This window comes from Ahaetulla prasina, chromosome 1 (assembly GCF_028640845.1).
Source record: "Ahaetulla prasina isolate Xishuangbanna chromosome 1, ASM2864084v1, whole genome shotgun sequence".
NCBI classification, from domain to species: Eukaryota; Metazoa; Chordata; class Lepidosauria; order Squamata; family Colubridae; genus Ahaetulla; species Ahaetulla prasina.
Genome location: NC_080539.1, coordinates 282022721 through 283114934, shown reverse-complemented (window position 1 = coordinate 283114934; position 1092214 = coordinate 282022721). Strand labels below are relative to the sequence as shown.

The following is a 1092214-nucleotide window of genomic DNA, read 5'->3' as shown; positions in this document are numbered from 1 at the left end:
GAGTCACCATTCCAATTCCAATATCAAAGCTGTGTTGGTCTTTACCACTCACTTCTACAAATTATGTAGCCTGAAAAGAATACCAGTTGGAAGGGACCTTAGAGATCTTCTAGTCCAACCCCCTGCTTAGGCATGAAACCCTACACCACTTCAGACAATGGTTATCCAATATCTTCTTTAAAACTTTCAGTATTGGAGCATCCACAACTTCTGGAGGACGTTGTTCCACTGATTAATTGTTCTCACTATCGGGGAATTTCTCCTTAGTTCTAGGTTGCTTCTCTCCTTGATTAGTTTTCATCTGTTGCTTCTTGTCCTGCCCTCAGGTGCTTTGGAGAATAAAACTGAAATGCATAATCCACTTTAAATGACCTTAGGCCAGAGAAGACTTTTTTTTTTTAATTTGAATTTATACCCCGAAGAGACAGGGCGGCTTACATTGTGTAAGGCTTGGGGGATGATCAAGGTATGGATGACAACTACTGACCCTGAATTTAAAACTCGACAATCATTGAGAGGAAGGGGTATCCCAATTTGTCTCTTCACTTCTGTATTGTTGCTATTATTATTTAAGATTATTTTTCTGACAATATCATTATGAGTTAGGTAGATAGTTTGACAAAAAGATGGAATGGTCTTTTGCTGTTTATAGGTATTATATCTGCAAGGCTTATATATGCAAAAAAATAAGAGTTATATTTACATACAACACAAAAGATTAAAGCATAACATTCATTCTCAGGATTTATTGGACAAACTATGATAAGCAAGGTGAATCTTCTTGTGAATCTTGTTGATTTTTTAAAAATTCTTAGTATAACAAAGATAACTCAATATTGAGTTGACTTTCCAGCCAGAACCTACGGTAAATGGAATCCAAGCTAATGCATACAAGCAAATCTACAGTCCCCTTCTTCCTGTGTTCAAAGATTACATCAAGATTATTTTATGACCTATCTGTACAACAGTTAATCTTTAAATCTTAAAAATAAAGCCTCTGCCAGTAATTGTCTTGTTTCTGGTAACATGGTCAACAGTGCTGACTTTGTACTTTCTGTCCTACAGATCTTAAGAGTAATCATGAATCTATGTAAAAAGGACCATCCATTAGATCATGTAACAGACATAATATGCCAATTAGCAGGAGGATATTTAGTTCTGAGCTGAGATCTCTCTCTCTCTCTGCCAGAAAGCATGATGTGAAAACTCACCAAGAAGAAGACTATCCTAGGCAGCAAACAAATAGTGTTGGTCAGTTAGCAGGAGTAAAAGATTCTTGTTTTTGATCCCCCATCACAAGTGGCAAGGGATGATGCTTCAAACATGCTGAAGATCAGAGACAAGGACACACTTTCAGTGAAATAATAAAAAATACTCGTAGCTCGGGTTTTATATTTTGGCAGTGGTTTGCTCCAAGGGTGGGTTTCACTTTCCTTTGCTACCGGTTCGCACTCGCGCGCAGAAACTTCTGCGCGTGCGCAGATCATATTTGATGATGTCCAGGCAAGTGGGTGGAGCCTCCCGTAGCTGCTGCTGCTACTAATTCATCTGAACTGGGGCGAACCGGTAGCAACCCATTACTGGTTTGCCCTCTAAGCTAGGTTCAATTTAGTTTCTGAACGTTTCGTTAACGAGACTAGTTAACCTCATCAGTAGGATGAGAAAATCCTGCTGAGGATGTGACATAGTCTGGTAATGGGACGTTCAGAAACTAAATTGAAACAGGCTTGGAGAGGAAACCACTGCCAAAACACTTTTTCCGTCTCAATGCATAGACCTCAAACCTGAAGGGATCACAGATTCATTCATAGTTCGTAACCGCTCTCATTCAATTCTGTTTTTTTCCAAGATGATGAATATCTATCCTATAAAGTCAAGAAGGCAACAGATCTACCAAAAAAATGTTTCTGAGTATTTATTAGTTTATGAAATTTATTTGCTATCCATCTTGTATCCAGTTCTGGATGGCTTATTGCAGAATATGTAGGCATAGGTCCATACAAGCCAAAAAGGAGACAGCTCAGATTCCAAGCATAATAAAGAGTTAGATATACTTCATAATCCTTAGCTAGGACCTGGTCCTGAACCACCAGTCAGCTTTTAATAATAGTATTTTAATAATAAGCCTCACAATTTGTTCACATTTTTAAAAAGGCAGACTGGGGCAAAATGCTAGCTTATTCCTGGCTCCTTTCCAGTATTATTTGTTGTTAGTTGCGAAGTCATGTCTGACTCATCACGACCCCATGGACAACGTTCCTCCAGGCCTTCCTGTCCTCTATCATCCTCTGGAGTCCATTTAAGCTCACGCTGGCTGCTTCAGCGACTCCATCCAGCCACCTCATTCTCTGCATAGATTGGGACTATATTGACATGTTCCAGTCCTTGGGGATCTGGAGAGAGGGTTTAGTAAAAGTGTATAGAGAAGTGGGACTGAGATCCATTAATCAGTGTTTTGTCTAAGAGCTCATCTGGACTGACATCTCCCTTCATTGCTTCACTGTTTTTCAGGACACGTTTATGGATCTTAACAGGGGCCCCAGGTGGCTTCGCTGTTGGCTAAGGACAATCCATGAAAATTTGAATCACTTTGATCATAACTGAACAACACACAGACCTTGTGAAGAATCAGACTAGCTGACCAGCAGTGTATGTTGGAAAGAAATTAACTACTAGATGCCAAAATGCTAAAGAATTCTTATTTCTGATCATTCTGATCATCCTGCTGCAGTTATTCAAATGACTTTTTCAAATCGAACACTAGGTCCCACAGATGGTAGCCATTACTAGCTCTATAGGCCATGAACATTTTTATTGGCTTCACATTACCTATATCACATTTCAAATCAAACCAGTTGTCAACTCACAAAGCATCCCTGGCCTTTTCTCGAGTTGCCATAAGCAAGGAGGGATGGGAAACCAATGAAACAGCACAGCAGCCAAAGACAGATGCACATTCCAGACTTATCTCTCTCAAGGCTGTATTTCAGGGTTACCCACAGCGGCTGGAGGGGAGTGGTCTCTACAACCTGCAAAATTGCTCTGTTGGCAAATGTGACTGATGACACACCCTGGGGGAGGGGGAAAACAGGGTCATGATTGGGGTAAATTACGTAGGAGCTGGCTTCACTTGGGAACATGTCATATAACTGGATTTCTTTTGAAGCTTGGCTCAAGGCTCATGATTTAATTAGGGCATCCAGAACCCTGACACCAGGATTTGGAACTGGACTCATACGTCTTGGTGGATACATTAGCTTACAACAAGTGCAACACAAAATCAGCATATATACACTAGCTGCACATCCTTAAATTATCTGGTTTCTTATACAACAACATGCTCTATGACTCTGAGGAGGGTAGGATCATAGCTTCTTAATACCAAACATATATTTTAATATTATCATGAAAAACATGTGACGAATAGTTGGGCACTGTCATCATTGTACTTGAGGACCATTGTGCCAATTCCAAGTACAGCCAAGACATTTGGCAGTATAAAAGTGATCTACAAGAAAGATTGACTGATCTTGGGTTAGGTGCCTCCTGACTCAGAACAAAATTTGGGGGACTCATAACAGCAAGATAAAAATGCAATGCAAAACAGTGGGATTCAGCTGCTCAATATAAAAATGCATACAAAAACATTCAACAAGGGATTCCGGCCACTCTAACCCAAAGCCAGGACTTCAAGGCCATCTGGAATTTCATCAGGATGGGAGCCCCATGGATCTCAAAAGGGATCGGATCTCATTTCAGAAAGCAGGTGCCATGACAGAGAAGCACATTTCCTGCATGCTGATAGAAGGTATTGCCAGACCATGGTTTCAGTTGGCACTGACAGACCAGGCTGTCAGTTCATAATGGCCCCACAGACACCCATGGGAAGTGGGTGAGTCAGTTAGGTAACCAGAACTTGTGCCATGTAGGGATTTATGGTGATAATCGGCACCTTGAAACAAACTAATAGCCAGTGCAGCTTGTGGAGCGGGGAGGTCACATGGGCATTTGAAGGCATGCCCATCACTGCCCATACCATTGTATTCTAAATCAGTTGAGAACCTTCTTAGTGGTCATCAAGCCATATTTAATAATTTGAGCTATGAGGTGACTAGGGCCTAAGCAGTGGTGGGTTCTAAACGATTTTACCATCGGTTCACTTCACACACACTCTTTGCACACGTTCACTGTCACTTCAACATCTACTCTACCGGCTCTCTCGAACCGGGGAGAACCGGTAGCAACCCACCACTGGGCCTGAGTGACTATCTGAAGGGCCTCTCAGTCTTGGTAGGGACACAACTAGCAGAGCAGATGGAGCTGTACAAAGGTCTCCGCAGTTGTCATCTGATTTTTGAGTAGGAGCTGTAAATCCAAGAAGACCTCCAGATTGCACACCACTCTTGAATGTGGAAGTGCTACCCATCCGAGTTTAAAGACAGAAAACCCCAGATTTAGAAGATGATTGCTTTCCACAATGGCCAGTCTCTTTTGTTAATATTGTTATCCTTGACAAGAACATTAATGGGATAGCACTGAGTTCTGTTCTGTTGTCTTTGAAAAGAAATGTATTCTTCTTGATTATTCCACTGACTTCCTTTATTTGCATAAAGCTCAGGAGCATTTCTGATAGGAACCGTGAACTCCCCTGTTTTAAATGAGCAATTTAAGGCAGAGTTCCCCAACCCCTGGGTCAGTGATGGATTGCCCCTGGTTCAGACCAGTTCTTGTGAACCGGTAGTAAAACCAGGGGAAAGGCTCCAATCTTTCCGGCTTTTAGGACTGGAGGGCGGGGGGACTGGGGAAGGGGACAATTGCGCATGAGTGGTAGGTGTGCGTGTGCATCTCTATCTGAATAAACATAGGACCCACGCGCCCACCACTTATATAAATGGAGCTTTGCGTGTGTGCTCGCCCGCCTGCTGTACACGCAAGTGAAGCTGTGTGCACACCTATGCTTGCACACGCTTACCCAGTGCTTCCATGGCCCAGTTCTGACCAGGTCACAGCCCAGTTGTGCGGCATGGTCCAGGGCAAGGATGGGTTCTACTTACCTTCAGTACTAGTTTACAGAGGGATCACATGCGCAGAAGCTTCCTAATTTTTTGTTTTATTTTCCTTCTATTTCTTCTGGTATATAAACAATATTACCTGGCTTATTTGGAAGTGATTGTGTAAGTTAAACAGAATGTCATTGTACAAAACAAGATAACACAATAGGAAAATCACTAATGTTGACTATAGCAAACAAAATTTTACAAGTCAGTCAACATCATAGAATTTTAAACAAAGAGGCTTAAAGGAAACTGACCACCAGATGGCAGCAAACACAAATGAATTGAAATACCTGTACAGTACTATTCTGAGGTTCTATATTTGAACAAATCTATAGTTGTAAAAAAATATTTCCAACTCTGTATTCATGTTTTTAAAAAAGATTGGAATGGAATGCTGTGGTTGAGGTGAGCAGTTCTTCATAAGGCACTTCTCAGAATATTTATTTGATGTTCCTTGGAGGGAGGGTGCCCTCAAGTCCGTGTTGATTCCTACATTCTGCCTGCAGTTTTGTTTTTTTTTGGAAAGGTTTTCCAGAAGCTATTTGCTATTGCCTGCTTCATTGAGCTGAGAAACAGTGGCTAGTCCAAAGTCACCAAGCTGGCTTTGTGTCTAAAGTGGGATTAGCCTTCACAGGCTTCCCTTTACTCTTCAGGTGCTTCAATCACAGAGACTGGTTTGCCGATGTTCATATAGTGACGTAAATCCAGTTATATTTAAGGACTGGAAATCAATGGGGTTTTTTTAAAAAAAAAACAGAAATAACCAACTCATCTCACTGATTTCAGCAAGGCTTTCCTCAAATACTCTATGAGGAAGGTAAGGGTTGAATCATGTTGTTATAAGCTACTGTATGTAGCTTATTGATCTCACATGATGTGATTCTGGGCAAAAGCCAAACAGGCCATTAAAAAGAATTTGAAAAGGCATGCAAAAAGTGCAAAGGTTAATATTATGAAAAGGTTAAGAGAGACCATCAGATTTTGAACAATGGGACCCCCAGGTCTGATGCACAACTCCTTGGGACACATCTCCTTGGGACCCCCAGGTCTGATGCAACAATCAGATTTTAAGGGACTTATGGAAAGTCAGCAGAGGTAGGGCCAGTTTGATCTGGGGGAGGGCGGTAGGGGAGATGTTCCAGAACAGGGGTCCCCAACCTTTTGGACCTCAGGGACCATTAAATCCATAATTTTAAATTCTGCAGACCACTATTACGATCTGCTTAATGACCGGCTGGGTGGGCATGGCTAGGTGGTCATGTGACTGAGTGGGCATGACCAACTCAATGTCACTCACGTCAAGGGGCACCTCGCCAGGCTCTACTCACCCCTCCCACCCACTCCTCTCCTACTCACCCGAGTTCCTTAGTGTCCCAACAGGAAGCAGTTGTTTCCTAAGCAGCCACCATAAGAAAGAGTTGGCAAAACAGCTCAGTTCAAATTGGATCTAACCAAGGAGGCTCAGCAGAAGCACCTCACTGAGGACTAGGAGCATAGGCTTTCCAAGCAGACGGAAAACCTGCGGGAATGCAAGGCCAGGTACCGGCGCTTGGAGGCTCAGCGGGTTGAGATGGCTAGCCAGTTCCAGGCCATGATGCAGTCCCACTGGAATGAGGCCCCCCGGCTCTTCGCCACCAGCGGCACTTCCAGTCAGCAGACCCCAAGTCAGAATTTCTCCCCCTTTCTGACCCTCACAAAAAGACCCAAAGAGGGAGACTCTCTGCAGCAACACAAACATTCATTACACGTATCCATCCCAGGGACCATAGTTTGAGGACCCCTGATTTAGTGCAATATAAAAAATGCAAATAATTTTTCTGCGGACCACCAAAATTTTCTCGCGGACCACCAGTGCTCCATGGACCACCAGTTGGTGACCACGGTTCCAGAGGGTGGGCGCCAACGTAGGAAAGCCTCGTCTCCTGGGTCCCATCAGTTGGAACTCCTTAGCAGATGGGACTCATGGCAGACCTCTCCTGCTGGACCTAATGGGACAAGCAAATGTAATTTCTTTTATTTTTATTTTTTTTATTTGTCAAACAAAAATTACAAATTTGAACAGACAAAATAAGAAAATTAAAATGTAACAGGAAAAATAGGCAATTCAGTGCACTTACATATGTTCCTTTAGTCAGGGGTCTCCAACCTTGGTCCCTTTAAGACTTGTGGACTTCAACTCCCAGAGTGCCTCAGCCAGCTGCTGGCTGAGGGACTCTGGGAGTTGAAGTCCACAAGTCTTAAAGGGACCAAGGTTGGAGACCCCTGCTTTAGTGTGTGGTCCACAGAAGTTAAGTCAGGATTGAAACTGTGAATGTTGATGGCTGAGACAACTGAATCAGGTAAGCTGTTGAAGACTTTGACAATTCTGTTACAAAAATCGATTTTTTTTTTACAACCAAGAGGTTTACGTTAAGTTTAAAGCAATCGTTCACATGTGTACATTACAATTAAAGCTTAAAAGCAGTCATTTACAGGTAAAGCATTACTATGTACAATTTTGAAGGCAATACTTAAATCTGACTGCAAGCATCGCAATTCTAAACTATCCAAACTGAGAATGTCAACCTTAGCATAAGGTAGCATAAGGTATTCTATTATGGACGGAAGAATGCAAGATTTTTCTTGCAAAGTACTTCTGAACTCCTTCAGTTGTATTAACATTCAATATGCAGTAAGGATTCCAGACAATTGAGCAATATTCTAGGAGAATACAGGGGGAGACATAGTCCCTGAGATAACCCAGCCCCGCCGTAAAAGCACTGTGGACCCAGAAGCACACTGGCCACCAATAGCAATAGCAGTAAGCACTTAGACTTACATATACTGCTTCATAGTACTTTATAGCCCTCTCTAAGTGGCTTACAGAGTCAGCATATTACCCTCAACAATATGGGTCCTCATTTTACCAACCTTGGAAGGATTGCAGCAGTGGTGGGTTTCAAATTTTTTACTACCAGTTCTGTGGGTGTGGCTTGGTGGGCGTGGCACGACATGGCTTGGTGGGCGTGGCAGGGGAAGGATATTGTAAAATCGCCATTCCCTCCCCACTCCAGGGGAAGGATACTGTAAAATCCCCATTTCCTCCTGATCAGCTGGGACTTGGGAGGCAGAGAATAGATGTGGGTGGGTCCAGTCAGAATTTTTACTACCGATTCTCCGAACTACTCAAAATTTCCACTACCAGTTCTCCAGAACTGGTTAGAACCTGCTGAAACCCACCTCTGGATGGCAGCCTGAATCAACCATGAACTGGTCGGGATCAGATTCCCGGTAGTGAGCAGTGACTTAGCCTGCAATACTGCATTTTAACTACTATGCCACCATGGCTCTTTTGATGAAGCTTGTGAAGCAGAAGAGTTACACGTATCATTTAAGAGCACATATTGCTGCCTGCACCGGTACATTCTGCACCAGCTTGAAGCATCTGGATACTCTTCAAGGGCAAGGCCATGTGGAGGAGATTACGGTAATCCATTGTGGAGATGACCAAGACATGAATGACCATGAGCAGAGCCTCCTGGTCCAGGAATGGGAACAAACAGGGCACAACATCCAACAGTACTCTGAGCATCACTGCTACCTGCTGTTTGAGCAGAATTCATGAATCTAGGAAGACCCAAAGTTATTCTCCAGATCTCCTTGGGGCAGTGCCACCCCAATGACTACCATAGTCTCAGCAGAATCTTAGCATTGGCAAGCCCCCAAACCCAGAGCCACCCAGTCTTGCCTGGATTCAGTTGGCACATTGGAGTGCATTTTAATAAACCCCTCTGCATTCAAAATGCTTTTTAAAAAAAAAGGAGATGTGAAAGAGGCAGGGAGAATTACCTCAAAACTGATTAACTCTCTGCCAGGTTTAAGATAAGCTGTTGTCTCCCTGTCACATTTTCTGACGTGGGTTAGCAGGTTGCCCCAAATTTCCAAAGAAGTTATTTTAGGATTGTAAAAGACTGCAGAGAAAAGGGGATAAAACGTCATTGAACAAAGGAATAAACAAAAGACTAAATAAAGGAGAAATTTCTTGACAGTGAGAACAATTAATCAGTGGAATGGCTTGCCTTCAGAAGTTGTGGGCGCTCCCTCGCTGGAGGTTTTTAAGAAGGGGCTGGACAGCCTTTGTCTGGCATAGTATAGGGTTCCCTGCTTGAGCAGGGGGCTGGACTAAAAGACCTCCAAAGTCTCTTCCGACTCTTGTTATTCTGCATTCTGTAAAGTTCACTTAACTTTAGCCTATATTCCACACTCTTTTCTTGCTTTCCCGATTTCCCGAGATTGTAATGTTAACAAAAACACCACCATAATTATAGGTTAGAATTAGTCAGTAGTGGTATTCAACTAGTTCTATCCGGTTTGAGCTAACCAGTAGCGGCGGCTGCGGGAGGCTCCACCCACCCGCCCAAATATCATTGCGTCCTGTTTTTGACGCTCTGCGCATGCGCGTGCACTCATGTTTGTGAACTAGTAGCAAAGGTAAGTGAATAGCTGTTGTGACCCAAGCACAAGTAGGTAGTAGGAAACTCAGTCAGTGTAAAAACAAACTTTATTCGAACCGCTGAGAATTACTTCATTCTCAGCATAGTTCAACTAAATTAAAGTGAATTCCTCCCAACACAATTCCTCAGTCCTATCACCAACCTTGGTGCAATTAGGCAAACTACCAAAGGACTTTCTTGGCAAAAGTTCAGAAGACACAGATACAAAATAAATGCAACAAGATGAAACTATCAACGTTGTTTTCCGGCAAAGAGCCCAAACGCTGTTGCTGGTCTTTTAAGCCTTATGGGAGGGGCCAATAATAATATCGTCCTCTTTGCTTGAGCTGTTCTTCTCATGTGTGCATTAGGAATAGGCTCCTCCTGTTCCTCTGCCTCACTACTGTCAGTCTCTGGAGGGTCTGGAATCCACACCTCATGCCCTGATGGCCCTGGGCCCAGCTCAGCTTCTGACGCAGAACTCTCATCTGGGCCCTCCCCCAGCCTCCAGGACTGGCCCATGCTCTTCCTCAGCCTCATCCTCATCCTCATCAATAAAATTGATAAAATTGATAAAATAAAATTGATAAAATAAAATTTTATCAATAAAATTGATAAAATTGGCTCAGCCTCAGCCTCATCAATAAAATTCTATTCTATTCTATTCTATTCTATTCTATCACTGTCCGACTTCGTTGCCAGCTCCGCAGGCTGCTGGCAGACCACAACACTAGCACCCCTAGGATTAATATATTGTGTAGGTGGCATGAAAATGTCAGTCCTGCTGCCTAAACTCTCCTTACTGCATGCTATGCACACCACCATAATATATAACTTTGACGCTAATTTTAGTAAAATAAAATTTTGCTTTACTAATTTTATTTCTTTTACTGTATTGATAAAATAAAATTGCTACTCTGCATTTTTCTTAACTTATGTCCAAATAGGATTGAAAGGGCTGTTTTGGTGCTTTTTCCAAACCCCTTTCCTATGTGGTGTAATTTATGTGTGGGGAAAAAATACAGCCTTCAGAGCATGTGTAATCACCTCATAACCTTCTCGGCCCAGTATTAAAACTAAATGAATTGCTTCTTGCAATTCATCTGTACACTATATACTATAGCAGGGTTCTCCAACCTTGGCAGCTTTAAGACTTGTGGACTTCAACTCCCAGAGTTCCTCAGCCAGCAACTCTGAGAGTTGAAGTCCACAAATCTTAAAGTTGCCAAGGTTGGAGACCCCTGTACTATAATGACTATTTGTAGTGAAAAATAACCTGTTTTGTAATGATTAAAGAAACAATTTTTCTTCAAAATTTCAGGTAGTTCCTTTCAAATAGAACAGCACCACTTAACCTACGTCTGCCTCGGTGTATTTATGTGTGCAACCTCATGTATATCAAATTACAACTGTTCAATCCTACTCACAATATTTTGAGTAATATTAATTAGTTATATATTTTCCTGAGTCTAGTTAAATGGCAGGAATTGAAACCAAACCAAACATTGAGAATGTGTAGTTCAGCTAAGCTGAGGTGGGTCCTAGAACAGGGGTTTCCAACATTGGTAACTTTTAAGGCTTTTGGACTTCAACATCCAGAATTCCTCAACCAGCTGGCTGAGGAATTCTGGGAGTTGAAGTCCACAAGTCTTAAAGTTGCCAAGGTTGGAAACCCTGTCCTAGAAGGCAACTGGTCAACTCTAGGATTTACAACAAACAAACAAACAACAAACAAACAAAAACTTTATTAAAGTTGACAAAAAGGACACACACACAAAACATAGAGTAAAAAACAGATAAATATAAACAAAATTCCTACATTTCCAGCCTTCCTTGAGGTAAGTCCTACATCGGGGACTGTTAGCGACTCCCCCTCCAGACCTCAAAGCTCTTCCCATCTCAAATCTGACAGAACTTCCTTATCTTTATTGGCTCTCAGAGCTCAAGTGACTGTCTCCAGGCATATCTGGCTGGTATGTGATCTAAAGGGCCAGCTGCTCTCCACTCTCTCTGCCATTTCCTATTTTTCAAACCAATAAATGTTTGAGGTAGTGTCAACCTCTGCCTATGATGCTTGCTTTTGCTATCGGCTGCCATTGTAAGGGGAGGGGGGAGGGTTTGCTGGTATATGGGTGGTGGGGGAAGCAAGCTGTTGGAGATGTCTCAAGAAAAGAGGAAACTTCTCACAGGCTTCAAGCAGCTGTGAAAGGAACTGATAGCTGTCAAGGTCAACCATTCTGGCATGCCAGAGAGATGGGGCCCATCTTTTTTTAAATTTGAATTTATATCCCGCCCTTCTCCGAAGACTCAGGGCGGCTTACACTGTGTTAAGCAATAGTCTTCATCCATTTGTATATTATATACAAAGTCAACTTATTGCCCCCAACAATCTGGGTCCTCATTTTACCTACCTTATAAAGGATGGAAGGCTGAGTCAACCTTGGGCCTGGTGGGACTTGAACTTGCAGTGATTGCAGGCAGCTGTTAATAACAGACAGACTTAGTCTGCTGAGCCACCAGAGGCTCTGAAGAAGAGCCTCACATGACACCTTGGGGAGATGTGGATTGGACACTGAACTGGGTTCCTTGAGGGGAGGGATTTGGGATTGTTTTCAATATCTAATTTTTGCGCCTATTGCCTCAGACCTTGCTTTTCTTTCATTACATTCAGTTCATACTCAGTAAAAGTACCTTTCTCTATAAACATACAACTTTCTTGGGTTTTCAGCGGAGGCACACCTGACAGGTAGCAACTCTAAGCGTTTGCCAGCATCCCTTTATTCCTTGCTAAGATACTTCAACCTGCTCCAGGCAAAGAATCTCAAAAGAAGGTCTGACCCAAGAACCAGTATGAGAATGGCTGGTTTTGAACTCATAGTCAAGCTGCTACTGTCAAACTGAACTCCCAACTGGGTTGGTAAGAGCTGCACGGCAGTGTGGCACCCTATGACAATAATGCATGGGAGAAGCAAGTGAAGCTTCTTATTGGACATGGTCAAGAAGCTGGGACCGAATCCCAGAGTAGTGTAGCACATATATGAAACAGGGAGCCCTCCACAGACCTGTAACATCCTCACAGTGTATGGGATTCTGGACACGCATATATACACACACACACAGAGAGAGAAGCATCTGGGTAACTAAAAAAGTGTGCAAGAATTTCAAAAGGCACGAATTTATGAAGGCCACTGATCCCATATATTGCTTCAAAGGAGGATTCCTACTTTGGTTCACACATTTGCTTTCAGCTGAAGTTTGGTTGAATTCCACCATTGCCTCCAACCTTTGCACAGCCCTAGGTTTTAATCCAGTGATTCTCAACCTTTATAGTGCTGCGACCCCTTTAATACAATTCCCCACAATGCGGCTTCCCCAACCATGAAATTATTTCCGTTTTGAATTTATCGCGCCTGAAGCCGTATTGGCTAGCGATCTGAACTGCTTGCAATTGCCTTGAGGACGGAGGCATTAAAGCGGAGACTCCTCCCCTATTAAGTTTATCGCGCCTGAAGCCAGATTAGGCTAGCGATTGGGAGTGATTGCAGCTGGCTTGAGAGGGAGACATCAGCGCAAAGATTTCTCTCTTTTTTAATTTATCGCGCCTGAAGCCGAATTTGGCTAACGATTTGAAGAGCCTGCAGCTGGCTTGTGGAGTCAACCATTGGAGCGCGAGTCTTCAACTTGCAAGTATACTTCCCATATTTCCGATGGTCTTAGGCGACCCCTAACAAATCGTCATTCGACCCCCAACAGGGTCCCGACCCACAGGTTGAGAACCGCTGTTTTAATCAGAAAACTGAGATCCAATTAGGATTTGTTTGAATTAAAAACTTTTGACCCTGAAGTTTCTTTTGTTCCAGCACTGTAATTGACACTATCACGGAATAATGTTGACGGTATTGATTATTCATTTGATTAATGTCTTCGGCTTATTTGTTGCGTCATAGGACAGTGGTGGAAACTACTGTTTTGTAAAATCAATCTAATAGTAAACTAATATTTGACATTTCACATGCCACCAGCAATCTTCCTAACTGAGGCCCTCTTGCTGAAGCCGATTATCTCATAGAAAAGGATAGAAGTCCTCACATAGGTAAAGAGCAGACAATGATTTCACTTCTTAAATCTGTGGAATGGAATGTGTGCATATAAAAGGTAACAGCATCCTAGGAGTAACTACAGATAAACTACAGATAGTGGCATTTATGGACACAAGAATGTTGTGGCCTTCAAGCTTCTCATCCCTCCTTCTACTGTTTTCAGACAGTTTATTCAAAATTGAATAAAGTAGTCAATTTCCAGCTGACACCCAATAATTACTCAGTAACTTTCCTATGCTTGTAAAAGTAAATTGGCATTGGAGACACATAAGATAACTTTTACTGATTTGCAAAGTTTCAACACAGCAGACTCCAGTGGGTCGTGTCTGGAAACACCTTACTGCAAATTCTTCATAAATAACAGGATATAAATGCTTTCAAAAAAACACTCCAATGCAATAAAAACATTTCAGCCTTGCAGACTATTTAAAAGGTCCTTTGCTTCATTTGTAAAATATACATATTTAAATCTGTACACAATAAGAATACAAAATAACATTTTATATAAGTTACATAGCTAAAAATCTAAGCTCCCCTTAGGGTTTAAAAAAATTACAAAAACACACATATACATTCAACATCCTCCTTTCCCACCATATACAATCAAATATACAAAGCTTTCTTCTTAATCTGTAAACATACAATAGCCTTGCTATAAAATATCCCTACAACATGAATATACAAAATAGTGTACAGTTCATATCTGCTGTGCAAAGACAGCAAAATTTGACTAAAAAAAAAATCAAAGAGGCAAACCTGTGTCCTTATGCCCACATATACATGTTTAATAGCACAAAGATGGAAGACCTCAGGAAGAGGGGTGGAAAGTTTAATGGTAGAAATATCTGTGATATTTACAAATAAATGTTTATACTTGGGGAAAAAATTAAGGAAAATAGGTGGAAAAGGCTGGTGGATGAGAGAGACCAAAAGTATTGTCACGTGAACAGTATATTGTCAATAATTTATCCCTGGCGACACAGCAGTTTGGCATGGTAGTCAAGTCACTAAGTTAGTTTCTCCAACTTGATCCAGTCCAGAAATGTTGGATTCCTTTCCTTATTGTTCTCAGCCAACTTGGCCAACACCTACACATGTGCCTACACACACACACACACACACACACACACACACACTTCCTTACAAGGAAAATTGTTAATCAACCCAATCCTTCCTTGAAATAACAGTCCCTACTATTATTTGTAACACAAGCTACAATTGACATGTTTTTTCTATGCTGTAGCCATATAGACTTAAAAAACAAATAGATTTTTAAATAAGAACGCTGGCTGATTAGACGAAACCTAATTAGATTATAACAGCTAAGGCTTCACATCTTGGATAGCCATGCAGAAGTCTTGTAGATGAATGGTGAGTGTTGCATTTTTCCGTATGAAATGCATGGATGTGGAAAGGCATTACCTCTTCAATCAAATAGCCCTTAATTTATGTACAACCCCCTCAATGTCCTCTTTCTTTTTTTTTTTCATAAGGAGAAGGTCTCTACGAAACTGTGATTTCCTCTTCCTCCTCCTCCTCCTCCCCTTCTTCCTCTTCCTCTTCTTCCGAGTCTGAAAAGTCTGATGGTTTACTGGGACTGCTGGAATGTGTGGGGGAGGGGAGCATCTGGGAATCCAACCTGTCTCTCTGATGTGTGTGATCTGTGGACTGGTGGTAAGCTAAAGAATGTCTTGGGCTCACTGGGTACAATGGGGGAAGTGCTGCTGCTTCCTCCTCTTCTTCCCCAATGCCCTTCTTGCCCACATCACTGAGGTCTGGGTGAGGGTTGAACTTTGTGGGTAAGGTTTGTTCCCGGCAGCCACCGGATGACAGGAGTTCTCTCTCTTTGGAGTTTCTCCATTTCATTCTTCTGTTTTGGAACCAGATCTTTACCTAGAATTTTCAAATATACAAGAAAGTAGATCAAGATAACCACACACCTGACTTGCATCAACCTTGAAATGCTTTTCTTGAGGCTAAAAAAAACTTTCAAAAACTGCGTTCCTTCCCTTCTTTCAAAGCTCCAATAAGTCCATATACAATAGTGCAGTGTGGAAAATGGATACAAATGAATGCATTTGGGGAGATTTTAACTTCAAAACACGTCGAAGATAATTTTATAGTTTGGTCTAGTGGTTAAGGCACTAGACTAGAAATCAGGAGTCTGTGAGTTAGGCATGAAAGCCAGCTGGGTGACTTTGAGGCAGTCATTTTCAGCCTAACTTATCTCAGAGGATTGTTGTTATGAGAAAAACAGGAGGAGAAAGAAGTATTGGGTATGTTCCTCACTTTGAGGGATTTATAAAAATAATAAAAGCAGCATAAAAAGATCTGAATCTAATCTACAATATAAACAAAGTGCTGCAGAAATCTATAGAATTCCTCCAGAATCATCAGTGTGGTCTAAAAATTCACATCTCATTGTTAAATATAAGATTTTTATATTATAGATTTTTAATGGTACTCTGTAACAGGCCTGACCATTATTTGGCTCTCCAGGCATGTAGCCTTGCTAAAGGTGGCAGGAACTTGACATGTAATAAAATCTAGTTTCTCTTCTTTTCAATTAAAGAAACATATCACTTATAAGAAAATAATAAGTGAAGGAAAGTTATAAATATAGATAAATATAATGGGCAGAATATATATAAAATATGGGAATAGTGTTGTATAAGTACATTAATTTTTAAGAATTTTTAAAAAAATCCATATTCAAACACATTTGAAAAGATTAAAATAATTTATTGTAGAAAATGGATTGTAACAAAATTAAAAATGGAGATAAAAAGTGAAGAGAATATTTTGCCACACTTAAATAAAAATGTAAAATAAAGACAAGAAACTTATAGTAGAACTGATTAATAGATATAAAAGGTACCATGGCAATTTTTCTGATTTCCTCCAGATTGCCTAATTCAATGTACTTTCTCATCAGAGCTGACAAAGTAGACTAATTTGATTGTAACACCTCACTAATAGGTTATAATTTTAGACCGACATAAGAATTATTTTATGATCATGTCTCAATGACTTGTTGATAAAAATTGAATTTTACGTCATAAAAAGATCCAAGGTGATTCATGAAATTCTTATCCCATATCTTTTCCTCACATTACTTTGGGTTTTCAGGAGACTTTCTTGAAGTTATCATAATATTGAAGAAGTTCCTTGGATTTTAAATCTAATGGGAAGTAATTATTTGCCTGACCTTTTCTTACACAGAGGGAAGAATTTACCCACAGCTCCTCCACATTTACTGAAATATATTCTTTGCAGCTTTTTCCCCCTCCATCTTTATTTACTCTCTTATTTTTAATATTTTGAACATTAGCTGGGCTGAATTCTCAACCTTGTATGAAGATGAGGAACAATCTGAGCTGGCGACTTGATGCCCTGTAAATATTTTGGACTCATTTCCATAATTCCAAATCATCATCTACAACCAATATTCATCTGTAATATTCAGTAATAACTGTTGTCAACTAAAACTGGACATTAGAACATTCTCTAATTGAAATAGTCCCCTGCAATTCTGCTTTTATCTTTATCTCTGTGATTCTAATACCCATAGCCCCACCTTTTTCAGATAAGGATATGGAATGCTGGGACACTTAATTCATAAGATCTCAGGTTCTTGGCTCCTTTTTTTATCTAAATTCATCTTACAGTTCACCTTAGGGATAGGATCCACTTATAATGATCCCATTGATTTTCTAAAATAAGAAAGCAAGACCCCAAATCCAGGGTAGGAATCTGAGTGGAAAGAGAGAGGGCAAGCATCTTTTCTATGGCTCAATTATTTTTAAAACTATTTATTTAATTAGATAACTATTCTCATCCTAAATTCTCTGCTGTCCTCATTTGAAAAGTTTGATCATACTAGCCTTGCTTAAGGATTTTATGGGATTATATAAATACCTTCAATTTTCGGTATGCTACGGGCATGCTGCACTTGTATTGCTTAGTATTCCCCTGGATGCTTTATTTTACATTAATTTCAAATCCCAAGCTTTCAAGAAGCGACTGGACTGCCATCTATCAGAAATGGTGTTGCTTGGGCGGTAGGGTTGGACTAGATGACCTACAAGGTCCCTTCCAACTCTGTTAATCTCCATCTGTATTGGCAGCAGAGCTGTTGTTCCATTCACTCATTTCTGGTTTCACACAACACATCGAATAATAAACTAACTTCACCAGCTGGGTTTCCATCTTACCCCAGGCCAAATGTGATTGATTATTTGTTGCTTATTGTCATTGGGTGGTTTAGGCTGTAAATTAAGAAACAACTCACCAACTGCCTATAGATTATTAACCAGTTCATATGACTGGACAGCGGGATAAAGAATTACCTGGGAATCTTTCAGGCCCAGTTTAGCGGCCAGTTTTTTCCTGTCTGGTTTGCTGATGTATTTCTGTTTCTGAAACATTTTCTCCAGGGCTTTTCGTTGCACATCTGAGAAAACTGCCCTACGGAGCATCCCACGGCGAGGTTTCCCTCGAGCAGCCAGGGGCCAAGAGAATGTCCCAGGGATAGGCACCACCGAGGAGGCTGTGAGAAAAAAAAAAAAAAGCAGCAACATTATTGGCAAAATCAGCTGGAAAAAAAATGGAGTCAAGGCTATCCCTTTTCCCAAAGAGGGCATCTATATTCTATTCAAATTATCTCCCTGTGATTTGCATGCCTAAAGATATGGCCACTATCTTTAGTTTTTTCCTTGTCTCTTATTGTGACTTCCTTCTCTTTTTCTTTACACAGACTTAACTAGATCCAGGAGAGCACAACTACTAATCTGAATTCATGCAACAGACTTGCTCTTCCTTCAGTAAATGTAACTGGATTCCATTTCATAGACCCTGTCAATGAATTTACAGCTAGCTTGTTTTGTTACCAAATCCAAAGATATGAGGACAGGAAAGAAAACAAAAGAGCTAAAAAAAAGGGTATTTTTAAAAGTTACTTTTATTAGAAGATTTTTTTTTTAGAAGTATACCACACACATCATTACATCCAAAATAAAATAAGGGACTTCTTTTAAAGCTAGAACAAAGCCTTCGTTTTTACATAAAAGTTGTGGTCAATAGGTATTCATCCTCTTTTTTTAAAAAAAAATATGAATCTTTCCTCCCTCTTCCTTACAAAACTTGTAGAATTCATTCTGGAGACATGAAAAGTAACAGCTAATTAGCACATTGACTGGTTCCCAATGGGATTGGTATGATAAAAAGGGCAGAGTTTTGCCTTTAAGTGGAAAGAAAAACTCCCAAAGAGAAACAGAGATTCTAATGAAGCGTGAATAGTAATTGTGTAGTAATGAACTAACAGAAAAAGACTGAGGACAAGCAGCTAAAGCCATATATTATTTGAACAAAAGAGATTTACACTTTCAAACTAAACACAACTGCATGCCAAGCTGCTTGGGGAGAATACTGATGACACAGCCTTCTCTTTCCCCAAATCATTTTCATTAAATGAACATGAAAAGCTATATATAAAGCTCAAGTTGTTTTTGTTGGGCCATTCAAGGACTGGAGAAAGGAAGCACATTCTATTATCAAGAGAATGAATGGAAGAGCTCTTGGCTTTTGGAACAGAATATATGCAGTTGAAGCAATATTTATTAACGCTGTTATTTTTAGTTGTGATTTTACTCAGTTCCAAAACTAAGATCTGAAGTTTATTTGATTTAGCTATTTAACTAGTTTATTGTGAATACAGAATTTTCTGCAACTTTATGACCTCTTCTTGTAAGACTGAAGTGTAATATGGAACATATGAGAATGATCTGGTACTTCACCCTCCCTTTCTATTGCTCTCTTTATATGTGTGTCTCTAATTACAAATGAAGTTGGAAAATCCAAACAGGTTAGAATTCTTCAGAAAGGATGGTTATGTTTATATATCGCTTCTGGAACATCTCTCTAGACATTTCTTTGAGATATTCCAATCTTTAAAAAAAATCCTTGGGCGAGATGGCAAGGGACTTATTGGTGAATTCTCAATGACTTCCTTTCCAAGTACTGATTAGTTGCTTTGCTACAGTCTTAGCTGCTCTCTGTGTATATCCCCCCCCTTTTTTTTAATGAAAAAAATGAGCTGCATTGGTCCAGCAACATTAAGAATAGGGCAAATTGTTCAGTTCTCAGTTGAACGTATATAGATAATGTTTTGCTCTATTTCCTTTAGCCTTATTCTGCAGAGGCACAAACCCCTCCTCCATTCCAAGCCTTCTTTGATGTAACAATTCAGCCGAAGCAAACTTTTTGGAGAAGAGGGGGTTGAAGATGGTTGGCTTCGGCCACACCGAAGGGCCCAAACAAGGGAACTCCCCATGAGGTCTTGTGAAACCGTTGGCAAAGCGAATGACCCTTAATGAGAAATTAGCCCATGGCTGGTAAATGTCTATCAGCAGCACGGCAGAGTCAGCGCCAGGTCTGTGTGTGGCTGCCCGGAGGGAGCTGACCAAATTGGTCATGGTGCTGAAACTTTTGTTGACGACCGGGCGAAAAAGCCGCGACTCTGTGGGAAAACTGCCGCCCCAAAAGGAAGGCCGGCAGCAGCTCAGTCAGAAATCAAGCGCCTCACACTTGGACCGTGACCATCCCCGGCTAATTTGCAGTGCCGGAGAAAGGCGGGGGGGTAGGGAGCGGGAAGAATTGGGAAGGAAAATGTCACGCAGTCGCCGCTTGTGCTAAATAGGGCATCAAATTGGCGCGACTGATTCTTGAATGTTGTACCCCGTCCAACCTCTGAACCGAAGGCCCGTCCTCCCCTCTTCTCCTCTCCCCTCCCCATCCCCCCAAGGGAGAAAAGGGGGCGATTTCAAGAAATGCCCACAACGAAGGGAATAGCTTCAAGCCAAGACTTTGTGGCAGGAATCCAGGAGGTTCAAACGCAGCAGGGCCAGCTTACACCAGGTTGAAGCCCGACTAGGAAGACCCACTGCCATAAACTGGTATTTAAACTTTCCCCCCGCCCCCCAAGGCTACTAGATATGACAGTCGAAGAGAGCAGGGAAAGCAGGGATGGGCTGTTGAGGAAGCCTCTTCCGCCCGTCCCGAAACCTACCTGGGAAATAAGACGACCTAATAAAAGGTTGGAAGGAGCCTTCGAAGTAAGGGAAGGAAAAGGTCTTGACGGGGACGTTCTGGATCAGCGCAGGAGAAGACTCTGGGGAAAGAAAAGGAGGTTTAGCAAAGACTCGAAGAGCGTCTCAAGTGGGAAGCCCCACATTTTTTCGCTCTCCTGCAGAAGCGAGCGAAACACTAAGATCTAAACTGCTCTTCAGGTTCACCAACGGATTGGATCCCGCTTCCTTTACTGGCCAGCCCGCGAAGTTCTGGCGGGAACCAGGAGAGGAACGATTCGGGCGACTGGTTTTCGGGACCCTTGGCAGATTTTTATCTGGTCCTGGATTCTCTTCCCCTAATATTCACCCTGGGTCTGATTCATTTTGAGCGGGAGGACGCGCTTGCGGAGTCACAAACGCGCCTGCCCCCTTTGGTGGTACCGGGTTCTCGTTACGCGTCCCAGTCCCACCTGGTTGATGACGCGCCACTCTGCCAGTCCCTCCTTCTACCTCCCTCTTGGAGGAGGCGTCCGACGAGCAAGAGATCTTCGCCCTTCGGCTCCATTTACCACCCACCTGGTTTCTCCGTCCCTCCCCCCACCCCCACTTTCCCGACAATCTTTGCAAAGGGTAAGGGGAAAACCGGTTAGCGAGGAGGGCGCCGTTGACGAGGCACTGTCCGCTTACCTGTCCGCGGAGGGGAGGACAGGATGGCGTTGACTCCGAACTTCAGGAAAGTGGCGTCCCCGCTGGAAGAGATCGACGAGCGGGCGGAGCAGCCGGTCTTGGCGCCGGAGGGATCAGCAGTCGCCAGCTCGGCTGAGCTCGCAGCTTCGGTCCTGGCTGCCCCGACGCCGGCAACTGGGGGAGACAAGCTGGGCGTCGGGGTGCTTCCTCGGGGTGGATAACCTGCCGGCCGGCCGATCCTCAGGAGATCTTCCACCAAGAAGCCGGAGGGGCCGGAGAAGGCGGATTGCAGCGTCTGAGGCAACGTGAGAGTCGGAGTCGGTCGCAAGAGACTCGGGTAGACGGCGGGAGGCGCGAGCAGGCTTGGGAACATCATGGCCCGGGCAAGAGCGCGCGCCAAGAGCTGCAGGCAGGCAGGCAGGCAGGCGGGCGAGGGTGGAGAGAAGAGCGCTCTGTGCCGAGAAACGGAGGGAAGACCTGGCTTACAAATACTAATAATAGTCACGCGGTGCTTGGGTTCTCTGTCCCTCCCCCCCCCTTCTTCCTCCTATCCTTGCCTTCCCGACCGGCCACCCTCTTCGGCAGAGATCCACCTCGCGAGTCGGCCGGGGGTCTCCTGGCCCTTCCTCCGCTGCGGTGGGTTTTATAGTGGTCAGCGCCGGCGAGGCGCTTTCAAAAGTGACAGCTCTAACAATGGGGTGCTCCACTTGAGTTTCATTCATCGGGCGCTCGGGGCTCCCTCATTGGTCCGGGGGTGCAATTTATGATTGGATTAGCCTTCATAAGCAACCCGCGCACAATGGGCCGCCACAAAGAAGGTGCGGTCATCAATTTTGCATATTGACCGCCTCATTGGGAAAGCTGTCGCTCCAAAGGCGGCCGGCGGCAGGGTGTCGATCCGAAGCGCCGCGCGCGCGGACGCACCACACACACACACACACACAAACGGGGTGGAGGGAGGAAGGAGAAGAGAGGGGGGGATTAAATGCCTTTTTAAAAAGTTTCCAAAGACATCTCACCTCCAAAGGGAAAGGGGTGGGGGGGGGGTTATTCAAGAAAAGCAGAACACTACATTTATTTGCATTCAGTCGCTGTTTTCCTTTTCGCTTAGGCTAAGGAAATTAGACGATATATTCATATTATCTTATTCTGACACTTTCTAAAGGATGGAGAATACAAAAGAGGCAGGATGAAATCAGCTTTCTACTGTGGATAAAAAAGGAGGTTTGAAGTAGGAACTAGTGGTTTATCAGGTCTGTGTTCCTTTGTCTAGCTCTAGGGCCTAGGTTCCTGAGCTGCAACCAGTTGTTAAACTGAAAAGTGTTGTTGCAAAGACAGTGGTTGCAGCTCTAATATTACCATAGTTTTCCTAGCTTTGGGAAAAAATTCCAGAACATAAATCTGTTGTCATCTGAGTCAACTCCACAGTAACAATGGCTTAAAATATAATAAAAATTCTGAGCATGAGTAAAACCTCCAATAGCTTATTCCTATTTGAACTTTGAAAAGTGAAAATTCACCGTTTTTAAATGCTCAAAACATTATTTCATGATTCCTGTTTTTGTTATTGAATAAAGGCCAATAAAAATCAGGGCCTTCAAGTCAGTGTCAGCTGTGACATCAATAAATTTTCTTCTTGATGATTTGATCCTGATGATGTTCCAGTGGTGCCAATAACAATAATAGGCCTTAAAAAAAGAAAGAAAATAGGCTGCATTTAACTTTACCTCCAACATGTAACATTAAAAAATATGGAGCATAATTGTACTTAAATGGATTTGAGGCAAAAACAAAACTGAAAGAATATTTTTAGCTGGTTTGAACTCCACACCTACATAATTTACAATATTCTGTTATTTAAGGTAAGTTATTTCCAGTGACGTTCAAATCCCACTGCTTGAATTGCTTCAGATTAACTGGACCAAATTGGCTTAAATCCTTACACAGAGTGATGGTTTTCAACACTGGATGTTTTTAAGCACAGACAATCCCCACAAAAATATAGCTGGAACCTTGGCCCACACCTCCCTGGAATAAGCATTGAACAAACAGGGATGTTAGTTTTATGTCAAAATGCAACATGCATAGATTTGCAGCACACCTGTTACTCAAGTCTAAAAGTTAACTTGGCTTATCTCGGGTTTTAAATGACTTTTTAAAGCAAACTTTCTAAAAGCACCTTTTCTTTCTAACTAGCTAAAGAAGTCTCCTGCACAGCAGGGGATCATTCCCTTAAAACAAGGAGGAGGAGGAATTGGTGGTGATAAGAGGAGGAGAAAGGAGAAAAATGTGCAGAGCAAGGGAAAGGGAAAGTAATGAACATTGCATGGAATCACAGGCTTAAAAAACCCCTTCCTTTGCAAAAAAGTAACAGATGTGTTAAAAACTTTGTATTTTTTTAAAATCCCCCAATTCATCCTTTTCTGGGGTGAACTTTTAGCCAGCAGAAGCGTGCAGCCCAAGGCAAGCAGCCCTGATCCTATTAAGCATGAAGTAACTGTCACCTTCAGCTGTTCTCCCTTCGCCACACACACACACTTTTCCTCCCTTTTTTACTTGGGAACACAAAGCTTTCTCCCTCCCAAAAATCTTATTAACCAGCTTTATTTCTCCAATAGGAATTTTTTTTTAATGGTCATGATCTCCATGTCGGTGCTTTAACCATTCAAAGGAAAGAGAGAGAAAGGCATGGGCTGGGGGGGTGGGGGGGGGGAAGAAAACTGAAAGTGCATTGGCGATTTATATCACATTAGGAGGAGAAAGAACGCCTGTTCAACCTCTCCCTTGACTCAAATCAAAAAGTTATTTGAGAAAAGGCAAAGGGAATTAGTCAAGGAAAGACTATTCCACCCCTTGCTCTCTCCCCCCCCCCCACTCCAAATCAACTCCCCTTCTCCGGATGGGTGGCTGTAGAGCTTTAAAAAAATAGTGCAACCCGAAAGGAAACCATAGAATGATTTCCTATTTAAGGGATGCTTTCTGTGCATTAAATCTGTTGTCCCTTAGTTTAAAGAGAAAGGGAATTTAAATGTGCACAAAGAAAGCCAATGTGGATTGAACAGGCACATTGAAATTTGAACTGAATTTCTTGCAGAAGACCAGGGGTTGTGTTGGGATACTTTTCTTTGACTTGGAAGTTTGAAATAATTCTTACAAAATCACCAAGTGAAAAAGAAAAAGAAAAATTTTGCCTCAGTCTGATAGTGAGTTTATCCCACCAGGTCTCCCCCACCCAAAAAAAAATAATAAGGTGGAAAAGTTGTAGGCATTTGCTTGGGGGAAGCTTTACATTACTCTGTAAGTACTGAGCTGGTGATTTCAATGATCTGAAAATAGCAGCAGCAGAAGAAAGTGATACTGGGTATCTGCAGAGAGGTGTTCCAAGAGACATTCACATTCTGTCTTTAGGCTTTTCAGACCTCTATGGTTCTGAACTGAAGGCTTCTCTTCCCATGTAAATAAATTCCTAGCCCTCCAGTCATATGGAACCTTGTCCATTTAATCTGCAGGTAGGAAAGAAACACATCAAACTTGTTTTAGTATCACGGCTTGTTTCTGCATAGAACTGAAATCTGAGATTTTTAAGAAACTTAAAGGTGGGACTTTCTGGTTGCCTCTAAAAGCTGAGTTTCAAGATAGAAATGATAGTAGATTTTAGGAGAAGCCCTCCTATTCTACCATCTCTTACAAAACAAGACAACACAGTATCAACTGTAGAGACCTTCAAGTTTCTATAATATCTCAAAACTTAAAATGGAAACCTAACATAAAAATGTCATCAACAAAGGAAACACTTCCTGCGCCAACTCAGAAAGCTCAGACTGCCTGAAGAGCTGCTGATACAATTCTACAAAGGAATTATTGAGTCTGTCATTTGCCAAGACAGATACAGACTTCAGCAGATAGATAGAACTGCAGAAAAAGACAATTGCTACCAGCCTGCCTTCTCTTGTGGACCTGTATACTGCATGAGCCAGAAAGAAAGCTGTGAAAATATCTACAGACCCCTCACATCCTGGACATAAACTGTTTCAGCTTCTTTTCTCTAGGACTATAGGGCATTTCATGCCAAAACAATGAGACACAAGGATAGTTTCCCCCCCTCCCATGCCATCACTCTGCTAAACAACTAATTCCCACAACTGTCAAACTACCTAATAGGACTTCTCATCTTTCCTGTTACCTTATCTTCTTATGACTATAACTTTGTTGCTTATATCTTACAATTTATATTGTTTTATTTAGTATCCTAGTATAATTTATGCTGATTGCCTATTTACTATCCCATGACTATCACTAAATGTTGAATCTTATGATTTATGATGAATATGATTTATGATGAATATATTTTATGATGATAGTTATAATGATTTATCACTTGTTCCTTGTATGTACACTAAGAACTTATGCATCAGAGACAAATTTCTTGTATGTCCAATCACACTTTGCCAATAAAAAATTCTATTCTATTATATTAAAAAGGGAAGAGAAATTTCAGCCTTCATGTTTCCCCTCAATAGAAAAATTGAGAAAAGTACTGAGAGAACTGGGATCATACCAAGAAAGCAGCTATCTTTAACTGTAGGACATTAATCTGGAATCTCTCTAGGTAAGTGGTTGCAAATGTGCCTTGCTTTAACTCAATTCTAGGTACACAACCAAGGCTCTGTTGAGGCATGCTTTGGTAGGGAGTTGCAGTTTGGTGTATTGGCTAAGGCACCACAGGAGAAACCAGGAGGCCATGAGTATTAGTCCTGTTTTAGGCACAAAGACAACTGGGTCAGGGGTCTCCAACCTTGGTCCCTTTAAGACTTGTGGACTTCAACTCCCAGAGCAAAGCTGGCTGAAGAACTCTAGGAGTTGAAGTCCACAAGTCTTAAAGGGACCAAGGTTGGAGACCTCTGAACTGGGTGACTTTAGGCGAGTCACTTCCTCTCAGCCCTGAGAAAAAGGCAATGGCAAACCTTGCCAAGACTACCTTGAAGGGACTTGTCCAGGCAGTCACCAGGAGTCAAAACCTGACAGCAGGCACCCACAAAGTTGGAAGGCGAGTTCTGCTGGAACCCAGGAACTTCATTCAGCAAGTGAGGTAGACACTGTAGGATTTTTATTTTTTTAAAATAATAACTGGAGTCTAACAGGATTGTCTTTATGGGCACTAAGGTCAACTGCGATTTTGGCACCGAGGGTTTTATCCAGCGGCTCAACTTTAAATAATTCGCCCTTTAACCTCAGCTCCGGAGACAATTCGTGTTGTTTGCAAATGGACCATTTCTAATGGAGGAAGGTTGAGGTCCCGCGCTGGTTATGAAAGCCGTTTTGCTGACGCCGGTGATCTCTTCCAACGCGTTTGCTTAGGCGGAGCGCAGGTCCCAGCGGGCCAGGAGTTTACCCCACCGGGACCCGGCGACCCGCCGCTTTTCGTCCAAGGCCCCGAAGCCAAAGGCGGCGAAGGCGGCGGCGGCGGCAACGGGCTGCAATGCAAAGCCTGCTCCGCCCCCGTGGATTAAAGCGAGCGCGAGACGAAGCCGGACGCGCCGGCCCCAAACGGATGTTTTGCTCGGGTTGCTTCGAGGCAGCTTTCGGAGCACCGCTGGGCCGCTCGGAGACGCGGCCTTTATTCGCCTCTTGGCGGCCTGGGTCGAGCGCACGCTGCGTCACACCCGTGGCGCCCGTTTTGGGCCTTCGGTAAAGCGTCGAAGCGAAAAGGAGCTGCGGGGGAAGCCAGGCCGAAAAGCGCCCCCCCCCCCCAAAAAGGGTCTTATCCCCGCATCTCGCTCGCGGAACCTTTGAACGCCTCTTTCCAAGAAGTCACTTCAAGGAGGGGAATTTTTGCCCCTAAATCAGGAATGTCCAACCCTTGTCAACTTTAAGACTTGTGGACTTCAATTCCCAGAATTCCCCGGCCATATGGCTGGCTGAGGAATTTTGGGAGTTGAAGTCCGTAGGTCTGTGTCAGGTGGAGGAGGTATGCATCTCCACATTCATTCTGATGCCTTTACCGTCACATTTCTTTCTTGACAGCCATTCTCTGCTGCTTTTTGGGGGGCTTTATAGTTTAAAAAATTCAAGGCTGAGTGTGGGAGGGTTGAGAGCAAACCAAGTAACAAAAGCAGTGGCTCTTCATTTCAGATTGAATTTTTGACTAAAGTTGTTTTCCACTGCTAGTGATCTCATAGATTTTCTTCTCGACAATTAACATTTTCTTAACCGTAACATGTTATTTCACATGTCCCAATAGTGTGATCATCAACTCTGTATCTGAATCCACCCACTTTGCTACCGATTGTCCTCTTCTTATCTTCCACCTTTCCCAGCATTAGAGCATTTCCATAGTGATAATGGGTCCAAAGTAGGATAATTATGTTTGCTACACTTTTGCTGTGCTGTCCACTTTCCAAGGAATGCGTTGTTTTTTGTTCTTATTAGGGAACTTTTTAGTGTCTTTGCCCAAAGTAGAGAGCCTTTTTAACAGTTATTAATTGAGGAATGTATTACATGCCTTCCCTGTTTTATTCAGACTCTTCCAACCCTTCTCACATCATACTGCTGAAATATTATGACAAAATGACTAATTTTCGGTGGCACCATTTTTCTTACAAATTATAATTGAGAATAGGACCCCTTATTCCCCCCCCCAAGTAAAATCACAACTGAGGGACAGGACTGACTTTGGCCTATTTGGGTGAGAGGGCTGGAATGGGAATGGAAGCATTCTGAATTATGGTGATTATTTAACAATACAGTAACTACCGGTATTTAGAATGTAGAATAACAGAAGGGACTTTGGAGGTCTAGCAATGAATGCAGAGAGCCATATACTTGTGTGGTTCAAGTTACTGATGGTCCAAAAAAATCCCTGTCCTTAGCAAGGTTTAGAAAAATAGGAGAAGGGTAAGACAACCAAAAGGGCAATTCAGAAAATGAAAAGGATTACTAGAAGACATGATGAGCTGTAACTGGAGACAGGTCAAAATCAGTGGTGAAATCCAAATCTTTTTACTATCGTTTCTGTGGGTGTGGCTTGGTGGGCGTGGCTTGGTGGTGTGGCAGGGGAAGGATATTGCAAAATCTCCATTATTTTATTTATTTTATTTATTTTATTTTATTAAATTTTTATACCGCCCTTCTCCCGAAGGACTCAGGGCGATGTACAGCCAGAAATAAAATACAAGATATATACAATTAAAGAATTAAAATATAGCAATTACTAAACGGCTGATAGTTAAAAATGAATTTAAAATTTAAAATATTAATAAAACCCCATATAAAATCAAACTATTATGCCAGTCCCGCTTGAGTAAATAAATATGTTTTTAGCTCACCAGCTAGCTCACCAGCCAGCTCACCAGCCAGCTCACCAGCCAGAGGTGGTATTTGCTGGTTCTCTGAACTACTCAGAATTTCCGTTACCGCTTCTCCAGAACCTGTCAGAACCTGCTGGATTTCACCCCTGGTCAGAATAGTAAACATTTGCCCATAGAGTAAACATGGGTCGTGCCCAATTAGGCGGCATATTCTCCATACCCAGTTTCATGAAAATCTGCTCCTGAAGCTGGGGAATTGTAAAGGATACAGTGCAAAGCACATCAAATAGCGGTGAGGATGGGTTAAGAGCAACTAAGGGTCAAGATCATAGAATATTTGGTCCTCATTAAAGTAATGGACTATAAAGATTCTTCAAATGCATACACAGTAAATTCTTTTCTTTTATGAAAAAGCTTTCTGCAAGGCAATCCTATGAATGTTTATTCAGAGTTCCAAAGTACTTATTCCCAGATGAAACCTTTGCACACATGCTTGAAAGTCACAAGCAAGTAGGAGGGGCGAGGGGGAGCAGAATGTTCATTGCAGTTGGGTCAGACCTCTCTCTGGTACTTAATGCATGTAGAAGGCAAGGCTTCAATCCATAGATATCCTTTTGCTTGGGTTTGTGTGTGTGTAACCTCCTTTGTGGACCATCCCAGGTACAAGCTCATTCTTGTGACTGGAAAAAGATTTAATTCATACAAAATTATGGGTTCTATGGACTTTCAGAATATTTTTTAAAAATCACCTTACTGCTGAATGAAAATCTACATAAATAATTGTAAAAACAGAATTTTGGGGACTATGGAATACCACGTCTGGTATTCCTTGGTTCAGAGACTTCAGTAGTCTGAGATATATATAGCTCACAGTATTTCTAATAACACTTCCATTGCATAATCCGTTCCTTAACTTTGGTCGCAAACCAATTTGGTCCTCCTGACCCAAAACAATTTTGGAAATTTGGCACTTACAAAAAAAATGGCGGGGAAGGGGAAATCGGCTGTGGAAAAAAAATTGTGAATTTTTTGGTTGGAACCCGATTTGGTTGTGGTCAGAAGTGTTTGTGACCAGAGGTACTACTATATGTTTGTAATCTGTTAAAATGTGATAAACCATATGAGCTGGGATCACTGACCATCATAGGAATGAAATTTGGGGATGTATTGACCGTTTCAGTGCCACTGTACCTCCTGACTACATTTCTCAGAAAACTGTAAACTGTGTGGGAAGATAGGAGGGCCACATCCTCATCCTCTTTCCCACTTTCCTCTGGCTCCAGTTGGTTGGTAGCAAGACCATACAGGTAAGTAGCAATTGGCTCCTTTGGAACAGAGACTAAAATTTCAAATCTCTTAATGGCAGTGCGTGGCAAGGAAAGACAAGGGAGAAATTCAGATGCATTTTGGTGAAGTAAGATAGGCTGGTTCTGTGTGTGTGTTGTGTGTGCCAGCAATGGGTGAGCCTTCCTCCATGGTGGGATGGGGCCCTTGAGGATATGCCAGAACGGGGAGGAGGTTGCAGTTTTCCTTGAGGCCCATATCTCCCTTTGTTCCTCCTCTCCCCAGCAAAGTAGAAGGCAGTTCCTCAAGTGAGCCAGGATGGAAGAGGAGTTTCCAAAGCTTCCTGCCAGCTTCCCACAAGCAAAGTCAATGGGAAATTCAGCAACAAGTCAGAAGTTGCTCTAATTCCCAGTGCTTTTGCCTCTTTGTTTCCCTAAGTATGTCCAGTTATTCTTATTTGAGGGGGGGGATGGGCACATAGGTGAGCTACAGCTGAGATTTTTTTTTAAAAATCCACAGAAGTGTCCATTTAAACACACTTCAGAATATTTGCTTAGTTTCTCAACCTGCAGAATTGGATGCCATGAGGGAAGTCAGTTAAATATTTGAGTGTCTGTATATTTTGCAATTGGTGGCAAGCTTTTCTCTGGCGTGAATTTTTCTTTCTTTGCTTCTTTGAGTGGTTCAAGAGGTAAGTTCTCTATATGTTTTTAAGACCCTCAGAAGCACAATGCTGACATAGTTTGCTTAACGCTGCTGAATGGAACGTGTTATATTAAGACACGAAAGGCATTCACCTTTAGAATGCAGAGCAACCACAGTAACTCTTGGCTTGTTCAGAGCTTTGCTAGAGTCTCCCCCCCCTCCACCTTTTTTCCCCCTTGAAAATCCTTCTATTGTGCCAATCAAGCAGATGGTTTGCAGGAAATATAGCTTGGCCCCAATGACCGAAACTAATTTTAACTAGCTTTCCAAACCTGGCACGTTTGTTTTGCTCTTTCAAACTAGCTCTAAAAACAGCTGGCAAGGGTGAATTAAACCCATTAAAGACACATTTATAAGAAATTATATTCACATAGGTTGTCTGAATCTACTCCCTCCTTCTTCTATTCCCCAAGGGGAGTGGGGAGATGAGTGTATTGAAATGAAAATGGCTCGCATACACTACCCTCCTTAACACTGCCTGAAAGTCTCAAAACATTTTACTTAAATAGATTAACTTGACTATTGTTTTGCATCACATTTATCAGCTTCATTAAGTGAATAGCTGAACAAATATATTACGCATGCATGAAAAGCTCTTTTGGGGGCTGCCTTATTGTATCCTCAGCCCTGACAGGTGGTTAACTGTGTGGTGTGTTTTTTCTTCTTTCCCCTCCTGCTCTAAAGAAAGACAGGATCTTGGATAGAACAGTAAAGACGAGACTTGGCAAAGGAAACCTGGAGTGGAGAGTTACATGCTTCCACCCCTTCCATTCAGGCTGGCCAGCCCTGAACTACCATCTTCTCAAATACAGAGCAGAAGGACCTGATCAGGTCAAAAGTAATTCACTGGAGTTTTGTTCTTGTTTCTTTGCTAGACCAACTGCAAGGCTGGTTAATTTGCCTCTTCACTTCTTCACTTGTTTCTCTTGTCTTTGAGGGGTTTCCCTCCCCCACTTCATTTTCCATGGCCCTGGCTATTATTTTTCATTTATTTCATACAGTCTACAGCCAGTTTCTTTATGCACTTAAACCTCCTAGCAGAATCAGGCTAAACCTTTAGAACCAGCTAAACCTTTCTTTTATAAGAAATATCATTGCTGTAGCCCATAAATACCTTAAATGTTAGAAATGAGTAACTGTATATCAAATCCCAGCCCAGCCGTGGCCTCTTAGACAAATCTTGTACTAATTTTTCTAGCTTTCACATCTCAAAAGAAAAATCTAAAAAGAATCTACGTAGTATATACATTGATACTGTATGATACATGAATCAAGAATCAAAATTATTTAGCTTTAACTCATATTATTTCTTCTCTTCATCCTTGCTGCTAGCATCCTTGGCCTACTGATATTTCATTGGCAATCTGGCTACTTCTGCAACTTTCACTAGGGCTGCAATACTCTCTGAATTACTTGTTGTCTTAACTGGCCACCCTTTTCCAAAGAATCAAGGAATTTAAAATTTTAGTTTTTTCTAGTCTCTTGTGAATTTTACAAGAAAATGTAGGACAATTTTCTTAATTAGCAGATATGTTCAGTGGCAAATTACAGACCAACATAAATATCTAAAGACTATCAAACTAACAATAGAAATGTTGGGTTAGCTATTGAGACCTACCCAGGGTTACCTTAAAATATAGAACCTACATCATATTATAACATTGAGAAGTGGAGAAGATACAGTGTTGAGCTTCCTTGGATGAGGAAAAATGGAAATTAATTATGAGTTTCTTGAGAAAGTCCTACCTTCTAATTCTAGTCAAATTACATCTTCCAAACAGGTGCTGGGACACCAACCAACAGTAACTGAGATTCCTGATGTTTTGCATTGGAAATGTAACTGGAAGACTGATACATTTGATAAATAAAGTTATGTATTATTAAGGTTTATTGTTTTGATTAATATCTTTTTTTTTAAAAAAATAGAACTTTACACCAATTGTTGTAAAGATCGGCAATGGCCAACTCTCTGTTTAAAATCAAAGACTAGGACACATTTATGAATGAGAACCAAAAACTAGAAAATGGTTTTTATTTTATAGTTTTGTCTCTGCCACAACTGAAGAAAATCTCAGCAGTTTCCAAATTTTTAAAAAAGCGAATAATATAAAGAAAGAATGTTCAGCATCCCTGAAAATGTTCTCTTTTTAATAGCCTTTGGGAAGTCTAATATAAAAGCACAGGAGATGATCAAAATCTGGGGAGAGCCTATTTCAAAGTGCAGGCATACCAACAGAAAAAAAATGTGCTTGTGAGCCTTTATTTCCTCCTTTTTATATGTGTTAAAAGATTTAGAATGATTGAAGAAGATCTTGCAATTGCCAAGATGGGCAGGGTTTCAGAGGTTTAAACCAACATCTGGCATTGAACTTAGAAACAGATAGTCAGTGCAGATCCCAGAGGAAGATGTGACAGCCAGTACCTGAGCCATTTCAACTGCATCAAGTTTCTGGATGGTCCTGAAAGATAATCCCATGAACACTGCATAGCAGTAGTCCAAATAGATAGAGATGAAGGTTTTAGCATTACAAGGACCTCACACAGGTAAACGGCTGAATTTGGACAAAGAGCTCTCCTACCTGTCATGACCCCCACAGACCTGTCTCAACAGTAGCTGTGAATCTAAAAGGACCCTCAGCTCACCAGTCTGCTATTTCAGAGGCAATGCAATCCCATAAAGGGACCACACTGGAGATGTCAGAGAAGTCCAATGAGCTTAACTAATTTGGTTAAGTTCAATTTTAGCCTGCTTTGTTCTATCCAGACTTTCGCAGACTCCAGACACTGGGTCAAGACATTCTCAACCTCTCCTGTAAGGGTTTGGGGAGTAATGTCCATTTGAATGGTTTTGTACCTTGAACTGATGGATGACCTCCCCTGGTACTTTTGTAAAGCTATTTAGAAGCAGGGGAGAGAAACAAAATCTTGAAGCGTACCATAAGTGAACAATCACTAGCTGATTTCTCCTTTCCCCCATGACTGTCCTAGCACTGAGCCTGTGGAATCTCCAGCCAAACTACAGGGAGGTGTTAAGAAGGGCTGAGTTTAGAGCAGTGGTGAAATCCAATTTTTTTTACTACCATTTCTGTGGGCGTGGTGTGGCTTGGTGGGTGTGGCAAGGGAAGGATACTGCAAAATCTCCATTCCCACCCCACTCCAGGGGAAGGATCAGTGGTGGGATTCAGCCAGTTCACACCACTTTGGGAGAACTGGTTGTTAACTTTCTGAGCAGTTTGGCAAACTGGTTGTTGGAAGAAATCATTAGGGCAGAGAACCAGTTGTTAAATTGCTTGAATCCCACCACTGGGAAGGATATTGCAAAATCCACATTCCCTCCCCATTCCGGGGGGGGGGAAGGATATTGCAAAATCCCCATTCCCACCCCACTCTGGGGCCAGCCAGAGGTGGTATTTGCCAGTTCTCCGAACTGCTCAAAATTTCCGCTACCGGTTCTTTAGAACCTGCTGGGTTTCACTCCTGGTTTAGAGTCCTTGCACTGCAGACCTTGCCCAGAATCTCTGAAGCCTTTTTTTGAGCATTCCCAAGGAATGTAGTCTGGCGAGATTCTGATAACATAGGTGACTTCTGCTAAAGTTTCTGCTTGAAGCTGTTCACAAGTGATTCTGATTGCTTGCACCCGAAAGTTGTTGGACCAGAAATCTGGGATCCTAGATCTCAGGCTTCAATGAACCTGGTTTTTAGCAATATGGCACACACATGGTCTTCTATAAGTCATGACTGCCCATGGATCTGGTATTTATCAGCGCCAAACAGCTTACGTGGAAAAATGTTTTTCTTACACATGTTGAATAGCTCAGCCCTTTTTTTGGAGGGGGGGGAGTAGGTTTCCTGTGCAATGCAACTGAAATATTTTATTAGTTGTCAACATGAATTTAGTACAGTATCTGTATACCTATACTGTACATGTGTACAACAGGGGTTTAGTTTATGTTGATCTTTGCTTAGAACTTTTTTTCCCATAAAAACATTGGTTTAGAAAAGAGACGCTTTACAAAAATAGAATTCAAAATAAACCTGGGTGATTGGCTTAAATTTAAAAACAAAGCACCCATATGCCTTGTGTATGCATCTGGAGAGACCGAATGAAAGAGAGAAAGGGCTCAAGATAGTTGGCCGCTGTGAATGTGAACTTTTGAATGTTAGCCACAAGAAAAAGACTTTTTAAAAAGCTCAATTTTGCCCTCGATTCCTACCAACAGAATAAAGTACCTTGTCCAATAGGGCACATTGAGTTGGAATTATGGGTTAAGAGAAGGGGTACAAAGTGGTAGCATGGATGCTTGTTTATCAGGGTGGAATTGTCAGTTGTTAGCAAAGCCATTGAAACGCAGGATGTCAGAGTCTGATGGCTGGGAGAGCATTGAAGTGAAGCAACGGCATAATCGGATTGAAAGTTAGCCTTAGTATTTATGTCAGTTCACATTTCGTCAAATGAATAACATGGGGCTGTTATCTAGCCCAGGCCTTGGGCTAAGAGTTTGATAATAAAGCGTCTAGGCCTCATTTGATTCAAATATAAATTAACTCTCACTCAGGCACCAGCTGATTAATCCATTTGCATAATAGTAGATGGAAACGGCACCACAGTTATTTTAAGAGATTTAGACAAAAAAGAAAAAAAGGAGCTTTAAATTTATTTAATGAATATTGTGTGAGAAGTCATAGAAATTAGAATATCTCTAGGGACTCATGGAGTTATTTTTAGAAAGAGTTTGAAGAATTAATTTCTATAAGTATTAGAACTGGGGAGCGCCAAAAAAGAATAGTTTTCTATAGTGTAATATTCTTTGTTCTCATTCCCATTTTTATTTATTTATTTATTTATTTATTTAGTCACACAGTATATATAAGCATAAGCATGAAATAATTATACAATATATAAGCATATATATGAGTATGAGTATGTAATAACTATATTAATTGGATATAACGAAAGGAAACAATAGGACAGGAACGGTAGGCATGCTTGTGCTCTTATGCACGCCCCTTACAGATCTCTTAGGAATGGGGTGAGGTCAATAGTAGATAGTTTTTGGTTGAAGCTTTGAGGATTTTCAGAAGAGACCACAGAGTCAGGTAGTGTATTCCAAGCATTAACAACTCTGTTACTGAAGTCATATTTTCTGCAATCAAGATTGGAGCGGTTAACATTAAGCTTAAAACTATTGTGTGCATGTGTATTGTTGCAATTGAAGCTGAAGTAGTCTTCGACAGGAAGGACATTGTAATAGATGATTCTATGAGTTAAACTCAGGTCATGTCGAAGGCCGCTTAGTTCTTTGTTTTTAGAGACCATTTTCTGAGAGAGAGAAATGTTAAACCATTCAGCATACTATTTCTATCTATGTAGTAAGTTATTCCGTGATATAACTACAATTCGTATGCAATCTGGATGGTAGATGGTACCTTGGTTGAGGAATATGTTAAGTAATGTACTAAACATAAAAACAAGTGAAAGTCTTTCAGAATACCAGTTTAAATTATTTAATGAACTAAAATACTTGTGAGTTTCAGTTAATTTAACCAACCACTCCCACTTCGTGTTTCCAGAAGACTGGAGCAACAATTCCCAGCATATCAGAAGTGTCTTCAGGTATGGGATGGCCAAAATAGATCACCAACAAAAGAAGCTTATTTCTTGTGTCAAAATAAATTTTTTCCCCCATGTGCCATTGTTTTAATTCATCTTTTTGCTGTTGATATGATGTGGCTATTCTTATACATTGCAAAGCAGCAGAGTCTGCTTTTTACTGAATATTATCATTAATGTGACTCACCTTCTGCTCTCAAATTGATTTCTGAATTTCAGCTACATGCATGATTCAGATCATTTCTGTGTGTGAGGCTTCGAATTTGATTTAATTGTTCCCTACCAGCCATATTTCAGGGCCTAGCCTTCAGATTGGACTGGATTCCATTTCTGGTCCCTTTAATCCTTTTTACACAGGTTATCCCTGCCCCAGTGAAGTGTTGGGGGGTATGCTCTCAAATTCTATCATCAGTGTGCACAGTCAGGCATATATGTGCAAGATGCATTCAGTCAAATGCCTATTATCTCCTCCTTCATAGCAGCAACCTTCACCAAGTAAAGTACTTGGAAAAACATATTAGCTCCTGTGGGAACAATGTACTGATTGCCATCCCATTGGATTTTGCTAGGTTTTCTCTTCCCATCTGGATAAATTTTAATATTATCTTGCTCCTGTGTATGTTTATTTGGATGTTTTTAATGGTTTTACTGTTTTAAAATGTTTAAGTAATATATTTTATGAATTTTAAGCACCCCAGAGTCGTTGACTGAGATGGGTAGCCATAGAAATTGAATAAACAAACAAACAAACAAACAACAAACAAACAAACAAAAATATTAAGTAGGAATTGTGCTCCCTAAGAATCATCCAGGGGTTCAACATTTATTATTCATATTTGTATACCGCCCTATCTCCCGAAGGAGATAGGGCGGTATACAATTTATGTTTACATTGCATGAAATGTACTACTGCAACATTAATTGTAACATTTGTTATATTTATACACACACACACACACACACACACACACACACACACACAGAGTATACACATTTTTTTGAGTTTTATATACCAGTTTTTCACATTGAGAACCGTTCCTTGGGTATTTTAAGTTTAAAGTTTAAATATTACCATATTTATTTTTAACAATGCTTCGCAAAATCATATAATCCTGTAAGCATCAGAAAAAGTAATAATGGGAGATGATTGCAACTCACTGGATTTTTAAAAAGAAATTTTAAAAAATTTCTTTTTTCAGGAAAAGAATTAAACCATATGAATCTATCAAGTATGTGGATGGATGAAGGAAAGAAACAATTATAAGGTTACATGTATAGTATACATGAATACATAAAGTATACATGAAAATTTAAATGAATCCTATTCTGAAACGGTCACCCCAAAAATACACCCAGGAAGCCAGACAATATTTGATTTTAAGGCTATGTCTGCTAGACAGAAGATCTGAGGACAAAAAGGAGGACATGTTCTCCTTTTGCTGGACATCTGGGAACCAGATTACTTCTGGTTTTTTTTGTTTTTTTTTTTTGTTTTTTTTTTGTTTACATTTATACCCCGCCCTTCTCCGAAGACTCAGGGCGGCTTACAGTGTATAAGGCAATAGTCTCATTCTATTTGTATATTTTTACAAAGTCAACTTATTGCCCCCCCCAACAATCTGGGTCCTCATTTTACCTACCTTATAAAGGATGGAAGGCTGAGTCAACCTTGGGCCGGGCTTGAACCTGCAGTAATTGCAGGCTTTGTGTTCTTAATAACAGGCCTTACCAGCCTGAGCTATCCGGCCCCTGAACCAGCCTCTGACTTAAAATAACCCATAGAGAAGACTCTATGAGACAAAAAGAAAAGGACGACAGTTTTCAACTGATAGAACCCTTTGGGGAATAGCAAGTGGCTATAAACAAAAATAAGTAAACATGGAAATCATATTTGAGCGATGAGTATCATGGTTGATTGCATTTTAAAGTAACAAAACCAGAAGGGTAACATTAGCATTGTCTTCCAGACTACTTTGCAGCTATGTTATATGAATTGGAACTGCATGAAAGAAGAAGGAAATAAATGATAATAACAGTAGTGCAAATCAACATGATTTATAGAGCATGAAAATTTATTATTTCAAGATTATGCAATATAATTAAATTCTAATCTAATTTTGAGTAGTGTAACTGTTTAAATGGGTATATGTGATACCTTCTCAAAATGTTCTTATTTTAAATAGATGGCCAACACATACTCATCAGCTATTACTAAGACAAGAAAAACATTTATCACAAACAAAAGGAACACATTATCTGAATGACTTCTTTTATAGGAAATCCCTTATTCTGGATCACATTGCTTTACTGCTTCTTATGAATTAGAATAGAATAGAGTAGAGTAGAGTAGAGTAGTTGAAAGGGACCTTGGAGGCCTTCTAGACCAACCCCCTGCGTAGGCAGGAAACCCTACCATTTCAGACAAATGATTGTCCAAACTCTTCTTAAAATCTTTCAGTGTTGGAGCACTCACAACTTCTGGAGGCAAGTTGTTCCACTGATTAATTGTTGTAACTGTCAGGAAATTTCTTCCTAGTTCTAGGTTGCTTCTCTCCATGATTAGTTTCTACCTGTTGCTTCTTGTCCTGTACTCAGGTGCTTTGGAGCAGGGGTCTCCAACCTTGGCAACTTTAAGACTTGTGGACTTCAACTCCCAGAGTTCCTCAGCCAGCAAAGTATACTTTATTATTTTTATTATTTATTATTATTGACCATGCCCATTCAGTCACCTGACCACCAAGCCACACCCACCAATTAAGCCATGCCCACAGAACCGGTAGGGAAAATTTTTTAGATTTCACCCCTGGATAGCAGGTTCCTTTACATTTCTGAATAAGGCAGGACAATTCTCTCTGCAGTCTTGTACCCCATGAATCATCCTTGCTGTACCAGCTAATAAATGGATTAATTGATAGATTTATTGTGAGATCCATTGAGAGATTTAAAGAGAATAGTAGCTGGTAGTCTGAAGTATTATTAAATTTACACCAACTTAAACATTTTAAAAGCTCTTAACTTAGAGGGGAAAAAACCAACAGCCCATCTTTTAGGGTATGTTGATCTGATGATAGTTAAATCTTCGGTGGGGCAAACTAGTACCGTATTTTTCGGAATATAAGACACACCGGAGTATAAGAGTATAAGCAGCTTAGTTTTTGGGGTGGAAAATAGGAAAAAAAAAATCTGCCTACCAGGTATTCATCCGGCTAGCGTCCTTAGTCTGGTCAGCTTCAGCACATTAGTTTGCTGGTTTTTTGGGGGATAAAAAGCAGCTTCTAAAGTATAGCTGAGAGTCAGAGGGAGCAGGCAAACCACAGAGATGCTTCACTCGCTAGTGGCTTGTTAGGGCTGAAAAAAAAGCTTCAAAAAAGCTACGTTCGGAGTATAAAATACACCCAAATTTTCAGGCTCTTTGGGTGGGGTGGGGGAGTGCATCTTGTACTCTGAAAAATATGGCAGATTGGTAAAAATCATGACATATTATGAGTGGCAAAAGGGATGTGGTGGCTCAGGGGCTAGGATGTTGAGCTTGTCGATTGAAAGGTCGGCAGCTCACCAGTTCGAATCCCTAGTGCTGCCATGTAACGGGGTGAGCTCCTGTTACTTGTCCCAGCTTCTGCCAACCTAGCAGTTTCAAAAGCACGTAAAAATGCAAGTAGAAAAAATAGGGACCACCTTTGGTGGGAAGGTAACAGCATTCCATGTGCCTTTGGCGTTGAGTCATGCCGGCCACATGACCACGGAGACATCTTCGGACAGCGCTGGCTCTTCGGCTTTGAAACGGAGATGAGCACCGCCCCCTAGAGTCGTCAACAACTAGCACGTATGTGCGAGGGGAACCTTTACCTTTTTTATTATGAGTGGCTCAAAATGCCTGCAATAGTTGAGGGATGGTAGGAAGAAAGAGGAGGAACAGAAGAAGTTTATTCTTGTATCATGGGGAACAAAAGGAAAGTTTACCTTAGAAAGGGGTAGCCTAAAGAGATAAATAGAATAAGAGACAAAGCTTTAGGTTACAAGAGACAAACAAGAATTCTTATGGGTAAGCCAAGAGTACCAGGTGAAAAGTAGGAAATTTCCCTATAATACTTTACCCAACTTTATTCCATTGCTACAGCTAGTAAGGGGAGTGAGACAGCTTTAGGATGCAAGGGAATCATGATGGTGGTATCAGTTTACAATGGTTTGCCAATGTGGATATTGAAAGGAATCACCCATTGAATTAGTTGCAGGTGGATCACAGCACAAAGAACCAAGAAGATAAATGGATTGGGTTTAAGCAGGCCAGGATAGAAAAGGTCTAAACCAGAAGGGATCACAGAAAGACAAAGGGAATTATATGGATATAGTGTTCTTAAACTTCAGTAAGGAACTTGAGTGTACTTAGACTTCAGTAAGTAATTTGATTGTCCTTAATTGGACAAGTTGTCCTTAAGCTCTTACACAATGTAAGCTGCCCTGAGTCTTCGGAGAAGGGCGGAATATAAATGTAAATAATAAAAAAAGCTCATTTTTGATAAAATGGAATAATAGGGGATTCAATTGCCAGATGGATCTGTAGTTGATTGAGCAGGTAGTCCACAACTTACAATCACAATTGAGGCAAAATTGTTGGTCATGTCACCTGTCATGCAAGGCACCTATGTAATCACTTCACTTAACAACCACAGTCCCAACCCTCCCCATTGCACTTGTTAACTGACCTCATGGGCATTAAGCAGAGCATGGACTACCTCATGAGGTGGGAGAGGCTAGGATAGTTACACTTATATGACTGCATATTTTTGTTTTTATGCTGGGTGAGAGCCACCCAGTTTTGATTGGAGTTAGGTGATGCCAATCAAGCAAACAAGCAAATAAGAGAGAAGACAAAGCTGATCTCTGATAGTGGGTTAGATCAGAAGCTGTATTCAGGCAGAAGGATAAAGGTTTCCCTTGCTTTAACTGACCACAAGTAGTTCTATAAATTTCAGATAGTTCTATTTTTCAGAAATACCTGGAAATTCTAGAGCCGCAATGGTGAACCTATGGCACGTGTGGCACGTGTAGCCATATCGGTGGACATGCAAGCTCAGCGCTGGCCAGCTGATTTTCGAGCCTTCTGGGCCCATGAGAAGTAGGGAAACAGGCTGTTTCCTGCCTCCGGACGGCCTCAGTAGGTGGTGGAGAAGGCACATTTTTCTCTCTCCCCAGACTCCAGAGCCTTTCTAAGATTCTGGGGAGGGCAAAAACGGCCTTCCACATCCCTCTGGAGGCCCTCCGAAGGCCAGAAACAGCCCATTTCCCAATTTCCGGTGGGACCGGAAGGCCTGTTTTTTGCTCTCCCCAGGCTCCAGAGCCTTTCTAGGAATCTGGGGAGGCGAAAACGACCTCCCTCCCCCCCAGAAGCCCTCTGGAGGTCGAAAATGGCCCGTTTGTCAACTTCTGGTCCTACCTAGAAAGACTCTGGAGCCTGGGAAGAGAGAAAAACAGGCCCACTGGGCCATCGCATGCCAGGAGCAAGGAGAGTGGGGTGTGTGTGTCACGCATGCATGCGCAGGGGTGGGGTGCATAGAATTATGGCTGTGGGCACGTGCTCCTGGCACGCAATGGCAAAAAGGTTAGCCATGACTGTTCTAGAGACTGATCTTCCTCAAAAGCATACCAACTGACATTCAGTTATGGCCTTTTCATCGTTTTTTTGAGGAGGTTAAAATATAAGCACATTATTTCATTGTCTGTTCCTGCCTCTACAAATCTATTTTTAAACATATATTTGAAAACTAAGTCACAATGGATTTTTCAGACATGAAAAACCTAATATAGTTGATTTATTGTGAATAGAATATGTGGAAATATAAGGACTCCATAAAACTATGAGTGTCTTCACAGCCCAAGATTACCATAACAAACTGTATCTAACATAGAAATCGTATTCAAGATGCCCAATAAATTTTGTATCTTTGTGGAGAGAAGAATATAAAAATTAATTTTCTAAATAGGCTTTTAAAGAAGTGAATAATTACAATGATTCTAAGAATTTGATTTTGGTAAAACAAACCCCGATGCATAATGTAGAATGCGTTAACATTCTTTAGGATTTTGAACTCTGCTTCTTCTACAAAAACTTATTTAGAAAGACGCAAAGTCACTAGCCTGTTAGAATTAGGGGGTTTATGCTCAATTAATGCCCCACCCATATCCTGTTTGACTTAAGAATCTTTTGGGGAAGTATTAATTCCAATTGCTGCTGGTTTAACAATAGGCTCTATATTCAAATCCTTATTAGTCGTTTAATATGAAAGAAAAGCCACACATGGCTATTAATTATGGAAACAGCATTACCTTTTCATTGCCTGCTAAAAAGAGGAGGGGAAAGAGGGGGGATGATAGAAAGAAAAAGACCAGCCCTTTTTCCATTACGGTAGAGAATTTCAGCAGTATCATTTAATTACAACCTGAAATAGGCAAATCAAAGAAGTAGACCAAACATGGTAACATTTTTCTTCTCCCACTTAAAAAACAACAACCCACAACAATAATTCTCACATTAATTGCTTGGTTCTGTGAAGGAAAGGCCTCCAATCCTGGGCTTTGCACAAAACTCATCCAAGAGTGAAGAGGGCAAGCTGAACACTTTAGTCTGTCCAGCTGCCCTTTAAGTGAATGGTTTTTCTGGAGGGTTTGAATGCTTTTCTGTCTATACGGCATACAATGTAGGTGTTACTGCTCGGAGGAAAAGAAACAAAACAATAATCACTTGAAGGGAGCTGAGGCTGCTGAGGGAGGGAAACGTTCTCACTCACTCATAAAATCATGCCTCCTTCATATCAGGAAGAGGGAAGGGGTACAAAAGGTGACTTCGAATGGTACTTTCATGGGGTTTGGGAAGCCCTTTGAAAGCACAGGGCTATTCTCAGTGAAATTGGAAGAGCATCTGCCTTGGTTTTGTGAGTCAATCGGTGGGCATTTTAGAGTGAAATAGCCCTCAAAAAGACCAAACAGAGCTTTGAAAGATGCATTTAAATACAGAAATCCCCCATGCATGCTGCTTGCCTGCATGGATATTATCCACCATTAACATCTTTACAGATGCCTCTTGAGGTAGTGAATATTGCTGTAGGATTTGTTGGACAGTCTCTCTTTCTGCCACAATAAACTAAAAAAAAAAAAAAACAAGTCTTCATTGTACAGGAGAGTGTACTTCTTTCACAATAGGCCATATTGCTGCAGACACATTATGCTTTGTGTAACACTTCTGAGGTACGTTGCCATCTTTATTTAATTAGCTGTTTCTATTCCATCATTTAGAAAAATGTTGCAGAGCAGATCATGAGCACAACTAACAAGCAATATCAACACAACTATGGAGGAATTATTATCAGTTGAGCAAACAGTGCTACAGAATATATCACATTTGTTAAAAGGAAGCTCCAGACATTCATAAATGTATATGAAAACATAGTAATCTTATCTGATGATAAAATGAGTTCCAGGCACACTTGGGGAAAATATTTCACATTAGACAGACCATCATAAAACAAGGTCTTACCTTATATATACTTCTTGGATGTGTTTTTTCAGTAGCCAAATTAGCTAGATTAAGATCTCCTAAATTGCTATAGGAAAGATTATAGCTTCACATGTAGAAGTAGACCAAGTGTATTTGGTCTACATGTGTATTTTACAAAAAACTTGTGCATTTGAATATTTAGTATCTCGGATTATGAAAGATGAAATTGGGCTAAAGGGACTCGTTAGTAGGGTTTATAAGATTATAAATTCTGATGAAAAATTACAAAGAGTGATGAGGACAAATTGGGAAAAAGATCTTAATATTGAAATACCAGAGTCAGATTGGAATGTGAATTGGAAGAGTAGAATTATGAGAACTTTATCTATAAGGATTAAAGAGCACAATTATAAAGTTGTTTGGAAATGGTATTTGACTCCAGTAAGATTGTCACAAATGGATAAAAAAATTAGTAAAAATGTTGGAGATGTGAGATGGAATTGGGGACTTATGAACATATGTGGTATAATTGTGATAAGGTTAAAAAGTTTTGGCAACAATTGGAGAAAATGATATTTGAAATGATGGGGAAAGTAATAACATTGAGAGTGGAAACTATATTATTGTTGGTAATTAAGGAAATAGAATTAACAAAATATGAAAAAGAATTGATTAGAATTATGATTATAATAGGTAGAATTATAATAGCTAGATATTGGAAACTAGATGTGATTTTTAGAATAGAAGAGTGGAATTCTGAAATGTGGAAATTAGCTTTAAATGATAAAATGACATGTGATATTAAAATTAGAAGTGGTGTGTATAAAGAAGATATTTTCTGGAAGACTTGGAAACCATTTGTGGACTTTGCGCTTGCAACATTGGACGCTTCGGTACCTGTACCTCGAGAACGTGGATTTTGGCGATCGTGAGGATATATCCGAAGACCCAAATCTTCCTTTTTTTTATGTATAGCACAAGGGTGTAATAATGTATTTTCTTTTTGTTTGTTTGTTGCAAAAAAAGTAATAATAAAAAAAAACTTGTGCAAAAGTAAAGAAAAACAATGTGTTTGTCCTATACATAGATAGACGAGAATTTAATGAATATGTCTATAGATCTCAAACTACTAAAGATATTCCACCTCATTTGTTATTCTAGGCTAGATACAGAGAAAGATAGCATCATATAAGTCTTATTGAAATAGATCTAAAATTTAATTTTATAAGTGCTGTTGATCTCACTGGGAATTAAATCTGGATCTAATTTTGTCAGAGTCAGATTTCAAGCAGAAGTAATTGCTGCAATCATTAAGATTTAGGATTGGCTATATTTGCATAAAGTTATCATTAGATAATTCTCTCATTGTAACTGTTTATTGTTGCAACAACACATATTTTTTATTTTTTTCTGATGTTTTTTTTTGCTTTTTTAAAGTACTTTTTATGTATTTTCAACAATGTATGTATCATGGTGTTTTGTTCTTTTTGGTTTTTTTATTATTTTAAATGCAATAATAAATAACTAGAAGATTGTAGACTGGCTATTTAAATGAAGTTAGGTATTTTGATTAATGCTTGTAACTTTTCTGTTGAACCTAATGATTAACTTTTGTGTGCCTGGACATTATCCTTTGTCATAGGAATGCCAGGGTCAGTGATGACATTGTAAACTGTGTCAAAAGTTTGCAGTGTGGACAGCTTGAGGTTTGTTGGTTTTTTGTTTGCATTAGAGTAAACTTAACTTTTTGGGAATTTACCCATTGCTGTGTATATAATGTAGAGTGACATCTGCAGAATAAGATGTAAGCTCTGTCTCTTTTCAAAGAATTGTATATTTGCCATTTCTCTCAAATATAAATGTTAGTATTATATAGTATAGTATAGTATAAATGTTAGTATTATATAGTATAGTATTATTTCATGTCACCTAACATGTTGCCAAATTATATAATGCAGGTCATATAAAGGGGGACAAGCAGAAATGGGTAAATGAATCACAACATTTCTTTTTTTTCTTTTAAACTTGAAGCTTGCTCAGTTTGCATTTAAGCCCCTTTGCTTTAGATACTTTTAACCTGAGGAAATCTTCCCTCTGATTCAAGCATATAAGTTTTAGGTGCAGTAATTTCTATGCTCCGTTCACACATGCCCAAAAAAAAAAAAAAGGAAAAGAAAACAAAAAATCTCCCCCCTCTAGTTGGGTCAGAGTAAAACCTCATCTCCCCCACACACCAAAGCAGACTAACACAAAAGATTTAAGGGGAGAAATTATTAAAAGGGAAACCCTTTTCTCTTTGGGATGAATGCAGTGGGGAGATTAAAACTTTCGTTTGAGTTTTTGCTGTATTCATAGTAGCATGGCTATGAATAGAGCTAAGTCAGAGCCCACAGTGGTGGTGGTGTGCCCTTTTATACTCCGGCACATCTTCAGACGCAGGTTATTTTGCACTTGAAAGAGGGGGAATGTGGGATTTTGACAGCTGATATTGGCCTCTGAGGTCTTGATGGGGATTTTCTAATTAACCTCAAGAGCCCATCAGGTGGTCAAACTGGAATGATTTCTGTCAGAGAGGGCATAAGTTGGATTTTCCTATTCCCCTTTTCCTCCAGGTTCACTGGGAATGTCTTTTAACAGCACCTATTAAATGAAACCAATTTTGTCTCCCTTTAAAGAGGTTTGGGAATTGAAGGGCCAAAGCAACTCTGACAAGATGGGGATTGCACAAAGAACTTTTGAATGCGATGAAAGGGATCTCCAGCATAGATAGTTCCAATAATGCCATTAAAAACACTAACAATTACACTGTTGATGCTTTGACCCCAGAGAGTGATAGCCTACAAACAGTTTTTTTCCTGCTAAATTTCCAAGCAGTGGGAAAGAAAATTAAGAAACATATTTTTGCAAACGTTGTGACCCTGAAAACACGTTAGCCATGGTCTATTTGTCCTGTGAGTTGTGGGATTGTGTTTGGATCTGGAAATCCCATAGATTTTTAGCTCTATTATTATTTGTGACCTTCTGTGGAATCCCCCATTTACACTGTGCAGATGTTCCTGTACACAATACCAGCTACTTGGTTCTTCCATTCATTGTGTGTCTTCAACTTAACCCTGCCACTATGTGTTGGACTGTCTTTGAGGCTTATCTGAACAGTCTGCACTTCAGTCTTGTCTAGCGTGGTAGATCCTTGCTTCTATAACTCTGGTGCTTAGTGTATGCTGTTGTATTGCTTTGATCACTGCCTCAGTGCTGTCTTTTAGTCCAATCTACTCCAGCCAGGATTTCCCAATGTTTGCCACCTTAGCTGTCAAGGATACATGCTATGCAGTTATTATCTTGCCAGGCACTTGCTCTGCTTGATCATTCTCCCATGTCTGCTGCCTCAGGCATTTTCTCAGTAGCTCATCTTTGGGTGACATTTTACTGATGTACTCCTGGATATTCTGTGTCCATATTCATCCAGGAGAGGGGCTTTGGCACTCATTCCACCATTCTCTTTCTGGCTGGTGTACTGTACTGTCTCTGGGTGTTGGACTTGGGTTGGAAACCTCTATACATTGTGAGGCATTTCCGGGCTTTCATAGTGGCAGCTTCTATGTCATGCTTTGTCCAGCTGACTATACTGGCAAGGTATCTGAGGACTGGAAGGATATAAATGTCAATGGTATGGATCTTGTTCTTCCCACTGAGCTGACTCTTCAGAACGTAACCTTCGGTAGTCCTTGGATGTTACTGACTTTTTCCCCCCTCCTCATGATTCTCATGTGGGAGGTACTTATACAGTAGGTGGTCTGTGTGTCTGCTATGTGGTCCTATTGATATTCCACCCATTGGTTTTAACTACTTCCCGCTCTTTATTATTATCTGGCCACACTTCTCCAGTCCAAATCACATCCCAATGTCATCACTGTAAATTTGTATTAGGTGGATCAGTGAGTGATCAGTATCCATATCCAGTCCTTGTGATTGTCTAGCTGAAGGGTATCAAGTCTGTTCAGAATAGCAGCAGGGACAGTATATCACATTGGTATATGCTGTACTTGATTAACACTTATGTGAGCTGTTTTGAGTTGGCTTCCAGAACTGATTTCCTGAGTCCCATTGAATTCTTGAGGAAGTTCTTTAGTGTCCATTTGACTTTATACCTAGGACCTACCTAGTGGCAATGAGGGAGGCGAAGCGTTCCTACGTTTCCACCCTCATTGCATCGGCAGATAACCGCCCGGCCACCCTGTTTCGGGTGACCCGTTCCCTCCTCCATCAAGAGGGACGGGATGACCCCTTACAGGGACGAGCTGAGGAGTTTAATCGTTCAGCTTCGGGATAGTTTGGACCAAGATTGCGATGATCCAGCCGAGACGACAGAGACACGTCTTGTTGAGGTTATCTGGGATGAGTTTGATTCTGTGGCTCCCGAGGACATGGACAGGTTGCTGGGGAGATTACATGCAACTACATGTTTACTGGACCCGTGCCCTTCCTGGTTAGTGCTGGCTGCTCAGGAAGTGACACGAGGCTGGCTCCAGGGGATTATAAATGCTTCTTTGATGGAAGGGGTTTTCCCCGCCGCCTTGAAGGAGGCGGTGGTGAGACCTCTCCTCAAGAAGCCTTCCCTGGACCCAGCTATTTTGGGTAATTATCGTCCAGTCTCCAACCTTCGCTTTGTGGCGAAGGTTGTAGAAATGTGGTTGCATGGCAGCTCCCCGGCACCTGGAGGAAACTGTCTATCTGGACCCGTTACAGTCCGGCTTCCGACCCGGTTATAGCACGGAGACGGCTTTGGTCGCGTTGGTGGATGACCTCTGGAGGGCCAGGGACAGGGGTTGCTCCTCTGCCTTGGTCCTATTAGATCTCTCAGCGGCTTTCGATACCATCGACCATGGTATCCTGCTGCGCCGGTTGGAGGGATTGGGAGTGGGGGGCACCGTTTATCGGTGGTTCTCCTCCTATCTCTCTGACCGGTCGCAGACGGTGTTGACAGGGGGGCAGAGGTCACCCCGAGGCGCCTCACTTGTGGGGTGCCTCAGGGGTCGATTCTCTCGCCTTACCCTGTTCAACATCTATATGAAGCCGCTGGGTGAGGTCATCAGTGGTTTCGGGGTGAGTTATCATCTGTCGCTGATGATACTCAGCTGTACTTCTCCACCCGGACCACCCCAACGGCGGTGAAGTGCTGTCCCGGTGCCTGGAAGCTGTACGGGTCTGGATGGGGAGAAACAGACTCAAGCTCAATCCTCCAAGACGGAGTGGCTGTGGATGCCGGCATCGGTACAGTCAGCTGCATCCGCAGCTGACTGTTGAAGCAGTTAGTGGCCCCAAAGGAGGTGGTTCGCAACTTGGGCGTCCTCCTGGATGGACAGCTGTCTTTTGATGAACACCTGGCGGCCGTCGCCAGGAGGGCCTTTACCAGGTTCGCCTGGTTCGCCAGTTCGTCCCTTCCTTGATCGGGATGCCTTATGCACGGTCACTCACGCTCTGGTTACGTCTAGGCTGGATTATTGCAATGCTCTCTACATGGGGCTGCCCTTGAGGTGCACCGGAGGCTGCAGTTAGTCCAGAATGCGGCTGCCGAGTAGTAACGGGAGCCGAGGCTCCCACGTGACATCGCTGCTCCGTAGCTTGCACTGGCTTCCTGTGGTCTTCGGTGCGCTTCAAGATTTTGGTAACTATCTTTAAAGCGCCCATGGCTTAGGACCCGGTACTTACGAGACCGCCTGCTGTTACCTTTGCCTCCCACCGACCACGCTCGCACAGAGAGGGTCTCTCAGGGTGCCGTCCGCCAAACAGTGTCGGCTGGCGGCCCCAGGAGTAGGGCCTTCTGTGGGGGCAGTGACGCCTGAACGAACTTCCCCGGCCTCGTCAAGTGCCTGATCTTGGACCTTCCGTCGTGAGCTCAAAACATATTTATTCATTAAAGCGGACTGGCATAATTAGTGATGTATTTTAATTGGGTTTTTAATATTTTTAACTTTTAATTTAAATTTTAATAATCAGCCTTTAAAATTTGCTCTTTAATTGACTTGATTAACACTTATGTGAGTTGTTTTGAGTTGACTTCCAGAACTGATTTCCTGAGTCCCATTGAATTCTTGAGGAAGTTCTTTAGTGTCCGGTTGACTTTATATAATGCCAGATCTTCAGAAATCCAATCAATAAATCAATCAATCAGAATAGAGCTGGATGAAACCTTGGATGTCTTCTAGTCCAACCCTCTGCTCAAGCAGGAAACACTATACCATTTCAGACAAGTGGCCATCCAGTTTCTTCTTAAAAACCTCCAGTGATGAAGCATCCACAACTTCTGAAAGCAAACTGTTCCACTGGTTAATTGTTAGGAAGTTTTTCCTTAATTCCAGGTTGCTCTTGATTAGTTTCCAGCTATCTATTTATATTGAGGCACAGACTTTCCTATATTTAATCCAGACTGTGCTCAGATTGTTCTGTCTAGATGTTGAGTCTTGGGCAACTGCTCTATTTATGAGCAATAGGTGGTTTGAGCCTCTGGTGTTTTCCCCATGACCTTCTGAGCTATGCTCATGTACTCTGAGCTATGACCTTCCCAATGACCTTCTGAGCTATGCTCATGTACTAGCCCATATGCTCTTGTAGCTTGGCAGTTATGATGCCTGATAGCACTTTCCACATTGTGGGGGGAGGCAGATTATTGGCCAGTAGTTGGCCAGTGCTGTTTCCTTGTGGAGGTCTTTCATGATCCACACTCTCCTAGCCAGTCCAGATGGGAGAAAGCTGCTAGCAGCTGGTTCATTTGTACTTCTAAATATTCATGCGCTGACAGTATGTCTTAGGAACGTTTTTTAACAATAAAATTAACCTTTTTTTAATTAAAAAATAAAAACATCCAAAATCTCATGAAATTTCATATAACAACAGAGAATTTTTAAGAGATTAATTGGCCTGGAAAATAACATTTCGTTCTGTACAGGTGGAAGCCAAACCTTTGGGAGAAGTCAGAAAAAACATTAGGATATGCTGATTTGCAGAACTGGACTGAATTCCAGACTGAAGATTAGTCCCATGACAAGTGTGAGAACAATCAGATCAGTGTAAGAGAACTTGTGTGAATATATTATAACTATGACATGGCTTGAGGACCAAAGCTCCTTTGGGCAGAATCTAGATGGAAATAAACCAAAGAATTACTGAAGCCCTTACATTATAGAGAAACAGACAGAAGAATCCATCTACAACATCCATCCATACTAGGCTGTGCAAGCCTTTTTTTCAGCAGCCCAAGCAAGTTTCAATATACAATATATTTAATATGCAAAGAGCTTGCAATTGCTAACAAACTTGAATACACTTCATTTCTTTTAATCCCTTTCCCTTTTTTGTTTTGACTTACAACTAGGAAAAATATTTAATTCAAAACTGTGTTCCAAGAATCTTCTATGTAAAGGACAAATATTAAGTAAAGCCAAATTCTGGACTGCTACATAAACCCATACTTCCAGGCAGGGGTGAGATCTACTTACCTTCCCAACCGGTTCGGAAGTGCATGTGCCGTGTGCGGACCCTCCGCACATGCGCAAGCCCTTCTGCGCATGCGCAGAGGGTAAAAAACAGGGTACAAGTAATGATGACAGGGCGGGTGGGTGGAGCCTTGCGCTGCCATCGCTACTGGTTCTCCGAACCGCCAGTCGCCATCGCTACCAGTCCGGCCGAACCAGGAGCATTTCACACCTGCTTCCAGGTTGCTTTCTTGGTAACAATATTTTTGCCATTGCCTGCAGTCAGACCTCTATGTACAAATGATACAAATTATAATAGTGCATTATTATACATTATGTGCAAGGATAGAGGACATAAAAGTGTAAGAGTCCAAGTAAGAATCACAATTAATGCGCCTCTATTGAAGACTTATCTAGTTGTGTCTATGAAATTTGTACAATTTTATTTTCTCAAACCGTGCAGCTACACTGTATTGAGCATTCTAATGCATTGTAGAAAACTGAGTCCTGATTCCTAGACCCAGCCATGGCTGTCAGGTAAACAAAGCAAAAGACTGAAGCTGCATTATTCAGCAACTTTAAGTCATGGCTTGGTATTCTAACAATCTATTCATGTATCATTGTTTTTTTGAACAGTGTTGCAAGCAAGACTCTACTTTTACACCATATTCCCATGATGGCGAACCTGTGGCACGCATGCCAGAGGTGGTATGCAAAGCTCTCTCTGCTGGCATGCGTACCGTCGTCCCAGGTCAGATCTCCATGATGTTTCTTTCGTGAGCTTCTGTTTCCCTGCAAATGATGAAACAGAAGCTCACGAAAGAAAAAGGTCTTACCTCTTGCTGCACTGCCGGTGTTGGGATGCCCCATCTCCCACTGGCCAGCTGGTCTTCAGGTCTCTGTTGCGCATGCGCGCATGTAGGTGCATGTGCATGCGCATGTCCTTACATGCATGTCTGTGCTTGTGAGCATTTGCGCATGTTTGCACCTTTCAATTTGGGCATGCCTGCGCGCACAGTTTGGGCACTCACTGTCTAAAAGATTTGCCATGATTGCCATATTCTATTGAGTGAAACCCTCATAATGTCTCTGTGACCGAAATTAAACAGTAGATAAATTTTCTGTCTACACACTGTTGCGACGCTACTTATGTCTTGTCACTTTTATTACACTAACTCCACAAATATAGCATAAATCCGATCCATATGTATTCGGAAGCAAAGACAGCTGTGTATGATAAAATAGAATAGAATAGAATAGAATTTTATTGGCCAAGTGTGATTGAACACACAAGGAATTTGTCTTGGTGCATATGGGGCATATGTTCTCAGTGTACATAAAAGAAAAGATACCTTCATCAAGGTACAACATTTACCACACAAATGATGGTCATAGGGTACAAATTTCTATACATTTATTTATTAGCAAGTATTTCAGGATTCCAACCTTAAGAAATCTGCAAAAGTTGTAAGCTATAACTGCTCTCCTATCTAAATAGTTCAGGTAATATATCCAAAGCATCATCATAGGGGGACCATCGGCTGACTGTTCTTTGCATTTGGAGCCATCTGCAGGGCAAACAAGAGAGCACATATTGTGTGTCATGTTCTCATGATAGATAGCAAGTAGAATCTTTCAAAAACAATGTTTTAAAAAAAAAATCTGGAAAAAGAGTACAGAAGATTCAATTTACAATTCCAAAGCAGTAATAATCTCACTTTTTTCTACAAGAAGAAGTACATCCAGACGATACTTAGCTTGCTTGCTGTCCTAGCTGATGTGCTTTTTCTGGGATTGGGAAGAGGGGGATGGGATATTGAAAGAATGAGAAGTATTTTTAATATGGTTATTTCACTTGGAGGTAGAAGTAATGACAAAGTGACAATTACTAATCTAAGGGCATCCTCTTTGTTTACACAATAATGAGGAACAAGAGCAAATGTCATTTATTTATTTATTTATTTTTATTTATTTTATTTATTTTATTTTGTCACAGCAATATATGTAGGTATCATACAAAAAGATTATATAGTAAATAAACACATATATGGGTAAATATAAGGAGGTATAACCATATATATAGGAAGAAGAAAAGAAAAACAATAGGACAGGAACGGTAGGCACGTTTGTGCGCTTATGCATGCCCCTTGTGGTCCTCTTAGGAATGGGGTGAGGTCAATAGTAGAAAGTTTTTGGATAAAACTTTTAGGATTATGGAAAGAGACCACAGAGTCAGGTAAAGTATTCCAAGCACTGATGATTCTGTTACAGAAGTCATATTTTCTGCAATCTAGATTAAAGCGGTTGACATTAAGTTTAAATCTATTAGTTGCTCTAGTATTATTGCAATTAAAGCTGAAGTACTTTACTACCTCATGCTATTAACAGAAGCTACCAATGGTGCAATTACTTTATTTAAGACTCTACATAGAATATTCTTATGTCTCTACCTTCACCCATTTATTCATATATGATATGTTCCTTCATTTGTCCAAATGAATGTTCTTATGTCTCTACCTTCACCCATTTATTCATATATGATATGTTCCTTCATTGGTCCAAATCTGCTAAGCCACATTTGGACAACTCGCATGAGGTCCATTCTATTTCTTCTTTGGAGTGATATTCCCATAAAGAAGGGAAGAGCAGATACCCATAAAATATTCGTTGGATGGTTCCCATGTTAGCATCAACTTCACCTTGTTTCATATAAAAATTAACACAACTGTATCGTAATGTCCCAAGTTTGCTCACTTTAAAAGCACTTCATGCACTTGCAGCCTACATTGAAAAAGTTATATCTACACTGTCTGAATATAAAGGTCAGAACTGCTCAAGACAAATTTAAACACTAATATTAATGAGCCAGTGTGCTCCAATAGTTCTAAAGTCTTGTCAGCTGCACATCAGGTGGGAAATAGCATCTTCCTTAATTGTTGATAGTTGTTGAGCTTTTTAAAAAATTACCTTCTTTTTTCCATTGTGCATAATGGGTGATATATACCAGTTTGGGCTACATACTTCTCCAGGTTGAGAGCATGAATGTATGCAGGAACGCCATGTTTCGTAATCCTTCAGATCATTCATCACTATTATGCCTGTACCGAATCTATACTCGTATCATTGTTATTTTATTGCAAGATGAATTGGAGCTTTCTGACCTGCTGCCTGTCACAGAAGTACTTTCTATAACTCAAAATGTAACAGAGATATCTCTAGTTTTCCAGTGTTATTAGCTACGTTTTCTATCTGCAATCAGAGAGTATAGTCAGATCTCATTATGTCAAAGGTTTCATGTATCCTAAGATTTTGCCATTGCTTCTGGAGGAAAACTTTCAGACTATATGCTAAACAGCACATGTGCAAAAAAAATTTCCTGGCTTCTGCACTCACATAAATTCTGGGTTTTTGAAAAAGTTTTTAAAAAGTTTTCTTATATAGAATTGTTATGTTGAAATGGAGCACAGTAAATAACAAAGGTAACTTATGCTGTTCATTGTTACACTGTAATATCAGAATTGCAACACATACTGGTCATGATTCAAAAATACCTGTTACAGGAGAAAATATATTTGCAAATAACTCTACACTTATGGTTTCTGGGGAAGAAATTAATTTTGGGATTTTAATATTATAGCCCTGGTCATCTTATATGAAATTATCACCATATTTATTGTAAGGAAAGAGGAGGGGTAAAAGGGAGTATTCTGGAATGTTCAAATCACATTATAATGATTTAGAAACATTGAGTTTTTTGTCTTAATCTTATGTATTTGGGATTTCAATTCCCAGGTTTTGATATGAGAACAATATTAAAGGCAACAAAGATGTTCATTCTTTTTTGTAAAAGTGTAATGTCCTTGTTTTTTTTCTCCCCAAATCCTTATTTTTTTTAACCTACTGTTCATATTTTTTTTTTAATCAAGCTATATGACAGGGATATTTAGTTTGTGTCCAGAATGACACGTTAATGAAATGTGTCACCACACCAGTATTAGGATATGTTTCATTAATGCAAAGTACTTTTGTTCTGTGCTTTACATTTAGAAACAGATTTAAGTATTAAGTAGCTAATGTCTGCAGCTAGGGAATCCTTTCCGAATCTGTAACACTGACCAGAACAGACCGCATTACACTCTCCAAATGGTGCATTTTTGCATTTGAATGTCTGAATTATCTTGGTTTCTTAGAGACGACCACAACACCAACATCTTAAATCCCCAAAATAGTGTTCGCTTCATTGAATGCTCATGATCTAAGCATATGTGTAATTATTCTGTAATTCTCCCCAAAATGCAATTCCTTGGAAATGCATACTAGATTTCCCCTATTATAACGGCAATGACTATTTCTTTGTGTCTGTTTCTTTAAATACGGTCACAAGGAAGTTTGTATGCCTTGGTGCACTGCATGGGTAATGCTCATTCCCCTCCTCAAGTCATTAGAAGATAAAACGTCCTGTTTCAGTTGTTGGAGGTTACAGACTAAGGTCACAAAAAGATCATTTAAGATAGCAGACATACAACAAGCAGCATTTCTTGGAAGAAACAGGCCTAATGTCCAGGACAATAGAATTGTAGTCAAGTATGTATATAAAATAAGAATTGCAATTGTCAACTTGCCTATGGCAATTTTTGCCTATGGATACCCTGTAAAAGGAAGGAAGGAAGGATGGGAGGGACGGAGGGGGTAGGGGTTTTGCAACGTCTGTTGGATGGCAGTTTGTCTCACTTTCCTCTCTACAAAAGACACTTCCAAAATTAATAATATTTTCACAATTATTATATTGGCAGTATAATTTTCTGGTTTCAGTTTGGCATGCTTAAAAGGTTATAAAAGCAGTGCCTTACTGTCCCATGAGATTTAGAAATACAGTTGTGTGTTTCTAAATCTAGAAGCAAAATTGAAATAAGAAAGTTTTATTTATCTGTAAACCAATGATCCTAAAACTCTTGAGAGCAAAAACATGAAGGAAAAAAATCCTTCTGATTTTGCTATAGTTAATTGTTGAACTTTGTGGGGAAAAAATTAACACTGTAAATTTATTAATATTATAATGCCACCCAGTAAGTTTCCTAACCCTATTTCTGTTGCTGTTGTAGATTGTAGTATCTATTCCAAGGTCACTAGAATTATTGTTTTTTTGAAAAATAATTTTGCTTGACTGGCTTTAAAAAGGTGGCTGCTGCCTATACTGTACATGGATGGAAAATACTAAATACTGGCAGAAATATATATTTTAAATAATAAACTTCCCAATTCTACCTACTGAAAACATTTATATATTGTTTCCTATTAACATCTAAATATACTATGTAAATATGTATATTATAATATCACATATTAGGCTGAGTTTCAGTTTCTGTTTTCTAAATTCACTTCTGTTGCTTCTGCAGTCCCTAATATGTAATCCAATTGCTTTTTAAACCACTAGACTTGTGGTTTTTTTGTTTTTGTTTTTTAATTTTGCTTGACTGGCTTCAAAAAAAAAATGACATGAATGGAAAACACTAAATACACTCAGACATATGTTTTAAAAATATAAATTCTGGTTACTCTAGTTACTTAAAACATTTATATACTGATTCCTAGAGTTGAAAGAGTATAAATATAAACAATATTTGAAAGGTAAAAACAATATAACTGAACACAGTGTATTGTAAAAAACAATTTTGTAGGAAATGTGAGTGGTCCAGAGCCACCTTCTTCATGCTTATGTCATTCCATATGGATTGAACTTGAACTCCCATAAAATATCGCTATTCGGTCTTTATGTTGACTGGAAATGCCAACCTGTCTGGAGAACACTGTGACTTCAGTACCATAAATCATAACTTAAAAGTAGTTGATATTGAACAGTACGGAGCAAGGAGTCTGGCTGTTGGTAAAAGGGATATTCATGACTGACACTTTAAGTTACCATAGCTCATACCACCTGTCATCTCTCAAGAGGAAAAATGTTTCTATTTGTTTAGAGTTATAAAGGGTATTGTGGACTCTCTCCTAATATGGTTCTATTAAATGTTCCCCTCGCACATATGTGCCAGTCGTTCCTGACTCTAGGGGGCGGTGCTCATCTCCTTTTCAAAGCCAGTGCTGTCCGAAGATGTCTCTGTGGTCATGTGGCCAGCATGATTAAATGCCAAAGGCGCACGGAACGCTGTTACCTTCCCACCAAAGGCGGTCCCTATTTTTTCTACTTGCATTTTTGACGTGCTTTTAAACTGCTAGGTTGGCAGAAGCTGGGACAAGTAATGGGAACTCACCCCATTATGTGGCACTAGGGATTCAAACTGCTGAACTGCCAACTTTTCAATTGACAAGCTTAGCGTCTTAGTCACTGAGCCACCACATCCCTCTACGGTTTTATTACTGGCATGTTAAATCAACCCCAATAGGTAGATCAGGCCAGCAACTCAACTGCACAGGAAGGAGAAGACTTTTATTGAGATTGGCTATAATAAACAGAATATTGCACATTTGATGGTGCTATACCTCCTCTTTTTTCTTAGACTTCAATGAATCAGGATAGCATCTGCCTGAGTTGCTCCCAAATGTTGTCTTCTTTCTCAGAGCTTAAAACAGTTTGTAGCCCCCTTTGCCTATTTCAATCATATTCATTGTCCCTCCATCTCTACATCTTATCCGTATAGCTGCCACAACAATATACAGCTCTCTTGCCATCTCAGCAGCTTTATTAGGAAACACATGCCACATATTCCTTTATCCTATTAAATAAAAATGGTGAGGCCAACTTTTCAAGTAATCACCTTCCCATATGAATTCACCTCACTTCTCCCGACAATTTATTTATGCAAGACATTTGGAAGCCACCCAAGTCTGACTGCTTTTCTTTGAACTATAAGCTGCGTTTTAAAAAAAGCTAAATAACAAGCAAAAAGATTCATAAATGGCCTGAAAATAGACACATCCAAAAAAAAAATCTATCCAGCAGGGGCTGCCCTCTCAACCTCTTCCAAGTCTTTCCTACATCTTTCTTGTTTGGCTCCCTGAGCAGGATGAGAAAAGCCATGTTAGAAAACAAACATCAGCCCTAATTAGCTTTCTGAGTTGGAGAAGTGGACTGCATTTTTCTTTCTTGCTTTCTTTTTGATAATTGGTTCAGCTAGTATGTTTCTAATAGTCCTCTGAAATGCAAGTCCACATTATTATTGTAAACTAGGATCTCAATGTATGAGATACACCTATAGATTTCTCCACTTTAATTGATGAAATAAGGGCATATCATTTTCAAAGATATTTTCTTTCACTATTCCCAGCTGAAGACAATTTTTTTTCACTTCTCTCTTTTTTCTTTAGGTTTTTATTAAGGTTTATTAACAATATAAAATACAATAATAAAGATTAGAAAAAGGAGATGAAAACTAAAAGAAAGAGAAAAAAACCCATTGATTTCCAAGTCTTTACAGTAAAATATTAACTAAAATTACACCATCATTTTTTAAATATTACATTTAGTTAGTACAAGACATTTCTATAATTACATAATTAGCCAATCTTCAAACCAACTTAATTTTTCTTCTATTTCAAGCATGAAGTCTGAAGCAATTTCCCAATAGGAAACAAAAGTGAATGAAATCTTCTATTTTTTTTAAAACTAGAAAGTTAACAAAGCCATCTCAGCCAAATCCATTTTTTTCCATTGTAAGAGATAATATATCTTTCTATTTACACTTATTAAATTTCTGCATTGTCATCATCTATGATAGCAAAAGTTTCACATATTGTTTCAATTTTTTTTTGTCTAGCAACCCTAAAGGAAAAATCCATAATTCTGATTTTATATTTTTCCCCTTGTCTTTTTAAAGATAGCTAGACAACTCATGTCCCACTGAGTCATTGTTTCAGAGGTAGCTCCTTACCAGAATGACCATGGATGGGCAGAAAATTAGTGGGAGTGATTTCCAACTTCTTGGAACAATTGTGCAATTGGCTGGCATGGTGTAAGGACAGAGGGGCTGGCAAAGGGTGCACCATTTCTCCTTCTCACTGCAAGCTTCCCACAAGCAAATACTTTGCTAGTGGGAAGGTGGAAGGACTGTCAGTACTAATCGCTTCTGGGTTTCCCACTGACTTGTGAGAAGGGAATGCTGAAAATGAGGATCATATATATAACAACAACTCACTGCAGCAGTTTAGCAGTGGTACTGAACTGCAGCAGCACAGCGGTATAGAAGTGGCAAAAATAAAACAAAACAAAATAAAACTCCAAATTTAATTCCCTTGGGAGTAATGTGTCTCAGCACTCTGTATGGTAGCCCATTTGAAGTACCTCTGCTGACAAAGTGTTGTCCTATGATGCAATCTTTTGCCCAATTGAAGCTTAGGTAAAGGTAAAAGTTCCCCTTGCACATATGTGCTAGTTGTTCCCGACTTTAGGGGGCGGTGCTCATCTCCGTTTCAAAGCCGAAGAGCCAGCGCTGTTTGAAGACGTCTCCGGGATCATGTGGCTGGCATGATTAAATGCCATAAGCGCACGGAACGCTGTTACCTTCCCAGCAAAGGTGGCCCCTATTTTTCTACTTGCATTTTTTACGTGCTTTCGAATTGCTAGGTTGGCAGAAGCTGGGACAGTAACGGAAGCTCACCCTGTTATGCGGCACTAGGGATTCGAACCGCTGAACAGCCGACCTTTTCAATCAACAAGCTCAGCGTCTTAGCCACTGAGCCCTTACTTTGAAGCTTACAAAGTATCAAACAAAAATTGAAGCTTACAAAGTATCAAACAGATAGAGAGTTTTAATAGTTTATTAGATAACCTGTTGGGTCATGGTTTTAGAGGCATTTCCTTATCAGATTTCTCAATGCTGTCAACAGTGGCAGAGCTTCTAATGCACTGAAAAAGTTCTTTAAAATTTAGGGAAATATTCAGGGACGTAGCTCATGTTGAACAAAATAGCACAGTCAAACATTACCAGGAGACCTCAGAAAATGTTTTATGAGATTTTGTATGATGTCATAAAATGCTTTATGATAATTTTTATTTCATAAAGTGTTCTATAAAATTCCCCAAATTTTAATTCCACAGGATTTTGGATGCATTCTGTAAGTTAGCTCATTTGAGATATATCGTTGAAAAAGTTCACTGTTCACCCAATTAAACATTACAGAAACAAGTGTTTTAATAGTACATAGATAGCTAATTTTGTAAAAAGAAAAGAGGGATGCAGGAATAAATGAAGAAATATTTTTCTTCATGAAACAATATTTGCTTATTCATTCATGAAACAATGCTTATTTGTTTATGAGGGATTTATATTTCTGACATTACAGAAATGTAATGGAGGCATGTAATTTCCAAATGATTTTCATACATTTGTTAATTCTCTGAAAATGTACCTTAATTAATGACCGTGTTGAGTTTAAGTTTGACATGTCCATTCTATTTTCTAACTTTACTTTTATTTATATTTTTCTTTTGTTTGATTTGGTTACATAACTTTTGCCCAAAAAGAATGAACTATTATTTTAAAAAAGAAAAAAGTGAGCATTTAATTTATGAAGCATTTCTTTACCATGTTTTAAACAACACTTAAATGGTTGTTTATGTGAAATCTATCTATTTATCTATCTTTCTTTCTTTCTTTCTTTCTTTCTTTCTTTCTTTCTTTCTTTCTTTCTTTCTTTCTTTCCTTTCCTTTCCTTTCTTTCTTTCTTTCTTTCTTTCTTTCTGATTGTACACCAGCAAAATGCATTGGGCTTTGTATATTCCAACTTGGCAACAGCTTGTTGAGACTAAATCCCATCATGGAAGGGTTTACTAATCTGAATAAATTCAATTTCAAAATCCTTCCTTGATCTAAGCTTGCTTAAGCTCTCACCAAGGTCTAAGGATCCTGAGGGTCAACTCCAATAACAAAAGATAAGAAAAACCTGCCCTTTCTCATCTCTCTGCAAAACACTATAAGCTCTGTTACCTCACTGAAAAAAAAAACTCTCCATAAGTTTAATGAAGTTGCCTTTTCAGACTTTTTTTTAACAGATGAAGTTCAATGTTTCCCACTCTAATACTTATTTGCTTGGCATGCCACCCAAGAATGATGTCATAACACATTTCTGTACACATTATACATTTCTGTACACAGTATACCAGCACACAACAGATCTGTACCTCAGCTTTCCTGGGATAAAAGTGAAAACTGTGCAAATTCTCAGAACTTGCATAAGGCACAGAAGAATCTTTGCAGCATTAAGAATTCATATGCTAGACTTCTGCACTTCAGTTTTTAATTAGCTGCAACTGATTTAAGTGGTGAAGAAAGTCAAAACAGTGAATTGAATCAAAACCAACATAACAAAGATTCAGAAAACTGGATTTTGCTAGCTTATAAAACATCGAATTTGACAGAAAAGCACTGAGTTATGTAGAGAGCAAATTTACAGTTGAAGAAGCCTGGCAGGGTTAAACATTTTCATTTTCCTGAATTATGAAATAAACATATTTAGAGTAAGATTGAATTCTATTAATTTTGAAGCAATGGCACTGTTTCAAAGAAATGGAATAAAACAGAGTTGAAGCTCAAATTTTCAACTAAAGTATTTATCATATGTAACCCAGTATAGTTGATTTATTTAACTTTATATTGCCTTTTACATCTAGATAGTTTCTAAAAATATATTAAGGGATATACTCAAAGTTATGTTTGAAGTTATGATCTATGCCCGTGATGGCGAACCTATGACAAAGGTGGGGCTGGAAGTTGGCAAATGGGCCATTTTCGGCCCCCAGAGGGCCTCCGAGGGGGTGGGGAAGGCCATTTTTGCCCTCCCCAGACTCCTAGAAAGGCTCTGGAAGCTGGGGACAGCAAAAAATGGGCCTACCATGCCATCACGTGCCAGGAACCATGCCATCACGTGCCAGGGTGTGTGTGTGTGTGCATGCATGGAGGTAGGACACATAGAATTATGGGTGTGGGCACGCAGGTGTGTGACCCCTCCCCCCCGCTCCTGGCAGATGATGGCAAAAAGATTAGCCATCACTGATCTATGCAGTTTGTGACAGACACAAACACTCTGCTCATATCATTAGAAGGAAAGTTACCGTACATTAAATTAGCAGGACATCAAAAGAAAACAGTGTATCAGATAGAAATTACTTTTTAATTTATTATCCTGTACGTAACTGCATAAAATCTTATCTATGATAGTTTATTAAATTAAAATTAATTTTATAAATTGTGTGATACATAGGGATGCCCTTATCTGCTCTATTCACAATTCTGGGAATTAATACTATGTGTATTAATTATATATTTTCATAAGAATGTGAAACTATGCAAATTCTCATACAATATGAAATTTAATATCCTACAATTATTATTTTTGATTGAATTTCTTCAAGATTAAATTAACTTCAACTCCTTTGATCAACAGCTAGCAAGGCCAATAGCTGAAAATTATGGGTGCTTGTCCATGCCATATAGAGGGAAACAACAAGGTATATTTGAAGGCCTTAGTTACTACTCAGATTAATTTATGAAACATGCATTTGTGCAAATATTGTATTTGGATGGAAGGCTTTATTAAGAGGCAATAGCTGGTCATAGTTTGGTTGAATCATAGATAGTATAAGAACATAACTTTTAAACTTATTTTTCACATGATTCTACTCAGCAGCACATAGTCTGATTTATGACAAAAACCAAGTAGGTAGACTTACAAAGGGGCAAATGTAGACATTTACTAATCTTTCATAAGTATTTGTTTGGAACATGCTATATTCCTTGCAGACTGTCCATGCAAATAACTTCACTGAAAGTTAACATATACGAGAAGGAAAGAATTACATTTTCTCCTTAAGAAACCAATGTATTTCTGAAGATTTATATAAGAGAACATAAACCCCAATGAAATAAAAATAACCTGGAGGACCAGCGATGCAAGTTAAAACTGGAAAGTTGAAGAACATCTCTGAAGAAAACAGTACAAATCACTTCTATACAATTGCAAGGAAAACTTAACTTGAAGACTTTATTTATTTATTTATTTATTTATTTATTTATTTATTTATTTATTTATTTATTTATTTTGTCACACAGTATATATAAGCATAAGCATGAAATAACTATGATATATAAGCATATATATAACAATAAGTATGTAATAACTATATGAAATTGTATACAATCAAAGGGAACATTAGGACAGGAACGGTAGGCACGTTGGTGCTCTTATGCACGCCCCTTACAGACCTCTTAGGAATGGGGTGAGGTCAATAGTAGACAGTTTTTGGTTGAAGCTTTGGGGATTTTGGGAAGAGACCACAGAGTCAGGTAGTGTATTCCAAGCATTAACAACTCTGTTACTGAAGTCATGTTTTCTGCAATCAAGAATGGAGCGGTTAACATTAAGCTTAAATCTATTATGTGCTCGTGTATTGTTGCAATTGAAGCTGAAGTTCTTCTAGCTTCTGTCTAAAATCTTCTTTGAGATAGTGCTAACTTTTGAATTAGTCACACACTGTTCTTGGTAACAACATACTGTAGAGGTGGTTTGCTATGATCTTCTCCCCGGATTTTTTTTTCAACTTCCCAGTATAGCCTACAGACCTGATGTTCCTGCAGATCTTCTGTCTAACTACTATACAGGCCTGACCCTGCTTAGCTTCTAAGCTGAGACGGATATGACATATCTTATTTACCTCCAAATTTTAAATCAGCTTATACCAATGACCTCAACAATTTTAGTAAAACTAAAGGGAAGAATAGAAGAAGTCCTTTTACCCTCTTTCTGAATTGCACCAGTGACAACTTGCTGAAATTGAAAGCCCTTCTGCTTTTGAACTGTGGCCTTGGCACACACTGCATTCTGCATTGAATGAATGAAACAGCAAGCAGTCCTAAATGACCGGCTCTCCGGATTGCAGCTAAATGTGCTATGATATGTGAGGGCATGAAAGTGACAAATGCCATTATTTGGTAAACTTAATTTAGGCTTTCAGATCGAACTTTTTTTAAATGGACAAGTCAATTATTTTGCAGTTCCATGAAGCATGCACTTTTAATGTCTTCATTTTCACATCGTGAAGCTGTTTCATGTTATGCAGAGACACAAATAAACAGCGGTTATTAGCAGGAAGCTATCAGATTGTAAAATGTGACATTACTACAGTGAAACTTGTTTTAGGGTTTTGGCTTTTAAGAGAATTAATTCGAGAAAGGAACATTTTGCGGAATCTATTCAATATGTTCCAAAGTCTGTGCCAATTTTTTTTTTTGCTAAAATATTCCAGAAAATATCTCACAGGCAAAATTGTTAAAATTATTCAGTGCATGGATAAATTATGACATTATTTAATCCTGTATGGTGTACAAGTAATTCATTAGATTTAATTGGATTCATTACATTTAAAGTTAATTGGTTTTATTAATAGTTTATCATAGTTTAGGAAGAGAAAATAATCTAGGCTACCTCATGGTTATAGCCAAGTCTCTTTAAATTTTTGGCATGATTCTACTCAGCAGCATGTAATCTGATTTATGATAAAAATCAAATAGGTAGACTAATACAAGGGCAAATTTACTAATCTTTCATATATATCTATTTGAAACATGCTATATTCCTTGCAGACAGTCCTTGCAAATAACTTTGCTGAAAATTAGCATGCAGTATAGGAGAAAGAAAGAATATCTTTTTCCTCTTAAGAAACCAATTTCCAATTCTAAGCCAATTGAAGATTTATATTTACTTACAGAGAATATAAACCCAATGAACTAAAAATAACTGTATAACCAAAGCAATGATATAGTATGAGGGACATTAAACAAACCCAACCTTTTTCTACATAGTTGAACATTCTTTCTTACACAAACTTTCATTATTTGTAAACAGTAATAGTCATGAATTATTATATCTTTAATTAAGCTGAAACTGAAGGAATTTCTGATATTGTAGCTGATTCAGATTTTGGAATTTCCCTGTATTGTTCATTATAAAAAGCTGAACTGATGATCAATGCTTTTGAACAGAATTTTAGGGTTTGTAGACTTAGATACTGTGTTTTAAAACAACCTGAATATGCTGGCTAGAGAAAATTCTGATGCTTAAAATAAGCAAGGGAAATAAAAAAAGAAGCTGACAAAAGACAAGGTGGCTTGATATTATATCTGGTGATACAAACATGAGTTCATAAGAATTTAAATACGTTACCGACAGACAATTTTGGCTAATTGAGGTGCATTATGTCACAGAGAAGTGGAAGGAGCCAAGCATTTGAGAAAGATCGCACGTTCAATTTAATAACAAACCTCAATGGAATTAATATTTTGTTAGCTGGAATCATTGCTTTTCTCTCCATTTCTCCAGCAATAAGTATTTTACTTTATTTTATCTACATCATGAATTTATCTTCTTTACCTATATGGTTGTGTCGTTTGGTGGAAACGTATAAATTTAATGTAAAATAAATGTTTCAGCAAGTTAATAGAGTTGTACTCTTCTTGAATTATAAAACTAGCTGATGTCATTTTATTGCTTATTTTAATATCTGTGTACTGACCTAATATCTACAAGATGATAGTTAAATATGTTGAACTAATTAATAATAGAATGCAAATATATTTCTTCAAAATTACTGTCATTTACTTAAATATTTTTATCGGGTTATCATATCAATAAATTAGCAATAATTCATAATTCAAATCTTTATTTTCAGTGCACAACATATGTACGAGATTGGTTGAGCTCACTCAGTGCACACCCCAGAACACAATACAACTCACAGTGAAGACAAAAAATCCCTAACCCAATAAACCATATTAACAAAACACCCAGTCCTATTGCACCAGTGTGAACATGTTACATATTGCGCGTCCCTGCAGTCCATCATACTACATAGTTAATATGTTATTTCTCATTCAGGAGTCTGACAGCCCACGGATAAAAACTGTTCTTCAGCCTATTTGTGCAGCTGGCTATACTTCTATATCTCCTTCCTGATGGTAGGAAGGTAAAGAAGTGATGACCAGGGTGAGAGTCATCCTGAGAATTTTCCTCACTCACTCACTCATTCACAACATTCTTCACATTAAGATGGAATGTTTTATCTTTCAAGTACATTAAATAGGCAAATACGGCTATTCCTTGCTTAATGATTGTCCTGTTTAGTGTCCGTTCAAATTTACAATTGCATTCAAAAAACAACTTTATAGAAAAAGACAGTCATATGCTTAATGACCGTAGTTGATGTGCTTAACAACTGCAATGGAACTCACATTGTAAAACCTGGTGCAGTAACACCAGGCTTAACTGAAACAGCCTGGTGCTGTTTCAGTTAATGACCACATTGTTAGCCACAGCATTGCCTGTCCCAATTGTGATCGTTAAGTGAGGACTACCTATACTTTTTCCTGGTTCAAAGTCTTGCTAAGGTTTTGATATATGTAGGAGAACTGTACAGATATTATTTTAATAAATGAATAATCTTAAATCAGGATTGTATTTATAGGTATACAAAAACAGTTAATATTGGGCCAATTATTCTCTATTAGAAATAGCAAAGCACTTAGACTTATGTACTGCTCCAGAGTGCTTTACAGCACTCTCAGAACAGTTTACAGTTTACAGAGACAGCATATTGTCCCCAACAATCTGAATCATTTTACTCAGAAAGATGGAAGATGGAAAGCTGAAACAACCTTTAGCCTGTCAGGATCGAATTCCAGACTGTGGGCAGAGTTTGCCTGCAATACTGCATTCTAACCACTGAACCATGAAACCTAACCACTGAACCATCAAAAACAACCAGAGTTGTATTATGAAGAAAAATAAGAGAAGGGACTGCCATGTGGGCTGCCCTATGCTTTTGATCGAAAAGCAGGATTAACAAACAAAAGATGGAAATCAGAACTTTGGTTTATATGAAATTCCTGAATATTGCAAAAATGCTCCCATGTACTACCCGAATACCTACATATGGGAATTGTTTTGAAGACCTATAGCAAAAGAACATGATCATGGATGCACTGATTTATTTTATATTGTCTTTCTACTCTACAAGGTGCAATACACAACACTAATTTGCTAGTTGTAGTGCCCACAAAACGTCTTATCACATTCTTTTAGTTTGCCAGTGAAAAAGCCTATTTAATGATTTGCTAATACCCTCAAAAATTGTATGAAAGATTATTGAGATTGTTATATTGGTTTAATAGGCTCTTTATATTCTCCAATGCAATCTTCAGTAGGATGCTCATACATGACATACTTACAGTAATCACATTTTCTTTAATGTACTTCAAGCCTGATTTACATATCAATTTGTACTATATTTGTAAGTGTACTATAATTGTAAAATGAGAATGAAAATTTCAAATGTAACCAGAGGTGGGCCCCTTCTTATACATGACTTGAAATGAACAGGCTTGAGTTTTCCTAGTCCTTCTCCTCTACTTCAGTCATTACACAATCTGACTCTTATTATTTAACAGCCACGGTGGTGCAGTGGTTAGAATGCAGTACTGCAGGCTACTTCTGCTGACTGCTGGTTGCCTAATATTTGGCAGTTCGAATCTCACCAGGCTCAAGGTTGACTCAGCCTTCCATCCTTCTGAGATGGGTAAAATGAGGATCGAGACTGTTGGGGGCAATATGCTGACTCTGTAAACCACTTAGAAAGGGCTGTAAAAGCACTGTGAAGCAGTATATAAGTCTAAGTGCTATTGCTCTTTCATTTGGACTATGCAATGATTCAGATTCAATTCCAAAAGGATACTTTGGAGAACAGGGAGAGCAACTGCTTGAAATTGTACTCTGCTCATAGCACTGTGCCCCAAGCCAATTTTTCACAATGTTTAGTGATGCGATGGAAATGCTTAAAGTTTATGCTATAATTTTCACACATTTCCTATTATGAAATGGTGGGAAATTTAAAAATGTGATTTGGAATCGGCATGTGGAAATAATGTTTAAAACAAAGCTGAGCGATGCCAAAATGACAAGAAATGTGAGATGACACAATCATGCAAATGTTGACTTTATGTATTTGTGACTGGAATTTTGATGCAAAGAAGTCATGACATTTGCATTACAATGTCATGCACATTTCACTATTTGTCCCCACCCTTTGTCTCTGCATATAGTCCATCCATGTGAAGAGACCTAAGGCTGCATGTTGCCGATTTGTAGGATAAACAGTGGGTAATATCTATGTGACCTTAAGCAAGTCTAGCATACATACCACTATGATTTTATTTATTTTTGGGAATAAAGTTAATAGGCATGGGAAATTATAGCATAGTTCTGCAAATATTTAAATTATAAATTAGCAAAAATGTATACTACGAAATACTGGGTAAGGTTAAGTATTATTTTCATTCTTTCATTGATTGTTGTGTTTAAACCTAAGACAGGTTCTGTTCCTAAAAAGAAATATTTCACTTTTGGAAAAATAAGGATATTTAGCTCTAGAAAACTGGCTTTTTTACTATTGCAAAAATCAGTTGGTTGGAAAGATTACAATCAGATGTAAGCAGACGACCATTTCTGAGGTCTACAACACCCAAGCTGTTTACTTCTCTAATGAAAGCAATGCTTAGAAATGCAAATTAGCTTTGTCACAAAGCTTTATTGTGAACTGTGAATTAAATAATTTGTAGGTATTCACATGGTGCAAATTCAAAGGTTCAACAAATAAAAAGAATCACATCCATGGCTATGAAAACCTGCTCTACGTATTCATATGAAGATCTCAAGTAGCACATTACATAAAGTTCTTTAACAGGAGTGATCACATACTTAAAATCTGGAAAGTTACACTCTAAATGTTGCAGAAGTCATGTTATATGTAAAAACCAGACATTACCTGGAAAGTTTGAATTAGACAACATGTTGAGTCATAAACAGATACCACTACCAAATAATTAAGCTGATGTGAAGTGTATTTAGTTTTGCATTTGTTCAATAACTAAATGTTTACATAGATGTCATAAATGAGATTTTGTGAAAGAAAAAAAAATCTCTTACATAGCTGACTGCCCAACTTTGCATATGTGTGTTAACAGGAGAAGGCGTTATGTTTAGGATGAATACTAAAACGAGACTAAATGACTTTCAGATTAGCTGGAACAGATGGAAGGGTCACAGTTGAACAACTTTACACAGCAACATAAAGGCAATGTTCAAGTGGAGTTCATTGCCTCTGACAGATACTGTCAATCAAGCAGGGGACTCCTCAGTTAACCAGCAGCCCATCCCTTTAAAGATTAATAATAATTAAAAAAAAGTATTGTGAGGCAATGAGTAGAGTTTATCTAGTCAATGTTTGGCATAAGCTTCACCCTAAGAAAGGAGGTTTTTCACAGAAAGCACAAAAGCCTGTAGAAACTTTCAAGACAACCAAAGTACAAAGATTGCAGGAAGTACAAAGATGCTGCATAAACATCTTTCCCCTTATTTGATTCATCTTACTTACTATACCTTGCATAGTACAGTGGATAGGAGGACTATTTCAGGAAAATAAGTACTCTTATTTCACAGATAGGAAGTGGGAAACAAAATAATCACATGGTCTGGATTTAATAGCATTAAAGGTTAGCTGGCAAGGGAGTTAAAATGCATTTCAGCAGATTAGCTCCTCTTGCTATATTCTTGGTGTTATGAACTTCATTTATACTATGGAGTTTTTTAATTCAGGGTATATGTGAAAGTTAAGTAAGGTAAGTTTGCAATGATTTCTAATTCATAGAATCTTACAGCAGATGGTCAATGGTCTGTCTCAGGAGTGGGTTCTACTTACCTTTACTACTGGTTCACAATGGGACCGCGTGTGTGTGCTCTTGCTTCACTCTTGCGCGTGCTTCTGCGCATGCACAGACCATCCATGGTGATGTCTGGGCGTGTGGGCAGAGCCTCCAGCTGCTTTTACTACCCGTTGGCAAGAACCAGACTGAACCAGGAGCAACCCACCACTGGTCTGTCTGTATCCACATTAACCTGCATTATGTGCAGTCACATGAAAAAAGCAGTACATTCTCATGGAGTTCTGTGGTTTTACATATCAGGACACAGTAAAAATCATCTGGTCCTTAGCGGTTCTTAAAAGTAGGTAAACACAACCATGAAAAACAATGCATGACATATTACACCGTGTCATCATTTACTTTACGAACAAGGACATCTGGAAGGCCTTTAAAATTGCCCCAATTCCAGACAAAATGAGAGACGTGAGCATCCAGAATCTTGATAAGCTTTTCGAGGATACCTGCCATTCCTCCTCTCCTCTTTGTGTAATCTGCAAACCTGGTAATAAACGTTTCTAACCTCTCATCCACATTATTTATACGTGGGTTGAACAGCACAAGCCTAGAAAAGACCCTTCTAATTGGCATCTCAGTGTTTTCCCTTAGCTTGACCCAAAAACATTGATGTATACTTTATTTATTTTACATTTTTTATTTGATTTATATGGCTGCATGTCTTAAACCCAAATTTGTTGGGCATAACTGCTCCACTAACTCTGAACCCCTCCAATAATAACATAGTCCAGTCCACATTTTTCTGCCTTTTGTATGGGAATCTCATGGGATAACTTTTAAAAATGCTTTGCATTTAAAGATGCACCATGTCCACCACAATCCTGTGATCAACTAAATTGACAATTCAATCTCTTTTTCATAGTTTTGATACAAACTATTTATTCTTGATAAAGCCATGTTTGCTCTTGTCAGACAATCCATATTTTTTTATATGGTAACAAACTGCCTAATCTGTTCCAGAGTTTTGCCAGGAATCATTATTGACTGGTATGTAACCACCAAGGTCTTCTTTTTTACCTTTTTGAAGAAAAAAGCCAACATTCTCCTTTCTCCAGTCTTCTGGGACTATATGTATTGTCTGTGATTTGTCAGAAGGCACACAGAGATGCTTCAAGATGATTTCTGCAAGTTTCTTCAGATTTGTTAAACTGACGTCATTTGACGTGAACCAGGTAAGGAAATTAATGTTATGAATTCTATTACTACTTTTATTATAGGGTTACAAAAACAGAATCTTGCAAGTCTGAATGAGCGTCCCTCTTCCCTGCCTTTATTTTAAATAGAACTAGGAAGGGTTAAGCCTGAGATGTTTTCTCAAATTACATTTCCGTTTTAAACTCAGATTTCTTTTATCTGACCATTGCTTTAACAGAATAACTTAATTGGAAGGGACTATGGAGATCTTCTAATCCAACCCCCTGCTCAGACAGGAAACCCTTATTTGTGATGGCGGACCTATGGCATGTGTGCCACAGGTGGCACGCAGCACCATCTCTGTGGGCACACGAGCCGTTGCCCGAGTACAACTCTGCCACGCACGTGCGTGCATCTCCCACTGGCCAGTTGGTTGTCGGGTCTCTGCCACACATGCACAAGGGGGTGGGGCGCATGTGAGGGGCTGAGCATGCATGCCCAGGGGACGGAACGTGGGTGGGGTGTGTGCAGGGGTGCATACACAGGGCCGCATGTGCATTGCATTTTGGGGGTCTAGGTGCGCGTGAATTGGTCACTTGGTCCGGAAAAGGTTAGCCATAACTGCCCTATATCATTTCAGACAAAAGGTTATTCAATCTCTTCTTAAAAATCTCCAGTTCTGGAGCACCCACAACTTCTGAAGGCAAGTCGTTCCATTGTCAGAAAATTTAATTTCCATCTTGCTTCTTGTCCTGCCTTTAAGTTCTTTGGAGAATAGATTGATCCCCTATTCTATGGGGCAGCCCAAAGAGCTGGGGACACTGTTATGATAGAACACTGCTATCATGTCACCCCATCCTTCTTTTCATTAAACTAGAGATAGCCAATTCCTGCAACCATTCTTCCTATGTTTTAGTTTTCAGTCCCCTAATCATCTGTTCTTCTTCTCTGTACTCTTTCTGTGGCTCTCTCTCCTCCTCAAAGTTATTTTTACAGCCCTTGACACATACTGGCTAAAATGTGTTGAAACTGACCATTATTATCCTTGACCTTGTAATAACCCAGTCTATACCTTGTCTTATTAAAAACCATTAAGTGAAAGTCTCAAATAAGCAATATCATTGTAGATAATGAAGGACCATACCTGTGACACCCATTTGGTGGTACCATAGCAGAGAAATCTGCACAGCCTCCCAAGTAACACTGTCACTCATCCACCACTACCCCAGCACCCATGGTAATGGTTCATTTAACACATCTACTGTAGGAGATGCATCAGTTGGCAATTTAAGATGAGGGTGTCATTTTAAAGCCCTTCATAGTTGTGCACTTGAATATACCTGAGACCAGCTTCTCAATGTGGAAAGTGCCCGTTCAGTAAGATCCAAGGGGAAGAACTTGCTGTGGATCCCTAGGATGAAAAAGGTCAGCATCAGTGACCCAAGGGCAAGCTTCTGAGTGATGACTCTTCCCCCCACGACAGTTTATTTCAACAGTAAGGACTTGTCCAAAAGGGCCATAGAAAGTTGGCTATTTAGAACAGCCTATGGAGAATGAATTGATTATTTTCTCAAAGAAGTGGCATCATAGGCAAGAGTGGTTGAGATGATTGTTATTTATGGTTTTTATTATATTCTTTTAATCATAATTACCAAACTAAAGTTTTGTAACCACTCCGAATCAACAGCCTGGAGCAGCATAGAAGGATGTATAGTTCGGGAGAAAATCACGAATGTTTCCAAATTTCCAAAAAAAAATATTATGTTTCAATGAAATAACTGGATGGATAGGATTAAGACAAGACTACAGAAAAAAGTGAGCAGGCTACTTAAAAATTAAACCATATAACTGAATGCCAATTGTAAGTACAGGTAGTCTTCGACTTATGACCACAATTGAGCTCAACATTTCTACAGCAAAGCAACACAGTTGTTAAGTGAGTTGCAGCCCATTTTACAGTCTTTTTGCCACAGTTGTTAAATGAATCTGGCTTTCCCTATTGACTTTGCTTATCGGAAGCCAGCTGGGAACTTGGAAATGGTGAGCACATGACCCCGGGTCACTGCAACTGTCATAAATAGAAACCAGTTGCCAAGTGCCCAAATTTTGATCATATGACTGTGGGGATGCTGCAACAGTTGTAAGTGTAAAACTTGTCATAAGTCGAGGATACCTGTATCTGCTTTAAAAAGTTCTGCTCTTTAAAAACTATGGTTTAATTACAAACGTATCCATCTACATACATGCCAAAGGAATAAATATACATTTGTGAATGATTTTATTTATTGCACAAGACAGAGATAATGAATGAAGGATACTGTGGCACTGAAACATTCTGACCAAGGGGCAGAGCATTTTAGATTGTTTCTGGATATTGGAAATAATAAAATAAATAAAATATTTATAAATTAATAATTTTTTAAATAAAAAAATTGCAAAACAGCTATAAAAGTAAAATAACTGCAGGAGAAAAAGGGGGGACAGACTCATCTGCTAACAGAATGAATGAAACCAGAAATTTATTTATTTATTATTCAAATTTTTATACCGCCCTATATCCCGAAGGACTCAGGGCGGTTTACAGCCTTATAAAAACATAGAAAACATAAGAATAAATACAAGTTAAAACAACATTTAAAAAACTTATTACATTAGGCCAAATTTAAAACTATCATTAAAATAATACAAAACCCCATTTAAAACTAATTTTAAAACTAAACTCTAGGCCAGCCCCGCACAAATAAATAGATGTGTCTTAAGCTCGCGGCGGAAGGTTCGAAGATCAGGAAGTTGGCGCAGTCCTGGGGGGAGCTCGTTCCAGAGGGTGGGGGCCCCCACAGAGAAAGCCCTTCCCCTGGGTGTCGCCAGTCGGCACTGCCTGGCGGACGGCACCCTAAGGAGTCCCTCTCTGTGGGAGCGTACGGGTCGGTGGGAGGCAGTCGGTGGCAGCAGGCGGTCCCGTAAATAACCCGGCCCTATGCCATGGAGCGCTTTAAAGATGGTAACCAAAACCTTGAAGCGCACCCGAAAGGCCACAGGTAGCCAGTGCAGTCTGCGCAGGAGAGGTGTCACATGGGAGCCACGAGGGGCTCCCTCTATTACCCGCGCAGCTGCATTCTGAACCAACTGAAGCCTCCGGATGCTCTTCAAGGGGAGCCCCATGTAGAGAGCATTGCAGTAATCCAAGCGAGATGTGACGAGCGCATGAGTGACCGTGCATAGGGCACCCCGGTCTAGGAAGGGGCGCAACTGGCGAACCAGGCGAACCTGGTAAAAAGCTCTCCTGGAGACGGCCGTCAAATGATCTTCAAAAGACAGCCGTCCATCCAGGAGGACGCCCAAGTTGCGCACCCTTTCCATCGGGGCCAGTAACTCGCCCCCAACAGTCAGCTGCGGCTGCAACTGACTGTACCGGGGTGCTGGCATCCACAGCCGTCTTGGAGGGATTGAGTTTGAGCCTGTTTCTCCCCATCCAGACCCGTACGGCTTCCAGGCACCGGGACAGCACTTCGATAGCTTCATTGGGGTGGCCCGGGGTGGAAAAGTACAGCTGAGTATCATCAGCGTACAGATGGTACCTCACCCCAAAGCCACTGATGATCTCACCCAGCGGCTTCATATAGATGTTGAACAGGAGGGGCGAGAGAATCGACCCCTGCGGCACCCCACAAGTGAGGTGCCTCGGGGACGACCTCTGCCCCCCTGTCAACACCGTCTGCGACCGATCGGAGAGATAGGAGGAGAACCACCGATAGACGGTGCCTCCCACTCCCAATCCCTCCAATCGGTGCAGCAGGATACCATGGTCGATGGTATCAAAAGCCGCTGAGAGGTCTAATAGGACCAGGGCAGAGGAAAAACCCCTATCCCTGGCCCTCCAGAGATCATCAACCAACGCGACCAAAGCCGTCTCCGTGCTATAACCGGGCCGAAAGCCGGACTGGAACGGGTCCAGATAGACAGTTTCATCCAGGTACCGGGGTAATTGACATGCCACCACACTCTCTACAACCTTCACCACAAAGCGAAGGTTGGAGACGGCCGTCAAATGATCTTCAAAAGACAGCCATCCATCCAGGAGGACGCCCAAGTTGCGCACCCTTTCCATCGGGGCCAATAACTCGCCCCCAACAGTCAGCTGCGGCTGCAACGGACTGTACCGGGGTGCCGGCATCCACAGCCACTCCGTCTTGGAGGGATTGAGTTTGAGCCTGTTTCTCCCCATCCAGACCCGTACGGCTTCCAGGCACCGGGGCAGCACGTCGATAGCTTCATTGGGGTGGCCCAGGGTGGAAAAGTACAGCTGAGTATCATCAGCGTACAGATGGTACCTCACCCCAAAGTCACTGATGATCTCACCTAGCGGCTTCATATAGATGTTGAACAGGAGGGGCGAGAGAATCGACCCCTGTGGCACCCCACAAGTGAGGTCCCTCGCGATCGACCTCTGCCCCCCTGTCAACACCGTCTGCGACCGATCGGAGAGATAGGAGGAGAACCACCGATAAACGGTGCCTCCCACTCCCAATCCCTCCAATCGGTGCAGTAGGATACCATGGTTGATGGTATCAAAAGCCGCTGAGAGGTCTAATAGGACCGGGGCAGAAGAAAAACCCCTATCCCTGGCCCTCCAGAGATCATCAACCAACGCGACCAAAGCCGTCTCCGTGCTATAACCGAGCCGAAAGCCGAACTGGAACGGGTCCAGATAGACAGTTTCATCCAGGTACCGGGGTAATTGACATGCCACCACACTCTCTACAACCTTCGCCACAAAGCGAAGGTTGGAGACTGGACGATAATTTCCTAAAACAGCCGGATCCAAGGAAGGCTTCTTGAGGAGGGGTCTCACCACCGCCTCTTTCAAGGCGGCAGGGACGACCCCCTCCAACAAGGAAGCATTTATAATCCCCCGGAGCCAGCCTCGTGTCACCTCCTGTATGGCCAGCACCAACCAGGAGGGGCACGGATCCAGTAAACATGTGGTGGCATTCACACCACCCCAGTAACCTGTCCATATCCTCGGGAGCCACAGGATCAAATCCATCCCAAACAGTCTCGACAAGACAGGTCTCTGACATCTCACCTGGATCCACCCAATTTTGATCCAAACCATCCCGAAGCTGAGCGATTTTATCGTATAGATAACCACTAAACTCCTCGGCACGCCCTTGTAACGGGTCATCCCGCACCCCCTCTTGAAGTAGGGAGCGGGTCACCTGAAACAGGGCAGCCGGGCAGTTATCTGCCGACGCAATGAGGGAGGAGATGTAAGAACGCTTCACTTCCCTCAGTGCCACTAGGTAGGTCCTACTAAAAGACCTAACTAGTGTCCGATCAGCTTCCGAATGGCTGGATCTCCAGACACTCTCTAGGCGTCTTCTCTGGCGTTTCATCTCCCTCAGCTCCTCAGAGAACCAAGGAGCTGGTTGAGACCTACGCCGGGTCAGAGGCCGCAAAGGCACGACACGGTCTAAAGCCCCGGCCGCGGCCAGTTCCCAAGCCGCGACTAGTTCTTCAGCCGTGCCATGGGCAAGATCCTCAGGGAATGGCCCAAGCTCCGTCAGGAACCTCTCTGGGTCCATCAGGCGCCTGGGACGGAACCACCGTATTGGTCCCGTCTCCCTGCGGTGTTGGGTGGCGGTCTGAAAGTCCAGACGAAGGAGAAAGTGATCTGACCATGACAACGGCTCAGTGACTACATCTCCCAAAACCAGATCACTCATCCGCTGTCCAGAGATGAAAATCAAATCCAGTGTGCCTCCCCCGATATGGGTAGGGCCATCCACTACTTGCGTCAGGTCCATGGCCGTCATGGAGGCCATGAACTCCCGAGCCGACATTAATGACATGCCGGTAGATGGCAGGTTAAAATCCCCCATGACCATAAGTCTAGGGGTCTCAACCGCCACCCCAGCAAGCACCTCCAACAACTCGGGCAGGGCTGTTGTCACGCAGCAAGGAGCCAGGTATGTGACTAACAAGCCCAACTGACCCCTATGGCCCCACTTCACAAGGAGAGATTCACAACCGGCAATCTGAGGAACAGTGGTCTCCCTCAGCTCTACACTCTCTTTTATAACAACTGCCACCCCCCCACCCCTACCTTGGGCCCTCGGTTGATGAAATGCTCGGAAACCCAGTGGGCACATTTCCCCAAGGGGCACCCCCCCTTCTGTGCCCAGTCAGGTTTCCGTAATGCCCATAAGGTCCGCGGAGCCCCCCTGTATAAGATCACAGATGAGGGGGGCTTTGTTCACCACGGACCGTGCATTGCACAGCATCACCTGAAGGCCCAAGCTCTGAGGATCCTGACCATCCGGGGAACGGGAGAAGTCTGAGGGGTCGGAGCGTGTGATCACTTTCAGACATCGAGCATGCGCTCCCGGAAATCGATATGACCCCTCACTTCCGCCGTACCTGCCCCTCCCACTTACCGTATCAATAAAACCACCCTCACAAGTAGGAACATAATCCTCCCCCGTAACCTCCGAACCTAATAAAGAACCACCACGAGCACATGTAGGGACTGGCCCCCCCACCCGACGGGAAATGAACGATAGAAAAACCTATACATCAGAAAAAATACATATAACACAATGTTTGCTGCAATAATGATGACAAGTCCTATATAATATGGCTAGAAAGAAAAAGAAAAGCTGCAAGGAATGCAGAGTCAAGGAATGTCTGAGCTGAAAAGAGGTAAAGAAAATGCAGAGCATTTTGATGGGGAACAAAATGTTGCTTTTAAAGCAGCCAAGGGAACATGTTTAAGGAGCCCAGAATACAAAGAATGGGTTTAAAAATAAATGTGATGCAATGATTTGGGGAGAAATTGGAGAGATAAAATGCTGAATGGAATATTTTAGGATAAACTGAACAGTGCAATGATTTCTCTATGTATCAGAATATAAGAAAAAAAAAACACTTGATGAGAATCATAGATGTGAAATTATTATGAATGCAATTAAGAATGCAATTGCAGATGGTGGGACTGGATGTTATAATATAGACGCTGTTTCTTTATGGAATGTTATGAAAAAATTGATTAAGTCAAGAGGAACAAAAGAACAAGAAAATCCTAGCTTGATGGTGCTGATGAGATACTCAAAAAGAAAAAAAAAAGAAAAGAGAAGCTTAAAGAGGAAACATTAGAAGGAAAATTACACCAGATGATAAAGTATAGAAAAGTAAATGGAAGAGTTTTTCTTATATCATGTCTTTAATTGCTTTGGTTTACTTTCCTTCAGCAGTTTTCATAAGGCTGGCTATCCTGAAAGGAAATCGTATGATGCATATATATTTTAAACGAAACTAACCAGACGGTTTTAATTTCGGCCTAGTATTGAATAAGCTTTTTAATTGTTATTTTAATATGTATATTAACTGTTTTAAATGAAGGCTGTACACCGCCCTGAGTCCTTCGGGAGAAGGGCGGTATAGAAGTTTGATTAATAAAATAAATAAATAAATAAATAAAATCATGTGTAACAAGTTATTTTTTACTTCTTGCCAATATTGTCTGTCTGTCTGAATCAGCAAAAAGATGTATTTGAGTCAAAGTACATAAATGAGCTGCATATCTTTTAACCGAGGGAGATAATATAGGACTGTTATTTCTGACGATTGTTTTAGAAAGATCCTTTCTGTTTTTGAAGGGAAATAGGCATAATGCAAAGTGAACGATAAACCTGTAGAGTCATCTATAATGATTGGCTTGAGTGCTACTATGGGTTTTTGTGTGACATGTTAGGGGCTGCATGAAAAAAGAACTCAAGATCAGAACCCAAAGTGATGGCGCTCCTTCCCTTATTATTTTTAAAGAATATATGTTGTTACTTTTATTTTATTTTTAAATATTTATAGATTTTTTTCTTTGTAATAACAAAACAATAGTAATTGCAAAAGCTACAGCTTTTTTTTTAAGTACACAAATGTGTGACACTGAAATTGTTTTTTCAGTTTGATAGCTTCCTCTACTGATTTTTTTAAAAGCATTGTAGATTTATTTTTTTGCAGAAGATAGAATGCAAAGGCACCACAATTTTGGCAATGAGAGTCACACAAGTGTGATAGGCGGTATAGAAATTTGATAAATAAATAAATAAATAATGAATCCATTCTGCAAAGTGGGAAAAATCAGAATTTGGTGATTTCTAGGATCTTCTAAGGAAGGAAAGGAACATAAAGCACCAATTTCACCCCTTGAAATGCTCTTGAGCTTGTTTTACTATGCTCAACATGATAAAAAAAAATCAATTGAAATGTTTATTTCATTCATTTAGACTGGGGTTGGAGCTACAAGACCAGTCCACATAAGCTGTGTAACGCCTAAGTTGTAATTTTTGAATTCCTAATTTGCCTCTGGGCCCTATATAAATAGTGTAATGTAAAATAATGAAAAATGAAAAATAATGTTGTATACACCTTTATGAACCATGTATGATCAGTAATAACATAAGCATATAACAAAATACATCATAAAACATTTGTACTATATGTTTATTAAAATTTGATCATGGTAGAAAGGGGCTGATGTTTACGGATGATTCAAAAATTATTTGTTTCATTCATTTCTATCATGAGTGTACATTTAATTTGCGATTTAACTAGCAACTGTGTTGTGATATTAGTGTTTTGCTGAAATTACACCAGCAACAGACATTTTTATTGTTAATTTATGCTATCTGAAAAATGTTAAGTTTGCATTCCAAGCACAGCTTATCTGCTTGCATTGGACTTCAAAACAAACAGCAAAATCTTTTTGATGCCTATAAGTTAACATTGCTTCAGTAAATATATTTCTAAGAGATTTGCTTAAAGGTTCTATTTTTGTGCCTCAGATATTTGGCACCGATAATCGGTTATAGCACAAACGGAATCCTTCAGACCCTTTTGCTATAACAGCGGCAATGAAAGAAAGGCAACCTCCACATCTTCCAATGAATATCCCATATACTTCTTGAGTTTCATTGCGGCCGATCACCAAAGAATTGCAAAGCATCTTTCTGTCTGCGGAGGGCTTCAGGAAGGAAGGATACGCTGCAAAAAAGTCAAATCAGAAATATTAAAAGTGTGGAGCAGAGAGACTGCAACCAAAAAGCCCGAACCAAAACAAAAACCCTGCCACAAAAGTTACACAGTCTTGGTCTTCACCTGCCGAAGAAAGCAAATTCCTCCCAAAGGATGGCCCCATTTTCTTCTCTTGCTTTTATAAAGAGGCCGGGGGTCGTCCAACTTTGATTCAGAACAGGAGTCCATTCAGCAGCATCCTCAAGCTTGGCTGGGAGCTGCTCACATCCCCGGAAAATTCAGTGGGAGAAAAAGTTTATGGAAGCGAGTAGGAGTTTATTCAACAGTGTCTGAGGCCTTTCAGAATCATGAGTGAGTGTCTATAAGGGGGCAATCAAGCATAGGCTGGGAATTATCTCTGTTGGTTGCCTACCTGTGACAGGCCCTCAAGTGCAGCTAAGAGGCTCATTCACTGATGGAGAAACAATGGCTGAAGGGGAACAAACAATTCCAAGGAGTCTATCATTCTGTATGGTGTTATCTTTAGGACTGAATAAAACCGGAGTTCCCCTTTTCTGCCTCCTAGTCAGCGCTACTTTTCGGAGGCAGTGGTACTTTTCAACTCTCTTTCACTACTTTTCAACAGGTTCATAAGGGCACGAAGTGCAGTATATAAAAAAAAGAGAGGATAATAAAATTTACTTGGGTGCAGGAAAAGGCCCAACGGACAGAGCAGCCAAGCTTGCAGGACTGGAAAAGATGAAAGTTAGTGTTTTCGGTTTTGTTCTTTGGACAAGTGCCAAAATCTAAGATCATTATAAATAAAAAATATTCTTTAGCACTAAACAAGTTCTGCTGATGGATATGAGAATATTGTTTTCCTCTAAAAAAGTAAAACCTTTTCCAGGGTACATAAAATCCAACCCTATGTTGAATGTATAAAATGAGTAGAATTAAGAGTAGAGGGAATTCAGTTCAAAGATACTCTTCTTGTTGTATAAAACAAAGAAAGGGAGGTCAGGAAGGGGATCTGTCCTACCTCTATGCTAAAAGTTTGAATGTATAAATTTATGCACTGTTTTCCGAATGGAAGATCTTACATTGGAGGAGACTTATTGGGAAATCGTTTTCTGAAGGATGTCTCAGGCACAGCCTTGGAATTCAACTATTGTGAGCTGTAGGGAAAGAAAGAGAGAAAAAGAAGAGAAGCAGAAAATGTAATAGGAGATTAGCATTCTGCTATATAGGATTGGACAAGGCTGGGTTTTTTGGTGTTTTTTTTTTGGTTTAGGGACACACTGCCCACATCACATTGACTGATGTCTGCAGTTGGAAAACAGACATTTTTGCTTTTGCTTTTCTATTAACATGCCATAAAATACAAATATAAAGGGGGGTGGGGAAAGGAGAGGAGGAGAGAGAGAGAGAAAGAGTTGTTTTCATTTTTCAGCCAACAAACTATGATCCTGGTATCAAAGCAGTGGTAGGTTTCTGGTTCAGGTGAACTGGTAGCAGCGGCGGCGGGAGGCTTTGCCCCCCCGTCTGGACATCATTACATATGCTCTGTGCATGTGCAGAACAGAAGCGCTGCGTGTGAGTGAAGCAAGCACACCTGCGCACTCAGAGTTTCGAACAGGTAGCAAAGGTAAGTGAAATCCACTGCTGTATCAAAGATACAGAAGTCTCAAGTTTTTAAATGGAACTCTCTTAGGAGACCAAAATTAATATTTCATCGTAGCAAAGCAATCCATTTCACAATTGAAAAGTGCCTTGGAAAGACTACAGCTGCAAAATTCCTCCATAACTCATCCACATAGTCCTGGATATATTTCCTCTATGCCTCACACTACATGTAATTTAAACACAGGACAATACCACGTCATATTTCTTGCTCTTTTGAAATCATTTTGCCTCTACTATTTCAACTTTCTCAGGAGCACAAAAGTTCCTTGTGTTTTATAGATCTTTATAAAAATGACTTGTTCGTACTATTATGGAAAAGCAAAAAGCTGTCATCTGTTGTTAATGCCTTATTCTACTGTAACAGAGAGAGTCGGAAATCAATGCTCCTTTTCCTTCCCCTACCTTTCCTCACTTTTTTCCCCCTCCCGCCCATTGCTCTTCTATTTGCTTTTGTATTTTATAATACTTTATAACTTAATAAAAATTGAAAGATAAAAAGTTCCTTGTGTTTTCCAGAGATAAATGCTTTGTGTTTGTGAGTGGGTATGTATGTATGTATGTATTTTATATGCATATACAGTATACAAAAACAGATAAATAAAATGAAATGTATAATCAAAGTAAAATAAAATAACACCACAATGGTGAGGCACATCAGAATGGGCTTACAGAATGACAGGTAAGGTGATGCTGAACAGATCCCAGGGGAAAAGCATGTTTCAGAGCACAGGATCTACAACTAAAAATTGCTGCCACCTGGCCCCTGTTCCTGTTTCTTCTGGGAGGGATAGGAGCTCATATAGCAGATGAGGTAACATCAACATGTTCAGATCCACTGGGCAGAGTCAATCTCTGTCAAAGCAATTTCTGATATGTATGCTTTTTTCACTCAGTGTTGATTCCTAGCAATTGCTTAGACAAGTTCCTGAAGTTTTCCGTGAATGTTAGAAGCCTTAGCCGTCTTTCATAGCTAAGGCGGGACAAAACTTAGCCTCCCTGTTTCTAGCCTGCTGCCTTAACCACTACACCAAACTAGTTTCTGATATGTTCTGATGCTATTCTCTGTAGGATTTAATAGATGATAGCTTTAATAATGCAGCAACTTTAATACAGGTGTTATGATGTAGTAGATTATTTATCCTACTAACTGCCTCATTGCATAGTGACTGCAGTGTCTTGTTCACCACAATAGCCTTTGCTTAATTAATGTTCAATCCAGAACAGATATGAGTGACTTTATCTTCAAGGAAACCCACAAACATGCAGGCATCTTATTGTACTCATGATTCCCTGCAGGAAACTCAGCTGCTCCGAAAAGAGCTGCTGAGCTAGAATGCCCAGAGAAGAATCAACATCTCTTATAGACATTTCCTATGCTTAAATCTGACTTACCAATGCTCTATCATGTCCCCCTTTATTCTTCTGCCGTCATCACCTTACGTATATTTTCAATCACTTCATTTACTTTTCAGTAAACCAAGGAAATGCTTGGGAATAATGACAGGATAGGATCCTGCAGGATCAAACTCATCCCCAGAAGCTGGACCTTCGCCTGATGTTATGCAATGCCAGGTCCGTTATAAATAAAGCCCCCCTCATCTCCGATCTTATACAGGAGGGGGGTGCGGACCTGATTGGCATTTCGGAGACCTGGTTGGGCACGGAAGGGGGGGTTCCCCTGGTAGAGATGTGTCCACCGGGTTTCCGTGCGTTCCATCAGGCGAGGGCCCAGGGTAGGGGTGGGGGAGTGGCGGTTATTATCAACGAGAGTCTTGAGCCGAGGGAGATCACTGTGCCACAGATAACCGGATGTGAGTCCCTCCTTGTGAAGTGGGGCCGTGGGGTTCAGGTGGGTTTACTGATCACGTACCTGGCTCCTTGCTGCGTGACAGAAACCCTGCCTGAGCTGTTGGAGGTGGTCGCCGGGACGGCAGTGGAGATCCCCAGGCTTATGGTCATGGGTGATTTCAATCTGCCGTCGGTGGGGATAGCATCCACATCAGCTCGGGAGTTCATGGCTTCCATGACGGCCTTGAACCTGACCCAGTTAGTGAACGACCCCACTCACATCGGGGGAAACACTCTGGATTTGATTTTTGTCTCTGGACAGTGGTTGAATGATCTGGAATTAGGGGAGTTAGTTATTAGACCCCTGTCATGGTCAGATCATTCGCTCCTTCAGCTGGACTTTCGAACCGCCGACCCCCGCCGCAGGGAGACGGAACCGACTCGCTGGTTCCGTCCCAGGCGCCTGATGGACCCTGGAAGGTTCCAGACGGAGCTTGGGCCATTCCCTGAGGATTTAGCCCACGACTCGGCTGGAGCTCTGGTCGCCGCCTGGGATCGGGCGGCGGCTGGTGCTCTAGATCGAGTCGTGCCTTTGCGGCCTCTGACCCGGTGCCGATCTCGTTTAGCCCCTTGGTACTCCGAGGGGCTGAGGGAGATGAAGCGCCGGAAAAGACACCTAGAGAGTATCTGGAGGGCCAGCCGCTCCGAATCTGACCGGACACTAGTTAGGTCTCAAATTCGGACCTATCTAGTGGCGATGAGGCTGGCAAAATGGGAGTATTTTTCCAACCTCATTGCATCAGCAGATAACCGCCCAGCCGCCCTGTTTAGGGTGACCCGCTCGCTCCTCCATCAGGGAGCGGTAGAGGATCCCTTAAAGGGTCGAGCTGAGGAATTTGGACAATATCTGTTTGATAAAATCGCTCAGATTCGGGAAGGGTTGGACACAGATTGGGTAGATCCGGGCGGGGTGGGGGAGGCAGGTCTTGATGTTACTATCTGGGATGAGTTTGATTCTGTGGCTCCTGAGGACATGGACAGGTTAATGGGGGGATTGAATGCGACCACATGTTTATTGGACCCGTGTCCCTCCTGGTTGGTACTGGCCACCCGGGAGGTGACACGAGGCTGGCTCCAGAAAATTGTGAACGCTTCTTTGATGGAGGGTGTTTTCCCTGCCGCCTTGAAAGAGGCGGTGGTGAGGCCCCTCCTCAAGAAGCCTTCCCTGGACCCAGCTATTTTAGCAAATTATCGTCCTGTCTCCAACCTTCGCTTTGTGGCAAAGGTTGTCGAGAGTGTGGTTGCACGACAGTTGCCCCAGTACCTGGATGAAACTGTCTATCTTGATCCATTCCAGTCCGGTTTCCGGCCTGGTTACAGCACGGAAACAGCCTTGGTCGCGTTGGTTGATGATCTCTTGAGGGCTCGGGACAGAGGTTGTTCCTCTGTCCTGGTCCTATTAGATCTCTCAGCGGCTTTTGATACCATCGACCATGGTATCCTGCTGCGCCGGCTCGGGGGACTTGGAGTGGGGGGCACTGTTCATCGGTGGTTCTCCTCCTACCTCTCTGACCGGTCGCAGACGGTGTTGACAGGAGGGCAGAGATCGGCCCCGAGGTGCCTCTTATGTGGGGTGCCGCAAGGGTCGGTTCTCTCACCTCTTCTGTTCAACATCTATATGAAGCTGCTGGGTGAGATCATCCGTTGTTTTGGGGTGAGTTGTCATCTAAACGCTGATGATACTCAGCTCTATATTTCCACCCCTCCTGCGCAGTCTGCACTGGCTCCCGGTGGTCTTCCGGGTTCACTTCAAGGTACTTGTTATCACCTTTAAAGCGCTCCATGGCTTAGGGCCGGGATATTTACTGGACCGCCTACTGCCACCAGTAGCCTCTCACCAACCAGTGCGCTCTCACAGAGAGGGCCTCCTCCGGATACCGTCAGCTAAACAATGTCGGCTGGCGACCTCCACAGGGAGGGCCTTCTCTGTGGGGGCTCCTACCCTCTGGAACAAGCTCCCTCTGGGGCTTTGTCAACTCCCCGACCTCAGGACCTTCCGCCGCGAGCTGAAGACGTTGTTGTTTCGAAGAGCAGGACTAGCGTGAACATAGTTTTAAATTGGGGTTTTAAATCAGGGGTTTTAAACGGGGTTTTAAATTTGTATTTAAAAGTTAGGCCATCAATTGAATAAGTTTTCTATTCTTTTTTAGCTGTTTTATTATAAGTTTTCTGTTGTTTTTATTGGCTGTGAACCGCCCTGAGTCCTTCAGGAGAAGGGCGGTATACAAATATAATAAATAAATAAATAAATAAATAAATAAATAAATAAATAAATAAATATTGCCATCTCCATATTGAGTTATACGCCACAACTTTATCATAGTTATAATTAATTGTTTACTGGGGCTTATATGATACTTCAGTCCAGTGTGTCTCTGAGCAATTTGCAGTCCCATTCGACAATAAAAGGATTAAAATAGGAAAACAAATGATCAAAAACATAGTAGCAAAACAAAACAGAAACAAAAACAGAAGATGACTTTGACTATCAAGCAGTAATAACAGTGATACAAAACCTACAATACCCATCCTTCTTAAAACCTTACACTTCTATAGTTTTTTTTAAAGTGAACATGGTGGAGATTAATCTTATCTCAGAAAATAAATTGTCCCAAAGAGGAAACACTGCGGCTAAGGAGGCTTGGTTCCTTGACTTCTGCAGATGACTATTTCTTGAAAAGAAATCTACTTGATTAAATGTACTGGGTGTTTTTTCCCAAGCCTATTCTGACTCTGTTACATTAGATTCAGAAATTGCAACAGGAGGAAAGTTTTTCCCCCAATGTAAATTAAAAGGAGAATACAACTTGTAAGTCCTTGTCTTACAACTGTACTTGAGCCTGGAATTATAGTTGTAAGTTGTTGAGGTCATTAAGTGGGTCACCAAGTGACCAGACCCAATTTTACATTTCTTGCGAGGGTTATTAAGTAAACAAGGTTAAGTAAATCCAACAGCTTTTACGCAAATCCATTTTAGACCATGGGTGTTTTTTCTTTTCATTTATCATTTCTATAGAGAGCAATTTCATTAAAGGACAATTGAATACAATGATTAATCCCTTTTTACATCTCTCCTATCTATATATCATTTATTAGTTCCATCTCCTATGAGGGCCTTCTTCATATTGGCTTGTTTAAGTGCTCTTCCCTCAGCTGAACATTCAAACATGAATCCAATTCACAATCATGATTACAATCATTGAAACATAAATCCTATTCATGTATCTACTCAATGACATGCCTATCACATTTTTTTTTGGGGGGGGACCTCTATTTACAAACTATCCAGACTGTCTTCATATGACAATTGTACAATACCTGCTAAGTGGCTAGAATCTGAAAGTCTCTACGATTGTCGCCATATATTGTCCCATTGTTACGTCCGTTAGAAGCTTTTGAACTTGATTGTTTGTCTAGGTGTATCTTGCACAGGCATAAGTAACCTTTTTTTAACTGAATGGAGTACAATATATTTCTCAACTTCGGTACTTAGGGTTTACAAGGGGCCATAAATGAAATGTACAGCTCCTGCAACAAGCTATTTTTTTCCCCCAAAACAGATATGGCAAGACTACGCTTACTTGCAGGGTGGGTAAAAGTGTAAATGACAGCTCTCTAACCACCACAATTTTACATCACAGATGCAGAGCACAGTCTGTGGGAAAGAGGAAACCATGACTTATCTGAACATATGGTTTCTTAATTCAAGTTAAAATGTCTGAACCCTGTTGCATCTGGTGCCATTTTAGTTTGTTAAAAATACCACACAAGGCTGTGACTAAAGGAGAAGAAATGGAGAAAAATACAGTTATTACACACTCAAGAGCCGTTTTTTGCGGCTCATTAGCCAGTGGCCTCCGTGACTAATTAGGTTTTGTCATTGTTGCCGGGTCATTATGCCTTAATTTTTTTGCATAGTTATTCAGCCGTCACTTGAGGAAAAATGAAGGAGAAAAATACCTCTCTGAATCATTTCTTTTTCTTTCTTTTTTCTGAAACCCTTACTCTGAGCTTAGAACACCCCAAACTGATAAAATGATCATTTTGCCACAATGGGACAATGAAGTGTTAGTGGATTAAAGAGGTGCTTCTTTTTATACTACCAGAGCCCCTTATTGAGTAGCAGAGGGTAGAATTCAGCACGGAAGATCATTAACTTGAAGTCAGTCAGCCAAAGATAATGTTTTGCTCCTTTGCTTTCTTTGTTGCAAAGAGAGTCTCCGTAACTACTGTTCTTAACTTATTTTGAAAAAACGGGGGAAAAATACATTCTAAAAAATAAAGGCCTTAGGTCTTGCACAGGACTCAGGCCTAGCTTAATTTTTGCAGAGAAAGTTGAAGGTACTATTCAAAAATATAGCATTAGCACAGTGGGGCCTATGTTGGGCCAGTGCTACTAAAAGGACCCATGGTGAGAGGGGAAACATTGGTGTCAATCACAGAGTAGGACTTGACAAAGGGCCATAATTGGCGTAGGTCCACCTTATACTTCTGTCCCGCTGAGCTTGCAGCCTCAGACCCGTTCTTGAGCTCCATCGCTAACAAGTAAACAATTTATCAGGGTTAGAACTCCTGCAGACTGCCCCATCACACGCTCCATTCAGGACCATGATATCCCCCTCCCATGCCAGCACCGCCACACACTCAAATTTACGTATACCGTGCAATTTGTGGCAGACGCACCATGTAACAACAAATTTACAACAGGCATACCATGAAAATGGCTGTGTCAATATAATGACAAACAGTGGTAACACCACAGCTGTTGCAAGGCCCTGGACAGAAGAGGGGAGAGGGAATCCAAGGATCACGAAAGGTAGTCATATCTGTGCTTAACCTTGCTCAGTGGGTTTTCTCTGCACAGATGATCAATTCACAACTGATATTTTGACACCATGACCTCTTTAAAATATTCATGAAAAATTGCACCTAACGTGAAACTCAAGACATGGAAAGAAATGGCCATCGTGTAGACATTGCAACAGTTTGCTCACTTAAAGAGATCCCTCTAATGAATACTACTGAAAATCATTTTCAGTGAAGACAGGAAAATAATAATGAAAGGTTAAGGATCATAGACATTTCTCTTCAACAAGCCAATTATCATAAAATGGGCATTTAATTATCTTTTTTTTACTCTGAACAATATATACTACATGTTTTGTTTGCTAGCCCCCATAAATCGGCATTCGTATTTCTTGCAGTACCTCACATAATTCTTCTTAAATTAGAGCAATTATAATGATGTAAAGATTACAGTGATATTACTGCCCAACCTATTTTCTTTGTGTAGTGTTTTATGCATTTTGATTCTGCTTCATTCAAAGAATGAAGAAGGGAATGGAGGCTTGACGGTTAGCAATAATCCTTTATTAACAACAAACTAACAGCAAGTAAAAATAAGGCAATATTCCCGAACAAACCAACTTCACTCACAGCTGCTACTTATATAACAGCAATCATCTATTGGCCAATGACGACCACTCATTTCTGAGCCAATAGGCAATGATTCTCTGGCCGCATACACTGCACTCCTCCCCCCATGGATGGCACATGCATAATCCTGCAAATATGCAGGGCGCCGATGCAATCGTCCCGATCGACGCAGTTCAGGGCTTCCAGCAGGTTGAGCAGAAGGAGGTAGCTCTTGAACCACAGGAACAACCGGGACCAATGAAGGCGATACCTCAGGAGGGCTGGAGGGCGGCACCGCAGGAGGGCTGGAGGGCGACACCTCAGGAGGGCTAGCCGCGGAAGTGTTGAACCATCCGATAAAGTAGCCATCGGAAACTTTGGTTGTAATGAGACATCGAAATTGCCGACCGGCTGAAGAGTAGGAACCGAAAGTAATCCATCAGGAGTCCTGCCCGGCGAATCTTGGGGTATTGCAGGGGCAATAAATTTACATCCCCGAATCTGGTCCACATGACGCCGCCAAATCCGCCCATCCTCGAGCTCCACCCTGTAAGAACGAGGCTCCATTACTTGGACAATTCAGCCTGGCAACCACAAGGGATAACCCCCATGGTTCTGGACAAAAACCTGTTCCCCCTCAGTAAAGGTCCTGATACGGCTAGTCGAGGCCAATGGGGTATCAGAGACATAATTGGGATGTAAACTGTCTAGGGCCGTTCGCAGGCGCCAGCCCATAAGAAGCTCGGCTGGGCTGCGATTGGTCATTGGACACGGGGTAGTATGTTGCGCCAAGAGATATTTTGTTAATTTCTCCTGCCATGTTCCCGATCCGAACCAGGTCAGGGCATCCTTAACAGACCGGACAGCTTGTTCAGCCTGGCCATTACTGGCCCAATGGTAGGGCGCAATCTGGGCATGCCTGATGCCCAAACTAGCCATGAACATCTGAAAAACGGCCGAGGTGAACTGTGGCCCGTTATCTGAAACTACCACATCAGGCAAACCGTGGGTGGCAAACAATTTGATGGAGTTGGATGCAACCCATCAGCATCAATTAGGAACCCCAGGAACTCAACCCTAGGCACCCCGAATTTACACTTAGACTTTTTAAGCTTAAGGCCCGTCTGTTGGAAACGGGTAAGAACCTGTCGCAGGCGGCTAATGAGGGCATCCTGGCTGGTGGCAGAGACCAACACATCATCAAAATATGGAACGACTCCAGGTATGCCCTGCAAGAGCTGCTCCATAAGACTCTGAAACAACCCGGGGGCCACACTAATCCCAAACTGCAGGCGGCGGCATTTAAAAGCGCCCCTGTGAGTGACAATGGTTTGTGCAGCCGCCGTGGCATCATCCACAGGAAGCTGCTGATATGCTTGTGCCATATCTAACTTAGCAAAGATAGACCCCTGGCCTAAAGAGTGGAGAAGGTGTTGGACTACAGGAACTGGATAAGGGTGTGCCTGCAAAGCACGGTTCAATGTGCATTTAAAATCACCACAGATGCGTACCGAACCATCCGGCTTAATGGGGGTGACAACAGGAGTCTCCCACTTAGAGTGATCGGTGGGCTCCAGCACCCCTTGCACAATCAACTTATCCAGTTCCTTGTCCACCTTTGAACGCAGCGCAAAAGGCACCCGTCGAGGCTTAAGCCTAATAGGAGACACCTGGGGATCAAGGTTTAGGGAGATAGGGTTGCCCTTATATTGACCCAGGGTATCAGCAAATACCTCAGCAAACTCAGACATCAGGGCCTCGAACCCATCTGTGGTGGTAGAATGAATGCCTGTGATGTTAAGGCCCAATGCTGAGAACCAATCCAACCCCAATAAGCTGGGTAGGTCACCCTTAACTACAAGCAATGGGAGGCGACCGGAGAAAACACCTTTCTCCACCCGAAGGCGGGCACCTCCAAGAATGGGAATATCGTTCCCTTGATAGTCCTTCAGCCTGGTGGTACAGGCAGTCAATTGACTTTCAGTGAAGCTTGGAGCTATCTTCTGTAAGGTGTTCCAGGCAATAAAAGATTTAGAAGAGCCTGTGTCCACCTCCATTTTACAGGGCACCCCCTCCAACTTGATAGTAAGAAAAATTTTCTTGTTGGAGCCAGTCAAAGCCTGGCTGATCGACACTGCAGGGTTGGTGTTTCCTCGGTTCACGGTGAAGCAATCATCTTGGGACACAGGAGGACCTCTCTGGAACCGTCTAGCTGGACGAGGACCTGATGGAATATTGTCCAGTGGGGTGGAACGACAAACCCTAGCCAGATGTCCCCGTTTGCCGCATTTGCGGCAAACTGCAGTTTTGAAACGACACAACGAGCGAGGGTGATTCTCTCCGCATCCCAGGCAAGGCGCCGTCTGTGGTTTCCGCTCTGTTGGCCGCTTGGTTCCCGGGGCTACTCGGAGGCGACCCACCTCGTCTTCCTCACCCTCGAATTCATCGGAGAGAACATCGTCATGGTGAATGGAAGCAGAGTGGGCCACCGCATGCGTGGCCGGAGCCCTATGCATCTCCGCCGATGTCGTGTCCCACTCCTCCGCTGACGGCCGGGTCAGGGAAATCCAAATCAGGCTTGCCTCTGCAGCTCTGCCCAAAGTCCTAGCAAAGTCCTCAGAGCAGGCAGGAGACCAGAAAGTGACTTCAGCAAGATAAGTTCGACTTTGCCTGACTCAGAGACTGCCAGAAAGCAGATCCTTTATATAGGCCATGGGGTGTGGCTCCATGACTCAGCACTCATTAAGGCCTGCCCCTCCCTTCCTTCTGTTGCCTCCACCTATCCAATCTTCTGATGCGAGGGTCACTCCAATCAGCTGCTGGTAATAAACCCTCCTCAGGCTCACATGCTGTGGAGGAGGGGGAGGGGTCTAGCTGCTCCGTTTGCCTGGGCATGGAGCCAGGGCTGGGGCCGGGGGGTGCTCCCTCCTCTGCAGCCTGCTTGGGCATGGAGCCAGGGCTGGGACCGGGAGGTGCCCCCTCCTCTTCAGCTTGTCTGGGCATGGAGCCAGGACTGGGGCCGGGAGGCATACATTCCTCCGTGTTCGGGAGCAGATAAGAAGGCCCCGACTGCTGTGAGAGTGGGCAAGACACAACAGCCGATGACTTCTCTGACATTTCATAGGCACGTGCCTCATCCAAGGCAGACTGGAGGGTAATGTCCGTTCTAGATAAAAGACGGCGTTGCAATCTCAAACTCCTCACGCCGCACACCAGCTGCTCAAGAAGGGAGTCATCCAAGTTAGGGAACTCACACTCTATAGCAGCGGTTTGGAGAGAAGCCATATACGAGTTGATGGACTCCCCTTCCATTTGGACCCTCTGGCGAAAGGTAAACCGTCTGGAAATGCGCAAAGGAGCTGGCGCATAATGAGCTCGCAATGTGCCCATCAAGGTGGCCCAAGGCATCGCAGAAACCGATTGAGGAGCCAACAGAGCTCTGGCCGTTGCAAATATTTGTGGGCCACAGGCATTCAGGAAATGGGCGCGTTTCCTATCTCCTGAGAGCTCGGTGAAATCGTTGGCTAAGAGATAACAGTCAAATCGCTCAACATACGCATCCCACGTCTTGTAGCGAAAGATATCTTAGTCGCCATGGAGCAATGTGGATTGACAAGGATAGAGTATAAATAAACCCCCCTACCGTAACGAGTACTCAACCGTCGCCTCAGGTATCCCACCTTCGTCGCCAGTGCTTCATTCAAAGAATGAAGAAGGGAATGGAGGCTTGACGGTTAGCAATAATCCTTTATTAACAACAAACTAACAGCAAGTAAAAATAAGGCAATATTCCCGAACAAACCAACTTCACTCACAGCTGCTACTTATATAACAGCAATCACCTATTGGCCAATGACGGCCACTCATTTCTGAGCCAATAGGCAATGATTCTCTGGCCGCATACACTGTAGATTCCATGCGTGATGCCACTTTTAATAGCCAAAGTACATATTTATAATTAAAGCTCAATCAACAGACCCACATATACAACCGAAGTGTGTCTGTGTAGACAATGATACAACAGCAAAATTGACTTGTATATAGAAACTATTGCTTTCTTTATATTTTCACTATACTGTACTTAATCATAATTCAAAGTGAAATTGACACCAGGGAACAAATATTGGATAGTAAATTTGAAATCAAGAACATTATTAATGTGCTAAAATGTGTCTAACAGAATAACAGGATTAGAAGGGACTTTGGAGGTCTTTTCGTCTAACCTACTGCTGAAATGGGAAACCCTATATAACTTCAGACAAATGGTTCTTAAAAACTTCCAGTGTTGGAGTATTCACAACTTCTAGAGGCAAGTCTCATTTAAAGTTGTTACAGTCTCAATTTCAATCTGTCATGGAGGTTAAAACTTAATAGGTTTCATATAATGGCACCAAACCAAATATACTAATACAAAAAACCTTGTTAACAACAATCATTCAACTGATATGGAATGCTAAATGTAATGTGATGAGCAAAAATTACCCACTAACATTTAGGCCTGTAATCTTTAAACAAGTCACTATAGCTTGTCCAATCAACAGTTGTAAAACAGATCTTGATTTACATAGAATATAAATACAGCATCTGCATTCTCAATTTCAAGACATATATATACAGCACTGTAGTAATATCTGAACAAAGAGTTACAACCCACCATCTATTTCAATCAGAATATATAAATCTGTTATTCTTCCAATGAATTATTTTTCTCCCCCAAAAAGGTAGGAGAAAAAAACATTATAGTACTTTTCCGGAAACAGGTTATGATAGGTACTTTTGTAGATAGAATTCATTTGCTGATTTTATTTGTTTTTTTTCTCTATAATGAAGAATTTATAAGGAAATCTATTTATTTCGTATGGCTGGACTGGCCTGATTTTAAATTTTAAATTTTTAATTGAATTTCGGGTTTTAAATTTTTGTAATTCTTATGGGGTGTAATGTTATTTTAAATTTTTTGGCAAATTGGAATCAGTTTTTTAAGGGTTGTTTTAATTATTGTGTATGTTTCTGTTTGTATTTTATTTGCCTGTTCACCGCCCTGAGTCCTTCGGGAGAAGGGCGGTATACAAATTAAAACATTATTATTATTATTATTATTATTATTATTATTATTATTATTATTATTATTATTATTATTATTATTATTATTATTAAGTGTTTATAATGCTGTATTGTGACATGAAGCTTGTTCACTTATACATGTAATTCTGGCAAATGATACATAGATTAATGTTCATTTTTAAAATGCAATTCTGTGAAGATAGAATTAACCAATTTCATTGTCTATATGATGTACAATGACAATAAAGGCTATACTATACTGTATTAAGCAAATAAAGTAAATGAAGACCAGAAGGGAAATTATATTCTTCTTGTCCTCATGATTTGTAGCTTTGTATAAACAATTTCAGTTTAACAAATTTCTGTTCTGTATCTTTTCCATATATCATACAACCTCCTTTCCTACAATTCCTTAGCCAGTATGGCCTCATCAGGCCCAAAACAGAAAATCTTAAATTTGCCTCAGGCCATTCTTGAGGAAACTTCCACTTAACAATACATCAGGAATAGCATGCAAAATTAAAATGGCAGCTGTAAATTTTGCACTACTGAGAATAGAGTTGTTGTTGTCCAATATTGTCACTATTCCTGTTGTTACAATAAATAAATAAGCAAAACTGATATAATGGGAGCATAACAATTATCCAAGATTATCTCAGTCACATATATTGCCATAATGTGACAAAAGGTCTTCCCAAATAACATATTATTTATATAATCTGCAGATGACAGCTTTAATTATTGTAAAGAAAGCAATTTGGATTGGGACCATTATATACTACTTTGAACTAGTTAAATACCAACTTTCAAATACTACTTCAGATTTTTTTTCCTTTGCTTGTGGGATTTTTTTAAAAACAAAAACAAGAGAACCTTCATTGGTGTCAAGAGTAAATTGCTGGTTTTCCTTTAAATTTATGCTTGATGAGTGACCAGATTCTATGTGGCTGGAAGTAGTGGTAAGGGGTTTAATACTCCCCAATGCATATAAATATTCTTACTTTTATTTTTTTATTACGTTTGATAGATATTGAACAGTCCTTAACCAACATTCAAATACAGAAATGTTTTCAAATAGAAGGTTCTTCCTGGTTTACTTATATATTTAACCGCCTCAGTCTCCATTCTCCTTTACAAGATGGAAAATAAAATAAAAACTAACAGTTGAAAAAGTAGTCTTTGAACTGATATGAAAATCTGTTTTTCACTATCATAATCTTTTATGCATTCAACTTACCAACTCTACTTATCAAGTGATGAATAGGTAGGCCTGTGGGTTCAACATTCTTTTATTTTACAAAGAATTGGGATTAGGGATGTTGCAATCACTTGTTCCATGGTAGTTCCAAAAGCAAGTGATCTTGATCACACACTTGGAAGAAAAATCAAAACAAATAGCCTCCTATATTTGTTGTGATGCCTCAACTATTGTCCAGAAGGTCTCTCCAAAAATAGCTTCAGATGAGGATCCTATCAGAAATGGATTTTTCCATCTTTTATCTTACTGAGTACTTCGGATAGTAAAGGTGCAGATTAAGTTTGTACCATTCTTTGAATATAAGGAAAACAGTGAAAAAATGGGGCTCAAATTAAATACTGTATTAAAAAACCCAAATGACAACAGGTAGAACCGCCAAGTCTTATAACTAACCATGAGGAATATTGAGCTGGTGGATAGCATCTGCCTTTTAGATCAACCATCAAAAGCAAAAGATCCTTTTGTCAATAAATATGCCACAAAACCAGTACTTGGTGAAGCAGCTATGAATTATCCTACTTTGGATAACAGTATGTAAAAGACATAACGATCTGGAGAAGGCTGTAATGCTGGGAAAGGTGAAGGTGAAGGAACAAGGAAGTAAAAAAAGGATGTTCAACAGCAAAGCATCGTATGTATGTGGGGGTTGGGTGGGGGTGTAGTCATATATATGAGAGAGAATCATCACTGAGTACATACAAAGTTTGGTGTTTGTTCAGGTTGGGAACTATGCATTCATGTTTGTGCACACATGATATAGTAATGCTGAAGGAAAGCAACAAAACTTCCCTATCAGCATTACTACTTCCCTCCCATAAATAGCAGCAAGAGAACAATGATTTGTAGCAAAGTTGTTGTGAAGAGGGGGAAATTTTGTGCCCTGTGCCCCATGGTGTCTGATGACTGCTCTTCCTCTCCTAACACTAGCAGCAGGAAAGAAACAATTAGTTCCCCTTTGCTTAGTTAATAACTGAGCAGCTCTGCCTCAGAGAATAATGTGGGGTGCCCATTGATGCCCTAAACTATATAATCCCTTGTACTTTTGTTGCAGTAACAAAGCATATTATCAAGCCTTCCTGATACATACTCTGCAGTATTTTCAGATGGCACTTGCTCTGCACTATAGACATTCCAACCATAACATTGTTAAGAACAGGTTTTAGTTGAATTAAATGGATTAAGACACTCACTGCCTACAGTCTATATAGGAAGCTGAATGGATAGATGACTTATGCACAATTAAAAAAGAGGTTTAATATAAAAAATTAACAGGTCTTGAACAAATGGGAATTATGTACAGATAATGAATATTTGATTGCACATGTATAAATCTTTGCTGAGATTTTAAATGAAAGAAGAACAAGTTGAAAAGTATGTGATAAAATAAGCTAAGAATTTTGGTCATAATTCATCAACTGGAAATAATATGGTTAGTAGACATTTGAACCAATTGCTGTCATGGGTAAACTGCATCTTCAAAATTAATCCTGTAATATATTTTCAACATCATATGAAGTGGGAAACTTGCAACAGAGCTTAGCTTGTTTCTTGATTTGATAATGACACATAGGTAGAAAAAATATCTAAATATGGTCCAAAGGAGAGTCAGTTTAGTGCAAGTTGTTAAAGGCACAGGACTAGAAGGTATAAAACCATGAGTTCTAGTTCTGCTTTAGGCAAGAAAACCAGCTAGGAATTTTTGTACCAGACATACATACATAATCAGGTCAAAAAATTCTTAGATGGCTTTCTTGCCTATGCAGTATATATATATGGGGGGGGGAGGAAAAGAGATAGAGAGGGAAGGAGAAAGAGGGAGGGAGGGAGAGAGGGAGGGAGGGAGGAAGGAAGGAAGGAAGGAAGGAAGAACAAAATCACCATGAAAAGCTCGTCAGCACTATTTACTCTCTGGTTGCAAAAAAAAGGGCACATGTAGAAAGGTTTCCAATGAAAACCTTGAAGCACAAATGAGAAGCAATGTTCTACACTCTTAAAAGTTTTATTGATTAACATAACTGAAAACAATATGAGAATCAGTACAAGGGAGATTGGCTAGGCTAATACACTCAGGTTGTCTAGTCCAGATGTACACTTTGCAGCAAGGTTCGAGGAAAACAATAATTCCTATTGCCTCAATATTTTAAGGAACCTAAAGCTCATCTTCCAAAATACGCCATTTTGAATGTGATAAAAGTGGAAAGATTATTACACACGTGAGAATAATAACATGAACTGAATTTCATTATTTTCATTTTCGTTTAATTAAATATACATTTAGCTGTCCTGGTATTACATAGTTTTAGACATCTAGTTTTGTCATCTCTAAAAAGTGTACAACACGGGTTTTTTTAAAAAAGTATTTTGAAAATTAAAAAAAAAAACTGTGGCAAAATCTTTTTTCTTACTTGGTTAGAATTCCATATAAATAACTCCTCTACTACATAAAGCATAAAACTGTATTTTGTAAGTATATACAAATATATCTGAGTGCTTCATCACTTCTTATGAAACAGTTTTTGCCTCCTGTAAGAAATGCCACTTCTGCAGTCGAACCCAAGTAACATCTGCTCAGAGCAACCAATCAATACTGTCGAAAACAGTTCGAAGAATGAAGATCATTAGTAGTGTCAGTTTTACAAGCAGAAGGTAATGACATTAAAGTGAGCAAGGATAATACCCACAAATAGTGGCTTCATTAACCAGTGATTTATCATGATGAAAGACCTGTTTAACCTTTTGATCTCCACATGCTTTCTGATTTTAACAAAAAGCTCTATTATTTTGCATTGTCAAATGATAATTTGTGGGTTGTTAAAGAGATGTGTGTTCAATTATTCTGAAAAGGACTTATATCCATTTTAGATTTCACATACAATAATCTCAAACCTGCTACAAAATGAATTCAGTAGTTTGTTATTTATTTTGCCTCTTGCCCAAGGTGATTTATAAGCAGCAAAGCCAGTATACTTAATATCTTCTTCTAGTTGGTGAAATCAGAGAAAGATTTTTCAATAATGTGTGACAAAGTAATCTTCCACTTTAGGAGATCAAATTTTAGTCTAAACTTTAAGCATGAAAGCCATTATTTGTATAATGCTAAAAAAATTTTTAATCTATTTATCTTACTACATCTCTTTCTTTCTTAACAATTTATTTACTCTGAGAAATATCTTGCCTTTTCTCCGGGAGCGGAAAACAAAAATCTAATTTTTCAGAATGTTAAGTCTGCTTAAGAGACTTAATCATATCAATTTTTTTTACAATCTAAACTGAAATAATAACATAATAAGGATGGTCTATAAGTTAACAGACTTGACCCAATATGCTCAATCCTCGGAGTGCTTTTTCAGGACAGAAAAAAAGAGAGAAGCGGCATCTAAGATTGGCATATATGATGAAGTCTATGGATCAATTAGATCCACAATAAACACAGGAAACCTAGTAAATGGACTACTACTTTTTGGCTTTTTGTATTTTAGTTATTTGCTTTCAGTCACTGACCTCAGGGTCAAATTCCTGTTTAGCAGTCACATTAACAAGGAAAACAAAAATGTATTGAGAGGGGGTATTGTACAGTGATGAACAATTTAATCTTTCTTTTTGCAATTACAATCCCAATGAAAATGTTCTCTCTTTGTCACCAAAATGCTAAAGTGAGGGAGGGGGTGAAAACAGGTTGAAGGTTTGCCTGAAGCAATGTAGGACACAGATTTGCAAATTATTTAGAAATCCTACAGTATTTAAAATTGTGGGTTGATGGGATGCAATCACATGACACTTTGCCAGGATTAATCTGCAAAGTATATATTGCTCAGTATAATTCAATATAGTTTGAGGCTTCTCTATTCAGCTAATATCCACCTCACCACATCCCAGCAGGGGCTGAAGGGAAGGAGTAAAAGGGACATGGGAAACTGAAACAGAAAGGGAAAAACTGGGGGGAGGGTAAACATCATGCTTATATATAGATAGTATATATAGATAGCACCAATTTTTATTTATTAAGAAATTTTATGTCTGCCCAACTCACAGTGACTCCGGCAGTTTATCGAAAAGTACAAAACCCAATAAATCCCCATTCCCCTAGTGACAATAAAGCCAACCACTTGATGGGCTCCATACCACTCTGAAGCCTGTTGGCAGAACCATGTCTTCAGGGCCTTTCAAAAGAGTGTAACCGGGGCGGGAGGATCTTATTTCTGCAGGGATGATGTTCTATAGCAGGGGTCTCCAACCTTGGTCCCTTTAAGACTTGTGGACTTCAACACCCAGAGTCCCTCAGCCAGCAAAGCTGGCTGAGGAACTCTGGGAGTTGAAGTCCACAAGTCTTAAAGGGACCAAGTGTCGTGTCCCCCTCCCCCTCCGACGACCGGGTCTAGGAAGTCCGTATCAAGCGTGGCCACGAAGCCTCTGCAGCTTTGCCAAATTCCTTTCAGATTTCTCAGAGCAGGTAGGAATCCAAGTTGTGACTTCAGCAAACTAAATGAGACTTTGCTTGACTCAAAGTTGCTTGACTCAAGCTGGTCCTTTATATAGGCTGTGGGGTGTGGCTCCATGACTCAGCACTTATCCAGGCCTGCCCCTCCCTTCCTTCTGCTGACATCACCTCTCAGATCTCCGGAAGTGGGGATCCTCCCACTGTGAATTCTCTTCCGCTGGATCTGCTGCCGGTAATTCCAGCACGTGGCTGGCTCCCTGCTCACACGCTGTAGGAGTGAGGTTTGTTTGTTCATTCCTGACATCCTATCCGGCCATGGGGCCAGGGCTGAGGGCTGGAGGCATGACAGGCCATTCCTCTTCATTATCAGACTCCGAATCTGATAGCAGGCCTGGGAGGAGTCAGGAGGGGCCCGGCTGAGGAGAGGAGGGAGGACAAGGCACAACACCAAGGTTGGAGACCCCTGTTCTATAGAGATGGAGCCACCACAGAGAAGGCCCTCTTCTTTCAGGTAAGTCAGGTCGATATAACTAGGAAAAGATCATTCTTCAAATAACCTGGCCCCAGGCCTTGTAGGGCTTTAAAGTGCAGCAAAGGATTCTTTGGATGACAACAAAAGATGACTACCTGGTGAATCTCTTCACCACTGCTGCTCACTGACAAAGGAGTAGAACCACTGCAAAACAATGTCTCTAAGCATAAGCCCTCACAGATTGTCAAAAGCTGCTGAAAAATGTAAAAGGCCCTCGAGACCCACAATACCTCCAGCCCATCCCAACAGAGGTAATCTACAGGAGCATTTGTTTTCTCCAATACATCTCGGGCTCAAACACAGCCTGAACTACCCCTGCTTTGTGCTTTTTTCTATGAATCAGATTACTGTTCCATATGTTAAGCCAAAATATTATTTCATTGATCAGTTTAAAACAATAAAAAGGCTAAAAAATGGATTTGTTTCTCATAAAATATTGGGACACTACTAGAGCTACCATGTTTTGCTTTTATTTTGATTATTAGAATTTGGTAATCTGAACTGGTAGGAGGCACGAGATAAAATTAAACCTATCAAAACTTATGCCACGTAAAATTTTATTCTTTAAAAAAAAAAGAACTTAGAAGAGACTACTTCTATTTGTCACTTTTTTCACATTCATATGTACACTGGAATCTGCTTCTTCCAAACAGCGTATTTTGAATCACAAATGTGTATTATGTACACTAGTTTCTGTACCATGCAGTGTATTTGTGTGTGTGTGTGTGTGTGTACACACACACACACACTTTTAATAAACTGGAAAAAGAGAAGCCATGAAATAACAATGCCTACCCTCTCTCTTTTAAATCCCAACTATTTCATGTATCCATTTTTCTTCACCCCTCCTTTTTTCTATTAATTCTGAACGGCATATTTTGCCCACTAAAAGCATGTAAAAAACGAAGAGACGAACCCTTTGCTCACAACTGTCCCCAACTACAGGTCTAATTAAAGGCTACAAATAAAATCAAAGTGTTTAAAACATCTGTAAGATCACCAGATACTGGTAACATGTCAATTATTTTTTTACTGCATGCACTTTTTGAAATGCAGCATTAATTTAACAAGATTATTAAATAAATAGCTTACATGCATTGCAACTATACACCTACAAACACATTAGAAGCCAGCTTTGCCTTTTCCTTTCCCCCCCCCATCCTCTTGACCCTTTTCTGCTATACAACAAAGGCTTCTCCGCAAAAGAAATTCTTCCTGGTCTGTAAAACAGTTGTGTAAAACTTGAACTGTATAAGCCACAGTTGACTGCGTTAATGTAGAACAGTTGGGAGGGTGGGGAAATGAGTGGCAGGTTGGGGCAGGCTATGGCAGTGGTGTCCCTATTCTGTTTCTGGGTCTACTTAGTCACACCACCTGCTCCCCCTATTATTTCAAAAGCAAACCAGTCATGGCAATATGGACAGACGGGTGTTTAGTTTCAATACCTTAGGCTCAGGAGACCAGACAGTTGGAGGGGAAGTTAAGAAAAGACAAATTAAGTGATCAATAAAGATAAGGAGAGCAGTAAAATGGTAGGGACAGATCAGACACAACAAGGAAACAAACGTGAGTTTAATAATGCAAATGAGTTGCTGATTTGAACTTTGCAAATCCATATTCTGTTCAAAGAGAATCCTTTTTTCACCCATTAGCTATTTGTGTTCTTCTGTCACAATTGCAGAGCAAGTATACGTATAGACAGAAGTGTGATCCCAGCTAAACCGGCATGAAATGGATAAAGACCATGTTTGAAGCTGATCAGTTCTTTCTGTTCTTTCAGTGAACAGAAATGTCAGGAGAGTGAAGAAATGGAACTGAGGCTTTGATAAAGGACAGTGTTATAAAGTAACTCGGGCCTGAACATTATATATATATGTGCAATTAAGATACACTTGAAATTTACCAATCTTTATCACATGAGTAGCATCTAACTACTCATGAAGGTAATTTGGCCTAAGAGGATCCTAACTGATGATAAATTCATATAATAGGAGACAGTCTTTAAATCTCCTACATATAAACTATTTACATCTTTATAAACTTAGTCATATGACTTGGGCCCGAGAAGACACTAAAAACTATTTATTGATTTAATTATCGCTCAAAGCAAAGCAAACAGCTCTATTGCTGGGCTGCATAGCATAATCCTGGAAGTGGCTGTCATTTCTGGGGCAGTCAATTTGAAGTGTGACCACTTGTAAAATGATGGTCACTTCTGGGATCACATCACATGGCCCAGCAATGAAATGACCGGTCTTCCTTTCCTAACCTGAGGTCCAGAGCTCCAAAAGCTCTTGAATGGGTGATGCAGGGGATGAGGTGGGGATCGGTGAGGTGGGAAGCAGGCCTGCAAAGATCCCAAGTAGTGGGAAGTGGAGCCTCAAGGGCAGAGGTGGTATACAGAAGGTTCTGACTAGTTAGCGGAAATTTTGGGTAGTTCGGAGAAATGGTAAATACCACCTCTGACTGGCCCCACCTCCATCTATTCTCTGCCTCCTGAGTCCCAGCTGATCGGGAGGAAATAGGGATTTTGCAATATCCTTCCCCTGGAGTGGGGTAGGAATGGAGATTTTACGTTTTGAAATTTTTTTATTTGTACACATTAAAACATAAGACAAACATACAACATTTATATATATATCACTATTTCTTATCAGCTATTCAGAGAGGTTCTTTCTTACTATGTATACATATTTTAATCCTATCTTATTTTACTTTTATGATCTATCTTCCTTTATTTCATCTACATTCTACCCTATTATTCAGTTATAAGTTATAAGGTCTGGTGTAGATGGTATGAATGGTTAGAAAATAGGAAAGATGGGAATGGAGATTTTACAGTATTGTTCTCTTGTCACATCCACCAAGACATGCCACGCCCACCAAGCCACACCCACAGAACCGGTAGTAAAAAAATTTGAATCCCAGCACTGCTCAAGGGGTGAGGGAGACCTTGGAAGGCCCTGGGCCAGGGCTTGTACTAGGCCTCTCAAGACCTCCTCAGGGGTCCCAGAGGCACCCATGTTCTACTTAATGACCTATGCATTTAATGATTGCATCAGGGAGAACAGGGATGGAGGGGTCCTATGTAAGTGGGTGATTCACTTAATGGCTGTTACAACATCTTACCATAGCAGGGATGTTCAATTACATGAGTCATGAGTTCAGTCATGAGTCAAGGACTACCTTAGAGGTCCTAGCTTCCATGGAGTACCATAAATATGTTTGAGTTAATACTGTTCTATTTGTGCTTACAGAGTACTTGTGCTTACAGAGTACTAGAAAAATGATGGCATATTATAAATCTGAGTTGTATTGTTCTTACTGGAGTACCAATTTGGTGTAGGACTGCTAGAAACCAAGAGATTGTGAGTTCTAGTCCAGCCTTAAGCACAAAGTCAGCTAGGTGACCTTGGGCTGGGAGTGTCTCTTAGCCCTAGCAAGAAGGCAATGACAAACCACTTTTAAAGTTTTGCCAAGAAGATTGCAAGGATTTGTCCAGGCACTCGCCTGGAATTAAAACTGACTCAAAGGTGCATTTATACATGTGCATGCGTGCGCGCGCACACACACACTGTTTTTACTTAAAGGATGTTGCATATGACATCAGTCGGGCTGCTAACCTATTCCATGCCTTCTCAATGAAAAATATATGAACTTGACAAAAGTCTGACGGGCAGTGAAAATAAATACAAATTGCAAACAACATCAACTTAAAAAAATAAAAAATATGATGTTGGTTTATGTCTGATTTGTACATGGAGTTCATGAATACATGGAATTAAGTTAAAAGTGTAAATTTAATTATGAATGAAAGGCCTAAAATATATGTCAGAAAGTATGAATTGGTGTGATCTAGATTGTGCAATACTGTACATATGACAATAGAAATCTATAAATTAGTATAGTTACATATTTCACTCTGACGAATGGTTGTAATCGAAATATCAGAGAATGGGGGGAATAACTGTGCCAGTTTTGGAATGAATGTGATCCAAGGGGAGAAAATAATTTTACTAGATGACAAGAAGCAGAAAAGGAACTGGTTTCATTCTGAAGAATGAATATGAATGGCAATTCTGATAAAAATTGCTTAGAAAAGTTTCAGATATTCAGATATAAACATAAGTCTAATCAAACACATAATGGTAAAATGAATTATTTGAGTGATCATGATAAAGAAATGGAGACTACAAGGGAATAAGAGGTTCTGAATGCTGGGACAAATTTTTCATAGTGTCAAAGAAAGGATTTGGGTGGAAAAGGATATGGAAAAAGAGCAAATAAAAGAACAGCAAAAGTAAATAAATGTAAAATAATCAAAATAAGAGGTGGGAAGAGAAATTATGAATCCTGCATAAATAATTATTAAAAGATAGATTAATTTTCATATATATCCATTAGTTACAGTCCCAAAATTATGTATCTGGATTGCAAGCAGTACTTTAAAAGCTCCCAAACACAAAGAAATCCTAGTGAATCTGTTTTCATATAAAGGCAGAAAGCGTACAGGTAGTCTTCAATTTACAGCTCATTTAGTGACCAGTCTACATAGACCACTCAGTACCATTACAACGGCATTGAAAAAAGTGACTTATGACCATTTTTCACATTTATGACCATTGCATAAATCATGTTCCCATGGACGTGATGAAAATTCAGATGCTTAACAACCAACTCTCATTTATGATGGTTGCAGTGTCCTAGGGTCATGTGATCACCTTCTGCAATTTTCTGACAAGCAAAGTCAATGGGTAAACCAGATTCACTTACAACCAGTGGTGGGATTCAGCCAGTTCGCACCACTTTGGGAGAACTGGTTGTTAACTTTCTGAGCAGTTTGGTGAACTGGTAGTTGGAAGAAATCATTAGGGCAGAGAACCGGTTGTAAAATTATTTGAATCCCATCACTGCTTACAACCATGTCACCAATTTAACAACTGCAGTGATTCACTTCACAAATGGGGAAGAGAAGTCACAAGTCACAAATTTCTCACTTAGCAACATAAATTTTGGGGTTAATTGTGGTCGTATGTTGAAGACTACCTGTATTGCATTCTTCTCCTAAAAGAATCCATGACTTGGTCTGCTGATTGGAATCTGACCATTTACTTCAAAGTATAGAAAGTTCTTAATTTAATACTGATTTTATCTGCAGTATTACATTAAATTCCTGACTCAACATAGGGTTTATTGGTTTATACCCAAGGGCCAGATGCGTCACGCACTGGCCACCCCCGCCCCCAGTTTAGCGAAGGGGGAAAAAGTCACGATACATCACGGGACGTGATGCTGCAAGTTTGACATCCCTAGTTTATACCAACCCGTTTTTGGTTATTGCCTTAAAAATTATCTCATTAATTAAATTAATCTGAGAGATGGCCAATTCTTAGAACAGCAATAAAATTGTTTGGATGAGATATTGTGTCATTTTGGTTCTGAGAAAGGCGTTGAACATTTTAACGTTAGTACATCAGCTTAATGGGTACGTAGAGTCATAAAATGCATCACAATAATAACTAGACACATTAGGATATGTTAGCGAATTTGTCACAGTGCCAGTTTAACAGAATTCATGGGATAGACTTTTTTTTTTTTTTTAAAAGAATATTAACATCTCAGTAAAGCATGGATTTATGTAAGAGTTTATTAAACTCTTAATGGAAGCGCAAAACAGCCCAGCAATGTAATATAATAATTAGCATTATGTTGACATAAAGATACAAGCTGTTGAAGAGAGTTATATTGTAAATGCAAACTCAAATTGGCATTTATTAGTCTTTGTGACAGGACTTATACAAGGATAGCACAGAAAAACACAACCACAATGCTCCAACCAGTAAGAAGTCTGAAAACTTTTTTTTCTATGGGGGAAAATGATGGCATTTATTTAAAATGTATACTCCCTTTGAAATTAAATTTAAATCTAGTTGACTACATGGACAGATTCATGTAATTTGCATGGCAACAATATGGAATAAGCCTGCCATTTCTTTCTTTTACTCTAGTTTACTGCCTTTGTATGTAAAGGCTACTCTTAAAACATCTTTTTAAAATGTACAGAACTTCTAGCAGATAATACCCATTCTTTTTTATGCAAAGCCATCAAATTGGGGTGACTAAGGGAAGAGAAGAAATGCAACAAAGTGAACAATGCAATTAATCTTCCAGGATGCTGCTTTAAAGCACAATTTTCTGCTTGAGTCCAAGACAAATTAGGAATAATATAGGAGATGAAAAGCTCTGTTTGTTCATAAGGGGCATTGTTTAGGGTTCACAAATTCTGATTAGTTTGTAAGATGGGCTACATACCATACCACTTATTTCTTTCTTCAGTTTCTTCATCAAATTTCTGGTTTATGAGTGGAGTCCACAACCCACCCATTGAAGAACTGGAGATATGACCAATTTTTTTTCTCTTATCTCCCCTTTATTAAAGTACATTATAGATTGAGTGGCTGGATAGTGGGAAATTAGGCCCATAAAATGTACTGTTGAATATCAAAGTCAAATTTTATAAAGCAGCAATATATTAAAAAAACCCGCAAATGCCTGTCATATGGGATATAATAGAAAGACATGATAATATGATTATAACATATAACAGTAGCCACAAAAGACTTTTTAATCCACTAATGTGTTTAATCCTCTTTAAAGCTTTGCTGTATCCTCTTTAAAATATTCTCTTGCTGCATCCTCTTAAAAGCAACGTTGGTGGCCAGAATCTCAAGTTGGTATAGCAAATTTCATACTTCCATGATTATCTTCAAATTTCAGTTTGCCTCTTGCCCTCTTCCTTTAATAGGATGTTTTACCCACCATTTAGACACTGGCTAACAATTGCAAGTTACCAGAGAAGATGTAATATTACAAAGTCCCTTTTATCAAACCATTGGGCAAACACCCAATTCCTAACCACATCTAAAACTCTCAAGCAAAAAACCATACACGAGTAATTTAAGGGAGATATATTTATCAAAGCATCATCAGTTCAGTCCATAGCTATTTATTTTATTTATTTTTATTTATTTATTTATTTTTGTCACACAGAATATATAAGCATAAGCATGTAATAACTATACAATATATAAGCATATATATATAAGTATGAGTATGTAATAACTATATTAATTGGAGATAACGAAAGGAAACAATAGGACAGGAATGGTAGGCACGCCGTTTTATGCACGCCTTACAGACCTCTTATGAATGGGGTGAGGTCAACAGTAGATAATTTTTGGTTGAAGCTTTGGGGAGTCAGATAGTTTATTCCAAGCATTAAAATCTACTCTTGGGCTAGCTCCAAATGTCCATATTTGTCAGCCTTGTAACACTGTATCTCCCCAATCTTAATCTGACAAGAGATACTTTCATGCCAGAATTTTAACGAACAGTATACAAAAGTTGTTACAGTCTGCAAAAACTTTTTTTTTTTTTTTAAAAGAATATTAACATCTCAGTAAAGCATGGATTTATGTAAGAGTTTATTAAACTCTTAATGGAAGCGCAAAACAGCCCAGCAATGTAATATAATAATTAGCATTATGTTGACATAAAGATACAAGCTGTTGAAGAGAGTTATATTGTAAATGCAAACTCAAATTGGCATTTATTAGTCTTTGTGACAGGACTTATACAAGGATAGCACAGAAAAACACAACCACAATGCTCCAACCAGTAAGAAGTCTGAAAACTTTTTTTTCTATGGGGGAAAATGATGGCATTTATTTAAAATGTATACTCCCTTTGAAATTAAATTTAAATCTAGTTGACTACATGGACAGATTCATGTAATTTGCATGGCAACAATATGGAATAAGCCTGCCATTTCTTTCTTTTACTCTAGTTTACTGCCTTTGTATGTAAAGGCTACTCTTAAAACATCTTTTTAAAATGTACAGAACTTCTAGCAGATAATACCCATTCTTTTTTATGCAAAGCCATCAAATTGGGGTGACTAAGGGAAGAGAAGAAATGCAACAAAGTGAACAATGCAATTAATCTTCCAGGATGCTGCTTTAAAGCACAATTTTCTGCTTGAGTCCAAGACAAATTAGGAATAATATAGGAGATGAAAAGCTCTGTTTGTTCATAAGGGGCATTGTTTAGGGTTCACAAATTCTGATTAGTTTGTAAGATGGGCTACATACCATACCACTTATTTCTTTCTTCAGTTTCTTCATCAAATTTCTGGTTTATGAGTGGAGTCCACAACCCACCCATTGAAGAACTGGAGATATGACCAATTTTTTTTCTCTTATCTCCCCTTTATTAAAGTACATTATAGATTGAGTGGCTGGATAGTGGGAAATTAGGCCCATAAAATGTACTGTTGAATATCAAAGTCAAATTTTATAAAGCAGCAATATATTAAAAAAAACCGCAAATGCCTGTCATATGGGATATAATAGAAAGACATGATAATATGATTATAACATATAACAGTAGCCACAAAAGACTTTTTAATCCACTAATGTGTTTAATCCTCTTTAAAGCTTTGCTGTATCCTCTTTAAAATATTCTCTTGCTGCATCCTCTTAAAAGCAACGTTGGTGGCCAGAATCTCAAGTTGGTATAGCAAATTTCATACTTCCATGATTATCTTCAAATTTCAGTTTGCCTCTTGCCCTCTTCCTTTAATAGGATGTTTTACCCACCATTTAGACACTGGCTAACAATTGCAAGTTACCAGAGAAGATGTAATATTACAAAGTCCCTTTTATCAAACCATTGGGCAAACACCCAATTCCTAACCACATCTAAAGCTCTCAAGCAAAAAACCATACACGAGTAATTTAAGGGAGATATATTTATCAAAGCATCATCAGTTCAGTCCATAGCTATTTATTTTATTTATTTTTTATTTTATTTATTTATTTTTGTCACACAGAATATATAAGCATAAGCATGTAATAACTATACAATATATAAGCATATATATATAAGTATGAGTATGTAATAACTATATTAATTGGAGATAACGAAAGGAAACAATAGGACAGGAATGGTAGGCACGCTCGTGCTCTTATGCACGCCCCTTACAGACCTCTTATGAATGGGGTGAGGTCAACAGTAGATAATTTTTGGTTGAAGCTTTGGGGAGTCAGATAGTTTATTCCAAGCATTAAAATCTACTCTTGGGCTAGCTCCAAATGTCCATATTTGTCAGCCTTGTAACACTGTATCTCCCCAATCTTAATCTGACAAGAGATACTTTCATGCCAGAATTTTAACGAACAGTATACAAAAAGTTGTTACAGTCTGCAAAAACTTTTTTTTAAAAATTATGGAATGTTTCACAAATTTGTGTGTCATCCTTATGCAGGGGCCATGTTAATCTTCTCTGTATCGTTCCAATTTTAGTATATGTGCTGCCAAAGCAAGCACATAATCTGCAAAAACTTTTATTCTCAGGAAATATCCTGTCTGAAAAAAACTCATTTGAAAAAGAAGATGACGGTGATCGCAAGCAAAATGGTTAAATAGGACAGGCTGTTAAAGAAAGGTAAAGCTCTTTAATGGAGATCTAGTTCCATCAGAGATGCTACAAATAGATCTTGAATTGTGGGTCCATTGTGCCCTCCCCTCTTATTTCCAGACCCTTCAAGACTGAAGTAACTCCATAGTCTTTCCAACATAAAAGAAAGGGGATAAGACCAACAATCTATCGATTCAGCTTGCTAACCATCATCCATTCAGCTTTCTCAGTGTAATTAGTAATGTATGCGTAAAATGTGCCTTTCAAAAGCTTGCCAATGGATGCCCTACGGGGAAAAAAAATGCTAGTCAGGGAACCAGACAGCTTCTGATCAGGCTTTCTTTATGCATATTTTTATTTATTTATGCATTGTCTATGGAGATTCTCAGTCATGGTTGTCCCAAAGGTGCTTTTTCAAGAGATTTCAAGAGAGGAAAAATTGCAGACTACAGGAACCATTGGTGTGAGTCTTCGGGAAGAAGAGGGAGGAACTTGCCCCACTTTACATTGAGGGGGGAGAAAGTTTCCTCCTTTAAATTCCTGGGAGTCTATCTCAGTGAAGACCTCCCCTGGAAGATCAACACGATCCAGGTGGCCAGAAAGGCCCAAAAGAGACTCCACTTCCTCAGGGCCTTGCAAAAAAACAAAGTGGAACATCAACTGATGACCACCTTTTACCGGTCCACAATAGAAAGTGCATTACGGTGTGGTATGCTGGCTTGGCAGCCATGGATAGAAAAGCATTACAGAGGGTGGTGAGCACAGCACAAAACATTGTGAGCTGTCCCCTGATACCACTAGATGACATCCTTAGAGCTTGCTACCTTAGAAGAGTGAGGAAAATCCTCAGGGATGACTCACACTCTGGTCAGCGCTTCTTTATTCTCCTTCCATCGGGAAGGAGATATAGAAACATAGGCAGCCGCACAAACAGGCTGAAGAACAGTTTTTATCCGTGGGCTGTCATGACTCCTGAATGAAAAATAACTATAACGACGTAGTACAATTAAGTTGTGGGCTGGGCGTGACATGCAATAAGTTCACATGGTGCAATAGGATTGGGGGATTGTTAGCAGGATTCACTGGGATAGGAATTTTTTTTGTCTTTCACTGTGAGTTGTATTGTGTTGGGGGGTGGTGCACGAAGGGAGGCTCAGCCAACCTCATAGTACACATCAGTGGTGAAATTCAGCCGGTTCTATCCGGATTCACGCGATCCGGTAGCACCGGTGGCAGGAGGCTCCGCCCACCCGCCTGGACATCATCATGTCTCTTTTTTACCCTCTGTGCATGCGCAGAAGGCTCTGCACATGTGTGGAGGAGGCGCGCTCACATTTGCGAACCGGTAGCGAAGGTAAGTGAATGCCACCCAGGTACACATGTTGTACTCTGACAATATTTTGAATTTTGAATTTTTTTGAATTTTGCAGACAACACAGATTCATTTCCAATAGCCTGTGCCTATCTTCAACAGTGAACGAAGGGACACAGGGCAAAAAACATCCTGCAGAAAGTGCAGCTCCACAACACAGTGCTTTCAGCAGTACCAAGAAGGCTCCGCACCCATTTGCACTGCGCAGGTGAGCCTGAGGATACAGATAAACCTCCAAGTGGCCTCAACTACTCTCTAAAAGAAAGCAAACAACTAGCTGTCTGCAAGAAATATAAATTCTTCCATTCCCCACCATCCAGTCAGAGCTGAAGCAGCTTCTTGGATGAGAAGAGAAACATCTTTAAAGTAAAACAAGAAAGTCCAGTTGCCTTTTGAAAAAGCACCTTTGGGATATTTTATGCATTATTGTGCATCATCCATCAATGAAATATGTGACTTCTCCAAGCACTGTTTGTGTGCTGCCTTTATAGATTTGAAGGCAGTTCTTGAATCAATGCTCTAGGACAGATTAAAAACTGATACCTTCAATCAATTATCATCTTCTTCAATTACAGATAAACTTACACCAATAATTGTACACAATTATTAATAATCTTATACAAATCCACTGTATGAATAGGAGAGAGCTGATCATGTCTATAACCACTATCAGTGGAGTTTAAGCAAGGTTATATTTTTGGTATCCATGCTATTTACTTTTTATGTCAATGATACCATAAATATCATTAACCTGAATTCCATCTCTCACATTTAGCTCATTGTTTGATCTTCATACTATTATATGCTAATGCTGATATTCTGTATCAAATGCCCAATTAGAATTTATTGATAAGTGTGAGCAAGATTAAAATACTTGTGTTTAGAAATGTTTTAAATAAAAGAACTTTATATAAAAAGGAGAACTAAGCAAAAATGAATAAAATGGATTGAAACATTTTTCTTGCTTTCTCTTAGTACTCTTGTAAACGTACCCCTTAGCTTTAAAAACCAACGAAATAGAATTTATCAACCAATTCAGCCGTACATGTATTGTGATATTTTTAAAGTCTACTTTATTGGATATTTGAAATTGTTGCATAGTGGTGCTGAATTTTATTATTTAGTGCTCTATGTTAGGCTCTTTCAAGAGGAAGGATAATGAGGTTTTATTTTGTTGCAAAATGAGGTGGCATATAAAATATTAAAGATTTAAAAAAAAACACTGAAGGGACCTATAACTGAAATTTTATGTCTTAAATCTTACATACATAATGTATGTCTTAAATCTTTACAAACATCAAGGTTCAACTGAAAAGCATTTTATATGTTGTTTCCAGTGCCATCAGCAGCCAGATGTAGCTTTTAGGTTTTCTGAATGGCAAAAGAAGTTTTCCTAGCAGCATTAATAGACCTGTATTGTTGACTGCATGTGAGGGGGAAAAAAATCAGTTTTTTTTTAAAAAACACCATCAAGTCACCCATAGTGTTCATTCCAGCTGTACAAATAGCACAGCAATGGGTTTTTTTCTCCAGGCATTAAAATTATGCATGGCCAGCAAATGCTCATAACAATTGCTTTTTAAGTTCCTGAAACTTAAAACCGTTCAGTTTTCTTGTAAGTAGCTCCCGAATTCTTTTGATGTGGAAGTTGGGTAAGCTTAAATGTGGAGAACTAATAAAATAATAATAAAGACCCTGAGGTGTTTATAGATTTCAATTATCCCTTGCAGGATTGGACTAGGTCAGAATGTGTTGTACTCTCAAGTACTACTTGAGTCTAGGCTGCATTTTATATGCTGGCTGGTTTCACATTCTCCAAGACGTCTTCTTTGTAGCTCTGAATCGCCTTAGTGTAGCCAGTGTTCAGAAGTGCTAAGGGCTCCCCTAGACAAAGCAGATATGCTACACAAAAGCAAAGGAGCGAAAGGACACAAAATTGAATCTCTAGCACTCAGCTTCTGAGCAAACAGACAAAACTAATGGATCCCCTCTTGCTCCTCCCATCCAATTACTGTGATCCAGTAGAGAGAATATGGCAACATTGGTTCACACAAATTCTAATACTCTTAATCCGTTCCATACATATAAACCTCACATTCACCAACATTACTTCATTACCAAGCCACCCAGGCAGACTGAGTGTTGGAATGGACCCACCAGCTGCAAAAACCTTCCTCCTTAAGGTTTTAATCAGCTAATGAGGACATGCAAATGACAAGCTTATGGGATTATGGCTTGTCTAACAGTGATCCTCCCCACAGTGATACAGTACTAATACAGGTGTTAGTAAACTGGTTACTGGGCCCCAACTAATTTAGGTCCATTCTCCTTGCGATTATGTTCACAGACCCCATCATTTGTACCCATGTTTGTGGCCCAGTAGGGGTTCTATTAATACTGTGGTGGGTCTGAGCTGAACTACTGGCTTTTAGATATGATGATAATAAATCCCATTTGTTTGGTATTTATGTTTCATTGTTTTTTTCCCTTTTTCTTTGCCTGGGAAATTGCCAGGGATCAGTCAAAGAGAAACTTGATAAATGTTACTTATCATTTATATGGATTTTTAAAAACATACTTTAAGAGATAAAAGCAATTACTAGTAATTCATTTAACCTCAATTTTCTCTTGATCACAGGAAGCCAATTCTTTGTGTTCTGTCAAAAGCAATAAGGCTGAGTCAGAGACACTTAGGGAAATGTTTAACTCAGAAAACAACAATTAATAAAAAGCACATACTCAAATTTGATCTGTTTGTTTTTCTCTTTTTTTCATTGCTTTATGAGGAAAAGTTATCAACAATTAAAAGTTTTGATAGCAAATTATTAATCTTTGAATCTGAAGCATCTAGAAATGCGTATTTTATTATATCTGAAATATATGCCATTCAAGTGTTATATACTAAAAGTTTAACAAAGGTAAAAGTAATATAATACAATAACCAATAAAACTAAACTCTAAATCATTTTTAGGCCATGGTACTAAGCATATTTATTTAGGCCTATTAAAATATTTAGTTATTGATATTACATTCCATATTTCAAGCACAGAAGTCCTCTGAACAATGCATAGCATGTAAACATGAAAACCCATAATTAATAAAACAAAAAGAAAATACCAGCAATATAAAAACCAGCAATTTATTTTATGAATAGAATAAACAAAATTAAAGAAAAACATTTTAGAAGGAATATTACTGGATATTCGAAATAGGTTTCCATGTTTATCACTAGGAAAAAAACCAATAATTTCTTATCAGATGTTGAGAATTCCATAGAGTTAATAATAATAATAAAATAAGAACAATAGCAACAGAGTTGGAAGGGACCTTGGAGGTCTTCTAGTCCAATCCTGCCTAGGCAGGAAACCCTACACTACTCCAGACAAATGGTTATCCAACATCTTCTTAAAAATTTCCAGTGTTGGAGCATTCACAACTTCTGCAGGCAAGTTTTTCCATTTATTAATTGTTCTGTCAGGAAATTTCTCCTTAGTTCTAATTTGCTTCTCTCCTTGATTCATTTCTACCCATTGCTTCCTGTTCTACCCTCAGATGATTTGGAGAATAGTTTGACTTTCTCTTCTTTGTGGCAACCCCTGAGATTTTCCGTACCAGTTCTCCAGAACCTGTCAGAACCTGCTGGATTTCACCCCTGGTGTGAACCAGACCAGGACCACACATGAAGTTCCAATTAAACTGATTTATTACTTCTCATACCTATGAACAAGAATATGCTCAAAAGTGCCACTATTCTGGAGCTGGATAAGGTCAATAGAATTCAAGAGAGGTTGAAGTGACTCTTGGCTGATTCCTCTTTTGGCTCCCCAGGTACTGCCACCCCTTCTCCTACATGTAACATTTTATTGGCTCCCTATTTGAATCAAAACCTACTTTGCCTATTGAGCCTTGTATCTAGATGCCCTTGTGTTCAGAGTTCTTGAATCACTCCCTCATCTATCACCCATTATTATTATTATAGTTCACTCACCCTTCTTCTCTGGGCTGTGATCTCTATATTCTGGGTCTGCTACTATAGAATCAGCTCCTTCTTTTGCTCTGTTTCTGTGAAAGATTGATGGCCTTTAGGATGGATTTAAAGGTATCTTTATTTGATTAGCTGGTTAGCTTTGGGCCTGATATCTTATCCTACATCCAATTCATCTTGGCAGGTCCTAGGTTAATACCTTTTTATTTACATCAGAGATATATACCATCCTAGCTGTATCACAGATATTGAGAATACTTGTTTACTTATGTTGTGAACTAATTTTAAAGTATGAATTTTATACTTACCATGTTTTTTTTGTATTTGCCCGAAATTGGTAACAATGTGTAGTAGATAAATTTTATATGTGAATAAATGTTTATATTCTGATCATTTCAACAGTTTTATTAATAATACTTTTATGTATTTATGGAAGTCAAAGTTATGATACCCAAATCCTCTTAATCATGTCAAGGAATTCAGTTCTGTGAGAGAGTAACAAGCCTTTTATCAAATTAGTGTAAAGTGGTACTTCATACACACAAACATACCCACAAAAACATTACAACTTAAAGATGACAGGAAAGATATTTGGGGATCATAATGGATAATTTGATAAAAACCTTGGGCGAGTATTTGGGGAGACCGTTAGAAAAATAAAACCATACATTCTGTTATTAAAATGGTGGCCCCATTTTGTAGCGCATACCCCGTGTTGCGTTTCCATGAAGCTGTGAATGCATGGCTGTTTGATAGCATATTGGTACATCTACTAGGAAGAAGGAACAACCCTGAGGAAAAGGAAGAGAAGCCGCTACCAGGACAATTTTCAGATAAAAGAAACTTGAATCTGGGGGAAAAACTGTAATCTGAGAAAGGGTCTGTCTGTTGACCCTCCCTTGATGTCAGCCCTGGTAGACCATGTTGTGGCCCGCTGGCGGCCAGCGGAGCTGGCAGCAGAGTCGGCAGTGAGGAGGTTAAAAAGGAACATGGGCCAGTCCTGGGGCCTGGGGAAAGCTCGGATGAGAGCTCTGTGTCAGAGGCAGAGAGGAAACTGGACAGCAGTGAGGCAGAGGAACAGCTGGAGCCTGTTCCCAGTGTGCATATGTGCAGAGCTGCCAGAAGACAAGAACAACTAAGAAAGCAGGGTCAACTTGGGAGTAAAGCCACACCTTGGAGGTGATTGGCCCCTCCCATAGGAAACAAAAGAGGAGTGAACGGGGAGTGGGCTTTTGCAGGAAACAATTCGTTCATTCAGTAGTTTCAAGAGCGGAAAGCTAAGAGTCTCTGTGTCAAGTTTTGCCTTACACTGCATTTGGAACTTAGTTATCTGGCAGCTTTCCAAGTGAGATAAGGTTTGTATTGATAAATATTCTTCTAAAAGACTGTTTGCCAAGCCTTGCTGACTGTGAACGAAAGGAATTCACAGTCGTGTAAATAAAAGGGGTTTTGCCAGGACCAAGACTCTGCTTCACGCTTTTTAAGGAAGCCTAGGTCAGAACAGACCAAACCAGTTAAGCGTTACCTTTGGAAACCCAGACCAAAAACATATTTATTTCATGCATTCCATAAAGAATTTTTAAAATAGAATCTGCCACATGATATAAAAGGTCAAAGATTAATTACCCACAACTCTGAGGACAAGGTAATATTCAAAATTAGATACTTGGAATATTTGTTGCAAGCCAATATTAGGTTTTTTTAATAAGATTATGGTAACAGAATCTTGCAAGACTGATACATCAGGGTTCATTAATATTGGATGTTTGTATTCTCACTAAAACTATTTTTGTGTATCCACATCTTCATTCAATGAAATATGTCTCTCTGATATTATGTACATATATGCCTGCAACTTAAATCATTTGCCATATGTCTAATGAAGTGGCCTTTAGTCTATTAAAGCTTATTACATTTATTTAGAACATTATTATTTTAGACAACTAAATGTGGTGTTTGGTTAACCTTGCTGTAATATGTGATCTCTTTCAATATCTTAGTACCTCCATGAATCCTAATACTGTTACAGTATTGCAATCGACAATGATGTGTTGAAGATTCCTGCATCCTATATCCTATATCATGCTTTTTTGACCAATCGAAAGCAAAAAAAATAATAATACACAAAGTTGTATTTTGTAGTGATATTGTTTACCATTCACTTAATACCCTCATTGTCTCAATCTTTGATACCATGATCTTATAACTGAAGGACGGTATTCGAAGGTCAGATAAATTATAACTCTATAAAAATACTTACCTAAATAATCCTTTGAACTCTATGCGACTTCCTCATGTCTGCATAGGATTGTATAGATAAGCATCTGTGCCTCACAGATAAAATTGAGAAATGTAGTTATTATCACATGATATAAGTGAGAAAATACAAAGCAAGTAACATCCTCAGAGAGACATTTTCTAAACAACAACAACAACAATCCAAGAAGTTAGTTTAAACATCAAGAAAAAATATGTGTGAAAGGGACAACTTAAGTTACCCTTGGAAACCCAGAGCAAAAACAAATTTACTCTTTGCCTTCCATAAGGACTTTTTTTCTTTTTTCTTTTAAAAAAAAATAAGATTCTCCCAAATGGTGGTATAAAAAGTCAAAGGTTAACTATCCACAACTCCTAGGACAAGGCATTATTCAAAATTAGTTACTTAGAATATTTGCTGGCTGGCTTATCTACCTCTCTTATTTGCAGTCAGTGTGTTTCTCAACAGGGAAAGCATTCAGACAGGAAAAGGAATTTGGAGATAAAAGAACTAAAGAACATCTCACTATATAAGCTGAAAAGCAGTTAATGGTTGGATCTGAGTCCCGTTTTTGTTTTAAATATAAAATGACAGCATCTACTTCTCTTTCTTCCTCCCCCACCAGGAATTTTGGTGAACACAATAATAGTACTTTCAATAAATACAACTTTCGAAGGCTAATCCTACATTCCTTAAAAAAACCTTTGTTTCAGGAAAAATATCCTATCTATGTATCCTTTCATTTAGATCATTAAGGTTAATCATATTTCCTGATAGTGAGAACAATTAATCAGTGGAATAACTTGCCTCCAGAAGCTGCGAAAGCTCCAACATTGGAAGTTTTTAAGTAGATGTTGGATAACCATTTGTCTGAAGTGGTGTAGGGTTTCCTGCCTAGGCAGGGAGTTGGACTAGAAGACCTCCAAGGTCCCTTCCAACTCTGTTATTCTATTCTATCCTATCCTATCCTATCCTATCCTATCCTATTCTATTCTATTCTATTCTATTCTATTCTATTCTATTCTATTCTATTCTATTCTATTTGTCTAGTCTAGTCTATTCCTATTCCTATTCCTACTCCTATTCCTACTCCTACTCCTATTCCTACTCCTACTCCTACTCCTACTCCTACTCCTACTCCTATTCTATATCCAAGGTTGGAAATGGAGGATTTTAAGAATGTTGCACTGTATAGAGCCTTGAAGCAATCTCTTGAGAGTCTTTGAAGCATATTCTTCATTCTGAAGATCCATTTTAGGTCAAAATGGAAGATGACAAATTCTCACCTAGTAGAATAAAACCTATAATCAAAATTACATTTTGATTTTTTAACATTTTAATGTTTAGAAATTTTACCTAAACCCAAGCTAATAATGTTTGCCCTAGAAGACCAGGTATCTGAGTTAGAAGTCTGCTGCCTGACATCGAGTTTCCTGCACTCAGAAAATATTTGTCAAGGAATTTTATCATCTCATCTAATCTCAGGATAGGTGCAGGAATCCAGGCATGTGTGCAATAAAATCACTAAATAGATATTTCATCATCCCCGTAGTCCATATTCAGTTATAGGTAGTACTAAGTACTAATGAGTACTAAGTACTCATAGCTTTGTGTAATAAAATGTTACAATATGTGATCATAGAATTTACAGGTAGTTCTCAATTTACAGAAGTTTGCTTAGTGACCATTCAAAGTTACAACAGCACTGAAAAAAGTGAGTTATGACCATTTTTCACACTTATGACCATTGCAGCATTGCCAGGTTCTAACATGAATAATAAAATTGTGGAATTTCTAATTCAGGTAAGGCCAAATCTCTAGTGCGCTATAGATCAGGATTAAAAATGAATAACTTATATGACTAATAACTTATTTCCAGGACAGAAAAACAAACTTGCCATTAGGTAATGTAGTTAACAATCTTATTCCTGCCCAGAAGTTGCAAATTTTGATTCATTTTTCCCTCAGCTCCTGCCTTAATCAAGAAGTCAGGAAATCTCTTCTCCCAATTCCCTGCCTTGAGCCTTAAGCCACTGAAATTGTGACTGCTTTCTAAGAAGATTACTAAACCAGATGACACAAACAGCAGTGGCACCAATTAGCCACCATTCAATATTAATAAACAGTATGATGATGACAAATAAAAGATTGATTCTTCAGATGCAGGAATCATTTTAATTAATTTAATCCTTGCTGAAACATCAGCTGTTCCCAGACCTGTTTGCCAGCAGGCACCATTTGTCCTTACCTCTTTCCACCACCTAAAAAAAAGTGAATATGATCAGAAGCCAGCACTTAGGGAACAATAAGAAACAGATTGTACTGTCAGGCTTCATTAAAGATCATCATTAGTATTCCAATTTGGAAACAATCCATCTATCCTAATATTCCACCAGTTCTTTTGAGTTGCTTTTGTGAAATTTGGATCAGCTGCTGAATGTAAAAGAAGAAAAACATATCGAGAAGGAAGGATCTACTTGATGCCTGTCAGTCCAAAGCTTAAGGATGAAACTCTGGGGGGATAAATATTATGCAATTATTTTTAAGTGATATCACGTGCAGCTGCTTATGACTTTGAGATTTTATGGGCACTGAAATGTTATTTTCTTTGGGATGCAAATTGACACAACTCCTTTTATTTTATGATGGTTCTTTTTTACAATTAAGAGTTTGAAACAAGATTGAAGCTGAATACTATATACCATTTGGGTCTAGTTGCAGTTGTTCAATCTGATGAAGTTTTCCTCAGATGGACACACCCATGTGTTCATTGTTTTTTTCTGAATTGGATAAATGACTATAAGATAGCTTAGCAAAGGTGAACCTACGGGACATTTTATTTCCAGTGCAATTTGCCAGTCTAAATATAGCTATCACTACGAGGGAGCAAACCTTAATTTAAAACGGTTAACAGTAACACTTAGGGAAATAATTGGAATTTGTTTCTTGGATGTCTCAGAAACATAATTAGTAAATAATTATTTGCTAATAATTATCAGTTGGGGGTGGAAAATGAATCCAGAAATATAAGTTCTCCTGAAAGCCATAGAAACAATGGGATCCAGGGTGATGCTAGATCTGTGATGGTGAACCCACAGCACCCTCTCTGATGGCACTGGAGCCATCGCGCCAGTTCAGCTCTGCTGCGCATGCGCACGTGACTCCTGTCGGTCAGCTGGTCTTTGGGTCTCTGCAGCACATGTGCAGAGGTGGGGCATGTGTATGTGGGTGTGTGCATGCATGGGGAGGCACGTGTGGGGGGCTACATATGCTCACAGGGGAGGGGCACATGTACAAGGGAGTGGGGCACATGTGGGTGTGCACGCGTATGTGCAGGAGTGGAGCGCATGTGCAAAGGCCATGCGCAAATTGCATTTTAGGGATTTGGGCGTGCACGCATTCGTGTGCGCACATGTGTGTGCTTTGACTATTCAGTCCAGAAAAGGTTAGCCAATGAATTCTGGTAGAGATGAGGTTTCCTGAACTTCTGTAAAAGGTCTAAAGAAGGTTTGAGGCCAAGGAAGTTCAACTATAGAGGTCTGTGAGATCATTCCCTCAAACATTATTTAATTGAAAAAATGGAGTATGCTTTCAGAAAGAAAGACAGAAAGAGAACTTCTTTGATGTATTATGAATGCCACCTTGGGTTTTACAAAGAAATAAGTCAGGAAACAACAGCAGCAATTACCAAATATGGTAGCAGTTTAAACAGTTTTCCTTTAATTTTTTTGCCCTCGTCACTTATGTTTTATCTTTAGCCATTGACATTCACAAATTACTTTTATTCAGTCTAATTGGAAAAAAGAGATGATTTCAAAATGCTTATTCAATCTGCTCTTTTCATTAATTCCAAAAAACCTATTGTAGCTATATGGCTTCATTCTGATCCTAAACTTTGCTTTTTGATAAAAAAAATCAGGGTTTTTTACTTTTAGTAAGGATTGTAACCTAAAGAGTATTTCCTATTAACAGTTACATGAGTTAGACTGATTTAAGAAATAGACTTGAAACTGTATGTTTGCATTAAGGAGTGGTCTCTTTTTTCCTTCTTTTTCTTCTTTTTTTCTGTGGTCTCTTCTCAAAATCCCAAAAGCTTTAACCAAAAACTGTCTACTATTGACCTCACCCCATTCCTAAGAGGACTATAAGGGGCGTGCATAAGAGCACAAAAGTGCCTACCGTTCCTGTCCTATTGCTTCCTTTCATTATATCAAATTAATATAGTTATTGCATACTTTTGCTCATATATATGCTTATATGATATGTAGTTATTTTATGTTGATGCTTGTGTATATTGTTGTGACAAAATAAATAAATAAAAATAAAAATAAAGTTATCACTATTCCATTATGAAACTTTTTCATCTAGCTTTTTCTGAGCTAATTTGATTCTAACATCAGGAAGAAACTGCAAAAAAAAAAAAGAAAAAGAAAAGAAACAATACATTTCAGAATCTTATTTCTTATTAAGAATTTTGGCAGAAAAATCAATAAAAAGATAAGTATAATGCAAAAGTTAATGAAAATCTTCAAGGGAATTAATTCTCAGATAATTCATAAACAGTGTTTATCCCAAATATTTTTTCCCTTTTTGGTCAGTAAGAATTTATATCTGGTTCTAAATGTATATGCATCAAAAATAAGTCAACCAATATTAGTTCCTTCGGAATAAGTGCACATTTGAAGCTTGACTGAGCTTTTTCTCTTTCCCTTTTTTTACAATGTTCTAATCTTGACTGAAAAGCTGTTTTCCAGATTAGAACTGTACTGCCCTCTTGTGTTTGAGGATCATAGACAATGTGATTAAGGTGGAAAAGAGGACACAACAGCTTCAGAAACTAGGTTTGCAACAGTGTAGGTTTTTTAAACAATACATGCATATGTGTACACACACACACACACACACACACACACACACACACACAGTCCTCAACTGAGCCCAAAATTTATGTTGTTAAGTGAGAATTTTGTTAAGGGAGTTTTGCCCCATTTTACGACTTTTCCCGACACATTTGTTAGTTGAATCATTGCAGTTCTTAAATTAGTAACAGTTATTAAGTGAATCTGGTTTCCCCATTGACTTTGCTTGTCAGAAGGTTACAAAGGGGATCACATGACTCCAGGACATTGCAACCGTCATAAATGTGTGGCAGTTGTCAAGCATCTGAATGTAAATCACGTGACCATGAGGATGCTACAATGGTCATAAGCGTGAAAAATGGTCACTTTTTTCAGTGCTGTTGTAACTTTGAACTGTCACTAAATGAACTGTTGTAAGTCATAGACTACCTGTACATATACAGTATGTATGTGTGTGTATGTATGTGTTTATGTATATGTATGTATGTACAGTATATGTATACTGTACATGAAAGCTTAGTGTCTTGATACTGAAACTTGATTCTGCTTTGAAGCTGTGTCAGGAAACCTAAATAGGACGAGATAGTTTGCAATAAACACTTTCATTCAACATACACAATTCCAACCATTCAACCTCTGAAAAAAGATTATATGATTAAATCTCAGTAAACTCCGAAACTAACAAAGCTTATAATAAATGGTATACTATATACATGATATATTTACATATGGGCAATTTTAAATGTTTAAATGAACCATAAATTAATATATACTTGAGTATGCACAACATGCTAAGCTACAACATGGTTTGTGAATTTGGAATTCAATATCTTGTCCAAACACAATCACTTATATAATATTTTGCAAAAGCAGAAAATAATTCCTTTTAAGAGGAACCAAATTAATAATTTTGCAAGAGATCCATTTCCCCCCCTTTTTTCTACATATCCTAATCTTATTTTTTATTGCTTAAAAAACACACCCTTCAACCTACTATTTTTCAGTTTGATCCCATCTTGCTTCTTGCAAACAATTTTATCTGCATAATGGGCTTTCTCCTTAAGACCTGACTAAAACATCTAGTATGAAATTGAACTGATACTGATTTCTGCTAGCAAGATAGGCTCTACTGATAATAAAATTAAATCCTTACGGTAGGTTGAAAGGACTCTTTGATTTTTCACATTTACTTCTGTCTTTTGGAGTTTTTAAACTTCTAGTTTTGCAAAAACAATGATTCTTGTCCTCTGCTGACTTTCACATGGAGCATGAAGCAACAGTGGAAAAATAGTCAGCTTTGCTGACCCCTTCTTTTGTTCTCCGCTCAAAAGTAGAGTTTCCTCAAGTTCTTTCTCTTCTTTACTGTAGACAATAGTGTTTGTTTGGACAGGGGTGAAATCCAGCAGGTTCTGACAGGTTCTGGAGAACCAGTAGCGGAAATTTTGAGCAGTTTGGAGAACCGGCAGCAGAAATTTTGAGTAGTTCAGAGAACTGGCAAATATCACCTCTGGCTGGCCCCATAGTGGGGTGGGAATGGAGATTTTGGAATATCCTTCCCCCAGAAGTGGGGAGGGAATGGAGATTTTGGAATATCTTTCCCCTGCCATGCCCACCAAGCCACGCCCAAGAACCGGTAGTAAAAAAAATTGGATTTCACCACTGGTTTGGACGTGACGTATAATATATAATTGCTGATTGGCTTAAATCTGATAAAAAATATAGAAACAGAACTCAATGGACGAATCTAATATTATGGGGCACTGATTTAAAGAGCTAAAATTTAAGTCAAATGCTAAAAAAAAAAAGGCTAAGCAGCAGTTCAGACTGCCATGCATATGAGATTGCTTTATGATTTGGGGTACTTGACTTTATAAAACAGTTGTATCTTATTTACATGTGAATGGTGCCAAGGATTATCATTTAGCACTGCAAAGCAATTGAGCTATGTGACAGGCAGATCTAACTGATCTAAGTCATATTGATCTAAGCGATCAATATGACTTTTTAAAACAGCCAGAAGCTGCATCAAGTACTGTCCTGAGGTGAGGGCCGTGACCACGGGCAAGGGGTGTGGTATTTTGAGTAGCAGTATTGTTGGATTCGGGCAATAACGAGGCAGGAGACCAGGATAGTGACAACAGCTCTTTACTATATGGTGAACCCGGCAACCTGGGCTGGGAAAACCCTCTCTTTATATACAGTTTAGCCAGAGGCTTCATCCAATCAGCAACGTGCTTTTTCCCGCTCAGTTTTCCCTCCACAACTCTTAAAGATACATTACACTCCTTCCCTCCCAGAAAGCACTTTACCAATATTTACATAGAATTAACATCTTATTTTTCAACGTAATCACGCAAGTAGACTGGGCGTCTCCTGACTCTTTCGGACCTGCGCAATTCATTTTCTGGGAGTGAGTCGAGCTGACCGGAGGGACTGTTTATTCCTCTCAGCTCCTCCTCTAGGCCATCCGGCCCTGGATTATTTGCAGAGTCGTCCCTGCTGTTTTCAGGAGGAACCGGTTGGCGTCGCTGGACCTCCAGGAACTCAGATAAGTCCCGCGTTTGCCCCGGGTTTGAGTCAGCTGTATTCAAACGCTTGATAGTCAGGGCCTGTTTCATCTGATTCTGATTTACCGTTATGCTTTCCTTATTTGGTCTATGTGGCGCCCATACCCGCCATCCTCTATCTCTACTAGATATGATTTTGGTCCTGTTATCTCTAGGATTTTTCCTGCTAACCAGGTCGGGCCTCGCTGTAGTTGTGTGCCCACACTAGGTCGCCTACTGCCATCCTCTTGTTTTACCGTGTGCCCCTTTGTAACCGTCTGGTGTGTAGTTTGGGTTTAAACGGTCTAGTGGGCACCTAAGCTTCCGACCCATTAATAGCTCTGCCGGGCTGCGCCAGTTGTTACACAGGGGTTCTGTGTTGGACTGCTAGGAATGTATCGATTTTGTTTGCCAATCGCCTGGCCTGATTCTGGACAATGCTTCCTTTGCGCCCGAACGAAACGCTCTGCAAGGCCGCTCGTCGAGGGTGGAAAGGCGCCGAGAGGACATGTCGGATGCCCTCCTCTGCCAAGTACCCTCAAACTGGGTTGCCGTGAATTGCGGGCCGTTATCGGAGACTAAAGTGTCGGGCAACCCGTGGGTTACAAATAGGTGCCGAGGACTGAAATCACGGCATCGGCTGTCATGGATCTCATGAGAATGATTTCCAGCCATTTGGAGTAGGCATCGACTACTACCAGAAAGGTTTGGCCGTGGAAGGGCCGCAAAATCGATATGGATCCTAGACCAGGGCCCTGGGGTCTCTCCCATTCCCGAATCGGGCCGTTGGGGTAGCGGTCTGACTCCTGGCAGGCCTGGCATTTCCCTACCCTTTCAGCAATTTCCGAGTCCATTAAGGGCCACCACACATAGCTTCTCGCTAGACCCTTCATTCTCACGATCCCTGGGTGGCCTTCGTGAAGGAGATCCAATACCTTTTTCCTCAATTTCTCCGGGATCACCACTCGATCCCCCCATAGCAGGCACCCCCCTTGAGCTGAGAGGTCCCACGCTTTTACAAATTCTTTAAAACGCCGCCCGCACAGCGGCCAACCTCTTTGTACCCAACCAATTACAGTCCTTATTGTAATGTCCTTGTACGAAGCCCGAGCCACCTCTTTGGATGTGACTGGGCCAGAGTCCAAAGAGTCAATTAGCAGAACTGGTATCCCCGGAGTGGGGTCTTCGATAGTCTCTGGTAACGGGCATCTGCTCAGGGCGTCTGCATGCCCTAATTCCTTCCCTGGCCGGTGTAGTAATTTGTAAGAATACGCTGCCAGGAAGATAGTCCATCGGGTCAGTCTGGGCGAAAGTGCCACGGGCGTTGGGCGGTCGCCTGCCAACAGGCCTAGCAAGGTCTATGGTCCGTGATGATTTCAAATCACGACCAAATACATATTCATGGAATTTCTTTACTGAGACTATAGCCAAGGCTTCCTTATCAAGCTGGCTATAATTCCTTTCAGTTGATGACATGGTTCGGGAGTAATATGCAATAGGGGCTTCTGTGCCATTTGGCAACCTGTGGCTGAGCACAGCCCCACCCCATAGGGAGATGCATCGCAGCTTAACACTAATGGCAGCGTGCCATTGTATTGGATAAGGAGGCTATCACTGATAGGAGATTCTTTACCCTTCGAATGCCCTAGCTTCCGCCTTTCCCCAAGACCATGCAGCCGTCTTTGCTAGTAATTTATGCAGCGGCTCGGCTACTGTTGCCTTATTCCTTAAGAATACCGCGTAGAAGTTGACCAGACCTAAGAATGGCTGTAACTCCGCTTTGTTCTTTGGAACCGGGGCCTTCCTGATGGCCCGTACCTTGCTCTCAGTGGGTGAATCCTTCCTGTCTATCCGTAGCCCAGGAATTCCACAGACTCAACCCCGATCTGGCATTTGTTCAGTTTAACTGTGAGACCGCAGACCGGAAAATGCCCAAAACTTTTCGCAGCCTTACCCCTAATTCCTCTAGATTCTCAGCGGATACCAGTACATCGTCAAAGTATGGTACCACCCTGGTAGTCCCTGCAATAGCCGCCCATTAGGTTCTGAAATAACCCTGGAGCCACACTAACCCCAAACTGTAACCGGGTACACTTAAAAGCCCTCTGTGAGTCACAATTGTCTGCGCTCGCTGTGCTGCTATCTACGGCAGCTGTTGATAGGCTTGGGCCAAGTCTAGCTTGGCAAAACTTGCCCTTGCCCCATTGAGTGCAGTAAGTGCTGTACCACCGAACGGGTAAGACTCTTTGCAACGCTTTGTTAAGCTGCTGTTTTGTAGTCAGCGCAACCGGACCGACCCGTCCGGTTTGACTGGGGTGACTATAGGGTCTCCCACTTAGCATGGTCAACTGGCACTAGAATTCCTGGTTTACTAGCTTGTCCAGTTCCCGGTCAATCCTGGGCTTTAGGGCTAACGGGACCCTCCTAGCCTTTAGACGGATAGGGCAACTTGGGGTCTAGGTTAAAGAGATAGGGGTCCCGTGTACTTGCCCAGGCAGTCTCTGAAAACGTCCCCAAATTCTTTCACGAGTGCGTCTTTGAGGTTGACTTCGCTTCTGAAGATTCCAGTCACTCCCATGCCCAATGCTCGAACCAGTCCAGTCCCAACAAGCTTGGCAGGGTCCCATCGACTATGGTGATGGGCAGAGTTTTCTTGTATTGTCCATACCGACGTGGACGGACGTTACCCCTCGAACAGGGATGCGATTCCCTTGGTAGTCTTGTACCTTAATTTCTGTGGTTTCAGCTTGCGCTTTGCGATGGCGGGTAAGGCTTTCACGAGGGTGTCCCAGGACATGATCGTGATTGCTGAGCCGGTGTCCACCTCCAATCGGCACGGCACCCCCTCAATCTTTGCTTTCGTAAAGATTTTTTATCTAGGCGTGTTGTTGCGTGACCCACTCTCACGACAGTCTGATTCAACTTTGCGCCTTTTTTGAATTGACCAATCACGGGCCGCCGCTGCCCCCGCCTGGTTGGTCGGTTTGAATTTTTGGCGGGATGGTTGGGGTGCTCGACAGACCTGTGCTAGGTGCCCCTTCCTTTCGCACCGCCGACAAGTTGCATCCTTAAATCTGCATTGTTGTCGTTGGTGTTTCCCTCCGCAACTCGCGCAGTCACCCCGGTCTTCTTTCTCCGGCCTCCCGTGTGGAAGACTCCTTCCTCCTCCTCACCGTCCGATTCGCCTGGACCTCTTCATTGTGGACCGGGTTGATTTCGCACCAGCCGCTGGTGCGACCTGCTTTTGTAGGGTTTCCGCCGCTTGGGTAGACATCTCGTTAGCCCTGGCTTCGCCCAAGGCGCTTGCCAGCGTGTTGCTTTTGGACAGCAGCCGCCGCAAACGGATGTCCCTGACCCCACGAATGAGTTGCTCCAGCAATGCCTCGCCCAAGTCTCGGAACTCGCAATGGTTTTGAGGCTTTCCTCAGGGCTGCCATGTATACGCTGATGGACTCGCCTCTTGCTGCCTACGCCCTGAATTCAACTGCTGCACATACTTGGACGGCGTTGATGCATAATGGGCTTTCAATAGGGTCTGTAGAGTCTGCCACGGCACCGATTGTACCGGCGTTGGCTCCGCCAACGATTCTGCGGTGTCGAAAACCTCTGGACCGCAGTGGCTCAGGAAATACGCTCGCTTCCTGTTGTCTGAGACTCCTTGAGTTCGCTCGCCTCGAGGAAACACTCAAACGAGCCATGTATGACCCCATTTTCCTTAGCTGGGTCGAATGGCGCTGGCGGTGTGTAGCTGGACATCGCTGCTTTCCGCCCCTTGTTTGCTGGGTTCGCGTCTTCCTGGTGACTTCAGCTTTTTTCCTGGCTCTCTTAGCCTCGAAATCCCACCTTCGTCGCCAGTGTTGGATTCGGGCAATAACGAGGCAGGAGACCAGGATAGTGACAACAGCTCTTTACTATATGGTGAACCCGGCAACCCGGGCTGGGAAAACCCTCTCTTTATATACAGTTTAGCCAGAGGCTTCATCCAATCAGCAACGTGCTTTTTCCCGCTCAGTTTTCCCTCCACAACTCTTAAAGATACATTACAAGTATCTTATCAATGGCCTTTGTGGTAGTAAGTCACATGTCCAATGGCTGCCATACTCCTTGGGTTGTAGACTTGCCAATGGAAGTGGAGGTGGAGAAGTGGGATTTAGCCCTTCCCAAAAATTTTTGCCAGCCCCTGATCTAGAGAAGTAATCACCAGTTTGTATATCAGCCTTTAGCTTTATTAACACCACTACAACAATTTTGGTCTAGTTTGCATATAAGCACATCTCTAAACTGTCAACTGTCATTACATGTCCAAACATAGAGATTGTCCTTTCTGTCATTACATGTCCAAACATAGATATTGTCCTTTTCAGGCAGGCTTCCTGTCAATTTCATCTTATTATCCCTCATGAAGAGGTGAATGCTTCCCTCAAAATCTAATGAGTAGATACAGTTTTTCACTCAAACCTGAACACTCTCTCTTGCATTATCACTATTTGTAAATTTCCAACATCCCAAGAGATAGGTTTTTTTAAAAAAAAGATATTTGATAGTTTAATGCAGAGGCAGACCATCTTTCCTAGCCAAAACAACACACTTTGAGGAGGAAATAGACATAGCTGTGTCATGCACAAAAGCAAGACCAGAATTCTTCATTTTTATTGTGAATGAGATGCTTCATGTTTAATTACACTAAGCCATTCAAGGGTTATATTAGATGTTATGTGTGTTTCCTGAAACAGGAAGAAAATATGGTTTTTGCTAATTATATTTCAGAAGGATTCCTTAGCCTGCAAACAAGAGACCATACATATCCCGAGTTCTCAAGTTAGCATTAAAAAGACTTGAGTCCCTCATTTTGGCCATGTTTTGGATATATTCAGCAAAAGTTGACAGTTGGTGGCTCACTGTATTATGTTGTAAATGCACAAATTTGTGATTTCAGTATAAAACAAGCCTGCCATACAAACACAGACATTTTATTAAAAAAAAACTACCTCAAGTCCATCTATCTCTCTCCTCTCCCATTTATCTGCTGGCTTCAATTCAGCAGGATTCTCTCCACTTCATTACAACATAAGTTTTCTGTTATAGGATTTTCTGTGAGACTGATGGGCAACTCTTAGCCAACATGGTTGATCTTGAAAAACATAAATTGTGTAAATCCTACTTACTTCCAGGCTATATGTTAGCCTTGGAAGTCAAGAAAATATACCAGAATAAGGCAATGACAAATCCACAGTACTGCGTTCTCCCTTCCCCACCACCCCAAGTTACTAAGAGTCAAGCTTGACTCAAGGGAATCTTTTCCTTAAGGCAGTTGCATTTGTTATCTACAGATTTGGTTGATGTAATACTGTGCCATTTATGGGAACGAGTCACAATCAGTAGTCTGCATATCCAAAAATTGATTCTGGGGGTGGGGGACACAGGATAAGTCACTGAACTTTAAGTTTTAAAATTTTACTGTAAATAATTCTACAAAAGTGCCTGTGATCATATAAAAGTTACTTTTTTTTCTATACTCAGGGTTTTATAGAGTGATTTACGGGACTTAAGATAGGAAAAGGTTAGAGCAGTGCTTTCCAAACCTGAATAAATTACCTAAAATTGAATAAAATGATTTTTCTTTCAGTAATGGGTTTGTGCATCATTACCTAATCACAACAGGGACATTTAAAATCACTCAAAGTGTTTTCACCTATGTTGGGCAAAAAGGACTTTCTGATAGTGGTTTTCGGTAATGAAAGAAATTTTTTGAGAAGCTCTGCGTTAATTCCTCTGCCTGCAGCTCATGACTAGGGTAGCAGTGGCATTAGCTGTGCTATGTAAATTTCAGGCAAATGTATGCAAAGAAGTTTCAAATGTCTACGTTATGTCTCTGCCAGAACTTCTTAGCACAATAGCACATGATTCTCAGAGGTTGTAGGATTTAATTGTGCCAAAATTACATAGCCGCTAAACTCTAAGAATACAACCGTATATACACCTGGGTTTAAGTTCAGTCCTTTGCTCACTTTTGCCTTAGCTTTGGCTTTCTGAAAATTAACTTTAAGAAAACGATACCTAAAGCTGCCTTTTGAAAAGTTGAGCTCATAATCCATCTAATTCAATATTGTATCCAGAGTAACTGCTGCCAAAAGTCTCTCCCAATCCAGTTTCAAAATGTTTTCCATAAAATATGTCAACTGCACATCCCCAACCATTCATGAGACCATTTCTTCTGAATTGGAATATATATTTCATCTTACGATTAAAAAGTTCAATGTTATTTTTGTCCTCAAGTTTTTTGTCAACATATTTTCTTGATTTTTAGATTCATTGTTTATCCATGAAGTATTTTATATCTACAGTACAGCCAGTAAACAGTATATAAGCCTGTATTCATTTTCAATAAAAGAAACTTTATTTGGAACTTCCATCAAAAATTAAGATGCTATCGTTAATCTAATTGTTCACCTATTATAGAAAGGTTTATAAGCAATATCTCATTGTGATATATGAAAAGCTGGTATATGTCTACTTCTTCCTTTCAACACAGTAATTACAATTAAGGCCACAATCTTCAAAAATTTGCTTTTGTTGTTGTTGCTGTCTAGAAGGTCACTTTAAAGGCCAAATCTACCTTTCATATTTGAAAGCTGTGGTACTGTATAGCGAGGAAAAAGAACAGAGGAAATAAACCAGGAGAGATTTAGCATCTTAAAAGAACAAATGTTTATAATCAGTTTGAGTGGCCCATGGATTTGTGAAATTGTTTGGGATTAACAGGCTATTGGAAGCCAATAAACAATATTTAGCTTTGTCTAGAGAATAGCAATGGAAAAAGGTGTGGGCACCTTGTCAAATAGGACCCATTGAGGAAGGATGATGGGTTAAGTGTGGGGGTCGGCGTGGCAGCGTGGGTGCCCATTCTTCCAGGAGAGCTTGTCAGTTGTTAGTAAGACTAATGAAAAGAAGGACGCCAGCATCTATGGCTGAGGTAGTATTGATGCAAGTTAGCTGACTAATCTGATTGAAAAAGTCCCATGGTATTTATGTCACTTTAATTTGCCTCAAACAATTGAAGACGACAGCACTCTATTAAGAAAAGCTTGATCCAGAACTAAAGCTAAATAAATTAGGGTCTCAGTTTAATCAAATTATCCTTTTACTGGCCTTGGATTAACTTAGACAGACAGCGTCGGTCTAGAGCTTTATGATTGGTTGGCTAATTTTTAAGAAGCCAATATGAAGAATAAGAGATTTTACACACAACTACTACGTATAATACTTCAAACAGCCCCCTTTTTTCCTTTTAAAAACTGGAAATAATGCATTTGCAAAGAAAATTCTTTTTCCAGAGTGTTTCTTTTTTAGTATCATTTGCTTACATTAATTCAAATGAATTTTAAAAAGCTTAAAATACAGCTTTCCCCACTTTTGTAAGGAGCTCCTTCATTTCATTATGTTTTGCATATGGCAATAGCTATTCATTATACTAGGTGTGCAACTTTTCTCATGCCAAGAACTGTGCTAAGCCTTGAGTGAAATGCTGGGAGCTGGGTCCAAGTGGGTGAAGCTAGAACAATTCCTAAATTTGGTTACATTTAAGTTTTGGCATCCTTGATTCATTTCAGACACTTCTGCATTACACTAGACTGAACTGTATCCAAGCAACCAGAAAACCAGGATTGTTCAATACAATAGCGAAGCTTTCTGTTTTTTGATACATATTGCAGTTGCTAATATCTAAGCAACCTGCAAAATCTGGATTAGACGGAAGCATATTTTCTACTCTTCTGTAATACCACTTCTTTAAGGAAAAAGAATCTGTGTATGTTCTTCTATTTGTCCCCATAAAATACCAAAGTTAAATTTTGTTTATAGTCCCTTCTCCCATATTCTTATAATGATTAATTCATTATGAGAACGTAGCACACACACACACACACACACACACACACACGTATAAAATTTTCAGAAGAAAGTCTTTTTGGGACTTATTATCAAGGTGAGTGTGCTTAGAAATTTAACTGAATTCATCATTTGTACTAATGCCATTAACACTGCATCTTTGTGCCGATATTATACACTCTTTTGCGGTGTATATCAACCTGCTGCCCTCTAGATGTGTTGGGGGCTTCATCCAGCATAGAACGAGACATAATTAAACAAATCTGGTGGCTATGTATTTGAGGATCCCTAACTTAAAACAGCAGTTTGAAAGCACATAAAAAAAAAATGCCAGTAGAAAAATAGGGACCATCTTTGGTGGTAATGTAACAGCGTTCCGTGCGCCTTTGGCGTTTAGTCATGCTGGCCACATGACCACGGAGACATCTTTGAACAGTGCTGGCTCTTTGGCTTTGAAACAGAGATGAGCACTGCTCCCTAGAGTCGGGAACGACTAGCACACATGTGCGACTGGAACCTTTACCTTTACCTTTAAATATGACTCTAGCATCTCTTCCATTACTCTCTCAATATCTCTCTTCTCCTAAGCCCCAAGAGACAGGCATTTATGGAACACTCCAATATCTATGATCTCAGAGTATTTCCCTTCCCTTCCCTGCTATTACAGTAACGTTCGTACAAGTAGTCCTCTACTTACAACAGTTCGCTTAGTGACTATTTGAAGTTACAACGGCACTGAAAAAAAAGAGACTTATGACCATTTTTCACTTATGGCCATTGTAGCAATCCCCATGGCCACATGATTTACATTCGGATGCTTGACGTTCATATTTACGTTGGTTGCAGTGTCCCGGGGTCATGTGATCACCTTTTGCAACTTTCTGACATGCAAAATCAGTGAGGAAGCCAGATTCATTTAACAGTCGTGTTACTAATTTAACAACTGCAGTGATTCACTTAACAAATGTGACAAGAAACGTCATAAAATGGGACAAAACTCACTTAAGAAATTTCTCACTTAGCAACACAACTTCTGGGCTCAATTGTGGTCGTAAGTCGAGGACTACCTGTAAATATGTGACAATCTTCCCTTTCATAACAGTGTACCTGAATAAGGTAGCATGTTGATTTTATAAGGATATGCATCGGGGATGGTATTCACTTACCTTCGCTACCAGTTTGCAAATATGAGTGCGCGCATATCTCCTATACTGTGTGCATTGTTTCTTAATGACATGTACAACTAAAGAAGAACAACAAGGGTGGATTACAGGTAGTCCTCGACTTACGACCATAATACAGCCCAAAGTTTCTTTGTTAAGTGAGTTTTCCCCCTTTTATGATCGTTCTTGCCATAGTTGTTAAGTGAATCACTATAGTTGATAAGTTAGTAACCCAGTTGTTAAGCAAATCTGGCTTTGCCATTGACTTTGCTTGTCAAAAGGTCACAAAAGGTGATTACATGACCTTGGGACACCACAACAGTGAACACTGTGAACCAGTTGGCAAGCATCTGAATTTTGATCACACGATTATGGGGATACTGTAAATTTCATAACTGTGAAAAATGGTCATAAATCACTTTTTTCAGTGCCGTTGTTACTTTGAACTGTCATTGCATGAATTGTTGTGAACCGAGAACTACCTGTACAAGTTCCACAGGTTATTCTGTTACACATTGTTCCAGCAGGATATCACAGTGGATTTATGTTCTTCTACCTAATCTCAGACAACACAAAACAAAGGAAAAACCAAGCAGAAAATATAGATATACTATCCATGGATTTAAAAACAACAGACAATAACTAATTAGCAGCAAATACTGTTTGCAAACCAGAAATGCTGTGCTGAAGTTGAAAAACAAGATCAAATCTCAAACCTCAATCAAACATAGATCCTCCCACACTTAATCACAGTCAGATGTAAATAGAAAATGCAAACAGATCTACACAAACCACCTTGCCTTGCTTCATTGCTTTCTGTGTAAATTCAGCGTTGCAACTCCAAGCATCTTCAGAACCAAGGCTAAGAAATGTTGTTCTCTAATATCTGTTTTTACATCCAATAGTAAAAACAGATTCCGTACATTTAGAAGAACAATTAAATAGAGATCCAGCAAGGATTATTTTTTTAAAAAATCACCATCATGTCACAGCAAGTATTTTTACTCGAAAGATATTACAAGTCTAAGGTGGATGGCCATTTATCCATGAAGAAACCTCACTGAACAGATTTGTATTGCTGCTATTCCTCTTATATTCCACAGTATGGTATTAGAGTTCAGTCAGTTGCAACTGCAGAATCAGAAAGTCTAGCAAATATTTGTTTTCAATAAGAAAAGCTTCTAATATTTCTGCCATTCTAGGATTTTGTACAAATATTTTGTGGTACCCAACAGAAGCATGCCTTTTCTAAGTAGTTATTTTTAAATGTGGGATCAAAGCTGAAAGGCTTGAGGAAAATATACATCGGACTCTGAAAGTTTGAGATTTGATTATTTGAGAGAGACAATTGGCGTTAAAATGAATCTCAGATTTTTAAGTATTTATGGAATGCGTATATATGGTCCTATTACCCAGATTTACTGAGATTTTCTAAAAACCATCAGAAGCAATAATAAGAGTGAACATAAATATTAATACTATAGTGAATTTCTGTCTCATATTCTTTAGAAAGTTTGCACTTGCAGTTGTCATTTGAAGAATGATGAGATTTTGTGTTTTTCTGCCACTACATTTGTATGATACACTAGTCTAGCAAACTGCTTTAAATGCACTTTAGGTGGTTGGTTTATGATTTACTTTATCATGTGAACTCAGAAAATTGGGTTGAATAATGAATAGCTCAGATAACAAAGCATAATCATGTCATGCATCAAAACTAACATGGCAACTGTTTATACATAGCCAGGAGGAAGTAACTGTATCATAACCAAAAAGTACCATAATAATTGGAATATATTATATTGGAATATAATTGGAATATTGCTATATATGGTGGGGAATCAACTTGCCTGGAAATATTTATGTAAGCAATTATTGAAAATCAACATATCTACTGATTCCACTGGCCAGTAAAAAAGTCCTACCTTAACATAACATAACAACAGAGTTGGAAGGGACCTTGGAGGCCTTCTAGTCCAACCCCCTGCCCAGGCAGGAAACCCTACACCATCTCAGTCAGATGGTTATCCAACATTTTTTTAAAAATTTCCAGCGTTGGAGCATTTACAACTTCTGCAGGCAAGTCGTTCCACTTATTAATTGTTCTAACTGTCAGGAAATTTCTCCTTAGTTCTAAGTTGCTTCTTTCTTTGATCAGTTTCCACCCATTGCTTCTTGTTCTACTCTCAGGTGCTTTGGAGAACAGCCCGACTCCCGCTTCTTTGTGGCAACCCCTGAGATATTGGAACACAACTATCATGTCTCCCCTAGTCCTTCTTTTTATTAAACTAGACATACCCAGTTCCTGCAACCGTTCTTCATATGTTTTAGCCTCCAGTCCCCTAATCATCTTTGTTGCTCTTCTCTGCACTCTTTCTAGAGTCTCAACATCTTTTTTACATCGTGGCGACCAAAACTGGATGCAATATTCCAAGTGTGGCCTTACCAAGGCATTATAAAGTGGTACTAACACTTCACGTGATCTTGATTCTATCCCTCTGTTTATGCAGCCCAGAACTGTGTTGGCTTTTTTAGCAGCTGCTGCACACTGCTGGCTCATATCTAAATGGTTATCCACTAGGACTCCAAGATCCCTCTCACAGGTACTACTATTGAGCAAGGTACCACATATACGGTACCGGTGCATTTTGTTTTTTTGGCCTAAATGTAGAACCTTACTTTTTTCACTGTTGAATTTCATTTTGTTAGATAGCCCAATGTACAAGTCTGTCAAGATCTTTCTGTAACTTGAGCCTATCTTCTGGAGTGTTGGCTATTCCTGCCAGCTTGGTGTCATCTGCAAATTTGATGAGTTCCCCATCTATCCCCTCGTCCAAGTCATTGATGAAGATGTTGAAGAGTACTGGGCCTAAAACAGAGCCTTGGGGTACTCCACTGCATACTTTCCTCCATGTGGATGTAGTTCCGTTGAGGACTACACGTTGAGTGCGGTTGGTCAGCCAGTTACGAATCCATCTGGTGGTGGTGCTGTCTAACCCACATTTTTCTACTTTATCTAGTAGTAGGTTATGGTCTACTTTATCAAATGCTTTACTGAAGTCCAAGTAAATTATATCGACAGCATTCCTCTGGTCTACTAATTTTGTCATTTTGTCAAAGAATGCAATAAGATTAGTCTGGCATGATCTGTTTTTGACAAACCCATGTTGGCTTTTGGTTATTACTTTGTTTGCTTCTAGGTGTTCGGTGATTCGTTGCTTGATTATCTTTTCCAGAATCTTCCCCGGTATTGAGGTCAGGCTGATAGGTCTGTAGTTTCCTGGATCTGTTTTTTTTCCTTTTTTGAAGATGGGAACTACATCAGCTCTTTTCCAGTCCTCTGGCAGCTCCCCTGTGCTCCAGGATCTTTGAAAGATATAGTTCAGTGGTTCTGAGATCACGTCTGCCAGTTCCTTCAGAACCTTGGGGTGTAATCCATCCGGTCCTGGTGATTTGAACTCGTCTAGGGTAGACAGGTGTTCACTTACCATTTTCTTCCCTATTTTAACTTGTGTTTCTAATCTGTTTCTAACCTTCTTCAAATATATTTTAGCAATTTTTTTTTACATCTATAGGCTTTCTTTCTTGCAGGTAACACTTCTAATCATATGATGGCATTCTGATGGATACCTAAGTATCATTTGAGAAAAAATTGAATGAGGATTTTATGAAGTACAAATTGTATTTTAATAATTGTCATTTTAAAAATTACCTTTTTCTATTCTGAGACAAGAACATCTAATTATTTTACTTATCAAGTGTGAACTGGCTAAGAAATTGACTCTGGGAGGGTAAATTCATGATTCTATAAATTTTAAAAAGCCTAGTGAAAGTTGCATATAGGTTAAATTATCTATTTATAAAAACCCTGCAGCTGCCCTGGACTTCTGCAATGAAACCAAACAAAATACTGTATGAACAAGGTAGTATCTTTATCAAAATAAAAAAGTAAATATATAAGAATTATGTCCATGGGATTGTTGCCGGGGGACGGGAGGGAAACGGGGACTTATTACAAATCTGTTCTGGTCTCTAATAACTTGCATTGCGTGCTTGGAACAAAAATCCAATCAACTCCCCCCAAAAAATTTGGTAACAGTGTTGAAAAGAACCTTGGAGGTCATCTAGTCCAACCCCCTTCCCTTGCTCACGCAGGAGACTTGTACTAAAGATTCGAACCACCGAACTGCCGACCTTTCTGATCGACAAGCTCAGTGTCTTAGCCACTGAACCGCCTAGTCAGTCTTCATAGTTCCAAAAATCATTCTAATTATTTATTTATTTATTTATTTATTTTGTCACAACATCATACAAAAAGATTATATAGTATATAACCATATAAACATATATAGGAAGAAGAAAAGAAAAACAATAGGACAGGAACGGTAGGCACGTTTGTGCGCTTATGCACGCCCCTTATGGTCCTCTTAGGAATGGGGTGAGGTCAATAGTAGAAAGTTTTTGGTTAAAGCTTTTAGGATTATGGGAAGAGACCACAGAGTCAGGTAAAGTATTCCAAGCACTGATGATTCTGTTGCAGAAGTCATATTTTCTGCAATCTAGATTAAAGCGGTTAACATTAAGTTTAAATCTATTGGTTGCCCTTGTATTATTGCAATTAAAGCTGAGTAACCACCTTTAAAGCGCTCCATGGCATAGGGCCGGGTTACTTACGGGACCGTCTACTGCTACCGAATACCTCTCACCGGCCCGTGCGCTCTCACAGAGAGGGACTCCTCAGGGTGCCGTCAGCTAGGCAGTGTCGACTGGCACGCCCAGGGAAGGGCCTTCTGTGGGGGCTCCCACCCTCTGGAACGAACTCCCCCCAGGACTCCGTCAACTTCCAGACCTCCGAACCTTCCGTCGCGAGCTTAAAACACACCTATTTATCTGCGCGGGACTGGACTAGTTTTTAAATTTTTAAATTTTAAATTTTTTAAATTTTATAGGGGTTTTAATTGGTTTTAATATTTATATTATTTTTAATAATTAGGCTTTTTTGAATATGTCTCTTAATGGTTTTCTTAATTTGTATATATATGTTTTTTATCTGCCTGTGAACCGCCCTGAGTCCTTCGGGAGATAGGGCGGTATATAAATTCGAACAATAAATAAATAAATAAATAAATAAGTAGTCTTTGACAGGAAGGACATTACAATAGATGATTCTGTGAGTTAAACTTAGGTCTTGTCGAAGGCGACGGAGTTCCAAGTTTTCTAAGCCTAGGATTTCAAGTCTGGTGGGATAAGGTATTTTGTTGTTTTCAGAGGAATGGAGAACTCTTCTTGTAAAATATTTCTGGACACGTTCAATTGTATTGATGTCAGAGATGTGGTGAGGGTTCCAAACCGGTGAGCTGTATTCTAGAATTGGTCTAGCAAATGTTTTATATGCTCTGGATAGTAGTGTGGTGTTTTTGGAAAAGAAGCTACGCAAAATTAGGTTTACAACTCTTAGAGCTTTTTTTGCTATGTAGTTACAGTGGGCTTTGGCACTTAGATCATTTGACATGAAAACTCCAAGGTCTTTAACGGGATGGGGTCGTCTGTAAGGTAATGTCCATCTAGTATGTACTTAGTTTTTGGGTTCTTTTTCTTATATGTAAGACTGAGCATTTGCTGGTTGAAATTTGAGCTGCCAATTTTAGACCAAGCTAACTACTACTCACTCCACTGTTTTTTCTTGTACCCTCGTTTCAAAACGCCAGAAGCATCTTAAGCGCTAACCCAACGTTCCAACTCCACGGCACGTTCCTATGGTTTACGCGTACTCTCTCCGTCCCTGCAGATGAAATTTGGCCCGCTCAGCTCACCGTAGGCACCGAGGCATTCTCCTCCTCCTCCTCTCTTTCCCCTCTCCTATTGGTCGGAAACTTGGCACTTAACCCGGAAGTGAGGGTAAGCTTCTCCCTCCACGTGGGAAGAGTCTGATCTGTGTGTTGTTATCGTGGGAACTTTCGGCGAAGGGTTTGAACTTTTAACGGGTTGCAGTTATGAGTGCCGGGGCGTCTGCGGCGATCGGTACGTTTACCCCCCTCTCTTTTCTTTCTCTGTAGATTTCCGGCCAGGTTGAGCTCTGGTTTATTCCCTTTTTTCTTTCTCGCTATGGCAGGCGAAACGGAGGCACCGGCAGGAAGGCTTTGTTTGTCGGATAGCGAGAATGAGGACGCTTGGGAGGAGGAGGAGGAGGAGGATGGTGCCGACGATACCAGCGCCGGAATGGAGGGACCTTCGCAGAGCACTCCCTGCCTTTTCTGCGACAGGTTGGAGTTTTAGAGGGAAATAGAATAGAATGGAATTTTTTATTGGTCAAGTGTGATTGGACACACAAGGAATTTGTCTTGGTGCATATGCTCTCAGTGTACATAAAAGATACATTCCTCAAGAATCATAAGGTACAACACTTACAACACTTAATGATAGTCATAGGGTACAAATTTAACACTTCATGATACAACACTTAATGATAGTCATAGGCTACAATTAAGCAATCCGGAAACAACCAATTACAGTATAACTGGTAAAGATATAAGCAACAAAATTAGTTAAAAGTGGGAGGAGATGGGTGATGGGAACGATGAGAAGCTTAATAGTAATGCAGACTTAGTCAATAGTTTGACAGTGTTGAGGGAATTATTCGTGTAGCAGAGTGATGGCGTTCGGGGAAAAACTGTTCTTGTGTCTAGTAGTTCTGATGTGCAGTGCTTTATAGCGTCGTTTTGAGGGTTCAAACAGTTTATGTCTAGGATTTGAGGGATCTGTAAATATTTTCACAGCCCTCTTTTTGACTTGTGCAGTATACAGGTCATCAATGGAAAGGAATTGGAAAAAAGCCTGCCTTCCTCTAGCCTAACAACATGCGAGTTTCTGCTTTGTCTCTGTTATCTCCTCTCCTCCTCCTTGCTTCAGTGGAGTCCCCAAAGAGGGCTGTATAAAAGGAAAGAAAAATAATCAGCAATTTAAACCGTGCCAGGCAGGAAGCTTCCGTGTTCACATGAAAAGCCACCATCTTGACACCAACAGCCAGCAGTGTAACATTTTTTTCTGAAAAAGACAACCCATGCACACAATCTTGTTTTCATTCAAAAGTTTGTTTAGTTAGCTGCCGCCTGCAGTTGCTTGGGAATAGCAGAATAGGCAGCACATAAATTTAATTTAAATTTAATAAATAAGTAACTGGATATGGAATGTACAACACACAAAAGCTAAACATCACAAAGTGCATGTTTTTTGCATTCTTTCCATCTTAGGATTTCAACTGTCGTTACCTGGCATTCTGCAATTTTTGGCTGATATAAGCATGGTTGCAGACACAGGCTCCAATTTTTTTTGGGGGGGCAAACCCCTAAACATGACCTTTCCTAGTGAAAGCAATGTACTCACAACCACAATTGAGTCCAGAATTTCTGTTGCTAGGCGAGACATTTGTTAAGGGAATTATGCCCCATTTTACGATCTTTCTTGCCACAGCTGTTAGGTGAACCACTGTGGTTGTTAAGTTAGTAATAACCGTGGTTAAATGAATCTGGTTTCCCCATTGACTTTGCTCATCAGAAGGTCACACAAGGTGATCACTTGACCCTGGGATACTGCAACTGTTATAAATATGAACTAATTGTCAAGCATCTGAATTTTGATCACATGACCATGGGAATACGGCGACTTTCATAAATGAAAAAGGTCATAAATCGCTTTTTCCAGTGCCACTGTAACTTTGAATAGGCACTAAATGAACTGTTGTAAGAGTTATTTGAGAACTGAATGACCCACTGCTCTGTGTGGGAGGCAATAGAAGATTTGAATACTTCACTCACAGTAGTGTTCAGTCTTTACCATATATATTTCCTTTCTTTCAGATACTGAATTTCTTTTGCATTTAATTGTTGTTAGTTTTCACATCTGACAACTGTAATCCTTTTGTTCCCATCCTTGCTGCCTTTCTTTTAGGGATATTATTTTCTCTGTACAGTATCATGAGATGTTTCTAACATCAGTTTGTCACTTCATTTTTTTCACCTGATGCTTCAGAAACATATTGCCTATTCTTTAATACGTGCTCTGAATTCTGTCTTTCATAGTTCCATAATTAGATATTGTGATCTATTTCTATGTTATCTGTTCATGCCTACATTTTAAAAGTATAAAATTGGTGTGTATGTATTTTAAAAATAGTTTTTTTTTCTAAGATTTTTCAGTTCAGCTGAAGATAGTTTTTGCCATTGTACCTCAGACCACGGATTCAATATTGAAATGATGGTTCAAAAACATAGTAAGTTTATTTCCATATATTGTATGGTTCTCTTTTTGCATTTTCAAAAGTTTATTTAACTTAAGGCTACAAAAGGAAAAGAGAAAAATGAAAAAAAACCAAATAAAGATCTACAAGTATTGTAAAATTAACTTAAATTTTTCAGAATTTGTTTTCTGAATATTAGAATTGATTTAAAGTTTTAAGTACATTAAAGTAAATCTGTAAAAAACAAGGCAGGCAATAATTAACTATGATCAATATGACAAATTGTTTCAAATGGAAAAGATTACAATCATTTTTGCCTAACAAAAAACCTGACAAATTTAAAACATAAGGAGAGTAAATGTTAAAGCCTTGTACTATACTAAGGTAAAGAAACAAACTTTTGATGTGGTATTTATAGGGCAAAAATTGTTTCTATGTTGAATTAAATTGAGTATCAAATGTGTTTTTTAATTATTGATTTTTATGTCTGTGCATATTCCCAGAACTTAATTTTCATTTTCTACAGAAGATGTAGATAATTTAGAAATTATAGTAAAAAGAATGGATGCAATAGTGACATTGCATTTTTTTCATATTTGATGGCAATGTTGTAAAGCTTAACAATTCAGAAAAAATATTTATTTTGGAATATAACAAATTTTTAAGATTCAGTTTTCTTTCCAGCTTTCTATTCAACTAAGCATTTTAAAACTTTCTGCTTGCACAAATTAAAATATTAGCTGCTGGTTATTTAGTGTCTTATTTTCAATTCTTATTGGAATTCTTTGGGATAAAAAACGGACAAAATGTTCATTTTTACCACTGCAGTTCCTCCTAACCAGTAGAGTACCAACTTTCTTCAACTGAAATATCTGCCATTATACTTCTCCAATTCAGGGGATAAAGATTTTTTTTTTTAATAAATTCCCAAATATTTAATCCATTTAATAATAATGTTGAAGCCTGCTTTATTGTAGGTAGGTTTTTTTTTCTTATTTATGGTTTCATTGCCATTTCATTATTTACAAATTGGGCATTTTAATCTTTAGGAAAAATAATTGCCAGGCTTTGTTAAGTGAAAATATTAAATGTATGCCTTATTCAGAAAGTTTGCCTTACTTGTGTAAAAATATTGTCCCGTGTTTGTATGATATTTTATTTAACTTATTTGTATGTGAAGTTCTCTTTTTAATATGAACTTTAGAGAAATTTCATTCTACAATTTAAGGAATAATGACATATTCATGCATGAATATCCTATACAAATTTATCTGTGTGTGTTTGTGTGTAGAATTTTTAGCACGTTCATGATTGTAGGAAGAATGCCTTACTTTGCTATAGAATTTATCATACACTAAATTTGTTTTCATTTGAGAATATCAATGGAAATAGGTTATATATAAAGTGAGTTATATTATTTTGCTGTGAGTAGGAGAATAAAACATTTAAGTTGAATTATATGGAAATATATGAAGTGTGAAGAGTAAGCAGTTAAAGTGTTGAAATGGCACTGGGGGAAACTAAGGTTTAAGTCCACCTTTAGTACAGAAGATCATAAGGTTACTTTGAGCCAGTCATTCTCTTTCAACTCAATCTCCCTCACAACGCTATTGTGGCAAAATAGTTGGATGAAAAACTGTGCAAATTGCCTGGAACAGGGGTCTCCAACCTTGGCCACTTAAGACTTGTGGACATCCCCCCCCCAATTCCCCTCCCCCTTACCCCCCACCCCCCACCCCGACTTCCCAGAACAAAATGCAGGGTATCAAAACTAACAATCATAATCCAAAATAATTCCTAAATTATAATCTCTAGTCACACCACACTTAGTCACACTCTCAATTCCCCTCTCCTTCAAAAATATATCTAATACAAAATATTTCCTAAATTTACTCATATGCTATTCAATATTTTTTTTATCTGATACTTATTTTAAATATAATCAATCCACATTTTCCATTCTAAAATATATTTTTCTAGTGTATAGTCTTTCAAGTAAGCGGAGATTTTTGTCATCTCTGCCAGAATTGGGGGGGGGGGGGTTTGGTAGAGATGGAGTGATGGTTAATGTACAGGGATTATTGAAGAAATATAATTAATGTAGGGTCGGGTCTGCATAGTTACCATTTTAGAACGGTGAGGAGGGAGAAAAGAGAGAGTAGGAGGTAGGAAAGAGGAGAAGAGGAAGGAAGAGGGATAGTAGAGGGAGAAGGAAGGTGTAGGGTGGAGGGAGGAGCGGATGTAGATAAGAGAAGGAGAGGAAGGTTTGGAAAGTAAAAGAAGGTAGAAGAGGGAAGAGTGTTAAAAAGGGTGGTGGTGACTGGGCAAGCCTGACTAATTGTATATAACTGTACATTGGATGAATTATTTGATATGATTGTAAAAATAAAACTTTTTATAAAAAAAAAAAAAGACTTGTGGACATCCACAAATTGAAGTCCACAAGTCTTAAAGTGGCCAAGGTTGGAGACCCCTTACCTGGGAGACTTGTATGAAAAGTGGGGCAAATAGTAATGACTACAATTCAAGGTGTTGGCTGTTATCTACAAAAGCCTCTACCTCTCTGCCTCAGCAGAGGGAGCATGCCACATTCCCCAACTCTCAGAATATGATAAAGTCACAAGTCCTTCCTGTGATGGATCCCACGGTCTACAATACTCTGCTCCGTCCTTGCAGAGTTTAGATGACTGACTTAAATAGTGTTATTCCCAGAACCTTTAGGGAATGGATGTTATTATAATGTCTGAATGTTGGTTACATTATCCAACATTTATGAATGTATCTATTGTTAACTTTTAAATATTAATAATTGGGAGCCAGTTTGGTGGAGCCAGCAAGCTGGAAACTGGAGGGGCTGTGATTTCTAGTCCTGCCTTAGGCATAATGCCAGCTTCATGACTTCACCAGTCACTCTCAGCCCTTGAAGAAGCCAATGTTAAGCCGTTTCCAAAAATCTGCAGGGGTTAGCTGAAAACAGTTATCAGGAATCAACATTGACTCAAAGGAGTTTGTATACAGTGCACACAACTGCATTATCAGTTGCTGGTCCAGTAGTTATCAGTTGTTTTCTATTAAGATTGTTTTATTTTGCCAGATGTAAACTGCTTAAAATTTGTGATTGAAATGACATTCAGATTTTGTAAGTAGCGTAAATCATTACATTAATAAATAAGCTTTGTTAGTTTTTGAGATAAGGTCAAATATTCCATTTAGTATAGCAAACTTATAGTTGTACTGAACTAGACAAAGAAAATTAGTACAGAAATAAAATAATGGGAGGAAAAATAAAAACGTAAGAGTAAACAGATTAAGATTCTGATAAACATTTCTGTTTTTCTGTTTCTTTCAGGGCTTGACTTCTATGGCTACATTAAGCTAGTAAATTTTATTAGGTTGCAGGTAAGTGTTCAAGCATTTTGTAAAGTAGATGTAATTTAAGTAATGTTATTTAGATTAGAGAGTGATGAGCAGAATATGTTCTACATTTTGGTATTAGGTTTCTGAGAATGCCACTTGAAAAAATTTTAAGAGTGCAAAAACTAAACCAAATATATATGTAAAATCCATTTTTAAAAATTATTTGTGGTGGATTATTTTGATGCCCAGAATATTACTTCACTTAAGAACCGTAGTTAATTGGATTAACTTATAAATATGGTAAATAAGCGTTCATAATATTCTACGCAATCTGGAAATGTAAATGTTAGATCACTCTTAATATCCTAACTATGGACATTTCTTACCAAAATGAAGACCACAATGTTCAATAATATTTATTGTTTCTCAGTCTAATTTTAGAGTTACGTCTTTTTGGAAACAGCTTATTGTTAATGGCAAGCAATGGATTTGGAAATGATATAGTGTACATATGTGTATGTGTAATCTTTCATAGATGTTTGTTTATTTGTGTCAGAAGCATCACAATTAAAATAAGGCATACTATATGACATAAACTTTAAAATTTAAAAGACAAGATTAATCTGTTCTTACAGTGGATGAGAAGGGTAAAAGTTCAAGTTAGCACTACAAAAAAGATTTTCTTTGATGGGAAATTAGGATCATGATGTATACTAGAAAAATAAGAAATTGATAAAGACTATCTTCAACTATAAATTAGAGGAATAATGTATCATTTGTAGAATTATGCTACAAGTAGAACATATGTCTAGTATGTTATTTATGTGTATGATTCATTCTTGGGATAATCTGTTACTTCTATGTTCATTTACTATTTCAGAAGCCAGATGCAGAGTATGTAAATTCTCTTAGACCTCCGTTTCCTTGGAATGAAGATAACTATTTGAAGCCTGCAATAGAAAATGACTTATTACTACAGTTTGGTAAATTTTCTTTTCATTTTAACTTTTTGCATAGTATATAAAATTATAAGGAGATAACTTGAAGCCTTTTCCAAATCAAGATAGTTTATATAGTAAAGTAAAACAGACAATCTAATCCATTTGGATTGAGTCCTTTTGAACTTCAGAACTGGAACTACAAGCATCATGAGAAACTTGACTTGATGATGGCTATTTTACCTTTCTTTAGCTGTTTGTAAGTTCAAAGAAGCTCAGAATATACGCGCCAAAAGTCTTCTTGGCAAAGATCCAAACCCATAACCAAGCCAGATACTTTTGGCTTTTGGGGCCCTGCAGGTCATTTCTTCTTTTGGAAAAATTTCAGTCCAAGTTCCTGAGAACCATTTTTCAAGCACCTTGTTGCATCTTGAACATGGTTCTTCACTTTGAAGCTGGCCTACTTAACATCAGAACTTTTGCCTGGTTTGCATCTTCTCCTGTTTGGCTTAAGGTCTCCTTTTTTTCAGCCAGCTTGTCCCCTTTAATTATGATGGATAGCTTTCAGTTTTCCTGGTGCCAGGCAACACATGCCAAATTGCAATTTTATGGCTTTCCATGGTGAGCCATCACCTTGAATTTATTTATTTATTTATTTATTATTCAAATTTTTATACCGCCCTTCTCCGAAGACTCAGGGTGGTGTACAGCAAATAAGACGACAATAATCCCAAAAACATTTTAAAATACAGTAACTAGTTTAAAAATCTAATTTAACCGCTGTATAATTAAAAATATTGGATAAGAAAATTTACAAAAGATAAAAACCCCGGTTAAAATTCTGCTAAAAACCCCCAATATAAAATCGATCAGGCCATCCCCGCTTGGTGAAAAAAGAAAGTCTTGAGCTCACGTTTAAAGGTCCGAAGATCAGGGAGAAGATGGAGTCCCACCGGCAGCTCGTTCCACAAGGCCGGGGCCCTCACAGAGAATGCTCTTCCCCTGGGGGCCGCCAGCTGACATTGGTTGGCCGACGGTACCGTAAGGAGGCCCTCCCTGTGAGAGCGCACTGGACGCACCGGACGATGGGAGGTAACTGGCGGCAGCAGGCGGTCCCGTAAATATCCCGGAATGGTCCATGAATGCACGCTAGCTGATCTCAAGCAGAGGGCCATTGACTTAGACCTGCAAGCAAACTTTCCAGCTCTACCCTGGAACACTTTTTTGAGCCATTCTGCATATCTTCTCTAACCGCAGGACTGTATTAACGCATGGGCCTGATGGGCACTTGCCCGTGGGCCCCACGAGCATAGGGGCCCCATATTAATCTGCGTATGGTAAACCTTCAATGCACTTTGTATCATATAAATATAGCAACATATTTATTATGTTTTACTGCATTTTTAAATTAATACCAACATGCAAATATATGTTTAATTTTATCGAGCATTTACATTTTTATTCCTGTGAATAGGGCAGTGGTGAAATCCAAATTTTTTTACTACTGGCTCAATGGGTGGGCATGGCAGGGGAAGGATACTGCAGAATCTTCATTCCCACCCCACTCCAGGGGAAGGATACTGCAAAATTCCCATTCCCTCCCCACTCCAGGGGAAGAATACTGCAAAATCCCCATTCCTTCCCCACTCCTGTAGCCGTCCAGAGGTGGCATTTGCCAGTTCTCCGAACTACTCAAAATTTCTGCTACCGGTTCTCCAGAAACTGTCAGAACCTGCTGGATTTCAACCCTGTTGTAGGGGCTCCAGTACATTGCTTTGCCTGGGGCCCATAATGCTGTCTAACCGGCTATATATCTTAACTGCAAAATGATCCCCAACATTCAGAAGGGCCTTATCCCTAACCAGATTCAGTGCCCTTCCAACAGCTGCTGTTGAAAGAAGATATGAAAAGATCCTCCTTTCAACAAAGACTGTTTTCATGTGGTGGAAGAATAATTAAAATAATGAAACATGCTATTCTTGTATTGCCCTTAATATGCAGGTGCCCACCAGGAATTTTTACTAAAATCTTTACTAAATATTGTGGTCATTCTGATCTATTTTATCTTAAGATGTTGTTATTGAATCAGTCTGATTTTATTTCCTTGACCACAGCTATGTACTGTTGTCTAGTTTATGCAATATGGTATAGTATTTATTCTAATCCTTTTAGATATTTTCAGGGTGGATTTGATTTAAATCGACTGGATTTAAATCATGATTGAAACATGATTGAAACATAATATATATAAAAATAAAAATAAAAACATAAAATTGCTAGTAAAAACGCTTGATTTAAATTGACTCAATTTAAATCATATTTTTTAAACAGCAACTTTATCTCTGTTCCACAGTGGCTCCTCCTCTGACCCGCTGTTGACTCACTGACAGACCCATTCACTTGAATGGGTGATGTGGCAGTGACCCAACAAGGTGAGGATTGTGGCGGGCAGCAGGTGAGTGGATGCCCGCTAACAGATGCTGCCATGATGGATTTGAAATGACAGGTGGTCCTTAAATGTAAGGACTCATTCTTGCTGGTAGTTAGAATCTTTGATATTATTATTTGCAAACAAAATAAAGGTTTCCTATTTAGCTTGCAGAGCTTGGATTCGTTGAATGAGTTTACCAAAAATGTAAATATTGCAGAATATACAGCCTCATGCTACATAACTAAGTTCCATTTCATGCTGAATAAATTAAATTATTAATGTGGCTTAAATAGAAAACACACTTTAGATTGATTTTTACTCCAAAAGCATTTTATTAAAATAAATTTGATTTAAAAAAATCTGATTTTAAAAAATCCGGTTTGTTTATTTTATTTTTTTTTAAAAAATCATTGATTTTTATCCATCCTGGATATTTTAGAACAATTGTATTTTAGAACAATTTTTTTCCTTTTTGATTCTGGTTAATTGTGACTTGTGTTCTATCTGCTGGTCAGTGACCAAATAAATGATTGATTGATTGATTGATTGATTGATTGTTGGTAGAGTATTGTACTGTACTAAGCAAAAGTAAATAAAGAAAGTTCACTTTATACTCACTCCTGAGTTTACATGTTATGTTGGAATGATATGTTAGAATAATCTTAGAAGACAGGAGGAAAAGCTGGAGAACTATTGGTGTGCAGAAGATATCTCAATCCAGAGGAGGAATAGGAAATGTTTCAGAAGGGATCCTAGTTATGTAAAAAGAAAGCAGGAGGGGAAAATATTTTCAGCCTTGCCAGATTCTGTTAAATGTAGTCTTACAGTAAAGATAGAGCTAGCATTCCTGGCTGTGCTTCTTTTCTGGACTGACTTTCAACACTAGCACACACATTTAAGAAACATAGTCAGTATCCATTCTTATTCAAAGTTAAAACATTAAGTTCCATTCCATATTTGTACAAATATTTGTGTTTTTTTCCAGATGTAGAGGACCTTCTTGATTCTCCTAGTATTTCTTGTCCTAATGGAGTATCTGAGGCGTCATCTCTTCTTGAATGCTTGAAAAATGCTGAGCACAGAACTGAATTGGCAGAAGCTGCTTTGGCCAGAGCCCAAGATGATCTACAGAAAATGAGGTAATCATTTAGACTAATGCACTTTTTAGTTCAAAACCTTGAACTAAAGATTCAACTTAGTTGAACTAAGATGATATAGGAATATGATAAAAGGTAAAGTTCCCCTCACACATATGTGCTAGTCATTCCTGACTTTAGGGGGCGATGCTCATCTCCGTTTCAAAGCTGAAGAGCCAGTGCTGTCCAAAGACTTCATGATCATGTAGCCGGCATGACTAAATGCCAAAGGCACACAGAACACTGTTACCTTCCCACCAAAGGTGGTCCCTATTTTTCTACTTGCATTTTTTATATGCTTTCGAACTGCTAGGTTGGCAGAAGCTGGGACAAGTAATGGGAGCTCACCCTGTTATGCAGCACTAGGGATTTGAACTGCTGAACTGCTGACCTTTTGATCGACAAGCTCACCGTCTTAGCCACTGAGCCACCACATCTCCCAGGAGTATGATATTTAGTAGAATTGAATAGAATATAATTCTTTATTGGTCAAGTGTGGTTGGACACACAAGGAATTGGTCTTGGTACATACACTCCTGGTGTACATAAAAGAAAAGATAAATTCATCAAGAATCATAAGGTACAACATTTAATGATAGTCATAGGGAAACAATCAATATAAATCTAAAGGATACCAGCAACAAGGTTACAGTCATACAGTCATAAATAGGAGGAGATGGGTGATAGGAACGATGAGAAGATTAATAGTAATGCAGATTTAGTTTTTTTGTTTGTTTGTTTACATTTATATCCCGCCCTTCTCCGAAGACTCAGGGCGGCTTACAGTGTGTAAGGCAATAGTCTCATTCTATTTGTATATTTACAAAGTCAACTTATTGCCCCCCCAACAATCTGGGTCCTCATTTTACCTACCTTATAAAGGATGGAAGGCTGAGTCAACCTTGGACCTGGTGGGACTAGAATCTGCAGTAATTGCAGGCAGCTGTGTTTTAATAACAGGCTTCTTACAGCCTGAGCCACACCGCGGCCCTTAGTAACTAGTTTGACAGTGTTGAGGTAATTATTTATTTAGAAGAGTGACAGCATTTGGGAAAAAACAGTTCTTGTGTCTAGTTGTTCTGGTGTGCAGTGCTCTGTAGCATCGTTTTGAGGTAGGAGTTGAAACATTTCATGTCCAGGATGCGAGGGGTCTGTACATATTTTCACAGCCCTCTTTATTTTCATAGCCCTCTTTTTGACTCGTGCAGTATACAGGTCCTTAATGGAAGGCAGGTCGGTAGCAATTGTTTTTTCTGCAGTTCTAATTATCCTCTGAAGTCTGTGTCTGTCTTGTTGGGTTGCAGAACCAAACCAGACAGAGAGGTGCAGATAACAGACTCAATAATTCCTCTGTAGAACTGGATCAGCAGCTCCTTGGGCAGTTTGAGCTTTCTGAGTTGGCTCAGAAAGAACATTCTTTGTTGTGCTTTTTTGATGATGTTTTTGATGTTAGTTGTCCATTTTAGGACATGAGATATGGTAGAACCTAGAAATTTGAAGGTCTCTACTGTTGATACTGTGTTGTCTAGTATTGTAAGAGGTGGTAGTATGGGAGGGCTTCTCCTAAAGTCCGCCACCATTTCTACTTTTTTGAGTGTGTTCCATTCCAGCTTGTTTAGGTCGTACCACGAGGCTAGTTCAACCTCCCATCTGTATGCGGATTCATCATTGTCTCGAATGAGACTGATCACTGCTGTGTCATCTGCGAACTTCAGTAGTTTAACAGAAGGATTGTTTGAGATTCAATCATTGGTATATAGAGAGAAGAGAAATGGAGAGAGCACACAGCCTTGTAGGACCCTGTGCTAATTGTACAGGTATCTGATGTGATTCTGCTTAGCTTCACCTGCTGCTTCCTGTCTGTTAGGAAGCTTATGATCCATTTACAAGTGTGTTCACAAGTGTAGCTGGTTTAGCTTAGTTAGAAGAGTGTCTGGAATGATGGTGTTGAATGCTGAACTAAAGTCTACAAAGAGGTCCCTTGCGTAGGTCTTTGGAGATTCAAGATGTTGTAGGATGAAGTGCAAAGCCATATTAACAGCATCATCTGTTGATCTATTTGCTCGATATGCAAATTGCAGGGGGTCTAACAGCGGATCCGTGTTGGTGTTCAAGTGAGACAGCACTAGCCTTTCAAGGTTTTCATAACTACAGATGTTAGAGCAACTGGTCTGTAGTCATTCAGTTCTTTGATGGTGGGTTTCTTCAGAACTGGGATGATAGTAGAGCATTTGAAGCAAGAAGGAACATAGCACAACTCTAGTGGTTTATTGAAGATAAGGGTGAAGATGGGGCCCAAGTGATCAGCACAGACTTTAAGCAAGAAGGAGTTATCTTGTCTGGGCCTGGAGTTTTTCCTGGCTTTTGTCTGTGAAATAGGTCTTGCACTTCCTTTTCTGTGATCACTAGGGGTTGTAAATGGGATGGGATCAGTTGTAGGAGGTTTGGCTGTTGTTGGTGTGTCTGAGATGGAGTCAATTGTAGGAGGCTTGGCTGTTGTTAGTGTGTCTGAGATGGGGCCTGTGGTGATAGGTGGCTGCAGTTTCCTTTCAAACCTGCAATAAAACACACTCAGGTCATCTGCCAGTGGTTGATTTCCTTCAGCCTGAGAAGGAGGTTTGCCATAACTGGTGATATTTTTAAGAGTTTTCCATATGTTTGCTGGTTCATTTGTTGAGAACTGATGGAGTACTAAATTAAAGAGAAGAAAAACTGAACAATTTGTCATTTAATGAATGGATCAATAGGAAGGAAATATTTTTTACAAAATTGGATTCAGCTAAGCTTTGTAAAACACAGTCTCCTGTTGCTTAAATAATACAATAAAAAATAAACTTTAGCAAATAGGAAATAGCAAGAAACTTATTAGACAGTGAAAAGGGAATGTAGACTGATAGCATAATCATGATTATAATCATAATCTACCCAAAATTGGGTAGATCCAGGCGAGAGTTTCAAGACTTGTCTTGTTGAGACTGTTTGGGATAGTTTTGACCCTGTGACTCCCGAGGACATGGACAGATTGCTGGGAAGGTTGAATGCCACCACATGTTTACTGGACCCGTGCCCCTCCTGGTTGGTGCTGGCCACGCAGGAGGTGACACGAGGCTGGCTCCGGGGGATTACAAATGCTTCTTTGCAGGAGGGGGTCTTTCCCGCTGCCTTGAAAGAGGCGGTGGTGAGACCTCTCCTCAAGAAGCCTTCCCTGGACCCAGCTGTTTTAGGAAATTATTGTCCAGTCTCCAATCTTCGCTTTATGGCGAAGGGTGTAGAGAGGGCGGTGGCACGTCAACTACCCCAGTACCTGGATGAAACTGTCTATCTAGACCCGTTCCAGTCCGCTTCGCCCGGATACAGTACGGAGACGGCTTTGGTCGCTGGTGGATGATCTCTGGAGGGCCAGGGATAAGGGTTACTCCTCTGCCCTGGTCCTATTAGACCTCTCAGCGGCTTTGATACCATCGACCATGGTATCCTGCTGCGCCGTTGGAGGGTTTGGGAGTGGGAGGCACCGCATCGGTGGTTCTCCTCCTACCTCTCTGACCGGACGCAGACGGTGTTGACAGGGGGCAGAGATCGACCCCGAGGCGCCTCATGTGGGGTGCCGCAGGATCGATTCTCTCGCCTCCTGTTCAACATCTATATGAAGCCGCTGGGTGAGATCATCAGTGGTTTTGGGGTGAGGTACCAACTGTACGCTGATGATACGCAGCTGTACTTTTCCACCCCAGGCCACCCCAACGGCTATCAAGTACTGTCCCGGTGTCTGGAAGCCGACGGGTCTGGATGGGGAGGAACAGGCTCAAGCTTAATCCTCCAAGACGGAGTGGCTGTGGATGCCGGCACCCGGTACAGTCAGCTGCAGCTGCAGCTGCGGCTGTCTGTTGGGGGCGAGTCATTGGCCCCGATGGAAAGGGTGCGCAACTTGGGCGTTCTCCTGGATGGGCGGTTGTCCTTTGAAGACCATTTGACGACCGTTTCCAGGAGAGCTTTTTATCAGGTTCGCCTGATCCGCCAGTTGCGTCCCTTCCTGGACCGCGATGCCCTATGCACAATCACTCATGCTCTCGTTACCTCTCGCTTGGACTATTGCAATGCTCTCTACATGGGGCTCCCCTTGAAGAGCACCCGGAGACTCCAGTTAGTCCAGAATGCAGATGCGCAGTGATAGAGGGAGCGGTTCGGAGCTCCCATGTAACACCCATCCTGCGCAGACTGCACTGGCTGCCTGTTGTCTTCCGGGTGCGCTTCAAGGTATTGGTGACTACCTTCAAAGTGCTCCATGGCTTAGGACCAGGATATTTACGGGACCGTCTATTGCCATCTTCTTCTATCTCCCAGCAACCGGTGCGTTCTCACAGAGAGGGACTCTTTAGGCTGCCGTCAGCCAAGCAATGTCGACTGGCGGCCCCCAGGGGGAGGGCCTTCTCTGTGGGGGCTCCGACCCTGTGGAACGAACTTCCACCTGGACTTCGACAATTACCTGACCTCCGGACCTTTCGCCGCGAACTTAAAACTTATTTATTTCATCTTGCTGGGCTGGCTTGAATTTTTAAAATTTTTAATTGATTTTATGGGTTTTAAATTTATCAGTTTTACGGGGTTGATATTGTATTTTAAATGGTGGCCAATTGAATAAGTTTTTTAATGTTTGTTTTTAGCACTGTATTTGTAGTTTTTGTATTTTATTGTGGCTGTAAACCGCCCTGAGTCCTTCGGGAGAAGGGCGGTATGCAAATTAAATTATTATTATTATTATTATTATTATTATTATTATTATTGTTATTGTTATTATTGTTATTGTTATTATTGTTGTTGTTATTGTTATTATTATTATTATGTGGATACATAGGTAGCTCAAAAATCATAGTCAGAATGCCCTCATTGAATTGGAATGTTGTTTTGAGTAAGTGTCTAAAGATTCAGCCCTAAGTTTGCGTTTTTCAATACTTTTATTAGTGTTGGAAGAAACGATACAGTGAAAGCTTCTCACATTTGTAAATAAGGTGAAACTAGATGGACTATCTGGTACCCTAGAAAACAAATGAAATTCACAGCAATTTGTATAGGCTAGAGAAATGTCCTGAAAGTAATAAATGAAGTTCAACAGAGAGAAACGCGAAGTCAAAGACATAGATACAGGATTGGGGAGGATGTCTGTTTCATAAGCAATTACAGTGCGTATGAAAAAGTTGTTTGAATAGCAGTTAATTGCAAAGCTGTATATATCAGAAATGTGTCATTAGAAAAAAGTCAATTTTAGGCTTCATTAATAGAAGTATAATTTCCAAAACACAAAAAATAATTGTTCCAATTTATTCTTTGGTGAAATTTCATACTGAGTATATATAGTTCTGGTTGGTACATTTTAAGAAGGATTTAGACAAATTAGAATATCATGGAAGGCCAGTAAGGATGATCAGGAGACTAGAAACTAAATCTTACCAGAGATCAAGAAATTACAAATATGTAACATTGGTAAGACTGAGCAGGATTATAACTTCTTCAAATACCTGAATAATATTACCAGAAAGTCAAAACAGGTTCTTCATAATTCAAGAAAGCATGTAGCTTTAATGGAGTTAAGCTATTGGAAGACCAATTCTGATTTAATGCTGAAAGAACTTCATAACTCTTTAAGAGTAGTTTACAAGTAGAAATAATTACCATGAAAGAAGTGCTGTCCCTTAAATTGGATGAGTTCAACTAGAGGCTAGATACTTGTGTTTTAATTTCACAGACAAAAGCCAGGAAAAGCGCCAGGCCCAGACAAGATAACTCCTTCTTGCTTAAAAGTCTGTGCTGACCAATTGGCCCCCATCTTCACCCATATTTTCAATAAATCACTAGAGATGTGCTATGTTCCTTCTTGCTTCAAACGCTCTACCATCATCCCAGTGCCGAAGAAGCCCACCATCAAGGAACTAAATGACTACAGACCAGTTGCTCTAACATCTGTAGTCATGAAAACCTTTGAAAGGCTAGTGCTTTCCTACCTGAAAACCATCACGAATCCGCTTTTAGACCCCTTGCAATTTGCATACCGAGCAAATAGATCAACAGATGATGCTGTTAATATGGCTCTGCACTACATCCTACAACATCTTGAGTCTCCAAAGACCTATGCAAGGGTCCTTTTTGTAGACTTTAGTTCAGCATTCAATACCATCATTCCAGACATTCTTCTAACTAAGCTAAACCAGCTACAGGTACGGAACAGACTTGTAAGTGGATCACAAGCTTCCTAACAAACAGGAAGCAGCAGGTGAAGCTAAGCAAGATCACATCAAATACCTGTACAATTAGCACAGGGGCCCCCAAGGCTGTGTGCTCTCCCACTTCTCTTCTCTCTGTATACCAATGACTGCATCTCCAATGATCCATTTGTTAAGCTACTGAAGTTCGCAGATGACACAACAGTGATTGGTCTCATTCGAGACAATGACGAATCCGCATATAGGCGAGAGGTCGAACGACTAGCCTTGTGGTGCAACCAAAACAATCTGGAACTGAACACACTCAAAACCGTAGAAATGGTGGTAGACTTTAGGAAAACCCTTCCATACTTCCACCTCTCACAATACTTGACAACACAGTATCAACAGTAGAAACCTTCAAATTTCTGGGTTCTATCATATCGCAAGATCTCAAATGGACAGCTAACATCAAAACATCATTAAAAAGGACAACAAAGAATGTTCTTTCTGCGCCAACTCAGTAAGCTCAAACTGCCCAAGGAGCTGCTGATCCAGTTCTACAGAGGAATTATTGAGTCTGTCATTTGCACCTCTATAACTGTCTGGTTCGGTTCTGCAACCCAACAAGAAGAACACAGACTTCAGAGGATAATAAGAACTGCAGAAAAATAATTGCTACCAACTTGCCTTCCATTGAGGACCTGTATACTGCACGAATCAAGAAGAGGCCGTGAAAATATTTGCAGATCCCTCGCATCCTGGACATAAACTGTTTCAACTCCTACCCTCAAAACGACGCTATAGAGCACTGCACACCAGAACAACTAGACACAAGAACAGTTTTTTCCCGAAGGCCATCACTCTGCTAAACAAATAATTCCCTCAACACTGTCAGACTATTTACTGAATCTGCACTACTATTAATCGTTTCATAGTTCCCATCACCAATCTCTTTCCACTTTGACTGTATGACTATAACTTGTTGCTGGCAATCCTTATGATTTATATTGATATATTGATCATCAATTGTGTTGTAAATGTTGTACCTTGATGAACGTATCTTTTCTTTTATGTACACTGAGAGCATATGCACCAAGACAAATTCCTTGTATGTCCAATCACACTTGGCCAATAAAATTCTATTCTATTCTAATTTAGGTTTCTGTCATAAAGTATGGATTGGACTTGATGGCCTAAGTAGAGCATTCCAGCTCCAATTTTTTGAATAGGGAATTGCTAAATCAATTTTTCCTATTCTTTTATTTGGCTCAGTCCTGAGACAGGAGTGCTTTGAGTCACAAAATTGATTAAGATATCTATTCTGAACTCATGGACTAAGCACGACTGCACTTTTCTTACCTCTTCATTAGTTGCACTAATAGTGATCCAAGTAGAACATACATAGGGAATCGGTAGGTGACCAGACGTCATCCTGTCAGCAACTCCCGTCAGCATGGCCAGTAGCCAGGGATAGTTGAAATTGATCAATGTCAATAGTCTCATCCAAATATTTTTGTTGCTATAAAAAGTACAGACTGATACGTCTTAGACAGCTACCCTTAAATCCTGCTTTGCAGGAAGAGAATCAGATGCCCAAGGCTGCATCAAAACACATTTAAAGTGTTTTAGTTATAGGCTAGAAGGGAAGTCAGAAATCATCCTAGAAGAAGGCATTGGCAAACATTTCTGTACTTTTGCCAGAAAGTAAGTCCACTTCATTACCAAGACTTCCGTCGCGAACTGAAGACGCATCTTTTTATTTGCGCGGGGCTGTCTTAAATTAAATTTTATCTTTTATCAATTTTTAAACGGGGTTTTTAGTATGGAAATTTTTTAATTTTAGGCTAATTTAAATAAGTTTTTTAAATGGTATTTTAATCTGTATATTGTATTGTTTTATCTTGCCTGTACACCGCCCTGAGTCCTTCGGGAGAAGGGCGGTATAAAAATCAAATAAATAAATAAATAAATAAATAAGAGTTAAGATTTATTTGATGTAGACTTGCTTGTAAAATATTAGAATAGCTTTATATGTGATATTCTGAAATTATAGCCATTGTTCCTTCAAATAGTACTTTTATTTTTTAAAAATAGATTTTTGGACTATTGTGTTCTTAAATCCACTCAGTAAAAATCTGCTATTGCCTTATAGACTTATTATTGTTTTGTAGCAGAAAGAGGATGCTGAGAAATAATACTAATTGTTTAAGTGTTTTAAAATGTTAATTTCTCTTTGTGGCCCTGTGATTATCTTCTACTTTTTCTTTATTGGTTGTTATTCCTTGAAAGATTATTATTGTCAAAGGTTGCTAAATTACTTTAAAGTAATTGGACAAAGTTTTCTAACATCAACTGGATTATTTGGAGTCTATTCCCTGCTGTTTTATGTTTTCTGAAAGTACCTTTTAAAACATTATTATCTTAATATACATTTTGCTGTACTACAGCTAGAATTGTGTGTCTACCTTTGAGTCATTATTGACTCCTGGTGACCACCTGGACTCATCTCTCCAGTTTTCTTGGCAAGGTTTTCGAGATAGTTTGCCATTGGCTTCTGCTTCTTGGGTTGAGAGAGAGAGTCTTGGCCCAAGGTCACCCAGCTGATTTTGTGTCTGAGGTAAGACTAGAACTCATAGTGTTAAGACCAATTGACTGCAAAGGAAACAAAATCTTTCCATTCTCCTCCCCCTCTAATCTCAACTGTGAATAACTGTCCTTTCATCTCCCAAAGCATTCAACACAACTGATGCTTCCAGGATAGGAAGCGAAACGTCTTCTTTTTTCCTTAACAGTCAGTCCAGTTGCCTTTTCAAAAATAAAAACCACTTTTGATTCAACTGGAGGACTGAGAATTTTCATAGACATTTGACTAGAACTCATAGTTTCCCAGTATCTGGCCTAGTGTCTTAACCACTAAATTGACTCTCATAGTTAGAATTGAGTAGAGTTATAAAAAAACAACTAGATACAGTTCTTCATGCCCTGCAATGTAAAAAAATACTGATTTTGAAAAAAATTCCAAGCAACTTTCAATGCAGTAGCCAGCAGAGGGAGCTTCAGCATGTGGAAGCCACCAAATAGCACAGTATGCAACCTATATGCTGCCTTTTTATAGTTCTTGTACTATGGTCTTGAGGGTATGTTTCAAATTGATTACAGGCAATTTGCGCAGGATTTGGTGATGAACACAGAAATCGGAAGTAGCTCATCTCCCAGCACGACTGGGAACTTAAAGGAGGATGAGGAAGACGTTTACTTCAGCTCATACGGGCACTTTGGGATCCATGAAGAAATGCTAAAGGTTAGGAAATGAACAGAAGCATATCTTTATGGTGAGAAAAATGGAAGTGAGGCTGTTTCCCCATACGTATACTGCAATACAGCTGCATTTTTAACCCTATCCATACTAGATTGTTATCCTGGTTTAGCTCAGGTAAAAATGCAAGGGAAAAAAGTGAATAAAATAACAAGAGAAATCACACGTGTGAAAACACAGATCAAAATCCAAAGGATCATGTATAGGCTGCCTTGGTTGTTCCCCCGCCCCCCCAAGAGTAACAGATCTCCTTCAGTGTGATAGGAATTCAGCCATATGATAGCTAATATAGATTTAGGTCTTCCGTAAACACAATAGAAAAAAACTCTGGAGGTAATTCTCTTCTAGTATTTTGATATTAAATAATTGGTGTAATTTAAGATATCTTGTGATTAAATTTTGACAATTGTGCATATGCAAGCCTTTTTGTCTACCTTAGTGCCAGCATTTACATTGCAGTATCTTCTCCTCAGTATGTGGACTAGTACAGAAAAAAAAATTGTAAAAGAAAGGAACTATCCTATGGATAATAAGGATTCATATTCCATGATGATCCTGGTTCCCCCATAATGTTAACTGCTCAACCATGACTTATAAATTACGGTGGCTGAATCTCTGTGTCAGCTGAGCTATAGATGAACAATCGACTGTATAAATTAGAACCTAGTTCGTGCCTTGGCCAGGTAAGAGAAGACTGGTAAAATACCTTCTTGCTTAAGCAGAGATGGGAACTCTGGGTCCCTCCAAATACTGAAGGGCTGCAGTACTGTTAGGAAGAACAGCTTCAAGATTTTCAGACTTGTAGCCTTACTACAGCCTGAGGTCCAGTACTTCCACAGCACCATCCGTGCTAAGAATTGAGCTTTAAGTTCGAAGCTGCATAATATTTGTGATTTTACAGTATATTCTCTTGTCTTTAAAATATGGCATATTTAATAAACAAGATGCTTTTGAAACAATGCTGCTAGAATCAGATAAGCACTGTTGAATAAAGAGATGGCTTAATATTAATTACCTGTCAGAAGCTAATTTAAGCAGCTTTCTAGATATGCCCAAGGGTGGGAGTACCTGAGTTGTCAAACAGTGAAGTCCATATCATTGCATTGCTGATGAAGAACAGCCAATTCCACATCCTTGTCCTTTGAAACTCTGATGGCAAAGGATTGCAGAGCAAGCATTCCTGTGGACTGCAGCAAGTAAGAAGGTTCACAAATGAGACCAGAGTAGTGGGGTGGTTTTTTTTTGGATAGTTGGGTTTGAAATTCACTAAAAAAGTTTAATTTAGATTATTTATGTATAAAATAATAATTTCAAGTTCCTCTCAAATTCTAATCAATCAATCTCAATCCTGAAAGGCACTGATTCAGATATGTAGGCTTCATTCCTAAATGCGAGTTTTGGAATTTAGCTTGCTAGCTGCTGCAGAGAATTGTAGTTTTGTCCTTTCGGCGTTTCATCTAGTGGTGCAGTATCTGATTTGTATGCAAGGAGAAGTTCTCACTTTTTTTTTTAGTTCTTTTTATATATTTTTTTTAAACCTGCGTTTGCAAGGAGCTAAAAATAGGATCTCAGGCACTGTCTTCCTTTCGTTTGCTGATTGGTTCTCCAGCTACTTACACAGATAGTAAAGCATATGGCTTTCTGGCAGTTTGTCTGTCTGCCCACATTTATTAAAGGAAATGATGTTAGTTGCTAAGCAGGTTACAGAATCAGCTCTAACACAGCTTATTATCTCTGTTCAGGTGTGCAAACTGGAAAACTACCAGTACTTTGCACACTGTAAAGTTACTTAGTTTTGTACTTTTTTAGCTTTATATATGTTAGCCTCAGCAAAAGCTAACTAACAAATAAGTGGGGAGCTGTGCATCCTGAATATCAAATTAAGACTAGTATTTTATTGCTTTTACAACATTGCATTACTGTGCTTGAATGTCGGTAAAAAAGAAGATACATGCATTTGTCGGTAAAAAAGAAGATACATGCATTTCCTTACAAACAGAAAGGATAAATAATTATCCTAGTATGCTTAACATTTCACTTAGGTCTGATAGTTCTGTTTAAAAAAACTGTACTAGAAATTCCGTAATACTTTCTCAATAAAGTACTATTTTTTGTCACATTCCAATGCCTGGTCACACTTAAAATACTGCTTTTGTTAGATGGGTTAAGGAAGAACTGCTAGGTGATGAACTTTTGATATAACTATCATTGGACAATGAATAGCAGTCAGTGCTCAGAATACTTCTTTTTTTTTTAATAGGATAAAGTGCGTACTGAAAGCTATCGTGACTTCATTTATCTAAACCCGCACATCTTTAGAGATAAGGTAAGTGAGCTGGCTTTAAAGCTGTTAATGTATTTGCAGCATGTGATTCGCTAAGGTAATAAAAGTCTCCTGGATTGGATTCCTTCTACAATTGGGATACTGAATCTTTTTGACAAGGCTTTGATTGAATGTACTAAAGTCCTATTACATGAAGAGCATTATTCAGTTGCAGGAGGGTGCAGAATACTGATAAGAGAAATGCTGATCAGCATTGTCATTGTTCAGTGTGCTGTTGTGAGTATTCATTAATTTTGATGACAAGGTTTTGTTGAGCCTTTTCTTGTTTGCTCTTCGTAAGTGGTATCTGAAATGAGTGTGTGAACATGTACCATTCTGAAATCTACCCCAAGTGAATTTCTAACCTGCGTGTTGTATGATAAAAAGTTTCATGAAGCCCCCTGAGGTACTGGCTTCTGGAAAGAGTTCAGATCCCAGTCTTTTGGTTTGAGTGAAACCCATATAAATAATTCTTTCCTGGTAAGTTTATAAAAAACATTAGTGAGTTCTGCCTTTGTAAAGGACTACATTTGGCTTCTGTGTGAAGAATTAACTCTCTGCTTGGGCACAGAGTTGGACTAGAAGACCTTCAAGGTCCCTTCCAACTCTGTTATTCTGTATTCTGTAAATTATAGAATAAGAGTAAACGATAGGAAAGGAAGTATATTTCATTGTATATTTAAGACCTTATTCATATCATCCTTTGCCTCTGAAAGGATCCTTTTCTCACATTGATTGGCTCTTGGTCAGAAATGCACACTTAGAAATTACTTTTAATTAAAGTATATTTTCTTCCACACATTGTTTTATTTTATGGAAGGAATTGTACCTTGGAGGTTGCAGTTTAAAACTCTGGTAACAAAGGTTACTCTGAAAACTTTAATTATGCTAAGTATATAATAGAGAGTCCTTCTGTTGAACAAAGGAATATTAACCCTGATCTTTTATGTGCCACTTCTATGATATAAGGAATCGTTTTTATTTTTGTCTTGGAGCTAGAGAACAGGCAGAAAACATTTCCTCTGAATGTGCATAATTAAGAAATCTTTATACCAAATGAAAACATACCTTGACATTTATGGGGAACACTTGTAATATTTTATTCATAATAAAATTATATTTTCTTAAATGTTGAGAATGTGTAGAAAAGCAGTTCTGCTTGTGGAAGGTAGGCCCATCAAATTCAATCATAAGCAAGTGGAATAGGAGTATCTGTTATTATAGACCATTTTTAAAATTTGGAACAAATACTGCTTTGCCTTGATATTCATAGGCAATTGCTTATGCGTGCTTAAATGGACAAAGGCAGTGATGGCTGGGGAATTCTGGGAGCTGAAGTCCACACATCTAAAAATGTGTTGGCGCATTGGTTACAATGTAGTATTACTGGCTAACTCTGTCTACAGCCAGCAATTTAATCCTGACCGGCTCATGGTTGACTCAGCCTTCCATCCTCTGAGATAGTAAAATTAGGACCCAGTTTGTTGGGGGCAATATGCTGACTCTGTTTAGAGTTCAGAGAAATACTGGAATATTAGGAGTTATAGGACAACTATAGTCATAACTGATAATATGGATTTTTAAAGACAACATCATCTGAAAATTTGTTTTAGGAATCATGTACTCTGATTGGGGGGAGATAGGATATTGATTAGGATATAGTTTTTCACCTTTGGGCTTTCGATTCTCTATTGTCTAGCAACATCAATAATTTTAAAAGTTTAATTTAGAATAATCAAAAATTGTGCTTAAGAAGGAAGAGAAAACCCAGCAATAAATATTTGTGGAAGAAAAATGCTAAGTTTGGTTGTGGTAAAGACTATGCAGGCAAATCATTCAAAAACAGCTGCTTTCTTAATTTTTAACATGTTTCTGCCAAGTAAGTTATTAGATCTGTGGGTTCTCACTTAAAAAATTTGTAAAGTGATATTGAAATCTCACTTCATATTGAAATGCTTGCTTCTATATAATGGATATTATAGAATAATTGACAATATTTCAAAATATTTCAGCATTTCTTCAACTCCTAATTGGCTTTATACTTTTTGGTCATAGATTTTTTTTCTTTTTCTTTTTTTTTAAACCATCATTGCTCCAGCTTTTGTTGGTGTTGGGAGAGGCAAAGTACTGAGTAACTGCATGTACTTTGCTTATTATTAACATATGCTTATTATTGCTGCAGAGCTTTGCCTTGCTAGCATGGAAAGTGGATAGATTTATTAAAATAGCTTCAGTAGTCCTTTGAATTGTTCACATTTTACTATGTTCACATCTTAACATAAGATCTAAACATTCCTTCCACGCTCCTGTGTATCTGCTGAATTTTTGTGCACTTAATTATAGTAGGTAGTAGAATCTGAAGAAATTTATTTATATATTTAAATGATTTATGTGGCAGCTCCTCTCACAATGATTACTTTGGGTTGGCGTACAAAGGTTAACAGAACTACTATAACAGATAATCCAAATGCAGATTGTAGAGGCATTTGTAGAGATTCATCAAGTGCAGTAGATGTATCATAACTCAGTGCCTCAATCATAGTTTTTAGTGATTAAGGAAGTTGTAGAACTTAAGTATTTGTCTTCATGCAACTTCCTGTGCTCAGTGATATAGTGAATAGCAAAAAATAAATCCATTAGAGTTGCAGATCATTACCATCATGATCATTAACATATAAAAATGAAGAAAATACTTGTTTATAGCTTATGTGGCTAGAGAGTTATCTGAAATTTCCATGTATTGAAAAAAAATTAAATATCTTAAGTCTAAATAAATACTTAATAAAACACAGCAGGACATTTCAAAAACACCTCATTAACGTGTAAAGTGAGTTCATTATAAAGTGAAAATCTTTTAACTTATTTCAAGAAATGAACAATTTTTACTGCCATGCCAACTTTTAAAGTATTCTTTGCAAGGGAAGAGATGCATTTCTTCTATGGTTCTGCTGACTGGCATATAATTATAGTCAATTTATATAAATAAGAAAAATATAATTGTGGTAACATTTTCTTTATAGTTGGCATTTTTTAGATAATGAACAGATTGAAATTCAGCTTTGCCAGAAAAAAAAAGGGAGGTCTTCTTCCATTCCATGTTGCTATGATAGAAGTTCATTGTTTTAATTCCTTTTGATAGATTTTGGAACTCCAGTCAGAAACTTGAGAAGGAAGTTTAAATACAATAGTGACTAAAATATAGGAGATTTGTTTTTCAGCTACCTTCAATTACCTTTCAGTTGATATTAATACTATCCTTTTCAAGCATTTGGGGTACTTTGTCTTTTGGGTCCACAGTCTTTTATCCATATCTACACATTTCATAAAAAGGAGTATTTTGTTTTTTAATTGCTCTCTTTCTGTGCTAAAATTGCACTTGTGGGTTTGATTCCTGTCCCACCTGGCCGCTAGAGAAAGTTCAAGAAAATGGGTGTAGGATTTTGTTAATGCTTCCTGAAGGAAGGGGTGATGTCACTGTCTCTGAAGAGAGCATTTTATTGCCCTTCCTTAAAAGGGTTACTATGAACCCAGCTGAATTGAATAATTGTTGTCCAGCCTTTAACCCGCCTTTTGGAGGAAATTATGGAGATGGTATAGCTATAAAACAAAACAAGTTACAGAACTGAAGAAACGTTAACTGGATCCTTTTCAGTCGGGGATCAAGCCTGGGGATAATGGAACGTGCATTGGTCACTCTTGTTGACTTTTGACAGGGCTTAAAAATTCTACTAGCTCTTTCAGCAGCTTTTGATACCAGCTTGGTCCATTGTTAAAACACCAGACTAGAAAGCAGGAGGCTGTGGGTTCAACTGCCCCCTTAGCCATTAAAGGCAGCTGGCTGACCTTGGGCCAGTCATACTCTCTCACCTCACATGGTTGCTGTTGTGGGGAAAATAGGCGGAAGAAGTAGCATTAGATATGTTTGCCATTTGCAATCTTCTCAGCCCACTTCCCCAGAAAGTCAATGGAGGAGCCAGCAGGGAAGGTTGCCGCACAGCTCAGATTCCCTCCTGGCAGTCAGGTCTTTGAGAAGGGTTCGGGTTTTCACGTAGCCGATATGCACTCTCCAAAAGAAAAGGGCTGCATGCTGAGGGGAGGGAACTCCTCCAGCAGGCTGCAGAAGTGGAGGACAAATTTGATCTCTGTTCTTGCTGTTCTTGTCCTTCATAGGTAGTCCCTTGGGCCCACAAGAGTTTATAAGCTTCCCAAACAAATCCATTTCATGTTTTCCTTTCTTCCTTGCAGACAGCTTTATTTCCATTTCTTCAGCTTAAAAGTTATTACAAAACCTCTGGTTTCATTTTGGATTGTGAACTAAGAATAAAATAAAGCCTCCCTCAGAGTTCTAGCTTGTTAGGAGAATGACAAACCATGAATGATTCTGCAGTAAGTTTTTGCTTTCTAACTATTAATAACAGATGAAGCCAGATGAAAGTAGTGTGGAGCATGCATGTTATTGTCATGAAGCCAGAATGTGTTTTGTGATGTCAGAAATAGGCTCCTGGCCAACCAGCATATCCTACTAGCCAACCCACCACCTGATCTTTCCACCTTCACTTATGACTGTATGACTGTAACTTGGTTGCATGTATCCTTACGATTTATATTGATATTGTTTCCTGATTGCTTATTTGTACCTATGACAATCATTAAGTATTGTACCTTATGATTCTTGATGAATGTATCGTTTCTTTTATGTACACTGAGAGCATATGCACCAAGACAAATTTCTTGTGTGTCCAATCACACTTGGCCAATAAAAAATTCTGTTCTGTTCTGTTCTGTTCTGTTCTGTTCTGTTCTGTTCTATTCTATTCATTTCTTTTTCTTTTTCTTTTTCTTTTTCTTCCTCTTCTCAACACATTAATGTCTATTTTTTTTATTTGTATTTATATCCCGCTCTTCTCCGAAGACTCAGGGCAGCTTACACTATGTTAGCAATAGTCTTCATCCTATTTGTATATTTATATACAAAGTCAACTTATTGCCCCCAACAATCTGGGTCCTCATTTTACCTACCTTATAAAGGATGGAAGGCTGAGCCAACCTTGGGCCTGGTGGGACTAGAACCTGCAGTAATTGCAAGCAGCTGCTGTTAATAACAGACTGCATTAGCAGTCTGAGCCACAGAGGCCCTATTTCTTTTTCCTGGTCTTTTCTTCCCATTTCTGCTCAAAATATCATTATTTTGGTCCACGTTCCAAATAAAACAGCATCGCTTTATTTGATATTTGGACCAAAACATTCAAAATTCATGTTTTAGTTCAGGTACCAATCAACTCAAACCTTCAACAGTACAGCTTATGCAGTTTCCCCTCCTCCCCCCCCTTTTTTTGGGGGGGAGAACTAGATAACTCTTCATTGGATGTATTCAAAGAGAGGCTACACAACCATTTTCCTGGGATTCTTTAACTTGGATTCCTGTGCTGAGCAGGAAGTTGGACTTGATGGCTTAAATGGCCTCTTCCAGTATTGTGATTCCAAATATTTCTTGCCTCTGGTCTATTGGCAAGCAATTTCGTTGAAGGCTGCCAGATGTCCTGATACTGCTGGTTGTTGTGACCATCTCACAATTGCAACATGAGTTTAGAAGTGCAAATGTTTTTGTTCTGCATCCGAAGATGGGTGTTTTTTTATGGGCTGAGGAGCCATATGCTTATAACAGCAAGACATTAAATGGTTGTTAATCAAGACTCTAAACACTAAAGACTTTCAGTACCGTATTTTTCAGAGTATAAGACGCACCTTTTTCCCCCAAAAAAGAGGGTGAAAATCTGGGTGCGTCTTATACGCCGAATGTAGTCCTGTCCAGCTTCTTAAACGGAGGTCTCAGAGGCTGAAAAAAGCATCAGAAACGGAGCTTCAGAAAAAAAGCCCCAGACAAAGCTTAGAAAAAAAAGCCCCAAATGGAGCTTCAGAAAAGAAGCTCCCAAACAGAGCTTCAGAGGCTTTTTTTTCTGAAGCTCTGTTTCGGAGGCTTTCAGAGGCAGAAAAAAAAGCAAAAAAAAAAAAAAAAAAGCAAGGCACAGAGCTCATAACCAAGGAACCTGTTGCTAAAATTCACCTCTGGGAACAGCTGATTGGGGGTATTCTGGGAGACCAATCCACCTACCAATCAGCTTTTTTCTTATTTTTCTCCCCAAAAACTAAGGTGCATCTTATACTCTGGTGCGTCTCATACTCCGAAAAATACGGTATATCTTTTAAGGAATTCAGAATTTTTAAGTGTTATATTTTAAAATTTCTCACTAATATTGAGTATTCATGACTAGATTTTTGGTTACAGATACTATTTAGTAACATCATTCAATGCCTTCGTCATTATTTTGTAACCATTATCTGATTGCAATAACTTGCTTTTTTCTTCTTCTTTGCACTTCATTAGATTGTCCTAGATGTTGGATGTGGCACTGGAATCCTTTCCATGTTTGCTGCCAAAGCGGGTGCAAAAAAGGTGATAGGAGTAGATCAATCTGAAATCATTTATCAAGCCATGGACATCATTAGGTAGGCACCCTTTACAGATTCGACTTCATTAAAATCAAATATATGATAATGCTTAAAGAGAAAATAAAGGAACTTTGAATGGACTTCAGCCGTATCAGACCTATTTTTGTTCCAAGCCTAGGAACTAAATCAGGGGTCTCCAACCCTGGCAACTTTAAGCCTGGCGGACTTCAACTTCTAGATTTCCCCAGCCAGCTTTGCTGGCTGGGGAATTCTGGGAGATAAAGCCCCCCAGGCTTAAAGTTGCCAAGGTTGGAGACCCCTGAACTAAATGGAATCCAGATATTCTTGGGCTTCTAGTAGAGACCTGGGACCTGCAAGTAGACCATGTTTTACTTTTTTATTTTCTGCTGGGTAAAATTATAACTATGCTGTTCAAAAAAGTCAGTGTTATAAATGTTCGGTGAATACTCCTCCTATAATGCATCATTTTATTTGCAAGCAATTGGGAACAGAAGTACTCACTCACTTTGAAAGGTTGGTTTATTTCTTTTTTGAAAGCAGTACTTCCCCACTGCTGTCACTATGATTTTACAGATAGGAAATCATTTGATTTATTATTTGCAAGAATATGTTAAGTCATATATCAAAAGCAAAACGTCTGCTATATGGAGTATGGAATGAAGAATGGTGGATGCCGTTTACTTGTCAGTTTTGGCTTATTTCTTGTCAAAAATGGAGGGGTATCAATGCATTTGGCTGCATCTGTATTTTCGGTTTATTTTATGTTTAACAAATGTTATTAATTTTTGGACTGTCACAATCACTAGACTCAGCTGTTATAATAGCAAAATGGGTATTTAAAATACATTCTTGAAAAGTCTAAAACAACTATAAAAACCAATTTTAATAATTTATTATATATCAGTCAAAAATCAAATTAAGCATCCTATTACATAGGGCCTCCAAATTCTTCAGTTTCCAAAATTTTTATAGTGTCTAAAGAGTGATAGCCAGTATAATTTACCTGGGGAATTTTACTGAAAAACTTCACATTTTATGAGGGATAAACACTGAGGGATCATAAACAGTTTCTCTCAAGATACACATATCGGGCAAGTCAATTCTGGTTTGAAAAAATCTTGCAACTAACTCATTACTAAATCACATATCAATGATGGAAGGATAGGAGTTCATAGGCTATGCTGAGTTTAATAGGAGTTAATAGGAGTTTAAATTGCACCGAAAATCTGATAGGAAGCTGGTAAAAATGAACATAACCTTTGGTGAAAGACAACAGGGTGACTACATTCTGGATTTGTTGAAGTATGATCTTCAGAAGCAGGTACCAGTATACAATCTGAGTCAGTCACTGGGACCAGAGGTGACTGATCCAGAGTGGATCCTGCAACATTATCCTGGAACATACATAGCCTCCTGCATTCATGAGCTACCAGTATAGTACATTACAGTAATTTAAAGGGGGTGAATACTTGACTGACATCTCCACCTGCATAAATTAGAACTGCCTGATCAGGTAGAAATGGTAAAACAGTGCCTCCATTTTGCCAACTTCAGAAGCAGTTTAGAAGAATACCATGGTCAATTGTATCAAGACCGATGAGAGCTCTAAAAGACTAGGGGTAGACTACCTCCATCCAGGACCCAACAGAGGTCAATCACAAGAGGGACTAGTGCTGCCTCACTTTGAAACAAGTCTAAATAATCTCTCTCCAGAGAGCTCTCACAATGACTCCAAGTCTCCGTAACCTTCCCAAGGAAAGAAAGGTTAGAAACAAGATAATAATTATTAAAAACGGCTAGGTTCAGGAAGAAGCAGTCTATAGAGAACTTGATGACCTTGGAGAAGGAATATAGCAATTGACCAAATATTATTTAAGCCCAAAAGAGGAAGAAACTGTTAGAAAGAAACTTAAGCCGAAGGGCGAACTGCATCTTCTTTCAAAGTTGCAGATATAGTACATCCTACAAAAATGAAGCATTGATCATCTCCTGGAGCTGACTGTTGCCGCCTCTCCTGCTCTCTGAAAGAGCTGGGGGGGACATGGATCCAAACTGTAGATGGCTGAGGGCATATTGGAGAGAACCCTATCACTTCTTTACGCTCCAGTAGCCAAAATAAATCCCAGCTAAAATGACAAAATACTGTCCCAGTCGCCACATTGAACTCTGCCTATGAAGAGTTGAGACAGGTGAATCTGAGTGACTTTATCACACAAAGCTGCACATTCATTGCATCAAGCAGATAGGAGTCTGCGAGACCCTCTTCCCAAAGGACTGTCGCTGCCTGTCAGTGTGTTGAGAGAAGAAAAAAGTGTGTGCTTCTCCTGTCTTATTGCCATAATGGAGGGTTGAATTTGGTTCTCCTTGCTTGGCCAGCTTAGCTTCTTGTCGTCCTTCACTACTGCATCTATCATGATATATTGCTTCATCTCCTATTTGTTTCTCAATAAACAAAAGGCACACGTCAAGGTGATGTATGTATGTATGTGTATATATATGTATATATATATGTATATATGTACGCATATATATATATATATATATATATATATATATATATATATATATATATATATATATATATATATATATATATATATATATATATATATATATATATATATATGTTTTCTGAGGTTTTCTGAACCAAAGACATATATATATGTAGGTCTTTGGTTGTTCGGGTTTTCTCCCGTAAAATTGGAAGTGTCTTATGACGCTTCGACGAAATCTCATTCGTCATCTTCAGGCTTCAGCTTTGTGCTTCGTGCTTCTGGGAGCAATGTGTGATCGCAGCTGTTTCTTCCTTTTAACTGCTAGTGGGGGTTTGAACTGATTGGGTGGGAGCTTGGCTGTGCTCTGATTGGCTGGGGGTTTTTTTGTTCTCTGATTGGCTGGGGGTGTGTCCTGTTTGGGTGGGGGCTTGGTTGTGCTCAATTTAGTCTGTGTTGCAGGGGAATTTGAGCTGGTGAGCTGCATAGCTGTTGTTTGGCTTTGTGGTCGTGCTACATCTTCATAGTGGGTGTCAGTCTGCTGCATGTATGGATTGGAGGGGTTTGAAATGGCTAATGTTGCAGCTGCAGTCTGGCTTCTGGTCCTTGGTCGTGCTTCATGATCAGTGTGGGTTTGGGTCTGCTTTCTGGGTGGATGTGCGGTGGTGACATCCTGTGTGGACCTCGTGAGTATGGGTCTGGTGTCATTCCTCGTGTTAAGGACTCGTTTGAAATTTTCTGTTTATTTGTGAGGTTTTTGACTAGAATTTTAGTTTTCTCTTTGTTTAATTTTAATCCTGCAACTTCCCCATAGTCATCTATTTTCTTCATTAATTTGGGTCCAGTTTGCGGTTCCTCTATGATAAATACCAGGTCATCTGCAAATGCCTGTGGTTTGTATTTTTCTTTTTTTATCTCCATCCCTTTTATTTCTGTGTCCTGCTGAATATTTCTGTTTAACACTTCCAATGTCAAAATGAATAGTAAAGGGGACAGTGGACATCCCTGCCTTTTTTAATATTATCTGTTATGTCCCTGTTTACAATCATGTTTGCAGTTTGTTTGGTATATATTGCCTTGATCATATTAGTAAATTTTTCACCAAATTCCATGTATTTTAATTGCCTTATCATAAATTGCCAATTTACATTATCAAATGCTTTCTGCGCATCTAAAACAATCAGTGCCATTTGTTTTTCAGAATGTGCTTCATAATATTCCAACGTATTCAAAATTATTCTCATGTTGTTTTTAATTGTATCTCTTAGGCAAAAATCCATTTTGATCTGAGTGTATAAATTCATTCAATAATCTCTTTAATCTTTCATCTATTATTGATGCATAAATTTTATAGTCCACATTTAGAAGTGAGATTGTTCTATAATTTTTAATTTGCAATAAATCTGCATCTTTTTTTGGTATAAGTGTAATATTTGCTTCCGTCCAGGATATTGGTATCTTAGCTTCTAACGAGGCTTAATTATAGACTTCCAGCATTGACTGTCCTGGGATATCTTGTAATTGTTTATAAACTTCTGCTGGTAGGCCGTCTGGTCCTGGTGTTTTATTGTTCTTCTGACTCTTAATCGCCTCAGTTAGTTCAAACATTGTTATCTTTTCGTTTAACATAGTTCTTACTTTTTCAGGCACTAAAGGCAGCCTGGCTTCTTCCAAATATTGTTTTATTTTATCCTCTGATAGTTCTTCATTGAGCATACAAATTTTCATAATAGTTCTGGATTATTTTCTTTTTTTATCGTTTCATCATTACTCTTGTTTGGATGCCAGTAATTAATTTCAGTGTAAATATTGCCAAAGCATCCAAATTTAGCTAATATTTTATGTTTGGTAATGGCATTATGGAGTTCATGAAGCTTTTCACCCATAGCTTGCTTTTCTATGGTGTTTATCCACTAAAATGCTAAAATTGTTATGAGGTTACTGACTTCTGTTACACATCAGATGTAAGGTGATTGTAGTATAATAAATGTTTAAGAAAGAATTTAGATAATCATTGTGATAGAGAAATAAATCCCAGTGGTGTGAATAATTATATTGTCCTGTCTGGTATTAGCTGTCACGACAATGGCATAAGAAAGAAAGATTGATAAATTGCGCTTCAGAGAAAGTAAGTGCTAGTAACTTAATCTTGAGTTTCCTTGCATCATGCTTCAGCTAAAATACTGCAGTTAACTAAGATTATTCTTTTCACAAACACATAAACATCAGTTACTTTACTATAACTTAGTTGTGTCATCTATGGAAAGGACTGGTTAAAACTTCCATTTATCAACAGTTTAAAAAATCATTTTGTGAAAGGAAATATAAAAAAAGCTTGCAGAACACTTCAGTGTATTCCACTAGGTCCAAAAATTATGAATATTTGGTTAAAGCACATTTGACTATTATATTTTTCTCTCCCAGGTTTTCCCTCCTGTCACCAAAGCAAATTTATATTTGTCTCTGATCTTATAGTTAAAACTTGAATTAAACTGTAATTCATTTAACATAATTGTAAGAAGCAGACCAATTGCTTTGCAACATATGAGCATGTTTTGAAATCATCTGTTGAATTTTGGTAGCTTCTAATTGATGGGATGTATAAAATCAAATAAGAGATGTGAATACTTATTGAGGCTTTCCAAAGCATTTGAAAGAACTGCAAAATACATTATTGCAAATTAGTGTTAGTCTCTTCACAGCATTAAAGCAGCCTTTGGAATCCTTATGTGTTTTTCCCCCCGCTGTTTTTTTTTTATTTTTGTATATACAGATTCTTGTATAGCCAGCCCTTCATGTCTCTGGCATTCCAATCACCTGGGCATCTATATGCAAACCTATGCATGTTTGAAGTAACTACATAAATTTCCTAAGGATGTGACTGCTTTAATGTTTTGAGAAGAGGTCCTTCACTCATACTAACGAACTATGCAAAAAGCCCTTTTTGAATGCTTTAGATACAAACCTACAATACTTAGTAGTAGAGAATATTTGTGGCTCAAGGCTGAACCATGTGGGGTCCTTGGTGCTCTCTGAACTTGGTGGTGCACCGATGATATTATCTAATTTGGTAACGAACAATCTTCAAGAAAACCACCAAGTTCAGAGAGCACCAAGGACTCCACACTACAGTATTCACTTTTTTTGTTTTTCCTTTACATTTGCATAAGTAGTTTACGTTTTCTGTTACCTATTTCCTTTCTGAAAATAACTAAATTTGCATCTGTGCAAATGTATTGTTCATATTGAAATGAGCATAATACACATTTTAAGTGTGCATTGTATCTTGGACAAGAATGGATGTTTTGGACTGACCTGTGGAGATCCACAAACACACCCTCCCCTATCTGTTAGTAGCCCAGGCTAGCAGGATTTGGAGTTCAGTAGAAAATCAGCAACTTCATGTTTAAATATTTGCTTGGGTTCATATACCGCTGATTTTCTCCTAAGAAAAAAAGTCATTAACCAGCAATGGAAGAAGACATCCCAGGGAAATGCAGCATTTCTTCCAGATAGCTGCACTGTTTTTAGCCTTCTGGGTCTCAAGGATGCTTTTCAATAGTTTAGGAAAGTAACTACTGCTTCCATAAGCATTGTAACAGTATCAGAAAATTGTTGTCCGAGATATGCAATCATTTATTAATATAACACAGTTTATTCTCTTAATGTCTCATAAGGACAACATTCTAGATTCTTCAGTACTGTATTCCGTAGTATCTCATTTAAAATCATACAGGGGATTCCTATGCAAGTGTAATTTGCAATTCTTGAGTACAGACTGTGTAGCCAGACTAGCAAAAAATACTTGTGGAACAGTTCTCTGTTATTACAAGTACTTATTAATGGTAATGATGGAGTGCTTCCAGGTAAAACATAATTAGAAAACATGTAACATGCCCTTGCCCTTTGCCTTGCAGGCTCAATGGACTTGAAGACAGTATTTATTTGATCAAAGGAAGAATTGAAGAAGTTGATATACCTGTTGAAAAAGTTGATGTTATCATATCTGAATGGATGGTAAGAATAGAAATGTGCATTGCGTAAATATTTTATTTATTTGTCACAACATTATATATAAGCATAAGCATGAAATAACTATATGATATATAAACATATATATAATCATAAGTATGTAATAACTATATGAAATTGGATACAATCAAAGGGAACATTAGGACAGGAACGGTAGGCATGTTGGTGCTCTTATGCACGCCCCTTACAAAACTCTTAGGAATGGGTGAGGTCAATAGTAGATAGTTTTTGGTTAAAGCTTTGGGGATTTTGAGAAGAGACCACAGAATTAGGTAGTGCATTTCAGGCATTAACAACTCTGTTTCTGAAGTCATATTTTCTGCAATCAAGATTGGAGCGGTTCACATTAAGCTTAAATCTATTGTGTGCTTGTGTATTGTTGTGATTGAAGCTGAAGTAGTCTTCAACAGGAAGGACGTTGTAACAGATGATTCTATGAGTTAAGCTCAGGTCGTGTCTAAGGCGGCGGAGTTCTAAATTTTCTAAACTCAGGATTTCAAATCTGGTGGCATAAGGTATTTTGTTGTGATCAGAGGAGTGGGGAACTCTTCTTGTAAAATATTTCTGGACACGCTCAATTGTATTCATGTCCGAAATGAGGTATGGGTTCCAGACAGGCGAACTGTATTCAAGAATTGGTCTAGCAAATGTTTTATATGCTCTGGTTAGTAGTGTAGTGTTTCTGGAGAAGAATATGGAGCCATAATTTCAAATGTGCCAAAATATTATGTGGCAAATGGTTATATTTTTAATTATTGTAACTATTGTGTCTAAAATGAAGGAAATAACGACACAATAACATCCATTTGAAATCTTTTACCCTAGTATTTCATCATATTTTATCATAGCCATTAAGTACTCGACTCAATCCCTCCAAGACTGAGTAGCTGTGGATCCCGGCAACCCGGTACAGCCAGCTAGTTCCATCACTGACTGTTAGAGCCGAGTCATTGGCCCCTATGGAGAGGGATCGCAACTTGGGCATTCTCCTGGATGCTCGGCTGTCGTTAGAAGAACATATGACGGCCGTCGCCAGAGGAGCTTTTTATCAGGTGCGCCTGATACGCCAGTTGTGCCCCTTCATAGACCGGGATTCCCTATGCACGGTCACTCATGCCCTCGTCACTTCCCGCCTGGACTACTGTAACGCTCTCTACATGGGGCTCCCCTTGAAGAGCACCCGGAGGCTCCAACTGGTCCAGAATGCGGCTGCGCGAGTAATAGAGGGAGCTACTCGTGGCTCCCATATAACACCTCTCCTGCGCAAGCTGCACTGGTTGCCGGTGGTCTTCTGGGTGCAATTCAAGGTGTTGGTTACCACCTTTAAAGCGCTCCATGGCATAGGACCGGGCTATTTACGGGACCGCCTGCTGTCGCCGATAGCCTCCCACCGACCTGTGCGCTCACACAGGGAGGGTCTCCTCAAGGTGCCGTCAGCCAAACAATGTCGGCTGGCGACCCCCAGGGGGAGAGCCTTCTCTGTGCGAGCACCTACCCTCTGGAATGAGCTTCCTCTGGGGTTACGATTATTCCCCGACATCCGGACCTTCCGCCGTGAACTCAAGACCTTTCTGTTTTACTGCGCAGGGCTGGGCTAATACACTATGGTTTTTAATTGGGGCTTTTTATCATTTTTTATTATAGTTTTAAATGAGGTTAGCCAAATTGAATAAGATTTTTAAAATGTTTTTAATTTTGTTTATAAATTTGTTTTTATGTTGGCTGTAAACCGCCCTGAGTCTTTTGGGAGAAGGGCGGTATAAAAATCAAATAAATAATTAAATAAATAAATAATAGTATTTAAAAGAAAGCATGCATGCACATATGGGAAATTATTTTTGTATATAGATAAAATCCAGAGTAACAAAATGACAGAATTGAAGGAACCTTGGAGGTCTTCTAGTCCAACCCCCTGCTCAAGCAGGAGACCCTACACCATTCCAGACACTCCAGTCTCTTCTTAAAAACCTCAAAGTACCTGAATACTTCGATGAGTGCTCAAAGTTACAATGCCATTACAAAAAGGGACTTTTTTAAGAAGCTGAACAAAATTGCTGGTGTATATTGCAAGTAGGCTATTGCTAGTAAGACAACATTGATAGTGCTATATCAAATGAGCAGACTTCAATCCAGACTGAATTGTACTTCTGTTCCTGTGAGGTATAGAATTTTAAGAGGAAATTATGTTTAACGCTAATTAGAGTGATTTTACAAATAGTAAGCTGTAAAATGCTGTGCAGCATACTGGTGCTAGGCTTTCCGAATATTCATTTTATTCATAAAGGGAGACAATTCACTCAGCACATACCCTTGGGAGAGGCACTTGAGTGTATTTTTCTTCACATCTTGATGATTTAAATGTCGCTCCAAGTAGGAATTAGTGCAAAGAGAAGACCGTGTTAAATCCAGGGGCAGAATTCTTCTTCTAAAGTATAAGGATCGTTTCCTTGCAGTCAGTGCTAGGCGTACATATAGACACACATGAACACACATGTGTAGGTATGTGCACATGTATGTATGTATCTGTATACTGTATTTTTCGGAGTATAAGACACACTTCCTCCCCCCACCCTCAAGGTGGGTGAAAATTGTGGTGCACTGAATGTTACATCAGCCATACCTGGGGGGAGAGGGGAGGGAGTTGGTGCGGCAGCAGCAACGGCAACAGGCAAATAATTGGCAGTATCCTGGGAGGCTGATCCAACTGCCAATCAGAGAGGTGGGATTCAACCAGTTAGGCCAAACTGTTTGTTAAAGTGCAGAGAATTGGTTGATTCCACCACTGCCTGCCCTGTTCGTCGAGCAGTTCATTGAGGACATCCTGCTGCCATCTGCTGCACCATTTCTGCCTGCTGTCCCATCGCCGCTGGGCCTGCCGCACCATAGGTCAGGACTGGTATTTGTCCAGTCCTGACAGACACTATGAAGCAATTTGAAGGAAATAATGTGGTGTGGAAAGACATGGAAGACATTTCTTGGGATCAGTAGAATCACTGAAGAAATCATATTGGAACCCATGTGTGTGAAGAAGGTAGAAAACGGACAGAAAATGAGTGTTCAGAAAACTAAAGTTAATTGCACAGAAGCTGCCAAAAGACCTTGATGAAAAGTGATGTCATTCCATTCATTCATCATAAAACAAAGAAGGATCCATAACTATGACCTTCAAGATATTGGAAATATGGATGAAACGCCTATGACCTTTGATCTTCCAAGCAACAGAACTGTGGCAAGTTTGGGAGACAAAACAATTTTACTAAGAACCACAGGAAATGAAAACCATTTCACAGTCGTTCTGTCATGTTTGGCTAATGGAACCAAGCTGAGGCCTGTTATTATTTTTAAAAGAAAGACCTTGCCTAAAAGGTAAAATTCGCCACGAATTACAGTGCGTGCACATGTTAAAGGCTGGATGGATGAAGATGGAACAAAAAATGGCTGGAAGAAATTTGGAACGGACGACCAGGAGCAGCCTTAAAGAAAAACCATCACTGTTAGTTTGGGATATGTTCAGAGCCCACATATCTGATGACATAAAAAAATTGGCAAAGTCATCTCAAGTCACTTTGGCCGTTATTCCAGGTGGGCTTACATCTGTATTGCAGCCCCTAGATGTCAGTTTAAATAAACCTTTCAAGGACCGTGTGCGAAGGATGTGGCATGAATGGATGACATCTGGTCAAGCTCAACTGACAAAAGTTGGAAATCTGAGAAAGCCAGACATACAACTAATAGCACAGTGGGTTCGTGATGCATGGGAAGATATTCCAGAGGACATGGTGCAACGTGCCTTCAAGAAATGTGGCATTAGTAATGCTATGGATGGCAGTGAAGACAGCGCATTGTATGAGGGTGACAGCAGTGATGATGACGACTGTGAACTCAGTGATGATGACAACGTATATGCGGATAACATCACAGACGCTGAAGTAGCTGAAGCTCTGTTTGGACAAACAGATGATGAGGAGGAGAGTTTTGAGGGATTTTAGCTCTCGTTAGCTTGGTTGCTGTTACTTTTAAAGATACTGTATTTTTGATACCATATTCTTTTTGGGGACCCCCTTTTGCACTTTTATTGTTTTTCGTTCAAATAAATATTCATGTTATTTTACTTGGCTCTATCTTTATTTTTTACATTGACCAGTAGCTGCCTCATTTCCCACCCTCGGCTTATACTCGAGTCAATAGTTTTTCCCAGTTTTTGTGGTAAAATTAGGTACCTCGGCTTATATTCGGGTCGGCTTATACTCGAGTATATACGGTAGTTTACGTTTTCTGTTACCTATTTCCTTTCTGAAAATAACTAAATTTGCATCTGTGCAAATGTATTGTTCATATTGAAATGAGCATAATATTCATTTTAAGTGTGCATTGTATCTTGGACAAGAATGGATGTTTTGGACTGACCTGTGGAGATCCACAAACACACCCTCCCCTATCTGTTAGTAGCCCAGGCTAGCAGGATTTGGAGTTCAGTAGAAAATCAGCAACTTCATGTTTAAATATTTGCTTGGGTTCATATACCGCTGATTTTCTCCTAAGAAAAAAAGTCATTAACCAGCAATGGAAGAAGACATCCCAGGGAAATGCAGCATTTCTTCCAGATAGCTGCACTGTTTTTAGCCTTCTGGGTCTCAAGGATGCTTTTTAATAGTTTAGGAAAGTAACTACTGCTTCCATAAGCATTGTAACAGTATCAGAAAATTGTTGTCCGAGATATGCAATCATTTATTAATATAACACAGTTTATTCTCTTAATGTCTCATAAGGACAACATTCTAGATTCTTCAGTACTGTATTCCGTAGTATCTCATTTAAAATCATACAGGGGATTCCTATGCAAGTGTAATTTGCAATTCTTGAGTACAGACTGTGTAGCCAGACTAGCAAAAAATACTTGTGGAACAGTTCTCTGTTACTACAAATACTTATTAATGGTAATGATGAAGTGCTTCCAGGTAAAACATAATTAGAAAACATGTAACATGCCCTTGCCCTTTGCCTTGCAGGCTCAATGGACTTGAAGACAGTATTTATTTGATCAAAGGAAGAATTGAAGAAGTTGATATACCTGTTGAAAAAGTTGATGTTATCATATCTGAATGGATGGTAAGAATAGAAATGTGCGTTGCATAAATATTTTATTTATTTGTCACAACATTATATATAAGCATAAGCATGAAATAACTATATGATATATAAACATATATATAATCATAAGTATGTAATAACTATATGAAATTGGATACAATCAAAGGGAATATTAGGACAGGAACGGTAGGCATGTTGGTGCTCTTATGCACGTCCCTTACAAAACTCTTAGGAATGGGGTGAGGTCAATAGTAGATAGTTTTTGGTTAAAGCTTTGGGGATTTTGAGAAGAGACCACAGAATTAGGTAGTGCATTCCAGGCATTAACAACTCTGTTTCTGAAGTCATATTTTCTGCAATCAAGATTGGAGCGGTTCACATTAAGCTTAAATCTATTGTGTGCTTGTGTATTGTTGTGATTGAAGCTGAAGTAGTCTTCAACAGGAAGGATGTTGTAACAGATGATTCTATGAGTTAAGCTCACGTCGTGTCTAAGGCGGCGGAGTTCTAAATTTTCTAAACCCAGGATTTCAAATCTGGTGGCATAAGGTATTTTGTTGTTATCAGAGGAGTGGAGAACTCTTCTTGTAAAATATTTCTGGACACGCTCAATTGTATTAATGTCCGAAATGAGGTATGGGTTCCAGACAGGCGAGCTGTATTCAAGAATTGGTCTAGCAAATGTTTTATATGCTCTGGTTAGTAGTGTAGTGTTTCTGGAGAAGAATATGGAGCCATAATTTTAAATGTGCCAAAATATTATGTGGCAAATGGTTATATTTTTAATTATTGTAACTATTGTGTCTAAAATGACAGGAAATAACGACACAATAACATCCATTTGAAATCTTTTACCCTAGTATTTCGTCATATTTTATCATAGCCATTAAGTACTCGACTCAATCCCTCCAAGACTGAGTGGCTGTGGATGCCGGCATCCCGGCAACCCGGTACAGCCAGCTAGTTCCATCGCTGACTGTTAGAGTCATTGGCCCCTATGGAGAGGGTTCGCAACTTGGGCATTCTCCTGGATGCTCGGCTGTCGTTAGAAGAACATATGACGGCCGTCGCCAGGGGAGCTTTTTATCAGGTGTGCCTGATACGCCAGTTGTGCCCCTTCATAGATCGGAATTCCCTATGCACGGTCACTCATGCCCTCGTCACTTCCCACCTGGACTACTGTAACACTCTCTACATGGGGCTCCCCTTGAAGAGCACCCGGAGGCTCCAACTGGTCCAGAATGCGGCTGCGTGGGTAATAGAGGGAGCTACTCGTGGCTCCCATATAACACCTCTCCTGCGCAAGCTGCACTGGTTGCCGGTGGTCTTCTGTGTGCAATTCAAGGTGTTGGTTATCACCTTTAAAGCGCTCCATGGCATAGGACCGGGCTATTTACGGGACCACCTGCTGTCGCCGATAGCCTCCCACCGACCTGTGCGCTCACACAGGGAGGGTCTCCTCAAGGTGCCGTCAGCCAAACAATGTCAGCTGGCGACCCCCAGGGGGAGAGCCTTCTCTGTGCAAGCACCTACCCTCTGGAATGAGCTTCCTTTGGGGTTACGATTACTCCCCGACCTCCGGACCTTCCGCCGTGAACTCAAGACCTTTCTGTTTTACCGCGCAGGGCTGGGCTAATACACTACGATTTTTAATTGGGGCTTTTTATCATTTTTTATTATAGTTTTAAATGGGGTTAGCCAAATTGAATAAGATTTTTAAAATGTTTTTAATTTTGTTTATAATTTTGTTTTTATGTTGGCTGTAAACCGCCCTGAGTCTTTTGGGAGAAGGGCGGTATAAAAATCAAATAAATAATTAAAAAAATAAATAATAGTATTTAAAAGAAAGCATGCATGCACATATGGGAAATTATTTTTGTATATAGATAGAATCCAGAGTAACAAAATGACAGAATTGAAGGAACCTTGGAGGTCTTCTAGTCCAACCCCCTGCTCAAGCAGGAGACCCTACACCATTCCAGACACTCCAGTCTCTTCTTAAAAACCTCAAAGTACCTGAATACTTCGATGAGTGCTCAAAGTTACAATCCATTACAAAAAGGGACTTTTTTAAGAAGCTGAACAAAATTGCTGATGTATATTGCAAGTAGGCTATTGCTAGTAAGACAACATTGATAGTGATATATCAAATGAGCAGACTTCAATCCAGACTGAATTGTACTTCTGTTCCTGTGAGGTATAGAATTTTAAGAGGAAATTATGTTTAACGCTAATTAGAGTGATTTTACAAATAGTAAGCTGTAAAATGCTGTGCAGCATACTGGTGCTAGACTTTCCGAATATTCATTTTATTCATAAAGGGAGACAATTCACTCAGCACATACCCTTGGGAGAGGCACTTGAGTGTATTTTTCTTCACATCTTGATGATTTAAATGTCGCTACAAGTAGGAATTAGTGCAAAGAGAAGACCGTGTTAAATCCAGGGGCAGAATTCTTCTTCTAAAGTATAAGGATCGCTTCCTTGCAGTCAGTGCTAGGCGTACATATAGACACACATGAACACACATGTGTAGGTATGTGCACATGTATGTATGTATCTGTATACTGTATTTTTCGGAGTGTAAGACACACTTCCTTCCCCCACCCCCAAGGTGGGTGAAAATTGTGGTGCACTGAATGTTGCATCAGCCATACCTGGGGGGAGGGAGGAGTTGGTGCGGCAGCAACGGCAACAGGCAAATAATTGGCAGTATCCTGGGAGGCTGATCCAACTGCCAATCAGAGAGGTGGGATTCAACCAGTTAGGCCAAACTGTTTGTTAAAGTGCAGAGAATTGGTTGATTCCACCACTGCCTGCCCTGTTCGTCGAGCAGTTCGTTGAGGACATCCTGCTGCCATCTGTTGCACCATCTCTGCCTGCTGTCCCATCGCCGCTGGGCCTGCCGCACCATAGGTCAGGACTGGTATTTGTCCAGTTCTGATAGACACTATGAAGCAATTTGAAGGAAATAATGTGGTGTGGAAAGACATGGAAGACATTTCTTGGGATCAGTAGAATCACTGAAGAAATCATATTAGAACCCATGTGTGTGAAGTAGGTAGAAAACGGACAGAAAATGAGTGTTCAGAAAACTAAAGTTAATTGTATTGGAATATTCTTAAATAGTTTACCTTGCTTAAAAATGACAATAAAGATTCTCTTCTCTATCTTATCTTAGATATCAGCGGTAGCATAGCATTAAAATATGTAAGACAGTATGAAATGCAATAATAATACCAAAAATGTTTTGAAAGCAGAATAAAAGATAATTATAAATGAGTTGAACTAAGCCTATGGCTTTTTCCAAGGTTTTGGGGAAATTTTTTTTTTTTTTTAGAAATTCAGTTTGGACTTAAAGGCTTTTTTAAAAAAAATCTTTAAGTCTTTTGTTGCACATCCATACAACAATTTTATTTGAAACGAACTTGAAATTGCAAACTTGCTCTCTAGAGATAAAATTGAATGAAGGAGCATTTTTGTTCAACAGCCAGTATTCCAATGGTTTATTTCTGTTTCTCTTAATTTTGATATACAGATACACTTCTGTCACCCAACTATGCAAATATAACTCACAAAGTCCTTATAACTTTATTCTATCTGCTATAAGCACTAACAAATATTTTAAAAAGTTGAAAACTTCTATAATATGCAATAATAAAATACCCTTTCTTTGTTCGTCTAAGAAAAAGCTGGCCATTTGTATGTCTTCATTTGGTTGCTACTTTCAATCATTAGCATTCTGCTCACAAATCTGTGCAGTACAGAATACTTTGCTTTAATTAATTTTGAATTAATAATGCGACTCTTTTTTAAAAATTATTTTTTAAATTTGCACCTTGTCTATGTGGAAGCAGGAGTCTCCAAGCATCATACACCAAAAATGTCAGGTATAATTCTCTTTCCAGATGGCACCCCTACCGGTGAGGCAGCAGCCTGTGAAATTACATTCTAAATTACAGCAGAGATTAACACCACACATAGAGCAAAACATTTTGAGATTGATGATGAATGACTTGATTCAATATGACGGACAACCCCTTAGCAGCTTACAGGTCATGATATTGCATAAGAGAGTTTGGATGGTTGAAGTAAAAATTGCAGTATCAGCCTGGAAAATATCAGAAGAGAACAGTGAGAGCTAAGAAACACCAGTTATTTTATCGGTGGTCTGCTTTTTATAGCATGACTGAGAAAGGTAATGATGTATTAGTGCAATAATTGGTTGCTTCCAGTGATGGCTTTGTCCTAGCAGAAAACATTTCTCCTTCCCAGGGGTGTAATACCCAATTTTCATTATATCTTTCCGTGCTATGTGACACATTTTCGTGGAGGATTCCTTGATTTTCAGAACAGCCTTCACATACATGTGGGGGGAGGGGAGTGCAGTGCAGAAAGAGGAACAGCAGACATCTTGGGTCTCCTTGTGCAGAGAGAAATGCTCCATAGAGATACGAAGGTACTGTTGGATGCAAATATACATATGTCCTGCTATAAAAAACCTGCTTGCCATTTGTCCCTAGGGCTGTTGTTTGTGCAAACAGCAGCTAGAGAGAGAGAGAGCTGTTCAGTAGGAAACTGATGAAAGCTTTCCATCAGAAGCACTTTCTGGATCAAGCTGTTCTGACTGCTATTTTCTCCAAAATAAAATTGCTATCTTAAGCTTGCTTATTTAACCCTCAGTCCTAAATAAAGTCGAGCCTTCTTATCAGTAGAAAAATTGCCTCTATCTCGCCACTGTGTTCTTTTTTTTTTTTTTTTTGAGAATAGATTTTCTAAGCCTTTTGTATATGTTGAGATTCAGACCTACCTTTCCCAAGCTATGCACAATTGGTTTGCACTCTGAGAATATAATAATTGGCTGTTAGGTAGAATTAGGACCTGGTGTTCAGCCTTTTGAGAGAAGCCCAGTCCTATCCTCTCTTTGCTTTCCAGCACATCGCTAAGAAGGGATTTAGAAACTTTAATTTCCTTTGTACATTAACCCAATTTAATCCAGGCAAATTGTGATGAAACTTGAACTTTTGATTTGTAGTTTTATTTATTTATTTATTTTGTCACAGCAGTATATATAAGCATAAGCATGAAAATAACTATATAATATATAAGCCTATATATATAAGCATAAGTATGTAATAACTATATTAATTGGATATAATGAAAGGAAACAATAGGACAGGAACGGTAGGGACATTTGTGCTCTTATGCACGCCCCTTACAGACCTCTTAGGAATGGGGTGAGGTCAATAGTAGACAGTTTTTGGTTAAAGCTTTGGGGATTTTGAGAAGAGACCACAGAGTAAGGTAGTGTGTTCCAAGCATTAACAACTCTGTTACTTTAGTCATATTTTCTGCAATCAAGATTGAAGCGGTTAACATTAAGTTTAAATCTATTGTGTGCTCTTGTATTGTTGTGATTGAAGCTGAAGTAGTCTTCAACAGGAAGGACATTGCAATAGATGATTCTATGAGTTAAACACAGGTCCTGTCGAAGGCGGCGGAGTTCTAAGTTTTCTAAACCCAAGATTTCAAGTCTGGTGGCATAAGGTATTTTGTTGTATTCAGAGGAGTGGAAAACTCTTCTTGTAAAATATTTCTGGACACGTTCAATTGTATTGATGTCTGAAATGTGGTATGGGTTACAGATAGTCGAGCTGTATTGAAGAATTGGTCTAGCAAATGTTTTATAAGCTCTTGTTAGCAGTTTAGTGTTTCTGGAGAAGAAGCTACGTAAGATTAGGTTTACAACTCTTAAAGCCTTTTTTGCGATGTTGCAGTGGGCTTTGGCACTTAGATCATTGGATATGAAAACTCCAAGGTCTTTGACAGGATGGGGGTCATCTGTAAGGTAATGTCCATCGAGTTTATATTTAGTGTTTAGATTCTTTTTTCCAATGTGTAAGACAGAGCATTTGCTGGTTGAGATTTGGAGTTGCCAAGTTTTTGACCATTCTGACACAAAGTCAAGGTCTTTTTGAAGGGTAGCTGTATTGTTGGTAGTGTTAAATAGTTTGACATCGTCAGCGAAAAGAACACAATTACTTTTAATATGGTCACAGAGATCATTAATGTATAATATGAAGAGTGTTGGTCCAAGAACGCTGCCTTGGGGAACGCCGCTATTGACCGGAACAGGATTGGATAGGGCACTGCCTATTTTGACCACTTGTTGTCTGTTTGACAGGAACGCTGATATCCAATTGTGGAGGGGTCCTGAGATGTCGTAGGATTTTAGTTTTAGGAGACGTTTGTCATGTACCACTGAGTCAAAAGCTTTACAGAAGTCTATGTAAATTGCATCTATTGTTTTGCCTTGATCAAGATTTGTAGTCCATATGTTTTTGCAGTGAAGAAGTTGTAAGTTACATGATATTTATTTTCTGAAACCAAATTGTTTATTAGAGAGTAGATTGTTTCTAGGTGGAGGATAATGGATTGGTTGATGATAGATTCCATAACTTTACAGGTGACGCAGCATAGAGAGATTGGTCTGTAATTTTCAACTAAGCTGGGGTCTCCTTTTTTGAAGACAGGGATGACTGTGGCTAGTGACCAAAGTTTGGGAAGGGAACTGGTCGTGAAGGCTTTTCCAAAGATTATGCTTAGGGGTTCTGCTATATTAGTGGAAAGCTTTTTTTAGAAGTATGCACATAGTCCATCAGGTCCTATAGATAGAGATGGTTTCAGTTTGCGAAGAGCTTTTTCAACATTTTCTTCAGTGAAATCTATATGTGTTAGGTCGTTGTTGGTGCAGTGTGGGAATGTTGGGTATGAGCCATTACTGTTAACAAAGACTGAGCCGAAGAATGTGTTAAAGAGGTTTGCTTTAACTGTTTCATCATTATTTTCTTTGCCGTTAGATTCTTTTAGTGGTGGGATGGATCTCGAGTCATTAAGTTTGTTGTTCACAAAATTATAAAAAGCACGATTGGAATTTGTGCGCAGAAAGTCTTCTTCTTGCTTGGTGTGGTAATTGGTGCAGCCAGTTTTTATTTGCTTGCATATATCTCTGTATCGGTTTTTGAAATTAGCTACATGTCCCTTTTTGTTTATCAGTAGATTAAGACACACTAAATTGCTGTTATTCTAAAATAAAAGCCAAATTTCTAGTTTCTTCTTTTTCAGCCATGTTGAAGAAGTGGGAGTGGTCTGGGAACTATACTAGAGCATGTACATGGCCTACAAGGAAGCCATGCTTCTTAATACAAAGCCTTCCATTGAGGACCTGTATACTGCACAAATCAAGAAGAGGGCCGTGAAAATATTTACAGATCCCTCACATCAAGGACATAAACTGTTTCAACTCCTACCCTCAAAACAACGCTATAGAGCACTGCACACCAGAACAACAAGATACAAGAACAGTTTTTTCTCGAAGGCCATCACTCTGCTAAACAAATAATTCCCTCAACACTGTCAAACTATTTACTAAATCTGCACTACTATTAATCTTCTCATCGTTCACATCACCAATCTCTTTCCACTTATGACTGTATGACTATAACTTTGTTGCAGGCAATCCTTATGATTTATATTGATATATTGACCATCCTTTGTGTTGTAAATGATGTACCTTGATGAACGTATCTTTTATTTTATGTACACTGAGAGCATATGCACCAAGACAAATTCCTTGTGTGTCCAATCACACTTGGCCAATAAAAAATTCTATTCTATTCTATTCTATTATTTTTATCCCATATATAGTCAGTCTCGTGTCTTGGGTTTATTCTTTACATTTTATATGCATACCTCTAAACCAGCAAAATCTGTTGAGCTTCTCTATAATTTCCAGTGGGAGCCTTTTCATGGTAAGAGGCCTGCACCCTTCTCTATTAAATCTATCTTTAAGTGGGGGACATTTAGCTACTGCCGCCCCCTGAGCCTAAGCATTCCTGTCTCTGTGGTGGTTTTGTGGCAGGAACTGTGTCAGTTGTCTTGTTGGTTTGTATGACATTTGTGGTTGACCTTCACCATGCTGGATTTATGTACAAAAGGAGAGATGCTCTTCAGTGATTTCATTAGTCACATTTCGTACATATTGATACTAACAATCAATTAAAGTTAAATCTGTGGCCTCTTTCTCTGGGTTCGTAGTACAAGAATTGTGAAATGCTTAATGAAAGGCATTGCTATACCAGAGTGTAAATGGCAGTACTAATAGTAACGAATAAAAGAGCTGCTGGACTATTCTTCAAAATATTTATTTCCAAAGACAAAGTTTATAAATGCTACTGTAGAGCTTGCTAAAACCAGTATATAATTTTATCCTATATCTTATTTGTTTATTTTCTTTTTTCTCAATTTGCAGGGCTATTTCCTCCTCTTCGAATCTATGCTGGATTCAGTCATTTATGCAAGGGACAAATATCTGGCCAAAGGAGGCTCAGGTTAGTCTGATTAAATAAATAGTTCCGCTAGGGAGAAAACTAGATTCTGCTATGCATGACCAAGAATTTTATTTTCTGAAATGAATGATGTTTTCATTAAGAGTAGCTCCAAGATAATCATTTCATAGTATGGATAATGCAGAAGCAGTAACAGAATATTTGGATCTTAAATGAAATACTATTTTCAGGAATGCTTTGTCTTTTTAAAAATAATTGATATTCAGTCCTTGAAGAATTTTATGGAACTTTTTAATGGTAACTGATTTGGTGATAATGTAGTAAAAGGTAGAAAGTTGCTATAGGAGTATTTCTAAATGTTGCTTTACAGATTGCTAAAAAGGATTTATTTTATTTATTTATTTATTTTATTTATTTATTTTGTCACAACAATATATGTAGGTATGTAAATACAGGGATGTTTTTGTGTGTGTGTGTGTATGTGTGTTTGCTTGTGATAGCAGAGTTTTATATTTTCATCATCTACAACAAGGGTGTCAAACACGTGGCCCGCGGGCCGGATATGGCCTATGCAGGCCACATCCACCCCGACTCCATAAACGCAAAAATAATCCCAATACGTCACAATATGGCCCTCAATGCAATTGGTTTTGACACCCCTGATCTACAATGTCCTCCTCCTACTCCCACCCCAATATTCAGAACAGATTGAGCATGGTCCTTGAGAGAAGGGCAAATCTATCCTATTGATTCATCCCATGTTGGTGGACAAAAATATTTGAATACCACCCAGTGGAATTCTTTAAGGTGGCTACAAATTTTGCTGTATGTAAAAATGTTACAGGAAGAGCAGAACTAACAATCTAATCTAGATATGAAGTTTAAGAAAGAAGTGGGGAACTACTTGAAAACAGAGGTTCTAGTGTCTAATATAGAAACAGTTTATCAAAGCTTGTTTATGTATTATGTTTTACATTTAAATAAAACCCAGTTTTCATGTGGAGTTTCAAGAATGGAACAGAATTCTTTATTAGCCAAGTCTGATTGGACACACAACAAATTTGTCTGGTGCACAAGCTGTCAGTGTACATACAATCAACAAATAATAAATCATCATGATCATAATCAATACAGTCACCATGAATCATAAAATGCAACCCTCAGTAATAATCCTAAAATATTAAATAAAAACCATCAGCATAAATCATAAGGTACAAACACAAAGTGATAGTCATAAGATGCTAAAGGAATAGGTAATAGGAAAGATGGATAAAAGAAAAAATGGTAATACAGCCCTACTACATAGTTTGATATCCTAGGGCATAAGACAGTGTTGTGGGAATTATTTGTTTAGTAGAGTGATGCATGGGGGAAAAACAATCTTTGTGTCCAGTTGTTTTGTCATGCAATGCCCTATAGCATTGTCTTGAGGGAAGAAGTTGAAACAGTTTATGTCCAGGATGCGAGGGATCTGTAGTTATTTTCATAGCCCTCTTTATGGTTTGTGCAGTATTTGGGTCCTTAATGGAAGGCAAGATGGTTGCAATTATTTTTTCTGCACTCCTAACTATCGGTTGAAATTTGTCTGTCTTGTTTGGTTGCTGTGCTAAACTAAACAATTATACAGGTACAAATGATAGGCTCAATAATTTCTCTGTAGAACTGTACCAGCAGCTCTTGGGCAGTCTTCTGAGTTGTCAAAGGAAGAAGATTCTTTGTTGTTCTTTAGTGTAGTTTTTACACTACATTTTACACTACATTACATTTTTACACCATCAATTGTTAATATAAAAGCAGAGACCCCCTCCCTTCTTTTTACTGCAATTCTATCTGCCCTCTGTATCTTAAATCCTGGGATATGCAAGCCAGGTTTCAGTGAAGCAGAGGGCTACCAAGTTGAAAAAATCAGAGTTGAACCTGTTTAAGGGGAGTATCTGTTTAAGAGAAGTATGTTTAAGGGAGCCACATAATAACAGAGTTGGAAGGGATCTTGGACATTTTCTAGTCCAATCCCCTGCTCAAGCAGGAAACCCTATAACATTTCAAATAGTTGCCCAATCTCTTTTAAAAACCTCCACAACGTCTGGAGCGGGGAAATCATGTGACACCTCTCCTGCGCAGACTGCACTGGCTTCCTGTTGCCTTTCGGGTGCATTTCAAGGTTTTGGCAACCACCTTTAAAGCGCTCCATGGCTTGGGACCTGGGTACTTACGGGACCGCCTTCTGTTACCTCATGCCTCCCACCGACCCGTACGCTCGCACAGAGAGGGCCTTCTCAGGGTGCCGTCCGCCAGACAATGCCAGCTGACGGCCCCCAGAGGAAGATCCTTCTCTGTGGGGCCCCCCACTCTTTGGAACGAACTCCCCCCTGGTTTACGCCAAATACCTGACCTTCGGACTTTTCGCCACGAACTGAAAACATATCTGTTTGTTCGTGCGGGGCTTTCTTAAATTGTTTAGTTTTAACTTCTAAATTTCTCTTTGGTTTTAATTGGGGTTTTTTAGATTCTTAATTATTTTAAATTCGGCCACATTGTATAATAAGTTTTTTAACTGTATTTTAACTGTATATTGCTTTTTTTTATTCTGGCTGTATACCGCCCTGAGTCCTTCGGGAGAAGGGCGGTTTATAAATCTAATAAATAAATAAATAAATAAAATCATACCTGTATTCTGTTTTATTTTAAATCTGGAATTGTGAGCTTGTGTTTGCATGCCACACACTGAAAATCAAAATATAATGTTATGGTATTTAAAATAATCACGATTTTCTACCTTTCTGGTGGTACTTTCTGAGGTGGAAGCACTACTTCTGAGGGAATAGGTCTGTGAGAAAAAAATTCTTCTAAACTCCCGGTCTATGGAGAGTCTTAATCATCCAGGTCATGGTTGCCCCAAAAATGCTTTTTCCAAAAGGCAACTGGACTTTCTTGGTTTTGTGTTTGAAAACATTCTGCTTCCCATCTAAGAAGTTCTTCAATTCTAAAGTCATGGCTATTGCTCAATGGGCAGATGAGAGAATGGCCAGAAGGATTTTTGGCCAGCTTCAGCCACACTACACACTACACTACAAGCCACACTTGTAGCATGGCCTTGCTGCATTGATTCATGTCCCCATCACTACTCATTTGGGCTGCTGCAATGCAGTGGGACTGCCTTTCAAGACTACTCGAAAACTGCAATTGCTTCAAATTGCTATGACCTCTGTGCTATCTGGCAGATTTTGTCAGGATTATAGAATTATGAATATTGCAGGCCCAGCATTGGTTTTCACTGGGTTTCTTGGTCCAATTCAACTTCTGGTTTTAACCTATAAACTCTTTATGACTTGGCATCTAGTTATCTTCAGGACTACCATCTGGGACCATGGTTGCATGTTTGGAATGCTTGTCATAAGAGATGAGTGGGGCTAAGGCCAGGAAGCAATAGTTTTCAGTGATAGTGGTGGTGATTCTTTGGAACCTACTCTTTCTGGAGGTGAAATTGTCTCTATCTGCAATAACTTTCCAGATCCAAATATAATTGTTCCAGTGGGTTTTGGAGGTCAATTATTTGTAGTTTAGATTCTGATGTAAGTATATTTTAATTTTGTAAAGCATCAAGAATTGTTGAGATGTGGTGGTTTATAAATTTAATTAAAAATAATTTACAGTAGGCTAATTGCTACTAGAATTCTGGCTTACCATTCTGTGCATGTACGGCTTCAAAATTTATCCCCAGTGCATTTTTACTCCTCCTTCTCATTTACAGTGTTTAGATTGAGGAACATCTAATTTTGGCTCTTTGAAATAGAATAGGAAGTATTGAGTTTTCAGTGTTTGCTGAAGCACTTACTAACTGCGTGCACAGCTGGATGACTTAATTAAGAATAGTGCTTAACCAAGGGAAAATATAGGCTATTTTTGAGACAAACTGCAGTATTTAAAGCACCATGAAAGAGTTGGCCCCGTATCTAGCATTAGAGAGCCAAATTGGTATGGCATTCGTTGCATTTTATCAAAATAATTTCCAAGTTTATTTAACATTGTATTATATTGATGCATATGTTGTTTTGCTGAAAAAATGTTTCTAACTAATATTTTTCTCTTTTAAAATTATTATTAGAAGATTGAAAACTGACGTTTGACCTGCTTAAGAGGAAAATATCACAAGCTGAGTTTCAGTAAATCAAGTTATTGTTGTTGTTTTTATTTTTTTATTTTTGCTTCTTGTTTTTTATGGATGAAATAATACAGTCTTACAAACTCTTACAAAGTCTACAAACAACTTATTTCAACTGTTTTTCTTATTTCTACTTCAGTTGTAGTAAAGTTAAACCAGTTTCTCTTTCACAGTAAGGGAGAAAATGACATATTCTATGTGTTTGCAGACAGTCCCCAGAGTGATGTGATGGTTCTTCTTACCCTTTGAAGAAAAAAATTGTAGTAATCAAAAAAATGAAAGGTTGGGAACTTCTGTTTTATCTAAAACCAGATTAGGCAAGTACAGAGCCACATCTGGCATCACAATGTAGTGTCAGTTGACATCTGTGACTTTTTTGTACCCTCTGTGCTTCATAAGCAGTGAAAAGAAAGTAAAATATAGAAAGGAAAGAACTGATAGATGTGAAGAAATGTCATAGCATATCTTAAGGGACTGCAGTTGCATGAATCTTGCTGTATCACTCTACTAATACTATGGATTTTCAAGTGAACAAATATATAGTAATTTATAAGAGAAATTTTATCTTTTTTTTGAGAAGAGGAGAATATTTTTGCCCCTATATCCAAAGAAGCCATGCTGACTATCAGATCTTCTCTTTTAAGTTTGTTTCATTTATTCAGTGTATATTAGCAGATTAAGTTGAATGGCTAATGTCAGACGCAAGAAATCAAGAGTCAGGATAGAGTTCAAAAGCACTACAACCTACATAGGAACCTACATAGGTTCCATGTAACCTATAAACAAGAATCTAATCTACTAACAGTCAAGGAAAATTGGCACCAGATAAGAGTCAGTGGACTTCAAGGAGAGCTGAACTTAGGTCTCTAATGGGGACAAAGTGACTCCAAACTGATGGTGCGTTCAACCCACCCATGGGCTCAGCCGGGTCATTTCCTACATCTGAGTCTAAATGCAGAGAAAAGCTACTGTATTTAGATTACAGTAAGGTACTTATGTACTTCTTTAATCAATGTATAAGCTGCTTCAATTTATGTACTTTAATCAATTTATAAACTAAGGTGACTCTGGATAACCATAGCACTTAGACTTATATAATTCTTCACAGTGCTTTACAGCCCTCTCTAAGTGGTTTACAGAGTCAACATATTGCCCCCAACAATCTGTGTCCTCATTTTAATAACCTTGGAAGGTTAAGTCAACCTTGAACTGCTCAGAATCGAACTCCTGGAGTGGGCAATGAGTTAGCCTGCAGTACTACATTCTAACCACTGTGCCACCACTGTTCTAGATGCTTCATTTATTTATTTTATTTATTTATTTATTGGATTTTTATACCGCCCTTCTCCCGAAGGACTCAGGGCGGTTTACAGCCAAAGATAAAAAACATAAACATAAACAAACATTAAAAGCTTATTAAAAAACCGATTCTAAAAATTTGGCCAAATCAAATTAAAAAATTAGTATAAAACCATTATAAAACCCCAATTTAAAATTTCGTTAGGCTAGCCCCGCCCGATGAAATAACAGAGTCTTGAGCTCGCGTTTGAACATTCAGAGGTCGGGGAGTTGGCGCAACCCCGGAGGCAACTCATTCCAAAGGGCAGGGGCCCTCCCCCGGGGGTTGCCAGTCGACATTGTTTAACTGATGGCACCCTGAGGAGGACCTCCCTATGGGAGCACACAGGTCAATGGGAGACTGTTGGTAGCAGTAGGTGGTCCCGTAAGTAACCCGGTCCTGTGCCATGGAGCGCTTTAAAGGTGACAACCAACACCTTGAATTGCACCCGGAAGACCACTGGCAACCAGTGCAGACTGCGCAGGAGAGGTGTTACATGGAAGCATCGCAATGCTCGCTCTATTACCCGCGCAGCCGCGTTCTGGACCAGCTGGAGTCTCCTGGTGCTCTTCAAGGGGAGCCCCATGTAGAGAGCATTGCAGTAGTCCAGGCGGGAAGTGACAAGGGCATGAGTGACCGTGCATAGGGAGTCCTGGTCAAGGAAGGAACGTAACTGGCGTATGAGGCGAACCTGATAAAAAGCTCCCCTGGCGACAGCCGTCACATGTTTTTCAAAAGACAGCCGATCGTCCAGGAGAACGCCTAAGTTGCGAACCCTCCCCCGGGGGGCCAATGATTCACCCCCAACAGTCAGCGATGGGACAAGCTGGCTGTACCGGGAGGCTGGCATCCACAGCCACTCTGTCTTGGACGGGTTGAGCTGAAGCCTGTTCTTCCCCATCCAGACCCGCACGGTTCCAGAAAAACCTCTTCTGCATAAAAAAAACTCAGAAGCCATTGTTTTCCAGAGTTCTTTACTAGCATGAGGAAACTGGCACACGATGAGTGAAATTCCAAAACTGAATTTCCGGATTCTTTTCCCAGTTATACAAACCCCAAGAGTCCCACCCCCCTGACCTCTTTGATGATCACATGGTCCCACATTCTCCCAGTTCATTTGAATATCTTCTTGCCACTCTTCCTGCAGATGTGAACACCATCCGACCTTGACCGCTTGAAGAATGTTACCATACCCCTCAGCCCCCCTTCCTCCCCTCAGGGGAAAAATGTGGCAGCGTCTGGAACCCTAAAGTCTAATATGGTTTCCAGGCCTGACACTAAGTTGCGAACCCTCCCCCGGGGGGCCAATGATTCACCCCCAACAGTCAGCGATGGGACAAGCTGGCTGTACCGGGAGGCTGGCATCCACAGCCACTCTGTCTTGGACAGGTTGAGCTGAAGCCTGTTCTTCCCTATCCAGACCCGCACGGCCTCCAGACACTGGGACATCACTTCGACGGCTTCGTTGGGGTGGTTAGAGGTGGAAATGTATAGCTGAGTGTCATCAGCGTACAGATGGTATTTCACCCCAAAACCACGGATAATCTCATCCAGTGGCTTCATATAGATGTTGAACAGGAGAGGCGAGAGAACCGACCCCTGCGGCACCCCACATATGAGGTGCCTTGAGGCCGATCTCTGCCCCCCCCCTGCCAACCCCGTCTGCGATCGGTCGGAGAGATAGGAGGAGAACCACCGAAAAATGGTGCCTCCCACTCCTAAACCCCCCAGCCGACGCAGCAGGATACCATGGTCGATGGTATCAAAAGCCGCTGAGAGATCTAACAGGACCAGGACATAGGAACAAGCCCTGTCCCGAGACCTCCAGAGATCATAAACCAACGCAACCAAAGTCGTCTCCGAGCTGTACCCAGGTCTGAAGCCGGACTGGAACGGGTCTAGATAGACAGTTTCATCCAGGTACCGAGGAAGCTGACATACCACCACAGTCTCAACAACCTTCGCCAGAAAGCGAAGGTTGGAGACAGGACGGTAATTTGCCAAAATAGCCAGGTCCAGGGAGGGCTTCTTAAGGAGGGGCCTCACCACCGCCTCTTTCAAGGCGGTAGGAAAGACACCCTCTGCCAAAGAGGCGTTGATAATTCCCAGGAGCCAGCCTCGTGTCACCTCCTGTGTGGCCAGTACCAACCAGGAGGGACATGGGTCCAATAAACATGTGGTCGCATTCAGCCTCCTCAGTATCCTGTCCATGTCCTCGGGAGTCACAGCATCAAACTCTCCCCAGATAATATTCTCAAGAACTACCTCCGTCATCCCACTCGAACCTACCCAATCAGCATCCAGACCGTCTCGTATCCGAGCAATTTTTATCGGACAGATATTGTATTAAATATTATGAATATTGTATTCATAATGTATTAAAATAAAACTTAAGATCCAAATAATATTTTTATTTATTTATTTGAATTTATAAGCTATGCAACTCCAATTATTTAAACAGAACAAGGATATTAAGCTATTCATGGTGGACCTAAATATCCAAGGATTAATATATCCAGTATTGATGGATATATGATGTGGAGTCACAAATTGTTTTGTCCCAGGGATCACTGAAAAGCTATACTTTTAAAGCTTTCGGGAAAGATATAGGGTCATGGATGTGCAGATAGGGCTAGAATATAATTGGGGAGTTATTAATTTAAAATAAATGAAAGGACTTCATTATCTCTGCTTGTTTCTCATTCCCGATAGAAAATAACATTAATAGTAGTTTTGTTGATTGTTTAGATAATTTGACAGGATTTCAAAGAGAATGGTTTTGCTTTTAAACATATGTAATTCATGTTGTTTCTGGTTTAGAAAGTTAATCGAAGTCTTATTTATAGTTTTTTATATTTTTATGTATAAATCAGTTAGCTGGTAGGATTCAAAGATCAAATGGATTTCCCCATTTCAATGCCCATATGGTATATTCTTGCATTGTGTACAGTAGTAAGCATCAGAACCTGTGACTTCAAAATATTCTATATTATTTCTAGAGTGGACTTTCTAAAGAGTTAGGCTGTAAGTCCAATAACCATTGCACTAGATAGAAAGAAGAAAGTTTACAATGAATATTTTTTGATATAGTGAAAACTGTCGTATTCCATGGAACTATGTACTTTTGTGATACATGTGATAGCTTGATCAAACATATGTAGGGACTTGGCTTTTCTTTTTCTTTTTTCTTTTCCTTCTTATGAAATTTCTTCCCTTGGCCCCAAGATGTCAACAGAGGTACCTTCAGAGTGAGAAGAACAATAACTTAATAGATAATTTTGAAATAGAAAATATGGTGCAGTTTCTGCAAGAATGACATTGCTTTCAGGATGGAGTTCTTAAAATTAATTAACCGCCAAATCTGTATGATTTGATAAGATATTTATCAACTTCCCTTGCACCTTTTAGTGCCAATAGCGTAACTGCACAGTTCATTTAGCAGGGATTTAGGCGTTTGTAACGGGTGAACTTTTGCCAACTGCTTTGGAACAATTGTCCTACTTTCTTTATTATGCTAAATGCTTTCCAGGAGGCAAAGATGATTTATATTTCAATCTTTCTAGAAAGTAGATGGTCTGATTTTAATTGAGAAGTTAAAGCTGTGCTACTCTTGGATTATTCAGATTTCATTTAAAATTGAGTGGCATAATAGACATTTTAAACGGCCATCTGAATTACAGTTCACCGCAGCAATTTAATATAGATCAATAGGATGTATATAATATGAGTCTCAAATCATCTTCAGAGTAGGCATTTCTGTCTTGAAAATTTCACTGAATTGCCTGTCTTAGAAGAGATATTTGCAATATGAGCCACTGAACCCTTACTTTAAGAAAATGTTACCTGCCACTCTAAGCTGTTCACTGTCAACAGTGTTAAGTTGTGCGTTTGTCTATGCCTAAATTGTGTATCTTATTTATTATTTATTACACCAATTTGTATACCTCCCAACCATAAAACTCAAGGCAGTTTAGGATAAACTACAACTTAAAAGCTCCCATTGTAATTGGTAAGTGTATGTTCTTAGAGCTGCTAGGCTGAATACAGAAAAAATAAAAGCTTTCACCTTGCAGTTTAAACTGTTTATCAGCTAAGGCTTTGGAGGAGCACAGTGTTCTCAGTGGAATGCAATGTTAATTTGCTTGTCAAGTGAAGCTAAGACAATGAAGCTGCTAATGCTTCTGACCTTAATAAGCTTCTTAGTAAAAAGTGTATTAAAAAAAAGCTGAAGTGATGCCTCTACACTACACTACAAATACTAAGAACTTAAGCCTGCTGTAGTCCCAGTCTGTTTTAGAACCAAAAACAGTAAGGGAGTAAGTTAAGATCAGTGGTTGAATAGAAAAGTGTTATATTAGATCACTAATGTAGATTTTAAAGGCAGTGGCAGAAAGATATATTATCCATCCTGTAATGCTTTTAGTTCCAAGTGTAATAAAAATGCCCGGGTGGCATTGTACCTGACATTTTTTATTTTTTATGTATTTATTGGATTTCTTATGGCTGTCCATTTCAGTAGACTCTGGACATTTACAAGATCCAAATACGCCAAACAATTTCAAAAACATCAAGCAAAATGGACAGCCTGGACTAAAAACAGCCAAAACACAATAGGGCTTCATAAACACACTTAAGCCCAGGTCTGAAAAGAGAGTCAGGTCTTAAGAGCTGTTTGGAACCCTAGAAGAGTAAGTGCTGGTTGAATCTGTGTTCCAGAGGGTAGGTAGAACAACAGAGAAGTTATGCTTCCTCAGTTCCATGACAGAGGTAACCGCTGCCCAATGTACTGGGCAGGCAGAAACAATTGGAGATAGATAATCACTCAGATCAGGGGTCCCCAGGCCGCGGGCCATGACCAGGTTGTGGCCTGTCTGGAACTGGGCTGCGCAAGAGGTGGGCGAGCGCACACGTAGCTCCACTTGCGCAGACAGCAGACGCTTATGCGCAAAGCTCCATTTGCGCGAGCGACGTGCCACTCTCACAGAACCATCCCCTCTTCCCTCCCATCCCCGCCAGGGGGCCAAGCCGGAAAGGTTGAGGACCGCCGCCTTAGATAACAAACCCTGTGCCCTGAGGGACTTAACGGGTAACAACCAACCCTTTGATTTGCCCCAGAAGCTCATTGGCAAACCATTCAAAAGTACTATCCTGGATAGTTTTCCTTCTTAAGCAATTGCTTTGATGTCTTTTTATTTTTTCAGGAAAAGTAATGTATTATTTCTTCTTGCACATTGGCCTTAAGCAACTTTTTTTAAAAAAAGAAAAAAGCAAGAAAGGAAATTACCTTCTGCGTTGTGTTTTTTTTTCTTTCCTCCTGTATTTTTCTTTTCTTACTGAAAACAGCATACTGCTGTTATTATAGCCAGCTGACAATTTATTATGACTGTATTAACATAGCAGCAAAGCTGTGTGGGGAATTCTGGGAGTTGAAGTCCGCCAGGCTTAAAGTTGCCAAGGTTGGAGACCCCTGCATTAAGCTGTGGCTTGCAAAAAAAAAAAAAAAATTTCTCCGAAGCAAAAGTACTACATGAAAGAGTGATTGATTGCAGTTGCCTTCCCACCTTTAAAGGATATTTGCTTCCAACTATGCTTCGGCTTTGCGGTTCCTTCGGTATTACCTTTTTACCACATTGCTGAGGGATCAAAAGATTTCCCATCTTACTTTGTTCTCAGCGTGAGCTGTTACTAATGACAAATGATTTGGAGGCAGTGAATCGAGAAGGACACAGATGACAAATCCACACCAGTGCAAGAGTGCGCTGCCCTGCTATGTCCGATCAGCAGTTTCGTATCACCTATGTTGAGAAATAATTCAATTGGGTAAAAAAAACAACACGATGAAATAATCCAGAATTAAAGGGGTCTTATTTTTCTTTGCCTTTCCTTTTTCCTTATTTTTATAAATAGCAAGACTTAAGGACTGAATCCGGCTTATCAGTGAAGTGACAAGTTCGGAATATGTCAAAACCCTTTCCTCTCTTTTTAGAAGATTAAGGAAAATACCTTCCATTGAACTGGATCTTTTCTACGATCAATTTTTTAAAAAAATGAAATTACAGTGAAACAGAATTGGGCTATACGGTTAAGATAGAATAAGCAAAAAACCTCCCCCAGGATCCGCTTTCCTTGTCATTTCTAACATCATCAGCCATTTAAAAATCAGTTGGTCAAACAACAGATCTAGATGTACAGTAATATTAGAAGATGCACTTCAGAGCGCCTTACAAAGGCAACCTTGTAAATATGCATTTGTCACTGTAGGACCTACCTGTCTACAGAAAGATGAAGGATTTAACTCCTATTTTCATTTATTTATATATTTTGTATTCATTTATTTGTATCTTGCCTGTATTATTTTTACAAATAACTCAAGGTGGCAAACATATCCAACACACTTTCCTCCTCTTATTTTCCCCACAACAACAGCCCTGTAAGGTGGGTTGGGCTGAGAGAGAATGACTGGCTCAAAGTCACCAGCTGGCTTTTATGGCTAAGGTAGAATTTGAACTCGCAGCCTCCTGCTTTCTAGCCTGATGCCTTTAACCACTAGACAAAACTAAACCGGATGTGTTCAAGATTTGTTTCAAATCTTGCAAATTGTCAAATAAATGACCTCTCTGTAAAATTTGGAAAAATTCTGCACTGACATTAAGTGGCATAATGGTGTATCTGCATCTCTGCTGCCATCTAGTGATCATCCAGATTTTTTGCAGCTCAGCAGTTAACTATAGCTTTTTTGTTAAGCTTGCCCTCACTCTACTTGCTTCATTATTTATTTCTTCCTTCTGTTTTTAAGGCCCACTAAGTGTTGCACAGTTTGCATAGGATTAATAAATAAAGGAAAATATTTATTGCTTGGGGCTGAAATGAGGCGACCGTGGGGCTCTCTGAATTTGGGTAATGAAATGTATTCAAGAAAACAACCAAGCTCAAAGAGCACCAAAGACCCCTGCGTAAGATTAGAAATTTCATACTACAAAACAACCACCTCTACACAAGATTTTGTGCCTGGGATAGTGCACTCCAAGCACACATCTAGGCAGTTTCATACTGCATTCTGACCCAGTGTTTTTTGGGGGAGATAGAACCAGGCTTTCTAGAATCTGTGAAAGTATAGTAGGATTGTGGTCAGTTCAGACCTTGGGATGGGACAATGCGGGCACAACTGAGGCATTTTCTATCAAGATTATAAAGTTTATAATATGAATCAGCCTGTTAATACTCCATTGGAATAATAATAGCAATAGGAGTGATAGTACTAATATATTAGTAATAGTAATATATTAGTAATAGTAATTCACCAGAGACGTATTCCTTATGTGTCCAATCACATTTGGCCAATAGATTTTATATTTGATTCTATATTTTGTATGTGATTGTCTATTCTATTTCCATTTCTGTTCTATTGGAACTAAATGCTAATCCTGGCATCAAGGTTTGCAAATTAACATGTATGCATGTTTTATTTGGAAATACTCTTACGTAACACTTGCTGTATATTGCGCCATAGTTGGTTTTGAAAGCAGCTTAACTCAAATCATTTTGTCAGTACTTAATGAGGGATGCTGTTAATAATCCAAGAACAGGCCTGGAAAGTTGGACGATGAGAAGACAAGTGTAAGCCACAAAGTCAGCAACCTTGTCTGTAGAAGAAATAACATTCTCCTGTAAAGTTATGCTTTACGTCAGTGTCTGTGTGGTAGTAGTCTACTTTGCAGAACTTCTGATTTCTTTCAGCTGCATTGGTGACCTTTTTTTTCCCGGTACATGTGAATAATATCACCTTTCTTTCAGAATAAAATATTGAATTCTCGAAAGGCTTTCAGTCTGAAAACATGGGACTTTTTTCTCCCGTTTTTGGGACATCCAGTTTCTTTAGTTATTTTACTAAAGAATATGTATATAATTGTTCATCCTGTAATTTTTTTTTAATTTCTTTTTATTTACATTTATATCCCGCCCTTCTCCGAAGACTCAGGGCGGCTTACATTGTGTAAGGCAATAGTCTCATTCTATTTGTATATTTATATACAAAGTCAATTTATTGCCCTCCCAACAATCTGGGTCCTCATTTTATCTACCTTATAAAGGATGGAAGGCTGAGTCAACCTTGGGCCTGGTGGAACTAGAACCTGCAGTAATTGCAGGCAGCTGTGTTTAATAACAGGCTATCTTACAGCCTGAACCACACCGCGGAAGTAATGTTGATTACTTCCTCCAAATGTTTAATTCTGAATAAGCATCAACACTATAGTATATTCCATATATTGATTATAAATAGATACAACAAATTTGCCTATTTCAATGCTCTTTAGGCTTTTTGACCTCAATATCTAAACCAGGGGTGTCATGGCGGTGTCAATTGACATATCGGGACTTTTTTCCCCTTTGCTAAACTGGGTATGGGCATTGTGCAGTGCGCGACGCATCCGGCCCAGAGGCCGGGAGTTTGATAACCCTGATCTAGACTGTTGCACTTGGTGCAAAATGGGACAACCAACCTGCTAGATGGTACAAGAAAAGATGATGATAACACCTGAAAAATCTACACAGGTTGTCAAATATTTCTATAAAATTTATATCACTATTTTAAAATATTGATACGAGTTTTAAAAATCCTGAAAGAGCTCAAACTTGGACTGTCTAAGGCAATGTTTCTCAACCGTGGCAACTTTAAGGTGTGTGGGCTTTGATACCTAGAATTCCCCAGCATGTAATGAATTGAAGTCATGTCTTAAAGTTGCTACCCTTGAGAAATACCGGTCTACGATACCACCTCTCCTCTTACAAACCTGCATGGGCCTTAAGATCTGCAGGAGAGGTCCCTTTGGAGATTCCTCTACTGTCGTGTCCCACTCCTCCGCTGACGGCCGGGTCAGGGAAATCCGAATCAGGCTTGCCTCTGCAGCTCTGCCCAAAGTCCTCAGAGCAGGCAGGAGACCAGTAAGTGACTTCAGCAAGATAAGTTCGACTTTTGCCTGACTCAGAGACTGCCAGAAAGCAGATCCTTTATATAGGCCATGGGGTGTGGCTCCATGACTCAGCACTCATTAAGGCCTGCCCCTCCCTTCCTTCTGTTGCCTCCGCCTATCCAATCTTCTGATGCGAGGGTCACTCCAATCAGCTGTTGTTGGGAGTAAACCCTCCTCAGGCTCACATGCTGTGGAGGAGGGGGAGGGGTCTAGCTGCTCCGTTTGCCTGGGCATGGAGTCAGGGCTGGGGCAGGGAGGTGCTCCTTCTTCTGCAGTTTGTCTGGGCATGGAGCCAGGACTGGGGCCGGGAGGCATACATTCCTCCGTGTTCGGGAGCAGATAAGAAGGCCCCGGCTGCTCTGAGGGCGGGCAAGACACAACACCTACTATTACTGACTCAGCTGTCTAGTACCTTTTTGCACTCTGTCTTGTGCTCAAATTGAGTAGGAGGATAGGATATAAATCAAATTACAATAATTTAAAAGTTGAATATGTTTCTTAGAAAAATAAAGTACAACTAACTAGTCCTCGGCTTTCAACCACAACTGAATCCCAAATTTCTGTTATTAAGCGAGATGTTTGTTAAGTGAATTTTGCCCCCATTTTACGACATTCCTTGCCACAGTTGTTAAGTGAATCACTGCAGTTGATAAGTTAGTAACACAGCTGTTCAGTGAATCTGGCTTCCCCATTGACTCTGCTTGCAAAAGGTGACCCTGGGATGCTGCAAGGGTCATGAGTATGAACCAGTTGCCATATGTCCAAATTTTGATCACATGATCAGGGGGTTGCTGTAAAGGTTGTAGCTCTGAAAAACAGTCATCGGTCACTTTTTTCAGTGCTGTTGTAACTTTGAACGGACACCAAATGAACTGTTGTAAGTCGAAGGCTACATGCATACCAGTTCAAAGTTGTTTGTATTTTCTCTTTTATACTGTAGCTTTTGGTTATAGCACTGGTAGACTTAAAGTTCTTCTCCTCCCCTTTCACATCCCAGCAAAAAACATCCTGCAATTGTTACAGCTGTTTTGTACTCCGTTCATGGAAGCGCACGTCTCTTTTAGTTCTGGAGCAGGGGTTTCCAACCTTGGCAACTTTAAGCCTGGTGGACTTCAACTCCCAGAATTCCCCAGCCAGCTTTGCTGGCTGGGGTATTCTGGGAGTTGAAGTCCTCCAGGCTTAAAGTTGCCAAGGTTGGGGACCCCTCTTCTAGAGGATCTTATTTCAGAAATGTAGCTGTGGAATTGCTGAATTTAAATGATTTGTTTTCCTCCAGCATGTTTAACAGCATTTGGCTTCTCTTGTACAGAATTTGCTCCTGCACGGTCCTCACTATTGAATCATTTATCTGATTGCAGTGTATCCTGACTCCTGTACCATTAGCCTGGTGGCTGTAAGTGATATCGCTAAGCATACAGATCAATTGACTTTCTGGGACGATGTCTATGGCTTCAATATGTCCTGCATGAAAAAAGTGGTAATGCCTGAAGCGGTTGTGGAAGTCTTAGATTCGAGGACTCTCATATCTGAAGCTTGTATCATCAAGGTACCGTGACAGTGAATAGCATTTTCTAAAAAAAATAATGTTTTGTTTTATTCTGTTTGTGAACTCTCTTTATATAAAGCTGTCATTATAGAAGATGAATAAAGTGACTTTTGGTTCTTAATCAATAGCAATATGAAGTCCATGGTGTTTAAATTTTGGAATTATCACTGTGGAGTTTTAGTCTTTTGATAGTATGTTTCCATCCTTGCTTCCTAATCCCCCCTCGGGGCGGAGGGAATAAGAATTATCTGCCACTCAGCTATTGATTACAGATGTCTGACTTCATTTGCAGTAATTTCACCCAAGGCCTATTACAGGACTGTCAAACTCGCAGCCCGCAGACTGGATACGTCACGCACTGGTCATGCTTGGTTTAGTGAACTGGGGGGAAGTCATGATACGTCACGTGATACCGCCATGACGATGCGAGCTTGACACCCCTGGTCTATTATATAATTTAAACAGTGACATCGGAGACTCCAGTTAGTCCAGAATGCGGCTGCGCGGGTGATTGAGGGAGCTCCACGGTGCTCCCGGGTAACACCTCTCCTGCGCAGTCTGCACTGGCTACCTGTGGTCTTTCGGGTGCGCTTCAAGGTTTTGGTTACCACTTTCAAAGCGCTCCATGGCTTAGGGCCCGGGTACTTACGGGACCGCCTGCTGTTACCTTATGCCTCCCATCGACCCGTACACTCTCACAGAGAGGGTCTTCTCCGGGTGCCGTCCGCCAAGCAATGTCGGCTGGCGGCCCCCAGGGGAAGGGCCTTCTCTGTTGGAGCACCTACCCTCTGGAACGAACTTCCCCCCGGTTTGCGCCAAATATCTGACCTTCGGACCTTTCGCCGGGAATTAAAAACTTACTTATTTATCCAAGCGGGCCTGGCCTGATTTTAAATTTTTAAATTTTTAAATTTTAAATTTTGTATTTTATATGGGGTATTTTTAGGTTGGGTCAATTGACGGTTTTAATTCGGCCATTATTGAATATGTATTTTAAATTGATATTTTAACTTTGTATATTTTTTATTGTTTTTATGTATGGCTATACACCGCCCTGAGTCCTTCGGGAGAAGGGCGGTATAAAAGTTTAAATAAATAAATAAATAAAATTGTAACCCTATGTTCCTTTCTCTTTTCCTCACAAGCTCTCTTGATATGACTAGCAAACCATATTTTCTGGAGCCATGGTTATTTAATATTCTCTATTTTACATATTTGTAGAAAAAAATAATATTTTTCCTGAGCAGATGTTCAATCCATACGGTTAGAAAATAAGAATACAAAGTATACTATCAATATGAGGCTTTGCCTGCAAATAAACATTGAATGTTGGATGTTTACCTAGTGTCACTGTGGAGTCCTTGGTGCTTTCTGAGCTTGGTTGTTTCCTTGCAGACATTTTATTACTCACATTCCACTACTACTTCCTAAAACATGTGATAATATTTTGCATTTTGCATTATTTGCATTTTGAAACTGTGTCAAATGATTTGGCTCCAGAAAATATGGTTTGCTAGTCATATCAAGAGAGCTTGTGAGGAAAAGAGAAAGGAACATAGAGGAAAGATCATTTCTTTCATTCTTCTATTACCATACAGAAGAAAGACACAATATTGCTGTTCATCTGATACACTGAAATGATCAATTTAGAGCAGGGATCACCAACCTTTCGGACCTCAGGGACCACTAAATTCGTAATTTTAAATCCCGCGGACCACTAATATGATCTGCCTAATGGGTGGGCATGGCTAGGTGGGCTTGTGACTAGGTGGGGAGGTCACTCACATGGAGGGGTGCCTTGCGGTACTCTATTTGCCCCCTCCTCCCACCCACTCCTCGCCTGCCCGCCCAGGCTTCTTAGGGCCCCATCAGGAAGCAGTTGTTGGAGCTAAGCAGCCACCACGAGAAAGAGCTGGCTCAGTTCAAATTGGATCCGGCTGAGAAGGAGGCTCAGTAGAAGCATCTCACTGAGGACTATGAGCATAGGTTTTCCAAGCAGAGGGAAGACCTGCAGGAGTGCAAGGCCAGGTAATGGCACCTGGAGGCTCAGTGGCTGAGATAGTTAGCCAGTTCCAGACCATGATGCAAGCTACTGGAACAAGGCTCTCTGGCTTTTCGCCACCAGTGATGCTTCCCTCCAGCCTTCGCCCAAAGCCCCACACCAGGAGGCTGAAACAGACCCCAAGTTGGAATTTCTGCCCCCCGACCTGCACAAAAAGACCCCAAAAGGGGAGACTCTCTGCAGCAACATAAACATTCATTGCATGTATCTGTCCCAGGGGCCGTAGTTTGAGGACCCCTGATTTAATGCAATATTAAAAATGCAAATAATTTTTCTGTGGACCATGAAAAGTTTTTCGTGGACCACCAGTTAGTGACCGCTGAATTACAGCATCCTCTTAACTTGTGTTCTCTTTAGATGTGTGAAATTTTATTCTCAGAGTTCATGGCAGTTGAAATCCATGGTGATGGCCAAGATAAAAAAGGCTGGTCTGGTGCTAATGCGATCTCATCTGGATCAAAATAGGTTGCACTGCACTGTATTTCAGATTTCAAATTGTAGTTACAGAATTTCATCTATTATCACTGTGCAAATAATGTACAGGTAGTCCATTTAGTGACCGTTTGAAGTTACAACGTCACTAAAAAAACCTGACTTATGACCGTTTTTCACAATTACAACTGTGGCAGCATCCCCGTGGTCATAAAGTCAACATATGGACATTTGGCAACTGGCTCATATTAATGACAGTTGCTGTGTCCAGGGGTCATGGGGTCACCTTTTGCGACCTTCTGACAAAGTCAAGGAGGAAGCCAGGTTCACTTAACAATCATGTTACGAATTGTGGGGGATTCACTTAACAACGATGGCAAGAAAAGTCATAAAATAGGGCAAAGCTTGTTTAACAAACGTCTCACTCAGCAACAGAAATTGTGGGCTCAATTGTGGTTGAAGTTTGAGGACTAGCTGTACATCCAAAACCACCTTGTTCCAAATTTATTCCTCTGAAAAAATAGGGATCCTGTAGTTTAGGATTCCAGTAAGTGATAAGCCTACCCAGCATGATGATGGGTTCCCTAATTGTATTTTAGATGCTTTAAAGTCTGTTTAACAATGCAATTGTTAAGGTATCAGCCTCGAAACCCAGAGAATTCTAGTCCTGACCTGAGCACAAAGTCAGTTGGGTCACCTTGGGCCACTCACTAGCTCTCAGCCATAGGAAAAAGGCAGTGATAAATTACTTCTGAAACCATGTTAAAAATGCAGAGACCAATCCAGGCAGTCATTTGAGTCAATACTGACTCAAAGAGAGCAAAAAAAAAAAAAAAAAAGAGGTAGAAAACAACAAGAAGTTGTTGTTTTAAAACTGAGAAGATATCCGAATGTAATCATGGTAGATAAAAGCTTTCAGATATTTTTTTTACATTCCAAACTTCTTTCCTGTAATAATAAAACTAAGGAATTGACTGAGAGTGTCATTATGAGTAAATAACCAAGATTAATAGCAGCTTTCTAGAACTGGTGATTTTGAAATATCCAGGAAATTATAAAAATGTGCTTTATTTATCATGCAATGTCGAAGAATATACATTCGGCAGTCAAATGTGGGTGAGTATGAATAATGCCTTTGTCATACTCTATTTACATTCATGAAAATCTGTTAATATGCAAGACTGAACTGGGTACATTTTCAAGGATATTTCTATTTTATGGGCTGAACAATTGCTGAACATCATTTGTAAACTGAATGAGTATAATAGAATTGCTGGGCTATAAAGAGGAGAATAGATTTTCTGGCTCCACTATAGTATATAATAAATATTAGCTCCACTATAATAAATATTAGTCTCTTCTTGAAAATACTCAAGGATGGATTTCAAGCTTCTGGTAGTTTGTTCCAATCTTAGGATGTTTGTATATGAAATATTAGGTGTAAGTATTTAGTCTGAATCTCATAACCATTGTTTCATCCTTATCTTAAGTGGAAAAATGGATTATTTATTTCGTTAGGCCATTTTTATTTGTTGTTGGAAGGGTATTCTATTTTTTTACAGTGGAAAATTTTTTATCTTCACTGTACACTTTGAGAGAAAATATAACAACTCTCCATTTTCATGATTCACTTCTAAACTCATTTATGCTATTTTCACATTTGTGGAAGTTTAAAAAACACATTTTTACAGTGTGCCCAAACCAAGAGCTATGTATAAAAATGACTTTTAAAATTCTGCCATAAATTAAACAATTAAGCAATTAAGAAAAAAATCATTTTGGAAAGGAAGACTGGTCCTGGAATAATGGTTGCCCTGCAAAAACTAGAGAAGGCAGGCATGTGTTTGGTTTATAACTGGAGTGCCACCATTGAGAAGACCAACTTCTAGGTACCACACCATGAGACAGACTTGTTAGAATAAGGGAAATGTTAAAAGTTTTTTTTAAAAGGAAAAGTTGAAAATCCAACATATTGCTGAGATATGAGCAATGAATAATGCAATGGAAAAAAGTGTATCTTCTGATCCTTACTCAGCACGGAGTGTTTTTAAAGTTATGCAAACTGCATTGCAAGCTACTTTTAACATTTTCAAAATTTATTCACTACACAGTATTGGCGAGCAGCAATTAAAAAGCAATTAATAGTCCTGAACTCAAAACTGAGAGCAAAATTATGTATTTTTGGCTTGAGTTCACACATATAATTATATATCGATCTTACAAATAACAGGTTTTGCTGAGATGAATGCTTTTGATACAACGGGGGTGTGGTGGTGGGAGACTTTGGTCTTTAGCACTTTCTTCCAGGTGTCCTTGCCTTTGTGCATCTTACACTCCTTCCATAGGATTGTTCCATTTGGGAGGACTGAGAACTCTACTGTAAAATCTGCAAGATAGAATAAATTAAAATAGTTATCAGCCACTCCAAAATCCATATGTTACTTCTTTTTGTTTGGTCCTCAAACTCCTATATTTTCTACCTTGCAGCGGATAGACTGCCAAGTTGTCTCAGTTCCAGAATTGGAATTTTCATCTGATTTCATTTTGACGGTCAGCAAGACTTCCATGTGTACGGTAAGTTTTGTTTCACTTGTAGAAATATTTCTGGGGATCATTTCTTAAAATCTTCTGTTTATGCTAACAAACAAATAAAAGCCACTGATTGGTTTGTGTAATTTGGTAGCTGCAGACATGTGGCATTATCTTCAAGCCGATTAATCTTATTTCTTGACTGATTGCCTTTCCAACAGTTAAACTTCCTCTTGAGTCTTTGACAGTCATGTTTTATTTTTCCTAATAAATGTTTTTATCTTACCTTATGTTTTAGCTTTATATTGTGGCTTTAAACTTCATAAAAACATATCCTTTAAACTACCATATTTTTCAGACTATGAGATGCTCCAGACTATAAGAAGCACCTAGCTTTTGGGGAGAAAACAAGGGGGGAAAAAATCTGCCTCTGCCTCCCAGCAATTTGTTCCTTGCAGCAAACAGCAAACGGGCTGGTCAGCTTCAGCACAGCCTGATTTAGCATGAGCAGCTGATTGGCGGTTGGATCCGCCTCCCAGAATACAGTTGATCAGCTGTTCCAGACTGCGGGGATCGCTGCTGCCCATCGCAGCCGTCGCCACCCATCACTGCCACCACCTTTTGCCGCCTGGAATGGGCCGAAAATGGGGGCCGTGGAGGCTGAAAACAGGGGGCGTGGAGCCCAAAAATGGGGCACGCAGAGGCGGTGAAAAGTGGTGGTGGCGATGGGTGGCAATGGGCGGCGGCAATCCCCGCAGCCTGGAACAGCTGATCGGAGGTATTCCGGGAGGCTGATCCAACTGCCAAGCATTTTGCTCATGCTAAATCAGGCTATGCTGAAACTGACCAGGCTGTTTGCTGTTTGCTACAAGGAGGCAAATTGCTTGGAGGCAGAGGCCAAAGGGTGGGGGCCAGCAGGTGGGCAGGGCTTCGGCAACATTCGCTCTGTAAGATGCACAGACATTTCTATCCACTTTTTTGGGGGGCGGGGCAGCGGCAAGTGCATCTTATAGATCAAAAAATACAGTAACTGGTATAATTTTCGTGCCTTTAAAACTCTCGTCTCTTGTTTTCTGTAATTTTGATTAATGTCATGGAAATGTGACTTCTTGTTCTACTTTCCTAAAATTTGCTTCAGGTAATCCCTCAGGGCTCTAGAAAAGAGAGTGGGTCCATTCTACCAGTGATTTCCATTCCATCTGTGGATAGGCAGAATTAACTATAATCCCACTAAGCATTTTTGGATTTATTCAAGATTGCATAAAATATTTCCTGCATTTTTCCATTTTTTTCAGTTGATATAAGCTTTATCCATTTCCAAACTCCATTTTATTGTGTTGTAGACACTGATATTCTCCTGCCCTAGAATGGAATGTAAGGCTTGGGAGTTATTGGTCTTTTATTAAATTTTTGTGGCACTACACAGAAAAGCTAACACAATGCCTGAATGTATTTGTACTTTTTAATATATGATTATTGATATCTTATGATGAGAATTTTATGATGAAATGCCAGAGATTAGTCAGAGATTGACAGTCCATCCATCGTATCAGGCTGCCTAACCTTGCAGTAAATAAATGGCTATTGAGTGATTTATTATTCATTTGTAGCCAGACAGAAACTTTTTTTCAGTCCTTGACCAATAAAAGTACAATCAATAAAATGAACAAACAAAGCTATCTCCTGACAACAAGAACTGTTAGCAACCACTTGTGGGCAAAGTTTATTCATAATTTAAGAAAAGTTTGCTACTTTAGAGAAATAAATTTTATCTTAATTGTTTAAACAGAAAACAGGGTTTAACAGTGCCCTGGAAATTTAAATAAAAGAGGAGTAATTAAATGGTGCTGAAGATCCCTATAGAACTGGCAATACAGAAAGACATGAGCAGTAAATAAATAGTGGAATATATTATTTGTGTAGTGTTTGTTGGAGATGATTAAATATATATATATAGCTTGATTTTGGAACTTCAGTTTTGATTAGGTTTACAATAAAAAAATTAAGGTTTAAGATGTTATTATGATTTGTAACTCCATGGTGTAGTTACAACATTTTGTAAACTAGAAAACTAAGAAGGTGATTTTGTGTGACATTTGCAGTCAAGTATATGTAGTGCTGCAGCCTGGAAGAAATATCTCGGTTTCATTCTATCATAAAGAAATAATAATTCATTCTCTCCAGTAGGTGGTGCAAAGTATTAACTTCCCCCCCACCCATCCTCCTACCCCACCAACAAACCTAGTAATGCATTCAAACTATTCATACAGTAGTATGAATTTAGACAATATTTTCACATTCTATTTTAGAGGTATAGAAGTGTGAAATCTGCTCACTTAGACTTCTTTCATAACTAACCCTTATTATTTTTGTTGTGTTTTTGCCATTTATTTGCTTGGGATGTAACACAGCAACATCTTGATATATTGTAGATAGTTACATCCAGTACCAAAGATACAATTTTATATCATTCACCATTCTATATATTTTTGTCACATGTCAACTTGAAAATCAGTATAGAAAATAGACTAGGCAATATGCATAACTGCCGTTTATTATGTGAATCTATCAGGCATGAACACCACAGATAGAAGCATCTATAATCAAATATTTACATCTACTGTCTATCTAGTATTTCTCCATGGCTTGTCAGTGTGTACAAAGTGTTAGAGTATATTATTAATAGATCAAAACATGATACCACCGAATTGAAATGAAACACCAATAAATCTAAATTGCAATTCTAGACTTGAATCTTTATCTAAATGACTGGATTTGTCAGTTCTTGGCTGATTGAATAGAGTGCCTTACTAAAAATCAACCCTGTGCTCTTTGGGTATTTAATATAGCAATAATATTCAGAGGTATATTGAAGTAGAAATGCCCAGCCATTATAAAATGAATACTGTGGGAAGAGAAGCTCAGGATCACAAGTTGCCTTGCTTCTTATTTGAATAACAATAACAAAATAACGGAGTCGAAAGGGAAACTGGAGGTCTTTTAGTCCAGGGCTCTCCAACCTTGGCAACTTTAAGACCTGTGGACTTTAACTCCCAGAATTCCTCAGCCAGCAAAGCTGAGGAATTCTGGGAGTTGTTCAAGTCCACAGGTCTTAATGTTGCCATGGTTGGAGACCCCTATTCTAGTCCAACTCCCTGCTGAGGAAACCTGCTGTCCCACTGCTCAGGAAACCCTATACCATTTCAAACAAATAGTTGTCCAATCTTTTCTTAAAAACTTCCAGTGTTGGAGCATTCACAACTTCTGGAGGCAAGTTGTTCCACCGATTAATTGTTCTAACTGTTAGGAAATTTCTCCTTAGTTCTAGGTTGCTTCTCTCCTTGATCAGTTTTCACCCATTGCTTCTTGTCCTACCCTCAGGTGCTTTGGAGAATAGCTTCTCTCCCTCTTCTTTGTGGCAATCCCTGAGATATTGGAAATACTGCTATCATGTCACCTCATTAAACTAGACATACAGCATAGTCACTCCAAATACGGCATTAAAATACCTATGTTCCAGTATTGCAGAGGGGCGGAGCAATAAAATGCATTAATATGAAGACCTAACTGTATTTTGGAAGCTGTAATCGCATGAGGTATAATGCATAAATGTTGCTATGTACCTCTGAAGATTAGGAAATAAAAGCTTGGAAACCTTTTGTGCCTATGGGAGTGTCCATGATTCATTATTTCGTGTTTTGAGTTCAGTTTTTGCCTTTACTTTTTATTGGTTGGTGGCCTTAATCTCTTCTTGCACCACTGCCGTATAATTTAATGATTTAGCGATTTCTTGTTTCTTTTCACAATTTATGGGAAGTAGAGATCCACATGATGTAGTAGAGCAAGATGCGATATGTCCCCTTGGGAAGGTATATCTACCTCCATCTACCTCCATCTTCCTTCCTTGTTCTGGGGATATCGGCTTAATAAAACCAGGCCTTCAACTTGGCTAAGCACTTGCATTACTTTTTATTGACAGACAATATTATGATGTTTTCCTAGCATTGTTCAAGCCCTCATCTGGGGTTTTGCCTCTTATTTTTTAGAAGGTAAGAAATGCCATGATCTTTAAAAACCTGAAATGTCCTCAGAATTTGATTCTTAAAGGCTTGAAGGGCAGAATTGTACATTGAAAGAATATAATAATTATCAGCTTATATTCAATGTGTTTAGGGAGTCCTTCAATGTTTCTCAAGCCTCAGAAATACCTGCCGTTGTAGTGTTTGGGTAGGAGAATGGATACTAATTTTTCTATTCTGCCTACCTCCATCTCATTTACAGTACCCAGAACCTTAACTGTGCTTTGTTGCAGAATATATGACTTACTATCTGCAGTAGTGTACTTAGACCAGATAGTTGAGATTCTGTATTTATTAATGAGCAAGGCTTATCATAAACCACAATTTTCTATTGCTTTCAATAATTATTTTCCCAGCCTCTTTTACATCTGCATTTGTAACCTTATGGTACTTGTTATTTTGAAACTCCAGTACTTTCTTCTATGAATTTTCTTCCTGCAATCCTATCATGTACTTCTGAACGAGAAGTTTAAGGTCATCTGTCTTCTTGCCAGCTGCCAATATTTTGTTGATAAACTACTATGGGTCTTTATGTAATCAGCAGTGTTGTCTACAAGAGATAGGGGTCAAAATAATCTAGATGGCAGTTGAAAAGACTAAATATTGAAGCCCACACTTCGGTAGGTGCTTACAATGTCCACATATGTAAAAAGAGGCAGAGCTTTGATCTCACAATCTCAACTCATTGTACTTACCTGTACTTGAAACTTACCTGCTACTGCATCCAATGTATGTTGATGGCAGTAGTATGCATTTTTAAGGCACTAAGTCTAAATCAGCATTGCAAGGGAGTTCGGCTCTCTTTTCTTCCCCAGTCTCTAATTACAAGTTATCTTCAAAAGATGAAAGTTCTTCACATTCCCAGTCAAGCTCTACATATTTGTCAGAATTACAAGAATGCGACTCACTTACCCAGTCACCGGTGTTCATTTATTACAGTACAATTGAGTCACTTAAGGAGCAGGTTCCTTCTTTGCTGTAGTACAAAATCGACAAGTAACTAAATTGCATGACATATTGCTACATAATATCAGTCATAGTCAATTATATATTGATATACATTCCTATTAATTTGTATTATGAACTTTGAGATGTTCCACTTTAAATTCAGTTAAACAGAAAACATTATACTGCTGTAGCCAGTATAATTGTAAGCTCCAGTGATTTATAACTGGGAGATGTACTGCATTCTATCGTAACACTATATATTATTCTATAAACTAAAATTAGGACTCTGACTCTCCCTCTCCCTCTCTCTCTCTCTCTCTGTGTGTGTGTGTGTGCTCGTTCTGGACAGAAAGTAAGGCTAGGTGATCCATATTTTTAATAACAGTCTAGATATCCTTGCTGCCGAATTGCTTTTGCTTTTGGGGAACTGAATTTTTTAGAAGCTATATGAAGACAAAGAATTGCCTCCATAGGTCCTGAAGGATTAACAAGTTTGCACTTGTCCATCCATCTTCTCACATCATCCAGGATGACAGAGTATCTAAATCTGATGTAAACTAGAATTTGAATGAATTCTAATAAACGGTATCCTTCAGAGCTACCTAGTTTTTGAAAGCTACCACCCACCTCATTCCGGAACCTCTCAAGTCTGCAAGACTGCATAGATTGAGCCATATTTGGTCGCGTCTGCCACAGGGTTGGCTTTCAAGAATCTCACCATGTGATCTCTGAAAGGAGTGCTTATTATTCCTCAAGTCCAAAATCTCAACTCTGCCCATTCAGATTTGAAAAGTCAAATTGACAATGATATTTTCAGCCTTCTCTGAAGACTCAGGGCGGCTTACACTATGTTAGCAATAGTCTTCATCCTATTTGTATATTTATATACAAAGTCAACTTATTGCCCCCAACAATCTGGGTCCTCATTTTACCTACCTTATAAAGGATGGAAGGCTGAGTCAACCTTGGGCATGGTGGGACTAGAACCTGCAGTAATTGCAGGCAGCTGTGGTAATAACAGACTTTCTTACCAGTCTGAGCCACAGAGGCCCCCATTTATATGTATGTATGTGTGTATACACACATTTTATTTTATGTGTGTGTGTATTTATATGTATGTATGTGTGTATACACAGGGATGCGGTGGCTCAGGGGCTAGGACGTTGAGCTTGTCGATCGGAAGGTCGGCAGCTCAGTGGTTTGAATCCTTAGTGCTGCCATGTAACGGGGTGAGCTCCCATTACTTGTCCCAGCTTCTGCCAACCTAGCAGTTTCAAAAGCATGTAAAAATGCAAGTAGAAAAAATAGGGACCACCTTTGGTGGGAAGGTAATAGAGTTCCGTGCGCCTTTGGCGTTGAGTCATGCAGGCCACATGACCACGGAGACGTCTTCGGACAGCGCTGGCTCTTTGGCTTTGAAACGGAGATGAGCACCAACCCGTAGAGTCGGCAATGACTAGCACGTACGTGCGAGGGGAACCTTTACCTTTATATGTGTGTGTATATGAATGTATATGTGTGTACACACATCATTTCCATGAAATTAAGATCCAACTGCAAATAAGTCCTAGCATGATTTTTCAGGATGCTCACAATATATACTCTACCCCCCAAAATAAGTCCCTTATTTTGTCAGCCAAATGGACACATTTAGTATCAAATATATATATATATATATATATATATATATGTAGACCTCCACCTCCAGGAAGCTTGTCCCCGTCTTCACATTGCTGACATCCAAATATCACAGCACAAACTGTCAAGGAGCATTCATTTGTATATTTTAAAAAGTGTCCATATCAGCATAGCTACAGATAATTTTAGCTTCAGATGAAATGAGATGCAAATTGATCACAACAACAGCTTTTTGGACACTAAGATTCTTTTAATATAAAGTCATTTCATTCACTGGGCATCATTTTAGTACATTGGTGACAAAAGGATAAAACTTTGTATAATCCCAACAGTGCAGGCTAGAAAATAGACCCTTATGTACAGCATGCTTTGATCTGTTTGCTACGCATTTGTAGCACTAGACTGCTGAGATTGAGAACTAGGTAAGCAAGAAGCTAATAGCATATGCCAGATCTCGGCAGTTTCACATTGTTTTCCTTGTGGCTACATTTCCCTACTGTTTATTTTCCTCCATGATTCTTTGCAACCTCATTCTGTAAGAAACCAATAAGAGGGAGTACAAAACTGAACATTGTCAGTACATGAGAGATAAGGTGAAATCCAGGTGTAAATTCAAAACAAAATTAATCCAAATTTAGAGTTGTTGTTTTTTTAAAAAAGCATTTGTATGAGGTCCAGTTAATAATACTCAAGATATTCTCTTACAGTATTCTAGGTTTTTAGTTTTGCTTTGTTTTGTATTTTAGAGGTGGAAGATGACCATGAGCATTACAAATAACCAAAATACTTTTTTTTTTTATCCTCCCCTTGAGAAACAAAGATCATTCAGTTATATCCATGTTCTGTATTGTTTTAATTGGAGGAGTACTGTTTTAAATGTTTAAGTAGTATTTCTGCTGCAGGAACGTATGATTGTTTCATTCCCCCTCTCTCCTGCATGCGTTACAAGCATGTCATCTCCATGGTTGAATAAACTCCATCAAAAGCACATTATCCTCCTACTTCTGTGGCCAGCTGCCTAATTGTATCTGCTCTAGCTGCATGCTGTTGGAGCATGATACCAATGAGAAATAAAAAATGATAAATTGCTCCTTGCAACTGATAGTGATGATGGTAACTTTTAATTTCCCTTCGCCTAAGTGAGCTGGTTAGATTACCTGCTTTCAGAGGCTGCTGTATAAACCAGTGAGTGATACATAATCTGGGCAAATTGTTTTCTTTTCTGAAGGAGAGAATTGAAGTAAATGAAGTGGCTATAGTATTAGCCCATGATTTGGATTTTCTTCAACCCCAAGATATTAAGTGCAGGTTAACAACTGAGTAAATTTGGAGACTGGTGGCATCCCAGCCGAATATAAATAAATTGAAATAAAGTTGAAATAAATCAATTGCATGCTCACTGTGCTTTTTAATGCTTATTTTTGCAATGCTTTTTAAGTAAAACACGTCCCTCTGTAAAAATAATAGAGCAATAAAGAATTCTGAACGCTGAAAATAATTAGGCATGTAAAAACGTTATATTAACTCTCCCCTCTTCCCCTCCTGTTATTGTGTTGCAGCTCTGATTTGGCAACATTAAGGTTGCTGATGTTGATTATGTACATGCTGTCTATAATAGATTTGGAAGAATCTCTAGATTGAGGCAACTAACTTAACCTACATTTTGCTTGTGCATTAATTTCACCAGTCTGTGTGCCAGCTTAATGATTACATTTGCAGCTCTGGTACTCTTCATTTTTTCCCTAGTACAGATGACTTGGTTTATGACCAGGAGAAATTCAGCGTTTTTGTGCATTTTTACATCTCGTTAACCTATTTTACTCTCCTGCTTGCTTTTATTTCCAATAGGTCTCTTCACCATCCCCACCATCTTTGACTTGGAAATGCTGAGAACAGAAGGCAGAATAATTTATTTGGTCACAATGTCTGTCAACGTAAAATAGCCTTTCAGAAGGCATGTCAAGTCAGGGTTTCAGTTCTCTATGACCAACCCCATTCTGTTCATTTTTTTCTAGTGGGGCATTTTTCGATATTTTTTAATAGATCGTTACACATATCCTAGAATTTGTCATGAGTACTCATCTGAGTATCTATAGATCTTCTGTCAAAGATGAACTGCAGAGAAGGCGAGGCAGTGGTAAGGATGGTTTAGCTGTCAAAACCAAAGAAATACGTCATAATGGTAATCCAGTTGTTATGTGCTCTTTTTGTTAGTCCTACAGATAATTCTTCAGACGTCTCCAATTCTGGATTTAAATAGGGTTTAAAAGCCTATTAGCTATTCTAGATTTTTAATAAAAATCTAGAAAATCTAGATTTTTAATAATATAGTTTAGTCATAAACTATAGTGTATTGAATAAGAAGGATTTTTGCTCTCTGGCCATAAATAACTGTTCAAATTTTGATTACAGAAATTCTTAAAATTCTTTCTAAAATGGAACACACAAATTCAAACAGATTAATAGAAAATTATGTATAAATTTAAAAAAATAACAATTACTTTAGGACAGATTTCCCTTTTAAAGCCATTAGAGAACAATCCTAAATAAAGAAAATAGTAGAATCTTTCCTACTTGCAAAATTCTGCAAAGCTGCATGCAGTGATATTACAGAAATTTAGATTACTTTATGCCTTCCAAGCTTTTTGTGGGTTTAACTGAGTCGCTAGGAGGGGGAGGAGAAGGAACAATCATCCCTGCCAGCAGCAAAGTATTCCTTTCTCATACTAATCCTTCTCAGGAAACCATTACCATGTTAGACCTAGTGAACAATCCTTCTGAAAAAGATCAACCTCTGTTTGGAACAATTGTCATGTACGGTTGCATTTTTGGCAGCTCTCAGCAATGTAATTTAGAATTACTGTGTGGCAAGACCCATTTGATATTTCTGCTATTGACAATTGACCACCTGTTATGTAATCCGTTGTTCCATGGAGCCATGATGCTAAGGTTGCTGTGGACCAACTGCTTAGAATAATGGAATTTGAAGAATCCGCTTTTGTTCTTTTAGTAATTATTTTCTTTAGTTCCCTTTGCTTTAAACTGGTTGATCTTAGTATTTTAAGGGGAAAGATAATGGGAATTTAGGTTTGTATAAACCTTAAATCATATTGTTAAAAGTTCAAAGCTAACACTTTAAAATTAACTCGTTTTATTCTGTTTGGCTTTTCAAAAATAACTAGCCACTGAAATAACGAAATGATTAATTCTACCATGTGGTGCTTTTTGGGAGATGCTTCCACCAATGTTAATTAGTCAATTGCTAAAAAAATTAAGTTCAGAATGCTGTGGGGCATTAAGTCGTACAAATAAACTCATGACTTAATCTTTGCAGTGGAAGAAGTAATATTGGACTTCAAGGATGTCTTGAGTCCAAACTGCAGCATTAAAAATAAATGCATAGCTATAGTGAAACTTGTCACCATTATCTCTAGATTCGATTAACCCAGTGAAGTCAGTGTGCACCTGCCTTACACAACTTGATCATAAATATTCAGAGATCCTTCATGGGTTGAAAGCTAGGTACTTTGAGGATTGCTTTCTCCAATCAGAATTGACTTGAATAAGACACTTAACTGGGAGAACCTGCTTGTAGTACTAATTGTTGGAATACTACAGGAAAAGAGGTTGAAACATGACTTTGTATTTGTACCATGGACATTCCAATTGATACAATTATATTTTAATTCTGTAAATGGCTTACTGTCATTGCTAAGCAGTATTTTATCAATTAATTAACCAGTCAGTTAATTAAAATGAAGCAGATAGAAAATAGAACCTAGCCAACTCTTAAGATAATGGGAAGCTCATTATTAGAGTACAAGATTTTCTGGGGTCTGCGTCAAATTTAAATGTTTATCATTTTTAATGTTTATCATGTTTAAATGTTTATCGAACTCTCAAAATGGTTAGTGCTAGAATGTTTTGCTTTCTCCTACATGAACTCTAGGAAATTATTTCTTAGTAATATTTCTTGTGATCCAGGCTTAAGGATCAATGTGTGCAATGCAGATAACATTCCAATTTGTAGACATTACTTGTTAACTTTTTCTCAGTACTTACTTTAAAGTTAAACTTTTCTCTTTGGTAAAAGAAAACTGGATGACTAAAACATTAAATTCCAAGCCTGAAAGTTTTATAGGACACGACACAAGCTTTGTATTAACCTTCTGTTACTATTTATGCTTAGCTGCTTGAGTGAATTCCTGTGTTCATTAGTGATTTGTAACTATATTTGGCAACTAGTTTTCTACAGAAAAATGTGTTATCCAATCTAAAAGTTTTGCTACTCTCTCTATGCAGGGAGTAGAAAAACATTCCATTACCTGGAATGAGAAGGGGGGGGGGAGAGATATAAAACTCACACTTTTTAACAGTTTTTGTTTACTAAGCCTGTTTGAAACTATCTTGGAGTATTTGAATGCAGATGCATTTATATAAATGGATATCCCATTTTCCCTTTTTTGTGATTAGTTAGGTGTAACTGTGTATTATTGGCCTAGGATGAGCATTTGACTTTCTTATGAAACCAAACTCTGGGTGGCTCACATTTATAAAATCCAAAGACAGTAAAACAAAAAACCTGGCACCTCGCCAGCAATCTGTAATCCATTGAACAATGTGATCTCCAGGCTCTAACCTACCTTGTCCCAAAGCCTGGAGGAAAAGCTAACACTTAATGGCATTTCGGAAAGCTAAATGTCTGAGGACCTCCTGGATACCAGGGGAAAAATTCTTCCTCAGGGTAGGTAGGAGCTACTGCAGAAAAATTGTTCTTCCGAGATCCCACGCTTCTGGTATTTTGAAGCACCCTGAAGACATGGCTCTTTGCCCAAGCCTTTGGCAAGGGGGATTGAACCTTTTTTTGGATTATGTGAGTTTGTTTTCTTTCTTGTCCTTTTTGATGACATCCTTGCCATTTTTTTATTCTTCATTTTTGTTCACCACTGCATTCCCCTCCCACCCCCGTTTTTAATATTTTTGTTAATCACCTGGAGTCATTTGAAATCAGGTGGAATAAACAAGCAAACAAACAAATAAATAAATGGCAGCATGTAAGGAAAGAGATCTGAGGCATGCCCACCCTATCTAACCTGGTGGGGTGAGCAGATACTGTCATGGACATGAAGTCCCACAGATAACCTAACCCTCTGCTATGGTGTGCTATAAGGTAATAACTAGCGTCTTGAAGTGTGTCATGGGTAAAAGTGATAACAACGGTTAGATAAGAGAAATCTGAGTCAGGGCCATAACTGTAATCTGAGAAAGTGTCTCAAACAAGACTCTCTCTAGTTCACATGAGGATAAAGGGCGGGGGAGAGGGCGGGAAACACAATCAGACTTATTCTGATACAGACTAAGACTTATCTGTTAACTGTAACCATATATTTAAATCCATATTAGCCTGCATGACTTCGGTTTCCTAATCAGATCTACCGTAAAGGGTTGGCAAACTGCATCTGGGAAAAAAACGGCCATCTCTCACAACAGTGATGTGATAATGGGCAACCCAAGGGGCACCCAGCACCACATGCCGCTGTATTCCATTGCAGTTGTAACTTGGCCTTTAAGGCAGTGGTGAAATCCAAATTTTTTTTACTACTGGTTCTGTGGGCATGGCTTGGGCGTGGTTTGGCTTGGTGGTTTGGCTTGGTTGGCGTGGCTTGGTGGGCGTGGCAGGAGGATACCGCAAAATTTCCATTCCCTCCCCACTCCCGGGGTCAGCCAGAGATGGTATTTGCCAGTTCTCCAAACTACTCAAAATTTCCGCTACAAGTTCTCCAGAACCTGCTGGATTTCACCTCTGCTTAAGGTTAACAAGATGTAAAGTGCATTTAGTAGTCAGCTATGAAGCGACCAAGTCGCGACCAAGTTCTTATGAGCAAGGCTGCCAAGACCAGGAATGGACACAATTGATGTATTTTTGTACAAAGGCTTCCCTAACGACGGCTGCCACCTCTTTGACTGGGAGCTTCAATTCCAGGAAAATCTGCAAATTGCTCTCCAACTCTGTCTGTGGAACAGCTACCCTGTCAAAGATGGCACATCATCAGCCCATCGGGGAGCAAAAAGCCAAAGCAACTTGGTCTTTATAAGGTTGAGTCAGAGCCACTGTTTCCCCATAGGTCAACATTGAAATTGTGCTGATAAATGGTTCAGGCCTGTTTGTGAGACTGTAATAGAGGCTTTTCAAAAGCTATTTCTCCATGAACAACCACCTTTCTTTTCAAACTCAAATATTTCTGGGAAATGTGGCCATTATTCTTTACCTGCCAAAAAGTATACATAATGGGCTGTAAGAGCAACCTTGAGGAAAGGGGATTTTTTTAAAAAAAGGCAGAAATGTAATTTGAGAAAGCATCTTTGGCTTAACCCTCCCTAATTCCCTTGAAGATAAGAGGAGGAGGGAGTGTTTGTATTTGCAAGATTCTGTTACTGCAACATAATAGAAGCAGTTTTAGAATGCATGACTTTATTCTCTTCATCTGATCGATCTTGAATGCTGACAGCATGGGAGAGAGACTAAAGGAACAGATAGGGAAAGACAGATTTTGTGACTTTTTAAAGAAGTTGCTGAATAATTTGGAATTTAGATAATAGGAGCCGTTTGCCCTGGCCTGTGGCTAGCAGCCTAGTGCCTAGACTGGGTGGGTAGCAGTCATTTTGGTTTACTTACTAGATAGCTGCAATATTTTGCTTTCTCTTTCACAGCAGGGAGTGAAGCAAAACAGCTTCTTTTCAAACTTGAGTTTTTCTGCTGCTTTATTTTTGAGGAGAAAAGGGAAGTGTGCATGAGGGTAGATTTGGAGGTAAGATCAAGTGAAACAGAAAGGCATAAAAATAAAAGGGGGTTAAAGGATGTGACATGGGCAAGGAAAGGAAGGGAAGGTGAGAGAGCACTTTTCTCCCTGGCTCTTGTGATCATAGACTGGACTGTAAAGCTGAGTTTATGTGACTGCTGGTTTTAAAAATTAGAGAATCAACCAGCGCAATGTCTTGTTTATGAGTTTGCCTTTTCTATCTTGCTTTCTTGATTTAAAGCTCTTTATTTTGTTATGAATTATAGGACAAGATTAATCCAACAGTGCATCATATCGTTTTGCATTTGCAACAATTATGAGATTTCTCCCTCAATCACCACCAAAGTTATGCTTAAACTGATTTTTGTTGTTGCACAGAAGGTCTCAAGTGTATCCCATTCCAGTATGGCAGCCACAAAAATACGAATTATAAGCATGGATCATTATAGAGCCTGGTTGTATTTCAAGAGGTTCCCCCAGATCATCAGCAAATCACAATTCATTTTCATGTCCATATTTTCTGTGAGTCCATAAAGTTCCATATAAAAAGTCAGAAAGATGCCTGTTTCAGTCCTGGTTTTGGACTGTGTTGTCACTGGCCAGGACAGGAGACTTGATTTTTCTGTGTTTTGATCTGAGGTAGTTTTGAAGAAGTAGTCTTCCTGTTGAAGACTACTTCAGCTTCAATTGCAACAATACACGAGCACACAACAGATTTAAGCTTAATGTTAACCGCTCCAATCTTGATTGCAAAAAATATGACTTCAGTAACAGAGTTGTTAATACTTGGAACATACTACCTGACTCTGTGGTCTCTTCCCAAAATCCCCAAAGCTTCAACCAAAAACTGTCTACCATTGACCGCACCCTATTCCTAAGAGGTCTGTAAGGGGCCTGCATAAGAGCACAAGTGTGCCTACCGTTCCTGTCCTATTGTTTCCTTTCATTATATCCAACTTATATAGTTATTACATACTTATGCTTATATATATATGCTTATATATTGTAGAGTTATTTCATGCTTATGCTCATATATACTCTGTGATAAACAAACAAACAAATAAATAAATAAATTAAAGTTGCCCAGCAATCCTAATGGCCACATCAACAAAGGTAAATAGCATTTGAAAGAAGTGCTTCGCAAGAGTTGAAAGCAGGAGTGTGAAGGAAGCAGGGCTTTTAAAAAAACATTGTGTTATATTTTCAGCATTTTAAAGTCTAATAGGGATTATGGTGGGCTGGTTTCTGTTATCGGGAATGGGCTTAATAGGCTGTAACTTGTTTAGTGAGTGTAGTAAACTAAAATTTCTGTTTGCTATTTTGTTTTCCTTTTAATTCAGGCAATTGCTGGATATTTTGATGTGCATTTTGAGAAGAATTGTAAGAAACAAGTAAGTATTTCAAAGCGACATGTTTAAAATTAATTGTAAAATATATTTTATATGTTGGCAGCTTTTTGCATTAAGGTGTTTGGAAATAAGCCTATTTGGTATTGCAAACATTTAACACGTATGTTTGTATAATGAATTAATGAAGCTTGTTATTTAGACTTGTACTTTATCAGGGTTCTCTGAATTTTGTTACTGCAGATCCTGCTTTCAACTAGTCCCTGTTGTACCAAGACACATTGGAAACAAACAATGTTTTTCCTGGAAAAACCAATTTCTGTCAAAGAAGGTATATATATTTGCCATGTCATTAGACTTTTCAGAACAGATTAAATGTTAATAAATCCACATTCATCTCAAAAGCGTAACCCTATGCCATCACTATTTCCATTTTGCCTTTCGTTGTAGCATACGTGAAAGTTATTTTAACACTGATCCAGAATTTTTAAGAGTCTAGGTGGAAATACTCAGCCTACTAAGGGTGAGTAGGATCAAATCTGGCTAGTAATAAAATGGGAGACTACCAGGAAACTGTAGGCTAGTTCAGAAAATTGAAATAACATCCTGGGAAGAAAATAATGACAATCAGTTCGTTATCATTGTCAAAAATGATAAAAAAAAATGATAAAAAAAAATGATAAAAAAAATCAGGCAATAGAGAAGCCTGTTATTAGAACACAAAGCCTGCAATTACTGCAGGTTCGAGCCCGGCCCAAGGTTGACTCAGCCTTCCACCCTTTATAAGGTAGGTAAAATGAGGACCCAGATTGTTGGGGGAGCAATAAGTTGACTTTGTAAAAATATACAAATAGAATGAGACTATTGCCTTATACACTGTAAGCCGCCCTGAGTCTTCGGAGAAGGGCGGGGTATAAATGTAAACAAAAAAAATAATAAAAAAAAAATGTCTTAATCCATCTAGGCACAAAAAGCAACTGGTTACCTCTTTTTTATAACTCCGCAGCTTGTGCATAGGAATTCATTTTTACAAACACAAATAGTTAATATGCAGATTCAGACTGGGAATGGGGAAAAGGGACAGGGAAATGGACAAAGAAAAATGGGAAGATTTGCTGAAGTTTGGCAAATACTGTGTTAACTTTTTCAGAAGGGGTTTAAATTGAATGTGGGAGACAAACAGATGCACATATTCAGATGGAGTAGTGCTAGGCATTAGCTACATGCATGGCTAGTAATGGAGGGAGTTCAAGGGAGACATTGGGAAATCCTCAACATGATGTAGGGAAACTAATAAACTGTAACATTGTCAGGTTCCCCATTGATCTGTAAGAATCCATCTAACTATTTTCCATGAATTTAAGACTTCTGGGCCTTGCAAATTACATGCCATTTGGCAGAAGTGACCTCAGTACTGTTGACTAAAATATTGGAAACTGCCTAGACAACTGATTAGGTATTGGAAGGGCAAACATAGTCCCAGTATTTAAAAAAGGCAATAGAGAGGCTCTAGGAAATGACAGTTAGTTAGTTGACTGCCTAGTAATATTAATAGATTGCTTACAACCTGTTCGAAAAGGCATTGCTGCCTGAAAACAACATGGGTTTTGCAGAAACAAATTGTTGAACTAGACTTTATCTCTTTTTATTTCGAAAGGAATCACTTGCGGGTGGGGAATATGGGAATGCTGTGGACATAGCATATCATAATTCCAATAAAGCATTTGACAAAATCTCTTTAAGGACAAGATGGATGAATATGGGCTAGAGGGTAATGTGGCTCAGTAGATTTTGCAGTTGGTTGAACCAGCACACCTTTTATGAAATGATTCTGCAGTGACTGAATAGGATCCCCAAGATTCTGTCTTCAAACTACTGCTTTTCTATATCTTTATAAATAGCATGTAATAGAAGGCATGCCAATCAGATTTGAAGATGCTACTAAACCTCAAGAGTTGGCTGGCATCATAGAGGACAAAAAAAAAATCACAGTTCAGAATGATTTCAAGAGGATTAACTGTTGGGCAAAACCCAAAAGGATGATGTTCATTGATAACAATAATAAGGTTATTGATATGAAATGTATAAGTGCAGGGTTAGAGAAACATGCTTTGACAGCAGTGTATATGGGAAGTCGTTAGGAATACCACTGAGACACCAACTAAATATGACAAACTATGTTACAGTAGCTAAAGAGGTTAGTGGCATTTGGGTCATATTAACCAAAAGATTATGCCCAGATCACAGAAGATAATACTTCAATTGCTCTCTATACTGGTTAATCTGCACTTGGAGTAAATACTTTGGCAAATCTTCCCATTTTTTTTTGTCCATGTCCATGTCCATGTCCCTATCCCTTTTCCCTATTCCCATTCTCCATGTGCATATTAATTATTTGTGTTTGTAATAGTAATGTAAAAATGAATTCCTATACATATGTGAAAGTTGCAGTCATAGAAAAAAGGGTAAACAGTTGCTTGGGTTAACTTTTTGTGCCTAGATGGACACAGATGTTTATTTTTGGGGGCAATGATAAGAAAGTGGTTTATCATTATCTTCTTCCCAGGATGTTATTTCAATTTTCCAGACTATCCTACTGTTTCCTGGTTGTCTCCCATTTTATTACTAATCAGATTTGATTAGTAATCAAGGCACCACGCTTTAAAAAGAATATGTAGAAACTGGTGCAGATTCAGAGAACTATCTTGATGGTAAAGCTGCCCACCAGCCAGGTTGTATGGGAAGCAATTCAATAATGTAGACATGCTTAGCTTGCAAAAGAGAAGTTGAGGACACATATCATACCAGCCTACAAATAACTAAAAGCGCTGATGCACAAGGGGGGAATATATGTTTTCTGTTAAACCACACGCCTAGTGTGTTGACACTAAGAGGAGATTTGGATTGAGTATCAGAAGGGATTTCTGAACAGTCCGTCTAGATCAGTGGTGGATTCCCTCACCAGAGGTTTACCAATGAGCTGGGTGGCCATCTGTTGGGATGGGTTAATAGACTTCCTGCAACTGCAGAAGTTTGGACCACGACTCACGAGGCCCCTTGCAATTTATAACATTCTGCAATTCTATGTAGAGAAGCTAACGGTTAGTCAGTTTTTTACCCAGTGTATGGGTCAGGTAATACTGTTAGTGTTTGCAGCACAAGAGAATACTTTTTCTACATAAGCATTTATTTATGTAATTACTCATTTGTTAAATCTCCTTTAGGCAAACAAAAATAATTCAGACAACATGGGGCTCATGTTTTTTGATTCTTTGTTTCCACAAACTAGTTTTGACATTCATGTAATATGATTATGCCATGCATCTTTTCTGATTTGAAAATTTTTGCTTTTGGCTAGAAAGGGCATCTGGTAAAACCATCAGACCATTTGTGCAGGAAAAGTGCCAAAGTATTTACAAGGGGCACTTCTGAAAATGTGTTGGCATAAGCAAAATATCCTTCCTCAAACTGATTTTGGTATCAACACCAATGTTAGTTTCACGCCATTCCTTTTTTCCAAGAGGTCAAGGCAATATGAGTTTCAAAATATATTTTGCAATAGCTGATGATGCTTACTAGGAAGTGAGTCAAGAGGTATCAGTGAATGATGCTCTGGGATGTGACAGTGGTACAGAATGAGGTTCAACAGAACATTGCCATTGTGCTTCATTTTTTCTCAATGTTTTGCTACAGGGCTAAATCAGTGAAGAAAGACCCATCTTATATTTCACAGACAAGTGAATCTACATTTCTCTTAAAGGGCGTTTTTTTTTAAAAAAAAAATCAGAACCTTAGATAACAGAAATGCATACCACCAATTCTACCCAGCTATTGCTTGAATATGCTGTAATTTTATTTATACTAATTTATACTAAACTTGGCTACTTTCCCCCAGTTCTTAATAGTGTGCCGTTGTATATGTATTTGCATACACACACATAACAGTATTTTTCGCTCCGTAAGACACACTTTCCCCCCCAAAAAATCACAGTGCCGGTCCTTTGGTGAATAGCAGCTGGGCCATGGCAGCGGGGTCCTTTTACAATGCTGAACCCCGCCTCTTTTGTCTTTGTAATTGCCCGCCTCTTCTGTCTCTTTTCCGCAACGCAGGAGTCAATAGGCTGAGCTGGCACATGAGAAGACACCTATCTGTGGTCCTCAGGCTCCGGTTCAGAATATTTTTTTTCTTGTTTTCCTCCTCTAAATCTAGGTATGTCTTATGGAGTGAAAAATAGAGTATATATTCTGTATCTCCCCTGACACAGTATGTTTTCTACTTTCTGTCAGTATACATAACTTACCTTTCCCCCCCCCAAAAAAAGCTTTATTTCTTTGTAATGAATTAAGCTGAAAAATAAAATCCTTATGCCAGCAAATTCTATTAGCAATAAAATAAACACAGGTGCATCTGTTATGTTTTTATGATGTCTTGCCGTGTGGTTTCCTAACCGACTTTAAGATAGTAAAGAGCAACTGTGAACAATCAAAATATTTTAAAGGGGACATTTTACTGAAGGCTACATTCTTGATAGTTTAATTCAGTTCAGTTATATCAGTAAAAGTGTGCACTCAATGATGTAAATATGTGTGTGGATAGTAAGATTTATTTTGCCAGATAATACAAAAATCATATACGAGACAACCTTCTTTCTAGGCTATTGGTAACATTTGAATTTTGTTTTATTAATTTCAATAAACTCATTCAAAAATAGCCACTTTTAATTTGAAATTTAAAATCATAGAAACAACGGGCACATTTAAGACCATTTACTCAAACTGAATCTGAAATACAGAACATGCAAAGTAGGTAACTCAAGGGTATGGCTTAGTAGTGATGAGCCAGTTTACATGTTGTGTGGTCCTAGACATGGCGTATTTATACTTGCTGTTCCTAGAGGCTTACTGCTACTAATCTCATTAGCTTATGAACAATTTCCCATCTTGCGGTTGAGCAATATAATTACTTTTAGCCCTTAGCTGCCGTAAAGATCATGCAGTATGTCTGTTTCCATTTCCATTGAAGTAAAAAGCCAACTATGACGATTGCTATAATGTGCTCCGCCATAGAGCCAGGCCTCCAAGGGATTAAAAAAAAATATAGTAATTATAATTGCATGCTTCTCTGGAAGATTTGTTAAAGGCAAATCAGATTTGATTTTCTCTGCCGGAAGAGTGTCAGTTCCATAGGAGCAGGGTAATGAATTCAGGCTGGATCAAACTACAGCGTGACTTGTAGCTCGCCTGCTTCTTCCTGAGCAGAGGTGATGCAGCTCAGCCTTGGAAGGCATCCTCTCTACTTTGTAGAGCAGCAAAGCTGTTGAGAGCACATCAGTCATTTTATTTCCCCATGGCATTGATTAATTGGCCTGATCTTCTTCCCCTGTTCTGATTGCCCTGCCATTGCTTTAGTTCAGGAACCGAAATGGTGGCGCACAAAAGGAGATTTAATGTAGTCCATTGGAGCGAGAAAGGCGAAGATATGCCTCGTGACAATGAATAAAGCTGATTGTCTGGGTCACTTAATGCAGTTAGCTTGGTAATAAATAACGGAGGGCTGCCCTGATTGAAAACTGTCATCAGTTCTTATAGAAATGTTACTTTCTAGATTTCACAAATTCATCAGATTTCATTTAATCCCTTTATGCATAATTAAAGTGAGACTGTATGCTGATAAAATAATCTGGGGTAGAAGTACAGCTTTACATTAACAATATGTTGAAAACTACTGGCATTTTTAGCTAATACAGGCAGTGGTGGGATTCAAGTAATTTAACAACCGGTTCTCTGCCCTAATGATTTCCAACAACCAGTTTGCCAAACTGCTCAGAAAGTTAACAACCGGTTCTCCAGAAGTAGTCCTCCACTTATGATCATGATTGAGCCCAATATTTCTGTTGAGTGAAACATTTGTTAAGTAAGTTTTGCCCCATTTTACGACTTTTGCCACAATCTCTGCCGTTAATAAGTTAGTAACACGGTTGTTAAGTGAATCTGGCTTCCTCATTGATTTTGCTTGTCACAAGGTTGTTGTTGTTAGTTGCGAAATCGTGTCTGACCCATCGCAACCCCATGGACAATGTTCCTCCAGGCCTTCCTATCCTCTACCGTCCTCTGGAGTCCATTTAAACTCACGTCTACTGCTTCAGTGACTCCATCCAGCCACCTCATTCTCTGTCGTCCCCTTTTTCTTTTGCCCTCAATCTTTTCCCGCATTAGGCTCTTCTCCAGTGAGTCACTAGGTAGCAAAAGGTAATCACATAATTTTAGGACACAGTAACGGTCATAAGTATCAATCAAGTGCCAAGTATCTGAATTTTGATCACGTGATCATGGGAATGCTACAAAGGTCAAGTAGCATGTAGGTATGAAAAATAGTCATAAGTCACTTTTCAGTGACTTGACGTTTCAGTGACTTGTTTCAGTGAGGTTATAACTTTGAACGGTCACTAAATGGACTTGTAAGTTGAGGACTACCTAAAATTGTTTTTGCTGTGGATATTTTGAAGTAAGTGTCATCAGGTTTTGTTATACACATATCAGAAAATTAATCTGTTTAGTTATAAAGATTATTTACCATGATAATTGAAGTTTTTTGTTTTGAGAATGTTTCTTAATAGCAAAAATGTATTGTGTTTGTGGCTATTTATATTGCTCTTTTGATTCTTTTTATTGCTTATTGTCTCTTTGACAGGAGAGGGTGGCCATGTCCTAAAGGTTCTTTACCAAAAGGCAACTGGACTTTCTTGGTTTTTTTCCTTGAAAACATTTCGCTTCTCATCCAAGAAGCTTCTTCAGTTCTAACTGAAGGGAAACGTTTTTAAGGAAAAAACCCCAAGAAAGTCCAGTTGCCTTTTGGAAAGAACCTTTGGGACAACCATGACGTGAGAATCTCCATAGACAAGGACAGCCATTCAAATACAAATAAATAAATTCACCTCAAATAAGAGTCATCCAGGTTAAGCTGAAATCTAAAGAGATATGTAGGAAAGCAAGATGTTATTACTATAAGATTAACATCATTAGAGCTAGTCAGGAGAAATCTTAACCAATAATAATCAGAACCTCACCATGTAATGTAAAATGAATATTGTGGTAATGGACAAGATTTATTGTTCTTAGTTTTAGATGGCCGTTTTGTTTTCCTTGTTATTTTTATTTTATTTTTAACTTATTTGTAAGTCTTTAAAAGACTTTGGGGAATTGAACAATGTAGCAGAAATAAATAAATACATTTATTTACTAATACTAGAGGAAAAACTAGTAATGTTCCTTAATGATTTGCATTCCTTTCAATCTGTGCTATCCTTCCACTTTACCTCCATCTTCTCTGGGGTAGACTTTGGGAGGAGAGGCTGTAAGAAGGAGGGATTTAAATCAGCAAATAATATCTGGCAAAGAACACTTTTGGTTAAAGGACTTAAAATCTTTGCATTTGTGTTTGGTTTCTATAGGTGAAGAACTGAAAGGAAGGATAACGATACACAGAAACCGAAAAGATCTCCGTGCCCTCATTGTAACACTTTCAGTTAAAAATGTGAAACAAACATATAGTCTGCAGTGAACATTGCTCCACAATCAGCTTGAGAGGCTTAGTTTAATTACCAGATGCTTCTTTTTGAAGCAGAAAAAGCTGGATAAAATTTTAAGTTCATTTGGTTCTACTTCCAATAACTTTTGTTTTCCTGGACATATAGATGATCTTTTTTCCTGGACATATGAGACAACTGACTGTGCTTGGCAATCAGCTCATGCAGTCCTAAGAAATTATTTTCGAGCCAAAGTGGCACAGTGGTTAGAGTGCAGTACTTCAGGCTACTTCAGCTGACTGCTAGCTGCAGTTCAGCAGATCGAATCTCACTGGCTCAAGGTTGACTCAGCCTTCCATCCTGCCGAGGTGGGTTAAATGAGGATCCAGATTGTTGGGGGCAATATATTGACTCTGTAAATTGCTTAGAGAGGGCTGTAAAAGCACTATGAAGCGGTATGTAAGTCTAAGTGCTATTGCTATTTCACCTTGTGGGGGAAACTATTACTACAGTATTGAGATTCTCAGTCATCTTTGGGTTGTCCCAAAGTTGCCTTTTCAATGGGCAACTGGACTTTCTGGTTTTTCTTTGAAGATGTTTTGCTTCTCACCCAAGAAGCTTCATCTTCAAAGAAAAACCATAAAGTCCAGTTGCCTCTTGAAAAAGCACCTTTGGGACATTAGTAGAGTAGCAATCCTCTGCCCAATCTCTGAATGTTCTGTAAATGTAAGAATGCATTGCCGTAGAAATACAATGCAGATCTACATCTAGAAATGACATTGCTTGTACAATGATTTTTTTTTGAAGAGTTCATATTATTAGATGGGATCCAGAATTTATTTTTACAGGGATGGAATCTCCTGGAGTTTTCTTCACAGTAGGGGTAAGGCAAGCTTTGTCCGTCACCCCTGCAGGCAGCCTTATTACCGATTCCATTCTTCCGGAGAGTCTTCAGAACAGATTTCTGAGAATCTTTAGGACTTCCTGGCAGTTGGATTCCTCCTCTGGTTCAAAATCTTTAACTTTGCAAGAATCAAGAGTCTTTTATGTCTGCAGGAAGCAAGGCCTACTTTCAACATAATCATAAAAATACTGAAGACATGCAAATAGAGCTATGTGGATACCAGACCATTTGGATTTGATTAGCTTCAACGATGCATAGGCAAGAATTAGGCTTTTGCACACATTATTTTTATAAACATAATTTCAAAATAAATTCATTTCTTGGTCTTTGGATTTCAAATGTACATATGATATTATTAGATTGTAATATCTTTCAAATGTTAAAAATGGAATACAAAAATTTGCTGTTATTAAAATCACCATTTACTTGAGTCTCATTTTTATCTAGAGGGCATTCCAGATCGCAAACAAGGCACAGGCTGTGGCCAAGGGACCAGTGTGTTGGTCATATCTGGAACAAAAGGATCTGGTGACAGGGTAGACTACTGCAATACACCACATATGGGGCTCCTTTTGTGAACTATTTAGTAACAACAGTAGATGCAGCTGTCCACATGCTGGCATGTAAGAATTGCCTCAGCCTTGTTACACAGATATAGTGGATGTTGCAGTAGTTGCGAATAGATTTATGGTTACAATTCTGTATTTTAGTTCTGTTTTTAAAAGTCTTATATGGCTTGACTCTTAGCTACCTTTAGAATCACCTTCTCCAGGTAGACTGGTGCAGTCATTGAAGTTGGGGTGGTAATTTATCCCCAAATGGGAGGGTTGAATTAGTATGGGCCTACCAGAGAGTTATGGAATAGCATCCCTCAGAGACTAGATTGGTACAGACTTTGATTTTCTGCAAAGCAATAATAACTGAATTCTGTAGGGTCTTGGGACTTCTGGCTGATGCAGCCCATGATTGGTGTATTAAAGCATAATCCTCTTTTTAAACCACACTTTTATTTTTATGGATGATCCCAGTTAACAGACATATTCTTGCAGAAAGTAACAGTTCTTTGGTAAACTTCAAAGAACTGTTATAATCGTTATCCTATTGTCAGTTTCCGCAATAAGCGAGATTTACCATTGCTGTGACTTGTAAGAGGAATGTTCTAGTACACTTTAAAATCCCTTTTCTATTCATAATTGGATTGAAGCCTGAAAAAAAGGGAGTGGACAGAAATCTATAATGGCTTGAAAAGCTTTTCTAAGGAGGGTGAATGGAGGAGAAATGTGCCAAAGCGATTAAAGGAGATTCCCTCAAAATAAAATATTAGCCTTTTTCCCCAGCCAAGTTTCTATTAGAAAAAAGCATCCAGGAAATGTTTGGGTTTTTTTTTATATTAGAACCAACCATCATTGGAATGGATATGCAGGAGCCTTCAAGTGTCTGACCCTGCCCTCTTGGGACATTCAGCCTCCATAAGAATTTCTTCTTAGTTTCATAGATCATTTTAGATCACTAGTCTGGCACCATTAAGCACATTAACTCTGACTTTGCCTGGTGTCAAATGTTTTGCAATAAAAAGCTTTAAATATTGAAATTTACTTCAGTGGCTGATGGGATTATAATGCAGCGCTTGGTTCCCTACCTCTTATCTCTCCATGTTTGCTTTTAAGATGGAAAGGCTGGTTGAACTTTTTCACGATTCTGTGTTTGCTTAATAAAAGGGCTGAAAGGGATTTGTTAGCTACTATTAACAGACTGCAGAGTCTGTTCAGTGAAGTAGTTAAGACACCAGGCTAGAATCCAAGAGACCTTAACAACCTAGGCATAAAGCCAGCTGGGTAACTGAGCCAGTCCCTCTCTCTCCGTCTTAGGACGAAGAAGACAATGGCAAACCACTTCTAAATTTCTTGACTATAACTGGGAATTACGTACTTGCATTTTATTGCCTATATAATTTTATTTTTCATAACAAATACATAAAAGGAGTATTTCCTATGCCCCAGAGTTGGTTTGTCAAGAAGCACCCTTAAAATCTCACTATTAATCAACTGATGGGGATGGACGAAGATTCGAGCAGCAAAGAGAGATTGGAAATACCTAGCTTAGAAGAACAGAGACAAGAACCTGGGAACAAAGATGTGGAAGAAGGAGCCAAGATAAAGAAAGGAAATCAAAATGAAGAAAGGGGTGCCATTACCAGATCACAAAAAATTACAAGAGCAAACCAAAACCAGAGACCAGCAGACAATTAAGAGATTAGAGAAAGAAACTAAATTACTGTCAATAAATGTAAACGGATTGAATGACCAGGTGAAAAGAAAAAAATACTTAAGAGATTAATGAAACAGAATGTAGATATCATATGCCTCCAAGAGGTGCATATTAAAAAACGGGACCAGAAATATTTAGAATATAATAAATTGGGAAATTTATATGCAGCACTGGCAGAGGAAAAAAAGAGAGGGATTGTGGTATATGTTAGAAAAGAAATAAAAACAAGTGTAATATATGAAGATACGAAGGAAAGAATATTATTATTGTGTATATTAGTGATTAAGAATAGAAGAACAGAAGTAGTTAAAATGTTATTAGTTAATATATATGCTCCCAATAAAAACCAGAGGGAATTCTACAAAAAAACACATGGAAAAAACTATCAAAACAGGTTATAAAAATATATGCATAGTGGGAGATTATAACGGGATAATAGATACAAAAAAGAATTATATTAGTGAGAAGAAAAAAGGGGGGAAAAGGAATGTATTACCGAAAATATTTTTTGATATGGTGGAAGAACTAAACTTGATTGATGTGTGGCGAACATTAAATCCCAAAGAGAAAAAAATTACTTTTTATTCCAACCCGCATAAGTCCTCAAGAGTAGACATGATATGGACAAACAGAGAATTAAGTAAAGAAGTAGAAAATGTAGAGATTCTCCCAAACATTTGGGCAGATCATAACCCTTAAGAATAAAATGGAAAGGTCAAAAAAAGAAAATTAGAAGACGGACTTTAAACCCGCAGATACTACAAGAGAAGGAATACATACAAAAGATTAACCAGGAATTGACCCTATTTTTTGAAGTAAATAATAAACAACATACTTCTTTGCAGAATTTATGGGACACAATAAAAGCATATACAAGAGGGGTAACTATAGCATATACGGCAAAAAGAAATAAAGAAAAACGGAAACAGCAAGACATATTAGTGAAAGAATTAGAACAGCTAGGGAAAAAAATCAAAGAAGGCCAGGTGATGTACAACTAATTGAAGAATTAACATTAGTGAAACAGATTAAACCTAATAGAACAAACAACACGTTGAAGTGTTAAATTTGTACCCTATGATCATCACTAAGTGTTGTAAGTGTTGTACCTTGATGAAGGTATCTTTTTTTTTATGTACACTGAGAGCATATGCACCAAGACAAATTCCTTGTGTGTCCAATCACACTTGGCCAATAAAAAATTCTATTCTATTCTATAGGCAAAACAATACCAATTTGAGAACTCAAACAAACCAGGGAGGTGGTTATCGTACAAATTAAGAAAAGAAAAGGAAAGTAGAATAATACACCAACTGCAGAATGAAGTTGGGGAGTTACAAAATAAAGAAGAAGAAATTAAAAGGATTGCATTAAAATACTTAGAGAATTTATATGATCAGGAGGAAACAGATAGAAAAAATTAATGACTATTTAAAAGAGAAAAAGATGCCCATTTTAGAGGAAGATAAGAAAACACTGCTAAATAAGAAAATAACACCGACAGAGTTAAAAGAAGTGATTCAAAGACAAAAATATAAGACCCCAGGACCAGATGGTTTACCAGGAGAATTTTACAAAAGCATGGGGGAACTATACAATGAGGTCCTACTGGAAGCAAAAATGCCTATTTCATGGAGAAAAGCATATATCACAGTGATTATAAAAGAAGGTACTGATCCAAATCAAATCCAAAATTACAGGCCAATTTCATTCTTAAACGCAGATTACAAGATCTTTATGGCTATCATAGCAGGAAGGATGAAAGGAATACTGAATGAGATTATTCACTCTGACCAAAATGGCTTTCTCCCTTCTAGACAAATTAGAGATAATACAAGAATAGTACTGAATATATTAGAGTATTAAGAGGCGCATCCAGAAAAACAAGTTGCCCTTGTTTTTCTGGATGCACAGAAAGCATTTGACAATTTAAATTGGAAATATATAATTAGACGAATTAGAGAAATGAAATTTGGCGACAAATGATTGAAGCAATTTATTCGTCTCAAAAAGCAAGCATAATAATAAATGGAGAAATCACAAAAACATTCAAAATAAAGAGTCTGCCAGGGATGCCCACTGTCACCTCTGCTTTTCATTTTGACCTTAGAGTCGCTGTTGATGGAAGATTAGAACAAATTCAGAGATTAGGAGAACTAAAATTAGAACAGCTAGAAAAAAAATTCAAAGAAGGCCAGGTGATGTACAACTAATTGAAGAATTAACATTAGTAAAACAGATTAAACCTAATAGAACAAACAACACATTAAAGTGTTAAATTTGTACCCTATGACCATCATTAAGTGTTGTAAGTGTTGTACCTTGATGAAGGTATCTTTTCTTTTATGTACACTGGAGCATATGCACCAAGACAAATTCCTTGTGTGTCCAATCACACTTGGCCAATAAAAAATTCTATTCTATTCTATATGCAAAACAATACCAATTTGAGAACTCAAACAAACCAGGGAGGTGGTTATCGTACAAATTAAGAAAAGAAAACGAAAGTAGAATAATACACCAACTGCAGGATGAAGTTGGGGAGTTACAAAATAAAGAAGAAGAAATTAAAAGGATTGCATTAAAATAATTAGAGAATTTATATGATCAGGAGGAAACTGAGTTAGAAAAAATTAATGGCTATTTAAAAGAGGAAAAGATGCCTATTTTAGAGGAAGATAAGAAAACACTGCTAAATAAGAAAATAACACCGACAGAGTTAAAAGAAGCGATTCAAAGACAAAAAAATAAGACCCCAGGACCAGATGGTTTACAAGAGAATGTTACAAAAGCATGGGGGAACTATACAATGAGGTCCTACTGGAAGCAAAAATGCCTGTTTCATGGAGAGAAGCATATATCACAGTGATTATAAAAGAAGGTACCGATCCAAATCAAATCCAAAATTACAGGCCAATTTCATTCTTAAACGCAGATTACAAGACCTTTATGGCTATCATAGCAGGAAGGATGAAAGGAATACTGAATGAGATTATTCACTCTGACCAAAAAGGCTTTCTCCCTTCTAGACAAATTAGAGATAATACAAGAATAGTACTGAATATGTTAGAGTATTAAGAGGCGCATCCAGAAAAACAAGTTGCCCTTGTTTTTCTGGATGCACAGAAAGCATTTGACAATTTAAATTGGAAATATATAATTAGACGAATTAGAGAAATGAAATTTGAACAAAATGATTGAAGCAATTTATTCGTCTCAAAAAGCAAGCATAATAATAAATGGAGAAATCACAAAAACATTCAAAATAAAGAGTCTGCCAGGGATGCCCACTGTCACCTCTGCTTTTCATTTTGACCTTAGAGTCGCTGTTGATGGAAGATTAGAACAAATTCAGAGATTAGGAGAACTAAAATTAGAACAGAAGAATATAAATTAATGGTGTTTGCAGATGATCTGGTATTCTTTTTGGAAGACCCAAAGGAAACAGGACCCACATTAATACAGGAAATAGAAAAATATGGGGAGGTAGCAGGTCTTAAAATTGATAAGACAACAACAAAAATGATAGCTAAAAATGTAACAACACAACAGGAAAGGGAGTTAGAAGAAAATTTGGGATTGCCGAATGTGAGAAAAATTAAATACCTAGAAATTTGGCTGACAGCGAGATGTTCTTCAATTAAAGAAGACAATTATGTAAAGCTTATACAACAAATTAAAATTGATTTGGAAAGATGGGGGGCATTAAATCTATCCATACTGGGTCGGATTGCAATGATTAAAATGAATATTCTTCCAAAACTGCTATATTTTTTTCAAACCATTCCCATAAAATTAGATAAGAAATTTTTCACAGAATTGAATCAAATTACAACAAAATTTACAACAAAGAAAAAAAGCAAGAATAAAACTATCAGACCTTCAGGACAGTAGAAGCAGAGATGGCTTAGGGCTCCCAGACTGGCGACTTTATTATCAGGCAGCAACCTTCGTTTGGATTAAAGAATGGTCAATTTGAGAAATAAAAGATTACTCATATTGGAAGGACATGATTTAAAAAAAGGATGGCATGCCTTCCTATGGGACAGAAAGAACAAATCTCATTCATATTTCTTACAACATAAAATACGAGAAGTCTTAATGCAAACATGGCAAGAAATTAAGAAAAAACATATGAAAATCCCTAATTGGGTTTCAACGATGGAAGCAATGATCCATCCCAATACTCTGAATCTAAGTAAAATGGCAAAATACAGTGAAATTCTAGATAACCAGGGAAATCTAAAAAATAGGCAAGAATAGGAAGAACAAGGAATAAATATAGATTGGTGGCCTTATTTACAATTAAAATCAAGATATATAAAAGATAAAGATGAATACGGTATTGAAATTCTACCAAAACAATTAGACAAAATATTGGCTGGCCCGGATGAAAAATTAATAACCAAAATTTATAATTATTTATTAGAATTTGACAGAGCAGAAGATATAGTTAAAAGGAGCTATGATAGCCTAGGCTAGAAATATTGGGCATAATATCAAATTAGAGGATTGGGAAACAATTTGGAACAAAAATTATAAACTAACCAGATCGGCAAAATACAAAGAAAATCAATATAATATGTTTTACCATTGGTATTTGGGACCTTCTAGATTGGCAAAAATATATCCAAATTTAAACCCAATTGTTGGAAATGTGGACAAAAGCAAGGCACCTTCTTTCATACATGGTGGTCATGCTCCAAACAAAAAAACCCTGGATGAAAATACATAGTTGGATACAGGAAGTAACAGGTTTCCAGATAGAATACACACCAGAGTTGTTTCTGCTAGGAATTATGAAAACAAAATATGAAAAAAAACAACATATTATTTTATATATGACAACGACAGCAAGATTGGCATTTGCACAATGTTGAAGAAGCTCAAATACACCCTCTGAAGAGTTAATAAATAGAAAAATATTGGATTGCGCCGAGATGGACAAAATGACACTTGAACTGAAAAGACAGATGGATTCGGATTTTTATGTAATATGGGAGAAATGGTATAATTGGGTTGAAAATAGGAAAAAAGAGGAAATAACAGATAGTAGAATTAGTAAGAATTAGAAATTCAAATTAGAATTAGTAATATAATTTAGTAAAATTATATAGAGTATAGGAGAACACTAATGGGATGATATGTAAATGGTCACAGTCATGCACAAGAGTGAATGAAAAACGTTTAATTGTTAAAATAAAATTTGTATTTAAAAAATTTCACTATTAAATATTAATACACTATCAACAATTGCTTTCTAATATCTTTGTGTCCACATTTTTCCTGTTCTTTTCCAATAAGTGCATGCCTAAATAATTGTTGTTTAATATATCCTTAAAGTGAAATTAATATTTAAAAATCTAAACCATTATATGACTAAATAGTTTGTTAATGGGGCAAAACTACATGGGCTATTAAAGCTGAGAGAGTTGTAATTAGCTAATGTAACTACTCTTTGTGTATAGTATTTTATATTGAACTATTTTAATTACACTTTCTAAGCAATTTTGTATTGGAACTAATTTAAACATTTTATTTCTTGATTAATGGTTTCAGTGGTTTTTAAGGACTGATGGCTTGTTATAGATAAAGCTATCTGAGGCAACGTTGAAGAATTTTACAGGTTTAAGAATTCTCTTTGAATGACAAATAATTCAATGTTCTTCATAGAGTACGTCCTATCAAATCAAATTATTACCTAAATAAATATTGAAATTTTAAAATATTACCATATGTCATGAAAACATGGCATGAAAGAACTTAACAAGCAGATGAGAGTGTTTCCCCCCCCCCCAAATACCAGAAAGTTTGTTTATTACTATTTATTTTGATATCCTGACTTGTTATTTTTTAAAATATCTTAAGGCAACAAACATATGTAATATCTCTTCTTCCTCCTATTTTCCTCACAACTACATTGTGAGGTGAATTGGGCTGAGAGAGGGTGACAGACCGTACCCAGCTGGCTTTCAAGGCATGGTCATCTAGTTTCTAGCCTGGTGCCTTCAACACTTCAACACTTAGATCCAACTGACTCTTTTATTACACAGAAGATAGCCAAGAGAACATTGGGATGTTCCGTATCACCTCAACGTGTATGAAATGTTGGCTTTAAATTTCAGGAAAACAGATTTCCAATTAATTTGAAATACCTACCGGTAATGTTAATTCCAGTTCAACTTTGAAATCCATTAGGAGATATTGTGAATTTCCCTTCACTGTGTAGGTTTGGGAAGGGACTTTGAGCTTAATGACTAATACAGCCCTTTCCAAGTTTATGATTTTAAATAACGCTCAACTATTTTTCTTGCTATTTCACTGAAGATCTAGGAGGCAGTGTTTATGAAACCCACACATAGTAAGTTTATATGTAGTATAATTGCATTGTGTGAAGCTATATATTAAAATTTACAAGCAACAACAAAAGACATTTAAGACCAAACAAATAAAGTCTATTATGTTCAGCCAAAAAATACATACAAATCTGCATCACAGTAGGAAAAAGTGCACCAATAGCTTTTTTCTTGATCCAGAACTGTGATCATATGTTTATTTTTAAATGGGGATTTTTGTTGAAGATAATATGTGCTATGAACTGGAACACTCACTAATAGTGGGCCACATTATTGCAAGATGGTGGATTTTGCCAATTGAAAGAACAGAACATTGTGAAAAGTTACTTGGTTTACAGCTAAACAAGTAAGACATTTCTTACTTTCTAGTAGCAGTGGAATCACATCTCCATTATAGCAACTAAGAGCTAATAACATGAAATAATCATAGCATTGCTTAGAACGTTCCAATGGCCAATGGATAACCAAAGCAATATATGCTTCACTTAACAGGGACCAATAAAATTATAGAGAAATAAAAGTTAGTCAACAAGTTAATTTGATTTTCCACTTGGGTACAACTCAGACTCCCATGAAAATGTGGAAGAAAACTCTAGAGAAAGAAATTACATTGGCATACTCAGAAAACTACCTAATAAATGTCAGCTTAGCTTTCACCTTCTTATTTGACTGAACCAACATTATTCAAACATTAGGAGGCACTTGAGTAATTGTGTGCTACTGTATGGCTATATATACGGATCTTATTTGCAATACCCTTCATTTTTATTGACTAACAAGATAGACTATCAAACTTGAAAATGTTTGAGTGTATCATATGGCATCATTTGCCATTTCAAGCTGGCAAACAGGAGAGAAAGGAGAAGGATTAATTTACTACAACTTTGGTGAATCTAGTGCTGTCCAGATACGTTGAAAGAACAGTTTCCAAATCCCCAAGTCAATATTTCCAATAGCCATTCCAACGGGGAAATTTTGGGAAGTGTGGTCCAAATACACTAGATTGAAAGAGATGACACTAGATTACCAGTTTGAGAAGTTGATACCTGCTGGTTGCTGGCTTGTTGCTCTATAGGGAATGCCTGTTTTTACTGCTATCCCAAAATGGACTGGCAACAAGAAGTCACCTTATCCAAGATGCAATGGTAGATATTTATTTAAGTTGGTTTCTTGCCTTTCTCTCCACTGCAGTTTCTTGATCTTTGAAGGTTATAGCAATGTTGTTGTTTTTTATGGGTAGAAGGTGGATACACAAGAACATCATTGCACATGATATTTTTATATGGAGCAGATCATATTTGAGTCTCATAAATATTCAACTACATTTAGTAAAACACTGTTCCAAGTATATACCATACAATTGGGTTCTATTAAACTTCTTGATTAGCTCTAAGACCTGATAATAAACAAGCCAGCTAGGAGAGACTCTCCTAATAGAATTACCCTTTATCTCATTACTGACCACCTTGGCCCACTGTCCACTCAGCTAGAAAATTGGATTGAGAGAGGGCATATGGTGGAACTCCATGACTCAGAAACTTTCAAAGCTCTGCATCCCCATGCTAATAAATATTTCAGCTCTTCTTAAAAAAAGCAGAATAAAACAAAACTAATAACATACTGTAAAAAGAAGAAAATAAAAAAATATCTTTAAGGCATTCATAACTCTTGATTTTTTCATTGTGGTCTGGGTCACTGCATATTAACGTTTTAATTGCACTTGCATTCTACAATTCAGAGATAGATGTACCATTTATATTTTAAATAGGTTTAAAAAGCTTCAGAGTTTTCCCCCCTGACATTTATCTGTTTCAAACCTAGCCGTAATGTCAAAAACATTTCTATATTTACAGTTCTAGCCTAATCCCCTAAGGCTTGGAAGGAATAAAAGCATGTTGATAATATATTCATTTTTATGTTCTAAAACTGGCTCCAAATTACGTTGTGCCCAGTGGTTGTAAGATTGAAGTCCGCATATCTGGAAGGCTTCAGATTCGGAAAGACTTAACTCAAAGCTTTAAAAATGATTGATTCTTCCTTTTTTATTTATATCACCAAAGATCAAATAATCTTATTGGAGATATTACTGTTTATCTAATTCCTTCGGTTGTTCAGCCTTAACAATAGATACAAATGTGGAAAATACTTTTTTACTCTTAAAACATTGGCTAAAACTTTGCTAGAACTCAAGATATTAAAACAACATTTCCAAATAAGATTGTGGAAATCAGTGGTGAAATCTGAACTGGTTTACTACTGGTTCGCTGGTCACACAGTGCGCACCAAAAGGAGGCTTGGGAAGGTAAGTAGAACAGCACGGGGTGGAGGGAGGTGATCAACTGTGGCGTGCATGGGAACCTTTTAAAAAACTTTTTAAAAGCATTTTTTACTACTGGCTTGGGTGAGTAGTTTTACATTTCTTTTACATTTAAATTTAAATACTGGTTTTATCTATAAAGAATATATACATACACACACTTTCGTCAGATCTCAAACAAACAGCAATCAGCAATTACAGCATGGAAGCACACATAGAGAGAGAGATACGCCCCAACAGGGCCTCTTCTTATTAGACTCTTAAAGTGATATCAGCCCAAAAACCTTCCTGACTCATTCCTAGCATTACATCATCGTAGCAGCTGGTCAGCTCTTAAATTATTACCCTGACAACCAATCTCCTTCCAAGTTACTTGTACAGCCTGGAGTGTCACACAATTTGAGAATCCATGTAGTAGAACATGGAGTCATCACGTGACATATCATGACTTTTCCCCCTCTTTGCTAAACCAGGCATTGGTATGGCCAATGTGTGATGCATCCGGCCTGTGGGATACAAGTTTGACATCCCTGTAGTAGAGTATTAACTTTTAGTTTTGTTATTCTCAGTAGTTTTCAATGGTGCCTTCTCCAAACTGGTAATTTATATATTAAGTTTCCATTCCTAAAACTCTTTTATGGCAGTTAAAGTCAAACCATCTGAAGATCACCAGGTTGAGGAAAGCTGGGTTAGCTCTTACTAAGCAAGAGTGTAAAGACTTTCATTGCAAAAATAAGAATTTTCTTAGAAAAGTTCAAGCTAGAAGACTGTCTCTGATTATGGACCTCAGTGAAAAGGAGAACTTCAGGAAGAGATATAAGCTACAGAGTAGGAGGATGTCATAGTTAAAATTGAATTTGAAACTTCCTGCGCATAAAATAACTCAGTTGTCTCTGGATTCCTCATTCCATTGTTTTGATGTAGCTCCACATTTCATTTCCAAAGCAATTATTTTAGAAGTTCTAAATGAAAATTTTAAAGTAGGGGATTGTGTAGGGATTCAGACACTGATTTCCATACTTGCTGTCTTTCAGATTAGTTATTTAAGTATCCTCCTTATGATTGTCTATTTTATTCAATGCTAATCATGTTTATTTTATTAAAATGAGAATTAAAATCTTGTTCAAAAATAGCATTTTTGAAAAATATAGGAGAAATACCTCCTAATGCATTTCACTATCATTATAATCTTTTGATCAAACTCATTTGCTGAGAACCTTCTAATACAGTAAGCCTGGTGTCCGATAAAAGATCTAGATGATAAATGGAATGGTAGAAATCAGATAAGAGGGCATAACAGGCTATGGATTGCAGCTGTAACTGAGGAAAAATATTCAGGTTTATTACAGTTGGTCTTTCTAGATTTTGGCTTTAAACTTATGGGAACTTTTAAGGAGACATATTTGGCAATAATGCAGAACCTGTGACTCTTCAATTTGCCACTGAACTACAATTCCCAGCAACTCCCACAGATAGTAAACACAATGCAGATCAACCGTTATATAGGATGCATTATAAGGAAACAGCATGACATGGATGTTACAGCGATTAACAGGACATTCAATAGATATTGGGGAACCAGGACAATCTGACTATAAATGGGCTATTGGAACAAACTATATATGGACAAGCCAAGAGAACTGAGAACTGCTGGAATGCTGCTAGAACAATAGATCTAACGAGAAGATTACATGACACATATGAAGGAATCATGAATGAACAGAAGATGAACATTCACACTAACTATGAAATGCCTGTTTATCCGATGCGTCAATGTAGCAAGGAGGAAGCTGCTGTCACAATTCCTACAGAAACAGATACAAGTTTAGGAGTGGGGCTACTATCAGCCCTCTCTTCCATGTGGATGACATCAAGCTGTATGCTAAGAATGAACAAGATATCAATTTCCTGACTCATCTGACATAGATTTAGGTGAAGACATTGGGAGGTCACTTGGACTGGATACATGTGTCTAGGTAAAGAGAGGGAAGGTAGTTAAGACTGAGGGGTGGAACCAACGATGAGACACATTAACAGACATACAGACCAGCTACAAGTTCCTTGGTAGCTCACAGTCACATGAGAACCATGAGGAGACAAGGAAGGCAAGCAACATCCAAAACATCCAGAATAAGATTTGAAGAACCAGCTCAATGGCAAGAACCACCCCACCAACACATATACTCTACCAGATACCTGCAGTATAGTGAGCTAACCAAAGGAGGATGTGAAGGTTGCCAATGTGAAGATCCGCAAACTCATCGCAATGTAGGGAAGTTTCCCCCTTAAGTCCAACACCCAGACACTATATACCAGCCAGAAATAGGGTGGGCAGGATCTGGTGCGTGTCAAAGTCAGTGACCTGGATGAAACCCAGAACAACCATGAGTACACCAGTAAAAAGGTACCCAAAGATGAGCTGCTGAGAGAATGCCTAAGATAGCCCCAGACATGGGGGTAAGATCAAGCAGAAAAAATACCATGGCAAAACAAGACCCTGCATGGATTTTACCATCGACAGATAGCTGAAGTGGCTGACATTGGGAAATCATCAGTTGCTAGAAAGGGCTATAGTAAAAGACAGCACTAAGGCACTGATCATAGCAGCACAGGAACAAGCACCAAGCATCAGATCTGTAGAAGCAGGGGTCTACCACACACTACACAGAATCCAAGGTGTAAACTGTGAAAGAAGCCTCAGAGACAGTTCCAAAACATAGTGGCAGGGTATAAAATGCAGACAGGAACAACACACACTGAATGGAATAACCAGGTAACTGGCATTGTATACAGGAACAACTGCACAATGTACCGTTAGAATAGATTTTTTTATTGGCCAAGTGTGATTGATTGATTGATTGATTTATTTAGTTATTTAAGTATCCTTCTTATGATTGCCTATTTTATTCAATGCTAATCATGTTTATTTTATTAAAATGAGAATTAAAATCTTGTTCAAAAATAGCATTTTTGAAAAATATAGGAGAAATACCTCCTAATGCATTTCACTATCATTATAATCTTTTGATCAAACTCATTTGCTGAGAACCTTCTAATACAGTAAGCCTGGTGTCCAATAAAAGATCTAGATGATAAATGGAATGGTAGAAATCAGATAAGAGGGCATAACAGGCTATGGATTGCAGCTGTAACTGAGGAAAAATATTCAGTTTTATTACAGTTGGTCTTTCTAGATTTTTGCTTTAAACTTATGGGAACTTTTAAGGAGACATATTTGGCAATAATGCAGAACCTGTGACACTTCAATTTGCCACTGAACTACAATTCCCAGCAACTCCCACAGATAGTAAACACAATGCAGATCAACCGTTATATAGGATGCATTATAAGGAAACAGCATGACTTGGATGTTACAGCGATTAACAGGACATTCGATAGATATTGGGGAACCAGGACAATCTGACTATAAATGGGCTATTGGAACAAACTATATATGGACAAGCCAAGAGAACTGAGAACTGCTGGAATGCTGCTAGAACAATAGATCTAACGAGAAGATTACATGACACATATGAAGGAATCATGAATGAACAGAAGATGGACATTCACACTAACTATGAAACGCCTGTTTATCCGATGCGTCAATGTAGCAAGGAGGAAGCTGCTGTCACAATTCCTACAGAAACAGATACAAGTTTAGGAGTGGAGCTACTATCAGCCCTCTCTTCCATGTGGATGACATCAAGCTGTATGCTAAGAATGAACAAGATATCAATTTCCTGACTCATCTGACATAGTTTTAGGTGAAGACATTGGGAGGTCACTTGGACTGGATACATGTGTCTAGGTAAAGAGAGGGAAGGTAGTTAAGACTGAGGGATGGAACCAACGGTGAGACATATTAACAGACATACAGACCAGCTACAAGTTCCTTGGTAGCTCACAGTCACATGAGTACCATGAGGAGACAAGGAAGGCAAGCAACATCCAAAACATCCAGAATAAGATTTGAAGAACCAGCTCAATGGAAAGAACCATCCCACCAACACATATACTCTACCAGATACCTCCAGTATAGTGAGCTAACCAAAGGAGGATATGAAGGTTGCCAATGTGAAGATCCGCAAACTCATCGCAATGTAGGGAAGTTTCCCCCTTAAGTCCAACACCCAGACACTATATACCAGCCAGAAATAGGGTGGGCAGGATCTGGTGCGTGTCAAAGTCAGTGACCTGGATGAAACCCAGAACAACCATGAGTACACCAGTAAGAAGGTACCCAAAGATGAGCTGCTGAGAGAATGCCTAAGATAGCCCCAGACATGGGGGTAAGATCAAGCAGAAAAAATACCATGGCAAAACAAGACCCTGCATGGATTTTACCATCGACAGATAGCTGAAGTGGCTGACATTGGGAAATCATCAGTTGCTAGAAAGGGCTATAGTAAAAGACAGCACTAAGGCACTGATCATAGCAGCACAGGAACAAGCACCAAGCATCAGATCTGTAGAAGCAGGGGTCTACCACACACCACACAGAATCCAAGGTGTAAACTGTGAGAGAAGCCTCAGAGACAGTTCCAAAACATAGTGGCAGGGTATAAAATGCAGACAGGAACAACACACACTGAATGGAATAACTAGGTAACTGGCATTGTATACAGGAACAACTGCACAATGTAGCGTTAGAATAGATTTTTTTATTGGCCAAGTGTGATTTATTTATTTATTTATTTATTTATTTATTTATTTATTTATTTATTTATTTATTTATTTATTTATTTATTTTGTCACAACAATATATGTAGGTATCATACAAAAAGATTATATAATATATAATATAATATATAAACACATATATGAGTAAATATAAGGAGGTATAAGCATATATGTATATAGGAAAAAGAAAAGAAAAACAATAGGACAGGAACGGTAGGCACGTTTGTGCGCTTATGCACGCCCCTTATGGTCCTCTTAGGAATGGGGTGAGGTCAATAGTAGAAAGCTTTTGGTTGAAGATTTTAGGATTATGGGAAGAGACCACAGAGTCAGGTAAAGTATTCCAAGCACTGATGATTCTGTTACAGAAGTCATATTTTCTGCAATCTAGATTAAAGCGGTTGACATTAAGTTTAAATCTATTGGTTGCTCTAGTATTATTGCAATTGAAGCTGAAGTAGTCTTTAACAAGAAGGACATTACAATAGATGATTCTGTGAGTTAAACGTAGGTCTTGTCAAGGGTGATGGAGTTCCAAGTTTTCTAAGCCTAGGATTTCAAGTCTGGTGGGATAAGGTATTTTGTTGTTTTCAGAGGAATGGAGAACTCTTCTTGTAAAATATTTCTGGACACATTCAATTGTATTGATGTCAGAGATGTGGTGAGGGTTCCAAACAGGCGAGCTGTATTGTAGAATTGGTCTAGCAAATGTTTTATATGCTCTAGTTAGTAGTGTGGTGTTTCTGGAAAAGAAGCTACGCAAGATTAGGTTTACAACTCTTAGAGCTTTTTTTGCTATGTAGTTGCAGTGGGCTTTGGCACTTAGATCATTTGACATGAAAACTCCAAGGTCTTTAACGGGATGGGGGTCGTCTGTAAGGTAATGTCTATCTAGTATATACTTAGTGTTTGGGTTCTTTTTTCCTATATGTAAGACTGAGCATTTGCTGGTTGAGATTTGGAGTTGCCAAGTTTTAGACCAAGCGGTTAGATGATCAAGGTCTTTTTGAATGATAGATGTATTGTCTGTGGTGTTAAATAGTTTGACATTGTCAGCAAAGAGAACACAATTACTTGAGATATGGTCACAAAGATCATTAATGTATAGTATGAAGAGTGTTGGTCCAAGGACACTGCCTTGAGGAACGCCACTCTTGACAGGAACAGGATGAGCATTGCCAATTTTGACCACTTGTCTGTTAGACAGAAAAGTGATATCCATTTGTGAAGGGGTCCTGAGATGCCATAGGATTTTAGTTTTAGGAGAAGTTTATCGTGTACTACTGAGTCAAAAGCTTTGCAGAAGTCTATGTAGATTGCATCTATTGTTTTGCCTTGATCAAGATTTGTAGTCCATATGTTTTTACAGTGGAGAAGTTGTAAGTTACATGATAATTTTTTCCTGAAATCAAATTGTTTATTGGAGAGTAGGTTGTTAGTTTCTAAGTGTGAGGTAATGGATTGGTTGATGATAGATTCCATGACTTTGCAGGTGACGCAGCACAGAGAGATCGATCTGTAATTTTCGACTAAGCTGGAGTCTCCTTTTTTCGAGATAGGGATGACTGTGGCTAGTGACCAAAGTTTGGGAAGGGAACTGGTAGTGAAAGCTTTATCAAAGATAATGCTTAGGGATTCTGCTATATTAATGGAAAGTTTTTTTAAGAAGTATGCACATTGTCCATCGGGTCCAATAGATAGCGATGGTTTTAAGTTATGAAGAGCTTTTCCAACATTATCTTCTGTGAAATCTATATGAGTTAAGTCATCATAATCATTGCTGGTACGTTTGTGGAATGTTGGATGTGTGTTATCGGAGTTAACAAAAACTGAGCCAAAGAAAATGTTGAAGAGGTTTGCTTTAACTGTTTCGTCATTGCATTCTTTGTTGTTAGAATCTTTTAGTGGTGGGATGGATCTTGGACACACAAGGAATTTGTCTTGGTGCATATGCTCTCAGTGTACATAAAAGAAAAGATACGTTCATCAGGAATTCTAAGGTACAACACTTAATGATAGTCATAGGGTACAAATAAGCAATCAGGAAACAATATCATTATAAACTGTAAGGATACAAGCAACAAAGTTACAGTCATACAGTCATTAGTGGAAGGAGATGGGTGATGGGAACGATGAGAAGATTAATAGTAGTGCAGATTTAGTAAATAGTTTGACAGTGTTGAGGGAATGATTTGTTTAGCAGAGTGATGGCGTTCGGGAAAAAACTGTTCTTGTGTCTAGTTGTTCTGGTGTGCAGTGCTCTATAGCGTCGTTTTGAGAACAGGAGTTGAAACAGTTTATGTCCAGCATGCGAGGGGTCTGTAAATATTTTCACAGCCCTTTTTTTGATTCGTGCAGTATACAGGTCCTAATGGAAGGTAGGTTGGTAGCAACTGGTTTTTGTTTTTTTTTGCAGTTTTAATTATCCTCTGAAATCTGTGTCTGTCTTGTTGGGTTGCAGAACCAAACCAGACAGTTATGGAGGTGCAGATGACAGACTCAATAATTCCTCTGTAGACCTTCCCAGGTCCAAATTCCACAGAAGGTTGTGAAGAATAATTTATTTATTTATTTATTTATTTATATTTATATTTATATTTATATTTAATTTTATTTTTTATTTATTTATTTATTTTGTCAAACACAACAATATATATAAGTATAAGCATGAAATAACCATACAAATTGAATACAACCAAAGGGAACATTAGGACAGGAATGGTAGGCCTGTACAGGTAGGCCTGTACACCGCCCTGAGTCCTTCGGGAGAAGGGCGGTATAAAAATCAAATAAAATAAAATAAATAAATAAATAAATAGGCATGCTGGTGCTGTAGGATCTGTAGGAATTCCAGATCCAGACATATAGGCAAGTACTGGCCAATCAGCCAGACTTTGTGGTCACAGATAAGGATCAGAAGGCAGAGGTGGATAGATATAGCAACAGTAACATTAGGAAGAAGAGGTGTGAGAAGTTAGTACCAGACCCTGAAGGAGGAGCTAGAGAGGATGTGGAAAGTAAAAGCCAAAGAGGTCTCAAGAGCTGTAACTCCTAAGCTGAAAGAGTGGTCCCCACAGATCCTAAGAACAACATCAGAGCTCACTGCCCAAAAGGGTGGTGCTAAGAATAGCTAAGATATTCTGAAGAATCCTACTAGGCCAAAAGCCAAGACTGAGGGATTTTCTGTATCATCTATCTATCTATGGTATCTATCTGTGATATCTGTCTGTCTGTCTGTCTGTCTGTCTATCTATCTATCTATCTATCTATCTATCTATCTATCTATCTATCTATCTATCTATCTATCTATCTAGGTCTTTGGTTATCTATCTATCTATCTATCTATCTATCTATCTATCTATCTATCTATCTATCTATCTATCTATCTATCTATCTATCTATCTATCTATTATCTATCTATCTCCTACCATCATCATCTATCTATCTTTTCTTCTATGTGAACTGCAATTGACACAATGACCCTATTGTTCCCAATTCACTGGTCTCAAACATAATTCATTATAGGTTTCTAAATTATACTTCAAATACGGTCAATTTTTGAGAAGTTGCTAGAGCAGCCTTTTTCAGACTAGTATCTTCAGAATAGCTTGGAGTCCTATAATCACCCAACAGCTTTGTTGATTGAAGAGGTTATGAGAGTTTGTCCAATATGTCTAGAAGGCAGATAGAAAATGATTGTGCTATTGAAATGAGTGAAATTCATCAAAAGGACATAGGGATCATTGTCCTAGCATCCGAATGCCATATGCATTTATTCTAAGACTGGACTTTTATAATGGAGGAAAGCAAAAGCAAACGTGACAGTATCTCCTTCCTCAAAATGAAGTCTTACAAACCATTAGCTATTCTATACAGATCAAAATTCTTTTTCCCCCCTCCACCGAATTTAAGCATTAAATATGCTTAAATATTTATTTCTTTCATGCACCACCTCTTGAGGAATGAAACTTGTCATTGTAAAATAGGTCAGCTCTCACTTAACTGCAAGATAAAACATTCTTCAAAGTGATCCATGTGAAACCTTTTTCTCAGGAGCACTGGCAGAACATATTGTTACTTTGAAATGTGGTTATTCGCAGTCAGTTTCCGTGGCCAAGGCTGCTGTTTGGAATACTAATAAATGATAGGAAACATGGAAGCTGGAATGTGGGATTCCATGCTCTGCATTACAAAGAGGGAAGTTTTCCTGCAAGGAACTTTGCTCCAGATTTACAAGGCAAGGACACCAAGGAGCCACGACAGGTTCCAAGCATAGATGACACATGTTAACTAACTACTACTTTCTTGTTTCTAAAGACAGAAAATTAGGATAGGGGCTGGACAAGGGTCCAATACTTTTCCTAGACAGCGCAGTCTTCTTTATCTATATTCAAAAAGTTTTTATTAGTCAAAAAAAAGGTTTATACAAATACATATCAGGTATGGTAAATTTTCATTTTTCTTATCTAAAATAAGAATTTTACTCAAATTTTTTAACACATACAACAGCCATATGGCAAGCAGGTAACACGAAGTAGCTAAGTTTACAAATTTTAAATACGTAATAAAGAAGGGTCAAGAATAAACAGAATATCGTACTAAAGAGAATAAGGAAAACCAACACAATCCCAAATATCTTTATCACTTCCTAGTTTTAGATCTCAGAACTCTGGGTTCAGCCTGACCCAACTCCAGGGCCGCAACAGCGGCAGCCGCTTCCGCCCCATGATCTATAACCTCCCCTTCTTCAATTCCTGGGTCATCTGATTCCAGGAGGGCTTTGTGTTCCTCCACATAGGCCGTAGCCTCCGCAGTTGTACTGATTTTTTTCGTAATGCCCTCCCGGGAAATCATCAATCCTCTGGCATCAGCCATCTGAAGCCCACCCTTCTGGTACAATTTGCTTGACAAAAATAATATTTCTTCTTTTTTCACGTACCTGTCTGGGAATCTGCCTCAGAATGGCTATCTCCTGCCCCTGTAAATCAGTGCCCCACTCCTATGTTTTCTAAGAATTTCATCTCGCCTCTTCTCACAAATTTGACATGAACCTCTCTGGGAACTGCATGCGTGCATATTGCGAATTAACTCTATAAACTCGATCCACATCCCAATTCATGAAATCAACACCTCTCCCAAGAAATTCTCCCAACAATTTAGTCACAACAGCGCAGTCTTCTTTATCAACTGGCTTAACTGAAAAGTTTTAAAAAGTCTGACAGCAAGTTGAACCTGATTAAGCCAAGGCAGAGTTTCCAATGCTTAGGAACTTTAAAATGTGTGGACTTAAATTCCCAGAATTCTGGGAGCTGAAGTCCACAATTTTTAAAGTCCCCAAGGTTGGGAAATTCTGCTATGTGGTTTACAATCTATAATGCTTTTCCCCCCAATCCATTGTTTCATGTTTCTTCTTCTTCTTTCATATTAGTAAAATTTAGTTTAGATTAGAATTGGATTTAGTAATAGGCAAATCTGGCAGCCCAGAGTATTCTAATAATTACCAAGACATTCACAATTGATTTTAGTTAATGCCACTAAATGCATCAGTGCGTCGTTTGAATCAGTATTATTTTTAGCTGCGGTCAGGTTTGGGACTTCTCCTTGAAATCCTTGTCTAGCTTTTGTGGTGTAGCTTCTGCTGCCTGAGGAAAGAGAAGGGTCTCAATCTTTTATTCAGATTCAGTGTGATATCCTGGTAATCATGATGTATAAGTGGAGACCATTATAGTGATACGGTATAGTGACCAAGAGAAATCCTTGATTGGATGAAAGGTTACTTGACTGGGAAACAATAGCTGTTAATAACATGACTGCCTGACCAATGATGCAGAAATTTCTTCCAGATGCTTCTCCTTTTCCCCACCTGATCCCCTGGAACTCCCAACGTCTATGGTTATTTCCCTTACAGAAGTCAAATCTTTCTAGTTTTTCTCTGCTCTCAGACTAAATTCTCCTCGGTCCTGAAATCAGAACATAAATTTAAACTGCTGGTGATATAGATTAAAATGAATGATAACAAGGCCACAAGAATAGCTTCACATTCTGCTTAGTAAGCCCATTGCCTTGGAGGAGTTAATTTTGTAAGCAATTAATTCTTTAAAGATTTACCAGCCTCTTAATTATCTAGGATAATTTCCATGGGAATGAGAGGTTATTTTTCTCAAAGAGCTCAATCTAGGTAATTATTTCCCTTTCACAGAAACATTTTTTTATTAACCAAAGTGACTCATGGAACAAATTATTTACAGTTACAGAAGGAGCCCTACCTGGGGTAATGAAAAAAAAACTACTTGACAATGAACTATATAGCACATTTTTCCCCTTTGAACTGGAACTAATGCCAGATTTTTCACTTATTTACTTAATTCACTTTTCTAGCACTTATTCAGTGCTAACTAAATATATATTTAATATTTATTTATTTGTCACAACATCATACAAAAAGATTATATAGTATATACACATATAAACATATATAGGAAGAAGAAAAGAAAAACAATAGGACAGGAACGGTAGGCACGTTTGTGCGCTTATGCACGCCCCTTATGGTCCTCTTAGGAATGGGGTGAGGTCAATAGTAGAAAGTTTTTGGTTAAAGCTTTTAGGATTATGGGAAGAGACCACAGAGTCAGGTAAAGTATTCCAAGCACTGATGATTCTGTTGCAGAAGTCATATTTTCTGCAATCTAGATTAAAGCGGTTTACATTAAGTTTAAATCTATTGGTTGCCCTTGTATTATTGCAATTAAAGCTGAAGTAGTCTTTGACAGGAAGGACATTACAATAGATGATTCTGTGAGTTAAACTTAGGTCTTGTCGAAGGCGACGGAGTTCCAAGTTTTCTAAGCCTAGGATTTCAAGTCTGGTGGGATAAGGTATTTTATAAATGGTTTATACTTTATACTACACACATGGTCTTTAATGTAACAGGTTAGGGTTTTTTCCGTAGTTGAAATATCAGACTTCTGCCCATTTAAAGAGTTAATTTAGTCAGGCGGTAATATTAAGAATAATGGTGGCTTGAGATAATGATGCATTTCCCCCTTTGTAACAGTGACAATGTAAATATAGAAGTATCTAGCAGCCAAGAAAGTGCAGTATGGCCTTACATACAGAGGTGGGGTTAAAAAGAAAAGTAAGATTGTAGCTGTGCCCACATGATCTAAACTGCCTCTTTTTTATGTATAATGCAAGTAAAAAGTGGACATCATTTTCACTGAGTAATCATTGCCATGACCTTGAACTTGGAGACTCCTTGCAGAATGTGATACTATAACTTTTCTTAAGATTGTTGATGCTCATCTTACAGAAGATCATCTATTCATTAGGACAATAATAGACAGAATGGATTCCTGAATACACACCAAACCACCTATGACTGATTTATATTGATGCTGTCACAGATCTTTCTTTCAAGAGGAAGCCTTGTGCTACTACCAGTTCAGTAGATCAGGCCTTTGAGAGGTTTCTTCTTAGCATCCTGTAAGTGCTACTGTTCTAAGGGCACCTGGTCTAAGGAAGAGGCAGGACGGGTCCATTGTTTGCACTACAAAAGTGAGCAGTCAAAAGAGAAGACCAGAAGAATTTCACAGTTGGGGTTCTCCTATCACAGGTGAGTTGGGAAGATGGATTGGCATACTCAGAGTAAAGTACCAGCAGGCAAAGCTCTCTTCAGGCATGGCCACCATCTTCAGTGTTTCATCTTTAAAAGTCCCCAGAGAAAGAAATAGTGGACTGGGCAAATCTGAGAAATGGTGTTCATCAGCCTCATATCCTCCAGATAGGTTGGGAAAACATTTCTCACAATTCCCAAACACCACAGCCTCCAGTCTACAGGGGATTGTAGTTCCAGCACACCTGGAAGTCCAGTTAGGAAAGACTAATCTAAGGAACCTAATCTGCAATCTTTCTAAAGAGACAGGCTGTAAAGAATTAAAGGTTCTTTAATGGTCCTGTTAATACCTACTAAACTCTTAGCAATCTGTTGGCACCATTGCAAGCACCATTGCTTGCCTTTCACTGCAATTCAGAGGCCTATATGTGGCCTAGGTGGCGGCTGATTTCTACCCACCACATTTTTTGAAAGGCATTCTATAAGTCAGCTTCAGCAGCTTAGTGTGGCCACTTACATACATACATAAGACTTTGGAGTGGAATAAAATCTCCTGCAACTAATCAAGTGGATGCAAAGGGCAGTGATTTGGATCATTAGCCACCTGAAATTATATTGGACCTCCCAAATGTGAGTAACATAGCAAACACAATTTTTATATTACGGTACATAGCAAATCGGCAAAAACCGAAAACCGAAATAAATAAATCACATCTCTTCAAAATCATGTCAATCCTCATAGTCTGAGAACTACATTTCTTTCTGTTGCTTGTAAGGTATAATCATTTTCAACCAGATACCTTCTAGATGTGTGGTCTTAGTGCTTATTTAGGCTTCCTGTGCTGTGAGTTTCATGACCATCTCCCATTAGATGCTCAGCAGGGGAGGGGGAAAAAATAAGAAGTCAGAGAGATGAAGAAAAAAACAAAGCAAATATGTCCAAAACCCAACCATTTCAGTTTTCTGTCTTCCAGATGTAAGAAATTTGTAATTTAACACATCTGAAAGGGTCAGGAAAGGTTTTATGCTATGAAGGCTCAAACATTCTCTGAATGTTGTTGGTTAATATACAGTAAACCATCTATCTACCATATATGCAAGGAGGACGTATCAGCAAGCACAAAGGTTTGCAGAAGTATTAAATACATATTCAAGTAGGGAGAAAAATCTAAGTTCATTGAGAGATAAATGTGCTCCTGGGTCATGGTTCACTCAACTATTTGAGATAATTTAATTCAGCTTTAATTGCAATAATACAAGGGCAACCAATAGATTTAAACTTAATGTTAACCGCTTTAATCTAGATTGCAGAAAATATGACTTCTGTAACAGAATCATCAGTGCTTGGAATACTTTACCTGACTCTGTGGTCTCTTCCCATAATCCTAAAAGCTTTAACCAAAAACTTTCTACTATTGACCTCACCCCATTCCTAAGAGGACCATAAGGAGCGTGCATAAGCGCACAAACGTGCCTACCGTTCCTGTCCTATTTTTTTCCTTTCTTCTTCCTATATATATATATATATGCTTATACCTCCTAACATTTACTCATATATATGTTTATATACTATATAATCTTTTTGTATGATGTTGTGACAAAATAAATAAATAAATAAATAAATAAATAAATAAATAAATAAATAAATAAGAGGAAATGAAAAATCAGGCGTTTGCTATATGCTATAAAGTAGGCATGGACAAGTAGGCATGGCTTCCTGCCTGAGCAGGGAGTTGGACTAGAAGACCTCTAAGGTCCCTTCCAACTCTGTTATTCTGAAACCATGTACAATCATTTTCCAAATGCAACATTTCCTTCCAGGGTTTACTTTCCATGATTTTTTTTAAACTTTCTATTTTTTAAACCTACAAAACATTGGATGATGCAAAGAAAAACTACAGCTGAATTCATACATTTCAGAAAGCCATGGTTTATTTTCTTAATGGTTATTTAATAAATCAGAGCTGTCTGAAATCACTTATTATACCAAGAAATAAACCAGCTTTACCATCATCATGTCACATTTTTGGATTTATTCCACAAACTAAGTCAAATCTATAGAACAATATTATAGCTAAATATATATGACCCAGGGGTGAAATCCAGAAACTTCTGACAGGTTCTGGAGAACCGGTAGCAGAAATTTTGAGTAGTTCAGAGAACCGGCAAATACCACCTCTGGCTGGCCCCAGAGTGGGGTGGGAATGGAGATTTTGCAATATCTTTCCTCCAGGAGTGGGGAGGGAATGGTGATTTTGCAGTATCCTTCCCCTGGAGTGGGGAGGGAATGGTGATTTTGCAGTATCCTTCCCCTGGAGTGGGGTGGGAATGGTGATTTTGCAGTATCCTTCCCCTGCCATGCCCACCGAGCCACACCCACCAAGCCACACCATGCCCACCAAGCCACGTCCACAGAACCGATAGTAAAAAAAAATTGAATTTCACCACTGATATGACCATTATACTCTAGGGCAGGGATTTCCCCAATCCCTTGTCCATGGACAGGCACTGGGCCACAGCATGGCAGAAACAGGGCCACACAAACAAGTAAAGACCCACCCGCGGGATGCAGGCAGCATGCAAAACCACTCCCCCACTGGTCTTTGGAAAAACCTCTCTCCACTGAACCTGTCCCTGGTGCTCAAAAGGTTGGGGGGGCGCTGCTCTAGGGCAACTTTGTCTTCACCTAGCAATATTTGTTTCACTATTTTTCCATATTCCATAAGAGTTTAAATTCTACCGATTGCATTTTTCTTAAGTGACAAGTATTCAGAGTTCAAGTTTGTCTTCAAATCAGTTTTGACCCTTGACAATTGCCCTCTGCTGTTTTATTGACAGCATTTTTCAGAAGTGGGTTTACTCTTAACTTCTTCCTAGTACTGAAATGATTGGCCTAAGATCACTCAACTGATCACTGAACTTTGGGCCTCAGGTGAGACTAAAACTCATAGTCTTTGGGTTTCTAGTTTTAACTCCTACACCAGACTGGCTCCAGGTGATAGGAACAACCATCAAAATACGTGGATATTCAATGAAAGGCAATGTTGAAACAAAGCATTTGGTGGTTTATGTGCTAATGCCAGCAATTTCATGCCAGCAATGGGACCCATTGTGTTGATGGAGCAACTGAGGCCAATCAAGCCACAATTGATCTTTTACTGTTGTTCTTGGTTAAAACTCACTCTTGTGGAATTCAAGAAGATCATCTACTGTGATGTTTCAATCACAACAGACTCTTGGTTCTGGTCTGTAGAACTGTTAACAAATAGAGAAGGATCAACATTGTATTTCTAATGAGGTAAAAATAATTCCCACTGAATACAATGGAACTTACTTCAGCATCAATCTGTACTGTATAAAACTAAGCTTTTGAAATCACTATGTAAATTTTTAACATGCTGAATTATATGAAATAATATTCAAATAATATAATCAAGCAATAAAGAGACTTAATGTTAATTATAACTTAATATAAAAATAAATATTCCCCAACCTACAAAATTCTCAGTGAATTCACCTTTCAAAGAGACAAAGATTAAAAATATAAACTACGGTTAGTGACATATTACTATACCCCACCCTACAAATTCAAAAAGTAAAAAAACAAGTCACCTGGATATCACCAGGAAATGTCACTGAATACATTATGCTTTATGCTTCCTGTTCAAAGATAAACTGTTCTTCATCTTGGTTGGCAAATATTAAGCACTAGTCAGAAGTCAAGTGTTATAATGTTTATTTTTAATCAAATTCAGAACACTGGGGATTTTAGCTTGAGTGGAGATAAATCAGTCAGCATTTAAAAGGGATGTTTATTTTATTCAGTTCAGCATTTAACCATTAAAGCAAAATGCAGTGGAAATAGTTGAGATGTCTCATTTTTAAATATGTTTTCCACATCTAAATATTAAAATGTGCACCTAATTTGCATTGTCCTTCATAGTAGACAATTATGCCTAACCTAAATTAAGATACTAATGCCTCCCTCCCTCCCTCTCTTTCTCTCTCTCTGAGACAGACAGACAGACAGAAAGAGAGAGAGAGAGAAAGAGAGAGAGAGAGAAAGAAAGAAAGGAAGGAAGGAAGAAAGAAAGAAAAAAAGAAAAAAAGAAAGAAAGAAAGAGAAAGAAAGAGAAAGGTTTTGACTGTCCTTGTTCAGTAATTCTCCCATGGAGAAAAGAATCAAATTACAAATGTCTATTTTAATGTAGAAAAACTTGTTTGCAATTCCATTTCAGATTATCACAAATAACACATTTGTGCCAAAAAATTGTAGACCAGGTGTGCAACCTAGACAATGCCAGAACAATAAGCCAAGGCAAATGCTAACTAGAAGACTATGTATGTGTTTCCACGGATTATGCTTCTTATTCTAGTATCTTACTGTTACTGATCCTATCGCCTGTCTCCTCACCCTCTTGAGTAGCCTTACAATTGCTTGTAGCATCTTTTTTTATTGCCCTCTCTCTAGGTTTTCCTGATAGATATTTATTTAGTTTATTCCAAATTTATTTATTTATTTGCTTATCTATAAGGGCCTGGAGTGAGGTAGGGTATTGAGGGGACAGGTGGGAGGGGGAGATGTGAACTGATCCAGGACAAGATCAATTACTATTTTTCATCTTTGACAAAGTAATTAAGGCTGTAGTGACTTGTTAATTCAGTCTCAATGGCTGCTGCAGTGATAGATGCAAATTTACAATCAGTTCTGCTTCAGCGTAGGGAAAATGATTATCCACTGCAAACAGGAGGCCAGAGAGTAGGGAATCACTCCAGAGGGACCTGTTTCCTTTTTAAAAGAGTGTGCAGGCGCTGCTTTGGGGGGCGGGGCGGAGGGAGGTATGATGGAGAGGAGGGTTTGAGAAAGAGAATGGGAGAGAGGGGGGGAAAAAGGAATAAAAAGAGGTCAGAAGGAGGGAATAGAAAATACACATTTATCTCTCATGCTCACTCATGAAGAGGAGGACTGTAAATGATTACTGGGCACACGGTTCATATAACTGAAGCCAGCGCCAGGTCAGGGCTCTGCATAGGATAAGCTCTGTTGAGCTTTGACAGGCTTTTGCATTGTGAATTGAAGGAACAACCTGGATAGCCTTCTGATCACATTTGGGGCAACTTTAGCTTCATAAATTTCTTTGTGCTAGACCTATGAACATAGTCTGATGGAATGGTTCTCACCTGAAACACAATTTCATCTATTTCTATGTTTTATACTCATTCAATAGCTAGAGATCTGTGATGCATCTCAACATTTTTAAAAATAATAGCAGAATACTGAAAGAAGTGCACGCACATACATACATACACAGAGAGCCAGAAATATTTCAGAGATCCACTCCACCCTTATTCCCCTCAGACCAACTTATTATATTTATTTTAAAGCATTTATACATTTTTCTGAACAACGAATCATTTAAAGGGAAGGTAGAAAATCTAAAGGGCATACCCATTATCCCATTTGCAGCCTTCAGAGAAGATAAAACTGACTTTTAGACTTCAAGTGATGGGAAGTATTGACTACTTAAAATTCCCCAATGGGCCAAATTCCCATAGTGGGGGTAGAGAAGTTATGGCTTCTAAAGCCCTTTTAGGACCACCCAAAGCGGGGAGGAGCTCACAATTTTGGCCTTTGCCGATGGTATTGAAACATTCCAGATCACCAGGGCAGAAAAGGGATGCATGGCTCTGAAACTTCAACATATCCACAATTACAACAAAGGGGGAAATTATTTAAAAGCAAAACAAGTATTACTTAAAGCAAAGCCAAAACAGTATTAAAATCCATTAATAAAGTCTCAGAAAGAAACAATGCAGGATTTACACCAGTAAGGTTTCCAACCTTACTTCCTTCAGCCAATGAGTTCCTATGACAGATTGGATTCCAGCAAAAAGCCCGAGTCATCTAATCATCAATGATGTCCAAAAGGTCTCTGGTGAATAATATATAGATGAGGTACAAATTTTCAAATATGCTGACTCCACCTGGTTTAAATATCTGTCTTAAACAATTGAAGACAATCTGTTCCTCAAAATTTGTCTAATGTACCGGTATCAGTTGGTACTTTAATAATCATAATATAATTTATCAAATTTATATGGTCTTTGAGTCCTTGCTTCTCTTACTCTTGCTTTTATAAGCAAACACTGTCACAAGGTTTGATTTTTAGTTGTAACCTTAGAACAAATAGAACAACTTTGGTTAATCTCTACTATTTCTACAGCTTTTAGGGTTGAGTTAGGATCTGTAGGGAAAAAACAGGACATGTGAAATGGGGGGGGGGAGTAGATTGGATCATAGTTAATATTAGATGAGGTTCAAGTTCCATGAAAATTTCCACCTACTAATGAAATTCTGATCATTCTCTTTCATTCTGTCCTTCGAAGGTTGGGTGTGCTACACTATCATAGTCTATCTTTCCAATTTTTCCCCTTCCAAGCATCTCTGCTCATGTCCACATTTTTTTTAGCAAAGCTATATTTAGACCAAGTTCTCGTCCAAAGTTCTGGGAAAGTCAAGGCTATAAATCAAGAAGCAAAAGCTGGGACCTAATCTAAATGAAGGGCAAACCCCTTAGAGAAAAGCTGCTTAGAAAACCACAAGGACTTGTCCATACAAACACCAGGAGTCGAGTCACAAAAGCACAATTTATAATAATAAGCCTTAGATGCTCTTTTTAGATCATCCCTTTTTTGTTGCTTCATACCATAAAATCAAAGGCTGTATCAACTTGCACTCCAACAAATGAGCAAGACCAGTCAAAAACCAACAACAACAAAAGTAAGCATATTTGAAAAGGTATGATCAATATGATAAATTACTCTAACATTTGATATTTTTCTCCTCCTGTCATTTAACAGAAGTTTATATCACTCATGGCAATTTGGGGAAGTGCTCTGAGGCTGTCCAGGCTCCAACTTGTGTGTCTCTAACATAACACTCAAGAGGAATTCTTCTGGGTGAAACGCAGGGCATCTTTCTCAGCATGAGCTGTCTGTTGTGGTCAACTTCTGCCCTTCATTCCTATGGGCAGACAGTATCACCCAAGCACCCCCACCTCTCTCTCTCTCTCTCTCTTTCTCTCTCTCAAGAGAATTTGCACCACTTTCGACGGGAGGCGCCCATTTTTTCTATTTTCAAGAGCACTGGGCATCTTTCACAGCACATGCAAGGTGACTGCTGCTGAAACAGCAGAAAAGGCCCGGCTATAGTGCAGATCTGCCAACTGGGAGAATGTTGGAGAGAATGACTGTCTCTTTTCTAGTCTACTGTCTCATGTCAACCCTGTAGCCTTGCAGTCGACGGTGCACGGCCCCCCATCAAAAATTGGACTCTACCCTTTCGCAGTTCTGGGACTAAACCCTGTTTAGTCCCAGAACTGTTTTTTTTTTAAATAAATCCTGTTCCTTTCAATAGCGGCGTCCCCCAAGGCAGTGTTCTTGAACCAACACTCTTCATATTATACATTAATGATCTCTGTGACCATATTAAAAGTAATTGTGTTCTTTTTGCTGACGATGTCAAAATATTTAACACCACCAACAATACAGCTAACCTTCAAAAAGACCTTGACTTTGTGTCAGAATGGTCAAAAACTTGGCAACTCCAAATCTCAACCAGCAAATGCTCTGTCTTACACATTGGAAAAAAGAATCTGAACACTAAATACAAGCTCAATGGATATTACCTTGTAGATGACCCCCGTTAAAGACCTTGGAGTTTTCATATCCAATGATCTAAGTGCCAAAGCCCACTGCAACTACATTGCAAAAAAGGCTTTAAGAGTTGTAAACCTAATCTTGCGTAGCTTCTTCTCCAGAAACACTACACTACTAACCAGAGCATATAAAACATTTGCTAGACCAATTCTTGAATACAGCTCGTCTGTCTGGAACCCATACCACATTTCAGACATCAATACAATTGAACGTGTCCAGAAATATTTTACAAGAAGAGTTCTCCACTCCTCTGAATACAACAAAATACCTTATACCACCAGACTTGAAATCCTGAGTTTAGAAAACTTAGAACTCCTGAGTAACTCATAGAATCTCCTGACCTGAGTTTAACTCATAGAATCATCCATTACAATGTCCTTCCTGTTGAAGACTACTTCAGCTTCAATTGCAACAATACATGAGCACACAATAGATTTAAACTTAATGTTAACCGCTCCAATCTTGATTGCAGAAAATATGACTTCAGTAACAGAGTTGTTAATACTTGAAATACACTACCTGACTTTGGTCTCTTCTCAAAATTCCCAAAGCTTTAACCAAAAACTGTCTACTATTGACCTCACCCCATTCCTAAGAGGTCTGTAAGGGGCGTGCATAAGAGCACAAGCGTGTCTACCGTTCCTGTCCTATTGTTTCCTTTCATTATATCCAACTAATATAGTTATTACATACTTATGCTTATATATATATGCTTATATATTGTATAGTTATTTCATGCTTATGCTCATATATACTGTTGTGACAAATAAATAAATAAAATAAAAAATAAAATAAAAAATCAGAGCTAGCCAGTCTGTTCCCCCCGCCAACCCGGTCAGTTTACAGAGCGCGCCAAAGAGCACGCGCCCGCCTCCCGGTAGTCCATCTTCGAGGAGAAAGCGCAGGGAGGAGGAGGAGGAGGAGGAGGAGGAGGGCGGCGGCGGCGGTTGGGGCCGAAGGGAGACTCGCAGGAAAGCTCAGGAGCGCCAAAAGAAATCCCTCCCGTCCCCGCGCCTTTTCTTACTGCTCCTCTGCCTGTTTGACGGCCAGGCAGGAGAGCCAGCTTCCCTCAGCCGGCGTGGTTGGATTCGGCGCGGGAGTTTTGCGCTTTCAAACTTCACGCGCTCTCGTTCCAGCCGCAGGATCCTGAGTCGCTGCCTCGCCAGCCGCTTCATCCCCGCGCCTCCTCCGAGCCAGGCCTCCAAGGCGAAAAAAGTGCTCAAAGGTCCGGAGAAGTCATCCATTCTCCCCCTCCCCCACGCCCCCTTTGCGGGACGCGCAGCTCCCCTTCCAGCCTTCTCGGCTCCGAAGCTTAACTCGGGAGCTGGCAAGGATGACGCGTGTTCGAGACCCCCCTCCCTCCCGCCCCTCTTGACAGCGCAGATGCCCGCCCTTTTTGCCCTCAAAAGGAAGAAAGGTTTAAAAACGGAGGGGGTGGGGAAAGAGGGATAAATCTCCGGAAAGGTTGTGGAGAGTGTTTAAAAAAAAAAAAGCCTTTGCCAGCCTTAGCGATTTATAACGGGCCTTCAAATCGAGAAGATCATGGGAAAGGAAAATGACCACTTTAATCAATGTGACACGGGTAGTCACGAGGACGCCTCAGAATGGGAATGGGAAGAAGAGAGGGTCGTGTTGTTTCACTTTACAAGAATCTGCAGAATGTATTTGTTTCTGAACTTAGACGAACAGATTCCTCCAGTTGGATGAAAATAGAAAAACAATATTTCAGTGATAAGGATCATCATGATGGTTTCCCCCCCTTCCTCCCACCTATATTTTATGAAACACTCTTCTCCTTGAGTTTAATTCTCAAGCCGGAATATATGGGTGGGCTTGGACTTTCTGACTATAAATAGAAGGGCAGTGTGACGGAAAGGGCTAACTAAATTCGTGCTGATGTCACCTTGCCTAGGAAAATAAATTCTGCCTTACTTTTAAATTAAGCCTCCAAGCAGTTCTGTGAATGATCAGTCAGCAATAAGTCCCATTCTACGGAATGGAACATCTTCCTAAGTAAATGTGCAGAGGCTTGCAAATACAAACTTAACGTTCTCTCTTGGCTGTGTAAAAAAACAACAACGATGCCCTTGGGAAAAACATTTTGCAATTGATTTCTACTTCAGTAGTTCATTCGTATCTTCTTTTCGATTATTTGGGGGGTGTCTCGGTTAATCCAAAAACCATCAGAAAGCCTTGTGCACTGTAAAAGCTAGCGGTCCAGTTTTTATGGATCACGGGCCATTTCATCAGAAGCCTGTAACGACAAGAATTGTTCACGAAAGCCAATGTCGTCATTAGTTTGCGATTTTTTAAAAAAAAATAAGATGTATCACTTATTTGGCTGTCATTACGTTAGAAATTTAGAACAAGGGCAGCAACAAAAACAGATTCCAATGCCTGAATTGAAGAAAAAGAACAGCTAACTAAATTCCTCGCCATTGAAGAAGATGAGCAGGTGTAAAAATTCATGTTTTAGAGTTTATGAATCTGCATCTTATAGAATGAGGCATATCAGCACGTTTTTTCTCTTTATAAATGAAGATCCTTCGACAAAATTTGTCTTTTAGATTGGTGACTTGTTTAGCTCTTGTACTTAAAGGAATTGCTCTACCTTGGGGGAGAAGAGACGGAGCTGAGAGATAGGCAGAGCTAGGAAGCATCTCTGAGCTTTGACCCACACCCCATTCTGAGGGACAGCAGAGACACTGGTTACAATTCTAGTCAGGCTCAAAACTATGAATTATTCTTATTTTGAAATAATATTAAGCCACACAATTCTTTACTTTCCTGGTTTTATTGATTGTTCTTGTGACCCAGGTAGGATTATTATCCATAAAATAAGTGACTTCTATGAACAAACAAATAAATATAAAACTACCTCAGCATATATTTAATGCATTATAGTTTTTAAAAATATTTGTAGCATTTGCAATGATAAATTATTTTTTTATATTTATTATTTTATTTTTGTTACATCCTACCCAGAGTCACTAGCTGTGAGATGGGAGGCTATATAAATTTGATGGATGATGGATAGATGGATGGATAGACAGGCAGGCAGACAGATACAGTAAGTTCAGTAGGATACATTTTAGGAAAGTTTGCCAAAATCCACATTCCAACACTCCCTTATCTGGATAAGTGATACCCTCTTCTCCTGAAATAATTTCTAATTAAGTGAATTAACTTAGTTTAACTTAGTGGATATTCATTTTAAAAATTAAAAAAAGCAATGTTTTAAAACAAGATAAAAGAGTGTAGTTCTTTCTCTACTTAACTTCACTGTTTAATATAGATATATACTTATACATTTTTAAAGCTAGAAATGTTATTTCATACTATCATCACCATCTTAAGTCCCTCCTAAGTAGTCCTACACTATTACTGCAAGGTAGATCTCAAAGAAGATGTGAACTAGGAGAAGAGGTTTGAAATACCCACTTTGAAAATGGGTGCTAGATGAGGTGAATCTAAATGTTTCATTATACTACACATTTTGTAATTGTTTCATAAAGTAGCCTTTGTGGTTGAGGAGTTACAATTCATAAAACAAACTCCTTCCTTGAATCTTCCTTGAATAGAGAGGTGACAAAGTATAAAGTCCATAAGTTGTCTAAGGAGCTACTGCCTTCTAGTAAATAGGCTTGTTGGAAGTTCTCAAAAATCATCCAATCACATTTCTCTCATTGTCTAAAAAGCATCTGTAAATCTGAAAGGTGCTTGGTTGTTTAAAACACATATGTGCATTTTAAAAATGCTTAGATACTAGTATTCACATAAGGTACACAAATAATACACAGAGACACATGCATGTTTCAAAGATTGACTCTTGTCCCATTGAAATCAACAGAATCACTCCACTGAAATCAACTAGGACTTGATCAAGCTCATAATTCTAGTTCCTAAGCCAACCATTTAACCATTTGTTGGTGCATATATTGCACAGAAATTTACAATCAAAATTCATGCTGTTGTTAATCTCAATTTCCTAATGGGTGGCCAATTTCAAGGACATTTTAGGAATCTCCTAAAATCTACAGCATCTGTCATGGATTATCAAGTCTGAGTGTCAGGCAGAGGTCACAGTTGCTTTATTTGCTGTTCTTGCCTGATTTATTTACACATATACAACTTACCAGTCCATGAAGAAATCTTGCTTAAAGATATTTCCTGGAGTATGCAGGCTAGGCATTCTAGATTTTTAGTCCCAACCCAATTTGAGGGATTACATTGGGGAAGGCTGGTCATGTGGTTCAAGCTTCCTAATGCCACTTAAACAAGTTCAACTCCAACATCACTTTTTAACTTTTTAATGGAGTAATCCAATACTAGTTTTTTCTTTTAAAGAAAGGGTTTAGGGTTTCATTCTTTGAAAATCTTCCCTCAGCAGCGTGTGTCTGTGTGTCCAGAGGAATATTTCTCCTAACATCGCTATGTACTAAAAATAATCTTGACGAAAATAAATATTCCTTTGGGCACGCGGTGAATTTCACCTACGGTGTTGGGTCTCCCGCTGCATTTTCGTCGGACAAAGGTCCAGAAAAGGGAGGGGGGAATCTTCTCTTTTCACTTCCTAGAAGAATCGTGACATTAAATTAAAATGCCGCTGCTGACAGATGAAAGACAGGAAAAGGCGACGAACCGGCTCTTTCGGAGGGGCGGTAGAGGAACTACTGACTGGAGGCGGGAGCGGTGCGTTAACGAGGGAGAAGACTTCTATCGCCCCTGTTTGCGCGTTGGGTGCAATAGGACGTGTTTCTCACATGTTCTTTTTCTAATTAACCACACACGCGCGCACACGGCTTTTCGCTGGGCTTGGCTTACCAAAGTCTCACCCCCTCCTTCCCCCTGAGTCACACCAAGCACGCCATCCCAACTGCTGTCTGACTGACAGCTAGCTTGCGCGCCTGTTCCTGTTGCCGCTTTAAAAATTCGAATCCGAGGGTAATGATTTATCAAACTCTGATTATCCAAAAAATGTCATAGGAAGGGCACCTTGCTATGCACTGACGCAAACTCAGTCTTTCTCACGGAGCTATAGAAAGCTTTGCTCTTAACGGAGCAAAATTCACTCTTACCATTTCGCCCCAGCCGCAGTCTTTTGCCTCTGCAAGATTTTGTCCGATGCTATTGTAAATATGGTAAGTAGGCTTTATTTTTCAATCCTTCTTTTCTTTTTGGAGCCTCGGGTTGGGAGAAAACGGTATTTTACTTTTAATCTTGCCGATGGTTCCATATTGTTGCGGGTTAAAAGTAGTTAGAAATTAAGGCTTGGAAAAAATGTACCGATCGGGAGTCAGCCTGTAAAGCTATGAGCACTGTCCAGGGTCCTGAAAAACTATATTCCTCTGAAGATGTTCTCGTTTGATGCTACTTTCTGGATCTGCGTTTGCTGACTGTGTGAGTTTCTTTGGAGGGAGGGGTCGATTCCAAAAGTGGGAAGAATATGAATCCTGTCTTTACAGATGCTTTTCAGAAGAAAAAAACCCATTCTCTACAGCAAAAATGTTTCTGAGGAAAATATTATAGAGCTACTTATGTGTGGACTAGAATTGTCTACTAGGGTAGACAAGCAAAGCACAGATTGGAGAATGTGGCCCAATTTTTTAATTCTGCATATGCAATCCTATTCTTACCCAGTTTGAGATTCTCAGAATACCTACCCAGAAATAAATCCCATTAAATTTACATTCTGTTTGGAGTAACGGGATATGAGAAAATGTAATTCAGGATTTTTATGCTTCTCGTGCTCTTCCACCATCGGTATAAGTATGTGGGGGGCCAAGGTTGAGAATATTTAGAAACCAGTATTATTGAATTTCTCTGTATGTCGTTAACTGCATATAGGGTAGTTAGGCTTTATCTCCCCCGCCCCCTCTCCAGCTCAAAGCTAGTATGCACTGCTGAAGACAGAAAGGAAATGAGGCGTAAAATTAAAGATATTTTTTTCTACAATGGGGAAAGGAGAGGGGAGCATCTTTCAGTCGTGACGAGAAAATAAAAAAGGCTTGCAAGGAGAGAGCTGGGGGACGATGATGTTTCCTACGCCGGAAATGTGGGGCTGCAGGGGAAGAAACGATTTTAGGTTAGGGTGTGAAATGGAATCTGCCGCAGCGTCTCCCCGATGCCTTAAGCAGCGCAACCTTCATGCGAATTCTTAACGTTCAAGAAGCAACAGAGCCGACGTAGGGCAGCCATTGGTTTCTTCTTTCTTATTGTCACTCTGCTTTTGCAGGATTACGCCTATCCCAAGGAGATGAGCGAGCAGCTGGTTCAGAGCCCTGAGGTGATCGCACCTGGGCCACTGGAGAGGGCAGGGATCCACAGAAACAGTCCCGAAACCGAGCAGCCGCAGAACTTCCAGTCCCAAGTCCCGCCTCAGCTGGCTAAAGTGGGCACAGCTCTCTCAGGCGACATCCACCCTTTGCCCCTCGACGAAGAGCAACCCCACGAGACCAAAGTTGGGATCGGCAAAGTTGCCTCGGCACAAGGCAATCCCCCAGCCTGCAAAGACCCCCTCGATCTTTGCACGCTCAAGAATGCCCCCTGCGCAGGGAACGCCGCGCCAGCTAACATTGCCCCCTGCAAAATCGCCCCTTTGCAGAGCTCCGTTGGGCCGGCTAATCAAAGTCTTGGTAAGAGCTTGGTGGAGCCAAACAATACCAAGGTCGGCTGGGTGAATATGAGCCAGAGCACCGTGGTGTTGGGTACAGATGGAATCGCATCTGTTCTGCCTGGCACCGTCACTGAGGTGAGTTGGTCCTCCCATATCCCATCTACGCTGCTCGTTCTCTTTCAGAAGGCAGGCAGGGGCTCCTTACTCACGGAAGAACCCTGACGCCACACAAATCAACTTTCTCGGCATCCTTAAATCATTGGCATTAGCTGGTCCCTTAATTCCAGAAGTACTTGGCTACCATCGTTGGCAAACAATCCAGCGGTCTGGGACTTAGGAGATGTGTAGGTCAACATTTCCCAGTTCGGTATGTTTAAAACAATTCAAAATTGAGGTAGGCGAGGAGCGACCCTGGAAAAGAAATTGCGTTGCCTCTTCCAATGCAGGAAGGGAAAAGGCAGCAGGCGCTGCTGTTCAAGAAGGAAGAAGGCAGTCCGTAAAAGACGTTTCAGGTGGTGTATTTTATGCTCCTAACAGCCACATAAACTAGATTGGGGGGAAATGACTGGCTCAAAGTCACCCTGTAGGTTTCAAGGTTAACTTGAACCCTGAGAGCTCTGGCTTCATGCTGCGTGCAAAGCCATCGGGTGAGTTGCTAGAGTTGGCTTAAAAGTGCCAGCCCACCACTTTGGGAACAAGAGATTATAGAGTAGCGCCTTCGGGGAAATTAACTCCAATAAGTGTTTGCCCGGCCGCCTTCCGTGTTCCAGGATTGCGCTGCTTTGCATGGAAGGCTGCCGGTAAAACCAAACGAGAGCAGGGTCGGCCAGGTCACCTTTGGGATTCTGCCTGTCTGTCGGCCTGCCTGGCCCCTGATCGGAGCACAATCGAAAAAACTACCCAACCAAAGAGCCTACGGGACCAACTCGCCTCCTGAAGCCCCAGTGGGCCAAGCTGGGCGATCAATCACTTCAGTTCAGACAGTTTAATCGTTACTCGGAGTCAGTCAACGCGCAAAGCTCCGGCGCTGCGGCGGGATGTAGAAATAGGGCTCCGGGCCGCCACTGAGGCCTGATGCACCTGATCCCTTCGCTGAGCAGCCGCCGCTCGGGAGCTCCAGCGCTCCGAACGCATTCTGCTCGAAGCCTTCTCAGGTTGGAATCAACTGGCTGGCAGTGGTGGAGGTTGTAGTCCGATCTCTCCGGAGAGCATTGCACTTAAGAAAACGAAAGTCTCCATTTATTCCCAAAGCACTACTACTATTCTTTGCACAGAACTTGGGTCGTGGGGATTTTCTCCTTCCGGCCTTCGGAAGCAAGTTAAGTGGAAAGGCATTCAGTGTTGGGGAGGCCCTAGTATTTAGGGGAAACTTTGCTTTTTTGCAGGGAGAAAGCCAAGTGCCTGGAAGGGCAGTGAAGATAGTGTTGGTAGACCACAAGTGGAGCTCAGCTTCGGCCACGGTTAGATAGTATTGGTGGACAAATCAGGACATTGATAGTCTTCAAGATAGAGAAATACAGGCTCAGAGGAAATTGGATAGGTAAATTTTTTTCTCCAGGAGGAATATTTTCTTTCAACAACTATCTGGAAAGATAAACCGCAACCCTTTTCTCTGGCTTCCGTTTAACCTTCCAGTGCTTATTGAGAGGAGAAATATCTTCCGTGATTATTTTCTCATTTCAGGATCTTAGCAAACGAGGCAATTTCTCTGTCGCTCACCTGGTTGTTATCGAATGGGAACATGCCCTTCAGTTAATAGAGGTTACTTATTTAACCTCTGGGATGAAGTTATAAGATTAAACACATCGTTCTCAAAAAAAAAAAGGTTCTCCCTTAACTCCAAGAACCTGAATTAAGAGGATTCAATATCAGTGGAAGAAAACAAATCGAAAAGGAATGTTCACATTCGTTGAATTAGGGGGATCTCCCTGGGTTAGATCGTATTTAACAACTACAGAGAGCCAGCAGGCAAAGTGCCTTGTTTGGAAGTCAATGAGCTGAATTCCTGCAGGGGTTCCCCCCCCCCAATATAGGTTGCAACTTGAACTCCCTGCTGCCTATCAAAAGCACCCTGGAAAACTGCCAACCTATTCTCCCAACCTATTCTCCCCGCCCCCCCCCAGTTTACAGTGTATCTTTTGAGAATCCAATCTGCCCGATTCCTGACCCTCACTGTCAGCACGATTTATGTTTCAGAGCCAGCTCCTCTTGAAGTGTACAGCAAATATGATTGAGTTCACCTTTTCTTGATTTACTTAAACGGGAGGACGAGCCATTGGCCCTTGTGCCCAAGTTTCTAAAAACAAGAAGCCGAGCAGACGCTTTGGAAGAATTATGCCAAGAACCCACCAACCTATTTACAGTTTTACATACCCTGTGAAGACAGGGGAGTTGGTTAAAAGAATGTGTGTGCCCATTCAGTTCTATGCTTTTCTTTTTCAAAAGGAAGACTCTTATGAGGATATCAAACTGAGGCTGTAGTAAGCCTATAGCCAGATACATATTCTGAAACATCAGGTACAGTAATTCCATGTAGAATGGTGTTTGGCACTCTGCATTAACCTGCCAGAATCTTTAATTCTTTGAGCATGACTAAACCATGATTTATACTCAAGTCTCCTTAATTTTAGTGAAAGGGATTACAGCCAAGCCCAACTCTTCAGAATGCTTGGCTTCGCTCCTTTCCAACAGATTTATCTTTGGGTCATTTGTCGGAACACCAGAACACACTAGGTTGATCAGTTTATAATCCAGTGAGTTGTGCCAAGCTAAACAGTTGGGTTAGTTCAATCCAATTAATCACGAGTTGGGACTAGTCAGTTGTGTGAATGCAGCCACGGAGCCATAAGAGGTTTATTCATATCATTTGATAAGGCAAAGCACACCTTCAGATTTCAGAAAGCTGTTTCTTGTGTCAATATATTATTGTAGTTATTATTATTTTCTCTCTGCAGCAGGAGGACGATGAAGGAGATGAAAATAAAGCCCGGGGCAATTGGTCTAGCAAGCTGGACTTCATCCTCTCCATGGTGGGTTATGCAGTAGGGCTGGGCAATGTCTGGAGGTTCCCGTACCTGGCCTTTAAGAATGGGGGAGGTATGGATTTTCCACTCTTTTTACCTCTTGCAGCTCAGAAAGGGGATAAGCCCCCAAATTAGTTGAACTTAAATTGGTGGGAGGATTGGCTTGAATCCAAACTCATCCGTTTCACTATTTTTGGGGGAATGGGCTTGCAGTCAGCAAACTAACAGGAAAGTTTGGGAGGGGGGAGGGGAGAGAAAAAAAAAGGTATTGGCCATTTCGTCTACATAGGAATTTATAGCGTCATTCAATCTCAGCAATGAAGAAGGGTTTATAGTCCCACAAAGATGATTGGATGACACTATAAAGGTAGGTTAAAACTCAAGGAAACTCCTGGTGAGGTCAAGACATGCTTGGAATTCCCAGGAGTTGTCCAACCAAAATCGACTCAACAGCCAACATCCACTCAGTGCTGCCCCCCAGCCAAGCAGGTGGGGCTACAATAACCTTAGAGACGAAGACTCACAAACTTTGCCCACTCTCCCTCTGGGTGCTGCTTTGCAACCAAGGCAGTAAATAGACCCATGTTTTTCCATTATAAATATAACCATCACATAGGAATTGGTTTTAAAATGTAGATATTCACAGTTAAAACCACTAAAACGCAGACTAGAATGCTCTTTGGCACCCTATGCTATAATCAGAATTGCTGAAGGGTGGAGCCATAAGACGACAATACTGTCCTTGCGGTTTTTTCAGTACAAAACTGGAGCTTCTAATTCAGGGGTCTCCAACCTTAGTAACTTTAAGGCTTGTGGACTTCAACTCCCAGAGTTCCTCAGCCAGCTTTGCTGGGTGAGGAACTGTGGGAGTTGAAGTCCACAAACCTTAAAGTTACTAAGGTTGGAGACCCCTATTCTAATTCACATCAAACTGTTGCAAACATGAACGAGTCAACTGAACACGGAATATAAATGTATCATCTTTCTTACCAGGGACATGTGTGAAAGATAAGTGTAATTCTAATTCAATTAATCTGTTCAGAACTATTGGTGACACACTGTACAAGGAAACAAAAATAGATTATCAAGGAGTTCTCACTTCCATCCTTCGGGCATGAGAAGCAGGTGATGGAAGCTGGTTGTCACTTTGGCACGAGCAGCAAAAAAATCCTTAGGCTCCTTAACCCTTTCCCATTCTTCAGTGTGTTCATTTTGAATTAGAAAATATATTTGCACTTATTTCATTTCTCAGTGAAGTTGGGGGGGGATGCTTAAAAGTGAAGAACAAATTCGGCTAAACTTAATGAGTTTAAGAAATAACAGCAGTAGAACTGCTGAAGACTATGGATTAGAATTTTAGTCTAAAAACATAAAGAATTACTTATTTATGTAAATATTTATGTCCATTTCCTTTAGAACAAATTACACCTTCCTATAGATACAGAAAACTCTTGGTTACCATCTAGAGGTTGCCTGACTTTTTGCAGTCCAGATCTGGTAGCCTTATATCAATGCCAGTGCTACTTACTGTACTAAGCAATGCATACTGTGATAAAATTAGCTTTCTCTTTATAAATTATAGTTTTAAATAGTTTTGGAGTATGAACACAGAAGTTTCAGATTTACTTGAAAGAAAATTCATTTTTCCTGCAAAACATTGTTAAAGATTAATAGATTACATAGGATAACTTCAGTGGGATAAAAGCTGAACAGTGAAATTCTGCACATATTTAGCAAGGAATAAATCCCACCGAAGGCGTGAGCATATGTACAAAGGGATGCACTGTAGTTATTCTTTTCTACTATTTCCAGCCATTATTAAAGGGTGTCAGTCTCTATTTCTATTACGAACAGAGCAACTGAGAAAGTTGCTATATCTCTGCGTTATATCTAGAAAATCTAGGTCCAGGTGCTGTAGAATATGTCTTGGGAACGGATTTCTAATTTAGTGGGGTCGGTCGAAAATCATACCCCATAAAACCAACTGGCGCAGTTGATATCCCAGAAGTGAATTCGTTGTGTTTCGCGGGGACTGACACCAATGTGCACCGAACGGGAGCCGGACTCAGGGACCTGCGAGCACAGTTACGTCCTTCGCTTCCCTTTCAATTCAAGATTGAGCCTAGCTCACCTTGTTTGCAAAAACAGAACAAAACCCCGAACGACCACAAACGTGCAGATTTTTCGTTGATCTTCCTTACTTCTGCCTGGGTTTAAAGGTTGGAAGTCGGAGTCTCAGGATACAGTCTCGAGACAAATCGGGCTGTTTTTGGCGTGAGGAAAGCGAGTCCCCCCCCCTCTCTAATCTGCCTAACCCATAGGGCTAAAGAGTGGTTCGCTTTTTTGAGCCGGCCCAGCAGTGCGGTTGGCTTTAAGAACTGAGTGGGTTTCTATAGAGATTCTCAGCCATCCGGGTCATGGTTGTGCCAAAGGTGCTTTTTCAGGATGGCAACTGGACTTCCTTGGGGGTTTTTTTCCTTTGAAGAAAACAAATATAAATCCTTTTTATGTGCAAGGAATATATAAATCCTTTCATTCCCCACTATTCCGTCAGAGCCGAAGAAGCTTGTTTGGATGAGAAGCGAAACGTCTTCAAAGAGCAAACAAGAAAGTTCAGTTGCCTCCAGAAAAAAAAAAAAAGGCACCTTTGGAACAACCGAGTATGTGCAAGAATCCTGCGCCCTGGGATGTGAAAACCGATCCAGCCGCTGTGCGCTCTTGTCCCGCTGTATCCTCTCGCATCCGAGCACCGTATTCCAAGCAAGCCGGTCGTGTTTTTAAAAATGCGATTAAGGCGGCGCGGCTTTCCGTCCCCGTTGGCTTCGCCTTTATTATTATTATTCTGCCTAAACCGGTCCCCGGGTTTCCTGCCGTCACACTCCAGCTAGCTCCGAGGCGCAGTTGTAGGTGATGATGAGAAAAATGATTAGCCCTAATTGAATTAGCCGCGCCACCTGCAGCAAGGCCGGCGGCCATGGCAGCAACCCATGTCTTCCTCGGTGAACGCAGGGCCGAAAAAAAATCCACATGAAATACCCCGAGAGAGAAAAAAAATAAGGCGGATTGGGGGAGTGGCCGATTTAGAGACGGTCGTGTCGAGAAGTGGGAAGTCATCCCTGTGAATCCCAAAGGTGCTTTTATTATTTTTTTTAAAGAGGCAAGCGAGCTTTTTTGTTTTTCTTTGAAGGCGTTTCACTTCTCATCCAAGAAACTTCTTCAAAGAAAAACCAGAAAGTTCACTTGCCTCTTGAAAAAAAAAAAGCACTTTTGGGCAGTGGTGGAATTCAAATTTTTAAACTACCGGTTCTGTGGGCCTGGCTTGGTGGGCATGGCAGGAGAAGGATATTGCAAAATCTCCATTCCCATCCCACTCAGGGGCCAGCCAGAGGTGGTATTTGCTCGTTCTCTGATCTATTCAAAATTTTCCACTACCGGTTCTCCAGAACCTGTCAGAACCTGCTGAATAGCACCCCTGCCTTTGGGACAACCATGACCTGGATGACTGAGAATCTCCATAGACATCCCTGTGAAGTTTTCCCTAAGCCTAACTTGTGCCTTTATGAGAACGGTATCCTCAGCTCTTTAATTGGGAAATGAAGCTTATTTGTGATAGAGGTAAAGATGCCCTGAATTAGATTGGGTGACACATCCATATAGTTTCCTTGGCAAAGGAACGGAAATGGTTGGCTATTGCCTCCCTTGGGATATCTATATCTATATCTATATCTATATCTATATCTATATCTATATCTATATCTATATCTATATCTATATCTATATCTATATCTATATATCTATATCTATATCTATATCTATCTCAGTGTTTCTCAAACTTGGCAGCTTGAAGATGTCTGGACTTCAACTCCATGTTCAAGTTGCCAAAGTTGAGAAGCCCTGAGCTAGCTTACGGTCCTGAAATCTCTTGGTGGTCTCCCATCTAAGTACTAAGGAGGCCCGACCTTGCTTTGTTTGGAATTTAGACATAATTGACCAGCAGTTGCTTCTTTGTGATGTTCAGTAAGCTGCCAATGTGTATAGCCATTGTTGAAGGTTTTTGTTCTTGGCTACAAATCCAGTAAAATCTCATGGTTAAATACCAGGTTAGAAAACAGGAGACTGTGAGTGCTAGTCCTGCCTTAGACATGAAAGCTGGCTGGGTGTCTTCGGGCCAGTCACTCACTCTCAGCCCAACTCGCCTCACTGGGCTGTTTTTATGGGGAAAATAGGAGGAGGAAGAACTATTAGATAAGTTCTACCACTATATATAATAAAGGGATTAACAAATTCTTTTAAAAAAACAATTTTCTTTCAGAATAGAAGTTGTTAGAGTTAGTCTCATGACTGGCTTTCAGCTACCTCAAATTATGTTTCAGTACTTACCTGAATTTACCTGACGTTTGGCCCTTTTTGTGAATGCAAGTTATACTGGAATCAGAGTATATTAATATTAATATTAATGCTCATTTCCCCCTTGATTGTATAATATCAGTTTATCTTAACCAGTTTATCCAGAACCTGTCTGCATTATGGTGATCATTCATATTCCATGAAAATAATCAGATTTTCTTGCTTAATCCAATACTAAGACATAGTGTGTGAACACTTCCCCCCTATCTTTTAGTGGGGACATGATCGTATGATCAATCCCTTCTTCTTCGGTCAGAGTCCTTTGGAAAGTATACAGAAATAAATGCTATAAACCAGTCCATATTTTCAAAATGAGAGTGCTATGTAGAAGAAATGGACCGAGTTGTGCTAATAAGGTACTAAAGAGAGAGAGACCCTTTGTATTTCTCAGTTCAGTGAGAAATATGGACTGGTTTAATCTTACAGACAATAGGATAATGTTGTTCTCTGTGGATGAATGTCGTAGACCTGTAGGGGGCAGAATGGTGCAGACACGTTTGTCCCTTGATATTTTGCCCCATCTATACATACTGAATCAACTGCCTCATTTTGCCTAAAAGTTAAGTCAGCCTGGAGAAAAATAAAACTTACAGTTGTGGATGAAAAAACAAACTATGGATCATATGTTAATCCATAACGTATTGGAATAACATATTGAGCAAACCTAACCAATGTAGTTTGTAAACCTTGTTTTGTTTAGTGGATGGGGTGTGTACTAGGCACTGAGTTGCAAGCTAGTTTACCACCTTTTAGTCTAACATGTATGAAATCAACTTATGTATTTAATTTTCTGGGATAATACAATTTGTGAAACTCTCAACTGAATTAATTGAAGAAAAATAAATTAATAAATTAACTATGGCTAAGCATGTTGTTTAAATCCAGTCATTAATAAAATCCAGATTTAATGCTATTTAAGATAAACCTATTCAATAATAGAATATTGATCAATGACAGCAGATTAAATCCCATTGATGGCTGTTCTGATTTCCAAAGAATTATGTCTGTTTTTGATCAATATACAGTCCATGTTGCTCCACTCCACCTGGGCAGAAATGTAAATTTCTAAGACAGGTTTCCTCAACTTGGCATCTTTTAACTTAGCTGGTGGACAACAGTTGGGGTTGTAATTCCACACAGCTCCAATCGGGTGCCAATTTGGCAACATTTATTAAAGATGAAATATCTTAATTCCATAAAATTTTGTGAGATGAAATATGTACAACTGTAAAGCAGCAACAAGAAAGGAAGGATTGGTTGTGTTCTGTGTTTAAGGTTTCTCCCACTTGGTCCCTTTTCCTCCCTATTTAGGTGCATTTCTTATTCCCTATTTGACAATGTTGGCTCTGGCTGGAATTCCTATCTTTTTATTGGAAGTTTCTCTGGGACAATTTGCTAGTCAGGGACCTGTGTCTGTCTGGAAAGCCATCCCTGCCTTACAAGGTAAGTTTTTGAAATAGATTACTTCCTGCGCTTTTCAGAAATTAGGAAATTGTGGATTAACTTCAGTTTAATCAAGAGATGCGACAGGATTTTGATCTGTGGGTGGCGCTGTGAGAAAGCAGCGGCTGATGCTTTGCAGTCTTATTTTGACCTTGAATGGACCTTGCCTTGACTGATGTGGTAATAATGCAGCACTTCTCCTGCTTTAGTGAACCTTCACTGCATTCCACAGCAGGGGAGTGTAGCTGCAGTATTCTGATTGAATCCAAACACATGTGATACTGCAGTATAATACTTTCCATACTTTAAAAAAACCCCATGCAAACCATGTTTATCATATTTATATAGGGAGGATGGAAAAGGCACAGCAAGATTCAAGGATGCATGCTTTGATGCATTAAAAATTTTTATTGCAACGTATTCATCCTGATGTACTTAACCCGATAAACCATTATATGTGAATGATGGCAATTTGATACAAGTGAGAATCACATATGTATTTACTTTGAGCGTAATTCAGTCAGTCATTTTGGGATTAGAAATACAATAGAATGGGGCAGCATATTGAATTGTCTCCTATAAAAAGACTCAAAAATAATGTAGTCGGTGGACAAAATACAGTAGTTGCATAGGATTAGTTGGTTTTGTCATTATCTTTTGGTCTCAAGAGTATAAAACGAGATGGTATCATATCTCTTTTATTTATTTTTTCAGGTTGTGGCATTGCAATGCTGATTATCTCTGTCCTAATAGCCATATATTATAATATTATATTGTGCTATACACTTTTCTACCTTTTTGCATCCCTTGTACCTGTGTTACCTTGGGCTTCCTGTAATAATCTGTGGAATACACCTGATTGTAGAGATAAAAACAAACTTTTGTTAGGTAAGTTGGGGCATGCTTTTCTTTTGTATTTTTAAAGCTCACCTTCCTGCTATGCTACTAATCTGTACTATACCTGTAACAAGCTAAAGCATATTCAGAGATCTGTTACTGTAAATTAACAATTCTGTCGGCTCCATACAAAGCCTGTCCTTTCCTCACTGATATTACGGAAGAGTAACAATTAGATGACTTTAAAATAAATTATAAGTCACTAGTAGGTATCCTGCTGCTGAGCTGTTAAAAAATATATATCAAAGGGTAATGAAAATTCTACCTTTGTTTTACTGGCCTATTATTTTATATGGGGAACCTTTTTTTGTTGAACTAATCACAGTCCATTAGAAAGTCTTAATACTGTGTTTATAAACACCAGTAGTAAATATTTTAATTATTTACATCTTCATCATATCAGTATTAAATAATTAAAACATCCCTGAGCCACTTTGTTATTAAGATAAATACAAATGTTCTTGTCCTACGTTAGGTATGAAAGCTGACTGGGAGATTTTGAACCAGTCACATTTCTCTCAGCCCAACCCAGAGCTGGATATGATTGAATGGAAGAAAAAAAAATATTTACATGAATGAGTGGAAAGAAAAAAAAGTGGTAGAGTTACTTAAAACACCCTGTAAATCAATAATTTGCTTTGCAAAGTTAAAAAAAAAAGGAGATAAAAAACAGCTTTTGCCCATTCTACAACTGTACAGATTAGAAATCATATCAGATATGTATTAAGAGGAAGCACAATTCATTTGTACAACTGGAATGGTTTGTCTTATTTCTTAAAACAATTTTGGTATCATAAAAACGAGCAAATTTTTTGAACGCTTGGATATTTAATTGTTTATGTAAAAACTTGAAACTCCTCAATTTTCTGTTGTCATGCAAAGATTATTCTGTCGCCTGCTGCAAAATGGTTGCTCCCTCTGCTGACTTGAATTATTTAGTGCAGGCAAATTAACAACTCAAGAAAACTAAGCTGTATTAAAAAAACAAAAACAAAAACCAAGCTTACTGCAGTGCAGCAAAAATGACCTTATATGTCACTCTGAGATCTTGCTCATGCTCAGATATGGTCAAAACAAGACAAGTCAATCCATCTTACACATACAGTAGAACCTCTGGTCACGACCATAATTTGTTCCATAACTTTGGTCGCAAACTGATTTGATCATGACCCGAACCTAATTTTGGAAATTTGCCATTTATTTAAAAAAAGTGGTGTGGAAGGGAAAATCAGCTGTGAAAAAAAAATGTGAATTTTTTGGTCGGAGCCCTATTTGGTCATGTTCAAATGTGTTCGTGACCAGAGGTTATGTATTCTGCTATATATCCTGCACATCAGGGGTGAAATCCAACAGGTTCTGGAGAACCGGTAGCAGAAATTTTGAGTAGTTCAGAGAACCAGCAAATACCACAAGTGGCTGGCCCCAGAGTGGGATGGGAATGGAGATTTTGCAGTATCTTTCCCCCAGGAGTGCGAAGGGAATGGAGATTTTGCGGTATCCTTCCCCTGCCACACCCACCAAGTCACACCCACCAAGCCACTCCATGCCCACTAAGCCACGGTAGTAAAAAAAAATTGGATTTCACCACTGCTGTACATGTTTTACTATTATGCACTTTTCAGGACTACCGTGAAAGAAACAACAGTAACAATTTATTTGTCGAACAAATTTATATAGCTACCCAACTCACAAATAGGCAGCTTATAAAACTTTTAAAAATCCACCATGTAATAAAATCCATTAAAAAAAAATTCCCACCCCACCCCTCATGGCAGCAACAACCACTTGATCAGTTCTATCTCCATTTGTGGTTCCCAGGTACGCTGACAAAACCACATTTTTAAGGCCTTCCGGAAAAGCAGCAGAGTGGGCGGGCCAACCATACCTTGGGGGAGAATGATATTCCACAAAGAAAGGGCTACCACTGAAAAGGCCCTTTTTTGTGGTCCCACCAGATGATAATCCCTAATCAATGGGGCTCATAATTTATTATTTATTTATTTATTTATTTATTTATTTTATTAGATTTATAGACCGCCCTTCTCCCGAAGGACTCAGGGCGGTGTACAGCCAAGGTAAAAAAGAAACAATGTACAATTAAAAGTAAATTAAAAAACTTATTATACAATTTGGCCGAAAATTAAAATGGTTAAAAATCTTAAAACCCCAGTTTAAAACTTAAATAAAATTTAAAATTCGAAATCTAGATAATTTAAGAAAGCCCCGCGCGAACAAACAAATATGTTTTCAGTTCGCGGCGAAAGGTCCGAAGGTCAGGTATTTGGCGTAAACCAGGGGGAAGTTCATTCCAAAGAGTAGGAGCCCCCACAGAGAAGGATCTTCCCCTGGGGGCCGCCAGCCGACACTGCCTGGCGGACGGCACCCTGAGAAGTCCCTCTCTGTGTGAGCGTACGGGTCGGTGGGAGGCATAAGGTAACAGCAGGCGGTCCCGTAAGTACCCAGGCCCCAAGCCATGGAGCGCTTTAAAGGTGGTAACCAGAACCTTGAAATGCACCCGAAAGGCAACAGGAAGCCAGTGCAGTCTGCGCAGGAGAGGTGTTACATGGGAGCTACGTGAGACTCCCTCTATCACCCGCGCAGCTGCATTCTGGACCAACTGAAGCCTCCGGGTGCCCTGACTTCCCATAATATGCCCTGACTTCCCATCCTGATGGACTAAATGGATGCAATAGGGGAGAGGTGGTCCCACATATAACCTGGTTCTATAAATACAAATGTCTTGTGTGTAAAATGGACACATTTACCAGTGAGTAAATTGCATTACACTGAATGAGAAATTCTCCTCATTATACATAGTATTCCATTATTTTATAGATTTCGGTTACTGAGAACCAGTGCAATAATTTTAATGTGCTATTTACAGATGCTACAAATATGCATTCAACAGCATATTTGATTCAATGAATGAATCTCAGATTTCAATTTATATAATTTTCGTGATTTGGAAATTTGGTAGCATCGATAATCCCTTCCCCAAAATTTGGATTGGTTGGAATTCTATCTCAATTTTAGATATTTTCTTAGCCCTTTTTCTGTCTTCTGCAGCATACAGGTCCTCAAAGGAAGGAAAGCTGGTTGCAATATAAATAAAAATGTGCTGCTTAGAAAATAAGAGGCAGCTATTTATTTAGGGGGATTATAACATGAGACATATAGAATCAAATACAAAAACATTTGCAATTCAAAAAAAGCATTTAACTCCCAAATAAATATAGGAAACATTAAAAAAAAAAAGAACTGTGGAAGGATAGCATACAACTATTCTCCCCTCTGCTGGTAGTTTGAGATATAACACCAAAAATTATTTATCTGTCATTTGTAAAACAGTTTGAACTTTGTAATAGCAATTACATACCAGAATTTGAAAATGGTGGACATATAAATATCTGACTTCACAACAAGGACATAGCAGTTTTCTAATTTTTGTGCTTCTTGCATTGATGGTTTTTCCTAGTAATTTCCTAATAATTTTAACTAATTGATGTCAACCCTGAAGCTGACAATTGATAGTTTACCCATTTTATTAAAAAAGGTTAAATGTGCCAAGTTATGATATTATATGGCTGACAAATACAGTATAACAATATAGATAGTAAATAGAAAAAAGGGAGAAAAATGGATATATAAGAAATGAAAACTGATGTGGAAATGTTGGAAAGAAGAAAATTGTAAAAAATTTCATTTTTTTGTTTTTTAAAAAACTGTTCAATAAAAATTATTTTTTTTAAAAAATATAACAGTTTTAATAATTTTGTTGATTGGAGCATTTTGCAATTACAACATTTCAACACTGCCTTAAGCTGAATCCGCTGAAATTCTGTAATTATTAATATACAGGAGCTGGAAAACAGAAAAATGACTTTAAAAAACAGAATGAAGAGAACATGTCTGCTCCTGTATTATGTTTTTATAAAGATTCAGTTGTGCTGCCAAATATATGGCTATGATTTATTTATAGTTACCGTATATACTCGAGTATAAGCCGAGTTTTTCAGCACGTTTTTTGTGCTGAAAAGCGCCCCCTCGGCTTATACTCGAGTCTACGTCTTGATGTACTTCGGGAACCCCGCACAGGAGACGCCAAAGAGGCGGCGAGATCGTCCGGCGGGATTTGCCCAAGGCTGAGCAGTTCGCCGCGCGGACCTGAGCCAAGCCGGTCGCAGTCCAGCCGAACGGTGAAAGCGACATGCCGAGCGCCGCTCCGCTTTCACCGTTCGGCTGGGCTGGGGCCGGGTTGCTCGGGGCCGCCGTAACTCCCGCCAGGCTGTGCCAAGAAACCATTTAAAAGCCCCGCCAGGGCTTTCTTCTCCTCCGTGCTTCAGAAGTTGGGCTTTTAAATGGTTTCTTCGCGCACAGCCTGGCGGGAGTTAGCGGACCGAGCCAAGCCGGTCGCAGTCCAGCCGAACGGTGAAAGCGGAGTGGCGCCGCATGTCGCCACCGCTCGCTGACTGCGACCGCTTGGCTCGGGTCCCGCGGGCGGGCGGGGAGCCGACTTTGGCCCTTTAGCAAGGAGGAAGGTGGAGGAAGCGGAGCTGCCGGCTGTGGCGCCCGCCGAGCCGCCGCCGCCGCCGCCTGGAAGAGGAGGAGGTGACCTTCACGCTGGAGAGGGTGGGGATGGGGGTTGAGGCGTGCAAGAGGAGGCGGCGTGGAGGAAGAGGAGGAGGCGACGGCCCCGCCGACAGCGCTTCTAAGATCAGCCCACGCCCAAGAGGGAAAGGGAGCGAGTGGGTGGGTGGCTGGGACGAGACCCCACCACAAACACACACACAGCCGGTCGGACGGCGCGGTTCCTTTCTCTGCTCTCTCTCGCTCTGCGTCAAGGCGCTGGAAGGGGCGGAGAGCGAAACAGCAGCAGGAGCAGCCGCGCCGCCGCTTCCTCCTCCTCCTCCTCCTCCTTTCGTGGCGGGCTGCTTCCAAGTCTGGAAATCTGTTTTGGGAAGTGGTGGTGCAGCGGCAGTTCAGCCCTGTCGGCCGGGGAAGGAGGCGGTGGATCGGATTCTCGCGCCACACAAGTCGGCTGGAAAGCTTGCTGCTTCTTCTTCTTTTTGCTTCTCTCCCCCACCCCTCTTTTCGGCTCTCTTGCAACGTTGCTGCAGCTCCTCGGCTCCTTTTCCGGCGCCCAGAAGGCTCGAGCCTCTGCTGCCGATTGAATACTAAAATAAAATAAAAGAGCGGAGAAGAGCAGGCGCCGCTTTTGGTGTCCGCGTCCCTGTCGCCGCCCGGCAGGACGCGTTTAAAAAAGGCGGGGAGTTGAAAAGAGGCTGCCTCTTGGGTTACCTCAACATCCATTCCAGAGCCGCTAAAGAGCGGCTGCTTGGCCCGCCCTGGTTGGGGAACGGCACAAAAAGGGTCCCTGGTGACCCAGAATTCATCCTAGCCCCATTGACTGGCCTTTGACTCGATAGGATTTAGCTGACGGGATTGTTAAACAGCGCTCGCACCTTTCTTCTGGGGAGAGAAGTCACTCTAATAAATATTGGGAGGTGTTTTCAAGGAAACATAGGGGTCCACCTTCTGCCCACAAGAAATGTAGGAAATGCCACCATTCCCAGCCTTCTGAGCACATCAGCTTATCCTGGCAGAGGATGAGGAAAGTCGCATTTCAAAGCCTTTGGAAATCACCAGCTTGGAAAAAGCTAAATTATGTAGGGCTATTCAGCTACAACTTCGTGTTTAGGTTTTGTCTTTTGAGCGAGATAATGATAGCTAGCTAGCTAGCTAATTAGATAGATAGATAGATAGATAGATAGATAGATAGATAGATAGATAGATAGATAGATAGATAGATAGATTAGAAAGAAAACAGAACAAAAAACAGAATAATAGAGTTGGAAGGACCTTGGAGGTCTTCTAGTCTAACCCTGCTTACATGAGAAACCTTATACCACTTCAAATGCTTATCCAATATCTTCTTAAAAACTTTCAGTGTTAGAGCATTCACAACTTCTGGAGGCAAATTGTTCCACTGGTTAATTGTTCTAACTGTCAGGAAATTTCTCCTTAGTTCTAGGTTGCTTCTCTCCTTGATTAGTTTCCACCCATGCTTCTTGTCCTGCCCTCAGGTGCTTTGGAGAATAGTTTGATTCCCCCTTCTTTGTGGCAGCCCCTGAGATATTGGAATGTTCCTATCATGTCACCCCTAAACTAGACATACCCAGTTCACATGCCCAGTGAGACGTCTTGCTTGCATGTCACACACACGCACCGCTCGCTGGGAAAAAAAAAAGGATGGATGGATGGATGGAAGGAAGGATGGATTGATGGATGGGCGACCGCTTTGAGCGCAACCCTTCTCCCGCAACTAAGGGGGTCAATGTTTTCCCCAATCCTAGGGTGTGGGAAACAGTCATTCTTTCTTCCCCTAGTCTCTCCGAGATCGCACTGCAGCGCCCATCATCCCCAGCCGGCAATCTGAGCTCGTGCCATCGATGTGGTCCTTGAACTTCCCCTCCTTGTTTCTAACCCAGCCTAGGATGGCGGCGTGGAGGGTATGGTGGTGGTAAACGACCAGGAGAAAGCTTTCGCTCTTTTCGAGAGGTCCTCTTGGAAGGCTGCCTTGGAAAGGGAAAGTGGGAGGGGCAGAGATTTCTCCTCAAGGTCCCCTTGGAAGGCTGGGTTGGAAAGGGAAAGTGGGAGGGGCAGAGATTTCTTCCTCTCGGGTCCCCTTGGAAGGCTGGGTTGGAAAGGGAAAGTGGGGAGGGGGCAGAGATTTCTTCCTCGGGTCCTTCTAGAGTCCTTGAGAAACTGATATCATACAAGGTTAATAAATTATACTCCTCCTCCTCATTGATGAGTTTTTCATCCTGAAATTGATTGAAACATTGTACCATCATATGCTGCCATAGTATAGTGTTAACAACATCTGTAAAGATGATATATGAGCATGACACTAAGTTTTTCTATATTTCCCTTTATTGAAAAACTTCCATCATGCTTCTTTCTGAAAACAAAGGTCATTATAATATACCTCATTATATATTTGATTTGATGATATTTCAGTTAATAAATACCATTTAAGGTGTTAAGCTTCCTTTCTTTTTCAGCAGCAAAGTGAATTACAACTTTAAAGAACTTTATTACTTTATATTCATTTATTTTAAGTATAGATTTTAGATTTTTAAACAAATATGTTTAGAGCTTTTATATCTTTCAAGTTATTCAAATTATCCCCTCAGCAGGTATATAATGGCATCCAATTCCAATATCATGTTGGGGCTTTTGAGCAAGGGAGGAGGAACGCGAGCACCACCTTTCGCGCTGGCATTCCGGGATTTCCCTTTGTTTAGAGCTGGGAATCCTCCTTCCCCCTTTTGCACTTTTATTGTTTTTCGTTCAAATAAATATTCATGTTATTTTACTTGGCTCTATCTTTATTTTTTACATTGACCAGTAGCTGCCTCATTTCCCACCCTCGGCTTATACTCGAGTCAATAGTTTTTCCCAGTTTTTTGTGGTAAAATTAGGTGCCTCGGCTTATATTCGGGTCGGCTTATACTCGAGTATATACGGTAATAGGTTTTCATACATTAAATTCAAGTTAATGTACCAAGAACTTAAACCAAGAATATATGAATATTTTTTTGAATATTGGTTATTCATATTGTAAAGGTTTTAAGGTATTGATATTATTTACTTAAAATTAATAGAGGCCTTGCTGTAGTTCATCAATTGCCTCTGTATTGAAGAAAGTTGGACGTCACTTTTTATAAAGATTTATTTTATGTATTTTTGTTACCGTACAAAAGTTTTCTTTTGTACTTCCCCTTTTCCCTTTAGGTTAATTTGTATTTTATTGCTTTTTTGAAACTTAAGAAAATGATATATATTTCTATGTCACTCACCTCACTGATATAGCAACTCCAGATGGTTTTTAAAAAGGGGGTTTAACTCAGTGGTGAAATCCCATTTTTTTTACTACCGGTTCTGTGGACATGGCTTGGAGGGCATGGTGTGGCTTGGTAGGCAGGGGAAGGATACTGCAAAATCTCCATTCCCATCCCACTCTGGGGCCAGCCAAAGGTGGTATTTGCTGGTTCTCCAAACTACTCAAAATGTTTGCTACCAGTTCTTCAGAACCTGACAGAACCTGCTGGATTTCACCCCTGGTTTAACTGTTCTGATTTAAATCAACTATACTGATTTAAAACACTTTAAATAAAGTGTTTTAAACACTTTGTTTTATGATGTTGCTAATTTTTAATTATTTTTATGCAGAGAAACAAATTATATACAGTAAACTAGTTTATTAAGAGCAGAGTAAAAAAATAATCAGTTCTGAACCCAATTGGTGATTAATAAAACACAGGTTGCTTATATTGGACCATTGGATTTATTATTATGTATGTATATTACTGAATTTTGTAAATTGTTTTCAGTTTAAATAATGATATTCAAAACTGTAAATAAAATTACATGATTAAAATATTTCAAATAAACATTAAGCATATTAATGTAAGTATAGACAATTACCCAAATATGAGCAATATTAACTTCCAGAAACCCTACAGAACAACTTCATTTTGATAGGTTTGTTAAAGAATGACAAAGTTCACACCAAACTAATTTCTGGGGGGGGGCTATTTCCCAGGGTAGGGGCACTACTAAAAGTGCTTGCAGAGGTGTTTCAAAAGATTAAGAGGGCTGTTATGATCATAAGATTGTATTTATATACAAATAAGGTAATCCTTGACTTACAACCATTAGTTTAGCAACAATTTGAAATTACAACAGAACTGAAAAAAAAGGGTGAAATGTAAAATTTGTTACTCCTGGTTCTGTGGGTGTGGCTTGGTGCGGGGGGGGGATGTACCTGGGTGGGCACGGCCAACTTTTTTTTTCTTTTAAAAGCATTTTTTCTACAACCTCTTAAGCTGAAAAGGTTGTAAAAATGCATTTAAAAGCCTGTGATGATCAGGCAACTCATCTGGGATCGTCAGAGGAAAAAAAGCTTTTAAAGGGTTCTGATGATCCCAGCTGAGTTGCCTGATTCCCAGAACCTTTTAAAAACTTTTTTTTACAGTCTCTTTGGCTGAAGAGGTTGTAGAAAAATGCTTTTAAAGGATTCTGACGATCCCAGCTGAGCCGCGTGATCATCAGAGGCTTTTTTTTACCTTTTAAAAGCATTTTTTCAGCTGAAGAAAAAATGCTTTTAAAAGTAAAAAAAAAAAACAACCTCTAATGATCGCATGGCTCAGCTGGGGTGGGGGCGGGGGGGACAGGGATTTTTGCTACCAGTTCTCCGAACCACCCGCCGCCATCGCTACCGGATCGGGCGAGCCAGTCCGAACCGGGAGCATTTCACCCCTGATGTAATTGTAATACACAGTATTACTACACTGATTTGGCAAAAAAAAAGTTTGTAACCATTGGGTGTGACTCCCTTAACAACCTCCTTGCTTAGCAATGGAAATTTTGGTTCCAACTGTGGTTTAAGTCAAGGACTGCCTATAAATATGTGAACTGAAATACATTTTCACCCATGAAGTGTAGTTTCTTAATTATGATTTCCCAATAGTCACTGAATATAATTTGGTTCACAACAGTATTCTTTTGATTTGCTTCTTTTGTCAGATTCCTGCATCATTGGTGACCACCCCAAGTTGCAAATAAAGAACTCTACTTCCTGTATGAGTGCCTATCCAAACTTGACAATGGTCAATTATACCAGCCATGTCAACAACAAGACTTTTGTCAGTGGCAGTGAAGAATATTTCAAGTAAGATTGTTTGATAAAAGTTTTATAATAATAAAAAAACACTAAAGGAAATCTTTAGCAGAAAAACCACTTGGTGGTAGATACTTTTATTTCTACATTTAAATATATTACATTTTAAAAACTATCTTGCATCAAGTTCTCATTTTAAGGATATGGTTGGATCCCATAGTGGTCTTCCATTAGCATGAAGACAGGGGTGTCAAATGCAATTTCATTCAGGGCTGCATCAAGGTTGTGTTTGACCTCGGGAAGCCAGGGTGGGTATGGCCAGGGTGGGCATGGCCAGCTTGACATCCTTTGTGTCAGGGGCGCCTGTGGTGGCCCAAGAGCTAGGCCAGTGAAAACGGGCTCCCGAGCTCCGTATTTGGCTGCAACGGCCTCCTGCAACTTTCTGTTAGCGAAAACAGAGCTTGGGAGGGCTGTACATGGCCCTCCTGAGCTCGTTTTTCACTCCTAGAGGGCTGCAGGAGGCCATTGTGGCCAAAAACAGAGGTCGCGAGGGTCGTGTGCGCCCCCTGAGTTTCGTTTCTGCTGGCAAAGGCACTGCAGGCCAGTCCTTCACTGTTTCCAGGGCGGCCCATGGGCCAGATCAAAGCACCCCAGCGGCCGTATCCAGTCTGTGGGCCTTGAGTTTGACACTCCTGCACTAAGCAATTAGCAATTGAACATCGCTGATTTTCCCACTTTTGTCTGCAATTTTCATATCTGATCCAAAAGATTGAAAACTTCTCCAGAGCAAATATCAGAAAAGAAGGTAAAGGAAATTCCTCACTAATGTATTTATCAAATTTGTATGTCATCTGACTCCCAACAGTGCTTATAGAAATTGAAAATCATTCAGATAACATTGGATGCAGGACTAAACAGTCATTTTTATTTATATATACACTTCTTAATCAATTAGTTAGATGAACTAGACATTGGCCATGGCTATGTTAAAAAGACATAGATCTTTTTAACATTTATATTAAAAAGAATTTTACTAATCTAGGTGAAATGATAACAAATAATGCTAGTTCATGTATGATATGCCATAGGCTGAATAAATAAACTATCAATAAAACAAGTGAAAAGAATAATACAATATTGTCTATATGTTTTTCCTCTACTTTTGTTGTACAATTTTTTTGTATATCTAACCTCTGTTTATATCAACTAATATGAAGTGATGCTAATATCAAAGGCTATTTAATGATTGCACATGCATCGGCAAAACAAGTTATGGTTTTGGATTCAAAAAATGCTTGGCATTCAATGGTCAGAATATTGCTTTAACTAATGTGGCCACATTTCCTAAATATTGCTTCAATGTTAATTCCATAGAGCAGGAATCCCCAATCCCTGGTCCATATCCTGGTACCGGGTTATTGGAAACTGGATTGTGCAAAAGGGTGAGCACACAAAGCTTCATTTGTGCAAGTGATGCGGATGTGCAACACCATCCGCACTTCTCCCCTGCTGCCCATTGCCACAGGTCCACAGGACCTGAAAGATTTGGTTGCTAGATGTAATATATATTACTTGGGGAGGAGTTGGGTGAGGAGTGGTAGACATAAAAAATAGTTGAATTTGCAAAGTATCTTGCCCCTATATTGAGACTCAAAAGCCAGATTTATATCGAGGTGTGGGCTGCTGGGGGTTTGCAGGGGTTTCAGAGAACTTGGAGAACTTCTTGAAACAGGAACCTCTAGCTAAGATTCTGTGCAGTTCAGAGAACTCCCCCCCCCACAAATCCCACTCCTGGCTGGTGTCTCCCAGCTCACCCCTCCCAGGAGTCCCCATGTGGCCCATTTTGGATGCAGGTAAGTGCAGGGTGCGCACAGAGGCTCGGGGAGGGCGAAAAATAAGACTACCAGAAGTAGGGCCTCCGGAGCCTGGGGAGGCCGTTTTTGCCCTCCTGGAGGCTTGAAGAAATTCTCCAAAGCCCAGGAGGGCAAAAAAGCCAGCCCTGCCATGGTGCAGGAGGCTGTCTAGGCCATGCCCACCATGGCCACGCCACCCAGCAACCGGGCAGAGAATCCCTTGCTAAAATTTTTGAAACCCACCCCTGGTTATATCCTTAGATATATCCATGATATTTAAACCGGATTCAGATTCCAGAGAGGTAGTTAGGTGTAGTGGTTAATGTGCGGGACTGGAAACCACAAGACTGTGGGTTCCAGGCCTCCCTTATTTTATTTATTTATTTTATTTTATTAAATTTTTATACCGCCCTTCTCCCGAAGGACTCAGGGCGGTGTACAGCCAGAAATAAAATACAAGATATATACAATTAAAAGGAATTAAAATATAGCAATTACTAAACGGCTGATAGTTAAAAATGAATTTAAAATTTAAAATATTAATAAAACCCCAATATAAAATCAAACTATTATACCCGAACAACCAAAGACCTATATACAAACACCCGTGAAAACCTCAGAAAACATATATATATATATATATATATATATATATATATATATATATATATATATATATATATATATATATATATATATATAGGGATAAAAATCTAATAATTGTAATTGTGGTAATTCTAAGAGATTTTGATCTCAAAATATTTTGGGAACATGTTGCAATACATCACTGAGAATCTACTTGTATTTTTAGTAATAACCTCTTGGAAAAGTCTGATAGATTATATTGTTAGGATACAGTAATGGTAGAGAAACAGTGTTTTTCCCCTCTACCACAGGATAAGCTCAATAATTAGCTTTTAGTTTGATTAGACTTATTGTGAAATGTTCTTTACTGCATTCTATCTGTCTCCGAAACTTTCATTGCACTCAGCTTTGGTGTATATTAAAAACAGCAGCACTGTGGGTTTGGAAGAAATTAGCTTCTCTTAATTACTTCTATATTGCAAAGCAGCAAGAGTTTTGGTGGGAGTCATACAATCAACTCATAAAATTTCCAAGGTTTGTTGGAATCCATCTGAGTAAATTCCAGATTTAGATCATTTTAATAAATTTCTACTTAGGAAAACAGCTCATACTCAGTAATGGGATCTGGAAATGATAGAGGAATCTAGTCACTGAAAAAGCGACTTCATGCAAAGCTACAAAATTTGTTTATGTAATAGTTAAATCTCGAAAGGTTCTACTCATTTAGAGAGTTAGCGATTCCCTTCCTCTCCCCTCCCCTCCTTTGCCCTGTCCTCCCCATCCCCTCTTCTCCTATCGCCTCCCCTTTTTGTTAACTTTTTTTTGCAATGGATGTTAAATTAAATGATAAGATAGATGTATCTTAGAAGACAATGGGACTTTGTAAGTTGACTTTAATGGCTGTGAAGAGTTCTCTGCTTTTATTTTAAAAAAATCATAATGAAAAAATAAAAGAATAGAATCTTAAATGCTCAAGCAACTATAATTAATGCAGATGCTAGGTATACACAAATGGTCATGACTTACTGACATTTTGGCTCTTAGGTACTTTGTGTTGAAGATTTCTGCAGGAATTGAATATCCTGGTGAAATCAGGTGGCCTTTGGCACTGTCTCTCTTTCTAGCTTGGGCAATTGTCTATGCTTCCCTGGCTAAAGGAATAAAAACATCAGGAAAAGTAAGAAATTATTTTAGACCATTTCTAGTTTTAATTCAGAAATGAATATATTTTGCAATACCAAAATCTAAGCATTACTGGAATGCGTAATAGCTTTTTGAGAAATGTTGTAGCAACTTAGTACCTGCTGGTGTGTACGGTAGCTCAAGAAAAGCTAGTGAAATATTTTTCTTTGATATGCATATTGGTTAAAATTTAAGTTCTCATTCTTCATACACGGCCTTTTCATGGCATGGCTTTTTGATTCCATTGGCTTTCAGGAGGAATAAATACGGAAGGTTATATATTGAAGAGAAATTTGCTTATCATATGGCTGAAGAATATGGTAAAATATGAATTTGGGCAACAAAGATGAGCTATCTTGGAAAATCAAAATATAATGCTATTTTATAGAGGAAAAGAATAAAATGCTATTTTATAGTGTTTTAAAGCTTATGTGTCCTTATGTTATTCTTAGGTAATTGTAGTCCAAAAATCATACTATGTAAATAGTACCTATAATGTTAAAAAGGATTAGCTCTCATCTTTTCTGATGAGATGTTTGTTTGTATCAATTCCTGGTCAAGAACTACCCAGCTGAGAATCACACATATAAATAACTTGAATTAAGGGTATATCTGTTCTCTGTGCCAGCCTGCCTCCTTTTTAGGCTAGAGCAGGGGTGAAGTCCAGCAGGTTCTGACAGGTTCTGAAGAACCGGTAGTAGAAATTTTGAGTAGTTTGGAGAAATGACAAATACCACCTCTAGCTGGCCCCATAGTGAGGTGGGAATGGAGATTTTGCAGTGTCCTTCCCCTGCCACACCTACCAAGCCACACCACACCCACCAAGCTACGCCCACATAACTGGTAGTAAAAAAATTTGGATTTCACCACTGGGCTTGAGTAAATAAAATACATGTTTTCTAGTATTAATATTGTTCAATTATTTGTGTTAACAGGCTTTGTTAAAAAGAAAAGGGAGAGGGGAAATACACCTGTATTCTAGGGATGGAAACCAGTTGTTTTTAAGATGTTATTAGAATAATTTTTTTTATCATCCTTGATTATTGACCATTATGGCTTGGTTTAATTAATGTTAGACGAAGAGCATGGTGGTTCATGAAGTTACAATGCTGGGTTGACAATTGGCAGGCTTATGTTTGAGATCCAGTTGTTGTGCTGTGGGATGAGGTGAGCTCCCATCACATGCTGCAGCTCCTGCCAACCTAGCAGTTTGAAAATGCGACAGCGAGTAGATAAATGGATACACTTTGCTGGGCAACTTCATCTTCGGAGCAACAGTGATGTCATCAGCAGATACTTTCATCATGGAAGCACTTCAGTGCCAATGACACAGAAGTAGTAATAATATGAATGTTAGAATTTAACAATATTTGGAGAACCACCGTGAAACCTGTCATACCATATGCAAGTTTAATGACAAGTATTGGTTCTCATTTCAGGGACCTGAAAGTTATTTTTGTTTATTTAGACAAGATAGATTTTTGTTAATGTGGGCCTTAAGTCCATTTTTTTTCTCTTCTATCAATTTCTATCAGGCACAAAAGATCACATCCATGTTTCAGGGTTCAATTAAACTAGTTTATTATTATTCATGTCTATGCCCAGAAATATTCTCAACCAATGGTTAGCACTGCTTGGAGTTAGATAAGGGTCAACAGAATCCAAAGGAAGTTAGATTTAATTTAGATCTGACTATGTAGGGATTCTAGGGTGATCCCTTTTTGAACTCTACCGTCAGGCTCTGCCACTCCTTCTCCTACAATCTCATCAGATTAACAAACTTTACTTATTTTACTTCTCCTTCGGCAGAGCTGAAAATGGTACCCCAGAGTTGGCTGCTGGATCTACAGAATGTTCCTCGCTTTTTAGCGATCAGTCTTGATTACATTAGTAGTGTTTTGTTTTGGAGACAGGACCATCTAATCATCCAGGAGGGCATGCCACATGGGACAAAAATTGCCCTTTTGTGATCACACAGGCAATACCCCAGATCCTGAAGACAGCATTGGTTTTCGAGTTGCTTGATGTAACAGAACTTTTGGAGAATGTGGTGTTTTTTTTATGTTTACCTTTTATGTGTGGAAAAACATTTCCTGCAATAAAAGCCACAGTGTAATTTATTGCATATCTTAAAAAGACCTTAGGAATTGGCTATTTTACACTAGTCGCTTCTGTTCCAGAAAATTGACAACCCTGCGATTTTCATTCTTTTGGTAGTCATAGTGTAGAGAGAAATGTATCTCTAATATACCAGCATTTATATTCAGGGATGATATTCCTTTAGAGCAGGGATCTCCAACCTTGGCAACTTTAAGCCTGGAGGACTTCAGCTCCCAGAATTCTGGGAGTTGAAATCCTCCAGGTTTAAAGTTGCCAAGGTTGGAGACCCCTGCTTTAGAGAATAGATATTCTCTAGAGGGAGACATGTAGTTACGTTTTGCATTAATTATCCCCAGACATTGCTATTTTATTAATTTAGGGCTTTGCATACATCATACCATTTTAGCAAACCATTCTATTATTTTTCTGTTTATATTTCCATGAGCAAATGTCACTGATAAATTGTGCAATAATTTACTGTGAACAGTAAGCCAGTGATATTACTTTTATTTTTTCCATGGCTGTTCTCACTTTTTACATAGAAAAAAGTACACTTTTTACATTTTTTCTATGTAAGCCACTGAGAGCGACTTAGACTGCAGTAGCATAAAAATATGTGTAATTGTAAATAAATCCTTACAGTGTCAATCAGAATGAATAGTTATATTATCTGTTTATGTTTCTTTAGGTGGTATACTTTACTGCTACATTCCCATATGTAGTGCTTATCATCTTACTTATCAGAGGAGTTACCCTGCCAGGAGCTGGGGCTGGAATTTGGTACTTCATCACACCTAAATGGGAGAAATTAATTGATGCTATGGTAAGCTATAATACTATAATGGAATAAAGCCACATATATAATTATTTTTGAGTAAGAAAGCATTATGTGCTATGAATGTTTATGACAGCTTATTTTCTGTGTTTGTTTTGACTATGCTTGTATTTCTTAATTTTGTATTTTCCCCCATTTGTCTGTCGTAATTTTAAAAGAATAAAAGAACAAATTTTAAAAAAAGACAGCTGTATTTATAACATTATCTGATTATTGTTATTGGCTCCTTCAGGACAATACTTCATTTGCTTAAGGCATAATATCTGTTCAAATCATGATGACTACAACATGGCTGTGAAGATGCCAGATTGCATAAGCTAAGGTCCACTTTACATATTTTGTTGTGCATTGGATCCAGAATAGTATGTGGAAAAAGTCACTTGGTATAAATCCAACCAAGTGCTGCTGAATTCAACATGCACTCACCTATCTTAGAGATATAGGTAAATCAGTTGGAAGAAAATTGCACAATCAGAGGAAGAGATGTAGTAAACATAAGTTATAGGTATATTGGAAGAAAATTATGTTTTCCAGGAGTGTACTTGGCTCTACTTGTGTACACAAACTGTTCCATAATTGGAAATTGCTATTGAGTTTAAACTCGATTCTAGGTCTGTAGTCCTAAAAACTGTCTTAGAATTGATGTGCTTCAAAATGGAGATCATTTCATGACAATATAATCATGAGTAATGCAGTTTTTTTCGCTACTCTTAATCACAATACTAACTTGTAAATTACAATAGATGTCCCACTCAAAAGAAGCTACACAAGCAGGTAGAGACACCCAAGAGAAGACATGGAAACTAATATAGGAACAGGAACATTCCAAATGTTTGATGCTTGAAAGAAAAAATTACAGCTATGAGTTTACTTTCAGATTATAACCAGTCAGTAGTTCGAACTATACTTTGAAAAAATATGAATTTTTTAACATAATGAATACTTGTTATGTGACTTTAGCTGGTTTACTTTGTGGACTTTTCTAAGCTTTTCTAGCTTTTCTAAGCTAAAACCCCTGGAATCTGGTATCTGTTTAGTCCATTCTTAAGGATTCCTACAGAGTAGCTAAAACTGAAATGTAACAGTAATTGGTTTAAGTAATTATGGAATTTATTCATTTATTTATATGATTTGAATAGCTGCCTATTTCACACTAGTGACTCTGGACAGCATATAATGCTAAAACCATCAGTTAGAACAAGGATGTCAAACTCAAGCCCAGGAACTGGATCTGGTCCGCTGGATGCTTAAATCTGGTCCGTGAGGCCACCCTGGAAACAACAAAGACTGCCCACAGTGCCTCTGCCAGAGCGCTCAAGCCAACATAGGCACCCCCAACATGAGTGATGTCGAGCTAGCCATGGTCACCCTGGCCACACCCACTCGGTCCTCCCAAGGTCAAACACAAACCTGATGCAGCCCTCAATGTAATAGAGTTTGACACCCCTGAGTTAAAACAACAATCCAAATAATATATGTCCTAGGTTATAATTCCCCCACCCTGAGTAGCTAGAACAGATGTTAGATAATGTAATATTGCTCTATTTATTTATTTAGATTCAAAGCTTTGAGTCTGGGTTACGTCCTGTGCATTGATTTTGTGAGACTGAACCAAACCATCAATATATAGCTGCATGGATTTATATTATTTGTGGCATGAATATACACCAGGGAACCAAATTGCAGTCCTAAGTCTAGGACTATCTGTAAGAACAGATCATTGATGCTTCTTCCCCCAATTTTAAACCACATTCATCTTCTTCCAGTCCAGTTTCTCTTAATATACTGTATATTCATCATGTAGATTAAATAAGAAAGAGAACAGTATACAGCTTTGTTTTATTCATTTGCTGACTTGGGTCCGTCTGTTTCAACATTTTCTATTTGTACCAAGGCTTCCTGATTTATGTATAGGATTTGCTATATATATAATTATTATACCATTATATTGTTCACCATGCATCAGCAACAGTATCTCGTGTTCTTTGGCCTTTCTAAAGCTAGCTTAAACACCCTTGTCCTTTTCCATGTTTAATTTAATATGTGTTGGATGGTCCTAAGCATTATTTTGTTAGTATGTGAAACATAATATAATGTTATAATAACAATAGTGTATGATAGTTTGCACACTCTATTAAGCCATCTTTTTGGTATTAGACTGTAGATTGGGTTCTTCCAATCTGTAGATCAATGTCTCATTCTCCAGTTTTGCTGGCATAACTTAATTAAACCCTGTAGTAATTCTTCATCTGTTTCTTATCATATTTCGGTGGGTATCCTTCAAAGCCTGTAGCCTTTCAACTTATTAATGACCAAAGTGCTAATCTAACTATATCTTCTAGTACTAGAGGTTTTTGTAAGTAGGGAATATGTTCTGAAGTGTCTTGGATGTTGACATCTCTACTGAACAGTATTCAGAATATTCCTTCCATCTTCGTTTGATTTTCTTTACATCACTTATTGATGCATACAGTTCAAGGTTGGAATCTTCTTCTGATTTGAGAGAGTTTGCGGAAGACTTTCCCTGTTTTTCCATGTCTTTTCTCATCTTCAGTGTCTGCTATTGTAACAGTACTTCTTGTCTCGTCTAATAACTCCTTGAAATTCTGCATAAAATTACTTTTCTGGATTTTTGTCTTTCTTGGGCTTGGCTTCTCTTTTCTTCTTGGCAATTTCCACAGTTTGTTCTGACATCAAGTTTGATTTCTTCTGTTTCTTCATCTTTGGCAATCTCTTTTCACTTTTATTCTTAATGACTTCTTTAAGCTCATTCCACAGTTCCTCTGGTTCTCTATTAATGAGATTCAGGACTTCAGAGAGATTCCTGATGTTCTCCTTGAGAATGGTGGGCATATGCTCAAAGTCACATTATGGAACTTGCACATGAGCAGTTTGTGGTCTGTTCCCAGTTAACATCTGCTCATGGTGTTGATGTTATAATTGAGCTCTTCCACCTCCTTTAAGCTATAATATAGTCAGTTTGATTTTTGTGCACTCCATCTGTTGTTTTCCATGTATATATTTGTCTGTGTCAAAAAGTCCATATCAATTTGTTGAGGCCTCAGATGTCATTCTCTAATCAATGTGCGGAACTTTCTTGTATTCATGCTTCTTATGTTCTATGTTCCTTCCATAATTTTGTCTTTGTAGCTTTGTGTGCGGCAGCATTAACAACTAGACATCTCCCAAGTCTTTAATCCAGCCACACCATAAACACCATTAATACTCCAAAAGATCTTCAGCTGTTCCTCATTAGTATGTTGAGTGCCATCTAACCTGAGAGACCCATCATCTGACACTATATCATCAATCATTTCATATTTTTGAGTCATGTGGCTTGCTTGGTAAAAATACAGGAGTGGTTTATCATTACCTTCTCCTGCACATGAAGTGATGCCTTTGCTGCTGTCACTAAAATAATCATCTGCTTCCAAAATCTTCCTACTTTGCTGATGCCCAGTATAGGTACCTGCTTGCTTTGTCAAGGCATCTAAGATGAACTTTGTACAATGAATGATCCTGCTAGGAATGTAGACCCTTGGCATACACTACTGGTATCCTTTGCTCATCCCTTCTAGGAATATCTCCTTACCATGATAAGGTAACACAGTAGGATAGTCTGAACAACCTTAAATAGATACTTGAGGAAGGCTAAAGGTCTGGTTTGTCACTATCAGCATTTTAAAAATATACCCACTTACTGAGTACAATTCGCAGTGTTAATTTTAACTATTAGAAAATTTCTTGATATGATTTGGGGCCTATGTATCTAAAATATTTTTTCTTCCATATGAATGTTTTTAATTGTAAAAACTGTTTGCAGAGCATATTCTTTAGCTACCACAGCCTCTAAAAATTAGATGAGTGATGATTAAATATATTTTCTTCTTCTGAGACTTGTATCTCCCTGGAAAATTTCACCCGGTACTACCCAAATGAGTTTAGGTATTGGATTAACATTATTTTATTAGTTTCAGCTTTTTATATATTTTTATTGCTTTATCCGACAAGGTTTTATTATTGCTTCTGATACTATGGATTTTACTGGTTTTATTGTTTAATAAGTCTGCATTATGCATTTATAATGGGTGATTGCTTTAATGGTTCTATTATTCACTATTGAAACTGCATGATGAAATGAAAATGTAAAAGCAAGTTAGAATCATAGTATCATAATAATATTTCTGTGTGAAAATAAAACAAGTTACAGGATCCAACCTGGTTAGATTCCTGGGACCAGAGGTTTGATTTTCCAAGCTTTCAGACACATGCTGGAGCCCATCCGCAAGGAACTTCTCTCTAGCAGAATGTGTGCTTTGGGCTGTTTATGTGTAATATTTATGTGATGCTTGGTTGTGTGTGGCTTTTTTTGATTGGGGTGTTGATGACTGGTTGGCCGCTCTTTCCTTGTGCTGCAAAGCTCTTGGCTCCAAGGTACGAGATAGGATGATGTTAAATCAGCACTCCTGTTGACTGACAATTTTGAAAGTTTGCAGCTACTAAGATTGTTGGCTAAGCAGGGACAAAAATAGCCAGGGAAATGATTGAAGCTTGGTAAATGGGCCCCTTGACCATCAGTAGGAATGCTAACTTATAAATGCTAACAGATAAACCAACTTATCAGATACTTAGGAAGCCTAGAGCTTGGCAGCCCAAAGAAACAACTGCCAACAACTTAATAGCTAGCTATTAACACCCCAAACAACAACTAAACAGCCACACATAACCAGCTACCCCATAAATACTACACAGCCTGTAGCTTCCGAGGACATGGACAGGTTGTTGGGTAGACTGAATGCCACCACGTGTTTACTGGACCCGTGCCCCTCCTGGCTGGTGCTGGCCACTCAGGAGGTGACACGAGGCTGGCTCCAGGCGATTACGATCGCTTCTTTGGTGGAGGGTGTCTTTCCGGCCGCCTTGAAAGAGGTGGTGGTGAGACCCCTCCTTAAGAAGCCTTCCATGGACCCGGCTGTTTTAGGTAATTATCGTCCAGTCTCCAACCTTCGCTTCGTGGCGAAGGTTGTAGAGAGTATGGTGGCATATCAGTTTCCCCTGCACCTGGATGAAACCGTCTATCTAGACCCGTTCCAGTCCGGTTTCCGGCCCGGTTACGGCACAGAGACGGCTTTGGTCGCGTTGGTGGATGATCTCTGGAGGGCCAGGGATAGGGGTTGTTCCTCTGCCCTGGTCCTATTAGACCTCTCAGCGGCTTTCGATACCATCGACCATGGTATCCTGCTGCGCCGGCTGGAGGGATTGGGAGTGGGAGGCACCGTTTATCGGTGGTTCTCCTCCTATCTCTCCGACCGGTCGCAGTCGGTGTTGACAGGGGGCAGAGGTCACCCCGAGGCGCCTCACTTGTGGGTGCCGCAGGGTCGATCCTCTCGCCTTCTGTTTAACATCTACATGAAGCCGCTGGGTGAGATCATCAGTGGTTTTGGTGAGGTATCAGCTGTATGCGGATGACACCCAGCTGTACCTTTCCACACCGACCACCCCAACGGTTATCGAAGTGCTGTCCCGGTGTCTGGAGGCTGTACGGGTCTGGATGGGGAGAAACAGGCTCAAGCTCAATCCCTCCAAGACAGAGTGGCTGTGGATGCCGGCATCCCGGTACAGTCAGCTAAATCCGCGGCTGGCCATCGGTGGCGAGGCATTGGCCCCGATGGGGGGGGGGGGCAACTTAGGCGGCCTCCTGGGTGGACGGCTGTCTTTGGGAGGTCATTTGGCGGCCGCTCCAGGAGAGCGTTTACCAGGTTCGCCTGGTGCGCCAGTTGCGCCCCTTTCTGGACCGGGATGCCCTGTGCACAGTCACCCACGCACTCGTGACGTCTCGCCTGGATTACTGCAATGCTCTCTACATGGGGCTCCCCTTGAAGGGCATCCGGAGGCTGCAGTTAGTCCAGAATGCGGCTGCGCGGGTGATAGAGGGAGCCCCTCGTGGCTCCCGTATAACACCCATCCTGCGCAGACTGCACTGGCTGCCTGTGGCCTTCCGGGTGCGCTTCAAGGTTTTGGTGACCACCTTTAAAGCGCTCCATGGCATAGGGCCGGGTTATCTACGGGACCGCCTGCTGCTACCGAATACCTCTCACCGACCCGTGCGCTCTCACAGAGAGGGACTCCTCAGGGTGCCGTCAGCGAGGCAATGTCGTCTGGCGACGCCCAGGGGAAGGGCCTTCTCTGTGGGGGCTCCCACCCTCTGGAATGAACTGCCCCCAGGACTTCGTCAGCTTCCGGACCTTCGGACCTTCCGCCGCGAGCTTAAAACATATCTATTTAACTGCGCAGGACTGAGTTAGATTTTAGTTGTGGGTTTTATCTTGGGTTTTAATTTTTATATTTTTAATTAAGGCTTTTGAATAAGTTTTTAAATTGTTTTTAGAATTGTATTTATTGTATTTTTTGTTTTTAAATGCCTGTAAACCGCCCTGAGTCCTTTGGGAGATAGGGCGGTATATAAATATAAACAATAAATAAATAAAATAAATAAACAGAGAACAGCCCAAAGCACACATTCTGCTAGACAGAAGTTCCCTGAACAAGAGCCCAAAAGCTTGTAATACTAAACCTCTGGTCCTGGTGACTAACTCTGATTGGCTCAAGCAACATTATCCTGGGACATATACTGTATATTTGCCTTCATTCATAAAAAGAAGTTAACTCCGGGATATATGTTACATCCTGGAATTATATAAACATGGGGAGTCATGCATATATCTCAAAATAATTAGATTCCTTAGTGATAACAGCATTTTTGCCTTTTTCTTTACTTTTTCAAGACGTAGGTTGTCTTCACATACATAATACTGCTTAATAGCAGCAGCTTACATATTTGCAATTAGTTGATAAGAGTTTATTACTTTTGGGTGAACCCAAAACTTTGTATAGTCTGCAGGGATGCATATGTGTACACATATACACATATACATACATACATACATACGTACATACATACATACATACACACACTTATGTATATTGTCCTCTAGAAGCTAAATATGTCGTCACAGCTCAAAATTCATTGTTGTTTTGTCCATTCATTGTTGGCTTAAATATCCATTTAGTGAAGTTCATGAAGCCAGTTATCAGTGCGGACTAAAGACATCCCTTCTTCCAGATCTGGTAATTAAATAAATCATATTGCTTCATTCAGGTATCTGTTCCTGTAGATAGTCCCTGAATTCTCCTCTTGGGGCAGCCTGATGCATAGTACTGCCACACAACCTACATATGGCATGTTTGATAGCCTTATTTATAATCACATTAACTGTTTTTATTGCTATTTCTATTTTTTTTAAAAAACCCTAATTTTCTCTATTGATCTTTTTTTTTAAAGGTGTGGAAAGATGCTGCTACTCAGATATTTTTCTCTTTATCTGCTGCATGGGGTGGTCTGATTACTCTGTCTTCCTATAACAAATTCCATAACAATCTATACAGGTAACTCACAAACATTCAGCAATGTTTAGATGGCAAAGATAAATCCAGGTACCTCTGGAACTAGGTTTGATGTCATCTTTGTTATCTGCATGTATAGCATCAATGTGTCACTAGAACTTCAAAGTAAGACTACCAGACATGAGTTGCAAAAACTGGAAGACAGGATGGTACTCAAAAACTGCCTTTAGTGTTGTATGAATATTTGCACTGCAGATCTGATAGCCCTGCTTCAAAAATCACGAGATTTCTGGGGTTAGTATGTCCTATTTCCTCCTGAATAACTGCCCTAATTATAAATAGGCTGGGTTGAAAGTAATGTAGAGGAGTGTCAAGAGTCAAGGATAGCAGCATGAAATATAGCACAAGAACAATCTATGTTAAAGGAAGCTTTGTAATTGAGAAATAGGTCAGGAATGCTCTGAAGCAGCAAAGATAATTTGTGATTTTCACTATTATAATTACTGTTCCATTATTTTTACGGTATCAGTAGCAGAGTAATAATTCTGATCGTTGCATTAATTCCAAATTCAGATAAAGAAAAAAGCTCCCAGTGTCATAACAATGGAATATTTGATATAATTTAATTGGTAAGCTTGTATATAATTGAGAACAACTGCTTTAAAACTGCAGAACAGCTAATCCTCTGTCCTTCTTTCAGTACTGTTATAAATTTAAACATTTATATACTTCCCCTCCTGTTTACCCAATTTAAAACCACAAATTAAGAATAACAAGAAAATCCAATAACAAGTTATAGAGGAAAGTAGTACGTACTCAAGACAGGCCTGTCTGAGTAAATCAGTATGATCACAACCATTATCAAATGATAGTTGATGAGGTATTACCAGGCGATGGTAGAACAGAAGACAAAGAATTGGAAAAGATCACAAAGCATTAAGATCTGAAAATTCAAATTGCGGTGGTCCCAGTGATTATCAGCACACTGGGTGTCATACCAAAAAATCTTGGATACTACTTAGAAAATCTGCATATTGAAAAAAATTGCATTTGTCATTTGCAAAGGCCACATATATGCTACACTGATACATGATACACTGGGTTCTTGGGAAGAACTCAATGTATATGAAGGCCAACAGCATTTAAAGAACTGGCAGCTGTGACTTCACATTGTTGTGAACTAATAATAATCAATTCGGCAATGATATGCTGATTTGTTTTGCTGCATCAAGAAGAAAAAAAAAACTTTATTTGAATTCCTTATTGCTGTTGGGAATGTGACTGCAGATGCATCCATTTATTTATTTATTTATTTATTTATTTTGTCACAGCAATATATGTAACTATCATACAGAAAGGTTATATAGTATATAAAGGTATAAGTATATATATATACTTATATATGAAGAAGAAAAGAAAAACAATATATATACTTATATATGAAGAAGAAAAGAAAAACAATAGGACAGGAACGGTAGGCACGTTTGTGCGCTTATGGGGTGAGGTCAATAGTAGAAAGTTTTTGGTTAAAGCTTTTAGGATTATGAGAAGAGACCACAGGTCAGGTAAAGTGTTCCAAGCACTGATGATTATGTTACAGAAGTCATATTTTCTGCAATCTAGATTAAAGCGGTTGACATTAAGTTTAAATCTATTGGTTGCTCTTGTATTATTGCAATTAAAGCTGAAGTAGTCTTTGACAGGAAGGACATTACAATAGATGATTCTATGAGTTAAACTTAGGTCTAGTTGAAGGCGACGGAGTTCCAAGTTTTCCAAGGCCAGGATTTCAAGTCTAGTGGGATAAGGTATTCTGTTGTTTACAGAGGAATGGAGAACTCTTCTTGTAAAATATTTCTGGACACCTTCAATTGTATTGATGTCAGAGATATGGTGAGGGTTCCAAACAGGTGAGCTGTATTCTAGAATTGATCTAGCAAATGTTTTATATGCTCTGGTTAGTAGTATAGTGTTTTTGGAAAAGAAGCTACGCAAGATTAGGTTTACAACTCTTAGAGCCTTTTTTGCTATGTATTTGCAGAGGGCTTTGACACTGAGATCATTTGACATGAAAACTCCAAGGTCTTTAACGGGATGGGGGTCATCTGTAAGGTAATGTCCATTAAGCAAGTACTTAGTGTTTGGGTTCTTTTTTCCTATATGTAAGACTGAGCATTTGCTGGTTGAGATTTGGAGTTGCCAAGTTTTAGACCAAGCGGTTAGATGATCAAGGTCTTTTTGAATGATAGATGTATTATCAGTGGTGTTAAATAGTTTGACATCGTCAGCAAAGAGAACACAATTACTTGAGATATGGTCACAAAGATCATTAATGTATAGTATGAAGAGTGTTGGTCCAAGGACGCTGCCTTGAGGAATGCCGCTCTTGACAGGAACAGGATTTGATAGAGCATTGCCAATTTTGACCACTTGTTGTCTGTTAGACAGAAAAGCAGATATCCATTTGTGAAGGGGTCCTGAAATGCCGTTGGATTTTAGTTTTAGGAGAAGTTTATCGTGTACTACTGAGTCAAAAGCTTTGCAGAAGTCTATGTAGATTGCATCTATTGTTTTGCCTTGATCAAGATTTGTAGTCCATATATTTTAGTGGAGAAGTTGTAAGTTGCATGATAATTTTTTCCTGAAACCAAATTGTTTATTGGAGAGTAGGTTGTTTGCTTCTAAGTGTGAGGTAATGGATTGGTTGATGATTGATTCCATGACTTTGCAGGTGACGCAGCATAGAGAGATTGGTCTGTAATTTTCGACTAAGCTGGGGTCTCCTTTTTTGAAGATAGGGATGACTGTGGCCAGTGACCACAGTTTGGGAAGGGAACTGGTAGTGAAAGCTTTATCAAAGATTATGCTTAGGGGTTCTGCTATATTAGTGGAAAGTTTTTTTAAGAAGTATGCACATAGTCCATCGGGTCCAATAGATAGCGATGGTTTTATGTTATGAAGAGCTTTTCCAACATTTTCTTCTGTGAAGTCTATATGAGTTAAGTCATCTTGTTCATTGCTGGTACGTTTGTGGAATGTCGGATATGTGTCATTGCTGTTAACAAAAACTGAGCCAAAGAATATGTTGAAGACGTTGGCTTTAACTGTTTCATCATTGCATTCTTTGTTGTTAGAATCCTTTAGTGGTGGGATGGATCTTGTGTCTTTAAGTTTATTGTTAACAAAATTATAAAAGGCACGATTGGAATCTGTGCGCAGAAGGTCCTCTTCTTGTTTGGTGTGGTAATTTGTGCATTCAGTTTTTATTTGGTTGCATATATTTCTGTAGCGGTTTTTGAAATTTGCTACAAAGCCTTTTTTGTTTCTTTTCCAGAGGGATTTTTTTTTTGATTGAAGCTTTTTTATTGATATGGGTAGTTTGCTTTTCCTGATCATGGTTGTCATTTGTGGTACATATAGTTTAATGACTCTATTGATTTCAAGTAGGAAAACTCTATAGTGGTCTTCAGCAGTTATGCAGTTTGCAAACAGATTTTCCCAATCCAGAAATGAAAGATCATTGTTTATAAGGTCGTAGTTGGCTTTTTTGAAGTTGTAGATGGGGATACTATTGTTATGACGATTTGAGTATGGACGTATATTGAGACGAAAATCAATCATGCAGTGGTCACTGTTGGAAAAAGGTTCTTTAATTTGTAGTCCATAAATTGAGTTTGGGTTGTTGCAGAAGATGAGATCAAGGCAGTTGTTGAGTCTTGTATTGTTAGTTACAAGTTGTTCAAGACCTAGGTTTGTAACAGCGTTGTATAGTGTAGTATGGATTGGATCAGTTGTACATTCACTAGTTATCCAGTTAATGAGAGGTAGATTTAGGTTGCCCAGGAAGATGAGAGGGCATGGGCAAGAGGTAGCCCATGTTAGCAGTGAGGTTAGCATATTTGCATGGGTAATGTCATAGTCAGGGGCTCTATAGCATAGTAAGAATCGAAGAGTGGTGTTAAGGGATAGGTCGCATACAATAGTTTCAGGGAGAGAAAGTTTGTGTAAACTTGAATATTTTTTAGATTCAGTGACTTTTTGTAAAAGATAGTCACTCTACCACCTCTTCGGATTTCACGATCTGATCGATGAACTTGATATTCTTTGTTTGAGATAATGGAGTCAGGAAGGGGTGAGTTCAGCCATGTTTCACAAACAAAAATGATATCGAATGTACCACTGTTTAACAAGAGGATAAATTCAGGTAATTTGTTAACAATGCTTCTCGCATTTATCAATTTGCATTTGAGATCTGTAGTAATTGGTGTTGAAGAGGTAAGGGGCGTGCATACCTAGTTTTGGATGTTGGTAGGTTGGGGGTTGTGTACAACAGGTGGTTGTATAGATGGTTGGATGGGTGGATGGATGTTTTGGGAGGTGAGTGTTTGGATGTTGGGTACTTGATTGTTTATTGAGATGTTTGGTTGAGTGGTTGGTTGGGTGGTTGGTTGGATGGTAGTTTGGCTGGTTGGTTGGATGGCTGTTTGGATGGCTGTTTGGGTGAATTGTTGGGTGGCTGTTTGGATGGCTGGATGGATGGTTGTTTGGATGGCTGTTTGGATGGCTGATTGGCTGGCTGGCTGAATGGCTGTTTGAATGGCTGGTTGGGTGGTTGGTTGGATGGATGGTAGAGTGATGAGTACTTGATTGAATGTTGGGATAGGTGGTTGATTGTTATGGGTGATGGGGGGTTTGGAGGTGATTTTTTGATTGTAGGTCTTATTTTTTATGCAATCAGCCCGATAGTCAATATATAGGTTGGATTCACCGTTGTCTTGTCTTCGTTTAAGTTCTGTGCGAAGTTTTAAGTTCTGTGCGAAATATGAAACCACGTGCATTGCTTTGAGATAGAATCAACGCAGACTTAATGTATGCACAGATGTATGTTTATCACAGTGGAGGGCAAGACAAAAATAATGTATTTATTTTAATATGTTGTTAAGATGTTGACGGAATCAATTTTGTTGTCATATTTGTATCGGAGGAGTATAATTCTATGAGGAATACGGGATATATGTATTGTGCACAGACACGGTATTGGTAAATAGGTGTAGAATTCAGAGATGAGCAGCAAAAAGGAATTTTTCATTTCCAATCGATTGTAAATTGATTACTGGTATGGTGGGTGGAGGAGGTTCAATTAGGGTATGATTTTTATGGGAGATTTTGAAGTCCAACTTTTATGGATGACCTGAGGTGGGACATGGATGGGAGCATTGCCTCTCCCTTTGTCCTTTCAGTTAACTCAGCAGCTTTTGATAATATTAGGCATATTACTGCACTGTCTGCAATTTGCAGTTCTATTATCCTCTGCAGATATTTCAGTTTGTTCCAGTGGATAGATTGATTCAGTGGTCTCCCACTTAATGGAGTTCTGCAAAGGTTTGTCCTTATCCTCCCGCTTTCTAACAGGTAATGAACCTGTTGGTGCAGACCATCCAGTAATTTGGGCTATGGTATCAGAAGAATGCTGATTATAATCCTCCTTGGTGAGGGAGATGCTATTGATACTCTGTCCTGGGACCTGGAGGCTGTGAAGGTCTGGATGGATGAGAACAGTAAACAGTAAACCCAAGTAAGACAGAGCTGTCACTCATATGCCTCCTGTTATACTAGTGATGTCCTTAGATAAAGGCTACAGGTAGTCCTTGACTTATGATCACAACTGAGCCTAAAATTTCGGTTACTAAGTTACTAAGACAGTTGTTAAGTGAGTTTTGCCCCATTTTATGACCTTTTCTTGCCACAGTTGTTAAGTGAATGGCATAGTAACAAGCCAGATTGTTATGTGAATCTGGTTTCCCCATTGACTTTGGTTATTCAAATGACCCCGGGACACTGCAACCATCATCAGTATGAGTCAGTTGCCATTCTTCCAAACTGTGGTGCTGGGGATGCTGAAAAATGATCATAAATTGCTTTTTTCAGTGCTTTGAATAGTCACTAATGAATGGTTGTAAGTTGAGAACTATCTGTATCTGTTTTAGGAGCTGGTTCATAATTTGGGAATCTTACCTTTTGGCCTCATGTCTCCTTCTATTTAATAGCAGATGGAGATCATGGTATGCCATTACATGCCTTTAACTGTTGCAGGATGACCTAGTGACAGTAACTCATGTTCACATTATCACCCATAAGGCTTATTGCAATGTGTGTTACATGATGGTGCCCTACACTACATATTCCAGGCTCTGCACTGGTTCAGTTTTTCTGAGCTAAATTTAAAGAGCCCTTTGATATTTGGTTCCTGGTTATGAGAAGGTCTATCTCCTCTAACTGGATTTGGAGGGAGCTCTGTTTTGTCCCACATTTCTGAAATGTCAGGGGAGCTCAAGGTAGAAAGTACTGCTTTTCCATAGCAATGTTGACTCAATGGAATGGTCGCCACAATGTAAAAAGGATGTGGAGACTCTAGAAAGAGTGCAGAGAAGGGCAACAGAGATGATTAGCGGACTGGAGGCTAAAACATATGAAGAAAGGTTGCAAGAACTGGGTATGTCTAGTTTAATGAAAAGAAGGACTAGGGGAGACATGATAGCAGTGTTCCAAGATCTCAGGGGCTGCCACAAAGAAGTGGGAGTCAAGCTCTTCTCCAAAGCACCTGAGGGTAGAACAAGAAGCAATGGGCGGAAACTAATCAAGGAGAGAAGCAACTTAGAACTAAGGAGAAATTTCCTGACAGAACAATTAATCAGTGGAACAACACTGGAAGTTTTTAAGAAGATGTTGGATAACCATTTGTCTGAAGTGGTGTAGGGTTTCCTGCATAAGCAGGGGTTGGACTAGAAGACCTCCAACGTCCCTTCCAACTCTGTTATTATATTATAATGCATTAGCCACTCAGATCAGAATGATCTTCTTGATAGCTTTTAGGAACTTATTAAAAAAAGGATCTCTTTTGAAGAGCCAGTGACTAACATCTAACCATCTAACCGCTTGGTCTAAAAATTGGCAGCTCCAAATTTCAACCAGCAAATGCTCAGTCTTACATATAGGAAAAAAGAACTCTAAAACTAAGTACATACTAGATGGACATTACCTTACAGACGACCCCCATCCCGTTAAAGACCTTGGAGTTTTCATGTCAAATGATCTAAGTGCCAAAGCCCACTGCAACTACATAGCAAAAAAAGCTCTAAGAGTTGTAAACCTAATTTTGCGCAGCTTCTTTTCCAAAAACACCACACTACTAACCAGAGCATATAAAACATTTGCTAGACCAATTCTAGAATACAGCTCACCTGTTTGGAACCCTCACCACATCTCTGACATCAATACAATTGAACGTGTCCAGAAATATTTTACAAGAAGAGTTCTCCATTCCTCTGAAAACAACAAAATACCTTATCCCACCAGACTTGAAATCCTAGGCTTAGAAAACTTGGAACTCCGTCGCCTTCGACAAGACCTAAGTTTAGCTCACAGAATCATCTATTGTAATGTCCTTCCTGTCAAAGACTACTTCAGCTTTAATTGCAATAATACAAGGGCAACCAATAGATTTAAACTTAATGTAAACCGCTTTAATCTAGATTGCAGAAAATACGACTTCTGCAACAGAATCATCAGTGCTTGGAATACTTTACCTGACTCTGTGGTCTCTTCCCATAATCCTAACAGCTTTAACCAAAAACTTTCTACTATTGACCTCACCCCATTCCTAAGAGGACCATAAGGGGCGTGCATAAGCGCACAAACGTGCCTACCGTTCCTGTCCTATTGTTTTTCTTTTCTTCTTCCTATATATGTTTATATGTGTATATACTATATAATCTTTTTGTATGATGTTGTGACAAAATAAATAAATAAAAAATAAAAACATCACCTGGGCCTTTTTCCTTCCTCCCTCCTTCCCTCCCTCCCTCCCTCCCTCCCTCCCTTCTTTCCCGTGTGTGTTCTAATTTTTTTGTTGCTTTAATTGTGACATTGTAACTGCTGAGAACATGGGATTTTGGCAGGCCAAAAAACAAATCAAATAAAAAATAAGGCCTTCTCCAAATACATGTAGCCTTGGTCAGCATGAAACTGTTATGAGCAGTAGAGGAGGATATACCTATTATTGTAACTGCCTTGGATAAGTGTGAACTGAACTTTTGAATTTTCAAAGTAATGGCTAGACAACTCTTTTAAATCCCCTTACATGCTTAGCATCACATTTTGTGTGATCATTCTTAAAGCTCTCTGGGAGTTAAATGTTTTTGTTGACATCTGTCTTTTATAAGCATTAAATTAGTGATTACTTAGACTAAATTTTCTGTTCAGTGATCCTACTTTTCTGTATCTAACAAATTTGTTTTTGAAGCAGTTTAGTAATGGGATGCTGATTAGACACTTGACTCTGGAGTTTCAGCATTCAGAAGTAACACCCAAAGTAGTATTTCCAATCTGGTGCCCTTTAGTTGTATTAAAACTGGATAACTTACGAAGAAGGGACAGGATGGGAAAAACTGAACTCATCATAAGTACATACTATTTTATCTCAAATGTTTTCTTAGTTATGTAGTACAACATAATTTTTCTTCCAAATCTTCACTTGAACTTTTCATCTTAAATGCCTATAAGTGGTCACTTCCATTATTTGATAAGGTCCACCTAAAATTTACCATATGTTGTTCTAGGCATTGTGTGGTTTTGTACTATGGTTTGTGAAAGCTGACTTATTGTTTTCCCTGTTTTAAAATCTAAGATTTAAAATTGAAATTTTAAAAATTTAAGATTTAGGCTTTTGCTGCTAATACTTGGATTGAAATACTTGGATTGAATCACACAAGGAAATCAGGAATTAGTAATCACTGTCTTAGAATTTCTCTCTTTAAAAGTATCAGTTCCGTATTGTAAAATGTCTACATTGATAAGGTGAATTAAATTATTTTTATTAGTGTAGCTTTTTTGTGGGTGGGGAGTGTTGTTATTGGGAGTGTGGGTTGCACACCATTTGCACCCACTCTGGGACTAGGACACCCTACTTATTACTCATGCCCCTGTGACTTCTTGTATGGACTGTTGCAATGCAGTCTACATGGGCTGTCCTTGAAGAACATTTGGAAGCTTTAACTGGTGACACAATAGGTAGTAGATGTTACTGGTTACTTAGTGCACGTAACACCGCTACTTTGTGAGCTGCATTAGCTTCTGGTCTCAAATCAAGGTACTGCTTCTCACCTTTAAATGACTTGGGACTGGCTTACTTGAGGATGAATCTCTTCTCAGTTATATCTATTTGTTCAAACTAGTCAGGCAGGATGGGCATGCTTAGGGTCCTGTGGGTTAAGGAATGCCAGTTTGCAGAGCACAAAAGGAAAATCTTTTCTGCTGTAGCACCCACCCTATGCATAGCCTTGCTTCTGACTCTGATTGTTGTTGTTGTTGTTGTTGTTATCATCATCATCATTATTATTATGACACTATACACAGCAAACGAGATGATATTATTTATTTATTTATTTATTTATTTATTTATTTATTTATTTATTTATTTATTTATTTATTTATTTATTTATTTATTTTAATATTGTTCACTGCCCAGGCTCAGTTGTTGAATGAGCAGCTATCCAAATGGAATGAGTAAATAATAAATAGTATTTGGTATCATACTTACTAAATATTGGTATGTCATTAATGGGACATTATAATTACATACTCAGTACACATTACCTACTATATCATTATTACTCAAGAAAAAAAATATCTGGTAAATGTATTTTCTTTTGCCCTTCTTTTCTTCAGGGACACCTTGATAGTAACTTGTACCAACAGTGCCACAAGTATATTTGCAGGCTTTGTCATCTTTTCAGTGATTGGATTCATGGCAAATGAACTTAAAGTGGATATTGAAGATGTTGCAGACCAAGGTAGGATTTTTTGCTTTTCTTATAAATGTATTTTTTGAAAATTGCATTATTGGGCAGTACTGATTTTGTCCTGGTTTCTTTTGTGCAAGATATCCTGCATAGACCTATGGATTAGAGCAGATGAAGCGCTTGGGCAAAATGGCACAACTTGGAACACCTTGAAACATAAGAATGGTTGCCATCTAAGTCAAAGGATAACATGCTATGTCTATCTTTGCTTTGTGTAGAAGCTAGTCAGACAGTATCTGTGTTGGGATAGTTCCCTTTATATCCTCTGAGGACAGCAAAGAAATTAGTTAATTTTACCTACCAGGAAATATTGCATTTATAAGTCAGTGGGGAAAAAATATCCTGAAAGAAGAAAGAAGCAAACTACTTCAGTATGGTTGCTAAGGAAACTATAAAGGTGTGTCCATGAAGTAACTACGAGTCAAGCTGCACTCAAAGCTCTACTTCCCCATTCATGTCTTGTATAGGCTGTCTTTCTGTACATATTGACATGTTTAAACATGTAAGATCACAATCTTTTCTTAAGATGAGTGCTTCCTTGGGCTGATTCTTTAATGCAATGGGACATAATATGATTGCCTTATTTATACAAATTTTTAGCTGAAAATTGTCATTTTAGAATCAGAATGGAACTGATTCTTCTATCTTTGCTATCAAATCGGTCAAAATGTAATTTGAATTTTAAGGTGTGCAAATGATCTTGGTAATGTACATACCAGTGGTGGGTTTCAATTTTTTTTTACTACTGGTTCTGTCAGTGTGGCTTGGTGGGCGTAGCATGGCTTGGTGGGCTTGGTGGGCATGGCAGGGGAAGGATATTGTAAAATCTCCATTCCCACCCCACTCCAGAGGAAGGATACTGCAAAATTTCCATTCCCTCTCCAATCCAGGGGAAGGTTACTGCAAAATCCCCATTTCTTCCCAATAAGCTGGGACCTGGGAGGCTGAGAATAGAAGGGGATGGGGCCAGTCAGAATTTTTACTACCGGTTCTCCAAACTATTAAAAATTTCCACTATCGGTTCTCCAGAACTGGTCGGAACTTGTTGAAACCCACCTCTGGTACATAAGGTACATTTGATAATGTGATTCTCAAGCTATAAATATTTGATCACTCGGATAATTGTCTTATGAACTTGCCTATTCCTAAACCACTTTTGGACTCCACAAAACCTTCCTGGCACTTAATAATAATTTATTTAATAGGTGCAAACACAGGGGACTTTACATATTAAAGAGTTAGTTAAAAATGCTGGGCTGGTCTGAACGGAATTACTGTACATGTAAGCATTTGCTCTTTCTATGCTTCTGTAAAATATTTCAGCAGTGAGAGAAGAGTGTGTGTAAAGAGATTGCAGCCATTTGCTCTGTTTCAGGGGAAAACATGTATATACCTACATGTCATCACACATCACATACAAAAATTGTTAATTTTGTGAGCATATCATGTTAAATTTGCAATTCATTTCTTGAAAGGGGTACTCATAATTCTTTATTGAATATAGGCAGGTTCAACCTTTTGGCTTGCCTGATTTCCACTGAGTGAAGAGGAATTATCTTCGGCTGTGTATTATATATTATGTGTATTGTATATTATTATGTATTATAAATTATGTAGTTAATTTATATATAAGTATAAATAATGTTAAAAGATCTTGTGGGGCTGCATTACTAGCTGTCCAGGGCAGCATGAGGCCCATGGGCCACTGCTTGGATATGTCTGATTTAATACAAATATGTAATATTCATTTTGGACAACCATTCTATCCAGATTCTTCAGTTTCTAAGAGTTGTATTTTATGCAAAGGAATGTGGATGCTTCTTTCAGAACTGACCTATTTAAACAAATCTACTTCACTTGATCATTTATTAAACAGTGCCATTAAATGCTAAATAAAACCATAAAATGGTTAATACAGCTAATGAGTAAGTTTAGGTTAAGTGCCATTTTGCTTTTCAGGAAGTATGACCCCATTAAATTCAATGGTTCTTTCTTTTAAACTGACACGTGCAAGAGTGCAAAGCAGCATGTATATTTTAACTCCTTCCCAATGACTCTAGACTAGACTAGACTAGACTAGAATAGAATAGAATAGACTAGAATAGAATAGAATTTTTTATTGGCCAAGGAATTTGTCTTGGAGCATATGCTCTCAGTGTACATAAAAGAAAATATACCTTCATCAAGGTACAACACTTATAACACTTAATGATAGTCATAGGCTACAAATAAACAATCAGGAAACAATATCAGTATAAATGGTAAGGATCCAAGCAACAAAGTTACAGTCATACAGTCATAAGTGGAAGGAGATGGGTGATGGGAACAATGAGAAGATTAATAGTAGTGCAGATTTAGTAAATAGTTTGACAGTGTTGAGGGAATTATTTGTTTAGCAGAGTAATGACGTTCGGGAAGAAACTGTTCTTGTGTCTAGTTGTTCTAGTTTGCAGTGCTCTGTAGCATTGTTTTGAGGGTAGGAATTGAAACAGTTTATGTCCAGGATGTGAGGGATCTGTAAATATTTTCACAACCCTCTTTTTGACTTGTGCAGTATACAGGTCCTCAGTGGAAGGCAGGTTGGTAGCAATTGTTTTTTCTGCAGTTCTAATTATCCTCTGAAGTCTGTGTCTGTCTTGTTGGGTTGCAGAACCAACCAGACAGTTATAGAGGTGCAGATGACAGACTCAATAATTCCTCTGTAGAACTGGATCAGCAGCTCCTCAGGCAGTTTGAGCTTGTCTAGTTTCCTGTATCAGAAATGTTTATAAGTTGTTTCAAAATCTCTAGGATTTCAAGTAAGATATAAACACTCAAGAGCATTTTGGTGATTGTGAAAGATTTAGATTCAATTTCCAAAAGGGGCTTCAGTATTGTTTAAGTGCTTTAGAATCCAGACAACTGCAAAGCTGTAATGATGCAAAAGTTGTATATTAACACTTCAAAACAACTTGATAAGGTAGGCTTTTGATTCAGAACAGAAGCACAATAGAATTTGCTAAAAGATGAAAACTCTAGAACGGAACTAAAATCTCAGAGAACCAAAGCAGACATATAGCAACTTTTTCTTAAGGCCCAATTTTTTTTGTATTATGACTATATGTGTGTTTTGAAATGCCAAATAACCAAATTTGGTGGATATTTGAATAATATGGCTGTCCCAAAGGAAAATGCCAGTTACTCCATTACTATAAGGTACTTTTGAATTATTGCTTGAGTTGTGAGTTAATTTTGTAAAGGGTCAATATTTGTCTCTTCCCAGATCGGTATTGAAGCCCAACAACTACCCTTATCTATATCTAGCTCTAACATAACATAACATAACATAACATAACATAACATAACATAACATAACATAACATAACATAACATAACATAACATAACATAACATAACATAACATAACATAACATAACATAACATAACATAACATAACAATAACAGAGTTGGAAGGGACCTTGGAGGTCTTCTATTCCAACCCCCTGCCCAGGCAGGAAGCCCTACACCATTTTAGACAAATGGCTATCCAACATTTTCTTAAAAATTTCCAGTGTTGGAGCATTCACAACTTCTGCAGGCAAGTTGTTCCATTGATTAATTGTTCTAACTGTCAGGAAATTTCTCCTTAGTTCTAAGTTGCTTCTCTCCTTGATTAGTTTCCACCCATTGCTTCTTGTTCTACCCTCAGGTGCTTTGGAGAATAGTTTGACTCCCTCTTCTTTGTGGTAGCCCCTGAGATATTGGAACACTGCTATCATGTCTCCCCTAGTCCTTCTTTTCATTAAACTAGACATACCCAGTTCCTGCAACCGTTCTTCATATGTTTTAGTCTCTAGTCCCCTAATCATCTTTGTTGCTCTTCTCTGCACTCTTTCTAGAGTTTCAACATCTTTTTTACATCGTGGTAATCAAAACTGAATGCAGTATTCCAAGTGTGGCCTTACCAAAGCATTTTAAAGTGGTATTAACACTTCACGTGATCTTGATTCTATCCCTCTGTTTATGCAGCCCAGAACTGTGTTGGCTTTTCTCTGTGGTCATAACCTCCATCTCTCCATGAAATTAATTTAAAGGATCCCAATCAAGAGAGATTTGCAGTTTCATTTCCTGCAATTAGGTTTTCCCACAGTATGATGAATTCTAGAAACTCATTATTTTGATTCCTTAATTTAATTTCCAAACGTGCAAGAAGCTACTGCAAGCAGCATTTTTATCTGTAGTAGTCAAGAAAAAAAAAATCTTTAATCAAGAGATGAAAGAGCATGTTCATGAATATATAACATCCCCTAAGCCTTCTTGCCAAGAAAAACTCCCAGTTAACAGCAGGCTTTAAAGTCAGCCTCTTGCATTGCCTCACACCAGTAATAATAAAAAAGTCTTCAAGCAGTATTTTATGTTTGACAAGAGTTTTCCAACATTTTTGGAAATATATAATGGTTGTGAAATTAACTCTTGCTTTGCTAAAATAAAAAGGGCAGTGGTGTATTACAGAGTAGCTCAGGAAAGAGAAATCTGTTGCCTACCAGATGGTTTGGGTTTAAATACCCAATGCAGTAGCTCTGCCAAACCAACCATTGTTCAAGTCTGTAATAAAAATATTGGGATGACACCAGTTTCTCCAACAGATGATGCATGGTACATAAAAACGATGGAGGGAATTTGTGTATAGTAAATGAAACAAGTGGGAGAGCAATTAAGAAGACAAATATTTTAAAGAGGAGTCGTGTTTCTATGCTGCAGTTTGGCATCAATAAGATAGAATAAAATAGGGTGTACTCTGAAGAGTCACAAACATTTCTCGAAATGTTTCACTATATCACATTCTCTTTCACAGTCGGGGCATATTTGTATTTAATAGGTATATAGCAAACTCCCTGCTGTTCTAATAATGATCTTTGCCATCCCCTTTCTGTGAAAAGCTAGATTTTTCTGGAGATTGCTTGTGCTCAAAATGTATGATTGGAATACTACATCCTGTGACCCTATAATGCACTCTTCAATTGGAAAGTGGGAAACGGACTTCTAAATGTTGTCATCTTACATTGAAATGGATTTTTTTTTTGTTCAGTATGAACCCCCCCCCCACGCACCAATTCAAAGGATGCTTCTTATTTAAGCTATCTGTATGATTTCTTTCTATCTTGTTTTGGATTCTAGGTCCTGGCATTGCATTTGTGGTATATCCTGAAGCTTTAACTAGGCTTCCACTTTCTCCATTTTGGGCTATAATCTTCTTCTTGATGCTTCTTACACTTGGATTGGACACAATGGTAGATAAATCTTTTTTTTATATGATTTCCTGTTTGTTCATTAAAAAGTTCAGAGTGTAAACAGTACACTGAATTAATATTTTCATTTAAGTAGTTGCAGGCTGGGATCCAGCACAGCTTTTCTAATAAATTTAGCATACAACAGATGATGCTATACATGTTTCTTAGAAGTAAGTGAATTCATTTATACAGGGTTAGAACCAACATTTATTTTGAGATTATTATAATTGCCTGTGGTTTACAAATAACTAATGGCTTGGAACTCTGGGCATCACCTTGTCCCAAGAATTTCTACCCATCCAATTAAACCAAATAGGAGGGCCTTGCTGCAGATCCTGTCAGCCAAAGAATGTTGGCTGACAGGAACTAGAATGTAAGTTTTTTCTGCAGCAGCCCCTGCTCTCTGGAACGTCCTCCCTTTGGACGTTAAAATGGCACCAAACCTGTTAGCCTTCCATAAAGCTTTAAAGACATTGCTATGCTCCTGAGCCTAGGGCGCTACATGTGCCAAAGAGCCGCCTCCTGGCCATACTGTTAACAGACCAGATGTTTTACTTTATATTTACTCAAATTAGAAGTTTTTTTTTTTAGTGTTTTAATGGTTTTAATGTTTTAAGATTTTAATTGTATAATATACGTTTTTGAATTGTGAGCCTCCCAGAGTCATTTGCTGAGATGGGTGGCTATGGAAATCAAATAAATGAATAAAAACTAAACTAAGAGTGTCTATAGAATAATTATCGGATTACAGCCAGTTGCTAAACTGATATAGAAAAAGAGAGTCAATGAACATTAATCAGAACTGTATGGAGCATATCACTCACATGCTTTGAAAATGAAGGAAATCCAAATAAGGACTGAAGCAAAATGGAGAAGGCTTTAAAAGTATTTAGATCAACTTGCTGCATGGGAGAATAGGATGCTATATAGACACATGTATTATTGTTCTAAGAGGGCTGAAGCCATCAACATAGAGAATGACAAGAGACCAAGAAGAATCAATGTGGTGAAATTGGATAGCTAATGCTTAAGATGAAAACTGCTTTGGTAAATCATTTGAATGACCCAGGATTTTCTCAATTTTTTAAAAAAACTTTCCACTGTAACAAATGATTGGCACTATATTAATAATATTTTCCTTTAAAAATACTTACTTAGGTTTGTCGTGAATATAATTTATTTATTCCAAATTTTTAAACTGTGAAATATTAAATGGACAAAGCAGAAACATAGTGAGAGAAGGGATTTGCCTTAAAGTATGAGGTTCAAACTAACAAGAAATCTGCTGTTTTACTCACTGATTACTACTGGTTTTTCTCTCTCTCTTCTTTGGCATTTCAGTTTGCCACTATCGAAACCATAGTGACATCTGTTTCAGATGAATTTCCAAAGTATTTACGAACCCACAAGCCACTGTTCACTCTTGGATGCTGCATTTCCTTTTTCATCATGGGTTTTCCTATGATCACTCAGGTAAAAGTATATTACATTATGTGCTGCTTAACCAGATCCGACAATTAGAAAAACCAGCTCTAAGAGTAGATTAACGCCAGAGGAAGTGCAGTTTGAAGAGAAGGTTTACTGATCATGAAAATGTATGACTGTTCTGAAGCCCCTGTTAAACATATACAGATAGTTCTTGACTGACGACCACAACTGAGCCCAAAATTTAAGTTGCTAAGCAAGACCATTGCTAAGTGAGTTTTGCCCCATTTTACAATCTTCCTTGCCATAGTTGTTAAGTGAATCAGTGCAGCTGTTAAGTTAGTAACACAGTGGTTAAGTCAGGGGTCTGCAAACTTGGCTCTTTTAAGACTTGTGGACTTGCTGGCTGAGGAACTGAAGTCCACAAGTCTTAAAAGAGCCAAGTTTGCAGACCCCTGGGTTAAGTGAATCTGGCTTCCCCATTGACTTTACTTGTTAGAAAGTAGCAAAAGTTGATCACAGGACCCCGGGGGGCACTTCAGCCATCATAAATATGAATCAGTTGCAAAATGTCTGAATTTTGATCATGTGACCATGGAGATGCTGCAGCAGTCATAAGTGTGAAAATAAGTCATTTTTTCCTAATGCTGTTGTAACTGAATGGTCACTAAACAAACAGTTGTAAGTCGACGATTACCTGTAGACATTTCTAAAGATGTAGTTTACCATTAGTGGAAGGAGTGAGTAAGGGCTGGAGCACAGCCACACAAATAAAATGTATAGATCTGTTTTTTTCACATTCTTCAATTGTCTCGAAGAGGTTGCACAGCTAATTCCCTCTTCTCTTTACTTCTAGTGTAGTAAGGAGTTTCAAACAGCAAAGCTCTGCCACCATATAAAAACCTACTAACTTGATATTCATTTCATTTTGGCCACTCCTCCCCCCATTTTGTTGTAAAGGCATATCAAAAATAGACATTCTTGAAAAAGTCTATATTTATAATTCATAGTGTATTTTCATAGTGAAATGGGGCTTAGTGACAAAATAGCAGTAATTGTACTTTTTTCTTACTGCAATTATTAGCTGGGTTCCTGCTGACTGCGACATTTCTATTAATAACTATTTGTTTTTAATTTTAGGGTGGGATGTACATGTTGCAGCTTGTGGACACCTATGCAGCATCTTATTCTCTTGTTATAATAGCCATCTTTGAACTTGTTGGCATTTCGTACATTTATGGTAAGAAATGGATATGTTAACCTTAGGTTATACAAATAGTTTTTACATGTAAAAATGGGATATCAATAAGTAACGGATAACTCCACAAATACAAGTTTTAAAATGTTATTCATTTAACATTTCAAAATATACATCTAAAAATAACTAATCAAATATTTTAGGAAATTCCATCAACTGCAATGTTTAGTACTGTTAAAATTATATTAAACTGATTAAGTTAGTAAATAGATAGCAAGTTTGTATCATTAATGTGAATATGAATTAGTAAGACATACAAAAGTAATAATGAAGCGTATAATCTACACTAATTAATACAGTCCTCAAATAAGTATGTAGGCATGCAGTAGTCAAGATTAGGGTTGTAAAAATGATTGCAAACTAATTTATTTTGTTATGATTTTTCAAGCCAATCCACATAAATATTTCAACTGGAATATATGACTGAAGAATGATGGCATATTTGAGCTTAATTACACAGATGCATTTATAGAAAATACAAAATTGTAACAACAGAATTATGACCAGTACAATATGTAATAGTTGTCTCTAAATGGAAGGATTTGTTCCATCAATGGAAGACTTCAAGATCCTACCAGTGGAGATGAGAATGTTACTGATTCCTCATCCTTCTTATGCTGCCACCTCTTACAAAGAATGACCCAAACCTTATTCACAGAAAATATTAATTATTGTACATTGGAAGAATGTTCATAACTGTCTTTTCTCTAGGATATGAGTGTGTATCCTATGGACTAGATGTGATTCCCTCCACATTTCTGTGTTCTTTGGAATCCCAAGAACAGTGATGGTCAAATTTGGTGGCAAATTTCTGATTTTGGCTGACAGAATTTTTCTAGTAAATTATGGTTGATAGCTCAATAGGCTTTTCAAGAAGAAACTTCAGCCCCTCCTTGAAAGCCTGCATAAGTCAAACTTGCCCTTTTGGATGATGTCACTATTCCCCTCCTTCCCATTGTGTAACTGCAAATATTGCCTTTTTAAAAAAAGTATTGCCTGTGGCAATATGATCTATCCATGCTCCTCCAGATACTTTAAGACAATTAAGACCTTTTTTTTTGCAATTAAGTATGAATTGATCATATATCTGTTTTGAAAAGCAGAGTTTCTGAATATAGACAGGCATGTGTGGTAATGACTGTATCTAAGCTAAAAGTCAAATTTATTTAATTTGGTTGGACTATTGTAGAACAGGCTGTTACTGAGAACTATAGCATGTTTATGACTTTAAAAGTGAAGTGTGATTTCCATATATATGATCTTTGCATAAATATCATTATTCTGCTGTGATGATCCTCCCCTGTATATTCTGTTTGCCTATTTTCCATAATGCTATAAGATGTTCTAGGTCATGCGGTGCGACTAAATCTCCTTTTATAGAAAAAGCAATTTTCTATCTACCGGTTACAACAGCGTCCTCTTCTCTTGAAGAGGCTGATGGTGTTTAGTAACACTGCTTTGTTACCAAAGGTCAATAAGGATGTCAATAAAGAGTGTTGTTATTAATGTCTTGTTGCCATCCTTCAATGTTAAGGAGATTTATAATTGGTCCGGTATGCATGTTGAGATCTGGGATTTCTAAGGGAGGCTTTTAGCTATAATTTCGAACGTGGCACATTTATGGAATTTCATTTTTATAAAAAGAACTGCAAGGGTGATGTCATAATGGCCAAACAGAAAAAAAGAATATTTTTTTCTCTGGTACCAGCTATTGTTACCTGGTAGCATGCTGTCATTAAATTGAAAGATTCTAAAAGTTATTATACTATATCTATCTTCCATGCTGACAGTTTTATTTTTACTTTTAAAAACAAGTGCTAATGTGAAATGAATAGCAGACTAATTTTTTTTATCTTTGATCCCAAGAACACCTTTGTTATAAATACATTCTTTACTATATTGGCCCACATTTTGCCATTATAGGAGATGATGAATGAATGAGGTACTTTTCCCTAAACAGAAGTGAGAAGGCTGTGATTTAAATAGTCAGAGTTTTCTTTGTTACATCTACGCAACCCAAAAATCATGATGGTTTGAAAGATCCCAGACTTTACCAGAAGGAATGAGAAATCTGTCTGAATAAACCTATATCACTTGTGAGAAGATTTCACCTTCTACAAAATTGCCAATACTGTAGATTAGCCCAGAAATAACTATTCACAAGACCTTTCAAAGCCAAATGATGCTCATACCCTGTTTCCATGGGAACCAATGGAAGACATACGTATCTTCAGTCAAGAGAAGGATTTATAAATAAATAAGCTGCAGACACATCTCAGATTCTGAAGTTGAAAAATATTCCTACTGGGATTACATTGTGTATAGATTTGAAGTAAAGCGCTTTCCCCATCCTCATGTAGCTTTGAAGTACAGCAATATTTTGAAACACTGCTCCAGACATTTATAAAATGGGTGATTGAGACATACTGCTGTATGTCTCAAGAAGGAAACATTTAAATGAAGGCAGCTCTCTTTACATCTTCCAAATTGAATGATTGTAAATGAATTGAATACTCACTAGAAATATTGTATGACTGCATTCAATTTTGGTCGCCACGATATAAAAAAGATGTGGAGACTCTTGAAAGAGTGCAGAGAATAGCAACAAAGATGATTAGGGGACTGGAGGCGAAAATATATGAAGAAAGGTTGCAGGAACTGGGTATGTCTAGTTTAATGGAAAGAAGGACTAAAGGAGACATGATAGCAGTGTTCCAATATCTCAGGGGCTGCCACAAAGAAGAGGGAGACAAGCTATTCTTCACCTGAGGGTAGAACAAGAAGCAATGGGTGGAAACTAATCAAGGAGAGAAGCAACTTAGAACTTAGGAGAAATTTCCTGACAGTTAGAACAATCCATCAGTGGAACAACTTGCATCTAGAAGTTGTGAATGCTCCAACACTAGAAGTTTTAAAAAAGAGATGGATAACCATTTGGATAAGACCACCAAGGTCCCTTCCAACTCTTCTTTTCTTTTCTCTTCTCTTCTCTTCTCTTCTCTTCTCTTCTCTTCTCTTCTCTTCTCTTCTCTTCTCTTTCTCTTCTTTCAACTTTAAGACCTCCTTGTAAGATTTGTATTGCTTTTTTGTGCTATTTTATTGTAATAGAAACACATTGCAGACTTACTTGGAAGAGGAAAGCTCTCTCCTAAAAGAGTATCCTTACAAGTTATGTTTGTCCTTAGAGTGGATAAAAACCGAATTCTCTTCTTGCTTCTGGTACAGAATCTCAAGTAGTTTCTCTTTGCTTCTCTTACCCTCAGGCACTGCCCTACGATTATTGGGAGTATGTTATCTTTGGGAAAAGTGATTTACTTCTATGTTAAAGTGATACGTAAAACCTAAAATATAGGAAAGAGTCAAATAGTCAGGAACACCTTATTTTTCTCTCTGTCACTGAGAAATGATCAAGCTCTATGCAACACTATTGTGAGATTCGCAAAGAAATAGAGATACAGAGTAGAAATTGAGAGATACCAGCATAATTCCACCCCCTCGAAACTTTTTCTAGTTCAGTCATTATCCTCTGACTTTTTCTCATTTTCTTATTCTCCCTTTAATCTAAAGAGTATGCATTTCTTTTGCTTTGATACCCTTTTCAAACATTAATTTTCATTTATTCCGTCTGACCCTCTCATACAGATTCAGTTAGATTACAAGTTTGTAATGTCCTATTTGATCTTTCCTCTCTCCCTTTCCTTGATTATTTTTATGACTTGGAATATAAAAAATTGCTTTAACAGTCTCAATTTGTGGCAACCTCTAATTGGTTGTATCTGGGCTCCAAAGCTAATTAAGTTAAGAACATAAGAACATGGGTACATCCAGTGGTGGGATTCAAGTAATTTAACAACCGGTTCTCCGCCCTAATGACTTCTTCCAACAATCAGTTTGCCAAATTGCTCAGAAAGATAACAATCAGTTCTCCCGAAGTAGTGGAAACTGGCTGAATCCCACCTCGGGTTCATCTTGCTCTGCAGTCTGTTCTCATTGTATCCAAACAATTGAGCAAGGAGCACCCCTAATCTCCCAGCAGATGGCCTTCAGAGATAGTTACACTGACATCAAGCCTAACAGCCAATAATCTCAGTGATTTCCATGAATTGATCCAACTTTTAAAAATTGGAGTTACATTGACCAACTTCCATTTCTCCCCTTCAGAGGCCGTGCGTGGAGACAAGTTGCATATTTTAGTTAGAAAGTTTATGGACTTGGCTTTTAACCCATGAATAGATGCTGTCAACATTACATATTGATGTTCAGTTTGTCAGTGCACTTCTTTTCTTGTTCCCATTACAATATAGCTCAGTTCATCTGATTCTCTTCTTGAGAATCTCACCCAATTTTGCTCCTAGGAAGGCAGAAGCAAAGCATTCATTCAACTTCTCTGCAATTTCCTTAGCACACTTGATTCCTTCATTATTCAAGGCAGGGGGCCCTAAACCCCGGGCTGTGGACACTGTTGTCAGTCTGCAGAGCCAGAATGGTTGGAGACCACTAGTTCAAGGGACCAATGGTTCCCCTGGTTGGTTTCCTGTTTCTAATATATTTGAAGAATTTTTTATTACGTATTTTCACAGCTTTGGCAACAGAGGTGGTATTCAGCAAGTTCGGACCGGTTCACCCGAATTGGTAGCAGAAATCATGGGTAGTTCCATGACTATTTGCTCTAGCAGACAAGTCATTTATAGTATCTAAGTATTTTTCCTTGGTTATAGCTATAGCTTGAATGCACATTCATGCACATTCATCTCATATAATTACAAGGCTTCCTCTTTTGCGATGTCTCTCTGATATCCCTCTCCATTTCCAGATCTAACATCTTGCTAAGCGGATAACAGAACATCTCCAGTATGTACCTATTTTAGGATCTGATATTTCTGCCCAGAGTGGTTCTATTAATCTGCCCCTTTGGGGATGTGAAGATCATTTGATTCAATGCTCTCTTTCACATACAAGGCCATGCCTCTTCCATTGGGTTTTCCCTGTGTTTCCTATAGAGTTTCGGAACAATCTCACCCCATTCCTAAGAGGTCTGTAAGGGGTGTGCATAAGAGCATGAGCACAAACGTGCCTACCGTTCCTGTCCTATTGTTTCCTTTCATTATATCCAATTAATATAGTTATTACATACTTATGCTTATATATATATGCTTATGTATTATATAGTTATTTTCACACTTATGCTTATATATACTGTTGTGACAAAATAAATAAATAAAAATAAAATAAAAAAAAATCAGGAACAACCATATCCCCTTGTAATTTGACTACCAAACAGGGATGGGCTGCTACGGGTTCACCCGGGTTCGGGAGCTGATGTTATAGCTGGTTTGGAGAACCTCCAAATCCCATCCCTGGCTTGCTCCTCCCACCCCACCCCTCCCACCCCATTGTGCCCCTCCCAGGAGTCTCCAAGCAGCCTGTTTTGGAAGCAAGGTAAGTTCAGGACCCATGTGGAGGCTTGGGAGGGGGAAAAATGGGCCTCTAGAGGGCGTCTGGAACCCGGGGAAGGCAAAAACACCTCACCCACCGTGGTGCAGGAAGCCGACTAGGCCATGCCCACCATGGCCACGCTTACCCAACAACCAGGCAGAGAACCCGTTGCTGAAATTTTTGAAGCCCACCCCTGCTACCACATTTCAGTTATACCCACTACATCTATAATGTCTTATAAGACCAATTTACCATTATGTTTCTTAATTAGGACAATAGGAAGTTTGGGATTAAATATCTCTTCAGTTTTGGACATGGTCTCTTGACTGACCATCCAAGTCATTGAAGGATCTAATGCAGAAAAACATACTGTATGCGGTGCTTCCCATATTGCTTATAATCACTCAGTCATTTGGGGTTTTGTTGTTAGATTAGTATTTGGGAGATTAAGGTTCAACCTTATGCTCAGCTATTGGAAGATCTTGGGACTCATTACCTGACTCCATAGTCTCTACTCAAAATCCCAAAATCTTCAACCAAAAACTGTCTATTATTGACCTCACCCCATTCCTAAGAGGACTATAAGGGGCGTGCATATAATAAAAAAAATTATTAAGCATGTATTCTTTTTAAGGGTATTGAATTGTATTTGAATTGTAAACATAAGAGTATTGGTGTCTTTGATCAAGTTGTAATCTTTTCTGACATAAAGCCCTTTGGATATTTTAGATTACATTATAATGCTATTTTAATTTCTAGCCAGTTAGAACAATGCTGTCTTGAAATTATGGAACTTGAAGTTCAACATATCTGAAGGGAAATCCCATTTAGTTCTTTCGTTGCTTCTGGGAAGCCCCATATGGCAGAAAATAATACTTCCTTTTTCCTAGTCTTTTCAGTTTGGTTCATGAAAAAACTTGTACAACAATGGCTAAACAGTACATTACAATACATTTGTTTACAGTTTAACAGAAGCCAGCGCATTGAAACAGATAAAGCTAAAAAAAAAGTGTTTTGAGTTATTCTCCATAACTAAGGAAACTTTTATGCGATTCTGGTTTTGACCACAGAGTGGCAGAAGTACAACAAATTCTACCTGACAGAATAGGGTTATTCTTAACAGAGGTACAAATGATATCAAATGAAATGTCAGTTGTTATGATCACACGGGCTCTCATTATCCTTTCATGCTCTTTGTTCTCAACAACTGATTGATTTGGTTATTTATAAAGCAAAGCTTCTGGAACAAGTCCACCTAAGGGGACAAGCAAAATGTAAGGATAAAAATGTAGTAATTCAGCGTGGAAAAAAAAAAATCAAAAGCACAAACACAAGTGAATTTAAACAATAATGCATATTAATGCAAAACTCACAGAACCGAGTTACATAATATCAATACACATGCTGTAATAGTTTTTAAGGAATTAATTTGAGAATTTGAGTGAAGCACCCTTAATTGTATGTACCCAGTGGTGGGATTCAAGTAATTCAACAACCGGTTCTCTGCCCTAATGATTTCTTCCAATGACCAATTTGTCAAACTGCTCAGAAGGTTAACAACCGGTTCTCCCAAAGTGGTGCGAACTGGCTGAATCCCACCACTGTATGTACTCATGTATATATATTTTGTTGTTCATCCCCATTCTAAAAGTTTAGGTTGGTTTCTAAAATAAATACCTGCAATTTCACTTTAACTGAAGGTGAAATTGGGAAGAATGACTGCATCACAGCTTGCAGTCACCTTTAAAACCTCTGTCGCTTCTCTAAAACATCAATCATTTTTCTCAATCATATGTAATATTTAAGTTGATAGCAGTAAGCAAAATGATAGTGAAGAAAGGTGAGATAGCAACTATTCTGATACATAGCTCAGTGTAAAGTGTTATGAATATACTGATGACACCCACGTAACTTTCTCCACATCACTGCTCTTGCCTTATCTCCCTAAATGTCTTTTTGCAGGCATGCAAAATCTAAATCCAAATAAGATGGAGGTTGTCATTGTAGAGGTTATGATCTGAAAGATATAGATGAAATCTACTGCATTGTCCCCAAAATGTTGTAGTCTGAGAGTGCCTTTGGATACAGGAGGTGTTTACATCAGCTCTACCTTGTAGAGAACTAATCTCAGAAAAGAGTTGTATAGGATGAAAATGATAATAGCAGTAATAGCAACAATGATAACATTGCACTTCCATTTTGGTAAGTTCTCAGTCAGGGTTGAAAGTACAGGTAGTCCTCGAGTTTCGAACACAACTGAGCCCAAAATTTATATTGCTAAGTGAAGCATTTGTTAAGTGATTTTGCCTGATTTTCTGACTTTTCTTCCCAAAGCTGTTGAGTGAATCATTGCCTTTGTTAAGTTAATAACAGGATGGTTAAATGAATCTGGTTTCCCCATTGACTCTGCTTGTCAGAAGGTCGCAAAAGCTGATCACATGACCCTGGGACACTGCAACCGCCATAAATATGAACCAGTTGCCAAGCATCTGAATTTGATCATGTGACCATAGGGATGCCGTAACGGTTGTTCATCTGTATGAAAAATAGTCATAAGTCACTTCAGAGCCACTAAATAGTCACTAAATGAAGTGTTGTAAGTCAAGGACTACCTGTATTGCTGTATCAAGGTTCTATGCTACAAAGTTTTTTGTTTTTTTTACTCCTCACTCTCCTCAATTGAACAGGATATGATTTTATGGTGGTTCTCTTTTCGGCAGCACATTAACAAAATTCCGAAGTGATATCCTCCAGACCAGGGGTCTCCAACCTTGGTCCCTTTAAGATTTGTGGACTTCAACTCCCAGAGCTTTGCTGGCTGAAGGACTCTGGGAGTTGAAGTCCACAAGTCTTAAAGGGACCAAGGTTGGAGACCCCTGCTCCAGACTAACCCCTTGTAAAAGCATCTCAGTTCTTGGCAGATGCCATTTACACCTTTGTTCTAATTTGTTTTGGATTTTGTCACTTTTTCTTTTTTCCCAAATACTTCTTTCAATCTGATATACTGTGCGTTTTAACATAGAGAATTAACTTCTTTAACATTTAGGTAACACCTTTCTTTGAGCATTTAAAACAAATGGGCTTTTATGATAAATTTCATTTCTCTTCAGTTTTTAAATTAGATTTTTAAATGAGAAAAGTCAGGAAGCAAGGGAAAGGAATCAGTTTTTGAAAAAGTTTTATTGGATTTTTATTTTTAAATATATATCAATATCAATACATGAAGAGTGTGGCTTCTGGGTATAATTCATTTTGATACAAACAGCAATGATGGTGACAATGATAATAATAATAGTTGTTACATTAATCAGAATTATATAATCCTAGTATTGATATACAGATTGTTTTAGAGTAGTTATTCAATACGTCTATGTTCATTTTAATGCCAATGATATTATTAAGCATACATAGTAATACCATCTTTTAATCTCTAATCTTTCCATCTAATAATTACTTATTACTTATATTCTATTATATAAAAATTATATCTGCTAATATTCCCCCTATTTCTTATTTCTACCTCTTTTCTAACTTCTAGTCAGGCCACCATTACTAATCCCAGTGTTAATACATTTGTTTATAGTAAGACATAGTCCTTAATTGTTTGGTTGTTCAAAGTCACAATACATCATTCAAGTAAGTACCAGTCATCCTATTATTTAAACATACCTAATAATACCATCTTTCAACCTCCAATCTTTCCATCTAGCTATTGCTTTATATATAGGTGTGTATTCTTATTTCTACCTGTATTCTAGTTTTTAATCAGGCCATCATTATATTAGAAAAAAGAAAAAAGTAATAATAATCCCTTTCTATCCATCATCTCTTGTCTGTTTTAATTATTCAATTCTTATTCATTTTTTGGCTTGCCTCCCATACTTCTCTCTTGGATCTTTGTCTCTATCAGCATCTGAGTCTTCACCATTCAGTTTGAATATTTCTTCCATCCTAAGCTGCCAGGTCTTCAGAGTGTCCACCCAAACCCCTATATCCCTTTCAAAAGTATCTTCCAGGTTATCCAATTCCATTTTTAAATCTCTTAAAGTCATTTTCTCTTGGTTTATTTCATCAGTCATTATTATCTTTATTGTCTTCTCCTTCTGATCTTCTTGCTTTGTTTGCTGGTTTGTCTGTTCTATCTCTTCCTCCATTCTTTCTGCTGTCTCCTCTCTTTCAGTTTCTCTTTTGAAAGATCGTTATTTTCATGTTATAATTTTTCAGAAAGCATGATATCCATTTCATACATTGTATACCTTGTATACCTATATACATTTTCATTTATTAAATGAAAAATGAATGATTGGGATGCAGAGCTCCTGTAACAGTAGACCTAAACAATCCATAAATCAAATTAATAAATTGGACTTTAAATTAAACTGATTTAACATACTCTATTCCCCTCCTACTTTCTGAGAGCATAATCAAAACTAGGTTTATTTCAGACAATATTGAGAGTTCCAAAAAATGTTTGTAGTTTATTTGGAATAGCCAAAGCCAAACTACAGAAGATGAGAATGGTGTAAGAAATGACCAGACTCAGTTTGGAGTCCCTTAGCACCCACAAGTGATCTAAGTCCAGACCCCCTGAACTCCATTGATTTTGATCTACCACCAATTTGCCTTAGCTGTTCAGAGTCTTGTAGTGAGCTAGCATGGTTAAACTGGCACTCATTTGACCAACTTTGGTTCTTGATTCTTGTGACTAACAAATTGTGCACTTTTGTTAACTGCTCTTTCTGTTACATACTTTTATTCAGGACCATTGCATTCTGAATGCTTAGGATGTTTTAACAGTACTGTTGTCCAAAGTGAGAGATACCCTGATCTCACCCCAAACAAACAAACAGAAACCTCTTCACACAATTCCCTTAAAGTTCAATCTTACTTCTCCTCCATCTCCATTAATACAAGGAGATTCGTTTCTTTACTCTCACAACTTATAGTTGGTCTTATAATCAGACTGTAGAAATTGTAATAAAGAGGGGCTCATTACTATGTGAAAAATAGCCCCAACAAAATGACTATCTGGAAATAGCTCATCACCATTTAATCTTTTTATTCATGTATAATATGTTTAAACTGTTTCAAACTTAAAAGAGTCAAATGGTGCAGAAGAGCAATTGGTGGCAAGGTAATGCAAAGAACCCAGAAGACACCAATGCAATACTTTAAAATAAATACAATTATCAGAACGTTTGGTACACGAGAAAAAAAAGTCAGCTTTTTTTTAAACTGATGTACATTTCATTTACTTCAATTCATAGACAAAAAAGCACATTTGGTGCTATTTCTGAAAATGGTGTTAAATATCTTGTCATTAGCAGGGTTACTTTTAAACCAAGCTCAGCATTAACACACTGAGCTTGGACATTTTATTTTTTAATGCATTAGAATAATGCATGAATAGATGTGACTTTTGGCACAATTATATGCCAAAAGCTATATAAACAGTAAAACTTTAATGGGCTGTTTGAGGGACGATATCTATTGAATTTGAATATTGGTTAAATCTGAATTTACATCGTCTGCATAATTACATAATGGCTATAAATGCCTCATTTGCAGTAAAATCTTGATTCAATCCACAAATTCTGTAATTAATTAACAGACAGTATCTATGAAATATCGGCAAAATCTGAACAACAAAACAAGTATATTGTATCCAGAGTCCCCTAAACAGGTTTGTGAGGATTTATTGTACTTACAACAATAGAAAAGACAACTAAAATAATTTTATGTGAGTTTTTTAGGACTTTAAAATATGACCACCGATCCGTTTCCATTTCTGATGATGCAACTATGAAAAATGTCTCAAATTGTGGTGCTGGAGAAGGCCCTTGAGAGTCTCTTGGATTTCAAGGAGATTTTTTATTTATTTTTTTATTTATAATTACATTTCTATACTGCACCATCTCCCGAAGGACTCAGGGCGGTTTACAGCCATATTAAAATACACACACCAATACAAATATAAATATAATAAATAACAATATTTAAAAACAATTAAAAGCAAATATTTAATGGCCGAATCACTAAATCGGTCAAAGACCGATTAAAACCCGTTAAAATTTCGCTAAAAATATTTCTTAGGCTAGTCCCGCTTGGTGAAATAATAAAGTCTTCAGTTCACGTTTGAAGGCCCGGAGGTCGGGGAGTTGGCATAACCCCGGAGGTAGCTCGTTCCATAGGGCCGATGCCGCCACAGAGAAGGCCCTCCCCGTGGGGACCGCCAACCTACATTGTTTGGTTGATGGCACCCTGAGGAGGCCCGCTCTGTGGGAGCGCACAGGTCATTGGGAGGCAATCGGTCACATCAGTCATTGTGGAAATCAACGTTGACTATTTTTGGAAGGGCAGATACTGAAGCTCAAATACTTTGGCCATCTAATGAGAAGAAAAGACTCATTGGCAAAGACTGTGATGTGACTGGGAAAGCTTGTCAAAAGGAGAAGGGGATGGCAGAGAATGTGATGGTTAGATAGTGTCATCAATGAACATGAATTTGAGCAAATTCTGGGAGACAATGGGGAATAGAATACTAGGGGTCCTATCATCCTATGATCCATTGGGTTGCTAAGAGATAGCATGATTTAGTAACTGAATAACAACAACAACAAGATTTCTAAAGCATTTCGTTGTTCCATTCAGACTGTGGATATTCCAACCTTTCTCTTCTTCTCCATTCTCCCTGAACTAGAGAAGGAAGAGAGAGGAACTTCAACAGGTCAAGCCAAAATGCTGCCAATACAGAGAGATTCAAAGGCTTTTCCAGCTCTGCATGCCTGGGAGAAGCAGCTCACTTCTTTATGGAGAAATGAGATAATTGGGAGACGATTTAGATCTAGATCTAAATTGCTTCTAATTCTAGAAGCAAAGTTCCTGAGCAGACTTATCTGTTAATAATGAGCCAACTTATCAGCTAACAATGAGCTAACCCACAGGTATCAAATTTGCCATGTCACGTTGCCATCATGTGACTTTTCACAACGTTTTTCCCATTCGAGGAACTAGGGTTAGTTTGGCCTGTGCGTGATGCATCTGGCCTGCGGGCCATCAGTCTGACACCCCTGAGCTAACCTATCCACTTACAATGCACAGGTTTGAGACATTTCTGCTGCTGTAAAACAAAGGGCTCTCATTAGAATACATAGGTGGTAAAAAGAGATATATGAACCCCGAGTCTGCAAACACACAAAAAAGGCTTTAGTTTTATAGTTTGTAGTTGCCTTTTTTTTCATACCGATTACTTTTCTGGTATCTATTTTATCAAGGGCTGTGTCCTTGAATTCCTTCTGGCAAACGCTTTAGTTTAGGTTTTAATCTAGGAGAATCCATACAGTAAGCTCATTAGGCAGCAAGCTTTTAGAATCCTCAAAAAAGGGAAATGATTATTAAACATTCTATTATTTTTGTCGTGTTACTATCGGAGAAAGGATTGGCATTTGTTACTCGGAATCTGTTCGGCTTTTGGTATTCTGTATTAAGGCCTTGAGCAGAATGTCTTAGACGTCATGACTGAATGAAGAACATTACCTTCATCTAAAAGGGGAATCATATTAATGGTTACGGCATTATTTAGCGATGAGAAATATGAATGTGTACATGCACACACACTGACTCACAAACTCTTTCTTTCTTTTTTTTCCCTTTCTTTCTTTCTTTCTTTCTTTCTTTCTTTCTTTCTTTCTTTCTTTCTTTCTTTCTTTCTTTCTCTCTCTCTCTCTCTCTCTTTCTCTCTCTCTCTCCCTCCCTCTTTCTTTCTTTCTTTCTTTCTTTCTTTCTTTCTTTCTTTCTTTCTCTCTCTCCCTTCTTTCTTTCTCTCTCCCTCCCTCCCTCCTTCCCTCTCTCCCTCCCTTCCTTCCTTCCTTCCTTCCTTCCTTCCTTCCTTCCTTCCTTCCTTCCTTCTCTTTCTTTCTTTCTTTCTTTCTCCCTCCCTCTTTCTTTCTTTCTTTCTTTCTTTCTTTCTTTCTTTCTTTCTTTCTTTCTTTCTTTCTCTCTCCCTCCTTCCTTCCTTCCTTCCTTCCTTCCTTCCCTCCCTCCTCCTTCTTCTCTCTCCCTCCTCCTTCCTTCCTTCCTTCCTTCCTTCCTTCCTCCTCCCTCCCTCCTCCCTCCCTCCCTCCCTCCCTCCCTCCCTCCTTCCTTCCTTCCTTCCTTCCTTCCTTCCTTCCTTCCTTCCTTCCTTCCTTCCTTCCTTTCTGTGGTACTTCTTCCTTTACGTTATACTTTTTTCACCTACTATGATAGATTGCTGTGGTGGTAACAGAAGCTGGTGTATAGCTTGAAAGGTTGAGATTTCATGCTGGAGTAATATCTGTAACATATTTAGAGCAGCAGAGTCAGCCTTGTTCTGTCACTGTCTCCAGAAGAAAATTCACACGTTTTTGTTTTTGTTTTCAAGGTGGGATGTTTTGTACTTTGGGAGTGAATAATTAATGCCTGTTGCAGTGATTCAGTGTTATGTGAGTTCCTATTAGAAAGCATTTGTTACTGAGTTTACTTAGTGATAAATAGATGTGAAGACTGGTGGTGAATAAGTCAAAGAAAATGAAGTCACACAATCCATCCACCTCCGGTTGGTACAGAATGGTGTTCTGCTGCTGAATTGCAAGACTGAAATGGAAGCTGCACCAGTTCAATATTGGTCCCTTTTTCATTAAGGCAAAAATATACCTGCTGTGTGCATAAAACTGGTGCAACAAACTAGATAATGTGAAAGTCTTGCAAAAGCATAGCAATCAAAAGATGTAATGGACTGAAATAATGTGGAAATGATGGCCCTGTCTACATTACTGCCATGAAAAGAAACAATTCTGTTGCTAATGGAAAACCATCTGGATTTCTTTGTGGTATTTTATGTTACATTTACAATAATATTGTATTACTGTTGAACAATTTCAAAGTTAAATTTCAGGCCTTGATTTCTTTTCCTTATTGGAGAATCCAAAGCTTTATATTTGAAATATTCTTAAATCCACCCCCCCCTAATTTTTATTCTTGATTTGAGATTAGAACACATACAGCTCTTTTTATTATATTTTGTATAAATATCTAAAATAACAGAACCCAATTAAAAAAAATGAAAGGTTTTTGTTTATCGAGGAGGTTAAATTTTTTAAAAAAAGTCAACCAGTGATGAGAATAAATATTAGCTGGGAGAATTATTCAGATTTTACTAAATCAAATAGAAAAGAATCATATTTTCCAAAATACGGCTCAATTTGCAAGTTCAGAATTCTGAAACTGAGAACCTCAACTCAGTTTCTAAATATTTGCATATCTTCATCAGTTAAAAAAATTGCTTCAGAATAAAAATAAGAATCTTAAGTACATATTGCTGTGGACCACAGGTTCCGTTTTATTCTGTATGTTGCAATATATTATGTTAATGTTTATATAAAATGTAATCTTGTAATCCACCGATTAGTATGGTTTTCCCATATGAGCAATCCATATAATAAATATGGTTAATACATGACTTGAAGAGCTAGACCAGAGGTTCCCAATCTTTTTCGGTTTGCGGCTCCCATAACACTTCGGATTTTTTCCGCGGCTCCCTTAATAGGTACATCCGATTTTTTTTTTAATTTTTGTCTTTTTTTCTGAATTTTTTTCTGAAAGCTGAAATCTTTTCTGTTAACTTTAAAATGTGCATATTGCCTCCTTGTAAAGAGAGATTCAACACATTCAACTTTTCAAAGATATCACATAGGTATGTGAGTTTAATCAAAAAGTCTGTTTCTACAAAGTGTTTGGCATACTCATGTTTTGCTGATGGACGCGCCGTCTCCTTTGATGGGAGCGGCCTCTGTGGAACTTTCCCAGGCGTGGGGGTCCCTGCTTCGGTCTCGGAGTTTGGCCTCTCGCGATCCCCTTGTTCCCTCGGGTCTCCGCCTTGTGGAGGAGGTGGCTGTTCTCGCCTCCAGCCTGGCTCACCTGGGAGGAACTAACGGGGTGGTTTTGCTATTTTCTGCGCAGCCCCTCTTTCCCGATGCCGTCGAGCGTGGTGGCCGCGGCCGTGTTGGGCAGCGTGTCGGGTGGTCTGGGAGGCCAGTGGCGTCGCGGGCAGACTGGAGGGGAGGTGCGCCGTTGCTTCGTCAGGCGGCGGGTCTGGGCGGGCGCTGTGGTTCAGGCGGGCGGGCGGGGCCGGAGCTCGCGCTTCTCCTTTGGTCCGTCGTCGGCGTCTGCCGTCTTCCTGCCTGCTGTGGCCTGCCCCGCGGGGGGTGTGGGTGCGGCTGTGCGGGGGTCCCTTGGCTTTTGGAGTTGTCCCGAGTTGCGGTGTGCGAGTCCCGGTTGCTGCGGCCGTGTCTGGCTTTGTGCGTCTGGGATCTCGCGGCACCGCGTGTGGAGCGGACGCTGCTTCTTCGCGGCTCCCTTGTGGCGGTGGCACGGCTCCCTGGGGAGCCGCGGCTCACAGTTTGGGAATCACTGAGCTAGACTGACAAATCAGTGTGCCTGTTCTTTCTATAATTAGACACAAGGGGGAATCACCAGAGATCTTAATTGTATCTTAGTCTCTTTTGTATTTGGATTTACATGTGTTTGTTTTACAGGCTTGCAAAGATTTTGCGAAGACATTGAAATGATGATTGGATTCCAGCCAAATAAATTCTGGAGAATCTGTTGGGCTTTTGTGACCCCAACTATTTTAACAGTAAGAACTCAAGGAGCGGGGATCAAAAGGGGAAATTGTCTTGTTTATTTATTTCTGGTATTTATATGCCATCAAATGATATAAAAAAAACCCTCTATAGGTGGTCTGGGCAGCTTTTCACTATTGGTTGCTATTAATGGCCAAAATATACCTTAGGTTAAATTTGGTTTTTATAAAAGCAAAAATCATGAAGCTAAGGTGTATTTAAACACTAGAATTTCATTTATGTAAATTTCAAGCATTGGAATATACCTCAACATGAACAATCTTCACTGGATGTTATTTTTCCTTTTAATGTTGAACTTTGGCTTCCGTGTTCTCATACTTGATATGCATAAATAATCTATTCAATTCTTATCTAGCTCTATGCTGGTGGAGGTTAATTAGATGCCAAGAAACTCTCCATTAAAAGCCCTATTGAAATGTGTCAAAATGAAGAACTGTGTGTCTGCATAGCATCTTCTGTTATTATCTTTAGCATCCAAGCAAAAGAAATTTTAGTGGACTGTAACCAGAATTCTCCCTCATGGGTCTATTATATTATATTTTGCATAAATATGAATTAAACAAACCTTTAAAGTGTGTATGGGTGTGTGCATATGTGTGTCTATACTCACAATAAAATACCCCTCCCATTGCAATTTCCTACATGTAGAAATATTTGCTTTCTATAGTAATTTTCTCTAGTGTCGTTGTGGAAATTTTGCATATTTCATAGTACACTTCCAATTAATGGATGCTTTTATGTCTTTCTTTTAAATAGCCATGTGGGAACCGCTTAAGGGTGAGATTGCATATTAATATGACAAGAATATGTATGCCAGGATCATTTGGGTGGGGATATTTTCCCATATAATAGTCATTAGGTTTGGATACAGAAGGCTAAGGTTGACCTCAGGCTTATATTGACAGCACAGAGTGTTGCTCAGATGTTCTTTCTAAATTGTCTTGACAAAATCAAATTGCCCAGAAATAATTAGTACAAATCTAGTACATGAAAACAGTGCCCCGGCTTATGCTTAACAATAAGCCATAATGCGATATGGTTTCGGTGAATCAGTCCATGATTGCTTAGCATTGTATGTCAACGAAGCCATATGGCTCATTTAGTAACACCATGGTTAAAAAAGCCCAAAGATTACTGCACATGTTGTTTCAGAATGATGTCATTAGTTGTGAAACATATACAGTATAATCACTCTTTAGTCTATTCCAAACCATTATTAAGCGTAGAATGCACTACAGCTGAACATTCACCTTTATCTCATTGTTATGGCAGGTAATTGGAAGAGTTCTCAAAATAAGATGTATGTTACATGCTTTTTTAAAAATAGAAATGGCATAAAGCTGCTTTCTGTGCAGCCACTAAAATTACAATTTTTTAAAAAAAACATATATTCGTGAGTGGATATTGCCGTCTCTTGCAAAAGTGTTCATTACTCTTTAGAACAACAGTTGTTCCATTCCTCAAATTCATTCATTGAAGCTGAGCAATTGTGACAAATTGTTCTAATAAACACGGCTTTCCTTTTTTAGATCAAAGGTAATGTATTCCAAAGGAAAACGCAGACAGACAGACATCCAGGAGAATTTAGGAACAGCTAATTCCCAACGCCACTAGGTGTCACTCTGTTGAAGCAACTCCACTTTTAAAACAAAACACATCTTGAGATACAATAAATAAAGGGAAATCTGTTTCAATTTCTCTCTCTCTTTTAAATAATTTTACTTTGACTTGGGTTTGCATTTATTTGTCATTCCTTGTTTAAAAGTCAGCATAGTTTTATGCATTTATTTATTTATAAATATTTTTTGTACACAATTCCATCTATTGCATTTTCGTCATAAGAGCTTCCACAGTATACACATATCCCTTTGTTGCTAAATACAGATAACAATTTAGTGAGCAAGAAAAAGGGGGTTTTGTATGCCTGAATCGTTGGCTATAATCTCAGATTGTCATATTACGGCATGGAAACTTTGGCTACTTTTTTAAAAAAAATCATAGGACAAGCTTTCTATTTGCATTGTATTCTTTGTTCCTCTTCTGTTCCAAGCAGCATTGTCTGGTGGGTTAGAGATCCCTGAAAGTATTGCTATATGCAAAATTGAGATTTGAAAGGTGGATAATCCATGTCTGACAGTGATCCTGCCCAGCTGTAATCCAGTAGGATATAGAATAAGAAACAAACAAAAGTTTGTCTTTACACTGCATTAGGGAAAAAGGTTTCTCAACTACATTAGGTATTTTCTGATTTAAGACTCATTTTTCCTAAATCCATAAATTCTATAGTAAAGTATCTCTCTTCTTTTTTTTTACATCGTCAGAAGGCAAAGCAAACACTTGGAAGGACATTGTTATCATTCATGCATTGAAGTCATTCAGCTGCTTCAATCCCATCAGATGTGACTGAAGTCCAAACTTCAGTGCAGCTGAAGATTAAAGCCTTGTGTTTCAGCACGGCAATGCCTGTTAGTTAAAAGAATGGAGTCTTTTTGGGGGAAAAAAAATAGCGCACAGCCTACAGCAAACATTTTGTTCATCAGCAACCAACACCATTTGTACAAATGATCAGGCCTTTGTGGCAATACAGTCCAGATTCATCTTGCCTGACTTGAAAGCAGTAAATAATTTCTACATGGATTGCTCTAGAACAGGACTGTCAAACTCCAAGCCTGTGGACTGGATGCGTCATGCACTGGCCAAGCCCACACCCAGTTTCACGAAGGGGTGGGGGCAAAGTCCCAACATGTCACGTGATGCCACCTTGATGCCGCAAGTTTGACACCCCTTCTCTAGAAAGTCACACAACAGTGTTAAGCATATCGTGCTTAACCTAGGAATTTAAATTGATGCAGGAAATACAGAATCACACTAGGAATTAAGCATCTAGGAAACACAAACTCTTTCCTTTTCATCATACATACATACGCATCTCCCTCTCTGTCTCTCTCTTTTATTATTCCTGAGCAGGTGCACTGTGGTAGCAGCAACAGATTGCCCTGTGGCAGCATTGGGGGAAATGAAAATAGGCAGTCATCTGCCAAGTACTGCAAAGATGTATCTCTGCCATTCAGTTTAGCTGTTGGTGCCAGCCATGGCTGGCTCTTTCCTGCCTTGCTGTCGCTGCAAGTTGACATGGGTGGAAGTGGGTCAAGGAGCTTCAGCTTAATCCAAATCCCCTGCCTGTCCCAGATTACTAGTTATTTTCCCATCAGGTGCGACTCTCAGCAGTAACGTAATGCAGGTTAGCTGTTTTTTATTTCAGGATCCAAACAGAATACCTTTGGCTGCAACTTAGACTTTCTTCTAAATGCCTCTAAAATGCTTGCAAATTTTTTCTTTGTGTTCCTTAGCAATACAAGATTGATGTGCAGCTGTTATTTGTATTTTCCCTTAGCTTTTTTTTTTATAAATACAACACAGCAATCACTGAATGTGGATTTAAGCAAAAGAAATTGAATGGGGGGTAGCAATGGCTCCTTTTTTTTTTTAACTCTTTACTTTTCAGCCGATTTTTAAATCTTCATCTAAATATATTATTTCTTCGTGTTCTATATCAGGAAATTTAGCTATGGAGCAATTAAATAAAATATGTTTCATATTATGAGGTTACTGAAGAGGCATTAAAATCCTTTACATTTTTCTTTTTGGTTGAGGCATTCAATAAAACTAATATTTGATAAATTGGAATAATTAATCTTACAGTTTGAATTGATCCATGTTAACCTGAAGTAAACTCAGTCACACTTATATGTTCTCTTTGATAAATCTCAATTAAATTATTGCATCCATATGCAGTTCACAGAGAATATCAAGCTATGCACCAAGATATAGACATGTGGCTCTTCATACTGTAAATGTAGTGGACTAATAAGATAATTACATTACACTATGCTGCCAATAGACACCATAATAACTTGTTTTAAACTGTAGATATTAATATTGTGGTTTCATTTCCTCAAAAATATTTAACTTTTTCCATTGAGTTATATAATATTTACAGTAGATGATATTGCCTTAAATCTGATCACACAGTATACAGGTAGCCCTCAACTTATGACTGAAATTGAGCCCAAAATTTATGTTGCTAAGTGAGAAATTTGTTAATTTGCCCCATTTTATGACTTTTCTTTCCCCATTTGTTAAGTGAATCACTGCAGTTGTTAAATTAGTAACATGGTTGTTAAGTGAATCTGGTTTTTCCATTGACTTTGCTTGTCATAAAGTCGCAAAAGGGGATCACATGACCCTGGGATGCTATAACCGTCATAAATATGAATCAGTCACCAAGCATCTAAATTTTGATCATGTGACCATGGGGCTGCTGCAATGAACGGTTACTAAATGAACTGTTGTAAGTTGAGGACTTACCTGTACAGTCATTTATTGTTATGAAGTCGTATATCTATAACACACAATTGTTTACACTTTCTTAGAAATTGTGTGCATTCATTTCATATCATGATGATATTCACATGTGGTTTTTTTCCCCCCTAGTTCATCCTTTCCTTCAGCTTCTATCAATGGGAGCCAATGACTTATGGTACCTATCATTATCCAGGCTGGTCAATGGTACTAGGATGGTTGATGTTGGCTTGCTCTGTTATTTGGATTCCTATTATGTTTGTGATAAAAATGCATCTAGCTCCTGGGAACTTCATTGAGGTAACTCCTATGTCTTCTATTCTGCGCCCCCTTTTTCAGAATTTAGCATAGGATTGGCCTATCATATGTTTCCAAAATCATGTTTAGAAAGTTTTACTCTATGGTTATTATTGATCATTGATTTCTTTGGATGAATGAGCAGCATCTGAAGATGACTGTTGGGATCAGATGAATTCAAAACATAGCTCTAACACAGGGGTCTCCAACCTTGGCAACTTTAAGACTTGTGGACTTTAACTCCCAGAATACCTCAGCCAGCAAATCTGGGCGTTGAAGTCCACAAGTCTTAAAGTTGTCAAGGTTGGAGACCCCTGCTCTAACATATGTACCTGTAAGAAATCCTTGGAAATATCCAGAAAAATTCATACTGCAGATGGTTCCAATGTGAGGAATACACTGTAATAGGTAAAATATGGGGAAGAACCACAGTTTGTGCATTTTGCTTAGGGCCTCTCACATTACCCAACATCAAAGATAAGAGTGATATTCTAGAAACTTTCAAAGTTGATTTATAATAGCGTTCTACCCTTAAAAGTACTGTATTTATTTATTTTTTACTAGAGAAATAGCTTCCAGTGAGGTTCAAGATAAGGCAAAATTCCCCTGACTCCATCTGAAACAATTTGTTCATATTTCATTTTCAGCAGAATATTTCCTGAGCTTCTCAGTTTATTACAATTGATTGGGGAGGCATAAGTTGCAAAGTGGTAATTAAGCAAGAATTAAAATAATTGGTATGGAGACTCAATTGCCTTTAATAGGTAGTAAACATATAATTGTTCCCTTTAATACTGTCATAAATATGTTTCTTTTTTTTCTGTATAACATATACCAAATTATATCTTGAACACAGAATTCAGTTTTTCATTGCCTCAAACTCTGCAGAAATATCCTAGTTTCCTGCCTGCAGATAGAAATAAAATTGTAGTACGATAATTTTTTTTTTCATTTCTTGCTGTTTATTACATTCCTGGTCATCACTGCATTTTTTTGAGAAATTTGCTAAGCAGGAGTCATATTATCTTGATGCAGGAACCAACTGCTCAGATGATTTGGTTAAGCAATTGAGCATATTTGCTGTGGCATTTGAGCTTAGTCACTAGTGACTCTAATGGAGAGATAATTGATGATGGTGAAGGCTACATAAGTAAATGGAGTTTTTATTTATTGATCTTGAGCTAAACAAACTCTGTACCACAGATACTTTAATATTGTTGTCTAGAGTCTAGACTAACATTGAGTAATGTCAACTGATCCTGAACTGTATTTGTAACTGATTCTCCCTTCCCTTACAGAGGCTCAAATTGGTCTGCTCTCCACAGCCAGATTGGGGACCATTTTTGGCTAAACATCGTGGTGTACGTTATCAGAATATGATAGACCCACTGGGAACGTCTTCCCTTGGACTTAAACTGCCACCAAAAGATTTTGAATTGGAAATGCAATCCTAGTAATTCTCCTACTTGTGACTATGTTGTACAGTTTGTTCTTTCCTTCCTTCCTTCTTTCTTTCTTTCTTTCTTTCTTTCTTTCTTTCTTTCCTTCCTTCTTTCTTTCTTTCTTTCATTCATTCTTTCTTTCTTTTCTGAAAGTGGTTCTTTAGGAAGTAAGATTTATTGTTGCATGCTCACAGTAAACACTAGATAGACCACTTTAAGAACTAGATTTTGTTCTTCATACCCATTGGTGCCAGGAAGGAATACTTCACTGTAGAATGGTAACAGATGTTGCAGTAGGATAAATTGTTTTGTGAATGCTGGGCCAATTTTGCTCTTAGGGCTAATTTACATAATTTGGTTTGTTTGTTGCAGCCACATGGGTAGAATACAATAATGCAATTGCTGACACCATATGGACACCCAGAGAACATTGCATCCCTGTTACTGATAGACCAGTGGATTGGCAACTTTGTACAGCACTGGGTTGTTAACTTGTTGGAGGGTTGTACACCTGCAATTGTTATCTTCATGGGATCTTAAAAAAAACAACCAACCAACCTAGCACAAAAGTATCTTTTGCATAATTGTATGATATGAAAAAGCCAGCAAGGGCAAAGCAAAGATAATGAGTTAAGCTGACCAGCTTTCCCTGACTGAGTTTATCATATTTGTGCTCGTTAATTTTAAGGGACATTAAATTAGACCTAGGAATCATTGAATCAGATTGCCGTATATGCAAAACGGTCAAAAGCTGACAACCAAGTAGTAGGGCTGCATTCGGGACAAATCCATTTTTCACACCTGTATTTCCCAAGATACCACCAGTCTTGTATTTTAATGAAAAATGTGTGATAGCAACTATTTATATGTAATAGTAGACACATCAGGCCAGCGGCCTATTGCTGCCGAGCGTGGCCAGTTCTGAAACTTGGTGCCTCAAGCCAGTGTTTTCCACTCTAAAAATCTGCTTTTTGAACAAGCTGAGTTTTCAACTTAAAATGCGGTAGCTCGAAATATAGGCTCACCTGGAGCTTCTTCTAAAGTCACTATGCTTGTCACACATAGAAGTGAAGCTGGATTTGGATGCGTGAAACAAAAGAGAGGATGCAGCTAAGAATGGTATGCAACAGCTGAGACTGGATTCCTACCTCGCTATCTAAGTGCAGAAGGGCTTCACTTGAGTCTGAACGGAGTTCTTCCATATTGTGCCCTAGGAGTTGGATGTGGCCCGCTGATTCTGCCAATATGTCTTCCATTCAGTGGCTGCTAGTCACTTTGGCATCACTGAGCTGCTTTTTACCACGTGCAGCCTTTTAATATAATGCACTCATACAGAATGATGTTTTTAGCATAGATTTGGAGAAAGAGGAATAAGCCTTTCAGGATTTTTTTAAAAAAAGTTGTATATAGTAAAACAAAGCAAAGCAAAGCAAAGCGTACTGACTTGTGTCATGTCTCACAAAGCTGTATTTCTCTGCTAAAAAAGAATATCAAGATGAGGCAGATGGGCACCCCTGCACTAATTTATTAATTTCAAGAATTCAGCATTTCCCATCCTTTTATTCCTAAAAGAAATGCTTCATTTATGAGTATGGTTTGTGTCTTGATTTTCTTGGCACACTGAAGAGGTCCCACTGTCAGATTGGTCCCAGATTGTTTTCTGTTCCTTTCTTCACTCTTTGAGTTCTAACTTTTACTTCTGAAGAAGCCATCATATAATTTGTGCCTAACTTTATATTGATATAGCAGAATATATATCTTAGCTTCCACGTACAGAACAGTTATTAGTATTTAGCTCCGTAGTTCAGCTTTGTGATTTGCCCCTGCTCTTTTCTTACAAAATTATTTATACAGCCTTTTGATGTATTCTTCTCTTTCAGTCAACAGGGTGAGGGAAATAGCTCAACCCTGACCCCATTCTATATAAGTGTAGTATTAGTAATAGTTGTTGTTGTTATGATGATATATAATACATAACTTCACAAAGACAGATTCTTCCTCAGAACAACTATTTTGAGGTGTGCACACCTTATTTTTTTCACCCATTCCCACCATGTAGTCATTGCATAGTCACATCATAACCCACTGTTTACGAGTTGCGATGGTCAAGAAACGTTCTCACTCAAGAAAGAGCAAGTTTTTAGTTCAATGGCATTCCTTCCATAGATAACTCTGCATTGCATTTCTGCACACAGTATAGCCCATAGAATCTTCCTGCAGTATATACAGTGCTGTACAACTATTGATTTACAAAAGAATTTTAATCTGTTGAGTAGTTTGGGATGAGAGCTTCGTAAGGGCAATGGACTCTACTGAAACAAACCAGTTCATTGTAAATGCAGTACCCACAGTGGAGATAGACATGCCTTTTAATAATTGACACAATTGTAACCTACAGCATCCTCTTGTACTTTATACATGCATCTCTGAGGTTTTAAAAAGTGATCAGTGTTCATGTAGCATGTTCTAGGGCTGTTATATGTCCCTATAAAATATCTTAGCAACCAGTGTAAAGGTGGTGAATTCTAGAATACCGTAGCTTGCTTGCTTCTTCTACACTCCTTGTGTTTGTAAGAGCTGAACTAATTGTACTTCTTTCAGGGGACTGTTTTTAATTCCTTTTGTCTCTTTGTCTTCACATTACAGGGTCTCAGGTAACTCTTGTGTTTAAAATCTGTGTTGTAGATAGGCAGATTTCATCTTGCTTGGGGTGGGTGGGTGTGGCAAATGTAAAAAGAGAAAACTAAAATGACTCTAAATTTTGTTGTAAGTTTAAAAAGTATTTCTCAAAATATTTATTTTATATTTATATTAAATATATAAAATGGGGTGTATTCCAGCCAAAGTTCAGCACTTTCCTCTATTTTTAGTGAGAAAAAAACTTTAAGAATGTGTTTAGATCACTTCATGGAAATAATTGTCATTTAAGTGGGTTTGAGACTGGCCAAAGTGTCGCCTGAAATCCTTTTGCTGAACTTTCTCTTTCATGGGGCAAATAGCATTGGCAATTCTTTCCCCGCTATTGGATGACCGTCAATCATTGAGCCGCCAAGGAGAAGCACAATTAAACAAATTGCCATCAGTTGGAGTAGAAAATAGATTTTAAAAAAATCTATTATCCCTGTTCTCGTTTATGTTACATATTACAATTTGCTGGGATTTTCATCCAAAAGGTTCCAATGAAATGAGGGGATAAGTGTGAAAGTTCATGTTGGTGGTTCTCAACCTTTTCTTCACTTAAATACCTTATGTGGCCACGGACTATGGCCACAGACCCCCAAGATTTAACTCAAGATTTAAATCATAACATTTCTTCAAGCTTTTGTGGCCCGCCCCCTGTGATGACAATGTGCCCCCTAGGGGTTCATGGTCCACAGGTTGAGAACCACAGGTGATTGACAGCATGTTGTGTGTGCCTTTAAGGTTCTTCATTGATCCTCGTGTAGCTTGAAGCATTAAGTCCTTTTCACAAGCTTACCAGCCTAAATTTACTGCTGAGGGCCCTTTTGCCAAATGATTCAGTGGGAAACTGCTATTTTGCATTTGTTCTGGGATTTATTTCTTGTCCAAGTTATGTTTTCAAGAACTACCTCTTGTTCTTGGCATGACGAAATTTCATAAACATGAGCTGGAAAATTAGCTTCTGTAGGCATTAGTACCTGGGGAATAAAAACCTGTTGCACATGGAAATGAATAATTAACTACTATAGTTTTTTTAAAATAAATAAACAACACAGTGGAAAAAGCTAGCATATTTTATTTTCAGTCTGGCCTTATATATTTTTTAATCAAATTGTATATTTGACAATGTATACAATATACATTGTATATGTCTTAATTATCTTCCTGCCATTATTTTATACTTGGTAAAACATTCAGAAAGAACATTCAAAACTATTACAAAAGAAAACAGTAAAAATATTATTAAAAAAAAATCAATTAAAGACCATTTCCACCTCTACCAACAATACGTTAGTGGGAAGCACAGTCATTTAGATGTTATTTCAAACTTTACTGGAGGTAAATGCTAGTGTTCCAGTAATCAAAATGAGACAGTAATAGCCCTGCAGCCAACATATTTTCCTGGGACTCAAGAAAGCAACAATATCATAGAACACTGAAGAACTATATTCCAAGCAAGTGAACATATGTTACATGCTACAAATTCAATTTTTAACTCTTGAAAATTTTAGGTTAAAAAATTGAGTCTATGAAAATTGGCCAACTTATAAATTTAGGTGAATGAATGAATGGGTCTGGCTATCAGTTTGTAGAAATAGTTTTCTGATACATGGGCCAATGATTTGACTCAAATAATTTTATTTGTTGATTTGATTCCACTTCATTTCTGTTAGGAAAGGAGGAGTTTATGTCTGCTATCCCATTGCTGTTCATAAATGAAACCACAGCAAGGCAAAGCCAAACTGGAGATCAAACCATTTAAAAAAAATTACTTAAAACAAGTATCTGGCAATTGACTCCTTATTCAGTAAGTTGATAAGATGGTTTTCTTATAACGCCTGCATTTTTTAAATTTGCATTTATATCCCGCCCTTCTCCGAAGACTCAGAGCGGCTTATACTATGTGAAGCAATAGTCTTCATCCATTTGTATATTATATACTTATTGCCCCCAACAATCTGGGTCCTCATTTTACCTACCTTATAAAGGATGGAAGGCTGAGTCAACCTTGGGCCTGGTGGGGCTTGAACCTGCAGTAATTGCAAGCAGCTGCTGTTAATAACAGACTGTCTTAGCAGTCTGAGCCACTCAAGGACCCTTGAGTGGCATTTGAAAGAACATTGAAAGGAAAATATGCATGGCATGTTTTAGAGCACACCTGATTACCTAACAAGTGTTCATGGGCTGGTTTGTTGTCAGCCATGTGCAGAAACATTGGTAATAATTAAAATTAATGCTGAAAAGGAAAGATGTTAAAAGCTGCATTCTTCTTGATGTAGAACTTATATGGCATGTGCTTTTTGTAAACAAGAACGCAGTCTGTATAATATTTTAAAGGTCAGTTCTTTAAAACAGTCCATTTCTGTACAATGTTTTATAAATTACCTCTTGATGCCACAAAATCTACATAATTATTTTAAAATATACCGAACATTTTCCTGATCTGGACCAGGATTATGCAGTTTTAGCTTGACCAAGGAATGGACCTCCTGATGCAAACATTTGTTTCTAATTTCATTGTGTAGAGAAAAATAACTGCTTTTAAATTATTCTTGGTGTTCAAATGCTAGTAATTTTCCACTGAATTTGAGGGCGAAACCACTTTGGACTTGAAGCTTCAGTCGAGAGTGTTCAACACGAACAGCCTAATTATTAGTTTATGTCGAATCACCTATGGTATAGAATCAGAAAATTAAGAAGAGAAAGAAAATCAGGCTAGGCTACTGTGACCTTTTTAGTGAGAACAAAACCATTTCATTTTTAAATTTGTCAAATATAGTATGCCTCTATCTGCCCAACAAAAGTTGGTTTGTTGAAAACAAAAAATGTGTATTTTACAGCTGTTTGGATTGTCTAGTAGCAAATGCATATATTTTATGAGCACATCCTGAACATCATAAAATATTTTAGTAAATGTAATTTTTAAAAATTAATAAGAGTAAAATAAAAAGCCATATTGCAGAAAAGTATCATATCTCTTTCTATAACTGTTGATCTTACAAATAATAGAAACAGTCTTGAAATTTAATGTAAGTTGTCTCTGTGGCATATTTGTCTAACCAAATGAGGTCAATTTTTAATGAATTAGATGTACTCTTCTTAATGTATATATTAAAATGAAGATCAATGCAAAAATATTCCACCTTCAAATTCCTTATAGTTACCTGTAGAATATGTTTTGGTTTGATCCAGTGGCACTTTGTTTAAGAAAAGTGGTTTTAACTTTTATCTACCAACATGATTTGAAATGTGTCTAGGCTTATGTTTAATTTGGATCAAGTTATTCTTTCTATCAAGTTCTATCATGTTCTGCACCATTGATTGTATTGGTGTGCTTTGCACATCAATTATGGTGGGAGGAGGTATGGCAATAAAATAGCATTTAGCATTGATTAGCCTCTATACGGCTCTGCCATACCATTTGCACCCTTGTATAGTTCACAGTGATCTCTTGCTAGAGTTAACTGCTATTTTCATGCAGATGCTATTTTTCTTTTCTTTTTTCTTATTAAATGGCACCTTTTGCAGGTTTTCTATTTCAGGTTGACAAAAAAACCGAGGAAAAAAAATGCCAGTGCTTTCCGTTGTTGCTTGGAAGGGGTTTCTTTTCTGTAAAGACAGGTTAATCTAGCAGGTGTTGCTGTTGTAATAGCTTTTGTCCTTTAATAAGTAACTTGAATGGGATATCCCAACATAGATCCCAGTGAAAGTAAGAACAGGTGTGCAGTGGTAGTATTTGTTAGGTGGTTCCTAGCAAGTGTTTTCGACAGAAAACTGTAACTCTTGCCATCAGCCATGGTAAATTGCTGCTGCTACTTGGTATAAACAGTTTTGAGCTAGATTGACCAATGATTGGATATAAAATATCTTCATATATTGCTTTGATTCCTTTTGCATTAGCCAGCTGTTTTCCTTCTGGGAAAGAGAATGATGTATCTGTTAGCTTGGCACACTTGTTAAAAACGGGAACCCAAGCAGTGCAAAATCAAGGGTAATCATGGAGAGCAATCATTGTTTAATGAATGATCAATCATGTGTTTAATTAACAATGAAAAGCAAAGGTGTGGCAGTTGCAGCCTTACTAAATGTCTTGAAAATATGTGTTTTTCTTAAGGCGTATTTATTTGAATGGAAATAACATAAGCCAAAAGCATAGATGGTGTGTTTTAGATGCAAGGATCTGTGTATATGCTGGTGGCCACTTCAAAACTCTGTCTGACTTGGTTCATGATTCTATTGTCCAAAACTGTAGCTAAACTTCTTGCATATACTAAAACTTTGCATAGTGGCCTGGAATGTAGCAATCCATCTTTGACTAAAGAGTGGGAGAAAAAACGAATTTATGGTAATAATGGCTTTTGCCTTTCTGCTACCACGAGGCAGCCAATAACCAAAGAGGGAGGGAGCGAGTGTTGTTATTTTCAACAGGTTGAATTTAAAATGTGAAAGCTGGGCTAGACTTTATTGCTTGCAATAGTATGATTTTGCCCACCATGTTTTAAATACATCTTCAGGTAACCATTTGCCTTATAGGTGTATTTCATTGTTAAGAATAAAATTAGTATTTGACCAAAATATATTGCTGTCCATCATCTAGAGTATATACAGTAGTGTACTTTGTGTCTTTTACAGGGCAGTCCTATGCCGATTTACTCAAGAGTGAGTTTCACTGTCTTTATTGAGACTTATTCCCAAGTAAGAGTATATAGGATTGTAGTTTTAGGCACTTTATTGTGGACCTATTGTGGAATAGGTTAATTCTTAATTACTTGCGTAATGTCATAAATACAGGCATTCTATAGGGGTACTGCTGCCTATGGATAAAGATATGTACCCTAATCAGGAAGTTATATTTTGTCCACATATAAGCTAATAAAAAGCATTTATGTTTCAAAGGATGTGTATCATATATATACATATATCTTATATAGCGCCTATGATGGTATATTATACATTATTCATTAAAAAATATCATTGTCCTTGAGGCCCTACCTCAAATTTTGTATTATGTGTACAAATGCAATTTATTGTATTATATATTTGGCTATTATATTCTGATGTTACAAATTAGAATTTATCCTCTAATCTATAAGGTCAGGAAAGAAAAAAAAAGAAATCTAAATAAACGTCTAGTGTTTAAAAAAATAATGATTGTGACTGTATTGAATGTTTCAAAGCATCTTCCTTCCATTTTTCTCTCTCTCCTGGGCATAATAAGTATGAGTGGTCACTGAATAACAAAAAATAAATTTCTCAGTAGTTGGAAGGGAAGAAAATAGTACACAGATGCAGAAGCAAATGTCAATTAGATGGTTAGAATCTTAATGATTTGAATGCACTGCAGCACATGTAATAATTAATTACTTATCAAAGAACATATTGGATTTGTTTAAATCCTTTTATTACATTAATTCAACCACACACAATATTAAATAGAAGTAGAAGAAAAGAGAAAAAAGTTGGGATAATTTATTTTGTTAAGGGAGATAAAAAGAGACTCCAGAGTGCAAAAGGTATTTTTTTTTAGAGTACATCCCATTGAACTCAGCAGGTTTCATGCTTGAACAACTATTCTTAAATTTGTGCTAAAAATGTGCAGTTCAATTGGCCAGTGTATCAAAACAGGATCATATTCAGGTCTGAGTAAAGCAACTGAAACACCCATTCACTTGCACGGAAGAGTCTTAAACCTGTAGCAAAATCTATTCCCCGCCTCCCCCAGAAATATTATTGGATTTAAAGTGGCTTCATTCTGAACAATCCATACATCTAACCCACTGCTTCCTAACACATAAAGTTTCAGGAATGTTTCTATCTGAAAGGTAAAGACAATTGCTGCCTACCTAGATTAGTATTTGTAATGCAAAGACAAGAACCTAGGTAGTAATTATATCTGTTTTTGGAGTTGGCACTGATAAATGTTGAAGTACCAATGGTTTTGACAAACCATCTCTAGGATCTAAATTGACAAAATGATATTCAATCGCAAAATCACAGTATGGCACAGAAAAAAATAACCAGGCTAAGCATACCAAAGGGAAACCTTTCCATTATATTACAGTTGTGAAGTTAAGAGCCAAACCACAAATTACATTTGAACTCTACGACTAACTCAAAATGTTGTTTTCTGTTTGTGAAAAGCAGCTATAGGGGACAGGGGCTGTGTGTACTATGTCGTATCAATTACAGGTTAAGGTATAAATCCACTGAAACTTTTAGCAGGACAACAATATTCATTTCTTTCTCTTTCCATACCAGAACCCCAATCCAAGTTACACATCAGCTTCTACAAAAGAGCTAATATGCAGTTCGCCTGAAGTGAATAACTTCAAAGGTTTAGGCACTAGCTTTTCTTATATAAAATATATATTTAGGCAACAGTTTTATATATAATTGGGACTGCCACTGCCACCACTAGTTGACAAAATAATTTGTGAGTTTTATATTGCACTGATATAGACCAGGGGTCTCCAACCTTGGTCCCTTTAAGACTTGTGGACTTCAACTCCCAGAGTTTAGCAAAGCTGGCTGAGGAATTCTGGGAGTTGAAGTCCACAAGTCTTAAAGGAACCAAGGTTGGAGACCCATGATATAGACAATGGGGTGTCTTATAGACTGCAACTTCCATCAGTTTGATCTGTGTCCAGTTGCACCAGCATTTTGGTCTGTTTCTATATTTTAAAAGCACTTTTGACCTGTCTCCAAAAGATAGTATCTTAGGAAAAGAATGTTTATATCTTTGTGACATATACAGTTCTGAAGGGTAGCTTATGGAAAGAAGGAAATTATGATATTACCTGAAGAGATAGAATAAAGTAAAAATATGTAACTGCTGTCAAGAAGATTGGAACTCACTTCTTTATAGTATTCCTTTTCCTTTTCCTCCTTCTCTTTTTCTTCTCTTTTTTCCTTTTCTACTTTATTCTTCACCTTTTACAATTCTTTATTACCTTTAGTTTCTCTTACAGTCTTTATTAAAAATCTCTTTAATTTGTCTTAGATGATATATAATTATCAAAACTATTTTTATCCCGTGTGAATTACATTCATTTCAACTTATCAAATCTCTTCCCTTTCTATTCTATTTAAATAATTCCAGAAATAGGAATTTTATTTTAAAAAGCACCATACATTTCACCCAAATATATGATATTATCCTACAAATTAAGACTGTGAATTCTAAACTCACGACAAGATGGTGAAATTCAAAAATTTTCCCTACCGGTTCTGTGGGCTTGGCTTGGTGGGCAGGGCAGGGGAAGGATACTGCAAAATCTCCATTCCCACCCCACTCCTGGGGGAAGGATTTTGCAAAATCTCCATTCCCACCCCACTCTGGAGCCACCCAGAGATGGTATTTGCCAGTTCCGAACTACTCAACATCTCCACTACAGGTTCTCCAAACTGCTCAAAATTTCCGCTACCGGTTCTCCAGAACCTGTCAGAAGCTGCTGGATTTCATCCCTGATGGTACCCTTGCATACACTATATTCCCTTGATAGGTTTTGCTCTGGCTCTTGGTACAAGTTAGCCACCAAAAGGGATTGGCCATCTCACGGTTATTTTTTGCTGGAAAAGAGACACAGGTTGCTTTTACTTCTCTCCTTTTATAATATTCTCATGACATTTTGCTGTTCTGGAAGATCTCCAAAGAACTCCAGTAGTGCTGAAGTTAGGAAGAGAGAAGAAAAGTAGGCCAAAATTCTTCCAGCAGGAATCTCTAATGGAAGCTTCAAACCAAGTATTTTACTAGGAACTGAGGAGGTAAATGGCAAGCAAAGAAGGAACGTATTATAGAAGTCTCTTCAAAATAACCACTCATTCCATTTCTAGTCCCTTTGAACCCACTTTAAAACACATCCATAGGGAGCCAGGTTGACTATTTCCAGCTTTATTGTGGCTTCTGCCACTTAGTTGCTTGTCTCTATATTTGGAGAACCACAAGTAAATTGACAGATATCTTTTATGGCTAATAGTTGAATGGAGACATTTTTCAGCCAATAAATCCTTGCTTGCTTGTTTGACCCCCTCATCCTGTTGCTCTAAGTCCACCCTTAACTTCCCACACCTCCATTCTTTCACAAAGTAATTTTTCTCTCTATTTCACTTCCAAACTTCCAGTGCTGGTGTGCTGGCAGTTCTCCATGTGGGCTCCTTTATCTAAATCATGTTACCATTCTGCTGTGATGGGATCCCAGCAGGTAAGAGATAAGAAGTGCCAGGTATCTCTGCAAATGAAAGCACACACTTTAATTTGTCAGGAAGAAGAAGCAAGATACTATCTTTTTGAAAGCAACTTTTCCCATTAGAAACACCACCAGTACTGGGATACATCACAGATGCTTAAAATTGCAAGCCAGTGGGTACGACAGCACATGAAATCACATAATTAATAGGACTGCACCTTTACTTACAAAAAACCTCATTGAAAGAATGGGGAACTACTAGGAAATTATGAAGCAGAAGATGGTACAATATAACACTCGAATTTAGAAAGCGTTTTGTTGCTGCGTGGTAGATTTCCCCTTCTCAGCTTTTCCTCAACATCACTGACACTGTAAACTTGGTTCCCCCCCCAAAATAATGAATGTTTTGATTTTTAGGAAAGTATAATAAATAGAATATAATTTTTTATTGGCCAAGTGTGATTGGACACACAAGGAATTTGTCTTGGTGCATATGCTCTCAAATTAAAGTCTTGCTAGTTGCATTAATCCCATGAAGTAAATTCACCCGTGTGTATATTCCAAAATCTATAATTTTGGAGCTAAGTTTCAAAATAAAGACATAAAATAATTTTCTGCCCATTTTTTTTTTTTAATCTGACGACTTGGAAAGTTCTTTCATCGGATAATTGGCATACAACATTTTGTGCTGTGTTGGACAGAGCTTATTTTGCCTCAGTTTAGAAAATCACTTTTTGTATTTGAATGATACTTTCCAGAAATATTTCACATTCTCAGTTCATTTCCAAGTTATTTTTATTTATTTGTTTGTTCGTTTGATTGGTAGAGCTGCCTATATCAAATATCTGAAACTGGGGGGATTACAGCAATTAAAAACAAAACAAAAACAAAATATAATATTAAAAAGAACAATAAGAGCTATAAAAAACATATAACACAATCCGCAGCTGAGGTATAAAAAACTTTCAACTACAATCAACAAAACCACTGACAGGCTCTACCAGGCACCCAAATCCCCAAGCCTAGTAAGGAAACCATGTCTTTAAGGCCTTGTTGGTAAGGTTGGAGCCAATCTGATCTCTCTGGAGATGATGCCCAACGGTACCACAGGGTGGGCACCACAACAGAAAAGACTCTCTTTCAAGGCTCTTGCTCTGTCAGATGGCAGAGAAGGCCTCTCCTGCTGGACCTAATGGGACAGGTAGATGCAACCAGAGAGAGCCACTTCCTCAAATAGTCTTATCCACGGGTGCTATTCAGCAAGTTCTGACAGGTTCTGGAGAACCGGTAGCGGAAATTTTGAGCAGTTCAGAGAACTGGCAAATACCACCTGTGGCTGGTCCCAGAGTGGGGTGAGAATGGAGATTTTGCAATATTCTTCCCCCAGGAGTGGGGAGGGAATGGAGATTTTGCATTAACTTTCTCCTGGAGTGGGGTGGGAATGGAGATTCTGCACTATCCTTCCCTTGCCATGCCCACCAAGCCACGCCCACAGAACTGGTGGTAAAAAAATATTGAATTCCACCACTGGGCTTATCCCATATTTTATTAACGGACATCCACAACTATTCAGCACACTTAGGTAGAGAGATCTGGAATCTTGAAACAAATATCAATTGTGTAAAGCCAGCAACCAAAGCAAGAGAAGAGTACAAAACTTATTTTAAGACTTCCTACCAATCTTTATTTACCACCTGCAATCAGCAACAAATCTATGCACCTTCTCAGTAAGATCCGTAAGTGTTACATATATTGTATGGAATATAAATAAATTGCGTTGGTTTAAAAATGATGAGGGGGGAAATCATCAAGTCATGGTAATATCTTAATCATACTAATTCTAATAACAGGTAATATCTTAATCAGGCACCTCATCTGATTAAATGAAATCCGGTTAACAATGCTTGTGGTGGTAAATTTAATTAATCCCAAAGAATTTCCATATTTGAAAACTACCATACAGTATCCAGTTTAACAAACACAGATTATGATATATAATCTGATTCCAGGTGATTAAATAAACACCTTAATGAAACGTATTGATTCTATTTTTCAGTCTAAGAATAAAGCAATGTACAGTTGTTATCTCCTATTCTTTCTGCAATGCCATTCAGCAAGGGTTAAACTCCGCATGGGATTATCTAGTGCTTGTTTCAATGGACCCACATTCCCCCACCTCACTTGAATCACGTACAATCATAAAGAAGACAAATAACAGGTTGATGAGTCACAGATGAAAATATCTGCCTGAAATATATAGGATTCTTTTTGCCAGGAACAACAACTGAGAGGGATTCACAGGCAGCATGAAGGTGACCTACGCTGAAACGACTAGTGACAGCGAGAAGTTAAAAATGTTACTCAAGCCAAAAAAGAATAAAAACAAAAACAAAAGTAGCATACAGTACATATGATTCCTTCAAATACTCCTTATCTTAGCAGCAGCAAGTTTTGGAGATTTTCTTTTTTATCTTAGCAGGCCTGTTATACATCACAGGAGTATCTGAAACATGCTAAAATCCTCTTTTTCCTACAAACAACTTAAGACTTGGCTTTTTCCTATAGGGATAGCCCATAACACTGAAATAGGCCCATAGAGTTGGCCATCTTTTCCTGAGACCACACAGCAATTGAAGAAAGTCACAATTCCAAGAAAAGATGCCGCACCTTTAAGAAATTGCCAACAGATGCAAATAGCCAACTAGACTTTTTTTCATTGAAGATGCTTTGCTATTCATCCAAGAAGCTTCTTCTAGAACTGAAGAAGTTTCTTGGATGAGAAGTGAAACTTCTTCAAGGAAAAACAAAGGAAGTCCAATTGCCTCTGGAAAAAAAGCACCTTTGGGACAACTGTGATCTGGATGACTAAGAATCTCCATAGACACACCTCTACCATTAAGTGAAGTGGTTGCTAAGTGAAACAACAACTCTTAATGATTTTACATCAGCTTTATTTTGCTTTATAGACCTGCAAAGGTCATAAATATGAGGATTGGTTGCAAAATTACTTTTTCATCATGCAACTGTGAATGGTCTCTTAATATGGGCAACCCCTTACTTTGTGAGTGCCCAGTGCATGCCAAAGCATTTTTCAGTGGTGCAGTGGTTAGAATGTAGTACTGCAGGCTACTTCTGCTGCCTGCCGGCTGCCTGCAGTTCAACCGTTTGATTCTCAGTGGCTCAAGGTTGACTCAGCCTTCCATCCTTCCAAGGTTGGTTAGAAAGGGCTATAAAGCACTGTGAAGCAGTATATAAGTCTATGTACTAAGTACTTTCTCCATTTAGACCTGAATCAGAATGCTGCATAATTCTGCTATATAATGAGGATTTGAATCTAGTCCAGTATTCCAATACTGAGAAGTGGGCTTGTCATTAATATCAGCACAATCAGATTAATTTTTCTACATAAGCTATATTATTTTATTATTCTTGATGAACGTATCTTTTCTTTTATGTACACTGAGACCATATGCACCAAGACAAATTCCTTGTGTGTCCAATCACACTTGGCCAATAAAAATTCTATTCTATTCTATTTTTGATTAAACATTTTGACTGCCTAGAGAGGTCTGGTTATTGGGTGATTTAGAAATCCATTTAATTATAAGAAAAAAAAAGAATTATATTTTATGTTATTTAAGTGAAAGGCTATAACTCATTGGTAGTACACACATTTTAAATTTAAAAGGTCCATGGTCCTTGGCTAGAGCTTACTGAGATACAGTCCAATAGCCTGATCTGATATTAATCAGGAGAAGATTGTAGCTTAGTACTTTTGTATTTAAAAAATCCAGATGGCTACTAGATGGCAGCAAAATTAGACTTTTATCTTTCATGCCACGTAGAGGGTCTCTAGATTTCTGCAGCCCACAACTGATAAACCTTCTGTAGCTCAGTGTTTGAACTTATATTTTATAGGAAAAAGGTTCCAGATTCCATTTTGGATAACTTTAAAAAGGCTCTGATGCTGGAGAGTAACTTCCAGTCAGCGATTACATTACGTGGAAGAAATAAATGGCCTGATTTATTACGTGGCATCTTCCTATGCTACAAATTCTTAGATATCTTAGCATGATATCTCTGGATTCACCACAAACAAATTTTAAGAGATGATCACACGGGGGCTGCTGCCAGTTAGTCCTGGTAAAAAGCAAATTAGAAAACATTTGACGGTTGCCAATATTATACAAGAAGAGAGTTGTCACCTGAGACATTCAAATGGATGCAACTTTTGACACCAGGTCATTTGATAAGGTAATTCTACACAGAGATAGGAATTAGGACAGTCCGAAATATTAGAGAAATGAAGCAAACAAGGAGCTTAACCCTGGTGCCTTGGTTGAGGTCTTCCTTTGAAAGTGTCCTGCAAGCAACCTGATTTTACCAAAACTCTGCTTTCAAATTGGGTAGACCAAATCCAAATGGATTTGCCTTGACTTTGTGATGCATGCTCTCACTTGAAGTCATATGTCTTCTCTGTGCTCTTTTTAGCACCTGTTTTCTCTGCAGGAAGTTGAGCTTAGCAGGTTGTTTCCGATATATTTTCACTAAGTGGAAGCCTATTTGAACTATGGCTTTTTTCTTTCTTTTCTGTTTTGTAAAAGTTCTCTGAATTTTCCTCTGCTATTTTAATCACTAAACTAATAATTTAAAACATTAAAAATTAAGAGCCTCCTGGAAGTGTTGTTGCTGTTGAACGGCTGCATCAAATAAAATCCAGCCTTAAAAAAATAACTAATTCCTCTAAAATCAGAGAGGAATTAGTACTAACAGAATTTGCTGGGAAACCTTAAGGAAATGTTTAACACATTTCAGCCAGCAGTTTCACCTTCTGGTTTCTAAAATTTTTTGCCAGAATCACGGACAATGATTTTAGTACATTCATAAACTTCTGTTATGCCCTACTTGTATCTTGAATTTTCATGGTCCTTGATATAGTTGTCTCTTTTTTATATATACGTAACTTATTTCACTTATTGTCTTCTTGCATTGGAGTGATATGTCAGCTTTAGTTGGGGTTGCCAAGCCAATTATTGAAAGTAAAACTGTGGTACACAATTTGAATATAAGCCATTTTATTTTTAAACCCCAAACTTCTTAAGAATTTGAAAACTAGGAAAGACCTGACTGTCATATCCCTAAACGGTCCATGGGATGAATCAACTACTATTTAATAAGACGCAAGTCTAGGTCTCAGGGAAGATCCTCACATCCTAGCTAATTACTAATCTGACAAATTATCCTTCTTATTCACTATCACATCTTCTTGACCTACCATGAATCATTAAAAAAAAGTGTGATTGTGTTTGTGAGACACAGGCAGCTTGTCCTGAATTAACCTCGTGTTCTGGAAAATCCTATGCTGGGTTTCTCAGGGGTGGTGGTGGTGGTGGTTTCGGGTTCAGACCAAGAGCTCAGGCATGCTGCAAGAAGGATGCCATCTCTCTTGCATTGCGGGATAAATCTGTCCCGGGAATTTTCAGAATGGTGGGATCCCCAATTCTCTTGGGCAACAGACCACATTTCAGCATATGGAAGCATTCTTGGGTGGGGCCAAGGGAGCAGTGGTGGGTTTCAATTTTTTTACTATCGGTTCTGTGGGTGTGGCTTGGTGGGTGTGGCTTCATGGGCGTGGCAGGGGAAGGATACTATAAAATCTCCATTCTGTCCCCAATCCAGGGGAAGGTTACTGCAAAATCCCCATTTCCTCCCAATCAGCTGGGACTCGGGGAAACAGGGCCAGTCAGAATTTTTACTACCGGTTCTCCGAACTACTCAACATTTCCACTACCGGTTCTCCAGAACTGGTCAGAACCAGCTGACACCCACATCTGCAAGGGAGTGGGTTACGCCAGGACAGCTCTAGCTTGCTTCTTGGGAGGGCAGCGGAGAAACTGAAGCAGTTCCCCTTCACGCTGAGGACTTGTGCGAGAGCCCCATGTCTTTAAAATAGCAGTGGGAATGAAACAGCAAAGAAGGTGCAGAAGAACCTTACAGGTTAGGGAAAAACAACAACCAGGTGAATGACAGGCGTCTTTCTCTGCTGCTCCTGAGCTAGTTACCCCCAAAGAGGAATGGCCCCCAATCACCGTGGCCCCGAGAAAAAGGCGTCTTAGCGCTCCGGTCTCTCCCCCCACACCCCCTTTATCACTCAGCCTCCTTATCACTCAGACGGAGGGCAGCGACAAGTTGGTCAGATGCTTGGCTAACTGCCTCCCTTCCCGTTCACTTGCTCAGTTCTTTCCGAGATGCTTTTGCCTCCCACTTTGGGGCGGGGGGAGGGAAAGGGCGGGGGTGGTTTAGACCGATCCATTAAGATCGAAGAGGGAGGGAAATCCAGCACCCAACCGGCGAGCTCGCGGGGCCGCCTTCTCCTCCAGCAAGCCGAAGCCACTGAAGGCGTGCAGGGGCGTCGACGCGACGGAGCCGAACAAAGATTGCACGTCAAACTGGGCGGGAGCTTGCGGAGCCCCACGGGAAAGGGCCGTCTGAGCCGGGCATCATCCCCACGGAAAGCACGTGGGCTCTTCCAGGGTAGCAGGTTCTGACCGCTGCTAGTGCTTGCATTGCTCTCTCTCTCTCTCTCTCTCTCGGCTGCTGCTGTTGCTCCGAGCAGCGGCCAAAACAAGCGCTTCAAGTTTGAAGGCTCTGATGCTCGAAAGAGAACTGGAGCCAGGCTTTGCCGTGCGGGGTCTCCACGGAGAATACAGCGCGATCAGCCCCGATGGATGTCATGGTAGGCGTTTGGGTTTGCCTGGCAGCGGCCAGAACAGGTAAGAGCGGGGAAAGGGGTGGGGGTGGTGTGTGTGTGGGGGGGGGGGGCGCGAAATCTCCGCCCAGGCTTTTCGCACGCGATGGAGATGGGGATGGTGGTGGGTGAGGACCGGAATGGGAGAAAAAGCTTTTTGCAAAGAGGCGTCTTGGTACCGGCGGGGAGGCTGTTCCAGGGGAAAAAACAACAACCAGGTGAATGACAGGCGTCTTTCTCTGCTGCTCCTGAGCTAGTTACCCCCAAAGAGGAATGGCCCCCAATCACCGTGGCCCCGGGAAAAAGGCGTCTTAGCGCTCCGGTCTCTCCCCCCACACCCCCTTTATCACTCAGCCTCCTTATCACTCAGACGGAGGGCAGCGACAAGTTGGTCAGATGCTTGGCTAACTGCCTCCCTTCCCGTTCACTTGCTCAGTTCTTTCCGAGATGCTTTTGCCTCCCACTTTGGGGCGGGGGGAGGGAAAGGGCGGGGGTGGTTTAGACCGATCCATTAAGATCGAAGAGGGGAGGGGGGGGGGAAATCCAGCACCCAACCGGCGAGCTCGCGGGGGCCGCCTTCTCCTCTCCAGCAAGCCGAAGCCACTGAAGGCGTGCAGGGGCGTCGACGCGACGGAGCCGAACAAAGATTGCACGTCAAACTGGGCGGGAGCTTGCGGAGCCCCACGGGAAAGGGCCGTCTGAGCCGGGCATCATCCCCACGGAAAGCACGTGGGCTCTTCCAGGGTAGCAGGTTCTGACCGCTGCTAGTGCTTGCATTGCTCTCTCTCTCTCTCTCTCTCTCTCTCTCGGCTGCTGCTGTTGCTCCGAGCAGCGGCCAAAACAAGCGCTTCAAGTTTGAAGGCTCTGATGCTCGAAAGAGAACTGGAGCCAGGCTTTGCCGTGCGGGGTCTCCACGGAGAATACAGCGCGATCAGCCCCGATGGATGTCATGGTAGGCGTTTGGGTTTGCCTGGCAGCGGCCAGAACAGGTAAGAGCCGGGAAAGGGGTGGCGGTGGTGTGTGTGGGGGGCGCGAAATCTCCGCCCAGGCTTTTCGCACGCGATGGAGATGGGGATGGTGGTGGGTGAGGACCGGAATGGGAGAAAAGCTTTTGCAAAGAGGCGTCTTGGTACCGGCGGGGAGGCTGTTCCAGGGAAAAACAACAACCAGGTGAATGACAGGCGTCTTTCTCTGCTGCTCCTGAGCTAGTTACCCCCAAAGAGGAATGGCCCCCAATCACCGTGGCCCCGAGAAAAAGGCGTCTTAGCGCTCCGGTCTCTCCCCCCACACCCCCTTTATCACTCAGCCTCCTTATCACTCAGACGGAGGGCAGCGACAAGTTGGTCAGATGCTTGGCTAACTGCCTCCCTTCCCGTTCACTTGCTCAGTTCTTTCCGAGATGCTTTTGCCTCCCACTTTGGGGCGGGGGGAGGGAAAGGGCGGGGGTGGTTTAGACCGATCCATTAAGATCGAAGAGGGGAGGGGGGGGGGAAATCCAGCACCCAACCGGCGAGCTCGCGGGGGCCGCCTTCTCCTCTCCAGCAAGCCGAAGCCACTGAAGGCGTGCAGGGGCGTCGACGCGACGGAGCCGAACAAAGATTGCACGTCAAACTGGGCGGGAGCTTGCGGAGCCCCACGGGAAAGGGCCGTCTGAGCCGGGCATCATCCCCACGGAAAGCACGTGGGCTCTTCCAGGGTAGCAGGTTCTGACCGCTGCTAGTGCTTGCATTGCTCTCTCTCTCTCTCTCTCTCTCTCTCTCGGCTGCTGCTGTTGCTCCGAGCAGCGGCCAAAACAAGCGCTTCAAGTTTGAAGGCTCTGATGCTCGAAAGAGAACTGGAGCCAGGCTTTGCCGTGCGGGGTCTCCACGGAGAATACAGCGCGATCAGCCCCGATGGATGTCATGGTAGGCGTTTGGGTTTGCCTGGCAGCGGCCAGAACAGGTAAGAGCCGGGAAAGGGGTGGCGGTGGTGTGTGTGTGTGGGGGGGGGGCGCGAAATCTCCGCCCAGGCTTTTCGCACGCGATGGAGATGGGGATGGTGGTGGGTGAGGACCGGAATGGGAGAAAAAGCTTTTTGCAAAGAGGCGTCTTGGTACCGGCGGGGAGGCTGTTCCAGGGGAAAAAACAAACAAACCCCAAACCCCAGAGTAGCAATCGGGCTCTTTAAATTCAAAGACAATAGGTAGCCGGTACACGGCGGGGAGGATCCGCTCACCCCCCTTTCCTGTCTTTCGCTCTGCCTTCCTTTATCTCCCCCTCCTTCCCCGCTTTCTCTACAAAGTAGGGTCTCGTGGGAACCGCGTTTGCCCTCTCCCGCGAGTTCGCGAGGCAATGTGGGGGCTGCGTGTTAGGGATGGTAGGCGAAGGGATGGGGGCTGGCTGGGGGAGGAGGGAAAGGAAGGCGTTTATGTTTGAAAAATAAAAGAACTCCCCCCCCACCTCGAATAAACTGCCCATGGCTTAGTCTTGCTTGGAAAAGTGGGGTGGGGTACGGTAGTGGCCGGTGGGGATGGGGAGAAGAACAAGAAGGGGCGCCACGAAAGCGGCCGAAGGATCGCGTGGAGTGGCTTCAGAGGGGACTTCGGCGCGTCGCCTCGGAGCCCCTCCGGGGTCTTGTCCTTGCCAGGCGGAACTCAGAAACTTTGCCTCGTGATGGCATTTGCTCTCGGGAGAACCGGGCAAAACCCCACCCCGGCAGAGAGAGATCAGAAAGCCCCGCGCCGGGGACACGCGAGAAAGGGGAGCCAGTTGGGGAAGGCGGTGTGTGCTTGGATGCGAACCCTCTCCCATCTGCCACATGGTCCCTGATCTCCCCCCTCCCCCAAATTCCGGCCTTTTATTTCCTTCCTTCCTTCCTTCCTTCCTTCCTTCCTTCCTTCCTTCCTTCCTTCCTTCCTTCCTTCCTTCCTTCTTTTAACGACCGACTCTTTTGCTAAGAGGCACCAGGCCAGCGGCAGCCCGTGGGGTTGACCTTTCCTCTCCTGCTATCCTAACTGCCCGGTGGGGCCAGCAGGTGAAGATTACCTGTCAGTGGCAAATCAGATCCTCGGGGAGGATCGAAAGCAAGAGAGCGGTCCTCTCCACACCCCCGAACATTATGAGAAGGTTATGCCGGAGAAGAAGCAGCAAAGTGCCAGTTTCTTTGCGCGGGGCTGACACTCTTTTATTGTCTTCGCTCAGCCGCTTAACAAGCAGCTGCCTCCCTAGTTCTGGGCTGTTCCGGCGGGTGGGGGGGGAGATCTGTAGAAGGGGAGGCGGGGATTGGTAGTTGGGGAGGGTGAGGGGGAGATCGCGCAGATACAAGACCGGCTGGAGATCTGGGAATCTGGGATGCGGGGATGGCAAGCCATCCAAATGGCCTTGCGAGGGTTGAGGGCGGAGACTCACGCCCATCCCTCGAGAAAATCTGGTGCTGAAGCTTGAGGGAACGGCGTGGTTTGACAAGCAGACTCCGGTAGCGCAGATCTGACACTTGGTTTTACAATTATTTTCATCCCCTTAGCTTCAGTTGGAGACGTGGGGGGGGGGAGGGAGTTAGATCCCCAACCTAGATGACTATCTTCCATTGGCTTTTCTTTTGTGCTCTCCAAAAAAGCCCCATTGTTTCATCCAAGAAGAAAATAAATAATCTAAAGTTTAGGGATACTTGCCCCCAGTTTTCTGCTTGGTGTTTTTTTATTTTTTACAGAAGATGAAAAGGCATTTACCAACTTGGTGGGGGGGGGGAACACCTCTCATTCTTCACTTGACAGAGAGCAAAAAGCAAATGAAAGAAGAAACAGAAAAACTCTTCCCTTGCTTTTGGCCAAGTGATTTTTAATCAAGACCAAAGGAAGAAATTTCCTTAGTCCTTTACGGGAACATTCATTCATTTATTTATATCAGTGAATATTTACTTGGGTAGAGTTCTCTAAGGCATAAAATCACTATAATCTTTCTTCTCTGCTCCCACCCCAACTGTCTTATTATGGATGAACTTCATATTTTTTTTACCTGATTGTCTTTTAGGGCACAGAAGGTATGGTAGGGAAAGTAAACAAATACATTACAAAGAAAAAGAGTCTTTGTTAACTGTAAAGAATTGGCTGCTTTTCGGGGCAACAGGATGCAGATCAAGTGAATGGGCGCACTTGATATAGCTGTGCCTTTCCCCAAATATTTGCAGCTTACAGTAATTAAAAGATTCTCCTTTTAGTTTTTATGCTCTGGAGCAATATGGCTTTCACATGTGCAAATAAATAAGGGGAGGAGGAATCAGAAAATATTTACCCAAATCAAATAAGCGAAAACCAAAAACCTTGCTGCTTAGTGAAAATAACGTGTGCTAGTGGTTTGGTTTTAATCTTTAAATTTGTTTATATTGGAGGGTTTTTTCTTAAAAGGGTTCTTAATTTATCTTTGGGTGATTTTTGAGGGAAGTGTATGTAGAGATTTCCTTCAGACATTATATTATTGCTTCTGAATCTACAGTGTAGTTCTATAGGCTATGGAGCCTAAGCTGTGATAAATATAACTGTTTTTACATCCTAGAATAAAGCACTTTTTAAGGAAAAGGCTGGTACTCTTATCAAGGTGTACTGCAGATCACAACATCTTCAGTGATTAATTTAGCTCTTATATAGTAGTAATGTACCTTATATTTTATACCCCAAACTATAGAACTGGAGGAGCAATTATTTTGCATCCCTCTATACTTAAGATCACTATGGTCAAGTATTTATTAGTCATATTTGCACACTGCACAGGAAAACTAACTAGGAGCTTGGGTAGCTCTCATTGCTTTTCAGATGAATCAAGTAGAGTTGCTGTAGCTTATTTTTTATATTTTTTATAGAATCTTTCACTTCTCACTATAAAAAGTGAAAGATTCTTTCACTTCTCACTATAAAACTGTTAAATATTAAAAGTATTTAAGAAGCTGGACTGTGTCAAAAAAAAACATTTTTGGGGGCTAAATTCAGTTGCAACTGCTATTCATTTTGGTGAAGTGAGCTAAAGGGACACCAATAGCAGTGCTTCACTGGCAATGAATTGTATGTCCTTTGATGAATAAATCATCCCTTCAACTTGTGCCTGAGTTTTGCAAATTGGACCTAATTAGCAATCAGGTCCTAATTCTGAGCACTGCATGGAAATGTTGCCTGGCTGGTCTAGTTAGATGAAATATTTCTCATTCATAAAATCACTACTTAAGTTTGAATTGGTGCTTTTGAATCTTACAAGAGGAACTAAATTTGGAAAGAAGTTTCGTCAAACTGCTCAGGAGTATATAAAGAATAGTGAATTCTAGTGCATTTACACTGAAATCTCTCTTGACAGGTTTTTATATGCTGTATTTGAAATCTGACCTATATTTTTAAGGTATAAATGTATGTATAAATTGAGCCAAAACACTTTTGTGACAGTCATGTCAAGGAATGGTTGATAAAAGACATTAAGATAATGCATGTCTAAGGCATATGATACAAATAGTTTTTTTCTGGCTTTGCTTCTTGTCGATATTAGGAATTACCTGGCTTAGTCTTATGATAGCTTCTAATGCTTTGACCATGAATTAGTCAAAGTCTTTTCTTTTCTTTTTTTTTCTTTTTGCAAAAATTAGATTCATCAGATTGAACTGAAGAAGAAAGAGAAAGTTAGGATGTGGACTGTTAGGATCCTATATCTGCAATTTTTAGAGCAAATCATTTCCCATTTAACTGCTCCTTTTGATTTATAAGAAGAAAAATGAATGTAGTCATCTATTTATTCTACCGGATGCAGATGAAATAGCCATATATGTATCTGCTTAAGATTTGATAGGAGATTTTAAAGCTTCAGGGAAGAAAGCAGATGTGGCCATACAAACTGAAGTTGCAGCTTTGGGTTGATTAATTATTAATCAACACAATCAACTAGGGATTGGACTAGATGCTCTCATAGGTCATTTCCAAACCTTATATTTTATGATTACTTTAACCCCGCTGTCCAAATTGCTTATTTGCATGTATATAGACACAAGCAGACACAACAGACACACACACACCACAGTATCACAAGCCAGCAGAAGAGGACTGAGTAGGCAAATGTTCTGGAGTACAGTATTCATAGTCAGCTTAATCTTGAGTTGACTTAAGGATGCTCTTTTTAATTGGACAAAATCACAGAGTCTTGGTTGCATTCCTATAATTTTATAGACTTGACATAGTTCTTTTAAATGATGCAATTTCCTTGATGCAGAGGAAACTTTATCTAGGGAGATATATAGGCGATAGTTAAAGCAGTGTTCCCACTTTTGGTGAATTTGCATATTGAATGGTAATTACAAAACAGATCTTATAGAAACCTCTTGAGATTTCTTTTTAAATGGTTGGAATTATCTTCTCTCACCATTTCCCAATAATATCCCTTACAGCTTGATTATTTTCTCCGATTTTGCAAACTGGAAATTGTCTTTTCTTACTGTTAATTCAATGGAAAGGAAGCTTCATTGACTGATGGAAGAAAATGATGTTACCTAGAGATTTTCAGCAGCGGATACCACAATTGGGAGACTGTGACTGGAGTTACATTTAAAGACCTTACCATGTTGGTATCCTAAATATAGATATAGTACAGTTGCGGTGATTTTGAATGCTGCCGATTCAGTATTCTCTGTGGGGTAGATGGCTGCAGTTCCATCATGCTGTCATTTACTTTATTAGTAAAGTATTGAGCTAAACATTTCCTGAGACCCTACATTATATTCTAGATAGTAGACATTTCCTATTAACTTACACATGAAAATCTACGTTACTCAGGATTGTTTTTGTCTAGATGTGCTCAATTCTGCAGCCAGAGATTTTGCTGGGTAATTCTACTCCATTCATATAATTAAATCTCTTTAAAACTTTGAAGGCTTATTTTCCATATTGCTGCCTCTTTTACAACATACAGTTCTAGAATTCTCTGAGCCTGAGGGAAAAGGCAACGGCAATCTGTTTCTGAAAAATATTTCCAAGAAAAGCGGTATGGACTTGTTCATGCAATCAGCAGGAATTAAGATTGACTAAAGGGAAGTGAAGGGAAGAGAAGGTAAAAAGGAGGAAAGAAGGAAAGAAGGAAGGAAGTTCTAAAGACTTTAACATTTATGGAGATTCTCAGTAATCCAGGTCATGGTTGTCTCAAAGGTGGTTTTTCAAAAGGCAACTGGACTGATTTTTTTTCTTTGAGGAGGAAGAAGATATTTTGCTTCTCATCCAAGAAGCTTTTAGATGAGAAGTGAAACCTCTTCTTCTTCCTCAAAGAAGAACTGGTCCAGTTGCCTTTTGAAAAACCACCTCTAAGAGAAGTCTAACATTTCCTCATGGGCAGATTTTGAGGCACCTGCCTTTTAGAGGTGATGATTTTACCGCATAAGGTCCATAAATTCCATAAACATTTTGAGTGGTTGATAAATATCAGAAAATGTGACTTTTCCAAACTATATTTTATAGCTTTAATCTATTTAATCTTATATCTTCCTTTCTTTTTCCCAAAACAGTGTAAAGTGTGTGTTCTTCACACATTTTCTTTTTTCGTTGGGTGTCAAAACCTTCCAAAGCCTGCCCATTTGTATAATAAAATTATATACATCTATGTACTATTTTATTGCTGTTTATAATTGGTTTTTAATATGTTTATATTTAGCTTTTATGTTTTTATGTCTATGTGCACACCACCCTGAGTTGATGTATGAAGAAGATGGACTTTTTAAAAATATGATTAATAAATACATAAGTGACTAGCTCCTCTCACATTGCAACCTCTCAGCTTCCCAAGGAGTGCTCAATATGATCTTTGAACCCCAAGTTACCTCCTTCTGACCTAGTTAAACCTATATAGCAATAGCACTTAGACTTATACAACGCTTCTTAGTGCTTTTACAGCCCTCTCTAAGTGGTTTACAGAGTCAGCATATTGCCCCAACAATCTGGTTCCTCATTTTACCCACCTCAGAAGGATGGAAGGATGAGTCAACCTTATGACCCTACTAAGACATTTACTCACCAGAAAAGTAATTTTTGAGACTATCCATTATCTTTCCCTCCCCCTTAAGTACCCAGTCTGTACAATGCTTCATATTTGACTAAAAATAAAACTAAAAGTCCTTCAGACCATTCAGGAGCTCAAATGGAGCATCTGTAGCTACAGAGTGCAGGGATGTTAATATTAGGAAAAAGATGTGGCTGTTTTTAAGAGTAACAGAGATGCTGCATTGGCACTGCTCTGCATTTTTTCTGAATTATTTCTGAATTTCTGTAGTTGTGTAAACAGATGTAAAACATCTTTCATGCTGCTTCAAGAACATAAACACCCACTGTTTTATTTTAACTTCGGAGGAATATTTTTGCTCAACACTAAAATAATATTAACCACATATCCTATAATTAGGGCAACTCAGACAAGCTTCACAGATGATAGAGCGTAGCTCATAAATAGAGGCAGAAATGTGAATTGCATGATCATGGAAAAGCTAAATCACAATTTAGTGTAGCGTGAATGTATAGCAACGAGCCTTCTGAATGGTACTCACTCATGAAAGGAAAAAAGGAGGTTGGTAATTTCTGCTTTTCATTTACTGAAGTTTGTCATGTTGTCTAGACTTGGAATTACAGATAGTCACAACTGATTTTATGTTAATTTATGCTTAAGTACTCCAATCAATCTTATTTTACATCAGGCACAGCCTTTGGTCCCAAACAGCACAAAAATCTGTTACTTAAACAAAAGTGAAAACTTCAGAATTCTTTTAGCTTCCCAGGAGGAGAAGGAAGAGATGCCAATATAGGCGTTTGAGGTTCCTTCATGTCAAACTAAATTTATATGGGTAGATCAATTTATTAATCACACTTATAACTTGCCCAGAGCCAGCTCTAGATAATTAGACACCCTAAGAAAAGTCATATATTGGAACCCCCAAGAGTTGGGCACATCGTCTGATTTTGTTAGGAATTTCAAAGTGTGCCCTCTTGTTTCTTTCTTTCAAGTTTTTGAGTTTTACATTTATGAGCTCCAGGAAAAAACAACAACAATTTTTTTTCCTGTCCTCAGACAGGGTGAGGATGCGAGTGAGAGAGAATTGGGATGGGAGAGGGTACCTGCCGAGCACAGTTTCTTGCCCTCATCTTGAAATATTCATCTATTCATTACCAATTTGGGAGAGGGGCATTAATGCCTCCCAAGTCAGAAAGCAGGGATGTCAACCTCAAGGCCTGTGGGCCAGATCCAGCCCACGGGATGCTTAGATCTGGCCCACAGGGCCACCTTGGCAACAGTGAAGGATTGGCCCATGGTGCGTCTCTGGGCAGTGAAAACGAAACTTGGGAGGGCTGCGGGTACCCCTGACATGAGTGACATCGAGCTGGCCATGCCCATACTGGCCATGCCCCCTCTGAGGTCAAACAAAACCCTGATGCAGTCCTCCATGAAATCGAGTTTCTCACCCCTATCATAGAGAGTTGACTTGACCTAGCCTAGAGCCGATCCTAGACCAGCTAACATAACCAACGTTTCCCAGGGGTTAAAGTCAGATTTACATATCAAGCTAAGCTATTTTCCTCTTAAGGCAATCTCAGTCTCTTTTATGTCTTTAATAAAATTTTAGAAAGAGAGGCAAAGAGAAAATTCACTTTTTTAAAAAAAAATGAAAACATAGAGTAAATCTGGGTGACAGAGTAGATAATATTTTTATTAGAACATTTTATTTTTAAAGATAAAGGAAATGCAAGTAGAAAAATAGGGACCACCTTTGGTGGGAAGGTAACAGCGTTCCGTGTGCCTTTGGCATTTAGTCATGCCGGCCATATGACCATGGAGACATCTTCGGACAGCGCTGGCTTTTCAGCTTTGAAACGGAGATGAGCACCGCCCCCTAGAGTTAGGAACGACTAGCACATTTGTGAAAGGGGAACTTTTACCTTTATCTTTAAAAGGATTTGAAGAAGTGCTCTGAACTGTGCAGTCCACTGCTTGTTCAAGCAGTCCAACTTTTTTCAAGTTATCACCTGAGGCTAATACTTTAAGAAGTTAAATGAATGTGATTCTTGCTTCTCGGTTGTTTTTTCATTCAAAATCATAAAACAAGAGTGAAGAAAGCTTACTCCTTAGTTTTGCTGCTTGTTTCCTACAGATCCTTTCAGTTCAAATTATTTTCAAGCTACAAAGCATGTGAGTGAAGCTTTCCAATGTATGGGATTGTGGGATGTACGTAATTTTCAGGAATATGATATTTTGAAACATTGGGTACGGCATATAGTAAACCCTCAATTTAAGGGAGCTGAGGGAAGGATAGCTGTTAAGGCTGTCTGTTAAATGGCAAATGGGATTTATTTTTGAGCCCCCAAAACACTTGGACAGCAAAGAAATCGCCCCCTCCTCCTTGTGCTGTACTTTCCAACAGTATTCCTTACATACTGGCACAATGCTTCACTTTTGAGTTCCAAAGACCTACCGCTGTTCTTCACTCTTGAAGTGGATGATGAGATGTCACAGGCAGCTGTTATATTAGAGATGATTTAGACAAATTAATACTGCAAGCCTGATCCATGCGGTAAGCGTGGAACTGTGGATCAATCATCAATTCTGAGGTAATGGAGGGGGATCTTGAAGTATAGCAAAGATGTGTATGAGTAAACCTGTCTTCTTACCTAAGCATTTTGTTTAATTACTGCAAGCAAAGGAGTGTGAAACTTGGAAAATTGGTTTCAATGACTAAACCATGACTTGATCAATGTGTGCTACAAGGGCAATCACTGAAACCCCATTCCTTGTTTAACGGCTGTATTTATACCTCCTAAATACCATTCTTTATAGTAGATAAGAAATAGAAGTAATATTTTCTGAAAAATTATTACTGAAAAAGGAAGTCCCAATATAATAATGAACATTCCGGCAACATTTATATATCACAGACTTTGTCCATTAAATCTGAAGTATGCTAAACTGAGGTCTGTTAAATTGAGAGATTAATTTAGGAAAGGGATCAATTAATTCAAACTCTTGTGTGATTTAATGTGGATTACTGAGCCAGTGTATGAGGAGTAGTGCTACAGGGGGCTCCACAGAATAACAGGAATGGGCACATGATTTAAGCATTTTGGGTTGGTTTGGATATTTTTGCTATTTAACAGACATTTAGCCTTAATAGCAGGAGTAAAATGCTCCCAGTTCGAACCGGACCTCCCGATCCGGTAGCGATGGCAGCGGGTGGTTCAGAGAACCAGTAGCAAAAATCCCTGCCCCCTTTCCATGCCCAGCTGAGCCGTGCTATCATCAGAGGGTTTTTTTTGGTTACTTTTCTTTGGCCAAAAAAATGCTTTTAAAAGAAAAGGAAAGCCTCTGATGATCAGGCAACTCAGCTGGGATTGTCAGAGGGGCCTTTTAAAAGCATTTTTTTACAACCTCTTCGACCAAAGAGGCTGAAGAAAAAATGCTTTTAAAGTAAAAAAAAAAAAAAGTTGGCCACACCCACCCAGTCACATTATCCGCCCCCCAAGCCACACCCACAGAACCTGTAGTAACAAATTTTACATTTCACCACTGCTTAATAGGTACTCCTCCCCTTATTAGTTCATTAGACTGAGGGCTTCCTTCAATTACTTTGGAAGTACATTAATTACATGTACATGTAATTACATTACATGTTTTAAGAAAGTTATTTAATAAAAAAAAAAAGGAAAGAAAAATAACAGTTGGAGACAGTCATCATGTTACATTTTGCAAGGAATAAAAGTCCAGTTGCAAACTTGATTTTGTCAGGAAAGACAAAGGTATTGACATGGGTGTTCCTAGGAAGGAGATAAATATATATCAATATACGAGCACAGCCCTGCAATAAAAGCCTGGTTGCCTTTGTACATCCATGCAATATTGAACATGATGTATAAAAGAAGCAGGTTCGGACTGTGAAGCTGCCATCTTTCAGATTTTGACATAGCCCCCCCTCCTGTCGTTGTCCCTCCCCCACCCCCGTGGGTGCTCTGGCTGTTGGCTTGTTTTTGTCTCAGTAAGACAATTGCAGTATTAGAAATTCTAAAATAGGTGAACCAGAACTCAGAATCGTACGAACAAAGTAGTATTCTTGAGGAGACGTCTTCCTTATTTGTGGCAGTGGAGCATACTGTACGTGCTAGAGTATATGAGGATCTTGCTGGTGAACACATGAGTGGTGTCAGTTTTGACAATGCCGACTGTCCGCTGGACTGTGAAATGCTTGGAATCCTTGTTGTGGTGCAGATGTTTGCAGCCCTTAGGCAGCTCACAGTTGTTTCTTTAAGCCACTGCAGGCTGGCAAGTCTCTTTTGTGCCGAGTCAGTACAAAACCATTGTGCGTGCATGCATGCTTTGCACCTGTTTATAAGTCATTTCCATGCAAAGTTGCCTCCAGGTAAATGGGCCCTTGCCTAAAAGGGGGCTTTTTTTAACAACATTGGGTTGACAGCCTGGAAACTTGGAACCTACAAAATGCAAATCTGGCTCTGTGTCAGTAGCTTGGTCTCAGCTAGTGGGAATCCAACAGCCTAGCTTTCCAAGTTTCCCAGGGGAGCAATTATCCTGACTCTCTGCTCCCAATAATTCCAAATGTAAAACCTTTTTTCCTTCTAGTGGAAACTGTCAGTGCATCCAAATTACGTTCCAAATTACATTCAAAAACCTAGAACAAACCTGTTAAAGAAAAAGCGTGGTTTATAATCTGACACATGCTTACCATGCAACCATTAGGCACACATTGGTTGGCCAAGAAATCACATTTGTTTTTCATCCACTGTGCCTTACAGTTTATCTCTCTGGGTCTTAAAGACTTATTCATTTGCAGGGCTAGAATATCATGTCATGTTGTTGCATTAATAATGATAATTTATTGTGCATTATAATCCATAACTGTTCTGAACGATGGGACTCAATTAAGGCAGTGCAACATTTTGTGGTTCCTGCCCTCTGGAACTCGCCCTCTGGGGTGAGATTGGCTCCCACCCTCTTAACATTTCATAAGACCCTTAAGGCCTGGCTCTGTCAGACGGCTTAGGGGGAACTTCATACTGGACCTGGTTGATAAATTCCATTGAAAGCAATCAGGCTTTCCCCGCCCCTCACTCTCCCGTATGTCAGGCTCCTCTCTGCCATTTTGTGTCCAAATTTTAACTGTTAATTTTTAAAAAACCTGCTATATTTTTTACAATGGATGATTGTAACGTTTTTCAGTGTTTCCCATGTTGTAAGCTGCCCAGAGTTGGTGGATATGAGATGGGTGGCAAATAAATTTTATAAATAAAGGTTAGAATGCAGTATGGCTGGCTAACTCTGCCTACTGCCAGGAGTTCAATCCTGATTGTCTCAAGGTTGACTCAGCCTTCCATCCTTCCGAGGTCGGTAAAATGAGGGCCCAGATGATTGGGGGTGGTATGCTGACTCTGTAAACTGCTTAAAGAGTGCTGTAAAGCACTATGAAGTGGTACATAAATCTAGATACTAAGTGCTATATAAGATGCCCCTTTCATGAATTACTGCCTTGTCATGGCGAAGGGGCTTGTGTAGCTCAATGAAGCTATGAGCTATGCCGTGCAGGGACACCCAAGATGGACAGGCCATAGCAGAGAGTTCTGACAAAACGTAATCCATTGGAGAAGGAAATGGCAACCCACTCCAGTATCTTTGCTATGAAAACCCCATGGACAATACTCACTGGAGAAGAGCCTAATGCTCGGAAAGATTGAGGGCAAAAGAAGAATGGGACAACAGAGAATGAGGTGGCTGGATGGAGTCACTGAAGCAGTAGGCATGAGTTTAAATGGACTCCAGAGAACAGGAAGGCCTGGAGGAATGTTGTCCATGGGGTCTCAATGGGTTGGACACGACTTCGCAACTAACAACAACAAATATAAGATGGATGGCAATAAATTTTTTGTTACTTACAGAACAAGTGCTGATTTAAAATTCATATTTGCATACCTCGTTGTACATTATTGTACAGTATCTTTAACTATTGCACTTACACTGAAATAAATCTTTTGTCTCATAGTTGTAGGCCTTGGAATGGACCCTAGCTTACAAATTGATATTATCAAAGAATTGGATCTTGTCAATATGACTATTGGAGTTACACAGGTGTCTGGACTACATAATGCCAGCAAAGCATTTCTCTTTCAAGGTAAGGCAAATACCTATCTAACGTTTAACAGTGAATCATATGATCTATTCATTCATAGAAAAATTTGCTTTTCTTTCGTCTGTTCCTATTTTTTCATTGGAGATTTTGAGTGTCATGGTTTCATGGGTCTCCACATGGGAGCAAAGGGTGTATGTAGGATGTCATCAAGCAAATGCTGCAATACCCACATGCACACACACACCATTATATAAGACCATTTTGCTATCTTTGTGGTTTCTTTCGGATCTTGAGAGCTATGTATGAATCAGCTGAGAAAGAGGTTGCTACAGTCAATAACTTTATTTAAAAATCTTATTTATGCATTTAAGGAATGTATCCGTGTCTCAAAATGGATAGACACTAGGTGATTTCCATATATTGAAAACATAAAAAAACAACAATAAAAAGGTAAAGGTAAACAATAGAGGCACTGATGGCTCCATGAGTATTTCCTCAGAATTAGATTTTTAACCAGCTTCTGGGATGTCAAAAGAGAAGAGGCCATCTTTGTTGGAGGAGTGATGGTGGTGTGGGAGGACTGTTCCATAGGAGGGACATACAACAGAGAATGTCTGCTATCACCTACATCCCCACCCCATAATATGATTTCCACCCTAACTGGGAACTTTAGCAAGTTCTCCTGGCTATAGGAGTGGACAGACAGAAACCGTAGAAGAAATGTGATATCTGAAATACCCAGGTCCCGAACTATTTAGGGTTTAAAGGTAACAACCAGCATCTTAACCTATACTTGTAAACTTACTAATAACCAGTGCAGAACCAACAGCAGTATGTATTGAGGCAGTACCGTGATGGATCAATCAATTTGCAGGTCATTGTGTTGTGGACTAGATAAGGTTTCTGAATAGTCCTCCATGGTAGAAATCTTGTTAAAGCCAATTGCATTAATTTACCCAAGAGATGATAATGTCTGAGTGACTGTTTGTCCTGTTCTAGGTAAGACTACAGTAAACACACTAGGTAAAGTTGAGCAAGGGCCCTCCTGACCATAATTTTATGTCTTTTTCCCTTCCCCAATTATGAACCTGCTATTTCAACTTGGTATTATCTTGGAATCAATAGGCTTCTGAATTAATAGTCATTCTATCTTGTTTGAGTTATGTTTAACCCTTTTTTCCCATCTAGACTGACAGCCTTTAGGCACCAAGTCAGTCTTTCTATCATAACTCCCATTGGATTCAGAGTAGAGATGTACAAGTAAATATCATCAGGCTATTGATGATACCCCACTCTGAACTGATCAATAACGTCTCCTAATGATTCATATGCAGATGTTATGTAGGATAGAAGAAAAAAAAAATCAATAGAATCTATATGCTTGATCTTTCCTGCATCCTGGTTGGGTTGGCCTCCTTAGCTAGGCAGAAACTGCTGTAAGTCATCGCCACCAGTTCCTAGTCCTTGCAAATGATCCAGAAAGATTCTGAAATTGTGATTATTGAGGGCTATTGAAAGATCTAAGAAGACATGTTGGTCAAAGTCAAAGTCCTCCATCCAAGTCTTGCCACAAGGCACATATGTAGTTTCCACCCCATATCTGGGCCTGAAACCAAACTATCTGGATGATAACCTATAGCATATGTAACTGGAGCCCTATCATTTTCCTCAACAATCTCCCTCCTCCCCCCCAAAAGGAAGGGTTGGAAATTGGATAGTAGTTGAGCTTCAGATTGAACTTCTTCTTGAATGAGAAAGTTCCTTCAAAGAAATAGTGATTATTGCCTATATCCAACTCCCGGTTTGCTCCCTGACTGCTTTAATCAGCTAGTCAACGCAGGAATCTAGTCACAAATGGCGAAACTAAAATTATAGAGAACAGCAAGATCATCCCAGTCATTTCAATAGATTCCATCTATCTGGATTCCAAATCAAAGTGAATGATGACCAACTTTGAACACAAAATTCTCAATCAAATAATTCCAGTATACACTGGTTTTCCCCCCACCCGTTCTTCCCTGGCAGGATCTAGGATACATTCAATAATGCAACTGCAGTCCATAGAGGTAATAAGAATGGATTAATAGCTATGCCTTGCCACCCTGATTGCCACACTATAAACTTGTATTTGTGTTTTGTCTTCTTTACTTACTGTTTGATGGCTGTATCACCTAGGCATCTCATAATGTGCTTTATTTCTTAGGGTTCCTGAGAGAACCACGAGGCTGCTGGGATCAGCCAGCAGAAAAAGTCTGCTCAGATCAGATCTGATAAAAATGCCTTAATTAATTAAAATATATTATTATAATACAGTATGATTATAGCATTACTCTGATAGTGTATTATTTCAGCCTATTTGTTAACAAAGGTTCCCTGTTGGAAATATATACCCAATAAGACATTGTTTAAAGAAAAAAGAAATTAAAAAGGCCTTTTGCTTTTATGGCATGAGTTCTTTGACTCCACTGTATTCCCTGGATGGTGTTACAGGAAATGAGAGCATATTTTGCTGCACAAACTAACTTCGTTGCAGACATTCAAGCATGAGATTAAATTTGCATTAAGATCCAGGACTTCTTTTTAATATATTGCTCAACTGACTTTTTTGTGTGTGTGTGTAAATAGAGCTTTACAGGAACAGATGACATATTTGACAGCCTGATTTTCTGCAGACTGCTGTGACAATTAGAAATAGGCTTGCATTGTGCATTTGGTGGCTCTTGGCTAATCCTCTCCTTAATCAGAATCATCATAATTAATGTATTAAAAATAGGATTTTTTAAAAAATCAGCAAGTTTTATAGAGGACAATATGGAGGTCTGTGTTTGGAAGTTTAAAAAAAAAATGGGTGAATGATCTAGATCAGGGGTCTGCAACCTTGGCAACTTTAAGACTTGTGGACTTCAACTCCCAGAATTCTTCAGCCAGCGAAGCTCTGGGAATTGAAGTCCACAAGTCTTAAAGTTGCTAAGGTTGGAGACTCCTGGTCTAGATAGTTGCTTGTTACTTGTTTATGAATATAACGAATGTGCCTTTTGGTATCAGCATTAGGTCAGGGATTCCATTTTTACCTTCCAGTTAAGTTAAAGGGGGCCACATTGTGTAAAAATATTACCTTTGCTTTTCTTGTTCTATCTAAAATGGTTCTGTTTGCTTTAGAAAGTATAGTTACACAAATGTCTTGGTTTACATAGTTGTTTTTTTTTTTGTTTACATTTATACCCCGCCCTTCTCCGAAGACTCAGGGCGGCTTACAGTGTATAAGGCAATAGTCTCATTCTATTTGTATATTTTTACAAAGTCAACTTATTGCCCCCCCAACAATCTGGGTCCTCATTTTACCTACCTTATAAAGGATGGAAGGCTGAGTCAACCTTGGGCCGGGCTTGAACCTGCAGTAATTGCAGACTGCTGTGTTCTTAATAACAGGCCTTACCAGCCTGAGCTATCCGGCCCTTTATGTGGGTGTACAAGCAAAATATAAATCAATGAGTAATCTTAACCTGCAGTTTAAGACAAATATAGTACACTGCAAAAAGGTAAGGAAAGTTGACTGATACAGTGTTTCTGCTTTCAAAATAATGTGTAGGTTGGAGAATAAGAGTCACAGACAAGCTACTGTTGTTGTTTGGATGAGAAAAAGTATGTATGAAATAAAAATATTGACCGTTTGCATGGTGCCACCTAAACATACAATGTATTTCACATATATTTTTATGACCTTTATTGCAGCCCTGTAACATAGGCCTTCACTATTAAAACACTGTTTTAATAGTAAACAGTAAAATTTAATATAGATATACTGTAGACCTGAAAAGAACGAGTTAACCTAAAACGCTATTTAAATGAAAAACTCCCCTACCCATAGCCATTTATTATCATATCTGGCTAAATGTCATGATGCAAGCTTATTAAGATCTTTCTCGGTGAATTCCATCAATAACCACACATAGGAATTCTTCAGAAACAAATAAACAATGCATCAACATGACACATAGAGGCACACACTGAAGTAGAGAAATTTGCATATTTTCTTATAAAGTCAGTTTGCTCATCTAGGACAAAGCTTAACATGCAAATCAAAAGCACAGAACAAGATAAATCAGAGAGGGCAATTGAGAGCTAAGCTTGAGGCTGAGTACGGCACATAGAGGGTTGAGTGGTTATATGAACCTGACAGGAAGCATAATCAGTTTAAACAAAAGTTGATAAGGAGGTTAATTTCACTCAATTTGAAGTACTAAGGAAATGGGAAGTTGAGGGAAAGTGAAATTCCAACAAAGGGTTATTAAGGGAAAACAGCAATTGAGAAAGTTGTGCACATTTAATTTCATTATGGTTTTATTATAGATGATCAAATCAAAAGCTGAATTTTCACAGGGGAGTAGAAAAGGCAGAGACACAGATCTCTGCAGAGGCTTTCAGATTCCTGAATTGATGGAAAAGTGTGGCCTGTGTCAGGTTTTAATGCTTGTTAGTTCCAGAACCAACACAAAAACTTTGTGAGAATAAGACTGCAACCAGATTATAGAGTTGATTTATTAAGGGAATTTATTTAATTGTCTCATGGGGAAGGACTCTTGGCAATGCACAATATTCAAAATCAATGAAGTGTTATATCAATGAGAGCCAATTTGGTGTAGTGGTTAAGAGATCAGACTAGAAACCAGGAATTATAGCCCACCTGAAGCATGAAAGCCTACTGGTGACTTTGTGCCAATCACTCTTCCTCAGCTCAGGCTTGGGTGACAAGGTGATTGGTCAATTCCTGTAACAACCAATGGATCAACATTTGGTCCATCTGAAAACAAGCAGTCCTTGCACTCGTGATAAAACTGTAGGAAGGAAAAAAAAAGTGAGAAAGATATTAATATATAAGGTATGTTATGTTAGAAATGCATGCGGATGAATAGTTATAAAACGAACCTGATGGTGGTTCCGCTCTGATTAATCTTCAAAACCTCTCTAGAAGAGTCAAGTTTTTACAAATTTCTGGAAGGCTACGACAGATCAGATATATAGAACTGAATCCAGTTTTCAGATTGTTTTCACTCCTTGTCTTTTTATTTAGCAAGTTAGATGGTATAAAGAAGATATGACCTTGATCTTTGTGATGTTAACTTTGCTTTCTTTGTGCTGTTATAAATATCATTTTTGAAGGAGGAAGTTTAAACGGGGGTGGGGGGGTGGGGTCTCCAACCTTGGTCCCTTTAAGACTTGTGGACTTCAACTCCCAGAGTCCCTCAGCCAGCAAAGCTGGCTGAGGAGCTCTGGGAGTTGAAGTCCACAAGTCTTAAAGGGACCAAGGTTGGAGACCCCTGGTTTAAACAGTTCCCTACCTGACAAAAATCTGGGCTTGATACTTGTGAGTAGCTTTTGGTGACCTCAGCTTTGCTATATTCTTCCTCTTTGGATAGTAGGCATAGGATAGTTGAGACACAACAACTTTGTAGGCACTACAGTGAGAATGGCAAAGCTTTGGAGGATGAGCTTCTCTTGAAGTTTGAGAGGCGACATCATAAACTGGATAATGATTGTGGAAGTTCCGGTTTACCAATTCCATTTAATTTGTTTTTCTGATAGTATGCTCAAAGAACCCGATACAGCCGGCACCACCAGATAAAAACAGCCACCAATAAAGTTATTAATGATGTCTCGTTGGAATTGTGCAATCTTGTTTTTGAGGTGCTCTGTTTTGAGATGGCAGGGAAAAAAAATCTGAAGAAGATCATAAATCTTCTTTATGACTGCATGACTGTAACCTTGTTGCTTGTATCCTTACAATTTATATTGACTGTTTCCTAGTATGATTTGATTGCTTATTTGTTCCCTATGACTATCATTAAGTGTTGTACCTTATGATTCTTGATGAATGTATCTTGTCTTTTTATGTACACCGAGAGCGTATGCACCAAAGACAAATTCCTTGTGTGTTCAATCACACTTGGCCTATAAAGAATTCTATTCTATTCTATTCTATTCTATTCTATTCTATTCTATTCTATTCTATTCTATTCTATTCTATTCTATTCTATTCTATTCTATTAATACAAGTTTTCTATTGCCTTATGTGTAACAGGAGGGGGCAGCACTTCCTAGTCTTTTCTCTAGTGGAAACCTGGAAACCTTGAATAGAATTGCCAGTAAAAAGAAATTAATCAAAGCTAAGTCAGTCCTATGGGAGAATATGAAAGGGAAATGGGCTGAAAACAACAGCTACCCAGGATTTTTTTTTTTTTTTGGGGTAGACTTAATTAACAAGTTCTGTTCAGAGGCTCTTATTTCCCTGCCTTTCCTGTCTACTATCAGTTCTTCAGTTTTTCTTATCAGAAGAAAAAGCAACTTGCTATTTTAGAGCTTGCTTCCAAGTTGTGTCTCAGTCCAAGTCATTCACCATGCCTGCATATACTACTTCATGTAGGATATATTCTTCATGTACTTCTTCTGAGCATTTGTGGCTAAGGTATTTGATTGTCAAGTCTTACCTTCCTAGATAGAAGGTTAAAAAGCTATAGATGGTTAAAGCCAGCTTGAGTATGATCATACATGTTACCATATATCCTACTATACTATACTTCCTTCAAACTTCTCAGTCATACTGTTCCCCTACTATATTAGGATGTATTGCATAGTGACTTAAAATTATAATTACCGTACTTTTATTAGTACTAATTTATGCGTATACCAGTAGTAGGTTTCAAATTTTTTTACTACCGGTTCTGTGGGTGTGGCTTGGTGGGGAAAGATACTGTAAAATCTCCATTCCCTCCCCACTCCAGAGGAAGGATACTGTACAATCTCCATTCCCACTCCACTCCAGGGGAAGGATACTGTACAATCTCCATTCCCTCCCCAATCCAGGGGAAGATTACTGCAAAATCCCCATTTCCTCCCAATCAGCTGGGACTTGAGAGGCAGAGAATAGATGGGGTGGGGCCAATCAGAATTTTTACTACCGGTTCTCCAAACTACTCAAAATTTCTGCTACTGGTTCTCCAGAACTGTTCAGAACTTGCTGAAACCCACCTCTGACGTATACATTAGCACATGCAGATTAATCATATCTATATCCTTTCTTTCTTTCTTGATGATGTTTAGGTAGCTACTAGTTCTACCATCTCTCAATAGACGGCCCCAATTTAGTACAGCAATAGTTTCTTGTGGTTCCTCCTATTATTTCTGTGCCTATGTAAATGTAAACCGCATATTTTTAATTTGATGGACGCTCAAGGAAGTTACACAATATGAAGCTGTAAGGTGTCCCAAGTTTGAACTGACAGAATAACAGAGTCTTCTAGTCCAATCCCCTGCTTAGGCAGGAAACCCTGTACCATTTTGGACGAATGGTTGTCCTATCTCTTCTTAAAAACTTCCAATGATAGAGCATTCACAACTTCTGGAGGCAAGTTGTTCCACTGATTAATTGTTCTAACTGTCAGGAAATTTCTTCTTAGTTCTAGTTTGCTTGTCTCCTTGATTAGTTTCCATCCATTGTTTCTTGTCCTGCCTTCAGGTGCTTTGGAGAATAAATTGATTCCCTTTGTGGCAACCCCTTAGATATTGGAACATTGCTCTCATGTCACCCCTAGCACCCACATTTCTTGTCATTAAACTAGACATAAGCAATTCCAGAAACCATTTTAGTACCATCTTTCTCATTGTGTTATTCCTGTACACACAAGAAAAGGCAACTTCTATTTTTACAATGAAGGCAAATTTCATTTAATAGAAACTTCATCTAAGGAATGTCACAAGTTTGTTCTTTGAGTAACCTCTGATAAAATATATTACAGGAAGGCTCTGCTCCATGCTAGGACATGCCAAGCCAGTGGCTTTCAACCAGCTGCCAACTCATGCAGGAAATATAGGCTGATCTGTGTTAATGGGTTTGTATGTAGACAGGATTTCAACCGAAAACTCTATTTGACAGGGTTCTCTGGACAGCAAATGGGATCGGCTTATAGAAAATTCTGTAAAGAAGTCAGATCTTTTTCTTAGCTACCATAATAGAAAAAGGGAAACGATAATACTTATAGGAACAGAAAGAGTTTTGAGCTCTCTGTTAAGAGGTTGCTTTTTTTAAAAAGCATTTTTATATATAGCTGGAAAAATGGAAAACAATAGCCCCCCTTCTAACTTCAAAGAATTCCAGTACCCATATCACATGTCCTTACTAAACTTCTGTTTAAATTAAGGATTGGTGAAGATGTCAGTTCAGCTTTTGTCCATATTCATTTTTTAAAGCTTAAATTCTTTCTGTCTCATTTATGAATACATTTGTGTATTTTATTAATGAGCAGAATAAAATTCTCGTCTTCCTCTTGTTTTGATCGGTAATAGTCTTTGACCTAGTTTAAAAACCTGTCTAGACTTCATTGGTTTCTTTGCACAGGGCTAATATTTTTTTTTACTTTGCTCTAATAAGAGGGTTTTTTCAACCCTCTGATTAAGTCTGTTCCATTTTTGCATTTTTTCCCCATCTTGATGATTTCTTCGAGTTTAACCAACTTGTTTGCAAGTCCAACGAAAAGTCTTTATCCAGATCAATGTCTTGGCTTGCCTGTTGCATTTCCACTTAGGAGAAATTAAATCCTGCTGCAGCATCTGAATAAATGAAATATTAAGCACAAAGCACAAACTTGGTTTGTTTGATCAAGGTTCAAATAAAAGCACATTTTAATAAACTCGGGATTCCATTACAGATTTTTTGCTGAATTACAGAAGATCTGATAATAATTTATGGATTTGCATACAGATGAAAAATGAGTTATGGAAAGAACGGATACCTGCATGTAACATTATAGAGGTGACAAATTATTAAGTTTGTAGTGATGAAGATTGGAAGCTACTTCTTAAAATATTCTTTTATTCTCATATCAATTATGGAAGTGTGTTGCTTTCAAATAACATCTACTTGTTTTGGACTTAAACCATGTTTTTTACCACCTTGCTTTGGTAAGGAATTTAGCCTATTTCTGTCAAGTTCATCTTCTTTTGTCTCTACATATTATTTGTATACCTCCTTTTACCCCCAAAATGTCCTTCTGTATGCTAATCAAAGATATTAGCTGTTGTGCTATTTCAGCAGAATTGATAATGAGAAGTATAGTAGATACCAGAAACAAAGGATTTTGGTTTTTAAAATACTGTTGTTGCTTGCATATAGATACACTTATCCTTCTAGAAATTTTATAAACATTAGATTTGCAAGATTCTGTTTTAATAGCCAGTATTAATAATATGGCAGGTAAGTAGTTTTAGCCTTTTTTTTAAATTTGAATTTATATCCCGCCCTTCTCCGAAGACTCAGGGCGGCTTACATTGCGTTAAGCCTTCCTGTAGAGTTAATATCTTGTTTAGAAGTGTGTACTCAACTGTTTATATATAAACATACTATGTATATATATATATATGTACAGGAAGATCCTCCCACAGAAAGGAAAGTAATTGGTAATTGCTTTCCTGACGGAGAAGGGTGAGGGGTAGATAAGAAGGAATTATATCTTGCAAACTGAATGAATATCTGTCTGAATATTTTCTAAGTTGATTTGTAGAACTGGACTAGAATAGATAGAACTAGCTTAAGTGGTAAGTATATGTTGCTTGAAGTCACCAGTTTGGTTTCTTCTTGTGAACAATTCAAACAGACCAGTTAAGCAATTGCTTTACAAGCCTTGATGCAGAACTGGATTAATTAATCGATCATGTGATGCTAAATTAATGAATTTTAGCTGTTTTAACCGGTTTTATGATCATGTTTGAATTCAAAGTATCTTTTTTCTTCCCTTTCCCCCCCCTTTTTTACAAAGGAAATAAATAAATATTGTTCTGCAAGTTTCAATATGGATAGGTTACTGGGACAGAGGTTTAGTCTTCTGAGGTTTTGGATATGTGCTGGAGCCCATCCTCAGAGAACTCTTCTCTACCAGGAAGAACTTCCTAAGGATGGGTCCACATGAGTCTGAAAGTTCAGAAGACTAAACCTTTGGTCCAGATTAGAACTTGCAACATTATCCTGGGACACGTACATTTGCATTCATGAAATACTGTCCTTGTAAGATCCCAGAGTGACAGGTGTTTTGAGGGAAATTTGGTGATATCTATATTTATATAATTTATTGATCTCCATCTCTATCTCTACCTCTCTTTAAAAAAAAATCTCTTAGTTATAGATCGAAATGGTTAAATTAATGGGTTAAACCAGACATACAAAGGGAGTTTTGTATCAGAGGATTTGCTGCAGGAGTTTTCCTTTCCAAAAGTTAAAATGGTCACATGGAGAAGGGGACCCTTATGTTTCACCTTCAGATCTGAATTCTAATAATAAGATTACGGAGTCCACCTTTAGAATGTCCTTTGCCTAGTTCCAGATTTTCCATACAGACTGCAGTAGGTTTGTGGCTTTAGATCTTTCTTTCCTTGAAAATGCAAAGTTCTTTACAGCCTTTGTAGCAAATGTCCTTCTGAATCATTTTTAAAGTTTTGCCAGGATTAATATTTGTCCAAATGCACTTTCTTGTATGCTAGTTGCCCTAAACCATAAAGGTTTTTCCTGGAATCCTAATCCTGATGAATTTTATTTTGTTTCTCTACCCCATTCAATATAAAGAAAGACAATGAGCAATATGTGACTACCTTTCTGATATGTACATTACATCAGGCAGAAGTCTTCATGATGCATATGTTCTAATGTGAGTAACCAACCTGCGTCACATGAGATGTTACTAAAAGATGGCTCAACAGTTTCAGCCAACCTGGCCAATGGTGAAAGACAATAGCTATTGTGACTCATCAATACCTGGAATGCCACAAGTTGCCTCTTCCTATTTTCACTGAAGAATTATTAAAATAACATTATAAGCAGTACTAGGTTCCACTTACCTTCACTACCAGTTCCGAACCGGGAGCGTGCTTGCTTCACTTGTTTGCGGTGCTACTGAACCTTCTGCCCATGTGCAGAGCGTCCGTGATGATGTCCGGGCGGGTGGGCGGAGCCTCCTGCTGCCACCACAACAGGGGCGAACCGAACCGGGGCGAACCAGTAGAAACCTACCACTGATTATAAGGCAGTGGCACTTAGGTCTTCCTTCGTAGGCTTACAAGTGAGAATCCTACATTTTAAAAACATGAAACAACACAAGCTCAAATACTAAGGAAATGGTTCTTCGAAACATTTCTTGCTTTGATAAGCTTGGGCAGCAGTCTTTCTCGTCCTTTTTGGGTGTCTGTCCCAACAGCCATGCTCGGAAAGTGAATATAAGCCAAAAGGTTTTAGAGATCATGGTATATTATCAAAGCATATCATTAAGCCACTGCTAAATCTGCCATCTCTTTTCCTTTCACAGAAAGGCAATCCCTTATTTTTGCAGAGCAGTGCTTTGATGATACATGGTTGTGATCATCCCTGTATAAAAGCTGCTTTTCTCAGCTTTGCCTGTTATCTACAGACAACTCTAATGCCTAACATTTCCTATTCAGCCTTCAATAAGATCAACACATATTCTATAACTAACGGTTGACTACATTGTTCCACTCAAGCCCTGTTTGTGTATTTGCTACCTTTTTTTCCATGGTCAGAGAGCTTACCCTATGTTTATCTTACAGAAAGGATGTATTCCATGAGTAGCATCTATAGATAGATATTCCTACCTCTACAATTGCCGCCTTTATTCAGTGCAGAGACATAAGCTCTGGCAGAAGAATGCAACATGATTGGGGACAATCACAATTTGTGATCTTTTTGACGATCAGGCCACTATTGTTAGGCAGTTTGCACTCTAAATATAGGGCGCTAGTAAACGTGAGTATATCTAAGCTGAAAGAAAAGGGAATATATGGAATACATGTTCAGTGAATAAATGGCTAAAAGTTTCCATGAATGAGCTAGTAGTAATCAGTCTTCTTCTGATGAATGAGAAGATAGTGTCTATTAGCCTAATAAAATATGGATACTCCCCTCATCCAGCCAAAAGAAGGATGAGGGGTGACATGATAGCAGTATTTCAGTATTTGAAAGGCTGCCACAAAGAGGAGGGGGGGTCAACTTATTTTCCAAAGCACCAGAAGGCAAGACAAGAAAAAATGGATGAAAACATATAAAGGAAAGAAGCAACCTGGAATTAAGGAGAAACTTCCTAACAGTGAGGACAATGAACCAGCGGGACAGCTTTCTTTCAGAAGTTGTTGGTGCTTCATCATTGGGGGCCACCTATCTGAAATGGGATAAGGTCTCCTGCTTGAGCAGTGGGTTGGACTAGAAGACCTTCAAAGTCCCATCCAGCTGTATTCTGATTGATTTATAAATGGCTTTTTCTAACACCTAACTCAATCTAGAGTATGTTTGTTTATTAAAGTGCATTTAATTCAGCTGTCATCTTCCATCAGTGTTTTAAGATAGTTGGCCATACAATGCATTCATGAAAACAACCCAGACCATATAAACATTTTTAAATACATTCTTGCCTGATTTTTCAAACATAATTGACTGATTGTGAATCGACTCTTATACAAGCTACAGAATAAACCACATTTTCATTAAGTGGCCAGTTAGAAGCTGTTCTTTTCAACTATCCTGCCCAATAGATAAACACTTAATTGCTTCTCTGGGAATACCAACTAGGGCCAATGCTTATCTTATGCCAGAATATAGCTATATGATTTTGGCATAGTGCCCTGTTGTAGCTGAGGTAATAAACCATTTTTAAGCAAACTGTGGCAAAGTAGCATAGGAATTAGTATATTTCGCTGCTTTTTAGCCAAGATCAAGTGTACTATATGTAAATAGTTAATATTGGATTTATTGACAGTTGACAGATGCAAACAGATCCTTGGTTATAAATTAACTATCATTAATATAAAGTAGTGCATTAAGTAATAAAATTTAAATTAGTAGCAACCTGTTCACCTTTCAGTTTTAATCATTGAAAATTGCAAGGCTAACTATGTAATGTAATTTATAAAATTGTAATTCTGAAGCAACATTTATAGTAAATAATCAGAACAGAAAGTTTCTACATTCTTTCATTGTATATATCCTGATTAACGTTAGCTTTCTTTGTTTAATACAGATGGAAACATTCAAATTTTAATAAAATAGTGACATAGAAGGTCTTATTATACCAACTTACTTTTTTTTTACTTGAAACACCTATTTGGAACAACAATTCCCTTCTCTTTTGGAAAGTTTAGACTGCAATTTGAACACAGATTAGGATGAGTTCTATTTACAACAAGCTATGAAATGCTATTTATGCCAAGTGAGTAAAAGTCCTTCATCATTTTATCAATGTTTTGAAATGCTTTTAAAAGCCAGCTGCATTTGAATATCCAATGTTTCTGACATCGCGATAGGATATGGAGATTTATTTACATATTTGACAGACTTTTAGTAGTCTTTGTAAGCGTCTGCAAAAGATCTTTGTTTGTTCTTGACTTCTTTCTATCCCTCCATACTCTGATATATTAAGAGCATTACAGAAAAAATATTTTTTCTGATGGAATTAAGCTTTCTACCTTTTACTGTCTATTATTTCAAAGGCAGCTTTTTTTCCCCAGGACTATTTTCCTCCCCAAATAAAAAAAGTTATTCTAAGAAAACTTGCCATAAATTATTATAGTGCATCTAAATAATGGATTTTTTTTATTGCCTCAGGACTGTTCCCTATTAAAAGCATTTTAATGTGTTTAACCATCTATATTACCAACGATAAAAGTTTCAGCAAGATCCTCAAAAAATAGAAAGGTATTTTTATTGAGTGATATGCCACATCTATTTTACTTGTTTTCTACAAAGGGAGGAAAATTGTATGTCAATGTCAAAACTGAGAGAGTTGTTATATTTGGCTTTAATTGTCTTCATGGCGTTTTGTTATATATTTTAGATCAACTATTTCAGTCTGAAGATAAGTCTATTTTAATGTATAAGTTTGTTAGATATCAGTATTTGCTGTATGTGGAATTTTACTCTTATATAAAATCCAGTGCCATTCCTCTTTATCCTCCGATTATAACTCGTATTATAATTGTCCACTCAACAGTTTGATAAATTTTGCTATGTAGATTGTATTATACCTTTATCTTTTGAAAGCTTGCAGAAGCTGGTGGCTTAGGACATGAAGGAGACCAGTCATGGGTTTCAATTTTTTTTAGTACCGGTTCTGTGGGTGTGGCTTGGTGGGCGTGGCATGGCTTAGTGGGTGTGGCTTCATGGGTGTGGCAGGGGAAGGATACTGTAAAATCTCCATTCCGTCCCCAATCCAGGAGAAGGTTACTGAAAAATCCCCATTTCTTTCCGATCAGCTGGGACTTGGGAAACAGAATAGATGGGGGTGGGCCCAGTCAGAATTTTTACTACCAGTTTTCGGAACTACTCAAAATTTCTGCTACCAGTTCTCCAGAACTGGTTGGAACCTGCTGAAACCCACCTCTGGAGGAGACATTATGAACCTCTACCTGAATTGCAGCTTTTCTGGATCTGTGTGGGTGCACATTTGAATTAGTTTTTGACTCCTGGTGATTAGCCCCTGCAGTTTTCTTGGCAAGAGTTCAGAAATGGTCAACAACCGTCTCTTCCTTCCTAGGGCTGAGTGAGAGTGAGTAACTAGCCCAACACCTAAGGTAGGACTAGAACTCCTGGTCTCCTGGCTTTTAACCCAATGCCTTAACCACTACCCCAAACTGACTCTCTAAATTGTAGCTTATCCCTTGTATAACTAGGTGCAGAGATTTCTTTGCTAATCCTACAATGCTTCCTGGTTTGATTTGTGACACACTATGTTTTAAACTTGGTTACACATATACTATAACAGTTACTCTCTAACTTATTTCTTGCATGCATTTCTTGCATCTATATTGTGATTTACCTTGTCATTCAACATGATTCTGGTATTTATTTAAAATACAAGATGACAAAAGGTAAAATTACAGCTTTTAATTTTATTAACCAATTTTCATTTGGAATTTTAACTATTGACCGACAATGCAAGAAAAAAAAAGGTAAACTTGAAAAGTCCTTGTGAGGGCAAGAATGACTAAGATCAGGGGCAAAGGGTTTGAGAACAAATAGATATAAAAAGTGATTCATAGATGTCAAGTTTGTTTGCTTCATTCTTGTGGTAATGCTTTGAGTAGTAGGAACAATATCATGTTCCTATTAATTCAATTATTGTGTTATCTTTTAGGATAGCACTGTAGAACTGATAGTTGATAATCAGTTATCCTTAGTCATGAACATTGCCAGGGATAAGAAGTTACCCTGCTCCCAGTTACATGTTCTCCTTTATGTGTTCTTGAAGACAAGATTGGTAAAAACATCTTCAGCGGAGCTTCAGTGTATCTGACAATTATATATTTGAGCAATGAGGAAAAATAATATACTAAGTGCTGTATAGAAGATAACATTATTTAGTTCACAAGCAAATGCAAACTTACCTATGTTTATATTAGATATCTTAAGTCTTATTTTTAATTCAAAATGCACACCTTTATCATTCTTTCTTTTATTTTTACATTCATACCTCTTTATTTTGTACAGCTTTAAACAACATAAATAATGCTTCCATCTCCTCAGAAGTAGGATTCACTTACCTTCCCTACCGGTTCACAAATGTGAGTGCATGCGCATGTTGCGCATTACGTCCGGGTGGGTGGGCGGAGTCTCCCGCAGTCGCCGCTACCGGTTCGCGCGAACCAGACAGAACCGGCTGAATCCCGCCACTGCATGTTTTCCTATTTTCTCTATAACAAACCTGTGAATGCTTGAGTTGAGAGTCAGTGACTGGTCTAAAGTCAACTTCTATGAATAAGAGAGGTCCGTACAACTTCTGGTCTCCTCTTTTCCAATCCAGCACTTTAACCACTATATCAAACTGGCCCTTTCTTTTCAAAATTATATAATGCAGTTTGTAAATAAAAAATATAAAAAGCTGTCAACATGTTGCTTTAGTCATGAGAAAATAAAAAATAGGTGGCGCAGTGGTTAGAACGCAGTATTACAAGCTAATTCTGCCAACTGCCAGCAGTTCTGACTGGCTCAAGGTTGACTCTGCCTTCCATCCTTCCAAGGTCAGTAAAATGAGGACTCGGATTGTTGGGGACAATATGCTGACTCTGTAAACTGCTTAGCGAGAGGGCTGAAAAGCACTATGAAGCGGTACATAAGTCTAAGTGCTATTGCTATTATTATCATTAATTAATTTAAATTTATTGGCTGCTCAACTACAGCACAATGTTGACAAATTGAGAGATGTGGCATCCTCAAGATGACTAGAGCTTCATCTTCATAACTGGGGCTGCCTTTTGGAAAATTAGACAGGCAAAGAAAGAGCCCAAATTGTATATTCCTTCCTTGGTATATTTGTTCAATATTATTATTTGTTCAAATGCCAGTTTGTAGGCTCTTGGGGGCACCTTAGTTTATTTAGTCATTTAAGCACTGACTGCTGTTTTATTCTGGATCTTGAAACAAAAGAATCCTTCCTGCCTTCTGCTGGTATATTCAATTGTTTTGTTTTTTTATGAACTGCCCTAAGGGAATGGCAAACAAGAAATGTAAACACTTTGTGCTACACTTGTATTTTGTTTTTGTTTTATGAAATGCACAGCAGTTGTTTCATGTTGAATTTCAACAAACTTTAATACCAAAGGTGAAATTGCGGCTGTGGTTTAGGCTAACGTATCCCATGTTAATTGATCACAGTGTGATGAATACAGGATATTATGTAGTTACCACCATTGCTTTTGTAATGAATATCTTTTTCCCCCCTCTCTAGTTCCTAAACACTATGTGAATGTGTGCATGTGAGATATATAGAGAGACAGAAAGAAACACACACAGGGAGTGTGAATAATAGGACTGGGAATCTATTGAGTGATTCTAATGATGCCATAAATCAAGAGAATGAAGTTTGAATTGCTGAAATCCCAAGATGGAATGCAAGGACTGTTATTTAGTATGTGTTGTTTATGTGTTTAAATAAAATACATGGGTCTGCCTCACAAATAAATCCAATGAATTGGCTTAGAAAGGTTGTTTCTCTCCTCTGTTGAATCAGATTTGGACAGATTATAGTTTCTTGGTTTTTCCTTGATGACTGAATAGAACGTTATGAGTTAAAATGCATGTCAAACATTAAACAAGCATTTTATGCCTTGATTTTGCCATAACGCAAACCCAGTGTTAAGTAAGTTTGAGAGAGGTATCTTGCTAAGTGCTGATTTGACTAACTATGATTTATAAAATAAACATTATTGAACTGAATTCATAAATAATTCTGAGCCATAAAATCATGATATAAAAATAATGTAAATTACCGTGGCTGAGGTCAGACCACATGCTAAGCCAGGATCAAGCCAAACGTGTTAAAAGTGGGTGGAACAAAAATTCATTCATTCCCTTCCTCCTTCCCTCCCTCCCATCTTCAAGGTTTTGAGAGTTCAGTGAGATGCAAATATATGAAATGGGTGGCTTAAGGCCACTTTGAATTCTGCTCCACTACCTCCCTTGACTTATGACCACAATTGAGCCCAACATTTCTCTTGCTAAATGAGACATTTGTGAACCCCATTTTATGACCTTTCTTGCTGCAGTTGTTAAGTAAATTGTTGCAGTTGTTAGCTTAGTAACAAGGCTGTTAAGTGAATTTGGCTTCTCCATTGCCTTTGTTTGTCAGAAGCAAAGGGGATCACATGATCCTATAACACCGCAGCCGTCATTTGAATTTTGGCAGGCATTTGAATTTTGATCACAATCACAGGCATGCTGCAATGGTTGGAAGAGTGAAAAATGTTCATAAGTCACTTTTTCCAGTACTGTTTCAGTACTGTAACTTCGAACATTCACCAAACAAATTGTTGTAAGTCGAGGACTACCTGTAGTTCAAACTTCCGCATACTGCAGCAACTTTTCAATGACCATTGAACTTGGGAGGTAGCTTAGAGATGCTCAGTGGCTAAGACACTGAGCTTGTCAATCGGAAAGGTTGGCAGTTACGCGATTCGAATCCCTAGTACAGGTCTCCTGCATGAGCAGGGGGTTGGACTAGATGACCTCCAAGGGCCCTTCCAACTCTGTTATTGTTACATGAAACAGATAATTGTGTATCATTGGAAAGGTTCTTGCAACATAACAAAACAAGTCTCTTTTCTCGCTTAAGGCAATGACATTTGTTAGGTCACTCATTCAACCCCCCCTTTAGTACTGTTTCCAAAATTTATTAAGTGTCTGCAGAATCTGGTAAAGTCGACATGGACATGTTCAGTAATATTGCAAGGGTGAGACTCCTAAAATCATAATTGGGTGCATTTATCAAAAAACAACAAGAAAATACAAATGTGTGAGTACACAATTGGTTACAAAACATTACCATATAGGGTGATAAACTCTACAATATATAGATGCACATTTAGAGTATATGCACCAAGGCAAATTCCTTGTGTGTCCAATCACACGGCCAATAAAAAAATCTATTCTATTCTATTCTATTCTATTCTATTCTATTCTATTCTATTCTATTCTATTCTATTCTAATGCATATCCCAATGTGTGTCAATTAAACTCTCTCCTGATTCCACATGTCCAAGCAGACTCATGAAGTACAGAAACATAAATTGATTGCAGAGAATTAGGAAGATGTAGCTCCAAGAAGGTCTGTGCCTCATAAATACTGCTCTTTATAAGGTCTCTTCTGACTTTGTGGACTTGTTCATACATAGTAGATAGTTGAAAAGTAAGTGATTTATTGCCAAATCTGTTACACCGGTATTTTAGCAATACAGTATGTCCCGTAAAATGGAGATGATTCCCTGCCAGTCGTCACAAGCCAAGAGCTCCACTCTACAGGGAGAAAAGCTTAACTATTTGATTGAAATCCTGGATAGAGTGGAAGGGGCAGTGGCTCCCTCCCCAGATTCAGTGAATGAGCTAGAACTGGATTAATACCTTGTGTATCACTTCTTTATCAAGAACAGAAAACAGGCTTTAAATGATTAAATTGCAATTCATTTCCAAATAGGTGACTATTTAATTTACAGATTTGGAAACTAGCATACCTGAGATCAGAGGTGGTTGCTACCGGTTCTACCCGGATCAGCGAACTGGTAGCGGCAGGAGGCTCCACCCCCCCACATGCGCAGAAGCATTGTGTGTGCGCATGAGCAAACCGATAGCAACGGGTTTTGCAACCCGCTACTGCCTGAGATCTTTATGGACCTTGAAATCCGGAGTTCTTACCAGTAAATTTGATAAAGCATTGGAGAGAAACATCACTATTTCCCATAAAGAATTAAGATTAAAAGAACAATTTCAGGATAAAGTATGACAAATCTACAGATGAAACTTTTAAAAATACTCAGGCATCTCACTCACCCAATATCATTTAAAAGCAACCTACCTTTGGATGCTGAGCAGCTTTCTTAAATTACATGGAATATGTTCCAGAAAGCTTTTCATTGCCAGTTGATTTTAAAGTCGAGATAATGGGTGCTTACAAGTTAAGAGCAAGAGGCAATCTCTCACAGAAAACTGCCCCTGTAATTGCTAAATTTCTGAAATCCAGTCCAAGAGGCCATCTTTTACAACTTTCAAGGCAATCTAACCAATTGAAATATCATAAGTGCAAAATCATGATTTATCCCGATCTTTCTTTACAAATGCAACACATGAGGAAAGATTTCAATTTAACTGTACACCGGCAAGGAACAAGAAAGTTAAATGCTTTTTGTATCCAGCAATCTTTTGCCTCTTTCTCGGAGATGAGATCAAAAGATTTACAAGCCCATCTGCTGCTGGGGAATTTTATAGGCTCTGTGCTTATCAGATGAGTAACAGATTTGCATATATTCTTTTGCTCTTTGTTCCTTTTTTCTTTATTAGTTGTGCTACTGGATGAATTTAGCAGATATTCTCCTGTATCTTTATGCACATGGTCACAAGGAGTGAGTGAGGTTAAGCAGAAGTTTAAAATGTCAAGCATTTATGACAATAAAGCTTACATTGCTGCTATGATATTCAGAACAATTTGAATATTCCTTGAAATATATTAATCAGCATTATTGAGAGTCGGGGGTGGGGGAAAGGACGACAAAATTGGAAAGTTTACTAGCTTGCAAGCTGAAATAAAGAAATTGTATTTCTGAAATTCTGAAGGCTAACAATGGACAGCTATTTACTAAGACAGAACTTATTAATTATTAGGTTTATTATTTTTATACTCAGTTACATAAATTAAGGACTTCTCTAACTGAAGGACAAATTATTAATACTGAAATAAAAGATATTTCCCAGGCAGATAAAAGCTAATCGGCAAAACCACTGGTAAACAAACTAGAACCAACAGCCTGGCATAGTAGCAACAGTAGTGGATTAGAATGTCTTCAAAAAATACCACTTCCTTGCAAGCAAGAAATAGTAGGGCAGCAAAATAGTCAATAGTCAAAGTAATTGAAAACAAAGAAGTCAAGATGCTCTGGTTCTTTAGAATTTAAACAGACAAGCACCTGCACCCCAGATTTAACCATTATTGATTAGAAACACAAAAAGTCCGGGTAGTGGACATTATAATACCTGGAGGCAACAGAAGACAGGAGAAAAAACTGGATAAAACCACAAAATATAAAGAGCCGAAAAGAGAAGTAGAATGACTGTGGCAAAAGAAAGCAAAGATAGCATCAATAATAATGGGCATGTTGAGTGCAATTCCAAACTATCTGGAGAAATAGTCTGTTGAGCCTCTGGTGGCTCAACAGACTAATGCAGTCTGTTATTAACAGCAGCTGCTTGCAATTACTGCAGGTTCAAGTCCCACCAGGCCCAAGGTTGACTCAGCCTTCCATTCTTTATAAGGTAGGTAAAATGAGGACCCAGATTGTTGGGGGCAATAAGTTGACTTTATATATAATATACAAATGGATGAAGACTATTGCTTGACATAGTGTAAGCCGCCCTGAGTCTTCGGAAAAGGGCGGGATATAAATGCAAATAAAAAAAAAATACCATGGGCAGTGAAAACATTACCATCAGTCAATTGCAAAAGCCAGCTTTACTCGGAATTGTTTGAAGGTAAAGGTAAAGTTTCCCCTCGCACATACATGCTAGTTGTTGCCGACTCTAGGGGCCAGTGCTCATCTCCGTTTCAAAGCCGAAGAGCCAGCGCTGTCCGAAGACGTCTCCGTGGTCATGTGGCCGGCATGACTCAATGCCAGAGGCGCACGGAACGCTGTTACCTTCCCACCAAAGGTGGTCTCTATTTTTTCTACTTGCATTTTTACGTGCTTTCGAAACTGCTAGGTTGGCAGAAGCTGGGAAAAGTACCGGGAGCTCACCCTGTTACACGGCAGCACTAGTGATTCGAACCGCTGAGCTGCCAACCTTTCGATCAACAAGCTCAATGTCCTAGCCCCTGAGCCACCGCATCCCTTTATTTGTTTACATCCTGCCTATCCCTGCCTATCCTTATGGAAAGAACTGAATAGATGGACAAAAATGCCAAATCTATTCTTAACATTTGGCTGACTGTGTCACCAACTATAATTTATTAAATGGATATTTCATAGTACTGTATATTAAAATCTGAGAAAGACCTTACTAGATGTTTAACTAATGGACAATATCTTTCTCAATGCATATCTTAAAATATTAAGTGGAACAGTAAGAAGCAAGAAGTTACAGAAAATAATACCCCTTTCAGTCTGGATTTTTGAAAGATCAAAGAATTTCTGCCTGGTAATTTATATTTTGAATATTAGACTAACTTGAACCAGCTTTTCTAGTTTCATTGAATGATGAAAGGCTAGGCTCCTCATTGCATTTATTAAGTGCATTCTAAGAAGAAATGAGTTTCAACTGCCTTTATTTTAAACAGTTTTTAGTTTGATATTTAGCCACCCAGTGGCTTGAGTCATTACAAATGGGTTTGTTTTTTGGTTCAAATTATATTGTGGCACCCTTTAAGAATGATCTTTTTCTCTTTTCTCAAATCTTTGATTTGTTCTATTGGACAAGATATAATGGGTATAGTGGCACTGGGTATTGACTTTTTGTTTGCTGACGGTATGGTTTTTCTAGATAATTATTCAATGTAGTACCAAAATCTATTGAAAATGTACAATTGTATGCTTATATCTTGGTTATACTTAACTGGAAAAATATAAAATGATGCTTTTGGGGTCCATTGTATCTATAGCCTTTGTAAAAAATTAGGATTTACCATTTACAGACTCTATAAAATACTTGGTTTTCTTTCCCAAACTATGTTGCAATATGTTGAATTAAATATGTCTAAATGCATAGACGCAATTTCAGTAGACATAACTCAATAGTTAAAACTTCCATTAAGTCTCTGGGGAAAGATTAATGTTATTAAACTGAATATTACATCAAGATTAATGTATATTTTAAGAAGGATTCCAAAGTTAATTCCTATTAGATACTTTACACAGATAGATAAGTTAATGAGAAAATTTTTATAGCAGGTTAAAGCCCTTCAGATATCCTTGGCAAAACTGAGGTTACCTTATGATAATGGCAAAAAGCTATCAGATTTTCAATTATATCATTGGACTTTTATTTTAACTTCTATGTCCTTTTTGAATGAGATAATCTATGAATATCTATCCCTTTGGGGAGACCTTCCTTTCTACTTGGAAAGTGAATGTATAACACCTCTAAAATCTTGAGAGGTTTAGGGTGTATACCTGGATTTTTGTTTGTAGCCTTAAAAACGACCATTAATAGAGTTGATCATTAATAGATAAGTGGTCTAGGTGGTAGTTTTTAAGAGAAAAAGACCAAAGTACTGAAATCAGAAATACAACTAATCCTTAATTTACAACAATTCGTTTAGTGATCATTCAAAGTTACAATGGCACTGAAAAAAGTGACTTATGACCGTTTTTCACATTTACGACTGTTGCAGTATCCCCTGATCAAAATTCAGACTCTTGGCAACTGACTCATTTTTATGATGGGTGCAGTGTTCCGAGGTCATGTGATCACCTTTTGCAACCTTCTGACAAGCAAAGTCAATGGAGGAAGCTAGGTTCACTTAACAATCATGCAACTAACTTAACATGTTAACATGTTAACTCACTTAACAACTGTGGCAAGAAAGGTTGTAAAATGGGGCAACAGTCACTTAACAAATGAGTCATTTAGAAATAGATTTTTTTTTTGGCTCAATTTTGGTCATAAGTCGACCTATAATTACAATTTTAATTTTCTTTTAATTGATTGACTATAGGCCATCAAGTTGTTTTCGACTTCTACAGCAACATAGATTTTTCCCATAGTGATAGATCCCTTATCTGTTTTGTCCCATCTCCCAATGATGCACCTATATAGCCATTGTATCTGACTCCACCTCTTTTGCTACTACTTGTCCTCTTCTTCTCTTTCCTTCCATTTTTCCCAGCATTAGAGTCTCATCCAAAAAGCTGGGTCTTTGTGTAGTGAATCATAAATAGAATAAATGAACAATTTTTTATTAGGGCTATAGATCAGCATAAGGGGAATGGATACAAACAATATTTTTTTTCAAAAAAGCTGAAAAGTACGAAAACAATTATCATATCCTGCTTCTATAAAGTTCAGGTTTTATTTCCAAAGAGTATCATCGGGAATACAATGGCATCCATGATTCTGATCTTTGTCGGCATAGGCACATCATAATGTTTGAATATCTTTTCCAAGGCTTTTGTGGCCACCGAGTTGATGGTTTATTTCTTGACTGATTCTTATTGTACTGTTGATATGTGTTATAAATATTGTACATCAGGCAGATTACAGCAGAGAAATTAAAAGCTAAGTAATTGTTTTTTTCCTGTTTTGCAGTATCCTTAAATAACAAAATAGTGGAAACTTTGACACTCAACTCTTTTTTTCAAAATAAATTTTATTCACAGTTTTAATTACAGTATTAAAAAACAAGTAGAAAGTAAACTCAGAGAAACAGAGATAGAGAGAATAAAAAGAAACAAAAAAGAAAAATATAAGTAAGATTGAAAAGAAAAATATATAAAGAAGTGACTTCTGATCTTTATCACAACAAATATAAACCAAGTTAATAAATCTTCATCCTCTATAAGGTCATAAACAAATATCTCCCTATCCCTTTTATATAAATCATCGATTTTTCTGTCCTATTGTCAGAAAAAATTCTATAAAGAGTTCCCAGAGCTTTATAAAAACATTTTGTACTTTAAACTTGATCAAACAAACCAACTTTATATTCCTTCCTCTTACCGCTAACAATCGTTATCTTTAATTCATTCAGAAGTTTTCATAGGATTTGATCTCTCTTCAATTTTCCTTTCCAAAGTCATGTCTCATTTTTCAGTGCTACCATAACTTTGAACACACACTAAATGAATGGTCACTAAGTGAGGACTATCTGAATTTGGTCTTTGGCTGTTTATTTCCAGTTCTTCACATTATTAACATTATATGGATGGATTATTGTAATGCTCTCTACATGGGGCTCCCCTTGAGGTGCACTCGGAGGCTTCAGTTAGTCCAGAATGCAGCTGCGCGGGTGATAGAGGGAGCTACGCGTAGCTCCCACGTAACACCGCTCCTGCGCAGACTGCACTGGCTACCTGTGGCCTTCCGAGTGCACTTTAAGGTTTTGGTTACTACCTTTAAAGCGCTCCATGGCTTAGGGCCTGGGTACTTACGGGACCGCCTGCTGTTACCGCATGCCTCCCACCGACCCGTACGCTCTCACAGAGAGGGACTTCTCAGGGTGCCGTCCGCCAAGCAATGTCGGCTGGCGGCCCCCAGGGGAAAGTCCTTCTCTGTGGGGGCTCCCACACTCTGGAATGAGCTTCCCCCGGGTTTACGCCAAATACCGGACCTTCGGACCTTTCGCCGCGAACTGAAGACACATCTTTTTATTCGCGCAGGGCTGGCTTAAGTTTTATCGATTTTAAATTTCTTATTATTAATTTTAAATTGGGGTTTTAGTTTTTTATATATTTTAAAGTTCTTAGGCTGATTATAATAAGTTTTTTAACTTGCATTTTAAATTGTATATTGTATTGTTCATTTTTTACTTTCGCCTGTACACCGCCCTGAGTCCTTTGGGAGAAGGGCGGTATAAAAATCAAATAAAATAATAAAAAATAATAATAAAATACAGTTAATATTTCAAGAATGAAAATAAACTCACCAAGTAGCTTTTCAGAATTCTCATTCCAAAGTTTTATAATTAGCATTAATATAGTTAAATAGTCAGTTGCCAAAAGTAATTAATAGTAAGGTTAAAAGAATCTGCTGTGGGAGAGACCATATCGCTTTCCTTTTGTCTCCCAGCACTCAAACCCATGGGAGGCCACTGTCCTGTGGCCTCCTCATGACAAAAGCCATCTGGAGAAGACATGTAGGTAATCTCTCATCCTGTAATGGTATATGGGAATGATCTTGAAAGACCGGATGAAGAAATAGTCAGATAAGAAGGAGCATAATCCACAACTGCATAATGGGGAGAGCAAGAAATTCAAGAGTGACTGTCCCTAAGTTACTGGCCTGTAAAGATGATAGCAGGAGAATTGTACTTTCAGATGTGCAAGATTATTAGTTTATCTGGCTGTATTTCCTGTCTGGTCCATCTGGTCCAGGCTGGTACATCCTTGTCTTATCCAGAGAGTCTGAAGAACCAGTCTATTCACTTTTTCTGTCTTTGCTATGGCTCACCTCCACTCTTTCAGGGATAGACTAGTTCACCATACCTTCCTCAGAACTCCTCAAGTCAGAGATTTTTAAAAAATCTCTAAAATCCATTTCATTGTAAAAATAGCCTAATCAATTCCATATTTTAATAGTTATTTTCTATTGATGATATACTGAGCACTATCTGGTTCCAAGTAACACTCCCAATGAAAGAAGACTCCCAAGCTTGAATGTCTTTAAAGTTCCATTTTATTAGAGCTTTGATATTGGCACATCTGGGAAAACCCGAATCTGAAAGCTTCCAGGTTTTCTCCACCCAAAGGAAAGTCCAGGTCTCTGCCCAGCACCCACATGTCCATCACATGGTCCAATCAAAGCATTGTCCAACTGGAGATGGCTCCCAGTCACAAGCGTCCAGGTGCAGAGCAAGATGTCCTTAACTCTCTGAGAAAGGAATGTTATTATGACTATATAACACCCCTGCTCCATACAATCCCGGCTCCCAATTTCCCACAGCACTAAATGTGGCAGGTCTGAAGGCCCAATGCAAAAGATGGCTTCCAGGCCTGACAAATGTACAATCTCTATTACTTCTGATCTACTTACTGATAGAATAGAATAGAATAGAATAGAATAGAATAGAATAGAATAGAATAGAATAGAATGGAATAGAATTTTTTATTGGCCGTGTGATTGGACATGGACAAGGAATTTGTCTTGGTGCATATGCTTTCATCGTACATAAAAGAAAAGATATGTTCATCAAGAATCGTAAGGTACAACACTTAATGAAAGTCGTAGGGTACAAATAAGCAATCAGGAAACAATATCAATATAAATGGTAAGGATACAAGCAACAAAGTTACAGTCATACAGTCGTAAGTGGAAGGAGATGGGTGATGGGAACGATGAGAAGATTAATTAGTAAATAGTTTGACAGTGTTGAGGGAATTATTTGTTTAGCAGAGTGATGGCGTTCGGGGAAAAAACGTTCTTGTGTTTAGTTGTTCTGGTGTGCAGTGCTCTGTAGCGTCGTTTTGAAGGTAGGAGTTGAAACAGTTTATGTCCAGGATGTGAGGGGTCTATAAATATTTTCACAGCCCTCTTTTTGACTTGTGCAGTATACAGGTCCTCAATGGAAGGCAGGTTGGTAGCAATTGTTTTTTCTGCAGTTCTAATTATCCTCTGAAGTCTGTGTCTGTCTTGTTGGGTTGCAGAACCAAATCAGAAAGTTATAGAGGTGCAGATGACAGACTCAATAATTCCTCTGTAGAATACTAAAGTATACCTCTGCATTAGGTAAAGTTTTAGCTGAAATGATTGCAAGGATGAAGGACAGCACAGCAGCCTCCAAATTGTCCATTATAAAATTTATATTTAACATATAGCAAACAAATGCAGAGAATATCCTATTCCATTTTAAAAATGAAAAAAAAAATCCTTTTAAAAAGTAAGCTTTTATTGGAGATGTATGATATGAATTAAATTGTTTCTGATATAAGTACGCAATTGTCTACAAGAAGTATATCTTCTCTTCTTAATGAAGAAGATTCATCATATATTGCAAGATGGAGTTATGTAAGTAGCACAAAGAAAGATTTTTTTTGTTTTTCATTTTATTGATTAAAATAGTGAGGCGAAGAAGAGAGGAATGAAAATGAACTCAAATAATTGTAGAATGCAGACATACTGGACACAGAATTCAACAGGAACTTTTATTACAGTTCCAAGAAATAGCTCCTTATGGTCACATAAAAAGAATTGCTAGTTAGATAACTGGGGCAAAACATATGAAGAACGGTTGCAGAAATTGGTATGTCTAGTTTAATGAAAAGAAGGACTGGGGTGACATGATAGCCATTGTCCAATATCTAAGGGATTGCCATAAAAAAGAAGTGGTCAACTTATTCTCCAAAGCACCTGAGGGCAGGACAAAAAGCAATGGATGGAAACTAATCAAGGAAAGAATCAACCCAGAACTAAGGAGAAATTTCTTGAGAACAATTAATTAGTGGAACAATTTGCCTCCAGGAGTTTTGGGTGCTCCAACTCTGAAGACTTTTAAGAAGAGATTGGACAACTCTTTGTCTGAAATGGTATATAGGGTTTCCTGCTTGAGCAGGGGGTTGGAGTAGAAGACCTACAACTCTTTTATTCTCTTATAACCTTGGCCCGGTCCTCTTTTACTATAATTACCACTTGTATATTTCTACCAATGGGTTATAGTTTGTACATCCGTAATTAGGGAAAAATTAAGGAGAAAGTTGAGAGGCTTTTATGGTTTCAGGACACAGCACTGAATTTGATTTTCTGAATGTCGGGGTCTTTTTTGAGAGCCAATCATACTGCAAATCAAATTGTAGCAAGATTTTAAAGGACAATGTTCCTTCATCACATGAGAATGTCCCAGATGTTGCAGGGTAAGAATCCCTGCTAGACTTTGGAAAGGAAAAAAATTGACAATATTCATATATTTGTTTTACCAATTTTTTATATATATACATGTTCCCAGCAAAGCCAGCCTTCAGTGTTAATTGACATTAAGAACATTAGTGAAAAACAACAACCAATAAATCAACAAATAACATATACAAACACAGAAACACTTGTATCATATTAAAACAGCTATCGGCACTGTATGTACTACAACCTGAAATGAACCGTGGAGAGGAAATGCTAGTTCATAACAATAACTTTCTGGATTACATTTGATCAGAGAAGATACAGCAGTGAAGAGAGAATTCTGCAGTATTGACATCCCCAAGAGAAGGTCCTGGATTGACTTAATTTTAAGCTCTTTTCTGAAGCATCCTTAGTGAAGTCTTAGTTATGTGTGGAACACCTGGTGAACGATATTATATGGGAGTAATTCCTTTAAATAGGCACAGATTTATATGTCAAAAGAAGCACTCTGAATCTGACTCAAAACAAGTGCAAAAGTGACCCCATTACTGGGGTCCCACCCAGTAATGGTTTTCACTTACCTTTGCTACCAGTCTGGAACTGGGAGCGTGTGTGTGTGTGCACTTGCTTCGCTCATGCGTGGCACTTCTGCGCATGTGAATACTCTTCTGCACCTGCGCTGAACATCCATGATGACATCTGGGCAGGTGGGTGGAGCCTCCTGCCACCACTACCAGTTTGCCTGAACTGGGGCAAACCAGTAGAAACCCACCACTGGTCCCACCCACTAGAGATAGCAGATGGTAGACTGGCTGCTGCATCCTGGACCTGGACCTGCTGTAGCTACATGGTTTTCTTCAAAGATGCTAATTAATTTGTTTGTTTGTCTGTTTGTTAACCAAAGCATGGATCAAGTCGGGTTGGTTCTATCTATGAAGGGGCATAGTTGGTAAATTAAGCAGAGATGATATAAGGGAAACCCTTGCCAAGTGAAAGGGTTGGCAAGGGGTTTGAGAAGCTTGGCAAGGAAGCCTCAAATTTGGGGCTTACTTGACAGAGAAGATCCAACCTTCAACACTAATTGTGCTGTTATTGAACACACACACATACACACACACACACACACACACACACACACACACACACACACACACTGTCAAGGTTCCAGAAAAACCTCTTCAGCATAAAAAAAACTCAGAAGCCATTGTCTTTCAGAGTTCTTTACTAGCATAAGGAAACTGGCACACGATGAATGAAATTCCAAAACTGAACTTCCGGATTCTTTCCCCAGTTATACAAACCCCAAGAGTCCCACCCCCCTAACCCCTTTGCTGGTCACATGGTCCCACGTTCTCCCAGTTCATTCAAATATCTTCCCGCCACTCCTCCTGCAGATGTGAACACCATCCGACCTTGACCGCTTGGAGAATGTTACCATACCGCTCAACCCCCCTTCTTCCCCTCAGGGGAAAAATGTGGCAGAGTCTGGAACCCTAAGGCCTAGTATGGGTTCCAGGCCTGACACACACATTCACACACACATAAACACACACACACACACAGTATATATGTACAATTTGGTGCAATTGATACATTGCTTTATTTTTCCCTTTTTCATCATTATTTTACTTTTTATTATTATTTTATTTATCATTATTTGTATATATACACACACCAGACACACCAGACACACATGTTCACATACACATTACTTCAAGTTAGTGTTGACACCTAGTGACTGGTTGGACAAATCTCTGCAGTTTTCTTGGCAATATTTTGAACATGTTTCACCTTTCCCTCACCCCCACATCTATGGCTGAGAGAGGTTAATAGGCCCATCTGGCTTTTTGCCTACAGGTGAGACTAGAACTCAAGGTCTCCCAGTTTTTAGCATTTAATAACTATGTTAAATTGGCTTTCATATATTGAGATAAATCAATAGATGCATACCGTATTACATAACAATTTCAATCAAGGATGACTGTATTTCATTATAATTGTACATCCATAATCTATGTTTGCAAGCAACTTGTTTATAAATTGTGAGTAACATTAGGTCTTCATCCACTGAGTAATTGGGGCCATAAATTTCCAGTGTTGAAGGATGACATAACACCATATGTAAACTTTGCAGTGACTAACCCAAGGTAAACATCCTGGCTAAATGTGATGGATGAGCCTGTGTTTCTATGCTTTAAATATAATCTATCTTGTTCTCCTAGTTTTTTGGCTCCGAAATCATCCTCCTGCCATAGTTCTTAAGCTGGACCACTATCAACAAGGTTCTGAAAGATGACAGTTGGGCTTTTATCCTGATAGGCTATCTTTATAGCAGAAGGAAGGAAAACATTATTGCTCCCTCTTCTTTTGCTCGGAAAGTTGTTGTCTCCCATTAAGTAAAGAGGCTGCCTTGAACAGCAGAACTTTCTCTCAGCAGTCGGTTCTCTCGCCTCTCCTGTTCAACATCTATATGAAGCCGCTGGGCGAGGTCATCAGTGGTTTTGGGGTGAGTTATCAACTGTACGCGGATGACACCCAGCTGTACATTTCCACCCCTGACCACCCCAATGTAGCTGTTGAAGTGTTGTCTCGGTGTTTGGAGGCCGTATGGGTCTGGATGGGGAGAAACAGGCTCAGGCTCAACCCCTCCAAGACTGAGTGGCTGTGGATGCCGGCATCCCGGTACAGCCAGCTGCAACCGCGGCTGACTGTTGGAGGCGAATCATTGGCCCCAATGGAGAGGGTGCGCAATCTGGGGGTTCTCCTGGATGGACGGTTGTCTTTTGAAGATCACTTGGCGACCGTCTCCAGGAAGGCTTTTTACCAGGTTCGCCTGGTCCGCCAGTTGCGCCCCTTTCTAGACTGGGATGCCTTATGCACAGTCACTCACGCCCTCGTCACTTCTCGCCTAGACTACTGTAACGCTCTCTACATGGGGCTCCCCTTGAGGTGCACCCGGAGACTTCAGTTAGTTCAGAATGCAGCCGCGCGGGTGATAGAGGGAGCCACTCGTGGCTCCCATATAACACCGATCCTGCGCAGGCTGCACTGGCTACCTGTGGTTTTCCGAGTGCACTTCAAGGTGTTGGTTACCACCTTTAAAGCGCTCCATGGCATAGGACTGGAATATCTTCGGGACTGCCTTCTGTTACCACATGCCTGCCACCGGCCGGTACGCTCCCATAGAGAGGGTCTTCTCAGGGTGCCGTCAGCCAAACAGTGTAGGCTGGCGACCCTCAGGGGGAGAGCCTTCTCTGTGGGGGCACCTATCCTCTGGAATGAGCTTCCCCCAGGACTTCGACAACTTCCTGACCTCCGGACCTTTCACCGCGAGCTTAAAACATATCTATTCTTCCGAGCAGGACTGGCTTAATAGGGTTTTTAAACATGGATTTTATTGGGGTTTATTTTATATTTTGTATTGTATTTTAAATTTAGGCTTTATTGAATAAGTTTTTTAAATAGTGTTTTTATTGTAATATATTGTATTATTTTATCTGCCTGTTCACCACCCTGAGTCCTTCGGGAGAAGGGCGGTATAAAAATTATATTATTATTATTATTATTATTATTATTATTATTATTATTATTATTATTAATAATAATAATAATAATAACTTGATCTGCCATTGATGGTGGCCTAACATATTGCACTGTATTATTTTACGAAGTTCTGCCACCAGTGGTGGGTTTCAAATTTTTTTACTACCGGTTCTGTGGGTGTGGCTTGGTGGGCGTGACATTGCTTGTGGGTATGGCTTGGTGGGCAAGGCAGGGGAAGGAAACTATAAACTCTCCATTCCCTCCTCACTCCAAGGGTAGGTTACTGCAAAATCCCCATTTCCTCTGGATCAGCTGGGACTCAGGAGGCAGAGAATAGATGGGGGCAGGGCCAATCAAAATTTTTACTACTGGTTCTCCGAACTACTCAAAATTTCTCCTACCGGTTTTCCAGAACTGGTGAGAACCTGCTGAAACTCACCTCTGTCTGCCTCAGATGCTAATCAATCTCTTGGATGGAAAGCAGAAAGTAGCATTTGCTACTTTCCCTCAGGCATCAAGAGGCCTTGATCTAGGTCCATTGCCTGACATTATCATACCTTGATATGTTTCTGGGCTGCAGAGTGAAGGAAAGTATTCATCTGTGGAGTGAGTAACATCAGTATTAAGGAGCTTCAATAAAGATTCAAGTGTCTTGTAGTATGGCAGAGAATGCCATCAGTTGCCTGCTTCTCCAAATTGGTTGTTCAGTAACTGGAAGCTAGGAAACATTGCAATAGGCATTGAGGCTATGTTACTGAGGGCAGTCTGGAAGGCACAAGGTATTCTGGAGGTCTTGTTCAGAAGGTGAATAAATCCTTCATGTACTCCCATGGTCAACTGGATATCATTCCTTGAATGGTGTGTCATGGTCATGCAACATTCCATTTCTCCTTCTGGGATACCCAAAGGTGCATTTTTCAAAAGGCAACTGGACAACAAATAAACAAAGGAAGTCCAGGTGCCTTTTGAAAAACCCATGACCTGGATGACTGAGAATTTCCATAAAACATCCTTCTGGGATAGTTAGCCATGCTATCATTCCTTCTCCCATTTTCTAGCCAGTCATAGGGGGATTTGTTCAGATGATGCCCTTAAGCAGAGGGACCTGGGAAGCAGGTACATGAGCAATGCCCAAAGCAAATGGTTCCAATCCCATAGCATTGATTTGATGGTAGAGAGCCAGGTTCTCTTTCTCTCCTACCAGTAAGGTACAAATATGAAATGTGTTTCCAAATGCTGGATATTTTGTGATATTTTACATTCCCAACTGGAGAGAACAAGAGAGAAAACATAACTGGGACAGTTGTAATTTTTTAAAATGGATTTCCCCCCCTTTTAATAAGAAAATATTGCCAATTATTTGGTATTGCCAAGTATTTTTCTTATTCAGAGTTTCCTATTTTTTTTTAAAGAAAATGAAGAAACAACCCATAGGAAACCCATCTGTTTTCAATACATGAATATATTTGCTCTTTCCCTATTCTCTGTTTGTTTTACACCTGCAATCAAAGAATTGATACGTTACTCCCCGTAAAAAGGTTATTCTTTGCATGTTTTCTTGCTGATTTTTAGTTATATAAAATAAAGCTAAATAAACCCGATCAGGGATTTGTGCATATTGACAATCCTGACATGGCCTGGAGTTGGGATTCAATGAACCACAGATTACTGTCCAGTGCATAGAATTACAAAATGATGCATTGTTGCATAATAGCCTGTTAACTGCAACTGCTGTTGCTGTACAGAATCTTAAGTCCAGCAAATGTTTTTCAAGCTTCATAGTGGTACGTTTAAAAAAAAAAGAAAGAAAGCCCATTACCGATGCTAAATCCATATTTGCCAGTTTTCAAATTTGCAAACACGATAGCGTCTTAGTGTTATTTTTAGATTTATTTCGCATTTCTTCCTTATGGCTCTTTCCTATTATGACAGTGACTCTTAACGGCAGTTTACTTTGAAATACATCTACGATGACAGCATCCTTTTAAATAATAGGAATAAAAATAGTTAGGAGTCATTACGCAGTATTACAAGTTGCAGACATATATAATCAAAGGATAATGCAGTAACCAAAGCCTGGCAATTTCCTGTGGTGAAAATAAAAGACTGTCTTGATCTTCTCAGGGAGAATAAAAATTAATGCTTCCTGCACTGCTTCACCCTGCTTCTTATCTGCTAAAAATTCAGATTAATTTGCCACCTCAAGCAGTATTGAAATACAGAAGAAAATGGCCCCTTTTCTATTTTCCGGTTCTGATATATACCTTCTTATTTCTGGCTAGTCAATTTGTAATGTGGTTTGGTGTGGCTCTTCAAAATGTGATTGTAGCACCTGCTGGATTTTGAATGAGAATGAAGAAAATGCCTTATAACTCATCATATCCTTCATTCATCCAGCCTAGGCATCCATTGGCATTGACTACAGAAATGCAAAGTAGTTTCCCAGGAAATAATGCTGGACCGAATGCTAGAACTTCAAGGCAGATACACGCCATAGCTGTACCTGCAAAATGGGATCTCTAAGATATAGGCAGAGCCAATAATCCTTTTACACATTGGCTTTGATTATATGTAAATAGACTGCCTTTAAATATTGATCAATCCATTTTGGTCAGCAAAGGGCACAGTAATAAGACTTCCAGCTCCCTTGCCTGAATCTGTGGTTACTATTTTTCAGTCCTGCTTGCTTGACAAGATTGTTGTAAAAGCAGAATGGGAACTTCCATGCAGATCCCGCCCAATCAATCTTACCTTTCTTCTTCTTCTTTTTTTTTGGGGGGGGGGAAGAGAAAAAGGTGATGAAGGCTGTGCCAGTGCCTACAAAAATATGATAATAATACAGCAGATAAAAACTCCTCTATATTTCCTTCGCTGCCAAATGAAAGCAAGCACATTGGCTTTACATTTCTAAAAGCCTCTATGTTTTCCCTATACAGTACTGCCCTCTGAATTTACCACAAGATTTTAGACAATCCAGTGACAGTGTAATTTTTCATTTGGAGGTTCCCTGGATGGTGTATTTGGAGGTTTTGCTGTTGTTTATCATGTATTGTCCCAGTAAAGCTTTCTTTCTCAGCTACTAGATGCATTCTGCTTTTCCTATTTTCATCTCAGTTCTGCTTGGACCTGTGCTAATGTTATTTTCTCAATTCCTTCGATGAGCCATAGAAATTAATGAATAAATTTTCACTGTACATGTAATGTTAGATGTCTCTTTAGTTTTCCTTTCCTCCGGGCTAGAATAAAAAGTTATATTTTTAGAAAAAGCTTTGGAAGGGATGCATTGCCAATATTTTGGAGGCTGATTTTTTTTTAACATACTGTATTTGTATATTCTTTTTAACTTCACAAAGAATATTAAGTAGAATTTCATTTAAGTAAAACTTGGAAATCCAAACCCTATACTTTCCCAAGTTCTCTTTTGATTATTCATTATTTAAACACGTCATGGAAGTTGACAGTTGTTTCCTAACACAAGTTCTATTACAATTGTGGATGGATGGATAGATAGATGATAGACAGACAGACAGACAATATTAAGGTAAAGGTAAAGGTTCCCCTCGCACATACGTGCTAGTTGTTGCCGACTCTAGGGGGCAGTGCTCATCTCCGTTTCAAAGCCGAAGAGCCAGCGCTGTCCGAAGATGTCTCCGTGGTCATGCGGCCGGCATGACTCAATGCCAAAGGCGCACGGAACGCTGTTACCTTCCCACCAAAGATGGTCCCTATTTTTTCTACTTGCATTTTTACGTGCTTTCAAAACTGCTAGGTTGGCAGAAGCTGGGACAAGTAACGGGAGCTCCCCCCATTACACGGCAGCACTAGGGATTCGAACTGCTGAGCTGCCGACCTTTTGATCGACAAGCTCAACGTCCTAGCCCCTGAGCCCCTTTACACAGGGGCTCTTTATTTGGTCTTTAATGGCAATCACAAAGTTTCTAATGCTTCCTTTTTAGCAAATAGCACTGTCTGATGGATCAAACTGTTTGGTCATTGCTGCTATTCTTTATCACTATTGTTGCTCAGCAATGTCTTTACTGAGGGAAAAAGAAATGTAAACATTATTTCTTCTGTAGTAACTCAAGGCAAAGAATGCAAAAAAGGTAGAAGGGCACACGTGTTGGTCCTATTTAAATAAGAGCTTGTCTTCAGAAACAAAAGCCACTGTGAAGCAAAGGCAGCAGTTGGCATACAGATCACGTTTATGGTTACGGATGAACCCACAGCAATGGAAGTTATCAAACTTGTCATATTTTATTCATGAGTTTGTGGTGTGCTTGAGTGAAGTAAGAAAAAAAAAACATTGTAAATCATAATTACAGTTTTACAAGGAGGACAAAACCATGGTTATGATGCTTTATAAAACATCCTGGGTTTCTTCAAAATTTATATAAAAATCTGAAGTACCATTGAGTTGCTCAAACTGATTATCTTTTGTAAAACTCTCCAATTGCCCTTGGGAAGAGCAGGAATAACATGTGTTATGGCTATGTGCACATTCTTTTGTAAAAGCTGCTGGCTGTAATTCAGGAAATATTGTCCCCATATGATGTACTCTTTGAATACAGGATTGCATATCACAAAATTTAATGTCATGCAATGTTATGTACAATGTTATATTAAACATTGACTATGTAGCATTGTAAAGGAATAAAAGCACTGACTATGCAATAGTCATAGATTCAAAAGCTCTAACCCAGGGGTGTCCAAACTTGGTCCCTTTAAGACTTGTGGACTTCAATTCCCAGACTTCCTCAGCCAGCTTTGCTGGCTGAGGGACTCTGGGAGTTGAAGTCCACAAGTCTTAAAGGGACCAAGTTTGGACACCCCTGCTCTAACCAAAGTACACTTAGTAGTTAATATGGTAACCTAGGAAGGTTACCACATCTAATACAATGTGATTTTTCAAGTGTAAAGAAATAATTGGAAACAACAATATTTATGAGATATGTCATGCGGCAATTTCTAAGCAACCAAATTAAAAAAAAAAAGACAAATCCTTTGATTGTAAGTTCTTTATAGTTGATTCTTGGCTTAGTCTACCTAATGCATTTATCAGTGAAGTTAAATGCATTTCTGGTTTTGTTTTTTTTGGATTTGGGTCTACGGATTTGGGTTCTGAATTGATTTGCAGGTTGCTTTTATGAGTGGATGGGTGGGAAATCTATGTTGTTTGTTTTATATCCAAGAACCTGCTAGCTAGGGAATTCTGGGAGTTGAAGTCCACACATTTTTAAATATGCCAAGGTTGAGACTAAAGAAATGAACATAATTTATATGTTAGGTAAATTCACCGGAATAAAATATGTGTTCAAACAATCAGGACTGAGATAAAAGCCTATGTACAGAATGGGTTCTATGGGTTTTCTGAGATCAATCATTTTCTGAATTCAGGTCTTGCTTCTAGATATATTGACATATATTGACAAGTTAACATCCATAACATATTGATATGATATGATTTTATGCAGTGCAAAGAATGTAACTCCCAGTTGTTTAATGAAGACTTTATACATTATATAATGCAGTGATGGCTAACCTTTTTGCCGTCATGTGCCAAAAGCGGGGGGAGTGCAGGGGGGGGTCACACATGTGTGTGCCCACAACCATAATTCAATGCGCCCCACCCCCATTCATCGCATGTGACCTGCCTGCATTCCCCCCCACTTGCGGTGGCACAGTGGACCTGGAGGGCCCATTTTTCGCCCTCCAGAGGCTTTCTTGGAGCCTGGGGAGAGTGAAAAAGTCCTTCCCCACCTCCGGAGGCCCTTCAAAAGCTGGAAGCAGCCCGTTTTCTGACTTCTGGTGGGCCCAGAAGGCCCAAAAATCAGCTGGCCAATACGCGCTGGAGCTGAGCTAGGGCAATGCTCATGTGCCCACAGATATGGCTCCATGTGCCATCTGTGGCATATGCGCCATAGGTTCGCCACATGGATATAATGTAAGGAAATTTCATTAGATTGGTTTTGGGTTCTATGAGGATTTGTGATGATTAGAAGGGCAGCAATCATTCAATTATGTATTTTAAAATCTTTTCTCAAATGAACCACTGGATCAAAGGCTGTAGAATATAGAATTAAGCTGTCACTAACATATATATTTTAGAACATTTTCTAGGAAGGTTATGATCTACATTAATTCCCCTTTAGAAAGAAGGTTCTTTCCTGTCCACCTAGCAATTCGAAAGCATGAAAATGCAAGTAGATAAATAAGTACCACTTTAATGGAAAGGTAACAGTGTTTCGTGCACCTTGGCATCATGCCTGCCACATGCCCACAGAAGTTTCTTTGGACAAAGCTGGCTCCATTGCTTAAGAAATGGAGATGATCACTGTCCCCTAAAATTGGACATGACTGGACAGGGGAAAATGTTAGATGAGTAGTCAGATGGAGTCAGAACTTGTAGCAGATTCATTGGCTTGTCCAAATTCAAAGTTGTGAGGTTCATCAGTCAAGGAATATAGAGTGAGAGTTAATGGGTCATTGTCAACTGACAGCTTATGCTTGCTGCTCCATTTTAATAGAAGCAGCCCTGGTGTAGCTCATTTAATGGAGCAAGAGTTTTTTGCTCTGCTCTTTGTAGCCCACTGAGCTCTTGTGTTGATGGAGGGGGGAGTAATTCTTATTTATTTATTTATTTATTATTTAGACTTTTATACCGCCCTTCTCCCGAAGGACTCAGGGCGGTGTACAGCCAAATTAAAAATATACAATATACAATATTAAAACAACAAATTAAAATAACATATTATATAATGGCCGAAAAATTTAAAAGTTTAAATGTAAAACCGTCAAATTGACCCCAATAAAACACAGTACCCCAATTTAAAATTATTAAAATTCAAATTTCAGAATTTAAAAATTAAAAGTTAAAAATTAAGCCAGTCCCGCTTGGATGAACAAGTACGTTTTCAATTCACGGCAAAAGGTCCGAAGGTCAGGTAGTTGACGCAAACCAGGGGGAAGTTCGTTCCAGAGGGTAGGTGCTCCTACAGAGAAGGCCCTTCCCCTGGGGGCCGCCAGCCGACATTGCTTGGCGGACGGCACCCTGAGAAGACCCTCTCTGTGTGAGCGTACGGGTCGGTGGGAGGCATAGGGTAACAGCAGGCGGTCCCGTAAGTAAATTCTGTACCCTCATTGGCAATTGTGTCTCCTGGTTTGCTGACTTGCCTCACTTCTTCTGCTGGCTCAGATGGCAGTTCGTCTGGTAGTGCTAGACCTGACTGCTCACCATCTGTTGGCACTTCTGGAACTGGATCAATGTTGGTTACCTCCTCTGACTCCAAATCTGAGACCACCATGACAGTTACTGGAAGGGGTGGTGGGTTTAGTGGAAGATAATTAGATCATTTGTTTTATTGGGCTTGGTATTAAAAGAAGCATCAGGGAGAGTGGAAAACAGAAAATCATTTGACAGCAAATATGGCTTGTGGTAATAAATATTACCTTGGATGAAAACAGCTGGTATATGTAATGAGGAGGCATGCTTGAAATGTAATGGGTTGGCCCTTTGTCATGAGGGGATTTTTAGGCACTGCTGGTACATAAACTGGTGCATGTTCCCTTTGTTGTGGGGGAGGGAGCATCCTGTTCAGCAATAATTGCCACCAGCCAGTTTTCCCTAGAGAAATTGTTTCTGGTGCTCAATTATTCAGGAATAGGCGATGGCCAATCTCTTTCTCTGCTTTCCTTCCTTTTTATAGCTTAATTGAGCAGGAAAAAGCTGCTACTAAGGTTAAATTCCTTTCAAAATGAGAGTCTCTGAATCAGTAAAAATTGAAGTCTTTATTATATATATCAAAGTTAAAAGAACTAGAGGGAAGTTGAAAGAACAAAGAAGAATGAGGAAAAAAATCCTCAATGACTTTTGAAATGGTTATTTTAGTCGTTAGTCCTTCAGCCAAGAATAGACACGTGCAGATACAAAACAAAGAAAGAACGAAATCTTTAAAAAGTATTCGTTCAAATCATTTTCTATAAAATCAAAGTTTTATTCTATATCTCGTTTCCACTAATCCCTGGATAGAGCAGGATAGTTTTCCAGTGCTTCAAACTCTGCCTCTCCATCAGGACTATTCTTTTTTTTTTTTTTTTTTTTTTTTTTTTCCCAAAAAAAGTTTTTATTGGTCAAAAAAAAGTTTATACCAATACATATCAGGTATGGTAAATTTTCATTTTTCTTATACATGATAAGAATTTTACTCAAAATTTTAAACACATACAACAGCCATATGGCAAGCAGGTAATACGGAGTAGCTAAGTTTACCAATCTTACATACGCAATAAAGAAGGGTCAAGAATAATCAGAATATCATACGAAAGAGAATAAGTAAAACCAACACAATACCAAATATCTTTGTCACCTCCTAGTTTTGGATCTCAGAACTCTGGGTTCAGCCTGACCCAACTCCAGGGCTGCAACAGCGGCAGCCGCCTCCGCCCCATGGTCTATAACCTCCCCTTCTTCAATTCCTGGGTCATCTGATTCCAGGAGGGCTTTGTGTTCCTCCACGTAGGCCGTAGCCTCCGCAATTGTACTAATTTTTTTCGTAATGCCCTCCCGGAAAATCATCAATCCCTCTGGCATCAGCCATCTGAAGCCTACTCCCTTCTGGTACAATTTGCTTGACAAAAAGTAATATTTCTTTCTCATTTCACGTACCTGTCTGGGAATCTGCCTCAGAATGGCTATCTCCCTGCCCCTATAAGTCAGTGCCCCACTCCTATGTTTTCTAAGAATTTCATCTCTCGTCTCTCTTTTCACAAATTTGACATGAACCTCTCTAGGAACTGCATGCGTGCGTGCATATTGTGAATTAACTCTATAAACTCGATCCACATCCCAATTCATAAAATCAACACCTCTCCCAAGAAATTCTCCCAACAGTTTAGTCACAACATCTCTCAAATCTTCTTGGTCCACTTCTTCCAAATTTTGAAACCTAAGGAAATAAGACATTTTATCCATCTGTAATCCAAGCACAGCATTGCTTGTCGCCTCCTCTTTTCTGCACTGCCCGCATCTTACCCTCCAAACCTTCCACTTTCTGCTTATTTTCTGCTGAGACTTGTTGAGTATCCTTTAAATCCTTTTGGATAGTCACAATTTCTGCTCTTATTTCATCCAGTTTCTTGTCCATATTAGATAACTTTTCCAAAATTCTCTCCATTTCTCCAGCAGTTGGTCTCTGACCTTTTGCCATTTAAAAAAAAAATTTTTAAAGTCCTCAGGCAAGCACAGTATCCTTATAATTTCCTCCGGATCCACCAGGGGGCACTCACAGGAGCAACGAGTCCAGAGTACAGTTAGTCAACCAGGAAGCCGAAGGGAAGTGATGTCATCAAGATTCTCATAGTGAAGGCGGAAGCTGGACGCCACCATTGTTCCCCAGAGGGAGGGGGGGCCTCAAACCCTCCCTCCTAAATTTCTCCATCACCTCTTCTCTCCAGAGCTCCACAAAACCGGTAATCTTGTTATTTTAAGTTCTCCTCTCTCCAAAGTGATTTGTACTCCTTCCAGTCGCAGGGGAGGAAAACCCCCCCGCACTCCAGGGTACTCCACTCACGTTTGCCGATATCCCCTTCCCTTCTTCATTCCTCAATTCTTCTCCGTTCCCTGTTCACCACCAGGCTGCTGCAATTATAAATCCAAAGCCCCGGTGTCACTGGGCACAGCGGCCTAGGCGACGACCAAAATAATGGCCGCGGCCTATGGCCTCCGAACCCCGCCGAGCCTAGGACGCGCCAGCATCGGTCCCCCCAGTCCTGTATATCGGCTGGGAGACCCCTGGCGAGCCGTCCGTGCGGCAGGTGTCCTTTTCGGAACACCTGGCCCCTGAGGGCCTCGGCGGCGGCCGGATTCGGACACTGGAGGCAGGAGAAGCCTTCCAGACGTCCGTTGCCACCGGATACCGGAAGTCGTCTCTCCATCAGGACTATTCTTGAATCAGCTCTGAAACAAGGTTTCCACTCCGGTCATGAAAGAAAGAAAGAAAGAAAGAAAGACAGACAGAAAGAAGGAAGGAAGGAAGGAAGGAAGGAAGGAAGGAAGGAAGGAAGGAAGGAAGGAACTACCTTATCTTTTTGAAAAGTTTGTCTGAGAGTTTAACCTCCCCACCCTTGATATGTGACTCAGAGTTTGATTTTCCAGAGTTTTAATTGTTTCTGCCTCCTACCTAGACTGACAAGTCAGATTTTATATAAAAATCAATTTTAGATTTCCCTTTCTGTCATGTCTTGGCCTCTCAGGATACGATTTCTTCCCATTCACTATAGTATGAACTGGAGTGCAGCTTAAAGAAAGGAGAAAGTGTTCGGTGTCTTAATTTTTTTTACAAGTATCTGTATTGTGTCAAAGTAATTAGCAACACAAAACAAACAATTTTAACACAATAATATTACATCAAAGTTTACCAGAGAAAAGGACAAAAATAAAATAAAAGAATGTAAACATCATCCCCAAAATTCCACTATTTGCCTAAAAGCCTTGATGACATCCAAATATTCATTGCAGATCTTACATATATCTATTATATATTGTTATAATATATAATAGATATATGTAAGTCTCCTCCATGCATGAAATATCCACCTTTCCTAATAACTTTATAGATTTCCAATGCTGAAAATATAGTCAAGCAAAACATAAACATTCATAATCATAATGGATCAATCTAAAGTTGTATTAATATCCTACCGATTTCAACACAAAATGTAGCAAACACTTTCCTGGTAGGATCATTCCCTCAAGAATTTCACTGTGCTAAATTGGATTACTTCTGGGAAAAGTGAGTTAAATGTTTATACCTTCAGATTATCATCATACATTGATTTTAGTTTTGGTTATGGTTGGAATTAGAGCCTCAAATTTATCCTTTGGGATTCAATTTCAGTATATGATTCCTACCAATATCCTGTCAAATACTGTATTCCATATTTTTTGGGCGGAGAGGGTGGAATCAGTTTTAATGTTAACAATTAAGGCTGGAAAATTGATATAGAGACATCTGGATTGCAAAACAACTGATACTTTTATAAATGAAAAGTTTACTGTACAGAATAACTGCAGTTTATAGAATGTTTCGGGGGGGGTTAGTTCAGCAATTGCAGTACTACTTTGCACCATTTTACTTCTAATGTAGCTATTTGACAACCTGATGTAGAGGTTAAATCAAAGTTTGATTTGGTCAAGAGTAGTTTGTTTCACTTAAGCATTTGTTTCAGCTCTTTGATCCTGATGCCACTGTTGCCTCTGTTGGTAGGGTCTTTGAATGAATCATTGGACTCTTCTAAACCAATATTCTACTCTTAGAAGAATGTGGAGGAAGTTTATGAAGTAGACATTTAAGAAGAGGGAGTCGGACTGTTCTCCAAAGCACCTGAGGGTAGAACAAGAGGCACTAAGGAGAAATTTCTTGACAGTTAGAACAATTAATAAGTGGAACAACTTGCCTGCAGAAGCTGTAAATGCTCCAACTTTGGAAATTTTTAAGAAAATGTTGGATAACCATCTGTCTGAGATGGTGTAGGGTTTCCTGCCTGGGCAGGGGGTTGGACTAGAAGGCCTCCAAGGTCCCTTCCAACTCTGTTGTTGTTGTTGTTGTTGTTATTATATATACAAAATAAATAATCACAATGCTTTGTTTTTGTGAGCCAGTGGTAGTTCACATGAAAGAATGTGAATTCATTTCTTTTGATCTGAAAATGAGATGAATACACTATAACATTGTTTAATTTACATTGGGCATCTCAGAGAGTGATTAACAAGGATTGGATGCAAACAACGTTCTGTGGGAGATGTAGTTAATAAGTTGGAACATTAACTCATGACAGATACCAGCAAAAATATTGCTTTTGTTTGTTCCCTCACTTAGTTTAAGCTTGATCTTTTCTGCAAAACCCACCGTTTTAGATGTCTATGGAGATCTAAGACAGGAGTCCCCAACACCGTTCAGAACTGGGCTGCGCAATTGGACTGTTTTTTCCTTCAGAAGGAAGAAGAAAACCTTTCACTTCTCATCTAAGAAGCTTCATCAGTTCTAATGGCAGGGGTATGGAAAGATACTGTAGGTACTGACAGTTGAGACTGGATAGAAGAATAGGTTATGTTAGGATGGTGGTGGGGAGAATGGAAGGATTGTATTTCTTTACAGAGATCTGTTGTTAGTACTCTCTGAGAGCCATTGAGGCTATTTGGGTGTTTATCTATGCCCTCAGGGCAGGGGTAGGCGTCAAAATTTTTAGCAAGGGGTTCTCTGCCCAGTTGCTGGCTGGGCATGGGCATGGTGAACATGGTCTAGTCAGCCTCATGCACCACGGTGGAGGGGGGTCATTTTTGCCCTCCCAGGGCTCTGGAGGCTTTCCCTGAGCCTCCAGGATGGCGAAAATAGCCTCCCCAGGCTCTGGAGGCCCTCTGGAGGCCCTCTGGAGGCTGGAAACTGTCTTATTTCCGGCCTTCTGGTAGGCCTGTTTTTCACCCTCTCTGAGTCTCCGTGCATGTCACTGCATGGGGACTCCTGGGAGGAGTGGGCAGGGCGGGGTGGGACCAGCCAGGAGTAGGATTTGGGGGTTCTCCAAACTGCAAAGAATTTTAACTAGAGGTTCTCCCAAACCCCTGCGAACCCCCAGCAGCCCACCCCTGCCTCAGAGTCACCTGAAATCAAGTGCAGTTAGTTGTGGAATCTTCTTGGGAAAGCCACAAGGGCTGCATTGTAAACTGGAGATAAATAGTGTCATATTCCCACTCTTCTATTGAGGGAAGGCTGTTCAATTCTAACATAGATGGATTCTTTTACCCCAGTTTTAGATTTTTTTAGATATAGAAAACACCTGTCTTTCCACTGTTTGTGTTCCCTTTGAACAAATTCAGTCCTTTAGTTCTATACAGGTAGTCCTCGATTTACAATTCATTTAGTGACTGTTCAAAGTTACAACAGCACTGAAAAAAGTAACCCGACTGTTTTTTCACACTTATGACTGTTGTAGCATCCCCATGGTCACGTGATCAAAATTCAGACGCTTGACAACCGATTCATGTTCATGATGGTTGCAGTGTGTCCCAGAGTCATGTGATCCCTTTTGCAAAGTTCGGACAAGCAAAGTCAATGGGGAAGCCTGATTCACTTAACAACCTTGTTATTAACTTAACAACTGCAGTGATTCACTTGACAACAGTGCCAAAAAGATCATAAAATGGGGTAAAACTCACTTAACAGATGTCTCACTTAGCAACAGAAATTTTGGGCTCAGTTGTAGTCATACGTCGAGGACTACCTGTATTTTATTCAGGAAGGCATCAACTAGGTATTTGTTACACCTATTAAAATTATATTTCCCTTCTTTTTCTAGGTCCAGACTTCAAGTGAATGATTATTTTCCATATTTGAGCCTTGGTGTACTGAAAACAAAGCACACATGAAATTTACGTATTTGTGTTCTTTATAATTTTGATACAAATATATCCCCAAGTGAGTTTTTTTCCTCAGGCAAAAATGCAAATATTGCAGATCATGACTGCAATCTCTTGTCCATTCCTCCTGTGCTTCTGAAGGTTATATCAGTAGAAGATTTTCATTTCTTCTTGTATCCCTTTTACATTGTTAGGTTAACAAAAAATAATTATTTGCTTTTCTGCCTTGTGCTTTTTTTGTTTGTTTGCTCCCTCATGTATCAGGTTAGTCTATAGTACAAGAAATTAGGATTAGACAAGAGGACAATGGAGTGGCTGTGGTCTCTAGAAATTTTGGATCACTGACCAAATGTTCTACTTTTCATTCCACACATTTGAGTGGATGCTGCTGTGTTTGGGAAGGCTATTAGTGCACTGCCCACCTTCTGTCAGCCCTGGAGGCATATTTTTCTTTGGATCTTCAGGGCTGCCACATTTAGTGCTGTGGGAAACTGGAAGGGGGGATTGCATGGAGTTGCAAGGATATCTAGCCATAATAACATTCCTTTCTCTGAGAGCCAAGGACATTCAGCCTGCACCTGGAGTGGCGTGACTGGGAGGCATCTCCAGTTGGGATGGTGCATTTGTGCCTCTGTGGCTCAGACTGCTAATGCAGTCTGTTATTAACAGCAGCTGCCTGCAATTACTGAAGGTTCTAGTCCCACCAGGCCCAAGGTTGACTCAGCCTTCTATCCTTTATAAGGTAGGTAAAATGAGGACCCAGTTTGTTGGGGGCAATAAGTTGACTTTGTATATAAATATACAAATAGAATGAAGACTATTGCTAACATAGTGTAAGCCGCCCTGAGTCTTCGAGAAGGGCGGGATATAAATGCAAAAATAAAATAAAATGATTGGACCATGTGATTGGACATGTGGGTGCAGAGGAAGTCTCTTGGACTTTCTTTTGGGTTGGGAAAACCTGGAAGCTTTCAGATTCAAGTTTTGTTGTGACCCAGGCCCAAGTAGGTAGTAGTAAACTCAAGTCAGTTTAAAAACAAACTAACTTTATTAGAACAGCTGAGAATTAGCTCATTCTTAGCGTAGTCCAAACTAAATCAAAGCAAATTCTTCTCAGCACAATTCCTCAGTCTTATCACCAACCTTGATCTTAATTAGGCAAACAGCCAAAGGCCTTTCTTGGCAAAAGTTCAAAAGCAGAAAACTCCAATAAGAAACAAATGCAGCAAGACAAAGCTATCAACGTTGTTTTCCAGCAAAGAGCCCAAATGCCATTGCTGGTCTTTTAAGCCTTATGGGAGGGGCTAATCATCTCTTGGCTCTACTCCCGAGTTGTCCTCTTTGCTTTAGCTGCTCTTGCCTTCTGGCAGCTCTTCTTATGCGTGCATTAGGAACAGGCTTCTCCTGTTCCTCTGCCTCACTACTATCAGCCTCTGGAGGCTCCGGAGTCCACACATCACTCCCCGGTGGGCCTGGCCCCACCTCTGCCTCTGATGCAGAGCTGTCATCCGGGCCTTCCCCTGCCTCCAGGACTGGCCCATGTTCTTCCTAAGCCGCATCACTGTCTGACTCCATTGCCAGCTCTGCAGGCTGCTGGCAGACCACAACAGGTTTTTCCAGAATTGCCAATATGACATCTCTAATAAAATGGAACTTTGAGGAACTTCTAGCCTTGGAGACTTTGTTCATTGGGGGTGTTACTTGGAACCCTGACACCTTTTGCATAAGTCTTTTTTGCTAAGCTAGTAAGAGTGGTCTTGGGTATTATTTCAAAGCTTTCTTGTTTTGAATGATTTTAATGTCCAGTAAGGAATGGCTCAGGATTTTTTGATCTTGATACCTGTCTCTATTTAGATAATAGAACAGGGGTGTCAAACTCACGTCATCACATCGTCATCATGTTGGAACTTTCCTCCCCTTTGCTAAATGGGGTGGCCATGGCCAGCACATGATACATCTGGCCCGCAGGCCATGAGTTTGACACAGTAGAATATACTGATATTTGGCAATCTGTGTGAATTATTTGTTCGACTCTATTGCCATGGCTTAATAGTCCTTTAGACTGGAAAGATAAGTGATCATTAAACAGCCTACTTCTACTTGGATGGAGGAGCAATCAATAAAATCTAAACCAGATGCCTGATGGAGTTCCCTTGGTCGCTATAATGTGCTTGAGGACATTTCTTTGGTTGATGATACTGTTGAAGAGGAGCTGACTGATTTGTAAAATATGAAGTCAAGTTGGTTCACAGGATTGTTCTCAACTGTCCCTTTATAGCCTGTTTTGCAATAACTGCCATACTGTATTTAGACATTTAGAAGATGCTGTTGGAGAACTGTTGCTCAAAACTTAGGCTGTGGGTGTATCTTCTGTCCCATTCTGTCCACCATCTAAATGAAACCACTGGGGAACAACATCTGGAGTTTTGGAGTAGTTTGTGAGAAGTATGCTGATTTCTCTTTGTTATATTTCTCCTTGCTATCCACTCCAAGGAAGCAAATGGTATCCTTGAGTCTTGCTTACGTTTAATTAGTCTGTTAGAAAACAGGAAATTGAACAGTCTTTTATCTTTCCCTATGACTGGGTGTGTAAATTGAAGCCATAATGAGTTTTTTAATGACTGAATTTAGTATTTTATGTTTTTTTTAACTTTTAGCATTTCTGCTAAAATTTGTTAGCCACCTTGAAAACTAGTTGGAATAAAAATGACAATAAATAAATAAATAATGCAGATAAAGGAGCTTTATCTGTTCTTGGATACCTGAAAGCCTTTTCACTGTTTTGTGATAGTTTGGATAGCTCTTTCAGTTACATTCCTCAGTACTGAGATAAATAGTATTGGTAAGTATTTTTCAGCCTGGATTAAAAACAAATGCCTTTGGATTCCCTTTGCCACATCAAAATAACCCAATTAACTTTGGAAATAGGTATAAATATATGGTGGATTGAATGAGAAATGTACTATACAATTTCTGATATAGGTATATTATTAATATGGTTATATGAAGAATATTAAGAAATAATTTGGCAGAATACATGAATAGCAGAAAATAAGAAATAAAAGCAATTCAAAGAGAAAGCAGTGTGAACCCTGAAAGTTATACCAGGCACTGGAAATCTACATTTGGTGCCAATTATAAAAGAACAGTGAGAATGTATTTTGAGAACTGTCACATACTAAATGTGGCACTATCAAAATGTTATCATTTATAAATCTCAATGATGAAGCTTAACAATAGGGGGAAAGGGGTCTTCAGCAATCTCTGTGTATGGATGTATGCATTTTAATCAGTTTTTGACTCTTGATGACTGCCTGAACAAGTTCCTATAGTTTTCTTGGCAAGGTTTTTTTGCAAGTGACTTGTGATGGCTGACTTCCTAGGTTTGAGGGAGATCCTCAAATCCAAGGCTGATCCAAGGTTATCTAGCTGGCTTATCCCTAATGTGGCACTAAAACTAATGCTCTCCCAATTTCTAGCCTGGTGTCTTTTAACAATTACATCAAACTGGCTCTCTTATATCTAAGCACAAGTACTCCCAACCTGGGCTATGGTACACCAGATACCAGAATAGGTCTTTGAGGTGGACTATCTATTTTCCTTAGTCACTACATTCTGCAATAGTTGAACTTCCAAACCAAATTCCTATGGCAGATGCAATCACTTAACCCTGAAGTTAATTAAAAATGGATCCCTCTAGGCAGGCTATCTGTGTTCACGAACCTAGCAGAACAGCTAGAACTGGCAAAAAGATATATTTGCACACATCTGTCTAAAGTTTGATAATGCATTTGCTCTCCTCCACAAGTACTTTTTTAATTTAAAAATGCTCAAATCCTTATTTCCTTATCTCAGGCTTTCTCATAAATACATTTCGAAATGCAATGTGTTGGGTCACAATCTTTAGGGAGGATAATCTAAAAATCTTTAGTTCTATGGAGCTGTAACTTCAAATTTATCTGCTGTTCAGAGAGGAAAATATCATTTGGGTTGGTCTTGGCAAAAAATGCATTATTTAGTGTGACATTAATGTTCAACGTGATCAAAATTAGATCTCCCAAATGGACACCAGCTCTATAGAAAAGATAGTGAATCTTTAATGAGTCTTACAAATAATTTCTTCCCCCACTTTTCTTTGCATATTGCCATTGGCTATATTGTCTTCCTTTCATTTCTGCGACTTATTAAATGTTTTTAAACCATTCTTTCAAGAAGTTGAAGAACTACAGCATTACTTAGGGAGTGATAAAATTACTACACCTTGTGAGCAATAACAGTAAAGTGTTAACTAATTAATTAGTTAACAAAGCATGTAATTTGATTAACTCATGATTTAAGAGCAGGTGATGCACTTTTAGTAATACCGTGACTTCTCGAGCGCGTCAGCTGGCAAAGGAGTAAACATCTAATTTAAAAGATCAACAGGTTGTTTCACTTCAAGAGCATATTAATTTGAAAAGCCATCACTGAGACTAGGCAATATATGGTACAGCCCCTAGATACAAGTGAGAGTGCTACTATTTTGGAAAGCATTTGTTTGAATAAAGGTGCTCATATCAGCTAATACAGCAGTTGTACTGTATAAGTAATATGAATATTTCTGGTAATAGCATTTACAATTTACTATGCTTTTTTGCAGCTATAAAAAACATGGTAGAATACTAAAAAAATAATATATAGTTTTTAAAGAATTGAAAAGATCTGAAGATTACCCATCCATCTCCTGCCTATTTCAAGAATCAACCACTACAGCATCACCAAATATAGAACAGAATAGAATAGAATTCTTTATTGGCCAAGTGTGATTGGACACACAAGGAATTTGTCTTGATGCATATGGTCTCAGTGTACATAAAATAAAAGATACGTTCATCAAGAATTGTAAGGTACACCACTTAGTGATAGTCATAAGGTACAAATAAGCAATCAGGAAACAATCAATATCAATATAAATCATAAGATTAAAAGCGACAAAGTTACAGTCATGCAGTCATAAATGGAAGGGGATGGGTGATGGGAACGATGAGAAAATTAATTAGTAAATAATTTGACAGTGTTGAGGGAATTATTTGTTTAGCAGAGTGATGGCGTTTGGGAAAAAACTGTTCTTGTGTCTAGTTGTTCTGGTGTGCAGTGCTCTATAGCATCGTTTTGAGGATAGGAGTTGAAAGAGTTTATGTCCAGGATGCGAGGGGTCTGTAAATATTTTCACAGCCCTCTTTTTGACTTGTGCTGTATACAGGTCCTCAATGGAAGGCAAGTTGGTAGCAATTGTTTTTTCTGCAGTTCTAATTATCCTCTGAAGTCTATATCTGTCTTGTTGGGTTGCAGAATCAAACTAGACAGTTATAGAGGTGCAAATGACAGACTCAATAATTCCTCTGTAGAACTGAATCAGCAGCTCCTTGGACAGTTTGAGCTTTCTGAGTTGGCGCAGAAACAGCATTCTTTGTTGTGCTTTTTTGATGGTGTTTTTGATGTTAGCTGTCCATTTTAGATCTTGCGATATGGCAGAACCTAGAAATTTTAAGGTTTCTACTGTTGATACTGTGCTGTCTAGTATTGTAAGAGGTGGAAGTATGGGAGGGTTTCTTCTAAAGGCTACCACCATTTCTATGGTTTTGAGTATGTTCAGTTCCAGATTGTTCCGGTTGCACCATGACGCTAGTTGTTCAACCTCCCATCTGTATATGGATTCATCATTGCCTCGAATGAGACCAATCACTGTTGTGTCATCTGCGAACTTCAGTAATTTAACAGATGGATGGATGGTCATTCAGCTGCAGTTTAACATCTCCAGGTACACCCCAAGTTTGTGCCACTATTGAACAGCCGTTACCATTGAGAAATTCTTCCTGAAGTATACCACAAATGGGCTCCCTTATAATTTGACTCCCTGGTTTCATGTTCTCTTTTCTGCAATCTTCCCTTCTTCAGGCTAATCATAGTCCAGTATCTAGAATTCTTAAGTACTTCCTTCAAGTCATCATCATTTTTTTATTATCCCATCCTAGTTTGTCAGTCTCCTAAAATATGCCTAAAATGGGAAGCAATATTCTAAAATTATGCAGCCATTGCAGAATAGACAGAAACTTCAAGAGAGACTTCTCTTGAACTTGATATTACACTTCAGTTGATGCAAGAAGGAATATATTAGCTATTTTTTTTTGCACTTGAATCTTATTATTAGCTCATGTTCAGTTTATATCCCTGAAAACACGCACTCTTTTCAATATTTATTGCTGCCCATAATGCTGTTGCTTTTTTCTATTCAAAGAGTTCAAATTTCAAGTGCATTGAAATTCATTTTGTTGATTTCTTTGCATTATTCCAGCTTGTAAGGACACCCACTAAACCTCAATACTGTCCCTCTAATAAATTTTTAATAATCCCTATCTTTGTGTCATTTGTAAATTTGATACTTGTATTTTCCGCCTCCCATTCAAATAATTTAGAAATATGTTGAACAAGCATAGTAGGGAGATGTGCATCACATCATTTGACATAAGGCCACACTTGGAATATTGCATTCAGTTTTGGTTGCCATGATGTAAAAAAAGATGCTGAGACTCCAGAAAGAGTGCAGAGAAGAGCAACAAAGATGATTAAGGGACTGGAGGCTAAAACATATGAAGAACGGTTGCAGGAACTGGGTATGTCTAGTTTCATGAAAAGAAGGACTAGTGGAGACATGATAGCAGTGTTCCAATATCTCAGGGGCTGCTACAAAGAAGAGGGAGTCAAGCTATTCTCTAAAGCGCTTGAGGGTAAAACAAGAAGCAATGGATGGAAACTAATCAAGAACAACTTAGAACTAAGGAGAAATTTCCTGACAGAACAATTAATCAATGGAACAACTTGCCTCCAGAAGTTGTGAATGCTCAAACACTGGAAGTTTTAAAGAAGATATTGGATAACTGTTTGTCTGAAGTGGTATAGAGTTTCCTGCCTAAGCAGGGAGTTAGACTAGAAGACGTTCAAGGTCCCTTCAAACTCTTCTCTTCTCTTCTCTTCTCTTCTCTTCTCTTCTCTTCTCTTCTCTTCTATTTTGAATAACATGTCTTTCTAGTTTTCCATAGAAAATATTTTTTTACTCTTTGTGAAGATAAGGGCAACTCTTGTGCTTCTCCAGTCCTTCTGGCACTCTGCCTCCAGGACTCCTCAGAGATCCCAAATGGAGCTGCAACATGTCTGCTCATCTGTGCATTCCTTCATGCATAAATTTTTTCCAGCCTTTTGAGCTGGACTCTTCAGTTCTTGCATTCTACACGAGTTTCAGTCTACCACAAGTCACTAATGCCCACTATATCATATATGCCTGGAAGACTTCTCATCTTTTCATGCTCTGTGCATTTCTTTAGTAGCTGTTGAAACCTTTGTCATATAACTTAATCAATTTTTTCTATATTTATGTGGTTATTGGCTGCCTCCACTTCTTGTATATTGTTCCCATTCTCATTACTTGGCTTCTGGTTTCCCTCATAGGATTAATTATAAAACCCTCTGGATCAGATTCACGGGGTATCTTCCAAATACATTCTTCTTATCTCTCATGAGAGGCAGCCCATTCTTTTGCAGGAGTTTCTCATAAACTATTTTATTTATTGTATTGAATTTGCAAGCTTCTCAATTCCAAATGGACTTCATGTAACTCCTCAAATTAAAACAAGCATTATATGAAATGTGTCCCATGATTAAATAATTCAAATCTTTCTCATTGGCATCATCTATGTGGCCAATTGTTTGCTCACAATGTTATTCTTTATTTTCCTGTGCTTAATCAAGTAAATACACCCTGAGGCTCCATTCCTTCAAGGTCCTCTTCAGTGTTTCATAATTCCTGTCAGTTCTTTCAGGCTGTATCCCAGGTGAGCTGGCAGAAAAGGAAAATTGTCAATAAGGTTTAAAGAGTTTGAGGGTCTTATTTCTCAGGATCGATTGCCAGCAGAATGCATCTTCAGTCCCAACTCGTGGGTGTCTCCAAATTATTACCATTCTACCTCTTTGGGATAAAGCAGGAATTCTTCCTCTTTCACAGCCTGCAAACTTCTCTTCTTTAGTCGCTGTGACTTGAGGCAGTTCTTTTTTCAAGGGCCAGAATCATGGTCAGTAGGGAGGTTCTAGAATCTACTCTGAAGCTCCAAAGAAAATGAGCTCTTTTTGACAAGCTTGGTCTTTTATGTCACTTTGCTTCATCTCTCCATCCCCTTTGCTTGGCTTTCTTTTAAATTCTGGAGCATGCCTTGGTTCTCTTATTGCTCCTCAAACATGTCCTATGCACAAATTCATAATCCTCTATGATAAGATGGAGGGTTGACAGATTCATCTTTAGCTCTTCTAGGATGACAATCAGCCTACCCTTGCAGGTTATGTAATTCTTGGCTTCAAGGAAAGAGAGGAACATAACATAAAAAGCACTATGTGATCCTGAGGACATACTGCCCTTAGTGATTCAGAGAGCTTAGTTGCTGGTATTTGGCATAAGCGGAAGAGTTGTTGTTTACAGGTATTGTGAATGAATCAGCCAGGATTGTATGTGGGCTTGCTTCGTTGTGAGCCATCTTGTCTCTTTCATATTTCACCCGGAGGACTCAGGGAAGCCAGAATCTGGATTGTTTATTCATGCCATCTGATAGTGGTTTCAGATCTTTCATTTGTGGCTTCTGAGGAGGTTGAGGATAGGCATGAAGTTGTGAACTTATTTCAGATTGGACAATAAAGGTAATTGTTTTGGATCTGGAGACACCTGGATTGCTGCGGCTGACTTTTTTACTGGCACTAAACCAAAATGAGGGATAAGGGCATATTCTAGCTAACGTACTGAAAATTGTGATTCTTTTTATCTTGATTGGTTTGGTAAGAGCAGGAGTAATGCTGCAGTAGAAGCCAGGTGTGTGTGTGAATGGCAGTTGATGTGCTGGGTTTGGAATATTTACATATACAAAATGCTGACAAAATATGTAACCAGGATCACTTTTATTAATGTAAGTAATAACCTTACTTAATAAAGCTTGCAAAATCAGAAAATGGATATTCTGGAATGTTGTGAGCTCTAAGATGTAGTTTGTTTAGCTTTAAGCTTAAATTCAGTTCCACCAAGATCTTTTGATTTTAGATTGTGATTATGGTAAAGATTTGGCGCTTCTCTAGGAGTCAGTACCTTTACTTGAGGATTTACGACCAGGAGGGCCTTTGAATAACTCTATTTTGTGACCCACTTGCATTATTTCTATATTGGAAGGTCCTGCTCATGATCTCTCATGCCTTAGTTAGATTTTAGATTTAGATTTTTTAAATCCTATCTTTATTATTTTTATAAATAACTCAAGATAGTGAACATACCTAATGCTCCTTCCTCCTCCTATTCACTCCCCGCCACCCGTAACTACAGCCCTGTGAAGTGAGTTGGGCTGAGAGAGGGTGACTGGCCCAAAGTCCCCCAGCCAGTTTGATTTCTGTAATGCAGCGTACATTAGGTGGGCTTAAAGATCATCTGGAAACTGCAATTAATGTATAATGCAGTGACACAGAATGTCCTTATGATTGGTATGCACAAGTACCATCATAAATAAATCATAAAGTAGACCATAACCTACTACTAGATAAAGTAGAAAAATGTGGGTTAGACAGCACCACCACCAGATGGATTCGTAACTGGCTGACCAACCGCACTCAACGTGTAGTCCTCAATGGAACTACATCCACATGGAGGGAAGTATGCAGTGGAGTACCCCAAGGCTCTGTTTTAGGCCCAGTACTCTTCAACATCTTCATCAATGACTTGGACGAGGGGATAGATGGGGAACTCATCAAATTTGCAGATGACACCAAGCTGGCAGGAATAGCCAACACTCCAGAAGATAGGCTCAAGTTACAGAAAGATCTTGACAGACTTGAACATTGGGCGCTATCTAACAAAATGAAATTCAACAGTCAAAAAAGTAAGGTTCTACATTTAGGCCAAAAAAACAAAATGCACCAGTACCGTATATGTGGTACCTTGCTCAATAGTAGTACCTGTGAGAGGGATCTTGGAGTCCTAGTGGATAACCATTTAGATATGAGCCAGCAGTGTGCAGCAGCTGTTAAAAAAGCCAACACAGTTCTGGGCTGCATAAACAGAGGGATAGAATCAAGATCACGTGAAGTGTTAGTACCACTTTATAATGCCTTGGTAAGGCCACACTTGGAATATTGCATCCAGTTTTGGTCGCCACGATGTAAAAAAGATGTTGAGACTCTAGAAAGAGTGCAGAGAAGAGCAACAAAGATGATTAGGGGACTGGAGGCTAAAACATATGAAGAACGGTTGCAGGAACTGGGTATGTCTAGTTTAACAAAAAGAAGGACTAGGGGAGACATGATAGCTGTGTTCCAATATCTTAGGGGCTGCCACAAAGAAGAGGGAGTCAGGCTGTTCACCAAAGCACCTGAGGGTAGAACAAGAAGCAATGGGTGGAAACTGATCAAAGAAAGAAGCAACTTAGAACTAAGGAGAAATTTCCTGACAGTTAGAACAATTAATAAGTGGAACGACTTGCCTTCAGAAGTTGTGAATGCTCCAACACTGGAAATTTTTAAGAAAATGTTGGATAACCATCTGACTGAGATGGTGTAGGGTTTCCTGCCTGGGCAGGGGGTTGGACTAGAAGGCCTCCAAGGTCCCTTCCAACTCTGATGTTATGTTATGTTAAATCCACAAGTTTCTGTGTTGCAGTGGGAAGGGAAGGGCTCTTTTCTGTCTTCATGTCTCTTACAGAACTTTTATTTGTTCATTTAGGTTGCTTTTTTTTTGGAAACTGGAATCTTTATATGTCCCTTAAAACAGCCTCAACTAGCTCAGCGGAAAGTTCCACTCCAAGCATACCCAGTGAGCAATCAATAATGTTGCAATCAGTCAACATTTTCTTTTCCTCAATTCGCTTTCTTCTGACTCTTCCCTTTTCTTAGTCATATGCTTGCTGTGCAAGTCTCCACTTTCTTTCCCTATCAGCCCACCTAGGAAACTGTAGCTCATTCACTCTAGAACTATTAAGGTTAAACACCTTGAAAATCTGATTTCCTAATGTCCCACAACAGAATTTCAGACATGTAGGAGTTATGGTTCTATTTGCTAGTCTGGGACAGATATAGCCTGTAGAAATTTTCATACTGAAAAAAAGTACAAATCCTATAGTAGTCCTGTAACAGGAGAAAGTCAAACAAATGTAACTTGAAGTTTGGACATTTTATGTCAAGGATCCCAAAGGTATAAATAATCCTGAAGCATAAGCTTTCTAAACAGAATTTCCCTGAATCTCTCCTTGAAGAACTAAGCTACTATCTTGAGCAAAAACTGATGCCAGTGATGAAATCTTGCTATAAAGTATATTTTCTTCTTTCAGATGTGATTGGTATCATAATCATTTTCATAATATTTTTGCCTTTCAATTCTTAAATTCTCAAGGGAGCTAAAAATTAAGGTAAGGGAGCTAAAAAAAAAAACGGATGCAGGAACTGGGTATGTCTAGTTTAATGAAAAGAAGGACTAGGGGAGACATGATAGCAGTGTTCCACTATCTCAGGGCCTGCCACAAAGAAGAGGGAGTCAAGCTATTCTCCAAAGCACCTGAAGGCAGGACAAGAAGCAATGGGTGGAAACTAATCCACCCATTGCTTCTAACCCAACTACCCTAGACGAGTTCAAATCACCAGGACCGGATGGATTACACCCCAGGGTTCTGAAGAACTGGCAGACAAAATCTCAGAACCACTGGACTATATCTTTCAAAGATCCTGGAGCACAGAAGAACTGCCAGAGGACTGGAAAAGAGCTGATGTAGTTCCCATCTTCAATAAAGGGGAAAAAAAAAACAGATCCAGGAAACTACAGACCTATCAGCCTAACCTCAATACCAGGGAAGATTCTGGAAAATATAATCAAGCAACGAATCACCGAACACCTAGAAGCAAACAAAATAATAACCAAAAGCCAACATGGGTTTGTCAAAAAGAGATCATGCCAGACTAATCTTATTGCATTCTTTGACAAAGTGACAAAATTAGTGGACCAGAGGAATGCTGTCGATATAATTTACTTGGACTTCAGTAAAGCATTTGATAAAGTAGACCATAACCTACTACTAGATAAAGTAGAAAAATGTGGGTTAGACAGCACCACCACCAGATTGATTCATAACTGGCTGACCAACCACACTCAACATGTAGTCCTCAATGGAACCACATCCAAATGGAGGGAAGTATGCAGTGGAGTACCCCAAAGCTCTGTTTTAGGCCCAGTACTCTTCAACATCTTCATCAATGACTTGGATGAGGGGATAGATGGGGAACTCATCAAATTTGCAAATGACACCAAGCTGGCAGGAATAGCCAACACTCCAGAAGATAGGCTCAAATTACAGAAAGATCTTGACAGACTTGAACATTGGGCACTATCTAACAAAATGAAATTCAACAGTGAAAAAAGTAAGGTTCTACATTTAGGCCAAAAAACCAAAATGCACAGGTACCGGATGTGTGGTACTTTGTTCAATAGTAGTAATTGTGGGAGGGATCTTGGAGTCCTAGTGGACAACCTTTTAGATATGAGCCAGCAGTGTGCAGCAGCTGCCAAAAAAGCCAACACAGTTCTGGGCTGCATAAACAGAGGGATAGAATCAAGATCGCGTGAAGTGTTAATACCACTTTATAATGCCTTGGTAAGGCCACACTTGGAATATTGCATTCAGTCTTGGTCGCCACAATGTAAAAAGGATGTTGAGACTCTAGAAAGAGTGCAGAGAAGAGCAACAAAGATGATTAGGGGACTGGAGGCTAAAACATATGAAGAACAGTTGCAGGAACTCGGTATGCCTAGTTTAATGAAAAGAAGGACTACGGAAGACATGATAGCGGTGTTCCAATATCTCAGGGGTTGCCACAAAGAAGAGGGAGTCAAACTATTCTCCAAAGCACCTGAGGGTAGAACAAGAAGCAATGGGTGGAAACTAATCAAGGAGAGAAGCAACCTAAAACTAAGGAGAAATTTCCTTACAGTTAGAACAATTAATCAGTGGAACAACTTGCCTGCAGAAGTTGTAAATGCTCCAACACTGGAAATTTTTAAGAAAATGTTGGATAGCTATTTGTCTGAAATGGTGTAGGGTTTCCTGCCTGGGCAGGGGGTTGGACTAGAAGATCTCCAAGGTCCCTTCCAACTCTGATATTATTATTATTATTAATCAAGGAGAGAAGCAACTTAGAACTAAGGAGAAATTTCCTGACAGTTAGAACAGTTAATAAGTGGAACAACTTGCCTTCAGAAGTTGTGAATGCTCCAACACTGGAAATTTTTAAGAAAATGTTGGATAGCCATTTGTCTGAAATGGTGTAGGGTTTCCTGCCTGGGCAGGGGGTTGGACTAGAAGACCTCCAAGGTCCCTTCCAACTCTGTTATTATGTTATGTTATATGTTAAAATCCCCAAAAGAGAAGAAAATCCATTGATTAAAACTCATGTAAAAAGTATTTCTTTACATTATTGTAAAGAAATTATTTTGTTACATTATTTGCCTATTCCCATTGATATTTAGGACTTGGAAGTCTGAGGACCCAACATACTAGGGCAGCTTGCTAGGCAGACATTAACGTTAAACTATGAGTCACAAGCCACTTATACGGGCAGGAATTGTGGTGTAAACTTCCCCTGAGCCGGAAAAGAATTGATTTGGAGCAGATGGCCAATATTATTATTATTATTATTATTATTATTATTATTATTATTATTATTATTATTATTATTATTATTATTATTATTATTATTATTATTATTAATTTGATTTTTATACCGCCCTTATCCTGAAGGACTAAACTTTACTTTACTCCTGAAGGTGTAAAGGCAAGATAAAACCAACAATACAATATACAGGTTAAAATACAATTTAAAAAACTTATTTTTATATACTATAAGACCCTGAATTCCTGAATAAGCAAAGAGCAAATGTAGTTGCTTTTTTACAAACAAAAAGAAGGAAAGAACATAAAGGGTGAACTCTGAATAATTTCAGAAGTTTACTTGGAACTAATGGGTTTAACTGGCAATGTTTACATTTTACTAAAGTCTTATAAAAATGCAGAATATATTTTTATGCTGCCTCATTATTTTCAATTATTGGTTGAGATAAAAAATCAGAGGGCTGAACTGGTTTTATAAGTTTGCACATTAGGATGGGATCCTTTAAATCCCAAAAACATCTGGCTAATTTTGTGTACTTTTGCAAAGGAGAAGCATTATTTTGTAATATGCTTCCCTCTTCTGTGTTTCTCTGTTGTTGCAGAGCCACGAGAGCTTACCTTTGAAACATTAGCTGTTCACCCTAGTAATTGCTGTATCCTCTAATTTAATGAAAACCCATTAAACCGAAACAATAATTAAAATGAGACATCATCTCAGTAGGAGGTTTGCATATTAAAATCACAGAGCATTTCAGGACTGGTATATCTTACATTTGAAAAATCAGTGTTTGAAGCAACATCTAAAAACACTGATTTATTACAAATAATAAATTGTAAAGCAGCACTGTTCAACATGATGCCTTGCGTTTATTATTGAATCGATCTTTGCAGAAATAGCAACACAGACCCCATAAAGTATCTGAAAAGTCTTGAAAAATGGAACAGTCTCATCCAAAGCTGCTGCAATGATAGCTTGTGGCTGCATATGAAACATTTGCACTGGTTTTCTCATTTGAGCAGCAAATATATTTAGTTTGAGATGCTGGGGTCTTTGAAATATGAAGAGTCAAAAGCAACCTGTCCCTGTGTATTTCAAAGAGGATTACTATTCTGTTTGCACAAATGACTTTCTATTCAGATATATTCAGTGAACATAGTTAAATGTTTGCATTTCTTCTTGCAATCTTATATGTAGGTGTGCATGTATGCACACACTCACAACACACAAATACAATTTTTCTTTCTTTATAATGATAAATGTATTTTGGTTTTTAATTCTGCATTTTGTGGGAAGATTTTTTTGCAAAAAACTGAACAAAAGGAAATCCACGTAATTTTACAGTTCACATCTGAAAGTAATGGTGATTCAAGTATTTTGGGATCAAGAATCATACCAATGCATGTATGGAAAGTATTCTTGCACTCTAAGTGGAAACTTGCATTCAGTATTTCTGGATTTTGAAGTTTAGAATGCAGAGAAGACCCATGCAGTTTTACTGTGGGAAGTGTATTAATTTTCTGTAGGTATGATTTTTGAGGCCGCAGGCTTTATAAACTGGAAGATGCTCCTGTAAAGACTACTTAATGTATATGTTCATTCAGACATCTTTGATACACATTCATGTTTACTCATTGATTTGTCTAGAGTTGATGGTTTGGATTTGTAGATAAGACAGTTTTGGTTTTAAAGCCATGGTCCTAGGTTTCCTTTCCAATACTTGATGACAATTCCTTAGAACATTTTCCAGGGCAGGAGGACAACCCAGTCCTGCAGCTAAAGGCAGCACAATGCCATAGGAAGCCAAATACATGAATAGCTCACAACGTAGGACATTGTAGCAATTTACTACATGTATTTTGTTGTTTAGTTGCTAAATCAATATTTGTGACCCCATGGATCACAGCATGCCAGATCTCCCTGTCTTTCACTGTCTCCCAGGATCTGTCCAAACTCATTCCTACTGCATCTATGACACTATCTAATCATCTCCTCCTCTGCCATTCTTTTCTCTTTCTGCCTTCAATATTTCCCAACAATGTTTTCAATGAATATATTGTATTTAGGGAAACTTTTTAAAAATGGCAGTCTTCAAACCAGACTGCTTGGCTTCTGAGAAACACTAAGGAACCCTTTGCAAAAGATATAGTTTGGCTTTGCTAAATTCAAATATGTGAAAAACAAAGTATTTTTGTTCCTATATTATGAAAGTTCATAAGCAACCCCCCAAGACAAAATAAACAAGTGGGACAGGTTAGATTTCCATCTTCTTGTGATGGAAGAAACAGATCTCTCTCTTTCTCCCTCTCCCCCGCCCTCTCTCTCTCCTTCATTGAAGTGGATTCAGGGCTTCAGTGAATTCTCCAGTCATAATGTGCTTCTCTAGAGCTCAAAAACACTGCAAAAAATAGGCCCTAGGAAAGGAGATGATACATTTGTTATTTACATATATATGTGAGAGTGAATTGTGTTGTTGATTTAGCAAAAGTGTAGGATAATATGAATCAGTCCGAGTTATGTTTTGCATGAATATGGAGTTGAAGGTTGGTTGTTGAATGCGATAACAGACAAGACGTGCTAAAAATATGATGAAAGTGTAACATGCCTGAGCACAAATAGAAGGCTTAAGAAATGGATGAATTCTAAGCAGAGAGTAAGAAAAAGAAGCATCTTTGTTGTTTACTGTATTTCTGACTAAATAGATAAAATTGCTTTTGTGATGTTAGAAATACATTGGTTGTGGATTGAATACAGTTGCATTTTTGTATATAGATTTCATGTCATGGGCTAAGAATCTGAACGATTTGCAACAAATGTTAGATGGATTGGATGATACAATGAGAGATGCAGTTCTGAGGATTAATGATCAAAGGCCAACATAGTTCTGTTTTACAAGAAAATTGGACGGAATTCTTGCAAGTTATACATAGGCAGTGTATTTTTTTTAAGAATAGCAGAATTTCTCTAATCTAGAATTAAAAAGGAATAAATGTTTATCGAAGAAACTAAAGTGGCTGTGGGTAAGAGCATGCTTTATGTACTGATGAAATATGTCAGAAGCAAACTAAGTTGAATACAGTAGAAACAAATTATTAGGTTCCTTAAAAAAAAGAAAAGTGGGTCAAGTATGAATAGTATGAATGAATATAGATAAAAGTTGTGATCAGTATCAAATAAATATATTGTAAAGGAAATGGGAAATTTAGAAACATAAAATCAATCAATAAAAAAGGAAATAAAAAAGAAAGAAAGAAAGAAAGAAAAACTCTTGAGGGCAGGACAAGAAGCAATGGGTGGAAACTCATCCGAGGGAGATCCAACCTAGACATGAGGACAGTGAGAATGATTAATCAATGCAACAGTTTGCCTCCTAGAAACATGGGTGCTCCATTGCTTGAGCATTGAAGAAAGCATTGGACAGTGATTTGTCCAGGACGATATAAAGATTCCTGCCTTGGAGTTAGATAAGAAGACCTCCAGAGTCCCTTCCAGCCAGTGGTGGGGTACAATTTTTTTTACTAACGGTTCTGTAAGCGTGGCTTGATGAGCATGGCATGGCTTGGTGGGCATGGCTTGATGGGTATGGCAGGGGAAGGATGTTGTAAAATCTTCATTCCCTCCCCACTCCAGGGGAAGGTTACTGCAAAATCCCCATTTACTACAATCAGCTGGGACTCGGGAGGCAGAGTATAGATGGGGGTGGGGCCAGTCAGAGGTGGTACTTACCACTTCTCCAAACTACTCCAAATTTCCGCTACCAGTTCTCCAGAACTGGTCAGAACCTGCTGAATACCTGTCAGGAAATTGTTATTTGCCTAACTAGTTGGCCAGGCAATATATAAACTAACTATGTATGTTTGTAGAAAGGCATGATATTGCTTTAAGGCTGTGCTGCATTATGCAAGCATCCTGATTGGTTGAGCTCTGTAGCCAATGTATAAAAGGACAACTAAATTATGGCTTGTTTGGGGGAATCTACAGGGACGCTACAGGGCATTGTAAGCTGAAGACATGCTGCAACTGTATATTTGAGCTTTATGATCGTTGCTTCATCGTGGCTAGTTACTGATTCCTCAGGATACTGACTGTTGTGTATTGAACTGAACCGAACTGAAAGAAGACCTTGTTTGTTTTGCAAGTCTACGTTGGTAAGAAGACTGACTGACTGACTTTATATGTTTATGAGCTGGAATTGTTTTTGGACTGTGACTTTGCCTTTTCCCTAAAAGTAAAGGAATATCAAACCCCAGTTGGTCTGCAAGTGACTGTTATTGTATACAACCAGTCTCAGTCGTTTTCATGCGTAGGGTACTCTGCTCAACAGTCCACAATCTTGGTTGTGAACCCAGATTACCCTTAACAATACCATCTCTGTTTCCAGCCATAGGATTCTTTGTAATATAATGTGGTGCTTTGGTCATATAGAACAGAATTCCTTAACCTCCCTGGTTTTGCGGATCGGTGGAGGGGGGAGAGGGGATGGTTCCAAGTGAGCAGCCGGCAAGGGTGTGCACATGCGCACAGCTCCATTTGCGCCTGCTGCTTACACAAATGGAGTATGTACACATGCACTTGCCTGCAACTCATGCAAGTAAGGATGGGCACCGACATGTTTGCCCACTGCTTCCGTGGGCCAGTTCCGAATAGCTCAGGGCCCAGTAGTGAGCCTTGGCCTGGGTGGAGTAGGGTTGGGGACCCTGATATAGAAGGAATAGTGAGAATTACATCACAAAACAAAAATACTAACACAGAATGAATGGACTGAGAAAAAAGGGAAGGCTGAGAAAGTTGTGGTTGAATGGAGTTACTGAGATCTCAGAGGGAGGTGAGAAATTTAAAGAACAAAAGACATTAATTATAGGAATAATTATGTGGACATAATGGATAGAAAGATATGGAAAGATGGTTAATGGAGTTAGTATTACATAGGCTTGGCTACTTTTATTTTTCTTATATATTTAATTTCTTTGGCTTTATAGTACTTGCTCCTTTAGGTGCTTTGTATAATACTGCTTGCAGGTGGCTCAGTGGCTAAGACACTGAGCTTGTTGATTGAAAGGTTGGCAGTTCAGCAGTTCGAATCCCTAGTGCCGCATAAACGGTGTGAGCTCCCATTACTTGTCCCAGCTTCTGCCAACGTAGCAATTCAAAAGCACGTAAAAAATGCAAGTAGAAAAATAGGGATCACCTTTGGTGGAAAGGTAACAGCATTCCGTGTGCTTTTGACATTTAGCCATGCTGGCCACATGACCATGGAAATGTCTTCAGACAGCAGTGGCTCTTTGGCTTTGAAACGGAGATAAGCACCGTCCCCTAGAGTCAGGAGCAACTAGCACATATGTGTGAGGGAAACCTTTATCTTTACCTATAATGCTGCTTAAACTGAAAAAGGAATAGTGTATCTGGTATGTACATATACTTGTATTTTTTCGAATCTCTTATCCAAAATAGGTTGTATCGCTCTTTTCTGAGCATCACAAGCACTTGCTAGTAGCTCATTTGGCATAGCAATTGATTGATTTAATAGGAAAGATTATCAAATTAATCCTCAGGTCCCTGCTCTCCAATGCATCATGTGCAGAAATAGGCATCACCATAACTTACAAAATACCCACAAAACATCTGCTTGACATTTGGCAGAAGTATTTTCCACAGAAGTGGCTGCTATCAAATATATTTTATCATATTCTATCCGAAAGCAACAGAGTTACTCTTTCTTTTTTTAAAAATCTCCTCGTCATATTAAAGCTTTGGTTTAAAAGAGAGTTGCTTAGAAAAACCCTGTTGTGATTTGTATGAAATTTGGCAGGCTTCACTCCCCCATAAAGGGTTAGCTTGTCTGAGGATTTCATTCTATTCTGCAGAAAAACAAACATTTACAGCTGTGTGTTTTTCCCATGCTAAATTACAACAAATAGCATTTTGTTTTTAAATCACACTTTGATTTGGGCATAGAGTCAGATCAGACTTTTTCCTCAATGACACCGATTTGATCTGTTTTAATGCTGTAGTTTGCATGATATTCAGCACAGAGGTTTGCATTGGTCTCTTAGACATTTGTGAAGAATATTGTGCTGGAAAAAAACTGAATATAAATGTATTTCAGTGTAATTCCAAGATGATCAATGTTGGAAATGTACGAACCAGGCATGGAAATTGAAATGAGTTAGCTGATTGGAAGATGATACAATGGCAGAAGAAATACAGGATAAACAGAACTGAAAACATTTTTTAAAAAAATAAACAGACTGAGCTGTTCCTTGAGGTGCACATATGGCTCAGTAGCAAACCTTACTTACTTACTTACTGAGGATGGGGGGAATCAGGATGAAAGAAGTTACAGATTGCCCCAAAGGTGCATCCAAATATTCCTTAGTATCTAACCACTAGTGTCCAGGGGTGGGATTGAAAAATTTCAGCAACTGGTTCGCTTGCTAGATGGGCGTGGTTATTGGACTGTGGCCTACCTGGCCTCCTGCACCATGGTAGGGGGGAGGTCATTTTTACTCTCCTTAGGTTCTAGTGTAAAGTGACCAGATTTCAGCGATGGCAAAGTGGGACACCATTGACCGGGGGGGGGGGGGGGCTGCGCATGCGTGCTGACTCTCGCCACCTGGCTGAAGGAGGAGGAGCGGCTCTTCCAGGCAGGCTCGGCTCTCCTCTCCTCTCGGCTCTTCCAGGCAGGCTTGGCTCTCTTCGGCTCTCCTCTCGGCTCTTCCAGGCAGCCTCCAGCAGGCGAAGTCAAGTGACGTCTCTCCTCCGCCCGCTCTCGCGCCCCCTTCTGTCCAAGTGAATGGAGTCTCGGTGAATGAAATTGGGACTTTTTTGAAATGCCGCGGGATGCGGGACAAATTATTAAAAAGCGGGACTGTCCCACCAAAAGCGGGATGTCTGGTCACTATATTCTAGAGGGTTTCCTGGAGCAGGGGTCTGCAAACTTGGTTCTTTTAAGACTTGTGGACTTCAACTCTTCAACTCTCTTAAAAGAGCCAAGTTTGCAGACCCCCGATCTGGAATCTCCGGGAGGGTGAAAATGGCCTTCCCAGGCTCTGAAGGGCCTCCAGAGGCTGGAAATGGGCCCATTTCTGGACTTCTGGTACTTCCAGTAGGCACATTTTTCACTTACCAGGTTCTGGAGGCTTTCTTTGAGCCTCCAGGAGGGCGAAAACGGCCTTCCCCAGACGTCCAGTAAGCCCATTTTTTGCCCTCCCAGAGTCTCTGCATGCGCCCTGCACTTACCTGGCATCCAAAACAGGCTGTGTGGAGACTTCTGGGAGGGGTGGGGTGGGGTGGGCAGGGTCAGCCAGTCCTTGGAACAACTGGTTTGGCAAACCAAATTAAAATTCTGGTTCAGAATTGAGTGGCTCAGACTGCTAAGACAGTCTGTTATTAACAGCAGCTGCTTGCAATTACTGCAGGTTCAAGTCCCACCAGGCCCAAGGTTGACTCAGCCTTCCATCCTTTATAAGGTAGGTAAAATGAGGACCCAGATTGTTGGGGGCAATAAGTTGACTTTGTATATAATATACAAATGGATGAAGACTATTGCTTGACATAGTGTAAGCCGCCCTGAGTCTTCAGAGAAGGGCGGGATATAAATGCAAATAAAAAAAAAATTAACATCTGGTTCGCCCGAACTGGTCTGAACTGGCTGGATCCCACCCTGCTAGTGTCTAATGAGCATTGTAGTCTAAATCCAGTTTCCCAGCTTGGAAAAGGTCAGGAAGAAAGTGCTTCTGTAAAGGGTTGTAAGTTGTGTCACTGTCTTAGGAGTGTGGTCCTCCAGAAGTCAGAGTTAATAATTCAATTAGCATATAATCAATTGTCATATCAATTAGCAATAATTCCCTTGCGGGAAATGGTCTTGCAGATCAATCATTTTTGACTGTTATAAATTTGGGATATCTGGCAAAGGAATAAGTAAGCACTTGTGAATAATCAACAATTAACAATTGTAAAGAAGGAAAGAAAGTATGGCATTTTGTGTCCTGTTTTACATAGAGAAGACACAAACCTCGGTAAGAAATGAATATTCTGATGATGAACCACTTTTTCTTCATAAAAATAGTAAAGTTGTTGTAATGAGGTGTGCTTGCCTATGGAAATAAAATATCTCATTGGCTTTTCTTGCCAGAAACACACATACAGACACAGACACACACACACACAGCCCTTTCTTGCCAAGAATACAATACCAAAATAGTGAAAATTAAATCATATGCTAGTGTAGCACAGGCTATCATAGCATACGCTAGTGAAGACACCTCAATTCAGTTCAATTTCCAATAAGCGCAAGATTCTGATTGTCATCTAGCTTTTAATAATTCCTAAATGGTTAAATATTTCCTAAATCTCAATTCCCAAATGGTATCTAAAAAGAATTTGCTCTTTTTAAAGGTCACCTGAGGGAAAATGTTCATAGTTCAGATTGCTTTCTCAGGGTTTGGTGTTTTTTTCGTTTGTTTGTTGCTCTGATGACATCTGATCTTGATTGATAGATATGGGTTTGATTGACGGATCAGATGTAAATCTTGCTTTAATTTATGCTTAACCCTTGGGATGAAATTTCTCCCATTCTACAATAGTTGTTAACCCATTGGCCTTTCAGGCATATGGTACCCTGAAATCCAACAAATAATGATTTCTCAAAGCCAAAATGTGAAGGACTTCTTCATCAATGCAGAAAAACTAAATTAAAGTAAAAGACCCAAAGTGGATCAGATTTTTTAACTCTTCGAGAAAATGTTGAGTAAGGAGCTTATAAGAAAAAAAATATAATAACTTCACGGAACATGAAAAGTTTTCGTAGCTGCTTAATACATTACAAAGCATTACAAAGCAGGTGGAAATTAAAACCTGCCCTTGACTCAGAGGTGGGTTTCAGCAGGTTCTGACCAGTTCTGGAGAACCAGTAGTGGAAATTTTGAGTAGTTTGGAGAACCAGTAGTAAATTCTCTGCCTCCCAAGTCCCACCTGATCGGGAGGAAATGGGGATTTTGCAGTAACCTTCCCTGGATTGGGGAGGGAATGGAGATTTTACAGTATCCTTCCCCTACCACACCCACCAAGCCACGCCCACCAAACCATGCCATGCCACGCCCACCATGCCACACCCACACAACTGGTAATAAAAAATTTTGAAACTCACCACTGCCTTGACTGATCTTGAAAATGCTAAGCAGGATCAAATCTGGGTTGGTATTTGGAGGAGACAATATCAAGAAATCTAGATCAGAATTCTGGACTAGACTGGAAGAAGGCACAGTGGACATGCCCATGTAGTCACCAGAAAACAGGCTTCAATTGGGGAAGGGTTTGCTAAATTCTCTATAGAAGAAGAAAACGACACTTTAGAAAGCAAAAAGAGCTGACATTGCAAAATGACATTTACAGAGAATGAAGCCAGAACAAAGGCAAAGAAAATATGTCACTTTGCTCTCTAAGATCTTTAGAGTCAATGGCTTATGGGCTATTTGTAAAATTATTGCAAGGTCAGATGTGAGCAATTTGTGTAATGGATTCCAAAGGCCACGAACTATAAAACCTGAAAGTTCAGGTATCAAATTGCTTCCCCTTTCATAGATATTTAATTCAGAGAAATTGGGAACATTCTGTAAATCTTGTGTAGATACAGCAGCACTGGAACCTTTGGTTGCTTTGATTCAGGGAAGGAATATTGATGATGTCCAATTAATATTTATACATTTTAGCCATGATTTTCGTTAGAAAAGGGAATACTGCGAGGACATCCAGCAGCTAAATGAAAGTTGTATTGCAACTGTGATATAAGCTCCATCCTATTTATACTTGCACAAAAATGGAAAGCCAGGTGTGAGTTTGCAGGGCTGCTTCCATCAGTCTGACAAAACCAATACATTCCTGTAGTTGCCCATGATAACTTTTGCTTCCAAACCTCATCTTGCTGAGGGACTCGCTAATGCTTTTATTTGTTTCTGTTGATACCTCAGTCTTTGATAATTTTATTTGTGATTTTTTTTAAAAAAGGAAGGCTGTGGGCTTTAGTTCTCTGTACAGTGATATCTGATAAGAAGATTTTGAAAAATGTGAACATTCTCAAGAGTTCCATGCTAGGAAATCAAGTCTGAATAGTCCCTGAATCTTGATATCATCACAATGGTACCATCTGAGAGTATTTTGATGTCACAGTATATATGTCAGGGTTCCAAGTAACACCCCCAACAAAAGAAAAGTCTGAGGCTTGAATTTCCTCAAAGTTACTTTTTATTAGAGATGTCATATTGGCACATCTGGGAAAACCCGAATCTGAAAGTTTCCAGGTTTCCCCCACCCAAGTAAAAGTTCAAATCCCTGCCCAGCACCCTTATGTCCATCACTTGGTCCAATTATCCACCATCCCAACTGGAAAAACCTCCCAGTCATCTGACTCCAGGTGCCAGGGCAATGCATCTTTGACTCTCTGAGAAAGGAATGTTATTTTGACTACATACTACATATCACCCATACTCTATGCAATCCCCCCTCCCATTTCCCCACAGAAGAATATGTGGCAGGCCTGAAGGCCCAAATGTAAAAGATGGCTTCCAGGTCTCACAATACATACATGGTTTACTAATTAACAAAATGGAAATGGGAACAATATCAATAAATTATATTGGAAAAATAATCTATGGAGCGGAGTGTGTTGGTGACTTGAACCTTCAGATCTCCAGGATTTCTTATACTTGGATTAAAGACTCTATCTTTATCGCAGAGATTGTTTGGTGAAAGAAATGTCCTGCTTCATTTTTGAGTCTTATGAATTGAAGAGTCTGACTCATTGTCAAATGAGACTTGTTCATGTTTATGCAAGCTAAGATAAAAGAAAAGAATAACCTGAATTATCTCTGACTAATTGAGAGTATTATCTATAGCACTGTATTATTGATACTCTCTTAGCTAAAGCTATGCAATAGCTATTACCATATATTTCATAAATGTTCTCAATATATTTATTTATTTATTTATTTATTTATTTATTTATTTATTTATTTATTTATTTATTCGTACTTTTATACCGCCCTATCTCCCTAGGGACTCAGGGCGGTGTACAGCCATATAAAAACACATAAATATACAAAGTAAAACATTCATCTAAAAAACTTATTATATAGGCCAAAATTTAAAATAGACATATAAACAATAAAACCCAATTTAAAACCAAATCTAAAATTTAGACATTTAAAATTTTAAATTTTTTAAAAAAATCTAGTCCAGTCCTGCGCAAATAAATAGATGTGTCTTGAGCTCGTGGCGGAAGGTCCGAAGGTCAGGAAGTTGACGAAGTCCTGGGGGAAGCTCGTTCCAGAGGGTGGGAGCCCCCACAGAAAAGGCCCTTCCCCTGGGCGCCGCCAGTCGGCACTGCCTGGCCGACGGCACCCTGAGGAGTCCCTCCCTGTGAGAGCGCACGGGCCGGTGGGAGGCATTCGGTGGCAGTAGACGGTCCCGTAAGTAACCCGGACCTATGCCATGGAGCGCTTTGAAGATCATTACCAAAACCTTGAAGCGCACCCGGAAAACCACAGGTAGCCAGTGCAGTCTGCGCAGGAGGGGTGTTACATGGGAGCCACGAGGGGCTCCCTCTATCACCCGCGCAGCCGCATTCTGAACTACCTGGAGTCTCCGGGTGCTCCTCAAGGGGAGCCCCATGTAGAGAGCATTGCAGTAGTCCAGGCGAGATGTCACGAGAGCATGAGTGACCGTGCATAAGGCATCCCGGTCCAGAAAGGGACGCAACTGGTGGACCAGGCGGACCTGGTGAAAGGCTCTCCTGGAGACGGCCGTCAAGTGATCTTCAAAAGACAGCCATCCATCCAGGAGAACGCCCAAGTTGAAGTGATGTTCCTTGAGCAGGAATAACAGACCTATATTAAGATGGAAAAACATTATTAAAATTACATTATAATTGTAATTGAACTTATATTATATAATAGGATAGATTGTAGACTAAGGCCAACCAATTGTCCTGACCTAAGAAGAAGTTGAGGGTTAAGAATACTATTTAAAACCAACAAGACAATACAAAGTTGCGGAATTCCCTTAGATTAAGGCTAATCTATCTAGATAGTTCCTCTCTATCTGAAGTCATTCTTATTAAGAGAATGGCCAGCCTATTTCACCTGTGAATTTCACCTGAATACAAATGTATTCTAAAAACAATAATGTGGTATTGATCCTCAAAACTTACCTGCAGATCCTTTATGTACAATTCGGAGGATCAAATGATCTGTTTTCTTCTATGTATTGAAAAAAGGAAAAAGAAAACGATCTGCCTAATCTGATTGGAGAAAGCATGTCTAGATAAAAAAAAGTATAGCTTTGTCCTCTCAGAGCACTTTCATTGATGTCATTGCTGGTGCTACTATTGAGCATCTGTGTTTAAAAATCACAGATTTTTTAAAATGCAATTCTGCTCATTTCTTCTATGGTCTCTGTCTAGGTTGAGATATGGATAGAAGACTCCACCTTTTTCTAGGGTGAGAAAATTTGAGATTAAAAAAATGTATGCTGAGATCCTGATAGAACGTGTGACTCTATTTCCCCTCATTTATTGTTGTTTTAATATTAAATACTGTCACTGTCACTGTCATAGGGAATGTCCTGTATTCAATTTTGTGCCTGTTGTAGAAGATCTGAGAATCAGAATCAGGGATGATGATGTAGGTCTTCTGAACTGTCATCATCTTTGAGCCACAGTCTTTATAATATTTATCCATATGTTTGCCTGCTAATGAAAGAGATGGGAGACCTTCTTAGGGAATACTTTTACCTAAATTCTTTAATCCTCAGGAGAATCACTGAGCACTGAAAAACATTAAACCCACAAGAAAAGTTGCTAACACGTCACACAAGAATTATTGTTGATAATTTTGGTAGGAGAGGGCGGACAACACATGGAGTAAAACTTTGAGTATTAAGCTTCTTGTTCTCTCAAATATACTGGCTCCAAATGCATTTTCTGAGACAAACTCCCTTGTGTTACCTCAAGAATTATGGTGTGTGTTAACTTGAGTAAAGGGTAAAGAAAATTAAATCACCACTATTGCACTCTATATAGATTAGCTACAAACTAGTTAGAACTGGAGTTTTAAAAGATTTTTGCTGCATGTTGAAAAGTGGGCAGTATATTTGTCACTATAGGAAATAATGAATTTTACTGAAGTGTCTCAAATATAGTGTCTGGTATTTTAGATGGGGATTCGGTTGACTTGGAGACAACTATAAAGGGTTTAATGATGAAACAGACACAATAACTGAGAGGCCTATTATTGATTCAGTTTCATAATAATCCTTTTCCAAAATTAGATGGTCTGTAATACGAGGGTTCATAAACGCAGCCAACTGTTTAAATTGTTCTATTAAGAATGTGCTACATGCTGGATTAACAATAGATATAGTTGTATAGCCATGATATTAAAGGCAATGAAAATATAGTAGCTAAGTCAAAAGGTATAGTAATTTAAGCATAGATTGCTGTAACAGAGATAAAAGTTGGAATGAAAGAAACAAGTAGGTAATAGCTGTATTGCTGGGGTAGTAGAGTTTGATCGTAGTCTCTATTATACCTAGCAAATGAATAGTAATGAACTTTGTTTGGGGACAAGAAAAGGAAACCACCAGTGAGCAGGAACAAAAACAATTACCTGCATGTAAGTATGGCCGTAATGGGTTTGTCAGTGGGATAGTGAAACAGAGTACTGAGAAACCAATGAAATCAATGTACTTTCCATTTCTAATCAGCTTTATGAAATTTTGGTGCACAATTTAGAATAGAATAGAATAGAATAGAATTTTTATTGGCCAAGTGTGATTGGACACACAAGGAATTTGCCTTGATGTATATGCTCTCAGGGTACATATAAGAAACGTTCATCAAGAAATTTCCAATTTGCTGGAAACAAAAGTTTCCCAGGTGATGACATTTTATTCTTAGGTTTGCCTGTGTTGTACAGCACATTGGCCAATGAGTTTGATCCATTGCGACAGTTTCAGCTTCTTCCCATGCAATTCCCATGCTTTGCAGGGCATCTCCGTATGTTTTATGCAGAGTATGGTTCTCCCTGTCTTTCTTTCCCTCCAGATGGCACCTAGTACATAGCTATCTGGGGATATCAGTATCAAGGTTGATCTAAGCATGCAAAGAGGAATAAGGTCGAAACACAGAGCCCATAAGAATCAAGCTCTTGAATATGCCAAAAGCATTCTGCAGTAAATCCTGTAGGTATAATGCACACAGATGCCTAAGAATCAAGGCAGCTGCTATGAGGCATTCCAGGCTATAAATGGGAACCTTGATCTAGAACATGAGGTGGCTGTCCTTGATCTAGTGCTGTTTGACAGCAGTGTATTTAGAAGGAATTACTGAATTCAGCTATGAATAATTTCAATCAGACCATTTATCGTTTTTTCTTCGTTTAGATGCTAGAAGGAAGTTAACACAGAGCTGTTCATTGTCTTGTATCTTACATGTTTCTGTGATTTCAGGAAATGTCAGGAAACAACTTTGTTTCACGAATATTTATATGAAGAATCCCACAGAGCCTTCCAGATGGCTGTTCCTCCCCCCTCTTTTTTTGACTCAAATCCAAAGACAGGTGCATTCCGTGTTACCCAGATTAGGGTAGCAGCAATCTGAAAAATAGAGCTGATGCTTATTTAATCTAGAATAGTGGCATGGTTACAAAATGCCCTAACAAATTGTCTAAAACCGATGCTTTATGAGAGACAGAAAGACACACAGAGAGAAAGAGGGAGGGAGAGAGAGAGAGAGAGAGAGAGAAAGAGAGAGATGGAGAGAAAGAGAGATGGTGGGGGGGGGGGATGAGAGAGAGCACGAGAGCGAGAGCGAAAGTGAGAGAGAGAGCTAATTTGTTAATCACTTGCCAACCAAAGCAGCTACAAATCAGGAGCCTCCAATCTGGATTTGGCATTGTACCCAACCATTTCAGTACCAATAAATAGTAATTATAATGATTGAGTATTTTGCTTTTGTTAAAATAGGAATTAGGCAAAAAAACTCACGGCTCAGATGGAAGCATTTTGGTTTGATTTTCAGCTGTTCCTATTGACACAGAAATCATGTGAGAATGATCCGACAGCTTATTTTGGTGGCGTTGTAGGAGAAGACTGTTGCTAGTGCACGGTAGCAAAAAAAAATTAGCAGAATTCTGGTAGCATCTTTTTTGTCTAACACATTTTATTAAAAGACAGGCTTTCATTAACTGCTTAATGCAGGTAGAGAGGCTGCTCTACGTATCTAATGAAGTGAACTGCAGCAAACAAAACTTATGCCTTTTAAATAAAAGGTCTAAATTGCAAAAGGTGATACCAGATTTCTTATTTTGGTGATACCAGATTTCTTATTTTGATGGGAAAATTAGCCTGTGGAAAGACTGAGTAATGCACAGTTAGTTATAGGAGAAAGGATAGATGCAATCATTGTTGAGTGGCTAAGGGCAGAATCAAACTACTTACCCTTTGGTGACTGTGCCATTCTGGAAATACACTCTTGTACAATCCAGTTGTGTGTTCTTTTTCTAAATGGGGAGCAAAAGGTAAGGTAAGGAGCTGGTGTTGATAAATACGTAAGAACATTGTATAATGTTGCAGATAAAATTTCAATGGAAAAAAAAATAGGGAAATTAAGTTATTCCTTATCCTAGTTAATCCTATCAACAATACATTGTGAATAAGATGTCACAAAGTTTGGTTGGAAGCTTCTAAGCAATGAATCTTTCATAAGGTGCTGTTGTTTCCAAAAAACAATCAATGTTTTTTGATTGTACAAAAGGTAGGAGGTGTTCCTGCAGATGATTAAGAACTATACAAAAGCCTGAATTTAACAATCACAGATGAGAGTCCTTAAGACAAAGCTGGCTGAGGGACTCTGGGAGTTGAAGTCCACAAGTCTTAAATTGACCAAGGTTGGAGACCCCTGCCTTAAGACATTGTCATTATTTCATACACTGAGAAACCTATGGCAATGGTCTTGATTGCTAATCAATGTGGAGGACAAAGTTAACTGTTCAGAAATATTATTCTGTAAACAACCAGCTTAAAAGAATAACAGAAAATTTTGTTGCAAGATATATGTGAAGATAGATAAGTATAAAATTCCATGGCAGCTATCGGTGATCTATAGAGCTGGGAAAGACAAAATTGATGGCAAGATGATATTTTATAGTACTGCTTACCTCATGAATTTTTAATTTTATTTATTTTTTGCTGATCTAAATATCAACCTCTTTTAAACTGCACATTCCTAACTAGAGCATGGAATGTGAAGAATTAAATCACTCCTTCAAACAACTAGCCTATACTTCTAAGCATTCACTTGATTTAAATGTCGTAAAGAAAATAATTTGACTGACTAAAGGAACTGCTTAAAGAAATAATCTATAAATTTAAAGAAAAAGAAAAAAAAACCCAGCTACCTTAGTAGAACTTACTTGAAAATCATGCCTATTTCTTTGTGCCTATTTTGCTGAGTTTGCATTATCACTCAAGTGAAAAAGTAGTATTTTATTGGATATGACTAGATAAAGTAATACTTTATATTACCCATGAAAGTGGCGTTTTATTATAAGGAGACAATCATGTTCAAGTGATAATAGAAACACTATTTCTCCCTGTATTTTACTATTTTTTATTAATAAAAAATAGTGAACCTTACAGTATTCTTTGAGCCTACAGCATTACGCAATTGCCACTTTAACTGTTGCATTCCCTCAGTGCAAATAAACTGGCTCCCCACAACTGCTATGGAATAACATGCTTATCATGGAGATGTATTTGAATTTTTTTTTCATAGCTTGGGTAGAACATAAGGCTTTAACATTATTAAGCATATATTTAATTTATTTGTTAGAATAATATTTTGCCTTTGATCCAGGAGTTTAGGGAGAGCACTCCCTCCTTCAATTTTCTTCCAAAATATCGTATTTCTGTTAGGTAGGTTGGCAGAAATAGTGTGATGGGTCCAAAGCCACATTCTGAACTGTGAGTAAGAAAAATAGATATTAAAATCATGTTAATTTGTTCTCAATGTTATATCCAATGACAAACTGTCAGCCAGTCATTTAAACAAATAAGTTTTGAAACAGCTGGAAGGCCAGAGTACCAAATATTAAGATATACACTAGAGAAAAAATATTAAAGTATTTAACGTATTTTATACTTCTAATTACTGTTGTAGCTTGGTCCTGCTGTTCATAGTGTTTGGGAGAAAAATAAAGGGTAAAATAGGGAAGGGGAGAAGATAAACTCATAACTCTTAAAAAAACTTGGGTTGAGAATTTTATTTGGAAAATAAATATAAAAAAATATAAATATAAATATAAAAAAAGATGTCGAGACTCTAGAAAAAGTGCAGAGGAGAGCAACCAGGATAATTAGGGGACTGAAAACTAAAACATATGAAGAATGGTTGCAGGAACTGGGCATGGCCAGACTTTTAGTCATGGGGGACTTTAACTTGCCATCGTCCGGCTCGTCATCGACGGCAGCTCGGGAGTTCATGGCTTCCATGACGGCCTTGGACCTGACCCAAGTAGTTGATGGCCCTACTCACATTGGGGGTGGCACTCTGGACCTGATTTTTGTCTCTGGTCAGTGGTCGAGAGATCTGGACTTAAAGGAAATAGTCACTGAACCTTTGTCATGGTCAGATCACTCTCTCCTTCGTCTGGACTTTCTGACCGCCATTCACCACCGCAGGGAGACGGAGCCGATACGTTGGTTCCGTCCCAGGCGCCTGATGGACCCGGAGGGGTTCCGGACGGAGCTTGGGCCATTTCCTGAGGGTCTGGCTCACGGCTCGGCTGAGGAACTTGTTGCGGCCTGGGAACGGGCCGCGGTGGGGGCCTTAGACCGTGTCATGCCTTTGCGGCCTCTGACCCGGCGCAGGTCCCAACCGGCTCCTTGGTTCTCCGAGGAGCTGAGAGGGATGAAGCACCGGAGAAGACGCCTAGAGAGTTCCTGGAGGTCCAGCCGTTCAGAAGCTGATCGGACACTAGTGAAGTCCTATACTAGGGCTTACCTAGTGGCATTGAGGGAAGCGAAGCGTAGCTACGCCTCCTCCCTCATTGCATCGGCAGATAACCGCCCAGCCGCCCTGTTTGGTGACCCGCTCCTCCTACACCAGGGGAGCGGGATGACCCGTTGCAGGGACGTGCTGAGGAGTTTAACGGTTATCTATACGATAAAATCGTTCAGCTTCGGGATGGTTTGGACCAAGATTGCGGTGATACGGGTGAGACGGCTGAGGGTGGTCTTGGTGACATTTTATGGGATGAGTTTGACCCTGTCGCTCCCGAGGACATGGACAGGTTGTTAGGGAGGCTGAATGCCACCACGTGTTTACTGGACCCGTGCCCCTCCTGGTTGGTGCTGGCCACACAGGAGGTGACACGAGGCTGGCTCCAGGCGATTACGAGCGCTTCCTTGGTGGAGGGTGTCTTTCTGGCCGCCTTGAAAGAGGCGGTGGTGAGGCCCCTCCTCAAGAAGCCTTCCCTGGACCCGGCTGTTTTAGGTAATTATCGTCCGGTCTCCAACCTTCGCTTTGCAGCGAAGGTTGTAGAGAGTATGGTGGCATATCAGTTTCCCTTGCACCTGGATGAAACTGTCTATCTAGACCCGTTCCAGTCCGGTTTCCGGCCCGGTTACAGCACGGAGACGGCTTTGGTCGCGTTGGTGGATGATCTCTGGAGGGCCAGGGATAGGGGTTGTTCCTCTGCCCTGGTCCTATTAGACCTCTCAGCGGCTTTTGATACCATCGACCATGGTATCCTGCTGCGCCGGTTGGAGGGATTGGGAGTGGGAGGCACCGTTTACCGGTGGTCCCCCCCCTATCTCTCCGACCGGTCGCAGTCGGTGTTGACAGGGGGGCAGAGGTCGGCCCCGAGGCGCCTCACTTGTGGGGTGCCACAGGGATCGATCCTCTCGCCCCTTCTGTTCAACATCTACATGAAGCCGCTGGGTGAGATCATCAGTGGGTTCGGTGTGAGGTACCAGCTGTATGCGGATGACACCCAGCTGTACTTTTCCACACCGGACCACCGCAACGAAGCTATCGAAGTGCTCTCCCGGTGTCTGGAGGCCGTACGGGTCTGGATGGGGAGAAACAGGCTCAAGCTCAATCCCTCCAAGACAGAGTGGCTGTGGATGCCGGCATCCCGGTACAGTCAGCTAAATCCGCGGCTGACCATCGGTGGCGAGGCATTGGCCCCCATGGAGGGGGTGGGCCACAGCGTCCTCCTGGATGAGCGGCTGTCTCTAGAAGATCATTTGACGGCCGTCTCCAGGAGAGCGTTCTACCAGGTTCGCCTGGTGCGCCAGTTGCGCCTTTCTGGACCGGGAGGCCCTATGCACGGTCACTCACGCCTCGTGACGTCTCGCCTGGATTACTGCAACGCTCTCTACATGGGGCTTCCTTGAAGGGCATCCGGAGGCTACAGTTAGTCAGAATGCGGCTGCGCGGGTGATAGATGGAGCCTCGTGGCTCCCGTGATAACACCCATCCTGCGCAGGCTGCACTGGCTACCTGTGGCCTTCCGGGTGCGCTTCAAGGTTTTGGTGACCACCTTTAAAGCGCTCCATGGCATAGGGCCGGGTTATCTACGGGACCGCCTACTGCGACCAGATACCTCTCACCGACCCGTGCGCTCTCACAGAGAGGGACTCCTCAGGGTGCCGTCAGCTAGGCAGTGTCGTCTGGCGATGCCCAGGGGAAGGGCCTTCTCTGTGGGGGCTCCCGCCCTCTGGAACGAACTCCCCCCAGGACTCCGTCAACTTCCGGATCTTCGAACCTTCCGTCGCGAGCTCAAGACACATTTATTCATCTGTGCAGGACTGGCTTAGATTTTTAAATTTAGAGGGGTTTTAAATTGATTTTAATATTTATATTTCTATTTTTAACAATTGGTATTATTAATTATTGGCATTAGAATAAGTTTTTTAATGATTATTTTAATTTGTATATTGATGTTTTTATATGCCTGTAAACCGCCCTGAGTCCTTTGGGAGATAGGGCGGTATATAAGTTTAAATAATAAATAAATAAATAAATGGCTAGTCTAGTGAAGAGAAGGACCAGGGGAGACATGATCGCAGATTTCCAATATATGAGGGGCTGCCACAGAGAGGAAGGGGTCAAGCTACTTTCTAAGGCATCTGCAGGCTAGACAAGGAATAATGGATGGAAACTGATTTAGGAGACAGTCTACCTAGAAATAAGGGGAAATTTTCTGACAGTAAGAACAATCAACCAATGGAACAGCTTGCCTTCGGAAATTGTGGGAACTTCATCACTGGAGGCTTTTAAGAAGAGATTGGACTGCCATTTGTCAGAAATGGTGTAGGGTCTCCTGCTTGAGCAGGGGGTTGGACTAGATGACCCTTCCAACTCTGTTAATCTGTTATGGCTCCAATTGGGAACCAAAGAAGAGGGCTAAAACACCACTTTTCTAAGGAATAGCTTCCAGAGTAACTGGGGAGCAGTAAAGAGTTTCTAATTTAGATTACTAAGTCTCTGGAAAGGGCTATAAATAGACATGGATAGAGTTTTGGAACTCTAGCACAATGACTTAGCATTGTGAGGTTGTCATACCAGAATAGACACACAAATGGCACCTCACAGGTTTGAGAAGATTGCAGTTTTTGGATTAGAAAAGAAGGAAAACATGTAGGAAAAACACGAACAGCTTGGCTGCTGGAATTCTTCTCTGACAGCTCTACTCTGAGTTATACGATCAGGAAAGAGTTTTTAAATTTGAATTCTCTTTCTCTGGGTTTTCTGTCCCGCTACATTTGTTTCATTTCATTCTGGTTTTAGAAAGCTATCCAGCTGATTCCATTCTTCTACCATGTCTTTTATCAAGGTGATAGCAGGTGTTCCTAAGAGAGAGGAATGAAAAACTCAAGATAATGTAAGCCAAGAGTGTAAACCAAAACCCAGTTCCATCAGGGTCACCCCAACTAAAGCAAGCAGGCACCTACATTAAACAGCAATAATATAGGAAGATGCTAGAGGCAGGTGACCATGTTAGTGATAGCAGCAATGACATCATCATTTCAAATTGTGCAGGAGAAGGAAATGACAAACTATTCTTTTATCTATCTTATTTTATTAAGAAAACCAAATCGATAGACAAGATAAAGCGATGGACAATATAGCAGCAGAAAATGAGCCTCCGCTCAGATAGCATTCACCAGATAGCATTTGATTTTTTTGGCCTTTTGGAGAGGACTCAAGATGTGGTTTTTCCAATAGGCTGGGGATCTACTGGGATCACGGAACCCCCAGATGGGTCTACTAAATCTGAATTTTAAAATACTCTCTTGGATTAAATGTATGTTCTGGGTTTTGTGGTTCTTTTATGTGGTATGTTTATTCTATTTTTATTGTATGCCACCCAGAGTCCCATTCAGGAGATGAGTGTCTGTATAAATTTGTTACATAAACACATTTTTTTAAAAAAAGATCCTACTGAGGAAGAATTGAGGATTCTTGGACTGCTAATAGTGTTTAGGCATAGCCAGATTAAAATGAATAATTCAAGGTGGTGAACATATATCCAGCACATATTCCTCTTTCTATTTTCCCTACAACAACAATCCCTGTGAGATCAGTTGGGCTGAAAGAGAATGGCTGATCTAAGGTCATCCAGCTCAGGTCATGGCTAAAGCAGGACATGAATTTACAGTCTCTTATTTCTAGCTTGGTGCCTTAACCACTGGACCAACCTGGCTCTCCATATTATTTATCACTTGGGAAAAGCAAAGCAAAAAGAGAATGGCATGGCTTTCTTGGTAACGATATAGTATAGTAAAGACAATATTTGATATCAATGACCAAATACTATCAATTAAACTTTGTGAATAACTTTTTAACATTCTGGTTATACAAGTTTAAGCTCCAACCACTGATGCAAAAGAAGAGGAAGCTGATGGGGTGAAGTTCAACCTGAAATCAACAAAACATACAAGCAAGTTGTACTGCTGTAGGTGGAGAATGGAATATTAAATCTGGAAGCAGTAAAGAGGAAACAATAATTGGATTATATGGTTGAAGAAACTGAACTGAAGCAAAAGAACAACTTATCAATTTCTGCCAATCCATTTTTTTAACAGCTAACGGAAACAAACAAATGCTGCTTACGGTATGTTCATAGACATCATCAGGTGGGGAACATAGAAATCAATAGTTTATATAATTGGTACAAGAAGGTGGAAGAACTCAGTTATAACAGTAATGAGGCCAATGACTGACTATGGAACAGATTACAAACTAGTCATGTCCAAGTTCATACTTAAGCAACAGTGAAAAAACAAAGCTGTTTTTCCCAGTATGATCACCATTTCCAAGAAGAACATCTGGAATTGCTTTGAAGTCCTGAACATCATGGATGAGGAACCATAGGAACTGTGCAGTGAAATAGTTAAAGATGAATGTGAAAAGAGACTGTTAAAGACTAAGAACTAGAAGAAGACAAACTGGAGAGTAGAAATCATCGAGAAGAGAAACTGAAGCTAAGAAAGAAAAGATCTCAGAAAATTTTTTAACAAAAAATTTCGAAGCTCTGATAAAAGACACAGAAGATAGGTTTGTAATATTGTAATATCTTTACAAAAGACATTAAAAATGGAAATAGACAGAAAAACAAAAAAAGTTTTTTTCAAAAAGGTCTTTGAACACAAAAGGAGATTCCAACTTCAAATTAATATTCTAAGGAATGCCTATAGACAGATAATAACTGGTTCAAAAAAGATCAAGCAAAGATTGTGGGGGGGGGTGTACTGACATTCTGTACATGAGAGATATAAATATCCAAAACACCTTAGAAGATATATTAAAAAATGAAGTCAGATTAGCACTTTAGTATTACTAAGTTGGAAAGATATAGGAACTGATGGGATATCTACAGAAATATGGCAACCAACAGAAGAGAAATAAGTGAAACTTAACCAAACTATACTAGCAAATCTGTAGGACAAGTGATCAAAAGATTGGAAGGGGTCAATTAACATAGCACTTATATGCTGCTGCATAATGCTGTATAGCGCTCTCTGGGCAGTTTACAATGTCAGCATATTGCCCCCAATAATCTGGGTCCTCATTTTACCAATTTCTGAAGAATGGAATAAATAACCTTGAGCTGATCAGGATTGAACTCCTGGCTAATGGAAGAGTTAGCCTGCCAAACTGCATTCTAATCAGTGTCCTACCAGGCTTCTTCTTCAATATAACAATACCAGAAACAAAGGAGACTTAACAGAGTGTGACACTATTGTACAATATCCTTAATTTCATATGTGAGCAAAATAATGCTAGGATCATCCAACAGGTATACACAAAAAAGGAGATGCCAGATATGCAAGCGGGCTTTACAAAAGGCCTTGCAGCAACAGACATTATTGTTGATTCATGGTGGATAATTGAGAAAACACACACACAAACACACACACACATACACACATCTTGATTATAGAAATATCTTCAACTGCATGAACCACAAGCTCTAGAACATTCTTTAGAAAATTGGAATCCCAGAACATCTCATTGTCTTCATGAGAATGATATATAGGACAAGGAGCAATGGTCTGGCAGATATATGGAGAAACAGACTAAGTCCAGGTCAGTCTGAATACTTTTTCTTCATTTATTCAACCAATATGTGGAACTGGACTGGAAGATCATGAGAGAGAAGTTAAAACTGAAGGAAGAAACATCAGTAACCTATGCTATTCTGATGACACTGCATTAATAGCTAAACATGCAAACCATCTGGCAGCACTAATAAGTCAAGGAGTATAGTGAAAAAATGAGACTAATATTAAATATGAGTACAATAAAATAGAGCTAATCAACCTAGAATTCTCATCAGAAGGGGAAAAAAATACCAGGGCCAAATTATCATATTTTGGACATATTATGCAAAGACTTTGCTTTCTTGAGAAGTCTAGTGCTGGGAGGGTGAAAAATCAAAAAAAGAGAACCAGAAGCAAAGTGGATGGACTTAATTATAGTAGTGACAAATGCACTATTGAAAGATCTGAAAGTCAGGGCAGGGTCAAATCATTCTGGAGGTCTGATTTATTTATTTATTTATTTATAATTACATTTTTATACCGCACCATCTCCCGAAGGACTCAGGGCGGTGTACAGCCAATATTAAAATACACATAACACTATGATATAAATATAATAAATAAACACTATTTAAAAAACAATTTAAAAACAAATATTTAGTGGCCGAATCACTAAAACGGTCGAAGACCGATTAAAAACCCATTAAAATTTCGCTAAAATACATTCTTAGGCTAGTCCCGCTCGGTGAAATAATAAAGTCTTTAGTTCACGCTTGAAGGCCCGGAGGTCGGGGAGTTGGCGTAACCCCGGAGGTAACTCGTTCCATAGGGCTGGTGTTGCCACAGAGAAGGCCCTCCCCCTGGGGGCCGCCAACCTACATTATTTGGTCGACGGCACCCTGAGGAGGCCCGCTCTGTGGGAGCGCACAGGTCGTTGGGAGGCAATCGGTGGCAGAAGGCGGTCTCACAAATACCCCGGTCCTAAGTCATGGAGCGCTTTAAAGGTGATAACCAGCACCTTGAATTGCACTCGGAAAGCTACCGGCAGCCAGTGCAGGCCGCGCAGGATGGGTGTTATATGGGAGCAATGTGGTGCCCCCTCTATCACCTGTGCAGCCGCATTCTGGACTAGCTGGAGCCTCCCGGTGCTCTTCAAGGGGAGCCCCATGTAGAGAGCATTGCAATACTCCAGGCGGGAAGTGATGAGGGCATGAGTGACCGTGCGTAAGGAGTCCCGATCAAGGAAGGGGCGCAACTGGCGAATCAGGTGAACCTGATAAAATGCTCCCCTGGCGACGGTCGTCACAGCTGACATCCAGGACAGCTGATCATCCAGGAGAACGCCTAAGTTGCGCACCCTTCCCCTGGGGGTCAGTATTTCCCCCCCCACAGTCAATGAAGGCGTAAGCTGACTGTACCGGGACGCCAGAACCCACAGCCACTCAGTCTTGGAAGGGTTGAGCTGGAGCCTGTTCCTCCCCATCCAGACTCGCACGGCCTCAAGACACCAGCCCATCACCTCGACGGCTTCGTCGGGGTGGTTCGGGGTGGAAATGTACAGCTGCATATCATCAGCGTACAGATGATAATCCACCCCGAAACCACGGATAACCTCACCCAGTGGCTTCATATAGATGTTGAACAGGAGAGGCGAGAGAACGGACCCCTGCGGCACCCCACAAGTGAGGCGCCTTGGGGTCAACCTCTGCCCCCCTGCCAACACCGTCTGCGAACGGTTAGAGATAAACGGTGCCTCCCACTCCCAATCCCTCCAACCGCCGCAGCAGGATACTATGGTCGATGGTATCAAAAGCCGCTGAGAGATCTAACAGGACAAGGACAGAGGAACATCCCCTGTCCCGAGCCCTCCAGAGGTCATCCACCAACGCGACCAAAGCCGTCTCGGTGCTGTACCCGGGTCTGAAACCGGACTGGAACGCGTCCAGATAAACAGTTTCCTCCAGGTGCTGAGGAAGCTGCTATGCCACCACACTCTCAACAACCTTCGCCAAGAAACGAAGGTTGGAGACTGGACGATAGTTTGTTAATACAGCTGGGTCCAAGGAGGGCTTCTTAAGGAGGGGCCCCACCACCGCCTCTTTCAAGGCAGTGGGGAAAATGCCCGTCATCAAAGAAGCGTTGGTAACTCCCAGGAGCCAGCCTCATGTAACCTCCCATGTGGCCAGTACCATCCAGGAGGGACACGGGTCCAATAAACATGTGGGATTCAGCCTACCCAACAACCTGTCCATGTCATCGGGAGTCACAAGATCGAACTGAGCCCAGATAACACTCTCAAGACTCGTCCCCGCCAACCCACCTGGATCTATCCAATCAGTGTCCAGTCCATCCCGAATCCGAGTGATTTTATCAGACAGATATTGTACAAAATCCTCAGCACGCCCCTGCAAGGGGTCCTCCCGAGCCTCCTGTGTAAGCAGGGAGTGGGTCACAGAGGCCGCAAAGGCACGACACGGTCTAAAGCCCCAGCGGCCGCCTCTTCCCAGGTGGCGACCAGTTCCTCAGCCAAGTCATGGGCTAATTCCCTCGGAAACGGCCCAAGCTCCATCAGAAACCTCTCTGGGTCCATCAGGCGCCTGGGACAGAACCATTGAACCGGGTCCGTCTCCCTGCGGTGCGGTGCAGCGGTTCGAAAGTCTAGCTGAAGGAGCAAATGATCTGACCATGACAAGGGTTTAAATAATAACTCCCCTAACTCCAGACCATCTAGCCACTGTCCCAAGATAAAAATCAAGTCCAGTGTGTCACCCCCAGTGTGAGTGGGACTGGTAACTAACTGGGTCAGGTCCAAGGCCGTCATGGAAGCCATGAACTCCTGAGCTGCCGTTGACAAGTCGCCTGCCGACGGCAGGTTGAAATCCCCCAAAACCATAAGTCTGGGGGTCTCAACTGCCGTCCCGGCTATCATCTCTAGCAGCTCGGGCAGGGCTGCCGTTACGTAGCAAGGAGCCAGGTATGCAATCAGCAAGCCCACCTGCACCCCACAGCCCCACTTCACCAGAAGGGTTTCACAACCGGCTATCTGCGGGACAGCGACCTCCCTCGGTTCAAAGCTCTCGTTAATAACAACCGCCACCTCCCCACGCCTACCCTGGTGAGCACATCTCCGTGAGGGGAACCCCCCTTCTGCGCCCAACCAGGTCTCCGTAATGCCCATTAGGTCCGAACCCCCCTCTTGAATAAGATTGGCTATGAGGGGGGCCTTATTCATAACGGACCTGGCATTGCATAGAATCAGCCGAAGGTCCAGGCTCCGAGGGAAAAAGCCACTCGGGGCCCGAGTAAAGTCTGGGGGCCCGGAGTGCGCAATCGCTTGTAAACAGCGTGAGCGCACTCCCCGAACATGATATGAGCCCCCACTTCCGCCATATCTGCCCCTCCCTTGTACCATGCAGATAGGAATGCCCATACATGGTTGAGTCTTCACCTCCTCAAATACCTCCGTTTTACTGACCTCCAAATCGTGAACCTTAGAAGGGACCAGCCTAACCTCCTGTAAAGGCACATAATCAACCTTGTTGATAGATAGACACAGAAATGGTCTGGAGCCACTTTATAAGATTTTATTTTTGGATTGGAAGCAATAACAGAGAGGGAAAAGCTTGCCAACCCTAAAAGAAGCGATAGGAGGCAGTTGCATTTTCTTTTGATAATGAAATAATGAATGGTGTTTATGCTTTTTCTCTTGTTGTTTCTCGGTGTGGTTTTGAGAAGTACAGGCCAGGCTACACACATTCTGCTTTGTGAAAATAATAATCAGGAGGCAGAAGGGAGGTTTAGAATGGAACATTTGCTAGCATTCTCAATTATAGTCCTGTAGAAGAAATGCATTTAGGATTTCCCCCCCCTGAGATGTTTTTCTTCACAGTTTCAAGCTGGATCCGGCTTGTTTTCATTCTCAAAATTTGTTTTGCCGGCTTCTTCCACCATACCAACTTTGGACCTATTTTATTTTCAGACACTTATCTTGTTGATGGACAGGCATCAACTGGAAAAGTTCTGAGGTTACTACGTACTTTATCTCCAGGATTTAATTGAATTGAAAAAATAAAAAGATCAAGCATGTTTTCATTTACAATTTAGCCTATTTAAGCAAACAAAGTACCCTGGAAGGATTACATCATTCTAGGGAAGGTTTTTACTTCTCCTCCTCCTCCTTCTTCTTCTTAAGGTTTTTTCTGTTAATTTTAAGATGCACTTGATTGGTGACTGAATCCATAGAATTTTCTTACCAGTGTTACTATTTTGTTTATGATATGTGTATGAATGTTCTAGTTTAAGCAACAGCCAGGAAATTCCTTGGTAATCCTCTATCTAAATACTAACCAAGGCCAACCTGATTTAGTTTCTAGGATCAGGTAAGATTACTTAGATGTTGCCACCTTATAAAAATCTTTAGTCATGTTTGCCTGATCTCATAGAGCTAAACAGGACTTGGTTAGGATCTGGATGAAAAAACCCAGTGAAACACTAGGCTAGACCTGGAAACTAAAGTATCCTAGAAGAAGGCAATAGCAGACTACTTAGATATTATTATGAAGTGTCCAGGAGTTGAGCTTGGGTAGAAAAATACTTTACTTGCTTTACTTAACTTTATGTTGGTTGACCCAATAGCTGTAAAACTTGCTGCTGGCTGGATTAGCATGTGATTAAAAATATTAATAAAACTTGAGACCAGGTGTTTCTCTCGAGATATGCTGGTCATACGCAGATATCCAGCAGCATACACAGATTCAAATAAGGCTCAAGTTCATTCTTTCTTTTCCTGGAAATATCAGTTTACAGTTTCTTAAGTAATCAAAATTATCAGGGTGAGACACTTTACATAAAGCATAGCCCTTGATGCCTATGATTGAATCAAACTGATCCTTTTATTTTTGGATTTCTCTTTTCCAGAGTCAGGAAAGAGGAACATTACTTTACAAAATTATATATCACATGCAACTCTAATATTTTTAATGTATACACAATTTCATCTGTAAAAAAGAGATCATGTTGCAACAAAGCAGGGCAGAAATTTTGATTAAAATACCCAAAGAAATGTAAAAAGAGTGGAAACAGAGTTAATATATAAAAGGGCTGGGGGAAGATAATATTTACATATAATAAAGAAACTCAGAAGAAGTGAAAAATATTTCATTTTTCCATTTTGGAAAATATTCCAGAGTAAGTGCTATGACAGAGTATTAGTATTGCTAATTATTTGTTAGCAGCTACTTATTTATTTGACGTAGAAGCTGTTTGGATGAACATGAACTACTTAAAATGGAAAAACACTAAAAAAAGAAGCTAGATAAAACACAAATCAAACAATCAACCAGAGCTGCATAAACAACCTACCCTGAGCTAGGAAAATACTCAGGCTTAACTATAAACCAAGTAGTTGTGACAGCAAATAGCAAGAAATTCCCCAATGATTGTAAGGATGGACCAGATCTATAGACAGGAAGATGATTATATGTGATTTGAAGTCCACAATCTACGTTTACTTTGCTTCACCCTTTTTTCCTATATCGAACCATCTCCTTATCCATTGCATCGACATCTGTTTTGAATGGAAGGATCTTCATTTGCATTTTTGCTGTTCATAAATAGAAGTACCCTCCAGGCTACTTATAGTAACTATAAACAAAAATCTGGTTTTGGATTTTAAGAAATTCTGCAAAGTTAGCTATGAGTTGAATGGGTTCCAATACGTATTTCTTATGGAAACATTAACAATGCATAGAAACCACCAGGAGCCTGAGTAGATTATTGTATGAATATAACTATAAATAAATGAAAATGGTACAATAGTGAAAGAACAGCAGAACTTCACTATAAAGGGATCTAGTTTTGGTGTTTGTAATTAAATCAGATGAAGGCGGCCATAATCCAAACTTCTAAAAAATTAAACTTCATTTGTTGCAGTTGAAGAATAGTATTAGACAGGTGCATTGCTGGTTATGGAAGTAATTAAATTCTGCAAATTAACCTTGATTATTGGGCTATCCCAGGGGTCTGCAAACTTGGCTCTTTTAAGACTTGTGGACTTCAACTCCCAGAGTTCCTCAGCCAGCAAAGCTCTGGGAGTTGAAGTCCACAAATCTTAAAAGAGCCAAGTTTGCAGACCCCTGGGCTATCCTAAATGAAAAGGCGGTTTCAATCTTAAAGGGATTTGAAATTTCACTGTTCTGCTGTACAGTACGTTTTGCTTTCCAATTAAAAAAAGAGCTCTCGTGTTCCTTTTTTGTACTAGCGGGAATGGTTTCTTTTTTTAAAAAAAGTCTTGGATAGGAAAACATTGAAAATACAGAGTTGTTGTGTTGCTGGTACCGATACTAAAATACATAGAAATTGCTTTCTCAAAGTAGAATTAACTCACAGTGAAAGAGGCCTCTTTTACCTGCTAGCTAGCTGGAACCCCAGTCCATTCTAAAATTACATGAATGTGTTTTATCTATATAACAGTGTTATGTATCTTTAAATATTTTGGCGGGAAACAAGCACGTTGCTGATTGGTTGAAGCCGCCGGTTAAACAGTATATAAAGGGTTGTTTTTCCCCAGCCAGGTTGCTGGGTTCACCATATATTAAAGAGCTGTTGTCACTACCCTGGTCTCCAGCCTCGTTACTTCCCGAACTTAACACTGGCGACGAGGATGGGATCTCGAGGCTAAAGAGCACCAGAACCGAGCTGAAGCACGAAAGAACCGAACCCAGCAAACACAGGGCAGAAAAGCGGAGATGGCCAGTTACACTCCGCCCGCACCGTTTGACCCGGCTAAAGAGAAATGGGGAACGTATATGACCCGTTTCGAAAGCTTTCTAGAAGCCAACGAACTGCAAGGAGTTCCAGACAACCGCAAAAGGGCATACTTCTTGAGCCACTGCGGTCCCGAGGTCATCGACATCGCGGAAGCCCTGGCAGAGCCAACGCCGATACAATCGGTATCGTGGCAAACTCTGCAAACCCTTCTAAAAAACCATTTCGCGCCAACGCCGTCCAAATACGTGCGGCGTTTTGAATTTGGAGAGCGCCGACAGTTAGAGGGCGAATCCATCGGCGACTACATGGCCGCCCTACGGAAAGCCTCCAAAGACTGCGGGTACCGAGACCTGGACGAGGTGCTGCTGGAGCAACTCATCAGGGGGGTCCGAGACATGCGTTTGCGGAGGCGGCTGCTATCGAAAAGCAATCTGACGCTGGCAAACGCCCTGGACGAAGCCAGAGCACATGAAATGTCCACCCAAGCGGCGGAGACACTGCAAAAGCCTCTCACACCAAAGGCGAGCACAAAGTCAACCCCGGTGCACCAAGAAGAGATTCAAACCGAATCTGACGGTGAGGATGAGGAAGGGGTCTGCCGAACTGAGAAACGGGGCCAAGAGAACCGGGACGAATGCGGAAGTTGCGGGGGTCAACACCAGCGCCAACGCTGCAAGTTCAAGGACGCAACATGTCGGCGGTGCGAGAAGAAAGGGCACCTGGCTCAAGTCTGCCGAGCTCCCCAACCTTCCCGCCGAAGATTCAAATCGGCCAATCAGAGCGCGGGATCGGCAAGGCGACCCGCGATTGGCTCAAACAAAAAAGGCGCGGATTCAAACCAAACGACGGTGGTCATAGGCCGCGCCTCAACCCGGGTGGAGAAGAAGATCTTCACCAAACCCAAAATAGAGGGAGTACGGTGCAGACTCGAAGTGGACACCGGGTCAGCGATCACCATCATGTCCTGGGACACTTTGGCGAAGTCACTGCCATCAGTCGCGAAGCGCCACCTGCAAACACAACGGCTACGAGTCCACGACTACCAAGGGAATCGCATCCCTGTTCGTGGGACCACCTCCGTCCGAGTCGAGTACGGACCACACAAGAAGACCCTGCCCATCACGATCGTCGAAGGGACCCTGCCTAGTTTGTTGGGACTAGACTGGTTTCGTGCACTGGGCATGGGAGTGACTGGCATCTACAGAAGTGACTGTAACCTGAAAGACATACTCATGAACGAGTTCGAAGATGTCTTCAAGGACTGCCTGGGCAAGTACAAGGGGACCCCTATTTCCTTCAACTTAGACCCCCAGGTAGCTCCCATTAGGTTAAAGGCAAGGAGAGTCCCTTTTGCCCTTAAACCTAAAATTGACAAGGAGCTAGATAAGCTCATAAATCAGGGGATTTTGGTGCCAGTCGATCACGCAAAGTGGGAGACGCCAATCGTCACCCCAGTAAAACCAGATGGGTCAATTAGAATCTGCGCTGACTACAAGGCGACGCTAAACAAAGCCTTACAGAAAAGCGCTTACCCAGTTCCCGTGGTGCAACATCTGCTGCACTCTTTGGGGCAAGGGCAAGTCTTTGCCAAGTTAGACTTGGCTCAAGCCTACCAACAACTGCCCGTAGACGCCAACACAGCCGAAGCCCAAACGATTGTAACGCACAGGGGGGCCTTCAAGTGTACCCGATTACAATTTGGGGTGAGTGTGGCACCGGGGCTGTTCCAAAATTTGATGGAACGACTTCTGCAAGGGCTCCCAGGGGTAGTTCCCTACTTCGATGATGTATTGATATCAGCCGAAAACGTAGAGGAATTGGGGGAGCGTTTAAGAAAAGTTCTGGGCATTTTCCGGTCAGCCGGACTAAAGGTTAAAGTGAACAAATGCCAGATAGGGGTAGAATCCGTCGAATTCTTGGGCTACCGAATAGACAAGAAAGGAATTCACCCCACTGAGAGCAAGGTCAAGGCAATCAGAAAGGCTCCAGCGCCCAAAAACAAAACAGAGCTACAGGCATTCCTAGGGCTAGTGAATTTTTACGCGGTTTTTTAAAAAAACAAAGCGACCATTGCTGAACCGCTGCATAAACTTCTAGGGAAAAATACTGTTTGGTCTTGGGGAAAGTCGGAAAGTAGAGCTTTCGAAGCAGTAAAAAACCTGCTCTCGAGCGACAGCCTGCTCATCCAGTATCATAGCTCATTGCCATTAGTGCTGGTTTGCGATGCCTCTCCTTACGGGGTGGGGGCTGTGCTCAGTCACAGACTGCCAAACGGCACAGAAGCCCCTATAGCCTTCTACTCCAGAACGATGTCCTCCCCAGAGAGGAACTATAGCCAGTTAGATAAGGAAGCGCTAGCAATTGTGTCAGGGGTAAAAAAATTTCACGAATATGTTTTTGGGCGAGACTTTGAAATTGTGACTGACCACAGACCGCTATTAGGAATACTGGCTGGCGACCGCCCAACGCCTGTGGCACTTTTGCCACGATTGACTCGATGGACTATTTTCTTAGCCGCTTATTCTTACAAGCTGCAGCATCGACCAGGAAAAGAAGTGGGGCATGCAGACGCGTTAAGCAGATGCCCACTACCAGGGGCGATCGAAGATCCCACTCCGGGGACGCCCATCCTGCTTATTGACTCTTTGGACTCTGGCCCAGTCACATCTAAGGAAGTAGCTCGGGCATCATACCGGGACATTATGCTAAGAACTGTACTCGGTTGGGTACAAAGAGGGTGGCCCGCTGCGCCGGGCGAACGGTTTAAGGAATTTGTAAAAAAACGTGATGAGCTCTCGGCTCAAGGGGGGTGCCTGTTATGGGGTGATCGAGTGGTAATCCCGGATAAATTGAGGGGAAAGGTATTAGACCTCCTCCACGAGGGTCATCCAGGGATCGTAAGGATGAAGGGGCTAGCAAGAAGCTATGTGTGGTGGCCACTCATGGACTCAGAGATTGCTGAGAGGGTAGGGAAATGCCAGGCTTGCCAAGAGTCCAGACCTCTACCCCCAACGGCCCCAGTCAGGGAATGGGAAAAACCCCAAGGGCCCTGGTCAAGAATCCACATTGATTTTGCTGGCCCGTTCCACGGCCAAACCTTTCTAGTGGTTGTCGACGCTTTCTCTAAATGGTTGGAGATCATACTCATGAAATCCACGACAGCCGAGGCAGTAATCGCAGCCCTGCGCCACCTATTCGCAACCCACGGGTTGCCTGACACTCTGGTGTCCGACAACGGCCCGCAATTCACGGCAGCCCAGTTTGAGGAATACTTGGCAGAGGAGGGCATCCGACATGCCCTCTCTGCGCCTTTCCACCCTGCGTCGAATGGCCTTGCAGAGCGTTCCGTCCGGAGCGCTAAGGAGGCATTGTCCAGACTCCAGCCAGGTGACTGGCAAACAAAGATAGATTTCTTTCTAGCCGTCCAGCATAGAACCCCAAGCACTGCTACAGGCAGAAGTCCAGCCGAATTATTGATGGGACGGAAGCTCCGGTGCCCACTTGACCGTTTAAATCCCCATTACACACCAGAGGGTTACAAGGGGGAGCTAGAAAAAACGAGAGAAATGGGCATAGGCGACCGAGTGTGGGCCCGCAACTATGGGGACGGCCCAAGTTGGCTCGCAGGGCAAATCATAAAAGCAACCGGTCCAAAGTCATACTTGGTCGAGTTACAAGACAACCGAGTATGGAGGCGCCACATAGATCAGATAAGGAAACGAATAGCTGAACAACCCGAGCTAGCTGAGACAGATCATGACCACTCCTTATTTGAATCCACAGCTGACCATAACCCGGGGGAGGCGCAAGACTTAGCTGAGGTCCCGGAGGTCCAGCGACGCCATCAGGTTCCCGATGGAAGCAGCAGGGAAAACTCAAAAAGTAATCCAAGGCCGGAGGGCCAAGAAAAAGAGACTGCCAGTAATCCAGGGCCCGATGGCCTAGAGAAAGAGCTGGGAGGAGAAAAAAGCCCCTCCGACCAGCTCAAAACACCACCCAGGACTGAACCGCGCAGGTCCGAAAGAACTAGGAGACGCCCAGGTTATTTGCGTGACTACGTCGAAAAATAACATGTAAATAATATGTAAATAGTGGTAAAGTGTTTTCTGGGAGGGGAGGAGTGTTATGTATCTTTAAATATTTTGGCGGGAAACAAGCACGTTGCTGATTGGTTGAAGCCGCCGGTTAAACAGTATATAAAGGGTTGTTTTTCCCCAGCCAGGTTGCTGGGTTCACCATATATTAAAGAGCTGTTGTCACTACCCTGGTCTCCAGCCTCGTTACTTCCCGAACTTAACAAACATAAATAACACAGATAAATTGACACAACTATGCATTATCAAAACATTCTTTTGGAGCACAGTTTATGGGGAAGCTCTTTTTGCACAAATGTTATTTAACCTTAATAGGATCTACTTAACAGTTGGAGAATAAAACTTGCTTGGAGCGCCATGCTGCTGGATTGTCCCCTTGATAGTTGCAAAATCCTGCAAGCCATGGAACTGAAGTACCTAGAAAGAGATTGCTCTAACTAGATAGAAGCAAGATCAGCTTATAGAAAGGTAATTATTTACATATCCAGTGTTAAAAAAGCAGCATATGTAAAACGTACAAATGTGCTTTACTGGGCTGCTTTGTTGAACTTTGTGCGTTTATTTGATTGCTTGTTTAAGCTTCATTCACCCAAGTGAAAAAGTGGACAGAGACCAAAACTTAGGGTCATCAGATTCAACTAGATTTGGAACTCTAGAAAAAGGTAATTTGATCCAATTTAGCCCCTGGTTTTAAAAGATATTTGAAAAAAACCCCCAAAATTATATTCTCCCATTATCTTTGTTGTTGTTAATTGCGAAGTCGTGTCCGACCCATCACGACCCCATGTTCAACATTCCTCCAGGCCATCCTGTCCTCTACCATCCTCTGGAGTCCATTTAAGCTCATGCTGACAGCTTCAGTGACTCCATCCAGCCACCTCGTCCTCTGTCGTCCCGTTCTTCTTTTGCCCTCAATCTTTCCTGGCATTAGGCTCTTCTCCAGTGAGTCCTTCCTTCTCATTAGGTGGCCAAAGTGTTTGATCTCCCATTATCTAATATAGGGGAATTAGACTCATTTGGTTTCTTTCTAGAACAGGAGAAATTATATAGAAACGACGAACCATTATGAAGAAATGAAATATGCTATATTTTATATAAATCAGTGCCAAGGTTTTTGAGCTTTGCTCCTTTGTCTAAAGAGATGATAACTTTATTGCATGTCACAGCAAAGGATGAAATTCATAGGGAAAAATTATACAATTATGAAAGGATGAACCAAATCATATTTCTATAAAATATTAACATTTTGAGTTACACTTTTTTAAAGTTTACTTTTTAAAGCAAGGAATCAAGCCTCTGGTGGCTCAGACTGCTAAGACAGTCTGTTTTAACACAGCTGCTTGCAATTACTGCAAGTTCAAGTCCCACCAGGCCCAAGGTTGACTCAGCCTTCCATCCTTTATAAGGTAGGTAAAATGAGGACCCAGATTGTTGGGAGGGCAATAAGTTGACTTTGTATATAAATATACAAATAGAATGAAGACTATTGCTAACATAGTGTAAGCTGCCCTGAGTCTTCGGAGAAGGGCGGGATATAAATGCAAAAAAAAAAAAAGCAAATAAATAAAAAATCTCCAGCAAACATTCTTTATGAATTACCTCAACTAATTGCAGAATGAATGCCTGGTCCCAGTTTAGTACAAACATACACAGAATGAGAGAGAAGACACATTATATTACGTGCCATTAAGTAAGCCAATAACATTTTTTGGAGTTATACAGGTAGACTTCAGCTTACAACCATTCATTTAGTGGCCATTTGAAGTTACAAGGGCACTGAAAAAAGCAATTTACGACTATTTTTCACTTACTGACATTGCAGTTTCCTCATGGTCACATGATCAAAATTCAGATGGTTGGCACCTGGCATTTATTTATGATAGTTGCAGTTCCTGGGCTCATGTGGTTGCCTTTTGCAATCTTCTAACTAGCAAAGTCAATGGGGAAGCCAGATTCACTTAACAACCATATTACTAACTTAACAACTGCAGTCCCAAAAGTGCTTTTCCAAAAGGCAACTGGCCTTTCTTGGGTTTTTTTCCCCCCCTGAAAACATTTTGCTTTACACCCAAGAAGTTCTGACTGAATGGTGGGGAATGGAAAAAATTTTCCAAAGAAAAAATTCCAGTTGGATTTTGGAAAGGCATCTTTGGGACAACCATGATCTGGATAATTGAGAATCTCCATAGATATTTAACGACTAAAGTGATTCACTTAACAACTATGGCAAAAAAGGTTGAAACATGCAGCAAAACTCACTCAACAACTTTTTTGTTTAGCAATAACAATAGCATTTAGACTTATATAGCACTTGGTAGTGCTTTATAGCCCTTTCTAAGCAGTTTACAGAGTCGGCATATTTTCCCCAACAATCAGGATCCTCATTTTACCAACCTCAGAAGGCTGGAAGGCTGAGTCAACCTTGAGCCTGGTGAGATTCAAAGTGCCAAAATGCAAGCAGCCGGGAGGCTGCAGAAGTAGCCTGCAGTACTGCACTCTAACCACTGCCCTACAACGGCTCTTGGAAATTTTGGTCAATTGTGGTTGTAAGTCGAGGATTATCTGTATCACTTTTTTCTCTGATCAGAATGCCATCTTTACAGGGAATGTCTCTGAAAGATGGGCAAATATTTTCTCCTTTCCCTTGAATTTAAAAAACGGAGGTAGCGACCTTTACTCTCAAGGGAAACTGTGGTTTCTTATGAAATAAAAGTTCTAAATTCTCTGGATTTCAAGGACACTAAAGAAGTTTCGTGATATGCATATCAACATTCCATAATGTAATACTTTACAGTCAGCTTGGTTGTTTAATGTCAATTTATAATGCTGATGCTCTCCAAACTGATCTTAGTAACGTGAGAAGTCAAATATTTGGGACATGAAATGATAATTTACAAAGACCTGATTATCATTTGGGGAAAATGACAAGTGAATATTTGTATCAGTGAATTGTGGCTATTATTAATATAATCAATTTTACCTTTCTGTATGAATCGTTAAGCAGAAGTTCATTGTATGCTGTGAAGAATCTAATATTCTTTTTACCAACTTTCTTTGGCCTGTGCTCAAACAATTGCATTTTGCTAGATGCCAGTTTAACCTGCATTCCGAATGTAGAGCTACATGGGTAGAGACACTAAGCAAACACTGTATAGATAAAGATGAGAGACTAATACCCCGAAGGTGAGGCTGTCTTGACTTGATAGTTTAATGTCACATTCGGAAAAGTATAGGCATGTCTTCTGTAAAATAGTTATTGCAGCAATCAATATGGGGTCAAGGAGGCTTGGAGCTCTGATCTTTTTGCTTTCTATTTAGTTAGTGGCCTCAAGCAAGGATATGTCCTGCATACAAAAGATAGAGAATACTTATAATCTGTTTCCTGAATTTCTCAAGATATATGACAATCATACATTGTGGAAAACTATGGGTGTCTCCTCTATGAAGATTCTCAGTCATCCAAGTCATGGTTATCCCAAAGGTGCTTTTTGAAAAGGCAACTGGACTTTTTGTTTTTTCTTTGAAGATATTTCACTTCTCATCAAAGAAGCTTCTTCTCTGAAGAAGCTGAAGAAGCTTTTTGGATGGAAGAAGCCAAACATCTTCAAATAAAAACCAGAAAGTCCAGTTGCCTCTTCAAACAGCACCTAGGGGAGTCTTGAGAAATTCAAAACCCTTAGAAGACCTAGAGAATGACCCACAGTGTTGGATGTCATATATGAGTTGTAATTGATGATATAAAGATTGAAAGCTAATACTTGGCTTGTACACAATGCACAATGCATTCTACTTACTTGCTTGGTCCAGAAGCACCAGGTGTGTGTATTTGCTGGGGAACTCAAGTGTATAGGATTGTCTCCTTCAGTTTTTCCTACAACTATCACAATTAAGTGAAGCAAGCAGGGTTAAGAGAGACTGACTGTCTCAAAATCACCCAGTGAGCTTTTATGGTTGAAAGTAGATATCAATTTGGAACTTCCCAGTCCTGGCTCAGTAGCTTAACTCCTATACCTACCTGGCTTTGCTTTTGATATATAAAGCTTTAAACAATTTATGGCCAGAATAAATAGAACAGATTGCCTTCTAATCTGCTCCCACTAAAATCCACAAAGTGCTTATTATTACAACTTTATGGTGCCTGTGGAGGAATAATCTCACCGTTCAGACTCCCTATATGTGAATATTGTTTTTTCCCCTTGTTTTCTTTCTTCTTTTTAATGTAATTTTTTATATCAATTTAAATATCTTTAATACCTGTCTTTGAATATTTTTATTTATCTCACAAGCTGCCTTGAGATGTAATTGCATAAGTGGTGTAGACATATACTAAGTAAAAACAGTTGTATATTTTAAGAGTACTTACCATGATCCGGCCGTTGTAGAATATTTTACTGTTGTAAGAAGGCTGCTTAAACACACATATGCAACACACCTGCCCTTTGGAAGTTCCAGCTGCAGTTAATGTTGTTAAGCAGACTTTTGTTCAGTTTGGGATCTTGCCCTGAGACAAAAATCCAACACTATGTGAACAGATTTTCACTTCTGCTTGGGGATTTGCTCATCTGTTCTGTTCTGTTTTGTTTGTCTTCCAACCTGCTGTTGAGTTTCCCAACTACAAAGAGCAGGTTGGGTTTTTTGTTTTTTTTTAAGCATACATGGGCTGCAAGAGAAAAAGAGAATCGCGCCCTTTTCTGTTTTGCTGGCATGAAAAGATTTACCAAAATGGTAGGTCTGGAATGTTACTCTTTTAACATATGGAATTAGAGTGAACTCGTTGGCCTTGAAGGGAAAAAAACAAAGCAAAAGAAAGACACTATTAATGGAATTCAGGAGTGGTACTGGTAGTCCTCCAGTTATGACCACAATTGAGCCCAAAATTTATGTTGCTAAGTGAAACATTGGTTAAGTCAGTTTGCCCCATTTTAGAATAGAATAGAATAGAATAGAATAGAATAGAATAGAATAGAATAGAATAGAATAGAATAGAATAAAATAGAATAGAATTTTTATTGGCCAAGTGTGATTGGACATACAAGGAATTTGTCTTGGTGCATATGCTCTCGATTAGTGTACATAAAAGAAAAGATACCTTCATCAAGGTACAACATTTACAACATAACTGATGGTCAGTATATCAATATATATCATAAGGATTGCTAGCAACAAGTTACAGTCATACAGTCATAAGTGGAAAGAGATTGGTGATGGGAACTATGAGAAGATTAATAGTAGTGCAGATTCAGTAAATAGTTTGACAGTGTTGATGGAATTATTTGTTTAGCAGAGTGATGGCCTTCGGGGAAAAACTGTTCTTGTGTCTAGTTGTTCTGGTGTGCAGTGCTCTATAGCGTCGTTTTGAGGGTAGGAGTTGAAACAGTTTATATCCAGGATACGAGGGGTCTGTAAATATTTTCACATTTATTTTATAAATATAATATAATAAATTTATATATAAATTTATATTTATATTTATAAATTTAAATTTATATATATAAATAAATATAATAAATTTATATAAAATAAATAAATTTTATAATAAATATTCACAAATATTTTATGACTTTTCTTGCCACAGTTGTTAAGTAATCTGGTTTCCCCATTAACTTTGCTTGCCAGAAAGTCAAGCATCTGAATGTTAATCTTGTTACCATGGGGATGCTGCAATATGATAAGTGTGAAAAATGGTCCTGTCACTTTTTTCAGTGACTTAGACTTAGACGTAGAATAACTTTATTGTCACTTTGAATGTACACTAATCGACATACATTAAAATGAAATTTCATTGCCTAGAGCTCTCAAAGGGTCACCACTTCCAATAGATACTACATAAAGATGACAAAATAAATAAATACAAAATTATGCATATACCCATATATATTATATGACACATATATATTATATGACCCATATATATTATCTGCTGCTTTCATTTTTGTTGTTTTATTTCTCATCCCAAAAGGGCTAAAGGGAATGTGATTGAAAGTTGAAAGCGATCTGAATGCTGTGCATCTCTAAACATCAAGTTGAAGTCTAATAAATACTGCATGAAAGCAATACTGGGCTTGTGTAAGCAGAGAAGTCCCCAAATCAATTGTCACTCCTGTAGCTACATCATCCATGATGATGTATTAAATCTATAGACAAGGGATGGGGGTGGGAAGGATGGTGAGAGAGCATTGCTAGCAATAATAGATCTCTGCCAGCGCATCAGCATCAGAGCAAATTGTTTGACTTTGATAGGAAAGTAGGAAAACCAAGACGGTATTGAAATTTCAGCTTTACCAGGGACTCAGGGTTCAGCCATGCCCTCTAAATTTGGGAGCCTATTATCTTGTTTCCGCACACCTCATGAATCAGCAATGTAATCTGCTCATGGCAAGCTTGAATGGCTCATCATTTCCTGTCAGAAGCTCTGTCAGAAAATCAGTAAGATGCCTGATTGTGAACTTGTCAGGGTGACAAACTGATAAAGAGGATGTTTTCTATTTTCACATTGCACCCAAGTACAGCACTAGCAAAGAAGAGGCACGTTTCTCAGAATGAAAATTATTACCATGGGAAACAGAAATAGGAACCAGCGCTTAATGGTTTTTAATGTGAAAAGCTATGTCTCTTTCTTCTTTTCTCTTACCTCACTATTCTTATCATTCTTTTTAGCTGTAGATAGAGAAATCCATGCAGCATCCCACACAAATGAGAAATTAATTCAGCTCTTCCGGAACAAAAGTGAATTCACATTTTTGACCAACATACAGCAGCAGGCATCAACTTCTGGAGTTATTCTGTCCATACGAGAGTTGGAACACAGGTAAGCAGGAAACCTGTCTAAATACCTGATGGCATCAAAGTGCTTTATGCATTACCTAATCACAAAACATGAAGTTTCTGTTGTAACAGATTTCTAGATCATTGTTTTCTCTTGTTAAACAGAGTTGCAGGAATATAATGTCTTCCAAATGCATTTGTTACGTCTGCTTGGCATTCTGCCAAACAGAGAAATACATTAGGATTATAAGCCTGCTTTTTGTTTTACTGATCTGCCGTTTTTATGTATTATGTTCATTCTATAATTTATTAGCTGCTTTTCAGAAAAATTTAATGCAAGACAGTTTATTGCAAGAAAAACTATCATGTGGATAATCCATAAATACTAAATTGTAACCATAAAAACAAAACTTCAACATTTAATGCACCATATTAACAATCAGAAGAGAACTAGATCTGATTCACTTACATAATCAGTGCCACAGCCAAGGGAAAAAAGGAAGTTAAATTTCTCTGTTAAATTAAGGGATGGGCTAGTATTCGAAGTAATGTACTTTCAGTAGATGATAGTCCTTACAATGAACAGAACAGGAGTTGAACAAGTTTATTGGATTGCCAGAGAATGACCAGGGACCTGCTACCTTCTAGAGATCTATACCAGATAGGTTTCTTGTTTTTAAACTCATTTATGCTGGCGATACCAAAAATGATAAAAGCAATACTAAAAGTTTCTTTTCCTTTGTGATGATATAATGATCTCCCCCATCAAATCAAATCAACCCTTTTTATTACAGTCTTTAACCAGCCTTTACATTAAAGAGAGCATTTGACCCAACAATTTGTTATTGGGAAATAACAAAGTTGAAACATAGGACAATAAAACAACAAGTCTAATTAAAAGTTGTATAGCTTGGTGAAGATATTTCACCACCTGATTTGTGAACATGTAGTTAGCAAACCTTAAAAAAATAATAAATAGAAAATTTATCATCAGAACATGTCTTGGAGGGGCATCATTAAAAGGACACCATATGAATTAACATTTCTGCCTCTCTGGAGCCACATGGGCAAAGTCTCTGTAAACAAGGAATCCCATGAAATTTTCCCACCAGTAGAGCTGATAGGGGGGCATTATAGCTGCAGTGGCGCAGTGGTTAGAATGCAGTACTGGAAGCTAGTTATGCTGACTGCTGGCTGCCTGCAATTTGGCAGATTGAATCTCACCAGACTCAAGATTGACTCAGCCTTCCATCCTTCTGAGGCCGGTAAAATGAGGACCTAAATTGTTGGGGCTGGTATGTTGACTCTGTAAACCGCTTACAGGGGGTGGTAAAGCACTGTGAAGTAATATATAAGTCTAAGTGCTATTGCTATTTCTATTAAAATGGGCTCTGGAAAAGGCCCATCTATACTTGCTTAGCATTGGATTGTATAGATACCCTACAGTAGAAGGCTTTTGTCTGTCCAACATTTAATAAAAGAATTCAGGGGGTCAATCTTGCATGCAATAAAAGTATTCCCATTTATTTTAACAGCTTGAAGCAGAAGTTACAACCCTTGTATCATCATGCGTACTTTGTGGTTGACTTCATGGATATTAAATTTATAAAAATAGAGTAGTCCTCTATTGCTCGCTTCAGTTCATTTTATATCTTGGATTCCTACAATTTTAAAAATTACATAATTATTAAATGTACCTTGTGTGACTTTTATATGACAACTTGCTTAATCTAAATCTAATAATATATTTTAGAAGTATTTTTATGCTCTTGGAAAAGAAAAATGATATTCCTGTCATTGTTCTATCAATAGGACCAGACTTTAAATGAAATGTAATTAAGAGCAGAATATCAACAGATACTGCTGGGATATCTCCATACATTTGGAGACCACCGAGGAAAAATAGAAACCCATTGTAAAGAAAACGAAGTATCAGATAGATCAGGGGTCTCCAACCTTGGCAACTTTAAGACTTGTGGACTTCAGCTCCCAGAATTCCTCAGCCACAAGTCTTGAAGTTGCCAAGGTTGGAGACCCCTGAGATAGATAAATGAGCTGGAAATAAAGATTTATTATTTGAGCCCTTGATCCTTGCAATTAGCAGTTTTTATCATCTGAGGATATGGTTTTGTTTCACTGGGTCTGTACAGAGTGATTAATTTAAGGTTGTATCAAGCAAGGATCCTAAATACATTTTTAGTAATACATTTCATTGAAACAAAGAGAGTTAGGTAAGTTGTTGTTGCCCAGCTGCTGAGACAGGAACATTATTTCTGCACTCTCCCCCCCGCCCCACATACCTTAGATTGTGTGAAAATTCACAGGAACATGTTTTCTTGAATTAAAACGAATGCCTGGCAAAAAAAGAAACACTAAACAATGGGCAAGAAATATATTTATTCCTTCAGATAGCTGTGGATTCCAAATCTACTTTGCTCACATGGACAGTGGTAAAAAATGTTGAAAATTAAGGTTCATTACACCTGCATACTTATTCATTCTCCAAATCAATGTAAAGATGTATATGAAAACCTGCTGCAAATTTAACCCTTTTCCTAAATTTCCAGAAGGTATGGCTGATGATAAGTTAAGCTTTCTCAAGTTGATGGTTGTGAAAAAAATAAAACATTAAATACAGAAGTTGTTGTGGCCGATCTTAGGAATCATACTGTTCACAATAATGTATTACAGTAGATACTGGTGCATCTTTTATATTTAAATCTCCATTGGCAAATAATTTTGAATCTGTCCTTTTGCTTCTATTTTAAAACAATGTGTTGTGCACACTGTCATTGAGACAAAAGATACTATATCTGTATATGGTTTTTATGGAAGCTTTTTTCTGCATTTATATTATTTACAGAAAGTCCATGCAATTCTAATATGTATATGAAAGTATAAGTGAATATGCATCCCTAAACATACAAATGAATGTATATGTGAATATATAGCATTAGATGTCAGCTTTGGAAGCCATATTAGGTCAGAAGCTTCCCTGCTGCCACTTTTTCATGTGTGGGAAAGTAAGAGTGGGGAGGGGGGTTTAGTAGAGGGGTTGCCATTAGACATAATAACACTCTTCCTGCCGGTCAAGGTCAGGCCAGTCCTGCTTCTGGAGAAGGAGTGGTCAGAGTGCTGTCTTGAGATTGGAAGGTTGGCGATTGGAGCATGTGATCGACTACGGAGTCGGGATGGTTTTGGTTTGATTTACTGAGGGAACCCAGACCTCTCAGATTCAGGTTTTCCCAGATGTGCCAGTTTACCTATCCTAGTAAATAGAACTTTGAAAGATGCTTGCTTTGGAATTTTTACTCGGAGTTGGGGGGTTTTCTGGAATGCTGACATTAGACAGCTTTCCAAAAATTATTGTTCAGATAGATTTTGTATAGTGTATCTTACATTGGTTGGTTTACATTGGTTGGTTTACTAACCTAATATGGTTTGACTTGGTTCAGAATATTGTGTGAACATCGGCCTCTGTAATTTGTAAAATATAATCTCTGACCTAACATTTTATACAAACCCACTTGTGTTTTTTTTAAACGACTAACCTAACTATGGTTTACCAGATTATGAACCAGGCTAAATTATTACAGCTATAAAGTCAGTTTTAATTTTAAATTGTATTGACCCAGACAAGGGGGAAAATACATGTAAACTAAAGCTTAAGCATTAAAGAAATGTATTAAAATCTAAAGCTGTAAGTAAAATTAACCGTTGTTGCACTATTAAGCATCAAATTGCTTAATTAATTTGGTGACCCCTTCTGGAGGCCTCAAATAGCTGGTCTAAGGAGAATGCTCTCATCCTCAGAGCTACCATAACTGTGAGTTAGCAGAAGCTTTATTAGGTCAGCTTGCCATGCTCCAGAAAAAAACAGAATGCAAAACCAAATGATTCTATTCCCCCAGCAGACAGAGCAAATTCCCTCCCAGCAGTGAGCGTGGCAAAACTTTAAATTGAAGGAGAGCAAAGACTCTCGTGTGAATTAGCCAAAGAATATTAGGAGTGGAGGAGAACTTTTCAAACAGCTCTTCCTTTTACAGTGGTTCTACTTAGGCCATACTGAATATTGTTGCAAAGACTCTTTTCTTCAACTCTAATCAAGCTCCATCAGAACAAGTGAGGCCAAGGGAGAATCCAAAGAATTTTAAAATCTAGACCAATGCTTAGCTTTCAGGGTAACAGAAAAAGTTCCTGTAAGTTTTCCTGTAAGGTCTGGGAGGCTTAGGAGCGTCCAGTGAAAATTAATTTGAACCAAAAATTCAGGTGGCAAAACCGCACATGAATTTTGACAAAGCTTAGTCCAGATTAGTCACAAAAAGAGACTTAAATACACTTTGGGAAACTTGCAACTGTGTTGTAGAAAGGCAGCTTGAACAGAATTTAAATCATGATAATCGCAAATCTGTGTTCTGCATACCAGGTGGCTGATTACCCTAATTCTAAATATTTTCTCTTGCAGCTGGCAAGTTATTACCACTGCAGTTAGCATATTGTAGGATAATATTTGAGAATTTGTGGGCCTGAGTAATGGCAGCCCTTTGTTGTCTCTTCTGGAAAATCAATGGGTAAAAAAAAAAAAAAAAGCCCAGATATTTAAATACCTTAATTTTGTTGGTACTAAAACTGTTGGTTTTCCAGAAGAGATAGCAGATGACAAGCCTTTTGGAGAAAACAAAACATCTTTGGCTTTATTATTATGAGAACCAGTTTTTCCTTTGCAATAGTAGGGAAAAAGGGCTCCATTTTTCTCTGGTCTCAAGTCAATTTGTCTTATAGAAAGCATGGCTGCATTGTCCAATGGTCCATTGGCTTGATCCTATTCTAAGGCATGGAATAAAATAATTAATATTAGAATTTAGAATTATTAGAATTATTTATTTATTGGCCGTGTGATTGGACACACAAGGAATTTGTCTTTGGTGCATATGCTCTCAGTGTACATAAAAAGAAAAGATACATTCATTAAGAATCATAAGGGAATTGGGGGGTTGAGGTTAGTGATGGAGTGATGGTTAATGTACAGGGATTATTGAAGATGTATAAATATAATTAATGTAGGGTCGGGTCTGACCAGTTGCCATTTTAGAACGGTGGGGAGGGAAAAAAGAGAGAGTAGGAGGTAGGAAAGAGGAGAAGAGGAAGGAAGAGGGGTAGAAGAGGGAGAAGAGTGTAGGGTGGAGGGAGGAGAGGAGGTAGATAAGAGAAGGAGAGGAAGGTTTGGAAAGTAAAAGAAGGTAGAAGAGGGAAGAAGGTTAAAAAGGGGGGTGGTGACTGGGCAGGCCCGACTAATTGTATATAACTGTACATTGGATGAATTATTTGATATGATTGTAAAAATAAAACTTTTTTATAAAAAAAAAAAGAATCATAAGGTACAACACTTAATGATAGTCATAGGGTACAAATAAGCAATCGGGAAACAATCAATATCAATATAAATCATAAGGATACAAGCAACAAAGTTACAGTCATACAGTCATAAGTGGGAGGAGATGGTGATAGGAACAATGAGAAGATTATTAATCTTCTTAATGCAGAGTTAGTGAATTAATGCAGAGTTAGTGAATAGTTTGACAGTGTTGAGGGAATTACAAGGTATAAAAGGTATAAACGGTATTAAAGATTAAAAAGAAGAAGAAAAGGAGTCAAATGCATCTTTGTTTTATCCACTTTTCAATGGGATGAAGGATGGAAGGACCCCCATCATAATTCAGTGAAGCTGCATTTAATTATTTTTATGTGTTTTTATAATCAGTAGCAATGACAACAGAGAAAGCAACCCATTTCTCCCAAAATCTATCTCCAGTGACAATATAAAGGATACTGGGGGCATCCTTTATGTATTCTATCCACAATGAATAAAACCCTGATCAAGTGTCAGTCTCTCTCCCTGAATCTTGCTTGCCTTTCTACCAGGATATTGATTTCCACTAGGCAGTCAGTTTTCCGTGGCATGTAGCTATGCTCAGTCAGAAGATACAACATTAATATATCCAATTCCTTCCCAAATTATTATAGCTGCAAGGTCTAAAGTAGTTAGAATGTATCTGCCATGATATTGTGAAGTCATACCTTGGAGACAGAAAAAGAATTGGATGACTTAATGTAATCAGTTGCAAGTCCTTGGTCCTAGGCACACCAGGCAATAATTATGAAAGAGGTGGGTAGCTGAAAAGGGAAGTGTCCTGTTTAATGGGGAAAAAAAATAAAGTAAAAAAGACAGTCAGAACATAAAATGTTTTTTTTTACATTCCCGAACTGAATATGTGTTACCATTTTGCAGTTGCATGCTTTTGCGAGTATAGAGCTTTACCCCCAGTTTTTATATTGTTTGGTTATGCCTAGCATCACCGTACAAGCAGCTGATATAGTATGCTTCCTTGAATTGTGCTCTAAAGATTGTCCCCTTTTCAACCGCTGTATCTTTTTCAATATTAATGACAGCTGAATGTATCATTGAACATATTTCTTTCTGTTTCAGCTGCTTCCTTTCCTGCCTTTTTATTTTAATAGAGATCTTCTATTGTAATCTAGGCCAGTGATGGTAAACCTTTTAGGGACCATCTTTAATAATCAGAACTTTGCACTAGCGCAAGATATAAACCCAGATTTTGCAGAGTGTATCTCCTTCCCCAGCCAGAAAAAAACAGGATTCAGAAACGTGAAACAGGAAACCCAGGGTGGAGTCCCCTCTGGACTTGGGGGAGCAGAGATAGATAGATAGATGGATGGATGGATGGATGGATAGATAGATAGATAGATAGATAGATAGATAGATAGATAGATAGAGGGTTGGAGGGCTGAGAACTTGGTATGATATGGAGCTGCTGCAGCATTTTATGCCCGTTGACTCCAACCAAGGCCCTTCACTTCCCCATGGAAAAGCTCTGAAGCTGGTGGGGAGGCAGAGAGCCTGTTGATACCATGGAAGGGGTTCTCTATCCGCTCCCCCCTTGAAGCTTTTTAGCTACTATTGTCCTACCTTGCTTCCCTCCTCCCCTTAAAACAAGGCTAGAGAACAAAGCTGGGAGGGAGTAAATCTAAGAGGGAGGGAAGAAGAGATCCAGGCAGATTCCTCTCTGAATAGCCTCTCATCCAGATTTTGACTGATTTCCTCTCTGATCCTCAGACGAACAGACCCCACCCCCCCTTTTTGACTCTGGACCGCCAGGCCTTTATTTTCCCCATTTATTGGGGGGGAAATTGGATTTTTATTGAGTCTTTCTCCCATCACATGCCAAAAGGAAAGCCATCTGGGCTTCTCCTCCTAGAAGCCCCCCTACCCTTCCCCTGCTCCCTGCTCCCTGCTCCCTTCCCTCCACCCCCCACTCAATCCCACAGAGGAGCGTGTGCTAGAAATGTGTGTTGGAGTGATGTGGGAGCGCAGCTTCTGACCCTCTGGTGCTCGGCCCGCAACCCTCTGTGCTTCTCCAGGTCTGGTTTGCTGAGGAAGGGGGAGCAACCCTGATACCTCTACTGTCCCCACAACAGCCCCAGCCATCATTACCCAGCTTCCTCAAAAGTGCGGCATATTTTAAAGGCAGCAGCTCGCATCTAGAGGTGCTGAACAGTGTCTCACAGCGAGAGCTGGGCCAGGCCTTTCTGCCATCCAGCTTGCCAATGGGGGAGCTTCTTCCAGGCCAGCCACCCTCCACTGGGCTTTTGTGCTCTGTGCTCAGCTGGGAAAGGGAACACTTCCCCACACCACCCTCTTCTTTCTCTGGGCTTCACCAATGAGGGAGGAGAAAGGCCAGGCTTGGGGGATGCCCCCACCCCACAAGATCCACCCCCACTGTTCTCTCCCAGCCCTCTTTACTGGTGGCAACAGCAAATGTACCGTGACAAAAGGGGAATGCTGTTGCCGCACAAAGGCAAGTGCAGGGGCACTTCGCTGCCATACTAAGGGTCTACCCATCGCCTCCACCACGACAGGGCAACAGCTCTTTCATACCCCTGCAGTGACAGGGCCATAGAGAGCCACAGCAGAGGGGTGAAAGAGCTGCATGGGTCGCATTGTGGCTCTGCATCACAATGGGCTTCAGGAGGAGGACTGAACTCCGCCTCCCCCATTGTGAAGCACAAGAAAGAAAAAGTTCACTCAATCAATTCCAACTTCATGAGATCTTTTTCTTTCGTAAGACGTTGGAATTGATTGAGTGAAATGCGATGGAGAAATGCATGTGCCATAGGTTCCCCATCATGAATCTAGGCTGTCCTGCAGCACTTCTGTTAACTCAAAGTTTGTAAATAGATATTGCTGCCAGTTCTGACTCTTGGTGGTGGATGAATGTACAGTTTTCTGATTTGTATAGTGTTTTGGAGGCAGGTGCAGCAGAAGAATAGTTTTTGTGATCAGCTTGAATGTACAGGTCAGGTCAACATCGACTGCATCAGTAGTGCTTGTAGCAGGATATAATAAAGCAACCATATCATAATTCACATCACACTGCTAGCCTCCAGCTTTTCAGGTGAAGTGATTTGATGCATGGTTCTAGAGCCAAGGTGTAACACTGACATTCCAAAAGATTGTTGGTTTAAAGGGCCCCTCTTTGTTGAATCTGTGTCACCATCATTGTGCTTATGGTTCTGATTGTCTATAGATTTTTGTGGTATATTTTAATTATTTTTCTTTGCTGCTTTTACAATTTTTGCTTTGCAAACTTGTTATTTTTTCATAGTTGTGTATTGATCCCGACGTGAAAAATTTAACTGACTACCAACAAGAAGGGTTTTCTACGTTAGTGAAATAATCTCTCAATATTTCTCAGTTTTGAGATATTTGTTTTGTCCTAACAATTCAGGGAGAACCTGCTATTGATGATATATTGTCATTGCATTTGAAAGAGGTGGTTCTTGTTGATGCAATGTACTAGGGATCTGGCACACAAGTATGCTGTTCACTTTCATTTTGTTGTTGTTGTTGTTAGTTGCGAAGTTGTGTCTGACCCATCGCGACCCCATGGACAACGTTCCTCCAGGCTTTCCTGTCCTCCACCATCCTCTGGAGTCCATTTAAGTCACGCCTACTGCTTCAGTGACTCCATCCAGCCACCTCGTTCTCTGTCGTCGCATTCTTCTTTTGCCCTCAATCTTTCCCAGCATTAGGCTCTTCTCCAGTGAGTCCTTCCTTCTCATTAGGTGGCCAAAGTATTTCAGTTTCATCTTCAGGATCTGGCCTTCTAAAGAACAGCTCTATTAAAAAATTATTTCTGCTTGGAACAGTGTGGGTTAATGTAGGAGCTATCCTTCTTTTAACAGAAAACTTAATTCATATGATATGAAGTCACAACAGTATTAACAAGGCATAAATAATCAATGTAAATCAAGACATAAATCGCAGTTGCTTCATAGGAATAAGGTGTGAGTTGTAGAGACAGAGGCATGGGAGAAAATGTTCTCAAAGATTAAATAAGCATTTCAAAAGCAGTAGAATATGGCATTTTTGAAACAATTATTTAAATACTTTATACCAGTCTTTCCCAACCTGGTGCTCAGATGGGGTGGACTATAAACTCATGTATAGACATCCAGTATTCGTGTTACCTGGAAGTAGACCATTCACAGGGAAAGGAATAAAAAAGTTAGATGGCAGCTGTGTCCACCATCTTAACTCTTTTTAATCCCCCCACCAAGCCCATGACCAGACCTTGACCCAGCAAAACTAGAGTATATCAAATTGAGAAAAGAAGATATGAAGGCTTCTGGTAATTGCTAATTGACTGTCATACTCTCTTTACTGCTTTATAAATATTTCAGACAAATGTTAAACAGAAATGGTTAACTTATGCTGACTTGCTGAATTTTTCTCAAGGAGAGTTAAAACTTAAAACAGGAGAAAACTTAAAATTTGAAGATTTTACTTGCCATTGGTTTCCTTGTGCTCAGCAAATGGAAAGGTTTAAGTTGGATAAGAAGAATTAAGAATTTGAAAAGGGTAAAACCGAGGTTTATGTAGAGCCCTGTTCAAATGATGATCATACTATTGCTAGGATTTATAAACTTTAGTTGAAAATGGAAACAGAGGTTAGAGAAGTTAAAAAGTTTCAAAAATAATGTATAGTTGAACCAGCAGGAGAGTATGTGGAAGAAAAGGTTGGAATTTACACTGAAAAAGCAAAGCAAATTTTTATAAAATGGTGTATCACTGATGTATGATACCAGGTACACTATCAAAATTGTAGAAGAAAATTTCAAATATTTGTTGGAAATGTAAGATGCATTTTTTCATCACTGGTGGACATATAGGAAAGCTAGAAAATATTGGGATCAAGTATGTATTTTGATCCAGAAGATTTTAAAAGTAAATAGACAATTAAAATCACAGGCTTTTCTTTGGGGTTTAATGGACAAACAAATGGAATATTTTTATGGAACTTTGCTTTTATATATGACAACAGCTTCAAGACTTTTATATGCTCAGAGGTGGAAGGATCTAAAAATACTTACAATGGAAGAACGGATTGTAAAGTTGATGGAATTGGTGGAGATGTTGAAATTACAACTTTGATTGAAGAAAAGACCTTGAATCATTTTATTTCTAATAAAAATAAATATTTTTATTTATTTATATTTATTTTATACTTTTATATTTTTGGGAAGAAAATGAAAGAAATGAAATTATCAAGTCCAATACCAAGAATAGCATGTGGTAATTCTTCTGAATGGATTCTTTATTGTTTTGTGCCTATAGACAAAATCTTGCCAAACTGAGAATTACAACTACAATATACTTTGTGAACTCTTAGAAAGAGACTGTCTTCACCCTCTTTCTCTCACACTTGATATCTGGGTTGAACTGCTTCTTACTCCTTTGTACCCCTCTCTCTTCGGGATTCATTTCCTCACTACATTTCCTCACAGAAATGTTGTTTTGGGGATTTGGCAATTAGAATTATACAGGATTGTAGAATAATGGAGAAGAATAGAGTAAGAGTTTGATCTAATTTTTTACTTATCTATGTACCAAAGAAATTTAGAAGTCATTTTTCTTCTATTCTTCTTTCTTTTTGTTTCTTGCACTTTAACTTCTTCCCCTCCTGAGCTTTTCCTTTATTCAAATCTTTTAACTTAGTATTTGTTTATCTTTTAACTTAGTATTTTTTTAAATCAATAAAGTTACATATGTGTAAAATATTTGCAGGCCAAGTCTTCATGTGAATGGCTCTGACTGATGTAGTATGTCAGTCAGTAGACTGACTGATCATAGTATGATTATCTTTCTTTCTTTTTGTTAAACAAATTGTCCCAGAGATTAGATTAACTGAACCAAAGGAAATAGTAATATTTGATCATTCTTGAACAAATAGCTCAGGGAGAGGATACATAGCACATGTGGGAAGCATAAGGAATGAAGAGAGATGTTACACCAAATGGACAGTTTGGTGTTGTGTGATTCTTTCTGAAGTAGTAATCAAGGGAAGGCCTAACTAAGATGGGGTGGCTGATAATGGGGAGAGAGGAAACACACCTACATGACCATCCAAAATAATCCTAGGGATAATTGAGATTCAGACGTCAGAGAACAATTGCCTTTGTTCTTCTTATGCAATTGAAGTTGCTATTGCTTCCTGATACGATCTGGTAATCCACCTCACCCCCACTAGGATATTCACTGAGCATCCCTCCCAAAGGATTATGTTTAGTGAAAGAAGATAATAATCCTAGATAGGAGAAAGATATGGTGGTTTGATTAATGGAATACCACAGCTGTACTTTCCTACAAGATGCACCAAATAAATTCCAGATTCATTTGGAGGGGTAAGAAATAGAAGACTCCTAGAACTTTATCTATCAGTGCCTAATAGGAGTTTACAGAGAGGACAGATCAGAATGGGTATTTCAATGTTTCTTAACCCTGGTTAAGGTTCTAGAACTGGTTTATTCTGATCTAAGTCACTTCTAGTTCTACAGAGGAATTATTGAGTCTGTCATCTGCACCTCTATAATTGTCTGGTTTGGTTCTGCAACCCAAGAAGACAGACACAGACTTTAGAGGATAATTAAAACTGCAGAAAAAACAATTACTACCAACCTGCCTTCCATTGAGGACCTGTATACTCCACGAGTCAAAAAGAGGGCTGTGAAAATATTTACAGACCCCTCGCATCCTGGACATAAACTGCTTCAACTCCTATCCTCAAAACGATGCTATAGAGCACTGCACACCAGAACAACTAGACACAAGAACAGTTTTCCCCCGAAAGCCATCACTCTGCTAAACAAATAATTTCCTCAAAACTATCAAATTATTTACTAATTAATCTTCTCATCTTTCCCATCACCCATCTCCTTCCATTTATGACTGTATGACTGTAACTTTGTCGCTTTTAATCTTACGATTTGTATTGATACTGATTGTTTCCTGATTGCTTATTTGTACCTTATGACTATCACTAAGTGGTGTACCTTATGATTCTTGATGAACGTATCTTTTATTTTATGTACACTGAGACCATATGCATCAAGACAAATTCCTTGTGTGTCCAATCACACTTGGCCAATAAAGAATTCTATTCTATTCTGTTCTATATTTGGTGATGCTGTAGTGGTTGATTCTTGAAATAGGCAGGAGATAGATGGGTAATCTTCAGATCTTTTCAATTCTTTAAAAACTATATATTATTTTTTTAGTATTCTACCATGTTTTTATAGCTGCAAAAAAGCATAGTAAATTGTAAATGATTGTAAACAAATAATTTCCTGTCAAACTATTTACTAAGTCTGCACTAATATTAATCTTCTCATTGTTCCCATCATCCATCTCCTTTCACTTATGACTTTATGACTGTAACTTTGTTGCTTGTATCCTTACGATTTAAACTGATATTGTTTCCTGACTGCTTATTTGTACCCTATGACTATCATTAAGTGTTGTATCATTAAGTGTTAAATTTGTACCCTATGACTATCATCAGCGTTGTAAGTGTTGTACCTTGATGAAGGTACAACACTTTTCTTTTATGTACACTGAGAGCCTATCTACCAAGACAAATTCCTTGTGTGTCCAATCACACTTGGCCAATAAAAAATTCTGTTCTGTTCTGTTCTGTTCTGTTCTGTTCTGTTCTATTCTATTCTATTCTATTCTATTCTATTCTATTCAGAAGTAATCTGATTTGAATCAATGTTCTCCATGCAGGCTGAGGAATTCTGGGAGTGGAAGTCCGCACATCTTATAGTTGCTAAGTTGAGAAACACTGGTGTACTTTAAATGATGGACATAAGGCATAAAGAGTTGTCTGAAGAATTAGGTCATCTTGAGTCGGCAGGTGTTTCTCTGGGGAGAAATGTAAGACAGAACCCTATATTTGGCTCATATGTTAGAATGTCCTTCATAGTTTTTATTTGAGGGTCAGTTCCAATGTAAAATAATAATTTGTTAATATAATGAAACTTTAAATTCTCCTTAAAATATTTTAAAATGTAGGGGTTTTGAGAGACCACAAATATTCTTCCTTAAGGTCAAGAAGAAAGGGAGAATGAGAATGAGGTGGCTGGATGGAGTCACTGAAGCAGTCAGCATGAGCTTAAATGGTCTCCAAAGGATGGTAGAGGACAGGAAGGCCTGGAGGAAAATTGTTCATGGGGTTGCAATGGGTTGGACATGACTTTGCAACTGACAACAACAAAGGTCAAGTTGCATGGAATCTGCACAAGATGTGTTCTAAGAAGCAAGACTATCACCTGGGATCTTTTGCACCCCAAATCTATAATTAAGGCTACTTGTTTTCTTCTTGTACATCATGGTTAGCAGAGGCAGGGGCACACCAGTGGAGTTCTTTTCCTTTGTCTTAGCAAAAAAGAGAACAAGACTTGCATTTGCTCTCTTACCTACTGTGCAACACATGGAAAGGGAACAAACAGATGCCTTTTTCTGCGTCTGACTGTTTTCCAAATGGATTGGGCACATTCAGTTAGTATGCCTGTCAAGCTCTGTGAAAAATTTGGAAAAAGGAGAAATGAAGATCTATTTGTTCCCTTCCTACTTACCAGCTGGTTAGCACACTGGGGGTGGAGAGAGGAAAATATATTTTTAATTTTTCTTTTTAAGAAGTCCATTTATTCTCTTTGCCTCATCTTTGCTTACATGATAGGGCAGATTGAATCATCGTCATCATTGCAAATTTATCCTTGTTATTTTAAAGTTTTTGGAAGGAATTCCAGATTGTCATGGCCATTATCTTTTTTCCTGAGTGCTAAATCTTAAAAAAAAAATACTTTGGGGGATTAAGAGGGCAGGCTTGGTTGTTTGAAGCTTCTCTCTACAGCAAAGAGCTTATTTACCCTTCCCCTCATAAAGTTGCTTTTTAAAAGGGAAAAAAAGCCCCGATTGCAATGTCTGAGTGAATAAAGATCTGGGATCCCTAGACTACAGAGCATATGTGTGCCTATTAATCCAATCCTAATGATGTCACTGGTTGTTTAGTAAGTTCCGTGGAAGAGAAATTCCAAATGCTGATAATGGTAGTAGTATTCCAGTCCCTTGGACTGCAAGGCGAACAAACTGGCCAGTCCTAGAGGAGATCAACCCTGACTGCTCTTTAGAAGGCCAGATCCTGAAGATGAAACTGAAATACTTTGGCCACCTAATGAGAAGGAAGGACTCACTGGAGAAGAGCCTAATGCTGGGAAAGATTGAGGGCAAAAGAAGAATGGGATGACAGAGAACGAGGTGGCTGGATGGAGTCACTGAAGCAGTAGGCGTGAGCTTAAATGGACTTCAGAGGATAATAGAGGACAGGAAGACCTGGAGAAACATTGTCCATGGGGTTGCGATGGATCAGACATGACTTTGCAACTAACAACAACTCCAAGAAAGATCTGAATCAGATTGTGTTTAAAACTCAGGTTGGTTAAAGAAAAAAGAGAGAGAGAAAGATGGTTTTAAAATGTCATTTAACTCTTATTTGTATCAAAATTAAGCTATCACAAAATTCTAGAGCTCTGTCTTACAAAGAGAAGGAAAAACAAACAAACAAACTAGACTATGTTTATCTTAATTTAATTTCTAGTCAGTTAGGAAGTGGGAAGCATCTTATTTATGCCTTATCTTACCTAGCATTTAAAAAGACAATGGACAGTGATAGTATGAATAAACCAAAAGGACGAAGCCTTGAATATTGCTGAATTACAACTCTTAGCAGTTGCCACTTTTACCTGTGCTAGTTGGGATGATGGCTTAGTGCCAGTAGAGCAGGGGTGTCAAACTCGATTTCACTGAGGGCTGCGTCAGGGTTGTGTTTGACCTCAGGGGGCTGGGGTGGGTGTGGCCAGGGTGGGCATGGCCAGCTCAACGTCACTCGTATCAGGGGTGCTTGTGGTGGCCCGAGGGCTCTGCCAGCAAAAATGGGCTCCCAAGCTCTGTTTTCGACTGCCATGGCCTCCTCAAACCCCCTGCCAGCAAAAAAAGAGCTCGGGAGGGCCGTCCTTCTGAGCTCCATTTTCACTGGCAGAAGCATCGCGGCCCAGTCCTTTGCTGTTTCCAGGGCGGCCCCACGGAGCTAAGTACCCCACAGGCCGGATACAGCCTCCAGGCCTTGAGTTTGACATCCCTGCACTAGAGGAACTTAGATTCTCTCTCTCCATCTGGTTTAAGCTTTCTTAACAAGAGATATACTATGTGTGTCTACTTTGGATTTTAGAGATATATATATCATCTAAATGAAGTATTGCTTTGAGTTTCTTAGGCAGTCTTTTCATAGAGCAATATATCCCTTGGGACTAACGTCTGGCTTTGAATTTCCTTTGCTTTAAAAATTAATCAAGGATTGATGCTGCCATATCATACAGTGATGTAAAGGTTAGAGTATGTATATACCTTCCATAAGGATGAATGGTGATGGAGGATTAGTATCCCAAAATTTATCTAACCCTATTTTAGTCTATGATCTGGAGATTAAAACCGGTTTGTTCTAATCTAAGTCACTTCAAAAGTAATCTGATTTGAATCACAGTTTTGTTCCAAACCGACATTTGGAAGAAAAGAGCTTAGTTGTTAGATTTGTGGATAGAGACAGGAGACAGACTTCAACAATAGCTCTTTTATTTACAACTGTTAGATTCGGGCAATAACGAGGCAGGAGACCAGGATAGTGACAACAGCTCTTTACTATATGGTGAACCCAGCAGCCCGTGCTGGGAAAAACCTCTCTTTATATACAGTTTAGCCGGAGGCTTCAACCAATCAGCAACGTGCTTTTTTCCCCGCTCAGTTTTCCCTCCAAAACTCTTAAAGATACATTACACTCCTTCCCTCCCAGAAAACACTTTACCATTATTTTCATAAAATTAACATCTTATTTTTCTACGTAATCACGCAAGTAGACTGGGCGTCTCCTGACTCTTTCGGACCTGCGCAATTCATTTTCTGGGAGTGAGTCGAGCTGACCGGAGGGACTGTTTGTTCCTCTCAGCTCCTCCTCTAGGCCATCCGGCCCTGGATTATTTGCAGCGTCGTCCCTGCTGTCCTCAGGAGGAGCCTGTTGGTGTCGCTGTACCTCCTGGAACTCAGATAAGTCCCGCGTTTGTCCCGGGTTTGAGTCAGCTGTGGTTTCAAACATTGGGTAGTCAGGGCCTGTTTCGTCTGAGTCTAACCTGCTGGTTATTCTTTTCCTTATCTGGTCTATGTGGCGCTTCCATACCCGGCCATCCGCTATCTCTACTAGATATGATTTTGGTCCTGTTATCTCTAGGATGTTTCCTTTTACCCAGGTCGGGCCCTCGCTGTAGTTGTGTGCCCACACTAAGTCGCCTACTGTCATCTCTCTTGTTTTACCGTGTGCCCCTTTGTAACCGTCTGGTGTGTAGTTTGGGTTTAAACGGTCTAGTGGGCACCTAAGCTTCCGGCCCATTAATAGCTCTGCCGGGCTGCGGCCAGTTGCTACACAGGGGGTTCTGTGTTGGACAGCTAGGAAAGTATCGATCTTTTTTTGCCAATCACCTGGCCTGATTCTGGACAACGCTTCCTTTGCGCTCCGAACGAAATGTTCTGCAAGGCCGTTCGTCGCAGGGTGGAAAGGCGCCGAGAGGACATGCCGGATGCCCTCCTCTGCCAAGTACCCCTCAAACTGGGTTGCAGTGAATTGCGGCCCGTTATCGGAGACTAAAGTGTCGGGCAACCCGTGGGTTACGAATAGGTGCCGTAGGACTGAAATCACGGCCTCGGCTGTCATGGATCTCATGAGAATGATTTCCAGCCATTTGGAGTAGGCATCGACTACTACCAGAAAGGTTTGGCCGTGGAAGGGGCCGGCAAAATCAATATGGATCCTAGACCAAGGACCCTGGGGTCTCTCCCATTCCCGAATCGGGGCCGTTGGGGGTAGCGGTCTGGACTCCTGGCAGGCCTGGCATTTCCCTACCCTTTCAGCAATTTCCGTGTCCATTAAGGGCCACCACACATAGCTTCTCGCTAAACCCTTCATTCTCACGATCCCTGGGTGGCCTTCGTGAAGGAGCTCCAATACCTTTTCCCTCAATTTCTCCGGGATCACCACTCGATCCCCCCATAGCAGGCACCCCCCTTGAGCTGAGAGTTCCCCGCTTTACAAATTCTTTAACACGCTCGCCCGGCGCAGCGGGCCACCCTCTTTGTACCCAACCAATTACAGTCCTTATTGTAATGTCCTTGTACGAAGCCCGAGCCACCTCTTTGGATGTGACTGGGCCAGAGTCCAAAGAGTCAATTAGCAGAACTGGTGTCCCCGGAGTGGGGTCTTCGATAGTCTCTGGTAACGGGCATCTGCTCAGGGCGTCTGCATGCCCTAATTCCTTCCCTGGCCGATGTAGTAGTTTGTAAGAATACGCCGCTAGAAAGATAGTCCATCTGGTCAGTCTGGGCGAAAGTGCCACGGGCGTTGGGCGGTCGCCTGCCAACAGGCCTAGCAAGGGTCTATGGTCCGTGATGATTTCGAAATCACGACCAAATACATATTCATGGAATTTCTTTACTCCGGAGACTATAGCCAAGGCTTCCTTATCAAGCTGGCTATAATTCCTTTCAGCTGATGACATGGTTCGGGAGTAGTATGCAATAGGGGCTTCTGTGCCATTTGGCAACCTGTGGCTGAGCACAGCCCCCACCCCATAGGGAGATGCATCGCAGCTTAACACTAATGGCAGCGTGCCATTGTATTGGATAAAGAGGCTATCACTCGATAGGAGATTCTTTACCCCTTCGAATGCCCTAGCTTCCGCCTTTCCCCAAGACCATGCAGCCGTCTTTGCTAGTAGTTTATGAAGCGGCTCGGCTACTGTAGCCTTATTTCTTAAGAATACCGCGTAGAAATTGACCAGACCTAAGAATGCCTGCAACTCCGTTTTGTTCTTTGGAACCGGGGCCTTCCTGATGGCCCGTACCTTGCTTTCAGTGGGGTGAATCCCTTCCCTGTCTATCCGGTAGCCCAGGAATTCCACAGATTCAACCCCGATCTGGCATTTGTTCAGTTTAACTTTGAGACCGGCAGACCGGAAAATGCCCAAAACTTTTCGCAGCCTTACCCCTAATTCCTCTAGATTCTCAGCGGATACCAGTACATCGTCAAAGTATGGTACCACCCCTGGTGGTCCCTGCAATAGATGCTCCATTAGGTTCTGAAATAACCCTGGAGCCACACTAACCCCAAACTGCAACCGGGTACATTTAAAAGCCCCTCTGTGAGTCACAATTGTCTGCGCTTCGGCTGTGCTGTTATCTACAGGCAGCTGTTGATAGGCTTGGGTCAAGTCTAGCTTGGCAAAAACCTGCCCTTGCCCCATTGAATGCAGTAAGTGCTGTACCACCGGGACGGGGTAAGCACTCTTTTGCAATGCTTTGTTAAGCGTTGCCTTATAGTCAGCGCAAATCCGGACCGACCCGTCCGGTTTGACTGGGGTGACTATAGGGGTCTCCCACTTAGCATGGTCAACTGGCACTAGAATTCCCTGGTTTACTAGTTTATCCAGTTCCCGGTCAATCCTGGGCTTTAGGGCGAACGGGACCCTCCTAGCCTTTAAACGAATAGGGGCAACTTGTGGGTCTAAGTTAAAGGAGATAGGGGTCCCCGTGTACTTGCCCAGGCAGTCCCTGAAAACGTCCTCAAACTCCTTCATGAGTGTGTCTTTGAGGTCGACGTCGTTTCTGAAGATTCCAGTCACTCCCATGCCCAATGCTCGGAACCAGTCCAGTCCCAACAAGCTTGGCAGGGTTCCATCAACTATGGTGATGGGCAGAGTTTTCTTGTATTGTCCGTACTCGACGTGGACGGACGTTACCCCTCGAACAGGGATGCGATTCCCTTGGTAGTCTTGTACCTTTAATTTCTGTGGTTGCAGCTTGCGCTTCGCAATGGCGGGTAAGGCTTTCACGAGAGTGTCCCAGGACATGATCGTGATCGATGAGCCGGTGTCCACTTCCATTCGGCACGGCACCCCCTCAATGTGTGTTTTCGTGAAGATCTTTTTTTCTAGGCGGGTTGATGCGTGACCCACTCTCACGACAGTCTGATTCAACTTCGCGCCTTTTTTGAATTGACCAATCACGGGCCGCTTCGCCGTTCCCGCGCTCTGATTGGTCGGTTTGAATTTTTGGCGGGAAGGTTGGGGCGCTCGACAGGCCTGTGCTATGTGCCCCTTCCTTTCGCACCGCCGACAAGTCGCATCCTTAAATCTGCAGTGTTGTCGTTGGTGTAGTCCTCCGCAACTTGCGCATTCGCCCCGGTCTTCTTTCTCCGGCCTCCCGGTGTGGAAGACTCCTTCCTCTTCCTCACCGTCCGACTCGGCCTGGACCTCTTCGTTGTGGACCGGGGTTGATTTTGCTCCAGCCGTTGGTGCGACCTGCTTTTGTAGGGTTTCCGCCGCTTGGGTAGACATCTCATGAGCCCTGGCTTCATCCAAGGCGTTTGCCAGCGTCAAGTTGCTTTTAGACAGCAGCCGCCGTCGCAAACGGATGTCCCTGACCCCACGAATGAGTTGCTCCAGCAGTGCCTCTTCCAAGTCTCGGAACTCACAATGGTTCGTGGCTTTCCTCAGGGCTGCCATGTATACGCTGATGGACTCGCCCTCTTGCTGCCTACGCTCCCTGAATTCGTACCGTTGCACATACTTGGACGGCGTTGGTGCGTAATGGGCTTTCAATATGGTTTGTAGAGTCTGCCACGGCACCGATTGTACCGGTGTTGGCTCCGCCAACGATTCGGCGGTGTCGAAAACCTCTGGACCGCAGTGGCTCAGGAAATACGCTCGCTTCCTGTTGTCTGAGACTCCTTGAAGTTCGTTCGCCTCGAGGAAACACTCGAAACGAGCCATGTATGACCCCCATTTTTCCTTAGCTGGGTCGAATGGCGCTGGCGGTGTGTAGCTGGACATCGCTGCTTTCCGCCCCTTGTTTGCTGGGTTCGCGTCTTCCTGGTGACTTCAGCTTTTTTCCTGGCGCTCTTAGCCTCGATATCCCACCCTCGTCGCCAGTGTTAGATTCGGGCAATAACGAGGCAGGAGACCAGGATAGTGACAACAGCTCTTTACTATATGGTGAACCCAGCAGCCCGTGCTGGGAAAAACCTCTCTTTATATACAGTTTAGCCGGAGGCTTCAACCAATCAGCAACGTGCTTTTTTCCCCGCTCAGTTTTCCCTCCAAAACTCTTAAAGATACATTACAACAACTCTATACAATCCAGTAGCTAGCCTCTCTGACAGCCAGCCCTTTTATAGGGAGCTGTCAGGAGAACTAGCCAATCACCTTTCAGTTAGTTTCCTGCCTAAAACATGGACCAGAGGGAAAACTTCAGTAACCAATATCTAACAGTTCTTGCACAGTCAATTATGAGAAATATTTAGTAAAATAGGTAGAAAGTTTTAGATTTCATGGAAATCAGTGCAGGATTTAAAATCTTTTAAAAAAGAAAAATAGTGGCTGAATTTGTTTTGAGAGGGAGAATAAGGCCATTGGCAATAACAGTCCTTTTTTGTGAAAAATGCCTGCACTGAATTTCAGCAGAAGCTGAAAATTTTTATATAAAAGGATGATGTGTTGATAAGTAATAGTGAGGTCCTTTCCTGATGGGCCCTGAATTATGAAGCTGATAATTGGAAACTGAGGAGAGATTAATGATTAATTCACCGGTCTTTTCTAATTTTAAAAAAAATCACTTGCTCGGCCGGACAAGCTAATTAAAGCCGCTCAAAAAAAAAATAAAATGCTACTGCACTACTCTTTAGAATGAGAGTTAGTTAGGTGACAGAAGACACCTAGAGATTACCTCAGTTTCCATGTTTTTTTTCTACCAACCATTCTGAGGACCAATGGTGGCAGGTTTGCAAAGATCCCTTGAGTTTGAACTTTGAGGACATGCCTGTCAAGACTGGAGCCAATCTTCTTCCTTTAGGAATTTTACTCCCTTGAATTTATCATGACTCCAGGGCTTTAAAGATCCAATTTGACCCCAGAGCAGAAAAAGAGCTAGTTCTGATCAATGTCAGCTATCTGAATGAAATGAATACCTGTTTGGAATAATTTTGCTTCAGCTTGAGTATATCATCTCTCTCTCTCTCTCTCTCTCTCTCTCTCTCTCTCTGTCCCTCCCTCCCTCTCACACACTTCTATTTAGTACTACACCAAACTCATTTGTTCTAGGTAACATATTCTTTTTAATATTATTTATTTTTGCATACATGTATTACTTTATCCTTTAAATGAATTATATATTTAAATATTATATATTTTATATGTTTAAACTAATTATATATTTAGTATATGAATAATAATAAAATAAAATTAGGAGAAAATTATTGCTGCTCGATGTTGAATACTCTACTTTCTGAAAAAAGCTATATCAGCACACTCAACATTTGTTATATAAAGATAACAGCAGCTACCCTGAATAACCATACAGATTATAAACTCATTAAAATTGATATAGAACACTGCCTTAATAGGCCATTTTTGTGGTTCTTTGAGCAAATCTATTCTCTGTAAATCAATGCTGTGCTAAAACTGGCTTGCTTCTTCTCTTTGAAAGGGGGTTCTGTGTTCCTGTGTTGTTCTCTGGATGGTTGAGAAATTATTTTGGAATTTCTTTAGATTTTTTGAAAGCTCACTTACTATTGCACTTTATAGAGGGAACTACTATTACTTTTGTTTGTTTTTATCTTTCCACACTTTTGAAGCCTTACTGGATGTCCATGTGCTTTACATCTGAAGATTTAGTAGGAGCTCCTCTAGGAAGCCTTCCTTTATGGTTTCATGGAAGCATGAGAACCTGAGGGTACTTACAACCCAGATTGAAGTTTGCAGATTATTGGAAAGTTGATTATGTAATGAAAGATAGGAAAATCATGCCCCCCACTCTGGGCTGCCTTGCAACAAGAGAAGCATAAGAATTTGAAAGTGAAATTTTCTTCCATCTGATTTAGTGCGTGCGGTTAGAAAGAGATGCAGGACACTTTTGTGCCTGTTGCTAATTTGAATTTGTGGCGGAGGGGGTAGTTCTAAACTACAATAAGAGTTTTAATGCTTGTGACCCATTTTTCTAAATGAAGCATTAGACACACCTGGTTTCTTCACCATCTTGGTGAAAAGCACCATGTTAGAGTGCTTTTAAAATTTATGAACAATTAGAATAAAAGGATAAAAGTAGGAATAATAATAATAATAATAATAATAATAATAATAATAATAATAATAATAAAAAAAAAATAATGATGATGATGATGATGATGATGATGATGATGATGATGTTTTAATTTGTATACCGCCCTTCTCCCGAAGGACTCAGGGTGGTGAACAGGCAAATAAAATACAAACAAACATACTCAATAATTAAAACAACCCTTAAAAAACTGATTCAAATATGCCAGAAAATTTAAAATGACATTACACCCCATAAAATTACAAAATTTAAAACCCATCAACAATTCAATTAAAATTTAAAATTAAAATCAGGCCAGTCCAGCCATATGAAATAAATAGGTTTTAAGTTCGCGGCGAAAGGTCCTAAGGTCAGGTAGTTGTCGAAGCCCGAGGGGAAGTTCGTTCCACAGGGTAGAAGCCCCCACAGAGAAGGCCCTCCCCCTGGGGGCCACCAGTTGACACTGTTTGGCTGACGGCACCCTGAGGAGTCCCTCTCTGTGGGAACGCACCGGATGCTGGGAGATAGAGGCCGGCAGTAGACGGTCCCGTAGGTAGCCTGGTCCTAAGCCATGGAGCGCTTTAAAGGTGGTAACCAATACCTTGAAGCACACCCGGAAAACAACAGGTAGCCAGTGCAGTCTGCGCAGGATAGGTGTTACGTGGGAGCTCCGAACTGCTCCCTCAATAACCCGCGCAGCCGCATTCTGGACTAGCTGACAATTTAAAGCATTTACAAAAACTATAGAAGAAGCATTGTCGACTCCAGGGGTAGTCAACCTTTCTATACTACCGCCCACTTTTGTATCTCTGTTAGTAGTAAAATTTTCTAACCGCCCACCGGTTCCACAGTAATGTGCCATGTATCGTCATCTGTGCATGCCTCTCATTCATTGTGGATTGGGTTTTGAGGGGGGAGGGGCGCTGGCTACCAGCTCTGCTTGTCTGTTACAGGTTGGTGGTGTGTAGGGAGATGCGCGAGCTATTCTGGGATCAGGCTCTTTTGTATGCAGTTGCACTATAGCGCCATTTAGTTTCATTTACGTAACGTGAACTAAACTTACGTGTGGGTGATACAAATCGTATATTTTCAGAAATTTAAATTGTCACAGGGAATTTTATGAAAACCTAATAAAAATGTTTCTAAATAATGCTATGATTTTTTTTAAAAAAGTCAATTAAATTAAAAAAAAGTAAAGCGCTTCAGTATTGGACAAAACCCCTACCACCCACCATAAAAGCTGGAACGCCCACTAGTGGGCGGTAGGGACCAGGTTGACTACCACTGGTCTACTTGAATTGTTAACAGGCTTTTTATGAATTCAACATGCAGCTCATCAAAAGGAATGCAGTTCAGCTGTAGTCAGTAAACATTTTATCCAGCTTAATTATTATAGTTACAGGCCTGTATTGTCCTTTGAGGGATGTACTTTATAAGACATAATATAGTAGCACAATTTTATCTGATTAAAAAGTTCTTTAATTTTTTTCTTGTTCCATGCAGTTTGTGAATCACAACCATAAAAAATTATATTTCATAGTGAGAGACAAGTTACAACTCAGTGATTTAATTCCCCAAGCATCAGGGCAGAGATCTTTTAATTCACATGATCAGTTGTTCACATTTGACTTGTTTTATTTGTATAAAAATGGTACTAGAAATGTGGATATGCTGCCATGTCCTTTACAACCTTGCCTTAACTCTGACTTCTCTTCACTAGCATTGATAGATCTGATGCAATTAAAGATGAGATCTGCTTCTGTTGTTGTTCCATGAGCATCTATTGAGTGACAAGTGTGTTGTGTGGGAAATGATATTTATGTAGATCCGGGGTCTCCAACCTTAGTAACTTTACGACTTGTGGATTTCAATTCCCAGAATTCCTCAGCCAGCTTTGCTGGCTGAGGGATTCTGGGAGTTGAAGTCCATAAGTCTTAAAGTTTCCAAGGTTGGAGATTCCTGATGTAGATGACAATGGCATCATGCAAAAGCTTTGACTTATATACTCTTATCTGGCATCATGACATAAGCATGTAAATTGTGCAATTTAATTTTGTCCTATAGGCTTCAATATTTTGGAATTCCTCACTTTTTTTTTACACGCTGAATTGCTTTAGAGAGTTTTACTGAATTACTTAATTTGAAATTAAATTTCTTAGGTGATCCTGGTATACTGTAGGGGTCAATGTTTGTTGGGATCATCTTCCAATCCACTGCACATTCACTTAGACAATTTGGTGGAACACAATGGCTAAGGTATCTCTGCTCAAAGAGTTGAGCTTAATAGAATAGAATAGAATAGAATAGAATTTTTTATTGGCCAAGTGTTATTGAACACACAAGGAATTTGTCTTGGTGCATATGCTCTCAGTGTACATAAAAGAAAAAATACCTTCATCAAGGTACAACACTTACAACACTTAATGATAGTCATAGGGTACAAATTTAACACTTAATGATAGTCATAGGCTACAAATAAGCAATCAGGAAACAATCAATATCATTATAAATGGTAAGGATACAAGCAACAAAGTTACAGTCATACAGTCATAAGTGGAAGGAGATGGGTGATGGGAATGATGAGAAGATTAATAGTAGTGCAGATTTAGTAAATAGTTTGACAGCATTGAGGGAATTATTTGTTTAGCAGAGTGATGGCGTTCGGGACAAAACTCTTCTGTTCTAGTGTGCAGTGCTCTATAGCGTCGTTTTGAGGGTAGGAGTTGAAACAGCTTATGTCTGTTGATGTTTTCAATTACTCGGGTTTTTAAAGAAGAGACTGGACAGTCACTTATCTGAAATTTTGTAGGGACTCTCTCTCTCTTGCTTGAGCAGGAAGCTGGACTAGAAGACCTCCAAGGTTTCTTCCACAACTTCTGAAGGCAAGCTGTTCCACTGGTTAATGTCCTCAGTGTTAGGAAATTTCCCCTTAATTCTAGGTTTCTTGTTTCTTGTCCTGCCCTCTGGTCCTTTGGAAAATAAATCGACCCGCAACTCTTTGTGGCAGCCTTTCAAATTCTAGAATACTACTGTCATGTGCCCCTTAGTCCTTCTTTTTTTCTAGACTAGTTAAACCCGAACCCTGCAAGCGTTCTTCATATGTTTTAGTCTCTAGGCCTTAAATAATCTTAGTTGCTCTTCTTTGCACTTTTTCCCAAAGTCTCAACATCTTTTTTGTAATGTGGTGACCAAAACTAGATTCAGTATTCCAGGTGTTGTGTTACTAAGGCTTTATAAAGTGGTACTAATACTTCATGTGATTTTGATTCTATGACTCTGTTTATACAAGCAAGGATTGTATTAGCTTTTTTTTTTTGCTGCTGCTGCACATTGCTGACATCTGCCAGTTCCTTCAGAATTCTGAATTGTAATCCATCAGATCCTGGTGATTTATATTTTTAAAGATAAGATAGGTGTTCTCTAACCATTTTCTTGCTTATTTTAATTTTTATTTCTAGTCTGTCTTTTACAGTTAGGTTTTTTTTGGTAGGTTGGGCTACAGTTTCTTTTTGCATGAAAACTGATGTAAAGAATGAGTTAAGCAGTTCTGCTTTCTCTCTGTTGCCTGTTACTTCCTTGCCATCTTCTCTGTTAAATGGATCTACAGTTTCCTTGACTTTTTTCTTGTTATTTATGGGTTCAAATATTTTTTTAAAAAATCCTTTGACTTTTGTTGCAAGTCTTTGTTCATTCTGACCCTCCCCCCCCCAACTTCAGCTTTGCAGATTCGGGCTATCTGCTGATACTCTGCCTTAGTTATGTGTCTCTCTCTTTCCAGTTTTTTGTAAATAAAAATAAAAAACTAATTAGGAGGAAAAATCATCTTTATAAATTACTTTTGATCTCAACAGGAAGACTGAAAGATTACTGATGCTAAGTAGTATGCTTGGCAACTGGTTAAGATTTCTATGTATGCAAATCAGCTTCTAGATATTCAAGAAAATAAAAAAATGTACTGATTAACCTTTGAGTTACAGGGCAAAAATCACAACCTTTATTAATATTTATATACAGAATTGCTTAAGCTATGAAGAGTACCACTGGGAAAAATTCAACAGGTTGTCTTTTACTCTGAATAGCTGGAGTATGATTGTACAACACATCTGCCTACTGACATATTACATCTGCCTGCAGCAACAAAGTTAGTGTTATCTGTACCAATGTTACCAATTGCATTTCTTTAATAGATTTCCATCTTTTATTTGCCAATTTCTACATATGTTACATAGTAAAGGCTTCTTTCTTTTGCAGAAGTGACATTCAGTTTGAGTAAAATAAGATAAAATCAGTAGATATGTAGGTTCTTTAAACAAGAATAAAATGTCGACCCCTTTTATAAACTACAGAAACATAAAGTGGGTTTGTTTGATTGTTTTAGTTCATGAATATGCCAAAATGAAATGAAATTAGTATGCATACAGACATACTGAGAAACGTGTATGTTGATGTACAGTTGTGCACAATTTTGCTGAGCATCTGTTCTGTCAATCCTTGTTTTATATAATGCCATAGCAAAAACAGGGATCTTCTACTGAATTTATACACTGCAAGTTCTATACTTTTTAAGGAAGGATAGGGATTTGGGTGAGGGATATTTTCAAAACTTTTTTTTAGCAGTTCTGAATGTAGGTAGAGACAGGATAGGGAATATTTAAATACAATACATTCCATATAAAGGAATGGGAAAATAATAGATACCATAGTAATTGAAGAATGAAACCATGCCTTCCATGAAGAATTATTTGAGATTATAATTTTAAATGTTGTAATATTTTTTTATTCTCAGAGAAATAAAATAGAATATTGGTTGGGGAGAATCAGTGACAACATGGGAAAGTCAATATGGCCTAAGGGAGCAAGTTTGGTCTAATAATTAAAGTACCAAGCTGGAAATCAGGAGACTGTGAGTTCTAGTCACAGCTTACCGAAGAAATCAGCTGTTGACCTTGGGCCAGTCACTGTCTCTTAGCCCAACTCACATCACAGGGTTAGTCTTGTGGAGAAAATAGGAGGAGGGAGAAGTATCAGGTATGTTTGCTGTCTTGAGTTATAAAAATAATAACCTAAAAAAATAAAATAAAAATGATTTAAAAAATCATATGTAACAAGATGGCAAAGGATAAGATATCTTTCCCTACTCATAGCTTTCAATTGCAGGTTGAGCAAAACGACACAGCGCTGGCAACAATTTCTTGGCATCTACCTTTTTGAACTCTGTTGGGTCATCCAGTGCAGGTGTAAGTTACAGTATATCACAAATAAATTTCATGATTATTAAAAAAAATCAAAGCTAAGAGAGACAAAGTATATTTGGAAAACTTTCAGATGACAGGAATGCATAGTAAACAATATTTACCAAAGCAAGGACAGAGCTCATCTAAATTACGGTGGGGTTATAGAAAAAACCCTGTTATGTTTCCACAGAGTTGCTTTTTGTCTTATGGGATAAACACAGCTGAAGCACTCAACACTGGCTGGAAAAGACCCTTTGAAAGTAATTGAGGCTTGTCTGAGCCTTGATATCTGTGGGGAGTTTGAACTGGTTGATCCTGAGGTCCTTGTGTTGTGAGTTTGGTCACTGTGTTCTGGCCACACATATCCCTCTTGCTTGCTCAAGGCTTGCAGGGATTGGTATGTGCTTGAGTCCAATTGGTGGCCTTGTGGAAGGGGGTGGTATTGCACATCCTTCTTAAGACACCATTCTTAGACTCAGCAGTTATTAGACAACAGTTGGTTGCTTCCTGTTTGGATTACTGCAATGTCTCTACCTAGGGCTACCCTTGAAGACCACCTGGAAGCTACAACTGCTGTAGAATGTGGCAATGCATGTAATTTTATTATTCAAATTTATATACCGCCCTATCTCCCGAAGGACTCAGGGCGGTTCACAGGCAGATAAAAAACATATATATACAAATTAAGAAAACCATTAAGAAACATATTCAGAAAGCCTAATTATTAAAAATAATATAAATATTAAAACCAATTAAAACCCCTATAAAATTTAAAAAATTTAAAATTTAAAAAATTTAAAACTAGTCCAGTCCCGCGCAGATAAATAGGTGTGTTTTAAGCTCGCGACGGAAGGTTCGGAGGTCTGGAAGTTGACGGAGTCCTGGGGGGAGTTCGTTCCAGAGGGTGGGAGCCCCCACAGAGAAGGCCCTTCCCCTGGGCGTCGCCAGACGACACTGTCTAGCTGACGGCACCCTGAGGAGTCCCTCTCTGTGAGAGCGCACGGGCCGGTGAGAGGTATCCGGTAGCAGTAGACGGTCCCGTAAGTAACCCGGCCCTATGCCATGGAGCGCTTTAAAGGTGGTTACCAGAACCTTGAAGCGCACCCGGAAGGCCACAGGTAGCCAGTGCAGTCTGCGCAGGATAGGTGTCATACGGGAGCCACGAGGGGCTCACTCTATAACCCGCGCAGCCGCATTCTGAACTAACTGCAGTCTCCGGATGCCCTTCAAGGGGAGCCCCATGTAGAGAGCATTGCAATAATCCAGGCGAGACGTCACGAGGGCGTGAGTGACCGTGCACAGGGCATCCCGGTCTAGAAAGGTCTAATGATGATTGTCTCTAGATTTAAGATATTACGTGCCTGTGATGTAAACCGCATCAGCTCCCAATTTCCTTCTGGGTGCAATTAAAGCTGCTGATAATTACTTTTAAAGCCCTGCAGGGTGTAGGGCCAGCTTATGTGTGGGACTGCCTCCTCCTAAGAATATCTGCCTGTCCTGCCATATTGAATAGAGTTAATTCTCTCCTTTAAAAGTTGACATCTTATGGGACAAAGGAAGTGTGCCTTTTCCATGGCAGCTCCTGCCTAATGAAACATGCTTCCCCTGAAGTTTGACAGGGCATTGCTCTTTTAGCCTTCCAAAAAGCACTTAAAACCTTAAAACCAAAAATCACTTAAACCGCGCCCCCCCCATCCACCAACTACAGGGGTATGATGAAATTTATGACATGAACTTGCTGTGGGATGCATGTGAAAGTTTAATTATAGTGCCAGATTTTGTTTTGTTTTGCTCTTAATACTTGTGGTTTTAACATTTTTATGGTACATAGATGTTCTTTTATCTTTTGGCTGTAAGCTGCCCATAGTTTGGTACCTGATGCGGAGCTATAAAAATGTTTTAAATAAATAACTGAAACAAATCTCAGTCTTGGAATAGTTACAAAGTTTTTTATATGCTTTTGTATTTTAGGATTTGAGGCCATATAAAACAATTATCCATTTGACTTATTTGATATTCGGATTTGGATGGAGCTATGAATTTATACCAAAGATTCAATGATTAAAGATGGAAAATGGTAGTGAGAGTCAAATCTCTTTATTGATTAGCCTAGTGAGACAAATTCTATCTCATGCAACAATCCGGCCATTTTTCATTATTGCTGCATTTATCAGGAATTGCTTTTGAGGTAACATATGAAAGATCATTCCCTTATAAACCATAGAAGTTTAAGCCGGTGCTGGAAACATATTTTGAAATCCTAGAAATACCTAATGTCCTTTTTGAGTCAATGTACTAACAGCATGTCTAAATGACATGAGTGTCAAATTTAATCATGGGTGCAAATTATTTCAATAATAGAATGTATGTGTCAGCTTTGGAAGCCATATTAGCAATGGAAGCTTCCATGCTGCCATGGGTGGTAATGGGTGGAAACTAATCAAGGAGAGAAGCAACTTAGAACTAAGGAGAAATTTCCTGACAGTTAGAACAATCAATAAATGGAACAATTTGCCTGCAGAAGTTGTGAATGCTCCAACACTGGAAATTTTTAAGGAAGTGTTGGATAGCCATTTGTCTGAAATGGTGTAGGGTTTCCTGCCTGGGCAGGGGGTTGGACTAGAAGACCTCCAAGGTCCCTTCCAACTCTGTTATTATGTTATGTTATGTTATGTTATGTTATGTTATGTTATGTTACGTTACGTTACGTTACGTTACGTTACGTTACGTTACGTTACGTTACGTTATGTTATGTTACGTTACGTTACGTTACGTTACATTATGTTACGTTCTTGTGTGTGGAAAAGTAGGTGGGGGGATTTAGTAGAGGGAATGTAGTTAGACAAAATAGCTTTCTTCTTTCTGGTCAAGGTCATGACAGTCCTGCATCTGGAGAAGGAGTGATTGGAATGATATCTCGAGATGGGATGGATGGTGATTGGACAATGTGATGGAGTGATGGATACAGGGGATGGCTTTGGAGATTTTGATTTACTGAGGGAAAACCCAGAACTCTCAGATTCGGGTTTTCCCAGATGTGCCAGTATACTTACTCTAATAAATGGAACTTTGAGAAAATGCTTGCCTCAGAGGTTTTAATTGGAGTTGGGGTTTTCTGGAACGCTGACAGTATGTTAATATCTTAAAGATTGGAATGCCACAATTTGCCATGGCCAACTTGCCACGGTCAACTTTCCATGGAAAAATTTGTTTCAGGACAATTCAACAAATACAAATTTAAGTTAATTTCAATGGAACCTTGGCAAATAATAGTAAAATAAAGAAAGTCAATCCAAAAATATGAGAGTTACAATAATTTCAGTGAAAACATGGTCAGCAATAATAAAAGTAATTGAATTAAGACAGCATTGAATTGTCCTGTGGTGAGTTGTCCTGTATCTCAGTGGTGGGTTGCCCCCGGTTCAGACTGGTTCTATAGAACCGATAGTAAAACTGTCAGGAGGCTCCGCCCACTGACCCAAACGTCATCAAAACTCTTCTGCGCATGCACAGAATAGAATAGAATAGAATAGAATAGAATAGAATTTTTATTGGCCAAGTGTGATTGGACACACAAGGAATTTGTCTTGGTGCATATGCTCTCAGTGTACATAAAAGAAAAGATACGTTCATCAAGGTACAACATTTACAACACAATTGATGGTCAATATATCAATATAAATCATAAGGATTGCCAGCAACAAGTTATAGTCATACAGTCATAAGTGGAAAGAGATTGGTGATGGGAACTATGAAACGATTAATAGTAGTGCAGATTCAGTAAATAGTCTGACAGTGTTGAGGGAATTATTTGTTTAGCAGAGTGATGGCCTTCGGGAAAAAACTGTTCTTGTGTCTAGTTGTTCTGGTGTGCAGTGCTCTATAGCGTCGTTTTGAGGGTAGGAGTTGAAACAGTTTATGTCCAGGATGCGAGGGATCTGCAAATATTTTCACGGCCCTCTTCTTGATTCGTGCAGTATACAGGTCCTCAATGGAAGGCAAGTTGGTAGCAATTATTTTTTCTGCAGTTCTAATTATCCTCTGAAGTCTGTGTTTTTCTTGTTGGGTTGCAGAACCGAACCAGACAGTTATAGAGGTGCAAATGACAGACTCAATAATTCCTCTGTAGAATTGGATCAGCAGCTCCTTGGGCAGTTTGAGCTTACTGAGTTGGCGCAGGAAGAACATTCTTTGTTGTCCTTTTTTAATGATGTTTTTGATGTTAGCTGTCCATTTGAGATCTTGCGATATGATAGAACCCAGAAATTTGAAGGTTTCTACTGTTGATACTGTGTTGTCAAGTATTGTGAGAGGTGGAAGTATGGAAGGGTTTTTCCTAAGTCTTACCACCATTTCTACGGTTTTGAGTGTGTTCAGTTCCAGATTGTTTTGGTTGCACCACAAAGCTAGTTGTTCGACCTCTCGTCTATATGTGGATTCATCATTGTCTCGAATGAGACCAATCACTGTTGTGTCATCTGCGAACTTCAGTAGCTTAACAAATGGATCATTGGAGATGCAGTCATTGGTATACAGAGAGAAGAGAAGTGGGGAGAGCACACAGCCTTGGGGGGCCCCTGTGCTAATTGTACAGGTATTTGTTGTGATCTTGCTTAGCTTCACCTGCTGCTTCCTGTTTGTTAGGAAGCTTGTGATCCACTTACAAGTCTGTTCCGGTACCTGTAGCTGGTTTAGCTTAGTTAGAAGAATGTCTGGAATGATGGTATTGAATGCTGAACTAAAGTCTACAAAAAGGACCCTTGCATAGGTCTTTGGAGACTCAAGATGTTGTAGGATGTAGTGCAGAGCCATATTAACAGCATCATCTGTAGATCTGTTTGCTCGGTATGCAAATTGCAAGGGGTCTAAGAGCGGATTCGTGATGGTTTTCAGGTAGGAAAGCACTAGCCTTTCAAAGGTTTTCATGACTACAGATGTTAGAGCAACTGGTCTGTAGTCATTCAGTTCCTTGATGGTGGGCTTCTTCGGCACTGGGATGATGGTAGAGCGTTTGAAGCAAGAAGGAACATAGCACATCTCTAGTGATTTATTGAAAATATGGGTGAAGATGGGGGCCAATTGGTCAGCACAGACTTTTAAGCAAGAAGGAGTTATCTTGTCTGGGCCTGGAGCTTTTCCTGGCTTTTGTCTGTGAAATAGGTCCTGCACTTCCTTTTCTGTGATCACTAGGGGTTGTGAACCCAATGAAATGGGGTCAGTTGTAGGAGGCTTGGCTGTTGTTGGTGTGTCTGAGATGGGGGTTGTGGAGATAGGTGGCTGTAGTTTCCTTTCAAACCTGCAGTAAAACTCATTCAGGTCATCTGCCAGTTGAAGAGCGTGCATGCGCGGGCACGATGTGAACTGGTAGTAAAGGTAAGTAGAATCGACCCCTGCTGTGGCTAGTTGGCTATGGCAAGTTGACTGTGATGAATTGGCTGTGGGGAGTTGTCCTAGACACCTTGTACTGCACAACTGGCAAATCTTTGTGCTTCCAGTGAACCTCAGAAGGAATCCTTTACTGTAATTCTGTGAATTTGTGGGTGAGGTTATATATGTGTGTATGTATGAGAGAAGCAATGGTAATATAACATTCCAGTAAATCATATACCAATATACTGGCCTTTATGATATTTCCCTTAACAGTTTGATCTAAGTAGTCGATCATGCATGCCCTATTCTTGTAATCTTGTGCTCACTTAGAGGCAATTTTTAACCTAAACTTGTTCTACTTTTGATTTTATATTTATGTATTTTTATTTTTGAGCCATTCTGGGGGAAGAAAGTAGTTTTCAAATACATTTGGTAATAGTTGGGAAAATCAGGTTGTTTAGAATATTCAAAAGGAGCGCGTTATGAAACACTTTGCAGTGGAAAAAGCATTCCTCCTTGATGCATCGAAACTCAAATATAGCTATTTTTAAGGGCTTGCTTTGGTCCTCTGAGCATGCGTATGCATGTCTAGGCATTATTTCTTCTGAGAAGGCTAGCCTAGTAAAGCAGATTTATGTATGTACACACATGAGCTAGGAAGAAGTTGGAAATAATGACACTGAGTTTCCTTTGTGTTTTGAAGACGGAGTTAGCACACTTTGCAAAAAAAAAACCCACCTTCAAAGGCTAGGCATAGATCAATTAAAATATAAGTAAGCCTCTGTGTGTGTGTGTGTTTTTAAATTCAAGAGTACTTTTACCTCAAGAGATATTATTTAGTATTATTCACATTATTCTTAGTCATATAATTTCTGTGCTGAAATCTGTCTTCCAATGTTTTGAAGATTTCCTTTCTTTTCAAAGAAAATCTTGGCCTTTTCTATCTAATTTTCAAGTATTTCGTTTTCTTGGGAACATTGCACAATATTTCTGAGCTTTCTTTATTGTAGTAAACAGGCAAGGGAGATGATTAATTGATTGATTTTTACCCCTGCCTCACATTGCAGTTTCCCTGGTGGTCTCATATTTTGCCTATTAAATAGCTCAATACAAAAATTGCCCAGAACTTAAATGAAACATGGAAACCAAGGAGGCTGCAAAATAAAGAGAAAGTAACATCATGATCCTAACAATGGAAATTTCATTGAAATTGTCTTCTCCTTTGAAAGCATAAATTCAAAGGCAATATATATTCCATTAAATTGAAGGAAAGTGGCTGGTGGGAAAATAGCAGACAAAATGTTTGGTGCTCAGTAAATTAAAAATATTTGAGATAAAATTGTCCTTCCTGGTTGCATTCATTTTGCAATAAAGAAATTCAAATAAAAATTGTATACATCCACCCAGAAATAGAGAACAAATGTAATTCATCTCCCCTATTCCATTAAGTTTTTGGAGGGAGAGGCTAATTAGTTTTTAGTGACATTTAATTAGTATACATGATGTGAACAGGAAACAGAACCTCAGAACTGTGCACTTGAGGGAGAAAGCACATTTTGACTTGGAGAAATATAATAGCTGTCCTTGTACCACATGGTGGAATTGGGTTTATCCATAATCAGAGAAGGTGGTATCTGCCTATCATGTATGTGCTTGGAAGCTTAGAATTGGGTCTGGTTAACATTTGGGTGGTAAGTTGGAAAGCAATAGCAAGAGCAGCAAGAGCACTTAGACTTATATACCACTTTAGAGTGCTTTACAGCCCTCTCAGCGGTTTACAGAGTCAGCATATTGTCCCCAACAATTTGGGTCCTCATTATACCCTCTTGAAAGATGGAAGGCTGGGTCAACCTTGAGCCTGGTGAGATTTGAACTGCCAAATTGCAGGCAGCCAGCAGTCAGCAGAAGTAGCCTGCAGTACTACACTCTAACCACTGCACCACCATTTTCAAAAATAATATATTGATAGGTGCTTTTTCAAAAGGCAACTGGACTTTCTTTGTTTTTTCTTCAAGACATTTCACTTCTCATCCATTCTTCTGACTGAAGAAACTTCTTGGATGAGAAGTTAAATGTCTTCAAGAAAAAGCAAAGGAAGTCCAGTTGCCTTTTGAAAAAATGCCTTTGGGACAATCACAACCTGGAGGACTGAGAACCTCCATTGACAATATATGGATATGTCTACTAAGTGACCAGGAATCAGATTAGATTTTTCAAAGAAGAAAAAGAAGTCTTCTAAGCTTAGGAAAAACATTTACAATACATACATATATTAATATTACACTTGGATTTTTTTTTATAAGAACGTTGTGTAATGGAATATGTGCATGACTTTGGGGAATGAGGGGGAAAAGATACTGCCTAGAAAACAATCAGACAAGAGAGGCAGGAGGCCCTAGTGGCTTAATGGTCAGAGAAAGAAAATTAGGGTCTGTCCTAATTGATCAGGCAGTTAAAAGTACTGATGGGCAATTTGTATCTTCAGACTTACAAGATTCTGTTAATGTAGCCTCGTAATAAAGTAGAATTAGTTCACCTGGCTATGTTTCATCTCTGGGTTCCTTGTGAGAGCTGACAGCCTGGCATGTCTTAAAATATATACTGTATATATTGCTATAAAATACTGAACAACCAAATTGAATTATCTTGCTTGTTAAGTTAAAGTGTGTGTGTGTGTGTGTGTGTGTGTGTGTGTGTGTGTGTGTGTGTGTGTGTATTTAATGCATTTAGTGTGTTAGAATGAAATCTTACCGGGTTCATTTCCAAGCCAGGAATAAAGAACAATAGGCAGTTGCTTGGATAAGAGGTGAAGTCTTTTTAGAAGAGCACAACATGCTGTTAGAGGCAGCTATGGTGACCATTCTTCCACAAGCCCTTTAAATAGGAAAATGTTTCCCTTTGTTTTCTGAAACCATGCAAAAGTGTGGCTGCCTTTTATGCATTGCAAGAAAGTGCACTTAGCCGGGTTTCCTGGAGGGAGCGCTCTGCTGATAGGTGTCAGCATTCCAGAAAAACCCCAACTCCAAGTAAAAACCATGCAAAAGTGTGGCTGCCTTTTATGCATTGCAAGAAAGTGCACTTAGCCGGGTTTCCTGGAGGGAGCGCTCTGCTGATAGGTGTCAGCATTCCAGAAAAACCCCAACTCCAAGTAAAAACTCTGAAGCAAGCATCTTTCAAAGTTCTATTTACTAGGATAGGTAAACTGGCACATCTTGAAAAACCCGAATCTGAGAGGTCTGGGTTTTCCCTCAGTAAATCAAAACCCCCGGAACCATCCCCTCACTCCTCAATCGATCACATGTTCCAATCACCAACCGTCCCATCTCGAGACAGCACTCCGCCTACTCCTTCTCCAGATGCAGGATCGGCCTGACCTTGACTGACAGGAAGAATGCTATTATGTCTCAAGGCAACCCCTCTACTAAATCCACCCCTCCTACTTTCCCACACATGAGAAAGTGGCAGCACGGAAGCTTCCCACCTAATATGGCTTTCAAAGCTGACATCAGGTACCTAGCTGTGTTGCAATTTCCCCAAAGTGTTGCATTGCAGATTGAAGTGCCAATCTCTTTGGGGAAAATATTTTTTTTGTTATTTAATTAAGAAGATCTCGAGCATCCTGTAAGGAATGGTTTATCTGAATAGGCTGGTGCTTTCTGCCACAATTTAATCTCTTCGTCCTGATTATAATTTTTAACCTTTTGCCCTGATGGACCGCAGGAAGATTTTATGGAAATGGGCAGAGGTAGAGTGAATTGCAGGAGGGTTTGGTTCTTTCCCACAAGAGGATAATTGTATAGAAATAAAATTGTATAGAAATAAAATTTTTCCCATCTGAAAAATTATCTGCTTTTCTTTACCATTTATTGCTAGATGCATATTATATGCTAAAAGCCTACAATGTTTTTTTAGTTGGAGCATTATTATATCACTACTTTTAAAATTTTCCACTGATTACCATGGGCTGTTAGAATGTTTCATAATTTAGTATCCCTCCTATCTTAAATTACACAATGATTTAAGTGGTTCCCTAAATATGGGTTTCTTTTCAAAAGTAAGATGTTAAAATCAAATTAAATAATATTTGTAAAAAGCTTTGAATTCTAACCCTAATCCTGTAGTAGAAAAAAAAATAAGTGTAATAAATAAAATTGCTGCTGTATCTTCCCCACTCCCATCTTGTAGACATGACATGGATCAAACTTATATCTTTCTTTGCCTAATTTTATCAGATCCCAATTGATCCCTCCTACCCCAGACAAAGCCCAAGAATCCTGTTTAAGGCAAAGATTAGAAACCTTGTTCACCCACTCACAATACAGCCCAAAAGAAGCCCAAATAGGAATTGCAACATAATAATCAGGGGAAAAGGCCCAATCTTCTGTCCCTGTATCAACAAAATTTCATTTTAATGTATGCCGATTACATTCAAAGTGACAATAAAGTTATTCTAAGTTATGTTATGTCCTTCCTGTCGAAGACTACTTCAGCTTCAATTGCAACAATACATGAGCACACAATAGATTTAAGCTTAATATTAACCACTCCAATCTTGATTGCAGAAAATATGACTTCAGTAACAGAGTTGTTAATGCTTGGAATAAACTACCTGACTCTGTGGTCTCTTCCCAAAATCCCCAAAGCTTCAACCAAAAACTGTCTACTATTGACCTCACCCCATTCCTAAGAGGACTGTAAGGGGCGTGCATAAGAGCACAAAAGTGCCTACCGTTCCTGTCCTATTGTTTCCTTTCATTATATCCAATTAATATAGTTATTATATACTCATGCTTATATATATGTTTATATATTGTTTAGTTATTTCATGCTTATGCTTATATATATTGTGTTACAAAATAAAAAAATAAAAATAAAATAAATAAATAAAGTTCTAAGTAACTCCTCAATCACCTGATCATCTCAACAGTCAATCACCTTCACAATGGATTTCTCTAGTAGTAATCCCAGGTACCTGGACAAGCATCTGCCTAGCTTCCTCAAATTGGTTAGCAAATCAGATATCTAGGATTTCCCACCTTGCAGCCCTTAACTTCTACAAAAAACAAACAAACAAAAAACTTCGCTTTTCCATTGTTCCTTCTTTCTTGCACAGCAGGCACCCAACAATTGTTGTTATAAACATGCTTCTTCTCAGTGTTCTAAATCCCCAGTTACATTTCCATACGACTGTAGGGGTAAGAAGCTGCGCTTTTCTAAATGGTGTTTGCTATATCTGTACTGTATTAAGGAGCCCAGGTGGCACAGTGGTTAGAATGCAGTACTGCAGGCTAACTCTGCCCACAGTCTGGAGTACGATCGTGACAGGCTCAATTGATTCAGCCTTCTATCATCCCAAAAGGTTGATAAAATGATTGTTTTCTCCCCAGATTTCTGGGGGAAATATGCTGACATTGTAAACCACCCAGAGAGTGCTGTAAAGCATGGTGGATGTTGTATAAGTCTAAGTGCTATTGCTATTATATGTGAAAAACAAAACAAAGTACAAAATGGTGGCAGGAACCATGCTGTTGAAGCCATGCCCTATGGATATAATGCGATTCACTAAAACAAAGGGTAGGGCATCAATCGCATGTTTGGTTTAGCCATCCTAACTCTTTTGGTACCCATTAATGCTCCCAGCAGGCTCTTCCCTCGCTCGCTCGCTCGCTCCCCCTCTAGAAAACTTGGAAATGCTTTATTTATTTTATTTATTTATTTATTTTATTAGATTTTTATACCGCCCTTCTCCCGAAGGACTCAGGGCGGTGTACAGCCGAAATAAAATACAGAGTATATACAATTAAAAGAAATTAAAAGAAACTATTAATAAGTGGCCGATAATTTAAAAATTTACAAATATTTAAAATCTCTAAAACCCCAATTTAAAATCAACTATTTATGCCAGTCCTGCTTGAGTGAATAAGTATGTTTTTAGCTCACGACGAAAGGTCCGAAGATCAGGCACTTGACGTAAGCCAGGGGGGAGTTCGTTCCAGAGCGTCGGTGCTCCCACAGAGAAGGCCCTACCCCTGGGAGCCGCCAGCCGACATTGTTTGGCGGACGGCACCCTGAGAAGGCCCTCTCTGTGAGAGCGTACGGGTCGATGGGAGGCATACGGTAACAGCAGGCGGTCCCGTAAGTACCCGTTGTGGTTCTTTTGCCAAAAATATCTGCAAATACTTTTAACAAGAAATGAAAGTTAAAAGTAAAGGGTTTTTTTTCCTTCTCCTTTGAATATTACTAGTTAAATGAACCCTATTTAGCTGCTTTGTGCCAGCTTGTCAATTCAGATACAAAGAGCAAAAAAAACAACAACCCCACATTAGAATCCAGATCAGTTTCCACTGTCTAAGCCCTAATATTTTCATTTAAAGATATTTATCTTTAAGTACTACAATAAAACAAAGACAGTCACAAAAGACAGCTTGATACCCTCCTTCTGTTCAGGAGCACAGCCACTAAAATAGAGCTGATGCAAGATATTTTGCTGCCTCAAGCAGATAAGATCCTTCCATTCTCTGTATTTCATTTATAAAAGCCAGCCAGGTTGACAGTCGCCTTTGACTTCAACCCTTCCACTATATCTACAACTAGCAAGTGCATGTCAGGATCTGATCATACACGTTTGACCTTTCCACCAACACGAATATGCACAGTGGAGAGAAAAAAATATGAGTTCCAAATACAATAACAATCAAGAATAGCAAATGAAATATCTAAGCAGGTGAAGCCAAGTGATGATGGCGGGTCATTAATTCTATAATATAACATGCCCAAATACTTTCTTTCAGTGACAGCCTGACAATCTAAGTCTTGTATAATCATATAAGACCCATTGCATAAGTCATGATTATTTAAAGTTTCTCAACTAAGGTTTGCTTCTACAATTTCTGTGTATTCGCCATTTATATTTTTTTAATATTAAATTTAATATGAATGAATAGAAATCCAAACTCGATTTATATCACAATACACTATATATCACAAAGCATTTTACAGCAAAAGCCACAAAATGTTTATTAAAAGATGTGGTCCTTTTTATTTAGTTCAGGTAAGATTAAAAAATAAAAAATAAAAGATGATATAGTTAAGGCATCAGGCTAGAAACTGGGAGACCATGAGTCCTAGTCCAATCTTAGGCACAAAGTCAGCTGGGTCACCAATGGGCCAATCAACTCTTGGAAGGAGGAGAAGGCCAATTTTTTCTTCAAAAAAACAACAACAAAAAACTTTGCCAAGAAAACTTTAGGGACTTGTCCAGGCAGCCACCAAGAATCAAGATTGATTTAAGGATACTTCTGCCTAAAAAGGAAGATAAAAATAGTCTTCTTTCCAGTTCCATCCACTAAAAGCTCAAAAAATGTTGTTTCTTTTTTATGGAACATAAGAATATGTGGCTACAATAATGGCATTGACTTGAAAATGTAGACAATTATGCAAATGTCCCAGATGTCTTCCATCCATGATCAAAACTCTTTCCCTGATACTCTGCTTCATTTCTTCTTTATTATTTGTCCCAATTTTCCCCAAATTATTTCCTGATAAGGAGCGTGTATCCTGTTTTTTAGTTCATGGCTCTTTGAGTTACCCAACTGATGATGCAAATGCAACATTTAAAATTGAATACAGCTAAATACAGTAGTTGGACTTAGATCTCTTTAAAGTGTGGCATGCCCATCTGACTGAGGGAGTTAAAAGCTGCTTTTCTGCCTAAAAGAATCATGAGGGAAACCATCTGAGTACTTCATGCTGAACATTAAACATTAACTGCAATAAATAATATAATGTATTTATGTGGTTGAATTCGAAGAAGCACACATAGAATGAAACAACTGCTAATTCAAGAGTTTCCATGATAATTTACACAATATTATAAAAGGAGGTTTTCACAGTAGTTCGTACCTTTCTGCTAGTATAAGAGGTTTCACCCTCTCTTTCCTAAATCAAGGAGCATATTTATGTTGCATTTTGTTTTTTCTGAATCAGTGCTCTGCACAATATGCACAATATATGGTGAATAGAAGATAACTCCTGTCAGAATATGAGGATCTTTTAGATTTAATCAGTTCTGAGACTTTTATTTTACCTTTCTTTTATTTAAATGTTAGGGGTCACTGAATATTCATGCAAATCATCAATCTACTTTACATTGATGATATTTTCTGTTTGGAGAACTCATGTGTACAGTATTTTTGTGAATAAGACTGATATGATTATAATCTGGTGCATTTTAATTGTTAATGAAAGTAGTTAGCAAAATGGGTCACCGGGGTGGGTCGGGGTGGGTTCCTATGTTGTGTGAATAGGAAAACTTAATCAATTAACCAAAGCAATTAATCCTAATGGATCTATGTGGGGACTGTTGTAGTTTTCAGTCTCTCCCAAGGCCATTTGAGAATAACAAAATAACAGAGTTGGAAGAGACCTTGGAGGTCTTCTAGCTAACCCCCCTGTTTAATCAGAAAACCCTGTAGCATTTCAAACAAATTATTGTCCAATGCCTTCTTTAAAATTTCCAGTGTTGGAACATCCACAATTTGATTATTTGTTCTGTCAGGAAATTTCTCCTTGATTCTATGTTGGTTGATTAGTTTCCATTCATTGTTACTTGTCTTGACTTCTGTTGCTTTGGAGAATAGGTTGACCAAGAGGTATGGCCCTTAAATGTGTTTGGCATTGGTTGCAATCGTTCCACTACCATTTTTGTTCTCTCCAGTGTGCATGTGGGTAGATTAAACATATAGGAATTAATTTCTTTTGTAGCTTCGGAAGAAAATGCAGTTATAAAACATTTAAAATCCTAAATAGAACTTCATTAAAAGTATTTATCTCCCTGCTTGCTTTGATATTATAGTGCTAGAAGCAGCTTGTCACTTGTTTAAAGACTGACAAGTCTTTTTGATTGGTGACAGCACTAGTGAAGTAATTGCCGGTATAACATTCCATTTTTAGGTGCTCTTATTCAAAGTTTCTTACTTTCTTTGACTATCTTTGATTTTTGTTTGAGCAAGAATAGCCATTTTGTTCAGGATATGTATTTCTGCTTTTTAGAGAAGTTTACTGTGTTTCCATATAATTTTCACTTCATTCCCTCAAATTCCACTTTATTGTAGGTGGGAAAACTTATATTACAAAATTTATTTTTAAGGCTTGAAGACATTTAGTAGCTATTCATATTACACAAGTGGATAGTAGAAAACCTGATGTAAGTTTAATTTGTTCATTCTGTTTTTGTTATCAGACGTGTACTCATGTACCAATTTCTAGTCAAGAAAGTGTTCCTTAAGTAAGTTGATTACAGTTTTCCATTCAATAGGGCCATTGATCAGTGTTGTGTGAGTTGTTTTTTTCATTTCTGGGCCAACCTTTGTTGATCAAGCAAGCAGATTAGAGTTAAACAGTTTTTATTTATTTTATTAGATACAAATCCTGCTTTAAGTGTTGCTTGGACTGCTAGACAAGATTTTGGCTGGCTACTAAAATTCTATCGATTGTAATCCAAGTTTCAGCCATCTGAGACAGGCCAGGTCAAGAAATAAATCCTGTAGGGGCTCCTGGAATCAGAGGTGGGTTTCAGCGGGTTCTGACCAGTTCTGAAGAACTGGTAGCAGAAATTTTGTGTAGTTCAGAGAACCAGTAATAAAAATTCTGACTGGCCCAGCCCCCATCTATTCTCTGCCTCCTGAGTCCCAGGTGATCGGAAGGAAATGGGGATTTTGCAGTAACCTTCCCTGGAGTGGGGTGGGAATGGAGATTTTACAGTATCCTTCCCCTGCACCAAGCCACACCCACCAAGCCATGCTACGCCCACCAAGCCACACCCACAGAACTGGTAGTAAAAATTTTTGAAACCCACCACTGCCCGGAATGTGTCTTTATTGTTGTGTTAACACTATTGCAAAAACTTTAGTTGTACTTTTTTTAAGGTCAATAAGGTCAAGGCAGAGTTGTTCTGAGTTTCTTTCCCATGTTTTCTGTTTCACCAGAGGTTAGGAACCATTTCCCCTTTCCCTGTTTTTAAGCCCAGAGTTATCGAAGAGCCATGGCACTTTATTGTCATCAGAATTTGTTTTGTATCACCATAGTCCAGACTTTTACAGTCCAGATACTATAATTTTGCATTGTCTGTAAATTATTCACTGATGTGGTTTGCAACCACAGAAAACCACAATTGGAAAAAGGAAGGGTTTGGAATCAGCAAATGCTGTCCTATTAAAGAGAAGCATTTTCTAATCCAGGGGTCTCCAACCTTGGCAACTTTAAGACTTGTGGACTTCAACTCTGGGAGTTGAAGTCCACAAGTCTTAAAGTTGCCAAGGTTGGACACCCCTGTTCTAATCTGTGTGAATGATTTATATTTCATAGCACAGCCATCTATCTGGCAATCTGCAACTCCCTTGACTGAATATTGACTACAAAATTTACTTCAATAAAACTCACCTATTGAGGTTCCTCATATCGGGAAGTGTGAGCAGCTAAGGAGCTGCTAAGTGTGAGCAGCTAAGGAGGCTTCCGTGTGATAGAAAGCACTGGAACAGAAACAAGAGAGCAATATTGCTTCCTCTACCTCCTACAATAAGAAAGCAGATAATAAAATAAATGGTCAAACACTCCAGGAACAAAGCAGGAAAACATGATCTTTTCATAGGAGATGGAAAGTTTTAAGGAATCGCTAGAATGAATTTGACACACATCATCTGAGACTATAATACATGACAGATCACCTTCATTGGCTCTTAGTGTGGAGCTTGATTGAAACTGAAAGATTGGTACAGCTTTTCAATTATTATTTCAAGTAATTTTTCAATTATGGTAGTTTGCATTGAATCTAATAACACATCATGTACAATCTTATAGAATACCATGTATAATATAATGTCCTGAGAATTGATTCTCCTTGTTTTAAATGCAGTTACTTTGAACTGGAAAGCAGCGGCCTGAGAGATGAAATAAGGTATCACTACAGATTTAATGGAAAGACAAGAACAGAAGTATTTCCGTATCGGCTAGCAGATGGACAATGGCATAAAATTGCATTGTCACTCAGTGCATCCCACCTCCTGCTTCACGTGGACTGCAATAGGTAAGATATTCTTCATGAGTTCTTCCCCCTCCCTGCCATCTCCTGTGAGAAATGTCTGCTCCCTCAACATAAAACTTAGTACTGCTGGGTGAAATTTCAAATGGAGTTTTATATGCTCCAAAATGTCAATTGAATATTTGAGTGAAAAGAGAAAATGGCATGATAATTAAATAGCAAGCCTCCAGTTGCTGATTTTGGAGTGGTGGAAAGATATTAATGTATTGCGTCATTCTCTAGATATCAGTTGAAGTGCAATGCATTGTATAGTCTTTTTTTTTCTGAAGAAGGCTTCTCTCAGCACGCATCTAATATCTGAAGGTGTAATTGTAGCTTCTAATTTCTTTTCATGTAATAAGTGCCTTAAAATATTCTTTAACTTCTTTTTCAAACAAGACATTCTGAAAGAAAAGAAAAGAATAGAAAAGAATGAAGACACGCCTAAATCTTTTTTTATACTTTGCAAGAAGCCAAATCTGAATACGGTAGCTCTATTTTTTTTGTAGATAAAAAGCAAGCCATACACTTGACATTGTAATATTTATTTGTAAATAATAAAACGAGGCTGGTGGCGAAGAGGAGAAAGATTATGGCGTATAGAACTAAGTAATGTTAACTAAAGACTTTTTTCTCTTAATACCTTTGAACAGATAGTTTTTTATATGTGAAAACAATGTTAATACATTAGGTTTTGTTCTCGTTTTAAAAACTTAGCAGTTGCTTGCTTAAAAATCTTTAATATTTAAAGTTGTTGCCTGAAGGTTTACTTGAGCTGACATAATGAAATGAGAAAAAGTTCTGCAGGATCTGTAAAATATAATCTTTAATAAAAGTATTGGTTAAAAAAGAAGAAAAAGATCTGCAGGAAGAAATTCCTGATATACACTCTGGTTATTATTCAAAGGTTATCAATTTTCAACTGTTTTGACTATCCAGGATAAACTATTTTAAGAAAGAAACAGAGAAGTATGTCTTGGGTTTTATTTTACACATTTTTATTGACAGATATCATAATGGAATTGACTAACTCTTCAAACCCAGAATTTATTTATATGTAAAAGTTATAATTATATGGAGGTTGTTTGCCTGAATAAAAAAAATAGCAAAATGTTGAATACCCTGAATGATATTTATTTCTTGAACAATGTGGAAATAGTTTTTACTTGACATGTATTTGACCCATTAGGTACACTAAGATTTTATTTGCAAAATATTAGAAATATATTTTCTATATTAGGGTGCTTTAATAGCTTATTATAATAGAAAAATATAATATATGCTTCTTTTGATTATGCTTATCAAAGATCACCAGTTCATATGGAAAAGGATGGTTGGAGTTTAACTATACTACACAACCATATAACTGTACAGTATAAATAACAGAATATCTATGTAATTCCACAACATATGTAACTGGGTTATTTAGGTTAAAAAAGGGTTTCCTTAATGTGGTCATTTAACCCCAAAGAGTTAAATATAATTCAAAACAGGCCCAATCATTCACAAGGTTAAATAACTCCATGTAATTAGTTGAGTTGTGGGAGTAGCTAAATCCAGTCACTTGATGAGAAAACCAGCTGAAGAGAAGGAAGGTATGAAAGGAAGCCTTTATCTGGCTGATTTTTTTGCTCAGGGGCTAGGACGTTGAGCTTGTCGATTTAAAGGTCGGCAGCTCGGCGGTTCGAATCCCTAGTGCTGCCGTGTAACGGGGTGAGCTCCCGTTACTTGTCCCAGCTTCTGCCAACCTAGCAGTTTCAAAAGCACATTAAAAATGCAAGTAGAAAAAATAGGGACACCTTTGGTGGGAAGGTAACAGCGTTCCGTGCGCTTTGGTGTTGAGTCATGCCAGCCACATGACCACGGAGATGTCTTTGGACAGCACTGGCTCTTCGGCTTTGAAACGGAGATGAGCACCGCCCCCTAGAGTCGGCAACGCCTAGAACGTATGTGCAAGGGGAACCTTTATCTTTACCTTATGTACATTTTGCAATGTTGAGTTTTTCTTTCCATCACAATAAAGAACTCTATCATTACATGATTGCTCCCCACCCAATTCCAATGATTTCTGCTTCCTCAGTTGAAACTTCTCAGCTGTTATTCTTAAGTTAAGGTTCCTTTGAAGCCTTCTCTGCTCTCCAAAGGACTAAGTTGTCAGCATAACAACAGTTGTCAAGAATTTCCTGGAAACACCATGGTAGAGAGAGTTTGTCTTCCAACTAGTATTAGCATAATAAAAGACCACTGCAACTTCATGCTTCTTTTAAAGATCTGACATTTATATTTGGAAGGCATCATCTATATCTTACTGGTGATCTTGGATAACAGGCTCCAGAAGAAGCATTGCTTTTTATTTGTTTCTTTACTTATTTTAACCCAGATGCTCTCTACATCAATGTTCATTTAAATTTCTGAGCAGGAATAAATATTTTAAATATACAGTTCAACTGATCCCCCTCCTTTCTGTTCCTTTTATACACATTCTATCCTTCAATTTCTACAATTCACTCATGGAAATCATGTCACTGTCTATTCATTACTCAATCATATCTCTTTTCTTATACTAACAGCTCAGCAAGACCAACAACATGTTTGTTACAATGCTGATATGCTTTGCTTCAAAGTAACCAAACAAATAATATCCAGCATAATACGATGTGTATACTAGTTTTGAGTGTAGTGTAAGATAGAGTTAGCCGATTAGAATTCTGATCCTTGTAAGCTTCTGATACAAAAATGCTTCTAATGTATCAGTGGATAGCATTCACAAGTAACCTCTACTGCTGTTGCTCTTCAGACTTGGAAGATTTTATGCCTGTGACGATATTCAAATGTTCACAAGTATAACCAGTCTGCACAGTTACCTTTTTTACTTTTTTCTTACTTTAAGTATTGTAAACATTCTGACTTGGCTTCACAGCCTGAGCATTTGATCTGGATCCTGAGTTTGTGTTCTTAGTGTATATTCCACCATGATAATAAGATAGCAGTTGTGGCCAGGGGCCCTTTGCACAGCTGCCTGTTGTGTGATAATTGTGTCTGTACTTAGATTGGGAGGCCTTGCTTATGATTACTCACACCTTAGTTACTTCCTGATTGGATTGTTGTATTGTGCAGCACAGGGGGCTCTCTTTGAAGACTAACTGCCAGCTTCAGTTAGTCAGAATGTATGTTCAGAATGCAACACAAATCATTATGGGTATAGCTTATTATACCCATATGGAATGCAGGTCATCATGTGTGTCACTCATTATACCTACGGTATGTATGCATTAGCTCATATTAGACTTCCAGATATGATTCAAGGTTATCATCTTGAAAGCTCAACAAGGCATAGACCAGTTTTCCCCCAAGAATATCTGCTTGCTCCTTATGCTCCCATAATATTAACCTGCTCCAGTTTCCCCCTTTCGAAACATTGTTATAATAAACATGGAACTTAGAAAGCAGTTTGCTTCTATACTCCAGGATCATTTCCTCCTGATGTAGGAAATGGTGTAGGGTTTCCTGCCTGGGCAGGGGATTGGACTAGAAGATCTCCAAGGTCCCTTCCAACTCTGTTATTATGTTATTTATTTATTTATTTATTTATTCGTATTTCTATACCGCCCTATCTCCCTAAGGACTCAGGGCGGTGTACAGCCATATAAAAACACACAAATGTACAGAATAAAAACATTCAACTAAAAAACTTATTATAAAGGCCAAATATTTAAAATAAGATATAAATAATAAAACCCAATTTAAAACCCAAGCTAAAATTTCATCATTTAAAAATTTAAAACCCTAGTCCAGTCCTGTGCAAATGAATAGATGTGTCTTAAGCTCGCGGCGGAAGGTCCGAAGGTCAGGATGTTATGTTATTATGTTAGGACAGGTCCCAATTATTCTTATCTTCGGAAAAAGAGCTAAAGGTCTATAGTTCGGCTGTTCGAGACTCAAGTGCCATAAGATGGAGTGAGCTCCTGTCACTTGTCTCCTGCCGACCTCGCAGTTCGAAAGCATGCAAATGTAAGTAGATGAATAGATGAATAGGGACCATATCTAAAGGATGTGGGAAGGTAATAGCATTCCGTGTTTTACCATCCACTTGTGCTGCGGCATGATGTCATGCTGGGATATATGACTGCAGAAACTCTCTGGACAGTCTATCACAACTAGCAGGGTAAAACTCACGGGGACACCTTTACTTTCTTCTTCTTCTTTTTTTTTGAAAAGCAGTTAAGACCTGGATGTTTCCCCTAGGCCAGGGCTGTCAAACTCTTAGCCCGCAGGCCAGATGTGTCACATGCTGACCGTGCCCACGCCTGGTTTAGCAAAGGGGAAAAAAGTCCCGATATGTCATATGATGCTGCTGTGATGATGTGAGTTTGACACCCCTGCCCAAGGCATTTGGGTCAATTGGGCAGAATTCATTTTTGGTTGTTTAATTATGCAATTTGGTTGACAATTTACATATTGTTGTTCAATTTATATGTGAGTTGCTCTTTTTAAATGATATAGGAGGGTTGGTTCCCCCCTCACTCGTTATTTACTGCTCAGTAGGGCAGACCTATAAACTGAATAAATACAAAACCAAACAAATGTAACTGATCATATGCAGTTTAGTATAGTAAAATGATTACAGCCTAATATTTATTTATTTATTTATCTCTATCTATCTATCTATCTATCTATCTATCTATCTATCTATCTATCTATCTATCTATCTCAGTGGTGAAATGTAAAATTTGCTACTACCGGTTCTGTGGGCATGGCTTGGGGGGGGGGGTAATGTGACTGGGTGGGCATGCCCAACTTTTTTTTTAACTTTTAAAAGTATTTTTTCTACAACCTCTTTGGTTGGTGAGCACTCTTTGAATGCTTTTAAAAGGTTCTGATGATCCCAGCTGACTTGCCTGATCGTCAGACACTTTTGTTTTCTTTTAAAAGCATTTTTTTTGCCTTTAAAAGAAAAAAGCCTCTGATGATCAGGCAATTCAGCTGGGATCGGCAGAGCCTTTTAAAAGCATTTTTTACAACCTCTTCAGCCAAAGAGGTGGTAGAAAAATGCTTTTAAAAGGCTCTGACAATCCCAGCTGAGTTGCCTGATCGTCAGAGGCTTTTTTTTTACTTTTAAAAGCATTTTTTGGCCGAAGAAAAAATGCTTTTAAAAGTAAAAAAAAAAACACCTCTGATGATCGCATGGCTCAGCTGGGCATGGGGGGGGCAGGGATTTTTGCTACTGGTTCTCCGAACCATCGGTCGCCATCACTATTGGATTGGGCAAGCCGGTCCAAACCGGGAGCATTTCACCCTTGATCGATAGATATTCCTTAGGATGATGAATGAATTCATATGAAAATGTAAAGAGTATATATATGATTAACAATGGATAAGAGACTGTGTATTTATAATATGTCTATGTGAAATAAAAAACTTTTTTCAGAAAAAAGAAAAAGAAATGTATATTTTTCCAAAAATTTCTGCTGATAAGACATATATAAGTATGCCATTTTAAAGAACTGCCTGGTGTTCCAACCTGAGATCTGATGAAGTGAAAAATGGAGGTATGGTCAAACCAATGCAACTCAGAAAGTGGCTGTGGAGACCCAATATATTTGGATCTTTGAAGCCATATTTTTGAAGGAACTCTCCAGTGGAGACTCCTCTGCTCTTTAGTAAAAAACTCTTAGCTTTTTCATGATTCTGATGCCACAAGAATTTTGGCAGTTAATATTCTTAGCCAAAACTTAGGCCTAAGAGTGTATTTCCATTTAGCAAAACATTCCCGTAATCTATTGATTTTGGAGAAAGAATAATGGAAATAATAGTAATAGAACATTGTACCCAAATGATCTTAAACACATTTAAACTGAGAGCGAGAGTGTTCAACAGAGCCTTTGATGCTAATGACCGATTGAATGGCCATACCTACTTTTAATATAGGAAGGACCAATTTCTACCTTGTTAATTGATCAGTGCATGTGTGTGTGTGTGTGTGTGTGTGTGTGTGTGTGTGTGCTCTAGTGACAAGGTTGCAGGGTAATTGTTGAGGAACCTTTCCAACTCTGACTTAACTGTAACCTGCTTCTTGTTCTATTTCTCTACCAGATCAGGAGAGAGAAATTGCTGGCAGATAGGTGAAACTGATTAAAACATGTTTCATTTAACACTCCATAGTCCTCACCATATTATTCTTCTGACAAGATCTTGCACTTAGTATGTGTGGGAGTAGGGCTGAGTAGTGCTTGGGATTCAAAAGCAGGAAGATGTTTTGAAATTCATAGGGGCATGAATTTAGTACCTGTCTGCCACTCATTAAAGCAACTGTACCTTTTCTGAGGAAAAGTCATGTTTTGTTTAAGAAGCTGCACATAAGTGCTACATTTGTACCTGCACATCCTGAACTGCTTCATGAATTGAGAGGAAATTGCTTCCCCTCTAGAATTTCTTTGACACAATTCTTCAGCATTGGTCCTTCCTCCCTGCTAGTTCAATTTCTCTCTCATCTTTCCAATTTTGAATACCGCAGCGAAAGCCTGTAAGGTAGGTTCATACAATTCCTGAAATGTTACAAACACTGCTGGAAAGGCTGCGTGAGACAGAATGAAAGGAAGATAATGAACTTGATTCTGCCATCCTTAGAGTTTTGACTATAATTAACTTAACTGCTTTTTTTTTTAAATAATCGTGATAGATAGCTCAGATGACTTAGCTCTTTTGACATTCATGTAACTGGTAGGATTTTGCAGTATATTCTTTCACCCTGCAGGATAGGAAAAGTTCAGCAGTGTCTAACTGATAACATTTCAAAAGGTAGAATTTCCTAACTACAATAGGTCTCTATTTTTTGATGTCACTGAATGCAGTATACTAATGGAATATATGAAGTTTTCAGAATTCCTATAAGATCAGCAACTTGGGTGTCCAGACAATATTTTTTTTATTTTTATTTTATTTATTTTGTCACAACATCATACAAAAAGATTATATAGTATATACACATATAAACATATATAGGAAGAAGAAAAGAAAAACAATAGGACAGGAACGGTAGGCACGTTTGTGCGCTTATGCACGCCCCTTATGGTCCTCTTAGGAATTGGGTGAGGTCAATAGTAGAAAGTTTTTGGTTAAAGCTTTTAGGATTATGGGAAGAGACCACAGAGTCAGGTAAAGTATTCCAAGCACTGATGATTCTGTTGCAGAAGTCATATTTTCTGCAATCTAGATTAAAGCGGTTTACATTAAGTTTAAATCTATTGGTTGCCCTTGTATTATTGCAATTAAAGTTGAAGTAGTCTTTGACAGGAAGGACATTACAATAGATGATATATATATAATAAGAAAAGGATAAATATAAAGTAAACAGACGGTTTTCTATCTAAAAAATCTTCCCTATTATTTAATCCTCTGAATGCATTAATTCTGAAGGAAATCATGAAATTACTTTTCAGATTTTTTGGACACTACTTGATTCATTTAGCCTTTAAGTAGTAAACAAAAGATTACCTAAAATGAGAGCAGGAACGGTGGTAGATACGTTGTAGGTAGTAACTGATATTCAGTTAATTAATGCCTTGAAACATGTACAGATGTGTTTTGTATGATATATACTCTGCTGCCAAGTTCTTAAAAAAAATTCTCCCACAGATTCTACTGAGAGTGAATTTGGTAATTTCCCCTGTAGTGGATCCACGTTGGGGCAAATATTAGCATGAATTATACTTGACTAATGTTAATATTTTCCTATAAACACACACACACACACACAATGCACTTTCCATCTCTTCTTCACCTTTTAAAAAATTAACATGTGAATAACAATGCTGGATTCTTTGTTTTTCCAGTTATTTATCTTATTTCTATCCCACCTGTATTGCTATTTTTACAAATAACTCACGGAAGTAAACATATTCAACACTTTCCTCTTCATATTTTCCCTACAACTGTTGTAGAAAACTTACGTCTTAAAGTGAGGAGACAAGACCACGAAGGATTTGAGAAACAAGAATTAATTTATTATTTGCGCAAATAGGACACAGACCCCCACTCGGGTGGAAAACAAAGGTCTGAGCATCGAGCATGGCTTAAACATAATCTTTTATACTTTTTGGTTACAGACATTGCCATAAGAAAAAAGAAGAAGTTATCCTAATTGGTTGAAATAAACAAAAGCCCAAATATGGTCTACTCTTATCATACACCTTCTAGATACACGTGTTACTCTCGATACCCCCTCCTCTTTGCCACATAGTTACAAAAACAGTTTGTAGAAATATTTCTGCACTTTCCCGAAAGCTTGCAACATAGCTTGGGTATACCTGCCCAATGGTATACGTCTGCTTTCTAAGTGACATGTTGACTTTTATACAAGTTGGTAATATCTGATCTTGTTATAATCCTAACAAATAAACATAAAGCACTTGTATTATAACGCATTGGGGTCTTGCTTCACAACAACAATGCTCAGAGTTGGGCTAAGAGACAGTGACTGGCCTAAGGTCACCCAGCTGTCTTTCTCCAACTTTCCCCAGCTAGAGATTGTCCGACTATTGGACATTGTGAATCTGTATCTCAATGGAGGCTGTTGATTGCAAGAACAGAAAACTGGATCATAGTTAAGATTTCCTAATAGATCAGTTCCACAAACCATGACCTTGATCCAGATGCAGGATAAAAACTGGCTGGGCAGTTTTTAAAGAATGTGACTTTTTCAATCACCCTACTTGGTAAAAGACTCAGGACAACTATATAAATCAGGTAGACAGACAGACAGACAGACAGACAGATAGACAGACTTACCAACCACTACGCTTGCTTAGCCAGGTTTTGGTAACCATGCCAGGTCTGCTTCGCTCATTTGCCACCAAATTAGAAATAGACATTTATTTTTATTTATTTATTTATTTATTTATTAAATTTTTATACTGCCCTTCTCCCGAAGGACTCAGGGCGGTTTACAGCCATAATAAAAAACAACAGCAATATACACATAAAACCATAGTTTAAAAAACTTATTATACAAATGGCCAAATTAAAACATTTAGAATAAAACCCCAAATTTTAAAATGTTAAAACATTAAAACTGATTAAAATCCTATTAAAATCCTATGCCAGTCCTGCGCGAACAAACAAATAGGTCTTCAGCTCTCGGCGAAAAGTCCGAAGGTCCGGCATAGTCTAGTGCTCTTGACAGTATGCTAAGGTTAGGTGTACTAACAGTTCACTAGGTTGGATTTGTTCAGTTGGGAGGGGAGATTGTCACTAAGATTACCCTAATCTTATTTTTTTATTATTTAATTTTTAATTTTTAATTATTTAATTGTAATCACTAAGATTACAATTGAACGTGTCCAGAAATATTTTACAAGAAATGTTCTCCACTCCTCTGAATACAACAAAATACCTCATGCCACCAGACTTGAAATCCTGGGTTTAGAAACTTTAGAATAGAATGTCCTTCCTGTCGAAGACTACTTCAGCTTCAATTGCAACAATACACAAGCACACAACAGATTTAAGCTTAATGTTAACCGTTCCAATCTTGATTGCAGAAAATATGACTTCAGTAATAGAGTTGTTAATGCTTGGAATACACTACCTGACTCTGTGGTTTCTTCCCAAAATCCCCAAAGCTTCAACCAAAAACTGTCTACTATTGACCTCACCCCATTCCTAAGAGGTCTGTAAGGGGCGTGCATAAGAGCACAAACGTGCCTACCATTCCTGTCCTATTGTTTCCTTTCGTTATATCCAATTAATATAGTTATTACATACTCATACTCATATATATGCTTATATATTGTATAGTTATTTCATGCTTATGCTTATATATACTATGTGACAAAAATAAATAAATAAAATAAATAAAATAAATTACCCTTCCTTCCCCATCTTGCCTGACATAACCAGGATATTGTAGTTATATGCTTCACTCCCTATTTTCCAGGCTCCATGTTCTCCCAAGTTGGTTATAGGTTAATCACATAGTATAGTCATACCTCACACTGTTTTGTGATCAGTGAATTATACTCTGGCAAATCCAGTCATACTAACGCCCATCTATATTTGCACATCACATCATCCTTGAACCCAATTGGGAATCCACTTTTTCTCACTATAGAGTTTAGGATATAAGAGAGTCTGCCATTCTGAGCCAGCCACATGACTAAACTGCAACCCCAAAGGAATCAGTTCATTAGAATTGCTCACAGGCCATTAGTTCACTCAACCGTGATTGCAAGAAATACCAGAAGCAATAGTTACCATCCTGCAACATTCCACTCGACTCTCCAGTCAGCAGCCCCTAGTAGCCCTGATCATCATAATCCACTGTTTACTGCCAGATCAATCTTGCCACTGTTGAATGGATGTTGAATGGGTTACAACCACTGTCCTATCAGTCCTTTGAGGTAGACCAGATAAGGAAACAGACTCCACAAAAAGACCAGGACAATGCTTTATTGCAATAAATGATAGCAACATAGTCTTGTAAATCTGATTTTGTTTTTCTTTCCCTCCATTTTGTACATGAGTGAGTCAAGGAGGAGCCTTGACTAGGCTTTTCTTAATACTATCTCCCTTCCTAGGAGGGAAGGAATGCTTTTGTTCTCTTTATTTAAATAACAGTTTCTAAATATTTTCTGCAAGGCCCTCTCTCTGGCTCCCTATGCATGAACAATGGCCAGTACTTCTTCTAACGACCTTGGTACCTTCATTCTCACCACTGTTTCAGATGGTCAGCTATCAGCTGTCTAAGGGGTTAAATAGAGCCCACCCAACCTCAGTCTCCCACTCAAAATCCTTACCAATCCGTTAATTACACACATCAGTCATCCTAATCCTCACAACAGCTTGAAAGTCACTTTAAAGCAGGGGTCTCCAACCTTGGTCCCTTTAAGACTTATGGACTTCAACTCCCAGAGTTCCTCAGCCAGCTTTGTGTGTGTGTGTGTGTGTGTGTGTGTGTATATATATATATATATATATATATATATATATATATATATATATATATATATATATATATATATATATATATATATATATATATATGTTTTCTGAGGTTTTCACGGGTGTTTGTATGTAGGTCTTTGGTTATTCGGGTTTTCTCCCGCGTAAAATTGGAAGTGTCTTGGCGACGTTTCGACAAAGTGTGTGTATACACACACACACACACACACACACACACACATACATACATACAAACATACATACATACATAGGTCCTTTTTTATATATATAGATTAAACAATTGAGCATAATAAACTTATTCATTTCCTCCTCTTAACGTATCTTTTAATAATAATATATTAATAATAATATTAGTATAATAATAATAATACAAACAATTATCAGATTGTTTACATCACTATCTTAAAATATTTTCTACTCTTCTTTAATCTTCTTCTTTAGTTCTCTCTCTCAACCTATGACATCAAACTTTGTGTGACAAGCTGGTCTCACTCAGTTGACCCAAAAAGACAGATCCTGCACCTGCAAAAAATGGCAGGAAGAAAAATGGTAGGGAACAAAAGAGGGATAGTCATTTTGCTCCCCTCCCCTGTAGCATATTTCTGAGTTAATGCTTCTCTGATGTCTCTTGTGGGATTAAACAGAAAAATCTGTAAAGCTATCTCTGTAATAGGTTCTTCTTATCATCAAAATTCTGAATTATTTTTCCCTAGAATATTCCTGGAAATGTAATTTAGATTATTATTTTTTCAACAAGTTCAAAGAAATAAAATATTTAACCTGATAACAAGACTCTCCTTGAGATCATATCTAAAAAGAAAGGATTAAAAAAACATCTTGACATGAACGAGATATATTTGACTCCATTTCTGTGTTCAGGAGTAGAGACACCATTTTCTGTGAAGTTCGAAAAGACAGCAGTTCATACGCATGCAGATAGAATCATGTTATTCCTTCCTAGGGTGGGCAGGATTATTCAAGCACAGAATATATCAAAGAAATTAAAAGCATGTGATAAGAACAGGAAAAGAAATAGATCTAAAGCTCATTTGATTTGATTATGATTATTTGCCATCGTGTCATCTATGATTCCTAGCAACTACAGAGATAGATGTTTTGGTAGTAAATCTCATTTACTATTTACATACCTTTCTAGTCTTGTAAATCATCTTTGCTTCTTCTTCAACTATTGCATGACAAACTCCCTCAAAACATTTTTTTGGCACTACCCATTGATTTTTATATTAAATCTATATTCATTTATCACCCATCCATTCCTAACCCTATCTGACCTCACTTCACCAAACATTCACACTACTTTATCTTTCAACCTACTTTATCTGCTCAGCCTACTTGTCTATCTCTCTATAGACATAGCCAACTCTCATCCCCAAATAAGGAGTATAATTAAAGTTTGGTTTTATATATAACCTTTTTTTCTTCCTTGACAACAAAAAAATAATTCTTTACACACTCTACCTGAATCCAAGCAATGGTTTTTTTGAGCCTAGGTAAAGAATTTTTTAAAAAACAAGGTAGTTTTCCCCTGTCCAATCGTATTTGATTCTAGAGGATGATGCTCATCTCTGTATCATAGCCGAGGGAGCCAGTATTTTCTGTAGACACATGACTATATGCCGAAGCTCACGAAACACTGTTACTTTCCCACCGAAGTGGTACTTATTTATCTACTTGCATTTGCATGCTTTCAAACTGCTAGGTGGTCAGGAGCTGGGGCAAGTAACGGGAGCTCACTCTGTTGTGCAGTGCTTAGGTCTTGAACCCGGGCTGTTAGTTTGCCAGCTGACATCTTTAACTACTGAGGCATTGCAGGTGTCTTTTAAGGGGTTTCCAGTAGATTTAGGGTAGGTGCCCATGAAAGAACAGAAGTGCCTTTGCTACTGTGGATCCAAACACTTCATTCCACTATAATCCATTTAGTAGTTACTGCAGAGCCGTTGAGTTCTCAATAAATAAAACAGTACTATCTGTACACAAAATTGCACATATGGTATTTTTGCATTCCTCAACAACACACTTTTAATAGTATCCAAAAGCATTCTTTTCATATTTATCTATAAATAGATTAAACACCCAATGGAATATCACACATCCTTGTTTCAGTTGCTGTTCGTTACTGAGACATTTGCTCAGTGCTTCATTTATTCATGTGTGTATGCTTCAGTTCCACCTTAGATGCTTACTGCATTCGGCAACCAACTTCCAGCGCCATATTCCTGCAGACTATACATAATTTAAACCTATTCTTTTTATTACATAGATTTTCTGTAAATTAACAATGTAATAAACTTCTCCACATCCATGCCTTCCTCAATGATGTGCTCTTGTAGAGTAAAAATCTGTCCTGCACACCTGCTGCTTGATATAAAACTGCACATTATGTTTTGCTCACTGTTATCTCTAGTACTCTTTAAATCAGCGTTGTGTAAATATCTTCCTAGGGATACTTAACAAACTAATCCTGCTGTAATTTTTGCATTCACTCTCTCTTTTAATTTCATTTCTTTAGCAGAACAATAATGGATTCTTTCAACACACAGCTTATTTCACAATTTAACTTGTCTAAATACCTAAAACTTTATTTTGATACATGTCTTTTTTTTTATTTGCATTTGTATCCCGCCCTTCTCCGAAGACTCAGGGCGGCTTACACTATGTTAAGCAATAGTCTTCATCCAATTGTATATTATATACAAAGTCAACTTTTATTGCCCCCCCAACAATCCAGGCCCTCATTTTACCTACCTTATAAAGGATGGAAGGCTGAGTCAACCTTGGGCCTGGTGGGACTAGAACCTGCAGTAATTGCAAGCAGCTGTGTCTAATAACAGACTGTCTTAGCAGTCTGAGCCACCAGAGGCCCATGTCTTCACGTGTTACCTTTGGTGAATTAAGTTTATGAATGCAATTATAGAGCTGCTGAGAAATCTGAACCTTTTTTAAGTGGATGGAAGACCGCACTTGAAAATTCATGTGGAATGTGTAGATTTTACACATATTTTCTCTTCTTTTAAAAAAGTATTTTATGGGAGCTTATTAGTGTTTTAGGTTTTGAGGTGGGTTCTCAATACCTAAGAAAAAAAGAGAGTTTATTGAGGCCAATTCATTCAGAATAGAATGGGAGATGATTTTAGCATCATTGGTACTGTATATTTTGCTTATTGTCACATTTTAATAATTCACTTTCAGATGGACTGAGATCAATACAAATGAAAAGGTTATTAATTTTGCAATAGTTATGAAAAGGCATTATACAATTATTCTTGTCTATGACTTGTTTTCTGCTGGATAGGCGGTTTTTTGACCAGCAGGTTCTAACAGTAGCAATCAAGACATTCTCAACTATTTTGAGCTTTACCTCTTGTTTGGATTTGCTTTGGTAAGGAATGTTACATGGAGAGCTAATCATAATGGCAAAAGAATGTTTTTTGAACCCACATTTTTATAAATAAAGCAAGATTAATATACAGTCAACTGATTACCAGCAAGCACTGTTGTTATGACTATCTTTGACAAGTGGGTGTAATTAATTTAAAAAAATACATAGCATTTTAAGCTTATTTTATTTTAGGTTTCTTTTGTTCTCATGAAACTATTAAGGCATGCTGCTGAGAACATACTGTGACATACATAGCTTTTTAGATCTTGTCTCCCTAAATTTGAGTCCTTTATGTGTGAGGCATCCTTGGGCTGTGTGAGCTTGGTTGTTTTACTGCCGATGTTTCATTATCCAAACTAGATAACATCATCACTGCATTGATGATGTTCAACCTCATTTTAACCCTGAGCTACAAATATTCTCCTTTATCAATATCATTTATGTGTGCTATCAGAGATTAGATTTGAAGTTATAGTAATGCTAGTATAGTGTAGTGTAGTGTACTATAGTGATATAATAATATAATATAATATAATATAATATAATATAATATAATATAATATAATATAATATAATATAATATAATATAATATAATATAATATAATATAATATAGTGCAGTGCAGTGCAGTGCAGTGCAGTGCAGTGCAGTGCAATGCAATGCAATGCAATGCAATGCAATGCAATGCAATGCAATGCAATACAATATGTTTTGAGTGAGGAAAGCATTACTTAACATAACATAACATAAGAGTTGGAAGGGACCTTGGAGGCCTTCTAGTCCAACCCCCTGCCCAGGCAGGAAACCCTACACCATCTCAGTCAGATGGCTATCCAACATTTTCTTAAAAATTTCCAGTGTTGGAGCATTCACAACTTCTGAAGGCAAGTTGTTCCACTTATTAATTATTCTAACTGTCAGGAAATTTCTCCTTAGTTCTAAGTTGCTTCTTTCTTTGATCAGTTTCCACCCATTGCTTCTTGTTCTACCCTCAGGTGCTTTGGAGAACAGCCCAACTCCCTCTTCTTTGTGGCAACCCCTGAGATATTGGAACACAGCTATCATGTCTCCCCTAGTCCTTCTTTTTATTAAACTAGACATACCCAGTTCCTGCAACCGTTCTTCATATGTTTTATCCTCCAGTCCCCTAATCATCTTTGTTGCTCTTCTCTGCACTCTTTCTAGAGTCTCAACATCTTTTTTACATCGTGGCGACCAAAACTGGATGCAATATTCCAAGTGTGGCCTTACCAAGGCATTATAACAGGGGTGTCCAAACTTGGCCCCTTGAGGAATGGTGGACTTCAACTCCCAGAATTCCCCAGCCAGCATGATCTATAAATATGAGCAAGTTGCTGGCTGGGGAATTCTGGGAGTTGAAGTCTACCACTCTTCAAGGGGCCAAGTTTGGACACCCCTGCATTATAAAGTGGTACTAACACTTCACGTGATCTTGATTCTATCCCTCTGTTTATGCAGCCCAGAACTGTGTTGGCTTTTTTAGCAGCTGCTGCACACTGCTGGCTCATATCTAAATGGTTATCCACTAGGACTCCAAGATCCCTCTCACAGGTACTACTATTGAGCAAGGTACCACATATACGGTACTGGTGCATTTTGTTTTTTTGGCCTAAATGTAGAACCTTACTTTTTTCACTGTTGAATTTCATTTTGTTAGATAGCGCCCAATGTTCAAGTCTGTCAAGATCTTTCTGTAACTTGAGCCTATCTTCTGGAGTGTTGGCTATTCCTGCCAGCTTGGTGTCATCTGCAAATTTGATGAGTTCCCCATCTCTGTCCCCTTTAATTATTTGTAAGGATTGAATTAAACTTGAAGAAAAAATATGCATGAAATAATTATTATGAAATTATGGAAAAAATCTGTTAGCATTTTATTTTGAAGAACCTTACAGAAGGTTCTTACCAAATTATTTTTTAAAAAAAAAAATATTTAAATGGTTGGTGTCTTGCTACATCTCACAAAATATTGGCATTCTTGTGAGATCTTATATCATAATATGCATTTTAATTGTATTTTGTATTGCTTGTTTTATTCTGCCTGTACACCGCCCTGAGTCCTTCGGGAGAAGGGCGGTATAAAAATCAAATAAATAAATACATAAATAATATTGAAATCACATGAAGACTCATGGAAAAGCATCATCTCAATAGGACTTTGTAAGATTTAGGATAACTTGGAAAAACAACAGCAACCCAGAGAGGCTGCAGTAACATAAAATGCAATGCCTGACCTACTTGCATTGCATTACAAATGTCTACTTGTTTTGTTTTTTTGCATGGATGATTGTTACAGACACTGCTGCTCCATTTAAAACAGATGTAAGTCTATTCACATGCTGTGAACTTAAAAGCGAATACTGAAGATGAGATGGTTTGTACCTGATCAAATGGCCCTATACATATTTATGCTTCCTAAACCGTTCCATATGCACTGCAATGACTCATTGCATCACTTTGACACCTGAAGCTTGATTAATAATTGACCTTAGATATTCAAATGGGATGTAAATTGTAATTTTAATGCTTGCATAGGCAAAAAGCAGACACTCGAAAGGTTAGTGACATTCTGGGTGAAAAAAAGCAGAGAGATCTTGAATGTGTTCTTATTCAATAGTGCCATAATGAGATGGAGCTAGCAAGAGAGCAAAAAGTCTGACAAAATTGCTTCAAGGAAAAGTGCATATGGCCACATGTTGGTCATTTTAACATCTGCTCATTCCCTTGTCCTAATTGCACTTTCCACTGGCATTTCAGTCCCTGCGGCATTTCCCCCCCCAGAGTTTCCATTATAACACAAGGAGGTGACATCAGTACTATTTATCATGAATAAACATTTACAACCAAGGTGTTCTATTAGCAAAGATTGGTTCAGGTACTGAAAAATGGCTGCGGCAATGGGGAACATTAAACAAACATTCTTTCATTTCTTGAGAAATCTGTGAGAAATTGAGAGAGAGCACAATGCTGAATGGTGAAAAGATTTATAATTTTTTAGGGTCATTTTTTATAATTTTTTAGGGTCAGTTCCATGAAGCAAAATCAGGATCTCATGCCAGTAACTTAGAACCCATCGTTAATTTGGATCAGTTATTAGAATTACTAGAATTCTAATTAGTTATTAGAATTTTAAAATACTATTTAAAAAAGAGAAACACATTGTACTGTATTCAAATATTATTATTTTTTATTTTTTTATTAGATTTTTATACTGCCCTTCTCCCGAAGGACTCAGGGCGGTTTACAGCCAAAGATAAGAACACAAGCAATATACAATTAAAACAAAATTAAAAAACTTATTAAATAATTGGCCAAAATTTAAAACATTTAAAATCTAAAAACCCCTTAAAATTTATCTAGAAATTTAAAATTTAAAAATTAAAAATTAAAAATTTAAGCCAGCCCCGCGCAAGTAAATAAATACGTTTTCAGCTCGTGGCGAAAGGTCCGAAGATCAGGCACTTGGCGCAAGCCAGGGGGAAGTTCGTTCCAGAGGGTAGGAGCCTCCACAGAGAAGGATCTTCCCCTGGGGGCCGCCAGCCGACATTGCTTGGTGGACGGCACCCTGAGAAGTCCCTCTCTGTGAGCGTACGGGTCGGTGGGAGGCATGAGGTAACAGTAGGCGGTCCCGTAAGTATATTAAAATCTATTAAAAGGCCAGAACTGCTCATTTCATAATACACCACACTTTGGATTCTTGATGTTTTTTCCCCTAGCGTTTTCTGGCAAGTGAAATACTACTAGTAACTTTTCAACAAAAGCAAGCGTATAAGCCCATGTTACACTTCTGTTCAGCAAGCTGCATTGGCTGTTGGTCTGCTTCCAGGTGCAATTTAAGGTGTTGGTTATCACCATTGAAGCCTTTCATGGCATGGGTCCAGGCTATCTGAAGAACTCTCTCCAATTGGATTAATCCACCTCACTTGTGCTGGCAGAGTGGCTTTGCTCCATGCAGCATCAGTCAAGAATGTTCGACTGGTGGGGTCCAGGAGAAAATTCTTTTCTACCATGGCTCATGCCAGTGGTGAAATCCAAATTTTTTTACTACCAGTTCTGTGGGTGTGGCTTGGGTAAAGTGACCAGATTTCAGCGATGGCAAAGCGGGACACCATTGACGGGGGGGGAGGGGGATCTGCGCATGCGTGCTGAGTCTTGCCAGCTGCCTGAAGGAGGAGGAGCGGCTGCTGCTTCTCCGCTCTTCCAGGCAGACTCGGCTCTCCTCTCGGCTCTTCTCTTCCTCTCGGGTGAAGTCAAGTGGCGTCTCTCCTCCCTCTTGCGCCCCCTTCTCTGCCACTCCCCCTTCTCCACCTCCTCCTCTTGCGTTGCTGCCTCCCATTTTCAGAATGAGAGTGAAACAAACAAACAAAAAAATCGGGACTTTTTGGAATTGCTGCGGGACGCGGGACAAATTATTAAAAAGCGGGACTGTCCCACCAAAAACGGGATGTCTGGTCACTATAGGCTTGGGGGGCGTGCACCATTCTGGAGGTGGTTTTTTCTGGATTAGGAAAGACCCTACGTCTTCCTGTGTTCCTTATGTTCCTCTCCTCCCCATCTTTTAACAATGTTTATTATTGTTGTTATTTTTTAAATTATTTGAATGTGTACCAGTTTTAATCTTTGTAATCTCTAATCTGCCCAGAGTTGTCTGTGACAAGATGGGTGGTACATAAATTTAATGACTGAGTAAGTAAGTAAATAAATAAATAAAGACCCAAACCAGGCAAAATGTTTAAATTCTATATTTGAGATTCTTAAAAAAAAAAAGCTGATGGTGTTTTTGGCTTTCTGGGACAAAAAGACATGGTTAGCACTAAGGATTATTGGCCATTTTATAATGTTGAGCTTGTAGACATACATACGTGCTTCTTTTAGCTCGGGGTGTCAAACTGCCGGCCTGCGGGCAGATGCATTATTTATTTTTATTTTATTTTTTTTATTTTATCACATTTATATACCGCCCTATCTCCCTAGGGACTCAGGGCGGTTCACAGGCAAATAAAAAGTACATATAAATACAGACTAAAATAACAGTTAAAAAACTTATTCTACATGGCCGAATTATTAAAAAGCAATATAAATAATAAAACCCATTAAAACCAGTATAAATTTAAAATCTAATCCAGTCCTGCGCAGATGAATAAATGTGTTTTAAGCTCGCGACGGAAGGTTCGGAGGTCCGGAAGTTGACGAAGTCCTGGGGGGAGTTCGTTCCAGAGGGTGGGAGCCCCCACAGAGAAGGCCCTTCCCCTGGGTGTCGCCAGATGGCACTGCCTAGCTGAAGGCACCCTGAGGAGTCCCTCTCTGTGAGAGCGCACGGGTCGGTGAGAGGTATTCGGTAGCAGTAGGCGGTCCCGTAAGTAGCCCGGCCCTATGCCATGGAGCGCTTTAAAGATGGTTACCAAAACCTTGAAGCGCACCCGGAAGCACACCCGGAAGGCCACAGGTAGCCAGTGCAGTCTGCGCATTACATGCAGACCTCGCCCACCCCCAGCTCCATGAATGGGAAAAACATCATGAAACGTGATGCGGCAAATTTGACACCTGTATTTTAGATGATACTGATACTTATGATGGGAGAAGTAGAGAAAACACTTTTTATTCACAGGCAATCCTTTTCTCACAGGAGGGGGAAGCTGATATTCTGGCAAAAGAGAAGGGAGATCTGAAAAAATAGGTTTAGGCATTAAAAGAGAAAAATGATAGCCGATTGGGCTCTAGGAATTGTTTGCTGCTGAAGCCTTTTTAGTTCCAGTAGAGATCATGCTAAGAACCCTGAGACAGACTTCTCAGTGCAGCAAAGGTGGAAGCAAAACTAAATTTCCATTTTGCCAATCTGAAATAGATTGCTAAATATAATCCATAATGATTGATTAGATTTTGCCCAGGATGATAGGTCCCTAACCTGATTCTTCAGGCCTTTGAGTCCTTCCACCTTGCTGTTCATTGGCCTACTTTCCCCCTTTCCTATTATCATGGGGTTCTCTCATGAGCTAAAACTTTGCTTATGTGCTCAAATATGATAATCTTTCCCTGGTTATTTGTGCTTTAAATTGATTTGTTTTATGAGTCATTTGTTTTCTTAGCTTACCATGGTATTCTCGGCAGACTTCCAAAGTCCAAAGTCAACTAAAGCTCAAAAGTGTGACTATTCTTTCTATCCTGAGTTAGGCCCTTATTTATGGGGAGGGTTTTCAAAATAGCTACAAATATAATGGGGTGGACCTAACTTTAGCAGAGAAACAGAGAAACAGAGAAACAGAGAAACAGTTAACATAGGAAGGCCTGAACCGACACATATAAATGAGTGTTTTATGGCTGCTGAAATGAAGGGAGGTGGGAGAGTGGGGGAGAGCCCAGTCGAGACAGTTGTAAATGACTTAGATAAATGTTGTTTGGCTTAAAGAAATGGGTGCTGCTGAAGGGATCACTTCCCATCACTTTTATGCTCACATAAAATGGAAAACAAATCATAAGTAGGATTTTTAGTCTGCTGTGGGTTGAATCATTTTCTGTGAACCCACAAAACCCTTTTCAGCACCTCAAAGCTATTGCCATCCAGGGACAGAGCAGGAGCAACTGTGCTAGGTTAGAATTACTTGCCTTTATTAACCAGTAAGGAATAATATTAGCTAGCATTATCCTAACCACAAGTTCCGTTTTTTAGGTTTTGAGTCTTCTTTGTCTCATCTGTCCCAGCTGATCTTAATTAGCCCTCAAAAGCAGAAATCTTTGTGGTGGGAGTTCAAAAAAATAAGGTGGTGGTCATAATTAGCAGCACTAAATTAAAAGGGGGCATATGGGTTATGCAGGTCAGCTATTTCCCAGCCCTTCCTGATTTTTATGTATTTATTTTTCATTTATTTGTATCCCACCTTTTAGTATTTTTATATATCACTCAAGGCAGGGAACATAACCAGGTTTTGGTTACTATCTTTAAAGCGCTCCATGGCATAGGGCCGGGTTACTTACGGGACCGTCTACTGCCACCGATTGCCTCCCACCGACCCGTACGCTCTCACAGAGAGGGACTCCTTAGGGTGCCGTCCGCCAGGCAGTGCCGACTGGCGACACCCAGGGGAAGGGCCTTCTCTGCGGGGGCTGCCACCCTCTGGAATGAACTTCCCCCAGGACTCCGCCAACTTCCTGACCTTCGAACCTTTCACCGCGAGCTTAAGACACATCTATTTATCTGCGCAGGACTGGCCTAGAGTTTTAATTTTTGAATTTAGTTTTTAAATGGTTTTTTTTTACTATTTTAATTATAATTTTAAATCTGGCCTAATTCAATAAGTTTTTTAAATATTGTTTTTATCTTGTATTTATTCTTGTGTTTTTATCAGGCTGTAAACCGCCCTGAGTCCTTCGGGAGATAGGGCGGTATAAAAATTTGATAAATAAATAAATAAATAAATAAATAAATAGATAGATAGATAGATAGATAGATAGATAGATAGATAGATAAATAAAAATATCCAACACCCTTTGCTCTTCCTATTTTCCCACAACAGCCCTGTGAGATGAATTGGGCTAAGGGGGATGCCTGGCTCTAAGTCACCTATCTGGCTTTCTTGGCTAAGGCAGTGTTCTGACCTAGGCTTCCTGAGACAATAAAAAGCACACAATTAGTCCCCAAAACCCTCTTTTTATTTCAACAACTGTGAATTCTGTTCATTCACAGCCAGTGATGAGTCACTACTAGTGTGTAAAGAGTCCTACAGAAGTCTTCCACAGTCCTTCGGGATAAGGTTGATAAGCATCCACCTTTATCTTCCTTGAGCTGCCAACCTAATTGGCAATTAGCTTTGCGAGGCCATATGGAGCACAGAGTCAAAATGGTTCAGAATTTAAACCGACCAGCATGAACAAAGTTGCTTCCTGCAAAGGCTCACATGCCTTTGCTCTTCCTTTATGTCTTATGGGAGGGGCCAATCATCTCCACGTCTTACTTCCAAGTCGTCCTTTTTTTCTTAACTGTTCTTGCTTTCTGGCAGCTCTGCGCATTTGCGCACTGGGAACAGGCTCCCTGTGTTCCTCTGCCTTGCTGATGTCAGACTCTGGAGGCTCCGGAGTCAGCACATAACTGCCAGATGGCCCTGGCCCCATCTCTGCCTCTGATGCAGAGCTCTTGTCTGATCCTTCCCCAGACTCTAGGACTGGCCCATGTTCCTACCCAGTCTCCTCACTGTCTGACTTCTGCCAGCTCCGCAGGTTGCCAGCAGACCACAACAGGCAGACATGAACACATGGTCTCAATTTTTTTCTTGAACAACAGTGTAAGATCTCCAAAGTGGAACTAAAAACACTTGAAAGTTCAGCAATGTGTTGGTATATCAGAGTTTAGTCCAGAACTTGTCCCCACATTTAATTGTGGAGTAATTTTGCCTTCCCATTGATAAGTTACCAAATTACCAAGATTCAAAAATCTTTATGGTTTGTGTTCACATCAACCAAGACTTACAAGAAGATTTTGATATGCTTTTTGTCCATTCCCATTCTGCATTTATAGAAAGACGAATACTGTTGTCTGATGCTTTGCAAAACATAAAGGTAAAAAAACCACTGAATTTTCCTCATGTTTACTTCCCCAAAGAGAAGTAGATTTCTAATTTCTAGACATTAAGGCCCAATTTTATTTCTATTACTATATGTGATGATAACTATCTTGATTAAAGAATATCAAATTAGTATTAATTGTGATAGTAGGTCATTATTATAAAGGTAAAGGTAAAGGTTCCTGTTGCACATACGTGCTAGTCGTTGCCGACTCTAGGGGGGCGGTGCTCATCTCTGTTTCAAAGCCGAAGAGCCAGTGCTGTCTGAAGACGTCTCCGTGGTCATGTGGCCAGCATGACTCAACGCCAAAGGCGCATGGAACACTGTTACCTTCCCACCAAAGGTGGTCCCTATTTTTTCTACTTGCATTTTTACGTGCTTTCGAAACTACTAGGTTGACAGAAGCTGGGACTAGTAACAGGAGCTCACCCCATTACACGGCAGCACTAGGGATTCGAACCGCCAAACTGCCGACCTTTCGATCGACAAGCTCAGCTGTCTTAGCCCCTGAACCACCACGTCCCACCTTTATAGAACAGTATTAATAATGATGATAACTAGTCATTATTATTTAAGGAAAACATTTCATAAGAAAAAGCTGGCCCAGTCCTTAGTTCACTATAGTCCATGAATCCTAAGAACTGTTAGCCTGAATGTATATTGAAGAATTCCAAAGTCTCAATAGATTAAAAAAAAGTTTCTTCCAATTTATTTTGTGGGTTCCAATGCAAAAGTGAATTGCATTGCATCATAAATGTTTTTTTCTAGAAGACAAAACAAGATAGAAAGTTCTGTTTCCATGTTTTACAGGAAGTTTCTGGAAGATCACGAATTGGAACATAGACTTTTTAAGCTACCTATAGGATTTGGTAACTACTAGAATTTTCTTCCCTTTTTTTAAAAAAAATAATATCATGGTAGTACTTTAATACTAAAGATTCCAATGCTAGTAAAAGATGAAAGTGTTTAAGAAAAAAATTGGAATATATTGCTGATATCAAAGTATCATTTAATTAATCAATATGTATCTTATGTGATATTTTTTGGTAATTCCTGGAAAATCAGTTAACTATGTTTGTTCTGAATGGGATAAATTTATTTAGAGGAAAGTAGTCCCAAATTGAAATTTGTGAACTGTTCATCTATAAAGAAAGAAAGTTGGTGTTTCTCACTAGCATGTTATGCTCTGCCCAGCTTTTGATACTTGTTACTTTTCTCCACTGAGACACATTGCATTGCAGAATCTGAGGTCAGAAAATATTTAAACCTTATTTTCTGTTAATTATTATGTGCTTTTATGCATAGTCTGAAACAAAGGAGAATAAATACTGTTTGGATGAAAACATTGCTCTCCACTACCGTACATTGTTTTAATTTTAAAGGTTGTGTGTATGTATGTGTTTGTGCATGTGTGTATTTATGTGTGCACATACACACGCACAAACACACTCGAGCAAAATTTAAGTAAACGGATGCATGTATTCTAGACTCCTATGTTCATCTGGAATTTCTTCATCAAAGCGATGCAGTTAAAACTATTTTTGCTGCCATCTAGTGCTCGTCCAGATATTTTAGTCCAGATCTGGTAGTTCTAATTAATGCAAATATCTAGTGCACTTCAGCTCGTTATTTATAGCTGTGAGAATAATTTTTATCTCGTTGGTCAGTGTCACGTATTTTGTGCTGATAAGTGAGGCCTACAGGTTTGTCACAGCAGTTTAAGATCAGGAATGTACAGTCCTTTACAGCATGGAGCAAAATGTTATCGGCAGGATGAGAACTCCATCAGGAGAGGGTTAATATTCCATAAATGAATTATTTCTGACATTTTGTGTTCATCTTACTTTTATGCTGTTAGTACAACACAGGAGTATAAAATATGTGTAATGATACAGAGAATGAATTAAAAATAAAATCTTACCTAACCTATAAGCCTAATTCAGTCATTTACTGATTCAGTCATTTACTAAACATAGAAATAGAGTTATTGTTCTAGATTTCTGTGCTATGTATTTTGACATTTTCTCCATTGTTGTATAAATATATCATCTACATTCTTAGGATATCAAAGTGATTTATTAATGACTGATGTTCACATTTTTAGAAAACCAATAGTGAAGCACGCACTATCCTTCCCTAAAGATTTCTACTCTGAGACTTGCAAGATTCTGTTAATGTAGCTTTACAATAAAGTAGTATTAGCTCATCTGGTTGTATTTCCTGTCTGGTTTACCTGAGAGGGATGGCATTAATTCTGCAGGTCTCAAAGTTTAAGTCTCTGACCATCACTTTTAACAGATTCCTCAATAGGGTGGGCCCTTCCTAAGTTTCTTTCTCTGATTGTTGTGCCTCTGGGGCAGGGATCTCCAACCTTGGTCCCTTTAAGACTTGTGGACTTCAACTCCCAGAGTCCCTCAGCCAGCAAAGCTGGCTGAGGAACTCTGGGAATTGAAGTCCACAAGTCTTAAAGGGACCAAGGTTGGAGACCCCTGCTCTGGGGTGTTCTCCATCTCTTGTCTGATCTTTCCCTCAACAACATATCTTTTCCCTCATAGTCATTTTCACATACCTTTATAACTACCTAAGCTTTTCTAATGGACTGCAATTGCATTTAGCTGAGACAAATCTCCCAGTCCCTACATCTAGAAGGGGAACCATCACCTTCTAGATTTCTGCCTTGCCAGGATTTTAGATTACTTAATTGGCCATTGGCCATCACTTTTTCCAGGCAATGGTTCAAAACATTCTTCTGATTCACATGTATATAGAGAAGCAGAGCACAGGATTGTCGATATATTGAGGGCACCCACCTAACCACAAAACTCTTGAGAAGTACCCCCAAATGGTTTCAGTTAGATGTGATTAAGTGTGTCTTATAGCATATCACAACATGACTTTTATGGTGGGGAGGTCCACTCACTCTAAGATGATCCCATAAGTGGAACCCTTGGTAAAAGGTGGAGATGGTCCAAGAGGATAACACTGTTGAAGTATCAAAAGTGCTTGAGAGTTGTCAAGCCTCCTGTAATGCTATATGAATATGTTCTTAAGAGGTAGGAAGGGGAGCATCAGACTAGACAACGGTCAAATAATAGGCATCTTAACCTGCAGAAGCAATGGGAGTGCGGCAAAATTCTCAGAAAGGACCCTCTAATTTCTTGGACTATAAAGTCAAGCGGGGAGGATAGAGATGGACTTTCAGATTAGCAAGATTCTGTTACTATAACCTTACAGTAAAGAGTGTTAGTAGTCACGGTTGCTGCTGCTTTTCTGGATTACCTCTAAGAGCAGACTACCTCTAAGGCTGACATCCAACTATTACCAAGAAGGCTAGATTCTTATAGAAGATAATATGATGTACTTTAGTGCTCCTTTTATTAGCAGATACCTTACGATAGAAGGTATCTTTGATGTCCTTGATCCTATGTGTTTCTTGTCCATCTGTTCCTATTCTGCTATATTTTGCAGACAATTCCATCATAACTTCATAAAGTGGATTATCACTAGGAAAAGGATGCTTAAATCTGTTGTCAACTTTTCTTCTGAAATGTTATCTTAGATTCTAAGTAGGTTTAATCTTTCTGCAGCTGGATTTTAAAAAATAAAAATACTAGCCTGGAAAGAAAGTGGTTTGCAGGGGAAAGAGTTTGGAGAGGAGAATTTACAAGCTTGGGAGAGACTAAATATTTTTTTCCTCCCATCATTTCCTACTTGGAAGTGTGGCAACTGATCTTTGCAAATGATTAGTAGTGTCTTGGTGAATGATATAGGCTCATTATAACATATAGTATTGAACTAATTCATTTTTATCTGACAAAAACCTGTTATGCTTTGTCAGATAATTTAACCCTTTTGGAAGCATGGAAACAAGTTTTTATACCCAATTTCTGAGTATAAAATCACAATCACATGCACCAAGGACGAGTCTCACTGTAGTTTGTATGCCACTCTCTGTCTCTCTCTCTCTCTCTCCTCTCTCCCTCCCTCCCTCCCTCCCTCCCTCCTGCCTTTTCAAGGTCTAGATTTAAGTCCCCAGTTGTTATCTTCTGTTTCAAATAATCTCACAGTGGACATTTTCACTCTGACATCTATAAAAAAACATCAAAACAACTTCTGAATCTCTCTTTCAACTTAATGGAAGAGCTTTTGAGGATCAAAAACACACACAAATGTGCCCTTCTTGTCTAGTGAAAAAGGATAGACTGTGTTTATCCGCATCACACTGCCAGATTTTGAAGATAAACAAGGATTCACACAACCTGCAATAAAACTACATTCAATATACTGGAAGCTCTTAGCCAATTTGCTGATATGCTAATTAAACAAAGGATATGGTTAATCAAATGTCAAGTTTTAGGGAGTAACTTGATTATTTTGGGGAATCTCAGTTTTTTTGAGAAGTGCAGCTCAATATGTTAAATACAGTAAGCTGTTATCTTGTTTATTATTTATTCATCTATCTTCATTCATCTTTATTATTTATTATTATCTGGTACACTAGGTCTGGGATCTTGCTGATCTTCTTTTAGTCATTGGGTTCACACTGACTTGTTGACTTGGTTCTCATTTTATTCAGTGGACTAGAGAAGACATACAAAGGATTGTTATTCACCAAACAAATCAAAACTTGAGAACAGAAAAAAGGAATGTGGCTTTAATTTCTGTACTTAAGTTAACAAAGTATTTCCTCAATGGTTTAATATGGACATATAAGAGAAAAATAACTTTGTATAACTTATTACTAAGGATAACCTTCTTCCAGACATGTTGACATATTAGTTTGAGATATTTTGATTAGCTTCTTTTTGCAATGAAAGAGAATTTATCCTAGAATTTGAATATTTTTAAGTAAACGTCAAAGATGTTTGAAATATTTGGCTAATATGAAGGTTGTTTATAGAAATGGGACAAAATCAGGGATGGGTTTCACTTACCTTTGCTACCGGTTCGTGCGCATGCCACATCTGCACATGTGCAGAAGCTTCTGTGCATGCACAGACTGTATTTGATGATGTCCAGGCAGGTGGGCGGAGCCTCCTGCCACTGCTGCTACCGGTTCTCTCGAACTGGGGTGAACTAGTAGCAATCCACCATGGGACAAAATGTCCTTGTTTATAGTGATGTAAATCTCTTATTTTCCAATAGAAGAAAATATATGTATAGTTGGGTGATGTCTGCCACAAATATTCAAACTTGGAGAGCATCAAGGACTCTACTTTCTTCTCTTTGTTATAAACTCCAGAAGTTTGTAGGTAAAAGAAATGAGTGTTTTGAATAATATTCATCACCTAACAAGAACAGAGATTGTAGCTGGTCAACCAGAGAAATTAGATGATATGATGAGCACCAATTGACCTCTTATTTTTCTTCAATAAATGTTCTAGGAATCAAGTGATTTGATTCCTAAAGCTATCACATTCACTTCTGTGCACAGACACAATATACTCTGCTTTGCTTTTGCGGCCTTCTAGAACCTGAACAATTGTTTGCCAATAAGTTACACCATATGCTTTGCTATTTGCTGCAGACTTTGACTTGTCTTGGACAACACTGCAGATCAATCTTTGATTCTTTGGAATTTTCATTACTGCTTTTAAACTTGACCTTTACTATTCTGTAACCCTGATTAGTCAAATATGCATAACATTGGGAGTGTTGGGAAGAATATGGGAGGTGAGCTAAATAGAAAAAGTGGATTACATGCACACAAGCAATAATTTGTTTATTGCATTGGAGTCTAGCTTTATATCTTTTATATGAATAGGATTGATATATTATTTGTTTCAGGGGTGAAATCTACTTACCTTCCTTACCAGTTCAGAAGTGCATGCGCGCGCAGACCTTCTATGCATGCACAAAACTTTCTGCGCATGTGCAGAAGGTAAAAACACATTACTTTCCAGTTAAAACCAGGAAGTAATGACAACTGGGTGGGTGGGCGGAGCTTTGCTCTGCCATTGTTACTGGATCGCTGAACTACCGGCCACGATCATTACCGGATTGCATGATCCGGTCTGATTCAGGAGTATTTCATCCCTGGTTTGTTTGCTTTTTTGGAAATCTTTTGAAATAGTGCAGCTTATGGAGTTGTATAACTAATTTGTAAAAATTGCTGTAGTATAAACCATACTTTTTAAAGTTTTAATTTTTTTCTTCGGTTCAATTGTGTCTAATCCTCAGAGAATGCCTGGACAAGTCCCTGCAGTTTCCTTGGGAATTTTTTTTTTTCAAAAGTGGTTTGCCATTGCTTCCTCCCTAGGGCTGAAAGAAAGTGACAGGCCCAAGGGCATCCAGCTGGTGTTGTGGCTACGGTGGAACTAGAACTCACAGTCCCCCAGTTTCTAGACTGATTCTTGAACTACTACATCAAACTGGCTCTCTATCTTTTAACTAGGGACAAACATAAAGTTACAATACCAGCAGGACAAAAAGGATAAATGGTAGCTATAAAAAGAAAAACACTAGATATATTATGGTGATTAAAATAAACTAAATGTGACAAAAAAGAAAAAAAGGCTAATTAGGAAACAAACACAAAAGAAAACACCATATAATATTCTTCGGTATTGATACAAAATTAAGTCAATCTTCAACTTTATCATTAAATTTAACCACACAGAAACATATTACTTCATCTTCTTGTTTTTAGCATACATATTTTTCAAAATGCATCATAGATTCATATCTTAATTCCATTCCTTAAAATCAGAAAATAACTTTCTTTCCATTTATGCAAAGTTATTCTCTTTGTTAAGGCTTAACAGTGGTGAAATTGTTCATGGAGATACAAATCCTATATAGGATATTCCCCATTAAGAATATAATTTAACATCACATGAATAATTCTTTCAAAAATTTTATTGATATATGTAATGATTTGAAACCAAAATGAGATCATAAGAGCTAAGAAGATTTGAAATTTATTATAATGCCCAGACAAAAAATTAATATCCAATCTTTTTAAAACAGTCTTTGAGGAATCCAATAAAAGAAAAATGCTGAATAAATTTCATTTTTAAATCATAAGAGTTATATGCTACCTTTCATAATTCCTAAGTATTCAAATTTTCCATTCCATATTTCAGATATATACATTAACCTTACATTTACTTTTAAATTTCTTATAAAATTGGATTCCTATTAGGTTTTTGTGGAAGTACCTATTCTCTTAAGGATTCTACACTTTCATTATCCTAGAGCAGTGGTGGGTTTCAAAAATTTTCGCTACCAGTTTGGTGGGCATGGCTAGGTGAAGGGCATGTGATTGAGTGGGCGTGGCCAACTTACACCCATGCCCACTCAGTCACTTGACCCCTCACACCTAGCCACGCCCACAGGAAAAGGTAGGATTTTTTTTGGGAATTTCCACCTATCTACCCCCACCCTCCCTTTGCCAGTCACCCCTGGTTCCCCTCCTTTGGTGGCCCTGGCCCTAGCCCCACCACCACCTCTTTGTTTGGGCTGCTTACTGTCCACAGTGGCTGATCCAGAGTCCGGAAGGCATGCTGACCAGAGTTTTCAGCAGCCCCCAGGCAGCTGCTGCAGCCGTAAAATGGCTCTCAACAGGGCGGCAGTTGGCTACAGGCTGCCGAAAAATACCAGAGGTCGCGGAAAAAGCTGCTGCCATCGCTACCATGTTCTTTGCGCATGTGCATCCCATTGGACTTGCAAGGCAGTGGGATGCGCATGTGCGAAGAACATGGCAACAACTCACATGGTGGGCAGGGCGAGCGAGCGGCAACCAGGGGACTGGTTCAAGGGCATGGCCAGCCGGCTATCGGTACCAGTTTGGTGACCTTTGCCAAATTTCCGCCAATGGTTCACGCAAACCGGTGTGAACTGGCTGAATACCACCTCTGTCCTAGATGCTATTAGAGCCAATGATATATTGTATATTACCAAGCAAATATTATGGGTGGGTTATTCAAAGAGCATTTTCTTAAAGTATTTAACATAATCATCAGAAATCAACCAATTCATTTATATATTTATTGTTTGACCAAGTGTTCCAATAAAACATCTTCATTGTTATTTTCAGATTTGAGTTATTTTACAACCTCAATTTTTCAACCAATTGAGGATCAAAACTACCAACTCACCTATTAATAATAAAACCTGCCTAGCAGCTTTTAGGCTGAAAACAAGGCTTCCAATTTAATACACTTGGGCCTTAAAACTTGCCAGGAATTCAGAGCATTTACACACTGTTTTTCCAGATAAGTCCAAAGAATACTCATAAAAACTCTCTTTCCAAAAGCATATAAATGTTAAAATTAAAAGCCAATGATATATTTAGAAATCTGGTAGATTAAAGCTGCTATCATCATAAGCTAACCTCATTTTGGCCAAGGATATCTGAAGGGCTTTAGCTTGCCATAAAATTTTTCTCATTAACCTATCTGTATAAAATATCTAACAAAGATTAACATTAAAATCCCTCTTAAAATATACATTAATGTCGATGTCATATTAATTTTAATAACATTAATCTTGCCCCAGAGGCTTAATTGAAGTTTTAACCGTGTTATGTTTCTGAAATTACATTTATGCATCTAGATATATTTAATTCAATATATTGTGATACATTTCAAGAAAGATGCAAATGCAAACTTTTTATACGACCTGTAGAAATTTTAAATCCTAAAATCTTGCAGGAATCTATGGACATAATGGATCCCCAGGAAGGAAGATTAGACTTTTTCTACTCAAAAGTATAACTAGAAAATAAACCATATTTTTAATCCTAGGAGTATTGCCCAAAGTTACAATTATGCGATGATGGTGAGTGGCTATAGAAAGTGATATAATAAATAAAGTACCATATTGAAATCCAGTGAACAAAAGGTGGTGTACCTTTGGACAGTATCTCAGAATTCATTCATAAATTCATTCATTCAATGTGCACCATACTGAAAGCCTTTCCAGAATCCAACAGAATTCCTCTTCTCTGCAATATCTAAGGTTTTAATAATCAGGTAGATATTTTTAGATGCTTGCCTAAGTTTTTAGAAATTCAGAGTTGAAAGGAGTGGATTATAGATGGTGTTACTTTTTATCTGGCTAGTGTTGCAATTAATATTTTAGTATACATGTTGAACAAAGATGATGGTCTATAAATATGCACATCCACTAAAATCGTAGGCTTTAATATTACTTTAATATAAGCCTCACAAAACAATAAAAATAAATACAGACAGATTAAATAGCAGTAGCATGTAGACTTATATACAGCTTCACAGTGCTTTACAGCCTCTCTAAGCAGTTTACAGAGTCAGCATATTGCCCCCAACAATTTGGGTCCTCATTTTACCCACCTTGGAAGGATGGAAGGCTGAGCCAACATTGAGCCTGGTGAGATTTGAACTGCCAAATTGCAGGCAACCGGCAGTCAGCAGAAGTAGCCTGCAGTACTGCATTCTAACCACTGTGCCACCATGGCTCAAATGATAGATTATAATGTCTAATAATGGTACCAACAGGTGTATGAAAGTTCTGTATCATTCCAACTAGAATCTATTAAAATCAGGAACTTTCCCCAGCTTCTTAGATTGAATTGTCTCTGTAATTTATCTAAGATTAATAGATAAAAAAGTTTTTTTTTATTTTTTTTATATTTTTTTATTGAAAGAGTTTTAAAAAACAAAAACATTTTTCCCTCTTTTTTCCCCCCTCCCTCCCAAAAAACCCCCTTCCCCCTCCTCCCCGGCTTCCCGGTCAATCACAAGGTATTGTTATACATAAACCAAACATAGAATAAAATTTTCCCTTCCAATCCAAATAACCACATCCAAAGCTTTTCATCTCCCAACCCCCTCCCCATTACATAAAATAACTTTCTAATTATTCAAAGGCAATCTGATATTTCTTAATCTGATATCTGTTTTGTAGATAATCAATCCATTTTTTCCATTCAATTAAATATCTTTCCTGCGTATTGTCTTTTAAAAAAGCTGAGATATGCCGAAGTTCTCGGAAAAGTTTATTTTTTTATCTTCCTGGGAAATTTCTTCCATTTGAATATTAATAATTGGCTGTTTAGTCAAAGAATTCCCTAATTTATATAACTGAGTATAAAATCATACCTCTGATCTGATCATAGATTCTGTGAATAACAGTCCATTGTTAGCCTGAATCCCAAATATAAAATTTTATATGCTGTTTTCAGAAAGAGACAATCAGATATATTTAGAATATCTATCAGGCCCCAAGAATGATAGATGGAGTTACTTCTGAGTAGTTTCTTTATTGTTATTTACCTATAGACAGAATCTTGCCAGACTAAAGCCATTATCTGCCTAACTATAGATAAACCTCTTTAACACATTCTTCGGCTCAGTCTTTGTAAACAGCGATGGCTCAAATCCGACATTCCTCAATCATACCAAAAATGATAACAACGACTTAACTCTTATAGACTTCACAGAAGATAATGTTGAAAAAGCTCTTCACAGCCTGAAACCATCATTATCAATTTGTCCTGACAGGCTATGTGCATATTTCTTAAAAAAACTTTCAATAAATATAGCAGAACCCCTAAGCATAATCTTTAATAAAGCTTTCACGACTAGTTCCCTTCCAAAACTCTGGTCTTTTGCCACAGTCATCCCTATCTTCAAAAAAGGAGACCCCAGCCTAGTTGAAAATTACAGACCTATCTCTCTATGTTGCGTCTCATGTAAAGTAATGGAATCTATCATAAACCAATCCATTACACTCCACCTTGAAACTAATAACCTACTCTCTAATAAACAATTTGGTTTCAGAAAAAAATTGTCTTGTAACCTACAACTTCTCCACTGAAAAACATATGGACTACCAACCTTGATCAAGGAAAAACAATAGATGCAATCTACATAGACTTCTGCAAAGCTTTTGACTCAGTCGTTCATGACAAACTTCTCTTAAAACTAAAATCCTATGGCATTTCAGGACCTCTCCACAATTGGATAAATGCTTTCCTATCAAACAGACAACAAATTGGCAATGCTCTATCAAATCCTGTTCCTGTCAAAAGTGGCGTTCCTCAAGGTAGTGTTCTTGGACCAACGCTCTTCATACTATATATACATGATCTCTGTGACCTTATCTCTAGTTATTGTGTTCTCTTCACTGACGACGTCAAACTATTCAATACCACTAACAATACTTCTACTCTTCAAAATGACCTTGACTTTGTTTCCGATTGGTCTAAAACTTGGCAACTCCAAATATCAACCAGCAAATGCTCAGTCTTACATATTGGTAAAAAGAACCCTAATATCAAGTACAAGCTTGATGGTCATTACCTCACTGACAACCCCCTCCCTGTCAAAGACCTTGGAGTTTTTATATCAAATGACCTAAATGCCAAAGCCCACTGCAACTGCATAACAAAAAAAGCTCTAAGAGTTGTAAACTTAATTTTACGTAGCTTCTTTTCCAAAAACTCTACACTACTAACCAGAGCATACAAAACATTTGCCAGACCTATTCTTGAATACAGCTCATCCGTCTGGAATCCATACCACATCTCTGACATTAATACTATCGAACACGTCCAAAAATATTTTACTAGAAGAGTTCTTCGCTCCTCCAAAATCAACAAATTACCTTATACCACCAGGCTTAAAATTCTGGGTTTAGTAAACTTAGAACTCCGCCGACTCCGACATGATCTGTGTTTAACGCACAGAATCATCTATTGTAATATCCTTCCTGTAAAAGACTACTTCAGCTTCAATCGCAACAATACAAGAGCAAACAATAGATTCAAACTTAATGTCAACCGCTTCAGACTTGATTGCAGAAAATATGACTTTTGTAACAGAGTTGTTAACGCTTGGAACTCACCACCTGACTCTATAGTCTCTACTCAAAACCCCAAAATCTTCAACCAAAAACTGTCTACTATTGACCTCACCTCATTCCTAAGAGGACTATAAGGGGCGTGCATAAGAGCACAAAAGTGCCTATCGTTCCTGTCCTATTGTTCTCTTCATTATAATATTATATGCATACTTTTACTTATACTTTTACTTATATATACTTTTCTCTCATGATGAGTTATTTTTATGTTATGTTATGTTACTGTTGTGACAAAAATAAATAAATAAATAAAAAAACTGCTCTCTTAAGCATCTCCCTACCTACAAGACACTATAAACTCCTCTGCCTCTTTGCCTTCTGGGTAGTAGCCCCTCCCTCCTGGGATTTTATTCAACTACAGACTATATTCAGACTATATTCAACTACAATTTCTGAACAGGCATGGAAAATTATAACCTTGATGGGCAGTACCTAACACTGAGTGCACTTTTGCTTTTTACTTCACAGCACAGATGAGTACATAGGAAAGGACGAGGGAATTGAAGATCAATTCCGCAAATGAATTCAGCCAATAGATAATCTTGAACATAGAGAGCATTTTCTTAACTCTAATGATTGAGACATCCTTCCATATATATTGATTAATTTTTATTTCTTGTGCTTCCAATATATCCTTTGTATGAAAATATGGACATTATTAAATATTATCAACTATCTTTTGTATGGTACGTTCACAGTCTTGATATATTTTAAATTATTTTTGCATGACAGTTGCTGGATGTTTAATGATTAATTCATTTTCTGCCTTTGTTCTGTTACCTAATGTTTCAGAGGTACTTCTCTTGACATTTTAGCATCCTCACTATCAGGTCCCTGAAAAGCCTTATGCAATGTCACAGTCATTGAGTAAAATCAGTAAGAATTATTGCATGGAATGGTTTGATAAGGAGACCTTGTCCTATTTAATCTGTATAGTCTTTGTTTCCTAGACGTTAGGGACATGTTGTTTTTCTTTAAACATGTGTTGTAGAATGTCATTGTTTTGAGTTTTGGTATGCATGCTGGAGGCTGCAGATGCAGAGATGGTTGCTTTTAAATGTTTCTGGTATAAACAACTGAACAACCCAACTGAACAAACTGGGTAGCTTGTGTTTTAACACATGTTTTGCAAATTAGCTGGGAGCTACGGAGTATCAACAATGCTTCCTAATTATAGATTGTTCTTATGCTTGTATCTGAATCTATGCTCAGAATGTCAAAATGTAAATAGCGAATCATGTGCAGCGCTATGGAAGAGTGAAGTGAGCAGACATTTCATCCCCCCCCCCTCTGGGATCCAGAGCTTGGATACTATTCGGGAAAGAGGGTTAAAACAACCTTACCCTCTCCTTATTTGGAAAACTGTTTAATAAAAAGGGAACTGAAAGAAGAATGTGCATGGGTGTCAAGAAAGGAGTTATATCAGGAAGAAAGCAAGAGAAGGATCCTGCCCAAAGGCAAAGCAGCTCAGCAGTGGTCTTCAGACAGCAAGAGAAAAATGACAGGTTTTGGAGCTGAGTGGCAGAGCTGAGAGATGGGGGAGAAGAGAACCCAAATAGAGTCAGGAGAGGCTGGAAACCCACAACGAAGTCTGCTGCAGCAGGCCAGGTTCAGAACTCCACAAACCTGCTCCAGGAACAGAAGAATGTGAGTCCCAGGAATAGGGATGTGGGAGAGAAAAGTCCATTTGCAAGTTTAAAAAGGAGTGAAAAGGGTTTTCACCCTATGCAAAATAGAGGCTGCGGGAACAGAAAAACTGGAGGAAAGGGAAAGATTTAGAAAAGTAAGAGCTGAGAAAGACTTAAGATAAGAAAAATTACAGTATGACTCGTATAAGAATAAGATCATAGAAATAGAATATACAGATAGACATTTGTACATTAAATAGGAATAGAAATAGTAAAATAGAAAATAGATAGAAAAACAAAATAGGAGCTCATTTGTGTACAATAAAGTAGTGTCCTGTGAAAAAGCAGTTTGAGTGTCCATTTTAAGAAAACCCTTAACAAATGGTAACAATGGTGGGATATGTCAGAGTAATCAAACATAGTGAATAAACAGTTTATATGAGAAAGAGAAAAGAGAAAAGACAAATTCCTTGTCCAATCACACTTGGCCAATACAAAATTCTATTCTAAAAGGTGATTCTGCTTCAGAGGTAAAAGAGACTGGGAGATGAAGGGTTAGAGTAGGGGTCTCCAACCTTGCCAACTTTAAGCCTGGTGGACTTCAACTCCCAGAATTCCTCAGCCAGCTTTGCTGGCTGAGGAATTCTGGGAGTTGAAGTCCACCAGGATTAGAGTTGACAAGGTTGGAGACCCCTGGGTTAGAGCATTTGAGGCAAGTACGAGTATCCTGGCCTGTGATTCATACCCACTTACTAGAGCTTACATAAGGTGGCTTGAAATGAAGAGGGAAATGAAGAACTGGAATCCTTGGACAGAGAGAAGGAGAGGGAGGGAGAGAGGGTCCCATCTGAAACCTGATAGATATCATGAGGGAGAGGCTGACATAGGAAGGAGAGAGAGAGAAAAAGATAGCCAAAAGAGAGGAAGAAGAGTAAAGGAAGGATTTCAGAAAAGAGGAGGAATGTAGTTGGTAGAGAAAAACTGAACAACGGGACCACATTTACAGAAAGAATTAAGGGGCGTGCATAAGTGCACCCACGTGCCTACTGTCCCTGTCCTAATATTCCTTTTTTACTTACTCTTTTCATGTATCCAAATTATGTTTCTACTTTTACCTGTTATCTTGTATGTGATTGACTAAATAAATTAATTAATTAATTAATTAAATAAATAGAATGGAAAGGGAGTTCTGAAAAGTGGAGCTTGCAGTTAATTCTTGACTTACAACTGTAATGGAGCCTACCCGTTAAGGTTGTAAGTTGTGATGGTTGCCAGATGGGTTGGTCATATGTACACCAAGAACATTTTTGTGACAGTTATTTAGTAACTGCTATGGTCATCAAGCAAACAAATGGTTTGCTCTAGGTGTGGTTTTGAAAACCAGAAACAAGACAGAAATCAGGAGATTCAGGCAATTCAAATGAGTACAAAGATATATTGCAAGCTTAAGCTCTCTACAAGAATCTGGCCAACTGACCATCAAGGGAAATATGTGAGAGATAAGAGAAGCATTCAAGGTGGGCTGGATTAGATTTCTTGTGAAGAAGTGACTCGTGACTTATGAAGTGTTTGACATCCCCCCTTGATCAGCTTGGTCATCTACAAAGTGCTGGTTTTCAGAAAAACTGTTACATGACCATGTGACCCTGTACATGACCATAAATGTGGCTATGCTGAGTGCCTGAGGTTCAGTCATGTGACTAAGGGAACTCTGGGAACTTCAAATACAGGTTGTAAGGAAGTAGCTTCAAAGTACATCTGTCATAGCTTTGAATGGTTGCTAAATGATCAGTTGTAAGTTGAGACTACCTGTATAGTGCTTCTTAAATAAAAACAGTCACATAGTGGAGAAATCACAGTCTCTCCAAATCCAGTTTCTGGAATGGCAAGGGATAGACCCTATGAAATATGCATTCTAAAATTCACAGAGGATGAGAGTATAGAATCTTTTTTGTTATGTTTGCATATGGGTAAGTATCATGCTTAACTTGAAAAGCACTTATTCTTTAGAGTAGTTTACCAGCATAGGAAGCACTTCACTGCAAAAACATACGGACTACAAATCTTGATCAGGGCAAAGCAATAGATACAATTTACATAGACTTCTGTAAAGCTTTTGACTCAGTGGTACATGAGAAACTTCTTCTAAAACTAAAATCCTACGGCATCTCCGGACCCCTCCATAATTGGATAACTGCGTTCCTGTCAAACAGGCAACAAGTGGTCAAAATAGGCAGTGCCCTATCAAATCCTGCTTCTGTTAATAGCGGTCTCCCCCAGGACAGCGTTCTAGGACCAACACTCTTCATATTATACATTAACGACCTCTGTGACCATATTAAAAGTAATTGTGTTCTCTTCGCCGATGATGTTAAACTATTTAACACTACCAACAATGCGGCCACCCTTCAAAAAGACCTTGACTTTGTGTCGGAATGGTCAAAAATTTGGCAATTCCAAATCTCAATCAACAAATGCTCTATCTTACACATTGGAAAAAAGAATCAGAACACTAAATACAAGCTTGATGGACATGACCTTGTAGATGACCCTCACTACGTCAAAGACCTTGGAGTTTTCATATCAAATGATCTAAGTGCCAAAGCCCACTGCAACTATATCACCAAAAAGGTTTTAAGAGTTGTAAACCTAATCTGGCGTAGCTTCTTCTCCAGAAAGATTACACTACTAACAAGAGCATACAAAACATTTGCTAGACCAATTCTCTATTACAGCTCACCTGTCTGGAACCCACATTTCATTTCGGACATTAATACAATTGAGCGTGTCCAGAAATATTTTACAAGAAGAGTTCTCCACTCCTCTGATCACAACAAAATACCTTATGCCACCAGACTTGAAATCCTGGGTTTAGAAAATTTAGACTCGGCATGACCTGAGCATAACTCATAAAATCATCTGCTACAATGTTCTTCCTGTCGAAGACTACTTCAGCTTCAACCACAACAATACACGAGCACACAATAGATTTAAACTTAAAGTGAACCGCTCCAATCTTGATTGTAGAAAATATGACTTCAGTAACAGAGTTGTTAATGCCTGGAATGCACTACCTGACTCTGTGGTCTCTTCCCAAAATCCCCAAAACTTTAACCAAAGACTACCTACTGTTGACCTCACCCCATTCCTAAGAGGTCTAAAAGGGGCGTGCATAAGAGCACCAGCGTGCCTACTGTTCCTGTCCTAATGTTCCCTTTGGTTGTATCCAATTCGTATGGTTATTTCATGCTTATACTTATATATATTGTTGTGTTTGACAAATAAATAAATAAATAAAAAACAAAATATGCCACAATAGGGTAAAATAAATTATTTAGCATCAATGTGAAGTAACACAATCTGTATACCTGCAAATTCTCAGACAGTTTTAAAGGAATTGGGAGCTTGCCTGGCTAAGCTAGGAAGAAAATAGTTTAGATTTGATCAGTGGTGGGTTTCAAAATTTTTTACTACTGTGGGTGTGGCTTGGTGGGTGTGGCATGGCTTGGTGGGTGTGGCTTGGTGAGCATGGCAGGGGAAGGATACTGTAAAATCTCCATTCCCTCTCCAATCCAAGAGAAGGTTACTGCAAAATCCCCATTTCTTCCCGATCAGCTGGGACTCGGGAGGCAGAGACTAGATGGGGGCGGAGCCAGTCAGAATTTTTACTACCAGTTCTCTGAACTACTCAAATTTTCCGCTACTGGTTCTTCAGAACTGGTCAGAACCTGCTGAAACCCACCTTTGGATTTGATGAATGATCAGTTAAGGAATAGGTGGGGCTGCTTTTACTCGCCTTCCCAGGTAACACCAAAACTCCAGATCCCAGGTGAGAAAGAGATGCCTGCTCGCTCCAGGTAGTGAGTTTACTTTTCCACAAACATATTTAGTGCTTTATCCAGTACCTGAAGAGCAGAAGTCGCAGAAAGTAGAAGCACTTAAACAATCTTTCCTGGCATCATAAAAACATTAGCAGCTGACAGGGAGAACATCAGGAAACTGCAAAACTGGAGTATACTCTTAGAAACAGGAAAAAGAAAATATTTTGGAAAATGGCAGTGGCAAATGATTTTCATATTATTCATGCAGTTACTAGGAGTTTAGCTTTAGAGGGAAGCACATACTCAAAAGTGAGGATACTACAATCTGAGTCAAGCCTAAAAAAGGAAGCTACTGTGCATGATAGAGCGCTGTTAACAATTTCTCATGTTGAGATCTATTTGAATTACAAAAGCAATACAGTCTGAGTGTTAATTCATCACACTATAGACTTCTCTTTCCAGTTTTTTATGTGACCGTAGGATTTGTTAAGTACTGTTTCCTGGGCATCAAGTCTTTGTAGGACACATTTCTTTGACAGCACTAGATGCCTACAGAATAATAAAAGCAAACAAACCACGGTGGCTCTTTCAATCATTTGTAAGGATTGCTTGCTTTCTCAAATGCTTCTCTTAAGGGAATATATGGGTCAAATTGAATATTACTTTGAAAAGGGTAATTAGACTGATTTTTCAAAGCAAAAAGGTCATATAGGCAGGAGCTTGCAAATTATTTGTATCCCTAGAGTCTTCTGAAAAAAATTTTTTTGTTCCCAGCTGATTAACAAATTCAACTAGGAAATGAAAAAAAAATACATAAAGAGAGCTAACTATAATTTCCTGAATAATCCATTTTGTCGTTGTGGAGGACATGAACAACATTTGGCTTCCTTTATTTGGTATTTCATCTAGCTCCTGTTACACATATTAATCCTGGAGGAACTAGAACATATTAGTGTTATCCATTTTTACCAGCCAAGTATTGTTCTTATTGCTCACAAAAATGTGACCCTTCTCCATCAAGAGTTGGGCCATTCCTATGCTAAGAAGTTAATCATAATGGCTAGTTTGAAATAAGTTGCTAAGTCCAAATCAAATACACTATTCTGTGACTTGCAGCAATCTTTACATTCAGTCTGATTTTTGTTGTTAGACATTTTCTGTCTATCACTTAATATTATAAATATTACATTATATTATAAAATATACAACTAGTATATGTGTGTGTATGTATATGCATATGTATGTATCTATATATGTATAATGTGTGTGTGTCTGTGTATCTATGTATATATCAGGGGTGGGTTCTACTTACCTTTACTACTGGTTCGCAACGGGGCCGCGCCTGCACAGAAGCTTCCTGATGACATCCGGGCCAGTGGGCGGAGCTTCCCACCAGTTTTACTACCGGTTTTTGTGAACCAGTCCGAACCGGGGCAACCCAACACTGGTATATATGTATATGTATACGTATACATACACTCTGTCTCTGTCTGTCTATCTGTCTCTCTTTGTATACACAAACACACAAACATGCACGGACACAGTCACAGAGTTAAATAGCTTTACTACAAAGATGTGTTGTCAAGATCTTAAAGGTTGCAATATTGATCCTGGCAAATTTTAAGGTAGTTGTTCAGGATAGCCATTGAGTATACTCAAACTTCAGCCATCACTTAGGAAACCAGCAGTAAGGGTAGGTTTCCTATTTTGATCTTAGTAAATTATTGGAGTAATTTCAAAAGTACAGATTCCCCTAGGGATTTTTGTGCTTTTCCCCCCCAAGCTCAGGCTGGAAATCATTGGGAGAAAAATGCCTAGCATTAGAATTTAAACATTCTAGCAACAGCATCTTCTGGCACCTCAAAAACCAATATTTTTTAATCATATTACTTTTTTTTTTTGCATTACAGCCCACTGTCAGAATCACAGAATATAGTTTTGTGAGAGGATTATTATTATAAAAACACAATATTAAAATTTCTTTCTCTCCCCCTCTCTCCTACCAGCTGCTGCTGTTGTTGCAGTGAGTTAGTAGCTAACATATGTACGAGGATTAGAAGCCCTGGCTGTTGTTTAATCTGTAGAAAAGGATTAAATGTCTTGCTTTGAACAATCTCTGGAATTGTTTTGTTCTTAAGAGCTCTTTGCAGTGTAAGAGTACATTCATGTCGGTCTGCTTATGAACTCTGCTCACAGCTTGCTGAACTGAAGAACCGTAAGTTTGGTAACAACTTACAAAATTTCCATTGCAAGCCTCTCTTATAAGATCTTTGTTAAGCCTCTTTGAAAATATAGTCATGTTAGCATCTTTCTTTCTCTGAATACATAATCTTTTTTGATTTAAGAGTTAATACTGTGGGTACTATGCCTTATTGGACATTTAGTAAGAAAATACAGGCAGTCCTTCACTTACAACAGTTCACTTAGTGACTGTTCAAAGTTACAACAGCACTGCAAAAAGTGAGTTATGACTGTTTTTCACAGTTACGACTTTTGCAGCATCCCCATGATCATGTGATCAAAATTCAGATGCTTGGCCACTGGTTCACACTTACGATCAGTGGTGGGATTCAAATAGTTTAACAACCGGTTCTCTGCCCTAATGATTTCTTCCAACAACCAGTTCACCAAACTGCTTAGAAAGTTAACAACTGGTTCTCCCGAAGTGATGCGAACTGGCTGAATCCCACCACTGCTTACGATGGTTGCTGTGTCCCAAGGTCATGTGATTTCCTTTTGCGATCTTTTGACAAGGTCAGAGGGCAGATTCACTTAACAACCAGGTTACTAATTTATGAATTGTAGCGATTTCACTTAACAACTGTGGCAAGGAAGATTATAAAATCACTTAACAACAACATAAATTTTGGGCTCAATTCAGTGGTGGGATTCAGCCAGTTTGCACCACTTTGGGAGAACCAGTTGTTAACTTTCTGAGCAGTTTGGCAAACTGGTTGTTGGAAGAAATTATTAGGGCAGAGAACCGGTTGTTAAATTACTTGAATCCCACCACTGGCTCAATTGTGGTTGTAAGCCTAAAGTAAGTCTTTAGTAAGACTAAAGTACTTCCTTCAAAAGCGGGAGCATTCAAAAGCGGGAGCATTCAAAAGCGGGAGCATTTAAACTGGTAGTCTGTTAGATGATTAGGAAACCTATAGTTATTAAAGAGGAGGGCATATGTAGAAAACTACTATTAACCAACTAGTTTATTCTTCAGGAACTTGGAAGAATAATTCAAGAAAAATAAAAAGACAAACCTTCTCTCTAAATACTGTTTAAAAGAAAACAAACATGAGGCAACATATTTCTCTTTGGAAATAGCGATTACAACTGTAACAATAATCCTTCCTAGGTGAATACATGCAGGCAGCATCAAGATATATATCTGTTATGAAATGTGCTACATGATTTTATAGATAAAATAATCTATGTGATAATCAGTTAATAGTGATTGATGAACAACAGTTATGTATGAAAACAAATTCAAGTTATAATTGATTACAGAGCAACCCACTATGATCAAAACCGACTGCTTTGCCACACCAAAGGCCTGAAATAATTATGTTTACACCTAGAAGTGGGAAACTCATACAGCAGTGGTGGAGTGTATCTTTTCATAAGGCAAGACAAAAGGGAAATATTTCATGCTGGCATTGCGAGTGATAGAGACATATTGGATAGGAACCTGAGCCCATTTGTACAAGTGCTAGTTCTAGTCGGATGAAGAACATTATTGAAGATCTTCAGATACGAAAATATCTTGAACCAGCAAAAAGAGACAGGTAAATTATATTGGAGAGAACATTTCATAATAGCCAGTGTTGCAGTTGTCGAAGTTTTATTTCTTATGGCCATGGCCTGATCTTCCATTGGGAGCACAGAAGTCTCAGAAGCTGAATAGATAGATAACTTTTTGCTAAAATTGGATCCGGAAGTTGTCTGCCCAGATATTCGTGTGCTAAAGGAAATTGCAGAGAGATACTAGGAGAAGCCAAGGTTCTCTAGTTTTTAATAGAATAGAATAGAATAGAATTTTTTATTGTCCAAGTGTGATTGGACACACAAGGAATTTGTCTTGGTGCATATGCTCTCAGTGTACATAAAAGAAAAGATATGTTCATCAAGAATCATAAGGTACAACACTTAATGATAGTGATAGGGTACAAATAAGCAATCAGGAAACAATATCAATATAAATCGTAAGGATACAAGCAACAAACTTACAGTCATACAGTCATAAGTGGAAGGAGATGGGTGATGGGAACGATGAGAAGATTAATAGTAGTGCAGATTTAGTAATAGTTTGACAGTGTTGAGGGAATTATTTGTTTAGCAGAGTGATGGCATTCGGGAAGAAACTGTTCCTGTGTCTAGTTTTTTTTTTTTTTTGAATTTATATCCCGTCCTTCTCCGAAGACTCAGGGCGGCTTACATTGTGTTAAGCAATAGTCTCATCCATTTGTATATTATATACAAAGTCAACTTTTATTGCCCCCAACAATCTGGGTCCTCATTTTACTTACCTTATAAAGGATGGAAGGCTGAGTCAACCTTGGGTCTGGTGGGACTTGAACTTGCAGTAATTGCAAGCAGCTGTGTTAATAACAGACTGCATTAGTCTGTTGAGCCACCAGAGGCCCCCTAACTAGTTGTTCTGGTGTGCGGTGGTCTGTAGCATTGTTTTGCTGCATCCAGAAGCAATCTAGATTGCCACTTTTCTTTCTACAATAATTACCTGCAGATTGCTTCAGCAAGCAACAGATTGCAATGAAAAAAATCCTTTTCCGGCAAGCTTCAGAGTAGTGGAAATATGTAGCCCTGTTTGAGAACAAATGTGAGAATATCCTATTTTACCCAAAGGGAATGAGTTTGGATAATTCTCCCTTGACACTTTTCATTATGTTCTGAAATGTTCTCCAAAAGAGTCTCATATTCTCTGGTAAGGTAAGAATTCCTTAGAGATCTACATGGGTAGAACAATAGAATTGGGCCCATTTGTTTGTTTCTTGTCAGTGCATGGGAGCTTTGGTCAGCAGAGGACACCAGTTTGATAACAGCTCATCGTCTATAATAAAATTTCTTTTGACACATTCATTATTAAACACTAATATATGTAGAGCTGTCATTATTTTTGACTTTTGTCATTTTTGTTATGTTTTTTAAAAATACTTTTCTTCCTATCCATTTTCTCTTTTGGTTCACAGTTTGCATTTATACTTCTTGAAGAACAACTATGTATTAATTGGCTGATTCTTTCAGGCCTGATTAAAAGTGACCAGGGACACAATTAAAGACTCATTGTTAGTACCGACAGAGGAAAATAGGTAACTAATACTTTTCTAAAATGTTGATAACATCAGTTGTAAATAATATAGCAAATCATTCTCCTGACCAGCTGGAGATACAGCTAAAAGTGTGATGAAAAGGCCTAAGGATGGGTTCCCCCCCCACACACATTTTGCTGGTTTGCAAGGTTTTAAGTGTGAAAATGTGAGCAAGGTGCCTTTGGGAGGCAAACTTTTCACATTTCCATTTTTCAGACCCCAAATTCTCCAAACTTTTAAATTACACCATCAACATTCAGTTACAAAGAGCTTAACATTTTCTCTCCTACGTTGGGCTACTTGGGAGAAGAGATTAAAGGGCGAAAATGGGAACAGTTCATTTATTTCTTAAATGTATTACACATCTTTCATTGAGGAACCGAAGGCAATGTACATAGTGCTGTCTCCTCCTGTGATTTCCCATAACAACAACAAATCTTTGAAGTAGTCTGAGGTCAGAATAAATAATTGGACCAAAGTCACAGGGTGAGCTTTCGTGCCTGATGATGAACTGGGTCCTGGGTCTTCCTATTCATAATTCAATACTTTAAATATTACATCACTTTTGGTCTCTTATATTGCCTTCCCAAACTCCCCTTCCCTATTTTTACCCTCATTTGGGACAGAACAATGAAACAAGACTGATACTAAAATCTGTAATACTGGTAAGTCACCAATTTTGTCAGTGAATTTCAATGATAGGCTCTCAGGATGTAGCCCATGGCTTGCCCATACGTAATTCATTTGCGTCTAAACATAAAAAGTTGCCATTATTTTCATTATGATTTCCATGTAATACTGTGTAAAATGTAAATGTTTCATCTTTCCCCTTATTTAGAAGAAGGTCTCTTATATCACTTTATTATTTGTATGTACACTGAGACTTATCAACTGGGGAGAAATTCCTTGTGTGTCCAATTGCACTTGAACAATAAAGAATTATTCTATTCTATTCTATTCTATTCTATTCTATTCTATTCTATTCTATTCTATTCTATTCTATTCTATTCTATTCTATGCTATGCTACGCCAACGCCATGCCACACCAGGCCATGCAATGCCGTTCGTAAACATTGAAAAAGTCTTGTGATGGAGCAGGTTATTTATTTCTCAGAAGCCTCCTGAGTTTTCCTTTTCAAGATATTTTTAATTTGTTTCTTGTTTCTTCTTCAAACTGAATAAGAGATGTTATTTAGATTTAGATTCTTTGTACCCAAAACCACTAAATCACAGCTGTCTTCTGGAAGGTTCAATGAATGAGTTGGAGTATGAAATTACAGTGATTGCAGTAGTTATTCACAAAAATCTGGAAGGAATGAGAGAGGGATAGCATTAACTGCTTTAATGGATCTTCTTTATTAGTAACCCTAATATGTTAGTCTAATACAAGTTATCAAAATACTTTATAGGAATTATGAAATTTCATGTGTTCTGTGATATCTTAATCATCCCTTATATGAGAAACCCCCCCCCACCCTCCAAAAATGCAGGAGCAAAATCCAGCAGGTTCTGACAGGTTCTGGAGAACCGGTAGCGGAAACTTTGATAGTTCGGAGAACCAGCAAATGCCACCTCCGGCTGGTCCCAGAGTGGGGTGGGAATGGAGATTTTGCAATATCCTTCCCCCAGGAGTGGGGAGGGAATGGAGATTTTGAAGTATCCTCCCCCTGCCATGCCCACTAAGCCACGCCCACAGAACCAGTAGTAAAAAAAAATTGGATTTCACCACTGCATAAAATGTCCTTCATAATTAACCCAAATGACTGACTGAAGGAGAAAGCAGGTAGATATTTCAGAAAAAGGGTTAGCGTGATATGTGAAAAAGAAATATTGAGTTGCTTGCCAAGCTACATTTATGAATGGGATTTTCTGAAAGACTGTCAGGTAAAGAAGTTATGCCTGTTTTCCATAAATCGTTTGTTAAATTCTCCCGCTGTTACTTGCAAGTAACGTTGTGTCTCATTTGTCTCCCTTATATCATAATATTGAACTGTAACATAAAGCATGTTGATTCGCGTGTTTCTATATTAGAAAATTCATATTTCTTATGTCAGTGAAGACAGATCTAATGGAGTGCTTCTAGAGTTGTATTTGGTCAGAAAAATAAAATGCAATACTCTTTGTAAGTTGCAATGCAGACAGCAATGAATTCTTTTGTTTAAACCCTTGAGGAAAACGTGTCAGTTTTTAAGAGAAGGTGGAGTTTTTCATGGAATATTGATCATTACTTTGGGAAGACTAGACACACTCTAGAGAAAATACTAAAGTCATAAATAAATAATGCAAAACATTTCCAGTAAGAAGCCAACGAGAAAACTGTAAGGCCGATATGCTATTTGATAAGCATGTTGAAGTCTGTTTATAGACTCTTAAAGCACTTTTGTATGTGAGAAGTTTAATTGTGCTCTCGTTGTTGAAGAAATTATGCACTTTAAATATTGATAGAGATAATAAATGCTTTTAATGATTTCAAAAATATAGACTCGATGGATAGCAACTTGTTTTACTACTCTAAAAGGTAAATTAGTTCAAGAGGAAAGATGTCATTATTATACAGCAAATGAGGGGCACCTCTTCAGTGCACTATTAATGATTACAACTTTGAATATAGCTTTTTTGCCTCAGTATTCTAAGGTATCAGGACTGATTGTAATTACACTGCAGATAAGCAGTTATGTTCATAATTATGTGAATAACACTTGTGAGTTCATTTAGTGTTTCTAAGCCATAGGCTTTAAATGAAAATATTCTGCTGGTTTCCTCCTTCTTAATTAAAAGATTTTAATCATCTATATAAATATTAGCACTTTGTTAATTAGTCCAAAAGAAGTTCAGAAAATGATACTGTGCATTTTATTTAACTGAGCAGTACTTTTTTGCTAAATGTTCATTAAAACTCAGGTATTTTGATTCCCCGAAAAAGCTACATTTCAGAACGGGTTGTCACCTATACCATGTTTTTGCAGAATTTATAAATGATGAAATGAATAAATGAAATTCTCAAACTATTCTTTTGTTTGATTCTCTGCATCCAATAATTAGGATTAGGATGTCAGGGCAAACCATGATTTGTAAAACTATAAAACCATGATTTTATAAAACTTTATAAAACTTTCTTTTTAATGATTAAAAGATGCCAATTTACAAATCTACACTGAACAGATGGAAAATAAACCATTTTATTTTAAGCCTTTAAGAAGCTCTTTCTTTGTCACCTTTGACCATTACTTTTTTGGCCATCAATTTTAGGAATTATACTTTAATACAAAAATGAGGAACCCTTTTTTGGATTAGGGACTATACTGATTATTCAAAAGAAAAAAGTTGATTACTGCTCTTATGAGCTAATTTTATTTTAAGTACAATATCACTATGTATTATTGAATTAAAACTTGTTATATGATCTATAGCCCTATCCCAATCATCTTTGAAATCTTGTATTTCATCTGACTCTGGAAAATTGATATTCTTTTGTATTTAATTGTTCAGTTGCAGACTTAGAAATAGAATGTATCGTAGTTTTATTTGCCCTTGGGTTCATTTTGTTTAACATTTCTACTAAACTTTTTTATATTCAATTTTTTTAAATGGTTTTTTTAAAAAAACAAAAAAAACCCCACCAAAGCTGTTACTTTTCTCTAACAACATCATTTGCTTTACAGGATTTATGAACGGGTGATAGATCGTCCAGAAACAAATCTGACTCCAGGAAGCAATTTGTGGCTAGGACAACGCAACAGAAAACATGGTTTTTTTAAGGTAAGGGTGCAAAACATAGCCACAGATGAAAAAGCAATAAAGTAAAACTTGAAATACTTACTGCTATTTCAAAATAATAGTTATTTTTCTCTTTGAATGTGTATTTGTGTTACAGAAGATAGAGTGCTTATAGAACTTCAGTCATTTGCACTGATTGTATGCAATATTTCTTTTGGACAGTTTTTTTTATTACAACATGCAGTGAATATCCTATATTAACATTCTCCAACCTGGCACTCTTTAGATACGCTGGGCTGCAAACAGTATAATTCTTAGCCATCCAAATTCCACAATGCTATATTATTTGGAGATGAAAAAATAAATTACAATTAGTTATCTACGATAGTAAAAACAATGAATCCTAACTACATGGCAGATCCTAGATAACCTTGGGTGATCCCAAATGGTAGAGTAAGATGTGATTAGTATTTGAAAAAGGGACCACCAGGAATTCCAAGGCTGTAATTTAAGCTAGACAAAAAAAAAGAAAGAAAAAAAGAAAAAAGAAAGAAAGAAAACATCTACAAGTATGGAGATCCATAGCAGCAAGAAAGCAAATGACAAAATGTGTCTGGATATGTTATCATACAAGGGACGTGGTGGCTCAGTGGCTAAGTTGCTCAGCTTGTCGATCAAAAGGTCGGCAGTTCAGCGGTTTGAATCCCTAATGCCGCATAATGGGGTGAGCTCCCGTTACTTGTCCCAGCTTCTGCCAATCTAGCAGTTCAAAAACACATAAAAAATGCAAGTAGAAAAATAGGGACCACCTTTGGTGGGAAGATAATAGCGTTCCGTGCACCTTTGGCATTTAGTCATGCCAGCGACATGACCATGGAGACGTCTTCAGACAGTGCTGGCTCTTCAGCTTTGAAACGGAGATGAGCACTGCCCCTTAGAGTCGGGAACGACTAGCACATTGTGCGAGGGAAACCTTTACCTTGTATGTTATCACACAAATGCCTCAATATATGTACTGACATCTGACATGGTAGCGCAGGTACATAAATGTAGCATTTATGGCCTGTCAATGCACGTGTAATTATTTTGTCATTGCTGTGATTTGCTGAAGACCCTGCCACCCAGAAAAAGCAAGAAGGCTGCCCATGAAATCATCGAACGAACCTTTATAGGAAACACTGTATTCCTGTGCTTCCTTTCTAGTTTCATTCATTCATTGTTTGGTTTCTATGCAATCTACAGGGAATGTTAGCTGAACCTTACCAATGCTGCTGGAATCTTTTGGTTTAATTTGCACATCTCCAGAATATGTCCATAGTTGAATCAAGGGGATAAGGGGCTTTTCCAGTGGTGGATTTCAATTACCTTTGCTATCGGTTCACTCACGCGCATGCACTCACTTTGCTCATGCATGAACCACTTCTGCACATGCGCAGAGGGTATTTGATAATGTCTGGGTGGGTGGCCGGAGCCTCCTGCCACCGCTACTACGGTTCATACGAACCAGAGCGAACCGGTAGCAACCCACCACTTGGCTTTTCCCAAACTGACTTCAGGTGCATTGGATCTGCAGTTCTAGAACTCCCAACCAATCATCATACTGTATCTGGAAAGCATTAGGTTGGGGGAGGGAGTGGAATTAATATTAGAGATGAATTTCTATGGTACAAATCAAGTTGGTACTTATATACTTCAGCCAGCTCAGATATTTCCACTGAATGTGGCATCAGAGTTGTTACTGAGTATGGCAAACTAGAATTGGGTATGCCTAGTTTAATGAAAAGAAGGACTAAGAGTGATATGTTCCGATATCTAAGGGGCTGCCACAAAGAAGAGGGGTGTCAACCTATTTTCCAAAGCATCTGAAGGCAGGACAAATGCAATGGATGGAAATTAATCAAGGAGGTTACCAACCTAGAATTAAGGAGAAAGTTCCTGGCAATTAGAACAATTAATCAGTGGAAAGCACTAGGCTGGGGCGAGTAGAATTAATATTAGAAGTGCATTTCTACCACCCAAGGTGATACCTATATATGTCAGCCAGCTCAAATATTTCCACTGAATGTGCACTGGTACAAAAAAATTCTTTTAGTAATCTATCACCAGAGCAAGTGTCTGTGATGTGACAGTCCTGAGAAGAAGCAGCTCTGCTCTGTCTATATTTTTCCAAAACTGGCAAAAGCAAAGGATTCCGCCCCGCCCCCCCCCCCACAGTTGGGAATCCACTACTAAATTATAAAAAGTCACGGCGCTTTCATGTCACTGGTGCTGATAGGAAGGCCAAGATTCCTATTTGCCAGCACAGGCTTTACTGCTTGCATGTGTGCGTGTAATTTATGTTAATTAATTAATAGCTGATATCCACTATTTGTATGCAAAAAGGAGAGTTTTCTTTCTATTTCTTTCCTGTGTCATCCATAAAATTATTTAACTGAGTCATTGTAAAAGAAATGTAAAATCATTTGTGCTCTGTTGTTAGATACTATTTTACTTTATGAATGAGGGTTTTTTTTAATTAAAAGTCTGGCATAGTTTGAACTGTTGGTTACTTCCTTATTCTAAACATCCAATGCTGGTCCATGTATCACATTTTCTTCAAACTTCGTTCTCTCTGTTATAGCTTGGAAGCAAAAAAACCGTGACACCATGTAGGACATCATTATACCATGCCTTCCTCCCTTTAAACATAACTCTATGATGAAACAGTCATATTGATTAGTGGTATTTTACGGTAGAGATAACCTTCAGAGAATATGCTGGAACGAAAGGGGAATGAATTTTAAAGCAAAATTCACTGAGCATTTTGGCTTGCCATATTTTTTTTTTTTGAAGGTACAGGAATGAAAATGGTCCTGACCCATCTTGCTCTTCTTACTTGGAGAATGGAAAATGAAAAAAAAAATTGAGATCCCATGCCTTGAAGCAGCACACTTTTTTAAAAAGGCTGGTGCTTTGTATGATTGCCGCATCCATCTTTATTTTCAAACCCTCCCTTCCACATAAAGGTAAAAGATAAAGGTTTCCCCTGTCCAGTCCTGTCTGACTCTAGGGGGCAGTACTAATCTCTGTTTCTTAGCCAAAGGTGCCAGCACTGTCTGAAGACACTTCCGTGGTCATATGGCCAGCATGACTATATGCCAAAGTACATGGAATGGTGTTACCTTTTCAGTGAGATGGTGCCTTTCTGTCCACTCACATTTGCATGCTTTCAAACTGCGAGGTTGGCAGGAGCAGAGCAGTGGTGAAATGTAAAATTTGTTACTATCGGTTCTGTGGGCGTGGCTTGGTGGGGTGGTGGTAATGTGACTGGGTGGGTATGGCCAACTTTTTTTTTTACTTTTAAAAGCATTTTAAAGAAAAAACGCTTTTAAAAGTAAAAAAAAAATCTCTGATGATCGCGCGGCTCAGCTGGGCATGTGGGGGGGGGCACAGGGATTTTTGCTACCGGTTCTCTGAATCACCCTCCACCATCACTGGTCCAAACCGGGAGCATTTCACCCCTGGAGCAGAGGCAAATAATGGAAGTGTGCCCTATCACATGACACTCAGGATCTTGAACCCAGGCTGTCAGCTTTTCAGTTGACAAACTCAATGTCTTTAACTCCTGAGGCATTGCACCCCCTTCTCCCAGTTGTGAAATTCAATTTTTTTTACTACTGGTTTTGTGGGCATGACTTGGTGGGCGTGGTGTGGCTTGGTGGGCATGGCTTGGTGGGCTTGGCAGGGGAAAGATACTGCAAAATCTCCATTCCCACCCCATTCTGGGACCAGCCAGAGGTGGTATTTGCCAGTTCTCTGAATTACTCAAATTTTTTGCTACCGGTTCTCCGAACTACTCAAAATTTCCACTACCAGTTCTCTGAACTACTCAAAATTTCTGCTACTGGTTCTCCAGAACCTGTCAGAACCTGCTGGATTTCACCCCTGCTTTCTCCCCATAACTCCTCTGATTATAGATGAAGGATATTGTGAAACTAGTTGGATGTTTCTGGATCTTTCCCAGATGAATACTTCTAATAGCTTTTGAAAGACAATTTATAGAGTGTACAATTACCTGCATTTTCTTGAAACTGTCACACTGGGCTGCCAAAACTTTAGTAGTTACAATGGTTGCAGGAACCATTAGATGCAGAGACGAAATAGTCACAGAAGTGGCATTACACAAACAAAAGATTGCTCAATTTGTCCACTCATTACGAACACTCTAAGAGGTTTTAATATGATACAAATAATTTTAATGCATTTTCCCCATTTAAATTTTGACGGATAAATGCTTCAATGCCTAGTCTTTATTTCTCTGCCTAATGGTGAGCTGTCACCCTGAAGTGAAATTGATGGCATTATTTTATTTTACAGCTGTTGGGTTGTTGTTGTTGTTGTTGTTTTAAAAAAACTTCAGCTGCTTCCTATAATTCTGCAGATGGAAAACATATGTTTATGGACATACAGTGTGCACACACAAAACTGCAGACATACACTATTAGTAATAGTAGTAATATGATTTAGACATCTGCAATTCTTATTTGATAGAAACAGCTGACATTGAAGAACTGATGGATATTATCCAAGTATATGTTAATATTTTTTTTATACATCAACACTTTGAAACCGCAGGATAGCTGCTAATAGGATAACAAACTGCCAGTTTTTATAGATCATAATGAGAGCAGACAAGTGTTTTTCTTTGGTCTATGAATGTCTGAGTATTTTACTAACTCTGCAGGGCAAAAAACATTTAATTGGTTGTATTTTAAGCTTGCTTGTTATAATTTTACAAGTGTTACATTTTGTTCTTATTAACCAGTGCTAAAACATATCCTTTTGATAGTGTATAAGCAATATGCAGTCTGTCAGGGTTCTAAGTAACACTCCCAACAAAAGAAGATTCTGAGGCTTGAAGTTCCTCAAAGTTCCATTTTATTAGAGATGTCATATTGGCACATCTGGGAAAACCCGAATCTGAAAGCTTGCAGGTTTTTCCCACCCAAAAAAAAGTCCAAGTCCCTGCCCAGCACCCACATGTCCATGACGTGCTCCAATGAAAACACCGTCCCAACAGGAGATGCCCCCCAGTCAGAGGTTGTATTCAGCAGATTCTGACCATTTCTGGAGAACCAGTAGCGGAAATTTTTAATAGTTCGGAGAACCGGTAGTAAAAATTCTGACTGGCCCTGCTCCCATCTATTCTCTGCCTCCCAAGTCCCAGCTGATCAGGAGGAAATGGGGATTTTGCAGTAACTTTCCCCTGGAGGGGGGTGGGAATAGAGATTTTACAGTATCCTTCCTCTGCCACGCCCACCAAGCCACTGCCCACCAAGACATGCCATGCTCACCAAGCCATGCCCACAGAACCGGTAGTAAAAAATTTTTAATCCCAGCACTGCTCCCAGTCACACCCCTCCAGGTGCAGGGCAAGATGTCCTTGACTCTCTGAGAAAGGAATGTTGTTATGACTATATATCACCCATGCTCCATACAATCCCATCCCCCATTTCCCACAGCAGTAAATGTGGCAGGCTTGAAGGCCCAATGTAAAAGATGGTTTCTAGGCCTGACACAATCCTTATTCTTACGTTTACATAGCCAGCAAAAGAACCTCATTTTCCTTATCAACATAAGTTGTTTCAGGGTTTTAGTGTACAAACCTTTTTTTGTAAATATTTTCACAAAAAAGAATACGTTTAAACAAACACTTTTCTTTTGATTCTTGGAAGGAATAATGCCTTTGAAGTTCTACTTTATTATGAAAATCATCTAATCTTATTTTGATTGCTAAGAGGGAAGTAGTATATATCTTTGGCTCCTCTTTTTAAGATAAGAATAATCCAAAATATTCAGGAATGCGATCTGTTTCTATTCTTTTTGTTATCCAGTGCAACATTCAAATATTTTTTTCCTGTTATGATAATTAGGTCCTTACCAGATTATATTGAATTCTTGTAGTTCGGAAGACTTTTTTTTTGGTTGGGAGGAAGAAAAAAAAATCTAAGAGTTTAAAGGAAATCCTCACAGCAGCTTTCCAAATAGTGATTCTCATTGAAATGTTCTATCTGTAAAATCAATATGGTTTTGCACTAGTCAGAGAGGAAGCCATTTATTTAGATGCAAAATACCTTCTTAAAAGAATAGCTAGAAATAAGCTTTTTAAAAAAGAGTGAGCATTCTGGTTCTGTCTTCATTATAAAGAGAACCCCCCCCCTGCAATGTTGAAGGTGTAAAGAAAAGCAAAATACTGAAAATGTGTTGAGCATTCATATTATATAAAGCATATACAGTGTGTGTGTGTGTGTGTCTGTACGTGTGTATAATATTGCTGATAAAGAAATAAAGGGCGACTAGTATAGATCTATTTCAAGCTTTTTAGCTTTCATCAGCTAGCCATACCCTTACTTGGTTTAGCACTTGGGTATGTAAGGGTATGGCTAGCTGACTGAAGTAATTTTTCATTAGTATCCTGAAAACAGTTTTTCTTACAATATTATATAGTCTTAGATCCCAACTTTGAAGATATTCCTTCTGTTTATTCTTTCTGGTTCATTCAAACCTGGTGGGACATTCCTACTTGGACTATATTTGCTTTGTGATGGAAAGCTGTTTCAGTCCTGTGTCTTCTTGGACAGGGTGTTTTTGCCTTGGGCTTCCTTCTAGGTATCGAAGTATAACTTCTTTTTTAGATGGATCTTAAAATTCTTCTTATTCAGGAAGCATTGTCCATGTTCAAGTCCAGCATTGCTTATTGGCACTTCCAGACTGAGGTTCTGATCCACCCATGCTGTGGATTAATTATCAAGGGAACTCTATGACACATCATCATTGATGAAAATGTGCAATTACAACAGTTCATAACTTCCTCCTGCTGCAATTTCTTGTTTCAGAAATGTTCTTTTGCTAGAGTTTTTGCAGAAATTGTTGGTTTGTTGGTAAACAATACTTTATTGTTATTGGCAATAGTTTAGCACACATGGATTGAAAGGTCTCTGCTTGCCTCTTTGTCATGATGGTAATCATGTGTGTGTGTGTGTGTGTGTGTGTATGTGTGTGTGTGTGTATGTGTGTGTGTATGTGAAGTGCAAGGAATAAGAAAAAATAGAAAAGTAATTTCTGACTTTCTTCAGTACAGGTATTTATTTATTTATTTATTTATTTATTTATTTATTTATTTATTTATTTATCACATTTATATACCGCCCTATCTCCCTAGGGACTCAGGGCAGTTCACAGGCAAGTAAAAGACATATAAATACAGACTAAAACCACAGTTAAAAAACTTATTCTACAAAGCCGAATTAAAAAGCAATATAAATAATAAAAACCATTTAAAACCAATATAAATTTAAAAACTAATCCAGTCCTGCGCAGATGAATAAGTGTGTTTTAAGCTCGCGACGGAAGGTTCGGAGGTCCGGAAGTTGACGGAGTCCTGGGGGGAGTTCGTTCCAGAGGGTGGGAGCCCCCACAGAGAAGGCCCTTCCCCTGGGTGTCGCCAGACGGCACTGCCTAGCTGACGGCACCCTGAGGAGTCCCTCTCTGTGAGAGCGCACGGGTCGGTGAGAGGTATTCGGTAGCAGTAGGCGGTCCCGTAAGTAGCCCGGCCCTATGCCATGGAGCGCTTTAAAGATGGTCACCAGAACCTTGAAGCGCACCCGGAAGGCCACAGGTAGCCAGTGCAGTCTGCGCAGGATGGGTGTCACACGGGAGCCATGAGGGGCTCCCTCTATCACCCGCGCAGCCGCGTTCTGGACTAACTGAAGCCTCCGGATGCCCCTCAAGGGGAGCCCCATGTAGAGAGCATTGCAGTAATCCAGACGAGACGTCACGAGGGCGTGAGTGACCGTGCATAAGGCATCCCGGTCTAGAAAGGGGCGCAACTGGCGCACCAGGCGAACCTGGTGGAAAGCTCTCCTGGAGACGGCCGCCAAATGATCTTCAAAAGACAGCCGTTCATCCAGGAGGATGCCTAAGTTGCGCACCCTCTCCATCGGGGCCAATGACTCGCCCCCAACAGTCAGCCGTGGACTCAGCTGACTGTACCGGGATGCCGGCATCCACAGCCACTCTGTCTTGGAGGGATTGGGCTTGGGCCTGGTTCTCCCCATCCAGACCCGTACGGCTTCCAAACACCGGGACAGCACTTCGATAGCTTCGTTGGGGTGGCCCGGTGTGGAAAAGTACAGCTGGGTGTCATCAGCGTACAGCTGGTACCTCACACCGAAGCCACTGATGATCTCACCCAGCGGCTTCATATAGATGTTGAACAGAAGGGGCGAGAGAATCGACCCTGCGGCACCCCACAAGTGAGGCGCCTCGGGCTCGACCTCTGCCCCCCTGTCAACACCGTCTGCGACCGGTCGGAGAGATAGGAGGAGAACCACCGATAAACGGTGCCTCCCACTCCCAATCCCTCCAACCGGCGCAGCAGGATACCATGGTCGATGGTATCAAAAGCCGCTGAGAGGTCTAATAGGACCAGGGCAGAGGAACAACCCCTATCCCTGGCCCTCCAGAGATCATCCACCAATGCGACCAAAGCCGTCTCAGTGCTGTAACCGGGCCAGAAACCGGACTGGAACGGGTCTAGATAGACAGTTTCATCCAGGTGCAGGGGAAACTGATATGCCACCATACTCTCTACAACCTTCGCCGCGAAGCGAAGGTTGGAGATCGGACGATAATTACCTAAAACAGCCGGGTCCAGGGAAGGCTTCTTGAGGAGGGGCCTCACCACCGCCTCTTTCAAGGTGGCCGGAAAGACTCCCTCCAACAAGGAAGCGCTCGTAATCGCCTGGAGCCAGCCTCGTGTCACCTCCTGAGTGGCCAGCACCAACCAGGAGGGGCACGGGTCCAGTAAACACGTGGTGGCATTCAACCTACCCAACAACCTGTCCATGTCCTCGGGAGTCACAGGGTCAAACTCATCCCAGACAATATCACCAAGACCACCCTCAGACGCCCCATCTGAATCGCCGCAATTTTGGTCCAGACCGTCCCGAAGCTGAACGATTTTATCGTATAGATAACTGTTAAACTCCTCAGCACGTCCCTGCAATGGGTCATCCCGCTCCCCCTGGTGAAGGAGGGAACGGGTCACCCGAAACAGGGCGGCTGGGCGGTTATCTGCCGACGCAATGAGGGAGGAGACGTAGCAACGCCTCGCTTCCCTCAGTGCCACTAGGTAGGTCCTAGTATAGGACCTAACTAGTGTCCGATCAGCCTCTGAACGGCTAGACCTCCAGGAACTCTCTAGGCGTCTTCTCCGGCGTTTCATCCCCCTCAGCTCCTCGGAGAACCAAGGAGCCGGTTGGGATCTACGCCGGGTCAGAGGCCGCAGAGGCACAACACGGTCTAAAGCCCCAGCCGCAGCCCGTTCCCAGGCTGCGGCTAGTTCCTCTGCCGTGCTGTGAGCCAGACCCTCAGGAAATGGCCCAAGCTCCGTCCGGAACCTCTCCGGGTCCATCAGGTGCCTGGGACGGAACCAACGTAGCGGTTCTGTCTCCCTGCGGTGTTGAGTAGCGGTCAGAAAGTCCAGGCGAAGGAGAGAGTGATCTGACCATGACAAAGGTTCTGTGACTACATCTCTCAAGCCCAGATCCTTCAACCACTGACCAGAGATAAAACTCAGGTCCAGTGTGCCTCCCCCCGATGTGAGTGGGGCCATCCACTACTTGAGTCAGGTCCAAGGCCGTCATGGAAGCCATGAACTCCCGAGCCACTGTTGATGACGAGCCGGCAGATGGCAAGTTAAAATCCCCCATGACTAAAAGTCTGGGGGTCTCCACTGCCACCCCAGCAAGCACCTCCAGGAGCTCGGGCAGGGCAGCTGTCACGCAGCAAGGAGCCAGGTACGCGACCAGCAAGCCCATCTGACACCTATGACCCCATCTCACAAAGAGGGATTCACATCCGGCAATCTGAGGTACAGTGGTCTCCCTCGGCTCTAGACTCTCTTTAATAACAACCGCCACCCCCCCACCCCTACCCTGGGCCCTCGGCTGATGAAATGCAAGAAGCCCGGTGGGCACATTTCGACCAGGGGCACGCCCTCTTCGGTGCCCAACCAGGTCTCCGTAACGCCTATAAGATCCGCGGCGCCCCCCTGAATAAGATCATGTATTAGGGGGGCCTTATTGGCCACGGACCGTGCGTTGCATAACATAAGACGAAGGCCCAGGCTCTGAGGGTCTTGACCATCCGGGGAACGGGAGAAGTCAGAGGGATCGGGGTGCGCGATCGCCTGCAAACATCGGGCGCGTGCCCCCCTAAACCGATACGATCCCCCCCTTCCACCATATCTGCCCCTCCCACTTACCGTGCAAATAGAACCACCCTCACAAAAAGGAACACATTCCCCCCCCCATAACCTCCGAACCCGTTAAATAACCGCCACGAGCACACGCAGGAACTGGTTTCCCTCCCGACGGGCTACCCCCAACGCCCGCCCTAACCCTCCCACCCCTTAAAAATGCCCTATCTAAAAACCCCCAAAGACTCTTCCTCTTCGCATGCCACCTCTGTGGGTCCCAAGACCCGTCATAGAGGCCGGCCCTTGGTAATGAAGTGGGCCATTCCTGCGAGGCGGGGGCACCTCGCAGGCGCAAGAGTTCCGGCACTGAATATCGCATTAAGTACAATAAAATAAAAATCGCTGAGAGGTGAAACTGTCCCAGGATGGCAGAGTATTACGCAAAATTCATCCGATGAATAACCATTATCTGGTGATACTTCAAATGGTGGCTGGCTTAGAGATGGAAGATGGTGTAAACTAGGCGGAATAACATCCATGATGGCAAAGGTATTAATATTCCGCCCAAAGCTCAGTCCTAAAATCCATAGGATGAAAAAGGTGGCACTTCTATCACCGCCAGCGGCGCCCACAGAAATTTCCAATAGGTCTTTCCAGGTAGGCCTTTCCAAGTAGATCTTTCCGAGTAGGTTCAAGTAGGTCCCCCAGCAGCTCACAAGCTGGTTTCCAGTATCTTCCATAACAGTTCGAAGAACCCTCATGGCCAAAGAGTCTCATAATGACCAAACAGAATGCAGATGACGATGCAAACATTACAATCAACGGAAGAGCAGTCCAAAATAGGCCGGGGAGCCTCCACGCCCACCACGCCCACCACGCCACTACTTTCAACCAGAATAGTCCAGAAAAGAGTTCAAAAAACTAGGAACCTCTCCAGGCCGGCCATCCACTCCTAAAACTCCTAAGGCTCCAGGTCCTATCCAGGTCTGCCCACTCCCCAGGGCCAGACCTTTCCAGACCTTTCCAAAGAGCCAGGCCCAGCATCTCTAAAGCAGGCCTCCAGGCCTGCATGATGTAAAAATATAAAAATATAAAAATGTAAGAAATGCCGCCGATCTCACCGCGGCAAGGAGCTGAGCCTCTCATCCAGGCCGAAGATCTCAGGCAGAGAGGCCCCTAGAGGGACCATTCCCAGCCCTTCGCTCCCACATCACTCCAAAGAGGCCAGGGGAAGGGCGGAACAGGCGAAAATAGTCAGGGACACCGCAGAATAGTCCGGCAGGAAAAGAAAATAAAAGAAGATAAGCCACGGCCTCATCTCTCCACAACAGACGGGCCGCGGCCTCACCTCACGCCCCATAAGATGGCGGCCGCTCCACCGCTCGCCCTCATCCTCCGGTCTCATCCTCAGCAGCCGTGAGTCCGAGAGAGTCCACGGACCTCTCCCACGGCTGCTGGGGGGATCACACAACTGACCGGGGGGCGCAAGTGGCTCGGCACGCCGTCTGGGCGCCGCATCCTGCTGCAGATCGTCCGTTGTCGGCTCCAGTCATTTTACCGGGCCGCCATCTTGCGCATGCGCAGAAGAGTCTTTTTCAAATGTACAAATGTAAAATACATTAACCTTTTGTTCTAAAATACAAATAGTACATGGCATTTTTATAATCTTAGTCAGTTTTAATCATTAAATCCCAACATTAAAATTACATTTCTTTCAGTTTCAAGCAAAAAGTCCAAAGTGGTCTCCATGTAGAAACAAAGCTAGATAAATTCTTTTCTTTAATAAAGCTGTTTCAGCATTTCAGCCAATTCCATTAACTTCACCATCCATTCTTCCATTGTGGGAATCAGTGGTTCCTTCCATCTCTGTTCATGCAAAACTGTCACTGTTCTTATCTTATATAGAAACCCCCTCAAGCCAGGATAGTCATATTCTGACTGGGTTTTGTTATTCTATTCTATTCTATTCTATTGGCATCCTTCAGTCTCAAAAGATGGTATCGTGCTCTGGAAACAGCATCTAATGTGGCTAAAAAGGCCAATTTGAGAGTGGCAATCCTTTCCACACTGAGGGCAGATACATTCTATCCCCTGCCCAGCCCTCAGATTTCGCTGGTTCCGAGACTGCCTCTTTGCCTCAGCCTGCCGAACAAATGTCTCTTGGAATTGGAGAAGGCCATGCTGCATCTTTAGCCTCCAAGCTGAACGATCAGAGGTCAAGGTTTCCCAGTTGTTAATGTCCATTCCCAGGGCCTTTAGGTCCCTCTTGCAGATATCCTTATATCGTAGCTGTGGTCTCCCTTTGAGGTACTTTCCCTGCACTAATTCTCTTCTCAGGAGATATTTGTGAAGTGAATAAAGAGCACCCTAAGAACAGTTTAAAGGGGATCCAGTGGCTCAGTGGCTAAGATGCTGAGCTTGTCAATCGAAAGGTCGGCAGTTCAGCGGTTCAGTGGGGTGGGCTCCCATTACTTGTTCCAGCTTTTGCCAACCTAGCAGTTCAAAAGCACATAAAAAATGCAAGTAGAAAAATAGGGACCACCTTTAGTGGGAAGGTAATAGCGTTCCGTGCACCTTTGGCATTTAGTCATGTTGGCCATATGATCATGGAGACGTCTTCAGACAGCACTGGCTCTTCAGTTTTGAAATGGAGATGAGCACCACCCCTTAGATTCGGGAACAACTAGCACATATGTGTGAGGGGAACCTTTATCTAAGAACAGTTTACTCAACATTCTTCCAGAGTTCTGCAGGATTCTCAGCTTTCTATGATGAATTTCCACAGGGAATACTAATAAAATAATAATGGGTTTGTAGCTTTTGTGATACCTTTGGACTGACCAGTTTGACATCTGATACCTGCCGTTCACCATTAGATTATGAGCTGGATTTTTAATATTTCTGTCCAGAAGTTAATATCTGCAGTTTATCATTTTGAGTCTTTTTTGCAGTCTCATTATGCTTGTTGCTGTGTTCTTTGAAACTGTGTTCTTTGAAACTCTTTGAAATTAAAATGATTAATTTATTTAGTTTTATTTTACCCTGATTATTTTATTGCTTGTAACCTATCCCCTTTTGGATAGCAGGCAGGCTAAAATTCTTTTCATAAGTCAAAATGAGTGAATTCTTATAATAATGTATGTCATTCCAGACCAAGCAGAATGCTGTGTAATGAAACCTTGGACCCAGGTGCTGTAGCATTGCATTAGTGAATGCTATCTTATAGTGCCAATGGATCTGTAACTGAATGTTCTCCTGCAACGTTTGCTGTTATGATCCATTCATGTCAGGCTAGAGTTTAGTCTGCAGCTTGACGTTAGGAACCCATTAGTGACTGTTAGACTGGTTTTCTCTCAAAGCTGCTTTTTACAATCACACACCTATTATAGTTGCACCTAAACTAATGAAAATGATCTATCTGCCTGATAAGTAACTAATTACTTTGCATAATAAAAAAAGCACATCATTTAAACGTCTAGTTCAATGATCCAAAAGCAGTGAATAGGATTTTGACATTTAGATGGCATGTAACCTGGCCTAAGCTTAGCTCAGTATCTTTTTTGAGTTTAGAGGTAATGCTTTAAAAGTAAATCAAATGGGGAACATTTATTTGATTAGAGTGGACACTTCAAAAAAAAGCAAACCAAAACCCGTAGAAATTTATATAGGGAGATTTAAAGCAAGAGAACATATCATGTTTTATTTTTAATCAGAGGTGAGGTGAAGTGATATGTGTGATTAAATAAGCTGGGTGCTTATTTGAACTAATTTTAATTTAAAATCCTCAATCCATTTCTAATCACAGAAAGCTACATTTGGCCCTAAGTGCAGATATGGATCTTTGGGTATATAGGTGAACAAAAGCAGTTTTTACAAGCACTACAATGTAGATTAATGGGGTTATCCATCTGGATGTTCATTTTATGGGTAAAAATCTGTCCTTTTGGATAGAAAAAAAAATCCTGGGTTTTCATTCCTATTTAAATATTGATTTCAGCTGTGTGAAGCTTGTATGTGTTTTTTTTCTACATTGATTGGGCAACATACATTTTTCTTTTTTAAAAAATGCTATTAATGTTCTGTGAGACTTGTGCAGTAATCTGGTTATTTTCATTAAGTTTTTCAATTAATATTTGATTTTGAAATAGCAAGTGGGAAGTAATACGCACAGATCGACTTTTGCTTTTAGAGCAAGTGAACATATAAATGTTACATGATGCTGCATTTGCAAAGCTTGAAGCACTAAGGCCTATATTTTATTTATAGTACAAGCTTTGTATTCTGGGTAAGATACAGTGTACTCCATCTGCAGCACTCTAGTTGTAACTAATCTTCGTCAAGTCAGTCTATTTCATTGTCAAAGGCAAGCTTTAATGAAACAATTAATTCTTTTTTCACCTCTGTAGAATTTTCAGAATGAATACCTCATTTAAATTCTAGTCTGAGGCTGCATTTAAAAAAATGAAATAGTACTATCTGCCACAAATATTGCCTTATTTCTTCTCATATCATACTGAAGATAGTGAGATAATTAAGAGAAGATAAAATAAAGACACTTTCTGAGAGGTGAAGACATGATTGTAGCATCAGTGACGAATTTCTGAGCTTCAGTTCTGAATAGATCGGGATTTTTTTTTTGCAGGTTTTTTCCCCCTCTCAATTTATTTTTCTTTTCTCTTCTGCACAAAAATCTTGCTCAGTTATAAAGTGATGTGAAGAACCTCTTGGGATAAATATGGTTACTTCTAGAAAGGCCACTTACCAAATTTACCAGTCTGGGATTAAATGAAAATATTCAAAATGAGCCTGTTTACATTTTTTGTGTTATAAATCTTTAATTTGTTTTATTATATAAAATACAAAGAAAAAATAAAAATAGGAAAGGAAAGAAAGGAAAGGAAAGGAAAGGAAGGAAAGGAAAAGGAGTGGGGAAAAGGGGATATGATACAAGAAAAAAAAAAGACATTGACTTCCAACTCTTCTTAGCACAGTACAAGATAAAAACATTCCAACCTCAACATTTTGCTTTTACACATTAATATATAATTAGACATTTCTATAATGACAAATCTTTCTGATAAACCAAAGTCAAAGTTTCATTTTTTTAAATCACAAACACAAAATCCAGAAGTGATATCCAAATGAAAATAAAACAATCAATTTAACCATTCCTGCTCCAAATGAGAATAAAATAATCAATTTAACCATACCTGCTCGATCTTCCTTGCTTTGGAAATAGTATGTTTACATTTTTTTTAGTGGAATAGTGCATGTTGAAATGCAAGAAAAAGGAACAAACCTCATTATTAATACAGGGACAGTGATGAGAAAGGAAGGGACATGTTGCTTGTCCCCCATATAGTAGAAAGACAAAATAGAACATCTGAAAGGTATAATAGGCTGCTAGGTATTTTCCAAGTCCTGCTATGCTGCCCCACTGTGGTGGAATAAGGCATGAAGTGGGTTGGGAGTGCACACCAATAATGCATACTCCCAGTAGGGTCAGCTCATCATGTGAAGGTCATCTCAGCTGCTAAAACGAACAGGCATTTATATTGTAGTAATGATAACAGCAAAGGCACAATTTCATACTTGCAAATGAAAATAATGGCAAACCACTTCTGTATTTTTCAACACATTGGTCAACAAGATAGAGCAGTTGTTGATATAGTGCTAGATGATGTGCTTCAGATCAGAGGGCATTCAGCACTGAGGAAGAATTGTAGAGCTTTAGAAATCTAATGGTGTTTGTGATGCAGATGAAAGCCTTCCATATGTCCAGTTGCTAATGTTACAATGCAAGACAAGAAAGCCCAAAGTTGAAAAAGACAGAATCACCATAAGAATATGGAGAGAAGTAGCATAGACATTGGAAAATTCAATACAATGAAAGATGAAATGAATCAACTACAGATTGACATTTTGGATATCATCCAATTGAAATGGATTGGAATTGGACACTTTCTGTAAGAAGATTATGCTGTTCACTATTCAGGACAAGAAAAACAAAGAAGAGAATTGTACTGCTTTCATGGAAAGATTATAATAATGGAGTACTGTGCTTGGGTACAGTGCAATCAATGATTCAATAATATCATTAAAATTTCTGGACATCCAATTACTATTCTTAGTCAAGTTGATGCTCCAACCATTGAGGCAAAAGAAGGGGAATTTGAATAGTTTTATGGCTGGTTTCAATTTGAAACTGAGAAAATATGCAAGTATGTGCTGTTGAAGATGGAGACCGGAAAGCCAAGAATAGAAACAGTAAGGGTCAAAATGTAAATATACCACATGGCTAATGAAACAGAATAATGACTTACCAGTATCTTCCAATCTAGTCTTGTTTTTATCCTACAAACAATCAAACAATGTCTAGATACATGGATGGAACACACAAAATGAAAAATTGATACAAGGAAGAGTTCAGTTATATAGTAATAGCAACATATGAGCTATGTGTAACAAATCACTAACTTCTCAAATTTTTTGGATTCAAATGAAGTTAAAGTGGAAGAATAAAACCAACCAATTTCAATTATATTGAATACAATATATATCCATAATTTTCAAGGACAACATGAAGAATTGATTTGAAACCCTGGACCTCATAGATAAGGAAACAGAAGAACTGTGAAATGAAATAAAATTATTAAGCATAAAAGTGAAAAGAGATTGCCAAAGGTCAAGAAATTGGAGAAAGCATGCTATAGTATATGGTGATATAGTCGAAATATGTGCTATGTTTTGTTCTGACTGCATCTTTCAGAGAATCTTCTTTTCCTGTGATAGTTTTGATATTTGTTCGGTTTATGTTATGTGATGATGAGGTACTGCATTCACTATAGTACCTGAAAAAATGATGAAAATAGTGATGATGATTTGGGTTAAGTAGGCACTGATCATAGACACGCCACAATAAAAGTTTATGCATATGTTGATATATTATATCAATTTCCTACAGTTTCAAAGTTATTTCATTATATTTAAGAACTGAGTCCAGATCATTCTGATATGTATGAATTTTAACCTGTTCCATGAACAATGAGTTACGTATGCAACCTTTGTATGTTGCTGTTTTGCCTTTGTATGTTGCTTTGTATGTTGCTGTTTTGATTCAGTATTAATGCATACAAATGTTGCAGATTTTGTGCTTTTATAAAAATGTTCATAGTTCTACTATTGCACTAAACCAAAGTGGGTATCATAACCAATTTCAGTGGGGAAAAATTGTAAAAAAGGCACAAATACGAATTATTTTAACAGCGCATTCATGTCTATTGAGAACTTTGTTGAATTTCATAGGATCCATATCCAGGTCAATAGAATTACATGAGAATTGTGGGTATAGGATTCATATTAACCCAGGTAGAAGATGTGTGGTGGGATGACTTTTCCTCTCACTTTCAACAGGCATGTCCAGGGAGTGTTAAGGCTATGAATTTGAACATCCACATCTTCCATTGGTCTGCTTCTGATTATTTCCCCTCCCGTTACCATATATATATATACAGTGATGATAGCAGAATTGTTTTTTATCATTGTATTAAGAGGTTTTCCATAGACAAAGCTTTCTCCCTTACTTTCATTCCAAATGGTGCCTTTGGCTCCTGAGTTTCTTTTCTATGAAGTTTAGGATCTTTCTGGTATCATATATTTTCATCTGGTCTCTAAGATCATTAGTTACTTTACTTGCAAAGATGCCTGAATAAGGTTAAATGATTTTTTTTTGTTTTAGAAAAAGAAAATATAGCTCATTATTTTAAAATGAATATGAATCTAAAGTATAACTCTTGTCAATTTCTTGAGCCTAACAGTAGATGAGTAGCGAATGATTTTGTGCACTTTAATTGTGTTGCTATATATTATCAGCTTTCTCTTCTGTTACAAAGGGTATCATTCAAGATGCGAAAGTCATCTTTATGCCTAATGGATATATAACTCAGTGTCCTAATCTGAATCGCAGTAAGTAGCAGTTTATATTTAGCATATTAAGTTATATTTATGTTGCTTAACGTACTGTGTTTTGCAAACCTTGTTCATTGTTGTTAAAGCATGTTATAATCCCAGGTTATGCCTGAGGAATTAATATGCATTTTTTTTCAGTTCAAGTCAAGAAAGTATATACGATGAAGGCTGCATATATTATATTAAGTGATATAGTCCTTTAGGGCCCACCCCAGTTCCAAAAAAATCATCAGTTTTAGTCACTGGGAGGAGAGGTCTCACATAAAGTTGTTTATGTTTTTAGGAAATTGCTTTTATTATGGAGTTTGAGAATTCATGTGTATTCCCCTCTGCAAACAGCCTTCACTATATTGTTAAAATAGATAGTAATCAGTGGTGAAATCCAATTTTTGTACTACCGGTTCTGTGGGTGTGGCTTGGTGGGCATGGTGTGGCTTGGTGGGCGGGGCAAGGAAAGGATACTGCAAAATCTCCATTCCCACCCCACTCCAGGAGAAGGATACTGCAAAATACCCATTCCCACTCCACTCTGAGGCCAGCCAAAGGTGGTATTTGCCAGTTCTCTGAACTGCTCAAAATTTCCACTACCAGTTCTCCAGAACCTGTCAGAACCTGCTGGATTTCACCCCTGATTGTAATTCATTCTTAGTCCCTCTTTTCCACACTTTTTTTTTTGCCTTCCTCATTCTTCCTTCAGGAGATAGAGCGATATTTTTTTCCATAATATAGATAACAAGGGACTATAGGAGAATGTAACTCCTAGACTTAGTACTCCTATATGATAATGTGCATTTTATATAAAACATGGATATTCATTTTCTAAATTGAATTTATCATAATGCTGAATTATAGCTTCCTAGACAACTGTTTTTCTTCTTTTTCCACATATTGCCTTTTTTAATGCCTTTAGGCAGGGAAGTCATCAGCATTCTTAAGAAGCAAAAGAACTAGGATACTCTTACATGGTGATTGTATCATGTGCAGTTTACTCATAATTTAAAGCTAAAGGTTTCCCCTGTCCAGTCATGTCCATCTCTAAGGAGCGGTGCTCATATCCATTTCTTAGCTGAAGATGCCAGTGTTGTCTGAGAATGCTTCTGTGGTCATGTGGTCAGCGTGACTATATGCAAAGGCACATGGAACACTGTTACCTTCCCACCAAAATGGTACCTATTTACCTATTGCATTTGCATGCTTTCTAACTGATAGCTGAGCAGGAGGCAAATGATGGAAGTTCATCTGCCATGCAGCACTCGGGTCTTGAACCTAGGCTATCAGCTGACAAGCTCAGTGTCTTTAACCACTGAGCCATCACCCCCCACCCCCAATTGTTTACTAACATACAACCAAAGTAATTGGGAATCTTAGAAAGGAATTCCAAATAAGTGATGGGTTTCCATGCAATGGATATGTTCAACTAGAGGCTGATAGTCATTTATTAGGAAATGTTTTAATTTGGATTTCTGCACTGAGCAAGTAATTAGACTTGCTATTCTAAATGAGGCCTTTCAATTTTGTAACTCTATGTTTCTAAAATAACAAATATTTTGAGTGTTTTTGTATGATATTGCCAAATCCTTATTTTTATAAAGGGAAATCATTTAATATTAAATTTTCATTTGGAAGCTTTGGAATGTTTAAATTAATCCATTGCTAACCAGTGATTCTCAAGTTTTTATTAGATGTTAATAATATTACCTCTCCATTAAATTTGCCCTATGGCTGATTTATGGCATTAGGAATCTTTATGAGTGTTACTCTTTTTAACAAAAAACGTCCTATGGTAAGGAATAAATAAAGGGCAAGAGCATCTGGGCCATCATGATATAAACTATTCAATAGTTTATATAAACTAACAATAATATAAACTATTCTGACTTCAGATAAAAGCAGAATGCGTTGCTTTTTGTTCTGAAATGTCTGTCTGTCTGTCTGTCTGTCTGTCTGTCTGTCTGTCTGTCTGTCTGTCTGTCTGTCTATCTATCTATCTATCTATCTATCTATCTATCTATCTATCTATCTATCTATCTATCTATCTATCTAGTTAAAAGTACACATCTAGATTATCTCAAGTAATGTAGATCTAAAGTCCTTTAAGAGATATATGCAGTTTTCACATTCGGCTTCCTAATTTTGTAAGTCCAAATGTTCTTCTGGTCCTCAGGATTATAACCACTTTAACTGCATTTCTTTTGCTAACTGATTTCCGAGCAACAGGACAAAAATGGCAATGGCAAATTAGAATTTGCAATTAAAATTGGTTAACTTTCAATTAACAGTGCAAATAAAATGAATATATAAACCGACTGTCTATATTTTGCAATTTAACCGTAGACCTCTGCCCATTCGGTTTACCTCATATAAATTGATAGTTATCCAATAATTACTCTACATTTATTATTCAATTTTGCAGTAGAAGTACATCTATATTTTTTCCCCCTTCCAAGCTCCTTTTGGAGTGACAACAATGGCTTTCCAGAGCTAAACTAACCTGGACACTATGCTTGTTTTTCATATCTGGTTGGTTAGGCATGGAAATGCCAATGATTGCTTGGAGCAGCATCAAAAGCATTTTGCTGGCTTATGCCAGATTGCTTCTCATTCATGATGGTGGTGGATGTTAGGCAAGTAGTAGGCGTGGAAAATACAAATTGTGAACTGTGAACGTTACCTAATCAAATGATAAACACAATAGGCTTACATAGTAACAGCTTGTTTTACCGTGGTACTAAGAAAAAGGGAAAACATTTTGATCAGGCTTTCAAAACCATAATAGTGCCCAATGTCATTCATCTCTAGATTTCCTAATCCTAACAGTTACAACATCCTAATTAATATCTGTTTGGCTTCTAAATGTTAAACACATTGTGTTTTATTTCTTTGTTCAGTCTGGTTTTTAATACTACGATATTTTTCTTTCTTTTTATTGAGCCTGCCCTACCTGCAGTGACTTCTTAAGCCTGGTACAAGGAATTATGGATTTACAAGAGCTTCTGGCTAAAATGACAGCAAAGGTAAGGTACCTGGCTCTTACTCACAATTTTTAATCCAAGTTGCCATTTTCTCCATCTGTTAAGACCATTATATCTATATTTTTCTGCTTTTTGTCAATGGGTTTATATGAATTTAATCCATATTATAAAAACTTGTTAAATCAGGACTGAGAGTCCTGAGAATTGATAAAGGAGAAAAATTGTAGCTCAGGATTGAAATGAGGGATTCTTGATATACTCTGAGTTTGGTTGTTTTCTTGCAGATGTTTCATTACCCAAACAACCACATTTTTTGGAGTATAAGATGCTCCGGACTATAAGACACACCTACCTTTTTTGGTGAGGAAAACAAGTAAAGGAAGTCTGCCTCTGCCTCCAAGCAATTTTGCCTCATTGCAGCAAACAGCAAACAGCCTGCTTTACTTTCATTTTCATTTTCAGCATAGCTTGATTAGCACAAGAAAAAAAAAATCTGCTCCCAGCAATTTACCTCTTTGCAGCAAGTAGCAGGGGCCTGGGCAAAACAGCTGAGAGTCAGGAGGCCGATCTAACAGATAATCAACTTGTGCTAATTAGGCTGTGCTGAAGCTGAAATGGACTGTTTCTTCTTGCTGCTTGCTGCAAGGAGGTATATTGCTGAGAGGCAGATGCCAAAGGGTGGGGGCCAGTGGGTGGGTGGGGCTACATTCGGTGTATAAGACACACCTATATTTTCACCCCCTTTTAGGGGGGAAAAGGTGTGTCTTATACTCCGAAAAAATACGATAGGTAACATCACTAGTGCTCAAAGCATTGTTGATGTCATCTAGAAATGAAACATCTGCAGGACCTGAGAGTGTCATAAAACTGTCTGCAAATAAGCATTTCAATACTCTGGCAAGTATGTTCTGTCCATATCTTGCCTATTTGTATAAGACGCGGGGAAAGAAGATAGAAGCAAAGAGAAAGAGTAAAAATGGGTGGAACCAATAGCTTGCTCTGCGATCAGTTGGTCTGTATACTCTATATGTGTTTCATAATGCTTTGAATTGACTGTGGCTCTAGAGAGAACAAGAATTTTGTTTGCTGTTGTAATAGAAAATGTTAATTGCGTGGAATTGTGCTAAATTGTAGACAAACTTGTGTCTCATTTTAGACCATAATTGGTAGGATGAGTCTATCAGAATAATCAACATTTACGTATGGTAAAGCAGAGAAATGACTGCTACAGTTATAAAAAAATGTTACAAATCCTGCTGATATCAGTAAAAAGTATATCATCTGACACTAACCCATTGAATATACACATAGAATATTTCTGAATAAACATGTACAGACTTGTAGTATTGTTTCCAACTGAAAACAGTGGAATTAAAATTTAAAAGTTCTTGGCCTTTTTGTTTTAAATAAAAGCTTTGAATGAAAGGAATACCAGGCTGCAGACTCTGCATGAATTTACTGACATATATCTTGTTTTAGTGTTTATTTTTTTCTTTAGACTGTTTATTGATGCTCCATCTTTATTTAAGTATGCCCTATTTTTACAGCATGGTTTGAAAACAGTTGTTTGGAAAAAGAAAAATACTAGATTTCACCTCATGTTACTGCAAGAAAAGTAAGACAATTCTGAGGCATTCTAGTGGATTTAATGTATGCTGAGTCAGTCCTAACTGAGTGACTTGTAATTTTAATTTAGCAAATGGCATATTACAGTGTTTCTATTTTTATTAATGAATACAGAATCCATGGTTTATGTTTGTTTCAACAGTCTCTGTGGGATCTATCAAAGTCAGCAACATGAAAGACAGAGACTCAAAATGGAAATCCTGTCCATTTTTGTGTGTATTTCAAAGGGGCAAGGGCTACCATTGGATGTTCTACCTTACTGCTGATGTTGATGCTTCCCTGAACACACTATCAAGTAGTGGCTATGAGTCATCTTTTGTGTTTTCACCACCCACATTAATTCTTAATAGGATGGTGCACTAAGAACAGACAAGAAAATGTGTGTGTTTGTGTGTGTGTATGTTGTGTTGTATATATTCCTTAATAGTCTTTTCATAGCCTTTAAATAGAAACTAGACTTAAAAGGCATGTTTATTCTTTATTTCCTTTGCAAAAGAACGAACAATTGCTTCTCTCATCATTAATTTGGTCTTTAACATCACAGTATAGAAACTAATAAATGCCAATAAATAATGCTAAATATTCCATCAAAGACACAATGCATTCTGTAAAGATATCCAGATGGGCTTACTAAACTTTTAGAAGCCATTTAGGGTGCCTAATATTCACTAAAATGCATTTTATTTTAAATTAGTCCATATTTTCAAGTAAATATTCTGAAGCAACATTGCTTAATTATGAATAAAGACAGTACAATGTTTTAATAAATGCAAATGCAGAAATGTTTTGATGGTGATTGCTGAAAAGTTATTTGGTTTATCAAAGAATAATGACTTTTAAAGCATAAAATAAAGTCCCATTCTAATGATGAACTTGAATCACTTACGGATTTAGAAAAATCATAACAGATTTTTTTTTAAAAAAACATTAACAACACAGCTAAAAACGTATCATCATTTAAAAAATGCATATTGCCATCTATCTTCCCAAGTCTTGAATTTATGCTGATTTTATGGGCCTATATTTTAAAAAGATGTGCCTACATAGAGGGCATCCCAGGTTGACTATATCTGTGCTCAGAAGACAAACAGATCCAGACCTGGTGAATAAATTTCAGGATATGGGAAGCTGGACTGAAAAAGGTGAAAAAAACAACACCTGGAGAAGATAATAAGTGACACTCTTATATATTCTGTACTCTTATGCAATTTTTATAAAAATATATATCCATGAATCTTTTTGAGAGCTGCACAGAAATGTAAAATTCAAGAAGGTAGCACTTCAATGAAGGATTGCATGTCACTTTTCATATCACTTGATAAGTATTGCAAATCATTATTGTAAATGATGCATTTTCCTCCATAAATTGTATATGATTAAGGAGTGTATGAATTAGATGATTCAGAATAGATGCTGCCCAGCTACAAATAAGCTACAAATAAGCTACAAATAAGGCCTTTCAATTCAGATATGAAAACTATAATCAGAATATTATTTTCTGCTTTTTCCATTCTATTGTGCTTTATATAATTCAGATATGAAACGTACACAAAAGCTTTTTAAGATAGTTTTATAAATCTTGTGCAAGTGACAACTGAGTGAAAATGGGACATATTATCATAGCATAGGCCTAAAATAGAAGATTATGTGAATTTACACAAAGTGCAAAATATATACACCCTTAATGGATCTTTCTCTGGCAGTTTCTGTTAGGTATTTAAGAATTGCATCTGATATATAATTTACATCATAAGTATTAAATGCACAATCGATATAGAGTTCTGGATTCTTCACACTGTATCTCAGTGATCTTAAAGAATCCTAGGCAGAGGAGATTGCCATACAATGTGCAATTTCTTATCAATTAACAGATTGGACCAAATTATTTCTGCCTTCTTTTGAACTTGCAATGAATTTTTTACAATGTAATACTGAGATGTAAAACTGAGATGTCTAGCTTGGAGCTTATATTAATACCTGAAATTCTTATTAATGCACACACACACACACACACACAGAGTATCAAACTGGCAGGCCGAGATGTGTCATGCACGAGCCACACCAACCCCAGGTCCATGAATGGGAAAAATGTTGTGACGGCAACATGGGGCTGCGAGTTTGACACCTGTGCTATAGAACCAGCCATGATCCCTACATGACCCCACAGGGATCCAAAAGGTATAAAACCCACCCACTTTCAACCCCCTTTTTATTATTATTTTTTTATTATTATTATTTAGATTTTTATACCGTCCTTCTCCCGAAGGACTCAGGGCGGTGTACAGCCAGATTATAAAAAACAATACAATATACAGATTAAAACAGAAAGTTAAAATAACATATTCTATAAATGGCAAAAAATTTAAAACCATCAAATTAACCCATAAAATTCCTAAAAATATCCCAACTAAAATTGTTTAAAAATTCAAAAAGTTTAAAAATTTAGGCCAGTCCCGCTTGGATAAACAAGTGCATTTTCAATTCACGGCGAAAGGTCCAAAGGTCAGGTAGTTGACGTAAACCAGGGGGAAGTTCGTTCCAGAGGGTAGGTGCTCCAACAGAGAAGGCCCTTCCCCTGGGGGCCGCCAGCCGACATTGCTTGGCGGACGGCACCCTGAGAAGACTCTCTCTGTGTGAGCGTACGGGTCGGTGAGAGGCATAAGGTAACAGCAGGTGGTCCCGTAAGTACCCGGGCCCTAAGCTATGGAGTGCTGGTAACCAAAACCTTGAAGCGCACCCGAAAGACCACAGGTAGCCAGTGCAGACTGCGCAGGAGCGGTGTTACACGGGAGCAACGTGTGGCTCCCTCGATCACCCGCGCAGCTGCATTCTGAACTAACTGAAGCCTCTGAGTGCACTTCAAGGGTAGCCCCATGTAGAGAGCATTGCAATAATCCAAACGAGAAGTGACAAGAGCATGAGTGACCGTGCATAAGGCATCCCGGTCAAGGAAGGGGCGCAACTGGCGAACCAAGCGGACCTGGTAAAAAGCTCTCCTGGAGACGCCAAATGATCTTCAAACGACAGCCGTCCGTCCAGGAGAACGCCCAAGTTGTGCACCTTTCTGTTGGGGCCAATGATTCGCCCCCAACAGTCAGCTGCGGTTGCAGCTGACTGTACCGTGGTGCCGCAGCCACTCTGTCTTGGAGGGATTGAGCTTGAGTCTGTTTCTCCTAATACCAGATCATTAAACCACTGTCCAGAGATATAAATCAAGTCCAGTGTGGACCCCCCAGTGTGTGTAGGGCCATCAGTTACTTGAATCAGGTCCAAGGCCGTCATGGAAGCCTGGAACTCCTGGACCACCGTTGATGACAAGCCTGCCGATGGCAAGTTGAAATCCCCCATGACCAAAACTCTGGGAATCTCAACCGCCACTTCGGCAAGCACCTCCAATAGCTCAGGTAGAGCTGTAGTCACGCAGCAAGGAGCCAGGTACGTGATCAACAGACCCATCTGATTCCTATGGCCCCACTTCACAAGGAGGGATTCACAACCGGCTATCTGAGGCACAGTGGACTCTCTCGGCTCTAGACCTTCTCTAATCACAACTGCCACCCCTCCACCCCTACCTTGGGCCCTCGGTTGATGGAATGCTCGGAAACCCGGAGGGCACAGTTCAACCAGGGGTACACCCCCTTCTGTGCCCAACCAGGTCTCCGTAATGCCCATAAAGTCTGCGGACTCCCTCTGAATAAGATCTTAGATCAGGGGGGCCTTATTGACCATGGACCGGGCATTGCACAACATCAACCGGAGGCCCAAGCTCTGAGGGTCTTGGCCTTCTGGGGAACGGGTAAGGACTAAGGGGCCGGAGCACGTGATCGCTTTTAAACAGCGAGCATGTGCTCCCAAAAAATGATACGGCCCCTTGCTTCTGCCATATCTGCCCCTCCCACTTACCGTACAGATGGAACGGCCCTCAATACCTGGAACACACCCCTCCCCCCCGCCCTCGTACCAGGTGGAAGAACGCCGCGAACAAGCCCAGGGACTGGACATTCCCTCCCCGACGGGTTTTTCCCCCCACACGTCTCTTTCCTCCCCCACTTTAAAAGACCCTTTTTAAAAAACCTATTTACAAATCCCCAGAGGTTCTTCTTCATCGCATGCCACCTCTCTGGGTCCCAAGTCCCCTCGTTAAGGAAGGCCCTCGATAACACGGAGGGCCATTCCTGCGAGGCGGGGAACCTCGCAGTCGAAGAAGTTCAGTAGGCGAACATTTCATGAAAAGATTATAAATAACAGCAGGAAAAAAAGGGGATCCCTGGTCAGTACCATAGATGATATCGCAGCCTACGGTCAGAGCCAGGACAGTCACGAACCAGGCCAGTAACGGCCAGTAAGGGGCCTAATAAAGATGGAACTTCGGCTGATGGATTCCGCCCACTGATGCCGCCGAAGATAAATGCGGCAAAAAGTTTCGCCCGCCAATGCCGTCCATGACTAAGTCCGAAGCCACCCATAATTGATGCTGCCAATGCCGAAAGCAGGAAAAAAGATTTCTAGCCACCGATGTCATACGATGTCATACGCGGCCAGAAGTCAGCTGGAATCAAATTCTGCCTGCCAGAGCCACCAGTGTCCCACGCCGCTGGTATCAATGCCGCTGATGACAAATGCGGCAAACAATCCAGCTGCCAATATCAAGCGCGGCTAGTAGGCCGCTGGTATCAAAGCCACTGATGGCAAATGTGGCAAAACGATCCAGCCACCGAAGTCATAACGCGGCTAATAGGCCACAGCCGATGCCGATGGTATCGCTGGTATCAATGCCGTTGATGCCAAACAATGCTGCTGATGACCAACGCGGCAAACAACCCAGCCACCAATGTCGTGCGCGGCCAGCAGCGATCCGGCCCAGCCATTTCCAGCGGACGCTGCTCCGCGCCCCCCAAAATGGCCGCCTCCGTCCGCCGTCCGCTACCCGTCCGCGACTCCAGCCCCGTTCCCGGCAACCGAGGATCCAGCGAGGCCCAAAGGTCTCCCTTTAGTTGCCGGAATGATGGCATATGGGGCAGAGGACTCAGGCAGCTCGGCGATTGACATCCACGGCATCTCGGCCCAGGAAATCCCGACCCGCCGACAGCATGAAATTCAAAACGCCGCCATTCTTGCGCATGTGTAGAAGAAGACACCTGTCCCAGAACTACACGCTGTATATGTGTGTTGGTTCTGTTCACCAATAATTCTTTGTTTCTTTCCAATCAGCCTCCATTTTATTCCTGGCTTGGAATTGGAACTAGATTTTTCTTCTAACAATACACACTCACAAGCACATATGTGTGTAATGTATTTTTAACTTTTTTCTTTTTAAAAAAGTTTAATGTCATCACTAACTGTGTAACACCAAATAATTCAGCTATTTGCTGGACTAATAGTAGTAGTGGTAATATCATGAGTATGGGTACTGCTTTTTGATAATTACAAAGCCTGTTTTGAATGGGCCAGTGTCTACATATATTGATAATGCTAAAACAGGTACATTTGATTTATATTAATGGCAATTCACACAGTTCTGCAAATCTTTCAAATCCTTTGGAATTTGGAGCACATTGTAAAACACATTTTTTTGATTTTTTTTAAACAAGTCTTTGTAAAAACAAAGGCTTTGTGGCTGCATTGAATCTGCTTCTTATTCCCAAAGAAGTATTTTCTCCTACTGCATGTTAAAGCTTTTCTTTTAGAGAAAATTTGTACAGCTTGGCAGTGAAATTGGCTTTCAGCAATTTGTATTAACAAGCAGCAAAGGAAGCAACATTTTCTTCTCTTCAAGGCAGGCAAGAGAAGCAAGAGAAATTAGGAGCAATTGATTTCACCATGGCCTCCAATAGCAGGTTTTCTTTAGAGTGTTCAGAATAGGGCTTTGTATGAGTTGATCAGATGCTAGATATAAGTGTCTACTTCCAGGCCACCTGTTTCTTTGTAATTGCAAACCTACTGTTCCTAACCCCACTGATATTTGTTTGTGCAATTCTGAAATGACCAGAAATCATACTCCCTTGTTTCTTATCCAATAATTCATTTTGATTATCTGTCAGAAACTTGTCCTATGGATGTGGCAAATTACTTATGTAGTAGGCTATGGACTTATTTGAACTATTCAAGCAGAAGGTTTAGTATTTTCAATTGAAAGAGCTCAAAAAACAGTAGATCTGGATATAAAACTGTTCAGAACGCTCCAGATTAAGGGGGGGATGTTGGAAATGAAAGCTGAGTAGGGAAAGCGATTCAATTTGTCATCGAGTACGAGATGCCTTCTGTGACAAACTATGATTTTCGTATCCATTGAATATCTTGAAGCTCTTGCTTTTTATGGCTTTCTTAATGAATAAGCAAGTAACATTTAAAGAAATTAATTGAATAATTATGTTTTGTTTGTATTACATGGTATGATCACCTTACATGAGACATTTATACGTGTTGTTCTGTTCCAGCCTCGATCATAATTAGTTCTTGGTTTGAATTATTTTGATTGTAAATTTACCTGTTAGCGAGTTGCTATTGTCCGCTTCCTTCTCATAGAATTTCTTACTTCAGCGGTTTACATGAGTTCCAGAAATTAAATCAAGTAACTTTCTTTTATAGCTGAATTATGCAGAAATGAGACTTAGCCAGTTGGAAAACTGTCACTGTGAGAAGACTTGCCAAGTAAATGGAATCATCTACCGAGACAAAGACTCGTGGGTAGAAGATGATCACTGCAGAAATTGCACATGTAAAGTAAGACACTTCTAACTTATCTATGAGGATAAAGCAGCTTATTACAATTTGATATTGGTTTGTGGGTAGATCATATAAATTCAGCAGTAACCTTCACAAAAAGCAATATGTATATGGTAGGTCTTGATTAGTGCAGTATGTATACGATAGGTCTCAATAAGTGCGATTAATGAATCTTATGAAATGCTTGCATTATTTGAATTCACACTATTCAAAGTTATATTTCTATGGGAAATAGGGTGATTGGTTCCACTTGATAGAAGTAGGTGAGGGAAAAAAATTAAACATAAATTTCTATATGCATAGTAATGAAAGATTAAAGGATAAAAAATACATATAATTTAAACTTACAAGAAGTTATAGAAAGCAAAATATAAAAAAAACGTATTGTAGATTCAGACATTCCAACATCTCATTCTATTTTAGTGTCGCTATAACCACGTTTTATGTCATTCAGTGATGTCAGAATTTTGCTCTGATGTATTAAGGAGCCTCTTCCTATTAAAACTTTTGTTAGCCTCATGATAACAGAATTTTGGGTTGCATTAAATGCAACTTGGTACCAATTTACAATTTTGTACTAACTGAAATATCATATCGGGTTACAGGTAGTCTTCCACTTAATGATGCTTAACAACCATCCAAAGTTATAATGGACCTCAGAGCAACTTATAATCCATTTCTGAAGTTAAAACGCCTTCCCCCCAAGAAACACAGTCAAGTGATCTCAGCTTGGGCACTTGGCAACCAGGTCACCTTTATGGCCATTTGCAGCATCTCATAGTCACAGGACAGTGGTTTGCAATTTTTTTTTTTTGCCAGTTTCTAGCATTCACTTCCAGGTTTCAGCTATTGAGGAAAATGGATTTGCTTAAATATTGTGCTAGTGACCATGGCATTTGCTTAATGACTGTAGTGTTTGCACTGCAAAAAAGTCTGGCCATGATGCCTTGATTTACACATGAAATGATTTATGATTGTAATTCTGGGCTTAGTTATGGTCATAAGTTAAGAACTACTGATATTAATCTCACACTAATTGTGACCTACCTGTGTAACATGAAGAAGAAAACAAAAAGTTTACCACTTAAATTATATTATAAGGCTTTATACATTTCAGAGCTTTCAGTGCACAGTTATTATTATTATTATTTTTATTATTATTATTATTTATTGAATTTTTATACCGCCCTTCTCCCGAAGGACTCAGGGCGGTGTACAGCCGGAGATAAAATACAAAATATGTACAATTAAAACAAATTAAAAACATAGCAAAATTACAAAAACGGCTAATAATTAAAATTAAATTTAAAATATTTAAGAATATTAATAAAACCCCAATTTAAAATCAAACTATTATGCCAGTCCCGCTTGAATAAATATGTTTTTAGCTCACGACGGAAGGTCTGAAGATCAGGCACTTGCCATTCATTAAATGGCATCTTTGTGATAATGGGAAAAAGAAACATTAATATTATGCTTAAGTTGTAATGTACATGACAGAAATATGTATATTATGTTACTAGTATTTATCCTTTCCAATACCAGAGGAACTGAATTAGTATGAAAACCTTGCCTGGTTGAAATTATTTGATAAGTATCAGAAAAAAAGGTCTTGTTTGTTCAAGAAAATAGAAACATTTTCATTAAAATGTTGAAGATGATTGACAGAGAATGTGAAAGGTGTTATTTATGTGTTTGAGAAGATAGGATTCTTTTTTCGGGGGTTTTACCATACTTAGGCAATTGCTAGGGTTGGGGGATAAAAGGATAAAAGAAATAATTTTTTCCCCAGAAATCTAGTAGTGGTTCACATTGGCATGGGTTAGATAAGATTCTGCACATTGAAGAATGACATCTAATGCTGCTGGGATACTGCTTATTATAACATTTCATACATTCACTATTGCATTTATCTCCTCTTGGTTTAGAATGGAGTAGTAGAATGCCGACGAATGGCCTGCCCACTATTGAATTGTTCTTCTGATGGCCTTCCAGTCCATATAACTGGCCAGTGTTGCAAAGTATGCAAATGTAAGTAAAGATCTCTCCTCTTTCTGTTCTAGAATTGTATGCATGTATGTATATGTATGTTCAGATCATGAGCTGCTCGTTGCAAAATTTAGGCTTAAATTGAAGAAATAGGGAAAAGCACTAGGCCAGTCAGGTATGAACTAAATCATATCCCTGATGAAGATACAGTAGAAGATACAAATAGATTTAAGGAATTTGATCTGATAGAGTTCCTGAAGAACTATGGATGGAGGTTCACAACATTGTACAATATGTAGCAACTAAAACCATCCCAAAGAAAAAGAAATGCAAGAAAGCTGTCTGCATTAGAGATCAAATTGCCAACATACCCTGGATCATGGGGAAAGCTAGGGAGTTCCAGAAAAACATCTACTTCTGCTTCATTGACTATGCTAAAGCCTTTGATTGTATGGATCACAACAAATTTTGGCAAGTTGTTAAAGTGATGGGAGTACCAGAACATCTTATTTGTCTCTTGAGAAACTTATATGCGGGTCAAGAAGCAATAGTGAGAACTGGACACGGAACCGCTGATTGGTTCAAAATTGAGAAAGGAGTTCAGCAAGGCTGTATATTGTTACCCTGCCTATTTAACTTGTATGCAGAGCACATCATGAGAAAGGCGGGGCTAGGTGAATAAAAAGATGGAAATAAGATTGCCAGGAGAAATATCAACAACCTCAGATATTCAGATGGTACCACTCTAATGGCAGAAAGTGAAGAGCAACTAAACAGCCTCTTGATGCAGGTGAAGGAGGAGAGTGCAAAAGTTGGAGAGTGCAAAAGTTGGCTTCAAACTCAACTTTAAGAAAACTTACATTAGGATCATGGCATCCAGCCCTCTCAATTCCTGGCAAATAGATGGGGGAGAAATGTAGATAATGACAGACTTCATTTTCCTGGGCTCCAAGATCACTGCAGATGGGGACTGCAGCCAAGAAATTAAAAGACGCTTGCTCCTGGGGAGGAAAGCTATGGAAAATCTAGACAGCATACTAAAAAGCAGAGACATCACCCTGCCAACAAAAGTGCCTATAGTTAAGGCAATGGTTTTCCCAGTTGCAATGCATGGCTGTGAAAGTTGGACCATAAGGAAAGCTGAGCACCAAAGAATTGAGGCCTTTGAACTCTGGTGCTGGAGAAGACTCCTGCAAGTCCCTTGGACTGCAAGGCGATCAAACCAGTCAGTCCTAGAGGAGATCAACCCTGACTGCTCTTTAGAAGGCCAGATCGTGAAGATGAAACTCAAATACTTTGACTACCTAATGAGAAGGGAGGATTCACTGGAGAAGAGCCTAATGCTGGAAACAACTGAGGGCAAAAGAAGAAGGTGGCTGGATGGGGCGCACATGACTTCGCAACTAACAACAGCAATGTACATGTATGTATGTGTAAAAATCCCCCCTTGTTATATATAATGGTACTTCGCTACTCAACTACTTTGAAACTCATCAAATTTGGTACTTGACCCATTCTGACATGAGCATTTTGTCCTGCTACTCATCATTTGTTTGGTACTCAATGCAAAAGCTTGTGACTACCAACCACACTTGTTGACCCCAGCCACACTTGTTGGTGTCAGCTGCCTTGTGACTCATTACATTATTCCCTATGGGAAAAAATTGCTTGGTACTCATCATTTTTGTACTCATCATGCCTCCTGAACTCAATTAATGATGAATACTGAGGTAGCACTGTATATGGGAAACTAAGGAGGGACTAGAATTTACACTTCTGAATTAGAAATTACAGTTCTAGTCCCCAATTTCTAGCCTGATTAATATAGGCTAGAAATATTAATTAATATTAATTAAGGCATTTTATAGAAAATTATTAGGATTTGGTAACACCAACCTGAAAGCAACCTTTGTTCTGCTTTTGTAATCATATATTCAGGTATCTTCTATACTGACTTGCCAGATGGTGGCAAGATGGTATGTTTAAAAGGCCATCTATTATATATAGTTAACTGAAAATAAAATGCAACTAGAAAATAAGCCCTAGCATGATTTTTCAGGATGCTCATAATATAAGCTCTCCCACAAAATAAGCCACGATTAAGATTTTCAGGCAGACAGATTCATTTAGTACCATATTTCCCCCAAAATAAGCCCTACCCAGAAAATAAGCCCTAATACATCTTTTAAAGAAAAAAATAATATAAGACCAAGTCTTATTTTTGGGGAAACATGGTATATTGCATGAGCTTACATGAAAAAGTATATTTTGGTGTATTTGTGTAAAAAACAGAATATTCCAGAGAAAGTTTTGCATGTGGAGTGTCCCTGTTTCTTTCCAGAATCTGTAGAAAGTTAAAGACATCAATTGTAAATGAATACAAAAAATAAACCAAATAGTTGGAGAATAATCTTACATCATATATTTACTATAGATATCCCAAGAATGTAGTAAAGGAGCGTAATCATTCATTTTGCCAAGATCATTATCCAAGATAAACAATAATGTTTACAGAGAATCAGAATACACCATTTCTGTTCATAAACATTTTAAATTCAATTTCAGATATTTCCAGTGGAATCATGTTCTGTCATTCTCCTCTGGAAGTTTGGACTAATGAATCTCAATAAGTCTATATCTCAAGAACTATCATAACATAACATAACATAACATAACATAACATAACATAACATAACATAACATAACATAACATAACATAACATAACATAACATAACATAACATAACATAACATAACATAACATAACATAACATCAGAGTTGGAAGGGACCTTGGAGGCCTTCTAGTCCAACCCCCTGCCCAGGCAGGAAACCCTACACCATCTCAGTCAGATGGTTATCCAACATTTTCTTAAAAATTTCCAGTGTTGGAGCATTCACAACTTCTGAAGGCAAGTCGTTCCACTTATTAATTGTTCTAACTGTCAGGAAATTTCTCCTTAGTTCTAAGTTGCTTCTTTCTTTGATCAGTTTCCACCCATTGCTTCTTGTTCTACCCTCAGGTGCTTTGGAGAACAGCCCGACTCCCTCTTCTTTGTGGCAGCCCCTGAGATATTGGAACACAGCTATCATGTCTCCCCTAGTCCTTCTTTTTGTTAAACTAGACATACCCAGTTCCTGCAACCGTTCTTCATATGTTTTATCCTCCAGTCCCCTAATCATCTTTGTTGCTCTTCTCTGCACTCTTTCTAGAGTCTCAACATCTTTTTTACATCGTGGCGATCAAAACTGGATAGCTATGGATATCTATGGATAGCTATGGATAGCTATGGATAGCTATGGATATCTATCTACTGGATAGATATCATGAATAGCTAGTTTTAGGAAATATCAGGGTTTGCTGTAATAGTCTACAACTTCTAGAATTTTAAATAGCCTGGTAATTTCTTTAAAGGTTTCTAAGTGCTGTATCCTGAACTTAATGCATATTTTCTCTCCTGCACAGTTCTCCTATTCAACAGTGAAATTATTTTATTTACTCCTTGAGAGAATCTAATAATAGAAGAGTTTGTAAGTTAATTTCTATAATCTCAGCAAGAGGCACCGAAGTGCTATCTTCTACATTGATAGATATTATATTGGGATTGTTAATATAGCAGAAAGCATGAAAGGAAAATATGCTTTGTGACTTGCAGTGAATTAGGAAAATAGAACTCCACTTAATGACTAGTATCACACAGCAAACTAAAACCATTGCTTGCTTTAGTCATAGTTTATTGAATGAACCAGAACTTTATGGGTTTACATGATTATAATTGGTTGTGTATTGGTTCACAGAACTCTCTAAATCAAAACCAAGTTCTTGCAAGACTAATATTAATTTGAGCACACAATGCTAGTCATTAACCCTATCCATCGTGATAGCTCTCAGTAGATTGATTTCTCTGCAAAAAAAAATCTGACTGTTTACAGGGTTTCTTTCTGGTTTGTTCTGAATTCTGGAAAATAAACTCTCATATGAGAAAGTGAAAATACCCACTCCTTCCACACACACATCAAATAACAACCTTGAATCCTTTGGGGATGGAGATTTGTGAGACATCTGCAATAAACATCTGCAATAAACTAAATATAGATACAGGTAGTCCTCGACTTACGACCACAATTGAGCCCAACATTTTTGTTGCTAAGCAAGACATTTTTAAGTTAATTTTTGCCCCCTTTTACCACCTTTCTCGTCACAGTTGTTCAGTGAATCACTGCAGTTGTTAAGTTAGTAACATGGTTGTTAAATGAATCTGGCTTTTCCCATTGACTTTGCTTGTCACATGGTGATCACAGGACCCTGGAACACAGCAACCATCGTAAGTATGAGTCAGTTGCCAAGTGTCTGAAATTTGATCATGTGACCATGAGGCTTCTGTAATGGTGATATGTGAACAAGTGTGAAGAACAGAAAGTCACTTTTTTTAGTACCATTGTAACTTTAAAAGGTCACTAAATGAATTGTTGTAAGTCAAGGACTACCTGTATTTATTGCCATCACATTGCTGATACTTCGATAGAATATCTGCTGATGGTTCTATATGCCTCCGATAACTAATTATCCTTCATAGACACAAGTCAGGCAGATTCCCATTGACTGATATGATTCTTATTCATCTTGTGTAGTATGTATTTAGGTTTCTCATTGTTAAACATCTGGGACTGTATTGCTTCTAGTTCCTATAATTATGTAGAACAATTTGAGTAATTATCAGTTGTATTTCCAAATAGAGGACAAAACAAAAGAAACAATATTTTGGGTAGTATGTTGTCCCCAGATAGTACACAGGACAGTAGCATATATTTTGTAATGCATTTTTAAAAGTTCCAGTCATAAACTGAGGTTGTAAAACAGGTGATAATAAAAACAGAGATCTTACAGACTATTGCTCTTTGTTGTGAGCATGCTATGATATAAGCCTTAGCAACTGTAGGGAGTATTTAGGGAGCCTTTAGGAATCTTAAGAGAGATAATTAAGAAGAAGATGAACATTTCCTATAAAATTCCTAGTTTTTTTTTCTTCTCCATCTTCTTCTTGTGTACCACATTGGAATTTATTCCTATCTTGGAGGATGACATTTCATAAATTGTGAAAGGCAATCCTTATACTACGTCCCCTATTGATTGTTTCTCCTTCTTTCTTTATTATATCCTTCCGTACTTCCACCTCTCACAATACTAGACAACACAGTATCAACAGTAGAAACCTTTAAATTTCTAGGTTCTATCATATCGCAAGATCTAAAATGGACAGCTAACATCAAAAACATCATCAAAAAAGGACAACAAAGAATGTTCTTTCTGCGCCAACTCAGTAAGCTCAAACTGCCCAAGGAGCTGCTGATTCAGTTCTATTATTGAGTCTGGCATTTGCATCTCTGTTGTGTCTGGCCCGCCCTCAGAGCAGCCGGGGCCTTCTTATCTGCTCCCGAACACGGAGGAATGTATGCCTCCCGGCCCCAGTCCTGGCTCCATGCCCAGACAAACTGCAGAAGAAGGAGCACCTCCTGGCCCCAGCCCTGACTCCATGCCCAGGCAAACAGAGCAGCTAGACCCCTCCCCCTTCTCCACAGCATGTGAGCCTGAGGAGGGTTTATTACCAACAGCTGATTGGAGTGACCCTCGCATCAGAAGATTGGATAGGCGGAGGCAAAAGAAGGAAGGGAGGGGCAGGCCTTAATGAGTGCTGAGTCATGGAGCCACACCCCATGGCCTATATAAAGGATCTGCTTTCTGGCAGTCTCTGAGTCAGGCAAAAGTCGAACTTATCTTGCTGAAGTCACTTACTGGTCTCCTGCCTGCTCTGAGGACTTTGCTAGGACTTTGGGTAGAGCTGCAGAGGCAAGCCTGATTCGGATTTCCCTGACCCGGCCGTCAGCGGAGGAGTGGGACACGACAATCTCTATAACTGTCTGGTTCGGTTCTGCAAGCCAACAAGAAAGACACAGACTTCAGAGGATAATTAGAACTGCAGAAAAAATAATTGCTACCAACCTGCCTTCCATTGAGGACCTGTATACTGCACGAATCAAGAAGAGGGCCGTGAAAATATTTACAGATCCCTCGCATCCTGGACATAAACTGTTTCAACTCCTACCCTCAAAACGATGCTATAGAGCATTGAACACCAGAACAACTAGACACAAGAACAGTTTTTTCTCGAAGGCCATCATTCTGCTAAACAAATAATTTCCTCAACACTGTCAAACTATTTACTAAATCTGCATTACTATTAATCTTCTCATCGTTCCCATCACCAATCTCTTTCCACTTATGACTGTATGACTGTAACTTTGTTGCTGGCAATCCTTATGATTTATATTGATATATTGACCATCATTTGTGTTGCAAATGTTGTACCTTGATGAACGTATCTTTTCTTTTATGTACACTGAGAGCATATGCACCAAGACAAATTCCTTGTGTGTCCAATCACACTTGGTCAATAAAAAATTCTATTCTATTCTATTCTATTCTATTCTATTCTATTCTGACCCCTTTTGCAACCCTGTATTACCAACTCATGAAGCATTGTTTAATTACTAGGCTTTTAAAAACATCCTCCCATTCATCTCTTGCTGAAGAAATTTTCTTTGGATTCTTCTTTATGCTCAATTTACACTAGCTTGTGTCTTTGTTTCTTTTATCCCTTGTGACAGAATTGTCCTCTCACAATTGCGTCGGTATTTGTCTTGTAATGGCCTCTTTGATCTACATCAATCATGATTTGGAACTGACTGGTCAACTGAGAAGTCACTTTCTTTCATTTGTTCTCTAGACATTCTGTTATTTAGGTTATGGTCCTTAGGCATCAGAGGTAATGCACTTGATTGGTGTGAATTCATTTATCTTCTCATTCTTTTATAGTATTGCATGGTGAAATTTAGTTCCAACGATATCATGTCATAAGGATATATTTTATTTATTCTTTGTATTCTTTACATAGATGAGTGGTATGATGGCCTAGTGGTGAAGAGTCTTGCCTCCCATTCAGATAGTTGAGAGTTCAATCTTAGGTAGCAGCAGATGTTTCTCTCCTAGGGCACAAAGAAAAAAAAAACTGCTGCGAACTCTTGTGTGGTGTCAGGAAGGGCACCCGGCCTGTAAATGCTCAGCTCCATCCAGTCGCACCATCTCTATTCGGAATTAAAGTATTTTAGGGTCATAAAAAGGGACTTTTTTATTCTTCCCATAGATGTCCTGTTTCATGACGTTGTCCAGTTTGAATAATTATCAGTTGTATTTCCAAATAGAAACGAAAACAAAGAAGCAACATTTTGCACAGTAACGGTATCACTGTTATTCTAATGATATTGACATCTTTGTTTTGTTGTGGCTCTTCATGGTAAGGCATAGTAGTAGAAGGCCAATGGTAGAAGTTCTCCTACCATTAAGCTGAATTATCATTTTTCAGCTTGAATGAATTTCCTATTCTTTGCAGAGTCCTGGAGTGCCCCAGTTTCCTGTTCCAAAAGCCTTGGAGCCTTGACAGAGGACAGCTGAATCTCTGCCTATTTAATGATTTTACAATTTGGGCTCCTAATGTTAACATTATGAATATGTATAGGTCTGGAAATTACTAAGGGAAGAATACACAACATTGTTGATTTGTGCCTTGGTGGTCTCATATTATTTACAGTCTTCTTTTAGATGTTCCTGGTTGCTCTCTACACCCTTGATCTGAGTCAAGAGGAGTGTTCTTTGGGCTGTTCTGGATTGTCTATGTCTGTGTTTCTTGAAAGCTGTAAGTTGGGTGGACTAAGTGGCTAACTAGGGAATTGTGGGAGTTGAAGTCCACAGGTTGAGAAACTGTTCTGTTATTTTCAAATTTTATTATATCGTAGGACTTTTCATTGGGTCCTTTTTCAACCCTATTGGCGGTGTTTAAATGTACAGCCCTCCACAGTCTCACTCTGTCCTTGTTTCAATGGACAAGCTGTTCTTTATATTTATCCGAATAGGGTCTTCTTTGGTTCTTGGCTCCAGGATCATGATGCCAAGTTCCAGGACTTTAGAGACGTCGCCTCACTGCTCTAGTATCAGCTGTCTTCCCCTCTTGATCCCTGAGAAAATGTGGTGGCCTTTAAAAAGGTTTTAGGGATGTTTTTATTTGATTAATGGACTAGTGAAGGATGAGATTGCTGTATCCTTTTCTTATTTATCTGACAGTATTAGGTTAACACTTGTTTTCAGTTATGATCAGTGAATATACATTAAGTCCTATCCCAGGATGTTGCTTTAAATCTATAATTATTATACAGGTTGTTTTAGCATTAGCTCATTGTGCTATTTGTATATTGTAGTTTTGTTATGTTCTGAGAGTTGTACATGTTGGTATCATTTAGGTGGGGGTCAGATAGGTTGCACAAATTAATGTCATGTAGGTGGAGGTCAGGTGAGGATTAAGCATATTTGTTTTTAATATATACACCTGTTTTTCTTATAATGGGAGCTAAAACAATGGCAGTGTAGGTTTTGTAAGTGTGTAGGTTTCTTTCTTTTTTTGTTTGCAGTCCCATTACTTATTTCATGAAGTGAATTCTCACGTACATTCACACAATTTAAATTATGCAAACAGAGTAAGTGCTGAAGCAACCCCTTTCTCTTTTATGTCAGGGGAAGGTGATTTGACTTGAAGGCAAGAATCACACCTTCAAATTGAATCTTTGAATCAATACATGGTGCCTAATTGAATCGGGTACCTTCAAACTGGCTCCAAGAGATTAGAAGACTGGAGAGAGACTGGAAGAGTTTTAAAGATGGTTTCTGCATATAACTAATGTGAGGAGCTGATGAGTTGCATAAAAGGGTTTCTCATACTGACATGAGCTTTATCACCCGGAAAACCCTGCCTGTTCTTTTTTGCCTGTGCCCTATTCTGCTAGTAGAATAGATTTAGACAGGTTCATTTGAATGGAAGAAAAAAATGAGCGGGGCAGAGTCCTTCAGATTAATTCTATCTACTATTTCTTATCTATGCTTACCTGTTTTGAGTGAGTCTTAATTATGAATTGATCCAATTACATGGAAGCTCAAATACTTTGGTCACCAAATGAGAAGAGTAGACTCATTGGAAAAGACTTTGATGCTGGGAAAGATTGAAGGCAAATGGAGAAGAGGACAGGAAGGAATGAAACTGTTAGACAGTGTCATCAACACAATGAACATGGGTAAACTCTGGGAGACAATGGAGGATAGGGGGCCTGGCATGCTATGGTCCATAGGGTTGCAAAGAGTTGGAAAGGACTTAGCGACTGAACAATAACAACATTAACAATTACAGTAGTGGCCAAAATTTGGGAAATTTTGGGGAAAGTGTATTTTTGCTGTTTGATGGCTAATAACCACTTTTTTTTATAGTGGTACCATAAAATTATACATCAATGGAAATATAAGTTTTGATAGCTAATTTGCATAATACAAACTGCTGCTTTATATCATTGTGTTACACACAACCCAGACTTCTATAAAAAAATGCAGAAAAGCACAATGATCCATGGCAACAAATTTACCAGTTCAAAAAAAGCAAGCAATCAGCACATTCTGAGAACCTACCTTTTAAAGAACTTTTGAAAATGTTTATTTTTCAGTGGGTGTCGGATACTTTTTGCATTAGTAAGCACATTTTCTAGTTAGCCAAGAGGGAGGTTGCTGTGTTAGCTTTCTTCACTTCTGTTGTGTAGGAAGTGCAGGGGAAATGTTTCAGAATGAATTGTACAGAACCCTTGACACGTATCCATTTAAGCATTTGCTGGGCTAATCTGTTTTTTTCATTCTATTCTGCTCCTAATATTGTGATGTTCGTTGTTACTTTCATCCATTCCTGAAAGAAAGAAAAAGAAAAAGAAATGTAGCGACAAGCGTATTGATGTTTTTTTCCATTAAAGCCTATGGTAAAATCTTTTATCAGCTCAATTTGAATCTAGTCTTTCTGCTCTGAATTCAGATGTTTGAATCAATTTCTATTATGAAATTGAGTTTGAATCTCAAATTCAAATCAGGTCTCAGGTCTTGGTTCTACATGGTCTTGGTTCTACATCTACATGATTCTAATAATGTAGAAAAGCATGTGTGTGTGTGTGTGTGTATGTAGGACAACAATTTGCTGAAAATACAGCTGAACAAAATCTAAGATCAAATCCTTTCTTTTGCACTTGCAATTTATCAAAAGAGAAGACTGTAAAATTATTTGAGAAATGAGGTTACTTAATATTGTTATGGAAATGGATTTTTATTTATATATATGCTTACTGTAACATTTAATGATGGTTTGTGAAGAAGCCGTCCAAAGTTGCTTCAACAACGAAATGGGCAGCATATAACTTGTAACACATTACTATGGGGCATTACTTTGTCTCGTATTATTAAATCAGGACAGAGCATAGTTTAAATAAATGTCTAAACCATTTTTCTTCCTTTGAATTAGTTTTAGAATCATAAAATCATGGAAAGGACCTTGGAGGTCTTTTAGTCCAACTCTCTGCCCAAGGCAGGTGTCCTTATACTATCCTGGGCAAATGAATGCCCAATCTTTTCCTGAAAACCTTTAGAGATGGAGCACTCACAACACTTCCATTGGTTACTTGTTATCACTATCAGGACATTTATTCTTATTGCTAGGTTGGATCTCGCTTTAACAAGCTTCTACCCATTGCTTCCTGTCCTGTGCTTTGGAGTGTTGTGATCCAGGCCCAAGTAGATAGTAGTAGACACACTCAATTCAAAAAACAGACTTTATTAGAACAGCTGAGAATTAACTCATTCTCACCATAGTCCAAACTAAATCAAAACGAATTCTTCATAACACAAGTCTTCCGTCTTATCACCAACCTTGGTCTAATTAGGCATACTGCCAAAGGCTTTTCTTGGCAAAAGTTCAAAAGCAGAAGACGCCGCCAAGAAATAAATGCAGCAAAACAAAGAGCAATTCTATCAACGTTGTTTTTGACAAAGAGCCCAAACGCCGTTGCTGGTCTTTTAAGCCTTATGGGAGGGGCCAATCATCTCCTCGTCCTATTCCCAAGTCATCCTCTTAGCTTTAGCTGCTCTTGCCTTCTGGCAGCTCTTCTCATGCATGCATGAGGAACAGGCTCCTCCTGTTCCTCTGCCTCACTACTGTCAGCCTCTGGATGCTCCGGAGTCCACACATCACTCCCCGAAGGCCCTGGCCCCATCTCTGCTTCCAACACAGAGCCCTCATCACTGTCCAACTCTGCTGCCAGCTCTGCAGGCTGCTGGCGGACCACAACATGGAGAATAAGTCAACCCCCTTGTCTCTGTGACTGCCCCTCAAATAATGGAAGACAGCAATCATGTCACACCTAATCCTTATGTTCATTAGGCTAAACAAACCTAGTTCCCTTAATTGTTCATTGTACAGTTTAGTCTCCAGGCCTCTTATCGCCTTTGTTGTTCTTCTCTGCAGTCTTTTTTGTATTGTAGAGACCAGAACTTGATGTAATATTTCAAGTGTGGACTCACTAGTGCACTGTGGTCAAATTTCCTTCATATATTTGTGCCTTGAGTATCAACACACTTCCATCAATTTAGAACTTGCAACGGAAAACATTCTTTCCTGGCCTTACTCTGCACAATGTATAATTTATATATATATTTATATATGGCCAAAATAGGTGAGATAATGACCATGATGATGCAGTCAATTTTTAAAAATAGGAATAGTTTCGATTATACCATCATAATTGCTATTTTGACTTTTTTGACCACACTTTGCAGATACTCATGCATATAAGATACCAGCACAAGAGAAAACAACAAGTTTAGGCCAATATTTCTTTATAATACTGAAGATCTACATGGCATTTTGATGTCTTTGAAAGAATAAGAATCAAGCAAAAAGAAATTTAGCAATAAAACAGTATACAGGGTTCAGAAAGGTAGTTATAGAAGTTGCATCCTCAAGATCATGGATATAGATCATGAACAAATTATCTTACATGTCTATCTCTACAACTGTCTAGTACAGGGGTCTCCAATCTTGGCAACTTTACGACTTGTGGACTTCAACTCCCAGAATTTCTCAGCCAGCGCTGGGAGTTGAAGTCCACAGGTGGTAAAGTTGCCAAGGTTGGAGACCCCTGGTCTAGTAAGCTGGTTTTGCCCAGAGTCTTCTTTAGACATTTCAGCTATAACTTGCATAATTGACAAATTACATTTTCTTAAAGTATCCCTTAAAACAAGGGTGTCATGTCATCATGTGACATATCGGGATTTCCCCCCCTTCACTAAGCAGGGCATGGGTGTCGCCAGCACATGATGCATCCAGCTCATGGGCCGGGAGTTTCACAGCCCTGCCTTAAAAGGTCCTCTCATTAACAGATACCTGGAATTAGAGGCCTGCACATAAAGTAGAACTGTGTATCCTAAATGGTTACAAATAAATAGCTATTTTTGCAATCAGCAGCCTCTTAAAAATACAAGTTTAGATAACTCATTTCAACTACTCATTTTCAAAAAGTGACACAGATGCTAAATTTGGCGGGTAATGCTGAACCTACTTACTTGGCATCAAGTAAATTCCACTTGAAATTGGTGGATTTTTTTCCCCTTCCCAGGGAGGAATTCAAAGATTTACTCTTTATATATGGTGTATCTCTTTCTAGGACACTCCATACATCCATATAACTTTGTTTTTCTGGTAGAGTCTGACACAGGTCTGATGGCTATGGCTATGGCAGGTGCTTCTATTTAACTGCAAGTAGTTCTGAAGTTTCTCCTTTAGTATTTGGAACTAATCAGAATCCATATAATAGGACCCATTGCTCAGCATTCTACTTAGTTATTTCTGCATCATGGCCTGTTTTTCACATTCTATTTAATTCTTTCATACAAACATGTCTTAACACAAATATAGATCCTGCAGAATGTCACTGCCATGAGTAATTCTGTTAATGAATTGAATTCAATATCTGTTCCGGAACTGCTTTTACTTCAGGTCACTAAGTAGCTATTTTGTCATTGTGAGTGGTAAAATGTTTCAAGACAATAATGTTTGTAGTAAATTTACTATTGCAGTCAAAATAAATGAGAGCAATTAACGCTGACTGCGACTGAAAGCAAAATGACGACATCATATTTACTTAAGCAATATTGTTTCTATTAAAGTGTATAATTTATATGCTCTTAGAACTAACTAATGTCTGTATTTTTTAAAATTTTAGCAAAATGCATCTATGGAGATAAAGTGTTGGCAGAAGGTCAGAAGATTTTAATCAAGAACTGCAGAGAATGTCGTGTAAGTTTTTTGTTTTTTTAAAAAAATATTTGGCAGCAATCCTACGCATTACATTTCCCCATTTAAGTTTCTTCAGAATAAACATGCATGTCATTGAGTAATAAATACTTGCAAATTTTAAGCAATGCACAAACTTTGTAAGTAACAACAGCATGTGAAAATATTCATAAGTCCTTGGGTGGAAAAAGTACACAGGCCCATCATACAGTATGTGTTTTTATGATTTAGGGAGTTGTTTTTATCCTTCCCTACATCAGGAGCACTGACAACAGATTTATTTTTTACACTCCTGTCATACATATCACTATGTTCATAAATGCTCATTCACACATTCCACATCTCTCTTTCCCTTCCTTGAAAAGATTTTTGAGTCTTGTATGCTGGTTTCTGAAAAACTACTCCTCGGTCTATTTTGCCAGGTTTTAATACGTTAGAAACAAAATTGAAGAGGTTTTTAAAAATATGTTGATAAGCTGGTTTCAAAATGATAAGGTGGGGGCATTGGTGGGCTGCAACTGGTTTAACAACCATTTCTGTGAGGCCTAATGCGCATGCTCGCAGCGTTCAAAATACAGCAATTTGAAGCTCAGTTGCTTACTTTCTACGGCAACCCTGGTAAGTAGAACAGTGGAGGCGCGGAAATCAGAGGAGGCACGTGAATCAGTTGAGCCAGAAAGAAGGAACTATAAACAGGACAGGATGGGGGCAGGTGGCCAGGGCCAGCTAATTGGTAGAAGTACCGGTTTGCTAGAACCGGTCTGAACTGACAGCAATCCACCACTGGTTGGGGCAGAGCTGGTTATTACACAAACAGGAGACACTAGGAAATGCAATAGTGAAGAATGAATTGTGGATCCTGAAGATGTTTCCTAGCCTGGTAACAAAACATTTGGAAACCAACCCACAAGCTCAGAGAACAAACCTTCACCCTTATTTATTTTATTTATTTTATTTATTGCATTTGTATACCGCCCTTCTCCCAAAGGACTCAGGGCGGTTAACAGCCAATTTAAAAGATACAATAAATACACATTAAAAACAGACTAAAATTTATATAAATAATGGCCAAAATATTAAAAAAAGCTAACTAATACAAAAAACTAAAACCCCATTTAAAATTACTTAATCGGGCTAGCCCAGCTCGATGGAATAAAAGAGTCTTCAACTCACGACAGAAGGTCCGAAGGTCGGGGAGTTGGAGAAGCCCTGGAGGCAGCTCATTCCAGAGGGCAGGAGCCCCCACAGAGAAGGCCCTACCCCTGGGGGTCGCCAGTCTTACACTAGGAAATAATAGAACTACAGTTTAGACTGGGAAATCAGGAGAAAAAAGAATATAAAAGAAAGTAGCAGCCAGCTATCTTTGAGTTATTAGTAAGAAAATTATGCAGAAATTCCTGAAGTCACCAGGAGCTGAGCTTGTCTTGAAGAAAACTTTATTAAGTAAACTTGAGTTCTTCAAAAAGATTCATAAGAGTAGTCATTCTTTGAAAAATTTGCCCACAAATTTGATGCGACAATGTGAAACTCTCAATATGAGATTATATTAGGGTTAGGACTGAAGTATGGGTTAGATTGGAGTATATTCTGTCAAACAGAATTTCCTTTAGGAAAAGAAGTTCTATGACAGGTATGCAGGAAGCCCTCAATTTTAAAAAATGGCAGGAAAGGTCGGTTTGTAAACTACCACCTTCTGCTATTCTTTGGCTTCAATATTTTATTATACAGATAGTGTGCTATATCTTTTAACTTCCATTTTTAAAGGTATCTATCATAGTCTTTTTAAAGATCACAATCTAAAAATAATGGGAGAAAAAGGATTTTAACTGGTGAAAGTAGTGGGGAAAACTTTTCATTAGTTGAAAAAAAGGAAGCAAAACTGCTTAAAATTCATTAAAGCTACCTCCAGTCGCAGAACCGCCAATTTCACTCAGCTATAAAAATTACAGTAACTTAGAAACTAGAGAAAGCTACATTTATCTTCTCTGCTTGATCTCCTTGGATTTGTAATAATGGATACTGCCTTTATCACATATTAGCCCTGAGCAGGTAAGCAATGGAAATGAGCATCCATTTTAATTAAATAACAATTAATGCAACAATTAATAAAAATAAGAAAAGAATAAAAAGTCAATTAGAACATTAAGCAGGAAATGAGAGGGAAATAAATGTATTTAGAAACTTTAAATCGAAGAAAGGGTTATGGACCGAATGTGTGCACGTGGTTGTGGAAAAAAGTGGCATAGGGCTGAAAAATCAAAGTGGATTTTTAATAAGCAAACAAATTTTAGGTGAAAGAAAAGAGTGAAAAACAACAGAAATAAAACAAAAGGAGGTTGTTAAGTAGGAGAAAGATGGTAGATAGATTTAGAAGTTTTAAAATTTCACATGAAACAATAGAAGAAACCAATGAAAAATGAAAAAGAAGCCGAAGGAGAGGAAATGAGAAGAGGAACTGATATCAAAGAACAGAAAATCCTAAAGTCAGAAAAGGTAATTAGAACCTTGAGCCCAATGTGCTGCTTAAAGAAGGAACTGAAATTAATGTACTATTTATGGATGTTTTTGTAGCATGTGCTTGTAGATCAGTGGTGGGTTGCCCCCGGTTCAGACCGGTTCTATAGAACTGGTAGTAAAACTTGCAGGAGGCTTGCCCACCAACCGGGATGTTGTCATAGGTGATCTGCGCATGCGCAGAATCTTGGTGTGTGCACACGATCCCGTTGTGAACCGGTAGTAAAGGTAAGTAGAACCCAGCCCTGGTGTAGACAGAATCAAATGGAATATTGATTCCCACAATTAGGAAATTACAAATTTATAACGCAGACCAAAACTGATTTCTATAGATATAGCACACCGCTATACCCAGCTTGTAATCAAATACTGTCTTAAAAACTTTTTCTTAAGTACTATTACTATGTATCTCCCCATATTTTATTTCTACTTTCTCAGTGAAAAACTTATTTTCTCAGTTAATCCAATAGGCTTAGAAAAGACTTAACTGGGACAGAGAGAGACTAATATAGTAAGCCAAGCATTACTTTAATCGAAGTGAAATAAAAATATTTTTATTTAAGTTATATTTAGAAATAAAGAGATAAAGAGATAAAGAGTAGTATTAATTAAGGAGGAGAAAAGAAAGCTCTATTTTTGCTTATGTAGAATAGTTAAAAATAGTTAAAATGATGTTGGAACTAAGAAACTAATGTTTTGGAAAACACAGTCAATTCTATCTATATTTTGTGCTTAGATATTGTTTCAGATCTGATCGTTAATATTTAGATGCAAATAATTCAGTTCAATCTGATTTACAACTTGCTAAAACATAGTCCATTCATTTTTTAAAAAACAGCAATCTAGCATGAAGTAAAAGGATACCACCTTCTAGCATGAAGTAAAAGAATACCACCTTCATGTTCATATAAGAATCCATTTAGATCCTACCTAAGTAATAAAAATGTCCTTCAATAACAACAACAACAACAACAACAACAACAACAACAACAACAACAACAACAACAACAACAACAACAACAACAACAACAGTAATACCAGGAGACCCCAGAGTCTAAGAAAAAGGAAAAAAATCATGAAATATTGTGACCTGGCCATCGAAACTACATGGCTATGGATGAAACTTGTAACAGTGATACCTATTGCCATAAGGGCACTTGGTATCATGTCCAAGAATTTTACAAAATACATCAAGAAATTGCAGCTTCCTGCAATAATACCAGCGGAACTGCAAAAAACTGCTCTACTTAGACCATCATATATTTTAAGAAGATACTTGGCTGATACCTAGGATGCTGGCAGCAACCCGTATCAACCATTAGTATCAGTCACTCATATTTGTGACACATTTTTAAATGTTCATTTGACTGAGTTTCATGTTTAATGAATAAAAGAGATGATGATGATGATGATGATGATGATGATAATAATAATAACAACAACAACAATAACAACAATAACATACAAAAACATAGGCTAACATTTTGTTTGCAAAGGTGTCCTCTGGATCAGGAAAATAAAAATAAAACCAATACTAACATCTTGGGGAGCCAAATATGGTAGTCAGTTTTAGCCATTTGCCATTTGTTCATGTGGTGTTTGATAAATGACCACCTGGGCAACTGCTGTGTGATAGTATTTGCACAAGGCACTCAATATTCCAGATATGTCTACTAGCCCCAAAGGGTTATCTCTTTCTGCACTAACAATGCAGACAGAAATCAATGCCATTTGTAATGACTGTAATAGAATTAATCCATACTATTCTGGATTAGAGCAAATGGTTTTATTGATTTCTAAGTGGAAATGAATAAAGCACGGGAGTGCATTATTTATTTCATTTCATTCTATTTTAAAACAAAGCGGAGCTGGATTTTGGACAGCACCTATCCTAGAAAGAGTTATACAGCACTATCAGGGGTCTGCAACCTTAAACACCCAGAGCCATTTGGACCCATTTCCCACAGAAAAGAAATCACCGGGAGCCACAAAACCTGGGTGGGTGTGGCCAACATAACGTCACTCACTCCCACCCAGTCATACGACACCCCCCTCAGCCCTGCTTACCCAGGTTTTGTGGCTCCTGATGTTTTCTGTGGGAAAGAGGTCTCCCTCCCTCCCTCCCTCTCTGTCTCTCTCTATCTCTCCTTGTCTCTCCCTCCTTCATCTCCCTCTCTTTCATCTCTCTCTCTGTCTCATGTGTTTCTGTGTTCCCTCTTGAACCATTTCCAAAAACAGACGAGAGTTGTTCTTTTTGCTGATGTTGTTCTTTCTTCTTCTTTGGGTGCTTTTTATCATATTTAAATCAAGAGTCATTTCAAATTCCCAGATAAACAAATCTCTTTGGTTCCCCTGCTGTGGCTCCCTGTCAGCTGAACCTGCCATTGGCTGGCCATGCCCCTCATCCTTCCCTTCCAGTCACTCCTCACCTGGCCTGAGAAGATAAGGACGACGGAGGGCGATGGAGACTCACTCCATATTCCAGAGTGGGAGCGAAGCACCCCTGTACTTCTTCTGGCCCTTGTTGGTGCTGCGCACACCTTGGTCGCTTATGGAGATGCGCAACTTGGTCTCTGCCCCGAGACACTGGCTCAGCCTGGCTGTGGCCAACAGCCCTGCTCTTGCACCTCCATAACCTGCCCGCTGTTCTCACAGCACCTTGTGCAGCACAGATAATTTTAGCATGCTTCACAATGGGGGAGACGGTGTCCCCTTCTACTCCTGGAGCCCATTATGATGCAGAGCATCGTTGTATTTTTCGTATGTTCATTTCAGTTATCTTCTTTTTGAAGGAAATGGACATCTATAACTTACATTATGTTTGCCAATCTTAAACATGTGTCATAATTTAGGTCAGTCCAATTATACATATTGCTATGTTTATTTGTTCTCCCCATCTTGCCCAAAGTATATAATCACAGAATACCAGAGTTGGAAGGGACCTTGCAGGTCTTCTAGTCCAACCTCCTGGTTGAACAAGACCATTTCAGACAAATAGCTGTCCAGTTTCTTTTTAGAAGCCTCCAGTGATGGAGCCTCCAGAACTTCTGGAGGCAAGCCATTCCATTGCTTGATTGCTCTCACCATTAGGAAATTCCTTCCTAGTTATACGTTGCTTCTCTCTTTGGATAGTTTCCATCCATTGTTTCTTGTCTTGCCTTCTGGTGCTTTGGAACATAGGTTGAACCCCTCACCTTTGTAGGAGCCCCTCAAATATTAGAACACTGCTATCATGTCTCCCTTAATCATCTTTTCACTAGGCTAGACATACTCAATTCCTGCAACTGTTCTTTGTATGTTTTAACTTTCAGCCAATCATCCTTGTTGCTTTTCTCTGCATTCTTTCCAGAATGTCAACATCTTTTTAAAAATAGATGGTGACCAGAATTGGATGCAATATTCCAAATATACGATCCATATCTCTCCATTTTCTTTGTTTAATAGTCTTCTGAGGCTCCTTTTGTCCTGCGCCATTACTACAACTTTGAGATTTGATTTTTTTTTTATGATTCTCAAGATTTGCCTTAAAAGCTGTATTTCAAAAGTTTTCATCCTGTTGTTATCCTCTTTGTATTATCCTCCTTGTTTCAGAGTTATAAAGGAGACTTAATTAGACATAGAATTTGGCTACTCTTATCCTTAGTTTTTAGTCTGTTTCCCTTGAAGTCAGAATATTTTCTTGGTAATTTCTATTCACATTTTTATTTCACCATTTCCCCCATGTTCTGTTACTAAGTGTCCAAGATGGACAGAACGCTTGACTTTGAAGAGAGGGCATCAATGACCACTGTTTTTGGAGAGTTCTTTTTCTCCAAGATTATCATCACTTTTTTTTTGATTAAACTATAATCCAGACTTTTCACTTGTTTATGTTTTATAAATTAGAAGCTGCAAGTTCTCTTCTTTTTCTGCCGGGAGCACTGTATCATAATCCCTATCGTAAATTCATTATTTTCATAGTACCTATTAACAGTCTTGGTGCACTGTTTGGTTCATTAAATATTTCCTCAGTATAGATGTTGAAAAGGAGCTGTGATAAGATACATTCTTGGTGCATTCCTTTTTGGATTGAAAATACTTTTGAAAAATCTCTTTCAGTCTTAAAAGAAGTTTACTCCCAGTACAGATTCATTATAATTTTAATGTTTTTGTCATCCATCCCAATGTGCTCCAAAGTTTTGATCAACGTTTTGTGAATAACAGAATCAAAGGCTTTTCAGTGATCGACAAAGCATAAAGAGATGTCTTTTTGTTTTTTAAAAAACTATCTTGATTCTTGTTTTCTGGTTTAAAATGCCTTCCCTAGTGTCACTATTTCATAAATGTGCTCTGAACTTCACTTATTGCATTGTTGAACTATCCTGCATTTCTTAAGAAATTAACTTTGAATAACATTTTTTGCTGCATGACTGATAAAACTAATGGGATTCTATGTTCAGTTCTTGTTTTCCTAGGAATTGAAATAAAAATTGATTGTTTAGAATTTTTTAGCAAATAGTTTTTTTAAAAATTTTTCCTCCTTTCCAACATTGCTAAAAAACTTTCTATCTTCTAAACTTTCTTTGTTTTGCTTCTTATCTTTAGTTAGATACTTTTTGCACTTTTTAAGTACATCTTCTGCCTGGTCAATAACATTGTCATAAACAGTTTGGTCTTTATTATCTTCTTCAAAATATTGTAAAACCTGTTTTCAATGTTTTTCTTTAAAGTGTATTTTTACATATTTCCAAATCTTTCTTGGAAACGTTCTTTTTTTTTCCTCTGATGTTCTTTGTTTTTATACAGAATTTTATTATAACAGGGTTGTAGTTGGAATAAATGTTTATATCAAGGCATGTCTTAATAGAATTCTTAAATCTATCTTTTATCATAACACAGTCAGTTTGGTTCCTTGTTGCGTCTTTTGAATTTTTTTCAAGTACATAATCTTCTTTCTAGTTGCTGGAACATGGAACTAAGTATGGAAAGGTTCAAACTTTTCAAAGAATAGAAAGATACAGGTTCCTCAAAGGAACCTTCGCTACTGCTTTGGAATTGGCATGCACACCTGGGCACACTTTGCTCATGTGTGGCACTTCTGCACATACGCAGAACCTTCTGTGCATGCGCAGAGCATATCTAATGACATCCGGGTGGGTGGGTGGAGCCTCCTGCTGCCGCCACTACTGGTTTGCACAAACCGGAGCGAACCAGTAGAAATCCACCACTGATCTAAATCCTTGGCCACTGTCATTTCTTATACTTTAGACCATTTTTACTTTACAAGTAGATATTTTCTGACTCTACTTTCACATTTAGATGTCCCATAATAATTAGGTTCATAGACTTTGCTTCTTGTATTGTTTCATAAAAACTCTTCTTGATTTGAGTGATTTCCTATTGCGATAATAAATTACAGATTACAGATCTATAATATTACTACAGGGAAAGGTTTGGCATCAGTTTTGGTCATGGTTATTTTGTCATTTAGTGGCTAGAAGCCAATCACTGCTAACACAATGTTCCTTTTCATGGTAGTTTCAGTGCTGTTTGTATAGAAATACAGCTGGAATAGATCATGGTACATTTGTCCTGCTTGTGTATGCTGTATTCTGCAATGTCTACTTTCAAGACGACAATTTCTTGCAGGAGATTATTAGTTTTTCAAGATTGGTAAAGGGTTCCAACATTCTGTATGGTTCTTTTTAAAAGATTCATTCTGGTTTTCAAAATACCTATCAGAATATATGAAGGAATTGTCTCTTTAATGTTTAAGATTGCATTTGCAGCGCCCGTATAAATTTCAGGCACTCATCTATATTCTCTATTCTGTCCCTCTGTTGTTTCATGATTGATAACAGGGAAAAAAAGATATAGTGAGGGCCCAACCTCTTTTATATTTCATGCCACTGACCAAATCAGGTTCATTCTTCTGTCCTTAGGGAAGGTTTCTCATTCCCAGAGCCAAATAAGGGCTGCCATGGAACACATATTTTTCTGTTGACAACCTGGAAGAAACCTGTTCACAGATGTCCATTAGAACAGGGGTCTCCAACCTTGGTCCCTTTATGCTAATGCAGGGATCTCCAACCTTGGTCCCTTTAAGACTTGTGGACTTCAATTCCCAGAGTTCCTCAGCCAGCTTTGGTCCACAAGTCTTAAAGGGCCAGCTTTAAGTCCACAAGTCTTAAAGGGACCAAGGTTGGAGATCCCTGCATTAGCATATCCCAGGGAGCATAGGAAAGACAGGGGCTTCCTTTGTCCCCAAGTGTACATTATTATTTCACAATAATCTTATTTATAAGACAATCCCAGGAAGAGAAGATCAAGATATATATATATAACTAAAAAAAAGTTTAGGGCTGCCATTAGCCTTTTCTATTAGAGGTTGCCCTGATCTATCGAACTGTGCAGTTTGGGTTGTATAGCATTGCATTATAAAAAAACATAGTTATAGGAAATGCAACTGATTTTCAAAATACAAAAGATATGCTCATCTATTGTTAGTTTGTGCTGCATACATGTTTGTTAGTTGCCTTCATTTCTACATGACAGCGTGCATACCATATTGTATGCATTAGGAGTGAAATGCTCCCGGTTTGAACCACATGATCCGGTAGTGATGGTGGTGGGTGGTTCGGAAAGCCAGTAGCAAAAATCCCTGGCCCCGCCCCCTGCCCCAGCTGAGCTACACGATCATCAGTTTTTTTTTAACTATTAAAAAAATGCTTTTAAAAGTAAAAAAAAGCCTTTGATGATCGAGCTGCTCAGCTGGGATCGTCAGAACCCTTTAAAAGCTTTTTTAAAACAACCTCCTTGGCTGAAGAGGTTGTAAAAAAAAAGCTTTTAAAAGGCTCCTCTGGCGATCCCAGCTGAGTTGCCTGATTGCCAGAACCTTTAAAAAGCATATTTTCTACAAGCTCTTTGGCCAAAGAGGTTGTTAAAAACATCCTCGCTAAGCCTTGCTTCAGCTGCTACAATCAATTGCATCAGCTAGCAACTCAATCTGCCTGCCTCCAATTGGGTAAGTAACTGGGGGGTGGGGGGGAGCTTTAAAAATAGTTAATTCGGTTTTTTTAGGAGTTTTTTTGTTTAGACAGCAATTTAAAGTTAAGGAAGTTTTAAATCTATCTGCTTTTATCTAAAAAATATAAATAAAATAAAATAAAATAATAAAATATTTGTGCAGCTTTCTGAGATTTGGTGTGCTTCCGTAGTGTTTCACTCTAACTACACAAACACAAAAAATCTCACAAAGCTGTATGTGGCATTGTGTGTGTGTGTGTGTGTGTGTGTGTGTGTGTGTGTGTGAGAGAGAGAGAGAGAGAGAGAGTCAGTTTTGTTGTGTTGCATGTGTGTAAAGTGTGAAAGTTGGTTTTTGAGCTTTTTGTGGCTGTGTGAGGTTCCTGCTTGTTGCAAGGGCTATTTTGGGTGAGGTACAGCTGCTTTTACATTGTGTGTGAGTCAGTTGTATTGTGTTGTGTGTGTGTGTAAAGTGTGAAAGTTGGTTTTTGAGCTTTTTGTGGCTGTGTGAGGTTCCTGCTTGTTGCAGGGGCCATTTGGGGTGAAGTACAGCTGCTTTTACATTGTGTGTGAGTCAGTTGTGTTGTGTATGTGTAAAATGTGAAAGTTGGTTTTTGGTATCTCTTATTGTTTTGTGTACTTTGTTTATTATTTTTATTATTTATTGTTATTTGGCCATGCCCACCTGGTCACCTGAACATCAAGCCACGCCCACCAATTAAGCCACACCCACAGAACCAGTAGGGAAAATTTTTAGATTTCACCCCTGGTATACATCTTCTTCTTCCTGGCCATATCCGTCATTGGACGTTGGCGATCTTATTTTTAGCAAATAAGATTTTGAAGCTATGATGTTCTTTTTCTGCCTGAACCTCATTTACCTTCAATCTTTCCTTGGAGGATTAAGTGAAGTATACCGTATTTTTCTGGGTGTTGCATCACATGTCCAAAATATTTTAACTTTCGCTTTTTTATGGTTCTAATGATTTCCCTTGGCTTGCCCAGGCAGCTTTCCCACTGTATGCGTACACTATAATATATACCTGATTGTTATGCTAGCAATACTGCTGACTTCAGGAAGTTCATTTATCATCCTTTGCCCCAGCTGAATTTTTCTTCAGCTTAAGTCAGAATTCATTTAATACTTCTGAGTCCTGTAGGGATGTGAAAGCTCAATGAATTGTTTTTCTTTTGAAAGTCTTATCGAGAATGTAATAAGATAATTGAATTTGGAGTTGGAGTGACATAAATTGAGCTACTCACCTGATCTTTGAGGAAAATAGCTTGATTATTCAGCCCAAAATTGAACTGAGCCCAAATGGGTTCATTCTTTATATCTAATCTGCTTCATTGATTTCAATGTTGTTTACACATTGCACCGAACACACTCATCCATATTATGTTAGTTATAACAAAGCATCTGAAAAAAAAACCCAACCATTTCCTAATTTTGCAAATGTAAAATTGGAATAGTCATATCAAATATGGAACAATATTTGAGAAAACTAAAATGGTTGGAGGCTTCAGGCATGTTTAATTTAGTGATGGGAAGATACATTAGTTTTCTACAAATATCTGAAGAGCTGCATGTAGACTTCAGGATGGAATTGTTCAGAGTTGTTCCAGGAGAAGAGAGAGTAGGTTTTAATTACAAGGAAGTAGATTTTGATTGGACAACAAGAAAAATGTCCTTATGGCAAAAGCTGTTCAACATTGGAACAGATGGCCTTAGGACTATCATTTGCTGGAGAAGATGGACTCTGCTTGACTGGAAACATTTAAGCAGAGACTATAATAGTGGATTGGAATAAATGCTCTGCTTTCCTGGCTGTATATTTCATAATTAAAAGAAATTTTGAAAACAGTCGGAGAATATACAGGGAAATATAAATGATTAAGAAACTCTGAACTAATGATGAAATAAATAAGAACATACATATGCACAAGTCTTCAAGAGGCAGTATGGTAATGATGAAGTTTGGGGTCAGACACATTTCAACCCAAGTATTAAACTCTTCTTAATTATGGAGCATTGATTAGTCTTTTCAGAGAAATCTAACCATTATGGTTAGTGTTTATTATATTATTTATACATTAGACAATAAATATATCATGAAATAATTATTCATTACATTACATTAATTTATATTTCACCAAATTCCTGTTTGCTGGATGCAAACTTGGTTTGACATAATTTATATCACATTCCTTAATGTTTTACAGAACTAGATTTTAGGACTTTCTGGTTTATTTTTATTTTTAATATTTTAGACCACGTGAGGCCAAAAATATGTAAAATTTTCCCTCTAACTGAATAATTTTCCTTTCGTTATCCTCTTTTTGTTTGCAAAATAAATGGAATCTAATGAATCCTAGTTAGCCTTTCAGTTTGAAATGTTTTAAACTTTTAAAAATAAAACTTTGGCTTATTGTCTTTGTGCTAAAATAATAGAAAATACTTAGACATTTGCAAAAATAGATTTTTTGTGCAGAGATATGGGTGGAATTCATAGCCACAATGAACAGAATTACATGAATTATACTATTAGTGACACAAATGCTTCATTATGAACAAGCTGATGAAAATGAGAGACAGATTTTGGTTCCAAGAGGATTGTTTTTCTAGTTGCCTGGTCATGTCTTAAAGAGACTGTTATATTTCGAAGGATTCTGCAGCACTTCAGATTCATTTTGTCTTTTCCTGGGATTGTGTATCTGGCCTCTACATCTGCTGCATGTTCCCTGGAAAGACCCATATTTTAAAGGAGATCAGTTGCAAAAATGTGTAACATTCATGCTTTGAATTAATTCTTTTTAGAATGCAGTCTGAAAGAAGTGCTAACATTTAAGATCCCTGAATCCACAGAAAAAGGTTGTCTTTTTTCATTTCAGCTTTTAAAAAGTAGACATTGCATTTTGTGCAAAAAATTTTTTGCATTTTTTGTAGTGTGTACAGGATTCCGTTGTTGTATTTACTGATTTTTTTTTTTACATTTATGTAGTCCTCCTTCTCATCAAAGCAACTCTGGGTGATGAATAACATTTCAAAGTAAAAACAATATTATAACTAATTAAACACACAACACAACATCCAAGAAAAATGACAGCTTGGAATGTAGACAAGCACCAAACAATATTAACCATATGGGCTTCACTCATTTCCCATGCCTGGGCAAATAGCATATCTTCAGCATTTTATGGATAACCAGCAGAGTTAGGACTAATCTCATCTTTCCATTTATGACTGTATGACTGTAACTTTGTTGCTGGCAATCCTTATGGTTTATATTGGTATATTGACCATCAATTGTGTTGTAAATGTTGTACCTTGATGAACGTATCTTTTCTTTTATGTACACTGAGAGCATATGCACCAAGACAAATTCCTTGTGTGTCCAATCACACTTGGCCAATAAAAATTCTATTCTATTCTATTCTATTCTATTCTATTCTATTCTATTCTATTCTATTCTATTCTATTCTATTCTATCTCAGCTGATAAGGTTTTCTGGAGAGCAGGTGCCACCACAAGAAGAAAAGCTCCCTAGATCCCACAAAACCCAACATACACTTCTTTAATTGACAAAGCCCAATATACACTTCCTATTGGATTGAACAGGATAGGTAAAAGCCACCAAAGAAAGACTAATGATTGGTTTGTGACTCGTATAATAGAATGTATACATGAACTTTATAGATTGAAGAATGCCAAATTTCTAGATTCTAAATTTTGTTTTGCAATAGATTAAAATGAAGTCATGGATTGAAGCTCAAATTTAGGTCTAAGGACATTTCAGTAACAAATAAAATTAACAACAACAATAACAATAATAAAAACCATTAGCATCATAAACAACAAATAATCAATGGAAGACTGATTCATGAAAATAGTTAAATGGAATATAGGAAGTATAATAAGCTTTGCACTCTTGAATTTAAGAGTAATGCTGTTTTTAATGGGAATGCTGTTTCAATGCTGCTTTATTTGTGAATACAAATGTCAAAGAAGAATAACTTTTTGGTGTTGTGTGAAATGTGTTTAACTTATGAAATGTGTCTGACAGTTGTTGGTAAAGAACATTCATGCTATATAACTAGCTATACAATATAAAAAGAAGTATGAGCCTACTCTGTTACTTTCATTTTTATCAATTATGAATTATTGTTTATTTCCAGAATGGAATTTTAGTAAAAGTAACAGAGACCTGTCCTCCATTGAACTGTTCAGAAAAAGACTATGTACTCCCAGAAAATCAGTGCTGCCATGTTTGTAAAGGTAAGTAGCATGCTGCCTGGATTTTTGACAATTTAAGTGGTTTTTGAGTAGTTCATTGAATTTAGAGTGGAAGAATTTTATAGGTTCTATGATGTTTCTGTGAACAGATTTTATTTGTCTAAATGGAGCTTGCTAGATGTAGAATCAGACTGCCCAAGTTAGAAAACAACATTATTATTCCATTTAGAATAAGAAAATCATATAGGATAACCACATAGCGTTCTCAACCTATAGGGCATATACAACTTTGCAGCATTCTCCAAATCACGCCACTGAAATTAAGTTACAATAAAGCTGAAATGCAATGGTACAAAATTTTAAGCTAGAAAGTGCACGGTGATGGCAGTGATTTGTCTCCCAAAAGACATCCTTTACTATCCCTATCCTACTTCTTTAAAATAAGACCCCCTTCTCTTCTGATAACAAACACCATAATATCCCTGAATTGTCTCCCAGGTTGAGAGACAATCTTGCAAATTCCAATCTCAATCCCTCAACTGTTGCAGTGTTGCATGAACAAATCCTGAATTAAAAATTATGCAGCAGCAGCAGATTCTGCATCAGCAGAATCACAAAATTATGAAATGTGTTAAAACATGAGCCATCAAGGAAACATTATTAAGGTCATGCATCCAGACAATTTGTTTATTTCTAAATGGCTAAATTTATCCAAATGGTAAAATAAATAAAACGGTGACACTATCTAATATCAGCAGGAAATATATTTCTATCAGATGGATGCTAACTGCAGGAGGAACTTGGTTATTAGTAATTATTTGTCATGGTTGCATCGCAAAGCAGTAGCATATAAAGAAAAGTAAATGGAAGAAAGCAGTCCTTAAAATACTCTGATTTCATTTAGGGATTTTAAAGTAAACCCAAATCTGAACCCCAAATTCATAAAAAAGCCAATTAGCTCAAATCAAGGAGCCATATCTATATTATATTAAAAAAATTGGTAGTAATTTTTAATGCTCTGAGGCAACTAATAGAATAAGATATGGCAATGAAAAATAAATGTTTATTGCTCCTTAATAACAGCATTTCTTTCAGATTTTAGCATTGCTATACATACAAATATATTTCAATATTACAGCTGTATTTCAAATTCTGTAGATAAAAGTTCAGGATTCTCATGTACAAGGCTGGTGTTTCAACAGGCTTTCTAAAAAATTTTTCCAAACCTAGTTTGAAAGTAGTACATTCATAATTATCAAATACCTCACTTGTATTTTTTTCATTTTTGCGCATAAAATTGATGTACAATAACTCTAAGAATTCAAATTGATAGGTAATTATTGTTGCAGTTAATTCCCTTTTGCTATTTTTAAAAACTAAAATAATTGAAAGTCTAGTTTATCTCTGTAAACCACCCGGAGTCAAAGCGAGTGAGTTGGGTGTCTGTATAAATTTTCTTTAAAAAAAATAGTAAGTAGAATAATGCAATATTTTCTTCATGGTAACCAAAAAAAGTTTTGTGATTTTTCACTATTGCGATAATTTGGGACTAGAGTATGTGTTTTTTTCCTGGAAGAAATTTTTTTACCACATCATTCTTTGTCACTCTATTTGGTATTTTCTAATGCAAAAATATATCTATTGATCTTTTACACTCTGCTCAGGAGTAACTGTCATTGTTATGACAGATTTGTGGTATAGTGTGGTCACTTATAGTTGAAATGTCTTTAAAATGGGTCTTATTTTGGAACAGATTTTAATAGGATTGGGTTACTGTCTAGACATGAATGCATGCAATGAGAGGATAGTAATGTGCCTCTATTAATCCTTATAATTTACTTACAGAAAAAAGATTTATAATTTCTTTGAGTGGCTGCTTTAGGAGACACAATAGAGAGCAGTGTTTCTAGAGAATAGATATAAAATTCTAGAAAGTTGCTGTGGGAGATATAAAATCTAGTGAATTGTTTGTGAAGCTTGAATTATTTTTAGAACTTAATTTTGATTAAATATTAGATGTTGAAAAATATGAATTTAATCACTCTGCTGCGAGAAATAAAGGTTTACAAAGGATTCTTTTAGATATAATATGTTTTTCTGAGTCACAGCTGTTTGAGTTCACATATTGTGCATGTATTTTATATCTGTCAGGAAATTGACAGAATGACATGCAAATATGTAAACTAAATGTTTATGCTGAAGACGCTAGGAAGCATAGGCTTGTGTGTGTTTTTCCCCCCCTGTTTTTGAAAAGCGGGGAAAAACAGTTCTAGTGACCTCTTATAAATCCCTTAAATGTACTTGTGTTACACTGCCTTGACAGAAAGGGTAATATCAGCATGAATTTATTAAATTCTTTGTACATATTATAACTATAGAAGCATTTTCAAAATTTTGATGTTGGAATTCTAAACTTTGGAATTTAGATATTTATTTTTAGAAATTAAGAGCAGCCAGCAGGTCTTATAATGATCACATTCGATTCTGGTATAAAGTCGTGATTTAAAACAAGGTGTAGGAATTGAACTATGCAGCCTTCAGTTTCCCATTTCACAAGTATGGGAAATAAGAGTTTAGAAGGCTTTGCTTTCTCTTTTAATCAATCTCAGTTTACCACTGGTTTAACTGTGGTTAGTTTCAGTGAAGCAGCTCCCGAAACCACATTTATGGCTTTTTGAAACTGACTGTGGTGTTAATTCAGGGGTGAAATGCTCCTGGTTCGGACCGGATCACCTGATCCAGTAGTGATGGCGGCAGGTGGTTCGGAGAACCGATAGCAAAAATCCCTGCCCCCCATGCCCAGCTGAGCCGTGCAATCATCAGAGGGTTTTTTTTACTTTTGAAAGCATTTTTCTTCGGCTGAAAAAATGCTTTTAAAAGTGAAAAAAAAAGCCTCTGATGATTGCATGGTTCAGCTGGGTGCTAGACAAAAAATGGGGGGGTGGGGGAGAGAGTCCATTTTTCCTCCCAGCAGACTTCAGGGAAATAAAAAAATGGGGGGAGGGGAGTCCATTTTTTCTCCCAGCAGGCTTCCCTTAAGCCTGCTAGCCAAACCAAAAAACGGAGTGGGAAGTCCGTTTTTCCTCCCAGCAGACTGGGAGGAAGGAAGGAAGGAAGGAGGAGAGGAAGGAAGGAGTACAAACCTGGCACTAGCAGCTTCAGCGGAAAATCCAGGGTTGGAAGGGACCTGGAGGTCATCTAGTCCAACCCTGCTCCAGCAGGACATTGCTAATGAGTTTCTGTTTTTTGATCCCCCAATCACATGGTTACATAGCCAGGCCCACCGAGTCACATGACCCCCCCACCAAGCCACGCCCACAGAACCAGTGGCAAAAAAATTAGATTTCACCCCTGTGTTAATTACAGTTTGTTACTGAGGTGATACCTCACACAGTAATTAAACAAAAGCAAATCTTGTGGTCTTTTCTTCCCAATTACATGGAGAAAGAAAAAAAAAAGTGTGGTGCCTGAGCTGAAGGTTACTATGATTTAGGGTTGATATGATGAATGTAGTTAATGACTCAAACTAAGAAACATTCTCTAGGTTTTAGAGAAGAACCTTTTTTATGGGTGTCAGACTGAACCTATGATATTCGGCATTCAAAACACGTGTGGTATTATTACAATCTTTTCCTAATCATTATAAGCATGATTTGACTGAAGAAATTTTAGGATAGTTAATGATGTGAATTTTAATTAGCTTGAGGAATTAAGTAATCTACATAATTATAGGTCTTTATGAATCTTTGTTTTGAAAATATCTCCCAAATTTTGCAATATGACAAAAGACTGAAATGGGGTTTTAAAAGTTCTTTGTTAATTATTTTGAATATTTGCCAATTTGAAAGTAGGATATTAATGGAATAATAAATCATAGTGTTAAATAGTGATTTATTAGTTTTGCTCCATTCTTTTGCAGATTTATTGTATTCATTGATTTTAATTCTGCGCTGCCATGAATCTTTTTATACTGCCATAGATCTTGGGTAGTGTAAGTAAAGAAAAATAAAATAAATAAATAAAAATTAATGGGGAACTTTTTTTTCGTTGCCTAATTGACAAACTAGATAGAGTTGTCTCACTAACATAGAATAACACCAGTTCTGATTAAATTGGCTTTTCATCATATGACCTAGGAAATAAAGTATTTTCAGTGGGTTGCCTCTATGCTTTGGAATTTTCTCTTTATGGAGATCTTTCTTCTTGGGTTTCAGGAGAAATCAGTTAAGAGTTGCCTTTTGTAACAACTTCAATAAAAAGATATATTGGACTGTGGGGATGCCAAGCAGACAAATAACTTCGTATGTGTTTTTTTTCCTTTGTTCCTTTTAATGTTGTTGGAACTTACTTATTTGGAGTGGAATATTTATTTTTGTATTGGAATGCCATTTAGGTCTGGTTGACTGGAATTCCATTCCAGATGTTTGAATTATCCTGTTTAATTCTTAAATGTGTGAAATAAATATATATAAATAATAAATATATTGTTGACTGCTCAGAGCTTTTCTGAAAGGGCAGCACACAAGCAAAGTGAGCAAGAAAGTAAGTTAAATTCTAAAGACCCTAATATTAGGCCTTTTTATTCAGTATTTCCAATGGAAATAATATTATTTCATTATTAATTAGAAATAACCCAATAGAAATAATATGCAATACACATCAAGATAGTAAACTTTTCATATTCACACACTGTAGCTTTATATTTATAATTCCAGTCAATCTTTTCTTGATTATCTACAGGTATGGAATAATAAGAAAAGATACTTGATAACTCAGAATGCTTCCCATAAATAGTATTGTTTGTTTGTTTATTTATTTATTTATTTATTTATTTATTTATTTACTTACTTACTTACTTATTTATTATTTAAATTTTTATACCGCCCTATCTCCCTAGGGACTCAGGGCAGTTCACAGCCAAAATAAAATATACATATAAATACAAATAAAACATCAGTTAAAAAACTTATTAAAATGGCCGAATTATTAAAATCACACTATACATAATAAAACCTATTTAAAACCATTAAAATTTTAAAATCTAATCCAGTCCTGCGCAGATAAATAGATGTGTTTTAAGCTCGCGGCGGAAGGTTCGGAGGTCAGGAAGCTGACGTAGTCCTGGGGGCAGTTCGTTCCAGAGGGTGGAAGCCCCCACAGAGAAGGCCCTTCCCCTGGGCGTCGCCAGCCGGCATTGCCTAGCCGACGGCACCCTGAGGAGTCCCTCTCTGTGAGAGCGCATGGGTCGGTGAGAGGTATTCGGTAGCAGCAGGCGGTCCCGTAAATAGCCCGGCCCTATGCCATGGAGCGCTTTGAAGATAGTTACCAAAACCTTGAAGCGCACCCAGAAGGCCACTGGTAGCCAGTGCAGTCTGCGCAGGAGGGGTGTCACATGGGAGCCATGAGGGGCTCCCTCTATCACCCGCGCAGCCGCATTCTGAACTAACTGGAGCTTCCGGGTGCTCCTCAAGGGGAGCCCCATGTAGAGAGCATTGCAGTAGTCCAGACAGGACGTCATGAGAGCGTGAGTGACCGTGCATAGGGCATCTCGGTCTAGAAGGGGCGCAACTGGCGGACCAGGCGAACCTGGTAGAAAGCTCTCCTGGAGATGGCCGTCAAATGATCTTCAAAAGACAGCCGTTCATCCAGGAGGACGCCCAAGTTGCGCACCCTCTCCATCGGGGCCAATGACTCGCCCCCAACAGTCAGCCGCGGTCGCAGCTGACTGTACCGGGATGCCGGCATCCACAGCCACTCCGTCTTGGAGGGATTGAGCTTGAGCCTGTTTCTCCCCATCCAGACCCGTACGGCTTCCGGACACCGGGACAGCACTTCGATAGCTTCGTTGGGGTGGCCCGGTGTGGAAAAGTACAGCTGAGTATCATCAGCGTACAGCTGGTACCTCACACTGAAGCCACTGATGATCTCACCCAGCGGCTTCATATAGATGTTGAACAGGAGAGGCGAGAGAATCGACCCCTGAGGCACCCCACAAGTGAGGCACCTCGGGGCCGACTTCTGCCCTCCTGTCAACACCGTCTGCGACCGATCGGAGAGATAGGAGGAGAACCACCGATAGACGGTGCCTCCCACCCCCAGTCCCTCCAACCAGCGCAGCAGGATACCATGGTCGATGGTATCGAAAGCCGCTGAGAGGTCTAATAGGACCAAGGCAGAGGAACAACCCCTATCCCTGGCCCTCCAGAGATCATCAACCAACGCGACCAAAGCCGTCTCAGTGCTGTATCCGGAAGCCGGACTGGAACGGGTCCAGATAGACAGTTTCATCCAGGTGCCGGGAAAACTGACATGCCACCACACTCTCTACAACCTTCGCCGTGAAGCGAAGGTTGGAGACTGGACGATAATTACCTAAGACAGCTGGGTCCAGGGAAGGCTTCTTGACGAGGGGCCTCACCACCGCCTCTTTCAAGGCGGCCGGAAAGACTCCCTCCAACAAAGAAGCATTCGTAATCTCCTGGAGCCAGCCTCGTGTCACCTCCTGAGTGGCCAGTACCAACCAGGAGGGGCACGGGTCCAGTAAACATGTGGTGGCGTTCAACCTACCCAGCAACCTGTCCATGTCCTCGGGAGCCACAGGGTCAAACTCATCCCAAACAATCTCAACAAGACCGCTCTCCGACGCCCCACCCGGATCCACCCAATTTTGGTCCAGACCGTCCCGAAGCTGAACGATTTTATCGTATAGATAACCGTTAAACTCATCAGCACGTCCCTGCAACGGGTCATCCCGCTCCCCCTGGTGAAGGAGGGAACGAGTCACCTGAAACAGGGCGGCCAGGCGGTTATCTGCCGACGCAATGAGGGAGGAGACGTAGCAACGTCTTGCTTCTTTCAGTGCCACTAGGTAGGTCCTACTATATGTTAGCTCAACAGTTTTGTTTGGAGTAATAGCAGTCATATAATTTTTTATTTATTTATTTGTCAAGCATATATAAGATAACAGGTGAAAGTATAAACATAATTTGAATACATGAACATTGGAATATGGTGTATTACTACTAATGTAAGCATTTTTGCATGATTCTTTATCTGAGGTGGCCAAAATAAATTTGATAGGGTTGATAGGGTATCAAACAATTGGATTATATGAGAGAAAAATTATGTCCATTCTAATATAATCCTTGTTTCTTTCTGGCTTGCCAATGATTAAATGTGCATAGAGAACCAGTTTGATGTAGTGAATAAAATGCCAGGCTAGAAACCAGGACACTGCGAGTTCTAGTCCTCTCTGAAGATGAAAGTTGGGTGATTTTGGGCCACTCACTCGATCTCAGCCCGGCCCACCTCACAGGGTTATTGTGGGGCAAATAGGAAGTGAGAGCTATCAGCGCTGCCTTGACAAAAAAAAAAGTCAGGAAAAATTAAATAAATAAGATTGCAATCAGAATACCTCGGAAGAAGAAGTGAATTATTAAATTCTTCCAATTTTAGGCATGTTAACCTATGTCTAATTTGAGTGACCCCTTTAGGAGACTAAGGGCATAACCAGTTACAATATTCTTCACCAATGTGAAATAAAATTGTCTACCTATTCCCTGAAGCATGGAGTTTGATTAGTTATAATTACCTTAAAATGATAAATGGGTCATTGCACAGTCAAATAACTTAAAGGAAAATTTAATCTAGTGGAAGCAATTGTAATAAAGATATAAGGATGCCCTCATCAAAGGAAAGCCAAGTATAGGAAAATTACACTACAACCTTGATTGAGGTGTGAAGGATTCAGCTGTAATATTTGAAGAGGTCAAAGGCCTAGGTTGTAGTGTTTTTCAAAAAGATTCAGTTTGGAAATTTCTAAGTGTATTTTAGGTTTTAGAAAATCAGTATTAAATTATTTCATCACTGATATCCATGGAGTAGGGTAAGGCAGAGAGAAGGAGGGAAAAATATGTCGTAAATGTTTTGTCTTCTCTTCAGCAATTCCTGTAATGTGAAAACTCATATCAAGCAAAACATTTTTGCCAATACAGGTATAGTTGTGAGAAACTGAATACACTCTAATGAAATGCCAATTATATTTCATTTTTTGATAGTTTGTACACCAATAGAGAAAATTAAAATCTAGGTAAAATTACTTTTTTTCTGAAATCCATGAAACAAATTTCTTTTGACTCCTTTACTTTTCAATTCAGGGGCCCGAAATAGATGTGGTAGTAATCACTGCTGCCTACTGATTGCCATTCAAACTACCATTTAATTAGTCAAGGGAATTATTTTTAAAATTTTAAATGATACTGAAAGTAAATAATGGAAAGAGTAGACTGGGATTCAGGAGGGAGGTCTTCTAGTCCAACCCCCTGCTCAGGCAGGAAACCCAATTGCCATTTCAGGCCAATGGTTGTCCAATCTCGTCATAAAAACCTCCAGTGTTGGAGCACCTACAACTTTTGGAGGCAACTTTCACTTGATCCCAAGGTCCTGGTTGGTTAACAGAGGGGAACAGGTACCTGAAAGAAATATTGGCAAGATGATGGAAATATGATCTTGGGTGCTTGAGACAAGTTTACATAATAGTTCATGCAGTAGTTTTGGCTTTGTTAATGGAGTTGGTGTTTGCTAGCCTTCATCCATCGATTTGGGGTCAGGTGTTGCAATATGCTGAAATATTTAGGGGTGTGTATGTGTGTAAGTGTAAGAAGAATCGATTCAAATTTGATTCTAATAAGATCAAATGGCTTTGGATGTTTGGACCACCCGGAACTGGAGACTTTCAACCTCTAGTTCCAATATCTGAGGAGTTGCCACAAAGAATTCTAAGAATCCAAAGCACCTGAGGGTAGGACAAGAAGCAATGGAGAGAAACTAATAAAGGAAAGATGCAACCAAGAACTAAGGAGAAATTTCCTGACAGTTAGAACAATTAATCTGTGGAACAACTTGACTCCAAAAGTTGTGGGTACTCCAACACTGGAGATTTTTAAGAAGAGATAGGACAACCACTTGTCTGAAATGTTATAGGGTTTCCTAACTGAGCAGGGGGTTGGACTAAAAATCTCTAAGGTCCCTTCCAACTTTTGTCATCCTGTTAGTTTTGAATGGGGTTACACTTCTGCATTTGGAAATAGTGGATTGTTGGGGGTTTTTTTTGGACTTATAGTTCCTGCTTGAGGAGCACTTGGCAGCTGTGGCTGGAAAGGCCTTTGCACAGTTTCATCTCATGGAACTGCCCTTTGCTGACCTCATGCAATGGAGTTTCCCTTGAAGACCATTCACAAACTGCAGCTAATTCAAAATACAGTGGTATGGACAGTAATGTAGCAGTGGTTACTGCTGGGCTTCTGGAAGCAATAGAAGGTGCTGGTTATCTTCTATAAAGTCCTTAATGCATAGAACCTGATTTTATAAAGGCCCACCTGTTTAATCTAATGTCCATTCATCCTGAATAGATTCTGTTAATGTATATTAATAGATCTGGGCAAGACTCAGTAAAGTGCATCAGTAATATATACGAGTTACAGCTAATTAGATTTCTCTCAAATAAGCAGCCAGGATAAGGTTCAGGTACATTATGATTTTGTTGTTAAAAATGGTTTGATGAATTCCAGAACAAAATGGTAGGAGATCCTTCTATCACTGAGGGACCTAGGAAGAGCAAGGCATATTAGTTTAGTATATACTGTAAGTAAATGGCATGCTCAAGGGAAGAAAGTCTATGGGCTCTGTTAAATGTGTATATTAATCAGTAGTATCTATTTTCTGATGCCTTAATATGAATACATGAATTGCACAAAGGATAATTTAACAGTTAACTTTTTTTTCCTTACAAATTTATTCAAAAGTCAATGCATTTCATTTTTCAGGTCATAATTTCTGTGCACAAGGGCATCGATGTGGTGAAAATTCAGAGTGCAGAAACTGGAACACACGAGCTACTTGCGAATGCAAAAGTGGTTATGTCTCTGTCCAAGGGGACTCTGCCTATTGTGAAGGTAAATAATATGCTCCTGAAAGTAACTTGATTGTAATCTAGTGAGAAATACTTAGCTAAAACAAAGACCATGCAGAGTGTCTCATTATGAAGTTCAGTCTTCACGACAGCACTAATAATATTACCCACACTTGATTTTTTTTTATTTAGAAAGTGCAGATGATCTAGAGAAAAGTTTATTCTGAAATTCCCAAGTGATGGATTTGCTTCTTAACATTCAAAAGTGCTATCTTCTGGTCTGTTTAGCTTTGTCAAACAGATGTCAAGTATGCTGCTTATTACACTGATAGGAAAAATAGCACGCTTGAGAAATCAAATCAATGCCTTTTGAAAAATGATATAAGAATCATGTGTGACTTCATTCAATATCTTGGGAAATTTAAAGCCTACCAAAAGTTTTTCTGAATAATTTGTTTTTATTTCTGAGATGTCCCTTTATGTACTCTTGGAAAAATGTTGAAATAAATAGTTTTGGCATTATAAGTTGCATATATGCTGGGCAAGCTCTGGGCTGAAAATGCAGAAAGGTGCATATTTATTTATTTGTTAACTTCCACTTATATAGTAACTCTGCATAATTAACACCCACTTCATTCTCTTAATTGGATTCCAAAGACTAATTGGGTTCCCTGTTAGACAGGTGCTTACTGCTTTGCATCTGGTACTATCATACTCAATTATATAGTAGTTGGTTGCACTGAAACAAATTCTGGAGGGTTTTATAGTATATACAGCACCTAGGTTATCATCAGTTGTACTATTCTAGCACCAGTTAAAACCTAGCTTTAGTGTATGGTTTAATAGTTTCCCTGGAGTATACAATAACCTTAATTTCAGTACAGGTAAGTGTCTTCTGATTCTAGGTGGTATTGTTGGGCAAGTCTTCATTTTTTAAAAGATGATTTATAGTTAAGGCCCATGTTAATCTCATCGGAGATTTGTGCTATAAAAGTAATGTGATTTTCTATCAAAGCAAAGAGCCACTTAATTGTGGTTCCTTGCCCAAACCAGAAAGGCTTTTGTGTACTTTTTCTTTTTGTTACACTGGAACAAAAGTTTCCATTCTTGGCAAGAGCAGATTGAAGAATAACTTGGAAGAAAAGCTGGCTCAAAAGAAATATAAGATCTCAGTTTGAACATTAACTTCAGATCAGAGATTAATCTTCAGATATTAAATTCAAATCAACTGAACTGCTTGAGGATATCCAAATTATTATAATTTAAGTCATGATATGAGCATCTAAGTGATCCCAATATTCAGCACAATTTAAAGTCTAAAAAGAGGCTTGAATTGTTGTGGTTATATAATCATTTATATTTTGCTGTAGATTGAATAAAGCCAAATGCAATTATGGTCTCTGACCAGCTTGAAATACAAATAATTCTGCTGTAAAAAATCTTAAATAAAAGTTATAATATGAATAAATGTATAGAGACTTTAAGTAACTATTTAAACCAATTTAAAATATAATTTATGTCTATCAATATTATAATTACCAATTAGAAATAGGACAAGGAGAACATTTTAGGACTGTGATACAAATAGAATGAAGATTAATATTTACGATATAGACCAACCAAAAAATGATACCTATTAGTGTCCTGTTAGACTGACATGCTGCAGAATAAGATTTTGCAACACTATGTGCTATAAAAAAAAATTACTGTGTGTGAGAGAAAAAATAGATGTAAAATTGGCTTGTGTGACCAGACATTCCAGTCAAAAGTGGAAAAATAAGGATATTACGAATATCTCTATAAACTGGTTATAAAGTGATTTTTTTCCCCTTAGAAGCATTGTGCCTTTTACTTTTTATATATTGTCAGAAGAAGCATTCACTTTGCTGTATGCAATTTATTTATAGTATTTATGAATTTCATCTTCATGGATCTCTTCTTTTCATTTCTTATAAATGCTGTCTTTAAAATTGATCCTGAGCTTTTTTCCTTCTGTCTATATCTGAGACCACAAAGAGACACTTAGCTGACAAAAAGTTAAAATGTACTGCGGAATAAGAAAAAAAGAGCTGTTGTTTGGTAGAAAGAGATCGAGGTAAAAAAATTGAGACTAATAGGAACTGCTGTAAAGCTGTTATTTCCCATACTTTTGAGTAGTGAAGATCTGTAAATTTATGGTTTTTCATATCTTTTTGAAATGAAAATGACCATTACCATACGACTTATGAGTCACAATCCTCAAATTATAGCAGGAGCTCCTGCCACAGGAAAAGTGTATTCCATAGGAATTGTAAGTCAGAAATTGCTCTGTCAATGTTGCAAGAATTTTTTTCAAATCAATAAAAGACTAAACCATTTTGGCAGCAGGTCAATAAAGATTCAGATTGACTGCATATTTATTTTCTTTAACAACTTGTATTTGTTAAAGTTAATTTATTCTTGTGTGTTTTCTTTGAGGCATGCAAAATAAAGCTAGGGAATCTTCTTTCTTGGATTTTGTGTAACCTGGCAAGAATTTAAGGGCTTTAGCTTAAAGTTTCACTGGGTAGATATTTGCAGTTTTGGTGGAAGGGAAATTTTTAGCACTTTGATTAGTATACCAATTGCAGCTAACCATTATGGCAAGTGGTTTGGGAGAAGTCTGGTTTTTATAACTAGTTTGTGCTTTTCAGAAAGGATTTACATTTGAAATTAATTAGTATAAGGTGAAGGGGAATCCAAGGTCTAGAAATATTTTTTTTTTTTTTTTTTATTCAAAAAGTTTTACAAAAATTTTTTTTCCCCCTTTCCCCCCAACCCCTTTCCCTTCACAAACCCCCTCCCCCTCCCCCCCTGGCTTCCCGGAACAAACACAAGGTATAGTTAAAAATAAAACAAACATATGCTAAAAAAAAAATTTTTTTCCCAAAACTATTATACCAATTCTCCCTCTCTAGCTCTGACTTCCTCCTTACATAACCAAATCCTTCAAAAAATTAACAATAAACAATAATAAAATATATAAATCAGTAGAACAAATTAATCCTAAAATATTTAAAACCAGCTAAAACGTAAAAATCCAATCCAATTCAGAGAATATCTCCCTTATAGCTTCTATAACCATATAACCATATAATTCTTTCGGGGACACAAATATTTTTGTCTATTAATATTTTAAAAAAACCTTGTTTCAAAAATAATGTCTCTTGCCATTTTTTTTGGTGCATTAATCTCTGTCTTTCCTTCGTTGCTCCTTTTAAAAAGTCAATCACAATATTTCCTAGTAATTCCTTATGTCCAGAAATCCAAAATTACTGCCGTATATTCCATCAGTCCAAAAAGAGAACTCTTGGGAAACATTAAGCTTGTGAGTCTTTTCCATTTGAGGGACAATCTCCTGTAGCACAAATTCAGGCAGCTCATCCAAACTATTTAAAGAAAACTTCTTTAGATCACCTTGTTTCTTCACGATCAAATCTTCATATTTATCCACTTTTATTTGTATATCCTCCATTCCATTTTCCGAATAATTGCACTGGTTAATTTGCTCCAAACTCTCATCCAAAACGTCCCCATTTTTTATCAATTTGTATTTTTGAATAATTAAATACATTCTTTCTGTGTAGTCCTGTATAACGTGCCGAACCCATTCTTCTGAAAGAACCTCCATAACAAAATTCCTGCTGAGAATCCCCTTGTAACGTACTTAAACAGCGTAATATAATCCAACAGTCCACAGTCAAACACAATAAGATAAAATCTCCATTCAGTTTCGATTCAACAGCAAAGCTCCCTTTGATGTATCGCTCTGCTTTCAGTTTCTCTAAAACGAAACTGAAGGGGGGGAGGAAGTCAGAAAATCAAAAATACTTGCAAACCAATAATTGCTCCTCACATTTGTTCCGCCTGCTTTTCGTATCCACAAAAAAAATCAATTGCTAGCAGAAGTGGACATCTTCCTCTTTTCCTGCTTTTTCAGGAGCGCAGAGAATACTGGAGGTGGGGGAGGGGTAAATAAGGGGATTCACCGTTCAGGACTTTGTATTACAAAAACAAAGCCTCTAGGGGAATCTACCCAATTCCTCCCCCTTGCTCTGTCTCTCTCTTTCAACCAGAGAGAGAAATGAAGCCGGGATCAGTTGTTAAATCCGGCTTTTACGGTATTCAATGCGGAGTGCCATAAATTGGCACCCAGCGAGAAAGATGGCGCCACCCGGAAGCCCAAGGTCTAGAAATATTAAGACAGATGTCTGATAATTTTAATAGGATATAGTGCGACGTATGCTGGGTTGAAGAAAACTTTCTGGATATGCGATGGAATAAGTAACTCATTCCCAAAATATATTAACCGGTAGTGGATGAACCACTATGTAAATTGCCTATAGTTTGGTTTGGAGCTATGGACAAGAACGTCTTTGGTATACAGTCTTCTAAATCTTTTTCTTTTGAGTCATGAAAATCAAGCTGAACTTGCTTCTTATGTACTTTAGCATTCACACCATTTACCATGATAGTTCAGCATCACTTCTAGTGCTGTGCATAAGGCTCCTTGGTTACTGGAAGATGCTAGATTTGAGGGATGGAGGGACAGAGTAGATTGAAACAACGTTGGTATATTGGACATAAATTCTTGGTTTGGCCAATTGTTGCAATCCAGCCTTACTAGGAAATGTATAGAGGGAATTGTAGTTGTTTTTCACACTGACTCAAGAGTGCAGACAGTTCTTTTCTTAATATTTGCTGTTTTCTGCTTCTGTATTAAGGCTGGTGGTCTTTGCTCATTTTTCTCACTGGTGACTTATAGCATCTTCTAGAGTCATTCAATCATATGGAGGTTTTGAAAGACGTCAGGTGTCTACCTGGTGCTACTGCCAGCAGAGACAAGAGACGTATTCTTAAGATAGTCAAGAATGCCAGTAAGGATTCTGATGTTGATGCTATTATACACCTTGGCACAAATGATCTGTCCCAAAAGGATGTGCTTTCTGTGCAGAATGATTTCCAGAGCTTAGGGTATGAACTTAATAGCATAGGTTGTAGGCTTAACTTTTCAGAGGTTTTACCAGTACATAAGGAACAAAAAGGTAAAGGCCAGCGTGTAGTGGAGTTTAATGTGTGGCTAAAGGAGTGGTGTAAAAGGGAAGGCTTTGGTTTTATTAGTCATGATGTCTGCAACTGGTCCAATGAAAAATTGTACAAAGAGATGGATTGCATCCATCAAAGAAAGGACTGAGTTACTTAGCAATACATTCACAGATTTTCTGGATAAACATTTAAACTGAACAGTGGGGACAGAGAATTAACTGATATAGAAAATTTCTGTCCCCAGCAATCGAAAACTAAAAGGGTTATCAGTGCATGTAACATAGATGTCTGTATGGGTAAGACTATCAACCATGCTATCAAGCAAAACCAAGCATTTAACAGTGAGTGCCATACCATGTGCACTAAACCAACAGGTGGCATGAAAGTAGGGGCAGTCAACACAGGTTATGTAGACAGTAAACACAAGATCAATCCAAATGGACTCAAATGTCTATACACCAATGCACAGAGTATGAGGAATAAACAGGGTGAATTAGAAATCCAAGTAAATGAGGGTAGATATGATATTGTTGCCATTACGGAAACTTGGTGGGATGAAACTGACAAATGGAACATACAGCTAGAGGATATAAATTATTTAAAAGAAATAGACCAAATAAAAGAGGAGGTGGAGTTGCACTATATATAAGAAATAACTACATCTCTACAGAAATAGAGCACATCAATGATGAAAATCATCTTGAATGTATTTGGGTCAATATAAAAGGGTGAAAACGATATTGCCATAGGTCTATACTATAGGCCACCCAACCAAACAGAGGAAGTAGATGAACTTTTGCTAGTCAGCTAACTAAGGTATGTAGGAAGCACATCACAGTAGTAATGGGGATTTTAACTACCCTGACATCAACTGGGAAACAAACTCTGCACCAAGTGGAAGATCCAACAGGTTCCTAACAAACCTAGCAGACAACTTTGTTTCCCAAAAATAGAGAAGGCGACAAGGGGTCAGCCATATTGGACTTAATTCTCACTAACAGAGATGAAATGATAGAAGGTGTTGAAGCTACAGGAACCTTGGGGCAAGTGACCACGCAATATTGGAATTCAACATTAAGCAAATACAAGTAGTAGAACAAAGTCAAACTAGACTCTTGGACTTTAAGAGAGCTAATTTCAATAAACTTAGAGAGATCTTGAGAAGGATTCAATGGATGAGAATCCTCAGGGGGAAAACAACTCAAGAAGCTTGGGAAATTTTGAAAAGTGAGATTATAAAAGCACAGTCTAACACAATACCAATGAAGAAGAAAATAGTAGATCACAAAAGAAACCAGCATGGATGCATAAAGAACTATCTGACAAATTGAAAGACAAAAGGACAAATATAAAAAGTGGAAAGAGGGGCAAATAACTAAGGCAGAATATCAGCAACAGCCCGAGCCTGTAAAGATGAAGTGAGGAAAGCTAAGGCTCACAATGAACAAAGGCTAGCGACAAAAGTAAAAATAATAAAAAGCTTCTTCCAACATGTTAAAAACAAGAAAAAGTCAAGGAAACAATTGGCCCATTGCTGGGAGAAAGTGGCAAGAAGATGACAAGCAACAGGAGAAAGCAGATCTACTTAACTCATATTTTGCATCTGTCTTTACACAAAAGGAAAAACAATCCAACCTATCAAAAACAGCACTACAAAAACAGATTAGAAACACAAGTTAAAATAGGGAAGAAAATGGTAAGTGAACACCTGTCTACCCTAGACGAGTTCAAATCACCAGGACCGGATGGATTACACCCCAAGGTTCTGAAGGAACTGGCAGACGTGATCTCAGAACCACTGAACTATATCTTTCAAAGATCCTGGAGCACAGGGAGCTGCCAGAGGACTGGAAAAGAGCTGATGTAGTTCCCATCTTCAAAAAGGAAAAACAGATCCAGGAAACTACAGACCTATCAGTCTGACCTCAATACCGGGAAGATTCTGGAAAAGATAATCAAGCAACGAATCACGAACACCTAGAAGCAAACAAAGTAATAACCAAAAGCCAACATGGGTTTGTCAAAACAGATCATGCCAGACTAATCTTATCGCATTCTTTGACAAAATGACAAAATTAGTAGACCAGAGGAATGCTGTTGATATAATTTACTTGGACTTCAGTAAAGCATTTGATAAAGTAGACCATAACCTACTACTAGATAAAGTAGAAAAATGTGGGTTAGACAGCACCACCACCAGATGGATTCGTAACTGGCTGACCAACGCACTCAACGTGTAGTCCTCAACGGAACTACATCCACATGGAGGAAGTATGCAGTGGAGTACCCCAAGGCTCTGTTTTAGGCCCAGTACTCTTCAACATCTTCATCAATGACTTGGACGAGGGATAGATGGGGAACTCATCAAATTTGCAGATGACACCAAGCTGGCAGGAATAGCCAACACTCCAGAAGATAGGCTCAAGTTACAGAAAGATCTTGACAGACTTGAACATTGGGCGCTATCTAACAAAATGAAATTCAACAGTGAAAAAGTAAGGTTCTACATTTAGGCCAAAAACAAAATGCACCAGTACCGTATATGTGGTACCTTGCTCAATAGTAGTACCTGTGAGAGGGATCTTGGAGTCCTAGTGGATAACCATCTAGATATGAGCCAGCAGTGTGCAGCAGCTGTTAAAAAGCCAACACAGTTCTGGGCTGCATAAACAGAGGATAGAATCAAGATCACGTGAAGTGCTAGTACCACTTTATAATGCCTTGGTAAGGCCACACTTGGAATATTGCATCCAGTTTTGGTCGCCACGATGTAAAAAAGATGTTGAGACTCTAGAAAGAGTGCAGAGAAGAGCAACAAAGATGATTAGGGGACTGGAGGATAAAACATATGAAGAACGGTTGCAGGAACTGGGTATGTCTAGTTTAACAAAAAGAAGGACCAGGGGAGACATGATAGCAGTGTTCCAATATCTCAGGGGCTGCCACAGAGAAGTGGGAGTCGGGCTGTTCTCCAGAGCACCTGAGGGTAGAACAAGAAGCAATGGGTGGAAACTGATCAAGGAAAGAAGCAACTTAGAACTAAGGAGAAATTTCCTGACAGTTAGAACAATTAATAAGTGGAACAACTTGCCTTCAGAAGTTGTGAATGCTCCAACACTGGAAATTTTTAAGAAAATGTTGGATAACCATCTGACTGAGATGGTGTAGGGTTTCCTGCCTGGGCAGGGGGTTGGACTAGAAGGCCTCCAAGGTCCCTTCCAACTCTGATGTTATGTTATGTTATGTTATTGTTGTGCCAAAATAATAGTAATGCAGACAGGCTTTCTGTCATATCAATGGTAGCCAGGTGATGCTATGAAGTTGTTATAAGTCACCGTGGAGAAATGACTTTAGTTTGTTGTCCATCTGCTTATATGGATGCATTTTCTCACAGTGTAATAGATATTTTCATAAAGTTTCATAAAGTTAAAGCATAAATCTCTCCACCAGCAGAAACCAGAAGAAACTACAGCCCCAAATTAGCCCATTTTTCTGCCATTTAAATCATTGGAAATTGGACATTTCCTCATAAGATTAGTCAGTGTTCAATGATGTGTTTACATTTCCTTGTTTTACTGTTAAAAGTGTGCTGCTAATTGTATATACAGTAGAAAAATTAATATATAAATTTGCTATCCTGTGTCTCCTCCACTGGATCTTTTATTTCTCCCTGACTAGAATTTGAAATCGGAGAAGGAATACTGTCAGTGATAAAGTTTTTGTTGAAGATAATCTATGTTTTTTTAAAAAAATGATATTCCTATTCAAAATTGAAATCTTTTACATGCTCCACAGATGTTAAAACTTTCAGTACAAGTTTTCAATAGACATTTACCCATGCTAGTTGTTTCTTCAAAAACAACAATAAGAAGACATACTATTGCTTGTTCTAGGATTTTAATTGCCTATCAGATCCTCCCCATAACAGATTACTATCTGCAACAGAGAGATATCTTTTGAGCTAAGCTGAACATCTGACATAGATATATCTCTATGTATTTTCCTTGGCAGCAATATAGAAGTAGTTTGTAACTGTCTTCTTCAAAATGTCTTGGCAATTCCCTATCTTATAGTTGGTAGTTCCTGAAGATTGCATGTCCAGGAACTAAGCAGGTTTGGATCTGTTTAGTTTTTGAGATCACCCAATCTTAGTTGTCTATCAATTCTAAAAATATTTATGGTTATGAGATGATGATGATGATACGGTATAATAATCTAAAATCAGTTTGTGGTCCAGCATTATTCAGAACCACCTGGAATATTTCAATGTATTCCCCTTTTCAGGTCTTAAAATCACATGGTATTTTCTGTCTAGTTACTGATGATCCTACCAGATGTAGAAAACAGGTAAGTACATGGTTCCCCTTGACCTGATTGAGTCACTCGTATTGATTTTTATACAAGCAGTGTGCTTGCTTCTAATTGCCCTCTTCTTCTATAGATCAGCCATTTTCAGATGCTGCCACAAGTACTTTTGAAAGCATCAGGAGCATCAATTAATTACAAACAGCCTCCCCACATTGTAATTTTAGGATGTAGTAGCAATATCTCTGCACAATTTGTTATGCTTTGTCCTAGTTCTCAATTGTACCTCTAAAGGACGCCTCTTATATAGTCATTTTTTTTCTCACCTTATGTACAGAGTAAGAAGCCTGGACATATTCTGATAGATTGTTCCCAAAAGAAATACACACATAGCCATTCCAACTTATTCTGCAATTTTAACGCATTTCAAACTTGTTACTGTCCACATTCTTAATCCACCCTCCCCTCCATGTATTTTGTCCCCAGTCCTGCAGCTTTAAATTAGGCAAATATATGCATATAAAATTATTTATATAGCGATCATTACCACAATGTTTTTTAAAGCATTATAAATAACATTCTGGAAAACATTTGGTTTTAGCCTGTAATAAACTATTCTTATTTTAGCAGCATACACAGCATTCCCCTCTATTCTTTTATGGAGAAAAGAATAGAGGGTGGGAGAGAGAGAAAGGGAGAGTGACAGAATGAGAGAGAGAAAATGAGAAGAGCAAGAGAGAGAGAGAGAGAGACTAACTCAACCTACTCACTTTATTTCCCTAGCTGGGAAGATGCTGAGGATGGATTAGAATCTGAGGATGGATTAGAATCTTTGTCTGGCTATAAAGGTGCATTTTCCCCCAGTATCTTGTTCTATAAAGTAAGTTTGACAGTGGAGTCTAGACTCCTTTTATAGCTGTCCAGTGGATTTCTAACTGGATTCTAAGTGATGAAATCCATTTTTTTTTAGCCTTATTTTTATTTTTCCTATTCTGTGACTGAACAAAGATTAGAGAGAAATATTAGTTAATCTGAAAATAGTTTCTATTTATTGAGCTTCTATTTATTGATTTCCAGGTATTAAGGTTTGGGCTTGGTTTCAACAAGGAGTAATGGTATATTTGGATTTGTTTTTTCTCCTGTTGGTTTTTTACCCTTGATTAATAGAAAAGAGATGTAGTATTTACATTAGATGATTAGCTGAAGCACTCTTAGGGGCAAATGGTTTCTGATTGACTACATTGAAATTGTTGTTTTCAAAGGTCAGTTATTATTATTTTCCATTTTAATGTAAAAATAAAAGCAACAGTTCTTATGCACTTAATCTCTGTTCTTTAAATGTCTTGCTGGATTATGCTTAAAATGTAATGGATGTTTTCAATGGATCATCTTTTTCTTGGAAGATCGTGAACAGAAATATTAAATTCTCATTTAGAATTAAATGTTCTTAGTCAATAATGCAGAATTAATGGGTTCTTTGTACATTTTTATTCCTTAAACTAACGCTCCATTCTGCTTAGTTGCACATTTAATTGGTAATAATTTTAATTATATTCTTACTTGGAAACTGAGTGATTGAGAAAATCGGATTACATTAACATATTTCTTCACTTCTGCATTAATCATTTCAGTTGAGAAATACTCTCATTCTGGTTGTAAATCAAATGAAAATATAAGAAGATTCTCTGCTTATAACTCAATTTTTAGTTAATTTGTCTGAGGCATTACACTGAGATTGTTTAATCATATCAGCTTTGAAATAGCCTGTAGGGTAGAATTGCTTAATTGTTCCCCCCCCCCACCCTCCACAATAAATAACTTGTAGGAGCAAGTCAGCCAGGACATTTCTATTTCTTTTTATTCCAAGAAAAGGTGACTTTAGAGTTTTGCCAGATGATCACTAGCATATCTAACCCACCATTTGTGTTTGTATTTCAACAACCACATACCTAAATGGGAAACTTGTCCAGTGGCTATCTTTTAAATAGCAATGATAGTAAATAAACCTTTTTCATATAAAATATTTGGTAAGGTACATATTTTTCTCTGGACCAGGGTTTGCCAAACTGTGACGTGTTTTTCTCTTGGGGAAGTGCAGAGTCCATTAGAAGTGTGAAGAACCTTTTGAAGAACATTGCTACAAAGTTTCATTGCATTGTGTTCATTATTTAATTCATTTTGGGTTTTGAATTTTTTAGAGGAGGGATATATATTAAACTTACACTAAAGGGAGATGTGATGATAAAAAAAAAGTTTAGAAGCCCCCACTAAAAACCAAAGACCACTGTTCTACAATTTCTTCATAAAGTAATAAAATCCAAGTTATGCAGGACATGTGAACATGATTGGGTTATTTTCTATTGCCCAGACATACATCTTCTGTTTAGTCATAATACAATAGCCAAGAACATCCACATGATTTAATTTAGATGAAACTGTTGTTGCAGAAGTCGAAAGCAATTGTGGAATGGCGCTTTCTCCCCTCAACTTTTTATGCCATGAGATGCCTGCAATCAGAAAATTGACATCAGCAGTGCAAGATACATTTTGCTTGTCTGTGGATAATTACTCCTCTTTTGTCAGTTCTCTAGCACAAATGCAGTTAGTACTGTCATTTCCTTTCAGTCCTAAAAAAGTATGTTTTTTTTTAAAAAAAGAAGTCTTTTAAATCTTTTGATCCAATTTAGTAAGTGCTTCTCTGTTAACATGAAAAGATCTAAATTCTTGAAAACTGAGTCCAGGCTACCATTTTACTGCCTTTTGATATCACATTTTTTCTTCCTATAAAATATTATTATATAGATTAAAAATCTAGGTGAAATGTTGCAAGTCCAATAATTTATTTAGCTGTGTGCTAAATAAACTATTACCGTATATACTCGAATATAAGCCGATCCGAGTATAAGCCGAGGTCCCCAATTTTACCCCAAAAACTGGGGTAAACTGGGGACTCGAGTATAAGCCGAGGGTGGGAAATGAGGCACCTACCGGTTGGGGAAACCCTCCCTCCCTCAGCTGAGAAGGCTGGCGGCTCCCCCGCCCCGCCCTCTCACTGCACCGGCAGGGCTTCCGTCCGGTAAAATGTGAAAAAAAGAAAAAAAAAACTTGAGTATAAGCCGTATATACTCGAGTATAAGCCGAGGGGCTTAAAAAAAAAAACAACTCGAGTATAAGCCGTATAGACCCGAGTATAAGCCGAGGGGACGTTTTTCAGCACAAAAAACGTGCTGGAAAACTCGGCTTATACTCCAGTATAAGCCGAGGGCTTAAAAAAACAACTCGAGTATAAGCCGTATAGACCCGAGTATAAGCCGAGGGGACGTTTTTCAGCACAAAAAACGTGCTGAAAAACTCGGCTTATACTCGAGTATATACGGTATATGGCAAATTAATTGAATTGAGTTGAATACTTTGTCTGGCCGAGTGTGACTATGAACACAAGGAATTTGTCTCCAGTGCAGAAGGGCCTCTGGTGGCTCAGCAGACTAAGTCTGTCTGTTATTAACACAGCTGTTTGCAATTACTGCAAGTTCAAGTCCCACCAGGCCCAAGGTTGACTCAGCCTTCCATCCTTTATAAGGTAGGTAAAATGAGGACCCAGATTGTTGGGGGCAATAAGTTGACTTTGTATATAATATACAAATGGGTGAAGACTATTGCTTAACACTGTGTAAGCTGCCCTGAGTCTTCGGAGAAGGGCGGGATATAAATTCAAATATATAAAAAAGCAGTGTACATGCAAAGCAACGGAATAATGATAATCATTATCATCATAATAATACATACAGAGCATGATTATGAAGTTTGTGCTAAGGTTGTTCAGAGGGTATTTAATATGAATCTAATATTATTCAGAAGGTATCTAATATGAAGAATAGTATAGGAAAAAATGACAAGTACTACATCTGTAACATGAACAGTAGACTGATGCAAAGAAGGCTTCTGCTCACTCCTTAATTCAGCAACTGACCTATTCTAGACACAACTGAAAAAAACCTCTATCCAAGTCATGTCTACAGAGATTCTCAGAACTGAGGAAGCTTCTTGGTGAGAAGCAAAACGTCTTCAAGGAAAAACAAAGAAAGTCTCGTTGCCTTTTGAAAAAGCACCTTTGGGACATCTATCCAATTCAGGTATGAGAACTGATTAGGACTAAATGATTCATCACAATTTAGCATTAGCATCTGTAACAAGAAATAAGATTTGCATTATTTGAATAACTCAGCCATAAAGTACTTATAAATTATTTTCAAGTTTGAAAACAATATAGAATGCGCATTAGGGAAAAATACATAAAACCATTAAGCAATTTTATATTAATATTAGACATAATGAAGAAGAATGTGGTAGTGATATTAACAGTCAGAGATCATAATTATCCTCTCAGATTTTATATAATAAATGGATAATGATTAATGTCTAGATTATGTGTTGTCTTCATAAAATACATGAAAGGAAGTAATGAATTGGAAACAGTTTCTTTTTTATCTGAATCTGTTTTCTTGGTTCTTTTTACCATAGTATATATACTTTTATCTATTATATTTTTCAGTTAGGGAGACTTGTTCTTCCACCATATTTATAACAGTAGTTGTCCAATGACTTATCATACTCCTTCCACCAAATATATTCTGAACATTATCTTCAGTTCTTTGGAAAAGTTTTTGTTGAGGAACAGAAATCTCCCCTTTCTAGTACTGCTGATGTAGGAAGTTTTATCAATAATAACAAAAATAAAGCCCCTTAGACATCATCCAGTAAAAATTTTTTTGCAAATATTAAACATCATGTTTTCTGAACAATTTCTTTTATCCTAATAAAAAGATAAAATAATTATTAGAATAACAGTATAAGAGCCTTCTGATGTGGGTGAAGAAGGAGAGTGCAAAAGTTGGCTTGAAACTCAACATTCAGAAAACTAATGGCTCCCAGCCCTCTCAATTCCTGGCAAATATATGGGGAAGAAATGGAGGTAGTGACAGATTTTATTTTCCTGGTCTCCAAGATCACCGGACATGGGGACTACAGCCAAGAAATTAAAAGACGCTTGCTCCTGGGAGGAAAGCTATGGCAAATCTAGACAGCATACAAAAAAGCAGTGACATCACCCTGCCAACAAAAGTGTGTATAATCAAGGCTATGGTTTTCCCAGTTGCAATATATGGCTGTGAAAGTTGGACCATAAGAAAGGCTGAGTGTCAAAGAATTGGTGGTGCTGGAGAAGACTCCTGCGAGTCCCTTGGACTCCAAAGCGATCAAACCGGTCAGTCCTAGAGGAGATCAACCCTGACTGCTCTTTAGAAGGCCAGATCCTAAAAATGAAAATGAAATACTTTGGCCACTTAATGAGAAGGAAGGACTCACTGGAGAAGAGCCTAATGCTGGGAACGATTGAGGGCAAAAGAAGAAATGGACAGCAGAGAATGAGGTGGCTGGATGGAATCACTGAAACAGTAGGCGTGAGCTTAAATGGTCTCAGGGGATGGTAGAGGACAGGAAGGCCTGGAGGAAAGTTGTTAATGGGGTCACGATAGGTTGGACATGACTTCACAACTAACAACAACAATATCCTAATAATGAAAGAATTAAAATGGAAAATAGGTAAGTCAATAATAGACTTCTTCCCCTGAATTTATTTTGGAGCAAGATCATGATACAATATGCCCCCTTTCTGTCCTTACCTTAAATGCATATTTAATGAGAGCCAGCATCATTCTTATAGAATGTATTAATATATGTAGGGACCCTGACTATTTATTAAAACCAGATATGTGTATTTTATACTGCAGATTTAAATGTTATGTACCAACTATTATCTTTGACTTACATTCTGTCCACATTTGTATAGGATTTTAGCACAGTGAACATGAACCAACAAATATTTTGTTCTACCAACAACTGAAGGTGATGCATGGAAATTCTTACACAGCTTCTTAATTCAGTTTTGGAATGTTAATAAAAAAGTGTAGGCCCTGTAAACGTATTCATGTATGTATGTACATATATATAAACACATGTGTAGTTACAAAGTAAGGTTGCTTATTTGTGCTTCTATGGATAGGAAAGATGTTTTCCTATTTGAAATACTTCCCAAATTTTAATCAGAAATCAATTTGAAATTTAGTATAGCCAGGTTCCAGCTTTTTTTGAACAGAGTGTGTATTTTTAAAAAAAAAATTGGGACAATTAAAAACTGCAATGCCTAGCTTTCATTCTAAAAATAGAACAAAACAGAATTCTGCTACCAAGCATGCCAATCTGCTAGGCAGTCAGTTTACCATTTTTTAAAAGCAAGTTCATTAATGTCAATGGAGACATCTGTGTCAACAGACATTTTTGTGCAACTGACACATTTCATGCAGATTTGTATAACTAATTTGTATTTCTTCCACACATTTCATGTAGATTTGTGTAACTAATTCACATTTCTTCATTAACAAAACAAAAAAACAAAAACAACAAAACAACAAAAAACCCACAAAGTATTCATTTAATTGTTTCAGCCTACTCCAAGGTACTGTTTCTTTAAGCTGTACTTCACGTTTAGTGGTTTAGTGTTACAAATACACATACAGTCGTGTATTTAATATTGGTGATTTGGGGGGAAAAGCCTTGTTCAGTATTAAGAGGTGCCTCAGTGTGGCAGATTTGTTCCATTGGATGTTACAAATAAAGGTCAATATTCTTATTATGGGTATAAAAGAATTGTTGTTTAACATCCTCATTTGCTTTTTTAATCTGAAAGAGTGGGAAATGGAGCCGATTGAATTTTGAGGAGTGAAAAACCTGTGGTAAAAAACATATTTGGGCCTTGAACATTGATTCTGTCATTCCTCTAGTTATTGGTGTGGATTGGGATGGATCTCAGATTTAGAATGGAATAACGAGTTTGAGGTCTTCAAATCCAAGACTTGTTTAGGCAGGAAACCCTATATTATTTCAGACAAGTTGTTGTCCAATCTCAGAGATTTTTTCCTGGTGGTTATCTAATTGAAATGAGGTGATTACATATCTGTTCTGAGAATCTGGCCAGTAGGTTCTTTCTAATTGATTAATATACCACTTAAAACCTTCAAAGAAAACAAAAAGTAAATAACACATCCATTCCAACAATCCACCTTCAGGGAAACCAGGATCAGTACCACTGGCTTAATGTCTGTGATTGTTCAAAGTTACAATGGTGCTGAAAAAAATTGACTTGTGATTGTTCCTTGAACCTACAACTGTTGCATGGGTCATGATGATAAATCTTCAGGCCCACCTGCACTTATGATCATACCTGTCAACTGATCTTCAGCAGTGCCCCCTCACTGGGCTCATGATTCTATCCATGAGTGGGTAGGTGCCATGGAAACGTTCTGTAGGCTGACAGGTGAGAACACAGATGAGCAGGTGTATGCCACTGTATTATTGGGAAGGAAAGAGACCAGGGTCCTACTGGCGAAGGAGATTCTTTGCTGGGGCTTCCCACTTGTGAAGCCGCTGATGGTATGTAAGAACCAGTTCTTCTTGCCATTTGGCAGCTCGGGTTACTAGTGACATTGCTGCAGCCTTGGGGCTTCTTGCTGCACTGGGCAGGAGGTGGGTGAGTTGTAGAGGAAGCAGTCTGGAGAACTGAGGTTGGGGCTTAGAAAGACTGGGGTAGCACTAAATGACCACACAAAATTCATTAAACAATGGCAACGAGGATTGCCAGAAGTGGTGGAACTGCCAGAACCTCCATTGCTAAATGGGACAGTCATAAAATGTTTTGCTTAGTGATTACTTCACTTAGTGACAGACTTGCCAGTCCCAGTTGTGAGGCTTAAAGAGGCAGCAAATCCCATACTTACTGGCACTGATGATGTTACCTAGTTGGATAATGAAACATCTGAAAGCAAACATCCAATCTCAGCACCAAGAATTCCACATGACTAATGCTGGAAACTGGCTTTGTTTTGGCCAAGTTTACAGCTATTACAACTGGGCCCCAATTAATGTCTCATTAAGCTGATAACAGATATTAAAAATGTAATCTCTTTGCAGAGGCACTTCTTAAAATATGCCATGAGTCATAACATAGCTTGAGCTCTGAATTAAAATAATTAGACATCTTTTCTGAACAATCTGGGATGATTTTTGCACTGCTATGAATTACAAATTTAGGGACTATGTTATCCTTAACCTTCCATTTTTTCCATTACAAGAATGCTTCAAATTCTATAATTATTTAATCTGATCTAACCAGTTGATGTTTAATGAAAAGCAGTAGGTTACTGAATGTTATTTTCTGGTTAAATATGACAGTGATCTTGAAGTTACAGTGCTCTTGGGGCTGCTTGGATTAAATAGTTCTGGCTGTTCATGATTATAGTTTGTTGCTTTTTTTTTTTAAAATGTGGCATCCTGCTTTTAGTCAGTAAATTGTGCAGAGTCATTCCACCCAATGCAAATATCGGCATTTATTCAGGCTGTAACATACAAATGTAGACTAAGTCTTATGTATCTAGGCATATCATATTCATAATAAAAGTAGGCAATTGGGCAAAACTGTCCTTCTTGGCATTAGGTGGACTTCAGCCTTTTCTTTGTTTAAAAAAAAAAGAAAGGAAACCAGAGGACTTATAGTATTGTAATACAGTATAAAATCTAGGGCATTCAGAGGAAAATACTGAGCTTGCTCTTCAGATATACTAATGCAGGAAAGTTCACAGACAAAATTTCTGGGGAATTCCACACTGTATAACAAATGGACCAGTTTAGTTGGAAATAAGGATCACAAAGGTAGTGTCAGTACATTTAGCAGAAACGAGGGGTGAAATCCAGCAGGTTCTGGCAGGTTCTGGAGAACCGGTAGCAGAAATTTTGAGTAGTTCAGAGAACCGGTAGTGGAAATTTTGAGTAGTTGAGAACCAGCAAATACCACCTCTGGCTGGCCCCAGGAGTGCAGTGGGAATGGAGATTTTGCAGTATCCTTTCCCTGCCACGCCTACCAAGCCAAGCCCACCAAGCCATACCATGCCCACCAAGCCATGCCCACAGAACTGGTAGTAAAAAAAATTGGATTTCACCACTGACAGAAACCCTTGTAGAAAGAGCGGCCTGAAGCTGACTAACACAGTGATTCTCAACCTGTTGCCCATAGACCTCTGGGGTGGGGGGCATAATGATAACACAGGGGATCTGCAAAGGCTTGAGGAAATGTTATGATTTAACTATTGAGATAAAACTTGGGGGGGATCCGTGGCTATAGTCCATGGCCACCAAAGGTATTCAAAGCTGGTCCATGGTGAAGGAAAAGTTGAGAACCACTGGACTAACATATAACTGAAAGAAAACATGGGATTATTCAAAGGTATACAGAATCTGTTGAAGTTTATTCTTTTCAGTTCCTGGAGATTTTAGGGGTAAGAGTTAAAAACAAATGTTTTAGAGCTTCAGCAGTCCAGATAAGAGTTGAAAGTAATGTTCATAATTAAATGATTAGCCAGTGAAGCAGACTGATCTGGTGGCAATAGTTTGAAGCTTGTTCTCCTGCTATATTACCCACAGACTTAATCAGCCCTCCTTGTGGTCTCAGCTATAGATACTTAAGCCGAGCAACTCTGGTTACTTTTCTTCTGTCCTGACCTTCCAGCATGGGCAACTACCACTATTCTCTACCAGTTCAGTATGTTGGCTCAAGACCAATTGGAAGCCTTTCTACAAAAGATGATGGAAAAGATACTTTTCTTTTCTGCTGTTCTTTTGGGCATATTGATGAAAGCAGAGAAAAGACTCTTATTGCTGGGTGATAGTATATTTAATTAAGTGACTGATTGATTTATATGCCATTAATCAGTAAGATAAATTTAAAAAATGAGAAAAAAATGAGAAAAAAGTCTGAATGTTAATGATTGCTACCAATATACGCATTAAGATGGAAACAATAATATGTCAAAATATATCAATAATTTCAGTACATCTTAGTATAAATAATAATTCAACTGGCAGTTATGCATGCAAGCACTGAGCTTCTATTTTTTATAATAGAAATTCATTTATGCTACTTATTGATGTATGGATGGATTTCATTTGCTAACGTTTCTACCTTGCCAGCTATTTAGAGATTTCCAACAGTTAACATCCAAATAAAAATCAAATTAATCACCATAACATCAATTTTATAGCATAAATAATTACACAAGAAAGGAAAAAAAACGGAACTAGACACGTGGGGATTAGACACAATTCGTGTAGCAAATTTTTATTCCCTAATGATCTTGTAGAGATCCTAGACCTTCTTGGATTTGCAGAAAAATGGGAATGCAGGATTTCAGAAGCCAGGAATGGGGCACTCAATGCAAAGTATTTTTTTACAGAGAACAAAAGCACGCAGTACCAACTCTACATATTTAAAAGGCCCACTGGTTTTCTCTCTTTCTCTCAAGCATATAGAGTCATTTAGTTTAAAAAACGGAAAATACATTTTTGCAAAAGGATATTTCAGTTTTTGAATTTTTCTAGACATTCACACACACAAACACACGCACATACACACACAAATCAAAATTAGAGATTAGAATTAGAGAGTATGAAAGTTAACATATAAGTAAGGCACCATGGAAATGTCTGACTGGAGAACTGCACAATACCTGTAAAAGTAAAGACAGCTTCCAAGAGATTTCTGAATCCTTTACTGATTTAAAAATAGGTGACAGAATTATATAAAATTATGTAAATATTGAATGCAAAACACACAGGGGTCCCCGATAATTTATGTTCAAGTGACTTTTCTTGAAGGTATAAATGCTTTAGGACAGGGATCTCCAATCTTGGCAACTTAAAGCCTGGAGGACTTCAACTCCCAGAATACCCCAGCCAGCTTTGCTGGGGTATTCTGGGAATTAAAGTTCTCCAGGCTTAAAGTTGCCAAGGTTGGAGACACCTGCTTTAGGATTTAGAATAGGCTTTTTTTTGTTGTCATGAATTGATAGTTGTAGATTGCTCAATGAACTGATATTATGGACTTCTGGGCTGGATGGTGTGGGATGACTTTTTAATTACTGCTAGAAATACTATCCTCCTTTCCTTTATTTAAATAACATCATAGAAAAGAATCCTGATAACGTTTTTTTCAGAGAAAATCTCAAGTGATTATCTAATGAACAAGTCCATAATCAGAGTCAAGAGGTTTTATGATTGAATAGCAGTATCTGAATTATAGACCGAAAGTCCTGATTTCCTGAAGAGGCTAAATAGCACATGTGTTTCAGTTTGATAGCCTGTCTATGAATCAGATTACATTGTACTGAGATTTCATTTTCATTATTACTGGGCAAAGTCAAGATTAATTGTTTGCAGTCCCATATTTGAGGGTGAAAAAAGGGTGCTTGCTCTAAAGATGAAAACATCAAACAGAGTAATTTCAATTTTGTGTGGAATAAGTAAATTATGCAGTCTCCAAATCTTATAGGAAAATAACATTTATGTCTGTATTTGTCCATAGATATATTCGTGTTAGTAAAGTCTGCCTTGACAGGGGAATTAGACTGCATGTGGAAATTGCCAAGCCTTGGAACAGTTAAACTGGAATTATTTGTTGTTCCTTTGAGTCAGTTTAGTTATATTGATGCAATATCACACTGAGTTTTATTAAAAAATGAGTTTCAGTTTTTAATAAGATACCCATATGTTTATGAGTTATGCTGCACCAAAATGTCATAAATAATTATTGTTCCAAATATATTCTACCTTGCAATAATTTCTTATGTTTAACAGCTCACTAGTGAAACAGATTGTAACTATCATGGTAAGATTTATCTTTGAAAACACTCAATGTTCCAATAATGTCTCTTCATTCAGCAAATGTACCCAAGCTTTAGTATTTATGTGCTGTCATGAGTAGTTGGCTATCCTAAAGTCTTACCATTCCTTTATCTATGCTAATAATTAGTGAGTGGGTGTTTGTCTTTTGTTTGATACTAGCTGAATGACCATATTAATTTAGTTTTCATTAAAATCAAGCAGAGCCTTGACATTGACTTTATGCTTTATTGCCTAATTCTAATGTTATTCATAGTAATAAATAAATGTTAAAGGTAAGTCATTTAACATTGAAGCTTGTGCATCAGAAACTGTGGTAATTTGTAAGCATTGTGAGCAGAAGTCTAATGTGGATACTGGAATGTTATTCAACATTGTTTGTTGGATAACAATTTAACTCAAACTTTTCCCAAAGTTTTCCTGCATAGGTAAAGTTAAGATGGTGATAAAAAATATATCTGAGAGCTTAAAAACTTTTGATATGAAGGCACTATTTTTTTTTCAGATGCATAATGAAACATATAGTGCGATAATGATAGCATTTTATTTCTATACTGTAGATACTATCACAGAAAGTGTACAGCAGTATTGATTCTCTTTTGGTACATGTTATCATTAATTATTTTGCTCATACATCACTTAAATACATAAATAGCTTAAATCTTATTGATATCAGCAAAGTATATACAGTCATATAATTCAACTCAAACTAATATGAGCACAACAAAGCTCCCACCCAAACAGGACACTCCCCCAGCCAATCAGAGCACAAAAAAACCCCCATCCAATCAGATCACAGCCAAGCTCCCACCCAATCAGTTCAAACCCCCTCTAGCAGTTAAAAGGAAGAAACAGCTGCAATCACACATTGCTTCCAGAAGCACGAAGCTGAAGCCTGAAGATGACGAATGAGACTTTGTCGAAACGTTGCCAAGACACTTCCAATTTTACGCGGGAGAAAACCCGAATAATGAAAGACCTACAGTCATATAATTGTAGCTAGATTAGGTTGGCTGCCTTACTTCTTTTAATGTTGGGTGGATGTTCTAGAAAAAAAGACATTTACAAAGGCCTGAGAGAAAAGAATATTTAAAATTTGATCAGGTTCTCATATTGCATTGAATCATGGTTTAATTTACCGTAGTTTATTTAATAAACCACCATTTACTGACTATATGCAAAACACAAAGCCAAAGTCTTACGGGACCGTCTACTGCTACCGAATACCTCTCACCGGCCCGTGTGCTCTCACAGAGAGGGACTCTTCAGGGTGCCGTCAGCTAGGCAGTGTCGTCTGGCGACGCCCAGGGGAAGGGCCTTCTCTGTGGGGGCTCCCAACCTCTGGAACGAACTCCCCCCAGGACTCCGTCAACTTCCAGACCTCCGAACCTTCCGTCGCGAGCTTAAAACACACCTATTTATCTGCGCAGGACTGGACTAGTTTTTAAATTTTATAGGGGTTTTAATTGGTTTTAATATTTATACTATTTTTAATAATTTGGCTTTTTGAATAAGTTTCTTAATGGTTTTCTTAATTTGTATATATATGTTTTTTATTTGCCTGTGAACCGCCCTGAGTCCTTCGGGAGATAGGGCGGTATACAAATACGAATAATAAAATAAATAAATAAAATAAAAGTCAAATAATTATTGACTTTAGGATAGAATCAAGATCACATGAAGTGTTAATACCACTTTATAATGCCTTGGTAAGGCCACACTTGGAATATTGCATTCAGTTTTGGTTGCCACGATGTAAAAAAGATGTTGAGACTCTAGAAAGAGTGCAGACAAGAGCAACAAAGATGATTAGGGGACTGGAGGCTAAAACATATGAAGAATGGTTGCAGGAACTGGGTATGTCTAGTTTAATGAAAAGAAGGACTAAGGGAGACATGATAGCAGTGTTCCACTATCTCAGGATTTGCCACAAAGAAGAGGGAGTCAAACTATTCTCCAAAGCACCTGAGGGTAGAACAAGAAGCAATGGGTGGAAACTAATCAAGAAGAGAAGCAACTTAGAACTAAGGAGAAATTTCCTGACAGTCAGAACAATTAATTAGTGGAACAACTTGCCTGCAGAAGTTGTGAATGCTCCAACACTGGAAATTTTTAAGAAGATGTTGGATAATCATTTGTTTGTGGTGGTGTAGGGTTTCCTGCCTGGGCAGGGATTGGACTAGAAGACCTCCAAGGTCCCTTCCAACTCTTTATTATTATAATAATAATTATGACAGTATGTTATATAACCAAGTAAAAGTGCTTCCTTATGAATTTACTATTCTCCTCGCATTTTGAAATTGGTAGTAAATATTTTGACATTTTGTTGAAATGCATTGATATGGATGGGGAATCCATTAGAAAGGCAAGTTTCAAGCAAATTCCATTGCTCCTTAGTTATTTATAGAAATATGCCCATTTCTATCAAAATATTCAGCTACCATCATTGATTGCAACATTTTCTTCCAGTTGTATTCCAAGTATCAAGAATCAGAAAGTGACTCTTACAGGTTTCATAAACACATGAAACAACTTTGACTTGGACCCGATCATTGCTCTTAATCAATGACAGCACAGCTGCCTTCCCTAATCCTTGTTATCTGATATCCTTTTAACTGATGGCAGCAAGGATTGAATTTTACTGGAAATTATATCTTATGTTCCTGAGAAATGATGACTCTCCAAATAAGTAAAAAGTAAATGGATTAATTCAACTGGTTCCATTTATTAGTGATGACAGTTTCATTGCTGATTTGTGCTTTCTTAACCATGAAATATGCATTTTATTCTAGACATATATTTTATAGAATATTCACCTAACAACTGAATAGCATGAAGTCCCTTTATATTTCACACTTATTTCTTTTTACTGATAAGTATGTTTACTTTTAAATATTCCTCTAGTAAATAACTCAGGTAGCTTTTCTATATAAACCGATCCAAACAAGACTGCAGAAAATGCGACTTCAGTAACAGAGTTGTCAACACCTGGAATGCACTACCTGACTCTGTGGTTTCTTACCCAAATCCCCAAAACCTTAATCTTAGTGTTGTGTCTCGCTCACTCCCCCTGCCGCAGCTGGGCCCTTCTTATCTCCTGCCGGACGCTGATAGTTCGGAAGAATGTCCCCAGTTCGGAAGAATGTCCCCAGCCCTGGCATGCCCGGACAGGCCGAGCAAGACGAAGGGCCTGACATGCCTTCAGCCCCCAGTCCTGGCACCATGCCCAGCAAATGGAGCAACTAAACCCCTCCCCCACAGCATGTGAGCCTGAAGAATGTGAAGCCAGTCATGAGCTAAGATTACCAACAGCTAGAGGCTGGAGAGATCCTCGCTTCCGGAGAGTAGAGAGGCGACGTCAGCAAAAGGAAGGGAGGGGCAGGCCTGGATAAGTGCTGAGTCATGGAGCCACACCCCATGGCCTATATAAAGGATTTGCTTTCTGGCATTCTCTGAGTCAGGCAAAGTCTAACTTGGATTGCTGAAGTCACTTCCTGGTCTCCTGCCTGCCTTGAGAACTCTGATAGGACTTTGGCAGAGCTGCAGAGGCATGCTTGATACGGACTTCCATGATCCGGCCATCAGCAGAGGAGTGGGACACGACACTTAGACTATCTACTGTAGACCTCACCCCATTCCTAAGAGGTCTGTAAGGGGCGTGCATAAGCATAGCAGCGTGCCTACCATCCCTGTCCTAATGTCCCTTTTTATTCATATCCTTTACATGTATTTATAATTATGTTTACACTTACATCTGTCATAAAATACAGGCTTGACAAAATAAAATAAATAAAATACTCCGTATTTCTGCACTGAAGTTATTTTTGGACTCCAGGAATCAAACAGGTGTGACCCAGTGTGCAGCAAACATGAAATGATCAATGGACATGCAGGCTTGCTTGTCTTGTATGCAGACTTTTTCAGCATTGTTATACAAGTAATCCTTGACTTGCAACCACAATTGAGCCCAAAATTTCTGTTGTTAGTGAGACATTTGTTAAATGAATTTTGTCCCATTTTATGACCTTTCTTGTCTCTGTTGTTAAGTAAATCACGGCAGTTGATAACGTAAGTAACCTGATTGAACTTGGCTTCCCATTGACTTTGCTTGTCAAAAGGTCACAAGAGAGGAATCACATGATCTTGGGACACAGCAAGGGTCATAAATGCCGAGCATCTGGATTTTGATCACATGACCATGAGGATGCTGCAAAGGTTGTAACTGTGAAAATGGTCAGAAGTCACTTTTTTCCGTGCTGTTGTAACTTTGAATGGTCACTAAATGGACTGTTGTAAGTTGAGGACTACCTGTAGTCCACTTGATACCCGATGTTTAAGGCAGATTTAAACTGGGTTGGACTTCAGTTGGCCAGATCGAGGCATTTTCATTTTCATAAATAGAACTTGAACTTAGTTGTCCACTGCTTCTTCCATCATGATGAGATGCATGGATAGATCCTTCTGGCTTTGATTCAGTTAGAAAAAGAAATGGCCAGTCTTGTTCTTAAGAGACTAATTCATCAATAAAGGATGTTCTGAGGGGGAAAAGGGGCTTACCTTTTCTATTACTTCTCACTTACCAAAGTTTGTTTTACCCCTCTTTGTTGATGAATGTTTGTCTGATCAGGTATTTTCTTCATAAGTTTAATTCACGAAGTAACTACCTCAGCAATCTCACTTTCTTATTTATACAGTGCATATTTAAAGATTTATCATTTTGAAGGATCCGTGAGATGGTTAAAATATGTGTTAAATTTGTGTCAGGTAGAATTAAATTAAGTCCCTGAGGAATCAATTATTTTAATTTCCTTCCCTAGCCATGCAAAATCTGTTTAGAGTTTTCTAAACAACATTAAGAATACATTTGCAATTCTTTGAATAAAAATCCAGGATTTTGAATTTGAAGATGAAGCTTTATTTAGCTTTCCTTCTGTTTTGTGGTACAGATTAATCTGTAGTTTATTTACTTTGTTATTTACTCATATGCTGTGTGATTAAAGTTTAGGTTTAACTAAGTTGGTTGTAAGTGCCAGGACTGGTTGTAAGCCACTTTTTTGAGTGCTTCAGTTACTTTGAATGGTTGATAAACAAATAGTTGTCAGTCAAGGACCACTTGCCACTGTTGTTCCCTCCTTAATCAAAAAAGCCAATTTAGCCATTTCTGCAAGTTTCGCCATCATTGCGATCCATTTCTCCATTATAAATGTTTCTACATTTTTCTATCTTTGTTCATGAAGTAGTGTTCTGATCTAGGCTTCCTGTTACAATAAGAAGCACACAGTTAGTCCCAAAAACTCTCTTTTTATTTGTGAATTCTGTTTATTCACAGCTCATGCTGAATCACCAAGAGTTTGTAAGATGTTTGCCACAGTCCTTCAGGATAAGGCTGATAACCACCCTCCTTTATCTCCCTTGACACGCTGCCAAAGACATAATTGGCAATTAGCTTTGCAAGGCCACACGGAGCACAGAGTCAAAATGGAGCTTCAGAATACAAACCAGCCAGCATCAACGTTGCTTCCTGCAGATTCATGTACCTTTGCTCCTCCTTTATGTCTTATGGGAGGGGCAAAATCATCTCCAAGCCTTACTCATGAGTCGCCCCTTTTGTCTTAACTTTTCTTGCCTTCTGGCAGCTTTGCACATAAATGCACTGGGAACAGCCTCTCCCAGTTCCTCTGCCTCTCTGACGTCAGACTCTGGAGGCTCCAGAGTCAGCATATAACTCCCAGATGGCCCTGGCCCCCTCTCTACCTCCAATGCAGAGCCCTTATCCAAGCCTTCCCCAGACTTCAGAACTGGCTCATGTTCCTCCCCAGCCTCCTCACTGTCCGACTCTGCTGCCAGCTCTGCAGGCTGTCAGCGGACCACAACAAGTAACCTTGCTGCAGTCACCACATATAAAACCAGCCATCCATGAACCTTTGTAACTGACCATAAGTCATAGGTTATGGTTCCGTCTGAATTTTGTTGTTAGTTGCAAAGTCATGCCCGACCCATTGCGACCCCATGGACAATGTTTCTCCAGGCCTTCCTTTCTTCTACCATCCTCTGGAGTCTATTTAAGCTCATACCTACTGCTTCAGTGACTCCATCTAGTCACCTCATTCTCTGTCTTCCCCTTCTTTTTTTGCCCTCAATCTTTTCCAACATTAGATTCTTCTCCAGTGAGTCCTTCCTTCTCAATAGGTGGCCAAAGTATTTCAGTTTCATCTTCAGCATCTGGCCATCTAAAGAGCAGTCAGGGTTGATCTCTTCTAGGACTGACTTTAATCACCTTGCAGTCCAAGGGACTCGCAGGAATCTTCTCCATCACCATAGTTCAAAGGCCTCAATTCTTTGGCGTGCAGCCTTTCTTTTACAGCCATACACTGCAACTGGGAAAACTATAACTTTGACTATACACACTTTTGTTTTTAGAATGCTGTCTAGATTTGCCATAGCTTTCCTGAGGAGCTCGAGGTCAGTGACCACCCCATCGTGGTTATCAGGGATGTTAAGCTCGTTATTGTATAGTGCTTCTGTGTAATTTTGCCACCTCTTCTTAATCTCTTCTGCCTCTGTTAGGTCTCTGCCATTTTGGTCCTTTATCATGCCCACCTTTGCATGAAATGTTCCCTTCATTTCTCCAATTTCCTTGAAGAGATCTCTGGTTTATATTCATCTGAATATTAAAGTTTAAAACATTCTGCACCCACTTTTTATTTGTGTCCAGTAGGTTTTCTCCCCCTGCTTTTTCAGTTTTAATGAAATACCATGAAGGAAGCATAATCTAGCTGCCAGTGAGAAGAGAAAGGTGGAAAATAGAGATCAGAGATTAAGAACTTTTGAGAAAAAGCCATAGAGATAGAAACTTATTGTCAAAAAAATAATAAAAGGAACATCATTACATTATGAATTAAGTGCTCATTACCTTTTGAGCCTCAGTGTTATTTCTCCCTCTAGCTGCAAATTTAAAAGCTTTGGGATTACGTTGTACAATTTAAGCTGCCGGTTATCTTCCTGCTGCTCCCTTACAATAGTTCTTAACTGCAGTAGACAATGATTTTCCATAAGTACGTTTTTGGAAGCCGGTGGTCTATGAGTGTGAATGCTGGTCTGTGAAGGGTCAATTGTACCCAAAGACAGAGCACAAAAAAAATAATGTAATTTTTATTCCTAAAAGTTTAGGGAATGAACTGTCTGTCAACAAGAACAATACGGTGTTGCTTCAAGCTGTCCTTTTTCTCTCACAATAGTATCAAAAGTTTCAGCTGCCAGTTCACCTGTTTTGTAGAGGACACTGTCACTCCAGAGTGCATTGCTAATTACATTGCGGTACTTGAAAGGTCATTTCTTCTAAAATGCTAACATTTTATGGCTGTTTAAATTGACAAGATGATCTATAGCATAAGGGAACACTTTGTAAAGCGAGCACAAACTGCGAGCTGACAGGCATTCTTTCCTTTTGGAATGCCTTTGGTTTGTGAAGGTTATGGGTGGCAAGTTTTCTTAAAAAGGAAAGGCTGCTAAGTAAGAAGTAACATTCAATTCTGCACAACAGGCTTGCTTTTCTTAAGATACTTTTGTAGTTTATTTGTGATAGGACACTTGACTTTTAATCCCAAATTCTTTCAATAGAATTTTTGATTATGTCAATGAATTTATCAGTTAACATGTTTGAATTTCTGTTGTTATTTCTAAAGTATCGCAAAACAATTTTAAAACAACGCAAGCTCTTTGCAAACATCTAACAATTTGGGATGTCTGCTTGCAGCACAGAGTCCAGCTATGCATTTCTTTATTTGTATGATATGTATACAGATTCTTAATGACTCACCCAAAAATGATGTATCTAAAAAAATACCGTATATACTCGAATATAAGCCGATCCGAGTATAAGCCGAGGTCCCCAATTTTACCCCAAAAACTGGGGTAAACTGGGGACTCGAGTATAAGCCGAGGGTGGGAAATGAGGCACCTACCGGTTGGGGAAACCCTCCCTCTCTCAGCTGAGAAGGCTGGCGGCTCCCCCGCCCCGCCCTCTCACTGCACCGGCAGGGCTTCCCCGCGCCGTCCGGTAAAATGTGAAAAAAAGAAAGAAAAAAAACTCGAGTATAAGCCGTATATACTCGAGTATAAGCCGAGGGGCTTAAAAAAAAAAAAAAACTCGAGTATAAGCCGTATAGACCCGAGTATAAGCCGAGGGGACGTTTTTCAGCACAAAAAACGTGCTGAAAAACTCGGCTTATACTCGAGTATATACGGTAAGTCATTTTCCTGGTTTATTATTTATATATCACCTGCAATCCAGGCATACCCTCTTCTCCACAATATCTCTGATTCTACTATTTCTGCTTCAAGCAAGATTTGTTTGACATCTTTTATTTCTTCAATAACAACCTTTAGACACAATCTGTCCATAAAAGTAGATACTGTTACTGGTTTTATTGTACTATAATTTCTAGCCCCATTATTTGAATATCTCTCTTAACATTTCAAATGTTATAGTTCTGGTTTGGGTCATTTTGTAAACCCTGTCCTAATCAAAACCAGAAGCATTTCAATTTGTTTTTGTCTTCTTGTTCCATCTAATATTTTTACCTGAACAATTTACGCTCTCTTCAGTAACTTCCTTTGTTAGTTTCAGCTTTTTATGTATTTAAATTTTCAATTAATATTTAAAGACTTCCTTATATTTCTACCTGTTTATAGTATCAGTGTATATATCACAGGTGCTTAACCTTAATTGTACCACTCTGTTACTGTTGACACTTATTAATACTGTTGTCTTATGTAGATATCCAATGAACTCCAAATTTTAATATCAGGTCAGCCATTTGAATGTAGCAAACATAATCTGTTTTCTTAATCATTTCTCTACTGGACTATGCCTTAACTAGCAATGATTCTGTTCTATAATAGGGGTATCGTATGTACTATTTTATTTTCAGAAATATAGAATCCATTTAATTAACTTTTAGTTTATTAATTTATAATTTATTTTATGCATGGATGCACTTGAAGCTGAATTGTTGTAATTAAAAAAAAAAACCCATTCATTTATTTGTGTACATAGGAGTGAAGAACCTGTAGCTCAGAGGTGGGTTTGGCCAGTTCTGGAGAACCAGTAGCGGAAATTTTGAGTAGTTCGGAGAACCGGTAGTAAAAATTCTGACTGGCCCCACCCCCATCTATTCTCTGCCTCCCAAGTCTCAGCTGATTGGGAGAAAATGGAGATTTTAGAGTATCCTTCCCTTACCACGCCCACCAAGCCACGCCCACCAAGCCACACCCACAGAACTGGTAGTAAAAAATTTTGAAACCCACCACTGCTATAGTTCTATATGTTTTAATGATTTCTATCCATATTATTAAGCTTATATTTGCATATCTTTCACTTCCATGCCATTTTATCGATATGGTCAAAGAAAAGTGATCCTTTTATATCTTTTGTTATGCATTGAGATCATAAATATAGCTCCAAGTTGAGAAATTTTAAAGCTGTGGCATCCACCAGTTTTAGCAGCATACTATTTTAGAAGCACACTCTTTCACAAGGATCAACAATTTATTACACATGAGTGTTGTCCTGGGTAAAGAAATATGGGCACATGTTTAAGTAGTATATCAGATTGCAGCTTGGAATGAAAGCTGTGCGCAGGACTGGACTATTTTGTGCTAGTTTCTACTTTTTCTCAGAGCAGATATGTTTTGTTCCCTGACTTATGTACTACCATGGATGTATAGACTTCTGCACAGCTAAGCAATTGATAATGTATAGTTATAGTACCATGGTAGACCACAAAACACTGTTTCCATAATTTTGGGGCATGGAGTTACACTTATTTTGAGTGTTGCCTCAAGCCTGCAATTGCAGGACAGAATTTGGTAAAGTGAAATAGAATAAGGTAGGGGCCTATTTTTTATGGCCTTTTAGCCCAGTAACTAAATATTCTTACTGAAAAACTGACTGCTTTGAGTGTACTTCAAGATAAATTCTGCAATTCAAGACAAATTACACCTGGATTTGCAAAATGGAAAAAGAATCGGCGATTCCCCCTGCATTTTTATTATTTTTATAACCACCTGAACATACCTCAAATTTCATTTTATTGTTCGTAATACTATTCTGACTTAATATTATTTTTTAGCAGTAATCTGTTTACTTAGAATAAATGTGATTAAAATAGAGTTGGGGAATAAGCAAGCATATCAGAGGACATGGACAGATTTTTCTGTTTACTACCATGCATATATTAACTATCTTCACTTTCAGTTCTCTCTTTTTTAGAATAGAATAGAATAGAATAGAATAGAATAGAATAGAATAGAATTTTTTATTGGCCAAGTGTGATTGGACACACAAGGAATTTGTCTTGGTGCATATGCTCTCAGTGTGCATAAAAGAAAAGATACGTTCATCAAGGTACAACATTTACAACACAATTGATGATCAATATATCAATATAAATCATAAGGATTGCCAGCAACAAAGTTACAGTCATACAGTCATAAGTGGAAAGAGATTGGTGATGGGAACGATGAGAAGATTAATAGCAGTGCAGATTTAGTAAATAGTTTGACAGTGTTGAGGGAATTATTTGTTTAGCAGAGTGATGGCCTTCGGGAAAAAACTGTTCTTGTGTCTAGTTGTTCTAGTGTGCAGTGCTCTATAGCGTCGTTTTGAGAATAGGAGTTGAAACAGTTTATGTCCAGGATGTGAGGGATCTATAAATATTTTCACGGCCCTCTTCTTGATTCGTGCAGCATACAGGTCCTCAATGGAAGGCAGGTTGGTAGCAATTATTTTTTCTGCAGTTCTAATTATCCTCTGAAGTCTGTGTCTTTCTTGTTGGGTTGCAGAACCGAACCAGACAGTTATAGAGGTGCAAATGACAGACTCAATAATTCCTCTGTAGAACTGAATCAGCAGCTCCTTGGGCAGTTTGAGCTTACTGTGTTGGCGCAGAAAGAACATTCTTTGTTGTCCTTTTTTGATGATGTTTTTGATGTTAGCTGTCCATTTTAGATCTTGCGATATGATAGAACCTAGAAATTTAAAGGTTTCTACTGCTGATACTGTGTTGTCTAGTATTGTGAGAGGTGGAAGTATGGAAGGATTTCTCCTAAAGTCTACCACCATTTCTACGGTTTTGAGTGTGTTTAGTTCCAGATTGTTTTGGTTGCACCACAAGGCTAGTCATTCAACTTCTCGTCTATATGCGGATTTGTCATTGTCTCGAATGAGACCAATCACTGTCGTGTCATCTGCAAATTTCGGTAGCTTAACAGATGGATCGTTGGAGATGCAGTCATTGGTATACAGAGAGAAGAGAAGTGGGGAGAGCACACAGCCTTGGGGGGCCCCTGTGCTAATTGTACAGGTATTTGATATTTTTTAACTAATTTTTTATTTTTATTTTATTTTTATTTTTATTTATTTTTATATTTTTATTTATTATATTTTTTATTTTTTATTATAGGTATTTTTTAACTAATACAGAAAGATAATATCACTAAATGGACTAAGGATTTATCAAAATTGTATAGTTACTGCTCAGTATTCCATTGATTAGAAGTTAAATGAGTCCAATGAACTTTGATTTATTTTAACAATGCAAGAAAAGATTTGAATCTCTGAGCTGAGTGCCAAATCTCCACATTTTATTATTTAAAAATATAAAAAGGAATATGTACTAAAAACATAAATATTTATTTTCTAGCATCACTTTGTTTTGCTCTGACAGATATACATTATTTATAAACATTAAAAATTTAATGTGGTTCCTATTTCACTTCTTAATTCTTTTTCCTCTTAAAAATCATATTCTACATACTTGTATATGCATTACTGCATAGTATATAACATGTATCAAAAATATTCTTGCTAAAATTGGTTAAATATTTATTATGAACGTATGTAGTTAATTCTCTCATTGCTACATATTATCCAAAAATCAAGTCTGAAAATATTGGCAATGCATGTAAAAAATCAATGGTATATTGGATCAAACATCTTAGATCAAGTAGCATAATCCCAGAGTATTCAGGTACAATTAGTAATAGTGATGAATAAGCTATAAAATTTAAAGACATATGAAAATGTGTGAATGCAACTTTGAAGTTGTAAATTGAGAAGCCAACAGCCAGACTTCCTAATTAAAAAAAAAAAGATACATTCGGAATATGGCATGTAATGAATCAGCACCATTGATATGTTTAGTCTAGCACTATCAACACTGACATGTAAAAGCTGTCCTAACACAATTCAATAGGAATGTGAATAAATTTACATTTATTTAGAGAAAAAATTTAGAAGACACTTCTGCTACTAAGAGGAGATTTAAAAGGTAAATAATGTATGAGAAGGCTATTTATCCCAGTAACAAAATGTTAATAAGAAAACATTAATAAAATAAAGTTAAGAATTTGCAAAAGCTATTTTTTATAAAATAAGACCAGCAATTCGATGGACTGTCTAGAACCTGAATTAATATTCTAATTTCACAACAATACTCCCTTAAGTCGCATGATAGGAGATATGGCTGAAACATCTTGCTTGCTTGCTAGAGGGTATAAGGAAAAGTATTTTTAGGTGTGTATAAGCACGAAGTAAGAATAAGTTGCTCTGCCTATGAATACTACAGTTACTAACTTTGCTTGACTGTGTGAAAACTTTTCTGACTTTTCTCTCATGTGGAGGAAGAAAGCTATAAATAATTATCACTTAACAAATGTGAGAGAATAATTTACCATCTTGATTTCTTGCAAATTATACTTCATTTTACCAGTGATTTTCTATCAACCTATTTCCTTCAACCTTTGATAATATTTAGCTTTAGAAAAATTGGATAGATGCTTCTGAATTTGAACATCTCTAAGCAATGAACATCACGTGGTCTGAGAAGCGGATCTATTTTTTTCTATTGTGGGCACATAAGAACATTTGTGAATATGAAAGTTTTAGCTGCCTACACCAATATTTTTGGAATTTAGTATTGTAACTTCTGGGAGCATGTTTTCGTTGTACTTAGCTACAATTGGGGCAGATAATGATTTGAAGAAATGATAAGCATTTACCTGGTTACTTTGAGTGGGAGGTGAAGAGCTGACTATGTATAATGTTTTATTTGTTTTGAAGTTCAGAACAGTATTCAAGGTTGTTTTGAAGTTCACAACGCACGCTGCTCAGCTCATAGGAATATTGAGAATTTGAATAAGCTTGAGAATTATCCCCCTTGGGAATTGGATGACAGACTCTTGGAATATTTATGGACCTGTTACTGAATAGCTTGTTACAGAATTCCATTTGAAAACCAATATCCCTGGATTTAGTTTTACAGCTCAATGATCTGGTAAGGAAGAGCTTGTATTTCACTCAAATGAGAAAAGAATGAATAAAATAATTTTAAAGATATCTCCTCTTAGTCTAATGAGATGAACAATTGATATAGGCTAAGAAGCCAAAGAAATTTAAGAACTCCGTTGCAAACCAAGGGAATTGCAAGGAGCTATATACAATATACATCACTGAAAAGGAATCTCAAACAGCTTCTGTAATGTTTTCTGAATGTTAGGTAGAATTCCAAGGGGAAGGCTGCTTAAGAAAATTGCGGAGAGTTGGGCTACTCTCCTTCCCACCCATTTGAGCCTTCTTCCCTCCCCAGCCTGGCAGAGTTGCTGATAAAGCAGCAATCTTGACACAGATGTGGGAGAAGAGAAGACATGCTGTGTGTTTTGGGAGCTCTGTAGCCAAGATGTGTAGTAGCATAAACAAACAAATAAACAAATAAATAAATGCCAGGGGAAAAGAAATTACAGATTTTTTTTTAACAAAATACAGAGACCAGCACAACGTGCAAGAGGTTTGTATTGGCCATTAAAAAGCAACAATGGAGAAAAAAAAAATAGAAATCCCAGAGAAAGAAAGAGAGAAGTAAGACCTAACAGGCTCTGTAAAAAGCAAACATTGATGTAAAATAGTAATTGTATAGAAATAATAGTAATTAAGTAAAGGGGTAATTCTAATATTGATGGTCATAGTATGGAAGTAATAGAAAAGAGCATAGCAATAATTGTAATAGTCATATTAATACTGCAGCAGTAATAACAGAATAACAGAGTTGGAAGGGGCCTTCGAGGTCTTCTAGTCCAACCTCCTGCTCAGGTAGGAAACCTTATACCATTTCAGACTAATGGTTATCCAACGTCTTCTTAAAAACTTCCTGTGTTGGAGCATTCACAAGTTCTGGAGGCAATTTATTGTTCCATTGATAAATTGTTCTAACCATCAAGAAATTTCTTCTTAGTTTGATAGGTTTCCATCCATTGCTTCTTGTTCTACCCTCAGGTGCTTTGGAGAATAGTTTGACTCCCTCTTCTTTATGGCAATCCCTGAGATATTGGAACACTGCTATCATGTCTCCCCTAGTCCTTCTTTTCATTAAACTAGACATACACAGTTCCTGCAACCGTTCTTCATATGATTTAGCCTCGAGTCCCCTAATCATCTTTGTTACTCTTCTCTGCACTCTTTCTAGAGTCTCAACATCTTTTTTACATTGTGGCAACCAAAGCTGATTCATACAATGATATTGTCACTTCACATGATCCCTCTGTTAATGCAGGCTAGAACTGTGTTGGGTTTTTTGGCAGCTGCAGCACACTGCTGGCTCATATTTAAATTATTGTTCACTAGGACTCCAAGATCACTCTCAGTTACTACTATTGAGTAAGGTACCACCTAAACCTGTGCTTTTGGTTTTTCTTGCCTAAATGTAGAACCTTACTTTTTTCACCACTGAATTTCATTTTGATACATCGCGCCCAATGTTCAAGTCTGTCAAGATCATTCTGTATCTTAAGCCTATCTTCTGGAGCGTTGGATATTCCTGCCAGCTTGGTTTCGTCTGCAAATTTGATGAGTTCCCCTACTATTTATTTTATTTATTTATTTATTTGTCACAACAATATATGTAGGTATCATACAAAAAGATTATATAGTATATAAATTTATTTATTTATTTTTTATTTATTTATTTCGATTTTTATACCGCCCTTCTCCCGGAGGACTCAGGGCGGTGTACAGCCAAGAAAAAATTCAATATATAAACATTAAAAAGAAGTTAAAAAGAAATATTATAATGTGGCCGAAATTTTAAAACCATTTAAAATCTTAAAACATAAATACCCCAATAAAATTTCAATTCAGTCCCGCTTGAATAAATAGGTGCGTTTTCAGCTCACGCCGAAAGGTCCGAAGATCAGGCAATTGACGTAAACCAGGGGGAAGTTCATTCCAGAGCGTAGAGCTCCAACAGAGAAGGCCCTTCCCCTGGGGGCCGCCAGACGACATTGCTTGGCGGATGGCACCCTGAGAAGGCCCTCTCTGTGTGAGCGTACAGGTCGGTGGGAGGCACAAGGTAACAGCAGGCGGTCCCGTAAGTACCCGGGTCCTAAGCCATGGAGCACTTTAAAGGTGGTAACCAAAATCTTGAAGCGCACCCGAAAGACCACAGGAAGCCAGTGCAAGCTGCGCAGGATTGGTGTTACATGGGAGCAACGAGTTGCCCCCACTATTACCCGCGCAGCTGCATTCTGGACTAGCTGCAGCCTCCGGTTGCACTTCAAGGGCAGCCCCATGTAGAGAGCATTGCAATAGTCCAAGCGGGAAGTGACAAGGGCATGAGTGACCGTGCATAAGGCATCCTGGTCAAGAAAGGGGTGCAACTGGCGCACCAAGCGCACTTGGTGGAAGGCCCTCTTGGAGACGGCCGCCAAATGATCGTCAAACGACAGTCGCCCATCCAAGAGGACACCCAAGTTGCGCACCCTCTCCGTTGGGGCCAATAACTCGCCCCCCACAGCCAGCTGCGGCTGCAGCTGACTGACTATGCAGTGCCGGCATCCACAGCCACTCCGTCTTGGAGGGATTGAGCTTGAGTCTGTTTCTCCCCATCCAGACCCGTACAGCTTCCAGACACTGGGACAGCACTTCGACCGCTTCGTTGGGGTGGTTCGGGGTGGAAAAGTACAGCTGAGTATCATCAGCGTACAGATGATAACTCACCCCGAAACCACTGATGACCTCAACCAGCGGCTTCATGTAGATGTTGAACAGGAGGGGCGAGAGAATCGACCCCTGAGGCACCCCACAAGTAAGGTGCCTCATGGTCGACCTCTGCCCCCCTGTCAACACCGTCTGCGACCGGTCGGAGAGATAGGAGGAGAACCACCGATAAACGGTGCCTCCCACTCCCAACCCCTCCAACCGGTGCAGCAGGATACCATGGTCGATGGTATCAAACGCTGCTGAGAGATCTAATAGGACCAGGGCAGAGGAACAACCCCTATCCCTGGCCCTCCAGAGGTCATCCACCAACGCGACCAAAGCTGTCTCCGTACTGTGACGGGCCCGGAAGCCGGACTGGAACGGGTCTAGATAGACAAAACACTTATATGAGTAAATATAAGGAGGTATAAGCATATATATATATATATATATATATATATATATATATATATATATATATATAGGAAGAAGAAAAGAAAAACAATAGGACAGGAACGGTAGGCACGTTTGTGTGCTTATGCATGCCCCTTATGGTCCCCTTAGGAATGGGGTGAGGTCAATAGTAGAAAGTTTTTGGTTAAAGCTTTTAGGATTATGAGAAGAGACCACAGAGTCAGGTAAAGTATTCCAAGCACTGATGATTCTGTTACAGAAGTCATATTTTCTGCAATCTAGATTAAAGCGGTTGACATTAAGTTTAAATCTATTAGTTGCTCTAGTATTATTGCAATTAAAGCTGAAGTAGTCTTTGACAGGAAGGACATTACAATAGATGATTCTGTGAGTTAAACTTAGGTCTTGTCGAAGGCGACGGAGTTCCAAGTTTTCTAAGGCTAGGATTTCAAGTCTGGTGGGATAAGGTATTTTATTGTTTTCAGAGGAATGGAGAACTCTTCTTGTAAAATATTTCTGGACATGTTCAATTGTATTGATGTCAGAGATGTGGTGAGGGTTCCAAACAGGAGAGCTGTATTCTAGAATTGGTCTAGCAAATGTTTTATATGCTCTGGTTAGTAGTGTGGTGTTTCTGGAAAAGAAGCTACGCAAGATTAGGTTTACAACTCTTAGAGCTTTTTTTATTTATTTATTTATTTATTTAATTTATTATTTAAATTTGTATACCGCCCTTCTCCCGAAGGACTCAGGGCGGTTCACAGCCAAGTAAAAATACATAATACACTATAAATACAATTAAAATACTATTAAAAAACTTATTAAATTGGCCAGAATTAAAATTTAGAAGTAAAACCCATTAAAAACCCATAAACTTAAAAACTAACCCAGTCCAGCGCAGATGAATAAGTGAGTTTTAAGCTCACGGCGAAAGGTTCAGAGGTCCGGAAGTTGACGGAGTCCTGGGGGGAGTTCGTTCCAGAGGGCGGGAGCCCCCACAGAGAAGGCCCTTCCCCTGGGCGTCGCCAGACGACACTGTCGCGCCGATGGCACCCTGAGGAGTCCCTCTCTGTGAGAGCGCACGGGTCGGTGAGAGGTATTCGGTAGCAGCAGGCGGTCCCGTAAGTAACCCGGCCCTATGCCATGGAGCGCTTTAAAGACGTTTTTGCTATGTAGTTGCAGTGGGCTTTGGCACTTAGATCATTTGACATGAAAACTCCAAGGTCTTTAATGGGATGGGGGTCGTCTGTAAGGTAATGCACATCTAGTATGTACTTAGTGTTTGGGTTCTTTTTTCCTATATGTAAGACTGAGCATTTGCTGGTTGAAATTTGGAGCTGCCAATTTTTAGACCAAGCAGTTAGATGGTCAAGGTCGTTTTGAATGATAGAAGTATTGTCTGTGGTGTTAAATAGTTTGACATCGTCAGCAAAGAGAACACAATTACTTGAGATATGGTCACAAAGATCATTAATGTATAGTATAAAGAGTGTTGGTCCAAGGACGCTGCCTTGAGGAACGCCACTCTTGACAGGAACAGGATTTGATAAAGCATTGCCAATTTTGACCACTTGTTGTCTGTTAGACAGAAAAGCAGATATCCATTTGTGAAGGGGTCCTGAGATGCCATAGGATATTAGTTTTAGGAGAAGTTTGTTGTGTACTACTGAGTCAAAAGCTTTGCAGAAGTCTATGTAGATTTCATCTATTGATTTGCCTTGATCAAGATTTGTAGTCCATATGTTTTTACAGTGGAGAAGTTGTAAGTTACATGATAATTTTTTCCTGAAACCAAATTGTTTATTGGAGAGTAGGTTGTTAGTTTCTAAGTGTGAGGTAATGGATTGGTTGATGATTGATTCCATGACTTTGCAGGTGACGCAGCTATCTCCTCATCCAAATCATTGATGAAAATATTGACTAGGACTAGGCCTAAAACAGAATCTTCTGGGTACCCCGGTGCATACTTGTAGATGCAGTTCCATTGAGGACAACACATGGAGTGTGGTTGGTTAGTCAGTTATGAATCCATCTGGAGGTGATGCTGTCTAACCACATTTTTCTATCTTATCAAGTAGTAGGTTGTGGTCTACTTTATCAAATACCTTACTGAAATAAGAATACAAGTAGTTCCCGCTCAGCCACTAGTCACTTAGCGTAGCAACCATTCAAATTAGGATTAACCCCCCCGCCAAACCTACTTATGACCTGGTTCCAGTGTTCCCATGGCTTCACACAACCTGTAATCACATGTCCACATTTTGGAGTCTTGGCCATCAGCTCACCTTTATAGCCAATTGCAGCATTCTGCAGTCGTGTGACTGTGATTTATAACATTGTTTGCTGCCCATAGAAATGCATTGATTCATCTAACAATCACAGCATTCCTTCACAAGCTTAACTAAAAAAAAAGTCGTAAAATTGAGTCCGGTCACATGAGTGCCTCACCTTATGTTCATCATGACTTATTTTTGGGATAGGACATCAGCCCTAGAATTCTTTAAAAACATTTAAAATGAAATAAAAGTTTATTGAGGATGAATACATTCTATATCTGCTGACAGCATAAATCAGAAAGCTGGCTAAGCTTTCTGTAAGATGTACCCATTCTATAACCTTAAGAGGGTTTCAAATAAAGCTTCAACCTGATACAAGAGCTGAGAAAAGTGTTTTGGCACTGAAAACATTTCATGAATTACCAAGCAAGAAAACACTGCCCCAGAGTGTAACTTTGGAGTATAAGAAATAGCTCAGACACAGATTTTAGGCAGTAATGCTGAATGCAAAGCTTCAGGGAGGACAACAATATTATGGCTTTATATAATAAATATATCTTACATACTGTGTGTACATGGCTATGATGTTATTTCCTTTCGGGAGAAATCATTTTGCACGGTGGAACAAAACAGGAAGGAGATAATAGGGGGGAAAAAAGAAATCTAACTATAGTGGTACTTTAAAACATGGTAACCTATTTAATAATAAGACTGAACCACTCATATTCACACCTGATCAGGGATAAAATCCAACTTTTTTCCCTACCGGTTCTGTGGGCATGGCTTGGTGGGTGCAGCAGGGGAAGGATATTGCAAAATCTGCATTCCCTCCCCTCCTGGGGGAAGGATATTGCAAAATTCCCATTCCCTCCCCACTCTGGGGTCAGCCATAGGTGGTATTTGCTGGTTCTCTGAATTACTTAAAATTTCTGCTACTGGTTCTCCAGAACCTGTTAGAACCTGCTGGATTTCACCCTTGCACTTGATTATCATCCATTGATTAAAACAGGTGACTGCAACTTCATCTTTAAATGAATTGATAATTATAGAGGTTCATATACTTTTGCCATGCACAAATATATAAATGTGGATTTTTTTCCTCAAATAAATGAATTGGTATAAAGTTTTTGACTCATTTGTTTAATTGGGCTCTTTTAGGACCAGTGTGGGGAACAGATCACGTTTTAGATCATATTTATTCAGAAATATTGAAAATTCAAAAAGGTTCACAAACCTTTAGATATCACTGTACAACTAGTTTACAGAAACATCAATCACTACTATTCTTCATTATTGACCACCATCCTTGCAGTCTCCTTATAATACTTGATTTTTTTTTTTAATTTTCAACTTTTTTTTTTTTAGACATCAGCTCTATCCAGCCGTGACTTTCTTTGCCTGTTTCTTCCTCATTCACTCTTTATTTTTTTTCTTTGACAATTTAATTTGTTCTTTAATTTGATAAAATGTACTATGTATCTTGGCTAGAGCAGCATGGGAAGTTTTTGATTCAGTTCATCTGATTAAAATGGTACTTACAGCTTAGCCTATAACGCAAGAATGATTATTCAATTTAAATTCAGATGTTGATCTTAGTGAATTTGAAAGACTTCGCTAAATACATATAGATTATTGATCCAGGAATAATTATTTTTCATTCATGAGTATCAAAAGATGATGTTTATAATCCTTGATAGGGTAAAAGATACTTTGGGACAAATTGAAAATGTATTTCTAGTTATAGAACTCACGAACTGGGTGAGCAGTCTAATTATTATAGGAAATAAAAATGGGAAGCTAAGTAAATGTTTGGATCTATTTTAAGAATTAGGAAGACAGCTTTATATAACATTACAAAGCCTGAAGAAGAGTTAAGCCATCTGTCAGGCATGAAAATTGCTACCATTCTGGATAGAAAGATATGTATTGGCAGATGAAAATAGATGAGTTTTCATCAAGTCTGTGCAATTTTATAAACCCCAAGGAAGATATTGTTTTTATAGTTTGCCATTTGGCTTAAGCCCTTCAATGAAAATTTTTAGCACACACACACACAAAAAGAATAAACATTTAATCATAGAAAAGAGATGTATATGATAATAGATGATACAATAATCATAGCAGAGATTTCAGAACAGTGTGATCAAATTCTTCCTCAAGGTATAGAAACAGCATGTGTTAAAATGTTGAACAAATAACACATACAGTTCAATGTTTCTTCAGTTAAAGAGTCAGAAACTGTTGATAGTATTCAGTCTGATGTTAGGCTGTAAGAGACATGGCATACCTACAGAACAAACAAACAAACTGTACTGAGATTGTTTGAAAGTGTATAATATCAGTCCCAAGACACTCTGAGACAAACAAAGTCAACGGCACATGTTCTGAATTTGCTGAATTTGCTGAATTTCAGAACTTACAGAGTATCATAAAATTGCTGCTGTTGAAATATAGCACTTTCATCAGGTATTTGTTGCTCAGTGTTTTGGTGGTGACAAGCCAATGTAAGTGGATACATCAAAACATTATCTTGGGTCAGACTTAACCCCAAAGAATAAACCAGAGTATTATGCTTCCAGAACGCTGCATGTACTGTATCATAACAAATTATGCACAAATAGAGAAGGATATGCCCTTAGCAACGTGTAATGAGCAACCTCCATAAATCTCAAAGGTGCTTTTTCAAAAAACTGATGAAGCTTCTTGGATGAGAAGTGAAACGTCTTCCTCAAAGAAAAAAAACAACAATCCAGTTGTCTTTTGAAAAAGCATCTTTGAGACAACTATGACCTGAATGACTGAGAATCTCCACAGACATTTATTTAGCCTCTGTAAATGTATGCTCAGAATAGTTGTTTTGGATCACAAACTTCAATTTTTAAAAGCCAATCAATTGTACTTGTGCCTATTTTCAGAGTGGGTTTCTAAGCTTCTTAATATAGTATACTCCAAACAAATTGGTGTATCTTGCTGACAATCTGTCACGAGCTACAATAGCTTATTCTCCAACTGATTAAGGCACAACTGAATGGGTTAGAGTAATTCCTACATTGACTAAAGTACAGTAGCTATTGATCTTAATAGAAAATTGCAGTAGAGAAATTTGGTGCTGACAGTAATAACAAATGGATGACCATAGTGTTTGGGATATCTTTCTCTATTTTAGCCATTCTATTGTTATGGTACCATTCTTTATCTGTGGAATAGAATGGTTATCTCTCACCCTGAGAGACAAAAGGTACTTTGCTCAATTTCATATTCCTCATCAAGGCATTCATAGGACTTGGGCCAAGGCAAAATAAATAATATATTAGCTTAACATGTCTGCTCATATTGAAATGATGGTTGTCAGCTGTCTTATATATTACTTAGCAAATTTCTGAGAATAAAACAATAACAACAACAAGCTTTTAAATCAGATCAACATGTGCTTCAATTTCTGTGGAAAATGTTCAGCATAATTATCTTTGAAAGTCATCCAATCTTTTTTGTCTTGTAACTGATTATTTTTCCAAGTTTTTTGGATAAACAGAAAGGCCTGTAATTGTAAGGCTTAAAGTTGTGTTTATCAATCACAAGATTTCAATAATAATAATATGCCATTTGTCAGCTGGGATTTTTCAGAATTTGTGTTCATTACTGGGGATTTACTGGGAAAGGCCTGTGGCCTTTCGAGTGCGCTTTAAGGTGCTGGTTACGACCTTTAAAGCGCTCCATGGCTTAGGGCCTGGGTACTTACGGGACCGCCTGCTGTTACCACATGCCTCCCACCGATCCGTACGCTTTCACAGAGAGGGACTTCTCAGGGTGCCGTCCGCCAAGCAATGTCGGCTGGCGGCCCCCAGGGGAAGGTCCTTCTCTGTGGGGGCTCCCACACTCTGGAACGAACTTCCCCCGGGTTTACGCCAAATACCTGACCTTCGGACATTTAAATGCGAACTGAAGACACATCTTTTTATTCGCGCGGGGCTGTCTTAAATTGAATTTCATCAAATTTTTAAAATTCTTATTAACTAATTTTAATTGGGGTTTTAGCTCACTGTATATTTTAATTTTCAGGCCAATTTTAAAATAAGTTTTTTAATTGCATTTTAAATTATATATTGTACTGTCTGTTTATTTTTGCCTGTACACCGCCCTGAGTCCTTCGGGAGAAGGGCGGTATAGAAATCAAATAAGTAAATAAATAAATAAATAAATAAATAAATAAATAAATAAATAAATAAATTTGAACAACATTTTAATAGCCCAGGTGTTTCCAAGCAATTCTTAAGAACAATCAGCATTCTGAAATGGTGTTGGAATATTGGAACATACTGGTTATAGGACTACCAAAATCGGTTACTTAGATGTTGATGATGTTAAGAAGGAAGTTAACTTGTAAACACTTCTTTTCTAGATGCAAAGGTAACTGTCCAATTCCAGCAAAGTTAAGACGCCCATAAATGATTTTTTAATGATAGTGGTAGCTGTTTTATGATTTTCAAGAGAGAGGAGAAAGAGATGTACAGGTGCATACAATTGAAAGCTGGTTGCCTGCAGTTAACACCCCTCCAAAACAAAAAGAAAGAAAGAAAGAGAAAGAAAGAAAGAAAGAAAGAAAGAAAGAAAGAAAGAAAGAAAGAAAGAAAGAAAGAAAAAAAGAAATAAGATGAATAATCTCATTTATATGAAATGATAATTTGTGGTGATGGTTGGCGTCATTATAACAAATATAATTTAAGCAATTACATAGTATAATCAAAGTGATTATACCATGAACAATGCTAAACAATAGCATTGAGCAATACTATTCTAATTTTGTAGGGTAGAGTTTGTAACTCATTGAGGTTGATGGTCTTTCTGGTGATGATAGTAAAAAGGATAACACTGTAGTTCAGGAAAATAGTAACTCGCTTACTACAATGAATGTCCACATATGTGAGATCTGATTATTCTGTCAGTACAATTAATTCAGAATAATGTACTTTCAGAATGGATTATCTGCAAGGATGGAGACCTCTGGTGACCTCTGGCTCTTTGTATTACCAATGTTTATGTTTTCTTTTAATAAAAAAAAAGTTTCTTCCCTTTATGTTGTGTGGATACACAGATTTTATTTCCTGTAATTAAGAAGGAAAATATGATATATCTTTAAGACAACTATGAATAAATAAAACCCAGGAGATATTATAGTATGAATTACTTTTTGGTTTCTTGCTATGTTGCTACATAGCTGTATTTTTCATCTCTGTGCTAGAGACATTTATTTAGAAGATTGGACTACTTTAGGAATACTTTTTAAGGATTATTAAACCATGGACATCGCATCCTGCTTTATGCTAGGTTTTACTATCCTTCATTACTTCTGCATTTTTTGTTTCTTCCAATTATCTTGGTAAATGTGCTTTTGCTAATAATACAGTTTAGAGACGTTTGAGATAGAGATTTATATTATAATTGGATCTACTATTAAGGGTCAGTTAGCAGAAGGCAATACTATTCATCGACTTCATTTGTAGCACTTTCAAGGTCACTTTTCAGTGGGAATGGAAAATTAATATGAGTCTATGGGTATATACTTTGGTCTTTCAAAATTTCTACATGAATTACAAGTGCATCTGTTCTCATTAGTTGAATGTACATTTTGGGTGATGGGCTGGTTGAAATACAGGTGCTGTCCTTTTCTTTAAAATGCATCACACTTCTATTTGTGCAGGATTTCCTTCCATTTGCCAATTTTCCTGCCTGCCTTCATTATGATTACTATCTGCCTTATTCATCTATCATTTTTCACCTTTTGGCTTTAATGCAGAGATTGCAATTGAATGCCTTCACTGTATTTATTGCTGAAGCTGGAGTAAAAGCCATGAATATGCATTGGCATCTGCACATATAAAAACAATTTCCATATTTGTAAATGTAGACACTTAAGTCATATATTCATTAATCATATTGCCTTTCAATTTACTTAAAACAAAAAAACAAAAACAAAACCCAGGACAGATTGACCTGGTTGGTTGCAGTCTTTAGACAACAACCTATCAGCACTTTCAGTAATATACAGGTATATTGAACTGTCATCAAGGTGAATAAAAATGTCACATTCAGTCTGTCTATCTCAATCCTATCACATCTGCATTTTTTCCTGAAAAAGTTTTTTCCCCCAAATTCTTACTACCTGGCATAAAGGATTCTACTTTATCATGCAGTGTGAATGTGCTATGAATTCTGTGTGCTTTCATTATAATCAAAGTAGATTGCCGCTCCAAACAACCAATCTACAGTTAGAAACTGCTTGGGTAAAGTTTTGCAAGGACTGCAGTGGTGGAGTAGGCATTCACAGGGATTTGGGTGTGGTTCAAACATACACATCCTCATTCTTACATGACCCATCTCACTTATACTCCGTTCAAGATGAATGGCAAGTTTCATGAGATAGGACAAAACAAGTAGGATTTGTTGTGACCTAGGCCCGGAGTGAAATCTGAAATTTTTCCCTACTGGTTCTGTGGGCATGGCTTAATTAGTGGGCATGGCTTGGTGGTCAGATGACTGGGTGGGCGTGGCCAATAACAATAAATAATAAAAATAATAAACAAAGTATACAAAACAATAAGAGGTACCAAAAACCAACTTTCACACTTTACACACACACAACACAACACAACTGACACACACAATGTAAAAGCAGCTGCACTTCACCCAAAATGACCCCTGCAACAAGCAGGAACCTCACACAGCCACTAAAAGCTCAAAAACCAACTTTCACACTTTACACAAACACAACACAACACAACTGACACACACACACAAAAAATGCCACATACAGCTTTGTGAGATTTTGTGTGTTTGTGTAGTTAGAGTGAAACACTACAGAAACACACCAAATCCCAGAAAGCTGCACAAATATTTTATTTTATTATTTTATTTTATTTATATTTTTTAGATCAGGGGTCTCCAACCTTAGTAACTTTAAGGTTTGTGGACTTCAATTCCCAGAGTTCCTCACCAGAAAAGCAGGCAGATTAAGTTGCTGACTGAGGAGATGGATTGCAGGCAGGCAGATTCAGTTGCTAGCTGATGCAACCGATGTAAAGCATGGCTTTGCCAGCCGGAAAGAAGCAGTAATAAGGTAAGTGCTTCATCACAGCCCAGAACCTCTTATAAGGAGGTTGTAGAAAACATGTTTTTTAAGGTTCTAGTGATGAGGAACTCAGCTGGGATCACCAGAGGAGCCTTTTAAAACCTTTTTTTTTACAACCTCTTCGGCCGAAGAGGTTGTTAAAAAAAACTTTTAAAGGGTTCTGATGATTCCAGCCGAGCCGTGGGATCATCAAAGGCTTTTTTTTAACTTTTAAAGGCATGTTTTCGGCTGAAGAAAAACTGCTTTTAAAATTAAAAAAAAAACACGCTCTGATGATGGTGAGGCTCAGCAGAGGCGGGGGGCGGGGCCAGGGATTTTTGCTACTGGTTCTCTGAACCACCTGCCGCCATCACTACTAGATTGGGCGAGCTGGTCCAAACCAGGAGCATTTCACCCCTGTCTAGGCCTACAAAGTTATTACCAGACACAACCAATCCTAAACAAACATATTTTATTAGAATGGCTAAGAATTACCTCATTCTCAGCTTAGTCCAAAACAAAGTCCTTCAGAAAAAGTCCTTCAGCCTTATCACAAATCTTTGTATTTTTTGGCCCCCTTCCAAAGGGTTTTCTTGGCAAGAGCCCCACAAAGTTCAGAAACAGGAGACGCTGACAAGAAACAATTGTAGCAATGTTGCTTTCCTATAAAGAACCCAAGTGCAGTTTCTGCTCTTTTAAGTCTTATAGGAGGGGCCAATCATCTCCTGGCCTTATTCCTGAGTCGTCCTTTTTGCTTTAGCTGCTCTTGCCTTCTGGCAGCTCTTTGCATGCGTGCACTAGGAACAGGCTCCTCCTGTTCCTCTACCTCTCTGCTGTCTTCATCTGGAGGCTCCAGAGTCTGTGCATTGCTCCAAGATGGCCCTGGCCCCATCTCTGCCTCTGACACAGAGCCCTTGTCCAGACCTTCTCCTGACTCCAGGACTGACCCATTGTCTTCCCCAGCTTCCTCACTGTCCGACTCCGCTGCCAGCTCCAGAGGCTGCTGGCAGACCACAACAGGATTAGAGATCAGATATAGAAATGCTAACTTTTGTTAGCATACCAAATTCCTTATTTTGTACTTTTTTTGATATCTATATAATGTAGAAAATACCTCTTTAAAAAAGTTACCTATGTTTGTGATATTTCAGGTTCTGGTTGAGTGTTTTTTGTATCAGGGCAATTTGATCTACCCAAATACGGGACGGAGCATACTGCTTCCACTTTGGCCTTTCAGCCCCAATACAGGAGCCTTTGCAGGCAGTCGCTTTCACAACAAACGATTTTTGTGTTGAATTTATATTTATCGACAAAGAAATAAAGGGAGTCTAGTATAGATCTATTTCAAGCTATTTAGCTCTCATCAACTAGCCATACCCTTCTGGGATTTGAACCCAGACGGCTTGCATATTAGGTAGATGTATTAACCTCTAAGGTTCTCCTCGCTTTGTGCCTATACCAGGGGAGAGATTAAGTTTTTTTTTCCTATCATGCAAACCTGATCTATCCAAATATGGGATGGAGCATACTGTTTCCGCTTTCTTTTTTGGTAAATATAAATTCAACACAGGTTCTGGTTGTGTGATACTCTCTGTCCTCTTTTGATGCACACAAAGCTTTATATCACAGAAGATATTTTCAAAACATTTAACATGAAAAATTAATTAAGAAACTAATATGCTGCAAAATAAAACTCTAGCTTCAAACCTTGTTTTCATTTTCAAGGATCTATCAGGATCCAATGTAAGCCTCATAGAGTTCTTAAGGAAATGAGAGGGAGCTGAAGTCTAGTGATTTACTTGAAATGTATTATTGGTTGGACTAATAAGCAAGAAATATAAACTAAGGCTGTAGAGAGATTGAAGTACAATATTACCAATTTTATCTTTGGTAAATAAATGTTTTATGACTGGCCATGCTCTCCTTAACAACCATTTTATGACAGTGCTCATAACAAGTTCCCAATATTCAACATATGCCAACAGTCCCCCAAAGTCCTTGCCTTAAACCATCAAATAACAAGTTATAGGGTCTTTGCAAATAACATTTAACAAAAGATATGGCTTTGCAATATACCTTTTAACTTTTTTCTCTCATCCAAGCATGTGCCCTATTGTACAGCAGCCTCAAGCAAGTGGAATCATAAGGCAAAAAAATGTAGAATCGGCTTATTTATTTCTAATATTTCCTGCCAACAAGATAAATGAAAAGCATGTTCCTATAGGTATTTCTGCTTACCGGTGATGTTAAAGGGAGGAAAGAAACTGTTAATGGGTGTTGGATCTTTTCCATGTATCCTTTCTCAATAAAAAAATCTTTGGAATTGGTCTACAAAAATTTGGGTTAAATCTATAAAATATAAATCCAAATTATTCTGGCCATGTGTCCTTTCTAGCATTTGGTTTGTAAACACTGATGATACTCCGGCTTTTGAAGGTCAGCCTTGCTGCACTGTTGTGCAGCTGACTTTATAACCTGTTGCATTTTATGTTGCTTTATTTGCCTCTTAGCTTTCAGCTCAGCTCACTGAATCAATGCCCTTGTGAAAAGGTCAGCTAGTATTTTGAAGAGCCTTCCATTTGTAATGGAATGTAGTTTGCAAGCTTTATTTCACCGAAGAATCAATTTAAAACCTTCTGCTGACACTGACTTTGCAGTCTTCCTGATAACATTAAATATATATAAGCCCACTTTTCTTCACCACAGATCCAAATGTACTTTTTAATGTAATACAGCTTGTTTTTTTTTCAGTTGTTTTGTACGAAAGACACATAACTAAAGAAACCTGTGAAAAGGTCCTTCCTAAAGATGGCACGTGTCTTTAATAACTGCAGAGTTAACAAAACATACATTTTGTGGGGAGTTGACTGGAGACGGTTTTTCTGCTCTACTGAACTCAGCGATAAAACAGCGGCATCATTCCATTATTGCAAGGTGGTAAGAGGTTGTATCAGACATGTTATAATGGTTATTAGCAATTACTGGGCATTCATTAATTTAATGGGATAATGACTATGAAGGAAGACTGAATCATCCTCTATATTAAAAATTATATGGGGATTTAAAATAGGTAGAATTATTATCCCATCTGCCTAGCAAAGTAACAATATGTACATTGCATAGACTTTCTAGCTGATGGAATATAGGCAATGTTGTATTGGCTTGCAAAGTACATCATAGATTAGAGATCCTGGATTGCATAGAATAATATGAGCATTCTTAAATTAGAACTGGGTTTTGCTTGTACTTGTGGTATATGGACTGAAAGGTACCCTGCCTCCCCAAAAATAAGTCCTAGCATGTTTTATGTGTGTGCCTAATATAAGTCCTACCCAGAAAATAAGCCCTACTTAAGAGCCTGCACAGCTGCCCACCTGCCCATTCCATCTGGTTGCTGGCAGTGCCATGGCCACAAGGCAAGGCAGATGTTGGGGGTGGATGGCCTGGCTGTGGGACCCTGAGGTAAGCTGGTGTGAGGCCTATGGGGCAGCTCCATCCCCTGCCTCGCCTTGTGGCTGTGGCATTGGCATGTCGCTTGCCCTCCTGTTCCATTGCAGCCATGAGCAAGCAGAAGTGAGCTGGCGACCATGTGGGATCCTGCTGGATGGGGCTGCTGGGACCATTGCCACAAGGTGAGGCAGGTGTTGGGATGTGAGTGGCCTGGCTGTGGGGGCTCTGAGGTAAGCCAGTGTGGGATGCACAACAGCTCCAGCCCCCATCTCACAGTGGCAACACTGGCACACCACATGGCCTCCTGCCCCTCTGCAAGCAAGCAAAAGAAGTGGGCCTCCTGTACATGAAAAAACAAAATAAGACATCCCCAAAAATAAGCCCTAGTGCTTATTTTGGGACCCAAAAGAAAATAAGACTCCATGGGATTGGTGAGCATCGAGTGTTCACCAATCCCATGGAGTATTCCACTGCACCGTCCATATGTCCATCAACCACCCCCCACCCCCCCCGTGCAACCCATAACCTGGTGCCTGCCCCACCATAGCGAGTTTTGCCCTTGATGCTCTAGGTAGGCACTTCCCTCATTCCGGTCCCCTCCTGGTTCATGTTTCGAGCCAGGGCTGGGCTCGACACTGGTCTTATTTTGGGTAAAACATGGATATAAAAACTTAAAATAATAATAATAATAAATAACAACAACAATAACTGACCGGTATTGTTCTTAATCATTATGAATGCTGAATATGGCATAGCTATGACTAATTATGCTAACCTACCCTAAACTTTGTTTGCCTTACTTAAAATATTTTATGAAAGCTTTGATTGATCAAAAACATGATATGCAGTAGAGGGCAATATTTATGATCCTATCTGATAACAAATGAGGCATAATGAATGGTATTTAGGTAATTTAGTTTTTGCAGGATCCAATAATTTTTGTTCTATTTCCTTTCTTTTTGCTTAAGTCAAAGCAAACTTGCATAATTTTCTATTGTTATTTCTTAGTCCTTTCTGAGCTTTGCACAACATCCTTTTAACTTTGAAAATGAGAAGTGAAATAAGTTTGTACAGTATGTATGGATCAATTGAAAAAGAACTAGTTTCTTCAATCTAATTCTACCTGTGAATTAGACTCCATTTCTGCCTTGTTGTTTTTATTGGTTACAATTTCATTTTTTTATTCATATTTTTCATTCATTATTTTATCATTATTAATACCATCATTCCTCTAGTCCAGGATAGGCAGGCAGCAGTATTAGGCTCCCGTGCATTCCAATTTGCCATCGTTATGAGGTTAGAAATATGTAAAAATGATGGAAAAAATATAAGGAAGAAACAATCCCCTGTTCAACCAGAAAAATTCCTTTCAGTTCTATTACTCATGTACCAAATTGCTCCAAAGTAGAAAATATGGCTCCTGATTACTTACAAATTTCTCTTCTTATGGGATTGATTTTATATTTTTAATTAGTGGAATGACTTGCCTCTAGAAATTATGGATGCTCCAGTACTGTAGGTTTTTAAGAAGGGATTGGACAACAATTTGTTTGAAATGGTATAGGGTTTCCTGCCTGAGCAGGGGATTGGACTAGAAGACCTCCAAGGTGCCTTCCAATTCTGTTAATTCTGTTATTTTATGAACTACTTTTTTATTTATTTATTTTATTTATTTTTTTGCATTTATATCCCGCCCTTCTCCAAAGACTCAGGCGGCTTACACTATGTCAAGCAATAGTCTTCATCCATTTGTATATTATATACAAAGTCAACTTATTGCCCCCAACAATCTGGGTCCTCATTTTACCTACCTTATAAAAGATGGAAGGCTGAGTCAACCTTGGGCCTGGTGGGACTTGAACCTGCAGTAATTGCAAGCAGCTGCTGTTAATAACAGACTGCATTAGTCTGTTGAGCCACCAGAGGCCAATATTATTGAAATATTGGTTCCTTATTCAGTTTGTGTAAGTTCTAACTGCTGTCATTAAGTAAATCTTATGTGTTCATTAAGTGAATTTTCACTTGACTGCCACTTGTGACCTCTTGCCAGCTTCCTCACTTGTCAGATGGTGACATATGGCAATTATGTGACTGTGAGACATGATGATAGTCATAACTGTGACCAAATTGCCAAGAGCCCGAATTGCACTAACATGTTTGCAAGGACTCTACAATGACTTTGAATGGTCAATGAACAAGTAGTCATTAAGAGAGGACTACCAGTTTTTTTTTAAAAAAATAAATTGCATTAGTAGTTAATTAACTTTTGAATGAAATTATAAGAACTTGCATCCTAGTTATAAAGCTATAAATAATTTGGGTCCAGGATGTATATATTTTAGTTAATAAATAGTGGTTGGAGAGTTGATGTTCTTCTGTTTCAAGGTTGCTGGCTCATGCACATAGACACAATACTCAGAAGCTGCATATTTACTACTGTTTAAGCTGATAGCAGTAGACAGGAACGTAATTCAAATACCTAGCAGAGAGTGCTCGTCTGAAAAAAATGCCAATACAATCCAAGAAGCAGTAGTGTAGTCCAAATACATTCCAAGTGTCACAAGAAGCCAATTCATGTAGTCAGCCATTCAAGAATTAAAGGGTCACAAACTAGAAGCAGGCACAGAATTGGAAGGCTGAACAGTTGTCTCCAATACAGACTGCAATCTAAATTTGCTGACAGCTGGTTGAAATCAATCTTGCCTTGTCCTTTGTCTAGCAAGGCACCTCATCGTGGAGCGTTGTCCTGCTCATGGCAATATGGGTCTAGACCTAGGGCTTGCAGGTGGTGCCTCATCATCTGTCTGCTCCAGTTGAACAGGAGATGCCCACGGCTGATCAACCTCTACTGAATCCTGGCTTATTGAATCCCGAAGCTCACCTTCCTGAAGCACAGCTCAGATGGTGCAACATTGTCAGATTGCAGATCAGAATCAGATTCTTTCTTTAAGATATGATGGACAAACCAATTTATTTATTTATTTATTTAATCATATTTATATACCGCCCTATCTCCCAAGGGACTCAGGGCGGTTTACAGGCACTAAAAACAGATAAATAGAATATAAATACAATATAAAACATTTAAAAAACTTATTCTAAAGCCCGTCCAATTAAAAATAGAAATAAAACCCAATTTAAAACCCAAAATTTAAAATCTAGCTCAGTCCTGCACAATTAAATAAGTATGTTTTAAGCCCGCGGCGGAAGGTCCGAAGGTCCGAAAGCTGACGAAGTCCGGGGGGTAGATCGTTCCAGAGGGTGGGAGCCCCCACAGAGAAGGCCCTTCCCCTGGGCGTCGCCAGACGACATTGCCTCGCTGACGGCACCCTGAGGAGACCCTCTCTGTGAGAGCGCACGGGACGGTGGGAGGTATTCGGTCGCAGTAGGCGGTCCCGTAAATAACCCGGCCCAATGCCATGGGGCGCTTTAAAGGTGGGCACCAAAACCTTGAAGCGCACCGGAAGGCCACAGGAAGCCAGTGCAGTCTGCGCAGGATAGGTGTCATATGGGAGCCACGAGGCTCCATCTATCACCAGCGCAGCTGCATTCTGGACTAACTGTAGCCTCCGGATGCCCCTCAAGGGAGCCCCATGTAGAGAGCATTGCAGTAATCCAGGCGAGGCGTCACGAGTGCGTGAGTAACCGTGGATAGGGCATCCCGGTCCAGAAAGGCGCAACTGGCGTACCAGGCGAACCTGGTAGAACGCTCTCCTGGAGCGGCCGTCAAATGCTCTTCTAGAGACAGCCATTCATCCAGGAGGCGCCTAAGTTGCGGACCCTCTCCATCGGGGCCAATGACTCGCCGCCGATGTTCAGCCGCGGGATTTAGCTGACTGTACCGGGATGCCGGCATCCACAGCCACTCTGTCTTGGCGGATTTGGCTTTGGCCCTGTTTCTCCCCATCCAGACCCGTACGGCCTCCAGACACCGGGACAGCACTTCGATAGCTTCGTTGGGGTGGTTCGGTGTAGAAAAGTACAGCTGAGTATCATCCGCATACAGCTGATACTTCACACCGAAACCACTGATGATCTCACCCAGTGGTTTCATGTAGATGTTAAACAGAAGGGGCGAGAGAATCGACCCCTGCGGCACCCCACAAGTGAGGCGCCTCGGGGACGACCTCTGCCCCCCTGTCAACACCGACTGCAACCGGTCGGAGAGATAGGAGGAGAACCACCGATAAACAGTGCCTCCCACTCCCAATCCCCCCAACCGGCGCAGCAGGATACCATGGTCGATGGTATCGAAAGCCGCTGAGAGGTCTAATAGGACCAGGGCAGAGGAACAACCCCTATCCCTGGCCCTCCAGAGATCATCTACCAACGCGACCAAAGCCGTCTCCGTGCTGTAACCGGGTCGGAAACCGGACTGGAACGGGTCTAGATAGACAGTTTCATCCAGGTGCAAGGGAAGCTGATATGCCACCATACTCTCTACAACCTTCGCCGCAAATCGAAGGTTGGAGACCGGACGATAATTACCTAAAACAGCCGGGTCCAGGGAAGGCTTCTTAAGGAGGGGCCTCACCACCGCCTCTTTCAAGGCGGCCGGGAAGACACCCTCCACCAAAGAAGCGATCGTAATCGCCTGGAGCCAGCCTCGTGTCACCTCCCGAGTGGCCAGCACCAGCCAGGAGGGGCACGGGTCCAGTAAACACGTGGTGGCATTCAACCTACCCAGCAACCTGTCCATGTCCTCGGGAGCCACAGGGTCAAACTCATCCCAAATAATGTCGCCAAGACCACCCTCGAGCATCTCACCCGCATCACCGCAATCTTGGTCCAGACCATCCCGAAGCTGAACGATTTTATCGTATAGATAACCGTTAAACTCCTCAGCCCGTCCCTGCAACGGGTCATCCCGCTCCCCCTGATGAAGGAGGGAGCGAGTCACCCGAAACAGGGCGGCTGGGCGGTTATCTGCCGATGCAATGAGGGAGGAGGCGTAGCTACGCCTCGCTTCCCTCAATGCCACTAGGTAAGTCCTAGTATAGGACTTCACTAGTGTCCGATAAGCTTCCGAACGGCTAGACATCCAGGAACTCTCTAGGCGTCTTCTCCGGCGCTTCATCCCCCTCAGCTCCTCGGAGAACCAAGGAGCCGGTTGGGCCCTGCGCCGGGTCAGAGGCCGCAAAGGCACGACTCGGTCTAAGGCCCCCGCCGCGGCCCGTTCCCAGGCCGCAACAAGTTCCTCGGCCGAGCCGTGAGCCAGACCCTCAGGAAATGGCCCAAGCTCCGTCCGGAACCCATCCGGGTCCATCAGGCGCCTGGGACGGAACCAACGAATCGGCTCCGTCTCCCTGCGGTGGTGAATGGCGGTCAGAAAGTCCAGGCGAAGAAGAGAGTGATCTGACCATGACAAAGGTTCAGTGACTATTTCCTTTAAGTCCAGATCTCTCAACCACTGACCAGAGAGAAAAATCAGGTCCAGAGTGCCACCCCCAATGTGAGTAGGGCCATCAATTACCTGGGTCAGGTCCAAGGCCGTCATGGAAGCCGTGAACTCCCGAGCCGCTGTCGATGACGGGCCGGAAGATGGCAAGTTAAAGTCCCCCATGACTAAAAGTCTGGGGGTCTCAACTGCCACTCCGGCCAGCACCTCCAGGAGCTCGGGCAGGGCAGCTGTCACATAGCAAGGAGCCAGGTACGCGATCAGCAAACCCATCTGACACCTATGACCCCATCTCACAAAGAGGGATTCGCACCCGGCAATCTAAGGCACAGTGGTCTCCCTCGGCTCTAGACTCTCTCTAATCACAACCGCCACCCCACCACCCCTACCCTGGGCCCTCGGTTGATGGAATGCACGGAAACCCGGCGGGCACATCTCCACGAGGGGCACACCCCCTTCCGTGCCCAACCAGGTCTCCATAATGCCTATAAGGTCCGCGGAACCCCCCTGAATAAGATCACAAACAAGGGGGGCTTTGTTCACCACGGACCGAGCATTGCACAACATCAACCGAAGGCCCGGGCTCTGAGGATCCTGACCATCCGGGGCAGGAGAAGTCCAAGGGGTCGGAGCGCGTGATCGCTTTCAGACATCGAGCACGCGCTCCCGAAACTTGGTATGACCCTCGCTTCGCCATATCTGCCTCTCCCACTTACCGTGTCAATAGAACCACCCTCATCAATAGGAACACCTCCACCCCATAACCTCCGAACCTGATAAAGAAAGACCGCCATGAGCATGTGCAGAGACTGGCCCCTTACCCGACGGGTTACCCCCATTGCCCGCCCTTACCCTCCCACCCCTTAAAAGTTCCCTCTCTAAAAAACCCCACAAGCTCTTCTTTTTCGCATGCCACCTCTGTGGGTCCCAAGACCCGTCATGGAGGCCGGCCCTCGGTAGTGAGGAGGGCCATTCCTGCGAGGCGGGGGCACCTCGCAGGCGCAAGAGTTCCTCATGGGTATAGTGCGTAGCAGCTGAGACTAAGAATCGGCAAAAACAAAAGCTCCATCTCCGAATGGCAGGTGGTAGCAGATGGTACTAGTCCAGAATGAGGACGGACGCAGAATGGAACAGCGATAGGCACCAAATGACAGTCTAGGTGGTATTCTGTCGAGTGAATAGTCCAACATCCTGGAACCGGGGGTGAGGGGAGATGGCACTCCAGTCCTTGGGCACATCCTCCTCCGTCTTCCTCTGTCCCCAAATAAGTCCCATTGTCTCCCCCAAAAAGTCCTAATAGGACCAAAAACGGCCATAGAAGTCCCAAAAAGGCCGAGGGGGGCATGGATGATGTTATCACAGTCACAACCACAGACTGGTTACAGGGGAACCGCCCGAATGCCTCCATCATCTCCCCGCAAACCTCCAACAACCCCCTCCAGACATGGCCAGGAATAAATCCCAACCACCCCAGAGGCCAGGTCTCTCCAGCCTTATCCCCCCAAGAGGCCAGGCCCATATAAAAGGCTGAACTTCTCCGGGAGGCTGGAGGATATGAAAGGCTGCCAAGTCCACAATCCGGCAGCAGGGAGAAAGCCAACAAACCGTGGCACAAGAGGCAGATGGCAGTAGTAAGGGTAGATGTAATACCTCCGCTCTCATCCAAGTTGCAGAGGCTGAAACCCCCAAAGTCCGAAGTCGATGGTCGGAAGAGGGCCGGAAGACGAGTCCAAGGCTAGAGGCCCGCCAGCGAAACGAATCGGCCGAAAAACGGCCGGCTAGAAAACGCCGACTCATCGCCCCACCTCCGTGCCTCAGAACATGGCCTCCGAATCCACCGCCAGCCTACCCGGCCTCGTTCTCGGCAGCCATGTATCAGAGAAGGTCCAGAGACCTCTCCCATGGCTGCTCGAAGAGAGATCTCCTGGGCCGGGGACAGCAAGCGGCTAGACGGGCCGCCAGGACATTGCCAGCATCGGAGGGGCCTTTTTCCTCGCCGGAGCCGAGTCTTCAGAACAGCGCCATCTTGCGCATGCGCAGAGCTTTTTTTTGAAAAACAGTTTGGGACACTTATTTCTTTTCATAGTGCAGGGATTGTATATGCTAAGCATTGGAAGGAAAAGGGGACGCTGCTTATTGAAGAGTGTATTTTAAAATTGACTGAATCAGCAGACATGGCAAATTGAACATCTTTGGTTAGGAACAATGGATTGGACAAGTTTATAAGAGATGAAAGCCATTTGTGGACTTTCTGCCTGTTAAATACAATGACAGATGGTTTTATAGACAAACAAACATACAATACATAATCAATCATTCATGAGTACATCTTTTGTGTCTTCTTCATACTCCTCCAATATTTATCATTTATTAATATTATCATTTCATTTATAGTAACATTTCTCCCACATTTCTTGCTTTACTATTAATACATTTATCTATCTTCAGTCTCCTCTTTCTTCTTCACTTATTTCATTACAACATTGCCCTATACATATCTCTTCTCTAACCAATGGTAAAATTGCCCTCATATCTGAAAGTATTCCAATTCCTCTCTTTCTTTAATTGTCAAAGTCAATCTATTCATTTCTGTACAATCCAATATTTTCTTAATTACTTCTCCCTCTGCAGGGATTTTCTCTGCTTTCCATCTTTGCGCAAACACTATCCTCGCTGCAGTTAATACATGTATAATCAAATATATATTTTTTTTACTAAATTTGTCTGGTAAGATACAATGACAGCTGGTTAATAGAGGGATTTTTAGATCAGTTTTATCTTCGGGGTAACCTGTGATTGTTTTTAATTTTTTTTACATATATATTGTAAGCGAGTGTTGGGTAGATTTGATTATTAGACAAATAGATTTCCACATCAGGATAATATAGGATTTTGGTCAAATATAGATGGGAAAGTTTATAAATATGTGTAGATCCATTATGTAAGGGGAGAAGAACATAATTTTTAGATGCATCTTTCAGCATTCAGCAGGGATAGATTTTTTTTTTGATGTTTAATGTTACATATATTTGATATTTGTTTTTTTCTTTTTTGTAAACATTTTTTTTCTTTTTGTTGTTAATGTTGGAAGTTTGATAGTATGCTTTCTTTCTTTTTCTTTGTTTTGTGTTTTATCTTTGGTGATAAAAAAAATATAGTAAAAAAAGATCAGAGTTAGATTCTGAATTTTGGATAATGACGTTTTCAGAAATACCATATAGCTCTCTGTTTAAGGAAGAGTCCTAAGAATCTCCATAGACAGCCAAGGAAACAAAACAAATGGATCACGGAACAAATCAGCTCAGAGTTGTCACGTGAGGCACAAAAGACCTGGTTCAAACTATCCTATTTCAGACACATTATATGAACGCCTAGCTTTCTGGAGAAGGCTGTAATGCTGGGAGCAAGTGTAAGGAAGACAAGAATAGGACAACCAGTAGCTAGGTGGATAGACTCAATTATATGGCAATGGCTGTACTGTTGGATAAACTGAAGCTTAGGGACAGATCATTGTGCATAAAGTCTATATGTGGTCACCAAGAATCAAAAATGACTTGATAGCATGTAATCTTCCTCCTCCTCCTCCTCCTCCTCCTCCTCCTCTTCTTCTTCTTCTTCTTCTTCCTCCTCCTCCTCCTCCTCGTCCTCGTCGTCGTCGTCCTCCTCCTCTTCCTCTTCCTCTTCCTCTTCCTCTTCCTCTTCTTCTTCTTCTTCTTCCTCTTATCCTCCTCCTCCTCCTCCTCCATCTAGCTGTTTGAAATGCTACCACAATATAATTACTTTTGTTATGCTTTTGATAAACCTTACATTTTCGATATTAGACGAATTTTGCTTTTATTCTGTGTGTATTTTGTATTTATTTTTCTTGACTAGTGAGTTACAAAGAATACCATGAAATATTATAGATAGAAAGTAACTTAAATATATGGTCCAATTTCTGGAATATTTCTATGAATTATTTTTGTGTATGTAGCAGATAGGTTACCTCACCACTTTTTCAATATATATTACCAGTCTTATCTGAATTATAGTATGCCTACATATATACACATATTCACACATACATATTCAGCCTTTTTTGTTCTTTCACACTAACTAGAAGAAAATAGCACTTAAATTTATGATCACCTGAATAATTTGCATGCATAATTATTTTTACAGTATGTGCAAAGCTATTCATAAAAGTGTAGTTATCCAAAGTCTACTTCAGAATCTAGTCATATTTGTCTTGGCATGAATATGTATATTAAGGTTGTTAATTTTAGTCTTTTTGGTTTCATCTGTTGTCTCCTACAAATATTTTATTTTGGAAGCAGGCTTCCTTCCTAAGAAATTTTATTGTAATTTAATGGTCCCACAAGTGTCAGTTATTTTGTTCATACTCTAGAAAATGTATTTAAGGTACGCTAAAGGCAAAATTACTGATGTTTGAGCATATATTTATGAGTACGGTTGAACTGAAGAAGGCATTTAAGATGTTCTCTCAGACAATGAGCTGTTATAACTATTGGTGAGCACCAGATAAAAATTTATGAGAATATTTTGTTTCATAAACCAATTTATCGGCACATAGTGAAGCAGATGAGAAGTAAATTTTTCCTGCTTGCCTTGGTTCTTCAAGATTGTGCTGTATGTATTTTTCAGGTCCAGTCTCCTGGCATCAATTGGTCATAGTAAACAAAGAATTCTGGACAGATCCACACAATTTGTATCTACTGGTTGGTTTCTGCTTCCTCTTTGTACTTGGCATTAAAATAAAAGGATTGTTAATCTCAAACTATGATGCCAAATGACTGAACTTAGTTTAGCTTCGTTCAAATTGTATAAGCCAGATTTTGAAGATTTTCTACCATTGTCATCTTTTTAGAATTTTGGAAGTAACATTTTGGATTAATGAAATAGGAGCTGCATTTATTCAAATTCACTCACTTCCCCCAATTTATTGATCTTACTTCACCCTGATTACTTCAACAATTCCAAACTCTGAAAAAATATCTAAGTCCAGGAGCAAAATATTTAATATTTATTGTTAATAAAAATTAATTACTCAAAGATTAGAACCAAATCACTGAAAAACAAATTTAAATCCATGGGTGATTTAAGAAAGTTGTTTTCATTTTGTAAATAGTGGGATTAGTTTAACCCTGACTGTTTAGCAGGACAAGTTTAGTCATTCTCTTAGAGGAAAAAATGTTCTTGTTTCTCTAGCATTTTTGTATTATATTTAAGTGAAAAATTGCTTTACCAAGATTTGTACCTATTCTGCTTATTTAACTTTGTAGCCCACAGCAGAAATCAACAGCTAACAGCACAAAAGAGGTAGCTAAATAAGTTTTATTCTGAGGTCTCTTACTCTCTGCATTAAAAAAAATAATCTTAATCATTTTGATAAATCAATATAAAATGAAGTGTTCAAGTAGTTGGAAAGACATGTGGTTAAATTGTGCTTCCATGTTTTCATCATTTTACAAAAAGACATTTACTCATTTATAACCATTCAAACAAGTCAGTTCTAGAGGAGATCAACCCTGACTGCTCTTTATTTTATTTTTATTTATTTATTTAATTTTGTCATAACAATATACATAAGGATAACAAACATAACACAAAAGATTATATAATATATAAACATATATATGGGGAGAAACAAGGTAGTATAAGCATATATATATATAGGGGAAGAAACAATAGGACAGGAACAGTAGGCACATTTGTGCTCTTATGCACGCCCCTTAGAGTCCTCTTAGAAATGTGGTGAGGTCAACAGTGGATAGATTTTTAATAAAACTTTTGGGGTTATGAGAAGAGACCACAAAGTCAGGTAATGCATTCCAAGCATAGATAATTCTGTTACAGAAATCGTAACAGAATTATCTATGCAGAATTTATCTTTTCTGCAATCTAAACTGGTGCGGCTGACATTAAGTTTAAATCTGTTGGTAGCTCTTGTGTTATTATAGTTGAAACTGAAATAGTCATTGGCAGGAAGGACATTACAACGGATGATTCTATAAGCTAAACCCAGGTCCTGTCGAAGGCGATGAAGTTCCAAGTTTTCTAGACCCAGGATATCAAGTCTGGTGGAATAAGGTATTTTATTAGTTTCGGAGGAATGAAGAACTCTTCTCGTAAAATACCTTTGGACACGCTCAACTGTATTGATATCGGATATATGGTATGGTTCCAGACAGGCGAGCAGTAATCAAGAATTGGCCTAGCAAAAGTTTTATATGCTCTGGTCAGTAGCGTGGTGTTTTTGGAAAAGAAGCTATGTAGAATTAAGAAGGCCAGATCCTGAAGATGAAACTGAAATACTTTGGTCACCTAATGAGAAAGAAGGACTCACTGGAGAAGAGCCTAATGCTGGGAAAGATTGAGGGCAAAAGAAGAACGGGACGACAGAGAATGAGGTGGCTGGATGGAGTCACTGAAGCAGTGGGCATGAGCTTAAATGGACTCCAGAGGATGGTAGAGGACAGGAAGGCCTAGATGAATGTTGTCCATGGGGTCGCGATGGGTCGGACACGACTTTGCAACTAACAACAACAACAAACCATTCATCTTTAATCTACCATATACAATTTTGGGTGCTTGTTTCATTTTTCTAGATGCTTCCTTATTGACATTGGTTTCCATAATTTGGTTTGATACTTCTATTGCAGTGGGGAAAAAATGAAAACACCAATACTTTGCTACTTGCTCTTATTCTTCCATTCTTATTCAAGCCTCTTTCCCATTACAGGACTTTTTTTTTCACAATATGGATGAGTAATAGTATAATAGAATAGAATAGATAGAATAGAATAGAATTCTTTATTGGCCAGGTGTGATTGGACAAAGAAAGAATTTGTTTTGGTGCATATGCTCTCAGTGTACATAAGGAGAATAAAATACATTCATCAAGAATAAAAAGATACACATTGTGATAGTCAAGGTTACTAATAAGCTATCAAATCATACTAGGAAACAAATAAAAACAATATAAATTGAAAGATACAAGCAACATGGTTATAGTAATAAGTGGAAAGAGATAGATACTAGTAAGGAAGAGAAGAATAATATTAATGCAGTCTTAGTAAATAGTTTGACAGTGTTGTGGGACTTAGTTGTTAAGCAGAGTGATGACATTCGGGGAAAAACTGTCCTTATGTCTAGTTGTTCTGGTGTGCAGTGCCCGATAGAGTCGTTTTGAGGGTAGAAGTCTTCAACACCCACTTTTCTGGCATACAGTTTTCCATTAATAAGGGAAGAACCATCACCTTACTTCACTTACACCTTTGTAACTTTTCTGGAGCTTTCTCTAGAATTAAAAAAAAAATATTATGAGTTTTACTTTAAGTTGTTTATAGGCAATGCAATACATATATTTGGATATGGAGGATCCACTTCTTATTGCAATTTGTGCAATTTGTACTTTTTCTCTACCCAAATAGTTTTCAAAGCAGGATGGTCTTCTTGCTGGATAGCATAATATACTGTATGCCTTTGGGTAGTGAGGGAAGAGAGGACAGGAGAAGCAGATGGATTTTTGTCATGTTCACTTAAACTCAATGATGCTTGCATTTCAGCCAATGCCCCCAATTGTAATGCAAGAAAGAAAGTAATGCAGGAAAGAAAGATATGTTCTCTTCTTCCTTTATAACTAAATTTGGAGAGTCATTGATTGTATACTGACATTCTAACCTGGTAGATTAAAGAGGAATTTGTAGAACTTTAGCAAATCACATCTGTGCAAATCACCTCTGTACATATCCATAATTTGTTTTCTCTATTTTCCATTGTGTTGTCTTTCCTGATAACAAAACAAGAGAATTAAGCTTGTATTGCCTAACTCTGCTTAATTACATGTTCCTAAATTAAATATTTCTACAGTAAATGTTCAGTCTTAAGAATACCAACCAGGATTGGACTTTTGTTATACTTTAATAAAAGATTTCTAGGACATAATTAGATTCTGGAAGAAAGTGATAGCAACCACGTTTATAGCATTGCCCCTCAAAAAGTATATGAACTGTCCATATAGTCAGCAGGAATTTAGTTTTTTTTCCCAGGGAGATATTACCTTGCCATTTTCAATAGTCCTATGGACTGTGGATTTAATAAGCCATCGAGCTGATCCATATGTTAGTATATGAACTCAGAAATGAAGACTTTACTGTCTTATTAACCTGAAAGGTTATAGCAATAATGGGTTCCCTCTAAAGCTTTAAAAGATTTCTTATGCACAGGGATATATCCTCCTCTAGCCTTATTTTAATTAGATTTCTGAGGATTGTGAGAATGAGGATGCCCATATTATGGGTATAGTGGCAAGGACCTTTAAGAAACCACCTCAGTTTAAGAACTGCTCATTGAGCCTAAATCCTAAACAATGAGAAGCCCATCCCACTGACTTATAACAAAGTAGACCATAAACTAGTCTCTTTCTTAATGCTGGTCTGCATATAATAGACTTGGAGTTAAATCCAGGCTATGGATGTGCTGCCCAATGATTTGCAGCGAAATCAATGTTAGATAAACATGTGGAATTTAAAATTAATGGATGTGATGGCCTCTTCTCTCTGTCCACTAAATAGGCATTGCAAGAGCAATGGTATTCTGAAGTAACATTTTTGAATCAGAGAACAAGGGGGGGGGGGAGGGACAATGAGAAGTACATATATTGTTAGAAATTCTGTTTATATGAAGCACCACTCAGAGCAAACAAAGAGTACAGTCACCATGTGCTTTACTACTCAATATAACTGTAACAGGAAAGAGGAAAAATTTACTTAGAACAAAAGAGCATAGAGTACCAGTAGATACCGTAAATTCAAACTTGTAAACACTGCCATCTACTGGCTAAATAAAAATACATTCCAACAATGAATTTCAACATATATTAAGTGTATTAATGTTAATGACCATCTAAGGGAAACTTTGGACACATTATGTAAAAATCTAACTCTGTAAAGAAGGCTCTAATGCTGCGAAAGGTGAAAGGAAAGAGAAGAAGAGGATGACCCAGTAGCAAAGTGGATGGATTCAGTTATGCTTGGTATGGGTAAGCCAGTTAATCAGGTTAGGGACAGATTGCCATGGAGAAAATCTGTGTGGTTGCTAAGAGCTGACATTAACTTGATGGCAGATTAGCGATCAATACAAAAGGAAAGTCATAAAATATATGAAAGGATTCTTAGAACTGTGAAATTGGGGATATCATCTGAAAGTAGACTTGTCATACTTTTAAACAAAAGCAGAGTGAATTTTAATGGGTACATTTTATTATCCCCATAGTTCTGCATGAAAAGCATAAAGCTCTTATTGGATAAGGAACTCAGAAGGGGCTTTTGTTTGTCTAGCTTTTCTAAAATTCATGGAAATCTTTCATATGTATTTAAGGAAACTATTTTTCCACCATTTTAGAAAAAAATCATGATGTGATTTGTATTCTATATTTACTTTAATAAAGTGCATTCTATCTGATTATGATTTAAAGATTATTTTGAGGACACAGTAAGGATGGAAACATAAGCTTGTTTATATGATGAAAGAATATTATATTGTATTTCTTCACACAAACACAGAGGCGAGCTATCGCAGCATGCAGTTTTATATATTTGTGATTTCTCATAGCATTAGAACTGAGCTACATGAGTATTATCTTCAGGCTATTGTTTTGCCCATTGTGACTTTTTTGGGATAATTAGTTCATCAGCAAAACAAGTCCAAGAGATCCACATGGAACAGATTTTAGCCTAATACGTTTCGTGGTATATGATTTATTTATTTATGTAGAAATGAAAAGAAATATAAAATACCTAAATGATTGAAAACTGGAAAACAAATGCTTCAGTTCATTGTAAAAGCATGTAGTCCATTGCGGTGATAACTTACCATTTTAAAATAAATTACTTGTCATTGTTACCAGTGAATAAGTAATTGATTGTTCTACTATATCTCCAAATTGTCAATACAGTTCTAGCCTAAGTTCATGGCTGAAACAATTTTGGGATTTCAGTGTTTGAAGTATTTCTGATTTTGGAATGGCTTCCCATAGAAGTTAAGTGATGGTCTAGCTATTCATCGAGACTCTGGGATATTGATGATGGAAGATGTCTCTGCAACTTGTTGTATCCATCTTTTTTTGCTTTGTCTTTAATTGTTTAATGTTGATTGCATCCCACTGTAAGAACTACAGGTAGCTGCTCAGCAGTTAAAGACAGAGTTAGCTTTTGGTAAGATAATCATTCAGCAGAAACCGGAAGCAAGAGGTAATTATAATTCAAATACAAATGGAATCATATCTTCACAAAACAGTTGTATGATAGTGTCAGTCAAAGATGTTTACTGTATCATTTTATATTTAACCTGGTTTTGGAATCTCTAGCTTGTTTTATTAGACAAGCCAGTGTGATTCGAACTTCTGAAACAGAACCCATGCTATTATGGCATGAGAATTGTTTGGAGAGGTTTTTTAATGATTGTGAAAATTATTCTCCAAAGCATCAGAGGGCAGAAAGAAACAATAGTTGAAAACTAATCAAAGAAAGAAGCAATTTGGAATTAAGGAAAAACTTCCTAACAGTGAGGACAATTAATCAATGGAACAGCTTGCCTCCAGAAATCATAGGCTCCCCATCACAGGATGTTTTTAAGAAAAGTCTAGACCGTGATGGCGAACTTAAGGCACGCGTGCCACAGGTTGTATGCAGCACCCTCTCTATGGGCACAAGAGCCCTCGCCCCAGTTCAGCTCTGCTGTGCATGCATGCAAACCTCCCATCTGCCAGCTGGTCATTGGGTCTCTGCCGCACATGTGCGGGGCAGGGTATGTGCGGGGGAGGAGCGTGTGCACAGGGGCCACATGCGCATTGCATTTTGGGGGTTCAGGTGCGGGCTTTGGGCATTCGGTCCAGAAAAAGGTTAGCCATCACTGGTCTAGACAGTCACTTTTCTGAAATGGTATAGGTTCTCCTGCTCGAGCAGGGGGCTGGACTAGAAGACCTCCAAGGTCCCTTCCAGCTCATTCACTCTATTATTTCTATTTGTCCTAGATAGACTATAAATTGAAGCAAGTCTATTTTTTTTCCCCAACTGGTAAGAAAGCTTTTTTTGCTGTATTAGAGCATTTAGGTAGAGTTGGTAGAGTTTTCTCACATAAAACATCTTTAAAAATAAGTGTATAAGAGATGCTTGTCTTAAGTTATCAAAGAGTCTACCATTAGAAAGGAACACAATGAAGACAGAAATTGGTTTACTTAACAAGGGTCATGTGAATATATTGCATTGAAAACATTTTAAGGGTAATATACTACACCTAACCTGGGCTATGTCCAAGAAAGCACTTATGCATTTGAGTAGTCTCACTGATTTTAGTGGAACAGTTTACATATTTAATGTTTTGCTGAAGCAAGCTTTAATGATTTATAGTTGTTTTTGTCATTTCTGTTTTCCCTTTCTCTTTTGCTCACTCCCCAGCTCCCTTAATTTTTTTTTTAAAATATTTGTTCCATTTGGGACCATGCCCCTTCAAGTATGTAACAGATACCCTTCCTTTGTTGAAGAGTAGAAAAAATGTTTATGGCATTTGATGTTCCTGGATAATCTATAATAGAAGTTATGTATTCAAAGAAACAAAAATGGTTTCTCAGCATCTGCAGTCCATAATATATGGTTACTGCATTACAGAGGACAAAATGCCAGCCACTGCAAATGCTACCTATTGCAACCTATTGGGTAATAAATCAATATGGAATGTTTATTATCATTTAGGGGAAAGGTACTAAATTTGAACTGAAATCTTTTAAGGATCTTGAATGAATTATAGAATCCCACCCCCACCCCCCCACACACAAAAAAGGTTCCAGAAACAAGTGATTCTTTATAAAATATTTCACACATGATTTAGGATGGCTTTGCTTATATTTAAAAAAGCTTTGTCAAGGTATAAGCAAGAGCCTGCATTTAAAGCACAATTACTCACTAGTTAAGTTTTTGAATACAATTCTACATTAAAACAAGTTATTTGAGCTCCCTAGCAAAGAAATTCTTACCTTTGTTCTATGCTGTCCAATTTCTGACTAACTGAACAGTGCTAACATCTGGTGGAACTAATCACTATTGACATGCTACTCTTGCTTTGAGCCTCTGGAAAGTTTTTGTCTACCACATGTGGACTTCATCCTCTTGCAAGTTGTAATTTCTTTTCTCCTTCCAAATTGTCTCTTTCGCCATGGTCTCAAATGTTCTTTGATTGTCCAGCCTATATTTTTCTTGAAAAATAACTTTTTTAAAAAAATCATGTTTTTTCCTTACAGGCAGTTTTTTTCTAACCCTACCTTTTTTTTGGTTTTAAATGCATCAGCTTCTGTCATTTTCTGTTAATCAAAATTCATTGCCCAAATCAAAAAGCATTAAATGCATTAAAATCCTTAGAAGAGTCCACATGTAATGTTTGTAAGCCACCCAGAGTCACCTCTGAGGAGATGGGTGGCACATAAATCCAATAAATAAATAAATAAACCAACCAACAAAACAGATAAATAAATAAACTTTAAAATTAACCATATATTATACGAATGACCTGAAGAAAATGTTAGCAGTTCAATATTTTACCAAGTATTTATTTATGTATTTATTGATTAGATTTGTCTCCCACATATCTCATCTAGAGGCTAGTCTGGGCAGCTTATAAACATTAAATATATTGCAGAGAAATAATTTTTTGTTAAATATTAGAAGAATTCAACTAAATAATTGTGGCTGTTGAACAGTGCCATAGATTTTCCTTTACCGGCAATAATTCAGAAGAGGCTGAGCAGCCAGCCATGGGTGGGAAATTTGTATCTTCTGTTGCACAGCCCACATTGGTCAAAAGGTTTGACTAGTTTCTACCCCATACATGCTTTTTGACCAACCAGAAGCAATAATTGGTTAACTCACAATGATGTACCTCTATCTTTATCCATGTTACATCTCCGTTGCACAAGCTGCATTGGCTCCCAATTTCCTTCCAGGTACAATTCAAGACTGCCTCTCCTTAAGGACATCTACCCATCCTACCAGATTTGTTCCTAGTTCCTTCTCTTAAACATTGCCGTCTTATGGGATCTAGAATGTGTGCCATTTCCATAGCAGCCCCTGCCCAATGATGCACCCTCTCCCTAAAGTTTGGCAGGCCACCACCTTTCTACTTTTCTGAAAAGCATTTAAAGTTTAAGGTGTGACTATTGAATTTTTTTGTGATCAACTGCTTGTTAAAGTTTATTATGGTGCTACATTTTTACTATTTGTTTTTGTGGTGTGTATGTACCTAAATAAGTGTCAGGGTCAAGCCCAAAGCTAAGACAATGAGATCCAAATGAGTCAATTTTTTTATTTGCTATATGTGAGAGACAGAATCTTGCTAGTCTAAATCTGTAATCTTCTAACATACTGGATCAGGAGTGTCAAAATCGTGGCATTCTGTTGTCACATGACTATCACAACTTTTCCCCCTTAGCTAAAAGGGGGTGGGGTGGCCAGCATGTGAGGCATCCAGCCTGCGGGCCGTGAGTTTGACACCCCTGTACTAGATATATCCTGAGATAAAATGTGTCTACCCTGAATCTCTTCTCCCCTTCCACATCCAGTTTAGGATTATACAGTTTCTTGATCCAGGTCTCCTTCTGGGAGTCTGAATTGGCAAAACACTCCCCCTCTACTGCTGCAGGAGCACATTCCATCACTGTATGTATGTGTGTGTTTGTGTATGTGTGTGGGTAAGTTTGTGTATAACAGTGGTGCTGTTTTGTTGATTGGGAGCCACCTGGAGTTAAATATAAGGTTATATATAAATGTTATATATAAATGTTTTAAATAAATAAATAATAAACAAAAGAATAGCAATAGCACTTAGACTTATGGTATAAACCACTTCACAGTGGTTTACAGCCCTCTAATTTCTGTGTCAGCCTATTGCCCCCAACAATCTGGGTTTTTACTGACCTTGGAAAGATAGAAGCCTGAGTCAACCTTGAGACGGTGAGACTCGAACTGCCAGGCTTCTGGCAGCCAGCAGTCAGCAGAAGTAGCCTGAAGTACTACACTCTAACCACTGTACCACCACAGCTCATATGACTCATATCCAGATCAGTATAAGCCAGAAGGGGACGATAAAAAGGTCATAAAGACCTATGAAATACCTCCATGTAAAGATTGAACATAAGGAAACACTGTCTTGAAAGTGTACTGTAAGTAGAAGAGTTACATTCCATCTATCCTTTTCCTGGTTTTATGAAGACCTTGGCTGTGATGTAAAAAATCCTTATCTCCCTCTGGCAGGGGCCAGCAACTTTCATCCCTCTGCTGTGGCTCCTTGTCGCCACCACAATTTTGAGAGGAGCTTCCAGTTATGGGGAGGAAAAGCACAGCACACCAGGAAGAGACTATGACAAGGGGCAGGTTTTATGTTCAGCTCCACAATTGATAGGGCTTTCAGTTAGGACAGGTAGAGGAAAAAGGATGCCGCACTAGGAGGAGACTCTATGGTGGGGGAACCGGACTTCTGGTTGGCTCCAGAATTTAACGGCAGACTTCTGGTTACGACCTTTGTGGCTCTTTGAGTGCTTAAGGTTGCCGACCCCTGCCCTATGGTAAGCAACCTCCCTCCAAATTTTGGCTGAGCTATTATACTGCCAAAAGCCCAGGAAAAGAAGATATGGACTATGATGCCACCATTATTTTTAGTTTAATCCAGTGCTCCCCAGCAACTACCATTTCTCCTTACATTGACCCGATTCATTTTTTTTTTTTTTTACTGTTAGTCTCAAAAGATAATGGTGAGAGTGGTCCAAGGCTGTATAAAAGTCTACATTTCAGATAACTGTTATCTGAATATGTCACTGTTTATAACACCCAAGGAGGAATTGGGAAGAGGATTGGTACACAATTACTGGTCATACAAGTAGAAAAACAAAACACATGAAGTTTTTTGACCTGTTTAACTAGGGCTGGCTTGCACTAAAATTAGCAATTAGCTACTTGCAATCATGCTTTTCATCTCTTGAAAAATCTCACAAAAGAATAAGAAACACATTTTCTCCCATAAATAAACGGTAGAATTAAATCTAATTAGTAAGACACTTAAACGCTGAATATGATACTGTGTTTCAAAAATATAATTAAGACATTAGGATATCTTCAATGATACAAACCCACACTTCTGAAAAAGGTGACAACCTGTATCATTTAATGTTAGTTTGTGAAATGAACTGGAGAATTATAAAGCAGAATTGTTTGGTATGATTTGAATAGGATAATATAAGAAAATATGTTTCTTTTTGTTTCATGGCAATCTAAACGCTAAAAGCACTAATTTTCTAGCATAAGACGGCTTTGTACACATTACTAAAACTGCATTTTTATTGTGGTTGTTTATTTGTTTCTCTAACATATAACACAGTCAGACCAAAGCAAGGTTAAAACAGTCCATTTTACCATTTAGAATGAACATGGAGCATTTATTCAATTATATTTTATTCCTGCTGTGCAAACACTTTTTTTTTATTATTGAGATTTCAATAATCTCACTATGGAACGATAAGGAAATCTGGCTGTATTTTAATCCCTCTGTAATACGTATGATCTTCAGAGCTATTTGTTTTTTCATTGGGAATTTGTATGAAATGCAAAAGATCATAGATTTAATAAAAGGCGGGGTAGTGGTGTTCCATGAATATATTTTCAGGATATTAACCTATTGTGTAGAGACAGTCTGGGGTAGTGGTTAACACAGCAGGCTAGAAATCAGGAGACCATGTGTTCTAGTCCTGCCTTAGGCACAAAGTGAGTTGGGTTAGGCCAGTCACTTTTTCTCTCACCCCTAGGGAGAAGGAAATGGCAAGCCATTTTGACAAACTTTGCCAAGAAAACTGCAGGCAGTTGCCAAACATCCACACTGATTTGAAGATAAAACAAAAAACAAACCTCTGTTGGGTAGGATCTGCTGCTGCTGCACTGAAAAAGGGACAGCTTGATCTCTTGATAAAACAAAATATGATCCAGAAGAGGCTTTATATTTTAACCACATTGCTTCTTATTCAGCTGTGAAGAATTCTCCAATGTCCTGGAGCAGGGGTCTCCAACCTTGTAGGGCGCAGAAGGGGGGGTCCCATTACTGAGATGTGCCCACCAGGCTTCCGTGCATTCCATCAGCCGAGGGTCCAAGGTAGGGGTGGGGGGGTAGCGGTTGTGATAAACGAGAGTCTAGAACCGAGGGAGGTCACTGTCCCGCAGATAGCCGGCTGTGAATCCCTCTTTGTGAAGTGGGGCCATGGGGTGCAGGTGGGCATGCTGGTTTACGTACCTGGCTCCCTGCTACGTGGCAGCAGCCCTGCCTGAGCTGTTGGAGATGATAGCCGGGATGGCGGTTGAGACCCCCAGACTTATGGTCATGGGGGATTTCAACTTGCCGTCGACGCATGAATCGTCAATGACAGCTCGGGAGTTCATGGCTTCCATGGCGGCCTTGGACCTGACCCAGGTAGTTAATGGTCCCACCCACACTGGGGGTAACACGCTGGACTTGATTTTTATCTCGGGAGAGTGGCTAAATGATCTGGAATTAGGGGAGTTAGTTTTTAGACCCCTGTCATGGTCAGATCATTTACTCCTTTAGCTGGACTTTCAAACCGCTGCACCGCACCGCAGGGAGATGGAGCCGACTTGATGGTTCCGTCCCAGGCGCCTGATGGACCCAGAGAGGTTTCTGATGGAGCTTGGGCCGTTTCCTAGGGAATTGGCCCAGGGCTCGGCCAAAGAACTGGTGGCTGCCTGGGAGGAGGCGGCGTCCGGGGCTTTGGACCGCGTCGTGCCTTTGCGGCCTCTGACCCGGCGCCAAACTCGTCCAGCTCCTTGGTATAACGAGGAGCTGAGAGAGATGAAGCACCAGAAAAGATGCCTAGAGAGTGTCTGGAGGTCCAGTCGCACCGAATCTGACCGAACACTAGTGAGGTCATATATTCAGACCTACCTAGTGGCGATAAGGACGGCGAAACATAACTTTTTCTCCACCCTTATCGCATCGGCAGATAATCGCCCAGCCACCCTGTTTAGGGTGACTCGCTCCCTGCTTAGGCAGGAGGGTCGGGAGGACCCCTTGCAGGGGCGTGCTGAGGATTTTATACAGTATCTGTCCGATAAAATCGCTCGGATACGGAACGGACTGGACGCTGATTGGATAGATTCGGGCGGGACGGTGGGGACGGGTCTTGTGGATATTACCTGGGCTGAGTTTGATCCTGTGACTCCCGATGACATGGACAGGTTGTTGGGTAGGCTGAATCCCACCACATGTTTATTGGACCTGTGTCCCTCCTGGCTGGTACTGGCCACATGGGAGGTTACACGAGGATGGATCATGGGAGTTACCAACGCTTCCTTGTCGGGGGGTACCTTTCCCACTGTCTTGAAAGAGGCGGTAATGAGGCCCCTCCTCAAGAAGCATTTCCTGGACCCAGCTGTATTGGCGAACTATCGTCCAGTCTCCAACCGTGGTGTGGCTCAGGCTGTAAGAAGCCTGTTATTAAAACACAGCTGCCTGCAATTACTGCAGGTTCTAGTCCCACCAGGTCCAAGGTTGACTCAGCCTTCCATCCTTTATAAGGTAGGTAAAATGAGGACCCAGATTGTTGGGGGGGCAATAAGTTTGACTTTGTAAATATACAAATAGAATGAGACTATTGCCTTACACACTTTAAGCCGTCCTGAGTCTTCGGAGGAGGGCGGGATATAAATGTAAACAAAAAAAAAAAAGAAAGAAACCTTCGCTTTTTGACGAAGGTTGTTGAGAGTGTGGTGGCATATCAGCTTCCCCAATACCTGGATGAAACTGTCTATCTAGACCCGTTCCAGTCCGGCTTCAGACCTGGATACAGCACTGAGATGACTTTAGTCGCGTTGGTAGATGACCTCTGGAGACCTCGGGACAGGGGATGTTCCTCTGTCCTGGTTCTGTTAGATCTCTTGGCGGCTTTTGATACCATCGACCATGGTATCTTGCTGCGGCAGTTGGAGGGATTGCGGGTGGGGGGCACCATTTATCGGTGGTTCTCCTCCTATCTCTCTGACCGCTCGCAGACGGTGTTGGCAGGGGGGCAGAGATTGACCTCAAGGGGTCTCACTTGTGGGGTGCCTCCGGGTTCAGTTCTCTCGCCTCTCCTGTTCAACATCTATATGAAGCCGCTGGGTGAGGTTATCCGTGGTTTCGGAGTGGAATATCATCTGTACGCTGATGATACTCAGCTGTACATTTCCACTCCGAACCACCCCAACGAAGCCGTCGAGGTGATGGGCCAGTGTCTTGACGCCGTGTGGATCTGGATGGGGAGGAACAGGCTCCAGCTCAACCCTTCCAAGACAGAGTGGCTGTGGGTTCCGGCGTCCCGGTACAGTCAGCTTACGCCTTCGCTGACTGTTGGGGATGAAGTATTGGCCCCCAGGGGGAGGGTGTGCAACTTGGGCGTTCTCCTGGATGATCGGCTGTCCTTAGAAGACCATTTGACAGCCGTCGCCAGGGGAGCATTTTATCAGGTTCGCCTGATTCGCCAGTTGCGCCCTTTCCTTGACCGGGACTCCTTACGCACGGTCACTCACGCCCTCGTTATGTCCCGCCTGGCCTATTGCAATGCTTTCTACATGGGGCTCCCCTTGAAGAGCACCAGGCAGCTCCAGCTAGTCCAGAATGCGGCCGCACGGGTGATAGAGGGAGCACCGTGCTGCTCCCATATAACACCCATCCTGCGCGGCCTGCACTGGCTGCTGGTAGCCTTCTGGGTGCACTTCAAGGAATTAGTGACCACCTTTAAAGCGCTCCATGGCTTAGGACCGGGATATTTACGAGATCGCCTTCTGCCAGCTATAGCCTCCCAACATCCTGTGCGCTCCCACAGAGTGGGCCTTCTCAGGGTGCTGTCGACCAAACAATGTCGGTTGGCGGCCCCCAGGGGGAGAGCCTTCTCTGTGGCAGCACCGGCCTTTGGAACGAGTTGCCTCCGGGTTTACGCCAACTTCCCGACCTCCAGACCTTCAAGCGGGAATTGAAGATGTTACTATTTCATCGGGCGGGACTAGCCTAAGTATATTTTAATGTGTATTTTAACTGTATTTTAAGGGGTTTTAAGTCGGTCTTTGACCGTTTTAGTTGATTGCCTTGTTAATATTTGTTTTTAAATTCTTTTAAATTTGCTATTTATTTGTTGTATTTTAAGATGGCTGTACACCGCCCTGAGTCCTTCGGGAGAAGGGCGGTATAAAAGTTTAATTATAAATAAATAAATAAAATAAATTTATCAGAAATAGTATTTTATTTTATTTATTTATTTTTCAAATTTATATACCGCCCTATCTCCCTAAGGACTCAGGGCGGTTCACAGGCAGTTAAAATACATATAAATACAGATTAAAAAACAACAATTAAAAAACTTATTCTATTGCCCAAATTTAAAATAGTATAAATAATAAAAACCCCTTAAAACCCATAACTTTAAAATCTAATCCAGTCCCGCGCAGATAAATAAGTGTGTTTTAAGCTCGCGACGAAAGGTTCGGAGGTCCGGAAGTTGACGAAGTCCTGGAGGGAGTTCGTTCCAGAGGGTGGGAGCCCCCACAGAGAAGGCCCTTCCCCTGGGTGTCGCCAGACGGCACTGCCTAGCTGACGGCACCCTGAGGAGTCCCTCTCTGTGAGAGCGCACGGGTTGGTGAGAGGTATTTGGTAGCAGTAGACAGTCCCGTAAATAGCCCGGCCCTATGCCATGGAGCGCTTTAAAGATTGTCACCAACACCTTGAAGCGCACCCGGAAGGCCACAGGTAGCCAGTGCAGTCTGCGCAGGATAGGTGTAACACGGGGGCCACGAGGGGCTCCCTCTATCACCCGCGCAGCTGCATTCTGGACTAACTGAAGCCTCCGGATGCCCCTCAAGGGGAGCCCCATGTAGAGAGCATTGCAATAATCCAGGCGAGACGTCACGAGGGCGTGAGTGACCGTGCATAAGGCATCCCGGTCTAGAAAGGGGCGCAACTGGCGCACCAGGCGAACCTGGTGGAAAGCTCTCCTGGAGACGGCCGTCAAATGATCTTCAAAAGACAGCCGTTCATCCAGGAGAACGCCCAGATTGCGCACATTCTCCATTGGGGCCAGTGACTCGCCCCCAACAGTCAGCCGAGGACTCAGCTGACTGTACCGGGATGCCGGCATCCACAGCCACTCTGTCTTGGAAGGATTGAGCTTGAGCCTGTTTCTCCCCATCCAGACCCGTACGGCTTCCAAACACCGGGACAGCACTTCGATAGCTTCATTGGGGTGGTCCAGTGTGGAAAAGTACAGCTGGGTGTCATCAGCGTACAGCTGGTACCTCACACCAAAGCCACTGATGATCTCACCCAGTGGCTTCATATAGATGTTGAACAGAAGGGGCGAGAGAATCGACCCCTGCGGCACCCCACAAGTGAGGCGCCTTGGGGCCGACCTCTGCCCCCCTGTCAACACCGTCTGCGACCGGTCGGAGAGATAGGAGGAGAACCACCGATAAACGGTGCCTCCCACTCCCAATCCCTCCAACCGGCACAGCAGGATACCATGGTCTCCTATGTATAGGTCTCCTATGACTGTAGGGGGTTGGACTAGATGACTTCCAAGGTACCTTCCAATTCTGTTACTGTTATTGTTACTGTTTGGATTTAAAGAGGCTGTATTCAGTTTATGGATTTAAAGTGATTCTGATTTCAGTCATCTCTTCCTCACATAAATGTTTGAAACATGTAACCCAGTTCAGGCATTCAAAATTTAAATGTTCAACATGTGAACACTTCTTAACACTCTTTTCTCCCTCCCTCCCTCCCTCCCTCCCTCCCTCCCTCTCTGTTGAGGCAATTGTAGAGGGTATTGGTGGCACAAGATGAAATGTGTGTTCCAGTATATTACACAGACTCCACCCCTTACATGTTTGCATGCGCTATTGCAATCACGAGTATGAAAGGAAAAGGGATATTCCTTTCAATTAGCCAGCAAACTTTTTTAAAAAAAAAAAATGAGGGAGAAATATTTTAGGATTTTTAAAAAGAAAATCTTAGCAATATGGTTAGTAGTTTCTTGAATGTAACTTTTATATGCATCTTATTTCTTGTTTGTTTACTAATGACTGGGAAGGCATTCTTAAAAGGATAAAATGGAAGAGGAAATGATTGCATTTGGCAACCAATAAATAAATACGCTATTTCCCTCGTTTTTTAGACCGGGAACCAAAGGAAAATAGGGCCCATAGATCTCAGCTTGGCAGAGTTTGGAAATTTGGATGTGTTTAAAAAGAGTAAAGTCAGAGGAAAATCCTTTTAAAATCCCCTCATCTTATCTCTTTAAGACCAACTTACTCTATGCATCAGCAAATAGAATACTAGGATTGCTTTAAAAATATTTAATAGTTGCACTAGTTGACATGTCTTATCTCAGAAAGTTTTAGTTACTGTATACTGTAACTTTGGAGCTGCCTCATTCCATTTTGAGTCATCAGAATGCTCATTGACATAGATTGCTGAAAACTGATAAAGTAATTTCTTACCATTTTAAGATGAGAACCAGGTAAAAATGTATTATAACACCTAACTCAAACATACCACAATGAAACAAAGATGACCCCACTCACATCGAGGGAGGCACACTGGACTTGATTTTTATCTCTGGTCAGTGGTTGAAGGATCTGGACTTGAGAGATGTAGTCACAGAACCTTTGTCATGGTCAGATCACTCTCTCCTTCACCTGGACTTTCTGACCGCTACTCAACACCGCAGGGAGACGGAACCACTACTTTGGTTCCGTCCCAGGCGCCTGATGGACCCGGAGAGGTTCCGGACGGAGCTTGGGCCGTTTCCTGAGGGTCTGGCTCATGGCACGGCCGAGGAACTAGCCGCAGCCTGGGAACGGGCTGCGGCTGGGGCTTTAGACCGTGTCGTGCCTTTGCGGCCTCTGACCCGGCGTAGATCCAAACCGGCTCCTTGGTTCTCCGAGGAGCTGAGGGGGATGAAACGCCGGAGAAGACGCCTAGAGAGTTCCTGGAGGTCTAGCCGTTCAGAGGCTGATCGGACACTAGTTAGGTCCTATAATAGGGCCTACCTAGTGGCACTGAGGGAAGCAAGGCGTTGCTACGCCTCCTCCCTCATTGCGTCGGCAGATAACCGCCCAGCCGCCCTGTTTCGGGTGACTCGTTCCCTCCTTCACCAGGGGGAGCGGGATGACCTGTTACAGGGACGTGCTGAGGAGTTTAACAGTTATCTATACGATAAAATCGTTCAGCTTTGGGACGGTCTGGACCATAATTGCGGCGATTCAGATGGAGCGTCTGAGGGTGGTCTTGGTGACATTGTTTGGGATGAGTTTGACCCTGTGGCTCCCGAGGACATGGACAGGTTGTTGGGTAGGTTGAATGCCACCACGTGTTTACTGGACCCGTGCCCCTCCTGGTTGGTGCTGGCCACTCAGGAGGTGACACGAGGCTGGCTCCAGGCGATTACGAGCGCTTCTTTGTTGGAGGGAGTCTTTCCGGCCGCCTTGAAAGAGGCGGTGGTGAGGCCCCTCCTCAAGAAGCCTTCCCTGGACCTGGCTGTTTTAGGTAATTATCGTCCGGTCTCCAACCTTCGCTTCGCAGCGAAGGTTGTAGAGAGTATGGTGGCATATCAGTTTCCCCTGCACCTGGATGAAACTGTCTATCTAGACCCGTTCCAGTCCGGTTTCCGGCCCGGTTACAGCACTGAGACGGCTTTGGTCACGTTGGTGGATGATCTCTGGAGGGCCAGGGATAGGGGCTGTTCCTCTGCCCTGGTCCTATTAGATCTCTCAGCGGCTTTTGATACCATCGACCATGGTATCCTGCTGCGCCGGTTGGAGGGATTGGGAGTGGGAGGCACCGTTTATCGGTGGTTCTCCTCCTATCTCTCCGATCGGTCGCAGACGGTGTTGACAGGGGGGCAGAGGTCGGCCCCGAGGCGCCTCACTTGTGGGGTGCCACAGGGGTCAATTCTCTCGCCCCTTCTGTTCAACATCTGTATGAAGCCACTGGGTGAGATCATCAGTGGCTTCGGTGTGAGGTACCAGCTGTACGCTGATGACACCCAGCTGTACTTTTCCACACTGGACCACCCCAACGAAGCTATCGAAGTGCTGTCCCAGTGTTTGGAAGCCGTACGGGTCTGGATGGGGAGAAACAGGCTCAAGCTCAATCCCTCCAAGACAGAGTGGCTGTGGATGCCGGCATCCCGGTACAGTCAGCTGAGTCCTCGGCTGACTGTTGGGGGCGAGTCACTGGCCCCGATGGAGAATGTGCGCAATCTGGGCATTCTCCTGGATGAACGGCTGTCTTTTGAAGATCATTTGACGGCCGTCTCCAGGAGAGCTTTCCACCAGGTTCGCCTGGTGCGCCAGTTGCGCCCCTTTCTAGACCGGGATGCCTTATGCACGGTCACTCACGCCCTCGTGACGTCTCGCCTGGATTACTGCAATGCTCTCTACATAGGGCTCCCCCTGAGGGGCATCTGGAGGCTTCACTTAGTTCAGAATGCAGCTGCGCGGGTGATAGAGGGAGCCCCTCGCGGCTCCCGTGTGACACCTATCCTGCGCAGACTGCACTGGCTACCTGTGGCCTTCTGGGTGCGCTTCAAGGTTTTGGTAACCATCTTTAAAGTGCTCCATAGCATAGGGCCGGGCTACTTACGGGACCGCGTACTGCTACCGAATACCTCTCACTGACCCGTGCGCTCTCACAGAGAGGAACTCCTCAGGGTGCCGTCAGCTAGGCAGTGCCGTCTGGCGACACCCAGGGGAAGGGCCTTCTCTGTGGGGGCTCCCACCCTCTGGAATGAACTCCCCCGAGAACTTCGTCAATTTCCGGACCTCCGAACCTTCCGTCGCGAGCTTAAAACACATTTATTCATCTGCGCAGGACTGGATTAGATTTTAAATTCATACTGGTTTTAATGGGTTTTATTATTTATATTGCTTTTTAATAATTCGGCCATGTAGAATAAGTTTTTTAACTGTTATTTTAGTCTGTATTTATATGTACGTTTTATTTGCCTGTGAACCGCCCTGAGTCCCTAGGGAGATAGGGCGGTATATAAATGTGATAAAATAAATAAATAAATAAATAATAAATTACAGCCAAATATGGCCCACATTCCTCTCTTCTCCACTTTATTTTTGTATTACCATATCCTACAAAGTATACATGCCATGCACACTTAAAATCAATCACATACAATAAATTGAATAAATCAATGTAATAAAATCAAGACAAATGCAAGGGCTGAGCTGTTGAAGCTCTTGTTCTTTTTTGGGGGGTTGATGCAGTCTTTGCGATCGTTTGTTTTTGCTCTTCAAAATATATCCTGAAGGTTTTACTGAATTTGTTTAGTGCTTATTCAGGAATTGTCCACGTCATTTTAAAAATGATGTGCTGCCAGGACTGATTGGGTCATTGGGCACATAATACAAGTGTCTTTGAGTGGGGAAGTGATGAGATGAAACCAAAATTAAATTCTTCAGTGGTTTTTTTTTTAGATCAACCTTCAATGTCTGAGATGATCATTTGAAAAGGCCAATTCTTAAACTGTTTTATATTCATACCCTGAGGCTATAACTAAAGTACTCAATCAAATATTTCAGAAAGGGTCAAAACCCATGTAAAATGTGACTTCTCCCTTTAAAATCAATGTAGTCATTACAACAAACACATTTTGCTTTCTACTTGTCTCAATGTACACTACATATTTTTAAAATGTTTGGGCTATTTATAGTTTATATGATGTTAGAAAATTGGTTGCTCTTTATGTATACCTAATTCAAATGTCTTGGTGACCCTTACTGTTACATTTAGTGAAATTAATTGTATTCAAAGGAAGAGATCTATCCCAAAAGCAAGTAGATTTCGTCAGTAATGTGAATTTATATTTGGTGTATAGCTTGCTTTCATTTTGAGAACTGAATTTTAAGCAAGTTTCCTTTAAGGGATGCATCAAAGATTGAAACATCCTTATTAAAACTCTAAGAGTAGAATTTCTATTGATACTTTATCACAGAAGCAGAAGTTCTTTGAATGTTCATCAAATTTTTCTTTCTCTGTTTGTACATTTGCATTGGAATAATTTCCATAATAGAATAGTAGCTTTTTAATCTGGGTATTTGGAAGATAAATGACACCATATTTTGTATTTGTAAAAAGTTTATATAAATGTTTCTTATCATACCTTTCTGTTAAGTTTAATACATATATTTGAAATACATTAATGAAAAAACCCCTTATTATTTAGGCATTAAATGTAAATTATTTTTAATGTCCTTTTTCTCATTTTAAAGATTATCCACAGCAGCATGTAATTTGTTAAGAGTATGGTACAATTTTAATTGCAGAACATTACATACAACTAAGTTAAAAGAGCTCGTGGAAGTCTTTCTCCTGCATTTTTAAGGGGGATGAATGTTACTTTATCCTTTTTCATAAAATGAAAATCAACTGAGACTCTGCAGTATATTGACTTATGAGATGGGCCTTGTGGAAGCTATGCAGCCAATCAATGATAACAGAATTGCAATTTATTTACCTTTTGAGAAATTCAGAAACTGTTTAAAAGTTGTATTTACAGGACCATAGCCTCTGCCCAGAATTACCACTCTATATATTCAACCTGGGAAGGTCTGCTGAATACATATACCTTGGGAGGTGGACAAAATGGGGACCTGAAAGCTTGCCTTCTTGAGAGTAGTCCTCATGCTATGGAATTTCTCATCTTAGCTTTTGTAAAGTGATTACACCATGTTGTTTCAACAAGACTGTGTACATGGAGATCTGCCATTATAACTTTTTATTGCAAACAGTCCTGGGTAATTTTCTCTCTGTCCCTCCCTCCCTCCCCGCCTCCTCAGCAGAGATATTATTGATATTAATAATAAAACCAGTTCACTAATTCACCATTGTCCTAAGCCTGTTGGCACAGCCATGTTTTAAGGGACTTCCTAAAGGATACCTGGGTTGGGACCAATTTCACCTCAGGGAAAATGATGTTCCACAAGGTGGGGGCTATGACAGAAAAGACACGCCTTATGGATCCTGCCAGAAGAAACTCTTTAGTGGATAGGATCCACAGCCAGACCTAATGGGATGGGCAGATGTAGTTGGGGAGCTATTGGGAGAGAAACAACCCAATCCCACCTCTTGGAGAGTTTTAAAGGTCAAAACCAATACCTTGAATTGCATCTGGAAGCAATCTGGTGCCAAAACCTAAAGCCATTCAGTCTTGCCAGTTCAGCTGAATCCCATTGGTCTCCAGCCAGGTCTCTACAGCTTCCAGGAACTAGGATAGGACATTAAGAACATTGATTAATTCATCAAGGGCACAAAGATAGCACTGGGTGTCATCAGTGTGATGATGATACCGCATCTTATGGTGACAGATGATCTCACCCAGGAACTTCATATACACATTAAAAAGGAGACAAGAAAGTACTGAATTCAATAAACTAAAAAAATAATAATCAAGGAACTATATCAAAAACAGTGCTACTTGTTTGACACGGGAGTTATCAGGTAGTCAAGAGAGAATCTCTGTATGAATCATAATTAGTTTGAGCTTCCTGAAATGGAACAAATTCAGAAAGATATATAGATTAAATTGTTTCACCCAGATGAAACTGAGTGTCCAAAGGGAGCAAATAATTTTTTCCCTTGTTAATTGATTCTGGATACAGTTGTGCTTATAATAATTCAAATCCATGGAATTTAGCCACCCTAAAGCTCCATTTATATATCTTGTTTCTAACTCACTATAGTGTGGACTGGCTGTTGCAACAGTTTCTGTTTTGGGTGCCAAAATAACTGCCAATGCCAGTAATTTTCCTTCTATCCCATGACTTTGTATATTGGTTTCTAATCTTCACATCACACGCAGTTTCCTTTCAATTTTAGAAGTAATGCTTTTGATATAGTTCTTTGATCTTTCTTTGAATTTATTGAATCCAGTGATTCTAGCCTTTAGACAAGAATGGTAAAAATCATACATAGATGATGGCACTTCCAGTGGATGATCAACATGACATGCTATTTCTTTAATCTGTGTTTTCCATCTGCATATTTACCATGGTAAGCAACTTTTAATTTTGCAAGTACACCATATTCTGTACAATACTCAGTGTTTAGGAGGATGGTGCCTTCTTAAATACAAAACAAATTCAGACTTTCCTTTAATGAAGAGACCTTTCATTAAGTTAAGTAGACCATAAACTTAGGTGGATCTGTAAAGGAGTTTCTCATTCATATTTCAAATAGATCTTGTGCTCAAGCTTGAGTTTCTTCCACATCTACAGTATGGCACTGGTTAGGGAGTTCAGTCCATAAAAAAAATTCTAACAGTGATTTCGCCTCAGTGAAATGCTTTGAGGATTTGCTTCTCTGACATTTTGTGTTGCAATTTTGTGTGGTCTATCACATGCAGTTTTTAGAAAGTTCCCAGTTGGAAAGTTTTGATGGTCTGAAGTCAGAGGGGTGCATTTAGGAGAGAAATGTGTTGCTTTTATACCATCTGTGTCTTTTTCTTTTGAATAGTTTCAAGAGCAGGGTAACTGCTTGAACAGGATTACCAAGTGATTTAGGTCACAGTAAACTTTTAATTCATTGCATGTAATTATTCAGATATAAATTCTGATAGGAAAACTAATACTTATGCTAGGTAAATGAGCAAAAGATTGCAGCCTACTTACTTACAACTGAATCTAATTCAAGACATTAAATCTCTTCAGTTTTCTTTTAGGTCTATTTGACAGTCTCTATCTTTTGGTTTGGTAAATCAGAGAGAATGTGGGAATTAATGACCATTCTGCAATTTTGAACTTAAACGTGGAAAATGTAAAAAGAAAAACTAAAGACTTGTGCACCTTTGTAACTTTTCAACAAAGTTAAAATCCATTACAGATAGTCTTCAAGTTACAGCCACAATTGGGCCCAAAATTTATGTTGCTAAGTGAAACATTTTTTAAGTGAGTTTTCCCCATTTTATGATTTTTCTTGCCACAGTTGTTAAGTGAATCATAGCATTTGTTAAAATAATAACATGGTTGTTAAGTGAATCAGGATTCCCTATTGAGTTCGCTGGTCAGAAGGTTGCAAAAGGGGATCATGTGACTCTGGGACACTTCAGCTGTCATAAATATGAACCAATTGCCAAGTGTCTGAATTTTGATCACATGACCCTGGAAATGCTGCAATGGTCATAAATATGAGGATCAGCCATCAGTCACCTTTTTCAGTGCCATTGTAACTTTGAACGGTCACTAAATGAAATGTTGTAAATCAAGGACTATCTGTACTGATGTTCTTTCTATCAGTTATTATTTCAGAAATACTGCTTACACTGCAATGTCTAAACATCAGTGGTGGGTTGCTACTGGTTCGCCCCAGTTCGGGCGAACCAGTAGCAGCGGTGGCGGGAGGCTCTGCCCACTTGCCTGGATGTCATCAAATATGCTCTGCGCATGCGCAGAAGTGGCACATACAGGCGAGTGAACCGGTAGCAAAGGTAAGTGAAACCCACCACTACTAAACATAGCGTGCATGGGTACTTCTAGTACTTTCCTTGGCTGGTGCTAACTTTCAGAGCTAACAATCCTCCATTGTAATGGAAATATAATAATGTTTTCTCATAGGAACTTTCATGACGATGTAATACGATTGTATACAGATTGCTCCTAAAATGTATTTTCAGATCCCACCACCCCAAAAGAAGATAAACATTAATGCTTTATTAGTTATTTAAAGTCATTAAAGAGAGGTATTTACAAAATTTAAGGCTACTATTTAAAATGCAGTGGTTTCAGGGGTGAAATGCTCCCGGTTCGGACTGGATCGCCCGATTTGGTAGCGATGGCGGCGGGTGGTTCCGAGAACCGGTAGCAAAAATCCCTGCCCACCCCTCATGCCCAGCTGAGCCACATGATCATCAGAGGGTTGTTTTTTTTTACTTTTAAAAGCATTTTTTCTTCGTCTGAAAAAAATGCTTTTAAAAGTAAAAAAAAATGCCTCTGATGATTGCGTGGCTCAGCTGGGATCATCAGAGGCTTTTAAAAGCATTTTTTTACAGCCAAAGAGATTGCAGAAAAAATGCTTTTAAAAGTAAAAAAAAAAAGTTGGCCACACCCACCCAGTCACATTACACCCCCCCCTACCAAGCCACCCCCACAGAACTGGTAGTAACAAATTTTACATTTCACCCCTGAGTGGTTTGATTAGATTTATTTTATATATGTGATTGTCAGATGTAAAGCTCTAGAATTTCCTTCAAATTATATTGGGGTGTATGTGGGAGAGGAGAATCTGAGATCTTAACATATCAGTCAACTCATCAAACTTGTCAAATCATCAGATGAGTTATAAACTTTTTCTTTATTTTAGAAATGTACGTGGCAGTCAAAAAACGTTGTTATCAAGGATACATCAAATTGTTCTAAAGAACAATATTCTGTTATTGAGCACCATATTTCTTTTCACATATACTCTCACTTTCTGCAAACTGTTGTGAGACATATTGGTTTATGCTTTCTGTTTGGCACTGTTCAGTATGGGATGAACTGTGAGAGTCATTACTATTCATTTCTAAATGACAATTTAGAGTTATCGTATTAAATTGCAATCATACATAGTATGCTTCTCTAAATGGAATAAATATCAAAAAGGAGAATTTCCTTTCTTAATGGTTTGTTTGTTTTTTATAAAAAAGCAAAAAATTTAAAAAAGGCACAGGAAGAGAGGAAGATTACTGTGTTAAGAGGCATTTTAGAAAGGCTAAAATGGTCAGAATTTGTTTCAAGATTGTAATGTTCTGACTATACTGAAAGGAAATTCAGTGCAGAATTGTGACTATTTCTAAAGCCACACCTTTTTCTGTCCTTAGATAACAGGGATCTTTCTTCCCCCCCTTTATTTAGAAACATTACTAAGGATGTATTCATATTTAAATAAAAATGATAAAGTATTCACTTCCTTTAACTGTAATAAAAAAGAGGGTCCCCTCTTATCTTTTTAAAAAAGAATTAAATAAACACTATTTTCCTATGGGAATGATTTTTATAATTAATAGAATAGAGTTTTTATTGGCCAAGTGTGATTGGACTTTGTGATTGGCCAAGTGTGATTGGACTTTGTGATTGGACCAAGGAATTTGTCTTGGTGCATATGCTCTCAGTGTACATAAAAGAAAAGTTACCTTCATCAAGGTACAACACTTACAACACTTAATGATAGTCATAGGGCACAAATTTAACACTTAATGATACAATACTTAATGATAGTCATAGGCTACAAATAAACAATCAGGAAACAATCAATTACAGTATAAATCGTAAGATTATAAGCAACAAAGTTGCAGTCATAAGTGGAAGGAGATGGGTGATGGAAATGATGAGAAGATTAATAGTAGTGCAGATTTAGTAAATAGTTTGACAGTGTTGATGGAATTATTTGTTTAGTAGAGTGATGGCGTTTGGGAAAAAACTGTTCTTGTGTCTAGTTGTTCTGTGTCTAGTGCTGTATAGTGTCGTTTTGAGGGTAGGAGTTGAAACAGTATATGTCCAGGATGTGAGGGATCTGTAAATATTTTCACAGCCCTCTTTTTGACTCGTGCAGTATACAGGTCCTCAATAGAAGGCAGGTTGGTAGCAATTGTTTTTTCTGCAGTTCTAATTATCCTCTGAACTCTGTGTCTGTCTTGTTGGGTTGCAAAACCAAACCGGACAGTTATAGAGGTGCAGATGACAGACTCAATAATTCCTCTATAGAACTGGATCAGCAGCTCCTTGGGCAGTTTCAGCTTTCTAAGTTGGCACAGAAATAACATTCTTTGTCCTTTTTTGATGACGTTTTTGATGTTAGCTGTCCAGTTTAGATCTTGTGATATGGTAGAACCTAGAAATCTGAAGGTTTCTACTGTTGATACTCTGTTGTCCAGTATTGTGAGAGGTGGAAGTATGGAAGGGTTTCTCCTAAAGTCTACCACCATTTCTACGGTTTTGAGTGTGTTCAGTTCCAAATTGTTCCAGTCTCACCATGAGGCTAGTCGTTCATTAATTTCAAAATCTTATTTCAAATACATCTGGACCAGCGGTGAAATCTACTTACCTTCACTACTGGTTCAGGAACGCAGGAGCGCACCTCTTTTGCACATGAGCAGATGGTAAAAAATGGGACATAATGACATCCCAGTGAGTGGGTGGAGCCTTCTGCCGCTGGCGCTACTGGTTTGGTAAGCCAGATAGAACCGGGGAGATTTCACTGCTGATCTGGACCCCTTAGTCAATTTGTAACTTTCCAGAATCAATATTCTCATCACCCTTTTGCTCTTCATTCCAAAAGAGGAACTTTTTTAAAGTCCTTAAATTTATCTTTAAAATTCTTTTCCTAAGAAACTCATTCTGGGCTATAAAACTCATCAGTCTGAAGGTTCTTAATAGTTGAAAAGTACTTAAAAAGCAATTTCCAGAAGTGATTAAGATATGAGACTGATCAAACTTTGTGTCTGTAACACAATAAGAAAGCCAAAAATTTAAATACTGAATCTGATACTATTTCAATATTACCAACCATATCGCTCAAATTATTATGATGGCACATACAAACACCATGTATAATTTGGCATTTAATGAGAGAAGAAAAGATGCCAGGAAATAAATAGAACAGCTTAAGAGGTTTGATCAAATTGTTCCAAAGTTTTAAAAATGGCTTTAATGGATTGGTCTACATGGACCCCTTCTCAAAACCCTTTAAAGAAGGGTTGCCTGTAATGTAAGAGAGCCAATTTGGTCTAGAAATTAAGGCATCTGGCTAGAAACCAGGAGATTGTGAGTTCTAGCCCTGCCTTAGGTACAAAGCAGGGGGCGGTTTCAAAAGTCGCTGCTACCCTTTCACTTGTAAGTGCGCGCACGTGATGCTTCTGTGCATTGCCGCCACCACTACAGTTCACCGAATCTGGGGCAAACCGGTAGCAACCCACCACTGGTACAAAGCCTGTTGGATGATCTTGGGCTAGGAAGAAGGAAACAATGACAAATCGCTTCTGAAATTTTACCAAGAAGCCTGCAAGGGATTTATTCTGGCAATTACCAGGAGTCAGTACTGACTTTAAGGTATACATACACACAAAACTATCTTTGTAGTAGAAGAATTAAACCTATTATTCAAAGTTTACCATACATATCTTACTTTATTGTACATAAAAAGAATTATGATATCTGCTCAGATTTTAGTTTACTGTAGTGACTATGTTACAAATAGCATTTGAAAGTGTTGAGACTTCCGCTTTCTCGCTGGGTGCTAATTTATGGCACTCCACACTGGATATGGTAAAAGCCGGTGAAAACAGCAACGAACAGCTGTTCCCGGCTTCAATTTCCCTCTCTGGTTGAAAGAGAGAGAAAGAGCAGTGGGGGAGAGTGGTAGATTCCCCTAGGGGCTTTGTTTTTGTTATGCAAAGTCCCGAAAGGTCGAATCCCATTGAATCCTCCTTTAATCTCCAGTATTCAGTGCACTTCTGCAAAAGCAGGAAAAGAGGAAGGTAACAATTGATTTCTTTTTGTGGATTTCTATAAGCAGACGGAAGAAGCATGAGTGAACAATTATTGCTTTGCAAGTATTTTTGACTTTCTGACTTCCACCTTCTTTAAAAAGAGAATTTCCCCCCCCCTTCCTTTAATTGTTTAAAATGGCGTTTGAGAGCAACTGAAAGTAGAGCGATAAAGGGAAGGGAAAGGAAAGGAGCCTTGCTGTGAAATCGAAACTGAATGGAGATTTTATCTTATTGTGTTGGACTGTGGATTGTTGGATTATATTACGTTGTTTAAGTATTTCATAAGGGGATTCTCAGCAAGAACTTTGCCATGAAGGTTCTTTCAGAAGAATGGATTCATGACTTTATACAGGATTACACAGAAAGAATGTATTTAATTATTCAAAAATACGAATTGATAAAAAATGGGGACGTTTTGATGAGAGCTTGGAGGAGATTAACCAGTGTAATCAGGACTTGGAAAATGGAATGGAGGAGATACAAACAAAAGTGGATAAGTATGAAGATATGATCGTGAATAAACAAGTTGATGTAAAGGAGTTTTCTTTAAATAGTTTGGATGAAATGCCTGAATTTGTGCTACAGGAAGCTGTCTCCTGAACCGAAAAAACTCGCAGGGTTAATGCTTTCCAAGAGATCTCTTTTTGGACTGATGAAATATACGGCAGTAATTTGTGGATTCTTGGACATAAGGAACATAATTGTTAATTTTTTTGAAGGATTTTGGTTATGTTAGGAGGAAGTCAGAGCTAGAGAGGGAAAATTGGTATAATAGTTTTGGGGAAAAATTTTCTTAGCATATGTTTGTTTTATTTTTAACTATACCTTGTGCTTGTTCCGGGAAGTCAGGGGAGGGAGGGATTAATGAAGGAGGGGTTGGGGGAAAGGGGAAAATTTTTTTGTAAAACTTTTTGAATAAAAAAAAAAAAAGAAAGAAAGTGTTGCACTAGAACATGCTTGTTGGCTCCTGGTCTGCTTTTTTTTTATAGAATTACTTCGCCAAGACACTTCCAATTTTACGCGGGAGAAAACCTGAATAACCAAAGACCTACATACAAATACCTGCGAAAACCTCAGAAAACATATATATATATATATATATATATATATATATATATATATATATATATGTAGGTCTTTGGTTATTCGGGTTTTCTCCCGTGTAAAATTTGAAGTGTCTTGGCGACGTTTCGACAAAATCCCATTCGTCATCATCAGGCTAGGTGCTTACAGCTTCCTATTTGTAGGAGAAATGTATGATTGCTGCTGTTTCTTCCTTTTAACTGCTAGTGGGGGTTTGAACTGATTGGTTGGGAGCTTGGCTGTGTTCTGATTGGGTGGAGGTGTGTTCTGATTGGTTGGGAGTTTGGCTGTGCTCTAATTGGATGGTGGGGTTGGCTGTGCTCTGATTGGCTGGGGGTGTGTTCTGTTGGGGGGGGCTTAGTTGTGCTAGGTTGGTTTGAGATGCAGGGGGATTTGAATTGGTGAGTTGCATTGCTGTTGTTTGGCTTCGCGTTTGTGGTCGTGCTTCATCTTCATGGTGGGTGTCAGTCTGCTGCATGTATGGATTGGAGGGGTTTGAAATGGCTAATGATGCAGCTGCGGTCTGGCTTCTGGTCCCTGGTCGTGCTTCATTATCGGTGTGGGTTTGAGTTTGCTTTCTGTATGGATGTGTGGTGGTGACATGCTGTGTGGCACTCACGAGTGTGGGTCTTGCATCATTCTTCATGTTAGGGACTCGTTTGTCGATAAGGGCAGGTTTCCAAATAGCTGGTAGGCGGGAGGTATCATCTCGTTTATTCATGCTGTGTGGGCGTTTTTCTATCTCGATGGCTTCTCTGATTATTCTGTTGTTAAAGTGTTCAGTTTTGGCGATAGTTCTGGTATTTTTAAAATCAATTTTATGTCCTGTGGCTTTAAGGTGTTGGACCAAGGAAGAAGTTGGTTCCTCTTTTTTGATTGAGTTCTTATGTTCTTCAATGCGTGCACTTATTCTTCTGTTGGTTTGTCCGATGTACGTGGTGCTGCAGGAGGTGCATGGGATTTCATATACTCCTTGATTTTCTAACTCAATTTTGTCTTTGGGGTTTCTTAGGATGGTGGATATTTTTCGGTTTGTGCAGAATGCTGTCTTGATGTTGTGTTTGTGGAGGATCTTGCCGATTCTGTCTGTGGTACCTTTTATATATGGGAGGAGGGCTTTGCCGTTTTCTTGTTCTCTGTCTTGGATTTTAGTGTGGTTTTTATGGATTAGTTTGGTAATCTTATTTCTTTGAAATCCATTGGATGTTAGTATGTTAGTGAGAGTGTGCAGTTCAGTTTTAGGTGTTGTTCATCAATGCGTTTTGTTCTGGAGATGAGTGTCTTGGCTACAGAGTTGATCTGAGCTGGGTGGTGATGTGAGAGTGCGTGCAGATAGCGGTTTGTGTGTGTTTTCTTCTGGTAGATGGTGTGTCCTAGGGAGCCATTGGATTTCCTGTAGACTAAAACATCCAGGAAGGGAAGTTATTGTTAGCTTCTGTTTCCATGGTGAATTGTATTTTGGGGTGTAGGTTGTTGAGATGTATAAGGAAGTTGTTCAGTTTTTCTTTCCCGTGTGGCCAGATTATGAAGGTGTCGTCTACGTATCTGAGCCAGAGTTTAGGTTTGTGGTCAGATTTTTCTAGAGCTTGGGTTTCAAAGTGTTCCATGTAGAGGTTTGCAATGACAGGAGAGAGGGGTGATCCCATAGGTGCTCCTTCTGTTTGTTTGTATTTTTGTCCATTATAGATGAAGTATGTGTTGGATAGGCAGTGGTTGGTCAGATCTAGGATGTGCTTGGGGGGGTTATATTTGTTTTGGATGGCTGTTAAGGCTTCTTTGATAGGCACTTGGGTAAAGAGGGATATGACATCGAAGCTCACAAGTAGATCGCTGGGCTGTAAGTTTTGTTTCTTTATGATCTCTATGAACTGGAATGAGTTTTTTACATGTGAGGTGATGGATTCTGCATAGGGCTGTAGTTGTTTGGCGAGAAATTTGGCTAGGTTTTGTAGAGGTGAGCCTATGGAGCTGACTATGGGTCTAAGTGGGATTCCTTCTTTGTGTATCTTGGGGAGACCATAGAGTTTAGGGCATCTGGATGGTTTCTCTCTGGGAATGATTCTTTGCTGGATTTCTTCGCTGATGGGGGAGGCTTTTATTTTGGATCTGGTGGTTTTTTCTAGGTAGGTGGTGGGGTCTGTTTTTAGGGGCTTGTATGTGGAGTCTTGGGGTAGATTGGTTAATTTGGTTTGGTAGTCAGATATGTTCATATCTGAAACAGCAGCGATCATACATTTCTCCTACAAATAGGAAGCTGTAAGCACCTAGCCTGATGATGATGATTGGATGTCGCCAAGACACTTCAATTTTTGTTGAGAAAACCGAATAAAGATACAAACACATGAAACCTCAGAAAACAAACAAATATATATATATATATATATATATATATATATATATATATATTTGTTTTCTGAGGTTTTCACGGTGTTTGTATATAGTCTTGGTGTTCTATAAAATTGGAAGTGTCTTGGCGACGTTCGAAGTCTCATTCGTCATCTTCAGGCTTCAGCTTCGTGCTTCTGGGAGCAATGTGATCGCAGCTGTTTCTTCCTTTAACTGCTAGTGGGGGTTTGAACTGATTGGGTGGGAGCTTGGCTGTGCTCTGATTGGATGGGGTTTTTCTGTGCTCTGATTGGCTGGGGGTGTGTCCTGTGTTGGTGGGGGCTTGGTTGTGCTCAGTCTAATCTGTGCTGCAGGGGGATTTGAGCTGGTGAGCTGCATAGCTGTTGTTTGGCTTTGTGGTCGTGTTACATCTTCATAGTGGGTGTCAGTCTGCTGCATGAATGGATTGGAGGGGTTTGAAATGGCTAATGTTGCAGCTGCGGTCTGGCTTCTGGTCCTTGGTCGTGCTTCATGATCAGTGTGGGTTTGGGTCTGCTTTCTGGGTGGATGTGCGGTGGTGACATCCTGTGTGGACCTTGTGAGTGTGGGTCTGGTGTCATTCCTCGTGTTAGGGACTCGTTTGTCAGTAAGGGCGGGTTTCCAAATGGCTGGTAGGCGGGAGGTGTCATCTCGTTTGTTCATGCTGTGTGGGCGTTTTTCTATCTCAATGGCTTCTCTGATTATTCTGTTGTTAAAGTGTTCAGTTTTGGCGATAGTTCTGGTCTTTTTAAAGTCAATATCATGTCCTGTGACTTTAAAGTGTTGGACCAGGGAAGAAGTTGGTTCCTCTTTTTTGAATGAGTTCTTGTGTTCTTCAATGCGCACTTATTCTTCTGTTGGTTTGTCCAATGTATGTGGTGGGGCAGGCGGTGCATGGGATTTCATATACCCCTTGATTTTCTAACTCAATTTTGTCTTTGGGGTTTCTTAGGATGGTGGATATTTTTCTGTTTGTGCAGAATGCTGTCTTGATGTTGTGTTTGTGGAGGATCTTGCTGATTCTGTCTGTGGTGCCTTTTATATATAGGAGGAGGCTGTATTTTCTTGTTCTCTGTCTTGGATTTTAGTGGGGGTTCTTTTGGATTAGCTTGGTAATCTTATTTCTTTGGAATCCATTGGATGTTAGTACGTTAGTGAGAGTGTCTAGTTCGGGTTTTAGGTGTTGTTCATCAGCTAAGCATTTTGTTCTGGAGATGAGTGTCTTGGCTACGGAGTTGATCTGTGCTGGGTGGTGGTGTGAGAGTGCGTGCAGATAGCGGTTTGTGTGTGTTTTCTTCTGGTAGATGGTGTGTCCTAGGAGCCATTGGGTTTTCTGTAGACTAAGACATCCAGGAAGGAAGTTGGTTATTAACTTCTGTTTCCATGGTGAACTGTATTTTGGGGTGTAGGCTATTGAGGTGTGTGAGGAAGTTGTCAAGTTTTTCTTTCCTGTGGCCAGATTATGAAGGTGTCGCTCATATCTGAGCCAGAGTTTGGGTTTGTGATCAGATTTTTCTAGAGCTTGGGTTTCAAAGTGTTCCATGTAGAGATTGGCAATGACAGGTGAGAGGGGTGATCCCATGGGTGCTCCTTCTACTTGTTTGTATTTTTGTCCATTGTAGATGAAGTATGTGTTGGATAGGCAGTGGTTGGTCAGATCTAGGATGTGCTTGGGGGGGTTATATTTGTTTTGGATAGCTGTCAAGGCTTCTTTGATTGACACTTGGCTGAAGAGGGATATGACATCAAAGCTCACGAGTAGGTCGCTGGGCTGTAAGTTTTGTTTCTTTATGATCTCTATGAACTGGAATGAGTTTTTTACGTGTGAGGTGATGGATTCTGCATAGGGCTGTAGTTGTTTGGCGAGAAATTTGGCTAGGTTTTGTAGAGGTGAGCCTATGGAGCTGACTATGGGTCTGAGGGGTTCCTTCTTTGTGTATCTTGGGAGACCATAGAGCTTAGGGCATCTGGATGATTTCTCTCTGGGAATGATTCTTTGTTGGATTTCTTCGCTGATGGGGAGGCTTTTATTTTGGATCTAGTGGTTTTTCTAGGTAGGTGGTGGGGTCTGTGTTTAGGGGCTTGTATGCAGGGTCTTGGAGTAGGTTGGTTAATTTGGTTTGGTAGTCAGATGTGTTCATAACCACCGTGGCGCTGCCCTTGTCTGCTGGTAGGATTATTATGCTGGTATCTTTTTTCAGGTTAAGTAGTGCTGTCTGTTCCTCTTTGGGTAAGTTGCTTTTGGGTGGCGTGCTGGTGCAGAGGATGTTGGTGATCTGAGTCTGATTTTGTTAGCATCATCGGGGTTGATTTTGGTCAGGCTGGTTTCAACTCCATATATTGGTTTCGGTGGGGATGTATTTGGGAGTGACTGCAAAGTTGAATCCTTTGGAAAGGACATCGGTTTCAGCTTTGGTGAGGATCCTATCTGAGATGTTATGCACTGTTTGTTTCATGTGTTGCTGTGAGGGTGGAGGGGTTTGTTTCTGGCGTTCTTGTAGTCTTCGGAGTTTGTTGGTGTGCGTGTCTGTCTTGAGGGTGGTCTGTGTTTCGGCTCTCCAGACGGCAAGTTGTTTGGATTTGTCCCAAAGTGCAGGGTGCATCTTGTTGCTGAGTTTAAGGTGAAGTGTGAGGAGATCTTTGTTGATTTGATCTAGGAGGAATCTTTTTGTGTGAAGTTCATTTCTGATTAAGGCCAATTCTGTTCTTTTAGGATGCGTTTGGTGGCTGCAGAGTTGGAGTGGAATTTCAATTGGAAGCATTTGGGGATTAAATTTTGATCGGGCAGTTTCGTAGGAATGCGAGGTCACATAAAATGGAAGCTCTTTGGACTTCTAGTTTTCATAGGTCCTGGTCAGATGGTGGATTTCCTCCCGTAGAGGTGCAATATTTGTTTTCTGAGGTTTTCACGGTGTTTGTATATAGGTCTTTGGTTGTTCGGGTTTTCTCCGTAAAATTGGAAGTGTCTTGGCGACGTTTCGTGAAGTCTCATTCGTCATCTTCAGGCTTCAGCCGTGCTTCTGGGAGCAATGTGTGATCGCAGCTGTTTCTTCCTTTTAACTGCTAGTGGGGTTTGAACTGATTGGGTGGGAGCTTGGCTGTGCTCTGATTGGATGGGGTTTTTCTGTGCCTGATTGGCTGGGGTGTGTCCTGTGTTGGTGGGGGCTTGGTTGTGCTCAGTCTAATCTGTGCTGCAGGGGATTTGAGCTGGTGAGCTGCACTGCTGTTTGGCTTTGTGGTCGTTACATCTTCATAGTGGGTGTCAGTCTGCTGCATGAATGGATTGAGGGGTTTGAAATGGCTAATGTTGCAGCTGCGGTCTGGCTTCTGGTCCTTGGTCGTGCTTCATGATCAGTGTGGGTTTGGGTCTGCTTTCTGGGTGGATGTGCGGTGGTGACATCCTGTGTGGACCTTGTGAATGTGGGTCTGGTGTCATTCCTCGTGTTAGGGACTCGTTTGTCAATAAGGGCGTTTTTCTATCTCAATGGCTTCTCTGATTATTCTGTTGTTAAAGTGTTCAGTTTTGGCGATAGTTCTGGTCTTTTTAAAGTCAATATCATGTCCTGTGACTTTAAAGTGTTGGACCAGGAAGAAGTTGGTTCCTCTTTTGAATGAGTTCTTGTGTTCTTCAATGCGCACTTATTCTTCTGTTGGTTTGTCCAATGTATGTGGTGGGGCAGGCGGTGCATGGGATTTCATATACCCTTGATTTTCTAACTCAATTTTGTCTTTGGGGTTTCTTAGGATGGTGGATACTATTCTGTTCGTGCAGAATGCTGTATTGATGTTATGTTTGTGGAGGATCTTGTTGATTCTGTCTGTGGTCCCTTTTATATAAGGGGGGAGGGCTGTGCCATTTTCTTGTTCTCTGTCTTGGGTTTTAGTGGGGGTTCTTTTGGATTAGTTTGGTAATCTTATTTTTCTGGAATCCATTGGATGTGAATACGTTAGTGAGAGTGCCTAGTTCAGGCTTTAGGTGTTGTTCATCAGCTAAGCATTTTGTTCAAGAGATGAGTGTCTTGGCTACGGAGTTGATCTGTGCTGGGTGGTGGTGTGAGAGTGCGTGCAGATAGCGGTTTGTGTGTGTTTTCTTCTGGTAGATGGTGTGTCCTAGGGAGCCATTGGGTTTTCTGTAGACTAAGACATCCAGGAAGGGAAGTTGGTTGTTAACTTCTGTTTCCATGGTGAACTGTATTTTGGGGTGTAGGCTATTGAGGTGTGTGAGGAAGTTGTCAAGTTTTTCTTTCCCGTGTGGCCAGATTATGAAGGTGTCGTCTACATATCTGAGCCAGAGTTTGGGTTTGTGATCAGATTTTTCTAGAGCTTGGGTTTCAAAGTGTTCCATGTAGAGGTTGGCAATGACAGGTGAGAGGGTGATCCCATGGGTGCTCCTTCTACTTGTTTGTATTTTTGTCCATTATAGATGAAGTATGTGTTGGATAGGCAGTGGTTGGTCAGATCTAGGATGTGCTTGGGGGGGTTATATTTGTTTTGGATAGCTGTCAAGGCTTCTTTGATTGGCACTTGGGTGAAGAGGGATATGACATCAAAGCTCACGAGTAGGTCGCTGGGCTGTAAGTTTTGTTTCTTTATGATCTCTATGAACTGGAATGAGTTTTTTACGTGTGAGGTGATGGATTCTGCATAGGGCTGTAGTTGTTTGGCGAGAAATTTGGCTAGGTTTTGTAGAGGTGAGCCTATGGAGCTGACTATGGGTCTGAGTGGGGTTCCTTCTTTGTGTATCTTGGGGAGGCCATAGAGCTTAGGGCATCTGGATGATTTCTCTGGGAATGATTCTTTGTTGGATTTCTTCGCTGATGGGGGAGGCTTTTATTTTGGATCTAGTGGTTTTTTCTAGGTAGGTGGTGGGGTCTGTGTTTAGGGGCTTGTATGCAGGGTCTTGGAGTAGGTTGGTTAATTTGGTTTGGTAGTCAGATGTGTTCATAACCACCGTGGCGTTGCCCTTGTCTGCTGGTAGGATTATTATGCTGGTATCTTTTTTCAGGTTAAGTAGTGCTGTCTGTTCCTCTTTGGGTAAGTTGCTTTTGGGTGGCTTGCTGGTGCAGAGGATGTTGGAGATCTCGAGTCTGATTTTGTTAGCATCATCGGGGTTGATTTTGGTCAGGCTGGTTTCAACTCCGCATATAATGGTTTCGGTGGGGATGTATTTGGGCGTGACTGCAAAGTTGAATCCTTTGGAAAGGACATCGGTTTCAGCTTTGGTGAGGATCCTATCTGAGATGTTATGCACTGTTTGTTTCATGTGTTGCTGTGAGGGTGGAGGGGTTTGTTTCTGGCGTTCTTGTAGTCTTCGGAGTTTGTTGGTGTGCGTGTCTGTCTTGAGGGTGGTCTGTGTTTCGGCTCTCCAGACGGCAAGTTGTTTGGATTTGTCCCAAAGTGCAGGGTGCATCTTGTTGCTGAGTTTGAGGTGAAGTGTGAGGAGATCTTTGTTGATTTGATCTAGGAGGAATCTTTTTGTGTGAAGTTCATTTCTGATTAAGGCCAATTCTGTTCTTTTTAGGATGCGTTTGGTGGCTGCAGAGTTGGAGTGGAATTTCAATTGGAAGCATTTGGGGATTAAATTTTGATCGCGGCAGTTTCATAGGAATGCGAGGTCACATAAAATGGAAGCTCTTTGGACTTCTAGTTTTTCATAGGTCCTGGTCAGATGGTGGATTTCTCCCGAGAGGTGCAATATTTGTTTTCTGAGGTTTTCACGGTGTTTGTATATAGGTCTTTGGTTGTTCGGGTTTTCTCCCGTAAAATTGGAAGTGTCTTGGCGACTTTCATTTAAGTCTCATTCGTCATCTTCAGGCTTCAGCTCGTGCTTCTGGGAGCAATGTGTGATCGCAGCTGTTTCTTCCTTTTAACTGCTAGTGGGGTTTGAACTGATTGGGTGGGAGCTTGGCTGTGCTCTGATTGGATGGGGGTTTTCTGTGCTCTGATTGGCTGGGGTGTGTCCTGTGTTGGTGGGGGCTTGGTTGTGCTCAGTCTAATCTGTGCTGCAGGGGGATTTGAGCTGGTGAGCTGCATAGCTGTTGTTTGGCTTTGTGGTCGTGCTACATCTTCATAGTGGGTGTCAGTCTGCTGCATGAATGGATTGGAGGGGTTTGAAATGGCTAATGTTGCAGCTGCGGTCTGGCTTCTGGTCCTTGGTCGTGCTTCATGATCAGTGTGGGTTTGGGTCTGCTTTCTGGGTGGATGTGCGGTGGTGACATCCTGTGTGGACCTTGTGAGTGTGGGTCTGGTGTCATTCCTCGTGTTAGGGACTCGTTTGTCAATAAGGGCGGGTTTCCAAATGGCTGGTAGGCGGAGGTGTCATCTCGTTTGTTCATGCTGTGTGGGCGTTTATCTCAATGGCTTCTCTGATTATTCTGTTGTTAAAGTGTTCAGTTTTGGCGATAGTTCTGGTCTTTTAAAGTCAATATCATGTCCTGTGACTTTAAAGTGTTGGACCAGGAAGAAGTTGGTTCCTCTTTTGAATGAGTTCTTGTGTTCTTCAATGCACTTATTCTTCTGTTGGTTTGTCCAATGTATGTGGTGGGGCAGGCGGTGCATGGGATTTCATATACTCCTTGATTTTCTAACTCAATTTTGTCTTTGGGGTTTCTTAGGATGGTGGATATTTTTGTTTGTGCAGAATGCTGTCTTGATGTTGTGTTTGTGGAGGATCTTGCTGATTCTGTCTGTGGTGCCTTTTATATATGGGAGGAGGGCTGTGCCATTTTCTTGTTCTCTGTCTTGGATTTTAGTGGGGGTTCTTTTGGATTAGCTTGGTAATCTTATTTCTTTGGAATCCATTGGATGTTAGTACGTTAGTGAGAGTGTCTAGTTCGGTTTTAGGTGTTGTTCATCAGCTAAGCATTTTGTTCTGGAGATGAGTGTCTTGGCTACGGAGTTGATCTGTGCTGGGTGGTGGTGTGAGAGTGCATGCAGATAGCGGTTTGTGTGTGTTTTCTTCTGGTAGATGGTGTCCTAGGAGCCATTGGGTTTCTGTAGACTAAGACATCCAGGAAGGAAGTTGGTTATTAACTTCTGTTTCCATGGTGAACTGTATTTTGGGGTGTAGGCTATTGAGGTGTGTGAGGAAGTTGTCAAGTTTTTCTTTCCGTGTGGCCAGATTATGAAGGTGTCGTCTACATATCTGAGCCAGAGTTTGGGTTTGTGATCAGATTTTTCTAGAGCTTGGGTTTCAAAGTGTTCCATGTAGAGATTGGCAATGACAGGTGAGAGGGGTGATCCCATGGGTGCTCCTTCTACTTGTTTGTATTTTTGTCCATTGTAGATGAAGTATGTGTTGGATAGGCAGTGGTTGGTCAGATCTAGGATGTGCTTGGGGGGGTTATATTTGTTTTGGATAGCTGTCAAGGCTTCTTTGATTGGCACTTGGGTGAAGAGGGATATGACATCAAAGCTCATCGCTGGGCTCTAAGTTTTGTTTCTTTATGATCTCTACGAACTGGAATGAGTTTTTTACGTGTGAGGTGATGGATTCTGCATAGGGCTGTAGTTGTTTGGCGAGAAATTTGGCTAGGTTTTGTAGAGGTGAGCCTATGGAGCTGACTATGGGTCTGAGTGGGGTTCCTTCTTTGTGTATCTTGGGGAGACCATAGAGCTTAGGGCATCTGGATGATTTCTCTCTGGGAATGATTCTTTGTTGGATTTCTTCGCTGATGGGGGAGGCTTTTATTTTGGATCTAGTGGTTTTTTCTAGGTAGGTGGTGGGGTCTGTGTTTAGGGGCTTGTATGTATCCAAAACTGAACACTTTAACAACAGAATAATCAGAGAAGCCATTGAGATAGAAAAACGCCCACACAGCATGAACAAACGAGATGACACCTCCCGCCTACCAGCCATTTGGAAACCCGCCCTTACTGACAAACGAGTCCCTAACACGAGGAATGACACCAGACCCACACTCACAAGGTCCACACAGGATGTCACCACCGCACATCCACCCAGAAAGCAGACCCAAACCCACACTGATCATGAAGCACGACCAAGGACCAGAAGCCAGACCGCAGCTGCAACATTAGCCATTTCAAACCCCTCCAATCCATTCATGCAGCAGACTGACACCCACTATGAAGATGTAACACGACCACAAAGCCAAACAACAGCTATGCAGCTCACCAGCTCAAATCCCCCTGCAGCACAGATTAGACTGAGCACAACCAAGCCCCACCAACACAGGACACACCCCAGCCAATCAGAGCACAGAAAAACCCCCATCCAATCAGAGCACAGCCAAGCTCCCACCCAATCAGTTCAAACCCCCACTAGCAGTTAAAAGGAAGAAACAGCTGCGATCACACATTGCTCCCAGAAGCACGAAGCTGAAGCCTGAAGATGACGAATGAGACTTCGTCGAAACGTCGCCAAGACACTTCCAATTTTACACAGGAGAAAACCCGAACAACCAAAGACCTATATATATATATATATATATATATTCATAGGTCCTAGAGGTTTCTCCAGAAGTCTCGACGTTCCTGGTCATCTCCATCTTCAGGCTTCAGCTTCTCTGTAGGCAATATCTAGTTGTTCATGCTGTGTGGGCGTTTTTCTATCTCAATGGCTTCTCAGCAGAATAATCAGAGAAGCCATTGAGATAGAAAAACGCCCACACAGCATGAACAAACGAGATGACACCTCCCGCCTACCAGCCATTTGGAAACCCCCCCTTATTGACAAACGAGTCCCTAACACGAGGAATGACACCAGACCCACACTCACGAGGTCCTCACAGGATGTCACCACCGCACATCCACCCAGAAAGCAGACCCAAACCCACACTGATCATGAAGCACGACCAAGGACCAGAAGCCAGACCGCAGCTGCAACATTAGCCATTTCAAACCCCTCCAATCCATACATGCAGCAGACCGACACCCACTATGAAGATGTAGCACGACCACAAAGCCAAACAACAGCTATGCAGCTCACCAGCTCAAATCCCCCTGCAACACAGACTAAACTGAGCACAAACAAGCCCCACCAACACAGGACACACCCCAGCCAATCAGAGCACAAACCCCCATCCAATCAGAGCACAGTCAAGCTCCCACCCAATCAGTTCAAACCCCCACTAGCAGTTAAAAGGAAGAAACAGCTGCGATCACACATTGCTCCCAGAAGCACGAAGCTGAAGCCTGAAGATGACGAATGAGACTTGAAAACGCCGCCAAGACACTTCCAATTTTACACAGGAGAAAACCCGAACAACCAAAGACCTATATATATATATATATATATATATATATATATATATATATATATATATATATATATATATATATATATATATATATATATACCACTTCCAAAACCAGCTTATGAAGAACAATAAACAAGTGCAATAGAAACTCAGGAAAAGAACATGAGACTTCTAGGATCTTTCTATGGAACAGTTGAGAGTAATTACTTTGGGTGATGGTAGTGTTGCAGGAAAGAGTCCAGCTGGGCAGACTTTCTAGAAAGATTATTTCCCAAGTTTCTCTTTTATCTCTTCAGGGATACTTTTCCTTTGATATGTTGAAAGTAGTGGTCCTGGAGGGAAGAGAAAAAGTCCCAGACTAAGCAGGCTTCAAGGAAGGTTACTCTCTTCCTTCTCTCTCATCACATTTTTAGATGTCATCTCCAAATGTTCTTTGATTTAGTTTATACAGAAAGTCCTCCTTGTGTTCTTTAATAGTCTATATACCAACAATGAATGTTATGTTTAGTTTTGAACTCTTGTTGACTATTGCAACTGACATTCCACTTTATATATAAATTCCATTATAGCTTGTCTTCTTTGAGCTGTCTTGAATGCCCTTTAGACACAACCAGACCAGAAATAATTTAATAAAGAGCTTTCAATAGGAGGGATTTTTTATTTGTTTTAATTTCTGGACAGCTCCATGCATGCTTTCAGTGTGTCCCAGGTATTAAAATGTATGATTAAGCTGTTATTTGTTCAGCTGTTATTGTGTGTCCTTAAAATGGATGATCATATTCAGGTACAATGCATCTTGTGCAAGGGTTCTCATCGAGTTCAGTAATATAAAGTCATTTTCTTCCCTCTTCTCATTACTTTGACATACATATAAAACATTTCGGAAAATGGGAAGTTAGTACGTGCTTTGTATATATCTAGCACTATGTGATTGGGTTCTTTTAAAACTGGAGATGTATTTAGGTTTGCAAGGCTTGCAAATGGTACAGAAAAACGAGCTAGTGGAAACTTCTATGCTTTATACTTTTATGCTTTACAACTTGGTATTTGATTCTCTGGGGCTTCCCTTCCCTTTCTCCAGGGAAGCCACTGGTGGACTCTTCTCTCTCTCTGACCATGAACTAAGAATTACTGCCATTCTCCAACTTTTCAGCCATTCCATTCTGCCCACAGCTCTCCTCTCCTCTCCTCTCCTCTCCTCACCTCTCTTCTCCTCTCCTCACCTCTCCTCTCCTCTCCTCTCCTCTCCCCTCTCCCCTCCTCTCCTCTCCTCACCTCTCCTCTCCTCTCCTCTCCTCTCCTCTCCTCTCCTCTCCCCTCTCCCCTCCTCTCCTCTCCTCTCCCCTCCCCACCCCTCCCCTCTTTAATAAAGATATTAAATAAAACAGAATAAATGAGGAAACACTTATAACAGACTGAACTAGTGAGTTTTAGAACTATTTCTTATGCCAAATGGATTTTAATTTTAAATGTTTATGTTTTCATTGGTTTTGAAAATGGGAAACTTATTTTCTGATTAAAGAGTCTGGAGTAAGTTGTTGATGTGAATTTTTAGATGTATCACATTTTATGCCAGGCTCCACTGCATTCTTGATAACCTATATTCAGAAGCTAAAAATAATGATGCATATATAATTTTTGTCCTGCAATACTTTTTAAAGTATTGGTGCTAAAGAAGATGAACAAGTGTGCAGGGTCTGAAAAATGTCCATGCTAATCTACTGTATATGTTGTTGTTTTACTAAACTGGATTTATTGGAAAGAAACATTAATTTTTTTTCTCCATTGTTCTGTCTGTATTCACACTTAGAAATTAGGAACATGATTTTTGTCCAAAGGTTGATCAATTGAATTATATACAGGATTTATGAAAGATGAATAGTATGAGACTTCATTGTATTTCTGTGTTCAATGTATTTGACCCCATTCTGCCTCACAGAAGTATTCTGCAGAAAAATAAAGATATCCTTGTAGTGAGTCTTAAAGAGATCTTTGATAGAGACAGCTGAAATCCCTTACCAAAACAACAAGAAAGGAAACATAGCTTAAGCCCAAACAATGAAAGAAGAATGTGTAAACATCTCTCCAATTCAGAGGTCTCCAACCTTGGCAATTTTAAGCCTGGAGGACTTCAACTCCCAGAATTCCCCAGCCAGCAAAGCTGGCTGGGGAATTCTGAGACTTGATGTCCTCTAGGCTTAAAATTGCCAAGGTTGGAAACCACTGCTGTAATTCACATTAGTGTAAGTGGGGGAAGAAGTAAACGATAACCAGACTTGCACATTCTGTTACTATAGCCAATCTTAATAAAAGTAGCTTTAGTCTTAATATGGAATTGATTTCTTCATCTCAGCTATTTCTGGAGGCTGATAATGTTTCTAGAAATAAAATACTTTATATTCATTTAAATAGATAACAATATAGAGATATTTCTCTTTTTTTTAATTCTAGGTCATGATTATTGAGGGAAGAAAAAAGGGTAAACAAATAATCTGATCCAAAAATAATAAATGGATCAATGCCATCTGGCATTCAGTGGAAAGGCAAAAATGTGGATTTACATATTCCCCCCCACCTCCTCCTCCTCCTCCTCCTCTTGGTTTTTGCTTCTGGCATAGAATACAGTAGTCCAATATTTTTTAAAAGCTGTAAAAATATTATGAATATGCCGTATTGTCTTTCAGAAGCAAATTTTAAAGGTGTTGTTGAATTTTTTTTAAAAAAAAATCAGTTGCAGGTTCAATTCTATGGCCCAAAGCAAAGTGATCAAAATTTGAAACCAAGGATGAGTAAAATTAGATAAAAGTAAACTCTTCAAGATAGCCCAGTATATAGCATGATATGACATTAAATTCTAAGATACAGTACTTCTGTTTGGCTGGATGAATTTAGCACTATATTTTTTTATTAACTTTTATTTCCATTAATTATTTCCTAAGCTGGAAATAGAAATTGATCTTTTCTACTTTTGAGTGGCATAATATTAATTTTGCATAAAAAGCTCCTATCTAATTTCTGAGGTGATTTCTATCTAATAGGAAAAAAATGAAACAGAGTCTGATGATTCAGAGAAGAAAATAATTGACAGATTTTAGCTTCAGAAGAGAATGAGAATGAGAGATAGAAATTATCCCATAAAATGTTGCTGAGCACATAGGGTCTTGGATCAATTACATAGGTAGCCAACCACAATTTATCATTTGAAGATTATATCTGTGTGAGTTTGAAAGAGTACACTAGTCAATATCGTAGAATGTACATAGAAAAACAAAGGTAGGGTAACAAGTATTAGAGATAAAAATAGAATAGCCAAGTTCTTAAGATAAATGTTGATAGAAGTTAAGTATTTTAATATAATTTCTTTGAGTATAGCAGTGATAATATCAAATAATTCATTTTGAAGACAATAATCCATTGCTAATTCTGATCCATTAGTAAAGAACAGAAATGTTTTAACTTCTGGATAAAAGGGGGCAAGTATAATTTTTTAAATGTATATTACTAGCGTAGTTTTAAAAGAAAGCTTTTGTTTTTTCAAAGAAGGTTGACCTAATCCAAGTTAGACTTGCTGTTTCTTTTAACTTTTGGCAAGCATTCTTATAGATTTGAATGAAAAATGAAGAAAAATACAGTATGGTACAAGCTATCAAGTAGTAAATTTTTAAGTCAATTTTATCTTGTTGAATGTCCAAAATAAATATACTTTGCAGTCCATCACAAAAGTGTTCAATGTAAACCTTTTTAATTAAATTGTTCACCTTCTGAGTCCTTAATATGCTTCTAGTTAGTTAAAAAATCCAATAAAATGAGGGAGATATAAATGCAAACACTTATAGAAATGATTTGGAATATTTTTGTTATGGAAATATCAATCTGATATAAACAGCAACTATATTATGTATTAAATACTGTGTTAATCAGGAACCATTATTTCCAGTAAGTTGTTAACGAGAAAGTAAAGACAAATCCATGCTAGAAAAGACTGGGTTACTGGATTATGGCTAAATATTAATAAATATAAAGGAGAAGTATATTTCTGTGAATTCTTACTTTTATACTTTGTTATGCTTATAAGTCTTTTTGAGTATATGTGCTTTTCTTTCTTTCTTTTTTATTTATATATCATTTCACAAAAGTTAGAATGCTTCAGTGGTGGGATTCAAATAATTTAACGAGTGGTTCTCTGCCCTAGTGACCGGCTGGGTGGGTGTGGCCATGTTGGGCATGGCCAGGAGGTGTGATAGGTAGCACTTGGCCTCCTGCACCCCCTTGGAGCAAAAACAGACCACGAGGGGGGACGTGCTGCCCCCTGTGCCCCGTTTTGGGCTTAGTAGGCTTCCCTGCAGCCTTCTGGGAGCAAAAATGGGCCATGAGGGGCAGGCGGCGTGCCGCAATCCCCCCCACCCCATTTTGGGCCTAATAGGCCTCCCTGCAGTTACCTGGAAGCCAAAACGGGGCATGTGTGGACTCCTGGAAGGGGCAGGGTAGGCAGGTGTGGGACCAGCCAGCAATTTAACAACCAATTCACCCATGGAATACTTGGTTTCTTAAGGGCTTCAAACATGTGCAATAATTACATGGAAATATTTTCTTCTTAAAAATATTTCCATGTAATTATTGCACATGTTTGAAGCCCTTAAGAAACCAAGTATTCCAGTGGTGGGATTCGATTTGGGCGAATTGGTTGTTAAATTGCTGGCTGGTCCCACACCTGCCTACCCTGCCCCTTCCAGGAGTCCACATGTGCCCTGTTTTGGCTTCCAAGTAAGTGCAGGGAGGCTTGTTATCCTGTGTGTTTCATTGCAAGGTTTATGACTTTGACATTATAGAACTACCATCAGTTCAGAATTAAGTAGCTTAGGGAAGAAAATAACACGATGATAGAAATTCAAGTCTGCAACAAAAATTAAGATTAGAAATAGTTTAGATATTTTCTCCATTAAACATTAAGTTTTAGTTAGGTCATTGAATTATGGCTTGCTGGAATAGGACTTTTTTATAACTGCTGTGGAATTCTTGGTGCCCTCTGATTTTGGGTGTTCATTTCCAAGTGCTTTATTACTAAGTAGGCAACATCACCAGTGCAAATGGGTGTGGGATTTGCTACCTGCTTGTACATAATAGCTTGCCGTGCCAATATTGGTAAGGTGTGGTTTTTCTCCTCCTTGGTGGCTCCTTATTTAAAGCATTATTTTCTGCCTGTCTGGTGTTGATCCCTGCTTAGCTGAGCATGGACTGCTGTGTTCTGGTATTTTTTTGCTTCCTTCCTCTGTTTTCATTTTTAATTATGCTGACCATCTTACTGAGGTGAAATACAATATTATAACATTATTTATTTATAACTTAAGATACAGTTCCTCGGTAGAATTTAAGAATCTTAGCACTATATGTGGCATGTGCCATTCTGTCTTCAAAATGGTTCTGGAAAAGCAGGCTGGATGATATTGGGGTTACTATGTGTACATTGGAAAAGCAGCTGCAGCTAGCCAGAAATACTTCCAACCCCTCCCCCCAATGCATTCATACATTCACTTTACTCACAAGCATCCACGCCCCAGGGTTTTCGAGGATAAGCTGCTGTCTGGAAGCAACTTCATTCAATGCAGGCTTTTAACTTAAAAGAAGCTGACACTAAGACTGAGTGGAAAGTGGTCTCTATGTAGGAGGAAAGGTGATAAGCAAATGGCATATAGAGAGGAGAAGGTGACATTAGGAGATTGTCAGTTATTACAAGCAGGTAAAAGACTGTCACTCCACTGCTAGAATCTCAAGCTACAGTGAGTGGCTTATCCTAGTTGGAGCTTGGAACTTTGCTAGAAGCTGGATAGCAATTAGAAAAGGAACAAACAACAAACATCAAAATAGCACCTGATCGCAACTAATACAAGAACTTTTGGGGGGGGAAAGCAAAGGTTATATGCTACTTTATAGACTTCGGGTTGAAGTATTAAAAGGCTGAGTATAAAGGATTGAGTATTAAAGATGTATTTATGTGACCACAGCAACTTGCAGATCCTTGAAGGGTGGAGTTAACCCAGAGATGTAGCCTTTATTGGGGAAGGTTTGTGCTTACAATGAATTATTGTGTGCAGATTTGCTACCCTAGGGTATGTGCAGTCTTTGGCAAATAAAGAACCTCACAGGTTGAGATATAACAGGTTAAAGTCATTTAGTAGCCCATGTGGCTCATCAGAAATTTGAATATTTACATCTCTAAATAAAGGCCAACTTTATTGTATTTCATTTGCATAACCATTGCTGCTGCTATTCTTCCAATTGTTAAAATGGGAACTGTAGGATAGCTGTCAGAATACATATGCCAATATTATACTTTAGTAAATGGTACAAGTAGTATAATCAATCTATAGCATTGCTGGTTTGTGTGGAATATGTTGAAAGGAATCCTGTTTGTTTATACACTGATTGCCAAATATTGTTGAACGTGTGCATTTTAAATGTATTTTTTTAAAAAAATATTTTAATTGTATCTTCCTTGTGAAAGCAAAAGTTTAAAAAACTTATAATAAATGTTTCCAATTACAGTAATTCATTGATCAAACCTTAGCAGCTATTAATGGGGAACAAAGAAAATTCCTTTTAAAAAAGCATCTTGTATATTTATTACTTACATACTTCATACATACCAAGTATTTGCTATTATTATTATTATTATTCCAACAAATTTTAATTAGTTGTTTGCATGTATCTTGATGCAATGCTAAGAACCATTTTATATAAAAAGCATCCATAACAAAAAACATTAAATTGGCTTCCAAAGATTTAACTAAATAGGGTCAGTATATGGCATTCAACTTGCTGCTCTTTCTTATTTCTTCATTGGGACACTGTTTTATCTACAAAGTGTTCATTCCTAGACATTTTGCCAATAACTGTCAGCCTTCCCTATCGATAGCAATGTTCTGAAACTTTTTCTTCCAGTCTGTCTTCTTCTTCCTTCTTCCCTCTCCTTTGCACTGAAGACAATTCTTCTGCAACTGAATTGATTCTTACAGCTTGTAGCAATTAAATACCCAGCAGAAGAGATGAATCTTCGCTGTTTTTCTAAATGCTAAGACAGTGAGGAGCTTAAGTTGCAATTCCTAAAGTGTATCTCATGATAATTTGATTATTTACTAGCAAGTTGGCATTGGATTTTAGGAACGACAAAGTGGTTAGTAGTATTACTAACTTTATGATTCCCAGGACCAAACAGTAATACATATGTTACAAGAATATATACCACACAAATGAACCAAACCATGATTTACCTTAAATGGGAACAATGGCTTCTAAGAGCCATTGCTAATGACAGATATTTTGTCACTGCCTTAGAAATGTTAGCAGGTTGATCACTATATAGCATAATTAAGATTTCCTGGTCCAGCAACTAGGTAAAGAATGTAATGATAGGTGCTATTAGTTCCATATGTCATTGAGTATATAGTGGATGGAATTAATGATACCCACCATTACAACCTTTTTTAGAACGATAAACTTGTCAAGCATTTGTCTTCACAAAATGTATCCAAAATGGAATAATTTTAACCTGGTCGTATATTCCTCTAAGTGAGAACCCTGTACTGATTTGTTCTGTGATCAAATTTCTTTACCCCTCCCCCCTTTTCTTTGACTATTCATGGTATTCTAAGGAGTCTTCTCCAACATCAAATTTCAATACTCAATATCATCTATATCTATATCTTATATTCCTTGGCTAATAAAGAATTTCTATTCTATTCTGTTCTGTTCTGTTCTATCCTATCCGTATATATTATATATATATATAATTCTAATAAAATAATTTCTTGTCTTTTCTAATACCTTTATGAAATTCTGAAATGGGAAATAGTTCCTTTCTGAAATCTTTGTCTTTCTTCGTTTTGGCTTCCCTTCTGTTCTTGCCATTTCTACCAATGGCTGAGATTTTGATAATATTTTTTTTTCTTGATCTTTGGTGGTATTTTCTCATGTTCATCAAAACTCAGCAAATAACTAGGCCTTATTCTACAGATATTCTGTATATGTTCTCTACTTTCCATTGCAAGAGAGGGATTCTTGGTGTTCTCTGAGCTTGATTGTTTTCTTGCAGGCGTTTCATTACCCAAATTAGGTAATATCATCAGTGCTAGTAGGAAGTGGAGTTTGCTCTTATTTTATATTCTATGGCTTGGTCTGTCACTGTTGTGGGAATGGACTTGGGTGGTTCTTTAATTGGGCAGTTTATTGTTGGCTTGTTTGGCAGTTCCTTTATTTTATTGTTTGCTTCTAAATTGTTAGTCTAATGTTAATCTTGGCGATAAGTTTTGTTCATTTGGGTGTTGATTGCTGGGAACGAGGTTCTTTGGTCTTTTTGTTCTGTTTGACTTTTTGATTGTCTCTTTCGAATGGTATGTAGATGTTGTTTATGTCTATGTGCCTGTTGATGGCTGATTTCTCAGAATGCTACACTTTCAGGAATACTCTAGAGTTTTTGGACTTGGTTTGCTCTAGGATCTCATTCAGAGGGCAAGCCCCTAAAATATAAAATGAGAGCAAACTCCACTTCCTACTAGTACTGATGATGTTACCAAGTTCGGGTAATGAAACGTCTGCAAGAAAACAACCAAGCTCAGAGAGCACCAAGAACCCCACATTTCAACCGTGAGCTACAAATATTCTCCTCATTGCCTGAGAGTGGAAAGTAAACACATTGCCTGAGAGTTGAAAGGCTGAATTCCAAACTACACAGATATAGATATTTATGATTGAGTGATTCTTATTAGATCTTGTCATCTAATAAAGCAAGATTGAAGACCTTTATGTGGAAAGATTTATAAGAAATAGAACCAGTATAAGCTTCGACTATATTTGGGAGATTGCATGAATGCATGCAGAGGAATCTACAAAATATTTTCTCTGATATTCTCCAGGCTAGTATAAATCAAGAAACATTGATTATAAAGTGGCATATATGAAAATTCAGGCTTATTTCATAATTGAGGGTTGTCTCTGGGCTGTAATAAACCACGGAAAAGCGGTTCATTAATCATTATTTTATCAGAGTAATTCATGCTGATAACTTGGTTTATTTTCTTAACAAAAGCCATATGACATATTAAGAGAATCATCTTTTTCCCAGGAAAATATACTAGGAAAGCTTCCCAAAGCAGTGTTCTCTAAATTTTGTATATCACTTGATTTCATACTAGTAATAAATCTAATTGGTGGGCATTATAAAATCAGAAAAAGACCTTTTTGATAGCCTGATTAATTAAACTTTCAATTAAAAAAAACCTCTTAGCATGCAGATATGTTCTTAATTTCTATTTTGAGACCCATACAGTAGTATGAATTGGGAAAAGGACAGCTGTGGTCAGAAACTGGGAAAACTACCCAGATTTGGAAACCAATATCAAATGAATGTCATCTACATATAAAAAGGCAGGGAAGAGGAAAGATTTGTGAAATAAAGACTATGGACTATAGAAGTAGAGTCTTGAGTCCTGATGAGGGCAACAATACCTTGCCTAGATGAAAATGTCATGTTTCTGTGAGGAATGATACCAAGACAAGCTGATAAGAAAGTAGACTTCGAAGGGAAGGGTCTACTAGCTTGAGTGCTTAAATATCTGCTGATGGAACTGAAAAGTGCCAACTAAAATGACATTGCTTGGTAGACACATTTTTTTTCCTGCATCCAAGGTTATCTTCCGGTCTGTGGAATATGTCAGGCATTAAATGTGGACAAGGCAAGGGAGAAAGGAAGTGTGGTAAAACAGAATAGATAAATGAATCATTTTTTTTAACTCACCATTTTCATTTTTTATAAGGTGACCTCATTCCCTATTGATTCTTCCCTCCCAGACCCAGTTTGAAAACTACTCAGTTTTTGGCAACAGCTGAAAGGATGCTGGGGATTGCACAAAACCAGGGGTGGGGTCTATTTTTTTTTACTACCGGCTCTGTGGGCATGGCTTATTTTGTGGGCGTGGCTTGATGGTCATGTGACAGTGGATGTGGCTTGATGGTCATGTGACTGGGTAGGCATGGCCAACTCAATGTCACTCATGTCAAGGGGTGCCTCGTCTGGCCCATCCCCTTCCAGCCATTCCTTGTTATACCCAGCCTCAACGTATCTATAGTTCTGCAAAAATGTTGTTCACCTTTTTTCAACTTTATTATATACATATCTCCAAACTTGGCCACTTTAAGACTTATGGACTTCAACTCCCAGAATTCCTCAGCCAGCTTTGCTGTCTTAAAGTCTTAAAGTGGCCAAGGTTAGAGACCTCTGCTATAGATGCACTTTCATGGACCACTGAAAGGAGGAAATGGCTCACATGCTTTGCCCAAGAGTGTGATAGGCAACAGGCTTTTAAGGGGCTGCTAGAAAGAAGGGGGGGCAAAGTATTTTCCAAAGCACCAGAAGGCAAAACAAGAAGCAATGGATGGAAACTCAACAAAGAGAGAAGCAACCTAAAACTAAGGACAAACTTCCTGACAGTGTGAACCTATATAGGTTTCAGTCATAATTTCACATATAGCCATTCATGTAATACAGCCTGCATATTGTTCAAAACAATCATTAGTATTATGGCTGATGTTTGACAGTGAGCCTAAAATCCCCATTCCCTCCCCACTCCATGGGAAGGTTACTTCAAAATCCTCATTCTTTTATCCACCCCACTAATCTGTTCTGGGAAGGACTCAAACTCCCCCCTCTTCATTTCCCAAATAAAATATTACTCATAAGAAAAGGCTCCCACATAAGCAAGGAAAAATCAAGCTGCTAACAAGGAATCTACCTGGAATTCCACATTCCTGCCAGCTGCATAAAGGAAACTTTGTAAGCAGAAAACATCTACTGGTGCTTAGAGATAATATAAAGTGGAAGCTGGAAGTTCGGCTCCATGTACAAGCAGGCAGAAAACTCATTCAAGACAGGTTATTTCACAATGGAAACCGCCCAAACCTTTTTAGAAACACAAAGCTCATGTTGCACAAACCCCAAAACTTCAAAAACATAGAACCATATAAGAATTCCTTCTCTTATCCAGTTTGTTGTTTAGCTGACCCAGAAATGAACTGCTTCTGGAAGTAAAAATCTCCTTCCAGGTGCTGTGTCAATTTAAAGCGATGGCATCTTTTTTTCCCCTTCTTCTTTGCCAAGTGATCTCCTGGCTGAGAAGCAAGTCCTGATTTTTTCATTCTAGCTGATCAGTTGGGAGGCTTCTTGGCTTCTCAATTTAAAGCGATGGTGTCTTGTTTTTTTTCTCTTCTATGCAAGTGAGTCCTGATTTTTTCCTGCTAGCTGATCAGCTGGGAGTCGGGAGTCAGCAATAGATTGGGAACAAGGCCAGGAAGATGTGGCATTTACCGGTTCTCCAAACTACTCAAAATGTTTACTACCAGTTTGCAAGAACCAGGGAGAACTGGGAGCAACCCACTACTGCACAAAACCCTTAGGGAGTCACAATCGGTGTACCATTGGATGATTGCAGCAGCCCTTTTAATTTACCGATATTGGAGACACGACTGATTAGTAGATTTCATATAAGATCAACATCAATCATATATCTATATGGTTATATATGTACACACACACACAAACACACACACACACACACACACACACACACATCTTCTTCTTGTGCCGTATCCATCATCGGACGTTGGCAATCATGTTGGCAATCCTATTTTTGTCAACAGTCTCATTAAAAAGTGTTGCTGAGTTTTGTCCAAAAGTGTTGCTGAGTTTTGTCCATGGCTTTGAAGCCATGATGTTCTTCTTCTGCCTGGATCTCATTTGCCTTCAATCTTTCCCTGTAGATAGATAGACAGACAGACAGACAGACAGACAGACAGACAGACAGAGACAGAGATAGATACACACACATTCACAATGTCAGTCACCAGGAAAAACAGGAGATTCAGGCATTTCAAATGAGTATAAAGATTTATTGCAGGCTTAAGCTCTTTACAAGAATCTGAGCTATTAACGGTCAAAGGAAATCAGTGGGAGTTAATAAAGTCATTCAAAGGTGGGGTGCATTTAGACTTTTGTGGGCATGCAGGGACTCATGACTAATGATGCATTTATCCCCACCCTTGGTCATCTTCTATAGTAAACACACACATATACATATGCACCCATACAAAAGACACTGGCACTCACACAGCTATACACACCCATACAAATGTTTCTGTTTTTTTCCTGTAGAAAATCAAAAGTTTGCTTGAGTGATCGCTACTGAGTGATAAGCTTATTATTTGGTTAGATACATTTTCATTGATCTACTGATAAAGCTGTCTGTGAAAGAAAAGACCCGATAGTCACTCAATTCAGTCATTTTCCAATGGCAAGTTTTGTTTTTCCAAAATAGACCCTGTTCAATCTTAAACACATTGGAAATTAACAGTGTTAGGACTGCTGGTTCCCAGCACTTATTGTACTAAAAAAACCCAATGTCTAAAGAGTAAAAGTTGCCCAAATGCATATTAGTGAGGTGAGTATTTCTTGTACTATGCCAGATTAAACTATGCATTACAATGCAATGATTTTCACGGAAAAGCTTTAGCAGGAGTGACTCCTTGTCATTATAGCAAACTGCCTTATGCAGAGGGAAGTTAGCGATATGTGAACAATCATTATGGTATGTCAAGTTTCATTTTAAAGACCATAAGTAAACCTTTTTATGAGAAAAGCAAACTACTTCACAGTCCTACAGAAGGACATAAATCATGTTTTTTTTAATCTCTATGAGCCATCAGAAGACAAGTTCTAATATTTCAAATGGGACAAGCAATCTATACAAATGAATCATAATTTGGGTTCCATTATAACCAACCTTATGGATACCACTCACTGGTTTATGTCTAGTACAGTTCTAAAATTAATAATAATGCTTGATTTTGCAGTATCTAATCCTGCACATTTTTTTTCTTGAAAAATGAAGGCAACCAGTCATTTGCACCTTTGTAGCTGCATATAAATGGATGAAATTATTTTGTTGCTGAAGGATAGGTGTGAGGAATTTACAAAGAAAAACGCCCAGGCTCAAAATAAAGCCATATCAATGCATGTCATGATGCTGCAATTCAAAAAGATTTAATCAAATGTAAATTCCATTTCAATTCAGTGGGTTTTCATTTTAGATGCATTTAGGCTTTTGTAACCAAGATAGAACGTGTGATGGTCAACAAGATGGTCACGTTTTTGTTTCTGTCTTTTTAATTGCTCAGTATTTTTAAGGAGTCTGTGGGTCAAGAGAAAATTTCCTTCTGTGAGTAGAAAACGTTATTACCTGTAAGAAAGAAATAAGAAGGAAGGAAAGAAGGCAGGAAGGAAGGAAGGAAAGAAGGAAGGAAGGAAAAAGAAAGAAAAAAAGAAGGAAGGAAGGAAGGAAGGAAGGAAGGAAGGAAGGAAGGAAGGAAAGAAAGAAAGAAAGAAAGAAAGAAAGAAAGAAAGAAAGAAAGAAAGAAAGAAAGAACCTCAGCTGACAGCTCCTTGGTACTCAATGCAAAGTGATTTTGTTACTAATGTCAATAGAATAAGAATGTTCATCCATTACAGATAAGCCTAAGTATAAGATTATTACCAAGGATTGTTTCAGTAAAACTTGTTTTCATTCTCACTAAACTATGGTAAAAGTAGAAAACGTAATTTCAGCACTGCTGTTCTTTTAAATGTTCTCTGCAATTGCCATCAAATTTTCTCAGACCATCATTTTCAGTTCAAATTAATCTATATTTTTAATACTCACACTGGAATAATTAGGATAAGATGCACATACAGTATGTGAAAGACATATACTTTGTTGTATACACTGGATTTAGTTCAGAACTGACGGAGGTGGTCCTCGAACAGGGATGCGATTCCCTTGGTAGTCGTGGACTCGTAGTCGCTGTGCTTGCAGGTGGCGCCGCGACTGACGGCAGTGACTTCGCCAAAGTGTCCCAGGACATGATGGTGATCGCTGATCCCGTGTCTACTTCGAGCCGGCACCGTACTCTCTATTTTGGTTTGGTGAAGATCTTCTTCTCCACTCCGAGGCGCGCCTATGACCACAGTCGTTGGTTTGAATCCGCGCTTTTTGTTTGAGCCAATCGCGGTCGCCTTGCCGATTCCGCGCCTGATTGGCCGATTTGAATTTTCGGCGGAAGGTTGGGCCGCTCGACAAACTTGAGCTAGGTGCCCTTTCTTCCGCACACGACATGTCGCGCCTTAAACTTGCAGCGTTGGCGCTGGTGTTGACCACCGCAGCTTCCGTGATTCGCCTCGGTCCCCTTTGTCGCTTTCTCGGTTCGGCAGACCCCTTCCTCATCTTCACCGCCGGATTCGGTCTGAACCTCCTCCTGGTGCACTGGGGTTGGCTTCGCCGCCTTTGGTGGGACAGGCTTTTGCAGTGTCTCCGCCGCTTGGGTGGACATTTCATGTGCTCTGGCTTCGCCCAGAGCGCTGGCCAGCGATAGGTTGCTCTTTGCTAGCAGCCGCCGCCGCAAACGGATGTCTCTGACCTCGGATGAGTTGCTCGAGGAGCACCTCGCCCAGGTCGCGGTATCCGCAGTCCTTGGACGCTTCCTTAGGGCGGCCATGTAGTCACCGGCGGATTCGCCCATCTGCCTTCGCCTCCGAATTCAAACCGCACGACGATTTGGACGGCGCGGCGCGTGGTTTTTTAGTAAAGTCTGTAGAGTTGGCCACGACACCGATTGTAACGGCGTTGGCTCTGCCAGGGCTTCCGCGATATCAATGACCTCCGACCACAGTGGCTTAAGAAATAAGCCCTTTTCGGTTATCTGAACTCCTTGCAGTTCGTTGGCTTCTAGAAAGCTTTCAAACGGGTCATATACGCTCCCCATTTCTCTTAGCCGGGTCAAACGGTGCGGGCGGAGTGTAACTGGCCATCTCCGCTTTTCTGCCCTGTGTTTGCTGGGTTCGGCCCATCGTGCTTCAGCTCGGTTCTGGTTCTCCTTAGCCTCGAGATCCCACCTTCGTCGCCAGTGTTAAGTTCGGGAAGTAACGAGGCTGGAGACCAGGGTAGTGACAACAGCTCTTTAATATAGGGTGAACCCAGCAACAGGCTGGGGGAAAAACCTCTCCTTTTATACAGTTCTACTGGCGGCTTCGTCCAATCAGCAACGTGCTGATTTCCCGCCCAAATATTTAAAGGTACATACAAGAATACATAACAGTAGACACATTTTTTTTCCTGCATCCAAGGTTATCTTCCGGTCTGTGGAATATGTCAGGCATTAAATGTGGACAAGGCAAGGGAGAAAGGAAGCGTGGTAAAACAGAATAGATAAATGAATCATTTTTTTTAACTCACCATTTTCATTTTTTATAAGGTGACCTCATTCCCTATTGATTCTTCCCTCCCAGACCCAGTTTGAAAACTACTCAGTTTTTGGCAACAGCTGAAAGGATGCTGGGGATTGCACAAAACCAGGGGTGGGGTCTATTTTTTTTACTACCGGTTCTGTGGGCATGGCTTATTTTGTGGGCGTGGCTTGATGGTCATGTGACAGTGGATGTGGCTTGATGGTCATGTGACTGGGTAGGCATGGCCAACTCAATGTCACTCATGTCAAGGGGTGCCTCGTCTGGCCCATCCCCTTCCAGCCATTCCTTGTTACACCCAGCCTCAACGTATCTATAGTTCTGCAAAAATGTTGTTCAACTTTTTTCAACTTTATTATATACATACTATAGATCAAGGCTCTCCAACCTTGGCCACTTTAAGACTTGTGGACTTCAACTCCTAGAATTTCTTAGGCAGCTTTGCTGGCTGTGGAATTCTGGGAGTTGAAGTCCACAAGTCTTAAAGTGGCCAAGGTTGGAGACCCCTGCTATAGATGCACTTTCATGGACCACTGAAAGGAGGAAATGGCTCACATGCTTTGCCCAAGAGTGTGATAGGCAACAGGCTTTTAAGGGGCTGCCAGAAAGAAGCGGGGGGGGGGGAATGTATTTTCCAAAGCGTCAGTAGGCAAAACAAGAAACAATGGTTGGAAACTGAACAAAGAGAGAAGCAACCTAAAACTAAGGAGAAGCTTCCTGACAGTGTGAACCAATATAGGTTTCAGTCATAATTTCACATATAAATAGCCATTTGTGTAATACAACCTGCATATTGTTCAAAACAGTCATTAGTATTATGGCTGATGTTTGACAGCAAGCCTAAAATCCCCATTCCCTTCTCATTCCAGGGGAAGGTTACTTCAAAATCCTCATTCTTTTATCCACCCCACTAATCTGTTCTGGGAAGGACTCAAACTCCCCCCTCTTCATTTCCCAAATAAAATATTACTTATAAAAAAAGGCTCCCACATAAGCAAGGAAAAATCAAGCTGCTAACAAGGAATCTACCTGGAATTCCACATTCCTGCCAGCTGCATAAAGGAAACTTTGTAAGCAGAAAACATCTACTGGTGCTTAGAGATAATATAAAGTGGAAGCTGGAAGTTCGGCTCCATGTACAAGCAGGCAGAAAACTCATTCAAGACAGGTTATTTCACAATGGAAACCGCCCAAACCTTTTTAGAAACACAAAGTTCATGTTGCACAAACCCCAAAACTTCAAAAACATAGAACCATATAAGAATTCCTCCTCTTATCCAGTTTGTTGTTTAGCTGACCCAGAAATGAACTGCTTCTGGAAGTAAAAATCTCCTTCCAGGTGCTGTGTCAATTTAAAGCGATGGCATCTTTTTTTCCCCTTCTTCTTTGCCAAGTGATCTCCTGGCTGAGAAGCAAGTCCTGATTTTTTCATTCTAGCTGATCAGTTGGGAGGCTTCTTGGCTTCTCAATTTAAAGCGATGGTGTCTTGTTTTTTTTCTCTTCTATGTCAAGTGAGTCCTGATTTTTTCCTGCTAGCTGATCAGCTGGGAGTCGGGAGTCAGCAATAGATTGGGGACAAGGCCAGGAAGATGTGGCATTTACCGGTTCTCCAAACTACTCAAAATGTTTACTACCAGTTTGCAAGAACCAGGGAGAACTGGGAGCAACCCACTACTGCACAAAACCCTTAGGGAGTCACAATCGGTGTACCGTTGGATGATTGCAGCAGCCCTTTTAATTTACCGATATTGGAGACACGACTGATTAGTAGATTTCATATAAGATCAACATCAATCATATATCTATATGGTTATATATGTACACACACACACAAACACACACACACACACACACACACACACACACTCACACATCTTCTTCTTGTGCCGTATCCGTCATCGGACGTTGGCAATCATGTTGGCAATCCTATTTTTGTCAACAGTCTCATTAAAAAGTGTTGCTGAGTTTTGTCCAAATCAGTCCCTTTGAAGCCATGATGTTCTTCTTCTGCCTGGATCTCATTTGCCTTCAATCTTTCCCTGTAGATAGACAGACAGACAGACAGACAGACAGACAGAGACAGAAATAGATACACACACATTCACAATGTCAGTCACCAGGAAAAACAGGAGATTCAGGCATTTCAAATGAGTATAAAGATTTATTGCAGGCTTAAGCTCTTTACAAGAATCTGAGCTATTAACGGTCAAAGGAAATCAGTGGGAGTTAATAAAGCCATTCAAAGGTGGGGTGCATTTAGACTTTTGTGGGCATGCAGGGACTCATGACTAATGATGCATTTATCCCCACCCTTGGTCATCTCCTATAGTAAACACACACATATACATATGCACCCATACAAAAGACACTGGCACTCACACAGCTATACACACCCATACAAATGTTTCTGTTTTTTTCCTGTAGAAAATCAAAAGTTTGCTTGAGTGATCGCTACTGAGTGATAAGCTTATTATTTGGTTAGATACATTTTCATTGATCTACTGATAAAGCTGTCTGTGAAAGAAAAGACCCGATAGTCACTCAATTCAGTCATTTTCCAATGGCAAGTTTTGTTTTTCCAAAATAGACCCTGTTCAATCTTAAACACTTTGGAAATTAACAGTGTTAGGACTGCTGGTTCCCAGCACTTATTGTACTAAAAAAACCCAATGTCTAAAGAGTAAAAGTTGCCCAAATGCATATTAGTGAGGTGAGTATTTCTTGTACTATGCCAGATTAAACTATGCATTACAATGCAATGATTTTCACGGAAAAGCTTTAGCAGGAGTGACTCCTTGTCATTATAGCAAACTGCCTTATGCAGAGGGAAGTTAGCGATATGTGAACAATCATTATGGTATGTCAAGTTTCATTTTAAAGACCATAAGTAAACCTTTTTATGAGAAAAGCAAACTACTTCACAGTCCTATGGAAGGACATAAATCATGTTTTTTTTAATCTCTATGAGCCATCAGAAGACAAGTTCTAATATTTCAAATGGGACAAGCAATCTATACAAATGAATCATAATTTGGGTTCCATTATAACCAACCTTATGGATACCACTCACTGGTTTATGTCTAGTACAGTTCTAAAATTAATAATAATGCTTGATTTTGCAGTATCTAATCCTGCACATTTTTTTTCTTGAAAAATGAAGGCAACCAGTCATTTGCACCTTTGTAGCTGCATATAAATGGATGAAATTATTTTGTTGCTGAAGGATAGGTGTGAGGAATTTACAAAGAAAAACGCCCAGGCTCAAAATAAAGCCATATCAATGCATGTCATGATGCTGCAATTCAAAAAGATTTAATCAAATGTAAATTCCATTTCAATTCAGTGGGTTTTCATTTTAGATGCATTTAGGCTTTTGTAACCAAGATAGAACGTGTGATGGTCAACAAGATGGTCACGTTTTTGTTTCTGTCTTTTTAATTGCTCAGTATTTTTAAGGAGTTTGTGGGTCAAGAGAAAATTTCCTTCTGTGAGTAGAAAATGTTATTACCTGTAAGAAAGAAATAAGAAGGAAGGAAAGAAGGCAGGAAGGAAGGAAGGAAAGAAGGAAGGAAGGAAAAAGAAAGAAAAAAAGAAGGAAGGAAGGAAGGAAGGAAGGAAGGAAGGAAGGAAGGAAAGAAAGAAAGAAAGAAAGAAAGAAAGAAAGAAAGAAAGAAAGAAAGAACCTCAGCTGACAGCTCCTTGGTACTCAATGCAAAGTGATTTTGTTACTAATGTCAATAGAATAAGAATGTTCATCCATTACAGATAAGCCTAAGTATAAGATTGTTACCAAGGATTGTTTCAGTAAAACTTGTTTTCATTCTCACTAAACTATGGTAAAAGTAGAAAACGTAATTTCAGCACTGCTGTTCTTTTAAATGTTCTCTGCAATTGCCATCAAATTTTCTCAGACCATCATTTTCAGTTCAAATTAATCTATATTTTTAATACTCACACTGGAATAATTAGGATAAGATGCACATACAGTATGTGAAATTTTATTCTAGACATATACTTTGTTGTATACACTGGATTTAGTTCAGAATCTTGTTGTAATGGCATCCCTTATTTTAGTTTGGCTTGTGCATATTTTTCTCTTAATATATGGTCTCTTTTTTTTACAATTTATGTACAAGGAAAATTTAGCGCAGCTGGACAATAAACTCATTTTTGAAGCAGAAGCCATCTGTAGTACTAAAGATTGCCTTAGGTATATTTTAAAGCAGGGGTTCTTAAACTTCATTGCCACCTGTCCAACTCTGCCCCAAATGTAGCTAAAATAAAACAGAGACAGATGGTGCACCTAATGAAGATTACTTTTGTCCCTGACCTGAAAAGGTGAGCAGATGAAGAGAAAATTGAAGGAGCTAACCTATCTCCAAACATGCTTTAAAGTTCCTGTGGGAAAGAGACTCTAGAGATGGAAAAACTTGACAAGAATATAAACTTTCTAATCATTTTTGTAGAGACTTGCCCTTTGCAGACTGCACAAAAGTAAAATTATAGAATAACCACAACCTACTTTGAAGCTTATTTCTCTTTCTACATATGATGAGATTATGTATAATCTCATCTGCCACCACACCTAGAAATGAATGAATCAGTCAAGCTTGACTTCATCTACTTTCTCAACTTTGCATATTAATTTGCATACTTTCCTGTAAATATATGAATTTTGGCAGAAGTAGAAGAGCATCACATTAGGGAATAGTGCAAACATTAGACAAACATATTCCAGTTTGTATTCAGGAAATAACTACATTTCCCCTCTATTATCAGTAATTGAATCAAATAATGACAATCATGTGTTAAACAACCATCACTGAGCAAATATCATAACTTTTGCATGATCTGACCTGATCCTTCTGAGTCTTTCACTTCAGATTTTTGAAATTGGTAATGAATTGGCTGATGATATCAAATTAATAGATCTCTGACTTAATTCTAAAACCCTTCATTCTGGAACAAGCTTTAATTTGTCTAAACTCAATCCTTTTCTCAGATAACATTTTGAGGAACACCATTTCTTGTTATTTATCTCATTTTTTTTTCAACCAGAGCAATAACAGGAAGGAAGGAAGGAAGGAAGGAATTTAGGGTGGAGATCTGTATTCTTATGATAATAAATTATCATAAATAAATTATGATAATACTCACATACATCTATCAAAATGTTAGGACAGTGCTGAATGTATATACCTGAAAAATGTTAATGTCCTTTTTAAGTGAGTAAAGCAATTTGTCCCTGAGGTGTCTGTTGAATTACAAATGTGACAGAAATTTACAGAAATTTGTAGTTTTAAAATGTTAATTTCAGGGATAAATGACAAACCTTCTCTTCCAGAGCTATTTTAGATGCTCCTTTTAATATAATTTTTAAAGGCTGTTGAGAATTCCCTCAATGTCAGCAGATTTTACCATCATCATATTATATTAAAAGTAAGAAGATAATGGAATTTCAGGCATTTTATTAAACCATTCTGGCTGTTACAGCATTCTGATGTTGTAAACAACCAAGAATCACTAGAATTTCCTTTTACACAATTCAGAATGATATTCTTATAGGGAGTGCTGCTTAGTTGAATCATAGTGAACATAATTCATTTGAACAATGGATATTTGCTTCAGAAGAATAGATGGGTATCTGGAATATTAATTTGTAAATGTTAATCCTTAATTTTTTTCAGTTCAGATTGAAGATGCTACTTAATAGTTTTATCTGAAGCTAATAATGGTTTAGGTTTTTGGAGTAGCCCTGGTTTCAGGATTAATACATTTGTTTTTCCAGACAAATCATTTGAATATCTCCATTACACCTTATATTTTCCCAAGCAGGTTTTATTTTCAGCTTTTTACAACTTCCAATATGTGACATTCATCTTTGGCACAACTCATTTCATTTGGAAATTCTGGCTAAAAAATCGAGAAAGCTAGTACGAAAGGCACTTGAATTTCTCATTTAAACGCTCCTTTGTGATTGATTTAATTAAATGTTAATAGTTAACTTTCTTTCTTCTCTGATTTTAATTACTACATTTTGTCCATTTTTGACTGGTGGTAGAGTGGTAGAGAAATATTTTTAAAAAGCACACTTAAAGCATATCTTTATATTACCTTTAAAGATGGCAACAAGCAGAAATACATCCAAGGTTGATAGCAGAATTAAATTTCCAAATATTCTGGTTTTGGGAATATATTTTGGATGCTTGTATGTAGCATGTTTCCTATTACAACTATGCATCTATGAAAGTAGGAGTTTTGCATCTGATTGTAGTATCATGAGCCTTTTTTCCCTCTCTGCAGATGTTGATGAGTGTGCTGCTAAGATGCATTATTGTCATGCCAATACAGTGTGTGTTAATTTGCCTGGATCATATCGCTGCAACTGTGTCCCAGGATATATCCGGATTGATGATTTTTCATGTACAGGTAAGATTTTAACGTAACAACTATCCCCCATGATAACTTAAAAATAAAAGGCAATGAAATACTGGAAGGAACTAAAATATTATTTGTACTATATGTTAGATAAAAATTCTTTCTTGGGAAATAGAGTGGAATGGAGTGGTGTGGAATGGAGTGGAATGGAACGGAACGGAACAGAACAGAATAGAATACTTTACTGGCCAAGTGTGATTGGACACACAAGATATTTATCTCCAGTGCATAAGCTCACAGTGTACATATAAACAACAAGTAATAGTCCATATATCATAAATCATAGTTACAATCATTAATCGTACTTCCCTGAATGTAGAAAAATAACCTCACTGAGTAACATATTGAAACCCATGTTATTAGAACTGTTATTTGTAAGGATTGTGCAAATTTTATATATAACATTATTAATATTTATTAGGAAGTTGCAGCATTAAGAAGGCACTAATGTGGAAATATAGTGAAATACTGTTTGTATTCATGGATAAATAAAGATAGAAATATAAAATTTACTATTGTATTTTGAGATTCAAATCTAAATTATTGTTTGTACTAGATATTTGTGTTTTATGAATTTTTTAGGATATTGGAAAATAGACGACTAATATTCACATAAATATGTATTTAGTATTTCTATTGAGAAAAATATTTAGGAAATTATTTTCTATTTAGAAAATTGTTTAGAAAATTATTTTCTATTTAGAAAAAATATATATTTTAATGTGCCTCAAAATTATGGAAATGAATGAAGAGATCTTAAATAAACTATTGCTACTTTATTTAATGAGATTCAAATCATGCTTCATCAGAATGTATTAACAATGTACAGTCGAAGGAATTGGTAAACTATGTATCTATATATTAATGTTGTCAGTATATAGTATCAATTATTATGGTATAGTCAGAATGGGTAGAATTTATACCTTTGCATTTTAAATACCATAATTCATAGCAATTTGTATGAAAAATGGAGTATAAGATGAAACTCATTCAAAGCAGGCCAAAAGGACAGTAAGTTCTGTTCAGAACAGTTTAGTTCAGCAAAGAAGAATGGAAACTTTGAAATAGGCACGGAGTATGGGGGATGCTTCCCGTAGCAGGATGATACCCCAAAGAACGAATAGTTCCTGTGTGAACTAAATGAAGCAATATCACTTTGGTGTAAAAGCATAGGGAAGTGTGAATAAAGTGTCAAGATGGATTGGCCAAACTGATGGTTTAAGCTTGTAGGAAAATATTAAAAATGTATGAGCTTTGTAGTTCTTTGGAGCCATCACATACTACAAGGTGCTATGTGCATTGGGGTGCCTCTTGATTTTTTTGGAACTTAAGCCTAACTAAACTTTTGAGCTGAGTGGGTATACAGAAAGGTGTGACCAAATGTTTCATTTAGGAAGTAAATAATACAAGTTGCAAACTGTGTGTGCTTCTGAGTGGAAATAACTGGATAAAAATAACAAGTAAATTGGATGTACTTTCTGACCCTCAGTGAGTCACTTTTCCTCTTAAATGTAAAACTTTGTGAAAGTATATAATGATTTGTTGGCTTGATGAGGAAGGATGCAAATCTTATCTAGAGAAGATTCCATTTCTAATTGCATACTTATGTACTTACTTGAGTAATTGCATAGTATTCCTTTCCTTCTCTTTCATACGAATTCAGAATGAGGCCTGAAGGCATAGCATTGTGGAAATAGCTTCCCTGCTTCCCTGATACTACCACTTATTTGACTACCCCACAAAGCAATGGGTGACAAAACTCAAATGTTTGTACAGTGGTGAAATCTAAACCGATTTGCTACCAGTTCGCTGGCTGCCCATGTGCAAAATTGCTGTGCACACATGCATGCACAATGTGCACCAAACATGTGCTGTGCATGCATGCGCAGTATGTGCCAAAAGGAGGCTTGGGAAGGTAAGTAGAGGGGGGGAGGGGGAAATCAGCTGTGGCGTGTGATCTTGGGAATCTTTTTTTTAACTTTTTAAAAGCATTTTTTTACTACCAGTTTGGGCAAATAGGTAGTAAAAAATGCTTTAAAAAGTAAAAAAAAGGTTCCGACGATCACAGTTGTGCCACGCGATTGTCCGAGCCTTTTTAAAAACTTTTTAAAGCATTTTTTTATTACCTATTCACCCGAATTGGTAGTAAAAACATGCTTTAAAAAAGTAAAAAAAAATTTTTTGACAATCAGCTGAGTGACGCATGATTGTCGGAACTTTTTTTTTTTTTTACATTTTTTACTACCGGTTCGGGATACCAGTAGCATTTTTAGTACCAGTTTGGGCAAAGCGGCCCGAACTGGTAGCCTTTCAGCCCTGGTTTGTATCCACTCCAAAACTCCCTTTGGATGGGATTGAATAAGGAGGAAAACATCCATTCAAGGCTATTAAATCTTAGAACATAAAGGACCGCATATAAAAGTGTTCAAGGTTCTGGACCAGGAAAGGGGAGACCCAAGTTTTAGTTGCTTCTTGGGCAGAAAAGCCAGCTGGGTGACCTTGGGCCACAAGCTCCCTCTCAACTCTAACAAACACAGACTCTGGGACAAGTCAGCTGAAAAACAGTGCCTCTAGTCCAGTGCTTCTCAATTATTTTCTGTCATGCCCCCCTAGGAAGAAGAAAACATTTTTCGCGCCCCCCGCGCGACTAAACACGGGGCTTAGCTTGTTATGACAGTGTTTGCCGAGGTCAAACGCGCCCCCCTTTACGGAGCCTCGCGCCCCCCCTGGGGGGCCCGCCCCACTATTTGAGAAGCACTGCTCTAGTCACATCATGTGTTGTGTTGATATTTTTAATTTTTGAGAAACAAGTAGAACCCCGTAATGCCAAGAAAAACAGTAACAACTCAGAAAAACTTAAGCCTGTTTCAATGAGGGCCTGACAGCCTTATAAAGATAATCATGGTTAGATACATGTAGAGATGGGAGAAGTTCACTGAAAGGAAATAGTGAAAGGAAGGGGTGCGAGGTGTATTCATGGTCTTCACATTCTGTATAATTAGATAATAAGTGTATTAATCTCTTGACAGGTTTAACTGTTTATTTCCAGGTGCATTCTGTTTCCGTTTCTGTACACCCTTACATTTTCTCACATTTTTCAATCTAAAACTTAAAAAAAATACTGGCTTTGTTTTGGATGAACTGCATCCGTCTTTGGAGATCAATTTCATAGCTCATCATTCAAGTGTGTTTCAGTGTGCTTTTGTGCTACAGTGAATTGCTTCTAACCTTCATTTCCCCACTGCATCTGTTATGTGAATTGGCTAGATTGTCTTTGGTAGGCAATAAAGAATTCTCCAGATTCTCATATCTATAAAAGGATGAATTTCATACAGGCAGTGGAACAAGTGCAGGCTGACCTGGTGCAATTTTAACAAATGGTCTGTGAAAAAATAAACAGTGATTTGCCAAAGGCCTCACTGGAGTACCAAAGACAATCTGAAAAGTATACATAATTGCACTTTTCAGTATAGATTCAATAGCATTATTAAAAGCCTTTCATGGTTCTGAATACTGGAAAAAGAACAAGAAGCTATTCAATATGTATTCCCAGTTCATTTCAACCTGATGCACCAATAAAACAATGCTAGCTTTGTTAGTTTAAATAATTTTCTGTACCTCGAACAGGGAAATGTACATTATCTAAGATCTTTGATCGTTATTGATTACATTTCACCTGGGAATGCAGACCAGCTGAAGATGTAAACAAATGCACAGAGCTCAATTGACGAGCTAAACTGGATCTAAACTTTGCTCAGTCAAACTACTTTATTGCTCTTCTTTGAAGCAATTAAGCCATGGCAACAGCTTCTCTATCATCTGTTCCACTTTTTTGTTTAAATTTCCTAATTTTTTCTACATAAAATAACTTTCCTCATTTCTGCAAATACGCCAGGTGTTGATTATTGAGCCTTGTAAAAATCACAAAGATGTCCTACTGATCCTTTTTGCAGACTTTCACCAGTCAGGAAGGGCTAACATCTAAACTGCAGGAGGCAGAGATGATGTTACCTATTCACTTTCTTAGAACTAATAGATCCAAACTCATCCCAAATAACCTCAGAAGATGGAGCTTCTATTACCTTTACTACAGTTGACCAGCCAAGCACATAAACATACATTGATTGTAGATTTCTCCAGCATTGGTTTGAACTGGATTTTGAAAGTCTAAATTGACAAGTTGAGCACTCAGTGGATTTTTGTTCATATTGTTCATATTATAGGAGAATTGTTTAAAAAATCATTTAAACCAGGGACCAATACAGAATTCAGCTGAAGCACAAATTGATTTGTTATGGTGCTAGAGAACTATGGCTAAAGGCAGAGGGAACGTAACCCCTCTTTATATAATTTTGCAAATCAAGTATACGTGTAATTTGGTACAGCAGAAGAATTATTTGGATATATATATAGATATGGTATAATATGTTAGAGAATTAAATGAGAGTGGAACTATGAAAGAGTGAGGCAGGATTCTATAGACAATGGTAGTTTTGAAAGGCAGCATTTATTTATTTATTTATTTTGTCAAATGCATATTAAATAATATATATAAATATAAGCATGAATTGAATACATAAAATGAATACAACTAAAGGGAACATTAGGACAGGGACGGTAGGCACGCTGGTAGCATTAATGAACAAATCTTCTTTGAGGAGTTTGTTTTAAAAACTTCCTGATTTCTAGAACCTCTCCATATATATCAGCATTCCTCGGCTTCTCTAAACATTTTATGGCTGACCTGACAATTTACTTTTTTGAGAAAGTGTTTTTTGGAAGCGAATAATGTATTGCCTAATTTGATGCCATATTTTCTTCTTCATTATCCATCTTCTTTTTCTTCTATTTATTGTTCCTTAATTCAGAGTAATTTTCTTTGTAGTTGTATTTGGGAGTTTATTTACCAAGGGAAACACCTTGGTGAAAAGGTTCTTTAAAAGATAGCCCATAGTGTGTCACTAAGTTAGATTTGTAGCAAGACGTGGATATATTATAGAAGTAAATTATGTATTTGGGAAAGCAGAGTTTAACTTCACAGCAGAGAAAAATCAATGATGTTTGTAAATAATACAGATATAATAAGTCACCACTTGCTTGATATATTGAGAACAAAGCATTGTAAAAACTTTTTTCTGTATTGTACATTATTGTTAAAATTGTCTTTTTAGTTAAAGAAACTGTTTCTGAGTAAGAGGAAGAGCACTGTGTGAGAAAAGTGATCTGTTGCTTGTTTAAGCATTTGTATAAGTGCATGAGTTCATTTGCAATACTGTTATCCATACTGTTTCAGGCTCATAGGGATTAAATATCAGGTCTAATGAAACCAGTTCCTTCCAAATATTTTGGATTTCAGCAGCCATAAACCCTAGTAAGTCTAAGTAATAATACAAGGCTGTGAAAATTAGAATTCAAAATATTTGAAGGACATGAGGTTAACTTCCTAAAATATATCATATACCACACTTCTAATATATTCAGTATATTATATATGAGACCACTGATGCATTATGACAGGAGAATGGAAGTCATCTTCCTATAATGCTTTTTGGGAGGAGTTAATGGTGCACAAATGCGTTTTCTTTTTACAATTCTGTGCAGAAGATAAAAGTATGGTAAGAAAGAGTTTTATCCCTTTGTTCATCTTTGTAGAACCAATATTTATAGTTTTAGGTTTTTAAAATACTATTGTACAATACAATCATGGACTAAAGGTTTCTGGACCATTTGAATATTCATTTTGTAACATTAGCCTTTGAAATCTGAGCATGTTTGCAAGTATAAAGGAATGTATTTGAGACCCAGCGCATACATGGGATTTATGTTTTATTTCCTAAAAAGAATATGTCCAGGAAGGCATTAATATCCCTTAAAAATAAATATCCCTTAAATATCCTTAAAAAGAAGAAGTACCTTAAAGCTCTAAACGCATGGAGCTTCAAGTACAATTTTTTTCAGAATAGTTTCTCTCTATTCGTAGCAGAATTAATAGGAGGACTACTGGACCCATTGGACATGTTTGTTATTACCCAGAGGAAGAAAGGAAGGAAGGAAGGAAGGAAGGAAGGAAGGAAGGAAGGAAGGAAGGGAAAGAAAGAAAGAACGACCACCCACACTGGTTGTTCTACCTGTTGTGATTAAGTTTGGTTTTCTTTATATTTAATTTTGTTCCCATTTTTTTCACGGGGCTCTTTGGTCTTTAGTACTTAGAGTATGCAGAACCTTTGCATTTTTACTATCAGGATAGGGTCACCAATACAGCAAATGTTTTTATTCTTTATTCCTCCGTTTTTTAAGCCATGCTCGTCTTCTTCCAAACCAGCTTCCCTTAATATGTATTCTGCATATAGGTTGACTAAATAAGGGGAGAGTATGCAAGCTTGTCATATTTATTGCCAACCTGGAGCCAGTATGTTTCTCCTGCTTCTGTGTGTACTGTGTCTTCCTGTGTCTTCCTGACCTATAGATACATTTCTCCTGAGACAATGAGATGAACAGAGTTACATTTTTTCTCTTAATTTTAAGTCATCTTATTGAATTTTTAAAAACAATAATAAAATTGTTTTATTAATAAAATGAGAATGAGATTAAAATAAAAAACAGAGATACAAAAAAGAAAAATGGAAAGGAAACATAGAAACTTCAGAAAGTATAAAAGAGAGAAAAAAGAAAGAAATAGAATTTAAAAAGTGCTTTTTCACAGCAGTTACAAATAGACTTAATATTATTATTATTATTATTATTATTATTATTATTATTATTATTATTATTATTATTATTATTATTATTATTATTATTATTATTATTTTATTTACATTTATATCCCGCCCTTCTCCGAAGACTCAGGGCGGCTTACAGTGTATAAGGCAATAGTCTCATTCTATTTGTATATTTACAAAGTCAACTTATTGCCCCCCCCAACAATCTGGGTCCTCATTTTACCTACCTTATAAAGGATGGAAGGCTGAGTCAACCTTGGGCCGGGCTTGAACCTGCAGTAATTGCAGGCTGCTGTGTTCTAATAACAGGCTTCTTACAGCCTGAGCTACCACGGCCCTTTATTATCATCCTACTTTGAAATTACATTGCATAGATCACTTCTTCCCATACTGAATCCTTTTCAACAGGCAAATCCAAAAGTCATTAATTCAGTTTTATTCATTTTCAAGGGAAAAAAAAAATATCCTAGTTTCCAGTATTTTGTAAAAGTACTTATTGTCCTATTGCTGATCAAAGAAGCCAATTTTATATTATTTTGTCTTGTCTACAGTATTCTGACATTATTCATCCTGAACTTGATTCCCATTTTTTAAGGACATTCCACATTATGATATGATCCGTACAATCAAAAGCTTTTCTGTAGTCTATATAATAATTTTTTTGGGGTATTATTTGGCTTTTTCAATTATCCCGTGGGCATCAGCAGTAATGTCTCATGTTTCTCAGCCTTTGCTAAAGCCAGCTTGAATACCTGGCATTCCTTTTTCCATTTAGGTCTCTATATGCATTGGATGGTCCTAATCATTATTTTGCTAGCATGTGAAATTAAAGAAATTGTACTATAGTTTCCACATTCTAGCAAGTCTCCTTTTTTTGAGTAATGGAATATAGATGTACAGTAGATCTCTTCCAATCAGTTGAGCATTTTGTCATTTTCCAGCTTTTGCTAGTTAGAACCTTGATTTAATATTATTCTATTGCTAAGCAAATTTCAGTGGGTTCCCGTAGCTTTCTGATTTGATAATAAATGGCGTGTTAATCTAAACACCCTTTAATACTAGAGGTTTTTGAAATGGGGAATATCTTCCCCATATGAATGTGAATAAATAAAAATGTGAATAAATAAATCTTCTAAGGTATCTTGTATGTTGACAGCTCTCCTGTATAGTGTTTTAATACGCTCCTTGCATCTTTTTTTGATCTTTTTTGAATTAGCTACTATCTGTTCCTTAGCATCCTTCGCATACCAATTCAAAGCCCGGATCTCCTTCTGAATTCTGAGATCTTTTGAAAGACTTTTCATGTTTTTCAATTAATTCCACCCCTAGATATCCACAACTGCATGAGATGGCTTCAGGATATGTGTCAGTTACGTACTGACGCAAGTGCAAAAGTTGACATATGTTTTATCATTTTCCTCCATCTCCTGTGGGGACAGTTGTGGATATACCTCTGTGGAGTTAACATGTGGTTTGTTGGTCTGTGCTTATATCATGGTGACTTACTATTGCTAGTGAGTAGTGGCTAGAGTATTTTGGATAAAAAACAGTATTAAATGTAATTGCTAACAGAAAAGTATGACATTAATTTATTTAATTGAATTTAGTATAGCTGCCCAGTTCAACAGTCTCTGGGCAGCTTACAAAAATCCAGTACCAGATAAAACTATTCAAAACATATAATAACAACAGCCCAAAGCAGCCTGGATTAAAATAGATAATAAAACAGCACAGCAGTCTCTTCCCCTCACCCAAAACCAAAACCAAACCAAACCAAACCAAAACATATTAAACCACTGCTTGGAACCCCAGGAGAGAGGGGGTCATCCATATCTCTGGAGAGATACTCTCCAGATGGTGGGAGCAATGAAAGAGAAAGTATGTTTCCTAGATCCCAAAAAGTGACTAGAAGGGACATGGAGCAAACCCATTCTGTCCAAACATAATGAGTAGACAGCATCAATGAAAGAAAGGTAATCTGTCAGGAAACAGTTCCAAGGCCCTGAATGGTTTTAAAGATAACAACCAAAACTTTGAATTGCACCCAGAAACCAACTTGCAACCAATCCAGCCAGTAACTTAATAATAACACTTGAGCAAGCACAGTAAGAAGTGCCAATTATTTCTACATTTTGAACTCTCAAGGACAGCTGCATATAGCTCCATTTCAGTAGTCCAGTCATGAGGCAACCAAGACATCCAGAAGGTCTCCCAATCCAGCCAGTAACTTAATAATAACACTTGAGCAAGCACAGTAAGAAGTGCCAATTATTTCTACATTTTGAACTCTCAAGGACAGCTGCATATAGCTCCATTTCAGTAGTCCAGTCATGAGGCAACCAAGACATCCAGAAGGTCTCCCAAGTTGTTCACAACTCTCAAATGGGAAAGCACAACCTCATCCAAGACCAACAGTGGAAACATCCCTAACTGCAAGGGAGCAGGGCGGCAGGGCAGCAGCCACAGATACTCAGTCTTGTCAGGATTGAGCGAAAGTCTTTTCCTCCCCATCCAGACTCTCCAAATGCTGGTCACTATTTCAACAGATTCACTTGTGCAGCCTGAGGGAGTTATCGCATACCAAAGATTCAAAACCCTGAAACTGCAGATGCCTCACCAAAGTCTTATGGGATTGTTAAACAAGAGGGAGGAAAGCATTAAACCTTGATCATCAACAAATGTGGGGCTCTGGGCATGATTTCTTCCATCCCAACAAGAACACCTGGAATTAACCACTGAAGAAGGTGAACTACTATAACATGGTGTCTCCCACTTCCAAGCCCCACAAAAAGAGGAATGTCATAGTCAACAGTATTGAAAGCTACTGAGAGATCAAAGAGCCTAGGGATAGATGCACTACTCTAAACCCACCTCTGAGGCTGATCTTCAGTGATGCTAGCTATTGCTAGAAGTAGTAAGTAAGTGGTTTTAACTAGAAGCTTAAGTAGCAATTAACTAGAAGCTTAAGTAGCAATTAACATTATAACAGGCATACTATTAAGTATATTGCCGCAGTTCTGAACAAAGGAAGCCAACCTTTGACAATATTATAAAGTCCAGCTTGTTAATTTGCAGGGAATAAGTATTAAACATTATTACATATTTGTCATTAATGATATCCATTTGTTTGTAGCCTACCCAAATACCATATTATCGATGTGTCATTTCAACAGCTCTATTTTGTTTGCCAAAGCTCTATTAGACTTACTAAAAATATTTGGAATCTTTTTTTTAAGAAGAAAATTCGCAATTTGTCCACAATTTTGTGTTAGCTATAATTTAGTCTCCATCGGTATGAATATTCAAATAACTTTATCTCTGCTTCCGTAAAATGCTGTATATAAATTGCCCATACAATGAAACAAGGAAATCTCTAGCTCTACTCTTCCGTTTGCCCACCCTGTGAAGTGATGGTTGTCATCATTATCCTTCTTGGAATCAAGGTAATATTTTGAAGTATTCACGCCAATGATAATAGTTTGCCAGTTCATTTGGAGGCAGGGCACGATCGTAATAAAGAACAATTGAGCAAGCATGGATATGGTGAAGTGTTTTATCCAGGGCATAATGAATATGGACGATGGTATCCCACTTATTTGGAACAGAACACTAGTTCTTTTCGATAGACTGCGATGACAGATAGCTTTCTTTAGCTTGAATGTAAGTAGAAAAGGCAGATCCAGCTCAAGTTTTCTAGCTGGCTGGCAGGCTCAAATGAACCAGAACACAATATGAAATCAGCCACATTATGCTAAGGACAGCTGTGGGATGTGTTGTCATGCATTTGGGGACATTGTTGTCATGCAGCTCAGTCTTTATCATAGTTGATGGGCAGGCCTTCCAGCTTAGAAAGAAGCTGAATGAAGAGAGAGAGAGAGAAAAAAACCCATCAGCTCATTTTTATGAACTGAGAAAAGATGATAGTTTATAACAGACCTCCAATCTTGGGGGAGAATAGCAAAAGAAACACAGGGCTTGAGAATTCATTTCATTTGGAGTTGCAGGTGATCAAAAGAACGTAGCTGGATATTCCTTTTTATGTTTGTTCTTTTTTTTTCATTTTATTTTTTGGTAAAGAATGTGAAGACCTGACATTTACACTGGGAGGAAAGGTGTAATTATTGTGTCTCATAAATTATTTATATACATTGATGATTGACATATTGGTACTTTATATATATGGTAATTTTTTCTCCCACTTTTATATTGTTTTATGATAAAGAAATATGACTTCTGTGAAAAAAAGTTATTATTTTATAGGGTTTTATTAAAAGTATAATTAAATGATAAAAACAAATGCAAAAGAAAAAATGGAAAATGCAGAAAAGGGAAGTAATAGAGAGTAAAACAAACAAAAAATAAGAATATAGTAAATTATATAAAGAAATTTATAAAGAAATCATTTTCCCCTTCATCACAAATATAAACAATTTTAATAACTTTTCACCTTCTCTTAAAATACAATATATGATTTCCTTCTTTCCATATCCTATCTCTTATCTTTTTTTATAAATAATTTTTATTGTAGGTTTTTTTTTTCCATAACTCAAATATATAATCAAATAGACAGTGTCATTTTTATATACTTTGGATTAACAGTCCGAGTAAAATCTACATTATATACATATATTTACATCCTCAACTGTCTGATGAATATTACCTATTTTATCCTATCTCTTATCTATAAACAAATGCTTAAATGTTTTTTCATTAAGTCCTGATCCACAATTATCCATTAAGGGTTACTAAAGATAACTCCTCCCCTCTCCTCCCCTCTCTTCTCTCTATTGGCAATGGAATATCAATAACTAAATTACTGATTCCAGTGATATATTTCTTAACATCTTTTTATTGAACCGATATGAGATCTGTAAGAAGGAGGATCTGTGGTTGTGTGTCAACTTGAATTTTAATGTACATTTTTGACTTAGTGATCACTAAGTGACTTTAGTTACACTCTGTTTTATTTTTGGGCAATGTAGTTCCCATTATATACTGAGCTTTTCAGCAACATAGTTTGCTTTATGAATATTTCTGCTGGCACTATATTCCTTATTACAAAGAGCCACAAAACTGGGTAAGATTGGATTTGTTTGAAGAAAAAGCTAGAAGTTGATTCCATGTTTTCTACTTTCTGTGAGAATTTCTTTTTTCAGCTACTATGCATATAAGTGAGAAAGTTCATTTATTCTTGGTTTTCTTGTTTGGAAATATTCATCTATGGCCCAAAATTTGTATTTTGTCTGGTTTGATATTCCTAAATTCCTAAAAAAGAAAGCTTCCCCCCCCACCTTGGCATGGATTGCATCTTTGCTAGTCAGATAGACCTATTAAATACATGAATGTGTAGATTTTTATGAGCTGCTTAATAATTATATTATTGTGTGAATTTTGCCTTGTTGACTTTTGTTTTTTCCTATTTGCTATATCATAGGTCATTCAGGGGTTTTCAATTTTTTCCCCCAAGATGTGGAACCTATTAGTTAAAAACAAAACGATTTCCAGGGAAATATCAAGAGGCAAAGCCATACGGTAGAAACTTGGCTGTGCTCAAGTGAACTCTCTTTCTTTGGGCCATCAAGTTCCCTTGATACTCTAGCAGTGGTGAACTCCACTTACCTTTGCTACTGGTTCGGAACAGGAGCGTGCAGGAGTGCACACCTCTTCTGTGCATGTGTAGAGCCTTCTGGGAATGCGCAGAGGGTCAAAAACAGGATGTAATGATGTCTCAGCAGGTGGGCAGAGCCTCCCGCTGCCAGCACTACCAGTTCGCGTGATCCGGATAGATCTGGCCAGATTTTATTTATTTATTTATTTTATTTTATCTATTAGATTTTTATACCGCCCTTTTCCCGAAGGACTCACCACTGAACTCTACAATCCCACAGATCTGTTGTGTCTCGCCCAATCTCACCACAGCCGGGGCCTGCTTATCTGCTTCCGAACATGGAGGAATGTTCTAGTATGCCTCCCAGCCCCAGCCCTGGCTCCATGCCCAGACAGGCTGAAGAGGAGGAAATATCTCCAGCCCCCAGCTCTGGCTCCATCCCCAGGCAAACGGAGCAACTAGACCCTCCCCCTCCTCCACAGCATGTGAGCCTGAGGGAGGTCTATTGCCAACAGCTGCCGACTGGAATGACCCTTGCGTCAGAAGACTTGATAGGCGGAGGAAACAGAAGGAAGGGAGGGGCAGGCCTGGATAAGTGCTGAGTCATGGAGCCACACCCCATGGCCTATATAAAGGATCTGCTTTCTGGCATTCTCTGAGTCAGGCAAAGTCTAAGCATATCTTGCTGAAGTCACTTTCTGGTCTCCTGCCTGCCCTGAGGACTTTGCTAGGACTTTGGCAGAGCTGCAGAGGCACGCCTGATTCGGATTTCCCTGACCCGGCCGTCAGCGGAGGAGTGGGACACGACAAGATCATAGTTTCAAAAACCTGGGATAGACCAGTGAAGTTGCAAGCCTTGAAACGACATACAGGAATTGGTGCAAGATAAAATTTCTCACCATAGTTACAGAATGGCTTGCTGAGCTATGTTTTAATAACCAATTGAACTTTCCAACAGATGTGTTTTCCTAAAACCCAAATCAAGGTTGAATGCTAATAACGAAATATTCCCTGGAGCAGAGGATATTTTTACTAGCACATATCTCAATTAATGGAATTTCTTCCTGGCCCTGTTTGTTGTTATAAATTTTTAGAACAATGAATCAACACCTTCTGACTTTTATTTTTTTGTTTACAGTAATTTGTAATCCTCTCTTCCTAAGCGATGTAGTCACTAAACAATGCAGTCCCTAAGCAGAAAATCACATGACCACAACTGTGCTTACAATTTTACTTTAACTTTACACTGTCAGGAGGATATGACCCCAAACAACTGGGTGAGCCCAAATGGCCGGAAAAGTTTCTGAAACTTGATTCAAGAGGAAGCTGAGTAAATAGGCAAATCTTATAGTCCTTTTTCTTCACTACACTAATCTTTGGAATGCTGATACCAGTGCTGGAATAATTAGCAAGAAAGGAATCAATGTTTACATTTACATTCATTAAAGGGAAAGGGATTACATGAGTTCTTGTGGTGCAGTGTTTAGAATGCAGTATTGCTGGATAACTGTGTCCACAGCCTGGAATTCAGTCCTGACAGAGCTCAAGGTTGACCCAGCCTTCTATCCTTATGAGATCAGTAAAATGAGGACCCAGATTGTTGGGGGCAATATCCAGACATTGGTAAACCACCCAGAGAGTGCTGTAAAGCACCATGGACTGCAGTGGTGGGTTTCAGTTTTTTTTTTACTACTGGTTCTGTGGATGTGGCTTGGTGGACAGGGGAAGGATACTGTAAAATGTCCATTCCCACGCCAATCCGGGGGAAGGTTACTGCAAAATCCCCATTTCCTCCTGATCAGCTGGGACTTGGGAGGCAGAGAATAGATGGGGGCGGGGCCAGTCAGTATTTTTACTACTGGTTCTCCAAACTACTCAAAATTTCCACTACCGCGTCTCCAGAACTGGTCAGAACCTGCTGAAACCCACCTGATGGACTGGCATATAAACCAAAATGCTATTGCTATTGCTACAAAAGAATAAGCAGTCACCAATGGGGAATACCCATCAAAATGAACGTACTAGTGTTGCTGTTTTTCTAGCGCACTCGCAGCTCCAAACATTAAATCATTTAGAGGGCAAATTCCCTTTTTTAATGACCCCCATAACTCCTTAATTGGGGGTAGAGTCGGAGCAACTGGATGAAGCTAATCATTGACTGACCAGATGCATTTAGAAGGCACACAAAATTTATGAAAGTGACTAGATTATAAATTAGCATTAGGGTTTGTCCCATTATTTAGGCCCACTCACTAGTTTCAAGTAGAGTGGATGAATTTCATTTTATTTATTTATTTATTTATTATTTCAATTTCTATACCGCCCTTCTCCTGAAGGACTCAGGGCGGTTTACAGCCAACTAAGAACAACAACTATAAAAATTAAAAACAAATTTAAAAGATTAATTTAAATAGGCTGAAAATTCTAAAAACTATTAAAAAACCCCATTAAAAAACTATTAGGCCAGTCCTGCACGATGAAATAAAAGAGTCTTCAACTCATGCCAGAAGGTCCAGAGGTCAGGGAGTTGGCGTATCCCTGGGGGTAGCTCGTTCCAGAGGGCTGGAGCCCCCGCAGAGAAGGCCCTCCTCCTGGGGGTCGCCAGTCGACACTGTCTGGCCGACATCACCCTGAGGAGACCCTCTCTGTGGGAGCGCACTGGTCTATGGGAGGCCACCGGTAACAGCAGGCGGTCCCGTAAGTAACCCGGTCCTAAGCCATGGAGCGCTTTAAAGGTGATAACCAACACCTTGAATTGCACCCGGAAGGCAACCGGAAGCCAGTGCAGCCTGCGCAGGATAGGTGTTATATGGGAGCTTTGAGCCGCTCCCTCAATCACCCGCGCAGCCGCATTCTGGACCAGTTGAAGCCTCCGGGTACTCTTCAAGGGGAGCCCCATGTAGAGAGCGTTGCAGTAATCCAGGCGGGAAGTGACGGGGGTGTGAGTGACTGTGCATTTCAGATCCTTTCTATGTCGTCTTGTTTATTTGCTATGGCATCTTGTTTATTTGCTGTTGTGGATACCCCCCCATCCTCTGAACAACATCCCTCCAGTGACATGGATAGCATCCTCTCTCCTGGGGTTCCAAAAATCCCTTAAAACTTTGTTTTGGTCCTAAGCCTGGGGTTAATGTGTTAAAGGAGGAGGCTTTTGCTTTCTTTTAGTCCTGTTTAGTTAGTTTTATTTATGTTTTTAATAATATTTTATAAATTACCAAAAATCCACTGGGATGAGCAGCTATATCAAATTGAAGTTCAATACTACTAATTATTATTATTATTATTATTATTATTATTATTATTTTATTTATTTATTTATTTATTATTTCAATTTTTATACCGCCCTTCTCCCGAAGGACTTAAGGCGGTTTGCAGCCAACTAAGAACAACAAATATAAAACTTAAAAACAAATTTAAAAGATTAATTTAAATAGGCTGAAAATTCTAAAAACTATTAAAAGCCCCCATTAAAAAACTATTTGGCCAGTCCTACACCATGAAATAAAAGAGTCTTCAACTCACGCCGGAAGACCCGGAGGTCGGGGAGTTGGCGTATCCCTGGGGGTAGCTCGTTCCAGAGGGCTGGAGCCCCTGCAGAGAAGGCCCTCCCCCTGGGGGTTGCCAGTTGACATTGTCTGGCCGACGACACCCTGAGGAGACCCTCTCTGTGGGAGCGCACTGGTCGATGGGAGGCCATCGGTAGTAGCAGGCGGTCCAGTAAGTAACCCGGTCCTAAGCCATGGAGCGCTTTAAAGGTGATAACCAACACCTTGAATTGCACCCGGAAGGCAACCGGAAGCCAGTGCAGCCTGCGCAGGATAGGTGTTATATGGGAGCTTTGAGCCGCTCCCTCAATCATTGGCGCAGCCACATTCTGGACCAGTTGAAGCCTCCGGGTACTCTTCAAGGGGAGCCCCATGTAGAGAGCGTTGCAGTAATCCAGGCGGGAAGTGACGGGGGTGTGATTGACTGTGCATTTCAGATCCTTTCTATGTCGTCTTGTTTATTTGCTATGGCATCTTGTTTATTTGCTGTTGTGGATCCCCCCCATCCTCTGAACAACATCCCTCCAGTGACATGGATAGCATCCTCTCTCCTGGGGTTCCAAAAATCCCTTAAAACTTCGTTTTGGTCCTAAGCCTGGGGTTAATGTGTTAAAGGAGGAGGCTTTTGCTTTCTTTTAGTCCTGTTTAGTTAGTTTTATTTATGTTTTTAATAATATTTTATAAATTACCAAAAATCTACTGGGATGAGCAGCTATATCAAATTGAAGTTCAATACTACTAATTATTATTATTATTATTATTTTATTATTTTATTTATTAAATTTTTATACCGCCCTTCTCCCGAAGGACTCAGGGCGGTGTACAGCCAAAATAAAAAACAGAATATATACAATTAAAACAACATTTAAAACATAGCAAATTATAAAGGCTGATAATTAAAAATTTAAATTTTAAATTTTAAAATATTAAGAAAACCCAGTGAAAATTCAGCACTATTATGCCAGTCCCGCTTGAATGAATAAATATGTTTTGAGCTCACGACGGAAGGTCCGAAGATCAGGCACTTGACGCAGGCCAGGGGGAAGTTCGTTCCAGAGCGTCACTGCCCCCACAGAGAAGGCCCTACTCCTGGGGACCGCCAGCCGACAATGTTTGGCGGACGGAACCCTGAGGAGACCCTCTCTGTGAGAGCGTACGGGCCGGTAAAGGGTAACAGCAGGCGGTCTCGTAAGTACCCGGGTCCTAAGCCATGGAGCGCTTTAAAGATGGTAACCAAAATCTTGAAGCGCACCCGAAAAACCACAGGAAGCCAGTGCAGACTGCGGAGCAGTGATGTCATGTGGGAGCCACGAGCGGCTCCCGTTACTACTCGTGCAGCCGCATTCTGGACTAACTGTAGCCTCCGGGTGCACCTCAAGGGCAGCCCCATGTAGAGAGCATTGCAATAATCCAACCTAGATGTAACCAGAGCGTGAGTGACCGTGCATAAGGCATCCCGGTCAAGGAAGGGACGCAACTGGCAGACCAAGCGAACTTGGTAAAAGGCCCTCCTGGAGACGGCCGCCAGATGTTCATCGAAGGACAGCCGTCCATCCAGGAGGACGCCCAAGTTGCGAACCACCTCCTTTGGGGCCACTAACTGCTTCAACAGTCAGCTGCGGATGCAGCTGACTGTACCGGGGTGCCGGCATCCACAGCCACTCCTTCTTGGAGGGATTGAGCTTGAGTCTGTTTCTCCCCATCCAGACCCGTACAGCTTCCAGGCACCGGGACAGCACTTCGACCGCTTCGTTGGGGTGGTCCGGGGTGTAAAAGTACAGCTGAGTATCATCAGCGTACAGATGATAACTCACCCCGAAACCACTGATGACCTCACCCAGCGGCTTCATATAGATGTTGAACAGGGTAGGTGAGAGAATCGACCCCTGAGGCACCCCACAAGTGAGGCGCCTCGAGGACGACCTCTGCCCCCCTGTCAACACCGTCTGCGACTGGTCAGAGAGATAGGAGGAGAACCACCAATAAACGGTGCCCCCCACTCCCAATCCCCCCAACCGGCGCAGCAGGATACCATGGACGATGGTATCAAAAGCCGCTGAGAGGTCTAATAGGACCAAGGCAGAGGAGCAACCCCTGTCCCTGGCCCTCCAGAGGTCATCCACCAACGCGACCAAAGCCGTCTCCGTGCTATAACCGGGTCGGAAGCCGGACTGGAACGGGTCTAGATAGACAGTTTCCTCCAGGTGCCGGGGGAGCTGCCATGCAACCACACTTTCTACAACCTTCGCCACAAAGCTGGACGATAATTACCCAAAATAGCTGGGTCCAGGGAAGGCTTCTTGAGGAGAGGTCTCACCACCGCCTCTTTCAAGGCGGCGGGGAAAACCCCTTCCACCAAAGAAGCATTTATAATCCCCTGGAGCCAGCCTCGTGTCACTTCCTGAGCAGCCAGCACTAACCAGGAGGGACACAGGTCCAGTAAACATGTAGTTGCATGTAACCTCCCCAGCAACCTGTCCACGTCCTTGAGAGCCACAGAATCAAACTCATCCCAAATAACCTCAACAAGACGCGACTCTGTCATCCCGGTTGGATCATCGCAATCTTGGTCCAAACTATCCCGAAGTTGAACGATTTTATTGTATAGATAACCGTTAAACTTCTCAGCTCGTCCCTGTAAGGGGTCATCCCGTCCCTCTTGATGAAGGAGGGAATGGGTCACCTGAAACAAGGCGGCCGGGCGGTTATCTGCTGATGCAATGAGGGTGGAAACGTAGGAACGCTTCGCCTCCCTCATTGCCACTAGGTAGATCCTAGTAAAAGACCTCACTAGTGTCCGATCAGCCTCGGAACGGCTAGACCTCCAAGTACTCTCTAGGTGTCTTCTCCAGCATTTCATCTCTCTCAGCTCCTCGGAAAACCAGGGAGCCAATTGAGATCTACGCCGGGTCAGAGGCCGCAAAGGCACGACACGGTCCAAAGCCCCAGCCGCGGCCCATTCCCAGGCCGCAACCAGTTCTTCAGTCGTGCCGTGGGTAAGATCCTCAGGAAACGGCCCAAGCTCCGTCAGGAACCTCTCCGGGTCCATAGATGCATTGGTTCCGTCTCCCTGCGGTGGTGAGCGGCGGTCCGAAAGTCTAGGCGAAGAAGAAAATGATCTGACCATGACACCGGTTCCTTCACTATATCTCCTAAATCCAGATCATTTACCCACTGACCAGAGATAAAAATCAGGTCTAGCGCGCCTCCCCCGATGTGTGTAGGGCTATCAGTTACTTGAATCAAGTCCAAGGCCGTCATGGAGGCCTGGAACTCCTGAACCACCGTTGACGACAAGCCGGCCGATGGCAAGTTGAAATCCCCCAAGACCAAAAGTCTGGGAATCTCAACCGCCATGCCAGCAAGCACCTCTAGTAGCTCAGGCAGGGCTGTAGTCACGCAGCAAGGAGCCAGGTACGTGATCAACAGCCCCATCTGATTCCGGTGGCCCCACTTCACAAGGAGGGATTCACAACCAGCTATCTGAGGGACAGTGGACTCCCTCGGCTCCAGACTTTCTTTAATCACAACCGCCACCCCCCACCCCTACCTTGGGCCCTCGGCTGATGGAATGCACAGAAACCCGGAGGGCACAGTTCAACCAGGGGTACACCCCCTTCTGTGCCCAACCAGGTCTCCGTAATGCCCATAAAGTCCGCGGACTCCCTCTGAATAAGGTCACAAATCAGGGGAGCCTTATTGACCACGGACTGGGCATTGCAAAGCATCAGCCGAAGACCCAAGCTCTGAGGGTCTTGACCATCCAGGGAACGAGTGAGGACTGAGGGGCCGGAGCACGTGATCGCTTTTAAACATCGAGCACGTGCTCCCGAAGAACGATATGGCCCCCTGCCTCCGCCATATCTGCCCCTCCCACTTACCGTACAGATGGAATAGCATTCTCTGCTCTGCACAATCCCCTCCCCCCCTGTCTTCAGACCAACTAAAATAGTGTCGTGAGCAGGCGCTGGGACTGGACAGACCCTCCCCGACGGGTTTCTCCCCCTACCCGTCAATCCCCTCCCCCCCCTTAAAAACCCCTTATTTAAAAACCTATTAAAAAACCCCCAAAGATTCTAATAATACCAGTAATATGGGCCTTGGATGTAATCCAAAAACATCTTAAAGGAAGGAATACCATCAGGGCAATTAACATCTGGGCAATTCTAGTCATTAGATACACAGCTAGACTAATGGATTGGACTCAAGCAGACCTAAAAGCTCTGATTAGGAAGACCTGACAAAAAAATTGACAATAAATCATGCCATTCTTCCTTGCAGTGAAGTTGAGAGACTCTACTTACCAAGGAACCAGTGGTGGGCTGCTGCCAGTTTGGACTGGTTCAGGCAAACCGGTAGTTCTGACCAGCAACTGGGCCCACTCACCTGCCCTGGCGCTATCACATCTTATATAATTGCTGTTTTTTTCATGCCGCACATGCTCACATTTTCAATTCCAGGTGAACTGGTTGTTATAGTATGTGACGTCCACATCTGTAAGGAACATAGGTGGACATGGAACGTTGCAATACACTGGAAAGCTGAAGAAGAAAAAGGGGCATTGAAAGATTACCTGAAGGACAATAAAGAAGATACACTGGAGCTATACACTATGAAGACTTACTGAATGCCAGAAAGAACAAACTGGTCTACAAAAAAGATCAAATGATGACTAGAAAAGAGACATAGTAAGGCAACATATTAATGGTCAGTACATTTAAAAAAAAACAAAAAAAACCAGATAGCAACAGGTTTTTGAAAAGCTAATAGCAGGCAAGATATAGAAAGAGACAGACTACTTCTGGCTGCACAAGGCCAAGCCTTAAGAACAAATGTATACAAAACCAGAATTGAGAAAACAGCAGTAGACAACAAATGCTATCTCTGTAAAGAAGCTGAAGAAACAGTAGACCATCTAGTTAGCTGCTTCAAGAACATTGCACAGACTGACGATAAATAAGAGCATGACGAAGCAGCAACAGCAGTGCATTGGAATATGTGCAGGAAATAACATTTGCCTGCAAGCAAGAACTGGTGAGACCACAAAACAAACAAAGTAATAGAAAATGAAGACGCTAAAGTGTTCTGGGATTTAGAATTCAAACAGAGAAGCACCTTCCACATAACTCCCCAGATTTAACAATTGACAATGAAGACAAAAATGCCTGGATAGTGGATGTGGCAGTACTTGAAGATAGCAGAATAGAAGAGAAAGAACTGGAGAAAACAATAAAATAAAAAAAATCTACGAATGTATGTAGCCTGTGGCAAAATAAAACAAAGATAATAGCAATAGTTACATCTGCCTTATAGGAGATGTAGTAGGTTACATCTCCTTTAGGAGTTACATCTCCTAAAACATCTGGGGCACAGGTGGGTTTTAGCAGGTTCTGGAGAACTGGTAATGGAAATTTTGAGTAGTTCGGAGAACTGGTAGTAAAAATTCTGACTGGCCTCACCCTCATCTATTCTCTGCCTCCCAAGTCCCAGTTGATTGGGAGGAAATGGAGATTTTGCAGTATCCTTTCCTTTACACACCCACCAAGCCACACCCACCAAGCCAAGCCATGCCACGCCCACCAAGCCATGCCCACAGAACCGGTAGTGAAAAATTTTGAAACCCACCACTGATCTGGAGCACCACTTGAATACCATTGGCATTGACAAAATCATCACCAATCATTTGTAAAAAGAGCACCTGCTACATAACAGCCCAAACTGTTGATAAGAAAGACAAAAGTCTGGATGGTATTGCAGTACATACAGATGACAGAACGGGGGGAAAAAAAGAACTGGAGAAAATCACAAGATACAAAGATCTGCACACAGAAGTAGAATGACTATGGGAAAAGAAAGCAAAGGCAATAGCAATAGTAATATGTGCCTTGGGTACAATCCCCAAATACCTAGAATCAGGGGTGAAATGCTCCCGGTTCGCACCGGCTCCCCTGATTAGGTAGTGATGGCAGCTGCTGGTTCGGAGGACCGGTAGCAAAAATCCCTGGCCCCGCCCCCCTGCCTCTGCTGAGCCGCACCATCAGCAGAGGTTTTTCTTTTACTTTTAAAAGTTTTTCTTCAGCTGAAACATGCCTTTAAAAGTAAAAAAACAAAAAACAAAAAACCTCTGATGATCTCGGGGCTGAGCAGAGATCAAAATCCTTTAAAAGTTTTTTTTAAAAAACCCTCTTCAGCCAACGGGGGGGGGGAGGGGGAGAAAAAAAAACAGGATTTAAAAGCCGCCTCTGGTGATCCCAGAGGAGTTTCCTGATCCTCACAGGCTTTTAAACTCACTTTTTAACAGCCCCCACTTACAAGAGCCCCCACCCATGCCCAGCCAATTCCCCCTCCTCACTTACCTATAATTACTGCTTCTTTCCAGCTGCAACTGCATGCTTTCTTCACTACTGAAGAAAAAAAAAAGCTTGTTTTGACTTCCTGCTTTGCTAGCTGAGGAACTCTGGGATTTGAAGTCCACAATAAAATAAAATAAAATAATAAAATAAAATATTTGTGCAGCTTTCTGAGATTTGGTGTGTTTCTGTAGTGTTTCACTCTAACTACACAAACACACAAAATCTCAGAAAGCTGTATGTGGCATTTTGTGTGTGTGTGTGTGTGTGTGTGAGTTGTGTGTGTGTAAAGTGTGAAAGTTGGTTTTTGATACTTCTTATTATTTTTTATACTTCATTTATTTTTTTATTATTTATTGTTATTGGCCAGGCCCACCCAGTCATCTGACCACCAAGCCACGCCCACCAATTAAGCCACGCCCACAGAACCGGTAGGGAAAATTTTTAGATTTCACCCCTGCCTAGAATACCACTTGAATACCACCAGCATAGACAAAATCACCATTGGTCAATTGGAAAAAGAAGAGCTTTACTTGGAAGAGCTTACTGTATATTCCGTGATGATACCTTTAACACCATTAACAACAGAAGGACTTGAGAGGTAGCTAAAAATGACAAATGCCATCTAAAAAACTGGCTAACCTTGTGACCAGCCATAATAATTAGAAATAACTTAGAGCAAAGGCATATGCCATTGCTTTGTTTTGGCCATGCTGTTTCTTCTCTTCCACCTTGCACTTCTTATAGGTCAAGACACATATTGCAATATAGGCATCCACTTAAATGATTGCACCTGCCAAAGGGCCATTGTAGTTTTTAAATATATTTTTTAAAATAATTAAATACAAAAACAATAACTATCTTGGAGAGTAATAAAAAAACAACTATTAAGCAAAACAAGAATTAAATATCTTATAGAAAAAAACATCTAGTAACATATTCCTCTCTTCTGTTTATTTCTCAGGCCACTGGGCACTATCTTAATATCTATATTTAATATTAAAGATTATTGCCAGTATCTGTTTTATTTCCTTTTTTAAATCTGTTTTATATTTATTTCCTAAAAAAACATCTGCCAAATATCTTAAATTTGCCCTACTGTATACTATGTAGTATACATGCGATCCATTCTTGCTTAAATTTGGTCAGTCTCCTGTTACGGATTTAAATTGTCAATTTTGCCATTGCTGCAAATGTCAGTTTTGGTCTCCCAATCCAACATTGTCAGCAAAGTTCTTCTTTTCCAATATGATGCCATCTTTGTCTCTGTAGCATTTATTTTAGTGAATTATGTTATGGTTCATACATGCTTTCTGGAATTATATCTAATCAAAATGCTTATAGATTCAATTCAAATGTTATTTTTAGGAATTTCTGAATATTTTTATGCATTTCTTTCTGTTGCTCTTACTGCAACATAATATTCTGCCTGGTTAAATCTGCAAATTTAACCAGGCAGAAGAAAAAAAAGAAAAGAAAAGAAATTAAATTATTATTACTTTTACTGATCTAGTATTCCAACTCTTTCATTTGCTGTTGTTCTAACCACATATTTAACAATATATAGTTGCTCATACTGCTATACTAATAGATCCCAGAGCTAATGCCTGTGTTAGATTTTTCTGATTTATTATTTTAATATTAGCATGGATAGGGTTGGCTTATAAATTAGGCACATAAATTATTATGGCTAGACAGGGATTCCAAATTAAAATATTTTGAAAACAAAAATTCCCAATGCCTTTTTCAATTCAGAAAGCCCTTAGCAAAAAGAATGCTTTAGGTAAATTTAGATTTTGCAGTTTTGAAACTTCAGATTTTTATGCCACTGCTACAGCTTGAAGGTTCAGCCTGAACATTGTACATACAACTAAAATGGAAGTATTTCTAAAGACATGTTATTGTTCTAACACTGCATTTTTAAATCTTTTCCTTAAATCCATTTCCTGCTCTAGTAGCCATTTTGTAAGCTAAAACTCTTCCCCCACCCCATACTTTTTAGACTGTGATAAAGATAGGTAAGAAATTTAGTTCAGTTTATCCTTTTCAATAAAAACACCAGCATTCTATATCAGCAAAGTAGTAACCTCTGTTTGTTTACCTTTTAAAATCTCCAGAGGGCAAAATGTGACATTGACAGATGTCTCTGTTCACATCAAGTATTTGGGTTATAAGTCTGGGTTAGAAACCCTGTGTATTTGGATGCCTGTAGTTCCATTCTCTCTCTTTCTATAAAGTTTTCATTTCTCATAGCTGCATGGCAGCTAAAGATAACTTGAACTTTGTCTTTCTAAAAAGATCTGTAGCTCATACGTTTGTTTATAAAGATTAGCAAAAGCCCTATTCAATTAAGGGGAAAAAGGATAAAGACCGTATGAATGAAATAAGTGAGAAAACAAAATTACAAAAGTGAGGAACAGTTCAAGAACACTGGAAACTGAGATACCACCCAAATGGTTTGCATGTACTTAGCACAACTATCTTTTTCACCTGTCCCACCTCCATTGCCATGTAAACATCCCACACTGGATAATAAATTAAAATCTACCACTAGATATACAACTTATTCATCCCCTGTAAGTATATATATGCACTTTAAGTGATGTGATTGCCATTATATTTAAATAGAGTTTTCTGAAATCTCTGGTATTGTGTTATGATTAAGCTATGATTATTTTTTTATGATTGGATATCTCTCTATTGGGACATTTCTGTCCCAACAGATGTTTAAATACTCCTAAAATTTAATATATCAATCAATGAAAAGTATTACTTTTATAGTCATTAACTTTACTAAATTTTCAACTTAAAAATAACTGTAAGAATACAGTATGTGGTTGATATGTATTAACTAAGACTACAAAGATTTTATCTGAAGTATGCGTCTAGTTCATGAAAGATGTGCTTTGAAATCCGGGCTCCAGGACTTGTGAAAGAATATTATGTCAATTTTGACTTTTAAATTTCAGGAAATTTATTTAAAATCAGGTTATCCAAAGTTATCCATTCTGCTTCTTAATTTAGTCATTGTAATCTTGGGTGTCCTGTGGGCTTTAAGCTGGAGACTTATTAAGTTCTCCCATCCTACTACAGTAATATATAATATAATATAACAACAGAGTTGGAAGGGACCTTGGAGGCCTTTCAGTCCAACCCCCTGCCCAGGCAGGAACCCTACACCATCTCAGTCAGATGGTTAGCCAACATTTTCTTAAAAATGTCCAGTGTTGGAGCATTCACAACTTCTGCAGGCAAGTCGTTCCACTTATTAATTGTTCTAACTGTCAGGAAATTTCTCCTTAGTTCTAAGTTGCTTCTTTCTTTGATCAGTTTCCACCCATTGCTTCTTGTTCTACCCTCAGGTGCTTTGGAGAACAGCCCGACTCCCTCTTCTTTGTGGCAACCCCTGAGATATTGGAACACTGCTATCATGTCTCCCCTAGTCCTTCTTTTTATTAAACTAGACATACCGAGTTCCTGCAACTGTTCTTCATATGTTTTAGTCTCTAGTCCCCTAATCATCTTTGTTGCTCTTCTCTGCACTCTTTCTAGACTCTCAGCATCTTTTTTACATCATGGCAACCAAAACTGAATGTAATATCTCATACAGTATGAGAGTAAAGGTTCATTCTCTGAGCTTCCGGGCTGGTTTCTGAAGGTTTCATTACCAGGCTAGAAAACATCTTCAACAGAGTTTAGGGGATGTCTGTGTTCCTCTGTTTATTTATTTATTTTTATTTATTTATCAAATTTTTATACCGCCCTTCTCCCGAAGGACTCAGGGCGGTGTACAGCCTAAATAAAACACAATATATATACAATTAAAATCAAAATTTAAAATAAAGCATATTACAAAAAGGCCAATGTATAAAAATTTAAATTTAAAATTTAAAAAATTTAAAAACCCCACAACAATAAAACCCAATTTAAAATGTTAAAAACCATTATGCCAGTCCAGCTTGAATAAATAAGTATGTTTTTAGCTCATGGCGAAAGGTCCGAAGATCAGGCACTTGGCGTAGGCCAGGGGGAAGTTCATTCCAGAGCGTCGCTGCTCCAACAGAGAAGGCCCTACTCCTGGGGGCCGCCAGCCGACATGTGAGAGTGTACCGGTCGGTGGGAGGCATAAGGTAACAGCAGGCGGTCTCGTAAGTACCCGGGTTTATAAGGGTGTGTGTATAAAGATGTGGGTATGTCAGGTGAAGGTCTTGTGACAGGTCTTATGATGGGTCAGCTGTGAGTCATCAGTGAGTCTGGATAGGTCTTGTGATAAGGAGATTACCTCAGGTCAGGGTCATTGAGAGGTGAGCTGCTGGTAGTGGTTATGTGGGTTGGTTGAAGGTCGGTATGCTGTCTCTGGTTGGTTATGTGATTGATTTGGATTCTGAGGTACAAGTCCTTCACTTGACACACCTGATGTCCTTATAAACAGGACACTGACACTGATATCCCCTAAACTCCACTGAAGATGTTATCTAGTCTGGGAACGAAACATTTGGAAACCAACCCATAAGCTTGGAGAACAAACTTTTAACCTCATCCTACACCCGAGCTACAGATATTCACCACTACCACAGTATGTTGTGACTGAATTCCTGCAACACAGTATAAGCCAAAACCAAAGCCAAACAAACAAACAAAATATAACATGGCTTAATGTGATGTATAAACTTACTTTCTGCCAGATAATCGCTGCTACTCAAACATGCAATACTAGGTTAAATAATATTATATGCACTGTGGCTCTTACCTTATGGAGGACAAGTGGGGAGGGTTACCTTGACAGTTTTCCAAGAGCTTGTGTAGATGAAAGTCTTTTGTAGAGATTTCTAAAATATGAGTGTTAGCAGTTTTGACTGGGTTAGATTGTTATTGCATGGTTATTATGAGCTATTGTGAGCTAAAACATGCTATTCAATTGCATGTTTTATTATGATTTTATCTTATTAACTACCAGCTGTCTGTTATGCAATTATAGTAAGAAGTGATAATAATACTGAGATAGGGTGGAAGGACATCTGACAGTGATGGTTGCTTTATGGAATGGGGTGGAAGTTGTCCCAACTTTTCTGCAGAAAAAACGGTTGTAGCATAAGAGTTTGTTTTCCCCTCTCATATGTTTAAGTAATGCCAATAAACTTAACTGGGATCAGAATAAAGAAATCACATTTCCCTCTTAGAGAATAATGTAGATCACACATTCTGTCTTCTTTTATTGCCTGTGGAGTTGTTTAAAAAAGGAAGTGTAGGTAAGACCTGACTTTTAATGGACAAATGAAGTAGTGAGAAAAATAACCTTTTTAACAGAAATCCTTTAAGACACGAAAAAGTCTTTCAGAGGGCAATGATTTTCTTTAAGTCACCTCTAGCACCTCACAATTAAACATAAGTATATTTTTCAGTAAATACTTGTGATCTGTTTCTTCTTCTGAGCAAAATTAATCATCTTGATTAATTCTCTGTTGGCTACAGACCTGTTGTTCTGAAAACTGAGAAAGATGAAAAGACTTGTTGGAAAAGAATGCATTTTTAAAATTATAAGAGTTCTTTCCAGAACTAAAGTCTTTCCTAAATAATGTCTAACCCAACTTCCTAATGAATTACTGCATTTTGCTAATGATATCAGTGTGACTATCATATTACATTTACATTACATAATATATTTACATATTTTATGTAAATATCAATAAAATGTAACACTTCATGAGGGGCACAAAAATATTGAATGCTATTTATTAGTTCTCCAAGGTTGGTGTGATTTGAAGGGGAAAATAATCAGACAAATTTCTTATACACTTTAAGAATCTTATTCATACTGACAGTTAACTGATGGAATTATAACTAATCTATGTATTTAAATATAGTGGACAGAAATACATAAATATACATAAAATATAATAGAAGAAGTGAAAGAGTGTATAATAAAGTAGACTCCAAACTTTGAGCATAATATATTGATGGAATATATATATTATGAAAACATAGGAAAATACATGGCTAAAGTTTCACATTATATCATAACTTAAAAGAGAATTTTTATAAAATGATGTGCTGTTGGTATATGACTGCAGAAAAAATTATCTAGAGTGTGCAAAGGTACTTCAAATCTATGTTAGAAATTGGAAAATATGAAGAGTTATTTTATTATGTCTGGTGGACTTGTAAAAGAGCCAGAAAATTATGGGTTCAAATGCAAACAGTAATACAAAACTTTTTAAAGGTCAATATTCAGCTGAAACTAGACTTTTTCTTGCTGGAACTAAGAGATAAATAACTTATGGATTGCTTTTTTGCATGGTAACCGCAGCAACATTATTCTATGCACAAAGATGAAAGACTTTGAAATGCCTATAATTGAAGAATGGTTGATAAAATGACAGAACTTGTTTAATTAATTTGTGTAATGACAGAAAAGACAATAACTACATTTGTTAATGATTAGAACCCCTTTATGGTTTTTTTGCTGAAAATTAAAAAAAATGTGATTTATGGTTTGACAATTAGAAGGGTAGATTATAGAATTGTAATCTCAGAGAAAGAGAATAAAATTCAAATGCATTTATAGCTGCTGTAAAGAAAATTGGAAGTCATTTCTTTATATTTTGTCTTTCTTTTTCTTTTGTCTCTTATGTTTCTTTTGCTTTCATATCTTCATTCTTTTCTAACCACTTTTTTTAAACTTTCATTTATTTTATTTTCCTTTAAGTATTTTTAATAAGAGGAGGAAGGAATATTAGTTTTGTTTACTGCCTTGAGTTATTTGTAAAAAAAATACTAAAGATGTGATACAAATATATTTAGTAGCAAACTTAAGCTAAACATGCTTATTTCATTTTTTTCTGATCAGCTCCTGTGATTAAGTTCTTCAAAGTTACATTTGATGTTTAATATTGTGCAGTGTATCTTTAATAAATTACCAGATTGAACTGATCAAATGTACTGAGTTGGATAGGGATTTAGGATAATAATAATTATTATTTTTATCAAAGTTGCTTTCATAAGGAAGGAAAGATTGCCATTAATTTGCTGACAAAAGTATTCCATTTTCAATGTTAAACATTTCTACAATTCTAGAATTTATAGGCTAATAGGAAGAATATATTCCCTTCCATAGAACAGAATCAGAATAGAGCAGGAGGGACATTAGAAATTTATTTATTTATTTATTTATTTATTTATTTATTTATTTATTTATTTATTTATTTATTTATTTATTTATTTATTTATTTATTTATTTATTTATTTATTTATTTATTTATTTATTTATTTATTTATTTATTTATTTATTTATGCCCCTGAAAAACCTCTTAGGAATGGGGTGAGGTTGACAGTAGATAGTCTGGGGATTTGGGGAAGAAACCACAGAGTCAGGTAGTGCATTCCAGTCTGGGGGTTTGGGGAAGAAACTACAGAGTCAAGTAGTGCATTCCAGGTATTGACAATCTTCTAGTCCTGCTCAAGCAGGAGATTCTATACCATTTCAAACAAGCGACTGTCCAATCTCCTTTTAAGAACTTCAGTGATGAAGCAGCTACAGCGTCTGAAGGCAAGTTGTCCTACTGGTTAACTGTCCTCACTGTTAGGAAGTTTCTCCTTAATTCCAAGTTGCTTCTCTCCTTGATTAGTTTCTATCCATTGTTTCTTGTCCTTCTCTCTGGTGCTTTGGAAAATAAATTGATCCCTTTCTCTTTGTGGCAGCCTCTCAAATACTGGCATACTGCTATCATGTATTTGATGGACTGGCTGGGCTTTCAATTATGTGTTACAGTTTCTATCAATTGTTCAGCATTCCTACTTACTTTGATTGTGATTTGGAAACTGTTACTGCTTAATCAAGTGTATTCCACTTAATATTCCACCAATATTAAGTCATACTTTATATTTTAAAAAAATATTATTTGATTTAGACAACAGTTGAAAAGTACTAATTAATTTGAATGTTATGCCATAATGCACTATCCTCATGCAGTGTGTTTTCTACAATTTATTAGAAACAGACAATAATTGGCCTCTCAAAACAAAGCCAACCAAAATATCACTTTAAAACAGAGAGCCAGAACAATTCCTATTAGGGATCCCAACAGAAAACCACACAAATGATACACAATACTTAATACTTTACATATTAAAGATGGCATGTATAACATATGCGCAAAATTGGAAAAAAGAGAACCCACCAATAGAAGAAGAAAATTAAGATTATTAAGAATTAAGAAAATTCTAGAATGCGGTAAGATGGATAAACTCACAAAAGAAATCAAAGAAAAAGAAGATACAGAATACTATAAGGTCTGGTATAGATGGTATAAATGGTTAGAAAATAGGAAAGATAAGGAAACTGAATAATAGGGTAGAATGTAGATGAAATAAAGGAAGATAGATCATAAAAGTAAAATAAGATCGGATTAAAATATGTATATATAGTAAGAAAGGACCACTCTGAATAGCTGATAAGAAATAGTGATATATATATATAAATGTTGTATGTTTGTCTTATGTTTTAATGTGTACAAATAAAAACATTTCAAAACTAAAACAGTAAATTAGGTTGAACGTTTTATAATCTAATTCTTAATCATTGATACAAATATGGGGGAAGAGTCTGTATTTTTGTTAGCAGCTATTTCACAATCCGGAGTTGATTATTTTTTTTCCAACCCATATTAAAAATGGGAAAGGGAGAGGAATTTTAAAAAAGTTGTTTGAGAAAACCTTGGGCAAAACTTTATTGGTTACAGCCCGGATTAAAATACCCATCATCATTCTTGTCTGCTTGTTCCAGTATTACATAATGTTTACATTTCTGAATATCATATATCTCTGTTATGTATATGAGTAAAATAATCCCTAGTGCTGCGTAGCGGGGTGAGCTCCCAGCTTCTGCCAACCTAGCAGTTCAATAGCATGTAAAAATGCAAGTAGAAAAATAGGAAGCATCTTTGGTGGGAAGATAACAGCATTGCATGCACCTTTGGCATTTAGTCATGCCGGCCACATGATCATGGAGATGTCTTTGGACACCACTGACTCTTTGGCTTTGAAACGGAAATGAGCACCACCCCCTAGAGTTGGGAACAACTAGCACATATGTGCGAAGGGATCCTTTACAATTACCTAAAATAATAGATAAATAGCTATTTAGGTAAATACAGACATCAAGATATATGTGTATGTGCATATTATTATATTTATTTATGGTCCAAATTCAGTATTGGAGATATCAAATATAAAATCAACTTGTACAGGAACACCCAAAATAATTGGCATGAAGGGGGTATGTGACTTCTGCAAGCCACAGCTATTGTTATAAATTTGACAAACTTTTTGGAGACAGCTCATAAGAGAAAAGCAATAGACTTCTAATCACTGATGTTATAAGTCTTTGCCTTCCTTTAGAACATAGTGGACAATCTAACTTGAGAAATAGATTTGAACACTGGTTTTATAGGGAATACTATTATATCTGTCAATTGTTGCCCTAATAGGTAGCTGACTAATTTGGGCCACAGTTAAAAGACTTCTATGTGACCTGTGCAGGATATTAAAAGAAAAAAAAATCTGGGAATGGACCAAGAAAAGATGATTATTGAGCTAGTGCTGGGAAAGAAAAGACACAGTGAGACACATCAAAATTGATGTATCTTTTTAAGGAAACTTCAAGCCTACCTAATAAGCTAAGGTGAACCAAAAATGTTCCCATTGGTTGGCAGACAGTCTAGAAGGAGAGTAGGACATTACAACCATTAAGAAGCATCTTGGAATGAAGGTATCAATTCTTCTATTAATTAAAAAGGTTGACTTCATTAATCTTTTGAAAATTATTGTCCTTTCTATTTGATTATTAACCATCAACTTTATTTGCTCATGGACATATGACATTCAGTTGAGTCTCTTATATGTGTAAATCTGTCTGTAGTAATCCTGTTGCCTCTAATAATATGTTGGACTCTTAAATAGCTATTGCGCATAATAAGCATTTTGACTTTCAGGCTTTTAATACTACTTAGTATTATAATATTATTCAGTGTATTCTTTTTAACCATAAAAAGGATCTGTATTAATCAGGCATGTATATAATACAAAAAAAATGAATCAAATGGCCTTTTGATTTTGCTCTTTATTTAAGGTACCTTTGTCATGTATCTTATTCATCTACTTTTAGAATTCTAAATAATCATAAACATTTGAAATTTCTTTACTTATTTGTTCAAAGGAAACAAATGAGACCATCACAAGCAGCCAGTTAAGCAGACACATGAATATTGCAGTGATGGTTAAGCTGTAATCATTTTTCTGATGTAGGTTCCACTCAATTGAGAAAATGGATAATTGCTGCTATCTGTATAAATCCTTCCCATTGTGTGTGTTGATGTAATTTCAATAGGATACAATGCTGCATTTGAAACATTCTTGTTTTAATCATTTAACATGAAAATGTGATCACTTAACAGATCTTTTTCAAAAGAAACTGTATCTGAATTATAGTTAGAACAGTGGAAAAGATTTCATGAAGCTTAACAGAGATAAGTTTATTTTAAATCAATCCTCAAAGAAAAAAAATAGAACAACCAGAGATAAATTGCCACCAAGGATAATAAATAATTGGAGAAAAAATGTCCTATCCCATTGTAGAATATTGATGTTTCTCTTAGCATCAACATGGCATAGCAAAATGATCCTGTAGCCTTATTAGTAACAAGGGTACAGCCTTAGTAAAGACCACAACTCATGATTGAGTGATTGAGAATATGATTGAGAATACGTTTGAGAATGATTGAGAATATGTTTTGCATACACAAGGTTCCATGTTCAAACCTTGAGTGGCCTAGTCACAGTTAGACAACACTAAGTAATCCACCAGAACTTTAACTTCCTATAAGGAAGATCCTCATTTCCTGATTGTTTATTTGTACCCTATGACCATCATTCACTTCGTTGTAAGTGTTGTACCTTGATGAAGGTATCTTTTCTTTTAAATACACTGAGAGCATATGCACCAAGAAAAATTCCTTGTGTGTCCAATCACACTTGGCCAATAAAAATTCTATTCTATTCTATTCTATTCTATTCTATTCTATTCTATTCTATTATTTCATTATTAAATAATGCAATGTGCAGCATTTTCACAATGGTCAACATTTTCTGGATTTTTATAATTCTTTATTATTTTTTAATAGAATTCTAATTTCCAGTGACAAAAAAACACTTCTTCTCCAACTGAGACAACTTGGTAACATTATGACAAAACATCATATTAATACCAGAAATATGGTGTAGGGTTGCTGCTGTCATTGCACGTTTGTTAGAACATAACATGCATGTTTGTTAGAACATAAAGTAGATAGCTATCTTCTACTTAGATTAGACCATTTTTAATGTACTTCAGCACCTGCTTGTAATATCTAGCACCAATTCTCAAAAAACTTTGGCTAAAATAGAGTGTTCTGTATTTAGAATATATGCCACATGAAATGCTTTCTTTCCCTTGCCACTAGACTGAAGGTAAGATTCAAGGGAGGGAGGGAGGGAGGAAGGAAGGAAGGAAGTAGTAGGGAAAAGAAATTCCAGAATTATTAAATCAAATCAAAATCAAACAGAAATGCTATCTAACTTTTTGAAATTGCAAATGTCATTAGTAATGGCCTAGCACTTCCTGTTATGGGTAACAGCAGGACTGTTATTTAAATCAGAAATGGGCTGAGTTCAGTCTTGCACTACATACTATAAATACAAAGTGAAAAGAACCTGCAGACTATGTTCTTGGAAATCCTTTACAAGCAGTGGCCTTAGTATACATTTTAATTTTCTCCTGTGTCACAATCTGATGTGTAGCATAAATGCGTACTTTTTCTACAGGGACTGATCCTGGTGAATTTATATGTGTTGCTTGTGTATTTATGTATTTATGGGCCTTCCCTCATGCTGCATCTCTTGTGTGTTTGAATGTAGGTGTGCACTTGATCCCTTCTCTTGTTGGAATTTTTTTTGATAGCCCACAGACAGATCTGGAGCATTTTTTAGCTCTTTCTTTTTCCACCTTCTCATGCTACACCAAATCTGGTCCTGTTCTGTTTAGCTTTTAGAGAGTTATTTGGATGACTGATGAATGAACAGGCAGACAGATGGATAGAAACATAGATCTCTACACAGCAATATTTTGGAGCTGACTCATTGTGGCTTGCAAGAGTCAATTGTTCATTTTTTGGGGGGTGGGGAAGAATTATATAAATTGGTTGGGAGCAGAGCAAAACTGCCATACTTAGCGCAGCAATCAGCTGTTTGGCAGCTACGGTAAGTCACAACAATGGAGCCAACAGAGCTGATCGTTATATTTATTTAGTGTATAGTGATGTTACATTAGCCAAGAGACTGCAGAGTTAATGCAAAGTAGTTGTGTAACTACTGCTGATTGCTGGTCCATTCATGCTCATTCTATCCAGAATGCACCACAGGGGGTGAACCAGCTCCACACTCATAAGGCTTGACAGCATTCTGAAACATCATTCTAGGGTTTTTGCCACTACCAATGTCACCTCAGTTTTGGGCATCACATTCGGCAGGTTCAATACCCGTTAAATTCATACTGCTGCTTGAAGCACTGTTTCTCCTCTCCCCACTATAGTGGTACCTATTTATCTACTTGTATGTAACATGCTTCTGAACTGCTAGATTGAAAGAAGCTGAGGCAAGTGACAGAAGCTCATTTTGTCACCTGTGTCATTTAGCTATGCGCCTCTTTGATTGTTATAAATTTACTACCAAGCCACTGTTTTTACATAATTGAGAAAGAATAAGAGCAATTCCTCTAGTCCATGAAAATGTATATTTCATATGAGTAAAGCAATTTTTAGAAGAATCTGAACCTTAAACACAGGTGTCAAACTTGCCGTGTCATGTTGCCCTCATGTGACGTTTCATGATGTTTTTCCCATTCATGGATCTGGGGTGGGCGTGGCTTGCACATGATGAATCTGGCCTGCTGGTTGCGAGTTTGTCACCCCTGTTTTAGTAGATGCTTTACCATAAAATGGTTCAAGATCTACTCATGTGATATAATTTAGTTTGTGTGTCCTTTGTGTAAAAACTTATACCAAGCTTTTTGAAGCACTTGACTGGATGTGTGAAGGCTTCATATTGGATCAAAGAGAAGACTGCTCATTCCATCTTCATTCTCTGTGTTCATGTCTTTTACCTGCCTTCACTCTGCCTGCCTTGTCCAAGTAATGAGATGAGGGTGGTTTTAAAAATTAAAACCTCAAATATCTAGACAGAATTCCTCTAGTGAAATTCTAACAGTTCTAACAGCCCCCCACAGGGTGGGTGGGCAGTGGTCATTGCTGGAGAAGGTTGATGGTATAAGAACACCTTAATCCCATGCTGTCTGTATTTTAGTCCTGGTTTTTGTATAGTTTTAAAATTATAACGTGTATAGTTTTAATAGTTCTATTATTTTTCTATTTGTCTTTTTTATAATCTGTAAACTGCCCAGAATTGTCTTATAAGGGAGATAGACGGTATAAAAATGAATAAAGAAAGGAAGAAACAGTTGGCTGCTTGGGTTATAAAGAGGAGACCATCTACTGAGAGAAATGTTGCTCAATTATGATATCAGATAAAAAACTAAGGATGGAAATACTGTACATACTACTGGGGCAAGGTTGAAATTCAGCAGATTCTAACAGGTTCTGGATAACCGGTAGAGGAAATTTTGAGTAGTTCAGAGAACTGGCAAATACTACCTCTGGCTGGACTCAGAGTAGGATGGGAATAGAGATTTTGCAATATCCTTCCCCTAGCAGTGGGGAGGGAATGGAGATTTTGCAGTGTCCTTCCCCTGCCACACCCATCAAGCCACACCCACAGAATCAGTAGGGAAAAAAAATTGAATTTCACCCCTGCTCTGGGGAGAATGGTTATATTTATAAGCTAAAAAGGAAAAAAGAAAAAGAAAGGACACCTTTCAAAGCTAGGGCTGTTTTTCCTGATTTCTTTTCCCTTCCTGAAAATGATTTAGTAGAAATGGGTCAGTGTAAGAAGAGTGAGACTATTTCCGAATATCAGAATTAGATGAATGTTTCCTATTTACAACTTACGTTGATGCAAGCTAATTGCTGTTATTTTGATAAAGTTTTTTTTTAAAAAAAGATCAGGCTTGTGTTTAATTTTTTGTACTGGTTTCTAGAAGAATGCTTTATGCGAAGTGTAATGGCTTTCGCTATGCAACATTAGTGGTTACAAGGCTGCCCGTGTAAATCACATGGGAAGCTTAGAATGCAGTTCAATCTTTGTCACCTCAGAAATGTCAGAGACGGTGTCTTCATGTACAGCAAAACACGGCACTAAATATCTTTCTGCCATGTCTAAATTGATTTTAATTTAATTTTATACGTTAGAAGCCATCTCTTATTCCACCAGATTCTGTTGGCTTATAACTTTGAAAACAAGAAACAATAACATCAGGGAAGGGCTCTCTGAAACAATTAGGTCTTCAAGACCTTTTAAAGATCAACAAAAAGAAAACTAGTCTGATCTCCACAGGGAGGCTGTGTCAGCCCACTATGTAGAGCAAACCAATTAATCAACTCTGCAAGAAGGCAACTAAAATCACTTTTATTAATATTGGCTATAGCAACAAAATCCTGTAAATTTGACTGTACTTTACTCCCACTTCACCTCCCCCCTTTATGTTCATGTGTGTTAGGGGAGTGCCTGTCTAAGTTGCTTGCTCATGACTTCTTTTTTTGGATTTAAGCCAGAATTTTGCTCTTTGTTGCTTTGGTAACAGATTTAGCCCATCTCTGTCAAGGTTATCTTTCTTACTAGTTGTTGTTGTCCAAAATTGCTGCTCCAACAGAAAAACAGCACTATTTCACCTCAGCCCCCGAAGGCTCCCCAAGTAGAGTTGCAGCAGTTTCTCCTGGTAGATCTGATTGGTCTGTCTGAAACTGGTTCTTGCTTATTGCAAATAAAAATGTTGCTGATAAAAGCCACACTCCTCTTATGAATTATTAAAATTTTAATAGGAAGGTGCTTTTAATCAGGTGAATGAATGCAAGCATTTTAGGTTCATGATAGCATACATCTTTAGCTTCTTTTTTTGTTCACTAACATTAACTAAGATAAAAAGAGAAAAAAAATAAAACATTTTTATAGAGGCTTTTAGGAGAATCATTATGACAAAACAAAGTGTATTTTTAACTATAATGATTATTTGAAAAAAAATAAAAATGGCTTTATAATGAATTAAAAAATGGAAGGAAAGGAACAGTACTTAGATCTGACCAGATTAGATAAGTAATTATAATGTTTTGTTGTAAAATTATAATGCCATATTCCTCCTATCAATAGGAGAGCAACATGATTATTTTATGTACACTATTCTTATGAAATGAAATAACCGTTAGTATTATGTTGTATGAATTCATTCTTGTATGATCTGTAGTACATGTCTGTTCTATAGACTGGGCTACTGAAAACTAACAAGAAGATATTTCTACATCTGTGATGTCTTAGGTTAAAAATAAACGAATAACTAAACATAATTGATACAAATTCAAAAAAGGACATTCATTTCCAAAATATTCCTATCATGAATGCATAAAAGAATAACAAATAGTGGCAAATTATATTTCTCAAGGAAAATAAGAAATTAAGACCCGAAGTTTCTGAGGAAACAAGAATTGTAAAATAAACATCTTTTCATCAAAATACAGAGATTAAGAGAAATAGAGACAATCACCTAAATATTAAATAGAAGGAGAAAACAAGATATATTAAACGGATGGAGAAATAAACCTTCACTATACGACTTCATTGAGCATTCTAGACAGAACTCTTTGGGTAGCTGGTAGACATTTGATGAGTGTCTGCATGAACCCCAAATATTGACAGATTTCAGAGCATTGCCTGAAACATCTAAGCTGTAGGTATGGATTAAAAAAAACCCTAAGACTTCAGAGTAATTGTTAATTATATAGAGAAATACAGAAGATAATGCATAGGAGAAATCTGCAATGTGCTCATGAGATAAAGATGTAAGTTTCCTTTAAGGAAGAATGCCTCTAATTTTATTTCAACATTTCAATGAAAGAAATATTTTTACAAAATCCCTGAATGCAAAAAATAAATAAATCATAAAAACAGTACACATACACACAAAACACTGAGAACAGAGTATTAATGGAATTATATTTTGAATATAAGGATGGATGGATGGATGGATGGATGGATGGATGGATGGATGGAAGGAAGGAAGGAAGGAAGGAAGGAAGGAAGGAAGGAAGGAAGGAAGGAAGGAAGTGATGAAAATGATTCATCATACTGTATCTTCAACATGGAGATGACCATGAGGTAAAACCTGAAGAAATTAAACGTGCTGACAGAGAATATGTTGTTGTGCCTCGTCCGCTTTCCCCGCAGCCGGGCCCATCTTATCTGCTTCCGAACGCTGAGGAATGTCCTAACATGCCTCCCGGCCCCAGCCCTGGCTCCATGCCCAGACAGGCTGAGGAAGAAGAAGCGCCCCCAGCCCCCAGCCCTGACTCCATGCCCAGGCAAACGGAGCAACTAGACCCCTCCCCCTCCCCCACAGCATGTGAGTCTGAGGAAGGTCAATTACCAACAGCTGCAGACTGGAGTGACCCTCGCTTCAGGAGAATTGATAGGCGGCGGCAACAGAAGGAAGGGAGGGGCAGGCCTGGATAAGTGCTGAGTCATGGAGCCACACCCCATGGCCTATATAAAGGATCTGCTTTCTGGCATTCACTGAGTCAGGCAAAGTCTACCTTATCTTGCTGAAGTCACTTTCTGATCTCCTGCCCGCCTTGAGAACTTTGCTAGGACTTTGGCAGAGCTGCAGAGGCACGCCTGATTCGGATTTCCCTGACCCGGCCGTCAGCAGAGGAGTGGGACACGACATATGCTACTCTAATATTCTCTTTAGAAGATGGCATATTTGGTCTGATAATAGCACACAGAGATATGGATGCTTGAAGGATGAGCTAAACACTTAAGTAGAGTAACATGATTCTTCCAATCAAAATGATAGAGAAGGAACCAGTCTATTTTATTGATGTACCTTCCAACTAGCAAATGATACCATAGGTTTTACAAAGTTAAAACCAAACATCTGAAATAAGCCACAAACCAACAATAAAAACAATACGTTACTAAAATGCACCAGGAGAAGATACTTAATCTGCTATCTAAATATATGCTGCAAAAATGTCAGAGATTAAAGGCCATTATACAGAAGCTCTTTTCCATATAAATATCAAAGCAATTCTAAATGATTGCATATTTTGAGAAAAAAAGTTCTTACTTTGTTTTCTTATACAGTGTAGAAAATAAAATACTAGCACATCCAGTTCATTTAGCAACCAAAATAACATAGTTTATATTTATATACATACTACAAAGTTTATATTTTACAAGTAATCTGGAATGAACAGCTATTATGTGTTTTTATTATGAGAAGTTGGAATTACATGTAAAGTTATGTATGCAAATGAAAGAAATTCAATGTTTTGTTTGAATTACAGAGCTACGCTGTATTTTTAATATAGCATTACTGTGAATACTGTTCATTTGTAATCTGAATGGGAAAAATACTGAAAAATACTTGTGCATTCTTGATGTTCAATGTTTACAAAATGTAGAACATAATTTTAAAAAATAATGAAAATTTATGAAGATTTTAGAAAGCAGGAGATAAAGTCATTGAAATTGTTAATAATTTACCTGTGTCTGCTGTGGTTGTATATGTGAAGCAACATATTTTGTATTCTGCAAATTAAGACACACTTGAAAGAATTTTTAAACTGCAAAATGGAGGTAAGAAAATATATTTATCCTTTATTTAGTTCGGATAAGTATGCAGTATAAATTTAGGAATACATCACTTTTATTACACATTTTGTGATTTTAAAAGTTTGCTAACTGCTAAAAAGATTATTTATAACCTAATTAAATACATCTTTCATATTAACAGAATCAGCCAGTCAGTTCTATATGGACTATACAGATTAGATTTATAGAGGAACAAGTCCTGATACTGGTAATAGTTTATAAATATTTTCAATTAAAATAATAAATAAAAGTACATGAAGAAAAATACATGGAGATACAGTTGACAACAGTGTTCTTAGCTGAGCAAGAGAATACATATATTATACATGTGTCAAGTAGTTGCAAATTGTAGCACAAATATTAATTTGCTTTCCGTATTCCAGGCTTTCTTGGGTCACCAGAGGTCTGTATGTATTCTTAATTATTGCATAAAATCAGAACAAAAATTGCCTTGGAGTTTTATCACATGGCAAGCCATATTTTATTTAAGGGCAATTTAAGAGTGCTGTCTAATTGTGTTCAGAGGTGAGGTGAGATAATCTAAAGGTCTGTAACCTTCCTCCCCTGCTTTCCACAAATTTAGTAGCTCTGGTAATACATCTGAATTGAAAAAAAGTTCCTCCAAACTTTGTGGTTATTTTGCAGAGACCAGAGAAGCAGTTCAAATGCTTCATTCATTCACTCATCCATTCATTTATCCATCCATCCACCCATCCATCCATCTATCCATTCATGGATCCACCAGATCACAATGCCATTGCTTCAAGAAGAAACTCGTATCTGGAGTGTGTCCACTGTCTCAGATTGGCAAAATAATAATACTTACACTGTACATTATTTATATATATCAAGAAAAAGAAGACAGCTGACTGTCTTTTGACAGATCCAGAAAGAGAAAATAGGAAATAAGGAAACAAAAGGTGCTGAATAAACACCCCAATCCAAGGTCCAATAAAGATCCAATTAGGTCTTTAGAAGTTTGTAGAAAGTCAAAAGAATGGGGGCAATATGAATTTCTGAGGGATACAAAATTACACAAATCAGGAGCCATCACCAAGAAGGCAAGCTTCCCAAGTCCAAAAGATGATTACACTGCTTAATTGAAGGGATTTGAAGTTTGCCCACTATGGCTGATCTCACTGGATGGAGAGAAACATATGGAGATAGGTGGTCTCTCAAGTAAATAGGCCTACGTGATGCAGAACTTTATAGATGATAGGTAGCACCATAAATTACATTCATAAGTCAACCGGCAACTGATGCAATTTGTGAAGAATTGGGGATGTCTGCACATACTGCAGCATAATCCTTACTGTCCATTCTGGATTAGCTGAAGTTTCCAAGTGGTCTTCAAAGGCCACCTTGTATAGGGCTCATTACAACAATGTAGTGAAGAGGTGACTAAGACATGAATGATTGCTCCCCCCCCATTTTTTGATTTTATAAACAAACAAACATACAATACATAATCAGTCATTCAGGGTGTCATTTAGGTGTTTCTTCAGTGACTTATTATTACTATTACTCCTATCTTCATCCTTTCTTGATATTTTCTATTCCTTTGTTACAACATTCTTCCCACAATTCATTTATTATAACATTCTCTTGTTTACTATTAATACATTTGTCTATAACTCTTCTCTAACCAATGGTAAAATTGTCTCCATATCTTGAAATATTCCATGTCCTCTCTTTCTTTAATTATCAAAGTCAATCTATTCATTTCTGCACAGTCTAAAATTTTCTTGATTACTTCCCCTTCTGAAGGGATTTTCTCTGCTTTCCATCTTTGCGCAAAAACTCACTGCAGTTATTACGTGTATAATCAAATATATATTTTCTCTACTAATTTTCTCTGGTAGGATACCCAATAGGAACAGCTCAGGTTTTAAATCAATACGTTGTTGAAGCCTTTTTTCTAAGCATGGTTCGCCAGTTGCGCCCCTTTCTTGACCGGGATACCTTATGCACGGTCACTCATGCTCTCGTCACTTCTCATCTAGATTATTGCAATGCTCTCTACATGGGGCTACCCCTGAAGTGCACTTGGAGGCTCCAGTTAGTTCAGAATGCAGCTGCACGGGTGATTGAGGGAGCCACACATTGCTCCCGGGTAACACCGCTCTTGCGCAGTCTGCACTGGCTACCTGTGGTCTTTCGGGTGCACTTCAAGGTGTTGGTTACCACCTTTAAAGCACTCCATGGCTTAGGGCCCGGGTACTTATGGGACCGCCTGCTGTTACCTTATGCCTCCCACCGACCCATACGCTCACACAGAGAGGGTCTTCTCAGGGTGCCGTCCGCCAAGCAATGTCGGCTGGCGGCCCCCAGGGGAAGGGCCTTCTCTGTTGGAGCACCTACCCTCTGGAACAAACTTCTCCCCGGTTTGCGCCAATTACCTGACCTTCGGACCTTTCGCCATGAACTGAAAACGTATCTGTTTATTCAAGCAGGACTGGCTTGATTTTTAAATTTTTAAATTTTGAATTTTTAATAATTTTAATGGGGGTATTTTAGTATGGGTCAATTCGACAGTTTTAATTCTCGGCCACTTATAGAATATGTATTTTAACTGTTGTTTTAATTTTGTATATTGAATTGTTTTAATCTGGCTGTGCACCTCCCTGAGTCCTTCGGGAGAAGGGCGGTATAAAAATCTAAATAATAAATAAATAATAAATAAATAAAATTCTAATCCAATAGTTTCTGGCTTCTGGACATGTCCACCACATAATACGATCCTAGTGTCTGATGGCATTTCCAACATTTAGCTGATTTATCTTTAAACATTTTTGCCAATTTTTCAGGTGGTGTATGTAAGTTGTTAGTTGTAAGTTCAAGAGGACCTTGAGATTTCTCTTGAGGTTTCCTGCCTGGGCAGGGGGTTGGACTAGAAGACCTCCAAGGTCCCTTCCAACTCTGATATTATTATTATTATACAATGGTCTCTCATGGGAAAATGCAACTCCATTAAATAATAAAGATGGAAAATCCCTTTGACCCTGGGGCTGTGATGAGGAGATAAAACAAACAAAGGCACATGGTTTTATCAGAATGAAGCCTGAGTCTGCTCTTCTCCATCAAGCCCCATATAACCTCTCAGCACAGAGTCAAGGCCTCTAACAGTATCATTTAATTGTCTCAGGGTCAAGATGTAAAATTAGGTATTATCTAATTGATATTGATTCCAGACTGGTGGATGACCACACAGAACAGCTGCATGTAGATTTAAGAGGAGAGAGAATCTTTGAAGCACCTCAACAAGTGTGGGCCACAGATATGACCTCTCATTCCTTGTCAACTTTTATTTATTTAATGCATCAAAATGTCTTGAAATTCTTCAATTATGAAGGACAAAATTAAAGTGTTCATAATAAATACAAGTACATTAATATGAAACAGTAACAATAGCATCTTATATCATTAACATCTTCAAGCCCTCTGGAATAATTTGATTTGGCCTAGTTTCTAGGAGACTGTTACTGGCGGAACTAATCTTGCTCCAGAAGGCATTCCAAAGGATTGAGAGCATAATGGAGAAACAAGAGAAACAATATCTCTAAGCCTCAGCCCTCAGTTCCTAGAAATGGCCATTATTAGTAGCTTACCTCAAAATATCTCACATAAGTTGAATTGGGTTGAAGGAGGTATCTAGAGTAGGTACTAAGCCATAACAAGGCTTTGTAGTTTAAAACTAGTACTTGAATTGTACAGGGGAACCAATTGGCAAACAGTTCTTGGCCACAAAATTATTGTGAAATGGTTATAACACTCCAAGCCTGCCAACAACACAAGCTGCCAACAACACAGGCCACCACATTCTGAAGCAATTTGTCATCTCGACAACCACTAAGCAGACAGACAGAGAGATGGATGCATAAATATCTCTGTTAAATAACCAAGGAACAATATTAGAAACCCTTCACCCAAACCTGAATAAGCAACAGGGACGTTTGGTCTATTCAAAGATGTAGAGACTATTATACCCAGTTCCATAACAGCTACAACAATACTTGAACCAATATACAGTAGTAAACCTTGGCTTCTCCTTCACAGTGGCTGGCCCGTCACTGCAGACCACGAGTCACTTACATTATTGTTCCAGCTTCTAGCTGTGAGAGCTAGATGTAGGCTGTTACAATGGCACGAATCAGAAGGTTGTCATTGGATTAACGGTAATAACAAGTGTTTAGCTGCCATATTAGTGTGAAGCTATCATCTTGCTGCAAATGTAGTCTAAAAGAATAAATGCAAATAAACACTTGAAAAAGGACTTTGTAATGTAACCTATAACTGGCATTACAAAATGTAGAAATGGATGAAGTGCCTTTTGGAATGAAAATTCAGCTGGAGCCCTGACCTTTACTGATCTTTATAAAATAGTGCACCAGAATAAATCTTGAAGTTCAGAATAATTTTAAAAAATGTCCACGCAGTATGGGGGAAAGAAGGGATACTTGTCTTTCTCTTGCATATTTAAAGGCTAGTTTGAGAAGAGCTGAGTTTAAAATAGCTTATGGTCTCTGAGGGCAATGTATTTTTGTTTTGTTAGTTTTGGTTTGATTTACTTTGGTGAATTTTATGTTAGATTCCTTTACTCTAGCAGACTACAAATAGGAAAATAGAACGGCTAGGATGTATATGCACACACACATTTTATTTCCAATTTAAGATTGATTTGAGGAGGGAATTTCATGGAGAGAATGATAAAAGAAATTGCTTCTGTTTTTTTTTCTGAGAGCAAAAATGGGGCAGATAATGTACTCTGAACCAACTAATAATATATTATAGAAATGTAAAAGTGAAACATCTTTATTCTTCTCCTTGCCCCCTCTTTAAAAATTAAAAGATAAATTAGAAAATTATTAGAGCAAACCAAGACACAGAATCCCCTGGAGAATATTAGAATAAATGTTTTTGGAAAATGTAAAGTAATCATATTTAAATATTAGTCTTCTTGAGCCGTATAGTTTCGATTTGTGTTTATACAGTATGTGTGTCTGTCTCTTTCTACATCTATGTGATGGTAGTTTTGAGTTAAGCAGACTCTTCTTCTTTGCCCTGTGGATTGCACCTTGTGTTTCAATAAAATCAGTATACAATCAAGAGTAAATGTTTTCAAGTTGATTCTAAATAATTGAATCTGTGGTTGTGTGGTTTGCATATAGAAATAACTGTTTGTTTGCAAATATGCCTCTTCCCTTTAAAGATTTGGCAAGAAGGGTAAGGTGGGTTGTTACTGGGTGATGTCCTAGCACCCATATTTTCAGAGTGCTAAGTAAGAAGTAGGTAGGGTTCCATATAGTTCCACCCTGCAGAAATTCATGTGATTTTTTTCCAATGCATGCTAACATTTTAGGTATTGTATATGAATCATAGTACCAGAGGAGAAATCCAGCAGGTTCTGACAGGTTCTGGAGAACCAGTAGCGGAAATTTTGAGTAGTTCAGAGAACCGGCAAATATCACCAGTATCCTTCCCCTGGAGGTGGGTGGGAATGGAGATTTTGCAGTATCCTTCCTCTGCCATGCCCACCAAGCCAACGCCCACCAAGCCACACCATGTCCACCAAGCCACACCCACAGAACCGGTAGTAAAAAAGAATTGGATTTCACCACTGCATAGTACATATGGTAATGCAACAAGACAGCATCTGCTTTCCTAACTACATTTCCTTTCTGGATTAGCTACTATATGTGCAAAGAGGAAAGATGGGGGGACTCACAATCAGTTATAAGTTTTAAGTCATACATCACTTGCTGGATTGTACTATTTTTTCTTGTACTCAGCAATATAGTTAATTGTAAGTAATTCATTCATATTAATAATGAGTAGCTCAGACTCAATCTGAGAATCTCAATTCTCTACTATAACTTGTTCCTGACTCTATACATAACTTATGCTTACTTGTTTTAGGATTTCTTTAAAATTTCCCAGGAAGTTTTGTGAAGTTTTGATTGCTTTGTCATTGTACTTACATTTAGGATAATCTCTTGAAAGAATACATGACTGATTGTAGATGAAGCTGAATTCCTATGATATAACAGCATCACTTGAATTATTTCTTATGCCTTCCCCATAGGCATTTAGTTTTAACAATTTTGAAGACAGATAAATACTGTTGTCACTGTAGAATACATGGTTCATAAAGATTTGCAGAATATTTAAAATGTTAGCACTCAGGAAGATTTTTCAATTTGTTGCTGCTTTGCTTTTTTTTTTTTACCATCATCAGTCTAATTTCAGTGGAAAACCATAAAATTTGGTTTTATTTATTATCAAGAGGCTACCTTGAAGGCACTCTTGGTTTCTGGCAACTGCCTGGATAACAACTTCCTGCAGGTTGTTTTGGGCAAGATTCCAAAAATGGTTTGCCATTGCTTCCTTCCAGAATGACTGGCCCAACGTCACCCAGCTCTCCTCATGCCTAAAACAGGACCAGAACCCATGGTTCCCCCATTTCTAGCCTAATGCCTTAACTACTACACTAAATTAGCTCTTTATTAAAGGAAAAGGTTCCCCTCACACATATGTGCTAGTTGTTCCTGACTCTAGGGGGCGGTGCTTATCTCCATTTCAAAGCTGAAGAGCCAGCACTGTCCAAAGACATCTATGTGATCATGTGGCTGGCATGACTAAATGCCAAAGACACACGGAACGCTGTTACCTTCCCACCAAAGGTGGTCCCTATTTTTCTACTTGCATTTTTACATGCTTTTGAACTGCTAGGTTGGCATAAGCAAGTAACAGGAGCTCACCCTGTTACGCGGCACTAGTGATTTGAACCTAATGAATATTAATATTTTAAGATACACACACACACAACTGCAAGCAAGATTATGTTTTAAAAAAAACACCTTATCTACTTGCTGTGCAGTATGTTCCAAAAACTCTCACTGCCACGGTCCCATAAAGCAGCAACTCATACTTCAGTTGCAGAAATGTCTCATAAAGCTCTAATGTCACATTATGCAGGAATAGTTATTGACAAATATGATTGCTCACAGAAGTACAGTAGATGTAATGAGCTTTATAATAGACTTCTGAAATAGAATTCTATAGCCAAGTACTTGCATCATACAAAATATGGGTTTAAAAAAAGCAAGGGGCAATAGACAATTTGCACTGACTTTACCAAAATAGGAAAACTTGCTATCACCATCATGCTTTTGTTATCCTGGTACATTGTTTCTTCCAGGGTAATCTAGGCACTCCTGGGATGTTTTTATATAAATTGTTCTTTTTTAAAATCAGTGACTTTATTCTCATGTCTTCTGAAAAAATGTTTTCTATGCATATATTGAATTTTCAGTGTGATTTTGACTTTCAACCAAAGTGCCTGCTATACTTACAGCTAATTATATGCTTAAGGAAGCCTGTAAATAAGTAGATCAGCAGATATAATCCTATGTCAATTAGTATGTCTACAACTGAATGTTCACCCATGATTGTGTCAAACACTAATCACAATGCATGACTAATCACAATGCATGTAATGTCTTAAACTTTAAAGAATTGTGGGATCCTCTATGTGAACATTTTACACAGAAATAGGCATTATTGTTGTTATGGTGGAGGAGGATTCTTTTCTTGACATGTTATCAAAATATGTTTTTAAGGAGTCTCAGAAATCATACTGATTAAGCCAAATCATTCCAAATCATTCCAGAAGAACAAGTGGCTATGAGGAGATGGATTCAAAATGAAAGTTTTGAAATCAAAGACAAATTACTAACTGAATTCTGTGGTGCAAAATACTATAAAAGAACAATTTCTCTGGGGAAAGTATTCATTGTAAATTAAGAATTCAAAAAAATGTTGCCATTCTTATTTTTAAGGAACTTGATTGTCAACTGATTGTTACTGAGATACCCTAGAAGGAAACGGTATGAAAACATGGATATATAGGCTGTCTGTGGATCAGTTTTAAAGCATAAAAAAATTAATACACAGTTGGTGGCATTACTGTCCTATTGTGCACATCACATCAAAGTCTTCCCTCAATTTATAATCATTTTAAATAAAGAGCAGAAATATAGGAATAGTTGAAATGAAATTGACTACTTTAAAATTATTTAGATTATCTTAAAACATTGAAATAGATTACCTTAAAATGATTTACTCATGAAAAAAATATATGTAGACTGTGATTCATCAATCATTTTTCTATCATATATATACAATCACTGTTACTAATGCATACACATGCTAAGGGATAGCCCTTTTGCACCGATAATGTTTTATCTGATTGGGAATAGAATATAAAATAGAGATAATTGAATAGAAGCATATCTTTTACAGCTTGTGGTTAGAATTCTGGCTCTCAAAGGTCAGTATTAGATACCGATTCCAACAGTTGGTTAGAAAGAAAGGTAAGGAAATGGTCCCTGAATAACAACTTTGGAACTCCCCATTGGCTGAGTTTGCCCATTGATGTACTGAAACCATGGTCTTTTGGAGATAAAAGCTATAAAGGGATCTAAGAAGACTGTGCTTCCGAAGTCTAATAAAGCAACATCCTGGAGGGGATTGGTTCAGCTCTTACAAATTTAAGGGCTGCATTTCAGTAGAAAATCTTTGCTTGAGGACCACATTGTCCACTTCCAGACTCTGACTTCAAAGTGATGCAAAGCGATTTTTCTCTGGAATTAGCAAAAAGACTAGTTAGAAAGATTGTCCCTTTCTGCCTTTCGTCTTTGTGACTTTAATTACGGATGGAGATGAAAAGAAGACAGCATAGCCCAAAAAAGAGAGAGGGAGTAAGGAGAAAGGAAGAAATGGAGTTTCCTAGAGAGGAATAATTACATAAGAGATTTCTGCCTGAGGCAAATGCATTGCTAATCCTATTTTTTAAAAAAATGGGGGAGGGGAAATATAAGGTGGACAGGTCTAACAAAAGAGAGCATAAAAGAGATGAGAAAAGGGGGAAAAGACTGAGCAAGGTGACTAGATTTCGGTTATCGGCTTTCCTCCTGCCTTGAGCAAAAAAGTGGATTCCTTTTTAATTAACCAGTGAGAAGGAAGAGCTGATGAGCAGTTTAAAATATATTGCCTGCTGTTCTGATTAACAAAATGAACAACCCAAGACAAGTTCATGGTTCTGACAGTATTCATATATACTTTTACCAAAGCCCAGCAATCTGTGATACAAATGGACAGAGACATCTGGAAGGGCCATCCTTGGATTCTTTGAAATATTTTTCTTCCCTGTTGCTACTAGAATTGCTGTTCCATTGAAGGCCCCCACTACCACTTTTCTTCCAGTGAAGTCCTTTCCTCAACTAGTCCTGTCTACATAAGGGTCTCAGTTTAACCGAAAAGATGAATGATTCTATGCATTCAGCTCTTCTGATTTCCTGGCTTGGCCATAATAGTGAGCAAATAGTGAGCTAAATTGAGGACATTTTTAAGAAAATGAGGGAGAAAATCATGTAATACATTAATGATATCACCCATGATTTAGTGCACTGGGTCACCACCCAGTGTAAATGTAAAGCCAGAACTAGATTGTCTGCTTTCCTGCTGTTTGTTTTAAGTTAGCTAGAGGTTGCTGGACATTTGCCTTTTCTTCCTCTGATGAAAAGTAATCCAGATAGACCGTGAATGTAGAATGCCCCAGATGTATTAAACCGGTCATTGATAGTCATATAAAAGAACTGATTGCAAAGTAAATGAAATTTGCTGCTTAAGTGCCCACAAGGGCCCTCAGGAGGAATGGCGAATTGCATACTTTTTGTCTAATGCTTTTGGCACTACAGGTCTGAAAATAATTGTGGTTGCCATCTCATAATATACCCTTTCAAATTTTCTATGGCAATTGAGTCATAATACACAATTGGATGAGATGCTTCCCTCTTCCCTTTAGAGATCTGCTGTAGTATTTTGTTGCAATATCATACCTAAAGACAGAAATACCCTAAGCCAGGGATGAAATGCTCCCGGTTCTTACCTTATCTCATGATCTGGTAGCGATCGTGGCCAGTGGTTCAGTGAATCAATAGCGATCGCCAAACCACTGGTGACACCTGCTGCCCGGGTGTCATTACTTCCTGGTTTTAACCAGAAAGTAATGTGTTTTTTTACCTTCTGCACATGCGCAGAAGGTTTTGCACATGCGCAGAAGGTCTGCACATGCATGTAGACTTCTGAGCCGGTAAGGAAGGTAAGTAAATTTCACACCTGCCCTAAGCCTGTCTCTAATAATCTCTGTGAAGAAAGATCTTATCAGTTTCCACAGCCACTTGGTGTTTAGTCCATGTGGTACAATTTTGAGGCTTGCTTTCATATATCCGGCCTGCCTCTTCTCTCACTGTTACTTCTCAGTTTGGGTGTGTCATGTTACTCTTGCAGTGTCAAGGGAGAAAAAATATATCTTCTTCATGATAGGCATTTGATATATATAGTTTTAAACCTGTTCTAATAGCTCCACTTAATCTTCTTTCCTGAGTTGGAAAGTTGAAGCCATTTATTCTCGCCCTTGTATAATGTATATTCTAAAACCTCTGCTACTATCTGCTGAATCCTTACCAAGCTGACAGTATTCACATAATAAATGGATATTCATAATCTGAATGAAAGTCAAAGCAATGTGAGGCACTAGAGGAAACTGTAACTGCCCTCAACGGGAAGTCAGCAATAACAGCAGCTACCTTTGAGTTAATAATTGTTCTGCAGATGCATTTTGAAAGGCAATAGGCTTAGCTATAGGAATACTACAGTAATAAGTTTTGATCAGTATGAGAGTTGTAACACGTTTTGCTTGCTGATCACATTTACTTTTTAAAGGGCTGCTAAGTAATGAGAAGTATGGTTCTGACAATTGGCTCACACCCTGATCACTGAATGGCTAGACTGCCATGACACACAACACATAATGTACCTTTGAAGATAACTTGGGAGTTTCAGTTGGTTCAAAGCACAGCGGACAGTCTGCTAAATAGTGATAGAAGATGAGCTATGTAAAACCTAAGCTATGTTTGCTGTACTGGTTACTAAGTTGCTTCTGGATTCAATTCAAAACCATGGGCATAGTATTTAAAGCCCTATATCAGGGGTGTCAAACTTGATTTCATTGAGGGCCACATCAGGGTTGTGTTTGATCTCAGGGGGCCGGGATGAGCATGGCCAGGCTAGCTAGACATCACTCATATAGGGGGCGCCTGTGGTGGCCTGAGTGCTCTACCAGCAAAAACGAGCTTCCAAGCTCCGTTTCTGGCTGTGACGGCCTCCTACAACCCTCTGCCAGGAAAAATGGAGCCTGGGAAAACTGTGCATGGTCCATTTTCAGCTGGGACAGCCTCCTGAAGTTGCCAGCGAAAATGGAGCTCGGGAGGGCCACGAGTCACCATGGGCTGGTCCTTTGCTGTTTCTGCTGGATCTGACCCATGGGCCTTGAGTTTGACACCCCTGCCCTATATGGCTTGCCTCTTGGTACTAGCCATTAAGATTTGTCTCACCCTATGAATTCTAGCATAGAAGTTTGCTAAGGATCCCAACCCCTTAAAGCGTGAATGGGCCTGCAGTGCACCCCTTTAGTTGCTGCCATCATGCTTTGGAACAGTTTGTGTTTCAGAGGTATTCCTAATCTCCTGGCCTTTAGGAAATGCTTAAAATCTGGCTGTTCTGTAGTCCATTGAGTGCTAATAGTATGACGGCTGCCATAAGTTGTTATTAGTTAGCAAATTATTATCTCCTTTTTCTATTAAATTCTGTATATTTGGAATGATGTGTTTCTTGAAAACCACCTTGAGTCCATGAAATTGGGTGGTATATACAATGCAAATAAAAAAGTGGATATTTAGTCCAGCTGTAAATAAAATTGGTAATTGTTGTTTAATTAGAAATGAAGCCATAGTGATTTGGGCTTTAAGTTTCAATTAAAACTTTAAAGACATAGAAAATAGTTATACCATTTTTGTGTCCCTTTAGTGAAAAGAAAGTAGGGTGCAAGGAGTGTTGGCTTTTTTCATTTGTTTTCCTTGCTGCCAGCTGGATCTTTGGCACCAATAAGTATACATCCAAAAACAGATCATGAAATGAATGGATTCATTTTTGACAATACAACTTGTTGCAAAGAAGATTCACTGGGTTTTGGAATCACAGTAGAGAAAGCAGCAGAGAAAACTCTCCTTCTGTGGTACCAGTTTAAAAGTACTACAGTTGCATTTTTATTAGGATGCAAAATAAATAAAGCTGCTAGATACAGTATATCTGTACAATAACGTGCAAGCTGGTATCCCCTATTAAAAAAATACAGTTGATGTAGTTAGAAAAGGTAGATATACTGTATGTTATGCCAGCCAGTTTAGGAAAGTTTATCTTGAGGTGGAGTCCCAAAGATGTTTTTTCAAGAGGCAACTGGACTTTCTGGTTTTTCTTTGTAGACATTTCACTTATCATCCAAGAAGCTTCTTCAACTGAAGAAACTTCTTGGATGAGAAGTGAAATGTCTTCAAAGAAAAAACAGAAAGTCCAGTTGCCTCTTGAAAAATCACCTTTGGGACAACCATGGCTTGGATGACTGAGAATCTCCATAGACCTTAAAATGCAGTGAGAAGATGTTTTTCTTCCCTAATGCTTCTTTAAACCCCTTTGGCATAGTTGGTCCTATCTGAGCTTCAGGAAACATACTTATTCCTAATTTATTGAGTCAAATAAAATATTAATGCTACTTAAAATTGAGGCCACTCTACCAGGTTCTATGTTCTAAAGATAGGTAAAAGAGATGATATTGTTAATTCTAAACAGGAGCCAAATGCAGTATACAAATATGTGTCCTAGATACATTCTAAGTTGCTCTAATGAGTAAGATATAGCATCAGAACAAACATGATGAATAATGCTTTGGAAATAATTCAGCATTCAACATTTTGTTTTACTCACTTCTACTTTGCTAATACTTTTATCCGGTAGTGTCTTTCCCCATATCTCAAATACATGAGATGACCAGGTATAAATCATAACCTGAAATGGACTTGATGTCAGATTTCTCCACTGAATGTCTCTTTTGTGCTGTTCAGCTGTCGTAGCAATAGAGTCATTAGTTATAAATGACTTTTGAAATGTCAGATCAGCACGCTGAAAATTTATTCTACCTTTCCTCTCCCTTACATTTTCTTTCATTGTTGTTGTTTTTTTCTGTAGAGCGTGATGAATGTGACAGTGGACAGCACAACTGTGATGAGAATGCAATCTGTACCAATACAATCAGAGGACACCGCTGCACCTGCAAACCTGGATATGTGGGGAATGGGACCATCTGCCGAGGTGGGTCTGTTGTACTAACAACTTAATAAAAGGAGCTGAGGCTATTAATATTTTCTGACAGTTGCCTAAGTTCAGGCACTTTGAGATCTGGGTAGGGCTGCAAATTCCCACTCTGATTTATCATCTGGCAACTCCAGAATTTGCAGCCATTATGAGAATTGATTCGTGCATAATTTGCTACTGGGGAAAGATATTCTGAGGCCCTTTCAGTTTACTGCTTGTGCTTATTGCCAGTTAGCATAGTTTATTAACTCATTTCATTGTTGTACAAACTGCATTTTTAAGCACTGTGCTATCATGGATCCCCCTGTTATCTTTTAGGCTAGGTGCACATGGCTTTTAAGCAAGGATAAACTGCCCTTTAAACAAGATCCATGTGGTTTGTAAAAGATGACTGTATTTTTTGGTGGTAGAATAAGCTTCCAAAAGCTGGTGAATATGAAAAGTGGCAGACAGATAGTGATTATTTCATTCTTTGGCACAGTTTGTTTTACAATGCGCTAATATGCTGGTAGTCTGCATTTCAGAGATACCATTGCTTTTGCAAGTTGAATGTGTAATCTTAACATGAAAAGGACACCAGATGAGGGAAGGTTGCATCAAACTATATGTCATTAATGACCAACCATAAGATCATGTACTTTTCTCAGTTAACCCATATCCAGACTGTATTTTGGTATCTGTTGAGCCATGCCTGTTGATATCAAAGCATGACATAAAGCCTTAAGCCACACTATACAATGGTGGAACAAGATACTTGGGTTGTGTATTAGCATGTTTGAAGGCAATAATAAAAGTTAACAAATAAATTTAAAAAAGCATAATAATCAGTACATGCTGAAAGAAAAACCTATTCTGATCCAAGTTTCCGGGACAAGATTATTCAAAATTGGCATACATGCATACATATCAGAAGATGGTAACATCTGTATATATTATAACTAAACTCTGCCCAGACTCAGATCTATAAATGATTCTATGGTGAATATCCATAAGAAACAGCTGGAAGAATCATTCTTTTTGGTGAAAAAAGTGTTTGTTTTAGAACAAGCTGGCATTAATTACTCAGTTCATAGAATAATTCTCTCAGTCCATGGAGAAATTTATTAAGGAAGCCAGAAACATTTCTGTTTAGGAAAACAAAATACAGAGCATAAGTGAAATCTCTATTTAATAAATAAAAGAAATATGAGGCTACTTACTTTTGTTATTTTGTATGCTACTTCTCTACTATTGCCTTAAGAAAATAGTTCCCCTATAACACCTCAAGTAATATAACAAACCACCAATAATAACAGAAAACCAAATCACTTAACCAATTGATTGATTATGTGCCATCAAATCATTGCTGATTCTTAGCAACCACATATTAATAATAACAATAAGTGAAATACTGAACCTGTAAGTCCAGTATAGATATATACAAAAAAGTGTGTATTAGATTCCTTTATCAGACTTTTTAGAAATCAGCCAGCTACTAGATGTAGCAAGCTCACTTTGGCAGTTTTTCTCCAGAGTAGGAATGGGCTAAAAATTATGCTTAATTTCTCTACCATAACTAGCATACAAATTGCTCTGGCAGCTGAAGGTAGATACCAGACAGTCTAGCCACTTCTTGGGTATCCCAGCTATCACCCTTAGTTTACTCTTTAGTGTGTTATTTCTGTACCCCAAAATAAGCTTTAGAACAATGTTATAGCTCAAACCTTCCTTTTGTTTCTGATGTTCCTTTTGCTTTTACATCTTCTGTTACTCATTAGTCCATTTTTTGAACTTCTCACCACAGGTTTTAATGTCTTTGGGATAGCCTTCTGCCTTTGACTCTAGCCCTCAATTTGTTATTTCTGGTGCTGGATGCCCACTGTTTCAAAAAGGCAAAATATATAGGTTTAAGTTAATGAGCAACAGGAAATTCTGAAAATGATAGCGGGACACTAAAAACCATGGACCACTCTTGTATATATAATGCTGCTCTAGTGCTTAATCTATAAAATAGGCAAACAAAATTATTGGGTGTTTTATTATTAGTGATTGTTATGATATTATCATGTACTAGTTACAAATATTAGACTGGCGATTACTCACTACAGAATATTTTTAACACCCCATGATCATGGAACAAGAACTTCCTACAGAAATCAGGCCACCTTCTACTCATAATTATGTTTTTCAGAGACAGTTAAGACTGGTTCTTTTAGGCTTTTAATATTATTTTCTGATTTTACTGCAGCAAATTTTCAGCCTGCTGTTTTTAATCATATAGCTGGAATAGCCTATATTTCTTGGCTTATTTTTTAAAGTTTTTCTTTATTCTTGTTTTTTCTCAACTTTTCATATCTTCTCAAGTGTTGGGTTGGTCGAGGAATAATTTTTAGATGTGTCAAAGAAATGTATCTTCAAATTTTCTATAATCCCTATTTTTAAAATAAATAAATAAATAATGTAGATAACTTGATTATGTGTACAATTACATGCATGGTAAAATAGTAGCTGAAGGGGACCAGTCCATATAGTTTTCTGTTCTTATTTCAGTAGATAACAAATGAAAATCAGAGTAGATAGGATAGGATAGGATAGGATAGGATAGGATAGGATAGGATAGGATAGGATAGGATAGGATAGGATAGGATAGGACAGGACAGGACAGGACAGGACAGGTTAGGATAGGATAGGATAGGATAGGATAGGATAGGATAGGATAGGATAGGATAACAGAGTTGGAAGGGACCTTGGAGGTCTTCTAGTCCAACCCCCTGCCTAGGCAGGAAATCCAAAACCACTTCAGACAAATGGTTATCCCACATCTTCTTAAAAGCTTCCAGTGTTGGAGCATTCACAACTTCTGATTAATTGATTGAAAACTTCTGATTAATTGTTCTAATTGTCAAGAAATTTCTCCTTAGTTCCAAGTTGCTTCTCTCCTTGATTAGTGGATCTTGGTGATTTGGTAATAACGTAGCCACCAGAGAGGGCATTATTTTAGATAATGCAACCAATTCAGGCATAAATTAAATGCTCACAAATATTCTAGCAATTTTAAAAGTCTATGAACAGTTTATATATGATATATTTTTTAAAAAGTTTGTGCTCAAGAATTACATAATTGCAATTGCATTTTGAGAAGTTATTCTTGCCTATCTCGGCCAGTAACCCAAATTACTTTTTTTCTCCTAACTGTACAGAAGCTAAATTGACTGAGTTTGCTATTATTATTTCACTAAGTTATTTGTTATAATTATATTTGTAGCATAATGATTTTGCCTACTCTTTTTTGTTCTTTTCTATCGTACAATTGGATAATGCGGAATTAACAACTATGGGTGATATAAAACTTGTATGAATTTCTGATTTTTTATGAACTTGTTTTCTATTTAGCTTATGTCGGTCAATAAAACATGCAGTAATTCTTCTTTGCACTTAGGGAATGTATGGCCTCTTTATTATACATTCAAAACTATTTATATCTTAAAATTTTAAGTGTTTATCATTAAAAGCTATTTCTTATTTGGATATGATAATAGACATCATCTCCTTTTTTAAAAACTTCTTTTCTTTTACACACCCAAAATAGAGGTCCATCCAGTTCTTCCTGTCAGGCCTGGAAGCCATCTTTTGTATTAGGCCTTCAGACCTGCCACGTTTACTACTGTGGAAAACTGGGAGGGGGGATTGTATGGAGCATGGGTGATATATAGTCATAATCAGGAGTGAAATGCTATTGGTTCGCTACAATTCGGGTGAACTGGTAGTGATAAAAACTACTGGTTTGGGTGGACCGGTAGTTTAAAAAGCTACCAGTTTCTCCAAAATGATATTTCTGATGATTGGCTGTGCCACGCAGTTTAGCTTTGCTAGAAAGTAGGAAATCCTGCTTTCTAGCAAAGCTAAATTGCACAACACAGCTGATCCCCCCTCGCTGTTCTACTTACTTTCCCAAGCCTCCTTTTGGCATGCACTGTGCATGTGCAGTTAGTGAACCAGTAGCAAACGAGTTCAGATTTCACCACTGGTCATAACATTATTTTCTCAAGAAGTCAAGGATAACTTGCCCTGCCCCTGGAAGGCTGGAGCTGGGAGGCATTCCCAGTTGGGACAGTGCTTGATTGGACCATGTAATGAACTTGTGGGTGTTGGGCAGAGACTTGAATTTTTCTTTGAATGGGGGTAACCTGGAAACTTTCAGATTCAGGTTTTCCCAGATGTGCCAATATGACATCTCTAATAAAATGTAGCTTTGAGGAATTTCAAGCTTCGGATTTTTATTTAGTTGGGGCTGTTACTTGGAACCCTGACACTTCCTCTAAAATTAGCTTATGCATCATAATCCTGATCAGCATAATCATTGCCCATCATATGGTATCTAGTAACACAATTATAGGCTTGTATCTCCAGCCTTCAAGCATTCATGGATGGATATCAAGTGCAGATAGATTGATACCTGGAGGCCCATAATCAGAGCTTTATTTGATTTCAGGAATTCTATTGTTACATGCTTGTTCCCATTTGTTTGACTAATACTTGTACTTTAAGAGAGCAAGTGAGTTCTTTTATATCTATTGAGTTCAGCATTTATAACTATTTTGTTTTATTTACATTTCTCTGGTGATCTAGAGCAGGGGTCTCCAAACTTGGCAACTTTAAGACTTGTGGACTTCAACTCCTAGAATTCTGGGAGTTGGTCTACAAGTCTTAAAGTTGCCAAGGTTGGAGACCTCTGATCTAGAGAGGGACACCTCTACTCTCTCAGCCTAATTTTTCTCAGCCAACTCTTCTGGAAAAAAACAAAAACCTTTTGAAGTCTGGAAAAGGTTTTTTATTTGAACTACCTCAACCCTATCTATCCTTCTCTGGCTTTTCTCTGGTTTTAATTTTAATTCTCATGCTATATAATTTAAGGCAGCAATTAATTTATTTCACTTTCTAATATCTTAAATGTTTTGCCAAGCTGAAGATTTTTCATTTGCACGAAAAGCAGTATGCATGTCTTTACCCAGGCACAATTGTTTGCCAATGTTTAAAATTTTCAGATTTTCCATGAATAAATAGGCAAATGTAAAAATAAATAAATATGAGGCAGAAGCTTGTGTGTGTGTGTAAGATTGTGACAGACTTAATGTGAGCACAGTGTCTCTTTACTATTCATAAACAAACTATGCAACCATGAAAAAAAGGATATTGCTGCTTTAAAAGTCTCATTAATTTCTATAAGATGACTCATTAAAATAGGGCATTTTATCCAAGCGTGTACATAACCCTGTTGGTTTTTTTAAAAAAAGATTATTTTAATTAATAACAAGAGTTACTGAACTTGTTTGAACTCTAAACTATAATTCAGATAATAAGAATAAAAAAAATTTGAATTTGTTTCAAAGCATGGAGAGCTGTAACACGTATGTTAGTAAATATTTATCCCCTCAAATTCTGCTATGTTGTCTATTTATTGGACAGAGTGTTTCTGGAGCAGCAGCATATAATTCCATGCTTTGTTACCCAGAGCATGAAGATCATCCCAGATAAAGCAAGAAGGGCCTCATTGGACAGCAGTGATATAGGAAGTTACTGGAGGCAGAAGATCACTTTAATGACAATGGCAAAGGCATCTTTTCATATTGTGTGGGAGAAGGCAATGGCAAACCACCTCTGTAGTTTGCTAAGAAAATCACATGAATAGCTAATATTATATGGTGATTGATGATGTAGTGCCAACTGATGGGCCCCTCACTCAAATGGTTCTCAACATGGTGTTGAGGAAAAGTTGAAGTGTTTTTAAAATACTAATGGTGTTTATGATGTGTCTAGATTAAAGCTTTCAGTATACCTGCTTGTTGATATTGCCACACAGCAAAAGAAAATCCAAAATTGCAAAGGATGAATTACAATGGCATAGAGGAACATAAGAAGTATGAAAATGTGAAACTCTGTGAAAAATGAAATGATTCTACTTACACAGTGATGTTTTAGGCATCAGAGAATTGAGATGGAGTCAAATTGGATGCTTTCAGTCAGAAGATCACTCAAAATGAAAAACAAAGAAAAAATGGTGCTTGTTTCCTAATTAGGAAATATATAAGAAGCAAAGTACTTGGACACAGTGTATCAAAAGGCAACTTCTTTGAATACGTTTTGCTTCTCATCCAAGAAACTTCTAAATGAAGAAATTCTTGGACGAGAAGCAAAACGTTCTCAAAGAAGTTGCCTTTTGAAAGAAGCACCTTTGGGACAACCATGACCTGGTTGATTGAGAATCTCCAAAGACATTTTTATACAGTGCAATCAAAAATCGAATATCAGTTACATTTTGTGTTGTTGATGACTGTCTAAGATAATACTCCAATTTGAAATCGATAGAACATGCAAGCAAGATACTCTGGAGACTAGAGTCACAAAGTAGGAAATATGAGTAGGAGTAGGAGAAAATGTAGTTGGATTTTGTGAGATAGGAAACTGAAATTATGTAGGAAGTTCAAATGATGCAGAAGAATGACTTAATTTCTACCAGAAAAAGAATTTTTTCATTGCTAATACAATCTTCAAAAAATTAGATGATGCCTTTCAAGATGTAGTAAAGATAAATTAAGCTGACCATATTATTGGTAGAAGGAGATGTAGCAAAATTGTGACCAGGGATGACTGTGGAACAGATAACAGAATCCCTACATTCAAATTCTAAATTAAGAATTTAGAAAAAGAAAAAGAAAAACAATCAGTTTCCACCAATAGATCTTGAGCACTTAACCACCATTTTCAAATAAAACATTAGGAATCACTTTCAAATGCTGATTAGCAACCAGAGGAACTACAGCACCAAATCAAATGAGAAGACTACATATGGATGGAACACCATCAAATGTGTTCTGAATTCTGGAAATGAAACAAATATACACTTTAAAAACATTAATTAAAATAGTGAGATACTTAGGATAATATTGATTTAATCTTTTACACTGAACCACATTAATAACCCAAATAAGTAAGTTGAGCAGTGACTTACATTTTCTACTTCATCTCTCTCTCTCGCTCTCTCCCTCTCTTTCTCCTTGCAAATTTAATAATAATGGTTTAAATTAAAATAAAAACCAAGTCATGTTGAAAATCCCTACATAGAGATATAAAAAGAAATCTTTTTGTTCCATTTAACTGATTTACAGTACATTACATTACATTCATATCAGTGGTGTGTAACCTTTTGATGCCATGTTTGTCCTTTGAGAGATTGGAGTTTTCTTTGCTCTATTAAATCAATTCTATTTTAGGATTTACATTACATCTTTTTTAATATGCATTTTTTTTTGTAGCTAATCAGGGTGTTATGCAATTGTATGATAGATATATCCCCAAAAACTGAACTCATAAAAATGCTTTAGGACCAAAAGTTTAAATGCATCAAAAAGCAAGGCTTCCAAACCTTTTGTAATTTATACCATATGTTATCACTAAATTAAAGCTTAAGAAATCCTAGCTCCCTGTTGTCCCACGAATGATTCCAAGGAAACTGTCCAGCCTTCTTTATGTGGACAGTATAATCTTTTTATTACACATGCAAATGGGTTTGAGACATCTGCTTTCAGCATTGGGGAATTATTCTAAAATAAGCTTAGTTAATCACCAAGTATTATGGGATCAGAGTCTTTTTTTCCCTAGGTAATAGATTAAAAAAAAATGTATGGAGGATTTATGACTGGTTTATAAAACAAGTTACATCATACCGTTTCATAGGGATTTTGTTTTCTGAAACAACAGATGGTATGAACATTTTTATGCTGTTAGAACGAAGGCAGAAGAGTCAATTAATGTCATATTAATGTTTCAGAGGCAAGATGGTTCAGGTGAATACTCACTGTCTGAAAATCCTTCATAGCAAATTATATTCACAAATCTTTTTGATGGTAGAAATTCAAGAACATTGGGCGGTATGAAAATAATGCTTTCTTCTGACAGATTGACATCCATAAATAGAATGTATTTCCCCTCCTTCAGCCCTACCCCATCTGTTCCTAAATAATGGGTGATTCTTTTTCAACAGAATGATGGGAAGGGACTGCAGGTGGAGGACAGGAAGGAAAATTCTCTTATTTGATTGGAAATAATCACTGAAATTTTAGATATAAATAATACCTATCAGAATTCTATACAACATAGAAGATTATCATGTACTGAATTACAGGAATGGCCACCTATGTTGCTGTTTAATCTGCTACTGAAATTAGAAACTGGGATAGTGTTCATTACAATACTTACTGTCATATTTATAGGAAAAACAAAAAAATCTAAGCGTTCAGCTTTCTATAATGCTAATTTCTTTTTTAAATATAAATATGTTTTCTTGATTTGTAAACACACACATAAAAAATAGAAGATTTGTATGCACTTTGACATAGATTATGAACTTTTCTTCCAAATTTTTCCAAGCAATTTGCTTATCTTTTAAAGAAATCTGAAGTATTAGTGGCAAGGAATTTTCATTGACATGTGTTGGACAAGAAACTCTGTAAAGATGATCTTATCAGGAATTTCATGACTCAGTCCATTTTTAGAACAAATAGGTAGAGGTTTTATAGCAGGAGATTCAAACTTGAAATAAGGAGAAAGGTCCAAACCATGACTGCTTATTCAACAGTGGACTAGCCTACCTCCTGGAACCATAAGTGTTCTCTCATTGGAGAATTTCATGGAAGATTGGATAGCTATTTGACTGGGATGGCATGATGTCTTCTTGGACTAGGATGCATTAGAAAAACCCTGGGCTATTATTTAACTGTTTCTCAATATAGAAACACACCTATATGTTCTTCCTTGGTGAGTTCTTCCCACATTTGCTCTATGTGTCTTTTTGTTGATTTTATTAAAGTTTAGTATAAGATAAAATACAAATAGAAACAAAAGTGAAAGAGAAAGAAGGGAAGTGCAGAGGGAAAGAAAAAAAGAGTAGGGACTTCTAACTTTTTTCAGTGTAGTAGAATACAAAATAAATTACAACCTCAATCTTTTGCTTTACATTTCTAAATAATTTAAGCCATTTCGGTAACAACAAAGTCATCAACATCTAAAATCAACATTTCATGTTTTGCCATCCTTTCTCCCATTGTGGGAAACACTCTCTATTTCCATCTTCAGATAAATAAAATTCTTGTCCATCAAAATATATTGTAACAAAGTTCCAAATTTTCTTTCAACTCTTTATGCATCAAATCTAGAAGAAAAAAATATGGATTCAGTTATATAATTACTATATATATCTTATTGTTGTCATATGTTCACCTTTTTTTGTACATTCCTATTGGTAAGCATTTTTATAACATATTCTCTATGAGTAGTTTTGCTACTAAACAAACTTTCAACTGGGAATTTGAACCACAAGTCACCTGCAGAAAACAGATGTGATCCTGAACTTCCCTAGCTTCAAAACTTTATTTACAAGAAGCATATTAAACCAACTATTTGTAGTCACTCCATCAACTTGTAGGATTTTTAATCCTACTACTTTCTTAAATTTCTCACTTTATGCAACAATTTTAAGATTTGATATATCTTGCAGCCTTTATTCAGGATAGAATTTAACTGAAGAATTTTATCAATAGTTTTGTAAATAGCATATATAAAAGGCTAGTATTTCACTCTTTAGTGCTTATATTATAATAAGATTGACATTTCAAGGTTTAAATATGCATCTCTTTAATTCAAGCTGAGAAAAAAATGGTTATTGTCTTTATTGTTCACATTTATTGTTCACTTTAATATGCTCTGTGAAAATATAACTTTATATTAAAGTTAAAATGCATATTATCAGAAAGTGGAGAGAGTGGCATTTCACATAATAATATTTAGTGAAGATAATTTTTTAAAAATGGAATGAATAAACACAATAAATTTCAGATTTTACAAAATATTTCAGATTAACATTCAATATTTTTTGCATTAATTAGGCATTTGATCAACCTCCAATCTAGTTTTCAAAGTTCTAACTTTAGATTTCAGTACAAAATATTAAATTTAAAAAATGCTCCTTTAAAAAGATTGCAGTATTTTTGGTTAATCATACTAATGCTGAAATTAGAGGGGTATTTTTTGCCATTTCTTAGGAAACAAAAAAGCCGAACATTTTTCTAAAGTTTTTCTTTTTCTCAATAACTGATTCTGTTGGAGTAAGGTGGGAATGTTATCTCAATTTTAGTTAATATTAGGAGGGTGTGTGTTGTATACTCTCTTTTTTCTCTACAACCCAAGACATTGGTCTCGCCTCTCCCACATTTTTGCTTTGTTTTTTTTTAAAATTGATTTTAAACTTTGTCACTCTTCATTGCTTCACAGCCCTTGAAAATGATAAATGTACCTATTTGCTGGGAAGAATTTTAGAAAGGCAATATTGTTCTTATATTGTCCCCTTATAAGTTGCAGACCACCTATTATCCCTGAATTGATTTTCTTTACTACTTTTTAATCATAGAAAAAAAGGCCATCAATATTATTTATGTTTCTCTCTACCAAATAGTTGAAAAATGTTGGAGAGTCTGCTGCAGTGTGGAGAGGTAAATTCAGTAAATGTTGATTTTAATTTTTGCTTGTGATCTGAAAAAAACATATCTGAAAATAGCATCTCACTCTTCAACAAAATGTTCAATTTTCAAGACAATCTGATAACAGTAAGCCTCCAAGAAGAACTGATAAACTATTCTGATTTCTAAATCCAAGAGCCTAATTAAATGGAGGAAACTTCTAATCTTTCAATTATTGGCACATTAAAACTTTCAGCTATTCCCAGACACCATCACCAATGAAAATGGAAAGCAGAATCTATGGTTCAACATGTTTCAAGACATACTTTTGTCTCCTATTGAACATTCTATCTGTAGAGATTTCAGTACTAGGGTTTTGATGACTTTCCATATTCTGCTGGAAGAAAAAACTTTAAAAATCATCTCAGAGTTTAATCATTATTTCCAAAAGATATAGTGTGGTTTTCTACCCTTTAAAGTAAGAAGCACAAAAATCAAAGGACATAAATTAAAACAATGAAACCCCATGTACAAAAAAAGAAGAAATACCAATTCTTGAAATCCTAGTCTTAATTTTGGAGAAATGTTTTGACCTATATGTCTTCCAGGTCCCAAAAATGTTAAAAGCAGCTGCCATTTCCCGAAATATTTTATTTCTTTTAAAGTTTCTGGTGAACAGTGCTAGTTGGTGGCAAATTTATTTGTCAGAGCAAAATTCTGGAACCTTAGTTGACTAAAGAAAATGTCAATGAGTCTTTTCTTTGTGTATAAAGTCCTTATTGCGGATAACATGGGAGAGCAGGCTGCTGCAAAAACCTTCTTAGAAATGTCCAGATTACCAATTGCTGATTTGTTCCTTCTTGCAGAAGTAAATAATCTTACTTAACATTGGAAAACTTAATAGTATTTGTCATTGCTGGTGTAAAGCTTATAAATTTTACCTACATCATCCAATGAATGCAGTAACTGATCACTGACCATTTTAGACTCTGCAAGAGTGTGAGCTGCATTTATTCATATTTACTGCTTATGACAGAAAAATAAAACTAGCACATTAAAATGTAGAAACTTTAGTGTGAATATTTTATGATATGTAACAAAATTTTGAGTTCTGTTTTTTAAAAAAAAAACAAATTGCAACTAAAAATACAGGGTTTCATTCCCAATAAAGTATACTAATAATATAATTATTTAGTTTCTGGACACATGGCTTGTTGCTATAATTATACTCAAATACTATAGAATGTATGGAACAAGATATGTCTAGTTTATGACATCCAGGGTTTTTATTTATCATCATGAACATACGCAATATTTAATGATTCAAAAATTGTAACAATCCGCAAACAATAACCTCAATCACCTATGCTAATGCATATCCGCACTTGTGTGCAATATACATTGCTTACCAGAAGTAAATTATACTATTCTTTTTGGTTGTGTTAAGGTATCTGAAACACTGTGATCAAAACTTATTCTGTAACTGAGGTATTTCCCAGTATTTTGTGCCCCTAAATTCATTACTTTTATTCTGTGGATTTCAAAAGGCTCTTCCTATTGCATTATTTGTCTTCACTTAGCTGGGCTATTTAAGCACTTTATTCCATCCATTTATGTGATTTGTGATGACAGTATGATGTTGTGGGGTAGTATCTAATTTAAATGAAATTACATGCACTTTACAAAGGACAGTAGAGCGGTTTCCCTTTGGTTTTGTGTTTTAACCGGGCATTTGAAAATGGCAACCTTGTCTTGTTCAGAAGACATTTGTTCTAGAAAGTGACTGAAATTCTACCTTGCATTTTCAGATGATGATTCTTCAGCATATATAATGAAGTCCATGGACATTTCTCCACACTAGAAAATTGTATTGGGATGGTAGAAAATAGCCACATCTTCCAGCATGATTTATAAACTCAAACTAGGTCTTATAAATATGCATTGATTTTGTAATATCCCTTTTACTAGCTAGACTGTAAAAAATTTCCTTATGATTGCCAAAATCATTTGTGTGTGTGTGTGTGTGTGTGTGTGTGTGTGTGTGTAATCAGAGTTAGGGGCTATAAATGTTACATAATCAGAGAAGTTACTGAAATCTTACATTACTGTCTTTTCATTGCAATCCATACTTTGCTAATCAGTCTCATTCAGTCATGTGGATGCTGCTTATTAAACTTTGGTAATTATAAGTTTTAGAACGTCTGTCAGTGTTTTTACTGAGAAATCCTTCTACATCAAAGGTAATTATGTTGGATATGTCATTTATTGGCTGCTATGATATAGGAGGGGTGTTCAGGTTTCTTTATTTTTCCTTTTTGCAGCTGCATGTAAAGAATTCAAATAACGAATACCCATTTATTGTTTTCAATCTTTGATATGATATTCAATTTCTTTAGATCAATCTCACATTTAAATGAATCACAGAAACTTGTAGGTATGACTTGATTCTCATCACTGTACCAACCACCATTTTATTGCAGTCATAAAGCTGCTTTGACAACTTGCAAAGATCGGCGTCTCATTCTTAAGGCTAAAATATGAAAAATATCACCATGTTTTATATTTTCATTTGCCTTATCAACAATGCAAGAAAGATATAATATATAACTTCAATAATATATATATTATTGTGATATAATAAAATAATCACAAACTTCTGCCTTTGTTTATAAATTAATTTAAAGGAATGCTGTATTTGTTTATATTTTAGTGCTTCTAGAAACCTGATTTCTATGAAATGGGATTTGAGAGTAATGTTAAACCTTTCTAAGGAATTAATTTCTCACAAGATTCAAATGACCTGCTGTGCTATTATCTATTCACCAGTCTCCCTGAGTAGACTTAGCTCCCCTGTTCCAAACTGGGATTTTTCAGGGTTCTAGATCATGTCAACCAGCTTTGAAGAACAGACTCTCCAATTCAATCTTTACCACCCAGTATTTCTTTTGTATGGAAGGAGATCCCTGAACTTGACAGTGACTCTGTATAAAATGGAAGTGTGGAAAATGCAGTGCCACTAAATGTATAGGAGACTGTGACAGGTACTATTTTGACAATTGGGAAGTTGCAAATCAAAGAAAAACTTCATGTGCTCTGCTTCTAACTGCTGTATGCAATTTTATACAATACTGTATTAGTGGGTACTGTGTGTTCTGCTAGAAACATAATCCACACCGGGATCAAGTTTGGGAATATTCAAGTTTATAGAAGTTTAGGGCTGAGAACTCAAGGTCAGACAGTGAGCAACCAAACATGATTAATTGCCAAAATCTTGACCTCCAGGAACTATAACATGCTCTGGGATATTTTACTGAATGGAACAATGAGGGGGTTCTTGTATGACACCATTGTTCAAGCACTGCCTGAAGTTTTCTTCAAGAAGAAAGTCTGGGCTGAGATAAATGCTTATTTATTCACTGGTATGATTCTATTATAAAGTGCTATTGATATAAAGGGAAAGCGAGAGCAAAGTATGTGTTATCCTGAATAACCTTTAAAACACTTTTGATAAATGAACAGTTCCAGTTCAAAGACCAAAGAACAGAGTAGTTTTAGGGAGAAGAATAATTTCAGAAATGCTCCTTGTTATATCCAGAACACAAGATCGTGTCCTGTAACAAAATACACTTGTATTATATGGGTTAATCTGTACATGAATGGAGTGGCTTTTTTGTCCTAGTCCTTCGGCTGTTTGTGCTTTTTGCTGAGTGCTTGGTTGATTGCTGGGGGCACTTTAGGAAGAATGAAAATTGATTAAAAAAAATACAGAAATCAACTACGGCTGTAGAAATGTGTAGGTAAGTCTTCAGGCTGGTTTTTGCTTAGTTTGTTCCCTGAATTTCTGAGCTCCCTGTCAACCCAAGTGCTTCTCTTATCATTTCCCTCATCTTGAGTATTAATCCATCTATATTTTAGAGTTTAAATGAATTGCTGGGGTGGGACATTACTCTCCAAAAGGTATCAGAATTGCTTTGGGACATACAGATGTTCTTTGGTTTCTTTTATTATAACTATGGCTGGCATGGTGGTTTCAAGATTAATGAAAAGAAGGACTAGGGAGACATGATAGCAGTGTTTCAATATCTCAGGGGTTGCCACAAAGAAGGAGTCAAACTATTCTCCAAAGCACCTGAGGGTAGAACAAGAAGCAAAGGGTGGAAACTGATCAAGGAGAGAAACAACTTAGAACTAAGGAGAAATTTCCTGACAGTTAGAACAATTAATCAGTGGAACGACTTGCCTACAGAAGTTGTGAATGCTCCAACACTGGAAATTTTTAAGAAAATGTTGGATAACCATCTGACTGAGATGGTGTAGGGTTTCCTGCCTGGGCAGGTGGTTGGACTAGAAGACCTCCAAGGTCCCTTCCAACTCTGTTATTATTATTATTAAGATGAGTCTTATTAGCATATCCTTTAGATCTAGGGCAACAATATGCAAATCTCATTGAATTTTAATGTGATGGCCTTAGAATTCCAGAATACATAATTCAGCTTCATTGAATGCACTAGGGTATTGAAATAAAGTGGGAATGCTAGGTGGCAATTTCTAATACACTAGAACATGGGTGTCAAACTCGGATGCATCACATGATGTCACATGATGTATCTCAATATTTTTGCCTTTGTGGAGCTGGGGAGGGCATGGCCTATGCATGATGCATCCAGCCCATGGGCCACCAGTTTGACACCCTGCATTAGAAGTCATGAGTTTGGAAACATTTGAAATGAGTTGAAGAATATGTCTTGCATATGCATTCTCAGGGATGGTCATGGGGTAGTCAATTGCATCAAAATGGCAAACATGATTTGTGCAACACAAAAAGGAGTGTGGCTTTGATCACCCAACCATACCTGCCATTTTGATGCTCTTGACATGCCTGCTGTTGACACTGTTAACACTACTTAAGTCTAACTCTGTCCTAAAACTGTTTAGATTTCTATTAGGAATTTAGATAATGTTAGGAATGCTTTAGAAAAAAAATCCTATGCTGCAATTCATATTACATCAGGAGAAATTTCCTGACAGTTAGAACAATCAATCAGTGGAACAACTTGCCTGCAGAAGTTGTGAATGCTCCAACACTGGAAATTTTTAAGAAAATGTTGGATAGCCATTTGTCTGAAATGGTGTAGGGTTTCCTGCCTGGGCAGGGGGTTGGACTAGAAGACCTCCAAGGTCCCTTCCAACTCTGTTGTTATGTTATGTTATGTTATGTTATTTTTTTTAAATTTGCATTTATATCCCGCCCGTCTCCGAAGACTCAGGGCAGCTTACACTATGTCAAGCAATAGTCTTCATCCATTTGTATATTATATACAAAGTCAACTTATTGCCCCCAACAATCTCATTTTACCTACCTTACAAAGGATGGAAGGCTGAGTCAACCTTGGGCCTGGTAGGACTTGAACCTGCAGTAATTGCAAGCAGCTGCTGTTAATAACAGTCTTAGCAGTCTGAGCCACTCAAAGGCCCATAACATGTTATGTTATGTTATGTTATGTTATGTTATGTTATGTTATGTTATGTTATGTTATGTTATGTTATGTTATGTTATGTTATGTTATGTTATGTTATGTTATGTTATGCTATGCTATGTTATGTTATTTCAGTGCAGAAGAAATAATATCAATTATCCATCATTTTTAGTGAGGCTTACTTTAAAACTAAGGGGAGAGGAAAAGAAAATCCCATTCCATCAACAAATATGATATGCCTTCCTCACTTTGCATCATAGTTTAAATAGAAACCTCCCAAATGAGCAAATAAATAGCAGTTTTAAGGCTGTGTGTATATATGTGTGTGTGTGCGTGTGTCCATGCATGCTTTTGAATCATTGTTGACTCCTGGTAGCTGCCTGGACTAGTCCTTGATGTTTTCTTGGCAAAGTTTTTCTGGAAATGACTTGCCATTGTCTGCTTCCTAGGCCTGAAAGACAGTGACTGGCTCAAGGTCACCCGGTTGGCTTTGTGCCTAAGGCAGGACTAGAAAGTCACACTCAGTTTCAGTCCTGATGCTTACTATCTCTACACCAGACCGGGTCTGTTTAAATCTACCTTAGATTTAGTCTAAATTGATTTAAGAAAAACGGGAGTAGAATAGGACAGAAAAAAAATGTGTCACTCATTCTTGTCCCAATGAGCTGAAAATACAGTAGCCCAGATTGCCTGATGAAATGTCTCCCAGCTGGCATGTGGTAATTTTTTTTTCATTTAAGGAAGTAATAATCCTAAAGTTTTGTCCATTTTTGGAAAGGATTATCATGTTTAAACAATACCTGCGTGCGAGCATATGTTGCAATTTTGAAGTCCGTGTTCTTTTCACTTGAACCACAATTGGCTTTCCTTTTTCTTCTTCTCTGTCACTTCCATTGCTACTGTCATGATCCAGGTGCTTCATTGAAAGGACATGGTTTGGTACCACTTCCCAGGAGTGTTATCAGTCCTGCTTCATAGAGCAGCCAGTTAATTAGATTGGAGACTTAGGATACTGCTTTCAATGTCCCAGAAGAGAAAGCAAATTATCTGTGTGGATGAATTTATTTTCTACAGCTGCAGTTATGAGGGCATGTTAAGGTCACTTCTGTCCCTAGTCTCCAGATGACAATAGATAAACTGCTACTGCTTTATCTCTATGGCAGCTTTCATTGCCCTGTAATGTGATCCTGAAAGTAAAGATAGTATTTTCTCCTCTCCCCACCTTGCCAGTTGAGAAACACCTTCAGATTTTTTAGATTATTGATTTTTTAAATGTGGTGGCTAACCAAATGTTATGTGAACAGTTAAGAGATGTCCCAAAGGATCTTCTCACTTAGCAGTTATCGTCAGGGAGGTTTTAACAGTTCACATTTTGCAGCATTCTCGTTGCAACGTATTACTTGTGAATGTTACCTTATTATGCTAAGTTAGCAGGTGTTAAGTGTACAATAGAATCAATTAAACAAATAGAGCTAGAAGGGAGCTTTTTCTCAAACTGCTTATCGTGCAAATGCGGAAGACCAGTTTATAGGCCCTCTGGAGAGTTGTAGCCAAAACTATTTGAAATTACTGTGCATGGCAATATACTGCTTGGTACTAATTTTGTAGTGCAGCTGCTGCACCCAGAATTAGGCTGCTGTGCCTGTCCAATTGCAAGCCCATGTTTAGGTGATACAAGTAGAATACTTTTTTCCCAATCAGATCACACATCAGGTATAAACAGCTTCATCCTATTTATCTCCCCTGCTTCTACTGCAACAAGAAGGGACAATGATGTTAGGATCCTATACATTTACTCTTAGGACACTTATATCAAGCTGGTGTCCTCTAAACTACCAGACTTTAATAAAAACCATCATGGACAAAAGCAGGAGGTTGAGCGAACAGGTGACCAAAACAGCATATTCTGTACCCTGTGCAAGGGAAAGAAATGGTCCAAAGTCATGAAAGTGACAGAATGGAGATCTGAGATTCAAAATCGACAAAGAATTAATTTGACCCAATCTGAGATTTGGTTCAAGAAAATATTACAAACTAATGGGAAGCATTATAACATTTTCAGTTTCCTCACTTTTGAGAGAATATAATAAGCATAGTAGAAGGGTAGACAGTTTAATACAATATGGCTCAATTTTGCACTGTTTCAGCCAGAGAGTCTAAAGAATTTGGTTATAACCTTTGAAAGGTTCAAAGACTTTTGAAGGCTTCCATATTATCTAGTCAATGTTTCATTAAGATAAAAAAATAGTCTAGTCAATTTTTTTTAAAAAGGTACAATTTTCGTTCTCCGGATTTTCTTTTTCATTCTCTACCCACACAAATTGTAGCTGAAAAGTGAGACACAAAGAACAAAGCTGCACTCCCAAAAATAGGCAGAATTTTCAGTTTCTGGATGATAGCCTACCATTTGGTTCAACTTCTTCTTTGATTCAAGGGGGCTATTCATATCGTTCTTGCAGTGTTTCGCAGTGTCCTATTCCATACGCGATTATTGGAGTTGGCATAGATCACAAGTTCATATGTGAATCAATTCTAATTTGCCCTGGCTGAAACTTAGTTTGCATTTATTGATTTGTTTGTTTTTTTGTTTTCTTTTTTGTTTATTTATTTATTTTGTCGAGTGCATATTAGATAATATATATAAGTATAAGCATGAATACATAAAATGAATACAGTGAAAGGGAAAGATGAGAGGGTATGGGAAAGACGCTACCCATGTTAGTAGTGGTTAACTTGTTTGCATGTGCAATGTCATAGCCAGGGGCTCTGTAACATAGTAAAAAGTGAAGTGTGGTGTTTAAGGACAGTTCGCAGACGATAGTTTCTGGAAGAGCAAGTTCATGTGCAACTTGAGTATTTTTTAGGTTTAATGACTTTTTGTAGAAGATAACTACTCCACCACCTCTGTGGGTTTCACGATCAGACCGATAAATGTGATATTCTCTTACTGTGATAATGGAGTCAGGGAGGGATGAGTTTAGCCATGTTTCACAGGCAAATGTAATGTCAAATGTAGCAGCATTTAATAAGAGCAGGAGTTCAGGAATTTTGTATACGATGCTTCTTGCGTTTATTAGTTTGCATTTAAGGTCAGTAATAGCTGGTATTGAGGAAGTAAGGGATGTGTATACCTAGTTTTGGATGAAGGATGGTTGGATGTTCTATTGGCTATAATAAACTATTTTAGAACCTGCTTTTTTGTCAAATCTGTGGGGTTTTTTTTTTAAAAAAGAGAGGAAAGGCAATTTACATTGTACAATTGCTTTTATAATTGAGATCCTCATGACCTTTTGTGAATTTCTCTCCTACTCAGACATCTTCCTGATGACTTCCTGCCATATATGAGTGTTATGTGTTGAACAAATTGAACAGGAAATTAATCTTTAAATGAACAATTTCTCTGACATCTCTAAAATGTCAGCTTTGTACACTGAAAACAAATCTTATTCCTTTTTGATAATTAATGTCATTCTCAACATGAAAAGCTTTGGTGAGTTTAAATACAATGAGATGCATGGTTAGTTTACACTTATGGAAATATTTTATTTCCAATTAAGGAATAGGAATGAGAACTTTGCAGGGGAACTTACTGGTTACACTTACTGAGTGGGTGATTATTAACAGCAGGAGGTACTGTGAAGTTAATTATAGCTTCTAATGTGATGCTATATATTACGATTAATTGTGTCTGAAAAATGAGTATTTCATATTTTATTTTTTAATTCAAATTCTCAGAAGTAATTTTTAAATAAATAAGAATAGTATGAAAGTATTACAAAGAAAACCAACGCTCTTCATACTATACATAAATGATCTCTGTGACCATATCTCAAGTTAGCAGAGAAGTTTGCTGACGATGTCAAACTATTTAACACCACCAACAATACTACTACCCTTCAAAAAGAACCTGACTTTGTATCCAATTGGTCTAAAACTTGGCAACTCCAAATCTCAACCAGCAAATGCTCAGTCTTACATATTGGAAAAAAGAACCCAAACACTAAGTACGAGCTTGATGGACATTACCTTACAGGTGAGCCCCACCCTGTTAAAGACCTTGGAGTTTTCATATCAAATGATCTAAGTGCCAAAGCCCACTGCAACTACTGTTGTGTCTTGCCCGCCCTCAGAGCAGCCGGGGCCTTCTTATCTGCTCCTGAACACTGAGGAATGTATGCCTCCCGGCCCCAGTCCTGGCTCCATGCCCAGACAAACTGCAGAAGAAGGAGCACCTCTCGGCCCCAGCCCTGACTCCATGCCCAGGCAAACGGAGCAGCTAGACCCCTCCCCCTCCTCCACAGCATGTGAGCCTGAGGAGGGTTTATTACCAACAGCTGATTGGAGTGACCCTCGCATCAGAAAATTGGATAGGCGGAGGCAACAGAAGGAAGGGAGGGGCAGGCCTTAATGAGTGCTGAGTCATGGAGCCACACCCCATGGCCTATATAAAGGATCTGCTTTCTGGCAGTCTCTGAGTCAGGCAAAAGTCGAACTTATCTTGCTGAAGTCACTTACTGGTCTCCTGCCTGCTCTGAGGACTTTGCTAGGACTTTGGGCAGAGCTGCAGAGGCAAGCCTGATTTGGATTTCCCTGACCCAGCCATCAGCAGAGGAGTGGGACACGACAACTACATAGCAAAAAAGGCTCTAAGAGTTGTAAACCTAATTTTACGCAGCTTCTTTTCCAAAAACTCTACATTACTAACCAGAGCATACAAAACATTTGCTAGACCTATTCTTGAATACAGCTCACATGTCTGGAACCCATACACATCTCTGACATTAATACAATTGAACGAGTCCATAAATATTTTACAAGAAGAGTTCTCCGCTCCTCTGTAAATACCTTATACCACCTGACTTGAAATCCTGGGATTAGAAAACTTAGAACTCTGCCGATTCCGACAAGACCTGTGTTTAACACACAGAATCATCTATTGCAATGTCCTTCCTATAAAAGACTACTTCAGCTTCAATCGCAATAATACAAGAGCAAACAATAGATTCAAACTTAATGTTAACCGCTTCAATCTTGATTGCAGAAAATATGACTTTTGTAACAGAATTGTTAACGCTTGGAACACACTACCTGACTCTGTGGTCTCTTCTCAAACTCCCAAAAGCTTTAACCAAAAACTGTCTACCATTGACCTCACCCCATTTCTAAGAGGACTATAAGGGGCGTGCATAAGAGCACAAAAGTGCCTACCATTCCTGTCCTATTGTTTCCTCTCATTATATATATGCTTATATGTTGTATAGTTTATTTCATGCTTATGCTTATATATACTGTTGTGACAAAAAGAAAAAAGAAAAACACATTGTTCTGAGTTTAAAATTGCCAGCCAAAAAAGAAATAGAAAATGCATTTTGGAGCTAGATGTAAAAGGTTGTAAAATACACCTGTAACTCCATCTCTATGTAATTTAAACTCAATCCTAAACATTTTCAAACTGAGTATTGGACCGATTTTGTTCCTTGCATGAATGATACTTTTATCTTGATGATACTTTTGATTATAATACTTTCTATGATGAGATTTTTTTTTATCTCTGTTCAGACAGAAACTAAGTAATATAACCAGATGAGGCATAGGACAACTAGCAATTGTACTTTGTGCAGTTTATCACCCAGGAAAAATCTGCTGAAATCCCCTCTTCAAAACAACTTTAAACCTTTCCTCTGCCATGTAGGAATTATCAGAGAACCATTCCCCCCCCCAAAAAAAGTACCAGACATTTTAAACATCTTAACATGGTATTACAATGCTGCTGGGAAGCCTTTCAAATTGAACAGGGACAAATGGATTACTATTATTATGGCTCCAAAGTTATCTTTGGCTTTTAATGCCAATATTAGATTCCTTTATGTAAGGCCGATTTATTTCACTTAGCACTGTGCTGCTGCTGCTGGGATAAAAAATTGTAAAGTCCCAGATGTAGAATTACATCACTCTACAACCTTTGCTAGCATTACCTACAGTGAAAAATGCTAGGAGATGCAGCACATCAGCATTTGAAACCTTGTCACTTCTCCATTCTTTTCCAGAGGTTGTTTTTCTTTTCCTACTTGTTCTATTTCAAAGTGTTGGAAATTGAATCAGAAGCATAGTTCTTCCACTAACTGGGAATATTTCTGAGTGCATATAAGGAGAACAGTGGAGGTAGAAGATGAGACTTTGTCCATCTTTGATAATAGCTTCTACCTTTTGCTCATTGTATAATAATTTTGAGAAGGAAAGCAGGGGTAGCAGGAATCTACAATGGTGGAGAACCAAGCCATCGGTTAATTCTGAGGCAAGTTGGTTGCAGGTAGAGATTTTCTGTCATTAACAGAACTTTTTCAGTTCATGAGAAATGTTTGCAATTTTTGTTTTATTCCTCATGTTATGTATCTGAAGATATAGATAAGATAATTTTTGAAAGACTTAAATCAGCAGTACTGCTTTAGTAATAAATATTTCTTCTGGAACTATTTATTTATATCCTGTCATCACTTATAATTACATGGCTAAAATCCAAGATGGAGGCCTATCACTGAATTCAACTTTCCAAATTTCAAAGGGTTGCTACACCTTTCCTGTTATCAGAACACTGAAGATTGATTGATATTGGTGCAATATTTATGTAATTAATTAATTATACAATTATTGCATGCTATCCAATTAATACACTGAAGAAAAAAGAAACAATTTTTAAGAACTGCACCTAATTAAGATACTATTTAAGAAAAAGAAAATAAAGAAAATGATATAATGAATAATAACAACAACAACAACAACAACAACAACAACAACAATACTCTTTTAGTTTGTTGGGATTGAGAATGCAGTTTATCCTAGAATGTTTGTGTAATGTATCATATTTATCAAAAAATCTCATTTAAAAATAAGTTGACATAACTCTTGAAAAAATGTAAAGCATTGCATTGTGCTCACCTGGCTTACAATGAATTTTACCAGTTCCCATTTTTTACAAGTTGTATGGTGTGGAAGTTGTAAAGCAAGGTCGGCATTAGTCAGTCCAACCTGGAAATAATTACTTACTGACAAGAAAAATGTGGGAAATCCACAGTAAATGGGATGAAAAGCCAAGTTGATTTGTAAAATAGATAGAATGGAGGCATAGAGTACAAACTCTGGAAAAAATTGAACAAGTTAGTGTTGCTGATTGAATCTATTTGAACATTATATTTAGAGTAAGGATATGGAAAGGGATTGCAGGGGGCAGGGGAAGAAAAATTGCTTTGAAATGAAAGAAACAGATAATAGCAGCAGAGGGATACGTAGTAACTGAGAGGAAAATAGATGAATTGAAGAGAGAATAAACGAATTCAAGGAATAATAAAGGTGGGTGAAAGTATTATGCAAAAAAGAAGACCAAGAAGACCAAGTGTGGGATCTATAATATTGAGGAGACCAGGGTGGAATCAAGATAACTTAGAATGTTGGACAAGCTACCTTTGTTCCTACCTATTGAACTTTTTTTTAATTTTATTTTGTCACAACAGTATACACAAACATTGACATAAAACAACAACACATCATATAAACATATATATAAGCAAAAGTATGCAACAACTATACTAAATTGATATAATGAAAGGGAACAACAGGACAGGAACGGTAGGCACTTTTGTGCTCTTATGCCCCTTATAGTCTTCTTAGGAATGGGGTGAGGTCAATAGTAGACAGTTTTTCGTTGAAGTTTTTGGGATTTTGAGAAGAGACCACAGAGTCAGGTAGTGTGTTCTGTAACAACTCTGTTACAGAAGTCATATTTTCTGCAATCAAGATTGAAGTGGTTAACATCAAGTTCGAATCTATTGTTTGCTCTTGTATTATTGCGATTGAAGCTGAAGTAGTCTTTTACAGGAAGGACATTGCAATAGATGATTCTGTGTGTTAAACACAGGTCTTGTTGGAGTCGGCCGAGTTCTAAGTTTTCTAATCCCAGGATTTCAAGTCTGGTGGTATAAGATATTTTGTTTTTTTCAGAGGAGTGTAGAACTCTTCTTGTAAAATATTTCTGGACGCATTCAATTGTATTAATGTCAGAGATGTGTATGGGTGCCAGACAGGTGAGCTGTATTCAAGAATAGGTCTAGCAAATATTTTGTATGCTCTCGTTAGTAGTGTAGAGTTTTTGGAAAAGAAGCTGCGTAAAATTAGGTTTACAGCTCTTAGAGCCTTTTTTGCTATGTAGTTGCAGCGGGCTTTGGCACTTAGAACATTTGATATTGGCCCAGCTGAATGGAAGAAAGGAAAATTTGTGATGGTACAGAATTTGGAACACAGACATGGTCTTCATATGTTTTTTATACCCTTCTCTTTTTCCCCCTGTTGCTTCTCCATCTAACAGTATGCCAGGAGAACAGCCAGCCAGAGGTCTATATAAATGAGAGGTAGGAAGACATGCTCTTCCCAGAAGTTTACTATTTTCAGAAAGAGTTCTTAAATATGTAGGGGTTTTTTTTTGTCTGTATGAACTCAGAAAATACACAGCTGTGCTAAAATAATGTATTTTTATTAGATTTAGGGATGCCATATAGATGCCGAGACTTCTTTCAAGAATTAGATTTGCCCTAATGAGAAAAATAATAAAGACTTACTTTAAAGAAATATAATAGGGAATACAAGTAAGGGTTTTGAAAGCCTTTCGTTAATAGGTGATTATTTTTTGTATTTTTTGGTTGAGCATTTTCCTGAGAATTCAGGAAAAAAAATATGGGAGCATGGAGAAAAAAACAAATCAGCCAATTCTTTCTTCTGGATTTTATTTTTCTTTCTGTGATGTTTCATTTTTTAAATGTTATTTTATTTTATTTTGCACTTTAAAAGATTACTAAAAGTTCATTTAAGAAACTTTTATATTCAGCTTCCTTGAGATAATTTTTAAACCAATGCTAATCAATACAAATATTACTAGTATTGATCTAAAAAATAGTGCCAGGTAAATAATTTGCTTAGAGCCGTGATCTAATTTTTGTATAAGTAATAATGCTAATTTTTAATTATGAAATTGTTTAATTTAATTATTACATTTTTAATATTATAAGCCAGAGTTCCCCAATATTTCCAGATTAGCAGCCTAGAATGGGGGGAGAGGGAAGAGGGAATTATTTTGTGGGAGGCGCAGGTGCCTGCACATGCATGTGAGCACCCATGACGCTTGCACGAGTGGGCCCTCAAACAGCTACAATGAGGCTTGCACAAGTGGGATCACAAACACCCACGATGACACTTGTGTGAGTGGGCCACAAAAGCCCATAATGATTCTCGTGCAAATGGGTTGTGCACATATATGGATGCACATGCACCAGCAGACCTGTCGTGTCCCACTCCCACTCTGACGCACGAGTCGAGGAAGTCCGTAACAGACTTGGCAACGAAGCCTTTGAAGCTTGCCAAGTTCCTTCGAGGTTTATCAGGGCAGGCAGGAGTCCAAGTTGTGACTTCAGTGATAGAGTCCGATATCAGCAAACTAGCTAAGACTTTGTTTGACTCAAGGTTGGAATGCCAAAAGCAGGTCCTTTATATAGGCTGTGGGGTGTGGCTCCATTACTCAGCATTTATCCAGGCCTGCCCCACCCCTCCTTCTGCTGGCGTCGCCTCTCAGACCTCCAGAAGCGAGGGTCCTCCCACTCTAAATTGTCTTCAGCTGGATCTACTGTCAGTAATTCCAGCACCTGGCTGGCTTCCTCTGACGGCTGAGCCAAAGGAACACACGCTGTATGAGTGAAGTTCATCGGGCTTGTCCGTTCACTTCTGGAAACCTCTCTGGGCATGGGGCCAGGGCCAGGGGCTGGAGGCATGACAGACCGTTCATCTTCATGAACGGCCCAGTTGGAGATGGGAGGGGCCTGGCTGAGGAGAGGAGGGAGGACGAGTCACAACAAGACCACTCACATGGTATGGTGGCTATTAAGCCACGGTCCAGTAGTGGGCCATGGCCTACAGGTTGGGGACCCCTGTTATAAGCCACCCAAAATCACCTATATGTTAGTTGGGCAGCCATATAAATTAGATAGATAGATAGATAGATAGATAGATAGATAGATAGATAGATAGATAGATAGATAGATAGATAGCGAGAGACTGAGAGAGAGAGAGAGAGAGAGAGAGAGAGAGAGAGAGAGAGAAAGAAAGAAAGAAAGAAAGAAAGAAAGAAAGAAAGAAAGAAAGAAAGAAAGAATGAATGAATTGAGGAAGGTTTGTGGCAGCAAAATATGATACACACCACTACCTATGCTGGTAGGAGTCAACCTAACAAAGTCAACTTATGACCTGAAGAAGTTTTTTGGATAAGAAGTGAAATGTCTTCAAGGAAAAACAAAGTCCAATTGCCTTTTGAAAAAGCACCATTTGTTAACTATGACCTGGATGACTGAGAATCTCCATAGACAATCTCAATCTAAAGCGCCTATAGGAGGACGCTAAATGTTTTTCTGATCCAATATTTCTGATTGTAGCTAAACTGCAGCTTCCAGAAAGCAAGGCTTAAAGAATTTGTCTTTTTTAATCACTCTCCTGTATCAAATAGTCTTCATGGACCTATTACCGGTAGTGCTAAACAACCTTTATGTACAATAAGCAACGCCAATCTCTTAGGACTGTAAAAGATTCCTAAGTTACTTGCAGCAAATTCTTTTGTATGCTATGGGAAAACTTACTTATCTCTCTCTTTTTCAGGCTATTAAATTGTCAGGTAATTTAATTGGGTGACATCATGTTCTAGAATCAAGAAAGGATATTTTTTTTCTCTATTTCCTTCTTAATACAAGTGTATTATTAAAATTTTCTGTGTTCCCCATTATTCCCTATTAGTCATCTTTTTATGCAAGTCTACCTTCCCCAGAGTGCTTGTCCTGCAAATATGCTGGATGATTCTTCTCACTGTAACCCACTCATTGGCCACATAATGACTTTTTGTTGTAAAGGTCCTGATGATTTATCTTGTCATTGCAGAGAAAATACTGAAATTTTGTTCACTATGTTGTTGTCCTTGATATTTTTTCAAGAGATATTTTGCCCTTTTTGGAATGATATAAGTTTTACAACTCTGACTGTGTCATGCTTGCATATAACAACTTTTATGATTCTGACAGATTTATTTTCAATGTTTTATTTTTCCTACTATGTCTAGCATAAAGGATATTGTAGTCTCAGCTCATTTTTTTTTTCATTTATAGGGGTATACACCATTGCCCTTATACCCTTATATATCTCAGTCATCATAGTCAGAGATCTACATTTGCATTGCTGTACTATTAATGAAGATGTAATTGACCTCTGTAAGTTGTTAGTTTGAATGCAAAGGAATTTGGTGGTATTGACAGTACACATCAAAGTATTCTATCATATGTTAGATTATGGGTAAGGGCAAAAATGCTCAAAAATTATTCAAAATTTGCAAAAGCTGAATAAGCAGAGAAAATATGCTCTTAACATATTAGCATTCTCTTAGTATGTTAAATATAATCAGATGAATGTTTGAAGAGAATTATTCTTCTGGTGCCAACTACAAATAACAGCAATAGCTTTGGATTTTGTGAAGGTAGAGGACCGGGGATGCAATCCATTAATGAAGAGGGCATGAGAACTTTTCGTAAACTTGACTGGATATTATGGGTTAACAGTAAAAATATTAAGATAAAGTTAATTATTTCATCCTTATTGAAACAAACAAGCTAACTTTACAGATTTACAGATTAACAGAGTTGGAAGGGACCTTGTAGGTCATCTAGCCCAACACCCCGCCCAAGCAGGAGACCCTATACCATTTTTGACAAATGGCAGTCCAATCTCTTCTTGAAAGCCTCCAATGTTAAAGCTCCCACAACTTTCGAAGGCAAGCTGTTCCGTTGGTTGATTATTCTTATTGTTAGAAAATTTCTCCTTATTTCTAGGTTGAATCTCTCCTTGATCAGTTTCCATCCATTATTCCTTGTCTGGCTTTCAGGTGCCTTGTAAAGTAGCTTCCTCTCTGTGGCTACCCCTCAAATATTGGAACACTGTTATCTTATCTCACCTGATCCTTCTCTTCACTAGACTAGCCATGCCAGTTCCTGTAACCGTTCTTCATATGTTTTAGTCTCCAGTCCCCTAATCATCTTGGTTGCTCTTCTCTGCCCTTTTTCTAGAGTTTCAACATCTTTTTATAGTGTGGTGATTAAAAGTAGATGTAGTATTCTAGGTGTGGTCTTACTAAGGTTTTATAGAATGGTACCTCAAGTACCTTACTTGATCTTGATTGTATCCCTCTGTTAATGCAATTTAGGATTGTGTTGACTTTTTTGGCTGCCACCGCACACTGCTGGCTCATATTTAACTGGTTGTCCACTAAGACTCCAAGATCCCTCTCACAGTTACTGCTATTAAGCCTGGTTTCACCGAGTCTATATGTATATATCTATATACTTTTGTTTTTTTCTTTCCTAAGTTAAGACTTTATTTTTCTCTACATTAAATTTCATTTTGTTAGATAGGGCCCAGTGTTCAAGTCTGTCAAGATCTATCTGGATCTTGAGCCTATTATCTTGTAGGGTTTTAGCTATTCCTATGAGGTTAATATCATCTGCAAATTTGATAAGTTCCCCTTCTATTTCCTCATCTAAGTAGTTTATGAAGATATTGAACAGTACTGTGCTAAGACAGAACCTTGTGGTACCCCACTGCTTACTTCCCTCTATGTAGATGTAGACCCATTAAAGACTACTCATTGAGTGTGGTTTGTCCGCCAGTCAACTTGAGGGAGGACAGGTAAGAAATCAAATAAATTCTATACTGGAGCTCTGCAAACCATTGGAACAGGCAAAACTATATTTCCACATTAAAGCAGCCACATCTTTTGCAAGACCTCCAATTTACTTTTATGAAAACAACTATGCAAATACTACAAAAGATGAAGCTTCTTTAATGATACAAAGAGAGCTGCTTTGGAACAAGTGGGATCATAATTTACATTTTCATAATTTATTCTACCCAATAGGATGATTAGAGAAGAAAGCGATGACCAAGTGAATATTTCCATTCATTATATCACTAAGCTAATATGTTGGCATCATATGTACATGTTTTTTGCAGCAACATAAACTATTATGAAGTTTTATAGAGTTAGGAATAGTTTTATTATTAATTCCCAAACATTTTTTTTATAAAAGTGTTATTTGATAGGCTTATAAATAAAATTTACACCTATTTTACTACATAAAATATATATTCTTTAGCTTTCTTTTTTATTCTGGAAATCAAGCAATAACATGCACGTACTGCTTGGTCTGGCTTGTTATGCCACACAATTTCTTCTTCATTCCTTTACAATTAATTTGCTTGAGTATTATGCATTACTGCAATTTAATTCATGATCAGTCGCAGGAGGATTTAAATAAAACAGAGATGTAACAATCATCTGTTCATACATTTAAAAAATCTCAGTGAAATTGCTGCTGTGCTTCAATCATTTTCAACTGGAAAAAATACACTTAAAGTGTAGTACACTGGGATGTGATATTTATGGAATTTCTTTGATTGTTGAAAATGTGTGTCCTGAACATGCCCTGTTCAGTTACGCACTCGAAATTTGTCAAATAATGAAAGGATCCCTCCCATATATTAATGAAAACCAGAGAGGGGAATAAGTAAGCTTAATAAAGAAATCTGGACATCTCAGTAAGGACAGTACTACTATAGATCAGTAGTAGTCAATCTGGTCCCTACCGCCCACTAGTGGGGGTTCCAGCTTTCATGATGGACGATAGGGGTTTTGTCCGATAATGAAGCACTTTCCTTTTTTTAATTTAATTGACTTTTTAAAAAAAATTCATAACATTATTTAAAAACATTTTCACTAGGTTTTCATAAAATTCCCCGTGACAACTTAAATTTCTGAAAATATACTATTTGTATCGCCCGCGCATAAGTTTAGTTCACGTTAGGTAAGTGAAACTAAATGGCGCTATAGTGCGACTACAAACAAAAGAGCCTTGTCCCAGAATAGCTCGTGCATGTCCCCCCACACCACCCAGCTGTAACAGACAAGCAGAGCTGGTAGCTGGTGCCCCCTCCCAACCCAATCCATGATGTGCGAGAGGCATGCACAGACGACGATACACAGTGCATTACTGTGGAACCGGTGGGCAGTTAAATTTTTTTACTACTAACAGAGATACAAAAGTGGGCAGTAGGTATAAAAAGGTTGACTACCCCTGCTATAGATCAAGGTGGGCAATTAATTTTCCCAAAGGACCATATGATAAACAAGGACAGCTGTGGAGGGCTGAACCAATAGAACTGTGAAGGTACATAGGCATGTACATATGTAACCTGAAAACAAAAATAGCAGTTGCTTTCAAAATAAAAGACATACAGTTTTATTGCTTTGTGGTGTACACTTATTTTTATATGACTTCTAACTTCTGAATGACCTCACAAAGGCTGGAAGGGACAGTCAAAGAGCTCGATATGGCCTGGGGGCTATAAAATGCCCAGGTCTGCTATAGATGCTCACCTATTTATTCCATGGAATGCTTAGTTTGAACGATCAGAAAATGAAATCAGATAATTATTTATGATTATGGTTTACATTTATTTTGGCTGCCGCTCCAACACACTCTTGTTTGAAAGATCAAATAATATGTCTTTAAAATGATTGCCATGGGGATTAGAGTCACAGTAGTGAGCAAACAGGATTGTTTTGTAATTGTTTAATTTATTAAACAGACCAGGTATAATAATTTTCCAGCCTGAAAAACAGTAATCAATTGCAACCAAAGGCAACTGAAAGAAAGACTGAAGTTGCCTGGAAACTATTTTTGACAGAGATTTGCAATAGAAGACAATATCCTAATTAAAGATCTACCAAGGAGAAAACCAAGTCTGGCAAGGCAAACTACTGTATCTAAACAGGGAGCAAACCCCACACTCACTTACACGGATGAGGTTACCTAGTTGGGTAATGAAACATCTGCAAACAAACAACCAAGCTCAGAAAGCTCTAAGGACCACATACCGCCAGTCTGAGTCATCAATGCTGTACTAGATAGACAACCTCTGTCTTGTCATTATCACCTCAGTTTGGTAATATAAGACATATCTCAGCATAAAGGAAAATCAGAACTCTCAAACATAGAACAGCTCTTTCCTCTCAAGGTATCTAAAGTTTTGTATTAGTTTTCTGTAAATGTTTGTTTTACATATTACTGAATATAATGCAACCAGCAGGTACAAATTCATACCAATGCTTTTCGATGAGCAGAAAAAGATAATGTGCAGTTGAAATTTTAGAGCAATAATAAAACAGAACAAAGAATCTAACTATTCTTGTAGATATATTGGTCCAATTTAGAAGGACTACATCTTCCTTCGAAATACTAATTTTTCCCAAATATTGCTACCATGTTCTAATTAAAAGGCTATTCTAATCACATCCATGAGACTAGAGTAAGTACTGAATGATCATTTTAGGAAATGATAGTGTAAATTATAATAATAGTATAATAGGATACTATTACATAATAGAATAATAGTATAAAAGGAGCACTAGGATTAGGATTGGAATATTTAACTATTTAGTCTCCTACAGTCAACAGCAGATAGCAATTTTTCTAAAATAGATATTAAGAAAGGACAGATGCAGACCAGTGATGATGTCCATGTCCTTCCTCTACCTGAATGTTATGCCCCTGAATGTCAGGCACAAAACACCAAGTCCACATGTAATGGTCCCATTAAACTTCTAGGTTGATCTGCTTTTCATCCTGCCCCCAGTTCTGTCATCTCTTGTCCTACATCAAAAGGAAGAGATGGCATTATGGCAGCAGAAATTGGAACTGGTAACTTCTGATGATAGGTACAGCAGCAGCTGTAAGGTTGATAAAAAAACAGAAGATAGTGGCAGCAAGAATGGGTAATTATTGAAGTAGTAATGGGAAGTAAAGGCATCAGCTCTGAAATGTCCAGGAAATAGCATAGCTGAGCTATCATAAGGAGCATTGGCACCTTGGATTCTAGATAAGCAGCTGGAAATAGTGTTTAGCTGCTGTACTAAGAGACCATAACCACCAGTTGTGCTCAAGCTATCAGGATCCTTCCTGGCATATAGGCAAGTTGTACCAACAAAGGGCACAATAGCAATAGCACTTAAGTTTATATACTGCTTTATAGTGCTTTACAGCCCTCTCTAAGTGGTTTACAGAGGTCAGCATATTTTTCTCTCCCCCCCCAATAATCTGGGTCTTCATTTTACCCACCTTGGAAGGATGGAAGGCTGAGTCAACCTTGAGCCTGGTGAGATTTGAACTGCCAAATTGCAGGCAGCCGGCAGTCAACAGAAGTAGCCTAAAGTACTGCACTCTAACCACTGCACCACCGTGGCTCATAGGAAAGGTTTCAGGTTTAGTGGCAGTAAAGGGCAACTTAGCAGTGAAGAGATCCAGGGCAACCAACGGTGTTAAAAGAATTCCAGGTGGAAGGGGTAATGCCAAATAAAGAGCCAAAATGGACAACTGAGGCCGTGGGCTGCCAGAAAGCCCAAAAGCAGGAATAGAGAGTGGTTTGGGTAGACAGATTGAAGAAGAGGAAGCCTCATAATGTCTTATGCCTTGGGATGTCAAACCACTTAGTAGGGCTGTATTACTATTACCCTTCTCAACTTTCCTATTATCTATTTCTTTAGCTTCTTATGACTGTAACTTTGTTATTTGTATCTTATGATTTATGTTGATTACTTTTATTAGTATTCTATTATGATTTATGGTGATTGCTTATTTAGAACCCTATGACTATCACTGAGTGTAGTATCTTATGATTTATGATGATTGTATTTTAGGATTATGATCATGATTTACCTTTAAGAATAAGATAAAAGGAAAAATAAGAACAATTTATAAAATATGAAATTATCTATGGAAATAACAGATAAAGAAGGTCTTTGAATCTGTATCCCCTTTTATAGTAAAATTATTTCTTCCCATAGACATTGACATGTTTCTCCTCTCTAAATCTCCAGCATCCTGAACCTACAAACAGATCTTAATGAGTTCATATATGAATAATGAATAAAACATAATGAATGCAACAGATAGATAGATGCCTTTGGAAGAGAGATTTGTGGAAAATGAGGGATTTACTATTTTTATTTTGTTTTTGCAAAATTTCAAGAGAATTAAAGCCACAGTACTAAGCATACTTTATTGGGAGTAAATCCTTCTGAATTAATCGGGATTAAACTTCTTCCTAAACTTGTAGAGAATTGCATTGATAATTCTTAGTTAGCCTTCTCTAAAACCCACAGTATTTGTTTACTGTCAGGACAAAATGAAGACAAAAAGCGAAAGTCATCTAAGTAAAAGAGTGCAATTGGCCATTGTAAAGAATTATGATATTATATGCACCTGAAATGCTGAGGAAAAAAATTATGGAAAACCAATATTGGCAAACCACTTCTAAAAAACTGCAAAGACCAAGAATAACAGGGTATTCTAAAGAGGTTTGAATTATAAAATGTTATACATGTGTGCAGTGATGAAATCCATTTTTTTTTTTACTATCGGTTCTGTGGGCATGACCTGGGCATGGCTTGGTGGACATGGCAGGGGAAGGATATTGCAAAATCCCCATTCCCACCCCACTCTGGGACCAGCCAGAGGTGGTATTTGCCAGTTCTCTGAACTACTCAAAATTTCTACTATCAGTTCTCCGAACCACCTAAAATTTCCGCTACTGGTTCTCCAGAACCTGTCAGAACCTGCTGGATTTCACCCCTGCATGTGTGGGAAAAAATAGCATAATTAGGAAATGCAAAAAAAAAATGTTGTAACTGACAAAAATTTTGCTTCCATCTTCTGTTCAGCAGATCCACCTAAGTGCAAATAACCCAAGTTACTCCCCCCCCACCTGCTATTCAAGAGAAATGCAAGTTAATTGGAAATATATTCAAAACTGAAGGTAGAGGAAGAGAGGCTACCTGGAGTTCTGGAGTTAGGAAAAAGGATGAGTATTATCTATGGGGAAACTAAATCTCATTCTTTCAAAACATAAATAGACATACATTAAGAATGCAAACACTTTCTATGATTTAAACTATATTGCAAATTAAAGGTAAAGGTTCCCCTCGCACATATGTGCTAGTCGTTGCCGACTCTAGGGGGCGGTGCTCATCTCCGTTTCACAGCCGAAGAGCCAGCGCTGTCTGAAGACGTCTCCGTGGTCATGTGGCCGGCATGACTCAATGCCAAAGGTGCACGGAACGCTGTTACCTTCCCACCAAAGGTGGTCCCTATTTTTTCTACTTGCATTTTTACATGCAACTGCTAGGTTGGCAGAAGCTGGGACTAGTAACGGGAGCTCACCCCATTACACGGCAGCACTAAGAATTCGAACCGCTGAACTGCCAACTTTTCAATTGACAAGCTCAGCTGTCTTAGCCCCTGAGCCACCACATCCCTTTTTATATTGCAAATTAGATGTACATAAATGATTTAATCTCTTGAGTCTGGAGCTGCAGAATCCTCATATGGAGGATTACTTAATTTCATAATGTCTGAATGACACTTTTTCCTTTCCCAATTTCTCCAAAGAATCTTGGGGTTGGCTGGGAATAGGCAGAAAATAATATGATTCAATCAGTTGCTGCCTTTGGATAATCATCATTCAGTCAACATATAACCACAGATATACAGTACCTTCATTTGTAGAGGACAACAAATCCATTTACCCTTTTTTTAAAAAACAGGGAAATGTATTACTTTCTTTCTTTCCACTACAACAGAACTCCCCACCCACCTCCAAAATCTCACAATCAGAGGAAAACTTTCTGCCTATTGAGTCTTCTAGCCAATTGAATGCAATGATGGTGGCATGATATTAAAATTTAGCTGCCAGATGTTGCAAGCAAGAATTTGGTGAAAGCTATTTAAATAAGCACTGAAAACCAAGTGAGAGTTCTGCAGGGATTACTAAACTGGGTAGCAACTGATTGGGTAGATTAAGATCAGGCTGGCTGATATTAACTATAGAGTGCCCAAACTGCATGTGTACGCATGCCCAAACGTAGGCATGCGTGGATATGTGCACATACACAGCAGAGACCCTAAGACAAGCTGGCCAGTGGGAGGCAGGGCACCTCAATACCGGCAGTGCAGCAAGAGATAAGATCTTTTTCTTTCGTGAGCTTCTGTTTCGTCGTTTGCAGGGAAACAGAAGCTCACGAAAGAAATGCCACGGAGATCTGACCTGGGGCGATGGCGCGTGTGCCAACAAAGAGGGCTCTTTGTGCCACCTCTGGTTCTAAACTGTGGTATGTATGGGGTGAAAACATGCACAAAATGTGTTCTGCAAGAGAAAACTACTTGTAAAAAAGCATATACCTGTAAAAGTGTACAGAGAATATGCTTAATGGGAAAATGTATGTGATAAGTAAATATCCAGATTGTTGGGGGGGGCAATAAGTTGACTTTGTAAATATATACAAATAGAATGAGACTATTGCCTTACACACTGTAAGCCGCCCTGAGTCTTCGGAGAAGGGCGGGATATAAATGTAAAGAAAAATAAATAAAAATAAAAAAATAAAATAAAAATTGAAATATTTTTTATTCATTTATCACATTTATATGGCTGCCCATCTCAGAAGAGATCACTCTGGGTAGCGAAATCAATACATATTAGAACAGACATACTTTTTAATTGCAAATTAAACAAATGAAATATACTGAATTTAGAAAAGGACAAACATGTCTCTGTTGTTAAAAGAAGAATCTGTAAAAGAATGCCACTAGGTATGGTTTAATTAACCATCCTTAAAGTAAGAATAGTACACTAACAGTACAGCTCACAATAAATAATAAATTTTGTAAACATAGAATAGATGTTTAAGCCCTAAGAGGTACATCTAAGGTTATGGAAGTATCCTGCTCAAGCTGCATGAATTCTCTTTGTTCTTTTGAGGTTTCTACCCCAAATCTGCATTGAAGATGTCAAACTATTTAACACCACAGACAACACTTCTATCATTCAAAACGACCTTGACCATCTAACCGCTTGGTCTAAAAATTGGCAGCTCCAAATTTCAACCAGCAAATGCTCAGTCTTACATATAGGAAAAAAGAACCCTAAAACTAAGTACATACTAGATGGACATTACCTTACAGACGATCCCCATCCCGTTAAAGACTTTGGAGTTTTCATGTCAAATGATCTAAGTGCCAAAGCCCACTGCAACTACATAGCAAAAAAAGCTCTAAGAGTTGTAAACCTAATTTTGCGTAGCTTCTTTTCCAAAAACACCACACTACTAACCAGAGCATATAAAACATTTGCTAGACCAATTCTAGAATACAGCTCACCTGTTTGGAACCCTCACCACATCTCTGACATCAATACAATTGAACGTGTCCAGAAATATTTTACAAGAAGAGTTCTCCATTCCTCTGAAAACAACAAAATACCTTATCCCACCAGACTTGAAATCCTAGGCTTAGAAAACTTGGAACTCCATCGCCTTCGACAAGACCTAAGTTTAACTCACAGAATCATCTATTGTAATGTCCTTCCTGTCAAAGACTACTTCAGCTTTAATTGCAATAATACAAGGGCAACCAATAGATTTAAACTTAATGTAAACCGCTTTAATCTAGATTGCAGAAAATATGTATGACTGTTTTGTTTAAGGAACTATACCTTGTGTTTGCTCCGGGAAGTCCGGGGGGGGAGGGGGGTTTTGGAGGGAGGGGGGGAGGGGGAAAAATTTAATTGTTGTTGTAAAACTTTTTCAATAAAAAAAAAATAGATTGCAGAAAATATGACTTCTGCAACAGAATCATCAGTGCTTGGAATACTTTACCTGACTCTGTGGTCTCTTCCCATAATCCTAAAAGCTTTAACCAAAAACTTTCTACTATTGACCTCACCCCATTCCTAAGAGGACCATAAGGGGCGTGCATAAGCGCACAAACGTGCCTACCGTTCCTGTCCTATTGTTTTTCTTTTCTTCTTCCTATATATGTTTATATGTGTATATACTATATAATCTTTTTGTATGATGTTGTGACAAAATAAATAAATAAATAAAATAAAGAAACCCTCAATTTTAGATAGCAGCTTTGAAGGCCTATTGATGGTTGTAGGGAAAGGAACATTTCATCTGGCAGACTTATCTACTGCAAGAAGTACATAACTGAATATGCTCTCTATGTATGTAATTGTATCTAGATTGATTTTTTTTTTAAAAATGGTTTTAGCAAACCATTATTTTTTTAAAAAAAATGGTTTTAGCAAACCATTTTTTTTAAAAAAATGGTTTTAGCAAACATCTACATTTCACAGAAATGATTAAATTTTATACTTTAAAAAAGAAAAAAATGCTATTAAATTTATTAGTCTCACTAATACTACTAATCAAGAATTGAATACAGGGCATACTTCTTTTCTAATTTGCTACTTTCTGATATAATATTTTCCCTTTGCAATGTAATTTATGCTACAAATCTTACTTTAAAAGATGGAACTCTCAAAATTTTACCTAGCACTTCCCATGGTTTTTTAGTTCAGGTGATGTGGTCACCTTCTTTATTTGTTTTTTTCCCCTTCTTCAAAGATACTACATCACCCTTTCAATTTGAAGGTGTCAGTGGTTAGAGTAGAAAAAGTGTTATTGTTAGATTTTAGCAATGCTGCTTCTTCTATCAATATTTTTGATCTCAAATTTATGTTCTGATAGATTGTTTAGGATTCAGTGTAAAAGTATATGTTTCACAAAACCATGCTGTGTTTATTTAGATTTGGGTTAGTAATTTATGTCATCTGTTGTGGTTATAAACACAAATTTGGTTTCAACTTGGCTTAGCAGGTTATGTGAATCCAATCAATTTACTTATTCAAGAAACTATGAGAGAAACAACATGGTTTGGTTCTTTGTATGTATCCAGCCTCTTTGTTAGTGTGTATGCATGTCCATGTTCAATTTATATACTGTGGTAGTATCTAAATACATTGGTAGATGTCCTGTTGCTTTTAATTCTAGTTTTACCAAAATGACCTAGGAAGGTTACATTTGAAATTCTATCATATAGGCTACCAGTCATTTCTGCTTTGTCCTTCTCTTTGCAACTATTTAGAAGATACCTGTTGGGAAGAGATCTATTGAGTAGCTTTTACTGTGTTATCTACAGATAACGATTGGCTGTTTTCATTGACAAAAGAGGAAGATACAATCTCTATACTTTTTCAGCCAAGGACTCACATGTTGCTTTGTGAAAGGAAAACTGCAATAAGGATTGATTCTTCAGGCATTCCTTTTGTGTTTAGTAATATACTATCTGGGGACAGTAAATCTTTCATTTCTTTCATGCAGAAGATTTTAAACAGAATTTGGAACATAGTGCTGATGCATTTTAGGATATTAGCATCATTTTTTTCCACAGTTCCAATTTTGACAGGGGGTAACAACTACTTTTTACAAACTTGCTGAAGTTTAATGTTTGCTGTGTAAATAGGGATGAAAAAAATGAATTTAAAATATATTTTAGACTAAGAAACAATACTGAATTTTAATATGTGATTCCTGAGGAAATGCACAGGGTCCTTGGCATTGTGGACTATGAGCTCAAATCACCTGCTTGTTAGATCCCTTGGTCAAGACCACTCAAGAAGTGATCTGTCACTAGGTCTATGTGGTTACAGGTGTGATGGATTATACTTACAAAGTAGGAGGTTTTATTTATTTTTTTATTTTTATTTATTTATTATTCATATTTGTATACCGCCCTATCTCCCGAAGGACTCAGGGCGGTTCACAGGCAGCTAAAAAACATATATATACAAATTAAGAAAACCATTAAGAAACTTATTCAAAAGCCAAATTAATTAAAAATAGTATAAATATTAAAACCAATTAAAACCCCTATAAAATTTTAAAAACTAGTCCAGTCCCGCGCAGATAAATAGGTGTGTTTTAAGCTCGCGACGGAAGGTTCGGAGGTCTGGAAGTTGACGGAGTCCTGGGGGGAGTTCGTTCCAGAGGGTGGGAGCCCCCACAGAGAAGGCCCTTCCCCTGGGCGTCGCCAGACGACACTGCCTAGCTGACGGCACCCTGAGGAGTCCCTCTCTGTGAGAGCACACGGGCCGGTGAGAGGTATTCGGTAGCAGTAGACGGTCCCGTAAGTAGCCCGACCCTATGCCATGGAGCGCTTTAAAGATGGTTACCAAAACCTTGAAGCGCACCCGGAAGGCCACAGGTAGCCAGTGCAGTCTGCGCAGGATAGGTGTCATACGGGAGCCACGAGGGGCTCCCTCTATAACCCGCGCAGCCGCATTCTGAACTAACTGCAGTCTCCGGATGCCCTTCAAGGGGAGCCCCATGTAGAGAGCATTGTAGAGAGGTTGTATGTGAACTGCAGTGGAGCAGCAGTTTCCCAGAAAAGAGGGAGCATATTCTAAGGAGTGGAACAAGACAATGAAGCCTCGAGCGGATTGGAATAGAGGAAGAGAGTTAGGATAGTCACTCGTTAGGAACCATGTCACTATATATGTTAGGTGAGAGTAGTACAAGGTTACTCTGGCATGATTCTATCTATTTGGTATGAGTGAACTTTAACTGGATTAGTCTATGTTTTTCTTCGGCTGGACCTGACACAACTGTTTATTTGAAGGAGAGGTTTATCTTGAAGGAGAGCTTCCTACCCCCTCCTCAAAAGGCCATCATTAGATCCAACAATTCTGTACAAGTTCCATAGAGCTTCCAACTTTGATTGGGCTTCAGCTCCAGAATATCCTGGAATAGACAGATTATCTGAACCGATTTAACTAGGTTTTAGGTTGGGTTACAGTACTAGTCACAAACATTGATGACCTCTGCTGAAGGATTATATATGCTTTGCTGTGGCCCTTGATTTCTCGGTGGCTTTCATAGTTGATGATGGTTTCCTATCTGGACTATCTGGGAAGGCTGACACTGTCTACAAACTTAGAATACAAAACAATTCCAGTCGAGAAAATAAAAGAATGACAATAGAAAAAGCTGTACATCCACACAGAAAGTTTAGAGGTGATTGGAGATGGGAGTAGAAAGGACACACAGAAATAATAATGAAAGAAAATGGGAGTCACATAATAGAAAGATGGTGCGGTCCAAAGAAAAAAGACATGTATCTCAAAACTGTAGAACTAATATTTGTTATCAGGAAAGTGAAAAATCAGAATAAACGAAAGTTTCTACGTAGTTACTAAAACATTTTTTGTTTAAATATGTTTAAAATAAGGAAAAATAAAATGAGCAGACTACCTGCTTAGTGAAGATGGAAAAGGTAACAAAAGGTAGAGCTATTCAACTATTCTGTTCTATTCAGTTTTCATTAAAAAAATGTTATTTTCAGAATAAAGGAAAAGAACCGAATCATGAAAGTGACAGAAATATGGTTAAGAAATTAATATAATCTCTAAAAACTCAGTGAATACATCATTACGGTTAAGAAGGGTCTAACTGATGATCTGGCAGAACCTTATGTGTTCTGAGAAATCCCAGAGAAGGTGTCAAATGGTTGGAGAACAGCAAAGTTTGGTAACAAGGATATAATTTCAACTGCTGTAAAAATCACTGATGCTCTAGTTTTACAAACATTTGAACTCGTGTGGGCTACCCTTGCAGTGAACCATCCAGAGAGTAATGTTAGTTCGTGGTTTTTGCTGCACCTCCCTAGAGTCTCTTTATCTCCCAATGGAATATTGAAAGCTTGCCACATCAGTTTAAGAACCACTAAATTTGTTTTGCTAAAGTTTTGCCAAACTGAATGGCAAATTCATGGTTAGTTGATTAATACTGGCTTTTAATTCAGTTTATGTTGGAAGTTTTCCAAGATTGCCTTTACAACTTTTGGAAGAATGAAATGTCAACATAATGCAGCCATTTGTGGTTCATGCTTAATCTCTAGTTGGAGTTTAAATAGTAAAAAAAAACCATCTGAGGACGGAACTCTGTTTCTGGGACGGAACTCCCAATTTCTGGGACAGAAGTTCCATTTCTGGGACGGAACTCCGTTTCTGAAACGGAGCTTCTGGGTGGCTAAGATGCGAGTCAGCGGGTGGCTTTTGGGGAAGATCACAAAGTAGTTCAGCTGGTACCTAATGAGTGACTTGATGCGACCGTCATCTGAACGGGGAAAAGACACGCAAAGAGTCCTGGGCGAATGGAGTGGGTTTTTTTTTCTTTTAAGTGTTGTGTTTGCGGGCACTGACTGGGCTTCCTGGCAGAGAGTGACTCAGAGAGTGAGGGGGAAGAGCCGACAGGGCTTCCCTCTGCAGAAACTTCCTCTCTGGCTCCGCTCCAGATTCCAGAGGCAGGCCAGGTGGAGGAGGAGGAGCTGACACGGCCTCTTTCCCCTGACCCCTCCTTTATTTATTTTATTTATTTATTTATTTTATTAGATTTTTATACTGCCCTTCTCCCGAAGGACTCAGGGCGGTGTACAGCCAGATAATAAAAACACACAATATACACATTAAAACAGAAACTTAAAACCAAACTTATTACAAAGATGGCCGAAATTTAAAAAATTTAAAACCCTAAAATTTAAAAATAACCCCAATTATTATTATTATTATTGTTGTTGTTGTTATTGTTATTGTTATTATTATTATTATTATTATTATTATTATTATTATTATTATTATTATTATTATTATTATAAATTCGATTTTTATACCGCCCTTCTCCCGAAGGACTCAGGGCAGTGTACAGCCATAATAAAACAAACAGTGCACTATACAATTAAAAACGAATTTAAAAACTTATTACATAATTGGCCTAAAAAATTTAAAATATATTAAACTAAAACCCATTTAAAATTCATAATAAAAATTTAAAATTAAAAAAAAAACCCTATAAAATTTAAGCCAGCCCCGCGCGAATGAATAAGTGTGTTTTCAGTTCACGGCGGAAGGTCCAAAGGTCAGGTATTTGGCGTAAACCCGGGGGAAGCTCGTTCCAGAGGGTAGGGGCCCCCACAGAGAAGGCTCTTCCCCTGGGGGCCGCCAGCCGACATTGTTTGGCAGACGGCACCCTGAGAAGTCCCTCTCTGTGAGAGCGTATGGGTCGGTGGGAGGCATGAGGTAACAGCAGGCGGTCCCGTAATTACCCAGGCCCTAAGCCATGGAGCACTTTAAAGGTAGTAACCAAAACCGTAAAGTGCACCCTAAAGACCACAGGTTGCCAGTGCAGTCTGCGCAGGAGTGGTGTTACGTGGGAGCTACGTGAAGCTCCCTCTATAACCCGCGCAGACGCGTTCTGGACTAACTGAAGCCTCCGGGTGCACCTCAAGGGGAGCCCCATGTAGAGAGCATTACAATAATCCAAGCAGGAGGTAACGAGCGCATGAGTGACTGTGCACAGGGCATCCCGATCAAGGAAGGGCGCAACTGGAGCACCAGGCAAACCTGGTGAAAGGCTCTCCTGGAGATGGCCGTCAAATGATCTTCGAACGACAGCCATTCATCCAGGAGAACACCCAAGTTGCGCACCCTATCCTTTGGGGCCAATAACTTGCTTCCCACAGTCAGCTGCGGCTGCAGCTGACTGAATCGGGGTGCCGGTATCCACAGCCACTCCATCTTGGAGGGACTGAGCTTGAGCCTGTTCCTCCCCATCCAGACCCGTATGGCTTCCAAACACCGGGACAGCACTTCAACAGCTTTGTTGGGGTGGCCTGGGGTGGAGAAGTACAGCTGAGTGTCATCAGCGTACAGCTGGTATCTCACCCCAAAGCCACTGATGATCTCACCCAGCGGCTTCATATAGATGTTGAACAGAAGGGGCGAGAGAATCGACCCCTGTGGCACCCCATATGTGAGGCACCTCGCGGTCGACCTCTGCCCCCCTGTCAACACCGTCTGCGACCGGTCGGAGAGATAGGAGGAGAACCACCGATAAACGGTGCCTCCCACTCCCAGTCCCCCCAACCGGCGCAGCAAGATACCATGGTCGATGGTATCGAAAGCCGCTGAGAGATCTAATAGGACCAAGGCAGAGGAATAACCCCTGTCCCTGGCCCTCCAGAGATCATCCACCAACGCGATCAAAGCTGTCTCCGTGCTGTATCCGGGTCGGAAGCTGGACTGGAATGGGTCCAGATAGACAGCTTCATCCAGGTACTGCGGTAGCTGCCGCGCCACAGCACTCTCTACAACCTTCGCAACAAAGCGAAGGTTGGAGACCGGACGATAATTACCCAAAATAGCTGGGTCCAGGGAGGGCTTCTTGAGGAGGGGTCTCACCACCGCCTCCTTCAAGGCAGCAGGGAAAACCCCTTCCAACAAAGAAGCGTTGATAATCCCCTGGAGCCAGCCTCGTGTCACCTCCTGAGTGGCCAGCACCAGCCAGGAAGGACACGGGTCCAGTAAACATGTAGTGGCGTGGAGCCTCCCCAGTAACCTGTTCACATCCTCGGGAGTCACAAGTTCAAACTCATCCCAAACAGACTCAACAAGACGTGCCTCCTCCCTCTCGCTTGGATCATCCCAATTTCGGTCCAGACCATCCCAGAGCTGAGCGATTTTATCGTATAGATAACCACTAAACTCCTCGGCACGTCCCTGCAAAGGGTCATCCCGCACCTCCTGATGAAGGAGAGAGCGGGTCACCCGAAACAGGGCGGCCGGGCGGTTATCTGACGATGCAATGAGGGTGGAAGCGTAAGAATGCCTCGCCTCCCTCATTGCCACTAGGTAGGTCCTAGAATAGGACCTAACTAGTGTCCGATCAGCTTCGGAACGACTGGACCTCCAAGTACTCTCTAGGCGTCTTCTCCGGTGTTTCATCTCCCTCAGCCCCTCGGAGAACCAAGGGGCCGGACGAGATCTGCGCCGGTCAGAGGCCGCAAAGGCACGACACGGTCCCAGGCCACAACTAGTTCCTCAGCCGAGCCGTGGGCCAGATCCTCAGGGAATGGCCCAAGCTCCGTCAGGAACCTCTCGGGGTCCATCAGGCGCCTGGGACAGAACCAACGTATAGGTTCCGTCTCCCTGCGATGGTGGGTGGCGGTTCGAAATCCAGGCGAAGGAGAAATGATCTGACCATGACATCGGTTCTGTTACTAAATCATCTAATTCCAGATCATTTAACCACTGTCCAGAGATATAAATTAAATCCAGCATGCCTCCTCCCATGTGTGTAGGGCCATCATTTACTCGAATCAGGTCCAAGGCCGTCATGGAAGCCTGGAACTCCCAAGCTGCAGTCGATGACGAGCCAGTCGATGGCAGATCGAAATCCCCCATGACTATAAGTCTGGGGGTCTCAACTGCCACGCCTGCAAGTACTTCCAACAGCTCGGGCAGGGCTGTAGTCACTCAGCAAGGAGCCAGGTACGCGACCAACAAACCCAACTGATTCCTATGGCCCCACCTCACATAGAGGGATTCACAGCCGGCAATCTGAGGAACAGTGGCCTCCCTCGGCTCTAGATCTTCCTTAATAATAACCGCCACCCCCCCACCCCTACCTTGGGCCCTTGGCTGATGAAATGCTCGGAAACCTGGAGGGCACAACTCAACAAGGGGAACCCCCCCCCTGGCCCCAACCAGGTCTCCGTAATGCCCATAAGGTCCGCGGACTCCCCCTGAATAAGATCACAAATCAGGGGAGCTTTATTGACCACGGACCGAGCATTACATAACATCAACCGAAGACCCAAGCTCTGAGGTTCATGGCCGCCCGAGGAATGGGTAGGGACTGAGAGGCCGGAGCACGTGATCGCTTTCAAACAGCGAGCACGTGCTCCCAACACTTGATACGGCTCCCCCCCGCCATATCTGCCTTTCCCACTTACTGTACAGATTGAATGACCCTCTAATCCTGGAACGAACTCCTCCCCCCTGCCTTCAGACCAGATGCCATAATGCCACGAACCAGCACAGGGGCTGGATCCCTCCCCGACAGGTTCTTTCCCCCACCCATCATATCCCTCCCCCCCTTTAAAAAACCCTTATTTAAAAATCTATTTAAAAATCCCCACAAATTCTTCTTGGCCGCATACCACCTCTCTGGGTCCCAAGACCCTTCGTTAAGGTAAGCCCTCGATAGCTTGGAGGGCCATTCCTGCGAGGCGGGGGAACCTCGCAGTCATAATAGTTCAGCAGACGAGTATCTCATGGAAGGGTAGTCGATAAAACGGCAGAAAGAGTATCCATCCCTAATCGGCAAAGATGTTCCAGTCGTTCCGATAGTTCACCAGGACCCGATATTGAACGGTCAACCGTATGGGCCATAGTCCGTAGAAATCCGTGGGACCAGGAGAGACAACCCAAGATCCAAAGGGTCCAGAAACAACCAAGGGATCCGGAGGTCTGGCCCAAATCCAATGACCACCCTCTCGGAAGCTGGTATGACAATATTCCCTCGGTTGTTCCCTCGGCTGCTAAGATGGAAAATCGGCAGTCGGATAAAAGGTCTCTCACTTGGATTCCCGGCATAGCACCGTCACGGGACAAAACCCGTGCGGTACGGTGATTGGGGCGACATTTATACTGCCGGTGCCGTCAATGCCGTCTATACCACCACCACTTAACCGCAGATTTTTACCGCTGGGCCCAATATGGCACCAGCGTGCCGCTGTTGGAAATGTCCAGGCCAGGCCATCTATCAGTTACTGATGGAGAGAGCAACCGAGAAGACATGCCATTGATGGTAGTTGTAGCAAGGCAGGCCATGGCCAAAAGTCAGCTACGGGGGCGATATTCCAGCGATGTTCAGGCCCATGGGGGGGGCGATGTCCAGGCCCATGAGGGTACCGCCCAACGGCCTCACACACCGCTGCCGATGTTACCTGCGGCCCAACACACAGCACACAGCCATCAATGATCTCCATACACAGCCGTTGATGTTCTCCGTGGCCAAAACGGCCGAAAAACAGCTGAATCAGGCCGGGGCGTCTCTTCACACACCCCCAACCTGGCCGCCGCCATCCGCTGCTCAATCGGGAACTCCGGCTCCGTACTCAGCGGCCAAGAGCCCAGTGAGGTCCAAAGACCTCGCCCTCGACCACCGAGAAGATCACAAGTCAGGAGCCGGAGGCCGAGCAGCCCGGCGGTCGGCAAAACGGCCGACATTCCGATGTTCTCCGAAAAACAGCTGAGTCAGGCTGAGCTAGTCCAGGGCGTCTTCTCACACACCCCAACATGGCCGCCGCCATCCGCTGCTCCTCCGGCTCCGAACTCAGCAGCCGGGAGCCCAATGAGTTCTAAAGACCTCGCTCCCGGCAGCCGAGAAGATCATAAACCAGGAACCGTAACCCAAGCAGCCCGATGGCCGGCAGAATGGCATCGCGGCCCGAGGACACCAGCCGCCGTCTCCACGATGATCAAAACACCGCCGCCATAACGCACATGCGCAGAAGAACAAAAACAAACAAAAATTAAAATTTAATAAAATTTTTAAGCCAGTCCCACTTGAATAAATAAATACGTTTTCAGCTCACGGCGAAAAGTCCGAAGATCAGGCACTTGGTGTAAACCAGGGGGAAGTTCGTTCCAAAGCGTAGGAGCTCCAACAGAGAAGGCCCTACCCCTGGAGGCCGCCAGCCGACATTGTTTGGCGGACGGCACCCTGAGAAGACCCTCTCTGTGTGAGCATACAGGTCGGTGGGAGGCATAAGGTAACAGCAGGCGGTCACGTAAGTACCCGGGACCTAAGCCATGGAGCGCTTTAAAGGTGGTAACCAAGATCTTAAAGCGCACCCGAAAGACCACAGGAAGCCAGTGCAGACTGCGCAGGAGTGGTGTTACATGGGAGCAACGAGTTGCTCCCACTATTACCTGCGCAGCTGCATTCTGGACTAGCTGCAGCCTCCGGGTGCACTTCAAGGGCAGCCCCATGTAGAGAGCATTGCAATAATCCAAACGAGAAATGACAAGAGCGTGAGTGACCATGCATAAGGCATTCCGGTCAAGGAAGGGGCGCAACTGGCGAACCAAGCGTACTTGGTGAAAGGCCCTCCTGGAGACGGCCGCCCTCCTGGCAATACCCGAAGAGCCAGCTGAGGAGGATCAATCGTGGCTAGATGCAAGGCAGTGATGCTGACTGAAGCGTGCGCAGCAAAAGAAAGGAAGGGGCCGGCCCAGGGAGTGCTGAGTCACGGAGCCACACTCCACAGGGTATAAAAGTGGGTGGAGCTGCTTTTGGGCTCCGTGATGGACAAAAACTGACTTTTGGAAACTTCGGCTGCTTTATTGCGAGACTCAGGAATTGGCTTTTTGGACTTCTGTTTACTTATGAACTCTGGGTTGCTCCAGCAACAGACCACAGTAGCATTGAAGAGATAAGGAGGACTTGGCAGGCAATCGCAGGTTCGTTGCCAGAGCTGATATCTGTAGCAAGAATAAATTGCTGGCAAGTACAGTCAGCTCGTGTGTCTTCTGGGGGGTGGTTGAGGGGGGCAGAACATTAAGGTCCTTTCGGTATTCTCATACTGGTAGTCCTCGACTTATGACCGCAAGTGAGCTAGGTGCTGGAAAACCCGGGATGCTGCATCACAGCCATCTGCTCAAAACATCACATCACAGAACTCCAGAGGCCACAACACCAAAGCTCCGGAACAAAAGACTAGGACCACACCCACACAGGATGCTACGAAACAGTCGACCAATCTGCAAACACCCACTCCATCTATCAATCAAGATGCAACCACACAGCCAACCAACCCGCTCACATCAACACTCCCCACCTCCCCACCAGTATTTATAGAGAGACGGCAGCTCCGACCATGCTTTGCTCACAGAAACACGAAGCCGAAAACACCAGCCTGAAGATGATGAGTGAGACCTCGTCGAAACGTCGCCAAGTTACTCTCAACCTTACACGGGAAAAAACCCAAAAATGCCAAGACCTACATATACATTTTCGGGTCTTTTCCCATGTAAAGTTGAGATATGGCGACGTTGACGTGGTCTCACTCATCACCTTCAGGCTGGTGCTTTTGACTTCATATTTGTGCGAGCTCGAGAAGCATGAAGCTGAAGACACCAGCCTGAAGATAATGAGTGAGACCTCATCGAAACGTCGCCAGGATACTTTCAACCTTACACGGGAAAAGACCCGAATATGCCAAGACCTACATACGCGCAATTCAGTATGCCTGTTTTTAGTTTAATCACATGGGGTAATGATTCTATTTCAGAGAATAAAGAATGATATGTGATCTATCACTTTGTGGCATGTATTTTCTTACAAGCTGTAAATTAATTTGCATAGTTCAATAACAAAAAGTAAATGCCATAACTTTGTTTGTTACCCATGTAGTGTTTAATGGCTCTAAAGTACTTTATTGATGTTATCAGGGTACTGATACATTTGTTAATAGAAATACATTATCTGTGCCATAAAAGTAAATGTAGCATCTCAAAGCAATATACCAAGTATGTTTTTAGTCAATTTTAGCAAACTAAATGTTGCAAAACTATATTGAAACTGAAAAAGAATGCAAATTTAGACAGACAACCATCTTGCTTGCCTTGCTTGTGTTTAACCTAGAATAAATTCAAGGGAATGCTTTTGATTATCATTTGTAGCCTAAAATATATTTCTTGTTTTTAGCAAACACATTGTGTGTTATATAAGATTTAGGTGTTAATTACATGTTTCCCCAAAAATAAGATCAAGTCTTGTATTATTTTTTGCTCCAAAAGGTGCATTAGGGCTTATTTTCTGGTTAGGTCTTATTTTGGAAAAAATACAGTACTAAATGTACCCATCTGGCTGACAATCTTAACTGGGGCTTATTTTGGGGGTAGGGCTTATATTACAAGCATCCTGAAAAATCATGTAAGGACTTATTTTCTGGCTGGGTCTTATTTTTGGGGAAAGAGGTAGTAAATTGTAGAAAATAATAGGACCATTCCTACAATCAAGACTGGACCTTAAGATCCTGAGGGAATGCCTCAGAGGATCTTAAGAAAATGTGAATCTCTTTTCTGCAGTGGAAAGAGAGGTCCTGCTCAGGTGTTCCCTCCTAGATAGCCAGGAGATCTTTGAAGTACTCTGAAGTTTTTCAGATATGGGAACTCTTGATAGCAGAAGAAAAAAGATCAAATTGTGATGGGGAATCTGTAGAAAGTTTCAAAGGAATTTTCCTCAAAGTAAAGGAAATCTTATACTATAATAGGAGAGAAGATTTTGAATCTAAGTGTAAGAAATCTTTCCATAGGAAAAATGTGGATTTGAAAAAGAAAACAAGATAAGAGGAAACTTTGAAGTCCGGTTACTAGAGGCAACCAGAAAGAACTCAGCATTATAATTAATGAAGAAAAAGCTACTGATATAAAATAGAGAAAAGTATTTTAACTCTGGGAAAATTCAAGGATATTTGACAACAGTGTACTCCAGTGGTGGGCTGCTGCCAGTTCTGACCGGTTCAGTTGAACCGGTAGTTGCAACCTACGGCTGTGCCTGTCCACCCACAGGCACAATCCCGTCCTATATCACTGTATTGTTTAACATTGGATGTATGTGTGGATGGCATGTATGAGCGAATTCCCGTGTTTTGTGATGCAGCATGCATGTGTGGACGGTATACACGAGTGGATTCCCATATTTTGTGATGCTGCATAGATGCACAGACTGTGTCTGCATGAGCGAAGCAAGAGTGTGCGCGAGTGTGCTCACATTTCTGGTGCTGGGCAAACCAGTTGTTGCAGTATGTGACGCCCACCTCTGATGTATTCACAACTTTCCCTTAAGATTGACTGTTACTATGAAAATGATTTCAAAGAGGAAATAGACAAGGGTACAACTGAGAATCAGACTGTTCTGGATATGGATTTAAGAATGATAGGCTGCAGGAATGATCTGGACAAAGATATTACACAGGACTTACAAACTAGCAGATTTTCAATAGCTAAATGGGATACACAAATAATAAATGTGACCTTGAATGTGTAGATTTCCACTCAGAAGAATAACTTGGACAGTTTTTTTATTTTTAGCTTACCAAAAATATGTGTTTATACTTAATAAAGAATTCCTGAGAAAAGATAAAATGAAAATAAAAAGGAATCAGCTTTTGGGGCACTATTTAAAAAGCATGAACATCAAGACTTTTAAAAGCAAAAAGGACTATAAATTTGGTTTATTCCATCAAGGTTAAAATATATGTTTTTTGTTTGTTTTTTTAAAAAGGTTTTAAAGGGTTTTTCTTGATCAGGATTGAATGACAAGGCTTTAAAGATTTGTTTATAGATAAGGTCAGGGTTGAAAAGATTTTTTTATTGTATTTTTAGAGAAAGCGATAAGCTGTGGTGTTAAAATTGAAGAAAAGTGTTAAACTTAAGCGTTTCTAGGAGGAGAGCAAGAGAAAATGATAAGAAATTAACTTTAGGACACTGTAGGGATTAAAGATTAAAATTTTTCAATATGTTTTTGTTTTTTGTAGCTCTTAATGGAATTTTTCTTGATTAAGTTTAAAGATTTATTTATAGATATGAAATAAAACATGGAAAGATTTTTTGTTGTATTTTAGAGTAAATGATAAAGCAAAGGAAGGAATATGAAACTGCTTTATTTGTTTATATAGTTATTTCTGGTAATTTTAATGGACTTTTGTTAAATAAGTTTGAATGAGGAGGATTCATTATTTCTTAATAGCTAAAAGATCAGATAGGGTGAAGAGATCTTTAGCTGAAATGTTAAAGAATGTGATAAGTTATTGAAATTATTTGTATTTGCCTTGATGACAGGGGAGTCAAATTTTAATATATCTTGTTCTATATATTTTTCCCTTTTCATTTCTCTCTCTGCCCATTTTATATTTTAATATTTTTCTTAATTTGTATTCATTGTTTCTCTTTGTATTTTTAAACTTTAATAATAGGGTGTTTTTTTTTTAAAAAAAAAGCAGCAACAGGAGACTGTGGTTAAGAAAATGACACCAAGAAAGAAAGAAAGAAAAAACATGTAAACACAGGGCTTAGTCTAACAACACATTTTTTTAATCTAATCACCATTATTAAATCCACACAAGATAAGAACTAAGCAGGAGAAAAAAACAATTACCACAGACAAAATTTCTCCAATGGAGTTTCACCAAGGAATGAGTCCCAGGAAGAAAGTCTAATAATTTTTCCGCTGAGGGATCTTTGTTGCTCTCTGAGCTGACGTTTCATTACCCAAACTAGGTAAGATCATTAATGCTATTAGAACACTGTTGATGTTACCCAGTTTGGGTAATGAAATGTCTGTAAAAGAAAACAACCAAGCTCAGAGAGCACCAAGAACCCTTCATTTTAACCCTGAGCTACAAGTATTCTCCTTTATTGGTACTTTTTCCATCTTTGCCAACAGCATACGCTACAGCTTGAGAAAATAATGACAAGGAATAAAATTTGGGCATTGATATGGTTTTAAAAATTAAAATGAGGATGAATTGAGAGGACTTGGCATGATCTTTGATACTTGTGCCATGTTAGTGTTATTGCCTGAAAACAAGCCAATATATATTTGCCCACAATTGCAAGCTTCTAACTTGAGGTGCTTGAGGAACAAAAGTCAGAGGATTAGAGCAGCAAGTGGCCACACTTCAGCTGAGAAGAAAAAGTGGATTATCAAATCAAACAAAGAAGGTGCCATAATAGGAGCTGGCAGAGGATGTGGCTTTCCATAAGAAAGACAAATAAAGGAATCAGCCTAGAGGATGAAAGGGAAGTCAAAAGGAAGAGAATCAGAAGACATTGTGCACTGTTAGAATTCAGAAACTGTTCTAAGGGCTGCCAGAAGAAAAAGGCACCGAGTTTTCACTGAAATAAAGATTCACTGCAGAAGTAGAGTACAGAACAAGAATAGGGACCAAGCAGCTTCACTCTGCATGAGAGTATAGGGAAGAGTCATAGTACTTGGTGACTCACTGCCATGATGAACCGGCCAGCTGGAGCTCTTGTCTCATTAAATGTCCTGTCTGTCCAGAGCAAAAAGTGGCCAAACAACTTTCAGAACTTAACAAGTCCTTAATGCTTATATTTTCCTGCTAGTTCATATGGGGAAATTTTGTACTTTGAAGAAAGGCTACATTTACTGAAGAGTCCTTGGTGCTGTCTGAGCTTGTTTGTTTGCTGATGTTTCAATACCCAACTAAGTAACACCATCAGGTAAACAGTCAAGCTCAGTGAGCCCCAGGGACTTCAAGTTCAACCCTAAATTATATCTATTCTCTTCTTTTGGTTTAATCGTTGCATCTAAGAATCTCAGGAAGAAAATTCAATAAAGTTTCATGCTGTGTTTATGATCATCCTTCAAGTGGCATGCAAAATTAAAGAAAAATATTGCAATAACTGACTACAGAAATCGTCTTGATGGAATGTTGGATTTAATCTGAAATGCTTTAAATGGAATCCAGTAAGAATGAGAAATGACAGGCCTTTAGCATGTGGGTGTCAAACTCGATCGCGTCATGTGACGTATCGTGATGTACTGTGGCTTTTTTGCCTTTGTGGAGCCGGGGTGGGCCTGGCTTGTGCATGATGCATGATGCATCCAGCCTGTGTGCCGCCAGTTTGACAGGCCTGCTTTAGCAGAACAAAATAATATAATTGGGAGGGACCTTGCAGGTCTTCTAGTCCAACCCCCTGCTCAAACAGAAAACCCTATACTATTTTAGGCAAATAGTTATCCAATTTCTTCATGACCCTGAAAGAAAAGGCAATGGGTAAAGATTATTTTTTTCTTGTATGGTGGATGGAAGAAGGCATAAAAACACCATCTACTCCTGACTTAATACTAACCATTAGGGAAGAGTTTATTAATAAATACAACTTCTACGAACATTGGAGGAAAGACTCAATGCAATGTTGGAAGTTTACATTGAATCATAGAGTTGGAATGAATCTTAGACATCATCTCATCCAGTTAGCTATTCAGTACTGGATCTCCAGCAAGTGACCACTCAGTCATTGATGAAGATATCTCACAATTTCACATGGCAGCCTGCTCCTAACAGCTTGGAAGTTCCCCTGGGAACTCCACCGCCCCTTTTAACTTTATAACATTGTTTTATTCTGTTATTTGTGTTCTTTTCCTCTGTGGCAATATTGTTCCCTTCATTATATCAAATTAATATAGTTGATGCATATTTTTTTACTCATATATATATGTTTCTTCAAGATATGTTGTTTTATCTATGATAATTGTTTGTGTATATTGTTGTGATAAAAAAAAATAGAGAATGTTCGCGGTTTCTATATGTCTATGCTATTTGAAGTCTTCTATTAGACTTTCCCTCTATCATTTCTTCAAAAGGCTAAATGTAACCAAGTCCTGTAACTGTTCCTTACAGAAACTTAAGATAAATAATAGTTAGTTAAACTATTATTAAATAATAATAGTTCACTAATTTATGGTTTGACTAGGGTAGAATAGAGTGGAACAATTGTTTCTTAAGATCTAAACTATCTGCTCTTGTCAATATCTCCCAGGATAGAATTTGCATTTACTCACAATCACTGGCTCATGCTTAACTTGTGAACAGCAAGGGTATCAAGATCCTTTTATATATGAACTACTATCAAGCCAAGTCACTTTTCATTTTTCCTATAAGAAAAGATGCAGAACTTTACATTCCTCCCTGATAAATTTCAGCCCTCTATTCAAGCCCATTTAGTCATTTTTGAATCTCCTCTTCTTTCTCTAATGTACTACAATCCTGTCTTGCTTTGTGCCCTTGAAGCCTTGAGAAGCATCACCACAATCCAAGTCACTGATAATAAAAATAAATACCAAATACCAAAATATTAAAAAAAAAATACCAAAAGGAATAGGACAGAGACTTGGGGTACTCCTTTCAATATTTCCCTTCATGTAGAGCCATTGTGTGTCTACTAACTAAGCTATGTTGTACCATTTTATTAAGAATATCATGAGAAGTTATGGGAATTTTGATTGATAGTGAAATTAAAGCTGAATTGAATGCCTCACTTTTTTAAAAAGGGATTTTAGGATATTACAATGGATGACATTTAATAACTACAGATTATATGGCAAGAGAATCATCCAGAGCTGAAAAAGGGATGGATAAGCCAAAGTGCCTGCACAAATATTTTAATTAAGGTCTGGAGAAAAAAGAGACACAGATTAGAAATGAAATAATGTAGGTCACCAAGAAAGAACACATATAGGTAACCAAGAACTGTAAAGAAAAACTAAAGCTTAGAATCAGAGTTAAATGTCAAAATATGCTAAGAACAAAAATAATTTCTTTAGAGATATTTAAAATAAGGGGAATATTTTTAAAAAAATAATATATTTTATAGGAAATCAGTGTACTAGTTGTTTCATAAACACAGTGGAACTCAACAGGTAACAAACATATCTTTGTCTTTCTGTCTGTCTGTCTGTCTGTCTGTCTGTCTGTCTGTCTCTACCTACCTACATACCTACCTACCTACCTACTCATGGATTTTTTCAAGAATAAATGTTGTCGGTCTAACATCACATTTTTTGAAGATTGAATAGCTTCAATCTAAAATCTATGGATGCTTGTTTCAGTTCCTTATATATTTGTTTAGATTGTGTGAACTTCTAAATGTAGCCTATGTCATGACAGTTGTACAGATACATGGCTTGTTTGAAAAATCATAAAGAGGTGGGTTTTTTTTTCAATATTTCTTCATTAAATTGGAATGAGATATTAAGCAGGGTGTAAGAAGATTTATTCCTAGACCTTGTTCTCTTTGATATTTTATTAAAGACTTGAAGGAAAAATTACAGGTAATACTTATTACATTTCAAGAAGATACAAAATTGAGTGGAATAGTTAATATCCTAGAGAAGAGAAATAAAATTCAAAATGATCTTTAGATTTTAGAGAAAGAAGCTAGAAATAATAGAATGAAATTTCTCAGGGACAAATGCGAAGTTCTTCACTCAATACCTGATAGTATTTGAGAAATAGTTTTGGAATAGTGCTTGATTACAAACTGAATATGAATAATCAATTTGAATAATCTGAAAAAGGAAAGAAGTAAGTGTAATTTAAGGTGCATCTACAAAAATATAGCTTTCAATTAATTTATTCTGCACTGATCAGGTTCCATTGTTGTATTACCACAGGCAGGGTGAAGTATGACAATCCAGTAAGCTCACAGAAATTCTTCCTCTGAGAAATAATCTTTGTTAAAGAAAAGTTAGGAACTATTAGTGAAAAAAAAATCTACTGATTGCTGCGTTTTGGGAGCAAGTCCAATATATAGAAACAAGATTCAACATCTTTTATGGATTTCTCTTTTCTATCCCATGTAATGGGTTGGCTAGCATCCTCTTTTGCATAGGAGAAATGATTTCCATGTGTCCCTTTTTCTTGCAGTGACTTTCTGTTTTGCCATGGTTGCATGATACCCATCTTGAGAAATGTGTTCAGGTCTGGGCATTGCCCTTTAAGAAGGACAAAGACAAAAGGGAGGCAGTTCAGAGAAAAGTGATGTGGATAACTGTGACAGCCTTAAGAATAATCAGTCAGCTGGGGCTTCATCAGGGGAATATCAACAGAAGCAGATGCAGGAGGACTCACTGACAAGGATCCGGATCCTGAGAGAGTATCCAATTTCATGAAGCTTCTTTGGAACTGCATTGCTGTGTCCTTGCTTCCTGACCTTGATTCTTTGAAATGGATCAGCTGATTAATGTCTGTGGTAACTTGACTCTTGGACTGTCATGGATTACATGTGCTTCTCTGAACCCATATACTATCAAGCTCTGGGCTGAATTTTTAGGCAAGACATTGCTGTACTGTGTCTTCCTGGGACATTCATGCATTTGAATGTCCCAGGAAACATTCCTGGGACGTTAAGGTGGCACAAGTGGTTCGAATGCAGGCTCCTTCTGCTGACTGCTGGCTGACTGCAATTTGGCAGTTCAGATCTCACCAGGCTCAAGGTTGACTCAGCCTTCCATCCATCTGAGGTCAGTATAATGAGGACCCAGATTGTTGGGGGCAATAGTCTGACTCTGTAAACTGCTTAGAGACGGCTGTAAAGCACTGTAAAGCAGAATATGTTTAAGTGCTATTGCTATTTGCTCAACTGATTCTTTATTTATTTATTTTATTTCTTTTTTGTCACAACAGTATACACAAATAAATGTCGTAGATAAAACAGCATATCTTGAAGAATATATATATATATATATATATTATATATATATATAATTAAAAATATGCATCAACTATATTAATTGGATATAATAAAGGGAACAATAGGACAGGAACGGTAGGCACTTTTGTGCTCTTATGCACGCCCCTTTATATTTGACTACTTTCTATTCATTCATAAACCCTTTGTAAACTAACCTGACTTATTTATACTAAGTCTAAAATAGGACAATGCCATTCCAGGGGATTTTCAGCTTTCTGGAAGTCTTCCAAACTAGAAATGAAAACAGAGCTTTTCATTCCCAAATTGGGGAACATTGGACATCACTATTGTTGACCAAATGTAACCAAAACAACAACAACAACCCAACAACCCCAAAACAAAAAACTGTAAAGAAGTTTCCAGAACTGAATCAGCCAGTTATACTTGTGTATATGTAAGAAAAACCAGATTTCATAGTAAGTTTTGCATGGTTCCTTAACTGAGCTGTATATTTTTAAGGTTTTTTTTTTAATGATGATAGAAAGACTACTGAGATGCTTATAAAGTTTGTATTTTCCTAAGAAACAGGTAATTTCCTGTTTTATGAGGTCAATTTGTTCACATTCTTTTGTAAGCTCTAGAAATACAGTGTTTTACTGTCCTTGTTATTGGATGATTGGATGGGAAAATAATATAGCTAGAGGTGCAAGTTTCTTAATTATGTTCAGTTTATTGCATATAGTCAAAAACTATTCAATTTGGAATTAAAGGAAGAATTATACACTACATTTTAGATGGTACATCTTTCTGAATGTTTCATCCTAAATGATAAGCTGGTTCTTTAAAAATATCACCAATAGATTTTATGAGATCAAATAATACAGATTCTGGATGAGTTACAATTGCCTTTCTTACATTTATACTAAAACCTTATTTAATTGAGAAAAATGTTTTTAAAAGGACCATTTAATGGAAAGTTTCTTATAAAGCAATAGTTTAAGGTTGTTCTAAATGAACCAATGTGATTTCCCCCCATTTTTTTTCCATTTTAAACTTGACAAAGCCTGGCTTCACTGTATATGACCAACCTTGACTGCAATCAGAAGAGCTAAAGAGGACTAGAAAAAATTAGCATTTGGAGGAAAGAACAGGAAATCCTACAACTGTAAACCTGTTTGGGAAATTAAAAAGAAGTAAGAGAAGTGGAAAACCATATTATTGTTATACAAAGAATGATATAGCTTGGCCAAGTAGTTACTGGTCATCTGTTATATAATTTCTGGAGTTTAACCAGCAAGGCGACCTTGCTTCTGTTACAAAAGGCAGCTAGATTTGCAGACCAAGATTAAAAGTTTGGGATTTTATGTAGCAGAGAATATGAAACCATGGGCATAAAATGTAAGCAATAAAAATAGGTTTATTTAAACAGGTTCAACAATCAATTCCCATTCACTCTCTCATTCTACTCAGTCGTACATACCTTTACTCAAACTCCTTCTCATTTCTCAGTGTCTGAGAATGATGGAACATCTATTGATGTCTTTTCATTGGCACCAACAGTATTTTAGAAGATTTATAACATGGCCAGGCTAATTACTGTATTATGCTTCAGAGTATCAATCTTTTGCTCTTATGCAGCTTATAGATTTATATATGGAGCTTTGTTATTCAATTGCCCTGTTCTCAGATGCTGCCAAGGATTTTTCAGTAAGTTGTGAGTTGCCTTTTAGAATAGAATAGAATAGAATAGAATAGAATAGAATAGAATAGAATAGAATAGAATAGAATAGAATAGAATTCTTTATTGGCCAAGTGTGATTGGACACACAAGGAATTTGTCTTGGTGCATATGCTCTCTGTGTACATAAAAGTTATGTGCCATCTTGACTCTTAGCAACAACACTAAGAGATTTTCTCCACAATGATGTGTTCCTAGCTGATCTTTCCAATCTTCCAGCAGTGCATCCATCATCATTGCAACTGAGTCTTTGCTGTGGGTTAGACGACTCTTCTCTTTCCATTCACCTTTCCCAGTGTTAGAGAGCTTGGTCTTTGCATAATGTGTCTAACGTAGTATAATTTATGTAAGTCATTTGTGCTTCAAATGAGAACTCTAGGTTTATTTGGTTGCTAATCCATTTGTTTGTTTTCTTGATTGTTCATGACATTCCCAGGAGCCTTTTCTAGCACCAGAGTTCAAAATCATCAATACGGTTTCTGTCTTGTTTTTTTTCCAAAGTCCAAGATAAACACCTAGTTAAATAAGACAAAAACATTAACAGTATTCATGTGAGAATATCACATATGTATGTTGGTAATTATGTAAATGTAATAGTAATTGGCCAAAATGATCAGTTACAGATTTAATTCTGCAAAATTTAAGACTAAAATAGATTTCCTACGTTTAAATTTTGAAGCATTATGAAATTGTTAGTGTGCATTGTTTTTGTGTGATTGGGAAGAAGTGAGGATAGTGATAATCATCACTGTGGTGATTTGTTTGCTTGTTTTTAATTTTTCCTTAAGGGAAAACACACGGCATCATTTGAAGTGTGATATTTAGAAAAGATGAAAACGGGAACAAAGAATGATAAGAAACTTCAGTCATAAATAGGAGCCTTGAGATAAGGCCAGAAGTAAATTTAAAAAGATCTTGATGTTTAGGCAAGATGAAGCTGGAACAGAAAACTAATCAAGATAGAATTAATCCAACTTAATATAGAATTAAACAATTAAGAACCTGTAGGTACTTTTCTGAGAAGATGCCAGATCAGGATTATGATTTACCACATGGTGCTTTAGAACTACTAAGATTAACATGATATGGATTTAATATAGTACTAATCAGAAAATCTTGTCCGAGTCTTGGACAACTTAAAAAAAATGGAGAACAGAATGTACGTATTTGCTTGTGGATCCATGTGGTTTGGTTTACAGATCTGTCTGAAATCCTTATCCTTAGAGGGTGACATGGAGTTCCTTCATAAAATGGGATGCTCTTTTTTCTCAATATTTTTTAATTTTATTTATTTTGTCAAACATGTACAAGATAACAGGTATAAGTATAAACATGGACATGAACATAGGAAATGAGTACAAATAAATGGGGACAGTAGGACAGGGATGGTAGGCACGCTGGTGCGCTTATGCATGCCCCTTTACGGACCTCTTAGGAATGGGGTGAGGTCCACGGTAGACAGTTTAAGGTTAAAGCTGTGGGGGTTTGAGGATGTAACATCAGAGTCAGGTAGAGCATTCCAGGCGTTGACTACTCTGTTGCTGAAGTCGTATTTTCTGCAATGAAGTTTGGAGCGGTTTACCTTGAGTTTGTATTTATTGTTTTCCCAAGTATTATTGAGGTTGAAGCTGAAATAGTCATTGACAGGTAGGATATATCAATATAATAACATTGAGAGAATGGTGGCGCAATGGTTAGAATGCAGCACTAAAGGCTACTTCTGCTGACTGCTAGCCGCCTGCAATTTGGCAGTTCAAATCTCACCAGGATCAAGGTGGACTCAGCCTTCCATCCTTCCATGGTCATTAAAGTGAGGGCCCAGATTGTTGGGGACAGTATGCTGACTGTATAAACCACTTAGAGAGAGGGCTGTAAAGCACTGTGAAGCAGTATATAAATCTAAGTACTATTGCTATTACATCGTACACTAGCCTTTTCCTGATATAAAACTTCGTATCATGAAGAAAGTGCTTGATGTCTGCACTGTAGAAGGAATACTAGTTTGAGAATGTGAGGATGAGTGGAGCAAGATTCACTTAAAGTGAATCAATCTTATTCAAACTGCCAGGAATAATACAGTTATTCTTCAGAACTTTCACATTGGATTTCACTTATTGTTCATTTTCCAGATTGTACTCTACAAAGTAGTTGATAAAAGCAAACAACCCTTCCTTCTCACGACTGTCTACTTTTTTATTTTCTGATAATACACTAGTTAACTTATTGTGTGCCTTGGATAATGAACTTTAAAAAACAACTTGAGGAAAGCAATGGTTCAAATTTTCATGTTTCTATAAGTGATAATTATACCTGTGCTCTTCTGCTATTCTCAGATGTACTTAAGAAAGTCTTTTCTCTTTTTTTATTTCTTTAGTGGCTCTAATTTTTCCCCTCTAGTTTTAGCTGCAAATTAAATATTAATAAGAATTTGCAGTGGAAGTATTATATTAGATTAAAGTAGCAACCTCTGACACACATTGAAATGTGGTCAGAATTTGTAAAGTGGAAACCATGGAAATGCTTGCTTCTGCTCTTTGAAGAGGAAGTATTTTGGGTTTGTTTTATATTGTGTTTTGTGTATGTGTGTGGTATGGGGCATTAGTAAAGCGAAGAAAGAAAGAAAGGAAAGAGGGACAGGGAGAAAGAATGAAGTTGTGAACATAGTCTTAAGAAGAGACTTTCAATTGACCTGCATAATTTATGACACACAGAAATAAATATACCTCACATCTTGTATTGAGACCTAAACTTTATATTACTGTGGTCTGCCAGCAGCCTACGGAGCTGGCAATGGAGTTGGACAGTGATGAGGCTGAGGTGAGGCCAAGGCCATCGGGGAGTGAGGTGCGGACTCCAGAGCCTCCAGAGACTGATAGTAGTGAGGCAGAGGAACAGGAGGAGCCTGTTCCTAATATATGCATGAGAAGAGCTGCCAGAAGACAAGAGCAGCTCAAGCAAAAAAGACAACTTGGGAGTAGGACCAAGAGATGATTGGCCCCTCCCATAGGGCTTTAAACAGACCAGCAGTGGCGTTTGGGCTTTGCTAGAAAACAACATTGGTAGCTTCGACTTCTGCTTTGTCTATGTCTTGCATTTATTTTTGTGACTTCTAAACATTTGCCAAGAAAGGCCTTTGGCAGTTTGCCTAATTAGACCAAGGTTTGTGATAGGACTGAAAAATTTGTGTTGGGAGGAATTTGTTTTAATTTGAGTTGAACAGCTCTGGGAATGAAGTGATTCACAGCTGTTCAAATAAAGTTTGTTTGTTTTTTCACAGACTGAGTTTCCTACTACCTGCTTGGGCCTGGGTCACAACAATTACTCCTAATAATAGAATAACTTTCATTGTTTCCTTGCTGAGCTTTTGTATATGGCTCAAATTTTAGTAAAGGTAAAGGTTCCCCTCGCACATATGTGCTAGTCGTTGCCGACTCTAGAGGGCAGTGCTCATCTCTGTTTCAAAGCCGAAGAGCTAGCGCTGTCCGAAGACGTCTCCGTGGTCATGTGGCCGGCATGACTCAATGCCAAAGGCGCATGGGACACTGTTACCTTCCCACCAAAGGTGGTCCCTATTTTTTCTACTTGCATTTTTACATGGTTTTGAAACTGCTAGGTTGGCAGAAGCTGGGACAAGTAACGGGAGCTCACCCCATTACACGGCAGCACTAGGGATTTGAACCGCTGAGCTGCCGACCTTTTGATCCACAAGCTCAACGTCCTAGCCTCTGAGCCACCGCATCCCTAATAATAGAATAACTTTCATTGATTCCTTGCTGAGCTCTTGTATATGGCTCAAATTTTAGAAATGTGCAAATTAGCCTCAATGATATTTGTGACTCAGAATTACTATTCTTTGATTGGATTTTGCATTGTAAGTTTCAAGGCAGTACAAGTCAACCTGTTTCAAGATCTGACATTTGATAATGAAAAATATTCAACATTAATTTATAATGGTGAAGCTCCTTCATCCTTTGGCAGAATAGCATGAAAATAGTGGAACTGATAAATAGAGGCTGTTCACCCTCCAAAGGTTTAGCTGGAGAACTTTAAGGATTTTTAATGGAGCAAATTGAGATATTCTCTTGCATTGATGTGCAATTATCTGAAAAAGCTGAAGAACTGTACACAGATTATGGACAAATAGATTCAGATTTAGGATAATAGACTATTGGTTTGGGAAAAGATTTTAAAAATTTATTCACAAAAACAACAGCACAAGAGCTGCAACAGTAGCAGAAACAACAAAATGGTCCTTGTGTCTCCAAGTACATTTTTTGTACAGATTCTACCTAGAAAGTGAAACACAGCAAAAACACCACCACAGGAGCACTTCCTTTTTCCAAGCATTCTTGTGAAAAAAATTCATTATCCTGACACTCAATGCATTGCCACACACAAGTATTCTCAATTTTGTCAGTTTAGAGAAGGAAAGCTGCAGTAATGTTTTAGGCTCTGTCAAACTAGAATCAATGGAAAAGTCAAAGGTAAAATTGATTCAAATAACTCTGAAATGACTCAGGGTCATAAAATGTGGATTAAATCAAGGATCCAATTCAGAAAATCAATTCAGTTAGGTGATGCAGTTGAACAGAAGCTTTGTATCAGAGCTTTGCACAACCCTGTTTCATTTGCCTTGGTGATTTATATTTAAGTTTTTAAAATAGCATTCTATCAGACTATAGGCTGTGTGCTAATATTAAGAGTTGGAATCAGTTATGCACAGATAAAGTAATTCAGTTTCAGAATTTTCAACAGAATTATTGTGTGAATCAATAGTGAAAAACTATACCAATAAAGGAGAATATTTGTAGCTCAGGGTTGAAATGAGGTTGAAAACTGTATAATCTATTTTATACATTTTTTAAAATTTAGCATACCCCCACTTTGCCTTTGTGATGCTATTTTATGTATGTGTATATAAGCGTACAAAATGTACATACTGGGTAAAAGTGAAAATAGGGAAATTTGAAAAAAATATGCATAAAACTAGATTATATTAGAAAAATGCTGACAGAAAATTATATATAATATTAGAAAATTATATGCAGAGTTTTGTGCATTTTTATTCAATTGTAGAAAAAGATGAAAATGCTTGATTGAATCAACCTTTTTTTGTTCAGGGATTTAATCCTTGACTTCAGGAAGTTGTGAAGAATTTAAGCTCTCACAACTTTATTGTACCTTTGGGTTTAAGTCACCGTGTGAATGATAGATAAGAATATGAAATTGAAACATACAATATGGATTACTTTAGCCCCAAGATAGGAGAACTAGAAAAAGTAATTTTGCTTCAGTTAAAGATCATTACAGAACAAGCTCAAGATAAGTTATTTGCAAAGATTAAATATTACTGCCAAATTAACAAGTTAAAAGCACAAAAAATATTTTAGATATTTAGGACACACTTCATTACCCCAAGGCGATAGGTTGATTTGAATAAACTGTGCCAATTGTAGCTTCAAAATGGATTGTTCATGGTAGTTTAGAGTGTCACACATTACATTAAATAATATATATTTATATGAGAGATAGCAAGGGTGCAAAATATATTGGTCATTGGATTTGAATGGTGTTTATCTAGGACAGTCAGGCAGAAGAAAAGCAGAATTCATCCAAAAACACTAGCAGGCAAGATGAAAACTGCTTTATTTCTCAACACATGGACAAACTTAAACCATAGTTTCAACTGGGAAACTATGAGCATCCTAGAATAGAATAGAATAGAATAGAATAGAATAGAATAGAATAGAATAGAATAGAATAGAATAGATTTTTTTTTTATTGGCCAGTGTGATTGGACACACAAGGAATTTGTCTTGGCGCATACTCTCAGTGTACATAAAAGACAGCTGACTGCAAGAACACTAGAATTTCTCGAAGCTTAGCACTCAGGCAAATAAGTAATCAATAGGTACATAGAGATAAACAACACTGGCACACCATTCAAAAGAGGCAATAAAAAAGCTAAGAAGGAACCAAAAAAGAATCAAAAACATCTCTTCACCAGTAATCAACATCCCGATAAGCACAGATTAACCTCAAGATTAACACCAGTGGACAACCGAGCAGTAAACAAAAGCTTAATCAAGGAACTACCAACTCAGACAAAAAAGCAGTAAACAATAACCTAATAAAGGAACTACCAAGGAGAAAACAGCACGCCAACAACACTGACAGAGCAAGCTACTGCAAATAAGTGTTAATTTCTAGCACTGAAGATGTTACCTAGTCGGGAAATGGAACATAATCAGGAAAGCTACACAGCTCAGAAAACACAAGGAGTGTGTTTTAAACTATATATATTCTTTTCTACTGTTACTGATCATTTTATGCCTTTATAAAAGATGTGGATGTCTCCTTTCAAGAAGTTAAAGTATGCAGAACTTCCTAAAAGAAACAAATCAACTCAAATATCCCTTTGCCCCGATTTCCCTAAAGTAGTAGAAACTATTTGTCAGAACTGGCATTGGAACTGTTTCTTGAGCTTGATATTGAATATTTTCTTACGTTACCTTATATTTTTCTCTTGCCTTTTCTTATTAAAGAAAAACCGTGTTGCATGTTATTGTAGTACCTGTAAAAACAGAAATATTATAGGTAGTTCAAATTAGCACTGAAATATTCAGTACAGCAATAACGCTACTTAGAACTGTTTTCAAAAGTAAGAGTTAACTAGCCCCAACTGAGATGTTGCAAAAAAGCTTATAACTCACTATGCTAATACATACCTTCCCTTCAGGAATTGTACTAAAGTCTCTATGAGCGATTGTTTGCTGTGGATACCCTTTGCAAAAATGTAGGTTTTCATGGAAGCTGAAACTGTGGGATACTGTGGAGTTCTTTATGTGTGCAGTGGACTTTGCTTAACAAGCTTGTGGACGTGCAAATACTAAATATCAATTTGTAAAAATGAGGTTATTTGTGCAGAAGTGTTTTAGAGAACAGAAGGAAGAGGAAACTGCAATTTTTAAAATCCTAATTGCTTTCTCCAACAATTATCCCCTACATACAAGCACACACACACAAAGAGACATATATATTCATTTGAAGTAGTACCACTGAAGAATGATACATCCTTCAAAGATTTCAGTGCATTTAAATAGTAATTCCAAGAGGAACTCAAACAGAAACTGAATTTTACCTGTTTCCACCTAATTATTGAAGCTAAGATATAAAGATCCAATGATACATTTAAAAGTACAGGAAGCTAAATCCACCTTTTCCTTTGGGCAATTTAAATTTTGGTGGGTGACTATAGCAAACAAATTTGAAATAGTATGTAGAAGTAAACATAGGAAGGTATTTTAAAATATGAATAAAATTTGAGATTAATTCTTCTTAATCAATTATCTTGCTACAGGTGTTTAAAAGTATGCTAGGACCACTGTTTTAATTCTGTTTCATTTCTACTAACACCGATATAAATTTAGATTTACTAGCTGATGGTTCTTCCTAGGAATTATTGTACAAAATTAATAATAAATAACATGAAACACACTGGAATTATTAATTTCCAAATCACTGAAGTCATGGCATCAATTCTTATTTATAATGTCCCAACATTTATGGTAAAAAGAAATTAAAGAATTAGAGCCTAAGGGATAAAACCCAAGATATTTGCCCCCATCAGCATTATTTTTTATGCATTTTGTTTTGTTTTAATAGAATTATTTTCAAAAACAAAAGGTCAAAATACGAAATTACAAGAAAAGGAAAAAGCAAGGAGGAGGGATAAAGGAGAAAGTTTAAAAAGTATCACAACCCATCCCCCAAAAAGAACAGAAAAATTACTTCCAACCTTTTTAATACAGATACAATTATATATAAAAACTCTTCTTTTAGTTTGAAAAAAGCAAATACAAATCTAAAATTCCAAAGACATACAAACCTATGATTAAAAAGTAACACCATAACATAACATAATAACAGAGTTGGAAGGGACCTTGGAGGTCTTCTAGTCCAACCCCCAGCCCAGGCAGGAAACCCTACACCATTTCAGACAAATGGCTATCCAACATTTTCTTAAAAATTTCCAGTGTTGGAGCATTCACAACCAATATGTAGTTATCATAATGCCTTGTTCTAAATATACCTATCTCACACATGCATCATAATAACAATTCTACAAATACACAGAAAAATGCTAGATACTTCTACAATCAAAATATCTACTATAAAACATTTTCTGTTTTAAATTTAAAGTTGTATAAAAACATAAAATGTATATGCATGAAATGCCAACAACATTTCTGTAGTCATTAAACATCTAATAGTCTTCTCCCAAAATCTAAATTTCATTTTTATCTTTATCAAGCAAAAAGTCCAAAAATAGTCTCCATGTAGAAAGATAAATAGTCAGATTTTTATCTTCAGTGGTCAGTTCTGCCATCTCCACCAGATCCATATGCTTCACAATCCATTCTTGCGTTGTGGGAATTCATACATCCTTCCATTTCTGTGTGTACAAAAGCCTTACAACATGTATAAAAACAAAGTGTTATATTTTATGTTTGGTCTCTTATAATATTTTAAATTATTTCTGAATTTGTAATAGCACAATCTGAAAATTCAAATAATAATTATAAAGGAAAGGAGACAGCATTTGTGTGCATTACAGCACACAAAGGAGTAGAAGACCCTGCCTATACCTTAATAATCATGTGTGATGGGAGAACCCAATAAATGGTTCAAAATATTCTTTGTCAAACTTTTTCTGGTAAACCAGCAGTTTTCTAGTCAAGTTATCTATTTTGTGATATCCAATTTGGATTGCTACTGTACAGCTGACATAGGGATGCCATAAAATTCTGTTAGGAGGTTTAAATTGGAGCCCTGCCGTTATTGTAATTACTTGCTATTGGTTGTTTATGATCCTCTTCCATTTTAAATGCATTAAATAAATATTTCTCAGCCTCTACTAAATACATACCATCAATTTAGTATGAGTATGTGTTATAGAGAACAAATACTTTCACTCTGTTAGCAAAATTATAATTTTACCCTTTATTAGAAGCTTTTTACTTCTTGTCTAAGGAAATTCTATGCATATGCTCTTTGTCTCATTTGGAAACTTACAAAACTATTTGTCACATTATATTCCTATCTCTCATACAACAAGCTGAGCTCACAAACCTGACAACTCAAATCTGAGTTCAAGTCAATATTGCAAATTTAAGATATAAACATATTGTGTATTTTACAATTCTGTGCTTTGGCTACTGATAAGCCATGTGAAGCATTGTCATGTACAAGAATAAAGGTCAAATGTGTATGAATCTGAAATCATCCAGAGAACAAATGTAAGTTTGTCATTACTAGATACTTTCTCCTTATTTTTTCCCCCCCTTCCAGACATAGAATTCAGGAGCTTGAAATTCCAGGGCAAACTCAACTAAAGTTTATAAGTGGAAGAAATTCTTAATTTTTATGTGTCTCCTTATTTCAGCTTTGAAATGGTCTGCCACACAAATTCTGAAATAATTTCGCTGTCATACTCTCTTATATAAATTATGCATGTATCGTTCCACACATTTTACAAATATTGGTTCTCTTCCAAGATACTGTTCGATTTTAAGATAGCAATACTCTAGAGGCAATTAACAATCTTTTGATAACATATCTCTTGAGCTCTTGCTTATTAATAATAATACTGTTTAATAAAATATTATTTGGAGATGCCATGATGCTTTCATGGGAGTAATACCATAAATATTTAGAAAGCATTCATTTTTTGTGTGTATGGGCATTATTTTATGCAGCATTTAATAGAAAATATTTTAGGATTGTAATATTATTCCTTAACATATCTCTTGGCAGGTTCTGATCATTTTAACATAATTCTGTTTCTATTAATCTTGGATGAACGTCCCACATTAAATAATATATATGTATAAGTAAAAGGGAATTCCCATTTATTCACTGAATCATTATAGACAAATGGATATGATTTAGAAATTGTAGAAGATGTGTAACTGCACAGAGTAAGGTATATAGTAGATATAGATATAATAAATGGTACAATTAAAATGTATGTATATAGGATAGCTCAGTTGTAACCTTTAAAATATGTAAACAAAGGAGAAAAATTGTTGGAATTATACATAAACTCAATATATTATATATTAGTCCAATTCCTAAAATATACTGTGAAAAGTATCACAATAAACTAAATTCAGCATCATTTAAGAAGGCATATATTGGAATATGTAAAAGAGAAAAAGAGCAGACCATTTTCAAAAAGTGAAATTTATCATACTGTAATTCATGGTTTATTGCACTATTTTAGTCCTTTATTGATTCAATTAATTTTATTTATGCTTATATACATTTCGCCAAGCTGATGTAATATGCCATTTGTAAGAAATATAAAACAGTAGAGATGTTAAAAAGCATAATTTCATTTGTATATCTTGTCTAGGAACAAAATCCGGGTGAAATCATGGGCATTATAAATATTTTATCTGCTTAGATAGTTATAAAATGTAGGCAATAAACAATATATGACCTATACATGACTCTGATATTTGAAAGAGAGCATTATCTGTGGGTTATAATTCAATAATTACTTATTTCATGGATGAACATATAATCATGCACTTAATAAGTGAAACAAATTATGTCTGACTCATTTACGGGGTACCATATATGCATATACCTATTTGTAAGTATAGCAGGCTCTTTGGTTCAAAGACAAAATCACATTGAAGAATTGATATATGTGTAGAAGTCATTTTGTCAGCAGACTTGAGAATAAAGCCATTGGGGTTTTTTTAAAGGCATTTATATAAACAGGATTTTTCCATCCCAGGAGTGCCAGATCACTGTGGGAAAAAATAAATATTAAGATAGTAAAAAGGTAGTCTTGTTTTTATAATGGAGATTGTCCATTGTTCCTCTTTTCTTATACCCATATTTTGTAAGATACTTTCAGAAAGTCGGTTAACAGACAACAAGAAAGTCGGTTAACAGACAACAAGTGGTCAAAATTGGCAATGCTCTATCAAATCCTGTTCCTGTCAAGAGTGGCATTCCTCAAGGCAGCGTTCTTGGACCAACACGCTTCATACTATACATAAATGATATTTGTGACCATATCTCAAGTAATTGCGTTCTCTTTGCTGACGATGTCAAACTATTTAACACCACAGACAATACATCTACCATTCAAAAAGACCTTGATCATCTAACCACTTGGCCTAAAACTTGGCAACTTCAAATCTCAACCAGCAAATGCTCAGTCTTACATATTGGAAAAAAAGAACCCAAAGACTAAGTATATACTTGATGGACATTACCTTGCAGATGACCCCCACCCTGTTAAAGACCTTGGAGTTTTCATATCAAATGATCTAAGTGCCAAAGCCCACTGCAACTACATAGCAAAAAAGGCTCTAAGAGTTGTAAACCTAATCTTGCGTAGCTTCTTTTCCAAAAACACTACACTACTAACCAGAGCATATAAAACATTTGCTAGACCAATTCTAGAATACAGCTCGCCTGTCTGGAATCCTCACCACATTTCTGACATCAATACAATTGAACGTGTCCAGAAATATTTTACAAGAAGAGTTCTTCATTCCTCTGAAAACAACAAAATACCTTACCCCACCAGACTTGAAATCCTAGGCTTAGAAAACTTGGAACTCTGTTGCCTTCGACAAGACCTAAGTTTAACTCATAGAATCATCTATTATAATGTCCTTCCTGTTAAAGACTACTTCAGCTTTAATTGCAATAATACAAGAGCAACCAATAGATTTAAATTTAATGTTAACCGCTTTAATTTAGATTGCAGAAAATATGACTTCTGTAACAGAATCATCAGTGCTTGGAATACTTTACCTGACTCTGTGGTCTCTTCCCATAATCCCAAAAGCTTTAACCAAAAACTTTCTAATATTGACCTCACCCCATTCCTAAGAGGACCATAAGGGGCGTGCATAAAAACACAAACGTACCTACCATTCCTGTCCTATTGTTTTTCTTTTTCTTCTTCTTATATATATATATATATATGCTTATTCCTCCTAATATTTACTCATATATATGTTTATATACTATATAATCTTTTTTGTATGATACTTATATATATTGTTGTGACAAAAATAAATAAATAAATAAATAAATACAATAAAATTATTATATTTACTGTATATTTGTGTACAATTATACTTGTCAATAATTATTTATGCATAATGTGGCACTTCAGTTTTATGAGACCTTTTGCACCTGAATTATGAAATTATATTTTTATGGGACTGTGGCAGTAAAAGTATTTAACAGCAACTGGATAATTTTTTTTAAAAAAAAATCTCCTTGCTTCCAATTAATTAGTGAGCTAATTTAGAATCTCTGTCTCTCCCTTTCTCCCTCCCTCTCCACCCCCCTCTCTCTCACCTTATTTTAGATTTTATTTATTTAAAAATGTTATCTTAAGCAAATAACTCTTGGTGGCTAACAGACCAATAAAAATAACAAAAATACAATTTCTATTTATTGTACAATAAATAGAAAATACATAGTCAAGCCATTTCATATGGCATGTACTTGTACCAACTCAGCTTTAATGCCTTCATGAAAAGTGGGATTTTTAAAGCCTTCTAGATCTCCAGGGGAAGACTATTCTGCATTTATTCTGCATAATTGATACTAGTTCACATAACTTCTCAATGATTAGTTAATCTGTTTGATTAGATCTTCCCATTCTGCTTATTGACTAAATCTGACTCTCATTTTAACTAAAACGTAGAGTTTAATCATTTCCTGTGTTGTTAAATACCAAGAAATTTATTCTCTGTTATTTTCTTCCATGAAATAACTGGAAGACCAGATACATCTGAATTGTTAGCAGAATCTGATGCTTGTCTGTTATTAATGAAGCATATATTGTTAATCAAATTTGGAGTACATAGTAAAAGGGCTAAAAAGAACATTAATGAATTTTCAGTTCCTTGAATTAAAACAAAATCCCTCTTGGACCATCTTCTACTTCAGTGGATTCAACAGGGGAATTAATTCTGATTTGAAATAACTGAACATGTTTGGAATGCATACTTACTTTTGATGTACTGCTCACATGACATAATTATTATACTTAAGGGCATTGGTAAAGTAGAAAGGCAACACAGAATAAACAAAAATAACTAGCATGTAAACATATTTATTTATCATATTATACTTTAATTTTTCAACCCAAATTGTCTCTTAACATGTGTCTGCTGAGATTCTCAGTTATCCAGGTCATAGTTGTCTCAAAGGTGCTTTTTTCTTCAAAAGGCAATTGAACTTTTTTTTTCCTTGAGGAAGAAAAAGATATATTTTTTTTGCTTTTCATCCAAGAAGCTTCATCGGTTCTGATAGCAGGGATATGCAAGGATAGGTATTGACAGTTGAGATTGGATTGTGGGCGGGATGGAAGAGTAGGTTCTGATAAAATGGTGGGGGGGGATGGAAGGATGTTATTTCTTTGCAGTCTCTGAGAGCTGTTGATGCCACTTGGGGATTGATTTGTGCTCTCAAGGCAGTGATGAAATCCAATTTTTTTTACTACCGGTTCTGTGGGCATGTCTTGGTGGGCATGGCAAGAGAAGGATCCTGCAAAATCTCCATTCTGACCCCACTCCAGGGGAAGGATACTACAAAATCCCCATTCCCTCCCCACACCTGGGGGAAGGATATTGCAAAATCTCCATTCCCATCCCACTCTGGGGCCAGAGGTGGTATTTGTCAGTTTCTGTTGTTGCTAGATGTCCTATTGTGTTGCAGATGATGATCCATTGACAAAGGTGGGGGGAATGAGTGAGCTTGGCTGAGGCCTTAATGGCCCATTAACAAAGGTGTGAGGAGGCAGGAAGCTGCTTTGTCTTTAAAACAGGTTTCTTCATTTCTCATCCAGGGAAAACACAATACTCTGCCTTCTTCAATATCCTCCAAAATATTTCATTGTTCTAGGAGAGGGGTGAGTGCTAACTTCCTACAGTACAAATAATCTCCACCTTTGCATTCTCCAAATTCAAAATGGTTATGAGCAAAGCCAAGGAAGGAATACAGGCTTGATTTAGTTTTACATACTTCTATTTTACTGAAAACTTATTTATATAAAAAGAGAGAGGAGGGCACCCTGATCTATAGGGAAGGCTACTAGCTATCACAATGGCAGGGAAAATAAAAGTGCTGGGCATGTAATTCCCGAAAATTCACATGGAGAATTCAGTAAAGGAAAAGTGTGAAAAATGAGCAGGTATCCCCACCTAAAATTAACAGAGGTTTAACCTTTAACAGTATTGCTGACTTTCGAGTCTTTTACACATTTTGTAGACAAGCATGTTTAGTCTCCTGCTGTCTCTTATTTTTACACTTTATTTGCATACCTTTATGATAAAAAAGTCAGTATGTTTCTTTGGTAGGTGACATACTGCCCTTAGCAAGATGACCAACCAAGTATTCTTTCGCATGCATTTTTAAAAAAAAAAATACATTCCCGTGCTTTTATAAGCCGCTTTATGTGCAGTATCTTTGCTCAGTGATTTCTCGGAGAGACATTAAACTATTCAGAGCAGGGGTCTCCAACCTTGGCAACTTTAAGATTTGTGGACTTCAGCTCCCAGAATTCCTCAGCCAGCTCAGCTTAGCTGGCTGAGGAATTCTGGGAGTTGAAGTCCACAAGTCCCAAAGTTTATTTATTTATTTTTATTTATTTTATTTGTCACAACAGTATATATAAGCATAAGCATGAAAAGAACTATATAATATATAAGCATATATATGAGCATAAGTATGTAATAACTATATTAATTGGATATAATGAAAGGAAACAATAGGACAGGAACAGTAGGCACGTTTGTGCTCTTATGCACGCCCCTTATAGACCTCTTAGGAATGGGGTGAGGTCAATAGTAGACAGTTTTTGGTTAAAGCTTTGGAGATGAGACCACAGTCAGGTAGTGTATTCCAAGTATTAATAACTCTGTTACAGAAGTCATATTTTCTGCAATCAAGATTGAAACGGTTAACACTGAGTTTAAATCTATTGTTTGCTCTTGTATTGTTATGATTGAAGCTGAAGTTCTTTAAACTATTCAAAATTTTCGCTACTGGTTCTCCAGAACCTGTCAGAAACTGCTGAATTTCATCCCTGCCTCAAGGTCATCTGAGTCAGGATGCAATTGGTTGTGGAATCTTCTGGGAACCAATGTGAGAGCTTCATTGCAAACTGGAGATAGGTAGTGTCTTATTCTTGCCCCTCTGTTGAGGAAGGGGTGTTCAATTCTAACATAGATGGATTCTTTTACCTCTCTTTCAAACCAATGTTCTTCTCTATCCAAAATATGAACTCTTTCAGCATGTCTAATTCAAATTCAGAGGCAACTAAAATCTACTCCAAAGCCCTGAGATTTCTGGGTAGCTCTCATATAACAAAGGCTAGCATTACTTAGCTTTTAGAAATTGTATGTGGTGTAAGATGCCTATAAATGTAGGATCTTTATATACTAAGTATTATAAATATAGCAGGAAGCAAGAGAAGGCTGCAGATAGGGATGGGGCAACAGCTCTGGGATTCATTACTTGTTTATCATCTAGATGCTAAGAGTCCAAACCTCTTGAGCTTTTTCAAGATCAGCTAAGGTCAAATAGCAGATTGGTTTTCTAGCTCTGGTGCAAAATTAACAATAAGAGCAACTAAGCCTTGTTATTGCTTTCTATGTCAGACTTCAGTAGCCTCAAACACAGTTGAACTTCCCCAGACACTCAACATGGCTTGACTAATAAGGAATCTTTACTGCTTACCAGGACTGAAGCCTGCTTAAACTTATAGTTGCCTTCTGATAGCTAAGGCTGCTACCCCATCTTCTCTCTCTTGAGGTAAATTCAGCACATTTCACTCCCACCCTTTTTGCAGCTAACGGAAACACCACCACCACCCCCATTTGTTATGTTCTGTGCTTGGTGGCAGTTGATTACTTGTGCATCACATGCACATTACTCAAGATTTTTCTAGCTGCAATCTCTCCCCCATTCATTCTCCCTCTCTCCCTCCCTCCCTCTCTCTCTCTCTCCCTCTCTCTCTCCTTTAAATATATATCTCAGGCTGCATCTCTACAACCCTTATATAGTCTTAAAGATCTCTGTGATTGCATGGTACAGGAGTACCTTTACTTTTTTCCCAGCAGTTAGGTATATTCTTCAGCACAGAATATGATCCTTTTGCTACCACAACAGGCTATAGGCAAACATCGTGAAAGAAATGTAGTAAAAATATTTTATCCCCTCAACTGCCAATTGATATCCTGTTATCTGTTGCCTCGTATTATTTGTGGCTTTCTATAGAATCCATTCAACTTAGAGTCAGATCAGTATTAATATTACTTTGAAAGATAATTCTAGTCTTTACTATACAGGTCAGTGTTATTACAACAAATTCCTGGATTTGATAATATTGTATTTACATACAGTACAACAGAGAATTCTTCACTGTCTCTATTTTAATCGATAATGTCCACATACTAGGATCTGTTCACATTTATTTATTTATTTATTAAATTTTTATACCGCCCTTCTCCCGAAGGACTCAGGGCGGTGTACAGCCAAAGATAAAACATAATACATATACAATTAAAACCAACAATTTAAAACCTAGCAAATTTCAAAAGGCTGATAATTAAAAATTTAAATTTAAAATTATAAAAAATTTAAAAAACCCAATAAAAACCCCAATTTAAGATTATAACTATAAAAACCATTATGCCAGTCCCGCTTGAATAAATAAATATGTTAAAATAAATTTACAAGGCATAAAAGAACCCTGAAGAATAAATGAAGAATTTTATTTTATTAAACTTTCATAATAACAATTTATGTGTAGTTTAATATACTTTGTAGCTTTTTATTGTGTCACCTTGAAAACTACTAGAGCATAACTAATAAATTTTAGAAATAAATTTTATGAATGGGTTAATAAATTTAAATAAAGCCTAATTTGGTGCTGTTGACTCAGTTAAATGGATATGTTTAATCTGAAATAAATTGCTCATCCAAACTGATAGAGAAATCCTCTATATTATTTATAAGTTTCAAAAATCAGGTTTTTTTTAGAATTACAGATAATTGCATTCAGTTTTGGTCACCACGATGTAAAAAAGATGTTGATACTCTAAAAATAGTGCAGAGAAGGGCAAAACAAATAATTAGGAGCCTAAAACATAAGAAGAATGGTTGCAGGAACTGGCTGTGTCAAGTTTAATGAAAAGAAGGACTAGGGGAGACATGATAGCAGTGTTCCAACATCTTAGGGACTACCACAAAGAAGAGGGAGTAAAGCTATTCTCCAAAGCGCTTGAGGGTAGAACAAGAAGCAATGGGTGGAAACTAATCAAGGAGAGAAGCAACTTAGAACTAAGGAGAAATTTCCTGACAGTTAGAACAATTAAACAGTGGAACAACTTGCCTTCAGAAGTTGTGAATGCTCCAACACTGGAAATTTTTAAGAAGATGTTGGATAGCCATTTGTCTGAAATGGTGTAGGGTTTCTTGCTTCGGCAAGGGGTTGGACTAGAAGAACTCCAAGATCCCTTTCAACTCTGTTGTTGTTGTTGTTGTTGTTGTTGTTATTAAATAACTGGTGTTTTTATATCCCCTTCTTTCATCCTGTCAGTGAACCATGTGAAAAGATGATAAATCAATGATAGATCAATGTGTGGTGTCTCAGTGGTTAAGACACTGGGTTTGTCGGCTGGAAAGCCAGCAGCCCAGGTTTGAAACTTGAGTGTCACACAATGGGGTGAACTCGCATCCTCGCCCTGGCTCCTGCCAACCTAGCAATTCAGAAGTATGCAAATGCAAGTAGATAAATAGGTACCACCTTGGTGAGAAGGTAACAGTGCTACATGATATCATGTTAGCCGCATGACTGCAGAAAAGTCTTCAGATAGCAGTGCCTCAGTGGCCTTTGAAACAGAGATGAGCACTGCCCCCTATAGTCATCAATGACTAGTGGAGGAAAATCCACGGGCACTTCTTTAGAATAGAATAGAATAGAATAGAATAGAATAGAATTTTATTGGCCAAGTGTGATTGGACACACAAGGAATTTGTCTTGATGCATATGCTCTCAGTGTACATAAAAGAAAAGATACGTTCATCAAGGTACAACATTTACATACATATATGTGTATGCTCCATGTTCTACCAAACAAAGGAGGTCACTTGTATTGTGTTAGAAAGGGGGGAAAACAATAGCAGAGGTTGGTAATAAGCAAAAATCCAGGCTAGTTGCTGAGTGCCCAAACCACTTTAATGTACTTGCAAGGATGTTGCAATGGCTGGATCATTAAGGATTGGTTCTGAGTATGTGCTGGACAAGTGGTTAAACTGATTAAACAAGGACCACCTGTAATAAATTTGGTAGAAACAACCTCTGATAAAATCACATTTTAGGTTCTTTCAAGATTAATTCATTGCATCATACGAATTAGTATTTTTCTCCCAGAATTTGAACTAGTGTAGCCTATTTAAATTTTAACAAAATTAGTAGGCTAGGGAAATTTTTCAGAAGCTAACCAGGGACCACCAGAACATTATTTCAACACCGGCATTTATTTATTTTTATTTATTTATTTTGTCAAACATAATGGTATATATAAGTATAAGCATGAAATAACCATACAAATTGGATACAATCAAGGGGAACATTAGGACAGGAATGGTAGGCACGCTGGTGCTCTTATGCACGCCCCTTACAGACCTCTTAGGAATGGGGTGAGGTCAACAGTAGATAGTCTTTGGTTAAAGTTTTGGGGATTTGGGGAAGAGACCACAGAGTCAGGTAGTGCATTCCAGGCATTAACAAATCTGTTACTGAAATCATATTTTCTACAATCAAGATTGGAGCAGTTCACATTAAGTTTAAATCTATTGTATGCTCATGTATTGTTGCGATTGAAGCTGAAGTAGTCTTCGACAGGAAGAACATTGTAGCAGATGATTTTATGAGTTATGCTCAGGTCATGCTGAAGGTGGCAGAATTCTAAATTGTCTAAACCCAGGATTTCAAGTCTGGTGGTATAAGGTATTTTGTTGTGATCAGAGGAGTGGCAAACTCTTCTTGTAAAATATTTCTGGACACGCTCAATTGTATTAATGTCTGAAATGAGGTGTGGGTTCCAGACAGGCAAGCTGTATTTGAGAATTGGTCTAGCAAACGTTTTGTATGCTCTGGTTAGTAGTGTAATCTTTCTGGAGAAGAAGCTACGCAAGATTAAATTTACAACTCTTAAAGCCTTTTTGGTGATGTAGTTTCAGTGGGCTTTGGCACTTAGATCGTTTGATATGAAAACTCCAAGGTCTTTGACGGGGTGAGGGTCATCTACAAGGTAATGTCCATCAAGCCATCATGGGCCGGAATAGCTCAGGCTGTTAAGAGCCTGTTATTAGAACACAGTAGCCTGCAATTACTGCAGGTTCAAGCCCGGCCCAAGGTTGACTCAGCCTTCCATCCTTTATAAGGTAGGTAAAATGAGGACCCAGATTGTTGAGGGGGCAATAAGTTGACTTTGTAAATATACAAATAGAATGAGACTATTGCCTTATACACTGTAAGCCGCCCTGAGTCTTCGGAGAAGGGCGGGATATAAATGTAAACAAAAAAAAAAAAAAGCTTGTATTTAGTGTTCTGATTCTTTTTTCCAATGTGCAAGCAATGGCCAAGGGACTGTCTTGGATAGTTCTCCCGCACTGCCTGAAACTATCTCCTTTCTCTACTTTAAGAATGGTAGGCATTTGTTTGTCAGTTCCTTTGGCAATCAGCAGTGATGAGGGACTTGTTTCTCTTTTTTTCTTTCCTGAATTGGATTACTTAAAAATTAATCTTAGTATTAGATTCGACTTTGAAAAGTTTGACATGTCTATGGATTTTATTCAAGTTGCTTTCCCATTTATTTATTTTTTTCTAATAAGGTATTTTATTGCAAAATCAGTAAGTGCTCTTCTAACAAGACATGACTTCTTGTAAACATGCATGGGCTACAATACATTAATGGTAGCATATTAGCACTCCTCTAGTGGGATTTGTCAAGTTTATGCCTAGCTTTCTTAGATTACTAGGAACCTGCTAGACAAGACTGGAAATCCTCTAAGTTGTGCTGAATTATTATATTGTTCCCTATCCAAACTGCAATGCTAATGGGTTTGGAACACAGCAGAAATCTTTTGACACAAGTGGCTATGAGACTTATTAAGAACTATAAGCACAAAGACTCTTGCGCAAGAGACTTAAAGCTTCCATTGATCTGAGCACATTTCCCAAAATTAATTGTGCAACTGGTGAGCATCCTACGTACTTACTACCAGAAGACAATTCTTTCAGTAGGGAGAGAGTAGAAGTCTGTATGACACACTGCAGTATAATTGAGAACATCATGTATCAAAACATTGCAGTTGTCAGAGCTGCTTTTCATTGGGATGGATTAAATTCAGATTTCCTCAAACTAAAAGGCAAAAATACAAAAATGCCATTATTTTGATGACATGCTACATAGTCCCAAAACAGTGGCATCACATTTAATAAAAAACAAAACATTGCATTATTGCATCTTAAAGCAATTATCTTTTAATATCATAGAGAATTATGTTGCACTTAGATAATATTATACAGATAATTTATAATTTCAAATTTCAATTAGAATAGGAAGGACCTTTGGAGGTCTTCTAGTCCAACCCCCTGCTCAAGCAGGAGACTCTATACCATTTCAGATAGGTGACTGACCAGTCTCTTCTTAAAAACCTCCAGTGATGAAGCACCCACGACTTCTAAAGGCAAACCATACTGGTTTATTGTCCTCACTGTTAGGAAGTTTCTCCTTAATTCCAAGTTGCTTCTCACCTTGATTAATTTCCATCCATTGTTTACCAGTCTTGGGCCTAGAGAATGAATTGTCTTTTTTTTTGTTTTGTTACTATCCTCTGTATTTTTTCAGAGAGCATTCTTACTTTCTAGTGTATATTTGGAAGACATAGGGGACTGCAAAATGCTTGAGAAAACCAGGACAAATTCCATTCTCTTCCCTTCGTGGAAATCTCTGCTGGATCATAAATGCTATTTTTAAATAGTGATACAACTTTGAATTCAACTTTATATTACATCATGCTTTTAATATCATTAACAATAACTGGGACTTATAAACCTCATTTAAATATTTCCAAATAACTTCTTTTTGTTTCTAATAAGAGCTATGATCATACATATGAAGACAGACTTGTGTATGTCTGGCCCCTATAACAATTTCTTCTTTAGCTTAACAAAATATTATGCCTCACCACACTTCAGTTGATTGAGAAATTGAGAAGCCGAGGTCAAGGAGACACCCATTTTTATTAACTGATGTCCTTAACTAATATATCCTTAACAAATGATATTTCAGTGCTATTTATTTATTTATTTTTGTTTTCTCTTGTTTATATGTCGAATGTAAGATAGCAATTCACAATATTAACACTGCAACATCAGTTTTCTAGGGACAAGGATGTTGCCATGGGTCTGCTACAAGAGCAAAGTTAACACCTCTCTCCTTTTCACAACAACCACATCCAACTCTATTTATTTGAAATAATACAGCATGTGCCAGCAGTACATTTGTTATGAGTTGATAAAAAGATTGCCAAAGCCTTTTCTTTCTGGTGTTGCTTTTACTGTTGTGCTGAGAATACTAATTTTCTCCATATTGCAGTACACTGGAATGTTAATTCAATATCATTTCTACTTAGTGATCTCTCTGAGGTTAATAAAGACTTAGTTGTTTCAACTTGGATTTTTTTCAAGTGTTAAGCAATTTAATTTTACTGAGAAAGGAAGACATTTGAACTGAATTAGCTATGCCATCGAGGGAAGTTTTTGTAGCATAACTCATGTTCCATATAGCACTTATTTCTCTTATTCCAATTACAGTGAAACATGTATTCCCATCAGCTAAATGTATCTTTTTGCTTATCAGGCAATTTTTTTTTTTTTTCTTTGATGGTAAAGCTGCATTTTCTCTGACTACCTTAGGCTTCAACTTCTGGGACGCTATTCTGAATCAAGGCAAATTTAATCAGCGTATCTTCTATGATTTCTTTTTAGAGATATAAGATTGACTTTGTAAAAAAGAAAAGTTTCTTAACCAAGCAATCCCCTCCAGCTCCATTTTGTAATAGTTTGACGCTACCATCTTTCCTTATTTTGATTCCGTATTATGTACAATATATCATTTTTCCAAAATAGGCCTAAAATGAGTGAAGTTGGCGCATGTTAAACCAACTAAGAAGTCAATCAAGAATATCTGAACCCTTAACAGTTACAGAACAGGTCATATACGTTACAGAATAGACTAAAGATTAAAAACTGGTCCAAACAGTTACTATTTAGAAATTAATCTGATAACTGCCATGGATTAAATTAAAAGACTCATATTATAGTAAAGTCTTGACTAGTTCATTCAAAAGGTGAAAAAATATTTAGAGTTAAAAATATAAAAATGTATATTTTATATGATGGCAAGAGATTTGTATAAACATGTCGATATTGATTTGTCAAAATGACTTAGTCAGAAATTTGTGACCTTGGTACATTAAAAAAGGGGGGGTTAGGTTAGTCATATATTCAAAATTTGTTACGAACTTAGGCAACTAGCTATAAAAAAAACTTTAAAATGAAGATGGGAGATTGCAACTATTATGATTTTAGACTGAATATTATTTATTTATTTTATCTCTTAAACATATTTTTATGCCACTACAATCAAAGAAACCTTTGTCAGCTGACATAAGAAAAAGTAAGCATCAAACAAGCTTAATACAAAATAATAATAATAATGAAAACACAGTGGCACTACAATCATATAAAGAAGATAAAATAAAAAAGATGGGAAATCAAGCTGTCCACAAAATTTTCAACAGTTTTCAAAATATGATCCAAAAGGGAACTGCTTCTTCTAAAGCAGGGCTGTCAAGCTAGCAGCCCATAGGCCAGATGCGTCACATACAGGCCACACCTACCCCACCTCCACAAAGGCAAAAAAGTCACGACATGTCACATGACCCATTTGAGTTTGACACCCATGTTCCAAAGCAACTGGATAAAGATAAATGAGATAATTCAAGATTCTTTCCTCAGAACAGTCAGAACCACACTGCTAATTCAACTAACACCGTGGTAGTCAACCTGGTCCCTACCGCCCACTAGTGGGTGTTCCAGCTTTCATGGTGGGCAGTAGGGGTTTTATCCGATACTGAAGCATTTTCCTTTTTTTAAATTGACCTTTTAAAAAAAATTCATAGCATTATTTAAAAACATTTTCATTAGGTTTTCATAAAATTCCCTGTGACAATTTAAATTTCTAAAAATATACTATTTGTATCACCCGTGCATAAGTTTAGTTCATGTTACATAAGTGAAACTAAATGGCGCTATAATGCAACTGCAAACAAAAGAGCCTTGTCCCAGAATAGCTCACGCATCTCCCCCCAAACCGGTGGGCAGTTAGAAAATTTTACTACTAACAGAGATACAAAAGTGGGCAGTAGGTATAAAAAGGTTGACTACCCCTGAACTAACATGTAGTGTGTTTTGAGAAACTATAATAACAAGATAATTTAATATGTAGCCATAATTTTAATTCAACCTTGTGTGTAGATCTCATTTTAGTTTCTTGTCTTTTTTCCTACCTTTATTTTCTTTCTTATCTTTCTTGTCTTTTGTTCTATTTTTAAAGATTATTATTATTATAATAATATTATAATTATGAAACAAAAAAATTAAAAGGTTATTATAAAACAAAAAAGGAGATACTTCATGGTACTATTTGCTCTGCTCACCTATGAGCAATTACAAATTAAGATTGAAGCCCCAAACAATTTGCATATTTACCTATTTATGCTGAAGGATTTTTTCTATTTTGTAGTACTTTCATATTCTTTGTAGCTTTTCTTTGGCAGCGCTCCTGTGATTGCAGGATGGGTGAGAGATTATGTTGTCAATTCTGATGCAAAAGCCATTCTTTAAATATTCATTATAGTTTCTCTTATGTAGCCCACAGGGTGTCTTATGAAATGTAGCACACAGAATATGATTTACATTGCTTATAAGTATGTGGCATTCTAGGTGGTTCTTGACAAGTTATTCACAGCATTTCCAATGATATCCAGAAAGGAAGATGTTTGATATAAATTCATGGCCTTCTTTCTCTTATAATAAAGATGTCTACACAACAAAACCTACTTTCAAACAAGATGTTCAAAGTAATTGTTATTTTTGTCTTGCTTGGATTTCATGCTACCATAGTAATAGTAGAACTGTGTGGGTCTCCCTTATTTATTTATATTTTTGTCATGTTTATGTAGTGTATGTTGGAGGTGGTGACCCTTTGAGCTGCTGTATGCAATGAAATTTCATTTTAATGTATGCTGATTAGTGAACAATTAAAGTGACAATAAAGTTATTCTAAGTTTAAGACTATTGAAATGTTACTAGAGCTGTGTACAATTAAACCATAGCAAAAGAGCAGACATATTAAGACAGGAAACATTTAAATGGTCTTACATTTATTTGTCACAAGTCTGTGTAAATAGCTTTCTTCAGGTATTCATAGTTCTAACTCTGCAACTAAAATGAACTTTTGACTTTTGGGTTTACATCCTCTAACCATCTTCCAATGATGAGCTGTCAATTCTGAAAAGGGGATCTAACTCCATGCATTCAAACATTGTTTACTAAGCATAGGTCTAGAAATCCTACTTTGTATAGAAGTCTAAGCATGAATGTGTCCAGTTAAATCTAGTTTTATCATGGAGAAAATCTATGTGGTTGGTAGGAGTTCAGGACAATTTGTTGATACATAGTCAGACAAATATATTTATAATTCTGTTCAAAATGAAGCTGAGATGATCAGGTACAGAAGGAGAAGGGCAAGTACATTGGCATCATCCTTTTACTGTCACATTTTGAAAGACTTAAAATATGTACTGTAGTTATTGTGTGTTCAGTCTCTTTGAACACATTCAAAAGCTCACGTACGTCTTTTTCCATATTATGTTATTCTCTTTCTGCCTTCAGTACTTGTTCCATTAAAACAATTGATTCATAAGATACAGAGGGATTTATTTTAATCAATACTTTATGTAACTCTCTGAGCCCAACCTACAGTATATTACAGAGATCTTACAGTGGAGATAAAACAAAGGGTAATCCTTAATTAGACCAGCTTAGTTCCTAGGAAAAAAATGGAATACAGTATGTCATCATTACAGTACTAATACTACCATTATTTCTCTTGCAAATTTTCTCCATATCTTCAATAGTTTATTGCAAGCATTCAAATGCAATTTTATCTTTGTAATGACTGTGACTAGGCTTAGTTCCAAAATGTTTTGTTTTATCCCTTTAATACCCTTGCCAAATAATCATTAACTTTTTGCTTTTGTTAATTTTCTGTATGGCTTTCTGTCTTCCTCCCTACGGCTATTATTTAAACTCTGTTTGTCTTTTAATAATTTGTACTTCACCTCTTTTCGGGTTACAAATGTATGTTCTGTTTTATTGTACAATGCAACAATTAAATGACGCTTTCCTTTTCAGCATTCTGTGAAGAAGGATGCAGATATGGTGGGACATGTGTTGCCCCCAATACATGCGCCTGTCCTTCTGGATTCACAGGAAGTCATTGTGAAAAAGGTAATATGCTAATTTTCTGCAAATAATTTTGTCTGACTTAAAAATTGCAATTACATATATTTATACTATTTCAGTTTTTCTCTGACTATACTTGCATCAAGGAAATTGATTGCCTAAGTTTAACATTTCCCACATGTATGGGAAATTTGTAGGAGCAGACTAGGTTTCCTAATTTAGGAACTGGGGGAGGAATACTGTAAAGTAAGAATTACAACATCAAAATATCTAGTGCTGCAAAACTGGGGAGTTAGATAGATGCATTTTACTGCTCATTTTTTATTGAAAGTAATTCAATGACAACCACCTAAATGCATACATTGTTAGAAAGGTTGAAGAAAAATGGAGCCAATGTGACACGAAATATTTTATATCAACTGATCATAAAATTTAATTAGAAGCAGTTGGATAGTATACTGCACAGGTCATAGGATACCAGGACAGCAAAGAAAAATTGAATAATGGCTAGTCAGATCCTGGACAATTGAAGGTTTTTCTATATGTTGCAGAATACAAAGAAATTCATCTTCATCATGAAATGTGTTTGTACTTGCCTTTCCATAAGCCCAATATTCAAAAACTTCTATGTATGTTTGAATGACAATGCACATCAAAGACCAACACTTGTGCAGTAATTATAGAACAGGCCTTCAGTAAAAATTAAATATTTCTAATTACCGTATTTTTCGGAGTATAAGATGCACTTTTTCCCCATAAAAGAGCAGACATATTAAGACAGGAAACATTTAAATGGTCTTACATTTATTTGTCACAAGTCTGTGTAAATAGCTTTCTTCAGGTATTCATAGTTCTAACTCTGCAACTAAAATGAACTTTTGACTTTTGGATTTACATCCTCTAACCATCTTCCAATGATGAGCTGTCAATTCTGAAAAGGGGATCTAACTCCATGCATTCAAACATTGTTTACTAAGCATAGGTCTAGAAATCCTACTTTGTATAGAAGTCTAAGCATGAATGTGTCCAGTTAAATCTAGTTTTATCATGGAGAAAATCTATGTGGTTGGTAGGAGTTCAGGACAATTTGTTGATACATAGTCAGACAAATATATTTATAATTCTGTTCAAAATGAAGCTGAGATGATCAGGTACAGAAGGAGAAGGGCAAGTACATTGGCATCATCCTTTACTGTCACATTTTGAAAGACTTAAAATATGTACTGTAGTTATTGTGTGTTCAGTCTCTTTGAACACATTCAAAAGCTCACGTACGTCTTTTTCCATATTATGTTATTCTCTTTCTGCCTTCAGTACTTGTTCCATTAAAACAATTGATTCATAAGATACAGAGGGATTTATTTTAATCAATACTTTATGTAACTCTCTGAGCCCAACCTACAGTATATTACAGAGATCTTACTGTGGAGATAAAACAAAGGGTAATCCTTAATTAGACCAGCTTAGTTCCTAGGAAAAAAATGGAATACAGTATGTCATCATTACAGTACTAATACTACCATTATTTCTCTTGCAAATTTTCTCCATATCTTCAATAGTTTATTGCAAGCATTCAAATGCAATTTTATCTTTGTAATGACTGTGACTAGGCTTAGTTCCAAAATGTTTTGTTTTATCCCTTTAATACCCTTGCCAAATAATCATTAACTTTTTGCTTTTGTTAATTTTCTGTATGGCTTTCTGTCTTCCTCCCTACGGCTGTTATTTAAACTCTGTTTGTCTTTTAATAAATTGTACTTCACCTCTTTTCGGGTTACAAATGTATGTTCTGTTTTATTGTACAATGCAACAATTAAATGACGCTTTCCTTTTCAGCATTCTGTGAAGAAGGATGCAGATATGGTGGGACATGTGTTGCCCCCAATACATGCGCCTGTCCTTCTGGATTCACAGGAAGTCATTGTGAAAAAGGTAATATGCTAATTTTCTGCAAATAATTTTGTCTGACTTAAAAATTGCAATTACATATATTTATACTATTTCAGTTTTTCTCTGACTATACTTGCATCAAGGAAATTGATTGCCTAAGTTTAACATTTCCCACATGTATGGGAAATTTGTAGGAGCAGACTAGGTTTCCTAATTTAGGAACTGGGGGAGGAATACTGTAAAGTAAGAATTACAACATCAAAATATCTAGTGCTGCAAAACTGGGGAGTTAGATAGATGCATTTTACTGCTCATTTTTTATTGAAAGTAATTCAATGACAACCACCTAAATGCATACATTGTTAGAAAGGTTGAAGAAAAATGGAGCCAATGTGACACGAAATATTTTATATCAACTGATCATAAAATTTAATTAGAAGCAGTTGGATAGTATACTGCACAGGGTCATAGGATACCAGGACAGCAAAGAAGAATTGAATAATGGCTAGTCAGATCCTGGACAATTGAAGGTTTTTCTATATGTTGCAGAATACAAAGAAATTCATCTTCATCATGAAATGTGTTTGTACTTGCCTTTCCATAAGCCCAATATTCAAAAACTTCTATGTATGTTTGAATGACAACGCACATCAAAGACCAACACTTGTGCAGTAATTATAGAACAGGCCTTCAGTAAAAATTAAATATTTCTAATTACCGTATTTTTCGGAGTATAAGATGCACTTTTTCCCCCCATAAAAGAGGATGAAAATTTGGGTATGTCTTATACACCAAATGTAGCCCCCGTCCTCCGCTGCCACCACCCCTCCAAAAATAGGGTGACGGAGGCAGCAATAGACTATGGCAATCCCTGCAGCCTGAAGCAGCTGATCTTCAGGAGGCTGATCCAACTGACAATCAGCTGCTTGTGCTAATCAGGCTGTGCCGAATCTGAAATTGAAATGGGCTGTTTGCTGCAAAGAGGCAAATTTCTGGAAGGCAGAGGCAGATTTTTTTCCCCTTGTTTTCCTCCCAAAAACGATAGATGCGTCTTATAGTCTGGAGTGTCTTATACTCCAAAAAATACAGTAGGTTCTAATTAGAGTTAGACAACAAACTCATTGGAAAAATATATGAAAGAATAAAACTGAAATATATGTCAATAGATGTATAAATTACCAATAACTAAACTGCATTTAATAATTCATAACTAGAGGCTTGACATCACTACCCACTCCCAATTACTTAGTATTTTAATACTTTATTCTTAATATACCTAATAAATAGTAATTAAAACACCTGATGGTCACACAAGAATAATAATGGGAAATCAAGCTGAAATAGAAAATTAGATGCACTCACAACAATTCAAATATTGGCTTGCATTTTCCAAAGCCACATAGGGATAAGACTGAGGCATAATTTTTTAGCAATTAAAAACAAAACAAAACCAATGACACCAGACAAAGATTTCCTAAGGCATCTCAAGCCATAACTGACCTCTTATATCAAACTCATTCAGAATACCCTGTTTCCCTCCAAATAAGACATCCCCTGATAATAAGCCCAATCGGGCTTTTGAGAGCATGGCAATAAGGCCAAGCGCTTATTTAGGGTTCGAAAAAATATAAGACAGGCAGGGTCTTATTTTCATGGAAACGAGGTATTATTTTTTCTTAGTTTATATTCTAAAATATAAAAATACAAAAGCAAAAAAATAGGAAAAATAAAGGAGAGAAAAGGGAAGGAAAAAGTGTAGAAAATAAAGGAAAAAGAAAGAAAAGGTATTGACCTCTGGCTCCGTTTGGTGACGTAAAATAAGATAATAACAACAAACCTCAACTTTTACTTTTGCATAATAGTATAAGCTAGCCCTTTCTATAAAAGCAAATCTATCTAATTGGAAAAACCCAAAATCAAACTTTCATTTTTTCCTACTTCAAGCGCAAAGTCCAGAAGCAGTTTCCAAGTAGAAACAAAAGTAGTTGTGTTTATTTCTTTAATCAAAACAAGCAATTTAGCCATCTCTGATAAAGCCAGCTGCTTCAGAATATTAAAGGAAGAATAAATCTTTGATTTGTAGATAGACCGTTTCAGTGGTGGGTTCCTACCGGTTCACTCTGGCAGTGGGAAGCTCCACTCACCCACCCAGATGTCTTCACGGACTCTCTGCGCATACGCCGAAGCTTCTGCGCATGTGCAGAAGTGCCTCCAGTGCACGCGCGCTCCCATTGCAAACAGGTAGTGAACATAAGCGGAACCCATCCCTGAACTGTTTCCTGTTGTGTGTGTATGGAGGAGGGACATATTCAAATCATCTAAATCTATGGTTTTGCAAATCTAATGTTTGCAGCAAAAATATATCAACCAATCAGATACTCCTCTCCACAAATTAACTAACTATAACCTGCTATTAAAAAATGAAAATTAAAGTCATTGGAGAAAGCCGCCCATTGCCATTGTGCAATAGCAACATGCTTGAATAGAGAAAACATGAAACGGTCCAGTGCTGGTTTTGGTCCAGAATGCAGTATAGTTAGATAACACCTCTGCTTTGCAAATTACATTGTAGATAGTCCTTGATTTACAACCACAATTGGGACCACAATTGGGACTGGAATTTCTATCGTAAGTCAAGCGGGACCACAGGACCTGTGGTTGTAAGTCAAGCAGGACCTGATTTTACCACAATTTTTACAGCAGTCAGGTGATTCACTATAGTTGGTAAGCAAGCCACATAGTCTTAATCAATGCAGCTGCCTCAATGGGCAAATCTGAAATCAGAAAAAAAGATTGCAAACTGCAATCATGTGACCCCCAGCGCATTGTAGCTGTCAGAAGGGCCTTCAGGTGCAATTCAACGTGTTGGTTGTTCCCTACAAACACTATATGGCAGGGGTGTCAAACTCGTGGCCTGCGGGTCAGATGCATCATATGCTGACCAAGCCCATTCACAGTTTAGCGAAGAGGGGAAAAGTCACATGAGTTTGACACTCCTTCTATACGGTGTTGGATGTACCTATATGATGGATTGTTTCTCTGCCACTGTTTCAACCTGTCCTGTAAGATTAAACAGAGCCAGCATGCTCTGATCCCATCAGCTAGGCAATGTCACTTCCACCATCCATTCCTGTTTTGTTGCCAGATTTTTTCTGTTTCTTTTTTTTTTTTTCAGTTTGCATACCAGCCAGAGTCTTTGAAAAGTTGGGTGGTTTTAGCAGTAAGTTCTAAATAGTTTACACATAAATATTACAACAGTGGAAGCTAATTAAAGCTGCTCTTTCTTCCCTGGTTAACTTAGAAATGATTAAATAGAGCATAGTGGCTAAACTGAGGGTTTTGAATTAGATGGATTGCAAAAAAAATGTGGCTCTGAGTTTTTTGATGTAAATAACAATTATGATAATATAGAGAATTTTAAAGGTTAACAAAATATTTTTCTAATTAGAGGAAATATACATTGCATAATACTAAAGGCTAAAGTGCCCTGTAAACTACCACCACTTGAGGTATTTCACTGACAGATTAATACCATTGTTTGGAAGTCCCTGAGTGGAAAATTCATTCCTAGTTTTGTATTTCAGAAAGGGAGAGATGAGGAGAGGTTCAAAGGAAGATATATCTTGAAAAGATGCTTAGTGAATTTCTATGAAGAAAATACATAAATTCAGAAACGGCTGTGCAAATGAGAACAATATATTATTTCCATGCAGAAGCAAATGATATTTCTTAAGATCTAAATACTGTGAATCCTGAAATAGTGATGGTTCAACAGACACTTCTTTCCTCTTCTTCCCCATGTCTTAATATCATTATTATTACCAATCATATATTATTAGTAATACTATGTTCTTACTAATGATTGCTTCGTCAGTACAATTCAGTTCAGTTTTTTTTGAGAAAGAGATTTATTGAGGATAGTGAATTTTAATACAGGTAGCCCTTGACTTACAGCAGATCACGCCATTCAAAGTTACTGGAAAAAGTGGCTTATGATCATTTTTCACACTTATGACCATTGCAGCATATCCTTGATCACTATCAGCCGAGGGCCCAGGGTAGGGGTGGTGGGGTAGCGGTTGTCATCAACGAAGTCTGGAACCGAGGGAGGTCGCTGTCCCGCAGATAGCCGGTTGTGAAACCCTCCTAGTGAGGTGGGGCCGTGGGGTGCAGGTGGGCTTGCTGATTGTGTACCTGGCTCCTTGCTACATAACGGCAGCCCTGCCCGAGCTGCTAGAGATGATAGCCGGGACAGCGGTTGAGACCCCCAGACTTATGGTTATGGGGGATTTCAACTTGCCGTCGGCGGGCGAATCATCAACGGCAGCTCGGGAGTTCATGGCTTCCATGACAGCCTTGGACCTGACCCAGGTAGTTAATGGTCCCACACCGGGGGTAACACACTGGACTTGATTTTTGTCTCGGGACAGTGGCTGAATGATCTGGAGTTAGGGGAGTTAATATCTCAACCCCTGTCATGGTCAGATCATTTACTCCTTCAGCTAGACTTTCGAACCGCTACACCACACCGCAGGGAGACGGAACCAATTCGATGGTTCCATCCCAGGCGCCTGATGGACCCAGAGAGGTTTCTGACGGAGCTTGGGCCATTTCCGAGGTACTTAGCCCACGGCTCGGCCGAGGAACTGGTAGCCGCCTGGGAGGAGGCGGCGGCTGGCACCTTAGACCGCGTCGTGCCTTTGCGGCCTCTGACCCGGCGATGAACTCGACCAGCTCCTTGGTATAACGAGGAGCTGAGAGAGATGAAGCGCCGGAGAAGACGCCTAGAGAGCGCTTGGAGGTCCAGCCACTCTGAACCCGACTGAACACTAGTGAGGTCACATATTCGGACCTACCTAGTGGCGATCAGAGCGGCGAAGCATAATTATTTCTCCGCACTCATCGCATCGGCAGATAATCGCCCAGCCACCCTGTTTAGGGTGACCCACTCCCTGCTTATGCAGGAGGCTCGGGAGGACCCCTTACAGGGGCGTGCTGAGGATTTTGTACAGTATCTGTCTGATAAAATCGCTCAGATTCGGGACGGATTGGACACTAATTGGATAGATCCGGGTGGGATGGCAGGGACGAGTCTTGAGAGTGTTATCTGGGCTGAGTATGATCCTGTGACTCCCGATGACATGGACAGGTTGTTGGGTAGGTTGAATCCCACCACATGTTTATTGGACCCGTGTCCCTCCTGGATGGTACTGGCCACACAGGAGGTTACACGAGGCTGGCTCCTGGGAGTTACTAACGCTTCTTTGTTGGGGGGCATTTTCCCCGCCGCCTTGAAAGAGGCGGTGGTGAGGCCCCTCCTCAAGAAGCCCTCCCTGGACCCCGCTGTATTAGCGAACTATCGTCCAGTCTCCAACCTTCGCTTTTTGGCGAAGGTTGTTGAGAGTGTGGTGGCGTATCAGCTTCCTCAATACCTGGAGGAAACTGTCTATCTGGATCCATTCCAGTCCGGTTTCAGACCCGGATACAGCACCGAGACGGCTTTGGTCGCGTTGGTGGATGACCTCTGGAGGGCTCAGGACAGGAGATGTTCCTCTGTCCTGGTTCTGTTAGATCTCTCGGCGGCTTTTGATACCATCGACCATGGTATCCTGCTGTGGCGGTTGGAGGGATTGGGGGTGGGAGGCACCGTTTATCGGTGGTTCTCCTCCTATCTCTCTGACCATTCGCAAACGGTGTTGGCAGGAGGGCAGAGATCAACCCCAAGGTGCCTCACTTGTGGGGTGCCTCAGGGATCTGTTTTCTCGCCTCTCCTGTTTAACATCTACATGAAGCCTCTGGGTGAGGTTATCCGTGGTTTCGGGGTGGATTATCATCTGTATGCTGACGATACTCAGTTGTACATTTCCACCCCGAACCACCCCAATGAAGCCGTTGAAGTGATGGGCCAGTGTCTTGAGGCCATGTGGGTCTGGATGGGGAGAAACAGGCTCCAACTCAACCCCTCCAAGACAGAGTGACTTTGGGTTCCGGCATCCTGGTACAGTCAGCTTACACCATTGCTGACTGTTGGGGGGGGAAGTCCTGACCCCCAGGGGAAGAGTGCGCAACTTAGGCATTCTCCTGGATGATCGGCTGTCCTTAGAGGAACATTTGACGGCCGTCGCCAGGGGAGCATTTTATCAGGTTCACCTGATTCGCCAGTTGCGCCCCTTCCTTGACCAGGACTCCTTACGCACGGTCACTCATGCCCTCGTCACTTCCCGACTGGACTATTGCAATGCTCTCTACATGGGGCTCCCCTTGAAGAGCACCAGGAAGCTCCAGATAGTCCAGAATGCGGCCGCGTGGGTGATAGAGGGAGCACCGCATTGCTCCCCTATAACACCTATCCTGCGTGGCCTACACTGGCTGCCGGTGGCCTTCCAGGTGCAATTCAAGGTGTTGGTCACCACCTTTAAAGCGCTCCATGGCTTAGGACCGGGATATCTACGAGACCGCCTTCTGCCACCAATTGCCTCCCAACGACCTGTGCGCTCACACAGAGCAGGCCTCCTCAGGGTGCCATCGACTAAACAATGTAGGTTGGCGGCCCCCGGGGGAGGGCCTTTTCTGTGGCAGCACCGGCCCTATGGAACGAGCTACCTCCGGGGTTATGACAACTTCCTGACCTCCAGGCCTTCAAACATGAACTGAAGACCTTATTATTCCATCAAGCTGGACTAGCCTAAGAAATATTTAGTGAAATTTTAAATGGGTTTTAAATCGGTCTTTTACCGTTTTAATGATTTGGCCATCAAATATTAGGTTTTAATTGTTTTTTAATATTGTTATTTATTATATTTATATTGGTATTGTGTATTTTAATATGAACCGCCCTGAGTCCTTTGGGAGATGGTGCGGTATAGAAATTTAATTAATAATAATAATAATAACATGATTAAAATTTGGATGCTTTGCGACTGCTTCATATTTATGATGGTTGCAGTGTCCCATGGTGATATGATCAGCTTCTATGACCTTCCAACAAGCAAAGTCAACGGGGAAGCCAGATTCACTTAACAACCATCTTACTAACTTAACAACCATAGTGATTCACCTAACAACTGTGGCAAGAAAGGTCGTAAAATGGGGCAAAACTCCTTTAATAAAATGTTCCATTTAGCAATGTAAATTTTGGGCTGCATTGTAGTCATAAGTTGAGGACTATCGTAACTTACTCATTAGTTTTATATGTTGCTTCTCGATTAATGTCAGTGTAATTTGTTTGCCTGACATATGAAGTCAATCAACCAAGAGCTGTATTATTGAATGGGTGTTACGTGATGCAAATTTAGGAATGAGCTTCCTAATCAAGGTGATTCAATTGGGTGTATAGTTTTGGCCCTTGTGCTTCTACATTAGCTTCCCATTTGAGCATCATGCAATCTATTATAAATCATTAATCAATGTATCGGTTTTTACTCTGCAGCCCTTTTCTGGAATGTTTCGAGAGGCAAGTTGGGAACTTTGACTTACTGTTCTGTCTTTCTTGGTTTCTGTTATTCAGACAGGTACTTTTGATTGAAGGATAAGGCTTAAATTAATTATGTGGTCCTTTATTGCCACTCTCAGTTGTAGCAATGCATCTTTGATCAAATTAGCCAGCTTCATATTAAGGTATAAAAACTGACTTTTTTTAATGACCAGTAAAATTATCCAAAGTAAAATAATCCAAAGTGAATATTTTTTTCTCCACTACTCCAAATTGTGGCTAGAAAGTGGGCAGTCATCTACAATTTTATACAAAGGCATTAGAAATGGCTGAATAGGCTGTCTTCAGTGCCATCTATTTGCTATACTGGGTTTAAAAAATGTCCTGTCCAGTAACTCAGGACTATTCTCTGTGCATTATTTGAAACAGTAGACTATCTATGGCAGGACTGTCAAACTGGCAGCCTGTATCACGTGCAGGCCACACCCACTCCAGCTCCGCAAAGGCAAAAAACATCGCGATATGTCATGATACGTCACAAGACACGGATCGAGTTTGACACCTGTGATCTACGGACTTTGCTACTAATTACCTAATTAGTAGCAAAGGTGTTTTACTCTTCAGAAAAAGTGTAAGATAAACTTACAGCAGTTAAAAATGACCACCCAATAGCTGCTGGGTTTATTTTGTTGGATGATGAATTTGGGATTTATGAAAGACACAGAAGTGATAAAATTGGGCTCAATGGGAATTTAGTGGTTGCTGAACACTCATGTTTTATTTATTTTTTGTTTTGAGAGGGATACAAAGTGAAATATTATTGGATTTAAAAGTCAATTGTGCCATGCTCTTAAGAGAAAAATTTCCCAGAGATGGTGGCCTTTGTAAATTAATGAAATTAATAGAACACTAAAGCTTAACTTAGGCTTGTGTTTTGGTACAGAGCCGAGGAAAGTTTACTGAATGTAAGGCGATTGTGAGAAAATTTTGTGCCATAAAATAAAGGTATATTTACTTTCTTACGATTTTCTCTAAAATGTGACATCATTGGGTATTTTATATAGACATAGGAAGTTCTACTTTTGTGGTGGATTGGCGTACCTGTAGTCTTGCTTCTTGATAATGAACACAGAAAAATTAGAGCCATCCAATTCCAAATCCATGGTTATTTTTAAGGCCTCCCCTTTGTTGTTGTCATCCATTTTTCAATAGCAAATACATTCCCCATCATACCTTTTGGCATCTTATATTCTTTAGGTTTTATTGTGGCTTCAGTGGCTCAATCTATTTCTAACCAATTAAAGATTAAGTGACAAAACTGAAAATGTCAGGGCATCTAATAGATAACTAGCTTTTACTATGCGACAACATCACTGAAGGCAAAGTATGCTATTAATTTTCCCCCCACATTTGTTCTGAATGCATGCGGCAGGGTTGACATTTTGATATATGGTGCAGTTATGGTTTTAGCACAGCAAAAAGAGATGTTGGCCTTTCCCACTTGTTTGCCGTTTCTCTAGCTCACAAGCAACCCTTCCCACATTCAGGTGCCATTCAGATCCATATTGTTCTCACTTTGAAGAAAAAATGAAGACCTTCCCCTGGAGACATTATTGCATTATTGTTAACCCTTTTTTAAGTTGAAATTAGCAAATGTAAACGTGTCAACCGGATAAGGATGGATCGGTAAATAGAACCCAATGTAAATATAAGTATGTAGAGGAACGAGTAAATAAGAACAGAGAATATATAGTGTACTTCATTTTAGGCCACTCGAATATGAATTATCGATACACTGAAAGCTGTACTCTTTATTGAATTAATACACAAATAAATATATAAACAATAAACATCTTCCTCCAATTTTTTAAAGCAGCAAACTCTGAAAAAATTAAGATGCTCTGCTACTCCTTATTTATTGACTTATTTAATATTATTATTCCAAGGTTGAAACTTTTGTAAAACAAAAAGGTTTCAAAACAAAGAAGGCATATTGGATTTTAAGCAACAATATTGTAATATTTTACTTGATAATTCTCTTACCTATTATGTCTTTCTGCCACATTGCATAGTTTACTGAATATATAAAGAGCTACTATTGTTCACCAGCCAACAATTCGCTGTCTTTAAGAGATACATATACTGTATTAAAGGATAACCAGTTCAAGTGCTAATTATGAAATATTTGAAAAGAAAATGCAATTTGTATATATATATTCAGGATATTTGTGTAGGAGGAAGCATTCAGGATTCAAATTAAATCAAGACTATTTCATTCCTTTAAACTCTTGAGTTAGGGACCAAATGGCCTTTTAGATCAGAGGCTGGAAAATTAATTATATGCACCAGAACTCTTCTATAAGACATAATGGAGACAGGTGTGGGTTGACCATCGCCATAAAAGATTAGTGGAACTATAAAGCTTATATGTGGAAATAAATATAAATCCTTATTTGCATCTTTGACATTTGAACAAAATTAAAGCCTAGTAAAGTTCCTGAGAGGCAAAATGCAACAAATAACACTCCAAGAAAAAAGAGAATTCAAATATTAATTTGATATTGTTCTTATGCAACAAGGAAAGTTATTCACGTTGATTCCTTGCCTAGCCAGCTCAGTAATACTACAGTTCTCCTTGTATCCATTTAGAATTTAATCCAATAGATTCAGTGTTCTTATTCCCGGAAATTCAATGTAGCTTTAATGTTTACTATTACTTAAGTGCAGCAATTATTCCTTTCAGTGTAAATTATCCATTAAATAAATTGCATATCACAGAATATAGCATAAATGGAAGAGGTTTCATGTGAAAGAGTGAAATTTTCTTTTCCTTTTTTTTTTTTGGGTGTTTCTGAATAGCTTGTCTTTTATCTCCATCAGTCTGGTCTTTAGGAATGATACTCATCTGTCTTTTGAATGAGACATAAAATGCAGGCCCTAAACACTTGTGTTTCAATGGAACTTAGATCCAATTCCAGCTTTGGTAATTACTTTGTCTGACTTTCCTCACAGTTTCAGTGTTCAGTTCTTGACTTAAAGTGTTGTATATTGCTACTGGCACACAGAGTGATTGAAACAATTTTACCCCTGGGTATATGCATTTTAGCCATTGGTGAAAAAAAATTGCCTCATATCTATTTACGTTAATTTGATAGGAGAGTTATTCTGCTAAACTCTATATGAAATATTGTCTCACCGGCCCTATTTTTTTTTCCAAAACAACAAGTGTAATTTATTTTTTGCTATTACTGTTTTCATGTTGCATTTATTGGTAATACATGTAGCAATATAATCAAATTTATATATTTTTGCCCCTACTTTTACTATTCAAATGGATTGCAGCATTAAAAAGCAATAATAAAAAACTAAAATAATTGGGTTAATATAATATGAACTTACTGGCAATCAGAGAATGGCAAATTAGAATCAATTTAGAGTGGAAATGTCTATTACAATACAGTGTTTTACCTGACTGGGAAGGAATCAGATGGGTTTTCCCTGAGAGAGTGTTCCATTTTCTGTCTTCCACAGGAAATAAAGACTTTTCTTAAGTGTTCAGCGGATAATGGCATGAAGAAGGCTTCAGAAGTAGAAATGAGAAGTCAGGGAAGAAAAAAAGGAATGCTTTTGATGTTTATGGCGAGATGTTTTTTCTAAGAGATATGATCCAGCTACTCTAATGTAAAAAATAGATAAAATACTAGACTGAGTAACTGCATTTTATACACACAAAATGATAGGGTGAAGATGTTTTTAAAAGAAAATTTAGATAGATAGATGACAGACAGACAGACAGACAGACAGAGGATAGATACAGTAGTGGGATTCAGCCAGTTCACACCACTTCGGGAGAACTGGTTGTTAACTTTCTGAGCAGTTTGGTGAACTGGTTGTTGGAAGAAATCATTAGGGCAGAGAACCGGTTGTTAAATTATTTGAATCCCACCACTGGATAGTTAGTTAGTTAGTTAGTTAGTTAGATAGATAGACAGATAGAGAGATAGAGAGATAGAGATAGAGATAGATAGATATACAATATTGTGGCTGTATGAATGGATGTAAATAAAGAAAAAATTAAAGATGAGTTAGGTACTAGGATACAGTCGCCAGGCAGAATTAACTGCCAATTGCACGTCAAAAAAGACAAGATCACGCTCCTTTTTTTTTCTATTGCTGTTGAATATAATGCCCTATTGTAAATAAAAAGCCAACCAAAATTTCTTTAATTTGTTTTTATATTATATTTGGCACAAAACCCTCAAAATACAAAAGTAAGGCATAAATAAAAAGTTAAAAATTGGTCCTGGGTGCCAATAAATTAAGAATTTATTATAGACTATCTTGAGAATTTTCATTCTCTGGGTAAGAGTATGTGTGTGAGAGAGAGAGTAGGAGGGAGGAAGTGTGTGTGTGTGTGTGTGTGTGAGTGTGTGTGTGTGTGTGTGTGTGTGTGTGAGAGAGAGAGAGAGAGAGAGAGAGAGAGAGAGTTATCTGACTATTTCCAATGCTTTCTGACTTTAACATACCAAACAAAGGTTGTGGGCATATTTTCAATAAATTAATCTCATTATATTCAGTAAGGTACAGATTTCAGTCAATGTGATCTGGGATTGCAGTCTAATGCTCTGGGGCATGAGATATTGTTCTGCTCTTGCAAAGATATTATGCTGTTCAGACAGTCTTGGTAGCAATTTATCTGGGGATTTTTAATAATTAAAAACAATTTCCCATTCCAGCCAAAGCTTTATAAAAAGAGAATTGCATCACTACACAGTTGAGTTCCACACTTGTGTATTACATGCTAAAAGTAAAACCATGTGAAAAGTCAGAAGTGCCAGAATTGTGCTTGTAAAGAATTAAAACTTTTAATTTTACTCGTTGATCCACTTGGAATCAGGCAGCTACCATAAGTTGGTGGGGTGAGATATTCATATTCATGGAACTAGGGATGTTTAACCCTAAGAATGCTGAGTATGAGTATGATAATATTGGTCAACTACCTGAAAGTCTTTCCCCCTGTTCTCCATCATTTCAGATTATAAGACACCAATGTATTTACATGAAGGCAAACCGTGACTGAATGTTAGAAAATAATAATAATAGTGGAACCAGTATCTGGCTAGATGGTGAACTCCTTGTTCCTGGATACATACAAATGGAGGCTGGATAGCATTTTTGGGCAATATTTTAATTTGGATACACTAAGCAAATTGTTAACCTGATAGCCACCTTCTCTTTTCATCGAAGTAAAATATCTTTTTGGTCCTCATAAACAGATAACTTGGTACTGCCTTTTTTAATTAAGCCATATCATAGTATCCATTGAATTGATTAGCTATAGGATAGACTGGCAGAGAAGCATAACCTCGGAAATTTAATTTGGAATGTATCTCTTCTACTCCTCCTTTGAATCTCCAAGTTTTTTTTATAAATACACTAATAATGACAAACACACAATGTTATTGTGAATGATTGCCATGGGTGTACATTTAGTTACTAGATTGCTACTGGAAATGGCGTACTTAAATCTCTTCTTACTACAAGTAGTTGTTCAAAGTCACTTAAAAAATGAGGAACAGTCAGACTTTGGATGAGAAGAATTGTTCATCTGCCCAGTCTCTATTGCATTAGAGAGATAGTTGGGGGGAAAAAATCAGAAATAACATTTTGCACAATTAGAGCAATACAGTAACTAAATTTATTTCCTTTTATTTTTCATATTCAAAACTTCTTGATAAATATATACCGGTAGTTGATTTTTCTTGTTGATAGTTTTTATCATCAAATGAGAGATGAGAGTGCTGTGCTACAAATTACCTATTAATGATTTAGGCATTTTTCCTCCTGCTTTAGCAGGGAAGAAAAATTTTTAAAAATCCGTGTAGATTAGAAGAAGGCAATTGCAAACCACTTCTTCAAGAATACTGCCAAGAAAACTGCATGGATGCACTTATCAAAAGTTGAACTCAGTTTGATGGCAGCTTTATTAACTTTATGAAACTGAGTAGTTCATAGGCATATTTACAAAGGAATAAATCTCACTGAACTCAGTAGCTGGTACCAAGTTAGCAGAATTGTCTGCTAATAAGATATGGCATTGGTTTCTGCATTCTTTGTTCTTTGTACTTATAGGAAAAAGAGAATAGAATGAAGAATAGAAAGAATTGTCCTTGCTATGTTCTCAAAGATGCTTTTTCAAGAGGGAACTGGAGTGTTTTTTGCTGTTTTTTGTTGAAGAAGAACAAAATGTTTCATTTCTCATCCAAGAAGTTGTGATGGCAGTACATGTGTGTGGAAGATAGGTACTGACAGTTGAGACTGGATGATGTTGGTGTGGTTCAGACCAGATGGTGGTGAGGGGAATGGAAGGATTGTATTTATTTGCAGTCATCTGGTCGTTAGTATTCTCCCTGAGTGCTCTTGAGGCCACTTGGGGGGTTTGTCTTTGGCGTATGATTTGCCCAACTATGATGTGGATTACTGAGAATCACCACACAAATTTTAACATTCTGTTTTCACTACAACTACAAGGATTAAAGAATGCAACAATAATGTCATCTTAATAAAGAGCGTCCAGTTTCTCACTCTGGTGAATTGAAATGATTTGAAAAGTTATATGGAGTAAAAATGTTGAAATGTGGAATAAATGTTTTGCATTTGTATGGGATAATCTGATGTATATTCTTTTAGAACAGGGGTCTCCAACCTTGGTCCCTTTAAGACTTGTGGACTTGTGGAAAGCTGGCTGAGGAACTCTGGGAGTTGAAGTCCACAAGTCTGAAAGGGACAAAGGTTGGAAACCCCAGTTTTAGAAGGCCTCTGTAATTGGAATATATGGAACATTTGCATTGATTCTAAGAGTCTCTACCTGTTTGTTATTTCTTAATTAAAAATAATAATTTTTATTTGTTATGCTGGAATTATATAACCAATACAATTTAGGGTAATTCATATTAATTAAATGAGCCTTCATGAGGCTTCTCTTATTTTATGCTAGGGCTGCCTTCCCAGAAAACCTCACATAAAATGAATCCTCATAAAATGAGGCATTGAACCAGTAGGAGGAAAAGTAGGATTATGGTGTCAATTAGTATACGGTAAACAGTGCTAATACATTTTTAGAGCTTTATTCTTCAATACCCCATAACTCAAACATGTTTTCTATCTTGTCTCTCTTCTGGGTCCAGTAAAAATATTATTCTCCTTGTTTCCAACAGTTGGATTTCTAATGCATCTAATGCATGGCAAAAAAAGAGGTAGAAAAAATCATGATACTACAAATTTGATTAGAATTTTGTTAAGTTGTGCACAATAGATTTGCTGAGATCAAATGCTCATCCTAGGGCTGAGGTTCCTTTACTAGTTTTAGTGCAACATTTGTTAGAGATACCCTTTACTTTTCATTTTGTGGAAGATGGTTGGACAAGATTTTGATAGTTATTTTGACCTTATAGTGACAATAGTAGCTACATAATATTAGTGTTCTAAGTACAAAAGTAAATAGGAGACAGGGTACATAACTACAACTGCACAACATGATGGTAAATACGTAAGTGAGGGCAATATTTTTAGCAAGAAAATGTTCAAAAGGCAGGAGAATGTCTTTTATCATTTCCAGATGGCTCAAGCTGATTATGCTGACAAAAAGAAATAATAATGGTGTGTGTGTGTGTGTGTGTGTGTGTGTGTGTGTGTATAAAATTTGCAAAAAGTAAGGAAAATCTGTAGTTTTCATAATAAAACACAATGTAGTGTCTCTGTGGTACTCTGAAGTAGCAACACTTATTCAGAGGAAGAAATAGAAGAAACCAATGTAATATTGATGGTGGAGATTCATTCTCCGACCTTGTGGAATGGTTTCTGAATGTTTTGTTATCAGGCTAGATAACATCTTCAGCAGAATAGAATAGAATTTTTTATTGGCCAAGTGTGATTGGACGCACAAGAAATTTGTCTTGATGCATATGTTCTCAGTGTACATAAAAGAAAAGATACGTTCATCAAGAATCATAAGGTACAACACTTAATTATAGTCATAAGGTACAAATAAGCAATCAGGAAACAATCAATATCAATATAAATCGTAAGGATACAAGCAACAAAGTTACGGTCATACAGTCATAAGTGGAAGGAGATGGGTGATGGGAATGAACAGAAGATTAATAGTAGTGCAGATTTAGTAATAGTTTGACAGTGTTGAGGGAATTATTTGTTTAACAGAGTGATGGCGTTTAGGAAGAAACTGTTCTTGTGTCTAGTTGCTCTGGTGTGCAGTGCTCTGTAGCATCATTTTGAGGGTAGGAGCTGAAACAGTTTATGTCCAGGATGTGAGCGGTCTGTAAATATTTTCATAGCCCTCTTTTTGACTCATGCAGTATACAGGTCCTCAGTGGAATTTAGGATTTAGGGGATGTTGGTGTTCTGCTTATAAGGGCTTTGTGTGCTCGGTAGGTCTTGTGATGATAAAGCCACATCAGGTGAGGGTCACATTAGATGAAGGTCTTGTGGTGGGTCAGGTGTGGGTTGTGTCAAGTGGGGATCTTGTGATGGGTCAAGTGTAGGTCCCATAAAGTGAGGGTCTTGTGATGGGGAGGTCATGTCAGATGAAGTTCATTGGGAGATGAAGTGGTGGTTTTGGGGGGTGCATGGGTTGGTTGAGGATTGGTGCTGGTTGGGTGTGTATTTGATTTGAACTCTGAGATGTTTATAGGCTGGTTGTAGGTCATTGTGTCTATTGATGGAATTGCTTGTGGAATACCAGGCTTTGGTAAACTCATGCGTGGGGTGGGTGGTAGCATGGACAATGATTCTTGTATTGCTCCAATCAAATTGGTGTTGTTTAGTGTCAGGGTGGGTAGAGATTAGGGATTTGGTATCATGGTGTTTGACTGACAGCCAGTGTTTGTGGATCCTGGTTTTTAATTGAAAGGAAATAATTGTGGCAAAGCATTATCCTTTGCAAAAGAAAATATCAGCTATTTCCATTTCCCACCATTTCATTTCTATATTAATCTTCGTGGTTAAATTATGAAAAGGGAGTCACGGTGTTCATTAAAAGAGTGAGGGACAATTAAAAGCGAAGGAAACCATTCTTCTAGCTTTCATATAAACAGGGGTATTTTTGTAACTGGGTCAAAATTTTGAATGCAGCACCATAGTAACGTGATGCAAACTCAAGCCTTTTATTTATTTATTTATTTATTTTATTTATTTATTTATTTATTTTGTCACAACAATATATATAAGCATCACACAAAAAGATTATATAGTATATAAACATATATATGAGGAAATATAAGGAGGTATAAGCATATATATACATATATATATATATACATATATATATATATATATATATATATATATATATATATATATATATATATATACATACATACATACATACATACATATGTAGGTCTTTGGTTATTACATACAAACACCCGCGGAAACCTCAGAAAACAAATATATATATATATGAAGAAAAGAAGAAAAACAATGGGACAGGAACGGTAGGCACGTTTGTGCTCTTATGCATGCCTCTTATGGTCCTCTTTGGAATGGGGTGAGGTCAATGATACGTGTCTTGTGACATCACTGATATATATCAAAGGAATGAAGGTTGTGTCACAATAGCACAAAACTGCTTTTTTTGTTTTGCTTTGTTTTATTATTTATTTATTTATTTTATTTTATTTATTTATCAAAAGTGCTGGGTCTTGTGGATGCCTTGGCATACAAGGCAAAATGTCACAGGAGCTAGAGGTTTATATTCATTCAACACATCCAAACAATAAATATTCTGTACAATTCTATAGAAATGGCTTGAAATGTTGTGAAATGTAAAGCAAAAGGTTGAGGTTGCATTATTTTTTGCATTCTCCTGCATTGAACAAAGTCAGAAGTCATCAATTTTTGTCTGTCTCTTTATACTTTTTCTTTCTCTCATATGTTTGTTTCCCTTATTTGTTTCTGTTGTAATAAAACATAATAAAATGTATAGCAAAAATAATAATTGTTCTTTATGTCAGTTATTTCCTGAAGCAGTTTTGTGAATGCCCGCATCCTAGGAGGTGAGGCTGATGCTTCTAGAGGAGTGGAGCTTCTTAGTAAAAACCGTAAAATGCTTAGTAAACTGCTCAAGTAGATAACAACCTGTTACGTGAATGTGGAGAGACACAGAACATGCCCATCTGGTATAGTAGCTATTATCAGAAATATGTATCGTTAATGGCTTATTTTTGACTAACAACAGAGCCAAGAAGATGTCTTTATTCTGGCAGTTTAAAGTTTTATCTAGACATAAGAAGAAGAGGAGAGGGATGAAAATAAGTATTAGTTGTAGTAAAAGTAATAATAGTAGTAGTAGTAGTAATAGCAGTAGTAGTCATCTTTTTTCTGGAAGATTCCTCAAACTAAGCAAACTATGGCAGTCAGATTTTCATAAACTTTTATTTTATTCTGTGCTAAAGGTTGTCCAAATTTCAGAAAATTTTATCCTGCAAAAGACACTTCTCTTTTATTATCTCATTCCCAGGATGCTTTTATGTGTCTTTTGCTCTGCTTTATATATGGTAAGAAATACTATTAGTGCTGTTATTTTCCACTTTATGTTTCTCCATCATTTGTAGATATGAAAAAGCCCAATGAAAAAGGAAATATTTTCCAAACTCTTCACTTGGTATTTAATTGAGGTATAGGAAACTATACTATACTGCTGAAGAGATGATTGTAAAATGACAGGAGCGTCACATAATCTCTTGGTTCCCTCATATTAAAGAACATAAATTACACAGTCATATTTTTTTAGGAAAAAAAATCAAATATTTTTTCTCCATCATACTGAATAAAAATTATACTGTACAGAAGGCAGGCAGATACATAAATGAAATCTTCAGCAGAATACATTAAATAACATCTGACCATATCTCTTTTACTGCCTTAGTGCAGGTCATTTGTAGATCTTATTTAACTTAGACTTAGACTAACTTTATTGTAATGTTGAATGTACACTAATCTGCATGCATTAAAATGAAATTTCATTGCATACAGCTCTCAGATATTTTGGAGGTCATCACCTCCAATATATACTAAATAAACTGCAGTTGCCCTATGCATGTTACCTGGAAGGCTGTTTTTAATGGGACACATTTTTGAAACCAGGGATACATGCTACTTTATAAAATTCACTGCAATTTTTAAGATTGAAGATTTAGGTTATTTTCTAGACCTGTTATTCATTTTATGCATGGTATATAGGTGTTAAAATATTCATTCCTTACTTTTTAGTCCTTATTTCAGGGTTTGTCTTCTATATGATGTCGTCCTAATTCTATAGCATGGCAGTTAGAAGATCTATCACTGCACAGAGAGGCTGGTCCACAACTTCAAATTTCTAACAATTTGCTGGCTGTGATTTTTCCCAGGTATTCACTACTGAAATATCATAGACTTTAGGGTAATAAAACTTACAAGCTAATGTATTGATTTGCAGCATGAAAAATGTAAACATTCTAGTTCATCAAGCTTAATATTAAATACTAACCTCTTAATTATATTTTACTTAACTGTCTTGCTGGATGATGCATATTGATCCTAGCACTTTTTTTCATTCTGATAACCTAGGGTAATTTTGTCACTTGGTCATTGGCCAATATTGATCATATGGAAATGATAGGTTTTTTCAGACCCCAGTTCTTAGATAATCTGTTATTTTTCCTATCTTTTTCTCTTCTCTTTGCTTCCACTTTTTAATTTTGGAGTAATAGGTTTAATTTTGAAGCAGTGATTCTAAAAAAAAATCAAAGTAGATATCTTTAAACACTATAGACTCATCCATCAGTGACACAAGGAAGATTTTCCCATATAGTAAAATAAATAAACAATATAATAGGAGGGCTAATATCTGCAAGGCTTTGCATTTCAAAATTGCTTTCACTGGTGCTGAGATTACAAAATAAGACCTGTTGACTTTCTCCTTTATGGACAGGCTTTTTTATATCATGCATTTGAATCTCTGCAATAAATGAACAGAAAAGCAGTGTCTTCTGAGCTTTCCCCAGTGCTCTGAATAAATGCATTTTGGTTACCCTGACAACATTTCAAAAAACCATTTTTGCATGATGATAAACTATATTTGTCAAATGTAATACCTACACTTTAGGGGTATAAGAATTTGCCTCTTCTAAACAATAAGTGGTCTTCCCTCCTCCAAAGGATTATATGTATTATAGGATATGAGACTGACGGAATCATATATGACTCAGTCCCTATCACTACTATCATTATAAGTCAATGTGTTAGATCTTCAACACCAGCATACTTGAAGATAGTTTTGTGCATCAACTTGATTTCTGTTAAATGAACTTCAAAGGAATTATTAGTTACTGTTATGTAAATGTTTCTTTTTTCTTTAGCGGAGCAAATAAAAAGATTTTCCAGCCACTTGGTCAAATGTCCTTCAGTCGGTTGCCTATTTCCACCCAATTTCTTTTTTGAGAGATCTTATATGTATTTTTTGTTGATATTTTGCTAATTTGAATTGCTTAATTTGATAGGTTTTGAATTAACACTTCTGCTTTGTTTTGTTCTGTCTAATGAAGCAAAAAGAAAAAAAAGAAGAGGGGAGCAGCTATCCAGAATGGAACTTTGTTCTGTATAGATAGAGATACACAAAACTGTTTAGCATATGGTTATTTTAAATAAGGCACTTGATTTGCCAAATAAATCTTTGTTTATTGTTGCATGTTTACATAAGCAGCCAAGAACACTTAATGAAGGATTTTCAAAAGACAGACATTTTAATACCCATGTCAAGTCTCTCTTATTAATGTTCCAACTGGCATTTTGGCAGTTCCAATGGCCATGTGATGAATTCATTCTTTATATGGATTTTTATTGCTTAATGAAAAATTCTTATTTAGAAATTGAACCTCTGGTGTGTTTTTCAGCCTAAATAAAGAACTCAATTGTTTGGTTAGATTATTAAACAAAAATGAATGCCAGCATATAATCTCTTGTTTTACCCCATCATTGTCTTATCAAGATATAACATTAATTTCATATATATATATATATGAATATATATATACATATGTATATGTAGGTCTTTGGTTATTCGGGTTTTCTCCTGCGTAAAATTGGAAGTGTCTTGGCGACGTTTCGACGAAGTCTCATTCGTCATCTTCAGGCTTCAGCTTCGTGCTTCTGAGAGCAATGTGTGATTGTAGCTGTTTCTTCCTTTTTAACTGCTAGTGGGGGTTTGAACTGATTGGGTGGGAGCTTGGCTGTGCTCTGATTGGATGGGGGTTTCTTTGTGCTCTGATTGGCTGGGGGTGTGTCCTGTTTGGGTGGGGGCTTGGTTGTGCTCAGATTAGTCTGAGTTGCAGGGGGATTTGAGCTGGTGAGCTGCATTGCTGTTGTTTGGCTTCGTGGTCGTGGTCGTGCTACATGTTCATAGTGGGTGTCAGTCTGCTGCATGTATGGATTGGAGGGGTTTGAAATGGCGAATGTTGCAGCTGTGGTCTGGCTTCTGGTCCTTGGTCGTGCTTCATGATCAGTGTGGGTTTGGGTCTGCTTTCTGGGTGGATGTGTGGTGGTGACATCCTGTGTGGACCTCGTGAGTGTGGGTCTGGTGTCATTCCTCATGTTGGGAATGACACCAGACCCACACTCACCTAACATTCCTCATGTTAGGAATGACACCTAACATGAGGAATGACACCAGACCCACACTCACGAGGTCCACACAGACTAATCTGAGCACAACCAAGCCCCCACCCAAACAGGACACACCCCCAGCCAATCAGAGCACAAAAAAACCCCATCCAATCAGAGCACAGCCAAGCTCCCATCCAATCAGTTCAAACCCCCACTAGCAGTTAAAAAGGAAGAAACAGCTGCAGTCACACATTGCTCCCAGAAGCACGAAGCTGAAGCCTGAAGATGACGAATGAGACTTTGTCGAAACGTCGCCAAGACACTTCCAATTTTACGCAGGAGAAAACCCGAATAACCAAAGACCTACATACAAACACCCGCGAAAACCTCAGAAAACAAATACATACATACATACATACACACACACACACACACATATATATATATATATATATATATATATACACACACACACACACACATATACATGTAGTTCTTGGTATGTTCGCGTCTTTTCCCATGTAAGGTTGAGAGAATCTTGGTGACATTTCGACGAGATCTCACTCATCATCTTCAGGCTGGTGTTTTCCGCTTCGTGCCTCTGTGAGCAAGCATATATATATGCTCTTGTTTGGTTTAGCAATTTTATCCAAAACTAAAAGGTATTTTAAAGATCCGAGGCATTTTCTTTTTCCCCGTTTCCATTTTCATATGTGATACTCATCTCAGAATCTTCCAAATTCTTCAATCAATAATAGTGGGTAATCATTTTTGATTTATAAAATGTATAGTTCTTATAATAGTCACAATTTTAACTTACAAAATGTTATAATAGACATCTGGAATTAAGTTATTATTGTTTTTTTTCCCATTTGGTGGTTCCTCTTTTCTTTTTCTCCCAAGAAAAAGAATCCTGGGAAAATCCTGGTTATACATTTTTTTAAAATAAAAGTTTTTATTTTTCCATAACAACAAAAAAACAACAACAACACATTCTCATCAAACAATTACAATGTGCTGAAGGGGTGTTTACATATCTTCTTGTGCAATACATATCTTATATTGTCTTTTTTAACATATTTTTCCTTCTAACTAATGGTAAAATAAATTCCATATTTCATATTGATTATCTTCTTGATCTCTAATTTCAAATGTCAATTTACTCATCTCTGCGCATTCCATCATCTTCCTATTGGTTATACACATTTTGAATATATAAAGCAATCAATAATTTGGCAGTAATTCCTTGATTTTTTAAAAAAAATCTTAAAATTCAGGTTAGTTTCAACTTTTTTACTTTTAAAAAAATCAGCTTTAATTTAAAATCCTAACTATGTAAAAATCTATGTTGACTATATAAGTAGAATTTGAAAGGAAAGAAGAACTATAATTAAAAAGTGTGTAACAGTTACACCATGCATTATATCAGCCTCTCAATTTGTAAGAAACAAAAAGTACAATATTTTTTAAATTGTTCTATCTTATTTCTCCAGATATCAAGATCCATATAGAGCTGCTAATGTATGTAAATGTGGGTAAATGATTTAAAGTTGTTAACTGCTGTTTTATAACTTTTTATGCATCTTTTATTGATGCATATATTATGGGTATATGATAACTTTAGATAGCTATATATTCATATTTTTAAAATGTATTTACGTATGAGTTTATAGCAGTGATGGTGAACCTTTTCGGCACCAAGTGCCGAAAACAGATCACACACACCTGGTTCTGGGCTGCAACCTGGAAGAGGAGCTGCCCAGGGTATGTGCACGTGCTCAAAAATGAATTTCCAGTTTCAGCTACTGAACTTCCGGTTTTAGCCAGCTACTCTTCTGGGTTTCTGGTGCGCATGCACACACAATCAGCTGGCCAGTACGCATGCTCATGCAGGAAAATGGAGGACCAGCTCTTCTAGTTTCCAACATGCAAAAAGGCCATCTGATCATTGAATGCACATGTGCACCAGAAACCCGGAAGAGGAACGAGTGACACCATACGTGCAAGGCGATGTGACCTCATGTGCCACTTTGGGCATGCATGCCATAGGTTTGCCATCATGGGTATATAGGGTGTGTGTGTGTGGGTGAACTTTTAAAATTAATAAATGATTAATAAATAAAGCAAATAAAAATGTGAGTTGTGGCAGGGTTTATATTTGAATGCAGCAGGGAGGCATAGAAAAGTCCTATGAAGCTTGGCTACTTATGCAAGAATGATGAGACTACTACAAATATCTCTGCAGTAGAGTCTCTGCAGAAGCATATGCTGTGTTGTTTGTGTGTCACAGGGACATTGAAGATACATTTTGGGGACTTGAAGGGCTGATTTTTGAAATTTGGATTATATAAATTCTAAAGGTAGGGCCATTAAATGCAATTGGAGATGGGGTTCAGCTGGGACCCATAAAGTAATTCTTCTATTGGCTCAGCTGCAAATAATTGGAGTACCGCCAGTATATAGTGCCCGTGTCTTGTTCTAATGAGCTCCACTGTGCATTCTCAGCCACATAGCCCCTATGGGCTTTCCTACTGCCCATAGAATGAAGAACTACCCCCAAGTGTTTGACACAGGAGACCAGTGCAATGTATATTTTATTCATATATATCATATTCAACAGATTTTAGGAGATTGCAGTGTATTAAAAATTCAGTATTTTCAAAAATCATATGTCCATGAGTAGAAAATAATGCGCTACTTTAGTTGAAAGCTCAGCTTATTATTTGCATTCAATATACTCAGAATAGTTGATCCAGCTGGTGATAGAAAAAGCTTGACATATAAATTAAATAATTAAATTTAATTAAATAAGATTAAACATGGAAATCCTCAAAATAATTAAAGAAAATATGTTCACATAAACTCAAATAGCAATACCACTTAGACTTATATACCACTTCACAGTGCTTTACAGTCCTCTCTAAGCAGTTTACAGGGTCAGCATATCGCCCCCAACAATCTGGGTCCTCATTTTACCCACCTCAGAAGGATGGAAGACTGAGCCTGGTGAGATTTGAACTGCTAAACTGCAGGCAGCTGACAGTCAGCAGCATGCAGTTCTGCATTCTAACCACTGCACCACCATAGCTCTTACATAAATACGCAAACAATTATAACAGAGTAACAAAATAACAGAATTGGAAGGACCTTGGAGGTCTTCTAATCCAATCCCCCTGCTCAGGCAGGATGGCTAACCTTTTACGTCACCATGTGCTGGCCTATGTGCCGGAAATGGCACAGAAAACCATCCTGCCTGGACTGTGCGGCCTCGCTGGCCTTTGTACTCACAGGAGCACCGAAACAGCATTCTGTCACGCATGCATGAGCCAGCACCCAAACTATGAGTTTTCAGCATGGACATGAACCTGACGAACAGCTGGCCGTCGCGCATGTGTGCGACATAAACCCAGAAGTTTGGGTGCCAACTCGCGCATGTGTGACAGAACACTGCTCTTCTAGGTTTCGGCAATGCCGCACACACAAAGACCAGCTGTGTGCACAGGAATGTAGACAAGGAGCAAGCAAGGCCACTCATCCCTCATGGGATGGTTCTGCGTGCCGTTTCCGGCACAAATTCCATAGGCTCGCCAACATGGCCCTATACCATTTCAGACAAATGGTTGTCTTATCTCCTTTTCAAAACTTCCAGTGTTGGAGCATTCACAACTTTTGGAGGCAAGTTGTTCCACTGATTAATTGTTCTAACTGTCAGGAAAGTTCTCCTTAGTTCTAGGTTGCTTCTCTCCTTGAATAATTTTCATCAATTGCATCTTGTCCTGCCCTCAGGTGCTTTGGAGAATACATTGACTCCCTCTTCTTTGTGCAACCCTATAGATATTGGAACACTGCTATCATGTCACCCCTAGTTTTTCTTTTCATTAAATAGATATACCCAGTTCCAGTAACTGTATTATCTTAGCACTGGAAAACTGGAAATGGGAATGACAGTTGAGGAAATCCTGGAATGCTTTGCACCAGATCGTATCAGTCTTCAAGGACACCGAGAAGACAGAAATACTAGGGAATGAAATGTTGATTACTCCAAACACTGCACATTCCCAAAACACCTAGACATCCACCCATTGGTTGGAGATGGACTGGTCAAGGGGGGGAGGGTTGAACTGGGGGAAAAAATCTGTATGCTTTCACACAGGAAATTCAGTTTTAGTCTGACTTTACAGCATCCAACACCCTGTAACAAAAGAACCTAAGACCCATGGTGATGCAGTGGTTGGAATGCAGTACTGCAGGCTAATTCTGCTGACTGCCAGCTGGCAGGAGTTTAGCAGTTCTAGTCTCACCAGCTCAAGTTTAACTCACACTTCCATCCTTCTGAAGTCAGTAAAATGAGGACCCATATTTTTTGGGGAAATATGCTGACTCTGAATTGCTTAGAGATGGCTGTGAAGCAATATATAAGTCTAAGTGCTATTGCTACTGCTATTACTATATCACTTCAAGCCAAATGGAGTCAAGTGTCTTTCTTCCTAAGGAGACAATCTGGCTGGGGCAGGCCTGACATGGATAGTGATTCTTACTGATTAGGAAATTTTTGAGGCAGTTATCTGGATTACCAATAGAAAATGGGGTGGGTTTTTTTGTCACCAAAAGAGTGGCCAGAGAAAGTCTTCCTGTAAATTCTTACCAATAACAAGTAAGTTCTGTATTTGATATTGGAGAAGGACATTTTGTAGAAATTTGGGCTGCAGAAATAAAGCTAATCAAGGAATACAATAAAAGGACAAATAGCAATAATACTACTATTAATCGTCTCATAGTTCCCATCACCAATCTTTTTCCACTTATGACTGTATGACTATAACTTGTTGCTGGCAATCCTTATGATTTATATTGATATATTGACCATCAATTGTGTTATAAATGTTGTACCTTGATGAACGTATCTTTTCTTTTATGTACACTGAGAGCATATGCACCAAGACAAATTCCTTGTGTGTCCAATCACATTTGGCCAATAAAAAATCTATTCTATTCTATTCTATTCTATTCTATTCTATTCTATTCTATTCTATTCTATTCTAAAGTTTGTGCCAAATATATGGTCCATATATTTGAAAGGCAAAGTTTATTTCCCATGAAAAACTGACTGATCTAGGACCGAATTTTTGCAGGTTGAATTTTGCATAATGTGAAATCAACAGTTATGTAATTACCATCCCAATAAATATTAGGATTGTGAGTCTATAGATAGTGTGAGTGTTAAGCCAAGTCTCTGAATTCAGAGCCATAAAAAACACCAGGAAAGGATCTGTTGAAAAATGGTGAGAAAAAGCAGCCATGAATTTAAAGAGCCATGAGTATAGGAAGAAATGTGCATCTTCACATGAGAGAGTGCAACCAACTGTTTTATATGACTTCATTCTAATTTTGCAGTAAAGATAATTTTCTAGTTTCCTTTGCCATATATCTGAAAACCTCCACTGAATTTTAGCCTGGCAGCCCCATTACACTATGGTAAGTCTACTGATTGGCAATTGATGTGAAGTTTTTCAAGGAACCCAAGAACTTTATTGCCTTTTCATTATTTGCAATGCCATTACATACAACTCCAGGATCTGAATAATGTCTAGCAGCTCTCTGGGAACCCAGCATAAAACAATGTCCTCCAGTTTCAAAAGCAAGTATCTACAGAGATGGATCTCCTAGGTTAGATTATGAACCAATTAGCAGAACAGGTAAAACTGTTACAGGTGCACTCCCTCCCAGTCTGTGCCAAGGCAAATTGGCTCTGTGGTCACAGCTGTATGTTTGTTTCCTTGCTAGACAATTTGAGCAAATGTACTGTTTGCCTTGTTTGGAGTAAATTGTACATCACCCTGTACAAGGTACAGAGAGAACAACTTTCCTACTGAATGTGCTCATGTAACATAATGATTAAAGTTTCTAAATAGGCAGATTAAGACAGGCTGGAATTGGACCAATTTTGCAGCTTATTATTATTATTATTATTATTATTATTATTATTATTATTATTATTATTATTATTATTATTATTATTATTATTATTATTATTATTATTATTTATTGAATTTTTATACCGCCCTTCTCCCGAAGGACTCAGGGCGGTGTACAGCCGGAGATAAAATACAAAATATGTACAATTAAAACAAATTAAAACATATCAAAATTACAAAAACGGCTAATAATTAAAATTAAATTTAAAATATTTAAGAATATTAATAAAACCCCAATTTAAAATCAAACTATTATGCCAGTCCCGCTTGAATAAATAAGTATGTTTTAAGCTCACGACGGAAGGTCCAAAGATCAGGCACTTGACGTAGGCCAGGGGGGAGTTCATTCCAGAGCGTCGATGCTCCCACAGAGAAGGCCCTGCCCCTGGGGGCCGCCAGCCGACACTGTTTGGCGGACGGCACCCTGAGGAGACCCTCTCTATGAGAGCGTACGGGTCGGTGGGAGGCATAGGGTCTACTTAGTTGTCTACTACAAGGTAAGACCTTGGTACAAGAGTAAGCTACTGTGTTTTAGCTCCTAGATCTAGATATGGACTGGACCAGATGTCAGCATTCCAGAAGAAAAAAAAAACCCCAACTCCAAGTAAAAACTCTGAAGCAAGCATCTTTCATAGTTCTATTTACTAGGATAGATAAACTGGCACATCTGGGAAAACCCGAATCTGAGCGATCCGGGTTTTCCCTCAATAAATCAACCCCCCCCCCCAAAACCATCCCCTCACTCCTCAGTCGATCACATGCTCCAATCGCCAACTGACCCATCTCGAGACACCACTCTGACTACTCCTTCTCCAGATGCAGGATTGGCCTGACCTTGACTGACAGGAAGAATGCTATTATGTCTAAAGACAACGCCTCTACTAAGTGCCTCCTCCTACTTTCCCAAACATGAGAAAGTGGCAGCATGAAAGCTTCCGGCTTAACATGGCTTCCAAAGCTGACACCAGAAGCCTCCCAGTTGAGCACACCAAGGATTGAGATCGTCTATATCAGGCATCTCCTAACTTCAGTGTTCTGAAAGTGGTCTTCCAACCTGATAGTGCAATTCCCTCACAAGATATCCAAGCTAATATTCCCTCATGATTTCCCCTCATGATTTCTTCACACAGTTCCTAAAGGCAGTTTAGAAAGTCACTTGCTATAACCTTAGTTTATGAGGCTTAACCTTTAGAGTGCCAGTTTGATGCAGTGATTAAGGTACTAGGATAGAAACTAGAAGACTTTGAGTTCAAATCCCACCTTAGGCATAAAGCTAACTGGGTTACCTTGGCCAGTCACACTCTATTAGCCCTAGGAAAGAGGCAATGGCAAGCCATGTCCAAAATCTTGCCAAGAAAAATGCAGGGGTATGTCAAGGTAGTCATCAAATGTCAACCCTGACTCGAAGACAAACACACACACACACACACACACACACACACACACACACGCACGCACACACACAAGATTTAAATTAAACCTGGAATTATAAAGATAGTTGCATTTATATAAGAAGTAGAGCAATATATCAGGAAAATAATTTTTTCAGCTGCTGTACACATAAGGTAAAGGTAAAGGTTCCCCTTGCACATATGTGCTAGTCGTTGCCAACTCTAGGGGGCGGTGCTCATCTCCATTTTAAAGCCAAAGAGCCAGCGCTGTCCGAAGACGTCTCCATGGTCATGTGGCCGGCATGATTCAATGCCAAAGGCGCATGGAATGCTGTTACCTTCCCACCAAAGGGGGTCCCTATTTTTTCTATGCATTTTTATGTGGTTTCAAAAGTGCTAGGTTGGCAGAAGCTGGGACAAGTAACAGGAGCTCACCCCGTTACACGGCAGCACTAGGGATTCGAACCACCGAGCTGCTGACCTTTCGATCGACAAGCTCAACGTCCTAGCCCCTGAGCCACCGTGTCCCTTTTGCTCTACACATAGAACATCACAATTCCTGTTCTGAAATATTTAGTTCTGAAGCATTGTGATGAACCATCCAGGAAACATTCTGAGAATAACATGGAATGTTCTAGGGAACAATAGAATGTTCTGTGTATAGAAAACAGATCTTGCACTTTAGTAAAAGATCAGCTTCAAGGTGGGTGGTGGCATTCTGCATTAGCTTTTCCTTTTTTCCTTTAAGAATAGGCTATTTTTTTTTTTTGCTTGTTTATTACCGACAGATGACATTTGCAAAAGAGTAATGCTAAATAAGGTACTTGAATAAAAGACAGCATCTAATGGAATCTGCTTTGGAAAGGCAATTTCCATTGATCCTCTAGGTTTGGTTTCAAAGTACCAAAATTATGAAGAATCAAAAATTTATTTTTGCAGACATTTCTCTTTTCCAGTACATACAAGTCAACAATTATTTTTGAATTGGCATCTACATTTGCAAGCATATAGTGTAATACGAAGTGGGAAAAAGGAAAGAGTTAGAGCGAATAAGGGAGTATAAAGAATGGGCAAATGAGCAATAAAACCAGGCAAACGTTTATTGTATTTATTGTAGAATATATCTTCCTTACAACATTGTTAGAGGCAGGCTTGTTTGTATTGTTCTGACTGTTTTCTTGATCCAATATCTCCCATTGGCATATTAAAGAGGCTCAAGCAACCTCAGTAGGTTACTCATATGTTAAGTCAGCCAAACAATGCCTCCCCAAGGATAAGCTCCCCTCATTCATCTCCAGCTTTTCCAAGCAAATAGCCTCACATAAGCTCTGCCAAATCTTTCTTCATATTTGATGCAGTGCATTAAGATTATTATTGCTGCCAGCCCATCAGCTGACAAGCTCACAACATGGTGACTCCAAAGTGCTCGCCTGAGCCTCCCACACGAACTCGGCATTTATACTGTAACAAGCAGAAGGGAAAACAAAGGAAGTGTGAAAATAAAATACCAGCGGTGGCCAGGGAGTAGGCAACCACCTGGACAAAATCAATCTATTGGAGACAACAACTGAGGATAGAACAGACACAGGAAACAAAAGGAAGAGCTTCTTAGACTGTAGCCAAGCTTAACTAGGGGACAAAAAACTGCTGAAAGAAATCTTGCCCATATGTATCCTTTTCTTCCTGGTGGGATGGTGAAGTTAGGGACATCCAACTTTCTCATTTGATAGCTTGGATATAAACGATTGCCTGCGGTTTGATAGTCTCGATCAGTAACCCAAAACATTTATTTCACAATCCTGCCTGCTATAGATTAGCATAATAGTGGCTCGATTACTTTTAAGATCTTGTATTTGTGGAGCTTTGATCCATGAAGCAGAGATTCTGAGAAATATAACCAAGAGACAAAATTCTTGGTTCTATATATTTGACTTCTGCAATTATTTAGCAACTCCATTGTGAATAAATAGCTGAGGCCACTTGAGTTGGTGATGAATTCTGAAAAATGCTTATTTGCTACGTTCTATAATTAGTTTTAGGTTTAAATAAGATATGTCAGAGAGGTAAAAAGGAGTGGTTGAAGAGAAACAATCATCTTTATGTGTTATACTTTGTAATACTTGCCTAATCTTGGCCATTTATACCAATAAACTGTCTAATATTCAGTAGAATAATTAGATATATTCAAATTATTGAATATAATTGCTTACGAATTCATAACAATTTAGCAATATGCTTAGTAAGATCTTATTCTAACTTCTCTATATTTTTTTTCTGCCATTAATACTCATGTCAGTGGTCTCTAATACCACCACTGTTTCTTGTATATATGTATTTGCCTATTTTTTTTATCAAAATAACAAATATTTTCCCCTTGAATTGTCAGGGAGAAAATCTATCTATCTGGCTTTTGGAGTCAAAAACTACTCAATGGCATATAATCAATCAAAATCAATATCCCCTTGAAAATTTTGATCCATTGATGAAGGTTGAAGCTTTCTTTCTTTCTTTCTTTCTTTTGCTACACTATGGGCATAAAGAACATTTATTAGATTGTAACTTTTACAGCTTGACCTTCACTAAGATCTTTTTTTTTTAGCTAAAGTTTTTTAGTTTTCTGCATAGAGCACTATTTTGAAAACAAGATGTTAGAAGACAAACAATTTTATCTTTCAGAACTGTTATATAAACATTACTCTGCACCTAGTTATTCATTGATTTTTAATTTGACCTTGGGGCCTAAAATTTAATCTCTTACCTCACTATTTTCATGAACTCCCTGACTCTATTTTTTAATAGTTTGGATATTAATATCTAGCCAATATCTTCTGTAGTTAAGACAAGTGCATAGTTTTCATGATAATATTCCATTTAAATTTTTACAGGAAAGCAAGTATAACAACAGGAGAGCATGATCCCACATAAACTTGTTGAACCTTTCAATCACTGAAGGGGACATGAACCTGGAATCACCAATATGCAATGATTCTGCTTCGTGGATGTTTTCTGATTGATGCTCAACCCTTTGTATAATGTCCAGTGCTATCATACAAAAGTTCATCTTGTGTCTCATGTTATTTTTTATTTATAGTCTGTCCCCGAGATGAATTACAGATGTATTTGGAACTGGTTGCTACTGGAATATTTATTTGTATCTGCTCTATCAGGGCTGGATATCGTAAGAGTCTCTGTCTGTCTCCTGATCCCAAAGAACAGAATGTGGGATTACACACTGAAACTCAATTCAGACAGGATGGGTTTGAAATGGCTACTTGAATGAGATTTCAGGTGATATTCAGAATTCAGTCTATCTTGAATGGGCCTACGCTCAGTGGTTCAAGTAATTTAACAATCGGTTCTCTGTCCTAATGATTTCTTCCAACAACCAGTTTGCCAAACTGCTCAGAAAGTTAACAACTGGTTCTCCCGAAGTGGTGTCAACTGGCTGAATCCCACCACTGCCTACGCTACCCTCAATGTACAAGTGTACATCTGGGGCCTTCCTAAAACTGGCACACAAGTTTTGCGTGTGCACAAAAGTGCACATGGTAAAAGAGTGATTTATCTGGTTTTGTAGTTAAACCAGTTTCTTATATACTTGGGAGAGAGAGAGAGACCCAGCATGAAGAGACAGTGATGAAAATAGTGATATCCTCAAGATTGGATTGTTGCAATGAACACTTGAAGATGATCTGACAATTGAAGCTGGCTCACAACTTCATAGCAGCACCTCAGTTGAAATATTGCTTGCCACCTGCTTTTCAAACTTAATTAAAGATCACTATGGTGTACAACAACTCTGTACATCTAGGCTGAAGGGACAAAATAAGTTCTTCGCATGGAGAAAAAAAAGGAACAGGAATGTCTTCACAGGAAGGCATTTCCTGTTTGTTGAGGCTGGAATGCCCATTGTGCCTGCTGGTGTGAAGCAGGATAAAAAGCTTCAAACTACTGTTGCCTGTTCAATTTTTCTCCTTTGATCTGAATGTTTTATTTCCAGGGTGCCTCTCCCTCCCGCCCATTATGCATGCTTGGCTTGGACTGCTGATATTCCAAAGGGACTGTTTTGTTTTCAACTCCTGACCTTGAATGCTTAAGGTTCTGGGAAGAATAAACTGTAGCAGTTTTTCTTTCCTTTTCTTTGTGGTCCATGCTTGTTTGCTGTTACTTATGAGTCAGCTGCCTACTTCCCTGACTACAAATGACTTTTGCAGAGCCCTATTCCCATTTAGTCTGAGCTACGCTATATACTCTCAGTTCCTTGGGAAGGTTTCCTTTGAAGATACTGCTACAAGTGTACCTAACATTTAAAGGACATTCTGCTTTTTCTGTGTCCTTTTACTGTATTGCCACTGAAGGTGAGATACACTTAGTAAGATGATTGACACTTATGCTATTTGTTTTTTGGGCAATATTCTTGTCTTCTTCCTTGGCAAAATTCCATCAGCAGGATCAGTGAGGGCTTCTGAATATTCCCTTCTGGAGAGAGTTTATTTCAAAAGAGACATCTTAGAACAGAGCTCCCTAAGCCCCAGGCCAGGGACTGCTATCAGGCCATGGACCTTTGGGAACTGGGCCACTGAAGTGGCAGGCGAGTGCATAAAACTTCATTTGTGTATGAGAGGGATTTTGGTTGCATGCGCAAAACCATTCCACCCACTGCCAAACCTGCCAGAGCAGTTGTCACTGCCAGTCTACAGAACCAAAAAGAGTGGGGATCCCTATCCTAGAAAGTCATGCTTTCTACTTACTGCACAGTAGAAAGATTATATTTATCGGTGTTCATACCATACTATAAATAGAATATACAACTGTTTACATTTATTTATTTTTTGTACAATAATAGTATATTATCTCCTTTTCTAACTTTATTTTTAATTCTCTTTTGACGCATAATTTCTGTTTTGCTTGATGATTGAGATGGGACACAAACATCAAGTGTATCATTTTCCAGATATGACATAAACATCACAGACTTCAAAGAATAGAATAGAATAGAATAGAATAGAATAGAATAGAATAGAATAGAATAGAATAGAATAGAATAGAATAGAATTTTTTATGGCCAAGTGTGATTGGACACACAAGGAATTTGTCTTGGTGCATATGCTCCCAGTGTACATAAAAAAAAGCTACCTTCATCAAGAATTCTAAGGTACAACACTTAATGATAGTCATAGGGTACAAATAAGCAATCAGGAAACAATCAATATCAATATAAATTGTAAGGATATAAGCAACAAAGTTACAGTCATATATTCATAAATGGAAGGAGATGGGTGATGGGAACAAAGAGAAGATTAATAGTAGTGCAGATTTACTAAATAGTTTGACAGTGTTAAGGGAATGATTTGTTTAGCAGAGTGATGGCATTTGGGAACAAACTGTTCTTGTGTCTAGTTGTTCTGGTGTGCAGTGCTCTGTAGCATCATTTTGAGGGTAGGAGTTGAAACAGTTTATGTCTAGGATGTAAGGGGTTTGTAAGTATTTTCACAGCCCTCTTTTTGACTCGTGTAATATACAGGTACTCAATGGAAGGCAGGTTGGTAGCAATTGCAAAGCATAAATTGGGGTGGCCCTCAGGTCAGACATAACCTTTTTAATGGAATAAGTTCAACTGCCCAGTCATTAAACTATACCACAAACCACAAACAAAATCAGAAAAAACAAATTACCCATATCAATAAAAAAGCTCCAATCCAAAAAAAATAAATCCCTCTGGTGAAAAAACAAAACTGGCTAACAGAAACCACTACAAAAATATATGCAACCAAATAAAGATCGAATGCACCAAATACCACATCAAACAAGAAGACCTTTTGTGCACAAAATCCAATTGGGCTTTTTATAATTTTGTGAACAACAAACTTAAAGAGATCCATCCCACCCCTAAAAGGATCTAACAGTAAAGAATATAATGATGAAACAGTTAAAGCAAATCTCTTTAACACATTCTTCGGCTCAGTCTTTGTTAACAGTAATGGCTCATACCCAACATTCCCCATTTGTACCAACAATAAGTACAACGACCTAACACAAATAGATTTCACAGACGTTAATGTTGAAAAGGCCCTTCGCAAACTGAAACCATCTCTGTCTATTGGACCTGATGGTCTATGTGCTTACTTCTTAAAAAAACTTTCCACTAATATAGCAGAACCCCTAAGCATAATCTTTGAAAAAGCTTTCACGACTAGCTCCCTTCCCAAACTATGGTCATAAGCCATGGTCATCCTTGTCTTCAAAAAAGGAGACCCCAGCCTAGTTGAAAATTACAGACCAATTTCTTTATGCTGCATCACCTGCAAAGTAATGGAATCAATCATCAACCAATCCATCACCGTCCACCTAGAAACAAACAACCTACTCTCTAACAAACAATTTGGTTTCAGAAAAAAATTATCCTGTAATTTACAACTTCTTCACTGCAAAAACATATGGACTACAAATCTTGATCAAGGCAAAGCAATAGATGAAATTTACATATACTTCTGTAAAGCTTTTGACTCAGTGGTACATGACAAACTTCTCCTAAAACTAAAATCCTACGGCATCTCCAGACCCCACCATAATTGGATAACAACGTTCCTGTTAAACAGACAAGAAGTGGTCAAAATAGGCAGTGCCCTTTCAAATCCCACTCCTGTCAATAGCGGCGTCCCCCAAGGCAGCGTTCTAGGACCAACACTCTTCATATTATACATTAATGACCTCTGTGACCATATTATAAGTAATTGTATTCTCTTCGCTGATGATGTTAAACTATTTAACACTACCAACAATACGGCTACCCTTCAAAAAGACCTTGACTTTGTGTCGGAATGGTCAAAAATTTGGCAACTCCAAATCTCAACCAGCAAATGCTCTGTCTTACACATTGGAAAAAAGAATCAGAACACTAAATATAAACTCGATGGACATTACCTTATAGATGACCCCCACCCTGTTAAAGACCTTGGAGTTTTCATATCAAATGATCTAAGTGCCAAAGCCCACTGCAACTACGTCGCAAAAAAGGCTTTAAGAATTGTAAACTTAATTTTGCGTAGCTTCTTCTCCAGAAACATTTCACTACTAACCAGAGCATATAAAATATTTGCTAGACCAATTCTTGAATACAACTTGCCTGTCTGGAACGCATACCTCATTTTGGATGTTAATACAATTGAGCGTGTCCAAAAATATTTTACAGGAAGAGTTCTCCACTCCTCTGAATACAATAAAATACCTTATGCCACCAGACTAGAAATACTGAGTTTATCAAACTTAGAAGTTCGCCGCCTTCGATATGACTTGTGTTTAACTCATAGAATAATGTTATAATGTCCTTCCCGTTGAAGACTATTTCAATCGCAACATTACACGAGCACACAATAGATTTAAGCTTAATGTGAACCGCTCCAATCTTGACTGCAGAAAATATGACTTCAGTAACAGAGTTGTTAATGCCTGGAATGCACTATCTGACTCTGTGGTCTCTTCCCAAAATCTCCAAAGCTTTAACCAAAAACTATCTACTATTGAACTCACCCCATTCCTAAGAGGTCTATAAGGGGAGTGCATAAGAGCACCAACGTGCCTACCATTCCTGTCTCAATGTACCCTTTGATTGTATCCAATTCGTATAGTTTTTTTTATACCCATGCTTATATATATGCTTATATATCGTATAGTTATTTCATACTTATGCTTACATATACTGTTGTGACAAATAAATAAATAAATAAGTAAGTAAGTAAGTAAGTAAGTAAGTAAGTAAGTAAGTAAGTAAGTAAGTAAGTAAGTAAATAAATAAATAAATAAATAAATAAATAAATAAATAAGAGCCTTAAATTATTAAACTGGATTTATGTAGCATATTTATTCAAAATTTGAATAATTTTGTTAACTGGGGGGGGGGAAATTGGCAGTTGAAACCAATTATTAAGTTGTAGCTGATCATTTAATTTTGTTTGTATTATGACCTATATTTATTTCTATGTGAGTATTTTTATTTTTGTTGGATAAAGAAGGTATTTAAAGGAAAACATCATCATCAATAATTATTATTATATGACAGATCTATTAGGGTTTTTTTTTAATCCAGGCATTTCCAGTTACTGTATTTGAATCATTTTAAATTGCTTACAAAAAACTTAATCTGAATTAATGATGTCTGAAAAACTAGTCTAGAAAATTGCTTTGTGATCAAAAAGAACCAACATAGAAGAGTTTTAAAATATACCTACATTTTTAAAAGAGAAAAGAAAGAAAAAAGGAGGAGGGGCATCATAACTACAAACTCTTTGGGGAAGAGCAAATTATGAGAGATTCATTTTTTTTCTTCATTACAAAATGTACTGCTTGGTGACAGAATAAAGAGTACCACTTTTATAATCTGGAGCTGCTGTTCTTAAATTTTGGATGTTGGTCATGCTCCAGCAAAGGAAGATACTATGTTTTTTAATCTGTCAGTGTCATTCCCAGCAAGCATTTTCCTGAATTAATTGTTGATCACTCTAACATGCCGGATAATTATTTGTGTGCAGAAACATTTTTTTTTCTTCTGTATTAGTGATTAGTTCAAGCCAACAGTCAGGTTTAAATTTTTAAAATATTTCTATCCAATCATGTAGCATTGATCTTAGGGCAAGATGCAATCAATAAAAGTCAATGGTGGGATTCAGCCAGTTCGCATCACTGGCTGAATCCCACCATTGACTTGGGAGAATCGGTTGTTAACTTTCTGAGCAGTTTGATGAACTGGTTGTTGGAAGAAATCATTAGGTCAGAGAACCGGTTGTTAAATTATTTGAATCCCACCACTGATAAATGCAATATAAAACTATAACCCTTTACATTGTCACATTATTATATGAAGACAATTATAGTAAAACAATAAAGAAAAACAATTAAGCTAAAATTAACAGCATCCTAAAATCTGAGAATGAAAATAACCACTCCTGGAATCTGAAACAAAGCCAGTATTATAACCAAATGGGGCAACATATAGTCAAGAGCGAGAGTGTGACAAATCCCAAGATATCATTTTTTTGGTAGTATTGTTTCTTATCACTAATTTTATTTATGCAAATTAGCAGTTGATGCAGTTTTACAGTGTATAATTGAAATGCTTTTCAATTTAGCCAGCTAAGTTCATCTGCTAAGAACCAACAGTTAAAACGTACTATGCTGATCCAGCGATAAGCTTTTTTTTGCCTGATGCTGTTATTTCATGCCCTTTAAACCATTGTTATTCAATTAATTATTAAAGTGGGTGTAAAAGGGCAATGAATTTGAATTAGTATAATGCAGTCTTGAATATTGTGAAGGATGAAGATATTGTCTTAGAAAAATCTCTAACAGATTCAAGTAAATATTTTCCCCATACAGTTTAAAATAACCTTATTTCATAATCTAATCACATTGTGGCAGAACAACAAAAACCCATGTTTTTTTTAAATAACTTAATTTTGTAAGATAAATTAACTGATTTATCTGCACAGCTGTTGGCAGTTTCTAGCTGACTTTGAACGATCTTTAAAAAGCTAATCAGGTTCAGATGAGTATTTAGATGGAAAACATCAAGAAATCACAAATGCACCAGATGATTGGAAAGTTGAAATAGACATCCTAGAACTATGATGGCAAACCTTTGACATGCCTGCATGCTGGCCTACGTGCCAGGCACGCAAAACCATCTTGTGAGGTATGCACAGCTCCTCTGGTCTTCACGAGTGTGGGAGCGCCAATACCCAGAAGAGCAGTGGTCCATCGTGCATGTGCAAGCTGACACCCGAACATGGAAGCATGCCCGACAAACAGCTGGCCATTGCGCATGCATGCAATGTCAACCTGGAAGGCCAGGTACCAGCCTGTGCATGTGTGATGGAATGCTGCTCTTCTAGGTTCCACTACTCCCACGGGCATGACGACCAGCTGACCGGCACATAAGTGATCACAGGAACGTGGAATAGGAGCCAGCGAGGCTGTGTATTCTTCGTGGGATGGTTTCGCATGCTGCTTCCGGCACGCGTGCCATAGGTTCACCAACACTATCCTAGAAGAAAGCAATGGTAAACCAATTCCATATTATTGCTAAATTATTTAATATTGTTGCCAGGCTACCTGAGAAATTGTCCTGCCCTTATTTCATCAACCTGTTCCACCCAATCAAGCAGAGCGGGTATGTTACAGACCCCATTGATTAAAGAATTTCAGCTGGTGGATTCCTAGACAGAAAGTCTTCTCTGCTTTGCTCTTGTCCTTGGCAACATCTTATGCCCAGAGGTGAAGTGGGCCTCATTCTCCCAGCCTTCCAGAAAAACATCAAGATCTGGTTCTACCATGTGGCATGGTGGTCTAAGAGTGGCATGCAACCTTGGGGGGTAGTTTATGGCTTGAGGGTACTCCATCTGCCTTTTAAAAACCTTTTTAATCATGGAACCTCTTCAATTTTAACTTTTTAACTCTGCCCTTTATTAATAATACAAAATGCTTTTTTTCTCCATGAATTAGAATAGTTGCCTGGTGCAATTTTCTTAAACTCTTATTCTGCTTCTATTCAATAATGAAGAGGTCAGGGACAGGACAGAAGTTTCATTTTACACTTCCTGTATCTATAATGTGATCCCCCTCCCCACAAAGCATGAAAGTTGAAGGAGACAATTCAAAATGCACTGACGATGTCTCCTCGAATGGTGACAAAATGTTTGCAACCAAATTGCCAAGCTCAAATCAACACCCCAGACTTGATTGTAAAGGGAAAGGATTAGCACTATAGAACAGGGGTCTTCAACCTTGGTAACTTTAAGCCTGGAGGAGTTCAACTCCCAGATTTCCCCAGCCAGCTTTGCTTTCTAACCTTTCTTGGCTGGGGAATTCTGGGAGTTAGGTTGGAGACTCCTGCTATAGAATATAACAGCAGAATTTGATCAACAATGCAAGAATATTTTCCAGACAGATTCCACATAGGTACTTACTTCAAGCAGTAAATACAGAATTTCAATACATTATTATCTCTTTTGGAGTAGGCTCTATGGCATAACAACTTAATTGAGACTATTGCCTTATACGCTGTAAGCCGCCCTGAGTCTTCGGAGAAGGGCGGGATATAAATGTAAAAAAAAAACAAAAAAAACTTGCCAGTAAGTTACTGGTATATTTGATAGTAATGGTCAGAACTTGCCTTATACACTGTAAGCCGCCCTGAGTCTTCGGAGAAGGGCGGGGTATAAATGTAAACAAAAAAAAAACCTGATGATCAAACAAGTCAACACTATGCATAAAGAATTCAGTTATGGTTGTTTTTTTTTAAAGGATACAAATGCATGTTAATTACAATGATTAATGAATAGATATATTCACAATAGACAGACAGACAGACAGACAAACCAAAAGAAAGAGTACCTAGGAAATATATATTTGTATGAAGGTTGTTTATGGTTTATAACAATATGTGCATTCTGTTATGTTCCATAATTTAAATGCACAAGTTCTGGTGAGTAACATAAAAATGAGTAAAAGTGGTCAGATTCTCTTGAAATTGCTGTAATTAACCATTTGTACATATTTTAAAAGAATTTTGAGTTAGTGTGAGAACATATTCTCCCAAGTGTTCAAAACAACTTGTAATGTTGGTTGCAGTATCTTAAATTCATTTAAAATTTATTGATTTTTGTTGTTGCTTACAATCTGCATACTAAAATCCCTTTCATTATCCAAAGTAATTAAACAGTAGCAAGAAAATGGTACATTAGGGATTTCTACCATATCTGCCTGCCTAGATGCAGATACTTCTTTTTTATGTCCCAAATGAAATGGAGACTTGGTTGATTGAAACACAAGAAAGGCCTTCACAACTATTGTACTTACATTATGAAACTCATATAGGTTGAAAAGCTGTTCCCTTTAATATCCTATTTCTCTGAAAATAAGACATCCCCTGATAATAAGCCCAATCGGGCTTTTGAGCACATGGGCTAAAATAAGCCTCCACACTAAAATAATCCTGCCCTGAAAATATTTAAACGCAGAGCTGGAAATCAGGTAAGATGGTAAGAGGAGCCCCATCTTGCTTCACGTGCCCCAAAATAACAAGACCTCCCCAAAAATGAGGCCAAGCGCTTATTTTGGGGTTCAAAAAATATAAGACAGGGTCTTATTTGCAGGGAAACACAGTAGCTGTTCCTTGCTTGGTAAAGAATATCATATTTAGGAAGGCACTGGGTCTTAGGAAACACAGGCTTTATTTGATGCTGTATTTTAATTGTTGCATCTCCTTGCTTTTATTGTATATTCATTTATTGTTGATAGCTGAATTATATTAAATTGTTAGGCTGCTTGAGTAATGTATGAGTGCTAAAATGTGGAATTTATCTACCTGTTTGTCTTGTGTACTTCCTCTATCACCTTATGCTTAGAAAAAAACAGTAGCATTGATACGGCCATATTATCAACTTGGATCGATGGATGCCCTGTGCCAAATACTTTGCTACCAGAAACATCATTTGTTCTCTGCTTCTCTAAGCATTGATGGTGATGGCAGGAAACCTTTCCATTGGGAAATCTGTAAAATAAATTGCAATTGTAGTTGGCATCTTTGTTTTGCCAGTACATCTAAGTCTAGAGTGACCAAGAAGATGGTTTCAAGAGTTGAGATGCTGGTCATGATTACTGCTTTGCTTGGCAGCACTTCCCAATTTTTAATAGAAAGGAACCATGGCTTGTTTCAAGAATCATGATGCTGGCCATGACCACTTTCCTTGTTTGACAGCACACCCCAATTTTTTAAACAAAAAGGAAGGGAGAGAGAGAGAAAAAAACATGGAGAAAAAAAAAAGAGAGAGGGTTGGTTGGAAAGATGGAGCAAAAAGGGAAAAGAGGTGGAAGAAGAATAGAATAGAATAGAATAGAATAGAATAGAATAGAATAGAATAGAATAGAATAGAATAGAATAGAATAGAATAGAATTTTTTTGGCCAAGTATGATTGGACACACAAGGAATTTGTCTTGGTGCATATGCTCTCAGTCTACATAAAAGAAAAGATACCTTCATCAAGGTACACAAGTGATGGTCATAGGGTACAAATTTAACACTTAATGATACAACACTTAATGATAAGCATTAATGATAAGCAAGCAGTAGGAGAAAAACTGCAGAGCGGCCTAGAGGGGATCTTATTCAAGTACTTAGATGAAAAAAATACTTGATTTGTATACTTTGTATTTATGGAACAGACTTCATGAAGAACAGTACAGGGATTAAATCACAAGAAGTTTAAATCTCACGTGAAGCAGAACATATGAACACTAAGGAATTCGAGAGGAAGTCATTTTTCCCCATATATTTTAATTGTAAACTATTCCACTCATCTGAAGAAATAGAAAAATCTGTAGTAATTATTGGATGCTTCAAATGGGAGGTTTTTCTGAGCAGCATCAGAAAATTTAAAGGGTTGTCTGTTTTCTCCTGTATTTGCTCTCTACACAATCCTTCAAGATTTGGACTTTTCTGAACTTTAACCTTTACTCCCGGGATGTTGCTTGCAAGTAATCGCAGTCTAACACTTATGCCAACCATGTAAATATTAAAAACCATTATTCACTATATATTCAAAGTTTTGAAATGGGAGAAGTACAGAACCTGGACTAAGAAGGCATCTTCAGTTAATGTTCCCTTCCTCCTAACCCACAACCCCCTTGCTGAAAAGTAGAATCAAGTTTTTTGTATCTGTTTTCTTACTTGCCTTCTTGTTATCGTCATTTTACTTCTAATTCTAATAAACAGACACTGATTAGTAAGCAGGAAAACAAACACAAAAATTACTGACCAAGAAGCATGATGCTAAAGAGAATATGGAATTCCTCCTCTTCTCACAGACTAGTTATAAATAGTATATAATAAATAAAACATATACATTGCTCTTTGAACACTATTTAACAAGTGCTATATGTAAGTAAAATAAAGTGAAGTCACACCAGCTTTGTCTCCCTGCAGTAACAGAACAGGTGAGACAATGATCACAGGACAGCAATCCTGTGCATTGCAGTCATATCTCTAGCTGGCTTTACCTACAGTTGAAACATTTCATGTAAGCTACACGTTTACTCAGACGAGTTCTCCATCTGTACTACTGTGCTCACATAGAGTTTATACAGAGAGTTTTTTTTCCTTAGAGGTTCTAAACAGAGAGATAATAGAAAAAATTTCTTCCCTTGAGAATATAAGACCCTGGACATAGGCAAAGTTAACCATGCGCTCCCCTTAAAGTATCATTTCAATATTTGATTCTCCCTATTCCTATACTTAAATAAATAATGTGCTACTTATTTCTGTTTCAATTCTGCAGATATCCTGCATCATTTTTACTGTCTTACATTTGAGATAGCAAAGAATATATTAATACTATTCTCTTCTGTGTTAACTCAGCAGTGATATATTGTCTGTTTTTTGGCTTAGCCAGAACAACAGTTGTCATAGCTTGACAATTTTTGTATTGATTTTTTTTTAGCTTTTGTGTAAGTGTTGGAATTTGACATCCAAGATATATTGGCAATCTTTCTGTTTGTCTAACACCTTTTCTTTTTATCTTCTAGATGCACATTAAAGTTTTAGCTTTTTAGCTTCAGCTCTTTTGTGAAGATAGATAAATGTGACAAGCTTGATTCTAGGCAGTGATCTACTTTAAAAGTAATCCACTGTTCCATTTTACTTTCATATAATTTATAGAACATTGTTCCACTTGACTTATTCATTCAAAAAAGCAAGAAGAATGCAGAATTCTTCACATTTTGAATGCTTTCTCAGTGGTCTCCCAATCACTTAACATCCATAAATCTACATATATATTTTCAGTTGTACTGTAGCAAGAAATGCACTACAGTACATTTCTTTTCTTTTATTCTTTTTTGCTAAGGAAATTGAATTTAGACAGGTCAGAAATTGATTCAAGAAAGTAAACTTCATATTAAAAACCTAGAGAATTATAATAAGGCAAATGGAGAGGTATATTTGCATATAAAGGACATATAGTGGAACATATCTAGATGAAATTGAACTTTTTTTGTGAGCCACAACACCTGAAAATATGATGATGCTATCAACTTGATGTACTACTGTCTGAAAAAATGGTTAACTTTGTAAGCAACACTAACCATGGATGGATTGTTTTGTGTATCCTTTGACTTCTTCAAGGTCAGGTGGCAGTAGGAACAGTAGAGAGTAAGGGCAGCATTTAAAATAAGAACAACATAAATCTACCACAAGGGAAATGATTGCATGGTGAGATAATTTGCATATGTGTCTAATCTTCATAAATATAGTAAACTTATTCTAAAATCCTTATGATTTATATTAATATATTGGCCATCATTTGTGTTGTAAATGTTGTACCTTGATGAACGTATCTTTTCTTTTATGTACACTGAGAGCATATGCACCAAGACAAATTCCTTGTGTGTCCAATCACATTTGGCCAATAAAAAAAATTCTATTCTATTCTAAAATGAATGCTGAATGACCAATTTTATATTGTGTTGCTATAACAAAATTATATTATAACAAGGAAGCTTGTAAGTGGAAAGAGATTGGTGATGGGAACGATGAGAAGATTAATAGTAGTGAAGATTTAGTAAATAGTTTGACAGTGTTGAGGGAATTATTTGTTTAGCAGAGTGATGGCCTTCGGGAAAAAACTGTTCTTGTGGCTAGTTGTTCTGGTGTGCAGTGCTCTATAGCGTTGTTTTGAGGGTAGGAGTTGAAACAGTTTATGTCTTGGATGTGAGGGATCTGTAAATATTTTCACGGCCCTCTTCTTGATTCGTGCAGTATACAGGTCCTCAATGGAAGGCAGGTTGGTAGCAATTATTTTTTCTGCAGTTCTAATTATCCTCTGAAGTCTGTGTCTTTCTTGTTGGGTTGCAGAACCAAACCAGACAGTTATAGAACTGTAGAACTGAATCAGCAGCTCCTTGGGCAGTTTGAGCTTCCTGAGTTGGCGCAGAAAGAACATTCTTTGTTGTCCTTTTTTCATGATGTTTTTGATGTTAGCTGTCCATTTTAGATCTTGCGATATGATAGAACCTAGAAATTTAAAGGTTTCTACTGTTGATACTGTGTTGTCTAGTATTGTGAGAGGTGGAAGTATGGAAGGGTTTCTCCTAAAGTCTACCACCATTTCTACGGTTTTGAGTGTGTTCAGTTCCAGATTGTTTTGGTTGCACCATAAGGCTAGTCGTTCGACCTCTCGTCTATATGCGGATTTGTCATTGTCTCGAATGAGACCGATCACTGTTGTGTCATCTCCAAACTTCAGTAGCTTAACAGATGGATCGTTGGAGATGCAGTCATTGGTATACAGAGAGAAGAGAAGTGGGGAGAGCACACAGCCTTGGGGGGCCCCTGTGCTAATTATACAGTATTAAACTTTTGCGACTGTTTCTAGATGGAGATAAATCGATAGGCACTAAGCTGCCTTACAATTTAAATCAGGGCTTAGAACATAGAATAAAGAATAGCAGAATTGGAAGGGACCTTGGACATAATTTAGTCCAAATCCCTGCACAAACAGGAAAGACTATGACATTTCCGACAAGTGGCTGTCCAGTCTCTTCTTGAAAGTCTCCAGTGATGGTGCACCCACACTTCTGACGGCAAGGCATTCCAGTGGTTGATTGTTCTCAACCAATTTATAATCAGCCAGATTTTATGATGAGCATAGATCCCATCTGCTAGCTGTCTATATTTTTATGCAGAGGTGGTATTCAGCTGGTTCAAACCAGGTCAGGTGAACCAGTAGCAGAGGTCGCGGGTGGGCTTGCCCACCCGTCCTGGCACTATGCCATCCTATTTAGCCATGTTTTCAAGACCAGGTACATGCGCAGAAGGTGCACGCGAGAGCAAAGCGCATGCGCGAAAGGCCAGGTGCTTGCGCAAAAGGTGCGCATGCATCTGCAGCAAGCATGAGCACGGGCAGCAAACCAGTGGTAACAAAATGTGAAACCCACCTCTGCTTCTATCTATCTCTTACTCCACATAACAGTTACTTTTTCTTCAGTGGAGTAACCATGACATCTTAAATCTTTTGCTACAACATCCCTTTTCTATATTTCCAGGCAGCTGTGCCCATCTGCCCATTTCCACACAATGAGTTTTCACCTGAGGCATCCTTTCCTGCAGTGAGAACTGGAGCTTTTGATGGTGATGGCACAAAAGCAGCACATTTCCCACCCAATGCAATATAGACATACTTCTGGCCCTTGCTAGGTTAAAGCAATCCATGAAAAAGAAATTTCATACTACTTCAAATGTAAATTAGCTATAAATCCAAAGTGTAGAAGTACAGTCACAGACTGCTTTTATTCTTGCCTTCTTGGCTAGAAATAATTCTCAACGGATGAAAACAGCTCATCCTTCTTATAAAAGAGATTCATTTGTCACTGGTGATTTCCCCTTCAGTGATGCTTAAAACTATCCAAGTTATCGTTCTTAATGATTCTGTCTAAACAGAAGATTCAACATTTTTTCCAGGGCACAGAGTGAAAAAAAAAATTACAGCCAATTAATTTCTTGAAAAGTATTAATTTCATAATGTTGATCACAGCCTTCCAAAATATCCAGCAGAAAATATCAAAGGAGAAAACCTTTAAGATGTGGTAACTGTCATTCAGGCTTATTAGAGATTGCAACATATTATGAAAAGGAAAAAATATTTTAAAAGTCATACTTTATTTGACTTCTTTGGGGAATCCAATTTGTATGTTTTGAGCATTACAACATGAATAATATGCTTTCATTTGCTTCAATCCATCAATTGCTATTGAAATATGTTTGCCTTTTCTCTCATTTTTTTTTAAATGTTAAGGCACTTTTAAGTTAGGGTTGTTTATAATGCAGTGTGAAAATCTGAATTATTGAGAAAACAGAAAACTGAATTGGGTATTTGCAACTGGAACTGGCACTGTCCATTTTAACACTGAAATGTAGAGTTATCTATTCAGATGTAGGCTTTAACTATGCTGCCTCCCTCAGGTGCTTGTTTCCAGTGCATGAATTGGCTAGAAATAAAGTTGATTTAAGAAATCTTTTTTGGGGGGGGATCTCAACCCCTTCTCCTATTTTAGTTATGATCAGTATTTTGTCTGCCCAACTGGTAATATGTCTCCAATTAATGGATTCCCCTGATGTTTTTTTCTCCCACCTATGCTTGGAAAAAGGAAGCATCAGGTGCTTTTCCCTTTGTGGATTTGTCTTTTGAGGACTAATTAAAAAGAAAAGAAGACAACATTGTGGTGTGTCTGTGTGCGTGTGAAATTAACTGAAATTTTTACCAAGATAAAAACAACACAAGTTTTAGAGAAGACACAAGGAAAACTAATTAACAGGTAGAAAGAAAAGAAGAAAAAGAAAGAAAAGAAGAAATAAAAGGAAAAGGTGATAAAGACATAGCTTCCAATCTTAACCGCAGTCATAAATGCATTTCTATTTTACCCTCTCTAAGTTTACATCAGAATTTCCTTCTTTCAAATTATCAAGCCCATTAATCATAACTTCATTTTTTTCCATTTCTTCAGCAAAAAGTCCATCAGAGGTTTCCATTCACTAACAAATGAGGTTATTTTCCTTTCCCTAATCAGACAAATAAATTTTGCCCTCCCTGCTAATTCTATCGTCTTCACCAACTATTTGTCCATTGTGGGTGTTTCAGAGCTTCTCCATTTTTGTTCATGTAATAGTCTTGCAGCATTACCATATACAGCAACCATGTCCCATAATTCTTTTCTTGTTGCCTATTAGCCCATTCTTTCTTTCACTTGAGCAAGAAGGGAAAACTTGTCAGAATTTGCCAGTTACCCAAGGTCTTGTAAAAGAGAGCAGTTGAAGAAAATGAAATTATGAACGAACAAACTTTGTCAATTTCACCCAATTAAAAGGAAAACAAAACAAAACAAAGAAACAACCAGTGTTTTACAGCTGCATTGATGAACCTGTTAAAGGAAAACAACAGCAAACAAATTGCAAGCATTTCACCATTCCACTACAAAACTTGATTTAAAAAAAAAAAGACTCCAACTTTTTATTGCAAGGAACTCAGTATGAAATAACTACTGAAGGCAAAGGACAGAGATGGACAGCAGGGCCGTCTGTCAGAGCACACACCAGCCGGTTGGAAAAGAGCAATCTGTATAGAACTGAGTGAAATGCAGAAGGTGAACCAGATTTCCCTGCTTGTATTTGTCAAAGTAGGGAGGGCATTACTTTTGAAGCAGAAAAAGAAAACTTAGCTAGAGGTCACTTTCTCAAACTGGTATGTTCGGTTTGAGCACAATATCATTCATTCCTGCCCTCATGAAATGACATGTGATGTAACCCCTTTTTCTGTTGGGACAAGCAGGAGGTACAGATATAGTTCCTGTTCTTGGATGCTTGCCAGCTTTCTGCTTTTACTTTTTCAGATAAAGTCTGAAAAGTTGCTTTGGGACATTTGGAAAATAACACAGTGTTTTCCAGCAGGCGTTTATCAGAAACAAGGCATATCAAACAAGCTTGATTATTTATTTATTTTTGATAGAGCAACCATTTTAGTTGACCAGGAGAATGCAGCAGCCATATTGACTTATTTATCTAATTTTTTTGCTGCCCATCTGCCTTTGAAGCGATACTGGGCAACTTAACAGAATGTTTGACAGGTGTTTCATCTGCAAAATCTATGCTGGAACATAGTGCCATCAAAGCAGATTGAATAATAATACCCAATGTCAGTGGCTTTGCATCAAGCTAGAAGGAGTGATTAATGGTGTGCTGATCTAGCCTTTGTAAGATTCAGTGTATTTATCATGAATTATATAAGAAATTAGAACATCTGATTGTGAAATATTCTTACAATTCAGCCTTGATAAAAAAAAATTGAGACATTATTAAGATTGAGGAGGATCTTAACAAATGGAAAGAGTAGGTAGAACAATATATATGTTAGCGGAAGCAAAAACATTCTACATCTGAGTAAGAAAAATCAAGGTATTAACATAGGAGATACATGGTGGGCAGCAATACATGTGATAGATACCTGGGGTCCTTGATAGATCAACAACTGAACATGAACAAGCAATGTTCATTGACACTTGTAAAAGCAAACGCAGTTACAGACTTTATCAACAGCCATATATTTCAAGATCAAGAAAAGTCAGCATTCCTCTCTCAATGCAAACCTGGACTATTTGTCCAGTTCTGGATGCCATATTTTAGGAAGGACGCTATAAACTAGAACGTATCCAGAGGAGAACAACCAAGATAACAAGGAAAATATTCTTAATGCTAGGGGTTGCTCTCTTTCTCTCCCTCTCTCTCCTTTACTAGAAGTTGTGGATTCTTCTGCACTGGAGGTATTTTTAAAAGTGGTTGGATGGCCATCAGTTAGGGCAACTTTAATAGTAGGTTCTTGCATTGGGGAAGGAGTGACACTAAATGGCTTCCATTCCAAGGTCTTTTTCAGTCCTTAAAGTTTTGTGATTCTTATCAAGTTACCTATTTTTTTTTTAATTCTCAAACATGTTGACCTTGTATAACTTTTTTTAAAATAGAGATTAAATTGATATGGGCCATATAACTATGTGTTGACATAACTATGTCTTCAGCAAGTTTTTCCCCTGCAAACATAAGAATTGTAATCCAATATATCTAGAAGGAACAAGGATGTAGAAAGCTTAACTAATGAATATTGAACTTCTGGGGTTTTTTTACAAGCTGCTAAATCATCTAAAGAATAGCCAAATGAGAACTGATATTGTCCAGTCAGCATTTTCTGTCCTGAAGGCTGAGAAACTGTAGTGGCTGGATTGGTTTTGAATAATGCATGATTTATGTGCAGTGTTTAAAATTGCTGTGCTCATTTCATGACAGTGTTACCAACAGTATTTTGTTTGTAGGTGAATAAATGGAGACCACTGTCTAATCAAAAGAAGGTTTTGGTCCAAAGAATGAAGTGTTAAATATTATTTTTTGGATCTTATCAGAAAAAAAATAAATTATCATTTTTTTAAAAAAAATAGGGATAAAAATGTAAGAACAAATTTAAGACTGAATGAAAAAGCTTACAAGAATATCTAATATACAGAATAATTTGTTAAGGTTCGGAAGTGGGAAAGGGAAGGCAGAATGTTGTTTGAGATCTCAGCACCACCATTTTGTCTCTCCCTGCCGTTTTTACTGTATACTATGTCACAGTACAATTATTTTTTTAAACTTTTTAGTACACCAAAACCAAGGGCCCAATAAATGAGAGTGCATGGGAAACTTAAACAACTCATTTATTGCATTGCCTTGAATGGAAAATAGGAATCAGTCTGATCGTTTCTATTACAGAATCATGCTTTGAATTGATCTGGGCTCTTGCGTGCAGACCCCAGATCAATTGTACCTCAAAAGGCGGGGGAGGGTGAAAAATGGGGAGTGAGTATCTTTGTCCTTCTTAGAAGAAGAGGACAAAGCCAGCTCTAAAAACCAAGTTATTATTTGGCTAGCAAATTTAGATATTTTTTGGTATGTTCAACTGGGCTTTTTATAGCAATTTAGAATCAATTTACCCGAATCATCTATTTGTTAACATATGCAATTACAGCATGTACTGTCAGAAAAATATGGACCAAAAATCTTAAGCTGTCTTAGAAACATCTGAAGTAGTGGAATATTTAAGAGAAGCTGTATTTGAAATAAAATTGGCATTTCTGTGAGAAATTAAAGAATGCAACAAGGGTCGATATTAGTAATGTTTACATTTTGTAGAACAAGGACTTGAAATATCCAGTTTTGGAAAATTAGTGGGCCCAAGTTTTAAGAAATATTAAATATTATTTAAAGATGAAGTTAATCCATCAGAAAATTCTAGATCGTGTCAATTGGCCTCTCTATGGTAAGAAGTGTGAGGGTTCTTTGATTAATATAATGTTTTCTTTTTCAGGAGAAAAACAGCTGTTGTAGAAGTGAATATAATAACAATATGAAATTTAAGATTTTATGGAAAAATTTGGCTTTATTGAGCCTGGGAATTAGTAAGAGAATTCATTTGCATAGATTGAAAGAAAATAAGTAAGGCTTCAGTTGTTGAAGTGAGGCTTCAAGAGACGTATCCTCTGTCAATCTTTGAAACGTCAAATAAATCTTACTGCTAAACAGTAAAAATAAGAAGATGGAACATTAAGTTTATATATGGTCTAAATTTAACAACATGTTAAAGGATTGAGCTTGCTGTCTGTTAATATTCCTCACTAGGATTTGTTTTATGAGTCCTTTCCCTCTTTCTCTTTTCAAATTTTCAGTTTATGATCACCATTATTCTTTTTCATTGTATTATCACAGGTCGTTTCTTTTTATATTTTTGCCTGTTAATTTCATTTATAAAACAATAAAAAAGTACATTTATAAAAAGAACAAGAATTTCAACCTTTCTTCCTTAGAGTTGAGGGAAAGCCACTGAGCAGTTTTCACTCAGTAGTCTATTGTCAATGTACAGCCCTAGAAGATGTATCGTATGACCACATCATAAGAATTGAATAGTGGGATTTAAATGGCCGCAGCTTTTGGTTGAGCAGCCATTTAAAGGAACATCCTTTAGAACAGTGTTTCTCCACTTTAGCAAGTTTAAGAATTGAAGTCCATACAGCTTACAGTTGTTGAAATTCAGGAACACTGCTTTAGAGGAAGTTATTTTCTTCCTGAGGGTGATTCAAGGTCTTTCACAGCACAACCTATTTTCTACTTCGTGACAAATGGTTTCCTTCACCTTTCAAATCTGAAAAATATATGACTTAGATCTCACAAATGTTTACATTTATCTTAGGCATTTCCACATTCATCTTTAAAGTTGTCAATATATGTCTAATAAATTAATATAGATAGCACACATCATTCTCTTCCAGGATTCAAGGCAGTATAAATTGTGTAGTCTGTTCTGCTCTAATTTTAGCCTCATCATAAATTGGTAAAATGGGTTAAACTGAGGGGGAAAAGTCCCATTTAGATTGTATGGCTGAGGGGGGATTTTCACTTAAACATCTCCAGACCACCACAACATATTAAGCCTGAATAACTATTTCCTATTTCCAAATAAATACTCTCCTCTATTTTTATAATATGCTTTATAAAAAGTCCCATTCAATTATCAAACATTGATAATTGTAATAACAATAATAACTTGTATGCAGCCAGACTCTCAATGCCTCTGGATGATTTACAACTGTCAAACTACAAAATTACAATTCAATAAATAAAATGTAAAAAATAGATTAAAAAATGCCTGGAGTGACCTGGGTGAATTTACATTGTTTGTAAATCAAGGGAATTGAAATTGAGACTCCCTCCCACTACCTATTTATAAGATAGGTGGGGAATTTATCTTTCCCAAAGTTCTTGATAATACCTTAGCCTGGTTTATTTTTAAAGAAAGTTCTTCCAAGTTTGTAAACTATAAAGATGGGCCAGTGAGATACCTTTGTGTGTAGATCGTAGCCTATTCATTAAAAGGTGCATTCTATTGTATTCCAGAAGGGCTTAGTGTTGTATTTTTTACTATCTAAAATGTTGGTGTAAAAGAAAATTAATATCCTGGCTGGCTTGTGTTTTTCTCTGAGGCAGATATTGATGAATGTGCTGAGGGGATCATTGAATGTCACAACCATTCACGCTGTGTTAACCTCCCAGGGTGGTACCACTGTGAGTGCAGAAGCGGTTTCCATGACAATGGAACCTATTCACTTTCCGGGGAGTCCTGTGTTGGTAAGCAAAGCTCAGCAGAGAAGTACTGTTATTGTTCTGCCTTGTATCAAGTCCAAGGACCATCTTTGATGTTAATCTTATAATGTAACCAACCCTTTATGTAAGTCAGCGCTAACTTGCACAATACAAGGATTATTATGAGAAAGAGGAGCTATCACATCTCTAAACAGTAACATGAACAATGGTTTTCTGGAAGACATATTTTTGATATGACTCCTTTCCAGAGAGTCATTTCGGATAAAAACAACATCCTGATATTTTGAAGTAGATTACTATTTAATTCTTCCAATTCCTTGCTTTCAATTTTAAAAATTTAGCCATGTAAAATAGATTTTTTAAAAAACTCATTGATCAAATTTGGAATATTGTTTAACTTGACATTTCTTAATATAAGAGTTGTATTTTTGTCAGCTGGTTTGAGGAATAAGAAGCAGCTTAAAATATAGTATATTGAATAAATATAGTTCTCAAAAAAAATTTTTAAAAAAAGAAACAGGTAATCTTTTGTTGCATGTGTGGTTTTCTTAGGGTAGGTGGGATGGGTATACAGAAATTTCAATTATTGTGATATGAAGAGTTCATATCCACTAGAAAAAAAAACCTCAAAAAAGTGTGCATACTAGTAGACTCATATGATAACTCTCTTGCAATTCTTCATACTTCATTATCTGTTGACTTTAGTTTGCTACCGTCTTTTATCTTTCACTTTGAGGAAAAGGAAGTACTATAGCAATTTTGTGTATGTAAAATTGGAAGTGACCTCACTTATCTTAATTCTTCACCTTACCTCTCTCAACTGGACAAGCTGTAGCCCTACCATGGACTATAGTGAGATGACACAGGAAGATCTTTGGGACGGGTGTTTTCTGTTTGAAGAACTAAAAGTGGACTCAGGAATTCATGCATGGTTTTTTGGTTTGCACAGCAGAACTTGGAATCCAAAACTCAGCTTGATGGATTTGAAGCTAGCTGATGGGCAATGATGACTGGTCATAATAGACAGCCACAATCATGAAAAAGGCTGTTCTGAGTTGGGCATTTGAGGAGGGTTACTAATGTTAGAGGATGCGATTTTAAAATAGTATCAGGTACAGGTCAAGATTTGGGCAGAGTGTTTAAGAAGTCCATTTGTATAGTTCTCAATTTTTCTTCAAGAAAGCACATCTTGATTATTTACAATATATCACATGGGGAAGTTTGGTGTATCCTTACGTTGCATATTTTTATTTGCATGCAATCCCTTTTTCTGCCGTTTAAATAAGCTGAACTTGAATTCTCAAAATCCCCAGTGTATATAATTTTCTGATGGAATATTGTGAGAGGTGTTTCAATATATATTAGCATATATTAGTTGTAAAGAGCTGTAATATGGAGCTGTGCTTTAAATTACACGGTCATAAATAAAAGCATGCATTTGGAAAGAGGGGGCTTTTTATGTCTTGTGTATAAGGGAGATATATGTATGCTTTCTTCTCTTTATATCAGTGTGGTATAATAATGAAGATGTTGGGCTAGGATCAAGGAGTTACTGAGCTATTGAAGTCCTCTGGGTGACCTAGGAACACCTAGGTCTTGTTCTTTTTCAGCCCAAACTACTTCACAAAGTTGTTGTGGGAAAGAATTAGAGGAGGAAATGCTATGTATTGTGTCCTGGGCTTCTGAAGGAAAGGGGAGGTTATAAATTTAATTAACTAAAGTAGCTTGCACTTTAGTTCCTGGTTTATGTGATGTGCTTTTCCCCCTCATTAACTGTCAACTCTGTAGGCTTTTAGACTCTGGCCCTGCTATATATCAAGCAGGTATATGCAGACTGGGATATGTGCCATATTTTAATGAACTGGTTTATGAATGAGCAGATTTGACTTTGGGGAAAAAAGGCATCATTTTATTATTAGCTTTTGTTTAGCAGCTGGCTGCCCCCACTGCGGGGTAGCCAAACTGGAAAGAGCTCAATTCTTTACCTGAAGGAACCGCAAGATATCAATCATGGAAAAGCTAGGCAGCATACTTATGTTGTGCTGCAGTGCTACATCCTGACAGCCTGCTCTTCCTGGTAAGTCTATCTGCCCTCCACTCAGTTCACTGTTACTTCAGGTCCATGCTTTGCCAACTGCAAACACAGCTTTCAAAAGAAACTCTTTCTGAGTTGCCATCTGGCAAATCTAGTTTATACAACAGAGGCCAATAAGTGGTAGCTATCACCTTCAACCCTAGGTCAGGCTTCTCAGCCAGGAGTTAATTGTTGTGTACTTATAACTACTGAACTACATCAGTTGAAATTGTCTATTATTCATAAGGAAGGACAATAAGGATCATTCCTTTTTGACTGCAACAGATAAATTATAGCACCGACTCTGGGTACAATCCTTTAGTATTGCTTAGAGGTGAAACAATGTCACCCAGCCAGCTTCTACTGCATGTCCCAAGGTATATGGTTCATTAAAGCTTGTTGAAATATTTAACTTCAAAAATGAGAGATGATGTAGTTTCCTCACTCAGTCTATTTCTTTAACTTCCTCCCTCCTAGAATGTAGAACTAAGTTTCACAGCTGGTCTTTATATTGTAAAAATCCTGAAGTAGTTTAAATTGAGTCATTGAGATGAATAGCCATGGAAATTGAATGGATGAACGGCAAAACATTTTTAAAACAACAGGATTGTTTGTTTTGTTGAATCTGTTACATCTCCAAATATCAAAGTCTCTTGGGCTTTGAAATAAATGGGGAACAAAGTGCACTAAAGCCAGGATTCATCTGAAAGTGGGCCAGTCAAATGTTGTAATTCAAGGTAGAACTATCCAAATGGAGCTCAATTGTTGCACTTGATAAGGTGTGAGATCTCGGGCAAGAGTTTTTTTTCCCTGAAATATAAAGAAGCAGGCAACCACTGGCATTTTAAATAAGGATTTTAGAAGACTTTATAGCCAACCTGAACTACCTTTCTGTGCTCTTGTTCTGAACTGTCTGTTGTATAAGGCAACAAAAACTCAAAGTATACCAGCAGAGGTTTTCAGAGGTGCAATTGTGTCAGAAATGCCACATTTCAAAGCATTTTATGCCTCCAGTAAATAACATTCTACACAAAAACATTAAAATTTAAGGTCATTATTGGATAGTTAGAATTTTGCTGAGTTATCATTTTACTGAAAGCAAAGCTCTCAGAATTAAACCAGCAGGATCTAAAGGATTTCAAGGTGGTATACTTTATTTCTCCAGAATTTTTTAAAAAATAATTAATTCGCAAAAACAATGTTTAAAAAAATGAAAGGATTTTTCCTGCACTCATTTCCCGAAATGCAAAAGCATCAGTCATTTTCAATGAAAAAGCATTTTCAAGAGAAAAAAAATAAATAAAATATTATTTGAGTCAAAGCCACCTTCCAATAATAATAATAATAATAATAATAATAATAATAATAATAATAATAATAATAATAATAATAATAATAATAATAATAATAATATTTTAATTTATAGACCGCCCTTCTCCCAAAGGACTCAGGGCGGTGTACAGCCACAAATAAAATACAGAAAGAAAACAACAATACAAAACTAAAAACAACCCGTAAAAAAACCTATTTAATTTGGCTACTTATAGATAAAAATATTCCCTCTAAAATTTACTAAAAAATTTAAAACCCATAAATCAATTTAATAATATAAAATTTAAGCGAGTCCAGCAAGACAAAATAAGTAGGTTTTAAGTTCGCGGCGGAAGGTCCTAAGGTCAGGTAATTGTCGGAGTCCAGGGGGAAGCTCGTTCCATAGGGTGAGCCCCACAGAAGGCCCTCCTGGGGCCCCCAGCCGACATTGCTTGGCTGACGGCACCCTGAGGAGCCCCTCTCTGTGAGAGCGCACCGGTCGTTGGGAGATAGACGTTGGCAGTAGACGGTCCCGTAGGTATCCCGGTCCTAAGCCATGGAGCGCTTTAAAGGTAGTAACTAACACCTTGAAGTGCACCTGGAAGACAACAGGCAGCCAGTGCAGTCTGTGCAGGATAGGTGTTACATGGGAGCTCCGAACTGCTCCCTCAATAACCCGCGCAGCCGCATTCTGGACTAGCTGGAGTCTCTGGGTGCTCTTCAAGGGGAGCCCCATGTAGAGAGCATTGCAATAGTCCAGACGAGAGGTAACGAGAGCATGAGTGACCGTGCATCGGGCATCCCGGTCCAGGAAGGGGCGCAACTGGCGGATCAGGCGAACCTGATAGAAAGCTCTCCTGGAGACGGCTGTCAAATGGTCTTCGAAAGACAGCCGCCCATCCAGGAGCACGCCCAAGTTGCGCACCCTCTCTATCGGGGCCAATGACTCACCCCCAACAGACAGCCGCGGCTGCAGCTGACTGTACCGGGGTGCCGGCATCCACAGCCACTCCATCTTGGAGAGATTAAGTTTGAGCCTGTTCCTCCCCATCCAGACCCGTACGGCCTCCAGACACCGGGACAGTACTTCGATAGCTTCGTTGGGATGGCCTGGGGTGGAAAAGTACAGCTGCGTGTCATCAGCGTACAGTTGGTATCTCACCCCAAAACCACTGATGATCTCACCCAGTGGCTTCATGTAGATGTTGAACAGGAGAGGAGAGAGAATCGATCCCTGTGGCACCCCACACATGAGGCGCCTCGGAGTCGATCTCTGCCCCCCTGTCAACACCATCTGCATCCGGTCAGAGAGGTAGGAGGAGAACCACTGATAAACGGTGCCTCCCACTCCCAACCCCTCTAACCGGCGCAGCAAGATAACATGGTTGATGGTATCAAAAGCCGCTGAGAGGTCTAATAGGACCAGGGCAGAGGAGTAACCCTTATCCCTGGCCCTCCAGAGATCATCCACCAACGCGACCAAAGCCATCTCCGTACTGTATCTGGGCCGGAAGCCAGACTGGAACGGGTCTAGATAGACGGTTTCATCCAGGTACTGGGATAGCTGACGTGCCACCACACTCTCTACAACCTTCACCGTAAAGCGAAGGTTGGAGACCGGACGATAATTTCCTAAAACAGCCGGGTCCAGGGAAGGCTTCTTGAGGAGAGGTCTCACCACCGCCTCTTTCAAGGCAGCGGGAAAGATCCCCTCCCACAGAGAAGCATTAATAATCCCCTGGAGCCAGCCTCGTGTCACCTCCTGTGTGGCCAGCACCAACCAGGAGGGGCACGGGTCCAGTAAACATGTGGTGAATGATTCACGTGAACTTCCTTGCAGCTTTCTTGGCAATATGGAAGTGATTTGATCATGTTTTATCAATGTCTAGAACAGATATGGTATTCCCTGGAAATCTGCCCTGATTACTAACCAGCTGGGTTAAAAAAAAAATCATAACATGTTTCCTCTGTCAGATAAACAAATCTAGTCAACTTCCACCAAAATATTTTTGACAAAGCCTAGTCAAGCTAGCAAGAAGGGATTATTTCTTTCATATTAGAGGGAAGTCTCAAACATAAAAAAAAATATATGATTCAATCTATTGTAATTTGCTTCATGTATCCAAGAAATAGTTCATTGAAAATATGTCAGAATAATTTGTGATAAAGATTAATAGTTTTTGGATAAATAGCACATACTACTCTCTCGCTCTCTCACTTGCTCCCTCGCTCCCTCGCTCCCTCTCTCTCTCTCTCTCTCTCTCACACACACACACGTATAGACAATATAATATTGTGAAGGAAAGAAACATAGTAAAAGCAATATGATACAAGTAGATAACAAACAATTATGATTAATGAGAAGATTGAAAATATTATACAACTAACATATTCCATATACAATTAAAGTCAGAGTACTATAAGTCATTACATAGCCAATTTCTCAGCAAGAGATGTCTTTAGTGATTTGTAAAAAAAATCTAGTAACCAAACTGAGAACAAGAAAATAAAATAGAAGGAAATCTTAACATTTACTATTAAATAGGTTTTCTTAGATTTTATTATCCTGCCTTTATTATTTTTATAAAGAACTCAAGGCAAATCCCGTCTTCTTCCTATTTAGCAACAACCTTATGTTGTCTGATTTTTTTCATTATGCTCCTTGACTATTACTAGAGGTTGTAGATTCTTTGCATTTTCAGAGTATCATCAGCATAGCACAAGATATTGATGTTTCTTTCCTCTGATTTTAAAACCACATTCACTTTGCAAACCAAGGACAGAAACAAATCCACTGCTTGATTACCAACAAATGAAAGTACAGGCAAAATAAATACACAATTAAATCCAAAACTTAATACTACACAGCAGTAATATTAATCTACAAAGAAGAATTCACTTATCTAGTCCAAACTCATTCTCATACAGAAAACATTACTGCTCCAACCTCTCCTCACAGATAAAAAGCATTCAACATATAGAGAAAATACGTTCCATGACATTGTAAAATGGTTGCCTGTGATGAATCTGGATATAGATCGAGGTTGAATAACTAGCCCTATGATGCAGCCATAACAATCTAGAGCTGAATACAGTTAAAACTGTAAAGATGAAAGTGGATTTTAGGAGGAACCCTTCTATTTTTCCACCTCTTACTATGTTTGACAGCACAGTATCAACAATAGAATCGTTCAAATTTTTGGGTTCTATAATCTCCCAGGACTTGAAATGGACACTTAACATTATTACCATCAATAAAAAGGCACAACAAAGACTGTTCTGCCTGCATAAACTCAGAAAGTTTAGGAGCTGGAATTGTTGAGTCTGACGTATGTACTTCTATAATTGTCCAGTTTGGTACAGCAAACAGGACAAGTACAGATTCCAATGGATAATTAGGAGTGCAGAAAAAACAATTGCAGACAGTCTGCTTTCCACTGAGGACATGTACACTGCATGAGCCAGAAAGAGGGCTGATAAAAGATATCTGCAGATCCCTTATATCCTGGACGCAAGCTGTTTCAACTCTTCTCTTTGGGATGGTGGATAGGGCATTGCAGGACAAAATAACTAAACACAGTTTTTCACCTCAGGCCATCAGTCTGGAAAACACCTAATTCTCATAATGCTGTCTAATGTCTATGTGTATTTACTGAAGTAGTATGGCTGTAGCATTAGTATCATCCTTCTTACTTCCTCTCCTACTGATATTTTTTTTTATTTATTTATTTTGTCACAACATCATACAAAAAGATTATATAGTATATACACATATAAACATATATAGGAAGAAGAAAAGAAAAACAATAGGACAGGAAAGGTAGGCACGTTTGTGCGCTTATGCACGCCCCTTATGGTCCTCTTAGGAATGGGGTGAGGTCAATAGTAGAAAGTTTTTGGTTAAAGCTTTTAGGATTATGGGAAGAGACCACAGAGTCAGGTAAAGTATTCCAAGCACTGATGATTCTGTTGCAGAAGTCATATTTTCTGCAATCTAGATTAAAGCGGTTTACATTAAGTTTAAATCTATTGGTTGCCCTTGTATTATTGCAATTAAAGCTGAAGTAGTCTTTGACAGGAAGGACATTACAATAGATGATTCTGTGAGTTAAACTTAGGTCTTGTCGAAGGCGACGGAGTTCCAAGTTTTCTAAGCCTAGGATTTCAAGTCTGGTGGGATAAGGTATTTTGTTGTTTTCAGAGGAATGGAGAACTCTTCTTGTAAAATATTTCTGGACACGTTCAATTGTATTGATGTCAGAGATGTGGTGAGGGTTCCAAACAGGTGAGCTGTATTCTAGAATTGGTCTAGCAAATGTTTTATATGCTCTGGTTAGTAGTGTGGTGTTTTTGGAAAAGAAGCTACGCAAAATTAGGTTTACAACTCTTAGAGCTTTTTTTGCTATGTAGTTGCAGTGGGCTTTGGCACTTAGATCATTTGACATGAAAACTCCAAGGTCTTTAACGGGATGGGGGTCGTCTGTAAGGTAATGTCCATCTAGTATGTACTTAGTTTTAGGGTTCTTTTTTCCTATATGTAAGACTGAGCATTTGCTGGTTGAAATTTGGAGCTGCCAATTTTTAGACCAAGCGGTTAGATGGTCAAGGTCATTTTGAATGATAGAAGTGTTGTCTGTGGTGTTAAATAGTTTGACATCGTCAGCAAAGAGAACACAATTACTTGAGATATGGTCACAAAGATCATTAATGTATAGAATAAAGAGTGTTGGTCCAAGGACGCTGCCTTGAGGAACGCCACTCTTGACAGGAACAGGATTTGATAAAGCATTGCCAATTTTGACCACTTGTTGTCTGTTAGACAGAAAAGCAGATATCCATTTGTGGAGGGGTCCTGAGATGCCATAGGATGTTAGTTTAAGGAGAAGTTTATCGTACTACTGAGTCAAAAGCTTTGCAGAAGTCTATGTAGATTGCATCTATTGATTTGCCTTGATCTAGATTTGAAGTCCATATGTTTTTGCAGTGGAGAAGTTGTAAGTTACATGATAACTTTTTCCTGAAACCAAATTGTTTGTTGGAGAGTAGGTTGTTAGTTTCTAAGTGTGAGGTAATGGATTGGTTGATGATAGATTCCATGACTTTGCAGGTGACGGAGCAAAGGGAGATCGGTCTGTAGTTTTCGACTAAGCTGGGGTCTCCTTTTTTGAAGATGGGGATGACTGTGGCTAGTGACCAAAGTTTGGGAAGAGAACTGGTAGTGAAAGCTTTATCAAAGATAATACTTAGGGGTTCAGCTATATTAATGGAAAGTTTTTTTAAGAAATATGCACATAGACCATCAGGTCCAATAGAAAGCGATGGTTTTAAGTTGTGAAGAGCTTTACCAACGTTGTCTTCTGTGAAATCTATATGAGTTAAATCATCATAGTCATTGCTGGTTCGTTTGTGGAATGTTGGATATGTGTTATCGGAGTTAACAAAAACTGAGCCAAAGAAAATGTTGAAGAGGTTTGCTTTGACTGTTTCGTCATTGCATTCTTTGTTGTTAGAATCTTTTAGTGGTGGGATGGATCTTGAATCTTTAAGTTTACTGTTGACAAAATTATAAAAGGCACGATTAGAATTTGTGCGTAGAAGGTTCTCTTCTTGCTTGGTGTGGTAATTTGTGCATTCAGTTTTATTTGGTTGCATATGTTTCTGTAGCGGTTTCTGAAGTTTGTAACATAGCCTTTTTGTTTCTTTTCCAGAGGATTTTTTTGATTGAAGCTTTTTTATTGATATGGGTAGTTTGTTTTTCTTGGACATGGTAGTCGTTTGTGGTACATATAATTTAATGACTCTATTGATTTCAAGTAGGAAGACTCTATAGAGGTCATCAGCGGTTATGCAGGTTGCAAACAGATTTTGCCAGTTCAGAAATGAAAGATCATTGTTTATAAGGTCGTAATTGGCTTTCTTGAAGTTGTAGTTGGGAGTTCTGTTGTTATGGCGATTTAAGTATGGACGTATATTGAGACGAAAATCAATCATGCAGTGGTCACTGTTTGAAAAAGGTTCTTTAATTTGTAGTCCGTAAATTGAGTTTGGATTGTTGCAGAAGATGAGGTCAAGGCAGTTGTTGAGTCTTGTATTGTTAGTTACAAGTTGTTCAAGACCTAGGTTTGTAACAGCGTTGTATAGTGTAGTATGGATTGGGTCAGTTGAACATTCATTAGTTGTCCAGTTAATGAGAGGTAGATTTAGGTCACCCAGGAAGATAAGAGGGTATGGGCAAGAGGTAGTCCATGTTAGCATTGAGGTTAGCATATTTGCGTGGGTAATGTCATAGTCGGGGGCTCTGTAGCATAGTAAGAATCGAAGAGTAGTGTCAAGGGATAGGTTGCATACTATAGTTTCAGGAAGAGAGAGTTTATGTGCTACTTGGATATTTTTTAGATTCAGTGTCTTTTTGTAAAAGATAGCCACTCCACCACCTCTTCGGTTTTCCCGATCTGATCGATAGACTTGATATTCTTTGTTTGAGATAATGGAGTCAGGAAGGGATGAATTCAGCCATGTTTCACAAACAAAAATGATATCAAATGTGCCACTGTTTAATAAGAGGATAAATTCAGGTAATTTGTTGACTATGCTTCTTGCATTTATCAATTTGCATTTGAGATCTGATATGATTGGTGTTGAAGAGGTAAGGGGCGTGCATACCTAGTTTTGGGTGTTAGTAGGTTGGGGGTTGTGGACAATAGATGGTTGTATAGATGGTTGGATGGTAGTTGGGGTGTTTGGATGGATGGTTGTTTGGATGGATGGTTGGGTGGATTGTTGGGTGGCTGTTTGGATGGCTGGTTGGATGGCTGTTTGGATGGCTGATTGGATAGCTGCTTGGATGGCTGTTTGGATGGCTGGTTGGATGGTTGTTTGGATGGCTGGTTGGATTGTTGGTTGGATGGCTGTTGGTTGGATGGCTGGTAAGATGGTTGGTTGAATGGGAGGTAGGGGGATGGGTACTTGATTGAATACTGGGATGGCTGGTTGATTGTTATGAGTGGTGGGGGGTTTGGAGGTGATTTTTTGATTGCAGGTTTTATTTTTTATGCAATCAGCACGGTAGTCGATGTATAGGTTGGATTCACCTGGATATGATGATGATAATGATGATTATCAACATATTCATATCATCACCATCCTATAATGATATGATGATGATGGTTATCATTATCCTGTTGCTTTGCATGTACACTGAGAGCTTCTGCACTGGAGACAAATTCCTTGTGTATCTAATCACACTTGGCCAAATAAAGTATTCTAATTTTAGATATTTGGGGTCCTATATGGCTCTTGATAAAGGAAATCAAGAAAATGAGAGGAAAACAAATCAGGAATCAATCAGATAAATCACATGAATTTTATTCTTGCCTAAAAGACTGGCATTTTCAACAAATTATTATCCAAACAAGCCTTTGCTTAACCTAGATATCAACCCAGAGTGCACACTCTTCTGCTAACAAAGTGGAACGATGCATCTTTTTTCTTCCTATGTTTTTCCTGCAAGTGCAGAGTGTGCTTTTTTCAGACTGAGTGTTGATCCATTGCTTGTGCAGGAATTCATCAATTGGCTCGTCATGATGGAATGGGTTGAGGGAAAGTCACCCAGCTGGCTTTCATGCCTAAGGTGGGACTAAAACTTACATTCTCCTGGTTTCCAGCCTTATACCATAACCTCTAGATCAATCTAGGTCTCAAACTATGTATGCACAACTGAAATGCTGTAGGCACCTCAAATTTGCATAAGTACATTTTTCTTTTTAGGAAAAACAGTTCAATGGACCCAGAACATCCTTCATGGTCACCTAATGTTGGAAGATAATGGAATAAGGACTGAAGGCTAATAGAATTGAGAATGGGTCCCACATTGCTTTTCTTTTATTTTCCATATGTATTTTCCCCTTTTTTGATTTGCACAGTGATACGGAGGTTTATAAGATTAGCCACTTTTGTTACCAGGTAGAAAGTGTAAATAGAATATTAAATTAATGAGGTTATTTTAATTAAATAGCATTGCTAAGCCATCTGCTACTATATCCGTATGCCAAAGAGATTAAACTATGTTATAGTCTCTATTTATTCTAGCCTCTTACAGGCATTAATTTTTGTAACAATTATAGCTATGTAATGATAAAGCAAATTGTAACCATTTTAAAAGTATTTCAGAGAATTTCTTTTCAAAGATGACTAAAGGAACAACTCACTGTTTTCGTATTGAAGTTCCATTGGCTTTCCAAAATAGCTGTAAACTAAAGTAAAATGAATATTACGAGGACATGTATCTTCTAAAAATGTTTGGCAACTTCAACATGAAAAAGAATCAGTTAAGTGTGCACACTTACAAATGGAGAAATCCAAAAGATAGACATTCTCAGAGAAAAAATATAATTCCACTGCAAAAGGCAGAAGTACTAGGATTCAGAATGATCATTGATCACTAGGATTTCTGAGACCTATCACAGCCTTAGAAAATCCACACAAATGACAAGATAGTGTTTCATGTGGAAGACTTTACTTCAGTGAAGGATTGATGGCATCAAGTAACAGCTGAGACTTTGGCAAATAAGATCGGATTCATAAAATAACCCTAAGAGAACACGAATCATAAGTAGATGATTCAACATTATCAATCATGCTTGAACATTTTAGTATTAATCTTTTAACTTGCTACTCTGCATTATCACTCTGCCAGTTATTATTACTGCTTTTAACCCCAAAATGGGCAGTTTTGGCAGGATTTACTCCTAGGGTTTATGTTAGATATTGCTTACATATCCCCATTTCTTTCCATACCAGATTTTTTTCCTATGTTAGGTGGATTTGGTACTATCCTTATATACAACATGTTGCATAGTATATGTGTAGATATATGTTTTACGTGTTCATTTTTAATCACAGTAGCAAAAGCCATTTAAGAGCTTCTTTGTTAAGCTTCAGCTTCAAACCATTTTCTTCTTTGTTTAACAACTGGCATAATTTCTATGGGAGGTGGTAAGTGGTGGTGGGGAACTTAGTGATGGCTGATAAATATCTTTCTTTTGAGTTGCAGTTGTTATTATTAGATTTTATCCTGACTTTTTAATATATAAAACTCAAGGCAGCAAACATATTTAACTCTCCTGCTTCCTATTTTCTCCTGTGAGGTGTATTGGGCTAAGAGTGACTGCCCCTAAATCAACCAGCCAGTATTTTTTGTGTTGTGTTTTGGTGAGGTAAGATTATTTCAGCCAAACAAAAGGTAGAAATATGATGGATGTCGTTAGCATGATAATAAGAATCAAGTACATAATATAATGAAGGAAGGGAACTTCTATTGCCTGTATGAGCTGTATAACCCCTTATAATTAATTTAACCTTTGTACAGTTACAAATATGTGTACGCATGTATAACAACTCATGTGTATTATCTATCTCATAGGGCTGCCCCAAGCCATTTTGTTGTCTGAAGTGGAACAGAAAATGAGATTTTTCCTCTTGAGGTTAACATTTATAGTACTCAAGGCCAGCTATATAAATATAAAAGTCCATCAGCAGTTCTAGGAAGTGCTAGAAATTAAAATATTATTCTGGTAATAATTTGCCCCTCATTCAGATCACTAGAATTATCTCTCCCATTCTCCTTAATGGTTGATTAATTAAATAAGGCCTTGATCAGAGAAAGAGCCTTGATGTAGGAAATGTTTACCATTACAAAGGAAGGGACATTCTTTTGGTAAGCATAATGAGATGAATTCTGAACTGCACTGTGAAATCCTCTTTGACAATGCCAAATGAAATAAAACCATGTAAGCATGGTTTTAAAAAGCTGACTCTTTCTCTAAGAATTTGGATAAGGGAAGGCTGGAGCCCAATTACTCTAGTTGTATGGATTGGGGAGCATAATTGAGCCTGCTGGGTGTTGTTTTTGTTTAGATGCCCATTCATACTGTTTTCTGCTTGTTGTTGTTGTTGTAAGAGGCCCATGTTTACAACACATAAAATAGATGGTCATGTCGTAAAACCTCTCCTATCCTAGGAGAGACAAAAAAGCCATCCTGCTCCATATTCTGATATTTTTGATGTCCCCACCCCAAACCTAGGCAATACAGTATTTTCCTAGGCCTAGTCATCAAAACTCTACTATTTTTTTTGTAACATAAAGAGCATTAGTCTCAGACATTTTTCCCAACCATAGCGCCTTCTTGACCTGTTGACACTACAGTTTGAGAACTTCCAGTTATCCCCAGCAGATTAAAGATAGGTAGATGGTACAGAATAGAGATATTCTGCATAAGTGTACCTATTTTTAAAGTTAAAAATATTTCCTGCCAAGATATCAGAAATATTATATATTAAGCCTTCATTCAACAACTGTTTGACAGAAAGTAAATAATTTAATTTTTCATTATTATCTTCACATTGTATCAGTTATTGTAACTTATTTTAATAGGATTAATGTTTTTATTCAAATCCAAATAATTTACTGCAATTAAACTATTCCTAGGATTATAATGTTACCAAGGCTTAGTGTCAGTATTGAGACCCATGGAATATATTGTATGTATATAGAATTACAGTCTTATTTACATTTTCTTGTATCGAATAGTTCTTACAGTGATTTCAGTAATAAGAATTTGCTTTTCCATTTTGTAGGAACTAGAAGGAAGTTTTTATTTTATCATGTACATTTTTTATATTCAGGTAGTATATCTCACTTGAAAAAAATGCTTTTTGATTGCCTTTGTTTTTGAAATTATCATACAGTTTAAGCAATACACTGCAATTTAAAAGAGAAAAAGCATCTAATGTCTGTGGATATTTTAAATGCATCAGCATTAAAGGTTTCCTGACTGACATTATACATATTTCGGTGCTTCTAAAACCATACCAGTTATTTTAAAATGTGTTATCACTGTGGAATCCTTGGTGTCCTCTGAACTTGGTACTTTGCTTACAGACATTCCATTACTCAACTAGATAACATCAACAATGGTAGTGTGAGTGTGGGGAGGAAGTGAGACATCCTTGAAGAAGTGTGACATGCTTTTGAAATGAATGGTACATTAACAACCACTCTTGTAATATGATACAAGCTAAATAAAAATGTATAAATAGGACTGTGGAATCCAAATAAATGTTTGGTTTAAACAGAATTTCATTTTCTAATTAGGACTTATAAAATATTATATCCATTTGCTGGCAGTATATTTAGAAGTTCCAATTATATGCCCTATTGGAATTAATTAAATATATCTAAAATGTGTATTAATTCTGTCTAAAACATCCTCAAAATATTAATAAAAGTAAAGAAAGAAATCTGGATGATCATATTACACTCTTAGAAAATAAATGCATAAGTCATATTTTAACGCTGCTTTCACTGAAGTGCATATAATTGGTATACTTAAAACCTGGCATCTAAAGTAATCAATGTATTCCAGAAAACTGACTAATTAAAGAATGGCCATAAATCTCCCCCTTCCCATGCATAAAACAATACATATTAACCTTTCCTGAACTCTCTCTTTGTTAGACTGTAGTTCTCCAAATCTCCAGAAATTTTCCCAAGCAACTGTTGGATGGAACTGATCCATCTGCCCTTTATAGTTAAAGGTTAAAAAAAAATATAGGTAAATCACCGTGGGCAGCTAGAATACCTTTGAAGACAGATAATAATAGCAGTAAGAAGCAAGTTCTTTTGTTGTTGTATTTCATCAATAGTTGTCGATACGCAATTCTTATATTTATTTATTTATTTATTTATTTATTTATTTATTTATTTAAATTTTTATACCGCCCTTCTCCCGAAGGACTCAGGGCGGTGTACAGCCAAAAATAAAAACAACAAGTATACAAAGTTAAAATATCAATTTAAAATACCTATTCAATAGTGGCCGAATTAAAACCGTCAGATTGACCTAACCTAAAATACCCCATATAAAATTACAAAGGATTAAAACTTTAAAATTTAGAATTTAAAAAATCAGTCAGTCCAGTCCCGCTTGAATAAATAAGTGAGTTTTTAATTCCCGGCGAAAGGTCCGAAGGTCAGATATTTGGCGCAAACCGGGGGGAAGGTCGTTCCAGAGCGTAGGTGCTCCAACAGAGAAGGCCCTCCCCCTGGGGGCCGCCAGCCGGTATTGCTTGGCGGACGGCACCCTGAGGAGACCCTCTCTGTGAGAGCGTACGGGTCGATGGGAGGCATAAGGTAACAGCAGGCGGTCCCGTAAGTACCCGGGCCCTAAGCCATGGAGCGCTTTGAAGGTGGTAACCAAAACCTTGAAGCGCACCCGAAAGACCACAGGTAGCCAGTGCAGACTGCGCAGGAGCAGTGTTACCCGGGAGCAACGAGGAGCTCCCTCGATCACCCACGCAGCTGCATTCTGGACTAACTGGAGTCTCCGAGTGCAAACTCGGAAACTCCGGAAACTTATAAATCCCAGTGTTGTGACTGTAGGCATTTCCCCATCCCAAGCACGGCTTTCACAAAGTATTTTTATAATTTTATATATGGCCAAATTGAAAATAACTATTGTAATGGAATTGGGTTGAAGTTGTGAACTATGGATGAGTTTTGTTTCCTGACTGCAAAATATCTCTGAATGTTTTCCAAAATTATCGGCTTTGATTAATTACTGTAATTAAAAGATGAAAATATGCCTTATTATAAGGATTGAATTGCCATACATTTTCTTAATGCTGATCAAGAAAAATGTTACTCAGTTCTAGATAGTTCATAAATAATAACTAGATGACTTGTGATCATTGGGTCATTCTTCTTTCCACATATAATGTAGGCTGGGGCCATTTCCCCATACCTGATGGAGGGACCTCTTCCTCCCCCTTGGCTAATCTACAGAATTGCTTATCACTTCATTGTGGGCAAGAAAACAACGGAAGCTCTGGACTGTGATGAAAACTCATGCTTGTTCCCCATTCTGGTATATCCCTATAAAGGCTCTTTTCTTCCAGGGAGGAAGAGGACTTATTGTGGACCAATAGTGGGATTCAAATCCAGTCGCTAACAGTTCGCTCATGGGTATGCACCTGCTTGCGCACACATGACACTTCTGCACATGCGCAGAACCTTCTGCGCATACACAGAGATGTTCAGGCGAGTGGGTGGAGCCTCCCACCACTGCAACCGGTTCACCCAACCTGGGGCAAACAGGTAGCAACCCACCATTGCTGTGGACCATGAGTGCCCCCAGCAGGCATTTGAGACGGTCCCTCATTTTTTTCCTTATCCAACACTGTTGTTAAAGGATTTCAAATTTTGTCTTCAGTTCCAAAGCAGCTATCAATTGATTGAAAAGACCAGACAGAAGAAGAAAAGAGGGGGGGAATCAGTAACAGTAACAGAGTTGGAAGGGACCTTGGAGGTCATGTAGTCCAACCCCTTGCTGACGCAGGAGACCTGTACGAGGGATTCGTACCACCGAACTGCCGATCTTTCTGATCGACAAGCTCAGTGTCTTACCCACTGAGCCACCTAGTCAGAATCCATCCATTTCCTCTTCCTATGCACCATGAACCCACAGATTTCTGGGAAGTATAGTCAGAAAGCATGCTAAATTTCAATCTCATAGGAATTGTGGGTCCTGGATTTTGGATACGTTCTGTAAATTAGCCTACTTGAGGCAGCAATAATTCAAAAATTAATGCTCTGCGATGCACTGTTTCACCCAAATGAAGAGTTGAAAGAATGAATTTACTATTTAAATAGGCACAAGAGCATTAGTAGTATAAATATTCCCCTCCTCCTCCCCCCTTCCTCCTTCTCATCACAATTTACACAGATAAATAGATGAATTTTATCAATAATGTTAGTCATTTTGAAAAGTATTCATTTGCATTTTTAATTTTGGAGTGGGAAAAACTAAGTTTTTGATGAATGTGTTTCCACGTAGTAATTATGCTTTTTGGAATTGTTTCATTAGAAAGAGTTGTTGTTCTCAGTTTCTGGCAGCTTCATCTCCCAAAAGTTCCTTCTTGGCAACCAACAAACGAGGCATAATTAAATCTTTACCAAAGTGAACGATTTAATTCTGTAGTGCAAAGGGATGACAAAATGACATTTTAAGGACAGACTTTATTTTCCTTGCCTAAACTACTTTCTTTTGATTGTTCGATTTACTATTTTTAAGAAAATGAATATCAACTTATTGTAATATGGGTGAGATTTCTCCTTATCCTACCTAGGCCATTTATATTTTGGTGGAACTGAAGTATTGTTTGCACATTCTAGCTTTTCAGTTTACCTGCCTTCTGATTCTTTATGTAGATTTTATCAAACAATTTCTAGATAAACAATGAAGTCATACTTTTCAATGCCATTTAAAATGTGCCAAAGCAGGCCCTCTCTGGCAAAAATGTAATATTATAATATAATAAATTATAATAATAAGTTTAAATAATAAATAATAAATAATAATAAATAAGTTTATGCTTTTAATAGTGAAATCTTTAGATGATTCAGATTTCGGCCACATTGTAATAATTCATTCACTGGATTATAGTCACAAACCTGAAAAGCAGAGAATAACACACCATAGCTGTAGAGTGGTCTTTTTAATCTTCATACTCAGGAGAGGTTTATTTACTACCTCATCACTACCTCATGAATTTTGGATCAGTTCTACTAGCAGATGAATGAAAGAACAAACCACGAGGTCTGTTTCTCCCAGGGATAAATTAGCTACAATTTTGCTGTAAGTGGCAAACTGTTTTATTTCTTTATTTGATTTTTATAGCTGCCCATCTCAGCAAGCGATTTTGGCCCATGTATATCATTAAATTAAAAAACAAACAAAAACAAATGTAAATCAATTAAAAATAAATACAATTGCTGAGTAGAACTGCAGTCATGGATGTTACTTTATTTATTATATGCATTAAATATACATATAATGTAGTTCAACAATTTCCTTATCTTTACAGTATTGGATACTTCTGGGTTTTGTGTGTGTGTGTTCTCTCTCTCTCTCTCTCTCTCTCTCTCTCTCTCTCTCTCTGCTACAAATTATGTAAGCATGTAGAGCTGGTCTTGGGGATGCGAAAGGGAGCAATAAACTTTTAAGAGAATTTCTCAGTCCTGAAAAAAATGGAAAGCAGGAGAAATAAAGTAAATGCATTATTTAGAATACATTAATATGCCTAGATATTGTTTGGGATGAGATAGTACAGAGAGAAATTCTGACAGGCTTTCAAGTTATTCTGGTATTCTATCCTACAACAACATTCCTGATATTGCTGTTCCTTCTGTTGCTTGATCTTGCTTCTCATAATAGGCTGACACAGGAAGCTGTCAAAGGGAAATCTGTTGCAGGTTGGCAGTCTAAAATGTTCCAAAAAAAAAAAAAACTAGACATGATTGAGCTGGCTAGATTCAAGTGACTCGAAGCAGAAAAACTGTGGGTTACTGAGCTATGCAAAGGTGAGCCAGATAACAAGCTGCACTAAGGATGAGGTATGTTAATGTTGCACAGCTGCAAGTTATTTGCAGGAGATAATGTATTCATAGCCATGATTCAAAATAATAGCTTAGTAAAATATATTAAGGTTTTGATTAAGTTAGATTTTCTATCATTCTAGAGTCTTTGAATCTTCTCATCAGTGGGACTTAGTGGAAGTGGAAGTTTCTCAATGGAAACCTACAGACTGATGAATGTACACAGTCTTTGATCATCTTCCCCTTGCAGAATATTTCCTTTTTTTAAAAAAAATACTGTTTTTAATTAGAGAGACAATTTGGTCTAGTGATTAAGTCATAGGATAGAAACAGGGAAATCATGAATTTTAGTCCCACCTTGGCCATGAAAGCCAGCGGAGTGACCTTGAGCCAATCACACTCGCTCAGACCAACTCACATCACAGCTTTGTTCCTGTGGGGAAAACAGGAGGAAGTAAGTGTGGTGAATATGTTCCCCACCTTTAGTTTTTTTGTAAAAATAATATAGTTGAGATACAAATGAACAAAACAAATAACTAAATTGCTGGAATTCTAAGAATTCAATTAGGGTTGCTTGATGGCTCTTGGCCTTCTTGGCCTTCTCTGTGGGGGCTCCCACCCTCTGGAACGAACTTCCCCCAGGACTTTGTCAACTTCCTGACCTTTGGACCTTCCGCCGCGAGCTGAAGACGTATTTATTTATTCGCGCAGGACTGGCATAGAATTTTTAGTAGTTTTTATTATTCGGTTTTAAATTTTAAAGTGGGTTTTATTGTTCTAAATGCATTTTAATTTGGGGCCATATTTAATAAGTTTTTTAATTATTGATTTTATTCTGTATTTATTCATTGTGGTTTTATTTGGCTGTGAACTGCCCTGAGTCCTTCGGGAAAAGGGTGGTATAAAAATTTAATTAATAATAAATAAATAAATAAATAAATAAATAAATAAATAAATAAATAAATAAATAAATAAATAAATAAATAAATAAATAAAATATTTAAAAACTCTGCAAAAAGTGGGTTTGAAAATAAGGTGCTTTGTGATAAGAACTTTAAAGAAAAGAAAATGAAACTAACTGTGACACACTGAATTCATTTGGGACAAAGCAAGCGGAAAAGTCAATAACTAAGTCAGAAACATGTTATCTAGATGAAGGATTTTTGTCAGTTTGGCTAGAGTTAATGGCTTACACTGCCTCATTCACAAGCTAATTGTTTATGTTTGAGTGTCTCCAAAGTCACTACTGGGTAATACTTGCATTAGAAGTAATTAAGGTATAATAGACTTTCTAAGTCATCTGAACATTTCACCAAGATTTATACTGCATTATTTTTTAAAAAAATACTGAGTGTCAAGAAAAATACTTCTGGTGATCAAACTAGTCTCGAGGTCTCAGGTTCCCCTTAATGATTCAGAAAGAACTAAATCACCTTACCTTTCAACAATCACATAGTTTGTATTAGGAATGGAGAAATCAATCTTTATGAACCTTAGATATATTCATTCAGTCATAATTCTATTTCCTCCAGTTTGTGCATTTGTCTGCAAATGGAAAGAGCATGAACATTCATATTTTACATATAATTTTTCCCACAGATAACTTTGGTACCCAATTTTCTCTACTATACATATATTATACACCCCATTTCTTTTTCTTTTTGTACTTAAATTGAAAACGGCATTGCAAAATTTGGAAAAATGATCAGTAGGAAGAATAATGGCATTCTCGTCTGCGAGATGCATTGGGAAGTTTAAATCAGTTTTGCAATCCAAATAGAATTTTCTGCCATTATTAGAGGGCCCACAAGCCATGCTACCAATTGTGATAAGAACACTAATCTGATAGTCATTTACTTGTATGTATGCTAACTGAACTCGATGGATTGTATACCTGAATAGGCATACTAGGATTTGCACTCTGTCATCTAAATTATAGTTGAGCTAGTTTTCTGTGGAAATTTACTTTTTTTTTTTGACAAACAAGAGGTACCTTTGCTAAATAGCGATACAAATTACATGAAAATCAAAAGCATCTCCGTCTCGGACCCGACGTCTGGAACACAATCTTTAATCAAGCTACATCTCAGCAAAAATTAGTCATTGTGATACTGAATACTTCATTTCTTCAGGTGATTTCCCTAGAGCTTTATTCAGGAATAAGTATATGTACGGTCCAAATGAGGAAGGAGAGAAAAATATGTTATTTACTCAAAATCTGTTTATATCATTTTTTTTCTAATTGCGAGTGCAATTAGCATTGAGCCTGCTCCTTCATTTTTTTTTAACTATTTAAGAATTTGAAAATTTTCTCAGATTCCATAAGTAAATATGTTGTTTTCTTTTCCATTCCCTCAAATGGTTTATAATTTCATAAATGCACTTCCATGGAATACACCCAAATTTATAAGAAATACAGTGACATATATTGTACAGAGCATGTATATACTTTATTCCAGATGTTGACTTTTAAGCTCATTATATCTGCTCTCACATTGTAACTGTAAGAGTTCCTAACCAGCTTGAGCTAGTGAGCATATTTGGAGTTTCAGAAATATTCTAGTTTCCATAACACAGGCCGGATGCGTTACATACAGGCCACGGCCACCCAAGCTCCGTGAAGGTGAAAAACATGTGACACAGCAAGTTTGATACTCGTGCCATAATGTATGGTCAATATTAAAAAAAAATACCTATATGCCCGAAAGCAAACAAAACACCATTTTGCAGGCACCTGAGAATGCTTCTGGGTTACATCTTGAGTCCAGAGACACGGTTAGAAATTTAGAGCATTATTGAGATGTTTTGCATTTTACTAACTTTTTTCTCTTGTGCTGATATTGTTACTCTCTCATTTTGTAGCATTTTAAAAAGCAGGTATTTTTTTAAAAAAAATCTGGCATCTGGTCTATTTAGGGCTTTATAGACTATTTTCCACATATTCAATTAGGTAATCCCAGTTTACCAGAGCAGCATTTTAAGAAACCATGGTAGATGACGCCTTTGAGATGTACCAATTAGTTAAAAGGCAGCTTTGTTCTGTACTATTTGCACTTTTAACATACATTCAAAGGCAACCTTTATAGACTATGTTGCAATGAAGTTTTTAAGGCAAGCTATCAAAGTCAGGAAGGAATATTCATTCATTAATTTTCTAAAATTTCTGTTTTTCTTTATCCCATCTTTATTATTCTTATAAATAAATCAAGATGACTAACATACCTAAATACTCCTTTGTCTTCCTATTTTCTCCACAACAACAACCCAATGAGGTGAATTTGGCTGAAAGAGAGGGACTGGCCCAAAGTTGTCCAATCACCTTTCATGCCTATGTTGGGACTAGAAGGACAGTTTCCTGCTTTCTAGCCTGGTGCCTTAACCACTAGAACCAAAATGGCTCCTTACTGACATGACTTGTTTACCATCTAAGGTTAGGCATAGTTTTCCATTTGTCACTTAGAACAGAGCTTGAAATCTAGGATAACCCCCCTTCCCAAATTATGCACTTTTGGAGTAAGCGCATCTTTCATCTTGTGCCCTTCCTCCCCCATCTTTGTCAATTTAATGTTAGTAGTTATTGTTTTAATGTTTTATACTGGTGTTTAATTGATTGTCACCTACCTAGAGTCATCTCCTGGTGAGATGGGAAGCATATAAAGTAAATAAATAAATTGCTTTTAATCCAGAATGGATCATCTTCCACGTTGCTGAGAATGAGAAGTATTAGTCCATTTGATCAGTCCATCTGTTTGATTAGAATTCAGCTTCAAAGATTTCTTTTAGTCCCTTGCCCAATCCATCACTGCTTCTAAGCAAATGTCAAGCATTCTACAGAGCCTATTACAGTATACTCAGTAGAATATTTATTTATTGAATTTATAGGGACATCCTAGTCTGAGTGATGTACAGCACAAAACAAACAATAAACAGGAAATAATTAACATATTAAAGAAACTACTCAATATATAAAATATAAAAATATAAAATGGTGAGCAAATACAATAATTAAATCAAAGGGGGATTCTATTCATCTCCATCCAAATACATGTGGAAAAAGATAGAATAGTATTGAACGTTGCCAGTTGAGTGGACTAAGAATTTCATTTGGTGATTTTTTTTCTTTAGTAAAATTTACCAAAATTCACACATGTAAATAGGATGAAAGGATTTTAATTACCAGAGCAGGAGGATATATATATATTCATGCTTATCTTCTAATTTATGAAGTTCTGTGCTACAATCCCATATTTATAATTTCTTTTTCTTCCCTGTTTGGATATTAGTTATTGTTCTGTTCTGTTTGACTAAAAGGAACAAAACCTGTTTGCCAATTTTGAATCTTCTTAAATGTACAGCAAATATGATTTCTCTCACATTTTTAACAAAGCAAGATTCCAATATCAGGAATAAAAGTCATAATAATCTATGTACATATCCATCTGGCTACTGCATTATTAAAATATGTATTTTTAAGAAATAAGAAGGAGAAGGGGAATGCTTTATTGATCAACAACCACACCTAATGTTTTTTCCCCTGTGATTTTCTGTACCACTTTAGCCAAAAAAAAAAAAAATCAATAAAGAAAAGAGAACATGGCTCATTAACAAGACCTACCTACATAATGTAGGGCTTTCTAAATTAAAATCAAGTCTCAATTGTGCCCTTTAGTTGAATAACAATTAGGATGTACAGGTGAATGTTAATGTTTTTGCTGTCCAACTTTATTGAATAAAGATAAAGGTAAAGGTTCCCCTTGCACTGCTAGTCTCTAGGACTCTAGGAGGTGGTGCTCATCTCCGTTTCAAAGCCGAAGAGCCAGCGCCACATGTCTCCGTGGTCATGTGGCTGGCATGACTCAACACTAAAGGCACATAGAACGCTGTTACCTTCCCACCAAAGTGGTCCCTATTTTTCTAGCATTTTTTTACGTGCTTTCAAACTGCTAGGTTGGCAGAAACTGGGACAAGTCACAGGAGCTCACCCCATTACGCAGCACTAGGGATTTGAACCGCCGAACTGTCAACCTTTCGCTCGACAAACTCAGTGCCTTAGTCACTGAGCCACTGCATCCCTTTTATTGAATAAAATTTTATTTTATTTTTGTTAATGTTTATTCTAAAGAATATACATACTACTCCCTCTTCCGATTTCTCCTACCAAAATAAATTAAGAGTGAAAGACTGGTACAAAGTGAATTTCCATGGCTCTTAAACAGGATCTCCTTGTCTTAGTGATATGTCTTCACCTTGAAAAATAAAATTCTATATTTAATGTGTGTGTGTGTGTGTGTGTGTGTGTGTGTGTTTGTGTGTATGTATGTATGTATTCTATATTTAGTAAATAATTCTATATATGAAAAAATCATTTGTCAGTTTCTTTTGTGGCAGCGCCTTAAATCACAAGAGAAACATATATGGTTGCACTAAATATGTTGCAAGCCTAAATAAAATAATGCCAAAATCAGTCATTTTACAAATTTGGTATAACTTAGTGCTTTCAGTAGGAGGTGATTGGGATTTATGTAAATAGAAAACTTCTTTTTCTTTGGGTATATCTATAATTAAGTTGGGTTTGCAGTGCAAATAGGTCTGTTCCGTTGAGAATATTAATAATGTGCATTTCCATAATTGCCAATACCTGGTTTAACATAAATTTATTAATATGCATGAAAGCCAAATTAAAACCTGTGTCACAAGTAAAGCACAGCTACCTGGAACTTTGTACATTATATGATCCTATAATCTTTTAAATCTTTCTACTGTGAACTGTGAAATCTGATCTATCTATGTTTTAACCCTGCTGCATTCAACATGCATGGCAATCAATAAATAAAAGTATCAGGAAAAATGAAGGTCTATCTGTGATGAAGAGAAGATTACATGGCATTTCTTTTTCTTAGTTTACATAGTAAACGAAGGACCGTTTGAAAACATAACAATACCTTCATTTGTGCTCCTCTTTTAAAGGCATTACTTTTTCTAACTATTTAAACTTGACCTTAATTTCTTCAATGTTTACTTTGGATTGTGTCCTTGCACCTAAGACATAGTATTATTATTATTATTATTATTATTATTGTTATTGTTATTGTTATTATTATTATTATTATTATTATTATTATTATTTATTCAATTTTTATACCGCCCTTCTCCCGAAGGACTCAGGGCGGTGTACAGCCAAGGTAAAAACAAAACAGTACAATATACAATTAAAATACAAATTAAAAAACTTATTATAAAATTTGGCCTAAAACTTTAAAATATATAAAATTAAAAAAACCCTTAAAATTAATAATAGAAATTTAAAACCAATAAAATTTAAGCCAGCCATGCGCGAATAAATAAATATGTTTTCAATTCGCGGCGAAAGGTCCGAAGGTCAGGTATTTGGCGTAAACCCGGGGGAAGTTCATTCCAGAGAGTGGGAGCCCCCACAGAGAAGGATCTTCCCCTGGGGGCCACCAGCCGACATTGCTTGGCGGACGGCACCCTGAGAAGTCCCTCTGTGAGAGCGTACGGGTCGGTGGGAGGCATGAGGTAACAGCAGGCGGTCCCGTAAGTACCCAGGCCCTAAGCCATGGAGCGCTTTAAAGGTAGTGACCAAAACCTTAAAGTGCACCCGAAAGGCCACAGGTAGCCAGTGCAGTCTGTGCAGGAGCGGTGTTACACGGGAGCTACGCGAAGCTCCCTCTATCACCCGCGCAGCTGCATTCTGGACTAACTGAAGCCTCCGGGTGCACCTCAAGGGGAGCCCCATGTAGAGAGCATTACAATAATCATCTTATACTTATTAATATGCATGAAAGCCAAATTGAAACCTGTGTCACAAGTAAATAAGTATAACATGAAATTAAATTTTAAGCACTTGGACTCCTTTAAAAAGGAAGTTCCTTTTTGTTCAAGATGCATGTTTTCTTAGGTCGTAAACTGAAATAAAAGTTTTCTTTCATGGAGTTAAAGAAATGCAGATTGACATTGCTTTCAGATATGTCCAAATTGTGCCTATTTTTTCTTGTCAGAAATAAAACAGTATGACTATTATCAGGAAGGTCTTCCTGGAATATGGAAACATTATTGTAAAGTATATTGCAAACTACGTTTTAAGCTGTGTGAGGGTTTGTGTGTGAGGGTTTACATCAGCGATGAAATCTTCTGAAGTCTGCTACCAGTTCTGTGAGTCTGCTACCTAGATGCACCCACACAGCGCTAAAAAAGGAATATGTTGAAGGCTTCCAAGTTTGCAAAGGTAAATAGAACAGCGGGGGGAGGGAATCCCCTGTGCCACACGATTCAGATTAGCTAGAAAACAGGAAATCTGACAATTCTAGCTAATATAAATCTCACGTCACCCAGCTGATCGTCAGAAATACCGGTTCGCCCGAATCAGTAGCATTTTTTACTACCGGTTTGGGAGAACTGGTCCGAGTCTGTAGCATTTTACCCCTGGTTTGTATCCATGTGTAGGCAGACTTTATTTACACAGAATAGAGAAGGCTATGTGTGGCAGTTGAATCAACCTGTTCTCATCGCTTCAAATGAATCTCCTTTTTTCAAGCCACAAATCAAAACAAAGTAAACATAGCCCCTGCTCTAGCAGGTGAAATAGAGAAACCATATAAATATCTTAGTAGAATAGCATCTACATCAAAAGAGAAAGGTCAGTCTTATTATATTTATGCATTTGAATCATGCATTTCTGTGTCCTATAGTGCATGGCTCTTATTGATTATACACTCAGATGCCCATCAGATTTGGCCGCAGCCTGGATAATGGATAATTTATAACAAATGTTTATTTATTCATAAAATGGTAAAAATGCCAGCTCTGAACTAACTCTGTTTCCAGTCTGTTTCTCTGGCATGCTGGAAAAAAGGGCCTATATCGGAGACATAGGCCGATATGTCATTTATTCAAAACACCATGATAGGGAGACTAAGCAAGTAAGCAAATTTATTGTTGCAACTACAGATCATTATAGGGGAATGCTATAAAACAGAATCATATAACAACAAAACAATGAAATTATACAATAAAATAATAGAAAGACTAGACATAAAAAGATTACAACAAAATAAAGCTACAACTAAGAAAGTGCAGCTGAGCAAAAATAGCAGCTTGTTTGCTGATAGTTGGAAACACATCTTGCAAGGAGACAATTCAATTTTTCAAGGTCAGAGCCGTTGAGTTCATCTGCCATTAATAATTTGACCCTGGTCACAATACAGGGAGGATGAGATGACAAAGGAAAAATAATATTAAATTCAGTGACTAAAAAAGTCTGCTCTCAAGTACAGAGACCAGTGGAATGGCATCCTATTAACTAAAACCATCTCTGTCTAATCTGGATTTAATTTCACTTTACTTATTCATATCCAATGCCTTCTCATACTTCATAAATGGCCAATGTAATTGACTGCTTCTTTGCATTAGATGGCAAGGTGCTGAAAAACAAGGCTTTATCAACATACTGATAACATCTCACTGATATGATTAGCCCCCGCTCCCCATGAGGAAATATTTCAGCTGGTCCAGAATGCAGTGACATGGGCAGTGAGAAACATGCTTAGGTGTGTACGTGTAACTGGATTGCTTGCTGGTTTGCTTCCAAATGCAATTCAAGTGAAGAAAAGGACCAGGGGAGATATGATAGCAGTCTTCCAATATTTGAGGGGCTGCCACAGAGAGGAAAGGTTCAAACTATTTTACAAAGCACCTGAAGGCCAGACAAGAAATAATGGATGGAAACTGAACAAGGAGAGATTCAACCTGGAAATAAGGAGAAATTTTCTGACAGTGAGAACAATCAACCAAATGCAACAGCTTGCCACCAGAGGTTGTGGGAGCTTCATCACTGGAAGCTTTCAAGAAGAGATTGGACTGCCATCTGTCAGAAATGACTCCTGCCTGGGTGGGAAGTTGGACTAGATGACCTACAAGGTACCTTCCAACTCTCTTAATCTGTAATATCTGCTTATTGGTACCTATAAAGTCCTACCAGGTTTAGGACCTGGTTACTTGAAGGATGATCTGTCTTCCATAGTATCTGCCTGTCTGGTTCTCTCTGCAGGATTGGTACACTCTGGATTCCATTGATTAAACACTATCAGGCCCCTGAAGTGCACCTTCTATGTAGCAGTTCTTGCTCTTTGCAATGAATCCTCTCCCAGTTCAAATGGCACCCACTCTGCTAGCATTTTCAAGGAAACTAAAAATCTGGCTCTTGACTAACGCCCCTTTCTTCCTTTTTTGTTCCTTCCATGATTACCATTTCTTACCATTATCATTCCTTCATCTTGTGCTGGTTTTGTATTGTTCTTTGTTTTTAAATGTTTTTAATAATTGTAACCTGCCCAGAGTAGCTGAAAGTTGGGAAACATATAAATCTAACAAATGATAAAATAATTGGCTCTTATGACGTATCCTGGGTTAATAGTTTCAAACCGGAGTGCCGTTGCACCACTTTCTTGGGAGATTGTGGACCATAGCTAAACAGCGCTTCACAGAGTACTAGTAGTCCAGAACTAGTAGGGCTTCCTTCCTTATAGCCACTTTGGGGCAAAAGTGGCTCATCAACCTGATCAACGTTTTTTTGAAAATGTATTCCATCTGAAAACTCAAGTGAATCGATCCAAATAACTGATACCTTCAGATCTACCTAGAATTGAGAAGCTACTATCTTTATTACTGCTTTAGCCACAGGTAATTAGGACAATAATGTCCTAATTCTTCCAGGTCAAGGGGAGGTTAGTTATTATTTGACCTTATTTCTGCATCCTTGCATAGGTGGTGGTGGGAGGCAGGCAAGCCTTTTCAGAAGGAAGTAACTGCCATAAACATGAAGCTGGTCATTGTGTGACTGACTTAAACAGACTGGAATGTTACGATTTATAACCCTTATTTCTCTAGAAGTCCTGTTCCCATCTTGGGAATTCACAATAGGAGAAGTGATAGGAGAAGCTGTTGTCTCGGTTACGTTTTCAATATTCTGTCCCATCATTAGAATCCAAATAAATGTTGTTGTTGTTAGTTGCGAAGTCGTGTCCGACCCATCACGACCCCATGGAGAATGTTCCTCCAGGCCTTCCTATCCTCTACCATCCTCTGGAGTCCATTTAAGCTCACACCGACTGCTTCAGTGACTCCATCCAGCCACCTCATTCTCTGTCGTCCCCTTTTTCTTTTGCCCTCAATCTTTCCCAGCATTAGGCTCTTCTCCAGTGAATCCTTCCTTCTCATTAGGTGTCGTGTCCCACTCCCACTCCAATGAACAAGTCACAACATTAGGTGCCCAAAGTATTTCAGTTTCCTCTTCAGGATCTGGCCTTCTAAAGAGCAGTCAGGGCTGATCTCCTCTAGGACTGACTTGTTTGTTCATCTTGCAGTCCAAGGGATTCGCAGAAGTCTTCTCGAGCACCAGAGTTCAAAGGCCTCAATTCTTTGGCGCTCAGCCTTTCTTATGGTCCAACTTTCATAGCCATACATTGCAACTGGAAAAACATAGCCTTGACTATACGCACTTTTGTTGGCAGGGTGATATCTCTGCTTTTTACTAGGCTGCCTAGATTATCCATAGCTTTCCTCCCCAGGAGCAAGTGTCTTTTAATTTCTTGGCTGCAGTTCCCATCTGCAGTGATCTTGGAGCCCAGGAAAATAAAATCTGTCACTACGTCCATTTCTTCCCCATCTATCTGCCAGGAATTGAGAGGGCCGGATGCCATGATCTTAGTTTACTTGATGTTGAGTTTCAAGCCAACTTTTGCACTCTCCTCCTTCACCCGCATCAAGAGACTTTTTAGTTCCTCTTCGCTTTCTGCCATTAGAATGGTATCATCCAATAAATGTAGATCCAATCAATTCGTTCAGCAAGTAGTGATAATTTCTTATATTGCCTCAGTTCCTAGCAATGAACTCTCAAGAATAAATGTCATCACTCCTTAAGAAAAATACTTTATTTACATGATGCAGCCAATGTATTTGCCTGAAATTTAGTCTGATTATCAATTAAAAGACTATTTTTTTAAAGTGCTTATAATGTTTGGGAACTATTTTATTAGTTTATTTTCTGAAAAATACAAAATAACAAAAAAGTATCTGGTTCTTTATTATGCCAGATTATGAAGGAACAAAGATCATATTTCTCTATTGTCTCCTGATGTAGACATAGGGTTTACTGAGTTAATTCCAGAAAAACATGGCTGGGATTAATCATCCTCGAAGCTCTGGAGGAGCTTCCTAAACTGTAACAAATGGTTTAGTCATACTGCTTATATGCCTATAATTGGAACTCTTAATTAGAGTTGCCATCTCTCTTAGAGAAAGAGAAAGGATCATTTTTATTTGCTTGCTTAGTTTAAATTCATAAATGCAGATTTAAAGGTATATGCTGATTATGACAGAGATTAACGGTAAATGAAATCGGGAATTTTGTAAAGTAGAGATCCCCAACTCCCAGTCTGCAACCCAGTGCCAGGCCACAGCACATTTGGAACTGGACCGCATAAATTCATTGGTGAGCGCACACATGTGCCCGACTCTGCATTTGTGTAAGTGGTGCGTGCACATGAAACATACCCTCCCACCCACCACTTCTTCCACCTGTCTACCAAGTCAATTAAAGCAATCCTGTGAAATCCTATCTTTGGGAGACTTTTTCTTCTACCACTTCCACTTGACATTCTAGACCCGTGATGGCAAGCCTATGACGTGTGCCAGAGGTGGCACACAGAGCCCTATCTGTGGGCATGCGTGCCATCGCCAGCTGTTCTTCTGAGTTCCAGTGCACTCATGTCCTATCTGTGGGCATGTGTGCCGGCCAGCTGGTCTTCACGTATGGGCATGCCAGAACCTGTAAGAGCAGCTGGCCGCCATGCACATGGGTACCAGCCAGCTGCTTTCTTCTGGTTCTGGGGCTCCGGCGCACGCAGTGCCGAAAAGATTAACCATCACTATTCTAATCTCAGTTAAGAATCTGTCTTCTAGGCATCTGTAAGTAAAATATCTTCCTATGACTTTGCTACTTTTCATGCCACCCTACCTAGAAAGGTAAATGTGAGGCTATTGAGATAGAGTTGTATTGCTTTTGTTGGAAGATTTATCTGATGTCTTTTGTGAGAAGAGAACTATATTGGTTCTACTTCATACTTTATAATTTCCTAGAACAATAACATCATCTCTCAATATTCACAGTCTGAAATTTGCAAACACAGCTTCTGTTGTAGAATGTTGATAGTGAGTGGCTCTTGTCTGAAGTGTAAGTGCTACTTCACTAATGTATGATTGGATCTACACCACTTTGCCTGTATCACTTGAATAAGAGTGCTAAGAAGGCATTAGAAATAATCTGAGCTGTGGAATTTTGTAAACTTAGAACATATGCTCCTTTTGCCCTTAAAATAGACATTTTTTTTATTTTCTGCATGAATAATTCAGTACACATCTCAGCAAACAGAGATAAATGCATCCATTGTTTACATGAATAGTGTGGTTGTGTGAACAGTAGAGCCATAGAGGTTTGTGTACATATATAAATTTGCATTCCCAGAAATAATAAAGAAAGGAAGCTCCCCAGAGAAGAATGCCTATGAGTGAAAGAATAACATAACCAAAATGCATCACAATTTTTACACTAAAAGGAAGGAATTTACCTAATTCCTTCTCTTTGTGCACTCTATATAATAACTTGAGGAAAACTGATTTCATTATTTGTTAAAATCACAAATCATACCTGATTTCTTTATTTTCCCTCCTTCTAATGTGAAAATGTCATGATTATGATTAGCAAGGAGTTAAGACAATATTTTTTTCCAACCTTCTGCTTGAGAGAATATGATACAGTGAATCAATTAAATAAAAGAAATTTTCTTTTACTCTTTACTTATTTATTTATTTTAGATTTCAAAGAATAGTTACTCTGGTAGTCACATTAATGTTTAAGCTTTCATGAATACTGTGTCATTAGATTTGTATTAGTGTTATTTCTATTATAGTAATGCAATTTCTCATTCTGTTACAATCTGTTACTTGAGGAATATTTATTTTCTCTCACATTAATAAGATGGCTTGAGAAAAAGTATACCTTCAAATGATATGAATTTTAATCCTACAATACCTATTCCAATAACTGTTTGACTTTCCCAGGAAACGGGCATTTTTTCAAGTTTGTCTAATAACATTTGTCTCTTCTGCAGATATTGATGAATGTGCCTTAAAGACTCACACTTGTTGGAATGATTCAGCCTGTGTAAATTTGGCAGGGGGATTTGATTGCCTCTGTCCATCTGGACCTTCCTGTACAGGTGATTGTCCTCATGAAGGGGGCCTCAAAAGGAATGGCCAAGTATGGACATTGAAGAAAGACAGATGTTCTGTTTGCTCCTGTAAGGTAAGTGCCTATGAAGTTTGCTAAACATTCCTACCATGATTTAGAAAGCCATAGTTCTTTTAACCATGGGATTTTCTGGATTCACATCTTGTCCTTAAGTAACTTTTATGAAATAGAGAGACTGGTTCATACAACATACAATATACTGATCCAGAATTCAATAAATCATATGTAGCTTCTTCAATATATTTACAAAAGGAATATACTAGATCTGTATTTATTTATTTATTTATTTATTTATTTATTTATTTATCCTAATGTATTTTTCAAACCATCTAAGTCACAAACCAATTTTCCTCAGTTTATGAAGTCTGTGAATATCTATCTCAAAATATTTCTGTCAATAATACTATCTTGAATAAGCTACACTGTTTCTGATTCAATGGCAGTTTGTTGGGATTACATGCATGTTTTTCTTAGCATTTGGTGCATTTGAGAATTATGAAGTAATTGCCAAAGTACACTATTTACAGGACTTTAAATTATGAAGTTATTAATTGAGTCAGAGTATTACATTTTATCAAGTAGTTCTAGTAAATTATGCATTTTTTCCAGCTGCAAAATAATTAAAAGACAGTCCTCTTCCTTTCACATAAAATAAAATCTAATAAAATGTTTAAGGAACGAGATCCCAGCTTGTGAAAATTTCCGTGAAAGCTTTAATTGACTATTACAGCTGCGTGTATGTAGAAAAAGATAGTCAATCCCTTGTTGATATTACCCAATGGCCTAAAATTGAGATATATGAAAATAGCTTTTCTTCCTTTTCTAGAAAAGTGAAGGACAAGAAATTATTGCATCTATACAATTTTGTAACTATTCAGTTTGAGTCAGCTTGCATTTAATTAATTAATTAATGAAAAGTATTTGTTCCTATTCATGAGGACAAAAGATTTACTAAACATTAAAACTCTTTAACCTCGTAATTAATTAACTGCTAATAACATTCACTATCTTTAATAACCTGAGGCAGATTTATTTTACACTCTCAAAGAGCATTGTTTAAACCATATGAAATGAAGATGATGATCATGATCATGAAAATTAAATGTAGCAAGACTTCTCTTTTATACTATTTGTATTGTTGTTTTCATGGGCTAAATGCAGGAAGTCTAACTTTTAGCACTAATTTTCTGTTTTTAAAAATAATTGATGAGAGACAGATATCCAAAATTAGTGATGGGCACCAAAATGAGTGGATGAAAGTTTTAAATATGTGGATGCCGGCATCCCGGTACAGTCAGCTGAGTCCACGGCTGACTGTCAGGGGCGAGTCACTGGCCCCGATGGAGAGGGTGCGCAACTTGGGCGTCCTCCTGGATGAACGGCTGTCTTTTGAAGATCATTTGACGGCCGTCTCCAGGAGAGCTTTTTATCAGGTTCGCCTGGTGCGCCAGTTGCGCCCCTTTCTAGACCGGGATGCCCTATGCACGGTCACTCACGCCCTCGTGACGTCTCGCCTGGATTATTGCAATGCTCTCTACATGGGGCTCCCCTTGAAGGGCATCCGGAGACTGCAGTTAGTTCAGAATGCGGCTGCGCGGGTTATAGAGGGAGCCCCTCGTGGCTCCCGTATGACACCTATCCTGCGCAGACTGCACTGGCTACCTGTGGCCTTCCGGGTGCGCTTCAAGGTTTTGGTAACCACCTTTAAAGCGCTCCATGGCATAGGGCCGGGTTACTTACGGGACCGTCTACTGCTACCGAATACCTCTCACCGGCCCGTGCGCCCCCACAGAGAGGGACTCCTCAGGGTGCCGTCAGCTAGGCAGTGTCGCCTGGCGACGCCCAGGGGAAGGGCCTTCTCTGTGGGGGCTCCCACCCTCTGGAACGAACTCCCCCCAGGACTCCGTCAACTTCCAGACCTCCGAACCTTCCGTCGCGAGCTTAAAACACACCTATTTATCTGCGCAGGACTGGACTAGTTTTTAAATTTTATAGGGGTTTTAACTGGTTTTAATATTTATACTATTTTTAATAATTTGGCTTTTTGAATAAGTTTCTTAATGGTTTTCTTAATATGTATATACATGTTTTTTATTTGCCTGTGAACCGCCCTGAGTCCTTCGGGAGATAGGGCGGTATACAAATACGAATAATAAATAAATAAATAAATAAATAAATAAAATAGAGGCAGGTTGATTCTCCACAAGGTGATTCAGTCTAGTTCAACATGTCACCATGTATGGACATTTCAGATGCTTTATGTTCTAAATAATGAAATATTTAGAATTAATTAATTATTAATTAATAATGAAACATTATTAATTAAATAATGAAATATTAATATTAATTAAGAAACAGGAACAAAACAAAACACACATTTTTTTCCAGGCCCACATCTTGCTTCCAAGAGTATGCTATTATATTTGAAATATACCTTTCTTTATAGATAAGTGACCCGTCCATTGAACTTTACTTGAAATCTTCCCATTTATAGTCTCCTATTTATTCTTTTTTTACCAGGTCAGAATCAGAATGCACCGAATCTCAAAAGAGCAACACACAAGTGCATATTTACACTTGTTAGAAAAAAATGCATATGTTCCATTAAACTATTTAGCATAAAACAGAGAAATAGAAAGCCAGTGTATGGAAAGGAAGCATTACCTTATGGTCCAGCTTACCTAGATTTCCCATGTTTTTGACTAAGTTTTTGACAGAAACCAATCATTAATCTTCAGCTAGCTAAGTTGTTTTACATAACTGGGGAATTCTCGTTATGTGCTTCAATAGGTTCTACATTCTTGGTTACGTGAACTAGTATAACAATATACTGGGCAGAAGGAAGTTATTGTCTAATAATCTTCATCATCATGAAGGGAGACTGCAGTTAAAAGGCTTCGGATTGAAATTTCCTCCCGTCCCCACGACCCTGTCCCTCTAAATCAGGGGTAAAATTCAAAATTTTCCCTACCGGTTCTGTGTACATGGCTTGGTGGGCGTGGCAGGGGAAGGATATTGCAAAATCTCCATTCCCACCCCACTCTGGGGCCAGCCAAAGGTGATATTTGCCGGTTCTCTGAACTACTCAAAATTTCCGCTCCCATAACTCCTTGCTTAAAAGTCTGTGCTGACCAATTGGCCCCCATCTTCACCCATATTTTCAATAAATCACTAGAGATGTGTTATGTTCCTTCTTGCTTCAAACGCTCTATCATCATCCTAGTGCCGAAGAAGCCCACCATCAAGGAACTGAATGACTACAGACCAGTTGCTTTAACATCTGTAGTCATGAAAACCTTTGAAAGGCTAGTGCTTTCCTACTTGAAAACCATCACGGATCTGCTGTTAGACCCCTTGCAATTTGCATACTGAGCAAATAGATCAAGAGATGATGCTGTTAATATGGCTGTGCACTACATCCTACAACATCTTGAGTCTCCAAAGACCTATGCAAGGGTCCTTTTTGTAGACTTTAGTTCAGCATTCAATACCATCATTCCAGACATTCTTCTAACTAAGCTAAACCAGCTACAGGTACCGGAACAGACTTGTAAGTGGATCACAAGCTTCCTAACAAACAGGAAGCAGCAGGTGAAGCTAAGCAAGATCACATCAAATACCTGTACAATTAGCACAGGGCCCCCAAGGCTGTGTGCTCTCCCACTTCTCTCTCTGTATACCAATGACTGCATCTCCAATGATCCATCTGTTAAGCTACTGAAGTTTGGAGATGACACAACAGTGATTGGTCTCATTCGAGACAATGACGAATCCGCATATAGACGAGAGGTCGAACGACTAGCCTTGTGGTGCAACCAAAACAATCTAGAACTGAACACACTCAAAACCGTAGAAATGGTGGTAGACTTTAGGAGAAACCCTTCCATACATCCACCTCTCACAATACTAGACAACACAGTATCAACAGTAGAAACCTTCAAATTTCTGGGTTCTATCATATCGCAAGATCTCAAATGGACAGCTAACATCAAAACATCATTAAAAAGGACAACAAAGAATGTTCTTTCTGCGCCAACTCAGTAAGCTCAAACTGCCCAAGGAGCTGCTGATTCAGTTCTACAGAGGAATTATTGAGTCTGTCATTTGCACCTCTATAACTGTCTGGTTCGGTTCTGCAACCCAACAAGAAAAACACAGACTTCAGAGGATAATTAGAACTGCAGAAAAAATAATTGCTACCAACCTACCTTCCATTGAGGACCTGTATACTGCACGAATCAAGAAGAGGGCCGTGAAAATATTTACAGACCCCTCGCATCCTGGACATAAACTGTTTCAACTCCTACCTTCAAAACGACGCTATAGAGCACTGCACACCAGAACAACTAGACACAAGAACAGTTTTTTCCCAAAGGCCATCACTCTGCTAAACAAATAATTCCATCAACACTGTCAGACTATTTACTGAATCTGCACTACTATTAATCTTCTCATAGTTCCCATCACCAATCTATTTCCACTTATGACTGTATAACTATAACTTGTTGCTGGCAATCCTTATGATTTATATTGATATATTGACCATCAATTGTGTTGTAAATGTTGTACTTTGATGAACGTATCTTTTCTTTTATGTACTGAGAGCATATGCACCAAGACAAATTCCTTGTGTGTCCAATCACACTTGGCCAATAAAAATTATATTCTATTCTATTCTTCTAAACTACTCAAAATTTCTGCTACTGGTTCTCCAGAACCTGTTAGAACCTGCTGGATTTCACCCCTGCTCTAAATCCATTTTTCTCTTTATTTGTTGATATTTTCTACAGTTCAAAGTTATTTTTTAGCTGGATCTGCTACATATTAATTTTTGGCTGTCTTTTACATTCAGAGATTTCTCATTTTCATTTTAAAAAATTAGGGGAAAATGGATAGTTAGATGAACGCCTAATTACCTTTTCTTTTATCTAAACTTCATAAATATGGAATGTGTCATGCTTTTAGGGAAAAATGTGCATTCTGTTTGGACTTTATTCCCCTTGGTGCAATCGAATATGCCTTATTTAACTGCATGCTTAAATTGGATTTATACTAATAACATAGTGGTTATTCCCTCCTCCTTCTGCTCCTTTCAGTTTATGCACATTTTAAGATTATTTAGCAATCGGTAAGGTTATTTTATAAATATATATCTGACTCTCAAAGCAACAAATCTCTCACTCTCTTTCTCTTTCTCTCTCTCAATATATATAATGTAAAATACAATAAAATTAATATACTCATATAATATATTCATAGTAACAAGGTATAAAATATTATTTTAAAAGTTGACTTCTAATCAAGATATATTTATATACTTTTGTTCTCTGGTATGTATCATTCCAAATATAGAAAGAACATTAACTAGTTTGCACAATACATTTAATATGTTTGATTTTTATCACTTTACATCATTAACTTTGTTTTAAATTGCAGTGTTCTTTTCCCTCCTTAATAGTACAATGATAAATGTTTGTGGAGATCGGAAGGAAAGTATCCATTTCTTTCAAAGACTAAGGAATTTTTCCCCCAACTTGAATTATTTTATATTTGGTAAAATAGTATGGTTGATAAAACACCGTAGGCCAATTCCAGTCACTGTTACTAACGGGGGAAAGATCCAGCCCAAGCTCTCTGCTATGGCAGAGATCATTTGTCGCCACAGGGTCACATACCTTTTAATAATATGCAGTTCCACATCTTGACTTTTGGCCAGATAGGTGATGAGGTGGAAGTCCTGTCCCAGTGCTTGGATGCTGTAAGGCCATGGATGGCGAGAAACAGGCTTAGGTTTGGCCCTAACGAAACTGAATGGCTTGGGCAGTGGCAGGTTAAATGACTTGCCAGTAACCTACCATCTTCAATTTTGGATGGGGTGGCACTGCCCCAAATAGAACCAGAATATAATTTGGGGGTCTTTCTGGATTCTAGGGTCCTGCTACATCCTATGTGCCTTGCATCTTTTTCTGGATCAGGAAGCCTTTCTTTGTTACCTAACCAACTTCCACTTAGACTAATGAAATAAGGTCTTCAAGGCCGCATGCAAACTACAAATGCAGCTGTGAATGCAATTATAGGCATCCATGTAATGCAATTACAGATAGTTTTTCACCTCAGAGCCACAGGAGTAGATCACATGGCAGAGCAGATAATTTGTAAAAGGGTGATTTTTTTTTTTAAAAAAAGCATTCTTTAAAATTAATCAGTAATACATAAGATACAATGGGGACAATGCTCATGTCTCACCAGTTGAGAATAATTTAGTTTAGAAATCACTTGCTCAGCCAAAATATTAACAAGACAACATCTCATTAATATTCTTTACAAGTAGAACCTCTTCTAACTTGGAGATGAAAAACCCAAAAAGAGCTGGCTAAAAAAAAAACCTCTGGAATGCACAATATATATATAATCCACAGGTCTGAGAGTAACCCCAGTTAAAAAAAAATCTGGCAGCTGTGATTTCACATTGTTGTATATATAATAATAATAAATTTAAAAAATGAGCCTGATAAGTTCCAAAGGTGCTTTTTCAGGAGGCAACTGGACTTCCTTGTTTTTTCTTTGAAGATGTTTCACTTCTCATCTAAGAAACTTCTTCAACTCTGACTGGATGTTGGGGAATAGAAGGATTTATGTTCCTTGCAAACAGCTGGTCATTTGCATACTTTTAGAGATTCATTGTGTCCTCAAGGTTGCCTGAATAGTACTAATGATTCCTGTAGTCTGCAATTTTTCTGGAAATCCATTCATACTCCCACACCATTCATCCCAAATTGCATAGCTAAATGTCTGTAGCGATTCTCAGTCATCCAGATCATGGTTGTCCCAAAGGTGCTTTTTCAGGAGGCAACTGGACTTTCTTGACAACAAGAAACAACCATGGAACATCCAGGTCTTTGGAACAATCATGACCTGGATGACTGAGAATCTCTACAGAGACTGACAAGCAGGGGTGAAATGCTCTGAAGTCTGCTACCGGTTTGCTTTGTACTGGGTCACTTCATGTGCGCATGCGCGGTACGTGCCAAACACATGCTTTGTGCGCAGGTGCAGTGCAGGTGCAGTGCAGGTGCATTGCACTACATGCACTACCATGTAATGCTAGAAAGGGAGGATTAAGAAGAATTTCCTGCTTTCTAGCAAATATAAATTGTGCGGCACAGCTGATCGTCGGAATACCAGTTGGCCTGAACTGGTAGCATTTTTTTTACTACTGGTTCACCTGAACTGGTAGTATTTTTTACTACCTGTTCAAGTGTACTGGTCTGAACCGGTAGCATTTCTCCCCTGCTGACAAGTGTTTAGTTTTCTTTTCTTTGGCCATATGTTTAAATTCTTCCTTACCCTTAGGTCTCAACTCTCCACTTCCAGTTTACCAATATAAGCTAAACCAATAGTTGCAGGTCATGACTAGTCCCTGCTGCTTTACTGGCTGAGCTGAAGAAAAACCAAAAGAAGCAATCCAATCACCAACCACAAAACAACAGCATAATTGCAACTTGCAGGATAATCAGAATGGCTACATTTTGTTTCGGTTTGGAAGAAAGCTAAAAACATGGATGGTTGAAGTCAGCACATCTAGAGGGCAAAATATTTCATCTATTTCTTTTTCATGGTAGATACTGAACTTCAGTTTGATTGCGTTGTGTTATTTCTTGAACTAAGAGCTGCTGCCCTTTCAGATATTCAAAACAAATATTTCATTAATTGATGTGTTAATTAAGGGACTCAGTAAATCGCACATTAAATAAATGGCAGTATAAATGCAACATCTAACTATGACTCGCGAACTCATTGTCAAACTCGTCGCGATGAGTATATTAATTTATAACCTTTTATTTAGTGGCATTTGCTAAAGCAATAAAAGCTTCTTTATTTTCTTAACAGGATGGCAAGATCTTCTGTCGAAGGACAGCTTGTGATTGTGAAAATCTCAGCGTTGACTTCTTTTGTTGCCCAGAATGTGATACCAGAGTGACCAGTCAATGTTTAGATCAGAATGGGCATAAGCTGTACCGAAGTGGTGACAATTGGACATACAGTTGTCAGCAGTGCCGCTGTCTGGTATGGAAGTAAAAGGGGGAAAAAAAGTTAAAAGAGCCTTAGAGTTTGTAACAATAAACCATAATCTAGAGTTCAGAATGTTCATTATGAGCAAGCCTGTTCTTTTTTGACACAACATTGCTATGTACTTTTTCTGACATCTAACCTATTCAGATAGCTGTTGCGGAGAGACTTAATACAAAAGGGCATGTCTCAGTCAAAATTAAATCTATTGCAGTACTATCATACACATACCAGCTTAAAGTAATTATTTATTGAGTTCAGTGGGCCTCTGGTGGCGCAACAGGCTAATGCAGCCTATTATTAACAGCAACTGCTTGCAATATTGCAGGTTCAAGTCCCACCAGGCCCAAGGTTGACTCAGCCTTCCATCCTTTATAAGGTAGGTAAAATGAGGACCCAGATTGTTGGGGGGCAATAAGTTGACTTTGTATATAGTATACAAATGGATGAAGACTATTGCTTGATATAGTGTAAGCCGCCCTGAGTCTTCGGAGAAGGGCGGGATATAAATGCAAAAAAAATAATAATGGAGCATGCCCTTAGGCAAATGAATATAAGGATTGCAGATTTAATCATGTCTCTCAACAGAAAAAAAAGGTCCTTCAATAATATTCTGAACAATCAGATTTCCATCTGATATAATGCTAAACCAAGTGGTAACAAACCTCAGCAGAATATTTCTTATTTGAATGTCACACAATTCCTTATCCCAATCAAACTAGGGCAATTGCAGCTATTTAATACAATAAGAGTCTTATACCAGTTTCTTTGTTTTTGGCTCTTGACTGATCAAGGCCTTGTTTAAAATAACTACTCAGTACTCCTAAGGGATCCCAAGGAGCAGCAAAAACTTCCCATACTAGGTCTACACAGTCAGGATAATGCTTTTCCTAAATGACACAGCATTCTGCAAATGACTTAAATGAAAAATATAATTAATGTAATATTTTGTATATTATAATAGGAGCCAGATTTGCACATATTGGGACTCCAAATGGAACAAATTCCTCACATAGTACATTATAATAGCAGGGAGTATAATGTGCACATTTCCTTATTATGTGAAGACATTTGATGGCGCACGTTTTCAAAATTGTTTGGAAAGTTCCAAGTTTGAGTTAAAACACTGTCTACAAAATAACGATGAATCTCTACAATGTAATTGCTACATCTTTAAAGAAATGATAATATTCCTTATCCTAAAATCTTAGAATGTTACAGTTGGAAGGGATCATATACTGAATCCAACAATTTCAACAAACTTGGACTTTCTTGTGTGTGACATCTTTGGCCCTGCACTCATCCAGAATAGGGTTCACCTCCGGAGGCTAAGACACCTTATCTTGCTTCAATTCCATTGTGCTTTTAATTATACAAGGCTCCAGTAAATCTCTTGTAACTGCTGGAGAGCGATGCAATAAATTATTTACTAACACATTCCTAGATGACAGTTACAGTATGAATTCATAATACTTTCTAATTATTTCTTGGTGTTTATAAATGATCAAGTAGCATTTTGCTTTATTAAAGTAAGTAGATGTGATGATATGATGTACAAGGTTTTTTTTTCTTTTTTTCATTTCAGATTAGTATTTTGCATAAACTAGTAAATTTATTACAAACTGTGATGCCTCTAAGGGGAAAGAGATAAATTACTCCGCAGTCTTGGATCTTGAATATCTGAATCAAATCAGGTTTTCCCTTTGTACAATGTATAGGATAAATTGAAGAGAAGGTGACTGAAACTTCAAATTTCCGTGACTCTAAGACTAAAATAGTGAATGTTAGAATATCATTAGAGAAATAAATTGATTTTTTAAAAAAGGACAAACCATATTCTGTCATGGTTCCGACTAACGAACCCAAGCAAATCAGAACTCTGAGACTGAGATCTTTCTCAAAGAACTTCTTTATTGAGTACACTTAATCGTGCCGATATGATGTACCCAATAAAGAAGTTCTTTGAGAAAGATTTTGAAGTTCAGAGTTCTGATTTGCTTGGGTTCGTTAGTCGGAACTATGACATATTAAATGATGAGTTTAAATTCTGTCTTCTCTAACAAGAAGACATAAATTCTACCAGGCAACTATAAAAGGTGGGATCAAGAGTCAGGATTGAACTCTGAGCCTGATAAAACACAGCCAAAGAATAACTGTTGATTTTGGATTAATTTAAAATGTAAGAATCAGATTAACTTCATCCAAGATTATTGAAAGAATTTGCTAATAATTAGCAATTACTAATTATTGCTAATTAGCAATTACTAATTATTGCTAATAATATAATTATAATTTTATATACCGTAATAAGAGAAAGGAAAATGTTTGTTGCTTACAAATGGGAAAACAACATCCACAAAACTCCAGTTCAAACAATCTAATATCACTTTTAGATATTTGGTAGATTCTAAACTATATCATTTGGATTGCCAAATTATATAATAGGATATGTATATTATTTTTTATATAGATATACTGTATTTTTCAGAGTATAAAACGCACTTTTCCCCCCCTAAAAGAGGGTGAAAATTTGGGTGCGTCTTATATACAGAATGTAGCCTTACCCACTTGCTGGCCCCCACCCTTTTGGAGCTTTTGGAGGCTGCAAATGCAGCTTCCCAAACAGAGAGCCTCTGAAACAGCCTCCAATAGGTCCATTTGAGAGGCTGCCTTTGGAAAGAAAAGCTCCTTTGGAAACGGAGCTTTTGGAGGCTGCAAATGTAGCCTTCCAAACAGAGAGCCTCTCAAGCAGATTTTTTTTTCTTATTTTCCTCCCCACAAAATAAGATGCATCTTATACTCCGAAAATACAGTGTGTGTGTGTGTCTATTTACATACATATGTGCATACACATTTCTTATATATAAAATAACCCTGTTTATTAGCATTCAGCAGATTTTACACTGAGAGTTTATGCACCAAAGACAAATTCCTTGTGTGTCCAATCACACTTGGTCAATAAAGAATTCTATTCTATTCTGTTCTGTTCTGTTCTGTTCTGTTCTGTTCTGTTCTTTTCCGTTCCATTCCATTCCATTCCATTCCATTCCATTAATTTTTAACATATTATACATACATACTATAACTGTTAGAATTCATTCAGTAAACACAGTTCTATTAATTTAATTTATAGACTAGTTCATATATATATATGCTATATATATTGCTATATATATATTTTCTGAGGTTTTCGCGGGTGTTTGTATGTAGGTCTTTGGTTATTTGGGTTTTCTCCCACGTAAAATTGGAAGTGTCTTGGCGACGTTTCGACGAAGTCTCATTCGTCATCTTCAGGCTTCAGCTTCGTGCTTCTGGGAGCAATGTGTGCAATCAGCTGCAATCACACATTGCTCCCCAGATCAATGAATAAAGTGTCACTTCATTATTGTATAGCTTATGGTATCTATCCAATTCAAAACTATCCAATTTTCCCCTGGTTTAATATAATCGTTGGGTCAAGACTGCAGTCTAAATATTTTTTAAATAATTATTCAATCATAATATTAACATTTTGATTGCAGAAAAAGTTGCTTTTGATGTTTTTTTGCCTTTCATGAGTGCCAATTTGTGTGTTGATGGTTCTCTTTTGCTTTTCATAGGAAGGTGAAGTGGATTGTTGGCCACTTGCATGTCCAGCCCTGAACTGTGATTACACAACAATGTCAGAAGAAGAATGCTGCCCTCATTGTGTCAGTGACCCTTGTTTGGCTGATAATGGTATATATGACATCCAAAAAACCTGTCTAGATGACTATGGAATAACACGGTTAAGTGGCTCAGTATGGACAATGCTTGGATCGCCTTGTACAACCTGCAAATGCAAGGTATTTATATAGTGGTAAAACGTGCTTTAGCATAGAGTGTATATGAGATTGACTTTTCTTTTTCTAAAATAAATTTAGAAATTTCTTTTCTATATAAAGAAATTTGCTGTTTAATTTCAAACAACTATAAGGTGGTACATTACAATGAGTATATCATAATAAAAGTATGCAAAACTTATTATGTGATTATTATCCTGGGAGGCTGAGCCAGAATTATTCAATTGGTCTTTGTAACTTTAAATTAGTATTCTTACACCTTGCAGAGTTTTTAGGTATGCATACAGGATAGTGACATTTATTACAGGTATGCATTTTAGTCATATATACTGTATATCTATGTATGCACCTAACTTTTAATGAATCCCAGTTGTGGATGCCATATATTTATGTTAAATTGGCAAATACTAAGTGGAAATACCCTCTCTCTTTTTTCTCTACAAGTGGTGAATCATGAAGAACAAAGGTCAGGGAAGATACGGCTTTCAATTGATATTTCCAAATTAATGAGGAAATGGTTCTGTTGATCCCCCAATTTTTAAAATTAATCATTTAAGGAAATAGACATTAAGACATTAATATCAGTAAGTGGACAGAGAACTGGGAAAAATTTTACGATTAGCACTCAGTATGTCATGGAGAAAGTATTATTCATAAAAAGCAGAATGTATTGAGTTAACAAAACAAAAAAGGATTTTAAAGATCTTAATTCACTGAGCTGGTTGCCAATATTTCCATTTATTTACAAATAAATTACCTAATAAGAAAAAATAAGCAAAGGAAACAGGAAAAACATTATTCAATAAATACTTGATGTCTTACTTCTCCTTTACTGTACTCCATTCTGTTGACATTAAGGAGTTTCAAAATCCTGGCAATAATAGAAATGTCCACCACAACAATCTGGTTTTATTCAGAATTAGGTGGCAGATGCTGTTCATTCTGTATCCAAAGGACTGTGCCCGTGTTCATTATTAATCCACAAGACTGGGCTCAGCTCTATTTTCTATTTCCACAGTGAGGAAAACCCTGCAAAAACAAGGACTAAAAAATGTCCATGCCTTTTTAATAATATCTTGTATAACTTGTATAGTTATAACTTGTATAGCCAGCAGTGTGCAGCAGCTGCCAAAAAAGCTAACACAGTTCTGGGCTGCATAAACAGAGGGATAGAGTTAATAGCACTTTATAATGCCTTGGTAAGGCCACACTTGGAATATTGCATTCAGTTTGGATCGCCACAATGTAAAAAAGTTGTTGAGAGACTCTAGAAAGAGTGCAGAGAAGAGCAACAAAGATGATTAGGGGACTGGAGGCTAAAACATATGAAGAATGGTTGCAGGAACTTGGTATGTCTAGTTTAATGAAAAGAAGGACTAGAGGAGACATGATAGCAGTGTTCCAATAACTCAGGGGTTGCCACAAAGAAGAGAGAGTCAAACTATTCTCCAAAGCACCTGAGGGTAGAACAAGAAGCAATGGGTGGAAACTAATCAAGGAGAGAAGCAACTTAGAACTGAGGAGAAATTTCGTGACAATCAGAACAAACAATCAACAACTTGCTTGCAGAAGTTGTGAATGCTCCAACACTGGAAATTTTTAAGAAAATGTTGGATAGCCATTTGTCTGAAATGGTGTAGGGTTTCCTGCCTGGGCCCTGTTGGACTAGAAGACCTCCAAGGTCCCTTCCAACTCTGTTATTATGTTATGTTGTAGTCCTTTAAAAGGTTGTAAGGCTTGGATGTGGCTCCCAACCAAAATTGTCCACTCCAAGTTTAGTGGAATGAATCCAGCAAGCTAAAATAATTTCAATAGAGAATCATAGAAGAAAGAATGTTTCTGAAAAAATATTCATGTGTAATTCTTTAAGATAAAGTACATTTTGTCTGACTTGAGCATAAAAATAATGCATCCTCTCTGACAGTATGTTAACTGAAATAGTATATCATCTTTATTGTTGGCAATTTGCCATGGAAATAAGAACATAAGAACTATACTGAAGTAATCGAAAGCTAACCCTATGGGAAGACATGCAGGAACAGAATAAAATTGCATTTCCTTTTTATAGCATAATGCTTATCCTTCATATGTCTGATTTCCTTTTAAACCAATCTAAGTGAGTTGCTTTTGTTATATCGTGGGATAATAAATTCCAGATGTTCATTGAATGTTATATGAAGAAGGACTTCCCTTTATCTGTTCTAATTTTTAGCTATATTTTATCATCACTCTACTGAAAAAATTACAAAAAGTTCAGGTAATCTCTTGCCTCCTACCATCTATACTTTTAGAGTATTTTGCCAGTTCCCCTTATTTCCATTTATCTAAATCAGAGTACCAATGTTGTACCATTCCTCATACAGAAGATGAGGTAACATATAGATACTTGGTATCTATGCTTGGTATCTATGTGTTACAAAAAGTTCCCCTTTTGAATATCTTTTCCAGATTGACATCATATTTGCCCCACATTTTATTTTTCTTGCAGATAGTAACTCAGGTAAATATAACCTTAGCAATGTTCTTTGTGTAAAAGGATTTGGTCACATGATTTCTTATATGTGTAGAGAAAGGACAAATTCACAACATTCTTGCTTCATGAATGAATGAAACAAAAATCTTAACAGCAAAGTGAAAATGATTGTTTAATCTCTCTTACATTAGAAATAGGTTTACAAATGCTCATGTTAATAATTCAGTTTGTTAGTGTCCATATGAGAAGTTTTATTTTCTTCACTTGTATTACTTGTATTAATTCCTTCTTTTTATCTTTTCCTTCCCATTCTACACAGAATGGAAATGTCTGTTGTTCGGTGGATTTAGAATGTCTTCGCAATAACTGAAGTATTAAACTGGGACAATCCTTTTTATGAGGAAAACTGATGCAATTTTCCACTTTCCAAACAAATGCAGTGTAAGTAAGAGGTGGAAGTTTTGTACAACAGACAATGATCCAAGTCTCTGAGGAAGATATTTGGGAGTTGCCTTTGGGACCTATCACTACACTTGCTAGGCTTCTCTCTACTTTTACAGTAAAATGCATATAAATCAATGGTTGTTAAAAGTTTTGAGTGTTGTAAATTACACCCTTTTTTGTCAAATCATTTGCAAATGCATTAAAATTATTCCATCAGTAAAATGCAGTGTATTGATTTGTTTAATTTTGTAGAAAGATCACAATCGAATTTCCTGCTTTATTTTAGGTTTAGATCAAAGTTCTACAAAATAAGGCTGCCTGTGGTTTTGTCTCATATTATTGGCTATTTAGTTTGGAGGTCCCTGTCGGATGTATTTATGAAAATATGTATGTATGTACAGTCAAATTGCATAGTACTTATATTTCATAGCTGACAAACATTGTAAAACATTCCAAGGGTACACTTGACTTCTACAGGCTGGAAATAATCGAATCCCAGCCTATCTTTATGAAAATAAATAAATAAGAAGGAATAATGTCACAAGTTTAATGAAGTGGCAAAAAGCACTTTCTTTTGCAGACAAATGAACTAGCAGCAAAATCCCAGAGTGGAAGAAGAAATAGAGAATTATATTGTTTTCATCAGCAGCGATCCTGAGCTTAGTCAGAACACCAGGCCACATTAAGTTTAGCAAAATGTTGTCATTTACAAATCAAACAATAAATATTGAATGTAGGTGGAATTCATACAGGGTTGTGTAGCATTCAATAAAGCAATCAAAGGGCTTTACATTTACAAGATTTATGTGAAAAGTGTTTTTTTTTCATATTGTTTACACCAATGTCCTTGAGTTTATAATCTCTCTCCTGAATAATTGCTTTGGTGTAATAACATCTACCATTCTCCATCGCAAATGATGTAATGAACAAGTTCTTCATCTATTCCATGTTACAAGTTGTAAGAAAGATGTAAATGTCACTGCAGTTAACTATAATTTCAGTAGATCATATTAGGCAGAGTAATAGGTTCCTGGTTCCCAATTTTCTTTTGGCTCAGGGGCTAGGATGTTGAGCTTGTCGATCGAAAGGTCGGCAGATCAGCAGTTTGAATCCCTAGTGCTGCCGTGTAACGGGGTGAGCTCCTGTTACTTGTCCCAGTTTCTGCCAACCTAGCAGTTTCGAAAGCACGTAAAAATGCAAGTAGAAAAAATAGGGACCACCTTTGGTGGGAAGGTAACAGCATTCCATGCACCTTTGGCATTGAGTCATGCCGGCCACATGACCACGAAAACGTCTTCAGACAGCGCTGGCTCTTCGGCTTTGAAACGGAGATGAGCACCGCCCCGTAGAGTCAGCAACAACTAGCACGTATGTGCGAGGGGAACCTTTACCTTTATATAATACATTGCCCCCTTGGCTCTATTATCCCTCTTCTGACACTCACCCAAACGTAATGTATAAAGTTAGTTGTCTGTAAAATGCTACTTAAAATCATGAGCTTGAGCCAAAATTGTAATTAAACATTTGAACTGTGCACAAAGGTAAGCTTGAAGGATATGTAACTGCTGTGATTTTTCTGGGCTTCAATATTACTAATGCAAGCCCTGTCTCAGCCTAGAACTGACAGCTGCTGATGTCCAACTGGTTTCCATGCACAAGTCTCCTCCTCCTGCATAGCATGTACTATACAATATATGACTGTATGGGAACTGAAAAGTCAAATCTCCTACGTTGCCACAAGCAATGCTGAACTTGATCTTTAAATCTATAAATGATATAATATGGCACATCTAAAAAAATAATAATCACTGGATGTAAGTGAAAGGAAGACAAAGATTCCACTCTCCACAATGATTACCTTTGAAATGGAAGGCTGCCTTATATTAGCACAGGGATGCAGGGTTGAAAGTGAGCAGGCAGGCAAGAGATGGAGGCTTTTTCTGTAAATGATGCAAATAAGTGACTGGGAACAGAGTCTGGAAAAGGGTTGAAAGCTTCCTTCTTCTGACTCATTGAGGGAACAGATGCAGCGTCTCCTTTTTCCCTTATTTTTCTAGAACTTCAGGTTCAAGGTGCAACAGCAGAGACTAGCACTCTTTCGCAATATGGGAAGCCCCCTCAGAGAGGATACTTTTGCCTTGTTTCCCTTGAACAGAGGTTAGCATCTGTAGGATTTCATGAAGACAGAAAAATATTTTAAAATCTTAATCTTTCATACCTGCTAGAAATTGGAGAGAGAGAGAGGGAGGGAGGGAGAGAGAGAGAGAGATAGAGAGAGATTTTTCCTTCCCTTTTCAGTTGGACCTACCCCTTCTTCATTCTGTTCATTTGGTTTGGTTTTTCCTGGTTTCTCCTGGAAAGAGAGAAGACTGGTGTGTTAACTGTATCGGGTGTCGTATCCATGTATAAAAGAGAATAGTTTGTATATGCAAATAGGGGAAGCAATTAATTTTACAAATCAGTGCCTTACTTTTCAGGCAATTAATTTTAATCGGTTGCTTCTAATTCAATTCATATGAATTTAATTTTTTGCCCTCATCCTGATCTTTTTGAGGAATGTGTAGTCTGGCCTTTCTGACACACATTCACACATGTCTTTCTCACATACAATACAACTACAGTTAAGGCTGGAATAGGCAAATCCTAAGTTTCAGCTGCATATTGGGCAAGGCAAAGAAATCAGGCATAACATCTGTAAGTGCATAACATCTGTAAGTGTTTACAATCTTTATTTCTAGCTAATTTTCCTTGTTTTTGACACACATATTAAATCCATACCTCTCTTTCTTTTGGGAAAAGTCCGTTGTTGCATCCTGACATTCCTATAAAGCAGAAGGAAGGTGGCTTGCTGGCACTTTTGCTCCTGTCTTGAGTCACTGTGTTTTCAAAGCATTTGTGGTCTTTATTCTGCTTAATTACCTTTCATTATCTTTGATAAAACTTGGGGGACTATTCAGAACGAGAGCCTGCACAGAAGTGCATAATGTTTGCAACCAAGAAATAAAAACTTGGACTCCTAAAAAAAAACCCCAAAAGAGTGTCAATGTGGGATGGAAGAGAGGGGAGCAGCTTGAAAAAATGAAGATGGCAGCCACAACTGTGCAATTGAAGTCCCACCCACCTTTTAATGCGTGTCATACGTATAGATAAAGATGAGGTAGGAATTTGCACAATCTTTTTGTTTGTAGAATTTTTATTATGTTTTTAAAAGATAATTTAAAACAAATTCAGACTAATAACTTCCGATTTTCTTTACAGCAGTTATAAGTATAACTTATACTTAAATTTACTTCATACTTGATGGTTACAGCTCTCTTCTTTCTATAATTTAATCTGTCTAATCATCAAAACTGTATTTCACAGGTCTATTTTTTTTCTCTTTCAAGCAAAGAATAGTTTCCAGTCAGTAATAAACTTAGATATTGTCTTTTCTTTGATTAAAAAATCTTAGTTCACACATCTCAGCAAGTTCCATCAAATTCACCCGCCATTACTCCATTGTGGTTATGATTAGACTTTCTATATTGCTCTAATACAACAATCTCACTCCAGCTATTGTGTACAAAAAGTTCCATTACTTTTTTTCCAGTTGGAACATTGCACAATCTTGGGTGCCATCATTACTTTTTTGATCTTCACTGAGGATGCTTTCATTTGGATACCAATAAGGAAGAAAGGAAAGGCAGCATCTGGCTCCAAATAGGTTTCAAGAATCACTGTGCTAAAGAGATATTACTTAATATTATGAAAGGTCAAGGTTATGTATACACTGTTTAATATATATTGGACATCAACCTTTACCCAGATACAAGTGATAACACTGCAATGCAACATAAAATGTCCCTTGATCCAATAGCTTTGATGCACACAGTAGAATTATTCAGTGTATTGTTTACTTGAGTGAATTCGATGGAAGTGAATTCCCTTCATGCATAAAATGAATGTAAATGTGCAAACAATTCCCCATCACTGAAAAACAGAAAAACAAAAACAAAGGCAGCCCAATGTATGTAGGACTCCATCTTTGCTTTTCATTTTTAAACTTTCTTCCCTCTTGACATACACTATGTATTGATTATATTTGCATTGTTTAACAATGGTATTATAAACTGTGTTTTTTAAAATCCTCAAAGGACATTTGTAAACCATGCCATTAAAGCATTTTGTAAATCATATTGTAAAGCCGCTGATAATTCAACTGGAGGAAATGAAACCGTGCTTTGGGATGTAAACGGGAGTGATTTAAAACTTGTGGCATCTAAATAAACTCCTGAGTACAGATCTTCCTGCCTCCATAGTTTTGTTTCAAACTTGGTGTGTTCTGAACTTTGGAAAATTCCAGATCTGGGAACAATAATTTGAAAAGCTCTTTCCTGGATATCTGGCTTGCTTATATCTCAGAATGGAGTAGAGGAGGAATAGACCTGAAAAAAGGTAAGATATAGGTAAGATGTTCTGATCCTCAACCATTCAACTGCATTTCTCAATGGAGCATACTTCAGAGTAAATGTAGCATATGTAAATCATACATTTATTAAAAATAACCCCTGTGATTAATGACTTGATAACGGCTTCATGTCTCTACTCAATTACAGAGTTTCTCAGTGACATTGGGTTCATATTATGGAGTTGCAAGAATAACCGTTGTAGGACCTTATTTATTACTCTGTGTGACAACTATTTTTTTTAAATGACACTATTAATAATTATTAAAGGAAAATACCACCTCGTTCTTTTTTTTAATTAGAACCAAAATAAATAAAGGTCAGCATTTGCATAATATTGGATATACATCAATGAGTATATTTTAGAATTTTCAGTAGTCTAGTATAAACTGAAACATCTTCCAAAATCTTTTCAAAGAGCTTGAGAGACAGCAGAGTGTAGTGTTTTAATGTTGGCCCAATCTATACCAGTATACTTGTTTCACTTTTACTGATCTCTGGTTTTACTAATCTCTGGTTTATTGTTATGCATTGGTTTATTGTTATGCACTGGATATACCCTTCAAACCATTTTGAAGTGTTCTGTTCCTTTTACAACAGCTTTGTTGGTGATTGAAATGCACATAACATTGTAGCAAATCTCTTTTTCCTAACTTCTCTGACATAGGGCAGGAGAACTATGTTCCATGAGCAGAAAACTAATATTCTTTAAGGCTATTTTTCACTGTGTACCAATATATTTATACATCTGTGAAAAACATTATGATGTATCTCATATATATATATATATATATATATATATATATATATATATAGGTCTTTGGTTATTCAGGTTTTCTCCACGTAAAATTGGAAGTGTCTTGGCGACGTTTCGAAGTCTCATTTGTCATCTTCAGGCTTCAGCTTCGTGCTTCTGGGAGCAATGTGTGATCGCAGCTGTTTCTTCCTTTTAACTGCTAGTGGGGGTTTGAACTGATTGGGTGGGAGCTTGGCTGTGCTCTGATTGGATGGGTTTTTTTCTGTGCTCCTTCTATTTGTTTGTATTTTTGTCCGTTATAGATGAAGTATTGGATAGGCAGTGGTTGGTCAGATCTAGGATGTGCTTGGGGGGGTTATATTTGTTTTGGATAGCTGTCAAGGCTTCTTTGATTGGCACTTGGGTGAAGAGGGATATGACATCAAAGCTCACGAGTAGGTCGCTGGGCTGTAAGTTTTGTTTCTTTATGATATCTATGAACTGGAATGAGTTTTTTATGTGTGAGGTGATGGATTCTGCATAGGGCTGTAGTTGTTTGGTGAGAAATTTGGCTAGGTTTTGTAGAGGTGAGCCTATGGAGCTGACTATGGGTCTGAGTGGGGAGGGAGGGAGGGAGGGAGGGTAGGATATGAGAAAATTCAAAAATAAAAAAGTATGTAGGTATATAGGTTAGAAATGCATATAAGTGGAGATTCAATTTTGCTTAGGCAGGGGATTGGACTGGATGACCCGCAGACCTTCCAGCTCTGATACTCTCTTAAATTTGTTAAACATTATTCTGCTTTAAGATAGTTGGAGAAAAGACATGCTGAAAATGTAGCAATGTTGTGTTAGAATAAATCTTCTTTGTTTGAGGCCCATTAGAAATTCCTTAATGCCAAGGCAGTAGAGATAAGGAAGAGCCATGCTTGCAAAATATTTTATGGGTAGTTATAGGGAGGTGTTGATGAACATGTAATTGGAGAAAGAGATGATATTGAAGGCCTCACTGATTAGTGGGGATCAGTCATTGGGTCTGATGCAGGAGGGGCATGGGGGGGAATGAAGAAAGGATGGGTGGAAGGGAGGGGGAGGGAGAGAAGACAGGAAAAATCTCTTCGCAAGACTTTTTCTTGATTCACAACAATTTGGAAAACCAACCAGAAAACTGGTTGTAAAACAAGTTATAATCTGTTTTACTGTCAGCAGGACTGGTGAGTAGGATAAAGTATCCCAACAAATTTGTAATGAGCCTCAGTGTAAATGCTCAGAAAACATATATAAATATGTGTGTGTGTGTGTGTGTGTGTGTGTGTGTGTGTGTTTTCTGAGGCTTTCGCGGGTGTTTGTATGTAGGTCTTTGGTTATTCAGGTTTTCTCCCACGTAAAATTGGAAGTGTCTTGGCGACGTTTCGACGAAGTCTCATTTGTCATCTTCAGGCTTCAGCTTCGTGCTTCTAGGAGCAATGTGTGATCGCAGCTGTTTCTTCCTTTTAAGTGCTAATGGGGATTTGAACTGATTTGGTGGGAGCTTGGCTGTGCTCTGATTGGATGGGGGATTTTTTGTGCTCTCATTGGCTGGAGGAGTGTCCTGTTTGGGTTGGGGCTTGGTTGTGCTCAGATTAGTCTTAGTTGCAGGGAGATTTGAGCTGGTGAGCTGCATTGCTGTTGTTTGGCTTCGTGTTCATGGTCGTGCTACATCTTCATGGTGGGTGTCAGTCTGCTGACCACAAACAGCCAAACAACAGCAATGCAGCTCACCAGCTCAAATCCCCCTGCAACTAAGACTAATCTGAGCACAACCAAGCCCCCACCCAAACAGGACATACCCCCAGCCAATCAGAGCACAAAAAAACCCCATCCAATCAGAGCACAGCCAAGCTCCCACCCAATCAGTTCAAACCCCCACTAGCAGTTAAAAGGAAGAAACAGCTGCGATCACACATTGCTCCCAGAAGCACGAAGCTGAAGCCTGAAGATGACGAATGAGACTTCATCGAAACGTCGCCAAGATACATATTGGCTGCTGGTCAGCTAGAACTTGCAAATTCCTTGTGTGTCCAATCACACTTGGCCAATAAAAATTCTATTCTATTCTATTCTATTCAATGACTTTTTTGTTCTTCTATGATAGGTACACAGTGGCTCAGTGGTTAAAGACACTGAACTTATCAGTTCGAAAGCCGACAGCCTGGGTTTGATACCCAAGTGCCGTGTGAGAGGGTGAGCTCCCATTACTTGCCCCAGCTGCTGCCCACCTAGCAATTTGAAAATTTGAAAATGCAAATAGATAAATACATACCACTTTGGCGGGAAGATAACAGTATTCCATGAGCCTCGGTGTATTTTCATGCTGGCCACATGACCATGGAAATGTCTTCGAATAATGCTGGTTCCCTCGGCTAAGAAACAGAGATAAGCATCACTCTATGAAGTTGGACACAACTGGAGAGGGAAACCTTTACTTTTATCTTTATGATAAAAGTTTATTGAGTCAAGGAAGAAAATAAGGCAAAATTATTTCAAGCATATTCAATAAAGAATTGCCAATGTTTACACTTCTTTTTTTAAAATATCCCTTACAGATATGCATTTTTATGATGCCTGATTATAGGAACTTGCTTCTGCATAAAGATTTGATTGAAATTAATAAAGAATGAATTATCTGAATAATTTGATCCTTTTAATAGCGGTAGCATTTGGACTTATATACTGCCCCATCGGGCTTTAAAACACTGTCCAGGCAGTTTACAATGTAAGCATTATTTGCATATTGCCCCAAACAATCTGGTTTCTCATTTTATCAACTTTGGAAGGATGGAAAACTGAGTCAACCCTGAGCCCCATCAAGATTGAACTCCAGGCTGTGGGGAGGGTTTATTTCAGTAATAGGTTGCTACTGGTTCGCCCCAGATTGGGCAAACCAGTAATGGTGGCAGTGGGAGACTCTGCCCACCCACCCAGACACTCCTGTGCATGCACAGAAGCATCGCATGCATGCACAGAAGCATCATGTGCATGCTCAGGAGCATCACGGGCATGCGCGAGCACACGCATACGCACGAGCGAACCGGTAGCAAACTAAATTGAAACCCACTAGTGCTTTATTTACAATACTGCATTTTAACCACAGTACCACCAGGGTTTTTGTAACAAATGCCCTGCAAGGATAGCCAATATGTTTTTCTTTTTGTTTTGTGTCAAGGACCTAGGTGTACTTGGCAGGTAGTACAACAAAATAGCTCTCTTCCTTACAAAATAACAAAATAATGATCTGGATACAAAAAATGGTGCTGCTCCCCATTGCCTCTTGTCAGCAATATATTTTATAGATATATTGCAAATTCACTTTTCTCTAGATACCATTAAGTTTTTGGAAATGGATTTGAGCACAGAAACTTTTGCAATTAGAAGCAATCATACCTGATGTGTGATATTTCACGCATCATACTTCAATGCAGGTTGATTTCCCTGCATAGAGAGAATGTTGTTAAAGAAGACTATAACTGCATAATTAGGGTAAACACCTTGATTTTTAACAGTAAAACCTGCTACATAGTGTTTATGGCTCCTCAAGGCCAGTTATATTTAACCAGTCAGTCACCAAAGTCTTGGTGAATGATTTTCCGTGCCAAGGCACTTCCCTGGGTTTCCAGTGAAAGAGATGAAACACTCAATTTATTTATACTGCTCACTGGAGATCCCTGAACCTCACAAAAGAATTTTGCTAATCGATTTAGAGTGTTCTGGCTGCTTGTGATTTTTAATAGAGATTTTACCTAGACAATGTTCTCAATTTCAGGAACTGAACTCTAAACTTAAACTCAGATCTGAGAGTATATTGCTCAAATATAAATATTTTGTGTTCATTCAAATTCAGTCATTGAATTCAAATTCACATACTGTAAGAGACTATGAGGCATCAAGAAAGTGGTACTTGAAATATTGTGATGTTCCTTATGCTTAACAATTCTTATTTATTTATTTATTTATTTATTTTGTCAAATACATATTAAATAATATATATAAGCATAAATTGAAAACATAAAATGAATACAACTAAAGGAAACATTAGCACAGGAACGGTAGGCACCCTGGTGCTCTTATGCACGCCCCTTACAGACCTCTTAGGAATGGGCTGAGGTCAACAGTAGACAGTTTTAAGTTAAAGTTTTGGGGATTTGAGGATTAGACCACGGAGTCTGGTAGTGCATTCCAGGCATTAACAACTCTGTTACTGAAGTCATATTTTCTACAATCAAGATTGGAGCGGTTCACTTTAAGTTTAAATCTGTTGTGTGCTTGTGTATTGTTGTAGTTGAAGCTGAAGTAGTCTTCAACAGGAAGGACATTGTAGCAGACGATTTTATGAGCTAAGCTCAAGTCATACCAAAGGCAGTGTAGTTCTAAATTTTCTAAACCCAGAATTTCAAGTCTGGTGGCATAAGGTATTTTGTTGCGATCAGAGGAGTGAAGGACTCTTCTTGTGAAATATTTTTGGACATGCTCAATTGTATTAATGTCCGATATGCAGTTCATATGAAAATACGATTTGATTATATGTTGGTAGGACTTCTGGAAACCACAAAACTTTGCTTTGCAAGCCACATCTAATCCCGTTAGGCATCTTAGACTAGCATTCCCCCAAAACTGTTACCTTGATTACCTGAAATCATTACGTGTCACCAACTGAGAGCAGTTGGAGACTCAGGTGCATCATGATGGAATGACTTAAGTTTAATAAGATACATAATTAGCAGGTCATTAACAACATCAGCAACAAGTGAAGAAAGTCTACTGAGCAAAAGAGCAGTGTATAGCTAGAATAAAAGCGCTATTAGTCACAGTAATCTAAAATATTGGGTTTTTTTAAAAATGAGATTATAGTTATTTTGTGTTTCTTGGTTATTAAACTGCTAAATTCTGCATGAGCAGAGGAAGCAAATGAATTAAAATATTTTGATTGCTGAATGGAATAATTATTTGTAGAACTTAACCAAGTTCTTTCTAGCAAGAGGTTGATAAAGCCATCTGGAAGACTGATTATGCAACAGTTCCTGAGAAGTAAGGAATCAGAAATGTCATCAACAGTATACAAATGTTTTTCCAAGGGCAAGAACTCTGATTAAGAAAATGCACTCTAGATTAAAACGCATCTATTTATTCAAGCGGGACTGGCTTAATATTTTTAAATATTTTTAAATCTTTTAACCGGGGTTTTATTATTTTAGGGTTTGTAATTTTAAATTTTAAATCTTTTAATTGGCCATTTTTCTAATATGCTAGGTTTTAAATTGTTGTTTTAATTGTATATTTTTTATGCTTTTTATCTTTTGGCTGTACACCGCCCTGAGTCCCTTGGGAGAAGGGCGGTATAAAAATTTAATAAATAAATAAAATAAATAAAATAAAATTAAGGACAGTCATAAAAGAAGAACTAAAATGAGCAGTATTGATATGCTGTGGAAAGGCCCTTATTCTTCGGTCTAAAAAAATGCTGTGATATAAAAATAGAGTTATCTTTTGCAGTAAAACCAGAAAGCACCCTGCACTGCTGCTCAGTACTGTCATCTCTTTTCTAAGTGAAGCTATGCAAATGTGGCCTCAGTGGGCGGCCTTGGGTTACATGTGCAACATCCCTTTCATCCAGGTGGCATATGTTTGTAGGAACAAGCTTCTGCATAGATAGGCCTCCTAAGCAATAGCAGGTGACAATCAGAGATAGCTTGGTATAATTTAGCTTCTTTGGGATTTAAAGAGCTGAGACCGACTTTTGTTGCCTATTAGGTTATCTTCATTCCCTGACTGATTTAGGGGAAATCACTGATTATGTTAGTGCATTATAAGGGGAATGCTTTGATTCAATGTGCAGGATTCTGACTGGTAGCTTCGTTTCTCCATTTTCCTTGACTTGACTATACCTAAATGTAAATGGTGTTCCTAACCAATCAGACCTCCATTGAAAGAAATCCAAATGAGTGTGATAAAGTCTTGGAAGGCAGTACTTTTCTTCATTAACAGAACTGCAGACCGACCCACAAATCTTTGAGCTTCTATACTTTACAAATTTGTTCCATTTATCCCTTTACAATGTATTAATAGAGTACCTATAACAGCAAAGAAGAAGGGTGTTTACAGGCTATCTAGGAGGCACTAACTGTTTTCCCACTTCTTTACAGTCATAACTCTAACATATGTAATGCTGGTCCTATTCTTTTGAACCTATCCACCTAGGAAGAATGTATGCTATGAAAGTCAGCAAAATTACAGAAGCCAGTTATTTATTTATTTATTTATTTATTTATTTCGATTTTTATACCGTCCTTCTCCCGAAGGACTCAGGGCGGTGTACAGCCAAGTAAAAATACACTGTATACAAATTAAAAGAAATTTAAAAGAAACATATTATGATGTGGCCGAAAAATTTAAAACAATTTAAAATCTAAAAATATAAATAACCCCAATAAAATTTAATCCAGTCCCGCTTGAATAAATAGGTGCGTTTTCAGCTCACGGCGAAAAGTCCAAGATCAGGCACTTGACGTAAACCAGGGGAAGTTCATTCCAAAGCGAGGAGCTCCCACAGAAGGCCCTTCCTGGGGCCGCCAACCGACATTGCTTGGCGGAGGGCACCCTGAGAAGGCCCTCTGTGTGAGCGTCTGGTCGGTGGGAGGCAAAGGTAACAGCAGGCAGTCCCGTAATGACTTAAGTTTAATAAGATACATAATTAGCAGGTCATTAACAACATCAGCAACAAGTGAAGAAAGTCTACTGAGCAAAAGAGCAGTGTATAGCTAGAATAAAAGCGCTATTAGTCACAGTAATCTAAAATATTGGGTTTTTTTAAAAATGAGATTATAGTTATTTTGTGTTTCTTGGTTATTAAACTGCTAAATTCTGCATGAGCAGAGGAAGCAAATGAATTAAAATATTTTGATTGCTGAATGGAATAATTATTTGTGGAACTTAACCAAGTTCTTTCTAGCAAGAGGTTGATAAAGCCATCTGGAAGACTGATTATGCAACAGTTCCTGAGAAGTAAGGAATCAGAAATGTCATCAACAGTATACAAATGTTTTTCCAAGGGCAAGAACTCTGATTAAGAAAATGCACTCTAGATTAAAACGCATCTATTTATTCAAGCGGGACTGGCTTAATATTTTTAAATATTTTTAAATCTTTTAACCGGGGTTTTATTATTTTAGGGTTTGTAATTTTAAATTTTAAATCTTTTAATTGGCCATTTTTCTAATATGCTAGGTTTTAAATTGTTGTTTTAATTGTATATTTTTTATGCTTTTTATCTTTTGGCTGTACACCGCCCTGAGTCCCTTGGGAGAAGGGCGGTATAAAAATTTAATAAATAAATAAAATAAAATAAAATTAAGGACAGTCATAAAAGAAGAACTAAAATGAGCAGTATTGATATGCTGTGGAAAGGCCCTTATTCTTCGGTCTAAAAAAATGCTGTGATATAAAAATAGAGTTATCTTTTGCAGTAAAACCAGAAAGCACCCTGCACTGCTGCTCAGTACTGTCATCTCTTTTCTAAGTGAAGCTATGCAAATGTGGCCTCAGTGGGCGCCCTTGGGTTACATGTGCAACATCCCTTTCATCCAGGTGGCATATGTTTGTAGAAACAAGCTTCTGCATAGATAGGCCTCCTAAGCAATAGCAGGTGACAATCAGAGATAGCTTGGTATAATTTAGCTTCTTTGGGATTTAAAGAGCTGAGACCGACTTTTGTTGCCTATTAGGTTATCTTCATTCCCTGACTGATTTAGGGGAAATCACTGATTATGTTAGTGCATTATAAGGGGAATGCTTTGATTCAATGTGCAGGATTCTGACTGGTAGCTTCGTTTCTCCATTTTCCTTGACTTGACTATACCTAAATGTAAATGGTGTTCCTAACCAATCAGACCCCCATTCAAAGAAATCCAAATGAGTGTGATAAAGTCTTGGAAGGCAGTACTTTTCTTCATTAACAGAACTGCAGACCGACCCACAAATCTTTGAGCTTCTATACTTTACAAATTTGTTCCATTTATCCCTTTACAATGTATTAATAGAGTACCTATAACAGCAAAGAAGAAGGGTGTTTACAGGCTATCTAGGAGGCACTAACTGTTTTCCCACTTCTTTACAGTCATAACTCTAACATATGTAATGCTGGTCCTATTCTTTTGAACCTATCCACCTAGGAAGAATGTATGCTATGAAAGTCAGCAAAATTACAGAAGCCAGTTATTTATTTATTTATTTATTTATTTATTTCGATTTTTATACCGTCCTTCTCCCGAAGGACTCAGGGCGGTGTACAGCCAAGTAAAAATACACTGTATACAAATTAAAAGAAATTTAAAAGGAACATATTATGATGTGGCCGAAAAATTTAAAACAATTTAAAATCTAAAAATATAAATAACCCCAATAAAATTTTAATCCAGTCCCGCTTGAATAAATAGGTGCGTTTTCAGCTCACGGCGAAAAGTCCGAAGATCAGGCACTTGACGTAAACCAGGGGGAAGTTCATTCCAAAGCGTAGGAGCTCCCACAGAGAAGGCCCTTCCCCTGGGGGCCGCCAACCGACATTGCTTGGCGGAGGGCACCCTGAGAAGGCCCTCTCTGTGTGAGCGTACGGGTCGGTGGGAGGCAAAAGGTAACAGCAGGCAGTCCCGTAAGTACCCGGGTCCTAAGCCAGTTAAAGAACACTCAGGTATTTAAGGTTATCGTTTCTTAGTTATTTGTATTAATGTACAAATAAAACATAAAATTCTGCAAGCTGGAGGACTATGGAAGATTCCTTGGCCTCATTCCCCTGGGAAATGTTGTGAAGATCAAGAATCAACCCCACACCCCTATTTTCCTATGGATATGATTATTTGCAATTCTTCTGGAAAAAGGCTGGCTTTGGGAGTCACTCATCCTTCACAATCTCATGTAATGTGCTTGCAATGTGTATTGTTGATGTGGAAAAGGTGACAGATAGTTCCTCCTCCTCCTCTGCTTCTTCTTTTTTGGAGCTATGTATGCAAATGTCAAATGGCACGCATGCAGATCTTCATTTGAATATGTATACAAGGGTTGTGTCAAGTGAAGGAAAGCACAACATATTATGGTATTGTCTAGACTGCTGAGCTAATGCAAACTACATATTATGGTATTGTCTAGACTACTGAGCTACTGAGCTAATGTAAACATTCTTGCTTACAGAACGCTTGTTTACCCACTTGCAAAAAGAAGATTGAGCTGCCTGGCCATCAGGCCATTTATATAATGAATTATTATTATTATTATTATTATTATTATTATTATTATTATTATTATTATTATTATTAGTAGTAGTAGTAGTAGTAGTAGTAGTAGTAGTAGTAGTAGTATGTTAACTTTCTGATTTGTAAACATTGAGATTAAGACTGCAATCTGGCCTGTATTACTGATAGACTTCAAGCTTGCACAGAAATATGAACGTGTGCTCTTGTCTTTTCAAAGCTACAGTTAATTTGAGTGCATTTGAAATTAAGGAGGTGACAAGCTACTTCATGGGATTTGGATTTAGAGTTGATGAATAAGACATCAGTTTTATCACAGACTGATCCTGGCAAATCTCCCACCTTCTGTTCATTTTAGCACCCAAACCCAGCTATAACTATCTCTGATAATCCTTTGAAATCAACAAATGGCTTAGGTCCCCAAAGCTGAATGAAATTTCTACCAAAGCAATATTTTCATGAGGGAGTTGTTTATTTATCCACATTTAAAATAAACTGTTGGAAAAATTTCTACATGACATAGATTTTTCTGGAGAAAAAAAAAACTTCTAAATTGTCAATCTAATCAAAATAGATGAAAATTACAGGCACAGCTGACCTGTCAGAAAAGACCAAATGTCAGAGTCCAGTTTGGACATTTCAAAAAGAAAAGTCAGTCAGGTTCTCTATTTCAAGCACAATTGTTGGGTAAGAAAAATGTATACAGCCAGAAGCCCAGATTTTGTGAGGGTTGGAAGAGAATTCTTGTAATATTTAGTGGCTATGATTTGCTTTCTCTCTCTCTCTCTCTCTCTCTCTCTCTCTCTCTCTCTCTCTCCCTCCCTCCCTCCCTCTCTCTCTCTCTCTCTCTCAGTCTTGACTCCTGGTGACTTCCTAGACAAGTCTGCAGTTTTCAGGAGTGTTTTGCCATTGCCTATTCCTAAACTGAGAGAGTGTGACTGGCCCAAAGTTACCCAGCTGGCTTTGAACCTAAGGTGAGACTAGAATTCATGGGCTCTCAGTTTCTAGCATAATGCCTTCCTTGCAACATCAGATTGGCTCTCTTTCTTGTCATTTCATGTCATCGATTCTATTTATCCCTGTTGAGTGTTTTACACATTTTTTTGCATAAAAGTTCTATGCATCCTTTGGGATCCCTTCCAAAACCTGGAAAGCACTAAGCAATAGATCCAGAAAGGCTAAAATTATCTCACCAAGATTGTAAATACTTTTTCTCTTTCTCCTTCAAGTGGAATTAATTTTTTCTATCATTGTGGAGGCCTACCTATTTTAACGGCAGAATTTCATTCCAAGGTGGAATAAAGGTAGAATCTGAAAGGACTCCATTTTTACGATTGGCAATGGAAACATATGAGGTTTTTTAAAAAAATCATAGATCCCATGGTATCATTTGCTTATTTGTTTCTCCTACTCTTTAAATAGAAAACAAAACAGGAAGAGGTGGATTCAGAGTAGAGAGAAAACTTATACATATTGAAAACAAGAAGTCCAAAAGTCATCTTGATTGTATAGGTTTTAGAAGTCATAAACGTGAACTGGAAATTGAACTACTTTTGTGTAGTTCATCAACTTTATTTAAGGATTATTTAAGGATTTTTCATCAACTTTATTTAAGGATTACCAACTGAGCACCCAATGGAGAGAAACTACTAATGGGCAGCAATGTTAGAAAAACAGAGCTAAGAGACTGCATGATTGCCGTAGTTGAAAAATTACCGTACAAACTTTTTGTTCAATGTGAAATGCTCATAGATGTGCACAGTAAGAAATCTAGTTATTCAAAACTTCTATTCTCTTTTTTCACTCTTTATTACTGCTAAAGATCCCAAGGTAAATTCTGTTCCCATGCCAAAAGTATCAAATAGAATACCTTTTTGTTTGCTTGAGCAGTTGGTCTGGCAGCAAAGGTTGAGCAGAAAAGGAAACAAGCATTAAGATGATAGAAGCTGATGGTGCATGAAGTTACTAAATGAGAACAGATTATTGATTTACCATCCTCCTAACAACCTCACTGTTGAGCGATAATGTAGTGTACCACTTGTTTCAGTGTAAATAGCAATTTTTATATTATTGCCTTTCTTGCAAATTGGCTGCTAGCAGCAAAAGCACACTATATGGCCATCTAGCATCCTCAAGCAATGCACAGATTGCACTGAGAGAATATTGAGAAAGCACTGCAGATTTTTTGGCTGTCATTTAACAATGAAAGTAGCTCCAGAATGAACATTCAGAAATTAAAATCCTTCTCTTACATGAAACCAACAACAGTCTTTGGTTTTCCAATTTTATTGGAAATAAAATGATTAGACATTGTTTTGATCAGACATTGTACAATTACAATAAAGTTCGGGTTTTGGAAATTCTGGCATATTAAGAGTAAAATATGGTGCCTATATAGTAATTTAATAGGGATGTGGTGGCTCAATGGCTAAGAAACTGAGCTTATCAATCAAAAGATTGGCAATTCAGCGGTTTGGATCCCTTGTGCTGCATAACAGGGTGAGCTCCCATTACTTGTCCCAGCTTCTGCCAACCTAGCAGTTTGAAAGCATGTAAAAAATGCAAGTAGAAAAAAAGGGATCACCTTTGGTTGGAAGGTAGCAGCATTCTGTGCACCTTTGGTGTTTAGTCATGCCGGCCACATGACCACATAGACGTCTTCGGACAGTGCTGGCTTTTTGGCTTTGAAACAGAGATGAGCACTGCCCCCTAGAGTTGGGAATGACTAGCACATATGTGTGAGGGGAACAGTGGTGGGTTTCAAAATTTTTTACTACCAGTTCTGTGGGTATGGCTTAGTGGGCATGGCTTGGTGGGTGTGGCAGGGGAGGGATACTGTAAAATCTCCATTCCCTCCACAATCCAGGGGAAGGTTACTGCAAAATCCCCATTTCCTCCTGATCAGCTGAGACTTGGGAGGCAGAGAATAAATGGGGGCAGAGCCAGTCAGAGGTGGTATTTACCAGTTCTCTGAACTACTCAAAATTTCCGCTACCGGTTCTCCAGAACTGGGCAGAACCTGATGAAACCCACCTCTGGAGGAGAACCTTTAGCTTTTATAGTAATTTAATTTTTCTTTTGTCCTATCTTCTAAGTTGCTTGGAGTTGTATATATATTTTTCCCTATCTTATGATAAGTAATCTGTGAGATGTGCTAGGCTGAGACAGAATGCTTGATTCAGGATCACATCATTAGTCCACTTCATAACTGACTTAATTCTGATTCTTATAATGTAACATGAGAATTCTTATACCTAAACACCCATGCAAAACTCCTGCCTTTTAAAATGATTGCCATCTTCATCATTAACTTGTGCTATCTCAGTACAGTATATGTAGGAGTTACATGTATAAATTCAGTAACTGTCAGTTCTTTGGCAAGAATTATGTAACATATGGTCATTATGACACCCTACCTATCACTGCTTTTTATCATCATAAATCTCAAAAACTCAATAACAATGGAACCTCTTGATTGGCTGGAGGATTTTAAAACAGATAGTATCACTGGCATTAAACATTGGCAGAAGTACCATCAATTCCCTATACCTGAACATAATTACTTATGTATCTATATTAAGTGATGACATAGCAAAGTCCATCTTCTATTTCCATCCTTTCTCTCCTTCTGTCCCTATCCACCCAACCCCAATCCCTGAGGGATAGCACCAAATTCCATTGATGATACAGATTCTTAATAGAAAGTGAAAATACAGACTTTCCATTATGCTACATTCATGGAGAAAATCCATCTATGTGGTTGTTAGGAGTCCAAGATGACTTGATGACCCGTAATCAATCAATTATGCTACAAGCCAGAGATGCAAAACCTGGACTGACCTAAAGCCAGGAAGAAAAATGCAGCCTTTCTAGATGAGAAATGTGAGGAATGATATTGAGCAAGTTCTGGGCACAATTCAGGAGTAACTGCCAACATCCCTGGCTTGTTCTGATAATATTGACTATGCAGACAGAGGGATGACCGTTGGAGCAAAACCTTGTCTCATTCTTAATTATGAACAGAGAAAGTAGTTTAAACTAAGGAGCCCTGGCTCATAATCAAACCAAGTATTTTGAACAGTGACATCATTCCTATTAGGAGCCTATTATGAGCATTGTTAGCTAAAGTGTTCCAAATGCCACACTCAGCCAAGCCATAGCCACTTCTATTCAAATTAAGCTGTTATACATACTTCCTCTAATTTTCTGTAATGCTTGGGGATTCTTACACTAGAGTGCTCCCTTAGATAATCAGCAGCTGGTAATGAGACAGGTTTATTACTATTACCTGTCATTTAGCAGCTTTTCTTCGCTGCTTTTGTGCATTATCTCCATTATAATGAAGTCTGCTTAGAAGAACATGGGCTTTCAGGAAGACATTTTTCTAAGATTTATACACAAGATATGTTTCATCATCAGCGAGAGTTTCCTTTGTGGCAGAGATTTTACAAAGCATATTGCTCAATCTTTCCTTTTTTCTTTCTTTCTTTCTTTCTTTCTTTCTTTCTTTCTTTCTTTCTTTCTTTCTTTCTTTCTTTCTTTCTTTCTTTCTTTGCCTTGTCATTAAGGTAGCATGGATTTAAACATAGGTGCCTTTGAGAGTCAAATAAGCCATAAATGAACATACTGCCAAGATAACAAAATAAACCCAATTTTAAAAAATTCTAGCTATGCAACATTGCTAACAGATCTAACATCACAACTCCAATCACCTAAGGATACCAATATAATATTTCTAAAGAAATGTGGAGATCATGACAGGCCCAGTTTGATCAAAGGTCCAGCCTGATTGTCAGCCATTTTTCTACAATGAAGCAAACATTAATAACCGACTATGTGGTGACTATTTCATGAAATCATAACATTGGAAGAGTGATCCTTTAATCCAGCCCCTATTCAGTGCAGGTTTCATTATTGTAACCCTGACAGAAAGCCATCTAACATCTATTTGGACATCTCTTGTGAAGAAGAACTTCATGTGGCAACCTGATCCACTGTCTGATAGTTCGTAATCAGGAAGCATAGAGTCATAAGTTTCTAGTCTCAAACTACTTCCTTGTAGTTTTAATACATAGATTATGATACTGCCTACTGGGACAATAGAAAACAACTTCATTCCCTCTTTTATATGACTGTCTCTTAGATATTTGAAGACATTGTCTCTTTTATTGACTTAACATACTCAGTTTCTTTCATTGTTTGTCATACATATGGCTCGATTTCCAGATCATTCACCATTTTATTAGTCTTCTGAACTTGTTCCATTTTCATAGTCTTCAAAGTGGTAGACACAGTATTTCAAATGGGGCCTGATCAGGGCAAGGTACTTCTAGACTTTATGCTCCTATTAGCTAAGATATTTTTTTTAACAGCTCCATGTTAGCTTATATTTACCATGCGATCAACAAGGTCTTTTTCACTCAATCTTTTTCACGTGCAACTGTCAAGCCATAACTCCCTACTCATATAGTTGTGCTTTTCATTTTACCTATTAAGATAAAGAACACTTTATTCTTCCTTGTTATTTCCATCTTGCTCTTTTCAATGCCTGCTCAAGGCTATTTAGATTTTTTTTAAAAAAAATCTTCACTGTCTCCTTTAAAGTATTAGTTACAGTTCCAGCTTTGTGTAAATTTGTTAACCAGGTAATCTATAAATTGTTTGAGATCTCCTTTCAGCCTAGAGACCTCATGGCTAGATGGCAAAAAAAAAATGCCCTTCTCCCTCTCTCCCTCTTTCTCCCTCTCCCTCTTCCTCTCCCTCTAAAAATGTAGCTTAATCTATAACATGAATACTGCTTGTGGAATGGGAGATCACAAATCCTTTGACACCATCTATCCCTTTACTACAAAATCTCCCACTCCTTGATAAACAAAATAATCAAAGAAGCTGGTCCTTCTTCTCTTCCAATCTGGGCAAGGAAGATGAAGTTTCTCCTTTCTTATTTAACAAAAAAGCTGATAAAAATGTCCCCACCCTGTGTAAAGTGGTCTTTATCTGGATGGACGGTAGCTATTATTTTAAAAATGATAAAAGCAGCAAAGTGGTGACATGGGCTTTTGTCACTGAATTAGAATTCAAGATCATTTATGGCGATGATTTTAAGTGAATGTTGTTTGTGGAAAGATTTCCTTGCATGACATGCTGTTTCACCCCTACAGCTTCTTAATACGATCTGGCACTTTTTTGTGTTCAGGAAAGAGAGGTCAACCAGTCATGAGAGCTGACAGATATCAGGAATATGTTTTAGTACATAGTAAACAAAATCTCAGATTCGGTGAACAGTGTTAGCAAAAGCTGTTGACGGGGCTTAGAAGCCTACAAGCGTGCTATAATAAATGTGATCTGGTTAGCTGGTTTCCTTAAGAGAACTAAAGAATTCTCTGGGAAATTTGGAATGGAAAAATTCATCAAAGCTGAAGAATATGATTCATTTCTCCCTCAAGTCATGAATCTGAATGGGACAGAACAGAACCATTTTAGAAGAGGAAAAAATGCTTGTGAATAGGGACAGAAATAAGAAAAAGACTGAAAGATTAAAGCTCTTAGTGGATGCAAGTTTTTTTTGCAGACCTAATATGAAACAGTACATTTGCTGCTTGAAGGTAGCAGCAATAGGCACAGAATGGTTGATATCAAGTCCTGGAAAAAAGATCCTTTCCACCAGCAGTAAATTCTTTCATATCACCTAGGGATGAATAGTAATAACTCAATACTTCCAGAAAACTGCTGGCCAAAGTAACTACAGCCCACATAGTCGTCTTTATCTATTGTCTTTTCTTTTCTTTATATTACCTTTAAAACAGTATGAATTATTATGGCTTGTGTTGCAACCCAGACAGGTGCATTATAATTCCACCTTATGGAGTACCATTTCTGTCCAACTGCAAGTAGCAGAATTGTCTAGACGGAATACAGTGGGAGTACAGCTCTTCTAAGGCAGAGTTGGTAGTCCTCCGAGCAAAGCTCCAAATCCTTGTACAAGATATTAAGCTGCTCTCCTGAGTGCTTCAGTCTTTGCAGATCCTCCCAAATGCATCAGTCAACCCTGTCATCAGTGGCTTTGGGGTGAGTTATCATCTGTACGCTGATGATACTCAGCTGTACTTCTCCACCCCAGGCCACCCCAGTGAAGCTGTCGAAGTGCTGTCCCGTTGTTTGGAGGCCGTACGGGTCTGGATGGGGAGAAACAGACTCAGACTCAATCCATCCAAGACGGAGTGGCTGTGGATGCCGGCATCCCGGTACAGTCAGCTGCAACCGCGGCTGACTGTTGGGGGCGAGTCACTGGCCCCAACGGAAAGGGTGCGCAACTTGGGCATTCTCCTGGATGGACGGCTGTCATTTGAAGATCACTTGACGGCCGTCTCCAGGAGAGCTTTTTACCAGGTTCACCTGGTCCGCCAGTTGCGCCCCTTTCTTGACCGGGATGCCTTATGCATGGTCACTCATGCTCTCGTCACTTCTCGCCTGGATTATTGCAATGCTCTCTACATGGGGCTACCCCTGAAGTGTACTCGGAGACTTCAGTTGGTCCAGAATGCAACTGCGCAGGTGACTGAGGGAGCACCACGTTGCTCCCGGGTAACTCCACTCCTGCGCAGTCTGCACTGGCTACCTGTGGTCTTCCGGGTGCGCTTCAAGGTTTTGGTTATCACCTTCAAAGCGCTCCATGGCTTAGGGCCCGGGTACTTATGGGACCACCTGCTGTTTCCACATGCCTCCCACCGACCCGTACGCTCTCACAGAGAGGGTCTTCTCAGGGTGCCGTCCACCAAGCAGTGTCGGCTGGCGGCCCCCAGGGGAAGGTCCTTCTCTGTGGGAGCACCTACCCTCTGGAACGAACTTCCCCCCGGTTTACGCCAATTGCCTGACCTTCGGACCTTTCGCCGGGAACTGAAAACTTATTTATTTATCCAAGTGGGACTGGCCTGATTTTTAAATTCTAAATTTTTAATTTTTAATTTTTAATTGTAATTTTACTGGGTATTTTACATGGTCAATTGGACGGTTTTAATTTCAGCCTTTTATTGAATAAGCTTTTTAATTGTTATTTTAATATGTATATTAATTGTTTTAAATGAAGGCTGTACACCGCCCTGAGTCCTTCGGGAGAAGGGCGGTATAAAAGTTTAATTAAATAAATAAATAATAAATAAATAAACCCTGAGGGCATCGCTTGGGCATTGTATATTGCTCTTATCATTTGAAGCTGCTATCTTTTGCAGCAACACCATTTGTTTTCCCTTGGCCATTGCTGGCAGATAGAAGGTTAACCAAAGTCCCTTGAAATGTTGTACCGCCAGCTTTGGCCTCAAGTTGTTTCACAGCATGTGATCTACACACCACATGCAAATCTTGTTTAATTAAACCATTGACTCACAGAGCTTGGAACACATCATATGCTGTTGATTGCTGTTCATGCTGTGTCTCCTGGTTCCATGAGGTTAATGGTTTGTTCCTAGTACTGCACATTTCAAAGCCTTAGTGCAGCACTGAACACACTCCAGGGATTGAAATAAAATTTATATTTGACCAAGCAAGAAGAAGGAGGAGGAGGAGGAGGAGGAGGAGGAGGAGGAAAGAAAGAAAGAAAGAAACCCATATTGCCTTTGCCTTGGTTTTGTATATATAGTGTTAAGTCATACAAGGTGTTATATCAAGGAAATAACAGAGTTGGAAAAATAAAGGTTTTTTTTTTAGCAAGAATTTAAATAGCTGGGGACATAAACTGTTTCAACTCCTACCCTCAAAACGACCTATAGAGCACTGCACACCAGAACAACTAAACACAAGAACAGTTTCTTCCCAAACGTCATCACTCTGCTAAACAAATAATTCCCTCAACACTGTCAAACTAGTTACTAAGTCTGCACTACTATTAATCTTCTCATCGTTCCCATCACCCATCTCCTTCCACTTATGACTGTACGACTGTAACTTTATTGCTTGTATCCTTACGATTTATATTGATATTGTTTCCTGATTGCTTATTTGTACCCTATGATCATCAAATGTTGTACCTTATGATTCTTGAGGGACGTATCTTTTCTTTTATGTATACTGAGAGCATATGCACCAAGACAAATTCCTTGTGTGTCCAATCACACTCGACCAATGAAAAATTCTATTCTATTCTATTCTGTTCTGTTCTGTTCTGTTCTGTTCTGTTCTGTTCTGTTCTGTTCTATTGTATAGAATATTTTTTTTTAAAAAAATTAAAGATTTCATCTATTCATTTCAGAACGATCACCAGAACCTCTGATGGATTTGCTGAGCATTTTCAAAATACATTTTGGGGTGGATGAACTGCTTACTACTTTTTTAAAAAAAAGAAGTAATAACAAATCAGTGACAAGACCTTTTGGAGTAACATGCTCTTTTTGTGCTTCATATGGTCTTTGTTGTTCTGAAAGTAGAAAATATGATTTAAATGAAATAAATTGTATCTGCCATTTCTCATTGGTTACGTGATCAAATCTGATTATCCTGGGGAGCTTAACATATGCAACATCATCAGGAAAGTTGATTGCCACTAACAAGGCCTATTGTGTTGCTGGTCTTTATGCTTCCACAGACAAGTAAAGGAGCAATTGAAAATACTGGTTTATTAATATGTGTAGTAAAATTATATTTCGTATGTAGGTGTTTTCTCTCCACTTCTAATAATTTGGAACATCTTCATCTGCAGATCTAAAGGTGTTAATTAGTAGGCCACCAATGAACAAGAAAAGAGACTTATTTTATGCCGGTACTTCTTTGATAAACCCCATATGATTATTATTATTTTTTAAAAAATCCTCTCTTAAAAAGCAGTTTTGCAGTTATGAATGTGAGCTTTTACGACTCCTAAGATGTTATTTTACAAAGTGCACTTTTATAAATACAAGAAACTATTTTCAACTACATGCATATACAAAGGGCCGGAATAGCTCAGGCTGTTAAGAAGCCTGTTATTAGAACACAGTAGCCTGCAATTACTGCAGGTTCAAGCCCAGCCCAAGGTTGACTCAGCCTTCCATCCTTTATAAGGTAGGTAAAATGAGGACCCAGATTGTTGGGGGGGCAATAAGTTGACTTTGTAAAAAAATATACAAATAGAATGAGACTATTGCCTTATACACTGTAAGCCGCCCTGAGTCTTCGGAGAAGGGCGGGATATAAATGTAAACAAAAAAAAAACAAAAAAAATTTACTTTTACAAAAATCGTTTATTTTTCCCGTTTTAACTGACTTTAGTCTAGGAGGAAGAAACAGAAAGGTGGTGTCACATCAGTATCAGATTGAGTCTCATGCTTGCAGGGTTGCCAACACTGAGGAACTGAGAGTGTGGCTTTTCTGAAGCTACCCCTCTCCTTTGTAATCAGGTTCTACCTGATCAGCACCAGCCTTGTTGGTTTTCTGAAAACCTACAGAGGTCTGCATCTTCTGGAGAACATTTGGAAACTGATGACTGATGGATTCCTGCAAGAAGGATCTATTCACTCTATAAAGCAATTCTCAAGGCTTCAGCCTGAAATACATTTAGATAAGGAATGGGTAACTGGAAAAGCATAACCTATATCATGTTAGGTTATAAGAGGGGCTGGATAGCTCAGGCTGGTAAAGCCTGTTATTAAGAACACAAAGCCTGCAATTACTGCAGGTTCAAGCCCGGCCCAAGGTTGACTCAGCCTTCCATCCTTTATAAGGTAGGTAAAATGAGGACCCAGATTGTTGGGGGGGCAATAAGTTGACTCTGTAAAAATATACAAATAGAATGAGACTATTGCCTTATACACTGTAAGCAGCCCTGAGTCTTTGGAGAAGGGCGGGGTATAAATGTAAACAAAAAAACAAAACAAAATTACTTTTACAAAAATCCTTTATTTTTCCCGTTTTAACTGACTTTAGTCTAGGAGGAAGAAACAGAAAGGTGGTGTCACATCAGTATCAGATTGAGTCTCATGCTTGCAGGGTTGCCAACACTGAGGAACTGAGAGTGTGGCTTTTCTGAAGCTACCCCTCTCCTTTGTAATCAGGTTCTACCTGATCAGCACCAGCCTTGTTGGTTTTCTAAAAACCTACAGAGGTCTGCATCTTCTGGAGAACATTTGGAAACTGATGACTGATGGATTCCTGCAAGAAGGATCTATTCACTCTATAAAGCAATTCTCAAGGCTTCAGCCTGAAATACATTTAGATAAGGAATGGGTAACTGGAAAAGCATAACCTATATCATGTTAGGTTATAAGAGGGGCTGGATAGCTCAGGCTGGTAAAGCCTGTTATTAAGAACACAAAGCCTGCAATTACTGCAGGTTCAAGCCCGGCCCAAGGTTGACTCAGCCTTCCATCCTTTATAAGGTAGGTAAAATGAGGACCCAGATTGTTGGGGGGGCAATAAGTTGACTTTGTAAAAAAATATACAAATAGAATGAGACTATTGCCTTATACACTGTAAGCCGCCCTGAGTCTTCGGAGAAGGGCGGGATATAAATGTAAACAAAACAAAACAAAACAAAATTACTTTTACAAAAATCCTTTATTTTTCCCGTTTTAACTGACTTTAGTCTAGGAGGAAGAAACAGAAAGGTGGTGTCACATCAGTATCAGATTGAGTCTCATGCTTGCAGGGTTGCCAACACTGAGGAACTGAGAGTGTGGCTTTTCTGAAGCTACCCCTCTCCTTTGTAATCAGGTTCTACCTGATCAGCACCAGCCTTGTTGGTTTTCTAAAAACCTACAGAGGTCTGCATCTTCTGGAGAACATTTGGAAACTGATGACTGATGGATTCCTGCAAGAAGGATCTATTCACTCTATAAAGCAATTCTCAAGGCTTCAGCCTGAAATACATTTAGATAAGGAATGGGTAACTGGAAAAGCATAACCTATATCATGTTAGGTTATAAGAGAGGAGTTGTGTGTTGAGATCTTACCCGCGCAGACATGCACAAAAATATTGAAACTTGTTTCTGTCAAGTTTCATTTCCATTCTACAAGCTGAGGATGATAATACATAGCTTACAACTTTGTAGTGTTGACTGACCTAATATTTGTAAAATTATATTTTAGTTGATTTACCTCACATGTTGATCCTTTTCTTCAGTTCAGTTCAGTTTAATTCAGTTCATTTATTTCAGTCTTTGACCAGCATAATAATAGCAATAGCACTTAGACTTACATACCATTTCACAGTGCTTTATAGCCCTCTCTAAGCAATTTACAGAGTCAACATATTTCCCTCAACAATTTAGGGGGAAATTATTTTAATGACCTCAGAAGGATGGAAGGCCTAGTTAACCTTGAGCCAGAGAGACTCGAACTGCTGAACTGCAGGCAGCCAGCAGGCAGCAGAAGTAGCCTGCAGTGCTGCATTCTAACCACTATGCCACCATGGTTCAATAAGGTAGACAATACAAAATTAATGCAGTGTTAATTGAAAGTATTAAAAGTGAATAGCCTGAAATACATTTGCCATAAAATAAGTGTAAATCAATCCATAACTGAAAAACGACAAGTTAGGATATAAAGGTAAAAAAATACATTATTATATTTGTATAGTATATTACAGCATAACACTAATATATTATTTATTATATTAATAAATCTAATAATTCTAAAACCCACTAATCAACATAAAATTTACTGAACTTGCCTTAAATAACTTTAAAAAATCTGATTTAAAATCAGATTTAAAATCAGATTTAAAAAATCTGGACGTATCTTTAAATTTAACCTAGAGAGAGTATAATCAAGATAAAATAATATTAACAAGGAAGAGGATATGGATTTATTTTTCTTAGTGCCCATGGGTACCCACAAGAACCAATGGGTATAAACTTTCTAGAGGGAGATCCTATTTAAAATATGAAGGAATTGGGAAAGTGGGAGAGCTATTAAGCAGTGGAAAAGCTTGGAGTTATAAGTAATCCATCCTTGGAGGTTTTCAGGGAAATATTGAATGATCTGATGATTCTGTCCAGTGGTGGGTTTCAAAAATTTTTACTACCAGTTCTGTGGGTGTGGCTTGGTGGCATGGCATAGTTTGATGGGCGTGGCTTGGTGGATGTGGCAGGGGAAGGATACTGTAAAATCTTCATTTCCTCCTGATCAGCTGGGACTCGGGAGACAGAAAATAGATGGGGGCAGGGTCAGTCAGAATTTTTACTACTGATTCTCTGAACCTTTCAAAATTTCTGCTACCAGTTCTCCAGAACTGGTCAGAACCTGCTGAAACCCACCTCTGATTCTGTCCTGAACAGAGGATTGGACTCAAACATTTTCAAGGACCTTTCCAATTCCATGATTCTGTGATTATTTGATATTTAAAAATATTTATAATAAGACAATTAAGTACCAAGTTGCAAGTGTAGAAAGCTTCTGGCCTAATTAACTCTTACTATCTATCAATTCTTGAGGCATAATCTGCTATAGTTGGCTACATTATAACTAACAAGATTAATTATTAATAAGGAAAATGGCTGTAGAACTTATCTGTGTTGTCTGGTATCTACCAAATAATGAAAAAATGAGCAAGCTTTGATTATCTCTATAGTATGTACAATAAAGAAGAATGTAAGCCATACTTTCTACTTTGTCTCTTACTACATGAATGTAAAATAGTTTTAAAATTCCAATATTTTTCATCTAACAAAGATGAGGGAAGTGCATGAGAATGTATAAAATTATATTTATCCTATATTTGATACTTTAGTTAATAGAAAGATGAATGACTTTTTTCAAGCTGGACTGATAATGAATGTCCATTATTTATTGTTTTATAAGTGCTGTTGCCTGGTCATGTTCCACTGAGAGTAAATTGAGGATATATATTTTTTCAATACAGTTCTTTTCCAAGCATCCATAAATATTACAGGGGCTAATCCTGTTAGGAGAAGAAGTAATTTTAATCAAGACTTAAGTATAGTTCTCCATACTCTAAACTCCATCTTCTCCGTGTCTGTCTCCAACTGTATTCCTGTTTTTGACATGCAGCAAGCTGTCAACAGAAACTTAGGAATTTTGTATGAGTTCCAGGAGATAAAATCAGAAGAAAGGCCCTCCAGGTAATCCTTGTGTAATGACGTTTTGAAGTTACGGCAGCTTTGGAAAAGTGCTTTATACCTGTAAAGCACTTCTGATGTCACAAAATGGCAGACCACCACCCAGTGGTGAAATTTGAACCGGTTTACTACCAGTTCACTGGCTGTGCATGCATGCTGCGCACTACACACCAAATGTGAGATGCATGCACGCAGTGCATGGCAAAAGGAGGCATGCAGCATGGGGGAGGGATGATCAGCTATGGTGCACAATCTTTTTTTTTTTAACTTTTAAAACCATTTCTTTTACAACCTCTTCGGCAGAAGAGGTTGTAGAAAAAATGCTTTTAAAAGTAAAAAAACCAAAAAACCCTCTGATGATCAGGCAACTCAGCTGGGATCGTTAGAGCCTTTTAAAAGCATTTTTTACAACCTCTTTGGCCAAAAAGGGTGTAGAAAAAATGCTTTTAAAAGTAAAAAAAAGACTCTGAGGATTGTGCAGCTCAGCTGTGATTGTCAGAACCTTTTTTTAACCTTTTAAAAGCATTTTTACAACCTATTTGGCCAAATAGATTGTAAAAAAATGCTTTTAAAAGTAAAAAAAAAGCTGTGACGCTTGCGTGGCTCAGCTGGGCATGGGGGGCCAGGGATAGGGGTTGCTCCTCTGCCCTGGTCCTATTAGACCTCTCAGCGGCTTTCGATACCATCGACTATGGTATCCTGCTGCGCGGTTGGAGGGATTGGGAGTGGGAGGCACCGTTTATCGGTGGTTCTCCTCCTATCTCTCCGACCGGTCGCAGTCTGTGTTGACAGGGGGGCAGAGGGCGGCTCCGGGGCGCCTCACTTGTGGGTGCCGCGGGGTCGATCCTCTCGCCTTCTGTTTAACATCTACATGAAGCCGCTGGGTGAGATCATCAGTGGTTTCGTGTGAAGTACCAGCTGTATGCGGATGACACCCAGCTGTACTTTTCTACACGGACCACCCCAAGCTATCAGTGCTGTCCCGTGTCTGGAGGCCGACGGGTCTGGATGGGGAGAAACAGGCTCAAGCTCAATCCCGCCAAGACAGAGTGGCTGTGGATGCGGCATCCCGGTACAGTCAGCTTAATCCACGGCTGACCATCGGTGGCGAGTCATTGGCCCCGATGGAAAGGGTCCGCAACTTAGGCGTCCTCCTGGATGAACGGCTGTCTCTAGAAGACCATTTGACGGCCGTCTCCAGGAGAGCGTTCTACCAGGTTCGCCTGGTACGCCAGTTGCGCCCCTTTCTGGACCGGGATGCCCTATGCACGGTCACTCACGCACTCGTGACGTCTCGCCTGGATTACTGCAATGCTCTCTACATGGGGCTCCCCTTGAAGGGCATCCGGAGGCTGCAGTTAGTCCAGAATGCGGCTGCGCGGGTGATAGATGGAGCCCCTCGTGGCTCCCGTATAACACCCATCCTGCGCAGACTGCACTGGCTACCTGTGGCCTTCCGGGTGCGCTTCAAGGTTCTGGTGACCACCTTTTAAAGCGCTCCATGGCATTGGGCGGGTTATTCTGGGACCGCCTTCTGCTACCAGTTCTCCAGAACTGGTCAGAACCTGCTGAAACCCACCTCTGATTCTGTCCTGAACAGAGGATTGGACTCAAACATTTTCAAGGACCTTTCCAATTCCATGATTCTGTGATTATTTGATATTTAAAAATATTTATAATAAGACAATTAAGTACCAAGTTGCAAGTGTAGAAAGTTCTGGCCTAATTAACTCTTACTATCTATCAATTCTTGAGGCATAATCTGCTATAGTTGGCTACATTATAACTAACAAGATTAATTATTAATAAGGAAAATGGCTGTAGAACTTATCTGTGTTGTCTGGTATCTACCAAATAATGAAAAAATGAGCAAGCTTTGATTATCTCTATAGTATGTACAATAAAGAAGAATGTAAGCCATACTTTCTACTTTGTCTCTTACTACATGAATGTAAAATAGTTTTAAAATTCCAATATTTTTCATCTAACAAAGATGAGGGAAGTGCATGAGAATGTATAAAATTATATTTATCCTATATTTGATACTTTAGTTAATAGAAAGATGAATGACTTTTTTCAAGCTGGACTGATAATGAATGTCCATTATTTATTGTTTTATAAGTGCTGTTGCCTGGTCATGTTCCACTGAGAGTAAATTGAGGATATATATTTTTTCAATACAGTTCTTTCCAAGCATCCATAAATATTACAGGGGCTAATCCTGTTAGGAGAAGAAGTAATTTTAATCAAGACTTAAGTATAGTTCTCCATACTCTAAACTCCATCTTCTCCGTGTCTGTCTCCAACTGTATTCCTGTTTTTGACATGCAGCAAGCTGTCAACAGAAACTTAGGAATTTTGTATGAGTTCCAGGAGATAAAATCAGAAGAAAGGCCCTCCAGGTAATCCTTGTGTAATGACGCTTTTGAAGTTACGGCAGCTTTGGAACAGTGCTTTATAGCCTCTAAGCAATTTACAGAGTCAACATATTTCCCTCAACAATTTAGGGGAAATTATTTTAATGACCTCAGAAGGATGGAAGGCCTATAACCTTGAGCCAGAGAGACTCGAACTGTTGAACTGCAGGCAGCCAGCAGGCAGCAGTAGCCTGCAGTGCTGCATTCTAACCACTATGCCACCATGGTTCAATAAGGTAGACAATACAAAATTAATGCAGTGTTAATTGAAAGTATTAAAAGTGAATAGCCTGAAATACATTTGCCATAAAATAAGTGTAAATCAATCCATAACTGAAACAAGTTAGGATATAAAGGTAAAAAATACATTATTATATTTGTATAGTATATTACAGCATAACACTAATATATTATTTATTATATTAATAAATCTAATAATTCTAAAACCCACTAATCAACATAAAATTTACTGAACTTGCCTTAAATAACTTAAAAAAATCTGGACGTATCTTTAAATTTAACCTAGAGAGAGTCTAATCAAGATAAAATAATATTAACAAGGAAGAGGATATGGATTTATTTTTCTTAGTGCCCATGGGTACCCACAAGAACCAATGGGTATAAACTTTCTAGAGGGAGCTCCTATTTAAAATATGAAGGAATTGGGAAAGTGGGAGAGCTATTAAGCAGTGGAAAAGCTTGGAGTTATAAGTAATCCATCCTTGGAGGTTTTCAGGGAAATATTGAATGATCTGATGATTCTGTCCAGTGGTGGGTTTCAAAAATTTTTACTACCATTTCTGTGGGTATGGCTTGGTGGCATGGCATGGTTTGATGGGCGTGGCTTGGTGGATGTGGCAGGGGAAGGATACTGTAAAATCTTCATTTCCTCCTGATCAGCTGGGACTTGGGAGACAGAAAATAGATGGGGGCAGGGTCAGTCAGAATTTTTACTACTGATTCTCTGAACCTTTCAAAATTTCTGCTACCAGTTCTCCAGAACTGGTCAGAACCTGCTGAAACCCACCTCTGATTCTGTCCTGAACAGAGGATTGGACTCAAACATTTTCAAGGACCTTTCCAATTCCATGATTCTGTGATTATTTGATATTTAAAATATTTATAATAAGACAATTAAGTACTGTTGCAAGTGTAGAAAGTTTCTGGCCTAATTAACTCTTACTATCTATCAATTCTTGAGGCATAATCTGCTATAGTTGGCTACATTATAATTAACAAGATTAATTATTAATAAGGAAAATGGCTGTAGAACTGATCTGTGTTGTCTGGTATCTATCAAATAATGAAAAAATGAGCAAGCTTTGATTATCTCTATAGTATGTACAATAAAGAATGTAAGCCATACTTTCTACTTTGTCTCTTACTGCATGAATGTAAAATAATTTTAAAATTCCAATATTTTTCATCTAACAAAGATGAGGAAGTGCATGAGAATGTATAAAATTATATTTATCCTATATTTGATACTTTAGTTAATAGAAAGATGAATGACTTTTTTCAAGCTGGACTGATAATGAATGTCCATTATTTATTGTTTTATAAGTGCTGTTGCCTGGTCATGTTCCACTGAGAGTAAATTGAGGATATATATTTTTTCAATACAGTTCTTTTCCAAGCATCCATAAATATTACAGGGGCTAATCCTGTTAGGAGAAGAAGTAATTTTAATCAAGACTTAAGTATAGTTCTCCATACTCTAAACTCCATCTTCTCCGTGTCTGTCTCCAACTGTATTCGTGTTTTTGACATGCAGCAAGCTGTCAACAGAAACTTAGGAATTTTGTATGAGTTCCAGGAGATAAAATCAGAAGAAAGGCCCTCCAGGTAATCCTTGTGTAATGACGCTTGAAGTTACGGCAGCTTTGGAAAAGTGCTTTATACCTGTAAAGCACTTCTGATGTCACAAATGGCAGACCACCACCCAGTGGTGAAATTTGAACCGGTTTACTACCAGTTCACTGGCATGCATGCATGCTGCGCACTACACACCAAATGTGAGATGCATGCACGCAGTGCATGGCAAAAGGAGGCATGCAGCATGGGGAGGGATGATCAGCTATGGTGCACAATCTTTTTAACTTTTAAAACTTTTCTTTTACAACCTCTTTGGCCAAAAGGGTGTAGAAAAATGCTTTAAAAGTAAAACCAAAAACCTCTGATGATCAGGCAACTCAGCTGGGATCGTTAGAGCCTTTTAAAAGCATTTTTACAACCTCTTTGGCCAAAAGGGTGTAGAAAAATGCTTTAAAAGTAAAAAAGACTCTGATGATTGTGCAGCTCAGCTGTGATTGTCAGAACCTTTTTAACCTTTTAAAAGCATTTTTACAACCTATTTGGCCAAATAGATTGTAAAAAATGCTTTAAAAGTAAAAACTGTGCTGGCTCAGCTCATCCAGGGATTTTTGCTAATGTTCTCTGAACCACCCGCCACCATTGCTACGGATCGGCTGATCCGGTCCAAACCAGGAACATTTCACCCTGACCCCACCCCATGGTCACATGATCATGATGGCAACCATTTCGCAGGCAACTTCAATTTCCTCCTAGCAGGCATCCCTTTCTATGTATGTTTAATGACCCAGGAGATTGTTTAACAACCACAACTGGGTGTTCCAGGATCGTTGTTGGATTAGGTAATAATGTGGGCATTTTGCTTAATGACTGCTTCACTCAATGATTAAAGTTGTGGTCCCATTTGTGATTGTAAGTTGAGGACTACCTGTATTGTTAAGATGTAGCAGGCACAAGTAACCAGAACAGCTCTGAGAATGGGTCAGATAGATTTCTTTATTATTGATCACCAGTTTACAAGAATCTCACCAGACTGCCTACATTCCCTTGGAAAAGGCAGAGAAATAGATTTGGTCTCATATATTTCCTTCCTCAAATAGATTCAAAGCTGGAATATCTTTTAACTCCTCATACCGAACTCCTTTCCTTCAGCTGATGGTTGCTCCACATCAGGCTAGCAATATATCCATTTTGGCCACCTATTGATTACGTCAGATCGGTGTATTTGCCATTCTTCAGGGGAAGGGGGGATTTGTTATTTCCTTCTTTACTTATTGCTTTCTTCCTTGTGTACCCTATATCCTGCAATCTATTGATTTATAACCTTTAGCCTGGTAACTTAGCATCCTGGCATTTTTCGTACCTTTTGGGGAATGTAAGGGGAGGGAGGGCCGTGTGGATTGCATCGCTCGGAGAACAGCAGAGGATGACCCTGAGAAAGTTCCCTTATCATTTTCTCAGAGTGGCTGATACAATAACATCTTCATACCTGCGGATTGGCTGAATCCACACTGGACTGTTGGGAGGGGTTTCTAATTCTTTTATTCTAACTGTATGGCCTGAAGGACCTCAGAGCCTGCTTTGATTCTGCCTTGCTATCACCTCTGCTTCAATAAAAGGTTCCTTTTGAAATGCCATATTTCAAGAGTCTTTGTGTTATGTATTAACAGTTGTGCCTTTAAATATTTGAGCGGGAAATCAGCACGTTGCTGATTGGACGAAGCCTCCAGCAGAACTGTATAAAAGGAGAGGTTTTTCCCCCAGCCTGTTGCTGGGTTCACCCTATATTAAAGAGCTGTTGTCACTACCCTGGTCTCCAGCCTCGTTACTTCCCGAACTTAACATTGGCGACGAGGATGGGATTTCGAGGCTAAGGGGAACCAGAACCGAGCTGAAGCACGCTAGTTCGAACCCAGCAAACTCAGGGCAGAAGCGGAAATGGCAACACGCCACCCGCACCGAACCGGCAGGAGAAATGGGAACATATATGACCCGTTTGAAAGCTTTCTAGAAGCCAACGAACTACAGGATCCCTGATAACCGCAAAAGGGCTTACTTCCTAAGCCATTGCGGGCCGGAGGTCATCGAGATTGCGGAAGCCCTGGCAGAGCCAACGCCGATACAATCGGTATCGTGGCCGACTCTGCAGACTTTACTGAAGAACCATTTCGCACCGCGCGCCGTCCGTCGTGCAGCGGTTTGAATTGGAGAACGAGACAGATGGAGGGCGAGTCCATCGGTGACTACATGGCCGCTAAGAAGAGCGCCCAAGGACTGCGGATACCGAGACTTAGGCAGTGCTACTCGAGCAACTCATCCGAGGTCAAGGACATCCGCCTCGGCGGCGACTGCTAGCCAGGAGCAACCTGACACTAGCCACCGCTCTGGGCGAAGCCAGAGCACACGAAATGTCTACTAAAGCAGCAGAGACCCTGCAAAAGCCTCTTCAATCCAAGGCGGCGCAAACGCCAGTACACCAGGAGGAGATTCAGTCCGAATCCGAAGGTGAGGCGAGGATGAGGAAGGGTCTGCGGACCGAAAGCGACACGGAGGACCGTGGCGAGTCGGAAGCTGCGGAGGGCAGCATCAGCGCCAACGCTGCAGGTTTAAAGATGCAACATGCGGCGGTGTGGAAGAAAGGACACTTAGCTCAGGTTTGCAGAGCGGCCCAACCTTCCGCCGAAAATTCAAATCGGCCAATCAAGCAGCGGAACCGGAAGGCGGCCCGCGATTGGCTCAAACAAGAAAGGCGAAGTCTAACCAAACGACTGTCATTATAGGCGCGCCTCAACCAAAGTGGAAAAGAAGATTTTCACAAAGCCCAAGATCGAGGGGAGTGTGCCGGCTTGAAGTAGACACGGGATCAGCGATCACCATCATGTCCTGGGACACTTTGGCGAAGTCGCTGCCGTCCGTCGCGAAGCGCCATCTGCAAGCACAGCGGCTACGAGTGCACGACTACCAGGGGAATCGCATCCCTGTTCGAGGGACCACCTCCGTCCGAGTCGAGTACGGCCCTCACAAAAAGACCCTGCCCATCACGATCGTCGAAGGAACTCTGCCCAGTCTGTTGGGACTAGACTGGTTTCGTGCCCTGGGCATGGGAGTGACTGGCATCTACAGAAGTGACTGCAATTTGAAAGACATTCTCTTTAACGAGTTCGAAGATGTCTTCAAGGACTGCCTGGGCAAGTACAAGGGGACCCCTATTTCCTTCAACTTAGACCCCCAGGTAGCCCCCATTAGGCTTAAGGCGAGGAGAGTCCCTTTTGCCCTAAAACCAAAAATTGATAAGGAGCTGGACAAGCTCATAAATCAGGGGGTTTTGGTGCCAGTCGATCACGCAAAGTGGGAGGCAATCGTCACCCCATCAAACCGGACGGGTCAATTAGAATTTGCGCTGACTACAAGGCGACGCTTAACAAAGCCTTACAGAAAAGCGCGTGCCGGTTCCGTGGTGCAACACTTATTGCACTCTTTGGGGCAAGGGCAAGTCTTTGCAAAGTTAGACTTGGCCCAAGCCTACCAACAACTGCCAGTAGACGCCCGCACAGCGAAGCCCAAACGCGATTGACGCACAGGGGGCATTCAAGTGCACCCGATTGCAATTTGGGGTTAGTGTGGCACCAGGGCTGTTCCAAAACCTGATGGAACGACTACTGCAAGGGCTCCCAGGGTAGTTCCTACTGATGATGTCCTAATTTCAGGCGAAAACATGGAGGAATTGGGGGAGCGGTTAAGAAAGGTCTTGAGCATTTTCCGGACAGCCGGATTAAAAGTCAAGACAAATAAATGTCAGATAGGGGCCGAATCGGTCGATTTCTTGGGCTACCGGATAGACAAGAAAGGAATTCACCCTACTGAGAGCAAGGTTAAGGCAATTAGGAAGGCTCCAGCGCCCAAAAACAAAGCAGAGCTGCAGGCATTCCTGGGATTGGTTAATTTTACGGTCTTTTAAAGAACAAAGCAACCGTTCTATGGAACCGCTGCATAGGCTCTTAGGGAAAAATACTGTTTGGTCTTGGGGAAAGTCAGAAAATAGGGCTTTTGAAGCAGTGGAAAAGCTTGAGTTATAAGTAATCCATCCTTGAGGTTTTCAGGAAATATTGAATGATCTGATGATTCTGTCCAGTGGTGGGTTTCAAAAATTTTTACTACCATTTCTGTGGGTATGGCTTGGTGGCATGGCATGGTTTGATGGGCGTGGCTTGGTGGATGTGGCAGGGGAAGGATACTGTAAAATCTTCATTTCCTCCTGATCAGCTGGGACTTGGGAGACAGAAAATAGATGGGGGCAGGGTCAGTCAGAATTTTTACTACTGATTCTCTGAACCTTTCAAAATTTCTGCTACCAGTTCTCCAGAACTGGTCAGAACCTGCTGAAACCCACCTCTGATTCTGTCCTGAACAGAGGATTGGACTCAAACATTTTCAAGGACCTTTCCAATTCCATGATTCTGTGATTATTTGATATTTAAAAATATTTATAATAAGACAATTAAGTACCAAGTTGCAAGTGTAGAAAGTTTCTGGCCTAATTAACTCTTACTATCTATCAATTCTTGAGGCATAATCTGCTATAGTTGGCTACATTATAATTAACAAGATTAATTATTAATAAGGAATAAATGGCTGTAGAACTGATCTGTGTTGTCTGGTATCTATCAAATAATGAAAAAATGAGCAAGCTTTGATTATCTCTATAGTATGTACAATAAAGAAGAATGTAAGCCATACTTTCTACTTTGTCTCTTACTGCATGAATGTAAAATAATTTTAAAATTCCAATATTTTTCATCTAACAAAGATGAGGGAAGTGCATGAGAATGTATAAAATTATATTTATCCTATATTTGATACTTTAGTTAATAGAAAGATGAATGACTTTTATCAAGCTGGACTGATAATGAATGTCCATTATTTATTGTTTTATAAGTGCTGTTGCCTGGTCATGTTCCACTGAGAGTAAATTGAGGATATATATTTTTTCAATACAGTTCTTTTCCAAGCATCCATAAATATTACAGGGGCTAATCCTGTTAGGAGAAGAAGTAATTTTAATCAAGACTTAAGTATAGTTTTCCATACTCTAAACTCCACCTTCTCTGTGTCTGTCTCCAACTATATTCCTGTTTTTGACATGCAGCAAGCTGTCAACAGAAACTTAGGAATTTTGTATGAGTTCCAGGAGATAAAATCAGAAGAAAGGCCCTCCAGGTAATCCTTGTGTAATGACGTTTTGAAGTTACGGCAGCTTTGGAAAAGTGCTTTATACCTGTAAAGCACTTCTGATGTCACAAAATGGCAGACCACCACCCAGTGGTGAAATTTGAACCGGTTTACTACCAGTTCACTGGCTGTGCATGCATGCTGCGCACTACACACCAAATGTGAGATGCGTGCACGCAGTGCATGGCAAAAGGAGGCATGCAGCGTGGGGGAGGGATGATCAGCTATGGTGCACAATCTTTTTTTTTTTTAACTTTTAAAACCATTTCTTTTACAACCTCTTCGGCAGAAGAGGTTGTAGAAAAATGCTTTTAAAAGTAAAAAAAAAACACCCCTCTGATGATCAGGCAACTCAGCTGGGATCGTTAGAGCCTTTTAAAAGCATTTTTTACAACCTCTTTGGCCAAAAAGGGTGTAGAAAAAATGCTTTTAAAAGTAAAAAAAAGACTCTGATGATTGTGCAGCTCAGCTGTGATTGTCAGAACCTTTTTTTAACCTTTTAAAAGCATTTTTACAACCTATTTGGCCAAATAGATTGTAAAAAAATGCTTTTAAAAGTAAAAAAAAAGGCTGTGATGCTTGCGTGGCTCAGCTGGGCATGGGGGGCCAGGGATTTTTGCTACCTGTTCTCTGAACCACCCGCCACCATTGCTACCGGATCGGCTGATCCGGTCCAAACCAGGAACATTTCACCCCTGACCCCACCCCATGGTCACATGATCATGATGGCAACCATTTCGCAGGCAACTTCAATTTCCTCCTAGCAGGCATCCCTTTCTCTATGTATGTTTAATGACCCAGGAGATTGTTTAACAACCACAACTGGGTGTTCCAGGATCGTGGTTGTTGGATTAGGTAATAATGTGGGCATTTTGCTTAATGACTGCTTCACTCAATGATTAAAGTTGTGGTCCCATTTGTGATTGTAAGTTGAGGACTACCTGTATTGTTAAGATGTAGCAGGCACAAGTAACCAGAACAGCTCTGAGAATGGGTCAGATAGATTTCTTTATTATTGATCACCAGTTTACAAGAATCTCACCAGACTGCCTGCATTCCCTTGGAAAAGGCAGATATAGACCTTAGGGTTTGGTCTCATATATTTCCTTCCTCAAATAGATTCAAAGCTGGAATATCTTTTAACTCCTCATACCGAACTCCTTTCCTTCAGCTGATGGTTGCTCCACATCAGGCTAGCAATATATCCATTTTGGCCACCTATTGATTACGTCAGATCGGTGTATTTGCCATTCTTCAGGGGAAGGGGGGATTTGTTATTTCCTTCTTTACTTATTGCTTTCTTCCTTGTGTACCCTATATCCTGCAATCTATTGATTTATAACCTTTAGCCTGGTAACTTAGCATCCTGGCATTTTTCGTACCTTTTGGGGGATTGCATCGCTCGGAGAACAGCAGAGGATGACCCTGAGAAAGTTCCCTTATCTTTTTCTCAGAGTGGCTGATACAATAACATCTTCATACCTGCGGATTGGCTGAATCCACACTGGACTGTTGGGAGGGGTTTCTAATTCTTTTATTCTAACTGTATGGCCTGAAGGACCTCAGAGCCTGCTTTGATTCTGCCTTGCTATCACCTCTGCTTCAATAAAAGGTTCCTTTTGAAATGCCATATTTCAAGAGTCTTTACTTTCTTGAATAAGGGGGAGAGGCCAGGCCTTACAGATTCATTAATGGAAGCAGAAGGACTAAAGCCTCATTTTAGTAGATTGTGAACCATTGGTGAAGTCTATTAAGTATTGAAGCTCCAATAGTTCTGCTTACATTAATCCTTTCACATCAGAATTGCTTACCCGACAATGTGATTCAAAGAGCCATCACTACAGGTGGACAACAACTGTGATTACATTGGTAAGAGTGATGGCGTTGATTCATATTCATCAAGTGATTCAAATATTACATTTGTATGCTTGTTGGAAACAGTTTCTCAAAGCTGACAGGATCTTCAATTTTCTATAGTCAGACAGACATTGATCAGCAAGATAGAACACTTTTTCAGCGATTAAAGGAAGCTTTTTCACAGTCAGGTTGTATAAAAAATAATTAAAAAAAGAATTCTAGGATTAGAATTTTAAGAGCTTCTCCATTATCTGCTGACTAGTTATCACATCATTCTGATATTCTGCATCCTAAAACATGATTTAGTTGTGATTACAGTAATTTACACTATCTTAAGCATGCTCAGATGAGGCCTCTTCTGAGTTAAATTGAACTGGCCAGGGGTGTTTTCAAAATAGCCAGGGATTACTGGACCTCTCTGAAGTTTGAAAGAGTGGACCAATTACATGGAAACGGTTGCCTAAGGCTCAGCAGAAGCCTGCTCTGATTTAGCATTTGTAGGCAATACTTGGCAAAATGAAATATTCCAGAAACAAATAGGAGCAGCAGATAATGGAGAAAAGGAGATAAAAGGGAAGTAAGGAAATAGCATTGTCTATGGTTGCCTGGTTGGGTTTCACCTCTATAGCAATTTGTCAGGCACTTAAAATGCATCTCAAATGCGTTTTAAATAAAGGCAGTGGATTGTGGTATGTTTTATCACCAAGCATATCAAACAGGTTGGTAGTGGATATCATATCAGGGAATGGATTACATGACTGCCAGATCTGGGCTACAAGCAGGATTGGGGCAGGGAGTACCCCTACTCTTATATATGAGATAGGGATATCACACTGGACTGCAAATAACCATACAACCACTAGAAAGAGTACATAGGGCCTTCTTTTTCTCTTTACAACTGTTTATAATCATCTGAACCAAGTCTTTCTGCAGTACTGGGGGTCTTTTCTATTTTCTTCTGCTTTCCTTTCTCATGGGATCAAGACTATGATGCTACAATAAGCAGGAATAGGAACAAGCTGTTCATTTGTTCCTGTTTTCCTCAGTAGGTCCATGGAAACCATTTCCATGAAGCTGAACCACACAAAATAGCAGTGTTTCTAACTTGCCATTTAAAGGTTTTGTTTCTGTTTTTGGGAAGAGAAGCTTTGCAATACTGTGGCAGCGGGTGGGAACACAAAGGGACCCAGCTTCTCTCAACTTGGGCAAAACTCTATGGGTGTTCAGTGAGGAAATATGAAGCATGTATTTCTAGGGTTGAAAATAGTTCATGATTTTAACAGACAATTGTTGTATCAAGTGCAAATTCCCCCTCTCTCTCTCTGTCTCTCTGTCTCTCTGTCTCTCTCTCTCTCTCTCTCTCTCTCTCTCTCTCTGTGTGTGTGTGTGTGCTAATCAGTGGAAAATATAGTAAGCCAGCAGTTCAGGATGTATAGTTGCCCAGACCAGCTACTGGAACAGAGGGGAATGCCAGATGTCGCTGCCAATCAGACTTGGGCTGCTATGAGAACAGAACAAAGCACTGAAGACCATCCTTTCTGAAGAGCTTAAAACAGCTTAGCTCAGAAAACAGCAGTTTTGAATCAAAGCTGGAAAGAAACATCTGCAGAACATATTTGCAATGGGCTGGGAGTAAGTCATCCATTTCTGCTATCAGGAGCCAATGGGTGGTCCATATTGGTGACTAAAGTAATGCTGGTGGTTGTATCAAAAGATTGATGAAAAGGAATTGGATAGTGGTGTGTATCTCTTTTCTAGTAGATGCATGACATATAGAACTCTATATGATTTCATATTTTATGTATTAATTCAGTATATAGTTCAGAATTAAACAACCATTAGTCAATAATTAAACAAATTATTCATGATATGGTCAACCTTGGGTTATACTTTGTGTTTTTCTCCTTGGTGAGAAACCTATGCAGAGTACCATGATCTTTTTCATCTTCAGTCCGATTAATTGTGAGAAATGGATAATCATTAATTTTTTACACCATCTGTGTAAAAAAAGATGCCTTAGTCTTGGTGGTCTTATTTATATTATGATTTCTCTTGAATCTTGATAGTTTCATTCTTAATAGAAGAGCAGATTCGATACAATTGCCTGTTAAAATGATGAACTATTTTCAGCCCTAGAAATATATGCTTTACATCTCCCTCTGGACATGCTTAGAGTTATGCCCAAAATAATATAGAGTGGTGACACTTTAATTTCACAGAAATTAAAAATGTAATTCTCAAAGCAATTATACTCTTACAAAAATCCCACAGTGTATTCAAAATATTTCTGTTTTCAAGCTTTCTGCAACTTTAGAGATAAAACAAGAATACAATAAAACAGCATCTGGGTTAATAACAGTAGGAATGGGACCTCTATTGTCAAAAAATCAGTGGCTATAGTAGTTCATCTCAGTTTGTCCAAATGCATTTTGGGGGAATTTGGGGACAAGGATATGCTCCAGGCTATAATCCCTGAGAACAAATATTCACTTTGCTATGCTACTGCTTAAGAAAATGTCATGGCAACCATAATTCTGATAAGTTGGAAGTCACCTTCTATTTTTAAAATACATGAACAGGCATGAAGTTACACTCAAAGCAGCAGAATGTGCAGTCTGGGGTTACTCATCTCTGAAAAGCAACGTGACTTTTCTTCTCCATTTTTGTATAATTTGCCATTTTCTTGACTTTAAAAAAACAAAAACAAAAAAGTTTCCTGTGTTTTACATACACACCACTCTGGCTGTAACACAGAAACTGGTCCTGAATCTAAGAATTGATTCCTGCAGAGAATATTCCACATAAGAGCCTTTTCAGGTTCTAAAAAGTTTCTTTTAGTCAAGCTTGTTGTCCAGTTTTCCACCAGCAGGATATATATATTTAGGTCTTTGGTTATTTGGGTTTTCTCCCGCGTAAAATTGGAAGTGGAAGTGGCGACGTTTCGACGAAGTCTCATTCGTCATCTTCAGGCTTCAGCTTTGTGCTTCTGGGAGCAATGTGTGATTGCAGCTGTTTCTTCCTTTTTAACTTCTAGAGGGGGTTTGAACTGATTGGGAGCTTGGCTGTGCTCTGATTGGATGGGGTTCTTTTGTGCTCTGATTGGCTAATCTGAGCACAACCAAGCCCCCACCCAAACAGGACACACCCCCAGCCAATCAGAGCACAAAAAAACACCCATCCAATCAGAGCACAGCCAAGCTCCCACCCAATCAGTTCAAACCCCTCTAGCAGTTAAAAAGGAAGAAACAGCTGCAATCACACATTGCTCCCAGAAGCACGAAGCTGAAGCCTGAAGATGACGAATGAGACTTCGTCGAAACGTCACCAAGACACTTCCAATTTTACGCGGGAGAAAACCCGAATAACCAAAGACCTACATACAAACACCCGCGAAAACCTCAGAAAACTTTCTCTATATATATATAATAAAAAAAAACATTAGCTCTAGTTGCAACTATTCACATTTATTATTAACTATTTATATCTTAACAGAATCACAAACTAGCAAAGTTGGAAGGGACCTTGCAGGTCTTCTAGTCCAAACCTCTGTTCAAGGAGGAAGCCTTATACCAGAGGTGGTATTCAGCCAGTTCTGATCAGTTCTGGCAAACTGGTAATGGAAACCCCTGGCTGGCCCCATCCCTGATCTATTCGCTGCCTCCCGAGTCTTGGCTGATCAAGTCTCAGCTGATTGGCTGGGTCTTCTTTTGTTGCCCTGCACACGAGAATGGAGCTGGAAAGCAGGTTAGTGGGGTTGGGGAGGGAATGGGGATTTTGCAGTATCTTTCCCCTGGAGTGGGATGGGAATGGAGATTTTGCAGTATCCTTCTACTGCCATGCCCACCAAGCCACACCACGTCCATCAAGCCACGCCCATCAAGCCACGCCCACGGAACCGGTAGTAAAAAAATTTGAATCCCACCACTGCTTATACCTATATTGTTAGAAAACAGTTGAAAAGCACATGATCAGAGGTACAATATTGCCTTTAATGCCATTGAAGTTAATGATCTCAGTAGAATTAAACCTTCTACCATCTTCCAGGGACTTTCTAAGAGCTAGTTTTCTCTCACACTAACTTAAGCCGTCTCCATAATGGTACATTTCAGGACATGTAAAGGACATGCTTAACCCAACTAATCTTATTCCTTCTTATTTATTTATTAGTAAATTATTTTACTACCTATCTTGTCACAAGGCAACTCTTTTGGCGAACATTCTAATGGTAAACAGTTATCTGCTCAATATTTTTAAAGATAATTTAAGAGGTGCTGAAAAGTTACTAAACTGTTTATACTTCTGGCCAACACACCATGGTCAACTTGTCATCACCAAGTTGCTGTTGCCAACTCACCATGGGACAACTTGCCATGGCCAGCTCACCATGGGAGAACTCACCACAGGACAACTTGCCACAGGACAAGGGTTATACTAATATTGAAGAAATGGTGGAATAGAATCTTTAGAGAAAGGCTTGAAAAGGAGGGACAAAATGAAATGAAAATGACAAAAAATAAAAAAAAGTTCTCAATTATTTTAAATAATTAGACTGAGTTGTGGAATTTTCCTACAGTGAGTTGCCCCATGTCAAGTTGGCCATGGCAAGTTGGCTGTGGGTTGTCCCATTCCATTCAAGACTCTAGGACAGGGGTCTGCAAACTTGGCTCTTTTAAGATTTGTGGACTTAACTCCCAGAGTTCTAGGAGTTGAAGTCCACAAGTCTTAAAAGAGCCAGGTTTGCAGACTCCTGTTCTAGGACAATTCCATGCACGTGTGAGTATTCTTTTACATTACTATATGCTTATTTTTTCTTTTCTTTTTTTATTTCTATTCTTTATATCTTTTCTATTTTTTCCCTTTGCACCTTTTTCAGTCTTTTAGTTTGTATTGTTTTTACTATTGTAATTATAATCTTTAATAACATTACTTGAAAAGAAAGAAGAAAGGGAAACTATTCACATCGGTAGGTGGAGCAATTACAAATCTTATATTGTGCTTGCAAAGCTTCAGGCAGAAAAAAGAAACTACTTTTGCTTTGTTATATCAGTAGTTCAAACAAAAGTGGGGAAAAGAATGGAATGTGATTTTCAATCAAATTCTTTGAATTCAGAGAGAGGGAGGGAGAGAATATGTCTAAGACTATTATACAGTATATAATTTCAATAAGTGAATCTCTCATTTCAGAATGGTAGCACTTACTTGATTTAGGATTGACTAAAAACTGGCTTTTGTTAGGGCAAAAACACCCTCAAAAATAAACGCATGGCTGAATAATAATAATAATAATAATAATAATAATAATAATAATAATAATAATAATAATAATAATAATAATAATAATAATAATAATAATAATAATAATAGGACTTTCAAATACAGACAGATCATCATTTGGAACATAACACACCAGATATCATGGTTGTCAAGAGCCGAAACGTACAGTTTATTGATATCGCTGTACCAGGAGATGCCAGAGTCAAAGAAAAAGAACTGGAAAAAATGATGAAATATTGCAACCTGGCCATCAAAGCTACCTGGCTATGGATGAAATATGTAACAGTGATACCCATTGTCATTGGGGCACTTGATACCATGTCCAAGAATTTTACAAAATACATCAAGAAATTGCAGCTTCCTGCAATAACACCAGTGGAACTGCAAAAAAACTGTGCTACTCGGAACATCATATATTTTAAGAAGATACTTGGTTGATACCTAGGACACTGGCAGCAACCTGTATCAACCATTAGCATCAGTCAATCATATTTGTGACACATTTTTAAATGTTCAGTTGATTGAGTTTCATGTTTAATGAATAAAGTTGATTATTATTATTATTATTATTATTATTATTATTATTATTATTATTATTATTATTATTATTATTATTATTATTATTATTATTATTAATTTGATCTCCTGGATCAAAGATATTCAACAACAAACAACATGAAACAAAATGGAAAATATTGTAATAACAACTGACCTGGTTGCAAAACAAGCAACGAAGGTCAAGAACTGGAGTGCACCTAGACTGGATGAACTGCATAGATACTGGCTAAAACACCTGACCAGCCTCCATCATTGCATGGCCACTCAATTTGATCAAATGCTTCAAAATGCAACATGCGAAGAATGGTTCCAGTGGTACTCGGAACACTGGGAGCTGCGCCTAAAGACCTAGGCAAGCACTTAAAAGCAATTGGCGCTGACAAGATCACCATTGGTCAGCTGCAGAAGGCCACCTTACTGGGATTTGCTCGCATAATTCACCGATACATCATGCAGTCCTAAATGTTTGGGAAGTGTTCAACTAGAGATCTGTGATACGAAATCCAGTATAGTTATCTCGTTTGCTGTGTATACTGTCATTTTGTGTAAATAAAATAATCAAATAATAATAATAATAATAATAATAATAATAATAATAATAATAATAATAATAATAATAATAATAATAATAATAATAATAATAATAATAATAATAATAGATGTATCCCTTAAATGGAGTTCTCTAAAGATATTTACCCTGCAACATGTTTATGCCATGGTACAATATTCAATTTTTCTCAACTTTAAAGCAGGCACAAAAGTTATACAAAGAGAAAGGATCACACTGGACTAGTTGCTCAGATTTGCAGTCCCTGGAATTGATAAAGCCAGATATGTGCAGCCCATGGCTACCTACCATTATGCTCTACTTTAGGAGCAGGTCAATGATTGGGGAGCATTTTGTTTAAACATTAACATTTGTTGTATAATCAGAGCCAAAATCTATGGGTTTTTTGTTTCCCCTTGCTATCCATTTGCATGCCGGCCTGCTTGCCTGCTTCACTTCATCTCCCCTCATAGAAGAGAATAAGTAAGGAAATTCTTTAAATGTCATTATTATTCTAAGAGTAGCTGGCTATTTATATTCTGTGAAGGCTTCTGTGAAATATTTAACCCAAACCAGAAATATACTGCCTGCCATGAATTATTCCAGAATTTTTTCTTTTAAATGAAATTGATTTTTCTGCTTCCAGTCATGGTTTTAGAAGAACTGTGTCATTATTTCATTCTTTTTCATGGTTGACACAACATATTGAATGATCAGATAATACTGTGGCTGACTTTATATAAGCTCTGAAGCTGGGACTGGTTTATAAAAGAAAAAGATACAGCGGAGAGGTTGCTACCAATATTTTAAGTGCCTGTCCTTGTTCTTCCCAGCAAGTTCCAGAGGCTATCACAGCTGCTTAGTGCTTTTTTTCCAGTTCAGTCTATTCCCATTGTCTGCCTTCTATGTCATAGTAAATTTGTTTTTCAGACACTAACACATTGACCTGTGGACCTACAAATAGACTAGTACCCATCTTTAAAAAGAACAATATGTCTTAAATTGCTTTAAATTGCATTTAGGCTTCCTAGCTAATGCCAATGTACAAGTTACTTCTTGATGAACCATTTTTGCTTAATTATATAAATTTGCTTAATTATATATTAATTAATTATATTTGGAGTTGGTTGTCTTCATTCCCCCACTCCTCTTTCAGACTAGATTAAGAAGAGTTGTTTTCTGATAGGAGGTCAAGAAATGATATTAAGAGAAGAGAGGGTCAAATAAGTATTTTGGCTTGCAGGAAGTCTAGGATATATTGTAATTGTTGGAAAATTACTGTAGATAATTTGCAGATTTTTTTTTGGGGGGGGGGACCCAGCATATTTCCTATATTCAGATTAGAACAAGCACGCACATCAGTCAACGCAAATAGTTTGTTATCTATCAGTGGACATTAAAAACAGTTTAGTGACAAAGCAGGACAAAGGCAGACAAAAGAGACATTAACTATGTCATATAAAGCGACATATAAAAAAGAAAGAGGTAGTAATAACAATTATACATTATTTATGTTTCTATTTGTGCCAAAAGGCAAAGAACTTTTCAGAGTTACTGGAAATATTACTGAAGGTAAATAGCTTGGTTAGTCCCCAAAACAGTGGCTTTTGGGTGTTCCAGTTATAACTAGAGTAGTGATGGAAAGTAATTACCAGGTGATCAATCCTATAGGAAACAAATTGGGAAGTGAGGATGATGTATCGAATTAAGAGTGTGATCTAGTCAGATACAAAGAGACAGAATGCTTCAGCTATAGTATAAGCACTTTGTCTCTACCTGTTGGTTTCTCCGTAAAAAAACCACACATTTTGGGGAATCCTGGAAAATGCCTCTTTAAGAAGCAGTTAATAGAGAATGCCAGATGCAAAACACTGTTGTCGGCTCTGGCTTTGCATACTGAACACCATTAATCATAACGTATTTGTGTTATCTTGTCTCTAGGGACAATGCTTTAGCTGTAAACAAAGAAATTATCAAATCCATGAGGCTCAAAATACTTGCTTACTGAAAAGTGGGGAGAATTGTTTACAATAATCCAACCAATATTTAAAATGGCAAATTCCAGCTTCCTACTTTAACCCAAATACAATGCATTGATACAGATGATTGCAGGAACACTTCAGTAAAGCATTTGATAAAGTAGACCATAACCTACTACTAGATAAAGTAGAAAAATGTGTGTTAGACAGCACCACCACCAGATGGATTCGTAACTGGCTGACCAACCGCACTCAACGTGTAGTCCTCAATGGAACTACATCCACATGGAGGGAAGTATGCAGTGGAGTACCCCAAGGCTCTGTTTTAGGCCCAGTACTCTTCAACATCTTCATCAATGACTTGGATGAGGGGATAGATGGGGAACTCATCAAATTTGCAGATGACACCAAGCTGGCAGGAATAGCCAACACTCCAGAAGATAGGCTCAAGTTATAGAAAGATCTTGACAGACTTGAACATTGGGTGCTATCTAACAAAATGAAATTCAACAGTGAAAAAAGTAAGGTTCTACATTTAGGCCAAAAAAACAAAATGCACCAGTACCGTATATGTGGTACCTTGCTCAATAGTAGTACCTGTGAGAGGGATCTTGGAGTCCTAGTGGATAACCATTTAGATATGAGCCAGCAGTGTGCAGCAGCTGTTAAAAAAGCCAACACAGTTCTGGGCTGCATAAACGGAGGGATAGAATCAAGATCACGTGAAGTGTTAGTACCACTTTATAATGCCTTGGTAAGGCCACACTTGGAATATTGCATCCAGTTTTGGTCGCCACGATATAAAAAAGATGTTGAGACTCTAGAAAGAGTGCAGAGAAGAGCAACAAAGATGATTAGGGGACTGGAGGATAAAACATATGAAGAACGGTTGCAGGAACTGCGTATGTCTAGTTTAACAAAAAGAAGGACTAGGGGAGACATGATAGCTGTGTTCCAATATCTCAGGGGCTGCCACAAAGAAGAGGGAGTCGGGCTGTTCTCCAAAGCACCTGAGGGTAGAACAAGAAGCAATGGGTGGAAACTGATCAAAGAAAGAAGCAACTTAGAACTAAGGAGAAATTTCCTGACAGTTAGAACAATTAATAAGTGGAACGACTTGCCTTCAGCAGTTGTGAATGCTCCAACACTGGAAATTTTTAAGAAAATGTTGGATAACCATCTGACTGAGATGGTGTAGGGTTTCCTGCCTGGGCAGGGGGTTGGACTAGAAGGCCTCCAAGGTCCCTTCCAACTCTGATGTTATGTTATGTTATCTACAGTTTTATCTGGATGTATATCTGTACTTTAAAACATGCACTAATATTTTTTGCTAGTAGCTTTCTTTACACAAACCAAAAGAACAGCCTGTCTGTGGAATGACATTTGCCACCATTAAAATTAAAGGGAAAGCTTACAGATACAAGATGTCCATTTGTATATGTGTTGGTATTGCTAATTCAGTTATTTGCCTGGTTGGTTGCTTGGGTAGCAGTAGAATTATTTCATTTTAAGTAGACAATTGATTTTTAGAAGAGGCCTGAAAAATTATTCTCACTAACCCCCCCACTTTCATAAGAAGTCCTTGCATCCAACATCTGTTCTGTACACCAGATATTGTTGTCAGTTGGTTGTATTATTATTTTTTTTGCCCACTGTAGAAAACGTGGTTGGTAAGAGTTGTATTTGTTGGGTTGGTTTTTATCAGTATGTCTAACCATTGATTCAGGGATGTGGTGGCTCAGTAGCTGAGACGCTGAGCTTGTCGATCGAAAGGTCGGCAGTTCAGCGGTTCAAATCCCTAATGCTGCATAACGGGGTGAGTTCCCGTTACTTGTCCCAACTTCTGCCAACCTAACAGTTTGAAAGCATGTAAAAAATGCAAGTAGAAAAATAGAGACCATCTTTGGAGGGAAAATAACGCCTTTGGCGTTTAGTCATGCTGACTACATAATATATTGACATGATATATTGACCATCAATTGTGTTGTAAATGTTGTACCTTGATGAACGTATCTTTTCTTTTATGTACACTGAGAGCATATGCACCAAGACAAATTCCTTGTGTGTCCAATCACACTTGGCCAATAAAAATTCTATTCTATTCTATTCTAACCACAGAGACGTCTTTGGACTGTGCTGGCTCTTCGGCTTTGAAACGGAGATGAGCACCACCCCCTAGAGTCGGGAATGACTAGCACATATGTGTGAGGGGAACTTTTATCTTTAACCATTGATTCATACATTGTAAATGTGTTTGGCCTATCTCTCTTCAACTCTATGTACTATATAACATAACAATATCCTTACAGACCTTCTCCAAGCCTAAAGGCAGTGATTCTTTTGTAAAAGATCAAGTGCCTTTTTCTATATGTAAAATGAATTTTTAGATTGAATAGAACAAAGCCCAGACTTGATAATGCCTGAACTGCAGTGACAGGAGACTGAAAAATTTGAAATATTTCCCAACTAAAGGCATCTTGCCCTCTGGGATTAAGAAATGAGAAGTTGCAACTACAAAGATAAGAGGGGAGAGAAGGAATATCAGCAATGGACTCAGAATATCTATGATCCTGTTTCCCATCAATTATTCAGAAAAGAAAGATCTGCATTAAAATTAATCATATAATTCTGAATAGCTTCTTGACATCAATAATAAAACAACTGCAATGAATGAAAACAGATGAATAGAATAGGATAAGAAATCACCCCTTACACATAAAGGAACATTTTTCACTATAATGCTAATTATGGATTGCAACTGGCATTATTTCAGAGTGACCTAGAATGCTTTCTATTTTTAACCAAATTCTGATTTATAATCAAGGGAAGTTTTTCTTTTAAGTATCTCATGGAACATAAAATCAAAAGGATCCAAATCAGCTAACCTCCTATTCAATCTACTTCAAGAGATGAATTGTTCCACTTTGGATAAGAAAGCTTCCATTCAAATGCTGAAGTTTACAACAGATTCTGCTCTAATCCTTTCTGCCATATAGCTGCAGCTCTGTATTCAGATTCCCTTTCTATGCTATGATGCCTCCGTTTCTTGCTCTGGGGTAGAGATTTTTGTTTTGTTTTGTTTTGTTTTGTTTGTTTGTTTTACAGGCATATTCTTAATGGTGGCTAGTGTTTGATTAAGTCCCCTCTGCCAATTTAGAGTGTTGCAGAATACAGAAGTTTTCTGTCTGGGGGACATCATCAAATCCATCCATTTTGCGGCAAGGAACCAGTGAAACAGTGAATTGCAGGCAAAATTACTTTTCTATCCTTTCACTGGCTTTTGATCCACTGGAAAAAGGTTATTAGCTGGAAGAAGAGAGGGATTTTTTCCCCTTCCTTCTCCAGATTTTGTTGTTGTTAGTTGTGAAGTTGTGTCCGACCCATCGTGACCCCATGGACAATGTTCCTCCAGGCCTTCCTGTTCTCTACCATCCTCTGGAGTCCATTTAAGCTCAAGCCTACTGCTTCAGTGACTCCATCCAGCCACCTCGTTCTCTGTCACCCCCTTCTTCTTTTGCCCTCAATCCTTCCCAGCATTAGGATCTTCTCCAGTGAGTCCTTCCTTCTCATTAGGTGGCCAAAATATTTGAGTTTCATCTTCAGGATCTGGCCTTCTAAAGAGAAGTCAGGGTTGATCTCCTCTAGGACTGACTTGTTTGTTCGCCTTGCGAGTCTTCTCACAGGAGTCTTCTCCAGCACCATAGTTCAAAGGCTTCAATTCTTTGGCTCAGCCTTTCTTATGGTCCAACTTTCACATCCGTACATTGCAACTGGGAACACCATAGCCTTAACACACTTTTGTTGATAGGGTGATGTTTCTGCTTTTTAATATGCTGTCTAGATTTGCCATAGCTTTCATCCCCAGGAGCAAGCGTCTTTTGTAGCTACTTACAAGAAAGCTACTATCAAGAATCATTCAGGAGGTATCTGTAGAGATTCTCAGTCATTATTATTGAGGAATTATTGAGGAATTATTGAGGAATTATTAATTATTAATTATTGAGGAATTATTGAGTCTGTCATTTGCACCTCTATAACTGTCTGGTTCGGTTCTGCAACCCAACAAGAAAAACACAGACTTCAGAGGATAATTAGAACTGCAGAAAAAATAATTGCTACCAACCTGCCTTCCATTGAGGACCTGTATACTGCACGAATCAAGAAGAGGGCCATGAAAATATTTACAGACCCCTCGCATCCAGGACATAAACTGTTTCAACTCCTACCCTCAAAACGACGCTATAGAGCACTGCACACCAGAACAACTAGACACAAGAACAGTTTTTTCCCGAAGGCCATCACTCTGCTAAACAAATAATTCCATCAACACTGTCAAACTATTTACTGAATCTGCACTACTATTAATCTTCTCATAGCTCCCATCACCAATCTCTTTCCACTTATGACTGTATGACTGTAACTTTGTTGCTGGCAATCCTTATGATTTATATTGATATATTGACCATCAATTGTGTTGTAAATGTTGTACCTTGATGAAGGTATCTTTTCTTTTATGTACACTGAGAGCATATGCACCAAGACAAATTCCTTGCGTGTCCAATCACACTTGGCCAATAAAAGATTCTATTCTATTCTATTCTATTCCAGGTCTTCTCAAGAAAAAAGCACCTTTGAGACATACAGGAAGTATCATAGAACTTCAGAGATAGATTCTTTATCACATAATGCACAATATCAAAAGGTCATCTAGGAATGGAGTGTCAGGATAAGATATCACCTTTGATATTCTATGCCAGGGGTGTCATAGGCCCGGAGGCCTGATGCGGACCACGGGGTGCTTAGATCTGGCCTGTGGGGCCACCTTGGAAACAATGAAGGACCAACCCGCATACTTTTGTCAGTGAAAACGGAGTTTGGGAGGATCACATGCATTTTCATTGGCAGAGGGTTGCAGGAGGCCGTTGCAGCCAAAAACAGAGCTCGGAGCCCATTTTCGCTGGCAGAGTGCTTGAGCCACCACAGATGCCCCTGACACAAGGTTACGCCTACCCTGGCCACACCTACACTTATCTCTGAGGTCAAATACAACCCTGATGTGGTCCTCAATGAAATCAAGTTTGACAGACCTGTTCTATGTTATCAGCGGATCACAACATCATTAATTTGTATGTGAAAGAATGAGGAATAGAAGTCTGGCTTGAAATAGGAAGTAAGGGCAAATTTACATTTACAGAAAAGATAACTATACAAATGTATTTGTTGGCTCTCTGAAGGCAATAATGGACATTATATTGCAGATTCATATTCCCTTGCTCCTTCCAACATGTAGTAAGGCGGAAAGGTTGCAGCAGGCCTCCTATCTTTTTTTCTTTTCTTCATATGGCCCATTTCTGAAAACATCAGGGAATATACCTTGATGTATATATTATAACGAGCTACCAAATCTGAATGTAAAAATCTACATGACCACTAGGAAAGTTATGATTTTCTGTACTGTCTAGTCACCATCCAAATTTTTCTAGTGCACATCTGATAGCCTTGGTGATCTCTGCCATGGCTCCAACAATGGCTATAGTATAAATGAGTGGTTTTCATTCTCTGTGCTGTAGCAATAGCAATAGCATTTAGACTTATAGACCACTTTATAGTGCTTTACAGCCCTCCCTAAGCAGTTTACAGTGTCAGCATATTTCCCCCAACAATCTGGGTCCTCATTTTATTGACCTCAGAAGAATGGAAGGCTGAGTCAATCTTGAGCTGGTCAGAATCGAACTGCTTGGCAGAGTTAGCTTGCAATACTGCATTCTGACCCTGTGCCACCAGGGCTATATAGCACACTTGTGTGCCACAAAAAGTCTAGAGATATGTCACATCAAGAAACCTACTCCCTGACTTCCGGTTGGCCCCACCTTTCTCGCTGGGTGCTTAATTTAAGGCACTCCGCACTGGATATCGTAAAAGCCAGTGAAAACAGCAAAAAACAGCTGTTCCCGGCTTCAATTTCTCCCTCTGGTTGAAAGAGAGAGAAAGAGCAGGGTGGAGAGTGGTAGATTCCCCTAGGGGCTTTGTTTTTGTTATGCAAAGTCCCGAAAGGTTGAATCCCATTGAATCCTCCTTTAATCTCCAGTATTCAGTGCGCTCCTGCAAAAGCAGGAAAAGAGGAAGGTGTCCCTCTGCTCTATTGATTTCTTTTTGTGGATTCCTACATGCAGACGGAAGAAGCACGAGTGAACAATTATTGGATCGCAAGTATTTTTTATTTCCTGACTTCCACCTTTTAAAAAGGGAAACTTTTTTCCCCCTTGCTTTAACTGACTGTTTAAAATGGCGTTTTAGAGGAAGTGAAAGTACAGCGAAGTAAAGTGGAAAGGAGCAAGCTGCATAACTAAGAAGCTAAGAAGCTAGGAAACACTGAATGGAGATTTTATCTTATTATGCTGGACTGTGGACTGTTGGATTATATTAGTTTGTTTAAGTATTTCATAAGGGGATTCTCAACAAGAACTTTGCCATGGAGGTTCTTTCAGAAGAATGGATTCGTGACTTTATACAGGATTATACAGAAAGAATGTATTTAATTATTCAAAAATATGAATTGATAAAAAATGGGGATGTTTTGGATGAGAGCTTGGAGGAAATTAACCAGTGTAATAAGTACTTGGAATATGGAATGGAGGCGCAAACAAAAATGGATAAAAATGAAGATATGGTTATGAATAAACAAAATGATGTACAGAGATTTTTTCCAAAACGTTTAGATGAAATGCCTGAATCTGTGTTACAAGAGGCTGCCCCCCGAACTGGAAAAATTCACAGGATTAATGCTTTTCAAGAGTTTTCTTTCTGGATTGATGGAATATATGGCAGTAACTTGTGGATTATTGGACATAAGGAACTATTAGGAAATATTGTGATTGACTTTTTAAAAGGAGTAATGAAGGAAAGACAGAGACTAATGCATCAAAAAAAATGGCAAGAGATAAAAGTATTATTCTGGAAAGAAGTTTTTTTTGAAATATTAACAGACAAAAATATTAGCGTTCCTGAAAGATTAAAGATCTGGAAGAAATGGGTTGATTATATGTTTCACATCTATCATAAAAGACTAAATATTTGGATTTATATTGGATTTTGACGAGGAAGGACTAAAGTTGAATAGATACTGTAATTTCTTGTATTGAAATTATATAATGTGTTGTATTGAATTGTAAATAGAATATTTTTGAAAGGTCTTACATCAGAAAGATTTGGGGGGAAATTATATGGTTATAGAAACTATAAGGGAGATTTTCTGAATTGGATTGGATTTTTATGTATTAGCTGGTTTTAAATATTTTAGGATTAATTTGTTTTATTGATTTATATATTTTATTACTGTTAATTGTTAATTTTTTTTTTTTTTTGAAGGATTTTGGTTATGTAAGGAGGAAGTCAGAGTTAGAGGGGGAAAATTGGTATAATAGTTTTGGGGAACAAAATTTTTTTTAGTATATGTTTATTTTATTTTTAACTATACCTTGTGTTTGTTCCGGGAAGTCAGGGGGGAGGGGGGAGGGGGGTTTGTGAAGGGAGAGGGGAGGGGGGCTGGGGGAAAGGGGGAAAAAATTTTTGTAAAACTTTTTGAATAATAAAAAAAAAAGAAACCTACTCCCTGAAAGACATATATATGAGTCCTCCTAATCAACTTTCTCAGACTGAAGAAGCTACTTGGATAAGCAGTGAAAGATTTGGAACCAACAAGAAAAGAAGTCCAGTTGCCATGATTCAATTTCCAGACAACTTTATCTGGATAACTAAGAATCTTTATTCACATCAGTAAGCCAAAGTAAATCTGAGGAAGTGCTGCACAACTGTGCAACCTGAAACCTATTTCTTTGATATCACCAGAAACAGGCGAATTTCATTTCTTCCACAGTAACCTGTGACATCATAGGACTTCCAGATTTGCAACCTGGAATTCTCAGCCATGAGATGAGAAAGGTTGAAAACCACTGATAAAAATGAACAATCCCCTGAAACAAGCAAACAAATAATTTGTTACTATTTCTACATTTAAAAATAACCTTGAAATGTAAAAACTGAAAATGTCTGAAATCCGTAATTAGACCATATTGTCTTCGGGATGAAAATTCTGAAATGTGAAACTGTTTTGTTAAAGACAGCGTTAAATCCTGTATTCTATTTAGAGTAAATTATTTTGTTGCTTCAAACAGTTGACTGCATATAGGTGCTTCATGATTAGAGGGTGGATGTATAGTTGAACAGAAAAACAGCAACAAGTTCTACTTTCTATAAGAAACCTACAATATCTTTCCAAATGGAACTTATTTCTAGAAATAATAATTGGAACTAATTAGGAAAGCTCCAGTCATGCTTATAGTAGCAAGACAGTGAAATCAGATTTAATTATATGAGGTGTCAGGAGTGCCACTGGTATAATAAATAATATCTTTATTAGAGCAGACTGTATATACAGCTGATACTTACTATTATTAGGAGATTCCAATACATATTTCTTTATATTAAAGGGATTTTAACAGTAGGAATTGTAAGGCTAATTTACAATGAGTGACAGAAGTATAATTCTGAGGCAGTGTAAAAGACCAAAAAAGCTTGATTTGCATTTTTGGGTACTAACCAAATTTTATAAAATAAAATATTTGCAATAATCACACAGCTCTTCCGCTACCAAGAGTTACAACCCATGCAATATTAATAACATTCTTTTAAATAAATTTGATGTGATCCTCAGCACCATCAAGTATTTTGGCCTCCTCTCCAGAACCTGACATGAATTTTGATGCATAGACAGAGATTTCTCCCTTCATTAGAAAAAGCAGCTGTATGAAGAATGCACCTTTTCTAAAGCAACTGGGAATTCCCTTGCAATTAAGTGGTATTTTTCTTGTATTAGGTGACATCATCTCTGTCTGCACTCATGTTAACAAAGCCCAAGGGGTAATGGTTCCAAACTGATGAATAGCATAATACTTCAAATTCAGTGCTTCAAATTCTCACAAATATACTATGTATGTCCATTTAAACAGAGATCCAGAGATGTATTAAAACAATGTCATTGTTGTAGCTTTGGAAAAGTCTTATTTTCAATAGGATGCCAACTAAAGTAGATTGGTACAAGAGCATTCAGAAAGAGTAAGTCTAACTCGGTGTTTCTCAAATTTGGTAACTAAGAGGTGTGGACTTTTAATCCCCCAAATTCCCCAACCAGCAAGTTGCTAACTTGGACAAACATTGGTCTGGCCATTCTGCTACAACAATTGGTAATAAGCATGGTGTAGTGAAAGTAGTAGGATTTAACTTAGTTACAGTTCATTTGTTCCATTTAATTCAACAGTACTCATTCAGTTCAGATGTGCTCATTACATCTGTTTACTACACTGTTTTACAAATTTATAGAAATATTTTTGCATTAGAACAAAGCCTTTTGCTTCTGTCAATGGATTCATCTTAACACATGGTCACTGACATTTTGTTTCACATTTGTCTCTGCATTATCATTAGTTACTTGACTAGGGATTTTTCTGTCAATTGAGTCATAGAGGGAAGTTACTGAGCAACAGTACAGCCTTTTCTTTGCCTATCCCCAACTCTAAAACATAGTTCAAAATAAAAGGAACCATGAAAAAAAATGCAACACATTATTTTCCCTAAATAACTATCACTTTATTACCTACTGTCTCTTTTTCTCTCTACCTCTCAGTCTCTGTCTTTCTCTCTCTTTCTCACAAATGTCAATATGTTCTCAAGTTGGCCTCAAGCCTTGGTGACCAAATGGACATACCAATCAGTTTTTGAAGGTTAATCTAATGGAACTGGTTTGTTACTGCTATTTTCCCAAATATTTTTCAATTTTCCAATCTAGCCAACTTTGAGTGATAAGGCTGATCTGAATTGTGAAAATCTGGTTGATCAACAGATGACAATATATTTGTAATCCCTACCAGATAGCCCTACAATTTAATCTCCTATTGAAGTACTAACCTGATCTAACCATGATTAGTTTCTAGCCCAGATTATACAAACCTTAGTGTTTGCTTTCCTGCCAGAAACTTGGAAGTTTTTATGGTAAAACATACTGTTCTAATGGCATGTTATTTAATTTAATTTAATTTAATTTAATTTAATTTAATTTAATTTAATTTAATTTAATTTACAGAGCTGAGGGAAACTATTATTTTTTTGTTATTTGATGTTTAGTAAGATGTGACTCTCATTATGGTTACCTCCAACAAATGCCATCTGTTGAGCTGAAAATTGACTCAACGTAGACTTCAAGCAGTAGTGGTATTCACTTACCTTTGCTATTGGTTCAGAAATGTGAGTATGTGCCATCTTTGTGCATGCACAGAGCATCCATGGTGGGTTGGCAGAGCCTCCCACTGCCGCCACTACTAGTTCGCCCTAACTGGGTAGAACCGGTAAAATCCCACCATTGACTTCAAGGCTGTAACATCTCTTCCAATGTTGGAACTTTTCCTTCTTTTCTGCTTCTATAACATCTGTCCTGAAGAATGTGAAAGCTTGTACACCCTTTAACAAAGGGTCTAACAAAATTATGAAATTTGGATTTTTCCTCTGCAGAAAGTCTCAAGCCGTGAAAATATTTGCAGATCCCTCGCATCCTGGACATAAACTGTTTCAACTCCTACCCTCAAAACGACGCTATAGAGCACTGCACACCAGAACAACTAGACACAAGAACAGTTTTTCCCCGAAGGCCATCACTCTGCTAAACAAATAATTCCCTCAACACTGTCAAACTATTTACTGAATCTGCACTACTATTAATCATTTCATAGTTCCCATCACCAATCTCTTTCCACTTATGACTGTATGACTATAACTTGTTGCTGGCAATCCTTATGATTTATATTGATATATTGACCATCAATTGTGTTGTAAATGTTGTACCTTGATGAACGTATCTTTTCTTTTATGTACACTGAGAGCATATGCACCAAGACAAATTCCTTGTATGTCCAATCACACTTGGCCAATAAATTCTATTCTAATTCTAATTCTAATTCTGAGTACCATGTCTTTTTGGCATAGGATGAATCCTTTCCATTTTTCCAGGTATTTGTAGTGTTATATGGTTTCCAGGATGCTTACCCTCAACCTAATTTATTTTCATATTGGTTAGCCAGGTGTTTTTTTTTTAAGGGAAGACATAGTCCTCTCCACACAAAAAGAAGGAACTATCTGAAGTATAGTTTAAAAGAGGAAATGATTGGAAGGTTCAGCATTTGTCATTCAAGATTGGGGGGTGGGGAGGGAAGACCAACTAAAATATAATGCCAGATGACATTTCACTGTTTCCAGCTTTCCCACATATTTCTGATTATTGATTTTGAAAGGGAAAAAAATGGAGAAAAAATTACAATGAGGTAGAATGCAACAATGCTTAAATTTCCTGCCATCGAGTCTTTTTGAATCATAAGGTTTCATTGTTAACGTTTTGTTTTGTTCTATTCTTGTTTTTAACAAGAGCATGGCATCATTCTTAAGAAAGAAATCATTAACACTGGATTTAGGCTGGTTAAGTAGTGTCCACGTTCTGCACTCAGATAAATTGTCTTATGAATGGTTAGATTCAAAAGGAAATGTTAGTAATGTTTTAAATTATGACCTTAAATTTGTCCTTTGTAAATTTGCTAAAGTAAAAATACATGAGAGGGGCCATGTTTAATTGTTATATATTCATTTTAATGCATCCTGTTTTTTTCTCATAATTTATTTTACAGTAGCTGATAACCAGCATTGCCAGGGTATTTATGTATTCCAATCATTACAGGCTTTTAAAATGATACACATTATAAAGTAAAATCATACACCAAATCACTGTAAATCTTTGGGTCCCATCCCCTGTCCATCTGGCTGCCCATACCCACCAGTAACCACCATCCACCACCCAGTGGCATTGGGGCTGCGCATAGCTGCCTGCCACAGTAACTGCCTGGACCAACACCTATCTGGCAGCAACAGTTCTCCTCGCCATCAGGAATGGCCCAGCAAGTGGCGCTTGGCTGGTGCAGAAGGCTGCCAGGACCAATCAGCTGGGCGGTGCGGCCACTATATTCACCCCGAAGGGTGTTAGGGGTATCTTATCCCCACAGTATTTTTTCCAGAGTAAGTCATCTGTATACCAAGTTTGGTTGAAATTGCTCAAGGTGTTCCAGAGTTATGCTGGAACACACACACACACACACACACACACACACACACACACACACACACAGCCATATATATATATGTATACATATATGTATATGTTTTCTGAGGTTTTTGCGGGTGTTGTATGTAGGTCTTTGGTTATTCGGGTTTTCTCCTGCATAAAATTGGAAGTGTCTTGGCGACATTTCGACGAAGTCTCATTCGTCATCTTCATGCCGGTGCCTTCTGCTTCATGCTTCTACTAGCAATGTGTGATCACAGCTGTTCTTCCTTTTAACTGCCAGTGGGGGTTTGAGCTGATTGGTTGGGAGCTTGGCTGTGTTCTGATTGGGTGGAGGTGTGTTCTGATTGGTTGGGGGCTTGGCTGTGCTCTGATTGGATGGGGGTGTGTTCTGTTTGGGTGGGGGCTTGGTTCTGCTCAGGTTAGTCTGAGTTGCAGGGGGATTTGAGTTGGTGAGCTGCATTGCTGTTGTTTGGCTTCATGTTGGTGGTAGTGCTACATCTTCATGGTGGGTGTCAGTCTGCTGCATGTATGGATTGGAGGGGTTTGAAATGGCTAATGATGCAGTTGCAGTCTGGCTTCTGGTCATGCTTCATCATCGGTGTGGGTTTGAGTCTGTTTTCCGTGTGGATGTGTGGTGGTGACATGTTGTGGGGCTCTCGTGAGTGTGGGTCTGGTGTCATTTCTCATGTTAGGGACTCAATAAGGGCGGGTTTCCAAATGGCTGGTAGGCGGGAGATATCATCTCGTTTGTTCATGCTGTGTGGGTGTTTTTCTATCTCGATGGCTTCTCTGATTATTCTGTTGTTAAAGTGTTCAGTTTTGGCGATAGTTCTGGTCTTTTTAAAGTCAATTTTATGTCCTGTGGCTTTAAGGTGTTGGACCAGGGAAGAAGTTGGTTCCTCTTTTTTGACTGAGTTCTTATGTTCTTCAATGCATGCACTTATTCTTCTGTTGGTTCGTCCGATGTATGTGGTGGTGCAGGCGGTGCATGGGATTTCATATACTCCTTGATTTTCTAACTCAATTTTGTCTTTGGAGTTTCTTATGATGGTGGATATTTTTCGGTTTGTGCAGAATGCTGTCTTGATGTTATGTTTGCAGAGGATCTTGCTGATTCTGTCTGTGGTGCCTTTTATATATGGGAGGAGGGCTTTGCCGTTTTCAGTTCAAACCCTCACTAGCAGTTAAAAGGAAGAAACAGCTGCGATCACACATTGCTCCTAGAAGCATGAAGCAGAAGGCACCAGAGTGAAGATGACGAATGAGACTTCATTGAAACATCGCCAAGACACTTCCAATTTTACGCGGGAGAAAACCCAAATAACCAAAGACCTATATATGTATATATGTATACATATATATATGTATACATATATACATATACATATACACATACACATACACATACACATACACATACACATACATATACATATACATATACATATACATATACATATATAAACTAGGTAATACTGTAGGTCTGACTAAATAGGTAAGGGCATTTTAAAAATGGATGATATAATAGATGAGCATAATAATAAGACTACCCCCCACCTTCCCAAGCTCACAACACATGCATTAAGGAGATCTACCAGTCATGCAAAAAAGAATGAAGTCAATTAATATCTTGCTCCGGTGACTTCTATGATTCCCTGCAAAGAGAATAGAAAAGAAGAGTAGAAATTGTACTCCTTTCTGCTTTATAAGGATAGGAGTGAGGTACAGAAAGATAGAATAAAAGGACGTAAAATATTGTGTCTTTGTTAAACTTTTTTTTTAATATACAGGCATAAAAGTTGAAATCCAGACATACTGTATACTTCCACTTCATTAAATATAGCTGGTTTGCCTGATGCAATATGACAGAATCAGTTCCTATTCCCTGTCACAACTTCTGATATGTTTTCTAGGGCTATTTTCTAGTATTCCCAAGAGGAAGAGGAGGCAAAATTTCTATCATATGAACAGATGTCTGCTTGAACAATATTAAACTTTATGCTGTATATAAAAAATATCTATCAATAGACTTAAGCAAAGAAATAAAAAGAATCACTGAATGCAGGTAGTTCTCAACTTACGACCACAATTGAGCCCAAAAATTTCTGTTGTTAAGTGAGACATTTGTTAAGTGAGTTTTTCCCCATTTTACAACCTTTCTTGCTGCAGTTGTGAAGTGAATCACTGCCATTGATAAGTTAGTAACTCAGTTAAGTGAATCTGGCTTCCCCATTGACTTTGCTAGTCAGAAGGTCACAAGGTGATCACATGACCTTGAGACACAACAGTGGTCATAAGTATGAACCAGTTGCCAAGCATCTGAATTTTGATCACATAATCATGGTAATACTGTAAAGCTTGTAACTGTGAAAAACAGTCATAAGTAACCTTTTTCAATGCTGTTGTAACTTTGAACGGTCACTAAAGGAACTGTTGTAAGTCAAGGACTACCTGTACACAAAACTAGCAAACTGCTTTCCATTTGAGATCATAAAAATGGTCATAAGAAAGAATATAAAATCTAATATATATTACAAATAATTTCATTTGCTTGACCTAATCAAAATGAAATTTATCAACCAAGTTTGAAATATCTGTTAATAAATGAACTTAAATTGAATGACAGTAAAATAAGCTAAAAATGCCACATTAGTTTCTAGACGTTTTGGGGCAATCATGACCTGGATGCCTGAAAATCTGCATAGATAATTACAGTAGTTTCTAGAATCATTCTCTACTTGAGGTTCCAGAACTATTGTCTTTTATTGTTGTACCTTGATGAACGTATCTTTTCTTTTATGTACACTGAGAGCATATGCACCAAGACAAATTCCTTGTGTGTCCAATCACACTTGGCCAATAAAATTCTATTCTATTCTATTTTAGCCCATCTTTAAAGTAAAAAAAACAATCTGCAAGTAAACAAAAATAAGAAATTTAAAATGCAAAATAAGAAATTCAAAATGCAAAGTTCAACTGTCTAAAGATATATTAAAAACTATCTACTCCACGCCAATCAAGTTAAAATATAGTACTGCTTTGTTTACTCATTTGTTTGCATTTCTGTAGAACTAACAGTTTTTGTAAAATTATTTTGCTCCAATCAATGATATAATTGCATTAAAACCAAAAGCATATGCACATGAAGTTAGTCAGCTCCAGAAAAAATATGAGTTTGAAGGATGAAAATTAAAATTAAAGTCACAAAATTTTACTGTTTTTCAGACTAACAGCCACTAACACACTGACTAATCACCATGCTGTATCCACAATGATAATAAATGGAAGTTACAGGATTTATTACTGTGATAAAAATGGAATTTTTATATTAAAGGTGACTGTTGGGCAGCTGTGTGTGTGTGTGTTATATGAATCCCTCTCACACACACTCACACACACTAAAGTTTAATTTTACTTGTTACATGTAGTTTGGTATATCTGTTTGCCTATGTAATGAATGATTAATTGCTTATATAACATTAAGTTGGTATCAACTCTTAGTAAGCATAAAAATAATGCTTCTCCAGCATAATCTACCTCTAATGGTCCTTCAGGCCTTCCCACCATTGCTGCTGGCCATCCTCTTCTCTTCTCTTTCCTTTCACTTTCCTTAGTTCTACAGGTTCTCCAAAGAGTTGTTTCTTTACATAACGTATCCTTTACATGATAATTTGTTCTTGAGTGAGCACTCTGGATTGATTTGTTTAGTGGTCCTTTGTCTTCTTGACTATCCATGGCATACTGTGGTATCTCATCCACATTAACCTTCAGAAGTATCAGTACTTTGCGTATCTTGCTCTTTTTATGCTAAATGATGTACGGTATTTATTACAAGCAGTAATGTGTGTGTGTGTGGCAGGATTCTAGGATTCAGTAATGATGTGATTGATGCCACAATCAGGGGTAGGTATTTGCTCAGCTCCTAGTGGCTTCTATAGGCTGCTATGGGCTTGATCCTTTCCTTATGGTCACTGGGAAATCCCTTCCATGGCCACTTGGGATTAGGCTGCAGTAGAACAGTGAAAAGGGTTGGGTTCTTTTTTTGTTTTTCTTTTAACATATTCACTGATGGAACAATGAAATTATGGACTTCTTGTTAGGAAGACCAATTGATGGTTGTTTTCCATTCTAAAATGTAGGGTAAATAAAACCATGAGAGTTTTCCAATCACTTTCCTTAATTTATCTTCTGTTAAATAACGACAGTAGCTCTTGATGTTACCAAGGCAGAATATGGATTATTAATTACGTTACCAAAATTTATGCTGTTTTATTTTACTACTGGCTCCTTCACCTCAACATGACCATGTGGTTTTGCCCAGTGTTTGTCCCAATATGCTTCTGTAAAAATCAGAATTGGACAAAATAGTCATAGCAAGTGATAGTCTTGCAGAATTCAAAAACTTTTTAAAAGGAAACTTTAGCTTGGTTTTTCATTCTGTTTGTCTTTTTTGTCTCCTGTCTTGTCTTGAAGTGATTTTAATAATCTCCCTACAATACATTTCCTTTTTCAAATATTAGCTGAGCACAGGATTGTTTCTATAAGGATGAGGTATTCACTATCCATTTATTCACACTTATCAGCTCTAGGCCCATTTAAAAGTTCACACAACCAGAACTGTAGAGCTGAAAGAGATTAGCTAGTCCAGCTGGTGTAATGTGTGGGAAAAAAACAATTCAGCCATATATATTAGGTGGCTATCCTGTGATTTCTTAAAACCTTTCAGTGATAGTAACTTACAACCTGTTCAGATAGATTATAAAAATTGAACAGAATCCATAATTTATACAGAATTTAATACCTCCAAAATAGTGGTAATTGATTTTTAATAGCAATAGCTACTCAATAAAATTAAAATGATTTCCTCTTTGTCTATTTAAATAAAAGGATTATAAATAAAATTCACAAAGAGATAGATCTTAGTCACCTTTCCCCCCCTTTATACACACACACAAACACACACACAATTAAACTAAGAATCTATGGGTAGGAGCTATCTTATATTTCATTTTCTGCCTCTAAATCATTTGGCATAGATTATTCTTCCCTGCCAGGCAGACCAAGTGTGAGATTTTCATTGACATACAGAACCATGACAGCAACGTGCCAGAGCTGAAGATGCTGCATAATTTCTATTGGCATAAGAAGTAGCCTCACAGCTTCAGTTTGGTTGCAGAACTGTGTAAAGCAAGAAAAATTACAGCAATGCAAAATCCCTGGTTGGCATAAGCAGCAGGAAACCTGCATTTCACTCATTTAGGATAGAAACAAAAACACACAGCTGGCATAACCTTGATCTGTTTACTGATTTACGTCAACCTTCACAGGACCAGCACTAGTCTCTAGCGCAATAGTCCTGTTTTTTAAAAAAATATAGCTGTAGTGTTCTTTCAGATCTCATCCATTTTTTCTTTCTCTTTTTAAAAAAAAGGCAAACTCTGTATATAACAAGTCCATGCAGCGCCTTATCATCACATTCTGAAGTGAGAAACCTGGTGTCTCCTGTAGCAGAAGCTAAAATTGACCTGGAGGACAGGGCCCAGTGATTGACCCCAATCCTGCCACACTGGCGATTAAAAAAAGCAATTGATGGCTGTTTTTCCTACTCATTCCCAGTGGAAGGAGGTAGAGGAGCAAAACTGGAGGAATCCATCAGTTGCTTGTCCCACATTGCAGTGGCCTTGGAGGAGGAATAGGGTGAGGCTATCGAGGCATTTCAATTTGTGTCAGCATATTGTCCTGCTGACTCAAGAATGGGAAGAGTATAGCTTTATATGGCTTGTCTCTCATTTTTCAGACAATTCGGGATTTGGAAAAAGCAGGAATAGAAAGAAGTGAGTCTTAGTGCTAGGAAAAGTAAGAAAACAGAGGCTCAGGAAAATGTAGATCAATCCCATGGATTGATTGATCATCTGCCTTCAAGTCATTGTCAACTCTTAGTGGAAGCATAGGTAGATTTTCTTTATGATGATCTGTCCCTAACCTGTTTCTTTCAGATCTTTTAACAGGGCACTCATCACAGTTGTAAATTAATCTACCCATCTTTCTCCTGGCTGTCCTCTTCTCTTTCCTTTCTCCTTTCTCAGCCTTTGAATCTTCTCCAGAGAGCTAGGTCTTTCTGTAATGTGTCCAAAATACAATACTTTGAACATAGTTGGTTGTATCTCCAATGAGAACTCTGGATTGATTTATTTGATAATCCATTTCTTTTTTTGGCTGTTCACTGTATTTTAAGATGCCTTCTCCAATATCAAATTTCAAAAGCATCAATATGCTTTCTATCCCGCTTCTTCATAATCCAATGTTTGCTTTCATAGTGTGTCACAGGGAATACTATGTTTGCATGATTCTGGTCTTTCTGTGCATAGACACATCATATATAGGGCCGGTTTAGCTCTGCCTGGTAAGGCCTGTTATTAAGAACACAAAGCCTGCAATTACTGCAGGTTCGAGCCCGGCCCAAGGTTGACTCAGCCTTCCATCCTTTATAAGGTAGGTAAAATGAGGACCCAGATTGTTGGGGGGGCAATAAGTTGACTTTGTAAATATATACAAATAGAATGAGACTATTGCCCTATACATTGTAAGCCGCCCTGAGTCTTGGAGAAGGCGTATAAATGTAAACAAATATATATATATATATATATATATATATATATATATATATATATATATATATATATATATATATATATATATATATATATATATATATATATATATCTATCTTTTTCAAAGCCTTCATGCACAACAAAGTGCTAGTCTGCAGCATATTTCTTGACTGTTATTCCTTTACTGTTGATGGTTGTTCCTAAAAGTCAGACTCTATTGCTTCAATTTCTTCATTTTCAATTCTCACTGTCTTACCTTTTATAAGTTTGATTTTTATATTTAATTTTAATCCAATTTTTCATAGTGTGCCTTGACTTTTATTGCAAGAGTTTGTTATCCTTTGCATTTTCAGCTGTCAAGATAGTGTCATCTGAATAGTTCAGGTTGTTGATATTTTTTTTAATCCAATTTTAAAATCACACTCATTTTACAATCCAATTTCCTTAATATATATTCATCATATACTTTGAATAAATAACGAGAGACTAAACATCCTTTTTCTCACTTCTTTGCTAAAAAGCAGTCTGTTTTGACACGTTAGTTCTGTGCAGTGGTGGGTTTCAATTTTTTTTTACTACCAATTCTGTGGATGTGGCTTGGTGGGTGTGGCATGGCTTGGTGGGCGTGGCTTGGTGGGTGTGACAGGGGAAGGATACTGTAAAATCACCATTCCCACCCCACTCCAGGGGAAGGTTCCTGCAAAATTCCCGTTTCCTCCCGATCAACTGAGGGAATTGGGAGGCAGAGAATAGATGGAGGCGGGGCCAGTCAGAAGGTTTACTACTGGTTCTCTGAGCTACTCAAAATTTCTACTACCAGTTTTCCAGAACTGGTCAGAACCTGCTGAAACCCACCTCTGGTTCTATGTATAATAGATAAAATGCTATTTTTAAAATAAATACATATATATATACACACACACACACACACACACAAACAAAATCGTATTTTGTTTAGCTATGTAGGGATCTGACATACTATTTCCTGCTGAAATATATCCTTTTGGGAATTTTTAAGACAAACCATGAGCATATAACACACACATGAAGTTAGAAACATCCACAAATGCATTAATTAATGGAAATGATTGGCAAAAAGTTATATATTAGAAAAATACATTTAAAAGTATTTTTATAGCGAGATGTATATGAAAATGCTTTTTCCAAACAGAGAATACCTACAAAATGGTAGACTAACAAGATACAACTAATATCAGAGCAAAAATACAGAAAACAGAATAGAAAAATATTTTCCCCTCCCAGGGGGAGAAAGTTAACTTGGAAGACACTAGATCTTATCGTTATCCTCCTCCCTGACCACATTTCCAGAGAGATTTATAGGAAAATTTGTAACTTACTAATAAAAAATGCATATGTAAATATAATTAAAAGCAGTATGATTAAAATGGAACTTGGACTTTGAATTATAGCAATGAATGCTTAGAATATGCCACATATTATTTTAAATTTCAGTATAAGTTAAAAATTATAACTAGCTGCTCATGAATACTTTTGATTTGCAGCTCAGTCCACTTTAATTAACAGATTGGTTTGCTTTGGCAATTGTTGGACCCCATCACATTCAGCATATTATACCTGAAGATGATGTATGTGGTGCACACATTGCTAAGGGACACATTTCTGTTTGCCTTTCCAGTAGAAATGTTTAAATAAAGGGGTGATGAAAGCTGCTTGAAAGTTAAGGGGTGCCTTGCAGCATTTTAAGCTGAAGACAAAATTGGAGTCCTACCAGAGGCTGTAAAATATCTGAGAGAGAATAATAAGAGTTGTCAGTCTTAGTTGAGGCATCAAGCAAAAGTGAAGGCCATATTTCCCTCAATTTGGAAGTGTTTATCAGCACAACAAGGTCATGGGAACTGAAAGGCATGTTTCCTTCCACCTTCTGCTTCTCTTCCCTTCTCAGTGAAGATACGGCCTCTCAGTAGTTTGACTTGGGGCCTTTCATTTTGCGTGACAAGGGATTTTAAAAAATACATGAAAAATTAATCTAGAAGGATCATTGACAGCATTAACATGAACACTGATAGTTGTTGTGTCTTGCCCGCCCTCAGAGCAGCCGGGGCCTTCTTATCTGCTCCCGAACACAGAGGAATGTATGCCTCCCGGCCCCAGTCCTGGCTCCATGCCCAGACAAACTGCAGAAGAAGGAGCACCTCCCGGCCCCAGCCCTGACTCCATGCCCAGGCAAACGGAGCAGCTAGACCCCTCCCCCTCCTCCACAGCATGTGAGCCTGAGGAGGGTTTATTACCAACAGCTCATTGGAGTGACCCTCGCATCAGAAGATTGGATAGGCGGAGGCAACAGAAGGAAGGGAGGGGCAGGCCTTAATGAGTGCTGAGTCATGGAGCCACACCCCATGGCCTATATAAAGGATCTGCTTTCTGGCAGTCTCTGAGCCAGGCAAAGTCGAACTTATCTTGCTGAAGTCACTTTCTGGTCTCCTGCCTGCTCTGAGGACTTTGCTAGGACTTTGGGCAGAGCTGCAGAGGCAAGCCTGATTCGGATTTTCCTGACCCGGCCGTCAGCGGAGGAGTGGGACACGACAATAGTATTGCTTCACTGGAGAGAAAGAGACAGAGAACATGTGTGTGTGCCTGTGGGTCTGTGTGTGTGTTTCCAAGTATTTCATAAACTGCATTTATCTGGAAACACATCCTCTTCTGTCCTTCCAAGTTTCAGGCTTTTCAATGTGACTATCCATGTTCTACTCTGGATATTCCCTCATTCTGACCTCCTACTTTTGCAATAGGAGCAAAGTGCTTTATGATTCCCAGAAAGAAAGAAAACTAACAAGGTTTCCCATAGCTGATAGGAAGCTAGCCATCATGGAAATATTGTTTTTCTCTGACACCAGAGAAACATCACATGGCAAATTGTAGCAATGACATTAATCCTGTTACCTCAGGATTAAGACAAAAACCTTGCAGGCATCATAATTGCCTTAGGCTTTTCAGTGCTTCTACATAATAAGGTTGCATGATAATTATGAATGGTCAGCAAAAACATATTCAGTATTTAAACAGAAATGAATTGCTTTCCATCTTGGTTCATAAGGGGAATCCTTGGCCTTAACGGGATCAAACTGACATTTCATTCTGCCTCCTACCTTCATGAAACATCTCCAAGCTCTACCAGCACATATGGTAGCAATTAAAAATCAGTGTTATAAATGATGCATCTTTACCATGTTTATATCCTGAGCTATGCCTCACTTAGTTTTATGTGGAATGAAGGTCATCTCTCAGCAGTCTTCAGAATTGATTGGTTCAAAAATGAGCCGTCTGTAGGATATCCTCTGCTCTTTCCATCTCTCCCTCCCTCTGCTGTCTGAACAAGATGAGGTCACAGTTTGCACCAAACTCCATAGGAAACAGTTATCAAATTCCTTCCTTCCTCTGTGAATGAATTTAGAGTTCATGCCCCACTGGTATGTGGTAACCATGTGAAAAAAGATTCCCTGATCATTCATTTATCCAAGATCAGTTGCCTGTCATACCTAATGAAACTGCTGAATTGGCTTATCACTGATATATCCAAAATGTTTCTAATCCAGAACAGGTAAGTCCTGTGGTTGGAAGGAAACATCATGGTTTTGAAGATAAATCAGCCAATATGATAATCTATTATAAATCTATGTGAGGCTGTATTTGGATTTCTGTCCTAAAATCACTTCTGGAAAGCAGTAGCTTAGAGCTGGAAAAGGTGCTAAGAAAGGCAACAAAAGGACTGGGAACCACAAATTGCAACATATGGGCTTTTTGACTTGGAGCAACAGTGGACACTGGGAGAAATGACAAAAATATATAAAAATTACACATGGCATGGAAAACGTGAATGAGAGGCTCTTCTTCCTCAAAAGCAATATTAGAACTGAAGCCAATCCATTAAAAGTAAATGAGGGGAGGCTTGGAACCATAAAAAGAAGTTGTTATTTACACATCCCCATAGTTAAACTGGAGTTTTTACCATCAGATGTAGCGCTAGTTTCTAATTCAGATGGTTTTAAAAAGTAACTTTAATGACTCCTGCCATGCCCCAAAATCACAGGCTGCGTGTCTTCAATACCAGATGTCAGAGCAGATGTCCCAAAGCAGAGAGTATTTGCTTGTCAATTGTAGTGAGCTTCTAAATTCACGATGACCACCACATCACCAGAAAGCTTTATAGCAAAATCAAGTATTGAAAAGTAATGGGTGACTGGATTAGCTATTTCCAATCTGCCCTCCATAATGTATATGACTCATACTGGGGTAGGATATGCAGTTAACAATTTGATGGTTTCAGTCTCCTATTTGCCATGGACGTTTTCCCTGACGCCACTGGATCTCTATACCATCCGACTTTGATTGCTTTTTCAAAGTTATTATTTAACTGGAAAATTAGCATCCTATAAAAACTTGTCCAACAACATCAGATTTCTATTTTTCTCAACTGTGTCTCATTGATCTCATAGGCAAACATGCAGGTGTTTGTAATCTTAGTGTCATAATTGATTTTTTTATTAAAAAATATTTCATTTAAATCTATTTTAAATGTACTGTATTTTATTGAAAGGGTCTGTATAGGTACTCAGTTTGCAAAAAATAATAATACTCCATGCCAGCTCAGAACAAAATACTAAACAAATAAGAACCTATCTAGATCAGTCATTAAAATCAATGCTATATTTAAATGGGATGATTACAAGCACACTAAGGACTGAAATAATTGTAGAGACTAATCTCACCAGTTTGTTTTCTTATCAAGGGGAGCCTTGTGAATGACCATGCCTAGAATAACAGTCGTTTTGTGAATTGGCAGCCTCACCCGTGGCTGCCATTTTGAAGAAACCCATAATATGGTCTCAAAATTTCCAATGTGTCCATTTAGGGCAAAAGTTTATCTACCCATGGGATGGAATTTGGTATTGCATTGGTTATCAATTCATTTATAGATAAGGAAAAATAAAATGGGAAAAACATGTTACAGTGTAAGCTTGTTGTCAGAAAAGTAAGGAACAAATTTGTTTTGTTCCAGCAACCAAGTTGGCAGCATTGACATTGTAATTCTAACCCCACTTTTGACACTATATTCTGTCAATCAGAAGGCATCTGTCCCAAATAATGGATCTTTTGATTTCAAATTTTGCATACCTACAGCTGTAACTGCATGTTATTGAAAAATTGAAATTCCCGTTCCTTTTATTTAGGGTTCCTTATGCAATTATTGAGCTGCATTAGTATCGCTGTGAATTTCTAAATTTAAAGGCATCATTATGAATGGAAAGGTCATTCCATTAAATATGCTGTATGTCTCCCTGGGCTTTGATTAATCAATACCGCTAGGTTTTAGAACATGCAAATTGTTTCATGAGTTATTTTTACTAGCTCTTTAATGTTAAACATTGGATAAAAAAATTCTGAAAATAATAATTAGGAAGGACTAGCTCCAAATAATAACAAAATAACAATAAATTTATTTTTATTCACATACGGGAAAAATCCAGTAAGTATTTTTGATACACTGCACATTGTTCTTGGCTATGGAAAAAAAATCTCAATTTCAAGAAAATTTTCTTTTACCTTTCCTTGTCCTATAATCATTCAATACCTTTTATAATCCTTGAAGATGGCAATCATTATAAACATGATTATTTGGCTAGATGTACTAGCCATTATCTGAATTGCTCAACCAATCTTACTACAAGTTCAACAACTTGTGTTGCCTGTCACATGACCTTGTTTTCAATTTTTGGATGGCATTAATAGCTTTTAATCTTGATGCAGTGCTGAAAGGCATAAAAAAAGCACTTTAAAGGTCCTTGCAGTTGTACCTGGATGCACAAGAAAACGTGGAGGAGAGAACTCAAGAGAAACAAGGAAGTTATTAGAACCTCTCTATATCTTTTAGAGGTGAATGAGCAAACATACTTCAAGATATATGTATATATGTATATATTATTAACTTGAAGGGACACTGATTCCTTTGAGAAATTTTTATCCAAAGTTACTGAAAAAAATAATCCCAGTTCCCCAACTCTTCTTGATGATTGATAAAACCTATCCTTGTAAAATGCGATCTGATATAACAGCGTAGTGTTCTTGATGGTCTCTTGGCTGTGAATTACTACCAAGTTCCTTTTCTACAGAAATACCTAAATTACTTGTGTCAATGGTGGGATTCAAATAATTTAACAACCGGTTCTTTGACCTAATGACCAGCTGGGTAGGCGTGGCTCGGTGGTCATGTGACCGTGTGGGCGTGGCCAACTCAATGTCACTCACGTTGATGAGGTGCTTTGCCTAACAAGGGTTAACCCGAGAGGCAGTTTCTGTAAGCCGGGCAATAAAGATTAGGCTAGAAACAGCATCAGAATGTTTCCTTCCTGCCTTCCTTACAGGATTAGCTTTGTAAAGTGGAGAAAAAGCAAAATAAGATTTCTTCCAACAACCGGCTCTCCCGAATAGGTGCGAACTGGCTGAATCCCACCACTGACTTGTGTCTTGAATAACAAACACTAATAGCAGTGGGCAGGCTTACAAAGTCCATTACAGTATTTGTTGAACCATCTGGGAAAAGATGAAAAGATAGCCCAGTGCTATAAGTTTTTACATATTGCTAGGAAATACATGCCATAAATAGCATGACATTGAATGATTGGAAATCTGATGTATTTCCCAGGTAGAGTATATATATTGGAATGTATATGACTGGCTTGTGCATATCTAGTACAAAATAGGCCATGCCCCAGTGATACAGGAAATGAAAAGAGGAGCAAAAGTAATGATAAAAACATTTTTAAGCTGCTTTAAAAAACATGTCTTTTGAGATGGTTTCCTCAAAAGAAATCTAAATAAAAAGAAAGAAATCTAAATAAAAAGAAAGAAATCTAAATAAAAAGAAAGAACTCTAAATAAAATATTAAGAATCCATAGGAAAACTTTTAAACACACCAGCTCTACACAACAAAGCATCAGTAACGATCTGGCTAAATTCTCCAGTCACAATCCACAAAGCGTTCACATACAAAAGTAAGTTTTCAAGCTATTGGAAAAGCCTTTTACAATGAAGACTGATCAATTGCAGCTGAAAGTGTGTGCAGCAGTAAGGCTACTGTCGAGAAAGACTTTTCTTTTGTTCTTGACAGCCCAATTATACTCACTGCTGAGTAAACGATAAAGGACTTAGTTGCAGATGCGGGCTGATATGAATAAATGGATACATTTCTTCAAGAAAATCTGTCATACGGTTTTAAGACTTTAAAATTAAGCTCCAAGCTGGTAATTTAAATCAGGCCCATAAATAACTCTGAGGCACAGTAGTTGATGCTATATCTTGTAGATGTTACCAAGCTCTAAAAGTCGGACTCATCTAAAAAGAATGTGATTTCATTTTGCTATATAGACACAATGACTTAGTCAAGAGGTGGGGCCTGATCTGTAAGGGGCGTGCATAAGAACATAAACGTGCCTACCATTCCTGTCCTATTGTTTTCTTTTGTTATATCCAATTAATATAGTTATTACATACTCATACTCATATATATGCTTATATATTGTATAGTTTTTATTTTTTATTTTATTTATTTTGTCACAACATCATACAAAAAGATTATATAGTATATACACATATAAACATATATAGGAAGAAGAAAAGAAAAACAATAGGACAGGAATGGTAGGCACGTTTGTGCGCTTATGCACGCCCCTTATGGTCCTCTTAGGAATGGGGTGAGGTCAATAGTAGAAAGTTTTTGGTTAAAGCTTTTAGGATTATGGGAAGAGACCACAGAGTCAGGTAAAGTATTCCAAGCACTGATGATTCTGTTGCAGAAGTCATATTTTCTGCAATCTAGATTAAAGCGGTTTACATTAAGTTTAAATCTATTGGTTGCCCTTGTATTATTGCAATTAAAGCTGAAGTAGTCTTTGACAGGAAGGACATTACAATAGATGATTCTGTGAGTTAAACTTAGGTCTTGTCGAAGGCGACGGAGTTCCAAGTTTTCTAAGCCTAGGATTTCAAGTCTGGTGGGATAAGGTATTTTGTTGTTTTCAGAGGAATGGAGAACTCTTCTTGTAAAATATTTCTGGACACGTTCAATTGTATTGATGTCAGAGATGTGGTGAGGGTTCCAAACAGGTGAGCTGTATTCTAGAATTGGTCTAGCAAATGTTTTATATGCTCTGGTTAGTAGTGTGGTGTTTTGGAAAAGAAGCTACATAAAATTAGGTTTACAACTCTTAGAGCTTTTTGCTATGTAGTTGCAGTGGGCTTTGGCACTTAGATCATTTGACATGAAAACTCCAAGGTCTTTAACGGGATGGGGTCATCTGTAAGGTAATGTCCATCTAGTATGTACTTAGTTTTAGAGTTCTTTTTCCTATATGTAAGACTGAGCATTTGCTGGTTGAAATTTGGAGCTGCCAATTTTAGACCAAGCGGTTAGATGGTCAAGGTCGTTTTGAATGATAGAAGTGTTGTCTGTGGTGTTAAATAGTTTGACATCGTCAGCAAAGAGAACACAATTACTTGAGATATGGTCACAAAGATCATTAATGTATAGAATAAAGAGTGTTGGTCCAAGGACGCTGCCTTGAGGAACGCCACTCTTGACAGGAACAGGATTTGATAAAGCATTGCCAATTTTGACCACTTGTTGTCTGTTAGACAGAAAAGCAGATATCCATTTGTGGAGGGGTCCTGAGATGCCATAGGATGTTAGTTTAAGGAGAAGTTTATCGTGTACTACTGAGTCAAAAGCTTTGCAGAAGTCTATGTAGATTGCATCTATTGATTTGCCTTGATCTAGATTTGAAGTCCATATGTTTTTGCAGTGGAGAAGTTGTAAGTTACATGATAACTTTTCCTGAAACCAAATTGTTTGTTGGAGAGTAGGTTGTTAGTTTCTAAGTGTGAGGTAATGGATTGATTGATGATAGATTCCATGACTTTGCAGGTGGCCAAAGGGAGATCGGTCTGTAGTTTTCGACTAAGCTGGGGTCTCCCTTTTTGAAGATGGGGATGACTGTGGCTAGTGACCAAAGTTTGGGAAGAGAACTGGTAGTGAAAGCTTTATCAAAGATAATACTTAGGGGTTCAGCTATATTAATGGAAAGTTTTTAAGAAATATGCACATAGACCATCAGGTCCAATAGAAAGCGATGGTTTTAAGTTGTGAAGAGCTTTACCAACGTTGTCTTCTGTGAAATCTATATGAGTTAAATCATCATAGTCATTGCTGGTTCGTTTGTGGAATGTTGGATATGTGTTATCGGAGTTAACAAAAACTGAGCCAAAGAAAATGTTGAAGAGGTTTGCTTTGACTGTTTCGTCATTGCATTCTTTGTTGTTAGAATCTTTTAGTGGTGGGATGGATCTTGAATCTTTAAGTTTATTGTTGACAAAATTATAAAAGGCACGATTGGAATTTGTGCGTAGAAGGTTCTCTTCTTGCTTGGTGTGGTAATTTGTGCATTCAGTTTTATTTGGTTGCATATGTTTCTGTAGCGGTTTCTGAAGTTTGTAACATAGCCTTTTTGTTTCTTTTCAGAGGATTTTTTTTGATTGAAGCTTTTTATTGATATGGGTAGTTTGTTTTCTTGGACATGGTAGTCATTCGTGGTACATATAATTTAATGACTCTATTGATTTCAAGTAGGAAGATTCTATAGAGGTCATCAGCGGTTATGCAGGTTGCAAACAGATTTTGCCAGTTCAGAAGTGAAAGATCGTTGTTTATAAGGTCGTAATTGGCTTTCTTGAAGTTGTAGTTGGGAGTTCTGTTGTTATGACGATTTAAGTATGGACGTATATTGAGACGAAAATCAATCATGCAGTGGTCACTGTTTGAAAAAGGTTCTTTAATTTGTAGTCCATAAATTGAGTTTGGATTGTTGCAGAAGATGAGGTCAAGGCAGTTGTTGAGTCTTGTATTGTTAGTTACAAGTTGTTCAAGACCTAGGTTTGTAACAGCGTTGTATAGTGTAGTATGGATTGGGTCAGTTGAACATTCATTAGTTGTCCAGTTAATGAGAGGTAGATTTAAGTCACCCAGGAAGATGAGAGGGTATGGGCAAGAGGTAGTCCATGTTAGCATTGAGGTTAGCATATTTGCGTGGGTAATGTCATAGTCGGGGGCTCTGTAGCATAGTAAGAATCGAAGAGTAGTGTCAAGGGATAGGTCACATACTATAGTTTCAGGAAGAGAAAGTTTATGTGCTACTTGGATATTTTTAGATTCAGTGTCTTTTGTAAAGATAGCCACTCCACCACCTCTTGGTTTTCCCGATCTGATCGATAGACTTGATATTCTTTGTTTGAGATAATGGAGTCAGGAAGGGATGAATTCAGCCATGTTTCACAAACAAAAATGATATCAAATGTGCCACTGTTTAATAAGAGGATAAATTCAGGTAATTTGTTGACTATGCTTCTTGCATTTATCAATTTGCATTTGAGATCTGATATGATTGGTGTTGAAGAGGTAAGGGGCGTGCATACCTAGTTTTGGGTGTTAGTAGGTTGGGGTTGTGGACAATAGATGGTTGTATAGATGGTTGGATGGTAGTTTTGGGTGTTTGGATGGATGGTTGTTTGGATGGCTGGTTGGGTGGATTGTTGGGTGGCTGTTTGGATGGCTGGTTGGATGGCTGTTTGGATGGCTGTTTGGATGGCTGCTTGGATGGCTGTTTGGATGGTTGGTTGGATGGTTGGTTGTATGGCTGGTTGGATTGTTGATTGGATGGCTGTTGGTTGGATGGCTGGTAAGATGGTTGGTTGAATGGGAGGTAGGGGGATGGGTACTTGATTGAATACTGGGATGGCTGGTTGATTGTTATGGGTGGTGGGGGGTTTGGAGGTGATTTTTTGATTGCAGGTTTTATTTTTTATGCAATCAGCACGGTAGTCGATGTATAGGTTGGATTCACCATTGTCTTGTCTTCTTTTAAGTTCTGTGCGAAGTTCACGAGCGTATCCGTTGTAGAAAGGATAGATCAGGACGTGATCTAAGTTTACTGTAGGTAGGGTTGGATTTAGCAATTGAGTTTATAGTATTTATGAATTTGCGTTTACTGTCCTCATTAGTGCATATAACTCTACAAAATCTTGGTGCTGTTGTCCCATCGCTGTTTTTATATTCTGGTCCATCTCTGGAGACAGCAATTATTTCATTTGGGGAGATGGTTGATGAATTATAATTTCCAATGATGTTGTGAATCTTATTGATATCTGGTTCATTTGTGTTTTCAAGTCCAAATAATATTGCATTATTTATTTTTTGTCCTCTCTCCATTGCATCTCTGATTAGTTGATTAGTAGTTATTTGTTGGTTAGGTTGTGTTGTATTAATTTGTTGTCTAGGTTGAGTTGTAAGTTGTATATTTTGTGATGATAGATGAGTTTGGAAGAGATTTGGATCATTAGAGTTTTCATTTTTTAGTGTTGAAATTTGTTTTATCAAATTTGTGAAACTTTGTTCAATAACTGATAGAATTTTTTTTTCTAAGTTTTGTTCAATATTTTGAATTCTTTTTTCTAGGTTTTGTTCAATATTTTGAATTCTTTTTTCTAGGTTTTGTTCAATAGCTTGTAATCTTTTATCTATGTTTTGTTCAATGGTTGTTAATCTTGTTTCTAAGATTTTATCAGCGTTTGATTTTCTGGCTGGCATAATGATGATCTTTCTTATTCCTTTGTTTTATTTCACACACTTTCCAATTTTAGTAATGATTAAGTATCTGTCACTTAATCAATTATCTTTGATTTTATATCTCTCTCTTTAACTTTAAATGGTAATCAATTTGGCAGTTGCTATGGTAATGGGGAGTCACTATGGTAACAGTGAGATTTGGCGGGAAATTTAAAATGGTGAGAAAGGGTGGTTGAAGAAGCTTCTTTACAGGTGGCTGTAATGGCGGGAGATTCAAAAAGACAGTAGAGGCCGGAGACTGGAGTCTCCTAGGAACTCACCAGTAGTCCTGCAGCAGTCCTGCCGATTGGGGATAGGTTGATTAGGGTTGTTGTAAATGTTGCTGGGCTTTTATCTCCTTGGTGGGAAATTTAAAGTTTCACAGGGCTGGCGGCGGCTCCGGCGGTAGCGGGCGGCTCCAGCCTCTTTCAGTCGATGGCCCACGGCAGCGGCAGTCCCGGCTCCGGCGGTCTCCGACTCTTCGCCCACCGCCTGAGTCCTCAGCAGCCTGAAAGAACCTCGGCAGCCTCAATCCACGGCAGCCTGGAAAAACCTTCGGCTCTGGAGTATCGCCAGCAAAGAATCTTCGGGGAAACTGCTCTCCTAAGAGCTCAAAAGAGCCCTTTTACAGAGAGCATTTCTCCGGTGCAACCTTCCTGGTCGCCATCTTCCGGGATTAAAAGTTATTTCATACTTATGCTTATATATACTGTGTGACAAAATAAATAAATAAATAAAATAAATAAAGATTGGATGATATGATTATGACCTAACTGTCAGCTTCAACTCAGATTGGGAGCAAGTTCCTGTGATCCATAAGATGACATCTTATATAAGGAATTCTTTCTCAACTCAAGCAGTCTATCAGATCTTTGCCTGGTGCAGATCAATAAAGCAGACTTAGGATACAGTTTGTGTGCCATCTACTTTGCTTCCCAAAAGGTTCCGTGACTGAGCAAGTTTAAGTGACCTTTAGTGTCATACAGGAGAACTCAAAGATAGTAATTGTGGAGGCTTCAACATTCATGTCAAATTTGACAAGAGAGATAACTTTGGGTTTTAAGGCCTCCTTGACAGCTCTGGATATGTTCGAAACTTCAATTATAACAACAAGTTGCATGCCCACTATCTTTTGCCCTAGCTCATGTGAACTGATGTTTGTATGGGAGATGTTACATTTATTTTCCAATTCCCAAATAAGAAGTAATGAAGTTTGATTTCAGGGCGGGGGGGACCCATTAAGATGGTCCATTTCTGTAGATGTATGGAATCTGATGGATTCTTGAATGCTCTTGAATAAACTCAATAGTAGTACCTGTGAGAGGGATCTTGGAGTCCTAGTGGATAACCATTTAGATATGAGCCAGCAGTGTGCAGCAGCTGCTAAAAAAGCCAACACAGTTCTGGGCTGCATAAACAGAGGGATAGAATCAAGATCACGTGAAGTGTTAGTGCCACTTTATAATGCCTTGGTAAGGCCACACTTGGAATATTGCATCCAGTTTTGGTCGCCACGATGTAAAAAAGATGTTGAGACTCTAGAAAGAGTGCAGAGAAGAGCAACAAAGATGATTAGGGGACTGGAGGCTAAAACATATGAAGAACGGTTGCAGGAACTGGGTATGTCTAGTTTAATAAAAAGAAGGACTAGGGGAGACATGAGAGCAGTGTTCCAATATCTCAGGGGTTGCCACAAAGAAGAGGGAGTCAAACTATTCTCCAAAGCACCTGAGGGTAGGACAAGAAGCAATGGGTGGAAACTGATCAAGGAAAGAAGCAACTTAGAACTAAGGAGAAATTTCCTCACAGTTAGAACAATTAATAAGTGGAATGACTTGCCTGCAGAAGTTGTGAATGCTCCAACACTGGAAATTTTTAAGAAAATGTTGGATAACCATCTGACTGAGATGGTGTAGGGTTTCCTGTCTGGGCAGGGGGTTGGACTAGAAGGCCTCCAAGGTCCTTTCCAACTCTGTTGTTATATTATATTATATATTAAACTTCAGAAAAGTAAAGCCTATACCACTCTAAAGAGCCTTATTACTTTAAGAAATAAAGGAACAGAACATGATTCTGATACAGTCATCTTAAATGCTTGCTTTGGGGGAGCGAGGGATTCTCCTGGGTTTTTGAGAAGTTTTGTAAAATGAAATCTGGTAGGAGACAAAATAGAACACAAGTAATGTACATACATTAGCACATATAACCATGTTCTATTTTCTGTCCTTTATTTTAGGGAAATCATGATCTCACTTGTTATCTGCCCTAGAACAGCGGTCAGCAACCGGTGGTCCGCAGACCACTGGTGGTCCATGAGAAAATGTAGGTGGTCCGTGGCGCACCGGGTGGAGGAGCTGCTCTGGGATAAGCAATGGCCAGTCCTGTGACTAGAGCTCTTGAAGATGGGACTGGCCAGGCAGCTCACGGTGGGGCTGTAAATCTCCACTGTTGAGGGAGGTTTGGGCAATTTGTAACTTTGCAGCACAACCCTTGTCGACTGGAATGAGATAATGGTGCAAGGTGGGGGGAATGGCAGTGCAGGCAGGCTGAAGCAACAGGTGGTGGGAACTGTCTCTTCCTGGGCTGTTTCTTCCCTGATGTAGCTTCCTGTTGACTGAATCCACCAGTGGCTGTCCCCATCCCTCACCCTCCCTTCCCAATCACTCCTTGCCTGGCAAGGGGAGGGGAGGGTGGGAATGGAGATTCGCTCCATATTCCAGAAAGGAATATGTTTCTTTCAGCTCTTGTTGGTGCTCCTGCACCTCGGTCTCTCGGGAAGATGCTTGACTTCCTCTCAGCCCCAAGACACTTGCTGGCCCATGAGAAAGAGTGGGAGAGAGAGAGAGAGAGAAAGATCCAGTAAGAGATGAAGCTTCGCTCCCACTATGGAATATAAAGTGAATCTCCATCCCCCCTGACCTTACCTTGCCAGGTGAGGAGTGACTGGGAAGGGAAGATGAGGGATGGGGACAGCCACTGGTGGATTCAGCTGACAGAAACTACAGCAGGAGAAAGAAACAGCCCAGGGTTCCAGCCACTCATTGCTTGGGCTCGCCTGCACCGCCCCCCTTGCACCATTACCTCATTCCAGCCAGCAAGGGCTGTGCTGCAAAGCTGCAAGTTTCTTCTATCCCTTGTTGGTATTCCTGCACTTCAATCTCTCAGGGGGATGACTGACTTCCTCTCAGCCCCAAGACACTGGCTGGCCCATGAGAAAGAGTGGGGGAGAGATGGAGAAAGAAAGGGGGGAAGACAGAAAGAGAATGGGAGAGAAAGAGGGGAGAGAGAGAAAGAATGAGAAAGAAAGAGTGGGGAAGAGAAAAGAGAATGAAAGAGCAGGGAAGAGAGAGAAAGAGGGGAGAGAGAAAGAGAGAGAAAGAGAGAAAGAGAGTGAGGGAAGAGAGAGAAAGAGAGAGTGGAGAATAGGGGGAGAAAGAGAGAGAGAGAGAGAGAATGAGTGGGAGAGAGAAAGAGAGAGGGGGAGAGAGAATGAGAGAATAAGAGAGAAAGAGTGGGAGGGGGGAGAAAGAGAGAAAGGGAGAGGAGGAACAGTGCCTGAAGGACACTGGACACCATCCCATCATAGGAGTCCAGGCGCTTCATATGGATTCATATTAGTGGTCCCCGGGATTTAAAATTATGGACTTGGTTTCTGAGGTCCAAAAGGCCAAAAGGTTAGGACCCCAGCCCTAGAAAGTAGTTGTAGCACTCCTCGAAATTCTGCTGAGACAAATGTGTGAAACACTTTGTAGATACAATTGCTTGTTTTTGTGAAAAATTAAATTATAATTTTGATATAGCATGTACTAATGTACTACCCGATCTAATTGTAGGGAATGACTTTTAGATGGTGTCAAAAACTGAAGACATTTGTAGCTGTCTGGTCCACCTATGCTCTCCTGACCACTGTTCTTCTCAGCTTATTGAGCGAGCTACATAACATTGTTGAGTAGGCTCAGGAAATAACTAACACATCCTTCTTTGCTGAAATAGTCTCTTCATTATTACCACATTTTGATATGTCTATTGAACATAAACATGTTGTTTGCATTTTTAAAATTGTTTTTATAAATACATGATGCTTCATGTAGTTTTAACTCATTCAATTATCAGTTTTATTGTAAGTTAATTTGATATGTACTGTAATTGGACCATGTATAAAATGTATTATTGGTGCATCATCAACAAGAGCAGTAAATAGTGAAAAAAGCTTTGTTTGGCTTCTTCTGTTCAGAATTAAATTAGAGTAGGAAATATATCTTTACCCTCTCTGTGCTTAATCTGTTTAAGGCATTTTATACAGAATGTTTTAATTATATAATTGATATATGAAATCAGTTTAATTAAAGCCATGTTATGGAATGTGCTCTGTTGAAAATTGTATCAGCCTCTTTTAGAAAAAGTCAAGATTTTTCTGTTTAGTGAAGCCACTTTCAGTCAGTTGACAGATGATTTATATTTATTCCATCTTGAATGTTTATGCTTTTTTTTCTGTTATGTCTTCAAATGCCCTCAAGGCAGGAAGATAAAAATAAACCAGATGATGATGATGATAATGATATGGGTCCTTTTTAAAAAATAGAATTGAACTAGAAATATGTTTTTTTTAAATCAAATATGGAAACAGTAATAGATTTTATTTGATATCTCCATCTATTTTGAAACAAAAAGATACATTCAGTTTTCAGCAGGAATTATTTAAAGGGTAGTGTCTTATCTATATTGTTTGTCATTTTATTGCCATCTTTCATACAAGAAAATAGAAGTGTTTTATTTTGCCTTCGATTTATTTTTCTTGCTTTTCTTCTTACCTTTCAATATCTATTCTGCTACCTCTAAGCATTTATTTCTAGGTATTCTCTCCACCCGCACATTTCATTTTGTATAATTGTATTTCTTTCTCCTTCAGTTTTTTTCCTTAATGCTGTAATGAAAAGTTTGCTGTTATCTCTTGATGGAAGACTTTGAAACTTCCAATTTCTGAAAAAGCTCCAGATTTCTTGACAACTTCTTGTCACTGATGGAGAAAGGCTCTGCTTCGTTGAATGTTTCCACAAAAATCATCATCAGTTTGAAGAGATACAGTCCATTGGTTTCATTAACCAAATTAATGTAAAAGTAAGTTGAACTGGCCATTTAATATTAATATTTTATTTGAGAGGGAAAGAGAGAGGGGGCTATTAAAAATAATCTTTATTTTTAAATAAAACACAGCCTTCAACAAACTGAAATAGACATCAGACTTAAATATTTTTTGCGTTTTAAAACTTTTCACATATGTAATGCCTGTGTTTAATCTAATGAAAGGCAGTCAGAGAGTAAATTACTACACTATAATTAAATGTTCCAAGTGCAATTGCTTATGTAATCAAAACAGTACACTTCACACAAGAGGGAAATATCTGCATTTGAGGGGAGTTTGACAACCCACTCTTGGTTGTCTAAATAATATGTTTTTGGCTTCACAGTGAGAAGCTATTTTAATTATCCCAAAGGTGGAAGTGAAATTTTGATGCCTACAAAATACGCATACATGCATAATAGTTTCCAATCTTTTCCCCCAATTAAATACAGTGCGTTGTCCCACAAGGCAGACTAGATATGTCCTTGTTTTATTTAACTTTATTTAACTAGAAATCTATTGTATTTTTGTCTTAAAAAGTTTCTTCTACATATGCCATACCTGTAGTTCTGTCACAATGTCAATACAGAAAATGTTGGAAGGAGTCCTGGACGTTTGACTTCATGCTGTTTATAAGTCATCTTTATCTTTAACATCAAAGGACTATTATTATCTGTTGCCTTTCCATACTGAGACATTTGGTTAAGGGCTTCTGGTCTCTGTTTATGTGCTTAATCAGGACATACTGAAGTTGTTTTGCTGATAGTCCCTCCTCAGTTGCCACAAGTAGAGCTATCAAAGATTAATCAACTGCAAGGTTAAGCAAGTTCTCAAAAAGTTAATATCTTTAATTTGGGTTCCTATCAGTAATGTAAAAAGAATTAACACACTAGTAGCTACAATAGCGCAACCACTGTTTTACTCATCAGGTCTGCCACTACCATTTTATTCAATAGGATAATTAGAGTGATATACAACAGAGAAGAGGGAGTACAAATAACATATGCTTCCTTTGTGCTTTCAGTAGGTTGACTGAAAATTCATTCAAATATTTGTCCACGTAGAAATGTCAACAATCATGGTGATACACTTCCCCTCATTTTGGGAAATCATACCTGCTATACTTTAATACTTTATAAATTACAATAGCCTCCATAGCAAACCTTAGCAAATATTACTGGATATTCTTCTTGCCAGCCTCAACAGTTAAATAAACTCCAGGCAAACCTCAAGATACAACTTGTGTTGTTTACCTCTCTTTTCATGTTTCTGACTCACCGTCAAAAGCATGGCAATCCATCCCTTGAATAATGGATGCAGTTCCAAAGATAAAAAGAGGAAAAGCTGCTTTTGAGTCAGTTACTGCTCTGTCCATGGGCCAGATTTGCTTCACACTTCATAACAGAGCAGATGTGAGATACTGCACAGTCTTAACCTCAACCACTGCATCATATGGATTCTTCTTTGGAGCTTATTCCCAAATCATTCATTTTAAGGTTGGGAGTTCAGAAGTAAATTCCATTTTTCTATTAAATGCTAAAATGGGAAAGTACATTTTAAAGAAAGAAACTATAGTGAGGAAGTATGCTATCTTGTTGTTTCTACTTGATGTCTGCGTTGTTAATGCCATTACCAATGATACATAGCTGCACAGGCTTCATAGATAGGGAGATATGGTGAGGAAGTAGCCCATCCTATCAGCCTAGTTTTCTATAGCAATAATGGAAATTCTCTCTGATCCAACCATAGCTTTTAGTTATATAAATATGTGCTATATGCAGCATGAGTTGATCTTGAAGTCTAACGTGAGAAGTCATCAGTAGTTGATGTCATCAGATAACAACCCTGTTTTTTTGTGTTTTCTAAAAATAGCAAGACTGTGAAATTGCTAAATTGCTGCCTAGATTTGGTAATGGGCTGAATGAAACCTGAAAATTTCATGGGACGAGGGATTTCAGGGACGAGCCGAGGAGTTTAGTGGTTATCTATACGATAAAATCGCTCAGCTGAGGGATGGTCTGGACCGAATTTGGGATGATCCAAGCGAGGGAGAGGAGGCACGTCTTGTTGAGTACATTTGGGATGAGTTTGACCCTGTGGCTCCCGAGGACGTGGACAGGTTGTTGGGGAGGCTTCACGGCACGACATGTTTACTGGACCCATGCCCTTCCTGGCTGGTACTGGCCACTCAGGCGGTGACACGAGGCTGGCTCCAGAGGATTATCAACGCTTCTTTGTTGGACGGGGTTTTCCCTGCCGCCTTGAAAGAGGCGGTGGTGAGACCCCTCCTTAAGAAGCCCTCTTTGTCGGCTCCAGTGACATCACCGCTCCTGCTGGGTGCTCTAACAGAGCACTCCGTGTTAGAAGATTGTAAAAGTCAGTGAAACAGAAAAAAAATCACTGTTCACTGAGCTTAGCATACCCTCTGGGTGAAAGAGGTTATCAGAGTTGTGGAAAGTGGCAGGTCTGACAGGGGTTTGCTCTTAAGGCGAATTTTCCTGGATTTATGACCCCACCGAATTCCACTCCTCCAACTTCAACACGCTCCTGTTTTATCAGGAAAAGGAGTGGGAGAGTCGCTTCTGCTCAACAGGACTTATTAAATTGATTGATTTTCTAAGCAGACGGAATTTCTGGCGTTCGATCTTTGATGTAGAATCAACGGCAAGTACCGACTCCCTTTTGAAACTTGAAACCTTTCTTTGTCTTTGATTAATTGACTTTTAAAATGGCGTCTGAAAGTGAAAGTAAAATTTTTAGTACGATAAAGTAGCGTTATTTGTGGATTGTTACAAACGGAGTTTTTTATACTGAAAGGAGGAAGGAAAGTTATTAAGTTTGAATTCCTGATTCTTTTGAAGACAGAATGGCAGCTAAACCTTTAAAGCCTTCTGGAAGAAGGGGATCTGAACCAAGTCTTGAGGAAATATTGAAAGAACAATTAAAACTTTCTGAAGATAGGCAAAAAGAGATGATGGAGAATTTTAATGCAAAAATAAGAAGATATTCTCATGGCAGTTCAAGGACTGAGTAAAAATTGAGGATTGGAAGTGGAAATGCAACAGATCTCTCAGTCAAATAAGCATTTAGAAGACAAAATGAAAGGTGTTCAGAAAAAAGTGGATCAAAATGAAGATCAGGTTGTGATATTACAATATAAACTTATGGAAGGAGCTCTTAGAATTCGTGGTATGCAAGAAGAGCGAGGAGAAGACTTAAGAAAAATTATATCAGAAGCATTGGCTGAATTTATTGAAGTGGAACCCCAAGAGGTAGCTTACCAAATTGATAAAATATATAGAGTTAACTCCTGGATTGCAAGACAGAGAAAGCTTCCTCGGGACATTGTGGTTTATTTTGTGAAAAGGACTATGAGAAATCAGATTCTGCAAGTTTCATATCAGACAACTTATAAAATTGGAGAACAGGAGCTGAAGGTGCTGAAAGAGATTCCTTCAAAGATGTTAAGAGATAGGAAGGAATTTGCTTTTTTTACACAAGAACTTAAAAAACATCAGATTCAATTCAGATGGGAGGTGCCAGTTGGACTGACAGTATTCTATCAAGGAAGGAGATATAGAATTGACACTGTTTTAAAGGCAAAGGATTTTCTTTCTACAGTTTTGAAAGTCGAAATAGAAGTGATAGAAAAACTTCAAGAGATTCAAGAAGGCGTGGTGATCCAAGAGCCTTCATTGCTGCCAGTATTAGAGGAACCACAAGAGCAAAGGGTGACAAGAGGAGCTCTTAAGCGTAAAGAAGAGCAACAGTCTCAAAGTAAAAGTCAGGATCCCAGTATGGAAGCTGTGGGAGGAGCTAGACGGAAGATACCGGAGGAGGAGCTTCCGTTGTCTGCTTCAAAGCTTCAGGAGGCCAGTAATGGCAAATAGAATTTTGTCATGGAATGTTAATGGCTTGAATTCAGTTCAGAAAAGAAGGAAAATATTTCACTACTTGAAACAATTTAAAAATGATGTGATTTGTTTGCAAGAGACACATATAAAATTATCAGACCAAAAATATTTAATTAACTCAAAATTGGGTAAACATTTTGTTGCATCAGCTTTGGAAAAGAAGCATGTTCCTGCCACAATTTTTCCTTTTGGGAATTATAACGGATTGTACAGGGATTGAGACTAAATTGATTCTGAATTTAATAACAGCAGCAAGACTGTTGATTGGACAATACTGGAAGAAAGAAGAGGTACCTACAATAGAAGAATGGATACTGAAAGTCATTAATTTGGCTGAGATGGCTAAAATCTCAGCGTTTTTAAAAGACAATACGCAGGAAAGATATTTAATTGAATGGAAAAAATGGATTGATTATCTACAAAACAGATATCAGATTAAGAAATATCAGATTGCCTTTGAATAATTAGAAAGTTATTTTATGTAATGGGGAGGGGGTTGGGAGATGAAAAGCTTTGGATGTGGTTATTTGGATTGGAAGGGAAAATTTTATTCTATGTTTGGTTTATGTATAACAATACCTTGTGATTGACCCGGGAAGTCGGGGGTGGGGGAGGGAGGGGGGAAGGGGATTTTTTTGGGAGGGAGGGGGGGAAAAAGGGGGAAAATGTTTTTGTTTTTTAAAACTCTTTCAATAAAAAAAAAATAAAAAAAAAGAAGCCCTCTTTGGACCCAGCTATTTTGGGTAATTATCATCCAGTCTCCAACCTTCGCTTTGTTGCGAAGATTGTAGAGAGTGCTGTGGCGCGACAGCTGCCCCAACACCTGGATGAAGATGTCTATCTAGACCCGTTCCAGTCCGGATTCCGACCCAGATACAGCACGGAGACAGCTTTGGTCGCATTGGTGGATGATCTCTGGAGGGCCAGGGACAGGGGATATTCCTCTGCCCTGGTCCTATTAGACCTCTCAGCGGCGTTCGATACCATCGATCATGGTATCCTGCTGCGCCGGTTGGGGGGATTGGGAGTGGGAGGCACCGTATATCGGTGGTTCTCCTCCTATCTCTCCGACCGGTCGCAGACGGTGTTGACAGGGGGGCAGAGGTTGACCGCGAGGGGCCTCACTTGTGGGGTCCCACAGGGGTCGATTCTCTCGCCCCTGCTGTTCAACATCTACATGAAGCCGTTGGGTGAGATCATCAGTGGTTTCGGGGTGAGATACCAGCAGTACGCTGATGACACCCAGCTGTACTTTTCCACCCCGGACCACCCCAATGAAGTTGTTGAAGTGCTGTCCCGGTGTTTGGAAGCTGTACGGGTCTGGATGGGGAGAAACAGGCTCAAGCTTAATCCCTCCAAGACGGAGTGGCTGTGGATGCCGGCACCCCGATTCAGTCAGCTGCAGCCGCGGCTGGCTGTTGGAGGCGAGTTACTGGCCCCAAAGGATAGGGTGTGCAACTTGGGTGTCCTCCTGGATGATCGGCTGTCGTTTGAAGACCATTTGACGGCCGTCTCCAGGAGGGCCTTCCACCAGGTTTGCCTGGTTCAGCAGTTGCGCCCCTTCCTTGATCGGGATGCCTTATGCACAGTCACTCATGCGCTCGTTACCTCTCGCTTGGATTACTGTAATGCTCTCTACATGGGGCTCCCCTTGAAGTGCGCTCGGAGGCTTCAGTTAGTCCAGAATGCAGCTGCGCGGGTTATAGAGGGAGCTACGCGTAGCTCCCATGTAACACCGCTCCTGCGCAGACTGCACTGGCTGCCTGTGGCCTTCCAGGTGCACTTTAAGGTGTTGGTTATGACCTTTAAAGCGCTCCATGGCTTAGGACCTGGGTACTTACGGGACCGCCTGCTGTTACCACACGCCTCCCACCGACCCGTACGCTCCCATAGAGAGGGACTTCTCAGGGTGCCGTCCGCCAAACAATGTCGGCTGGCGGGCCCCAGGAAGGGCCTTCTCTGTGGGGCTCCCACTCTGGAACGAGCTTCCCGGGTTTACGCCAAATACCTGACCTTGGACATTTGTCATGAACTCAAGACTCATCTTTTTATCCGCGCGGGGCTGGCTTAAATTGGGATTTTAATGTTAAATTTATTAATTTTAAACGGGGTTTTTTAGTATGGTAAATTTTAATCACTGGGCTAATTTAAATAAGTTTTTTAAATCGTATTTTAAACTTGTATATTGTATTGTCGGTTTTATTATGCCTGTACACCGCCCTGAGTCCTTCGGGAGAAGGGCGGTATAAAAATCAAATAAAATAAATAAAATAAATAAATAAAATAAAATTGAAACTGAATGCTGAATAGAAGTAACCACTATGGGTTGTAGTTCTGTAGTTCTATGGAAAGCCATGGTTATTTGGTGTCTGTAAACCAGAGAACTATGCATTAGTATCAAGAACTATATAATCCTGTTTGGCTACCTCTGTGTGGGAAAATACAAACCACAGTTTGCATAAAAACCATATTTGCCAAGACAAGTATTGGATTCTACTATTTGTCTGTAGGGAGAAGAGACAGAGGAACAAGGAACAAGTTACTGTGTGTAACTAGTATGATGGAAAACTCAACTAAAGAGAGCACCAACATTTGGACAGAATACAAATAAGAGCCAGTAGCTCCAAAGCTATCAAATTACGGTGAATTATTTTCCATCCAAACAAGCAAAGATCAAGAGCCACAAAGTTACCTAGAGCTTACTGGTATATAGGATGTTGATCAAACACAGTTGAAGCATGTTGATAAACTAGCTGAAGTCTTCAAAAACTAAGAGAATGGATTTAGAATTGATAAAAAAGATAACCACAAAGGGGAACACAGATATCCTTCATAGTGTGAAATCATAAATGGCACATTCCTAGAAAAGAAACATAGTACCTATGAGTTGAGCCAATATTAGGATTATTATTCTAACCAGCTGACAATTTTGTACCAGAAAAGAAAGAGACATAATAATGTATCTCCTTGAGTTTTGTCCTTTCAGTGTGTAAACTCTGTAGTCAATTACTCATCCCTGGGCATTACTTGACCCAATAGTAAATATTCCATTCCTAAGGATGTTACATGAGAGATATAAGAAGGGGAATACAGAAGGATATCTAGATAGATATATAAAATTAGTGCATCCAAGCAAGATTACAAATTGATTCAATCTTGAGTTCTTATTCTACCTCACCACACTCTAGAATGCCCAGTATATTTACATGTGTTTTCATATTGAAATAATACATTGGGAAATACATACTCACTTTTTCAAAATGTCATTACGGTAGTTGGGATTCACTTGGGTAAGTCTCTGTAATGGTTAAGAATATCATTAATAGGAATATGTTAATCGTATCTGCCACAGTTGTACATTAATATCCATACTGAGCTGAGCAAAAACAGTGCAACTTCCCATCTCAAAACATTGAAATCTGAGGTTATCTTAATATTTTTCTCTGAGAAAAGTTTTCTTAAAGATAAATATCCTATATAATTTGTTCATATCATGATATTTAGTTGTGCTAAAAAGAAAAAAAAATGAAAAATTGACCACTGTTGAATTACATCTCAAGGATCACTAAGGATGTTGTGGTTCAGATCCACAGGCCCATGCACTTCATAACAAGGGCAGTTAGACATCCGAGCTATGCGACCCAAACAATGCTAGGAAAGTAATGGCCTGCTGCAGAAATATAATTTCAAACTTCATGGAGTCATACAGGGATAAGGATGGTTCATCCTTTCCTTCAAGTTCATTATATGGTAGTTTGAGCACTCAATTCTGGCTCCCTATTAGTTAAGAAATCAGCTCTGTCTCACTCAATTGACAAAAAAAAAGAAGACTTTTTTTCCAGTCTAGATTTGGTGGAGCAGGGTTTTGAGGATTGACAACAGAAAAAAAAAATGCTTGCCTTTGCTAGTTGGTTTTGCCTTAATAAACCCAGCTGAGGAAAGCTTGCATAATTGTAGATTTGTGGGCCATTAGCTGCAGTAGTCTAAACCTGTTTCATTTCAGTAAGCATTTAGCGAATAGAGAAATAAGAAAGGTATATATTAACAGTGTGATTATGTTATAGTGACTCTTTATAGTTTCCCCTTTTTACCCATATGCTTACTTATCTGCCCCCCTCATGTTAGAGCACTCTTCAATTGTATGCAGCTATGGGACCAATTAACACATACTACTGAAATGCTTTTTGGCAGCTACCCGATGACAACATTACTTTGTCATGGAGATTTCAGTATGTGATTAGAACAGCAAACATACTGATTTTATAAAGCATAACAGAATTTAAACAATTTCCAGATCTGTTTTTGTTAAGGGTACATCCAGAAAGAACTGCTCAATGCCAATGGGCCCTTATTTCTGAGTGTCCTCTTGAATTAATAGTGCTTGCTCTCACATATCTGATATTTTAGACATTATTTGTTATTGTAGGTCAGGGCTCCACACTTATAATAAACACAATGTTTTGAGTAAAAGAAAAAGATACCTGTGATGCTGCTAACAGTAAAAGATCAAGATACCTGTGATGCTGCTAAGGGAAGGAAGAATACAGTGCCTGGTTGGGCTGACAGAATCTATTAAGGTTCCTATGGAGTTTATGTATTCTTGGCAGTTATGAATAGAATAGAATAGAATAGAATAGAATAGAATAGAATAGAATAGAATAGAATAGAATAGAATAGAATAGAATTTTATTGGCCAAGTGTGATTGGACACACAAGGAATTTGTCTTGGTGCATATGCTCTCAGTATACATAAAAGAAAAGATACGTTCATCAAGGTACAACATTTACAACACAATTGATGGTCAATATATCAATATAAATCATAAGGATTGCCAGCAACAAGTTATAGTCATACAGTCATAAATGGAAAGAGATTGGTGATGGGAACTATGAGAAGATTAATAGTAGTGCAGATTCAGTAAATAGTTTGACAGTGTTGATGGAATTATTTGTTTAGCAGAGTGATGGCCTTTGGGAAAAAACTGTTCTTGTGTCTAGTTGTTCTGGTGTGCAGTGCTCTATAGCGTCGTTTTGAGGGTAGGAGTTGAAACAGTTTATGTCCTGGATGTGAGGGATCTGTAAATATTTTCACGGTCCTCTTCTTGATTCGTGCAGTATACAGGTCCTCAATGGAAGGCAGGTTGGTAGCAATTGTTTTTTCTGCAGTTCTAATTATCCTCTGAAGTCTGTGTCTTTCTTGTTGGGTTGCAGAACTGAACCAGACAGTTATAGAGGTGCAAATGACAGACTCAATAATTCCTCTGTAGAACTGGATCAGCAGCTCCTTGGGCAGTTTGAGCATACTGAGTTGGCGCAGAAAGAACATTCTTTGCTGTCCTTTTTTCATGATGTTTTTGATGTTAGCTGTCCATTTTAGATCTTGCGATATGATAGAACCTAGAAATTTAAAGGTTTCTACTGTTGATACTATGTTGTCTAGTATTGTGAGAGGTGGAAGTATGGAAGGGTTTCTCCTAAAGTCTACCACCATTTCTATGGTTTTGAGCGTGTTCAGTTCCAGATTGTTTTGGTTGCACCACAAGGCTAGTCGTTTGACCTCTCGTCTATATGCGGATTCGTCATTGTCTCGAATGAGACCGATCACTGTTGTGTCATCTGCGAACTTCATTAGCTTGACAGATGGATTGTTGGAGATGCAGTCATTGGTATACAGAGAGATGAGAAGTGGGGAGAGCACACAGCCTTGGGGGGCCCCTGTGCTAATTGTACAGGTATTTGATGAGATCTTGCTTAGCTTCACCTGTTGCTTCCTGTTTGTTAGGAAGCTTGTGATCCACTAACAAGTCTGTTCCTGTACCTGTAGCTGGTTTAGCTTAGTTAGAAGAGTGTCTGGAATGATGGTATAGAATGCTGAACTAAAGTCTACAAAGAGGACCCTTGCATAGGTCTTTGGAGACTCAAGATGTTGTAGGATGTAGTGCAGAGCCATATTAACAGCATCATCTATTGATCTATTTGCTCACTATGCAAATTGCAAGGGGTCTAACAGCGGATCCGTGATGGTTTTCAAGTAGGAAAGCACTAGCCTTTCAGAGGTTTTCATGACTACAAATGTTAAAGCAACTGGTCTGTAGTCATTCAGTTCCTTGATGGTGGGCTTCTTTGGCACTGGGATGATGGTAGAGCATTTGAAGCAAGAAGGAACGTAGCACATCTCTAGTGATTTATTGAAAATATGGGTGAAGATGGGGACCAATTGGTCAGCACAGACTTTTAAGCAAGAAGGAGTTATCTTGTCTGGGCCTGGAGCTTTTCCTGGCTTTTGTCTGTGAAATAGGTCCTGCATTTCCTTTTCTGTGATCACTAGGGATTGTGAACCCAATGAAATGGGGTCAGTTGTAGGAGGCTTGGCTGTTGTTGGTGTGTCTGAAATGGGGGTTGTGGAGATAGGTGGCTGTAGTTTCCTTTCAAACCTGCAGTAAAACTCATTCAAGTCATCTGCCAGTTGTTGATTACCTTCAGCCTGGGAAGGAGGTTTGCCATAGCCGGTGATATTTTTAAGAGTTTTCCACATGTTTGCTGGTTCATTTGCTGAAAACTGATTCTTTAGCTTTTCAGAGTACCGTATA

At 38.7% G+C, this 1092214-nt stretch overlaps 5 protein-coding genes, 1 long non-coding RNA gene and 1 other non-coding gene across 7 annotated transcripts; 4 read left to right on the top strand and 3 right to left on the bottom strand.

Moving 5' to 3' along the window:
* Nucleotides 1-15132: 15132 nt before the first annotated feature.
* Nucleotides 15133-21759, bottom strand: DBX1 (developing brain homeobox 1). Its single transcript, XM_058167250.1, has 4 exons — nucleotides 21384-21759; nucleotides 20696-20797; nucleotides 17979-18178; nucleotides 15133-15522 (listed from the first exon to the last, which is right to left on the bottom strand). The coding sequence occupies exons 1-4, from the start codon at nucleotides 21757-21759 to the stop codon at nucleotides 15133-15135; spliced, it is 1068 nt and encodes a 355-aa protein (XP_058023233.1).
* An 87932-nt stretch (nucleotides 21760-109691) lies between these two features.
* Nucleotides 109692-109798, bottom strand: LOC131189438 (U6 spliceosomal RNA). The gene has a single exon (XR_009153043.1). It is a non-coding gene; the product is annotated as a U6 spliceosomal RNA (small nuclear RNA).
* Nucleotides 109799-114833: 5035 nt separating this feature from the next.
* Nucleotides 114834-139730, bottom strand: LOC131187088 (uncharacterized). The gene is made up of 3 exons (XR_009152488.1): nucleotides 139629-139730; nucleotides 117508-117577; nucleotides 114834-115324 (listed from the first exon to the last, which is right to left on the bottom strand). It is a non-coding gene; the product is annotated as an uncharacterized LOC131187088 (long non-coding RNA).
* Nucleotides 139731-139840: 110 nt separating this feature from the next.
* PRMT3 (protein arginine methyltransferase 3) lies at nucleotides 139841-233028 on the top strand. Its single transcript, XM_058161233.1, has 16 exons — nucleotides 139841-139980; nucleotides 140072-140222; nucleotides 142146-142228; nucleotides 145545-145594; nucleotides 146433-146535; nucleotides 149907-150060; nucleotides 159414-159555; nucleotides 161831-161896; nucleotides 168279-168400; nucleotides 174774-174873; nucleotides 188291-188369; nucleotides 204159-204346; nucleotides 209328-209414; nucleotides 224175-224225; nucleotides 224424-224511; nucleotides 231632-233028. Exons 1-16 carry the CDS (start codon nucleotides 139953-139955, stop codon nucleotides 231739-231741), a joined length of 1602 nt encoding a protein of 533 aa, XP_058017216.1. The 5' UTR covers nucleotides 139841-139952; the 3' UTR covers nucleotides 231742-233028.
* Nucleotides 233029-270244: 37216 nt separating this feature from the next.
* On the top strand, nucleotides 270245-343614 carry SLC6A5 (solute carrier family 6 member 5). The gene is made up of 15 exons (XM_058161822.1): nucleotides 270245-270313; nucleotides 273133-273274; nucleotides 278920-279051; nucleotides 279766-279939; nucleotides 289540-289684; nucleotides 293116-293248; nucleotides 296042-296176; nucleotides 303531-303634; nucleotides 313319-313443; nucleotides 318609-318721; nucleotides 320063-320194; nucleotides 321287-321386; nucleotides 337394-337494; nucleotides 341996-342163; nucleotides 343459-343614. The coding sequence occupies exons 1-15, from the start codon at nucleotides 270245-270247 to the stop codon at nucleotides 343612-343614; spliced, it is 1929 nt and encodes a 642-aa protein (XP_058017805.1).
* Nucleotides 343615-363098: 19484 nt separating this feature from the next.
* On the top strand, nucleotides 363099-998013 carry NELL1 (neural EGFL like 1). The gene is made up of 20 exons (XM_058161221.1): nucleotides 363099-363159; nucleotides 375235-375363; nucleotides 475169-475319; nucleotides 519402-519572; nucleotides 568779-568875; nucleotides 586966-587038; nucleotides 589973-590055; nucleotides 598228-598362; nucleotides 600294-600396; nucleotides 613540-613613; nucleotides 627303-627402; nucleotides 637185-637313; nucleotides 760001-760126; nucleotides 813348-813470; nucleotides 896874-896969; nucleotides 950881-951021; nucleotides 983003-983196; nucleotides 991033-991209; nucleotides 994812-995036; nucleotides 997826-998013. The coding sequence occupies exons 1-20, from the start codon at nucleotides 363111-363113 to the stop codon at nucleotides 997874-997876; spliced, it is 2427 nt and encodes an 808-aa protein (XP_058017204.1). The 5' UTR covers nucleotides 363099-363110; the 3' UTR covers nucleotides 997877-998013.
* An 86748-nt stretch (nucleotides 998014-1084761) lies between these two features.
* Nucleotides 1084762-1085625, top strand: LOC131187921 (uncharacterized). Its single transcript, XM_058162715.1, has 2 exons — nucleotides 1084762-1084815; nucleotides 1084909-1085625. Exons 1-2 carry the CDS (start codon nucleotides 1084767-1084769, stop codon nucleotides 1085598-1085600), a joined length of 741 nt encoding a protein of 246 aa, XP_058018698.1. The 5' UTR covers nucleotides 1084762-1084766; the 3' UTR covers nucleotides 1085601-1085625.
* Nucleotides 1085626-1092214: the final 6589 nt, after the last annotated feature.

Bases quoted from the DNA above. Each gene is read 5' to 3' on its own strand.
- LOC131187921 (XM_058162715.1), top strand. From the start codon at position 1,084,767: ATGCAACAGATCTCTCAGTCAAATAAGCATTTAGAAGACAAAATGAAA. The intron at 1,084,816-1,084,908 runs GTGTTCAGAAAA...GTGGTATGCAAG, and splicing joins TTTAGAAGACAAAATGAAAG to AAGAGCGAGGAGAAGACTTA.
- PRMT3 (XM_058161233.1), top strand. From the start codon at position 139,953: ATGAGTGCCGGGGCGTCTGCGGCGATCG. The intron at 150,061-159,413 runs GTAATCATTTAG...AATTGATTACAG, and splicing joins GATGATCTACAGAAAATGAG to GCAATTTGCGCAGGATTTGG. The intron at 224,512-231,631 runs GTATATATATTT...TGGTTTCTATAG, and splicing joins ACCAATTTCTGTCAAAGAAG to GTGAAGAACTGAAAGGAAGG.
- DBX1 (XM_058167250.1), bottom strand. From the start codon at position 21,759: ATGATGTTCCCAAGCCTGCTCGCGCCTCCCGCCGTCTACCCGAGTCTC. The intron at 20,798-21,383 runs GTAAGCGGACAG...TTCTTTCCCCAG, and splicing joins GTCCTCCCCTCCGCGGACAG to AGTCTTCTCCTGCGCTGATC. The intron at 18,179-20,695 runs GTAGGTTTCGGG...TTTTTCTCACAG, and splicing joins TAGGTCGTCTTATTTCCCAG to CCTCCTCGGTGGTGCCTATC.
- NELL1 (XM_058161221.1), top strand. From the start codon at position 363,111: ATGGATGTCATGGTAGGCGTTTGGGTTTGCCTGGCAGCGGCCAGAACA. The intron at 475,320-519,401 runs GTAAGCAGGAAA...TTTTAAATGCAG, and splicing joins ATACGAGAGTTGGAACACAG to TTACTTTGAACTGGAAAGCA. The intron at 813,471-896,873 runs GTGGGTCTGTTG...TTTCCTTTTCAG, and splicing joins GAATGGGACCATCTGCCGAG to CATTCTGTGAAGAAGGATGC.
- SLC6A5 (XM_058161822.1), top strand. From the start codon at position 270,245: ATGAGCCAGAGCACCGTGGTGTTGGGTACAGATGGAATCGCATCTGTT. The intron at 318,722-320,062 runs GTAGATAAATCT...TTGGCATTTCAG, and splicing joins CACTTGGATTGGACACAATG to TTTGCCACTATCGAAACCAT. The intron at 342,164-343,458 runs GTAACTCCTATG...CTTCCCTTACAG, and splicing joins CTCCTGGGAACTTCATTGAG to AGGCTCAAATTGGTCTGCTC.